The sequence below is a fragment of the Lissotriton helveticus genome, chromosome 4_1 (genome assembly GCF_964261635.1).
Source record: "Lissotriton helveticus chromosome 4_1, aLisHel1.1, whole genome shotgun sequence".
NCBI lineage: Eukaryota > Metazoa > Chordata > Amphibia > Caudata > Salamandridae > Lissotriton > Lissotriton helveticus.
The window spans coordinates 885,554,780-886,708,212 of record NC_136063.1 but is presented as its reverse complement, the minus strand read 5'-3'; the positions used below and the strand labels follow the sequence as shown (position 1 = coordinate 886,708,212).

Sequence of the window (1,153,433 nt, the reverse complement as noted above, 5' to 3'; positions counted from 1 at the left end):
TTCCTAGCGTCACAACTAAGAAATGATACACAGTAACTTGATTGTTCGCTTTCCGATTGAGACCACAACCAGTTTGCTTTCCCTCACTTTTTCCATCTTCTTCACCGCCCACATACAGTTTGTGTGCATTTATTACTATGCACCTTTGGTAAATTGGCACCTTCTAATAAGAATAGTGTGTCATAGACTGTGACACAATTGGCCAGTCCAGTATGCCTATTTTACATATATGAACAATATGATGTTGTGTTTTGTGTTTCCAATATACAGGAAAATGAATCTGTGATTGCCTAAGCACATGAATACTGCACAAGTTGTGTAAGTAAACTCCCCCTTTGTATTTGTCCTGACGAAAGCTCCACAGACCCGGCTGGGCCATAAGGAGCTGAAACATGTCGACTTTTATCAACAAACCGTATATGATAATCTAGTTACACGATTACCGAATATACCCAACTTGACTTAGCCAACAGTTCTCACCTCTTCGAATAAATTTACCTTTGGTGTGCAAACTGTTTTTTATTATTTCCCTCATAGTTTGACCTTGTGTTCCTCTCCATTTGGAGGTACCACTTCTGATCTCTGGACACTTCTACACTTTCCAGAGGTGCCTCGGGTGAGGCAGGCATACTTTACCTTTGACCACCCAATGACTATGCCATGACGCTAGATGAGGGTCGGAAAAACAAATATACCGCATCGTTAATATCTTCAGCGTCTATGAGGGTTGTCAAATCGAACCAATGGTTCGTGTAGATACAAGTGTCCTTTTCTCATTGATTAATCAAAATACTATCCCTGGGGAACTGAACGGGACAAGAATTCCTCATCCCTCTTCTTTGATGAATATATTTTTAGCACTGGTCAAGCTCATGCATACTCGAACATTTAGATTAATGAGCGGTCACCTCTTAGGAATGTTCTTCAAACTGACCAGTAGTACTAAAACTCCTCCCACATGTTGGCTGTGTTCCAAAAATGCCCTTATATGTACTCAAACTGTGCAAAGGTATACCGCCTACCCTTTTATTGCTGTAAAGACTGTATAAAAGAGGTCACACACCGATGTTCGGTGTGATACTTCTTGCATTACCGAAGGGTGCTGTAGGAATGTACCACCACCCCATGGGGTCTTAATAAACTTGTCTTTTGCATTTCCAGTTTCCGTGCCAACTTCTATTCTATGGTGTTCGAGAGATTTTTGCAGAGTATGTAGATCTGACGAAACCCAATACCACAATACTTGTTTCACCAAATTACCCTCCTGTTCCATTTCTGTAGATGATGTAAATTTAAATTTTTTGTAGATTTGTGTGCATGTTACTCCATTATATCTTCTGATATGTTTCATAAAAATTGGCCAAATAGAATTCTTCTCGCACCTGATGTGTGACCTAGTGGCTACAGAAGACATAAGATTGATTTAATGGTTTATTTTGGGGCTCATTTAGTTTTTGCGGGACATCACGCATTTTAATAAACTTGTCTTTTGCATTTCCAGTTTCCGTGCCAACTTCTATTCTATGGTGTTCGAGAGTTTTTTGTAGAGTATGTAGATCTGACGAAACCCAATACCACAAATTGGCGACCACGAAGGGACTCATCAGCGACTCGGATGCCCGAAGGAGTGGTCGCGACGAAGGATGGGAAACTCGCCATGGACGCGTACGTGGCCATTGAGTGACCCGAGTCTTGGCATCCACGGTGTTTCTTCCTTTCCTTCTGACCTGACCTTCCAGGTGGCGCCGGTCCTCGACTGAGATCCTGATCGGTTGGGTTGTCACGCAGTGCCTGTTTGGCTGATTCGATTAAAGAACTTGGCAGTTGGAACCTGGACGTTTGAGAATATTTGGTAAGCTTGTGATTGGTAAGATAGTCTACTGACACTTACTGTGGCTTTTTGGATTTGTTTGAGTTAGCTAACATTTGGATCTATGATTTGAGTTATATGTGGAGTGCACCTCACATAGACAGGTATGTAGAGATATTTCTCTGACTTTGTGTTTGTTTGAACGGCAAACTGTGTGAAAAACATATTAAGTGCCATTTTATGTAATATCGCGTTTTCGTGATATTTTGACATGCCTGTTTTAAGCACACTTCGAGGAATGTGCTGTTTTGGAAATGGTACCAGTTATCGATTAAATGAATCTCAGCCGGCTCCCCCAGAGGGGACACCTAATCGTAAAATGTACATAAAATGTGGCCTTCCCCCTATTATGTATAGTACATTATGGCACAAATACACGAAAACTGATCGTGAATTATAATGGCCACTACATGGGTCGTTTGATTTGCGAAAGGTTCAATATGTGGAGCAGTGTTTGTTTCAGCGCAGGTCTAGACAGGATATGTTTGATTGTGTGCGTATGTGGGAGAAAGCGGTGCGTGAACGAATGAAGCGTGAATAAGCCTTGGCGGACAAGGAACAGCGAAAGGCTGCTCGTGATAAAGCTTTACAGTTGCAGGAAAAGGAATTGCAGGAACAGAAAGAGAGGGAGACTCGAGAACGTAATTTGCAGGTTAATGGCCAGTTTCCTATTCGACGTCCTCTTTATCCTGTCTTTACTAATGAATCTGATGATTTTTCATTGCTAGATCGTTGCCCGGCTCCGTATGTTTTGCCTACGGCCCAGGATGTGGACTCAGACGAGGATAACCAGAGGGATGCTCGTACTAGGATTAGTGTTGAACGATCCGCGGAATTACGCGGGTTGGCTCGTAAACTTAATCTTAATGTTCTTACTATTTCAGAGATTGATGGCCTTATGCGTAAGTGGTCCGAAAGAGAACAACTGTATTTTCTGGATCATTTTGGAGAAGAAGTTGTTGAACGGTTTAGAAAATACTCATCTGAGTTGGAGTCTAAGGATATATCAGTTGGTCGTGATAACTTACGTAGAGGTACTTTTGTTATTACAGATATGGATGAGTTCTTCCAGCGTTTGGTTCAGCTACGGGATGAGACGTTACGACTACGGGCGGTGAAAAAGGCATCGGGTTCGCCTGCGTCTGGATCGACGGAAGTATCCAAAGAGTGCCCTATCTTTGGAACAGATAAGAGTTCTACAGTGCGAGAAGCTGCGCCTTTGTATGTTCCTCCTAAAGGGCAAGGTACAGATGATAATAAGTTGTCTGTGGATGCAAAGGGTTATTTTATATATAATTGGGTTTATACGCCCTGGAATAGAACAGATGTTATGGCGCCTAAGAATGCTTTGCCTGACCCCCGTAAAAACCCAGCAGCTTTCTATGAAGGAGTGGAAGGTGCTATTTCATCGTGTGTTATGACACTAGTCGATATTGATCTTTTCTTTGGGTTAATATTGCCTCCTGATATGTGGAGAGCGATTCGTAAGTTTGATGATCGAGCGATCTTAGGTGCAGATTGGAAAGACTTAGCTCTAGCCGATTTGGATAGGGAACCCGCATGTAAGCCATGCCAATTAATTTTAGATCTCCCGGCGGCTATTTTGAATAAATTAAAAACGCTTGTTCCCCCTAAGAAAATTGATTGGACAATGTTGGCTTCTTGTAAGCAGAAGCCGGATGAATCGGTCTCTGACTTTTTTTCACGTTTCGAGGAAGCATTCCATGATTACAGTGGTCAATTATTAACAGAGGATACGGGCAGGCATTTGTACGTTGACAAGTATGTGGCTAATCTCCTACCGGAGATTGCAAAACGGTTAAAGGCTAGCGAAAGTTCATGGACCACGACAACCCCTGCTTCTTTATTGACTATGGCTCAGTATTATGAACGGCAGGTATTGGAGGCTAAAGAAAGTAGTGATAAGAAAGCGAAGGATCTAAAGACGAAGGTGATGTTGGCTCAGGTTTACATTACGCAGTCAAGAGATAATGATAGGGATAGACGAGGATCGAATGGTGTGACTTCTACTCGTACAGATATTTCCGAGGATCAGTGTGCATACTGTAAACAGTTTGGACATTGGGCTTCGGATTGACCGGTGCTTCGAGAACAGCGTAATCAGCGTGGTCGAAGAAGTGGAAGGTTGCGGAATAGTTATTCAGGTTTGGGGGGTGGAGCGAATGATCATGGTAGGTTTGAAGCGAGGGGTCGTGGTCAGGCTGATCATAATACTTTTGATCGACGGAATCAGTATCAAATAGCTGAGGGAGAGTCTATTGAGTCACAGGATAATATATATGCATAGGATTGCGTAGGATGGGGTGTGGAATCGGTTGAAGTACCAGTCGATCAAAGGGGTCCATATATATCAGCACATGTTTTGGGTTCTACTGATCAGTTTCTGGTCGATACAGGAGCTACTCGTAGCGCTCTGTCCAAACACTTGGTTCCAAGGGCTCCCCTGTCTGGCGAAACGATTACATGAATAGGGTTCGATGGAACACCTTCTCTTAGCCCACTGTCCCAACCCCTTACATTTCACATTGATAAGTTCACTGCCCCATGCCCGTTTTTGTTATCACCAAACACACCAGATAATATTGTGGGACTTGATATGCTTAAACATTTTCGAGCAACTATACGTTGTGCCCCTGAAGGGGTATGGGTTATTTTGAATGAGAATTATCCAGATGTTGAGAGATCGTGCCTCATGCAGGAGGCCGATGCGTTAGCCTCTCTTCCAAGCACGTTATGGGCTACTTCTGATACTGATGTGGGACAAATGATCATCCCTCCTGTACGTATTACTGTAAAGGAGGGAGTGTCTTTGCCTCGCGTACCACAGTACAAAATTGCCAGAGAAGGTGAAGTGGACTTGACGCATATCGTAAATGACTTGATTATGGCAGGGGTGGTGGAGGAAGTCCCCTATAATGTTTGTAACAGTCCAATTCTTCCGATCTTAAAGAAAGACACAGACACTAAGATCTATCATTTTATTATTGATTTGAGGGAGATTAATAAGATAGTAGTACCCCAGTATCCGGTGGTATCTGACATTACCACCTTACTTACTTTGATTCCACCGACAGCCACTACATTCACTGTCATTGACTTGAAGAATGCTTTCTTCTCGATTCCCATTCATCCCGATAGCCGATATTTGTTCGGCTTCACATTAAATAACAAATCATTTAGATTTTGTCGAGTTCCTCAAGGCTATACAGAAAGCCCTAGCATTTATAGCCAGGCTTTAAAAAGACAGATTGATTCTTTCGACTTACAGTCTGGGGTGGCTCTTATTCAATATGTTGATGACATTTTACTTGCAGCAGACACGCAGGAACAATGTGAGGAGAGTACTCTTTCCCTGCTTTCTTTCCTTGCCAGGAATAATCACAAGGTTTCGAGGAAGAAGTTACAATACTGTAGACCTAAGGTGACCTACCTCGGTCATCTTTTGTCTAAGGAGGGGCGTGCATTGACATCAGATCGAGTTCAAGCAATTTTAGATACGCCAGTCCCTTGTACTCAGAAAGATGTTCGTGCTTTCATAGGTTTGACGTCCTTTTGTAGACAGTGGATACTAGGATTTTCACACATTATAAAACCGTTGTTAGCATTGTTGTCCAAAACTACACCGATTCCCCTTGAATGGACAGATGAATGTCAGAATGCTTTTGAACAATTGAGACAAGCCCTTTGTTCTGCACCAGTGTTAGGTACACCGGATTATACAAAGATCTTTACATTATATGTACACGAGAAGGATGGGTGTGCATTGTCAGTCTTAGTGCAGAAACACGGAGATAAACAGAGACCTTGTGCGTACTTTTCAGCAGTACTTGATCCTGTGGCTCGAGGATTGCCTGGGTGTTTTCGAGCAGTCACAGCAACAGCAGTGGCTATACGGCAGAGTGAGGGAATAGTTTTGTCACACAAATTGTTGGTGTTAGTTCCCCATGCGGTAGATGCTTTATTGAACCAAACGGAAACGCAACATCTAACTAGTGCTCGTTTAACAGGATACGAGCTAACGCTATTGGCGCCACATATTACACTGAAGAGGTGCGCCACTTTGAACCCTGCTACTTTATTGCCATATCCTGTTGCTGAGACCCAGAAGGAAGACCATCATGATTGTGTTTTCCTGACTGAAGAACAAACAAAGGGTCGGATCGATTTACAGGATACGCCACTTCTAGATGTAGATGGGGAAGTGTGGGTTGATGGATCGTGTGTAAAGTTGCCAGATGGTACGACTTCCGCAGCCTATGCGATCACAACACTTAAGACAGTGGTAGAAACAGCACGAATACCGCAAAAATCGGCCCAAGCAGCTGAATTGATAGCTTTAACGAAAGCATGTGAGTTAAGTGCTGGATTATGTGTGAATATCTACACTGATAGTCGTTACGCTTTTGGAGTAGTGCACGATTTCAGCCTACTCTGGAAGGAACGAGGGTTTCTGACCTCGCATGGAGTACACATCATGCATGGAGAATTGGTACGTGATCTCCTGAATGAGCTATTATGTCCAAAGAAAGTGGCGATAGTCAAATGTAGTGCACATAAGAAGGTGACAGACAAAGTAGGACAAGGAAACGCTTTTGCAGATCGCATAGCGAGAGAGACTGCCATGTTACAAAATATCTCTCCCATGTATGTGGTGAAATCACAGGCTGAGCGATGGCATGATGCCAGAGAGGAGATATTAGATATTCAGAAATCAGCGTCTAAAGCGGAACTTGCAACCTGGGCAACAGAGGGAGTGTTGGATGATGAGGGTTGTTGGGGTAGTAAAGATATGGAGAGATGGAAATTGCCTGCCGCCTATTTACAAGCACTGGTTCGAATGACACATGGGCTGGCACATGTTGGAGCTCTTGCAATTACTAAAATGCTTACACGAGTTTGGGAGCACCCTGAGATTGCCAGCACGGCTAAGAGAGTAGTGCAGACTTGTCTGATATGCCTACAGTACAATCCTGTTAAAGGGACTTATACTCTTAAAGGAGGGTTCGTTCCACCTACTGCACCATTCGAAGTACTGCAAATGGATTACATCCAGCTTGAACGTTGTAATAATTTAAAGTATGTCCTAGTGGTGGTGTGTGCCTTCAGTAAATGGATCGAGGCCTACCCCACGAAGGATAATACAGCATTGACAACAGCTAAGGTGTTACTCAAAGAGTACTTCCGGCGCTTTGGTGTTTGTAAATTTTTGTGGAATGACAATGGTCCTCATTTTGTTGGGAAAATAGTGGAGTATGTCCTGAAAGGATTAGGGATTAAGCAAAAATGTCATGCTGTATTCCACCCGCAATCAGCAGGATTGGTAGAGAGGTATAATGCTACTCTGAAGTTAAAGATAGCGAAGATCGTGGCATCTACGTTTTAGAAATGGCCGGATGCTTTGCCTTTGGCATTATTATCTATTAGATCAGTGCCACATTCCCGATCTGGCCTCACACCTTATGAAGTGGCGTTTGGAAGGCATATGAATATATGGGGAGTCCCTAAGCCTCGCTTAGTACACAGGTTCGAGAAGCGCTCCCCGCGAATTCCATTGGAGAGGCTCACAATCTTCCTCCTGGGGATCATGTTATGATCCGATCGTTTGAGAGATCCAGCAGCTTGGAGCCGAGGTGGCGTGGCCCTGAGCAAGTGTTGTTGGCAACTCGAACGGCTGTGCGAGTCACGAATAAGAAGCGGTGGGTGCATTCTACTCAATGTCGTCGTATCTCTCCGGATCTGGTGAACCCCGCTGTGCTGTCTGATTATCGAGACATCCTGGATGCAGAGAAGAGCCCAGCCACTACGTCTAGTGAATCGGAGGGAGCCTTCCCGGACCACACTATTTCTGGTGCAGTAAAATACAACCTATGGCCAAGAAAAGCAGTTGTTTTGTGCGAGACTGGTTGAGTTACCGTTCTGAGGTTAGTGGAAACGGAAGCTGAGAATATCAAGGGGGGGGATCAGTTCTGTCCAGTGTAGCGACACCCGTCTTGAATCTCGGAGAAGAAACCAGCGGCTACCTCGGAGCTCAGCACTCATTTTTATTTTTTAGCTTTGTTTTGAAACTTTTGTTCTTTGAACTATGGCACCTACTACGACAAGAAATAGAAGAATTCTTGGTGCAACGCTCTTTGTTACGACTATAGTGGTAATAGCAGTAATAGCCTGGATCGTAGAACGATTTGTTCCGGCAAGAGAATATTTACTGGCTACCACTCCAATCCCATCTGAACATTTTCATTTCACTCTGCCTTATCATGAAGAGAGACATAGACAGACTTATTTAAATAATGGCTTTATTCAAATTCTACATCATACCCATAATATGACGAACACTTCGAACTGCTGGGTATGTGGAATGTTGCCTGGACATCAGAAGAAAGGAGGAACTCCACTTATTCCTCTGCCGTTCTCTCATAATGGTTCTTGTAATGCTTGGTACACTCTTCTTTTTACCTTGAGATGGCCAACAAAAGGTGGACTACTTTTCCGACTTAACAAGGTTTGTTATAATGACAGAGATGGCTACCCACAGGCAGAAGGAACTAAGTTTGAATGGGAAGAATATCGACCGGACAATGTATCTACACCTCGTATTTTCACTAATCAAAGAATTGTAAATATGTCCAGTTTACATGTGATTACAGTTATTGATACCAAAGCTGATTTATGTGTACGAAATAAAGGTACTATACCGGTAGGGAGAAGGGAATGTAACACAACGCTCACATTTGACACACCAAATGGTATTGCCTTTGTAGCTTCACGGAATACTTATTTTATTTGTGGAAAGAAAGGATATCACCGTCTTCCCATTGGGTGGTTAGGAACATGGTATATATCTTTTGTGTTACCCCCTGTATTCATTGCCCTGCCAATGTATCATAATGATTTTGTATTATATCATGATTTTATATTGAATAGAGTTAAGAGAGCATTAGAGATTGATGATATTGATCAGACTGACACCTCTTTGCAGCAATATGTAGATTTTAATTTAGGTCTGTTCTCCTTTGTTGGTGCTGCCTTAAATAGCAGAAAAATAAGACGACTAACACGTGTTGTGGAAGCTGTTGCTAATGAAACTGCCTCTGCCTAAGGGAATTTAACTGAGGAACTCCAAATTTCTAGAATTGTAACGCTTCAGAATCGAATGGTTCTGGACGTAGTATTAGCTGATCGTGGGGGTGAATGCCGCATTATCGGTAGTAGTTGTTGTGTGTACGTCCCAGATAATTCACCTTCTGTATATGATGCCATTTCTAAATTGCACAAAATTGCTGCTGAAATTCATCCTGAAAATGGTACATGGACATTCTCTAATTGGTTTTGGACTTTGCTTAGTACGTGGGGTTGGAAATTATTGACTATCCTGTGTATAATCATTGGAATACTCTTCTTTCTTTGCTTATGTATTCAATGTGGCCCCACCTTATGCTCTGTATGTATTACTGCCTGCATTCCGTCTAAGCGAGCTATTGCCAAACATGAGCAAATGGTTAGTGAAGAAATAATGAAAATCATGTTGATTAATACTGATGATGAGTATCCTGATTATGTTCATTATGAGGTAGCTTCAGCTAAATGCTAAAAGGGCCGTCTGTCGTAATTTGGCAACGATCAGGTTAGCATTTGCTTCAGCTACACAAACTTTTCCCTCTTAGCTTGACCATGTTCGCGGACGCCATTTTGTATTACTGGCTTCCATTTTCTATGAACATGCTGCCTCGTTGTCAGCATGCCCTTTTGTCCTTTCTCTGTACCACTGACCATCTAACTTGCCCAGCAACTGGCTATTTTTAGCACTGGTCAAGCTCACGCATGCGTACTCGAACATTTAGATTAATGAGCGGTCACCTCTTAGGAATGTTCTTCAAACTGACCAGTAGTACTAAAACTCCTCCCACATGTTGGCTGTGTTCCAAAAAGGCCCTTATATGTACTCAAACTGTGCAAAGGTATACCGCCTACCCTTTTATTGCTGTAAAGACTGTATATAAGAGGTCACACACCGATGTTCGGTGTGATACTTCTTGCATTACCGAAGGGTGCTGTAGGAATGTACCACCACCCCATGGGGTCTTAATAAACTTGTCTTTTGCATTTCCAGTTTCCGTGCCAACTTCTATTCTATGGTGTTCGAGAGTTTTTTGCAGAGTATGTAGATCTGACGAAACCCAATACCACAATACTGGTTTCACCAAATTACCCTCCTGTTCCATTTCTGTAGATGATGTAAATTTTAATTTTTTGTAGATTTGTGTGCATGTTACTCCATTATATCTTCTGATATTTTTCATAAAAATTGGCCAAATAGAATTCTTCTCGCACCTGATGTGTGACCTAGTGGCTACAGAAGACATAAGATTGATTTAATGGTTTATTTTGGGGCTCATTTAGTTTTTGCGGGACATCACGCATTTTGTAAAATTTGTGTTGCCAAATCAGGACAATCCCTATTAGAATGGCCTCGTCAAGAGAAATTAGGAATTAGTCTTAATCCCAACGCCGATCCCCCTGTTTACGCCATCCTTTCCCAAAAAGCAACTCACCAATTAAATTCAAGCTACATTAAAGAATTAATTGAACAATTCCACAATGTTTTTAGTGGGAAACTTAGGAAATATCAGGGGTTCGAGCATGTCATAAAGCTAAATGAAAATGCATACCAGTTCGTTATAAGGTTAGAAATGTACCTCTCTCATACAGAAACAAGTTGAAAGATATGCTTACGGATTTATTTGAAAAGAGCATCATCGAAAGTATCGAATTATCTCCATGGGTTTTTATTTATTTATTTAATGAAACTTATAGAGCGCACAAATGCCCAAGGGCGTCTCGGCGCTAGTAACAGTAAACTAGGACTCTAGAAGGCGAACAGCTGAGGAATTATTGGTTAAATAACCATGTTTTGATTTTTCTGCGAAAAATCATCAAGGATTGTGAGGATCACACATCCAAGTCCAATGAGTTCCATAATTTTGTAGTAGATACCAAGAAACGTCTGTCACCCCAAGAAGCCGTTCTGGTTCTAGGAACGGACATCAAAAAGGCATTTGCAGACCATAATGGTCGATTAGGGACATGAAATGATAGGGCGTTTAACAGAAAGCGAGGTCCTTGATTGCGAGTTGCTTTATAAGCAATGCACAAGGCCTTGAAGTTTATTCTGTTTTTCACAGTGAGCCAGTGAAAGCTTTTTATTACATGAGCAATAGGCATGAACTTGGGAGTGGCTGAGAGCATTCTAGCGGCTGCATTCTGCACCGATTGCAACTTACGAATCACTTTCTGTTGGGTGTTCATAAACAGCCCGTTGCAATAGTCTAAGGAGGACAATACAAAGGCAGTGATCAATGTTCTGCCTGAACAAGGAGGTAGGTAAGGTAGAATCTTTTTGATGATTTTAATTTTATAAAAGGAGGCAGATGCAATGGTGTTTGCATGAGCAGCAAACGTGAGCTTTTCGTCCAGAAAAGCTCACGTTTCCGATTGTTATTTCAATTAAATCTTCTGGCGAACTGAGACTGTGTGTGGACTTGCGCAGTTTAAACAATGCTATTTGGGTGGATGCCCACCCCCTGCCAAATTTACACAAACTGGTATCAAGTTTGACTGGCGCTCAAGTATTTTCGTGCATTGATTTAGCCAGCGCATATCACCAGGTTGCATTAGCTGAAGAATCAAAAAATGTAACAGCCTCTATCACTCCTGAAGGTCTTTTTAGGTTTTGCCGTATGCCTTTTGGCCTTGCCAGTGCAGCTTCTGTCTTTCTGAGATTAATGAAAGACACTTTGGAAGGTTTGACAGGCGCCATCGCTTTCCAAGACGACATTTAGTATACGCAAAGACAATGAAGTGCATGATCTTAACCTGCAAAAAGTTGGCCGAGAAGGGTCTCACTCTCCGCCTGGATAAATGCAAAATCAAAGCGACGGAGGTGGAATATCTTGGACATACCATCAGTGGAATGGGAATTAAACCTAAACGTAAACATGTTGAAAGCATTATTAATGCCCCTGTTCCGGTTTCAAAAGAACAATTAGTTGCCTTTCTCGGCTTAACTGAATGTTATGCAAAATTCATCCTTAATTATTCTTTAAAAATTGACCCTTTTAGATGTGAAGAATTTCATTGTTAATGCTCCATGTCTTAAACCATTTGTATCCGGGAAAAGTTGTATTGTCATGGTTGATGCCAGCAACACAGGACTGGGGGGGGTGTTTTATTACAGAGAGATAATGGTAAGGAATGCATTGTTGCATATGCGTCTAGAATGTTAAAAGACTCGGAAAAGCACTACTCTGTTATAGAAAGAGGGCTCCTAGCATGTGTACACTTTAGAACCTTCTTATGGGGGACAAACTTTACTATCAAGACCGATCACAAACCCCTAATTTTCCTTATGGCCCCAGGAGGAGGACGTTCTATGTCAGCACGTCTGGCTAGGTTAGCTTCAAGGTTGCAATCATTCCAGTAAACGATAGAGTTTGTGCAGGGGAAAGCTAACATGCATGCCGATTGCATGTCCAGATTACCTTTTGCAAGTGAAATAGATACCAATGAGGAGGAGTGTGAAGTAGCTTTCACCACATATGACGTGGATTTACTGTATAGTGAACAAACAAATCTGAGTTAAGATGTTTGGGCTTTAGAAATGAAAAAGCATGTAGAATTAAAAAAGATCAGGAGTTACATTATCCAAAGATGGCCAGATCAAAGAAAAGTATCAGGAGATATGATGTGTTATTTTAAGATTCTAGATGAATTGGCTATTGAGAATGGTCTCATTATGAGAGGTGACAAAGTCATACCCCCTTTGCTTTAAGAAACAAGATTGTGGAAATTGCACATGAAGGACATTTAGGTATATCCTTCACCAGGAGACATATCAGAGAAACGTTTTGGTGGCCTGGCATTGATTTGTCCGTTGAACTTTTCGTGCGCACATGTGACAGTTGTTCAGTGACAAATCAGCTGTTGTGATGCAAGCTGAATCCCATCCTGTGGATTTTCCTCCTGGCCCATGGTTAAAATTAGGGTTAGACATCATCGGTCCTTTTCGCGTTCTACCCAAACATGAGAGTTTCGGTATTGTTTTGATAGACTGCTACTCGAAATGGCCAGAGGTCAAGATGGTCAAGAAAGTTACTTCACAAAGTGTTATAGAATTTCTTGACCATGTTTTTTGTAGAGAAGGCATTCCACAGGAAATTGTCACAGACAATGGACCTCAGTTTGTTAGCAAGGAAATGGATTTGTTTTTTGAGGAGTATGGTATTACCCATAGGAAGATAGCTGTTTTCCACCGTGAGGCCAATGGCCAAGTGGAGCGCTTTAACCGTGTTGTCAAGGAGGCCATTCAGTTCTCAGTTAAGGGTGGTTTAAATTGGCGTAGCGCTCTACAATCTGTGCTATTTAGCCTACAGGACTTCACCCAATTCTGTCACCTTAATTAGGGCTTTTGAACTTTTAAGAGGACCTAGACTAAGCACCAAATTAGCTCCTTGGTGGTTAAAAAAAACATGGGTGAACACCAACATTTTTCTTGTGTAGATTATGAATTGGTTCGGAACAGAGTTGATATTTACAAAAAATGTGAATGAAAGAAGTCATGGAGAGAAAATTATGCAGCGTGAGTAAACAGAGTAGAAATTGGTGATTTAACACGCATAAAAAAGAGAGAGTTTGTAAGGGCTCTCCCATTTGGTCGGCTCCTAAAAGAGTTATTGAAATTTTTAGAAATGCTGCCAGAGTTGAGGGTGGGAGTGTTTGGAATCTCAACAGAATATCTCTGTTTAAGGGTGCAACAATTACACATGAAGATTCCAATAGCAATGTGTTTCTTGATGTCGGGTCCAGTGATGATCTGAGAAACCACAAATCTTCCCTCACTAACCACAAAATTATTTCCACCAGAGTTACGCGTGATCATTGCCTTCCTGCCAGATTCAATGATTTTATCATGAAGTAATGTGTTTTCTTCATTCCTTTGAGATTTACATATACATTTACATTGGTTTTTCTTTTTTTCTTTTTTTAAGGGGGGAGGTGTGTCGTGTGCATGGAGCGCGACTGTCACGAGTGTGATCTCTCATCACAGCTTGTGACTGTCTTGCTCTGTGTCTAGTGGCATCTCGTTCTTTGCCTTGTGGTGTCTTTTGAATGTATGGAAACTTTGGGAGTTATGTATTGTTGGGCTGTTGCAGCATTCTTGTACTGACCCTGGAGCTGACAACATGCAATAAACCTTTCGCCAAGCAGAGCTCTTCCTTGCATTTGTATTCCTTTGGGATGTATCTTCCCTACACTTACTGCCTCCCTAACTCTGTCAACCGCATTCATGAGGTTGTGTTGGACCAGGTCAATATCAATGCTCCCTCCCCTTTTCTACTTTCCATTGCAGAATCGGTGGCCTGTATCACCTGCAAGATTGCTACCTTGGAGGAGGAGGCCCCACTTGCCCATCATCTGGGTCCTTTGGCCTAATCAATATTCCCCTGGGTGCGAGACCCGCTACATCCTGCTTCTTGTACTTCTCAATACTTTGTCAATTCTCACCTGATGGGAGATTTAGGTTGGCTTGTTCTTAGCCATGGAGGTGTTTCAGGCTTCCTCCTAGGTGCCACTGCCCTCTTCTGGCCAGGTAAGCTGTCTGCAGTATCTTTATTTATGTTAATCTTCTTAAACCACAAAGGAGGCGGAATTGGGCATTCAGCGGGTCACTCTGTGCCAACAGTCCAGAAGGCTGGTCCACTCCAAGTGTGAGCCACAAAAAGGGCCATGACAAGCTCGATGCCTCCTTCATCTCCCACCATCCCAATGAAGTATACAAGTGCAATCCTCCACCTCTCTCTCTAGCTCAGCATAACCACCACTAACTTTTGTTGATCCCAGTGGGAGTCTCACTGCCCCACTATCTTTGGCGTCTTTACCACATCCTCAGAGGGTAGGCTCCATATCACTGATCGCCCACTCCATCTCTGCTGCAGTCAGGTAGTTTTGTTGTCTTTCTCTACCTCATTGATGAGGGAGTTGGGGGATCAGAGATAATCAGGGAATGTCTCAATTCCTTTCCCAAGCCTCACCTCCCCTTCAACTCTCCCCCCTAAGCAGCAGCAACACCTTGAGCTTCCTTACACCTGTGGACATACCTTTTGGGTACCTGCGCTGAGGTTTGTCTTCCTATCACTTTCATATTGTGTGACGTTGAGGTACAAGTCTTTATTGATGGCTCTTCCACACACCTCACCCTCAGACCCCCATAGCCCCTCTGGGGGAGAAAACCCAAAACAGTCTGTGTGGTGCAGAGTCACCATCAAGGCCAAAGATGAGTTTAAATACACTAACAAGCCAAGTACTTGATTGCAGAGATTGTACTTGGAGCATAACATCTGTGTTCAATTTCTGTGCATTCCTGGGGCAGTTTTATATCACTAAAGTGGCTGCAAGTTTTTGGCCTACCCTACTTCTAAAAAGCATTACACAGGAAAAAAATGATCATCTGCAGGATGAAAAGTGGAAATTTGATCATTTGCTTCCAGGAGAAGCAACATGCAAAATAGGGAATGCCTTTGGTGGGGTACATGTGCTAGATTATAGATCCAGTCATTCAGGCCTGAAAGCCGTGGCATGACTGGCCAAATGTGCCCAACATGTTCCTATGGATTTTCTTTGCCACAGTACTAAAGCTGTACCTCACTGATGAGCCGAAGTAGGTCTAAACTAGTATAGGTTGCTTGTATTCTTTTCTGGAGGGGACCTGGCTGAGCATTTCAGGATGGACCGTCCTTATTTGAACAAGACCACGCTGATTTGCACATGGCAGATCTCTCTCTGGTGGGCTAGAAACAGTTTTTTGGAATGTATCCCCCAAGCGATCTTTAATGGTTAAAAATAATTCAAGCATTCTTTCCATCACCTTTTTGCAAATATTGTTGATGCACGCATTCAGCCTCAAAAATTCTGCATGAACATTCAAGTGTGCCCAAAATTTTCCTAGGATTATCTATTAGGTGGGGATTTAAAGTGATGGTTCTAGGGACCTTCCAGCCACTAACCCCCCTTCCTTATTTCAAGCCCTCAAAAACATAATCACGGCCATATGGAACATGTGCCAATGGCCCAACCTGCCAACACCCAAGTGCTTAAGGGCTCAGCAATGGACAAAAAAAATAACGCACTGGGGGCCAGATGTAGGAGAGCAAATACCGGTCGGTAACGGCCGAATTCGGCCGTTACCGACCGGTATTTGGGTTTTCAGATGTAGGGGCCATTATTTTACAGAATCAGTAAATTTACCGATTCGGTAAATTTACAGATTCGGTATAATCGGTAATTTTACCGATTCGGTAAATCCAAATGTAGGTGACACTCCTGAGAGTGCCACAGGCCCTTAAGAGTCGGTATTTTACCACACAATCCTATTGTGTGGTAAAATACCGAATCCAGGTGTGCATGCACATCTGTGCATGCACACTGTGCAATGTGACACACAGACATGCCCTTAGGGCATGTATGTGTGCCACATGTCACACATGCCTTTACTTGGGGTGCTAGAAGGTGTCAAAGTGACACCCCCTGCACCCTGCAACAATCGGTATTTACCGATTCGGTAAATATCGATTCGGTATTTCCCATTGATTCCTATGAGCTTCACAGCCCAAAGGAATCAATGGGAAATACCGATTCGGTATTTACCGAATCGGTAAATACCGATTTGGTATTTCCCATTGATTCCTATGGGCTTCACAGCCCATAGGAATCAATGGGAAATACCGATTCGGTATTTACCGAATCGGTAAATACCGATTGTTACCGATTCGGTAATTCAAATTTAATAATTACCTACATCTCCCTCCTTCATATTTACCGATTCATAAATACCGAATCGGTAAAATTCGGTATTTATGAGTCGGTAAATTGAAGTTACCTACATCTGGCCCATAATCCTTACCTTAATCGATGTGACTTTGAACTTATGCAACCCTAGCCATAAACTTTACTATTCAAGTGCAATACAGTGTGCGCTGTACAGGTAAATTCCTCTTGCGACATGTAAGCAGTGCTCTGGGGTGTGTATGTTGCTGTTATCTGCCCTTCTGTCGTTACCGAGGCTGCTGTTCCAGGAACAGAACCATAAATAGTTTCAAGTTTTCTTACACACATAAGTTATGCAAGTTAATTGTATAATCTTCAGTATTTCGACCTGAGTGCCGTTGTAATGCAGTTTCATAAGCAGTGGCCTAGTTTGTTTTGGAGGACAAAGTCTCGAGATAAGAACCCGCGGAGCAAAATGTCAAAGATCAGCCCCTATAATTGGGATTCTTACGGACTGTGGAGGCAGTGGAAACCCTATAAACAGAGGAAAACAGTGATCCATCGAATTTTCTGATTAATATCTTTCCACAATTTGTTCCCTTGTAGAATAAGAGTGGTGTCAAACCTGTACAATTTACTCGAGCTTCCAGCAAGAAACCTCGTCACCGGAAGTGCTCAGAATTATAGCGGATACTAGCAAGTTAGATGAGAGGGAAACCCCAGCGCCGTCACTCAAGGCTGCTACAACAGTACATGCAAGTAGTGTTTTCTAACCAACTGCGCAGCTCCTCAGTTAAGTTTGTGAAATGGTGGTAGTAGGTCTGTTGTTCCACTGTGCAAACTGAGAATATATGGTTACCAACTGCATACGTGTAATTAATCTCTGAACTGCTGGGTGAGAATGCTAGAAAATGTCACACATCCTCTGATACCGGATGCAATTTTGTACGTGCATCATAGTAATAAAGATCGATGTAATGCATTATCTATCGCTGTTCTATTTGAGAAAGTTTTAGCTTGGTTAGATAACTGCATATTTTGGGCATAATATTTCAGTAACCCATCTCGAAACCTAAGTTGGATACCCCGAAGTATGGTTTCCAAATATCTTCCTTATCCTGGTTAGCGTAGCACTTCAAAGAAACTTGAACTATATCATTGTAGTAGGGTGTCCGGTAGATTAGATTGGAAACTACCATTACAACGCAGGCATTACTACTTTTGCGCTGTAATGGGATGTGTGGTTAAAGGCATATGCGAAGTAAAAGTATGTGTTGTGATAGAAACGTGTTGCAACAGCACTTGCTTTCGCAGAGGCTTCCTCCAAAAGGGCATCGCGAGCCGGCGCCATAACACAGCGTCGCGCCCCGGGCAGAAAGTGGGGGGCGGGTACCCCCCACCTCCTCACACGGGAAGCTCAGGATTTCGCGCCAAGAAACCCCCCCCGGCCAATGAGGACCCAGTGCGGGATTCGAACCCCCCCAATGGATGGCGGGCAGCGCGAACACGATGGCACGGGGGGCATATAAGCGCTGCTCCCCCAAGCAAGCTCCTATCTGCCAGGAGCGGGGGAGCAGCACGGCGAGAGCCTACAATCTTGTCCCACCCACCCACACCGAAGGAGCAGCAATGTCGCAGTGCTGAGAAGGACCGGGGGCGTGGCGAAGAACTACGCCGATATCGGTTGGTACGGAGGCACACCAGAGTGCGGTGCGCCGGAATAGGTCCACTCACCTTCAGATGCCGCACGGTTGGGTGAGCTGACCTAAGGACAGCGACTCTGGGATGCCTCACGGCTGGGTAGCTCAGCCTATCAAGGAGGGGGTAGCAAACAGAGACAGCCCTCGCTGCCCAGCCCCCGCCGTATGGCAGGGCACAACAAAGACGGACAATGTAGCGAGTTGGCCTAACCCCGGGACAGAAGCTACCCTCTCCCCGCGCAAAAGGGGCGCAAAAATCCAACCTACGCAAGAAACGGCCCTGAAGGGCCCAAAAAGACAATACCAAAGAACTGTGTGATGACGTAACATGCAAAATGCACAATACATACATGTTTTCTGTATTCCTAATAAACTGCGGCCAACAAATGACCACAAAATGAGACAAGTGTCTATTTGGCCTTTTTTGCTGGCGGGAATGGGGGATACCAAGAAAGTAAGTATGTGTGGCATGTCATGGGAGTGGGGCAGAGTGCGAGGGTTATGTTGCAAATGCGTTGTGATGGTATGCGTGGTGTTGACATGCGGGGTAACATCATATAGTGACATCTTTGTGTCAGCTGAAGTTTATAAGTTTGACTCCCAGTATGACGAAATAATTCTAACCATGGTCAAATTAGTAAATACCATTAAATTAGGTTATAGTGACACTTAGATGCAGCAAACCTACAGCATTAATGGCTCTTTAAGAAGAAATTATCATTGGAGGCTATTGGCCCTTACTAGAGTTTGACGGACTTGCTACCCCGCCAAAAATGCAAAACGGTTTGTCCACCTACTCTATTTAGAGTACGGTGGACTGTCATCTTTCTACGGGCAATGTACCTACTGGCTATATGCCTGCTAGAACCTAATACCAATGACCCAATAGACTTGGAGCCGTCATTATAAGTATGTTAGACCGTTCATCCTCTTTGCAGCCCTAAAGAGATAAAAAGAAAAAGCTTCCAGGGAGTTAGGGTCTTTAGTTTTTGTTTTACAGAAAGAAAATTCCTCTTTGGGGATTGGTTTTTGTAAAACAAAAAAAGTTTGCTTTTAGTATGTAAAACAAAAAGTAAACTCCATTATGTCTGTAGATCAGAAAGATGCAGTTATAGCAGTGTCTAACTAGGACAGACAAATAAAGGTCTTACACCAGAATGCCATTGTTAGAAATGGGTTTTCTGGCTGGCTAGGGTATGCACCTAAGCCAGGTAGAATCCACCACTCTAGTCAGGATAAGGGGATTACACGTCTAAATAACCACTGCTCACCCACTTGCTAGCTTGGCACGACCAGTCAGGCTTATCTCAGATGCAGTGTGTAAAGCATTTGCACATACCAAACAGTAACACAGTGAAAACACTACAAAAGGACACCCCACCAGTTTTAGAAACATATTTAATATTTATCTATGTGAAACAAGACCAAAACGATAGCAATCCAACATACAGTGATCAAAATACGAATAATGTAAAAATACACTTTGTATACAGTTCCTTGAAGTTTATAGCTTCGTCCAGGGCTATCACTGTGTTGTGAACTCCCAAGTCCAGCGGTTCCATCCGACCTTGAAGGTGTGGGCCAGCTGCCATGTCGGAAGATGCTCAAAACCGTACCTTTTTATTCCGGCCAACCGCAGCGGTGCGGGCTTGCTCTGACGGGCGTTGAGGCTGCGGTGTGAAGTGGAGTAGTGCGGCGTGCAGAGCCCTTAGGTTATGTGGCAGGCAGCGACTCAGTAGTAGTCAATTCAATTCAATTCAAAAATCTTTATTCGGATTACAAAAAATCCATAAAAGCACAGTTTAAAATACAATTCAACATTTACAATTACAATTACAATAGGTTCAATAGACACTATAAAGGGCATTGTCAGTACATTTACTAAGTCGCACGTTTCTAAAGTGCAAAGGGGGTCAATAGTCATTGGTAGTGCAAATAAATCAAGGGCATTCCATACTTCTGCGTACGTTAAAAATAACTTTTAAAAAACAGCTTGTGCGAAATATGAGTTCGTCATCCTCTAATTTTAAAAGCATCAAATAGGACTGGTTCAAGGAGAGGGGTCTATGTTTTTTAAAATATGGTGCCAGAAACCATTTGATATATTTCATATAAAACTTACACATGAAGAAAAAATTTAAATCATTTTGTTTGCTGGTTCCGTCACAAGGGCACGGAATCTTGTCATCTAAGCTGTGTCCCAGAGGAAAACAAAGTAAAAACTTTATCATTCCTGCTCTCATTCTAAATAGTAGAGATCTTTCCCAGTAACACATTGGTAATATCAAATACAGCTGGAGTTGCTGGGTTAATAAAACTCAGTAGTAGTCATCCAGTGGCTTTGGTGAGACCATAGTTGCTGTGCAAAGTGCAGCAGTGCTCGTTGCGGTGCTGACTGGTAACGGTGCAAGCCACAGTGACAGTTGTAATCTGGAGTCGTTGAGGCTGGCGTCGGTGGACCAAGACTTTGGCGTGGGATGGGTCGGTGTGTCGTGTAACCTACGAACAGTGCTTCCAAACCACATTGTAGGCAGGTGCGGCAATGTCATAGGTGCGGCAATGTCAGCTTGCAGCGGCTTTGTCAGTCAGAAAAGGGTAGCGGAGAGAAGCAAGGTGGTGCGGAGTGCGGTGCCCACTGGGCGCAGTGAAAACAGCGGCTTTGTGGCAATGGCAGACGTCATCACCGGTAAGACCAGGGTTGCAATGCGGCGGTGCCTATGCGGTGTCTTCAGGTCACGGAACCACTGGCGGTCTCTGTGATGGCGTTGGACTGCGGTTTCCCTCTGTGGCCACTGAAACACACAGTCCCATAGGCAGTACTCAGAATATATTGAAGTCTTTGATTTACCTGAGACTACCAACAGAATGTAAGCTCTACATAAAGCCCTTAGAGATATTAGGTTGCAGAAAGAACAGTCCAGTCCTTTCCCTGCTCAAGACAGAAGCAGCAACTGCAGGCCAACCTACCAAAACACGCGTCAAAGTGGTAGTCTGTTCACACAATTCTTACAGCTGTTTTTCTTGGCAGGTTCCTTAGTCTAGCAGTAATTCAAAGTTCTGGGGTCAGGGCCCCAATATTTATACCACATTTCCTTTTGAAGTTGGTGCAAAGTTCCACTGGCATATATAATCCAGTTCTGCCTGGCTCAGGCAAGGCTCACTCCAGGGGTTGGAGACAGCATTGAAGAAGACAGACACAGTCCATTCAGGTGCAAGAAACAACTCCTCCCACTTCTCTAAATGCAGCCGGGTCTATTCAGCCTGGGTATGAGTCACTCAGGAAAGGTGGGACACACCTCAATCCCGTCTTGTGTATGTCTAGTGTGAATGCACAAACCAGCCCGTCAGTCTAAAACCAAGACAGCGAATACATAACACAGGCAGAGGCACATGGATGGTTAGACAAGGAAATGCCTACTTTCTAAAAGTGGTATTTCCAAACACACAACATAAAAGTCATCTTCACTAAAAGATGTATTTTAAAATTCAGAGTTCAGTCATACTAAACTCAATTTCTCTATCTTATCCATTGTAAAGTGTTACAAGGCAGTTTCCATGTTAAGCCCATGGGACAGACAGCCTTTCAATAGTGAAAAGCGAAATACACAGTATTTCACTATCAGAACATGCCACGCGCACCAGAACATGTCCTACCTTTCACATACACTGCATACTGTCCATGGGGGTACTTTGGGCCTACCTTATGGGTGCCTTACGTGTAAGCGAAGGGTTATGTTAGGTGCACTTGCCTGGTCGACATGGCATACACTGCAGTGGCAGGTCTGAGAAACCTTTGAAAGTCTACTTGGATGGGTGGCACAACCAGTGCTGCAGGCCCACTAGCAGCATTTGATTTACAGGCCCTGGGCACAAATGTGCGCATTACAAAGGATTTAGTAGTAAATCAAATAAGTCAATCATGGAAACACTAATACAAATACACAATTCACACGGAGAGGACATGCACTATAGCACTGAATAGCAGTGGTAAAGTGCAGAGAGTCCTAAAACCAACCAACACAAGGTCAAAAACAGGAGGCCAAAAAGCACAATGTCTGGGGGTGAACCTGCTGAAAAATACAAGTCTAACAGCAATGTACCCTAATTTTTGCTTCTAGGGAACCATGACCTGGTTCTAGTATCTGGCGCATTTTAGGGACTGAACCGGAACACTGTGGGGGTGATAAATATAACTAAAAGTAAATTTTTTACCAGAAGGAAACCTTCTTGCTGAGTTTTGTGAAAGCTTTGTCTAGAAGAAAGTCCCTGTGTCTAAGAGACATCAGTTGTTTTAGAACATAATGAACATCTTGCTACACTCCTCAAAACATTAATCAGCATTTTCTTTCATTGAAAAACTCAAGGATTGCATCAGCTCAGGCACCATTGGTTCAGCTTACCAAGGCACAGGGGTTTTGAGTGCAGGGGCACCTTTCAACGCCTGAGTCTTCTTAACAGAGACCGTTGCGGCCAGTGGTAATCTCTGGATTCAGGCTGCAGGCATTGTCGTGGAATCCAGGAGGGGTCAGCCAACGCTGGACTTGAGTTCAGGATTGCTGGGGAACCTTTACTGGGTTCGTGCTCCACCTGGGCATGGGCTAGAGGAGTCGGGTGTAGAGTCGACAGAACTTGCAGATCTGCTGGGCACCAGTGTCCTTTGGGTTGGTTTCTTGGGGAAAGAACCGCTGTCCTTCAGAGTTATGGTCTTTTTCAAGGTTCAAGCAGTTTTCCTGGGGTTTCTGGAAAACGCTGGCTGCAGAGCAGTTAATAATAAATAATAATAATAATCCACATTTGTAAAGCGCACAATCACCCGTAAGGGTCTCTAGGCGCTAGGGGCCGTCAGGAAGATTAAGCGAGCTATTGCCCAGAGTCACATGGTGCTGGGCTAACCTGCCGCCGGAGCCGGGGATCGAACCCTGATCCCCAGATTCCAGCGTCAGTCGCCCTGGCCGCGGCGCCACACCTCTCCCTAGGGTGTTGGAAGCTGGAGACAGGCTGGTAGGGCTGGGGCCAAGTCAGTTGTCATCTTCAGGCTTTGCTGCACAGAGTCTTCTTCGTCCTTCTTCTTAGGTCGCAGGTAACTAGTTTCCAGGTCTGTGGAGTCACCTAAGTACAAAATGTAGTTGTTTTTTTTAGGAGTAGTAGGTAGTGCCAATGGGCACCTTCCCTGTGGTGACTACACCCGCTAATATGCCACCCTCCTGTGGGAGGGGGCATAGACCTAGCACTGATTGGAGGAGTCCCCTCATATTCAAGATGGAGGGCCTGAAAATTGTGCTTAACATCCCGTCCTTCACCTGAGGGGGGGGAGTAGGTAAAGGTGGGAAGGTGGGCACACCTCCCAGCCTTTCTAAGTTTTCCCATCAGTTTTCCTGCCCATAGTGGGGTGTAAACCAGGGGCTGCCATCTGCCTCTAGTGGCAGAGGGTGGGGGGGATCACATTAAAAAGGCGGCATGGCTTTGAAGCTTCCCCTTTGAGCACTGGGCCTATCCTGGGGGAAGGGGTATGACACGTCTGTCCAGGATCTGCATTGTTTCAGGTACCAGAGAGCAGAGGCTCTCCACCCAGGTGTACAGAAACAGGTCTGTGTGTGAAGGCTGCCTAAAGCCAGTCATTGCCCACACCAGGGTGGGACGGTTTTAAGGGGGCACCTCTGAGGTACCCTCTCAATACATGTTACAATAAATCCCACACTGGCATCAGTGTGGGCCTATTGTGTGGAGTAGTTTGATACCAAACACTCCTGTGTTCAGTGAACTCATCATGGTGCTGTGGAACTCGAGTTGTCGAGTTTCTAGCCCATGTACTTTCTGTGGCTTCCCATTAAGGAATAGGCTTCAATATTGTAGGGGCATATGTGCTAATGCAGATATGCCCACACCTGGGATGTAGTGCACTCCAACATGGGCAGTCCAGCTGTGGTTTTCTACTGGCAATCAGGAGTCCCAGCGCCAAGATGCTCCTTGGAGTGGTAGCGCGCTATAAAAATGTCACATCACATCACATCACACCCTCCCTTAGGGCTGGTAACTGAACTGGGGTGGCGAAGTGAGCTAAAGAACGATGATGGAGACAACCCAGATCGGTGACAGGGTCTGAAAAGTTTCAGCGCTCCATCCATCATCTCCTTGTGTTTGCCTAGGGCTGGTAAGGCTTGCTAGAGGGGTGATTTACCTTTATCTTAAGCAGTGCTAGCTGGCATGGCACACAGGGAGTGTGCCATGTCGACTTTGTCATTTTGTCTTCACTTGGCCATTCATGCTGCAGTGGATGTCTGCATGGCCTAAGAGAGGGGACCCTCTTCAGTCCAATGTCCTTGGTACCCAGGTACCTTTTACTAGTGACTTACAGGGGGCCTGAAGGGCCAATTGGGGAATAGGTTTTAGGGAAGAAGAATTGGCACAGGGTTTCTGATTGGCAGGGACCGTGTGCACTACAATCAAAACCACATCCAGGCAAAAGGTGGGGGTTAACCATGTCAAAGGAGGCACTTTCTCACAATGTGTTCATGACAGACATGTTGCTGGCTGATATACAGGAGGTAACGCTTTTCAGTATGTATGAAGAAAAGCAGCTCTTCTTTGTCCCTTCATTTACCTAAAGTTCTTGCAGATCTTGCATTGGAAATGCCTTCTACCATGATTGTAGAAGCAGTAGGTGACTGAGGATCAGTCAGACTACCAAGTTATGGTTATAGAAGACCTTCCAAATCCATCACCATTGAACTTTTTAGTGAAGTGTTGTGGGTCAATACTTCTACTTAGCTAAGTTCCTCACATTTGCATTTCCTTTCAAAACTAAGGTCCTTATGTATGAAAACTAAATTTACTGATTCGTATATTGCTAGTGATACAAATAACAATTTAGGAAATGCTAAAGTTGATTTACATGTGTTTTCTTTGTTGTTGTTGTTCTTTTTTGTGATTCTTTTTTTCAGACTACAGGATTTAGGGCAGGATTACGACTTTGGCGGTCTGTTGCATTGGTGTAGGATTCACCACTGCCGACTAGGCAGTCTGCCGATCATATACAATGTGGACGGTTTGCTGAACGAAAGACCACTGGAGCACCGCCGACACTGCCAGCCATTCACTGACCACCTCAATGCGATTGGGGAAAAGCAGCTGTCATAGAGCGGTACAGAGAAGTTTACAGCTGTCCGAATTACGAATTGACTTTCTGACGAGCCCACCATGGCAGGAACACTGCCTGCTTTAAGTCAGCGGATTCGAAGGATTTGGGGTGCATACTCACCCATTTCCTTTTCTTCCCTTCAGTCTCTGATGGGGATCCTTGCTCCAGGGCCCCCCTTAAGAGCAGCATTGGGACCCCGAAGAAAGTGGCTGTGTAAGCATCGAAATCCTGGTAAGTCTGTTTTGTACTATTGACACATTGACTGGACTGGGCACATATGGTCCAGACTACAGCACTGGGAAAGTACTGGTAGTAGGTATGTTTTCACATGTGCCATACTTTTGTGTACATTCACACTTGTGCAGTCAAAATATACAAACCTGCATCAACCAGGGGTGGCTCCCGCATTTGAGCAGAGGAACATTGGCCCACAAGCCCCAGAGCTGAAAAATTAAATGGCGATAAAGTTTATTTATTACCGTTTTCTTTTTCAGCAACATATCCTGAACGAAGTGTCAGGACGGAGCAGGTCCAGCACTTTCTAGCGTATGCTTTAAAATGTGTGTGTCAGTTTGGCCGGCTGTCTTGGGAAGGCCAGCCAGACATGAGCATTTTAAAGTTCTCTAACTTAGCTGTCTTAGACATCTGGGTTAGACAAAGCGCAGACCTCCAGTGCTCTTAGGAGCGCTGGGAGAGCCTGCTTTATCCAATCCCGGCGCTGCTTTCATGCTGTATAGACAGACACAGGATTGGGTAATGCCGTTTACTGCATCAGGAGCTTCCTGGAAGACACCGGAGGGAGGAGGATGTCGTGCTTTGGAGGTAAGTGAAAGTCTATTATTTTGTGCCCTCAATTCCACCAACCTTGGTGCACTTGCCACTGGCATAGAAACCTATGAAAAAATATTCACCGCAGTCAGAAACTCCACCCCTGGGCCAGCTGGAACATCATAATATGGCAGGGGGGAGACCGCTGCCTCAGCAGTCTTCTTGCATCCTCTGCTGCAGCGGTACAGCGGTAAGACTGCCAAACTCGTAATTAGTCCCTTAGTGCCTACCAGAACACAATGTGGATGGAACTCCTTCAAAAACATAATTTAATAAAGGGAAATGGGTTAGTGTCAAGAGTCTCCTTCAACAAATAGTAAACCTTCTCTCCTTTCAGTTTAACATTTTTTTGTAGTAGTATTTAATAGTTTTAAAGTTTTGTTCAGGCTTCATTGGATTAAGGATCTGGATGGAGTATTGGCTCTTGGATTTTAAAGCAAGAGGATTTAGGGCCCTCTCTTGTCAAATACAAGCTAGACACCTTATTTTTGTTTTTTCCTTGAGTGATTTTTCACTTTTGTAAACATTTTTCTGGTTTTAGATGGTTCTGAACATGGATTGAGGAGCTGGATGTAGTTGAGGCGCTAGGAGTTTTAAAGAAGGAGAGTACTGGGTTCATCCCTTACAATTGTACCTTGCAATCCTTATTTTTTCGTTTTCCTGCAGTAGTCTATCACTTTTCTGTTATGTGTTTTCAGTTTTTGGATGGTTTAAAATATGGATTATGAGGGACTCTGATTTATTATCAAGACTGAAGACTTCTATATTTGAGTTTAAAAACAAAATGTTAGTATGCCAATTGGGAACTTTAAATGTAAAGACTTGATGTGGCCGAGGGTGGATGGGTTGGGGTCTTGTTCGTGGTTCATTAAGCAAAATGTGTTTTTGGAATGAAAATGTTTGTTATTTCTGAAAAGTGTGTGGGGTATTACTATAGTTAGCTATTGCTTTATGTTTGTTTAGGGTGATTTCTTTAGCAGTAAAAGATGTTGGGAAATATTTCTCTGTAGTTTACATTCAATAACATTCTGAATCATTGTACTTACTAAAATAATTGTGTGTTCACGACTTATGGTTTTTTAGAAATTTTCAGTTGAAAACTTCCAGAGAATGACTAAGCTTTCCTAATTTCTTGGAAACTTTGCTCTTTTCCAAAGCTTCCAAGAAATGGTAGAACATAGGATGTTGTTTTCCAGTTTTAGAGGCAATGGAGTTATGTAAAGTCTCTATGGTATTAGTAGTTTTCACAACCCGCTCTGAGCAGGTCTTGCAGCAGTTCCACCATTCAATATTACAATGTGGTAGTCTTCTGGGACCCGACATGCTTAACTTCCAATCCAAATGGTTTCAAAATAACTTAGTGAGAGTTGCAATTTCTCTTCTTTGTTATTATTTACTTAACTTCTTGCTGTGAAATATTAGTCTTTGTGTTCAGGAGATACAAAGGCTATTACATGCAGTTTTAATCATTCAAATTGAATCTCACTATAAGACATATTTTTTTGATAGGGTTTAATTTGTTTTACATTTTTGTACAAGATTGCTTGTAAGAAATTAAAACAAACCACAATTGTGTGAACCTGGGTAAATGTTTTTGATGACAGTTATCGTTGATAGTTCACCATCAAATTAATTTGTTTCTGATGAAATTTTGTTGAATGTTTCACAAATCAGATTTTAAAAGTTGATATATGTTGAAGAATGCTTACCTGATAGAAACCATACACTATGGGTATGTTATTTGTGTTCATTTTTACCATGTATGATGTACATTTCGGTGAAGGTATTGGAACATGCTTTAAAAGTTTAAATGTAGAATCCATTATGTTTCAGGTTCCATTTTGTAACATTTATTAGGATCCTGTACATAAAGGCTTTCTGGCTAGCACTGCACACACTATGACCGTAAGGCTTTGAAGAATTAGGAAATCATGTGTACGTGTTTAACTACTGCTTCATCTCACTTGTTGATTTCATAATCCATTATCCATATATAGGAAAATGTTTCATATTGATTAATGATTGGATAAATATTATGAAATGTTTTAACACCTGGGTAAGACCTATTGGCTGTGCCACTTCTATCAGAATGTAGCAATTGTGTATAAAAACCCATGTAAAATACTTTTTGGGGAGTCAATCCAGAAATTCGTCTGACCACGCTTCTGTGTTTCATAAAATCTTACATTGAAACTTAAAGTGTATTTGTTTTATTGGTTCAGGCTTCCAGGCTTCAAGAGACACAGTGTCAAATGCAGCTCTGAATCTTGAGCACTGTCAGTCCAAGTCATTTTTGCATTGAGAGGAGTCAACAGGCCCAATAGACATCTCACAGCGCTACTTGAAGGAACACGTTTCCTCACTCCCAGATCTCTGTAAATGTTCACTGTTAAATGTTCTATTCAAGGTACCATTTTCTTACAATGAGGATTCTAATGGTATTTTTGGGTTGTGTACTCATAGATATGATAGTAGTGAAGTGGCCACAGATATAGGGACAATAAAAGCTTAAGCGTGGTGCAGTGTCAGTGGTTGGGTACATATTTGTTAATAAGGAATATTCATAAAAATAGATATGGGTTGCAATATACCTAGGTACATGTGTTTCAGTTGTTCAATGTGTAATAGTAATTTACTGTGCTTGTGGGCAAAGTAAATTGTAAATTAGCTGGAGGCAGTGTGTGGATAAAAAAGCACAGGAATAGGAAAAGTATTAGTATGTTTAACACTTGTATATGCAAAAGACTGAGTGATTTTGGTCCTGCAAGACACCCTGTTGCAGGCACAAGCTTCATCGGGCACAGACTCCCTGCAATTAGCAAAGACTAAATTGAAACTAAAAAGAACGGCTGCCTGGAAAAAGAAGTTGATAAGTAATAATACACCCACTTGGTATGGATGAAAATACTAAGAATAAATGCACTGCCCGGCTAATAGAAACATTGTCCGAAAAGACTACTACTGGCCTCAGAGATATTATGGGTGAGATGGTGTCCATTAGAAGGAAGGTTATTCAGAATATAATCTTGCTTGAAATCCTATTGGCCGAGGAAGGCTAGATTTGCAAGATTAGATAGTAATACAGTACTTAGATCCGTGATAACAATGAGAACATGTCTTTGACGGGAAACATCCTTTACGACGCAACTTTTACCACGCAGTGCCTTTACAACGCAGGTTTTTCAACGCAAGTCATTACAACGAATTGCGCTGGGGGGGCGCTCTAGGATAGGTAATAGTTTAATTTACTATCCAACACCTTCCCTACTATCCATTGGGACTGGAGTTGGAATAGTAAATTAAACTATTCACTATCCAGCACCCCCCAACGCAAGTCGTTGTAATGACTTGCGTTGAAAAACCTGCGTTGTAAAGGCATGCGTAGTAAAAGCATGCGTTGTAACAACGTACATCCCACATAACATCAGGGAAGGATGTTTATGAGACTCACTGGCTCCCTGGCTTGGTAGACAGAAACTTTGATATTGCAGGCTGTTTTGATTGGGCTGGGCATATTAGTAACTGTTGTATCCCAATGTATTATTCTTCAGCAGGCTGGATGAGTAGGCCCTTACATCATGCTGGTCAATATGTAGAAATGTATAGTATCTATCAAACTCCTCAAAAGGCTGTTCCTGAACCAATGATAGAACAAAAAGTAAAGACAATGATGGGCATCAACACTGATTAGATCACCCTATTAAATGTCAAAGGAGGGAATGAAAGATCCAGTTTGTTTCAACTTCCATTGGCGACATTTAATAAGAGTCTGCAGAATATCTAAAAGGCCTTCCATATCTGTTCTGTTCTTGCTATGACCGCAAAGCCTTGAGAAATGAGGAAATCAGAGTATACATGTTAAACAGCTGCTGCAACTCAATGGTGCAACTCCCTGGTGCAGCTGGCATTGGCATTTGTCTATCGGCCGGCTTTGTTTTTCAATCACTGGCAGTTAGTGACAGCATAGGGGCACTCGCGCCATTCCTCTTCCTGTGTGATTTCCCAGTTCTGCTGCTGATACTTTGACTTCTCTTCCCCTCTGTGGCCCACATGGCCTCATCCAGGCCTACTGGCAGATTTGGTGGGAGGGAAGGCTGCTGGTGGGTCCTTAAGGGGGCAGCCTCTTTGACTGCAGGGGAGGTTGGGGTGCAGCAAGAGAGGTGGGTGGATGAGGAATAAAATGTTAGGCAGCCTTGTTGCTCCTCATTCATCCTATTACTCCTCAGGTCATGGACTGAATTTTCATACACGCTTTATAAATATTTTGTTGATCTGGCAATGCTTTAAGTGTCAAAGAATAATTTGCTGCATATCCACTAACCAGGAAAGTGGAAGTTAAGGAAGTAATTAAAGGAAGCAATACAAGCATATAAGCAAAACGGAATTGTATTGAGCGAATAGGATTGGGCTGAACTGAGCTGACTTTTTTCAACTAAGATCATGCTGGAGGAGTAATTTACATATCGCTGCGGCAACATTAGAATTTAGCAGGAAAATTTAACAACAGAAGCAATTGATAGAAGGATGAACTGTATGTTTTGTTTTAGAACTCGTGACTATCATCAGTTTTTTATCATTTAAGTTTTTAAGATGCTGAGAATTGCCGCAAAGGAGGATAACATTACATAGTCCAGTTTGGTTATCATATTATTGTCTGTGCCCACACCACGCTCCCACAATCAACCAGCTAATATATTTCACAGATTTATTCACTGTGTGCTATTGTATGAGGGTATGACGTTGTATTCATCCTATTTTTCATATAATTATTCTTCATACAGAATATTACAGAAATTCTTGGCAGCCCCAATATAGCAAAAGTACATCATAAGATCCAGAAGAGCAAGTAAATACGTAGTGACAACACCATTAAACAGGAGAGAAACTGAGCCAAAAATGGGCGAATCAAAATGTCCAGGGGCAACAAGAATCAAAGGTTAAGAGCACTAAACAGCCCACTTTAACAAACTTGTCAATTCCAATTGCGAACTTTTTAAAAAATCCGGAGATTTTAACCATTGATGCCAAAGTAATTAGCTAGCTAAAGCAAGCATCCCCTTCAAGATTGTAAAGTATCAGCAGCCTTGCCCAGTGGAGCACGAGAAACAAAAGTCCCAGAGGGCAATTAAGCATCAAACTGGCTTATTCCTGCAAAGTCCTCTAAAACAGTTGAAGGAGATGGCTTTCTGGCCTTAAAGAAACACATAAACCATAAATCCCTGGCCAATATAAGGTCCATTAGCCCATCCTCAAGAAATTCAACTAGGAGATCAATCCCCTAGGTTGGGAATGTCAAAAGATCAATTTTATGCAGTCACAAGTGAAGGAAACCTCTCCAAGTCATCAATGAACTTGTGCAATGTTTTTGGTCTGAATTATGATACGAGTCAGAGTAACAGTCTTCCTTTAGGCCCTGCGAATCAATCAAACATAGACACTCCCGATGAGCCGATAGAGCCTGATGCTCTCTCAGATCAATTTAGCAGCATTGATCAATATCAATTTAGGAGCATTGACCAGATGGAATAATCACCCCCTAAAATGACGAAGGTTTCCTCAAACTTATGTTGGCCCACTATATGGAACACATAAAGTGCAATAGTAAAATACTTACATTTTAATTCAGATTAAAAGGACATACAAGTGAATCTACTCAATGCTCTTAACAGTATTCATTTTAAGGATAATCAAAAATTCATATACTGACAACTGTTCAATGTTGATTCATGACTGGATAAGTGCTGAAATGTTTAGCGCCTGGGTAAGCCCTGTTGGCTTTGTCAAATCTAACAGGATGTATCAAGAGTGTATAAAAACACATGTACAATGGTATTTGGGAGACAGTCCAGAAATTCAACTGACTCCACGCCTCTGTATTTCAAAAAAGGTTTCTTTGCATCTTACTGCATATTTGTTTCGCTGTTTTAGGCTTCTACAACATCCATTATCCATTTGTTTTGTTCCAGGACTATCTTTGTTATAATGTTGTGTAGAAGGAATGTTACTTGAAGATGTTCAGGAAGGTATATGTCAGAAAAAAGTTGTGGGTTGTTTTGGGCGATCCCTACTTACTTGTCCATTCATGACAGAAGCAGAGTGATTGTGTTGTGAGATTTTTCTACAAACTGCCCCAGAGTCACCACTTACCTCAACCATGTATTGGCCAGAGAAATAGCTGACAGTGTTCTAGTGAGCCTGGTGTTCTGTGTGCCTTTTCCTGCAAATGCCATATTCCTTTTGCCTTTCTTGATATAACATAGCTTTTGAGATGCTTTTGTGTTGTATTCCAACTGTTAAAAGTATAAAAATGCAAAGGAAACATAATTTTACTTTTGAATTTAAAAGTTGTGTTTACACGTGTGCCAATATCAATGTTTTCATTTGATCTCAAGTGATGATAATGATGTTTGTGTATGTATGTATGTATGTATGTATGTATAGCATATTTATATAGCGCGTACTGTCACCCAAAGGGTATCCTGGCGCTTTGACTCCATAATCGCAATACAAGCAGAGGAGGATCAGACAGCCCTAGGAAAAAGGTGAGACTTCAGACCCTTTTTAAAGTGGTTCAGCTCATTCAACTTACTTAAAGAGAGTGGAAGAGTATTCCACAATTTAGCGACAGTAAAGCTGAAGGAGCGGCCACCCATTCGCATCCTCTGAATGTGAGGGACCCCAACCAAAAAGGCAGAAGAGGAGCGTAAAAGCCTAGCTGCAGAATACCATTTAAATTTATTCTGAAGAGCAGTGGGTCCTAGTCCATGAAGTGCTCTAAAGACAATACAAGAAGCCTTGAAGCAGATCCGCTGATGTATAGGCAGCCAATGAAGGTCTTTGAGAGCCAAAGATGAAGATGCAGAACGCACACGTGAAAGGGCCAGCTTGGCTGCCATATTCTGGATCCGCTGCAGTTGCTTTATCAAAGAGCTAGGGGCTCCTAGAAGTAGTGTGTTACAGTAGTCTAACCTACTGAGTATAATACTGCGCACTACCTCAGGTCTCGCCAACAAAGGTAGCATAGGGAGAATTTTGCGCAGCAGTCTTAGCAACATCAGGCAAGTGCTAATCTGTTAATCTGCGTTGAATTCTTTTCTGGCTGCATTCAGATTTCTTGGTCTTTTTCTGTTGTTAAAGGGTTTTCTACTGACGTAGTAAATATTTCTTTAGGCACTTATTAAAAAAATGTTTTTTTGCACGCAAAAAATGTTAGTATTTTATTTCATTTTCAAGTTCTTTTTTGACATTTTGTCTCCTAACCACGTTTTTTTGCTTGGGGGAGACAGGTGTTATTCATTTGAATTTTGTAAAGGATTATTTTGTTCCTAAGGAAAATGTACATTTGTTTTTCTTTCCCTTTATGTTTCCAGCTATTTTTCTTCAGACAAAAAATCTTTTTCTGTGGAAGGTATTGGTTGTGCTTCAGTAACGGACTGGTAGTTTGTGCTGGTGTTGATGCTGATATCATTTTTATTATTATTAAAGGTGATTTTTTGAGAAAGGAAAAAAAGCTAGTTCTAGTTTTCATTTTTTAAATATATTTATGCAATTGTTATGCAGTGTATATGAATTTGGTTAATTTCACTTACATAAATGTTTAGTTAGGTGACAGAACAGAACTGTGTTGCCGAACTATTTGGAACATGCCCTGCCCAGGCTTGCAGAATGGTGGTTGTTGCTTTATATATGTTTTAATTGTTTGTTGTTTTTACATGCAAAAACATGTGTTCAACTTATTTTAAAAAATAGGCATCCTAATAACAGAGCCTTATATTTAATTTTTCGGATGTAATATTTGCAAAATATATACCTAACTTGAGGTGAAATGAACACCATCTTAGCCTGCTTGTGGATTGACTGTCTGGTTTGAGGATGACTGGGGCTGGGGAGCCCCCAGGAGGTTGTCTGAGTCAGCCCTTGGTTGAATGACTGCATCTGCAACTAGGGAAGTGGGAGGAGATAGCACCTGGGAGTGAATAAGGCTGTGCCTGCCTGCCACAATGCTGGGTCCACCTCCCGCTGGGCGACTGTCACCTCTGCCCCTCACACTTTAAGGAATTCCCTATAACCAGTTCTAGCTGGTTCTCACACTACCTGCACCCTTTAGACAAAGGATTTTATAGTATAAAAAGAGGCTGTGTCCCCTTACAAAATGTTCTTGTTTCTAACTTGAATCCTGCCAGGGGCATGCTGCTGCTTGGGCCCAGGGGAATCCCTGGGCCCTGCCCAGCCCCTGGATACCTGATGGACTGCTGATGTCCTGGACTCTGGAGACCTTTTACTTGGTCCCCTTTGCTTCACTTTGCTGAGGGACCTTGATGGACTTGGACACCTGAAGGGCTTTCCTTTTTCCTTGGGCGCTTCTTGCTCCATATTTTTGCTGCCCAGGACTTTTGGGGACCCCTTTGCCTGGCTCTCCTGCTCCCTTCACTCATGGGGGCTGCTTTATTGCTTATAGCGCTGGGAGAACGCTTTATTTGGTCCCATAGCGCTTGAGAGCGCTTTTTGCTGTAGTGCGAGCGTGTCGCCGTCACGCATTTTGCGTGAGGATTGGCAAGTGCCTACCCTGCGACTTTGCCCGTTTATTTAAGCCGGTGAGTGGGGCCCGGTGCTGGTTAGTGGGGAGGAGGGTGTCGGGGCATATTGCGGTGCCGCCCCTCCCCTCAAGCGTGAGGACCTTTTTGCTTCGAGCCTGTCGAGGCTCCAACGAAGGGGGCATTCAGGGCGGCCCCGGATGGCAGTGGGCCGCCCCAATGTTTTGTAGATAGCCCCTGAGCCCCGTGGCTCCCACGTTTGCGAGCATGTTTGTTTAGGGAGCCGAGGTGGCTCCCCCGCCCCCCCCCCCGTAGTTTCCAGAGCCAGATGGCTCCCAGGGGACATTAGTTATATATCGAGCCCCGTGTGGCTCCAAAGGTGGGCCCGGTGTTTAAGGAGCTAGAGTGCTCCAGGGGCCTTGTGTATTTTCCAGAGCCCCGTGGCTCTTTTGGGGGCATGTTTTGAGTCAGAGCCTGGGTGGCTCCAACAGTGGGCTCAGTTTGGCTTCCAAGGCTAGTGAGAGCCCAGGCAACAGTTATGACTGTCCCAGCTGCCCAGAAATTAGTGGGCAGCTGCACCGTTTAGGCCCCTGACTTTTGGACTACAGGGCATCCTAGCCTCAACAAGGCCAGTTGGCCTAGGGACTGCCACAAGTGGTGGCTTATGTGAGTTTTGCACAATGTGATGTGGTGCTAGGAAATGTAATGCATTTAATATGATTACGCACCTTGATCTTACACCTCTGAATGTTTTTAGGCATCATGTGTTTTTGCGCTATGGAGTGATGTTCTGGCACCGCTGAATGTTTTTATGCATCATGTGTCTTCCTTGATTTTACACCTCTGAATGTGTTGGTTGATGCATCATGTGTTTTTTCTTCCCTACACCTCTGAATGTTTGATGCATCGTGTATGTGTATGTATGTATGTATTTGAGCTTGTAAAGCGCATGGCTACCCGGAGGCCTCCTGGCACTGTATAACGCTGGGGAACCCATCCTGGCTTTCCCTGTGGGATGGTCCCGGCTGGGAGTCCCCAAGGTGGAGCCAGGCATCCCCGGCATTGATGGGGCCGTTGTGGAGATTAGGCAAGCTAATGCCCATAGTTGCCGAGTGGGACCCCTGATTAGAGTAGGCACCGAAGCGAGAATTATCGAGTCCGTTGACCCAGGTCCACGACCCTGCCGCGTCGGGAATTGTACCCTGGTCCCGGGCCAACTTCTGCTCCCGGGTCTGCCGCCTCTAACCAGTGAGCCACACTACTCCACTGTGTAATGTGTTCTTGCTGATACCCCTAAATGTAGTTTATTCTTAGGTGGTTGTTCTTTCCAGTACAGGTGGTCCTAGTGAGATCCTGGTTCCCTGCGTGACATTCACCTAAGGTGGTTAGGGTTGCGTAGGTGGTACTTACCTGTTACCAGTAGTTACTGGTTGTGTGCTATATTTGCTAATTTGTGCTACAGTGATTTTATATCCTATATTCTATGTTCTAGAAGTGCTATTTCTACTAAGTGCTGATTCTGACAGTGGCCCATGTGGCCCTGTCTTGTAAATAATCCCTTGTGAATATTGCCTGTGCCAGTTGGCACAATGTTCATGTGTGATTTCTATCTGATGTGTTTTGACAATACAGAAGTTATTTTTATATAACCTTGTGTGGAGTTCCTTTTGTGGTGTGCCTAGGATGTTGTTGCTGTTGTGTGCATGTGCAAATGCTTTACACATTGTCTCCGGAATAAGCCTGTCTGCTCGTGCCAAGCTACCAAGGGGGTGAGCGGGGGTTATCTTGGCGTGTGACTCCCTTGCCCTGACTAGAATGGTGGTTTCTGCCTGGCTTTGGCGTCAGCCTTAGCCTACCAGAAATCCCAGTTCTAACATTGTTGGTCAGCGGTGCGGATTAGGACTTGTGTTTGCGCAGTGCCACAGCGACAGCTGGCTACATTACAAAACTGCATTTTTTTAGATAGTCACATGTTTGGGATTATTGTTTGTGATTTTGGTTTTCCTCAAGAGTGTCATTTTCAGATGATGTTCCTGCGCTTTTATGTTTAGTGGCAGATGAGAGAAAATAACAGGGCCGGATGCCAGTAGAGGGGGAGGTTCCCATAGATTAGGAATCCCTTGCTGGGTCCAGTGCCCAATCCCTGTTCCTGTCCCTGTGTGGGTAGATGGAAGAGAGGGAGTGTGGAGGAGAAATGGCTAGCTCGGGAGGGTGGTTATCCCCTGAGTGTAGTGTGTGTGTCTGGATTCCCCAGTATGGTAGGATCCAGTGGTGGCAGCTAAAATGTGTCCAGTGCGTGAAGTCCCATTCCCAGTTCCCAGAGTATGGTGCCTGGTGCTCAGTAAGAGGGGTACAGGTTGAGAGTCAGGGGCAGTGAGGAACTGTCTCACCAGTCTGGAGGGGGAGTGTGTGGATTAGTGGTGTGTTGAACTAGAGGAGTTGGTGTGAGTTTTTTTAAAGGAGCTTGCACAGGAGGTGTACCTCTAGTGGTGTGCAGGAGGTCCTGCAGAGGCACTGGACAAGAAGTTGACGTCTGGCAGTGTGCTAGATGTCTTGCAGAGGCATTAGGGAGTGATTCTAAAAGTAGTGGCTTGTGTATCTGATGATCCTGTGTAGGTGAAGAGGTTCATGTGTAGCCCAGCTAGGTCCCAGTAGGATGGTAGGGGTGTAGGGGCTCACGACCTGTCTCAGTGGAGGCGGATTGAGTGTGGGACGGTGTGTCCCACGTTGGCCCGAAACCCTGTCTCAGGGCCTGGAGGGTTCCCTAAGGGAGCGGCAGGTCAGGGACCTAGGCTGTACTTACAGGTCATTTGAGGAGGATCTTCCTGTGTCTAGAGGACGGGGGTGTCTGTAACCAGAACTCCGGCGGTCCTGGTGTTGGGTAGTACCACTCCTAAGTGGAGGGTGCAGAAGTCCTGGTTCGCTGGGCATTTGACCGTCTAGAGTGCTTGACCATTTGGAGGTCGTTCCCCGAGGAGGGGGGAGGCCAGGTTCAGGTTCAGCCTGACCTGGAGGAAAGGCCATCTGTAATCAGTGTCCTGACCGGTTTTGGCCTCCAGGGGTACCTCTCCAAGGTGGGAGGGTGCAGAACTCTGGAAGGGGGTGCAGAGGGACGTTGTCCTTGTCTCTGACCCCAGTGCAACCTGAGGGTTTAGATCCTAGGTTGGGAGACTAGGAAACTTCCAGGTCAAGAAGGAATCTCTGCCAAAGTAGATCAGTTGAAGAGACTGAGGGGGCTGCCCTTGCTGTGTGATCTGGGGCTCACCTGCAGTTATTAGTTTCCACTAAGGTAGAGGAAAGGGGATTTTGCTGTGTGCTGTGTCCCCCCACCTGCTTGAATAGGAACTGTGCTGTGTGCTTTGCACCTCAGGAGTGAAATAGTTTCCAGGTGGTAGACCAGTGATGGAGTGAGGTCCTGATCTGGTAGGAGAATTGTGTTCTGGTGAGTGCTTCCCTGTGAGGGTGCGGAAACCCAGAAGTAGAGGTAGGGTGGGGCATTCTTGCCTGTGACCTCTGGTCAGCCTGAGGGTATGGTCCCTGGGTTGAAGGATCAGTGGTAGTTGTAGCTACACTGAGAGAGAGAGTGGAGAATGGCTATTGTGTGCCAGGGGTTACTTACTGCCCCCCACTCTGTGAAGTGGTTAGGACCCGTGACATTTGAATGGCCTAGGGCCTGGTCCTGGCCGTGGATGACTAGAGAGTACCAGTGGGGTATCCTAGTTGTGCCAGAGAGCTTTTGTTGAGAGAGATCCATGGGGGTTCAAGAGTGGCGAAAAAACCGGAGGGTGTCCCTGCCGTGCGGGCCAGTGTCCGTGTTTTGTCGCCCAAAGCAGGGAAGCCCATCAGTGGAGTGATTGGTCTACCCTGCGTTTTGGCTGGAAGGGGGTTGTGTTGGACCTGGCCCTTTTGGCAGGTTCACCCCGAAACATTTTGCTTTTTCCTAGCCTGTTTCTGGAACCTGGTGTTGGTGATTTTAGGCCTTGGCGCACTTTTTCACTGTGGTACAGTGTAAAGTGCTTGAGCTCTCTGTGTATGTGTGGTGAGTGACCTGCCCTCCCATAGGAATGCATGGGGAATATGTGTGACCATGGTAGTTCCTGATGTGTGGGGAGTGCAGGGTCGTGTTTGGTATGTGCGAACTCGTGAGATTAAATGCTGCGTAATGATGTATGTGGCATGAGTGTGTCTAGTGTGGAAGTGCCACTTCTAGACATGAGTGTGCATGTGTAGTGAGTCTGCTGGCACGTGATTGGCTGGCGCCGGGCTCCAGGAGTGCCTGGGCCTGCTTGTGGATTGACTGTCTGGTTTGAGGATGACAGGGGCTGGGGAACCCACAGGAGGTTGTCTGAGTCAGCCCTTGGTTGAATGACTGCATCTGCAACTAGGGAAGTGGGAGGAGATAGCACCTGGGAGTGAATAAGGCTGTGCCTGCCTGCCACAATGCTGGCTCCACCTCCCGCTGGGTGACTGTCACCTCTGCCCCTCACACTGAAAGGAGTTCCCTATAACCAGTTCTAGCTGGTTCTCACACTACCTGCACCCTTTAGACAAAGGATTTTATAGTATAAAAAGGGGCTGTGTCCCCTTACAAAATGTTCTTGTTTCTAACTTGAATCCTGCCAGGGGCGTGCTGCTGCTTGGGCCCAGGGGAATCCCTGGGCCCTGCCCAGCCCCTGGATACCTGATGTCCTGGACTCTGGAGACCTTTTATTGGGTCCCCTTTGCTTCACTTTGCTGAGGGACCTTGATGGACTTGGACACCTGAAGGGCTTTCCTTTTTCCTTGGGCGCTTCTTGCTCCATATTTTTGCTGCCCAGGACTTTTGGGGACCCCTTTGCCTGGCTCTCCTGCCCCATAGCGCTTGAGAGCGCTTTTTGCTGTAGTGCGAGCGTGTCGCCGTCACGCATTCTGCGTGAGGATTGGCAGGTGCCTACCCTGCGACTTTGCCCGTTTATTTAATTATTTTGTGAGTGCCCACCTCGCTGCTCTATTTTATTTTGATTTCGAGGGTGCCCACCCCTCGGTACTGTCCTGAGAAATCTCCGCCGACCGGCCCGGGACACCTGCGTGACGTAATTTCCGGGCCGCGCTGTGATTGGCTGCTGGCCCGGGACCTGACGCGGAAGGAAGGGAGACCGGAAATGCTGGTGCCGAGAGGAAGTGCGGCAGGAAGAGATGAGGCGGACAAGGAAGGCACCGGAGAGAGATGGCTGCTGGTGCCTGCCGGTGCGGGGCTCCCATTGCTGAGGGAGAGCCCCGCAGACACCAGCCAGTAGTAGCGGAAGGCGGAGGGGGCGCGGGGCACATTGCCGGTGCCCGCCCCCGCCGCAAGTGAAGGATCGGGGCCGACAGAGGCTGCGCTGCCGTGTCTGCTACAGCCCGCCCAGAGACAGAGAGAAGAGTGGAGTCCCGCCTCCGAAGAAGCCAGTGAGTGGGACCCGGTGCTGGTTAGTGGGGAGGAGGGTGTCGGGGCATATTGCGGTGCCGCCCCTCCCCTCAAGCGTGAGGACCTTTTTGCTTCGAGCCTGTCGAGGCTCCAACGAAGGGGGCATTCAGGGCGGCCCCGGATGGCAGTGGGCCGCCCCAATGTTTTGTAGATAGCCCCTGAGCCCCGTGGCTCCCATGTTTGGGGGCATGTTTGTTTAGGGAGCCGAGGTGGCTCCCCCGCCCCCGTAGTTTCCAGAGCCAGATGGCTCCCAGGGGACATTAGTTATATATCGAGCCCCGTGTGGCTCCAACGGTGGGCCCGGTGTTTAAGGAGCTAGAGTGCTCCAGGGGCCATGTGTATTTTCCAGAGCCCCGTGGCTCTTTTGGGGGCATGTTTTGAGTCAGAGCCTGGGTGGCTCCAACAGTGGGCACAGTTTGGCTTCCAGGGCTAGTGAAAGCCCATGCAACAGTTATGACTGTCCCAGCTGCCCAGCAATTAGTGGGCAGCTGCACCGTTTAGGCCCCTGACTTTTGGACTACAGGGCGTCCTAGCCCCAACAAGGCCAGTTGGCCTAGGGACTGGCACAAGTGGTGGCTTATGTGAGTTTTGCGCAATGTGATGTGGTGCTAGGAAATGTAATGCATTTAATATGATTATGCACCTTGATCTTACACCTCTGAATTTTTTTAGGCATCATGTGTTTTTGCGCTATGGAGTGATGTTCTGGCACCGCTGAATGTTTTTATGCATCATGTGTCTTCCTTGATTTTACACCTCTGAATGTGTGTGTGTGTGTGTGTGTGTGTTGGATTTGTAAAGCGCACGGCTGCCCGTAAGCGTCCCGGCGCTGGAGACAGCTGGGGAACCCGTCCTGGCTTTCCCTGTGAGATGGTCCCTTCTGGGTATCTCCAAGGTGAAACCAGGCATCCCCGGCGTCTGTGGGGGGCCGTTGTAGAGATGAGGCAAGCTTAATGCCCAGAGTTGCCGAGTGTGATCCCGGGTTAGAGTAGGCGCCGAGGCGAGAATTGTCGAGTCTGCTGACCCTGGTCCACAACCCTGCCGCGTCGGGAATTGAACCCTGGTCCCGGGCCGTTCTCTGCTTCCAGGTCTGCTGCCTCTAACCAGTGAGCCACACCACTCCACTGTGTTGGTTGATGCATCATGTGTTTTTCCTTCCCTACACCTCTGAATGTTTGATGCATCATGTGTAATGTGTTCTTGCTGATACCCCTAAATGTAGTTTATTCTTAGGTGGTTGTTCTTTCCAGTACAGGTGGTCCTAGTGAGGTCCTGGTTCCCTGCGTGACATTCTCCTAAGGTGGTTAGGGTTGCGTAGGTGGTAAATATAGTAGTTACTGGTTGTGTGCTATATTTGCTAATTTGTGCTACAGTGATTTTATATCCTATATTCTATGTTCTAGAAGTGCTATTTCTACTAAGTGCTGATTCTGACAGTGGGCCATGTGGCCCTGTCTTGTAAATAATCCCTTGTGAATATTGCCCGTGCCAGTTGGCACAATGTACATGTGTGATTTCTATCTGATGTGTTTTGACAATACAGAAGTTATTTTTATATAACCTTGTGTGGAGTTCCTTTTGTGGTGTGCCTAGGATGTTGTTGCTGTTGTGTGCGTGCGCAAATGCTTTACACATTGCCTCCGGGATAAGCCTGTCTGTGCGTGCCAAGCTACCAAGGGGGTGAGCGGGGGTTATCTTGGCGTGTGACTCCCTTGCCCTGACTAGAATGGTGGTTTCTGCCTGGCTTTGGCGTCAGCCTTAGCCTACCAGAAATCCCAGTTCTAACAATTTTGTTATTTAACGTGAGGTAAAAACAAGTGATGATGTAATGACCCTTGGCTAGAACCAGCAGTTTCTGTTTGGAACCTACCGCTCCAGTCAAGGGCGGGTGATTCCACTCGCTGTATAACCTGTGCTCACTCTTGCGTAGCTTAGCACTGAGCAGTCAGGCGTATCTCACAGGCAATGTGTAAAACAAAGACACAGAGTTCACTCTCGATAAATACACTGAGCATCACAAAAAAGACTATACACCGTATGTATGTTAATAACTTTTATATTCAACTCACATATTCAATCATTATAACATGAACATCATGTACTTTTGGGCATAAAACACACTTGGATATATTACTAGCAGTACTAGGCCCACTCGTATTGTTATGATATCAATAGTATGCACACCGTGGACAATTTCTAATCTAACCCCCCCCCCCCCCCCACAGAGAGGAATCACCCTTAAACCGTTCGACATGCTGTCCACCCCAGGCTCACCCTAGCAACTATGATAATACAATCCCATACAGTTATAGGGTACACCCCATGTCACCACAATATCAAAAATACGTACATACATGAAATTAGAACATTTTTTAGCAGTACCACAAGCTGGAGCCGCGCGGGTAAACCCAATGTCAAATGTATTATACTTTTGGCATGAAATCAACGTATAAAGTGGCACTGCTGGCAAGTGCTGTGAATCACAGGCGTTCTGCAGACTATCACTCACACACACGCTCATTTGGCACCACTACACAGTGCGTTAGGTATCAGCCCAGTCCATACAGAACTCTCTTGTACACATACGCACTCAGCACCTTAATGCGGTGCTACTGGTACCCAGCAGGTCAATGGATAACACCCTGCAGACTCAGTGGTCCCAGCATCCATCCACCCTCTAGTTTACCCCGACTGTCTTTTACCCCCAGATGGAAGATAACCAGTCCCTCCACCAGCTTACTAGGTTGCATGCGGCCAAAGTCACACTTAGCATGGGTCCTTGGGAAGCAGTTGGGGATATGTAGCAAGTTTTAGTGAGCATGGATTTGGCATGTCGCACGAGAGAGATGCGACAAGATTGACGAAAAGGGCCTGCGGGATCCCGCAACCGGTGAAAATGCTCACCACCCACTAAATACTTATGAGTGTTAGGGTCCATCCAGTACATGAACCACATACCTTAGGTGTGGGCAGGATTTCGGGGGCTCCGCACTAGACAATCCGGTCTCCATGCAGAAGTTTTAGTTCCAAGCTCACACCACGCTACCAGTTGGGATTCAGTAGCCAATGGGGGCACTTGAGAGGGCAGTGCTCACCAGATGTCAGGTAGATGGTGTAGGTCCTTCTCTTGAGATCTTTGATGTCCCTGAGATCTCCAGTAGAACAGGAGGCCGGCAGAAGGGCCCTTGTAGAACAAATTTCAGGGCGCCACAATTCAGCAGGTCTTTGGCCCAGGCTAGCCACTATTCAGAAAGGGCATGCGGTTACCTTTAATGGCAGGAATCCTCAATGTGCACAACAGAGTCCTCTTGCTGTATGTACTACACAGTCCGGCTTCTCCGGCCCCACAAGTGTATCTCACCCTTTGTTAAAGGATGGCACCAGTAGTTATACTATTGTGTGTCTTTGAAGTTAGAGGTGGTTTAAGGGATTTCCCTTATAATCACAGATGTCTCCCCTACATTGTAGGCCTGTCTGCCATGGAGCATTGGAATGTAGTTCTTAATTTTTAGTGGGGCCGTGATCCAGCCCCTAGAGGCTAAGTATCAAAACCTCTCTCCAATCTATCCCATTTGATCCTCAAATGGCAGAGGTCTGTCGTTTTAGTGGTATGCCAATGGTTTATGGCCGTCACTGGGGAATGCGCAGATGTGCAGCCATGACCCCTGGTGTCCACTAAAGCCAGGCACAATGGCACACAAGGCTCTTGGAGCATAGAAAACTATATATTCTATAAGTAGCATTCTATGCGAGTTATGCCAAAACCCCCTTTACCACTGGAAAGGGTTTTACCTGGCAAATCCATTGATAGGAAACATCATGAGGCTGCTCCTCTACAATCCACTATTGAAGCCAAAAGTGATATTAACCACTACCCTATGTTAACTTATGAGAAGAGCAAGCCTCATAGGCAGTGAAAACACACACAGGTATTCCTCATTACCTGGGTGCACGTACGCACACAGACTTGTGATGGGAGGGTGGACACATAGACCACAGCACCAGAAGTGCAAGTTCCCTCCTGAGTCTGCAACGGCAAACTGGACATGGGTGTAACTAATACGGGTGTCAATGCGCAGGCACAGGCTTGCGATGGCAGGTTGAACTTGCATAAACATGCACCATAGTTGTGGGTGCGCCCATATAGCGTCTTGCGATGGGAGGCTGCTCATGAGTTTAATCACAATAGATTCCAGTTTGCACACACTAGCATGCAATGGCAAACTGGCCCATGTTTCAGAACATTGAGCCAGCGCCTCTTCCAAACACTGGTAGGGAGGGCACGCACATTTTCACACTGTATTGACATTGGGAAAGTGCCCAGAGTCGGAGACCACACAAGTGAATCAGCAAAACCCAGGCAGAAAAGACATAAAGTTTAGGGAAACGTTACCTGACGGGTATCAGGTCCAACATGCTTCCCCCCCACAGCCGAAAGTGGGGAGGTTCTACCCAGCTTCCAGGTAGTCCTCCTTACTAAGGCATGAAATTCTAGATAGGCAAACAGCGTTGGAGTGGTCAACCTCGGGTCGGTGCTCCACTCTAAAGTCCATCCCCTATAAGGAAATGGACCACCTCAGCAGTTTTAGATTCTTGTCTCTCATCTGCGTCCCCGTTTGGACCAAGAATTGCATGCCAAACAAATACGGCCGCAATTTCTTCAGGGCCTTGAACACAGCGAAAGCCTCTCTTTTTATCCCGCTCCACCTTTGCTCCCGAGGGAGTAACCTCCAGGAGGTGAAGGCTACCGGCTGGTCTATATAGTTCAAACAAAATTGGTTCTGTCGGGTACGGACAACAATTTCTTTGTCATAGTACTCTGAGTTTACCTTAATTTTAAGACTAAAGAGAACACAACAACAGCTCAACCCCCTCTGAAAGCAAAAACGCTTTCGACCCTGTAAGCGCCAATTTGTTGGTCGCGGCGGGTCTTTCTCAAGACGAATATGAACACGACAGTCCTCCGTTTGAACCCGAGTGAACGCGCCATTGAGCCCGGAGCCTGTGTGTATGAGCGGACGCCGTATCACGCAGAGCGAAGTGATTTAGACACTTAGGACAAGAGGACGTTAAAATCATCGTGCCTTCAGTTGATATATATGCTACTTGACGCTAGGACTGTCGTGTTCATATTCGTTTTGAGAAAGACCCGCCGCGACCAACAAATTGGCGCTTTACAGGGTCGAAACGTCGACATTTCCCTACAGGCCCCATAACTCTAGAACTCCATTGAATTAAAAGAAATTAAAAGAGTTCAGGAAGTTTTACATTAAAGGGAGTCCATTGTAAAATAAGAATATTGTAAATGTGTATATTTGTGTTTGAACGTATTAACTTTGTATATATTCACATGTGATCACTATTCACTGTTTTCACTGTTTTGCACTATATTGTAGATATTGACAGTCGTCACATAGAAAGTTTTTTTGTACAAATGTGACTTATACAAAAATATATAAAGAGGATATATAGTCACGTAAAAGGCTTTTCTTCTTTCATTGAGTGTGAGAAATTGCTAATTGCTTTTTGCTTTCAGAGGGGGTTGAGCTGTTGTTGTGTTCTCTTTAGTCTTAAAATTAAGGTAAACTCAGAGTTCTATGACAAAGAAATTGTTGTCCGTACCCGACAGAACCAATTTTGTTTGAAATATTAAGTACCCAGGTTCTGAGGGACACAGGGTTAACCCCGTTGTTTTCACAATACCGGCTGGTCTAGGCCCTTTTCATTCAGCTAAGACAATACAGCCCAAATCCATGTTCGTAAGCATCCGTCTGAACGATGAACGCCCTAGAGAAGTCAGTGGCCCGGAGCACAGGAGCTGTGCACATGTCCTGTTTGAGGGAGTCAAATGCTGTTTGGCAGTTCTTGGTCCAGATTACATTTTGGGATGCTTCTTTGAAGTAATTTCCATCAAGGGGGTCACAATGGTGCCATATCCCTTGATGAACCTCCGGTAGTACCCAGCAAGGCCCAAGAAAGCCCATTTGGATTTTGGGGGCTCCCAGGCCAGGGTGGCTTCCACTTTGGCCTCAAGGTTATGCACCATGCTTCAGCCGACCCAGTGTCCTAAGTACAGCATCGATCCTTGCCCCATCTGGCACTGACTGGCCTTGATAGTCAAGCCTGCTTGTTGCAGGGCCTTAAGTACTTCCTGGAGGTGAAAAAGATGACCCTCCCAACTGCTACTAAAGATGGTAATGTCATCTAGATATGCAACTGAGAAGGCCTCATCCCAGCAATGACCTCTGGAAGGTGGTGTGGGCATTCTTGAGCCCGAAGGGCATGACCTGAAATTGGTAATGCCCTTTCAGAGTGTAGAAGGCAGTTTTCTCCTTGGCAGCACCATGCCCAATCTATCGATTAACTCATCGGCCTGTGGGATTGGATGGGCATCCATCCAGGTTACAGAGTTCAGCCCCCAATAGTCCACACAGAATCTTAGTTCCAGTGTGGTGCCCATCGGAGTAGCTTTTGGACCAGAACCACTGGACTGTCCCAAGGGCTGCTCGAGGGCTCTTGTCAGAACCCCACAGTTACTGAGTGAAATAAGAAAGAAATCAGTATACTTGCCAAACTTAGGCATAAGAGCAACTGTAGGAGTTTTAGAAAAAAGGTCAGAAACTCAAAGATGGCCACTGGAAGACCACAGTCATCTCTACATTCTAGTGTTGCCACTCTGAAGACTTAATTGGAATGTCTTGCACTCACTGCCTCAGAGCAGCGCATTTCACAAAAGAATCCTGCTGAGTCAGGTGAAATTCTCGTTGCTCCTCTAAAGTCTAGTCAGGGTAGGGGCGTCGCAGTGAGTAACACCGTTTAGTTTGTTGCATAAGCCGAGTGAGGTTGCTAACCTTGATGATTTTTATGCATTTCTAACGGAGTATGAATACATTCTCCGAAGTTCAGTCAGACATTTAATACCCTCGCAGTTTTCTAATTATTTTCGCTGGTAGAGTTGAAATTACATTCTGCGGGAAGTCTCAGAAGCCTTTCCGAAACAGCCCGAAGGCTAGGCTTTCAGGTTTCCAAATTCCAAAGCTGAACTAAATATTTAGAACTCAAAGAAGGAAAGAAAAGAAAGCAAGACTCTTTCCTTAGGATTAGGAGAAATTGCAAATCACTTCTTCGATCTACGAGTCTATAAAACACGCAAGTACCCCAGAGAAAAAATACAAAAGCTTACAATTATATAGACATTAAAAACTAACAGTCTAAGACTAAAAGGTCTACATGTGTTTAGAAGAAAGTACAATCACATGAACATAGTTTAAGACAAGAAAAGAATTGAATAAGAAAGAAAGTTAAGTCAAAAGAAGTGGGGCAACAGTCACAGAAATATTGGGTAATTAACAAGTTAGGATTAAGAATTAGCTAGCAGATAGAATAGTTGTAGGAGATAACATTGTATTGTGTCTGTTTGTATCTCTTAAAAGCAGATTCCTCTCCAGAGAAGAACAGCAGAATAGTACAGGAGAACACAGAAGGAAGTAGGCGGAGGTGTTTTACTGGAAAGGAATTCAACCAGCCGTGACTGTCTCTTCTCTCTCTCTCATTACCCTGCCCCCCCCTTTGGGCTGGTCTATCAGGTGAGAGTTTATTTGACTGGCAGTGAAATTCTGAGAGGGGCATTGGACTAACGTCATTCTGCTGCTGTGCGGATTTAGGTGGGAGCTTTCTGACATCTCTATGACCCCCAAGTCTAGCATCTTAGACACCTCTGCCTTGATGCTAGCACTCACTTTATCCAACAATCTGTAAGATTTGCTCTTGACAGGGAGATTGCTGCCTGTGTCTACTTCATGGACGTACAGGTGGGTCAACCCTGGGATAAGGCAGAACAGAGGGGGAAACTGTCACAACTCTCTTTTACAGTCCATCTGCTAGTCAGGAGGTAGTGTGGGGAATAGGTTTCCATCTTCCACTGACCTGTTCATCTCCTTGGAGTCCAGGAGGTTGACGAGATGCTCACTCTCCTCTTCCTCCTCCCTATCCATCACCATTAGAATGGTAACCAGTGTGGCTTGGGACGATTGATGTGCAGTACCCGGTTGGGCTGCCTTGGGGTCCTGAGACCCACCAAATAGGTGGTCTCCCCCTTCCTCTCAATCCCCTCATAGGGCCTGGCCCATCTGTTCTGAAGGGCTCTCGGCTCTGCAGCCTCCATCACCCACACATTCTGTCCTACTTTCAATTCCCCTGAATAAACTCAAAGCTCCCCTGACTGGTTGTCCAAACAAGAGTTTCATGGGGCAAAACCCGAGTCCCTTCTGAGACTTTTCCTGGTAGGCAAACAACAGGCATGGCAAGAGGATGTCCTACTTTCTTTCTCAGAGTGTCTCTCTGGTAGGCCTTGGATCATGCCTTTTAGGGTCTTGTTGAATCTTTCTACAAATCCATTAGTTTAGGGGTGGCATGGGATAGAGAACTTATATGCCACTCCACACTCCCTAAACATAGCCTGCGTGTACGCAGACATGAAGTTAATGCCCCTGTCAGACACCACTTCCTTGGGGAAACAGACTCAGGTAAAAATCCCCATCAGATCCTTCTCCTCCACCGGTGTGTCCGTGGCCCTCAGAGCGATCGCTTCTGGGTACCGTGTGGCATGATCCATCAACATCAGGATGCAACTATGCCCTGCCGACATTGGTTGGTTCATAGGCCCTTCTATGCCAATGTCCACCCGCTCAAATGGTGTGTCATAGATGGGTAAGGGGTTCAGTGGAGCTTTAATTTCTGCCCTGTCCTGCCACCGGCCTGGCAGGTCCTGTAAAATGCATCCTGGGCCAATAAAAGTGAGGAGCAAATCAGGCAAACATCTGGTCCTGCCCAAATGTTATGCCAGGGGAGTGTCATGGGTCAATTCCAATAGGAAGGGTCGATAACACTGAGGGACTGCCAGGGGGCTTCAAGTCCCCTGGCCAGGAGCCCTAGGCTCACTGTGCAGAAGGTTTTTTCCCAGTATAGGTGATGTGTCTCGGATTCATCACCAGCTGCTTAGGCCCCAGCTTGTCGACTCAGACCCTTGAGGGTAGGGCATTCTCCCTGTGCCCTACAGAACTCTTCCCTGGTAGAGTCTCCTTCCACTTGCGAACTGGCAAGCTCAGGTAGGATACCAAGGAAAGTAATGCCCTCTTTGGTGGACTCTAGGGAGCCCAGAGCCAATTCCACACCCATCTCACCAGAGGTACATTCCGAGCCGAGCATCCTGTCCTCGTCCTCTCCCTTTCTTAGCAGCGGGGCCTGGGCCATAGTTCCAGACTCCAGTCCCTTCTGGTCCCTTCTGGCTTCCTTCTTGGATAGCCGTGGACAGTGTGGAAGCACAGATCCATTCGGGTAACCCCAACATCTCCACGTAAGCCTAGAGCTCTACTTCCTTCCAGCTAGTGTGCTCCTGGTCATTACCCAACAGACAAGCCACTGGCATGGCAGCGCATACAATGACCTTCAACAGGCCCTACACCCCCCTTCCTCTCAATCCCCTCATAGGGCCTGGCCCATCAGTGCTGAAGGGTCCACGGCTCTTCAGCTTCCATCACCCACACATTCTGTCCCAGTTTCAATTCCACGGAGTGGCATTCTTATGATACCACTCCTTCATGGCATCCTGGCTGGCTTCTATATTGTGAGAAGCTTGCTTCCACAACCTGCCCATTTGGCTCCGGATGGCTAGCATGTAGCTTGATACATCACAGGAAATTCTCTTGGGAGACTGATCCCAGCCCTCTTTGACCAAACTCAGAGTTCTCCTGACCGGGTGCCCAAGCAAGAGTTCCAGGGGACTAAACCCCACTCCCTTGTGAGGCACTTCCCGGTTGGCAAACAACAGGCATGGCGGGAGGACATTTTTCATTTTCCTCAGAGTCTCTAGTAGGCCTTGGATCATGCCTTTTAGTATCTTGTTGAATCCTTCCACAAGTCCATTATGTTGGGGGTGACGCAGGGTGGAGAACGTATATGCCACTCCACACTCCCTCCACATAGCCTGCATGTACGCAGACATGATGTGAATGCCCCTGTCAGGCGCCACTTCCTTGGGAAAACTCACTTGGGTAAATATCCCCATCAGGGCCTTCGCCACCGCCGGTGCGGTCGTGATCCTCAGCTCGATCGCTTCTGGGTACCATGTTGCATGATCCACCAACACCAGGATGTACCTGTGCCGTTGGTGGGTCTATGGACCCTACTATGATGATACCCACCCGCTCAAATGGGGTCTCATAGACAGGCAAGAGGTTCAAGGAAACTTTAAGCTTCTGTCCCGCCTTGCCACTGGCCTGGCAAGTCACACAGGTCCTGTAGAATGCATCCAAGGACACCCGAAGTCTGGGCCAATAAAAGTGAGGAGCAAGTCGGACAAAATTCTTGTCCTGTCCCAAATGTTATGGTAGGGGGGTGTCATGGGCCATATCCAATAGGAAGGGCGGATAACACTGAGGGACCACCAGGGTCCTGCAAGTCCCCTAGCCAGGATCCTTAGACTCACTGAACAGAAGGTTGTCCTCCCAGTATAGGTGATGGGTCTCGGATTCGTCACCGGCTGATTGGGCCTCAGCTTTTCCTCTCAGAGCCTCTACCTCTGCCTATTGATGGTGACCAGTACCTCACACCCACATCTCACTGTGGCCATTTTGGAAGAAAAAGTGCTTGGTGTCCGCTTTCCATGACAAAGCATGTCAACAGGGTTTCAGCTGGAACAATGCTCCTCAGCCAAGTTTCTAGGAAGTGTCCGGCTTAGCTCCTTCCACTCCTGTCAGGAAAACCCACAAACCATCGGTTATCTTGGCTTGCCCAACCTTCTGCGTCTCCTGCATGGTAACCCAGGATTGTTATGTCCAAGGTAAACACTTACTTCTGTTTTTGTTAGACTGTCTTCTAGTTTGGAACTATGGCTTACTGCCTCTGTAACTCTGTCTACCATATTCCTGAGGTCTTTTGGAACAGGGCAATATTGAATGCGACCTCCTCTTTTTACTTAGTTGTGCTTCATAGGAGGTCTGTTTTGCCTCCAAGATTGTTGTCATAGAGGAGGATGGCTCCATTTGCCAATTATCATTTGGCCTAGCTGATGTTCCACTGGGCATGAACCCTACCAAATCCTGCTTCATATACCTATCAATACTTTGTCAATTCCCACCAAATGGGGATTTAGCTCAGCTTGTCCTTAGCTATGGTGGCTTTTTAGACTTCCAACCGGGTGTCACTGCACTTTCTGGCCAGGAATTGTGTCCTAAAATGTATCAAATACCTCTGGTTATCTAAATCTTCTTATACTCCAAAGGAGATGGCTACATTCACTCAGGTGGCACTCTGTGCCAACAATCTAAAAGGCTAATCCCCTTAGAGAGCAACCCACAAGAAGGGTAAAGGCGAGTTTCAGGCATCCTCCACCTCCCACCATACCTATGTAGTATCCCCTCCATTTCTTTCTCTATCTCAGCATAACCTCCGCTAACTGCTGCGGGTCCCATCGGGGATCTCACTGATTCACTATCTCCAACATCTTTGTACTGGTTTGGTTAGCAGCATTCAGTCACAAAAAATGAGCTTTATCACACCGATCACTCACTTCATTTCCACTGCTCTCAGGTTGGTATTAGTGTCTTTCTCTGCCACACTGATCAGGGAGCTGGTGAACCAGAGTCAGGAAAATTCAATATTTCTGCCGGAGTCTCTCCTCCTCCAACTGGTGTACCCTGGAGCTGCCTCAAACCGATGGGCTACCTCTTCGATACCAGTCATTAGGTTGTCTTTCCATGCCTTTTGTTCTGCAGCACCTGCCCTTCTCCTCTAAACAGTAAAGAGATGGGGCAGTCTGGAGGGATGAAGCCACCACTATGGCTACAGGTGAGTTTAAATAAACATGCCTAGTACATGATGACAGAAACTGCTGCTGTTGAAGCATAGCATCTCTTTACTCTATTTTTTAATTCCAGGCAGGGCCAGACTAGGTACCCAAAGCCGCCCTCCCAATTTTCTCGGACCAGCCCTTTGGGAATCACTGCCTGGGCCTGGGAGGCTGGAAATGCCTGTTTTGTTTTATTATTTTTTGTGGCCGATATTGCAGCAATGCTGTAAAAATGGCCCCCAGTAAGAAACCAGGCCCCCACTGCTGCAAAACCTGCCCCTACACTTTCAGCCTCCAGCGAAATGCCAGACGACAAGTACGGCCATTCAGCCTTAATACCAGGCACATTTTTATAGTATAAAAGGAGGAAAAGGTTTTTGTCAAGGCCCCAACTCCAATAAACATTTCCTGGGTATAAACATTAGGTCTTGCACAGTGAAAAGTTTGCATTTGATTACATGCTTTCAGGCGTAGCCACATGGAAATGAGAGGATGTCCTTGTGTAACTGTGCTATATTATCTATCAAGGTATACAGACCCAGAAGCCCTAGAAGGATTGGCCAGATGTGCCCCTCATGTTCTCATGGGTGTCTGTTGCCTCAGGACTCAAGATATACCTCACTGAGGAGAATTACGTAGGTTAAAACTGGTGTGAGTTTCTTGTGTTAGCGTCTGGAGGGGACCTGGCCTTTCAGGTTGGAACATTTCTATTGGAGCAGAACCAGGCTGATTCACACATGGCATGTCTCTCTGTGGGAACAATAGTCTGGCATGTGACCTGAGCAATCACCAGTGACTGAGGTAAATTCTAGCATTTCTTCTATCATCTCCTGTGTGTTATATTATTAATCCAGGAATGCAGACTCAAAATCCCTGGATGAAACAGGCCGACGATGGCCACCATGTCCCCATGATTGTCCTTTGGGGTGTAGATTCTGAAGGTTATTTCCAGAGACTGTCCAGCAATGAACTAACTTTCTTCCTGGCCAGGATCCTTAGACTCACTGAACAGAAGGTTGTCCTCCCAGTATAGGTGATGGGTCTCGGATTCGTCCCCAGCTGCTTGGGCCTCAGCTTTTCACCTCAGACCCTCGAGGGTGGGGCACTCTATATATGTCCTACAGAGCTCGTCCCTGGTGGAGTCTCCTTCCACTTCACAACCGGCAAGCTCAGGTAGGACAACAGGGAAAGTAATGCCCTCTTCAGTGGAATCTGAGGTGGCCTCAGCCAGTTCCGCATCTATCTCACCAGAGGTTCATTCTGAGGCAGGCTGCCCTGTCCATGTCCTCTCCCCTTCTTAGCAGCAAGGGCTGGGCCATCGTTCTAGACACCAGCCCCTTCTGGCTTCTGTTTTGGAAAGCCATTGACTATGTGGTAGCTCAGATCCAGTCGCGTAACCCCAACATCTCCACATGAGACTGGAGCTCCACTTCCTTTCAGATAGTGTTCTCCAGATCATTACCCAACAAACAAGCCACTGACATGGCGGAGCATATGGTGACCTTCAACAGGCCGACACTCCCTCATTCAAATGGCACCTGGGCCATCGGGAAATGATCCTCTCTGTTGTCAGCCACCACTACTTGGTAGGTGGCTTGGGAGATTATTTGACTGTGGGTAGGCCAGTTGACTCGTTACCGTAGTCATACTGGCCCCAGCATCCCTCAGAGCCTCTACCTCTGCCTATTGATGGTGACCAATGCCTATACTTTGCTGTATTCTGTTATGTTATGTTATGTTAATATTTATTTGTTAAGCGCTCGTACGCCCAGGGGCTTCATGGCGCTATCGAAGGGAACACAACACAAGAATAAAATACAGATCAACAGTAGGCCTGGATGAACAGCCAGGTTTTGAGAGAGTACCTGAAAATGAGAAGATCTCCACTCGTTTTCAAATGCAATGGAAGCGAATTCCAGAAGGTGGCTGCCAGATGGTCAAAGCAGCAGCCACCAAGACGTTTCTTTTTAAAGGATGGAACAACCAGTAAAGCTTTTTGAGCAGAGCGAAGATTTAATGATGGATTATATCTGGAAACCAGGTATTTTATAAACTTCGGGCTGTATCTTGTAAGGTTTTAAAAATAATACACCCAGTTTTAAATGCGATTCGCTGTGCTACAGGCAACCAGTGCAGTTGTTTCAAACCAGGTCTAATGGATTGCCACTTTGTTAGTCCAAGAATAAGTCTTGCGGCTTGATTCTGAACCAACTGGAGTCTTTTTTGGACGCCCGCTGGAAGTCCCAAGTAAAGACTATTTGAGAAATCCAGTCGGGAAAGGACAAGGGCAATGGTAACCTGAGTAAGAGCGGCCTGCGTTAGAAAGTGGGCTATTTTCCTTATTTTCTTAAGTTGAAAAAAGCTGGCAGACACTACAGTACCAACTTGTCTTTTCAAAGAAAGATCCTCACTAAGTGTAACTCCCAAGCTTTTAACCGAGGACGATCTCATAGGTGGAGCCCCCATGCTAGATGGCCAGAAGCATGGACTCCAACTTAATTCACTTTTCCCAGGCAAGATCAATTCTTTCTTGCCTGGGTTAAGTTTCAGATGATTAAGACTCATCCATCTCTGAATGTGTGTCATGGTGTTATGAAATTCTACCACAGAGTCCTTGGTGTTAAGAGGAAAGATGAGTTGTAGATCGTCCGCGTAGTTATAGATGGTAACTTTAGCATTCTTTAGGGAGTGTAGTAGTGGGCGAAGGTACAAATTAAATAATAAAGGTGACACTTTTGGGGAACCATTTCACTGTCAACCAAGGACACTAGGGTAACACCGCTAACCTTCCCTCTGTTAGCCAGAGTTACATCCTCTCCCATGGCTATGCTAGCCACCCCTGAAGCCTTTCCCCCAAAGGGTGGGGCCATCCTTTTGAACACTTGGGGTCACCTTTGTAGCGTCCATGCCCATTAACACTCATAGCACCTAGGGGTCTTTAGCAGCGAACTGTGGTCCGGGGAAGTTTTCTTTGGGGGACCGGACTGGGAACTCGGGCCTGACCCTTTTTCAGGGAAGTGTTTCTGAGGGCGAGAAGACTCCTCCTTTTTGCCACCCCCCTCCTTCTTTTGGTGGGGACCCCGGCCCCACTTTTGGGCATCCCCTCCAGCTATCCTCTTAGATATGCTGGTCCTGGCCCAAAGGTCCACTTCCTCAGCAAGCTTCTGACAGTCAACCAGCTTGCTGACAATCAGGTGCAAGTCAGTGAAACAGGTCTCAAGAAAGTGTTCCTTCAGTACTAAGTTGTACAATCCCTCATAGTTCAAGACTTTGCTTTCCAACGCCCAATCCTTTTAGTGCCTTACTCTCGTAGTCTAAGAAATCTACCCACTTTGTGTGTTCAGTTTGCGGCTGGCCCTAAACCGCAGGCGGTATTTTCCCGGGGTCAGTCCAAACTTGTTGACTAACACTGTCTTCCTAGCAGAGAAGCTAGTATGGTCACCCATGTTCACTGTTAGGAGGGTGTCTCTCCCCACTGGGGCATGCACCTCCATACACTAGTTCCCCAACTTTCTTCAGGGACCAGGTGCACCTTCCTAGCCACCTCATAGACTGCCATCCATTTACTAATGTCATCCCCCACCTGGTAATCTTGTACCATATCTTTTGGGACTCAACCACTATTCTCATTGTTAGACACTGCAGGGGCAGTGCCACCATTGCTGCATTTGGAACTTAATTGTAGGGCTAGAAGTTCCAACTCTCCGAAGCTAAGCTCATGGGCCATCTTTATCTCTTCCAAAGCTATCCTCTTTTCAGCCAGAACCTGCTCTTTCCCTAGTTTGGCAAGGGCTAGGGCCTGCTCGTTGTCCTGCCTGGCAAGTTTAAACTTCAATTTCATTTCTTCCCTCCTATCCTCAAGTTCCTCGGAGTACAAAATCCTTGAGGACATACTGCTGCCGGTTCAAGAGTGGTACCCCGGATTTGAGTGAAGAGGGTCCTCCTCCTCTATAAGTTGCATGTCAGTGATCAGCTCTAACTCTTCCTCATGCTCTGATTCTCCTCCACTGGTCACTTCCCCCTTGGACTAGGCACCTGCCTAGTCCCTCAAGGCTTCCTGCAACTCCGCCTTCTTGGCTTTACCCTGGCAAGTTACCCTCTTCACCCGGCAGACCTACTTGAGCTTTGCCATTGTATTGGTTTCCAACTCTGCCAGCTCAAACTCTACCTCAGGTAGGTCCTCAGACTCAGACATGTTGACGAACTAGTAGAAGCAGAAAGAGAGATGAATGAAGACACAAGTACTCATGCTTCAACCTCACCACCGCCTCCCCCCAGGCTACCCCTTTTTAGGGACACCTTACTAAACCAAAGACCACGTTTGCCTTCGTGAAGTCGTGGCGCAATTATTCACCATGCCCTGCTGTGCAAATGCAAGTCCTATCCCACCACCTGACCACGAAAGTTGGAACTGGTACTCTCTGGTTGGCTGAAGAGATGCCCGCAGCCAGGCAGAACTAGTTAGGCCGTGAGGGCCTGTTGCATTCCCTTATGGAAGTTGTTAAAAGCTTTTAAAATAACTATTAATAGTTGCATCCATTTTTTCCTTATCAAGATCATCAAGACATGTCTAAACATCGCTTAATTTTACAATAGATAGGCCTGAGGATATATTTTATTTCTGCATCTTCAGTATTTATTCTGTTGTTTTCTTAAGTCCTAAATATCTAATGTAGAGTTCTTAGCTTTTCTGTAGTTGGTCAGGCTTCTGCCCACTCTGTTAGCACTGCAAAGAGCCTCACTTTTTCACCCTTAACAAAGTAGCCAGCAGTATTAGGTAGAGTCCTATAATATACATATATAGAAGTCCTTTGCTTCTGATAAACAATGGGGTCACAAGCTCATATATGTTGTAGCCAAATGCCACTGTTTTCTATTTGCAGTTTAATAATTGTCTTATTATGTTACTTATTTATGTAGGCTGCTGAGCCAACACAAGTGCCCCTCGCATTACCTTTCAGTGTATCCCACAGAATCTCTTGATAACGGACACTTTCCAAATTCTGGGCAGACTAAAAATTAATTACACCCTGAATTTTGCAAACATGACTTTGTAGCTGATTTTGAATTTGATGGGTGGAGGTTACTCTGTTGGGATGACGGAGAACATTGCTCCTGCAATCTTGACAAAACTCTGCCCATGAAATCTAGAGCTTTCTACCAGCCAAACAGCTCTGAACATTGACAGGAACCGGTGTGATGGCAGTTCATGTCAATGTTTTAAAAGTTTGATAGACATCTCTGTCAAACATGATAGCTGCCAGTTAATAGTTTACAAAAAATGTTTCACAGCAATCACAAAGAGTAGTGGTGAGAGTGGTAACCTTGGCAGGTTCTGCGGCTAATAGTAAACAGTATGAACAACATTTCATTAATGTTTAGTTTGACACTATATAGATTTCACCAATAAGATAAACCTGTGGCCCAGATTCATTTGATTTAATACTGCAAACGGGCATTCCCATCTGATGTCATCAATGGTTTTCTCAAAATTTACTACTAAAGGGGCAGGGTTTTGTAAAGTTGTGAGACATGGCCAGGGCATTAACATTCCTTCGAACATTTAGGCAGATCCCTCTGTGTTGCTGGGTAAAAATGTACTTGTCGCTGTGGCTCAATTCCCACGGGGAGGCTAATCTCACCACTACCACAATAACCTGGAGGAGGAATGTTAAGGAAAGCATGAGGCCAAGAAGTAAGCATAAAACAACAAGACATAAACATAGAAATAGGACAGGTAGAAGGATGTGGTGGAGTAAGGAAGGGTACAGGAGGCATGCAGGCGCAGTCTTTTTAAAAACAGGTCCCAACAATCAGATGTTGTGTTTGAGGAGCAAAGCAGAGTGCTTAAGAAATGAGATGATAAGAGGGAGAGGACACCACCAAAGATGTCAGTTTGAGAGGAGGGCCTAATCTGAAGCGGTAATTAGAAACCAGACACAATGCACTCATCTAAGATGAGGAGGCAGGATAGACAGCCCCACCTCTTTATGTACTGGACCCACCACAACCCTGGGGTGGTCCATAGCTTCCCAGGAGGGCGTCAGGGTGGTGACACCTTAGTTTTCTGTTTTCCTACTTCCCTCTTTCACGTTAAGGGCTTCTCTGGGGAGGTGAGGTGGATACAGAGTGGACAAGGTAGGGGGACGTGGCCCAAAAACTGAAAGGATTGGCAGAAGGAAACCCTTACAGGCCACCGATGAGTGTATTTTCTAAATGGGTGAATTTAAACGCACACACTCTAATTTGTATAGTTATATTTTCCCTTCCATGTCATTTACTTCAGTGTACCAGGTACTACATTATAGTAAGAGAATGGTAACAAAGGAAACACTATAGCAGAGAAAAATGAATACAAGGAAAAAGAAAATAACAACATGGGGCAGATAAGATGATGATACTTAAATAGAATATCCAGACCCCTATAATAAAAAGAAGTAAATATAGGGAAAGAAAGGAAACGCAAACAAGAAACAAAAGAACCTTAAGAGAAAGACTACAGTAAGGAATCAAAAGTGAAGAAAAACAAGGATGTTTTTCTTTCTTTTTGATTTTTTCTCCTTTCTGCTCATCTCCTCATCATCACTTATGCCTACTGTTTGTTCTCTCATAGGTCTGAGAAGAGGTGGTCCATTGGAAGTCCAGATACTGAACAACTGGGAAAGAACAGATCAAGAGCCAGAATTATGGGAAAGAGGAGACCTATTAACAAGCAAAATCCTATGTGTTAAAGACTTACAACAATTATTGCCCTGACAACTAAAAATCTTGACTCATCAGAGAAGAAGCATGATTAAAAAAAAATAAACATTTATGGAAACCCTATGTCTGGCTATCAGTTCTAAGACAGCGGTTCACACCCACGTCTCACTGTGGCCATTTTTGGAAGAAAAAGTGCTTGGTGTCTGCTTTCCATGACAAAGCATGTCGTCAGTGTTTCAGCTTCAACAATGCTCCTCAGCCTAGTGTCCAAGAAGTGTTCTGGCTTCCCTCCTTCCACTCCTGTCAGGAAAACCCACAAACCATGGGTTATCTTGGCTTGCCCAACCTTCTGCGTCTCCTGCATGGTAACCCAGGATTGTTATGTCCAAGCTAGACACTTACTTCTGTATTTGTTGGACTGTCTTCTAGGTTGGAAATATGGCTTACTGCCTCTGTAACTCTGTCTACCATATTCCTGAGGTCTTTTTGGAACAGGGCAATATTGAATGCGAGCTCCTCTTTTTACTTAGTAGTGCTTCATAGGAGGTCTGTTTTGCCAGCAAAATTGTTGTCATAGAGGAGATTGGCTCCATTTGCCAATTATAATTTGGCCTAGTTGATGTTCCACTGGGCATGAACCCTGCCAAGTCCTGCTTCATATACTAATCTATACTTTGTCAATTCCCACCAAATGGGGATTTGGCTCAGCTTGTCCTTAGCTATGGTGGCTTTTTAGATTTCCAAGCTGGTGTCACTGCATTTTTTTGGCCAAGTGTTATGTCCTAAAATGTATCAAATACCTGGGGGCGCTAGGTGGCGCCAAACCAAGAAGGCCGCACTGGTGTGAGGCTCTCGCCAGACCGAGCACTTTCACACGATCCTACATCATCCTGCCAAGTGAAAACGGCCTGCATTTTATCCCAACTTGTTCCTGACACCTAGACGAACACAGCGGTGCCTGGATTGTCTTCTACAGGCGGCGGGAACTGGTGCTCCGGAGCAACTATCCTTGCGCGGACTCGGGCGCTGGAGGGGAAGCTTGCAGTTGGCGGATCGGCCAACCAGGAAAGGCCGGTGCTGTCAGGCCTGCACACAATGGCCGAAACGTCTCTCCCGCTCCGAGATCCAGAACGCGCCCCGACACTTGGGTGCTGTTGCCGGAGGTGCATCCCTGCTCGCGGGAGAGGTACGTGTGGCCCGGCTGCCCCCCCCCCCACTGCCAAGAGCGGGACTGTTTGACGGGGGTCCCAGCGCGCGCTGCTCCCCCGGAGCCTCACCATCCTGCTGACCCCCCCGGTGCGCGGCGGGTCCCGGAGATGGCCGTAGCCGCGCCCGCTGCAGCGCGCCGGGGCATCCAACTTGCAGACATACTGTGGCATCATCGCCGGCACCTTCCCGAGGCACAGGCACAGTCTGCACTCCAGACCGCGGCTGGCGGCCTACCACTTCGAGACCGAGAGGAGCCGCCTGCACTCCGGCGCATCCACGGGGCTCTGCTCATTACTACCCGCACCTCCAGGAAACCTCGCTGTGCGCACCCCACGAGCCCGCCCCCGCTGCCCTCTACTAAACCCGCCTAGAACTGGGGCCCATCAGGCCCATTCCTTCATAGAAGAGCCCTCCTCGTCTGACCAGCTTGGAGCACCTACACCTCCTTACTGGATCCCCTTGGTCCAGCCCCTCATTCGCAGGTCAGCCTCCCAACTGCACCCAGCTGACCCAGTCCGGGCAATACCGTGTGGAGCCGGCACCAAGTGAGGTCTGGGGATCGCGTGCGTCCATCTCGCACTCTTTGTAGGCCCTGAGGAACGCGTGGCATTCGCAACACCCACCGGCCTAGCTCCCCCAAAACCTAAAGTGCGCCCAGATAACAGGCTCTTTTGCACCTGCCACCCACCAGTTTCAGCTAGCCCTACTGCTGTCCTCGTCCTGCGCCCTGGCTTCCTCCTCAGCCGCGACATTGCGGACTCCTCGGCGCGACATGGGCCGCAGCGACGCATGGCAGTCCAAAATCCCCTTTGAGTCCAAAAAAGCGTCCAAAACGCCATCGGAAAGGGCGGACAGCCCTACCGCCTCAGCACCCCAGGAAGAGGACTGGAAAACACTCCTATTGGGCATGAGACAGAGCCTTTCCTCAATTGATGCCAAAATAGACACCATCAATACACGCATGGACAGCGTCGTGGCGAAGCTTGAACACCATGACACTCGCATCAAAGAGACGGAGGACAGGATCTCTGTGCTGGAGGATGGCGCTACTTCCAATGCCAGACAAGTCACACAGATGGACAGACTACTAAAAATAATAGCGGACAAGAACGAGGATTTAGAAGCGAGGTCCCGACGCAACAACGTCCGCGTCCTTGGTCTTGCAGAATCCACCAACACCGGAAAGATGGAGATTTTCATTGAAAACCTTATGGTGGAGTTGTTTGGGAAAGAATCCTTCTCTCCGCACCTCATAGTGGAGAGAGCTCATAGATCTCTCGCTGCCCGACCCCCTCCAGGTGCCCCGCCACGGCCCATTTTCGCCCGCTTCCTCAACTACAGGGACAGAGACGCGGTGCTTCGCCGGGCAAGGGAGATTGGCACAGTTACTTATGGCAACGTGACGCTCTCCTTCTTCCCTGACTTCACCCCTTCAGTCCAAGAAGCCAGGCGCAAATTTGCAGGGGTGAAGAAGAAACTCCAATCCCAGGAAATTCCATATGCCATGCTATATCCAGCCAAACTGAAGATAACACACCAGGGCACACAACATTTTTTTCAAAACCCGCAGCAGGTGGAGGACTTCCTTAAGCACCACAAAAAAGACCGTGCCAGAGATGAAACTGAGCCTCAGCTCAGCCTCAGCTCAGCCTCAGCTCAGCCTCAGCTTCCACCTTGCCAAGTTATTGTCTGTTACCATCTTTCCAAGCGCTTAGAGACCTGTAGGTGATTAGGCGCGATATAAAACCACAATAACAATAACAATAACAATACTGAGACAGCGAACGAGCTAACCACACAGTTTATGCATAACGCGTCTCATGCTGCAACAGTACTGCATCACCGGCCTGTTGGGGTTGCCTGGGATGTTGGGTACATTACTTGTTTTAGTTCCGACAGCGTAGCCGCTGCGATATTACTGGGAAAGAGGGGAATTCTGAGACTGGGTTGCTACGCGAAAGTATTGGTTTTGTTACTATTGTCTGTTTACTGCTGAATGCTACATACATATGCCACATTTTCCTTTTGCGATTGGGATGGGAGATGTAACTGACTCGCCGCCAGCCCTGCAATTCCAACTTGTAGCGTGGAATGTACGCGGGTTGAATGACCCGCGGAAAAAGCGACAGATCCTGGGGTATTTGGATAGACAGGGAGTATCTGATGCAATGTTACAAGAAACTCACCTGGTGCCGACTACGACCCCCTTATTTGCTTCCCGATGGGCCACGTGCAGGGTGTTCTCATCGTATTCAAATTACTCTAGAGGGGTCACGATTCTGGTCAAAAGAGGCATGGGATTTACCCTGTTCGGTACTGAAATGGACTCCAATGGCAGATACTGCATGGTTTGGGGAAGCTACACTCACACACGGTCCTATTCGCCTGCTACTATGGCCCCAACACAGACGATCCGTCTGCGCTCCTCACCATGTGGGGCAAGATACAAACCCTGGGCATATCCCACATAATCTTGGGTGGAGACTTTAACACTGCACTGAATCCTGCAATGGACAGATCACACCCACATTCTACCCATTATACACACACACAACGCGACCTTACTGGGTATAGTGGAAGATCATCACCTGACTGACGCATGGAGGCATTCGCACCCATCTCTTAGACAGGGCACACACTTCTCCGCAGTCCACTCCACTTGGGCGCGCATTGATTATGTCTTCCTCTCCGCTGGTCTCACCCCATGGCTTGTCAAGACACAACACCTTGCCCGCACCTTCTCAGATCACTCGGCAGTCCTTCTAGCCCTGCGCATTCCCCTAGACGTTTCCCCATACCTGAATTGGCGCCTCAATCCCGCACACTTAACTGATTCAGCCTTTAAAGCTGACCTAGAGCAGGACATAACAGCATCTTTTGACCGCAATGTCAATTCAGTCTCCAGTCTCACTACTGTCTGGGAGGCATTTAAGGTAACCGTGCGAGGCTGGTGCATTTCCAAAGGGGGAGGAGTCCTCAAATCCCTGCGCGGTGACTTGCGGAAACTAGAGGCGTAAATAGGCAACCTTGAGCGTGAAATTTCCCTAGGGTCGAGGGGACACATAGTTAAAGCTCAGCTGCGGGAAAAAATTAATGAATATACTGAGGCTGCGGATAAAGAATGCCCATTTTTGGGGAAGCCCTTTACAGCACGTATATACGGAGACGGCGACAGACCGGGCAGAGCGCTCGGTTCTGCAGTTAGACCACCTAGACACAACAATTATGTCACCACACTACACAATAGTCACGATATGCCCCAGAGGGACCTCCCGGGACAACTCCGGGTCCTAACGGATCACTACACTGCACTCTACACCTCCCACAGACAAGCACCGCTTGACCTACCCACCTATCTTGACGACACCGCAATAGCTTGGCTTGGTCCGACCCAACAGAAGTTTTTACACCTGGAAATAGAGGTGGATGAAATTAAAGACGCTATTATGTCCATGAAATCGGGCAAGGCCCCATGCTCGGATGGCCTGCCGATAGATTTTTATAAAACCTTTCTACACCTACTGGCCCCAATTCTAAAAAATGTATACTATTCGGCCCTGGAAGAAGGCATTTTACCAACTAGTATGCGGGAAGGCCCTGATTGCCTCCCTGTTAAAGCCGGGTAAACCACCGGAGCACTGTGATTCGTACAGGCCTCTTTCATTGTTAAATACTGACGTCAAAATACTAGCAAAGGTCTTGGCGACCCGCCTGAACCTATTGATGGAGCGCCTGGTCCTACCGGACCAAGCAGGCTTCGTCCCGAACCGCGCCACCTCCCACAACCTCCGTACCCTTCAGGCAGTGCTACAGGATATTGACCCCAAGTGTGAAGCAGCCGCGGTTTTCCTCGACGCCACGAAGGCATTCGATTCCCTGGAGTGGGATTACCTTCTGGCACTTCTGGAACGCATGGGCACCCCCTTTAGTTGTATAGAGTGGATCCGCCTACTATACCATAAGTCGCATGCTGCAGTCCTATTGAATGGAGCCCGCTCAAAACCTTTTGTGATTCGTAGAGGCACTCGGCAGGGGTGCCCTCTCTCCCCTGTGCTCTTTGCAATAGCAATTGAGCCTCTAGCGGCCAAACTCAGGCAGCACCACAATCACCGCTCCCTCATCTACCCGGAAAGGCAACTACTCATATCAATGTACGCTGACGATATGACACTCTATATTCACAAGCCACAAGAAAACTTGAACCCTATCTTACGCGAGGTCACCAAATTTGGCGCCATCGCGGGAATACAGATAAACTGGGCAAAGTCGGCCCTGTTCCCTCTTACGGACAAGACCCTGCAGTTCCCTCTTGACTACCCGCTACTATGGGAAAACGAAGAACTAAAATATTTGGGGATCAATATCACTAGGAATCGGGAGACCCTTATTTGTGCTAATTACGGTACTGTCCTTGATAAACTGATTGATAGCGTCACTAGATGGATCCGCCTCCCTTTGTCTATGGCAGGACGTATTTCCCTAATCAAGATGGTGGTACTCCCTAAGATGTTATACCCCTTTACCAATATACCATACAGCCCAGGAGCACACTTCTTCCGGGCCCTTGATTCCCAGTTGTCTAGACTCACATGGGGAGGGAAACAGGCCAGAGTCGGGCTAAAAACTCTTATGCTCCCATACCACCAGGGCGGATTCGATGTGCCAAATTTCCGCCTTTACTATGACTGTGCGCAGGGCCATTTTGCCGCGTACTGGCTTCAGCCCCCTCCCTTTATGGCCCACCTGGCTGTGGAAGATGGATACATGAGACCCGAAAGACCATCAGGCTACCTCTATTCGGAAACCCGGGAAACTGACCGTGACCCCACAACAGTGGACTGCACGGTGCAAGCGTGGCGCAGGATAACGACGCGTATGGGCATTGCCATTCTATACTCCCCTCGCATGGTATTGGCACACGACCCTAGACTAAGCGTTGCCCGCGAAGAAATAGGTCGCAAAATGCTCACTAAATTGGCACTGCACACGTGGGGGGATCTGTACATACAGGGCCGATTCCGGACAGCGGCGCAATTCTATGGGGCGCATGCACCCTCTGTCATGGACACATTCCTTTATACAAGATTGCGACAGAATATTCGGGCGGTCACCCCTGACTTCCCGAATGAACCAGAAACCGTGGCTCCATTACATGCTCTTCTACACACTGATACTCCGACACATGTAGTCTCCATGCTGTACAAACACGCGTATGCGGCCTCCAACCCCCCACCTCTCAGAGCTAGGCGAGATTGGGATGAAGACCTCGATGCCCCTCTCTCGGACGAACAATGGGAGGAAAGCTGCTCACACACGAATGCAGTAACTGGCAATGCTCGCCTCCGTTTGGTACATTTTAAATTCTTGCTCCGACTTTACCATACACCCGCCAAATTGTGCCGTTTCGGTTTACGAGCGGATGACCGTTGCCTTCGATGCAGGAGAGTTGGTGCTGACTTCATTCACCTAGCATGGACGTGCCCGGCTGTGGCATCGTACTGGGTGGAGGTTTTTAAAGCTAAGTCTGATATGGTAGGAGTGGCAATCGTTCCCTGCCCCACAATAGCCCTACTGGGACTTTCTTCTTTAGCGCTTAAGAATCACCGTAAATTCTTCGCGCTAGGATTCTTACTGGCAAAACGCCACTTGGCCTGCAGGTGGGGACGAGGTCGCGCCCCCAAATTTAAGACTTGGCTATCTACTATGTCTACTTGGCAGGACCAACTTCACAATTACGCTGACCTATTGCCCCACAAAATGCGTCCCAAGGACATATGGGGCCCACTCACTGCTTACCTTCTCCAAACTCAAGATGACGACTCAGAAGGGTCGGTCCCGCAAGTGACAGTGGTTCGAGCTGAGCTCACGAACACACCCAGACGTGAGCCTGACCCTCGATGAGTTGGCCCTATTAAGCCTCCTTCTCCTCCCCCCCTCCCCCAGACCCTAGCCTACCCACCACCACACTGCTAACATAACTGGTTACCCGGGGTCTGTCGGGGGGTTCAGGGCACAGCCACAGTAGCAACTTCAAGGACTACTCCAGGTCAGTACGCCCACACAGAATGTCTAGGGGCTTGCTGGTCGTTCTCCCATCACTCTCGGGACACGTACCCACGAGTTCACGCACAGCGTGATACATGGCATATACACAAGTAGCGCACTTTTCAGCAAGCAGCTGCGGATCCAGACTATACTCAATCCATCCCCACTACAGTTCAAATTCGACATTCGGCTGTAGAGCACTCTTAATCCGCTTCCAGTCTATTCCAATGTGGGGAACACTCCACCCACTTGCTCTGCCCCGTAAATTCCTCTATATCACATACTATGTATCGTGGCCACAGTGGGGGAAGGGACCAGACACATTGGTTTTCCTCAGTTTCACTCTCAGTTTTTGAAGGGGGGGGGAAAGAACACAAATAGAGACCTCAACTGTTCAGTGTTTATTTTGAGATTCATTATGGGATTTACTTGCAAGATGACAAGTCATGTTACAGCTTTTATCATTTTACAACGCGGCCGGCCCGGATGGGTTGTAGGCGACATGCTGTGTTAACTGATTACGCCTCTCCACATTGTTCATGGCAATTTTGACATTACAAGCAGTTGCTGCCGGCCTGCCATTCAAGGTTGTAGGCATTAAGCTGTGTATTAACCTTTTGCACCTAATAAAGGTCTTGGAAAAAAAAATGTATCCAATACCTCTGTTTATCTAAATCTTCTTATACTCCAAATGAGATGGCTACATGCACTCAGGTGGCACTCTGTGCCAACAATCTAAAAGGCTAGTCCCCTTAGAGAGCAACCCACAAGCAGGGTAAAAGCGAGTTTCAGGCATCCTCCACCTCCCTCCATACCTATGTAGTATCCCCGTGCAATCCTCCATTTCTTTCTCTATCTCAGCATAACCTCCACTAACTGCTGTGGGTCCCAATAGGGATCTCACTGATTCACTATCTCCAACATCTTTGTACTGGTTTGGTTGGCAGCATTCAGTCCCAAAGAATGAACGTTATCCCACCGATCACTCACTTCATTTCCACTGCTCTCAGGTTGGTTTTAGTGTCTTTCTCTGCCACACTGATCAGGGAGCTGGTGAACCAGAGTCAGGAAAATTCAATATTTCTGCCGGAGTCTCTCCTTTCCCAAACGGTGTACCCTGGAGCTGCCTCAAACCGATGGGCTACCTCTTCGATACCAGTCATGAGGTTGTCTTTCCATGCCTTTTGTTCTGCAGCACCTGCCCTTCTCCTCTCAACAGTAAAGAGATGGGGGCAGTCTGGAGGGATGAAGCCACCACTATGGCTACAGGTGAGTTTAAATAAACATGCCTAGTACATGATGACAGAAACTGTTGCTGTTGAAGCATAGCATCTCTTTACTCTATTTTTTCATTTTAGGCAGGGCCAGACTAGGTACCCAAAGCCGCCCTCCCAATTTTCTTGGACCAGCCCTTTGGGAAGCATCGCCTGGGCCTGGGAGGCTGGAAACGCCTGTTTGTTCTTTTTATTATTGGGGCCGATATTGCAGCAACGCTGCACAATCGGCCCCCGGTAATAAACCAGGCCCCCACTGCTGCAAAACCTGTCCCCACACTTCCAGCCTCCCAGCGAAATGCCAGACGACAAGAACGGACAGTCAGCCTTAATACCAGGCACAGTTTTATAGTATAAAAGGGGGAAAAGGTTTTTGCCAAGGCCTCAACTCCAATAAACATTACCTGGGTATAAACATTAGCACTCGCACAGTGAAAAGTTTGCATTTGATTACATGCTTTCAGGCGTAGCCACATGGAAATGAGAGGATGTCCTTGTGTAACGGTGCTATATTATCTATCAAGGTATACAGGCCCAAGAAGCCCGAGAAGGATTGGCCAGTTGTGCCCATCATATTCTCATGGGTGTCTGTTGCCTCAGGACTCAAGATATACCTCACTGAGGAGAATTACGTAGGTCAAAACTGGTGTGGGCTTCTTGTGTTAGCATCTGGAGGGGACCTGGCCTTTCAGGCAGGACCATTCCTATTGGAGCAGAACCAGGCTGATTTGCACATGGCATGTCTCTCTGTGGGAACAATAGTCTGGCATATGACCTGAGCAATCACCAGTGACTGAGGTAAATTCTAGCATTGCTTCTATCACATCCTGTGTGTTATATTATTAATCCAGGAATGCAGACTCAAATGTCCTGGATGAAACAGACCGACGATGGCCACCATGACCCCATTATTGTCCTTTGGGGTGGAGATTCTGAAGGTTATTTCCAGAGACCCTCCAGCAATGAACTAACTTTCTTCCTTATTTTAGGCCTTCAAAAACATATTAGTTGCTGCGTGCAACTAGTGCCCAAGTGCTATGGGCTCAGCAAAAGATGTATGCATATAGTCCTTACCAGATTCTATGTGGCTTTGAACCCATGAAACCCTAACCATAGAGTTAACTGGTCAAGTGCAATATGTTTTGTGTTGCACAGGTGAAACTCATTTTATGTTACTTATGTAAACAGTACTCCGCAGTGTTTACAGTGGTGCCTCTAGGAGAGATTTTTAGGATGGGCACACATTGGGCTACAGGTGACTGCATATACATGTGTGTAGCTATAAGCATGCTGCTATAGATACACACATTCACATATATGTAAGCTCATGCAGTGCCACATGTAGCACTTCAAAGAATTACTGCTTTACAGTGAAAGGTACATCAAGTATAATGAGGTGACCCAGTGACCCTCAGAACCTTGGTGTGTGGAATATGCAATAATGTTGGTTCTGACGGGTGCAACACTTGCTTTAACAGTTCATAAATAATTGTACTCAAAGAAAGGAGAACACACCTGTTTTGAATTAATCAAATGCCAATATATTTACAGCTTAATCACTTTTTTCTTTTTCCATTTTTCAGTTAACATGGTCATAACATAGTATGGCTGTCACAAGCAATCAAAAAATTTTTGAAAAATTATGCAAGGATAACTTATAGGTGATTGGGTGCTCTAGAAGTGACAGAGTGCTGTAAGTGAGGGAACTATATACAGTGCTATACAAGAGGTATCTCATATGTTTAATTCAGTGGATATCCGTCCCTAAGCACATGAATCTCCAGTCCGTCTAGGGCTTAATCTGCCTTTCAAGTGGAGTGGAGAGAGTATGGTATGAATTGTACAGGAACGGATGTCCACTGAATTGAACATTTTTAGATACCTCTTGTACAGCACTGTATATAGTTCACTCACTTACAGCACCTTGTCACTTCTAGAGCACCTATTCACCTATAAGGTATCTTTGCGTCGCTTTTCAATAATTTTTTGATTGCTTGTGACAGCCATACTATGTTTTAACATGCTAACCGAAAAATGGAAAAAGAAAATTGTGATTAAGCTGTTAATATATTGGCATTTGATTAAATCAAAACATGTGTGTTCTACTTCCTTTGAGTACAATTATTTATGAACTGTTAATTCAATTGTTGCAACCGACAGAACCAACATTATTATTACCGTGAAAGGTAGTTGGACGTATTAATATCTGTTGCAAATGCAAGGCTTGGTGTTTGTGTTCCTCCTGTGTTTATCTCTTCATGTAGTACCAGACAACAGATGTGGAGATGTGGCACAAAGAAGGCTAGAACAAATGGAACTATGGCACAGCCTAATTTAACCTCCATCAATAGATTCAAGTGACTTGTATAATGAGATATTGCAAACCATCAAGGGGATGGCCATTGACCTGACCTTGAAAGTGCAACATTTTCTCTAAGCTTTCCTTGTTTGTGTGGATTAGCAGCTGTCGTCTTTGTATCCAGCCAGACCGCCAAAGCAGCCTGCCAAAAAAATGACACTAATGATATCATAGGAAGTGTCATCTATGACCCTTGCCCCAGTTTTTTCCAGGAAGGTATGTGACATGACCCTAACATCACAACAATTGACATCACTGAAGTTCCATAATTACTGCATGATTAGTCTAACCGCATAACACAGACAAATGTCTAATTTAGCCCCTTCGCCGCAGGGCTAATTCCCCCGGGGGGGGGGAGTGGGGTCGCGCGCGGTGCTCGTGACGAGCTGAACTCGTCATGACTCCGCCCACTCAATGGAACCCCCCCGCACAGGAGGCGAATTAGCCCCACGTGGGCGTTCCACGGCGTTATGGCGAGGTCAGCTCGTCATGAGCACAGCTCCACTGTGCCTCATGACGAGTTGAGCTCGTCATGAGCGTTGAAGAGGTTAGATACCACGTATATTATGATGCTGACTTGATCTTTGAAAGTGCTGGGGCCTACTCCTTGCCCTGAATTGTAGTGAGCTAGCAAGGGACTAACCAGACCTCTTCTAGGGGCATTCTGCCTCCTAGAACAATATGAAAAGAATGGGGCCTATTGTAAAGCACAATTGTCACATATGTTTGCTGAAAGGACATTCGTGCTATATTTAAATATTTTTATGGTGTGCCAATCAATGAGACCTGGCGTTCCCCAGAAGTTGATCTCATTTTTTTCAAATGTGGTAGGGGTGGCCTCATATGTCAAACATACCTCCATTGTGCCATGGGCAGCATTTTGTGATGGGTGCCTCTACATTCCATATCAAGCATGACATAAGATATGACAGTGCCAGAATTTTGCAATATGCAGTAGGTGACCCTTATGTCACAAATTACCTCTGTATGTTAGGGCTAGCATTTGGACATGGTTGCCACCCTTCCATATGCCAGGTTGTCCACCTTAATGCCAAGAATGAACTCCAATGTGCGGTACCTGTATTCTGCGACTGGTGTCCACATGCCAAGATATTCTTCAAGTTTGCCAGTATTTTTCCACAGGTGCCCTATATGCCATGAATTACCACAAGTATGCCAGTGCCACTATTTTACCATTATTTCCCGTTATACCAATAATTACCCCTCAGTGTGCCACTGCAGTATTTTCTCACATGTCTATTATGCAAGTATGCCAGTGCCAGTTTTTTTGCCCTGGGTATCACTAGAAAAAAATAGTTACCTTCACTATGTCAGGGCCAAAAACAAACTTGGAAGCTTTACATCAAATACTTGTGCACACTCTCATTCACTCGCTCACACACATTCTCTCACTCATTCGTTCTCTCTCCCACTCTCTTACACCTACTTACATTCATTCATTCTCACTTGCATTCACTCTTAATTTCGCTCATTCTCATGAACTCATACATATTGACACTCAGACCTAGGTGTACTAATGGTTTGCACCGAATTGGCATCACTTTTGTGACACAAACCCAGCGCAAAGTTTTCGATTGGGATCCTTTTAATTTTTCCAGTTTTTTTCCAACTTTGCATGTGTGCTGCATTGTCCAGCACACACACAAAGTGGAAAAAAGCCTTAAAGCATAGCTGTTGTACTGGAAAGGACCACTTCCCAGTGGTGCTGGAACAATGTTCAGAGTGGGGTTGCTGCCATCAATGTTACATCACTAATGCTATTGGGACTGTTAACAATCCAAGTGCCATACAAAGAACAAGTGTAGAAAATGAACTATGCCCTTTCAGCAGCAGAATGGTTATGGCATAGTATGTAGTCAGTGCAGCATTTTTTAGCACACTGTCACAAATATCTTACTAAAGCCTGGTGTGGTAGCACACTGTCATATATGGACAGCAAATTTTCCGTTGAAATGGCCACTACATCTGCACAGACATGCAGTTGTACTGATAAAACCTTATAGGGGACACATGTTAACATGTTGAAATCGGTGTCCAGCGAATGTTTATCATCTGAGGCATCATAAAGTAAAGTACATTTATTTGTTTTGATCCTAACAAAATCTAATGTTCCATCACACTCCAGAATTACTGAAATGTACTTCACTTGTCATTTCTAATTTATGATATATTTTAAAATATTTGTGGTTTATTAATAGACGTTTAAATGTTATTTTGTATTATAAAAATGACACTCTACAGCATATCCTTTCACACTTCCAAGCAAGATTGCCACAAGGTTCAGTTTAGAAAAGCCTCACAATTTACAGCCAAAGAAAAGTAAACACCAATCTCCATATCGAAGGAAAAGGCAGTGTTTGTTTTGTCAGAAAACACTGCCTGATATTTGACCTCTTTCTTGAATGCCCAGGAAATGAGACCAGATAAAAACGTGTGTTTATTGCTCAGTCAACTTTTGAACCTCAGCATAGTTATTTTGGTGGTGCTGTAGCCCCCCCCCCCCTCCCCCCAGCCTCCTCCCAGCACTGCTACTTCCAGCACCTACGCCCTTTCCAATATTAAATCTACGCTTCAGAGAACGCGCGCTCCATTGGGTGTGTGCATTGTCTCATGGGTGCCAAAAGTGCACAGGGTGAGAAAAAAGTTAACATATCTCAGTAGATATGGTGCATTTTTTCTCTCTCCCTCTGTTGCAGGGCAGGGCAGCAATTTTGGTGAAGTATTGCCTTGTGTCAAAGAATAGCAATTCTGGTCCTCAATTTTACTCATTCTTGTCACTGACTCTCCCTCACTTTCACTCACACACACACACACACATGCTTACTCACACAGACACATACCCACACCCTCTCTCACATAAACACACTCTCATCTTCAAGAATACACACAACATACAATGCAAAACATTTTTACTTACCACAGCTCCTTCCAAGGGTGCTGTTCCAGCTAAGTGTGCTCTATTTTTATAACACTAATAATGAATGATTGAATGTTATTCACTTAGTATAATTTAACACGGTCAAAAAAGGGAATGCACCTGGCCCCTTTGTTCTTTGTATTGATGTTGCCACATCTGAGGCCAGCGGCCTCAAAAGCAGAGCCAGTGGTCGTAAGAGGCAAGCCAAGGGTCGCAGCTGCGACCACTAAATTATGGCCATGTTGTAAAACACCAGTTTTCTGTCAAACCTGAATTATGCAAGTTGCTTGTATAATCTTCAGTGTTTCGCTGTAATGCAGTTTCATAAGCAGTCGCCTCGTTCCTTTTGGAGGACAAAGTCTCGAGATAACAACCCAGGGAGCAGTCCGACTGCTTATAAGCGAGCTGCACTAACGCCCTGGGTTAATGCCCTTTTCAGAAGCCCCTGGAGTGGAGCCTCAAAGAGTGCGCTGTTTTTTTCTGCTCGAGGTCACACATTATGGCTGCCGGCAACGTCTTCCTCGTGGCGCTCATTGTTCTCTCGTTCCTGTCCTTCCTTTGCATGGTGTTCTTCAACGCCCTGTCAGCAACCTCTTTCGAAGGTGAGTACAAGGTTTGTTAAATGTGATACAGAGGATGGGTCTGTCGTGCTGTGTTGAGATGACTAGACTCACGTGCACGATGAGATATTGCAAAGCATGCCTCGAGATTTGACAGGACACAAAGTGATGCAAACGTCATTATTGATCATTTTTAACGAAACACTTAATTTGATCTGAAAGTTGATGCGCTGGCAGCACAGATCATGCTTTTAATTGTGAAGCGCCTAATCCCAGATAGTATATGCACAGGGGTGTAAAAGGCTGGCAAAATCATACACGTCAATACAAAGCCCGACCTACTAAGCAAGCTGAACTGGTTTTTATATGAACCCTTAAGGCCAAAAGATGAGAGGTCCGAAAAATAGGCAAAAGGAATATTACATGATAATCCTACATGTAACTTGTATTTTTCGTGAAATTACACACTATGCGACTGCGGTTATGAATTTGTACTGGAGAGTATTTTTTTAGTAAAATCTCTTACTAGAAACCACCAGTTCGCTTTTGCGCCACGGCACTTGTATTAGAATAGCCCCTCGTGCATTTTTTAAGACCTTATCAGCGACCCTTTGTAAATAAGGCGCTGCATACCTCTAATCCATTTATGTAACATAGCGCTGCAAGCTTTCCTGCAATCCCTCATTGCACTGCCACATTTTTATTAAACGTGGGCAATAGATTCACACGGATGAGTGCATGGCCTGTAGCGAAATGCCAAAGATCACCTCTTCCAATTGAGAATCTGACGCAGTGTGGAGCATGCTGAGCTAAGGACAATCAGTAGGAACAGCATGTTCATAAATAGAGATGGATCGAAGTTTCAGAATAATGACTTACCGTCATTTTTCCACTTTTTGTGTGTTTTTAAATCACTGGTTGTTGCCAGACTCGGGAAATTGTAGGTAGATTAGGGATATTGAGCCGGAGATGAAAAATTGTTCTGCTGTTTCGAAAAAGGCCTAAAACGTGGTTATTTGTATTTGCTCAGGGGCATGTTTATAGGGGGCTGTAATGGGTCGTGGTGGAGTTTTATTGATACCGTGACCATGGGTCGGGTTTGACTTCCTCTGGCCTTTCTTTCTGAGTGCTGGGACACGCCAACAGGTGTAACCACACACTTTACAAATTCGATTATTATTAGTACATTAATTGTTTGGTTTAAACTTGATCCAATCATTATGAGGACCAAATTGTCTGGCACTGGAACAGCCTCTTGATTTGGTGAGATGGTGTGTGCGGTATTGTGGATGTGTGATTTGCTAAAGTGCAGGAATACGTCTAATGGATGAATGAGTGCAACTATGAATGACCAAGTGCTTGGATGATGAGCGATGCAGTGCAATGGATGGAAATATCTATTTATGCACTCATTGACTCATTGCTGTATCCCACTTGTTCACCTTTAATATAGCACACAAACACACAAACTCACCAGTGAATGAAGAGAATCTTTCATTTTCAAGCCAGACCTATTGGTGTTGTCAATGAAAAAGAAATTGTGAGACGACAGTGAGAGATACTTTTACAAAAGGTACCTCTAACATACAACTTGTAGGTTATGAATGGTGTTAGAAATGGGGTTTCTGGTTGGCTAGGATATACACCTAAGCCAAGCAGAACTCACCACTCTAATCAGGGTAAGGGACTTACACACCCATGATAAAACCTGCTCACGCCCTTAGTAGCTTGGTACAAGCAGCCCGGCTTATCCCAAAGGCAAAGTTTATAGCATTTGCGCAACACACACACAAACACACCACAAAAGAGATCACACAGTTGTATATAAAAATGCATAGCTGTATTGCATGTCAACGTAGAGAAAGACAGCATAAACCAATAATTACTTTGCCAATTAGGCAATTGTCATATCATTACAATGAGTGCAATGAGAAAAAGGTTCCTAAGTTGCACATGTCAGCAAAACATCATGACTGTGCATTTGATACAGTCACATTCCATGTTACTCGTTATCCTGGCAGTGCAAGGCATAAACCACATCTCACCATGAATATCATATGAAGCATGTCATGAAAAAGAAAACCACATGAATCACCACAGTAAGGCAAGTACTGAGTCTTGGTTTGGAAACACCATACATGAAGCATCAGATCACAAGAAATGCATCGTTCACCGAAATACCATCATCCAAACACACAAATGCTTCAGGAATAATTACCAGGGGTGGATGACCTAAATTTAGCGCCCCAACTTTGTTATGAAGTAATAAGAGCCCCAACGAAGGTTACAAAACACCTGCACATCCATGGCGTGATTTACTGCATTTTCAGTGTTTTTCAATGAAGTGGGGGCCTCCATTGATGGTTCTTCCTGAATGATCTTTATTGAAGAGATAGTGGTCCCAAGGTATGACAATACATGGGAAGTGGCTCCTTCGTTAGATTCCAGCACGGTAGACCTCTCTGCCCCCCCCCGCTTGTAAACTGAACAAAGGACAACTACATGCATACGACCAGAACCCCAAAAATGGTCCCAAGGCAGGGAGCGCCAGGAACCCATGCTGGGACATCTTGGGTCCGAATCGAGAGATCATCACCTCTGCCACGGCCACACATGACCACGGATCCTGGCCTGCTCCTTCCTCGAGGGTAAATGGAGTAACCCTTGTCAGCTTCCAGGGACACATTGATCGGGGCCAGCCTCTCATGCAGTAGAGGGCTCCTCAGCTGCCTAAGTGATCTCTACCCTGAGGCATTGCTCGTGCACACAGCTGGCCCCGCCCTCCAGAGTGTGTCTTGGGGAATTGGAACCAACCACACTGTAGTCGGCACGGCAGCACCAGTTTTAGCAGCTGGAGTGCGGTACCTCTTTCGGTGCTATTGCGCCAGCCCCCATAAATCAAGATTCTGCAGCAGCAAAGGCTGGAGCGCCCAGCAGACTCATTTTCAGGGACCAGAAGCAGAAGAATAAAGTGCTCACCACAAACTTGTTTTTTCTAAACACAAGGCAGACCACCAAGCCCTGGGAGATCACTGGGGGGCACACAAGCAGGACTGTAGTCAGCAGCAGGAAAGCACACAGGGTCCTTGTAGGCAAAGAGGCAGTTCTTCCAGCAGGTCAGCACAACAAAGCACAGTCCAAGTGGTGGTTTTCCTGGCAGCACAGCAGGTACTCTGGTGCAGTATGTAGAGCCAGTAGCATCTGGTTACAGGTACCACGCAGTGTCTAAAATCACACGGTCAGAACTCCTGTACTCAAAATGTCTTTGATGTGGAGGTAACTTCAAACAAACTTTAGAATTGCACAACATCCCCCATTCAATCTTAGCTCTGGCTCCAGACACACTACAGGGGGGTGGAGACAGCATTGTCGGAGGACATAATCTCCTACGCTGACGACACCCAGCTGATCCTCTCCCTGACCAACGACCCCACCACCGCCAGAGCCAACCTGCACGAAGGGATGAGAGACGTAGCCGAATGGATGACGACCAGCCGCCTGAAACTGAACTCAGACAAGACGGAGGTCCTCATCCTGGGCTCCTCACCCTCCGCCTGGGACGACTCCTGGTGGCCTCCCGCCCTAGGCACCGCACCCAAACCAACGGACCACGCACGCAACCTGGGCTTCATCCTGGACTCCTCCCTCTCCATGACCAGGCAAGTCAACGCCGTCTCCTCATCATGCTTCAACATCCTGCGCATGCTACGTAAGATCTTCCGGTGGATCCCCACCGAGACGAGGAAGACGGTCACCCAAGCCCTCGTCACCAGCCGACTGGACTACGGCAACGCCCTCTACGCCGGAACCACTGCCAAACTCCAGAAGAGACTCCAGCGGATCCAGAACGCCTCGGCGAGACTCATCCTCGACATCCCCCGACGCAGCCACATCTCCGGACACCTGAGAGATCTGCACTGGCTCCCGGTCAACAAGAGAATCACCTTCCGCCTCCTCACCCACGCACACAAAGCCCTACACGACCAAGGCCCGAGCTACCTCAACAACCGGATCAACTTCTACACTCCCAAGCGCCTCCTCAGATCAACCAACCACGCCCTCGCCGCCGTCCCCCGCATCCGAAGAGCGACAACAGGAGGAAGATCCTTCTCCTACCTGGCCGCCAAGACCTGGAACTCACTTCCCACCAATCTGCGCCTGACCCAAGACCACCTCTCCTTCAGGAAGAAGCTCAAGACCTGGCTGTTCGAGCAGTAGCGGCACCCCCCCCCCCTCCCAGCGCCTTGAGACCCTACGGGTGAGTAGTGCGCTCTACAAATGACCTGATTGATTGATTGATTGATTGACAGGCAGAGCCCATTCAGGTGTCAGTGACAACTCTTCCCACCACTCTAGCTCAGGAAGACCCATCAGCCTAGTGATGGGCCATCAGGATATGCAGGACACACCTCAGCTACCTTTGTATGACTGTATAGAGTGAATGCACAAACAGCCCCTGTCAGTCTAAGTCAGATGTTGATTAGAGTCAGGCTGCAAACGACAAAGAGTCTTAAGCACATAGAAATGCCCACTTTCTAAAAGTGATTAACAACCACAGGGGCTGTCCACAAACCCCGAACCCGGGACAAATACTAATTATATCAAACAAAAGGCTCAGGGAGAAAGAAAAATTGTTAAAACATCGGAAAAGTATCCATTATAGAAGTCAGAGAAGCCCAATAGTATCAAAAATTATATATTTATTTAATTTCCCATTTGATAAGAAATTTGTTTTGTTATATAAATAGTCTCATACAAGAAAAACGCTGGTATACAAAAAAAGCAATACATATAAACATAGACAAGTGGCAACAACAATACATATCACAGAACAAAAAAAGGAACACCATAAACATAAATACTGTGTCCTTATAATAATTTTAGCCACAGGAAAGCGTCAACGGCGTTTCGACCGATACGTTATTTAACGGTCATCTTCAGGACTCAACAAGTATTCTTGGACAAGAGATCTGTACAATAAGAAATATATAACTTTAGCAATAATACTACAATTAGTTGATACACAAAAGTCAGAGTAGGCTTCTCATGAAGAAAAGGGCGGCTGAGTGCAGGTAAGGAATTCCCAGTGAAAAGAGTTTAGAAAAGGATTTCTGACCTTAATCCCCACCACAAAGTGAAAAAAGCGAAAAAGGTCCTAGCACCAGTGTATATAAAATCAGGAAGGCGTATTTACCTTCTATATTAAAATATATATAAGGCATAGACCGATAGACATTCAGGTCCTCCAGCATCGGTATTCAATATCTGGAAATGCCACAAGAAACAGGTCACATAAGCTGCACCGAAAAACCTTTCTAAAAGTGGCATTTCTAAAATAGTAATCAAAAATCCACCTTCACCAATAAGCAGGATTTATCACCAGGGGCGGCCGCCACATACAAATGGCAGTGGGGAGGGGGTGCGCGTGGAAATTCTCCACCTTCTTCTCCCTGAAGACTGACGCCATCAAGAACGACCTCCTAAAGGATCAAACCTTATACGCAAGACCGAATACTCTAACTTCTCTTGCCCCCAGTCCTACGCCTGGCCAACTTTCATCAAAGTCCAACCCAAAAAATAACGCAGACTGGTCATCATTCTCCTATTACTCCGAAGATGCTCTAGGCAAAATTCTCAGTGCATTGAGCCCAGCTAACCACTCTTCCGACCCGCTTCCGGCAAACGCAGTCAAAGCCCTTACTCCACTACTTCTACCTCTCTGGTCCAAGATCATAAACAGTTCACTTCAGCAAGGATGCATCCCAGATACCCTCAAAGTGAGCCAGGTCTCACCCTTTCTTAAGAAGCCCACGGCAGACCCCACATATCTAAACAACTATCGCCCTATCTCCAATATCCCTACCGTAGCTAAGTTGCTGGAAAAATGTGTGCACCTACAGCTAACCAAACATATCGACCACTTTGACCTTCTCAACAAACACCAGTCAGGTTTCCGTGCTGGCCATAGCACAGAATCAGCCATGACACACATCATCGATGATGCGCTGCAAATACTCGACCACAATAGAGCTTGCCTACTCATCCTACTTGATCTCTCCTCGGCCTTTGACACGGCCAAGCATGCAAACTTGCTAGACCTCCTGAAACACAGAATGGGTCTATCTAGTGTAGTGTTGAGCTGGTTCACTTCTTTTCTCCAAAACCGGACACAACAATTCAAAGTCAATAACACCCTGTCCAAGCCCGTCCCAGTAACCCTTGGTGTACCGCAAGGATCCGCACTATCCCCAACACTGTTTAATCTCTTCATGGAACCTCTCACCGAAATTCTACAATCCTCTAACGTGCAATATCACATGTACGCAGATGATACACAGCTATACCTCAAGATACACACCCTACAGGACATCAAATTACTTAACACAGCTCTTAAGAATACCCAAACATGGCTGGCAAAAAATCATCTTAAATTGAACGCCCTTAAGACCGAATTTCTACTAATAGCTCCGCCAGCTCAAATCCCGAAAATGCAAAATTTGATCAAACATATCACGGCGTTTAACGTACAACCTACCATTGTGGACTCGGCGAAGTCACTTGGAATGACTTTAGATAGTAACCTTAACATGCAAAAACATATCAGCAATGCTACAAAGGAAGCTAACTTCCAGATAAACACTTTAAGGAAACTGAAACCCTTCCTGCCACATAATGACTTTCAGCAGGCAGTTCAAGCTCTGGTTATACCAAGAGTGGAATACGGTTGTGTCTCCCTATGTGGCTTACCCAAAGCATCAACTGCACCTCTCAGAGCCTCTATCAACGCCGCAGCAAGACTCATAACTGGATCTAAACGCAGCTTCCACATCTCCCCGGACCTTCAATCCTTGAACTGGCTACCCCTTGAGGCGAGAATTCATTTGAAAATTGCGTGCATGACACACTGAGCCCTACATCAAAAGACACCGAGTTACTTGGCACAGAAACGTACGATCTCTGGTGGGGCCAGATCCTCAAGAAATGCGGAAAAATTACTTCTGAAACCACAAAAATTCCAGAAGAATTTTTTTTATAACAGATCCTTCTCTGGGATGGCACCCAGAATTTGGAACGCCTTACCCCCAGAAACCAGACTTAACCCGTCCTCTACTTGTTTCAAAAAGGAAGTTAAATCCATCCTCATGGCCCAATATACATGACTAGGGTCTGCTGAATCCCTGTAATGAGATGCTTCCGCGCTCTCAACTACAAGACACTTATTGATGCTAAATCTAACTATGCTGCTTTTTACTACACTTTATGTACATTTAATTTGATATATTTCTGTTTCCTGTATAAGTAACATTTATTGTATGTACAGCGCTCTGATATCTGCTAGGATCTTGTTCGTGCTTTATAAAACTCTCCAAATAAATAAAATAAATAAATAAATAACTTTTTTAAAAAGCTTACCTTAGTTTGACGGCTGGGTCCCTCGTCATGCCAGGTGCTTCTTCTTCTATGTCCCAGCAGGCACCAGGGCTGCATCAGTCTACCTGTCCAATCCCTGCACTTGTATTGGCCTGAGCAGGCTAGAAAGACCCCCTGCTCAGACCAGGGAGTCTGTGGGGTTTCTCCAGTTCAGCTGCTCAAAGCAGCTGGGCTGGAGAAACCTAAGTGTGCATGTGTGTTTTGGTCAGCCTGAGATGGCCGGCCAAACACTCATGTGCACATAGCACTCCTCTTACCTTCTCCCATTCCCTGCCTTTGCCCCTCCCTGCACATGCTGGCTGAGCCAGCTGCTTTAAAATAAAATGAAAATCAAATAACGTTTTAGTTTTTAGCTGCTGGCTCTGTTTATCACCACCAGTATAAACATACCAAATATGGCAATGCTACTCCTTTCAGATCAGAAATTACTACTGAAACATATATCAGGGAATTCCCAATGCAAACCCGTGAGAGGATCAGGCCTCACCATAGTGAGACACCAAATCGGATGTTTTTCACTACCTGGTAATGCCACACAATGAACGCACATGTCCTACCATTTGTCTACACAGCACCCTGCTCAAAGGGCTACGTAGGGTCTACCATTGGGGTAACCTAAATGCAGTAAAAGGGGAGTTCCAGACATGGCAAGTAACTTTAAACCCAAACCACCTGTGGCAGTAAGCTGCACACTCAGGCCCTGCAGTGGCAAAGGCCTGAGACAGGTTTGAAAGGCTACTTCTGTTGGTGGCACATGCAGCGCAGCAGGCCCACAAGTAGCATTTAATTTGCAGGCCCTGGGTATATGAGATACCACTGTACAAGGGACTTACAGGTAAAATAAATATGCCGAACAGGTGTAAGCCAGTCATACCAAGTTTAAATGAGAACACATGCACTGAATAGCAGTGATAAAGTGCCCAGAGTCCTAAAGCCAACAAGAATAGGCCAGAAAAAATACAGGAGGAAGGCAAACAAAATTTGGGGATAACCCCCGCAAAAAGGTCCTGGTCCAACAAGTGGGGTCAGTGGTGTACGTTCACTCGAGCTTCCAGCAAGATACCTGTCCACCTGAAGTGCTCGGAATTGTTGCAGAAATTGGCAAGTTAGATGAGAAGAAAACTCCAGTGCTATTACTCAAGCCTGCTACAATAAAGTGTTATTAGAGATTGGAGGAAAGGCCACCTGTGCCCCTCTAATCACTGGGATCACCTGCCTTGGCCATGCCATGGCATGTGAAGGAGTGTTTTCTAACTACTTGCAACTCATCAACTAGAGTCTGTGAACTGGTGGTAGGTCTGTTGTTATGTAAATGTAAAATGTAAATTGATACTTGTATAGCGCACTACTCACCCGCAAGGGTCTCAAGGCGCTTGTACGAATACCGCTGTGGAACCCATCCTGGCTTTCCCTGTGAGGTGTCCACTCCTGGGCACCCCCAAGGTGGAGGCCAGGCATCCATAGCGTTGTGGGGGCCGTTGTGGAGATTAAGCAAGCTATTGCCCAGAGTTGCAGGGTGGGACTCCATGATTGGAATAGGCACCGAGGCGAGAATTATCAGGTCCGTGGAATTTTTGAGCCCAAGACCCGCCGAGGCGGGGAATTGAACCCTGGTCCAGGGCTAGACCTCTGCATCAGGGTCTGCCGTTCTAACCATTGAGCTACACTTCTCCACTGTGCAAACTACGAATAGGTAAACACTGACTATATATATGCATCCTTAATACTTTGGACCTCTGGATGAGAGTGCTGGAATCCTTCACACAATCTATGCTACACGATGAAATATATGCGGGAATCATATCATTCAAGATTAATGTAATAGATTAGCAATCAAGGCTCCATCTGAGGGTCTTGTGTCCAAAACATTGCCTTAGTGGAATTATCCTTACAAGTTTACTGTTCTTAGTATATTGATCCTAGCTAGCATGGTACCTCAAAGGAACGTGTACTATATCAAAGCAGAAGACTGTCGGGTAGATTAGACAAGATGGCCCAATGAATTCAGCGATCACCAGTGACATCTTTATGTCCCCTGCAGTTTACAAGTTTGATTCCAAGAATGACTAATTCATTCTTCCTGTTTTCTGTGGTCAATCAAATGAGTACCGTTAAGTTAGGCAATAGTGACACTTAGATACACCAGACCTTTAGCATTAAGGGTTATTTATGAATAAGTTGTTGTTAGAGACTATAGGCCCGATTTAGAGTTTGGGGGACATGCTACTCTTCCACAAATGCCAAATGGATGTCCCGCCCACTTTATTTAGAGTTGGGTGTTCCGTCGGCTGGCCAACCACTGACTACGCCAGAAGAAACATTACACCAATAGCCTAACAGACTTGTAGCCATCAGTGTAAGTATGTTAAACTGTCCGCCCCTTGGCGGTCTCAAAGAGAACAAAAGAAAATTAGCCCCACCCCCTGGAATAAATCACCCAGTGAGTAAAGAACAATAGTTTTTTGTTTTACAGAAATAAACTTCTACTGTGAGAGTTTGTTTTTGTAAAACAAAAAAGTTTTTTTTATTTATTTGGGAAGCGAATGGAACTCCACTATGTCTGTAGATCAGAAAGATTTACCTTAGAGCAGTGTATTGGGGTCAGCACAAACGAGGTGCTTGCACTAAAATGGAATGCAGCCTATTTTTTACTTCTAAGGAACCATAACCTGATTCTTGTATCTGGCGCATCTTAGTAACAGTGACTGATGAGCGTCTCGGTAAGAAACATAACTAAGAGTCCAATAATTTTTTACCACTTGAAATCAATTTTCCAGACTGTTGAGAAGTCTTTGTCTACAGGAAAGACTCTGTGTCTAAGATACATCAGTTATCACAGAACCTAATGAAGATCTGGCCGCACTCCTCAAGCAAGTTTATGATAATTCTTTTCATTGAAAAGCTCAAGGATTCAGCAGTCTGTAAACTGTGTGCTAGTTTCAAGAAAAGTATAATTTCTGTACTTCAGTCCAAGAAATAACTTTCCTCACCAGTATTTAATTGGGAATAGCCTAGTATGTGAATTGGGAAATGTAGACTAACATTACAAACTGTGTGCAAAATGGTGCACTAGGATAGAATGAATCCAGCTGGCAGGCTAAGTGTGAGAGAAGCCAAAGACTTAGGGGTCGATTATGATGGCGGTGAATCCGCATCCTCCGGGCCGGTGGTAACCATCGCCGGCCCGGAGGATACAGATTCACTGCCGCGGCATAGAAAACACCCACCGCCAGATTATGATGGCCGTGGGATCAGCGGCGAACAGCAGGTCCGTCCGCCGCTGATTCACGGGGTGGGGACCGCAATATGATGGCAGTGTCTGCAAGACACCGCCAGCCACATTAGGATGGGTGCGGAAACATGCTTTTCCACGGCGGCTTTTCCGCCGTGGAAAAGCATGTGGACCTTTGCTTCTGGGGGCCCCTTGCGGGCCCCCAGGGTGTTGGGGGGTGGGAGGTGCACATGGGGGGTACCTATGGTACCCCCCCCTGCTTTGGCATGCACAAGGTGGCAGGCACCACGCGGTGCCAGCCACGTTGTGCATGTCAAAGGAAAACATGCATTTTTCACTTTGTGGCGGGTGCTGCTGAAAGCAGCACCTGCCATAATGTTACATATAGAGGATGTGACCGCCAGGGTGGCAGTCACATCCTAATTCTAATGGAGGAACCGCCGCTTCCCCTGACCCTCGGGGGTAGCGGACGGACGCAAGTCCGTCCGCCATCATAATCGACCCCTTAATTTGTACTTTGGCTAAACCTTCACACATGTGGATGAGGGAACATTATAGAAGCAAAGCCCTTCTTCCCTAAAAGTATCTTGAGAATCTAAGTCAGTGTTTCATAAACATTCAGAATAAGCCAAACAATAAGAGCCAAAATTCATGAAAACTATTCAAGCATTCAGAAAAATACTCACAGGGGTCAACTGTTTGCTAGAAAGTAATTCTTTAGCGTGAGAATCTTATAAAAAATAATGAAGGATCTGATTTAAATGTTGGCAGGGAGGGAACTCTGTCACAATGGCATAGGTTTGACAGCAGTGGAAACTAATCTATATTCGCCATGGTCCCACCCCTCTGACAGAGTAAGGGCTTTTGGTGGTTTGGCAATATGTCCGCCCACCTAATATAGATGGGTGGACATACAGCTGATTTTTAATGTTTTTCGCCAACAAGAAAAACCTGGCTGTAAGGGGCATTGAAAAGTTCTCAATGCCCTATTGGTGCATTATTTTTTATTTTGGAAAAGAAAATCCCACTTTGGGAATTTCTTTTTTAAAATAAAAAAGTTGTATGTTTGACATACAGCTCCGTCATGTTGACAGAGCCGACCATCTAACATACAACATATCTCTAGGAACTACTGTGATGATAGTTGCTGAAAATGCAAGATATGTGTGCAGGAGGAGTGGACATCTCTAAATATGGCAGAGAGAGTACCATTGCAATGGCGGGAGTAAAGTACTCCTTCAAGGCGACAGTAATTACTCTGTTCGCCAATATATAAATCAGGTACTAAGGTCCCTAGTCATAAATTGTGGAGCCACAAGTAAATGAGGTCAATAACAGATTTTACCTTTGAATTTAGTCTTCAGTAAAGAGAGAAAATTGATATCATGAGATTAGGCTGCATCTGACAAAACTTCCATGACTCTTGATGCACAGAGCAGGAGCCTTAATGATGAGAGAACATTGAAATCGAAGGTTTACGTAAGCAAAAGATATTTTTTGAGGGCCAGCGCAGGGTGCGAGATTGTTGGATCATGCTGATACCTTTCCTAGGATCGTCTCTCTCATTTTTAATTATTCCTCCTGAAATGGTGAATCTGAGCATAATTCCACAAGGTGGCATTTTGCTAACAGAAGCTCATACTGGGCTTTCAGACTTCAATTGCAATTTCCACTTCAATCTACATAATAGCAGGGAAAGTGCTGGACTTTGAAGGGGTTAGGTTTACTAATCCTACTCCAACACAGAAGGGAAAGTAATCAAAATCAAGCGAATTGTTAGACAAAGGAAGGGTTTCAGATACCCTTCCAGTCCTTATTCATTTGTAAAAGCAGGCATTTAAATACCCAACAACCCAAAATATTAAACCATATTTAAAATATAAAATATATGGATTATAAATATTTAAAATTAAATGTAATTAAAAAAAATATTTGATACAAAAATAATTTGAAAAAGAATAAATGTAAAACAAATGTACTTGCTTCCATATTACCCAAAATCCTTAATACTAAAATATAAGTAAAACAATATTCCATTAAAATGGTAATGAAATAAAACAAATAAATTTAAAACAAATATTGATATAACAATAATTCTAAAAATGTCATTATTAAGTACACTTATATAAATGAGCTAATTAAAATACAACAAATTGAGGTAAGAAATAATCAATTTATTAATTTACATAAATACTTACCAATTAATTATTTAATTAACATAAAAAACAATTTCTTTAAAAAAACATTATAATTTATAGTTTCCCACCCTATTTCCCAACAAACCCAACAACTCAATGCTAAATTAAAAATGAGTAATTAAACTAGAGAACATTAAGATTGCACACTAAGGGCCCTATTACGAAGTCCAACAGACACCGTTTTGGTGTGGGAACCAACTAACCATAGGTCAGCGGTTCCGCACACTGTATTATGATCCGACCGCACATGGTGCGGTTGCGAACTCCCATTTACTTCCCATTTCTCTGTTTCCTCTAGCAGCACAACCTCACATAGAGAAATGGAAGTTTGTTTAAATCCCTGCCACACGGTGAAGGGATTTTCAGGGGGCCACTGCAGGTGCCCACCCTGCCCACAGCTGGAGGCGACAGAGGAAAGGAGGCCCTACAAGGGGCCCGAAAGTCGATTTCCGATAGGCTTTCCATATCGGAAAGCTTAACATGAAAAGTCTGTCGGAAACCGACATCATAATCCCGATGGTAGAAACACCAGCCGCACGGGATTGTGTTTGGTTTCCGACGGGTTCCATGAGTCCATTGGGAGCCAGCCGGAATGACCTGCCGGTTTGAATTCCGATGGCCATAATCCTAATACAGCTGTCGAAATTCAAACCAAGGATGTTGGTCGGAAGCCTCCGACCGCCCCGACCGGCATCCTAATGAGGGCCAAAGTTGTAAAATACTCTTAAAAATATATAATAATTTATCAATTAAATCATTTACATAAACCAAATTAAATATATAATTAACTTTAAAAAATGTATGACATACTATACTAAGAAAATATAAACCAATTGTTATAATAATACCTGAATTAATATAATACGTAGCATATATTAAATTAATAAAAAAGTGTGCTACTGTATTAAAATACACCATATTAAATAGAACAATATTAAAAAAGATAATACATAAATAAAAAAACAGTAGTCTTACCTTCTATATTCTGTTTCTCAATATTTTTGACATGACTATATTTTTATGTGATATTGTTGTAACTCAATATCTTTGAAACAATATTTATGTCATTTACCTCCCAAGCAGTGAATGAATAAAATATAAAATCGTTGCCTCCCACAATACATATTTCCAATTGATTGTAATGAATTCTCTTCTTACATTTAAATGTTTTATTCCAAAGCCAGCCTTGTATACAAAATTAAAGCTTCCATCTGCTGCCTTTCAAAAGTTAAAATGTAAAGACACTATTATCGAGTATTTCAGGAGAATGTTATCTGTGTTTTTTCAAGTTGAAAAGAATTGTGATTGGCTAAAAAAGAAAGTTAAGGCTGTATCTAGCTACAAAGAAAATGATACATGGATTTATCACCTCAAAACCAAAGTACATTGACCTGACTTAGCTTTAAAAAAGACTGCGGAGTCTGTTCAGCACAGATCAGTCCTCAGAACAGGGAAATAAAATGGGTTTCATAACAAAGACAGATGGAATGTTGTTAAATGGCATAATGACATTTGCCTTCTTTGTGTGACTTTTGTAAAACATATCACGGATAAAATAGCCACCCCCCTTATTTATTCAGTAAGACATTGTTTTCTCACTATTTTCTTTAATTTTCCAATTAAGGGCCCGATTGCGAGTTTGGTGGTCCTGGAGCGGGCCAACACGCCACTGCCCGCTTCAGGATGGCAAAACCCTTGTGCGCACTGGCCGCCAGATTATTACATTTTCATTCACTGGCAGGCAGTTGTTTGGCGTTCCCACTGCGGTTTCTTATGAAATAGGCACCGCAATGGGAACGTCAAAAGCAGTACCTGCATGGCATGGACTGGTGCACTCCATACCTTGCAGGTATTGGGGTACATGCACACAGAGGGCCACAACATGTGCCTCCTGCATGCACCCCTTTCTTTCCTTTCCGCCATGGTTTTCATGGAGGAGGAACTGCCAGGAAAATCGTGGTGAAGGGGAAACTCGTAATATGCTTTGCAGGACCGCAGAGGTGCATATTGCGGCCTCAAGACTGCAGCGCCACTGCCAGGGATCTCTGATCCCTGGCATTTTCAGCGGTGCAATGGCAGTCTGATTGCCCAACTCATAATGGGGCAGTCGGACCACCAGTTCGGGATTGGTTAGACCACCACTGCGCCACCATGAGTCTGGTGGTCCATGGACCGCCAGATTCATAATTAGGCCCTAAGTTGTTTGTTCAAGTTTAGATTTAGATGTTTGTTCCAGGGCAGGCAATTTAATCACTGATGACATCATCCTGTGACTTTAACTATTTCGTAAACATTTCTGAGACTTAAAGACATACTAAGTTACAGCATAAGTTAAATTGCTCTTATTTCTGTACCAGTAATTAGTCATACTATTTCTAACACGTGTAAGTGGCTGTTTTGGTGAGTGAAAGTCTGTGTGTGTGGCTGTAAGTGTCAGTGAGTGGGTGCGTGAGTGGTTGTATGGATGTGTGAATGGGTATGTAAGTGGTTCTGTGGGTTTGTGAGTGGATGTATGGGTGACTCAGTGGCTGTGTCATTGGCTGTGTAGGTGAGTGGGTGTGTTAGTAGCTGTATTGGCCATTGAGTGGCAGTGTGAGTGGCTTTATGGGTGAGTGTGTGGGAGTGAGTATCTGCATGGGGAGTGAGTGGTTGGGTAAGTGGCGGTGCGAGTGAGTGAGTGGGTGTGTGAGTGACTGAATACATAAGTCAGTAGGTGCATGAGTATTTGTATAGGTTTTGTGAATGGGTATGTTGGTGGCTATGTCAGTGTGTGAGTGAGAGTATGAGAGGTTGTATGGGGGTGAGTGGCTCTGTGGGTGATGTCATCACTGATGTCATTTGAGATGTCATCAGTGATGTCACTGACCATGTCATAAGTGTTGTAATATGTGAGGTCATAAGCAGTGCATTGCAGGGGTGTAAGTTATAGTTCTCTCAGGTAACTAAAACTGCTAAAATTCACTAGTTTTGTATGAATGATGTCTGAGCCTAACCAAGGGGCCGATTAGTATGGTGGACGGATTGCCACCGCCATGCAGGCGGTGGCAATCCGTCCGCCATCCGTGCCCGTCCGCCACCTATTTCCCCCCTGCCATATTACAATGGCGGGGGGACCGCGGCGGACGGGAAGACAGTCCGCCACTTTTCCGCAAGGCGACCGCGGCGGAAAAGGTCTAATATGGTGGCGGTGTCTATCAGACACCGCCAGCCATATTAGGATGTGCTGTTGGCAATGAAAGGCATGAAAAGGCATAGAGTCTTTGCTTTGGGGGCCCTAAAAATGAGGGATGCACCCGCCACTGTGGCGGGTGCATCCTAATTCGAGGCACGGGACCTCCGCCCCTGTGGCGTCCGACAGGATGGCGGACGGACTTTGTCCGTCCGCCATCCTAATTGACCCCTTAATGTCCTAGTAACCTATGTTTTTTCAGTGAATTTCTATGTTTTTTAAAATTCTATTTCCTGTATATAATATCCCTGTAACCTTTGTTTTTTCAGTGAATTTCTAAGGTTTTTTAAATTTTAATTCCTAACTGTAACCTGTAGCCTTTGAGAGTGAGTTTGTGAGTGCATGTGTATCTAAGTCAGTGTGTGAGTGTCTGAGTAGGCCTGGGAGTGGCAGCATACGTGTCTCACTGGGTGTGTGAGTGGGTGAATAAATATCTGATTAGGTCTATGAATGGGGGCGTGAGTCTCCAAGTGGGTGTCTGAGTGGGTCTTTGAGTGGGTGTGAGAGTGCCTGAGTGAGTTAGCCAGTGCCTCCATGTGTATGTGAGTCAGTCTGTGAGTGGGAGCATGAGGGGTTGGAGGGGTCAGTAGTAGGTGTGTGAGTCTGATTTGGTGTCTGAGTGGTTGAATGAGTGTCTGAGTGAGTGTCTCAGTGGGTCCCTGAGTAGGTGTGAGAGTGTCTTTGTGGGTTCGTACTTGACTCCATGAGTTAGTATTGCATGTCAGGAATTGTTTGATCACCCTCTGCTCTTTTCTACCTGGAATATCAATTGCTTTGACCATAGTACTTGATTTGCAGGCCTTGCAGTGGCCGCAGGGGTAAAAGCCTTTAAGGCCTTGTATATCTTCTTTCTTTTTTGTGACATCCCCTTTTACTAAGATGTCACGAAGATTTCTGCCTCTTCTATAGCTAATTTGCGGTCTGTTACCAAGAAGGGGGCCCACGTTTACTTTTTGTGCATATCAAGCCATACTGACCTGGGTGGTTCACGTGTGATCAAGACACAAGTTGTGTCGAAACGCGTAGCGTGGTAACTGAAAAGAAATCATCTTTGCTGAAATTAATTCCCGAGTGCGCAATTTCTTTGCTTTGAAGCAAATTTTGGACTTATACTCTAATTCGGCTTGTGTGGTCCGCCGAATCCTGTGCGCCACCTGTCTCGGGAGTACGGATCCCAGAAGGACCCTGTTTTGCCTTTATATATATATATATATTCACTGAAAAAACCATAGGTTATACACCATATATAGTTAGGAATTAGCATTTAAAAAACCTTATTTTACTCACACAAAACCAATGAAATTCCATATATAGTTAGTTGTACTAACTATATATCACGCACCCGCAATCCACTGCTGATGATGTCACATATTACATCATTCATGACATGGTCAGTGACATCACTGATGACATCACTGATGACATCTCAAATGACATCACTGATGACATCACTGATGACATCTCAAATGACATCACTGATGACATCACTGATGAAATCATTCATGTGATAATACGATGAACCTCTTCAGACTGTAATATAACCTTAGATACACTCAGTGTAAACACAGACTCACAGATTGTCACTCATCCATGAAGTTACACACACACCTAGACAGTCATGCAAACAATCAATCACACCTCCGTTTCCTTAACTATACAGTTAAACACACCTTACTTATTCAAACATATACTAAAACATATTTACTCACTTATACAATCCTGGATACAAGTTCACAATGATCCATACAGCCACTCACACATTCACTGGCTCTTATGCACAGTTATTTATATATGTCAACTCTCACATGTACTGTATTTTACATATGTACTTAATTTGACATGTAGCACTGAGATATCTATTCACTCACCAATACAGTCATGCACACAGTCAACCGCCCATACAGCTATTTCCAACATGCACTTTTGAATCCATACATCTATGCACAGAGTCATACACTTCCCAGCCACCCACACACACACTCAGTCTCCCATACAAATGCTTGTGCAACCAATCAATAACCTATATAGTTACTCATATAGCTACTGATCAACACATGCAGCAGTTTACAGAACAACAGACATAATGATGCACAAATTAAGACAGTTTAGTCACTAACCCATGCACTCAGTGAGACACATTTAATCACTCACTCATACATTCAGTCATGCACCTACTAAATCCTTCGTCCAGACACTTATACATCGACTCATTCATAAATATGTAAGACATATTTTAACTTTACAGAAAAATACAGTCACTGGATGTTGTCATCAGTGATGTCATCAGTGATGTCATTTGAGATGTCATCAGTGATGTCATCAGTGATGTCATTTGAGATGTCATCAGTGATGTCATCAGTGATGTCACTGACCATGTCATGAATGATGTAATATGTGACATCATCAGCAGTGGATTGCGGGTGCGTGATATATAGTTAGTACAACTAACTATATATGGAATTTCATTGGTTTTGTGTGAGTAAAATAAGGTTTTTTAAATGCTAATTCCTAACTATATATGGTGTATAACCTATGGTTTTTTCAGTGAATTTCATTGGTTTTTTAATAGCTAATATCAAAACCTTTACAATGTATTATTCTTTAAAAAGAAAAATATTTTTTACATGTTTTTTATACAATTTTTTTTTTATTTTTTTTTGTTTCGCTCCCAGTACGCGTACCGGTTAGCTTCCCGTTAGCTCAATCCGGAGGCGCGACCCGGTACGCGAACTGGTAAACGTTCCTTTTGCGCACCTCTCGCGTTACAAAACAACATCGCGACGCTTCGCGTCAGCATGACGTTTTGCGTTCTCGCGTAATACGTCATATTACGTGCTACGTTCGCGTACCCGGAAGCGTAGCGGTACGCGAACCGGAAGCGATCCGCGGCGCGGCGCCGACCGCGTAACGTAAACATAGCAGGTCATGTGACTCGGTAATAACACTTTTCATTGGTTCATTTCACTTTTGGTTTCCTAATGATGTAATACAAGGTCATGTGATCTAAAATGGACACTTTTCATTGGTTTAGAACTTTTGTTTTTCCCAAATGATGAAAACCCCTCCTTCTTTCATCACTCTGACTTTCATCTTGGTGAGAGAAAGACCCTTTATTGATACTTTGTGATGGCTTCATTAGTAGCTTCAGCTGGTGCTAGCCCACCACCTCCACCAAATCCAAGAAAGAGAGGACCACCTGCAGAAGTAATTTTGCAAGAAGAGGAAGAACAGGAAGAGGAGGAAGAGGAGGAACAGCATGAGTTTCTGCCAGAGGAGCCCAGGAGGTACAACAGAAAGGAGAATTATATCTGGCAATTCTACAGAATTCCTGAGGGGCAAAAGAAAGTCAATGCACGTTACGTGTTTTGCCGCATATGCGGTGATAGATTGTCTAGGGGCACTGATAAAAAATACAGTTATGGCAATCATACTATGCATCGGCATATGAGTAGGTGGCACCCAAATAATTATAGTGCTGCCCAGCTACGTGACGAACAACAAAATCCCCTCCCAATGGCAAGAAGATCGGTGGTTCCAGAGGTGTCGGGACCAGAGGCGAGGGAGACGATTGCAAACATCCAAATGTTGTTTGGGCACGTAAAGCAAGTGTGCGTGGAATGTGGCACTTTCATCTGCTACAGAGAAAGTAGCATCACTTTGATTTTGCGAGCAATTCAAAATCATATTAATGTTTGTACGAGACGCACCAAAAAATAAATTCTTTTTTTTTTTTTTTGCTCCTGTTGAGCCCTTTATAATGGATCGTTTTTGTTTCCCCCCCCCCCCAAAAAAACCAATTTTTTTTTAAAAACGTTCAGAAAATACAAAAAAAGTAAAAAAATGTTCAAAAAATACAAAAAAAAATATAAAACAACAAAAACATAACAAAAAAAGTTCTTTTCAGAACTAACTCCCCATTATAAAAAAATTGGTAGAATATTTGGAACTCTGCCAACCTCTATTTCTCTTAGTTCGCTCCCGGAGCGCTACCCGGTACGCGTACCGGAAGCTAACCAAAAAAAATATTTTTTAAAAAAAAGAACAGTAAGTATAAGGTAAGCAAACAGACAGTTATGTTAAAAGAAAGACAGCTCTAGGGAGTAAACTAAGGATACTGTTACCTACAATCCACTGCTGATGATGTCACATATTACATCATTCATGACATGGTCAGTAACATCAACAGCAGTGGATTGTGGGTAACAGTATCCTTAGTTTACTCCCTATAGCTGTCTTTCTTTTAACATAACTGTCTATTTCCTTCCCTTATAGTTACTGTTCTTTTTTAAAAAACATTTTTTTGATCAGTCATAAACAGTGACATTAATAGAAACAGAGAGAGTGAACAAGAGTGAAGAACTATGGTCCTCCTCAGCCACCCTCAGAAAACCAAGGGGGTCAAGATACATCTACCGTGCCCCCTTCTACCCATTCTGAACATTATTTGCCCTCCATCTTGTATCTTGATTCGACCGAAACACAAAATGGTGGACTGCCATAACGCTGCTGGTTTGCGAACCGGGCAACTTCCCGGGAAGCGGTCCAAAAAAAAAAAAGTTGGGAAAGTAATTCACAGACACTAAGAGTAATAGAGATGGAGTGAGTGAACAAGACTGAGGAACTATGAGAACAGAGGGACTGAGAAAAAGAGTGGAAGGAGTTGAGTAAATAGGTAATAGAGAAAGGAATGAGGAAAGTAGCAAAGGCAGGAAACTGAGGATTAAAGAAGTGAAGCAGTGGATCTAATAGTAGGTGAATGTGATAGAAATGTAACGAAAAGAGTACAACTATTTACCTTGTAATTGCCGTTAAATTAATCACATTTTATTTCTATACTTTCAATCTGTGAAAGAGAGAACCAACATTTGAAAAAAATTAAAATATGTATTTAAAAATTACAAAAGACAAGGGAAAATATTGAAGGACAAATAGTTTTTCAACAACTTTGACACTGACAGAAGCTTCTGCTTCTCCAGGTCCTCTACACAATCCTAAAGATATACATTTTAAACTAACAGTATCTTGATGCAGATGAAGTGAGGCCTATCTTAAAACATGGTGCATCTTTTGCATTGCTCTTGTTTCAGAAAAGTGTCGCTTCAGTATGCCAATAACATGTCTCCTATCCAGAGATTTGTTTGAGGTGAGGCCTACTCAGAGTTCAAGATGAGATTTACACTTGTTGAAGTGTACAGAGGAGATAATATCTGTGAAAGTCTACTAATGAAGTGAGTCATGTCCACTGCACTCTTCAACAAAGTAGAAACCTCCTATGTTTCCCTGGACAGACCTAAACTTGATCTGCACAATGTGATTCGTAATGATAGGAAACACAGGTGATGTAATTGAAATATGTGCAATTTATTTTGCTCATTTCACAATCACATCACTTGTGTTTCCTTTGCTTAGGTATCTCATTGTGCAGATGTAGTCCAGCATATGAAAGAATACGTAGAAGTGCAGCACTGCATACAATAAATTTAACACTTACAGAAAACTCACCTTCTCCATGCCTCCTACACAGTTCTACATATACATCATAAATGCAAACAGTACAGAATTAATTATACATGTTAAATGGTTTATTTTTGCTGTTCTCAGAATGTATCAAAATTCACTAAAAACAGTGACTTGAAGGTATTCATCATGTAACAGCGGGGAAAAAAAAACACAATCAAAATGATTGTGTTTAAAAAACCCATACAACATCAGAAATTAAAATTCAGAACTCCTTAAAGTTAACTTACTTTCCATGACGTCCAAGGATGTCCTATGAACAGCTTACACTCTTTTGTGCTGTTATTACTTTCAGCCCGCCACTTTCTGAAAGAAAACCTCCATCGTTTTTAAAAACACGTTACATGCAATAAATGACTTCTTGCTCTCTACCACTATTTTCCACAAGGCCAAATCTAGTCAGAGATATTTATAACTCTTGGATTTCTTGTAAGCCAATCCCATCATTTGGCATTTCCGCAACTTTCAGAATTAAAATGTTGAAGATCATTTTCACAATCCTGGAATAGTAATATCTTCCCCTTCTTGCTCAGTCATGTTCTACATTTCCTATGACACTGATACTGCTTAATATGAAGCAGACTTACACTACCTCTATGAGTACTACAATTATTTAATTCTCTACATCACTTTTAATCACAAAGCAATGTAAAACAGTAGACAGCATTGCAGACTTACATTCCCTCTACTCCATGTTTTGATTGGCTGCTTCAATTAGCTTATGAAAAGAAACAGTTTTTCTGAACTCATTTAAAGTGCACATACATCTCCATGATGTCCAATCCTATGATTAGAAGTTATGTCTCTGAACTACACTTATCCTCAAGGCCAAATTGTGTAGGAGCCATTAGAACTTCTTGAAATTCCACAGATCATATCCCGAGATTATTTTCCTAAAATTTTGGTTTTAAAAACACCAGGTAAGAGTTTTTAAGGTCATACGGCAATTTTTTTTTGAAAATTAAAACAGAATCATTGCAGAATGACCAGCCATTTCTAGACTTTAAATAAGCTGTGTAATGTCCTGATGATATTGAAGGGCCGTCATGATATATAATTGCTGTAGTTACAAAAGTCCTTCCTGATATTGACAACTGCGAAGCTACAAATTTTTTTATTAAAGTTGTCAATTTTGTTCCATCAGGCCTACATCGTTGGAACATTAAAATGACGTACTGGCCATATGTTCGTATAAATAATGTGGACATCATTTCAGATTTACATTGGCTACACTCCATGTTGTGATTAGCAGCTTTTACTAGCTTATTAAAGGAGACTGATTTACTGTCTGGCAAAGTTAAATATATAAATCTTTCTGAGTCTACACTAGTAGTACTTGATACCATACAGTTCTCGCAGTCATGCTGCCATTGATAAGAAAGCTCAAACAGCTGATCTACATCTACACCTTCAGCATGTAATACATCAAGCATATACATTAAAAACTCCTGACAATCTTGCTGAATATTTTGAGAGAATTGTGTTTGGCCTGAACATCTATCTAACAGATTTCTAATTTCAGACACACTTTCTATGTTTCTTCTATCAGTGGTACATTTCTCTAACACAGAATTTAACAAACTGCAAAATCTTTGATCAGAATTGACCACAATCTCTTCTTTTACATTTTTTAGAGAAAACAAAACATTAATTACTACATTAGCATAGCAGTTGACACCAGAACTGTTTTCAAACTGAAAACCAACAACATCTTCAACAGAATCCTCTTTGTTTCTGCTTGTAATTTTAGGTTCATTCACTTTTTGTCTTTTTGCTACAACCTCCCCAGTATTGTTCTCATTTCTTCGTTTCCGGCCTACCAGACGTTTCTCAAACAAAGGAAACTGAGGCAAATGTGGCGCATACTCTCTTCTTAACCTATTGTATTCCTTAACACAATCTAGATCTGCACAAATGTTTCTGACATCACACTCAATCAAGTACAATCCCGATAAAGTTCTAACTCGTGACAATGCCACATATGCCATACCCTCCTTGAACACAGAACTGCCAATATTCACCAATGCAGTGTCTACACTTAAACCTTGCGATTTATGAATTGTCACCGCATATGCCAAGCAAACAGGGAACTGCTTACGGCGAACATATAAGTCTTTTACAAGCAAAAATCTAGCAGAACAACGAGCAATTAGCTGTACTTCCTCAATGCCATCAAATTTAATTTTTAAAAATTCAATTCCATCTCTATTTCTGTATTTCACAAAATCAACAACATTACCCATTGATCCATTTACCAGACCTCTTTCAACATGTAAATTCCTTCTTAAAATTATACGGCAGTTCAAGCACACATTCAGAGTCTTTTCAAAACCTGCAGTTTTAGATATACTCTTCTCTAATGAATCCAATTTTGTTTTCAGATTCTCAGACAAAATAATTGTTGATCCCATATGCTCTACTCTATCAATAGCTTCCACTTTCACAATCTCTTGCTTTTCTAAATGCAACATTTTGTTGTTAAATTTGGCACATTCTGCAAGAGTTGGCATCAAACATATTCCAGATTTCTTATCAGTAATTTTCTGAAAAATATTCTCAGGCACAACATCTTGTTCTGGATATAAATTTGACAGTAATCGTGCATGTAAAGCTTCTTTCCCATGCTCGGTCACTTTTCCAATTCTAACATCTTGTAGAATAGTCTTGTAAACTTCATCCTTTGCCTGACGCATATTTTCATGCAGTTCAGCATAATTGAAGTTTAACCATATATTGACGTTGCCAATGCTGCCTAGGCACTTCCTGGTATCTTCATGCGTGAGCATTTTGAACACAGGTTGCCCTTTCACTGGTGTCAGCTGCAGAAGATCTCCGAAAACAATGATGTGTTTGCCACCAAATAACACATCATACTCTGTTTTGAGAACTTCTTGCATCCTCAAATGCACAAAGGCAAGCATGACATTGGAAACCATGCTTACTTCGTCAATGATAAGAAGTTTCATTTTCCTCAAGATTCTTGAAACTTCAAAACAAGCATCTCCAGATAGCTTGTGATATTCTAATTTGTTGTCATGCTCCACTGGCAGCATCAGTAAACGATGTAAAGTAATCCCTTTAATATTATGTGCTGCCAGTCCAGTTGGAGCAGTGACAACACAAGACAGCGATGACTCTGTCCTTTCCTGCAAATAGCATGAAATTGCTTTAATGAGGAAACTTTTTCCAGTTCCCGCTTCTCCACTCACGTACAGTCGGACAGGCTTCAACGACGTACATGAGCACTCTTTCTTATCATGACTTAATCCATGATCAATTTGCATGGTAACTTCGTCATATATTTTCCTCTGCTCAACGTTGAGTTGCCTTTCCAACTCTTCTAAGTTAACCGCATCCTCTTGAGCATGTGCCATGGCTCTTTCCACCTCATTCATAGCAGTGGCAGCTTCATTTTCAATAAGAGGTCCTCCTAGTGGATCCTGACTCAATGAAGCAGAACTCTGACTGTCCTGAGAACTGTCTCTGGCAATCTCGGCTGCAATCGTTGCTTCCTGCTCAATTTCCGCATTCAACATTTCTACATATTTGGGAAAAGCAGGACATTCTATGGTCTCCTTGGCGGCATTGAAAGAGTCTTCATAACAGAGGAAATCTCCAAGCAGTTCCTCTTCTGCACGCCAAGGCTTGAAAAGTTGCAAAAGTGCTAAATAGAAAAACTCCTTTTTTTCAGGAGATTCGCCACTCAATTTTCGATGGTTTATCAAGTGGCATTTTCTTTGCTTGACCAGACATCCCTCACTTCCTATTACAGCATACACTCCTTTCTCAGTATCTTCTTTGATGTTCCTCTTGAACATGTAATTTTGCAGAACCTCATACAGACAAACATTCTCTAGGTGACTGCTTCGATTTGGATAATATGTATCCAACATGTTTGTCTTCAAAATGTCGGTACTGTTTGGCTCCTTTTCCGCCAAATACTCAATTTCCCGCACAGGTTTGAGAACTCGATTACGCGTTGCAGCAAGACCAAGACTCGCCCAAACGATACTCCTGGACTTGGCATAGAGACTTGCTGAAGACAACCGGTCAGAACATTCGTACGCTCCGATTTCTCGATGCGACAACATCTTCAGACTGAAACTGTACAACTTCTTGCTGAGGCTCTTTTCATGGGAAATGTCCTCCCACATATCCTTCAATTCTGTCTTCTCTTTTTTGGTGATGTAAGACGTCACATACCGAGCCACAGCCATACAGTTATCAGCCACAAACTGTATATCCATGTTAGCATTCCACATGGACAAAATCACCGGGTTGTAGTCGTTGATGTACTTGGACTCTTCGTTCCTCTTCAAATTGTAAGTGTTTTTAGGTGATTTCTTCATCACATTATGTCGCAGCGAAGACATCAAACTGTTTACTCTTCCTTTAGAAATCACCGGTCGTGGAAAGCCGAAACGACATTTGGTGTAGAACTTGTCTTTCTTTCGGAATTTACGACGGCAGTACTTTCCACATCGATGGCTTTGGAAACGCAGAACTTTTTCTCTTAGGCTTTTCTTCTCCTTTGCGTTTGGAACAGCACACGTAGAATACTGTTGGATGAAACTCATCACTGAGTCTTCTGGATCCGTTCCAAATTTAGGTGCATCCTTGATCCACAGCAACATATGTATATGAGGAGCACCTCTTGCTTGGTACTCCTTTCTCCAGAAGAAATCCAACACCTCTCCAAGAGGTGGATTCTTCTTATTCATGATGAAAGACATCATAGCTTCAAATCTATGATTGAAGTACCTACATACATTGACTGGATCCAAAGAGCACAGTTCTCCGGGTGTCTTGAATTCGATGTTTTCTACGTTAGCATTTGCCTCTCGTAGAAATTCAAGTAAGTCTTCCCAGCCATACTCGGCACAGCTCAGAGTGAGGAACCATGTGGGAGTACCTAAGTTCCTCAGCATACATTTTAAATCACCATGACGACGGTACCAGTACTCATTAGTACCACGCTGACACGCCATGAGATTAATCAGGTGAGAATCCAAAATACTATCTTGGACATTCACTTTATCCATAAAATCACTTGCCGAGATGTTTTGCATGTGTATACCACTTTTCAAGATGTGGTTCACTGCATATGACAGTCCAGACAGATCGCTTTCAAACAGGAGATGAAACAAATAAGGAATGCATTGTCGAAACCTAGCATCTCCTGCATACAATCGCAAAGTCCGGTATTCAGAAGCAGGAATTTGATGAGGTCGCTCATCATATCTTCCTCCCTGACCTGTTGGAAAAAGCTGTGGGAAACACCGAGCTTCCAAACTTTCCTCCCAAACACTAATGGGACTCCCTTTGGCTTGTTTCATTTGAAACAACTCAATAGCATTCCCCATGACTTCCTTTGAATGCAAAGGATGAACACTATAATGTTCATATATTTCCTCACTAGTAGAGGGTTCTACTTTCTCAATTTGACCAGCACACAAATCGCTATCCTCTTCCTCACTTACTTCCTCTTCTGCAACATATACATTCTTATAGTATTTATTATTTTTTTTCAAATACAATGTTGCCTTTTTAACTTTCCTAACATCTACTAAATCTTGCCATATTTTCTTATTCTTTGTCGGAACCCCATTAACTAAGATAACCAGAGGTTCCTCTTCCACTTTTTCTACTCCAATTGTGTTAATGTTTTTCTTGAAATCTAGAGGCAAATAAACAACTCTTCCCTTTAATCCTCTCTGTAAATCTGATGGAGGCAATTTCCCTGTCTTTGGCTCCATTCTTACAATAGCCTGAAAGGGATGGATACTTTGAATCAAAATAGATTCATAAGTATTTAAGTCCTTCAATTCAGAAGGAATCTCAACCAATTCCAGATTATTATGAACTGCTCTAGCAGGCATCTGGTTTTGTTTTAATTTGTTACAACAATAAGTACACACACGTTGATCCAATCCCAAATCAAAACAATTTTCTACCATCAAGTATGTTGCAAAATCCTTCCATTCACTATTATTTTCCCTTTCACTTTTTGCATATAAATCCACCAACTTAGTCTGATTCTTATAATAAGTGCGTCTACAACACACACAAGTGAAATTAGGCCTCTCACTTGATTTCATGTCAAACGTCGCAATTTCCCTCTGGAAATTATCTGTACTGGAAACCTGTACACTATCTTCCAAATGACCCTCTACTTCTTGCTCAATTTCAACATTCTCCTCTTTACTTCCAAAGTAACAAAACTCAATTTCTTCACATATATTCTTCACATCTATTTCAGAACCATGCAAAAGAGCAGCGCATAATTGTTTCAGCATAATTGCTGGACTCTTAGCATAATACAACAGTCTAACTAACTTCCTCACTTTGTTATGATGCACTGCTAGCATCCTGAAATGATGAAAAACACTCTGGCATACTCTCCTGGAAAGACAAGCCAGTGAATGACCATGCAAACCTGTCACTTCTCTCACTCTGCAAGGATCTAATTCTTGCAACAACCTTATTTTCTGCTTCAAACTTTTCTTGTTAAATGTCCGTACAAAATCACAAAGCAAATTGATGGAATCCTGTCGCACACTGCAAATACTACTACACTTCCAGGTGTACACAGGACCCTTAGCACGTCTTCCTAAAACCTCATTACCTAACAACTCTTCTGCCTCTGTTGTCACAAGTTTTTCTTTTTCAACTGGACAACCATCTTTCACTTCATAAGCACGACCACTGATGTCAACTGCATGCACCAAATCATTATCCTGGAAATAACTCTCTTCATTAAAAAATGCCTCACAGCTTGAACTATGTATCCATTCTCCAGAAAAAACTTCACAAAAATTACTACGATTAACTATTCTCTTCCATCTACTATTTCTTTTGAAATCAAAAATTGCCTTGTTTAGCTTCCTAATTCTATTGATTATCAAAATAAATAACTTACGTTTAATTTCAAAAGCCTGATCAATAACTTTCTCAACTTTTTTTTTTCTCCTATAAAAAACTAATTTCTGTTGACCTTTCTTAATATTTTTTAACAAATTGCCAATTATCCTGTTACGGAACATTCGTTTACGAATCTCCGTAAACTGTTGTTTCCTTCTACTATCATGCACAGATTTATCTCTTGCTCTAGCAGTAACATTTTCATTTGTCCTTTTCTTTCCATTTGATTTACTTGTCATGTTATGGATTGAAACATTTTCTGTACTAATATTTTTTTTATTAGAAATATTTCTTATGAAATATTTAGAGCTCTTACCCGGTGCTTTCTTCATGGCTTGAGAAATCTTTTTGTTAGAGGACTGCTGCATTTTTTTTTTCTCCTGCTGTCTTTGACGTTTTGCAGCCTTCATCTCTCTTATTTTTGTAGGCATAGTTGAATCTGAGGAAAAATATAATAAAAATGTTATTAAACATTATTATCAAACAGTAAATCAGTAATAGTGATCAAAAACATAACACACTACTTGACATTTTAAATAGAAGATTTTTTAGTCCTTGCAAATTTACAATACAGAAATAGCAGAAAAGAAATGAGATTTATATTTATGTTACCTATGCTATTTTATATGTGAATCTGATCTAATTTTATGAGCATATTTTAATATTTTATTGAAGACACTACACATAACCTGTTTTTGAAGGTGTCTTTATTTTTAAATTAAACGGTTTACCTTTTTACTTTTTATTGATTATAAATTTTAAAAATAAATGTTTATAATTCCAAAGGCTCAAGCAGGTCAGCTTCCCATCCTATATCATATAATTCGGACAAATCTGCATCCTCATCACGCTCTTCTTCATCCTCAGGATTTAAATCATCCAATGGATCAACATCCACTGATGTTTCAATTACAAGTTCAATGATGAGGTCAAAATCAACTGATTGCAGATTGTCGCTCATGTTGAGGTTGTCTTTATCTTTAAAGAAAGACAACAACAATGAGATGTTGCAGAGTAAGAGACAAATCTCACAGATTATAATAGTAAAATTATTTAACAAGAGTAACATTTTGCAGCTATTATTTAGCCATGTCCAGCGATGCTGAGCAGGTGAAGCCTATGTCTAATTTTTCACTGAACAGGACTCATCTGTTCTTAACCTTGGATAAGCCTCAACGACTCTGTGTCCCCTGCACATACTCAAATGTTAAAGTGCAGATTTATATTAAATGGCACATCCCCAGGCATGCACCAGTTAATGTGCACCACTGCTTTACCACCCATGGTGTGCCGCATTTACAATCAGATAGGAGAAAGCTGCTTCAAAACCCTGCGCCTGCTTGAAGCTGGCATAGGTCTTGACGCAGCATTGTATAGATGGGGCACCCCTGATCCTTGCTGGAGCTGCACCGCACTTACGATACAACTCCAGCAATGCGCCACCTTTACGGCACAGATGCGTCACGCATCTGTGCCTTTTTTGCCCCATGCTGCGCCGCATTGTAAATGCAGCACACCATGGGTGGCGGAACAGTGGCGCAGGATGACTGTCACATCCCTGGGGATGCGCCACTCATCATAAATCTATCCCTAAGCTTCTTATCTTGTTACAGATGAACTGCCATATGTATCATCAAAATATTTTACATATTATAAATAGCAAATTTTAAGGAATAAATAGCGATTCTTTACTATTCCTAATTTGCAATGAGCAAATTGCTAATTGCAAATTACCCATTCATTTCCATAGGCTAGGAGGCTCATAGGAATTAATGTTGCAAGTTGTGATTAGCAATTAGCTCATCACAAAATAGGATTTTTTTCAAGCGTGCAGGGGTATCTCAAGAACACCCTGCTGCACCCCTGAAAAAGAAATTTGGGAGCACATGGCACACCTACATGCCCTAATGGCATGTATGGGCGTCATATGGGACCTTTTTTTTTTTTTTTAAAAAAATGCTTTTTGAAAAGAATTCGCAAATTACCACAAACTAGAAGTTGGTGGTAGTTTCCAAATCCTTAATATCATTTTTTACATATTTTTTTTTGATACATTGCATTTAAGGAATCACAAATTTTGAATTATTGACATTTTAAGTAATTTCCACATGTGCACTGTTTTCTAAATATAATTTGAAAATCGTTTTTGGGGAAAAGTAATGGTTTGCAAATTTATGACAAGGACATAATGGTGTATGCTTCTCTATAAGGCATTTCAGTATCTCTAATGTCATTTTTCCCATATTACATTATAAGACCTTTCCCCATGAAGCACATTCCTTGTAAATATGCTCCCACCAGTGCATTGCAAATTTAGATTTTGACTGTTTCAGACACATAGCCATGTTGAAAGTGACCCAAAAAAATTGCAAACGTTTTAAAAAAAAACATTCATGTGTCTTAATGACATTTTAAGTCATTTCCCCATGGACAATGTTTTCTAAGTGGCACAAAAGAGGTATACACCTATCATAAATCTGTCCCTAGCATTATAAATGATTAAATCAGGATGACAATAAGATGTGGCCTATCCAGAGGTTTGTTTAAGGTGAGGCCTACTCAGGATTGCAGATTAAAGTTATGCTTGATGAAGAATACAGAGGAGATAATTTATTGTAAAGGCCTACCAATGAAGTAAGTGATTTCTACTTCATTGCACCAGTCATCATAAATGTATCCATAAGCTTCTTATCTTGTTAGACATCAACCGCCATATGTATCATATAACTATTTTGCATTTCCAAAAAAGCGAATTTTAAGGAATAAATAGCGATTCTTTACCATTCCAAATTTGTTTGAGAAAATTGCTAATTGCAAATTACCCATTCATTTCCATGGGCTAGGAGGCTCATATAAATGAAGGTGCAATTTGCGATTAACAATTTGCTCATCACAAATTAGGAATTTATTCCAAAAGTGCAGGGGTGTCTCAAGAACACCCTGCTGCAACCCTGAAAAAGAAATTTGGGGGCATATGGCGAACATAAATTTTAACAACATTCCTTTACCTCAAAAACGATTTTCAAATCATAACTTCAAAACACTACACATGGGAAAATTACTTAAATTGTCCTTAAGACACATAAAAGCGTTTTTTGATTGGCTTTCCTGCATGGTAGGGTCACTTTTAACATGGCTATGTAACATAAACATTCAAAATCAAAATTTTCAATGTACAGGTGGGAGCATATTTACAAGCAATTTGCGCCACAAAGAAAGGTCTGACATTAAAATGGGAAAAATAACATCAGGGACAGTCAATTGCCTTATAAAGAACCATACACCATTATGTCCTTCTCATGAATTTAAAAACAATTCCTTTTTCCCAAAAACGATTTTCAAATCATAATTTCAAAAAACTGCACATGAGAAAATGACTTAAAATGTCATTGAAACACATGAAAGCGTTTTTTTATTGGCTTTCCTGCATGGTTGGTTCACTTTTATCATGGCTATGTAACACAAACATTGATAATTAAAATTTTCATGCACATGTAAGAGCATATTTACAAGCAATTTGCGCCACAGAGAAAGGTCTTACACTAAAATGAGAAAAATAACATCAAGGACAGTCAATTGCCTTATAAAGAACCATACACCATTATATCCTTGTCATGAATTTAAAAACAATTCCTTTTCCACAAAAACGATTTTCAAATCATAATTTCTAAACACTGCACATCAGAAAATGACTTAAAATGTCATTAAAACACATGAAATCATTTTTTGATTGGCTTTCCAGCATGGTTGCGTCACTTTTAACATGGCTATATAACAAAAACATTCAAAATCAAAATTTTCCATGCACATGTGAGAGCATATTTACAAGCAAATTGCGCCACATAAATCATAATTTTCTCCTTAAAGCACACTATTCTCTATCTAAAGTAAAGAAATATTTTCTCACCTTAGCAAATACTTTGAGTTTGAAAACAGTCTAAGAAACACACCAATTTGTCTTCAGCAGAGCAAAAGGTATGCACTCCAGAGTCTGCAGCTATCAAAAGCACAGAAATGGTGTAATTCTTCACACATATTTCTCATGTCACCCAATCAAAACTCTTCCCTCACTTTTTTTCAAATGAAAACCCTTCCCCCTCTGCCCTTTCTGCCTATTTTCCATAGCAACCACCTCTTGGAGAAACTCTGGTGTTTGCAAATTCACACAACAATGTTGCAATTGAACTCTGAACTCTCAGTGCACCTGCATATCCAGTGCTTTCTTTCATTTAATGATTTTTTATTGACCACTCAAAATACATCTTTCAAACAACACATCTGTACACCCTAACTTTCTGTTTTCATCAATTAAAATCCACCAATCACTGTTACTACTTCATGAACACAGAAACTCCACAGTTTTTTTCATTTCAAACTCACATTTTTTCAACTGCCATTTCATTGCCACACTTCATCTGACTGCAGGAGAACCTTCTCTCACCATGTTTTCTGTCTGGATTGTTGGTCATAGTTATATTCACTGGGCTCAAAGGTACGTTGAAAGCAGGAATTTACCTAACCTCAATTTACAAGATGTGGAAATTAAGTGGTTTGGCCACAGAGGATTAAAATGTCACCAATTGATACCATTGGTGAAAACCTTTATGCATTTGCCAAAACCTGACCTGTTAATTGTGCACTGTGGAGGTAATGACTTGGGCACTTTGACTGGTGTAGGTCTGGAAATGCTTTTAAAGGACACCTTTGAGCAATTAATGGCACTTTTTCCTCAGACTGCCTTGGTATATTCAAATATATGCCAAAGACAGAAATGGAGGTGGTCAAACCAATTTTGTCCACAAATTGAGAAGTCGAGGAAGCATGTAAACAAATCTGTTTCAGCTTACATGAGAGACCATGGAATGGGCTCCCTGTACAACAATAACTTGCGTTATTACATGCAAGATATCTACAGAGGAGATGGAGTTCACTTCTCAGATGAGGGCAACAGAGTTTTCACTCTGAATTTAAAAATGTGCATTGGTACCTACTTATAAGTACCAAAATGTACTATAAACCCAAAAGCTCTTCTCAGAGCTACCCTACATCTAATTACTCACAATTATTATTTTACTCTAACTTTTTTCACTAATTTTCAACAAAGTACACTCCCTGGTGCGCTACCCGGTACGCGTACCGGGAGCTAACCTCGCGAAATTTTTAAAAATTTTTTTTTTTTTCGCACATATGGGCCTCCTCAGCCACCCTCACAAAACCTAGGGGGTCAAGATAAGTCTACCGTGCCCCCTTCTACCTATTCTGAACATTATTTGCCCTCCATCTTGTATCATAATTCGACCGAAACACAAAATGGTGGACTCCCGTTACGCTTAAGGTTCGCGTACCAGGGCGCTCACCGGTTCGCGTACCGGGTCGCTTCCTGGGAAGCGCACCATCAAAAAAGGTGGGAAAGTAGTTCACACAAAAGCCACTTGAGACAATTTCACCAAATATAGATTAGCTCATACTACATACCAATCCCTACCATTTTCACAAATTTGATTGGAATTCCATTTAGCCATTTAGCCTGTAGACCTCTCTAAATACCGTGAGGTAAATTACTTCACAAAACACATCTGAAGTGTTGGAATTGACAACCAATTAAAATGTTACTTTCATTTTCTACTTTTTTTACCTGACATTTGATTGGTTATGTACCCGAATATATATAAAGGAAGAGAAGGAAACACAGCCATTTTGACTACTACTTCCTGGTGTACATTTCATTTGGATTTTCATTAATAACTTCAACTTCTTTTTAAAGGTAAGTTGTTATTTTTAAAACTGAAGTATATTGTGCACTTTAAGTTAATATGGCAAACTTTTTCTGTTAGTTATATACTATCCCTCTGTAGTACTTATAAATTTAGATACACTTTTTTATATTCCTACTTCCACTCTGATACTATACACTGCCCAAAGATAAATTCTCTGATAAAAACTGCCTATCTAAAATTAATCCCAACAGTGCCCTACCTCTACTAATATATATTTTTTTTATGCAAATTTCAGGAAAAATGGAAAGTGAACAAAACATTTCATTTGAAATTGTCCTTCCAGAGTCCAACACAGAAATCATTGATCCAAATGAGATTGAATTTATGGATGAAACATGGGACCAAGAACTACTGCAATGTGTACAAGCAGTAGATAACCTCCTTGCAAATGAGGACATTTTACAACCTCAGAGACTACAATCTATATTCCATGATTATGAAATTTCTGACAATGAAATGTTAGAAAGTTTAATAAATTATGAAACACAATAAAAAAAGTTTAAAAATAAAAATAAAATAATCAACAAAACCAACAATCAATTAACATACAGCATTTGAAAAGTCTATCATTCATTTTTTATTGTGATACGCTCCCCAGTACGCTTCCCGGTTCGCGTACCGGGCGCTAACCACGAAAAAAAACAAAAAAAAAATTTTTTTTTTTTGCTTAGCGGGGCCCCTTTAAAGCCTCCACATCAAACCTAGGGGGTCAGGGAGTATCTACTATGCCCCCTTAAGGTCATTTGCCCCTTCGCTTTTGCCTCCTCTTGTCTCTCGATCCTACCGAGAGACAAGATGGCGGCCGCTCCGGACTGTTTAGAATGTTGACAGACACCGGAGAGCCAATCAACTTCGCTACGAAGTTCCGTTACGCGTCAAGTACGCGTACCGGGGCGCTGCCTGGTCCGCGCTTACAGATATATATCTTTTTTTGAACGTTATTTTCTCAAAATCCACTGCAGCACATATATTGAGACCTACAAAAGGCACATCGGGCTACCAGTCCCTACAATTTTGCCAAGTTTCGTGCAAATCCATTCAGCCGTTCGGGCTAAAAGTGAGGCTAACCGCCCTATGGAAAACTCAATGTTAAAAACACGTTTTGGGACCCCCCTTTTTTCTCGGCCCCCCCTGGACCAACTCCCCCCAAATTTCCAGTGGCTGCTCAGAAACAAAATGTTCCATTTTCCAGAAAATTTCAGCCAATTCCGTCCACAAACGCCAAAGTTATTAGACATAGAATTTTCAAAAATCCCATAGGGAAAAAATCCTAACTATATATACCTACTGGCGACCGCCAGTAGGTAATTTATATATATATATATATATTACCTACTGGCGATAGCCAGTAGGTATATATAGTTAGGATTTTTTTCCTATGGGATTTTTGAAAATTCTATGTCGAATAACTTTGGCGTTTGAGGACAGAATTGGCTGAAATTTTCAGGAAAATGGAACATTTTGTTTCTGAGCAGCCCCTGAAAATTTGGGGGGGTTTCGTCAAGGGGGGGGCCGAGAAAAAAGGGGGGTCCCAAAACGTGTTTTTCCCATGCAATTTTCCATAGGGCGGTTGGCCTCACTTTTAGCCCGAACGGCTGAATGGATTTACACCAAACTTGGCAAAATTGTAGGGACTGGTAGCCCGATGTGCCTTTGCTATGTCTCAAGATATAGGCTCCAGTGGTTTTTACGAAAATTAACTTTGAAAAATATATATTGGGCTACATTGGGCTATATATATGTTGGAGCCCAAATGTAGCCCAATGTAGCCCAATGTAGCCCAATGTAGCCCAAAGATGGCCACCAGAGACAAAAAAAAACAAATGTAGCCCAAATATCAGCCAGATGTAGCCCAACTATAGCCCAATGACAGAATGTCCCAGAGTGTTCTAAAGAACAACTAGAGTGCTAACAGTCCTACTTATTACAAGGGTATGGCACACCTGAAGCCATCTTGATTGGAATAAAGTGGTAACTCTTAAAACATTTAATTTAAAAAGGAACAAAATGAGGGGGTTCATTTTGCCATAGAAAGTATGATTAGCGAATATATGACGAAATCCCGCATACCATCAGTCCGCAAAAAAAATCCTGCATGTACTATTAGGCCGCAAATTAAAATAACGAAAACTTTTAGAACGAATATGCCTTTAGCATACACTAAACAACTAAACTACCCTAAACCCTAAAACACTACCCCCAGCATGACCCTACACTACACAAACAGTACAACACTACCCTAAACCCTAAAACACTACCCCCAGCATGACCCTACACTACATAAACACTACAACACTACCCTAAACCCTAAAACACTACCCCCAGCATGACCCTACACTACGCAAACACTACAACACTACCCAAAACCCTAAAACACTACACCCCAGCATGACCCTACACTACGCAAACACTACAACACTACCCTAAACCCTAAAACACTACCCCCAGCATGACCCTACACTACACAAACACTACAACACAACCCTAAACCCTAAAACACTATCCCCAGCATGACCCTACACTACACAAACACTACAACACTACCCTAAACCCTAAAACACTACCCCCAGCATGACCCTACACTACACAAACACTACAACACAACCCTAAACCCTAAAACACTACACCCCAGCATGACCCTACACTACGCAAACACTACAACACTACCCTAAACCCTAAAACACTACCCCCAGCATGACCCTACACTACGCAAACACTACAACACTATGCAAAACCCTAAAACACTACACCCCAGCATGACCCTACACTACGCAAACACTACAACACTACCCTAAACCCTAAAACACTACCCCCAACATGACCCTACACTACACAAACACTACAACACTATCCTAAACCCTAAAACACTACCCCCAGCATGACCCTACACTACGCAAACACTACAACACTACCCTAAACCCTAAAACACTACCCCCAGCATGACCCTACACTACGCAAACACTACAACACTACCCAAAACCCTAAAACACTACACCCCAGCATGACCCTACACTACGCAAACACTAGAACACTACCCTAAACCCTAAAACACTACCCCCAGCATGACCCTACACTACGCAAACATTACAACACTACCCTAAACCCTAAAACACTACCCCCAGCATGACCCTACACTACGCAAACACTACAACACTACCAAAAACCCTAAAACACTACACCCCAGCATGACCCTTCACTACGCAAACACTACAACACTACCCTAAACCCTAAAACACTACCCCCAGCATGACCCTACACTACGCAAACACTACAACACTACCCTAAACCCTAAAACACTACCCCCAGCATGACCCTACACTACGCAAACACTACAACACTACCCTAAACCCTAAAACACAACCCCCAGCATGACCCTACACTACGCAAACACTACAACACTACCCTAAACCCTAAAACACTACCCCCAGCATGACCCTACACTACGCAAACACTACAACACTACCATAAACCCTAAAACCTTACCCCCAGCATGACCCTACACTACGCAAACACTACAACACTACCCTAAACCCTAAAACACTACACCCCAGCATGACCCTACACTACGCAAACACTACAACACTACCCTAAACCCTAAAAGACTACCCCCAGCATGACCCTACACTACGCAAACACTACAACACTACCCTAAACCCTAAAACACTACACCCAGCATGACCCTACACTACGCAAACACTACAACACTACCCTAAACCCTAAAACACTACCCCCCAGCATGACCCTACACTACGCAAACACTACAACACTACCCTAAACCCTAAAACACTACCCCCAGCATGACCCTACACTACGCAAACACTACAACACTACCCAAAACCCTAAAACACTACCCCCAGCATGACCCTACACTACGCAAACACTACAACACTACCCTACACCCTAAAACACTACCCCCAGCATGACCCTACACTACGCAAACACTACAACACTACCCTAAACCCTAAAACACTAGCCCCAGCATGACCCTACACTACGCAAACACAACACAACCCTAAACCCTAAAACACTACCCCGAGCATGACCCTACACTAAACAACCACCACAACTCTACACTACACTAACACAACACTACACTACACAACACTACACTACACAATCACTAACCCAAGAAAAAATTAACACAAACCCACTTACCTCTCTCGTCATCGTGGTTTTCACAACGCAAATGCATTTACCATACATGCCTTTAAAACGTAATTCTTTGTAAAGGCATGCGCGATAAATGCACATGCGTTTTGAAAAAATGCGGGATAATGGTATGCGAGGTCAATGACCTTGCGGGATAATGGTATGCGGACTGAAAGTCTGCGGGATAAAAAATGCGGGAAAATGGCTGCAAACCATAATTAGCAGCAGACTTCCCTGGTGAGCACTAGCTTTACTACAGTGGTCTAATGAGCAACTAGAGTGCTAACATTCGGAATTTATGGCAAATGTGTGACACATCTGAATGCCTTCTTGATAGAACCAAAGTAAACAAGCATTGAAAATGCAATAGATCTCGCCCTCGTTTAAGTTAAAGCCATTCTGTTTGTAATGAGGTGGCTTTTTAGCTTTGCTTTTATTAGTGTTTTTAAAACTTTCATGTAAATAACATGCATATGTATGCATATATGTATATGTATGCATGCATTTATATTTATATAGATATGCAGATTATATATGTTTATATATGTATATTACCTACTGGCGATAGCCAGTGGGTATATATAGTTAGGATTTTTTCTCTATGGAATTTCTGAAAATTCTATGTCTAATAACTTTGGCGTTTGTGGACGGAATTGGCAGAAATTTTCAGGAAAATGGCACATTTTGTTTCTGAGCAGCCCCTGACAATTTGGGGGGGTTTCGTCAAGGGGGGGCCGAGAAAAAAGGGGGGTCCCAAAACGCGTTTTTCACATTCATTTTTCCATAGGGCGGTTGGACTCACTTTTAGCTCGAACGGCTGAATATATTTACATAAAACTTGGCAAAATTGTAGATATGGTTTGCCCGACGTGCCTTTGCTATGTCTCAATATATGTGCTCCAGTGGATTTTGAGAAATTAACGTTTAAAAAAATATATATATCTGTGACAGCGCTCCGGTTAGCGCCCCGGTTCGCGTACCTGACGCGTAACGGAACTTCGCGAAGCGAAGCTGATTGGCTCTCCGGTGTCTGTCAACATTCTAAACAGTCCGGAGCGGCCGCCATCTTGTCTCTCGGTAGGTTCGAGAGACAAGATGTGGTGAAAAAAGAAGGGGGAAATGAAGGAAAGGGGGCAAGGTAAACCCCTCCTGACCCCCTAGGATTGATATGGGGGATATTAAAGTCCCCCGCGATTTTTCGCGGTAGTGGCGCTTCCCGGTACGCGAACCGGGCAGCTAACCGGCAGCGTAACGGGAGTCCGCCATCTTGTGTTTTTGAGCGTCCAGTTCGCGTACCGGGCAGCGTCCCGGTAAGCGTAACAAGGGGAAAACCAAGAGAAACAGTAAAAAAAAAATGAAGGGAATAGATTTCCAGCAAACTTGGCAAAATTGTAGGGACTGTTTGTTTGATGTGCCTTTGCAAGGCCTCAAGATATGTGCACGTGTGGATTTTGACTAATTAAGGTTAAAAAAAATATATATATCTGTAAGCGTGCTCCGGCACGCTTACGTTACGGGTTTTGTTTGCGCTGCAGAGCCGATACGTCACGGTTATGCGACGCGTCATGAGGCGTCTCACGTGGCTACGTGATACGTCACGTAATAAAGAATATATTTTACAGCTATAGATATTAGCTTTTAAAAAACCAATGAAATTCACTGAAAAAACCATAGGTTATAGACCATATATAGTTAGGAATTTGCATTTACAAAACCTTGAAAATTCACTGAAAAAACCATAGGTTAGAGACCATATATAGTTAGCTGGACATTTTATTGACATAAAACCAATGAAATTCCATATATAGTTAGTTGCACTAACTATATATCGCGCACCCGCAATCCACTGCTGATGATGTCACATATTACATCATTCATGACATGGTCAGTGACATCACTGATGACATCACTGATGACATCTCAAATTACATCACTGATGACATCACTGATGACATCTCAAATGACATCACTGATGACATCATAACACACCAATACCAGTTACTACATACGCACTCACTGATTCCTACGTCTACACACACATTCACTCATTCACCCATTCAATCACTTATACATACAGTCACTCATTATTACAACACTATCATATGCACTCATACACCTATGCAGACACTCACACACTGCCACTCATCCATGGAGTTACTCACACACCTAGTCAGTCCTGTAAAGAATCAATCACACTTCCATTTCCTCATCTATACAGTTAAACACAGAACACCATACTTCAGTGACATCACTGATGACATCATTGATGACATCTCAAATGACATCACTGATGACATCTCAAATGACATCACTGATGACATCATGACACACCAATACAAGTTACTACATACGCACTCACTGATTCCTACGTCTACACACACATTCACTCATTCACCCATACAATCACTCATACATACAGTCACTCATTATTACAACACTATCATATGCAGTCATACACCTAGTCAGTCCTGTGAAGAATCAATCACACTTCGATTTCCTCATCTATACAGTTAAACACAGAACACCATACTTTTTCACACATATACTAACACATACTTACTCTCTTATACAATCACTGATACAAGTACACATTGATATGCACAGAGTCACACACCTCCCAGCCAGCCACACACACACTCAGTCTTCCATACATCCACTCATTCTTCAATATGTAAAACATATTTAAACTTTACAAAAACACACAGACACTAGATGATGTCATCAGTGATGTCATTTGAGATGTCATCAGTGATGTCATCAGTGATGTCATTTGAGATGTCATCAGTGATGTCATCAGTGATGTCACTGACCATGTCATGAATGATGTAATATGTGACATCATCAGCAGTGGATTGCGGGTGCGCGATATATAGTTAGTGCAACTAACTATATATGGAATTTCATTGGTTTTATGTCAATAAAATGTCCAGCTAACTATATATGGTCTCTAACCTATGGTTTTTTCAGTGAATATATATATATATATATATATATATATATATATATATATATATATATATATATATATATATATATATATATATAGATATATATAGATATAAATATATATATAAATATAAATATATTATATATATATAAATATATATATATATATATATATATATATATTCACTGAAAAAACCATAGGTTATACACCATATATAGTTAGGAATTAGCATTTAAAAAACCTTATTTTACTCACACAAAACCAATGAAATTCCATATATAGTTAGTTGTACTAACTATATATCACGCACCCGCAATCCACTGCTGATGATGTCACATATTACATCATTCATGACATGGTCAGTGACATCACTGATGACATCACTGATGACATCTCAAATGACATCACTGATGACATCACTGATGACATCTCAAATGACATCACTGATGACATCACTGATGAAATCATTCATGTGATAATACGATGAACCTCTTCAGACTGTAATATAACCTTAGATACACTCAGTGTAAACACAGACTCACAGATTGTCACTCATCCATGAAGTTACACACACACCTAGACAGTCATGCAAACAATCAATCACACCTCCGTTTCCTTAACTATACAGTTAAACACACCTTACTTATTCAAACATATACTAAAACATATTTACTCACTTATACAATCCTGGATACAAGTTCACAATGATCCATACAGCCACTCACACATTCACTGGCTCTTATGCACAGTTATTTATATATGTCAACTCTCACATGTACTGTATTTTACATATGTACTTAATTTGACATGTAGCACTGAGATATCTATTCACTCACCAATACAGTCATGCACACAGTCAACCGCCCATACAGCTATTTCCAACATGCACTTTTGAATCCATACATCTATGCACAGAGTCATACACTTCCCAGCCACCCACACACACACTCAGTCTCCCATACAAATGCTTGTGCAACCAATCAATAACCTATATAGTTACTCATATAGCTACTGATCAACACATGCAGCAGTTTACAGAACAACAGACATAATGATGCACAAATTAAGACAGTTTAGTCACTAACCCATGCACTCAGTGAGACACATTTAATCACTCACTCATACATTCAGTCATGCACCTACTAAATCCTTCGTCCAGACACTTATACATCGACTCATTCATAAATATGTAAGACATATTTTAACTTTACAGAAAAATACAGTCACTGGATGTTGTCATCAGTGATGTCATCAGTGATGTCATTTGAGATGTCATCAGTGATGTCATCAGTGATGTCATTTGAGATGTCATCAGTGATGTCATCAGTGATGTCACTGACCATGTCATGAATGATGTAATATGTGACATCATCAGCAGTGGATTGCGGGTGCGTGATATATAGTTAGTACAACTAACTATATATGGAATTTCATTGGTTTTGTGTGAGTAAAATAAGGTTTTTTAAATGCTAATTCCTAACTATATATGGTGTATAACCTATGGTTTTTTCAGTGAATTTCATTGGTTTTTTAATAGCTAATATCAAAACCTTTACAATGTATTATTCTTTAAAAAGAAAAATATTTTTTACATGTTTTTTATACAATTTTTTTTTTATTTATTTTTGTTTCGCTCCCAGTACGCGTACCGGTTAGCTTCCCGTTAGCTCAATCCGGAGGCGTGACCCGGTACGCGAACTGGTAAACGTTCCTTTTGCGCACCTCTCGCGTTACAAAACAACATCGCGACGCTTCGCGTCAGCATGACGTTTCGCGTTCTCGCGTAATACGTCATATTACGTGCTACGTTCGCGTACCCGGAAGCGTAGCGGTACGCGAACCGGAAGCGATCCGCGGCGCGGCGCCGACCGCGTAACGTAAACATAGCAGGTCATGTGACTCGGTAATAACACTTTTCATTGGTTCATTTCACTTTTGGTTTCCTAATGATGTAATACAAGGTCATGTGATCTAAAATGGACACTTTTCATTGGTTTAGAACTTTTGTTTTTCCCAAATGATGAAAACCCCTCCTTCTTTCATCACTCTGACTTTCATCTTGGTGAGAGAAAGACCCTTTATTGATACTTTGTGATGGCTTCATTAGTAGCTTCAGCTGGTGCTAGCCCACCACCTCCACCAAATCCAAGAAAGAGAGGACCACCTGCAGAAGTAATTTTGCAAGAAGAGGAAGAACAGGAAGAGGAGGAAGAGGAGGAACAGCATGAGTTTCTGCCAGAGGAGCCCAGGAGGTACAACAGAAAGGAGAATTATATCTGGCAATTCTACAGAATTCCTGAGGGGCAAAAGAAAGTCAATGCACGTTACGTGTTTTGCCGCATATGCGGTGATAGATTGTCTAGGGGCACTGATAAAAAATACAGTTATGGCAATCATACTATGCATCGGCATATGAGTAGGTGGCACCCAAATAATTATAGTGCTGCCCAGCTACGTGACGAACAACAAAATCCCCTCCCAATGGCAAGAAGATCGGTGGTTCCAGAGGTGTCGGGACCAGAGGCGAGGGAGACGATTGCAAACATCCAAATGTTGTTTGGGCACGTAAAGCAAGTGTGCGTGGAATGTGGCACTTTCATCTGCTACAGAGAAAGTAGCATCACTTTGATTTTGCGAGCAATTCAAAATCATATTAATGTTTGTACGAGACGCACCAAAAAATAAATTCTTTTTTTTTTTTTTTTGCTCCTGTTGAGCCCTTTATAATGGATCGTTTTTGTTTCCCCCCCCCCCCCAAAAAAACCAAAATTTTTTTAAAAACGTTCAGAAAATACAAAAAAAGTAAAAAAATGTTCAAAAAATACAAAAAAAAATATAAAACAACAAAAACATAAAAAAAAAAGTTCTTTTCAGAACTAACTCCCCATTATAAAAAAATTGGTAGAATATTTGGAACTCTGCCAACCTCTATTTCTCTTAGTTCGCTCCCGGAGCGCTACCCGGTACGCGTACCGGAAGCTAACCAAAAAAAATATTTTTTAAAAAAAAGAACAGTAAGTATAAGGTAAGCAAACAGACAGTTATGTTAAAAGAAAGACAGCTCTAGGGAGTAAACTAAGGATACTGTTACCTACAATCCACTGCTGATGATGTCACATATTACATCATTCATGACATGGTCAGTAACATCAACAGCAGTGGATTGTGGGTAACAGTATCCTTAGTTTACTCCCTATAGCTGTCTTTCTTTTAACATAACTGTCTATTTCCTTCCCTTATAGTTACTGTTCTTTTTAAAAAAACATTTTTTTGATCAGTCATAAACAGTGACATTAATAGAAACAGAGAGAGTGAACAAGAGTGAAGAACTATGGTCCTCCTCAGCCACCCTCAGAAAACCAAGGGGGTCAAGATACATCTACCGTGCCCCCTTCTACCCATTCTGAACATTATTTGCCCTCCATCTTGTATCTTGATTCGACCGAAACACAAAATGGTGGACTGCCATAACGCTGCTGGTTTGCGAACCGGGCAACTTCCCGGGAAGCGGTCCAAAAAAAAAAAAGTTGGGAAAGTAATTCACAGACACTAAGAGTAATAGAGATGGAGTGAGTGAACAAGACTGAGGAACTATGAGAACAGAGGGACTGAGAAAAAGAGTGGAAGGAGTTGAGTAAATAGGTAATAGAGAAAGGAATGAGGAAAGTAGCAAAGGCAGGAAACTGAGGATTAAAGAAGTGAAGCAGTGGATCTAATAGTAGGTGAATGTGATAGAAATGTAACGAAAAGAGTACAACTATTTACCTTGTAATTGCCGTTAAATTAATCACATTTTATTTCTATACTTTCAATCTGTGAAAGAGAGAACCAACATTTGAAAAAAATTAAAATATGTATTTAAAAATTACAAAAGACAAGGGAAAATATTGAAGGACAAATAGTTTTTCAACAACTTTGACACTGACAGAAGCTTCTGCTTCTCCAGGTCCTCTACACAATCCTAAAGATATACATTTTAAACTAACAGTATCTTGATGCAGATGAAGTGAGGCCTATCTTAAAACATGGTGCATCTTTTGCATTGCTCTTGTTTCAGAAAAGTGTCGCTTCAGTATGCCAATAACATGTCTCCTATCCAGAGATTTGTTTGAGGTGAGGCCTACTCAGAGTTCAAGATGAGATTTACACTTGTTGAAGTGTACAGAGGAGATAATATCTGTGAAAGTCTACTAATGAAGTGAGTCATGTCCACTGCACTCTTCAACAAAGTAGAAACCTCCTATGTTTCCCTGGACAGACCTAAACTTGATCTGCACAATGTGATTCGTAATGATAGGAAACACAGGTGATGTAATTGAAATATGTGCAATTTATTTTGCTCATTTCACAATCACATCACTTGTGTTTCCTTTGCTTAGGTATCTCATTGTGCAGATGTAGTCCAGCATATGAAAGAATACGTAGAAGTGCAGCACTGCATACAATAAATTTAACACTTACAGAAAACTCACCTTCTCCATGCCTCCTACACAGTTCTACATATACATCATAAATGCAAACAGTACAGAATTAATTATACATGTTAAATGGTTTATTTTTGCTGTTCTCAGAATGTATCAAAATTCACTAAAAACAGTGACTTGAAGGTATTCATCATGTAACAGCGGGGAAAAAAAAACACAATCAAAATGATTGTGTTTAAAAAACCCATACAACATCAGAAATTAAAATTCAGAACTCCTTAAAGTTAACTTACTTTCCATGACGTCCAAGGATGTCCTATGAACAGCTTACACTCTTTTGTGCTGTTATTACTTTCAGCCCGCCACTTTCTGAAAGAAAACCTCCATCGTTTTTAAAAACACGTTACATGCAATACATGACTTCTTGCTCTCTACCACTATTTTCCACAAGGCCAAATCTAGTCAGAGATATTTATAACTCTTGGATTTCTTGTAAGCCAATCCCATCATTTGGCATTTCCGCAACTTTCAGAATTAAAATGTTGAAGATCATTTTCACAATCCTGGAATAGTAATATCTTCCCCTTCTTGCTCAGTCATGTTCTACATTTCCTATGACACTGATACTGCTTAATATGAAGCAGACTTACACTACCTCTATGAGTACTACAATTATTTAATTCTCTACATCACTTTTAATCACAAAGCAATGTAAAACAGTAGACAGCATTGCAGACTTACATTCCCTCTACTCCATGTTTTGATTGGCTGCTTCAATTAGCTTATGAAAAGAAACAGTTTTTCTGAACTCATTTAAAGTGCACATACATCTCCATGATGTCCAATCCTATGATTAGAAGTTATGTCTCTGAACTACACTTATCCTCAAGGCCAAATTGTGTAGGAGCCATTAGAACTTCTTGAAATTCCACAGATCATATCCCGAGATTATTTTCCTAAAATTTTGGTTTTAAAAACACCAGGTAAGAGTTTTTAAGGTCATACGGCAATTTTTTTTTGAAAATTAAAACAGAATCATTGCAGAATGACCAGCCATTTCTAGACTTTAAATAAGCTGTGTAATGTCCTGATGATATTGAAGGGCCGTCATGATATATAATTGCTGTAGTTACAAAAGTCCTTCCTGATATTGACAACTGCGAAGCTACAAAATTTTTTATTAAAGTTGTCAATTTTGTTCCATCAGGCCTACATCGTTGGAACATTAAAATGACGTACTGGCCATATGTTCGTATAAATAATGTGGACATCATTTCAGATTTACATTGGCTACACTCCATGTTGTTATTAGCAGCTTTTACTAGCTTATTAAAGGAGACTGATTTACTGTCTGGCAAAGTTAAATATATAAATCTTTCTGAGTCTACACTAGTAGTACTTGATACCATACAGTTCTCGCAGTCATGCTGCCATTGATAAGAAAGCCCAAACAGCTGATCTACATCTACACCTTCAGCATGTAATACATCAAGCATATACATTAAAAACTCCTGACAATCTTGCTGAATATTTTGAGAGAATTGTGTTTGGCCTGAACATCTATCTAACAGATTTCTAATTTCAGACACACTTTCTATGTTTCTTCTATCAGTGGTACATTTCTCTAACACAGAATTTAACAAACTGCAAAATCTTTGATCAGAATTGACCACAATCTCTTCTTTTACATTTTTTAGAGAAAACAAAACATTAATTACTACATTAGCATAGCAGTTGACACCAGAACTGTTTTCAAACTGAAAACCAACAACATCTTCAACAGAATCCTCTTTGTTTCTGCTTGTAATTTTAGGTTCATTCACTTTTTGTCTTTTTGCTACAACCTCCCCAGTATTGTTCTCATTTCTTCGTTTCCGGCCTACCAGACGTTTCTCAAACAAAGGAAACTGAGGCAAATGTGGCGCATACTCTCTTCTTAACCTATTGTATTCCTTAACACAATCTAGATCTGCACAAATGTTTCTGACATCACACTCAATCAAGTACAATCCCGATAAAGTTCTAACTCGTGACAATGCCACATATGCCATACCCTCCTTGAACACAGAACTGCCAATATTCACCAATGCAGTGTCTACACTTAAACCTTGCGATTTATGAATTGTCACCGCATATGCCAAGCAAACAGGGAACTGCTTACGGCGAACATATAAGTCTTTTACAAGCAAAAATCTAGCAGAACAACGAGCAATTAGCTGTACTTCCTCAATGCCATCAAATTTAATTTTTAAAAATTCAATTCCATCTCTATTTCTGTATTTCACAAAATCAACAACATTACCCATTGATCCATTTACCAGACCTCTTTCAACATGTAAATTCCTTCTTAAAATTATACGGCAGTTCAAGCACACATTCAGAGTCTTTTCAAAACCTGCAGTTTTAGATATACTCTTCTCTAATGAATCCAATTTTGTTTTCAGATTCTCAGACAAAATAATTGTTGATCCCATATGCTCTACTCTATCAATAGCTTCCACTTTCACAATCTCTTGCTTTTCTAAATGCAACATTTTGTTGTTAAATTTGGCACATTCTGCAAGAGTTGGCATCAAACATATTCCAGATTTCTTATCAGTAATTTTCTGAAAAATATTCTCAGGCACAACATCTTGTTCTGGATATAAATTTGACAGTAATCGTGCATGTAAAGCTTCTTTCCCATGCTCGGTCACTTTTCCAATTCTAACATCTTGTAGAATAGTCTTGTAAACTTCATCCTTTGCCTGACGCATATTTTCATGCAGTTCAGCATAATTGAAGTTTAACCATATATTGACGTTGCCAATGCTGCCTAGGCACTTCCTGGTATCTTCATGCGTGAGCATTTTGAACACAGGTTGCCCTTTCACTGGTGTCAGCTGCAGAAGATCTCCGAAAACAATGATGTGTTTGCCACCAAATAACACATCATACTCTGTTTTGAGAACTTCTTGCATCCTCAAATGCACAAAGGCAAGCATGACATTGGAAACCATGCTTACTTCGTCAATGATAAGAAGTTTCATTTTCCTCAAGATTCTTGAAACTTCAAAACAAGCATCTCCAGATAGCTTGTGATATTCTAATTTGTTGTCATGCTCCACTGGCAGCATCAGTAAACGATGTAAAGTAATCCCTTTAATATTATGTGCTGCCAGTCCAGTTGGAGCAGTGACAACACAAGACAGCGATGACTCTGTCCTTTCCTGCAAATAGCATGAAATTGCTTTAATGAGGAAACTTTTTCCAGTTCCCGCTTCTCCACTCACGTACAGTCGGACAGGCTTCAACGACGTACATGAGCACTCTTTCTTATCATGACTTAATCCATGATCAATTTGCATGGTAACTTCGTCATATATTTTCCTCTGCTCAACGTTGAGTTGCCTTTCCAACTCTTCTAAGTTAACCGCATCCTCTTGAGCATGTGCCATGGCTCTTTCCACCTCATTCATAGCAGTGGCAGCTTCATTTTCAATAAGAGGTCCTCCTAGTGGATCCTGACTCAATGAAGCAGAACTCTGACTGTCCTGAGAACTGTCTCTGGCAATCTCGGCTGCAATCGTTGCTTCCTGCTCAATTTCCGCATTCAACATTTCTACATATTTGGGAAAAGCAGGACATTCTATGGTCTCCTTGGCGGCATTGAAAGAGTCTTCATAACAGAGGAAATCTCCAAGCAGTTCCTCTTCTGCACGCCAAGGCTTGAAAAGTTGCAAAAGTGCTAAATAGAAAAACTCCTTTTTTTCAGGAGATTCGCCACTCAATTTTCGATGGTTTATCAAGTGGCATTTTCTTTGCTTGACCAGACATCCCTCACTTCCTATTACAGCATACACTCCTTTCTCAGTATCTTCTTTGATGTTCCTCTTGAACATGTAATTTTGCAGAACCTCATACAGACAAACATTCTCTAGGTGACTGCTTCGATTTGGATAATATGTATCCAACATGTTTGTCTTCAAAATGTCGGTACTGTTTGGCTCCTTTTCCGCCAAATACTCAATTTCCCGCACAGGTTTGAGAACTCGATTACGCGTTGCAGCAAGACCAAGACTCGCCCAAACGATACTCCTGGACTTGGCATAGAGACTTGCTGAAGACAACCGGTCAGAACATTCGTACGCTCCGATTTCTCGATGCGACAACATCTTCAGACTGAAACTGTACAACTTCTTGCTGAGGCTCTTTTCATGGGAAATGTCCTCCCACATATCCTTCAATTCTGTCTTCTCTTTTTTGGTGATGTAAGACGTCACATACCGAGCCACAGCCATACAGTTATCAGCCACAAACTGTATATCCATGTTAGCATTCCACATGGACAAAATCACCGGGTTGTAGTCGTTGATGTACTTGGACTCTTCGTTCCTCTTCAAATTGTAAGTGTTTTAGGTGATTTCTTCATCACATTATGTCGCAGCGAAGACATCAAACTGTTTACTCTTCCTTTAGAAATCACCGGTCGTGGAAAGCCGAAACGACATTTGGTGTAGAACTTGTCTTTCTTTCGGAATTTACGACGGCAGTACTTTCCACATCGATGGCTTTGGAAACGCAGAACTTTTTCTCTTAGGCTTTTCTTCTCCTTTGCGTTTGGAACAGCACACGTAGAATACTGTTGGATGAAACTCATCACTGAGTCTTCTGGATCCGTTCCAAATTTAGGTGCATCCTTGATCCACAGCAACATATGTATATGAGGAGCACCTCTTGCTTGGTACTCCTTTCTCCAGAAGAAATCCAACACCTCTCCAAGAGGTGGATTCTTCTTATTCATGATGAAAGACATCATAGCTTCAAATCTATGATTGAAGTACCTACATACATTGACTGGATCCAAAGAGCACAGTTCTCCGGGTGTCTTGAATTCGATGTTTTCTACGTTAGCATTTGCCTCTCGTAGAAATTCAAGTAAGTCTTCCCAGCCATACTCGGCACAGCTCAGAGTGAGGAACCATGTGGGAGTACCTAAGTTCCTCAGCATACATTTTAAATCACCATGACGACGGTACCAGTACTCATTAGTACCACGCTGACACGCCATGAGATTAATCAGGTGAGAATCCAAAATACTATCTTGGACATTCACTTTATCCATAAAATCACTTGCCGAGATGTTTTGCATGTGTATACCACTTTTCAAGATGTGGTTCACTGCATATGACAGTCCAGACAGATCGCTTTCAAACAGGAGATGAAACAAATAAGGAATGCATTGTCGAAACCTAGCATCTCCTGCATACAATCGCAAAGTCCGGTATTCAGAAGCAGGAATTTGATGAGGTCGCTCATCATATCTTCCTCCCTGACCTGTTGGAAAAAGCTGTGGGAAACACCGAGCTTCCAAACTTTCCTCCCAAACACTAATGGGACTCCCTTTGGCTTGTTTCATTTGAAACAACTCAATAGCATTCCCCATGACTTCCTTTGAATGCAAAGGATGAACACTATAATGTTCATATATTTCCTCACTAGAAGAGGGTTCTACTTTCTCAATTTGACCAGCACACAAATCGCTATCCTCTTCCTCACTTACTTCCTCTTCTGCAACATATACATTCTTATAGTATTTATTATTTTTTTTCAAATACAATGTTGCCTTTTTAACTTTCCTAACATCTACTAAATCTTGCCATATTTTCTTATTCTTTGTCGGAACCCCATTAACTAAGATAACCAGAGGTTCCTCTTCCACTTTTTCTACTCCAATTGTGTTAATGTTTTTCTTGAAATCTAGAGGCAAATAAACAACTCTTCCCTTTAATCCTCTCTGTAAATCTGATGGAGGCAATTTCCCTGTCTTTGGCTCCATTCTTACAATAGCCTGAAAGGGATGGATACTTTGAATCAAAATAGATTCATAAGTATTTAAGTCCTTCAATTCAGAAGGAATCTCAACCAATTCCAGATTATTATGAACTGCTCTAGCAGGCATCTGGTTTTGTTTTAATTTGTTACAACAATAAGTACACACACGTTGATCCAATCCCAAATCAAAACAATTTTCTACCATCAAGTATGTTGCAAAATCCTTCCATTCACTATTATTTTCCCTTTCACTTTTTGCATATAAATCCACCAACTTAGTCTGATTCTTATAATAAGTGCGTCTACAACACACACAAGTGAAATTAGGCCTCTCACTTGATTTCATGTCAAACGTCGCAATTTCCCTCTGGAAATTATCTGTACTGGAAACCTGTACACTATCTTCCAAATGACCCTCTACTTCTTGCTCAATTTCAACATTCTCCTCTTTACTTCCAAAGTAACAAAACTCAATTTCTTCACATATATTCTTCACATCTATTTCAGAACCATGCAAAAGAGCAGCGCATAATTGTTTCAGCATAATTGCTGGACTCTTAGCATAATACAACAGTCTAACTAACTTCCTCACTTTGTTATGATGCACTGCTAGCATCCTGAAATGATGAAAAACACTCTGGCATACTCTCCTGGAAAGACAAGCCAGTGAATGACCATGCAAACCTGTCACTTCTCTCACTCTGCAAGGATCTAATTCTTGCAACAACCTTATTTTCTGCTTCAAACTTTTCTTGTTAAATGTCCGTACAAAATCACAAAGCAAATTGATGGAATCCTGTCGCACACTGCAAATACTACTACACTTCCAGGTGTACACAGGACCCTTAGCACGTCTTCCTAAAACCTCATTACCTAACAACTCTTCTGCCTCTGTTGTCACAAGTTTTTCTTTTTCAACTGGACAACCATCTTTCACTTCATAAGCACGACCACTGATGTCAACTGCATGCACCAAATCATTATCCTGGAAATAACTCTCTTCATTAAAAAATGCCTCACAGCTTGAACTATGTATCCATTCTCCAGAAAAAACTTCACAAAAATTACTACGATTAACTATTCTCTTCCATCTACTATTTCTTTTGAAATCAAAAATTGCCTTGTTTAGCTTCCTAATTCTATTGATTATCAAAATAAATAACTTACGTTTAATTTCAAAAGCCTGATCAATAACTTTCTCAACTTTTTTTTTTCTCCTATAAAAAACTAATTTCTGTTGACCTTTCTTAATATTTTTTAACAAATTGCCAATTATCCTGTTACGGAACATTCGTTTACGAATCTCCGTAAACTGTTGTTTCCTTCTACTATCATGCACAGATTTATCTCTTGCTCTAGCAGTAACATTTTCATTTGTCCTTTTCTTTCCATTTGATTTACTTGTCATGTTATGGATTGAAACATTTTCTGTACTAATATTTTTTTTATTAGAAATATTTCTTATGAAATATTTAGAGCTCTTACCCGGTGCTTTCTTCATGGCTTGAGAAATCTTTTTGTTAGAGGACTGCTGCATTTTTTTTTTCTTCTGCTGTCTTTGACGTTTTGCAGCCTTCATCTCTCTTATTTTTGTAGGCATAGTTGAATCTGAGGAAAAATATAATAAAAATGTTATTAAACATTATTATCAAACAGTAAATCAGTAATAGTGATCAAAAACATAACACACTACTTGACATTTTAAATAGAAGATTTTTTAGTCCTTGCAAATTTACAATACAGAAATAGCAGAAAAGAAATGAGATTTATATTTATGTTACCTATGCTATTTTATATGTGAATCTGATCTAATTTTATGAGCATATTTTAATATTTTATTGAAGACACTACACATAACCTGTTTTTGAAGGTGTCTTTATTTTTAAATTAAACGGTTTACCTTTTTACTTTTTATTGATTATAAATTTTAAAAATAAATGTTTATAATTCCAAAGGCTCAAGCAGGTCAGCTTCCCATCCTATATCATATAATTCGGACAAATCTGCATCCTCATCACGCTCTTCTTCATCCTCAGGATTTAAATCATCCAATGGATCAACATCCACTGATGTTTCAATTACAAGTTCAATGATGAGGTCAAAATCAACTGATTGCAGATTGTCGCTCATGTTGAGGTTGTCTTTATCTTTAAAGAAAGACAACAACAATGAGATGTTGCAGAGTAAGAGACAAATCTCACAGATTATAATAGTAAAATTATTTAACAAGAGTAACATTTTGCAGCTATTATTTAGCCATGTCCAGCGATGCTGAGCAGGTGAAGCCTATGTCTAATTTTTCACTGAACAGGACTCATCTGTTCTTAACCTTGGATAAGCCTCAACGACTCTGTGTCCCCTGCACATACTCAAATGTTAAAGTGCAGATTTATATTAAATGGCACATCCCCAGGCATGCACCAGTTAATGTGCACCACTGCTTTACCACCCATGGTGTGCCGCATTTACAATCAGATAGGAGAAAGCTGCTTCAAAACCCTGCGCCTGCTTGAAGCTGGCATAGGTCTTGACGCAGCATTGTATAGATGGGGCACCCCTGATCCTTGCTGGAGCTGCACCGCACTTACGATACAACTCCAGCAATGCGCCACCTTTACGGCACAGATGCGTCACGCATCTGTGCCTTTTTTGCCCCATGCTGCGCCGCATTGTAAATGCAGCACACCATGGGTGGCGGAACAGTGGCGCAGGATGACTGTCACATCCCTGGGGATGCGCCACTCATCATAAATCTATCCCTAAGCTTCTTATCTTGTTACAGATGAACTGCCATATGTATCATCAAAATATTTTACATATTATAAATAGCAAATTTTAAGGAATAAATAGCGATTCTTTACTATTCCTAATTTGCAATGAGCAAATTGCTAATTGCAAATTACCCATTCATTTCCATAGGCTAGGAGGCTCATAGGAATTAATGTTGCAAGTTGTGATTAGCAATTAGCTCATCACAAAATAGGATTTTTTTCAAGCGTGCAGGGGTATCTCAAGAACACCCTGCTGCACCCCTGAAAAAGAAATTTGGGAGCACATGGCACACCTACATGCCCTAATGGCATGTATGGGCGTCATATGGGACCTTTTTTTTTTTTTTTTTTAAAATGCTTTTTGAAAAGAATTCGCAAATTACCACAAACTAGAAGTTGGTGGTAGTTTCCAAATCCTTAATATCATTTTTTACATATTTTTTTTTGATACATTGCATTTAAGGAATCACAAATTTTGAATTATTGACATTTTAAGTAATTTCCACATGTGCACTGTTTTCTAAATATAATTTGAAAATCGTTTTTGGGGAAAAGTAATGGTTTGCAAATTTATGACAAGGACATAATGGTGTATGCTTCTCTATAAGGCATTTCAGTATCTCTAATGTCATTTTTCCCATATTACATTATAAGACCTTTCCCCATGAAGCACATTCCTTGTAAATATGCTCCCACCAGTGCATTGCAAATTTAGATGTTGACTGTTTCAGACACATAGCCATGTTGAAAGTGACCCAAAAAAATTGCAAACGTTTTAAAAAAAACATTCATGTGTCTTAATGACATTTTAAGTCATTTCCCCATGGACAATGTTTTCTAAGTGGCACAAAAGAGGTATACACCTATCATAAATCTGTCCCTAGCATTATAAATGATTAAATCAGGATGACAATAAGATGTGGCCTATCCAGAGGTTTGTTTAAGGTGAGGCCTACTCAGGATTGCAGATTAAAGTTATGCTTGATGAAGAATACAGAGGAGATAATTTATTGTAAAGGCCTACCAATGAAGTAAGTGATTTCTACTTCATTGCACCAGTCATCATAAATGTATCCATAAGCTTCTTATCTTGTTAGACATCAACCGCCATATGTATCATATAACTATTTTGCATTTCCAAAAAAGCGAATTTTAAGGAATAAATAGCGATTCTTTACCATTCCAAATTTGTTTGAGAAAATTGCTAATTGCAAATTACCCATTCATTTCCATGGGCTAGGAGGCTCATATAAATGAAGGTGCAATTTGCGATTAACAATTTGCTCATCACAAATTAGGAATTTATTCCAAAAGTGCAGGGGTGTCTCAAGAACACCCTGCTGCAACCCTGAAAAAGAAATTTGGGGGCATATGGCGAACATAAATTTTAACAACATTCCTTTACCTCAAAAACGATTTTCAAATCATAACTTCAAAACACTACACATGGGAAAATTACTTAAATTGTCCTTAAGACACATAAAAGCGTTTTTTGATTGGCTTTCCTGCATGGTAGGGTCACTTTTAACATGGCTATGTAACATAAACATTCAAAATCAAAATTTTCAATGTACAGGTGGGAGCATATTTACAAGCAATTTGCGCCACAAAGAAAGGTCTGACATTAAAATGGGAAAAATAACATCAGGGACAGTCAATTGCCTTATAAAGAACCATACACCATTATGTCCTTCTCATGAATTTAAAAACAATTCCTTTTTCCCAAAAACGATTTTCAAATCATAATTTCAAAAAACTGCACATGAGAAAATGACTTAAAATGTCATTGAAACACATGAAAGCGTTTTTTTATTGGCTTTCCTGCATGGTTGGTTCACTTTTATCATGGCTATGTAACACAAACATTGATAATTAAAATTTTCATGCACATGTAAGAGCATATTTACAAGCAATTTGCGCCACAGAGAAAGGTCTTACACTAAAATGAGAAAAATAACATCAAGGACAGTCAATTGCCTTATAAAGAACCATACACCATTATATCCTTGTCATGAATTTAAAAACAATTCCTTTTCCACAAAAACGATTTTCAAATCATAATTTCTAAACACTGCACATCAGAAAATGACTTAAAATGTCATTAAAACACATGAAATCATTTTTTGATTGGCTTTCCAGCATGGTTGCGTCACTTTTAACATGGCTATATAACAAAAACATTCAAAATCAAAATTTTCCATGCACATGTGAGAGCATATTTACAAGCAAATTGCGCCACATAAATCATAATTTTCTCCTTAAAGCACACTATTCTCTATCTAAAGTAAAGAAATATTTTCTCACCTTAGCAAATACTTTGAGTTTGAAAACAGTCTAAGAAACACACCAATTTGTCTTCAGCAGAGCAAAAGGTATGCACTCCAGAGTCTGCAGCTATCAAAAGCACAGAAATGGTGTAATTCTTCACACATATTTCTCATGTCACCCAATCAAAACTCTTCCCTCACTTTTTTTCAAATGAAAACCCTTCCCCCTCTGCCCTTTCTGCCTATTTTCCATAGCAACCACCTCTTGGAGAAACTCTGGTGTTTGCAAATTCACACAACAATGTTGCAATTGAACTCTGAACTCTCAGTGCACCTGCATATCCAGTGCTTTCTTTCATTTAATGATTTTTTATTGACCACTCAAAATACATCTTTCAAACAACACATCTGTACACCCTAACTTTCTGTTTTCATCAATTAAAATCCACCAATCACTGTTACTACTTCATGAACACAGAAACTCCACAGTTTTTTTCATTTCAAACTCACATTTTTTCAACTGCCATTTCATTGCCACACTTCATCTGACTGCAGGAGAACCTTCTCTCACCATGTTTTCTGTCTGGATTGTTGGTCATAGTTATATTCACTGGGCTCAAAGGTACGTTGAAAGCAGGAATTTACCTAACCTCAATTTACAAGATGTGGAAATTAAGTGGTTTGGCCACAGAGGATTAAAATGTCACCAATTGATACCATTGGTGAAAACCTTTATGCATTTGCCAAAACCTGACCTGTTAATTGTGCACTGTGGAGGTAATGACTTGGGCACTTTGACTGGTGTAGGTCTGGAAATGCTTTTAAAGGACACCTTTGAGCAATTAATGGCACTTTTTCCTCAGACTGCCTTGGTATATTCAAATATATGCCAAAGACAGAAATGGAGGTGGTCAAACCAATTTTGTCCACAAATTGAGAAGTCGAGGAAGCATGTAAACAAATCTGTTTCAGCTTACATGAGAGACCATGGAATGGGCTCCCTGTACAACAATAACTTGCGTTATTACATGCAAGATATCTACAGAGGAGATGGAGTTCACTTCTCAGATGAGGGCAACAGAGTTTTCACTCTGAATTTAAAAATGTGCATTGGTACCTACTTATAAGTACCAAAATGTACTATAAACCCAAAAGCTCTTCTCAGAGCTACCCTACATCTAATTACTCACAATTATTATTTTACTCTAACTTTTTTCACTAATTTTCAACAAAGTACACTCCCTGGTGCGCTACCCGGTACGCGTACCGGGAGCTAACCTCGCGAAATTTTTTAAAAAAATGTTTTTTTTTCGCACATATGGGCCTCCTCAGCCACCCTCACAAAACCTAGGGGGTCAAGATAAGTCTACCGTGCCCCCTTCTACCTATTCTGAACATTATTTGCCCTCCATCTTGTATCATAATTCGACCGAAACACAAAATGGTGGACTCCCGTTACGCTTAAGGTTCGCGTACCAGGGCGCTCACCGGTTCGCGTACCGGGTCGCTTCCTGGGAAGCGCACCATCAAAAAAGGTGGGAAAGTAGTTCACACAAAAGCCACTTGAGACAATTTCACCAAATATAGATTAGCTCATACTACATCCCTACCATTTTCACAAATTTGATTGGAATTCCATTTAGCCATTTAGCCTGTAGACCTCTCTAAATACCGTGAGGTAAATTACTTCACAAAACACATCTGAAGTGTTGGAATTGACAACCAATTAAAATGTTACTTTCATTTTCTACTTTTTTTACCTGACATTTGATTGGTTATGTACCCGAATATATATAAAGGAAGAGAAGGAAACACAGCCATTTTGACTACTACTTCCTGGTGTACATTTCATTTGGATTTTCATTAATAACTTCAACTTCTTTTTAAAGGTAAGTTGTTATTTTTAAAACTGAAGTATATTGTGCACTTTAAGTTAATATGGCAAACTTTTTCTGTTAGTTATATACTATCCCTCTGTAGTACTTATAAATTTAGATACACTTTTTTATATTCCTACTTCCACTCTGATACTATACACTGCCCAAAGATAAATTCTCTGATAAAAACTGCCTATCTAAAATTAATCCCAACAGTGCCCTACCTCTACTAATATATATTTTTTTTATGCAAATTTCAGGAAAAATGGAAAGTGAACAAAACATTTCATTTGAAATTGTCCTTCCAGAGTCCAACACAGAAATCATTGATCCAAATGAGATTGAATTTATGGATGAAACATGGGACCTAGAACTACTGCAATGTGTACAAGCAGTAGATAACCTCCTTGCAAATGAGGACATTTTACAACCTCAGAGACTACAATCTATATTCCATGATTATGAAATTTCTGACAATGAAATGTTAGAAAGTTTAATAAATTATGAAACACAATAAAAAAAGTAAAAAAAAAAAAAAAAAATAATCAACAAAACCAACAATCAATTAACATACAGCATTTGAAAAGTCTATCATTCATTTTTTATTGTGATACGCTCCCCAGTACGCTTCCCGGTTCGCGTACCGGGCGCTAACCACGAAAAAAAACAAAAAAAAATTTTTTTTTTTTTGCTTAGCGGGGCCCCTTTAAAGCCTCCACATCAAACCTAGGGGGTCAGGGAGTATCTACTATGCCCCCTTAAGGTCATTTGCCCCTTCGCTTTTGCCTCCTCTTGTCTCTCGATCCTACCGAGAGACAAGATGGCGGCCGCTCCGGACTGTTTAGAATGTTGACAGACACCGGAGAGCCAATCAACTTCGCTACGAAGTTCCGTTACGCGTCAAGTACGCGTACCGGGGCGCTGCCTGGTCCGCGCTTACAGATATATATCTTTTTTTGAACGTTATTTTCTCAAAATCCACTGCAGCACATATATTGAGACCTACAAAAGGCACATCGGGCTACCAGTCCCTACAATTTTGCCAAGTTTCGTGCAAATCCATTCAGCCGTTCGGGCTAAAAGTGAGGCTAACCGCCCTATGGAAAACTCAATGTTAAAAACACGTTTTGGGACCCCCCTTTTTTCTCGGCCCCCCCTGGACCAACTCCCCCCAAATTTCCAGTGGCTGCTCAGAAACAAAATGTTCCATTTTCCAGAAAATTTCAGCCAATTCCGTCCACAAACGCCAAAGTTATTAGACATAGAATTTTCAAAAATCCCATAGGGAAAAAATCCTAACTATATATACCTACTGGCGACCGCCAGTAGGTAATATATATATATATATATATATATATATATATATATATATTTTTTTTTTAATCACCAAAAGCTCTTGCGCTTCAGAAGGTCACTCACGGCACCCCATGCCATCCAGCTTATGTACCTCTTGCAGCTTTCACGCCCTTCCTCCAGTAATAAACATGATTCCCGACGCGTTTCGAGGTCACTCCGCCTCTTCATCAAGGGGACATTTCACAGGAGCAAACAGGAAAATATATAACTCACCTCATGGACTACATATACCACCATGCTCGGTGGTGAATGCGATGAGCCGCACCCACTTAGGGCGTCATTTCCTGAATTTACAAATAAAGAAAGATGAAAACGGAGGTGTTGTTAATTGTTTGCTCCTGTGAAATGTACCCTTGATGAAGAGGCGGAGTGACCTCGAAACGCGTCGGGAATCATGTTTATTACTGGAGGAAGGGCGTGAAAGCTGCAAGAGGTAAATAAGCTGGATGGCATGGGGTGCCGTGAGTGACCTTCTGAAGCGCAAGAGCTTTTTGTGATTAAAAAAATAAATAAATATATATATATATATATATATATATTCACTGAAAAAAACCATAGGTTTTACACCAGTTATAGTTAGCTGGAAATTTTACTCGCATAAAACCATTGAAATTCCCACGTTATAGTTAGTTGGACTCACTATAACTTGCGCGTGCAATGCACTGCTGATGACGTCACATATTACATCACTCATGACATGGTCAGTGACATCACTCATGACATCACTGATGACACCATCCAGTGAATGTGTGTCTTTCTGAAAAATAAATAATAGTGAGTAATGTTTAAATATTTAAATATATGTATTAATGCAACACTTTGTGTATAAGTGGCTGCATTGGTTGGTGAGTAGCTACATGTGTAGGTATATGGGTTATTAGATTTTTTTTAATATCAATATGAGTGTCTATATGTTTGGTGGGGGTGTTACTTAGCACATAGATGCATGAATGACTGACTCTCTCTTTGTATGTGTTTTGAAGACAGCATATGTGCAGGACTGTATGGGTGGATGAGTGTGTATATGTGTGTGTTAGTGAGTGAATGACTGTCTCACTAGTGTCTTTATCAGTAACTACATATGTTTTAATCTAGTATATGTGAATATTGATGTATATAAGTGAGTATATGTGAGAGTGAGGGATTCTAAGAGTTCCTGTTTAAATTAGTATGTGTTTCTATAAGTGATTGTTTAAGAGAGTAAGTATGTGTAAGTTTCCTTAGAAGTAAAGTGGTAGTGTGTGTATAGCTGTATATGCTAATGAATGGATGTTCAATAGTTTATTTGCATGTGTAACTATGTGTGTGAGTAACTTTTGGATGCCTGTCAGTGTGTAACAGGATGTATAGGTGTATCACTACATATGATGAGTGAGTATATGTATGAGTGGCTATATAGAACTGTTGGTGAATGAGTGGATGTATATATAGATGGTGGAATTATTGAATTGGTTGTTGTAAGTGGTATGGGTATCTCCATTTTTTTTGAAAATGTTAGTTTCTATTTTTGAATATGTGTTTCAAGGGTTACATTACAGTGAAAGGAGGTCTGTCACTCTGTCACAAGGATGGTGTCATCAGTGATGTCACGAGTGATGTCACTGACCATGTCATGAGTGATGTAATATGTGGTGTCATCAGCAGTGCATTGCACGTGCAAGTTATAGTGAGTCCAACTAACTATAACGTGGGAATTTCAGTGGTTTTATGCGAGTAAAATTTCCAGCTAACTATAACTGGTGTAAAACCTATGGTTTTTTCAGTGAATTTAATAGGTTTTTTAAATGCTAATTCCTAACTATAACTGGGGTGAAACCTATGTTTTTTTCAGTGAATTTCATAGGTTTTTTAATAGCAAATATCTATAGGTAAGAAAGTAATAATTTTTATAATACATTTTAAATAGTGTAAATATATATATATTTTTTTTATTGTTTGCCCTGGTACACGCCCCGGAGCGCTCCCGGGGCGCGTACCGGTGAACGCACGGGTAAGCGCAATGTTACGGCGCGCCCCGGGGCGCGTACCGGGGAGCGTCCCGAGAGCGATATTCCCGCGAACGAAAACAACATCATGACGTTTCGCGTAGTCGCGTGATGCGTCATATGACGCACTGCGTAAGCGCACCCGGAATCACGCGATCGCATACGATCGCGCAACGTCATGACGCGCTTACGCGACGCGCCCCGGGGCGCGTAGCGTAAGCGCGTCGGGTCATGTGATCTGAAAATAACACTTTTCATTGGTCCAGAACACTTTTTTTTTCAAATGATGAAAGCCCCCACCTTTTTCCTCACTCTGACTTTCTACTTTGAGAGAGGAAGACCTGTATCTGATTCTGACAATGGCATCATTAGTAGCTGCAGCTGGTGGACCCCCTCCACCACCACAACCACCTAGAAAGGAAGGACCACCATCCCAGTTCCTTGTCCCTGAACAAGAAGAGGATGAGGAGGAAGAACAGGAGGAGGAGGAACAACCCAGACAATTTTTGCCTGAAGAGCCAAGACAGAGTCACATAAAAGTGCATTTTATTTGGAACTTCTTCTCCCACCCTCCTGGGCAGAAGAAAGTGAATGCCCCTAAGGTTAAGTGCCTTATTTGCGGAGATATTCTTTCCAGGGGCAATTCCAAGAAGAAATATTCATTCGGCAATTATACTATGTTGCGCCACATGCAAAGGTTGCATCCTAATAATCTTGCTCAAGCAGAGGTTCGTGCCATGGCGCAAAATCAGAAGAATCCACAGCCCAGCACCTCCTCTGCCAAAGTATCACATGCAGCACCTGAAGGACGGGAAATGGTGCCCAATGTTCAAACATTTTTTGGCAGTCTCAAATTTGTATGTGACTTCTCTGGCAAGACACTGTGCTATGGGGAACTAAGCGTGATCTTAATAAGCAATGCGGTGGAAAACCATCAATGTAACCAAAAGAAGAAGCAATAAATCTTTTTTTTTGCTCCTGTTGAGCCATTTGTAATTCCTTTTTTTGTTGTTCCCCCAAAAAACACCCAAAAAATTATAAAAGTGTTTAAAAAATCAACAAAAAAAAAATGTTCAGAAAAATAATAAAAAAAATATAAAACAACAAAAACATTAAAAAAAAGTTCTTTTCAGAACTACCTCCCATTTTAAAAAAATTACTAAAATTTTTAGCACTCTTGACTTCATTTTTCTCATGGGTTCGCTTCCCGGTGCGCGCACCGGTGAGCGCCCCGTTAGCGCAATAAAAAAAAAAAGAAAAAAAAACAAGAGAAGGAGAGCATAAGAGAAAGAGAAAGAGAGAGTAATATTAAGAGACAGACTGCAAGAGGGAGCAACACAGAGGTACTGTGTAATACATAGTAAAACAGTGTAAAAGATATAAGAAAGTGTAAGAGAGAAAATGAAAAAAATATAAGGCTGTGAAACAAAGAAAGAGAGAAGAAGAATACTAAAGCAGAGGCACATGAAGAATGTGAGTGGCTGTAAAGAGTAAAAGGAAAGAGAAAAAATGATGTACAAATAAAAGGTAATAACGGAACCAGATTTAAATAACACTGGTGAGGGAGAGAGAGAAAAAAGTAGTGTGCATAACTAAAGAGGGATGAAATAAGATGGATAAAATCGACTAAAGTTAAAACATGTGGATTGACAGAGAGAAAAAACTGAAAGAAGAAAAGAAGAAGTAACAGAAAGGGAATAATTGAAGCAGCAAAGAAATGTAAATAACGTAGTGTGCTTGAACTTCAGGGAGAAAGCATAATGAACAAGTAGTGAAAGAGTGAAGAGACAGAGACAATTACAGTAAGAGAGACGGACTGAGTGAACGGGAGTGAGCAACTGTGAGAACAGAGGGACTGAGAAAAGGAGTGGAAGGAGTGCAGTAAGTAAATCACCCACACAACACAACAGCTACCCTACCTCAAAGCACTCTAAAATATTATTTTACTGTTTCTCTTGGTTTTCCCCTTGTTACGCTCCCCGGTGCGCTACCCATAGTATAAGTAAAGAGGGGTGAAAGAGGGAGAAATATTGAATTAGGATAACACATGGGGAGTGACAAAGAGAGAGGACAAAGAGAGTAAAGGAAACAGTACCTGAATGGGCTTGAGTAAAACAGCAAAAAAAGATAAGTAATGCAGTGTGTGTGACTTACAGGGAGTCAGTGGGTGTAGGTCGGAGTGTGGGTGTGTAAAGTGTGTCTGTGGGTGTGGTTGTGTGGAGTGTTTTGGTGTGGGTAGAGATGAGGGTGTGTGAAATATGTGTGAGAAGTGTATGAGTATGGGGTGTATATGTGTTCGATGTATGTGTGTGTATGGAATGTGTGTGTGTGTTTGAGGAGTGTGTGTGGGAGGATTTGTTGTGTGTTTGAGGTGTGTGTGTGGTGTGTGTGTGGGGTGTATGTTACAGGTGTGTGTATGTGTTGGGAGGGGGATGAGGTATATGTGTAGGAGTAAGGTAAATAATTAAGAAAAAGAGAATGAGTGAAGAAGCAAAGGAAGGGAACAGAGGATAAGTGAAGTAAAGAATAGGGATCAAAAGAAGTTGAATATGAGAGGGTAAATAGGGAAAAGGGAGTAAACATGGAGAATAAGAATAAGTGAGACAAGCAGAGTAAAAACACAGGAGTGACCTTAAAGCAAAGGGTGATAACAAACTACATTTTTTTAGTCATACTTACCATATAATAAATGTAACTTTAATTTTTTTTACTACAGTTGGTATCTGTGAAAGAGAGAAGAAAAAATAAGTTATAATTAGTAAAATATGTATTTTAAATTAAAAGATACAAATGAAGAGGTTAAAAATCATAACACTCTATTTAGAAATAAAGTTAGAGTGAAGAACACAGAAAGGGAAATAAACTAAGGTAGAAGGACAAAAAGAGGGAAAAAGAAATAGAAGGAGAGCAAATTACAAAGAGTAAGGCATATAGATTCAGTGAGAAAAAGAGAGAGAAGAACAGAGAAATGAACTGAAGGTAAGAAAGATACTAAAACAATGTGAGTTAGCAAAACTAAATCAGGAAACAGAAGTAAGTAAAAAGATAATGACTGAGACAGAAAACAGTCTAATTAAGGATGCATTTAGAAGAATGAGGAATAGAAGATAACTGAGAGTAAGTGAAGAACAGTCATAGAGTGAAAGGATGAAGGGAGACAGGATAATATACAACGATTGAAGGAAATGGACTGAGGAAGTTATAAGGTAGACACACTAAGAGAAACACTGAGTGAGGTGGAGTATAATGAGAGAGAAAAGGAAATGAGTAAGTGAGGAAAAAGAAGGAAAGAGAGGATAAGACGACTAAAACAGTGGTACTGAGAAAAAATAATTTGGTGATGAAAGTAAAGAGAAGGACATTGAAAGAAAGGAAATGAAGGATAGTAATGGAACCAGAGTAAAAGAAATGGGATGACGAACGATGAGAAAGGAGCAGTGAAGTTGTTGTAATAGAAGTGATAGAAGGTATATAAACACAAGTGAACATAACACAAGTAGAGTGAGGCACTGAGGACATAGAAGTAGTGAACGAAAAACAGAGAGAAGAGGTCAAAAGTAAGGAGCAAAAAAAGATAAGCTAAGGAGAGTGGGTGATTTATAGTGATAGAGTGCACTAATACTACTGAGTGAGTAAACAGGAATTACTAAAAGAGCAAAGGAGGAAAATACGGAAAAGAAAAGAAAAGCAGAAAGACTGAAAGCTGAAAAGTTATGCAAGGGAGAGACGGGATACACACAGTTGAAATGAAAATGAGGGATTGTCAAAGAAGTGGAGTAAGGGAACGGGGGTTATAGAGAGTGAGAGAAAGACATTATAAGTGAGTAAAAAGAGGTGAAAGAGGATGGAAAAAGGAAAGTAAATGTCAGAGAATGGAATACAATTTAATTTACACAATCCAAAGTATAAAATAACTTGTACAACATGTTACAAAGTTTATTTTTGCTGTTCTCAGAATATATTGAATTTCACTTAAAAGAGTGAGTTCAAATTACTCATCATATGACAGCGGGAAAAAAAAACACAATCTAAAAGATTGTGTTTTAAAAAAAACCTTAGATACTGACAAATCACAAATCTACGCTAATCTTAGATTAACTTACTTTTCCTTGAGGCCCAATACTGTATCATGGTGGTCCTTTTCGCGTTGGAAAGTACTTTGCTGTTCACTTAAAAATCCATTTCATCGACTTTCTAGAAGAAAAGCTTCAAGAACATCTGAAATATTTTCAATATTTTCATATACTCCTTTTTTCAGTCATGACTCTTTACTCATTCCTGCACCTTTTCATTTGGCCAAATAGTGTCAGATGTATGAGTATTTGTTCAAATTAATTCTAAGGCACTCTGAAATGATCTTTTGCCCGACGTTCTGAAAGAAAGGCTCTACAACATTTTCACAACATTTAAATATTTGTAAAACCATCTCTGACTCACTCATGTTCATCATTTTGTATAATACTAACCTCACTTATTATGAGATCCAATTACAGTACCTATATGACAAGTCAATTTTTTATATTGCCTGGAACACTTTTACTCAGAATATATTTTTAAACAGCAAAATAACCTTTATAAACTACTCCCGTCTTCATATGCCAATTACTTTTACCTAAATTCTGGCTGTAAAAACACTAGGTATGAATTTATAAAGCCAAAAGGCAAACATTGTTTGAAAGTCAAATGAGTGTCGTTACATTGGGTCCAACCTTTAGAAGTTTTTAAATAGCATGTGTAATGCCCTGATGTTGTAGAAGGACCATCATGAAAAATAATAGCTACAGTTGCAAAGGTTCTTCCTGATATCGATAACTGAGAAGCCACGACATTTTTAATAGAAGTTGTCAATTTAGTTCCATCAGGTCTACATCGTTGGAACGTTAAAATGACATAGTGACCATAATTTTGTAGAGATAATGTGGACAGCATTGTAGACTTACATTGGGTACACACCATATTGTGATCAGCTGCTTTAACTAGATTATTAAAAGGCACTGATTTGCAGTCTGGTAAAGTCAAATATATAAATCTTTCTTTGTCTATTGTAGTAGTACTTGATGACGCACAGTTATCACAGTCATGTTGCCATTGATAAGAAAGATTGAAAAGATTTTTTATATCTACTCCTTCATCTTCCAATACATCAAACATATACATTAAAAATTCCTGAAAATCCTGCTGAATTATCTGTGAAAATTGATTTTGACCTGAACGTATGTCTACAAGATTCCTAATTTCTGAAATACTTTCTATTTTTCCTCTATCACTACTACATTTCTCTAACACAGAATTCAATAAACAGCACAATGTTTGTTCCCGATTTTTGACAATCTGTTTTTGTAAATTTTGAAGAAAAAAACAACATTAACTACTACATTAGCATAGCAGTTGACACCAGAACTGTTTTCAAACTGAAATCCAACAACATCTTCAACAGAATCATTTTTCTTTCTGCTTACAATTACAGTTTCATCTTTTTTTGTCTTTTTGCTACTACCTTACTGCAATTACTCTAATTTCTTCTTTTTCGGCCTACCACACGTTTTTCAATCAGAGGATATTGAGGCAAATGTGGAGCATACTCTCTTCTTAACCTATTGTATTCTTTAACACAATCTAGATCAGCACAAATCTTTGTTTCATCACACTCAATCAAGTACAATCCTGATAAAGTTCTCACTCGTGATAATGCCACATATGCCATACCCTCTTTAAACACAGAACTTCCAATGTTCACCAAAGCACTATCTACACTTAAACCTTGAGATTTATGAATTGTCACTGCATATGCCAAACAAACAGGAAACTGTTTTCGGCGAACATATAAGTCTTTCACAAGCAAAAATCTAGCTGAACAACGACAAATTTGTTCTATTTCGTCAATGCCATCAAATTTAATTTTTAAAATTTAAATTCCATCTCTATTTTTGTAATTCACAAAACCAACAACATGACCCATTGCTCCATTTACCAGACTTCTTTCAACATTTAAATTCCTTCTCAAAATAATACGACAATTTAAACACCCATTCAGAATCTTTTCAAAACCAGCAGTTTTAGATATAGTCTTCTCCAATGAATCCAATTTTGATTTCAAATTTTCTGACAAAATAATTGTTGCTCCCATATGCTCTATTTTATCTATAGCTTCCAGTTTCACTATCTCTTCATTTTCTAACTTCAGCATTTTGTTGTTGAACATGGAACATTCTTTCAGAGTAGGCATCAAACATATGGCAGATTTCTTCTCGTTAATTTTCTTAAAAATATTCTCTGGAAGAATGTTTTCATTTGGGTACAAATTAGAAATTAACCGTCCATGTAAAGCTTCTTTCCCATGTTGACTTATTTTTCCTACTCTTACATCTTGTAAAATATTTTTATAATCTTCATCCTTTGCCTGCCGCATATTTTGAAGCAGTTCTGCATATTTGAAGTTTAACCATATATTAACGTTTCCAATGCTTCCTAGGCACTTCCTGGTATCTTCATGTGTGAGCATTTTGAACACAGGTTGTCCTTTCACTGGAGTCAACTGCAGAAGATCTCCAAAAACAATAATATGTTTTCCTCCAAATAAAACATCATAGTCTGTTCTAAGAATTTCTTGCATTCTCAAATGCACAAAAGCAAGCATTATATTTGACACCATGCTTACTTCATCAATGATAAGAAGTTTCATTTTCTTCAGGACTCTCGAAACTTGATATTGCAATTTGTTATCATGCTCCACTGGCAGCATCAGTAAACGATGTAAAGTAATCCCTTTAATATCATGTGCTGCCAGCCCAGTTGGAGCGGTAACAACACAAGACAGCGGTGATTCAGTCCTATTCTGCAGATAAGATGCAATTGCTTTAATCAGAAAACTTTTTCCAGTTCCCGCTTCTCCACTCACGTACAGTTGGACAGGCTTAAATGATGTACATGAGCACTCTTTCTTCTCATGACTCAATCCATGTTCAACCTGTTCTGTGACTTCATCATATATCAGTTTCTGCTCAAGGTTTAATTGTTTCACCAAATCTTCTAAATGAATTACATCCTCTTGAGCTTGCTCCATAGCTCTTTCCACTTCATCCATGGCAGTGGCAGCTTCATTTTGGATAATTGGTCCTCCTAGTGGATCCTGACTCAATGAAGCAGAACTCTGACTGCCTTGAGAACTATCTCTCGCAATCTCTGCAGCAATTGTTGATTCTTGCTCTATTTCTTCATTCAACATTTGCAGATAATTTGGAAAAGCAGAACATTCTATTGTATCCTTCGTAGCATTAAAAGAGTCTTCATAACAGAGAAAATCTCCAAGTAGTTCCTCTTCTTCTCGCCATGGTTTCAAAGAGTTGCAAAAGAGCCAAAGACATAAAATTCTCTTTTGTCTGGATTTTCACAACTCAATTTTCGATGATTAATCAAATGACCTTTTTTCTGTTTCACTAGACATCCTTCACATCCAATGATTCCATATATTCCATTATTGATATCTTCTCTGATGTTTCTTTTATAAATATATCTTTGCAGAACTTCATAGAGACAAACGTTCTCAAGGTGAGGACTTCTATTTGGATAGTATGTATCCAACATGTTTGTCTTCAAAATATCTGTACTTTCTGATTCTTTCTTCGCCAAATACTCTATCTCTTGTACAGATTTCAAAACTCGATTTCGTGTTGCAGCAAGACCTAGACTCACCCAAATGATGGTTCTAGATTTGGCATAGAGACTTGCTGACGACAATCGATCAGAACATTCATATGCTCCAATTTCTCGATGCGACAACATCTTTAGACTGTAACTGTACAATTTCTTGCTTAGGCTCTTTTCATGTGAAATGTCCTCCCACATTTCCTTCAGTTCTGTCTTTTCTTTTTTTGTGATGTAAGACGTCACATATCGAGCTACAGCAATAGAGTTGTCAGCAACGAATTGAATATCCATGTTAGCATTCCACATGGACAAAATCACTGGGTTGTAGTCATTGATGTACTTGGACTCTTCGTTTCTTTTTAAATTGTATGTATTTTTTGGTGATTTTCTCGTCACAGTGTGTTGCAGAGAAGACATTAAATTATTTACTCTTCCTTTAGAAATCACTGGTCGTGGAAAAGCGAAACGACATTTTGTGTAGAACTTGTCCTTGTTTCTGAATTTTCGATGACAGTACTTTCCACAACAATGGGATTGAAAGCATAAAACTTGTTGCCTTAAAATATTTTCTTCGGTAGGTTTCGGAACAGCACATGTTGAATACTTTTCAATGAAGCTCATCACTGTCTCATCTGAATCTGTTCCAAATTTGGGTGCATCTTTAATCCATAATAACATATGTATGTGAGGAGCACCTCTCGCTTGATACTCCTTTCTCCAAAAGAAATCCAAAACCTCTCCAAGGGGAGGATTTTTTTTGTTGGTAATAAAAGACATCATAGCTTCAAATCTATGATTGAAATATCTGCATACATTCACTGGATCCAAAGAACACAGTTCTCCAGGTGTTTTGAATTCTATATTTTGTATATTAGCATTGGCCTCTCGTAGAAATTGAAGTAAGTCCTCCCATGCATACTCGGCACAGCTAAGAGTGAGGAACCATGTAGGAGTTCCTAAGTTTCTTAGCATACATTTCAATTCCCCATGGCGACGGTACCAATACTCATTTGTACCACGCTGACATGCCATGAAATTGATTAGATGAGATTCTAAAATATTATCTTGCAGATTCTCTTTCTCCATAAAGTCCCTCGCCGAAACATTTTGCAGATGTGCTCCACTTTTCAGAATATGGTTTACTGCATAAGAAAGCCCAGACAAGTCACTTTCATACAGTAGATGAAACAAATAGGGAATGCATTGACGAAACCTTGCATCTTCAGCATATAATCTTACAGTTCGATATTCAGATGCAGGAATTTGAAGTGGTCGATCGTCATATCGTCCACCTCAACCTGTTGGAAATAGCTGTGGAAAACAACGAGCTTCCAAACTTTCTTCCCATACACTAATGGGAATTCCTTTTGCTGTTTTCATTTGAAACAATTCAATTGCATTCCCCATTACTTCTTTGGAATGCAAAGGATGAACAGTATAATGTTCATATATTTCTTCACTTCTAGACACATCAACTTTTTCAATTTGGCCGCCTGAACAATCACTGTCTTCATCTGCAGCTTTTTCCTCTGCTGCAACACATACATCTTTGTAGTACTCATTGTTTTTGACTAAATACAACGTTGCCTTTTTGACTTTCCTAACATCCACTAAATCTTGCCAAATTTTTTTACTCTTTGTTGGAACCCCATTAACTAGAATAACTAAAGGTTCCTCTTCTACTTTTTCTATACCAATTGTATCAATATTTTTTTCAAATCTAGGGGCAAATAAACAACTCTTCCCTTTAATCCTCTCTGCAAATCTGTAGGAGGCAATTTCCCTATCTTAGGCTCCATGCGAACAATTGCCTGAAAAGGATAGACACATTGAATCAAAATAGACTCATATGTATTTAAGTCCATCAATTCACGGGGAATGTCTACCAACTCCAGATTATTATGAACAGCTCTAGCAGGCATTCTGTTTTGATTTAATTTATCATAACAATATTTACAAATACGCTGATCAGAACTCAAATCAAAACAATTCTCCACCCACAAATAAGTTGCTAAATCTTTCCACTCATAATTATCCATCTTTTCACTTTTTGCATATAAATCAACTAAACTAGTCTGAATCTTATAATGAGTCCGTCGACAACACACACAAGTAAAATTCGGCCTTTCACTTGATTTCACCTTAAAACTGGTCATTTCCTTCTCAAACTTTTCTGTATTTAAAATCTGTACATTGTCTTCCACATTACCTTGAATTGCTGTCTCAATTTCTACACTGTCCTCTTTTTCACGAAAATAACAAATCTCAATTTCCTCACAAGTCTTCTTCACATCTAATTCAGTTCCATGCAAAAGAGCACTGTTTAATTGTTTAAGCTTAAGTGCGGGACTTTTTGCATAATACAACATTCTCACTAATTTCCTCATTTTGGTATGATGCACTGCTAACATCCTAAAATGATGAAAAACACTCTGACAGACTTTTCTAGAAAGACAAGCCAGTGAATGGCCTTGCAAACCTGTGATTCCTCTCACTCTGCAAGGATCTAAGTCTTGCAACAACTTCATTTTCTGCTTTATACTTTTCTTACTATATGTACGTAAGAAATTACAAAACAAATCAATTGATTCCTGTCGCACACTACAAATACTACTACACTTCCAAGTGTACACTGGACCCTTAGTACGTCTCCCTAAAACTCCATCAGATAACACCTCTTCTGGTTTTCTAGGCACAAGTTTCTCTTTCTCAATCGGACAACTGTCTTTCACTTCATACGCTCAACCACTGGTGTCAACTGCATGCACTAAATCATTCTCCTGGAAGTAACTCTCCTCATTAAAAAATGGCTCACAACTTGAACTGTGCATCCATTCTCCAGAAAAAACTTTACAAAAATTAGTCCGATTAATTACTCTTTTCCATCTACTGTTTGATTTGAAAACATCAATTGTCTTGTTAAGTGTCCTAATTCTATTGATTATTAAAATAAATAATTTTTTCGTAACTTCAAAAGCCTGATCAACAATCTTCTCTACACTTTTCTTTTTCTTATAAAAAGCAGCTCTCTGTTTACCTTTCCTAATGTTTTTTAACAAATTTAAAACCACTCTATTGCGAAACATTCGTCTACGAATGTCTCTAAACTGATTCTGCCTTCTATTCCTATACATATTATTTTCTCCTGCTCCAGTTTTAGGATTCTTTGAAGTTCTCTCCTTCCTTTTCAATTTTACTCTCTCATTTTCTTTTTCTACATGCTGTCCATCATTTTCTTGGGATGTACATATGTTACATAAAAAAGACTTAGTTGTCTTACCAGGAGCTTGGTTCCTGTTTTTTGAAGTATTTGTTGTGGAAGAGTACTGTAATTCCGTTGCTGTTTTTGATTTTTCCCGGTTACGTTGTTTTCTTGTCCTTTCCCTTGTGGGCTTCTTTGCTTACTCTTCAAATAACGATTTCAATCTGTGTTAAAGAAAAAAGTAGCACATTATAGACCACTATTACCAAACAACAAAGCAATGACAAAAAGCAAACGATCTATACAGGGTTACAGATCAGGTGTGGATTCTCCAGGGGTGCACAAAAGGTGAGGCCTGTATTGAAGAGTATAGTGGAAGACAGCTCTGTCCACAAGTACAAAGAAGATGAGACCTATGTCTAAGTCCACTGCACTCTTATACACAGGCTTCACCACCTATGCTTCCCGAGAAAGTATTGAGTTATATAGTTATATAGAATTGTATTTTATAAAATTGTGAAGCTCCATGTGAAAGCGTTTGCCTCAGTCTTATTCCTGTTGTGAGGCAGGTGCAAGATTTTGTCTCAGTCTTATCCCTGCTGTGAGGCAGATGATTGTAAATAGGATCTGTGCTGTGTTTCCTAAATGTGATGTCAAAAACGATTTTGGAGAAAATGAATGGTTTTTACATTTTTGATTATAATGTGGCGCAGAGGTTTAAAAAGTGACGCATCTACCTACATGCGTCACTTTTTAAATATGGGGCAAAAATATACATGTTTGGGCTTTCCTGGGGAGCCTAGGTGGTGAGGCTTGTATCTAAGAGTGCAGTGGACTAGGCTTCATGAAGCATATCCCTGTCTGCATTCATAGACACAGGTGTCAATTTGACTCTTTACAATGATGTTAGCTGTGTTTTAAATCAGTGTTGGAAGCATATTGAGTTTGTTTGCATAGAGGAATTGTATTTTGTAAAATTGTGAAGCTCCATGTGAAAGCGTTTGCCTCAGTCTTATTCCTGTTGTGAGGCAGGTGCAAGATTGTGCCTCAGTCTTATCTCTGCTGTGAGGCAGATGATTGTAAATATGATCTGTATTGTGTTTCCTAAATGTGATGTCAAAAACGATTTTGGGGAAAATAAATGGTTTTTACATTTTTGAGTATAATGTGGCGCAAAGGTTTAAAAAATGACGCATCTACCTACATGCGTCACTTTTTAAATATGGGGGAAAAAGGTACATGTTTGGGCTTTCCTGGGGAGCCTAGGTGGTGAGGCTTGTATCTAAGAGTGCAGTGGACTAGGCTTCCTGAAGCATATCCCTGTCTGCATTCTTAGAGACAGGTGTCAATTTGACTCTTTACAATGATGTTACCTGTGTTTTAAATCAGTGTAGGAAGCATATTGAGTTTGTTTGCATAGAGGAATTGTATTTTGTAAAATTGTGAAGCTCCATGAGAAAGCGTTTGCCTCAGTCTTATTCCTGTTGTGAGGCAGGTGCAAGATTTTGCCTCAGTCTTATCCCTGCTGTGAGGCAGATGATTGTAAATAGGATCTGTGCTGTGTTTCCTAAATGTGATGTCAAAAACGATTTTGGGGAAAATAAATGGTTTTTACATTTTTGAGTATAATGTGGCGCAGAGGTTTAAAAAGTGACGCATCTACCTACATGCGTCAATTTTTAAATATGGGGCAAAAAGGTACTTGTTTGGGCTTTCCTGGGGAGCGTAGGTGGTGAGGCTTGTGTCTAAGAGTGCAGTGGACTAGGCTTTACAAAATACAATTACTCTATGCAGTAAAAGCTTTTTACCAAGCATTATCAAAAAGCATGACACAAAGCAACATTAAAAAACCACAATTTGCTTCCAAATCTTCTCCATAGAGTATACAAGTCTCTATGTATATTAAAGGAATCATAACTCACCTTTACAACTATTTTAGGAGATTCAGAACAGTGTCAGATACACACACCAATATTTCTTTAGCAGACCAAAAGGTATGTTCTCCAGACACTGCAAACCATAAAGGCACAGAAAACCTCTAATTCTACACACACATTGCTCATGGTAACCAATCAAATCTCTTCCCTCTGTATTTTCAAACCAACACCCTTCCCCCCCTCAGCCCTTTCTACCTGTTACCATAGCAACTCCCTCCTCACTGAGCTCCCAGGGTTAAAAGTTTATTCTACAATGTTGCAAATCACCTCATCAAGGATGTTTGACCTGCGAATACACCAGCTTTTCTGGTGCAAGGTTTCTTTAAATGACTTTTTTTTAACCATTCAAATTACTTCTTACACAGAACACAACCATGCACCCTAACTTTCAGTTTTCAACTATCTCATTCTACCAATCATTGCTTGTGATTCAAGAGCACTGAAACTCCACAGTTTTTTTTGTTGCAAACTCCTATTGTTCCAACTGCCATTTCTTTTCCACACTTCATCTGACTGCATCAGAATCTCCTCTCACCATGTATTCTGTCTGGATTATTGGACATAGCTATATCCACTGGGCTCAAAGGTATGCAGCTACCAGAAATTTTCACAACCTTGACTTACCAAATGTGAAGATTAAATGGATTGGCCACAGAGGATTGAAATGTCACCAATTGATACCATTGGTGAAAACCTTTTTGCATTTGCCACACCCTGACCTTTTAATTGTGCACTGTGGAGGAAATGATTTGGGCACTTTGACTGGGGTAGGTCTGGAAATGCTTATAAAGGACACCTTTGATCAATTGATGGCACTTTTTCCTCAAACTGCCTTGGTATATTCCAATATATGCCAAAGGCAGAAATGGAAGTGGTCCAATCAATTTTGTCCACAATTTGAGAAAGCACGGAAACATGTGAATAAATATGTTTCTGCTTACATGAGAGACTATGGAATGGGTTCAATATACAATAATAACTTGCGTTACAACATGCAAGATATCTACAGGGAAGATGGTGTGCACTTTTCAGATGAGGGGAATAGAATATTCCTCCTGAATTTAAGACTGTGCATTGGTACCTACTTGTAGGTACCTAAATCAGCCACAGAACCCAAAATCCCTTTTCAGGGCTACCCTATCTCTGATCACTCCAAATGATTATCTTTTTCTAACTTTTTTCACTATTTTTCACCATAGTACGCTCCCCGGTACGCTTCCCGGTGCGCGTACCGGGCGCTCCCCCCGCGAAAAATAAAAACTTTTTTTTGTTTGCCTATTTGTGCCTCCTAAGACCTCCTCAGAAAACCTAGAGGGTCAAGTAGTGCCTACGATGCCCCCTTATACCCATTCCCAACGTTGATTGTTCTCCATTTTCTGTCTTAAATCTACCGAAACACAAAATGGAGGACTCCCGTAGCGCTGCCGGTACGCGTACCGGGGGGCGCACGGGAAGCGCTCTAAAAAAATGTTAAAAGTTAATTTACATAAAAACCAATGGAGACACTTTCACCAAATATAGAATAGCTCATACTACATACCAATCCCTACCATTTTCCCAAATTCGATGGAATTCCATTGAGCCATTTAGCCTGTAGACCTCTCTAAATACCCTGAGGTAAATTACTTCACAAAAACACATCTGAAGTGTTAGAATTGACAACCAATTAAAATATTACTTTTATTTTCTATTTTTTTTCCTGACATTTGATTGGTTATGTACATGAATATAAATGAAAAATGAGAGGGAAACACGGCCATTTTGACTACAACTACCTGAGGTACATCTTGAAAGGATTTTCGCATTTTGTCTTCTTCACCTCTCTGTAAAGTAAGTTGATAATTTGTAAGGGGCACTTTAAGTTATTTTTTAAAAACGTTTTCTGATAGTTATTTACTGTCCCCCTGCTATAGTTATAGATAGAGATATGCTCCTCTGTTATATTTATGGATTGACTTAGGCTTCTCTGCTATAATTATGAATTTACTTACGCTTCTTCACAGGCACTTTTTTTATATTTCTACTTCCTGCCTGTTACCATACATTGCCCAAAGTTAACTTCACTGTTAAAAAATCAAAACTACCTGTCTGAACTTAAACCCAACAGTGCCATATTTCTACTGATTTTTTTTAAATGCAAATTTCAGCACAAAAATGGAAGGAGAACAGAACGTTTCCTTTGAAATTGTCCTAGAGATGAACAATGAGGAAATCATTGAACCCAATGACTTGGAATTCATGGATGAATCACGGGACCATGAACTTCTACAATGTGTAGAATCTGTGGATTTGTTAATTCAATATGAGGACGTTTCTGACAGTCAAATGTTGGAAGTTATGTTCACGCAAAAAAAGGACATTTCGGACAGTCAAATGTTAGACGTTCTATCAAATTTTGAAAATGAATCTCAAAAATAAATTTATATTTAATAATTCTAAAATTGTTTGAGACATTATTCATTTTTATATGTAAATCTTAAACTACTACCAAATTGATTATAATGTAAAGTCAAACTTATAGTATACTGTGCAACTTTTTTGTTTTACATAGTAATTTTGCTCAAAGATACTTCCTTTCTCCCACTATATTATCTCCAAAGTGTATTTGACATCTCTTTTTCATCTCCTGCCTCCATGTTCTTTATGTTTTCCTGACAGACTATGGTATGGATTCCATATACCACAATAACTTCTATAACAACATGCAAATTATCTACAGAGTAAACGGTGTACATTGAATTTAAGACTCTGCATTGGTACCTACATGTTGGTACTTAAATCACCCACACAACACAACAACTCTATTCAGAGATACCCTACCTCTAAGCACTTTAAATTATTATTTTAGTGTTTCACTGAGTTTTCCCCATGTGTGGGGGTGGGGGAGGTGTGTGTGGGGGATGTGCGGGGTGTGTCTGTGAGGAGTGTATGTGTGTGTGTGTGTGTCTGGGGTGGATGAGGTGTATATCTGTGTGGGGTATGTGGGTGTGGGTGGGGATGTGGGTGTGTAAAGTGTTTGTGTGGGTGTGGGTGTGGGTGTGTGGGGTGTTTCGGTGTAGGTGGAAGTGTGGGTGTGTGAGGTGTGTGTGGGGTGTGTGTGGGTGTGGGGAGTATGTGTATAGGATGTGTGTGTATGTGTGGATGTGTCTGTGAGGTGTGCGTGTGTGTGTGGGGGGGAGGTGTGTGGGATGTGTGAGGTGTGTCTGTGAGGTATCTGTGTGTGCGTGTGTGTGTGTTGGGGGGGTGAGGTGTGTGTGTGTGTCTGGGCGTGTGGGATGTGTGGTTGTGGGTGTGGATGTGTAAGGTGTCGGTGTGGGGTGTTTGGGTGTGGGTGGAGGTGTGCGTGTGTGAGGTGTGTGTGGAGAGTGTGTGGGTGTGGGGGTGTGGGGTTGTGTGTGTGTGGGTGTGTGTGGGACGTACTTGTAGGTACCTAAAACAGCCACAGAACCCAAAAGCTCTTTTCAGAGCTACCCTACCTGTAATCACTCAAAATGATTACTTTACACTATTATTTTCACTATTTTTCACCAAAGTACGCTCCCCGGTACGCGTACCGGGCGCTCCCCCCGCGATAATCGGAAAAAAATTAAATTTTGTTTTACCCGAGGGACCCTTTTATGGCCCCCACATCAAACCTAGGGGGTCAGGGGGGGTGTACACTGCCCCCTTTTGGTCATTTCCCCCTTTGTTTTTTGCCACCTCTTGTGTCTCGATCCTACCGAGACACAAGATGGCGGCCGCTGCGAACTGTTTCGAATGTTTACAGACACCCGAGAGCCAATCAGCTTCCCGTGCGCAGGTCGCGTGGCGCGCCCGGAGCGCTCCCCGGTACGAGCACCCAGGCGCGCTTACAGATATATACATTTTTTTTAACCTAAATTACTCAAAATCCTCTGGAGCACATATCTTGAGACATAGCAAAGGCACATCGGGCTACCAGTCCCTACAATTTTGCCAAGTTTGGTGAAAATCCATTCAGCCGTTCGAGCTAAAAGTGCGACAGACCGTCCTATGGAAATTAACATGGGAAAAACACGTTTTGGGACCCCCCTTTATCTCAGCCCCCGCTTGACGAATCCCCCCCATACTTTCAGGGAAGGAGCGGAGAGCCGCGAGGCAAAGTTGCTGAAAAATTCAGGCTGATTCCTCAACCGGCGCCAAAGTTATTCCAAATAGAATGTTGCGATTTCCCTATGGAAATCGATCCTAACTATAACTACCTACTGGCGACCGCCAGTAGGTAATATATATATATATATATATATATATATCTCAATACGCCATGTGATCAAGGCCTGTTGAGGCCGAAACGCGTCAAGGCGGTGTAAGGGTGAAATAAATCATTTTGTTGCACCAGTAGTGGAGTTCACATTCGGTTTTCCCGAGGAGAAGGGGAGTTTGGAAACGGAGGTCGAAGGAATATAAATATATATATATATATATATACATTTTTTTCTACTGTTAGTCTTCAGTAGGTAGTTATAGTTACGATCAACTTTTCCCGTAGACAAAGCGTTTTTTTGTTTCGCGAATAACTTTCGTGCCATTTGACAAATCTTTAAAAACTTTTTCAAGAATAGTGCCCTATTTGGCTATCCTTGAATGGATAGCGTTGTGGTGATCAGTGAAGCGGGGACGAAAAAAAGGAGGTGTCCAAAACACTTTTTCCCCATGCAATGTCTATGTTTGTTTTGCAGTTTTTAGACATGGCTACAGACCTGAACCGCTTGATAGAATAACACCAAATTTGGCAGAAAGCTAGATTTGGTGCAAATCTGTTCAATACTTTGGGACTTATTAAAGATAGGAATTTAAGATATGGTCGGATGGAAAGAAAGTGTTGGTTACTGACTGTTTGATTTGAATAGCATGATTTTTTTTAACTTACATTGCTGTTATCTTTTAAAATTGAAATTGCTGCTAGTTTTAACTTGACATTCAAACCCGAACACTGGAAGTGGGAAAGTTTTGTTTTTTGGAGCCGCGCTCTGATTGGTCCAGCTTAGCCAATCAGTGGCATACCTGGAAGGAGCCTGTTGTGCCCCCAGCTACTTCCTGCTCACAGCAGCACAGTCGCACTGTCGGGGGAAAGAAAGTGTTGGTTACTGACTGCTTGATTTGAATAGCCTGATTTTCAAAAAACTTACATTGTTGCTATCTTTTAAAATCGCTTTAATTTTTAACTAGACTTTCAAATTCGAACACGGGAAGTGGGAACGTTTTGTTCTGTGGAGCGCGCTCTGTTGGTCCGATATATAGAAAAACAGTGGTCCTCAAACCAATCAGTTACAAAAAGTGAAGATATTTCTAGCATTTCCTTAGTTGGGAACTAGAAACTTGTAACGGTGCTCTGTTGGTCAGGCAAAGCCAGTCAGAGGCATACTTGGGAAGAACCTGTTGTGCCCTGAGCTACTTATTGCTCGCAGCAGCGCAGTCGCGCTGTCGGGGTGAAGAAAGTGTTGGTTACTGACTGTTTGATTTGAATAGCCTGATTTTTCTTTAAACTTACATTGCTGCTATATTTTAAAATTGAAATTGCTGCTAGTTTTAACTTGACTTTCAAACCTGAACGCGGGAAGTGGGAAAGTTTCGTTTTGTGGAGCAGCACTCTAATGGTTCCAGCTTAGCCAATCAGAGGCGTACCTGGGAGGAGCCTTTTCTGCCCCCAGCTACTTCTTGCTCGCAGCAGCACAGTTGTGCTGTCGGAAGGAAGAAAGTGTTGATTACTGGCTGTTTGATTTGAATAACCTGATGTTTTAAAAACTTGCATTACTGCTATCTTTTATAATTGAAATTGCAGCTACTTTTAACTTGACTTTCAAACTCGAACGCGGGAAGTGGGAAAGTTTCGTCTTGTGGAGCCGCGCACTGATTGGTCCAGCTTCGCCAATCAGAGACTTACCTGGGAGGAGCTTTTTGTGCCCCCAGCTACTTCTTGCTCACAGCTGCGCGGGTGCGCTGTCGGGGGGGGGGAGTGTTGGTTACTGATTGTTTGATTTGAATAGCCTGAATTTTTTTCAACTTACATTGCTGCTATCTTTTAAAATTGAAATTACTGCTATTTTTAACTTAACTTTCAAACTCAAACGCGGGAAGTGGGAAAGTTTCATTCTGTGGAGTTCTCTAGCTCGCTGCGGGACCTTCAGTGGCTCAGGGTAGAGAACCGAATTAAGTTCCAAGCCCTGAGCTAAAATCAAAGCTGGAATGGCTCCCCAATGCCTGCAGGCCCTGGTTCACCCTTACTTGCCTCCATGCCCCCTCCGTTCGGCCACTCTGGTGAAATTTTCTGTTCCAAGAATTAGATTGTCGCGCATGGGCGGTCGATCTTTTGCTTGTTTTGGGCCCCTCCTTATGGAATTCCCTACCCGTGCCACTCCGCAATGAAACGATCTACATTAACTGTCGTAGACGATCTACATTAACTGTCGTAGATCCTTAAAAACTTGTTTTTTTAACCAAAAATTTCCTTGTCCTTTTTGTTCTTTCTGACCAGTTCCGGCAAACCTTTTTTGGGTAGCTCTTGTGCCCTACAAAATAAAATAACATAACATAACATATCAGAGGATGTGGATCCATCTTGGATCTACACGTGAGGGATTCACAGATCCAGGGGAAAATCAGGCCCTGATGGGTTGGGTGCAACCTGTAAGGTAAGTTGCTGTCACCATTTGGTTTGTTTGGTCTGGGGAGGGAAAAAATAAAGTGTCAAAACATATAAGGGATCAAGATACTGGTATCCTGACCTCATAGGACACATGGAGTGGTCCCTAAGAGACCCCTCATGGTCGAGCATTCCCCCCACATTTTTTTGGGGGCCTGAATTGAGGATCCACGGGTACCCAAGGGGATCTGCGGGTTCCTCTGAGGGTTCTGCATATCCGAAGCCCAATGGACAAACAAAACTCACATACCATACCCCGCATTGGCAAACTCCGTGCACATCATGCTTTTGGGTGCTCTGCAGCCAACCCCTGTGCGTGGCAGTGGTTGTATTAATACACAGTGATTACATATTACTTTATGTTTAAAAAAACATAGAAATTAACTTTAAAAAAAATCAAAGGATACCGGGACTTTGGAAATAGGGTCACGTTTTACCCACTCAAAACCATATACATTCTGCATTTATAGATATACTTACAGCTACTTATCTGAAGACACTTTAACTTGTGCCCTTAAGTAACTTTAGGGCGCGAGTTATAGTTTCTTAACATAAGTATAACTTTAACTGCCAAATGTATATGGTTTTGTGTGGATACAATTATAATGTCTCTGTAACCATATTTCATATATATATATATATATTACCTACTGGCGGTCGCCAGTAGGTATATATAGTTAGGATTTTTTCTCTATGGGATTTTTAAAAATTCTATGTCTAATAACTTTGGCGTTTGTGGACGGAATTGGCTGAAATTTTCAGGAAAATGGCACATTTTGTTTCTGAGCAGCCCCTGAAAATTGGGGGGGGTTCGTCCAGGGGGGGTCGAGAAAAAAGGGGGGTCCCAAAACGTGTTTTTAACATTGAGTTTTCCATAGGGCGGTTGGCCTCACTTTTAGCCCGAACGGCTGAATGGATTTGCACGAAACTTGGCAAAATTGTAGGGACTGGTAGCCCGATGTGCCTTTTGTAGGTCTCAATATATGTGCTCCAGTGGATTTTGAGAAATTAACGTTTAAAAAAAGATATATATCTGTAACAGCGGACCGGGCAGCGCTCCAGTTCGCGTACTTTTCGCGCAACGGAGCTTTGTGAAGCGAAGCTGATTGGTTCTCCGGCGTCTGTAAACATTCCAAACAGTCCGTAGCGGCCGCCATCTTGTCTCTCGGTAGGATCGAGAGACAAGAGGAGGCCAAAGCGAAGGGGCAAATGACCATAAGGGGGCATAGTAGATCCTCCCTGACCTCTTAGGTTTGATGTACCATTTTGCCAAGTTTGGTGTAATTCCGTTCAGCCATTCAGGCTGTAGACGTATCTAAATGTCAATAATCGAACGGCTGAATGGATTTGCACGAAACTTGGCAAAATATTAGGGACTGGTAGCCCGATGTGCCTTTGCTAGGTCTCAATATATGTGCTCCAGTGGATTTTATAGGTATATATAGTTAGGATTTTTTCTCTATGGGATTTTTGAAAATTCTATGTCTAATAACTTTGGCGTTTGTGGACGGAATTGGCTGAAATTTTCAGGAAAATGGCACATTTTGTTTCTGAGCAGCCTCTGAAAATTGGGGGGGGTTCGTCCAGGGGGGGTCGAGAAAAAAGGGGGGTCCCAAAACGTGTTTTTAACATTGAGTTTTCCATAGGGCGGTTGGCCTCACTTTTAGCCCGAACGGCTGAATGGATTTGCACGAAACTTGGCAAAATTGTAGGGACTGGTAGCCCGATGTGCCTTTTGTAGGTCTCAATATATGTGCTCCAGTGGATTTTGAGAAATTAACGTTTAAAAAAAGATATATATCTGTAACAGCGGACCGGGCAGCGCTCCAGTTCGCGTACTTTTCGCGCAACGGAGCTTTGTGAAGCGAAGCTGATTGGTTCTCCGGCGTCTGTAAACATTCCAAACAGTCCGTAGCGGCCGCCATCTTGTCTCTCGGTAGGATCGAGAGACAAGAGGAGGCCAAAGCGAAGGGGCAAATGACCATAAGGGGGCATAGTAGATCCTCCCTGACCTCTTAGGTTTGATGTACCATTTTGCCAAGTTTGGTGTAATTCCGTTCAGCCATTCAGGCTGTAGACGTATCTAAATGTCAATAATCGAACGGCTGAATGGATTTGCACGAAACTTGGCAAAATATTAGGGACTGGTAGCCCGATGTGCCTTTGCTAGGTCTCAATATATGTGCTCCAGTGGATTTTGAGAAATTAACGTTCAAAAAAAGATATATATCTGTAACAGCGCTCCGCTTCGCGTACTTTTCGAGTTACGGAGCTTTGCGAAGCTGATTGGTTCTCCGGCGTCTGTCAACATTACAAACAGTCCGTAGCGGCCGCCATCTTGTCTCTCGGTAGGATCGAGAGACAAGAGGGGGCCAAAGCGAAGGGGCAAATGACCATAAGGGGGCATAGTAGATCCTTCCTGACCTCTTAGGTTTGATGTACCATTTTGCCAAGTTTGGTGTAATTCCGTTCAGCCATTCAGGCTGTAGACGTATGTAAATGTCCTATGGAAAATTGCATGGGGAAAACACATTTGAAAGTGTTGAAATTTAGAACCAATTAAAATGTTACTTTGGTTTTGTATTTGTGTGTGATGAAAGTTAATTGGTTATGTATATATCTCAAATGAGAGGAAACCACAGCCATTTTGTGATACTACTGTCTGAGGTACATTTGTGAGGAATTTTTGGTGGTGAATTTCTGGTGTTTGATTTACACAGTACTAACACTTCTCCTACTTTTAAAAAGGTGAGTTGTTAATTTGTAAGGGGAACTATGTTGTACACTTGAAGATAATTTGAAAAATGTTTTCTGTTATTTATTTGCAGTCCTTCTGTTATACTAAATACTTGATAAAGTTAGTTTTATATTATGTATTACTAAAAACGATAAATGAAAGTGATTATTTTTTTCTGCAATTTACAGCAAGCAATTTCAAAATAAAATGGCTCACAATGAAGAGACCGTGGCAATTTCTTTTGCATTGTCCACTACATTGATTGAAATTGAGAGCACCAATAATGAAATATTGTCACAAGGAGGAGATGACTTGTATGATTTCATTAGATTGATTGAAATTGACAGCACCAATAATGAAATATTGTCACAAGGAGGAGATGACTTGAATGATTCCACTACATTGATTGAAATTGAGAGCACCAATAATGAAATATTGTCACGAGGAGATGACTTGAATGATTCCACTACATTGATTGAAATTGACAGCACCAATAATGAAATATTGTCACAAGGAGGAGATGACTTGAATGATTCCACTACATTGATTGAAATTGACAGCACCAATAATGAAATATTGTCACAAGGAGGAGATGACTTGAATGATTTTTTTGATCAATCTGTTGATGGCGAATTTATCGAATGTTTGGAGACCATAGAGTTACAAGAATCATCATTGCAGACTTTTAATGAGGAGATTCCAGATGAGATGATTGAAGAGGAAATTGCTGATGAGGACATGTTACTAGTTCTTTCAAATTTAGAAAATTCTGAAGAATAAATTTATATTTAGAAATCAAAAATTGTTTGAGACATTATTCATTTTTATTTTTAATTTATGAGGTTGTAGCGAAGTGATTGTAGTATAAAATGAGACTTATAGTATAAAGTGCAACATTTTTATGTTACATGGTAAGTTTACTCATATTTACTTCCCTTCTCCCACTATATTATCTCCAATGTGTATTTGACATCTCTTCTTCATCTCCGGCCTCCTTTCTCTCACTGTGTGTCTCTGATGCATCTTATCGCTGCTATTTTGTGTAATTACAGAAGAGAGTAAAATAAAATAGTTCGGAACGTGAAAAGGGGGCAAAGTAGAGTACCCCTCACCCCCTAGGCCTTCTCAGGCGGTCCCAAAAGGATCAGTTTCTGCTTTCCTGAGAGATTATGGTATGAGTTCCATATACCACAATAATTTGCATTACAACATGCAAGATATATATCTCCTATTACCAACTTTTGGAGATATTCGCGCTAAGCGCGAATATCTCCAAAAAGTAACACCTGCCCTGAGCAGTTCTTAGCCATGTTATCCAATGGGAGGTGGATAACATGGCTAAGAGCATTAGCTCGGTAATGCATGAATATCGCTGACTTTTTAGCGATATTCATGCATTGCGGCCGTTTTTTATCGCATTTGCGATAAACCTTGATAATAGCAAGGTTTATCTTCGATAATTTCTGACGATGCTTAGCGGTAAAAAATTCGTTGGTAAGCATCGTTAGCGATAAATATCGCTTAACTTTGGTAATATGCACCAACGTCTGTTAACGTTCGATTCGAAGGAAATGAGGAAGTGTTGAAAAACATTGTTTGCGCCATCTTGCCTTTTTTGAAATGCCACACTTTTGTCGTGCACGGCAGCCATTTTAGATGCCTTGACCAGACCCACTCTCTGCACGCTGTCGATTCGTAGCATGGCTTCGCACCCTCGCAAGCATCTTCCCCAGGCACTGGTCACCCCCGCTCTCTGTCTTATGCATGGGCAATAAACCTCCCCCCATCTGCGCTGCTCTTCCCTGAGAATCACACTCTGTGCCCGCCCGACACCTCCCTTTCGCCCTATTCACTACCGCACCCTCTGACACTCCTCTTCCTCTGTGTCCGATTGTCCAGGCTATCAGCTAGCCCTGCAGATGTAGTTTATGGCTCCAGCTGTAAAGAATCACCCCTCTTCAAAGGAGTTATAGTAGATCAAGGCCCACACCCGATGAGATCCGTCACACCACACGTGTTCCTACTATCTGAAAACCATCCTGTATTGTGATTGGGGAGGGGACCGAGCCTGAAGCGGAAGATTCTAGGAATGACTCTTTGTACATCAAAGTTTTTACAATTATGTGTAACATTAAAAATATATAGCACTCCAACAAAGTAGTAGGAATATAAAACTTTAATAACATATAAATATATACAACAAAACAAAAACAGTAAAAACATTTAAACAACGAAGAGACCGTGGCAATTTCTTTTGAATTCCTGATGAGGACATGTTACTAGTTCTTTCAAATTATGAAAATTCAGAAGATGTTGCCTGGGGGTGGGTCGTCAGTAGCAGTCTGTTGTGCGAATAGTTCCAAGGCAGCAGAACGCGCTGAAATCTAGATGGCACGAAAGTGATGTCTAGTAAGTTGCCGCCCAGCAAATAACGGCGTGCGGCGCCGCGGGGGTGAGTGAGTCCAGTAGGCACCACAGCTATTCTTACCGGCATTGCAGAATTACTGCTGGGGACAATGCCTGTGCTGTAGCAGGGTCACAGCAGAAACAAAAAGGATTCTGTTGAAGATGTTGTTGGTTTTCAATTTGAAAACAGTTCTGGTGTCAACTGCTATGGTAATGTAGTGGTTAATGTTTTGTTTTCTCTAGAAAATGTAAAAGAGGGGGAGGCAGTCCAAAGTTCCGTTAAAAGGGCAAAGGAAAGGATCGGTGGTTTGAACTATCACTCAAAAAGGGGAGGGGGTGCAACAATTTTTCCTACCGGGTCACACTGTGCTTTCACCGGAACTGAGGTCTGCAGGATTCTAGTAATTCAAAGTGAGGCTGGCGCCAGCATGGGAGCGCCGACGTCCCGCGGATACAGTTTCGTCACTCCACGGGCGATCATGGCAGTCATTCCCCATCGGGGGTCGGAGACTCCCGCGGCTCCTCTAGAATCTTCAAGGTCGTGGAGGACTACGGTGGTGGAGTCAACCAGTGACCGGGCCATTTCTTCATGCTGGGCCCGCTCTTGCCAGGTCGATCGCCATTTTGAGAGTTCGGCAGCTACCGGCGATCGCGGGGTCACATGAGCGGACGGGCTCCACCCTGCCGGGCGAGACGTTGCAGCATCGCCACAGTGGACGAACCCTTTTCGGGGCGCCTGGAGCGCTGAGGGTGCAGCTGGGAAGTCTTCACCTGAGGAGGCGGGAGAGGCCTGTTCGCACCGTCTCTCCCTCCCAGTGCACCCCACGGCGCCCCGCTTGACATTTGTTATGGCCGGTGGCGATGAGGACGGGGGGGGGGGTCGGAGGCATGTGCAAGACATCCCCCCCAGTGTTGTCAAAGCCATTTTTGAAGAAAGAAGTGGTGCCTGGCGTGTTGCCGCTGCTATTACGAAGGAGAAAAGAAAAAATGTCCCGTCCGTCTTTGGGCCGGGCTTCCGGTGGATGTCGGCCGGATGTCCCTGGCTCTGGCCCCATGAACGGGTTCCTTGGTTTATCGGCTGCAGCCGGATCCCGTCGGCCTCGGCCCCCCGACCGTTGGTGGCCGGACCGGAAGAGCATGTGGCGGGACTACCTGAAACTCTCAAGGGCCACCGCGGCCGGACTGGGAGAGAGAGGGGAGGGTCGAGGAGACATTCCCCCCCCTGCAACTCTTCAGCATTGTAAAGGCAATCCCCTGGCCGGGTCCCGCTGGCCTCGGCCTCTCCTCCGGCTACACCCTACGTTAGGATCTCCTGGCCGAGGCGTGGCAGCAGGACCCGCCTTATATGGGCTGCTCCCGGCTGGGCGTAGCCGCAACCCTGCCCCACCTTGGAAGTTTCCAGAGTGGGGGCGGATGTTCTAGTGACTTGCATTTTCCCTAGTCTATCGATTTTTTTGGCGTGGCAGGCGGTGGGACAGCGAGGGGTGATTTGGTTTCTCTTACTGTTTTTCTGGTCTCTCACCACTGGCATATTTCTAACGTTTTCTTGTTTCTAGGACATTAATAGGTTTTATCATTACGTTATGTTATCGTTTCTTTGTTCGTTGTTTAATAAAAGTTCATGTTCATCAGTGGCCTACTGATTTTCATTTTCCTATTCTTTTCTTTCCAGGTTGTTTCATGCTAAAGTTTCTGTTAACAGGATACAGTGATCACTTCGTTATTATTGCATATGTCCTTTTCACTAGGGGTGCTCTCTGGTCGGGCCAGATGACGTATCTCTAGTAAATGGTCCGGGTGAAACAGGTGCATCAATCAGTGGGGAGTAGATAGGCATGACAGATTACAACGGGGGAGAAAGGTCCGCATTACGTACCCTTTCACTATTTGCAAAGATTTTCCTACGTATATTTGCAAACAGGGAATACCTCCAAAAAGAACCAATTCCCAAACAGTCAATGTTTGGGGAAACAATCAATCAATGAGGAACGAAATAGGCATGACGTGTTAAAGGTTTGCGTTACCTACCCTTCACTATCTGCAAAGGGAGAGAGAATATTCCTATTCTTCCTCGTTTGCAGGCAGAGAGGATTCTTAAGAGAACCAACTTCGAACAATTCAATGCTCGATTCAAACAATCAACAAGGGGTACTGTGAACACAAATGAACGCCGCTTATGTACATGCACATTGGTATTATCAACAGGTTGTTCCTAATGTTTCTATTTTAGGGAGGTCAAAAAGAGATCCCATTAGTGGCCTACTGATTTTGCTCGATTCCTTTTGTTTTTTTACACGATTTTTCGCTATCTGCAAAGACTAAACAGAGTATTGCGACTCTGTGCTTGTTTGTAAATAGAGAATGAACCAAAGAGAACAATCAATCAAATGGAGAGAGAAGCAGGCACGACGGATTACAACGGGGGCAAAGGCCTGCGTTAACTACCCTTCACTATCTGCAAAGAGAGAGTACTCCTAATAGAAATGAGGGGTGGGGGGCAGCATTCAAAGCAGATCAGTGTGCATAAACACGAAAATGTTTTTACTTACCACGTACTTGACATTCGACAGCTTATGATATCTGCTATTAAAAAACCATTGAAATTCACTGAAAAAACCATAGGTTATAGACCATATATAGTTAGGAATTAGCATTTACAAAACCTTGAAAATTCACTGAAAAAACCATAGGTTATAGACCATATATAGTTAGGAATTAGCATTTAAAAAACCTTATTTTACTCACACAAAACCATTGAAATTCCATATATAGTTAGTTGCACTAACTATATATCCCGCACCCGCAATCCACTGCTGATCATGTCACATATTACATCATTCATGACATGGTCAGTGACATCACTGATGACATCACTGATGACAACTCAAATGACATCACTGATGACATCACTGATGACGTCTCATTTGACATCATTCTTGTGCTAATACGATAAACCTCTTCAGACTCTAATATAACCTTAGATACACTCAGTGTATACAGACACTCACACACTGCCACTCATCCATGGAGTTACTCACACACCCAGTCAGTCATGCAAAGAAACAATCTCACCTCCATTTCTTCAACTATACAGTTATACACACCTTACTTATTGAAACATATACTAACACATATTTACTCTCTTATACAATCCCTGATACAAGTTCACAATGATCGATACAACCACTCACTCATTCAGTGGCTCTCATGCACAGTTATTTATATATGCCAACTCTCACATGTACTGTGTTTTACATATGTACTTACTATGACATGTAGCATTGAGATATCCATTCACTCATCAATACACTCATGCACACAGTCAACTGCCCATGTAGCTGTTTCCACATGCACTCTTGAACTCATACACCTAGTGAATAAACTGCTCACACATCTATGCACAGAGTCACACACCTTCCAGCCACCCCCACACAAACTCAATCTCCCATAGAAATACTTGGGCAACCAATTAATAACACATATAGCCTCTCGTATAGCTAATGATCAACACATGCAGCAGTTTACATCACAACAGACATAATGATGCACAAATTAAGACAGTTTAGTCACTAACCCATGCATTCAGTGAGACACATTTAATCACTCACTCATACAGTCAGTCACGCACCTACTAAATCCTTCATCCAGACACTTATACATCCACTCATTCTTCAATATGTAAGACATATTTTAACTTTACAGAAACATACAGTCACTGGATGTTGTCATCAGTGATGTCATCAGTGATGTCATTTGAGATGTCATCAGTGATGTCATCAGTGATGTCACTGACCATGTCATGAATGATGTAATATGTGACATGATCAGCAGTGGATTGCGGGTGCGCGATATATAGTTAGTGCAACTAACTATATATGGAATTTCAATGGTTTTGTGTGAGTAAAATAAGGTTTTTTAAATGCTAATTCCTAACTATATATGGTCTATAACTTATGGTTTTTTCAGTGAATTTTCAAGGTTTTGTAAATGCTAATTCCTAACTATATATGGTCTATAACCTATGGTTTTTTCAGTGAATATATATATATATATCATTGAACATGTCATGAGTGATGAAATATAATAAGGTCATAAGCTTTGCATAGTGAGTGGAAGTTATATTTAGCCTGCTGAACTATAACTGGTTGAATTTCATTGTTATTTTGGTTTAAAATGTTACATTATCACTAATATTGTCACCTAAATTAAAAAGAATTAGTACCATACATAACTATAACCTGACTTCAAACTTAGTTTTTTTCCAGTGAATTTCTATGGGTTTTTTGTGTAGTCAGCATTAAGATATTGCCACCATATCTAACTGTACGTACTAAGATGGTGGCTATGTACAAAGCTTGAGTATGTGGAGGGAGTAGGCTCTCCATGAAAAACTGCACAGAAAGTGCTGACTGTGTGCATTAGGGGCCTTCCACCTAACGGGGCTTATGTGTCTGGAGGGAGTGAGTTGTACACATAGTGCAGACTGTGTGGTAGGGTTTAGTTAGGGAGTGACCTCTGTATATGATGAAGGCTGTGCTAGTAGGATTTGGTAAGGGACTGGCCCATCCACAAATACCGCTGTACAGGGCAAAGGCTGTGGGTAGCAGAGTTTGAGGTGAGAATGATTTGTCTGGCATACCCTCACGACAGGGTGAAGGAAGCACTTACTTTTTTCAACCTGCCATGGGCAGGAGCGCTATGGTCCCCCTAACCTTGACAAGCACAGGCAGGGAATATTTAAAAAAATATTTATTGTGCTGTCCCGGCGAGGAGATGTGCTTCATAGAGATATGAAATTTGCATTGGGCCCTGTAGATGGGATCTTCGCAGACAACATTTGATTCAGGGAGGTAAGCCACGAAGCCCCCCCTCACCCAATTAAAAAAATTTAAATTGAAAAAAGTGCACCCGATCCCCGGGATAAATAAGTACTCCCGATTTAAAAAAATAAATATTGGGCAGTCCTTTGGGACTCCCAATGAACACCAAAATGGATGTTATTCCAGATTTTACCCCCTAGGGTTCACTGTATCCCTACCCTGCCCATGTATGTCCTTTTAAAAAATGTTTTCAGGCCAGAGGTCAAAGTCCCTACATTTCTCTTCAGCCAAGCGGACACTCTTTCTGAAAAAGCTCACTCAGTCAATCAGAGAGCTTATATTTTTACATTTATGCCCAACAGTCCATATCTCTACTCATGTTTAACCTTAAATCCTCAAAAACGACTGAAAGGAATTACACTAAATCACACAAATCGTGCTTTCTGTGTAAAGATCTAGCTTTCTGCCAAATTTTGTGTAATTCATTTAAGCTGCTTTCTTTGTAGCACCATGTAGCACGGTTCCAAAATCCCTATCAATCAGGGATTTGTGAAGTGCCCTACTCACCCGTGAGGGTCTCAAGGCGCTATGATCAATTGCAATGCACAGGGAAATTTTATTCTGGGACCGCCCATTTTTCTTGCCACTCCCCACACACACTTACCAAGCCCCCCCCCCCCACCTCCCGCGAACCCTTGCAGGAAGGAGATGAGTGATTTTTTTTAGGGGAATGTTTCTCAAACATTCAGCAAGCTAGGCCAAGTTATTAGCGAAACAAAAAACGCTCTTCCTATGAAAATTCTGACCTAACTATAATGTGGTATTTCGAAGAGGCGACCACACTGAAACGTTGAGGTACTGCAGAATTTATTTCATTAATATTTGTAATGCAGAGCTGCCCATAACAATGCACAGCCTCCGCGTACAACAACAACCTCCAACTGCCAAACCTCCCCTGTCATAGAACACTTAGCAACACTCTAGACTCCTTACTGTCATTCTGGTTCCGCAAAGGAGCTAGCATAGTCAGAACGACAGTAAGGAATATTACATATAACTACACTGTGGCGACCGCTATTTTCATCCAACAGGATTGCCCTTCCTTTGTAACATTGCACAAATCATGGGGTCATTATTAAGAACATTATTTACTTCAATGGTACATTATTTTTGACATGATTGAAACCAATATATAATGTCTTCACCTTTGACAGACAAATGTCTGATTTCATGCACACAGCTAAAGCATTTTATCATTATACCTCATAAGATTTATGATTTTTTCAGCATGGAAAGTGATGTGGAGGCTGTCATAGCAAACAGCAGGGAAATGTCAGTTTCAATATCTCTTTGCTACATTAAAGTTCACTCTGAAATGGTGACCCCCTTTGAATTGTTATTTGCAGGTTTGTATCTATCAAGTGCAGCTAATGTGTCGAGCAGATATTATCTAGAGATCACTCCCGCAGGCTGGACTTTTTCAATTTGGTCGGTCATCTACATTTGGAATGGACTCTGGCTCGTTTATGCTCTCACTACACTCTGCAGAAGGTAAGAAAGATTGAGAAGGACAGGTGTTAAACACTGCAGCTGCACATAACTTCATGATTCATGTGGTAATCTGATTAATGTTTGTCCAAACAATAATTCTTAGTAAATTATGGTGCCTCCTGAAGTGATTTAAAAAAATGTTTTAGGTGGGCATATAATGGGCAATTGTGAAGCATATGTGTGCGCACATGCTTATATCACTTTTAAACGCACATACATTGAAAGCCATTCTTTAATGTTCTAAGCAAACATGTATGCTTACATATTGACTCCAAGAATTGTAGCTGTGCAGTGAAATGTACTTGGATGTGTTATTGTGTGTGGTTAGGTGTAGCGCTTGTCTTTTTTTTTTTAAAGCTGTCATTCAGATTCAGATTCAGATTCAAAATCTTTATTCGGATACAAGAATATATCCATAAAAGGACAGTCAAATGACGACATATTACAATAAGAATGACCCAATAACAGAGGGAACACAAATAAATAAAAAACTTTTTTTAAAAAGTTTCCAATTAAAAAAGGTCCTCCAATGCTATAATGCACATTAAAAGGTACAGATGCAAGACAATAATTCATCAAAGTTAAAATACTATAAAAAGCGAAAGTAAACATAACAGACTTCAAGGAGTGCACATTGAGTTAAGAGTGCGCACTGCAACTTTCAAAAAGGATCCGACCCGAAAGGTTAGCTCTTCATCTTCCAATGCAATAACCTTCCCACAAGCTGCCTTATAATCAATCACAGATGTAGCCTTAAAGAATGGTATCAAAAACCTTTTGGTGTATTTTAAATAGTAACTAAAGAAGAATAAATAATGCAGCATTGATTGTCTATATTGGCTATTACAGGGACATGGCAAATAATCAAGGTTAGAATTGTACCCCACAAGAAAGCAAAGCAAAAATGTCATTGTGTCAATCCTCAACCGAAAAAGCAAACCCCTTTCCCAACGACCGATGGGTTTTAGAAGATAGCTAGATGGGGCCTGGGAAATGTTCTCGATATGCATATATCTGGCAACAGAGGATTTCTGAATCTCTTTGTCATATCTAGCTTTTCTGTATTATGCATATAAACCCTTCTGAAGGTTTTTCTTAGTTATAATACCAAAATCGGGAGGATTTAAAAATAAATGTTCATAATTCACACTAATTAGGCTTTTGCGAACAGCGGCTAGCCAAGGTATTTCCATGCCCCTTTCACATTTTAAGCAATCTGATATAATCTCCCTAGTGAGTTTTGCTGCAGGATTCTGCCATACTGAGAGCCAGAACAGTTCGGGACATGCCTTGATATAATCTTCAATGTATGACAAATTAAGTTCACTGTGGCAAGCACACTCTAAAGAGAGCTAGGGGCACCCCGGATTTTATGGAAAAATCTATTCTCTTCCCCCTGGATGCTGCCACAATTGGTAAAGCCTCAAACTTCTGCACCATAGGTGGCAGTTGGAATACATTGAAGTTTAAAGATCTTAACGATGGCAGATACGACCTCCGAGTTTCTATGTTGGGCCAAACCAAGTACTGTATTAATAGAATTAGAAAACTGTCAACTGTTGTACGCCCCATGATCAGCCCACAGTCCTTTAGAAGCAAATACCAACCCTAAATATGAGAAAGTGTGAGTGCTTTTTAAACAGACTGAATCTAAAACAATTGACGTTTTAAAATACCTCTTCGAGCCACATGCCATTAAATAAGATTTTTTTTAATTGGTGCATAGGTCCAGACTAGCCATGAAATCAACAAAGCCCTGCACCAAGATGCAAAGGGATTTTGGGGTGTGGCCCATTAACACCGCATCGTCAGCATACAGTAGGGCGGGAAGTTTGTTGCCATTAATGCTAGGGACATCATGGGTGAGTGTTACCAATGCCTTATTCAAATCATTAATATAAAGGATAAAAAGAAGAGGGGCCAGGACACAGCCCTGCCTGACCCCTCTACGAACCTCAATATCTTTCGATACCTCACCACCCCTACCGATACGCACCCGGGCATGCAGGTCTTTATGTAAATAGGCTAAAACTGTACAAGGGACTCATCCAGGCCATAGTTTAAAAGAATAGTCCAAAGCTGTGACCTGTCGACAAGGTCCAAGGTCGAGGTGAGATCCATAAAAGCTAGGTATATGGGTGATTTTTTGGCTTTGGTGTATTTACCAATAATCAAGTTGAGGTTGAGGCACTGCTCAACTTCTGAACCCCAGCGGACAAGGATGTGAAATCTGGCATTCCTCTGCCCACACCCTAATCTTATTGTACAGGACCCTCCCCAAGATTTTCAGCGTGTTATCGATCAGGGAGATCGGCCTATAACAGCTTGGGTTGGAATGGTCACCCTTTTTAAAAATTGTCACAATAATACTGCTGTCATTCAACATAGGGCTTTATTCAACAGCTATGGTGCTGGGGCCTAAGTGGTGGACAGGACAAATGGAGCTGATGTACAGGCCCAACTGGCCCCTGACACTCCAGTGCAGTTGATTGTTAAATGCAATTCATGTCTGTTAATGTGTGTGTGGATTTGGCGTTTCAGAGAAAATAATGTTGGCGTGTGTTTATGTATTTGTTTTTTTAAAATATCTTTTTATTGGCATTTATATACATTACATGAATATATTCGACATAGTGATAGTATCATCACAAGAGGAGTAACCCTTTCTATGCATGTAGTTGTTATTCAGCAAATTAAAACAATCATCCACATTGAGAACAAGGGACTTTAATAGTCATCCGATCTGTTGCCCACATTTAGGGGTCCATTATGATGACGGGCGGATTTCCTCCGCCAGGGTGGCGGTGGCTACCGCCAGCCTGGCGGAGGAAATCCGCCCGACATCCTCAGCACAATTCCCCTCCGCCATATTAGGATGGCGGAGGGGACCGTGGCGGTGCGAAACACCGCCCGCCTGTTGTCCGCCCCGGTCGCCTAGCGGCCGGGGCGTAAAACCTGTAACATGGTGGCGGTGTCTGTTAGACACCGCCCGCCATATTACAATTGGCTTTCACCAATGCATTTCCGTGGCGGCAATGCCGCCACGGAAAGGCATGCGGAGACTCCCTGCAGGGGCCCGTTGCGGGCCCCCTGGGAGTCCGTGGCTTGGGGGGTTGCACATGGGGGGTACCTATGGTACCCCCCCGCATTTCAAAGTGCAACATGGCAGGCACCGCGCGGTGCCTGTCATGTTGCACTTTGAAACGCAGAACGTGCACTTTACACATGGCAGCGGGCGGAGATTTCTGCTCCGCCCGCCGCAATTGCACCCATACAGGATGCGCCCGCCTGTGTGGCGGGCGCATCCTAATGCCCTGATCGGGACCCCCGCCCTTAAGGCGGGCGTTCCCGAGTCCCGATGTGATGGCGGGCGGACTAAGTCCGCCCGTCATCATAATGGACCCCTTAGTGTTGCCCCGGACAGCTTTCCGTTCCAAATATAATGCTGTACTGATATAACCTCTCGCTGTAGTCTTATCGAAAATAAGGGAGTGATCAGGCCCATATACATCATTGCCTGGCATAGTTGTGTGTATGTCCATTGGATTCAGTCTCGCTCTATTATGCAACATTCACTCAATGCAATAAGAATGAAATAGGCCATTTAAAAGAAAAGGAAAGCAAAAAACATAAATAAAAGAAAAAAGAACGGAACTAAAAAAAAAGTATATCTATAATAACATACAATAAACATACTACAACAACTAAATACAAACTGCCAGGGGTCTGCCTTTTGCGTAAGCAATGATAAGTTGCAAAGTGATGCTATTTTAAGGTGGGGGTATCAGAGGGGGAGGGGAGGGGAGCAAAGACGCATGTACAATTGTTTCTCTCTATTCCTCAGAATCTGTCAATTCAGTATGGGGTGTTTGGTCTGGTGTATGTTGTGTTTCCGATGCCTGTGCAATATCTGCGTATGGTTCTGATATCGATTTGCGACGCTTAATGATCCTGTCTTCTTTAAGCAACGCCTGTTCCTCCGCCCTAATCCAGCAAGAGACGTCCGCCTCCCAGGTACCCACCAGTGAAGAGTGTTTCGACTTCCAACTAAGGGCTATCCTCTTGGCCAAAAGAAAAGCTAGATCTGTAAACCTATGCTCCAGTCTTCGAGATTTCAGGCAAATCAAATCAATTAGCTCTTCTCCAAAAGTTATCCCTAGAATGACCAACTGCAGAGTATCTTGGGCCATAGATATGTTCAAAAGGGATGCCTATGTTGGGTTTATGGAAGAAACCCAAAGGTACAGCCATGATTTTGTCTCCCGTGGTCGCTCTACTATGCTGTCTGTAGTAGAGGTCAGAGAGAAGGAGCTTAACCAGGGGTGGACGATGAAAGTTTACTACCATAAAATCTCCATGTCCTTGTTGTCATGTGCGACTCACCCATGCTACCCGTCTCACCATAATTATGCCCTGGCATTAGGGGGACAAATCCCATGTGACAGCAAATTTACCACTTTATTGTGTAAGTCCTTCCATAACTCTGCTGCACCTGAGTCTAATTTTGGGCTATCTTTCAAGATGATCATATATGGAGTGGTAGATGTAGGGAATCCCTGTCAGCATCCGGTGGCCATATATACGTACAAACCTCTTGGAGGGCAGATCCTGCCTTCTCAAATTAAAGTTGCCATTTGTGACAAAACTGATGGGCCCTCCTTAGGTATTGTTATAGTATTGGGGTATAGGTTAACCCGCAATACCCTTTCCCTGGCTTGATAATTCTTTATCCATGAAAACTGGGCTGATTAAACACTCTTCTGGGTGGCAATTGGTGTTATATCTGCAAGGTCAGTCGTACATAGTTTGTGACAGTCTATTCGAGTGTGGTCACACAAACTTTTATTTTCCTGGTCTCTGCTAGTAGTTTCTTTTCTGTATTATCGAGTTTACTGTGGATCCTTTTTAAAAGTAATTCCAGGCCTTTAGGTGGCAGTGATTCTTGGTTCTTAGTCAGAGGGCAGGGGGCCTTTATCCGCTTGCTGAGTTTTTTTGGGTTTTGTAACTGTATCTTACGTGAGATGTCTGCTTTTATTGGACAGGGGGGATATGAACTCCTTGCTAAGTGATAACTCTGTTATCTCAAGGGACTCTGTTAACACACATAGTATTTGGTGTGTTTCCGAGTCTTGCAGTGATTTCTAATATGGAATTCGAACCACTGATTAGGTTTAGGGACTCATCAATGGCTTCTGTGATCGCATTTCGTAAATCGCTTTTGGTGGCCACCAGTCTTTCTTCAACGTTAACTATTTCATCGTTAAGATATTTCTCATATTCTTTGTTCTTTTACCTGCAGGGTCTTGAGGATGTTTACGCTTGGCCATGCTGATAATGAAGAATCATCTATTTAGTCACGAAGGTTGAGCGTGAAAAAGATGGTCTCACCAAGTGCCTCAGAAAAATATTAGCCAAAGAGGGTGGCCCCGGCCTCGGTAATCAGCAGATGGGCCTGTCCTTGGCCCGTGCTTTGCCTGGGTGCGGCCAGCTTGTGACCTGTGCAGCAGGCTTGCAGAAGCGCTTTCCAATGTGCATCAGAATGGCCATGCTCCCTCAAGGGCAACACTCTGCGGCTGCGCTTCCTCGCACTATGGAATGAGGGGGATGGAGTCCCCTAGTGTGGTGCGTGTACAAGGGGGTCAACTCCCCAAAACCACCCCTCAAACTGTTACACAATTCTCTTTGTAGATTAATCCACTTTCAATCCTTACGGCAACTTTTAGATTTCAAAAGCTTTATTGGTTTTTCATACACAAAATAAATAAAAGAAACAGAATAGAAGAGTAGAAGTACAGGATTCCATCAATGCACCTTGGATAAAGATATATGAGTAGTTTTACAAGTATTACAGAGCTGTCGGTTAAATAAATTGGCTAACGGATCTGACGGAGATACAAATATTGCAAAGTGGAAGTCAAAAGATTCCTAATGAACAAATTCTTACCCTAGTAGGGTTAGTCTCACTGGCCCATTGACATTGCACCTGCTGACTTTGTGCTTTTTTTGCTCTCACTTTTGATGCAGTTCCCCCTTATTGTACATTGTGTTTCACTTGCTGCCCTCCTACACCTGTTTTATTGTATTACCCGCCTGGTTGTATTTTTGCACTGTATATTCTTTCTCTCCCTTCCTCTTTTGGATATTGTTATAGACATTGTTTTTTTCCTTCCTCCCATCATATTGTAAAGTGTTCAGTTATCCCTTGGGATCTTGTTCGAGCTATATAAATAAATAAATAAATAAATAAATAAATGGTGAGCTAAGCATATAGTTAATGTCACCTTGGGACCACCAGTTACAGAGTACATAGCCCGGAACTCGTAATGGCTTAACAGTTGCATACTAGTGTACAGTAGGTCACATATATTTACATAGTGAGCGATGATTCGTAGACCAATTGTATCCAACTAGACTGTGTTAAAGAAGAAAGAAAGACATGTGTGAACATTAACTTAGATAGTTCTGTTAAATATCCCTATCCTCTTATCAGCCTGGGGAAAGTCAAGAGAGAGAAGATACTACAACACTAATACTAATACTATAACTACTACCTGAAAAGAAAGGATAGTAAAGGAGAAAGAAGGAGAGAGTAAGAATAGGAGAAGAGTAAGACTACGCTCAGGGTCAAAAGGCCTGCTTATGAGTTAGCATACTTATTGGCTGGTGATGGGAGGTTTATGAAATTTACCTTATTCTGGTAAGGGGCCATCACACAATCCTGGTCGTTTGAGTGTATGTGATGAGGGGATTATGGCAATTTTTAAAGATTTTCTTATGCATGCTAAACAGGTTTTCCTGCGTTTGCACTAAAAAATACTAATTCATCTTTATTATATGGTGAAATTATATCACTATATATTACGGTTTGCACCATTTCATCTAAATTCTCTTGAAGTTTAAAAATATTAATCTCTACTGTTTTCATCTCAATTTGTGAAAATGGACCGTCATCTGGTTCCTGTCTCTTAACACTAAGTTTTCTTGCTCTCAAATTCCTCACTCATTATACCGAGGTGGTCTTGTTTCAATAAATAAACTCATCCTCTCCCTCACAATCACTCCTATTGTCACTCTGCGTCTCATCTTTAGACTTTTTTTGTCTTGTTTTTGTATTAATCTGCTGCAATTGCCAGAAATACACCCACAGTTACTAACACATTCTCACTCCACTCCCTCCCAAGTAAACACAATCTTGCATCCAAACACTTGTTCCAAGCCTTACCAATCTGGACTTTCAGGATATTTGTGATGTGAAGTTTCATTGGCCATGCATGTAGTCCCATTCATTGAGTGGCTCGAAAGGTGCAGGGGGAAGCTGTGGTCTTTGCTCAAACATGACATGCCTCAAAATGTCAAGTTTCTTCACATCAAGCCAACCATTCTCAGGAAACTGAAGCTTTATATAATTTTCTGTATTTTTTAAGCTACAAATATGTATGTATACCATAATTTAGGAGCATCTCAAATGCAGCACTTTCAATTGGAGTTGGAACTTCTCCTCCATAGAAGGCTTCTTGGATTTTGACATAAGTGCACCCATTGTAGAATGCACATAGTACACCTGTAATAAATCACAATAGTATTTCAAAACAAAACCTTAAAATAATATGTGAAATCGATAAACCAAAACACATAAACCATTTGTCTACTAGTGGGCAAGAAACGGAAATCAAATTCACCATGAAAAGGGTTAATAGCACCTTAAAAGCACTACCAATCGTACACTGAGTTAGGTTTATGACTAGTGAAAACCTACCCTTGGGATCAGTATGTCTATCCTTTCACGTAAAGTAAACACTACTTAGTTCTCATTCCCACCTGCACAGTTAAGGATCTCATAAACTTAACCTTATAATTAGCTGGCGCATCACCTTTTTTCAGCCAATATTATATCTGATTTGAGTTCTCTTCAAAAACTTATAAAATCATCGATATCTTTTAAAAAATGTAATCCACAGCACATTCCAATGACACACAACACACTGAAATTTTAAATAACTTTTAAATTCAACTTTTTCCAACACATGCACAAAGTGCAAAATCATTGACAAAACACAATCACAAATAAAACCAACAAATCATTATAACCTCTCAAACATCACATGATTTTTCACTTAGCATAATACCCTATTGATACTGACTGAATCCACTGATTAGATGACATGGCCATGTACACCAGCAACAATACAAAATTTCAATGATACACCAAATTTTTGCCACCTCATATTTATATTTATGAACCCTATTAATTAGTGTTAGTTATGTAAACTATATTAATTAGCTCTTTGCTCACATTCACATCTAAAAATCAGTTGACACTATAATTAAATTAGTGAAGAGGGTCGATAAGTAGGGTTAGGACTATCTGAGTCTTCATAAGACTGTGTCCAAGAGATTCAAATAAGCTTATGTGAGACAGATTTGCAATTAACACCTCATAGGTTTATTCAAAATCGAGATTGTTACAGTAGGCAAAAAGTGGTTAGTTAATCAATTGCAGTCAATGTCTCAATAGTATATAACAATACAATAATGTGAGAAGAACAACATAAGGTCTACCTCCAAAGAAAGCAAGGAGTCATAAGTAAGTAGAATTCAGCAAATTAGAAAGGCAAAGAAAGTCATGAAAGTCAAAAAAGTCTGGGACATATCCCAAATCAACATCTTTTATATGGTCATTCAGTAGTGAGATGACATAATAGGATAGAACCACCAATGTATAATTCTGGTAAATCGATGAATATTCCAATACATACGATACATTCAATTAGGTACATCTAGAAACTGATACTTCTACTGCATATTAATGAATGAGGACTGCATAGCAAATGAAGGAAATAACACAGAACACAATATATAATTCAGCTAATGAATGGTCCCTAGGAAAGACTCATGCAAATGGCCTAGAAAGTTACAAATTCAGGAACATTCTGGGCATGATTTCTTTGTAAGGCACATACAATTGGTGCAATTTATTAATATAGATACCTTCTATTTTGCTGATTTTCTGAAATGGAAAAGCACACAGAGAAAGGTTGTTCACATAAAATATAAGTACACATTTCTCTCGGTAAATATAGATAGATGTCAATGCATCTGGCCATGGCCTACTCATGCTCACTTAACCTCATGAATGCAAGCATTATTTATATGCATTATGTTTCTAATTAATTAAAACATGCTAACAGCAGCCATGCATCTTCCCTCATGGATCCAACCAAAAGTATGTTGTCCACACAGCACCATTCTTTTTTTCGTTTCTACATGCAACAAGTCTACAATTTATTGCTGCTGAGAGTTTCACTGACAGGGCCATTAGACTGATAAGCTCTCTACTTCAGTGGTTCTTAATATTTTGACTTCTGTGGACCCCCACTTAATCAGTACTGGCATGTGGCGATCCCCACAGAATAATTATGGGAATCCCGGGACCACCACTGAGACATTACTGGAAGCCGGGGACAAGGTTTTGCGATGACTTGAACCTTAAAACAAAACATAAAAATACAGAAACATGCATTTATCAAACAAATGCACACACAATTAACAGTTTTATTTAATTCACAAGCAAAAATGACAATTTAAATTTTCATTTTAATGAGGAGAATGGAGCTTTTTTAAATTCAACTGAAGCCACCCGGCGTCTCGTTCATACTGTATTCTGTTGATGCATTTGCTCTTCTCCCACAAATCAATCAGAGAGCACCAACTTAATTTTTAGTCTCTATGAGACAGACAAGGTCCCGTCCCGCTCCCTAAACCCAACCTGTTATCCCTAGGAAGCCCTAACCCTACACCCCAAATCAATCCCTACCTACCTCTTTCACTCCAGCATGACGAACAATGGCAGTAACCCCTTCCCTGTGGAAAAAAAGAGGAAGAAAAGGTTAACATCTTCAGCGAGATGCTGCTGATGAAAGAAGAGGGCGGAGCTTCGGGAACCAAGGACCAATGACAGAGTAGGGTGGGGAGCCCGTAGAGGACAAACAGATTGGCAGAGGAGAAAAGGGGAGGCACCCAGAAGACGCCGAGAAGAGCAGCATGGAGCTGAACAGCGTTGAGAGAGAGAGAAATCAGACCATATTGGCGGAGGACGACAAAGGTGCAGAGCAAAGAAACGATGAAAGAAGACCATCCCTCGAAGACGACAACATGCCAGAAGTCTGGAGTGAAGAGTGGTTGTCGCCCTGGGAAGAGTGACTCCCCGCCGCAACTCAGGAGAGTTGCAGCTTTCCTGGTACGTGCAGGTACAGGGAGGGAGAAACCTAGGGAGCGGTTTGGGGAAAGGAGAAAGGGGACAGGTTGAGACGATTGGGAAATGAGATGCCAGATTACGGCACTGTTCTACTTGCAAGAACGGGGGTATCTGGGAAAAGCAAGCCCACCCAGTAATTTTTGGGGGGACTACACTTTTGCTTTCCTTGGGTTTTTGTTCTCTCTCTTTTCTTACTAGTTCTGGTTGAATTTCTTTTCATTAGTTCATGTTTGAAAAGGGACATCAGAATAAAAAAGATGGCCTATTGATAAGGAAACCCAAGATTCAGATAGAAGACAAGACTATCCTATGAAAGCATAATACAAGTGTTTAAAAGACCCTGAGAAAGAGTGTTGTAGTTGATTTAAATTACATAAAGAGTTGACTGTAGGGTAAAGCACAAATTCACATGCTCTTCATGTGCACTTCCCCATCGTCACAATCCAGTAGATAAAGCGAGAGAACCAGACTAGGCCTCGCAAATGGGGAGGGAGTGTGAGGATTTACAATTCACACTAGAAGGCAGTTTATTTCCCAATGCCCATCTGTGTGGTGATGGTCTCTATCCCTCACAAATGTAATCCTCCAGACCTTTACTTACCTTGCTCTGACTATCTTTTTCTTGGACCAACAGGGAATGACGTAACACAAAAGCCTGCATCTAGAGGAAAAAGAAAAAAATAGAGAAGAAGGTTACCATTGGAAGAGGAAGAATTCAGAGACCATAACAGGATCCACAAGGCTATCTTGCGTTCCTTCTAAGACTTACTTCTCGCATTTTTTTGTTCTGCTAAAATGAAATAAACGCTAAAATAGAGAAGTGCATCAGGCCTCCTAGATTTGTGTTTTCCCATCCCTCCCACACCCTCCAATTCTAATTCCTCATGCAAGGAACAGAGAAAACAATGGGTAACACCCATATTAAACAATTTGGGCCTACGACAATGTCTCCCAGCTTACCTCACAATGCAATTTCTGGAAGCAGAGTGCTTTGTAAAAAACATAGCACATTTCTTGAAGCTCTGTATTATTTTATTTATTTATTTTATTTTAGAGGTTTTATAGAGCGCGAACAAGATCCTTGCGGATATCAGAGCGCTTTACAATGAACATAGATGATTATAACATATGAATAGCAAGACACAATATAGACAACAAGCATGGGATAAATAAAATAAAATAAAATACACAGCAAGAATCGTAAAAATACCAAAGCATGGGATCATAGTTGTTCCAAGAACATATAAAGCGAGTCTCGGATGAAAGGTTCAGGGCCGGGAAGAGTGGTCAAGTAAATTTTGACATGAGAATCACTTATACTTCCTTTTCGAAAGATACGAAAGAAGAATTCAATCGGTTTTCAGGGGGAAGAGTATTCCAAATCCTAGGCGCCATCCCAGAGAAGGTTTGTTTATATGTTTTACTTTTATTGAATCTTTGAGGCTTCAGAAGCAGGTTATCTGCACTCCTAGAGAACCTTGAGCCACCAGAGATTGTCAATTTCTGTGCGAGATAGATGGGTGCCTTGTGGTGTATGGCCGTATGTGTCATGCAAGCAATTTTTAGCTGAATTCTTGCTTCGAACGGGAGCCAATTCAGGGTTTTTAGGTTCGGGGATATGTGGGAACTTCTTTTCCAACCGGTGATGAGACTTGCTGCAGAGTCTATTAAAGCTCTAAGGGCGGCTGTAGTTGTTTTTGGGAGGCCGCATAGAGAGACAATACCATAATCCACACGAGGGATAACTAGCTCTTGTACAGCCTGTTTGAAGTCGTTGACTGGTAAGAATGGCTTCAGTAAGTAAGTAAGTAAGTAAAATGTTATTGTTTGTAGTTAATTAAAACCTTTACAATATTGATGACATAAAAAGAAAATCACTTGATTTAAAACTATAATGAGCAAGCGGACGGATCATTAAAAAAGAAAACTTTCTGTAATGTCTATGTAGATGGTGTATTTGTGGATGGAACTGATTGATTGCACATTCACTTAGTCGAAATTCGGACCTTTGAAATCCTTGTTCTCAGTGTTCATTATTAACTGAAGTGCCTTTTGACAAAATCTTGCGGCCCTGCAGGCTATCTGCAGTTGGTAACTGTTCAGCGCTAGCATAACGGCCGGGCGGCATGATCTAATTTGAGAAAATCGGAATACGTGGAGTAAATAATAACGTCTCAGGTTTGTCAAAGCCGGACAAATGCACAGTATGTGTATCATAGTTTCATCCATTTGCCCACATAGTCTACAAACAGGTGTCGGCCATGTTTGTTTCCATGCCGGTGTCTGATCTTTTAATATGGAGGTTCCCAGTCATAATTTTAGAAGTATTTTTTGGGCTGCTGGGGATATATGATTAACTAAATATGGTTGCGGCTCCAATTTCCCGTATGTGGCCAGCACAGTCCAACTGTGCTTTTTCTTCGCTATAGCAGCTTTGTCTGTTGCCCATGATCTTTGCTTTGCTGCCGCATTAGTCTCTTTTTTAAAGGCCGTAAATGATTGATTTGTATTCCATGCCTTTTCCAACTTAAGATTTGAGACGGCGCTCTCCCATGCTGTTTTCCATGGGTTTTTTGACTTTTTCTGGTTGTTCACCGCAGACCAACAGAGGCCCATGAGCGTGTTCTCTTCAGCAGATCTTAGTTTCCAACATGTTTTTAATATGGCTGCTTGTCTGCTTTGATGCTGATTTAGTAAACCAAATTCCAAGCGGATCTGTGGTTGGGAAACAAACCTTGGAATCCGAAAAATTTATTTGAACAGCTCTGATTGTTGCGTGTTCAAAATGTTAGCGTCATTTCCCTTGTACAGTTCCGACCCATATGTAAGAGATGGAAGACATTTTGCAGCTATTACCTTCAACAAATGCGAGTTAGATGGACAATTCAGTTTCGTTTTTAATAGGTTTAGTGCATAGCGTAGTTTGCTTGCCTGAGCCTTTCTGTATGACTTTGATCTTTCAGCGACCACCTGGCATCGACTACTACTCCCAAGTATTTGTAAGTGGAGGTCTGCTCTATTGTGTTGCCTGCAATGTGCCAATTAAAGGATTTTCTCCCTGGCTGCGAGGCAAAACAGATTATCTTTGTTTTTTTGTAATTGATTTGCAGACCTTGTGCACTGATGTAATCGTTGAGCTTCGTGATGGCACGTTGTAGACCCAGCGGGGTCTGACTGCATAGTACGATGTCGTCTGCATACTGTATGCTCCTGATTTTGTAATTGGCTAACTTTGGAGGATCACTTTCTATTTCCGCAATTCTTTTGTCCAGATCCGCTGTAAAAATGTTGAAAAGAGTTGGTGCTAAAACGCAGCCCTGCTTGAGGCCAACATAGGTGGGGATTATTTCTGTCGTTCTATCGCCATTGGCTAGTTTTATTCTAACCCAGGTGTACGAGTATAGGTTTATAATGGCCCGCAACAGGTTTGATGGTATTCGCCAATTGGCCATCTTTCGCCATAATGCCTCCCTCTGGACTGTGTCGAACGCTGCTTTGATTTCTACAAAGCACGTGTACAGCTTGGCTGATTTTTCCCTTCCTTTTTCCACCATAAGATTGAGCGCCAGCAGGTTGCATGATGTATTGGTAACAGGCCTGAAACCTGTCTGCGTGATCTACAGAGTCTTGTTCACACAGACCCAATTTTCCAGGTCCCTCAGAAGATTTGAGGCATAGATTTTAGCCTCGACATCTATAAGTGCGATGAGGCGGTAATTGCCTGGATCTGACCTTGTACCGGCCTTGAAGATAGGATGTAAGATGCTGCCTCTCCATGACTCAGGTATACTTCCGTTTTGAAATACATTGTTATAGAGTGGGGTGAGATATTCTGCCCAAAACTGTTGGTCTTATTTGAACAGACCATTCGGTAGGCCGTTTGGGCCTGGGGCGCCTTTGGACCTCAAGTTTTTGAGTACTATTACTACCTGAGATGCCGTTATCCAATTTCCATCAGGTTGTGTCTCTGCTTCTTGGTTAATTATTAGTTGCGTTGTCTGCTGGTCCGGGTGTTGTGCTGGAGTGTTGTTACATTGAGCTTGCTCTATATGCCGTATCCAGTCTCCCTCCAGAATGTTGGCATTGAAGACCTGTTCCGCTCCATTTGCCACTTTATTTATTTCAGCCCAAAATTTCCCGTTGTTGTTTGTTTGCTGGCTACTAGTAGTGCTTGCCAGATATCTGTTTGGTATTTTGATTTTTCTAACCATACTTCTTTTTTTGTAGTTTTGTCTTAAACTGTAAATTTGTTTACCAATATCTTCGCCCTTTGTCTTGGCTGTTGCATGTAGCTTTCTGGTTTCTTGGTTTAGGGACCTTTTCTTACGCACTATTGGTCCTAGGGACACCTGGGGTGGTTTTCCGGTCTTCCCTTTGGTGATATGGATTTGGTTAGCGAATCTCTCCATTATTTTTATGATCAAACTTTCCCAGTTGTCCCGGGGGGCAGATGCATCTTCACCGATCATTTCTGAGTGTGCAGTTTTGACATACGTCATTATCTCTTTGATGTTATTGCCATTCCATACTAGTCTCTTGAGATTATAGAGACTAGGAGGTTCAATCAGGGCTTTGCATGGAGTGGCCCTTTTGTGTTGGACTCTAAATTCAATGGCTTGCAGGCTGTGGTCACTCTCCAGTTTGGGGATGGTTTTATAACTCACAATAGTTTGCAAGGTCTCTAAGTCCACAATAGTATAGTCCAATACTGATTGAGCCTGTTTGGCTATTCTAGTTGGGGCCGCTGGTTGATCTTGTGGAAACCGGCCGTTCAAAGCAATCATTCCAACCTCAGAGAGCATTAGGGCACACTGTTGACCGTACTTATCCTTTTTTCGGTGATTTGTGATGATGCTTGGGATGGCTCTGCCCTTCCATTTGTTTTGAGTCATGGTTTGGGCCTGGTCCTTTTCAAGCAAGAACATGTTCAGGTCACCTGACACAACCAGCCCGGCCTGCGGATAGATGGATTGCATTAATTTGATATAGGTTTTGAGGGTCCGGATCTTCTCCACTTTGTTCTTGGAGTCTGGGTGTAGATATATATTACAGATTATCATTGACAAGGGGGTTTGCACCTTCTGTGTGCCTTTGCCGAGATCTATCATTAAATCGAGTTTGATGCACTGAATCCAATCTTGTCCTGTGTCAATTGTAAGGAAAGTCCAGATAATAACAGTGTTGAGGTAGATGGATAGGCCTCCGGCAGCCCTTCCGGAAGGGCCTCTTTTGATGGCTTGTAGTTGGATTTCCCTAAAACCATCTATGGGCTGGGAAGCCGTTAGCCAGGTTTCTTGGAGTAGAATAATGTCAAAGTCTTTTAAAAATGACATTAATTCTAGGTCGTTAGCTTTGCCCCCCAGACCGTTGATATTCCACGAACAGGCTTTCAGAATCGACTTCAACTTCCTTAGAATGTTTAATTGGAAGTTTGCTCCCTTTGTAGCGTTGCGGACATGTTTCTGCATGCTGAGCTTGCTGTCCAGAGTTATTCCCAGTGTTTTAGCTGAGTCCACTAGACACAGGATGAACTTAGAATAGGATTGCTACGGCATACACTGTGTAAGAATACAGTTGTTTTCCCCTTTGCACTTTAATGATTCATTTGAGGTGCTCTAATATTGAGTCGATATCCTGCCACTTTATATTGTTGGTATGTATTGTTATTGATTGTATCTGAAAAGTTTTCTTTTTTTTAAATTTATTTATTACAACCAAAGGATGACATTTTAATCATTTTTAATGTATTTTAAACACTGTACTTTTATGGTTTTTGTATTTTCATGAAAACCAAATAAAGGAATTTGATTGATTGAATTCCTCCTGCTTACAGAACATTTTTTAAAAATCAATAAAAATTTAGCTTTTTTTATACACTTTATCTGTTACCATTATTTAATTTTCTAAGCAGTCACAGACACCCCTGAGTAGGTGTTGTGGCCCTCTAGAGGTACCAAGACCACAGGTGAAGAACCGCTGCTCGAGTTCATGAACAATTTCTCCTATTACTTAATAACTACACTGCATTGCAACTTTGTTTCCCAGGGTAACTCCTATGAACCTATTCCGGCTAAAAGCTAGATAATCATTGTCCATACAGTTTATAAAGTCACACGATGCATGTAGATAATGCCTCTCAGAGTTCACATAGGACATTTTCCCCCTACCATGTTTCCTGTGAGTTAAAATCACACACTCAGCATAAAGAAAACATAAATGCATATGATACATAGAGCTCAATAATTTAGGTCTATGCAATATTATTCTTGCAAAAAAAGCTAGGCTACTCCAAAGCACGTCTTCCAAAGCCCCAGGTCCCATTAATCTTTAATACTAATATGCATTGAAACACAATGCATTCGCTTGCCTGGCGATGTTTGTGACCTGTCTCTATTATGTAAGAAAAATGATTAACTGGGTCAAAAAAAAATATTAAATCAATAAATCCAAGCTGCCTCAATCAAGGTTCCACGTTGTAAATTCAAATATATCTTGTTTTATTTTCAGAAATCAGCTGGGTTATGTTTATTTTGCACCAAGAGTTCTTCCCCCATCGTTCTTCCTTATTTGGATCTTCAACAACCTGTGCAACATTGGTTGGCTGTTTCTCTGGGACCGAGAGTAAGTACTGTCCAATTTGAAAAACTTTATTCCGTTATGTTCTATAATTTGCCATAACAATTTCACTAAAAACGTAGACATCCAACCAAATGTTGTAAATACTGTATGAAATAACTGAGTTAATCAACTGTTTTGTTTTTAATATTGATTAAGTCAAATTCAAACATATGTAAGTACAAATCCACCCGCCAGAGTATTAAGAACGAATACGATACAACAAATGCGCTAGTGCCAATAGATAGGGTTAAGACAACTACAAGCCAACGTCAGCCTATGGTTCACTGCAAGAAGACAGGGCTATGACGGTACCTAAAACAAGTGACCAGAAGAAGAAAGACACAGGCGAGTGCAAAGATAGGAGAGAAGAAAAACAAAGCAACGAGCAACTAAGACACAGAATATCAATCATAAACTTCCAAATAGTGTCAGCAAGTGTTGCTGAAAAGTCCCTCTTGTTTTTGTATACAAATTTTAGTCCTTTACAAGAGAACCAGAAGTGACAAATTGTTAATCCAGTTGTCTATAGGGACAGAATCCGAAGATTTCCAGTTCTTGAGTAATATGTTTTTCGAGACTTTTGCAGCGGTAGCTAACCATTGTTTCTGCATAGATTTCTAAGACTTGGGGGAAGAAACCTCCCTGTATAGACATCCTAATTAAGATTCTCAAATAATAAATAGTCCGGCCCATGTGCAGGACCCTAGAGCACTTTTAAAAGCGGACAAAAAAAAGTAAAATGAAAAAGCGCTTGTGTACAGGAAATATTTGCATTACATGTTTCGTCTTCTAAAAAACAAATATGAAAACTACCAAAACTTATTACAAAACTAACACGCTTTGGCAAAGCCAATAGGACTGGCGTCAATATGCTAATGTATGCAATACAAGTAGGCTCCTATGTGCACTGCTTCACAGACTCTATGTTTTACTTTCCCATGCTCAATCCATGTATATTATGTAGGTCACGAATGCTCCATTGTCTTCAGTGAAGCTTTCAATATTCCAGTGTTCTGATATTATTTATATTATGTAAAACGCAATACCCACTGCTCACTACTCACTACTCACAATTAACATTAATTTGCAAACTTTCTCCAGCTATGAAAGCTTACAACGGGTGTAAGTAACACATTCATTTGATTTTGGACCTGATTCACAAATTGCGCGTTTGTAGTAACTTACACTTTTTAGCATGGCCTGCACTACACATGGTCAATCACTGGTACTGCAAGCCCTCTGTAGTGACTTCACTTCACACTTCTTTCCCCATAGTCTCCTGCCCAGCCATGTAGAATGTTGACATCATGATGATGTATTAGAATGCTACAGAGCTCTTAGATTTTCAGTTGAGATTCAGGACTGAGTTGGTACCATCCTGCTCCTGGTGGGGTTAATATTTCCTTTACTTTTACTTACTGTATGTACAACTATCCTGTACCACCTTACTTAAATAAATATCTTCATCATCTACATGGATTCCTGGTCATCCTTCACTACACCCTCCCACAAAAAATATTGGAGGTAAGAACTTAACAACTCCTGGGAAACAATGTTAAATTATTTAGAAGATTTCCAAATATAAATAAATATATATTTGTATTTTAAAAATATAGAAACAATTTACATATTTATTATTTAATTATAAAATATTTATTAACCCTAAGTTGAATTAAAAAATATAATGTCATAATAGATGTTCTTAAAATTAATAAGATTTATTGTTACCTTATTTTTTAAATTCTCATCTCACGTCTCAGCTCCTCCATCTTTTGTTTTTTCCTTCCCTGGAGCATGGCCTCATTACAGTCTCGTTGAGTGGCTGACTTGTATCCTTCCAGTGCTAATTTTTAGGGAAATTTGTTTTACTGTTGGTTACTTACCCCACAAGAGGGAATGTGTTTTCATGCTCTCTTCCTTGTGTGCTTCCCCATGCTACCCTCCTATGTTTACTGCTCTCTTATGTACTTTTCTCCACCTTCTGCAAATGGTGTTGCTTCTCCACCTGTGTTGGCCTCATGTTTGTTTGCCTGTCTCCATTCTGCTGTGCTCACTGTCACTTGCATGTGCTTCCCCAACTCCTGCATTATTTTCCTAATTTATTTTGCAGTTTTATATAGCTCGAACCAGACTCAAAGGTATTGGAGTGCTCACATGAGCACCAGTTACATTACACAGGTGCTGCTGTCTCCCTCATGTACTACTTCTCCCCTTCTTCCTCTGCTTTGTTTTCCCCACACGCTTCTCAATTATGGGTAAATGCATCAAAAATCGGTAAAACGAGTCCTTATTAGCGAAAAATAAAGAATCGCTAATAAGGAGTCGTATACTGCGATGCATCAACAGATTCGGTGTTTAATACCGAATCGCTATAAATCGTTAAATATCCGGTAAACACGTTTGCGAGAAACCAATTCAAAGATTAGCAAATACCTAAGTAGCAAATACCGAATCGGTATTTGCGATTTCGGTAATAGCGATTCCGCTAAAAAAGAAAAGTCGCATCGGAAGCAAGCTGATGACATCACAACCAGGAAGCAACACAGCCCATGCTTCATTCAGTGCCCTGAGGAGCTCAGAGGAGGAGGCAGAGCACAGGAGCAGAGGATTGTGACAGTGAGAACACAAAACAAACTCAGAGCAGACTACCAGGATGGAGAAGGATGCACCCCAGAACAAGGAGGCACCCAGGAAGAGAAAACGAAAGTTTTCAGATGAGGAACTCGAACTGCTCATCGAGGGGTTGAGCAGCAAACACGACAGGCTGTTTGGGAGGCAGTCCCACAAAGTACCAGAAGCAGAGAAGCGCAAATTGTGGCTGCGCATTAAAGACAGAGTCAATGCTGTAGGAGTCACCCACCACAGCATAGACGATTTAAAGAAGAGGTGGTATGACCTCAGGAAGAGGGCAAAGGAGAGGATTGCCGAAAGGGTGAGGGATGCAGTTGGCACAGGAGTGGGAACATCCAACGTGACTCCAAACACAGCCCTTGAGGACCTCGTTGAGGCTACAATTGAGCCAGAAGCTGTTGTGGGGGTCACTCAATTCGACACATCCGGCGCAGCAGCAGGAGGAGAAGGTAAGATGCATGCCAGCGCAGATATGCAGCGTGTTGTCCACCTATGCCCATCCCCCCAGGCCAATCACAGTGCATATGTAACTGTGCCTAATGCATACCCCCTCACCAGAGTAGTGCATCATGGGAGTTGTAGTCATATCATGAATGAGTGCATGTCTGACTCCTGATGTAATAGAAATGAAACCAGCTGCACATGGCCATATGTCAGTGCAAAATCGCCTTTATGTAGTTGAAATTATGCAACACAGATACATCATGGCAAAATAATAACTATGCACTGTTTCACATACAGATGCATCACCCCTCGAGTCAGATGACAGCGGACGCCTCGTCATCTCAGAGACACCAGTGGTGACAGATGTTGAACCCCGCAGGGACCTGAACCCACAACACCACCATCACCGCCACCACCACCACGGCGGACAACACCGCCACCACCACCACCGTGGCCAACTACACAGAGCCGCAGGGCAAATGTCCCCTCCCTGCAGGTGATGGAGTCAGCGCAGAGGCCAGCTGACACAATTGTCCCATGACAGACAGTCGTTGCTCCAACCACCCACGCAGCAGCACGTGTCTGAGTCAGGCAGCGGGCCAGGCCCCTAGGTAGAGCTGTTGAGAGAGCAGATGATCCAGCACACAGATACGGAGTGGTGGAGACACGGATGCTGCGTGTCCAGCGCCTGCAGGGGAGACACATGGGTGCAATTAACATCAACATTGCGAAACTGATAAACAAAATGGGCACCATGACAGACGCAATGCGCGAGATGACCACAGCTGTTTCTGAGGGCAACAGAGACATCAAACTGTGCCTGCAGGAACTCACACGTGCTGTAACTGCAGAAGACCAACAGGACGAGCGCCGTAGGCATCGGCAGAACATGGTCCATACTAATGCCACCAATAGAGCCATCACTAAGCTGTGCAACAGCACAGCTGTGCTGTCGCGCAGATCTGTGTCCCTGCAGGTCGATTTGGGCCATTATTGCGGAGATGTCGCAAAGTCCCTGGAGAGAGTGACCACTGCAGTGGAGCATCTGCAGTCTGGGACTTTCAGTGCCAGCAGTTTGGGATGGGAGGAGGGGAGTGAGGCTGCCTCAAGCGTAAGCAGCGTCTCTGTGTCGGAGGCCAGCGAGAGGAGGCGCAGTGCTCGCAGCACCATAGCCACAGAAACACATGGCGGAGATGTGGCTGAGTCACGGGACAGGAGGCTGGGGGTACGGGGCAGGCACAAATAGCCATGATCCATTGGCTCCCTGGCCATGGTGACGTAACCATGGGCCAACTATACAGTAACATGTTACACACGTGATGACAACGGACATGTTTTCATTTGTTTATTTGATTCTGCGTCATGTTGGTGTATCATACATATGCACCTGGCAGGTACTCATGTGCATTAAACAATTGCAAACATAAACATGTTGTGTTGGCTCTTTCATACCTGTCTCAGAAGTGATGACTTGTGATGTATGTCCTCCTCCTTTGTCCCTCAGCTGTATTTGGCACGTGTGCCTGTTGGTGTTGGGGGGGGGGTTGCTGTGCCCATAAGTCGTCCTCTCCGTCCACCTCTATTGGTATCCCCCTTCGTGTGGCAATGCTGTGCAGCAGGGCGCAGACTGCTATTATCCGGCAGCAGGTAACTGGGTCATACTGCAAGGCACCTCCTGTCTTGTGTAGTATCCGGAAGCGACTCTTGAGGATGCCAAAGGTTCGCTCTACCACATTCCTGGTACTGATATGTGCTGCGTTGTAGCGCTGCTCCTGAGGTGTTGCAGGGTTGAGGTAGGGAGTGAGGAGATATTCACACAAGGCGTAGGCGCTGTCACCTGCAGGGAGGGGAGCAAAGGGTTAGTTGCATGGATACATTTACGTATGTGAGGATGGTGTTCATTTGGAGGCATTTGTATGTACCGAGTAGGTGTCCCTCTCCAAATTCCCCGTTGATCAGGCGCCTGTGGATGCCACTGTGTCTGAATATGTATGCTTCGTGGGTGCTTCCTGGGAATTGTGATACGATGTCCATAATGATGTGCTTGGCATTGCACACAACCTGGACGTTGATGGAATGGTATGACTTCCGGTTGCGGTAGATGTATTGGTTGGCTGAGGGGGGACAGATGGGGACATGGGTGCAGTCCATGCACCCTATCACATGGGGGAATTGTGCCACCTGGTAGAACTCCTGTTTGGTGCGGTTCAACTGCTGTGGGGTTGTGGGGAAGGTGATGTGGTGATGTATCAATGTCAGCATGGCATCTAGGAAATTGTGGAAGAAGCGTGATAGTGCGCTTTGCGACACGCCTCCAGCTTCTGCTATGAACCCCTGGAAGCTTCCTGACGCCAGCATGTGCAGGCTGCATAGGACCTGGACATGGGCTGGGATGGCGTTGGTCCTACGGGTCTGGTGCTGCAGTAGTGGGTCAAGGTCGGCAATGAGGCACATGATCATGGCCCTGTTGAGCCTGTACTTGTCATAGATCTGTTCCTCTGTCTGGCCCAGCAATGTGATGCGCACCCTGAAGACTCTGTCCTGGATCATCCTCCTGCGCTGTGCAAGGGCGTTGATTCTCCTCCTCCTGACAAGCACGTAGGGGGCAGCCATTTTGGAAGACCTACAGGGTCTCCAGAGGCATATTTGAAGGGTTTATGATTGGCTGCACCTGTGTTGGAATTTTTTTTTCTACCTTCCAATAACTTTACCTCCAGTTTGTGATTCCCCCTATTTTGCTCATGCAAAATAGCGATTTTGAGCATTTTCGGTATTTGCGAGTTTTGATGCATTTCGTTCCGATTCTTTATTAGCGATTCGGTATTTCCGGAGGCTGGTTTATTTCACGGTATTACCGATTCACTATTATGCGATTCGGTATTTTACCGCGGGAGGTATTTAGCGAATCTTTATTTTTTAAGGGTTTTGGGTTGATGCATTGCATTTCCCGGTTTTGCGTTCGGTATCGGCCTGTTTTACCGATTCGCTATTTTACCGGGAGGTATTTTGCTTGATGCATCTGCCAGTTAGTCTCTCCCAAGTGGTCTAAATGATGTTGCTTTTGTACTAAAGGATTCCTAATATTTGAATCTACCAAACCAAGTATTGCTCACCCTTTTTGATCCATAAATATGAAACTAAAGATAATTTCGCAAATGTGCATATGCTGTGATAATTGTGCATGCATATATCATTAGACGCGGCTGCCCAGAGAAAAAATGTGACCACCAGCAGCGGTCTCGCCATCTCACTTTTTTCTTATTTTTGCTGATTCTGCACAGCATCAAGAAAAGCATTTATCTTTTTCTCCAATGCTGTACTGCATCGCAAAAAGGCACTGACAAAGCCAATCAGTGCTAAAGGTAAGACCTATTGGCTTTGCCAATAATTGTTTCTGCCTCCCTGCCCTTTTGCTACAGAAAAAAGGGGTTTTCTCCACAGATGTGGAATTTTGAAAGAAAAATGTAAACAACGCATTGCTGTGTTGAGGTCTGTGCCCGTCCAGCAATAGAGTCAGTGTTGTGAGAGGGTCGCTGAGTGATGACCCTCATGTAAGCCTTTCTCAGGCTTCTTATGATACCTCAGTATAGGTTCCGTACAAGGTTCTTCCAACCCTTCTCTGAATGACCTTAGCTTCTTGATATTATGGAGAGGCCCTCAATGCTATAGAACAGTACTCAATGCCCTGAGTGTCCTCAACACTGTAGCTGAAGTCCTCAGAATCATAGAAGATTCCTTGCAGTCATGTAAGGTCTCTTGATGTCATGGACAGGCTCTTGATATCATGAAAGCATCTCCTGGAGTCCTGGAGAGAGTCTTAATGTCAGAGATGAGCCCTTGACATCAGGAATGGCTCTGACCAACCTGGGGACTATCAAAGGCACAGAGAGCACCTCACAAGCTTAGAGAGGCCCTCAAACTAATAAAGAGACATTTAACAATGCCAAGGGCCCATCAATGTCATATGGTGACCTCAACATCCAAGAGAAGTCCAGCAACATTGGTATTACTCTATAGGTCCAGGATTCTTTTGCTTGTTAACGTTTCATAGGTTGTAGCTGCATTGGCCAGATGACAACAGTAATACAAATTTTACATGCGTCTTACTTCCCTTTTTTGCCATGTTCTCATGTCATGCATGCAATATGCGGTAGTGCAGTGTTCTTTGCTGCTCTCCTCATATTTTTGTTTGTGCATCTTGCCAGCTGTCACCTCAAGTACTGGTAAGACTTGCAAGCGCTCTTGAACTCTATGACTCATATTTTAACCTGCTGCAGAAGCATATTCATGGTTGTTGTAAGAAATGTGGGTATTACTATTATTATTATTTTTATTATTACCATTTCTAGAGCTCACAAGCCCAAACTCCATACTGAATGTTGCAAAATGGTTCTGCCCATTTAACATGCCCATGTGCAAGGGGTGTACATGTAAGACTTCTGTTGTGTGCGACCCAGTAACTGGGCACAGGGAGCCTTGATAGAGGGGATTCTGCAGGATTAAATATTGACTTGGGGTAGGCCTCATAATGTTAGTGTACTCTCATAGGAAATGTCAGTGTGATTTACTGTCTTGTTTGCAGTGACACTTTATTATACACATAGGGGGAAACTACCTTAGTGTGCAGTTTTGCTTCCCATTGGCCTACAAAGTTCAGTGTCATATAAAAATTAGGTGGAATATATGCACCAAAATCAAATGTGTGAGTTCCAAGAAGGTATCTGTACACCTTATGGGTCATCCAGCATTGTCATATTTCTCTGGCCCAGCTCAGGAAGGTATCTCTCCCCAGCAGAGGGAACAAAGGCCACCCCAAACTAAAGGAGTAATTAACAGTGCTTCCCTCGACTCATAGGGAGGAAAGGGTGTGGAAAACATCTGCATCTGTTAATTACCTGTCTCATTGTTCCATGGCTAGGTTCAGCCCAGGCTCGCTGCACCAATGCAGAAGCCCAGACAACTGAAGCCAACACAGGAGTGAGCTCTTCCTTGATGATTTGGTGGACAATGCCCTGGTAGAGATGTCAGCAAGGGGAGGAGTTCAGACCTCAAGAGCAGATGTGGTCAGTGACTCATGGATGACACCATCCTGAAATCTCACAGCATGTTGAGCAGTAGGGTTGGGAAAGGAGTGGAGAGGTGATATGGAATCCTAGGATTGGTCAGGGGTGCCAGGCTTCTAGTATCTTCCATCCCCATTTAAAAACTCTTGCACAAGTGAGAGAAAGGGTTTTTGTGCTTTTCTGCTGTTTGCTGCTGGAACCTGGGACCATGACAGACATGGACAACTGGAAGGAGAAACCCCATGATGACCAAGAGGACCTAGGACTTCACCCCAGTTAACCCCAGGACCAATGGGTGTCTCCAAGAACCAGGGAGGCTGGCCCCTGTGCATCCCCTGAAGAACAGTAGGCGAAAGCCCTCGCCAACTTTGGACTCTTTGTCCAGAGACAAACAGCAGAAGGAGAGCTCGAGCAGGGAGCCTGTGGAACCCGTTCCTGTGAATTTATACCACCTTGGAAGTGAGAAGGTTTTCGAACTGCTCCTTGTTGTGAGAGCTCACAATCAGGATTAAAATGAGCTTGACTTCATCCAAATGTGGTATGGTGTTTTCAAGGTTTCCCACCTTTGACCCCTTTTCAAGAAATGGAGCTCATGGTGCTCTTCAGTGTTTTCAACAAATATCCCTGGGGTGGGACAGAGCCTGGGGGTCAGTGGAAGCTCCTTGATTTATTTATTTGGAAACAGAGGTTGCATGTGGGGCCCTCACCCTTTGGTTGGACCCCCATCTTCTTGGGGCAACTTAAACAAGGGGCCCGGGATCCCAGCTCTGGGCCCCAGTGGACCAAAAGACAATGAGATAGCACTGTTGAGCCCCCCAATGGCGGTGGCCTCACCCCGCTCTCGGTGCCCATGTCTGGGGGGAATTGAGTGGCCACCACAGCTCAAACTCCGTGCCTGGGGATAGCGGGCAGGGGAAAACACAGCTACCAGCCCCTTTGCCAGCAACAAGGAGTGCCGGCTGGGTGGGAAGCTGGCAGGAGCAGCCAGGTGTGGGCTTCTAGAGCAGCCCCCAACATATGGAGGGGTGCCCAGATGGGGCGTCCATCTCCCCAAATAAAGAAAATACAAATGAAAAAGCTGTGTGGCTCCCACCACCACCATGGGAGAGCCGTTCATAAAATATTCACTGCTCCAGGCTAGGGCACCTCATAATGCCTTGCTAGGTTGGTTAATGTGCATATTTGTCTTACCTTAAATTATTGTCCTGCAAGTGCAGAATTTAGTAGTGTGTGTAATAAAGGTACTTTTCCTTTTTCTAAAGAAAAACACTGCTGGACAATCACTTATTGGCTGTTAATATTCATGACAGAGAATAGTGATTGCTAGCCCACACCATTCCCACCCAGGGCCCACAGACTACAGAACGAATAATCCAATTTCTTACACTACATTACAATGATACAGCAGGTCTTAAGCAACTTCATAAAATGACTGACAACCAATATCAAACAGAGAGATGTAAGGATGCTATTCCAGAGGCAGGAGACCTGTACCATAAACTCTCTGCCTCCTACTCCGATTTCTTGAATTTTGACTGCATTAGCATATTAGCTTCTGAAGCGCACAGACATAGAACAGGAAGATAACACCGAAACATATTCTGAGGATAGATAGGGCTGACATGCTGAACAGCCCTATGGACAATGCACAGAGACTTGAAAAGGATCTTTTTCTACAAAAAAAGCCAATGCAGTTTATTAAGAGTGGTGGGGGCCAAAGAGGATCAAGGGAGGGAGAGAGCCAGACTGCACGCCGCAGTCTGGATATGATACAAGCACTTGAGAATATAGCCGGGAGCACCAAGAAATAAAAAGCTCCCATAGTCTTGTAGAGGCTTAAACAATCAGCGGTCAATATGTTATGGGAAGTAAAGGTAATATCTTGCAAAGCATTTTCAGAAGTGGAAAGCAGGTGGAGGCTAACATGTTCATTTGGACAGTCAAAGATAAATCGCTATCAAAATGGAACCCTAGGTTTCTGATAGTTAAAGATGCTGAGGATTGAAATTCGGGCTGAGAGGGCCAAACTTGAACAGGAAGTGCGTGAGTAATCTTATTCCGGGTGCAAAAGATTACCTAAATGTTGGCCCTCTTAAACTTGAGAGCGTTTGAGGACAGCCAGGTGGTAATGTTAGGCATACATAGATGCCAATTCTCATATAGTGCAGGCACAGCAGAATCCACTAAAATAATAAGCTGGTTGTTGTCTGCATGATTCATGAAGGCAACGCCCTAATCATGCATCAGCTGACTTTGTGGCCTAATATAGTTGTAGCAAGAGTAGGGTTTAGTGCTGGGCTGTGTGGGACTCCCTGATTGGTGGATCTAAACTCCGAGTGGAAGGGCAGAAGATAAATCGCTCCGGCACTGTCACTGAGATAAGACCTGCACCATTTCACTGCTGTGTCCCGGACGCCTATTTTGGCCAGTCTGGATAACAGGATCTCTCGGCGATGGTGGCAAAGGCTTTCAACAGATTTAGTAAGAATAGGGCAACAAATTTGCCCTTGTCAGCTGCCATTCTGAGATCATCTAGAACAGAAACCAAAGCAGTTTCAGTTCCATGAGTAAGTTGAAAGCCTGACTGAACTAGCTGCAGCAAACTGTTCCTCTCAAGTTAAGTAGAGATAGTCAAATTCACATGCATTTCCAATATATTTACTGGGAAAAGAGGCAGTGAAATCTGATGAACATTGCTAAGAATGGTAGGATTGACTGTAGTTTTTTTTATGGTGGACCGGCCCTGAATTTCTTCCACTCAGAGGGTACAGTGTCAAGGAGACAATACAAATAGTAGACAAAACATCTAACAGATCACAGGCAAAAGGTTGCCATATTCTCAGAGGGATAGGATCAATGCAAGATCCCAGAAAAATGGAACCTGTGAGTTCCTGAAAACTTTCAGTAGATATCTAGCCAAAATCCCTCAAATTAGGTGAGGTAGGTAACTGCCCACTCAAGAAATAATCACAATCCTTGTTAGGGTGAACCACTAAAGTCACTAAGCAGACCTGAACTCAACCCCCATGGTAGCTACAGCACAGACCAGACAAGATTATCTTTCAGGCACTGTGTAAAGTATTTATGCAGGACCAAAACAGTAATAAAGTTATAACACAACACATGAAAACTCTCCAAAACCAATTTAGAAAAATAGAGTGAATTGTTATAAATAAAATGACACCAAAGTGACAAGAATCCTACAAAGAGGACTTTAAATATGAATTCTTATAATTTCCAATACAAATATTGCCAAAAAGCATTAAGCACCATCTGTATGTATGTATTTAACGTTCAAATTTAGTATCTGAAATGGAAATACGAAATCTTTAATGGGGCAAGGAAGCAGGCTGTGTTCAAGAAGGGCTCCACAAGATCAGATAGCCATCAAAAGAGGTACCAGTGAACCTGTTTACTTTGGGCTGGGAAGCTCCAAGCGGGAGAGATTCTAATTTTGCATCCAGGAGAGCTCCCTCACCATCACGATACTTTTGGGGCCTCCACCAGTTGAAGATTTCTACATTCGCACTTAGTTGTTTGTTTGGAGCACAGATTTCTCCACTGGGGCAATGGTGCAGGCTGTAATTGAAGAGGGCCTTGCAAAGTCAGGTACTTTCTCCGCAAGGTCATGCTGAATCAGATTTGCTCTTTGCAGAAAAGGTATCGGCAGGGGAAATTTGAATCTACAGTCCAGTGAAATGCATGTTCGTCGGATCTGCTTGGCCAGTTTTTCCTGGTCTTCTGGAGGTCTTTAGAACCAAAATGTTTCCAAGTCCCAGGTTCCCAGGATGTAATGATGAGTACACTTTGACATAACCCTGGGTTCTGCAACCTCAAGTAAAAGCACTTGGGGATCAAAACTCACTCCAGCAGATTCAGCCAGCAAGGTCTAGCTTTGTCTAGTTGGAGCTTGTCATCTGGGTATCTGTAGGAAAGACCACTTACAGCTTGTTTTGTCCCTGTAACTTGAACAGGGGGTCAGCCTGAGGACCTGTGCAGTCCACATCTTTGTCCTGTGCAAAGAGAGAGCGAGAGCAGGTCCAATCCGTCAGGGATATTTTCAGATCTCAGATAGCAGGGTAAGTTCTCTTTGATCTGCTACAGGTCCAGTGGTGTCTTGAGGAGAGTTATGTGGTGCCTCATTTATATCTGGCACCGGCTTGTGGCTGACTCCTGTCCATCCCTAAACAAAAACGTAAACGTTCCCAGGGGGTAACCCTAACCACTTTTGCAACATTTTCTGTCTGCCTTATTGGAAATAATCCTACAATGCCCTTCTCTTTCTAAATCTAAGATGGGGAAACCATCCTCTACTTGTGTAGAGCATGGGTGCCCACCCTGGAGATGTGTCCTGGGAAATAAGCAAGCCCTTGTCTGTGTTGAGTTCTGAAGGCAGCTCCATTTCCACTGCGATTGGAACGTGGCTGACTGGGGAAACAAAGAAGGGACTGGTGCAGATGTCATCTGACATCTGCCTATGACAAGGGAGGTCAGTTTGAAGTTAATTAACATTTAGTCTCCTCTTCTTGGTGCAGTTTTCATACCTCATTCAGGGTTAGCCACTCAGAGGGCAGCAGCTGGAGGATAGTGTAAATTAGCTTCTGTAGCCTATAGACATGCAAAAGGTATCTTTTGAAAAATATATTTTCCATAATATTTAATAAATCTCCAACTTCACCACTGAATTTGGCTTTTCATAAATATCACAAAGAGTCCAAGAATGAAAGACGTAGTTGTTACCTAGTGGGAGATAGCATCATTAAATTTAATATTACATCCCAGTGTTATCCTATAATACACACAGCCTAGGTACAGTGAAAACCGTGATTTGGTGCTTTTTCATAGTAAGTGTAGGAGAGTATGGTCTGCTATTCTATGGTCACCCCAAATTTTTGCTTTTTGCTTCACTGGTTTATGACTTATTGTGGCTGTGGGCCTGCTAATCAGACCCACAGCCTGCTGTTCTCTCTCCTCTAAATTGTTACCCATGTACTTTAGGTGCATAACGACATTGGAACTGGTTCACCTTATTGGCCCCTGTAACAGTGTACCCAGGTACCCAGGGCATAGGTGCTTCCAAGGCCTACCAGGGGCTGCAGCATGTATTGTGCCACCCCTGGCCTGGCCTCCATATTTGACACAACTGGCTGATCACTCAGCTGGGGTAAGTCGGTGTAACCACCCCTTACTTAGGTGTAGTATGCCTATACCTAACCTAAAATGGACACATATGTTCCTATCAGTCACTCCTATGGAAGGCCTCATCAATCCTGGAGGCAGAGTGCTTGGAAATATGTGAGATAGTGCTCTGGCATGAGCTGAGCCTGTCTGCAGCTTTCGGAACCATGTCCTTTAGCTGTTTCATGATACTGCCATACCATATACTCTTAAGTGCATTATGAACCTCGCGGTTAAATGCTATCTTGGGTTTGGCTTTATCAAAACATGTCGAGTAAGGTGTCATACGAATTGGAATACTACCCCCTCGCCAGTTCTGGCGACGGGGGTAGCATTCCACCCTTCTAGAGGGACACGACATGTACCTAACCTGAACCCCGGTTAAAGTTAAACAGAGCCTCAGCATCACAAGATGGATGCTGCCACCGCAGACACAAGTCTGACCTCCTGTTGCTGGGAGTCCTTCCAGCGAGGGCAGCTTGGACAAAGGGTTTCCTGCCTTGGGAGGTGCTAGCACCACCCCAGACAGGATTTGGTGTATTGGGTAGGACAGGGCTGAATAGAATCAGACATGCCTGGGGCACACAAGGTGTCCCTGTGCATAGGCCAGCTCAAACCGATGCTGGGGCCTTCCAGCCCCAGTCCTGGCGCGAAACTGGACAAAGGAAAGGGGGTGTAACCACCCCCCTTCCTGGTTCCACCCAGAGGAGGGACCTAGTAGGTGATCCGGCCCCCCAGATTCGAATAAGAGTGGGAGCTGTGTCCTGAGACTTCAGATCATCCTGAATCAACTTGAAATACAGAAGAAGACTGGACTTCAACATTCTGCTGCACAGAAGACGGAAGAGAATCTCCCTTGTGGCCAAGGAGTGACCACCCTGTGAACACAGGCACCATCCAGCAACTCGACGTCTGCTTTGCCGCCGCCTCCCGCCGGAGCCCGAGCCCAGAGCTTGACAAGACCCAGATTCCCAGACTTCTCACAGCCCGATCCACAGTCCCTGCAAAGAAGGGACCCGTGGAGGCACCGAGAGACGTGGACCGGACCTCTTGAAAGACCCCCGAGAAGCTGACTGCGCAGCACCTGAGGCACCCTCGACGCTGTGCTTTGGGGTTTGAGAAGCCCCAACCTCGAGCAGCTCTTGCACTGAAGATCAGCCCCCCAGCATCTCCACGATCTGCGTGGGGCCCTTTTGCACCGTGCCACTCGACGCGCCATCCCGGCCACTTGCCACGTGGCTAGCGGCCATCTTGGCGACGAAACCGAAGAACTACACCACTGGTCTGATTGCTCCAGACTGGCCCTTGCTCCCCTGAAAAGGAGCAGCCTCTCTGACCTTGCTGGTCCGAGTGAGAAGTTTGAATCACTTCCTGCGTGGCTTGCTTTAGCCAAGGCCTGTTTGCTCCAATCAAGTTGCCGACACCGCCATCAGCGAGAACCTACGTGGGACAGCTCGTGACCGACTCCTGGACGTCCTTGACCTCTTCGTGTCCACGTGGCTGCAGAGACAATCTTCACGACATCACCTGTTTGCACCCGACATCGCCTGGTTCCTTCCTGGTTCCACGGTAGTCACTGGCTAGTGACTTTGAACATTGTCCCCTCTGCTTTCAGGTCTTCACCTCTTCAGATCCACCCTTGGATCCACCGGAACTCTTCACATCGAGCCGCCTGCAGCATCTTCAGCTCCAAGCACCATCGACCTGCGTGACGAAACCCGACACTACTTCGACCCTGTGCACCCGCTTCCTGTGGGTGAGGTAACTCAGCAACGCCGGTGTTCCCACACTGGTACATACCTCTAGTGTCTGGGTCTAAAGTTTCATCCTCCTAGGTCACTCGGAAGGTTCCTTAATAACTAACTTTGTAACTTTTACGCACCATTGACATTGCATTGGTATTGCGTGCACTTTCTGCACTGCACCCGAGTCCCGCGGGCCTTTCCCGACTTCTTCACTGCTAGTCCCGAACAGCTCCAGCGATTCCCCAGGCCCTAGGCCTCTTCACTTTCCCCATAGTGGTTCTTATACCACTATTTTAGTATATGGTTTAGGTGGCCCCTAGGGCTCATCCATAATTGTGCAACTTTTGTGTATTTAAACTGTGTTTTGTTTTAACACATTTGCTTCTGTGCTCATAAAGAGTATCAGGGTTATTTGTAGAAATAAATCCATATATATTTTCAATATATATCTGTGTGGTGTCCTTTCATTTGGTATTCAAGGGATTGTATATGGTAAAACAGCTTGCTTCACATGCCTTTACAGAGTTTAGCCTAAGACTGCTTAGTCCATGCTACCCCTAGGATAGCTTGTCTATAAGGTTGACTTTACAACCTGCACCATAAGGGTTGCTTGGCATGGTACAAGGTGATCACTATAACTAGTGAGCATCATATACCAGGCCAACTTCTCACAGTAAGGACATGTTTAACATTAAATTTCTACTTGTCCTACTTTTAAACACCATCCACCCTGCAAGGGCCTACTTAGGGGTGACCTTTTTCATATTTAAAAGGAAAGTTTAGTCCTGCCTAAGAGTTTATTTTGACTGCTCAAAGTAGAATTTAAAAGCTGCTTTAGTCAGGCCGCCATGCTAGACCTTAAGCCAAGGGTCTTCATACTGTGGGGCACGACCCCTAGGGGGGCCATGGAGCGATGCAAAGGGGGTCGCACCTTCACTTTCACACTTCTGCCCAGGCCCAAGGGCTTCAGCCCCCCTTCTCCCTCATCGTGTGTCTCAGCCCGGCTGCTGCTGCAGTGAAACTCGAGCTGCTGGGGGCTCGGCTGGGCAGTGTCTGGAGTCATCTCCAGCAGCCCGAGTTTTTCACAGGTCTTTAAAGACCATTTGCATATTTACATGGCTTTGTAAACTGGTTAAAGAGGCTTAGTTTTTTCCTGGTTCCAGTGCCCCCCGAACCCCCACTCTGCCTGATCCTTACATTTGTAATTCACAATTACTGTTGTACTGTGTGAATTCATTTAATGAAAAGGAATATAAAGTAGGGTTGCCAAAAGAAAAATGCCTGCCTGTTTTGTTTAAAGAGTCTGGAAAAACCTCCTCTAGACACTAAATAGACTTATAATTACAAAAGTTATTCTTTATGTGACTTTTCTGCCTTTTTTCTCTTTGTCAGACATGGATCATTGAGGCAGCCCTAGAACACAATTAAAAGTGTTTTCTATTTATATTTGCTGTTCGAAGTATGCACAGATAAGTGCTGAAAATACACTTTTAGGTGACTGCTTATTTTTGTACTGACTGGGCAATCAAAATAATCTGCTGGCAACGCTAACCATAGGACTGTAAGCTTGTTGCAGGATCAGCACATTATTTATTTTCTCCACCATAAATCCCCGATTATTGCCGCAATAGTTTAACTTAGATCTTAAACCCTACGCCTCCATCAATAACTTGCTGAGTTACTTCAAGTGTCTGGGAATGCACCCTGCATTCAGACAACTCGCTCCTCATTCTCGCCCTTCACTTTCACGCTCACCCTGCACTCACACTGATCACCATGCACTCACACCATTCACCCACTCACCGTGCACTCACAGTGATCACTCTGTACTCACAATGCACTTGCGCTGTTCACCCTATACCTCACCCTGCAGGCACATGAGTACACTACTCATCCTGCACTCATGTGACACTTCACTCACCTGTCCCCCTCACTGCTCAATATGCAACTCACTCAAACAAGCACATCAGTAATCATACATTAATTTGTCCCATTCTGAATTTGCATTCGCACCCAAATTCATAAATTCATACGCCACCTCACTCACCCTGCAGTCACTCCTCTTACCCTACTCTTGCACTGTTGCATCGCTCACTGTGCACTCACATGGGCACTCTTGTCACCCACACACTGTGCCGAGGGTTAATGTGCCTGCTACAAAGAACGTGTACCATGCAGATCACAGAACTGAGTGTGAGTAAACTATGAGTAGTGCTATAAAAAAATGAAATGTTTGTCAGAAAGGTGCTATAGAGAGATGAGGTGCATTGTTGGCGAGTGGCAGTGAAGGAATTCATGAAGGAGGAGGAAACGGGGGTGGGGCACCAAAAAAGACTGCTGCACCGTGTGCAACCAGTGTTAGGACCAGCCCTGGCTGGGCGTGTTAGTCCTCTCCGAATTTCTGGTCTAGTGACTCCCCAGCTTCTGGCTATTAATATTATTTACATTTGTAGTGCGCTACTGTTACCAAAAGATGTCCTGGAGCTAATAACCATCTACTGCCTGTAGGCAAATGAGAAACACACAGGAGAAGGAGAACCAGCCAAATGGGGTAACCTACAGAGCAGAGAGCAAGGTTTTTATATCTTCCTAAAGGATAATAGATTCTTAGTGGAGTGAAGCAAAGGAGGGTGCAAGTTCCATAACTGCGTGGCCTGCACGAAAACAGCGAGACAGACAACTCATACCTTCTTGAATTAGGGAATAATAAGCAGAGTGGCACAGGCCGAGAGGACCATATGGGTCCGACCCATATGCTTGGTGAGGAGAGATTAGAGGATGAGAGAGGACAGCAAGGGAGTGAGAGAATTTGATTGAAGAAGTCCGGGTTGAGGAGAAATGTGAATTGCCGAAGAGAAGTGTGGACACACGAGAAGTGAGTGTGAGCCAAAGGTGAGGGCTTCTGTTAGAACAAAGGGGAGATGTGAAAGTTGAATGGGGGGACTGTAGAGGTGTAAGATACAAATAGACAAAAATTGAATGGAGAGACGAGGTGAATGAAAAGTGCTGAGGGGCACAGGAGGTGACGGGACCAGAGAGGCCATGAGATAAATGCGAGAGACTGTAAGAGATGAGGGCAGTGAAAAGAGAGAATGGCAAGAGGTGATTAAAGGTGAAGTGAGAGGTTGAATGGGGAGAGTTGTAAAAAGGGGTGAAAGAAAATGGCCTGCAAAGTGAGAGAGGGATCCGGGGTAAGGAGAGGAGAGGGGGATGGAAAGGAAGGGTGAGAGTAAAGCTGCATGGGTAAACTGCTTAACTCTGCACAAAACCGCCAGGTTTTTAAGGGACCCCTGCTTTTCCTGGCCAGGGCCAGGGGAGCTTCTAATTTGGCAGCACGTATTCCTGCGGAGTGGAAGGCCCTTCTCAAAGGTTGACTAGAAATCTTTCTGATGTTAATTGCTATATTTTGGTTATAAACGGGTACTGATGGGGTGAAATCTTTCCTCAGTGTTAACGTGTGTAAAAAATGTAAAAATATTGAAGCAATGCTATCCCAAAATACGCGGCATCACATAACATCACTTACATTTTCTTCCCACACATTTTAGTCAAGCTTGTTGTGTAATTTGGTCCTCACCTGCCTCATAATTCTAGTAGCCCTACCTACAGGTTTAGAAGTTTTTGTCAGGAGGGGGTCCTTACGCATCAAAATGTTGACAGGGGGGTCTCGGCATCCAAAAGTTTGAAGACCTCTGCCTTAAGCCATATTTTGAACTGTGATTCTGATGGGTGGCACAATTGGTGCTGCAGCTCAGTAGTGATATTTAACTTACAAGCCCTGGGTACACTTTGTACCATATACTAAGGACCTATAACTAAGTTAAATATGCCACTTAGGGGTACACCAATTTCATCATGTTGAAAAGAGGAGCACAGGCCCTTTATCCCTTTTTAACAAGGAGAATGTGTAAAATGTTGTACAGTCAGCAAACAGATTTAGGGCAAACATCTGGAGCTATCCTACATAAAAGTTGACCATGTGCTACAGTTGCCTTCCCAGGTGAACTAATCATACTCCAGGACTCATTTCTAATAGTTTATTTCAGATCGCGGGTAACCACATTAAGCACACCTTGACAGTATACAGGGAAGTGAATTTAAGTTACGAGAAGATAATACCGTCTACCTACAAAGCTTCCGGGAGTGCCCTCATTAAACTGGAAGGGCTGATTTCTTCCTGAGGATACCATGTAATAGTGTCTCCGAAAGTGCCACGCTTTCTGTCTGCTCAGCCTTTCCTGGAAGCTTGAGGGCTACCTATCAGGTTCTTCAAAGAGTGAATACCTTCACTTCTAAATTTCCTTTAAAGCACACTATCACTCCTCTTAATGGACATTATTAATTATCGAGGAATAATTGGGCACCAATGTCGTGAAGGATACCTCATTCATCATTCTCCTGATTGAACAGTTCAGGATTTTGGATACTCTGCTAATAAACGTTATGCAGCAAGAAAGGTATTGGAGCTGGCACTTCACACAGAAAAGTAAAGCCAAAGTTTACAAATCGCCCAGTAGGTGGCGCCATATCACACCAACGGGCAAGAAAAAGGACTTTTTAGCTATGGATGAGGAGTGTCCAGTTGAAGATGTGGTCATACCAAGCATGCTTGCAGCATAAACGAAGGGTGGGAACTCTTCCTTTGTTAACAGTTTAGCTGTGGCTCAAATCTTCCTTTTTGAAGAGATCTGCATATACCCCAGTAATATTGTCCCTTGTTATAGTTTGAGTTCTGTTAGTGATATACTGCTGTGGTCTTTCTTTGTGCATAAGGTCAAAACCAAGGGCCAGATGTATCACCATTCATTTCTGCGAGTTGCAAATTGCGTCAAAATGAATGTACAACAGTGTCTCAGACACTGTTCGCGATTCCCAATGGGGTCGCTAATTGCATGCCTCATTAATATTCATGAGGCTGTTGCAATTTGCGACCCCATTGGGAATGGCTCACATTCACAGGGATTGCTTTTTTAATAAGCAGTTTTAAAAAAAAATGCAATCCTATTAAAAAAAAATGAAACTTTTCAGTTTCATTTTTTAAGGACAGGCAGTACTCTTCAAAAAGATTTTCACACCTGTGGGGACCCCATCCCGTTTGCGAATGGTTTACCACCCGTTTTAAGAGGGTGGTAAACTGTGAGTGTTTTGCGACCGCAAAAGTGGTTGCAAAACAATGGTTCATGCCATTTGCCGTTGCTATTAGCAAGGGCGCCCTTGGCACGCCCCTTCCTAATAGCGAGTCGGTAACCATATTTTGCGAGTCGCTAATAGGTTAGCGACTCGCAAAATAGGGTCAGTACATTGGCAGACTTTTTTGTGGTCTTCTTCTTTCTGTAACCTAATTAGTAAGAAGGAAGAGGAAGGAGTGGTAAAAATAGTTTCTTAATCAAGCTTATTGCTCTTGCCATAATGGTTTGCTGACCCTTCATCTGAAATAGATAGATAATTCTTACACATTTAATGGAAGTAGCCCACCTTTGCAGTCTCATCACCATGATCTTCCAAACTAAACATATTATTAGAAATAATCCACAAATGTTCACACACTGTTGGGTGTCAAATTTTCTTTGGGTTATTGGTGGCAAGGTAGACCATTGTGATACCTATATATTATGTATGCTGTGTTGATGATGGACCATCCCAGGGGAGGTGGGTTTATTTTTTTCACAAAACGTAAGAAAACCACTTGTAACCTCAACTCATACTTCAGTCAATAGATGCTCTTGCAGCAGATAAAACGCTGTCACAAATGTCTGAACATGTATCTCCAACTTTGGCAAACATAGCATATTTAGAATTATATTCTGAAATTCATAAACGTGATTATCTCTTTATTTCTGCCCTTTACAGATTCCTTATACCAGCACTGGTTTTTATAGCTCTAATTCCAATCACTTGTTTCGCAATGATGGCCATATCCTACATTAACTGTTACAAACATGGCGCCTGGTTGAGCGTGAACTCTCCTGTAGATCTATGGTGCACCAGGATTATGGTGAGTCTAGTATGCGTTTTAAAAAGTTGATCAAACAGTGGAGCACGAGTACGTTTATTATGTTTTGACATCTGAGGAGTTGCCCTGGTGTACGAAGGAGAGTGCGTGTGGATACGGAAGTGACGGTCCAAACTTTCTTCTTTATCACTTCCTTCCCCTCTAAAAATAGTGGTGTCCTTGCATCATGTCTCAGTGCTTGTTGATGTATAAAAGGTGCAGTGATTCGAGTTATGGAAAGCGATGTACAGATCAACATTGAAGTAGTACACAGCACTATTTACCAAGTTAGCCCAGTGATGAATTTGCTTTGCCCCTTCATGCCAATCAGCCAGCCCTGTTTTTGTAGCTAATAGCACTAAGCATGTTGGTGTCTACCGGCCAAAACTTATGTAGTAAGAGTTTGGCGCTGAAGGGAAAGCAAGTAAGTGAACAGGAGTTCCTCTTCTCTGGCTTCACTGCGGCGGGTGATTGATCTGTCAAGTAGAGGGTGATGTAGGATGTGAATAGTGTCGTAGCAAGGGGGGTGCGGTCCACCCTCGGCGGCACAATTTTTTTGTGGCGGTGGCTGTTGCAGGATCCCCAAGATCCCCCGCTCTTACATGTGGCGCTGTCGTGGGAATCGCCAGCACCACCCCCAGCTCTTACATGTGGCTGCTGGGAAGCAAATGCAGGGACCACCACGGGAGGCACAATGCCTAGGTACACCACTGATTGTGAAGTGAATATGAATAGGGGTCAATATAAGTAGCTTTGTGGGAGAATGTCGTTGGCGTAACGAAAGCTGAGGGGGTCTCCCTGCACGGTACGTAGAGGGGGCCCCCTCCGGGCTCAATCATGAGCTCTCTGGCCAGAGTGCAGTGCCGAGGGGGCCCCTTGGAGCTTGGGGCCCCCCCGCACCGCGTGGGCTGCAGGGGCCTGTGTTACGCCCCTGAAGATTGTATAGGGTTTCCTGCCCTGATATTGAACATACATGACACTTTGCATCATAGAAGAACATCATGAACCAATGGAGTATAAAAATGTGGTGCTTTATTGCCAGTATACAAAGGAATAAAGTTCACAGTAGTTAAGCAGATTTAGTCTGAATGCAGTTTTGTTCAAATCTCTACGGGCTAGTGTCACACCATTTTGGCCCTTTGTACAGATGGTGGCATTCTCACTAGTCATTGATCCATTTAATGCTACGTTACGCACTGTAGCAACTCCCTTAGGCAGTAACCCCTCACACTATTTTTGGGTCCAATTTGTGTATATTAAAATAATCACAAATCTCATTTGTTGTTATCCTACATTAATTGTGAGACATCTTGAATGTTAATGTAGAAGAGCGATTGACCCAAGACTTCACAGCAGTACATTAAGTGGCTTATTTATGAGAGCCCTGCATCACTTTTGCACCATGTAAAGTAGCTCATGCGTGACACATGGCTTTCAGTCCAATATATGAAACCACACAAATCCACCCTCCGTGACTTTGAGTGGCCTCATAAATCATGAGTAAGACAACGCAGCGCAAATTGTTGCGTCGCCTTATTCTGAACCTGGGAGGCGTACCATGGGCTTTTAAGTGGGTTTACCACCCAACACCCATGGATTTTGATGCTGCCCCAGATTCATAAAATCTTGTAAACCTAGGGAAGTGCCAAATCCATATGCCTCCTGAGGTGAGGCGTAACGAGGAGAAATGTGTTTATTTCTCCTTGTTTTTCCTCTTTAATGGGTGCTGCATTCTGCAGCACACAAAGAAAGAGGAAAACACCTCCTAGGATTGTCTTTGTTCATGACGGTGCCCCTTCCTGCACAAAATCAATTCTGTATGCAACGGAGGCATCCTTGCACTATGGTGCAATGGTGCCTAGGTTGGGGCTTGTCTGCTGAAACGGTGAGAGGGAGAAAGGAATGCATGCTATTGTACAAATACGGTGCATTCCTACCCTTTCACTAGGCACAGGGCAGGTCAGCAAGGTGCCTTGCTGCACTACCCTATGCCAAATTCCCCCAAATTAAGGCCAAATTTAATATCACAAAGCGCAGAGGATTGCAATAGCTTTGAAACCTAAACTATGCAAAGAAAACAAAAACAATCTTTAGAAATTGTACAACATTTTGAAAAAAAGTATTTGCTAGATATGATTTTCCAAACTGTGGATGACCTTTCAAGGGCCATCACATAACGAAGACATTAAATATAAATGACATTAAAAAATGGATGAATCAGCATTGTACGACTTGTCAAGGGAAGTTAATAAACCGGCTGCGGATATACTAAAGAAATGCAAAATAAAAACCTGTTTAAATACAAAAGATATACCATTGACTACAAATATGGCGAAGTATAAACAAGGGCAGAAAATGAAACTTCAAATTTCCAAGAAAACCATCTAAAGAAAACCTAATCATTGAAATATATTCATCTGATGAAGGTAGGGGTAAAAATTCCGATAGACAGATAGGACCATTTAATAAGCACATTGTATGTAAGAGGCACGTTGCAGGGGCAAACAAAAACACTGCCGAGCCAGAGAAGAGGCTCTTCACAAATATTTCCAAAATGACTGGAAAAGAGAGTTTTTTACAAATGGGAATTTGGTTTGTGCGAACTTACACACCCAAACTACTTGAGACAATATTCATGAGGCAAGTAGCACTTTGCAACCCATTGGGAATGGGCAATAACAGAGGGATGGTGGCCTTCTGGGGACAGCAGAGCACCATGTCTGTGTTTTGCTTTTTAAATAAAGCAACTTTTTTTTTTTAAATGGAGCACATTTTCCTTAAAGGTAAACGGAATTCATTTCAAAAACAAAAATGAAACGTTTCAGTTTCATTTTTAGGTTTTGCCTGGCGAAAAGATGCGCTCTGCGCATCTTTTTCGCGCAGGCGAAAACCTGATGAGAACTGTAGTGTGGTTTGGCTCGGCCCTCGTCATTCATTGGCTGGCTCCATAAATGGAGCCTAGCCATTGGATGAGGGGCCTGTCCATCAATGCCGGACCAGATTCGGGGGCGTTCCCAAGATTCTTTGGCTTTTGCCGACGTCACGCGACATCAGCCGAAAGCCGGGAACGCCCCCGAATCTGGTCCGGCCGGGCCGCAAGCAAGCCGGAAGTCCCGCCGCCGCTCTTTCTATGCCAGGGGAAAAGTGCCCGGGAGAAAGGAGTGCGGCTGCCAGCGAGGCCCCGGTGCAGCCTGTCACGTTTGTTGTCATCAAAATAATGGAGGGGGAGAGGGTGGGCGGGAGTGGCAGGTTGGGGTCGCCTATCTGGCATCTTGGTTTGCTGGTTGCTTTAAGACCCAACTGTGTGAGCTAAACTCTACAATAAATGCGGAATGTGGTTCTACTTCACCTCTCCTCCCGTGAGGACAGGCGGCGTGAGCTGATGTCACGTGGTTCTCTGTACAGCACTTATGTCTTGGTCGTATTCCATTAGTTCTCGTTCATGAATTAATTGGCATTATATGTAACCATATTTTGTATAAATAAACTTACTAGACCGCCTGCGTATTCCTAAAGCGGTGCACGCAACGATGAAGTGCGGTATGTTTATTTTATTGTTTTGGGGGACTTAAAGTATTGACTGACACTGGTGAGAATTCTATGATCAGATCAGTCATTCTACTGGCATCATATGCCTCTTTGGGCAATTAAGTAAGTCCTACAGCGTCACTTCCGCTGATGTCCAGTGGGTCTCCGAATCTGTCATTGGTGTTAAAGCTAAAGCCACAAATGAATGCCATTTAAGTAGCAAAACTGCGAAAGACTTTGACCCGCTCTTTGTGCAGGACATATTGTCTCCTATGTCCACAAAACCCTTATTCTGCACTTTGATCCTTTAGAACCCGTTCTTACTTGGAGCCAGTGGTCCAAGTTATCAGTTTGGCAGGATAGCTAGTTAGCTGCCGAGATCTGAGTGTCGCAGCGTTTCTCATGTTTCCCCTTCCCCAGTCAATTACCTGATTATCAGCCTGGATTAAGTTGCTGTAAATTCACATACAGGTTCCGTGTATAGTAATTAGTGTGTCTAAAAGGCGTCTATATCAGGTGTACGCCGGAAGAATATCCGCCTGGCCCTCTTTGGGGTGCGTAACGGTGGCGGGGAGCCAGCCCTGCCTTCATACCCACTCAAGGTTGCGTGCCTCAGCCAGCCGGAAGTGTCTGAAGCCATTGGGCTTGAAAGATGCCGCCTGTGCGATAAGCTTATCACCGGAGGGGCTCGGAACGTTTACTGCCCTGAAGCGACGTGTGGCCGGCTGCACCTGGGAACGTGCAGCCCGCTTTTCGGAAGTTCGTGTGTGTGTGTGTATATTCCCATTCCCTGTTACCTGCTATGCCTTTTATCCTGTGTTTTAAGATTTTTTTTTTCATTCAACCATTCACACCCCAAACACGTTACATTGATATTAAGTCCTGCAGACTTGAGTGCCAAAGGTAGAGGAGGTTTTCATTTAAGAAAAGGGCAACCGATTGAATGTTCAGTGAGCCTTTTTTTTCTCTCGTGTGCCGCTCATTAAAAGCAAGTGATTGCTCAACAGCACATAAATAATGTTCACAATATTGTTCCCATGGCAACTGTGAATTTAAATGTGAACTCTTCCCTCGGCGCGTGGTGTGAAAAAAAGTGTGCGGCCCTCTCACTGTGGTGTCACTGGGTGGGGTAAGCACCGGTTACGTCTCAGTAGTTGATTTTTTTGCTGCTAGGAATATTGCGGAGGTACTTACTGCAGGTAGTAAGTACCATTGATGTTGGTGTTAATGAGTACAAACGGGAGGTAAGGATTGGGTCACGTGTCGAGCAGCGCGTTTGATTGGCGGCTCGCACATGGGCAGCATTCTCTTGGCGCCTGTTAATGCTCATCTGCACGCCTGCGCAGGTGGCGTTGGCGCGGTCCGTTGTGCTGATGGTTGCACCCTACGTTTGTCACAGTAGGTTTGGGTCGCTTTCCTTGCACTGTGGTAGGTGTCTCGCCCAGGTGGTAACGTGACGTACCACATTGTACACTGCCCGGTCATCGCTCCACGCCACCCTTTGGTGATAGTTCTTGCCTGCTTTCTCAGGAGCAAAGTTGTATCTTCCTAGTTTAAGCTAACTCATGGATACAGGACCGACATATATTACAACTTACCTTTGGGAGTCACTTTTTCAGAGCGCCTCTTTCAGGGGCTCGCGCAAAAATGGGAGAGCTGCATTGTGACCAGTTAACTGCACAACACGATTAAACCGGATAAAACCACCCCATTCCTCTGCTGTCTGTAAGATTTCAGTTGCAAATCCTCTCATTTCCAACAATTAGTCGTTTTCTGGTTTTCCCAGAATGAGTAGAGGGCAGTTTTTTGTGAGTTTTAAATCTTTGTGCTCTGGACCGACTTTAAGGGTAAACATTTGAGGGTTGGGATTAAAATCCTCTGCCCTTGAGAGGGCAGAATGTGGCTTCCCATAGTTCCTAGTTAGAACTTTGTTAATGAGTCTTCCACGCTCACTGCCCTGCTCTTGGGTGCCTTTGCAGTTCACACTCAAAATCCCAGAGGCTCCATAAATGGAGCCTAGCCATTGGACGAGGGGCCTGTCCGTCAATGCCGGACCAGATTCGGGGGCGTTCCCGAGATTCTTTGGCTTTTGCCGACGTCACGCGACGTCAGCCGAAAGCCGGGAACGCCCCCGAATCTGGTCCGGCCGGGCCGCAAGCAAGCCGGAAGTCCCGCCGCCGCTCTTTCTATGCCAGGGGAAAAGTGCCCGGGAGAAAGGAGTGCGGCTGCCAGCGAGGCCCCGGTGCAGGAGAGCCCCGCCCGCGGCACCCGAGAAGAGAGCCCAGGCCCCGGCAGAGGAAGGACACCGCAAGCGCCCCCGCCGCCTCCTGGGAGCAGTCCGGTGAGTTTTCAGGTCCTCCGTGTCCCTCCTCCCGCCGTCCCCCCTCCCGCTCTCCCCCCTCCCGTAGTGGTAGAGCTTTATACGGTGCAGATTAGATGTGCGTTGTAGGAGTGCTGGTTAGTGCAAGTACTCGGACTGGTGTGCATTTTGTAAACTCTACCTCTGAACTTCAAGATAAATTTACTCTGCAAATCGGAATCTAAGTGTATTGAGGGAGGCTGATATGACTCAGTACTGAAATACGCTCATGTAGCAGGTTAGGGTAGAAGTGCTTTGTCATGGCTGAGTGGATGACTCACTGCTGCTCGGATACAAGTGTGTACTGCGTGTAGGTGCATTGTGAGATCTATGCGTGTGTTAGCACAAGGAAACCGAGGCATGATGCAAGTCATAATAAAGGCGCATTGAGAGAGCGCTTGGTGGCTTAGTCAAAGACACGTAGGCATAATGACAGACACAGAGGCAAAAGACTGATGCATGTAATCCGAGTGGCATTTAATCTCTCACTGGGAGATCAGTTCCAGCATAGTGCCAAAGGGAGAAAGATGCTGAGGGATGCGTCTAGAAAAGAGACTTGTGAGCAAATTGAGTAAATGGAATGTGATTTGAATGCCTCTTTCAATTTTCACTCATTCCTGTCATGCTCTGACCCTGAATGTAAAACCACTTGCAGAATAGTTGCGAAATATATTTCCCCTCTGTTTAGGGACATTATCCATCTTTATTCCAAATGAAGGTAAGTTCTGCTGTGAAGGTTTTGTTCTTGCCAATGCTGCATCCGTGATACACCAGCTTCAGGGTAAGTAGGCTAAGTGAAAGCCTTGAAATTGATATTGTATCATTGCATCGAAAGACTGGTATCCTGTGGAGTAGTGTGTTTGAGCCAGGAGCATAGGATGAACAATTCTGGGGACAAGGGTCACTAAATAGTGCGGGCCCGTTAGTTATGTTCACTGTGGATCTGAGCGAGATTTCCACTGTTGTTTCGGCACTCAGTAAGGTTGGTGGGAATGTACTAACTGCAGAGCTTTAACCTGTCGCTGCAGTAAAATGTTATACATGGCTTTTAGTTGATGGTGCTTTCTTTGGTTTAGTGAGTGAATAATCTGTTGACATACAAGCGAAGATTGTCATCTGAGGGCCACTAGGTGCAAATCCTAGGAGCCAAAGATACAGCATACACTTGCCAGCCATCTTCTTTTGTGTAGACCTTATTGTGTGTGCTCTTGGTGTTATGTGAATCAAGTAGAAACTTTGAGCTTTCATCTGCCTCAGTTGTGATCATAAACAGTAGAGGTATCACGTGTGCACTGATTGAGCTCTGCTTAGGATCCCTGTACTAGTTCCCACTTCCAGAGTAGCAATTGTCTTAAAATGTAGACTGATTTGTGTTTATGTGGTTGCGTGCATTGTCTGTGTTTACGGCACTTTTGGAAAATATCATTTCTTTCACTGGGCCAAGTGATTATAATGATGCATTGGCACAAAGCTGTCTTGGATCCTAATTTTGAAATGAGAACTAGGATTCAGATGGGTCAGGCTGACAGAGCTCATAGTAGATCCATTGCTGGAGTCAATGAAGGAGTGTTGTGCTGGCTTGTATTGTAAAGCAGAGTCAGGTTGCATTAGTAGAAGCTGTGCTGTGATCTGCTTAGAAATCCTGGTCGGGATGCAGTGCCTGCCTTCTAAGCAGTTTCTTTTTTTTGTAGGTTCATTATTGAATCAGGAATTCAGAGTGGTTGCCCTCAAACTAATGCATAGAACACTTGTTAATGAAAAGGAATCCTACTCCCCCCAAATACTTGGTTAGGACCTTCCAGTTATGAAAGTTCACAGTTCACTGCAGCTCAAGTTTGCAGCACACCACTGCACCAGCCGCACTACTTCCCTACTGACCGTTCTCCACTTCAGCCCGGTCTAAATTACAATTCCTGCTTGTGACCCTTTTTCCTGCTTGTGCTTGTTTTCGTGACCCTGTTGCCTGCTTGTGCCTCCGTGTGCCCCTGTTGCCTGCTTGTGCCTCCGTGTGCCCCTGTTGCCTGCTTGTGCCTCCGTGTGCCCCTGTTGCCTGCTTGTGCCTCAGTTTTCGTGCCCCGTTGCCTGCTTGTGCCTCAGTTTTCGTGCCAATGTTGCCTGCTTGTGCCTCAGTTTTCGTGCCCCTGTTGCCTGCTTGTGCCTCCGTGTGCCCCTGTTGCCTGCTTGTGCCTCCGTGTGCCCCGTTGCCTGCTTGTGCCTCCGTGTGCCCCTGTTGCCTGCTTGTGCCTCCGTGTGCCCCTGTTGCCTGCTTGTGCCTCCGTGTGCCCCTGTTGCCTGCTTGTGCCTCCGTGTGCCCCTGTTGCCTGCTTGTGCCTCCGTGTGCCCCTGTTGCCTGCTTGTGCTGTGTGGGGGTGTGTGGAAGGCTCTGTGTGGGTGTGTGGAGGGCTGTGTGTGTGGGAGCTTTGTGTGGCTGTGTGTGTGGGGGGCTTTGTGTGGCTGTGTGTGTGGGGGGCTCTGTGTGGGTGTGTGTGTGGGGGGGCTCTGTGTGTGTTTGTGTGTGTCATTTGCTAGAGATAAAGCTAGTGGCATTGTAAATGACAATGCCATTTATTTATGTTAAAAAAAACATAAATAAAAATGTCAAGAGCAATGCCAATAGCTCTAACTTTAACAAAGGCAAAACCATTGCATTGTAAATGCTTGTTTAAGAGTAGTCAAGACCACTGCCTGCTCTCAAAAAATGCTTTTGCTGCCAATACCAAAGGGGGAGGGTTCCACTGGGAACTCCTTCCCATATGCAACTGGCTTACCACCTACTTGAAGTAGGCGGTAAACAGTGATTGGTTTGCGACCGCATTCTGGTTGCAAAACAATCATACATCCTTCTGCAACTTCCTATTAGAAAGAGACGCCCTTGGCACGCCCCTTCCTAATAGCGTCTCACAAACCCTGTTTTGCGAGTCGGTAGCAGTTTACTGATTCGCAAAATAGGGTTGATACATGCTACAACACTTTTTAGCAATGGGAAATGGCCTGAATCTCTGGTTGCAGCTGCTAAAAACAGTCAGACATGTGGCCCAAAAGCTTTTATTTGGAATTGAGCAAAGAACATTTCCTGGAAATCTATGCAACTTTGAATGAAATGCTCATAAAGGCGCTCAAGAATGAATGGATAACAGAGGAAACGTGAAGATACATTAGTCAGGACACCCTCAGTCTGAAAGTCTATGTGTTACCTAAAGTTCAAACGAATCTACATAAGGAGCAATTACGGATTTTCGGAATCGGATTCAATGCACCAAACAGTAAGAAATAATGTAGAACACTTTGAAAATGTTTGAATGAAGAGCACGGTCATATATCAAGAATACAACTGCCTTTTTGCCAAAATTGGAAATTGCGAATATCTGTAAAGAAACACAAGTAATCCTTTGTAAATGGAACATAAATCTCATTGATTATTTAAGATTCACTGATTTTTATGTTAAAAACAGTAGAGTTATTTATGATTAATATTAAAGAGCAAGGCTAATAGCATGAAAGACTAAGGCTTACTCACAACATTGACATCAGAGAAATACATTTTTGGGATCTGCAGATCAGCATATAAATTAACTTAACTGAAGTCACAGGGGCCACTCGTAAAAGCATGTTAGAGAATGCAAATTGTACTCCTTTAGAACTCTTTTACATACTGGCACATGCCTTCTTGAATTAGCCCCAAATAATCAACAATTGGAATATTCAAGTAATAATGATGTACAATTAGTGCAAATAGAATAGACCGTTCCCTCTTTGCAGTTTTATTAATAAGGAGGTGGAAGTTTCCAGGACAAATCACAAATGCATGTAGTAGTACCTAAAAGAGTACTACAGCAAAACATTTCGACATACTCCAAAATGCCTTTGTCCACAGACCCCAATGTGTACAGAAAAAATAGTAATGGGCGCAATATGTTGCATTACGAAGGTTCCACAAACCATCACCTAAGGCCATCTGCCTTACTCCTAGCATGCATGAATTGAGCCCATTATAAAGAAACCCACCAAATAAAAACTCGAAGAAAAAATAATGCACACTACGTTCAGAAGTTACCTGAGAAGAATAGTAAAGCAAGACAGAACTGTGCTAAAAAACACAAGAAGGCAACTGCGAGAGATGAAAAAACAGAAAGACAATAAAGGAAGCATGTTTGTTTCTAAGGGCCAGACTATGATGTCGGTCGGAATTGCCTCTGCCCAACATGTTCAGTTTCAGAAATGACCGACCTCGGGTTGGCGGTCCTAAACCGCAATTATGAAGGGATTGCACATGGTATGGTCGCATAGTCCCATTTCCCTATGGGAGCTTGTGTGGCTGTCAGAAACCGGCCACAGCCAAGCTCCCATAGAGAAATGCGAGTTACTGTAAATCTGTTTAATGGGGAACACCATAGCTGCCCCACAGGCCAACAACGTAGGCCGCACAGGGGAGGTGGCCCTGCAGGAGTGCCCCAAAGTCGCTTTCGACAGGCTTTCCATGTTGGACAGCCCGACATGTAAAGCCTGTCAGAAACCGATGTCATAATTCCGACGCTGGAAATGCAGTCCGTAAGGGATAATGTAGCAGTTCCGACTGGCTGACGGGCTCCTTGAGCCCGTCGGAAGCCAGTTGGATTAACCGGATGGTTTGAAACTCCGCCCGCCGTCATTGTAATACTAACCCATAAAAAAGGTTGCGATAAGAGGGAGCAAACCTGACAGACCTCACAGTGCCACAGAATGGTTGGCTATGAAGTCCAAAGTTGGTAACATTACCTAAAGAGCAAAGTGCCCACCTCTTTAATTGGCAAACAAAATAATATTAATACAGCTTCCAGAAGATGCATGTTTTCCATCACCTATTTGCCTGGTGCTGAGGCACAGTCAACTGGAGTCCCAAAGTCCAATAACCATAGAACCTCTGATTGGGAGAAGTGGTAGCAAGGGTACCAGTCTACCCCTGATGTCCCTTAAAATGATGGTCACGTTGAGGGGCCTATATGTCAGTATCCATAGGTCACTAACAAGATTCTATGGTGGCAGAACACACACAGGAATGGAGACACTCACAACAGGCACAGAATAAAGATACTACAGAGTTGACAATTCTCTTCATTATGAAGAGGGATAGTTATAATCATGGAGGCTCTAATCCTTTATCTTCCATTTCCTTCTCTACTACACTAGTGTACATCCTTGGATGTTGAGTGGAACAATTAAAGCCTCTACTGGGTGCTGCACTCAGTACTTATGATTCCCTGATGGCCAGACCTTGCCAGTCAGGTGACCTTCAATTTTCAGTGTGGAGGGTCTCCTTCAATTCTGGGCAGTCATGGGCTTCACATTAGCTTCCGCGCAGGCCCTTCAGTTTGGCTGTCCATCCTGAGTCTGATTTAGTTTCTGATAGTTATGCAAAATATCTCTAGAAGAATGACCACCCATTACAAAAATGTTCATCTCAAGCAGGAAATGAGGGATATAACCTTTTCACCTTTGCAGGGGAGCAGCAAATACTTCAAAGGGCAAGTAGGTTTCCATCCACCATCTGCTGAGACAGTTGTTCCGGGGACAGGTTCAAGACATTGTGTATGCACAGGCTCTATCGCTCTTCGTGGATCCTGAGCAGCCTTACATTAGCAGTCCACCATTAAAAAGCCTTTCCCAATTATTGATTACGCTGTAGCCATTGCCGGTCCATAAATAGTCTGGGATGAGGTGACGCTAGTCACCCACATTATTATTGATGTACTTAGGATGCTCAGTTGTCCAAAAATATTCAATGGCATTAGAACACCGAGTCACAAAGACCTGCAGGTGTATTTCATCCTAACAAAGCCTTCCACTTAGTTGTCACCCACAATTGCAAGGCAAATGCTGTGAGATGCTCAAAGGCGACCTTTTGTGAAAGGAAACACTATGGCAAGGCTAATATGTGAATCGTTTGTCAATAGAGAGCTTACCCTTGATAATAAATTCATGAGAGGGTTGTGTGAAGTTGCAGAGACACTTTCTTCCAAAAAGTTCATAAAGTGATTTCGAAAGCTTCGTAAGGGTCATGAAGGTCAGAAAAAGTTGTGAAGATTCGAAAAATAAAATTGTGAGGGAGAAAGTCCCAGAAAGATAGTTTTTTTTTAGTTGAAACCTCCTAATAGAAATAGATCTAATTTTAACAAGAGAATTTTCTGTCATTAATAAAGCTTGTGGGAAAATATGTCCAAAAACGTTTTTTGTGATTTTTTCTCTCAGCTGTTGTTTCTCCATTGTCAAAAACGTTACCACTCTTCGAAACTACAAAAGTAAACTACTTGACCAAACTTTATTCCGAATTATGATTTAATTAAAAGTATAATTGCGCTCTTCTCTAAATCATGGCATCTTTCAAAGATTCGCTCTGTGGCCGTAATTGCACCATGGTATGCGGTGCAACATTTATCATACCCAATAAAATTCGACACCGCAAATATCTGAATCCATTGAGTATGATAAATGATAGTTATTCAGAATTTTGCCCGGAAAATGGGGAATAGAATCCAGAGATTGGTGCTTTCCGGGTGAAATCTGCTGTATAAACAAATGATGGACGGAATGCTGAACAAATCAAACATTCACCCCTAGTCACAGATCTGGGTTAAATCCATTGTACTTTAGCTCACTTATCCACCCCAGTTCAGATCCAGCCATATGCAATCAGTCTTGACCCTCCGCTTCATGGGAACAGTCCAGCCCGAACTCCCAAGCAAGGATCTTCCTGGACTGGAAACAAGCATCCTGTGACCAGTTTCAAGGTATCACCTCTCATCCGTAAGGCTAGCTTCAATCCAGTGGCACAGCGAGCAAGGGACCCCATCTGGGCATACCAATCCACTTAAGGGGATAAATCCTGTGCAAAAAAATGGTGGACGGAGGTAAATGTGTGGACAGGGAGCCCACCAATCCTGCTTTGCTTTCCCCAGGCCTGCACGTTGAGATAACCAATTGTTGATGCTTGACTTAGTGAGTTTTCCATTCTTGAAAATCACTGCTATCTGGAAACTGAGTCTCAAGCAGAGAATAACTTTGTCTATCTTTTGTGGGTCATATAGAGTTTGCCGGAGCACCGTTCTTAATCAATGGTACTTTTGACCCGCCAAACTCACAGTTCACCAGCACAGCTCAGAGTCCAAGGAAGTACGGGGTTTCCAACAGCAGAGCATCACCTGGCTCTGCTGTCTGAAACCACTGACCTGATGGCCCATCTGCCACAGGCCTATCAGGCTACAGCGGTGGTCATGCAGTTCAAATTAAGGTGGGGTGGCTATCATTGGAGTTTCTAGGCAAGTACCGCCACCCATAACATGGTGGTACTGGGTATTGAATATCATGCAATGGCCCCCAGTTGCATGGAGAAAGCTTACGGCACAGGGCTCTCATTGTTAGTTCCATTGAAGAAAAACATTTGCTGAATGGGCCCATGAAACATGGCTCCAGCTCTGCAAAGCTCAGCTAGTCTGGCAGTGATCTCTAAATGTGTCAGGCAGCCCTCCTCCAGGGGTCGAAGGCCATGAGCCGCTCTGATTTGGCAGGCGGGCCATTCACCGGGGTCTGAATGAGCTTCTTTCGAGCCTTTGTAACCAAATGTTGGCTAATCTAGTCCTTTTTTGGATTCAAAGAGCTCCACTGTCCAAGAGCTTTCCGGGAGAGTTTATTTCTGAGATGATGAAGGACATTGATGAAGGTACTCCTCAAAAGAATTATTTATCCCCTTAAAAGTAACACTGCTTTTGTTGGTGCTCAATTCTCCCTCAGAGGCGCTTTAATGACCCTCTTTGGAAAATCCATGACAGAACTGATGCGATCATGTTGGGATCATTTAGAGCAACTGAGGTTGTGGTGTCAGTGAGACCTTCAATGGTGTCTCTAGTCGTTCAGGCATCTCGGCCCACTTGACACACTATCAAGCTGTTCTAACTTTGACCATTCACTAATTAATATTTCATATATTTAGCTTTCTTGTTATTGCATATCTATTCTCCCTGCTTATTTTCTTTGTCCTTCCCTTTGGGGCTTCCTATCATACATTTGTACACTCCAACCTGTCCCTTGTTTCCATTTCCATTGATATATTAGAATGTAGCTTTGTGTGATGAGCCTTAACTTCAGAAGGAGCCAGTGAAGAGCTGAATAAAGACTCACTTTCACCTACCAGTGTACTGTCACCACTTCCTAAGCATACTCTAAATGTAATGTGCCTATGTCTGACAGGTGGAAAAGGTGATAATATTAGAAAATCTTCATGACAACAAGAGCAGAAAGAAACATTTGAAATTTAGTGTCTTGTGAAACAGTTGATTGACTGACACTCGCAGGGATGAAATTATGATCCCACTTACTAGTCCGTGTGGGAGAGGGTAGCTGGGAGTGGGGTTATGTTTTCCAAATTCAGCCAAGTTCTTCTACTTCTACGCGACTGTCTCCATGACCAATGCACATTTAACCTGAATATTTAGTCTTGTTTGTGGCTGCTTTCTGATTCTGAGGCACTGTGGGTGATATTGTATGGATATCAATACAGAGGTTGCCAGGGGCAGCAACACCCACGCCTGGTTTGCCCTTTAGTGTCCCTGGCACTTCCCTGGGTAGATTTAGTGTCTGGGGTATGAAGGCTGAAGCAAGAATGAAAATACATGGCTGTTAAAAGCCATGTTTGCTTCCTCGAGTTTCTATCCGTTTCAGGTCCCCTAACGCCCAAACATCATATATGAGGCTGCTGAGAGGATTTGAGTGGGACCGTAGGTGAACCCCGTTGGTCAGAAGGTGAGGGATGGCACTTCCACTAAGCTGGCATATAGGTGAATTCACAACTAAAGGTATTCCTCTGTTGGCTATCGATAAAAGGCCCCTGGATAGAATAACACCTGTTCCGTTGAAGTTTTGTAAACTGGCTGAAATCTGATAATCACATGCATATTTTTCTCCTCAGGTGCATAATGGACTGGCAACTTATGCAACGTGGACCTTCATCGCCAGCCTCATTAACTTCGGCCTAGTGCTAAAATATGAAGGCAAAGTGGATGACTTTATTGCAAGCATAATAGTGCTGTGCTCCGTGCTCTTTGGGTTCCTGACATGGTATGGTGTTTTTTCTTTTGTAAAACAATGCTTTGCCACTGAACACATTTTGAAAAACTGAGAGTGCGGCAGCACTTGTACCAGAACAGTTTATTGATTTACATCGTATACAAATAATTTTCAGTAGCTTAACTTGTCCATTGTAAGAAATCATGTAAACTTCATTGCTCCGGGAATGATTTTTTCGAAAAGTGTGGCTATCCTAAAATAAGAGGACCGCATTGTATGGACACTGCACCAGGCAAAGATTGTTTATCTACACATTCAACATGGAAAACGTTTGAGATCCTCTCATCAAGCCTGAAAGCAAAGTGTGCATTAATAGTAGATGTACTTGGAAGGGGAAGTAAATAATTCTTTCAAGCAGTGTAAGTACCATCACATGTGTGTATTAGTGGTAACTTTTTTTTTAAAGTTTAGAAAGCTTTATTTAAAAGAAATATGCAACGTAAAACATCATTACAGAAGAAGTGATACAAAAGAAAAAATAGGGCATCTGATAAATATAAACAATAGAACTGCAAACCCCAAAAAGGGGAAAAGAAATATACCAATAAACAGAGCTTTTGTGGGTATTTTGTCATAGGTGGAAAGAAGGAAAAAGAAAAGAGAGGAAAGAAAAGAAAAGGAAAAAAGGGAAAAAGAGAGGAAAAAGGGCAACCTAGAGTATAAAATCAATACAAAAAGTTACCAAAATTACAATATGAAAGAGAGGAGGACTATAAAAGTAATCAGGAAACAGATCTGGAATGGTAATCAGTTAAAGGTAACCATAACAAGTCTCGTTTGATTAATAAGGGTACAGTTGTAGCATAAGCACGATCAAGTCTGTGGTGATGACAAAGCAAATTCCACCAAGCATTATACGAATTAGTGGTAACTTAATCTGTATTGTAGCCTTTCCAGGACGCCAAGGCACGACCCACACCAAACTGTTGATTTTTAGGTTGTTTATTAATAAATGCTTGACAAATGAAAGTCGGCAAGCTGCATTTGCCCAATCCTTCGTCTGAGCCTTCCTCTGTAGACAGAGATTTCTTGAGGTCTTCTCCTTGGTCCTCTCTTAATGGTTGAATGGCACCCTCTGGGAAAAAGAAGTTGAGGCTTTGGGTATCTGACAGACACAGTACAAAACCTTCACCAATGTCACCACAAAGTGTTTGTCACTGCTCTAACTTCCCCTCTTAAAGGCAGCTCTGATACGTCTCATAACCTGACTCAGTATCAATGGTGGGGAAAGGGGTTTTTCACACCTGCTCCGTTCAGCATTGACCAACATACCTAAGGCCTGTGATGCTCATAGTAGTTCCCCTCACGGACGAGGATTTTAAACAACTTTGTGCCCAAAAGGGTAAGTCTAATTACGTCAGTCAAAACATAGAAAATAAAACGGTCCCGAAAGATCTCTTGGACCTGGCTGCAGTGCATGCCAAGAGATTATTATGCTGCTACCAAGTGCGTCCGTGTTTTCAACCACCATGCAAAAGAGAGTGCCCCTCATTGGTCACGTGCCGGAAGCCGCAACTCTTTTGCAGGTTCACGGCTGCATCGTCCTTCTTGCCTTTCCCTGGGTACTTGAAGATATCGTCGGTTCATAGGAATCGCTTCTCCCAGCCTCCACCTGATGCATTTGACCCTGTGGTCCTAGCCACGCTGGCCACAGTCTCTAACTCAGCTACTTCCGGCAGGGTCGGATTGGGATCACAATTTGGCCCAGGCACTGATGAAAAAGTCGCCCACATTTGCGGGGCGTGGCCCACATTCGCGGGCGTGGCCCACCTTCACGGGCATGGCCCGCATTTGCGGCTGTGCCCTTTCATGAAACACAAGGAATGTAGGTGGGAGAATATTGTTCTTCGGAAGGACACAGTGCCTAGGTGACAATGTCCTACAAGCTGAGCACCTGGAAAATAGCCAGGCCCCTTTCTATTACCAAAATATTCCCAGCCCTCCAGCGCAGGAGCATTTGAAAACAGTGAGGCCCCTTTCTCTTACAGCAGCGCTCTAGCTGTTGGCTGCCTCTCGCCCCTCCCTCTTTACAGGTCATAAATGGTCACCATCTTCCGACCGCGCAGCGGGCGCGCCAAAGGCAAGCCCGTCTGCGCCCGTCCGCGACGGGCCGGGACCAGGGGCTCCAACCCTTGGCCAAAATCCTACCCATGTCTATAACTCCACCTCACTACGTCAACTACGAGCCCAAGTCGCCCCTCTTTTTCTTAATTCATGGAACCCCACAATAAAACACTTCTCATGTCAGCACTGTGCCTTCCGACCCCCCTCCCTCATCTCTGCACCTAAGTACCATATGCTCCTGGCAAATTGCAGGTCCCTTCCTAAGCACTCCACGGAGATCTGTCTACTTCTATCTGAGAGGGAACCAGATGCGCTGTTCCTTACGGAAACTTGGCTCCACTCAGACTCGGACCCCGATATCATACAAACACTCCCCACAGGGTACCAGATACATCGAGTGGACCGCCCGATTGGGAAAGGTGGAGGTATTGCGATTATACATAAAGATCGCTATAAATGCCGTAGTAATCCCAACTATCTGCCTAGTTGCGAAAACCTATCCTTCTCACTAGATTTGTCCCCTACATGCTCCTTTTCAGGGACTCTTATATACCGACCACCTGGCAGCTCAGGTAATTTTATTAACAGTCTCCCCTCTTCCATAGCTAATGGAGTCTGCAGCCTCCCAAATTACACTCTGCTGGGGGATTTAAACGTTCATCTGGACGATCCTTCGGACCCTGCTGCCACGGAACTACTAAACTGCCTAGAAGCATTAGGACTCTCCCAGCATGTTGAAGAACCCACTCACTCTAAGGGACATCTTCTAGACCCCATATTTAGTAATTGTACACAGCTCAAAGTTAATTCCCCCATCCCTCTCCCCTGGTCCGACCATTTTCTGATCCCATTCACATGGTCTCCACAAATTTTACACTCTGCTTCCCCCCTGATATCCTATAGAGACCGTAAATGGTCAAGGCTCAATCACACACAATGGGCCACCATTCTAGAAACCTCCACTCCAGTATGTAACGCTGACCCTACAGTCAGTAATGATAACTTTAATAAATGGATCTGTTATTCTCTGGACTGTATTCTCCCAATTACAAATCTTAAATTGAAACACAAACCAAGAAATGCACCCTGGTATACTCAAGATCTCCATGATATGAAAAAAGAATGCAGGAAACTGGAAAGGAAATGGCGCCTCGATTATTCATCATCAAACAAAGATGCTTATCGATTGGCTATAAAACTTTATAAAACCAACATAAAAACTGCTCAATCTATCTACTACGACAACAAAATAAATGCGGCGGCATCACAACCAAAAGAAATTTATCGAATAGCTAAATCTCTTCTAAAAATTCCGGATAAACTACCAGACCCTCTTACTGCCCAAACCCGTTGCAACGAACAGGCAGAATACTTTCATAGTAAAATAGCCACAATTTATGCATCCTTCCCTCTCGTCCCTTCTACTCAAACGGGTCTACTGGATACAGTTTCACCCCTTCCGGTTGCCCTGGAGGCCTTTACACCATTAGAACCCACGCTGCTTGAATCCATAATGCTCCAGGTGAAATCTGGATCCCCTGACGACCCAGCCCCCGCACAATCCTTGAGGTCTGTCACATCCTCCATTCTGCCTATAATCTCTAACTTAATCAATGCCTCCCTATCGTCAGGCATTGTTCCACCAAGGTGGAAACAAGCAACGGTAAGAGCTCTTTTAAAAAAAGCCAATTTGGACCGGTCAAACCCTGGAAACTACCGTCCAATCTCCTTACTGCCATGGATAAGTAAGCTTGCAGAGAAATATGTAAACACCATTCTTACAGAATTTCTAGAAAGTAACAACTTATTGGACATATCGCAAACCGGGTTTCGACCCATGCATGGGACCGAAACAGCGCTTCTGGCCGTGACGGAAGGAGCTAGAATGATTGCGGACGTAGGCGGCACTGCAGCTATCATTCTGCTGGACCTCAGTGCCGCCTTCGATACCGTAAATCATGACATCCTTCTTCAGAGGATCTCAGAACTCGGAATCGGTTCAGGGGTAAAGGCATGGATTCACTCCTTTTTATCAGACCGATCTTTCTGAGTCTGTGAGGGAAGTGTTACATCGTCCAACAAAGCACTCAGTTGTGGGGTTCCTCAGGGCTCTTCCCTGAGCCCCACACTGTTTAATATTTACATGCGACCCCTTGCCGAGATTGTCCGCCCTTTCGGTGTCCAAATTGTATCATACGCTGACGACACCCAGCTGGTGGTAACATTGAATCATCCATCAACCCAGCCAAGTAACCTAATGGGCTGCATGGAAGCAATTGGCACCTGGATGACCCAGTCATATCTAAAATTAAACGGAGACAAAACGTAGCTGATGATATTGGGCAACGCTCCGACAAAATCCATAGACTCCATTTGGCCATCCTCACTAGGTCCTGCTCCCGAACCCAAGGACACCATCAAAAGCTTGGGAATCTGGATGGACAAATCACTCACATTTAGTCAACAAGCAGTCAAACTTTCTGCTACTTGCCTAACCATCCTTAGGCTTATCCGCAAGATCCTCCCACTCCTTCCTTCAAAAGCAAAACAAATCATGATTCAAGGGCTAATCTTGTCCCGTTTGGACTTCGGAAACGCCCTTTACTTGGGAGCACCGAAATCAACCATCAATAAACTTCAGGTAATTCAGAATTGCGCTGCTCGTACCCTTTTAGAAATTCCTCGTCGCCAGTCGGTGGAAGCAGAACTAAAAACAAACCTCCACTGGCTACCTATCAAGGCAAGAATCGAATTTAAAAGCTTGTGCATTGCTCACCGCGCCTTCTGGAGGAAAGGAGCAGCCTTAAATCACACCCTGATCAACCCATATAATCCCACCAGACAACTCAGATCGATGCATGCCTTCCGAGTAAACATTCCCAGGTTCCAAAGAGCGAGGTGTGGAGGACGAACTTTCTCTGTAAACTCGGCCAGACTTTGGAACTCTCTCCCCCTATCCCTCCGCTCCGAGCCCAACCTTCTCTCATTTCGGAAAAAACTGAAGACTTTCTTATTCAGTAGATAAAAGCAGGGTCCTTCTTTTATACACTCATGCAATCCACCAGCGCTAGGACGCCTACGGGTAACTATCGCGCTCTATAAAAACCACTCCAATCCAATTCAAATATTCCCCAGCTCTCCAGCGCAGGAGCACCTGAAAACAGTGAGGCCCCTTTCTCTTAAACAAGCATTTACAATGCAACGGTCTCGCCTTTGCAAACGTTAGAGCTAATGGCATTGTAAATGACAAAATTTGTATTTATGTGTTGGTTTTGAAAATAGATAAATAAATGGCATTGTCATTTATAATGCCAAGAGCTTAATCTCTCGCAAATGCGAGACCTATTGCATTTGCGCACACGCACACACACACACACACACAGCTACACACACACAGCCACACACACACAGCCACACACACACACACACACACACAGAGCCGCACACACACATACACACACATACATACATACACATACACACACATACACACACACGCACACACACATGCACACCCACATACACACACATACATACACACACATACACACACAGAGCCACACACACACACACACAGAGCCACACACACACAGCCACACACACAGAGCCACACACAACACAAGAACAGTACCGGCCCCACAGGACTGTGGAGCACTCCAGGAACTGCCCAACAACTGTGGAGTGGCCCGCTGCGAGACGGGGCCGCTCTGACTCTTCCTCCCCAACACGGACTATGTTGAACCACAATCACCGGCTCTCCTCAGGCTGCTCCTCCAGTGGGGGTTCAATTGCTGTCTGGGCTCTTGGACGGCTGCACGCGGGGCTGACATGCGGCGGGGGCAGGCACCGACAATGTGCCTCATGCCCCCTCCGCGTTACCTCTCCACAGGCTGCTGCAGTTGCGGGGCTCTCCCTACTCGTGGGAGCCCCGCCTCGCCAGGGCCACGTTTCACCCGGTCCATCTCCGGACCGGGACTTAGTGTGGAGCTAGCGGGGCTCTCGGCTGCCGTCTCCTGCACTTCCGGACGGATTTCAGGCCCCGCCCACGTCATGGGCAGGAGCTGCCTGACGTCCGATTTGGACACACGCTTTGAATTGACGTGGACCCCATGCGATCTTGGCGAACAACGCTTGCTATTGTCCGGGTAATTTTTCCAAAAGGGGTGAAATCAAGTGGTTTTCTCAGCCCACACAGACTCTGTGGTTGAATTTTGGGAGTTATGACTTTAAATAGAAAGTAAGTGGACAGTAAATAGAAAGAATAACTTAATAGTCAACCCTATACCGTCCGATAGTACATTTGTTTTTAAATTAAGCTTTTAGCGCTATTTATGTTGTGTTTAGTAAGACAATATTCACGATCGCCCAGTTAAATGTCTATATGTGAACTTTACAAAGAATGTTGATTGCAGTTAGAATATACTCTAATCCAGCTAGCACCTCCACTCTACACCTTCTCCCTCTAGCCGCACATCAAACCTCACAATATGCTAGTTAAGTAAATCATCATAGTGACAATACAACACAAAGCATTTCTTTTTTGCGAAATTAAGAGCCCGTCAGATACAGAAATGCGTTAATACAAAGAGCTCTCTGCCATTTTGAAACGCTACTGACTCGCAGCAGTCCATAAAGATCTGTATTGTGCGGTAGAAAGGTGCTGCCTCGCGCTGGCTCTAGGGCGATGGTCGCTGCTCACGCTCCGCCGTCTCCAACTGGTGAGTGCACGCTCTTGTTGCCGCTTGTCCGAGGGAGGGAGGGAGGGGATGCACTTCTCGCGTTCCCCTCTTTGTGGTCCGGAGTCCTGGGCTGGCGCTACCCGTTATTCTGCGTGGCGTGACCACGGAGCTACTGTTCTTTTGACGCCGCTTTGGAGCTCTCAATACTTCCCCTTTCAGCCCCACTGCCTGCGGCTCTGCCCGAACCCAGGACAGGGTGGGTGTGCGAGAAGAGAGAGTGGCCAGCGGGGATGCAAACAAGTCGGCCTGGAGCGCATAACAGCCTCGGAAGAGACACGGGAGGGCAGGAGCGTGACGCCGTGAGCGTGCACGTTGACTTTGGTGTTCCCTGCGGCTCGAGACAGTAGCGGCACTTGCAGTCTTCGCCGTTTCTTTGAAGCGCGTTCACAGACCGGTGTCTGCTCGTGCACCGGTCTGTTCCACTGTGAAGCACGTTCACAGACCTGAATCGGCTCGTGCCCAGGTCTGTCTCCCTTGGGAGGAAACATGGCGACTATAAGTCTCGTTGGTGCAGCGCTTCGCGCTGCAACGCCAGCGAGACTAAAAATGATTCCCCAGCCCTACAGCGCAGGAGCACCTGAAAACAGCGAGGCCTCTTTCTATTAAAAAATGATTCCCGAGCCCTCCAGCGCAGGAGCACCTGAAAACCGCGAGGCCCCTTTCTATTAAAAAATTATTCCCCAGCCTTCCTGCGCAGGAGCACCTGAAAACAGGGAGGCCCCAGCTATTGGTAAATTACTCAGCCCTCCCCAGCCCTTCAGTGCCTCAGGGCAATGGTGTGGCAGTAGAGGGGCTAAAGCAAAAACACAGCTTCTGGGCCATCCATGGGGGTGGGGGGGGGGGGGGCAGGCTAAGGTGAAGATGGTCAGAGTTCCCCACATCACCTGGCCCCCACAGTGAGACCCATTCTTCCTCCCCATTATGCCCTGAATACAGGGCAGTGGGCGAGGTGTTAAAGCAAACACTGTTTCTGGGCTGCGTGGGCCACAGAGGGGCCCGAGGTGAAAATGGCTCATAGGCCTGAGCAACACTTGGCCCCCTGGGAGGTCCATTCTGGCACACAATCACCCCTACCCAGCCCACCATCAGCATGATTGCTTGGCAGGGCAGGGAGTCAAGGAGAGGCCACAGCTGATCATCGTGGTCAGGCCGCACAGCGAAGCTGCTTTCCTCTCCCTGTCAGTGCTCTCTGTGGACTGGTAAAGAGGGAAAAACCAGCCCAAGGAGTGCACTGAGACACCGGCCCTTCGGCCCATGCCCGAGTGCCCGCAGTGCCAATCCGCCCGTGAATTCCGGTTGCTCTTCTCCATGTCCCTGTCCAACTTGTTCCTCCTCTACGTCCTCACATCACAATGGTACCTCTGTCTTCCTTCCAGATCACGTACATCCTGCCCTTTTTCCGCAAGCCCCTGAGCCTGCTGCAATAGGTGAGGGGGCGAGATGTACAAAACGACAAAAACACCGGTCCAAATGTTCTCAGTGCCCCTGGGGTACCACCCAGTGTCAACCATGCCCGACCTATCACAGCAACGTAAAAAGGAAGCAATGTCTGTGGGCACCTGAGATTGGGAACCTGCTGCCTTCAAAACGAGAAGATAGCTACCAACATTGGACTGGCCACTGTAACTGGGCCGACAGTTTCTGATTGGATTGCAAACTCTCTACCATAAAGAAGCGATGAACTGCCATTGAAACACGGTGGCTGCTAATGAGCTCAGCCTAGACAGACCTTATCAGAAGGCGCTGGCATTAGTGCATCATTCTAGGGAGCTACATCATACAATACTGAGGTGGTAGTTACAAGCTCGAAGTGGGGCTATACCAATATGAGTGAGGCTGCACAGAACTCTCAGACTGTCTTGCTGCTGGCCAGATGCATACCCTGCTGCAGTGAGAAATCCATTCCAGAGCAGGCTGTTCCTTGTGACCTTTTGCAGGAAGATGAATGTTAGGAAACAAAACATTTTGCAAGCCTCCATAGCCAAGGAGGGGTAACTCATGGTAGGACATAGGCAGGATCCTTAACTTTGAATTGATGGGCTTCACTCATGCCAGATACTTCCGGCCTCTGCTACTGCCCTTCCCATTGCAACCCAGTGCTTTCCACCACCAACCACCTTCTCCAGACCCACTCAATAGATCAATAGATAAACAGAAACACCTAGCTTGCTGTCCCCTGCCCCGGTGTCCATCCTGCACTGTGGCTGCTCAAAGAGGAGGGAGTTTCTTGGTGCTGCTCAGAATGCTTCCACTCAGCTTCTCTCCTTACCTCTGTATGGCTTCTCTTACAACTAGCGAAGACCTATAACTACTATTCTAAATCTAAGCTCTAGATGTGAGCACAGGCCAGTGGATAACTGGGAAGCCAACGCCACCATCCTCTGGCGTCTCCTCACCCACCATGCTTGCTGTGTTTTTAAGATGATCTGCCTGTTTTGCAATGCACGGATGCTTCGATGTCAATGCCTAAGATGTAATACAGCATGTCAAAAGATAGAAGAACCATCCCTATTCACAAGTATGCAACCACTGCCAAACAAATGCCAATGGCGAGCCTTCAAAGGAGGCAGTACTCCATACAGGCACCCCCCCCCCCCTGTCTTGTGTGGCAGCCTGGAATGAGGCACTTCCCGGGCCAGCTCACAGCCGAACCCGCGCACTTCACAGGTCTTTAAAAGACCTTGTGCATGTTAATTGGGCTTTGTTGTTGTTTCACCCCTTCTAAGAGCCCCTGCAGCTCGACTCTGCCGATTGCCTAAAGATCCAGCCCCCCCCCGAATTTTTTTCTTAGCCCCCCCGAAATGTGACTCTAGTTGCGCCTCTGACTCCATACATCATGTATTGGCACTTTCAAGTGGCTGTAGTGTGGGCTGTTCCAAAATTTGTATCACAGTTCAATCAAGCAATGGTTGGCCCATTGCCCCTCCCTCTGCATTTTTTTGTGTGTTGATGCCATTATCTCTGCAACCGTGAAAACTCTCTCTAGCCCAACCTAAGTATATTCAGTGAGCTGTTGCGCCACTCTGTCTATATTATATTCTGTTGATGACAATTGTTGTAAAACCTGTTTCTATTTGGACCTAAAAAATGCCACTATATGGAGGGGGTGATGACATTGTAACAGTACCGTCCTGAATAGTTTCGTCTTGTGAAATTCGTGGCAATTATCTAAAACATTTTCATCACGTTTGTGTTATTTTTGCAGTAAGCATACCATCCCTAGTGTCAGTGTAGAACTTCAACCTACAATTAAAATGTATATAAAGCTATATAAATAATAATAAAAAACATTGCTATTACAGCAGATTTTTTAAATACCTTGAACTTCATATAGCTGTAATAATAGCTTACTATTAAGTACGATCAAATCTGATTTAAGGCGGTTTATTATTTAACATAAAACAGTAGGACATGATTGAAACTAATGGATGCTTTTTCCAATTCCTATTGGATTGTAAGGTATTGCTGTGGTTGCCCTCCAGAGATAAAGTAACATTTAATATTCATTGGGGTGGGTGAAATTTCCATTTTTCCCATTCGCAGCTTCGTTTGCCCTTCTGTGCTAACTAAAGTAACATTTAATGTAAATCTGGGGAGGGTGATTTTGCAGGTTTCCCCCATTATTAACACTGGTAATTTTCCTGAAAATTAGTCATATTGCTCTAAATACGCTTAAGTGGTCTTCTGGGTGAAAATTGTATGTAGGATATGCTCATGCCTGCGAAAATCACATAAAATAACTGCTCAGTGTATTTCCCATAGGTTTCTACAGTACCACGGTGAACTTGGTTACATCAGAGCAAGTAGCCTTAGCACACATCCAGTTTCACGGTTCCTCTGACGCATTTTCTGCTCTAACCAGCTTCAAATTGAATGAAAGTTAAGTGAAAAAGTGTAAGTTGGAAGACACAGAAAAATTACATGCAACTGGTCAAATTCAGTAAGCAGGATGTATGCGATCATACACTCCTTTATCATCATATAAAAGTAATCTGCGACTAGGGGAACTTTTTCCTAGCATGTTCCATCTAAATGCCACAGGGAGGCAGCATTGGATAAGTAATAAATATGTTCCACCACAAATATAAAGGATGGTTGTTTGCGAGAAAAATAGGAAAAGTTGGCTCCCCCTGTGGCATCCTTAGTTAGGGAATTGGAGTAGGTCAGACTGGAATATCGTAATGGGACTGACAGTACAGCCCGCCAACATTATTTAACAACCCAACGTCGGCTGTATGATGTCAGCAACGAGGCTGGTGGACTGCTTGCTTTGTTTAGCCGGAGAGAGGTAGACGCTAGGTGAATGGCTGAGCTGATCAAGGACGCCGGGGAAAAGATTATACAGCCCGGGGAAAAGATTCTTTAGCCGACAGATTGTACACAAGAGTTCCCAGCCTACAACCACACATCGGGCAAGATGGCGCAGAGTAACCAGTCCAAAGTAAGAGCAAATGGCCACTTTATTAGGACAGGCACGCAGATTGGAAATGTATTAACATTACAACAATTGATCAAAACCTCACTTATAGTCTTTTCTCCTGGCCCTTGCACCCTTAAACCTCCCCCTAACAAGAACAGTCACCAAGCCATCATCCAAACATTCATTCCTCACCATCCTTCCATTCGCTTCCCTTCACACGTGAGCCATCTATTGCTCCTCTGTATTCCCCCCGCCATGACGTCCCTGCAAGACCCCCAAACCTCTCGCCCTGTTGCAAGCTCTTGCAATCCACTACCATGGGAGGCCAAGAGGAGTGGCCATCGTTCTGGAGAACAGCCAATTTGAAAACGAGTCTGCCATTGAGCCAGGAGGGGGCGTTTCAGAGATACAGCGAACAATTTGAACACCAACAGTCCATAAAGTCCAGAGATATTTTTTTTTGTTGGAGCCCCACTGCACCAAGTAAGTGTGAAGGGAAGAGGGAGGGCTGCTCTTTTCGTTCAATTGAGAGTGAAAGCAATGTTGAAGCTGGAGGGATCATCAGAAATGTGAACGCGAGATATGGTAATTCTCTCAAAAGGCCCACACAACGGTAGGCGGTCGATCATGATGGATCCATTGTGCCACACAGGTGCTTTCAGGTGTAAGAAGCTATCTTCCTTCACAAGAGCGTTAGTGGATTTCCAGACCGCATGCATTTCTAACAATATGGGGTTGCACGGGTCTTATGACGTCCGTGGTCCCACATAGATACCCAATCAATCAATCAATCATCGCATTTATATAGCGCGCTACTCACCCAGAGGGTCTCAAGGCGCTGGGGGGGTCCGCTACTGCTCGAACAGCCAGGTCTTGAGTAGCTTCCTGAAGGTGAGGTGGTCCTGGGTCAGGCGGAGGTGGGTGGGGAGGGAGTTCCATGTCTTGGCGGCGAGGTAGGAGAAGGACCGTCCCCCTGTGGTGGCTCTTCGGATGCGGGGGACGGCGGCGAGGGCGTGGCTGGTCGATCGAAGCTGGCGTTTGGGAGCGTAGAAGTTGAGGCGGCTGTTGAGGTATCCTGGGCCTTGGTTGTGTAGGGCTTTGTGTGCGTGGGTGAGGAGACGGAAGGTGATTCTCTTGCTGACCGGGAGCCAGTGCAGGTCTCTCAGGTGTCCGGAGATGTGGCTGCGACGGGGGATGTCCAGGATGAGTCGCGCTGAGGCGTTCTGGATCCGCTGGAGTCTCTTTTGGAGTTTGGCGGTGGTTCCGGCGTAGAGGGAGTTGCCGTAGTCCAGACGGCTGGTGACGAGGGCCTGGGTGACCGTCTTCCTGGTCTCGGTGGGGATCCACCGGAAGATCTTACGTAGCATGCGCAGTATGTTGAAGCACGACGAGGAGACGGTGTTGACTTGTCTGGTCATGGAGAGGGAGGAGTCCAGGATGAAGCCTAGGTTGCGTGCGTGGTCTGTTGGTTTGGGTGCGCTGCCTAGGGCGGGGGGCCACCAGGAGTCGTCCCACGCGGCGGGTGAGGATCCCTGGATGAGGACTTCCGTCTTGTCTGAGTTCAGTTTCAGGCGGCTGTTCTTCATCCATTCGGCTACCTCTTTCATCCCTTCGTGAAGGTTGGCTCTGGCGGTGGCGGGGTCGTTGGTGAGGGAGAGGATCAGCTGGGTGTCGTCGGCGTAGGAGATGATGTTGAGGTTGTGCTGGCGTGCGATGTCTGCGAGGGGGCTCATGTAGACGTTGAAGAGGGTTGGACTGAGCGAGGAGCCTTGAGGAACACCGCAGATGACTTCGGTGGCTTCAGATCTGAACGGAGGGAGACAGACTCTCTGTGTCCTTCCGGCGAGGAAGGAGATGATCCACTCCAGTGCCTTCTCCTGGACTCCGACGTTGCTGAGGCGCTGCACTAGGGTGCGGTGGCAGACAGTGTCGAAGGCCGCGGAGAGGTCGAGGAGGATGAGGGCCGCTGTTTCTCCGTTGTCGAGTAGCGCTCGGATGTCATCGGTGGCTGCGATCAGGGCGGTCTCGGTGCTGTGGTTGGCTCGGAAGCCAGACTGCGAGGGGTCGAGGGATCCGTTCGTTTCGAGGAAGGCGGCCAGTTGCTTGTTGACGGTCTTCTCGATGACTTTTGCTGGAAACGGGAGCAGCGAGATGGGGCGGTAGTTCTTGAGGTCGGTCGGGTCGGCCGATGGCTTCTTGAGTAGGGCGCTGAGTTCGGCGTGCTTCCAGCTCTCTGGGAAGGTGGCGGTGTCGAAGGAGGTGTTGATGATGTCCCGCAGGTGGGGTGCGATGACAGCGTCGGCCTTGTTGAAGACGTGGTGAGGGCAGGGGTCGGTCGGAGATCCGGAGTGGATGGAGTTCATCGTGCGGACGGTGTCTTCGGTGCTGATCGGGGTCCAGGCGCAGAAGGTGGTGGTGGGGGGCGGTGGTTCAGTCGTGGCGTGCGTCGGTTGAGTGCTGAAGCTGTTGTGTATGTCCGCGATCTTGTTGTGGAAGTAGGAGGCGAGGGAGTTGCAGAGGTCTTGCGAAGGGGTGATGTCGTTGTTTCCGGCGTTGGGGTTGGAGAGCTCTTTGACGATGTTGACACCCACAGGCCGGGGTGTCATCATGAAGGCTCAGTTCAATCTTGATGCACAAGGGAAGTTTGCTGCGTGGTAGAAGGTGATACGCCATCTGAGATAGATGTTGGGCCATATAACAGGACTGAAAGTGGGGAACTCGGAGTCCTCCAGATGACGTGGTGAAATAGAGTTTGGCAGGAGCAAGTCTCAGGGGAAGACAGCCCTAAGCATATTATGGACCATAGAGTCAATCTGCAGGAGAAGTCCAGATGGTACCGGGGAAGGAAGCATACCAAACAGATAATTGTATCTTGGGCCGTCACCATTTCTAACTGGCTGGACTCTGCCTCAGAAAGAACGGTGAAGGGCTGACCACTAGGCAAAGTCCAGTTTCTTCTAGTCCAGTAGCAGGCAGAAATTATTCTGCACAACTGTACGAAAGTCCTGTGTAGGAAGCCGCCTAGGTATCGGAATCCATTGTGGAGCCAGATCTCTGGCAGTGGAGCCACAGAGTTTTCTGGGGTCTGCGGGGGTCAATGGCATCGCCTCCATCTTGGCCCAGTTGATCTTATAGCTGGAAAATTGGGCAAAGAAGTCTACAAAATCTATAAGAGCTGGAATTGACTCTCCCCGATTGGGCAATGTCAAGAGAATATAATCTGCGTACAGCAGGAGTTTTAATTCCCCTGCTCTTGTCTGGATCACCAAAATGTGTGTGAAGATCTAAAGGCCACTGCCAGGGAATCCAGTGCCAGGAGGAAGAGGAACAGTGACAGTGGGCATCTCTGCCTGGTTCTTCGGTGATGGAGACCGGGTCAGAAAGGATGATGTTACAGTTGATCATTGCCACAGGGGATTGATGCAGACAACAAACCATTTTGATAAACTTGGGCCAATTTTGAATTTAGCCATAGTGCGGAAGAGGTAGGGCCATTCGACCCGGTCAAAGGCCTTCTCTGCATCAAGGGAGAGCAGCAGATTCTCCTCCACGGCTGACTTGGTTGACCATATTACACGCGCCAGCATACCCAGGTGATGGATATGGGACAAAACCAACCTGATTGTCATATATCAGTAATATGATCACCCATCACAATCTGGTGGCCAAGACCTTGGCCAGTATTCTCACATCACAATTCAGAAGTGAAATGAGGAGGTAATTTACGCAGTGGAGGCGGTCTTTCCTGGTTTTGGAATGAGGAAGATAAGGGCTCTATTGAATTCAGGATGAAGCAAGCCCATACACGTAGCTTCCTAAAACATGGCTGTAAAGGGGGAGACGGTCAGGCCACAAGTAGCCCTATAGAATTCCAGGGGGAAACCATCCTCCTTGGTTGGTTTGGCTGTGTTTAAGTATATGGTGGATAGCCTATGCAGCTTCCTCCTCTGATATGGGCGAGCCCAGGGCCTCCCAGTCACTCCCAGGGAGTGACTGGGACATTAAGCTTGAGTTAGTCCTGGAGTAAAGTCTGTAAACGTCACTTATCCGCTGACGAAATGAGCTGCAGGATATTCAGGCACCAGGTGCGGGACACAGGCAGCATCAACTGCAGGTTCAAAGTGAGGACAACGAGGGCTTGATCTGAAACAACGCTAACATCGATATGGCACATGGGGTTAGTTATAAGGCTGCAGGTGTCATCAAGAAAAAGTCTAGCCACAATTCTGAACCATGGGCTGGAGAAAGGTAAATATAGGGCCTGATTTAGATCTTGGCGGATTGGTTACTGCATCAGAACGGTGACTGCATCAGAATGGGCCACCAACATATAAATCCCATTATATCCTATGGGATTTATATTCTGGCGGACGGAATATTCGTCATGTAGTGAGTGAGTAACCTGTCCGCCGAGATCTAAATCAGGCCCACAGTCTCTGTCTGTGGAATGGAGGAGGCGCCACACCTCATGTAAGGAGTGGTAATCCATTAGGTAATAGAGCATGGCCTGGTCATAGTCATGTTGCCGGTCAGGCCTCTCTGACTTATCCAGGAGAGAATCCAGAATCAAATTCTGGTCACCTGCAATGATGAGTTTATGGGAGTCAAAGACCACAAGAATCTTATGAAGATTAGAGAGCCATGGGTGCTTAACCTTCTACAGTGGCGTATACGGAGCTGACAATCAGGATTTGGTCCACAATTTTGATTCTTGCAAAAATGTAGCGACGCAGTCATCTGACCATGATTTCAGGACCTTGACTGGGAGCCTTTTGTGGAACTGGAGCGCAACTCCATTTTTCCTGGGGGAGGGGGACCTGTCAGTGCAAGTTGCAGGCAGGTCCTCATTGGATGCTGTGGAGAAGAGGACTGTGCCCACCCAGTCCTATTTAAGCCAAATCATCTGCCATAAGATGTATATCCAACATAAAGACAATATCCAGATGTTTAGAACCTAAGAAGAACAGAGTCTTTTTAAGATTGGTAAAATAGCTCATGACATACACATTTAGCGACCAAAGAGATAGGTGAGCAACACGATGATGAGGCATGGGGAAATAAACAGTAGAAGACAAAGAATGAGCACAACAAGAAAGGTCAACCTGACTTTTGGTGGAAGTGATAGGTCACCGCAAGTGGGAAAGAAGGGGAAAGGGGGGAGGACAGGATAGATAACCTTCAGTATCAATGCAGATACGGGTAAGTGTCATGGGCTGTATGGGGAACTGGATTTATCGCTATCATGGCAACGATACAACCAGGGATCTATGTCCAAGTCTCTGGCCCTGGCAGCCGCCTCCTTCTGTGACACCTATGATCAATGAGAAGGAAACAAAGCGGCTGTTCTTGGGTTTCCATATCCTCCATCCAAAGACCCAATTCCCGGAATTCCTTGACCTTACCACTAACTGTCACCGGCTCCAGCAGACCAAATCATAGGTTGCAGGGCTGAAGGTCCTTCTGTAAGATGTGAGTCTCGTAGGAGAAACCCGCTGAGAAAATAATCCGTTTGCCATTGCAAGAATATGAGCCATGTGTGCGGGTTTCTGAAAGGACCACCCACACCTGTTGATGGTGGAGAAAACAGGCTATAATCAGGTGTGCCCCAGGTGGGAAGAGGTGTAATAAGAAGCAGTGTGATGAGCCTGTTCAAACTCTAGCTGGAAGTCCATTAGCTGCGGGACAAAGGACTGGAAGAAGAGGGGGACACCCAGCGAATCAGCCAAATTAGGGACTCCAAAAATACAAACATTATTGCTACAACTGTGATCCTCCAGGTCCGTCCGCTTCTTCCTGGTGTTCAGAGGTCGTGGCTCCAGGTCATGGTCTACGCCACCTGTAGGTCAAGGTCATCAACCTTGTGTTCTGTAGTATCTATACGGTGTAACAATTGTGTCAAATTGCCTTCCAAGAGTTTGAGTTTCACATTTGTTTCCGTAATGGCAGATTCAAACATGGCAATGGAGGCCTGCATAGCTTTCAAGGTGCTCATGATAGACTCTAGGGTAACGTCCAAAGAGATCGGAGAAGAAGATTTGGGGGGCTGAGTAGCTTCCGTGAAGGTCAATTGACATGCTGCTTTTCCCGAAGCCATGGGTCCCCTGAGAGGGTGAGAGGCGAGAGAAGTGCTAGGATGCCAAAGCCCACAGGTATCCTCATTAAGATGCTTCACAGCTGGACTCCCGGGTGGTGGAAGTGCAGGAAAACCCCTGGAGGCAGCCTTCAGAAAACAGGAAAAAATGTTAAGAATAGGGGCTAGGTAAGTCCAGAGAAGAGGGGACCTGGAAGAGACACCCAAGGGCCGGCTTGCCATTGGTAAGCATACTGGCAGCACCAGCACCCATATTGGACTCTGAATCTGGGTTGTCGTAGGTAGCATCCTGAAGGCGACTGGCCGCAGCAGGAGAAGGGGTCCCAAGGAACAGAAGGGGGTTCAAAGATCCCAGTAGCTCAAGGAAATTGAGGCTCCAAAGATGCCAGGCAGCAGCTTACCGGGCATCACACCCCTCAGCACCTGTACTGCAGGGGTCAGATGTAGATTCTATAAGAGGCCTACATTGGAAGCTTGCCAGGCAGAAGCAGCATCACAGCAATAGAGGAGGTGAGAATGGAAGAGATGTGCCTGGGGCTGTGCAGCCTATATGAAAGTCACCAAATGGGCTGGCCAGGGTCGTGGGCACACAGATACAGGCCAAGGTCCTTATCGCCTCCAGAGGTCTCACCCCATCACCGCAGAAGGAGGCAGAAAGACGGTGGAAGACGCTTAGGAGTGGTGGTTTGTCAGATAGGAAATTCGGCAGCACCAGATTTGCTCCACCGAGGGCTAGATGGCAGTGCGATATTGCGCCTGGTTGGAGGCTTGCCAAGAGGAGTCATTTGGCAGCACCAGCACCACCGGGGCCGTCAGACGGTGAGAGGCATAGGTAGGAGGGCATGGTCTGTCACTTTGCAGGAGTGCGATGCGGCTTAGGCCCTGTATGCCGCATAGATCCCTCCACATCATGGAGGAGCCCTCAGGTGGCTGCGGAAATTAGGAGAGCGGGCGAACACACCAGAATTGGGAGGTAGGTAGGGACACCCTCCCCTGGGACAAGGTAGGTTGCCATGTGAATTGGGAGTCTCTTGAGCTTCACATAGGAGCTGCCATCTTCGCTCGCGGCACAGCTCCGCACCCCAAATGTCCCTTTTTGTTACATATTAAGCATACTTGTACCCATTCATCAACTCTTGGAGTAGATGATTTTTAACCCAACCTTGTTGCCACTGAAAAGAGGTGGAGTCTATTCTGGTGAAAACTATTTATTACACTGCACCAGAATCTGCACTGTACACTAAATACTGTGTACATTTCCCCTGTTAACGTCCGGCAGGTTTGATCGGCCGAAATTGAATGAAAGGTGAGGTATTTCCAGATACTGTAATTTCAACCCAAATTATAATTCAGACACCTGCACAAGTAAGGGTTTCTGCAGGAATCAGAAAACACCGACCCACTCACATTCAGAGACGTGCTGTTTGAGAAAGGGATACAGAACACCATGCATAAGAGTGAAAAACTTGGGCGTGCTTTTTGATAATAAGCTTACGTTTTTAAGCCATGCCAACGCGGTGGTGTCAGCCTCCTTCTTTACCCTGAGAATGGTGAAGAAACTGCTCCCTTTTCTTCCCCCAACCGCAGGTAAAACCTTAATGTCCTCCCTGGTGTTATCTAGGGTGGACTATTGCAATGGTCTACTGCTTAACGCACAAGAGCAAGTTCTGAGCAAATTACAGCTTGTCCAGAACGCTGCTGCAAGAATTCTCACGGGTATACCTAAGCACGCTTCTATCTCTCCCACAATTCGTGAGCTCCACTGGTTACCAATAAGAAGCCGGATAAAGTTTAAGGCCATGTGTATCATTCACAAGGCCTTAAACAATAATGGACCTGATTTCTTCAAAAGAGCATTCAAACTGTACAAACCCAGTCGAACACTACGCTCTTCTTCGGCCCAACAGCTCCAAATCCCATGCACAAAAAAAGTATCTTGGGGAGACAGACGTTTTGTAGTGGCAGCATCAAAACTATGGAATCAGATCCCCTCCTCTGTTAAAAATCAATCATCATTACTCTCATTTCGCAAACACCTCAAGACCTGGCTCTTTAACCAGTAAGACGTCAGTGGAACCCCTGCAATCTGCAAACTCCAGCGCCGAGACACCGAAAGGTATTTGCGCGCTTTAGAAATTTAAAAAATAAATAAATAAATAAGTATTGCACAGACCTTCCTGGCTCCACTCCTTATCTCAATTTCTATTCTACCCAACAGTATAAGTCTCCAACTCTTCTGCTCTGTTTCCTTCCTTTCTTAACCCCCCTCCCCCAGCCCCCAATCAAGCTGAAATATTTATTGTCATATATTTTGTTATTGTAAACTTTTTTTTAATTACTTTTGTAGAAACGAAAACACAGAAGGTGCAGGAAAGTTAACGCTTGATATAAAAGCCACGGAATGTTCAATCAAAACAAGCACAAATTACATCGATTGAGGAATTATCGTCTCTATAAAGAATGCACGTTTTAAATTTTACTTAGACCTAGTTATATTGGATATATTGTTTGTGGTGTTTTTATGTAGTATGTGACTCGTATCACCTCTTTACTCGATGCTACTTTTCAAATCCTTGTTTTAGTAACAAAGTAAGCCCATGAAACAACTGTCGTTTATTTTTTGCCCTCATCTTTACTTAGGTTTATTCTGGAAACATTCATCTTTGAGAAATATGTACGCTACACATTCACTATCTACCCAGTAGGAATTGTTGCTTTATTTGGAGTTTTGACGAGCAAAGACATCTCTCAGGGGCTAAGTACAACTGGAATACTAACAGGTAAGGTCTGTTGCATAGCATTATGCAAGGATGTTAAAATTGTAAGAATTCACATGCACAATATTTTTGCATTTGCTGCAATTTCTGCCGCTTTACCCGTAAAATGTGACATGCTAGAGGTGGTGTTGCTGCATTCTTTCACCTGCACCAGGTTATTTGGTTCCCCCTGTTTAATTGCTTTGTGGATGTCTGCTGAGCAACGACGCCCCTGTTTTCTACCTTGCCTGCTCATATGCATCAAATTGCTGTGCCGGTCAGAAGCCATAGCCATTTCCCCACCTACCATTGGCAGGGATGATCTTGGAAAATAATCTGTTGTTAACATAGATCATTTGTGGGTGGAGCTGTGAGGGACACTTACAAAAGTCTGTGATTGCAGATGTATGGATTCACAAAGGAAGTCCACCCAGACTTGGTGTGAACCTAACTGAAATTGTGACAGTAAAAGACAATGGCGGTCATCTAGGTCAAGACCAAATAATCGAGAGCTACCTTCTGGGAACATTCTTTCTGGAGCCCTGGACCTAGTGAGGCAAAAATCACTTGCAGAAATTAGCAGGAGAGCCAGAGAAGAGAATCCAAGCAAGTGGTGGCCCTGGCACTGTCAGATGGCGGAGGAAGACACACGATGGAAGCACAGTTGGGCAGATCTGGTGCCAGCTTGTAGTGTGAAGCTGGTGGCCATTTTCCAAGTGCCAGCTGCTTAATTTGAACAGACTGGAGCTGTGCTCCGAGAACACCCTCGGAGGGAGAAAGCTCTTTTCAGGACTGCTTTCTTATACCTGTCTTTTGTGTTATAAACAAGAGAAGAAACTTGGAGCGGCTTTTGGAAGAATTCAAGGGCATATTATCAACAACTAGTGATATTTATCGCTTAATGATATTTTTTTATCGCCGCACATCGCCGGATTTTATCGCAGAGATAATGTGCTATTAGCAACGTTTATCTCAAATGCAATAAAATATCCAGCGATAGCGGCTCAATGCGTGAATATCGATTTCCAGCGATATTCAGGCATTAACGCCAATAGGGTCTTATCCAACTCCCATTGGATACACAGGTTAAGAAGTGGTCTGAGCAGGCGTTAGTTTCTGGCGATATTCACGCTTAGCGTGAATTTTTTTATCACTGTGCCTGCGTTGATAATAGGCGATAGCGATGTTAGCGACTGCTTTCAGTTGCTAACAGGTTGGGTACGCCCACTTTGCATGTCATTAGCGATAAATATCGCTGACATGCAATGCGGGCCCCAAACTGCTCGCTATCTCCTACAGACGGTCACTAACTGCTGTTAGCGATGAAATTATCGCCGCTTTAGCGGGAAAAAGTCCCGCTAAAGCGGCGATAAGGCCCTTGATAATATGCCCCTTAGTGTGCTCTAGATCTAGCATTTGAGTTGGTGGGATTCTCATTGTGTCATAAGTTGGGTTGAAACACTCAATTCGACTCCTTCTATCTCTTGCCATGACATTTATATTCACCTAGCAAACCTAGCTGTGATCGCCAACACTCTGTATATTATGGATAAGAAGACATTACACGATTGTGCGGAATGACTGCTGAGATGGAAGCATCTTTGAATGCGTTCTGCAGTTCTTCACAGTGAATTGAAATTGCATTGACAAACTTTGGACCACCAATTTCCTGGAGCTGCGGCAGCCACTAGTGCAAAACCTGTTGCTGAGCACCCCCCCCCCTCTCCCCCCCTCCGAGTGAGCCGATCCCAAGACAGCTCCGGCTTTTATAAGCCCAACTAAAGTTGGAAGGCTACACCCTGCAACTGGCGAGCAACAGCAGCCACCTGGACTTTTGCCCCCCCTTCTCGCCCCCCCTCCCCCCGTGAGCAGCGAGATGAGCTGGAAGCCTTCTTCCATCATCTCAGCAGAGGAAGGGAGCTGTCACTCATTCTGCACACTCCACTGTCCTTGAAAAATTGAGTAACTCCACCTTCCCAGAACTCAGACAATTGATTTTTTCTCTAAAGCAGTTATTTCAAGAAGACAAAGACAGTGATCCTGAATTTATTAACTCTGAAGGTTTAACGTGTCTGATCAAGGTCAGAGCAGAAGCAGATCAGAACTATCAGAATTACATTTTGAGAGCTTTGTTTCCCTCAGTCCACTGTTAACTGCTGTTTTATTAAACACATTGTTGAAGACTGATAAGTGATGGGATCCTTCAGTTTTTAGACAAATTGAGGACCGGACTACATGCTCTAGACCTCCTTGCTGTATGGAGGTGGAGACACCCTTTCCTGTACCAAGTCGCTGCATTAAAATTGCTGCAGATTTCCATGGCATGGAATGCTTCACGGTATGGCCCCATTGGGGGCCCAGACTATCTGCCCCAGACCTCCTTGCTGTTTGGAAGTGGAGCAGTGCTTTAAATGAGCTGGTACTGTCCGGGACGGAGTTCCAGCACTTTTTTATTTTGAGAGGGAGAGTACAGGCACTTCTCAAACGAGACATAATACTTTTAATTACAGAGATTACTGGCACTTCTCAGAAACAAGCAGGTACTCTGGTGGAGAGTCCCTGCACTTCTATTTTTCCATTTCAAGCAATGAAGTGGAGACATTATTTCCTGCACTGAGTGGGTGCATTAAAATCACTGAAGATTCCCACGTGGCAGGAAATGCGCAGGCCACCTCTCTTGGTTCTGGCATCTTTGTGATAAGCTATATACAACTGGCTTTGAAATATGAGTAAAAGGAAGAAAAATGTACACTCGAATAGTCCAAGAGGTAATTTGTCAAATTCAATTACCACTTTTCTAACAAGCTGCATGGGTGTTATAGATAGGCAGATATGTAACACAGAGTAAAGACCGGTAAATGTTCATGAAACGATTAGTACGCGGGCCGGGGAGGCAAAGCTGGACCGGTGAGGGGCCCGCGACAAACCCCTACTGGGGGGAAGGACACTGAGTGGGCAGCCGGTAAGCCCGGAAAATCGCCAGGTGCTGATTGGGCAGCGTGGTTTAAATGGCCCAATAGGCAGGGGGCCCTCTGGGTGCACACCAGGATTGAAGGGCGTGGGAGACCCCACACCCTTGACATGTACCTTTGCCGTGGAATCTCTCCACTGCCTCTTCCACAGAATTTACCATTAAAACAGGTGGAGTTGGGAGGGGAAATCCTAAACCTGCTAAACCAAATCCATGTGTGTGCAATGATTCCTTTATAATTGGAGGTTTTACTTACAGCATTTTGGAGTCTACTCCACTGCCAAAAAGAAAAAGGAAAACAGCGACCAAAATCACAGATAAAGGTCCAAAAGTAATAAGAGACGGGGGCCTTATTGTCTGACAAGAACATGGCAACTTGTGCAGTTAGAAGGGATCTTATTTTCAGCTATAAATTGATTGGCACGATCCAGGTACAGGAGGTAGATCAACAGACAATTTAAAGGGACTGGAGCCATTACTTAAAAATGTACTAGATCCTATGTTAAACAGACTACAGCCAGTCAAAAGTATTGCGACCAACTGCCTTGAATTAAAGAAGGATGTAAAAAAATCAGCTTGCCGTTGGGCGGAAGAGGCTTATATTTCAAAAGACAAGTCTTTATCAAGAAACTTATTGTTAACATCTATGGACATCCTTTCGGATGTGAGGAGAAATTCTCTCACAGTTGGTGGTCCTAATACGGAACTCAATAGGCATAGTGGAGTAAGAAGAATCACTACTTATAAGTGTCTCTATTGTTCGACTCTAGGATAAGCAGCAACCCACAAGCCCTACAGGTCCTCAGCACAATTTGGAACACCATCTGCAGGCCACTTCTAATGTATTTGTATTAAAGCATGTTCCCCCTTAGTAGCAGGACAGACAGAGACATGGGAGACTCTTAACAACAAATCCATTCATTGGATAGGGCAAAACACAGGGCTAACCAGGTAGAACAAGTTGGGTGGGCAAGAGTCTCAAGGATGATCCTGGAGATTGTATTGTTATACATTTTAGGACACTTAAACTGGTAAGGACAATTCTGAATTGCACGAATGTGGTTAGTCCTTTGGCCTCCACAATTGCAGTTTGGCCACTGGGCTATTTCTTTAACCCTGAAGGATGTAAAGGATCAGTCCTGTTGGTTTTTGAGGGAGAGTGGAAAAGGTTGATTCATGAGTATAACATTCCTACCATGAATTGTTTCGCTCCACTGCAAACAATTGATGAGAATGATTGACAGGTGGCTTAGGATATTGATGGCAGACCAATAGTTTCATTGTCTATGGGGTAATGTTTTGGGTAATTCGGATCTTCTCAATATTAATTAATTCACTGCTTTAACAGGTCATTCATCAATGAATGAATGAGGGAGAGGTATTAAATGGCCAGTCTGTCAATTTAAGGCCTTCCAATTTTAGCTATCGGTAGATGTCTTTGGACATATTTATAAGTATAAACACAAATTCAATTTCCTGAGTAAATTATATAAAATCTAAAGCATAAGTCCATGCAGTATTTTTTTTTTCAAGTGTTTGTCCTTGATCTTTAATCTGTAACTTGTATCTTGGGAAGAATTTTTTTGATCTCAAAACACACTTCAGTTCTTCAATGATACAACCAACAGCCACAGTCCTTGCCAACATGTGTTTCGTCTAATGGTGATAGCCAAAGACTTCATCAGGGCGTGGACTGCTATATCAATTCAACACAACAGGTTTGGACTGCCTCTATCATGGACATCCTTAATCTGATATGATGCACAATGTAAATCCAGGTCACGTGCTTTCAGTCGCTAATATCGATATATAATCATCAATCTGTGTGCGGTCTCAGTAACAATAGCCGGTATCCTCTAAGTAAACAGCAAGATGCAATGGTGAGTAATGCCTCTACATTAGACGAAACACGTGTTGACAAGAACTGTGGCTGTTGGTTGTATCAGTGAAGAACTGAAGTGTGTTTTGAGATCAAAAAAGTCTTCCCAAGATACAAGTTACAGAATAAAGATCAAGGACGAACACTTGAATAATAACTACTGCATGGACTTATGCTTTGGATTTTATATAATTTTCTCAGGTAATTGAATTTGTGTTTAAATTATAAAAGTGTGTAGGCTTGAATACACTAATTGACAAAGTGGGGTGGTCATTGTTTCAATTTCCTTTGATGCTGTCTCAAATTAATTTATATTTCTGATAACATAGGGCTAGATGTAGGTAATGAAAATTTACCGATTCTAGAATACCAAATTTTACCGATTCGGTATTTTAGAATCGGTAAATGCAATGTAGATAAAAATTCGGTAAGTATTACCAAATCGATACGATTCGGTATTTACCGAATCGGTATTTACCGATTCGGTAATTCACATTCATTCCTATGGGCCTGGAGGCCCATAGGAATGAATGTGAATTACCGAATCGGTAAATACCGATTCTGTAAAATAGGGAAACATTCAAGGGTGGCAGGGTGTCACATTGACACCCTGTTGCACCCCTGAAAAGTGCTTGTGTGCACATGTGGCAGATATACATGCCCTAAGGGCATGTATGTCTGCCACATGGCACTGTTGAAAATGCACAGGTTTGCATTTTCAAAGGTATTCGTTATTTACCACCAACTAATAGTTGGTGGAAAATAACAAATCCTTAAATGTAAAAAGCACTCAATTGAGTGCTCTCTACATTAAGGATTCAGTAATTTACCGAATCGGTATGTTAAGATTTCGGTAATTTACCGATTCCTTAAATTACCCATTCGGTAAATTACCGAATCCTACTATTTGGCCACCTACATTTGAAAAGCCTAATTCCGGTCGGTAACGGCCGAAATTCGGAAATTTCGGCTGTTACCGACCTGAATTAGGCTTCCTACATCTGGCCCATAGTCACATAACCTGGCGCACTCTATACCCCACTGCCCTTCAGTAACATTCATGTTTATAAGTAAGATATCATTTTGGGAATGTTGCGGGGATAAATGGGAAGATTCAGAACCCACAGTGGTTTTCATTTGTGAATAAATTCCAGATTCTGTGTTTTCAGAAAACATGGGTAGCTGATTGTCCTCATAATAATGGCTGTATTACATTTCACACAACAGCTATTCCATCTGCTATGGGGGGAGCGGGCAAAGGCAGCTCAGCTATGTATGTTCCCATCACTATGTCAAGGAATGTATGTTTTCAAATAATTAATCTTTATAACAATGCTCCCAGTACAGAGAAATCTAATCTGAGTGAGTTTATAGGAAGAGAATTAGATGCCATTGGTCAGGTTGCAGGTATCGAAAATTATGTGATGGGGGAGGTGACTTTCTTATACACCTCTGCCAATTTCCAGCAAGAGAAGTTTGTGGGTTTGTTGATAGTGTAGACCAAGATGTAACCCATTTCAGCCATAATGGGTTTGGAGGAATGATGAACAATGTATTGTTTAAACATATTCTGGTTAGTGTACCATATGCCCCTTTTGAGCATTCGTTTGTGTGCAGAGAGACTAGTATGATGATTGATTTCGTATTAGTATAAACTGAGCTAGCTAATTGAACATTTTACAATCCTTGACTATTGAAATAAGTTGTCCAAATACTGAGATAAAAATCAGAAGGGTAAAGTATATGAACAATGTAAAGATTGCCAGCGCGAAGGGCTTACGTTTAAAACGGAGCACAATCAACCAAAAGTTTTTTCTTACCAACTGGATACTCAATACCCTTACCTCAGTGAATATTTGCCTTGATGAGAATGCTGGGGATTTGGAGATTAAGTTTACATTGTTGAGTATTGCCAGCAGACTTAAAAAGGGGTTGATGAGAAGTGTTTCACAATTTAGTTCAAAACACAGGGATTGGTTTGACTCCAATTGCAATAAGGCTCTTAAATCTTTGAAGAAGGCTTTAAATAGAAGCACACGAGATAGTAATGAAGTGATTGTCTGTAGGCGTGCAGATAAAGTAGCTCTCAACCCAGGCTACAGGAAATAAAAGATGAGGCAGGGTCAGCTTTGATTGCCGCCAGTTGTTAATACCCGTATTTTAGACAATCAATTGATTTCTCATTGAGGTGGCCATTCTACCAGATGATTGGGTCACGCATTTCTCTAAAATTGACTTCTCTCAGAATTCAGCTCACAGGAATGAGGAGGATTTTAAACAATGTGCTCTCAGAGAGAATGACCAAGGTAAAGCACATCTTGGGCGAGATGTATGACCTGCCAATTAGTGGGTCGCAAATTGCGTCACATTTGTGACTTGCAATTTGCAACTCGCTAATTGGGATACACAACAGGGTCTGAGACACTGTTCACAATTCCCAATGGGGTTGCAAATTGCATGCCTCATGCATATTAATGAGGCTGTCGCAATTTGCGACAACATTTGCAATGGCTGGCACTCCCAGGGATGGCGGCCTGCTGGGGTTAGCAGACCGTCATGTCTGGAACAGCTTTTAAATAAAGCAGTTTATTTTTTTTAAATGCCGCCCATTTTCCTAAAAAGAAAAACAGGATGCATTTGAAAAATAAATATGAAACTTTTCAGTTTCATTTTTTTAGGGCTGCCTGCCCTTAAAAAATATTTTCACACGCATTCACAAATTGGAATGGGTCCCCTGGGGACCCCTTCTCGTTTGTGAGTGTTTTACCACTCTTCTGAGAAGGTTGGTAAACTGCAAGTGTTTTGCGACCACAATTGCGGTCGCAAAACATTCTTACATAGCTTAAGGAGTCGCTATTAGTAAGGGATGCCCCTGGAACGCCTCTTCTTAATAGCGAGTCGGTAATCCTATTTTGCGAGTCGCAAATTGATTTGCGACTTGCAAAAAAGGATTAGTACATCGGCCACTGTTTTTGCATAAACTGGTCAAAAACCCATTTTCGCCTGATAAAACCTTTGTACATCAGGCCCCTTGTCTTTTTCTCAGAAGAGGTAATCACTGCATTACTGATAGTCTCAGTGGGAAGGACCTGGAACCTGATGGTCCGCCAACGGTTCTTTATAAAACTAATACGGATTAATGGAGTCCATTATTGACTTATGTTTTGGGAGCAGTTTGGAGGCCTGGAATGCTGAAGACTTGGTCTATATGCATAATAGTACACAAAAACAAGGAAAGGGCGTGGACAGCACACTATTGGTCACCTGCTAGGTATGTAAATATCAATGATATTAGTGGGGATATTTAAACCGCTTTAAATTAGGTATAAGGACAATAACAGCAGCTGTGGTCAAACATGGCATATAGTATTCTTTGAGTTTCTTTATTCCAAAAACACTTCAATAAATGTTCCCAGCACACGGCTTGCCGACACGTGGTTTGTCTTACAAAGACTTTTTCAAGGCAATGAGATATGTACATCTTAGTCATTCAGACGAAAAAAGAACATCAAATCCCGGTCTTCAATAGTTGTAGGAACTTCACAAGAGAATACCCTGGTAAGTACAGTCCAGAGTGCTCAGTAGCGAGTCATCAAACAAAAAAGACATTGAAGTCCAACAAGATCCTAAATGGTCCTAAAATCCTTCATACGTATCAAGGATAACGGAATTAACCAGAGTTGCACACTGGATAAAACAATGTACTAATATTGTGACATACTGTGAAACCACCACAGCTTCCAGTTGATAAAAAAATTCAGTAGGCCTTTGCCACAAAACAGAAAGCTATCATTTTAGGGTCTGTTTTTAGGATGCGTCATCCCAACCCCGCATTCTCTCTGAAGCGCTTTAAAAAAAAGTGGCATGTGGAGCAGAAGTAGCCCAGGGGTGTGAGTGGAGAAAGGTAGAGTACAATCCTGAAGTGAAGGTTCTTCTGTGAGGACTCCAAAAGAAGGAGCGATTAAACAATGGGGGTGGAGAGAGCTGGATTGAAAGCTAGAGAGAGGCCTCGTAGGAAGGAATGGACTCTATAGCGAACAGATGCTTGCTTAAAGCGCATTCTGTCTTTATGAATTTAAAAGGCATGGTAGGAAGGTCAGGTGAAGCTTACAGTGACTCGCCATGTGCCAACACGGCAATATCCATTCTGGATATTAACGTGAAAGCTGAGTGACACCCCAGTGCATTCTGGGATTAGTAGTCCTTGATTACACCATTAATGTGATCGGACTGCATTAACTGATGAAACTGATTATGACAAAAAGCCCATAACTTTCTGAATTAGTAGGCTATGTTTAAGCATCCTGAAAATTTGCTAGCTATGTGAGGCACAACTACAAAAGAGACAGCAATCCCGTACTCCCAAACAAACAGCCCCGCACACACTGATAGTAAAGAGATAGTGCAAACCCCATCTCTGTGGGCCAGAAGCAAGATTTATGGTGGAGGAGCTGCTTGGAGCTGTAAACAAGGAGGAAAGGGCCCAACTTGGCTGCTCTGCTCCACTTCCTACTTAAGGGGCATAGATAACATGCAGCTGTTTCAGAGTGGTTTGTTTTATCAAGCATAACATTTAAAACATTTGTAGTCGGAGGAGCAGGACCTGCAAGTGCGGTTTACAGTGAGGCGCCAAAACCCTTCTCTTTATAACCCAGCGGCAAGTGGGATCGAGGCGAGCTCACCTGCACTCGCCGAGGAGCAGAGCACCCCTGTTGCAGCAGCTCTGATCAAAGCACAACCGCTCTTAAGGAAATTAAAGAGGGCAGAGGTAAAAGTGAAGTGGAGCACAGGATTATTAAAGGGGCAGTCTTTGCATGAACAGCAAATGCAACGTGATAATAATTACAGCAGTTTATATAAAAGCTCAGATCAAGTGAAAACACAGCGCACTCGCTCTTAGACAAAGCATTGGCCATGAAAGTCATCGCGATCACGATCGCTGTGAAAGCGGAAGTGATTGTGATGACGCGCTAAAACATGCAAGGGATGCGCGCGCAAGCGCATGTGCTTGTGCGTGTTCTAGCAAGCTGGTCGCCGCTTTGGGAGCACTTCCCAAAGCCTACTAAATGTCTCTCCGAGCAGCGCATGCGCGCTGACTCAGTGAAGCCTAAAAAGGATATCATAAAGATCATAAAAGCCACCGCCTGATCTCACTTTTGGACTCTCTACTTAAGGTAGCAGGTAGAATACTACTTACCCTGATTGGAGAATTGGGCCGAGGAGAATGAAGTTCTTTTGGACTTCCAGTTCAACTTTAAAAAGAGCGTAGGATCAGTTTACAGTGCCTCATCTTAAGCCTTTATTATTGGTAAATACACTCTGGCTAAGAAAGGTCCTCTTACATGGTTAAAACTAGAACACTGTAACTCAATATTAAAATTGCTGTGATTAACATTTTCACAGCAAAATTGGGGAAGAGACCTATGAAAGGCAGATGCACAACATATAGAGCGCAGTGTGTTTCTCTGCTCATATACGGAGCGGGCGTCTGGGGCTATACAAATTTAGAAAAACTCCAGTTAACAGAACATTTCTGCTTGAGGACATTTTTGTAAGTACCACATATGCACTACATATGTTGGTCTTAAGGAATTGGGTCCTCCCTTTTTAGAAGAACTAATTTGAATTTGCCTTTTTTTGCTTTGGCAGGGAATATGGTCACAATTGGAGACTGGCTTAAGCAGGAAAATTATTTTCGACTGCTTAGTATGCTGACAAATACATTAAAACTTTTTGTATTTGATTAGGACAACCTGATTTACTTGATTGGGACAACCTGATCTACCTTGGATACTCTGCAAGGAGTATCCAATGTAGAAATTAAACTAATGCATATGAACTTGGTAGAAAAAGAGAGATTAGATAATGAATGTGGGAAGGCAAGTGTTTTATCTCACAAGACTTCTAACTACTGGAGGTATACAGTTTTATCAGGAGCACATGCACAATACACAATGTAGATTTGTATTATCTTGTTTCAGGTGCAATATAGTTCATTGTCTTGTGACCTTCCCCAACGAGAACGACTGGTCTCCTACACATGACAGATGCCTATGTGATGGAGTCTCTGTACAATTACATTGCACATTGCACTTTGTTCTTTTTTGTAAATTTTACGTGGAACCCCGAAAACAACTGTTAATACCTGTGCTGTGAAAATATAATTTTAGACAATGTGGACCAGCAATGATCTTCTTCCAACAGCTATGCACTTTGGAAATTTGCTGTGTCATGTCCAAGTTTTTATAGTCTGCCATACTGCTACGTAAACATTAGGCAGTCAGGAGGTCTGAATGATTTTGAAATGGCTGAACTTTATGTATTTTTGAATAGATTTAAATATTTTTATTGGTAATGCTGATTTTACGTCAGTTATTTAAAGATGAATTTACTATCATGTTTTATTTATGTAATGTTTTAAACTATGTCCTTTTATGGTTTTTTTCTTTGTAAAACCTAATAAAGCTTACTGATTGAATGTCAGCTAGTGAGAGATAGTTGGCCACTGAAAAATACCTCTAAGGTGCCCTGCTACCCAAAAAAGTACGAAAACGAAGCATGTCGAGTAAGGCAATGGAGACCTCAAGAACATTATGAGGGCGCTCAAAGCAACTGCTAATTTGTTTCTTGAAAATTACTGCTAAAACAATGACTAACAGAATTGTGAAATTTAATAATATATAGTATTTATGTGGATGCCTGGGGCTGTTTGCCTTCAATTAGTGAATACTTACCTTCAGCACAAGATGGTATAGAGCAAGATTTAAATAAAGGAATAAGCCATGTACGGCGAGCAAATAATGTTATTTTGCAAAACAAACATAAAGTAAAATTGTAAACTCCAAAGCCAGAATTGCAAAAATCATTACTCCCCACCTTGCTGTTCCATTTAGTCAAATACACATTAGTTGGGAGAGTACCAAGTCTTGATATATAAAGTTGGTTGTGCCTCAGGATATAGGCAGTCGAGGTAATTATCAAAGCCTATTAATAAAATAGCGAGATAGAAATTGCTATATGCCAATTGCATAGGATGTCCTACACAGGAATTAACTCCTCTGCCTTCTGAAAGCAGTGTTTATGTTAAAGAACACTTCTCAGTGATGCACAGAGGAAAGTGCGTTGTCAATAGAATCCTTTAACTATAGGAGATCCTTGTCATAAAAATGGCTGCAATGTCCTCAGGCACATTGTGAATAAGAAAGGTGTATGGCCGATAAAGAACGTGAATTCAAAGGTTTCCAATGCACATTTGTAGATGTAAAGAAGATGTTATGCATAAAATAATGTAGGTTTCAGTTAAAAAAACGTCTAGGCCTTTGGTCTACTTTCTTTTAATGATAAATATATATTTGATCTCTGACATGTGAATAAGAAATCAACCCACGGATACAGGGCTCTACTCATGGCTTTTTAGTTGTGATTTCAAGAGGATGTCTTGGTAGATTTTGTGTGAGTTGCTAGATTTGATTTAAATGCAATACAATGTATTTTAGTGAATTCTGCAGACACAAAGGGATACATAAGAGCGAAGTACATCTATAAATCATATAAATATGTCAGGTTATTTGGAAGGATGAACGTTAAAAATTAGAGAATTTAAATTATCCCACATTGTCCCTCAAGATGAGACTCATAACTTTAACACTAGTTTGAGAACCAGCTCTTGGCTATGTTAGTCATAGCACTGTTTCTATCTTTAATTAATAACAGGGTGGGGAGATCAATGTCAGATGCTCTTGTTAGGACTAAGTGGAGCTTTTTTAGCATGTTTTACACTGACTCAGTTGGTCTAAAAAATAATTGATCCCAAACGATACAAGATTTGTCAGGCAAAGGCCAGGCTTTTAGCAATGATTATGCCTTACAGAATGTATGTAATTGTTCTCGTACATGATGGTACTGAGTTTAAAAACAACCTACTGAATGACATGGCATGAAAACATAACACAGCCGACTTCCCAGTATCCGTATAACACGTAAGTTTTATTTAAAAAAAGCAAATCCCAATAGAGATCATCAAAACACTTATTGACTAAACACAGAAACTACCCTTACTAGTTTTTTTCTTATCTACTTTGCATTGATGAAAGAGAAATAGACCTACAAAATGAATACGGTAAGAGTTCAGTTTAACAAAAGCACTAATTTGATTCTGGGCTGTGTAGACAATATGAAATACAGCATGTCTAGAAGTCCATCATAAGTGATTTTAACATGATTTTGAGAAAAAATAAATGAGGACATCTCTTGAACATTAACTAACTGCTAGCTTTATGTTATGTCTCCTGCAGCCTTCCTTTTGAGTTTGACAATTGTCTTCTGCCTGGTTCACCTGATCCTGATATTCATCTGCCACAAAAGAAGACCTGTGTTTCCCAAGGACAGCTTGATGACTTTAAACAGTACTTTAACCCTTTCAGACCAATCTGCTCCAGGAGAAAAAAGCCAGATGACAATGATGACAAATGGAAATGACAAACACACACACCTTTGAGGCAAAGTGACTTCTGTATTGAAACTGAGCTGAGAACTCCACAGGCTCGCCACTCCCAGTGAACTGTGAGGCTATGCCTACAACTGTATCCTGAGCATTTGAGTGGCGGACGCCCCTTGCGGCTAATATCAATTTATACCCCATCACAATTGTTGAGTATTGGTGTCCCGACATTGCATTGCTCTGTACCTGCTTGCTTAATGAACAATCTGCATCCAAGTGCCCTTTAATACTACGTTGTTCTGGACACTCGTTTGTAAATTCTTTAACATCTGCCATCATGCTTTCCCCTAACTACGGTGCACATCATCTGCATGTCCTTCCTTAGGATCACTGAATTCTTGATATTCTCCAGTTACCCAAATCCAATATCGACACCCCTATGATAACAGGCTACTCACTTAGTATTCAAAACCACTCTGTGGTAGTTCTCTCAATTTCTGGGTGCTGCCCTGAGTGTGACACTATATGTATGCTATTAACCTTGCATATTATGTTCAGAAAGTACCTTTTTACCTGGATTGGGAAAAAAATAATTTTTTCCTGAGCATTTACTTCCCTTATAAATTCATCTATTACTCCCCCATTCAAAAATAAAAATATTTATTAGCAGTTTTAGGAAATACTGACTGTAGGTAAGTTTTCATTCCTTTTTTTGTTCATGTAACAAAGCACATTAAAAGGCAAAGTTGCACTGTTAGATGTCTATGCATTTTGTAAATGCACTCTATAGGCAGTTAATGTCTTAGTGTAAGAAAAAAAAGTAAAATGAGGAACAATAATGCACAATAACTGTCAAACTGAGGTGGTTCAGTTCATCTTCTATGGCTATGTGTTTGACATTGGTCATAACATATTGCAGCTAAAACAAATACTTTGGGCCCCTGAATGGTGTCTGGCATGAAGCCCCTCCTCATCTTAGAAAATATTTTAAAACTTGGTTGTGGGGTGGTGGTCATGCCGCAAATGGAGTGAGACATGAATCGCTGGGTCTCCTCACCGTAGCGGCATTCTAAAGCTAACTAGCCGACTGTCAGGCTTGCGACTGAGTCAGACAGGGGAATCGACTGGTTTCCTGGCATTGCTGCTCCCCGCGCCTGAGGGGGTATGGCTTGGAAGCCTGGCCTTCCGGGATGCTGCTGACTGGGGCAACCTTGACGGAGGCCCCCTGTGCTTGGGAGAGCCCTTGATATCACCTGTGTGTCTTCTACCTCCCCTCCCACCCCCTGCTGGGTTGCCCGGCTTCTAGATCACCTGGCGACCCGGGCGGACAGAAGGGGCCTGTGTAGAAAGAGGGGCCTGCAGCGAGTCCAGCAAGCTCTGCGCCACCTGAGGCTGGGCGAGAGGTAATTGGCATGCAGCGAGGTTTGAGTGGTGGGGGTCCCCAGCCATCTGAGTTACTGCTGTGGGCTCCCCCTGACCCTGCCTGGCACATGGACACTACCCCCCTCAAACTTCTTCAGGCACGGAAACTTTTGGACACACTCATACATAGTACAAAGTCAGCAGTCAGAATTAGCAAGGGAACTGCTGTACGTGCATAATACTGTCTATTTTTCCAAATTAACAAATTGTATGACTAATACAGATGTCTTGATAAATTCTCCTTTTTTAATGTGAATGAATTCCTATCAGGATCTATTGAATTTTTCATTGTTTCGAATTGAATATTGTTTATTTTTTTATCTCTGTTTGTGATTTTAAAATGTGATTACATTTGTACATAAGTGCCTTAAACATCCTGAGTGGAATAAAATCTGTGTGTAGTATGAATGCGGTTGCATAAATTGTGGATTCCAATATTACCTAGCGTGTCTCCAAAGGGTACATTGATTTTTGAACTTTGACGTCTAAATATACACAACATAATCAGATACCCTGAGGCACTGTCTGGTTATGCCTTCGCTACTGTGGAAGCATGGATAAATATATTTGTGAAATGGGACTCCCAGCCTCACCGTCGACTACTTCAACACCTGCCTCTATGATCAGCAGAGATGTATCTGTGGCTGGCGGCTCCTGCCGTGTTCTGAGCAGCGGGCTGCAGAAGTGGAGACTTGGATAAATACTTTCACCTGCCACTTCCCCCCACAACTACAGTGTCTAATAGAGGAGTGACTTCTTCAGAATGGCCCGTTCGGTAAACTATGGGCTATTCCTCCTAGACATTGAACTTTAGTGGCCCTGTTGGCTGTTTGCTGTTGATAATATTATCCTTATTCCTCCCTTTCTTCCCCGTCACTATTCTCTAGATGCTTCTTTAGAGTGGGGGACACAGCTTGATTTTTCTAACCTAGTATGTATCTTGAGGTACCCCTGTTATTTAAGCCACATAAAATACACTCTTACAGATTTCCCCACATCAGGCAGACCCCAAATATGCTCTAGTATTTGCATATGTGACCTTGCCAAACTTGCCTCGTAGATAGCCCAAACAGGATGACAACGATATCTCCCTTTAAGTTTCTTTTGCTTAATGTTAAATGACTTAACTCCCTTAACAAGAGACACCAGATTTGGTGCTACCTACTCCTACAGGACCCTGATTTATATTCCTCCAGGAAACTCACCTTATCTCTGCAGACACTCGCCTTATGACACACCCTAAATATCCAATGCAATGTTGGGCCTGTACCTCTTCTAAAACCGCTGAAGTGGCCATATTACTGAAGGCTGGGCTGGGTGGGAAAACCCCAGGTTGGTTCAGAACACAGAGGGTCACTATCATAAACTTCAAATACAATGGGGCACACAGTCTTTGACTCTTCTAAATCTGTATGCACCGAATCAAGCCCAGGACATGTTCCTTTGATCCCACCTAAAAGATCTACTAAACCCTTCAGAAGAAGCAACTATTCTCGGAGCGAATATAATCTGGTTTGGGACCCAGAATGCGACTGTAGCATGCAAGCATATCAGGGCACTGGTGCCATGTCGGTGTCCCTCAAGAATGTCATCTCTGACTTAGGTCTATTGGATGCATGGAGATACCTACACCCTAACATCAAGGACTACTCCTTCTTCTCCAATGTCCATCGTTCATACTCACAAATTGATGACTGCTTTTTCTTCCTCTCCCTGGTCCACCTTTTAACAGCTGCTGAGACGTCTAACATCTCAATCTCTGATCATGGGCATTTATCGATTTCTCTTCAGCCTCCCAACCTACAGCGTATTGCCCACCCTCAATGATGACACCGTCCCCATATCCTGCATGACCCAGTCCATATGGCAGATATGCGTTGGGAGATTGAGGCCTTCTTCATCACGAATGATACATCCGAAATTCCGAAATTGATCAGATTGGATGCTTTCAAGGCGACTATGAGGGAGGTATCTCCTCCATTGCTATAGCACGCTCCTGGGAGGCTTACCTTCTTGAATCGACTCTTTCTGCTGACATTAAGGGACTAGAACGTAAAGATCACCAACAACCCTCACTACAAAACAAAAATCATCTTGCTGCACTGCAGGGCCAGTTGCGCCTACACCGCACCAACAAAGCAGAACGCTACCTGCTAGCGCTTGATTTTTTTTTTACATGGGAGGGGATCACGTGGGCACGTGCCTTGCACTGCGCCTGCGGGCCCAAGCTACGCGAGCTCACATTTTTAATCTTAAGCGGGCGGATGGCTCCTGGGCCACATTGGAACTCGACAAAGGCCTAACTCTCTCAAACGTCTATAAAGATCTCTACTTAATTCCTGCCCCAGGGAATCTATTGGTTCCCATCATCCAGGCCGTTTAAATGAGCCAATATCACTGGAAGAGTTAGCGAAAGCACTAAAATAACTCTCGATAGGGAAAACTCCTAGGCCAGATGAACTTTTTGTTGTCTTCTATCGTACCTTTTTTTCCTCAGCTTCAGAACCACCTCCTACATCTTTTTTTGTAATTTTACTGATATTACAGGCCTCACCCCCACCATGTCAGAAGCAGAAGTAGTGCTCGTCCCAAAGCCAGGAAAAGACCCCTCTCTCTGCACATCTTATCTGCCCATTGCCCTCTTAAACACCTACACAAAGATTTATACAAAGAACCTTGCGAACTGTCTGGAGTCTTATTTACCCAGTATTATCGACCCGGGCCAAGTCGGATTTATTTGTCACCATCAGGGTGCAGACAATATACGCCGCATAGCCCATCTTATCGAAAAAGTACAGCATAGAGATATACCTGCCTGCCTGTCATCACTAGACGCAGAGAAGGCGTTTGATCAGGTGGCTTGGCGCTTTCTACGGGAGGTCCTACATCGAATAGGCTTAGGCACTACTATCATCTCCAGATTGATGGCCACTTACATGCGACTGACCACGAGTATCCGTGTCAATGGCCGTCTGACTCCCACAATCCTATACTCGGGGCACTTGGCAAGGGTGGTCTGCTATCCCCGCTCCTATTCGCAGTGGTGATGGAACCTCTAGCGATTGCAGTACGCCGATCACTCACCATCTCTGGTATTCCTTTTGGGGGGTACGAGCATAAGATCTCCTTATTTGCAGACGACCTTCTACTTTCTCTCACCACCCTGACCTCATCTCTTCCAGCACTAGCTTCACTTCTGCACTCTTTCAAAGAGGTCTCTGGTTTTAAAATCAACATAGCCAAATTCCACTACCTAAATCTTACCCTCCTACCCTCAGAGACTCACGAATTACAGAATCTGATCCCTTTGAGATGGTCTGAGAGTTTGATAAGATATTTAGGACTTCACCTGACTCCCTCCCTATCTTCCTGGACCCATACCAACTGCCCGAATTACAGATGCATCATACGGGAGGATATTCGTAGATTGAGATGTCTCTCCTCCTAAAAGTGCTATATTTATTTCAAACCCTACCTAGCCCAATCCCTCAGGCAGATATTCAATCTCTCCAACAAGATTTAACCACCTTCATATGGGGTAACGTCTGCGCTTTTCCAATAAAGTCCTGAGGCGGCCCCGCAGGATTAGCGTGCCATAATCTTCTTGAATACTATTGGTCTTGTCATCTCCGCCACATCTTGGAATGGGTGGTCTGTGAAAGCGAAAAACACTGGTTCCAAATGGACCGTGCAGTCTCATGTAGGCCCTCATGGGACTTAGCTTGGCTTCCCCGAGTGGCCCGCTCCCGTAGTGCATACATAGCCACCCCCACAAAAACGGTCCTGGACAAATGGGATAAACTTCTCATGGCTTGACCTCATTCCCATCCCACAATACCCCTATAGTAGATAATCCCATTTTTTCACCTGCACTGCAGCCTCACGCCTTTACGCCTTGGACAGGGGTTGTCTGTCGCGCAATCCACGACTTATTTCATGGGGACACATTCATTACTTTTGAACAGTGCAAAAAGTAATTTCAGGTCACAGACACTTCAAGGATTCAATACTATCAACTTTGGCACTGGCTGCTCTCCCCTCAGACATGCAGGGAGTGACTAGGTCGCTTACCCCCTTTGAGACCCTGGTCCGGGCTTTTGAGGGTTTGAGAGGTTTGATCTCTCACCCATATAAAGTGTTACAACACTTATAGCAGCTTCAACCCCACACATACCAAAACCAATGGAATATAGATACTGGCAGGGACGTTCCCCCGGAGAGCTGGGACGGGCTTTGGTGAGATATCTATCAAAGCATTTCCCAATGCGAGTCAGACTACAAACTCATGACGCAGTGGTACTTCACTCCCGCTCGTATCCAGAAAATGGTACCTGGCTTTATCCATATCTGGTGGTCCTGCCCAAACCTGACGCTCTTCTGGAAGGAGGTCCTTAGCCAGTTATAGATATGTTTTTATGGAGTTTTATGTAGCGCGACTTGACCTGAAGGTATTGGGTATCAGAGTGCTTTACATAGCACCAGTTGCGTTACATGAGGACACATTCATTTTTGTTAGGCATGGGGAGATTAAGTGATTTGCCCAGAGTCACAGGATGTTCAGTGTCATTGCAGAGACTCGAAACCCAGTTCACCAGATTTGAGGTTGACCGCCCAATCCGTTAGGCCAACTCCTCTCCCCAAAGTGGGATTCCTCATACCCAGCTCTCCAATAGGGACCCTGTTAGTCATTAGACCCTCACAATTAGCAGCCATGACTCACTCAGATTGGCTTTTAATTTCACAGATGCTAGAGGCAGCACCACAATCCATAGCCTCCTACTGGACTTCCACCTATCGCGACATGGTTTTTTCGCCAATGGCATATTCTGGCCCTGGAGTTACTCTCCGCCCGCCTCAATCATCATTGCAATGGGCACATGCCCGGACCCACCACTGGCACGCCAGACAGAGGTTCCGCAGCTCCGGCCCTCAGCTTTGATCAGTCCACCCCGGCTGCCATCTTGGGGGACCGCACGCCGAACGCCGCACCGGAAAAGTCTCAGTCTCGGCCAGAAAAACACCTCTGGACTCCCCACCAGGCACACCACAGCTTACTCACGCCTTCCAATCATCGGCACAGGTATGAAGAAGCAAGGAGGAACAGGATATTAGCAGGATTTGATTCGGAGCAAGAGGGTCCGCCATCTTGTTGATTCTTGTGCTTTCCTTTGGTCCCTTGGATTCCATCCTGCTGACCTTCAGACATTTCTCTTTTGCTGGACTGCCTTATCTCTTTCTACCCCTCAGGTCCCCCTCTCTCCTCTCACCAATCTCAGCCTCCAACTCTTCTCCCCCACCTACCGCTCTCTACCCCTTTTGATTTTCTTTTTTTTTTCCTTCTTTTTATTTCTCTTTTCACTCTGTAAATATGTGATAAATACTTGTCCAAGCCTAATCGCTGGTAAAATGTAATCCTGAGCAAATCTATTTGTATTTATATGTATATAGAGAAAACTCTAACCACTAGTATATGTAGTAGACCCTTGTACTCACTACCATTCCTATGTGATTCTTTGAGTTTATCCATTTGTATCTCTTCCTTGAGTGACTTTACAACTTGTACATTTGCAATTTTTTCTGTTTGTATCTCTTCCTTGTATGACTTTACAACTTGTACATTTGCAATTTTTTCCTGTTTCTATCTCTTCCCTGTGTGACTTTACAACTTGTACATTTGCAATTTCTCTTTTTGTACCTTTTATGTAACTCATGTAATCCTAAGTCCTTATGTATCGCAACTGGTTCTTATGTAAAGCGCTCTGACACCTTCCGGTAATGTTCGCGCTATAGAAAATCGCATTAAATAAATAAATAAAAATCATACAGACACCAAATTTACACCTGGCAGCCACTTATTCAACACCTAGCTCAGATAGAGAACTTTCGCTTTGCAGCCCCGTGCCCTCGAGTTCTGCAGCTCTTTGAGGACTCCCTCTTACCTTTGTCAAGAGGAATACGCCAACACTGTCCTTCATCACAACATTCTGATGGGACCTCCTACCCCTCCTAATATGCTTCAACAATTCCCCCCCATTGACACTCTGAGCGCATTTTCTTCTCCGTGACACCCCAACCTGGGTTTTTTCCCTCCCCCTCAATATCTGGTTGGGTTACGCGTTTATTAACATCAACTCCCATTAGCGACATCTCACAATTCCTAACACATATTAAACTTGCCACACTGGCATGCAAAATTGTTTTTACAAAACACATGCTACGGGTCTGCATATTCAAGATCCCCATGCATTTGGTCACCTGAAGTGAGCTTCTTCTAATAAAGATGTTTAATAGACCTTCCCCTTTTTTTGTACCCTTGTCCCTTCTTGGTTTTAGGTGCAAAGTGTAATATTAGCAAGCCCTTACCAGTGTATTAAGTTAATTGTGAAGTATGTTGCTATGTTTTTGTCATACCCCCATCCTTCCCTGGTTTTTGCTGTAAAGCATAATTTTCGCAAGTCCCCAACAGTGTAATGTGCTATTTGTGATGTATATTGCTTTATTTTCTCTCTGTTAAATTTATATTCAATAAACAGATTTTAACAAAAAAATACTTGGCTGTGAGCGGCTGTAAATGACAGATCAGAAGAAACTAAGAGCCATTTAAATTAAAACAAAAGCAAAGGTGCACCACAAAACAAGGAAAAGTATTCAATCTGTGTCCAAAATATATTCTTCAAAAATTCTTCTTTTATTTAAACAGAGTTCATTGTTTTAACTCTGTTTAAATAAAAGAAGAACTTTTGAAGAATATATTTTGGACTTGGATTGAATACTTTTCCTTGGTTTGTAGTGCACCTTTGCTTTTGTTTTAATTGTGATGTTCCAGTATTGGATCGCATTGTGGCAGTGGGTGCATTGAGAGTGTGCACACAGATCTCTGGGTATCCCCAATAGATAGACATATTACATTAGGGATAGTGGGTGAGGTGCTGCGTTCTATTGGGTTCCTCTGTCTAAGCTTTTTTTCTGTTGAAATAAGAGCCATTTTAACTCTGTTGGTCTGTGGATACCAGCATGTGGAGTTGCATGCGTATATAAATTCAGGGCGGTCTGATGTCCTCACTTGCCTGATATTTCAAAGACTGCAAAATCTCTTCACATTGGGGCTTTATGGGCAACTTTGCAAGGCCTTTTGCTTCCTCCCTGTGTAGCTCTGTACTATCTGCCTCAATCCATTGAAGAGCTGATGGCCTGCAGGTCAACAGTATCAGAAAGGCAGCAGCCTTATACTTCATAGTGAATGGTTCTTGTTGCAACAATCGGTGTTAGGTCTAGAAACTTGATTTTTTTCCCTATAAGCTCTGGGACTACTGCCAAGGCCATGTATTCAACTCAGCATGGTGTGTAGCTCAGCCCTTTCCATGATGGCAACCAAGTTATCCATAACCCCTGGCCAGTAGTCAGAAAAACAAGCAAAATCCCATAGCATATGTTTAATCTCTGGAATTACCGTATAGTCACTGGGGTTTTCAAGACTGCCGGCACTGGAAAATATTTTATTGCATTTACTAGGCATGAGATAGGCTGTGTGAAAGATGATAAATTGTATATACTTGAACCTAGCATTGTGCGGCACTCTGGGCATGTTTCATAGAGGTAAACTCACACTTTTGTGTAAGTTTACCATTTTTTATCTTTACGACTGCAGAATCTCCGGATTTGTGGTTGAGACTTTGCACATAGGCTGTACTTTCTTTTTACAGAGTCTCTGCCACTAGCATGGTTACTCCGCAGTAATAAATATTCTACTTGTACACGCAATTATACACCGCCCAAAACCCCTGAGTCGAATGCAGCTTTTTTAAGACTCTGCACCTCCCTTTACACTCTCATTGTCCACAGTGTCTTCAGCATCAGCTTACAGACACACCCCAATTCACTCTTTTTTTTTTTTTTAACGTTTTATTTTTGTTGTTGCCATCACATGGTATACAATAACAGTTAATCGCATTGTAGGGCAGCGTCAACATTCAGCTGCCCACGATCAATAGAGCAACTTTTAAGTTTTCCCCCCCCCAACATAAAGCTTGCTACTTCAGGGTTTGCATTATATGGTCGTGAACTGTAGGCTATAATAACAATGGTCCGCAGACAGGCGGTCAGCAATCCTAAAGACAGACTCTAGCAATGTCATCCTGTCTTCCCCTTGTGTTTCCCAAGTCCTGGGGCCATGCAGTGCACCTGGGCCTCCCGCTTCCCCCCTCTTATCACTCCAAATCCTCATCGTCCCCTGAGCTGTCCCCATCCTCCCCTTCGGGCAAAGGCTCACAAATGTCCCCCCTGTATGTATTCCACGGTGACCAAATCCTGTTCCATTTACGTGGATTTCGTCTCTGTTGATATACCGCCCTCTCCGTCACCATGAGTACGTCCATATTCCTGCACCATTGCGCCAGTGTCGGTGCTTCTAGTGCCCCCCAATTCTTCGCTATATCCCGCTTTGCCATCATTACACCAATGACCACCCAGCCCCTGGCATGCAATGACAAATCTGTTGGGCCCCATACATTCAGGAGACAAATTCTGGGGTCAGGCGTGAACGGGTTGTGAAGGGCCTGGCTGATCGTGCGCGTGACACGCCTCCAGTAGTCCTGTATGATAGGGCAGGCCCATATAGTGTGGAACAGTGTGCCCTCCTCCCCGCATTTCCTTAGGCAATATGGGTGTTCTGCCCTGTGTATTTTATATAGTGTGGTGCGAGTGTAGTAGACCCTATGTAGTACCTTGAGTTGGACCAGCCTGAATCGTGTGGAAATACCCGCCTCCCTGGGCGATGCCAGGGCTGCGTTCCAGTCCGCCTCATCGAGGTCTCCTACCTCATCTTCCCAGTACTCCTTCAACTTTCCAAGGGGATCCGGCAGGTTATTCATCAGTTTGCGGTAGGTGAGGGAGGTTGCACTGGACTCCATGTAGTCCGTAAGCAATCGGTCTTCTAACGGGGCCGATTCCGGCAGCGTAACACCTGGTTCTAACACCGACAAGAGTGCGTGCCTAATTTGTATGTATCTGTAAGTTTCGGTCACCTCTAGGTTATATTGCTCCCTCAGGGTCGCAAAGGAGAGCACGCCCTCTCTTGTCCATAGGTCGCCCACCACGGAGATCCCAATGGTATCCCACTGTGTAAACCCTTTTGAGCTGCGCAGGTTGCCGAGTGCTTTTGTGTCCCATAGTGGCGTGAGATTAGTGATCACTCCCTCCCACGCCAGCCGCCTCTGCGCTTTGTGCCAGATGGCTACTGTGTGTTTGGTAGGTCCCTCAAGCTTCCTCACTATTCCTTTGTTGTAGAGTGGGGCCAGAAGGGTGGACGTGCCCAGCTGGTGCCTGTCAGCCTCGTATGCCGGGTCGTCCTGTGCCGCGTGGACCCATTGGTTGATCACCTTGAGGTGAGCGGCCCAGTAGTACAGTTCGAGGTCGGGGAGGGCTATCCCTCCACTGTACCAGTCCCTGGTCAACTTCAATCGCGCAACCCTAGCCGGTTTGTCACCCCACAGAAGGCCGGACAGCTGCGCCGCTACGTGGCGGAAAAATGATACGGGGACCATCGCTGGCGTGTTTTCCAGGACATAGAGGAAGCGAGGCAGCGCCATCATTTTGAAGAGCGCTGCTCTACCTAATAGTGTTAAGGGGAGATTCTTCCAGTGGCGTACGTCCGCCTTCAGCCTTTCCAGCTGGGGCTTAAGATTAAGTTCCATGAAGGTCGAATAATCCCTCGTGATCCATATCCCTAGGTACTTAAAGGAGATGCGTTCTATGATCAATTGGCAATCCTCAGGCAAGGCTGGAAGGTCGCCCTGTACCATGAAGATTATGGACTTGGACCAGTTTAGTTTGTAGCCCGAGGCTGTACCGTGGGTCTCGCACAGTGCCAATAGGACCGGGATGCTGTTCGTGAGGTCCATGAGGTAGACGAGCATGTCGTCGGCATATAGGGATACTCTATCTTCCCAACCACCTCCCCATTGTATGCCTTTCAGCAGCCGGGTGGTTCTGATAATTGTGGCTAGGGGTTCCAGCACTAGGGCGAACAGTAGTGGCGAGAGTGGGCACCCTTGTCTCGTGCCCCGTGCCAGCGGAAACTCTCTTGAGATGTGGCCGTTCGCGGTCACCCGCGCCACGGGTTCGGCATACAGTAGTCTGACCCATGAGATGAACGTCGGGCCAATGCCCATATGTTCCAGGACCGCAAAGAGATAGCGCCACTCCACCATGTCAAACGCCATTTTAGCATCTAGTGACAGTACCGCCGCTGGTTCCCCCAACCGCGTGGCTCGCGCCAGCACCCCGTGCAACCGTCTCAGGTTCAGCGCCGTACTCCGGTGCGGCATGAAGCCCGACTGATCCGGGTGTATCAAATGTGTCAGGTGAGGCAGGAGCCTGGTGGCCAGCAGTTTCGCCAGGATTTTACTCTCAGCGTTGAGGAGGGAAATCGGGCGGTACGAACCGCAGTCCTCAGGGGGTTTGCCGGGCTTGGGTATTGCAACGATCGTGGCCGTGCGTTGGTCAGGAGGCAGTCTCCCTTGTTCCCGACACTCTTGGAACATTTCCAGCAATGGTGTGGATAGTGTTTCGGACATAATTTTGTACCACTCTATCGGGACCCCGTTGGGGCCAAGCGCTTTCCCCGGGTGTAGTGCCGTTATGGCCATCTGTATTTCTTCCGCTGTCAGGTCGGAGTCAAGCTCGTCCCGTTGGTCGGGGGTGAGAGTGCGGGTCTGCACTCCCAAGAGCGAGCTTTCCGCCATCTCTCGTGTGACCTCATACTCAGGGGTGTACACTGAGTGAAAGTGGTCTGCCAGTAGTTCCACTATTCTTGCCGGACTGGTATGCATCTCGCCATTAGGGTCTTTCAACTGAAGTATGGCCCTCTGACCTCCCCGTGCTTTCTCCAACCATGCCAGGAGTTTCCCTGCTTTGTCGCCTATGTCGTACACCCGACTCGCAGTAGCTGACATATGTTCCCTCACTCTATGGCGCAGAAAGTCGGTGTGCCGCTGCTGGGCTATTCGGAGCGCGTGTTGTGTGTCCCCATTCGGGTTCCCTTCGTGGTCCTGCGTTGCCTTGTCAAGTTGTCCCTCTAGCCCTATCAGTTCCTGACGCTGCGTGTGCTTGTGCTGTGCGATCACTGAGATTGCCTGTCCGCGGAGGACCGCCTTGTAGGCCTCCCACAGGATCGTAGGCGACGCCACCGAACCCACATTTTCGGTGAGGTAAGATCGCGTGTTTCTTTTCAAGGTCTTGGCTTTGTCAGGCACCCCAAGGTATCCCGGATAGATAGGGAAGAGCCGCCTATTGGTCCGTTCCTGACTGGAGAGAGTCAGTGTTATCGGGGAGTGGTCTGAGACCCCTCGCGGTCTAATCTGAGAGTCAGTGAAAGTGAGGTGTCCCCCCTCCAACGTCAGGAAGTAGTCAATCCTCGACAGGCTGTCGTGAACTGTCGAATAGTATGTGTAGTTCCGGTCCACCGGGTGGAGCCGCCTCCATATGTCCACTAAGCCTTGTGCTTCTATGAAGTCGTGCAATTTGGAGTGTGCCGGTGTTTGTGTACGTATTGGGTATCGATCTAGGGAGTCATGAGCCACTGCATTAAAATCTCCGCCCAGTATAAGAGTCCCCTCTGGAAGGTCTAATATGAATTTACCTAGTTCCGAGAAGGCTATAGTGTGCAGTGCCGGCGGGACGTATACCGATACTATGTTGAGTGGTTTTCCCTCCCATTGTCCATGCACCGCTGCGAAGCGGCCCTGTGTATCCACTGCCACTGATTGGATGACAAACTTGGACGAGCGGTGAATTAGTATCCCGGTGCCTCGGGACCCTTTCGTGAACTCAGAGTGGGCCACCATGCTATAGCCCCTCCTGTCTAGGGCCCTTGTGGCCGTGCCTGTGAGGTGTGTTTCTTGTAGTAGGACCAGGGCGGGATTCACCCTTTTTATACTCTGCAGGACCAGCCCTCGTTTGATTTTGTCGCCCAGACCTCTCACATTCCATGACATGAGTCTCAATGGGGACGCCCGCCCTACTTCAGTGCCCTCCCCCATCCTGTTCGGGTATGCGGACTGAGAAGTTGTGTGCATGGAGGACCAGGAGGTCCGTGTGGCGACTCTGCGTACAGTGTCGTGACGGTAGCAGTTTGTGTTCATGTGCCCCTTCGTAGCAATCTTGACCCCTTGTAGAAACTAAGAACCAGAACCCCATCCTACCCCCAACTCCCCCCCTCCCTGCCCCCCTGCTCAACGGACTCCAAACTGCCCGCCCCCCCAACTCAGCAGAGTGCTTGATCCCCACCCATAACATAGTACTTGCTCGCTGGGGTGAAGGTTTCTCCGTGGTCGGCGGCCCCCTTCCTCAGCTGCGGAGGCCCTTCCGCCCAGTGTCCAAAGCGGCCCTGTCAGTCATCGTTTTCATCGGTTCATCCAGTCAGCAGCAGTGATTCACAGCCCCCCGTCCGCACTGTCCTCATGCTGATCAGGCAAAGGAGAATGTACCTCTGCGTCTTCGTCGTTGGTTTGCGAGTCCTGCCGAGAGCCAGCATTACGGTGTTTGTTCTGTCTGTTAGAGCGACGGGGGAGGCCCGTCGGTCTCCATCCCTCTAACCAGTCTTGCGCCACCTCCGGGGAATCGAAAAACCAAGTCTTGTTGTCAGCCACGACCCGAAGCTTGGCCGGGAAGATCATTGAGTATGGGATTTCCCTGGCCCTCAGTTCTTTTTTGACTTCAAAGAAGGTTCTTCTCCTCCGAGCCACCTCGGCTGTGTAGTCAGGAAAGAATGCCAGTGTCGCGTTTTGGATCTTAATGGGAGGTGAGTTCCTCGCCGCCTGTAGGATGGCATCTCGATCCCTGAAGTTGAAGAGTCTCGCTATTATTGGTCTGGGGTTAGCGCCCGTCTTATGGCGTCCTCCTGGTACCCGGTGCGCCCTTTCCACTGTGAAGAATGCTGAGAGGCCTTTGGGCTTCAGAGTCTCTTTAATCAGGTTCTCTACGTATAGGTCCATCGCCCTCGTGTCTTCCGATTCTGGCACACCTATTATACGGATGTTGTTCCGTCTTGAGCGCCCTTCCTGGTCATCGAGCTTTTCGCGCAGTTCCTTATTCTCTTTCGAGACGCGTTCCATGCTAACTTGCAGTTCAGACACGTCTTCAACCAAGGATTTGGTCACCACTTCCATGTTGTTCACCTTCTCTGCCATTTTATGAAAGTCAGCCCTTATGAGCGTAATCTCAGCTGAGATCGACCCCACCGTGGCTTGTACCTGCGTGAGGGCTCTCATGACGTCGTCAATTGTCGCCTTCTTGCCACTGGGCACGTCGGTCGTTTTGCCTGATTGTGGTTTGGCCTCCTGCGAGGGAGAGCCGGGCTTTTCATACGCGAACCGGTCCAGGCGTGACTGCGCCGCCACTTGTTTAGGTCCTTTGCCTGCCATTCCGGCGACTCTCGGGCCGACTCGGTGATGTCACTCCAAGCGCCACTGGGGCTGTGTCTCACCGACCTCCTCAGTTAGGTAGGAAGGGGCTGTCCCGGGGTCCACTCAGTGTGTAGGGGTGAGGTGCAGCCTTTGAGGGGCGTTCCAGGTGCTGTGTCCAGTAAAGGTGCCTAGTTGGACCGGGTCTCTATTGTGTGGTGGTGAGAGGCTATCAGCAGGGTCTCGGGCTGATGTGCGGGGTATACAGCTGATCGGTGTCGCCCTGAGGGAACTGCCACCGCTCTTCTTGAGTTCCACGCGTGCCCCCTTCTCTTCGCGGTCGTCGGGTCCCCTGCTCGGGACCTCTGATGCAGATGGGGGGTCCCAGGCCGTTGCCAGCCAGTTCCTGCCGGGGAAAGGATGGGTGCCCCGTGTGAATGTCTGTGAGTTCTCAGGGCCCAAGCCGGGCGGGGGTGTCTTTGTGGGTTTTCGCGGTATGTGGGCCTTTCGCCGCTCACTGCGCCCTTGGGGAGTTGCTGCGCGGTACAGTTTTCAGCGCGGACGCCGCCGTCCAAGATGGCGGTCACCGGCCCGGATTTCGCCGCTCCGTGTGTCACCCGTCGCCCGTGGTCGCTTCGCCCTCACCTCCAATGCGCCCCGCGCCAGGCCCCTCAGGCTCCCGATGTCCGGTGATGGCGGCCTGGTGCTCCGGTCAGTCTATCTCCGCCGCTCTCCGTGGCCGGGCACTTCCGGTGGTTCTGTGCCCGAGACGGGCCACTTCCTCCAGGCTCGCCGTCTACTGTGGTCCCCGGTCTGGACGCTGCGCACAGGCCCCACCTGGGCACTGCCAGAACCGTATTTCCCGACCTCGGATTGAGGTCCCGTTTGCACGGTTCGTCGCCGCTTGGTCCTAGGCTTCTGTGCCTTCCCGCCCGGGAAGTTTCAAGAACGGATAGATGCTCGGATTAATCCAGGGAGCCGCCTCAGTCACGGAGCTCTTCCTTCAGGCTGCCGCCATCGTCGGCTGCTAGCCACGCCCTCCAATTCACTCTTTTTAAACAGCTGCTGTTTGACCATTCAATCAACTACCAGCTCCCTACAAACTCATTCAAACCACTAGACATCATCCCTTGTCTCTACCTCTGCAGTCTTGGACCCTTACAATAAAATCCTCTTCCTCAAACCACTCACAAATCCACATATCAGTTCTCACGTACACATATACACACAAGACACATGCATATAGGGACCCTTAGACATACTTAAAAAAGCTCATGTTATAGGCCCTAACAAGTGTGACCTCATTTCTTCACTTACCTCCATTCACAATCCACATACCATGCTTCTAATGTCAGACTCCATACTAATATTGTAAAGAGAGAGCCCAAAGCTTTGAGGCGGGTAATCTCAGTACCCACAGCACCAATCACAACACCCAATACAGCGTTGGAAAGGGCAGTTGCAGCAGAAGGACATAGGCTATGCAGATGGGCACCATATATATATATTTTTTTGCAGAGTTTTATATAGCGTGAACTGAATCAGGTATATCGCTTTACATAGCACCAGTTACGTTACAGGACACACATTCATTTTTGTTAGGCACGGGGAGATTAAGTGATTTGCCCAGAATCACAGGATGTTTGGCGTCGTTACCAAGACTCGATCCCAGATCCCCAGGTCCGAGGTCGAGTGCCTTAGCCGTTAGGCCAACTCCTCTATACATTTAAAAGGTAAAAGTGTCAGGTTCCTCTTACTCCTCAGGATCAGGTAGATGCTATAAGGGTTCTGCTTCCAGATCGTTCCGAACTCAGAATGATAAACACAGAGTTCTGGTCAGATCAGGCAGGGGATAAAGGACGGGAGGGGACTGCTGGGACAAAGGATCTGGAATACACAAGCAGACAACATTAACATACCACATACATCTATATTCCTACTCTCATTTAGGTCTCACTAAACCCTAAATACCTTTAAATGCAGACCTTTGTGCCTGATAAACAAACAATAGACGTTATAAATTCCTCTCCAGCTTGAGGAAAACATCACAGTCTTTTCCAATGTCATAAACCAGAGCCACCATAAAAACACCCAATTCCGGTCTTCAGAAACACTGTTACCCGGTTTCAGGGGGTGGGGAGAAAAGCAAGGAAGTCTCGTAGTTAATTTTCACTACTATGCCAGAACACCCTTTCAGCGCTCCTCCTCACGGGGGATCAACACGCTGTCCCAGATAAATAATAGTAGGATACAATGCCCTCTCAGCGCTCCTCCTCACGGGGGGATCAACACGCTGTCCAAAATAAGGATTATCGAATCGCACCATGTACTTTGTGCTAGCGCGGCTTTCCTCCGTCCGGAGTACTCCGCGAAACCCACTTCCTTGGGGAGTGTAGCTAGTGGGAGGTTCCGTTGCACCACTGACGTTCCCTAGAGGTTCTCGGTACTAATTTCCAAAACAGAAATGCGGTAGACTCGAGAGACAGAGCCGCGGCTCTGCTTTTCTCTCCCTACCTTTCCGCAGGCAGAGCTCGCATGATGTCGCTCCCGCTTTGGGTGAATCCTCGCCCCAATAACAGAAACTACTCCACGCCGACTCGGGACGTCTTTATCCCTCTTCCTGCTTCAAACAAGATTCGATGGTGAATACGGAATTACGCACGCGTGGAAGTGCGTGTTGGTTCTTTTTAACCACGCCTCCACTGCTGAGCTTTCTGGGACTTGTAGTTCCGAATCCTCGGCAGGCGCATCAGCTAGTTCCTGACAAAAAGAACCGTGCCAGCAAAGTAGTCCCTTGTGGGCGTGTCTGCGTTGTGCTGTGGGCGTGGGCTGGGGGTGTGACTAACACTGGGGGTGTGTGGTACGGCCATCACATCGTGGGCTGTGGGCGTGTGCTGGGGGCGTGACAAATGCTGGGGGTGTGACAAACGCTGGGGGCGTGTGTCCGCCCTTCATGCCATGTGAGTCGTACATACAAGCGCCAATTACGTTGCTGGGGGCGTGAAAAAACGCTGGGGGCGTGTGTCCGCCCTTCATGCCATGTGAGTCGTACATACAAGCGCCAATTATGTTGCTGCGCAGCATCAAGGGGCACGCTGGGGGCATGAGAAATGCTGGGGGCGTGTGTCCGGCCTTCATGCCATGTGAACGCAATTGCGCCGCATCAAGGGGCACGCTGGGGGCGTGAGAAATGCTGGGGGCGTGTGCTAATTCCGCCCTTCATGCCATGTGGGTCGTACATTAATCAGAAGATCGTCTGCTGTGGCCGTGTGCTGGGGGCGTGACAAACGCGTTCACCTGGAGGCCTGGTAAGTAACGTTACTGCAGCCTCTCCTGCGCGCTGTTACTGAACTCTCTCATTCAGCGAAATGACACGCGCCTGCTACCATCAACCAGGGCTCTAGCCGGGCTCAGGCGGCAGATCAGTACACTAATTACATGCGCCTGATAACATCAACCAGGGCTGCAGCTGGGCCTCAAGCGGGGGAACACGTGCCTGCTAACATCAAACAGGCCTGCATCTGGGCCTCAAGCGGGGGAACACGCAAATGAGCGTGTCTGTGGGGACAATTACTGCAGCCTCTCCTACTTGATGTCACTCAACTCTCTCATTAAACGGATTTACCCGCGGCTGATAACTCTCTCATTCAACGACATTACATGTGCCTGCTAACATCAACCAGGGCTGAAGCCGGGCTCAGGCGGTGGATCACTACAGCAATTACACACGCCTGCTAACAATAACCAGGGCTGCAACTGGGCCTTCTCCGTCCCTATTCTAATGAAACAAAAAATGTTGTCTATCGCGAGATTTTAAAATAAATTGCCCTTGCAAAATACACACATTACACACATTCTATTTCATACCCGGACAACGTCGGGACGGGCTGCTAGTATATATATATATAGCAGGAACAGAACTTAAGCATTTCCCGCCATATCTTGATACCAACTCAGAGTATCAAATTCAGACTGTGACATCGCAGGGATTTGGATGGGGCATGGGGGACATGGGCCCCCATGTCTCCATGGAGGTCATGGAGGCATGGGGCCCTGCTAGGGCCCCCCAAAGTCACTTTGCGACAGGCTTTTCATGTTGGAAACTCAACATGAAAAGCCTGTTGGAAACCAACATCATATTCCTTGAGCCTGCTGGAAATCAGTCGGTCCGACTGGCCAATTTAAATTCCGACCTCCACATTGTAATTAGGCGGTCGGTCTTTAAACCAAGGATGTCGGTTGGAATCCCTCCAACTGGTGGTCGGAGGCTTTCCGACCGACATCCTAAGTGCCCTTAAGTGTTATACTTCCTCCATCTGTGCAAAATCAGCAGCTTTATGTACTTGCAAAGGGCAATCCCTAAGCAAACCACAACCCCCTAATAAGTCTGTTCCTGTTTTCAAATTATGTGAAGCAGATACCTGAACCCTATTATGAAATACAATAAATCTGCATACGTTTCAGGAGATTATTTTAAGAGTGTCATAATTACATCAGTTTTGTCTTACAGTGTCTGAGAGAGCATTGCTGCTGTAGCGGTCCAATAAGCCAGAAGTACGTGCTCCAGCTCACTACTTGTTCTTGTTACATTTATGGGTTCAGGTTTGCACGGAGAAATGTTTTACAGACTGATTTCTGATCATGCACAGCTGACAATTGACCTGGTGACCACTGCAGTATCTGAAAAACCAACAATACATTTGCTGGATCTTGTGCTTGTGGAGAGGTACATTCTGTGAATTTGCTGTTACTGAAGTTGACATTAAGAGTATACATACAAACGTAAAAGGGGGTGCTAGCTAGCTTCTTTGTACCCCACCTTGACATATTATCTTTACACATGCTGGAGTCTATTCTGTACTCCATCCGTAATCGTTTGAGAGAAAATCATAGGATATGTGAATACAGTGGTAAGAGTTTGGGAATTTGGTGATATTTGTCCTAGTGAAGTTAAACATAACTAAATGGAGAAGTAGCCAATGACCAAGCACCTACATGTTTCTCTGTGGAAGGATATGAAACTGGGAAAACATGTGTATCATTATTATATTATTATTATTATTATTATTATATGAAATTTATAATGCGCTCAGTTACCCAGGGGCATCCCGGCGCAGTACAGAACAAGAAGAAGCGCCAATTTATCACTACACTGGAAACAGATGGGTCTTCAGAAGTTTCCTAAAGAGTAGGATCTTAGGCTCTGAACGGATCTTAAAGGGAAGGGAGTTCCACAGTGCCGCCACTTGCACTGAGAAACGCCTCCCCCCAGAGCGAGCTCTCTTTACTCTAGTTGACTGCAGGAGATGACTTTGGTCCGAATGCAGTAAGCGTGTGGGCTTATAGGGGCGTACCATAGGGGCAAGGATCGGTGGGCCCTTACCATACAAAATTTTATGGGCCGTACACAACGCTTTAAATTTCACCCGTTCCCTGACGGGGAGCCAATGAAGCATTTTCAGGGCCGGGGCAGCTGAATGTCTTCTGGGAACATCCATCAACACTCTAGCAGCTGCATTTTGTACCTGTTGGAGGGTCTTCAAAGTCGCTTCGGGGGCGCCAAGAAACACCACGTTCCCATAATCAAGCCTCGACAAGATTAAGCCACGAATCAGAAGCTTCCTAGCTGGATCAGGGAGCAGTGGTAAAACCTTGCGAGCTGACCGAAGCAAACCGAAGCACACCCCTGCTGTCTTCCTGGCGTGGGTCCTAAGGGACAGATCTTCCTCCAGCCATACTCCCACGGTCTTGATCTCCTTCTTGGGAGATGGAGGATCACCCAGAGACCGAGGCCAGCAGCTAGCAATAATAGAGGGACTGGATTTTCCCAGGAGCATCAGCTCAGTTTTCTCCCCATTCAGCTTGAGGGCAGAGTGAGACATCCAACGATGGACATTGGCAAGGCAGTCATGAAGGACTTCAGGTTGTTCCACCAACTGGGTGAGCCCTACCACCAGCTGTGTATCATCAGCATAGCTGATGATCTTGACTCCTGAAGGGGCGACCACTCTTTCAAGCGGAGTCATATAAGTATTAAATAAGGTAGGGCTCAGAGATGAGCCTTGCGGGACTCCACATTGAAGAGGGAACAAGGCCGACTGCTCTACCTCTTCCCATACTTGATAACAACGATTAGAGAGGAAGGATTCGAGCCATTTCAAAGCCAGCCCTGTCACACCAACCTCTGACAGTCGCTGGAGGAGCACCTGATGACTTACGGTGTCAAAGGCAGCACTCAAGTCCAGGAGGATCACTGCCACTGACCCTCCTGAATCAAGAATGCTCCTAGCTTCCTCCACTACAGCCAGTAAAGCTGTGTCCGTTCCCTGACCAGGGCGGAAGCCCGTCTGGGAGTCTCCCAGCAGATGCTGGGACTCAAGATGGTAGGAAAGCTGCCGATTGACCAACTTTTCAGCGACTTTAGAAAAGCCGGGCAGAAGTGAAATCGGCCTAAAGTTGGCCAAGTTAGTAGAATCTAAACCTGGTTTCTTCAGTAATGCTTTTACCACCGCACTGTGCCCTGGGAAAGTGAAAGATTAATGAGGTCCGACAGCGGAGAGGACAAAGAGTCTGCCACTAGTTTAAGATATTTCATGGGCACTGGGTCACTAGGGGACCCACTCTTCATCCCCTTCAGAACGTTTGTGACCTCTTCCTCTGAAAAGGGGCCAAAGGAGGATAACTCAACGGGGCATATTACCGGGCTAAGGTCCAGCTAAGGGAGTTGAGAGGTCGTCGGCAACGAAAGTAGGATCTTCTCTATTTTCGAATGAAAGAAGCCCGCGAGTTCTTCACATTTTTCCTGAGGGTTGTTATGAACAACTGAGGGGACTGGGGCTTTCAGGAGTTCCTTAAAAATTTTAAAGGACTCCCCTGGAGAGTTGCTTGCTCTCTCGATCCTATCACTGAAGTAGCTCCTTTTGGCATCCTTCAGCGCATTTTTATATTTCCTCATCGCTCTCTTATAATCTAACCTACAGTCTTCCGTCCGCTTTCTCCTCCATGCACGTTCTAGTCTCTTGCATAGGGTTCTAAGACTCCTGAGTTCGGGAGTGTACCAGGGAGCAGAGCCCACTCTTCTTTCCCTAATAAGCCTTCTCTTTTTAGGAATTAGTGAATCCAAGGAATTTGTCAACCAGTTACCTATATGCTGGTCAGCAATAATGGGGTCTGTGGCAGGAGGAGGACAGGTTCTAGCTAACTCTGCCACCCAGCTATCCACTGGCAGCCTCGACCAGAGTCGTTCCACTGTATGCTGTCTAGAAACAGGGTCTCTCCACTTCCCCAGCTGCCATCTAAGAGGGACTAAATAATGGTCCGTCCAGGGAAGCGCCAGCGGCTGGAGGGCTTGCAAGTTCGCAGAATTAGCAAAAGCCACATCCAGCTGATGACCCCTCTGGTGGGTACTACCGACATTCACAAGATGAAGATCGAGTGCAGCCAGCGTACTTTGTAGGTCTCTCGCCACAATATCAGAGGGATCATCAAAATGTAAGTTGAGGTCCCCGAGGACAACAAAGTTGGAGGACGCGGCAGCCAATGGTATCACTGCCTCAATAAAAGAGTCTACGAAATTACCTAACGTTGCGGGAGGCCGGTACACAAGAAGGCCAGATAAAGAGATAGTAGAGGATATGCGTAGAGAAAACTGACAGCCTTCCGAGTTATTAATGCTGCAATCTTTCGCTTTGCATACATATTCATCTCTGTACATTATGGCCACTCCTCCCCCCCTCCCGTCCGGCCTATCCAGATGATACATAAGGTATCCCGAAGGAAGGGCTTTGACAATATCTGGATCCGAACAAGAATCTAGCCAAGTTTCCGTAAGGACCAAGGCATCCAGATTGTGGTCAGAAATCAGGGAGTTAATTTCCGTGGCATGGCAGGGTAAAGACCTACAATTAAGCAATGCCATAGAGAGCAAGGTCCAATCCATAGTAGAATTGCCAGCGGTACATACGGAGCATTGAGCAAACGGGGAACCTTCTACCCACTGATAGCTACAACTGTGTACCTGTGTGTGGCGTCCATATGGGCAACGGTATTGAGCAGAGTAGCATGCCCTGAGCCCGTCCGGGCCCGGACGGGCACAGACGGGCTTAACTCTGGCGAAACTCCGGCGACATTCCGGTGACGACGCTGCGTGGTGACGCTGCGCGTCAACATGGCTGACTTTATGTACGCCGAGCGCCTGGAAGCTATCGCGCTACATTCACTCACACATTGATAAGTGAAACCAAGGAGGAAAATATATAATTACAGAAAGTAGTTGAGAAAAGGATCAAGGACTGACCCTTGGTGATGCTAACTGGTTGGAATGCGGGTGGTGATAGTGAAGGTTACTAAGTGACTGAAAATAGGCAGTTGAAGAGGTAGGGGAGAATCAATCATGGGTTTTCTACATAAGTGCATGGGAGGTGTGGGCAAGAGGCATCATATAGTCGATAAAAATGCCAATACCAGCACAATAGTTGCACATAAAGAAGTGGAACTTACAGAAATCCAATTGCTGAGGACTAAGTATTTGAAAAGAACAAATACTAAGTCAGACTTATTCCGTGTATTTTTGCTGCCAAACCTGTCTGCCTGCACCTCGGGATGCCACACAAGCCTGGGAGGAACCTCGGGAGGAGCGAGGGGCACACCGCATTGCCTGCAGTACCGGCCACACTCTGGGGAGGACTGCAACCCCCAGAGTGCATCACCTGCCCTCACAGCTGCTCTGAGTGCCGCGAGCAAGTGGGAGGCGGTGTCATTGCGCTTATATCACTGCCTCTCCCAACGCAGCACAGGACAAGCGTGGGATGAAGCCCGGACCAAGGGTGGACCCGTCTGAGCCCGTCAGAGACTGGAGGAGACTGGGCTGGGCCACAGTATTGACATTTCTATTGTGAAAATTTGATCATATGTTATTGTTGAAATAGTGAATCCCACCTAGTGGTTAATTTCTATACTTTTTAGACACCTCCCTATAGGAACTTGGTCGAATCTGAGAATACACCTATAATCCCCTGGATAATATAACAAGGGGGTGAGGATGAGCAAGCAAAAATCCCTTATGGGGAAGGGGGTGGTTGGGACCCTCGATGCCTTTTTGCAAAGGGCCGTGTCGATCCTAATGCATGAAATGAATATAACTGAACACAGGTTATCACACGAGCCACAAGTTGGCCCTTTGCTCCCATTAATTCACCATTCAGAAGCACTTGATATCTCCATAGCAGGTCCCCAAAGCCCGCCTCGCCTAAAGAAGCTATACTTCCCACACTGCCCCCGGGGGAAGAAACCTCGTTGACGCCATCAGTCCCACCCTCAACTGCCCGTAAAGTACTTAGTCAGGTTACAACCAACAAACCCAATGTTCAGACGAGAGGCCAAAAAATGAATTTGAGTCAGGGCAAAAGGTCAGCGCCTCCATAAAAAAAAAGACGAGGTCAGGGACCAAATACCCACACAACACTGCATCAAAGGCATAACAACCGAGGGACTGAACAAGAAAATCTAAGGTCAGCCACATCAACAGTGGCCCATGAGTCCATGGGGGTCACTCTTGCAACGGGGGGGGAGGGGGTACTCCCGATGCAAACCAGTTAGATTTTTGTGAAAAAAATTGAGAGCATCCTTTCAACCCTTATCAGACCTCTACTAACTAAGATATCTGCTACAGAAGAAAGGCTACAGGGTCTAGAGGGGGCCGTTAAACGTTCACTGGAAGTTAGATATCCTCCTGAAAAGACACGCCGCGAAACAGAGCTTAAACATAACAACCCTCATGTCTGTTCTGCCCTGAATGCTGCACACAATACTTATGTAGCCAACAGCGCGCCAGCAGATAGGCCCACACATAATCTCGTGCCTGAAGTAGCACCAATGACCCCTGGCACGCTGTCCACCCCACAGCTCAACCAGTCCCTTATAGAGGTTGGTGGCGGGACTTGTAGCGAAGCAACCCGCCCTGCGTGTACCATGACCCAGACGAATCATGTAAATTTAATTAGACAACATGTCAGGGAGCAATTAAGGGAGGCCGATGGGAGACAGAAAGACAGTTATCCTTCTTAGCCAACTTTCCTGCACCTTCCACCAGAGGCTACACCTTATACATTTGTTCTGACAAATGTACCCCCATAAAACAGGGAGTCTTTGAGCATTGGTCCTCCCTGAAAAAAAACGGGCCACACTCACGAGCTATTCTCTGAGTTCAAGATGGCTTGCCGAGTCCCCTTGGTAGGCTCTACACCTAAATCACTGGCAGGAGACTGTGTCGTGGTCACTTTTAGATCACCGGATCAGAAGCATCCTAGAAGTGTCCAGGCGCCACATGTCTAGAAAAGAGGGAATGGGTGTAGTTCCGCTGGGCTTTTTTTCCAACCATTTTGGTTGCCTGAGAAAGTCCCGGGACTTGATAAGAACAGGGGTATCCCACAATATAGATTCGATGTTCCAACGTTTAACTCCTTTGAGCCCCTCTATAACTTGGATGGGGTTGACTGACTGGCACCACCTTCAGGTAACACTGAAGGAAAAAGGGAGCGTCAAGAAACTATCACCTTGGATATCACTCAGCACGTGGGTCTACCATGGAATGAGAAACAAACTAGGCCCTAAACCACAAGCACCTAGAGCGATGTATCAGTGGGAAGGCATCCTCGGGGGACTTAGTGTACTCCTCTGAACAGAATGTTGATCTATCAGAGTGTCAATAATATCCAATTCGGATCTCCCAACTGTAACATGGTCGATCAGCAACACATCCTCGACAACACCAGATCCTACAACGTGCTTAGTGGTGTCTTGGAATATTTCCGGGCTATGTGACAAGGTTATTAACCCAGTCTGGGAAGTTTTTGTGGGGACCGCATACATCCTATGCCTACAGGAGACATGGGGATTGAACCTATACACATTAATGGCTATAAAACATTTAGCACATCGGTAGTGAAAGGGCTGGGTGAAAGGCCAAAAGGTGGGATTTCCACATATATGTCTAATAAGCTGCCTTCAAGTAAGATCACATCCACCTGGGGGGGTATCTATTTTCATGTGGTTGAGTTGCATTACACTGCAACACACCGCATACTGTTGATTAATCTATATAATAATAATACCCATAATGATCTTGACTCAGCAGCGAAAGACATCCTGGCTACAGTCAATCACAAAAATATCCAATGGGAAAAGAATAGATAGCATGACTCTGCTGATGGGCTATTTTAATTGTGGCCTATGTAATCTTACAGATAACAGACTGTGTGGTATCCCTAATGATGCTGATATTTGTACTCACTTCAACCACTCTGAGGCGGGGGATATATTTAATGACCTCATCTCCAAACTAGACCTCGGGTTTGCAAATGAGATCCTGACCATCCCAGTTGGTTTTCTCCCCACCTTTAACGGGAGAGGCCTCGCCACGATCATTGATCATATATTGATCTCACTCGTACATGCGCATCTGGCCCTTTCTTTTGCGGTGGGCGATATCGCTATAAGCGACCATTGCCCCCTCCTTTTAAAGTTCAAGACTCACGCGTACTCTCCAAACAAGCCTGATCTGCATACTTGTATGCTGGGAACTGTAGAATTAAATAAAGTAAACAGATTCTCTTTAAAGTGGTCTAAGGTTGACGCAGATCAGTTAACTAAAAATGTTTTAGTAAAATGTAAACATGAGATAGAAAACTGTCTAAGTGAGGATGCTCTGGATGCAACGATAGTGAACTGTTCTGCAGACATTACAAGGGTGGTAAAAAATTTACTAATTGTCCAGTTTAGCAAACACCCTAAATCTACAGGATGGTTTGACAAAAAATGCTCCAGTGCATATGCCAATTTAAAAAGGGCACTACACACAAAGCCAAGATCCTAACCCGATGTCCGTCAAGCTAGATCAGATTATAGAAGGGTATTAAAAGAAAGAAAACAAACCCTTCGTAATGAAGCTTGTGACTCTCTACACACAGCTGCCGAGCAGAAAGATAGCACAGCTTTTTGGAAGGTCCTGAGAACCCCCTTCGTATCCCCAAGTATAGGCCCTTCTGTGGAGATAGCCATTACGGAAGAAGTATGGGTTACCCACTTCTCCAAGCTATATAATGACTGAGGGAATCCAGGGAGGCATCTGGATGAATATAATATTGATAACTGTGAACGTATTGATTTAGCAATCACCTTGGAAGAAGTGACTAGGGCCCTGGCAAAATTCACGGGCGGTAAAGCACCTGGACCCGACGGGGTACCAGTCGACCTGTACAAACACAATGTCTCTGTGGGGGCCCATACTCACACAGGTTATCAATGGCTGCGTAAGATCTACCCTCCCTCAGACATGGGCACACTCAATAATAATATCAATTTTTAAAAAGGGCAACCGTGAAGACCCAGGATGCTATAGACCGATTTCCCGCCTAGATTCTACGGTCAAAGTGCTAGGGAGGGTTTTATTGGAACGCTTAGCAGACTGGGCTGAGGAAAAACAGATTTTATCCGACCTGCAGTACGGGTTTTGTGACGGCTTTGGCACCATCGAACAGTCCTTGAATCTCACTATACTGATTGGCAAGTACACACAAGCGAAAAAAGGCAGTCTATACATGGCCTTTATTGACCACACCGCAGCCTTTGATCCGGTAAAGATTAATAGACTGTGGGAGGTTCTTGAGGGGGTGGGGTTGATGCACAAATTATTAAGCTCCTACCTCAACTGTATAGTGAAGCGTCAGCTAGTGTGCGTTTTGGCCAGAAGGGAGAATGCACGGAAGCCTTCCCAATTAGTCGGGGGGTCAGACAAGGTTGTGTGCTGGCCCCCTTCCTTTTTAACTTATATATAAATGGACTTGAAGAAGCACTGCTCCTCCAGGGCAAAGACTTTCCTCAAGCTGGTGGCCCGCCTAGCCCCGCACATCTTTATGTGAACGATGCCGTATTGATGGCCCGCACGCAAAATGGCCTCCAGTGAGCCCTGGATATTTTTAGCACATTTATGAGCGACCTCGGTCTCGAAACTAATATATCTAAGATGTATATTATGAGGTTTAAGCAAGGGGCACCGAAGACCCGTGAAATGTTTATAGACGGGAGAAAATTAGCCTCTACTAAAAATTTCTCTTACCTAGGTGTACTTTTTCATCATTACGATTCTTGGGCCCCTGCCATATCTGCTAAAAAATTAGCTTTTGCAAGATATACGGCCGCAATATCAACTTTTGCTAAAAAGCTAGGTAGGAAACCACCTACTGAACTGCTCCACATATATAAAGCAAAGTGTGTCACTATGAAAACCTATGGGGCGGGGATGTGGGGTTTTGTGGACACCTATCCCCTACAACTAATTGCTCCCCCTAGTACACCCACCTTTATTTCATGAGGGGCTAGCTTTACATCATATTACAGACCTGATAAAACTAGAGCCGATCCTTCTCTGGCATAGAATCTGGTGTAAGGATCAGACAGAGTTGAATAGAGTGATCTTAAAAGACACTTTAAGACTGGAATGGGCCCTTACAATCCCTTGGATTAAATTTGTACGACATTTTAAGAACAAATTGGGACACCCTGAATACTTCTTAGCCCCATCATTAATGATGGAAATTTCAAGAAAGGCTCTAAAGAATGAGAGCATCCAGTTCCTAGAACCTAAAATATTTAACGGGGAATCCGTAGCAAAAATAACTGTAAAACAACACCAATTGCTACGTACTACCATTGGGATGGAGCCCTATCTAACATTTGTGCCAGGAAGTTTTGATAGATTTCTTCTTACTAGGTTAAGATTGGGTATAATCCACAGATTGTTGACATTCCCCAATTTTTAAATCAACTGTACTATTTATATTGTGTAAATAATATGTTGTGTGTTTAATTTTACGTGCTTTTATAACTGTATTATATAGCAGCCGAATAAAGCTTTCCTTGACTTGACTTGAGTCAGCTAATTTAGCACTAGCTTTTCAATAGTTTTGCAGAAGTAAAATACTAAAAGGGCAAGATTTTCAGTTCAGGATATTTAAAACACTCCTGGTAAATTCTAGAGAAGGAGTGAATAAAGAACATAGTAAGGTAGGGAAAAAGAGTCGGCTAACTGTTTAATGTTTTAGGGAGATAGGGTCAAATGGTAAAAGTGAGTGCAATGTTGGTTTGTAGTGTAGAGTATTGGAATCACTTCAGAGGTAGATGTCAGGGTGGGAGCTGAGTCAGGTAATCTGCTACCCTTCTTTCAGCCAGAAGCATAGAATCTCAGCACTTCTGGGCCTAATTGATGCTGCACAGTGGTGGAAGAACCACTTCCAGACGATGCAAGAGTGCAGGGTTGACCGGCATAGTTCTCCATATCCAACACTTTGGATTAATGAGTCTGTATTGTTGTAAGGCAAGCATGAAATCCTTCTAAGTGTAATAACGCATTTGTATGTACAAAAGGATACTGACTGTGTTTACCCACATCTTTCAAAATTTTCTGTAATGTTGTGTCTCATTTAAACTATTATCGCTGCCTTTAGAAGCCTATTATCCTACTTGGCACGAAACGTTAAATATGTGACGTGGAGACCATATAATGGCAGGGAAAGCTTGCCAGTGACAAATAGTGGTGTTGCCCACCTTAAGCAATGAAAGAGACTGGGTCTATGGTGCACCATCTTCAAACTGCAAGAAGTGGTTTGTTATAAACCCTGTCCCTGTGTATAACAAGCATTAACCACGGTAAAGAGCACATAAGTATAGGTAAAGAAGCCAACCACAGATGCACTTTCTTAGCTTGACAGGAGAGTGAACGTACTCTGAGCAACATAGTGCCTTGGCAGTCTGGTCACTTATAAAGGACTCATCACCCTCATTATGCTGATCATGCAGGGCCCGTGCACACCTAAACAGTGTGTAGGCGTACAATATGTAACCAGTTATCACATGGCTTAGTGAAAGCTTTGTGGTCATTAGACATGCAATGCAGGCCGCTCACTGGTTTTCACAGTTACATTTATAAACAATGGACAGGCCAGGGAGGAGATGCAAGGATGCTGCCATTCTGTTGATGACTGTCGCTGATGGTCCAGGAGTGTACAGAAGAGTTGGTCTGCTAGTTCAATATTTGTATCTGGTTTTGGCCTTGAAGGGTGAGAAACCTCTAAATTTCCACCGACATCCGGTTCTAAAACTTCCTTTTTACCCCTGCCCCGGCTCTAAGGGCTCTGGGATGACAATAGACTGGTGTCAAGCTCTTTGTGAGTGCGCTGGAGGCAGCTTTTGAAATGTATGTGGGGCAAGGAACAGCTCCGTCCCTCCCATCCTGCCAGGATGGCCCTCCCTCAGCTGCATCCATGTCCTATCACTGTCTGAGACAAATATGCATTCTTAATGTATGGATCAGGCCCAGGTAGATGGAAACTTCAAGAAGGCATCAAAAAAGTTTAGGGCAGGAAAAAGGCCAACTTTCTAAAAGTGGCATGTTCAAAATTCTAATCTAAAATCCAACTTTACCATTAAAGAGGATGTTATACTATTCACGTGAGTCCAAATGTGATATTTCCACCTGCTCCCATTCTAAATGTAATGAGGCAACTCAATGTTATCCTTTGGGAGAGGTAGCCCCTACAGTACTGAAACACGAATTTAGGAGTTTTCCACTACTAGGACATGTTAACATTAAAAGCACATCTCCTACTTCTTAAATACAATGTACTCTGTCCTGTGAGCTGTTTAGGGCCTAACATAGGGGTAACTTACATGTATTGAAAAGGAATGTTTAGGCCTGGTAAAGTGTTTATTTTGCCAGGTCAAATTGCCACTTTAAAAGTGTATTTCAGCTGCAATGGAAGGCTTGGGGAATGTTTTAAAAGGTACTTTTAGTAGGTGACACAATGAGTGCTGCGCTGCGCTGCAAATCACTCTGTGAGGACTGCTTTTTTCGGGACGACGGGAGGGAAGCGCTGATCGCTGAGCTCACTGCCTGCCTGCCTGCTGTTGCCCCACTTGCCGCGGATTGGTTACTCTGGTTCTACTCTGGTGGGACTACATTTCCCAGAGGTCCCTGTGGCGCCACTTCACAGCGACTTCACCCTGCGCCAGGAGGCGCTTAAAATCGCGTGTGGCCCCACGCAGCGCGGGACGCTGCAAATCACTCTGTGAGGATTGCTTTTTTCGTGACGCTGCGAGGGAAGCGCTGATCGCCGAGCTCACTGCCTGCCTGCCTGCTGTTGCCTCACTTGCCGCGGATTGGTTACTCTGCTTCTACTCTGGTGGGACTACATTTCCCAGAGGTCCCTGTGGCGCCACTTCATCGCGTCATCAACCTGTGCCAGGAGGCGCTTAAAATCATGGGTGGCCTCACGCAGCACGGGACGCACGCGCACGTGCCCGGGCCAAGGGCGGGCCAATCCACGCCCTTCCGTGCCCGTCCGTAGCAAGGAGGAGACTGGGCTGGGCCACGTCTCTTTCATCTCCATCATCGACCGGAGTGGACTTGCGGACGGACTTGGTTAGTGACTTTATTACCTCTTGTGGTTGCATATATGTGGGACTATTATCCTTGTCATATAAAAAAAAAGGTCAAGTGATTTTCTTGTAGCTGGTGTTAGATAAGGCATGATCATGACCACAAAACGTAATCTGGCGGCCCAGAGGGCAGGAGGGGTGTTGCAGGCACATTGGATGCTTTTCTAATCAGGGCAGAATCAGTCTTACAGCATGAGATACTCCTTACTGAAAAAAAGACTTTCTTTAGGCCTCTATGCAGAGCAAAAACGATCCTCCTTGGGGGATATAAGATTGGCTAAATCTCCAACGGGAGGTATTCATTCACCTAGTCCTTTAAACTCAGAGCCTATTAAAAATCTCAGTGTAAATCCCCAAGGTTCTATGACGCATAGTCTGACCCTGGAGCAGGGGGGTGAACCTGATGTCCGTGTTGTGGCGGATATCAGCTACCCAAGACCATCCATACATGGTGACAAGCCCGTTGAGGAACCCAGTGATCCCCCGGTGCAAGCCCCACCGTGTGCTTATGCCCATTCCACTCACTCTACTGAGCGAGTGGCTGTCCAAGAAGACAGAGTTACTAGGCCCAAGAGACCAGCAAGGGAGAGCACTGGTATGGAGGGCGGGACAGGGGAACCACTGGCCAAACGAACGAGGGGTGGCTTAGCGATAAGAGACAAAAATAAGGACAAAGGGAAAACCAAGCATCACAAAGGAAAATCGCCCGACCTTATGAGCCCGGTATGTCTCCATCTATTCACCACAATGTGATTGATCTAGGGGATATAGTAGAAAATCAGGCTTATTGGGAACGTATGGAAACATTGATCTTAACCATACTAACTCCATTCTGGACGAAGTTAGGGGCCATAGAAGAAAAAGTTGCGCACATGGCAAAAAATCTCGAGGTAAGGAGCAACATAGATACACCGAATACAGCAGTGGAGGAGAACACATTAAGAGTAGGCGTGGGAAATTGCACACTTGGAGTCATACAAAACAAAGTTTTGCCCGGGTCAGGTGCAGAAAATGTGAGCGAACCAACGCATATTTTAAAATCTCCAAACACAAGATGCAGGTTTAAATTTTGGAGGGGAGTCTTTAAGACCTAACACAAATTCTCAGGGTAGAGAACGGCAAACTATCCCACCTTGCATAGGACCACACTTTATGCAAACCCCAAGGGAATTGTTAGGAGCATCAACTGCCCCACTAGCTGGGTCGGGGAGGTCAATTTACAGCAAGTGAGGGAACAAATAATGTGTTGTTTAAACCCGCGCTAGATGTCATTGATCTCCCACCTGCGGCATGTCCCTTTGTTGTAGTTTTGTCTGGCGTTCCCCCGTTGAGATCGGGTCAATCCGAATCCTGGGCGCAGTTAAAAAATAAAAGTGTGGACTGGTTGGCCAAACACAAAGGTTTTAGGTACTCTATGGCCAACAATATTTTGATGGTCCGCAGAGTTGCATGGCTAGGAAAAACACAAAAAAGGATAGGGGGGGATTGTGTTATCATTAATTTCCAAAGTCCCGCAGTGGCTCAAATGATTCTTAAAGGCCAATATAATCATTTCTCCCTGAATACCTCTATTGAGGCTCTCCCACTGGTATATTTCTATAGGCCACCGTTGAGACATCCAGAGGAGTTTATCCCTCCATTAGTAGTCTCCAATAGATTTAATGCACTGTCCGATCTAGATGACCAGGGATGACTGGAAACTAATAATGCCCCAATGGAGGTCCTGTCAGTGAAGGAGACTTTAGACGAAAATGAGACCCCATTTCTTATGCATACCTCCAGCTTGGCGGGATTACACCAGATCGTTGAGCCTAATCAAGCATTGCTGGCTGACAGTGAACCCACCACAATGGGGCAGACCGCACAATTGCCAGAGTTGAAAGTACTTTCATGGAATATTGCCGGCATTCTGTCTAAAAGGGGGGACACAAATTGGGAGTCTTTCCTCTCAATACACCATATTATCGCCTTGCAGGAAACCTGGGATTGTGAAAACACTTATTTTCTGGATGGGTATTGTTCCTTCAGCAAACATGCCATTCCGTCAACAATGGGCAGATCGAGGGGGGACTCCTATTATTGGTCAGCCTTAAAGTATTATACAAACCAAAGCTGATAGAAACAACCTCACCAAATATTATGGCAGTTAAACTAACGGGCAAAAATGTACCAGCCCTCGTGGTAGTACATTTTTATAACTCTTTTACAAGGTTGGACGATCTTGAGCACTTAAATGCTCTGGCTACCTTTTTAGACGACTATGAGGCCAACAAGTGGTCCAAAATACGGCGGCAAGACTGTTCCTGAATGCTCCCGCAAGAACCCCCTCCAAGCCCCTACTGAGAAAACTCCACTGGCTACCGATACGGCAACGTGTCAAGTTTAAAATCTGTTGCACTGTTCATAAATGCCTTTTTGGAGGTGGCCCCAAATACCTGGCCCAAAAATTCCAGCTCTATAAACCGGATCACCTCCTTCGATCAAGCAACCAACTGTTACTAAAATCTCCGTTCATTAAGAAGACCAGACAAGGTGGCCGTGCCCTCTCTCTTGTGGGGCCGACCTTGTGGAACAATCTGCCCCTCAGCCTCAGACAAAACACCAACCACATATCCTTCAGGAAAATGCTTAAAACAACTCTGTTCCTGGAAGACTAATGGCCTTTAGCTCATCCACATAGGTACGAACGTTTCCATCCTGGCATGCAAAGCGCGGAGATACCCCATTGGGGTCGATTCAGGCGCGATATAAGAAACTAAAATCAAATAAATGATGCGTCCTACCATCTACTGATCCTTGGTGATTTTAATATTCATGTTTGTTCCTCCAATTGTATGTCACGCTTAGAGGAGGAGCATGGCCCGCAGGGGCTAATCCATTTTGAGCACACAAAATCTGGGGTTTTTCAAGAGAGTTTTTTATGTGCCTATAATTTGTCATGCCCTGCACAGTCGGATACTCTCCCTCTCATTCCCACATACACCGGGCAGAGGCATCACAGCATTATTGAATTTATTTTAGTCTCAGTCCCTCTGATGGATCTCTTGGGTTCCTTTAGGGTAACGCAGACTTGCTTGAGTGACCACAACCCTTTAACCCTGGTAATAAACGTCCAGGTTTACGTTACTATTAAACCCTTGGCACTCATATCTAATTCCAATACTGCCACTAAAGATCAGGAACGGAGACTAAGATGGGAGGCAATTACTCCTGAAGGCTTCCTTGATAGTGTGTATAATAGTAATGTAGATGACTTTAGTGTCTGTTTAAGTAAGGAATCTGATCCATCACAAATCCTGAGCGCTTTTGACCGCATCACGAAACAGGTGTCGGCCAATCAGACGCTCCATTGTCAACTTAAACCTAGGAAATATAAAAATTGGTTTGACCAAGCATGTGCCTGTGCACATGCAGCACTCATGGAGGAGTTGAAGGAGACCCCAAGGGATCCATCTAGGTTCAAGCAGGTTAGGAAGGCATATAAAATCGCCGTCAAAAGACGAAAGGTAGAGCTAAGAGAAAGGGCTTGGGATGAACTGAGTCATGTGAACACCCTGTCTAGCAGCACTAGCTTCTGGAAAGTGGTCAATAGCCCAATGTTCGATGAGACAAATAATTCTGCCAAAGATTGTCTCATCTCTGCTGAAAGATAGGTTGAGCACTTTAGTGGTATGTATACTGACGGGAGTTTGGAGCCAATTAGCCAGCAGGGGTTCGATACTCACACCCTGAATATAGAGTTCGCAGAGGAGGAAGTAACTGAGGCAGTTATGTCTACCCTAAGGGGAAAGGCACCAGGCCCAGATGGCGTACTGGCTGATCTTTACAGGGATGACCCGGGTGTATGGGCGAAGATTTTAACTTTTGTTTTTAATGCAGCGACACAGGTCGGCTTTCCCCTGTCCTGGGCTAAAGCGGTGATAATCCCAATATTTAAAAAGGGCTCAAGAGAGGATCCGGCCTGTTACAGACCGATTTCACTCTTGGACTCTGCAGCCAAGATAATGGGGAAGGTCATGCTTGTCCGTTTAATGGACTGGCTAGATAAAAACTGCATCATTTCTGACCTCCAATATGGCTTTAGGCAGGGCAAGGGCACGACAGGTCAATGTCTTAATCTTCACCTAGTAATAGGGAAATACACGGTCGCTAAGCTTGGTGACGTCAACTTGGCGTTTATGGATTTATCCACTGCTTTCGATCTCGTAAACAGGCAAAAACTCTGGGCTTCCCTACATTGAATTGGCCTGGAACCGACCCTGATCTCTTTTCTGGCGGCCATCCACGAAAACACCTCGGCCACTGTTCGCTATAATGGGAACGGCAGCCTAACCAATGCATGGGCTGTAAGGCGAGGGGTACGACAGGGGTGCATTTTGGCTCCCCTGCTGGTTACTCTTTATATTAATAAATTGGGAGATGTTCTGACTGCTTCCTGTAAGGATATCCCTAGAGCAGGCACAAAAATGATACCTGCCCTACTATATGCTGACAATGCAGTTTTGATAGCAAGGACGTCGCGTGGTTTACAAACCCTTTTAGATTGATTTATTGATTTTATGGACTCACTAGATTTAATTACAAACCTCAAAAAGTCACACTCAATGTCAATTGGCACGGGCCGGGCAAAAAAGGTTAAATTTTATTGTAAGGGCTTGGAACTTACGAAAGTCCCCGCCTTTCCTTTTTGACGAAAGACGGTCGTGGGTGATGCAGCGTGCACATAAAAAGAACACCCTGGCAAGGGCGTCTGGGGCTATATTGGGGTTTGCACAGAGAATAAGATCCAAACCACTCCCTGCCCTAATGAAAATCTATAACGCCAAGTGCCTTCCAATGGTAACCTATGGGAGTGATGTATGGGGCTACACTGAGACTAGAGACATCCAGACAGTTGAAAATAATTTTTTTAGAAAGCTGTTGTCGCTCCCATCTTCCACCCCAATTTTTAACCTCCACGAAGATTTATGGGCCGATTTTATTTCAGATCGCGGTTGCCCCAATAATATGTTGGCTAAGAATCCTGTCTCAGCCGTCACCAAATCTGAACCAGCTTATCATCCAGGACTGTGTGTCTTTGGACATAGGCCTCGACATCCCGTGTATCCGTTATGTTAAGACAGAACTGGACTCATTGGGCTGTTCTGACCTATTTCTAACTCCTAGAGTTCTTGGTAAGGCGGCCATTAGAGGTCTGAAGCTCCAGTTTCTGAATAGATCAATGCTACTAATGGAGGAAGTTGAAGTAGCTAAACCATCAGTGAGGTGTTTTGTTATGTTAAGTTTAGGTAGGGAGATGCAGCCGTACCTAACATATATAAATAAACCCTATCATCTGTTTACCCTAATTAGATTTAAATAAATATGTTGCCATGGTTATTGGCGCATCCGAAAGGCTATTTTAAAGAGGGATCATTAGGCCCCTGCCCATGTGATAACGTTTCAGACCAGAACACCCTCCACATGGTATTTTTCTGCGATTTTTATGTTACGCTACGCGGTAAATTTATCTTGCCACTGCTAAGAGGAGGAAACTTTGTGCAAGTTAGACCTGCACTAGCCTACTTGCAAATGCTGGGCTCCCCGCTTGTATGTTTTGGGGTTGCAAGCTTTATCACAGGGGCAACTAGGCGACGTAAAAGTCTGTATTCGTAGTGCTGGCGTTCCTTTTTCCCTTTCCCTTAACAATTTTTCTCAAGGAAAAAATATAGCCCATTAACCAATGGATTGAGGCGTGTGACAAACATTTTATCTTATTTATTTATTTGAATACCAAGGGTTGTTTTGGTGGAAATTGTGTATCATGGGTTGGCCGATTTCTTTGCCTTTCAGGTATGTGACCTGAAATGAATTCTTTGTATTAGGTAGTATGCAATGTGATCTGTACTTTGATGGTTTTAAAACTTTAACCAAATAAAGTAATTTTTGACTTTGACTTTGAGTGCTGCGCTCACTAGAAGCATTACATTTATGGACTCTGGGTACCCCTGGTACTAAATAGGAGGGACTTAGCAGTAAATTAAATATACAAATCAGGTGTATACCAAATGTTCCATGTTTTAGGAGGAGAGCACAAGCATTTTAGCACCGGGTAGCAGTGGTAAAGTGCACAGAGGCCTGAAAGCTTGCAGAAATGGTTACAGAAAACAGGAGGAGTGAAGGAAAAAAGGTTTTGGGGGGTGACCTTGCATAGACTGCCAAATCCAGTACACCCCTGCTGTGCTAGGGATCCTAGGAGCCTACTTGCTCTCCTCATCACTTTTGTCTAGCCATGCAAGGCATATGTTTTCCTGGTCTCCTTCTTCACTATGGCTCCGTACTCCTCATGTTTTACCTCAAGCCATCTGTTTCTTGAGGGTGAAGCTCTATGGTTCTTCTCAAGGCCCCTTTTCTTGGCAACAGTCCTTTGAGCATCACTTTAAAATCCTAGAAAAGGTGTTGTTTTGCATTCTACTCATCCTATATTTGTCTTGAAGTAATAATTGGTGATCTCTGGGGGATGTTCTGGTACTGGACAATTTTGTGAGTCCCATGCCTTAAGTCTTCTGCCTTCCTAATGACATAAAGTGTGGAACTCATCTGGTGGAGATCCGGGGTGTACCCTTGAAGCAAGGTAGGGTTCATAAACCTGTCTATGTTTTTTTTTAGAGTGAAAATGTGGTCAAGGGGTGAGAGGAAGCCATGCATCCCTGAACAGAGACTAAACTGTTGGGCATCTCCATGTATAACCCTTCATAGGTGTGCCCAACCATACAAGTTGACAAATGCTCAGAGTTGCCATGCTCCTCTGTGTCATGCCTGTAATATGGAAGTCAGATGTTGCATTAATCAAGAGGATGACGTCTCCACCCAGCATCAGAAACACCACAGTACATTGAAGGAGAGTGGTACCTAATCAGTGCTTAATTTGTTAAAAATGAAGTGCCGGGGCTGAAAATGCTGCCAAGGGGGCTACAGCCCACTTCTACCTAGGGTGTGCCCAAATTTTAACACCCGCATAGTTTCTATCCTGTAACCATGCTCTGCTGTCTGTCCCCTAAGACATGCTTTTTACTTCTTTATCTAGACCGACAGATTAGTGCAAAAACAAAATGTACACGAAATGAAAATGCTTTTTTTGAACATGTTAATCAGTGCGGTGTGACTGGATTTGTTGCAGGTCAGGACGCTGCTTGAGCACAGCAGTTCATGTCACTGCTAGTGCTGCCTGTAATTAGTTTGGTCCAGTTATGATGACGGCATAGGCATCCACTGCTCAGCTTGCTGTGGCCCTGCCTGCTACAGCACAAGCACTGTCCCCTGCCGCAATGCTGCAAGGCCTGTGAGATGTGAGTATGGCTGTTGCGCCTACTGGGCTCAAGCACACTCAGCAATTAGCTTGCTTGGATGCAGCGCACGGAAACTGCAGGTGACTCCATAGCGCACAAAAGTTGTGGTGGTCCACAGCCACATCAAGTACGTTGAGGATAGTAGCAATGCAGGGCTGCAGGCCCTCACTACAATTATCCAATGGGAGGCTCAGGCTCAGGCAGTGGAAGGGTGCAGCAGACTGGGGGAATAGAAAGCAAGCCATTCGTTAATGATGACTTCTTGGATTCATGACAGGCGTGACGATATCAGTAAAATGATGATACACAATCATGCCTGCCTGAACAGATGTATGCCTGCCTATGAAAACATACCAGCCCGTCACCATGATAGGTATGTGGTTCTTTATTTTAAATTGGGCAATTAATATTGAGACCACAACCTGCAGGACCAGAAATTGTAGCCCCGACCCTGTGAAAGAAGTGCCGGTGCTGAGCACCTGAAAGCACCTGCTCAAATTAAGCACTGTACCTAATCTCTTGAGTATTGTATCTTTCGTGATTGAGGCACACAAATCTTACAGAACAGAGGTATTTTATTCATGGGTTACATTTCCAGCAGCAAATGGAAGAACAAAAACATTTCATTACTACACAGAAGATGAACCACCTGCGGAACATTGTCTGTATGAGGACATTGAAGTATCGCTCACATACCGGAAACACTTATACTGGTTTAAGGGTGCCCTACCCTATACAAGAAGTAGAGTAAGTCTCGGTACGCTCAGAAGAGAAGAAGCAACAATGCCAATATTAGCAGTCTTCTCACCACATCCTGACATCGAAACAATGCTAGGATGAGACTTACTCATATTTCACAAAGAATGAATAAACATTTACAGAAACATGACACATTTTGTCATTGAGGACACTTAAAGTCCAACCAGCAACTGTCACAACAAATACATCTCCGGTTCAAAATGCAGAAACTAAAATAACACCACAAACGTTACACGCAGTAATGGGTAAAATGGGTAGCTCCGAAAATAACACAGCTAAAAGCAGTATTTCAGAATACTAGCCCATATGAAGAACACAGAATGCTGACAATCTGCTTGCCCATGGGGCCAACACCACAGTTAGAGGATTCTACTTCGTGGTGACAGTTTTTGCTGCCATATATACCAGAAATCATGGTATCCCGTCATTAGCAGTAATACCAGATGTATTAAGACAAATACAAAATGAGTACGGCTTAGAGCCTGCTCTGAAGTTTGGAATGAAGTTACTAAGTAATTGTGCCCAGGTAGCAGCCATAATATTAGCAAATATTAAAGGGGAGGCAGCATCAGTGGCTATCCATCAAAGCCTAAGGGAGTTTAGTCCTTTACAAGAGGAGCACGAACTACCCAGTATTATTGAAACTGCATATGCAGAATTAGGCAGGGACAGTTTGGGTGGAAAAGCATTAAAATCACAAATGATGGGTAATCCCGAAATGGAAACCATCAATCAGACACCTGCTTCATCAAAAAAGAAGTGGGACAATAAGAAAAAAACAAAAGTTAAAGAAAACGGATCTCAATGCAGAGGTAGATCTCCTCCAAAGGAGCCCTCCGAAAGGAGGTATAACCTTAGGAATAGGGGCAATATTAAGAAACCTGACAGGTATCAGGATACTGATACACGTTCCTCTCATTCCTTTCAGGGGTCAATGAAAAACTCTGAGAAAGAAGGACAGTTAGACAGACAAGAGGAGTGTACAAAGTCCAGATACAAGCAGCACGCTCAAGAATATACTTCCCAAAAAAATAAACCAAAACAAAAGTCACAGTTCAAGAAGAAGAAGGTTGCAGGTCTAAAAATCAAACATGCCCAATATTCTGAGGACTCGAGTACTGAACGAGGAATGGGCTCTGACGATGGTAGGCAGTGCGGCAGAAGTAACAATAGCTTTCTAGAACTGATGGAATTTCTTTTAACAGTCTACTTGAATGAGTATATCTGGGTAGAAACAGCTTATACTAGGGTAAGTGTCCCGCATACGTTATATGAAATAACATTCCAAATAGAGGGGGACAAATGCAGGACAGTTAGAGGCCTCTTTTGGGAGAACCTAATGTTTGGCTATGACATTTTGTTAGCTGAACAAGAGTGGCCACCAGCATTCGGCATGGATTGCTCTAGTTTAGAGACAGTAATTTTGCCTGCATTCTCAGACCATATTCCCAAATACCTAAAATATACATATGCACGGCAGTGGGCGGTAGCCCAAGCCCCTGCATTATACAAAAACCATGTTGGGTGGGATGAGGATTCAACCCAACACATACTTCCATTAAAAATATGCCGACTGCACGAAAGCAAAATCCAATAAAGCAAGAAGCTGAAAAACAGGTAAGCGAGATCTTAGATCAACTTAAATACCAAAGGATGATTGAACTTGCGCCTCTCAAATAAATAACCTTTTGTTTTCCGTATCAAAACCAGACAATTAATATCGTTTAGCTTTGGATTACAGATATGTAAACACGTGCACAAAGACATGTGCAGTTCAAAATGCACACAGTGCTGCATTAATGAATAACATTGTGCGGAAAAATTACAAAACAACAATGGATATCTCAAATGGATTTTTCTGCCAGAATAGGGTGTCTGAGAGCAGGTATTTAACCTCATTTTCTGCATTAGTGTCCCAGGGACAATACTGTATACTCCTCCAAGGGTATAAGAACAGCCCAGGGTTACTTTCAGCTACACTAACTGAATTACTGATGAAGAGGCATTGTCCTATGTAGATGATTTTTATCTAACCGATGATGACCTGGATGAACACTTGATCAGAGTAAACACCATAAAATTGGGTTTTGCCTCTGAGGGTTACAAATTCAACTTAAAAAAATCGAAGATTGCCCATCTCAATGTCCTGTTTCTGGGATATGAGCTTTCAAGTGAAGGGAAAAGTCTAGCAGCTAACTTTTTGGGAAAATGTGTGCTTCTCCAACCTCTATAAACATTAATAAACTTACAATGAATCCTGGAATTCCTGAACTTTGGCAGAACATACATTTTGGATTACACAGAAAGAGTAAAACCTTTCTATGATTTAATAAACCTGACTATTCAGTTAGACAAATGGACACAGGAACACACTGATATCCTTTGTTTCATACAAGCTGATATGATAGCTTCCAAACACTTATATTCACACGTAAATGTACGCAACTTGTTGATCCGTATAGTTGTGGGTCAATCAGGGTACACCTACCTAACACACAATGAAGGTGAAACAGTATCAATAGCATACAAATCACATTTGTACAGAAATGCTGGGATGCGCTTTGCATCAACAGAAAAAATTCTAACAGCAGTACAGACTGCTGTTGTAAGAGAAAAAGCACTGGCTCAAGGGAAGCATATAATTGCCCTTACCCCAGTTCCAGCCTTAGAGGCTGTGACAAAGGCAAGCTTTCCTAATGCAAAAGCCTTACATCCTAGATGGATACAATGGGCTAATTCTCTCACTGCCACAGATGTAGAATTTAGGTATGACCCAAATCTAAAAACACAAGCATTCCTGCAATAAGAACAAGAATATCCTCTACCAAATGAAATAATGCCTCCAGATCAGTATGAATATATAATTTACACTGACGGTTCTGCTCAACCGGCCATAGGGATACAGCAATTAAGCATGGGCGAATTTTGCGGATCCACGATTCACGGATTTGCGTATTCACGGATCGTGGATCCGCAAAATCCGCAAAATCCGCGGATTTTGCGGATCTGCGGATTTGGGGCGGGGCTTCCATGCCAGGACCATCGTGCCAGAATGAACCCTGCCCTTCATATTTATTCAAGAAGACGCCACCGTTTTGTGCCATACCTCTACTCAACTGGAGTACTTTCTACTGGATAATCAGTAAGTGCTACCTCGTTGGGTAAATGTATAGTGCTTTTACTACACTACAGCTACCTAAAGTGCCAGAGAGTTGTCTACAGCGACCAGGTGTGTGTTACTATGCAATCGCGCCGAAGGGCGCAGGGGTCTCTTGAGTGAGCTATCATAGTGGGTAAATGGCGGGAAGACGGTGCACACCACGAGTGTGTGGGCGGGGCCAAAAGGACGGGGCTTCCATGCGAGTGCACATGCCTCTTGTGTGTATAAAAGGTCAGAGACCGATCAGAGCAGCAGATGAAGATACAGAAGCTCCTGGCCACAGGAACAGCACGAGGATTGCGCTCGTGAAAGTCAAGGATGCAAAGGCCTCTGTCCAGCATCACAGCTGATTTTCGATGGTATATTTGGGAAGAAGGCACATCTGCCCAGCCTTGACAACGCTCACGATTGTTTTTTGGGCCGATGAATGAGTCACTGAATTTAAGCTTCAACTAGGGCACATGCTTAATTGATATCTGTAAGTGCTTCCAGTTGAGGTTTAATTTTTGTGCCAGGACCGTCGTGCCAGAATGAACCCTGCCCTTCATATTTATTCAAGAAGACGCCACCGTTTTGTGCCTGTTGTAACTATTTTACGATGGCGCCGGCAAGCTGCCAGCGCCATCCTAAAATAGTTACTAAATTAGCTTCAACAGGAAGCTCTAATAGATAAAATAAAGCAGGCGCTCGAGCACCTGCTTGATTTTATCTATTAGAGCTTCCTGTTGAAGCTAATTTAGTAACTGTTTTAGGATGGCGCTGGCAGCTTGCCGGCGCCATCGTAAATTAGTTACAACAGGCCAGCAAGGCTTGAACTTTTGCCCCCGGAATCCGCCGCTCACGGATTTGCGAATTTGCGGTAAATTTGCGGGAGTTCGCGGATCGCGAATTTACCGAAAATTCGCAAAATCCGCGAGCGTAACGGATTTTGCGCTCATACTTAACAGCAATACAGCACCGTGTATGCTATTGTTAAGGGATGCATGCAGGATGGAAAGTTTTGTCCGAGTTGTATGAAAAAACAATCTCTAGGAAACCGCATGGCACAGCTGGCAGAATTAAAAGCACTATTACTGGCACTGGTAAATACGGATCGAGAATTCCCAACACTAATCAAGTGCGATTCCTTTTACTGTGTGTGGTCATACAATGAATATTTTCACATAATTCGGGACTGAATGGTTTAAAGATGCAAAAGGTAGCTCAATAAAGCAACAAACTCTATGGGAACAGGTAGTGGAATTGAAAAATGAACTACCAAGGGCTCACATAATTCATATGCTGAGTCATCAACGTGATGGCATTCACGTTGATGGGAATTTATTGGCTGACGAAGCCGCAAAGGGGGCTGTACGCACGGCTTCTGTAGCTTCAATCACTTGTTCAAAAACTAGACTAGACGTGAGATAATGGTTGCAATTATTGCCACATGCAATTACTCGGCAGTACCAAAAAGATTTACACTCAAGTACTCCTACAAGTTAGATGCAAACAATGTTCCATTTGCTCAAATTCCTGGAGAGGGTGATAGAGTAATACCAAATATGGATCGCATGTTAGGATTATTCTAGCACTCACAAGGGTATAGGCTCTGCACATGAAGGAGTTGCAGTGACTGTTTCTCTACTAAAACAGCCCTACTGTTGGCCTGGATTAACAAAGCAAACTAAAGACTTTAGGCCAGATGTAGGTGGGCCAATACCGGTTGGTAACGGCCGAAATGACAGAATTTCGGTCGTTACCGACCGGTATTCGGCATTTGGGATGTAGGTGGCTACATTTCAGATTCGTAATTTACCGAATCTGTGATTTAAGGAATCGGTAAATTACCGATTCCTTAAAATACTGAATCTGTAAATTACGGAATCTGAAATGTAGGGAGCACTCAAATTAGTGCATTGCACTGTTAAGGATTCGGTATTTACCACCAAATAAAGGTTGGTGGTAAATATCGAAAACCTTAATAAAAAGCAATTTTGTGCTTTTTTTACTGTGCCATGTGGCAGGTATGTGTGCCACATGTGCACCCATGCACTATTCAGAGGTACAACAGGGTGTCAATGTGACACCCTGCCACCCTGGAACATGGTCCCCCTATTACCGATTTGGTATTTACCAAATCGGTATTTACCGATTCAGTATATACCGAATCGGTAATTCCCAATCATTCCTATGGGCCTCCAGGCCCATAGCAATGAATGGGAATTACCGATTTGGTATTTACTGAATCGGTATTTACCGATTCTGAAATACCGAATCGGTAAAATTCGGTATTTTAGAATCAGTAAAATAGGATTATCTACATCTTGCCCTAAGTCTTGAAATGTGACATCTACAAGCATATGAAAGGCTCCACTGTAACATGTCCAGTACAGACACCATTACTAATATCAGACAAACCGCTCATGTGTGTTTATTTGGACTACTGCTGCCCCTCACAATCTGACGGGGCTTATAAGTGCATCATGGCTGCAGTGGATTCCTGCTCGAGATTCCTATGGGTGTGGCTCCAAAGCTCGGTTGACTCTCGAACTGTTAGAAAAGATTTACCAGTCTTTATAGGGACATATGCAATTGCCACATTAGATTCTGACCATGGCCCTGAGTTTAGCTCTAGGGCTTACAAGGAAACCATGGGAAGTTTGGGTGTAGCATTGCGGTACTCCTCTCCATACCATCCCAAGGGAAATTCGGTCATGGAGAGGAAAAACCTGGACTTAAAGCAGTCTTTAACCGCTACAGTATTAGGCTTGGGTTGAAGTTGGGTAAAACATCTGTATGGACTTCAAAGGGCATTAAATAGCCAGCCAAGAAGCTCTTTAGTAGGTATCACTCCTTATGAGGCCCTATTTTGGACGAGAATGTGGGTACCTGATCTTGATTGTGAAGGCACAGTGGGGGATGAAAAACTTTTTGACATCCATAAAAGTTTGGCTCTTCTACAGGTCCTAAATGAAACCAGGGCACTACAAAGTAACATCCAGGTAAAATAGACTGTCACTGGAGAAGTCAAGTCTGTCAAAGCAAGACCTGTCTGGATGTCAGGCAGTTGAAGGAACAAAAACAGTACTTCTGCTACCCCTTGCCGGTAAAAAGGAGAAGAGATTTTTCTCAACTGACTTAATCAAACCACACTATGTGGCCGATACTGAATGGTAGGCCATGTGGACTCCGGAGTAACAGACACTCTCCTCTCACAACTATGCAAAAAGTTCAAACAGAAAGACTCATCACGTTTGAAGAATCACCTCCACTGAATGATTGACTATGTAACAATGCGATGGAACTCATTCCTCTTGAAACTGAAGTTCAAAATCAGAACTCAAATGAAAGACAAATTTCAATTCGACCAAACACAAATAACTCGGTCAACATGCCCCAACAAGAGCAAGCTACAGTTTCCACAAGACCTGCGGATTTGCCCAAAATTTATCAAACTGCATTTGGCTATTTCATTGACTTTGATAAGTTTTCATTGGATCCAAGTGAACCTGAAACGGTGCCAGCCCCAAAAACTCGTCCAAAGCGATTTAAAGATTTTCTGAACTTTCTTCAAAAGACTTACCAGGTATCACCTTGGGTAGAACTCTGGGTAATTACCAGGATACTTTTCTTTCTTTTCAGGATAGGCTTAGTAAATGTCTTTAGTATGCCTATAAATTGAACTTATCTTCATGAGCTCTGCAGCACAACAAGTGAATGTGATTCTGAAACCACATCTATCATAACATCATGAGAACAGAGACCTATCATCAGTGAACATAACAACAGTTCCTATACCAGATGGTATAGTGTGGGACAAGGTTGATTACAATATATTTGGCCCGACTGAACTTTTAAAAATACCACATTTATTTAAAATTTCCGATGATTGGGTTTATGAAACTGTTAATAATATGTTGTCTGATTTAGAAAAATCTGCTGCTTTTTCTAATAATGAAATGTTGTAAAACACATCAGACTTTGAAACAACGCATTGCTAACAACCTTATGGTCATCACTTTCTGCATCAATCTGCAAACCCCAAAATATTTTCACATACCACCAATGGGAACATTACCCAACACCACTGAAATATCCATATTTTTCAGGGTTTAACATGTCGGACCTAGCCTCATTTTATTTTAAAGTTGCACCTACACCAGCACAGAAAAATATGTTGGCTAACACCAAACAGATTTATTCTCCTTCCCTTATTGCCCAGTTGTCTGAACAAGGTTTCGACTTGTGGAAAGACACCATGGACTTAAATTCAATTTGGGGTACTAGAGATTGGCAGGTCCAGAAAACAGAGGCACTATTTAGAGCATGCCTTATTCCTCAGAAAATAATGTTTTTAAATGAAACAATGCACCAAATGACCTGTTTTGGACTAAAGATCTAAAGACACCTCGGATGCCCACACCATCACACACTGAGGGTAACATAACATCACAGGAGAGGATTATGCTCAAACAGATCATGCAATACAATATATCAGACCCCGATTGGAAGGGATGACTGATTTGGCCCACAGACACCAATAGCTGTCAGGAAAGATTGATGGGTAAAACCAAAGGGTTTAATATCAACAGGCCAGATCCATGCTATGTACATAGACAACACACAGGAGTAGTGACATCATATAGTGTTGGGAAGTTATGGCTCAATTGACTAACGACCTCAACACTTACACAGGTGAAATAATTCTTATCCTTATTTACAGAGGATGTGGACCTATGGGATTTTTTATTAGGTCCTAGGAAGCCACATCATAAATGTTTCTATTATGCTGTCCATAATGAGATTTAGAAAATATCACAACAAGAGGCTGCGGAAAGATCACGAGAAATAGATCGTATAAACCAGAGAAAGCTCTAGCAGTGGTCGACAATGGGTTAATGACACTAACCTCCAGGATATATTCAATGAACAACATTGTATCTTCTGCTATTGATGTACTGGAACAGGACTTGTCCATATTACAACACGGGCAACCACAATTGTGTTCTATTATGTTGTTAAGCTGGCCGCTGCAATCTTTGATCGTAGGCTATGTGCCCTGGCATTTCATAAACAACACATCTCTGTTTCTTTGTATAATCGGACTGGAAAACGGCACAGAGGGGAGCAAAGTATACAAAGCAGCGTATTGAAAAACTGGACAGATTAGCATTTACTGTGGCAGAGTCACCGTCCACAGAATGGCTAATCCATGGCCACATTACTTTTCCGGTCACAACATTTCAATTCCGATATTGTCTTGAACAAATGTAGGCAGGCAGATATGAAGAAATGGGTGGGGAATTCATCAAAGAATCTTGGGAATTACGATACAGATTTGGATGCCGGAGTGGGGAACAAGAAGTATTTCTAAGCGGTACAAACTGCAAGAATACTTTAAGGGGATCACTCATATGCCAGGATATTATGCCTCATGGGGCCTGCTACGGTTCAGTAGCAAACTTATCCTGTCACTTAAGGGGTACCTCACCTGCCGTGATCACTTCGATGTTCAGGCTACTTTCGAATAGGCGTTACTTGATGCTAAATGATCAAGGTTACTGTGGGATGCTTCCGGGCATCGCACATCTGGTAACTGTGAGCTCCAGGGTTACTTGCTGTATGCAAGTATTGTTTCCACCAACACATAAAGTCAAGGAACGTGCCATTATGGTCTGCGCTAAATGTTTCATTAATACGGTTTGATGCTTTGAGCAGAATGAAAACCATTCGCAGAATCTCCTCAACTGCCGCTTTCAAACTGGAAGCCAAAAAAGTACGAATTAATACATTTTAACCATAATTGGGCTAGGTTTCTCTTGCTCGAAGCTAGTGATCCTACGTTCACTGTACAAACATTTGATGCTGTTCTTCCTTACCGCATAATGTGCCTTCCTGCATAGCCTGTTATATACCTGTTTATTGTATTACTCATCCTGTCTTATCTGCCTTTTTTTTTTAATTCTTACTCGACGTCGTCATTGCTCTTATGTCCTTCCTGCCATACTTTTTTTTAAAGAGCTCTGATATCCTTCGGGATCTTGTTCGCGCTATATAAAACTTTATAAATAAATAAAATAAATATATAAAATGCTTATACAGAAATCCATGCTTTTACCCTCGAGAGAGACGTTTGATCTTCAAGTAGCAAGGTCTTCGGCAGAGATACAGGCAATCATATGTACAAACTGCCCCTTCTATTTTGGAGAAGTGTGGCTCAGGGGTTAGAGGCAGCAGACCCGGAAGCTGAGATCGGTCCTGGACCAGGGTTCAATTCCCCGCCTCGGCGGGGTCTTGGGCTAAAAATTCCATGGACTCGATAATTCTCGCCCCGGTGCCTCCTCAACTCACGGGTTCACACTCTGCGACTCTGGGCAATAGCTTGCTTAATCTCCACAACGGCCCCTCGCGGCGGGATGCCTGACTTTCACCTTGTGAATACCCTGCTATCTCACAGGGGAATACCAGGAAGGGTTCCCTAAGCAAGCGCCGGGAAACCCACTGCGGGTAGCTGTGTGCTATATAAGCTCAACTACATTTACATTTTGCAGAAATGGTAAATCGTATTTTTAACATGTCTGATGCGACAGGTATTGTTCACCTATTTAAGAACATAGGTTCTGGACTATTAAGCAACTTTCAGATGGTCCTCGGAGTTATACCAAACTTTATACACTCCGTATTTGGAAGCATATTTGGAGGGCTGCCGCTGATCCTGCTTCTAATAGCAGGTATCCTGATTGTTATTTTTCTGCTATTCAGTGGACGTCCCGGTCACCAAGGAGATGGAAACAGTATTCCTGGAGCAAAAATACTGTGATCTGGTACAACATCTAAGCACAACTCACCTAAGAGAACTAAGTGCATCTTGGTTCTTGTCATTTAGACCTGTCTATATGGACTGCATCTTACCTGTCCTCTGATGCCTGTTTTGCGGAGAAGAATGCATGTTTGATCTCTGTCTGACACTCCCATCATGTGCGCAAACGGACATTGATGCGTTTCTGGATTCTGACATTCCTAGAGCACCACAGGTAGTATCAGCTCCTGTTGGTATGGACATCGGCTCCTCCTCTGACACCAAGGCCTTGGATGGCACACAGGCTGCCCCAGCATCGGTTGTGGACAGTACAAAATATCATCTGTGCTCAATTGACCTAATCTGTGAGGTGTTACAGGGACCGGCATTAGCAGAGGCAGGCAACGAGAATGTTGCGTCTACCAGCCAGGACCCATAAACATTTGACTCATTTGGCCCGTCGTGTGCTGGGAGAAATTAGATTGTGAGAAACAAACTGAAAATTGGAACTCCATAACAAGATTGACATTCTTTTGAGCATGCATGGCTTTCAAATGCTTATAGTAGTTCAAAATATACCTACGGACACTTTAGAGCTATGGCTTGAGTGCTAATTTCCATTTGAAACTTTTTAAAGATTTTTTAGAACTTTTTAAACATTGTTTTTAGCACAACTTGAAACTAATGTTTCTTTCAAAACTATTTTGGCGTACAAGTATCTATTAAGCCAAGTAGTATGTTTGGACTTTAACCATGTTGTCCATTTGGAAGAGGAGTGGGTGTTATATTCCATAAAGGTATCATAATATAGGCCTGTTAACTTCATTACTCTTCACCTATATTGTTCCCTACATTACACTTGTCACGATTTACAGGGACTAACCTTTTACCTAGATACAACACTGCATTCAGAACACAGGTTTTCCCTAGTTCGAGACCTTATACATTATGGATGAGGATTCTTGGCAGCACAGCAGGACGACCATCTCCTGTATAATATCTATGTATAAAGTTCATGCCCAACGTCATCATTAGGCTGACACAGTATTACAGCGAGGTAGGACCCTTGGGGAGACCTATGGGTATATATACAGCACATCTGGCTAAGATAGACTAGAGGAGACCAAGACTTCCCGGCCGACACAATGACCAGCGACGCTGAGGTTCCTGCATGCTGACACTCCAGCTCAAAGTGATCTAACATTCCTCGCGGTGTGTCCAAATCTAGACCAGGACGGGGTCCCATAGTCTCTTACTTCAGGTAATAGGGTAGACTAAATCCTAGAGGGATTCTTCGCTTAACACATACACACATGCTAGGTACATTTAGGTACATCTAGATAGGGAAGCATCATAGGTTCATGCAACTTTTCTCATGTGTTTTGTATACTCGTATATATTCATGACTTTTGTAAGATGATAGAGCTATACCATCCGTTAACTTTCCTAATACTGCTAATCATTTATATCTTATACTGCCTAACGGTTGTTACAGCTCATCTATTCTACACCAGAATAACAACTGTTCAATAAATACTTATTGAGAACTCCCAGCCTGTTTATTCTGTGTATTTCTCTGAGAAAAACTAAGTAAGCACGAGTGACTGAACGAAAGGTAGTATATTGTTTCCACGGTCCTGAGGGATCAGGGTTGCCATGTTCGATGATTGCCAAGAACTATTCTCTCCGTGGTAAGAGGAGATTCTAGTGGCACTGTGAGCTAGTTGGTAAAAAAAGCCAACATACCCTGTGGGGGTGTCCTGAATCAGTCAGTTACCAATCCTACAGTGTATCTTGTCTAAACACGCAGATCCTGTATACTTTTTACATGAGCTACACAACAATACCCCTGTTCAGGTGCTTGCCACCAGTAGAGGTTGAAAGATTTGACCCCATCCTAAAGGCATTGGATCTCTCGGGAGACATATCCCACACTTTGTGATGATCTTGGGATCATCATTATCATCATCATCAATCACCTATAATTTCTGGGGTGTCGCATTGATTCCCTTCAGTTGGTTTTGCATGTTATGGCCTTCTTTGTTGTTATGCTCCTTTCCCCACTTGGATGTCTGTGTCTCAACTATCACCTAACGGTGCTTCTTTGTTTCTCGGTCCTTTTCTGTATTGTTCCTTTTCCTTCATTAGCATTAGCCATAGTAGGCAACTACCAGCTATACTACTAGGGTATCCATAACTTCCTCCACAAGGGACCACCCAACAAGCTGGTGGTGTGTTAAACTCCTCAAGGCTGCCTCTCAGTATTGCACTGGGGAGCAGCCATCTTGTTTTACTGCTCTGGCTGTGACCATTTGGTTAGTGTGTTGTCTTCCTCCAGGGGGGGCACGAGGGGGGCTGCTCCACTTGCTTTCCTGCCATACCACAACCACAGGTGTGCCGCTGCCGGCACCTGCACCGCAACGTGCACCTGTCCACAGCCTCCTTTTTTCTCCACTGCGGATGGGCCCAGCTCAATCAGGCTGCATCCTGTAGCCAGGCACAGTGCCCCAGGCCGAATTCAGGATGGTGAGAGTTGTGGTGGGGTGCTTCCCAAGCAGTAACTCCCCATTCTTTGGCATATCTGGAGGGTGCCTTGCAGATTTGATGAGTGCAGGCCCAAGATTACTGTAGGATAAGTAAGGATTTTTAGGGCCAGGTCAGGAACTTAGGGGCATATTATCAAGAACGGGCGTTACATTATCGCCGCTTTTATCAGCAGGAAACTGCCGATAAAGCGGCTATAATGTGCTTGATAATATGCTCTATGAATTCCAATCGAAGCCCATGTTAGATGTCTTCCCATATAACATGGGCTTCGATTGGAATTCATAGAGCATATTATCAAGCACATTATCGCCGCTTTATCGGCAGTTTCCTGCCGATAAAAGCGACGATAATGTAACGCCCGTTCGTGATAATATGCCCCTTAGTTATTTTGCGGCAATCCTGGTCTGCTCCCAGCCACAGTCGCACTCCATTTTTTGGCAATCTAAAATCTCTTGTGTGAGGGCAACCATCACTTTTCCATGTATATCAGTCGCTTAATTGTTTGCATCCAAGAAAACACATCTTTCCCTTCTGGAATACTCTGTTAAAAACATTCAAGACAGAACAACTGCTGAAAAGTTGAGCTTCTGTGAACCTCGGTAAACACCATGAAATGCACATGGCGTTAATGTTTAAACTTAAATTGTATTGATTTTTAGTTGAATAAAAATAACATGAAGTTACACTGCAGGGCAATGCCTAAATGCAATGAATACCATTTCTTCAACCACTGCTATATGAGCTTGTTTCTGTGGTTATTATTGGTGACATCCTTATATCAAACCTTGAGGTCCTGAATTTACCTCATTGTGCCTTCCGAAACTGCCTCTTACAGTTCTTAATCCATTTGCGCATTTCCCAGTTCTTTAATAAGCCTTGCACTCTTTTATTTGCTAGCCATATAATATTTTCTACCTCTACAAAATACAGAAAATGTTCTTTATTTCGAGATTTATGTGTCCCTACTATAGTTTTCGGTGTGGTTTCCTCTAATCTGCTGCTCCTGAACTTGCACCTATGTTCTCTCAATGTATACACATTTCTCTGCAAGATTTTAAGCAGAGGCTTCAGTTTTTAGCTGTTCTTTTATGTCTCTTCTAAGTACCAGAATATCTTGACAGATCTTCACTCCAGTGGCATCAATAACTCCAAAGGCAAACTCTGACTTCTGAAAGAAAGTGTACTTCAGGCTAAATGTAAACTTAAACATTGTAAGGCTCTACTAGGAAGGATTAATGTTTACCCAAAACGGCCTTTCTCAATGTAATGAGGTTATTAATTTCTGACATTAATAGCAAGTGGAATAAAACCTGTTCATAAGAGCCTTCTCCTCACTTCTTGAATTCTGTAAGAAACTAGGCTTTCCGAGTAGTCCCTCTAGACCCTAGGTTGGCTAGACTTATCCCTACTCATCACCAGGATACCCTCCCTGGTGACAGCGCGATCTACAGATCTGTACTATCTGAAATAACAATCCTATGAATTTTAGGCAAGCAAGAGTGCTCATGAATACCTCATAAAATAATCTTTTCTCTGACCTGCCTTCATCTTTTGCACTACAACTCATAACCTTATAACCATTTAGGTCATTATTGTTAATTTAAATATTCATCTGATGTGGTGGCACAATAGATTCCCCTTTCACTGACACACGAACTTCCCTGATCTATATATTCCTTCGGTGCACTAGCATCAAACATCCTCTTCTATTCAAAAGCCATTCTTTCAATACCATCATGGTGGATCCCCTGGTGGATCTGTAAGCAATCAACATTTCTCAACAATGAACACACTGTTATTGGTGATCAGTGTCACTATCTGCAACATTAGTACAACAACATTGCTCTTCAGTATTAACACAGCAGCAACATAGATCTGGTTCAGAGATGGCCCCGACTTTCATGCATGCCCTTGACCCGCCCACCCTGACTTCTAGAAATGTGCATCGTTTGTCCACTCTTCAGTTTTGTTATGTCCAGAAATTAATGCAGTAGCACAAGAGTATAAGTGTTCGTCCCCTCTGTGCCAAATGTGCATCTTCATGGTTCCCACTCGATGTTTGTTTAATGTTTACAAGCACACTCCGTTCACAGGACAGCCTAGTATCTGGAGGATGTAACTGTAACATCACACTCCAATCTGCTATATTTTCTTCCAATTATTCATCGATTCTCGCTGATTTAATCTGTCCTTCCTCCACTATTGCCCATTCAGTCATATCTCTCATCAAAGCCTGTGTCTGCAGCCGCTAAGGTCATAACCAACAAATCACTATAGATCATCTACCTGGGTCACTTCCTTTGCTACATGTTTATGATTTCATGTTTCTCCCCTTGGGTTATGGCACCATCCGGAGCAAATACTTTGAGCATAGTTATGCTACCCATAATATGCTGGAATCTAGCATTCAACCACATCCAGAACCCTTATGCCATCGACAAGAACAAACCATATGGGGACAGCCTGTCTCCACAGCCCCATATTTTAGGCATAATGAAAGTCTCCTTGTAAAAATGTTGCTAATATTTATAGGGTTAGATAGGTCATGTGCAATTAATTGATTCATTAATTAATAAAAAAAAATAAACTGCAACAATTTGAACCTAATATTGCATGAGATTTTAAGGGTCTGGCATCCAGAAAGCTTTAGCTCTTTCCCTAGTCTCATGTTTTCTAAATAATTGATAATGAAACATATAAATGTACATACACATACTGGGGCATTCAGTAAGTTCTCTTCATCCATTGGTCTGTTCAAGCACATTTACATTTTTCTTCCACCCACCACAGGGGACTGAATTAGGATTTGGACTTGATGCACTGTAAGTGGCGGCATTTGGCTTGTGTGTTTGTGCACATCTACCTAAAATGTAGCCCAGTCTGCGTCCTGACTGTTGGATAAAGATTAAGAGGAGCTTGAAAAAAGAGCACATGCCTGAATTGTTATCTATAGTTATTCGCAGTTGAAGAAAGCGAAATACCTGGCTTGCACTTACCTTCACCACTTGAACCTAAAACTGCTGCAGTGTTGTTTGGGCCGTCCACACTCACTAGCGAAACAACCAGCATGGCTGCGTACTGGTGACACAGATTGTCGCTTCTGTAGCTCAAGTACAGAAAATCTTTTGTGTCTTACCTGTATTTGTCCTGACATGCCTACAGACAAGACGCGCCTTCTCAATCCCTTATTACAAAGCAAAGGGATCCACACATGCAGGCAGGCTGTCAAATCCCGTCTAGAGCCTGGCGACCCTATACCGAACTGCTGCTTTGTGAAATTTCTAAATAAATTTGAACAAAAGATAAATAAACAAGTACATGAGTGCAGTGAGGCACAGTGACAACTAGGTATAAAAAAAGAACTCTCCTAGTCCTCTGTACCAGGCTGCTAGCTTGGAAATTGACACTTAACATCAAAGCTCTGGGCTGTCGTGGTACTCTTTGACAAAGCGGTGTGCCTTTGGGTATGCTGTGTTTAATTTTGTATACCTGCTCTTTAAAACAGCCCTGAGGGGCGTGGCCAGGATGGCGGCGGAGTAGGACGTGCATTTCAGTCCTTCCGGCGCCGTCCGACATCAAGCTTTGAAAATCACCCCTGCTAGTGCCCATCTCCACAAGTGCAGACGTGCGACGGTGTCCCCCAGCTGCCCTGACATCTCTGGGGCGGCTATTTTGTGGTGAGAAGCGGATGCCGAGCATCACAGTCCAGTGAGGCCCTGACCGGCTCGGGGCTGGGCGACCCACGTGGCAGGTGGAGGGGGCCGCAGCCTGCCCCTAGCGGATCGGCGCTGCGGTGAGCAGAGGTGCGGAGTACGGCGCTGCAGCTGGGGTTGTGGAATCGACAGGCGGCCGTAGCAAAGTCAGGAACGGTCCCGCTGAGATTGAGCAGCAACGCTTTGGCCGGGAAGAGAGCATATGGCCTGGAAGTCTGGGGCGGCTGCAGCGGTTGAGAACCCTGTGGGGTGGGCGAGCGCTCCCACGTGGCGCCGCGGCCCGGACAGAGTCAGGGGAGGCGGGTACCCATGAACTACAGACCCGGACGGCACTTGGGGCAGCATCCACCCCGGGCGAGGTGAGGAGAGCAGGGGTAGCCCCGGGGAGGCTGGGGGTACGGTCCGCAGGACGGCGGACGGAGAGTTTCTAGAGCGAGAGCACGAAGCGCTAAGGGCCCGGTGTTAGGCCTAGAGTTACCACAAGCTCTCCGTCTCAGCGCCTGGTGGGCTGGAGAGGCCGGAGTCCTGTGAGCTACAAACAGACCCGAGTTATTGTTTCCTTCCCTCTGGGCGCCTGGACACATACATCTCCGGGCAGCCTGGGTGCAGCGATCTTGTTCTTTGCCGTTCTGCCCGCAAATCGGCGGGGAGGTCTGGCAGCGCGGTAACGGAGGGAAAGGCCGCCTGGCTGCGTGGGTTGGTGTGAACCCTGGAGGCCCCAATAGCGTGGTCAGAGGGGTGGCAGTGATTCTAAGGGTCTGCAGAGGAGAGGCCCTCGTCCTCTAGACTTCAGTACAGCCAGCTTCTCACACGCAGCCCACCTCTAAGGCCCAGCACAGCAAGCTTCCCACACGCGGCCTGCCTCTAGACGCCAGCACAGCAAGCTTTCCACACGCAGCCCACCTATGGACTCCGGCGCAGCAAGCTTCCCCCACGCAGCCCACCTCTAGACTCCGATGCAGCAAGCTTCCCACACGCAGCCCACCTCTCAACAACAGCACAGTAAAGTGGCGGCTTGTTGAGCTGAGACTGGGACCTGCCTGTACACGGGCCCTGGCGGGAGTGTGCCTCTCGCCCAAGTGTCGAGTCCGAGGAGCTACATCCACAGGAGGTGGGGCGAATGTCCGCTGCCAGCTTCTGCCTCTGGGCAGGAGGTTTGGTTTGATCTGCCCTTGACTGTGCTGGCCCTCTCCTGGTTGCAGAAGTCCGTGACGAGCAACGCGGGCTGCTGGGTTGAGGTGGCGCCGCCCGTCCCTTCGAGCGCGAAGTAGGCCGGCCCTCTCCCGCACCCTATGCTTTTAAGATCTCGGCGGGGCTGGCCTTGTGTCTGAGCAGGGAAGTTGAGGCCCGGCTGGGGCCCGGCCCGGTGGCGGCGCTTCTTGCACAGTCCTACCTGCTTAGTCACAGATTCCATCCAGGGGCATGATGGCAGTGGCCAGAAATAGGAAAGACAAGCCCCCGAAAGATGTGCCTCAGAAAATAGCTGGACAGTCCGCCTCGCTGGCTGCTGATAAGTCCCCGCGGCCTGATGATAATGATGCACTAGCCACCAAAGCCTTCATGGTGGAGTTGTTTTCTGCCATCAAGGAAGATATCTCAGAGTTGCGCTCTCAGCTCGCGTCTGATCTGCGGGAGGTGAGGCGCGATGTGGACGCGGTGGGGGAGCGGGTGGCATCAACTCCAGCAAGGATGTACATCAACTCCAGCAAGATGTGGTTCGCCTGATGGAGCAGAATTTGGACCTCCAGGCACATGCCGAGGACTTAGAGAACAGATCTCGCAGAAATAATATCTGGATTCGGGCTATTCCGTGGAAAGGAGAGGGGGTGGATGTTCGCGAGTACGTGGGAGCTCTTTTTCGTCAGATTCTGGACGAGGAGGACCTGCAAGATATTCAACTGGACCGGGTCCACCGGGTAGGTCTGCCACGGGGATCCAAAGCCCCTCCCCCTGACATATTGGTGTGCGTGCATGACTTTCAGCTCAAAGAACGGATTCTAAGGAAAGCACGTGACCTCAACCCCCTCCAATTCCGCGAGCACCACCCTACGGTTTTTCAAGACCTAGCGGCCTACATGCTTGTCAAACAAAGGGAATTCAAACCCGTCACTAACTATCGGAGGGAGCAGGGCATTCCCTAATCATGGGGGCACCCGTTCAGGCTTATTTTTAAATTTAATGGAAATCCGATTCAATGTGGCTCCATGGAGTCGGCGCTCGGCATCTTGGGACTGGAACGGACCGCTCCCTTGTCTGGAGAAGTTAAGTCTCCCGGCAGACAGCGTCGGCGCTCCGCAGAGTGGCAACGGGTCGGTAAGCCTGCATCCGTCGCTAAGCCTTACCTATCAACGAGCCTGCTTGAGAGAGGAGCTGCGGTCGCTTCGGTGGCCCTGTTAACGGACACGGCTGGGGGTCCCTGAGGTGTGGGGTCTTAGCTTGGCACTAACTGGGCCGGTAGCTGGCGCCGGGAGAGACTGTTTACTTGGTACAGATTGTTGACACTCTTATATCCTTGGATGGAGATGAGTCCTGTATCAGCATTTGGGTGAGTGGGAGGTTGGCGCCATGTTCCCCTGCTATTGGGGCCTGTTTAACAGACTGTTGTTTGCTCTTTTCTACTGTGAATGTTGACTCTTGTGTTGTTGGGGCTTATTTGTGTGGGGGAGGAGGTGGGGAAAGGGAGTTGGGGTGTCCGGGGTTGTTTTGGGGGCTCCGCATCAGCTTGGGGGGAACTAGGCGAGGATCCAGGGGACGGTCGGGCAATGTGGTCCCATAGGAGCTTCAGAATATGAATGTGCATAGAGGATCTGTCCCAGGTATTGACATGCTGGGTAAGGAGCTAAAGGTAGTGAGTCTCAATGTGAGGCCTCAATATCCCAGTGAAGCGCGCGGCTATTATATCCTTACTGGAAAGTGCGGAGGGTAGTGTGTGCCTGTTGCAGGAGACCCATCTCCTCTCTACAGATACATGGCGCATGGCACATAAGCGCTTCCCGCTCCAGCTGTGGTCCTCGTGGCCTAATAAAAAGAACGGGATGGCCATTCTTTTTAGTGTGCGCGCACATTGCAAAATTATCTCCCAAGTGGTAGATTTTTGGCTGTACGAGTGCAATGGGCTGAGACATAGCTCACTGTTGGGTTCATTTGTGCTCCAATTGCTAACCAGGAGTCCTTCTTGCAAGCAGCGCTATCGCAGGTACTGGCGTCACCGGATGCTCTGATTCTGGTGGGTGGTGATTTGAACATTGTAATGGAGGCAGGGATTGACAGGTCGGAGCAGCGGTCACACCAGACAGGGGCAATGTCACAGGGGGGTAAGCAGTGGCTGTTAGAGGGAGGGTTGCATGATGTATGGCGCGTTTAGCATCCCCAGGAGCGCGACTACACCTACTATCCGGCGGCCCATAAGACTTATGCGCGCTTAGATCACTTATTGGCCACGTCCTACCTTATACCTCATTTGTCAGCAGCAGACATTGTGCCGCATTCCTTATCGGACCATGCGCTTATTTCTGTAGTCCTTACTTCTAGCGGTGCTAGGCCGCTGTCGGCGGGCTGGCGCCTTCGCGACTCCCTGCTCCACTCAGACTCGGTGGTGGCGAAGATCCGAGAGACCATCATTCATTACCTTGCCACAAACGAGGTGGGGGAAACGTCTCTCATATCGGTCTGGGAGGCCCTGAAATTGGTAGTAAGGGGCACCTTTATAGTGATTTCAGCGACATACTCCCGTTTGCGCAAGGAGAAACGAGCGGAGTTGGAGGGGGAGGTTAGTGGCCTGGAGGCGATTCATAAGAGGACTGGGACACCGAGGGTTTGGCGGGAATTGGAGGCAAAGCGGCGCATGTTGAAACACCTCGACATGGATAGAGCTATGCATGCCTTACTGCGCCTATGACACAAGTTCTATCTCTGTGGAGATAAAGCGGGGCAGTTGCTTGCACACAGGCTGCGGGCGCGCACTCAGTTGACCACTATACATTCTGAAAGGGGCCCCCAAGCGACATAGCACACCACAGATGCTGCCATTGTAGAAACCTTTCACCAAGTTTATCAGACCCTATATCAGAAAGAGGGAGTGTCCTCTAAGGGAGTGGTGGACTATCTCGAATCGTGCGGAGTTACGCCCCTCCTTCGGGAATCGGCGGAGGCTCTAGATTCGGCGATCCGCATTGAGGAGGTCATCTCGGCCATTGCAAAACTGAAGGTGGCGAAATCGCCTGGGCCAGATGGCTTTTCTGCTATCTTTTACAAAACCTTCTGTAGGGAGCTGGCTCTGCTCTTGACCCGCCTTTTTGATTCTTTCCTGACACGTGAGCGGTGGCTCCGTCGATGGCAGAGGCGGCCATCACGGTCATTCTCAAACCCGGGAAAGACCCTAAAGAGTGCGGATCGTATAGGCCGATTTCGCTGCTCAACATTGACGCCAATGCGGGGGTGCTGGCAGCTAGGCTTAGCCCCTTGATGGACGGAATCATTGAGCCCCCGATCAAGCGGGATTTATTCCTACACGGCAAGGAGGAGACAACACTAAACGGTTGCTCCAACTCATGGACTTAGTCCATCGTTCCCGGACGCAGGCTTTGCTGCTCTCCATAGATGCGGAGAAAGCCTTCGACCGTGTATATTGGGACTACTTGTTCACTGTGTTGAGGGCATTTGGGGTGCGGGATAACTTCATACGGTGGATTCGGTGCCTCTATGCAGCCCCCAATGCGGCTGTGCGTGTCAATGGCTGCAGATCTGCTCTTTTCCCCATTACGAGGGGAACGCAACTGGGGTGCCTCCAATCCCCGTTGCTTTTCGCGCTCTATATGGAGCCCTTTGCTCAGCACGTTCGGGCTAACGTGGATATCACCGGAATCAAATTTGGGGCTGATACGCATAAGATCAGTCTGTATGCGGATGATGTCATTCTCGCACTCACCCACCCTCACTCCTCCTTGCAGGGCCTCTCGAAGGAGCTGGCGGAGTTTCAGAAAGTGGCGGGTTTCAAGGTTAACTTCACCAATTCGCAAATCCTCAACCTTTCCATCACTGAGGCAGACGTCCTGGACCTGAGGCAGGACTTTGAGTTCCAGTGGGCACAATCCGACATCCCGTATTTGGGTGTCCGATTGGCCCCTTCGATTGCTAAAATGGTGTCCCTGAACTATTAAAATGCTGGTTGAACAGCTTACCAAAGCTCTCTCGGACTGGTCCCGTCTTAAGCTGGCCTTGTACGGGAGACTAGCGGCTCTGAAAATGACTGTACTCCCCCGCATACTGTACCTTTTTCAAATGCTGCCGCTGGCTCCTCCGCAGGGCACCCTACGGAAGCTACAGGGGCTCCTCAATAGGTTCTTATGGGACAATAAACATCCGCGGCAGGCATTGTCCATGGCGGTCACCCCAAATCAGCCGAAGGACTGGGCTTCCCTCTGTTGTCAGCCTACTTTCAGGCATCCAGCCTGAGGTATATAGTCGAATGGAATAGGCCCATGTCTAGTAAACATTGGAACTTTATGGACCAGACTGTGGCGGGTTGCAATATCTGGCGAGAGTTTTGGTTGCCGCGCAAGCACAGAGCCTGGGGCCTCTACTCTTCCCCGGTAACGTCCCCAACTCTCAAGGCATGGGATAAACTAGCGCAACACAAAGGGTGGACTACGTTCCCCTGCCCGATGACCCCTATCGTCGACAACCCGGACTTCCCACCGGGCCGCGCGGCCCTGGTCTTCCATCGCTGGAGAGAGGAAGGCTGTAAGAGGGTGGGTTCCCTCTTTGACTTAGATGGCTTGATTCCGTTCCCCCAGCTACGCACGGAGTTTTTCCAATTGCCGTTGGCGGATGCTTTTCACTACTCGCAAGTGACACATTGGGTCACCCAACCAGCCAACGTTGCCTCCATGTCCCGGCCGTTGACGGCGTTTGAAAAATGGTTGATCTGCAAGAAAGACGACCGGAGACTCATCTCTGAGATATATGCGATGATTTTGAGTCAACCCAGGGGACAGCATACACCTGCGCAGGTCCGATTGGAAACAGAGCTGGGACGTCCGTTGACAAAAAAGGAGTAGGAGCATGTTTTTTACCGCGCACAGCACACGGCCTCTAATACTGCGGGCACCGAATCGGACTACAAAGTAGCGGCATATTGGTACTACACCTCGGCACGCGTTAGAGCATGGGATGCCTCCAAGTTGGGCCTCTGCTGGCGGGGGTGTGGGCTGTCAGGGACACTGGCGCATTTGTTATGGCACTGCCCGAAGCTGGGGAGGTATTGGGCCAGGATTTTGGATGAGCTGGATGATGCGTTTCAGATTACATTCCCTCGGCTGCCGGAGAATACTCTGTTGGGGCTTCCCCATCCTAAGTTCTTTTCCCTGCACTTGCTGAAGGGTAGGCAGATTGCGCTGGCTCTGTTAGCTGCGAGGCAGGTGCTCCTTGCGCACTGGGGCTCCCAGACTGTACCTGACCCCCAAGATTGGTTTCAAAGACTCTGGCACATTTTAGTGATGGAAAGACGCTCGAAGGGAAAGGATGGGAAGGGTTTGGAATATACTAAACTTTGGGGCCCGTTCTTAAAGCTCTTATCCAAAGACCTTCGAGAAGTAACTTGCCCGAAGTATTTACAGATCCTACAACTCATTCCTTTAGAGCCCGAGGGGGTTAAGCCTGTGGATTGAATTTTCCCTTGTAGAACTGGTGGATCCCTGGAAGTAAGCTGCACAGATGGAAGCTGATGCGGGGCGGAGTCGGACTGGGAGGGGGGCTGTTTTGGGGAGGGGGGTGGGCGGGGGCGTTCTGACTTTTTCTTTTTTGTTCGTTATTTGAAATAAGGCGGAGGTCACAGCACAGGTGGGGCTGCTTCTCAAGTTCATAGTAATACGCGGGGTCGTCATCTGGGATGTAGGCCCAGACGCTGTGTCATTGCACTGAGTTTACGCCATGCCGGCAAGTCAATGTAGGCAGCTGGGCTGTGTACCATACTACATTCCCACATAATAAAAATGATTGACTCTAAAGCAGCCCTGAGACTTCATGATTTAAGGAGATTGTCTGTTAAATTTGTTGGCTATGTTTATGATGTAGCTAATCTGTACATCTGCACTTTAAAACACGTTTTGAATCTACCTGGGGTGACTCTAGGACCTTATGAGCCCAAAGTCATGTGCAAATGCTGAGGCTGCATAAATCTTGTACACCTGTACATTAAAACAACCTTGTGACTTTATGAGTTTGCCTAATAAAGTTGTGTACCATGTTTGCACTGCTTTTAACCTGAATATCTGCACTTTAAAACACCTTTTGATTTACCTTGGGTCTATATCCATTCAATGGTACAATTGCTTGGTGTTTCTCTTTCCTCGGTTTGCTTTAGAAACTATAATTATTATTTTCTCTTGCTTGCAAGAATTTTAAGTAATTGATGGAAATAAAGTTTACTTACTTACTTGCCTGATCAATCTAGCCAACCTAGTTGAACTCCTCTTTCTACAATATTGCCTTCGTCTGAAAATCTCAGCTGTAAGGTTTCTAAAACTGTAATATAGAGGGAGGTACTTGAACACCCAAATACCTACCTCCTCAACAGTATCTGCTATGTGCACAGTAGTCTCAACTAAACATGTTGTTGGACACATGCAAAGCAATCAGTAGTACAGTGCACATAAGATCCTGGGCCGAAAAGTTGCAGAAAGGACATTGTTTGTCAAAAACGTATTGGATTTGAGTTACATGTCACATAGCCAGCTTTTATAATCGACCTGCTTTTTACCCACTTCTCGCTGTACATGCAAACGAATTTGAAGCATTCAATAGATCCAGGTTTTCTCTCAGGTCCACTTGCAACAGTCAGATATGGACTGATTATGATAAGCAACAAGAGGTGTAAATGTGTGAGGAGGTTGCACTTACTGTTACGAATCAGTGGTACACGAATATGCCAACCTACGTACACCACTCTTGAGATCATGTTTTGTCAGACTAGGTATCTGTACCGTTGAAAATGCAATAACCTCAACTTTTCAAGGTCCTGCTTGCCAACCTATCTACCATCTGGTCAAAAACATGGGCGCAGAATTTAAGAATTTTGATAAAAGTGACAGTAAATTGCACTCTGCAAACTACTTAAAATTGAGTAATAATTGAATCTGGGGGAATCAGGATGATGTGATGTGACAAATGTAGGAAATAGAAAAAGTACTCTATGTTATGATAGGGCAAACCATCACCCTGACCCTGCTCATAACTCTCCTAGGTCATGTTGCAGGGGTAGAACAAGGACACTGAAAATATGTGGCACTGAGCCTATTATTAGCTAAACACAAGGTCACCTATCGATGGGGACGAGTCAGGGTTCCTAAATTTAAAGGCTGGATGAATGATCTAGTTTATTGTCAGGACCAAAGGACCACATATGCTGAACTGTTTCCCCCGAGATCATGCCCCAGAGACATATAAGACCCACTACAGACCTACCTACTAGCTCAAATATGAGATACTACAAATGAGGATGAGAATATAAGATCACAGCATACTACAAAGCCCAGTTAATAGACTCACCAGTATCAACGATCCTGGCCTTGCGCACATTAACGCATGACTCCCTTGTAAACTCTGCGACTGTGAGCTGAGGATGATCGATGATTATACGCATCTCGGTTCATATAAAGCTATAGAGTGATGTGGGATAGGACATCTGTACCTGCATATCCTCTTGCTTATATGAGTTTGATTATATATGATTTTATATTACAACTAACTGCTAATAGATGTAAAATGGATGCTGGCATGATATGCTGCATATGTCTACAAACCAGATAGTGCACAGTTGAGTATATATTTGCTTTGTTTTTTATTGTTACATATATGTCTTTATATATGAAAATCTCTATGAAGAAATTTAACAAAAAAAAGATTATTACCTATTTCCATCTCAAATGGACTGTCCACCTTTAAGAGGGACGCAAATCAGGGGTATACTACCTCTGCATAATGTTATCTTATGTTAATACCTGTTATAAAGCACGGCGATTGCCCAAAGGTGTCATGGCACTAACATATCTATCCTGAGGCAAGTAGGAACTGAGATTATTCAGCAAAAAGCCAGGTCTCCAAGCCCTTCCTAAAGTCTAACTGATCAGTAGCGTTTCTTAGGCGAAACGGAAGGTCATTCCAGGCTTTCGCCTTGCAAACAGCAAACCTTCGCCCCCCCCCCCTCACCACGAAGCTTTCCTCCTGGGCGGAACAGAAACCAGCTTAGCCCCTAACTAGCGAAGTGCTCTTTTCGGAATGTACCACTGGAACAGCGGGTTCAAGTAGTCTGGACCCTTGCCATGCAGAGCTTTGAAGACCATGCAAAGTGATTTGAAATGTACTCGACTCCTTACTGGGAGCCAGTGCAGCTTCCTTATTGCCTTGGAGACGGAGGAGAATTTGGATGTACCGGTCAGAAGTCTTACTGCGCAATTTTGCGGCAGCTGAAGTTTATTCAGACTTTTTTGTTGAATATTCAAATACAGGCTGTTACAGAAGTCCAGCTTCAACAGCACCAGAGCTGTGACCACTGTTTGGCGACTACCTAGGGGTAGGAATAACATTACTTTCTTTTCCTAATGTGAAATGTTTTAATTAAGCAATGCTTTCTTTTATTTTTTTGACTAAATGAACCATGTGCTTTTATAAGTATTTAATGAGTATTATATTCCGAATGTTTCTTTTTGTTTTTAATGAGACAAACATGCAGCAGTGCAGAATGAATTTTTTTATTGATTTTTATAAATCAAAGAAAATAGATACAATTCTATTAGCACAATCGCTACTGTCATTTAAAAAAAAATAATCATTTTTGCATGCCTTTTTTTGCCAACTTGTGTCTGCATGCCACCTTTAGCTGGTGTGTTAGAAATATTTATTAGTTTTAAACTTGTTATTCATTATTCCATGTTGGATTAAAACTGTTTGAAAGCTGCTCTTTCTGAAGATCAATTTAGTGCTGCACTATTGAAACAGTTACAAGTAACGTTCTATGAATAATCAATCATCACTGTAGTAAACAAACCAGTAGCATAAAAAGACTAGTGATTATAAGCTAGAAAAGAGTTGCACTGAGATCCATCTTAATTTGAATGACGCTCTGCCCTCGCAATCTGGTCAATCTTCCTTTCTCTTTTGATGATCTTATGAGTGGCATTTGAATGATGAAATAGTTCTGCAATACTACATACAACTGATTCGCTGACTATACAGTTTCCTTTGCCATGTCCGAGCAGTCCTGCTTGACTGAAACCTGCTCACCACAAACCCCTTTGTGAAGTGTTGTAGGATTCCTGCCTGGATCAATTCCTCACAGTGTAAATAAAAAACTGATCTCCCAGACTCTAGCATCTCCGCATCTGCTATGCGCACTATTGCTCCCCTGTTTCCACTCTTCTGCCTGCTCTATTGCACCAACACGAAGCTGCTGTGCCTCCGCAACTCATCCGTTACAGCATGCATCCCCTCCTTGCTGAATGAGCTGTCTCCAGCTCATTCTGTGGTAGTTGGCAGACCTCCCCCTATTGGATCCCTCAATTGTGTGGTGCTGCATTGAGATCAAATGTGCTTTGGATGCTCTAACCTTAATCACACTGAGCAGACTACCAATCTACGAAGACAATGTTTTATTTACAAGGAGAGTGTTTTCTTGCACTTGGTGGAGCTATTCTGCCAACATACTGACCTTTCTTTTTGCTGGATTTGCAATGATCTGCTCGCTGACATCCAAAGAAATGTGCCTTGGATTGTTGTGCCATTTGACAAAGAGGAGTAATCTGATCTATTCACAAGGTAGCTTACAAGTGTGAGTAATTTACTCATGTCAGTTACTCTAACACTTTTCAGTAACTTACTACGTTTGGCTATTCACAAAATCTGAGTGTAAAGTTACTCAAAAGTATAGACTTACAGATCTTGCTGACGGAAAAAGGGGTTGGAGTCCAATTTACAACTGGCACAGAAGACACAGTCATAATTCCAGCACCACACAAGACCAACCACTAATACTGCACCACCCTCCATGGAAATAATGGAGGTAGGAAAATAAAATGCCATACAAAATAATATCAATGTAAATTAAATTATTTAAGGTAGCGAAAAATGTAAACAAATGTAATGTAATGTCAAAAATATCTAAAAATAGTTCACATTTATTATTACATTCTAAAATATTTTAATAATCTTTTTTAATTTGACTAGAAGTAACATTATTTTGTATTAAAATATAATGCAACTACTTTTAATCAATGTAATAAATTACTTTAAATAAATATTAATGCATGACAAAAATATGTTTTCATTTTGGTGGGACTTTTTTTATTTAAACATCAAAAAAAGAATTTTAATATATTGAAAGTAATAGAATTAAAATAAATATTTAATTAAAATGAAAGTTAATAGTGCTGTAACGTTTTTATTGTGTTGTGTTCTGCATTTAAAATAAATATTTATTTAATATTTAACATAAAATATTTTTACTACCTTTTGTCAAGTTGGATATTTTACGTTTCCCTATATTTGACCATACAGAGATCCCTCTGGAGTCTCCATTTGGTAAAGTAAAGAGAAAAGTTTATTTAACAAAAAAAAAATGTACAGATATTTTGGGTGGGTGTGATGGGTAGCTCTGCAGCCCATTGCTCAGAGTGTTAAAGGCCTTTTAAAATAATCCAATTAAAATATTTGTTCCACAATTATTTGAAATCATTGCAACAAGATATCAGTAAAATATCTTCATAACTAAGCTATATGTCAAAAATTACTTAACCTTGTTAAAAACAGCTATTAGCTGTTCACTGAGACTCAGATAAATCAATCATACTTGAGACAATGTCCAAAAATTCAAAAACAACCAGTTAGTTGAGTAGCAGCTCCACATAGGCATGCCTTTCACTGCTTCAGTTCTATTCCTGAGGTTTAATTTGAAAAAGGGCAGACTGAATTTTTTTTGCCTCAGAACAACCAACTTATTTCAGATACAAATATTGTGGGCTATTAGAAGAGGTCCTCCTTTCGTCTTAGTTTCTCATCATTATCAGTGTGCCTGATGATGGCCAGATGCAAAATGATCACACCTCTTTGTGCATCTCTTGTTGTGTATGCTCCCCGCTATGTGACTGTGCGAAGAGCATCACTCAAGAAAGGCTGAGTCTGGAAGACAGCCTAAAAGGGAGACATAAAAAGACAGCTGACCCTAGTTGGTTCTCAATGTGCAAAGAGAAACTACACATCTCCAGCCTGCTCTACCTGTATATGAGTGGAAGATGCAGACACACTGTGAGAAGGTGGCCTGGTATATGCTGTCCACTAATTAAAGTGGGCACCCTGTACCAGTCCACACGTCCCTTATGATGTATGAGGTCAAAGATAACCTTATTGAAAGCTATCTTAGTGGTAGCTATGGAAAGCAGCCTTCAGGCTTAATCTTGAAGGAATGTAAAGAAGCTTGTTTTACCAGATAATCACCTCCTAAATGACTAAATGAAAGGAGAACCACACAGTGTATATAAAAATATTTATTTATTAATATACCATTCTCTACTAGTCTCTACGTGAGACTAGGGCACAAAGTACACAATACTGAATCAATAGAGCATTTGTAAGTAGCAAAATACACAGCGTGCTCCAGGGGGAGACTAAACCATATACTAAAAAAATGGTATAACAACAACGATTTGACTAGACTCAGTGCCTAGAGTACGTAGAATCACTGGGACCCCAAGGAACCACCCTGAGGAGTGACACAGGGATCCCACGGAAGACGGGTGCTGTGAGGAAACACGGATGCGTGCTCCGTACAACTCAATGAGAAAGTCACGGCTGCAAATTTACAAATTAAGGACACTTCTAAGAGGACTTCGAGCAAACCCTTTGGAACATGGAGGTTCTAAGGCCAACCCACCAGTGAGTACTGAGGTACCCATGTTACCTATACCAGATAAGCTGGGTGCTTAGGGGTCAACTGGTGTCGGAAACCTTTGTTGTTTTCAATGGAGAGCTGAAAAGAAGTACTGCTGTCAGGAGGGCAAAGAGTGTCCTGTGGAATCCAAGCCTGGATTCGAGGTGAGAGGAACATGAAAGCAGGGGGGACAGAGTCTGGGTCACTTCAGGTGACCAGGGGCTCGGTAGTCAAATGCCCACCGGTGTCGGGTGCTTCAGGTGTGATGAAGGCTTGCTTGACTTTGCAGCCATGGGGACCAGGAGATGTCGAGGACAACTAGGATCCGGAGGTGAGCTGTCCCACAAAGGATGTCAAGTGCTGAGGGGTCGATGCCCAGCTGGAGCACCAACAAGCCTTGGCAAATGCAACCCACTCCATCAGAGGAAACAGGTTACGGTGTGGACCAGCAAGGTCTAGTGGACTCTGCAAGCAAGGGAGAGTCAGGGCACAACTGGAGCAACCAGGTCAGCCCAGGAACAAACAAGGTGACCCTCACCAGGACCCACAGGCCAACAGACCAGGGATTGTGAGGAGACCTCAAGCAAGTTTGCAAAGTACCAGCCCACAGGACACTCAGTGAATGGAGGCCGGACATCTTCAGTGCAAATACTGCTCGGGGTCAGGATTACACAGAGTCCAATGCACACGCTTGGGAAACTTCACTAAGCATATTCAACTGCAAATGTATGCAGTGCACAGGGGTTTGGGTTGCACGGTCCCCAATAGGGATACTGGTCTCAAATTCGCTGAGAGGGCAGATCGACCTCAGGGACCTTCGGGAACACACCTCCTGTGTTGCTGAAATTTACAGAGTCCTCAGGAGCTAGGGAGAAGCAAACCAGTCAGATGCAAATATGGTGCCTGCTTTTGCAGGGGAGTAACTCCTTTACCTCAAGGAAGATTCTTCAGTCGTCCAGCGTCGTGCAGGCAGTTGAAGTACTTGGTTTCTTCTTAGCAGAACCTTGTCCAGATAAAACCTAAAGCCCTGTAGCCAGGTAACCCACTTTATGCCCATGGGAAGGGGTTGGATGGATTTTTCGGACCCTCTTAGGGGAGGGGCAGGACAAAGGGGTAGCTACACCCATGTCCTTTGTTCACTTTCACGCCAGAGCAGGAGCCAATGGCTCCCAGAACTGGTTTCAGCTGGACTATGCTGAGGGACACCAAATGTGCCCCCAGTGCAGAGTTTCTGGCATTCTCAGAGTGCACCCACCCAGCCCCAATATACTAAACCCTGTCTGGGAGGTGGTGACACCTCCCTGTGACAGGATGCCTATTGTCATGCCTTCTTCTGCTCGAGCTTGGCTCAGCAGCAGGAGAGCAGAATCATGTATGTGGCTGGCAGCATCCATTTTGTGCTGCCCAGGTCATGAAAGCTGGTACCGGGTAGACTGGTTACCTACTGTAGTGGTTCTATAAGGGTGGAATCATACCTCCCACACCAGTTACTGGTGTGGAGGTATGATTCATAGATATTTGACACCAAACACAATATGTTTCTAAGCAGCCGTTTTAAAGTTAAAGCATTTACCGCGAGGTTATAATGCACTTAAACATATATGTCTGGCTGCATCACAGACAACCCCAGAGAATGGTCTCCGAGGCAGAAGAGAGGGGCTCTGCTCATGCAGGGGCACCCTCTCACAAAAAAAACAGCACCCTGCCTTCAGGATTGATAAGGCCTGCCATAAGGGTAACTGATAGTTTTTTAAGTGTAGTGATTTAGATAGATATAGTTAACCTATATCTTAAGTAAGTGGTGCAAGCACCTGCCTACACAGTCTGCTGTAGCAGGCTTGTCATGTCAATTTAAATGGCCTCTCATGGGTGGCATAATACTTGTTTCAGCCCATGGGAGGCCTCTAGGGTACCTATGCCCTGGGTACGTGGTGTACCATATACTAGGGACTGATAAGGGTACCATAGTATCCAAACTGGAGTGTACCTACAGTACATACAAGCAATTTAAAGGAGAAAGCAGATAGACTGGGGTCCTGGATAGCAGGATCCCAGTCAGACTAGGCCAAAAACATTGATACATCAGCAAAAAGTGCGGGTAAACATAAGAAGCAGATACTACTTTCCTACACACACATGTTCCATTTCCAACTTCTCTCTGACCAAGTATGGGTGCTCCACAGAATACCAAGAAGATTACTGCGCTACCACAGCTGGTGTCTGCCTGACAGCCAGCTTCTCTGAGGTGAGAAGACATCACATAGAGTCTGATCTGGTGGAAGAACTGTGTCCCTGTCCTGGAATGCCTTGAAATACCCTCTCTGGAGGAAGAGGTAAAAGGTCTACCACCCTTGCAGTAGGAGTGACAACCAGTGTGGATGAGACCAGATAACCAAAAAGAGTCACACCTTCTAAACAAGAAAGGTAGATGTAACCTCTTTGTAGGACTGGGAAAAATTATTTTTCTTTTAAATAATCATCACCCACCAGGGTTGCTCCAAGGTGGCATGCTTCATCATATGGTTCATCCCTGCCCTTCTATGGACAGGGGCATGCTGCTACCTGCGGTGACACTGAGCACTTTATAAATGGATGTTCCTATACACCTATGTTGGTTGGAACTATGGAGTGGGTTTCTTATGTGAAAAGGAGTAGAAATATCAAACTAGTGGGAAAAATAACTTTATCCCCTCCCCTTGTCGATATGCTAAAATCTGGGGATGTTAGGAAACACTTCAGGTAAATGACCCATCGTTTCCTGGTTGACTAGTTTTAGCCCTACCCCAAGGCTTTTCTTCAGGACCAAAAGTGAGAAAATGCTCCCACTCCTAAAGTTATATTAATTCCTTGTTAACAAAAAGTTTAAAAAATAAAAGTTTTACAGCACCTAATTGATCTGTTTAAATGTTAAAAGTCCTAAAGAAGTTTGGAGAGAAAGAAATAAAATAGTTAGAAAATGTACGGCCCTCTGGCCTTCTCAATGTTAAAAATTATTATTGATTGTGACTTTATGGGAATAGTGATAAAAATAGTCAAAATATGTGCGCACGCTGTGCGTAGTATCGTGATGTATAATACATAAAACAGACAACCATGAAGTGACAGACAAACACACAATAACATATAACCAACACTATGTTGTTACATACATGTTAGAGACCATGAATGAGCCTCATGAGTCCAGCAGGGAAGAAGGGACGCATGTAGTCAAACCCTGTGGGTTTGTGAGAAGATAAACCCCAGGGAAGTTAAAAGCAGCCCCAAAAGGCAAAATACGCTTGCATGTGCTGGGAGAGTGCGAGAGTGCATTCACTTAATTCTTCAGGGCTACTCCCTCGCTGTAAACCTGACTCGTTCACCTGAGACTTCAGTAATGCGGTAGGGGCATGGCGGGTCCTCTTTATATGCCCGTGTATTCTTGTTGGCATCCTTGTGGTTGCCAGAGTGCTAGAACTCCCATACCAGCTTCCCAGATACTCAATTCCTGAGGGGCCGGGCAACTGGTGGTTGTCCCAACCCACTTGGGAATGGTACCGGAGCAGTCTATCTGCCTCTTGAAATTATCAATAAAGGCTCTAGGTAGAGAGCAATAAAAAAAGGGAGGGAGGTGTGTATACACATAAAATCTGATTCGAGGAGTCCCACGGCCCTACGTGAATTTCCGGACCCGTGCCTCATTGGGGCCTGTTAATCAAAAACTGTAGATACACATTAAAGGTTTAATGAAATTATGTCAAATTGTTAAATAAATGAAAACAGCCCTTGCAACATGATCGGCCAGTGTCTAATGATGTAAAGCCTCATATTAGAAGCCGGTAAATCCTGTCCTTGAGCTAATACTCTATAAAGTGTTTAGTAGAGAAAGAAAATGACGAAATGAGAGTGAGAGGAAAAAAGGAGGACCTCCTGGAAAGAGTGTAAGGGGATGTGGTATATTATCAACGGAATACCTCAGATGTTCCCTAAGTTACGTAGGCAGTTATGAGTTATGTACCATAGTCACCATGGGATACCATAAGTATTTGTGTTTACTTTGAGACCAAATGGTTATGTTCTTCACAAAAGGTTTATATGAAAATAGACCATGTCCAGTTTGGAGAATTTGTGTGTTGGGGAGGAAGGCACCATAATTAAAAGTGATTGCTATATAATCAGTTCCCAGTGGGCATTCTAATAACAGGCACAAGTCACTGTGGGTGTTCTCTTAGGGTTACTTCATATGAATTGGCCCCAAGGAATATTTTAATTCAACCCAACCTCATGTGCAGGAACTGAGATGCATGCACATGGGGGGCACATGTTGCATCCCCATGTGGAGGTACAGGGGGGCCATGCAGTTTTTGTTTACTCTCTGCCACAGTGTTTATGGAGTAGGAACCTCCATGACACCGCCAGTGGAGAGGAAACTGATAATATGGTCGGCGGGCCACTGTGGTCCCAGCAAGCATATTGCGGCCCCTTGACAGCTGCAAACAGGCAGGGAACGGTGGTTCCCTGGTAGCTGTGGTGGTCTGACTGCCCAAATTGTAATAAGGCAGTCAGGGGCCTAAGTCTGTTCTCAACCGGCGGAAGCTTTAAAAATGCCCCCACCAGCTGGGAATAGACTTGTGTTCTTTTTCCCTGCCTGCTGAAGGTGTAGGAAATGGGACCATGCTGCCACCCTCCCCTTTTTATTGGAACTGGCCCTAGGGAATAGGGTCCCCTTCCCTTAGTATGTATGTGTTTTGGTCCCAGGGGATGGAGTCACATGGGACGGAAAGCCAACCCTACACTGAGCATACCAAAGGCTGTGGGCAGTGTGGGGTTGGCAGCCTGTTGGGGACTTAGCCACAGGGCCTGGTGGCAGTCCAAGTCCTGGCCAACTCCCTGCTGCACATTCCAATGGCTGTGTGTAGTGTGGGGTTGGTTAGCTGCGGGGAGTTGGAAGCAGGGCCTAGCTGTAAGACAGGCTCTGCGGCTAACCCCATGCAGCCATGACCAAAGGCCATGTGCAGCATGGAGTTGGCTGCTTCTGGGTGGCTGCCTACAGGGAGTTGAATAAAGGGCCTGGCTGCAAGCTAGGCCCTGTGGCCAACCCCACACCACACATGATGAAAGCCTGTGCGCATCATAGCGTTCACTGCCTGGGGAGATTTGCTGCAGGGTCTTTTTGCAGGCCAGCCCTGCAGCAAACCCCCCACCACGCACAGTCGAAGGTGAAACTAAAATTGATTTTAAACTCTTCATCTTCCGTGAAGATAATTGGGATAATAATAACCAGAAGTCCCACAGGAGTGATATTCGAGTTGAGAAACTTGGTTCGAAATTTAGCATGAAGTTCAGTTTGTGTTTCTATTTTAATCTCTCCAGATAAGTCAAATCTGTATCTTGATGTGGAAGAGAACCCAAATAATAAAGGTCTGCTAGCAATTGTAATAATATATTCGCCATAAGACATGAACCCCGTCACCCTATATTCATTTCCTGATATCAGCAAGGATTCCCTTAAGGACCTGCTGATTAAAGTAAAACCAGGCTCTCCAAACAATTTCTGCCCCCCTAAAATGCTAAAATCAGTATTTTCCAACATCTTGGACCCAAACCTTCTCACTCCTTAACCTCTCCATCAGCCTAGGGAATGCACCTAGCATATTCAGGGAGCCATTGTTGTGCCCCCACTAGAAGAAAGTAGGAGAAGAAGTACTGACATTGGAAAACCATCGATCCGTATCCCTATTACCTTTTTTGGCTAAGGTACTAGAAGCGCATGTGACATGAAACCACTGTGCCTTCTTAGAAAAGATCAAATTCTTGGATCCATGTCAGGCACATTTCCATCCTGCCCACTCCACAGAAGCAGTCATCCTCGCTGTAATAGATGACATGCCCGAAGACTGCTATAAATGAGTCACACAGGTTCTGGTCCTCCTTGACCTGTCGGCAGCCTTCGACACAGTGGATCACAATCTCCTAGTGGACCGTGTCGAGGCTGCTGTTCTTCAGCGCTTGACTGGATCATCTCTCTTCTAAAGACCATTCCCAATCGGTCTGCCTGACTCCATACAATTCTTCTAAGGTCCCCCAAGTCTGTGGCATCCCACTGGGTTTGCCCCTTTTCAAGTTTTAACCCCTCTTGAGACTTTACATCCACCCACAAGACCACTCTCACAAAAATAGAAACTGCACAATCTGTAATTATGTGGAAAATATGCAATTACAATTGCCAACTCCCACGAATCTAAGAAGAACTTTCAAACCACAATGCTGTTCATCCGCGACTGGATGAACAAGAGGTCGCCGATGCCCTGCATTTCTAAAAGGCACTGTTTGCCGGTCTTCCCGACACCGTAGCTGTCCCGCGACGCCGCGGTCAGCTAGAACTGTTTGGATTTGTTTTCTCACAACGCCATGATAGCCCCAGATGGAGCTATCGACATCAAGGAACTGTTGTTCAAGCATATTTTGATAACTGAAAATTGTTAAGTACTGTATTGTGGATTTATATCGTTTTTGGTCTTGTCTTAAGTATATAAAAACATTGGATAATTTTCTAAACTGGTGTGGTGTCCTTTTGTAGTGCTTACACTGTATTACTGTTGGTTATGTGCAAATGCTTTACACACTGCCTCTAAGATAAGCCTGACTGCTCATGCCAAGCTACCAAGGGGGTGAGCAGGGGTTATTTTAGGAGTGTAACTCCCTCATCCTGACTACAAAGAAGGGTCCCTCTTTGGACAAATGTACCCAACTCTGCCAACTGGAGACCCCATTTCTAACAGTTATTATTATTATTATTATTATTATTATTATTAAAGGCTTTTATATCGCGCTCTATTACTAAAAAAATAGTATCCTGGCGCGTTGAAGGCAGAACAGTAGGGAGAGAACCAATGACTAATAACTGAACATAAGAAAAACAGTTTAAACTATTGTATTAAAAAGGTGGGTTTTTAGTCCTTTCTTAAAAACATTGAGGGTCGAGGCAGTTTTTAGGTGAAGGGGAAGGGTGTTCCAGGATTTTGCTGCTCTTACCGAAATAGATTGGCCGCCAAGTCTGCAGTATTTGAATTTGGGAACGGACATTTGGCACAGGTTGGCCGATCGCAGGGGGCGATTAGGGACATACAAGCGGAACCTTTTCCACAAGTAGATAGGGCCATTTTGATGAATAGCTCGGTAGGCCATCACCAAGATTTTGAACTGAATCCTGAGGGCAACAGGAAGCCAATGGAGAGCACGCAGCAAAGGGTGTGCACTAGAACGCCTAGGAACATTGAATAGGAGCCTGGCTCCTATTCAATGGAGCCAGTTTATTATCAATTAATCCTTTATATTTGTACCTTCCCAGTAGTACCTATGCCCTTTCATTACATTCAACTACGTAGTGCTAAAAGTGACATATTGTAAACATTCCCCTACAAAAGTGGACCCATCAACTTATCTATATATTAAATTACCAATTTGTTTTAATATTAATTAATCCTTCACATGTACACCTTCCCAACAATGCCTATGTCCATTCATTACATCAAATTCTTAGTTTTAAAGTGACATATAAATAAAAAAATTCCCCTGCACAGGGGAATCCGTTATGTATATTGCTCAAGGATTAATTTGCCCACACACACGCAACTATACATTAACTGTGCACTGAAGCAATTCCTCGTAATGCAATAACACATTTTTACATATATCTGCTTGACGGAGCTTACAGCACTATGTAATGGCAGCATAGGAAAGTGGATTTTGCTTATTTCCAAGATGAATGCCACCATACAAGTGATGGTGCACCCATTTTGAATGCATGGAAGCTGGAACAATGCCTTTTCACTTAGTGCTACAGGAGTGGTCTATCAGGCCATCCTGTAATAAAAATGTGTGCCCTGTGCGGTGTGATTGATGGATGTTCATTATGCAAACCAGCTCTAAATGTACAAATACTGTCACAGTTGTTGATGGGTAATGCCAATTTTAAAGTCATCACTAGAAGTTCTGAGTGTGGCTGCTTAAGAGTCCCAAGATAACAATGCAAACCACTACAGGTGAGAATCGATGAGTAGTGTGACTGCAGCATAGTGTTACATACCTTGGCCCTTGCTTATGAAGGCTTGTGTCAATATTATGCCGCCATTGTGGCACGTTTTGTGACGCAGCGTTTATAATGCTCCACGTTGCACCATATTTACAAAAGGACATATCTAAGCAGATGCTCCACTGTGTAAATGCATGAGCTACATTATACCTGCGTCATAATGTATGCAGGGTGGGCGTTCCCACGTGAAAAAGAAGGGGCGTGGTGAAATCTATCAGATTTCACTGCGCCACTTCTAGGACACTATTGCATCACAACCTTACGTCTGCCTCACAGCAGGCAAAAAGGTGAGGCAGTGCAATGGGAATAGGCCTCCCCATGCATTGCTGGAGTAGTGGTAGGCTTACAACACAACTCCAGCAATGCATGGGTTTTGCACTGACAGATACGTCAGTATTCCTCACGTATCTGTCATTCCTTGTGGTATGGTGCACTATACAATAAATACAGCACATCCATCGTGGCGCAAGGAGGGCGCACTGAAAAGTGTTGCATCGCTGCTTTCATGCAGTGCTGCAACACGGATCACTGACATAATATCGACCTCACAAATATCGAGATACAAAAATATCGAGTCAAAAATATCGATTGACAAAATATCGACTCCCTATATTCAAACAGGTAAGTACCAAAATATCGACTCCAAAATATCGACTTACAAAAATATAGACTGTCAAAATATCGATTTTTTTAAATGCCTTAAAATTAAGTTAAAACTAATATAGTAATAAATATATTTAATATAAACTTAGAAATAATTATTAAAAAAATGTAATTTTAATAAATAATTTATATAATTAAAAAAATTATATCACCAAAAATAATACATATATATATATATATATATACATATATATATATATATATGTTTCCAACAAAGTTCCATTTACCGGGGGCTATGACACCTGCAGGGCGGGCTCCAAGGCAGAAATGGAGAATCTGCCGCTGAGTTGCTCCCAAGAAAATAACAGAGCCCAAACTTCGCCTTACACCTGAAAACAGACTTTATTCGTCTCGAGCACAGCAGGTAATGACACAATTTAAATAGTCTCTGACGCGTTACGGCGGGTCTCCGCCTTAATCATAGTCTGGTGTGTCAATAATTTCCAAGTGGACTCAAACCCGCAGTTTGCTGAACTGCGAGTCCCAGCATGCACCTGATGGATATTCAAAAGTCTGTGCTTTATGCCAGTTCAAAGGTGCAGCGAAAATGCTGTTGTAAAATTACTTGTCAAATGCTGATTGCCAAGTGCTTAAGCTTACACTGCGATGCTCACCAAAATATACGTTCAGGCAGCGAAGTTTGCAGGACAGAGGCAACCCCCTTCTCCTCTCCCTTTCTTGTACTCGTGAACCAAATAGCCCTGGAAGTCCATACTGGCTGGCCACGGTGTAAGCGGGTCCTCCCCCTCCATCATATGTTTCCAACAAAGTTCCATTTACCGGGGGCTATGACACCTGCAGGGCGGGCTCCAAGGCAGAAATGGAGAATCTGCCGCTGAGTTGCTCCCAAGAAAATAACAGAGCCCAAACTTCGCCTTACACCTGAAAACAGACTTTATTCGTCTCGAGCACAGCAGGTAATGACACAATTTAAATAGTCTCTGACGCAATTCGGCGGGTCTCCGCCTTAATCATAGTCTGGTGTGTCAATAATTTCCAAGTGGACTCAAACCCGCAGTTTGCTGAACTGCGAGTCCCAGCATGCACCTGATGGATATTCAAAAGTCTGTGCTTTATGCCAGTTCAAAGGTGCAGCGAAAATGCTGTTGTAAAATTACTTGTCAAATGCTGATTGCCAAGTGCTTAAGCTTACACTGCGATGCTCACCAAAATATACGTTCAGGCAGCGAAGTTTGCAGGACAGAGGCAACCCCCTTCTCCTCTCCCTTTCTTGTACTCGTGAACCAAATAGCCCTGGAAGTCCATACTGGCTGGCCACGGTGTAAGCGGGTCCTCCCCCTCCATCATATGTTTCCAACAAAGTTCCATTTACGGGGGGCTATGACACCTGCAGGGCGGGCTCCAAGGCAGAAATGGAGAATCTGCCGCTGAGTTGCTCCCAAGAAAATAACAGAGCCCAAACTTCGCCTTACACCTGAAAACAGACTTTATTCGTCTCGAGCACAGCAGGTAATGACACAATTTAAATAGTCTCTGACGCGTTTCGGCGGGTCTCCGCCTTTATCATAGTCTGGTGTGTCAATAATTTCCAAGTGGACTCAAACCCGCAGTTTGCTGAACTGCGAGTCCCAGCATGCACCTGATGGATATTCAAAAGTCTGTGCTTTATGCCAGTTCAAAGGTGCAGCGAAAATGCTGTTGTAAAATTACTTGTCAAATGCTGATTGCCAAGTGCTTAAGCTTACACTGCGATGCTCACCAAAATATACGTTCAGGCAGCGAAGTTTGCAGGACAGAGGCAACCCCCTTCTCCTCTCCCTTTCTTGTACTCGTGAACCAAATAGCCCTGGAAGTCCATACTGGCTGGCCACGGTGTAAGCGGGTCCTCCCCCTCCATCATATGTTTCCAACAAAGTTCCATTTACCGGGGGCTATGACACCTGCAGGGCGGGCTCCAAGGCAGAAATGGAGAATCTGCCGCTGAGTTGCTCCCAAGAAAATAACAGAGCCCAAACTTCGCCTTACACCTGAAAACAGACTTTATTCGTCTCGAGTACAGCAGGTAATGACACAATTTAAATAGTCTCTGACGCGTTTCGGCGGGTCTCCGCCTTAATCATAGTCTGGTGTGTCAATAATTTCCAAGTGGACTCAAACCCGCAGTTTGCTGAACTGCGAGTCCCAGCATGCACCTGATGGATATTCAAAAGTCTGTGCTTTATGCCAGTTCAAAGGTGCAGCGAAAATGCTGTTGTAAAATTACTTGTCAAATGCTGATTGCCAAGTGCTTAAGCTTACACTGCGATGCTCACCAAAATATACGTTCAGGCAGCGAAGTTTGCAGGACAGAGGCAACCCCCTTCTCCTCTCCCTTTCTTGTACTCGTGAACCAAATAGCCCTGGAAGTCCATACTGGCTGGCCACGGTGTAAGCGGGTCCTCCCCCTCCATCATATGTTTCCAACAAAGTTCCATTTACCGGGGGCTATGACACCTGCAGGGCGGGCTCCAAGGCAGAAATGGAGAATCTGCCGCTGAGTTGCTCCCAAGAAAATAACAGAGCCCAAACTTCGCCTTACACCTGAAAACAGACTTTATTCGTCTCGAGCACAGCAGGTAATGACACAATTTAAATAGTCTCTGACGCGTTTCGGCGGGTCTCCGCCTTAATCATAGTCTGGTGTGTCAATAATTTCCAAGTGGACTCAAACCCGCAGTTTGCTGAACTGCGAGTCCCAGCATGCACCTGATGGATATTCAAAAGTCTGTGCTTTATGCCAGTTCAAAGGTGCAGCGAAAATGCTGTTGTAAAATTACTTGTCAAATGCTGATTGCCAAGTGCTTAAGCTTACACTGCGATGCTCACCAAAATATACGTTCAGGCAGCGAAGTTTGCAGGACAGAGGCAACCCCCTTCTCCTCTCCCTTTCTTGTACTCGTGAACCAAATAGCCCTGGAAGTCCATACTGGCTGGCCACGGTGTAAGCGGGTCCTCCCCCTCCATCATATGTTTCCAACAAAGTTCCATTTACCGGGGGCTATGACACCTGCAGGGCGGGCTCCAAGGCAGAAATGGAGAATCTGCCGCTGAGTTGCTCCCAAGAAAATAACAGAGCCCAAACTTCGCCTTACACCTGAAAACAGACTTTATTCGTCTCGAGCACAGCAGGTAATGACACAATTTAAATAGTCTCTGACGCGTTTCGGCGGGTCTCCGCCTTAATCATAGTCTGGTGTGTCAATAATTTCCAAGTGGACTCAAACCCGCAGTTTGCTGAACTGCGAGTCCCAGCATGCACCTGATGGATATTCAAAAGTCTGTGCTTTATGCCAGTTCAAAGGTGCAGTGAAAATGCTGTTGTAAAATTACTTGTCAAATGCTGATTGCCAAGTGCTTAAGCTTACACTGCGATGCTCACCAAAATATACGTTCAGGCAGCGAAGTTTGCAGGACATAGGCAACCCCCTTCTCCTCTCCCTTTCTTGTACTCGTGAACCAAATATATATAAATATATATAAAAAACATATTATTAAATAAACATATATAACATTTTTAGCGTAGCATAGAAAATGGTTAAAATTTATTGTTACAACTATAGTGAGTTCAACATTAGCAAAAGTGTTGGATAGCGTAGAGGTAAAATTTACTATTCCCACTCCAGTGGGTGCAACAGTAGGGAAAGCGCTGGATAGCGTAGGGGTTAAAATTACTATTCCCACTCCAGGGATGTATGACGTTACAACGCATACTTTTACAACGCCTACCATTCCAACAAAACTTTTACAACGCAAAAACTTTTACAACGCATACATTTACAACGCAAGATTTTACAACGCATATACCTTTACAACGCATACCATTACAACGTAAGTATTGGTAAGTATATAATAATTTTTTGAATATAAATTAATTAAAAATATTATAATATAATTTAATTTTATTTAATTTTATTTAATACATTTAATTTAAATGTAATTTTATTTTATTTTTACAAAGTACCCCTGTACCCCAAAAACCCAAAACTGACCCTGAACCCTAAAAATACCCCTTTACCCAAAAACTGAAAACTGACCCTGAACCCTAAAAATACCCCTTTACCCAAAAACTGAAAACTGACCCTGAACCCTAAAAATACTCCTTTACCCCAAAAAACTGAAAACTGACCCTGAACCCTAAAAATACCCCTTTACCCAAAAACTGAAAACTGACCCTGAACCCTAAAAATACCCCTTTACCCAAAAACTGAAAACTGACCCTGAACCCTAAAAATACCCCTCTACCCCAAAAACTGAAAACTGACCCTGAACCCTAAAAATACCCCTTTACCCCAAAAACTGAAAACTGACCCTGAACCCTAAAAATACCCCTTTACCCAAAAACTGAAAACTGACCCTGAACCCTAAAAATACCCCTTTACCCAAAAACTGAAAACTGACCCTGAACCCTAAAAATACCCCTTTACCCCAGAAACTGAAAACTGACCCTGAACCCTAAAAATACCCCTTCACCCAAAAACTGAAAACTGACCCTGAACCCTAAAAATACCCCTTTACCCAAAAACCCAAACATATAACATTTTAAAAATAATTATATACTTACCAATACTTACGTTGTAATGGTATGCGTTGTAAAGGTATCTGCGTTGTAAAAACATGCTTTGTAAATGTATGCGTTGTAAAAGTTTTTGCGTTGTAAAAGTTTCGTTGTAATGGTAGTGCATAGTAAAAGTTGCGTTGTAAACGTTGCATACCCACTCCAGTGGGTGCAACAGTAGGGAAAGTGTTGGATAGCGGTGGGGGATAAAATTACTATTCCAACTTCAGGGAGTGCAATAGTAGGGAAAGTAAATACTTCACAAATAGATATAAATAACATAAATAGTAATACCAATTACAAATAATTAAAATATTTTACAAGTGTATAAAATATATTAAATATTTATTTATAAATACAAAATAAAATTATTTAATTATAAAAATTGCCTACTCATACTAATTAATTACCTATTAACAATACATTAATGTACAATTTAAAAATTAATCAATTAATTTTAATTAAAAATTATATTTTAATTTATTTCCTATTAATAATTAATTAACAATTAATTCAAAATAAATACCAATAAATTAAATGACATATTTAATTAATCAGAAATAAATTACTTCCCACCCTATTCCCCTATAAACCAACAACCCGCTACAGAAAATAAATTAATGAAATTAATATATTTATCAAGTAATCAATTAAAATTATTTACCAATTATATTTTAATTAATTACCAATTATTATTTAAGTAACAATTAATTCTAAATAATTAACAATGAATTAATTAACATATTTAATTAATTATAATTAAATTACTTCCCACCCTATTCCCCTATAAACCCACCACCCGCTACAGAGAATAAATTACCAAAATTAAAATATTTATCAATTAATCAATTTTAATTAATTACCAATTATATTTTAATTAATTACCAATTAATAATTATTTAACAATTAATTCTAAATAAATATCAATACATAAATTAACATATTTAATTAATTATAATTAAATTACTTCCCACCCTATTCCCCTATAAACCCACAACCCGCTACAGAAAATAAATTACCAAAATTAAAATATTTATCAATTAATCAATTTTAATTAATTACCAATTATATTTTAATTAATTACCAATTAATAATTATTTAACAATTAATTCTAAATAAATATCAATACATAAATTAACATATTTAATTAATTATAATTAAATTACTTCCCACCCTATTCCCCTATAAACCCACAACCCGCTACAGAATAATATTACACAAAAAATTAAAAATATTATTAACTTACCTTAAATTCGATATTTTTGTTGTCTATATTATGTCTAGTCGATATTATGTCCATTCTATATTTTTGATTCGATATTATGTTCATTCTATTCGATATACATTTTTTTTAGTCGATATTTTTGTTGTCTATATTATGTCTAGTCGATATTTTGTCCATTCTATATTCTTTACTCGATATTCTGTCCAGTCGAAATAAAAAACTCGATATTATGACTGCACACCCTGCAACACTTTATAAATGAGGCCCTTTATTTCAAGGGAAAAGGAATATAATATGTTAAGCATAGCTACATGGTAAAATTCATCAGCAAAAGTATTCGTTCAAGAATTGGGTCTGCCAATTACTTTTTTATTTTAAAGATGCTGGCTGGTATTGCTTCAGTAAGTGGCTATTACATTCGTTATGGCAGACGTCCTTTGGAACTTCTGAAGCTGTTGTCGAAAGCAGTATCGCAGCAAAATATTGTTTTCCTTGTCTTTCTTCCCGTGTTGCAGTCAGACATTCCTGTAAGAAATGCATTTAGTAGAAGGTTGTGAATTTCTTTGGCAGATCAATTGTATACAGAATCAATACATTGATAATTTCAAAACTTCTGATTCATATTTACAAGTTTGTGGGAGGTAAAAACTACAATTAACTAGGAACTACTCTGATATATTTACACTATGTCAAATATCCTAGGCGCTATGTATCAGTTTAACTGGTTAACACAATCACCAATGTTCCATTATAACAGCCTGATTCACAAAGGTCTTGTAGGGAAAGTTGAACATTTGCTTTGGATTTCCATGAGTTCAGACATGTAAAATGTGAGCTTGCGGAATTTCAAACAGATAGAAATTCTGCATTTTTACATTTAACTCAAATTTGTATTTAAACATTCATTTTGTCTCCTCTCTTGGTTGGGATTATTTGTTCTAGTGCAGGAGCTACTTTCTCTTCATTCCCCCCCCCCATTGAATATGGGGTTATTTTCTTTCCTATTCGTGCTGGAAATCACATTTACTGGAGTACATTTATATGCCTTTCAGGATGGAATACATCCTACAAGTTGCGGGTATTGACCTGGAATTGCACATCAATCCACTCTAGAAAATCCATAATCCACCTATAAGCTTACATTTTCAATTGAGGAAATTCCATGACTCTATAGGAATTTCCATATTTTCAAATGCTGTTTGGTAAGGCACAGACAAATACAGGTTAAAGAATGATTGTGTGCCCATTATATGTAATTGTATTTGCTATGTGTTACAGTTATGCCTTAACCAAGCAATACGGTAAACCCACCCCACGAAATGGCCTTATTATGATGGCAGTAGGAGCGCCATCTTCAGGCCATCGGTGGCGGTCCCACCCCCATCCAGCCCATTGGCCTTACCGCTGCATTAGGATGCAGGCGGTCAGAGCTTGGCTGTTGGAGGGGAAAGACTGCTGCATCCGACAGGATCAAGGATCTCATCAGTGCGGGGGTTGGACTTTCAGTCCCTGCAATGCGGGTGGTGCCTGCTCAGGCACTGTCATAGGGATTACAATGTCCCTTTCCACCTGCCCTTTCATGGCAGTTCACCCGCCATGAACAGGCAGGCAGAAAGTGACTTTGGGGCCCCTAGCAGGGCTCCCTACCCCCCTGGCCCTCTGCTATGGGGCCTGGGGGGCACCTATGGTGCCCCTTAAACATCCCTGTACCATGTAGCAGGCACTGCATGGTGCCTGCTACATGGTACAAGGATGTTTTAAATGTGTATATTTTGTATTGTGGCGTGTGCTGCAGCCCGCAGCACACACTGCAATACAAAATATGCACATTGTGACTGCCATGAAGGCAGTTGAATCGTAATGCGAGCAGCAGGACTGCACACTTCTAGTCTGGCAGTCCTGCTTCAACCACGGTGCCGGTCAGACGAGAGCCTGACTGGCATCTTAATCAGGCCCTAAGATCTTTGGGGGCATCTGCCCGTCCAGGTACAAAGAACAAACTAAGAGGCCGATTAGGATTGCGGTGAATCCACATCCCCTCGGCCGGCGGAAGCCACCACCGGCCCGGAGGATGCGGATTCACCGCTGCGGTGCCTACAAAGACCCCTGCCAGATTAGGATGGCTGGAGGGTCATCGGCGGACGGGAAGACCGTCCGCCGCTTTTCCACCGTGGTCGCCTTCTGACCGTGGCGGAAAAGCTCTAATATGGTGGCGGTGTCTATCAGACACCGCCAGCCATATTAGGATGGGGCAGAAAACATGCTTTTCCGCTGGGGCTTTTCCACAGTGGAAAAGCATGTGGTCTTTGGTGTTTGGGGGCCCGTTGCGGGCCCCCAGGGTGTCGAGGGGTGGGGGGTGCACATGGGGGGTCCTATGGTACCCCCCAGCATTTACATGCACAAAGCGGCAGGCACCACGCGGTGCCTGCCGCTTTGTGCATGTAAATGTGAAGCATGCATTTTTAACCTTGCGGCGGTTGCTGCTTCAAGCAGCACCCGCCGCAAGGTTAAAGATACGGGATGTGACCGCCAGGGTGGCGGTCACATCCTAATTGCACCGGAGGCACCGCGGCTGCCCCTGCGGACGGTCCCTCCACCTCGGGGGTGGCGGGCGGACGCAGGTCCGTCCGCCATCCTAATAGGCCCCTAAGTGCCCAGAATCCAGCACACGTGTATGAAACATCCAAAGCATTGTACATCAGGGGGCACTTGCAGACTCACAGAAAGGCAGGAAAATGGAACAGAGGCAAAGCACAGGCCGATATGCAACACATTAGAAAGAGTACAGTTCTATCAATTCTGGTTCTATGTCCGGACTGGAGATTTACCCCCTCAAAATATTGTTTTGTGCGTTTAAGTTGAACATAGTGACGCAACAAGCTTTGAGAATATAAATGTCTTACCACCCTTTAGGGCCATCTGCCAGACAACCCTAATAAAAGAGGCAGAGGGCAATGTTAGAAATGTTAATTAAATACCTACTTAAATAAGTAGGAATGCAATTAAGTATCAGACTTTCCAAAAGGTCTGAGGCTGGTTCAGAGAATATACAATCTCACCCCTCAACAAGCTTGTATTAAGAAGATATTTTGCGTCATTTTGGGTCAAGGTTCTGTTACTGGGGTGGATCAACGCAAGCGCCCTTAGGTTTTGATTCAAAACCAAATCTACCAAGATAGTCAGACAGAACTTTACATCAAAAGTTAATGCCTACTTGAAGTAGGTGCAAAGAGAGGGAACTGTGTTAATTTCTCAATAATTAATACTCTGCATTTGTGCTGCAGTGCACAACACACGTCCAATGTGTGGGAACATTCTCAATTTGTTTCTGCAAAGGCATTTGTACTGGAAGGGTATGCCTAAAGTACAAGTCCTATGTTGGACAGGTCACGCTGAACTCTGCACCATGGTGTGAGGCGGTGGGTCACAAAACACAGCCTGTTTGCGTATCAGTGCAAGGAATGACATCAGCAGTAGACTGTACTTTGTTGTGTTTTCTCAACTGAACAACACAGTGCAGCAAATTTGGATGCTGCCCTGCATTGTATAAAAATGTAATAATTCTGGACCACAGTGTTTTCCTCCTGGAGATTTCACCTGCTCCAAGTGCGCATGGGAGAAAATTAGGAATTTCTCTAGGAGTCAGATGTGCAATCCATATTTTGAGTGATTCCTCATTTCTAGGGGATCTTCCAAGGCCCACTTGTAACACCTGGTAGCTTCACCCACCTGAGCTACCAATGACCTTGATCTTGATAACTATGGGGATTGCATTTATCAGTCATTACTCCAGGGCACTCATAATGTGTCTATATTTTCCCCAATCTTTTTTATTGACATGCTCAGCTTTCAGCAATTTGCTTAGGTTACATTGCAGCACATCACACGTTACATGTCTTCGTTTTCCAGATATATAATAAACGTCCATTTAGACAAATGACATTAGTGCCCGCCCACACCCCCAGCTGTCCCTATTACATGTGCCAGTCATCACCTGCCTCGGTATGCACGCCATGGTTCCTATATTCTTTCCCATTTCTTCGGGCACCCCCTGCTCAGATACACTGTGTGCTTTGCTTGTTGACACCAGTCAAGGTCTGCAATCCATTGTGACACCCCTGGTGGGGCCACTGCCCACAGTGCTTAGCAATATTCTGTTTCACAATTACTGCCTCAACAACAATTGTAACCTAGACCACCGGCACGTTTTTCTCATCTATTTTTTAAGGCTATTAACCTTATTGTAATCAATTCCAACATCCTCCCCTCTTTTAATGATTATGGGGTAGGGGTTATATATCACTCTAGTGCTAAACTTAAAAAGAGCCCGTCCCTTGGAAAATTACAGCTGTGTGACAAACAACCAACAGTGAAAAAATGTGTGAGAGCGAGATGGCACCTCACGGGCGCACCACCAGGGGGAAACCTGGCAGGTACTCACCAGGATAGCCCTGTTCTCATCATTGGTGCCATCAAGCTCAAAGAAAGAGTGAAAGTGTCCAAGTGAAAGCAAAGTGTTTGCAAAGAAAGAGTGCAGTGGAACAACGAACAGGACAAACAATTAATGTCACATAAAAATGCACACCAACACAAATACACAAATTTTATTCTTATTTATTGTGCTGATTGCATAGATAAAAATAGTGAATATGCCTGCTATTTATGCAGCCATACTCTACTTGCCGACATGTTTCATTGCCATAGTATTCATCAGGCAATTTCTTCAGGGCATATAATTTTTAGCCACTGCTTTGGACATCAGGAAAAACACAGCTGTATGAATACATAAAAAACACCCAATCTTTAGGTTACTCCCTGCCACGTGGGTATTTAAAGCCACCAAACTGCGCAGACCTACTATGGGACTCATTGTCAATATTGACCCTCTCCAAGCCACAGTCTCTCCTACCAGCCGAGAGGCGCTATAAAGTTGTATAGACTAACTCCTTCTGTGAGTTGTCAGACATCACCCCCGTAGTTTTCACTGAAAACAAAAGAGAGTTTAAAAAGGTTGGACCTTACTTTCCAGATTTCGTTAGCAGCTGTATTCCAAAGGCCCCTCTCTTCCGTCCAACCTAACACCTTACCGGTAGATAGATGTCTTCCGGCTTTACCTCGACCGTAGTACTTGCGGTCGATAGCGTTTCTTTTGACTCATTGCGCGGGACAGAAGGACCGTGATTGGCTACTCTGCTCTCGCGCTGCAAGCGGCCATCTTGGATTGGGTTATTCTCATACGAAATACATGGAGGTGCCTTTTTTTACGTTTCTTATCGCGGGATTACGCTTTTTGCATTCTCTCTTCGAATAACTTTATTGGAGCCTATATGCACAATCTCCAATCCCAGATTTTATTTCTAAAAAAGACGAAGTTATGTGTCTGTTCACATGCCCCAAACGATTGGTATGATCTGGCTTATTTAAAGGACAAGGAATTGTGTATATCTCCTCTCCTACCCCAAATTACGTTATTCGGAATGCCTCATTTAACCAGAGCCTTCCAACATCACAAACCTTTCAAAGGAATTATCTCTTTTTTTCTTTTTTTCTCAAGACCTTTGGCCTGATTTTATAAGAGATGATTTTATTTTCTAAAAGGGTTGTATGTATAAAACCCATTCGATGTGGTGCACTATGTAGTACTCTCAAGATACTGATGTTATATTAATCAGAGAGTCAACAAATAAAAATTATTTAAAAAAAGGGACCTCAAAATGGAAAGACACAGGTTATTTTAACCCCAGTCATGGACTCACAATTAGATTAGGTACAAGAACCTTTTCAATGAAGTACTCTCAAGATATTGATATTATATTAATCAGAGAGTCAACAAACAACAATTATTTAGAAATAGGGACCTCAAGTTGGAAAAGCACAAGTTATTTTGGCCCCTGTCATGGACTCACAATTAGTGGGTGTTAAAGCATGTACGTGATTTTCAGAAGAATGTGTTTCTTCATTTGTCTTCACATTCACACACGCAGAAGAACAAGTACTTAAAAGTAACCAACCATGCCCATAAGGCTATCTAAATCCTAGTGTAGTTTATTCCACTCCAAGAGTTCATTCAACCCTCTCTGTTCGCTTCTTTCCTGATATATCCATCTTGCCTCTTTAGTGGCCAGTAGCCTGGAATGGAATGGAATGGATGTGGATTTATAAAGCGCGAATTGCTGCCCGAAGGCGTCCAAGCGCTAGAATAACCAAGAACCTGCGAGGGAGGCTAGCTGGGATTAGCGGGGCAGATTAAAAAGAAAAGTTTTCAGCTGTTTACGGAAGGTGGGGAGATTGCAATTGGCTCTCAGGTGCAGGGGGAGATTGTTCCATGCCAAGGATGCGTTGTAGGCAAACGTCCTGCCGCCAGATCTAGATCTTTTTATTCTTGGTGTCGTGGCCAAGAAAGTCTGGCTGGAGCGGAGGTTTCTGCTGGGGAGGTAGTGAGTAATTAGGTCCTGGGCAATCCCGGGGCCCGTATCCCAGAAGGCCTGATGTGCAATGCACATGGCCTTAAACAGAATCCTCTGACGCACTGGTAGCCAATGAAGGCTAACCAGCCCGGCCCTCACCGATTGTCTGCGCGGGATCTTGAGCAGCAGGCGTGCTGCGCAATTCTGCACTATCTGGAGTCTGCGTATGGTATATTCTGGGGCACCGAGATAGAGCACGTTGTTAAAGTCCAGGCGTGATTGTATTAGGCCCTGTACAGCCACCTGTTTTGCCTCCACGGGAAGGAGAGGGAAGATCTTATTTAACATTCTCATGAGTCCAAAACAGGCGGCTGAGAGTTTTGTGGCCTGAGTACTAAATGATAAGGATCTATCCAACCAAACCCCAAGGCTCTTGATGTTGTTTTTAGGGGTTGGAGGAAGGCCTAGACAGGGGGTCCACAAGGTGTTAGGGAAGTAGGGATCCGGGGAACCTAGGAGCATCAGCTCCGTTTTGTCCCCATTCAATTTGAGAAATGAAGAGGACATCCAGCCCTTGACCTTCTCTAGGCATTCTTTGAGACCGCCTGACGCAGGCGTATTGGCCTCCTGCGCCAGTGAGACCACCAGCTGCGTGTCGTCCGCATAAGAGATGATCTTAATCCCAAAAGGGCGGACGACCTCAGCCAGTGGTCTCATATATATGCTGAACAATGCGGGACTCAAAGAGGAGCCCTGAGGAACCCCGCACTTTAAAGGTCTACGGGTGGACTTAGACTCACCCTCAAAAACTCGGAAGTATCTATCCTCTAAGAAGGATTTGAACCACAGCCAGCCTTTGTCCCTGATCCCGGCGTTGGATATACGGTGCAGCAAGATGTCATGGCTGACCGTGTCAAACGCCGCGCTGAGGTCAAGGAGGATCACTGCCACTGATCCTCCTTGGTCCAGGATCTTTCTGGACTCCTCTGTGACCATAAGAAGGGCGGTCTCAGTCCCATGTTTAGGTCTAAAGCCCGTCTGGGTGGGGTCTAATAATTGTTGTTCCTCTAGAAAGTTTACCAGTTGGAGATTTATAAATTTTTCTAGAAGCTTACTCACCCATGGGAGCAGGGAGATTGGACGGTAATTACCAAGGTCAGTCGGATCCAAATTGGATTTCTTCAATAAAGATCTGACCATGGCCTGCTTCCAAGCGGGCGGGACAATGCCGGTGGTGATAGATGCATTTAAGACATCTCTAATGGTCGGCAGAATGAATTGTGAGGCCGCCATGATGATGTCTGGAGGGGCTGGGTCGTCAGGGGATCCGGACTTGACTTTTCGGGCTATGGATTCAAGGGTTGCAAGGTCTAGAGACGGGAAATGGGTCAAGGTGGATGGCGATTGTGGTGGAAAAGAGATTAAGGTTTCATTGGGTTGGGCTGAAGGAGTGATGCTCCTAGGGGGGAAAGCTGAGTAGATTTTATTCACTTTTTGATGAAAGAACTCAGCAATGTTATTACAATGGGTGGAAGATTTAGTGATAGGTAAATCGGGTGGGGGTTTTGATAATTGTTTTATAATTTGAAAAATTTCTTTAGGCTTTGATTTAGCACTCAAAATCTTGTTCGAGTAGTAGGCAGCCTGAGCAATTTTAACTTCTGTTTTATAATTGCTAAGTGACTCTTGGTAGAGGGTTTTATTCTCCGTCGAGTAGTCCAGGCGCCAGCGTCTTTCCGATTTTCTGCACTGACGCTCCATCTCCCTGAGAGTTTCCGTATACCAGGGAGCAGTTTTGTGAGAGCGTTTTAGCGTGACTTTCTTTTTTGGTAATATGACATCCAGGGTTTGAGAAATCCAGTCTGCATACCTTTGGTAGGCTACGCTAGGGTCTTCATTATAAGGGGGGTGGCTGCTGGCAAGTTTGATGGACCAGTCATCAATTGCGAGGCGAGACCAAGCTCGCATGACCCTCGTGGTGGGTCCAGTCGGGAGGGGCTTGAGTGAGGTCCACTCGAAGGGGACCAGTGAGTGGTCTGTCCACGGTAGTGGAATTGGTGGGCCGGCTACAAGGTCAATACAATTGCTAAAAATCGGGTCTAGCAGGTGGCCCTTGACATGTGTAGGGGTCTTCACATGCTGGGTGAGTTGCAGGGCTGCCAAGTCGTCAACCAGGGTAGTGGCTATGTGGTCTGCAGAGGAATCAAAATGAAGATTAAAATCACCTAACAGGGTAAAATTAGACGAGGTGCTAGCCCGTTCTGCCAGGCTCGTAGGTAGGCACTCATGGAACTGCTTAGACGGGCCCGGCGGGCGTTAAATAAGAGTGCCTGAAAAGCACCTGTTAGGAGAGAGATCGATGTCAAAGGAGAGGCTCTCACAGTCTGGGATGGTTTCAGAGGTGACACGACATTGAAACCGTTCCTTGTAAATAATGGCTAGACCTCCTCCCCTGCCTTTCGGTCGATCTTGCCGCGTGATTTGAAAGCCTGGAGGGAGGGCGACGACTAAGGCGGGGTCGGACTCCGAGGTAAGCCAGGTTTCTGTCAGAAACAGTATGTCTGGCATATGCTCCTCTATCAAGAGTGCAATTTCCGCCGTATGTTTCGGCAAAGAACGACAGTTCAGTAGGAACATATGGAAGTCATGGGTGAAATCGACTGGAAGTTTAGGTTTGAGGGAGCACTTACATTTAGGACAGGTTTGTGGTGAAAGATCAACGCAGTAGGGATGTTGCGTACAAGCGGTGACAGGGGGTATAAGGCTATACAGGGTTTCCGCACTATAGTGCCTGAGCTCTGGTATCTGTAATGCAGGGGTTATGGCCCTAGGCACGGGCTCGGCGCGGACAAGCGCAGACGAGCTTGCCTTATGCGCGCCTTCGGCGCGCAATCGTCGCGCCCGCTGCGCTCGTCCGCTGCGCTTCCGGTAGAAGCACATGTTTATAGTGAAGAGGTGAGTACAGGGGGCGTGGCCTCGAGGTGGGCGTGTCCCAAACTCGGCGTGGGCAATGGCGGGTGACTAGGATTGCCAATTCTGCCCTTTCCAGCGCTCGTTTTCCATTCAGAAAGGTGCCTGCACACTGTAATCGTGTGTCAGGTTGGGGAGGTGAGTGGTTTAAAAAAACGAAAATTTTCAGGTTTAAAAGCAGTGAAATGCGCTAATGCAGTCTACTCCCGGCTGTGCCTCAGGAGGTTCCAGGGTTAATCTATCGCGCTAGTAATTCAGCGCGCTTTTGTAGAGCTATGCAGGGGGCGTGGCCTCGAGGTGGGCGTGTCCAAACTCGGCGTGGGCAATGGCGGGTGACTAGGATTGCCAATTCTGCCCTTTCCAGCGCTCGTTTTCCACCCAGAAAGGTGCCTGCACACTGTAATCGTGTGTCAGGTTGGGGAGGTGAGTGGTTTAAAAAAACGAAAATTTTCAGGTTTAAAAGCAGTGAAATGCGCTGATGCAGTCTACTCCCAGCTGTGCCTCAGGAGGTTCCAGGGTTAATCTATCGCGCTAGTGATTCAGCGCGCTTTTGTAGAGCTATGCAGGGGGCGTGGCCTCGAGGTGGGCGTGTCCCAAACTCGGCGTGGGCAATGGCAGGTGACTAGGATTGCCAATTCTGCCCTTTCCAGCGCTCGTTTTCCACCCAGAAAGGTGCCTGCACACTGTAATCGTGTGTCAGGTTGGGGAGGTGAGTGGTTTAAAAAAACGAACATTTTCAGGTTTAAAAGCAGTGAAATGCGCTAATGCAGTCTACTCCCGGCTGTGCCTCAGGAGGTTCCAGGGTTAATCTATCGCGCTAGTAATTCAGCGCGCTTTTGTAGAGCTATGCAGGGGGCGTGGCCTCGAGGTGGGCGTGTCCAAACTTGGCGTGGGCAATGGCGGGTGACTAGGATTGCCAATTCTGCCCTTTCCAGCGCTCGTTTTCCACCCAGAAAGGTGCCTGCACACTGTAATCGTGTGTCAGGTTGGGGAGGTGAGTGGTTTAAAAAAACGAAAATTTTCAGGTTTAAAATCAGTGAAATGCGCTAATGCAGTCTACTCCCGGCTGTGCCTCAGGAGGTTCCAGGGTTAATCCTGTCGATCGTGTGGGGGTCCTCTGTCACTTTCTCCAGTACCACCCAAGTGAAAGCATGTTTATTTCTGTGGCAGTGTTCAACCAATTTCGTAGTAATTTTGCCAGCTCTTATCGTGCTAAGATGTTCTTGGATTCTTAACTTCACCTTACGTGTAGTCAGGCCGATGTATTGAAGCCCACACTCGCATTGAAGTCTATACACCACATTAGTGGTGTTACAATTGCTGAATTGTCCTAAACACCATTCTCTTCCAGATTGTAAAGTCACAGTCGAGGTTTTGATGGTTAGCGGGCACACCGAGCAACTCCAACATGGAAAATGCCCGTTGGGGATGGTGTTATTTTCTTTTAATGGTTTTACCCTTGTGTGTACCAACATATCTTTTAAGTTGCACGATCTTCTGAATGAAAAACGAGGCGGTGGCATCTTGAATTCATTGTTTGACAACATATGCCAGTGCTTCCTAATTGCCTGTCGTATTTTTGTGGCTAAGGGGTCATATGTCATAATGACTGGGATGCATTCATCCTTCTTTTTCTCTTTGGTTTCCAAGAGCACACTCCGTGGAGTATTTAGCGCTCTTTTTTTGGCATGTTTGATAACTCGCGTGGGGTAATTTCTGTCTTTAAGCTTTTTACTGAGGACCATGGACTGTTCATTGCAGCCAGAAGAAGAAGGGCAGATTCTCCTATAATGGAGCAACTGCCCCACCGGCAGATTGTCTCTTAATGCCCTCGGGTGGTATGACTCATATGAGAGCAACGAGTTTCTGTCGGTGGGTTTTTGATGGACGCTGGTTCTAAGTCCACTCTCACTGGTCTCAATGTCCAAATCTAGATACACAGCTGTGTTCCTGCTGTAAGACCATTTGAATCAAAGGCTTTGATCTTGCTCATTTAACCAATTGAGAAAATCCAACAAAGTGGTTTCCTCTCCAGACCAGACGCAGAGCACGTCATCTATATATCTCCTCCAAAGGCGGACATGTCCCTTGAAGGGATTGGTGGTAGGGTAGATGACGTGCTCCTCGAACTGGCCGACATAAATGCATGCCAAGCTCGGTGCCATGGTTGCGCCCATTGAAGTTCCGGTGGTTTGGAGGAACAGATCGTTTTTATAGCCAAAGAAATTTCGTGTTAATGCTAGTTCTATGCATTGTAGGACAAAGCTTTGGGAGGCATCATAGAACCATTCCTGTGTCGCCAATGCTCGCGCTGCTGACACCAGCGCGGCATCTTGGGGAATACAGGAATATAAAGATTCAATATCAATGGTGACCAAAATTTCGTTTGAGGGGTCAAATGTCATTTCACTCAATATATTAAGAATATCCATTGTATCCTTTACAAAGGATTTTTGAGTGACCACGGATTCACGTAGGAAATAGTCGGCAAACTGCGATAGCGGCTCCAGAACTGACTGGATGCCCGATACAATCGGCCGACCCGGTGGGGGCCGGGTCGGCTTATGTATTTTGGGTAAGATGTAAAAGGCGGGGGTCCTGGGATTGGTGTTTACCAGGAACTCCGCCTCTTTGGAGGTTATCCACTTTTTTTCTTTAGCATTGCCAACCAATCCTTTTATAATTTCCAGTAGTTCCGGCGTGGGATCTTTTTTCAAAGGTTGGTAATTAGCTCGAACATTTAACAACCGATAAATTTCGGCCTCATAATCGCAGGTATTTAAAAGGACTATGGCCCCACCCTTGTCAGCACTTTTTATAGTGATTTCAGAGTTATTTTGTAAGGACTTAACTGCATCCCAGTCTAATTTAGGCATGTTTTTAAAAATCCTCTTTTTATTATTAGATTCAATCAGTTCGATATCCTGTAAGACTTTTGATTCGAACACAGTCACTTCTGGTCCTACTGCTCCACTAGGGGGGCAGAATGTAGAGGGCCTTCTTAGGTTGGTATTAAATCCCCCTTTCTCCTCATACGGTTGTTTGGCAAAGAATTTTTTCAATTTAATTCTGCGAACTGTTTCGTGAAACTCTACTCGACATTTAAAAGCATCATGAATTGGAGTCGGGACGAATCCCAGCCCTTTGTTAAGGACTTTGTCTTCATTCTCAGACAGGTGGTAACTTGACAAGTTGACTACAATGCTATTTACAGTTGTTTCCTCCCCCTGCTCCGGGTTTGTCGCAGGGAGAATGCCTGCCATTGTGGGGGTTGACGGTTGCACCACCCTCTTCCCCTCCCTTGACCTGTTCCCCTGTTCGCCCCTTGTCCCTGTCCTAAAAAAGACCGTAAGAGAACTCCAAGGTCAGTGTTATTAGGGTCTTGTTGTTGAAACCTGACTCTATTTGTTTGAGGTCCTTGTTCTACTTCTTCCTCGCTCGACGTGTTATCGAATGTCCAGTTAGAAGGGGTATGTCTCTGCTGATGTTGTTTGCCCCCCCGCCCTCTACGTGGACCACCTAGGTTCTGTTGTTCAGATCCCGACTGATAATGAGAGTCGCTTATATACGGAAATGCCCTCTCGTGTGTATATCTCTGCAAATTGCGTTGGAGCCCCTTGATCGTTTGGGTTACCATATAATTTTTATATTCGTCCAGATCTTCTTGGACTCTACTGAGATGTTCTTTTACGTCTGTGAAGGTTTTATCACGCTTAATACTTTCTTCTAGTTCGCAAATTTCTTTGAGTAGTTCTTCGCTTAATCGTTGGGCTGTGCTTATAATGAGAATCAACCAGTCTCTCATACACTTGTTAGCTATATAGCTCCAGTCTAATCTGAACTTTTTATCGTCCAAGAAAATTCTGGGTTCTATTCTAACAAGTAAACTGGCAGGGGAGGCTCCTGCTCTATAGTATTCTGACATCAATGCCCCATGTAGGGCAATCCTAACGTGTTTCTTTTTTAAGTTACTTAATTTGTCCCATTCCTCTCTCACTGAACTACTCCCCAACAGGGGATTGTCTGGAAAGAGTGAGGGTCCAGCTAGAATTGCAGCAATCTGTTCGTCTGTGAAAGCCAGACAATTTTTGTACATTATATATAATATAAGCATTTCAATAGTGGTATGCGCAGCAGGGAATACACTACACAGCAGGGCAGTAAAAAGTTAAAACAAGGGAAAACAAGGGCTCGAAAAAGCTCTCACGGCTGAGCCGCCGTACATTTAACCAACAACAATGAGGAGCCAAGAGGGTTTTATGGGACCTAGGTTGCCCTCCACTCATCAAGTCTCAACAACAATTGTAACCTAGACCACCGGCACGTTTTTCTCATCTATTTTTTAAGGATATTAACCTTATTGTAATCAATTCCAACATCTCCCCTCTTTTAATGATTATGGGGTAGGGGTTAAATATCACTCTAGTGCCAAACTTAAAAAGAGCCCGTCCCTTGGAAAATTACAGCTGTGTGACAAACAACCAACAGTGAAAAAATGTGTGAGAGCGAGATGGCACCTCACGGGCGCACCACCAGGGGGAAACCTGGCAGGTACTCACCAGGATAGCCCTGTTCTCATCATTGGTGCCATCAAGCTCAAAGAAAGAGTGAAAGTGTCCAAGTGAAAGCAAAGTGTTTGCAAAGAAAGAGTGCAGTGGAACAACGAACAGGACAAACACTTATTGTTCACATAAAAATGCACACAAATACACAAATTTTATTCTTATTTATTGTGCTGATTGCATAGATAAAAATAGTGAATATGCCTGCTATTTATGCAGCCATACTCTACTTGCCGACATGTTTCATTGCCATAGTATTCATCAGGCAATTTCTTCAGGGCATATAATTTTTTGCCACTGCTTTGGACATCAGGAAAAACACAGCTGTATGAATACATAAAAAACACCCAATCTTTAGGTTACTCCCTGCCACGTGGGTATTTAAAGCCACCAAACTGCGCAGACCTACTATGGGACTCATTGTCAATATTTACCCTCTCCAAGCCACAGTCTCTCCTACCAGCCGAGAGGCGCTATAAAGTTGTATAGACTAACTCTTACTGTGAGTTGTCAGACATCACCCCCGTAGTTTTCACTGAAAACAAAAGAGAGTTTAAAAAGGTTGGACCTTACTTTCCAGATTTCGTTAGCAGCTGTATTCCAAAAGCCCCTCTCTTCCGTCCAACCTAACACCTTACCGGTAGATAGATGTCTTCCGGCTTTACCTCGACCGTAGTACTTGCGGTCGATAGCGTTTCTTTTGACTCATTGCGCGGGACAGAAGGACCGTGATTGGCTACTCTGCTCTCGCGCTGCAAGCGGCCATCTTGGATTGGGTTATTTTCATACGAAATACATGGAGGTGCCTTTTTTTACGTTTCTTATCGCGGGATTACGCTTTTTGCATTCTCTCTTCGAATAACTTTATTGGAGCCTATATGCACAATCTCCAATCCCAGATTTTATTTCTAAAAAAGACGAAGTTATGTGTCTGTTCACATGCCCCAAACGATCGGTATGATCTGGCTTATTTAAAGGACAAGGAATTGTGTATATCTCCTCTCCTACCCCAAATTACGTTATTCGGAATGCCTCATTTAACCAGAGCCTTCCAACATCACAGACCTTTCAAAGGAATTATTTCTTTTTTTCTTTTTTTCTCAAGACCTTTGGCCTGATTTTATAAGAGATGATTTTATTTTCTAAAAGGGTTGTATGTATAAAACCCATTCGATGTGGTGCACTATGTAGTACTCTCAAGATACTGATGTTATATTAATCAGAGAGTCAACAAATAAAAATGATTTAAAAAAAGGGACCTCAAAATGGAAAGACACAGGTTATTTTAACCCCAGTCATGGACTCACAATTAGGTTAGGTACAAGAACCTTTTCAATGAAGTACTCTCAAGATATTGATATTATATTAATCAGAGAGTCAACAAACAACAATTATTTAGAAATAGGGACCTCAAGGTGGAAAAGCACAAGTTATTTTGGCCCCTGTCATGGACTCACAATTAGTGAGTGTTAAAGCATGTACGTGATTTTCAGAAGAATGTGTTTCTTCATTTGTCTTCACATTCACACACGCAGAAGAACAAGTACTTAAAAGTAACCAACCATGCCCATAAGGCTATCTAAATCCTAGTGTAGTTTATTCCACTCCAAGAGTTAATTCAACCCTCTCTGTTCGCTTCTTTCCTGATATATCCATCTTGCCTCTTTTGTGGCCAGTAGCCTGTCGATCGTGTGGGGGTCCTCTGTCACTTTCTCCAGTACCACCCAAGTGAAAGCATGTTTATTTCTGTGGCAGTGTTCAACCAATTTCGAGGTAATTTTGCCAGCTCTTATCGTGCTAAGATGTTCTTGGATTCTTAACTTCACCTTACGTGTAGTCAGGCCGATGTATTGAAGCCACACTCGCATTGAAGTCTATACACCACATTAGTGGTGTTACAATTACTTAATTGTCCTAAACACCATTCTCTTCCAGATTGTAAAGTCACAGTCGAGGTTTTGATGGTTAGCGGGAACACTAAGCAACTCCCACATGGAAAATGCCCGTTGGGGATGGTGTTATTTTCTTTCAATGGTTTTACCCTTGTGTGTAACAACATATCTTTTAAGTTGCATGATCTTCTGAATGAAAAACGAGGCGGTGGCATCTTGAGTTCATTGTTTGACAACATATGCCAGTGCTTCCTAATTGCCTGTCGTATTTTTGTGGCTGAGGGGTCATATGTCATAATGACTGGGATGCATTCATCCTTCTTTTTCTCTTTGGTTTCCAAGAGCACACTCCGTGGAGTATTTAGCGTTCTTTTTTTGGCATGTTTGATAACTCGCGTGGGGTAATTTCTGTCTTTAAGCTTTTTACTGAGGACCATGGACTGTTCATTGCAGCCAGAAGAAGAAGAGCAGATTCTCCTATAATGGAGGAACTGCCCCACCGCCAGATTGTCTCTTATTGCCCTCGGGTGGTATGACTCATATGAGAGCAACGAGTTTCTGTCGGTGGGTTTTTGATGGACGCTGGTTCTAAGACCACTCTCACTGGTCTCAATGTCCAAATCTAGATACACAGCTGTGTTCCTGCTGTAAGACCATGTGAATCGAAGGCTTTGATCTTGCTCATTTAACCAATTGAGAAAATCCAACAAAGTGGTTTTCTCTCCAGACCAGACGCAGAGCACCTCATCTATATATCTCCTCCAAAGGCGGACATGTCCCTTGAAGGGATTGGTGGTAGGGTAGATGACGTGCTCCTCAAGCTGACCGACATAAATGCATGCCAAGCTCGGTGCCATGGTTGCGCCCATTGAAGTTCCGGTGGTCTGGAGGAACAGATCGTTTTTATAGCCAAAGAAATTTTGTGCTAATGCTAGTTCTATGCATTGTAGGACAAAGCTTTGGGGGGCATCATAGAACCATTCCTGTGTCGCCAATGCTCGCGCTGCTGCCACCAGCGCGGCATCTTGGAGAATACAGGAATATAAAGATTCAATATCAATGGTGACCAAAATTTCGTTTGAGGGGTCAAATGTCATTTCACTCAATATATTAAGAATATCCATTGTATCCTTTACAAAGGATTTTTGAGTGACCACGGATTCACGTAGGAAATAGTCGGCAAACTGCGATAGCGGCTCCAGAACTGACTGGATGCACGATACAATCGGCCGACCCGGTGGGGGCCGGGTCGGCTTATGTATTTTGGGTAAGATGTAAAAGGCGGGGGTCCTGGGATTGGTGTTTACCAGGAACTCCGCCTCTTTGCAGGTTATCCACTTTTTTTCTTTTGCATTGCCAACCAATCCTTTTATAATTTCCAGTAGTTCCGGCGTGGGATCTTTTTTCAAAGGTTGGTAATTAGCTCGAACATTTAACAACCGATAAATTTCGGCCTCATAATCGCAGGTGTTTAAAACGACTATGGCCCCACCCTTGTCGGCACTTTTTATAGTGATTTCAGAGTTATTTTGTAAGGACTTCACTGCATCCCAGTCTAATTTAGACATGTTTTTAAAAATCCTCTTTTTATTATTAGATTCAATCAGTTCAATATCCTGTAAGACTTTTGATTCGAACACAGTCACTTCTGGTCCTACTGCTCCACTAGGGGGGCAGAAGGTAGAGGGCCTTCTTAGGTTGGTATTAAATCCCCCTTTCTCCTCATACGGTTGTTTGGCAAAGAATTTTTTCAATTTAATTCTGCGAACTGTTTCGTGAAACTCTACTCGACATTTAAAAGCATCATGAATTGGAGTCGGGACGAATCCCAGCCCTTTGTTAAGGACTTTGTCTTCATTCTCAGACAGGTGGTAACTTGACAAGTTGACTACAATGCTATTTAAAGTTGTTTCCTCCCCCTGCTCCGGGTTTGTCGCGGGGAGAATGCCTGCCATTGTGGGGGTTGACGGTTGCCCCACCCTCTTCCCCTCCCTTGACCTGTTCCCCTGTTCGCCCCTTGTCCCTGTCCTAAAAAAGACCGTAAGAGAACTCCAAGGTCAGTGTTATTAGGGTCTTGTTGTTGAAACCTGACTCTATTTGTTTGAGGTCCTTGTTCTACTTCTTCCTCGCTCGACGTGTTATCGAATGTCCAGTTAGAAGGGGTATGTCTCTGCTGATGTTTGCCCCCCCGCCCTCTACGTGGACCACCTAGGTTCTGTTGTTCAGATCCCGACTGATAATGAGAGTCGCTTATATACGGAAATGCCCACTCGTGTGTATATCTCTGCAAATTGCGGTGGAGCCCCTTGGTCGTCTGGGTTACCATATAATTTTTATATTCGTCCAGATCTTCTTGGACTCTACTGAGATGTTCTTTTACGTCTGTGAAGGTGTTATCACGCTTAATACTTTCTTCTAGTTCGCAAATTTCTTTGAGTAGTTCTTCGCTTAATCGTTGGGCTGTGCTTATAATGAGAATCAACCAGTCTCTCGTACACTTGTTAGCTATATAGCTCCAGTCTAATCTGAACTTTTTATCGTCCAAGAAAATTCTGGGTTCTATTCTAACAAGTAAACTGGCAGGGGAGGCTCCTGCTCTATAGTATTCTGACATCAATGCCCCATGTAGGGCAATCATAACGTGTTTCTTTTTTAAGTTACTTAATTTGTCCCATTCCTCTCTCACTGAACTATTCCCCAACAGGGGATTGTCTGGAAAGAGTGAGGGTCCAGCTAGAATTGCAGCAATCTGTTCGTCTGTGAAAGCCAGACAATTTTTGTCCATTATATATTATATAAGCCTTTCAATAGTGGTATGCACAGCAGGGAATACACTACACACAGCAGGGCTGTAAAAAGTTAAAACAAGGGAAAACAAGGGCTAGAAAAAGCTCTCACGGCTGAGCCGCCGTACATTTAACCAACAACAATAAGGAGCCAAGAGGGTTTTATGGGACCTAGGTTGCCCTCCACTCATCAAGTCTCAACAACAATTGTAACCTAGACCACCGGCACGTTTTTCTCATCTATTTTTTAAGGATATTAACCTTATTGTAATCAATTCCAACATCCTCTCCTCTTTTAATGATTATGGGGTAGGGGTTATATATCACTCTAGTGCCAAACTTAAAAAGAGCCCGTCCCTTGGAAAATTACAGCTGTGTGACAAACAACCAACAGTGAAAAAATGTGTGAGAGCGAGATGGCACCTCACGGGCGCACCACCAGGGGGAAACCTGGCAGGTACTCACCAGGATAGCCCTGTTCTCATCATTGGTGCCATCAAGCTCAAAGAAAGAGTGAAAGTGTCCAAGTGAAAGCAAAGTGTTTGCAAAGAAAGAGTGCAGTGGAACAACGAACAGGACAAACAATTAATGTCACATAAAAATGCACACCAACACAAATACACACATTTTATTCTTATTTATTGTGCTGATTGCATAGATAAAAATAGTGAATATGCCTGCTATTTATGCAGCCATACTCTACTTGCCGACATGTTTCATTGCCATAGTATTCATCAGGCAATTTCTTCAGGGCATATAATTTTTTGCCACTGCTTTGGACATCAGGAAAAACACAGCTGTATGAATACATAAAAAACACCCAATCTTTAGGTTACTCCCTGCCACGTGGGTATTTAAAGCCACCAAACTGCGCAGACCTACTATGGGACTCATTGTCAATATTTACCCTCTCCAAGCCACAGTCTCTCCTACCAGCCGAGAGGCGCTATAAAGTTGTATAGACTAACTCCTTCTGTGAGTTGTCAGACATCACCCCCGTAGTTTTCACTGAAAACAAAAGAGAGTTTAAAAAGGTTGGACCTTACTTTCCAGATTTCATTAGCAGCTGTATTCCAAAGGCCCCTCTCTTCCGTCCAACCTAACACCTTACCGGTAGATAGATGTCTTCCGGCTTTACCTCGACCGTAGTACTTGCGGTCGATAGCGTTTCTTTTGACTCATTGCGCGGGACAGAAGGACCGTGATTGGCTACTCTGCTCTCGCGCTGCAAGCGGCCATCTTGGATTGGGTTATTCTCATACGAAATACATGGAGGTGCCTTTTTTTACGTTTCTTATCGCGGGATTACGCTTTTTGCATTCTCTCTTCGAATAACTTTATTGGAGCCTATATGCACAATCTCCAATCCCAGATTTTATTTCTAAAAAATACGAAGTTATGTGTCTGTTCACATGCCCCAAACGATTGGTATGATCTGGCTTATTTAAAGGACAAGGAATTGTGTATATCTCCTCTCCTACCCCAAATTACGTTATTCGGAATGCCTCATTTAACCAGAGCCTTCCAACATCACAAACCTTTCAAAGGAATTATCTCTTTTTTTCTTTTTTTCTCAAGACCTTTGGCCTGATTTTATAAGAGATGATTTTATTTTCTAAAAGGGTTGTATGTATAAAACCCATTCGATGTGGTGCACTATGTAGTACTCTCAAGATACTGATGTTATATTAATCAGAGAGTCAACAAATAAAAATTATTTAAAAAAGGGACCTCAAAATGGAAAGACACAGGTTATTTTAACCCCAGTCATGGACTCACAATTAGATTAGGTACAAGAACCTTTTCAATGAAGTACTCTCAAGATATTGATATTATATTAATCAGAGAGTCAACAAACAACAATTATTTAGAAATAGGGACCTCAAGTTGGAAAAGCACAAGTTATTTTGGCCCCTGTCATGGACTCACAATTAGTGGGTGTTAAAGCATGTACGTGATTTTCAGAAGAACGTGTTTCTTCATTTGTCTTCACATTCACACACGCAGAAGAACAAGTACTTAAAAGTAACCAACCATGCCCATAAGGCTATCTAAATCCTAGTGTAGTTTATTCCACTCCAAGAGTTCATTCAACCCTCTCTGTTCGCTTCTTTCCTGATATATCCATCTTGCCTCTTTTGTGGCCAGTAGCCTGTCGATCGTGTGGGGGTCCTCTGTCACTTTCTCCAGTACCACCCAAGTGAAAGCATGTTTATTTCTGTGGCAGTGTTCAACCAATTTCGTAGTAATTTTGCCAGCTCTTATCGTGCTAAGATGTTCTTGGATTCTTAACTTCACCTTACGTGTAGTCAGGCCGATGTATTGAAGCCCATACTCGCATTGAAGTCTATACACCACATTAGTGGTGTTACAATTACTGAATTGTCCTAAACACCATTCTCTTCCAGATTGTAAAGTCACAGTCGAGGTTTTGATGGTTAGCAGGCACACCGAGCAACTCCCACATGGAAAATGCCCGTTGGGGATGGTGTTATTTTCTTTCAATGGTTTTACCCTTGTGTGTACCAACATATCTTTTAAGTTGCACGATCTTCTGAATGAAAAACGAGGCGGTGGCATCTTGAATTCATTGTTTGACAACATATGCCAGTGCTTCCTAATTGCCTGTCGTATTTTTGTGGCTAAGGGGTCATATGTCATAATGACTGGGATGCATTCATCCTTCTTTTTCTCTTTGGTTTCCAAGATCACACTCCGTGGAGTATTTAGCGCTCTTTTTTTGGCATGTTTGATAACTCGCGTGGGGTAATTTCTGTCTTTAAGCTTTTTACTGAGGACCAGTTACTGTTCATTGCAGCCAGAAGAAGAAGAGCAGATCCTCCTATAATGGAGGAACTGCCCACCGGCAGATTGTCTCTTAATGCCCTCGGGTGGTATGACTCATATGAGAGCAACGAGTTTCTGTCGGTGTGTTTTTGATGGACGCTGGTTCTAAGACCACTCTCACTGGTCTCAATGTCCAAATCTAGATACACAGCTGTGTTCCTGCTGTAAGACCATGTGAATCGAAGGCTTTGATCTTGCTCATTTAACCAATTGAGAAAATCCAACAAAGTGGTTTCCTCTCCAGACCAGACGCAGAGCACGTCATCTATATATCTCCTCCAAAGGCGGACATGTCCCTTGAAGGGATCGGTGGTAGGGTAGATGACGTGCTCCTCGAACTGGCCGACATAAATGCATGCCAAGCTCGGTGCCATGGTTGCGCCCATTGAAGTTCCGGTGGTCTGGAGGAACAGATCGTTTTTATAGCCAAAGAAATTTCGTGTTAATGCTAGTTCTATGCATTGTAGGACAAAGCTTTGGGGGGCATCATAGAACCATTCCTGTGTTGCCAATGCTCGCGCTGCTGCCACCAGCGCGGCATCTTGGGGAATACAGGAATATAAAGATTCAATATCAATGGTGACCAAAATTTCGTTTGAGGGGTCAAATGTCATTTCACTCAATATAGTAAGAATATCCATTGTATCCTTTACAAAGGATTTTTGAGTGACCACGGATTCACGTAGGAAATAGTCGGCAAACTGCGATAGCGGCTCCAGAACTGACTGGATGCCCGATACAATCGGCCGACCCGGTGGGGGCCGAGTCAGCTTATGTATTTTGGGTAAGATGTAAAAGGGGGGGGGTCCTGGGATTGGTGTTTACCAGGAACTCCGCCTCTTTGGAGGTTATCCACTTTTTTTCTTTAGCATTGCCAACCAATCCTTTTATAATTTCCAGTAGTTCCGGCGTGGGATCTTTTTTCAAAGGTTGGTAATTAGCTCGAACATTTAACAACCGATAAATTTCGGCCTCATAATCGCAGGTGTTTAAAACGACTATGGCCCCACCCTTGTCAACACTTTTTATAGTGATTTCAGAGTTATTTTGTAAGGACTTCACTGCATCCCAGTCTAATTTAGACATGTTTTTAAAAATCCTCTTTTTATTATTAGATTCAATCAGTTCGATATCCTGTAAGACTTTTGATTCGAACACAGTCACTTCTGGTCCTACTGCTCCACTAGGGGGGCAGAATGTAGAGGGCCTTCTTAGGTTGGTATTAAATCCCCCTTTCTCCTCATACGGTTGTTTGGCAAAGAATTTTTTCAATTTAATTCTGCAAACTGTTTCGTGAAACTCTACTCGACATTTAAAAGCATCATGAATTGGAGTCCGGACGAATCCCAGCCCTTTGTTAAGGACTTTGTCTTCATTCTCAGACAGGTGGTAACTTGACAAGTTGACTACAATGCTATTTACAGTTGTTTCCTCCCCCTGCTCTGGGTTTGTCGCGGGGAGAATGCCTGCCATTGTGGGGGTTGACGGTTGCCCCACCCTCTTCCCCTCCCTTGACCTGTTCCCCTGTTCGCCCCTTGTCCCTGTCCTAAAAAAGACCGTAAGAGAACTCCAAGGTCAGTGTTATTAGGGTCTTGTTGTTGAAACCTGACCCTATTTGTTTGAGGTCCTTGTTCTACTTCTTCCTCGCTCGACGTGTTATTGAATGTCCAGTTAGAAGGGGTATGTCTCTGCTGATGTTGTTTGCCCCCTCGCCCTCTACGTGGACCACCTAGGTTCTGTTGTTCAGATCCCGACTGATAATGAGAGTCGCTTATATACGGAAATGCCCACTCGTGTGTATATCTCCGCAAATTGCGTTGGAGCCCCTTGATCGTTTGGGTTACCATATAATTTTTATATTCGTCCAGATCTTCTTGGACTCTACTGAGATGTTCTTTTACGTCTGTGAAGGTGTTATCACGCTTAATACTTTCTTCTAGTACGCAAATTTCTTTGAGTAGTTCTTCGCTTAATCGTTGGGCTGTGCTTATAATGCGAATCAACCAGTCTCTCGTACACTTGTTAGCTATATAGCTCCAGTCTAATCTGAACTTTTTATCATCCAAGAAAATTCTGGGTTCTATTCTAACAAGTAAACTGGCAGGGGAGGCTCCTGCTCTATAGTATTCTGACATCAATGCCCCATGTAGGGCAATCCTAACGTGTTTCTTTTTTAAGTTACTTAATTTGTCCCATTCCTCTCTCACTGAACTACTCCCCAACAGGGGATTGTCTGGAAAGAGTGAGGGTCCAGCAAGAATTGCAGCAATCTGTTCGTCTGTGAAAGCCAGACAATTTTTGTCCATTATATATTATATAAGCCTTTCAATAGTGGTATGCGCAGCAGGGAATACACTACACACAGCAGGGCAGTAAAAAGTTAAAACAAGGGAAAACAAGGGCTAGAAAAAGCTCTCACGGCTGAGCCGCCGTACATTTAACCAACAACAATAAGGAGCCAAGAGGGTTTTATGGGACCTAGGTTGCCCTCCACTCATCAAGTCTCAACAACAATTGTAACCTAGACCACCTGCACGTTTTTCTCGTCTATTTTTTAAGGATATTAACCTTATTGTAATCAATTCCAACATCCTCCCGTCTTTTAATGATTATGGGGTAGGGGTTATATATCACTCTAGTGCCAAACTTAAAAAGAGCCCGTCCCTTGGAAAATTACAGCTGTGTGACCAACAACCAACAGTGAAAAAATGTGTGAGAGCGAGATGGCACCTCACAGGCGCACCACCAGCGGGAAACCTGGCAGGTACTCACCAGGATAGCCCTGTTCTCATCATTGGTGCCATCAAGCTCAAAGAAAGAGTGAAAGTGTCCAAGTGAAAGCAAAGTGTTTGCAAAGAAAGAGTGCAGTGGAACAACGAACAGGACAAACAATTAATGTCACATAAAAATGCACACCAACACAAAAACACACATTTTATTCTTATTTATTGTGCTGATTGCAAAGATAAAAATAGTGAATATGCCTGCTATTTATGCAGCCATACTCTGCTTGCCGACATGTTTCATTGCCATAGTATTCATCAGGCAATTTCTTCAGGGCATATAATTTTTTGCCACTGCTTTGGACATCAGGAAAAACTCAGCTGTATGAATACATAAAAAACACCCAATCTTTAGGTTACTCCCTGCCACATGGGTATTTAAAGCCACCAAACTGCGCAGACCTACTATGGGACTCATTGTCAATATTTACCCTCTCCAAGCCACAGTCTCTCCTACCAGCCGAGAGGCGCTATAAAGTTGTATAGACTAACTCCTTCTGTGAGTTGTCAGACATCACCCCCGTAGTTTTCACTGAAAACAAAAGAGAGTTTAAAAAGGTTGGACCTTACTTTCCAGATTTCGTTAGCAGCTGTATTCCAAAGGCCCCTCTCTTCCGTCCAACCAAACACCATACCGGTAGATAGATATCTTCCGGTTTTACCTCGACCGTAGTACTTGCGGTCGATAGCGTTTCTTTTGACTCATTGCGCGTGACAGAAGGACCGTGATTGGCTACTCTGCTCTCGCGCTACAAGCGGCCATCTTGGATTGGGTTATTCTCATACGAAATACATGGAGGTGCCTTTGTTGGATTTTCTCAATTGGTTGAATGAGCAAGATCAAAGCCTTCGATTCACATGGTCTTACAGCAGGAGCACAGCTGTGTATCTAGATTTGGAAATTGAGACCAGTGAGAGTGGTCTTAGAACCAGCGTCCATCAAAAACCCACCGACAGAAACTCGTTGCCCTCATATGAGTCATACCACCCGAGGGCATTAAGAGACAATCTGCCGGTGGGGCAGTTCTTCCGTTATAGGAGAAACTGCTCTTCTACTTCTGGCAACAATGAACAGTCCATGGTCCTCAGTAAAAAGCTTGAAGACAGAAATTACCCCAGGCGAGTTATCAAACATGCCAAAAAAAGAGCGCTAAATACTCCAAGGAGTGTGCTCTTGGAAACCAAAGAGAAAAAGAAGGATGAATGCATCCCAGTCATTATGACATATGACCCCTTAGCCACAAAAATACGACAGGCAATTAGGAAGCACTGGCATATGTTGTCAAACAATGAATTCAAGATGCCACCGCCTCGTTTTTCATTCAGAAGATCGTGCAACTTAAAAGATAAGTTGGTATACACAAGGGTAAAACCATTGAAAGAAAATAACACCTTCCCCAACGGGCATTTCCCATGTGGGAGTTGCTCGGTGTGCCCTCTAACCATCAAAACCTCGACTGTGACTTTACAATCTGGAAGAGAATGGTGTTTAGGACAATTCAGTAATTGTAACACCACTAATGTGGTGTATAGACTTCAATGCGTGTGTGGGCTTCAATACATCGGCCTGACTACACGTAAGGTGAAGTTAAGAATCCAAGAACATCTTAGCACGATAAGAGCTGGCAAGATTACTACGAAATTGGTTGAAATAAACATGCTTTCACTTGGGTGGTACTGGAGAAAGTGACAGGGGACCCCCACACGATCGACAGGCTACTGGCCACAAAAGAGGCAAGATGGATATATCAGGAAAGAAGCGAACAGAGAGGGTTGAATGAACTCTTGGAGTGGAATAAACTACACTAGAATTTAGATAGCCTTATGGGCATGGTTGGTTACTTTTAAGTACTTGTTCTTCTGCGTGTGTGAATGTGAAGACAAATGAAGAAACACGTTCTTCTGAAAATCACGTACATGCTTTAACACCCACTAATTGTGAGTCCATGACAGGGGCCAAAATAACTTGTGCTTTTCCAACTTGAGGTCCCTATTTCTAAATAATTGTTGTTTGTTGACTCTCTGATTAATATAATATCAATATCTTGAGAGTACTTCATTGAAAAGGTTCTTGTACCTAATCTAATTGTGAGTCCATGACTGGGGTTAAAATAACCTGTGTCTTTCCATTTTGAGGTCCCTTTTTTTAAATAATTGTTATTTGTTGATTCTCTGATTAATATAACATCAGTATCTTGAGAGTACTACATAGTGCACCACATCGAATGGGTTTTATACATACAACCCTTTTAGAAAATAAAATCATCTCTTATAAAATCAGGCCAAAGGTCTTGAGAAAAAAAGAAAAAAAGAGATAATTCCTTTGAAAGGTTTGTGATGTTGGAAGGCTCTGGTTAAATGAGGCATTCCGAATAAACGTAATTTGGGGTAGGAGAGGAGATATACACAATTCCTTGTCCTTTAAATAGGCCAGATCATACCGATCGTTTGGGGCATGTGAACAGACACATAACTTCGTCTTTTTTAGAAATAAAATCTGGGATTGGAGATTGTGCATATAGGCTCCAATAAAGTTATTCAAAGAGAGAATGCACAAAGCGTAATCCCGCGATAAGAAACGTAAAAAAAGGCACCTCCATGTATTTCGTATGAGAATAACCCAATCCAAGATGGCCGCTTGTAGCACGAGAGCAGAGTAGCCAATCACGGTCCTTCTGTCCCGCGCAATGAGTCAAAAGAAACGCTATCGACCGCAAGTACTACGGTCGAGGTAAAGCCGGAAGACATCTATCTACCAGTAAGGTGTTTGGTTGGAAGGAAGAGAGGGGCCTTTGGAATACAGCTGCTAACGAAATCTGGAAAGTAAGGTCCAACCTTTTTAAACTCTCTTTTGTTTTCATTGAAAACTACGGGGGTGATGTCTGACAACTTACAGAAGGAGTTATTCTATACAACTTTATAGCGCCTCTCGGCTGGTAGGAGAGACTGTGGCTTGGAGAGGGTAAATATTGACAATGAGTCCCATAGTAGGTCTGCGCAGTTTGGTGGCTTTAAATACCCACGGGGCATGGGGGTAACCTAAAGATTGGGTGTTTTTTATGTATTCATACAGCTGTGTTTTTCCTGATGTCCAAAGCAGTGGCAAAAAATGATATGCCCTGAAGAAATTGCCTGATGAATACTATGGCAATGAAACATGTCGGCAAGTAGAGTATGGTTGCATAAATAGCAGGCATATTCACTATTTTTATCTTTGCAATCAGCACAATAAATAAGAATAAAATTTGTGTATTTGTGTTGGTGTGCATGTTTATGTGACATTAATTGTTTGTCCTGTTCGTTGTTCCACTGCACTCTTTCTTTGAAAACACTTTGCTTTCACTTGGACACTTTCACTCTTTCTTTGAGCTTGATGGCACCAATGATGAGAACAGGGCTATCCTGGTGAGTACCTGCCAGGTTTCCCCCTGGTGGTGCGCCCGTGAGGTGCCATCTCGCTCTCACACATTTTTTCACTGTTGGTTGTTGGTCACACAGCTGTAATTTTCCAAGGGACGGGCTCTTTTTAAGTTTGGCACTAGAGTGATTTATAACCCCTACCCCATAATCATTAAAAGAGGGGAGGATGTTGGAATTGATTACAATAAGGTTAATATCCTTAAAAAATAGATGAGAAAAACGTGCCGGTGGTCTAGGTTACAATTGTTGTTGAGACTTGATGAGTGGAGGGCAACCTAGGTCCCATAAAACCCTCTTGGCTCCTTATTGTTGTTGGTTCACAATTACTGCCGCCAATCTTAACCATTTTTCTGTGCAGCTGGGCCACGACTGTTCATTCGAAATAAGCAGCAGGAACCATATTGGGTCTAATAAGACCTCCGACCCCACCACTTCTGTCATTATGTCCTCCACTCTCTTCCAATACATTTGTAGCACTGGGCAATCCCACAACATGTGAAACAAGCATTAAAAATGCAATAGGTCTTGCCTTTCAATAAGTTAAAGCCATTTGCTTTGCTATACAATACCATTAGCAAAGCAAATGGCTTGAACTTAATCAAAGGCGAGACCTATTGCATTTTCAGTGCTTGTTTAGGCTTGAGGGGGATCATGGTTGAGAGGCAAGCCTTGATGAAGGATTGGTTTTCTCTGTGCTGCATTATGGGGTAGTTTTTTTTTTTGGGCTACAGGGGCATCCTAGTGTTCAGTGGCTGGTGAGTGGTACATTTTGCATTTCCGACCCAGCCGCATTTTAGAGGGCACAGTTTATTTGTGCGGAGTTTGTAGGGCACTGTTTGGTCTTCTGTGGGTCCAGAGAGGCCGGTATGGTGCAGACGGACACAAAGCGCACGTGCATGGAAGTGCTTTTGGAAGCTATGATGCGCAGGATGGATGCTATGAATGAGAACCTTGCAGCATTAAAGGACTGCCCTCCTGCGGAGATACAGAGGGCATCAGAGGCTTCAGAGGAGAGGCCTAGGTGAGTGGGAGTGGCCCTAAGGCAGAATTCCCCCATCCCGATTTGAGCTATAGGGCAGTCTAAATAGAATAGGGTAGAGTCACTCTCAGGTGCGCCCTGTGGAAGAGATAGCTGGTCACTCTGGGCAGAGAAAGGGGGTGCCGTGGTGGCGATTCCGAGGGACTTGCCCTCGGGGCTGGGTGCCCCGGGCCAGGTGTTGGCACGAGGTAGTGTGTCAGCCATGATGGTCTAGCTTCTGAGAACTCCCCACATGATGATCTACCGCTTCTGTGACTGCCAAATCGAGCCATTGAGGACATGTTTTGGGCACTCCGGAGCCAACAGGACAAGTTTCAATATGAACCCCACAGAGTGGTGACTCTGCATTATCATGCCTACACTCTCCTGCACCAATGCGAATCTTGTTTATCCTTTAATGGCCCAACTCTCCTGTTGGTTCAATCCTACACCATCTTCCCAGCATACCGTCAAGAGCTGGTGGTTCAACTCTGTTGTGGGAGTGCAGCAACAATTGACACTGTAGTCACTTCAACTACTCTACAGTGCAGTGTTGAATTCATACAACTAGCTGGTGCCAGACATCCTCGATCCTGAACTCAATAAGAAGACCATGACCAAATGATCCAATTGTAGGCCCATCCTAGACAAGCCTACACATATTTTCCTGGAGGTTAGCGTGATTTCTCCCACCATCTAAAAGCAAGGACATGCTGAAACTGGTCTTGTGCAACCCGTGGGCCTTCATGCACTCCAATATTAAACACTTTCAGTACGTAACGTAGGCACTGCTGCTATCCATGGTGCTGAACGATCATTGGTGTGCATTACAGCCAATCAGGAGAGCGTGACGAAACAGACTGCAGAATGAACCCAAACCAGCCCGCGGACCAACGAAGGGGAGACTCCTCCCCACAAACCATTCTCTTCAATATCTATTAGACTGTTAATGTACAGACCAGGGACTGCCTTAGGCATGTGGAAGCTGTGCGCCTGCACAGGGCCACCAAACCCCAGGGGCCACAACGCCATTATATACCTTTAATATAATAATCCTCTGAAGATAGATACATATTTGCGTGGGGGCCCCTGGCAGGGATTTGGTGGCCTCTGGCTCTGTTCCACATCCAAACACCCTGACCCCCCCTCTTCACTGGCCTCCGCGCTCCATCCCCCCCAGACCCCCTCTTCCGGGGCCCCCTACCTACGCTCCCTGCTCAGGGCCGGCTTGAGCCTAGAACCGCCCCTGTACAGGCTTTACACTTTTGTAGTACTTCATTTGTGATGTACTTTCATTCGAATGCGCTTATTTTATTTTTTTTTAAATTCTTTTTATTAAAGAAATACAAAAAAACAATAGGCAGATGCCTTACATTACGGAGTAATCAGCACTTATACAGACCAACAGTGGGTAATGTATGGAAATTCCACAAGGTGAAAGCTAAATATCAAGCTGCCATGGCATGCGATTGTTAAAACACAGTGAATATCGTTCGGACCAGTTCGACACGTTTCGTAAGTCCACCACCCTTAGAAACAGGATTTTTAAGGAGAAAAAGAATCAGAAAGTTCGCGTGGCAGGCAGGCTTAATAGAATTGAACCACAACAAAACAACAATCGCTCCCCGTTTGTAGCACTTGAAGGCAATACGTTATAAAGGATCTCTTGCACTTCGCCACCCCTAGGACTCGTCCACCCACCAATCAATACAACCCCTCAGGAAGGCATCTAATAACAGAAGAGGAACAGGATAATAAAGGTAAAAAAACAAAAAGCAAGACAATACAACAAACCCCTACCCCCCACTCTGCACCCCTGCATAAGGCTCCCGCCCAACCCCAACTAGCAGTATGCCTGTTGCCCCAACTAACTGTGTACTAAACGTAGAAAAGAAAAGTGGGGGAGGAAATCGACATACAGGCTCCCGCTCCCCCCTCCCCCCCCGCCAGAAACAACGACCCCTGAAAGCATAACCAAAAAATCAGGATATTCAATCAGAGATAACAGGGGAGGTTATAAACACCGCCCAACCCTCCGCAAGAATAGTGGTAGCAAACCCATGTCCATTGAAGCCACGATATAAGCCCCTTACAGTCAATCTCAACCTTGGCCCTTACGGTATCCAATACGAACTACCACACGTGGAACCACTCCCTAAACAGGATAAACAAGATGGAAAAAGAGGGGAAAAAGTCCAGATAAAGTCAATAGTAGTAGTCCATCACAGATCCCAGTCTCACATAAGCGCCCCCTCTCCGACAGCAAGTCCCAATACTGTGTCCTCCGAGAACATGATGAAGCTGCCAGGGGGGAAGAAAATGTTGTTGCGGTTCGAGAGTGATTGAAGAGATGCTCCGGGAGGGTCGAGTGGCTCCACCTTGGTCGGAAGAACTATTAGATGTGGCAATGCATTCACGATACCAGGGTTACATTCAGGTAGTCGGTTACCAACTAAGGGCTCCAACACTGCATCTAGCACGAGGCCTTCATCCACCGGCAAGGCATTTACCGTGGGAGGCCCCGCACGTTTGGGCTCTTGCAATGGAGCAGAGTCCGGTCTCAGGCGCTCAGTCCCAGCTACACAAGCGGACATCTTGTGGATCAAAACCTCCACACGAGAGTGTAGAGCCCCGATGGCCATCAGGACGGTCATCAGCGATGGTTCGCACTCCGTCCGGCCCATCTCCGTTGGGTAAATTGCTGGCAAGATCTTTGTCCCCAGAGCTCCGGTTCTCCGGGGGAGCAGGCAAGAACGGAGCGGACGATCACGGAGGGCGGTTGATCGTGTACCGCACAGAAGTCTATTCTCCGCTACCGCGAGCGAGGACCCCGGCCCCTCGAACCCGAGGAGAGGGTGCACCCGGTCTCCGGGACAGGAGACTCCAGCCCACGGCCACAGGAGCGTCGCGGTACCTCTTCGTCGGTGTTAAGCAGACCGAGCGACCGCCATCAGAATCGGGCAAAATGACCTCCGCAGCGAGAGACCAGACCCAACCTGTGTCCCACGGCCGATGTTGTTCAATTGTGACCCGGCCGGGCCAGTACTCGAGGCCCCGGCTCACCAGCCGGGTGAGGCCAAGAATTGCAACACGGTGTAACTTCGTCGATCAAGTCCGCAAAATGATCTGGATTGCACCACCGGGGTCAGCAACTATTCATCCACCTGGAGGTCGGGTGTAAGATCAGGATACATAACAGGATAATCCGACGGGAGACGGAGGTCGGCGGAGCCGGGAGCCTAAGCGGCCATCTTATTCGCGAGCGTAGCTCCTCCCCCTCGAATGCGCTTATTAGAGTGTTATACTTGTGTAATTATTTTTAATGAGTGTGTGTTAACCATGCGTGCTACAACATAAACACAAGATAGCAGCGATTGGAGCTGAGAAAGCGTAAATGAGATGAGTGAATTGTTAAGAGGAAGAAATAAAGAGAATAAGAAGGTTGCAAAGAGAGAAGCAAGTGAGAGAATCAGAGACCGGAAGAGTAACCATGGAAAACACAGCATGAGTTACGGGAGAGATAATACGAAACAGGAGGAAAGAGAAGAATAGGTGAATACTGCCGAGATGACCAAAGAAAGAAAACGAGCGAAAGAGAGAGAGGATAAGAAGATGGAAGGAAGACAATATGAACAGAAAAAATGGAATTGATAGAACGGAAGGAAGAAAGAGCACGGGCGGTGGCAGATGGAAAGGAGTAAGAGAGAGCGGTCACAGGTAATTGAGAGAATGAAAACCAGAAGAAAAAGAGATAATATGAAATAGACAGCATTTGCAATGCAATAGGTCTCGCATTTGTTGGAGATGGAGCTACTGGCATTTTAAATGACAATGTTTTTTATCTATGTTTTTTTGTTTGCAGTGGAGTGAATATATATTTACTTTTTAAAGTGGATACTGTACCATATTCTAACCTTTTATAGCAACTTTACAGTAAAGCACTGGCTATTCTAAGGTAGAGGGGTGTGATGGATGAATACAAATACAAAAAATGGGTCTTATAATGTATGATGGAATGTATAGCAGGTGACAGGGACTACCGATCGCAACACATGTACTTGAAGTGATTCTGGGCATCATATTCAATGAAAAACATCGTTAGTATGGTGTGTCAATCAGTCAATCAATCAGAGTAAAGGGCGCTACTCACCCGTGAAGGTCTCAAGGCACTGAGGGGAGGGGGGTGCCGCTACTGCTCGAAGAGCCAGGTCTTGAGGAGTTCTCTGAAGGCGAGCATGTCTTGGGTCTGCCGTAGGTGGGTAGGGAGGGTGTTCCAGGTCTTGGCGGCGAGGTAGGAGAAGGATCTGCCACTGGAGGTCGTTTGTTGGATGCGGGGGACAGTGGCGAGGGCGAGGCTGGCGGAGTGGAGCTGGCGGGTAGGGGTGTAGAAGCTGAGTCTGTTGTTCAGGTAGGCTGGTCCGGCGTTGTGGAGTGCTTTGTGTGCATGGGTGAGGATCTTCAAGGTGATCCTCTTGTCGACGGGGAGCCAGTGTAGGTCTCTCAGGGAGGGGGTGATGTGGCTGCGGCAGGGGACGTTGACGATCAGTTGGGCGGTGGCGTTTTGGATGCATTGTAGTCATCGTAGGTGTTTGGCTGGGATTTCTACAAAGAGAGCGTTGCCGTAGTCCAGTCTGCTGCTGACGAGGGCCTGTGTCACCGTTCTTCTTGTTTCGGTCAGGATCCACTTGTAGATCCTGCGGAGCGTGCAGATGGTGTTGTAGCAGGAGGAGGAGACAGCGTTGACCTGCTTAGACATGGAGAGGGAAGAGTCGAGGATAAATCCTAGGTTGCGTGCATGGTCGGTGGGTGTCGGTGCTGTTCCCAGTGTGGTCGGTCACCAGGAGTCGTCCTAGGCTGAGGGGGTGGGTCCGAGGATGAGGACCTCCGTCTTGTCCGAGTTCAGTTTCAGACGGCTGCTCCTCATCCAGTCAGCGACGGCCTTCACTCCCTCGTTGAGGGTTGTTTTGGCAGTGTGTGGGTCCTTGGTGAGGGAGAGGATGAGCTTGGTGTCATCGGCGTAGGGGATGATGTTGAGGTCGTGGTGGCAGGCCACTTGTGCAAGGGGGGCCATGTAGACATTGAACAGCGTCGGGCTGAGGGATGAGCACTGGGGGACGCCGCAGATGATGTCGGTGGCTTTGGATCGGAAGGGTGGGAGGCGGACGCTCTGGGCTCTGCCGGAGAGGAAGGATGTGGTCCTGTCAAGGGCCTTCTCTTGTATTCCGGCTTCTTGGAGGCATGTCGTTAGAGTGCGATGGCAGACCATGTCGAAGGCGGCTGATAGGTCCAGGAGGTCTAGTTGGCGCCTGATGTTGTCTGTGTCGGCGATGAGAGCTGTCTCGGTGCTGTGATTTTGTCTGAATCCGGACTGGGACGGGTCCAAGATGTTGTTGTCTTTGTGGCGGCGGGCCAATTGCATGTTGACGATTTTCTCGATGACCTTCGCCGGGAGCAGGGAGATGGGCCGGAAGTTCTTGGGGTCCACCTTGGGCTTCTTGAGGAGGGCGTTGATTTTGGCGTGCTTCCAGCTTTCCAGGAATGTCGCTGTTTTGAAGGAGATGTTGATGACCTTCCGTAGTTGGGGTGCGATGGATGCGTCTGCTTTGTTGAATACGTGGTGTGGGCACTGGTCTGACGGAGATCCTGAGAGGATGGAGTTCATGACCTTGCATGTCTCATTGTCGTTGACGTTGGACCAGGAGATCAGGGGGTTGGCGCTGGTAGTGTTCGCAGGGGAGTTGGAGTCTGGCCTAGTCGGGCAGTCGTGGTGTTGAAGCTGTCGTGGATGTCAGTGATCTTGTGGTGGATGAAGATGGCCAGTGAGTCACACAGTTTTTGTGAGGGCGGGATGTCATTGGCATTGGCGCTGGGGTTGAGAGTTCTTTACGATGCTGAAGAGCTTTTTGCTGTCGTGTGCATTGTTATCCAGGCGGTCTTTGAAGGAGGATCTCTTGGCTAATCTGATGAGGTGGTGATGTCTGCGGGTTGCATACTTGTGTGCTGCGTGGTTGTCCAGTGTGAGTTCGTGGAGCCATTTCTTCTCCAGTTTCTGGCATGCGCGTTTGGAGGTCTGGAGCTCGTCCATGAACCAGGTGGCTCTCTTGCTGGCATTGCTGTTGGAGGGTTTCTTGAGAGGGGCAAGGGTGTTGACGCAGTCATTGATTCACTGTCTGAGGTTGCGGGCTGCGGTTTTTGAGTTGGTGGGGTCAGTGGGTGGGTTCTGGACGAGGGTGGTGATCAGCTGGTCTTCAGTGACTTTGCTTCAGCAGCGGCGAGGCAGCTGTTGGGTGCGGGTGCGGTGGTGCGTGGTTGGTTTCTTAAAGGTGAAATGGATGCAGCGGTGGTCGGTCCAGTGGAGTTCGGTTGTGTGGTCGAAGGCGACGTGGGTGCTTGTGGAGAAGATGGGGTCCAGCGTGTGGCCGGCGGCGTGGGTGGGTGCGGTGACGAGTTGTCTGAGGCCGAGGTTGGCGAGGTTGGCGGTCAGCGTGGCGGAGTTGGCGTCGTCATTGTTCTTGAGGTGGAAGTTCAGGTCCCCGAGGAGAATGTAGTCTGTGGAGGCGAGTGCGTGGGTGCTAGCGAGGTCGGCGATGGAGTCGCTGAACTGAGCCCGGGGTCCGGGGGGTCTGTAGACGAGTGTTCCTCTGAGGGTGGAGTTGGGGTCGGTGTGGATCCAGAAGTGCAGGTATTCGGCGGTGTTGAGAGTGTCGTCTGCGTGGGTGGCGACCTTGAGGGTGGCTTGTGGACGATGGCTATTCCTCCTCCGATTCCGTTGGCGCGATCCCTGTGGGTGATCTTGTAGCTGTCTGGGATGGCTATGGTTATGTCGGGCACCGAGGAGTCGTTCCACCAGGTCTCGGTTAGGAAGGCCATGTCTGGGGCGGAGGTGTCGAGCAGATCCCAGAGCTCGAAGGCGTGTTTGCGTGCAAAGCGGGTGTTGAGGAGTATGGAGCGGAGGTGGTTGGGTCCAGTCCTTGGAGGTTTGGTGGCTCTGTCGCAGGTGAAGCCTGGAAGCAGGTGTGGTTTCGGCCAGCGTTGAGTGCGTGGAGGGTGCTGGCGTCGTAGCGGAGTCTGGTGTTGCGGCGTTCGCGGGGTTCAGGGGTTCTGGCGCTGGGCGCGGTCCAGGCGCGGAAGGGTGCAGACGGGCTTGCCTTAGGCGCCCGCGCAGCGTCTGGCATATATGGGGAGGTGGGAGGGAGGAGCAGCTTGGAGATGGGAGGGAGGAGCAGCTGGGAGGCAGGAGGCAGGAGCAGCGAGCAGCGAGTGGGCAGGGGGCGGGGAAACAGTGGGACAGAAATCAGAATGGGGCGCAAAGAGGGGGAAAACAGTGGCACAGAGGTCAAAAACGGGGAACAACAGAGGGGAAAAACGAGTGGCACAGAATCAAAAACGGGGCACACAGAGAGGGAGAAACAGTGGCACAGAAAGTGAAAACGGGGCACACAGAGGGGAAAAACAGTGGCACAGAGGTCAAAAATGGGGCACAACAGAGGGGAAAAACGAGTGGCACAGAAGCAAAAACGGAGCACACAGAGGGGGAAAAACAGTGGCACAGAGGGCACAAACGGGGCACTGAAGCGGGGGTAGAGCACACTTACCAGCGGGTACTCGGCAGCCGCAGCAGGGGCACACAGGTGGAGCTGTGTGGAGGGGGAGCGACCTACCAGGAGGCAAGCCCGTCTGCGCCCATCCACCCCTGGACTGCGCCCAGCGCCAGAACCCCTGGACCCCGCGAACGCCGCAACACCAGACTCCGCTACGATGCTAGCACCCTCCACGCACTCAAAGCCGGCCGAAACCACACCTGCTTCCAGGCCGCCCGGAAACGGACCCACGGACCCTTCTCCTGCCGCACCTGCAGCTTCACCTGCGACAGAGCCACCAAACCTCCAAGGACTGGACCCAACCACCTCCGCTGCATACTCCTCAACACCCGCTCCGCACGCTAACACGCCGTGGAGCTCTGGGATCTGCTCGACACCTCCGCCCCAGATATGGCCTTCTTAATGACACTTGTGCAAATCATTTTCAGCTGGTGAAGTGGTTAGCTCCGTTTGCAGATGCAAAGTGGTGAACGGTGAAGGATTCAGTTCTGTTTGCAGGCACAAAGGGATGAATAGTGAAGTGGTCACACTCTTCAGCGGTGAACATGTTATTTACTGCTACTCATGGGCATCGAAAGAATCTGCCAAGTCTGAGACATTTCAGAAACCTTATGTGATGGCTGGGGTTTCTGCTACATAATGTGATTTTTCTCCAAAATGTTTTTTTCAGTTTTACTTTTTGGTTTCCGGGATGCTCTGCCATAAGATTCACAGTTCCACTGTGATTCATTTTGTACAGTAATAAAACATAATAACTAGAAATACTCGCAAACTACCATTTTTACAGAGACGCGTTTTTCTGTGTAACAGACAAACAGCCGACCATGGACCCAGCAGGGGCACGTGCCACCTAATCGTAAGCAGAATTGAGACACTTCTCTGACAGGAACTGTGCCAACCCACCTGCAGCCAAAGCCATGGGTCGCGAGAAAATAGAATGGAGAGAAAATGGGGGGCGGGGAGAGAGAGAAAAGGGGGACAGGGAGTGAGAGAAAAGGGGACAGGAAGAGAGAAAGGGAAGACAGGGAGAGAGAAATGGGGGCAGAGAGAGAAATGGGGACAGGGAGAGAATGGGGAAGAGACGCGGGAAGGGTAACAAGGACCACGCACAGCACGATGACATCACCGAATCAGGCAGAGCTACCCTCTGATTGGCTGAACAGGGAGAAAGATTTAAGGCAGCAGCACAGACAGCATCTTATGAGGATGGGATCAAAGATACCATGGACCATTCAGTTGTGGTGCAGTCTGCAAACTGGTTGACTTGCCTTTTTATGGTCGTTTCAGCGGCAGATAGGTATTTTACCAGACAACAGCTTACTTGGACATCCTCGCCAGAAAAGCACGCTAACACTGCTTGTCTGCATGTTTGAACGTGTTTCTTGTCGAAGAGTGGTCTTAGCAAGATCCATCGTTCCCATATCAAGGCCTTGCATATAGTTAGCAGATGTGCTATATTCTCTTCCCCCTTCCTGCAGAGTCAGCGGATTGCTGGCTTTAGGGGGTGTAGCCAGGGCGGCATGTGGTATGCAGATGGTAGTATGCCTAGGCGGAGTTTCAGGAATTTCTGTTTTGTTGCTCTGTAAAAGCTGGTGTGAAGATAGGCTTGGTGATGCCTTGCTGTAGGACTGCAAGGTGAACCAGCCATGAGCATGCTCTATCAGGGCAGCTTTGTAATATATAAGTGATTTCTTTTAAACCACGTTACTTACTATTTTTTTAAAGCTAACAAAGGTCCCTGTTAGCTCCCAAAGTTCCTGCATCCCAAATGGTTAAGTGAGTTATCGAAATAACGTCGGGCTGGGCATGCCTCCTTGGTGTTCAGTTCTTTCCACAGATGAGTGTTTAGTGAATCAGGTGGACCCCTTTTATTTTAAAACCAACTTTTTATGAATGCCCCTTTGCGGGCGAGCTCTTGCTTTTGAATCCCAAAATCCAGCCTTAATTGTGCAGGAGATGTATATCCTGGTAGCCAAAAAATCATTTGTATTGCTCTTGCTATTATACGATCCAGGTTTTTGGCATCTCTGTCTCTCATGGCTTCACTTCCTTAGCAGTTTGATGGGATGAGTTTTGCCTGGATCACTCTGGTTAAGGGGAGAATATTTGGTACAGAGATGTTATTCTTGAGGTTTCTTTGTGCCACAGCGGTCATTATTCCCCTTTTTTATGGCCTTGAGTTGAGCAGTGTAATTTCCTTTGTCATCAATGATGACTCCCAGGTACTTGTAGTTTTGTACAGCTTCCAGTTTGCATGACGCCAAGTGCCAGTGAGGTCTTGACTTTTTTTGCGCAGATTCAGGCAAAGAATTTAGTTTTTTTCCCTATTGATGCTGAGTTTATTCTCCTCTGAGTACAGAGATGTGATGTCAAGCAGGCGCTGTAAACCCACTGGCGTCTGGCTTATGAGTCATCCGCATAAAATAGGTTAGACAGCTGAAGGCCACCTATTTTGGGAGCGTGCAAATTGCTTCCATTGAGGGAAATCAAAAGCTCAGCCATAAAAAGATTAAAAAGTAACGGGGCGAGCACGCAGCCTTGTTTTAATCCAGTGGTGGTTGGGATCTTCTTTGTAAGTGGTCTCCTGTGTCCAATTTTACTTGCACCCAGCTGTTACTGTGCAAGAGGACTAGCGGTTTTAGAAGTGGCGGTAAAATATTCAGCCTTTTTAGTTTTTGCCACAGTAAGTTCCTATTTATGTTGTCGAACGCTGAGCTATTGACAATGAAACACAGGTACAGGGGCTGTTTTATGACAAGTGCAGAGTCTATCTATGTACATTGGTAATATTCACCATCATATTCCATATGGTTATATTCTCAGCATTAAACACTTTGAGATTAATCTCCGATAATTCATCCGGAAGTCATTACTTTCAGAGCCTTATTTTTTTTTAAAAATGTTTCTTTACATTTTCTGCATCATTTTATTTAAGAATTCAGAATTTAATCTCATGAGCAAAAAGACCCTTTCCATTTTTTTCTATCTCGCAAAGCCCGTTTCCATTGTGTGGTCTGCAGATGGCAGTGCTGCACCATTGTTGGACATTGTTGTTAATGAATCTATTGAAAACGAAAGGAGTACTCTGAACCACTTCTCCCTTCAACTTACACCATGAATTATTTAATTCCTATAACCTTTTTATTTTTTAATCAATTATACCCTTACCTTTTTCACAATGTGTATTTATTAATTTAATGAAAGGAGGAAGTACTCGAGTACTTCCATTTTTAAACATTTCGGGGCATATTCTCAAGAACGTGTGATAACCATAGCAAAAGTAACTTAATGCAACTTCCAACATCTCAGCCTATCGCGGCAAAATTACGCTGTGTTAACCAAGCATTCTCAACACGGCGGTACCATGCGATAGTCTCCAGATAACGCGTCAAATATCTGCGTTAAAATAAAAGCCATGCCACAAAAATGCGAAACGCGAGCGCGAAAATTCTTGCGATTAGGCCAATCGCAGTACAAAAAGCACTGAAAACCAGCAACTGGCCTGCAAATCCCACGCATCTGGTAGGAAAATGTATAATAAAAGCAGAGTAAATAAACGGTGAAATGACAATGTGCTAGCACAACCCCCACAGCTGTGACACAGAACAAATGACCATTGTCCAAATCAGATAGGCAATTCCCCACAAACAGCCACAATGTACATCGACATGCATTCAGTATGTAACTACACTATTTGTAATATTAGCACGCCATCTAGCGCAAGTCGCTGTAAAGACTTGCGTTGTAATGGCATAGTGTGGTAACATCGCAGACGTTGAAATGACCGTGATGTAACAGCATTGCGGTGTACTGCCTGCGATGTTAACAATGTTTCCCACTCACTGGTTCATTGGTGTGTGTTATGTGTGACCTAGTGATTCCTGAATGACATGTACTGTGTGTTGCGCATGAGCTGCATCACTGTGAACTACGGAGGCTCACTGCTGCACCCCCCTTCCCGAGCACATTCACTAGTGTGCGCAGCGTGATTGCATCACACGCACCTCCACGGCACAGCATTGACATGCTGGTCTGCGCATGACTACAAACCTGAGTAGGACACAGTGATGATGCTGCGCAGAATGTGGCCGTCCACATGTGTGTAGGCCCATTGCAAGGACAGGTCTAACTAGATATAGAGCACCTGCCTGGCTGCACTCGACATGCAGTTGAGGGTACATCTTTGGCTCATGCTGCGCCAATAGCAACACACACAACTGTTGGCATGTGTGATCCCTGACCCTGAATGTGCATGCCCTCCCCCATGTACCCCTTTGGCCGACCACACATACCGGGGGCATGCCACATAGCAACATTGTCCATTGCAGGATGGGTGGCGCAGACACTACAAGAGAGACACACGCATCAGCCACATCACTGGCAAGGCCAATGCTGAACCACACACCCCTACACTGTACTGTTTTACGCCTGTCCACCCCGCTTACACACACATGAAGATATGACACAGTTACATGTCCCAGGTATACACCACTGCCTGCAGTGACATGGTTGCGCACGCTGTACACAGCACAATGTAATGTATAATGACCCCGGTCCCACATGCATACATAATGACCACACAGACACACTGAGTGACTTTGTGGGACTGGCTACGGGCATGTGCGCCCAGCCCCTTTTATTGCCAGGATCGCATCTCCAGTGACGCCTGTGCTGGATGGGTGTTGGGTAGTGTAAACCACCACTCAGGGGTTGGGTGGTGCTGGCAAAAATCATAACAGTGAGCAGACAATCAGCAGTACAAGGTACGGACATCATGTGTCCCTGACTTGAGCAGCACAGAGTTTGTGGCCCCGGATGCACAGCTGCCGGCACAGGCACACCGCCATGGGACGGCGACTTGTGGTGCACTGAGGTAGGGCCACATGAGCTGAGCATGTACTGGTCAATGTCCAAGGGGAATGTCGCGGAGCGTTGCGGAGGACAGGGCATGATGAGGAGGGCAGAAGCAAGCAGGAACAGGCAAATGGTGGAGTTGAATGCTACAGACTCCACTTTTCCACCTTGTCAGTATCAGCTACATGTAGAGGAAGACTACCTCCATCCCATGGGCCCAGACACCATGGACGTACAAACAGAGATCGACCATGAATGTCAGGGCACACACTCAGGGGCACCAGAGCTGGAAGGGGATGCAGTCTACAATGAGGCCTGTATGATGACATTGACTCTGCCTTGTAGAGGGCAAGACTCAGTTTAAAATGTGTGACCTATTCCACCACAGTGTGTGCCGGAGCCAGCGGTCATTAAGGGCCCACAGCCATGTGTGGTAGGCATGCGCTGCACAGAGTCAGTGGCACCAGTGCAGATGTTGGTAGTGTTCCATCACCTCTGTAAAGGTGAGCCTTTTCTCCTCCAGACTGAAGCGCATCTTCCCCTTACTCATCTCCTTGCATACTGTGACATATACACTGCCATGTAGATATCAAGACTCAGTTCCAAAAATGCGACCTAGTTGGCCGCAGTGTCGAATGGAGGATGCGTTCAGTTGCGGTTAACTGGTCCAGCCATCTCCTCCTGGATCTCTAACACATGACGTTGAAATAGCATTTGCATTAGATTTGTGGGTGACATAGGTAGTGGCACCAGAGCTGAGCGTGTGTTTTGCCAATGACAATGCTGTGTCCTGCTGGTGACGGACTGCATTGGATTGGTTTGAGGCCTGCAGGACCGCAGTGTAGGCTACAGTCAGCAAGTGCCCACACACGTTTGGTGCGAGTCATATGCACAGCATTGGTGGTACCACATTGAAGGGAGTATAGTGACATAACCTCAGCCTTAAAAAATGTTCTCTGCTATGGTGTAATCAAGAATCAGTTCCAAATGTGTGTCCTACTTGTCCGCTGTGTATGCAGGTGGAGTATGTCAATGAGAATGGAGTTCTGCAGGCCTGTGTCGCGGAGGCCGTGATGGTCCGAGGAGGCTGCCAAGGTCGTGGGCCTCAGGCCTGGAGCTTGCACAGGCATATGGTGGGCCCTCTTAGACACATGCTGATGTTGGCAGTTGGGCATTAAGGCCTGGGTGCGCAGGGGCAGGCAAGATGGGATTGGAGATCAGCGGCCCGGGGTGCAGCAGGCGCACAGGATCACAGGCCACACCGATCATGGCAATGGGCTCGTGGCAGGGTGCGAGGCGCCGCGCTGGCAGAGACGGTGGGCATTCCGGAAGAGAATCACGCCCAGAGTGATGTGCTTTTTATTCACACTCCTACACTGGCCTGGTGTACACCGGGCCAGCCCACTCCGCTCTCGCTTATAGGGGGGACGTAACAAGCTACATTTCTGCAATCTTCCCCACTGGCTGGTGTGACATGGTTGCGTCCACTATACTCCAAACACCAGCGGTGTATGTCGACATGGATATGTGTGTGGTCTGCATACTGCAGTATGGCCAGCACATCCACGCCACGCTTGGCATTCTGTACATGCTTATTCATGGGTCACTTGCCTCCTTCGCACATGTCTGGTTTCCACCTCTCCCCACATTCTGCTATTGTGTGGCTGAGGTGCAATGCCATTGATGGCTTGTGTACATGGCTAGCCCAGGTTCCCACAGTAAGTTGTGCTGTCATGTCTGGTTGTTGGGCATGTTGTTTGGCATGTTGTATGTGAGTTTGTAACATGTGCATTCCCAGAGATGTAAGTTGCATGATTGTGAAATTGAGGTGTGTGGTGTGTTCATTTGGTACTTACCAACGAGCACTGCTGTTCTGTAGGTGCCATCTTGGAAGCGCCGGTTGATGGTGGACTGACTGAAGATGACGGAATCATGCATCCTGCCTGGGTAGTTGGCGACGACATTGGTGAAGAGTCCCCGGTGGTTCACTATTGCCTGCACATTGATTGAATGTGTGTGCTTTCTGTTGCAGTAATTGTGTGCAGCATCAGCAGGGGACACAAGTAGGACATGTGTACAGTCTATTGCCCCCAAAACATGCGGGAATCCAGCTATGGCGTAGAAGCCTTGCTTGGTCTCCAGCTGCTCCTGCGTGGTGTGGGGGAAGTATAGATACTGGGGTACCAAGCTGATGATGGCATCCAGGACAGTTTTGAGGAACTTTGATAGGGCTTGCTGTGTGACACCCCCCCCCCGACTCTGGCGCTTGTTGGTTGGAAGGTACCAGAGGCCAACAGATGTAGCACAGCCAGCAGCTTTATCTGCGGAGGGATGTTGGTTGTCCGCTTTGTTGGTACCGTCAGCCTGAGAGCAATGATGTTCAGGATGTGGAGGATGGTTGTCCTTTTGAGCCCGTAGTGGGCAATGACATACTCTGGTGTCATGTTTGTGAGGCTGGTGCATTTTCTGAAGGTCCGCAGTCTGTGTCTGTGCTGCCTCTGTGGTGGTCCGGGGGGGGGGGGGGTTGTGTGAGGGGGGTCCGCTTCGGAGTCGGGCCTGGGGGTGGTGGTGTCGGGTGTTTTGGGCCTGTTGGGGCTCCGAGCTGCATGATCAGTAGCTCCATGGCATCAGTTGTTCTTCAGGTGTGGCTGTGGGCTGGGCTCCCTTTTTGTGGTGCAGGCTGCCATCCACCTTTGCACCTTATCGCATGTTTTTTGGTCATATCGCTGATCTGGCTTTTCTTTGAGTAGGTGACGGAGTGGTGTTGTCGCTGCTTTTTGCACGGGAACGCCAACTCTGCATCTTAGTAGCGATAGTTGCCTGGGTCGTCTGTGGCGATGTTTTCTGTGGCTGCTATTGCGGGTAAACTGGTGCTATGGGCTGTTAGCACCAGCTTGTGAATAGGGTGATAACTTTATCGCATCTTTGGCTGCGATGAAGTGCCATTACCTTGGCGATAGCTCCTTGAGAATATGCCCCGTCCTTGTTTTAATTTATACCAAATTAATTACCTCCAAACTTTTAATACTGTTTAGGCCGTGCTCGCCCCGATTTTTGTTTGCTTTGTTTTATAGTCCCTGTAATTGACTCGATATTTTAAGATCTGCCATTAGCCAGTCAATGTTGCCATATGACAAGAAACCCTTCTCTCCTACGCATGCATTCACACACACAGACATATAGCTTACTTATATACGGTGACCAGCCACTGACTGTATTAGAGTGCGCATTTACTATTCTAACTCCATGCCTTCATACCAGTGAAGGTTCAACAGCGGACCAAAGCGAATATAACTGTGCTTGTAGTTTTTTAATGCGCTTGTTCAAAGTACTCAGCCACACTACGGTGACCGATGCCCCATAGTGTAAAGGTGCTACCAGAGATGAAGTTTTGCTTGTTTTCTCATGCAGGGCTTACTAAGCATGCATGTGAGGACCAGCCCAGTCCTCACAGTGTTGGCTTAAGAAAAACACCATACACGTACGGATTTGCGCATGCATGCATGCATGAACGCCCACTTCCCCTTCCCTTTGTTGGGAGCATATTTGCTTCCTTTAATGACATGTAGGCCAAGTAACACAATTTTTAATTTTAATTTTATTTTTTATTTAATGTTATTTTATATTGCACAAACATTACCCGAAGGTGTCAGAGAGCTTTGCAAAAGAACCAGTTGAGTTACATAAGGACTTTGGATTACATGAGTTACATAAGAGATACAAACAGAAAAAATTGCAAATGTACAAGTTGTAAAGTGATTCAAGGAAGAGATACAAACAGATAAACTCTAAAATCACATAGGAATGGTAGTAAGTACAAAGGTCTACTACATATACTAGTGGTTAGAGTTATATATATATATATACAAATTGTAAATTCACTCAGGATAAAAGTTTAGCAGCGATTAGGCTTGGACAATTATATATTACATATTTACAGGTCAGGAAATTCGTGCCACTGTTCAGCCAGGTGTTTAGGTAGTGTTGCACTCAAGGGTGATGGTCTTGGGTATGGAGCGATCCCCGATCTGGAGATGTCCATAGGGGTATAAGGCCTGAAGGTGATAAGGGAAGCGGCATGCTGGAGGTCAGGCGGCATACCCAGGGCACTTTCCTTGGACTCGTTCTCCACAAGCAGTGTTTGGCTGACAGTCGCAGCGCAGCCGCCATGTCAGGGTCAGGCGCAATGGTGAGGCAGTTCATCTCTAGCTTGCGGCAGCACACTTAAGTCCCAAATTCACTAAAACGTTAACAGACTGTGGCAAAGCTAGGGTTTCCTTAACTGGGCCCCACTAAGTAATGATCACGGAAACTGGATACGTTTAACACGCTCAGATCTCCGGGTCCAGGCCTCAATCCGTCCACTAACTCCTTACTGTCTGGGGTGCGCCAGCTATACGCCTGCGTTTACTCTCCTCTTCCCCCACGGCCCCTCAGAACTCGGCAGCACACTATGTTGAGGTTAGGGAGAAAGACCACATGGAGCTGGCACTGAGCCTGCCTAGATGCTAAAAAGACAGAGCTACCACTCACAGGGGCATGTTCACAAGCCCCTATCACCACCACAACGTCACTGTCGAGGCGCTAGGGGGCCTCGCCTTATTCACAAGGCAGCTTTAAACCACTTAAGGTGGCTTATAGCTGACTTGTGAATAGGCCCCCTTTCACGCTGTGTTTAGCGTGAAAGGGGCATGCAGTGGGTGTTGTGGTGGGCGTTCCACCACAACACCCATTGATATTTACGCTCCCCCCTATTTACAAGGGCAAATAGGTAAATAGGAGCTAAAGCCAAACTTAAGACCAGAAAAACCCTGGTTTTAAGTTGGAGATATGAAGAGGAATGCTTTATTTCTCCTCGGTTTTGCATTTTCCATGTGTGCTGCCTTGTGCAGCACACATGGAAAATGCAAAATGCCATGGTTTGTTTATGTGCAGGAAGGTGTCCCTTCCTGTACATAAACAAACCTTTTTTCCAAAATGCTGTTTTGTAACTTACATGTGTGCTGCATGAAGAAGCACACATGTAAGTTACAAACTGGCATTTTAGGTTTGTTTACGTGCAGGAAGGGACACCTTCCTGTACATAAACAAACCTCCATGCTTGCAGAGACCCTTGCACTCTGGTGCAAGGGTGCCTGCATTGTCGCTAAGTTGTGAAACAGCCCTATCGCAGGGGGAAAAGCAAGGCTGCACCATGTCCTTGTGAATATGGTGCAGCCTTGCTTTTCCCGAAGGACTCACTGGACTCCCAGCTAGAGACTCACAAAGAAGCTCTGACAATGTAACTCAGTCATCACCTATAGCACCACTTGCTTTCCTAGCAGTGTACCCAAAGGCGAGATCTGCTAATGTTCCTCAATCCCATCCAATAGACAGAAATCTAAATGCTCTTTCATTGATCCAATATCAATATTTACGAGAATGTAAGGACAGGACCGTTTATCAGCTATGATGTTCGGTGTTGTGGTGTTAAAAGTTGTACATTATGCTACAGTGCTGTATAAAATCCAGATTGAGGGGTAATCAGAATTTACTGGGTCCCAACTCTTTCAATTTACAGTAGTGTTCTTGGCCCTCCAAAGAGCAGATTTTTAAACGGGGAAGAATAAGAGCCAGAGGGGCAGATTTACAAGACCCTTGTGCCCCTATTGCATAATTTTTCCCATGTTACAAATGATGCAAATGTGACGCAAGGGCTTGTAAATCTGCCCCAGATTTATTTTACAAGGCAGCGTAGCCTCCAAAGGGGCGGGAGAGTGCCATATCTTCAGAAATATGTCTCTCTCCTCCCTTCCCCTAGCGCAGGCACTGATTTCAGCTGACTTACGCCACGCACACACTTTAGCGCCATTGCGCTAAGGTGCGTGTGCAAGTCTAGCATAGGTTTTGTACAGGAAGGGTACCCTTCCTGTACAACATACTATGCCTAGACTAGTTTCAAAGCTGTTCCCACTGTGTATGTGTGCTGCCCAGGTTAGCACCTCCGTTGAAGTGGTGTTAACTTTTGGCGCATAACCCTGTCTACAATTCTTTAGAGATGCAGTTTTGCATCAAAAGCCATGGGTGGCTGCATGGGAACACCCATGTACCCCATGTAATGCCCACTCGGCGCAAAGTAATGCATAGCAGTGCTTCGTGCTGCTTTGCGCTACTTTTAGGGTGCTCTCCAGCGCAAAAACACATTTTGCACTGGAAAGTAAATTAAAAAAACATTTTTTGCTGGTTAGCATTACTTTAGTGATGCTAACCGAGCGAATAATGTTTGAAAATATTCCCCTTACTCTCTTAGCACCCATCCCTCTAGTAGCGAGGCAGAGCACTCGCTGGCTGACTCTGGGGGGTGCTGTGAATTAGAACTTCACAAACCAGCAACACTCAACAATAACACTTAAAATCATTATTGAGCTAGTGTTTCTACTTCAAAGAGGAAGAGTACTTTATTGCACACTTATCTAAACTTAACTGAACATTAAGCACAAAAGCACAATATGTGGAACATTATAGGGGAAGCAACTGTTTGAAAGAAGCCTTCTAAATGAACTTCCAGGCATATTTAGGGTACAAGTCACTAACTAACTCCCACAAAGCACTCTCCTTCTATTATCTGCAAGTTTCCATCCAGCGCTATATGTTCCTGCAGGCCTATTGCTATAACACCAGCTCCTCACTATTAAAAGTTACTGAGCTACAGGCTTTGTCAGGGTATTCAAAATGTAGACAAAAGGTCCACTTCTTTCACAATACACCTCCCAAGCAACAAAACAAGCACTGGTGTGAACATCAAAACGAGGCTCTATCTGGAAGTAGTTTGATAAACATCAAGGCAGAGGGAACGCAAAGTCTCATTCTAGAGATACAACCAAAAACAAGTATTGTACTACTGAATGTCGACCTCCAGAATATTGTGGTACAAGAATATCGAGGGACAAAATCTTGATCAGTAAGTGCATATAGGAAAGTATAGAGTTACTATTCCTAGCTCCACATCTACATGCCTTGAACATATCTCTACCCGGTAGGCATATATGTGGAGTTAGGTATAGAAAATCTAGACTTACTTACCTGTCTCTATTTTGTCTTTATATTTTGTCCTCAATAGTTGTTCCCATCGATATCCTGGGGTAAATATCCAGGGTGCACACTCCTCCTTGGAGAGGTCTTCAAAACATTGGCCAGATTCCATTTTTCTTTGCAGTTCACAGGCTCCAACACATATTCTTGTTATCTGTGTGATGCTGGTTTCCAAGCAACACGGGGGATGTGATCTCAAGATTATTTTCCTATTTTTCTACTCTGAAGACAATCACACCTGCACCTGTAGTCGCCTACAATCTTTCCCTGGTGCACCTGTGCAACATAGGCTTCTGTGTTTAGCGTCACTGTCCACGAGAGTGACGTCCCTTCAATGCACTCCTGGGTTTATTTTCACTGAATGATTACAAATACAAAAATTCCAGTCAGTTTGATTCAAAGTTTATTTGATACTCTTATAGTTTTTCTCTTTGGTGAATCTTTGATCTGTACATTATTCCGTCATAATGTTATTGAAACATCAACTTATATTTCAGCCCAATGCATTTCGGGCGTTAGCCCTTCATCAGGGAACTTGGTCCTGTAAACAAATCCAATATAACACATTTTTAATCCGTGTGTTTTACTACAGGAATAATCTAATTTTACTTAAATTTTAATCCAGTGAAGGTGGGGAAAAAGTGACGCAATGAGATTCAGCAGGAAATCAGTGGATAAGTGAGACTGTCTTTAAAGAGGTGAAAACCGTGAAGGTGCATCAACAAGAAAGGGTGAACACGGGTTGTGAAGAAATGGGTAGAAAACCGCAGTGCCGAAAAAGTGAGCTGACAGACTTCACCATCAGTGAAAAAGAACAAACGTTACGAAGGAAGGTCTATGAGATGTGCAGGTAATAAATCTGGTGACCAACGTGTGGAGTTTAGTGTAAAAGAAGTGGTATTACAAAAAGTGCATCAGATGAACTGACCGTCGCGAATACCGGCATCACTCGCGAATCTACCTGCACGCCGAAATTCGGTAAGATTTAACAACACAGTCACCGGCAGCGTTTAAGTCGTGCACCGCGCGCACACCTCACCAGGTATTTATCATTTTTCCGATTTTATTTTAAGGTTGTGCATCTCGACCAACCAAGTGAAAATTCATATCTTCACGTCATAAAACGTCATAAAAGGTCAGTTCATCTGACGCACTTTTCGTGATACCGCTTCTTTTACACTAAACTCCACACATTGGTCACCAGATTTATTACCTGTACATCTCATAGACCTTCCTTCGTAACGTTTGTTCTTTTTCACTGATGGTGAAGTCTGTCAGCTCACTTTTTCGGCACTGCGGTTTTCTACCCATTTCTTCACAACCCCTGTTCACCCTTTCTTGTTGATGCACCTTCACGGTTTTAACCTCTTTAAAGACAGTCTCACTTATCCACTGATTTCCTGCTGAATCTCATTGTGTCACTTTTTCCCCTCCTTCACTGGATTAAAATTTAAGTAAAATGAGATTATTCCTGTAGAAAAACACACAGATTAAAAATGTGTTATATTGGATTTGTTTACAGGACCAAGTCCCCTGATGAAGGGCTAACGCCCGGAATGCATTGGGCTTAAATATAAGTTGATGTTTCAATAACATTATGACGGAATAATGTACAGATCAAAGATTCACCAAAAAGAAAAACTATAAGAGTATCAAATAAACTTTGAATCAAACTGACTGGAATTTTTGTATTTGAAATCATTCAGTGAAAATAAACCCAGGAGTGCATTGAAGGGACGTCACTCTCGTGGACAGTGACGCTAAACGCATTTTCCACCCCGGGCCCAGGGGGTAAACTTCAATTGCACCACCCACATTGTAAACTATTGAAGCCTTACTTCAACAACAGAGTGCGATCTCCACACTCCGTGTATCGGATTTACTTACCAACATAGGCTTCTGGCATAATTATAATTTAGGAACCTCACAGCTACTCCCTCTGAGCAGTGCAGACGAAATCAGACTTCTCCACCCACCCCGCATGATCCCTTCAGCCAGTCTCCAGAGTTTTGTGATGACACTCAGGCCTTCCTGTCATCTGCCAAACTTGTGTGAAGAGGGTTCAGGAAAGATGAACATTGCTCCCGGAAGAACCCAAGTGTAGGTACCACTACCACATGGTGAGACTCAAGGGCTCTCTCAGGCAGGGAACCACATCCGTCTGCTCTTTTGAGTCACAGTAGAGCACGTACAGAATCTCCCCCTTCACAAAGGGGAAGAATAAAGCATTGCTGAATCAAGCTGTTAGGAATTTGAAAGTGGCCAACTTCAAATGGCCAGATCTCTGTATTGCCAAAAGGTGATAAGGACGTTTTTGTTGTTGGCAGCTAGTCATCGCTTCATGCACCCCTGGAAAGGAACAAAATAGAGCACACATGTGGCATATTTAACTTATGATAACTCAGACCCCCTTTTACTGATTTTAGTGGAATTTTGAGCGTTCTGCTCAAGAGCAAGTCCCCCTGCCACCAGCAGCCAGGCGTTTTCCTGGCTGGGAAGTTCTTCAGCCATCCATGGCCTCTGCATCACTTCTTCCATCTCTTGGCAAAAACTGGTTTGTTGTAACAGCTCTGGCTGTGATTCCAGCCCAGCCCTGATGAATTCCAAACTAGTGGCATTGCAGTTTCTCAGAAGCAGCCAGGGCCGGACCGAGTACTGGGCCTTTTTGAATTCTGCCGAGCTGGGGGCTGATTTCACTGTGGTGGGGGCTGATTTCATTCATGGAGACCTGCGTGTACTTCGAAATAATTAAAGAAAAACGAATTTCGTTCAGTACATGCAGGTCCCCATCGACTAAATCAGCCCCCAGCTCAGCAGCATTCCATAATGCCCGGTAGCCAGTCCGGCCCTGGCGGCAGCCCACAGGTCTTCCACAGGAGACCACACTCACCACCTGCCCTCCCCTGTCACCCAGTCCCTCGCCCTGTTGCAAAGAAATCGTACCACCAGTGCCCACTTCTCTAGATAATAGAGCAGATTCAGTCTCAATGGGAGTCCTCAGTGCCCCCTCATTCTGGGCAATATAGCAGGTCACTTCCTTGAAGTCCTGTGTAAGAATCAGGATGCTGGTGGCACCAGCCCTGGAGAGGGGATGTAGGAGACAATACAGTGGCAGGTGTGTATTCCAAAGAACAGCATTGCCCTTTCCTCCTTCCTATCCAGGTTTTGCCTCAGGTCTTCCTGCTAGTACAGGAAATGTAAAAAGTGAGGCGAAGTGTACTGAAACTGGTGAGGGACCCACAGCACCGAATATTCTACCTTTGCACAGCATATTTGGAAAAATCCAAAATGGTAGCTCCCTTCAAAGTCAGCACATTTCTCTGGGCCTTCCTCCACCCATTTTTCCATCCATGCAGGCCTGGCTTCTTCCCTTCGAAATTTCCAAGGGGCCTATTTCCGGACAGCTGAGAATCATGTCTACAGTCTCCCTGGAATTAAGACTGTGAGAATCCCCCACCTTAATTAACAGAGAGTTGCTGCTAACAACCAGGGGCATTTACAACACTGCCCCCTTCCTCCAGCAAGAGAATATTATTCTCCCTAGAATGAGACTACTGTTCAGTGGAACCATTAATCTGCAAGTTGGTAGATGCAGTCATTTAACCCACTCTGTCAGACAGTTAAAAGGTGGATTTCTCAAGTGACTGGCTGTGAGAATTATGTCCAAACATAAATGTATTAAAAAAGTCATGATAAAAATAAACCTGAGTTCCTAGTGGAGAGTGAATGTTGCAATTGTATGATACCACGCATGCCCTAAAAATGCGGTCTGAACCACAACTGCGTCTTTACCACAAAGACCTTTTACAACAAATGTAGTAAAGGCATGATTGGTAAAGGCATATGCGTGGTACAGATCATACCCCCGCCCCCCGGAGCCCTAAAACCTGATATCCCAGCCCTGCAATCCACCCCACCCCAGCCCTAAAAATGACCCGACTCCCCACTGTAGGCCCTAAAACCTCCCCCCTGTCCAATCTACCTGACCCCAACCCCCCTGCGCTGACCCCTATAACTGACCATCAACCCTGAAAACCGCCTCTCCCCGCTCTCATCCGTAAAACCAGGCCTCCAGCCCTAAAAACTAACCCCCTTATAACCCGGCCCCAGCCCTACTTACCAAGCCGCATCCCGGCCCTTCCCCTCCCAGTCTTTTCTGCTCCTCTCTAACCCTGGGCGAAGCACTACGCTACGCTCGCGTAGTTTGCGAAGTTTGCACAACTTCGCACTACACGAGCTGCACGTAGCACAGTGCGAACACGCGTAGCGCAGCGTAGCGTAGTGCGTGGTCATTTTTTGCTTGTTCGCGGTCCTCAACGTCATTTTCGCGACTGCGAGCAAGCAAAATGACATCCCTGCGAGACTCTCAACGCGGGGAGGTCAGGTTTCTCATTGCGAGTGGTCGCGATGAGAAACTACCAGTTCGCGTTGAGAAAGCCGCCGCTCGAGTAAAAATCTACTCGAGCAGCAGAAAACTACAGCTCGCACTGTGCAAGATGCCGTTTTCAATGATTGCACAGTGCCGGATGCTTGTTCGCACCGTGCAATCATTGAAAATGCATCTTGCACAGTGCGAACATGCTACTACGCAGCTCGCGTAGTGCTACGTGAAGTTCGCGTAGTGCACTTCGCGTAGCTTCGTGTAGCGCTACTTCGCGAACTACGCCCACTCTTACTCCTCTCCCCACCCATACGCACTGCATCCAGACCGCTGACTGCCTTAACCCGGCATGTGTGTAGTTAAGGCATATGACGGTTATGGCATGTGCATGGTTCAGGCAAGCATTGGTCTGCATGCATTGAGGGAATTTCAGTGACAGAAACGCCGAACCTAAACCACCTGCAGCGCTAGCGCTAGGGGAATTGACAGCACTGTTTACTGGTTGCTTGGGGGAATTGTAACACTCGTGTTTTTAAAATTCACTGCGTCTTTATTTTAACTGTGCTTCTCCTCTTGCCTTGTTCACTCCTCTCTGCTCCAAGGCTGGTCTCCGGTCCGTCTCGTCGTGTGCAGGTTGAACGGAGGAACGGGAATCCAGAGCACTCTCTCCTCCCTTTTGGTTGGCCAGCGTCACAAAGCTGACCCGCCCTCCCCCCACTAAATAGCCCTTTCCAGAGCAGACGCGCTCAGAGAATTTCAGTGACAGAAACGCCGAAACTGAACCAACTGCAGCGCTAGTGCTAGGGGTATTGACAGCAATGTTTACTGGCTGCTTGGGGGAATTGTAACACTCATGTTTTTAAAATTCACTGCGTCTTTATTTTAACTGTGCTTCTCCACTTGCCTTGTTCACTCCTCTCTGCTCCAAGGCTGGTCCCCGGTCCGTCACGGCGTCTGCCGGTTGAACGGAGGGACTGGAAGCCAGAGCACTCTCTCCTCCCTTTTGGTTGGCCAGCATAACGAAGCTGACCCACCCTCCCCCCACTTAATAGCCCTCCCCAGCGTGAACGCGCTCATGGAATTTCAGTGACAGAAATGCCGAACCTGAACCAACTGCAGCGCTAGTGCTAGAGGGATTGACATCAATGTTTACTGGCTGCTTGGGGGAATTGTAACACTTGTGTTTTTAAAATTCACTGCGTCTTTATTTTAACTGTGCTTCTCCACTTGCCTTGTTCACTCCTCTCTGCTCCAAGGCCTGTCCCCGGTCCGTCACGGCATGTGCCGGTTGAACGGAGGGACAGGAAGTCAGAGCACTCTCTCCTTCCTTTTGGTTGGCCAGCGTCACGCAGCTGACCCGCCCCCCCCCCCACTTAATAGCCCTCCCCAGCGCGGACAGGGAAGGCCAAAGGCAAGCCCGTCTGCGCCCGTCCGCACCAGGATGCCGCCCGCTGCCCGGTCCCCTGCCGTCGCCTCCAATTATGCCAGGTGAGCGGTACAGCCACGCAATGTTAACCTATACTAGTAACGAGCTGAAGCTCCTAAACTCCGCAAAACCTTCTAGCACTGGAATAACTGCTCATATCCTCCAGCCATCAGACTATTGTCAGACAACCCCTCCGTGTGAGCTCACAAAACATCTCTCCGCTACTACCCCTAATTACTACAATCAGATAACAGCGCCCATGTGTGAATCTACTACAGCGCTGGGCATCAAACCAACAAGTAACGCTAAGACACTCACTGCGCTTTATCTTAACACACGATCAGGCCTCCCCGGACATAGCAACTGCATTCCCTGAGGAGTACCATCTCACCAGAGTGGACAGGGTCGGGAGTAGAGGCGGAGGCATTGCAATTGCAGCTAAAGCTCCCTTAGAGATTAAACTGCTAGAATCATTTTTCAACTCCTCCACCGAAATCATGATCGCTAACATCAACGTTTCTTGTGCGCAAACATGCCGAGCTGCCCTAGTCTATAGGCCCCCTGGCTCCAAATCTAACTTTGTTAACTCTCTCTTAGAATTAATTGTCTCCCATGTTCTAGCAATGGAACATTTTTTCCGACTTGGAGACTTTAACTATCATGCCGAACTTTCGTCAAACCCAGAAACAATCCATTTAATTAGCACAATGTAAACCTTAGGCCTTACCCAACGGGTTAACGACCCTACCCACCGAGCGGGACACACACTTGATTTAATTTTTACCAACTCACCTAAACTTAGAAATGGGGCCCCGCTTCCTATGCTATGGACCGATCATCACCTCCTAAAGTTTAGCATCCTTGCTCCCCTCGAGCTCGTGTCCAACAATAAGAAAAGAGTCCCTATCCGTACCTGGCGTAAATTGACGCCGGAAATCTTCCAAGCACATTTTAAATTGCAAAAGTCATACTCGGAAACCCCTGTGGCACAAATGGCAATCAATTTAGACTCCGCCATTTTAAAAGTCTTAGACGAGGTCATCCCAAGGACCAATGTCAAAATGAAATTTATTGCATTTCCATGGTTCACTGCCACTTTAAAAGCAGATAAACAATCTTGCCGAGCGGCTGAACGCCAATGGCGTAAATCTAAAACTGAGGAGGACATACAGAGCTATAAGCTACTGCATACGGTTTATTTAAAAAACATCAAAATGGCCAAAAAGACTTTCCTTACACTACGGGTAAATAACGCAGCCCGCTCTAGCAAAGAACTCTATAAAATAGTAAAAGAATTTACCTCGCCTCGGGCCGAACAATCTTACTTCGTGCCCAACCAAGAATGGGTGGACTCTATGTCTGTCTTTTTTTAAAACAAAATTAAAACAATGTATTCCTCTTTTCCGAGCTTGGATTCTGGCCAACTCCATCTTAGCAATAAAATGTGGGTCAATCCCTCCGCGGATGCACACATGGCCACTCCATGCTTAACCCAATTTGATCCAATAACAAACGCAGATGTACTGGAGGCCCTACACAAAGTAAAATCTGGCTCCCCTACGGATCCCCTCCCTCCCCATTCTTGCATCAAAATCTTACCACAACTAGCAGATCCACTCATGAATATTTTTACCTCTTCATTAGATCAAGCTAGGGTACCTACAACGTGGAAACATGCCCTAGTCAGGCCTATTCTAACAAAAACTTCCAATGACCCTATGCAATTGGTTAACTATCAGCCCATTTCCCTATTACCTTACTCAGGGAAAGTTCTGGAATACTTAGTGAACAAACGGCTCACTACATTCGTGGAGGCACACAGGATTTTAGATCCGTCCCAATCAGGCTTCCGTGCTGCTCATGGCACTGAGACTGCAGTCTTAGCGATTGTGGATAATATCAGGCTAACACTGGACAAAGGGGAGTCAGCAATTTTGGTCCTTTTGGACCTATTGGCAGCTTTTGATACCATCTCCCACAGCATTTTGAAACATCAGTTGTGGGAGATGGGTATCAGAGGTAAAGCCCTTGATTGGCTGGGTAACTATCTGATGGACCGCTTTACAACAGTTCAAGCTGACTCCCTGAACTCCAGCAGCCACCCAGTTACCGTGGGGGTACTCCAGGGATCCATCCTAAGCCCCATGCTGTTTAATCTATATTTGACTCCGCTGGCCAACGTTATTAAGTCTCACGGCTTCGAAACTGGATCATACGCTGACGATACCCAGCTGCTTATCACATGCGGCCCAGACTACTCTGACACTCGCTGCGGCTTCAAAAACTGCATGATTGATATAAGTAACTGGATGAGCAGCAACAAACTCCAACTAAACAGTAGCAAAATGGATATTATTCTGTTTGGCAAGGCTGAGGAATTCTGGTCACATGAGTGGTGGCCGTCGGAACTGGGCTCTTGTGCCCTCCCTAATCCTGCAATCCGCAACTTAGGGATAACAATAGATCACTCCCTGTCCATGAAGAATCATGTCAGCCAGGTCATTGGCACCTGCTATGGGATCAAGCGTAATCTCTGGAAGATTTTCAAATGGCTTCCCATTGAAACTAGGAAGCCTCTGGTCCAGGGCTTGGTCATCAGCCGGCTTGATTACGGCATTGGCCTGTTCTTCGGACTCAACGAAAACCTGCTTTCCAAACTACAGACCCTGCAGAATGCGGCTGCCAGACTGACTCTTGAACTTCCACCCAAAACCCCTTCCTCCCCCACGCTGAAAAAACTCCATTGGCTTCCCATCCCCCAAAGAAGCCACTTTAAGATTCTGAGTCTCACGCACGCTATCCTGTATAAATCTGGTCCCAACTACCTACAAAAGAAGCTTAATTGGTATGCACCAATAAGATCACTCAGATCCAGCAACAAATCTTTCCTGATCCAGCCTCATGTCCGTACCTCCCGCAATGGCTATCGTTCTTTTTCCTATCTTGCCCCCCAGCTGTGGAATTAACTGCCCCCTCACCTCTTATCCATCTCTGAACACAAACTCGTCCGCGACAGTCTTAAAACCTGGCTGTTCCCGAAATGAGGCCCGCCTCCACCTGAATCATCTCTTCGGCACTGTTCTATTTGTTTTTCTCTACTAGAAGCGCCTTGAGACCTTGCGGTGATAAGTTGTGCTCTACGAAAACTTTTGATCTGACCTGACCTGACCATGGCACGAGTTGGTTCAGCCCACGTTGTAAATGCAGTTTCCAGAATATTGCATTAGACCATGCTTTACTAGCAGAGGGTGAATTTTGCGTAGGAGTCTTCTTCCGGTTGTTATCTAATGACAATTGGTTGGTAGGTACTTTTATTGAGTAAAATGTTTCAAAAATCAATAAAATAGATAAATCCACATAAACAGACATTGTGCTATATTTAAATATGAGCTCTGGTCTTAAGTTGGCGAAATGAGGAGAAATGGATTATTTCTCCTGTTTTTGCTTTTTCCATGTGTGCTGCCTTATGCAGCCTTATTAGCGCCATTGCAGGGGGAAACGCAAGGCTGCACCACATTCTTGTAAATATGGTGCAGACTTGCGTTTCAGAAGTACCGGAGCGTGTCGTTAAGCCAAGGCGGCTAACGACAGGCTCAGCCACTTCCTTGTACATATCCCCCTTAGGGGCATATTTTCAAGCCCCAGCGATAATTATCACTGAGCGCGCTTAGCGTGCTCTTAATTATCGCTGGCTGTTGCTGTAATATATTGCCAGGCTAGCGCTGTATTATCAACGCTTAGAGCTATGGCGATAAATATTCCAGCGATAGCGGGGTTTTCCATGGAACATCCCTGGTTTCACAGCAATGTTTCATGGAAAACGGCGATAAGCTTGATGATAGGCCCTGTGGCCTTAGCCCCACAATCCACCTCCCATATTCGGTATGCCTTAGTCAGGAATTTAACAGACGTTAAATTCTTGAGTTAAGGCAGAGTTAGCACGATTTAAATTATCGCTATGCCTCGTTGTTAATATCGCGAAGCTGCCTTCCTGATATCTTCCCATGTTGTTTTCACAGCCACGCCTACTTTGCATCTCATTATTGATGCGAGGCGAGGCGTGTGAAAAACGGGAGCTAAGTCAAGGAAACACACGCTAGCATGTCCTTGTAAATACTGCAATATAATTATCGCCGCTTTGCGCCCGACAAACAGACGCTAAAGCGGCGATAATTGTATCGCCGGCCCTTGGCAATATGCCCTCAAGTTTCCCAATGTGTGTGTTCTCCTCTAGAAAGAATCAAACTCTGTTAGCTTCCTTCTAATGAAGGTTGGTACATCATGATTGAGGATTGTCACAGATTTTGGTTTAATTGATGAGCTGGACGGCTGCTTATGTACTTGTTGTCACTATAACTAATGGTATTTTGTACAAATCAAATAAAAGAAAGATAAGTGATGGAATAAATGTGATCATTCAACCAAATGGACAGGAACAAAAGTTCTTTAATTAAATGGTGAACTGATGAGTCAAAGATAAGACGACTATATATACAAGAGCTCTGAAGAAGTGACAGAACACCACGAAACACGCGTCCGCTCAAATCCACATCGATTTGGTTCTGATTACGATCAGAAGTGGTTTCACTGTTTGATTTACTTATTGCATCATCAATGGTTCTGGAATACTTGAACAATATTAATTTGGGCTTAAATCCACAAATATTTGGTTATGAGTATGATTAAGATCAGAAGTGGTTTCACCAATTGATTTAATTATTGGATCAACACCAATTCTTTGATATTTGACCAAGATTCATTTAAAAAGGACTAGAAATATTTATTATATAGGGATAGCCAAAATTTGACTGATAGAAATGTAATAAACTATAAAATAATTTGATGTAACTATTGAAAGGTTTTTTTTCTTGCATATATATGGACCCATGTGATTTTATATATATTTATTCATATAATACCAGATACAAACGTTTATAAAAACCCGCTTTAATAATTTCTCATTGCTTTTTTTCATGTGGGGTGGACCTATACGTATGAAATTTAGAAAACTGATTGCTTTCTTTTTCTTGACTAAGGGCCAGATGTAGGTAATTCCTATTTACCGACTCTTAAATACCGAATCATACCGATTCGTTATTTAAGAGTAGGTAAATAGGAAGGAGGCATATGTAGGTACATCTCATTTCGAATTTACCGATTCTGTAACAGTCGGTATTTACCGATTCTGTAAATACCGAATCAGTATTTCACATTGATTCCTATGGGCCTTGAAGCCCATAGGAATCAATGTGAAACACCGATTCGGTATTTACAGAATCGGTAAATACCGAATCCTGCAAGGGTGCAGGGGGTGTCAGTTTGACGCCCTCTAGCACCCCAAGTACAGGCTTGTGTGACATGTGGCACACATACATGCCCTAAGGGCATGTCTGTGTGTCACATTGCACAGGTGTGCATGCACAGATGTGCATGTACACCTGAATTCGGTATTTTACCACCCAATAAGATTGAGTGGTAAAATACCGACTCTTAAGGGCCTGTGGCACTCTTAGGAGTGTGAGCTACATATGGATTTACAGAATCGGTATGTTTACCGATTCGGTAAAATACCGAAGTGGTAAATTTACCGATTCGGTAAATATACCGATTCTGTAAATAACTACCCACCTACATCTCAAAAGCCAAATACCGGTCGGTAACGGCCGAAATCGGCCGTTACCAACCGGTATTTGGCTACCTACATCTGGCCCTAAGTAACTACTTAGTAGATCAGAAAGGTTACTGTCTTAAAGGGATTGATCGGTGCTTGGCCAATTCATCTAAATAACCTTTTGTTTGTAAATGTAATTAGCAGGGAGTTGCTGTTAACAGTCATGAAAAAGTACAACTTTGTAGCCGTCCTCCATCAAGAAAATATTAATCACTCTGGAAAGGCAGTTCAAGGGTGAATTTCACAAGTGGCTGGCTCGAGAATTATGCACTTACACACATTTATTAAATAGGGCATGATGAAAATAAACTTAGATATGGATTCCGGACCCAGGTAAACATATGCATGTGCACGACTCGGGACCTTGCCGTATGTGCCAACTCAAAACTACAATTTTAATACGATTTAAATAAAGATTGCACACAACAAAAAGAATTACATATCATGCAGTTAATTTCCGTACCCAATTGAATTATAACAATTTTGAGAAGGTCCCATTGGCCACAGAGTTATCTCTTTGCCAGTGCCAGGCTGAGTCAGATAGCAGTCTTTCTTGGTGAGCCTGCAAAATGCATGTGTGTTAACATAAGTCACATGCACTCTGTCCAGTGATCTTTACCCCAGCTGGCCACCACTAATCTTCCATTCAAAGGTGGGTGCAGGAGTTTGGGGCTCATTTGGGAGTCTCATGTCATAGCAAAGAACAGAAGCCATATGTCGAAATTGAATAAACTAGTTGTTTTTGCAAATAAAACTGACATTTCTTACAAGTACCTACTGTTTTTGACATATACAGTTTTTGGATCATTGGTAAAGCAACAACGTTGTAAAAAGACTCAGTTAAAGTGTTGGAAAAACGATTCTGAAAAGAGAGCCTGCAGGAGTGATCAAGATTAACTCTCCGGCTATTTTCGGATCTGTAAAGCACCAGCATGGGAGAGGGGGGAAATCATTGCAGGGAGTGAAGGAAAGAGTGCAATTGTGGCAGACACCAATTTAAGGGTTTCATACATTTTCATTCAGCACTGTATATTATATTTATAAAAACGATATAATATGTAACATTTAGGGGTATATGTACAAGAACTGCAGCTAACTAGTGTTAGCGTTAGATAGAAGCAGTTCCCTTAACGCGGCCTATCACCAAAAACTATTGCCCCGTTAGCAATGTTTTTACAATACGTCGCTACATGGGGATAGTTTCAGGTAGCCGTGGTGAAAACAGCGTTAAGACGATACAAATTCTGAGGTTAGTGGGCGAAAACTGAAGAAAGGCCATTTGGCGGGCAAAAAACTCATGTTATTCAGCAGAACTTCACCTTTTTTGCCTCTACAGGCAAAAATAGCAAATAAGATCATCTCAGATTAAAAAAAGAATAGAAACACAATGGAATGCACAATGTAGCAGGTAGGGACAAGCGCACCACCGATCAATAACCTCCCGAAACCTGCCAACAGCCAGGATGACCAGCCAGAGTCCCAGGGGAAGAGAACATGCAGACCCAGGGCTACATATATGAAAAGAGGTGCATCGCTGTGGAAAACCTGTGATGCATCACTTTTTATGGCGCCCTCCTTGCAACACTATGGCAGCCAAAACCTTGAAAGCGCGGACAGTCCCTGGGGCCGGGGCCTCGCTCTCCCTGCGTCTGGGAACCAGAGTGGGATGCGGAGGTGCTGTGGAGTTGTTGGGCTTTGGCAATAGACATTGTGGCGATTGTGATCGCCGTTACCTGGTAGTGAAGTTTGCCGGGTCAAATGGAGACACGTTGCTGACCCATGTGAGAAGACCGCCTGGTGCCCCTGAGTGAATCGAGAGGCGCTCCTGCGCACCAAATTAGGGAGATTTCCGTCACATAACACGCACCACCACTACATAGGGGTGCATGGAGGATATTTAACAATGGTGGGCCATGCATCTCTACATCACAGGCCGGAGGATGTTACGCTGGCCAGATGCTGTGGAGGGTGAGGCCCCTGAGCTGCGCCGAAATTGTGTTGGGGAGCGCTGCAACTTCACACATTAGGGGGCCCTGTTGCATCACCTGCATCGGGTGGTTCCCCAGCGGACTTGGTGGCAACTTGTGTACCCAGGCTTGTGTAATCCCACCTGGCTGAGGCTCCTGCTGGCTAAGTCACAGATTCAGAGAGAGTGCATCGGATTGCACCACAGTGTCAATGTCCAGGTGAGGAGAAGGTGGGATGAGGAGCAAAGGAGGCCCGGGGGTCGAGTCGGGTCCAGGCTTGGCATCTGTGGGCGACGCACCCCCAGTGGCAGCTCCTCCACTATGGTGGAATAGCGTCGCCCCACTGCTTTCAAGCAGTACAAGAAGAGGAAACATAACATGATGATAACTTTCTGATATTCTCATGCTATGTTTCCTATGAAGAGGGGGGGTGGGGCTGCTCTACTCACGGAGCAGGGCGGGGGCGGAGTGGTGTGCCCACTCAAGTGCGCAATAACTGTTTTGTCGGCCTTCTCAGGCTGCCCAAAGCAGACATGCGCACTTCCCTGTTTGCAATGCAGGCAGCATTACAGCCAGAATGCAGAACATGCCCACACCTTCAGCCCCTGGCTGAACGCCTTGTCACGGCTCTCAAGAACAATCACAATGCCACATTGCTGCGTTGTGATTGGCTTAGGGGAGGGAAATTGGCTGCCTGCATCCTCTTCCTGGAAGCAGACTCAGGAGAGCAGGAGGACAGAAGAAGCGGGACCAAGCCTCGAGGTAAGATTTTAATACATATACAATAACAACCCCGCTCCCCTCCCTCCAATGTCCTTTCCGTGTCTCCCGCCTCATAGCAGCTGTCCAGTCTCCCCACAGAACTCCTTAATGGCAGCCGCTGTGCAGCCATGCGCAGCAGGCGTACCACTGGTGCGCCAAAGGCAACCCAAAGGCAAGCCTGTCAGAGTCCATCCACCCCTGGACCGCAGCCAGCACCAAAGACCCTTCCTCTCGGACACTCCACCGCTACGACGCCAGCACCATCCACGCCATCAGCCCTGGATGCCACACCACCTGCCATCTAGCATCACTGTAGAATCCCTTTGTACTATGAGCCTGCGGAAACTGCAAACGCACCGTCTGCCACATCATCACACCAGCGCCTCCTGCTGCCTGGCCAACAACCAGCTCAGCAGACCGGCTCAATTGCATCCTCCTCAACATTCAGACACTGCAATGTTCACAGAAACCTGAACCAACCTCTGCCGCGGACCGGACATCGCCATCACCATCACCATCCACACTGGCTACAAATTCACCCGCATGGACCACCTCGAGCGCCCAGGTGGAGGCATTGCCATTGTCTATAAAAGCACACTCCGACAGACCACAAACTCCGTCGCACCCTCATCTACAGGCCCCCAAGCCCATGAACCCCAATTCACTGATGCCATTGTAGACCTCATCACACCCCAGGCTCTGCCATCCACTGACTACATCCTACTCAGACACCTCAATTTCCCCCTGGACAACCCCAGTGACCAGAACACCACCACCCTCTTGGCGAACCTCGCTGACATAGGACTCAAGCAGCTTGTCAACGTAACAGCCCACATAGCCGGACACACACTCGACCCAGCCTTCTCTGCCAGTGGGAAATTCAACTACAGCCACAACGCCAAACTCTCCTGGACCAACCATCATAGTATACATCACGCCTTCACCAGGCCCACCGTACACCACCGCCATCATCGCCCTCCAAGCTCCAGCTGGATCAAGGCCATCAAAGACATTTTCGGCAACTCCCTCAGCACCACCACTCTGCCAGCGCTTACAGGTGCCAACACCATAGCGTGCAAACTCCACCGATGGAGCTATAACTGGGCCAACTTCGTGGCAGCTCCTCCGTGTCAGTGGACCGAGCATCTGGGGTAGCTGGCTGTCGAGAAGGTGACAGAAGACATCCTGGACGTCAAAGTAGACTCTGTACAAAGTGATGCATCTAAGCATATGGGTGACCTTGTGAACCCCTATTCCACATTATACCTGTATCAGGTAGGATGTATACAGGGCATTCCCATGCAACTAAGCCTTGTAGGAGTGGCACAGTGAAATCTATTAGATTTCACTGCGACAATTTTAGGGCGCCACTGTGTCAAAACCTTACACCTAGCTCATGGCAGGCATAAGGGTGACATAGTGACATAGGGATTGGCCTGCCCCATGGATTTCTGGAGTTGCGTCATGCTTGTGACAAAATTGCAACAAAGCGTGACTTTAGCGCCATCAGGTACGTCAGGAATACTGACATATCTGTAAATCCTTCCAAATGGAGTGCTGTACAGTACGGCGCATACATGGTGTTGCAACTCTGTTTTGTTGCAGCGATGCAACCCTTTTCATGAATGAGGCCCAGGACTGCACACTATCTTATTGTGGGGCGCATTCCTGAGCTTTTGTTTTGGCGTAGCGCAGCAATATTTTTTGCTGCGCTGTCCAGCACCAAAACCTCTGAAATGAGGCCCCAAGTGTTAGCACCAATTTTAAGACCAGCTATTTTCTGGTCTTAAAAAACTGCCTTTAACTTAACTTATAGGCAGTTTTTTGGGTTTAGCCCCATACAAGGAATTCCTTGTAAATTTCGCAAAGTCTGGTTAGTGGCAGTTTGTGCACGGGAACGCCCACCTTGCATCTCATTTTCGTTAACTCTCGCTAACAGAAGTGGCGATCTTTAAAATTCACGTTTTCGCTGGAAAAGTGCCACTAACTTCAGTTAGCGGCAACTTGTAAATAAGTCGATGAAAAATAGCCGCTGTAATGTCAAAAAATGTATGCTACACAGCATTAAGTCCTTGTACATATGCCCCTTAGGTGGGTAATTGTAACATCTGTCTCATTACATATTAAATGCACAAAATGTACAAAGTACTTAAAAACATGTCTTCATTATTGTGATTACCTTGCAGCATCATTGATAGAGTGTAGCGAAAAAAGTCAATCTATACATTGCAGACCTGGGACAGAGAATGCAAAACTAAGGAAAATAATATTTAATACGATATAAGCAATGAGAAAGATAATTTTGTGACTGAAAAGGGCCAATGTAAAGATGAAAAAAATTCTTGACCATCCATGTAGTTGTTTCATCTCAATTTTCTTTTTCTTGGACGTTCTCCTCAATTTTAGCTTTTCAACTCCATTTGAGGGGACCTTAGTCAGACTCAAGTTCATAGACCCAGATCTAATGCTTCTTATGGATACCTTTTGACCTGGGGTGCCTAAGATTGAGGATTGGTCTGCCCACTCAACAGTTTAAAGGTTTAGTTGAACGCAACCCCTTTGCCCAGGCCCTGGCTTGTGGGAGCAATAAGTATGTGGACTGGTGTGGAGTGGCTTCACAGGATACAGCATAATTTTTTTTATTTGAGAGCGTGTTGTAACTTAATGATGTTGTGCTCTTACCTCCTGTTATTTATTGCCATAAACATTACAGTACTTTTGCAACTCCGGAACGTCACTTTTTGATGTTCTGGTGGCACAATGTGCCCCAACATATTTACAAGATCACATAAAGCCACTTTACGTGGCTTTTCAAGGACTTTTCAAGGACTTGCAGATATGTCTCCTTTCATGCAGCACACTGCCTGAAAGGGGCATTCCATGGGTGTTGCTGTGGGTGTTCCAACGCATCACCCATTGAATCTAAAGCATTCCCAGATTTATGAAACATCGTAAACCTGGAAATGTGTCAGAAATAATCTAACACGACTACAGGGGTGATGTTAGTGAGGTGCAACAAGGAGAAATATTTTCATTTCTCCTCATTTTTTTCATTTTTCTATGTGTGCTGCATTGTGCATCATACTAGAAAGAGGAAATCACCTGAATTGATTGATCTTGTGCAGAAAAGTGTTCCTTCCTGCACAAAATCCATCAGTCCTGCAACGTAGGCACCCTTGCACCATAGTACAAAGGTGCCTGCGGTGGCGCATGGCAGCCCATTGTGCGCCAGCGCAGGTAAAAAAAAGGCAGGAATGCGATGTATCTCATAGATACAGCGCTTTCCTGCCCTTTTCTTTTGATGCAGGGTAGCACCGCAAGATTCCTTGGGACGCTGCCCTGCACTAAAATCTCATAAATGAGGCCCTAGATTTGAAACACTTCTGATTTGCTCAGCTGACCTAAGGCAAAGCTAAAATGTAACAGCAAGTACACTGTTGCTATCACCAGCATATAGGCCCAATCATGACTTAGATACACAAAACAATTATTATGTTTTGGGTTTGTGCGTATCGAGCTGCGAGTATTTTTTATTAAAACTTTTGCAAAAGGCACTAGAAAAATGTGTAACATTGACAGCGTTGCAAAGGTTTTCACTTCACCGTATCTGTGTGAAAACAAGATTTTTGCAATAAATTAAACTGCATATATCCTTATTTAACACTGTTTATGTGTAAGGTATATGTCACAAAAAACAGTTAGGCCTCATTCTATGTATGACGAAACACTGATTTAGGCAGTTACAAGGACGTCTGCCTGAATTCTGGTATACGTAGCACAAAGGTACCTTTCAGGTTTCAGAGGATACATTTCACCAGGTAAAACCTTGCAGAAAATATCCCTGGGAAAATCCTAAAATCTGGTAATAACTTGTGGAAATAAAAGCAGAAATACAGATTCCCACAATAACGGCCCTTGGTGGGAGTGCTGCCGGGCACTGACGTGGGACGAGGGAGGGTCAAGGTTGGGGGGTAGTAAACTACGGATTACAGCCGAATAGAGGTGTGTAAACATATAAATAAATAAAACAAATTTCGTTGCGCACGCTGCATCGTATTTGGAGATGCAGCGGCCAGTCGTGTCGGAATGACTGCCCGCTTTCCTTTCTGACTCCCTCCATCGTAATGAGGTGGTTGGACAGGAAACCGAACGGCCCATTACGATGTGGCTGAAAAGGCCCCGAAATTGTTGGAGCCTTTACACGCCGCATCGTAATCAGCCCCTTTGCATTTAAAAGACCTCTGCAAGAAATAGCTTTATGAATACATTTTCCCGCTCAACTTGGTTTGACTTGAGTGGAAACTCTCTCGCTATATTGGTTAACGAATCTGGCAAAATATAGAAAATCCTTCCATGGGCTCATAGTGAAAGTCAAGACCTTTTTTAAACTTTGCAAGTAGAAATAAATCCACCTCCCATCTTGTGATTAATTCATTCTCCTAGGTTTCCTCAAAGTTTCACTTATAACACACAGGTATTGATATAAAATGCCATTACCTCAAACTTACCATCCTTGTACATTTTCCCTTCTGAACCTTTTAAGCTCATCACCAACACAAAATCAGGGAGCTTGACAGCACACAGTTTGCAGATATTTTCACCTGGGATTTGTGGCAGAAAAATCCTTGTGCAAATTGCAGGTGCAAATCACACAAGTTGGCATTTTGTGCATCCTATAGTGGGTGGAATCATGCACAAATTGCTTGTGAGTTCCAATTCCTGGGTGTGCGAACCATACCTATGCACAAATTGTGTACTTTCTAACCTTTTATTAATACAAATTAGAAGCGTACAATTTGCATCTTCAAACTACAGTCACATCATTAATGATCCCTTCGTCTTTTATTAGCTCATGTATACAATTAGAATCATGACAGCCTGTATTTTTATTAATAGTTAAAATAGAAAATCATAATATAGTTTTATCTCAAAGAATGCCCCTTTTGTGAGTATCTTGGAGCTTTAGGGATTGCACTAGAGAAAAGGTAGAAACACTAGCTGTCAGACTACCTTTCTTACATCTTAAACTGGACTTTTGCACAAACTGTCTTCATCTCTTATAAATGATGACCATTGGTGACTCATTAAAAAGAAACTAAAGGCACACCTTTTTAGATTCTAACTCTAACCTCTTATCACACTATCATCCTAAAATTCACCATTTTCTCTTATTTCAAGCAAGTGCCCCTAGAAATCCTGAGATATATCAACATACTATATAATTATATAATAGTGATATTTACAAAGTGATCGAGATATCAGAAGTGGTTGCTCGATTTACAACAAGACGCGCAGTGAAAAAGCGTCTACTCTTCCTTCTCCGCTTTGTTCGCCAGGAATGATTTCCAGTCAGGAGGGGTCAAAGGAAGCATGATTTGAAAGTGATTCCAGAACCTGCAGAAACAAAACACTCTTTACTTTGTGGATGAGAGGCAGGAAAAATGTAACAAACAATATGTTGACTATACTTTTATCAAACTATAAAGGCCCTCATTTTCACATCCTTGAACCACTATGGGGCTTATTTAAAGAAGAGGGGTAACCATGCATCGGCTATGTAATAACAGATTTACCACTGCACCCTGCTGTACCACCACTTTGAGGTCAGTATATGTTGAATATTCATTTGGTGATAATCGCTCCTCCTTTGCCATTACCTCCACCCCCATGCCTCCTTTGAGATATAAATCCACCAACCATGGTTTGCTTGACCTAAAGTAACTGATCTTCCTAGTTCTTTTGAAATGACATTTTGAATGCCTAAGACACTGCGGTAAGACCTTGACTATGGTCATAGGCCTGCACTCTCCCCAACAGCTTCTGCTTTTCGTCGCTGCCGCTGTGCCCCCTGCTCTGGGTGTTCGAGGCTGCTGCCTCTGAGTATTGTATTGTGATTGGGTTTTTGTGGTTAATTGTGTTCTTTGCTTAAATGGGTTTTGTTTTGCCACACTTCATCTGTCTTTACTTTCTGTCATCTTTAATCGATCATTTTCCTTTCAGTATTGTGCTTGCCCCTTGCGCTTTCCCGTTCCTGCCAATGCTGTCCTGGCCCCACCCCTCTACCAGCGCCCATTTTCCCACCTCCCAGCTGAACCTCCCTCCCCTCCCCTCCTCTATTTAATGCAGACCGATGTGCGGTCGCGCCGCTGTCGCACCAAAGGCGCGCCTAAGGTAAGCCCATCTGCGTCCGTCCGACCCCTGGTTCTCCGAGGCCTCACTGCTACGGCTCAACCACCCTCCACGCACTCAACTCAGGAGGACACACCGACTGCGTAAGATCCTCTCCAAACACCACCCAAGGACAGTTCTTGTGCAGAGCCTGCCGCAGCGCCTTCACCTTCGACATGACCCCCACCACCGCTGAAGGCCCGCTAGACGCACACACCACCGACGCCCTGACGTGCATCCTCATCAACGTGCGCTCCCTCCACCGACACGCCGTAGAGATCTGGGACCTGATATACACAATCTTGCCCGACCTCGCCTTCTTCATCGAAACCTGGACCAACTCCACCTCCGGCCCAGATATCGTGACTGCCATCCTCGACGGCTACAAGATCCAGAGAAAGGACTGCCCCCACCGCCCAGGAGGAGAACTCACCATTGCTGAAAAGACCCTCCTCCTCCTCTACACTTCAAGCATTGAGCGACCCCCACTCCAACACAGATCACCTCAACTCCCAGATCCAGACCAGCCCCAGGACCACGCTACGGGGCACCCTCATTTACAGACCTCGCACGCAGTCCACAACCACCATAGCCGAGCTTGCCGCACCCCAGGCAATCACCTCCATGGACTACATTCTACTCGGGAACCTGAATTTCCACCTCGACAACTGCAACTACCCCGACATTACCGCTCTCCTCGACAACCTCACCAATTTCGGACTGAAGCAGCTGGTCAACATGCCCAAGCACAGAGCTGGACACACTCTCGTTCCTATCTTCACGTGGGGAACAAACATCCGGTTCATCCACACCACCCAACCTCCCTGGACTGACCACGACTGCGTCCATTTCACCTTCAACACCACCACCGCACCTAAGCCCCGCCGCGACCGCCACGAAGAAACTGGAGCAAAGTCACAGAAAAACTCCTCCTCAGCTTCCTCCTCCAAGACCCTTCCAGCATCATTATCGACACCAACTCCACAGCCACAGAACTTCCCCGCTCGATCTCCCGCTGCGCAAACAAACTCACACGGCTCTGACACCCCGCCAAACAACGCCCGCAGAAGGCCGCCTGGTTCACCACGGAGCTACAGGAAGCCAAACGCACTTGGAGATGCCTAGAGAAATCCTGGCGAAACCAGAAAACAACGGAAGCACGGAAAAACCACAGGAGCTCCCTGGAGGAATATCACCAGCGCATAAGGAACACCCAACGGACCTTCATAAGAGACAAAGTGCAGACCAATGCTACCAACGCCAAGGAACTGTTCAACGTCACACGGCAGTTCACGAAACCCCCCCAGTGAAGCCTCGGATGTCACACCTTCCCAGCAACTCTGCGACAAACTCAGCTCTTACTTCCACCTGAAGATCAAGACCCTTTACTACAACTTCAACAAACCTACGCCTGACAACACGTCTCCCCCCAATGCTGCCAATAGGCCAACCATCATGACCTGGAATCCCGCTACCGTCGAACAAACCACTACCACCATGCAGAAAACCCACTCAGAAGCCCCCACGGACCACTGCCCACCGCACATATTACACAGATCCACTGCCGCCATCGCACCTGAACTGGGACGGACCATCAATGCCTCCCTCATGTCCGGCATCTTACCAGATGACTGGAAATGGGCAGAGTTTAAACCTCTCCTTAAAAAACTGACAGCCGACCCAATAGACCTGAAAAACTACCGGCCCATCTCTCTCCTCGCTTTGGCGGTGAAAATCACAGAGCGACTCGTGAACGCCCAGCCGACCACCTTCATAGAAGATAACTCCATCCTAGATGTCTCCCAGTCTGGATTCCGCAGCAACCATAGCACAGAGACCGCTCTCCTTGCAGCCACTGATGACATCCACTTGCTACTCGACCAGGGAAACATAACGGCCCTCATCCTCCTAGACCTCTCCACAGCCTTCGACACCGTGTCTCATCGCATCCTTGCAGCCAGACTTCATGATGCAGGGATACAAGGAACCGCCCTCTACTGGATCCAATCCTTTCTCTCCGGCTGAATGCAGAGGATCAGACTCCCTCCCTTCTTCTCCGAACCCACCGATATCAACTGCGGAGTACCCCAAGGCACTTCTCTCAGCCCCACACTCTTCAACGTCTACATTGCCCTCCTCGCCGCCATCGTCAGACAGCATAGACTCAGCATTGTATTCTACGCCGACGACACCCAGCTCATTCTCTCACTTACGAAGAATCCCAAAGACACCAGACTCTGCTTCCAGGAAGGAATGAAGAACGTGGCAGCCTGGATGAAAGACAGCTGTCTGAAACTCAACTCATAAAAGACCGAGGTCCTCATCCTCGGACCCTGCACCTCCGCTTGGAACAACACCTGGTGGCCTACTGCCCTCGGAAATCCACCCACTCCCACCGACCACGCACGCAACCTCGTCATCATCCTCGACTCTTCCCTCTCCATGAACCGCCAGATCAATGCAGTCGCCTCCACCAGCTTCAACTGCCTGCGCATCCTCCGCAAAACCTCCGCAAAACCTTCAAGTGGATCCCCCCTGACTGCAGAAAGACCATCACCCACCCACTCATAACCAGCAGACTGGACTACGGCAATGCCCTGTATGCCAGAAACAACCAAACCCTACTACACAAACTCCAGACCATCCAGAACGCCGATGCCAGACACGTCTTCAGAACGAGAGAGTATCTTTCCACGTACCCAAGTGGAACCTCTGCTCCGCCGACCTCGCACTGGCAGAGGTCCCCCGCATCTGCAGAAACAGAACGGGCAGGCAAGACCCGGAACGAGCTCCCCATGAACATCAGACGCTCGCCAACCCTGCACACCCTTCAGGAAGGACCTCAAGAACTGGCTCTTCGACTGATCCGCAGCTGCCCCCCTAGCGCCTTGAGACCCTCACGGGTGAGTAGTGTGCTTTATAAACCCCTGATTGATTGATTGATTGATTGAAGACAGCAAGGGTGAAAGACTGTTACAGAGAGATAATTGTGGTGTCCTAAACATGCTGAGACGAACCACTGAACATATTAAGGATGCTGCAACAACAGGTACTAGAAATGTAACCCCTCTTTAGAAGGACATTTACAATTCATGCATTTACTGACAGATATTCCACTATCAAAGACAGACGTTCATGGATTTTATTCAGATATTTCTTGGCCCCTGGCTTAAAAACGAAAACAATAAGAATAATAATCATCATCACTGTCAAGGGGGGTCATCCCTGCTTCCGCTGTTTAAGCACTGGCAATGGTCAATGACATGGCCTGGTGCTTGACAACAGAGAAGGTGGTGCATGAGAGACCGGGATCTCCCCATAAATCTGACAAGGTGTGGGCCCGTGCAAAAGCTACAGGGGATATTCCTAACTCCTTAAAATGTATAACTTGCCTCTTGGCCCACTAAATTGAAAATGATTTATACTGATAACAATCAAACTATTTTGAGATGTTGGTTGGTCTACTCTGTACTGTGTGCTTTAAAATTGTGGGTCAATAACAGAAATGTGTGATTTTCAATGCACCATGGTGTGTTTTATGATATGTATCCATTCTAAAAATATTAAAAAGTCATAACAAAATAATCAGAATTATTATCATGATCAGAATTATACACATATTCATAATGTTGATGAATATAAACTGCAACAACACGTATTAGTAATAATATTAATAATAACAAACATACATGCCATTAATTATGACGAAAACATATCATTGATGGCACCTTTTCTTCTTTTTCTTTTTCTTCTTCTTCCTATACTAATATTAATTATCATTATTATTGTAATATTATTATTGTTGTTGTTGTTGTTGTTATTATTATTATTATTATTATTATTATTATTATTATACACATATAGGTTTAACATTGTTTCTCCAGTGCGTAAACATAGTGATACACACACCAGGTTTTAAGTAGGCACATACCTACATATTTAATCTCTAGTCTCTTTTCTGGGAATACTAAATTATGCACACAATTATACCTGAGCACAGAACTTGGAGATACATAGACTGGTTTAACTGTGTGTCATATGTTAGAGTCTGTGGGGGTCAAATAAGTGCAGCACAGCGAACATCTTTGTTGATGCACTGTTGCAGGGTAAAGGAGCAAGGCATTATGAGAATTTGCCAGATTAGAACAAAGAAATGCACAAGAGTGAAATAAAATTGAGACACATATGATAAAGCTAGACCTGCATAGTTTGCCTATAGTAAAAAAATGTATATAGGTATAATTTGCTATGAGGGCACAAAGCGATGGTCAAAGCGATGGTCAATCAGTAAAATAACTTGTGCCTGAATTACAAATTAGTTTCATCATGCACATTTGGAAGAGACCAATTTATACCAGAGTGTAAAAGAGTTATATCTTAAATATGAAGGCCAGAGAGTCACATGGTGAATGATATATAGTATCCAGCAGTCATGGTCGTGTGAAAACTCTGTGGTAAGGAGGGACAGTTCAATAAATGTTGAATGAACAATAGAAAGTGAAATGAGTCTGGGAAGTTCAAGAGGAGTGGTATGGGAATCTCTGATAGGTGAACAACAGTAAAGTGAACAGCCTGATTGATATTTTAGATTAATCATTATTTCTAGGGAAACATTTGAAAGTTGCTAAATGGAAAAGATAGCCTGAAAATATTGGATTTTACATGTGAGTGTCATGCTGGGAACCCTATTAGAATGAAATAAAAATTATTGCAAGGTATTGAGTTTAAAAAAAGATACGTTGTTGGAAAGGTGTATGTTTCTCTCAAAGGTAACAGCATCTTATGTTGGCCTCATCCAAAAGTGTGGTGGGTGAAACTTGACCCAAATACTGATTCACAACTACAAGCCAATGAAATATAAATTAGATGTCTATTTTGAATTTGAATGATGGATGCTTGCCCTTGTTATGGTTACAAGGAAACCACATAGTGATATACATCTTTGCATGGATCTGAGATAAACTATTAAGTGTCTGATAGTGGATACATTTCCAATACTTCACATTAGTGAGAGGTTGGCATTGTTAAGGGGAGTGAGGATATATTCTATACTTGATCCTGTTTCTGCTTATCATCAAATCACAATGCATGAAGATTTCTATGATTGCACTGCATGTAGAACACAATCGAGTATATAACATTCTGCTCATGTCTTCTTCCACTGTACCAGTTCCCTCTGCTATTTAGATGGATATGACCAGAATGTCAGGAGGCCTAGGCCTCAATGGCAAGTTCTGCATAATTGGTATGTTATTTAACAGACCAATAAATAATGATCTCATGGGGTTTGTTATTTATTGGGTGTGATAAAAGGACACCAATAACTGGTTTTTGAAAATGGGGCATAGCATGCAGATATTGGTGGTTACCGGACTATAATCCACATGCTCCTATATTCTCCAGACTATTTTACTCTGACAAAATCAGAATCAGAAATAAAATCTGACTTTCTGTACAGCTACAAATTCATAATTTCAATTCCTGTGCAAGCAGTGGTTTGCACTGGTCTGGTACTGTTACAATACTTTCACAACATATTATTACCACTTGCTCAGAGTAGGCGGTCAATGTATATGAGGGTTAGTGCATGGGGCATTGAGTGGCAGGAGTCAAGTAGGGAAGAGGAAGGTTTTTTGGCAGTGATTTTTTTCATTATATTCTTCCCCCTGGCAGCAGTCACAATCTCATGAAATTTTTCTAGCCATTTTCTTCCCACTGGAATAATCGGGTCAGGGTATTCCACACCAAGTAAATTAAGGTATGGAAAACTGCAACCACTAATAATCAGAAAGAGTGAAATTATTGCATGCACTCATGTACGACTATATGTGATTACCTTATTAAAGAAGCATGCTGAATTTATTTGGATGCAGAATATGAGGAACATTTTGAAAGTATAAATAGGGGTTTAAGTAATTTGACAGGTATTTTAATGTCAGTTTAGCGCTGTTTATCATTACTGATGTTAGCAAAAAACGGTTAAGGGGAGCTTTGAAGCAGAGAGTCACTGGATCTGAAAAAACAGTTGTGTTCGTGTCTTGATCATATAGGGATGCAAAAAGAAATATGCAGGAATTGGGAAGGAAGCACTTCAGGTAGTTTGGGTAATTGACAAATTCAACATTTTAATATGGTAAATGTGCTTAAGGATTAGAATGAATCACAAACGCCTCCAATAAAATATACTGAAGAAATGGCTGGATGGGTTGTCTTGAGAATTTGTAAATGACTATTTGGATTATAAAACCATAGACTTAAAGGGCAGTATATCCCTGAGGCAATTGATTATTGAGAATGGCTGAAGACAAAAGAGAGACTACTTGAGTAGATTTCACAGTTAGATTGTGGTATATATCTTGGTGTGTGATAAGATTATTTCTATTTCTTGTTTATGAAAATTATACTAGGACACAACAGTCTAAATACTTAATACTAGCCATGCTATGTCTACCACTAATGATGTTTGATGGAATATTGCTGCCAAAACTGGATAACTGAGGCTGGATGTCTATTATATCACTATCCCATTTAACCAGATTAGATTCAGGAAGTGTATGTATGGTGTGAAGGCTCTGACTACTGTGGCAACAGGAGGTATGGTCTGAGGAGCAACAGTATTAATATCTGAATGTTGGATAACTCAATAGTCTTTGATAAAGAGGACAGGCAAAACTGATGATAAAAATCAGCGTTCAATTAAATTACCTAACAAATACAGACAAGGGTGTAGGCACATTTATTTTGGTGACGGGGAACAATCAAATCTCTCATATTCAAACGGGGACATGAAATTGGGATGCAATAGTGGTGTACGACAAAGTTATGCTTTTGCTATTGCACCCCTGTCATTTATTTAGTATATCAGGGCTCCAAATAGAGTTCTTTTAGTTGCAAACCCTTTGACTCTACCCCTTTGTGTCATATTGGCTATGCTGATTATATCTCTTCAATAGCACCCCATTAGAATGCAAATTGCATTGAATGTTGTGTATTGCAAAAACCAGTGTAATACCTTATTGGTCATACCTTTCCTGGACTTCAATACTGTGTTTTGGAACTTTAAACAAACATTGCACTACTCCTAAATATGGCTGCCTACACCCCCCCCCTCTGAGTTGCCTGAGTGATGGCAACACTGAAGTCGCCAACCCAGGTACCTGTGAGAAGTTGGCCTGATATATGATGTTTCCAATTCTGGAACCACCTTGTATCAGTCCAAACTATCCCTTATGGTGTCTGGTTGTAAGTCAACCTTGTAGACAAGCTATCTTAATGGTAGCACAGAATAAGCAGCCTTAAAGGCTAAACTAAAGAGGTCGTGTTAAGCGAGCTGTTTTACCAATCACAGTCCTGTAATATCAAATGAAAGGACACCACACAAGTATATATCATAAAAATATGTGTTTATTTCTAAAAATAATCCCCAGTACTCTTTATGAGCAAAGGGGCACAAGCGTTAAATCAAAAGCACAGTATAACATACAAAGTTGCACAATTATGGATGAGGGCGGGTGGCCACTCAGACCATATATTAAGAAAGTGGTATAAGAGATACCAATCGAACAGTGGTTAGGCCTAGGGCCTAGGGAATCGCTGGGAGCAGTCGGGACAAGCAATGCTGAAGTCGGGAAAAGCCAGCGGGATTCGGGTGCAGTGCTTAAAGCACACGCATGCAAAAATGTTAAGTCAATGGTGCGTAAAAGTTACACAAATAGAGTTTTAGGATACTTCCGATGAACCTAGATGGACAAAACTTTAGACACAGACCCTAGAGGTGTGTACCAGTGTGGGAAAACCGGCGTTGCAATGTTACCTCACCCACAGGAAGCGGGTGCATAGGGTCGAAGTGGCGTCGGGTTTCGTCACGCAGGTTCTGGGTGCTTGAAGCTGAAGATGCTGCAGGCGATGTGAAGGAGAAGTGTCCGGTGTGATCCAAGGGTGGATCAGAGTAGAAAAGTACCTGAAAGCAGAGGGGACAGAGTCTGGGTCACTCAGCAGTGACCAGGGTGGAACCAGGATGGAACCAGGCAATGTCGGGCGCAATCAGGTGGTTGTCGAGGAGCTTCTCTCCGCTGCCACGTGGGCTCTGGGGCTTCTGCGATGTCCAGGAGCGGGTCACGAGCTGTCCCACATAGGCTCTCACCGTCGGCGCTGTCCGCTTCAAGATCGGAGCAAACAACACTTGGCAAAAGCAATCCACGCGGAACTGGAAGATTGCTTCTCACTCGGACCAGGAGGGTCAGAGCGGGTGCTCCTTTTCAGAGGAGCGGGTGCAAATCTGGAGCAACCAGAATCACAAGTCGTATTTAGGTTTTCGCCGGCACAGGGGCCACAAGCCAGCTGGCAAGTGACCGGGCCAACGCATTGAGCCAAAGAAAGCAGAAGGGCCCCACGCAGCACTCGTCGAGTGTAGAGGGGTGAGCTTTGGTGCAAGAGTGGCTCAGGGTTGGGGCTTCTCAAACCCCGGTGTACAGCTTCAAGGGTCACTCGTGGGCTGCACGGTCAGCGTCTCGTGGTCTTTTCAAGATGGCATGCTCACGCTTACGGTCGCCTCCATGGGTCTCAGCTCTGCAGGGACTGTGGATCGGGCTGTAAGAAGGCAGGCAAGCTTGATCTCGTTGATCTCTGTCGCTCGAGTACCGACGGGAACTGCAACAAAGCAGACGTCGAGGGCTGGATGGTGCCTGTTTGCACAGGGTGGTCACTCCTTGACCACAAGGGAGATTCTTCAGTCTTCTACGTCGAGTAGGATGTTGAAGGGTCCAGAGTTTCGTTTCTTATGTTTCATCAGGATAATCTGAAGTGCATTGGCACTGCTCCCACTCTTATTCGAATCTGGGGGCTGGATTACCTGCTAGGTCCCCTCCTATGGGTGGGACCCAGGAAGGGGGTGGATACACCGCTTTCCTTTGATCCAGGCCGCGCTGGGACAGGGTCTGGTGTGCCCCAGAACCGGTTTGGCCGGATTATGCAAGGGGCAGCCTTGTGCTCCCCAGGCAGTGTCTGGTTTCTTTCAAACCTCCCTGCTACAATCCACTATCTCCTGTCTGGGGTGGTGTGACACCTCCCTGCAACGGGAAAGCCTTTGTCCAGGCCTCCTCTGCTGAGTTTCGGTCAGCAGCAGGAGGTCAGACTCGTGTCTGTGGCAGAAGCATCCATTTTGTGGATCTGAGGCTCTTTTAAAAATCAACCGCGTTTCAGTAAAGTAACATGTCTTCTCCCTCTAGAGGGGTGGAATGCTATCCCCATCAACAGGACTGTCGAGGGGATAGTATTCCAAATCGTATGACACCTTACACGACATGTTTTGATAAAGCCAAACCAAAGTTGCTATATAACAGCGAGGATTATAATGCATTTAATAGTATATGGTATGGCATTATCCCGGAACAGCTTAGGGAGTTGTTCCCGACAGCTGCAGACAGTCTCAGCTCATGCTAGAGCTCCATCTCACATTAAACCACGCACTCTGCCTCCAGGATTGATAAGGCCTTCCATAGGAGTGGCTCACAGGTTTATATGTGTCCAGATAAGGGTTTAGATATAGGTATACTATATCTAAGCAAGAGGTGATTACACCAACTTGCCCCAGCTGAGTGATCAGCCAGTTGTGTCAATTTAAGATCCAGCCAGGGGTGGCAAAATATATTCTGCAGCCCCTGGTAGGCCTTGGTGGCACCTATGCCCTGAGCACCTATAGTGCATGGTACAGGGGCTGACAAGGAGTCCATTTCCAATTGTGGTATGTACCTATAGCACATGTATTATGAATTTAGAGAGAGAACAGCAGGCTGGGGGTCTGATTAGCAGGCCCACAGCCTCAGTAAGTCGAAAACCAGTGAAGCAAAAAGCAAAAATTGGGGTGACCATAGGATAGCAGACCCTACTCTCCTACACAACCCCCCCCCCCCAAACGCAGGGACATTAAACTTAACCTTGACCAGATAAGTCTTCATGTTCTAAGTGGAAGTACCTGGAGAGACCATCTGCATTACCATGGTCAGTCCCTGGGCGGTGCTCCACTGTAAAGTCCATCCCCTGTAGGGAAATGGACCACCTGAGCAGGTTGGGATTTTCACCCATCATCTGATTTAGCCATAAGAGGGGCTTATGGTCTGTCTGAATTAGGAAGTGAGTTCCAAACAAGTATAGCCTCAACTTCTTCAGGGCCCAAACCACAGCAAAGGCCTCCCTCTCAATAGCTGACCAACGTTTCTCCCTGGGGGTCAGCCTTCTGCTAATAAAAGCAATGGGCTGGTCTTGACCATCTGGATTCAGTTGTGAAAGCACAGCTCCCACCCCCAACTCAGAAGCATCTGTCTGTACAATGAACTGTTTGGAGTAGTCAGGGCTCTTCAGGATAGGTGCAGAGCACATGGCCTTCTTCAGGTCATCAAATGCCTTTTGACAGCTAACTGTCCACTGAACCTTTTTTGGCATCTTCTTGGATGTCAAGTCATTTAATGGTGTCACAATGGACCCATAGTTTTTCACAAACTTTCTGTAATACCCAGTCAGGCCCAAGAAGGCTCTGACTTGTGTCTGGGTAGTTGGAGGAGCCCAGTCCTGTATGGTCTGGATCTTGCTCTCCAGTGGTTGAACCTGACCCCCACCTACTAGGTGGCCCAGGTACACAACCTTGCTCTGCCCTATCTGACACTTGGTAGCCTTGATAGTCAGGCCTGCCTTTTGCAGGGCCTCCAGAACCTTCTTCAGGTGGATCAGGTCATCCTCCCAGGTGGAGATAAAGACAGCAATATCATCTAGATATGCTGCACAAAAGTCATCCAGCCCAGCAAGGACTTGATTCACCAACCTTTTAAAGGTGGCAGGTGCATTCTTCAAACCAAAGGGCATTACCACAAACTGATAATGTCCACTAGGGGTAGAGAATGCTGTCTTGGCTTTTGACTCTTCAGCTAGTCTGATCTGCCAGTAGCCAGCTGTCAAATCAAATGTGCTCAGAAACTTGGCAGAAGCCAATTTATCAATGAGCTCATCTGCTCTTGGAATGGGATGTGCATCTGTCCTGGTGACAGCATTGAGAGCTCTGTAGTCCACACAAAACCTCATTTCTCTCTTTCCATCCTGGGTATGAGGTTTTGGCACAAGTACCACTGGGCTAGCCCATGGGCTCTCTGATGGCTCAATCACTCCAAGCTCCAACATCTTTTGCACCTCAGCCTTTATACAATCCCTGACATGGTCAGGTTGCCTTTCGATCTTATTCTTCACAGGCAGACTGTCACCAGTGTCCACCTCATGGGTGCACCAGTTAGTTTGACTGGGTGTGAGTGAAAACAAGTGTCTGTGGGCTTGCAAAACCTGTCTGCAGTCCTTCTGTTGCTGCTCAGTGAGGCTGCCTGCCAAGGCTACTCCATCAACTGAACCATCATCAGGGTTCTGGGAAAGCAGGTCTGGGAGAGGGTCACTCTCTTCCTCCTGTTCCCCATCTGTGGCCATGAGCAAGCTCATGTCCTCCATGTCCACAAATGCTTTCAAACGATTTACATGGAGCACCCTGTGGGGGCTCCTAGGGGTTCCAAAGTCAACCAGATAGGTGACTTCTCCCTTTTTCTCAATAATAGGGTAGGGTCCAGTCCACTTGTCCTGGAGTGCTGCTGGGGCCACTGGCTCCAACACCCACACCTTCTGCCCTGGCTGGAACTCAACCAGAACAGCCTTTTGGTCATGCCAAGCTTTCTGTAATTCTTGACTGGCCTCCAGGTTTTTGGATGCTCCCTCCATATACTCAGCCATCCTGGAGCGGTGACCAAGTACATAGTCCACAACATCTAGCTTAGGCTTTTTGAGAGGTAACTCCCATCCTTCCTTCACCAAACATAGTGGACCCCTCACAGGGTGGCCAAACAAAAGTTCAAAAGGGCTGTAGCCAACCCCCTTCTGTGGGACCTCTCTGTAAGCAAAGAGCAAGCAGGGTAAAAGGATGTCCCATTTCCGCCTAAGCTTCTCTGGTAATCCTTTTATCATTCCCTTGAGGGTCCTGTTGAATCTCTCTACAAGCCCATTGCACTGTGGGTGATAGGGTTTGGTAAACTTGTAGTTCACTCCACACTCCTTCCACATTGCTTTTAAGTATCCAGACATGAAGTTGGTACCTCTGTCTGAAAGAACCTCCTTTGGAAAGCCCACTCTTGAGAAAACTGTAATGAGGGCTTTTGCCACCACAGGTGCTGTGGTGGTCCTCAGGGGAATTGCTTCTGGGTACCTGGTGGCATGATCCACTACCACCAGTATGAATCTGTGCCCAGATGCTGTTTGAGGATCCATGGGACCCACAATGTCTATTCCAACTCTTTCAAAGGGTACCCCCACCAAAGGTAGTGGTATCAGGGGGGCCTTTGTTGTGCCACCTGACTTACCACTGGCTTGGCAAGTGACACAGGAGCGACAAAACTCCTTGACATTTTCTGACATGTGAGGCCAGTGAAAGTGAGGGACAAGCCTGTCCCAAGTCTTGTTCTGGCCTAAGTGTCCTGCAAGGGGAATATCATGGGCCAAGGTGAGAAGGAAACCCCTAAACTTCAAAGGTATAACCAACCTCCTGGTGGTACCAGGCTTGGGGTCTCTAGCCTCTGAGTAAAGGAGTCCATCATCCCAATATACTTTATGGGCACCTTGAGCATTCCCTGCAGCCTCAGCAGCAGCTTGCTGTCTGAGGGGTTCAAGTGAAGGGCGATCTAATTGGGCCTGCCCCAGGTCTGCCCTTGAGGGTCCCCCTGTCCCCAGAAACTCAACCTGGTCAGGCTCAAGTTCCTCGGAGACAGTCTCCTCTTGGACTGCAGAATCAGTTTCCTGTGAAATCTGATCCTCAACCTGGGGCAAGGGGGAAGGCACAGACTTAACCCTTTTGCTCCTTCTCTTGGGTTGTGGTTGGTCTATTGTTCCAAGATCCACCACTGGTTCAGGAAGGCACTTCTTAGCCTGAGTCCTTGTCACTGCAAGGACATGTGCTGAAATCAATAGCATTTCTGCATGAGTCCTGTACTCCACTTCTGACCAAACTGAGCTTTCAAGATCATTGCCTAACAGACAGTCTACTGGGAGGTCTGCACTCACAGCAACTTTCTTTAGGCCTTCTACCCCTCCCCAGGATAAGTTCACAACAGCCACACTATGTGTAGTAGTGGAGTTGCTTGCATTGGTCACTAGGTAACTCTCACCTAGTACAATCTGTCCAGGGTCCACAAAGTCAGGTGTCACCATAGTGACACTGGCACATGTGTCCCTGTAGGCCTGAGCCAGTCTCTCATTTATCAAAGGCGTCCGCCTATATTTGCCCAGGTTACTGGGACTCACTGTAGTGGACAAAGATAAGTCCACATCATATAGGAGAACTGCCTGAGTAGGGACTCTGACTAGGCCAGATTCCATCTCAGTACCCAAGGTTAACCCTACTATACTCTTTGGTTGTGTACCACCACTGCTAACTGTACTAGGGGGTGCAGGTGCTTTAGGAGCTGCAGTGGTGGGGACTGGATTTTTCTTGGTGCATTCACTGCCCCAGTGTGAAACTGATTTGCAGGTATTACACCAAGGTTTCTTTGGGCCATTGTTGTTCTTTTTCTTGTTTCCATTTTGGGAACCACCCTCCTTATTACTAGTTTGGGGGCCTGAAGACTTCTGGTCCTTCTCTTTATGTTTCTGATTCCCACCCTTCTGGTCTGTTTTCTTCTGGTCACCACCTTGGTTCTGGGGTTTCTGCTTAATCCTTGTTCTGACCCATTTGTCTGCCTTCTTTCCCAATTCTTGGGGAGAGGTCAGATCAGAGTCAATAAGGTATTGATGCAACAGCTGGTTCTGACAGTTATTAAGGATCTGCTCTCTCATTATAAGATTGTACAATCCTGTAAAGTCTGAGACTTTACTTCCCTGCAGCCAACCCTCCAGAGCCTTAGTGGCACAATCAACAAAATCAGTCCAATCCTGAGTCTGTGCTTTTTGGGTGTCTCTGAACAACAACCTGTATTGCTCAGTGGTTAGGCCAAACCCTTCAATAACAGCACTCTTCAGGACAGAGTAGTTTTTGGCATCCTCAGGTCTAACTATGAGGAGCCTATCTCTCCCTTTCTCAGAAAAGGAGTACCATTAAATTGCAGCCCACTGATCCTGAGGAACCTGCTGTACCATGCAGGCTCTCTCAAGAGCAGTCATCCATTTGTGGATGTCATCTCCTTCCTTGTAGGGGGGCACAATTTTTGTCAGGTTTCTATTGTCATAGGACCTGTCTTTCTCTCTAGGAATTATGCTGCCACCAGTGGCATCTAAGCCACACAACCTCTGTTCTCTTGCTAAAGCAAGTCTAGCTTGAGCCAGGGCCACCTCCTCCCTCTCTATCTGGAGTTTGACAGCCCTCATCCTGGCCCTATGCTCTTTCCTCTGAGAGGGAGTCATTCCTCTCTGAGATTCTCTTGAGGCACTAGAAATATGAGAGTACCCTGATGGAGATCTCACCCTTCTGTTGCCTGGGAGAATGATGTTATGGGATCTGGAGAGGTGCTGTCCCTCTCCATTCCCAAGTAGGTCTAAGTTGGCCTGGTTAAGCCTGGCAACTACAACCTGGTTACCCCTCTGATCCTGATCTTCAGGTTCCTCTACTTCTGAGTCCTCCTCCTCCTCTTCTTCCTCTTCTTCTTCCTCCTCTGGAGTGGTCTCATTCTCAGGGGGGTTCACTCCATTTCCTAAGTCTAAGGGAGCTGCACTCTCCTTATCTAAGTCATCCTTTTCCAGGATTGCTATCAGGGAAGGAATGGTGGGGCTTCTGCCCCTTTTTAGCCCCCTTGCAATGCACAAGGCATTCAAGTCTTTGTGGCTAAGTTTGTCATAGCTGGAAGTTGCCTTGGTAAGGTCAACTGTCACGGGGGCAGAGCCTGAAGCTCTTCCTGTGTCAGACATGACTGCTAGTGAGGTGTAAGTGGTGCACTTACCTACACTAAGGGGCCGATTACGATTGCGGATTTCCCGCATCCACCGGGCCGGCGGAAGCCACCGCCGGCCCGGAGGATGCGGGAAATCCGCCGGGGAGCCTTGAAAGACCCACCGCCATATTAGGATGGCTGGTGGGTCTTACTATCTGTCTGCCGCTTTTCCGTCGCGGGCGGATTCCGCCCGCGGCGGTAAAGCATTAACATGGCTGGCGGTGTCTATCAGACACCGCCAGCCATATTAGGATGTCTGCGGAAAGATGCCTTTACACGGCGGCATTTCCGCCGTGTAAAGGCATACGGATTTGTGTTTGGGGGCCCGTTGCGGGCCCCCAGGGGTGAAGGGGGGGGGGGGTGATGGGTGCACATGGGGGTTACCTATGGTACCCCCCTGCATTTGCCTGCACATAGCGGCAGGCACCGCGAGGTGCCTGCCGCTTTGTGCATGCAAATGCACAACTTACTTTTTTATCATTGCGGCGGGTGCTGCTTCAAGCAGCACCCGCCGCAATGATAAAAATACAGGATGTGACCGCCAGGGTGGCGGTCACATCCTAATTTGCACGGAGGGACCGCCGCTGCCCCTGCGGACGGTCCCTCCTTCTCTATGGTGGCGGACGGACTCAGGTCCGTCCGCCATCATAATCGGCCCCTAAGTGTTTTCCTACTGTACCTTGCTAGTGAGTTGTAGTCAGGGTGTGCTACTCCCTTTAATCTACAACTACTAAGTTCAGTAGAACTTAAATATGCTAAGCTTTTGATTTATATTTACCTAAGGTACTTGATGTGATCTTTCAATTTGATAAAAAGATTGCAATGGTAAAACAACAGCAAGCTCAAATCCGCACCGCTGCGCACCAATGTGAGAAGTTGGCCTGATATATGATGTTTCCAATTCTGGAACCACCTTGTATCAGTCCAAACTATCCCTTATGGTGTCTGGTTGTAAGTCAACCTTGTAGACGAGCTAACTTAATGGTAGCATAGACTAAGCAGCCTTAAAGGCTAAACTCAAGAGGTCGTGTTAAGCGAGCTGTTTTACCAATCACATTCCTGTAATATCAAATGAAAGGACACCACACAAGTATATATTATAAAAATATATGTGTTTATTTCTAAAAATAATCCCCAGTACTCTTTATGAGCAAAGGGGCACAAGCGTTAAATCAAAAGCACAGTATAACATACAAAGTTGCACAATTATGGATGAGGGCGGGTGGCCACTCAGACCATATATTAAGAAAGTGGTATAAGAGATACCAATCGAACAGTGGTTAGGCCTCGGGCCTAGGGAATCGCTGGGAGCAGTCGGGACAAGCAATGCTGAAGTCGGGAAAAGCCCGCGGGATTCGGGTGCAGTGCTTAAAGCACACGCATGCACCAATGTTAAGTCAATGGTGCGTAAAAGTTACACAAATAGAGTTTTAGGATACTTCCGATGAACCTAGATGGACAAAACTTTAGACACAGACCCTAGAGGTGTGTACCAGTGTGGGAACACCGGCGTTGCAATGTTACCTCACCCACAGGAAGCGGGTGCATAGGGTCGAAGTGGCGTCGGGTTTCGTCACGCAGGTTCTGGGTGCTTGAAGCTGAAGATGCTGCAGGCGATGTGAAGGAGAAGTGTCCGGTGTGATCCAAGGGTGGATCAGAGTAGAAAAGTACCTGAAAGCAGAGGGGACAGAGTCTGGGTCACTCAGCAGTGACCAGGGTGGAACCAGGATGGAACCAGGCAATGTCGGGCGCAATCAGGTGGTTGTCGAGGAGCTTCTCAATGCTGCCACGTGGGCTCTGGGGCTTCTGCGATGTCCAGGAGCGGGTCACGAGCTGTCCCATGTAGCCTCTCACCCTCGGCGCTGTCAGCTTCAAGATCGGAGCAAACAACACTTGGCAAGAGCAATCCACGCGGAACTAGTAGATTGCTTCTCACTCGGACCAGGAGGGTCAGAGCGGGTGCTCCTTTTCAGAGGAGTGGGCGCAAATCTGGAGCACCAAGAATCACAAGTCGTATTTAGGTTTTCGCCGGCACAGGGGCCACAAGCCAGCTGGCAAGTGACCAGGCCAACGCATTGAGCCAAAGAAAGCAGAAGGGCCCCACGCAGCACTCGTCAAGTGTAGAGGGGTGAGCTTCGGTGCAAGAGTGGCTCAGGATTGGGGCTTCTCAAACCCCGGTGTACAGCTTCGAGGGTCACTCGTGGGCTGCACAGTCAGCGTCTTGTGGTCTTTTCAAGATGGCGTGCCCCACGCTTCCGGTCGCCTCCACGGGTCTCAGCTCTGCAGGGACTGTGGATAGGGCTGTAAGAAGGCAGGCAAGCTTGATCTCGTTGATCTCTGTCGCTCGAGTTCCGGCGGGAACTGCAACAAAGCAGACGTCGAGGGCTGGATGGTGCCTGTTTGCACAGGGTGGTCACTCCTTGACCACAAGGGAGATTCTTCAGTCTTCTACATCGAGTAGGATGTTGAAGGGTCCAGAGTTTCATTTCTTATGTTTCATCAGGATAATCTGAAGTGCATTGGCACTGCTCCCACTCTTATTCGAATCTGGGGGACTGGATTACCTGCTAGGTCCCCTCCTATGGGTGGGACCCAGGAAGGGGGTGGATACACCCCTTTCCTTTGATCCAGGCCACGCTTGGACAGGGGCTGGTGTGCCCCAGAACCGGTTTGGCCGGATTATGCAAGGGGCAGCCTTGTGCTCCCCAGGCAGTGTCTGGTTTCTTTCAAACCTCCCTGCTACAATCCACTATCTCCTGTCTGGGGTGGTGTGACACCTCCCTGCGACAGGAAAGCCTTTGTCCAGGCCTCTTTTGCTGAGTTTCGGTCTGCAGCAGGAGGTCAGACTCGTGTCTGTGGCAGAAGCATCCATTTTGTGGATCTGAGGCTCTTTTAAAAATCAACCGCGTTTCAGTAAAGTAACACGTCTTCTCCCTCTAGAGGGGTGGAATGCTATCCCCGTCGACAGGACTGTCGAGGGGATAGTATTCCAAATCGTATGACACCTTACACGACATGTTTTGATAAAGCCAAACCAAAGTTGCTATATAACCGCGAGGATTATAATGCACTTAATAGTATATGGTATGGCATTATCCCGGAACAGCTTAGGGAGTTGTTCCCGACAGCTGCAGACAGTCTCAGCTCATGCTAGAGCTCCATCTCACATTAAACCACGCACTCTGCCTCCAGGATTGATAAGGCCTTCCATAGGAGTGGCTCACAGGTTTATATGTGTCCAGATATAGGTTTAGATATAGGTATACTATATCTAAGCAAGAGGTGATTACACCAACTTGCCCCAGCTGAGTGATCAGCCAGTTGTGTCAATTTAAGAACCAGCCAGGGGTGGCAAAAGATATGCTGCAGCCCCTGGTAGGCCTTGGTGGCACCTATGCCCTGAGCACCTATAGTGCATGGTACAGGGGCTGACAAGGAGTCCATTTCCAATTGTGGTATATACCTATAGCACATGTATTATGAATTTAGAGCGAGCACGGCAGGCTGGGGATCTGATTAGCAGGCCCACAGCCTCAGTAAGTCGAAAACCAGTGAAGCAAAAAGCAAAAATTGGGGTGACCATAGGATAGCAGACCCTACTCTCCTACAGTACCGTTGCTGAAACTCCTGATCTATGCAGGTCACCTAACTACTGACTGCCTCCAGTTCACTTGTACTGCACTGGCTGGTAGTACTGTAACAGTTGATGCATGAGTTTCAGTGCTGCAAAGTATCTTTTTTTTTTAAATAAAAAAGCTGGGACGTTTTTGCATATTTAAAAATGCAGTTGAATGGTTATGTGATGAGGGTCGGATGCTGTTGAATGATTTTGATAAAGGGTCATCCATTTCTATAAAAAATAGTGAATACATCTGGCTATAAGAGGTTCATCAAGGCAGGAAGTGGGCAGTTGTATCCCGCCTCTGATTTGTGCCTACCTAAGTTGACCTTGTCAGGGATGGATGCTACAAGCAGTGATAGACCTGTTTTTAAGCTAGCCCAATGTAACATTTTGTAAGCACGTTGAACATGTTTTGAAGCCAGTGTTACTGCCCCATCAGTACTGTTATTTTTAAATAAGGCCAACCGATTATTTAAAGCTACATTTTCCAGATACTCTTGCTGCAAAGCCCTTATGCACTGTGTCAATACTGCTATAATTAGTGGCTTCATGGGCTAATAAATCCACTTGAAGGACCTGTATATAAACCTTTTTTCATTGGTTGAATTTTGGCAGGCAAACACTGCCTTCCATCCTCCTTTGGTTGATAAAATGAGCACCCTTTAGATGGTAAATAAGAACCATCTGTTAGACAGTGTTAAGAAATCTCTCCTGGTGAACATGTGTAATTCATTTTTTAAGAATAACTTGCACCACTGTGATGCACTGCTTAAGGCCTTACATTTTACAGCACTGATGACATCTGAAATCTATGGCGGTGCAAGTTATACTTATGTCAGTTACCTACAACTAGGGAATTTCCCAGGTTTTTGTCCACATAGGCACTGGGAGTCGACCAAAGCCTGAACACTAAGATCCAGACTTCCCTCCCTCCTTCTGGTCTCCTTCCTGGTGGCCTGTAAAATTGGGCTCGCTCCCTATTCCAGCCACAAAAGTAAAAAATGTAGGAGTTATCATGGACCACAGACTTAACTTTAGAGATCAGTTTAACTATGCTACCTCCTCAACATTCTTTATTCTACGAATGTTAAGAAACATCTTGCATTTCATACCGTTAGATGCCCGAAAAACTGTAGTGTCCTCACTTATTCTGTCAGGACTAGACTACTGTAACAGTCTTACATGAAAATGCAGTAGCACCATCTTCATAGGCTTCAGGTTCTTTGAAATGTGGCTACCACACTTCTTTCTTGAACTCCAAAATTCTGGTTCCCTGCTTTCCTCAGACAAAAGCAGGCCTGGTATCTTCCAACAGAACTCTTTGATCCTCCAGCGCAAAGCTCGTGACCGGCCAAAATAAAAAAAAACTACTGGGAGGCTGAAGTTTCTTTCTGGCTGCTGTTAATTAATAATAATTTACCTCCGTCCACCCGTTCCTCCTCTAGTTTCCTGGCTTTTAGGAAGGTCTTGAAGACTTGGCTTTTTTCCCATTAGGCTGACCAAGTTCTGATACAAGGAGCTAGCTCCGGGATGCCTTCGGGTAGCTGTGTTTTTTACAAAAACCCAATAACATTAACAAATAATATTAGACTTCAATTACAGTTGGGATCTGGCCAACGGAGCTGGTCGCATCTCCCAGCCCCTCTGGTTCGGTCAAGAGCCTGGGCGTTACTATCCACTCTGACCTTTCTCTTAAAACCCATGTAGGGGCTGTTATCTCGTCCAGTATGTTTCAGATGCGGAAAATTCGAAAAATCTCTTATCTGCTCTCGCATGATGCACTAGTACAAGTCGTAATCTCCCTTGTTCTTTCCCGTCTTGACTTCTCTAACTCCCTTTACATAGGCCTTTCGCAGTCCTTGCTCCACCGCCTACAGATTGTGCAAAATCAGGCAGCAAGGCTCATCCGTAAAACTCCAAAATGGCAGTCAGCGCGACCCTTATTGTGCAAATTGCACTGGTTGCCAATTGAACAAAGGGCCGCCTTCAAGATTGGCTGCTTAATATTTAAGGCCCTCCATTGCAACTGTCCCGATTTTCTGAAGTCACTCATTGTCACGCACTGCCCGGCCCGCAACCTCCGCTCCGCCCATCTCCACCTCCTGGTCACCCCTATGGTTAAACTTAAAAAGCTGGGAGGCCGCAGATTCAGTTACTTGGCACCTAAGCTGTGGAACTCCCTCCCCCTGGCAATTAAGACCTCTGGCACCCTGATGAGTTTTAGAAAGAGTTTGAAAACCTGGCTCTTTTCTAAGCCCAATTAGTCTTTCGGTCGCCTCCTTACAATCATCATTTAGCGCCAGGAAACTTATGGTGTCAGTGCGCTTTATAAGTTTAGCTTAACATTAACATTAACATTATCATCTAAGGGCAAATGTACAAAGACCCATTTGCTAACCTGAATATGCAATTTGCTTACCGACTGCCATAAAAATAGGTAGGACATTTTCAACTCCAGCCATGTACTAACAGAAAGTATTGCAAATTGCACATTTACAGGCGGTTGCAAAATGACCTGCCTAGTTATTAATAATTAGGCAAGTTGAAGTTCGCTCCCCCTGTGAATAGTTACAAATGCTGGGGCGATGCCCTACCAGGATCAGCATACCACCATACATTCATTTGATTTTCCAAACTGAAAAGGTTTTTTTCAAGCATCTTTGGTTCATTAAAGCAAAAGGTGCTGCTTTAAAAAACTGTTTTTCCTTTGAGAATACATTTGCGGAAACAATTTTTCTGGTATGTGCATTCGAGTTACACTCGGGCACATTTTCTAGGATTTAACAGTGTTTGTGTCACAAAAGTGATGCAAATTGGTGCAAAATCTTTTTGTCCAATTTTCTTTCCAGCGCTAAACTTATTTAGTGCGGGAAATAATGTGAAGGCAATACTAAGCAGCACATAGCACTGCTTTGCATTACTTAGCGCCAAGGAGGCGTACCATGGATGGTGCATGGGCATTCCCATGCAACCACCTAAGGTTTCTGATACTAAACCCAATTTACTAAATAAAGTAGGGTTTAGCATCAGAAAATAGCGCACCCTTCAACCAGGCGCTATGAAGGAGAAAAGCTTTTTTTCTCCTTTATTTGCCGACTTCGCATGTATGCTTCACTGTACAGCACATATACAAAGTGGGAAAATGTTTAAAATCAGTTTAGGCATTATATTTTGTAGTGGAAGGGTATCCTTCCAATACAAAACCAATGCTTGACTCATGGAGACACCCTTGCACTATGGTGCAAAGGTGTCTCTGTGGCGCACGACAGCTAATTTCAGTGCTGGCACTAAGGAGAAGGGAGGAGAGTGCTATATTTCAGTATATTTGGCGCTCTCCTGCTCTCTCCTTCTCTCGCTGCACAACATTTGAGGCTGCTGCACTGCTCTGTATGAGAAATTAGTAAATCTGGCACAGAGGATGTTAAAGCTTTTCATTTATAACATTATTTGGCTTTTTTATGAATTTTCCTCAAGATTTATTTAATAAGATTGTCTACATACATAAAACTCTAGTTTGAAATTGTACTGCAAAAGTTGCATTCTAAAAAGAATGCAAAATTATTGTAAAAGAACTGATGGATACAGGAAGCCTCCTGTGATGTATATCAAGAAAATGGAAGCACGATATAAGTATATGACAATACTTACTGGTGATGGTAGATATCAGGTTCTCGCTGTAGTCGTGCCTGAAATCCCAAGTACAAGCCATCCCAAAGTAGACCCTCCTTTACCACATGCCGCATGACACTAGCTCGTGTCCTTATCTATTTGGGAACAAAACATTTTGCAAAATGTTCATATAAATTTCTTCATAGCTTCCAAATGTCACTTTACCACAACTGCTATACATGTAACTGCTATACATGTAACTGTCTGGTTCTATTTATCCTAAATGGACCTCCTGCCACTTCATTTGGATATACTTTATGGTGACCATCACCTCATTTTTAAAGAATATATTTGAGATAACGAAGTTTGCATGATGTATTCTAAATGTTGTGTGGTAAGCTCACAAAATAGTTCATTTATTTCATAGAAACACAACTATAAAATCATTAATAAACTACAATAAAAGCAGTAACAAACATCAAAATGAAAAAAATGTTTTAATTTAATGTTGCTTTTTTTTATAGCGCAGACATAGCTCAGAGGCATCACAATAAAGCCAGAACATGTCAATAACAACTAGAAATATATATGTACATTAGAGGTGGAGTAATCACCAGGTTATGCTCTTCTGGAAAGTACAGCACATCAAACATACTCATAGCAAAACATAGCAATGAAAGGTGGGTGGAATGATAGCGTTTGAGGATCATCAATCGATTGAGCAGATTGAGGTTGGTATATGATTGGATGGAGTGTGAGGGGGTAGGAGCAATTTAGGCAAGATGTCGTTCAAAGAGGAGAGCTATGTGATATTTTTTGAATGTGACATGACATGTGGTCAGACAGAGGCTCAGCAGGAGGGAGTTCTAGACTCTTGTGGTGCTTCTGGAGAATGTTTGGTTCATGTACCACTTGTGCACGAAGGTGGGGGTTTGAGGAGGAGCAATTGAGCATTTCTTGAATCTTGGTCGGAGCCTGAGATTTTCAATTTCTTGGAGAGGTAAGATGGTAAAGATGGGTGTTGCAGGCAGTTTTAAATTGAGCTCTTGTGTCTAAGGGAAGTGTAGATAGTGTAGAATGGGGGAGATGTGATCTAAATTCTCGTAACCTGTCACAAAGCGGGCTACCGCATGCAGGAATGCTCCGAGTGAACTTAGGTGGACTTTGGGAATGCTGGAAAGGAGTGCAATTCTGTAGTCAAATTTGGAGAGCATGAGCGTCTGCATAACAGATTTGAGGTCTTGTACTGATTCCATAAAGCAGCTTTAGCTGGAATAGGGAACTCTTATCCATGGAGGATATATGGCTCTGGAGGTTAGGAAATCTGTCATTTTAAATGATGAAAGGGTAGCCTTCAGTGTCTGGAAGGAGATCCATCCAGGCTTGAATTGGAGAAATAGAATGCAGTTCAGAGATGAAAATTAATTCTTTTTTGCTGGGTTTAGTTTGAGGTGATTGTTTACCTTTACACTTGAATTCTATTCAGAGAGTTATATAGGTGGGCTAGGATTTCAGGCTTGAGACCTTCAGATAGATTTGGGTGTCATTGTCAAATAGGTAGAAGAGGACTCCTGAGTTCTTGAGGATTATGCAGAGATGTTTAACGTAGAGGTTGAAAAGTGTGGCAAGTGAATCAAACCTTTGGGAACTCCTTGTGGCATGTTGATTGGATCTGAGATGGCAATCACAATTTTCACAATTTGGGAACGGTTTGTTAGGTATGAGGCGAACCACTTATGGATGACACCATCAATTCCTATTCATTGCTGACCAGTGTCGGGATGAAGAGATTAACGTCCACAATCTGTGGAGTTACAGGATCATTGCTGTGGCCCAGATTGAAGGGAGAAAAGGAGGTTGTTGCCCTGGATGTGGAAAGACCGTTGGGAAGCTAAGCAAATTTCAATGACCCTGCCTAGGAGAGGATGGTTGGATACTGGGCAGAGGTTGTTAAAGTCATTAGGGTTCAGTGATTTTTTGTTTATGGTGAGGAGAAATTTGACACCTTTTTACGTAGTCTGGGCATGCTCTCTGATCCAGACATGAGTTAACCAGGGTTAAGCAAATAGAGAGGATTAATTTAGCTAGGGATTGGTTGATGGAGCCCAGAATAGCATTGCAAAGATGGCTAGAGGGTATCACCTTGTATAGAGTTAGTAGTAGATCTGCCTCTGAGATTGGGGAGAAAAAAGCTGCAGTGCCTTGCAAGGCAGTTTCCCCTCAATTATGTTGTTGAGTTTTACTGGAAGGGAGATGTTAATGTCCCTGATTTTGTGTGTAAGAACTCTGTAAAGTTATTGCATAGAATCTCGGAATCCGTAAATGGTGTTAGAGGGTGGGTTGTTGGCTGGCTTAATTACCTCAAACAGTTGTTTGTCTGTTCTTCACCTAATCTATGACGCTCTGATTTGTGATGCCTTAGCTTTAAAGATGTCACCTTTGTAGTTTTGTCTTGCAGCGCAAAGCTTTGCTAGACTCAGTGGTGATGGTCCATGTCACCAGCCTAGTTTCGGTATTAATGTTACTGGTGTCTCTAAACCAGAATTTTTCTTTCTTCCATTGTCCAAGGGTTTTCTTTTTTGAGAGAGACACTGTGAGGGGAATCTGCAGGTGATCAGACTAATCAGCCCGGATTGGGGCCACTGGTCAATAACTGAGCTGTTCTTGCGATGATCAGGTCAACAGTTGCACAATTTAGTGGTGGGTTTCTCGCAGTATTGGCGATGGTCATTGGCTTTTAGAAAAGCAACAAAATTGTCCAGTGGTGTATTTCCTTCAGAACCCAAATGGAGGTCAGAGTCACAGAGAAAGATAATGTTTTCATAACTAATTAATTGTGCTGTGAAGAATTCAAAGTAATCTTCAATGAAGGTGTTGGTTTGACTGGAGGGTGGTAGATCATGTACAACCAGAGGTTAAAGGTAGCTTGGGAGAGGTTTCCAGTGAAATGAATCACTATTATATGCCACTCAATGTCGGTCCACTTCATTCCACGCCACTGCATTCTATGCCACTGCACTCTACTCTGCACCACTTTACTCTATGCCACTGACTCAACTCTGCTCTACTGCAGTCTATGCCACTGCACCCTACGCTACTCCAGATTGCACCACTCTAATCTGCACCACTGTACTCTACACCACTGCACTCTATGCTACTGCACTCTACTCTGCACTACTCTACTCTATGTCACTGCACTCTACGTAACTGTATTGTATGCCATTGCACTGTACTCAAGGCCACTGCACTCAACACCACTCCACTGTACTTTGCACCACTTAACTATAGGCCACCGCACCATATGTCACTACACTCTACGCCCTTTTAATGTACACCATTGCAATACCCTCTACACAGTTTCACTCTATGCCACTATAAACCACTCCACTCTACAGAATGAAACTCTTCTGTATGCCACTGAAGTCTACACCACTCTACTCTATGCCGCTATATTCTATGCCACTTCAAGCCACTGTACTCCACTCCAGTCAACGGAAATCTACTGTTCTCGACTCTGCGCCACTCTACATCACTCTATTCCACTTCAATCTACCCCACTTCACTCTATGCCACTCTGCTCTACGTCACTTTCCTCTACCCCTTTAGTCTACCACTCTTCAGTATATGCCACTCTACTCTATGCCACTCTATTCTATACCACTCTACTCTATGTCATGGTGCTCTATGCAACTCTACTGTACACCTCTCCAAGCCACAGTACTCTACTCTATTCTACACCACTCTACTCCACTGTACTTAACCCGACTCTATGCCACTGCACTCTGCTCTGCACAACTACACTCTATGCCACTCTATTGTACTCCACTCCACTCTACTCTACGCCACTCTACTCTCCCCACTTTACTTTGCCCCAATTCACTCTATGCCACTTCACTCTATGCCCTTATGCCTAACTCACTTCACTCTCCCCAACTACACTCTACCCCACTTTACTGTACGCCACTCTAGAATACACTCTCTTCTCTACGCCATTCTAATCTACAGCACTTCACTGTACCCCAATTCACAGTACCCCAGTTCATTCTATCCTACTCTACTGTATGTCACTCTATGCTACATCACTCTAGTCTACCCTACTTCAATGTACCCCACTTCAATATATCCCACTTGACTCTATGACACTCTACTCTTTCCCACTTCACTCTAAATCACTTCACTCTACCCCACTTCACTCTATACCACTCTACTATGCCACTCTACTCTATGCTACTCTACTCTACGTCACTCTGCCCCACTTCATTTGATCCCACTTCACTCTACACCACTCTACTCTACGTCACTCTACTCTAATCTGCAGCACTGTACTATAAGCTACTGCACTCTATGCTACTGTACTCTATTCTGCACCAGTCTACTCTATGCCACTGCACTCTATGTCACTCTACTATATGCCACTCTACTATATTCCACTTCAAGCAAACTCTACTCCACCCCACAATTGCATCCTGAATGCAGGATCACAGTGCAACGTCGACTTGACATTCAAACTCCCTTACCAAGCCTTAAACTCCCCTTTTATTACCTATAAGTCACCAATAATGTAGGCCCTAAGTAGCCCATATGGTAGGATGCTATGTAATTAAAGAGTTGGACAGCTACTTTTAGGTTTTACATGTTCTGGTGAAGAAAAACGCCCAAATTAATTTTTTACTACAGTGAGGCCTAACACTCCCCTAGGTTAACTCTGGGGATTTCTTAATACATTTAATAAGCTGTAATTCCTATTTGAGAGAAGGTAGGTGTGTCATGTTTGGTAACTAGAAAACTGTAATGATAAACCTTTTTTAATGGTACAGTCGAATTGTTCATTACAGTTTTGAAAATGCCACTTTTAGGAAGTTTGAAAAATTGAGGAGTTAGGCCCTAAAGGATGTGGGTTAGGCAGGGCCGTATAACATTGACAAATACAAAGTTGCCTAAACCACACTTTCTTTGTAAGCTTTTACAATTTTTGTTTCATGGCCAAACACATCTTTTTTGTTTGTACCGGTATTTTATTTATACCTTTTGTTTCAAACTTTTTATATTTTCGTTAAATTATTTCCGTATGAAAAGGAAAAGTAATCCACTCTTCTGTACAATATGTATACAAACAATTACAAAAAGCATTTACAAAAAACATTTGAAATCCACATATTCACTAAGACATACTTGACATGCTACATCACAGTACACAATTTTACACAAAACAAATACTCGTGGCTTTGATAAGTTGCAATGAGTGAATCAATGTCCTAATTTTTTTAAAAGACTAAATGCTTATATAACCATAGGAGCAACAGGACATTCTTCGTTTTGCAATTAGAAAAACAGAATGTTTCCATTTTACTCCAGGATGGTTAAATTCAATGCCTTCGATTGTATTATTACAGGTCACAAAATTGCCACACTTGGGATGGCCTTCAACTGGTTTTAAATTCCATTGCGATTACAAGTCACTTTTAGGTTTTGGTAATGAGATATCTGCACGTACGATCTGTTGACCTATGCTTTGGTTCTTTTTCATAGCAAAGATTGGTTTTGGAAATGGACATTCAAGGTCTTCAAGGAGGTGCCAATTTTTGAGTATCATTTGTCTGAATTCATTCGTTTCAGGTCCAAATGTTATAACACATACTAATCGGTCAAGTTCCTTCCTCTCTTTCACCTGGAGAAGGCATTCTCGTGGTATGAATCTGGCTCTTTTTAAAGAGAGCCAGATTCACACCACGAGAATATGTGCAGATATCTCATTACCAAAACCCAAAGGGACTTGTTATCACAATGGAATTTAAAACCAGTTGAAGGCCATCACAAGTGTGGCAATTGTGTGGACTGTAATAATACAATCGAAGGCATTGAATTTAACAATCTTGGTGTAATATGGAACATTCTGGTTTTTCTAATAAGGGAATTTGAGACAACAAGAAAAATCTTGAATTTAGCCTGTGATTACACCTATGAAGAAGGCACATCTGCACTGTTTTCAGGTACAATAATAAATTGAATGCAGAGGTAGTGGAAATGTATTAAAAAGAAGGAAGCTCCCCCAACTTAAAAATGTTTTCTGTTTTTATACATCTTGTACAGAAAATCAGAAAGCCCTGATGAGAATCTAGGTATTGATTTCCCATGCTTCGACATGCGTCGGCACAACAAAGGAGCACAGAATGACAATGATTTGAGATCTTGTTTTCAAACAATTTGAATTAACTTCTATTTTTGATATGATATGTCATTAATGTCCTGTTGCTCCTATGGTTATATAAGCATTAAGGGCCAGATGTAGGTCGGTCGGTAACGGCCGAAAATCAGTATTTTCGGCCATTACCGACCGGTATTCAAGAATTGGTATGTAGGGGCATATTTTTACAGAATCGGTAAATTTACCGAATCGGTAAATTTACCGATTCTGTAAAATACCGAATCGGTATTTTTACCGATTCGGTAAATCCCAGATGTAGGTGGGACTCTTCTGAGTCCCAAAGGCCCTACAAATTCGGTATTTTAACACACAATCCAATTGGGTGTTAAAATACCGAATTCAGGTGTGCATGCACATGTGTGCATGCACACCTATGCCATGTGACAGACAGACATGCCCTTAGGGCATGTCTATGTGCCACATGGCGCACATGCCTATTTTTAGGGTGCCAGAGGGTGTTAAAGTGACACCCCCTGCACCCTTGCAAAATTCGGTATTTACCGATTCGGTAATTACCGAATCGGTATTTCCCATTGATTCCTATGGGCTTCACAGCCCATAGGAATCAATAGGGAATACCGATTCGGTATTTACCGAATCGGTAAATACCGAATTCTAACGATTCGGTATTTCAACATCTGGAAATACATACATCTCCCCCCTTCATATTTACCGACTCTTAAATACCGAATCGGTAAAATTCGGTATTTAAGAGTCGGTAAATATGAATTACCTACATCTGGCCCAAAGTCTTTAAAAAAAAATGTAGGACATTGATTCACTCATTGCAACTTATCAAAGCCAGGAGTAATTTTTTTGTTGTAAAATTGTGTACTGTGATGTAGCATTAGAAACAACAAAGGGGTGTATCAACAATACAAGAAGAGCAAGCATGTTACCACATTCACAGAAATGTTAAACTTGTGAATGGAACCACTTTTGGTTTTTCAGAAGGCCCTCACTCACCAACCTGGTTGGTGACATGCTTCATCATCGGGCCCCACCAGGAGTGGCCGAATGCCACCCTAGTGTGCTACAATGCCAGTTTACTGTGGAGCTGGTTCAGTGAAGAGTGGAGAGTGATAGAAGTGAATTTAAAAATGCCCAATTGAGTCAAAAATGATGCTTTTTTCGTTTTTCCAATTGAACAAGAGTAAAAACAAAAGTGTAGGATGAAGGACCAAATTAAAGGTCGATTTTTATCCCAATAGTGTTGGTCAACATGTTTCTGCCATACAAGAACAGTTTTCAGGCTTTCAACAGGACCAGTGTAATGTGAACAGGACCCCAGCAGTATGGGTGCGCTAAGGCCCACCCTGACCTGGGGTTACTAGTGTAAAAAATGGTCAAAAAACACTAGGAAGATTCCCTCAAATTTGGAGAGAAACCGACTTTATTCTAAACAAGGGGGGACAAACAAACATATAAAAGACAAAGAAAGAGAAAAACCACAGTTAATGCACGATGTGCCGAATGAATGTCCTTATAAAAGTAACATGCTCAAGTGCTCAGCGGAGTGCTCTGTTAGCCATAGCAAGAGATACGAGTATAAGGACTAGTGTACTCAATCTCCTCTTTAATTACATGGATCTCATGACAATTTACAGGATCGAAACACCTCATCAAACCAAGTGGTGTGAGTTCTAGCAGGACTGAAAATAAATCGAAAATGAATCGTGGGCAAAGATGTGTTTATCAATGCCCTTTAAAATCTAATAGTTAAAAACTACTGACTAATACAAGGTCTAACGGGTGAGCCAGTTCAAAATGGTGAGGTACCGGGCAGAATATGAACAAATCAAACAAGAGTAAAAGTTTCTTACAAAAGGTGCTCATACTACGTGCACCAAGGGTCTCGGGAGGGGGGTGATGGCAACTTGGCACACCCTAGGAGGCAAATGACACAACAGAACAAAGTAACATTAATAAATATCCCCAAGAGAGTACATATCTGCTGCGTGTTAAAGGCTCCACTCATGCCCTATGTGCCAAGCACCCGTTCGGAACCTGGACGTGCCCTCTCTGACCGGACCCGAAAGTGTGTCCAGGGTGAGGTGAGCTGGGTTAATAACGTTAACAGGAAGTAGAAGGTGGTATGCTCGTGGAGCTCACGGTGGGCGTGTCGAGGCACGCAGAGCACCCGACCTTTGCAGCAATCGTCACGGGATTGGATGAAAGCTTAGCATTTGACACGACTCACGTCACATTCCTGGGCCGTGGCTCGGTGTGTCAGCAGAGGCGCGTCTGATAGATGTGATGTAGCATGTCAAGTATGTCTTAGTGAATATGTGGATTTCAAATGTTTTTTGTTAATGCTCTTTGTAATTGTTTGTATACATATTGTACAGAAGAGTGGATTACTTTTCCTTTTCATTCGGAAATCATTTAATGAAAATATAAAAAGTTTGAAACAAAAGGTATAAATGAAATACCGATACAAACAAAAAAGATGTGTTTGGCCATGAAGCAAAAATTTTAAAAGTTTAGAAAGAAAGTGACTTTTAGAAAGTTGCCATTTTCATGGCCTTAACCCTTTTTGCCTGTAGTCTGCCTTGGGTTACATGACTGAGTGTAGCTAACAGTACGGCTTTGTGCATTCCTCCCAATCACACAATTGAGGGATTAGATGTGCCTGAATCAGCCATCTGCTGGCAGGATAGGCTGGAGCAGAGCTCAGCCACAGTCCCACTTTCATCTGAATAGCCTAACAACACTGCATTGTCACTGTAGCTAGTTTAGAGCCAGGACGGTGGAGTTAGGAAATACCATGCACTTCAAAGAACCTTTCCAGAAGCTTCTCCCACCTTCCAGAGGTAGGGCACCAGGGTATAAAAATAGGAAATTCACCCCACCTCTTCAGTGCATTTCTAGACATGTGGATACTCTCATGAAAAAGGACTGCTGTGCTGCTACAAGGACTGTCATACTGCTGGATTGCTGCTCTGGAAGAAATACTGCCCTACTGTGCTGACTGGCTGCCCTCTTGCATGGGGAAGAAGAACTGGACCTGAAACTTCATCTTGAACCCAGGACACCAGTGTGGCTCAAAGGACTAGCCTGCTGGCTCCTGATCTGACCCTCAGAGGCACAAAAGGCTCCCCAACAGCTCAGCGATTTCCTGACCACCAAGAGGTTCCTTTCAGCTCCTTGACCTTTGATGTGGATCTTGAGCTCTTAAATTCAAGCTTTTAAACTCTTTGCGACCACGAACAGGCCCAGTCACACAAGAACCATGCTGCTTGAACCAAACATCAGCTCGATCCACCCCAGACCTGTCTCTTTGTCCAGCAGCACCGTCAGCATCGGGAAACGACCAATGCGAAGCTCCAGCCTGCCTGACCTGCTCTTTGCACCATGCAAACTGCCACCCATGAAGCTATCCTTGCTCCAGCGACCTTCTTCCAATCAAACAGGACTCTTGGCAAAAACTTGAGAAGGTGAACATTCAGTCGGGCTGACCTGGGACACTATCTGAGCTGTCTAAGGGCACCATGCTGTTGCTGTCAGTTGATGGGGAGGAGGAAGAGAGGGGAGTGGACCTCTCACTGACCTCCTGTCTTCAAAAGAGAAAGATGGGTCAGTGGAGGGTGTCAACCTCTCTCCTAACCTGACCCCAGAATATCAGCAGGACTGTCGCCAGTTGTTAGGGCAATTTGCCTTTCTGTTTTTCCTCACTCCTGGGCTTATGCATCTGTGTACCCATGATATTGATACAGGGGTAAGCCCCTGTCAAAGGCAAAATATACAGGCTGTCCGAAAAAAGTGAGGGCCAGTATCAAAGAGGAGGTCTATAAGATGTTAGAGCAAGGGGTGATTTAGCACTTCAGGAGCCTCATGTCTAGCCCAATGGTGCTGGTACCAAAAGCTGCTCCCCTAGGTGCCACCCCAGAACTCCGGTTCTGTGTGGACTACAGGGTGCTCAACCCAGCTACTAAACTGATGCTCATCCAACTTGAGCTTATTGATAGATTAGGGACTGCCAAGTTCCTAAGTACATTGGACTTAACTTCATGGTACGGGCACATCTCCCTAGCTGTAGGGGCTATTTATAGGTCAGCCTTTTCCACTCCAGAGGGCCAATTTCAGTTACATGATGCACTTTGGACTGAAGAATGCCCCTGCCACCTTCCAGAGGCTGGTGAATACATTTTCGGCTTCTATAGAGGCCTTCAGTGCTGCTTAGTTGGATGAAATCACTGTCTTCAGGAATTGATTCAGGCCCTGCAGTACTCAGGCCTGACTATTAAGGCCAGTAAGTGCCGGATAGGGCAGGGGCCTGCAGTGTACTTTGGAGACCTTCTGGGCAGGGGCAATGTTCATCCCCTCAAGGCCAAAACCGAGACCATTCTCACCTGGGAGGCTCTAAAACTCAAACTGAAGTGAGGGTCTTCCTGGATATTATAGGAGGTTTCTCAAGGGGTATGGAACCATTGTTGCCCCCTTGACTAAGTTGATTTAAAAAAGCAGCCAAGTAAAGTGATCTGGACAGAAGCTTGCCAGAAAGCTTTTGACTCTTTGAAATTGGCAATTTGCACAGTCCCTGTGCTCATGGCCCTTGACTTTTCCAAGGAATTCATAGTTCAAACAGCTGCCTCAGTTTTATCATTGTACCACAGTTTTATCACAACTAAATGATGAGGGCCTAGACCACCTGTAGCTTTCATCTTTAGGAGGTTACTCCTCAGGGAAAAGAGGTGGAGTACTTTTGAAAGAGAAGCATTTGCTGTGGTCTGAGAACTGAAGAAGTTGAAACCACATTTGTTTGGAACTCAATTCCGGGTTCAGACAAACCACAGGTTCCCTCAGGTGGCTAATGCAAATCAGGGTTGAGAATCTAAAATTGTTGAGGTGGTCCTTTTCCCTACAGGGAATGGAGTTTGTGGTGGAACACAGACCTGGGTCAGACCACACCTGTGTTGATGGTCTCTGCAGGTTATTCCGCCTTAGTGATGAGAACTACCATGCAGTTGGATAGTTGGCCCCACTTTCAGCTTGGGGGGGGACACATATTAGACCTGTCAGCCTTAGGGTGGTCTTCCCCCAAACCTTTTGCCTACTTACCTCAAATTTTGCTGGATTTCATTTTTTGTTTGCCTTAGGGCTCTGTGAACTGTACCACTGCTAACCAGTGCTAAAGTTGTGTGCTCTCTCCCCTAAACATGATTTGACTGGCTTTTAACTAATTGGCATAGTTAGTTTACTTATAAGCCCATTGTTGAGGGGTATACACTATACCCACCCAGGAACTATGGATTAAATGCCACCATTGAGCTTGCAGCACTTATTGTGCCACCCACTTAAGAAGCCTTTCAAAGCATGTCCCAGGCCTGCCATTAAGGCCTGAATTCAGTTTCACACTGCTATGTCAACTTGACATTAAAACCCTTCTGGCCAAGCCTTAAACTCCCCTTTTATTACATATAAGTCACCCCTAATGTAGGCCCTAGGTAGACGGCGGGTCAGGATGCTATGAAATTAAAAGGTTAAAATTCACAAAAAGGTAACTGGATGGTATATCTACATAACTTACAAAATAGGTTGTGAGTGTGAGGAAACTGCATTTGTTAAGACGAGAACCCTCACTCACCCTAAGGTGACATGCTTCATCATTGGGTTCTCTCTTGCACACTGTGACTGAAGGTGCACAGTGTGGGCTACAACTCTCCCACAGGAGAGGAGTGTGAGGTGTTTTAAGTCATCCAATGTAGGTAAGAGTGAGGGGTAGAGTGCAAAAAAGTCCTGATGAATGCCAAGAACCAGACGGTCTAACAGGCAGAAACATGTTGACCAGAGCCCAATAGGGAACATCCATATCCCTATTTTCACTTCTCTTATTTTAAATCTATCCACTGGGGACACTAATTAAAGTTTACTTTGTCTATCCAGGAGCTAGTTTTAACTCACTTTTAAAAAACAAAAATTGCAAATGGCTGGCGTTAAGGTTAAAGCGCTGGAGAATTGGCAGCCGCTGGGGCTCGCACCCCTGCCATGCACAGTTTTTTCATCAATCATTTCAACACAAATGTTGCAGTGATAATATCAATAACGTCGTACAGGATTTAATGTGTGCTGTAATATGTGGGGTAATTAGCAGTGCATGGCAGTTATAGTTACTTGAGATAACTATTAATTGTAAATTTCGGTGGTTTTTAGAGTTTAAAATGTTACATTTTCATCTAACTATAACGTTATTTTAACATTTGTTTTTTCCAGCAAATTGTTATATTTCTTTTAACTGTAAAACATAAAGCACCCAGCGGGGGATTGGTCACAGGGCCTGGTCTGCAGCGATGCACTCTGGCCAACCTCACTTCTCCCCATCCCAAGAGCGACACAACTTTTAATTTAGATTAATAAAGCTACTCAAGTTCAACACTCCATGCTATTCCACTCTATGCCACTCAACTCTTGCTATTCCACCCTACGCCACTCCACTCTACGCCACTCCAATTTATGCTATTCCACTCTATGCCACTCCACTCTTTGTCACTCTACGCCACTTCACTCTATGCTACTCCCCTCCATGTAATTCTGCTTTACGCTATTCTACTTTATGCAACTCCACTGTACACAATCCACTCTATGCCACTCCAGTCTATGCCTCTCCAATCTATGCCACTCCACTCTACACCACTTCACTGTACACCAAAACATGATGCAGTAACAGTTCCTTTTGAGGGGAAACATGGCGGCGGCTGGCTGAGCCGCGGCAGCGCTCTGACTATGGGCTCCTGCGCTGTAGTCATTCGGGACACAATCTTACCGCGTCTTCGGTGGAAAGCCCTGCATCTTCCCGTGGTGTGGTGCGGTGCCCCGTATCTCTGCCGATTCCGATTCCGCTTGGTGGGGGGGGCTGACAGTGGCTGACCGGAGTAGTGGCTTTCCTCACAGCGTCTTTCCACACATCCGCTCCCATGTGTTTGGGGGAGGAGCTTGCTAAGCCTGTACCGGCGGCGGAGGAGGTGAAGGCAGGCGAGTGTTTGCTGGAGTCTGTGTGCTCCCGGCCAGTAACCCTTCAGGTGCAGAGTCCCCTGCCGTTCCCAGCAAGTGAGTGGATTTGGTCGCTGGCTGCCCTGGAGCTCAGGAGGGGTCGCCGCATCCGAGAGGCTCTGCTTAAGCGGCGCTGTTTGGCTGCTGTTACCGAGGAGCACTGTGAGGAGAGGCAGTCTTTGGAGGAGGTGCAGCCTCGAGTCACACAGCAACACCAGCACCAGATTGAGAGGGACGAGAACAGTACTTGCGGTAACGGGGGTGATGATAACAATGTTGGAGGGGAGAGTCTGAAAGGCCCGGTGATACCTGTGAAAATAACCAGGGAGGTCCCTCGAAGTGGTAGAGGAAGGGGGAGGGGGAGAGGGAGCACGAAAGGAAAAGGCAAATGTATGGATGTAGCTGTTGGTAAAAGCATTGAAGACATTGTAAGTTTAGTAGGCTCTGCATCCCAGAACTCCTTTCTTAACCCCTCCAATTCTAACACTGATATAATCACAAGCGAGGGAAAAGACTTAGCTTCTATCGGTCCCAATAGTGAAGAGGGGGGGTTTGGCCTCAAAGTCACCTGCCAACACTAGTGTTGATAATAAAAATAAGAAATTGTCAACATATTTAACAGGTCAAGTTAAAGCCAAGCGGGCGTATACCCCTAAACTAGCAAAAAAAATCAAAGCGAAGAACTCCGCCCCTGTATCAAAAATAACTCCCTCACTGCGATCCTATTTTAAGGCAGTGCCTCAACTGGTACTACTGGGTGATAACATTCCTCTCATTCCGCAGGGTCAGACAGGTGAACCTATGCCGGAAGCACAGAGGGCCACGTACGAAGTTGAAGCAGAAAAGTCAGCCCTGGAGAATATGGAGAGCCCGGGCGATCCTACATTTAAACCCATACTAGAAGGTGTGGAGGCATCTAAGGGCAATAGCACCTATGCTGATGTCGGGAATAATAATGCTAGCAACTATGCCTGCAACAATGCCAATAATGACAGCAATGACAAGAATGACTCCAATAATGACACCATCGATAGCAACAAGAATAACTTGGACCGAGAGACCCACTCTGTGTCTGGAGAGACTGGCCAAGCTGATTTAGCGGCGTGTCATATCCCGAGTGAACTGACGTTGCCGGTACCTTTTTCCCTGGTTCTAGCTCCCCCCACTGGCTCCCCCTCTCTCTTCAGTTCCTCCTATTGTCTCTCCTATTGCTGCGCCTGGATTGAGTTTGCAGTCAGTTACACAGGATGCAGGTTCAACAACAGGTTTAGGTGGAGTGGAGGGTATTGGCGTTTCCCATGACGTATCTCATGTTTCGAGCTCGGACTTGGTTACCACACTTCAGGCTTCCTTTCAGGTAATGTTTTCAACTTTGGCTACAGACATTAAAAAGGGCTTCTAGATCTCTGCATCAAACCAAGCCGATATTCGTTGCTTTTGTCAATCTTTGGACAGTAAGCTCTGAGCCATTACTACTAGGACAGAAGTCCTTGAAGATAGGGTTACTGAAGTGACCATCAATATGGACGCTACAAAGGCAGAAATAGTGAGCCTTAGACAAGAGAATCAGAGCTTGTCCGACAGGATGGAGACCTTGGAAAATAATGCTCGGAGGAACAACTTGCGTATTTTGAACGTTCCAGAGGAGAAAGAGGGAACAGATATTAAACAATTTGTGGTTTCTCTGCTAAAGGAGGCATTGAGATTAGATTTGACTGAACAGGAGATAGCCTCAGACATCCAGCGTATCCATAGAGAGCCTTTTCGGAGGAATCCGCAGAGGGTAAAACCTAGAAAGGTTTTGGTTAATTTTCTCACCTATTCTGTCAAAGAGACCATTCTGAATATCGCGTTGAAACAGAAGGTTGTAAACGCTAAAGGTTTTAACTTCCAGATTAGATCGGATTTATCCAGAACCACGCTTGATAAGCAATGGGAGTTTGGCAAGAGGTTGGAGGCCTTTAGAAGTTACGGGGCTGTTGCCCAGTTGGTATTTCCGGCAGCACTAAGAGTCATGCACAAGAACACCATGCATAATATAAGATCGGTGCAGGCTGCGGATGAGTTGCTGCTGACCATGAGTAGAGGGTCAGGGCCTGATAAGTAGATATGGTTTTTTTCTGTATTCTATCTTGCTGGTCTTTGGTGGTTGTGGTTTTCTTCCCCCTCTCTCTCCAATTAGGTTCTGTCATATGCACTAACAAGTGCACTTACATGCAAGTCATGGTATGGTATGTTGATGAGTATAGACTTCTATTGCCACTGGATTTATTGGATAAAAAAAAAAGAGAGTCCTACTACTAAAATAAAAATGGTGGTGGGTAAAAGGGAAAAAGGGGAAAAAAAAAAAAGGTAATAGAGAGCAAAAATAAAAAGGACCAAAAAAAAAAAAAAGGAAATAGAACAAGAAAAGGCTTATTGCCTAGTTTGTGTCACTTAGCATAGAGAGCTATGCATGAGGGCTCTTGGCTCTTGACTCTATTTCCTTTTTTTTTTCACTTGTCTGGTAGACTGTTTTTTTTTTGTTTTTTGTGCCCGAGGGTTTCTCGTTGGTTTTTGCGGGAGTCCATAGCAGGGTGCTATCTCTCTGTTTTTTTTTTCCAGATAGATAGAGGGGGGGTTTCCCGAGGGGAAGTTGGGAGGGGGGTGGGGGGGGGGGAAATTAAAAACTGTCCTCTAAAACGTCCTTTAATACATCTTGGAGAGGTGAAAAACAGGTGTAAACTACTACATAACTTATGTACGGGAGTATGGCAAGATGGGTCCTTGGTTCTTGGGAATTTTTTGCTCGAGTGGGAACTTCATCATAATGAGTAAACTCCAAATTCTGTCCTGGAACACTAATGGTCTTCGAACTTGTCCAAGAAGAAATAATATAATGCAATACCTACGAGATTCGGCAGCGCAAATAATAGTGCTCCAGGAGACGCATTTGGCAGAAGCTGAAATACTAAATTTGTTGGGTAAGAATAGGTGGATAGACTTCGGGGTTGTCACATCACAATCATCACATATTAGGGGAGTGGCCATTCTTTTTAAAAAATCCATTAGGGCAAGGTTGGTCTCTAAGCAGGTGGACCCATACGGCCGTTGGGCCATAGCCTCAGTTATCATCTCAGGTTCGCCATTTACTATAGTAGGATACTATGGCCCGAATCAGGATGATCCATCAGTTCTGGTTACACTTTTTTCACAACTATACCTATTTCCGGAGCCGGTAATCTTGGCAGGTGATTATAACGTGGTGCTTGACCCTCTGTTGGATAAATCGCCTTCCAATAGGGCCAAAACTCTATCTAAAACTAGGACCTTTTTGTTAGATATTATGAAAACACTAAACTATAATGATATATGGAGGACACTTCATGGGTTTCAAAAGGGGGTCACTTTCAGGAATTATAAATTTCACCACCAGTCTCGTATTGATTTTATTCTGATTAGTCATATTTTCGTTAAACAGGTTAAATCAGTGTGTCATTTACCCTTCCATCTTTCTGATCATACAGCCATTCTTCTTGAGTTAGAGGTTACGTCCAGGGCCTCTGTAAGAAATTGGTCCTTTGATAGAACAATCCTTGCCTCATCTGATATTATAGAGGCATTAAATGAGGAAGTTAATTTTTTTTGGGAGATTAATCAGGGATCTGCCCCTCCTGGCATCACTTGGGACGCGTTTAAATCCACATTAAGGGGGTATTTAACCAACAAAACCGCATATAAAAACAAGATGTATAGGGAGTCAGTAACTTCGCTTGAATTGGAGATTGAGGGAGTTCAAACACAAATCGACAGGTTCCAAGTAACATCAGGGGCCATATTAGAGGACTTGCAGAATAAGCTAACAGTCTTAAAAGGAGATCTTTCCTCAGTTTTGAACGCGCGGGTCCTAGAGAGATGGGAGTCCAGTAAATTAGCCCACTTTGAATACGGGGAAGGCGCGGGTAAGCTCCTGGCCTGGAAGGCAAAGACAGACAGAGTCCGAAATAACATCAGTTCCATTAGTAAGGATGGAGTAACACATTCTACTGATGAGGGAATTAGTGGGGCTTTTAGGAGCTTTTTTAGCGAAATATATCGCGAGGACAAGAATGTACAACCAAATCAAGCTATGGAATGGTTGTCGGGGATTTCCCTTCCAGCTCTATCACTAGAACAAAGAAATGCTCTGGAGTGCCCTTTTTCAGTGGAGGAAGTACGTGCGGTCGTTCTTAACAGCAAAAAAGGTGGGGCTTCAGGGCCGGACGGATTACCATCTGAAATCTATAAAGTAATCTGTCCAGCAATTCTTCCCGTTTTAACGGACCTGTTTAATAATATCTTGCTGGACGGAGCGTTGCCCCCCACTTCTTGGGACAGGGCCTCTATCACTTTGATTCTAAAGCCAGGCAAACCAGCAACTAATTGCGGGTCATATAGACCGATTTCAATCCTTAACACAGATTACAAAATTTTTGCTTCGGTGTTAGCAAAAAGTTTGGGAGCGGTGGCAAATAACATTCTCCACCTGGATCAGAAGGGATTTGTAAAAGATCGACAGCTATATGAGTTAACATATGACCTTATCGGCGCAATAGACATGGCCACGTTTGCATCTCTTCCCCTGGCAGTTCTTACTCTAGATGCCACAAAGGCTTTCGATAGGGTTAACTGGGTATACCTATCGGAAGTCCTGGAAAAATTTAATATAGGTGATAACTTCAGGCGGGCTGTAAAACTCCTATACAAAGATCCCTCTGCCTCACTTTTGGTTAATGGGGAACTGACAGAGCCATTTAGTATCACGCGTGGAACCCGCCAAGGGTGTCCCCTTTCCCCTCTTTTGTTTGATTTATATATAGAACCTTTTGCCCAACTAATTCGTGACAACCCTAACATTAAACCTTTTATTTTTGAAGGGTGGGAACGGAAAGTCGCTTTATACGCGGATGATGTTCTCATTTTTTCATCCGATTTGAGTTCTGCGTTTCCAACAGTGATATTCATTGCAGAAGAGTTCGGGGCCATATCTGGCTATGAAGTCAACGCTTCTAAAACCGATATCATGGTTTGGAACCATCCGGTGCCGGTGGCAGGGGCACAGCCTAGCTCTATTCTGAGATATTTGAGCTTAAACATCTATGCAGATATTAATAAGATCGTCCCTCTAAATTTCGCACTCGTGGCTAAGGAGTGTCGTAGGATGATGAGAACATGGACAACTCTTCCTATCTCTCTGATAGGGAGGTCCAACTTGGTTAAAATGACTATTTTACCCAAGATTACGTTTTTGTTTAGTACTATACCTCTATTTTTCGATCCATCCATGATTGCAAAACTTCAAGCCGAAATAAACGCATTTATATGGAACCACCATACACCGAGATTGGCATGGAAGAAGATAAGACGTCGCCGAGAAAAAGGGGGCCTTGCGGCACCAGATTTGCAGCATTATGGATGGGCCTTCCAACTCTCTCACGTTAGGATGCTTTTAAAAACCCCTAATTCCTCTGGGTGTGGGAAACTATTTTCAGCAATTCTTAAAGGGGAAAAAGTCAGGTCTGTGAACTTTTTGTTAAAGTTCGGTGACCCTAAGTACTTCAAGAAAGTCAAGCTTAAGGTATTAAGGGATCTAGCTAGAACATGGGGCAATTTTAGACGTGCACTTAAACTTGATTACTATCACAGTAGGGCCCCACTTTGGGATTCACCGGGTTCTCCCTCTTGGCTCTTAGATAGCCTAGCTTTACCTATTAGAGAGTCAGGTCTTACATCATGGGGAGACCTGTTTGTCGAAGGCACTCTACTTTCTTGGGAGACTTTGAGCATAAAAATAGGTAGGCGTTTCTCAAGATTCAAATTTTTTCAAATTCAGAGCTGGGCTCATGCTCAGAGTCAGGGTAGGGGTAGATTTAAAATAGGTGCTGAGAATAATCTATTATCCCACCTGATAGATAAACCACCTTTTAAGAAAGAGATCACACTGTGGTATAACCTCATGATAGATGAGACTGATGGTGAATTTTTGCTCCCCCGTTCGCTCTGGGAAACATATATTACTAACATAGATGTGGAGAGTTTGTGGCTAGAATCGTTTAAAATCCTGGGGGACACTGTGAAACCCTCATGGTTTCGTCGTAACCACCTGTTCACATTGCACAGGGCGTACTATTCTCCATTACGTCTATCAAAATTTCCCAATAATGCTTCGGTTGCTTGTCCTAGATGCGGCTTGGTAGCTGCATCAGATCTTCATATGTTTTTTGAGTGCCCATCCCTAACATCATTTTGGAACGAGATCTGTGTGTCCCTCTCCTTGGCGGTAGGGTCTCAAGTCAGTCCTTGCCCTGTGTTGTTTTTTTTTTACATCCTACCAGAGCTTTGTGGTATGGGAAAATAATTGGTCTTCTATGGGTGTCTGCTGGCTAGGAGAGAAATCTGTAAACGATGGAAAGAAAAGGCGCCTCCACTTATTACAGATTGGCGTGCATCTATGCTACAGACATCAAAATTAGATATGACCAGAGCTGGGAACCCAAATAAGAGAACATTTTGGCTGCTCTTGAATTGGTAATCAGGGAACCTAATAGCTTGTTTTTTTTTTTTTCCCCCCCCCCCAAGTCCAATGATTACGCTGCTTGGAAGGGTCTCATTAATGGGTCCCCTTTTGTCTACACATACCCCACAAGGGTGATTTCGGTTACGAAGTGGGTATAATATAGCAGCATGTTAGCCTAGATGGTATCATGTAACGAATAAGAGGTTGATGCTATCCACTGTGGGGAACTCCGGCAGTAATCATTATTATCCCCCTCCCAGTATATCTGGGTCAGTGTCCCTGTCATCTCCTCTTTCTTTCTGTTACTATATGGTCACCAAGGGCGAATATGAGGACAAAAAAAAAAAGATAATATCAATAATGTCGTACAGGATTTAATGTGTGCTGTAATATGTGGGGTAATTAGCAGTGCATGGCAGTTATAGTTACTTGAGATAACTATTAATTGTAAATTTCGGTGGTTTTTAGAGTTTAAAATGTTACATTTTCATCTAACTATAATGTTATTTTAACATTTGTTTTTTCCAGCAAATTGTTATATTTCTTTTAACTGTAAAACATAAAGCACCCAGCGGGGGTATTGGTCACAGGGCCTGGTCTGCAGCGATGCACTCTGGCCAACCTCACTTCTCCCCATCCCAAGAGCGACACAACTTTTAATTTAGATTAATAAAGCTACTCAAGTTCAACACTCCATGCTATTCCACTCTATGCCACTCAACTCTTGCTATTCCACCCTACGCCACTCCACTCTACGCCACTCCAATTTATGCTATTCCACTCTATGCCACTCCACTCTTTGTCACTCTACGCCACTTCACTCTATGCTACTCCCCTCCATGTAATTCTGCTTTACGCTATTCTACTTTATGCAACTCCACTGTACACCAATCCACTCTATGCCACTCCAGTCTATGCCTCTCCAATCTATGCCACTCCACTCTACACCACTTCACTGTACACCAATATACTCTACGCTATCCAGCTCTATGTTATCCGACTCTACGTCACTCTACTTTACACCAATGTACACCACCCCACTTTGTGGTATTCTACTATACGCCACTCCACTCTATGCCACTCCACTCTGTGATGCTTCACTCTATGCCACTGCACTTTACACCACTCCACCTAATGCTCTCCACTCAGCACTACTTCACTCTGCAGTACTTTACTCTATGTTATTCCAGTCTACCTTAAGCCACTTAACTCTATGCCACTCCACTCTATGCCCTTCCACTCTATGCCATTCCACGTTATGCATCCCCACCACTCCATGCACCTCCACTCTACGGTGTTCGACTCTATAGCACTCCACTTTATGCCACTCTACTGTACATCTGCACAGTAGAGTGGTACTCAACTCCACTCTTCTCCACTTCAGTCTATGCTATTCCACTCTACACCTCTTCACTCTACTCCACTCAACTGTGCCACTGCACTGTAAGCCACTTCACTTTATGCCTTTCCACTCAAAGCCATTTCACTCTACAATATTCAACGCTATGCCACTCCACTCTACATCACTGTACTGTACTCCATTCTACTCTGCCCCACTCCACTTTACGATATTCCACTCTATGCCACTCCACTCTATGCTACTCCACTCTATGCCACTCCACTTTATGCCACTCTGCTTTATGCCACTCTACTGTATGCCACTCCACTCTACGCTATTTCATTCTATGCCACTGCACTCTATGCCACTCCAATCTAAGGTATTACACTCTATGTCACTCTCTGCCGCTCTCTGCCCTCCACTCTTAATGTCACTAACCTCTATGCAATTTCACTTTACATGATTCCATTTTACGCCAATCCACTGAACCCCACTCCACTCTTTTCCACTTCATGCCACTCCACTCTATGCTATCCCACTGTACGCACTACGCTCCATGCCAATCCACTCTATTGCCCTCCACTCTACTGTATTCCACTCTACGCACACAACTGTACTGTATGCCACTCCACTCTACGCCACACCACTCTACGCAATTCCACTCTGGGTCACTCCACTTCACACCACTTCAATATGCAACTGAACTATACCACTCCACCATATGCCCCTCTACGTTATGCCACTCAATGCTACTCCACTCTACACCATTCCCCTCTATGACATTCCACTCTACGCCACTCCACTACGCCACTCAACTGTACACCACTCCACTTTCCTTCACTCCACTGCACTCTGTGCCACTCCACTCCTTGCCATTCCAATTCTAACCACGCACCTCGAAAACAGTGCTGGCAGCTCGCTAGCCATAATACATTAACTATAACTTCCCACTCTACCAAGCACAGTGTTTTTTTATTGATGATTTCATTAGACAAGTCATGAGTCTTAAACTTAATATTGGAGAAACCTATTGACCCCTACCACTTGCTTACCCATCAAGGTAAATCCCGTACTTGCTGCTTTTAACATACTTTTCGGTCTATAACTTTGATTCAAACTACCTCAGAAATCATTTAGAAACAATATTCTTGAAGACTATGGAACTTAAAAAGTATTTTTAAAAGCATAAATTAGTAAGACAGATAGAAAAGGAAAGTTTATAAGAATAAAGCTATTAGAACCCTTATTCTTTAAACAGAGTTCATGTGGTTTGGTCTATTCTGCAAGCACAGTTACCACAGCAGTCTCTTCAGAACATAGCAAAATAAAAAGGATTCATTCACAGCTGCATACAGGCCCGAAGTTGTTGCCACAAACATAATTAATTTCCTAATGCTTACAGTGTTCAAATGAATAATAGGAAGCAATTGCATGCACATTACAGATGCAGCAGTTCTACATACTACAGTTCAATAGTCTTTCTATGTTAGAAAACTTTAGGATTCTTTGCAAAACTGATGTTGAAGGTTTGTTGTAGGCTGTGCCAAGACTCATGTTTAGGCCACATGAATGGGACCAAGGCAGAGATATTTAGGAATAACACTTTTTATTGAGTGTGCATGCCTAGGGGCTATACTGATTGTGGTTATAATTTGTAAGTCAACCTTTCCTGTTGTCAGTCTGTGCTTGCCAGTCTGACTTACACAGACTGAGGACCTGATTCACAAGGGGAAACCTACATTTTTGTGTATGTTAATGTTTGTTTTGAAATTCACAAACCCCAATTTAATAGTAAGTTTATGACTGTGGAGTCTCAACAGAAAAAAACAGTCTATACACTGATCTGTCAGACCAGCCCTTTGGGCACTGTCAGATCTCCCTTTAAGCTAGTCCAACCCAGGCTAGTGGCAACATCTATCTTCTTAATCACATCCGTAGTCATGGAATCATTATTTACCGGTAATCTTCATAACCACACTATTCCAATCTTCATGATTTGAGGTGGGCCACCCCCAGACAGGCTCCAACCACTCTATTTTACATTGTCTATGATTTTATAGACTTCGTCCCTCCTCACCTCCTGTGAGTAACAAAATAGTTTAATGGAGGTGCAAAGTGAGAAGAGATGGAAGTGAGGGTCTTTGACTGGGATGAGGGGAACCCGATTCATGGTAATGACGTTTAATAGTAAGTAATGATTTCATTACCCCTCATAGACCTCACCTCCAACCATTTATTAAGATTTTAGGATCTCACAAGTCAAAATAGGCAGAAGTTTTGCACTGACTCTCTAGTGCTAAGAAGCTTTATTACAAACAATTAGTACTTCGCTGCTGCCTTAAAAACAACTGATCCGAAACTGTGAGACACTTAATCCATTATATCCAGCGTATGGATATTGTCAAATCTATGGTAGGATTCCCACGTGGCTGCTCCACATATCTCTTGCATAGAGATTCGAGCACCATATGTCCAATATGTTGAAACAGACCTAATGGGCCAGTCTTGATTCTGATATCAAGGAGTTTCTGCAACGGATGTATAGGCTTGAGAAATCTCTTGTCTGATCCATCTACTTAAAGTAGAGGATGATAACTTCTTCTGCTTATTTATAATGCATTCAATACCCTACCCTGAATTCATTATAACACTGCAGATTTATGAGCAAGGTTATCCTAACATCTAATGAAGAAGGTTTTTGTCGTTCTTCTGTCGTCAGGACTGGTAGAATTATTTCATGCTATAATGGCAACTTTGGCTTCAGTTTTGGACCACGCTTAGAATCAGGTTTAAGGGCCACTTCATGTGGTAAGATTTTGAAACATGATATGAAACCACTAGTGCCTCCTACTCTCCCAACATTCTAGCAGATTTACTTACTAATGAAAAGACTGTCTTCATTTCTGCTGATTCTAAAGGCTCAAATGGCTCTTTTTATAACCCTCTCAAAACTGTGGGTAAATCCCAGGATGGAACTACCATTGGAGAGACTGGTTTGCTTAAACGAAAACTCATTAGTAATCTTAACACTAAGGGAGTTTACTTTGCCAGGTCACCAGCAAAACCCTAAAAGCCTTTATTACCACCCACTGTAATACCAGGGTGGAAGAAGCAAGATCCATAACAAAAACTTCCCTTAAAAATTCAAGAATCTGATAGGGTTCTAATAGTGCTAGGTTCCAGCCTTTGCGTATACACCACGTTGAAAAGGAATTCAATGCTTCCTATATTACAAAACAATGGACCTCTTTTTTGATCACTGGATACCTTCAATGACGTGCTTTGAAAAGCTCATGTTTTTTTAAGGACAGTCTCTCAAGCTCCAAGCCATTACATTGAGATGTTGTGACAGACTTAGAAGTAGCTGGGAACTAGAGAGGAGAGGGGCACAGCTGAAGCTTTAGAAATTTGCCCTTGGAAAGAGTCATGAAGAGGGTGAACCAAGGACATCGCAGCCAAAATGGTGGCATCTGATCATCGACCCTCTCCTCCTGATGCTTCTGAAGCACACTCAGGGGGAAGGAAATCAGGGGTAAAGCGTATAAAAAAAAGCATGCCATGGTACTGATAAGGGGATACAAAAGGGGATGATGGACGGAGCGTTTGAGCAAATCAAACACTCACCCCCAGTCAACTGATCTGGGTTTAATCTATCACCATTCTTTAGCCCACGCAGCCACCCCATTTCAGACATGGCTATATGCAAATCAGTCTGACCCTGTGCCTCATGGGAACAGTCCAGCCCGAACTGCCAAGCCATGTCTTCCATGGACACGAAACAAGCATCCTCGGACCGGTTTCGGATTCATAATCCTCATCAGCCAGGCTATCTTGAATCCAGTGGCCAAGTGAGCAAGGGACTCACGTCTGAGCATACACTGCCACACTTAGGGCGAACAAAGCGTTACAAAAGGGGATGATGGACGGAGCATTTGCGCAAATCAAACACTCACCCCCAGTCAACTGATCTGGGTTTAATCCATCACCGTTCTTTAGCCCACTCAGCCACCCCATTTCAGACATGGCTATATGCTAATCAGTCTGACCCTGTGCCTCATGGGAACAGTCCAGCCCGAACTGCCAAGCCATGTCTTCCATGGACCGGAAACAAGCATCCTGGGACTGGTTTCGGATTCATAATCCTCATCAGCCAGGCTATCTTGAATCCAGTGGCCAAGTGAGCAAGGGACTCACGTCTGAGCATACACTGCCACACTTAGGGCGAACAAAGCGTTACAAAAGGGGATGATGGACGGAGCATTTGCGCAAATCAAACACTCACCCCCAGTCAACTGATCTGGGTTTAATCCATCACCGTTCTTTAGCCCACTCAGCCACCCCATTTCAGACATGGCTATATGCTAATCAGTCTGACCCTGTGCCTCATGGGAACAGTCCAGCCCGAACTGCCAAGCCATGTCTTCCATGGACCGGAAACAAGCATCCTGGGACTGGTTTCGGATTCATAATCCTCATCAGCCAGGCTATCTTGAATCCAGTGGCCAAGTGAGCAAGGGACTCACATCTGAGCATACCCTGCCACACTTAGGGCGAACAAAGCGATACAAAAGGGGATAATGGACGGAGCGTTTGAGCAAATCAAACACTCAACCCCAGTCAACTGATCTGGGTTTAATCCATCACCATTCTTTAGCCCACTCAGCCACCCCATTTCAGACATGGCTTTGTGCAAATCAGTCTGACCCTGTGCCTCATGGGAACAGTCCAGCCCGAACTGCCAAGCCATGTCTTCCATGGACCGGAAACAAGCATCCTGGGACCGGTTTCGGATTCATAATCCTCATCAGCCAGGCTATCTTGAATCCAGTGGCCAAGTGAGCAAGGGACTCACGTCTGAGCATACACTGCCACACTTAGGGCGAACAAAGCGTTACAAAAGGGGATGATGGACGGAGCGTTTGAGCAAATCAAACACTCACCCCCAGTCAACTGATCTGGGTTTAATCCATCACCGTTCTTTAGCCCACTCAGCCACCCCATTTCAGACATGGCTATATGCTAATCAGTCTGACCCTGTGCCTCATGGGAACAGTCCAGCCCGAACTGCCAAGCCATGTCTTCCATGGACCGGAAACAAGCATCCTGGGACTGGTTTCGGATTCATAATCCTCATCAGCCAGGCTATCTTGAATCCAGTGGCCAAGTGAGCAAGGGACTCACGTCTGAGCACACCCTGCCACACTTAGGGCGAACAAAGCGATACAAAGGGGGATGATGGACGGAGCGTTTGAGCAAATCAAACACTCACCCCCAGTCAACTGATCTGGGTTTAATCCATCACCATTCTTTAGCCCACTCAGCCACCCCATTTCAGACATGGCTATGTGCAAATCAGTCTGACCCTGTGCCTCATGGGAACAGTCCAGCCCGAACTGCCAAGCCATGTCTTCCATGGACCGGAAACAAGCATCCTGGGACCGGTTTCGGATTCATAATCCTCATCAGCCAGGCTATCTTGAATCCAGTGGCCAAGTGAGCAAGGGACTCACGTCTGAGCATACCCTGCCACACTTAGGGCGAACAAAGCGATACAAAAGGGGATGATGGACGGAGCGTTTGAGCAAATCAAACACTCATCACCCCCAGTCAACTGATCTGGGTTTAATCCATCACCATTCTTTAGCCCACTCAGCCACCCCATTTCAGACATGGCTATTGGTACTTATAAGGCATCTTTCGCCCATGCCCGAGGGCAAATGATGTCTGGGCAGAAGATTGGAACCAGTGTGTTATGTGGCAATGTAAACATGTCAAAACACAGCGCAATCTGTACCGCTCCTGAGGTGATGCATAGCAAAGAGAAATATGTTAATTCTCCTGATTTTTTCCTCTTTCCATTTGTGCTGCATTCTGCAGCAGACATAGAAAGAGGAAAATGCCTCTTAGTAGGTGCACCTTCCGGCACAAAAACAATCCTGCCTGCAACAGATGCACCTTGGCACTATGGTGCTAGGGTGCCTTTGTTGGCGCTAGGCTGCCAAAATGGCACCAGTGCTGGCGGAAAGGACAGGAATGCACAGTATTGCTTAAATACAGTGCATTCCTGACCCTTCACCTTGACATAGGGCAGCACAGCAAGGTGCCTTGCTGCGCTGCCCTCCGCCCGAATGCCATAGATTAGGTCCTTGATTTCTGAAGGATATGCTGTGTGAGAGAATATGAAATAACATTAATAGTGTATTTTAGACATCTTCTCTACAGCATGAGAATGGACTAATAGACATGTTACTGGTTTTAGAGATTGGGGGTCTTAGAATACGACCAGAACAAAGTTGTAATACTGGGAAAATCATTCGGAGCATATTCCCGAAGCAAAATTTATACCTCAAGATTTAGTCATATGTCAACATGCTACCTCACCTACTAGAAACATTACACTTTTGTGTTACTCATCATTTCAAAGAGTAGAGTACATTTACTACTAGGTGAAGACAAGCATGTTTATATGTCTAAACCAGGGATGGAGCCTGCTTGAATAGCATTTATAAATGTAAAGTTAAACTAGCAACTTTTCATACATTGGCGATCTCCCTATAGTAAAGTATAGGGAAAAATAATAACGTTCAATAAATATTTACACGAAATATAAAAAATATTTTATTGTAAAATAAAATCAAAAAGAAATGTAAATCATTTATCTAATTTAACATTGCAAACATTCCCTCCTTGAGTGGCCTCCCCCTGCTTTTTCCTTGATTTTCTTGATAGTGTAGGGACTCTGAACATAGGGGTGCTTCTGTCCAGTGCCCAGTGTATGTGCTCTTACCACTAAACACATGTAGCATTGGCTAACCCCTGATTGGCATGTTTAAATTACCTAATAACCTAGTCAACCTCGGACTCAGACATGACAACCTAGCCAACCTCGGACTCAGACAACTCGTCACAATACCCGCCCACTCTGCTGGTCACACGCTTGACCCCATCTTCTCTGCAAGCCCCCACGTCTCTTTCAGCCACACCACCAAACTCCACTGGACCGACCATCGCTGCATCCACTTCACCTTCAAGAAACCCTCCACGGACCATCGCACCCAACAGATGCCTCTCCGCTGCTGGAGCAAAGTCACCAAAGATCAGCTAACCACCACCCTCGCCCAGAGCCCACCCGCCGACCCCACCGACCCCGACACCGCCACCCACAACCTCAGACAGTGGATCAATGACTGCACCAACACCCTCGCCCCGATCAAGAAACCCTCCAACAGTCACACCAACAAGAAAGCCAGCTGGTTCACTGAAGACCTCCGGGCCTCCAAGCAAACCTGCTGAAAGCTAGAGAAGATCTGGCTCTGTGAATGAACACCGGACAGCCACGCAGCCCACAAGAACGCCACCTGCAGACACCATCACCTCATCAGATCCCCCAAAAGGGCCTCCTTCAAAAACCGCCTAGACAACAACGTGCACAACAGCAAAGAGCTCTTCAACATCGTGAAGGAACTCTCCAACCCCAGCTCCAACACTAATGACATCCCACCATCGCAAGACCTGTGCGACTTGCTGGCCACCTTCTTCCATTGCAAGATTGCAGATATCCACGACAGCTTCAACGCCACGACCACACCGACAACCACTGAGACCTCCGCCCCCAGGACCACCGTCCGCACCAAATTCCTGCTCTCCTGGACCAACATCAATGACAATGACACCATCAAGATCACTCTGGATCTCCGTCGGACTAATGCCCACACCACATCTTCAACAAAGCCAGCACATCCATCGCACCCCATCTCGAGAAAGTCATCAACCCCTCCTTCGAGACAGCAACCTTCGCGGAGAGCTGGAAGCACGCCGAGATCAACGCCTTACTCAAGAAACCCAAGGCGGACCCCAAGGACCTAAAGAACTTCAGGCCCATCTCCCTGCTCCCGTTCCTGGCAAAGGTCATCAAGAAGACCGTCAATGAACAACTGACCAGCTACCTCGAGGAGAACAACATCCTGGACCCTTCCCAGTACGGGTTCCGCAGCAACCACAGCACAAAGACTGCCCTCATCGCCACCACCGATGACATCAAGTCCCTGCTGGACAACAGATAAACGGCAGCTCTGATCCTCCTGGACCTGTCAGCCGCCTTCAACGTGGTCTGCCACCACACACTACGAACACGCCTCCAGAACGCCGGGATCCAAGAGAAGGCCCTGGACTGGACCGCCTCCTTCCTCTCTGGCAGAACACAGAGCGTCCGCATTCCCCCTTTCCGCTCGGAAGCCACCGAGATCATCTGCAGTGTACCCCAGGGCTCAGCCCAACTCTGTTTAACATCTACATGGCACCGCTCGCCCACGTCACCAGTCAGCACGACCTCAACATCATCTCCTACGCCGATGACACCCAGCTGATCTTCTCCCTCACCAAGGACCCCCACACCGCCAAAACCAACATTCATGAAGGAATGAAGGCCGTTGCTGAATGGATGTGGAACAGCCGACTGAAGCTGAACTCGGACAAGACGGAGGTCCTCATCCTTGGATCCACCCCTTCAGCCTGGGACGACTCCTGGTGGCCGACCGCACTGGGAACCGCTCCAACACCCTCCGACCAGGCACGCATCCTAGGGGTCATCCTCGACTCCACCCTCTCCATGACTAAACAGGTCAATGCCGTCTCCTCCTCCTGCTTCAACATCCTCCGCATGCTCCGCAGGATCTACAAGTGGATCCCCACTGAAACGAGAAGAAGGGTCACCCAGGCCCTCGTCAGTAGCAGGTTGGACTACGGAAACGCCCTCTATGCAGGAGCCTCTGCCAAACTCCTGAGACGGCTCCAACGCATCCAGAACGCGCCTCTGCATGCCTGATCCTCGACATCCCTTGCAGCAGCCACATCACACCCCACTTGAGAGACCTGCACTGGCTCCCGGTCAACAAGAGGATAACCTTCAAGCTCCTCACACACGCACACAAGACACTCCACAACACTGGACCAACGTACCTCAACAAACGACTCAGCTTCTACACCCCCATTTGTCAGCTCCGCTCCGCCGACCTCACCCTTGCCACAGTCCCCTGCTTCCAAAGAGCGACTTCCGGTGGTAGATCGTTCTCCCACCTTGCTGCCAAGACCTGGAACGGGGAACATCCTTTACAACGCAACTGTTACAACGAAGTACCTTTACGACGCAACCATTACAACGCAACTTTTACAACGACTTGCGCTGGGGGGCGCTCTAGGATAGGGAATAGTTTCCAACACCTTCCCTACTATCCACGGGGACTGGAGTTGGAATAGTAAATTAAACTATTCACTATCCAGCGCCCCCCAACGCAAGTCGTTGTAACGACTTGCGTTGTAAAACTTGCGTCGTAAAGGCATGCGTTGTAATAGCATGCTTTGTAACGTCATACATCCCCTGGAACACCCTCCCCACCCACCTACGGCAGACCCAAGACCTGCTGACCTTCAGAAAACTCCTCAAGACCTGGCTTTTCGAGTAATAGCAGCATTCCCCACCTCAGCGCCTTTAGACCCTCACGGGTGAGTAGTGCGCTTTACAAATGATATGATTGATTGATTGATTGATATATGTCCCTAGTACATGATGCCTAGTGAACCCAGGGCCTGCCTACTAAAGTAGTAAACACAATAGAGACCGTTCCCAGATTAAGACCAAATCATAAAGAGTGAGGTGCCCAGTGATGGTTGGGCATCTCACAAAAAGTGATAGACTCTTTATGATTTGGTCTTAATCTGGGAACGGTCTCTACTGTGTTTACTAGATTTGATTGGAGGCTGACCGTTTTCCAGTACCCTACTGCCTCGCATTCCCTCCTCAGGCTACTGCCTGAGAAATGTTGTGATTTCTCCTGTCTACTAAAGTGACAGTACAAAGCATGTCCTCAGGCCTGCTCCTGCAGGCTGAGTGTGCAGTTTCAAAACTTCAAATCCAACCTGGTAAAGTAAACCCTATGCCAGACCTAAACCTTCTTTTTTAATATATATATAAGTCACTCCTAAGTAGACCCTCAATGCCCATATGGCAGGGTGCATGGAATTTAAAAACTAGGACTTGTGTATTTTTAAGATACCACTTTTGGAAGCCCTTTCAAAGTAGCAGCTGGTGACATTTCAAGGTGGTGAGGCATAAAGGTTTGAGGGGAGTTCTATTTGAGGTGGATAGGCCCCTTAAAATCCCTGAGCCGTGATGCTACTGCATCGGTTGCACAAGTGATTGCAATATGTAGGAGTTCTTTTTTTCTGAATTAAATTAACCCGTGGTAGAAACATCCTATCTCAAAACATGTCTGCCTTGTTGAATTTAGGTTGTTGGGGTTTTTATGACAGGGTAGTATTGAGAATTCTGTAACTGAGTGCTAGTCAGTGGGTCATAAAGGTACTCATGATACATGAACATTTAATCCCTGGCCTCTCTGCAGAGCACCCTTACAAGGTAAAATGTGCCAATTGTGAGAAATTACATAAAGAAGGTCATACAGTTGTCAAAATATTTACAGCAGCCAAGGAAGAGAAAATGCAGTGCTCATAGGTGAGAGGAGTCAGGGTGTTGTGTGCAGAGGGGAGATAGAGATGTTGAACAGCTAAAGGTATGAAAGAACTGAGAGTATGCAGAAAACAGAGGAAGTGAAAACTGTGTTGTAGAGAACAATTAGTAAATGAGAGATATGCAGATGCAGGGTTCCAGAAGATGTGGGGAAAACAATTGGCACACGTTCCCAGCAGAAAGAGATTGCAGAGGAAAGTGGTGTGAAAGGGAGAGCGGGAGTGACTGAGGCACTCTAAAGACCACCCTGGAGACCATTACCCCTAACAAAGACTTCAGAAATATTTAATCCACTATGTTTTGCTCCTTTTAAAGCATACCTTCCATCCCAATTAACGGGCGCAGTCATTTTTACCTTCACATGCTTTTTACTCTGACAATAAATGCTCCACTCTCATGAGTTGAAGAGTTAATGAGCAAACTTTAGTAACCCTGAACAGGGTACTGCTTTACGTTAAGGGTTGGAACATATGCTAGTTAACAGCATGAGAGCTGTGCAAGGATTGGTAGGGGCATCCAACCCCATCGGTCCTTAAGTGACTAGAGGGCTGTGGTTGTGATCATTCTGCTCTCCAACACCACACTGGTATGAGAGTACTCAGGTGCGCATGTCGGGCTAGACAAGAAGGACATCAGTTAAACTAGACATGTGCACTTCAATGTTGCTTCTCTGGAGTCCTACTGTCAATGAAGCCCCACCCCTGCCCTGAATCTATTACAAAAAAATGCCCGACCCATCTGTGAATCAAATAAAAGAGCACTTTGGTTGCAAAAAAATACATTTATATATATTTTATAATTTGATTTAAGAGTACAGGGGGAAATAACAACCCAAAAGAGGAACCGCCCCTGATTTTATAGGCAATTCCGAACTGCAACCTGCCAGTCTGCTGGAAGGTGAAATTAGCTCCCAGGAAAGGCAACAAAACAGACTTGGCTAGGATGGGATCCTGCTAGCATGGCCTGGGTGATGTGCCCACTAACTGCACAAGCTTCAAAGGGGCAGCCTCTGTCACAGTCAGATTAAACTCACAACTAGACCTGCCTCTACCACTGTCCAAGTAGCCAGAGTCCCTTAACTGGTTTTGTAGGGGGAGTTCATAATTTCCCTACTGTGCCTAGAGCTCTGACCAAGAGAAGAAAGATTCTACCATGTTAGATTTTGGCAGAACAGTGCACTGGGGGGTTGTTTATGTTGCTCCAAGGCTGGGCTGTATACACCTGTTGACTGTTTTGGGTCGCTTTTGTGTGCCGTTACTTTAAAAGTGTTGTTTGTGAATAGCAAATGGGCTACTATTTAGTGAGTGGGTGTTTGCATTTACATGTCCGTCCCTAATAGCCTTTTGCCCCTCCCAATCCGGTCCCCTTTTGTAGTAAATATTCCCCGTTTTCCAGCCACTCCTCAGGTTCCTTGTACATTTAATATTAAAATGTATATAGGTGTACAAAGACCTTTGCACACAACTTAGAAACATTTGCATAGAAAAGATAGGAGAGGTGAAGTCGGTGATGGTCTCCACACATAGGTGTGCAAATAGCTAAGTGTGGTACATGAGTAGTGATATTGAAGCACTTCTAAATGTACTACAAAGTGCAATTTGGGAATAGTTCACTTCATCTCCTTGTGCCAGAAACTGGAAATATGTGAGATCTAAAAAACACAATTATATAGTACTCTGTCTAGGACTGTCTCATTTATATGAACCCCTGCCTTGTCATCCCTATTACATTCCGTTACGTGCACCCCAGTTTCACCTTAATCCACTTTTAAAAATCTTCTATATGCAGCAACTCATGATTGAGAGGATTCTTCCATATCATAAATGTTCATGGTAAAGTGTTCCACTGCTTCCTGGTAATAGGTCTGTGTTGTATTAAGGACCTTAAAAATGTCATGGCTTTTAATTGTGTAACAGACTCATTTAGGTGCAGAGGCAACTGCAATGTAATATCCCAATCTAATGTTACTTTAAATGGATCTGCAGGATCCAGTGACAACCAAGACATCCTTGAGCAACTGAAGGCAACATGAAACTAATGGATCATTTGGAATGAGGGCCGCTAAATTCCTCCTCCTTTCTGAGTTAGGACCATCAGTGTTAACTCTGTACCACAGTCTACGTGGATGACTCTGCTCCTCCAGAATACCCTTAAATAGCACATTCTGTTGTTTGAATTGATACAATTTTGATAGTGACCTGGCCTTATCCATATCGAGTTTTATCAAGTATAAGAGCAGTGGTATTTTATGTTAGTTTGTCGACAAAACTGCCAGTCACTAACAATGTGTGTATGTCTATCTGTGTCTGAACAGTTTTTAAAGTTCTAGAGTATTGCATAGTAAATATACAGAGATTAATAGTTGAAAATATATGAAGCCAAGGATTTTGTATATGAATGAGTAAACATGCCACCTATCACAATACAGGAGTGTTATGCTTCTTTTTTTGTTGGTCTTGGTCTGTCACTTTGAACCCTGTTATGGAAAATACCCTCATATTTTCTGTTTAGCCCTTTAGGTTTCAATAAAAGATTCCTTTCTAAAGTACTCCCAGCCAAATGTACAAATCAATTTACTGGTTGAAAACCCTGCACTGGCTTCTTGGTATGTACTAAACACATTTTGCGTTATAGTTACTTGTTACTGAATTGCAACTTGTAAGGGGCATGCTCAGGGCATTCCTTTCAAATAGCAATTTATTGTGGTACGTTTACATGTTTTACAATTGTAATCTGGTCACAAAGCATTGAAATGTTGCCACTTCCTACATGGTGTGGCAAGTCCACTTGGACCTCCTTCCCCTTTTCAACTGTAAAAAAAATAAATGTTAACTGGTGAGTAGGAATTGTCTACACTGAAACAAACTTTTAAAAACTTTGTTTTTTAAAAGCATCCCGATTTCCTTCAAGGAAAATGGGTCACAGCTAAAAAAAAAAAAAGAATTTTAAAGCAATCACAGATATAGGAGTCTGCTGCAACCAGCAGGCCACTGACCCTGTGATGGGCACCAATTTTAGTGAGTTGCAATTTGCGAGCCACCTCATACATTTTGAATAGGGAAGTGGGCATATGATCTGCTACCATTCAGAATTTTGTGATCTGATCTATTCATATATAGGTTGGTTCACAAAATTCTACTCTGTTTGCAAAACTACTTGTCACAATTTTAGACCAATATTTTACGACCACTGTTTTGTACATCTGACCCTTATTTCTTGCAGATTGGGAGTGCATATCATTCATAATTAACATTATTATTATAAATAAATCAGTACATTTTTTGTAACATTTAACTGCAAAAATTAAAAAATAAATCTTACTTCTTCATATGGGTGATCACGACATGGCCTTTCTTCTGGAAATGATAGTTCAAGAAAGTCAACCAAATAGTTATACCCTCCAGGCAATGGATTGAATTCTTCATCTGTCTCAATCATCTGTCCAAAAAAAAAATACTCACTGATTAAGGTGTCTTCATATGTATGCATAAGTACTTTGCAACAAACGCATGGTGTATTATTATGCAGGCGCAGGTAAGAGCGGTGGGGCGGGACAGTGTTGGGGGGTAAGACAACAGATTAGTAAAAAAAAAAGAAAAATATTTACCTGCGCTCGCCTCATCACTGACTTGGCGATGCAGCGAGCTCAAGGTAAGTGGTTTTATTTATCTATTTATTGATATTATTTTCCTCATTCTGTCATCTGTTGAATTACCCCCCCTCCGCCCCTGCCCCACCAGCCCACTGCTCTTACCTGCACCGGCTGTTCATGGTATTATGTATCTTACAATGCGCTTAATGCGTTATTCCGAAATACCCTACACTTTTTTTCTGTTTTTTTGGTGGTTTGTAGTTCTTGGAATTAGTGCTTACATAACTACATGTGTTGGGTGGCTTACTGCTGCATAGTGGCAAAATATGAGGCTTTATGATTCCTGATTCTGAAGAGAGCAAACACATAGTGAGATTCCTAACTACCTTCTTACTGAAGATTGTGAATTTAGATTTCCCTCTTTTGAATTTCAGAGGGCTCATAAACTCCGCTACATAAGGTTTGCATTGTGTCCGAAAAATATTGGGTACAAAGGGTTTCAGCAGCCTTTCTGAATCACAAATCACTGCACTCCCTCTTGGATATTTCTACAAACCAGCCTTAGTACACCCTCATATCTATACCCCTGTAGATTTGGTTGCTCTGCTTAATTGAGGTAATAGGTTTGCACCTCTGAGTGGCACTGAGGATATGGAATGACTGACAGGGGGACAAGGGAGACAACAACTCACCAGTGTTTATCAAGAAATAATGCTGTAATTCCATTCCCCTCCCCCGGTGTTCTGTCTCCTTCTAATCCCCTGATGTCTCACATGATAATTTGTTGAGAATATTAAGTTGGAACATTGCAAGGCTTTGGTCGAATATTAGCTTGCCTGATTGGTTATCCTTTACAATGGGATATGACATGTTCATGTTCCTAGAGACCTGGTACGTACGTATCGCCCTCTGTGGTCGACGACTTCCAGTGTCTCAGTGTCCTGGATTCATCTTCCTGCCATGGTCGTGCGTAGGGGGGGGGGGCTTAGCCGTGTGGGTACATATAACCACAGGGGGCCATGTTTGCACAGCGACTTTCATGTTGTATTACTAAAGACCCACATAAGCTTGTATTCCCTGTGTGGAACTGTTTCCTCAGGGCAGTCAGCTCACTTATGTCTGGAAGGAGACTTCAATGTGAAATTACTGTTCAAGCACAGCACATCCTGTACTTACATGTATCCTTCGGGCAATACTGACTCTAGGAGACAGGATCTGGTATCTCACCTAGCTTCATGTGATTTAATTAATGTAATCGAAGTAGCAGGCACTAAAGACTCTGCCCAACATACCTTTATGGGCAAATGTAATTCCTCTGTGACAGATTATATTTTCATTACACACAACCTGGAATACACACTCCTATATTGGTCAGTTTCTTCACCAAACTATGGTGATCACAATCCCATAGAAGCAGCCCTCTCTATAGCCCCCCGTGGAGAAATTTAGGGTGGATAAAGGAGCGAGCATCCTTCAGCCCTCAAATGATAACCGCAGGCTAGTGTGGCGATTGAGAGAACCAACCCACTTTTTGTAACTGAATAATCAGAGAAATATTTGATTTGGTGGAATCATGTCTAGCCGGGGAGGAGGCCGCCAGCCAGGTAGTTAAAGCATTTAAAAGCTTATGTGCAAACATTTGGAAAGCACTACAGAAGCCCTTTAATCCCATAGCCAAATCCCTTAGAGGGGGATGTATGGCGTTACAACGCATGCTTTTACCACGCATGCTGTTACAACGCAAGTATTACAATGCAAACCTTTACAACGCATAGCGCTTTGGGTTGCTGGATAGTGAATAGTTTAATTTACTATTCCAACTCCAGTCCCCGTGGACACTAGGGGAGGTGTTGGATAGTAAATTAAAACTATTCCCTATCCTAGAGCGCCCCCCAGTGTAATGCGTTGTAAAGGTTTTCGTTGTAATACTTGCGTTGTAACAGCACTGTGTGGTAAAAGTTTCGCTGTAAAGGATGTTTTCCCTTAGGGTTCAATCACGATTGTTAGATGGCTAATTACATGCTGTGCCAGGCCCTTGCATCTAAGCCTAGAGACCATACAGCAGTGACCACTGTTCAGACTTCTGACTGCAATTATCTGACGCTGTCTTGCACGTGGGTTATTTTTTTTAAATCTGCTGTGAAGACAAGCGGCACTAGGCTCTCTTAACCTTGCTGTTCATTTTCACTTATTTTAGGGATTTTTTTAGAATGCTGTTATGTATACTATTGCATGATTTTATTAGTTCTAACAGTTATGCTGACATTATTGTTTTAATGTAGGGCTGTTACCCACATGCTGCTATGTATATCGTGCAACAACACAGGGTCTAGACTCTTAACCAGCAAGGCTGAGTCAAATCAACGTAAACAACAACACAAATGCCAGTGCTGGACTCCAATTAACACCTTTTATGTCAAACAGTGGTACGAGTAAAAAATACCAATACGCTTTTACTTACGTCACTAGTTTATTTTAGTCATTTATAGTCACTAGTTCAAATATGTTCATTCTTTTTCAAAAGACAGTATTTTTGTGCATATATACATTATATACAAATACATACAATGTTTCACACATTTTTACTGGCATTTGTGTTGTTGTTTATGCTATGTATATCGTTTCATTGTGATAACCTCTTTTTTAAATCATGTGCTATAACTGGTATGGATTGCTATGCAACATTTATGGATGCATGTTACATCCAAATTGCGTTTTTGAATCTGAATCTGACTAAATAACAAATATGCGTGCAAAAACATATACTGAAGAATAACAAACTTTACCACAAACTTATTACAAAGGACTACCAGACATCTCCATGAATATCAGCTTCAAGATCTTACATGATTGCCATTGGTACCTATAAATGCTCTATAGTGCAAACCTTGCCTCCAGTTCCTGCTGCTGGCTGCTTGGTCAACCAGGATGGGGCATAATCTATATTCTCTTGTCTAAGTCTACATTCATACTGGCAATCAGTATGGCACACAATGAAAAGCAAGACTGATTTCAACATTCCCCCTTCAACTGAACTGGCAGTTCTTTGTGATACCAAGAACACTGCAGGAACTAAATACCATAGCAACATATGGATAGATTCTAACTTATCTACTGCCAAATTGACGAAGGAAAGGAATTATGGCATCCACATAGGAAGACTGGATACAAGCTCTATCAAGACCAGAGATACGATTAACTCATCTATAAATTAAGTTACCAGATGCAAACATCTATAGGAATTTAGGGGTCCTTCCTGTAGATGTAAAGACAAATAAACCCATAATACCTTCATACCAAGTATACTGGGATAAATGCAGGAAAGCCCAACATTTAACAAACCACCTGACATCAATATACCTCGCTACCATGGAAGTTACTATGACTTCCTAATATTTACACATGTAAGTGGGGAGGATTGGAAAAGAGAATTTATGAGAACCCTTATCAACTAAAGGAGGACATTCAAATCATTTGTAGAGTAACAATGTGGGATCTAATCCCGTGAAAAATACAAATGAGGCATGTTAGTGGACTTGATGAGAGAAAATCTCATGTTATTTTCTTTCTCTTCAGAGCAGCCACAATAGAGGCACATCTGATGATTTAGGAATGACTATAACATAGTAATTATTGATGATGTTGTTCTGGAAGTACAATCTATGGATACCGATTGTGGGTAAGAATAGAATCTGGACTGAAATCTACTTTACTTCATAAATAGTTGAGGCACCATTGGTAAAGAATAGTATTAGATAGTATCGCATTTACAGATTTATTTGTAATGAGGATCATTGTATATTTTAATAGCAGATTATTTTTTATGTTATGGAAAGAGCAATACATAATACAATTAATAATTAAAACAAATTATATTTAATAGGGCCATCTCAGGCATGGCAGTTTACTACCTATTTAGAATGCCTACTTGGTTTTTAATTTGTTGTTTGAGAACAATTTAAATACTCCCATCCTCATTAATTATATATATATTTTGCAATAATTTGATTGCTAAAATGTGCTGTGTCACAATTTGAAGATAAACATCAGTGGAGGGAAAACTGTGTCTGTTGTCTTCCAAACTTCAGCTTATTTATGTTAAGTTAAATATGGTGCAGCCTTTTTAAAATATTACATACCACTTCATATGGCTATACTTTTAAATATCCAAGCCTATTTATAACTAATGGCTGTGAACTTCTGGTACATTTTTTGTGAAAATTACTTCAATTTCATAAAATATTGGGATTTTAATATGTTCACAACATTTAGCTGTCCAATTAAATGAAATCGTATTTTCTGATTTTAAAGAAGCACATTAGTACACTCTACGTATAATATAATTGAGCTGAAAAAGCATGATCATTCTTGGTGGGAAGCAAATAGTTGTAAGTCTACTTACTTATATTGTGTATGTTTTGGTTTATGATATATGGGATAAGAGAACCCCCTGCTGTATAATATAAGGATTTTGCAAGTCACTGAAGAGTTTACTGACGATATAGAGGAATGGGGCCGTGGCCAAGCTACTTTTTGAGGCATTGGAACTCCGAAGAGAGTTGCAATATCCTTATCATGTACAGACAGGATACTTTAATTCTTATAATTCTTGGTCACATCATTATCTTTTCCACAAACTATTTAATTCCTTGGTACATTGTTCCTTCATATCAATATTTGCAAAGATGAAGAATAAAAATAGAATCTCTAGTGCAAAACACATAAACAAAAGCTGTTCAATATGGGGTAGCTGGGTAAATCCACGCTTATAGCCAAATGAAAATACTGCAGTCCACTCTGGGGAGGTTCTCCGTAAAGACGGGTAATCCTTGAGGCCTCTTTTTGATTATCACAGTCACTCTGAGCATCGGCATAATAGATGCGGCCTGTGCCCTGTAGAGGAACGGAGATCTGCTTAAGGGTCCGTGTGGGGTGCGCCTGCTGCAGAGGAGTCCGGAGGAGTGGTGCAGAGAGATTGACGGACCTGGCTGGAAAGGAGAGCCAGCGGCAGTGGGAGACCCCCGACAAAGCGGCTTGAGATGTTTTGATGCCTAGAGGAACTTTACTAAATGATTCCCAGCACCTGCGCCGGACCACTGACTGGGAGGAGGGATTGCCCAGTTGCGAGGCGTCAACGTAACAGAGGTCTGCTCTCAACAGGTGAGCCAACTAGGAGGCTAAAGAGGACTGCTCCCTGCTATGGTGCAGACAGACACAGCAGATAGTCACAGTGACCACCTGGATAATCATAATATTCACTGACTTCCCATGAGATAAATGGAATAGTGACAGGCTGCTAAAATCTGAGGCTGGTGACAATATAGTGCAGTTTGGATTCTGCTCGTGCCCCCTGGTGACCTGGGGTGAGGCAGGGTCTGCCGACTCTCAACCTTCATGTAAGGCACCATTCAGGAGTATGGGAGACTCTGGTATCCTGGTATTTCTTGCAACTCCCGCAATATTACGACAGCCTTTCCTCTAGCCTTCACCTAAAATGGAGAAATATGATCGTACAAATGCCAATTTCACATCAGAAAAGAAGCTGCCTCTTAGATCCAATAGTGTTAATGCTGAAAATGAACAATGATCTTTCTTTTGTTCTTTTATTGGAGTTATAAAGCGCATAATCACTGTCTGGTCCCTTAATGCTGCGAGAGAGTGTCTAAACCCCGCCAACAGTCATATGTACAACACTCGGAGGGGCTTATGCTGTGCCTCCATGAACAGAAGAGTCTTGAGTCTTTTCCTGAATGGGAGGAGTGCAGGTTGCTTGCGAAGGCTCACAGGTAGCCGATTCCATATTTGAGGGATCAGTACATAAAAGACTCTGCCGCCTTAAGATGTTGTTTTGAACCATGGGCGGGCCAGTAGGCCTGCTTCAGCTGACCGGAGGGTACGTCATGGCACATAGCTCCCTAGGCGCTCCTTGATATATACAGGAGCGTGGCCATGAATGGCTTTGTGGGCAATGCAGAGGCCTTTGAACCTCACTCTCTGGTTAATGGGAAGTCAGTGCAACTGCTGTAGTAAAGGGGTAGCGTGCGCCCATCTTGGGAGCCTGAAAATAAACGTAACCACCTCGTTCATTGCCACTTATAGTTTACTGATCAGTTTCTCAGGGAGACCAATGTATAGGGCATTGCCGTAATCCAGCCATGACCCAATCATTGCTGACACAACCAGATGTAGTGTAGCAAATGAGAGGAGGGGGGCTAGTTTCTGTAGTTGTCTCAGTAAGCCCATACAGGTCTCAACCACGGTGGAAACTTGGTTTGACATGAAAGGTTTGGCATCAATTTTTATGCCTAAGCTTTCTACAACCGGACTGGTGTTGGGGTAGTACCAATCTCTTTTGGCCAAAAGAGGTCATTCCAGGGGTTGTTTTTAGTAGTAATGGTGAGGACCTCGGTTTTATCAAGATTGATTTTAAGCGAGTTGGCTGTCATTCCGTTAACCGTGTACCTAAGTATGTTTTGCACACGTTCATGGGTCTGGCAAGAGTTATCAATTTGATTAATTATTTGAGTGTCATCTGCATAGTTAAACACGTGGCAGTCCATGCGGGCCAGCGCGGCCAAAAGTGGCTGGAGGTAGATGTTGAAAATAAGAGGGGACAGCGCTGAGCCCTGGGGAACCCCACAGGAGAGTGTGCCGATAATAGACATCCGCTCACCCAGTTGGACCCTTTAAGACCAACCCGACAGGAAGAACACAATCCATCGGTGTGCCAGCCCATGGATACCCAATTCTGAGATCCGGGACAGAAGTGGTGTGTGATTGACCATGTCGAAAGCCAATGATAGGTCAAGTAGACCAGGGCACTCCAGGTACAGCCTGCCTGCTGTACCTGGAGTAGCTGTTGTTCCTCAATAAAGAGTGACAGTGTTTTGAGGACATGTTGTTCTACTACTTTCGCCAGGAAGGGGAGCCTGGAGATGGGCCTGTAGTTCTTAAGATTGGCTGCATCTGCTCCTGGTTTTTTCAAAAGGGAGATGGCCCTGGCTTCCTTGAGGTTAGTAGGAACACAGCCCATCTCCAGAGATCGGTTAAGAAGGTCAAGGAACTCCCTCATTATTCCAGGAAGGGCCATTCAGAACACCCTTGGTGGGCTGGTGTCCGCTGGTGAGCCTGACTTGACATGGTCCATCAGGAGGGACAAGGAGTCGTGGTCCAGCCTTGGGAGGGAGGTGAGCTGCTTACCGGAGGCGTGAGGGGCTAGATCCACATCCAGGGGGCACTGATTAGTCGGTGTATTGTGAATGTCAGTTAAATTATCCCTGAGTTTGTGGAGGAAGAAGGACTGAAACTGGTTACAATCTACCGGACTGGGAGTCACTTTCTGCTCTAGTTTTTGGCTAAGTTCTTTCAGGATTTTGAAAGTTTCTTTCTGTTTATTAGCAGCTTCCGGGATTTTCGCCTCCGGTTATGATGGCTTTTTTTATAGGTAGCCAGCATGGATCAGTAGCTTGCGAGCGCAACTGGATTGTATGACTTGCGCCAAAGCCTCTCATGTTGGTGAAGGGTTTGCTTCCTTCTCCTCAGGTCTAAATTGAACCAGGAGGCACCTTTGCCCTTGTTCCTAACTCTTTCCCTCCTGGCAGGTGTCACCTTATCTATGGCCTCTCACAGCTTGCAGGTGAGAACCTCACTCTCCTGATCAAGGATCCCTTTCACATATTTTTTAGGTGGGATACTATGCACAGTACCCACTAGCTTGCCTTCCTTGATTTTATTCCAGCCTCGCACCACTCTCCACTCCGGGAGGGGGGGGGAGGGGGTTGCACTGATTGGCTAGCCAGTGGGACCCAGCACCATAATCAGCGAGTGGTCGGACCAAGTGCAAGGACTAATGTCTGTCAGGCTAGCGGGAGGCTGGGCGGTCCAGATGAGGTTGAGGGTATGTCCCTTGTCGTGGGCGGGGGAGTCAACCAGTTGTTGCAGCCCCATCGTGGTCATAGCTGATCTGGCAGGGGACACTGTGACCTTCAGGGTAACAGAGAAGGAGGTCACCGCTGAATCAGCATGCTGAAAAACTTTTGTTCCACAGCTAGCATGGTCTCGGCCATCACCTAAGGGGTCAGTAGCTTACTGAACTTTGGGTTGAGGTTTAGATATCCCTAGGCATACTTTACTGTGAGGATTTGGTTATATGATTTCTGTAGCTTTTGCTAATGCTACATACATTTTCTCCAACCACAAGTAGATTTGGTTTCATTTTCCGGTCCTGAAGGATTGCCCAGATCAATAGCGACATTTGAGGTAAAGAAACATATTGATCTAGACCATGGGTACTCACAAGCAGTTTCCCAGGTGCCACAAAGTTTGGTCCATGCTGTGACTGAGGGACGCATTGGTGGCAGCAGGGGGTGGGTGGAGGGGGTTAATTTTTTACTGGAGAGGTGTTGGGGGAGGGGTTGATGGTAAGGTGAGTGTAGCAGAGGTGAAGCATGCATTTCTAGTGTCTTACTTGCAAAATGTGAAACTAAAAACTTGCCATTTATCTCAGCTTCTCCATTTAACCAAATTGTGTAATCCTAGGCCATTGTTTTCCTCCTTTTTCTTCATTATCACCTAGGAGGACTTCGAAATATATTACTTCAGAATGTTTTCTGTACAAAACCTTCTGTGTTTGATTTAATAAACTATAATGTTGTTCATGTATAATAGAAACCCAGGACACCCAAAGAGTTCACATAACAACTGACTCACCTCTTAGTTCACCATTGGCATTGTTATTAGGACATGATAGAAGAATGTTCTGCATGTTAATGAAATACAGGTTTTGAATTCTGAACACACTTTGTGATACTTTTACTCTTTTGCCTCAAGATGTCTTTTAAAATGAAGATGTTTTTTAATGTTAAGCAGTGTAGGGCACCCTAGATATTTTATTTTTTTAACTTTAATTAAGTTTTACATAAATAATTGCCTGTTTTGTAATTATTTTTCCTGTGAGTGCTCAGTCGAGTAAACAGCAGCCAAGTATTGCTGTTGACCAGGAGCAGCATGTACAGGTGAGGAGGGCCGCATGCGGTCCCCGGGCCGTACTTTGAACATCACTGACCTAGACACACACTATTTTATGAGCTGGATAGGATCATTGCTTCCACATTCAGCCACGTATTGCCTTTTAATCATAATAAGAGAACTCACCTATTAAAAGTAATTGGGTATCTCGGAGCTATTTTTAAAACCACAAATTCACATTACACCAATTTACACCTAGGGCACATCCACCCCACACCTCAAATCAACATCTCTTGCTCAAAAGACCTAAGGCAAAGAGCCCCATCGAAGGGCCAGTTGGGCATTGCAGCGCCAGCCCAATGACAAGCTACCCCAATGTTGAAGCATGACACCCACATGGGTGTGTGAGGGCTCTTGCTTCTGAGCAATCAGATCCCCTGATCTGTTGTCTCAGTTACCCTGATATAGATCCTTCCGTCCTTCCCTTTACTCAGGAACTGCATACCTTTGTTATTGCATACTCTCCTATGGACCCCAAATGCTGGACCTTTAAGTGCTCCTGGTCCCCCTCTATGTTTAGTGGCCACTGTGAAACCAGCATAGACTCGGAAATAAAAGCTTTTCTTAGTAACCTAAAATACAGTCTCCGAATGGTGGATCCTAAGATTACACACTGACAAACCGTCTGAACCAGATTTGTGACAGAATCCATAAGCATGATGATCTGCTGGATCAACTCGCACACAGAATATTAGATACTGAGAATGGAGACATACGCAACAAACAAATCTTGAGGATAAAAAAGGTCCTGGAGGTCATTAAGGAATGACGGTCTAGAGGCATGCTCCAGGAAAAATAACATTAGAATTGTGGGCATACCAGCATCTAAAGCCAAAGACAGGATTGAGACTTCCATGGAAACCTTGCTCAACCACTATTTGGAGGCCAGCTGATAAACATGTTCTCTGATGAATGCAGGCACTGTTCCCTGGGCCCTCCTCCCCCTCCCCTGGGAACTCTGCATGCCCCAACAATGACCACTTACTTTACCTCAGGGTTTGACTTACAAGGGGAAAGGGTGAACTGCAACAGCAAAGTAACCGGGTCTCAATCAACCTGGATTTCACCTTGGCTGTACACGCTGTTTGCATAGAATTTCCTCCTGCCAAGTGACTTGATTAAAGCAGGTCTGCCCTGTGCCCTCATTTACCAGGACAAGCTGAGAATCACCATCAATGTAATGTTCAGCTCTTTACTGATTCATAAATAGGCTAGTACATTTTGCCATAAACATGCTCAAAAGACCTTGGAAAATGAAGCTGTGGTTGCTGATGAATCTGGAAGTCACTTTGGTGATAATGACTAGGTGCATGCTGCTGTTTTACTTGCTCTTTCAGAGTAGTACAATCAAGCTGATACTCATTGATAGTTGTCTGACTGTGTAATGCTTTGAAAACTGAACTATATGTGTTTTTCTAATGTGGGAGTGTATTGCTTCTCTAAAATATGCTTGTTGGCTCCCTTTTGTTAAGCCTCCTGACCAGTCATTCCTTGAATAGGATGGGGTGTGCACCCAATTCACTGAACTACCTCCTGGATGGTTCCCATTTGGCCTCTATTTGGTTTCTTCTCTTATGGGCATCAAGTTGCTGTTGGGGATATAATAAATGTGGACGTTCTTCAACTGGTTGGGGGTATTTTGGTTGTTTGTGTGACTATTTTTCGATGACAAAATTACAATATCCATACTGTGCAAGCCTGCATAATAATTCTACCTCATATCGCCAGTGACACATATCACAGTGCACACTGCTATCTTGAATTGAATGTCCAGAAGATTATGAATTCATGAAAGGTACTCTCGCTTTTATTGTTGTGCCAATTCAATATATCGTGGCTACACAACGTTCTTCAATGTGAAGTGCTGGAGATTTCGAATTCACAAGCGCTTCAGATTGCTGTTGAACTTTAGACTCAACGCTACTAGACTAGCGCACTCTGAGTATCTGCCCTGAAGAAGCCCAATTTGGGCGAAACGCGTTGGCTGTGTGTCCGATCATCTTGTACAAAGAATATGTCCAAGGATGAAATAAAAGTGAATTGTGTATAATATTGAAGGACTCTTACTCATTCTGTGAAAGAGTGTACAAACACTCTACTTTTTTGTTGCCTCTCAATTTTATTATTGGGTTATTTATGAGCCCTTGTGTCACTTTTGCGCCACCGGTGCATCATTTTTTGTGACGCACCAGCAGCTTAAAAATGCACCATGTTGCCTCATATTTACAAAGTGACGCATCTAGGTAGATGCATCATTTTATAAACCCCTACACAACATTATACCTGCATCAGGTATAATATATGCAGGGTGGGCATTCTAGTTCAAGTTCAAGTTTAACATTTGTATAGCGCACTACTCACCCAGAAGGTCTCAAGGCGCTTGAGGGAGGGGGGTACTTTACTTATCGAATATCCAAGTTTTTAGTTGTTTTCTGAAGGAGAGGTGGTTCTGTGTAAGGCGGAGGTGGGTGGGGAGAGAATTCCAGGTCTTGGCCGCTAAGTAGGAGAAGGATCTTCCCCCATGGTGGATCTTTGGATGCGTGGAATTGCGGCGAGGGCTTTATTGGACGATCGTAGTTGGCGGGTGGGGGTGTAAAAGGACAGGCGCGTGTTGAGGTATTCAGGTCCTAGGTCGTAGAGGGCTTTGTGTGCGTGGGTGAGGAGACGGAACGTTATTCTCTTGTTGACGTGGAGCCAGTGGAGGTCTTTCAGGTGACCGGAAATGTGAGCTTGGCGGGGGATGTCGAGTATGAGTCTTGCTGAGGCGTTTTGGATGCGTTGGAGTTTTTTCTGTAGTTTGGCTGTGGTTCCGGCGTAAAGGGTGTTTCCGTAGTCCAGTCGGCTTGTGACCAGTGCGTGGGTGACCGTCTTTCTTGTTTCGGTGGGGATCCAACGGAAGATTTTTTTGAGCATGCGTAGGATGTTGAAGCATGATGATGAGACGGCATTGACTTGTTTGGTCATTGAGAGGGAGGAGTCCAGGATGAATCCCAGGTTACGTGCGTGGTCCGTTGGTATGGGTGCGTTTCCCAGGGCCGGTGGCCACCATGAGTCGTCCCAGGCGGAGGGGGATGATCCTAAGATGAGGACTTCCGTTTTGTCTGAGTTCAGTTTTAAACGGCTGTTCTTCATCCATTCGGCTACGTCTTTCATCCCTTCGTGTAGGTTGGTTTTGGCGGTGTTTGGGTCTTTGGTGAGGGAGAGGATCAGCTGGGTGTAGTCTGCGTAGATGATGTTGAGGTTGTGTTGGCGCGCGATGGATGCGAGGGGACTCATGTATACGTTGAAGAGGGTGGGACTGAGTGATGATCCTTGTGGTACGCCGCAGATGACTTCGGTGGCCTCTGATCTAAACGGGGGAAGGTGGACTCTCTGGGTTCTTCCGGCGAGGAATGAGATGATCCAGTCCAATGCCTTTCCTTGTATTCCGACGTTGCTGTGGCGTTGTATAAGGGTGCTATGACAGACTGTGTCGAAGGCTGCGGAGAGGTCAAGTAGGATGAGGGCAGCTGTTTCTCCGTTGTCCAGTAGAGTTCGGATGTCGTCTGTTGCTGCGATGAGGGCAGTCTCGGTGCTGTGTGTGACACAAGTAAGCCTCGTAGAAGTGACGCAGTGAAATCTATGAGATTTTACTGCGTCACTTCTCGGACGCAAATGTGTCAATAGCTTACGCCTGCCTCACAGCCAGCGTAAGACTGATGCAGGCATATTTGAAATGGGACTTGCCCATGTGAAATGACACATTGATGGAGTTGTGTCACTTTTGTGACACACTCTAGCAATGCGGCATTTTTGCGCCTACAGATCTATCAGAAATACTGATATATCTGTAACTCCTTGCAACATGATGTGTCATACTGTAACTATGATGCATCCAGCATGTCACAAGGAGGGCGCAATGAAAAGTGATACATCACAGTTTTCACGCAGCGATGAATCACTTTTCATAAATTAGGCCCATGGAGAGGGAGATAGAGTTAATAAATCCTAAGCTGTGCTGCTTAGGAAAGATTGGAGTAACTCATATACATCTAAACTTCTAGTGCAGACAGTTCCATTTCACTGAGAACATCGCACAAATTATGCCCCACTTCTAATACTGTGATCTCATTTATGGTCAAATTTGTGGTAGACCAGACCACCAAAAATGTGACACCAAAAATGTGGCCCTATATAAAATCACAGTATAGTTTAATTCTATCCAGGTACTGCGGCTGAAGGATACCCTTAGGTAACATCTGCCTGTCCAATTTGAAAAAGAGGGCATTTTCCATACAATCTGGAGCATGCCAGCAGATAAGGCCCTTGGATAGGACAGATTAACTGATGAGTTTTCTAATAAATTCACTAAGTTGCTGGCCCCAAAACTGCGTTCAATGTACGAGGAATTCAGGAGCAATGGATGCTTCATTCCATCTGTTAGAGAGGCACTGATTATAAATATTTTTAAGTCTATTGAACCACCTAACTTATGGAATTTGTACAGACAACTATCTATAATTAACATAGTTAATAAAATACAGGACAGACTTATTGGAAACAGGCAAACATTGTTCACCCTAACCAACTGGGGGTTGCCCTAGGATGGGCTATTGTCCATAATTTGAGTACCCTTTTCACTCTGCTTCACTCAGTAAATCCACAGATTCAAGTGGCAGCAGTGTTCTTGGAGGCCACAAAGGCATTTGATTCACTGGAATTACCGTAGCTCTTTTCACTGCTTTTCCTGATAGGGGCGAGCCCTTCCTGTATCGTGTGGCTCAAACTGCTTTATGTGCTACCCACCGTGGATTGTGCATGAATGGTGCGGTTTCCTCCTTTCCTGATTAGAAGAGGCTGCCGGCAGGAATGCCCGCTGTCCTTGATCTTCTATGCCCTCGTCATGGAACAACTTGCATCAACTCTGCTAAAACATCATGCTGCACACGGACTAAATTATTTTGGCCTGGAGATTAGTGTTGGTGATGCATGCAGATGATGTGACTTCGTACGTGAAAGAACATGAGTAACCTCACACCCATACTGCTGGAGGTCCTCATATTAGGTGGTCTCACTGGAATTATCATAAATTGGTATAAATCAGTTATTTTTTTCACCAACTGCGGCTATGCTATGTTTTGTAACTAAGGGCCTGATTATGAAGGCGGTCGGTCTTACATCTGACAGCCATCGCATTGGGATGATCCCGTTGGATCCGCAGTGGTCAGTCTCTCTTGACTTCCACCCCTCCGCCCGCCATCCTAATATGACAGGCGAAAAACATGCTTTCAATGGCGGTGAGACTGCCACTGACAGGCTGCCGATGGCGGTTTCACTACAATCGTAATGAGGCCCTAAGTTCATGTTCATTAAAATTAACTGCCTCTGCATTCAAACATGTGGGGATCTGGGTCAGCAGGGGCATCAAGGTGATATGGATGAAGAATTATGGCAGGACTGAATGTGTCACTTGGGAAGCATGTACCGGTCCAGTACAGGATGCCTCTGTCTATAGCCAGGGGAATTGCCAATATAAAGATGGTGGTCTTTTCTAAATTCCTTTACCTTTTTGTTAATAGCCCTGTCCAATTGACACGCGTATTCTTCAATGGCATTAGGTTCCTAAAGATTGAACTGAAGTGGACTGGAAAACAGCCGATATTATTGTGGGAAGGGCTGACCCTGTTGTTTGAGCAAGGTGAACTGTGTACACCCTACTTTAAATTATACTGTAAATGTGCACAGGTCCAATATATCCATCAATGGGTTTATCCAAGCTGTACCATCCACATGTTGCAGTGGAAGCAGACAGTGCTGATCTCTGCCCATTAGTCAAAGCAATTTTCACTCCTCTATCACGATTTAGTGGTGAGATCCGTTCTGTAAAATGCGCGGTTTGGCCATAGGACAGAATGTTATGTTATGTTACAAAAAACTTGATATAGCGCAATGAATTACCCCCAAAGGGGTATCTTGGCACTGAAGCACAGACCTGGGTCTGCGCCGCAGGGCTCCACTGGACTGCTTGTCTGTGGCTGATGCAGAATCCGATATTGCCTCTTGCAACAGACAAGGGATCCCTACAACAGCTGACGCATATGAGGTTGGAAGTGATGAGGGTCATGTACTCTGCTGGTACATTTCTTATGCAGTAGGATATCCAAAACACAACGCACTGCACGCTACTTGGCTTGCTGCTGTACTGTCAACTGCACAGCATATGTAAAAAACTGCATAACACATATCCCCAAGATCCTCCAAGTTTACCAGCAATATACTGCGTTGTAAGCTCGGCATCCACCAGACGACTAGTCACAGAGTTGTACTCCACTATGCAAAATAAAGTCCTTGAGACGAAGGCTAGAGAAAAACTTGAGTGGTAAGCTGATCTGAACTCCGCCGCAATGGACGAGGACTGGCACTACTGCTGTGATCAGACAGGCATGCTCTCACCTAATTATAGATTGTGTTTGATATATATCAAATGTTTACACAGAATATACCGCACACCGATTAAACTGCACAAAATGGGACTTTTGATCGATGTATGCTGTCCGCATTGTGACACGAAACAGGCGTACTTCAAGCATTTACTTGGCTTGGCAATGCTCTGAAGTGGCTAGGTTTTGGACTTCAGTTCATGACTGCGTTGATGAAGTAATCAGTGAAAGGGTGCTAAGAACACCCATAGAGGCTCTTTTGGGCTATGTCAAAGAGGTCTCAGTTAGTAGGCGTAAGCTCACAGTGATGATGCTTCTACTCGTAAAAAATAGGAGTAACAATACACTGTCGAAGACATGCCTATCCATGTGTGAACTTCTCGCTACAAGACATGGGGCCCGATTCACAAAGGGAAACTTTTAACTTTTTTGTAATTTTACAACTTTTTGGTATTCATAAAGGTAAACTTAAACCAAAAGTCTAACTTTTCTACTTTTAGTCTAAGTTTTCCTTTGTGAATACTAAAAAGTATAAACTTAGACACAAGTGTAAGTTTACCTTTATGAATCGGCCCCTATGTGTACTGCCAGTTACAATTTGAGGACTATTGGTCACAGATGGCAGCTAGAACAGGTAACAAAAACATTGGGGGGTGGAAACATTATTGCCAGATGATGGAAATGAATTAGGTGGTTGGGCACTCATAGGGTGATGGAGGCCTCCAGGGAACTGACTGCTGACACCGTGCAGCCTGGAAAGTATTGCAATGCCCCTATTACATGTATAACTAAGGAGCGGCTGGCACGGATCAGGGGTGCTGGGGTGGGAGATGTGGGGTGGGTGGATGTGGGAAGGCAAGGGGGTGTAAAAACAAAACGTACTCCCTCGCCACGCCCTCCTCCATCATCCTGCCATCGTCTCTCCCGGCTGGTGTTCCAGGAAGCACCCAGGCTGAGGCTCCCCTGAGCCAATCACAACACTGCAATGCAGCGCTGTGATTGGTCTGAGGTCCGTGGTTCGGTGCACAACCAGTAAATGGGAACTTGGCCATGTTCTCCACCTGGGCTTTAATGCAGCCTAGGTGGAGAACATGCAAAGTGCGCATGGCTTTTCAGCCAAACATTCATGTACACTTAGGGAGTTCAAACCACTCCTCCCCTGCTCTCCAGCAGAGCAGCCCCTCCCACAAAGCTGCAGCAGAAGGGGAAATAAATCATAAAAACCTTGAGTTATCATTTTTTTTTTTTTTTTGTGGAGTTTTATATAGCGCGAACTAGACCCGAACCGAATCAGGTATCCGAGCGCTTTACATAGCACAAGTTACGTTTTTTACATGAGGACACACTTTCTTTTTTTTTTTTGGCACGGGGAGATTAAGTGATATGCCCAGAATCACAGGAGGTTTTTGGCGTCGTTACCGAGGCCCACCCAGATCCTCAGGTCCGAGGTCGAGCGCCTTAGCCGTTAGGCCAGCTCCTCTCCCCGTCTTTATTTCACTGCTGCAAAGCAGTGGAGCAACGCTTCTCCGCCTTAGCCGAGGATCTGCCACTGGTATAACTCCGAATTTGTTGTAGAGGCACTCCTGAACTCCACCTGGTAATAGATATAACACTGGTACAGGTGTAGGGCCCTCCCAAGTGCCGAACTGCATGCAAATAGCAAGATAGTACAAACCTTTAACTTTAGGTACTGTAATAGTACAGCTTTGGCATGTAACCTCAACTAGTCATGGGGATAACGTTGAAAGAACTGGGTAAATTTACCATTAGAATGTTGTTATCAAATCCCAATAAAAGGAGAATATTTTAAAAGTTGCAGTTCTTTTCAATATTAAAAACATTAAATACAGGAAGCCAGCAAGAGAGTGGTTACACCTGTTCTGCGGTAACTACTGAGAATATATGTAGACCAAGGAGATAAAGCACATTCTTCCTGCAGACAGAGGTTACATATTTTATCTAGTTCAGTGTCTGTTAAAGAGGAGTGCTAGGCATATAGATGTACTGTGTCCCTGCTGACTGTTCACTGGCCACGCTTTTGAGGCACAGGCATATAGGCAGCGGTACAATAAAGGTATTTCAAAGGCACACATTTATCTACAGTGAAAATATATGAACCAATGCTGTAACCTGTGTGAGAATACATTCATGATTTTATATCTGCATAAACGGCTGTAAAGAGGCATTTCAGTGTAATGAAATAAGCATTTCTCCAAATAACTTCCTGCAAAAATATTTGGTGATAAATTTTTCGACCTAGATCTTAGTGCACTGAAAGAAATGAGCACAAATGATTAATTTTGAACATTTAGGCTTAAGCAGATATTGTCTTAATTTAATGCAAAGGGCTTTATATAAAACGCATGGGCACCATAGCTAAGGAACTCAACCTATGAATTCAAACTGCTCAAAACACAACTTAGGGCCTTATTAGGATGGCAGGCGGTCTCGCGACCGCTCCCCATCATAACAGAGATGGGGACTGCCTGACATAGTGTCAGGGGTCCCACAGGACAAATTACAATGCGGTCGCCACGCTGGAAGTTGCATTGTATAGGTTTTCCATTGCAGTGGTTGCTGCTGGCTGCAGCACCTGCCGCGATGGAAAAAAGGAATGTGTAAAACATCCCTGTACTATGTGACAGGCACCATGCAGTGCCTGTCACTTGTTAAAGGGATCTCTCCACACCCAAAGAGAAGAGCCAGGGGGGAAGAGGGGCCAGCTACGGGCCCCCAATGTCCACCCCTGGCAGCCTTTCCATGGCGGGTACCTTTCTCATCTCTACCCGCACCATTCTGGGGATTGCTACTGTTGGACCCGTGGAGGTCGGGCTTTCCGCCCGCCATCAAAATATGGCAGGCTGTAAAGCAGCTTAGAGTAGCATGGAGACTGCCACCAACAGCCTGTTGGTGGCGGTCTCCCCGCCATCATAATCCGCCCCTTAATTTGGAAAAAGTCATGCTTCCAGATTTTTCCTAAATCTTATAAGGGGCAGTTGAGAGTGGAGAGACAAGGAGCCTCGAAAAACTGAAATTCATTCTCGCCATCAACATGACTTCCCTTGCGACTGACTAAATGAGATACGTCTACATATATGTACATTCATCTTTAAGAAAATACAATTAACAGAAGTGTTGTGAAATAACATACTCTGACCACAAGGTTGTAATTGGTAAATCCAGCCCACGTGAAGTACTCTTCTTTCCATAAAGGGTTCTGAAATATCACATCGTCAAGCGAAGCACTGAAGGCATTTACGTAAATGTCAAAATCCCACGAGTCCTTGAAAATCTTCGTTCCCTTCGGAGGCTCTGTAATACTTTTGCTGAAATACATATTTAAGAAAGAGAGTTAAATTAAAACCTAATTTAGCAAATTGAAAGAACAAATAAGAATACAGGAATGTTCCCCGTCAAACAAACTCGGAGCTTCACCACCAGTGGCAAAGCAGCAGGGGTGCACCTCCCTATACCACACCTGATAAGAGTGCCTTGTCCATGCTGTAAGCCTAAGATTTTTTTTAACAATATGATTGACAGGACCTTAGTTTTGAATAGAAAATAAACCTATCCTACAGTATAGATTGGAAAAAAATGTTAAATACACCTTGCATAGATAATCACATACGTCAGTGACGGATATGATGCGCCGGATTGTCCATTTTGATGGCTCGGATCTCTTAATTCTGGATTGAAAAAAAATCATGTCTCATATGATAGAAATGAGGAAAAAAGAAAAAGATGCGTTTCCTCCATTTTATCACAAGAATTTCTTCCTTAAATATTGCTGAATGTGCATTATTTGGTGGCAACAACATTTTTTTTTGCCTACCTTGTAGAGGCGGCTCCTCCACTAAGTTGGAGGGTGTCGCCCCACTGCTTAATGAGCAGTGCTGAGGAAAAATAAAATTATAATAATGAAGCGCTATTATCATTTTATTTTTCCTTCCTAGGGGCGGGGCTGGCCAAAGCAGGGGCCAGGAGAGGAGTGGTGAGCACCTCAAAGTGTGCATGAATGTTTGTCCGGCCGTCTTGCAGGCCCGGACTGGCCGTTGTGGGCACCGGGCAATCCCCCGGTCGGCCGCAAGGTTGGGGGCCGGTTTGGGGCCCTGGGGGCCGTTTTTGTTGCAGAGCCGTTTTTGCAGCATAGCTGCTAAATCGGCCCTGTAACAAAATCGGCTGAAAAGCGGCCCTGGCAAAGCGCTCGCCCCCCTCCCGCCCGGGGGCGGGGTGGCCAGCTGAGCACTTTGCCAGGGCCGGTTTTGGTTCCCAGTCCGGCCCTGCCGTCTTGGGTTGCATTTCAAAGCCTGGTGTGGAACATGGACAGGCCATAAAGTTGTGCCTTCCTTACAAAAGGAAAGGCATCCCTTGTAGCACTGCTATGTAGTCCTACTGGGGTTTGCCCAGTGTTCCTCACAAATATTCACTTGCAAGTTTGAAAGTTCATGTTCATTGTTTATTTCAAAGCATTTTCTTTTTCCCTTGGTTTAAACATTCTGTGGTACATATCAATTACGTTTGGTCAATGCATTTCGGTCGTTAAGACCTTCATCCGGGACCAGTAAACTGAAAACAAGGCATGACAAAATTTTGTGTCAATATATGTCGTAAATAATACACCTAATACAAACAAGCATCATTTTCAAATGTCAATGCGGCAAGTAAATAAACATAAAAATCAGCACGCTCAAAAACGATTTTTATCCCATCGGATAAACAAAACATGTTAGATGCCAAAATACATTAAAAAACGCCACTCTGACTGCGCATTCATTGTTGTCCTCGTATCATGTGTTTCAAACCACACTACACTGCTTTAAAAAGCAAAGAGACGCTGCAGAAACTTCCCTCTATGTTAAACATGCGCTTAGGCTTGAAACTATTCAAAGCTCCACTTTCAGTTGTTAAATACCCAGTTACTCACTATGTACTTATTCCTCATGTCTTCCTCAGACTGCTCACTCTCCTGCCATAGGTAATGTCGGCATAAGCGCGATGGCTGTCCTCTCACTACTTATTTAACATACTTCTTAGTGCGCGTTTATGCGTCCCCCGCTCTCATTGGTTGTGCTCCCGATCACGTGGTCGGGTCCACAGCCAATGGGTGCTGCCGATTCCTCGCCATTGCTATGTGTTCGTGGTTAGGAATACGAATAAATAAAGTGTGTAAACTGACTTTTTTTAAAAAAAACGTAATTTACAATGAAAACTGGGACAATTCACAAAACAGTACCCATATTGTTCAACATGTGGCATGTGATGCAGTGTAAAATAAAATGACATACAAAAGATGACATTCAAAAGAAATGTAGATAAAGCAGTGACCCTGCTTTTTCATCATGTGAAAGAATTATTAATGTGGATGACTCATACATCCCACCCTGCAGGAAGTGCAAAAAGTGCGTATATCCATGTTATTACTCCCCAATTCACAAATAACATGTGAATTCCACACGATCATTCAGTCCAAAAGGCTTATGTGAATTTAACAGGTACATCCAGCTGTTCTCACGTTGCAGAAGAAATTTATTGTTATCTCTTCCTTCAGTTTTCTCTATCACTTCCAAAATTGCGAACTGCAGTTGTGACACATTATGTTTGGCTTCTTTGAAATGAGCTGCTACTGCTGATTTGATGTTACCAGTCCTGATGTTTGATTTGTGCTCGTTCAGTCTTATCTTTATCTTGCGGGTGGTTTTACCTACGTAAACCTTGCCGCAAGGACATTTCAACATGTAGATTGCGTTGGCTGTGTCGCAAGTTGCTGTTACATGAAGCTTAATTTGATGCCCTTTCATGGGGTGTGTGATTGCATTACCCCTGATGATATTGTTGCAATGCCCGCATTGCAAGCAAGGTCTAGTGCCACGATGTGTCTCTGCTTTCGGTTTTTTGTATTTAAGCATTTCACCTAGATTCTTACCTCTAGTGAATGCAAAAATCGGCTGGTGCTCAAAACTCTTATCGAAATCGCTTTCCGCACGTAGAATGTTCCAATGTGTCCGTATTATCTGTTTGTATTTGTGACTCATCGTGGAGTATTTTGACACAATCGTCATTCTCTCTTGTTTTGGTTTGATACGAGTTTTCAACAGTTCTGCTCTGGAGATGTTTTGAACCTTATCAATGGATTTATTGATCAAGGTTAACGGGTATCCTCTCTTGCGAAATCTTTCACCCATCTTTTCCAATGTGTCTTTCACTTTCTCGGTTTCCGAAGTGATTCTTTTAGCCCTCATCATCTGTGATGTTGGTAGAAGCGTTTTTAGGGAATCCTGATGAAAACTTTGGAAATGAACGGTATTGTTTCTATCTGTTGGTTTTCTGTACATTTCCGTTTCTATTTTCCCCTGCTGCAACTTCACTTTGACATCTAGAAAGGTAATGGAGACTCTTGACATTTCCCAAGTGAGTTCTATTCTCTCGTCCTTCTCATTCAATTCATTTAGTACCTGTTGGAGTAATTCCTCTGTGTTTTTCCAAATAATAAAAACGTCATCAATATAACGAACTATCATTTTCAAATTGTTGGTCCAAATAGGGTTACTCAAGATGTACTGTTCCTCATATGCCTTCATGTACAGGTTAGCATATACCGGGGCGGCACAATTGCCCATAGATGTTCCCACCAATTGTTGATACCACTTGTTGTTCACTTTAAAGTAACTATGATAGAGCGTAAAAATTAACAACTCCATCAAAAAGACTTGCATTTGTTCACTGTGTTCGGTAGTTAGGATTGCTTGTTCCATTGCCTCTATCCCTGCACCATGAGGGATCGAAGTGTATAACGCCTTGACGTCTGCTGTGCATAGTGTTAACTCTTCATCCTCGTCAATCTCCAAGAGGTCTAATCTCTTTAAAAATTCTGTCGAATCTTTAATGTAAGTTGCCATGTTTTGTACCGTGGGCTGCATATATTTGTCGATAAACTGACCCGTTGCTTCATGAATGCTGTTCCTTGTGGATACAATGGGACGTAGTGGAGGGTCCCATAGGTTCTTGTGTATCTTCGGGATCATATAGAACATGGGGCTGCTCGGGTTCTCTTTAATCAGGAATTTCTTCGTTTTATCATTGATTGTACCTTTAAAAGAGTTAACACTATGCACAGCAGACGTCAAGGCGTTATACACTTCGATCCCTCATGGTGCAGGGATAGAGGCAATGGAACAAGCAATCCTAACTACCGAACACAGTGAACAAATGCAAGTCTTTTTGATGGAGTTGTTAATTTTTACGCTCTATCATAGTTACTTTAAAGTGAACAACAAGTGGTATCAACAATTGGTGGGAACATCTATGGGCAATTGTGCCGCCCCGGTATATGCTAACCTGTACATGAAGGCATATGAGGAACAGTACATCTTGAGTAACCCTATTTGGACCAACAATTTGAAAATGATAGTTCGTTATATTGATGACGTTTTTATTATTCGGAAAAACACAGAGGAATTACTCCAACAGGTACTAAATGAATTGAATGAGAAGGACGAGAGAATAGAACTCACTTGGGAAATGTCAAGAGTCTCCATTACCTTTCTAGATGTCAAAGTGAAGTTGCAGCAGGGGAAAATAGAAACGGAAATGTACAGAAAACCAACAGATAGAAACAATACCGTTCATTTCCAAAGTTTTCATCAGGATTCCCTAAAAACGCATCTACCAACATCACAGATGATGAGGGCTAAAAGAATCACTTCGGAAACCGAGAAAGTGAAAGACACATTGGAAAAGATGGGTGAAAGATTTCGCAAGAGAGGATACCCGTTAACCTTGATCAATAAATCCATTGATAAGGTTCAAAACATCTCCAGAGCAGAACTGTTGAAAACTCGTATCAAACCAAAACAAGAGAGAATGACGATTGTGTCAAAATACTCCACGATGAGTCACAAATACAAACAGATAATACGGACACATTGGAACATTCTACGTGCGGAAAGCGATTTCGATAAGAGTTTTGAGCACCAGCCGATTTTTGCATTCACTAGAGGTAAGAATCTAGGTGAAATGCTTAAATACAAAAAACCGAAAGCAGAGACACATCGTGGCACTAGACCTTGCTTGCAATGCGGGCATTGCAACAATATCATCAGGGGTAATGCAATCACACACCCCATGAAAGGGCATCAAATTAAGCTTCATGTAACAGCAACTTGCGACACAGCCAACGCAATCTACATGTTGAAATGTCCTTGCGGCAAGGTTTACGTAGGTAAAACCACCCGCAAGATAAAGATAAGACTGAACGAGCACAAATCAAACATCAGGACTGGTAACATCAAATCAGCAGTAGCAGCTCATTTCAAAGAAGCCAAACATAATGTGTCACAACTGCAGTTCGCAATTTTGGAAGTGATAGAGAAAACTGAAGGAAGAGATAACAATAAATTTCTTCTGCAACGTGAGAACAGCTGGATGTACCTGTTAAATTCACATAAGCCTTTTGGACTGAATGATCGTGTGGAATTCACATGTTATTTGTGAATTGGGGAGTAATAACATGGATATACGCACTTTTTGCACTTCCTGCAGGGTGGGATGTATGAGTCATCCACATTAATAATTCTTTCACATGATGAAAAAGCAGGGTCACTGCTTTATCTACATTTCTTTTGAATGTCATCTTTTGTATGTCATTTTATTTTACACTGCATCACATGCCACATGTTGAACAATATGGGTACTGTTTTGTGAATTGTCCCAGTTTTCATTGTAAATTACGTTTTTTTTAAAAAAAAGTCAGTTTACACACTTTATTTATTCGTATTCCTAACCACGAACACATAGCAATGGCGAGGAATCGGCAGCACCCATTGGCTGTGGACCCGACCACGTGATCGGGAGCACAACCAATGAGAGCGGGGGACGCATAAACGCGCACTAAGAAGTATGTTAAATAAGTAGTGAGAGGACAGCCATCGCGCTTATGCCGACATTACCTATGGCAGGAGAGTGAGCAGTCTGAGGAAGACACGAGGAATAAGTACATAGTGAGTAACTGGGTATTTAACAACTGAAAGTGGAGCTTTGAATAGTTTCAAGCCTAAGCGCATGTTTAACATAGAGGGAAGTTTCTGCAGCGTCTCTTTGCTTTTTAAAGCAGTGTAGTGTGGTTTGAAACACATGATACGAGGACAACAATGAATGCGCAGTCAGAGTGGCGTTTTTTAATGTATTTTGGCATCTAACATGTTTTGTTTATCCGATGGGGTAAAAATCGTTTTTGAGCGTGCTGATTTTTATGTTTATTTACTTGCCGCGTTGACATTTGAAAATGATGCTTGTTTGTATTAGGTGTATTATTTACGACATATATTGACACAAAATTTTGTCATGCCTTGTTTTCAGTTTACTGGTCCCGGATGAAGGTCTTAACGACCGAAATGCATTGACCAAACGTAATTGATATGTACCACAGAATGTTTAAACCAAGGGAAAAAGAAAATGCTTTGAAATAAACAATGAACATGAACTTTCAAACTTGCAAGTGAATATTTGTGAGGAACACTGGGCAAACCCCAGTAGGACTACATAGCAGTGCTACAAGGGATGCCTTTCCTTTTGTAAGGAAGGCACATCTTTATGTTCACAAAGGGCACCTTGGCAGGAGGTACCGCCTTGTTTTTGCACGCTAAAACTGAAAAAATTCAATTGAACTAACGGACATTGTACGCAGTGCACGCAGAGCCTCAAACAATTATAGTTGTGAAACATTTTTTCTTGCCGCGGAGGCGAGTTGCACGCAAACACTAATAAAGGAGGGAACTATCTTACAACCAAACAATGCAGTATGAAGAGATCTCAAAGAGCACTGAAGCCAGGGCAGATACTTTTGCTTTTCAGGAGGGAGAAGCCTCCAGAATTTATTCTTTGATTCAAGAAGAGATGACTCAAACATCCTCAAACAGGACCAAGGCACAAAACCTTAAGCAATTAATTTACATATCAAAACGTCATGCCAACCAAAAACTCCATGCAAGCACACTGATTCGTTATCATAAAGTATTAAGGATACCGAGGGGACTACGTATTGCCCTAAAACCTTCGCTTTGTAAAAACTCAAAAACTTTTCAAGACAAGTGGTATGCCATTTTGAATCGTTGTTCGTTGGATTTGATCCTGCTGATCATTGAAGAACTTTCAGGAATTCTAATAGAACTAACGAAGGAAATAGATGAACTCACGGAGGAGCTGTCGAAAATGATGACAACTGATGAATTAGACACTGCTCTGAAGGATGCCAAAGAACAAATTGAACGCCACATCCAGGAAGTAAACGAACGAAAAATCAGGAAGTTCAAACGAGACACACTCGATTATAAATTAGGGGAAGTGTACACATGGGCAGATGTGTATGCCCAGAGAAGAAGAAACCGTCCCCATACCCCGTTTACAGATACTTCATCATCGGGAAGCGACGCAACTAATCGACCACCATCTAACAGAACCTTTCAACCAAGGCAGACTTCACAAGTTGAGAAAATGGGGAAATCCATGACAAGGCAGGAGGGCTCCACAGTGATTGAAAAACCGACTACCTCAACAGATACCACCAGTACAGACGAGCATTTTTTAGAGTTAGGTTTAGACCCACAAGAAGAGCCAGGTGGGGAAAAAGAAGGCCCAAACACACGAAGTGCGACGACAAAGATAAAGGAGAAAGAGAGGAAGAAAGTCACGCCCAAGAGCACCTAGTAATCAACATTTCTAAATACAAGTTAACATCACAAGAACTAAAAGTTTTAGAGAAAGGTACTTCATTCGTACCGACAACTCCTACCAAATCTCTTGAACTTGACATTAGTTTTTTTAAACTAATGCGTAAATTAAGGTTGCGTTATTTTTTTGATCATATTGTTGATAAACCAAGCACAACAGAACAAGACCAACTTAAAGGATTACGAGCAAGAAGCACATATATGGCTCCAACCAGCCATAAGACCTTAGATCTGTTTGAGACTTTGGTGAGGCAGGACCTAAACCGTTTGAAGTTTGATAAAAAAATCCAAGAGAAACCTAACGAACAAGGACTGGGATGTCCTGAAAAGATTGTCGAGTAACAGTAACATTCTTTGCACAAAAGCAGATAAAGGCGGAGGCCTAGTAATAATGGATATCGACATGTATCAGCGCAAAGTAGAAGAACATCTAACAGACCCCAACACTTATGCTGAGCTAACACGGAATCCCACCACTGAGTATGCGAAAAAGCTAACAGAATTGGTCGACCAAGCAAGAGTTAAAGGTACAATCAATGATAAAACGAAGAAATTCCTGATTAAAGAGAACCCGAGCAGCCCCATGTTCTATATGATCCCGAAGATACACAAGAACCTATGGGACCCTCCACTACGTCCCATTGTATCCACAAGGAACAGCATTCATGAAGCAACGGGTCAGTTTATCGACAAATATATGCAGCCCACGGTACAAAACATGGCAACTTACATTAAAGATTCGACAGAATTTTTAAAGAGATTAGACCTCTTGGAGATTGACGAGGATGAAGAGTTAACACTATGCACAGCAGACGTCAAGGCGTTATACACTTCGATCCCTCATGGTGCAGGGATAGAGGCAATGGAACAAGCAATCCTAACTACCGAACACAGTGAACAAATGCAAGTCTTTTTGATGGAGTTGTTAATTTTTACGCTCTATCATAGTTACTTTAAAGTGAACAACAAGTGGTATCAACAATTGGTGGGAACATCTATGGGCAATTGTGCCGCCCCGGTATATGCTAACCTGTACATGAAGGCATATGAGGAACAGTACATCTTGAGTAACCCTATTTGGACCAACAATTTGAAAATGATAGTTCGTTATATTGATGACGTTTTTATTATTTGGAAAAACACAGAGGAATTACTCCAACAGGTACTAAATGAATTGAATGAGAAGGACGAGAGAATAGAACTCACTTGGGAAATGTCAAGAGTCTCCATTACCTTTCTAGATGTCAAAGTGAAGTTGCAGCAGGGGAAAATAGAAACGGAAATGTACAGAAAACCAACAGATAGAAACAATACCGTTCATTTCCAAAGTTTTCATCAGGATTCCCTAAAAACGCTTCTACCAACATCACAGATGATGAGGGCTAAAAGAATCACTTCGGAAACCGAGAAAGTGAAAGACACATTGGAAAAGATGGGTGAAAGATTTCGCAAGAGAGGATACCCGTTAACCTTGATCAATAAATCCATTGATAAGGTTCAAAACATTTCCAGAGCAGAACTGTTGAAAACTCGTATCAAACCAAAACAAGAGAGAATGACGATTGTGTCAAAATACTCCACGATGAGTCACAAATACAAACAGATAATACGGACACATTGGAACATTCTACGTGCGGAAAGCGATTTCGATAAGAGTTTTGAGCACCAGCCGATTTTTGCATTCACTAGAGGTAAGAATCTAGGTGAAATGCTTAAATACAAAAAACCGAAAGCAGAGACACATCGTGGCACTAGACCTTGCTTGCAATGCGGGCATTGCAACAATATCATCAGGGGTAATGCAATCACACACCCCATGAAAGGGCATCAAATTAAGCTTCATGTAACAGCAACTTGCGACACAGCCAACGCAATCTACATGTTGAAATGTCCTTGCGGCAAGGTTTACGTAGGTAAAACCACCCGCAAGATAAAGATAAGACTGAACGAGCACAAATCAAACATCAGGACTGGTAACATCAAATCAGCAGTAGCAGCTCATTTCAAAGAAGCCAAACATAATGTGTCACAACTGCAGTTCGCAATTTTGGAAGTGATAGAGAAAACTGAAGGAAGAGATAACAATAAATTTCTTCTGCAACGTGAGAACAGCTGGATGTACCTGTTAAATTCACATAAGCCTTTTGGACTGAATGATCGTGTGGAATTCACATGTTATTTGTGAATTGGGGAGTAATAACATGGATATACGCACTTTTTGCACTTCCTGCAGGGTGGGATGTATGAGTCATCCACATTAATAATTCTTTCACATGATGAAAAAGCAGGGTCACAGCTTTATCTACATTTCTTTTGAATGTCATCTTTTGTATGTCATTTTATTTTACACTGCATCACATGCCACATGTTGAACAATATGGGTACTGTTTTGTGAATTGTCCCAGTTTTCATTGTAAATTACGTTTTTTTAAAAAAAAGTCAGTTTACACACTTTATTTATTCGTATTCCTAACCACGAACACATAGCAATGGCGAGGAATCGGCAGCACCCATTGGCTGTGGACCCGACCACGTGATCGGGAGCACAACCAATGAGAGCGGGGGACGCATAAACGCGCACTAAGAAGTATGTTAAATAAGTAGTGAGAGGACAGCCATCGCGCTTATGCCGACATTACCTATGGCAGGAGAGTGAGCAGTCTGAGGAAGACACGAGGAATAAGTACATAGTGAGTAACTGGGTATTTAACAACTGAAAGTGGAGCTTTGAATAGTTTCAAGCCTAAGCGCATGTTTAACATAGAGGGAAGTTTCTGCAGCGTCTCTTTGCTTTTTAAAGCAGTGTAGTGTGGTTTGAAACACATGATACGAGGACAACAATGAATGCGCAGTCAGAGTGGCGTTTTTTAATGTATTTTGGCATCTAACATGTTTTGTTTATCCGATGGGGTAAAAATCGTTTTTGAGCGTGCTGATTTTTATGTTAATTTACTTGCCGCATTGACATTTGAAAATGATGCTTGTTTGTATTAGGTGTATTATTTACGACATATATTGACACAAAATTTTGTCATGCCTTGTTTTCAGTTTACTGGTCCCGGATGAAGGTCTTAACGACCGAAATGCATTGACCAAACGTAATTGATATGTACCACAGAATGTTTAAACCAAGGGAAAAAGAAAATGCTTTGAAATAAACAATGAACATGAACTTTCAAACTTGCAAGTGAATATTTCTGAGGAACACTGGGCAAACCCCAGTAGGACTACATAGCAGTGCTACAAGGGATGCCTTTCCTTTTGTAAGGAAGGCACAACTTTATGTTCACAAAGGGCACCTTGGCAGGAGGTACCGCCTTGTTTTTGCACGCTAAAACTGAAAAAATTCAATTGAACTAACGGACATTGTACGCAGTGCACGCAGAGCCTCAAACAATTATAGTTGTGGAACATGGACAGGCCACCAGCCCCTGTCTGGGAGTTGAACCATGGCACTCAGACCAATCAATGTACATAAAAATTGTGCAATTTGCTTAGGGATGGACATTTTTGGATGCAGAAAAAAATGCTAAGTTAAATTGAATGTCCCCTTTTTGTTGCAATGAGGCTTTTTTTGCATTGTCTGCCTGCATTTTCTACCTTCCTTATAATAGATTGCTAATTCTGTTTTTCTGTGTGTACATTGTCTAGGACATATGTGGTCAGATTATTCAAGGGGTTGCGTCGCTTTTGCACCATGCTATGGGTGCAAAAGTGGTGCAACCCTCGGCATGCAATTTATCAAGCCACCCAAGGCCCGCTTGCGTGGCCCTGAGTGGCTTGATAAATTCAGTAACACAACGCAGCACAAATCACTGCATTGCATTACTCTGTCCTAGGGAGACATTGCATGGGTGTTGCATGGATGATCCCACACAAAACCCATGGATTTTGATGCAATCACAGGTTTACCATTACTGGTAGACCTGGGAATGCGCAAAGATACTACGCCTTCCCAGGGGAGGCGTAACAAAGAGAATCATCTTTATTTATCATTATTTTTCCTTCTTTGTATGTGCACAAAAACAATCCTTCCTGCAGCACAGGCACCCTTGCACCATGGTACCTACCTTGGCGCTAGACAGCACAATGTGCGCCATTGCTGTGAAAAGGCAGAAATGCACCGTATTCAGTGCTGGCTCCTCAGCCAAGGCGAAGGAGTGTCGGCCAACTGCTCACGGAGCAGTGTAACCGAAAAAATAAAACGATAATAATCGATGGTACTATCATTTTATTTTAAGTTTGGTCAGGCTAGGGTGGGGTGGGGCTTGGCTCCTTGACGGCGTTAAGGAGGAGTCGTTGTGCAATCTGTAAAGTGTGCATGAATGTTTGCCCTGACAATTCAGGTCAACCAGACATTCATGCGCACTTCGATTGTTCTGCATGGAAAACAAGCCAAGGCCCCCGTTCCCTGGCTGAGAGCCAAACCATGGCTCTCAGACCAAACACAATGCTTAATTGCAGATTTGTGATTGGCTCAGGGGAGCCTTGTTGCTTCTGGGTCCCCGGAAGAGACTAACTAGATGTGGGTGAGATGAGGCGATGGAGAGACGGCGGCGAGATCAGGTGAGTGATTTATTTATTTTTTATTCACAACTGTACCATACCGGCCGCTACTGGCGGTATTGTGTTAAATCGGTACATTCCTGCCCTTTCCCTGTCAGGGAGCTCACCGTAGCAAGGTGACTTTCTGAGCTGCATGGCTTCTACATTTATATGCCCCATTTATATGGTTCTTAAAAGATTCCTATAGAATACAGTAAAACATTGTGAACTTCAAAATTCCATGTTACCACTCACTTCAAGACTTGTCTATGATAGTTAGAGGTATGCAAAAAACTTTCATTTAAATTAATGAACGATGAAATACTGAACACTAGTGAAAGAACGTTATGTTTAGGAGGAGGAGACATAGGTCCTCATTTACTGCGATTTGGCATAGGGCAGTGCAGCAACTTACCTTGCTGCTCTGCCCTATGCAGAAACATGCTGTCTCTTTCAAATACCAAAGCCGATTACTTTTCTACATGGGGAGCAGCATGTTCCCCACCGGAGGGCCAGGCCCCAGGGGATGGGGTCTCCAGGGCCAGAAGTGGCCTGGGAGGGGGGCCTCGTGGCCCCCCTCCCTAAATAATTAAAACTTTTTTTTTTTTTTAAAGGAGGCAGGCTGGCTCGGGGGATGGGGTCCCTGGGGCCTTAAGTGGCCTGAGGAGGGGGGCTATGAAGCCCCCTTCTTAAAAAAATAAATTTAAAAACGGGATCGGGAGGAGGCTACGCCCCCTCCCTGAGAGGTGCAATGAGGCCACGCCCCTTTTTACACCTCTCTGCAACGCAGCCCTCTGGTGCATACTGGAGGTTCCTGGTGGGCTTTTTGGCCCCCAGGGACCCCCAGTATTCAAGGGGATTTACCCCCACATGCATCAACCTATTTAGGAAGTGCAAACGGTGCGAATCGGTAAATTCGGCCGTTTGCACTTCCTAAATACGTTTTTGGGATGCATGAAACAATTAGCTATTTTTTGCATTTCTTAAAAATGCAAATGCAATTAAGGAATCGCATTTGTGCGATTCCTTAAATGCAATGCATCAATTTGTAAAAAATAGTGAATTGTTAAATTGGAAGTGCAAATTAACACGACGTTGACCCTCGTGTTAATTTGCGAAAATGTTTAAAAAAGCAAAAAAATGCATTTTTTAAACTTGCAGGTTACAGACACACATGTCCTTAGGACATGTGTGTGTGAAACATGCACTTGAAAATACATTTCAGGGGTGCAATGCAGCAAAAAAAAAAATGCAAAACGGCATTGATTCCTATGGGCCTCTAGGCCCATAGGAATCAATGTAATGCCATTCCTTAATTGCGATTCGCAATTAAGGAATCGCAATTTCCGAAAATTAAGAAATCCTAAAAACTTTTAGGATTCCTTGATGCATAGGATTTTGCATTTCCTAAATAGCGATTCCTTAATTTTCGCTATTTAAGAAATGCAAAATCCTAGATTGATGCATGTGGGGGTTAGTTCCCATTCTGGAAACGCACTAGGGGGCTGCGTTGCAGAGAGGTGTAATGAGGCCATGCCCCTTTTCACACCTCTCTGCAACGCAGCCCACTGGTGCATACTGGAGGTTCCAGGTGGGCTAGTTGGCCCCTAGGGACCCCCAGTATGTAAGGGAACTTAATCCCCCAACTTAGAACGTGATACGAGGTGTCTGCAGCGTCTCTTCAGCAACGGAAAGCGAATCAACCGTGTCCTTCCCTTAGGCTCACCCACCGCTTGTTCTTCTCCAGGTTTTGATCCTTCAAATCTTCTTTTTGGTCATGTGTGAGCCCTGAGCCTTTCTTCTAAAAAAAGGTACTGTTGTTTTTTCTTTACTTTATCGAGCCGTTGCACGCTCGCGCTTGCTCACCAGTGAGCCCTTTCCTCGTGCTCCGTGTTAGTGCGTTCCCTGGCAACCACAGATCTTCAACACAGCAAAGGCTTTCTGCTACACTTTGGTTATCAACTTAATCACACACACGGTGATGTGAGGCCATCTTGGATGTACTTTCTTGTTGCCTTTTTACGCTGTTTCGCACAGCTGACATTACCGATACTCGCTGTGTTGTTTCGCTCAGCTGACAATCTGTGTTAATGTATTGACTTCTCACATTGATTGGGTCACACACTTTCTTCCTCAACTATTCTGCAGATCAGTACGGTGATCTACACACAAATTTTACACTTTATTAAACCACAACATTGGGGCAACACAGTAATTTGCACACTTGGTCTTACAAGTCTTGCAGATTGACACAGTGATTTGCACACCTGTGCTGAGCTGCATTATCCTCATCAACACAACCTTTTGTAGATCTATAGGTTCTGTCATTGGCACACCACCTTTCGTTCTTATCGATTTTATATAACGCAAATTTCTACGGTGATTTGCACACCCTGCTCACACTTACCTGCCGAATTAGTGGTTTACCACCATCACTTTATATCTCATTCTATGCACCTTTTTATGTCTGTTTTTTCTTGTTTCGCCTGTATTTGTGTTCTACAACATCATGGCAGCAAATCAAATGGTTTCACCGCTTCCCATTTTTTTTTATTAGAAGGCGAAGCACCATCCATAGAATGGAAAGAGTGGATTGGTATTTTTGAAAACTATATTTAAGCCATTGATGGTCTCAGATTTCAAGCTACAAGGAAGAAAGCCTTATTATCGATCTCATTAGGAAAAGATGGCCAACATGTGTTTAAGTTTCTACCTGAGGTTATGGGAGCTGATGGTGAACCTATTGATATGTACGTAGAAGCAAAGAACAGACTTGGAAAGTATTTTGGCAAACAAGTCAACATTGTATTGCAACGTCCCAAGTTTTATTATTTACCTCAAAAGGAAAGGGAAACAGTAGATCAAATGGTCACACGGTTATGAGAATTGGCACTTAAATGTGACTTTGGCGCCACGACTGATCAGATGATTAGAGACCAATTAATTGTGCAATGTAAAAATAAGAGATTGCAGGAGAAACTTTGGGCTGCTAGAAATCCTACATTGCTTGAGGCCATTTCTGTTGCTAAAATTGTAGAAGAATCTGATAAATGTATGCAAGAAATGCATAGTCTAGAGTCAAAAAAAGAAGACTCTTTAAACGTGGTTGCTAAGAAGGATGATCAAATAGACAGTGAGCTCAAAGTAAAATGTAAGAGTGATGGCAGATCTACTTCAACCAAATTCAAACCTAAGCCTATAGGCGATAACAGAAGTAAATGCAATGGCTGGTATAGATGTTGTAGTATGGGTCATACTGCAGATTATGCGGGATTACGCTAGAGACAAAATCTGAAGAAAGTGTGGGAAAAAGGGCAATTTAAGCAGGGTTTGTAAGATCTTTCAAGAAACTGAATCGCTTTTGTTGATGACGGTTTTGTTGCACCTGACATATTATTGTGTGTGGAAGACAAATCTGTGAACAGATTACAAAGACCTAAAGCAACCTTCTAAGTGAATGGGGTTGCTGTAGAATTGATGGTGAATCCTGGTTCTATGTTCACTATTACACCCTTTCGCCTCTTTAATGAGCTTTGGCCAAATGTGTCACTCACCATTAGTGGCATTTCCCCCAAAGGGTACAGTGGTGAAGCTATATCCATCAAAGACTTTATGGAAACTAAGTTCAAATTCGATGGAAGGATTCAATGGGAAGGGTATGTCTCTCAAATGATGGTCCTGCTATATTAGGCTGGGTACAACAGCACGATTTGCATGTAGTCATAGATCCCAGATCTACCGAACACGTTATGGTGATGGAGGATTGTGCTACATTTGATGCCATTTTATCCAAGTGCAATGACGTTTTTCGTGTAGACTTAGGAAAATTGGTGGGGTATGTGCACGAGATCAAACTTAAGGATAATGTTCAGCCAGTTAGACATGCATTAAGGAAGATTCCTATTTCCATTCGGGAAGAGGTTAAGGAGATGTTGAGTGACATGCAGAAACAAAAGTTTATAGAACCCGTAGAAGTCTCAGAGTGGCTTTCTTCGGTGGTTGTCATCAAGAAAAAGGATGGTAAACTTTGTTTTTGATTGACCTCAGATCCCTTAATTAAAACAGCATTGTCGATAGTTTTCCTTTATCTAACATATCTGAGATGGTACTTTTGATGGACAAATCCATGTTTTTCACTAAATTTGATTTACGGTGAGGGTAATATCAAGTTATGTTGCATTCTGATTTGAGAAAGTTGACTGCCTTTCTTACTATGGAGGGAGCATTCCAATTTAAGAGGCTTCCTTTTGGCCTCGCATCGGCCGCTAGTGTATTCTAGCGCATGATGCACAGTCTACTAAAGGGGTAAAGAACACTCACTATTTTCAAGATGATATCCTTACAACTGGCAAAGACGAAGCAGAACATAACAAAACGTTGGCGATGATCCTGGAGATTTCACATAGGGCGAGTCTAACTCTAAGGAAGGATAAATGCAATTTTTTATAGAAAGAGGTGGATTACTTGGGGTACACCATTTAGGAGGGTGGTGTTCAACCTAAAGAAGACTTGTTGAAAGCTATCAAGTTTGTTCTTAACTTTGCACACAAAACGGAGGCTTTAAGAGATTTGTTGAGGAAGGGGGCATCATTTATTTGGAGTATAGCACAAGAAAAGGCATTTCAAAGTATTAGGGACAAAATTCTGAGTGCTGGTATTCTTACTCCATTTGAACCGGGTGAAGATATCTTTATCACAGTTGACGCTAGTGCTCACGGTATTGGTGCTGTTCTATCGCAAAACAAATGTGGTGTAGAGAAAACAGTGGCAATTGAGTAACGCACACTCAATAAATCTGAACCTAATTATGCGGTCGTTGAAAGAGAGGCTTTAGCTGCGGCATGGGGTGTTCAATATTTTAGTACCTATTTGTGGGGGGCACACTTCACCTTAAGAATGGACCACAAGCCCCTCATCAAAATGTTGAGTTCTGGGGGGGGGGGGGGGGCAAGTAAAGGCTCGTCACGAAAAATGAGGTTTGCAGCCAGGCTGCAAGAGTTCATGTACAAACTTAAGTATATATCAGGATGGGAAAAGGTTCATGCGGACTGTCTAGACTACCGCTTAGTGTGGAGGAGAGTGGAGAGAGTGAGGAGGAAATGGTATGTATTGTAGCAAGTGTTTAGGATGTGTTTATAAATTAATTCAAATCCGTCTCTTGGAACGAGTGGCATGAAGCAGTCATGAATTATGATGATTATAGAGATCTGGTTAGTTCCATCAGATCTGTATGAAGGCGTGAAAGTGATCTCAAGCCAGCCTCAAGGGATTTTGTCAAACTGCAGGAGGAGCTCAGTATTGGTGTGATGGACAATTTTGTTTTAAGGGGTGAAATATGTGTGCCCCCTAGTGTTCTCAGAAATAAATTGTTTCTTCTGGCACATGAAGGTCATCTAGGACAAATCATTATGAAGAAACATCTCAAGGACAGTTTTTGGTGGACAGGTCTAGAGGAAGATGTCAGATTGTGGGTAGATAGGTGTAGTGAGAAAAGGCTCAAAGTTGATTCACAAGGTATGGGTCCCATTTCTGGGGATCAATGTGGTTAACTTGGGAGAAAGTGTGTATGGATTTCATCAGCCCCATGGGTTTTTTACCAGGAGACAAGCAATTTGCTATGGTCTTGGTTATATCTATTCATGGTGGGTCATTGTAGAATTCTTAAGAAACATCACTATTAGTACGGTGGTCAAGAATTTAGACACGATTTTCAAGAGAGACGTTTTCCTATCATCATGGTGACTGATAATAGCACTCAAGTCATTTCCCATGCTATGCCAAGTTTCTTTTTTTTTTTGTGTAACTTTTTATTATAATAAAACATCAGAAAACAAACAAGGCAATAAAACAATAGTGCAACCATTAGGCGTGTGTTCAAGGAGGACGGGAGATACACGATAACATAAGACAGAATTTATCGATTACAGGTAAGAGGGTCGGAGGTGAGAATTGCATATCAACGATAAGTTACACCACATCATAGCAGGAATGCCGGGTCAGGGCGGTTGGGGAGGACTAGAGATCTCAGTGAGTGGGGGCATACATATATCTCCCCGGTACGAGTTCCATTGGTTCCAAATTTTCCCCCATTTTCTGGGTCTACCTCTCGCCACATACATCGTTTTCTCTCTAAACATGCACCAGTCCATATTCTCTTTCCAGACAGTTACTGTGGGGGGCCTCTGGGACCCCCATAATTGTGCAATATCTCGTTTGGCTATCATATTGGCAAGAGTCGCCCATCGAAGCTGTGACACATCATAATCATTCGGTCCCCATACATTCAATAGACATCGTCGGGCTTCTGGCATCATCACAATACCCGTTACATCATTCATCACATCATGTACACGGTTCCAAAAACGCACCACCTCAGGGCATTCCCAAATTATATGAAGAAAGGTGCCAAGGAGACCGCAACCACGCCTACATAAGCCATCCGAAGAATAGCCCATATGGATCAGGCGGGGGCCGGTGACATAGATTCGATGGAGGATCTTGAGTTGAACCAGGCGGAGGCGGGCCGGTATCGCAACCTCCCTGGGAGAGGAGACCGCAGATTGCCAGTCCTCGTCGTCTAATTCAATACCATCACCAATCCGGGTGTCCCTAAGGCGGTCAAGCAGGCTCGACCGGTCATTGATCATCTTTTTGTAAATCAAAGAAATGGTGCTATCCGGCACATGACCATCCAATATACGATCTTCGAGGGGGGAGGATTCCGGAACGTCACTACCCACAGGAAAAACTGAATTCGAGGCATGACGTACTTGAACATAACGAAAGAATTCCCTATCACTCAGCTGATATTCCACTTGTAAGTCCGAAAAGGTCTTTACCCTGCCCTTAACCCAAAGATCGCACACTTTACTAATACCGATCGTAGCCCATTTGTCGAACCCCTTTGTCTTCCACAGACAACCCAATTGGGCGGAGGCATAAAGCGGAGTTGCACGGGTTAATCTATCTCTCCAGCCCATAGCCGCAGTCGCGCTATGCCACACTCGCACGGCTATAGCGGTAGGACCAGAGAGTTGCAGACGGGAGGATCCCAAATAAAGCGCCCTGTTATAGTCACCACCCGGTAACAGCCACCTATCCATTTCAAACGCTGGATTCAACGCCGGACCATACATCCCATGGTTTATGGCAGCAAGTTGGGAAGCCCAGTAATACCGTCTAATATCCGGAAGTGCTATGCCGCCATCATACCAGGGAAGCGTTAACTTCGGAAGAGCGATGCGCTAATGTCCGCCCCATATCAATTGCCTCTGCAAGGATTCTACCTCTCAGAAGTACTTCGACGGAATCACATCAAAACTGTTCTGGAGTGCATATAGAAACCGCGGTAAGGACATCATTTTAAAAAGGGCCGCACGCCCCAGCGGAGACAACGGTAATTTGCGCCAGCTCACTACATCCGAACGCAAACGTTGGAGTGGGGGAGCAGATTACTTTCATAGCGGACCACAGGGTCCAATGAGATAAACACACCCAAGTATTTAAAACCGGACTGCGACACCGGGATGGGACATCCCCGCTGCAGAAGGGGGACACCACCCGCGAGCACATAAATATGGGATTTTGACCAGTTGATAACAAGGCCCGAGTTCTTCCGGAAGGAGTTAAGCACGTCGAACAACACATTAAGCGATTTTTGGGGAGACGTGAGGTACAATAAAATATCATCCGCGTACAATGAAATACGATCTTCAAAGTCCGGAGTCCAATATATACCCCTCATCGAGGGTTCCCACCGCAGCCAAGCAGCAAGTGGCTCCAACGCAAGAGCAAAGAGAAGCGGGGATAAAGGACAACCCTGCCGCGTGCCCCTCCCAAGAGCAAAGGGCGCGGAGACTCGACCATTCACCACTACCTGCGCCAGTGGCGTCTCGTACAGGAGTTTCACCCAGCTAATAAAGCCAGCGCCAAAACCGAACTTGGCAAGTGTGGCCCAAAGATACGGCCATTCGATTGTGTCAAAGGCCATCGTGGCATCCAGGGAAGCCAAGATGGCCGGTTCACTCAATGACGCGGCCCTCGCGAGAACACCATGCAAACGCCGCAAATTCAATGCTGTGTTACGATGTGGGATAAAGCCCGACTGGTCCGGATGAATCAGATCACTGATCACCGTAATCAGGCGGTTAGCGAGTAACTTGGCAAGAATCTTAGGCTCAGCATTCAGGAGCGAGATAGGTCTGTAAGATGCGCAATGATCCCGTGGCTTGCCTTCCTTGTGGATCACCACAATGGTCGCAAGACGCTGATCCCGAGGAAGGGAGCCAGTTTCTCGCGCAGCCAAAAACATATCTCGTAGATATGGCGCTAGCGTATCAGGGCGTAGTTTATACAGTTCGATAGGAAGGCCATTGGGACCCAAAGCCTTTCCGGAGCGAATAGAGCGCACCGCAAGAGCCACCTCATCCACCGAGGGTGCGGCATCCAAACTGTCCCGATCAGACTCTGACAAACAAGGCAATGCGATATCCCTAAGTAACAACTGAGAATCCTCTTCGGGCCTGTCGGACACCGAGGTATAAACCTCTCGGAAATAATCAGCGAAACATTCAACAATGTCAACAGGGTCCGTCACACGCACACCATCCGATTTCTCAATCACAGGAATCACACGGCTCGCTCTCTCCTTTCTGTCTAACCAGGCAATCAATTTTCCTGCCTTATCGCCCACATCATACAGTCGACCCTGCTGTTCCCTACTCATCATCTTGGCCGTATCAGTAACTAAATTCTTATATTCTAATTGGTTGAGACTGAGGATATGCAATGCGTCTCGAGTAACGTTTCGCTCCAATGTACTCTCTAACTCAATAATTTCTGTCTCGAGACGTACAACTGTCTCGTTCCTACATTTCTTAGCACACCCAATCAAAGACAATGCCTGTCCCCTGATAACAGTCTTGAAGGCTTCCCACAATGAAACAGGCGAGGACACAGATCCCACGTTTTCAGCAAAATACAAATCTAATGATTTAATCAATTCAGTACGGGTTTTGGGGTCAAGAAGATACCAGGGGTTAATCGGGGCCACCCTCCCGTCAGCGCCTGTGTTCAGGTTAAAATGAAACCAGAGAGGGGAGTGGTCCGATACACCCCGGGCTAGGTGCCTAATCTCCCCAATCGAAGAGGACTGAGCCGCCGGCACCAGGACATAATCTAATCTAGAAAGACTACCATGTGCGCCCGAGTGGAAAGTGAACTGCGTCTACTCTGGATGCATAAGCCACCAACAATCCACAAGCCCCAACGTCTCCAGAAATTCACCCAACCAGGATTGCGCAGCTGTAAGGTCTCTGGGTGGATAGCGATCCGCTCTTCCAGAGACGACTGAGTTAAAATCACCACCTAGTATCAGGACACCCTCCGGGAGACCCAAAACCACCCGCCCCAAGTCTGCAAATGTTGTGGATTGTAAGCCAGGAGGAACGTACACCGATACTAATGAAACTGTTCTCCCCTTCCACCTACCTACAAGTGCAACATATCTACCCCTAGTGTCAAGGACCACGTCATCAACCTCGAGGGGGAGTGAGGTCTTAAGCAATATCCCCACCCCTCTAGAACTAGAAGTAAATCCAGAATGAGCAACAAGACGATAACCCCGCCTGTTAAGAGCGTGGCAAGTATTCCCAATCAAATGTGTCTCTTGTAGCAGTACAACATCGGGCGAGAGGCGCCGCAAGAGCTGCATAACCACCCCCCTCTTTATCCGATCTCCCAACCCATTCACATTCCAGCACAGTAGCTTCAACCCCCTACCCCCATCCAAGCCCACGATGAACTCCCATCTCAGAAAAAGCACCACACCAATGTCCGAAGTCGTAACAGTTCATTGCCTTGAAGAAAAAGAAAAAGAAAACAACCCCCACACACTTCCCCCCAGTAATACCCAACACAACTCCCCCCCACCCTGCACCCCTGCACAGACTCAAAAGCCACCACAATTTGCAGTGTGCCTGTCGCCCTAGCAAAAAAAAAACCTAATCTACACAAAGAAACCCCAGAGGAGGAAAGGGTCCCGCTGTCCCCGCCGCCCCCAAGGATACACTTAGAACGATCAAAGAAGGCAGTGAGCCGCAGCTGTCCATGGTGGATAGTGTTTAGGACTCAAGCACCATTGTCATTCTTGATCCATTAGGCCCCCCTCAGCGCCACCAGTTTGGTCTCGGCCAGCAAGACGAGCAGGCAGCGCGTCCAACCAATCACTCGCATCCTCAGGCCGGACAAAAAAGAATGTCCGATTGTCATATTCCACACGCAGCCGAGCCGGGAACTACATCGCATATTTCAACTCCATGTCTCTGAGTCGCCGTTTCACCCCTTGAAATCCCATTCGTTGCTTCTGAACAGACTGAGAAAAGTCCGGATAAAAGTTCACCGCGGTGTTCTCGAACTGCGTAGGACCACTTGTCCGTGCAGCCTGCAAGATGGCGTCTCGGTCCCTGAAGTTAAAGATTCTTGCGATGATCGGACGGGGAGGGGAAACCAGGCTTTGCCTGTCCCCCCGGCACCCTATGTGCGCGTTCAACCGTGAAGAATTTGCTCAGGCCCTTAGGGGCGAGATGATTGAGGATAAGGTCCTCGACACGAAGATCAGTGGAGAGTGAACTAGAGTTCTCCGGGACCCCAATAATACGCACGTTGTTGCGTCGTGCACGGCCCTCAAAAATCCTCCAAGCGACGAACAAAGAAGTCATTGGCAGTTCTCAGGTTGCGTACTTCTGTTTGCAAGTCGGACATATTCGTCGTGAGGCTGGATGTCTTTAGATCGAGAGACTTAACCTTCTCGTTTGTCTTAGCCAGATCTGTTCTGATTAGATTGACATCAATGGCCACCGTATCCAGTTTCAGGGCCAGGGCTTCATATTGTTGGCCGATCGAAGTCTTGATGCCAGCAATGGTGCCCATTACGTCCTGTAGCGTTAAGTCCGCCGACATAGCAGGGTCGTCGATCGCCTCATCACGGATCTTAGGTGCGCCACCGGGGGATCCTTTAGGAAGTGTGTAGCGGTCCATGACATTCGTCTGGGCTGTGCCTCCTCGGAAGGTGGTCTTGACTTTCCGTTTGTCACCCTCGGGCTTGCCCGTCATGGCGAGCCGAGTGCCCCGAAGGGAAGCTTGAGACCTGGTCCAAATGGCTCCTTAGAGTTCACCCACAAGAGCACCAGAGGCTGAGACGAGTCAATATGAGTCCACAGCCACGCTTTCGCTAGCCCCCAGCCCAATGAACTGGCATAGGAGCCAGTCGCGATCAGCACTCACCCCGATGAGGGGAGACAGGAGAAACGAAACCGAAAGTGGAGTGGGGCTGTGGGCTGAACCCCGCTAGCCGTTGTTGTTGAATTACTGTCCGGGTATAGCCACAACTCAAGGCCCAGGCGGCTCCACGGAGAAGGCCACAAAATATAGGATGGTGTAACTCAGGAACCCGAAGTCCGATTTCGTCTCTGAAAGCAGCGAGCGCATCGGCCGGGATGTGTCCTCAATGATCTTCCTTCAAATCAGGATATTATCCAGGATAGATGTGGGAGGCGGCGAGGGTCTCGGGAGCCCAGTGCACACGCGGCCATCACGGATGCGCGCGAAGCTCCTCCCTTATATGCCGAGTTTCTTAATGGGAAATGGCATAAACATGTGTGCACTTCATTATACAATCCAAAGGGAAATGGCATGGTGAAATGCATGAATAGAGTCATCAAAGGCACTATCCAAACGGCTTTTCAAGGGAATCAGGATGTTCAGAGAAGCGTGGACAACATGGTTCGGTCTTACAACACTACCATACGTGGTTGTCACTAGTGAAAGGCAGTTTAAAAGAATGAGGGGTAGAGTGCCAAAGACCAAATTCACTCCTCAGTGGATGCTTGAGAGTGATGCTCATGTCAAAGAACAGTACTCTGTGAAGGGAGGTAACATAGAGAGTGGTGATTTAGTCAAGGCCAAATTGGGCAGAAGAGAGCAGGGTGTCAACAGATTCTCTGCACCTGTGGAAGTGAAGGAAGTGCATAAGTGACATGTATTTTTAGTGAGCGGACAAAAGTGCAACAGGAGGAGAGTAGCCCTGTATTGCAAGAAAGGTGATGTCCGTGCGGATATGCATATCAATAAAATTTCAGGAGACACCAGCACAAAGTCAGTGCGAGGTGTTGTATCTAAAGAAAAGAGGCAAACTCGTTCACGTTCTGTTCCTGTAAAATTGAATGATTTTGCATTGGGGTAGGGTTGAAGTTTTCTGGTTTTCTTTGGGATTGTCATACTTTGGGTGTTTCATTCTCTGTTTTTTGTGCTTAAGTTTTGATTCTTGTTTTTGCTAATTGCTTTGTTTGTAAAGTAAGGGCATATGTTGTGATGTGTAATCTAGTCTTTTTATCCATCATCAACGTGTCTCGTGGGGTTGCTGTGGTATCCATGGAATGCTATCGGCATTCCAGGGAGGCCGGGCATTTTCTGTGAGGCAGTTGACAGATTAAGCAGGCTGGGATCCCCGTTCCTGCTGAAAAGTGACAACAAACTTACCTTTTTGACTTTGTGGTGTCCGTCGTTCTTCTCTAGTACTTCAACAGAAGGCATAGGGGTCGGATTTTAGAGCATACTACTTGGCAACACAGCTTTAATGAGGTAGTGGATTGGCATTTACAGGAAGCATAGTTTAAACCACTCACTTATCTAAAGGGGAGGTACAGGCATAAGTGTTGGAGCCTGTGAGGGCAACCAGGAGCCATCTATTGTTGGTAATAGGATGGATAGGGGACACCTGCAGCGAGGCATAGAATACACAAAGCACATGCAATCTTATGCTCAGCAATCCCCTTGAAAGGTCTTCCAGTAGCACAGGGGTGTATCACACAACACAATTTAAGGCCCGGGAATGCAGTAGGGCTATGCACCATTGGACACCTTTTCAATAATAGTACCCTAATATAATTCAAAACACTGGAGCGTGACTAAGACTACCCGGTGGCCAGTTCTTACTTTACAATAAAATGCTCAACAACCTTTGACAACTGTGGGACACTGATACTGTTGGGCCCTCAAAGCAGTCAATTATTCAGGTGATTTATATGTCGGAAGATGCCTGCCGAATGGTGGCCTGGCTCTATAAGGCAGAATTTTAATGCACTGGAGTATCTCTGCAACCACTGAGGGATAAATGGGAAGGCATAGTTGGCCAGTCATTCATAGATAAAGAATTCGAGGAAAGCATCCTGCAACACCCATTTCAAATATCTTCATGTCAAAGTCAAAATAGTTTTATTCGGTGACAACAAGGCAGACACCATAAAAGCATACTAACACACATATATCAAGGAGAAAAAAATAAAAATACATTCTGAATATATCTTGTATATGGAAATTGATTATAATAAAATTTGTGCAAATTTAGAGTACATGGAAATGACACAATGAAATATTAAAATCCATTTTCAAAAGACTCCTAAAAGTATGATCTACCACTAATTCGTCCAATAAAGTGCAAATGCGTTCAGTGCAAAAGGATTCATACACAGAGCATCCAAAAGAGCATATTCTTTTCTTTTCCTGATTGATGTTTGTATGTAACAGGTTACAGAGCTTATCATTTTCATTGTATCCCAGCTGCATAAAAAAGTAAACGCATCCTTATAATTAAAAAGCATATTTTTTAAAAATAGTGGTTTCAATACAGTTTTTCGAATATCCATATAAAAAGGGCAAAAAAGAATAAAGTGCAAAGTAGACTGGGCAGTTTTGCCATCACATGGACAAGGGGGCAGGGTTCTGTGCCTGCCCCCTTGTCCGTGTGATGGCAACACCAAAATATACCGGTGGGGCAGGTGGAGGAGGTGCGGGGGGAGAGAGGGGGCCAGCGGGAAGCACGTGGGGGCAACACGCTGCGGGGGGTTAATGATTAAAAAAAAATTTAAAAAACTTACCTGGTTTTGCAAGCTGCCTCATACTCCTTTGCTGCAGTTCCTTTTCACAATATGCTTTGATTTCACATCTGTGTTTAGATTTAATCTTTTATTCTTATCAAATGATTTTTAGTTCATGAGTTTGGTTTATTATTTCACCCAATTTTACATTTTACAAGACCTTATGTACACAACATTTACATTAATCAAAACATAGGATTCCAAAGACATTTTATACATTTTCAGCCATAAATCAGTCATACAACCTCTCATACAACCACAGACAACATATAATCATAAAATTAAACTGGAATGACACTATTCACAGAAAGCCGTATGTTCATTTTTTCTTTTTTCACAATTATTTGCATCAATTATATGTGACTTCTAGCTATAATAGTCTATGCGTTTCGAACTCGCGTTGTTATGGAGTTCTCATCAGGACAAAAATCTGTGAAGAAAGGAAAAACAGCCTTTCTTTAGAACGATCATTTCTTTACTGCACTTTCTGGCCACTGCCTCCATCACTACTACCTCCTTTTGTCTTACCTCTGGTTCTCAGAGCTCTTGTGGTGGTTTTCAATGAGTTATCCCCGATGAACAGTCAAATCTAATTGCAGAAAACATGTGCAAGGACTCATATTACTACTCAGATACTCCACTCTCATACTCTATCTGTTAATTACACCTAATGCACTTACTTGTGTATTTGCTCAGATTTTACGACAAAACCATGGAAAACACCCCCCGGATGACCAATAGTGTCGGGTTGCGATTCACTATTGGAACCTATCGCTAAGTTTGTTGGTTTCTTTTTGAAAAGAATTATTTCTGGCAGTGGCCAGAAAGCGCTGTAATGAAATTATCCTTCTAAAGAAAGGCTGTTTTTCCTTTCTTCACAGATCGTTGTCCTGATGAGAACTCCATAACAACGCGAGTTCGAAACGCGTAGACTATTATAGCCAGAAGTCACATATAATTGATGCAAATAATTGTGAAAAAATAAAAAATGAACATACAGCTTTCTGTGAATAGTGTCATTCCAGTTTAATTTTATGATTATATGTTGTCTGTGGTTGTATGAGAGGTTGTATGACTGATTTATGCCTGAAAATGTATATAATGTCTTTGGAATCCTATGTTTTGATTAATGTAAATGTTGTGTACATAGGTCTTGTAAAATGTAAAATTTGGTGAAATAATAAACCAAACTCATGAACTAAAAATCATTTGATAAGAATAAAAGATTAAATCTAAACACAGATGTGAAATCAAAGCATATTGTTTAATTTGGATGTTTTGAGACAATTGTTGTTTTCAATTTATAAACAGTATTGGCACTTCTTTTTGATTATTAGTAGCTTGTGGCTAAGCCGTGCTGTTGGGAGCCCAGACCCAGTGGTGGTTTTTTGCAGTTCCTTTTCAGCATCACGACTCTCATCCAATCCCCGCGCTGCTTTCAAGCGTGAGAGCAGTGCGGGGATTGGCTTGAGTGGCCTGAAAAGACACTCACTCACGCACAGGAAGTCTGTTCTGTTTCTCCAACCCAGCTGTACAATACAGCCGAGTTGGAGAAACCTAAGTGTGCATGTCACCAAACTGACATGCACACTTACAAGTGCACATACCACTTCTCCTCCCCCCTACCATGGCCCTGCCCCTCCCTGCACATGCTGGCTCAGAGCCAGCAGCTAAAAAACAAAGCAACAGAAATATATTGTTTTCTTTTTCAGCTACAGGCTCCAAGCCATGCTCCTGCTCCATTGCAGAGGAGCCGCCACTGGGCATGTATTCAGTTTAATATGTTACACACGGCTTATTTTACTCCCCATAAACTGAACCAGATTTACCCTAATGCTCTTGCAGTATGCCCCAGATGTAGGAATGCAGGTGCCCAACTCCTACACATGCTCTGGCATTGCCCACTCCTGAAAGGTATTGGCAGGCAGGCGCTGAAGAATCAGTGGGGTGAAACGATTGAGGGAACATCAAGATCAGTCTGCTGGGTATGCATAGACGGTCTGTGGTTAATAAAATGGCCACTAAATGTATGTATTTCGCGCTACTAGCAAAGAGTGCCATTTCTAAGGAATGAAAGACATCTGCGCCTCCCTCAGTAGGCGCCTGGAGAAAAGAAGTGATAGATTGGGCATGCATATAAAAAAAGGTGCTCCGGAGAGAGGAGCAGAAGGGCCCCCGGAAAAAGCAGATTTCAGGTTGCTCGGAGGAAGTGGTCCACAGGTTTAAGGCTGACCAGAGTAAGGATGACAGACCGGCTTGAACCTTCGCAGTGGCAACTCACTTGAGCAGTACTCACTCACCTGTACAAAATGGGCAGGGGAAAACAATGCTACTAGTAAAGTCGCACCTAAACATTAAATATTAATCAGAGAAAAACTGCTTACACAGATCAAGGGGATCTCAGGATGAGAATAACAGCAGGGTAGAAACCCGCGGATGCCAACTGTAGCAACCGTTCGAGGTAGCAGCTCTACGACTAGTTGGTCTGAGGTATGCCCGCAACTCTATATGACCGCTAGAAGAAAAATGGAGCTGCTCTACAAGTGGTGGGTAGGGACGGAGGGAAAAGAAAGAGGTCTCGGTTTGAGTTTTGATAGTTAATTAGTCACAACTTTTCATGAATTTCTAAATGCTGTAACCAAAGAACAAAATGTAATGATTCATCAAGATCGCTTCGACCTAAATGAAAAAAGTGAAAATCGCAATAAAAATGTTAAAAAATTAAGGGGCATATTTACAAGCCCCTATCACCATAGAAACGTCGCTTTTCACAACCTTCCTGTGGCGATAGGGGTTTAGCCTTATTTACAAAGCAGTGTTAAGCCTAATTAACGTGGCTTAAAACCACCTTGTAAATAAGACTCCCTTTCACGCTACACTTAGGTGGGCAATTGGTGTTGCGGTGGGCGTTCCGTTGCAACACCCATTGATTTTGATTTTGCCCCCTCTTTACAAGGGTGGTGTAAATAGGAGGCAGCACCCAAATTAAGACCGGGAAAAACCTGGTCTTAACATGGCGAAAGGAGGAGAAATGCTTTATTTCTCCTCGTTTTTGGTGTTTTTCGTGGTTCTATGTGTGCTGCATTGTGCAGCACACATAGAAACAGCAAAACGCCATGAATGATTGTTTATGTGCAGGTATGGACACCTTCCTGCACATAAACAATCATTAAAACAATTATGATTCTCAAATTCTATGTGTACTGCACAATGCAGCCCACACTCGAGTTACAAATCGCCAATTGTGATTGTTCATGTGCAAGAAGGGACACGTTCCTGCACATACACAATAATTCCCTCAACGCAGGCTCTCTTGCAGTATGGTGCAAGGGTGCCTGAGTTGGCACCAGGCAGTTTAATTTAGAGCCAGCGCTAAGGAAAACACAGGGATGTGCCCTATCTTTGTAAATACGGCGCATCCCTGCATCTTCAGAATGGCAGAGGGTGGTGTTTGCATTTTGTGCTTAACGCCACGCTCCGCCAGTCCCTTGTAAAAATGCCCCTCAGTAGCTTGTCTTTAAATTAAATGTATGTGTTACTGTACTATTAGTTTAGTGCGGTGCGCTTTATTGTTATTATTATTATTAGTTCTAGTAGTAGTATTAACAATATACTTATCACTGCGCCTTTACCAGGCCGGGTCACCCCCTCGCCTCCCACGCCTGCCGCTGCCTGACTACTGCCTGCTGCTAGGACGACCCAGCCGCCGCTGGGCCGCCCGGATCTCCCCCTGCCTCCCACGCTTGACCAGGGACAGACCCGCCGCCGCCGCCGGACGCCCAGAGGTTCCCGCCGCTGCCCCCCTGCGGCCCCGCCCACCACCAGCCTATTGGCCGCCCCGCTCCCGCCACCCAGCTGACCCGCCCACCCGGCTCCTACTTATGACGCCCCCAGAGCGACCGCGCAGCGGACGCGCGCAGCGGGAGCACCGATTGAGCGCCGAAGGTGCGCCAAAGGTAAGCCCGTCTACGCCCGTCCGCGCCTGGACCGCGCCCAGCGCCGGGACCCCTGGCCCCCGCAGACCCCAGTCCACCCGCCGGACGTACGACGCCGCCACCCTCAACGCACTCAACGCCGGCCGAACTCCTGGATGCTACCGAGCCACCCCGAGACGCACCCACGGACCCTTCATCTGCCAGTCCTGCAAGTTCTCCTGCATCCGGACCTGCACTGCACCAGCGCCCACCAAGCAGAACACCAGCAGCAACCACCTGAAGTGCATCCTGCTCAACACCCGCTCCGTCCACAGACACGCCGTCGAGCTCTGGAACCTGCTCGACACCACAGACCCAGACGTCGCCTTCCTCACGGAAACCTGGATGAACGCCTCCTCAGCGCCCGACATCGCCATCGCCATCCCGGACGGCTACAAGATCATCCGGAGAGACCGCGTCAACCAGACAGGAGGAGGCATCGCCATCATCCACAGGAACACCATCCGCATCACGACCAACACCGACGACACCATCGCACCCGCCGAACACCTGCACTTCCAGATCCACGTCAACCCCAAGACCACCCTCAGAGGCACCCTCATCTACAGACCCCCGGGACCACGAACACAATTCAGCGAGGACATCGCCGACTTCATCAGCCCGCTCGCCCTCCCCTCAGCCGACTACATCCTCCTCGGGGACCTCAACTTCCACCTGGAGAACAACGACGACCGCAACACCACCACCCTGCTGGAAAACCTCGCAAACCTGGGACTCAAGCAGCTGGTGACCACCCCCACCCACTACGCCGGACACACTCTCGACCCCGTCTTCTCCTCCAGCAAGGACATCGCCTTCAGCCACACCACGGGACTCCAATGGACGGACCACAGCTGCGTCCACTTCAGCTTCAGAAGGACCACGCTCCACCATCACCAGCAACAGGCTCCCCGCAGAAGCTGGAACAAGATCACGGCAGACCAGCTCACTACGTCCTTGAGCAAGAACCCTCCCACCAGCACAACGAACCCCAGTCAAGCAGCCACCAACCTCACGAAATGGATCAGCGACTGCACAGACGAACTCGCCCCGCTGAAGACCCCGCCGAGCAGACCCGGCAGCAAGAAAGCCCCATGGTTTAACGACGAACTCAAGAGCTCCAAGAAGAACTGCAGAGCCCTCGAGAAAACCTGGCGCACAGACCCAACACCAGACAACATGACTGCCCTCAAGCTCGCCACCCGAAAACACCACCAGCTGATCCGCGCCACCAAGAAAACCGCATTCAAGGAACGACTGGACAACAACGCACACAACAGCAAGGAACTCTTCAACATCGTGAAAGAGCTCTCCAACCCCAACGCTGGAAACAACGACATCACCCCTTCGCAAGACCTCTGCAACTCCCTCGCCTCCTACTTCCACAACAAGATCGCGGACATACACAACAGCTTCAGCACTCAACCAACGCACGCCACGACCGAACCACCGCCCCCCACCACCACCCTCCGCGCCTGGACCCCGATCAGCACCGAAGACACCATCCGCACGATGAACTCCATCCACTCCGGATCTCCGACAGACCCCTGCCCTCACCACGTCTTCAACAAGGCCGACGCTGTCATCGCACCCCACCTGCGGGACATCATCAACACCTCCTTCGACATCGCCACCTTCCCGGAGAGCTGGAAGCACGCCGAACTCAGCGCTCTACTCAAGAAACCATCAGCAGACCCCACCGACCTCAAGAACTACCGCCCCATCTCGCTGCTCCCGTTTCCGGCCAAAGTCATCGAGAAGACCGTCAACAAGCAACTGGCCGCCTTCCTCGAGACGAACGGATCCCTCGACCTCTCGCAGTCTGGCTTCCGGGCCAACCACAGCACCGAGACCGCCCTGATCGCAGCCACAGACGACATCCGAGCCCTGCTCGACAACGGAGAAACAGCGGCCCTCATCCTCCTGGACCTCTCCGCGGCCTTCGACACTGTCTGCCACCGCACCCTAGTGCAGCGCCTCAGCAACGTCGGAATCCAGGAGAAGGCACTGGAGTGGATCACCTCCTTCCTCACCGGAAGGACACAGAGAGTCCGCCTCCCCCCGTTCAGATCCGAGGCCACCGAAGTCATCTGCGGCGTTCCTCAAGGCTCCTCGCTCAGCCCAACTCTCTTCAACGTCTACATGAGCCCCCTCGCAGCCATCGCACGCCAGCACAACCTGAACATCATCTCCTACGCCGACGACACCCAGCTGATCCTCTCCCTCACTAACGACCCCGCCACCGCCAGAGCCAACCTGCACGAAGGGATGACAGAAGTAGCCAAATGGATGTCGAACAGCCGCCTGAAACTGAACTCAGACAAGACGGAAGTCCTCATCCTGGGATCCTCACCCTCCGCCTGGGACGACTCCTGGTGGCCCCCCGCCCTGGGCAGCGCACCCAAACCAACTGACCACGCACGCAACCTGGGCTTCATCCTGGACTCCTCCCTCTCCATGACCAGACAAGTCAACGCCGTCTCCTCGTCGTGCTTCCACATCCTGCGAATGCTACGCAAGATCTTCCGATGGATCCCCACCGAGACCAGGAAGACGGTCACCCAGGCCCTCGTTACCAGCCGTCTGGACTACGGCAACTCCCTCTACGCTGGAACCACCGCCAAACTCCAGAAGAGACTCCAGCGGATCCAGAACACCTCAGCACGACTCATCCTGGACATCCCCCGCGGAAGCCACATCTCCGGACACCTGAGAGACCTGCACTGGCTCCCGGTCAACAAGAGAATCACCTTCCGGCTCCTCACCCACGCACACAAAGCCCTACACAACCAAGGACCAGGATACCTCAACAGCCGCCTCAACTTCTACGCTCCCACGCGCCAGCTTCGATCGACCAGCCACGCCCTCGCCGCCGTCCCCCGCATCCGAAGAGCCACCACAGGAGGAAGGTCCTTCTCCTACCTGGCCGCCAAGACTTGGAACTCCCTTCCGACCCACCTCCGCCTGACCCAGGACCACCTCGCCTTCAGGAAGCAGCTCAAGACCTGGCTATTCGAGCAGTAGCGGACCCCCCCCCCCCCAGCGCCTTGAGACCCTCCGGGTGAGTAGTGCGCTATACAAATGCTCTGATTATTTGATTGATTGATTGATCATCAGTAATAGTAGGGGTTATAGTGACAGTATTATTGTTAGGCCTTACCTTCACTTGCAAACAACCTCAATGGCTTTATTGAAGCCATGTCCTTGCATATAAACATACAACTGTCTTGTAAGTGATCATTTCATCACTGTGCTCATCAAAGCTGCCAAGATCTATTTTGGTTGGAAACGAAGCACTGTTTCAAACCTTCTATATGTAAACATAAGATCTAGGTGGTTTACAGACTGCATTAAAATAAGCATTAACTACATCTAACATTCCAACCCACTACGCACACATTACCTGTCTGTGGGATCCTTCAGTATTCTTGCAAGATCCAAAGTAGCACCAGGTTTTGGAGTCCATGTGAATACGTCACTTGTTTTTTTTCTAATCAGTTTGTTGAGCTCATGAGGATCATTCTTAAGATTAGTGTCCTTAATATACCTAGAAATGTAGAGAAAGATGTAAGATGTCTATGATTACAATGCAACTAATTGTTGCTGAGACACTTTTGTCCCAAAAGAATCTGGGAAAGAACGAGCCCACAATGCACTTTTTCCAAGCAGTTTTTGCAAGAGATTAGATAAGGCCCACAACATGCTTCAGTCCCCACAGAGGCTAGCACCAATTGTGGCCACAAATTACTTCTGTACCTGTAGGTGTTCAGACAAATTAGGCCCACAACATGCTTCTGTACCCACAGAGGCTAGCACAAATTGTGTCCACAACTTACTTCTGTACCTGTAGATGTTAAAACAAACTGGGCCCATCACTCACTTCTGCCCCCGCAGAGGCTAGGACAAATTGTGTCCACAAATTACTCCTGTACCTGTAGATGTTAAAACAAACTGGGCTCATCACTCACTTCTGCCCCCGCAGAGGCTAGCACAAATTGTGCCCACAACTTACTTCTGTACCTGTAGATGTTAAAACAAACTGGGCCCATCACTCACTTCTGCCCCCGCAGAGGCTAGCACAAATTGTTGCTGCAAATTACTTCTGTACCTGTAGGCATTAAGACAAACTGGGGCCACCTGACATTTCTGTCCCCAAAGAGGCTAGCACAAATTGTGGCCACAAATTACTCCTGTACTGTAGATGTTAAGACAAACTTAGCCCACCACTCATTCCTGCCCCCGCTGAGAATAGCACAAATTGTGGCCACAAATTACTTCTGTAAATGTAGATGTTGAGACAAACTGTGCCCACCACTCACTTCTGCCCCCGCAGAGGCTAGCACAAATTGTGGCCACAGATTACTTCTGTACCTGTAGATGTTAAGACAAACTGGACCCACCACTCACTCCTGCCCCCGCAGAGGCTAGCACAATTTGTGGCAAAAGATTACTTCTGTACCTGTAGATGTTAAGACAAACTGGACCCACCACTCACTTCTGCCCCAGCAGAGGCTAGCACAAACTGTGGCCACAAATTATTTCTGTACCTGTAGATGTTAAGACAAACGCCCTTCGTCTGGGGTCACTATAAATAATAAAAACAATCATCAATTAATATATTAGCTGTGGTTTTACTACAGAAGTGCATATTAAATTAACAAACAAGTTACCATTCTGCATTATTTATGTCTCAAGCATTTTATGTGTAAGCAATTCCTCTTTTTTGCAGAGCATCTATTACCACACTGTGCATAATGCAGTATGGTAACTTGTTTGTTAATTTAATATGCACTTCTGTAGTCAAACCACAGCTAATATATTAATTGATGATTGTATTTATTATTTATAGTGACCCCAGACGAAGGGCGTTTGGCCCGAAATGCATTGGGTTTTTATTGAATAAAATGCTGTCCGAGATGAATCTTTGCTTCAGCCGTGTTCTTTCAAGAGGTCCGGACGGACACAGTGGGAACATTAGAAAATACGAAAATGGTATTTAACACTCTGTGTGTGGACCCAGAAAGTGGTAGAAGGAAAGTTTATAAAATTTATGAATGAACAGGATGAAAAACAAGGACTACAAGGATTATCATGAAGGAATATTATCGCCAAAGTAGCGTAATCCAGCTGTGCAATTGGTTAGGGTGTAATGACGCCCCAGTTTCTTTTTGTTGTCAATTATAGTGCCTATTGGGCATGGCACTACACCAGTTTGCACGCACTTAACGAACAACTGTGATTAAATACAATTATGAACTTTGATGTGCATCCCACTCCCCTATATGAAAAGTAAAGAGTAAACAAGAATGAAGGAGAGTAGAGGACGGCAGAGAGGGTGTAGAAAGGAAGGGTAGGGAAGTAGGGCGCAATAGAAAGGCTGGAAGGAAACATAAAGATTGAAAAAAGGTAGTTAATGAGGAAGAGACGAAGGGAGATTAGATTTGTAGGAAGGCAGATCATAAAGACCGAAAGGGTTGAGAGGTAGAAAGGAAGAGTAAAGAGGACAAAACAGTAGAAAAGGGAGTAGAGAAGTAGGAGGGAAGATTGCAGAAGAGAGGAAAATATGAAATGGGAGCGAGAATAGGAAGAAAAAGAAAGGTGGATGGAAGGGAGGTGAGAGTAGAGAAGAAGGGAGAGAGAGGTGAAGGAGAATATAGGACGTTCAAAATGCAAGAATGCAAGAATTAAGGGTAGATAGGAAAGGAGAGCATTAGAGACTAGAAAAGAAGAAGAAAGACCGTAAAATGGCATAGAAGTGAGAGGATGGCAAACGCATGAAAGAAGAAAGCAAAAGAGAATAGATTTGAGAGAGAGAGAGATAAGGGAAAGAAGGAGCAATGGGAGCCGGAGGTGCTGTAAACATTGCTGGGTCAGAGGGCAATGTGTACTAGGGAAATATAACCTACATGTTGTTGTAGTTGTGATTCAAACCTGAGGACTTCAGGGCAGGCAATATTCCTGGTTTAATAATTAAGATGTAGGCTGTGCATCTCCCATTCCTGAATGGCCTGTCAACCATTGCTCTCTTTGATCAGAGCAGGTGATTCTCTCAAAGAGAGGGCTTAGAAGCAGGTAATTATGATTAGCCAACGCTGGTGTCGTTTAGGAGGTGACCATTTCTTTAACTGGCACTGTAGAAGATTGGCATTGGACGGGTGAGCACTGTTTCAATAGTTTCAGGGAGTGCGAGCAGGCAGACCTCTGTTGAAATGCCTTTCTGTTCTATAGGAAGTGATCGGTCTTCCTGGCCTGAAAACATTGGTAGGTTGAAGATGTAGGGACATATTTACGAGGAAAATGGCAGAGCGCTGCATTAGCCTCCTCGGATTAACGCGGCACTCCGCCACTTCTGAAACGCAGTGCTGAACCGCATTTACAAGGATATGGGGCAGCCCTGCGCTTTCCCTTAAGCTGGCACTAATTATCTGCCTAGCACCAACGCAGGCACCCTTGCACCATAGTGCAAGAGTGCATGCATTGTAGGAATGATTGTTTATGTACAGGAAGGTGTCCCTTCATGCACATAAACAATTTTTACTGGCATTTTGTAATTTATATGTGTGCTACTTAAGGTAGCACACATAGAAGTTGCAAAACGTAATATTTTAAATGATTGTTTATGTGCCAGAAGGTGTCCCTTCATGCACATAAACAATCTAAAATGGTGCTTTGTAATTTCTATGTGTACTGATAATTGCAGCACACAAAGAAGTTGCAAAACACAATTTTTTTAATGATTGCTAATGAGTAGGAAGGGGCACCTTCCTGCACATTAACAATCATTGGCCTTTTGTTGTTTCTATGTGTGCTGCACAACACTGCACACATGGAAACAGCAAAAACAAGGAGAAATTAAACATTTCACCATTGCGCCAGGGTAAGACCAGGTTTTCCCTGGTCTTGATTTTGGAGATGCCCCATATTTAGGCCACCCTTGTTAATATATTGCAGCATCAAAACCAATGGGTGATGCAGTGTAACGCCTACCACAACACCCATTTCCCACCCCTTACACTCTAAGTATAGCATGAAAGGGTGCCTTATCTACAAGGCAGTGTTAATCCACGTTAAGGGGTTTAATGCTGCCTTGTAAATATTGACAAAAAGCCCCTATCACCACCACACCATCTTAAAAAGTGATGCTGTGGTGGCAATAGGGGTTTGTAAACTTTCCCCATAGTCTATATTACTTACAGCTGCTCTGCCTGCCGGTCCACCGGCCCTGGGTATGTTTGCGCAACGGGTTATGGTGCTTGCCTAAGAAATGTGTCTAGGACAAATGGTCACCTCTGACTAGGCCTAACTTGTGAAGAAAGGGATGCCGCTCGAGGGATCACGTTTCCACTCCTTGTGCACCACTCTGAAAAATGTAACCTCTTTACCAAGAAATGGGTGCATGATACAGAGAATGATCTAAGTTTTCGGTCTGTCCAATCATTCAATTAAGTGTTGACAGGTAGCCTGAACATGGTTATTAGCTTATCACTACTTTTTATGGAGTAGTAAAATGGGTTTTGGGACATAATCCCCACCCTTTCCCCGAGAACCTACAACGATATTGCCAAAGGCACAAGAAAGCACCCCAAATCATAGTCTCAACCGGAACCCTTTTATTTGAAGATTGCAGCATAGAAGGCCCCAGTCAGAACAGTGGAGGCAGGAGAGAGCTAACACGCTCCATCCTTTACTGACAAGCCAATGAAAAGAGTTAAGGCCTGATTTACAGCGGATGGGATACTCTGCCTCAAACTTGACCGACATCCTGTCAGCCGCATTACAAGTGCATTATATCCAATGGCACTAGTAATTCAGCCCTCGCAATAGCAGGTGTGTTTGTGACGGAGTAACAATTCGGTTGAACTTCAAATCATGCCCTGAGAACTTCAATCTCAAAAGCACCATGACAGACCCCTATGTCAGTGATACCATACATTCTGACCATCCAGTCGTTCAGTGTGAACTGTGTAATGGGAAGACAGTGAAATTGTGTCCATCCGAGCCACACAGGAGCACCTCTCCCCCAAGAAAACTAGTGAGGCGTCCTACATGGTATCACAGTTCTCCGGTGAATTATTTAAGAATTTTAAAGTAGGAGGCATTGTACTAATCACCCTGAAAGCCCTGTCTCCTCCAGGTTCCATCGAGGACAAGTCTAGGAATTAAAAGAGACCTGAAAGCAGGATGGGCTGTCATCAACACCCTCGTTCCCTCAATACTACCTGAAATATCATGCACCCCAATTCAGCTTGCCAGTGCAGCTCCAAGCAATTTGCATGGATCTTCTGGTAATTTGCACAAGGTTCTCTCCCGTTTCGAGAGCGCTAAATAAAGGCAAAAGAGGACTCAACCAGGCATAGGTTAATGGTGCAAGGAAATACAAAGCTAGTGGAAGTTCAGAAGATGTGCTGAGGGTAGAACCAACCCTCAGAACCTTCTCCCAATTATATCCCTTGAACACCCATTCGTTAACCCCCACTCCCTGGCTATTCATACTATGTGAGCCAAATCAAATACCTACCAATAGAAAAAAAGCAAAGCAAGTGGCGGAGGCATGACTGTGCTGTCACAAAGAAGGCAAAATGTGCAATAGTGCCTTGCAGAGAGGAAAGGAGATAAAAGTGGACAGGGAGCTGCTCAGACAGGTGATTGAACTCAGCGGTGGGCGGCACACGTAAGCGCGGTGGGGCGGGGCAGGGCGCAGCCGACAGACGACACAATAGGTATTATTATTTTTTTTTATTTATACCTATTCCATCATCTGTCGATTTCCCACCCTTGCCCCACCCTGGTCCACCGCCTCACAGCCCCAGCGCGCTTACCTGTGCCAGCCGCTGCTGATTGATCTCCAACAAAGTAGCCAGACACAGAAGAAAGGGAATGATAACGGCCCTCTACAAATAGTGTCTTCAGGTGTTGCAAAGATCAGGTGCCAACAACCACCCAACACAGTACCACCAATTTCACAGACCGCTGAAAAAGGAGGGTTGAGTTTTATTTTATTACACTTGTAGAGCGCCGCATTAATCCCAAGGGACATCACAGCACCAAGAAAGCATGAGCCTGTTTGAGAGGTGTTTAGTTAGTTACATGAGACATCATCAATTGGGTCTTAAACAGCCAGACACAAAGGGGGAGATTTTCATAACTTTTGCGCTGGTTTAGCGCCACAAAAGTGACGCAAACTAGCTCAATTTAATTTTTTTCCTATTTTCTTTCCAGCGCAAAACTTGTTTTGCACTGTAAAGTACCCTGCAAGTAGCACAAAGCAGCCTGAAGCACTGCTTTGCGTTACTTTGTGCAGAGGGGGTGTTACAGGGGTGGTACATGGGCCTTCCCATGCAACCACCTGTGCCTTTTGATGCAAAACCATATTTACAAAGGAGACACTAACAGGAGAAATGCATTTATTTCTCCGTGCTTTTCCCACTTTCCATGCCTGCTGCACGGTGCTGCACGTATTAAAAGTGGGAAAAGCTTTGCATCATGCCTAGGTATCATCCGCGTAGGATCAGATATCAAATCCCCATTTCATACTGATCATGGCCAAAGGAGAGACATAGGCATTGAAAAGAGTTGGGCTCAGAGAGGCTCCTTGTGAAACAGGACACTTAATTGTTTTTGGGTTGGAAGAAAAGGAGCCCATTTGTACTCTTTGATTACTGCTGAGTAAAAATGAACTAAACCAATGAAGAGTTTTGGAGTGTAGTCCTTTTTCATGTAGGATCTTCAACAGGAGGCCATGAGATATAGTATCGAAAGCCGTCAACAAGTCCTTAAGGATCAGGGTGGCAGCTTTACCCTGGCCCATCAGTAATCTGATGTTATTGAATACTGCTAGTAAAGTCGCCTCGGTACTGTTCAAAGCCTTAAAGCCTGTCCGTGAGGGATCCAGGAGATTATTAGTCTCTAGATAGTCAACTAATTCCTTATTGATCAACCTCTCCATAACTTTTGACAAATAAGGAAGTTGGGAAACTGATTAATAATTCGCCTGCTTTTTTTGCCAGTGGAATACAATAGCTTGTTTCCATGACTCTGGGAACACAGCAGTAACTAGCGAGTGATTAAGAATTTATGTTACATAGGGGCATAGGACTGGTATTAACCATGAAAAGATGAAATGGGGCACGGGCCAAGCAAGGATCCCAATTTGACCTCTGACATTGCCTTCGCTACTTGTTCTTCTGAAAAAGGGACAACGTTTCCTAAATGAGAACGTGCTTCGGGGTGTGGTTCCGAAGCTTCCCAATTGGTGTCCTCTAATGTTGGTTGGTTTTTGAATACAGAGTAGATTTGGGCTATTTTATCAAAGAAGAAGTTGCTAACTTTCCCACAGTTATCTGCCGAAGGGGTCAATGCTTGTGACTGCCAGTAGGCCTACACAGTTCCTTCACTATTTTAAATAGCTCTTTGTTTGATTTACTGTTTGCTTCAATTCTTTTTTACAAAATATGACTTCTTAGCGTGTTTAAGGGCTTTGTGATATTTGTTTAGCTCTTCTTTATATATTAGCCTATCATCATTTTCTTTGGTCATTCTAAATTTATATTCCAATGATTTACATTTTCTTTTTTGCAGTCTAAGGTTTGGCAAGTACAATTTTTCAGATGGTGATTTCCTGTTTCATTTGTTCTCTATCTTGGGGACACATTCATCAAATGTGCAAGAAAAAGGTTGTGAGCATGTGTTCCTCCTTTCCAAATTTTGAATTCACCCCCGTCAATGGGTATATTTTGCTTGATTATTTTCTTAAAGAAAGCACAGTACACATTAGCTTGAGTGAGCGTAGTTCTTTTTATTGATGTTTTTCACTGAGTTTCCTCTATTTTCACTCATTTATCAATTATTCATAAAGGATGAAGGAAGAGTGTGGGGGAGACATTCGATTCTTGAGGGACTCCGAGCCTAACCAGGGAGGTAGAAAGTGACCTCCCCAATTGGATTCATTCTGAGCGATTTTGAAGATATGTGTTAGAAATGGGATTTCTGGTTGGCTAAGGCTTGCGCCAAAGCCAGGTAGAAACCACCACACTAGTCAGGGCAAGGGAGTTACACGCTGAAGATAACCCCTGCTCACCCCCTTGGTAGCTTGGCACGAGCATTCAGGCCTATTTCAGAGGTAATGTGTAAAGCGTTTGCGCAACACACAAAGAAACAACATACTAGGCACACCACAAAAGGGACTCCACACAAGGTTATATCTAAAAATAGCCTTTGTATTATCATAAACACATTAGAATAGTAGTCACACAATATACACTGTGCCAACTGGCAGTGGGCAATATTTAAAGGGGATTATATACACCTGACAGGGCCAATTGGGCCACTGTCAGAACCATCACAAAGTGAAAATAGTAAATGTAGAACTTATAATAAACGTCGAACACAACCAGTACTTACTGGCAAACACTGTACTCAGCATTATCCTGCAACATAAAGCATATTATGCACAGTATCACATTAGGAGTGAAATATATTCTGCGCCAACCTCATCAGCCTAAACACATTAGACCATAGTCATAAATCACATTAGAGGCATAAATCACATTAGAGAATAACCTCACATGCATAAACACTGTATGCAAATACCCTCACACATAGACCACATTAGAGGCATAAATCAGGGTGCATAAATCACAGTACATGAATCACATTTCCTGCGCACCATATAAATCACACCAGGGCCTGGCACCCTATCAACCTAACTGTCCCCCTGGCCAACTGGCCTTCTCAGAGGCCTCAAATGCCCTATGTCCATAATGTCAGGGCGGCTGTCAATGCAGCAACATCAAAAGGGCGCAATAGCGCTGGGGCAGAGGAGTGTGCCTCACTCCTGTTTCACTAAAAAGTGCCCGCAAAGAAATGTCAGCCTAAACTTTGCAGCTGACCCTATTTGCTGTCCAGCTGTGATGCAAAATGTGGGCCTGGGCACTCGCTGTGCCCTCTGATAGGGTCCCCACCGGGACTCTTTAAACAACTGTGGCCATGTGGCAGCTGCCCGCGCTGGTGCAGTGCAGCTGGGAATACACAAAGCGACCCTGGCAGGCTGGGGCCCCGCTCTGAGCCTCTGCTAAACAAATCTGCCCCCATTAATGCAGCTGTCCACTCTCCGATGGGGCAGCTGGGATAATCGCTAAACAAAGGACAAGGGCACCCCTGGGCCCTCTGGACCCCACGGGGGTCCTAAAACAATGTGGCCCACGTTGGAGCGGTCCACTGTCAGGCGGGCCGCTCAGAAGATAGGCACAGGCACTTGCGCCTCGATCTAGCCTCCCCCAGCCATCTCCACTCACCGGGCTCTCTGCTGGGACTGGGACAGGCACCGGCAGTGTGCGAGGATTGGCCCTGCTCTCGGAGCTTCTTCTCCCGGTCTCCTAATACCGGAGCAGCAACACGCGGGGCTCTCACTCATGAGAGCCTCACTGGAAATCTTGCCGCACTCTGCAGCTCCCACGGAGGCGGGGTGGGCTCCCACCTGCCTTCATCCTCTTCTCTGGTCGTGTAACCGGCGGGCGGGATTTCCTTTCCCTGTTCCCGGATGTGCATCATAAGCCCTGCCCACAGTCAGGCAAGGCCGCCTGGCTTCCTGGTCGCACCGGTCCATGGCAGTGATTCCTCCCAAGAGCGGGGTGGGTACCCTCAATAAAAAAAAAAAGCATAAGCGGGGTGGGCACCCGCAAAAAAATTAAAGCATTAGCGGGGTGGGCACCTGCAAATAACATAGGCATAAAATGCGGGGTGGGATCCTGCTTCAATAAGGAGCGCCGGGGGGGAATCCCACATGCCGGGATTCCCTCACAGCCTCGCGCTGCAGTAGGGCTAGCTCCTTTCTCTCCTGAAAAATAAAGACAAAGCGCTCACTGGGCGCTAGGAGCTTCCAGGGGCATAGCTGGGCCCAGGGAGGCCAGCACGTAGGGCCCTCCAGCAGGGAGGCAAGCCCCCATGGCGGTTCCTCCTGGGCCCCAGCAGCAGCAAGCCCACAGCAAGTCAGGAACAGCACAGCATCATGGGGTCACATCCCCTATATTTATATTAGGCATCCCTTTGTCTGCAGTGTAGGGTTTGGGGGAACCAGATGCAACTGGTTCAGGGGGATTTGGAGCACTTTGTTTTCCAAGATCTTCTTCCCCTTTGTCAGGTGGGGGCTAGGGGATCAGACATACCACAGGGGGCGGAGCCAGCATTGTACAGGATGGGCACAGTCCTATTCAGAATTAAAGGATTACTCTTCCCACTACTCCCAATGCAGATGTCCTATTCAGTATAGCGCTGACTCACCCTGCCCCTCCTGGAGCCACACACACCTCCCGGCCCCTGTCCCTCAAAAGCCAGACATGCAATTCACATCAGGCAGGCAGACACATAGCACACAGAAATGTCAACTTCTAAAAGTGGCATTTCTAAAATGGTCATAATAAATCTGCGCACACCATTGCACAGAATTTATTATTACTATTCCAACCATACTAAACTTGACCACACTGATCCTCTCATCACAGGAATTACTACTGACACTTTTATCAGGGAACCCCCAATGCATTCCTATGGGAGGGCAGGCCAATCTCACCAAATGTAACACAGAGAGCGCACGCACTTTACACTGGACAGCAGCGCTAAAGTACCCAGAGTCCTAAAACCACTAACATCATGTTAGAAATAAGGCTGGGAGAAAGGCAAAAAGTTTAGGGATGACCTGGCAAAAAGGGCCAAGTCCAACAATATGATATGAAACATTTTAGTATGTTTCCTGACAGCCCCACTCTGCATTCAAAAACATCTAGAAAACTGCTGTAGTTGACCTTAGTGTTAAGTGTAGAAGCAAGATTGGATAGACTGAGAAGGCAGGAGTTGGTTTGGTCAAGACAAGAAGTTTGTGTGCATTGTCTATGATGTGTAGAATGGCTGTCTCTGTGGTGTATCCTGGTCTAAAGCTGGATAGGTACATGTCAAGCAAGGTGAAGTCTCTAATGTGCTGACAGAGTTGGTTGTGTACTCTTTTTCCAATAGTAGGAGAATGCTTGACACTGGATGAAAATTATTTAAACCTGTTGGGTCTGTGCCTGTTTTTTTCAGTTAGGTGTCACTAGTCCAATCTTCAAGCAGTCTGGGATATTGCCTTGGGTTAATGATGAGTTTACAATCTTCGTCCAGGGGGGGTGGAGGACCAAAAGATGACTGAGGTCATTTGTAATTGTCAGTGTGATTGGATCATGGAAGTGCAAGGTTGGTTTCATCTGCACTGTAACCATTAGGACGTGATATTCGTTGGCGGTTTTTAATTCACACCATGTTCCTTATTTTCGGACAGCTTGGTGTAGCTGATAGTTTCAACTCTCTCAGTGATTCCTAGTTCACATTGAGGAGAAGTAGAAGTCTAACTATATCTCCTGTGACCTCACTCTGTCAATTTTGATTTTTCTTATTTTCTGTTTGAAAACATTTGCGAATGCTTCACAGTTCTCTTTAGAATACTTTCTGATCATTGTGGAATTGTTTTTAACAGTATGCTTGAAGATTTCAAAGAGTTTCCCTGGTTGTTTTCTGGCTTTATCCAGATGAGATTGGAAGAATGAGGCTTTTGCAGTCCATACACTCTTCTTGTAGAAGTGTATTTGCTGTCTTAGCTGTCTTTGATGCAATGAGCACAATTCTTGTCTCCACAACCTCTCTGGTAATCTGAGCCTCCTCCTTTCTTCATTTAAGTTTTGGTTGTACCAGGGGTGGAGCAGTTTGTTTTTGTGTTTTTTTAAGGCAGAATGTAACTACTTCCTCCATTATACCTGTCATTGTCCAGTTGTAGTGATCTGTTAGTTTGTGTACGTCTTACACTGCACTTGAAGGTCGTCAGGTCGTCAGGCACAACAGTGTTAGATCATCTGTATTCAGGTGTCTGGTGTCTCATATCCAGTGATTGTGTTTGGCTCCAAGGTCTTTAGCTGTCAGTACAGGTGATGTGAGGAGGAATATGATAAGGTGGTGGTCTGAGAATTCAATAAGGTTAATGGATTTGATGTTCACAGCTTCTTGATTGGATATGATGAGATCCAGCATGGGCACTTTGGTGTGTGTCAGGCCTGTGCAAGCTTTACAAAGGTTTGGTCTTGGAGGAAGTTTTTTTATTGTGGACACCTGTAAGTTTTCCCTGTTTTTCCCGTGGAGGTTGAAGTTCCCTAGCAAGATGGTATTTGGTGGTAACAAGGAGCGTACTGTAATTCTTTCACTTATTTGTTCAAGGAAAATCTGCTTTTCCCCTGGTGGGTGGTATATAGAGTATAATTTTGCTAGTGATCTTGCTATGATAATTTTGACTCCCATGTACTTACAGGTGAACCAATTATATACAGGGAAGGGGTTAATAAGAGCAGGAAATTAAGGTGATCTAGATGTTTTATGTTGCAGTTCATTATACTAGAACATCCTTGAATGGGAAGAGTGATTTAACTACATTCTAGTCAGGAGTATCATATCTAGCCAGTGTGACAAAATTGCTTCTGCTATGTCTATGGCATGTTTGGCCTGTTTGATCTCCTAACTCACTTTTCCTCCCTCCACCTCGCCTTTCTCTCTCTGCTTTACACTTCTCTCTCTCTCTCCTCCTTACCTTCCTCACTCCCTTTTTCTAGCATTCCTCTTTGCCCTCCTCTGTCTCTCCAACTCACTCTCCTCTCCCTCTCCACATTGCCCTCTTCTACCATTCATCTAAACTTCCTCACATTTTCCTTCCTCTCAGGTGCAATTTCCTCACACTCTGACTACCTTTCCTCCCTCTCCACCTGCTCCCTTTCTGCCTACCACTTTTCTATCTCCACATCACTCTCCTCTCTCCAACTCATCCTCCTCTCTGCTTCACCCTGTGCTTTACTCTCCTTTTTCTCTTCCTCACTCTCCTTTATCTCAGCCTCATTCTCCTGTTGCTCCACATTGCCTTACTGTCTTCCTATGCCTCACTTTCCCCTCTCGATCCACCCCTCCCTCCTGTCTCTCCCCATCCCACCACCCTCTCTTAGTTACAACCTCACCATACTTTCTCCCTCTCTACCTTGCACTCCCCTCACCCACACTATACTGCTCTTCTCTCTCAATTTACATCTTACTATTATCCCTTCCTTGACCTCTGCTCTACCTCTCCCTTCACTGTGCCTCTGCTTCACCCTTGTCTCTCTCCCTCACACCATCTATCTCTTCTTCCCACCCTCCCCTTTTTGTGCCTCATCCTGGCCTCTCACCACCTCACCCTCCTTTTGCACAATTTGTCTCACCCTCCTCTCTCCACGTGTCAACTTTGTCTCACTTTTTCCCTCTCCTCCTCTCCTTGCTCTCTCCACTTCACTCTGCTGGCATCACCCTTCTCTAACATTGTCCTTCTCACTGTCCTCTCATTCTCTCCACCTCACCTACTAACTTTCTCCACTGCACCTGCCTCATACTTCTTTCACCCTCTCTCCTCCTCCCTATTGTCCCTCTGTCCGCATTACCATCCTCTCTGCCTCATTCTCACCCTCACCCGCCCCTCTCCCTTCACATCACACTCCTCTCTCTCCATCCCCACCTTGCCCTACTCATTCCCTTTCTTTCTTTACGAACTCACCTTTCTGCCTCTCTTCTCCCTATACTCTGTAGTGTCTTGAGAGTTAGCACTGATGGAACCTATTTGGCTACTGATGGACACCGTAGAGCTGTGACGTAAGTGTTAGAGTGGCATGCAGTGAAGGTTGGTTTAGAATGCTGAGTTTGCAGTTACACCTACACATATAAAGACATGTAATACTAAGCTCTGTGCGTGGCGTAGTCATTGGCAGGTACCCAGGCTGGAGAGAACACTACAATTGGTGACAAGATAGGGGATAAGTAACCCAAATATTAACAGTGCTCTCTCAGAGAGTTTGCCATGGTCCCTGCAAAGTGCTTCTGCATGCCACGAGTGCCATCGTCGAAGTATAGAATCGACGCTTAATACAATTTGAGGTCAAAGTGCAGCACCAGCCGCTGTGAAGCAGGTAAAGATAACTAAAGCATTGCAGAGAATCTACACACTGTTGGTCGAGAATCTGAAGGCCAGGCCATACCTAAAGGTACTGTGCTGCCTAGCAAGATAAAGTCATACGTTATACGGAGTATTAATGCTGAAGATGGAGATCAACTAGGTGTTAGAAAGTGCAAATTGGCTTACCAAATCCATTAAAGAGAGCCATAATACTGCTGCACTCGGTAAAGTGGCTCAAGGAGACATGCCCAAGGTTTTGTTTACAGAGTCCTCCATATCCAAAGTCGCAAGCCACCAAAACTGCTGAGTGGGGCTCAGAACATCTTAACATGTCTTTGAATAATAAAGAGCAGAGAGTGACTCATAACAGTGACATTTTTCAGATGGCAGCTAAAAAAGAAGCCACATTGCAAGTGAATGTCAAAGACAACCCCGAGGCTAGCATGTCACAAGGCCTCAGGCATAGTTTGTACAAACAAGCTCACAGTGACCATCAAGCTGCGTCAGAATGAACACTACTTCCCACCTCATAGAGTTCCACACTGGTCTAAAACACTTCTGCATTCCTGAAAGTACCACCACCTTTCGATACAGTCAAAATATTGGCAATAGATGGATTGTTTGGATAAAGACATTTGAAGATTTATTGGATCCCACCCAAACGGGTTTGAGACCGAAACACGGGACTGAGACCGCCCTCCTTATGGTCACAGAGGAAGTCAGGAAAATCCTGGATCAAGGAGGATCAGTGGCAGTGATCCTCCTTGATCTCAGCGCGGCTTTTGACACGGTCAGCCATGACACCTTGCTGCACCGTATGTCCCGGGCCGGGATCAAGGACAAAGCCTGGTCATGGTTTAAGTCCTTCTTAGAGGATAGATCCTTTAGAGTGTTTGATGGCGAGTCTGTATCCACTAGAAAATCTCTGAAATGCGGAGTCCCCCAGGGCTCCTCTCTGAGTCCGGCACTTTTCAACCTGTACATGAGGCCACTGGCTGATGTCGTCCGTCCATTTGGAGTTAAGATCATCTCTTATGCGGACGACACGCAGCTGGTGGTCTCACTGGCGCAGGAAGCCAACCCGCCTTCGCCAGGCGGGCTTAGAGAGTGCCTAGAGGAGGTGAAGACCTGGATGTCCCTATCGGCCCTAAAACTGAATGGGGACAAAACCGAGCTAATGCTCCTAGGCCCACCAGATCTCAGCCTGTCCGCCTCCCTGTGGCCGCCTTGTCTGGGCTCCCCTCCAACTCCGAAAAACAACATTAAAAGTCTCGGAGTTTGGTTGGACCGATCTCTATCCTTCAACGTACAAGCCACAAAACTCTCAGCCACCTGTTTTGGCATCATGAGGATGTTAAAGAAAATCCTCCCTCTCCTCCCCATGGAAGCCAAACAGGCGGCCACACCTGTTTTGGCATCATGAGGATGTTAAAGAAAATCCTCCCTCTCCTCCCCATGGAAGCCAAACAGGCGGCCATACAGGGCTTAATACAGTCACGCCTTGACTTCAATAACGTACTCTACCTCGGCGCCCCAGAATACACTCTGAGAAGGCTCCAGATAGTGCAGAACTGCGCAGCTCGCATTCTGCTCGAGCTCCCCCGCAGACAATCAGTGAGGGCCGGACTGGTAAGCCTCCACTGGCTACCAGTGCGCCACAGAGTTATGTTCAAGGCAATGTGTATAGCACACCAGGCCTTCTGGAACACTGGCCCCACGATTACTCGGGACCTAATCACCCACTATACTCCTAGCAGGAGCCTCCGCTCCAGTCAGACCTTCCTCGCAATGGCTCCCAGAATAAAAAGGTCGAGATCTGGAAGCAGGACGTTTTCCTATAATGCTGCCAGGGCCTGGAACGCCCTACCTCTGAACCTCCGAGCCAACCCCAATATGTCTATGTTTCGCAAACAGCTGAAAACCTTTCTCTTCAGTCTGCCCAACTAACTCTTCCCTTGCCTCCCGCATATGCTCTCTGGCGGGTACGTGGTTTTCTTAGCGCTTGGACGCCTCCGGGCAGCAATTCGCGCTGTACAAATCGACATCAAAACAAATCAAATCAAAGATTTCATTGATTTACTTGAAGAGACTGATAACAAAATGATCATCAAATACACCAAAAACCTTGCTGGTGATGATGTAAAAGAAGACATAAAGAAAATGCCACAAACTGAAGAACAAGTCACATGCAATCAGATTAAAGAAGCTTTGACTCTTACGTTTAATCCAATGCCCAATGTTGATTACGAAAGATACATTTTCAGTCAAGAATGACAGAAAGTTGATGAAATCATTGATGAATTTGTGGAGAGACTCGACACACCCATCAAACACTGGAAGGTCAATGAATTTAATGATGAAGAAACTATTCTTCTTGGAGTTCTTGATGGATGCTTATTGCTTATTAGATTCATTCAGACGACAAATGCTGAGAGAAACTCCTAGTCTGGCGTAAGTGTTAATGGCTGCCAGGGCTGAAGAGCATGATAGACAAGCCATGGACATGGAGGCCAGATGTGCCCAGAATGATTCAATCATAAGTGTGAAAAGTAAACCAAAGCAAAAGACTGAAGGACACAGAGTGATGTCTACACGTAAAAAGAAGTTGTGTTTTAGATGTGGATTTTTGTTTCACACAAAGTTAAATGTCCCGCTATTGGGCAGCTATGTAAAGGCTGTTGGAAGGAGGACCATTTTGTGATGGTCTGTTAAGCGAAGAAAAAAGAAGTGCATCATGGTGCGAAGACAAAATGGCCTCCTGAGCGCTCCAGAAGCAATGTTTAATGCACACCCACAAGGCCAAGCGGGGACATCAGTTAAGACAAATCAACACTGAACGAAATGAATTGTCATCTAATTCATTGTCAAACAGTTTTTCTAAATCACTATGAAGTAAAAGTGAAGAAGATGGTTGTGCCATGTCCATGTTTACCTCTGAAAAGTGTACTCATTTTGGCCTGGCCTCATGTGAAGAAAAATATCAGTCAAAGAAACTTGACATGCCAAAGGACCAAAGTCATTCAAACATTGTCCAAAGATTACGCTTAAAATAAATGGCTGTTCTATACCTTTCATTATCGACAGTGGTTCATCGATAAACATTATGTCTGAGGAGAAGTATAATGAATTGTCACCATTAACACAACATACGCCATTGAAAACCAAAGTGTATACCTAGGCTGCACTGACGCCCTAAGAAAGACAAGGTTCATTTGAAGCGACAATGAAACACATGCAAACTAAGGTGCAAGCAGTGGCGGCTCGCAGAGGGAGCGCTGCGGGGAGGTGGGGTGGGGGCGGGGCTGGGTGGGGGGTAGTGGAGTCGAACGTACAATGGCAAGAAGTAAAGTAAGTAAATAAATAAATAAAACTATTTACCTTGCGCTCGTTGCATTGCCAAGCTGTTACTACACACATTCAAGTGAGAATCCTCTTTTCACAGTGGGTATTTGTGCTCCCAGAGGAGATTATTCTAAGGACTACAGAGGTTCATCACCTTGAGGAATCTATGAAATGTGCCTGCATTGACATACATACTTGGCAGCATAGGGGAATCTTGCGGTTTCCGCGTGTCGTATCACGGCATGCAGCTACAATGCGGTGTCTGCACAATTGGGTTTCATCACACAGTTATTCGGGGCACGGAGGCAGAAAAGAACACCAATGTGGTGAATATACCATCATGCTGATGTCCACCACCCCGTCATTCACCCTCTACATTCTGCCAACTCCCTTACTTGAGTAAAAAAATCTACAGCCATGGAGGAGAATGGCGGTCGGTGTAAAAATGTGTAATACTTTGACAGAAAGACTCAGTACTTGTCTGAAGGGTGGGCCTCCACAAAGTAGCCAGCGAAGGGGCAGTAGATGCGGGGGTTCAGGTCCTTTACAAGTTGTGCCTTTGAAATCAGCGTTTTCTTCCTTTCAGCTTTGACGAATTGGGCCTTCCAGGTCTCTGAAAATCAAAAGCACACCAATCACGCATTTTGCAGTTATGTTATTGAGCTATTTTGTGTTTAAGTCTTAACCCTCTTTACAATAAGTCCAATATAGTTTTAATGTAAAAAATATATATAACAAAGTTAATGTTAGAAATAAATAAGTGCATCATTTCCACGGTAGATGTGCAAAATCTACAAATACCCATACAAATTACAACTGATAATTCATGACCCAGGGTTACAAACAGAATTGTTATTTGAATAGAGTAAGGAAGTTACTAACCATTTTAAGTGAATATTTACATAAAGCATAAGCAACAGATGCTGGGAATAGGTCTTAGTGGTGATAAAGATGTTGTAAAACTCAAGACCTGCCGCTGACAGGTCAAGCAGTATCAGTGCCACCGCCCCACCTTGGTCTGTGGAAGATCTGATACTGTCCGACACTGCCAGCAGCGTTGCCTCCGTACTATTATTGGCCCTAAAACCTGTCTGTGAAGGGTCTAGGAGAAGGTGTGTTTCTAGGTATCTGGTTAGTTGTACATTGACCAGCTTCTCTAGAATTTTAGAAAGGTTGGGGAGCTGGGAGATGGGTCGGTAGTTTTCGGTGTTTGAGATGTCCGATCCAGCCTTCTTTAGGAGGGGTTCCACTGACGCGTGTTTCCAAATGTCCGGAAAGGTTGCAGTTTTTAGGGATTTATTAAGTAGTTGTGTAATCAGAAGACAAAGTGTGGGGGCAATTTTTGAGAACACAAAATGGGGGCATGGATCTAGTGGAGGAGCCGGATTTATCTGTGGGCATAGTTTTTAGGACCTCGTCCATTGTAAGTGACTCAAAACTGTCTAAGGTTGGTGTAGGTTCTGAGTCTGGGGGGTCTGGTGCAATTTTAGATATGGTCACTGTATCAGGGAGCTTCCCAATGTTACTTTGGGGGTGTTGGGGGGTGAAGGTCGAGTAAATTTTCCCTATTTTTTCAGTGAAGAAGGTATTTATTCGTTCACACGCCTCTACCGAGGGGACAAGTGTTTGGGAGGTGCTGGCGGGTTTGCTAAGCTCCTTCACTATTTTAAAAAGCTCCTTAGCTGAGTTACAGTTATCATAAATGCGTTGTGAAAAGTGGTTCCTTTTTGCATTTTTTACAGTAAGGTTGTAGAGTTTCCGCTTGAGCATGTAACTTAGCTTAGCTGCACTATCCTTGGACTGTCTCCATAAATGTTCACGTTTTTGGCATTCTCTTTTAAGATTTTTTAATTGGGGGGTGTACCATTTTTCCAAGTGTAGTCGTGTCCTGGATTTCTTCATGGGGGCTAATTTGTTTAATGTTTGGAGTATTCCAGAATCTAGTGATACTGCGTCTGAGCATACCGATGAGTCATCATGGAGCTCGATGTTAACCTCTTGGAAGTGCATATCAAAGCTACCCTCAGTAATTAATCTCCAAGCTCGCTTTGAGATCAAGTGAGCTACCCTGGATTTTGGTGATTTGGTTGGTAGACTTAACATAAAAGTTATGAGAAAGTGATCTGACCAAAGTAATGGCGAGACCTCCAGAACAGTAGTGGTATTAATGTTGGTAAACAGTAGGTCTAAAGTGTGGCCCGCTATATGAGTAGGGCCCGTTACCCTTTGTTTGAGATTAAGAATCTCCATGTCGTACTCCAATTGGAGTTGAATCACGAAGATACTTAGGAGAATACCAAGGAAGGTCAAACAACAAGTTTATTTCCTTCTCAGACACCTCATCGGCATCAAGCAATAGTGACAGTGACGGATACAACCAAAGGAGAGGTGGGAACAAAAGAGGAGCATTTCAACAACAACCCGGACCCCCTGCTGGTCCTTTTTTAGGAAGAGGCCAACCGGAAAACCGAGCGCGCCCACGGTACAACCAGCCATGGGAAATGTCGACACGGAGACGGAACTACAAGAACTGGTAGCTTCCCCGATCTTCAACTTGTCAAATAAAATTCTAACACCATCGGAGAAAAGCATACTTGAGAAAGGACTCTCCTTTGTCCCCAGGAGACCCACTAACTTCGTCAAACTAAAAATGGAGGCCCTGGAATTTTGCCGCAAAATTAAACTAAAATCTTTCTTCTCCCAAACACCAGTAAGTCAACCATTAGAGGTTACCGGACTAAAGAAAAAATCAAAATTTTGCCCACCATCTAACAAAATTGCGAAAGAAACCGTTATTTTTGAAAAAACCATTCTATCAGCATTAAGTAAAATGGAAGAAAGAAAAAATTGGACTAAATTTAATATCACATATGATGAGAAATGTGCCTTAGAACATCTGAAAAAAGACACTTCAATCGTAATCAAACAGGCGGATAAGGGCGGCGCCATTGTAATTTGGGACATTGAACATTACAAAAAAGAAGTAAGGAGTCAACTGGACAATGTCAAATGCTACAGGAAAATAAATTACAATCCGACCACAGAATTACAACAACAGCTGAACCCAATTCTGGAAAAAGGCTTATCAGAAGGCATCATTGGTAAAAAGGAATTCGAATATTTGAAATGTAATACCTCACGAATACCTTTGTTTTACGTCTTACCCAAAATTCACAAAGATGAACAAAATCCCCCCGGTAGACCTATAGTCTCGGGATGCGAGTCATTGTTTGAACCAGTGTCTAAGTTTGTAGACTTTTTCCTGAAACCCTTCATGACAGAAGTTAAATCGTTTCTGAGAGATACAACCGATTTTATGAACAAACTTCCGACCATACCATTTAATCAAAATGAAGATTACCTTGTCACGATGGATGTATGTTCACTGTATACCCAGATCCCCCAGAGTGACGGACTGGATGCAATACAGTTTTTTCTAGATCAACGACCAAGACCCACCAGAGTTCCAACAGAATTCATTCTGCAGCTAGCCACACTAGCATTAAAAAAGAACTTCTTCAATTTCGATGGAGATTTCTTTTTTCAAATAAGTGGGGTAGCCATGGGTTGCCCCTTTGCACCGGAGTTAGCCATTCTCTTTATGGCATTGTTTGAAGAAAAGTTTGTGTACCAGTCGAACCCATTCATAGAAAAAATCACAAGTTGGAGTCGATATATCGACGATGTTTTTATGACATGGAAGGGGACGGAAGACGAACTAAAGGAATTTCACCAATGGTTAAATGCAAGAACGGAGGAAATCAAATTCACCATTAACTATTCCAAAATTAAAATGGCATTCCTCGATGTTGAAGTGTATCCGACTGATGACGGTCTGGTAACAACTTTATATAAGAAACTGACGGACAGAAACAAGGCACTGCACTTTAACAGCAGCCACCCACGGAATCTAAAAGAGAATCTCCCTTTCTCACAATATTTGCGGATTAAGCGAAATTGCTATTACAAGGACGCATATATGCTACATGCTGCAAACTTGACAGAAAAACTTTCCCAAAGAGGCTACCCTTTAAAACTCCTCAGAAGAACGATGAAAAGAGTATGGTGGATTCCCCGAGATACACTTTTAACGAGTAAGGTTAAACCACCCCAAAATAGGATGGTTTGTGTCTCCACATTCTGCCCAAATTCCAATGATTTCAAAAAAACAATCTTGCAAAATTGGCATCTAGTAGAAAACATCGATGAGACACTTAAAGATAAACCATTATTTGCCTTCAAAAAGGACCAAAGCGTAGCCAATCACCTAGTTCGAGCAGCAGTTAAATCGCACATACCAACAATCAGCACCATGCTTGGATTACCACCGATCCAAGGACACCATAGATGTGGCTCCTGCATCTGCTGCGCCAGTACTGAAGAAGGGAATCTATTCCAGCACAAACAGATATCGTGGAAACATGACAAATTTACAAATTGTAAATCTAAGTTCGTCGTGTACGGAATCAAATGCCCTTGTGACAAAATTTACATAGGCAAAACAAGCCAAGAGGTGAGATGCCGCATAACCCAGCACAAATCACGCATCAAAAAGAATGTGCTAACGGCCCCATTGGTTAATCATTGGATCAATCACAAACACACAGTTGACGATTTAACATGGACAGTAATTGCAAAAATTGAGAAAGATCCCAGAGGCGGAGACATAGAAGAGAAACTGTCTCGCACGGAAGCAATGTTAATTGTCAAATTCAACTCTGCCATAAACGGACTTAATGAACTTTCCGAACTATATCGCCTCTAATAGGCTAATGATCACGCAAAGACCGAGATTCAGACTGCTGTTTCCTTGAGAGACCGTGGCCCACGGCCCCATATACTCCTGACACCAAAAGCGGCCCGTTTCCATGACAACGGGCGAAAGAACTACAATCCCCAAAATCCCCCGGGCAACCAGGAAGTGAATTTAGACCCAAATGAACACGAGAGCGAAGTTACCGACTGGATGGTGCCGGTCACTGGACTTACTGAACAGAGATCGACGAGTGCAGACCCCCCCATGAAGACAGCGGACACGACGCTCACAGGTAAAATGTTAACATAAGCAAGTAAACCACTGCAAATTCGGCGATCTTTTCACGCAATTCAGATATCTGATACTTGCTCCATTTCACTGACAGGAAAACAGGAGCACGCTACTGACTCACTCCACGAAACCCGAGATACAATTGAAATCCCTGCGCTCAACATACAAAAGTAAGTGCCCCCCCTTTCCGTTAAATCCACACCATATAGAGACAGAGTGGCTCGCCCCCCCTCAAATTAAGCTCACAAGCCATTTCCTTATCCCCCAGCTTTTCGCACCAACCTGGTCCTTCCAGTTCAACAAACGGCCGCAGTAGGCGCAACACGATGTAAGTAGACACGAGTGAATGTTCATGTTGAGATTACTAACTGCCTCCCTGGCATCCTCTCTGTAGAGTTTTTTTTAAAATCCACCTCATTTTTTATCCAACAGTGAGACCCACAAAAGCAAAGTCTTCCACTAAGAGGTAGGATTTGCCCTTTTCTCTCAATGTAGCGTGGTGAGGTAGCTGGTTTTGTCCCCCCCTCTGATAGACTCTCGTTCTCCATTCACAGGCACACGGTCCTGATGAGATTTCCCCATACCCAGGGGTTATCGAAACGCGTAGACCTCTTCCATCCGGCATTAGGAACCTTTGATTATTTCAAAAACTAATAACGTTGTGTACTTATTCATTTCCAATGCTGTGTTTGTATTACAACTGTGATATTGTATAGATTGTAAATAAATGTATTATATCTTGACTGTTTTGTGTGGTATGAATGATGAGTGTTAGTTGTGATTTTGTGGTCAAATTATGTTTTGTACTTACTGTCAATTGCTTTAATATCTGTGCTCAGTGTGGAACTAAAAAAATGTTCCATTAATCAAAAAACGAAAATTGCATACTGAATTGATACATGCATCTAAGTTTAGAATAAAAACTGATTCATTCTGAAATATGGTTCATTGAGAATTACTGCTTCATTCAGTCATTCGAGAGATCACTCGAGATCCAGTGTTCAAATAAGGTGGCAATATTGGTATTTTTCTTGGTTTATCATTGTTCTGGTGAGGCTTGTCCTTATTGCCAGTAAGCCCAGACCCTGTGTATGGTGTTAGTACTCCAATTGGGTCACCACTGGGGTCTCCTTTTTCTCATAATGAATGTTGAAGTCTCCAACTATTAAATAATTTTTGTGTTTTAGACAGTGAGGTAGAAGTTGAATAAACAGTTGGCCATGTCTGAACTGGGGTGGCGGAGTGAGCTAAAGAACGGTGATGGATTAAACCCAGATCAGTTGACTGGGGGTGAGTGCTTGTATTGTCAACGCTCCGTCCATCACCACCTTTGTTTTTTCTTTGTTCGCCCTAAGTTGGCAGGGTATGCTCAGACGTGAGTCCCTTGCTCACTTTGCCACTGGAGTCAAGCAAGCCCGGCTGAAGACGGCTGTAATGCCAGAAACCGGTCCTGGGAAGCTTGATTCCGGTCCAGGGAAGACATGGCTTGGCAGTTCGGGCTGGACTGTTCCCATGAGGCACAGGGTCAGACTGATTTGCATATGGCCATGTCTGAACTGGGGTGGCGGAGTGAGCTAAAGAACGGTGATGGATTAAACCCAGATCAGTTGACTGGGGGTGAGTGCTTGTATTGTCAACGCTCCGTCCATCACCACCTTTGGTTTTTCTTTGTTCGCCCTAAGTTGGCAGGGTATGCTCAGACGTGAGTCCCTTGCTCACTTTGCCACTGGAGTCAAGCAAGCCCGGCTGAAGACGGCTGTAATGCCAGAAACCGGTCCTGGGAAGCTTGATTCCGGTCCAGGGAAGACATGGCTTGGCAGTTCGGGCTGGACTGTTCCCATGAGGCACAGGGTCAGACTGATTTGCATATGGCCATGTCTGAACTGGGGTGGCGGAGTGAGCTAAAGAACGGTGATGGATTAAACCCAGATCAGTTGACTGGGGGTGAGTGCTTGTATTGTCAACGCTCCGTCCATCACCACCTTTGGTTTTTCTTTGTTCGCCCTAAGTTGGCAGGGTATGCTCAGACGTGAGTCCCTTGCTCACTTTGCCACTGGAGTCAAGCAAGCCCGGCTGAAGACGGCTGTAATGCCAGAAACCGGTCCTGGGAAGCTTGATTCCGGTCCAGGGAAGACATGGCTTGGCAGTTCGGGCTGGACTGTTCCCATGAGGCACAGGGTCAGACTGATTTGCATATGGCCATGTCTGAACTGGGGTGGCGGAGTGAGCTAAAGAACGTGATGGATTAAACCCAGATCAGTTGACTGGGGGTGAGTGCTTGTATTGTCAACGCTCCGTCCATCACCACCTTTGGTTTTTCTTTGTTCGCCCTAAGTTGGCAGGGTATGCTCAGACGTGAGTCCCTTGCTCACTTTGCCACTGGAGTCAAGCAAGCCCGGCTGAAGACGGCTGTAATGCCAGAAACCGGTCCTGGGAAGCTTGATTCCGGTCCAGGGAAGACATGGCTTGGCAGTTCGGGCTGGACTGTTCCCATGAGGCACAGGGTCAGACTGATTTGCATATGGCCATGTCTGAACTGGGGTGGCGGAGTGAGCTAAAGAACGGTGATGGATTAAACCCAGATCAGTTGACTGGGGGTGAGTGCTTGTATTGTCAACGCTCCGTCCATCACCACCTTTGGTTTTTCTTTGTTCGCCCTAAGTTGGCAGGGTATGCTCAGACGTGAGTCCCTTGCTCACTTTGCCACTGGAGTCAAGCAAGCCCGGCTGAAGACGGCTGTAATGCCAGAAACCGGTCCTGGGAAGCTTGATTCCGGTCCACGGAAGACATGGCTTGGCAGTTCGGGCTGGACTGTTCCCATGAGGCACAGGGTCAGACTGATTTGCATATGGCCATGTCTGAACTGGGGTGGCGGAGTGAGCTAAAGAACGGTGATGGATTAAACCCAGATCAGTTGACTGGGGGTGAGTGCTTGTATTGTCAACGCTCCGTCCATCACCATCTTTGGTTTTTCTTTGTTCGCCCTAAGTTGGCAGGGTATGCTCAGACGTGAGTCCCTTGCTCACTTTGCCACTGGAGTCAAGCAAGCCCGGCTGAAGACGGCTGTAATGCCAGAAACCGGTCCTGGGAAGCTTGATTCCGGTCCAGGGAAGACATGGCTTGGCAGTTCGGGCTGGACTGTTCCCATGAGGCACAGGGTCAGACTGATTTGCATATGGCCATGTCTGAACTGGGGTGGCGGAGTGAGCTAAAGAACGGTGATGGATTAAACCCAGATCAGTTGACTGGGGGTGAGTGCTAGTATTGTCAACGCTCCGTCCATCACCACCTTTGGTTTTTCTTTGTTCGCCCAAAGTTGGCAGGGTATGCTCAGACGTGAGTCCCTTGCTCACTTTGCCACTGGAGTCAAGCAAGCCCGGCTGAAGACGGCTGTAATGCCAGAAACCGGTCCTGGGAAGCTTGATTCCGGTCCAGGGAAGACATGGCTTGGCAGTTCGGGCTGGACTGTTCCCATGAGGCACAGGGTCAGACTGATTTGCATATGGCCATGTCTGAACTGGGGTGGCGGAGTGAGCTAAAGAACGGTGATGGATTAAACCCAGATCAGTTGACTGGGGGTGAGTGCTTGTATTGTCAACGCTCCGTCCATCACCACCTTTGGTTTTTCTTTGTTCGCCCTAAGTTGGCAGGGTATGCTCAGACGTGAGTCCCTTGCTCACTTTGCCACTGGAGTCAAGCAAGCCCGGCTGAAGACGGCTGTAATGCCAGAAACCGGTCCTGGGAAGCTTGATTCCGGTCCAGGGAAGACATGGCTTGGCAGTTCGGGCTGGACTGTTCCCATGAGGCACAGGGTCAGACTGATTTGCATATGGCCATGTCTGAACTGGGGTGGCGGAGTGAGCTAAAGAACGGTGATGGATTAAACCCAGATCAGTTGACTGGGGGTGAGTGATTGTATTGTCAACGCTCCGTCCATCACCACCTTTGGTTTTTCTTTAAACAGTTTAGCACCTATATTAACTTGTTGTCCTGGAGGGTTATAAATTACCGCTCCGGCTAGGATGGTATGGCCTTCGAGGAGTACTTGAAAAGATAGGGTTTGATGTTCGTCATAAACTGTTACCGGCTCCGAAAAGCAGGTCAGGTGATCTCTGAAAACAACAGCAACCCCCCCTCCCCGACTTCCAGATCTGTTCTGTCTAATGATTTTATAATTCATTGGGACCACATTTGCTATGTCTGGAGCATTGTTGTCAGATAGCCAGGTCTCGGTAATAAAGACCAGGTCAGGATTTATCGAATTAAGTAGGTCCCAAATATCCAGAGAATGCCTGGGTAGGGATCTTGCGTTGAGATATAGGCAAAGGAGATTGGTGTCGTTATACATGGACTGATGACCGAATTGGAGTTGCCCCGTACTAGACCATTTACAAGAGCGGCATGAAATGGGTCAATGAGCCATGCCAGGGCCGATCTGAATGCAGGGCCCCTCGTTATAACCCCCTTTATCAGCAAAGGATAGGAGCTCACTGCGGGAATAACGAATATGGGTGGGCAGGTTTTGAACGACACCCGCAGGGGGTATGGCCCCTGGTCCCGGCCGGTCGCGGACGGGCGCAGACGGGCTTACCTTAGGCGCACCTTTGGCGCGCCAATGGCGGCCCGCTGCGCCTCGGCCAACACATTGTTTAAAGTGGAGGGGTGGCAGGAAGCGCGGGCTCCTGGCTCCACCCTCGGGCTACAGGGATCACACTGGTTGGTCCACCTGCCTCCCAATGGCTCTCCACACAATCGGCACACAGCCGTGGTGGACCGGAGCCCGGGATTCGGCGACCGAAGAGCTGGGGATAAGAGGAGCAGCCTAACTCGCTGTTGTCCTCGGGGTAAAGTGCAGTGTGCAAGAGCGCTGAACAGCTGTTAAAATCGGGTGACGTTACTATAAAAACACAAACAAAAGCTGCGGGGTGAAGGAAATGAGGAGCAGCCTAACTCGCTGTTATCCTCCGATCTGTTATGTGCAAAATTCGCAAAGCAGCCTGGTAACAAATAGTTTTAAAAGCAGAATATGAGATCAGAACAGCAGGTACAGCGGCGGCAGCAGCTTCATTCGTGGTATGCTGCGCGGCCGTCAAAACCACAGTTAATGTAGCAGGAAGCGCGGGCTCCTCGCTCCGCCCTCCGGCTTACAGGGATCACACTGGTTGGTCCGCCTGCCTCCCAATGGCTCTCCACACAATCGACATCAACCAACTGAGAATGGCAATCTGCTGGTACATTTTTGACTCCTGGTACATACTCCACCTTGAAATCGAATTTCGGTAGAGAATAGTATATCACCCGATCCTCGCAGATAAGACATTTTAACCTTCCTTCCTAAAAAACCTCAACCAGAGGCTTATGGTCATTGTAAATTCCAGATACCTTACCACATACAAATGTAGCAAAACTTCCTTGAGGCCCAAAAATGGCAAGGGTTTTCCCTTCTATTATAGAAGAATTCCTTACAGAGTCACACAAAGACCTGGAAGCACATCAATTAATCTTTCTTTGCCCTCACTTATTTGGATTAAAACTACACCCAATGCTTTAGAGCTGGCATCTGTTACAATGTAAGTCTCTTCACCTGGGATATAAGCTTGTAAGCAGGGAGCATGTTTCAACTCCTCCTTCAAAGAGTCAAACTCCAATTAGTATAATGAACTCCACGTGTAATCCCTGCTTCTCTTTAACAACGCTCAGAAGTTTATGGATTTCATGAATCTTCTATAACATTGTACCATGTCAGGAAATTAACTGATTTCTTTGGTAGACTTTCAGTTTTATAATTGTGTTTATAAGTTCTTGTTTAGGTTTAAACCCTTTTCCTGATAGTAAATATCACAGATAACTGACTTCTTGCACAGTAAATTGACCCTTTTCCCTCCTCAAAGTCAGATCTGGATCCATTAACCCCTTCAGCACCAAACATACTCCTCTATCATGTTCCTCGGCGTTGTTAACAAAAACAAAAGCATCATCTTGGTAGCACCTAACACTACTTATGTCTTTCAATACTCTTGTCATAATCTGTTAGAAAACAGAGGCAGCTAACACAAGGTTGAAAGGCATTCTGTTAAACTTAAAAGCTCCCTTTGGTGTTATAAAGGCTGTGAGTTCTTGTGATATGCTATCTAATTCAACCCAGTGATACTCTGAGGTGAGATCTAACGTAGTGAAATATTTTGCCCCTTCAAAAGTTGAAATAATTTCTTCTATGTTAGGAAGGGGAAAGGTATACACATCTGTACTACAGCTAATTGAGGAATTCCCCCGACAAAGTGAGATTGACGTGTTAGTCACCCTAGATGTGGAGTCACTCTACATGAACATACCTCAGTGTGCCACACTAGAGGTCATTGAAGATGCCTTCGGTTCCTCTAAATGGATATCACCCACACCAATACCATTTGTAATGGAATGTGCTACCCTTGTCCTTACTGAAAACTTTTTTGAGTACGATAAGAAGCTTTACCACCAAACTCAGGGCACTTCTATGGGTAGCACATTTGCTCCCAGTGTGGCCTACCTGTATGTGGCAACGTTTGAGTCGAGATCCATTTTCCACCCCTCGAACCCCTACACCAGCAACCTCATTCCATGGAAGAGATACATCAACGATGTTCTAGTCTTCTGGAAGGGGGACATGGAGAGCTGTGTGGGCTTTTGCCAGTGGATTAACACCTTAAATCCCTACCTAAAGTTCACCCACACCATCTCTGCAACCAGTGTCGCCTTTCTAGACTTGAACATAAATGTGGGGTCAGGTACACTGAATACTACAAAGCCTACTGTCTCGGATAGAAAACCTTCTGGGTCTTTGTCACCGAAACATGGGGCTCGGACTCAGCCGGCCCCGACCTGATTAATGCCCTCCCCGATGGCTATGCCATGGTGAGACAGGATAGAGAGAACCGTAGAGGGGGTGGAATAGGCATTGTATATTAGAACTCTTTTACCTGTCGTATGGAGCACCTTTTGTCTCCCCAGAAATCCTTTCAGGCCCTCTTTTTCTCTCTCAGTTCCTCTCCGAAGGAAAACTTTACCGGTATTCTTATTTACAGACCCCCAGCTTCTGGGTCCCCGTTTGTCGCTGATCTACTTGAAGTAATTGAACCATTCATTAATAGGCCGTCCCTCACTATTCTTGGAGATTTCAATTTCCATCTAGAAAACCTCAATTCGGCCGATACGATGTCACTGGTGGACTCACTTGATTCTCTTAGCCTTTCCCAAAAAGTGCTATCCCCTACCCACTCTGCTGGCCACATCTTAGACGGGGTGTTCACCAATGATCCCAGGTTAGAGATTGGTTCCCCTTTGCCCCTCTCCTGGCCGGATCACAAGGCAGTCCCCCTGGAATTTGTTTCAGGTTGTCTCCCTGCCTCTCCCATGGACTTGAACTGTTAGGTTCTAAAGAGGAATTATAGGGGCCTGTCCAACGAATCACTTGGCCTTTTTATCGCCAGTTTTAAGGCTCCCCCTCTCAGGATATTGATACCACTGCCCGTGAGCTTGCAAGCACTATCTCTAGGGCTATGGACACCCTAGCTCCGCTTAAATCTCACTATTGTGCTAGGAAACGTCCGTCAGCACCCTGGTATTCAGAAGCTCTTAGATTTCAGAGACAGGAATGTAGGAGGCAAGAGAGGCTCTGGAGAGCTCAGCCTGATGCCGAGTTACGGACCAAGCATAAAAATCTCCTAAAGAGCTACAAAGCGGCGGTGTTAACTGAAAAGCAATCTTACTTTTCCAAACTTACCTCATCCCTCACTTCCCCTGGTGATCTCTTTAAGGTGGTAGTTATCTTATTTTTTGTTCAACACCCTGATCCCATAGTTCCCTCTCAAGAACTCTGTGACCAGATCTCCACCTTCTTTCACACTAAAATTCTGGATATTTACACAGCTCTCCAGACTCATAACCTCACTCATGTTCCCCTTCTCAGCCCTGACTATACATCAGCTCCCAATGACATCTACTCCAATTTTCCCCTCCTCACAATTGAGACCTTGGACAAACTCCAAGACTCAACTAAGTCAGGATCTCCCCTTGATCCCTGCCCTCTCAAAATTCTAAAAAACTGCAGGGACACTTTACTTCCCCCCTTTCTGGAAGTTATGAATAGAGCCATCTCCAGTGGTGAGTTTCCAGTCTCCTGGAAGACTGCCATCGTTAAGCCCCTCCTAAAAAAGGCCTCCTTGGATCCTGGGACTCTTAAGAACTTTCGTCCCATTTCCCTCCTTCCCGCTCCTGCTAAGATGCTGGAGGCTCATCTAAATTTCCATCTTAGCGCCTTTCTGGATAAGACCTGCCTGCTTGATCCTTCTCAGCATGGTTTCCGAAAGTCGCATAGCACCGAGTTAGCCCTTACAGTGGTGGTCAACAACATCCGCGCTAAGGTCGATAGTGGTCAGACAACTCTTCTGATCCTACTCGACCTTACAGCAGCATTCGACACCCTGTCCCCTTCCATTCTGGCCTCCCGCTTCAGTGAGACGGGAGTGAAGGGTTTGGCTCTGAGCCTCCTCACCTCTTTTTAAAATCATCGGGAGCAGAGGGTCAAACTGGATGACTTCCTTTCCAATGCCATGCCGCTACAGTGTGGGGTCCCACAGGGCTCCGCTTTGAGCCCTACACTCTTCAACGTTTATGTGGCCCCTCTTGCTAGGCTGGTTAGAACTTTTGGACTGGAAGTGCTCTCGTACGCCGATGACACCCAGATCATGGTCTCACTGTCTCAATCCGTCGAGACCACGGCCCTAAAATTTCGAAACTGTATGGAAGCAGTGGCAGGCTGGATGGCATCGAACTTCCTTAAATTAATGGGGAAAAGACGGAGATCCTGGTCTTTGGTGGAAATAAGGAGATTTGGTCTGATGATTGGTGGCCCCAAACATTGGGAACTTGTCCCCAGCCTTCATCTGTCGCTCGTAACCTGGGAGTCATTTTTGACACCTCACTTGCTTTTGACAGGCAAGTAAATAGAACGGTCTCAACCTGCTGCGGGGTTTTAAGGGTATTAAGAAAACTTACCCATTATCTCTCTCCTGATGCCCGGAAACTTGTTGCAGTTGCCCTCCTTTCCTCGCGACTGGACTACTGCAATGCCTTATATCTTGGCATGAGTAATAAATTACTCCATCGTTTGCAGGTCGTCCAGAACGCTGCAGCGAGATTTGTTGTAAATGCCCCCAGACGCTCTTCAGGTACCAGGATTAGGAGAAATCTTCACTGGCTCCTGGTTTATGCCAGGATAAAATTCAAAATTCTGACCATTACTTACAAGGCGCTTCATGGTACGGGAGCTGAAGGCATCAGGACCTTAGTATCGACCTATGTCCCTGGCAGAGCCTTGCGCTCTGCCAACCAGAATTTGTTGACCGTCCCCCGTGTCGCTAAGGCGAGATGGGGAGGTAAGGCCTTCTCCTCTCTGGCCCCTAGACTCTGGAATGAGCTCCCATCGGAACTCAGGGGCCAGGAATCTCTTCTGCTCTTCCAAAAGGGCCTTAAAACTCTACTCTTTACTGAAGCCTACTCCTAGGCCTCTACACCCTGTGTCTTCATATTTGTACCTGGCTTTATTCCATCCTCTGCGCCTTGACGCCTTCGGGCAAAGTAGCGCTTTACAAATCTCTATTCAATCAATCAATCAATCAACAGTCTTTTGCTTTTTCAGCAGCCACCACCCCAGAGCTCTGAAAAACAATCTACCATTCGGACAATTTCTCCGCATTAGAAGAAATTGCACTTCTATTGAGGACTATAAGGTAGAAGGCGGCTAAACTAGCATCTGACCTACGCCAACGAGAATACCCTAAACAGACTGTATCAGTAGCCATGAAAAGAGCGAGAAATAACAATAGGGAGGCACTACTAGAGAAGACTGTAAAATACCCACTGAGGCAATCACATGTGTAACCTTATTTACCCCAGCGTCAAACCAGATCAAAAAGATCATTCGCAAACAGTGGGGCATTCTAAATACATGGGATCTGACACTACCTTCCCCCAGATTTTCTTTCAAGAGAACCAAGAGTTTGAAGGACCTTTTATGTCATTCATTTCATAAGTCTTTATTGTGATTTTTCATCATAAAAGACAAGTTACAAATTTCATCCATAAAATACACCATAAATTCAATAGTCTAAGACTACATCTAATATATCAGCACAATTAATAAAAAAAATACATATATATTTACATATCAAATCAATTCTAAAAAAGGATTAATTATATGGCCAGCATAAAGACTTAAGGTACATACCATGTTTAAAAAGGAAGGATCGATTAAGAATACCAATTCCAGCACTAATTCAATTGCTTAGCTGGGCTTTACATAGCTATTTCGCCCCCCGTTCTTCGCGCATAGTACCCATGCCCAACTCAAAAACTTGGCTATTCCAATTACTACGAGATCAGAAGAATCAGACTTCAGTAGTCTCTTAGCAGCTATCTCTGAACGTGTACCCAGGGACTGGCATACTGGTTTCAACCAGATGCTTCGAGGTTTATGGTAAAACGGGCAGACAAATAGATCAATATTTTATATATAATCCTGGCAAAAAAGGCACTTATCACTAATAGCAGGGTTCCATTTACTTGTTAGCCAACGAAGCGGTAATGTCCCGACCCTAAACTGATGAAACAGTTTACAATCTTGTTGATTCGTTATAAGGTCCCAGTAGGTTTCCAAAAGGGGATCCTCTTTAATCTCGAGATAATCCCTCGATAGGGACGGGCTAATATGGGAGGAAAATCTTCTGACTTTAATCAATTCCCAATACGCTGCTCTATAGGACCTTTTTGACGGGAATACAGCTGTCTCTGGGTGATCCCAGAGAGTCCTCAAACCCATGTCGAACAACAGGGATTTGATACCAATCAGCCATGGGATCCTATGTGAGCGGCTTAACCCCATTACTTCCAGCAATGCCCTTGCATAAAGTTGGAGCTTCGGGGTGACCCAGAGACGCCTCCAGAAAGCCAGCGGTCTATATCGTGCAACATCCTCAACTGCCTGACAACCAAGGTCAAGAAGCAATGTAATACTAGGGGAAGATTGGGGCAGCCCCACTATAGATCTCATAAATTTCTTCTGAGCTGCAGCCAGTGGAGATAAGTTACCGAAACCCCAAATTTCAGCACCATATAAAATGGCTGGGCAAATTTTGGTCGTATACATTTTAACAATAGGGGCTATAGGCTTGGTTAAAGACAACCTGTGCTCCTTTATCAGGGCACCGGCTAGCTGGGCATGTTTCAGCGCTAAAATCTCAACTTGAGGCTTCCAGCTCAACTTGTCGCTAAATGTGACACCCAAGTAGGTAAAAACATCTGTCTCCTCCAATAGTTCGCCACCCATACAAACTTGTGCTTTGACTGGCTTTGGCCCATGGAGCACCATAAACTTTGTTTTCCCCACATTAACCACAAGCTCATGTTCACGGCAAAACACCTCAAAACGCGACGGTGCCAACTGCAGACCCTGTCTCGTCTTGGATATTAACAAGGTGTCATCCGCGAACATGAGCAAGGGCACTTTCATACCAGGTAACGTTGGCACGTCCGTAGGGTGGTTCACAAAGTACTGGACCACCCCATGTATGAATAAAGAAAACAGGGTGGGAGCCAGGACGCAGCCCTGTCGGACGCCTTTCCTCACCTCAAACTTTCCAGTAACCTCAACTGTTTTGCCCCAACGAACCTACGCATGGGTATATTCATGGAATTTGACCAAAATAGTAACTAACTCCTTAGGCATCCCTACATTCGATAGAACTCTCCACAATTTTGCCCTTGGAACAAGATCGAAAGCGTATTTTAAATCTACAAATGCTGCAAAGAGCATACCCCCACGTAGGATAACCTCCTTCCAAAAAATGAGTACAAATCTAAAGGCTTGGTCAATAGTCCCTATGTGAGTCCAAAACCCTGCCTGCAAAGGTGTCAAGATATCGGCGTCAGTCATCCAACCCTGTATCCTGCCCAATATCAGTCTTGCAGCAATCTTTTGGACAGCATCGATTAAACTGATCTGTCTATAATTGGCCGGTACAGAGCGGTCACCCTTCTTGTAGACCGGAATAATCTCTGCACCGGACCAAGATGCTGGGAGCGGGGCTCCACTCGCTATGGCAATAAATAGCTTCTTAATATATGGGACCCATAAGTCTTGATCCTGCTTGAATAAGTCAGCAGGAATACAGTCTGGCCCCGGAGCCTTGCCACTCGGGATTAGTTTCAGCACTGACTACACCTCTCTATTTGTAAACACCAGTGGGTCGTCAATTATAATGAGCAGGGCAACCTCAGCACTACCAGGGGTAGCTTTAAACTGTGCTTCAAAAAATGACACCCACTGCTGGGGATCAACGTGGTTACTCTGGGTTTTTGATTGCTGCCCGTTCTCCCACTTAAGTAAATCCCAGAATTGAATCATATTCCTACCCTTGCAAGCGTTTAACAGGTCCTTCCAGTGCTCTTCATCCCAATCTCTCTTGGCTTGTCTTAGGACTGTTTTATATTTTGCTCTACACAGCTTGATGTTACCCTGAGACCTTGATTTTATAGCTTCCACCAAGGCTTTATGGGGTAGTCTGCTTGTGTTATTGTACCACGTGCTAGGCTTCAGCGTGCAAGTCTTTTTGGATGGCTTTGCATTTATAAAAAACCTTTTTAGCCCACTAAAGAGATCATTATGAACACCCAGTAGATTTGCATTAAGGTCCTCCTGGGATTCACATTCAGAAAATTTCTCAAAAGACCCTGTTACCATAGCTCTAATCTGCCCCACATTCCTTTCATTAGTGGCTACCCGTGCCCACCGTACCCTTCTTAAGTCATTGAAGATGGATAACAAGTTGGGACAGCTGTTGCCTTCACTCTGTACTTGACTAGAGAAGCTCTTATCTTTAATTTTAAGGACCAGGGGGTTATGGTCACTTTCGGGTCTGCACTGTACCTCCATGTCTAGGACTAGAGGCCACAGCTCCACATTCACGAGAATGTAATCAATACGACTTTTGGACCTACCATTATCAAAGGTGACAGCGCCCTGGCTATCTGACTTTGTCCTTCCATTGACCGCCCTCAAGCCCCTTTCCAAACACAACCCCTTCAGTTGAAGTGCTGCCTCGGACCATTTCCTAATGGGTTGAAGCTCCAAGTGAGAGACACCCCATGGTGCATCCACATCATCACTTAACCTTCTATCTTCAGAATCTAATGGTTCTAAACAGGTATTAAAATCGCCAGCGATGATCAAGTTGCTAGTATAGACTTTTTGGGACAAGTGGTTTTCAAGGGTTGTATTAACAATAGAACTTCTGCCGCCAGGTTGGCCCCTCGAGTATATTTTATAGATAATTGTGTCGAGGCCCTTTGAAGAGCTGACCCTTATAGCCAGAATATCTGGGCTATCAACTAAAACCTTGTCCACCCTTACTCCCTCAAATTGCTGTACCCAGCAAGTCAGCCCACCCACTGGTCTACCCCTTTGTTCCCTGGTTGCTCCTTTAGAGAAGTTTAAGTAACCTTCATGAAAAACTCATCTACGGACCATGTCTCTTGAAAGGCCCATACATCCGAGCACTCAATAAATGGCGACCAATCAGTAGACATTGTTTTTGCTTCCAACCCCGCTATATTCCATGACGAAAGGGTCAAAAATTGTCTCACGGGGCTAGGGTCACTATTCCCAATACTAATCCTAGCTTCATATATATATCAGTTTCCATTACTGGAGATAGGCCTGAGCTAGGAGTTCTAAGGGGAAGTTGAGCCTTGATTGCAATTGGAATATCTCGCCCTTCTCTTCCCTTACACATAGTGCCAGAACCAATTGTTAGAGGATCCCTAGGCAAGGCACACTCCCTGCCCAGGTTACTATCAGAACTAACTAATGGGTTCATAGCAACCTGCTTTTTATCCCAATTGCCTATAGCCCACAGTACTTTATCACTCCCACTCAGTCAGTCTATATCTGCGAGTGATGAATGTAACTCAAAGCGGTTATTAGTGTGAATGGAGTAGTCATACCAGTTCTGTGCCACGTGGGGTACCCGTGCTTCCCTAATTCTGGCTTTGGTATGACAATTGTAGAAAAAACCAAGAGGGAGTAGTCTAATGCCTTCTGCACTAGGTTGGGAATGCCCAGCCATCTCAAGAATATAACGAACAAATGGGGGTGACCTAAAGCTCAATACCACCAGGCAGGGATTTAGGTGAGTGGCCAACCCAATTAATACGTCGCACCATTGTAAATTCATCGAATAATTCGTAACCAATGCCTGTCTTCTTACTCAAAAAGTGGAGAGCCTTGTTTTTAAGAGTGGACCAATTCTCCCGGGTTCCCGAAGGTAGTGGGGGTACGTTCGCAAGAATAATAGTGTATGGTGTGGCTTCAGGGGGAGATGGAGACTTGGTAACGTGGCAGGCCCCCCTTCTGTACCATACTCAACCTGCCTCCTATTCCCTTCTACCCTATGTGGCTGTAACAGTGGAGCTGAACTACCATTACTAACACTGGTAGATGGGGGGCAGACTACGCTCAATACTGGTTGTGGCTGATAAGCACTAGTTTGGGCAATCGCCGTATTTCCCCGTTGTTCCTTGTGTTTATCCCCTGAGATATTACATAGGACCCCCCCCCCTTAGACTGATTAGTCGGCTGTGTAGGATTCCCTTGATTGGTAGAAACTAGGGATTCTTCAATCTTATTAAGCCTTGTATCGACTAAATCTAGTCTTTTCATGATGGGATCAATAAAAGCAGCTAGTTGTTCTCTTAATAATGAGCAGAGTTCACCCTGAGTAAACTGGAAGTTTGGGCGAGCAGCAAAGTTGTGGTCAGGGGGGTTAACACCAGGGTTCCCAAAAACAAAAGCCCCACTTAATTCAGATATAGCTGACAGAGGGTTTTGTTTGGTTGTACCACGACCTTTCTTTTTTTTGTGGGTGGTTCCGCTCTTACCCCCCCCAAAGCTTTCTTCCCTCTAGTTTGTACCCTAACCGGGCTCACCGGACTACATTGAATCAGCGGAGAGCCCAAGGAGGGAGACGTAGGCATCGCACATAATGTGTTAGGGGAAATTAAATCGCATGCAGATTGGAATTCGGTGTTGGTCTGCATGAGGGGTATCTGGGCGCTGGGCAGAGAGACTCCCCTTGAAAGAATGGGTTCAAGCGAGAGCCGACGCTCTGTAGCCTGAATCTCATGTATCAGGACAGATTCGTCTCTGTTTAGAAAAGCATCTAAGGTGCCCACCACCCTATCCCCGACCTTCCTTTTACTCATGTTAATCAGGTAACACAGAGTCACACAGTTACAAAGCCCTAGCCAACCTCCAAGGGACAATAACCCACAATAATCACAAGCTTACAGTTCAGCACGGAGAGAGTCAATAACAGGGCCCAGCCCAGCCTCTTTCGGCTTCTTACGGGCCCGCCCTTGGCCTGGGCTTCGCCCACACGTGTCCCGTGCTGTGGGAGCCCTGGGCGTCCTTTAAGCACCTCCTGGCGCAAAACACGGCGTCAGCGGCCGCAAATGACGCTGGCAATGGTAGTTTCCTGGCTCTCCCGGCGTCGGTGCAAAAACGATGTCCCCTAGCGCTTGCTGAGCAGTTCTCCGGCCTCAGGGGGGAAAGACAACAAGGATCAGCAAACCAGGTTTGTGGCAGATAGGGCGTCCCGTGCTGCGGGAGCCCTGGGCGTCCTTTAAGGACCTCCTGGCGCGAAACTCAGCATCAGCGGCCGCAAAGGATGCTGGGAATGGTAGTTTCCTGGCTCTCCAGGCGTCGGTGTAAAAACGATGTCCCCCAGCGCTTGCTGAGCAGTTCTCTGGCCTCAGGGGGGAAAGACAACAAGGATCAGCAAACCAGGTTTGTGGCAGATAGGGCGTCCCGTGCTGCGGGAGCCCTGGGCGTCCTTTAAGGGCCTCCTGGCGCGAAACGCGGCATCAGCGGCCGCAAAGGATGCTGGGAATGGTAGTTTCCTGGCTCTCCAGGCGTCGGTGTAAAAACGATGTCCCCCAGCGCTTGCTGAGCAGTTCTCTGGCCTCAGGGGGGAAAGACAACAAGGATCAGCAAACCAGGTTTGTGGCAGATAGGGCGTCCCGCGCTGCGGGAGGCCTGGACCTCCTTTAAGTGCCTCCAAGCGCGAAACGCGGCATCAGCGGCCGCAAAGGATGCTGGGAATGGTAGTTTCCTGGCTCTACCGGCGTCGGTGCAAAAATGATGTCGCCCAGCACTTGCTGAGCAGTTCTCCGGCCTTAGGGGGGGAAAGACAACAAGGATCAGCAAACCAGGTTTGTGGCAGATAGGACGTCCCACGCTGCGGGAGCCCTTGGCGTCCTTTAAGCGCCTCCTGGCGCAAAACGTGGTATCAGCGACCGCAAAGGATGCTGGGAATGGTAGCTTCCTTGCTTTCCCAGCGTCGGTGCAAAAACGATGTCCCCCAGCGCTTGCTGAGCAGTTCTCCGTCCTCAGGGGGGAAAGACAACAAGGATCAGCAAACCAGGTTTGTGGCAGCTAGGGCGTCCCACGCTGCGGGAGCCCTGGGCGCCTTTAAGCGCCTCCTGGCGTGAAACGCGGCATCAGCGGCCACAAAGGATGCTGGGAATGGTAGTTTCCTGGCTCTCCCGGCGTCGGTGCAAAAACGATGTCCCCCAGCGCTTGCTGAGCAGTTCTCCGGCCTTCAATGTCAGACCTACTAGCTGTGGCCTGACGGATTGTGTGCATAGATGACTTACCTGCTGGTGATACAGAGAGCTCAGTTGTTCAGTATCCTCGGGTTTCAGCCTTATGGAACTCGGAGCGCAGGCTTCTTTAACTTCTGGGGTCGCGGTATATCCTCTGGGCTCAGCTGTGTTAGCGTAGTAATGTTTAGAAGGACCTATTAATACACACCAGACCAAGATCCAAGAACATACCCAGTCAACAACGCTTATGGGGTTTACCCCCTGTCACTGGTCATTATCCGTGCGGATCCTGTTCAGTTTGTCCCCAGACCGAAGGCACCAAGGATATAACCTTTGCCAATAACTTTACATGGCCGATGCGGAAGCATACCAACTGCAACACGGCAAATTGCATCTATCTACTATCCTGCCCATGTAACCTCACTTACGTGGGCATGACCACTAGACCAGTCAGGGTTCGTTTAACTGAACACAAGAGCAACATTAGGTGCCACAAAACAACAACTCAGCTCTACACCTATTTCTTGACATGCCAACACACCTCTGACTCACTTAAATGGGCGATCCTGGAAGCACATCCATCCATCACTCCTGCAGCGCTTTCCAAATAGAACAACGCTGGGTCCACCGTCTGAACTCTGACATGAATGGACTAAATGAGGCGATCCCCTGGAATACCCTGAACAAACACCAACTTGGGAGTTGATTAACCATATCTCCTTAATCCTTCAGCATCTCACAGGGTTGCTCCCACTGTCTCTCACTACATCTTTAACACTGAACCACCCCTAGTTTAGCCCTACCTATACTGGCTGCCTTGTAAATACTGAACAAGCCAAAGCTTGTTGGGTATTGTAAACCAGTGCAATGCATATTAGGTACATATGCCTCCACACGGCCTAGTGACTCTCCACACACTCTAGTGACATGTGAGTAAAGGTCAACACACATCCAGCCTAACTTCTATGGTGTCCAACCTTGTTTAAACGATCATTATTGATATTTTTATATTCTTTCAAAACACTGGGGTCACCGTCGTTGCCACAGAACAGAGAGCACAAATTCTATGGGCCACACCACTTTAAGATGCGCGTATATTTATTAGCCACTTCTGACTCCAGCATGGCCGCTATTCCCACCTACATTAACAGACCATCTGGGACGGGATAGTTACCTTCCCAAATGCGACATACGGAGTCAGGTATACCCGCCGAGTGGGCGCAAGCTATTGTAAGTACCTCCACCCGCCTTCCCCACAGGAGCACACAAGGAAAGATCCACCAACAATTTAGGAGGCTCTGGCGGGACGATCATGCGGGCGAATAGCCAGGTTCCCTATGTTTTAGGGAATTGGAATATGTGTCTTCCTTCTGTTCATCACCACCCCCTTTTCTGTATCGTTTTTGGCCACTATAGGTGTGGCAGGGTATACTCAGACATGAGTCCCTTTCTCACTGCTCCATCAGGATTCAAGCAAGCCGGGCCGAAGAGGCTGAAATGCCAGAAACCGGTCCCCGGTAGCTTGTCTCCTTTCTGGTGAAGAATTGGCTTGGTAGTTTGGTCTGCCCTGTTCCCATGATGCACTGGGCAGGGACAGACTAAATTGCATATAGCCAGGTTCTGAGCTGGGATGGGGCAGTGAGATAAATAACGGTGATGGATCAAGCCCTGATCTTTGGACTGGGTAAGAGTGGTCTGCTTAATTCAGACACTCTGTTCATCACCACCCCCTTTTCTGTATCGTTTTTGGCCACTATAGGTGTGGCAGGGTATACTCAGACATGAGTCCCTTTCTCACTGCTCCATCAGGATTCAAGCAAGCCGGGCCGAAGAGGCTGAAATGCCAGAAACCGGTCCCCGGTAGCTTGTCTCCTTTCTGGTGAAGAATTGGCTTGGTAGTTTGGTCTGCCCTGTTCCCATGATGCACTGGGCCAGGGACAGAATAATTTGCATATAGCCAGGTTCTGAGCTGGGATGGGGCAGTGAGATAAATAACGGTGATGGATCAAGCCCTGATCTTTGGACTGGGTAAGAGTGGTCTGCTTAATTCAGACACTCTGTTCATCACCACCCCCTTTTCTGTATCGTTTTTGGCCACTATAGGTGTGGCAGGGTATACTCAGACATGAGTCCCTTTCTCACTGCTCCATCAGGATTCAAGCAAGCCGGGCCGAAGAGGCTGAAATGCCAGAAACCGGTCCCCGGTAGCTTGTCTCCTTTCTGCTGAAGAATTGGCTTGGTAGTTTGGTCTGCCCTGTTCCCATGATGCACTGGGCCAGGGACAGACTAATTTGCATATAGCCAGGTTCTGAGCTGGGATGGGGCAGTGAGATAAATAACGGTGATGGATCAAGCCCTGATCTTTGGACTGGGTAAGAGTGGTCTGCTTAATTCAGACACTCTGTTCATCACCACACCCTTTTCTGTATCGTTTTTGGCCACTATAGGTGTGGCAGGGTATACTCAGACATGAGTCCCTTTCTCACTGCTCCATCAGGATTCAAGCAAGCCGGGCCGAAGAGGCTGAAATGCCAGAAACCGGTCCCCGGTAGCTTGTCTCCTTTCTGGTGAAGAATTGGCTTGGTAGTTTGGTCTGCCCTGTTCCCATGATGCACTGGGCCAGGGACAGACTAATTTGCATATAGCCAGGTTCTGAGCTGGGATGGGGCAGTGAGATAAATAACGGTGATGGATCAAGCCCTGATCTTTGGACTGGGTAAGAGTGGTCTGCTTAATTCAGACACTCTGTTCATCACCACCCCCTTTTCTGTATCGTTTTTGGCCACTATAGGTGTGGCAGGGTATACTCAGACATGAGTCCCTTTCTCACTGCTCCATCAGGATTCAAGCAAGCCGGGCCGAAGAGGCTGAAATGCCAGAAACCGGTCCCCGGTAGCTTGTCTCCTTTCTGGTGAAGAATTGGCTTGGTAGTTTGGTCTGCCCTGTTCCCATGATGCACTGGGCCAGGGACAGACTAATTTGCATATAGCCAGGTTCTGAGCTGGGATGGGGCAGTGAGATAAATAACGGTGATGGATCAAGCCCTGATCTTTGGACTGGGTAAGAGTGGTCTGCTTAATTCAGACACTCTGTTCATCACCACACCCTTTTCTGTATCGTTTTTGGCCACTATAGGTGTGGCAGGGTATACTCAGACATGAGTCCCTTTCTCACTGCTCCATCAGGATTCAAGCAAGCCGGGCCGAAGAGGCTGAAATGCCAGAAACCGGTCCCCGGTAGCTTGTCTCCTTTCTGGTGAAGAATTGGCTTGGTAGTTTGGTCTGCCCTGTTCCCATGATGCACTGGGCCAGGGACAGACTAATTTGCATATAGCCAGGTTCTGAGCTGGGATGGGGCAGTGAGATAAATAACGGTGATGGATCAAGCCCTGATCTTTGGACTGGGTAAGAGTAGTCTGCTTAATTCAGACACTCTGTTCATCACCACCCCCTTTTCTGTATCGTGTTTGGCCACTATAGGTGTGGCAGGGTATACTCAGACATGAGTCCCTTTCTCACTGCTCCATCAGGATTCAAGCAAGCCGGGCCGAAGAGGCTGAAATGCCAGAAACCGGTCCCCGGTAGCTTGTCTCCTTTCTGGTGAAGAATTGGCTTGGTAGTTTGGTCTGCCCTGTTCCCATGATGCACTGGGCCAGGGACAGACTAATTTGCATATAGCCAGGTTCTGAGCTGGGATGGGGCAGTGAGATAAATAACGGTGATGGATCAAGCCCTGATCTTTGGACTGGGTAAGAGTGGTCTGCTTAATTCAGACACTCTGTTCATCACCACCCCCTTTTCTGTATCGTTTTTGGCCACTGTAGGTGTGGCAGGGTATACTCAGACATGAGTCCCTTTCTCACTGCTCCATCAGGATTCAAGCAAGCCGGGCCGAAGAGGCTGAAATGCCAGAAACCGGTCCCCGGTAGCTTGTCTCCTTTCTGGTGAAGAATTGGCTTGGTAGTTTGGTCTGCCCTGTTCCCATGATGCAGTGGGCCAGGGACAGACTAATTTGCATATAGCCAAGTTCTGAGCTGGGATGGGGCAGTGAGATAAATAACGGTGATGGATCAAGCCCTGATCTTTGGACTGGGTAAGAGTGGTCTGCTTAATTCAGACACTCTGTTCATCACCACCCCCTTTTCTGGTTCCTTTGGCCATGGGCTGAGGTGCCGGCTTTTTGCTTACAGCAGTGATGCCGGAGTACTGGACCGTAGGGTCGCGCCAGATCCTTCTGGATCCTGTGCACCCTGGCCCACTTCTGCATGCCACCCTGCGGGCATTCAGCTCTTGCCATCCTACACCTGGTTCAGATGACGGCACATATATCTGGATATCAAACGCTGGGTTCACCACGCCCCAGGCTTCCTACCGTGGATGCTATTTACATTGCTGGGCATTTGTACATTCAACACCCCCCCACCCTTGGCCACTTCTTGCAGGACTTTTTGTAGGACGAACGTGTCCACTTGACGCCGCAATTCCGAAGAGGCAAATCTTATACTTCATTTAGATTGTCTACTGCGCCCACGGACACTGGACACCAAGGATGCCAAGAAGACTGGTAATATTCCGGTTATTTTACCGCATCACCAGTTATTTAGTGTAGATCACAACTATTTACTAGTGAAAGGTCCTGAAGAATTGCGCTTGATCCCGGATGGGACATACAACGCAAGAAACAAGTTGACCACATGAATTTTTGAGCAACTGATTATAACATCATTATAGACAATCCCCGCTACTTCATTTTTAACCAAGGTGGGAGACAGGATTATTAAATTAGTTGCCCTGATCCTCCCTCTCCTTGTTTTAACTTCCTTTTTATACAACATTTCACTACACTTCTACACTATAGGGTCCCTTACACACACTTACCCTTACGGCAAGGATTAAAAGATCTCCGCTAAAGAGCCCCCACTGAGGGTACCCATCGGGTATTGCAGCGCCGACCCAACGAGGAGCATGCCTAATGATGAAGCATGACACCCAGCTGGCTGGGTGTGTGAGGGCCCTAAATTCGAAAGGAGGAATTCCCTATCCTTCTTACTGATAGACAGTCCACTGCACATTTCTTCCTAGTCACTTCTGGTCTCTTTAGGAACTGCATACTCCATTACTTGGAAATGTAATCACTACCACCTCACAATTAAATACACTGAGGTCTACATATAACCTTATGGTGCCATTAGGTTGCTTAGCCACCACAATGGGAGCCAACCACTCAGTAGCTTCAAAGGATTCAATGACACCTGAATCAACCAACCTTCTCATTTCTCTATCTACTTGCTCCTGCAATCCCAATGGAATTCGGCTCACTTTGGCAGTAACAAGAATTGCAACCTTCTTAAGTCTGATTGGATGTTTATAACCTTTCATACAACCTAAGGTTTTGTAAATAGATCAGGAAATTCAGGCACAAAAACATTGATCTTAGGTTTTATCACTTGAAGCTGGAACTGAGGTTTAGCATTGGGGTTCACAGCCACATCTAGCCTGCTCAGATGTGGCCAACTCAACAAATCATCACCTTTTGTAGAGACATAGATCTTAACGCTTATATGTCTCCCACCTAACTCAAGGTACGTCTCAAAATATGCCAAAGTTTTGCTGGAACTACCTCTACAGTACGTAACTTATTAGTATACACACATTTTTGTTTCATAATCCCTTCTTGAAATGATGGTAAGATGTGAAAACACTCAAACCTCATAAGTAAATCTACTCCATCCACCTTCACCAACTCACTGGGATGTTCATCATGTTCACTAAAATCACCAATTTGAATTACAAAGTTCAAAGTTCAAAAAGTACTTCATTCGGTTAAAAGGCAATAACCATAAAAGCAACAACATGAAATTTACAGTTTTACACAGGGACATTTAAAAAGTGACAGGTCTATTACATTTCATTCCATTTACATATCACTAATTGATTTGCGTAATTTAAAAACATGTTTAAAAAACCTTAAAACTACAGTGTCATGAAGCCTAAACCCCTTCAGGAAAACCCACCCCTTTCTTGTGCACCCAGCACGCTTCAATTGTCAGTGTGATTGTGTACAGTAAATCATGACTTTCCTTTGTATAGTAACATCGGGCTATTTCTAATATTCATGACTTTCCTTTTTTGTTACCACTTTATATTGCCTTGCTTTTTCTTGCATCCCAGTGTAATTGGAAAGATCCTCGTTCTGTAAATAAAGTGAGCCTTTGCCTGTGCACAGCCTGAAGTTCAAGATGCCTGCCTCCATGCAGGTAAGAGCCCTGTGTTCAAGTCCCAGCGTTTCACGCACGCACGTTGACTGTGCGCGACTGGGTGCGGCTGGGTGCGGTTCCCTATTTAAACCGCACCCAACTTTCCAGACGATGCTTTGCCTTCCGCCCAGCGTAGAAGAAGGTTCGCGCTCGGAGCCTCGCAGGAACTCTTCAAAGGAACGGATGGAAAACCGGCTAGACAGCGATCACAGAAGCATTTCATCCTCGAAGGAAAGCTAAGTGCAAACCTTTATTTCTTTCTTCAAGGCGCCCTTCGCAAGCAAGTTCAAGAGGTTTTTTTTGGACAATAAAACTTTCTCGGAGAAGAAACAGAAGGTTACTTGGAACTTTTAATGGAAACATTGTGTTTTAGACAAACCTGTATTACAAGAATATATTGTGATAATTAGGTTTCTTGGTGTTAGTGAATGCTTGGAGCTTAAGTTGAAAGAAGTGCGCTCAAGTTAATCTATGAATAGTGCAAAACTTCATCTTAGTAATTATTTTTCGAAAAGATACCAAACAGTCTGTGATGTAAAAGAAAGATACCTTTTGAATGTATTAGTCTTTTGTACCAGTTCTTTTCAGCCTAAAAAGAATCCCTAATTGGAAGGAGACCAACAAGAAAAAATACAGTAAGTGAATGTCTAGGAGTTTTGTGTTCTTAAAGAAAGAATTTGAGAAATACTTTCTAATTCAGGTTTCTTGTTTCTAAACCTCCTAAAGGTCGTTTTTCCAAGAAAAGACTGCGCTAGACTGACAACAAGAGGTATCTGACGCCTTGACCATCATAACAAAACAAGACAAAGAAATACTGGACGAAGACAAGACTACACTGATCGCAGGTAGGCGTTTAGGCAAACAAGACACTCGCTCTACAACAGTGGGAGGGGGTAGGTAGGGAAGGCTAGTGTTTAGATTTTTAGGGTAGTTAAGAAAAGATCAGAGGTGGCTCCTATAGTAAAATCTTGGTACTTGTTGATTCGCAGGTCGACAGCAAGAACAAACCAACAACCCAACGTCCACGTCCAGTACCGGCCCTCTTCCCTAATTTCTAGTTTAAGTCTTGCTGTGAATTGTAATTCAGTAAGGTTTTAGTTAGTAGTCTGGGAAGTTGGTCCCTTGCGTCTCTGCGAAATCTTCTACGTCTTCCACGAGGCTTCAGCTTCAAGACAAGGTAAGGGACGACGTAGCCAGTCTTGACAGAAGGCAAAGCCCACGAGAATCATTTCACCCAGACGCAATGGATCAAGTGACCTTACAAGATCTTGCAACCATCTTGGAAGAGTTAAGACAGGAAAATGTAGCCTTACGTAGGGACATGTCTACCCTCCAAGATGCAATTCAGACTTCAGCAACCTATCAGAGTACCTCTTCGGATTCCGGTTCCCAAACTCGGATTCAAGTAGTAACGCCAGTCCCAACTCCCTTAGCGCAGCCTGAGAGGTTTTATGGGGACTGTAATAAGTTCTCAGTATTTTTACAGCAGTGTCATTTACATTTCATAGCTAAAACTTCCGCATTTCCTGATGATTCGTCCAAGGTAGTATTTATGTTATCTTATTTAGGTGGTGACGCAGCTCTTTGGTCAGTCCCTCTGGTAGAAAATGATGACCGAATATTATATAATTTTAAGGATTTTGAGCGTGCTTTAAAAAAGATGTTTGCAAAACATGTATTTGTTCAATCCGCGGATAATGAACTTCTTAGTTTAAAACAGGGATCCTCCGATCTGCTTCATTACATCTCTTTGTTTAATCGCTTGGTTTTAGAAGCTGATTGGCCGTATGACAAAAGAGTTTCAATTTCCTACAGGGGGTTAAAAGACGAGCTGAAGGACATGATAACTCAAATTTTAGAACCTCCAGATGACATCAGTGAATTCATAGATCTAGTTGTAAAATTAAACCACCGTTTGTCTGAAAGAAGAGGAGAAAATGGAAAGTCCGAACACAAATTAGTTTTCTTGAAAGAAAAAACGACTAGAGAGGTCAGTCCCAGAGTTGATTCTGCAGAACCAATGCAAATAGGTACCATTCGAGGTCCAATTTCTAAAGAGGAAATGGAAAAGAGACCGAGATTGAACCAATGCCTTTACTGTGTCCGGCTCGGCCTAATAAGGTTAAGACTAAGACCTCTGAGATAGCCATCACCCAAGAAGCTTCGGGAAACGAGAGTGCTCGGTAAGGATAGAGGCCAGTTTATCGAGTAAAGATCCCAGTTTGGCCTCGACTCTTCCACCTTTAGGGTGCAAGCATTTCAGTATTTTAGTTGAATTAAGAAGCCCAGCTCCAGCCTATTACTCTAGACAAGTAGAAGCAATAATAGATTCGGGAGCTACAGGTAATTTTATTGATACACACTTTTTTCAGAAATTAGGATTTAATTCAATCCTTAAGGAACATCCAGAAGTAGTTGGAGCTGTTGATGGCAAAGAATTGTCATCTGGTCCAATCTGTAGACAATCTGAATTGTTAGAAATGGATTGTTCAAAAGTTCACAGGGAGAAAATTCATTTTGACATCATTGATGCTCCTCAATTCAAATTAATCCTTGGAATTCCTTGGTTGATTTAACACAACCCCCTTATCGACTGGGTATCTAAAACAGTGACCTTTAAATCTTCCCATTGTACACAACATTGTTTTCTGCTAGAAGAGAAGGAAGATGTAATCCAGGGTTTTGACTTTAGAACAGAAGCAGCACCAAAAGTTTTAGTCTTAGATGGAGTGCCTACAGAATACTCTGATCTTCTAAATGTTTTCGACAAAAAGAGGGCAAACACTCTACCACCACACAGGGACTTTGACTGCAGAATTGATCTGGTGCCTGGTGCCACCCTGCCCTGTAGTAGGATATACGCCCTAACCGAAAAGGAGAATGAACACCTTAGAGAGTATCTTGACGAATACCTTGCAAATGGCTTTATACGACATTCCAAATCGCCTGTGTCGTCTTCTCTTTTTTTCATTCCGAAAAAAAGGAGGGGAATTGCGCACGTGCATAGATTATAGAGCTCTGAACAATGTAACCATTAAGAATAGATATCCTCTGCCTCTTATTCCCACACTTTTGGACCAGATTAAGAAGGCAACCATTTATACAAAGTTGGATCTGCGTGGAGCGTACCATCTTGTGCGAGTACGAAAGGTAGACGAGTGGAAGACGGCCTTTCGCACCAAGTTTGGTCTCTTTGAGTACCAAGTAATGCCTTTCGGACTCTGCAACGCTCCAGCAGCCTTTCAATTTTTTATAAATGAAGTTTTGCACAAATTCATAGATGTATGTTGTGTAGTATACATAGATGATATTCTCATATACTCCAACTCAGAGGAAGAACATGTGCAACAAGTTCGTGCTATTCTCCAAAAACTGCTTTCAAATTCCCTTTACGTAAAGCTTGAAAAGAGTCTGTTTCACGTGACTAAGGTGGATTTTCTTGGTTATGTCATCAGTCCCATGGGAATCGAGATGGATCCTAACAAAGTTAATGCAGTCAGTTCTTGGCCTAGTCCCACTTCAGTGAAACAAATTCAAAGCTTTTTAGGATTTGCGAATTTTTACCGCCGATTCATACAAGACTTTTCACGAATAATAACTCCCATTACTAAGTTGTTAAGAAAAGGCGTAAAATTCCTTTGGTCAGCCCCTGCAGAAGAAGCTTTTCAAGAGCTAAAAAAGAGATTTACGTCAGCTCCAGTTCTGTCCCATCCTGATCCTAGTCAACCCTTCATAGTAGAAGCTGACGCTTCACAATTTGCTTTGGGTGGCATATTATCTCAAAGAGATCTAGATACAGGACAAATGCATCCAATAGCCTATTATTCCAGGAAATTGTCTGAAGCTGAACAATATTATGCAATCGCTGATAAAGTACTATTGGCAATAAAGGCAGTATTTGGAGAATGGCGTCACTATTTGCTTGGAGCTCGTCATCCTGTAACCATATACACTGATCACAGAAATCTTCAGGCTTTAAAGTCTGTAAAAGCTCTTTCTGCGAGACAGTTACGATGGTCATTATTCTTCAATGATTATAATTTTGTAATCTCTTACCGACCAGGGAAAGAGAATCTAAAAGCTGACGCCTTATCCCGAATTGGGGATAAAGGTCCTGATCAACCAGATAAAATACTTCCTGTAATCCCTACTTCTTGTTTTCAGGCTAGTTTATCCATTTGTGATATTATTACCGAAATTAAGAAGGCCTTGGAAGTAAAGAATTTCGATCTGTGGAAAAAAGAACATCCTTTTCTTCAGGAAAGAGACAAATTGCTACTGGTTCATGACCTTATTTTTGTACCTACCGAATCACTTAGAAAAGACATTATTCATCTTCATCACGAGCCTCCTTTAGCTGCTCATCCCAGTATCTTGAAAACCTATGAGCTCATCAAAAGAGATTTCTGGTGGCCCTCGATATTCCTAGACATTCAACAATTTGTAGAGACATGTAGCATCTGTATTCAAAACAAAGTCTCTCATCAAGCTCCAAGTGGTTTGTTGATGCCACTTCCTATTCCACCTCTGCCGTGGCGTACGATATCTTTAGACTTCATTGTTGAACTGCCTGAAAGCAAGAAGGGATTTACAACAATTTTAACTGTAGTTGATCAATTTTCTCATATGGCTCATTTCATTCCCCTAAAAGGACTCCCCTCTGCTATAGAACTAGCTCATCTAATTATGACTCATATCATTCGTTTACATGGCATTCCCTCAGTGGTAATTTCTGATAGAGGATCTCAATTTATATCTCAAGTTTGGCGCAATTTAAGTTCTTTGCTTCACATGGAGGTAAAACTGTCTTCTAGTTACCACCCTCAGACTGATGGTTTAACAGAACGAACCAACCAGACCATTGAACAATTCCTTCGTTGTATGCTGCCTGGAGCATCAGAAGAATGGTCTGATCTTTTAAGTCCTTTAGAATTCGCCTATAACAATCTGGAACATTCCTCAATCAAAATGTCTCCATTCTTTTGTAATTACGGATTTCATCCCAAAAGTATTCCTAAGCTTACTGACAAGATCGAGTCTGTACCAGCAGTTTCTGAATATGTTTCTAAACTTTTTGCAATCCAAGAAGAGGCTAGATATAATTTGGCTAAGGCAAAAGAAACTCAAAAAGGTGCAACTGATAAACATAGAACCAAACAACCAGAATATAAGATTGGAGACAGGGTATGGTTAAGTACCAAGAATTTAAAACTAAAGGGAAATAAGAAATGTAACCCTAAATTCATAGGTCCTTTTCCAATAAAAAAGGTTGTCAACCCTGTTTGTGTAAAATTAGATCTTCCCCGAAAATATTTGATACATCCAGTTTTCCATGTGTCTTTGGTGAAACCTTTCCATTCCCAAACCCGCCTGATTCAATCACCTCCCTCCGTTGAAATTAAGGGATATCCAGAATTCGAGGTAAAATCAATCTTAGATTCTAAGAGAGTCAGAGGAAAACTTTTCTATCTGGTAGATTGGAAAGGATATGGCCCAGAGGAAAGATCATGGGAACCTTTGGAACACCTAAGAAATGCTCCGAAGGTAATTAGGATTTTTCATCTTCGACACCCTGACAAACCAAAACCTATATCTACAGTCCTTGGGGGGGATCTTGAGGAGGGAGTACTGTAATGAAGCCTAAACCCCTTCAGGAAAACCCACCCCTTTCCCGTGCACCCAGCACGCTTCAATTGTCAGTGTGATTGTGTACAGTAAATCATGACTTTCCTTTGTATAGTAACATCGGGCTATTTCTAATATTCATGACTTTCCTTTTTTGTTACCACTTTATATTGCCTTGCTTTTTCTTGCATCCCAGTGTAATTGGAAAGATCCTCGTTCTGTAAATAAAGTGAGCCTTTGCCTGTGCACAGCCTGAAGTTCAAGATGCCTGCCTCCATGCAGGTAAGAGCCCTGTGTTCAAGTCCCAGCGTTGCATGCACGCACGTTGACTGTGCGCGACTGGGTGCGGCTGGGTGCGGTTCCCTATTTAAACCGCACCCAACCTTCCAGAAGACGCTTTGCCTTCCGCCCAGCGTAGAAGAAGGTTCGCGCTCGGAGCCTCGCAGGAACTCTTCAAAGGAACGGATGGAAAACCGGCTAGACAGCGATCACAGAAGCATTTCATCCTCGAAGGAAAGCTAAGTGCAAACCTTTATTTCTTTCTTCAAGGCGCCCTTCGCAAGCAAGGTCAAGAGTTTTTTTTTGGACAATAAAACTTTCTCGGAGAAGAAACGGAAGGTTACTTGGAACTTTTAATGGAAACATTGTGTTTTAGACAAACCTGTATTACAAGAATATATTGTGATAATTAGGTTTCTTGGTGTTAGTGAATGCTTGGAGCTTAAGTTGAAAGCTAGGTAGAATCATTGTAAGTGCGCTCAAGTTAATCTATGAATAGTGCAAAACTTCATCTTAGTAATTATTTTTCGAAAAGATACCAAACAGTCTGTGATGTAATGTATTATTCTTTTGTACCAGTTCTTTTCAGCCTAAAAAGAATCCCTAATTGGAAGGAGACCAACAAGAAAAAATACAGTAAGTGAATGTCTAGGAATTTTGTGTTCTTAAAGAAAGAATTTGAGAAATACTTTCTAATTCAGGTTTCTTGTTTCTAACCCTCCTAAAGGTCGTTTTTCCAAGAAAAGACTGCGCTAGACTGACAACAAGAGGTATCTGACGCCTTGACCATCACAACAAAACAAGACAAAGAAATACTGGACGAAGACAAGACTACACTGATCGCAGGTAGGCGTTTAGGCAAACAAGACACTCACTCTACAACAGTGGGAGGGGGTAGGTAGGGAAGGCTAGTGTTTGGATTTTTAGGGTAGTTAAGAAAAGATCAGAGGTGGCTCCTATAGTAAAATCTTGGTACTTGTTGATTCGTAGGTCGACAGCAAGAACAAACCAACAACCCTAACGTCCACGTCCAGTACCGGCCCTCTTCCCTAATTTCTAGTTTAAGTCTTGCTGTGAATTGTAATTCAGTAAGGTTTTAGTTAGTAGTCTGGGAAGTTGGTCCCTTGCGTCTCTGCGAAATCTTCTACGTCTTCCACGAGGCTTCAGCTTCAAGACAAGGTAAGGGACGACGTAGCCAGTCTTGACATACAGCAACAGTTAAAACCATGTCCATTCTCTGACATTCTAAAAATGCTGGGCGGCATCTATTTAAATTCATTTCTTTAAGGAATGGGATTATGAGTTTCCTACGTGGCATAATATAGAATTTACAAAAAAATAAAATATGGATGTCAGATTGGGGAGAGGAATCATCACACGGGCAAGTGGGTAAATTTCGCGACCCTGAATTTGTTTCTGGGAAGGACAAGAGTCTAAAAAGTATGTTTAATCTAAAACGGGTCAAGAGAAATCGATCATGATTAGACATCGGGAGGGTTAAATATGGCTGAGCTTTGTTGCCAGATAATAACAAGATGTGCGAGGTAACTGTCTTTTTTCTCATTTCCTCTCGCCTTCTCTTGTCTTTGAGGTATTCCAAACATATTTTTTTCAGCATTTTCCTGGGTATGTTCCCCATGGTAAGTGGCTCCTCATAGTATTGACGGCAACCAATTTGGGTCAAAAAACGTTTGACATAAACTAGCCAATCAAGTCTACCCACATTTTCCAGTTTTAGTACGTCCTGTAACATAGCCCGGTTCATGACACATTCGTTAGTTGTCCATACCCTGTGCCACAAGAGGATGGGTTGTATTCTAATTATATCCGAAATATAGGGTTGTCCCAGTTCAATATGACAAATGTAAGTCGAAACACTTTGTGGTACCACTAGGACATCCCTCAAAAATTTGTTTTCGGCTATTTGGATATATTCTACGTTCAAATACCCCCAAAGGCCGGCACCATACAGTGCTACCGATGTGCATGTGGCATTATATATAGTCAAGATTTCTCTTATTGGTTTTTTACCCAGTTTTTTTATAAAAGTCTTTAAGGCCATTATAGTTTTTTGGAACAAAAGAGTTCTGGCCTTAACAGCGCTTGTCCAAACCCCAGATTCATGAAATAAAATACCCAAATATGGGAAAGTAGTAGTATTTTCTGATGGTACGTTATTTATAAACATGGTTTTCATCTGCTTTCCAGATCTTGTGCCACAGTTCATGGAGAAAGTTTTGCTACAATTGATTTTTAGATCTAGACTCAACATGAACTTCTCAAATGATGATATCAATTTCTGTAGGGCCAAGGGAGCGCGTGCCATTAGGACTGCGTCGTTCGCATACAGGAGTGCAGGGATAGGTCTCTTACCAGCCCTGGGCATATCCCTACACTCCTGCAGTAGACGATGCTCAAGTCCTTTTTTTTAGAGCAGGAATAGGAAGGGGCCCAGAACACACCCCTGATGTACTCCACGCCCCACCTCAAATTTTCTAGTGCATTCACTCCCCTTACCATAACGGACTGAGGCTGTAGTACCTGAGTATAACTCTCTCAGGAAGCAGATAATAGGATCTTCCACGCCCAACCCCTTCAAGATTGCCCACAGTTTAGTGTGTGACACACAATCGAACGCTGATGAAAGGTCAACAAACGTAAAATACAGATTTTCACTTTTTACCCTAGTGTACTTTTGCTGAACAATCATTAAATGTAAGCATTGTTCAACAGTTCCAATGCCCTTCTGGAAACCATACTGTAGGTCACTCATTATGTCATTTTCCCCCGCCCAGCTCTGAAGTCTTGCCAGGATAATTCTTCCGAGGATTTTTACGGATGAGTCAAGGAGGGAGATTGGCCTATAGCAGGAACAATTTTGTCTATCTCCCTTCTTGTGTATGGGTACAATCACCGATGTGAACCATGACGAAATAAGGTCCCCAGCAAGGGCTGCATTGAAAAGCAGCGTCAGCATAGGGCCCCAGATCTCAGTATTTGCTTTATATAGATCTGCAGGAATCCCATCAGGCCCTGCTGCCTTGCCTCCCTTCGTTGTTTTCACACCCATCATGACTTCATCCAAAGTTATTACCAATTTTTCAACCCCTAGTCCCTTAATGCCAGTTGGCATAGATAAAAAATCTAAAGTATAGAAATCATCTTGGGACCTATAGAGATTGTGAGAAATAATCTTCCCAATCCTCCTCAACAATTGCTACCTACATGCGGGCCTTAGAATTGTCAAAGAGGAAAGGGGTGTTAACGGCCCTCCAGAATGCTGAAGCATCTTTGGACAGTGAAGCCTTGCAGAGAGCTGCTAAGGCCTCATTTTTATGACATTTTTTCTATTCTTTAGAGCCTCAGTATATATTTTTCTCAAGCCTCTAATTTCTAACGGGTCTCGGGGTGACCTGTGAATAGCATGTTTCAAGTTGGTCAGTGCCCTTGTACATGCATTGTCAAACCAACTTTTATTGCCCTTTATTCTATTCTTTGCCTCAACGCACAGACAATTTTTAATTTCAGAAGCTATTATATTAAAATGCTCTATTATCTGCTTGCTATGAGACTTCTCCCCAAGGCAAATAGCGAAGCTTTCTGGACAAGCTTTCAGAAGTTTCGCGAGGAACATTTCTGGCACAACCTTACCCCATTTTAGAGTATACCCATTCTGCCTCCCCAGAACCACATCAGAGACTGTCCCTCTCGGGAACTTGTCATCATACTGTTCATAGAAGGGGTTGTCAACCTCAATTATTTGGGGCAGATGGTCACTTAAGGGTAACTCTATAGTCTTTATCCTGTCGATCTTGTGACTAAAACTATTTGAGGCAATAATAAAATCAATAGTCGACGATGCTCCTCTACCGATAAATGTGGGGCCGAAGGGGGTAGGTTTTTGAGCAATTTCATTAGCATATCCTAAGTCACAGATAAACAGTAATTCATTTAATAAATCCCCGATCAAGGAGTGGTCAAAATGTGTTAAATTAATATCTTGCTCCAACATTAGTCCACAAGTCCCTCGTTTACCCTTTGAGCAGAGTGGACAATTAAACCCCTCCCCCCCATAAAATTATCAGTTCCCTATGGTTTTTGTCGATTTCATGTTGTAAATCATTTCTAAGCATTTTAAGGATGTTGGGAATTTCATTTTTCGGAATGTTGTTGTAAAAGTTTACAACAACAAAATGAATTCCCTTCTTAGTAATTAAGGTTATTACTTGATAGAAACTAGATTTAGAAATAAAATTAACTTTCTTGTACGTAAGCTGGTTTGAAAGAAAAGTAATTAGGCCTCCCCTTGCTCTTCCATGTTGACCCCCCACGGCCGGGGTAAAGAAGGTTCTATAACCATTTATAAATACTGGATCAGTAGACCAGGTTTCTTGAAAGGCCATAATATCCTGATCATTTATAACATTTACCCAGGATGGAATATTAATTTTATTCCTCAGCCCTGCCACATTCCAGAATAGGAGTGTACAGGATTTCCAAAGCTCATTTGCTACAAGATCACCCACAGAATTATTGCCCAAAGCCTTTTCAGGAAGGGAACTAGCTCTACTATTGTCCCCCTTTTTAGGTCTCGGACCAGAAATGCTGGCTTGCTAGCTTCCGGGAGAAGATCTTATGTTTCTTAGTAGGGTCGTTTAACCCTCCTCTCTCCTCCATTGGCTGGCTTCCTAAACGGAGGCCTGCCATTGGAGGAGAGAGCCGTCCCTCCAATGAAGCTCCGTCTTTTTCGGATTCGGGGGCGTGATTCTTTGCGTTCTTTAGACAGTGACGTTGTCTGTCACTCAGAACCACAAAACCACGCCCCCGAAAAATTCAGAAGCTTGCAGCCGCCATTTTGCAGCTGTCTCTCTGAGCACCTACAGGCTCTCACCCAGGGTCCTAGTGTGTCCTGGTAGCCATGTTCCACGGCTTGCTCTCTGGTCTGGGTCCTATGTCCGCGTTACACAGTCTAGCTCCTTGAAGCGCCGCCCGTAGTCTGGTCCAGGGAGCTCAGTCCACGGTCTGCCCCCTAGGGGCACGCTCCATAGACTGGCCCTGGGAGCACCACAACGTGTGTGTCTGGCCCTGGGAGCACAGCCTGTCATCCAGGAGCACGTTTTACGCTCCGCTCCCTGATACTGTGGTGCGTTGTGTTGTCCCCGGGAGCGTATTGCATAGTCTGGCCCCCGGGAGAAAGCCTCTCCCCGGGGGCCCGGGGACCACAGTTCTCAGCATGTCACCGAGTGCGTGTTCCGAGGTCTGGTGCCTGAGAGCACAGTCGGCGCCCTTAGGTCGCGTTGCATTGTCAGGTCCTTATGCTCTTGTTGCATAGCCTGGCCCCTGGAGCAGTCCACAGCCGGTAGCCCGGGGACATGTTACATAATCTGGCCCCAGGGAGCACAGCCGGCCCCCTGTGTTCGTGCTGCACTCTCCGCTCCCGGGGATGGGGAGCACGGTCCACAGCGTGTGCCCCGGAGCACAGGCATGCATACAGCGCGTTCAGGCTTCACGTCCCCTGGGGCGTGTTGCACAGCGAGTGTCCTGCGAGCCCGTACTCTACGCAGGTCCATGCAGTGAGCTGTGCGGTGAAGGTCCGTGTGACCCTGGTGCAGGCACGGGTTCCAGCGACCACTGCAGCAGGGACTGGACTGCTGGGGGCACTTTACAGCCTGGCACCGTGTATCGGTGCCTGTGTGAGCCTGATCGGTGCCCGTGTGAGCCTTCACAGCCCTCTGCACGTGTGTCCTGTAGCAGCCTCATATGTGGTTGGGTCGTATAAGACATTTGTGTATCGGTGCCAGACTTTGGGGTCTGTATAAGAGTGAATTAAGGCGCCGTGTGTCCGCAGCTCAATGCAGGGTTGCTCTGTGCTGGTGCAGGCCTGGGTATGGACGTGTCTAGGGTCACCGAAACCAGTGCCTCACTCTGGGTCCATATAATCCTGCTCTGTGGTTCGGTGCTGTTTGACACTGCTCTCTAGTGCGTCTGTATGAGTGGGATCTCTGACTGCCCCCCTACACGCCTGCTATGTGATGGGGAACCAGGTCCCCATTGGCCCTATGGGTCAAGGAACCCCCGCTGGGCTAAGGACTAAGGGCTGCTTTTCGTATGGGTGTGAGGGCATCGTCTATGCAGCCCAGTGGAACACGCACCGTGTATATGTAGAGACGTAAATGCCCCCCGAAAATCCTTCTGGAGATGGTAGGGACCATCGCTCAGGACACCTTGTCCCCCACTGCCGGGTTCCGTAGTACAGTTCATTTTAAAAATATTTGGTCTTCGGGTTCCTTACTAGCATCTTCTGTGACCTCCTTCCTTACAAGTGTGCTCTTTTAATGGGGTTTCTCCCAAACATGCTCTGTAATTGGGTTCCTTTGGGTGCCCTGTAGTCGGTCCCTTGCACACATGCGCAGTAGTCTGGCTCTCCTATACAAGTGTTCACTATGGAACTGAGCTCCATTTAACGATGGCTGCAGTCCGGTTCTCTGAGCGTGCTGTGTTCTCGAGTTCATCTGTGTAGTCACGTTCCTTCAGTGTGTCTTCCCACCATGCTCTGTAGTCAAGCTCGCTCAAGCGTGCGCTGGGGTCGGGTTCGTCTAAAAGCGCTCTAATGCCAACTTCATTCATGCAGTGCCACCGTATCCCCAAATGTGCTTTTTAGGTGGGTGCATTAGAAGCCTGCTCTCTGGCCGGGGTCCTTATAAACCTGCTGTGTATTCGGGTTCCATGCACGCATGCTCCCTGGTCTCATGCTTCCGTTTGTGCAGCAGGTGTAGTCGCACCGAAGCCCATCGAACCCTGATGATGGCTGTATTTCACAGCCCAGACCGCTGCCAGGTGGACCGTCTCCTGCGCTGCACATGGGTCAATGACACACACCCCTATAAACGTGCTGTGTATTCGTGCTCCCTGGTCTCCTGCTTCCATTTGTGCAGCAGGTGCAGTCGCACCGAAGCCCACCGAACCCTAATAATGGGATTTCAGGATTAGCGCGTCGGTAATTAGACGTACTCAACAGACATTAAGACAGTCTTGTGTAAAGAAAGGAACTCGTGCAGATGCATGGATATATTGGAATGTGGACGCACAAGTAAAGAGTGCCTTAAATTGACTCAGCGTAACTTCCGTACTTACAGCGCTTAGAAGTGACACTTGGGGCATGACGAGCTATACAAACACGTTGCTATCCTACAAACGGAAGGCATGTGCCAAGAGGGAAGCTCTTCCAGTTTGTATGGATAATATGGGCGTGTTGATACAATAGTCTATTACGAATTTCATTCATCTGGAAACCAGGAGGCAGAAAGCAACATTTTACTTGTGTTAAATTGTTAGGGATGATGAATTACACCTTCGGGTAAAGTTCGCGCTATATAAAATCGCACAAATAAATAAATAAATAAAAATGAATTCAAAAGCAGCAAATATTTGATTTTGTGGCTTTTACTGAACTGTATTCCCACTTGCACTGATACTGTGTGTTCGTCTGCGAAATGCAATAGGCTTACTGAGATGAAAATATTTATAGGCGCTGCGCACACGCGATAGGTCACGATGCATGTATACAGAGACCTAAAGACATATTGCCTTTGTTTAACGATCCCCCGAGTGCCCCCCAGTTCCCTTTTCCGAAACGGTGCAGCATTCTAGTCTTTACTCGCTGTCCGGCTCCATATTCGCTCTCTCATCGGCGCTGTCTTTCGCCTAAGTGGGCAGGATGCTCAGATACACAAATCTGTGCTTAATTTGAGCCGGTGGTTTCCGGTGCTCGGCACCAGCAATTCTTGGTCAGCATTGGTACCTATGACAGTTCTTTTAATCCAGAGATGAGCACAATAGCTGTTGTTTATTAATTCAATATTCATTAAGAATGACTAATACCTCTCGCCAAAGCCATTATTTTAACTTTAATGTCCTGAAATTGTCAGAATTGTCACACTTGTAGGGACTCATTAGTTATGCTGTTACTATATAATTGACAGCGGCAATGGGCAGTGCAAGCAGAAGTGGCCTGCCGACTAAAGCCCTGGCACTTATGGTATTACAAATTAGGCACTATATATGAAGCGGATATAAGGACACCAGGGTGGTCCAATCTGCCCTTTTACCTGCCACTGCCTGTAATAAGTTCTCCCTCATCACTAGATGGTCTTTTCTCCGACCTCATCGTTCACGCTTATCATGTCTCGCAGACGGAGTTTACAAGATTGTTTGTTGTTTTTCGGTAAGGCGCACGGGGTGCAGGAAATATTACCTTTTTATTGCTCTGTGCAAATATGTACTTTTCCTTGGTTCACGGGGTGGATGAGATTGGCAAAGCAAAGCAGGACACGTGGAACAAAAGGCAAACCTACCATGAACTGCAGGTGAATTTGAGCACACCCGGTGGCGTACCTCGGACCCCAGAGCAAGCAGCCCCTGCTTGTAAATACAGCCACAATTGTGGTTTACTGGGCCCCGGTGCCAGTGCACCTGTTGCACAGTGGATGGCTCCACCACCGAGCACGCACGCCTCAGGATTCGCAGCCTCTGCTGGAATGTGAAGGGACAGTTAGCACCCGAGTGAGACCCGGGCAGTTACTCCTGTTATGGGGGCAGCGCCTGTAGCTGGGTTTAGGACACATACATGCAGCATGCACTGTTGTCCAACATTCCTGTCTAATGTACACACTAATGACGCAGACCCTGCGCGGCCTCTCCCTGCTCACACACCGAGCGCCCCCTTGTGCTTGAGAGGCAGTAATTCAAGAGCCTTGTACATTCCTAGGTCCAAGCATAACTCGCCTAATTCGGGTATTTTTCATTGTTTTTGGGATCTGTAGTCCATTTCAACCCTTAAGAAAATGTGGTCTACAAGCTCCATAATGCAAATAAAAGTACTGGATGAGCTACTAACGCGTGGCCCTGGGAAATGAGAGATCTCTGCCCTAGCATGTACACCCCTGCCCGGCACTCCCCAGCCTCACCTCCCTGCTGCAGGAACCTAGAATCGTCTAGACCCCAGGTCCGCCTTGACTCCGTTTTACTGTGCCTTAGCAGGTGAGTGGGTGGACCCCCGGGCCTATGCACTACACCCATCTCCCTTCAATTTTTTTTAAATGTGTATATATTTATTTATTAGAGATGTTGTACAGCGATGACCACGTGGAGTCGAACTCGAAGCTTTAGACCGGAGTAAGGGAATGAAGCCAGCCATTTCTGGAACATGTATACATAAACACATCAGTTGTTAGTCTAGAAGCGTGTTAGTTTCCATGTCTGCCTCTTCTTCTGCATATATTTGTTCTGTGCTACACTTGTGCATTTAAAATAAACCATCTTCAATGGGCAGGAACATTCCGCTGCACCCACCTCAGCGGGCCGTCCCACCCACGCCTTGCCGTCTGAGTCACTCTGTACTACTCACTCTTCACTACTGAAACTAAAAATACACTTTGTATATGTAGGGGTGTGGCTGTGCATGTAAATGTGTGTGGCTCTATAACTCTTTACTACTCACTCTCTCACTATTTAATACTCACTCTTTCACTTTTTACTACTCGCTCTCTAATACTCTCTTTACTAATAACTCTCCTACTCACTATCAACTACTTGCTCTACTACTCTACTACTTACTCTGTGTGTGGGTGCTAATGCAATAGGCCTTGCATATGCAAGCGATTAAGCTATTGGCAATATAAATGACAATGCCATTTATTTATGATTAAAAAAAAAATGTCATGAGCAATGCCAGTAGCTCTACCTTTAATAATGCCGAGACCATTGCATTGTAAATGCTTGTTTAACACTGGGGTACTTAAGATCTTACAGTAATCATGTTCAGTATCGTCATAAGTCATTTTTAAGACCAAGTCTGCTTGGCTAGTAACCTTGTTACCCTCCCCTGACATCTGTTCTTTTAATTTCCCCCTGAGCTCATCTGTAATGACCCCTGAGCCTAGTAAAGTGGTCTGACAAGTGTCCTTCTTTTGTCAATCCACATATCCAAGGCCTGAGAATACGTCAAATCGATTATGGGTTGGTACATTATAAACCGGTGTGGCCGGACCTCTATTGTCTCAGAAATAATTATTTCCATGATTAGGTCCCGGAGTTAGTAAATAAGGGTGCAATTGATGGAAATTAAATGGTCTGTATATCTGGGAAAAAGAAGTCTGGCTAGATCCATATTGGTTGAAGCCAGGCCTGACTATAGGCTGCCTTACTGACTCCCTGTTTTTAAACTGTTGGACTGGGAAGTATGGATAGAAGTAGCTAAGATAATGAGTAGTGACGGAATCGCTACTTCTTGTATCGTACCAGTCCCCAATATGCCTAACCGCTCTGTGATCTTTAAAGTTTACAATAATTACGTCCCCTTTCTTATCTTTGGGACGTGAACCTACCCAGATTGCACGCCTAACATTTAAAATTTCCCCATTAATATGGGCAGGCAGGGGTCTGTTATTGCGTAACCAATGGGTCACTTTATTTCTTAGAGCTCGATGATCTTCCCTAGAACCCGTAGGGAGCTCGGGAACCCCTGCCATAACTATAGCATAGGGCGCAGCTTCTGGCGGTAGATCGACTATTCTATCTAAGGGCCGGTTTATATTGTGAGAATTCCCTATCCCATTCTCCTTAATAATCTTATTTTGTAGAGGCTTGACTCTATCTTCCACAACCAAATTTTTCCCCCTTGGTTATCTGCTTTGCTTAAAGTTTGAATATCAAGCGCAAGCTTTTTATTGTACAGAGGGCAGGTTTGTACTTTTTTCGGGGGAGGGACAGTTGTATTTTTCGCAGCTTGGTTTATTTTTCTAGAGGGTGTAGAGCATAATGAGACTTGTTTGGGTGCTGATATCGTGCTGGCAGATGTTCCTCTAGATTTTATAATATTTACACCCTTTTCCAGATCTGCTAATAAGAGTGTATTTTTTTCTACCTTTTTCACGACCAAGTCTAGGTGCGTGTTACACAAAGTAATCTTCTCTAGCAGGGGCTGTATTAGTTTTTTCACCAAACTTTCAATTTTTCCAAAAAGGCCAGCCTCACTAAGGGAGCAATGAGTTGTCATTAGAGAAACCATAGGAGGAGTTGGTAATTCAGCCACGTCCCCCTGTGTTGAAGTGGAACTCCTCTTCTGTGTCTTAGCTTGCCGAGACATTAATGGACCACCCACTCTTTTTTTAATTTTAACATTTGTGGGAGATATATAATTTTTGTTAAGAGGGGATGCAGGAGAGAATCTGGGGGAGTTTGATAGCCCTTCATCGTCATCACTATTATGCAAACTCGATAAAGATACACGGGTACTAATAGGGGTATTCAACAGGGAAACCTCAGTACTAGAGCGTTCTGACGCTTCACCTTTGTCCTCCCTGCCTCCAATATTTAGTAACCCAGTGTCTGTTACAGTAGTGTATATTTGAGTAGGCGATGGCATTATCCCTATATGCCCCAAGGAGGATCGTTTATCAATCATTTTGTCGGGAGGAGAACCCCTTTTAGAATTAGCTATATCAGTTTCATTCTGATTATGCTTCCCCCTTCGTCTTGATATTGCTTTTTTAAAAGTTCTAGCAGAACGTGGGGGAAGCGGTGCACACTCTGTTTCCATGATGGTAGGGATATCTGGCCGGTCATCCAGCATTTCAGCATGCACCTGGGCTATGGCCGTCACTGCTTTCCCAGGAACAATGGGGGGATTGTAAATCGTAGGTGTGTCAGCAACTAATAATGACACATCATCTTGTATCATTCTAGGACTCCCCTGGCCAAGGGAAGCCCTTCTATCGCTATTAATCTGGTTGATCTTCTTGAGCAAATAATTGTCCATGGGACCTAATCCAGAAGCGACTTTATCAATGTTAACAATTTTACCAATTTTATCTTTAGACATCATACCAACTTGGTTCTACTGCCAGTCAAAAAGGTTATAATAACAGGACAGGCCTATCGCGATCAACGCTTTTACCACAAACAATAATTAAAATATGAACTTCACGGGCAATACATACAGACAGGCCTTCCCTTCAGGATCAAGGTCTATGGCCCAGTCCAGTCTCCTCAGGCCTCGACCCGCGCGCGATCCCGCGACGCGGGGGCTGCAGTGTTTAAATAGCGCCTCCGTGCGCCAATCAGGCAAAGTTGTTTCCGGTGGTGGGGCGCTGGGGTGCCTGGGACTTGTAGTCTCCCTCCGCTCTGCGGCCGCGGGATGTCGTGCTGCGGCGGCGGGAGGGAGACACAGTGGAACTGCAGGAACACCGAGGGGGCAGAGGTCCGTGGCAAGCTGCTGGCGGGTGAATACAGCCCTCAAAATAAATATCGCAACCCGCTTCACCGGGGCTGCAGTGTTTAAATAGCGCCTCCGTGCGCCAATCAGGCAAAGTTGTTTCCGGTGGTGGGGCGCTGGGGTGCCTGGGACTTGTAGTCTCCCTCCGCTCTGCGGCCGCGGGATGTCGTGCTGCGGCGGCGGGAGGGAGACACAATGGAACTGCAGGAACACCGAGGGGGCAGAGGTCCGTGGCAAGCTGCTGGCGGGTGAATACAGCCCTCCAAATAAATATCGCAATTACAATTTCTTGTGCAACTTCTTTTATCTCTCTCCTCAGATTTTCTTTGTTCTATTTCTGCAACATTTTACAAAATGACCTTGTACCCACAGCCATTGCAATATACATTTAAAGCTTGAAAGTCATTTGCATTCGCCCTATGTCCACTTCTCCCTCTGTAAGTGAGAGGAATGGGAAGGCTCTTCTCAGCAAGTGCATCATTTGAAAGTAGGAGCCGGTGATGGACGGAGCCTGTTCTTTCATGGTAAGAGGTTGATCAAGGCTGACTTCCAAGTTCTTGACTACCTGTTTGGGCATAGGTGATGTGCCAAGTTCAGAAGGCCACCAATCAGAGGCCCATAACTGTTGGGGTTTGCCATACAGGATAATCTCTGATTTCCTAGCATTCAACTGGAGACAGTTCACCATCATCTGAGCAGCAATAGCTGTATCACAGTGAGGGAGTTGTAGTCCTCAGTGGGACTAGGTCTTCCCACTGGGAGGAGAAACCCAAATGATGAAGCATGCCACCTATGGTGGGTGAGGGTTTTCATCATAAAAGGGATCTTCCCCCTTTGGGGATTCATCAATCCTTCACTACTTAGACTGTCTTCGTGCTAGCATAGACCCGAGGAATTGTTGTGTTATAATTGTATTGGAAAAGGGGATATTTTCCTCACAGGCCTCTAAACTATCTCCTTGGACCCTATCCTCTTGTTTCTTGTGTTACTCTTTCCATTTGATTTCAAATACTATTTTTTTTTTTTGAGTTTTAAACCGCCTTTATTGCCTTCTTACAATGCACATACACAGCTCGTAGCCTACAATCCTGGGGGCCGGCAGCAAAGTATCTCGAGTCCAGAAATACAAAAACCTGTATAGTTGGATGACACAGCCATTCAGCCGACAACCCAGGGGTCCGGCGGCAAACCACTCTGTAGGTATACAAGACTCTGCAGCCGTTGCAATTGTAATTGAGCAACTCCGCCTACTGCTAAACGTGTGCTGCACTAGAGTGTCCCCCCAGTGCGTGTATGTCATTCTCCACCAGGTGGTTGTGTATGCAAGTAGTGTGTCCATCCAGTTGAAGGCGTAAAGCTTATATGAACTACCCCCCCCAACTGCCCTGCGCACATCCGCCCCTCCCCCATGTAACTATCATATATCGTATAATTCAGGCGCCCCCAGACCTCCCTGTGCTGGTTGGGTAAATAAATGTCATGGTTACTCATGGTTGCTACTAGTTCGGCCTCAAAGAAAAGGGAGGTTCCCCTGTAATATGTGTCAGGGAGGGGGATACTTAGTCAAAAAGAGAGAGTCCCTGTTATAGGCGGCGTTTCGGTGCTACTCAATCTTGACACCTTCATCAGGACATTAAGACATTTGACTCCGCATCTACAAATGAATAACAGTGTTTTAGTATCATTGTGTGCTGCATATTCTGCATGTCCTCCTTATTACCAAAATTGTTGTCTAGGACTATTCGCATTATGCTGAGATTGAGTAGCACCGAAACGCCGCGTCGACCTTTTTAAAGTTTTGACTGTAATTTTTACTCTGTTGTTACCCTAGATGGTATTTTAAAATGTCTGAATTATGTTTTAGAATGTGACCCAGTTGGGAGGCTTATAATACATTTTGTGTATTTTTATAAATTGTTTGTATCAGTGCTAGTTACTTTTGAGTCTTTGTGTAAACATACCTCATTTGAGTCAGGCAGTTTGTTTTGCGATATACCCACTAGATAAAGAAGATAAACTTACTACCTCCTCTTAGTTTTTCTTCAGCTATCCCAGTCTGCTACAACTATAACAGGGACTCTCTCTTTTTGTGCTACTAGTTCGGGCCAGACAGAACAGCACGAAACAACTTACATCACCTATCAGCGGTCCGGACCCGCGTGCCATAGTCCGTCCCTCCCTGCAACCACAGTATCCGCCTTCCTCTGTCTGTGAGCCGCTCCCGTATGACGTAGCAAGTGGGTCACCCCGTCGCAGTGGCATGTTGCATAGCCACAGTCTGCGACAGTACATCAGCCGCCTGCCCCACCATGCTTTGAACTGAGTCCGCAGCATCGCCTCGTTCCCCAGTCCTGAGGTGTGTCAAATAAAGGCTCCAGAAGTTCTTGGGTCGGGACGAGGGAGGGAGAAGGTCACTATAAAGCTCAGACTGCGTACAGCAATACAGCATGTCATTAAACCAATTTTTGGTCGTTGGCAATGGTCCCCTCATCCAGCACATTGCTACTACTCTTCTAGCCATTAACATACCCATGTCAGTGAGCCGTCTAACTGCCACCGGCAATGCTTTGGAGTAACCTAGCAGTGCAAGCGCCGGGTCTGGGGTTAGCTGAAGATCTAGGATCGCGTTCATGGATGAGAAGATGCCTACCCAATATTGATGTACCCCTGGACAGTACCATGCTAGATGCATAAAGTCTGCAATCGGCACGTGGCACCGCTCACATTCAGCCGTTTGTCTCAGACCATATCTGTGGAGATGCTCCGGAGTATAGTAGACCCTTTGCAGGAACTTAAAATGCACCAACCTATGTCGGCCATTCAGCGAGACCTTCTTAGTATTTGCGCAGCAGTATCTCCACATATTGTTGTTAATTTAAACCTGTAGATCAGTTTGCCATGCCGTTCTCACCTTCGTGAACAGTGGGCCCCTGTGCTCCAGAGCAAGCTTGCACAACTTAGTAATCAACTTCTTAGAAGTATCCGCTTTGATCACACATGTGAGTTCCGGGATCTCCGAAGGTTCAACCATGTCGGGACCTAGCAGGGCCGCTAATGCACTACGCACCCTATGGTATTGGAAACGGCACAGCAAGGGAGCATCACCTCCCTCCTGTGCTACCTGCTCACTTGTTTTCACTATCCCATCCATGAATAAGTCTCCCGCCGTCGTGATGTACAGTTTGTTTAACGCTTGCACCACGCCCTTTTCTCTCACCGGCGCTACCCATAAGGCCCATTCAATGGGCATACTAGGAGAATATAATAAGGTGCCCTTGTGGGCTTGCAGAAGGGAGTTCCACGCATGATTGGTAGATGCTATGGAGTCCAAAGTTCCCGTTCTACGGTCCATAGGTCTGAACACCGTGGCCGGGAGTGGGACTGGGTCCGCAAACAGCCTTTCCATGCTGAGGTGGGGAATCCCTGCATCTCCGTGGATCCAGGTATGGAGATGTGGCGCCTGAGCCACTCTGTAATATAGCTCTAGATCTGGAGCACCCAAACCACCCATGTCGCACGGCAGCGTGAGCAGTGTCCAATTCACTCTGGGTTGCTTGCCAGCCTAATCATAAGTTGTGTCAGAGTTTTGAAGAAGGATTTGGAGAGAACCATAGGAAGGGCGCTAAATAGGAAGAGGAATCTGGGGAGAACCACCATTTTCATGATGGCTATACGGCCTATCAAGGAGAGCGGGAGCTTGCACCACAGTTCAACATCGTCCTCCAGTCTTCCAAACGCCACCCCGTAGTTCTCACGTAGTAATGTTTTGGAATCGGTGTGTAGTTTGACTCCTAAGTACCGAACCGGGTCTGTGGACCACTGCAATGGGTATTCCATCTCAAATCTATGTGTCACTGGGGTGAGAGGAAACGCCACTGATTTCGCCCAGTTGACTCTGAGACCCGATAGAGCACCGAACCGTACCACCTCTCTCAACATTGAAGACAAATTATGTTCTGGATCGCGGACATATAGCAGGGTGTCATCCGCATATGTAGATACAACTATCTTATATGTTGGGAAGTTGATTCCCTCATTCCCATGGTACTCCCGAAGCGCGCAGGCAAGTGGCTCTGCCACCAGCGCGTATAATAGGGGGGACAGCGGGCAGCCCTGTCTGGTGCCCCTGCTGATAGGGAGCGAGTCTGTTACTATATCTCCCAGTCTGAGTCTGGTCGTTGGTTTGTGATATAGAGCACCTAGCATTTGGAGAAACGGTTCGCCTATGATTTCAAATACTATTTACTCCACTTTCTCAGTCACAGCTCCATGTTTCTCTGTGGCATTACTTAATTCGAACACAGTTTTGAGCATGTGTTTTACCCTTTTAGCCACCTGGAATCCGTCCTCTAAGGGTGGTTCATCCATCGATTCTGATTTTATCACTAGCACATTTTAATACATATTGGTCTAAAATTCTTTCCTCAATTTTAGCTCCACATGTACATGTTGCTAATTTTCTGAGATTCGCAATATATTATTCCACTGCCTCCTCTTAACTTGTTCCAGTAACCCAAAATGATACCTTTCCATTATAGTGCTCACCCTTAGAAGGTAATGGCAATCTAGCTTTAACAAACATATTTCATATTCGTTTAAATGTCTTTCTTCCTCTGCACCCAACTCTGGCATTTTTTTTTAAATGTCCTGCCCCTCACCTCCGAGACAATGCATCAACAATGAGAACTTTTGTTCGGTACTCAGACTTGCACCGCAAACTCTTTTCCCACTTTTCCCACTTACTCCATTTCACAGGAGATTCTCAAGGGGTACTCCAAAAGAAAGGTGGTGTTATGACATTCTGCATTTTCCCTTGAGAAATGAACCCCACCAATGGCAGATACTCTTCTTTTATGTATGTATACACCAAAGTCTATTTCTATGTAATCTCAATTTAGACCCAAACATATCTTACCCATGTAATGACTTAAATCAAGTTTACCTAAACACATAGAGAACTCGTAACTCACAAGTAAGTAAACAAATACCACAAATATAGTCCCTTGAATTGTCTCCAATTTTTCCTGTAGATGTTAGTGTGCTTATCACTGTGGATAAGCTACTGTGACCCCTAATGTCATTACACAGGAGGTCAGCTCCAATTTTGGTGAAACTGATTTTCTGAAGTTGTGCCTATCACCGTGTGAAGGTCCAGACAATTTCTTGTACTCCGTTGCAGGCTGTCGGAGGGTGCACCTTTTAAAATCGTCTATCACTGTAAACTGGATTGTAATGCCTTTGACTCACAATGGTAAACTCCCCAGTGACACAAAATGGCAGCCAAAATGTCTTCGCCGTCAAGTTTCTAACGCCAATAAACGTAGTCATACTGATACCAGGTGCCCATTCTTTCTACAGACAATGGCGTTTGTTATTTCCACGTCACTTCACACTTGTTTCCTCAGGCATCTGGACTTGTTTTTCTTTCTCTGTGGAACGCAGATGCATTCCACCACTTTGCCAAGGCCTCTCCTCCTGGCGGGCTCCCGCAACGTTTTCATAGCAGCGCCGACAAATCTCACCTGCACGGCCCCCCCAATGGCTTAAGGACACAGCGCACGCCAATTCACCACACCGCTTGGCTCTCCTGCCTTAACTACTCCTTGAACTACTTTGTGACTCCACCATCACTTCTAAGATCTCCATGTTAAGATGGTCTCTGTCTGATAACAAGTGGGCTCCTCGTGACCAGTGTGAGAAACTGACACAGAACTAACTATACCACCACTAATATTCTATACAATCACATTCCAAACATTATGTTCCATAATGAAACTTACTTGTTAGAGACATTACTGATGTGTTTCTAAAATTAAATGCATTGCACAAATGAAACTTGAACTCTGGCTGACTAGACATTTTAGGCCTCATTCTCCATCTTGTCTGTGATGTTTACTTCTAATTATCTGTCCCACGTTGATAAACGTGTGCCTTCATGTATCAGTAGAATAATGTTTGGATGTACTTTTCACTGGCAAGACAACAACCTTCACGAGAATATTAAAATGTTGGTTCAGTATTACTGCTCCTGTGCAAGTTTTCACCTAGTAGTCTTAGAAGAATATTCATTTGATGTAACAATACTTATTCTAGTATAGGTGGTATTAGTAAGAAGCTTCTTGTAGAATTGTGAGATATTTTCTAAATGTAATATCTTGCAACAGTTTCACACTGCTTAATTCTGATTGAGAACCATGTACAAACATAGTAAATCTGTGAAATCTTTTGTTCAGAACCCGATTAAAGTATGATCTTTTTGGATGTGGGCAAAAACCTTCCTTTCCACGCCGGATTGCTCTCCTATCTTAGACTTGTGTTTGACTGACCAGAACCCTAGCTAGGTTATTGACTGATTTCTTAATTTCAACTCAGCTTTGCGCTTCGATTTATTGATCAATTAATTCGGAATATTTTGATTGATTCTTGCAAGACAAAATTTTAAAATTAACCTTTAAGGTTTCAGTCTTCTTGGTCTGTCATTTTTGTAGGAACAAATGGTTTCCATGTACTGAATTAAAATTGGCATTTATAATGTTTTAATGAGTCACAGGTTCATCAAGAAGCACCAAAATCCTTAAAGGGATAAATACCTGTCCCTGTACATTGGTTGCACAAAAAAAGTGCAGAGCAACGTTATTGGCAATATGTGTGGGTTAATATGAAGTCACACCTGATTCACATGAATAGACATGTCATTGAATAAGATATTATGCTTCCGTTTAACTTTGTGAATAGAATGCAAATGTTGATATGAAATGTTCTAAAGATCCACTGATGTCGGAGGCTCGCGGCGCGGCAAAACAAGATGGCCGCCACGTAAAGAGTTCCGCTCGTCGGTCCTGACTTTAAAATGAAGGGCTTCGATTTAAGCAGCATTTTCTGGATTTAAGGGCAGTTTTGCACGTCGGAAGCAACGGAGCACATAATGGCAAGTTCTCTGACCGAAATTCGGTCTTTTGTGAGTGTATTCTGCTAATTTTTCTTCTGCCTCAGACAGCGGCCGCCATTTTGTCTTTTCGTCTACGCAGTATCTCCTTTCCTCATCCTCCTACGATGCTGCATACTACTTCTGGATGGTTTTCACCTTTTTTTTGAATGAAGCTTTCCTCTACTGCCCACGGACAGCTCAGCTGGTGCTTCTCTTATTTACTTTTCTTCATCTTTTGGCTCCACGATGCCTTTCTAGCCCTAATGTCATTGGTTTATCGCATCCCGGTGTGGAGAATTATGTGTGCATTGCTTATCTAACTCTCTCTGCGGCACAGCATCTACGTGACTATTATGGCTGCCTGCCCACCTCAATATTGCTCTCCCTTGACATTTACTTGTTTCTACGCTACATGCTTCACATGCCTTCACTCCTACGCATCCAACCTGCTGGGCTATGTTGGTGATTCAGCTCTCTTCATCTTCATAGTGGGCTCATCCAAATCTTTGCCACTGTACGTTTTGCTATAGTTTTTCTGAGCTTTCTTCGCCATTTCTCTCAGCTGGTGTTTTCAAGATGGAGACCTCACACTCTACTAAGTCTCATGGAAATTCTGCTGGTAGCCATAAAGATCCTGCTGCTTCTACAGGCAAACGTCTCAAACAGGACCCACCTTCTCCCCCCAAATTTCCTCTGCCCATCACTCTGGAGGACATAATGGAAGAATTGCGTCTTATCCGTCCCTTTATGGCGGACACCGCCACTACTCTTCAGAAGTTGGATGATAAATGGTCTAACCTTGATACCAGACTCTCAGATGTCGAACAAAAAATTAGCGATGCTCAAGATGTTGTTGCTCGAGTTGATACACTTACCAAAGAAGTTAGTCGCCTCAAAAAGATTACGGAGGATTTGGAAAATCGCAACAGATGTAACAACCTCCATATTTATGGGATTCCAGAAGGTTCTGAGGGGTCGGACATGATCCACTTTCTGAAAACTCAAGTTCTCCAAATTGTGAACCTTCCTAAATCTTCGGATGTCAATATACAACGGGCTCATCGCTTAGGACCGAAGTCGACATCTTCTACGTCTAAACCTAGAGGTATCATTGCTTATTTCCTTTTATACTCGGATCTTATGTCAATTCTTCATACCGCTAAACAGCATAAGCAGATGCTTTGGTCTGCGCATAGAGTCTTTTTCACTCAAGATGTCTCCAAGCCTACCGCTTCTCGTCGAAAGGAATTTTTTGACCTTAGACCTGCGTTGAGAGCCATGAATGCACGCTACGGCTTAATCCATCCTTGCTTCTTCAAAGTAACTTATAAAGACAGAAGTTTCAGCTTTGATGATCCTGCTGACCTACGGAAGTTCATTCACACTCACAAGGGATAACTTATGGAACTGATCAAACCCTGATTCTTTTGTTAACAACTTTTAGTTCTGTCCTGTTGTATTGCGATTCTTATATGTAGTATGTTGGCATTTTGTCCTTGATTGCTCATTTTTCTTTATGTTTTACAGGTCTCCCTTGTGTGCTGTGTTATTGGTGGTCCCCTCCTATTTTCTCCTGATGTCTGTACTGTACAGTCCATCTTGTTGCTGAATTTTTCCCTCATGTTCTGATAAGTTCTCTTCCCTTGTTTCATTTGGTCGCCTTTTTCCTATGGTCCTTTTTATTTCTTTTCATGTTATTTGGTGACTTGTTTTGTATGGTTTCTCTTTTTCGTGCGGTTGACTTGTTCTTCGCCGCCCCCCTTCCACAATAATGTTTTTTCTTCGCTTGCCCTTTATGGCTACAGCCATTTGGCTCCTCGCCATCACCCTTTTACTGTCTTCTCTGGGGGGAGTTTGCCCCCCTTCTCATCTTTTCTGCTCTTTCTTTTTCTTCACTTTTTTCTCTTCTCCTTCTTTTTTATATCCTCTTCTCATTTTTTAGTACTTTTTTTCTTTCTTTTACTTTACTCATTTTATTATATCCTTGCGGTAACTTTGCTTCCTTCTTTTGCTTCTTTTTCCTTGGCGACAGTTTTCTCACCTACATTTTGAGATGTTCTTCTCTTTTCCTTGTATTGAGCTTCCTTACCTTCCACCACATTCTTAATTTGTTCTGGTTCATACAAACAAGGTGGTTACTATTATCTTTTTCCTATACTTTTGATATCTGGTGTGTTCCTCTTCTCCTAATCACTCACTTACTCTTTTTCTCTTTTAACTGGTTTATACACTTTTTCCTATTCATTTTTCTCCTTCTATTATGAATGGTCTTCGTACCATCTCATGGAATGCTAAGGGTCTCCGAAACCCTATTAAAAAACAATGTGTTTTGTCTCATTTGGCTCGATTGAAATGTCAAGTGGCTTTCTTGCAAGAAACACATCTCACCTCACAAGATATATCCTTACTGCGTAAACAATGGGTAGGAGAAGCCTTCTGCTACTCTGCAGTTAATAACAAAAATGGTGTTGTTATTTTATTTCATAAATCGTTGTCTGTTCAGGTTCAAAATTAATTTCATGATTCTAATGGAAGATGGCTGTTTCTAGATTGTACTGTTAACAATGTTCATTTGTCCCTCTGTACAGTATATGGCCCTAATGGTAATGATTTAACTTTTTGGAATGACTTTTCCTCACTTCTTTTCTCTCATTCGACTGAGGACTTGATTGTGGGTGGTGACTGTAATCAACTCATGGATCCCTTTTTTGACCGTAATTCACGCACACGATATGTTCCCAATAAAATGCAAAAATCATTTCACAACTCCATCTCCTCCAGGGGTCTTATAAACTCATGGAGAATATCCCACCCCGATTCCCTTGAGTTTTCCTTTTTTTCTTCAGTGCATGCATCACACTCCCGTATTGACTACATCTTTCTCTCACACCATGCCTTTCAATTCATGACTAATGCCGAAATAGGGTCTAGTCTTATTTCGGATCACGCTCCCGTTATATTAGATACAGATTACCCTTCTCCTGGGTCTGCTTCTCGCCATTGGCACTTCAACAACTCACTACTCCTTGATCCCCAGTTTACTGATCATTTTGTACTTTTTATGGATGAATTTTTCGTAATAATCTTGATACTGTCCAAGACTTTTATTTTATCTGGGATTCCTTTAGGGCCGCTGCTAGGGGATGTGTTATTGATTTTGTATCCCGAAAGAAAAAACAGGCCCTTGCCCAATCATCTCAAATCCTACAACAAATTAAAAGACTTGAACACCTTTATTTTACTACTAATTCCCCTGATACATTATCCTCTCTCAACCAGGTGAAAATGCAATTCAATAAACACTCCTGGGAATCTGCCTCTAATCAACTTCTTAAATTTAACGCTAAGATGTATGGTGGGCGTAATAAAGCAGGCAAATTATCTTAAAATTAAAAAGCAAAAATCTAAGATTGTTACAATCAAAGACTCTCAAGGAGTAAAATTCTCGATTGTTTCGTACAATATTACTCATCCCTTTATACTCCGGAATCTAACCCTTCTACTGAGCAAATCGACTCTTTTTTCAATCTATTCCTAAATCCTCAGATAATTCGGTAGATCTCTCTTCTCTTGATGTCCCGATTTTAGAAAAGGAGATGGTTGCAGCCCTTACTCTTCTTCCTAAGGATAAAACACCCGGCCCAGATGGTTTTACGGTACGCTTTTACCTTCATTTCAAGGCAGTCTTAGTCCCTCACTTACTTACTTTAATCAAACACTTCCTTGATTCAGGCGAATCTAGAGGTTCTTTTACACAGGCAATGCTTTGCCTTCTTCCTAAAAAAGACAAAGATCCTTCCCTTTGTAAAAATGACCGGCCCATTTCTCTTATCAATACAGATTGTAAAATATTTGCAAACATTTTAGCCATTCGTATAAATAAAGTAATCCCTGATCTAGTTAATATATATAAATCTGGATTTTTTAAGGGTAGGTCAATTACTGATAACTCAAGAACTCTTCTTAATATCATACATCTTGCTGGAAAAATTACTTCTCCCGTCGCAGCTATTACTTTAGATGCTGAAAAAACTTTTGATCGGGTCAATTGGGATTTTATGTTTGGTGCGCTTTGATGGCATGGTTTCAGTCCCCCATTATAAAGTACATTCAATTATTATATTCTGCTCCCTTGACTTCTATTTGGGTCAACGGAGCTCAATCAAGATACTTTCATCTCCACAGAGGAACCAGACAAGGTTGTCCTCTTTCCCCCCTCCTTTTTATCCCAGATTTAGTGCCTTTTTTTGAAAAACTAAGATGTTAACCTTCCTACTCTGGATTCGTCTATCAGACAGCCGCGGTGCGTCCATTGGGGCGTAGGGGCGTAGCCCCACTAAGCCTGGTGGACGCACCTGCGGTCACTGACACAACAAGCTCCGATAAATAAAATAAAGCGCTTCAATCGGGGGTTCTGGCCGGGACACACCTGATGGAATAGGGAGTGCGCAGGGGGTGGGGCTGGCTGACTGGCTGGTCTGCTGCAGCAGGCAGCTAAGCTTGAGTTTAGTTACAGTAACAATTTAAACACTGTATGTCAGTTTCTGCGAGTCGACTGCGCATGAGGAATTTCGGGCAGAAACTAGCCCGAGCATGCGCGTCAGCGTCAAATTCACAATATAGACGCTGAGACGGACCGAAGGGGCCAGGGGGTGCGGCTTTAGCCGGGCCCCGTCGTTTGAAAGGCGCCAGGGCGAGTAGTCTGTGTTGCCCCCCTAGCCTATCCTGGCGCTTATGCAGCGCCAGGATTGGCTGGCCCACCGCGCCAAGGACAGGCAAACCATTATTGGATGCCGCGCGTGGATGTGGTGGCACACTGGCTCAGGCCGCTCAGCACTATATCAATGCTGGCCAATCACTGTGACTTCAGCATGTGAAGCCATTCAGTGATTGGCCATTCGGGGACGTGGTGCGCGCCGTGACGTTTGGTTGCTGCTACTTGCTGTACTTAAGTTCTAGTAGGGGGCGGGGCTCTCTCTGTCTCATCGCCACGTGAGATTCATTAGAGAGAGAGAGAGAGCCTCAGTCTGAGAGAGAGAATCCATCGAGTCGCCGACTGAAGAATCGTCGAATCTTCGAATATATTAAGTAGGTCACGGTGCAGGTCGCGCTTGGGGGCAGCAGGGAGGCAGGCAATCCCAGGCATATATATATATTTCGAGGTGTTATGGGGCTCGAAGCTACCCATAGTGGAAATACCCACCCATAAACCGCTGGCCTGCGACCGAAGCACGCACCTACAGCACACAAGAAGAGCGAAAACAAAAGAGCCTGAACATTTTCAAGCAGGTCCGCTCCACACAAAGCAAGGACTGCTAGTATCAACATAAAACGACCAAGCAGAAAGCCTGCGATCAATGTTGTGTGGCTGACAGGGCCGGTTAAAGGGGATGGACGCGGCTCTAGTCTTTCCGGTGCTGAGTCGAGAAGGTTGCAGGGGTGGGAGGCGGGTCCAGGCTGAAGTACAGGGATGCACCGACACCGAGGCCTGATCCCAGGGCACTTGCGTACCTTATGCGGCCCGGCCCCGAAGTCATCATTCATACTGTTTCCAAGATGATCATGCACACCCTTACCCGGAAGTGCCATTCCCAGGCTGTAACCTGGGTAGTGATTCAGGTGGGGAGGATGAGTCCAGTCCGTAAGTCCCATGTGGAGTGGAGACACACTCTCTTACTGACGCACAGACACATACTTGCATCTTGCACCCGGATGAATGTACTCGCACACATTCACAAACTCGGAATTTGCACAGACTGTTTGATTCACACATACACGCACGCACTGACATATATGCACATTCCCAGAGGCAGGTTCTTTTCCAGGCTCACATACTCTGTCTCTCCGGCACACTAGCATGCACCCACATTTGAGAATGTGAATCCCTTCCCCACATTAGCAGACACATCCACACCGCTAAATCCCATCCCACTGATGGGGTGGGAAGTGGTTGTTTCAATGTTATTTGTCTTAGTTATTTGTCAAACAAGTACTCTGTTCCATTGCCATTCTACGCTGGAAATCGCCAGAGGTTTACTCCATCCCCTTCCGGGGTGGGAAGGGGAAAGAATCCTCACCAGAGTTGGTGGGGGTCGGAGTGAAAGAGCATCTTCACTGTAATTTCTTTTCCAGTTGATAAAGTACTGTGTTGAGTTATTATGCATAGAAAACTGCACAGGTGAATATGAGCTTCTTTTTTTTGAAGTCACGTGACATTCCCAAAAGTATGCCTCAAAATCTATTCCTGGCTCAGCTTTCCAGGGGGTACTTCTGGGAATGTTTGTGAATTGATAAAAACAGTAAAATAGGCTCCACCTCAGACTACCTGTGCTTTCTCTTTTCCTTGTTTTGGTGTATAAACCACCGCTGCTTATCCCACTGTCACGCACATCATGTCGAGTCCCCTGAAATAAACTGGCCTTTCTGTTCGAGGCCTCGCGTTGCTGAGCCTGAGACAGGCCTGTGGTATTTAAGCCACATTATACTGGTGAGCCTCATGTAAACACCCAGCTTGGGTGAATTGATTCGCCGTGCTTAGCCTGCATTTCAGCAACATAATATTTGTTTCCTGCACTCTGAAAATGACAAGTGCCCATTATATCAGGAACCTGCTCGCTAGCTTGCAAACCAGGGAGCCGCTGCTTTTTCATACGCTGCCATTGTCATTCAGAATTAGTGTAGCTTTGTTCGGCGGTAGGAAAAGCTAATGATTTTGGAACAGCAGGTGACAAAACAGATTATTTTTCTCTGCCCTCCACCCCACCCCCCTCTTATCGGTCTGTTGATGAAGTCATTGCCGCCGGGGGCCCTGGGAAGGGGACTGCTTGCCTCTGAGCTCCATTGTGTAACCGTGTAGGTTCCCTTTTATTAATTTATTTTTTGTTTCTATGGCAACATATAGCATCATATATTTCCTTATTCATAGTGTGATTTGATTGTCAGTGTAATGGAAATGTTGAAGGGATGGTATTAATATATCTCAGTGAATTTTCCGAGATTAGTTGTGAGCAGCAACCAGCAATGAATCAGCAAGCCCTCACCTAGAGTCATGGGCGAGCTATGCATTCCATGTGCTTCTGTGTTACAGACTTAAGTTCTGATATTTACAAGTGAAGAAAGACTGCTGCCAGTAAAGGGCCCATGGCTTGAATTTTGGTCCCCATGCCTATCAAAGTTTAGAACCGAAGACTCAAGGTTCGAGGGGGCCACACTTGATATGGTGGCAGCAGTGAATTGCAGAGATGGGTGCATCAACGTTAGAGATTCCACTTGGTGTGGTTCACTTACAGTGGGGCTATCTGACAACCCACTGGAATTATGTGACTGTGTGGCCACAGCAATTTTAGCATATTTATAGATTGGCTCCATTTACATCATAATCCATCATATGTTACATAATCGGCAGAGTTTGACCAAAAAATATTTGTTTCTAGCTAAAACAGTTCCAAAGTTACTAAAAACGCATCTGCACGTGATTCCTCGCAGCTGGTGGTAGGACTTTTGCGCAGTCACCTTATTGTTGCTTATTGCTATATTTAGGTATTGAACAGTACTACTGAGGTGCACCCAATGGCCAGACAGTGTTAAGAAGTGTAGAAAGTACAAAATAACGAAGTAAATCTAATAAAAATTGTGCAGCAAACCCGCAAAACTATCCTTTTCTTCTGCATAATTTACTCAACCCTGCCGCATAATTTGCCCTCTCCTGCCGAATAATTCCAGTGCCCCTGCCTATGGCTCATCTCAGTCAGAGGTGGCACAGTGGGTGAAAAGCGATGGCCTGGAATGCATCTCAGTGGGTTGCCTGTAGCTGATATTAATTCATTCATGCATTCTTTATACCACTTTATTGATTGTTCTCTTTTACACCTTTTAAACTGCACAAACTCCATCTAACACCGAAACAATCTCTTACCTCGGTCTATGAGCCCGCTGGAAGCCTGCCCCAGCAGCATACATAAATTATTTGCTTCCATTTAACTCTTGTGACAGACTGCTGAGCAATGTTAAATAAATGCTTGGACTTAGGGGTTCACTTTCCTCTTTCATCTGCCTGTATCTTGCCCTCAGGATGTGCTTTTCATAACTGTGCCATTGAATGTCTGGCCTGGTTTCATCTGATGTCTGGTTTTCACGTTCCTGAAAATGTTGGGCCACATTACCCCGGCATGGATTTTAAGCTTTATTCTAATGTTTATTTAGGCAATAATGGTGATGTTACGAAACTGGTGCTCATGTAAAGCGCTCTGATGCCCGATGTCTCGGGTCTACTTCGCTATATAATACAAAAATAGAAACATCAGTTGTTGGCCTATATATGTAGGAGCGTTGGCAGTCTGCCAGACTATGTTTGTGGTCCCAGTAGTGAAATAGCAGCAGGTGGCAGCGCAGGAGGTTAATGTGCCTGCTGCAAAGAACATTTACCTGATGCAGATCACTAAATGCATATGATGTAAATAGGTCAGTGGTGAGTCATTGCTTTTGTTACTTGCAGTTTGTATGTTAAAATCCTAACATACAACAACAGCGAGCTATTAACAGTCATCTAAGAGCTGCATGCAAACTGCAAGAAAAGAATTGGAGCGATATGATGTTTTCACACAGTCTTTGTTGGATTACCCTAGTGTTACCCTAGTGTTTGCAAAAATAAATTGTTATCTTTTCATTTCCAGCGCCTGGTCAAGCCTGACAACCTGAGACATTACCGTATTTTGGGCCAATTTTTCGCCAAACAAGAGGACCCCAACCTCCTTTGCTTCTCTTTCACCCCGGCTACAACCCAGCAAACACCAGTGTTAAAGGTAAGGAAACTGATGCTATATATTTTTTTACATGGGAGTTAGGGCATGTATGTGGTCACTCTCCAGGCCCTCAAGCAGTGTCTCTTTCAGTGCCTCCATCAACCACTATGGCACAGAGAGGCAGGAGGCAGTACGGCTGTATTTTAGCAGTCATTTTGTGGAAAGGGGAGCTGTTGGAGATGTATTACGATAATGCACAAGATATATGTATTTATACTGAAATTTGAGATTATTGCACTGCACCTTATACGTTGTACTTTGATTATTGACAGGTTTCTTAAATATATATATTGGGAAGGCCAGCAACACACCATCATGAATACAGTACAAGAGCTGATTGCAAGGTCATTCCAGGCACAGCCACTTGAACAAAAACTACAGATAAAGCAATTAGGACATCATCAGCCTGAAATAAACCTACAGCAAACTACCCAGGACAGAAGAAAAATGTCAAAACGTACATTCTCAAATGTCTGGTACACAAAAGCTGATTGGCTTACAGGGTGCCCTATAGAAAATTCTCTGTTCTGCTTCCCCTGCTTGCTGTTTGGTGGTGACTTTTCTTGGAGACGACAAGGAATGGTTGACTTGAAGCATATATCTGAAAAAATAAAGAAGCATGCGCTCACAAGAAATCATATGGAAAACCTGACAAGACTGGGAATGTTGGGGGAAGACGCACCAATTGAGCAGCAGATATATGATGCATATCGCAAATCCATTCTAAAACACAATGTAGCCGTTGATAAGAACAGACAAATTCTATCCAAGATCATTGATTGCATTCGTTTCTGTGGTGCTTTCGAACTGGCATTGCGAGGCCATGACGAATCAGAAACTTCCTCAAAACCTGGGATCTTCCGAGGCCTAGTGGATTTAATGGCAACCATAGACAAGGATTTGGAAACACATTTTGCACGTGCTACAGTCTTTAAGGGCACCTCTAATACAATACAAAATGAACTCCTTGACTGTATGCTCGAAATTATAAGAAGCCATATTGTGCAAGAGTTGCGAAACCCAGACTTTGTGGCTATTCAGGCTGATGACACCACTGCTGTGGCCACTAAAACACAGTCCGTGTTAGTGTTTCGGTACCTTGACAGTGACAGAAACGTTGTGGAGAGGTTCTATGTTTTCACACATTTAAGAGACTCTAGTGCAGCAACCATCACTGAAGCTATACTGTGTCAACTGAACTTAATTTTCCCGGACCTGCCTCAAAAACAAAAACTTATTGCACAAAGCTATGATGGTGCGTCCGTAATGAGTGGAAGCCTTGGTGGAGTACAGAAACAAATTTGAGATGTGTACCCTAATGCTCATTTTGAGCACTGTTATGTACACCAACTCAATCTTATTACACAATAGGCGGTATCAAAGATCAGAGAGACACGAGTTTTCTTTCAGGATATCGGAGGGATAGCAGCATTCTTCACACGTTCCCCCAAAAGAACAGAAACCCTTCATGAGATTGTGGACAAAAGCGTACCAAGGGGATCCTCAACTCGTTGGAACTTTCACATTCGTACAGTCAACTTAATCTTTGAACATAGGGAGGGCCTTGAGAAATGTTTTGTCACCATAGGAGCCAGAGAAGACTTTGATCACACAAGTCAGAATGAAGCCCATGGCTTTATTAGAACACCACAAGACAAAGAGTTTCAGTTCTTACTGTTTTTATTTCATGAAATAATGTGTGATGTTGATGCGTTATACGATCAGATACAACGAAAAGACATAGATACTGTCTCTGTGAAAGCCGCTACATCTACATTTGTACAAAAGATAAAGAAAGTGAGAGATGGGGTTGACGATTTAGAGAGCAAACTGCCGGAGCATTCTACTTTTGCAAACCGCAGGCAAAACATCACCTCTCTGGTTCGAATTGGAAAGGAGATATGTGACATTGTAATTGTGCAGGCACAAGAACGTTTTTCATTCACAAAACATTTGGTGAGTGCCACTTTATTGCAAAGTAAAGAGTTTGCACAATATGATGAATCCTTCCCTGAGCGTGCTCTGAATCAGGCTGTGGAAGCACATCCTGTGCTCAAAAAAGAGCAGCTGAGAACTGAGTTGACTGTACTCTACGGAATGCCTTTGTACCGGAAGGCCACAAGCGCCTTGACTTTGCTGAGTGTAATATATAAACTGCATATGGAAAACTCACTTACAGAGACAGTGACTTTACTAAAAATTGTGATTACGACTCCAATGACAACAGTAGAAGCTGAACGATGTTTTTCAGCCTTAAAGCACATAAAGACATTCCTCAGGAACACCATGCTAGAGGAAAGACTCAATGCTTTGGCGATGCTCTCTGTAGAGAGCAAGCTAGTCCAAAAAATACCGGACTTCAACATGAAAGTAATTGACAAGTTTGCTACACTGAAAGACAGACATGCTGATTTGATTTACAAAAAGTGAATGCTGCTACTTATTTGTTGAATAAAAAAAATACTGATTGAGGTACTCAGAAATGCATTGTTATCTCTGTTTTTAAAAGTTTTGTAGTGTTTGTTCTTTTTGGAGACTACACAGATTTTACTGATCAAATGGCATATTAAGTACATTTTGTTTCACCTTAACACTATCATCTGTGTGGAAAGACATGCGTGATAGTCGCATGCGTTCTAATGGTAAAGGTAAGGCGTGGTTCCCAATGCTTTGTGAAGGCTGTTTCCCAACTGCTGTGCAACTTCTTCTACTCTTAGAGCTGAGATTTCCATGAAAGTCTTATAGTCTGAATTCAGCACCTGAGCATAATAGGACGGAATGTATGAAGCTCTGTGGTTATACTGAATAAGCAGCTACCTATGTTATGCCATCTATTAATGTAATAACTGCACTTTCACAATTGCTTTATTAACCTTCCTGCTTTCTCAAATTTGCTTGAAAATGCACGATTTTTCTTCTTTTTTTTCAAACTTTTCTTGGGGGGGAACACCCCCAAACCCCACTTTTGGGGTTCGGGCTCGCTCGCTTCGCTCGCTCGCTACGGTGCTGGATGCAAATCACTTTGCGCCCCACCACTTTCAAATGTCACCCACCGTCCCTGCTATCAGAATGTTGAAATAAAGTTCACATCCTATCCAGACGATATTTTATTGTATATTTCTAATCCAGCTCTTTCTTTATCTGCTATTTTTTCTTTACTTCATGATTATTCCTTGGTTTCTGGTTACAAAATAAATATTGATAAATCGGAAGTCTTCCCTCTTAACAAATTTTGTCTTTCTCATATGTTCGAAGGATCTGGTTTTGAATGGAATCCCAGGCATGTCAAAGGCTTAGGTATTCTATATGCAAACACTATTAGAGAAACGATTAACATCAACCACAAGGATATTCTACAAAATTTCTACACTCATAGATGGTTGGTCCCCCCTTTTCCTCTCCTGGTGGGGAAGACTAGCAACTGTTAAAATGATGTTAGTTCCTATTGTTAACTTTTATCTTTCTATGCTTCCTATATCCCTTCCACATCACTTTTTTTAAAATCCATTAATCGCCTTTTAACACGATTTTTATGGAATACCCGCAAAGCTAGGATTTCTCTTTCTCGTCTACAACAACCCAAAGACTTAGGTCGGGTTAATTTTCCTAATATTTATCGTTTTCACTCTGCCTTTACACTAAACCAAATTTGGCCCTTTCTGGCTGATTCATACTCTCCACCTTCAACTGCCTGGAGCTCATTAGAACTTGCACAACTGTTTCCCTTTTCATTCCTTACTGCTACTCGTTTATCTCAACCTCCAAAACGATTTCTTACCCCCGTATTTAAACATTCTAAGGCATTAGCACTTTCACTAATTTGCTCTTTCTTTTCATCCTCTCACCTTTACTTGCTGACTCCGATATGGTACAACAAATCCTTTAAAATCAATACCAGAGCGCTTTATTGGAAAGAATGGATTGATAAAGGCATTATTACTTACGCCCACTTGATCAAAGATAACTCCTTAAGAACTTTCCAGGATTTATGTGCCTCCTTTAACCTCTCACGCACACATAAAAACCAATTTTCTCTCACTTACTCACACTATATCTTCTCTTTTTTTTCAGAATACTCCTCCACCCATTACCATACCCCTTCTCACACCTCCACCAGACTTTACTATTCCTTATAGAGCCTCTGCCGTTTACAAATTGTTATCCCGCCCCACTGCAGAAAGGGCTCAAATCTAAACTTGAGCTTCTGTGGGAAGCTGATCTAAACCAGCAATTTTCCTTCCAAATTTGGGATACTATCTGGTCTAAAATACATAAGGTTTCTCGTTCGGCCAGCACCACACAGACTTTTTATTTTTTTTACAATAGGCTCTTTTTTACTCCTTCTGTTTTACATAAATTCAAAGTACTTGACTCAAAATATTGTTGGTCTTGTCCATGTGACGACAGTGACTTTCTTCATATGTTTTTTCAGTGCCCTTTGGTTAAATCATTTTGGTCTCATATTTGGCTTATGCTCAATGACATTTTATCTACTGATGTTCCTTTTGAGATTGTACATGTTTTCTTGGGTGGGTCTTCACCCATATGGAATGTCACATGCAATGTACGTAAATGTATTGATCTTTTTCTAGCAATTTCATTTCAGATAATTACAACTAATTGGAAAGATACTTCAAAGATTACTTGTAATGCTTGGTGGAATCTGTTATGTCATCACCATAGACTTGACCGTGCTTTTGCCACCACCGTTCCTTTATTAATTAAGAAGGATCTGTTATGGTTACCTTTAACTGACTTTCTCTCCAGGCATGCCCCCTGATTGGATGCTTGCCCTCCTTTCTTTTCTACTGTTATTTGGTGATTATTAGTATTGATTTTGTTCTTTAGGTTGCCCCCCCCTCTTTCTCTTTCTTTCCTTTCTTTTTTCTTTTTTCTTTCCTTCCCCTATGACAAAATACCCCTAAAAAAACAAACAAGAAAAAAGCTTTGTTTCTTAGTATGGTTTATTTCCCCCTTTTTGGGGTTGAAGTTGATACTGTTTATATTTTATTATTATTATTATTTATTATTTATGCAATTTGTATAGCGCGCGAATACCCGGAGGCGTCTCGGCGCTGAAAACAATATTACAGAGCAGACAGAGATAGCATTTACTGGTTGAAAAGCCACGTTTTTGTCAGCCTCCTAAAGATGAGAAGAGAAGGGCTGGCCCTGATGTGGGTGGGCAGGGTGTTCCACAATTTTGCAGTGGCGACTGAGAAACATATGTGCCCCCATGAGGATTTGTTTGTCCGGGTAATGGTAAGAAGGCCGGCTGAGGAGGAGCGCAGAAGTCTACTCGGGGTGTAACGTCCTAGTGACCTTCTTAGAAACTTGGGCCCTGAATTGTTGAACGCTCTATATGCAATACAGAAAACTTTAAATTTAATTCGATTCCTGACTGGCAGCCAGTGAAGCTGTCGTATTGCCGGGGAAATTGATTTGAACTTGGGTGTGCCTGATAGAATTCTAGCTGCTGAATTTTGAATTAACTGCAATTTGCTCAGTACTTTTCCCTGAGCATTTAAAAAAAGCCCATTACAATAGTCGATCTAAGATAAGATCAAGGTGCACATCAGAGTTTTTCGGATGTATGACGTTACCACGCATCCTTTTACAACACCTACCTTTACCACGCAATTTTTACAACGCAGGATCCATTACAACGAAGTACTATTACAACGCATTTTTTTACATCGCATATACCTTTATAACGCATCCCATTACAACGTAAGTATTGGTAAGTATATAATATATTTTTAAAAATGTAATTAATTAAAATTAATATAATTTATTTTATTTTTATTTTAATTTATTTTTACCCTGTACCTCTTAATTAAAATTAATAAAATGTATTTTAATTTATTTTTAATTTTAATTTATTTTTACCTTGTACCCCTGTACCCCAAAACCCAAACTTAACCCTGAACCCTAAAAATACCCCTTTACCTAAAAATCCAAACCTAGCCCTGAACCCTAAAAATACCTCTTTACCCAAAAACCCAAACCTAGCCCTGAACCCTAAAAATACCCCTTTACCCAAAAACCCAAACCTAGCCCTGAACCCTAAAAATACCCCTTTACCTAAAAACCCAAACCTAGCCCTGAACCCTAAAAATACCTCTTTACCCAAAAACCCAAACCTAGCCTTGAACCCTAAAAATACCCCTTTACCTAAAAACCCACACCTAGCCCTGAACCCTAAAAATACCCCTTTACCTAAAAACCCAAACCTAGCCCTGAACCCTAAAAATACCCCTTTACCCAAAAACCCAAACCTAGCCCTGAACCCTAAAAATACCCCTTTACCTAAAAACCCAAACCTAGCCCTGAACCCTAAAAATACCCCTTCACCCAAAAACCCAAACCTAGCCCTGAACCCTAAAAATACCCCTTTACCCACAAACCCAAACCTAGCCCTGAACCCTAAAAATACCCCTTTACTCAAAAACCCAAACCTAGCCCTGAACCCTAAAAATACCCCTTTACCCAAAAACCCAAACCTAGCCCTGAACCCTAAAAATACCCCTTTACCCAAAAACCCAAACCTAGCCCTGAACCCTAAAAATACCCCTTTACCCAAAAACCCAAACCTAGCCCTGAACCCTAAAAATACCACTTTACCCAAAAACCCAAACCTAGCCCTGAACCCTAAAAATACCCCTTTACCCAAAAACCCAAACCTAGCCCTTAACCCTTAAAATACACCTGTACCCAAAAAATGCGTTGTAAAGTACATGCGTTGTAAAAGTACTTGCGTTGTAATAGTATCCTTTGTAAAAGTATGCGTTGTAAAAGTTTTTGCGTTGTAAAAAATGCGCGGTAATGGTATTTCGTTGTAAAAAATGCGTGGTAAAGGTTACATACCGAGTATTTCCTGCATTCGGTGGGAGAAAAGGGAGGATTTTTCTGATCTTTTTGAGAGTGAAGAACGATGCAGACACAAAGGCATTGGCATGATGTATAAATGAGAGCCTATCATCGAACACCACTCCCAAATTCCTGACCTTTGATACAGGAGGAGGGGGAGGTCCTAATTCGGTTGGCCACCAGGTTGGGACCAGCTTGGGACTAAGTTGCCAAAGGTCATTACCTCATTTTTTTCCGAGTTTAATTTCATGCAGTTGCGAGACATCCATAGACTGATGTCATGCATTCCTTCCTGAAATTTGGCTGCTACTTCTACTCCGTCATTATGGATGGCAAGTACAAGTTGGGTGTCGTCGGCGTAGGATGTCAAACCCATCCCATGGGTCTTGATGATGGTAGCCAGATCCGACAGATATATATTAAATAGTGTCGGACTCAGGGAAGATCCCTGAGGCACCCCACATGGGAGGGAGAAGACCGGAGATTGGAAGTCACCTAGCTTGACGGATTGTGTCCGACTATCAAGAAAGGAAATGAGTAAGGATCTGGCTGCTTGGCTGATGCCAATGGCAGAGACACGGTCGATCAGGATGGTATGATCGACCGTGTCAAATGCAGCGGACAGATCCAGGAGGATAAGAACCGCTGCTCCACCCTTGTCCAGAATCATCCTGATGTCGTCTGAGGCCTTAATAAGAGCTGTTTCTGTACCATGCTCCTTCCTAAACCCAAATTGATTATCATCGAGCAGGTCATTAGTGTCGATGTAATGGGTAAGTTGTGTATTTATTTATTTTTCTATGATTTTTGATGGAAGAGGGAGACATTCTATTGGGCGGTAATTTTTAGGACCTAGCGGGTCCACGTTGGGTTTCTTGAGTAAGGGTTTGATAATGGCCTTTTTCCAGATTGTAGGATAGACCGCAGTGATAACCATAGAGTTAAAAATGTCACTGAGAATGGTAGCAGTGGGATCGGGAATTAATTTAAGAATTGAAGGTGGCGAAGGGTCTAGCGGGGAACCGGATTTAATTGAGAGGAGGAGTTTACGTACTTGCTCCGGGGTGACCTGAGTGAATTCTGAAAACTCAGCCGTAGCGGACGTATTTGAACCTTTTTATGGTGGTGGCTGGTCTAAACTAGACTGAGTAGCAAAATCAGAGTAGATGCAGGTCACCTTGTCCTTAAAAAATGTTGCCAGTGAATTACATAAGTCTTGTGACGGTTGAAGCGCAGTCCCTGTAGGGGGAGTGGAGAGTTTGGTTACAACTTTGAAGAGTTCCTTCGAAGAATTTTTGGAAGATTCTATTTGAGAACAATAGTACGTGCTCTTGTGAAAGGTGATCAAATGTTTGTATTTTCTCATTGTCTCTTTATATAACCTTTTAGCCTTGTGGCTGTAATCTTTACGCCAATGTCTCTCTAGGTTCCTACAGTGTTGTCTCTCGAGTCTGAGTTCCTCTGAGAACCAAGGAGCAGAGCGAACTTTACAATTGGTAGAGATTTTTTATATGGTACTGATAGGGCAAAGATATCATGTAGCCAGCCAGAATAATTATTGGAGGCTATTTCGGGGTCTTCTGAGGGAATGTAAAGAGAAGTGGACGTGGATTTTTGCAAGAGTTGGGTGTCAATTGTGTTCCATGCCCGGATTTGTCTGGGTCTTTGGTGGTTAGTCTCGCTGGACTTGGATATCTTAATTTAGATATTGAAAATTATTACAGAGTGATCTGTCCAGATCAGAGGGGTAACTGAGTTTAGGGAGATGATACTGTTGTTAGTGAATAGGCCATCAAGTGTATGTCCTGCCTTATGAGTAGGTAGGGAGACCAGCTGATGTAAGCCTAAGGATAACAGATCAGTGATCAAAGTGAAGGCTTGTGAATCTGTAGGACATTCCAAATGGAAATTGAAGTCCCCCAAGAGGGTAAAATCTGGTGTAACAGCAATTGTTTCTAATAGAGTTTGTAGTTCTACTAGAAAACCTGAACGAGAGCCTGGTGGACGATATATTAGCGTTCCTTTGAAAGATTGAGTGTTGGAGAGCGTAAGGGAAAATGTTAGTGCTTCGCAAGTTGAGAAGTTCAGGGTATCGGTTTTGATTGAAACATTTTCCCTGTGGATAATTGCCAATCCCCCGCCCTTCTTTCCCTTCCTGTCTTGTCTGAGTAGGCAGTAGCCATTGGGGGTGGCAGCACGAAAATCAAGAATTTTACCTACTGCTCTGTGTTTGTTTATAGCATTTATTTCTGTAATGGTGGTTTACAATGTTTATTATTTATTTTTTTATTCAATAAAGCTTTCTAAACTCAAAAAAAGATCCACTGATGTCACTCGTTTAACTATACGTTTCACCAATCAGCTTACACTACCAGCAATTGACAGGACTAGGATGTTGCATGCCTGACATTATTAGGGTGGGTATATCCGGTAGATTTTTTTAAGCTCTATAAGGAAACAGAGAAAAGGAAAATGGCAGGTTTCGCTCACCCCCAGAACTGTGCTGAGTTGGTAAGAAACAAGTCTCTCAAAACCCTAAAGCTACTCAAACGACAAACAATAGCCATGTTAACACACAGTAAGGCCTGTGCTGCATTTACCTATACATAACCAAGTAATAAAAGCCACGCCACATGTCAGGGTTGAGAGAGTCTCCCTAACAGATCTCTTTTTTTTATTTTCACAAATATGGGACCACAACATTAACGCAGCCAATATAGAAAGCACGACTCACCTCATGCTTGATGCAGACACGCACATATTTCCATGCATATTTGCATAAAAATGCGTTGAGGTTTTTCTTGCAGTAGCTATTTACAGTTTCATATCAAATTCCAAGGAAAGCTCATTAACTAAGAATGCAAATACTTATATGTTACAAGATCAAATTGAACATCACTCTCTGAGCTTGCAGTCTGAAATGCAGTACATGACTTAGCATAGGCTTGTTGCTTGTAGGGACAAACGTCTTCACACTGCAGACAGTTGTGTCATGGTGTCCTTCCGGCTGGCTTGTCAAATGACCTTGTGCTTTTTCAGATTAATAGGTCTAAGGGTCCTAGAGAGGTACCCCATGTGGTTAGTGTTGCATGGTATGTTATGTTAAATTATGTTATGTTATGTCATGTTATTGTATGTTATGTTAGGTAGATTTGCGGAGCTCACTGTCACCTGGGAGGGGAGAAGACTCTTATGCGTAGATGCAGGTCATTTTATGCTTTAGGAGCGATGGATGAGATGGCTCAACTGCAGCCTCTGGTTTTTCCTATATGTGGGATTTGTGCAAGTCGGAATCCGGACAGACGCAGGTCTCAGAAGGTTTGTGAAAGCTGATGCGATTGGTGAGCCTGGGCCAGTGTTATGTAGTGTCTTGAAAGTGTGGGAGAGGAGTTTGAATTGTGCTTGCTTGTGACTAGGGCACCCGTGGAATACTAACAAAATATGTGTGAGATCCATACAGTATGCTATGACAGTGGCTGTAAGAAATGGGCTCCTTGTGAAGAGTTAAACATTACAAATGTATTAGAGCTCATTAACCCTAATACACTTAAAAACCTTCCCTACCTTCCAACCCAGAACTTTCTCCCCTTTATCATTCCAGGTGACATTGCAGTGTCACCACAGCCATCATCACATTATCACAGTGGCTCTTCCCTTTCCCATAAGTATGTGTTCAATGTTTGAACTGACATTTTGTGAACCGGGAGACCAAATCTCATATGAATGGTTTGCTTTGCAGCGACATGTTACAAGCAGCACAAATTGTATTTTCAGCTCCGGGAAAGGCCATTCAAACGTCTATGTCCTTAGATCAGTACCTTGGGCTGCACCTTTGTGACTCAATAGCAGTTTATCTTATGCTATGTTTTTTGCTGCAATAGGAATTAAGCTCAGAGTCATGTATGAACAAACAAGAACGACAAACACCGACTATGCTGATTGCCAACTCTGTCTGCAAGTTTGGCTGGAGCTAAGCTGATCACAACTCAACGAGTCAAAATTGTGAAAGCCCGAGAAGAAAACCTACGAAGATGTAATCAATTTTCTTTCCTAGTTTCATGGTCTTTAAACCTGGAAATCTAAGTCAATATCCTTGGCTTTTAGCCAATATCTCCTTGATCTATTAAGTTTAACTTGTTTGGCCTTCTGATGTGTCGCCATGGAGGGACACATGACAAGAAACATACATCTGGAAAGTGATGTGTTCAGCAATGCTGAAGATAAGCCCAGATCTCCAGAGGAAGTTATGTTGCTGTGAACAGTCATGGAGGAAGAGGAGAGGCAGCTGTGCTCTCTGGTGTGAGGAGAGAACCTGACTCCTGTCTTGAGGGTAAGCAGCAAAGCCCAGATGATGGAAGCAAGAAAGGATATCATCTAAAGAATGTGAGTCATCCAAAAGCCACCAAGACCTTGCTGCCCGGAAGTAAGCTAAAGACATCAATGTTGCAAGAAGGTCGAGGACCTGAAGGAGCCATTCCAAGACAGCAAGTGTGGTGGAGTCTTCATCCCCCGGATCCACCGAGTATCATTCCATGATCAAGTGGGACCTTGTATCATCCTTGTTCCAGGACAAGAGTGACACACATGTTTTCTCTTTCATCCTAGGTCTTTTAGCAATGATCAAGCTCATTCCAGTATATTTTCAACCAGCTTTCTTAGAGCCTGATTTAGAGTTGGACAGACGAGCTACTCCACCACAAACATAATGGAGTACGCTGTCCCCAACCCTTTGGTCTTCCAGCTCAATTATGAGTAGGGCGGAACACCAGTTTGAAGACGATGGTGCTATCCGCTCGCTTCACCATTGGGAGAGATAATCTAATGGCCTGATATAGTAGGATCTGCCGGAGTAAGGGTTTGAGACCACCTACCCTATTTAGAGCAGGCGGAGTGATGCTCTTTTTTTCTGTCTGTCACTGCTAGGTTGCTACAACAGAAAAAACAATATTGGCCTCACAACCAGTGAGAAAACTGCTATAGTGTGGGGCTTTTAGTTTTTTGTTTGTCAGAGACAACCTCCCGCTTTGTGTTTCTGGAAAACAAAAAAGGTTTTGTGCTCAGCAGTCAGAAACATGGTGGCCATGCACCAAACGTTTTGTGGCTTCAGAGGACCTGCCCTGACAGCAGCACCTGTGACGGCACAGAGGTTGTCGTAGGTGACAGTGAAGCATACATCACCACAATATCCTAAATCTGACCCTTAATCGATCTGTACTTAAGATATCAGTACAAGTAGTGTCCCTATTTAGGACTTTGAATTTGTACATCAAAAGGAGCAGTAAGTATTCTCCAATTGAACGTGTTAGCCCTTCTCCACCTATACCATAAAGGAGAACTCCTTTTACAAAAAGGGACAGTGTATTACATATTTGCAAAAAAAACTTAAAACTAACCTCCCATGGTTACTAACTGTTCTGATAATCACCACTCATTGAGGGATCACAGCTTAATGTTCTAATAATAAAATTAAGTAGTATTAGATGCTGAATAAAACACAATTAGGTGTCTCCAACATGAGTGGTCATTGACAGCACGCTTACGAGTAGTATGGAATTACTTTATTTGTGTCCAGTATCCCTATTCGCACTAGCTGCTGGTGCCAACTAGCCCTGTTAACTGGACACTTGAACTATGACTTTTGACTAGTTGTCTCCATAAACAATAATGTTTACCAGAGAGTGAAACCCAAGCCAAAGCATATACTGAGACCTGTATGTTTCTGAGAACATCTGCAACAACGGACCCCCCCGCCATCCTCCCCTTTCCTATAGAATCGTAGACCTATGTTATTTAGATTATAGCACCTTACCAAATAATTGCAAAAAAATGCCTGGAAACTTTTCTTAACCCAGAAGGTGCTACCATGCTCTGGTTTATTTTCTTCTTCATTATTGTGACTTCAGTTGTGTAGATAAAAACCTATTCTTTTGTGTTTGGTTACAGTATCAGAGTTACAACCCTACTACTCATGGAGTGAACCTTAGCTGCTCAACCTAGGTATTTTTTTTTTTTTTTTTTATTACATTTTCTCATCAGCAAACAGAAAGGGCATGGTACAATAGCAAATCTCAGAAAACTTAAATAATAAACAAAAAAAAATGAAAAAAAAGAAGAAACACACAGCTAGGAGCAAAGATACAAAAATTATCGAGATGAAGTTAGCACATTATAACAGTATACCATCAATTCTTAACTTCCTAACCATTTAGTAATAGGAGACCATAACTGTAACCCCTGTGTTTTTTTCCTCATGCCTTTGGTCTTATAAGCCGCGATTTCCAAATAATAAATAGACAGCAATCTAGTTTGCCAGCTAATAAACATAGGTGGATCAGAATCAAGCCATTGCGAGGTAATACATAAGCGAAAAATGGACATGCACAAAAATATAAATCCTTCCTCCATAGCAGGTCTAAAATTAGCTGGCTCTTCTAACTGACCCAAAATCACTAACTCTGCGGATAGCGATTGTGTGATACCTACCACCTGAAAAAATTGCTCTACATCTTTAATAAACTTAATCAATTTAGGACAATAAAAAAACATATGTAATGCACCTGCTGCGTGTAAACCACACCGGCTACAGCTATCCCCCCTACCTGATTTCCATTTAGCAATTTTCTTTGGTGTGTAATATAAATCAAAAATTGACATATAGTGTTGGCTTTTCAAGGGTCCATTTAACAAAACATTCGTAGCTAAGTCAATTACTTTCTCGACATTGATGTGCTCCACTCCAAATCTATTTTGCCATTTTATTTCCCAGCTCCCAAGATCGTTCTCCTCTCTTTCCATGAAAATCTGATACAAATGTCCCATTCTCTTTCGCATTCTAATTGCATCTATGATCACTATCTTCTCCCGGCTAATTCGATTTTGTTTCATTTCCTGTTAAAAAAAACTGCGTATTTGGAGAAATTTAAAGAAATCATTTTGGGGTAAATTATATTTCCTCTGCAAAAATTCGAATGAAACATGCTGATTGCCCTGAAAAAAATCACCAATCATACAGATCCCCAAATTGTACCATCTGTCCAAAACCCGGTCTTTAAATATTTCCGGTAGTATTCGACAGTTATAAAGTGGAGTATAAAAGTTCAGGTTTGTCCCAATCCCCAGCTGCTTCTTCACTTTCTTCCATATCTCAAATGCAGAAATGACTACCTTAAATTTAGTCTTTTTGTAATAGCTGGGCTCTATTATTCGATTTAAGCATTGCTTTGCCTCACCCCCTAGTAACATCTCATAAATAGACGGGGCAGCGAAGTCTTCTGTGGGGTCTTCCTGTAATATTAACACCCCTAAATGTTGTAATATAGCAACCCAATGATATAATCGAAAATTAGGCACTCCCCAACCTCCTTTTGCACTAGGCAACATACACCATTTCAAGGCTCTTCTAGAACGACGATAACTCCATAAAAAACGTGCACACATTCTGTCAATACGGGAAAAAAATGTAGATGAGATAAGTAAGGGAACAGTACGAAATATATATAAAAATTTTGGGAGAATAAGCATTTTCAAAACATTACAGCGCCCAAATAAAGATAGATGCAAATTATTAATACGTTCCAACATCCTATTAGAAGCGGCTCAACCTAGGTACTTTTGAAGAGTCAAGTGCACAAATGAAGTAGCTTGGTTAACCGATAAGACTGTATGCATAAATTAGTCCCCACGGATGTCAGTGTTAAACAAGAGCACCCCCACGAAAATTGTTCAGTAACCACAGATGTTTCCCCAGAAACCACAGAAAAGGACTTGCAGCACTCTTATATTGTTGTGTACGGTGTTTCAGATTCTAATACAGTGAATTAGGTTGGACCTGTTGATCCTTCAGTCGTGTGTATGTATTTTATAACAATAGCAACTACGTATGCTCAGTACTTGACCCCGTAAGGTAATGTAAAAAAGTACCTGTAAACTTTCCACCGCTGAATATAATTGGAAATCCAGTTGCTCCACCAGCAAAATCACTCATCATCAAGTCAACATTCTTTGGAAGTTTCCCATCATTGGGCCTCGAACAGTCGACTGTATTAAGTATTTTATGGCCTGTGGTGAATGTGAGTTTAATATGTTAGGGAAATCAGATCAGGTACGAAACATTTAATAACTGTTTAAGGTGATGTAATTTACGGAAATTTGTTTCCATTTGGTAAGCATTCTAGACTGCAATGCAAGAAGTACTTGTATTTCCAAAGATTAGCAAAATGCATTAGGTCAATAGTTTCTTTATTAAGGGAAATACGCCACAAAACCGAAAATCACACAAGTTCACTAACATTTTAAAACACACTGGACTTTTTTTTAAAAATATACCAAGTTAAACCTCCAGCTGTATGTAATCAGACGCTTGAAACAAAGGGTCACTCCTCGCTTCCAGAAGGTGCCTTGTGGGGACCTTTGTTCCTTGGAGGTGTATTTCTTTGCTTTTAAATGCACAATGGCAGTAAAGAAATGGAAAACAAAAGTTTCATACAAGTTGCCCTCTGCAAATTTAATGCATACTTTGTATGGAAAATGGTTAAAGATGGTGCTTTTGGGAATGTAGGCATAGCGATGGTTGCTTCTAGCTATGAGCTTCATAGGAGATACATTACAGGTCAGTGCAGGGCTGAAGACTCCCCCTCCCAAATTATTTGAAGAGACATCATATGCAGGCTAATGGTGCTAGATAAATTGCTACAGAAGCTGAGTCGGTGGCTCATTGAACTAGGGCCTCCCTCCAGGAATCTGTGTTTGACATCAGTGACACAGGCTTGTATGCTGATGTACTACAGCCTTTCATCTTTCTGAGGTTGATAAAAATGAGTGCCATTGAGTTGGGTAAGTGTAAACATCTCTTATTTCAGCGCCAAGAGACAGCTGGGTTAATCTGCACTTCACAAACACACCTGTTCTGTCAAAAGAATGATGGGAGAGGAGCCACTCAGCAAATTCAGCTGATATTGTTTAGTTGCAGGACTGGCGAACGCCTGACATGGTCAGGACTTTAGGTTATTGCGAACTAATGGTTACGTAGTGAGGTGCCACAGGGTGTTAGTGATGAATGAAATCATTACATTACAAAAAACGATCACCCTACTCATAATTGGCTTAGGCACAAGAAGAAAAAGTAGCAGCACCTACTGCCTTTTACTAATCCACAAGTTTAGTCTGACCACAAGGAAATGCGGGCTGGATACAGGAGTCAGGCAGAATCCACACAGTACCTTGGATATGTCAAAAATTAACAATGATGCAAGGCGCAGGGGAGGTGAGGCATAGCAAAAGCAGGTAATGCTTTGGTTCCTTACTGCTTTGCAGGGCCTTTGGCACGTTGGTGCTCAGGGATGTTGCATTGTGCAAAGGAGGTGAGGCGTCACTGTAGCAAGTGAAAGTGAGACATTGGTTACTGGAGGTGGTGCAGGGTTGTGGAGCCGCTAACGCCCTGGGATGATGTGCAATGCTGGGAAGGTGATGCATTGGTTTCAGGTGCAATACCTCATTTCTTTACTGCTGTGCAGTGTCCATGATGACGTTGGTGATCAAGCTGTGATGGCCTCGGTGTCATGGCATTGAGGGTGAACCACTGGGCCACGGCTGCAGAGCAGTGTCTCATGAATGACGGTGGTGTGGTGCTCGAGACTCCCACAGTGGGTGTTCTTTGGAGGCCCTGCATCGTCGTCAGATCCTGCTTTGTACGTCACAGTCATTGCGTGGGGACCACGCCTCAGTGCCGGCAGCGGCACAGCAACAGAATTGCAGACATGCTCTGGTACCGAAGTTGCTCACTATTGGTTTATTCTTGTAGCACAGAAACTCACTTCCATGGGCCCTGGAAGTGGAATTGTCACCACTAGCCATTAAGACCTTTTAGGGGACGAGGCCAGGTACTACAGGTGAAGTCTTTGATGGATCTTGCACTTCCAAAAGGAGGCAAGCTCAACTCAAGCCCTTGTATAAACTTTAGAAAGCAGGATGTAGAGAGCAAAGTCCAGTCCTCTCACTTCCAGGACAGAAGCAGTGGGCCACAGGCCAACCCAGCAAATCAAACACCAAAGTGGCAACCCAACAGCTCCTCTTTCTGGCAGAATGACCTCAGTCCAGAAGTGCTCCAAGTTTATAGTGTCAGAGGTCCAGTACTTATACATATTCTAACCTTTGAAGTAGAGAGATTTCAAAGAAAGCTCTTTGAAGTACACAAGACCCTGCCATTCCTGGCCCTGGCTTCAGGCACACTAAAGGGAGTGGAGGCTTTGTTGTGTGGGTACAGGCACAGCTCCATTCGGGTACAAGTGTCAGCTCTTCCCACCACTCTAGCTCAGGAAGGCTCATCAGCCTGGCGATGTGCCATCAGGATATGCAGACACACCTGAGCTCCCTTTGTGTGTGACTGTCTACAGTGAATTCACAAAACCCAACTGTCACCCAACCCAAATGTGTATTCTAAGGACAGGTAGAGGCCCAGAATGGTTAAGTAAGAACATGGCAACTTTATAAAAGTGGTATTTTCAGACCTGAAATCTAAAAACCATCTTCACTAGAAGATGGATTTTAAATTGTACATCCAAAGATACCAAACTCCAATTTTCTATCTACTCCTACTTGGAAGATTCACTGGCACAATGTACCAGGCAGCTCCATTGCTAACCTATGGGAGAGGTAGACCTTGCTGTAGTGAAAACCAAACCTAGCTGTTTTTCACAACCAGGACATGTAAAACTCATGAGGACATGTCCAACCTCTTAAATACACTGCACCCTGAATTTGAAAAAGGTTCTTGATAGAGCGCACTGTGACCAAGCGGCTTCCTGGCGCTAGAGGTGAGAATCTGAGGGAGAAGGGAGGCCAAAACTGTTTAATAAGAATAAGCAATGGAGAAAAGGTGGGTCTTTAGAGCCTTACGGAATTGGGGATAAGCGGTGATGGATCTGATTGCAAGGGGGAGACTGTTCCAAAAGGAGGGGCCCAAAACAGAGAATCTGGTGCCTCCGGTTTTGGATCTACGAAACCGAGGTACATTAGAGAGAAACTGATTAGCAGAGCGGAGGGAACGGTTGGGGGTATAGGGAGTGACGAGGGAATTAATAAAGGCAGGGCCGGTGCGGGCTCGAGCCATGAAAACCAGACAGCCCATCTTAAAGAGAGATCTCTGAGAGACGGGGAGCCAATGAAGAGTTTTCAGGACGGGGGTGATGTGGGAGGACTTTGGAAGGTGAAAGATAAGACGGGCGGCCTGGTTCTGAACAGCCTGTAAGCGGCGAAGTTCGTACGCTGGAATGCCAACGTACAGGCTGTTCCCGTAATCGAGACGGGAAAGAATCATGGCCAAAATGATGAGCTTAAGGGCGTCAGAAGAGAAAAAACGGGACACCTTTCGGATGATTCGGAGGGAGAGGAAACAGGAGGAGACAACCGAGCTGATCTGGGCATGCATAGAGAGGTCTCGACTGACTCTAATGCCCAAGGTCTTTGCCGATGCCGCTGGTAAAGGTGGAGGGCCAGAGATGGAGGGCCAGAAGACAGTCGACCAAGGGGAGGAGGAAGAGCCAGTCAGGACCAACTCCGTCTTGTCCAGATTGAGCTTCAGTTGATTCCGATTCATCCAATCTGAAATAAAGACCAAAGTGGAGTGAAATTTGGGTGGGGAGTGCAAGGGAGAAGAAAGATAAAAAACAAGCTGGAGGTCATCCGCGTAGTTGTACACGGAAACCCCCATATCAAGAAGGGAAAGAATGAGAGGACGGATATAAAGGTTGAAAAGAAGGGGGGATAAAGAGGAGCCTTGGGGAACTCCACAGGGGACCAAGCGGGAAGGAGCAGAATAGCCGGAAAGATGAACCGCCTGAGTTCGGTCTTTAAGAAAAGAAGCGAGCCAGGGGAGGGCAGTACCCTGAATGCCCGCTGCGCTGACACGGTCGAGGAGGATGGCATGGTCGACCGTATCAAACGCAGCGGACAGATCGAGGAGCACCAAGGCTTGGGGCAAGTTAGAATCTGCCTTACTCTTTAGCTCGTCCAAGACAGACAAGACAACAGACTCAGTGGAGTGAGCCGGTCGGAAGCCCGCTTGGTGGGAGGCCAGGAGGTGATTGTCCTCGATGTAGGAAGAGAGACAAGAGGTGATGTAACTCTCCAGGATCTTTCCGAGATAGGGGAGAAGGGAAATAGGCCTAAAATTGGAGGGGAGGGAGGGGTCTAGACCAGGTTTTTTTAAAATAGGACGAACTATGGCGGATTTGAAATACTTTGGGACAGAACCAGAGGAAATGGAGAAATTAAGAAGGGAGAGGGGAGGGTCGGGCAGTGGGTGAAAAATACTTTCAGGAAGCGGGCAGGCGCACAGTCAGCTGGGGAACCGGACTTCACTTTCTGGAGTAGAGCCAAGAACACATCCAGGGAGATAGGGGGAAACTGATTCAGAGGAATAGAGGACAAAGAGGGGACAGAGAGAGGAGGGGAAAGAGAGACAGAGGGAATATTAGATTTGATCTTGGCAATCTTCTCCAGAAAGAAGTCATTAAGAGAGAGACAGAGATCTTAAGAAGGGATAGTGGTCAAGTTGGCTCTGTCGGATGCAACAAGATTGCGAACTATAGCGAAGATCTCCTTAGGTTTATTAGCTGAAAGGGATATTCTTTCCGAGAAGTAGATGGTTTTGGCTTGCAGTATGGCTTTTTTGTAACTCGCCAAGAGCATTTTGTATTTGGCTTGCAAATCAGGGCAGTATTTACGCCTCCAATGACGTTCAGAGCGTCTAAGGTCCAGTTTGAGGATTTTTAACTCATCTGAAAACCATTTTTGAGCGCCATGGGGGCGACAGGTCTTGACTCTCCTGAGGGGGGCAACCAAGTCGCAGGAGGAGGACAGCCAATGGTTTACGGCATCTACTTGACGGTCAATAGGGAGGTTGCATAGGTCGGGGCCGGAGGAAGCAAGGGAGACACACAGGGAGTCAAGGTCCACCCGATTCCAATTACGGGCCACGATGTTTTTGGGTAGGGGGGGGCCTCTCTTGCGTTCCGAGCTCAATGGAAAAAGAAATCAGTGAATGATCAGACCAAGTGCAGGGAAGGACAATGGGGGGGAGAATGGGACAGTTAACTGACCAAATTTGGTCCAAGACATGACCGTGAATGTGAGTGGGAGAGTGAATGTGGGAGGAGAAATTAAGAGACTGAAGGGTAGCAGAGAAATCTTTAGACGACAGATCTTCTCTGGGGTCGCCCGGCCAATAATTAAAATCCCCTAGAAGAAGCACAGAGGAGTTATTGACAACGAGCGTAGCCAGAAGTTCCTGGAGAGCAGGGACAAAGGAGGACATATGCTGCGGAGGGCGATAGAAAAGGGCTATAGTAAGAGGAGCCCTGAGATTGACAGAACGGGCAACTAAGAAATCTACTCCACACATGGGAGGATAAGGAAGGGACTGAAACTGGAAACTAGACCGAATGATCATTGCCACTCCCCCCCCCCCCGAGTTTACCAGCGGGGCGATCCGCCCGAAGAGCATAGTAAGAGTCGGGGAGGGCGGAGAGGAGATCAGGAAGGGAGTCGGCAGCGAACCAAGTTTCCGTGAGAAAAAGAAAATCAGGGGCGTCAGTGTCTAATAAATTAAAGATCTCCAGCTGATGTCTACCCGCAGATCTAGTATTGAGTAGGTAGGCAGTAGCCGTGCTAGAGAAGGGGAGGGGGGAAGAAACCAAAGAGGGACAGGACTGGGACAAGGGGGAAGATGACGTTGGTAAGGGTAGTGTGACTAAAGGGGATAAGATGTCCAGGGCAATAATGCGCTGAAGCAGAGAAGGGTCAATGCCCTGACCGTTATTGAGGGACAGGAGTTAAGCTGGGGTATAGGGTAGGGGAAGGGCAGGGTCCATGGCCCCTGGTCCCTGCCGGTCGCGGACGGGCGCAGACGGGCTTGCCTTTGGTCTGTATGTTTCGCGTGAAATCTGATGCCATTTGTTGTCTGGAGGTGCATGTTGCAGCATCTCTATGTGATTGTCACCATATTTGTGCCTGTGATCTTTGAGCCTTTGGCTTACCCTGCCCATGGAGCTAGAGAGCACCTACCTTAGGGGTGTCTTACATGTACTAAAAGGAAAGGTTTGGGCTTGGGAAATGAGTGCACTTGCTAGGTCAAAATTACAGTTTAAAACTGCACGCACAGGTGCTGCAGTGGCATGCCCGAGACAGGTTGGCAAGACTACTCGTAGGAGGCATTCGAGTTACAGGGCCTAGGCACATATGGTGCACTCTACTAGGGAATTACTAGTAAATTCAATACTCCAATCATGGAGAAACCAATTACCATCAGGTTATAGACACTTAACACTTGCACTTTAGCACTGGTCTGCAGGGGCAAGGTGCCCTGAATCCTAAAGCCAGCAAAAATAGAAATCAACACACTGTCAACACCATGAAGTCAGAAGCAAAAGGACAGGGGAAACCATTCCAAAAGATGCTACGTCTATAGGTACTTCACTTTTGTTCTGATGATGCAATGTCAGTTTCATTATCCAAAGGAGAAGATAAAAGTGAGGGGTAAACATTAATTCTATTTAAATCTCAAAAAGAGATATAGTGTTATATGTTACACATATTTGTGATAATCCTGTATTATAAAATGGAATGGGCGGCCTCACCTTTGTATTCTACGATGATGCATGTGTCCATTTCATGATGAATTCCGTCCATCAGAATCATGAACCTTAGATTCTTATCCACCTACAATGAAATGGAATATCAGGTGCTTTTACATTGGTGCGCAGAAATATGACATCTCAATATTGTTAAGTCAATGTAATTAATTTACACACGAAAAATAGTTGACACACACCTGCCCATCATGTTGCTCAGCTCTAAACGAAGAAGCAGACACTGGGCATCTTATGGACTGTGAGAGGTAGAACACCATGTATTATAATAGTAATGAACACCAATCCCAACCAAAACCAGGAAATCACAAGTGACCTTGCAGTCTGTGAACTTTTCCATATGCCTCTATATGCTGAGTCAGGGTTAACAGCGATTACCAATATATTCGTACAGTTGCACAGTTGATGATATTGGATCAATCATAGTATGTAGATGAACAATCAACTAAATCATTATTGTTGAGTTCAATGGTCATTGCTCTAGTATAAATCATTGAAACATGTTACTTTACACCGGGGCATATGATGGATAGTAAGTAGGACAGATAAGTACTTCTGGACAATAACATTCAAATACTGTTGCTAGAAGATTATAGGATACAACAAAAAATAGAGTATGCTTGGGTATTATTCACACCACAACACTAAAGTGCAAACTTATTCAAAAGTAATTCAGTGCAGCGCAGCAAGCCACCTTGCTGAGCTGCACTGCGTGACAGGTAAAGGGTAGCAATGCGCCATATTTAACATTATACTGTGCATTCCTGTCTTTTCTCAGTGCAGGCGCACAATTTGCTGCCTAGCACCAATGCAGGCACCCTCGCACAATGGTGCAAAGGTGCCTGTATTGTAGGCAGGACTGTTTTTACACAGGAAGGGGCACCTTCCTTCACAAAAACAATACCCTGAGGTATTTTCCTCTTTCTTAGTGTGCTGCATGTGCAGCACACAAATAAAGAGGAAACAAAAGGAGAAATAAAGATATTTCTGCTTGTCGCACTCCCCTGGGGATGCCAAGCAGCTATAAGGCATTCCCAGGTCTGCCAATTATGGCAAATCTGGAAATGCCTGAAAATCCATAGGTGTGGCGTGGAAACACCCATGCACCACCCAAGGAATGCCTCCCTGGGGCAGAGTAACGCAAGGCAGAGATTTGCGCTGCGTTGCGTTACTCCTGGTTTATTAAGCCTTGAGTAGCTTGAAGGGTTTGGCCTTCCAATTTACTGACCTGGAACTCCTTTAGTGATGGGTTGCCAGATCAGAAGTCTCTGATGGCAAAGCCAGGTAATGCGCCCGTCGAAAATCTAGTGGTTTCTCTACCTATAGATACGTCTTTCTTGCATCGCTAATTCATGGATATCTTATGCCCAAATTAAAAGTGGTTACTGTAGAAGTTGGACCGTTACATAAATGACCACGCTAAGGTAGTGTTAGAGGTTTAAATTATAACCTTTAATCGGAGCGCCGGGGAGATGCTGCTAGCTCTGAGCTCCGGCCTCGCGCACCAAAATGGCCGCGCTTCCGGTTCCGGTCGGGGCGTGCCCCTGATTAACTAGACCGTCACCACATATCTCCCCCTCTTAATAATACAATGAACCCAAAAGAGAACAGTCTTACTTGGTGCTCATAATAAAGTCTTCAAACTTCTTGGGTATCCTTACGACTCTGCCAGCTCTCGTCCTGTCTATACCCTTCACGTGCTGTCCATCTCCCACCCCTTGGAGGGTCTCCTGATGACACTCCTCAGACGTGCTCCTTCGTTCTTGTTCAGCTTGCCTCTTGTCTGCATCCTTGCTAACTCCACCTCGGGGTGTCTCTGCTCTCTTCACTTTGTCTTTATCTTCTCCTGTTTTGGAAGTGGTGCACTCTTCCACTCCTTCTGCACTTCCTCCTTCTTGTCCTTTATTACTTTCCTGTGTTTGCGATTCTTCCTTTCTTGTCTCTTCCCAGTTGAGGATTTTATTACATTTTGCCATTCTGTCTTGCGACCATACTTTCCCGTCGCTAAGCAGTGCGGATCTGGCATATGGCTCGATGACCTTGAGTGGCGGGGTGAACTTGCTTTCTCCCTTCCTTTTCGTGATCGCCAGTTTGACCCTCACCCATTCTCCTTGTCCAATGCCTTGCCTTCTGTATTGCGTTCCTTTTTACTACCGCTGGAGACCATTTACTCTGCACTACCATGTGCCTCCATGCTAGGTTGTCTTTTGTGAATGGTTCCCTTCCTCTCAGCACCTTGAAAGGACTGTACCCTGTGCTTCCTGGGGTGATGCGGTACGCCCACAGCATCTTGGACAGTTCTGTTTCCCAGTCCAGTCCGGCACTTATCGCTGCTTGGATTGTTCCCATGATAACTCTATTGAACCGTTCGGCCAGTCCATTCCCGGCCGGGTGATATATGGGTGTGTGTTTTACTTCAATCCCATTCCTGGCCATGTAAGCCTCCCATTTAGCTGACACAAATTGCGGCCCATTATCACAAGTTATTACTTTGGGGATACCTTCTTTCACAAACACTGCGTTCAGGAAGGAAAGTACTGCTTCTGTGTCTACTGTTTCCTTTACCTCCACCTCTGGCCATTTGGAGTATCTGTCTACCATTACTATGGCATACTTCTGCACTCCTTCCTTATCAAGAAAGGGTCCTATGATGTCTATGGACACCATTTCCCACGGACTGCTTGGTATGGGGAATTTTCCTATTGGAGGCCTCATCAAGGTCTGTGATTTGTCCGCCCGTGAGCACGATTTACAGTTCCTCACGTGCCTCTCAACTTGGGCATCTATGGCGGGCCACCAGTACATTTGTTTCGCCAAGGCCTTTGTCTTTGTTATCCCTTAATGGCCTTCATGTAGTATTGCCAGCAGATGCTCCACTAATGCCTGAGGAGGAATAACTTTGTCCCATCTTAAAAGGAATGTTGGATTTTCCCCCCAGCGACAGTTCTTCTCTGACTTCCCAGTATATTCTCATCTGGCTGTCCAGGTGTCTTTTGTCCGGCCACTCATGCATTACGTATCCTTTGACTGCTTCCAGGGTTTCATCTCTTTCATATGCCCACTCTTGCCCGCTGATGCTCTGCTCCATATCTTCCATGGAGGCCACCATGTACCCCTCCCATCCTGGAGGTTCTTGTTCTTCCACTCCTTCCTTTGCTGCCGCTCTGCTCAAAAAGTCTGCCACTCTGTTCTTTGGTCCAGGTATGCACTTCACCTCATACACATAGTCCAACAATCTCAGTGTCATTTTAGCTATTCGAGGTGTGGCGTGTGCATGTCCATTGGATGTAAGGACCTTAATTAGCGGTTTGTGGTCTGTGCGTACCAAGAATCTGGCTCCCCATAGGATTTGTCGAAAACGTTCCATAGCCCATACCACCGCTAACATTTCATTTTCTATCACGCTAAACGTTTCCTCATTGGGGGCCAGAGATCTCGAAGCAAAGCAGACCATGGATGACTCTCCTGTTTCAATTTGCTGCATCAGCACTGCCCCAAGGCCTTTGTCGCTGGCATCAGTGGTCAGTATTGACCTTGCAGATTGGTTGAATCCTTTGAGTGGTATCGCCTTGCTCATCTCTTCCTTTAATGCCACAAACTCCTCTTGTTCTTCTTTGCCCCACTTGAACCCATTTTTTTCTTTCAGCAGCTGCCTGATGTGGTGGGTCTTTGTGGCAAAGTGAGGAATGAATTTGCTATAAAATTCGGCCATGCCCAAGAATGACCTGACGTCTTCTGTCTTCGCGGGAGCAGGCGCCTCTCTTATTGCTGTCATGTTGGCTCTCTTTGGCTCAATTCCCTTCTCGCTGATCTCATGTCCTAGATAGGTCACTGATTGTTTTTCAAACTTGCATTTGTCCCATTCGGCAGTGAGCCCGTTGATCTTCAGTATTTCCAGGACCTTGTGCACCTTCTCATTGTGTTCCCTTTTCGACCTCCCCATTACCAGGATATCATCTTGGAAGTACTGAACACCTTCCACCTTCTGAAACATCTTGTGCATTAACTTTTGGAACACTGCAGCAGCAGATGTCAGTCCGAACGGCATTCTCACGAATTTGTAACACCCGAAGGGTGTGATGAAAGACGTGAGGTGGCTGCACGACGGGTGCAACGCTACCTGATGGTAAGCTGATGATAAGTCCACCGTTGAGAACCATTTGATGCCTTTGGTTTTAGTGAGCATTTCATTTATGCGTGGGAGGGGAAACTTGTCTATTAGAATATTTTTATTTAGCTCCCGAAGGTCCACACATAATCTCACCTTCCCATTTGGTTTCTGTGCTACGACCAAGGGGGATAACCATTCCGCGCTCTCGATCGCCTTTATTATTCCGTTCGTTTCCAACCTCTCTAGTTCTTTTTGCACCGCTTCGCGGCACCTGAACGGTATGTTCCTGGCCTTGTGGGACACCGGGGTGGCTCCTTCCTTCAGGTGAATCATGTGCGTGCACTTGGTCAATTGTCCTATCTCCCCTCTGAACACCTCTGGGTATTCTATTTTCCACGCCACTCCTTCGTAGTTTTCCTCCGTGTCTGTTGTCATTACTTTTTCTACTCCTACCGGATTGAGTTTGATGCCTAAATTGCCTTGATTCCTCCAACCGAGCACGGACGGCCCCTTTTCGGACATATATAGCTTGCATTCTGCTTGACGTCCTCGGAACTCAAATGGTAGGGAACAATATCCGACCATGGGAATCCGTTGTCCAGTGTAGGTGACTGGTCTCACATCCATGGGCTGTACCTCCTTCCGTATAGTTCCCTTGAATTCTTCATCCCATACCTTTCTCTGGACAATCGTGATGGGCAATCCTGAATCTGCTACTATGTCGATCGATACTCCCCCTACATTCATTTTCAGGACAGGTTTGCTGGATGCCTTGCAATTTACATCCAATACTTGTACATCAATGTATAAAATTTCTTCGTCTTCTTCATCGTTTCCTGGCCCTTCCTCATCTTCCACATCACCCTGGTCGATGTATTTTATTGCCGCCCCTTTGGGTATTCGCCTGCAGACTCTTTCGTAATGTCCAAATGTCCCGCAATATGCGCCTTTGGCCTTGAACGCTGGACACGATTTGTCATTTCCTATGTGCGAGAAACTGCTGCATCTATAGCAGTTCGTTTTCCTGTCCCAGTTTGCTCTCTGCCCCACTCCTATGCCTTGCTGTTTTCTCTTAGCGAACTGATTTCTTGGCAGTACCATTTGTTTCGGTCTCTCTCCTTTATCACTCATCATCACCTTGCTTGCTGCTCGTGTCTTTCCTGGCTGATTCCGCACATCTCTTGGATAGCTCCGCCTTCTTCACCAATGCCCACACTTCCTTGAGCGGCGCGTCGCCATTGACCCATAGTTTCTCTTGTACTGTTGAGTTCGAAGTGTGCATTATGATTTGGTCTCTCACCAATTCATCGTGTAGATTACCAAATCTGCACGGAAATGCAAGTTTTTGAAGTGCCGCTACGTATTCATCGATGGTCTTGCCGCTCTCTTGCTTCCTCTGGAAGAAATTGCATCTGTCTATGGCCACACACACCACAGGTCGGTAGTGGGCATCTATGTCCTCGATGGCGTGCTGAAACACATCTGTATCTGTCGCCTGTCTGGTTGCCTCTACCATGTTATCATACACACGGATCCCTTCTGGCCCTAGATTATGGAGTAGTATCTTTTTCTTTCTTTCACTAGAGTATGCCGCGTCACTTTCTTCCTCCAGTGCCGACAGATAATTTTGGAAGTACCTCTTCCAGTCTTCCCACGGCATTGTGGGTTCCCCTCTCTTTGGCAAGAATGGTACTAACGCACTCAGGGATGTGGGCGTCGTCGCCATTCTTTTTCTGTCCCTCTGGGGTTCCTGGGCTTGTCCGCTGTTGCCTGGAGGGCTGCCTGGGGCTGTTCTCTCCCCTTCTTCTCTGTTGGGGCTTGAGTAGTCTCCCTCACCTCCTGACGCGCCTCGGGCGTCCAGGGTTGCCCCTTGTTACTCTCTCTGCCGCCCGTACCTTCCTCAGTGACTGTAGGTCGTGCCGTTTTCCTTTTCGGTGGCTCCTTAATGGTGCCTCGTCTGCCTGCTCTTGGCTCTTTGTGCGGTCCCTATTTGTGGGATGTGTGTGCCTTTTCCCTCCTCTGAGCACTCACTGGCTCATTAGTTCGCCTGGGCAGCTGGGCGGTTGTGCGCGTTTTGCTGGCAGGGTTCACCTTCCCTGTTCAGTGGCCTCTCACCTTGGTTCGCAGTGTGTCCGTGTTGAGGGTATTTCACCCCTTATCGGCCTTTAACGGCCTCTCCTGATGTGCACCGACTGTTGTGCCCCCATAAAATGCTGCCGTTGAGTGAGCTCGCTGGTTGTACCTGCACCCCCTCTCTGCCGCGTTCCGATATCAGCGTGGCCATTATATGGTCTTTGCCCACGTGGGTCGATGGTCGGTTTACTTTTTCGGTGCTCGATCTTGCCTCCGTGTTATTATTTTTTTTTTTATGCAGGTGTTAGGAATCCCGCCTCGTCGCCATTGTAGAAGTTGGACCGTTACATAAATGACCATGCTAAGGCAGTTTTAGAGGTTTAAATTATATCCTTTAATCGGAGCGCCGGGGAGATGCTGCTAGCTCTGAGCTCCAGCCTCGCGCACCAAAATGGCCGCGCTTCCGGTTCCGGTCGGGGCGTGCCCCTGAACAACTAGACCGTCACCACAGTTACAAATAATAATACTTCTGTAAACCTGCTCAAACGTAAAAGTCAGCCAGAAGCACAATATGAGCAGCTTTACATGCATAAGTAAAAGAGGAAAAATATGTAACGTACAACACATCTAGAAATCACATAATAAGCCAACATATGGTGTAGAACTAGCCAAAGGATTCTGCAGGTGCCCTCCACTGCTGTCAAACACTATCTCAAAATGGGAGCACAAAATCCTCCAACAAATTAACAAAACATGCCTGCCGCGCATGGCCTGATGAAAATGAATAAAACAACCAATATGATTATGGCGTCTTCCAAACATCACATAAAAAAATGCTGCAACTGGAATACCGTCTTTCCCATTTCATAAGCCTCAGCCAGAAGGTGACATGCTAGGTAAGTGACAAGTGTCTTGACAGGGGAGTGACGTGTACTGTGCTTGAGAAAGATTGAGACAAGTATTCTCAGTAGAAAACTAACATCTCAGTAAGAATCATGTTTGTCTCTACCCTTGATTTATAAACACAGACCACAATATAGTAGAATGTGTGTGCACATGTCTCCGGTGTAATTATGTTACGGGTCTCTCTCGTTCTCTCTCACTCTCTGACCCCTCCCCCCCACCCGTGGACCTGATTGTGAATGTGCATGTTTCACTTTGTCAGCATTTACCAAAGCTTTGAGGATTCACATGGAGACATGCGTGCACACACACACACAGTAGTCAGAATAAACTACCAACTATGCTATGCTACTGCTGCCTGTTAGCTACTTCGACTTAACTGTTAGAAAGAGGTTTCACAGAATGGTCACTAGTTGCATTCTTCATTTGTATATCATAACAGGAAAATCAGTACAGATTCTTAGTTTTAGAGATTTATGTCCTTCTTCCACCAATTTCCCATGTTGAGATAATTTAAAAATGTTGCCACAAGGTTCCCAAACAGGATATGCATGAGATAGGTCGGGTATATCACACTACAAATTCCTACTTGGAGGTGAGTTTTCCGGTGATGTTCAGTGGTGTGAAGTGTTAGTAATTAGTTTTGTTTGGGTTGTTGCTGACACAGTTCAATTTTGACTGCGGTAATAAGAAGATTGAGAGGTGGTGTTTCATATGGAGTCAGGCTGGTTGATGTCTACTTCCTGCTCAGATAGGGAGTCAACAGTAAGGAGCATATTTACAAGAACTAACGCATCATCGTTAGTAGTTTAATAGTAGTAAGGTTAGACTTTTGGCCTAAGTTAGACTTTTAGTCTAAACTTAGAGTTGAGACCAAAAGTCTAACTTTACTACTCGTAAATGCCCTTTGTGAATACCGAAAGTCATAAAGTTAGATTTTCATCTCAGATTACTTCTGTGAATCGGGCCCAAAGTATTTAATAATTGATGTTGCATAACCTGTGTGTTCTATTTTAGCTATTGCTCCTTCAGAAAATGGCGGCATAGGTCCATTGGCCGGATAGGATACTATTAGGATTTCCAAATAAAAAATATGTAAGCTGGTCTGTTTAGTCTTTATTACTTATTTGGTCAAATCCTCACAGACTTTCCCGCAGACTCATGCTTTCCCTGTGTCAGAGAGATGGGTCTGTCACCAAGAGTTTTGGACATCCACTAAAAACTGCTGAATCTTCCAACACCACGGTAACAGCTGACAATCGCAGCAACTCGACTCACCTGTCTCAAGTCTTATGTGTGCACATTCCTGACTCTCATTAGCCAGAGCAAATTTATTCCAGTCCTATGCTAGACCCACCCCACAAGTTTTAAAAGTTCAACTGCTTGCAATTACTGGTCTTTCAGCAGTCTCAGTCACATGGACCACATAAGGGCACAATCTTTGAGTAAGGCAATTGTCATTTTAAGAAATTCAGGTGTCACTATTTCTAAGGTCCAGTTAATCGATTTGACTGACTTACGCACAAAAACATCAAAAGATGCCATGCAAGGCTCGGCAGCCAACCGACCACATATATATAAAAAAAAAAAAGTGGAAATGTCCTTGACATGCAGAAAGAGGTACTGCAGACACTGCAAATGTATAAGAAAACCAGTGCTTAATTTGAGCCAATGGTTTCCGGTGGATGTATGACGTTACAACGCAGGCTTTTACAAGGCCTGCCTTTACAACGCGGTTTTTACATCGCAATCCATTACAACGCATAGCGCTTTGGGGTGCTGGATAGTGAAAAGTTTAATTTACTATTCCAACACCAGTCCCCGTGGACACTAGGGAAGGTGTTGGATAGTAAATTAAACTTATTCCCTATCCTATAGCGCCCCCCAGCGCAAAGCGTTGTAATGGTTTGCGTTGTAATGACGGCGTTGTAATGGTAGTGCGTTGTAAAAGTTTCGTTGTAAAGGTTGTTCACTGTTCCCGGTGCTCGGCACAGCCACTTAATTGCCAGCACGGGGCTTATGACAGTCTGCCACATGGTAGTGGTGTCTGCCAAATTTAGGTACGAGCACAACATCTGTTTATTAACTCAATTTACATTTTCAATGATTGGTATTTGCCTCTCAAGTCACTCTTATAGGTTTGGGGCACAGGAATAGTATGAATTGTCACACTTTTAAGAGTGTGAGGATAAGAAGTGTGTTGGCGCTGTTATTGGCAGCTCTGCCAGGGACAAGGGAAGGTGCAAGCTGTAGTGTCCTCCTGAAGAGAGCCCCGGCACAATTTATTCGACTAATTAGGCACTGAAGAAAACTAACGCTGTAAGTTTGGAAGGGAAATAAGAGCAAACATAAGGGAAATAAAAGAAAACATTGCCGTAGATGCGCAGAAGAAGACTCATAAAATAGATGCTGCACTATGTTCCATGGCGCTACAATGTGAAAAGAGGGTGTGCTTTGTCAGTGAACTGTTACCTGAAAGATAAATAGGAAACCAAAGGACACTAAGGAAATCATAAGAAATTCAAAAAAGTGCAGGAAACGGAACACAGTAAAACCAGCATAAAAACGCAAATGTGCAAGGAAAAGTACCTGAGAATGCATAAGAATAAAAGACCACGAGGACCTCAAAAAACTATGGGGCAGATTTACAAGCCCCTTGCAATACATTTGCGCCACCATTGCATCACTTTTGTAACGCAGCGGCAGCGTAAATGTTGTTGCCCATTTACAACATGACACATCTAGGGAGATGCGTCACCTTGTAAAGCCCTGCACCACATTATGGCTATGTGAGGTATAATGTATGCAGGGTGGGACACGACTCCAGCAATGCGGGACTTTTGTGCCAACAGATGCGTCAGAATTTCTGATGCATCTGTCAATCCTTGAGCCATGGTGTGCCGTATTGTAAATACGGCGCATCAATGGTGGCGCAAGGGATTTGCAAGGAGGCGCAGGGAAACGGATGCATCTATACAGAAGAGTCAGTTTCTTGTAAATTTGCCCCTATAAGTAGAATATTTTAGCGTGTGAGTTTCAATAAAAATCCATTACAGAAATATGGAAGGACATATAGAACATAACGGCGAAGGTCCTAAGAGAAAGGCATGACTCATACGACCATATGAGGAAAACAGAAATCATCACAAGGAAATAAATAATGAGAAACAGAAGCCATAATTTATTGAAGTCACTGATATCAACTAAAACAGTGCACCACAAACCTCCACAATAAGAGAAACAATGGCCTAGAATTTTGTACAGAACAATCTGGTAAGCACGGCACTAGCATACATGTCAAAGGAGGGAGTAGAGAGGGAACGTGTCCATGCGGACACAAGGAGTGGATCTAATCTCCCCAACTATAATTTGATAAACTGAAAAGTTTTACCTTCCGAGTGAGGCACTGTTTTAGATAGAGTTCAGTGGGCAGGTTAATTCTTCACAAATGTGACGGCTATATATGGGATTGTAATACCGCTGACGGGATATCTCCGACTGCTAAGCTCAAAAGCAGGCCATAAGTCTCTGACATGGTAGTAAAAAATGCAAGGATGCAGGCTGTGGCTGAAGATTGTAATACGGCTGACGGGATATCTCCGACTGCTAAGCTCAAAACCAGGCCATAAGTCTCTGACATGGTAGTAAAAAATGCCAGGATGCAGGCTGTGGCTGAAGAGGGCTCCATGGTTTTGGTTAGCCACTGGGCAAGGTCTCAGTGAATCAATTGACTTTTGATGGGAAAGCTCAGAGCAGGAGAAATCTCATGCCTTGATATGGCCCCTCACTGGCTGGATACTGTTTTGTTGGTTCAGACTTAGTCACTTTTTTGGAGGTCATGTTTTCCCAGCAGGACAAGGCTGCATGCTATAGCTGAAGAGGACTCCACAAGGCCAGATACGTTCTCCACAAAACCCTGCTGAATTGTATTTTCTGCTTCAGAGAAGAACGTAGAGGGGGCATTCTGGATTTTTGGCCTAGCAGCGATACACATTTGTTGTATCAGCTAGGCAGGTTGGTCCTGTTTCCCCTTTGGTTCTCAGAACAAAAAGTTGGCAAAATGTTTCTTAGATCCCAGGTTTCAAAAACCTTTAGGAGAAATAGGCATTGACACCAGCCTAGGGTCTAGAGCCTTGGCAACAGTGTTTGGGGGCCAAGACTCACTCTAGCATAGGTCAACAGCAGGATCCAGGCCAGGTTGGAACTAGTCACCTGAAAATGCAGGAAAAGGCCTCTTGGAGCTTCTTTTGTCCCTGTAGCCCAAACAGGAGGTCAGCCTTATGACATATTGAGTTCACTTCTTTGTCCTAGGTACAAGAAGGAGAGCGGGTCCAGTCTTCAAGGCTCTTCTCAGGTCACATACAGCAACCCAGTCCTCCTCTGTTCTTACACAGATCCAGAAATAATCTGAGGAGGGCACTGTGAGTGCCCCACATATGCCCAGTGCTAGCCATTGGGTGGCGGAAAATCCTGACCACCCCCTAATCAATGAGCTTAAATGCTCCCGGGGTTGACCATGCCCAGTTTTGCAGCTCTGCTTACTGTAATCAACCCATCAGTGTCTCTCTCTGCCAAATCCAACATGGGAGAATATTTCTTCCCCTGTGCCGAGCTCCTGGGCTGGCCCTAGATGTGTGGCCACAGAAATGCGCAACCCCTCCTCTGTGATCACTCAAAACAAGTTGTGGGGTCAGCTCCTCTTCCACCGTGCCTTATGCATGACAGGCTAGCTGGACAAAGGAACAGGGCAGACCAAGGTGTTACCTAAACCTGCCTGTGGCCGGGTAGGCCCTTTTGAAGTTAATTAAATTCCTGGGCACAGCACTGAAGGTTATCCTGCCAGAAAAACAGAACTACTCCCCAGACACAAGGCATTTGTCTCATCTCTGGGAGCAAGTTCAAACCTTATCACGGAGCTGTAAAGCTTCTGGGTGTCAGTTGGAAGTTTATGCAAATGGGGTTCTAGAAGATTTAGTCAAACAACAGGTCTTTTCTAAAGTACTTGCTTGAAAATATTTATTACAAATCGAACTTTGACAATGAATTGGGATTGTAATAAATACTTTAAACATTCCAAACATGAACTCAGTAGCTACTATCCATGGGGAGATCAACAATATTAAATTTAATATTGCATCCCAAGGCTCTCCTATAGAACAGCTACCCTGCTACAGTGAAAATAGCCTTTTGGGCCTTTTCACTGTAAAGACCTATGTAACATTAAACATTTACAAGTCCTACTCTTAAATGCCATGGACCCTGCCTTATGGGACTGTAAGGCCAAATTAAGGGTGACATTAATATTAAAAAGGAAGGGTTAGGCCTGTCAACATGAGTTATTTTGACAGGTTAAATTTGCAGTTTACACTACACAGCAAGACCGCGGATGGCAGGCAATCAGCCCTGCTTACCTTGCCAGTTTGGGACCACTGAGTTGGGTAACAATAGTCATCTGTTGTTCAGAGCCAAGATACCTTTGGGTAAACGTGTGCTTTACCAATAAACATGACATGTTATGTTTAGTAGATGGCACAATGAGTGCTGCAGTCCACTTGTGACATTTAAGTTACAGGCCCTGTGCACAAGAGTACCATATACCGGGGACTTGCAGGTGAGTTAAATATGCTACATACGTGGATGTCAATTTCATCATGTTGAAAGGGGGAGCAGAGGCACTTTATCTGACTAGCCATAGTAATGTGCTCAGAGTTCTATAGCCAGCAAAATAGTCAAGGTAAATATCTAGGATACTAACACACACAGGATGATCATATTGAATAGTCATAATCTCAGAGAAGGGCCTGATTCAGAAAGATGGTGTGGCTTTTTGTGGTAGTACTCCTGGCTCACTTCTGCCTATCAGAGGTAAGCCAGAAGTACTGCAAGAGTAAGTCATACTCACTCATAGGAAAATCTTTGTGTATTGGGTGCACACAGACAACCAACCAGGCATACCTAGCTGGGCAACGTACAGCCCCACTCCGATGACACCAACGTGGGACTACAAAACTGTTATATAGTGCTATACAAATGTTTACTCTGGTACAATACCTCTTGCCAAACTCCAAAAGGTACAACCTTTATATTTGTTAGTTTTACTCCACTTCGCTCAAGAAGCCAGAAGACAGGCCTTTCAGTATCTCCAACATAAATTGGTACATCAGGTCTTATTTCAGCAAGCTTCTTCAGATTTGGATAACTGCAAAACAAAGATGAAATTATAAAATTAGCAAGTATTACAGAAGACTCTCCTAGCATTATACTCTTTAAAAATGTCATATTCTGCATAACATGTGTGGTACAATGCCCAGATTAATTCACAGTAATCTTCATTATACTGAGTCTTAACCTCCCTTGTCAGTCTTTATTTCAACAAGGTTTGCTAAAGTCCTGAAAACAAGCAACAGGGCAGGTCCCTTAAATGTAAACTTCATTGAAGATCATACTACATCATTTAGGCAAAACCAAATGAATGTACTGTGCGACGCCACAGGGCAGGAAGAGAAAGAAGAAAAAGGATGAAACCAAAATAAATCAACTTAAAACAAGGTATTATCCATATTGCTTGTAACTGAATGCAGTCCACATAGGGGCTTATTTATGTGGGCAAAAGGGACACATCTGTGGCACAAGGGGCTTGTAAATAAGCCACATAGTTTTAAAAAGGGCAAGTGAAATGAGTGCTCAGTGTATTGTGAACATGCGGTGCTGAAATGTTTGTGTAAAGGATGCAAAGAGGAAGGGGATAACAATAAAATCTGCTTTTTTTTTATTGTGTTCACCTTCTTCTCTGCGTCGTTCACACAACCTTTGAGGTGCAAAAGCCCTCTTACGTGTTGGAAAGAATTCTCCAAATCGTTAAAGGGTTTTTGTACCTAAAGAAAAGCAATTTTATGGTTACAACGCCTGTGATTTTGTGATCAAATGTTTGCTGTCATAAAAGGGCTTTTTACACGAGGCCCAAAATTCTTTACCGGGGCTAATGTCATTGCTACTGTGTTTGTTAGAAATGGATTAATGTTACTTTGTTGCTTGAGCTCAGTCAGGAGAAAAGACTTGGGGGCCTCAAGGTAAAGGTAACAAAAAAGGAAAAATCCTTTATAGTCTTGGAAGAGGCACGAATAGTCGCAGAAGCAGAAAGGCCTACGTGGCCCCAATGAGGACAATGAAAGTGATTAACATCAGGGTGTAAAGAACAGGCTCCTGATTTTAGGAGGTTTCTGGGTCACCAGGGTTCCCTAGTCTCCATAGAGCCATCTGTGTGTCACCTGGATAGTGCCTTTCTCCCACTGAACTGGACTTCAAGAGATTGCAGACGGAGGAGTGGAGATTTTCCATGAGAAAGAAAATCACAGGCAAGTAGACCTCCATTTGACAAAGAGTTAGCATAAATGATGGCTCTAACAGAAAAAAAAGGATAACATAGGCAGAGAGACTGAAACCATTCAAAATGATGGCCCTGAGGATCACCCAACTCTCCAGGCAGAAGGCACAGTGACTGCTCAGTTAGTGGCGCTTTAACAATAATACATAATATTAAGAGTGGTGACTGGGTCTCCTTTCATTGAGATATTTGGGTGATACCTCAAAGAATTATCTTTCACCAGGTATTGGGCCTTGGGATCTCCTCTTTGTGTGACAAATAGGACATACTCCTTACTCTCAGGCAGTCTGTAGAGGAATATCACTAATGTAAATCTTCCAAGTTGGACACTCCACTACTGGGAAGTCCTCCACGGTCTTCTTTTTACCCTTACTTATAGTGAAGGCTACAACAATCACAGCAGACCCTTATGGCGGGCGGTCCCGTTCTCTGATAGGGTGGCGGGCGGACAATGTCCGCCCTTCATCCTAATGGGGCCCTTGATGTCTTAGGCTTGGAGCCCCTGGGTTTGAGGAGGTGAGTATGAAAGAAGTAAGGTGGCTTTATTATGAGACTCATAACTAAAACCAAGTCATGTAAGGTGTCTGAATGTCCCATGGCTTACAGGCTTCGCAAAAGATGGTATACCAAAGGCTATGACTATAAATAGCAACAGATACTGATCATGACAAGTCCAGAGAGAAAGTAGAAAGGCAACACAGTGTACACTCATTCACAGTGAAGAAGAGCCTCTTCAAGAATGAAAATGATACAAAGAATGAATTTCAAAGTACAATGGGTCTCTGGCACTTTATGGAGATCAACATCAGATTCCCCAAAATTGTTATCCATAATGGATCATGAGACTCTCAGTGAGACCAGATGTGAGCATGCACCCATGATATTCGCCATTACACACAGGGAATACACGTAGGTGGCAGCAGAACTCATGATAATCGCTTGTGTCAGTTAAAAAGTTGGGGTGAGCGATTGTTACCTACCCTATTCACGTAACTTAGGTAGGTCGTTGTAGCATAATCACGCAGAATTACCTAAGAATTCCACAAGATTTTGATTGAATAACGCGAGAGGAGTAATTCTGCGTTTAGCACTATTTCTTAGTACAAAAATGCCCTTTCATGTCTTAAATGGACTTGGGGATGCATTTTGCACAAAGAAATAGTGGTAAATGCAGGAGAATATGAATAGCGAGTATGAGTAGCGGGTCATGCTCGCTAAATGTACTCTTGCGGTAAGATTTTTTTCCTCCAAATTACTCTTAATGACGCAACGAGGAGTAATCATCTAATTCTGTGTCAGAGTAATGCAGAATTGCCTAAATTACTCCGATTACTCCGGCTTAAGCAAAATTCTGCCAGCCAATTAAAAAGGAATATCTTCAGACCTTCTGTAATTTCATCATGTTGGGCTTCCGTCCCAATCATAAAGGGAGGCTACTTCAACTTTTTCTCCCATAGCAGTCATTAATCTTCCATCTTATTTTCTAAGGCATGCTTAATTAACATCGTCTTCTGGGAAACCCATACTTTAAAAATAAAATGGCAAGTGAGAGCACAAGCTTTGTGGACTATAGAAATTGGCTCAGATAAGAAACTTGTCTGTTCCTGACTTGCAACCTAGTAACCGGTGCCAGGAGGGACATTTAACTGCTTCCATAGTCTAGTAGCGCACACATGCCCTACTATGGACTACTGCTTCCACATTAAGAATGGCTCATTCCAAAACTTACTGACAGTGATCATTGTTTGCAGCCTCTTACTACGTGGACATTTCAGTTTGCTTCTTTGCCACTAAAACCATTTGTGCTAGGATGATCTGATGTACAAAGAGCCAACAGCTAATTTTAGCCTGCAAAACAAAACATGGAAAATTACACATTTTATGACATTTGGCCACTGTGTAGTTTTGTCCCAGCTAGACAACAGAGATTCTTGCTAGCCCTGGCACATGGGCATGCCGTTAAGGGCATCAATTTTCCTTTGTCGAAGGCAGAATGTTGACCACCCTTTGGGTGCTCTACAAGCCCTGATTTCACACAAGTTATTTTTATGAAACACACATTCCGACTGTACTCATTTATAAGATATGTTTTATACATTGTTACTGTGCTGAGATACCTGAGGTGATCAGGATGCATGTGGCTTATGTAAATCAGATCAGCACGGCACAGTCGTTCCAGCCAGTCAGCAGGAGGCTCATGAAGCAACCACCATCCTCTAGCAAAGGCAGGCCCAATGACCCAGGGATCAAACACCATATGTGTGTCACCAAATTTCAGATCCATGCATGCATGGGTGATGTACGTAACCTGTAAAAATGTTAAAAAGAAAACAAAAGTGAATTATAAGCATGTTACTGAATTTTGGCTAGCCGGGCAGTACATAGAAATGCACAATAGTGAAGTAAATACTAAAAGTGAGTCGAGACAACTGTTAGTTATCCTCAAATGAAATAAAATATTTTATCAAGCCCCTTCCTATCTTAGCTGTTCCCCATTGTGCACGTCCAGCCTCCCATGTACCCAGGCCTTCACCACACCAACCGTCCACACACATTATAGAACATAATTGACCCCATTGTTGCCATCTATTTGGTGAGTCCATGTCCTCTTCTCAGTACACCATTTTGTGGAACAATTGCACCCTGCTGCACTATTCCTTTTTCTAGTGAATGTCCCTTATGGTACATGGTGTTTCTGCATTGTACAACTGTGTGCTTTAAGGGTAAATATGCCATATCCTAATTTTTGTGGGGGTTCAATTCATGGTTTGTATTTTTGGGTAAGAGGCGGCTTACTCATAAGCCTCTACTTCTCACTTTTAATTCTGGAATTTCAAGCAATGTTGGTTGCTGCAGGGTAACAGACTAAAAAGTGCCTGTCAGTTACCTCTAATCATGCATTGCTCATGGGAAAGAACCCGTCGGGCTCTCACCCTTTCTCAAAAGTCTAGTAGTTTAGATTGCACCTCTGATGAGCAGAGAGTTAATGATTCTGTTCCCATTGCACAAAGAGTGTGAGAGCTGATAAATGCCCCCCTTTTTCATTTTCTCAAAGTCTAACCTTTGCACGATGAAGTGTCATAGGATTTATTGGATTTAGGCATGCCAATATGAAATCAACCTCTTCCTGAATATGAAGCATGTAGCATATACACAATCTGGCCTGTGAAATGTGGGATTGACTTCTGCATCTGTCATTCGTGCTTGCCTTGAATAATTGGGTTTTCCCTTTAATGCAGCTAGCTTTCATGACAGGAAATGAGACATGAACAGACAGATTGTTTACTAACTAGGGACCGAATATCAGATTGTGACAGTACACCATTTGAGTAATTAATCTGACTTTACAATCCTGATATAAAAGCCAGCATTGCTTAATGGCTGTGATGGAGCATACAATGTGTCTTATACCATCTGTAGTTATTGTACACCTTTGTAAGGTGGTCAAGTGGGATGGTGCTCTGAGAGGAGCCACTAGACAGTGCATCACCATCACCTCCTCAGAACACATCGAACTGGAGAAAAATAGGAGAGTAACAATCTGCTACTGTGACTGCCTAAAGAAGCCTGAGGTCTGGACCTGCTCAACTGACGTCCAAAATGCTCGAGCAGAAAAAAGGCGGATGCAGGACATCTTGCAAGAATAATTAGCGAGAACGGCCCTGTAGCCTTGCAGGAGTGAATAATTGAAATTGCCTCTTTCTGAACTGTGGCCTTGAACATGTAAGACTCCAATAGTTAGCTCATTTTGGAGGGAGAGAAGTGGGTTATCCAGCATTTGAAGAAGTGGGCCAATTTGCTGTAACAGGAAGCAGGTGTAGCGTGATCTATCTATCTCTCACCTTGGAACTGTCTCTGGAGTTCCCCAGAGGTGCAACAAGAAACTTGGGACCATTTGAGTGTATTAGTCAATCCCTGCTCTCTAGACGCTTTTGCCTGTTGTTTGCTGGCCATCCTTGTTGCTACCTTCCACTGACTTCTCGCCTTCGTGATTGCTCTTGTGGGGGAGAGAGACCTCGCCGGACCCGCTTCGCGGGTCCCGCAGCGCCGCATACCAAGTGTGTGCTTACCTGGGAGAGGAGCTGTGACCTCGGGGCGCGTGGAGCTGCCGGCAGGGCTGCGAGCTTGGACGCAGGGACTCAACCTACCAGGAGTCCCTGCGAGCCCTATTCGACACACCTGGGCTGCTCTCCCTGCTGGCCCCGCCCACCCGCCCATAATCTTTACCCCTTTATTTTAAAAGGAGCTAAACGGGCCGCTGCGCGGGAGCGCGCCCGGGAGAAGCCCGGGACAAGGGCGGGACCGTCTGTGGCAGTCAGGGGCCGAGGGAGGCCGGGCTGGGCCAGCCCTCTGACATTGACTCTAACGGAATATATAGTACCAAGTAAATTGCTGTGTCAGATAAGTGCCTAAGATTAAGTTTTGTAAAAGGGCTGGTGACCACAAGGTATGTCTGTATCCCCAAGTAGTATTGTTTCGATGACCCTACCGGTCGAGTCTGGGCCAGTAGTTATTGGACCTTTAGACAAATTCTTTAACCGCCCGACCCAGATTATTGATAAAGAGATAACGCTTGCAGAGAGGCGTGCTGAGCGTAGATTATCTATTGAACTTCTTAAAAACCCTATAGACCAGCGCTCTGCACAAACCTATCCTGCATTGGTAACACCCTTATCATCAGTAAACCTGCCTGTTGTAGCCGAAATATGTCATGATGTTATCACAAACGAGGAGAACCAGGGTACTGTAGCTGAACTGATTTCATCTTGTGTGAGCCATACTGACTCTATAACATGTACAGCAGAATTATGTGCTCAGGTTTCCTTGTCCCAACCTAAATCTGGATCAAAAAGAAAAAGGACTACTGTATCTAGAAAATGTTATCCAGCTAAACCCCCACACAAACTTAGAAAAGTAAACAAAAGTACGTGCCCCAGTAAGGCTGTCACTGAAGTAAGCCGTAGTAGGGAAATTATACAAGAGGGGGATGTTGTGCTATTAGACAGCCCAGATCCTAGTACTATTAATTCTTCAGTCACTGGCTTGGCAATGGCAGATAAACTGCCACTTCTTTGCAACCTGTTTCCTGACTTAGCAAGGTTGCTACGGTCAATTCTGCTCCCATTAGAGGAACGAATTAGTAAGCTTTCTGACCGGCTAGACCATTTTGAGCAGGTAACATTAGATAACTTTTTCTCAACAAAGGCATTGATAAAAACTCAAGCAAGGCTGGATGAAAGTAGTAAGCTCCAGAATACTACTCAATGTGTACCACAAGATAAGGGACGAAGGCAACAAATTAATTCTCCAATGCCACCTAAGTCAGGTAGTGCGGCTGTGAAGAGACCACTCAAGCCTCTTGACTTAGCACCACCGGGACTCGTTAAAAATTCCCCTAATATTGTAATCTCAGCTCAGATTGCGGCGCAACAACCTCCGCTTAGTTTAAACTCCTTGGTTACTGTCGGAGCAGGGGGTAATGCGTGTACTAGAACAGGTACTGCTCCACCAACTGCCCCTCTAATTAGTAACCAGCTTTTAGCAAACAAATTTGCACCCCGCCCTGTTCCTATAGTTCCCAGACCGTCCTTACCACCCTTGATAAAGCCACCTCATAAGAAACCCCCCATGAACCTCACCCCAGATTCCTTTCCCTTTGTAGTAGTCCTTATAAATGTCCCACCACTTTTAACGGGACAGAGAGAAACCTTCCAGATGCTTAAAAATAAGGTTATGCACTGGCTAAGGGTGAATCGGCCTCTACCAGGGGAAGTTGATGGATTAATATTGGGGGTAAGGAGAATAGACTGGATAGGCTGTACTACCAAAAGCCTGAGGGGGACTGTATTGTGATTAATTTTCAAGATCCAAGGGTGGCAGGATGGATAACAAGACAGGGATGGGGCACAAATAATGGAGGAATTGGCATTGTTGACCTTACTTTCTTCTACCCACGTCCTACTAGTGTTTCGACTAGCCTGCTTAATGAGCAAAACTGCCCTTCCAACCTTCAATGGCCAAGGATTACTACATCAGCTCCACTGCTACAGTGCCATAACCATATCACTGGCCCGAATTATAATCCCCCGGGTGGATGGCAAGATCTAGGGTGGGGATGTTGACAAACCCTTGATCATATGAATACTAGAAGGGGAAGAAATAGCAGGAATCAACAAGGGGATTGTGATGAACTTGATTTAAATGCTGGTCTGACGTTAAATGTTATGAATATTGGCAATGAGATCGTGAATATGGTGGAAGGTTGTGGGGAAGCAAGTGTCAACAATGGAGCGGGGGAGTTACCCACACTAACTGCAAATGTTGACAATGATATGGATGGGGGTGGTATGAGGAAAATCGTGAGACTAGTCGGGAATGATGAAAGCTCAATGAACCACCAATCATGTTCTAATACAAATGCAGCACGTGGGGATGGGCTTAGCTCTGGGAAGTTTTTATCTTGGAATATTGCCGGGCTGGGCAGCAAATTAGAATCACAAATTTGGTTAGATTTTATTAAAGGGTTCGATGTGTGTTGCTTTCAAGAAACATGGGCCTGTGACCCTGTTTTCCTCCGTGGGTATTTAAATTTTTCAATCCCAGCCTCTAGAGGGGTTAGGGGTCGGCCAATGGGAGGGCTTACAGTATGGATAAAGCAGGACCTGGATATTTCTTTTAAAGTGTTGGATTTGGGCCTTAGGGACATACAAATGTTAAGATTGTCTTCAGAAAGGTGGGATGTGATCGATCTGTATAACATCTACGCAAGAGGTACAAACTCAGGGAGTTCTTCCACCTTAGAGGCATTGTCCGCCTTCTTAGAAATTAAGTCACTAGGCAACAGAGTAGTAGTAGCTGGGGATTTAAATAGGTGCTTCGAACCACTTGACAGTACAAAAGATCCCCTAGGTCATGATGAGGACATGCTCTGGGGAGTACCATCTCTGTGTTTAAATCCTGTCAAGCGGTGGACGAAGGACATACTGCTACTAAACGCCATGTGTATGGAGCATGGGTTAAGAGCCCTAAATGGGAGGACATCAGGGGACAAAGAGGGTGCTTGTACTTTTGACAATGGTCACAGTAGGAGTAGAATAGATTATGTAATATGTAGTCTTTCACTCTGGCAGGGGGTTCTTGATATGGTCATCAAGGGTAGATTGGAAAGCGATCACAATCCCCTTTGTGCGACCCACAAATGGTGGAATGTTGGGCCCCAAAACATGCATATAAGAAATGACCAAATCCCAGTAATGGCCAACAATATGCGAAGGTTGAAATGGCCAAGGGTACTAGCAAATGAAGAAACAATGACCTTCATTAGTGTTGAGGTGGATAAGGCTCTTACTTCTATGGAAGTGGCAAAACCTACAATCCCTGGTTCCAGGGATATTACAGATATTCACAACAAGTTTTTCTCTCTCCTAAAACCACACTTTATGCAACTACAAAGCACCAAAGGTAAAAAACCTCCTAAAGCGACCAGGTGGTTTAATCGCCAGTGTAGGTCAGCACGATTGGCACGGGGCCATGCTATCAGAGAAAGAGATAGGGCTGCAATTAGTGCAGCCAGGAAATTGTATAATACAAGCATTTCCCAAGCAAAGAGAAAATGGGATGAAGAGCACTGGGCAGAGTTGAAGGAGGCTTCCGGTAGTAAGGACTCCAGGCTTTTTTGGAAGATTATAAAGTGGGGTAGAGGTGGTACCCCTGATAGGCCTGATAATAATGTAGCTGAAGAAGCCTGGGTTGAGTACTTTAGACCACAATATGCAGAAGTAAAGAAGGTTGGGATAGGGGAGTTGATATCGCCAGTCTTTGCTACTGATAACCTGTTTTCCCTTAAGGAAGTTGAAATAGCAATTTGCTCAGTCCAAGGGGGGAGGGCACCAGGGTTAGACGGGATACCCTCGGATGTCTTTAAACAAGACATGAAGAGGTGGGCGAGGTATGTTTTTTTATTGGGTAACGCCATTGCCAAGGGAGGGGTGGTCCCTGAGCTGTGGCAAGGTGCCGTTATCATACCGATCTACAAAAAAGGAGACCGGTCTCTCCCAGCTAATTACAGGCCAATAAGCTTGATTGCTACCATACAAAAAGTTCTGGGGAAAATGGTTGTAAATCAGCTTATGGACTGGGTGGACGATAACAATGCTCTTTCCCCCTACCAAGCAGGATTTAGGCGGGCCACCAGCACAATCGACCAAGTCTTTCGCTTCACCATTTTGCGGTGGAGGACGGTATTGCTTGGCAAAGGCTGCCTGTATGTTGCATTTGTCGACTTGCGGGCAGCCTTTGATTTGGTCCCAAGGTGTAAGCTATGGATGGTCTTACATAAACTAGGCATTCCAGCTGAACTCCTTACCCTAATCATGCAATTGCATGAATGTAATTTTGCTAGAGTCCAGTGGGGTGGGAATGGCGAGTCATCATCGGATTTCCCGGTAGAAAGGGGGGTCCGCCAAGGCTGTGCAATGGCACCCCTACTCTTCTCACTATTTATTAATGGGATTGTGGGGAGGATGTTAGATGTTGGTGTAGATGCACCTTCGTTAGCGGGCGTCAGGGTCCCGATCCTGATGTTCGCTGACGATACCCTAATTATGTCAAAGACTCCTGCAGGTTTACAGCGTGCCCTAAACATATTTGATGATTTTTGTAAAGAGTATGGCCTTGAAGTAAATGTGGGTAAGACGAAGTTAATGGTCTTTTCCCCGCGCCATAAAGCCCACCCTAGGGTACTCTTGAACAATACTAAGCTAGAGGTGGTTAGGGAGTTCACATATCTAGGGGTCCAAATAGCAGATGGCCTGGGTTGGTCACATCACCTGGAAAAAACGGTATTAAAACACCAGCAAATTTCAGGGGCTTTGCGGGGGGAACATAGAAAATCTAAAACCAAACCCATCAAGCCTGTCCTCATAGTGTATGATGCAAAGGTTATAGGTGCGGCCCTATATGGTGCAGAGTTGTGGGCCTGGGAAAAGTTATCGACCTTACAGACATCAGAGAATAAGTTCCTTAGAGGAATTACAGGCGTCCCCCAGATCACACCCCTAATTCCACTGCTTCTTGATCTAGGTAGACGATCAATTAGTGATAGAGCGCGATTGCGCCCCATTCTTTACTGGAGACGTCTTTGGACAACTCCAGAGATTAAGCATTATGCAGATGGATTCCTGGCGATAATTAAGGAAGATAATTTTCATAAGATCAACTGGCTGAAAAATTTAAGAGCCATGTTAATTAAACTGGGCCTTTTTAATCTTTGGACCAATCCACAGGGGGAAGTTTTTCCAAGTAAAGAAGCCCTCAAGTCTCACTATTGGGATTGGGTAGATAGCAGCCTTCTGAGGGGCACGAGATCTGATTCTATGGCTGGTCGCTTTCTGGAAGTCAAAATCTGTCCTATTTTAGAAAACTATTGGGACAGTATTACTGCCCCATTGGACAGGAAGTTAGTCTTCCAGTTAAGGTCTGGATGCCTTCCGCTAAAAATATTGACTGCAGGATGGCAGAGTTCGACCTCTATGTGTTGCCCGGCGTGTAAAGCTGCTACAGAAAGTCTAGGCAATTTTTTATTTGTCTGCGATGCTTATTTGTTACCAAGGAGGGTATGGCTAACTCCAGTCTGTAAAAATCTTGGGACACGACATAGTGTAGTGGCTATGAGAATCCTATGCACATCCACTCAAGAGTCGATTGTTCTTGGAGTGGCCAAATATCTGGGGTGGGCTTGGTCAATCAGGCGGAGGTTGATAGGTAGGCTTATTTAATGTTATGTAATTTTTAATGTAGTTCTAATGTAATTTGGTCTTATTTTTGTGTGCAATTCTTATTGTCTAGTATTGTATGAGCTTGCACAACTGTTTTTTAGAATATGTATATGTATAATGATGAATGATTAACTGTTTTTATCTGTATTGTATTTGATTATATGTTGTGCTTTTATGAGAAGTTATCTCGAATAAAGCTTGTACTACTACTACTACTACTACTACTACCTATTTGCTGGCAACTTTTTTCTATTTTCATTTTGGTGCATAAGTGGTTTCAGGTAGCATTTTTTGCCAATTCACATAGAACAGTATTGACTTCTACAACTCATTACTTATTTGAGTTTATTTTTACTTTTTTCTCCAGAAAATCATATTTCATGAGCCACGTATTCAGTTGATGTTGTTTTGATACTGCTTTAATCATTTCATGTATCTCGTTCAATACATTGGCTTGGGAATTTCTCTGAAATATTTTTTTACTTTAGTGTTGGTTTAGTGCTGCCTAAATATTTCATTGTTAATAACTGGACACAGTGAATCTCACACTTGCTTCTTTTGTGATTACCTGAAAAAGGGTGGATCCTTCTAGTTGCTAAGGTGCCACCCTACAATTAACATGCACATCAAAGGTGTCACAAGTCTCCTTAAGAGGGCCCCAGGTGAGAGGAAGAAGCAGCAATGGACAGAAAAAACTCATTAGCAATCAGGGTACTTATAACTGAAAATGAAGAGCTTTAGAAAAGTTGGGAAGCAAGACACCAAAACTAAACTGGGAGAGGAGTTGGCCTAAACGACCTCGGATCTGGGGATCTGGGTTCGAGTCTCGGTAACGACGCCAAAACCTCCTGTGATTCTGGGCAAATCACTTAATCTCCCCGTGCCTAAAATGAAAGCGTGTCCTCATGTAACGTAACTGGAAAATATGTAAAGCGCTCTGATACCTGTTTCGGTTCGGGTCTAGTTCGCGCTATATAAAACTCTGCAAAAAAAAAAAAAAAACTGAGGCACAGTAGATAAACAGTAATGTTGTGTTATGTCTTGTCATGCTATGGCATGTCATGCTTTGTCATGCCATCATATGCTACATCATATCATGTTGTGTTATGCTATGATATGTGTATTTGTACAGCTCACTATTACCTGCGAGCGTATCCTTGTGTTGGACAGGTGTGTGTGTCTAGCCCTGCCAATGGTAAGTTAGTTAATTGAAAAGCTAAGTCTTCTGCTTCTTGTGGAATTCCAGAAGAGTGGAGGAGGTTCTGATGAGGAGAGAGAAGCCATTCCATGCATTAGGAGCACGGTAAGAGAACGCCCATTCTCCAGATCTGGCTCAATGTATGCCTGGGAAAGAGACTAGCATAATCTTCCAGACTGAGGAATCCAACTAGGAAAAACAGCTACAAATAAAAAGGAGCAAAGATCAGAGACTAAATGTACCCAAAGTGGACTATGACTGCAACTGTGACTATGATCACAATGAAATCTAGGGGAATTGAAAGCAATGGGATGCATTCTTCCCAGATCCAATCTCCCTTATATGGGAGAAGAACAGAAATAACTTAAAAGGAAAGTTGACAAACACCATCTTGCACAGAGAAGCTCTTGCAGCACAAATTGGTAGACGTCCATCCAGTTTACGAATAAATATAAACCTACGTACACCCTCTGGCACATGAAGTAGAGTATTCCACCACTAACGGGGTCACAAGCACTCTAACTCAGCCACTGTTCCTTAGGTGAGTGCCACTCCATATATAGACGTACTCTCCGTTATTATTTCGAAATCTCATGCATCAATAAGCTGCCATATTTTCATTGCAAAAAAAATGCAAATCTGAAATTACCATAAAATGCTAAATTAAGCACAAAGATAAACTGATGCATTTTTATCAGATTAATGCTCCCAGGTGTCTGAATATCAGTTCCTTTCAGAAACCAATTGTAGCAAACAGAGGGGAAAATTAGATCACAGTTCACAATGACGAGCAGAAAGGCAAATGAACAAAGTCGTGACATTATTTGATATGCCAATTAATTCAGGTTCTGACTTTAATAACAAGCCTAGCAATATAACAAACTCCACGCGACTAGGAGAGCGCACATTTAATATAATATGCTTTCGCATAGTTTTGTGGAATATTTTGAAAGTTACATGTTTATGCGTAATTATGTGAAATGCAAATCTGTAATTTAGTGCGATATGTTATCACAAAATGCATTTGTGTGTTAATTTTTGATGCAAATGAATGCTGCAAACTCTATTGCACCTCTTAATTACCAGGTGCAGCAACATTGCACCACAAATAAATGCAATCCCCCCACTAACTTGTGCTTGAATAGAGATCACAATTAGCAGGTCCCCTGTAATCAATCAAGCCCTAGTGATAGATTTTCCGAGTTAACTATGTGCTGGTCATTCCTCAGTTTCAGAAAGAAGCCAAATCATAGATCCATTCTGCGGGGGGCGTGGCTTGCGCCCCAGCTACAGAGGACGGGCTTCCCGTGAGCTCCGCTGCGGACAAAACCGCGGATGCCGTGAGGTCCTTTCCTGCCGTTTTTCGAATGGCTTTTCAGAGCGGCAGTAACGTCGGAAGGTGGACTGACCTTGCAGAAGCACTCATGCGGTCTCTTCCAGCGGCGAAGCAGCAGTTATTTGACCCGGTAATCTAGCCCTCTCCTCACATCGGACGGCCGCCATTTTGTTTCCTGCTTGCCGCGAATGTCTTCCTGCACCTGTTCTCACACTGCCCTTCTTCATTCCTCATGCTGGTGACTTTCATGGCTCGTTTTGGCATGGCTTTCACTGTTTTTAGCAGTGTTTAACCCTTTTTGCATGCCTAATGCCTCTTTCTTCTGATTTTTGCTGTCACTACGATTTCTATGAGGAGATATGGCCACCATCTTAGGAGTCCTCCATGTGCAGTTCTATACTTCTTTTGAAAGTCCCTTATGTATCTACTTTTGAGACATCGTACCTGAAATTTGTTGTCCTTCTTTTTTGATTAAGCTCTCGTCCTTTGCCTCCTGTGTATTCCAGCTCTCTGCTTTAAATTGGACATGTTTTTCTTATATGTGTGGAGAAACCACGGCCGCCATTTTAGGAGCTACCAGTTTTAGTCTTCCTTGTGCCTCTACTTCTTCCTTTGGTGACAGCCTCGTTAAAGTGACTTTGCCTTTACGCAATGCCATCTTATTCCTGTACTGGCTTTCGTTGATGCTCTCTTTTTGCGCTGTGGTTCTTCTTGCACAGTATTGCTGATTTTCTCCTGATAACTTCAATCCAGTGAGGGTACCAGCACATCAGGGCAGTGTGTCTTTGGCGGCTCCTCTCTGTTGCTTCATTTTTAGCCACGCTCTGTCTGCCCCTCTTACTGCCCACGCATCTTCGAGCCAGTCCATTGGATTCTGCTGTCATCTGTTGGTGCCTACCTGCATACGACTCTTTATCAGGCGTCCATCATTATGGCAAATAATTCCACCTCTCCTAAAATGTCACAAACTGGAACCAAGCCTAAGAGGTCTAAGAATGACCCGCCTTCTCTTATTGCATCTTCTTCTAATCCTGTTTTGGACTCCATTCTTGAAGAAGTGCGTGGTCTTCAACCTTTCATGTCCGCTACTAATGCAAAACTTCAACAAATTGAGGAGCGCTGGGTTGTTATGGAGGTCAAAGTTTCGCATTTAGAACAACGTGTGAGTGATATTCAAGATGTCTCAACTAATTCAGGATTCAAGCAAGCCAGGCCGACGACGCCTGAAATGGCAGAAACCGGTCCCCGGAAGCTTGTCTCCTTTCTGGTGAAGAATTGGCTTGGTAGTTTGGTCTGCCCTGTTCCCCTGATGCACTGGGCCAGGGACAGACTAATTTGCATATAGCCAGGTTCTGAGCTGGGATGGGGCAGTGAGCTAAATAACGGTGATGGATCAAGCCCTGATCTTTGGACTGGGTAAGAGTGGTCTGCTTAATTCAGACACTCTGTTCATCACCACCCCCTTTTCTGAATCATTTTGTCCACCATAAGCGTGGAAGGGTATGCTCAGACATGAGTCCCTTGCTCACTGCTCGATCAGGATTCAAGCAAGCCGGGCCGACGACGCCTGAAATGGCAGAAACCGGTCCCCGGAAGCTTGTCTCCTTTCTGGTGAAGAATTGGCTTGGTAGTTTGGTCTGCCCTGTTCCCATGATGCACTGGGCCAGGGACAGACTAATTTGCATATAGCCAGGTTCTGAGCTGGGATGGGGCAGTGAGCTAAATAACGGTGATGGATCAAGCCCTGATCTTTGGACTGGGTAAGAGTGGTCTGCTTAATTCAGACACTCTGTTCATCACCACCCCCTTTTCTGAATCATTTTGTCCACCATAAGCGTGGAAGGGTATGCTCAGACATGAGTCCCTTGCTCACTGCTCCATCAGGATTCAAGCAAGCCGGGCCGACGACGCCTGAAATGGCAGAAACCGGTCCCCGGAAGCTTGTCTCCTTTCTGGTGAAGAATTGGCTTGGTAGTTTGGTCTGCCCTGTTCCCATGATGCACTGGGCCAGGGACAGACTAATTTGCATATAGCCAGGTTCTGAGCTGGGATGGGGCAGTGAGCTAAATAACGGTGATGGATCAAGCCCTGATCTTTGGACTGGGTAAGAGTGGTCTGCTTAATTCAGACACTCTGTTCATCACCACCCCCTTTTCTGGAACAAACTGGAACCAAGCCTAAGAGGTCTAAGAATGACCCGCCTTCTCTTAATGCATCTTCTTCTAATCCTGTTTTGGACTCCATTCTTGAAGAAGTGCGTGGTCTTCAACCTTTCATGTCCGCTACTAATGCAAAACTTCAACAAATTGAGGAGCGCTGGGTTGTTATGGAGGGCAAAGTTTCGCATTTAGAACAACGTGTGAGTGATATTCAAGATGTCTCAACTAAAATTCCATTGTTGGAACAGGAGATCCTCAAACTCAAACTCCACACCGAGGATTTGGAAAATCGTAACCGTCGAAACAACCTTCGCGTTTATGGTGTTCCTGAAAATTTGGAGGGTCCTGACATGGTGTCCTTTATTCGTAAATTTCTTCAGGAACTTTTGGATCTTCAACCAGCTACGCATCCTCTTAATATCCAGAGGGCCCATCGTCTTGGTCGTATTAATTCCAACACCTCCAAACCTCGGGGCATCATTCTGCTATTTCTCGAATTCACAGAATTAATGTCTGTCCTGAAAGCCGCCAGGATCAAACGTCGTCTCCAGTGGTCTGGTCATAACATTTTTATATCACAGAACCTTTCCTCGGCTACGAATGCACGACGCAAAGAGTTCTTGAATCTTCGACCTTTAATGCGACAACTGAACATTCAATATGGAATCCTACATCCCTGTTTATGCAAGATCACGCATAATGGCCGTACCAGATCCTATGATGATCCGCAAAAACTTCATGAATATCTTCTGAGTGTCTCTCCTTCCAATATGGACACTGCACATTAGTGTTTTTTTTTTTGTTTTTTTTTCCTCTTCTTCCCTTCGTTCACTGTTGTTCTTCTATTCTTCATGACCTCTTTTGTTGTTTCTCCTTTATTCTTGGTCTATTCCTTGAGGTCTTGTCCTCACATCCTTGTGTGTTTCCTTTTTGTATATGTTCTGCTTTTTGGTAGCTCGTGGGTTGTGTTCTCTCTCTGGTGCATCTTCGCCTCAGATGTTTTGGTTACTTTCTCCCTCTCCGTTCAGGCCCTTGTGCCTTGATCTGTTTACTTCTTCTCTTTCTGTCCTCCTCTACTTTTTCTCTTTTTTCCTTCTCTTTTCTCTTTGGTTTCTTTGCTTTTATTCCCATTTTCAATGCTATGCTATACCTGAGCGATCTCTACCTCTCCTTTTGTTTTTCATATTGTTATTTTCTGTTTACATGGTTTTCACTGATCTTGATATTGTGAGCGTTTTGGACACCCCCTTTTTTGATTCCTTATGCATTTTTTGTCTTCCCGTTTGTAGTGATCTCCTTGCCATGTGTCTCCTCCACCTGTCGCCCATCCTTCCCTCTTACCACCATGTGTAATTTTGTCTCGTGGAACGTACGAGGTCTTGGTCATCCTGTCAAGCGTCAAAAGGTACTATCTCATTTATCTAAATTTCATTCACAGGTTGTTTTTCTTCAGGAGACGCATTGTTCTGATGTTGAATCGCTTAAACTTAAAAGGCAATGGGTGGGCCAGGTTGTGTTTTCGCCTGCTATTCAAAAAAAGGGAGGGGTTGCTATACTATTTCATAAGGCTTTAAATGTTCAAATTGTTTCTTCTAGTAATGATGCTGAAGGACGTTGGGCAATGGCTAAGGTTGTTATTCAAAACAAGACGTTGGTATTGCTTAATATTTATGGTCCTACCCGCCCTGACCCAAAGTTTTGGAAAGATATAAAAGTCCTAATTTCGTCCATTGATTGCCCTGATTTTATTGTTGCTGGTGATTTTAATCAATGGTTAGATCCTTTCTCGGATAGATTATCCTCTAGTAAATTTCAACCTGATAAATCCCATAAGAGTTTTCAATCTGCCATTGCTTCTCGTCCTTTATATGATTCTTGGAAAATGTGTAACCCAGATTTGCTTGAATATACTTTTTTTTCTAATGTTCACCACACCCGCTCTAGAATTGATTATCTTATGGTTAGTAAGTCTCTTTTGCCCTCTATTCAAAAGTCTGTTATTGGCTCTATTTTTATCTCTGATCATGCCCCTGTGTATACTACCCTGGATCTCTCCCATGTTTCCTCTAAATTTAGTCGTTGGAAGTTTAATTCTTTTCTTTTATCTGATGCAATTTTTATGAAGGAGAGTGTGAAATTTTTTAATGAGTTTTTTTCCCTTAATAATCCTCTGGATACTTCTGTTTCTATCACCTGGAATGCTTTTAAGGCCTCCTTTAGAGCCTTTACTATCTCCTATGTTTCCAAAAGGAAGAAGCTCAATAGACAGAAATATGAAGACCAGCTCAAAGTGATCAAAAGTCTTGAACATTCTTATTTTTCCTCTAAGTCCTCCTCGGCTCTTCAGGAGCTAATTCTAGCCAAAACTGACCTTAACAAAATTATCACCAATGAAGCTTGTCACACCCTTTTTAAAATTAAATCTAAATTTCATGGAGGCCAGAATAAAGCAGGGAAAATCTTGGCAAATTATTTGAAAATTAAGTCCGAACGCAAAACGATTGGTCCGATTTTGAATGACTCTTCAAATACTCTAGTCTCTTCTGATGAGGACATTGCCGAGGTATTTCATAATTATTACCAGGCCTTATATTCTGATGATACACACCCCTCTGAAGCGAACTTATCTACATTTTTTGAGGGCCTCCCAGGCCCCCCTTCCCTTCCCATAGATTTTGCTCTGTTGGAACGAGAAATCACTCTACAGGAAATTACTACAGCCATTAACCGTCTTAAAAAATCGAAAGCTCCTGGCCCTGATGGCTTGCCTGTTGAGTATTATTCCTCTTTTCAATCTTTTTTTGCACCTAAACTCCTTCAATTATTTAACTCATTTATCTCGGAGGCTAAAGCCTCTGGGTCCTTTTTGGACGCTCTCATTGTCATTATTCCTAAACCTGATAAAGACCACTCGCATTGTAAAAACTATCGCCCCATTTCATTAATTAATTACGATTGCAAAATTTTTGCTAAAATCCTTGCCTCTCGTTTAGACTCTATTATTCCTTCTTTAATTAAAACAGACCAAGTGGGTTTTGTGAAGGGTAGACTAGCTGCTGATATTGCTCCCTTGTTTTCCAATGTCATTGCACAAGCTAAACATGTTAAAGTCCCCTTGGTGTCCCTTTCCCTGGACGCCGAAAAAGCTTTTGACCGTATTAATTGGCAATTCATGTTCCGTACTCTCAAATGGTTTGGTTTTGGTCCCTCTTTCATTTCCTTGGTTCAACTGCTTTATTCTTCCCCTCGTGCTAGTATTTTTGTTAACAACCAATTCTCCAGATTTTTTTCATTGAACAGAGGCACGAGACAAGGATGTCCCCTTTCCCCTTTGTTATTTATTTTATGTCTCAAGCCTTTTTTAGAACGTATTCGTTCCAACTCTAACATTACTGGCCTTATGCTTTCCTCTACAGAAATTAAACTGTCTGCTTATGCAGATGATGTCCTGATATATATGTCCAATCCGGAATCCTCCCTTCCACATTTTCTGAATGAGGTTAGTTTGTACTCCTCCATATCAGGTTATAAGCTTAATTTATCCAAAACGGAAGTTCTACCCCTTAATCCACTCTGCTTTCAGTACATGTTTAATAATACTGATTTTACATGGTGTCCCTCCAAAATTAAATACCTCGGTATATGGTTTTCTTCCTCACTAAAAGAAACCCTTAAATTAACCTTTGATTCGTTACTTAACAAAATTCACGCCCTTCTTCAGATTTGGTCCCCCTTATTCCTATCCTGGTGGGGTAGATTAGATACTATTAAAATGATGATTTCCCCTCATGTTCTATATACTGTTTCCATGCTCCCTTTTAAAATTCCTAAATCCTATTTTACACGAATCAATTCTCTTTGTATAAAATTTTTGTGGAACAACAAACATCCACGCATTGCACTGCACAAGTTAATTCGGCCTAAACAAGAGGGTGGTGTTTGTTTTCCTGACTTTAAGTCATACCATCCTGCCTTTTTGATCAAACAGTCCTTTTCCTTGGCTTATGACTTTGTTGACATCCCTGTGCCTAAGTGGGTTCTCCTGGAACGCTCCCTTCTCAAAGATTTCTCGTTTCAGCATATTGTTTTCATGTCCAATTGCACTTTTCTATCCAAATGTCCCATTTTGAAATATTCCCAATTTCTACTACAAACTGTTTTTTATTCTACTTTACCCCCTCTTCAATGTTTCCTAGCCTCTGTGGTGTGGTATAATAAATTCATTAGATACAAAGGTAAATCGTTTTACTTTAAACACTGGAAGGAAAAGGGTATCTTATTTGTACATCAGTTTTTTTGTTGCTTCATCCCTTATTCCCTTCCCAACATTGCAAAATGTATTTCATTTGCCTTCATCATTTATTGATGAATATACCATTATAACATCTTCCATCCAATCTCACCTGTCTTCCCTCTCCCCGTCTCTTTCTTTTTCTTCCTTCTCCCCCACCACTCCACTGTACCCAATATTTTCTACTCATCTACCTAAAGCTGCACTTGTATATTCAATTTTGTTGTCTAATGTTTCAGAACGTTCTAAATCAAATGTAGAGATTGTTTGGGAGACTGACCTTGATGTCTCCTTATCTATTGCATTGTGGGATCGTTTATGGTCCAAACTTTTTAAAATATCTGTTGCTGCACGTATTACGCAATCTTTATTCTTTATATATCATAGAGTAGTTCTTACCCCGGTTAGTATCCATAAGTTTTCTCAAGTTTCCTCACCTTTATGTTGGTCATGTTCTAAGGAACCTGGTACTCTTAAACACCAATTATACGAATGTTCCCCTGTTTTATCATTTTGGACTGAAGTATGGAAAATCTGCTTGCCAATGTTTTCTTTTTCCTCCCCGTTATCTTTACTGAATGTGTTTTTAGGTTCCTTATCTGACGATATTGAAATTGTATCTTCTTCTGCTAAGTTATTAGATCTGTTTATTGCTCTTGCATTTAAAGTTATTTTATCGTGTTGGAAGGATAACTCTAATCTTTCTGTCCACACTTGGTGGAACTTTATCTGTGATGAACATAGAATCTCTATTGCATCCTCCACCTCTGTCCCTTTAAAAATTAAATCTGATCTTCTCTGGCTTCCCTTCACCTCCTACCTTTCTTCCAACCCCTCACCCTTATTACGTGCTGTTAATCCCACGTAGTAATTCTTGCTCTTCGTTTTCTTTTCTCTTTTTCCTTTTTGCTCTCATCTTTCGTTTTTTCTTTTCTTTTCCCCTTTTCTTATCTTCTCTCTCTTTCTTCTCTTTCCCCTTCCCCTCTTGAACTTTTTTATGATTATTGATGTCATTTTAATTGTTATTTACCATTGTACTTTTTACTAATTATTCATGACTTGTTTTTTTTTTCTTTCTATTACTTATTAAATGCTTAATAAAAATTTCTTAAACAAAAAAAAAATAGATCCATTCTGCATCTGCTATCGCTCAGAGAATTTCTGCACAAACTTCGAAGATCATGGCTTTTTTAGGGTAATCTGATGTTTTCAACTATACACTTCTGTCTCTATTTTTTTCTATTCAGCTCTCAGATGGGTCACATTGGAATAGTTTTGACTCAGACTCTGAATTAGTAACTGGGTCAGCAATTGTGTATAATTTTAGGCATGGCATTTTATTTATTTATTTTAGGTGTTTATAGTTCGCACAGCTACTCCAAAGCAGAAGGAGGGGAGATATCGGAAAGGTAATCTAAGTAGGGAGTTAGAAGAACCAGGGGGCATATTATCAAGGCCCGTGATAAAAATATTGCTGCTTTAGCATCTGTTTCCGGGCGAAAAGCTGCAATATTTTTATCGCACTATCAGCAATGACACTCTAGCACATGTTCCTATGCCTCTGCGCCCATTCCCTCAACCCCCAGCGTTGCAACGATAATGACATGCAAAGTGGGCGTAACTGACTAAAATAACATGGGAAATGTCGCTAACAGACATTTCTCCAATTATCAAGCTGCACGCTAACCTACATAGTGACGATAAAAGTGGTGCTAACCGCGCTTATCGCAGGTTTCATTACGCCTGCTTTTAAACTGACTAAACCATTATAGCCTATGGGTGGTGGATTATAAGGATGAGACCACCCTGACCTATCTACAAGGATTTACCTATCGCTGTGCGATTATTGCTGGATTTACAGCACTAATCGCACATTTTGCAGCTATCGCTGGATTTTTTTTGGGGTTGGAGATAAGCGTTGCTGATAGCGCTCTATCTCTGCTATAAAATCCAGCGACAGCCGGCGATAATTATCCTTGCTCTAATCGCGCTTAGCAATAATTATCGGAAGCTGTTGCTAACATGCCCCCAGGTCTTTAAACCACTGTGCAAAACAAGAAAGGATATTGAGCCCCTCAAAGAAGCTGGAAGGGTGTTCCAAAGTTGAGGGTCTAAATAGGCAAAAGAACGACCTTTCATACAGGACATGGCATGATGATGTCATTTTAGTTGCAGTTACAGCTATTTAAGCAGAAAGTCAAAACAAACATTTTACTCCAACAAAATTGGCTCTGCCATAAACTCTTGTCATTAATTATTTCAAACAATTTACTTCCTTGACAACCCATAGTGAAAGTAACCCACTGTCGCGAACTGATAGATTAGCCAACCTCTTCGATAATAAAATAGACATATTTAAAGAAGGAATTGGAACCAGTTTAGTACCTAATCTCATTAGTGGACCGCCTAACTCAAGGAATAAGTCTCCCCAAGATACAAGTATTAGCATAACAATAAGGAACAACAAAATAGTCATGTTTATTAATGAGCCCATATTAGTTTAAGACTGCAGAAAACGAATTGCGGATAGTTTCATTTCAGCCTCTCCTTCTGAGTACTGTCCTACTTTTTAAGTTAAGTCAGGTGGGTGCATCATGAGGAGGTTTTAGTAATGATTCCCTTGAAACAGAGACCGATCCTATCTTTAGGTTGCTGGGATATGACTAAAGGTGAGGTGGTTGTCTTTGAGATAAGGTGTAGGCAATTTGCAGAAATAAAATAACAGGAATTATGGTGAACTTGCATGTGATTTCAAATAGGCTATGCTCTGAGAGAGGAGGCACATAGAGTATGGAAAGTAAGGGGAGTTTGATTTCAAATCTTAAAGGAGAGGCCATACAGTTTTAATGATTTATGAATGACGGTCAGTGGAAGATGTCATTTTATTAAACCTCTCGATACCTTGATAACACTGTCCATCTGATCATATTTAACATCTGGAAAATAATGCGCTGGAGAGATTAAATAATTCCATTTTGACAGAAAGCCAAAACAAACATTTTACTCCAACAAAATTGGCTCTGCCATAAACTCTTGTCATTAATTATTTCAAACAATTTACTTCCTTGACAACCCATAGTGAAAGTAACCCACTGTCGCGAACTGATAGATTAGCCAACCCCTTCGATAATAAAATAGACATATTTAAAGAAGGAATTGGAACCAGGCTCTTCTTTATTTCACAGCTTAAAACCCTCATCTGGGGTGTTTCTCAGTGCCCTGTTATTTCTCTGCTCCTCTTTAATCTATGTATAAAACACCTTGCTGATTCACTAGATCAGTGTATGGTCATGCCATATTGTTACATCAATGATACATAACTCGTTGTATATCTAGTTCATAGGTCTCCAATGAGCAGTATAGGAGCTAAAGGTAGCCCACCAACACAATTGAAGTAGCTCTTCAAAGTGAAGCTCAGCCCACTACAGAGTTCAGAGTTTTCATTCACATTAAAGAAGACATCACTGCTCATCTAATGACCCAATAGAGTGGCATAATGCTGAACTAATGTAAGGGCACAATGCTAAGACACAAATACCACTCCTTGAGACCCTAATGGGTGAGTAGTCGTGCTTTGCAAGAAACCTGGTTGATTGATTGAAATATAGTTGCAAAGTCATCCTGTGCCCTGGGCACCCCCCCCCAACTTTTTGCTGACTGAAACTGGTGGTAACTGACTCTGACTGACCCTGGGCTCTGTTTACCCAGGCCCAGGACCAGTGCCAAGCTGAAAAGAACACATTAGAATACAGTTAAGACACCCAACAATCACTAGGGTACACTATGGTATGGTGGGGTACCCTTGTAAGTGGCATGATCTACCCCATAAACCCCTAGTATATAATAGGGCAGGGGATTGAAACTACCTAGAAGTCCCCAGTATCCTGGGGCATGGCAGTTTAGAGGCCAGCAGAATTTCTGCACTTGCATGTGTGCAATGCTGAAACCTGGGGTCAGTTTATAAACAGCCCTGGGTGCCAGCACTGCTTTTAAAAAGTAAATTGTGCCCAAAATCAACTTTGGTGGTAGGGGCACTTACAAATGGAAAACCTACAATGTATTTGCATATCATGGACCCCAGGGTCTCCCCTGGGTATCCCAGGGGTGGAAGGTCAGTTATCTAGTTAGGTACACCCTTATATAATGAGTTGTTTATGCCTGGGTAAAGTGACATTTTACATTTCACTCCCCGCATTGTAAAAATGTGCTGCTCAAATTCTACTTTGATGCTAGGAGCACTGGATAAGGAGGATCTGCAATATTTCTGCAGATTCAAACCCCCTAAAGCCTCCCTTAATTGCACAGGGGGTGGGGTCCTGTTGAAATTAGGGAAATATTTATAAAATATGTTTTTATAAGCCCTGGTGCTAGAAAACGGGCCCAAGTCATTTTCCCCCATTGCAAACCCCATGGCCCATAGGTTAACATTGCAGGAAGTTGTTAAATAATAACTCCTGATAGGAAGGACCTAGAGGAAGGACCTAGAGCCCCCATTCAAAGACTTATCAGAATAGCAGTGCTAAATCCAATAGCATATTGTTGAATTTCTCCTAAAATGTACATACAAGAAGTTATAAGAATTTCTTGTTTGTAAGTCCAAATTCAGCCTTCCAGTGGTCTGCCCTGATTGGTCAGAGTTAAGTGGATTAGCTAGGCTGCTTTGAAGAGGTGATAAAGGGCCCCTGGGGTTACCAACTGTCCTGGGAGGGCAATGTGTTGTTCCATAGGAATGCCAGGCCAGGGGGTGGAGTCGTAAACCAGGCTCTTCAAAGGCAGAGGGGAGGCCTGAGTTTCAGTTTCACTCTTACACTCTTGACCCAGAGTCAGGGCTAGGCTTAAGGAAGGTATGTGCAGATGGTAGGGGGAGAGGCAATGGAAATAAGCCATCCCAGGGGGTGTGTTTAGCCAACTCTTACCTCTTTGCTGGAGAATCAGCCATTATGGATTTGGAAGAATAGTGCACTCCGGGACAAAATAATGCCACACTCTACAGGATGTGGTCATAACTATGAAGAGTTACCCTGCTCTCATTGGTCAGAAGTGACCTGGTGCTTGACCCAGAGAATTTTGAATAAGTATCTGAGAGGGAAAGAGCCCACCAAATCTGCTGCTTGAAACTGAATGAAGCAAGAAGTACCCTGCTGAAAAGATTTTGCTGTGCAATGAACTCTAAGGCCTGACCTATGAAGACTGCACCCTCTGAAACCACAGCCCTGTTCAGTAACTTGCTGGAAACGAACTAAGGAGCTGACTCCCTGAATACTACAGGTTAAAAGAAGCTCAACTGGAACATCACCAACTAAATCTACACCTTAGAGACCCATCAGTGGATTTGTCAGGGTTTTGTTCAAGGGGATTGCGGAATTGAAGTTTCACACTTTCAAGGACCCTCTTGGATATTCCAGAACCTTGGACTCTGTGTTGGATTCTTTGGGACCCCCAAGCTGAACTTCAGGAAGGAGTTCTAACTGGACCCCACCTGCTGGGGAAGGCGGCACATTTGGTGAAATTCTCCAGAACCATTTTTAAAGGCGTGTTCCTGTCAGAGAAAACGAAATGAAAGGGGCACTGTTGGTTTCTAAGCACTAGAAAGTGACTAATCTTTAAACATTCATACCTCTGGTTACCCTACAGTGGATCTTTTTCGTTTTGGTGTCATTTAAAAGATACAAATATTACCTTTTTTATAAATTGATGTTGGATTTTTATTTTGTGTTATGTCTTAATTATTCACTGAAATGTTTTTTTAAATGCTTTACATACCTGTCTTTGAAGTTAAGCCTGTCTGCTCGCAGCCACGTTACCAAGGGTTGAGCATAGAAATAATTTTCTAAGACCTATGCTTGGTCCTACCATGTGTTAGTGGCCTTATTGGCAGTGGCAGACCTACATTTGCCCCTACCAATAACCCACTTTCCAACAAATACCCACTGTGTTAGCCAAGCAAAATGACCATACGGATCCACTGTCAATCTAGTAAATTCAAAAAGACATGTGTATGCTCCACTCTTCCAGTCCCACTGTGTGTGAACTATGACCCAGGAAAGAAGTGTGCCAGCAGTAGCCAGAGATTAAACAAGAGCAGAAGTGTGAGCCAGAAGGAGTGAGAGAGAAAGTGTGTGAGTTAGGGTTATGATCAGCCCAGGACTGATATCTTCTTATGAGCCTGTTAGACCTGTCAACCTTAGGGTGGTTTTCCCCCAAATGTTTTGCCTACTAACTTCCATTTTTGTTCTGGCATTTGTTTTGTTGGCCTTAGAACTCTGTGCACTTTACCAGTGCTCGCCAGTGCTAAAATGCTTGTGCTCACACCCCTAAATATGATTTGATTGGCTTACACCTGATTTGGCATATCTAATTTACTCATACGTCCCTTATAGAGTAGTATACCATATACCCAGGGCTTGTAAGTTAAATGCTACCAGTGGCCATGCAGCACTTATTGTGCCATTGCAGCCTGAATGTAGTTTTAACCTGCCAATGTCACTTGGCTATATAACCCCGCAACCAAGCCTTAGACTCCTATTTTAGTGTATAAGTCACCCCTAAGGAAGGACCCAAGTAGCGCATAGCATAGGGTGCCTTGTAATTAAAAGGTTGGACATGTACTTTTGAGTTTTACATGTCCTGGTAGTGAAAAACTCCTAAATTAATTTTTCACTACTGTGAGGCCTCCCTGCCCCCTAAGATAATAATGGATTGCCTTATTACATGTATTAGGTGCTAACTTTTGATTGGGAGACGACATCCAGTTCATGTTTTGGTAACTATGAAACTGCAATGAAAAATCCTCTTTAATGGTAAAGTTGCCTTTTTAATTACAATTTTGAAAATACCACTTTTAGAAAGTTAGCATTTGTCTGCACTTAGTCCTCTTGTGCCTGCAGCTTGTCGTGGTTTACATGACTGGGTATACCTGACAATTAGACTTTGAGAATTCCTCTCAGGCAGTCACACAATAGTGGGTTCAGGTGTGTCTGAATGGGCCATCTGTTGGCAGGATGTAGGGGGTGAACTGAGAACAGTCCCACTTGCAACTGAATAGGGTGTGCTCTGCCTTCACAAAAAGGACCTATCACCTCCACATTGTCACTGCAGCCAGCTTGGAGGTGCAGGTGAGTCAAGAAATTCCACACACTTTAAAGAGCCTTTCTAGAAGCTTCTCCCACCTTGTTGAGGAGGGGCACCACAGTATAAAAATAGGAACTTCAGACCCACTATTCAGTTTACTCCTAGACCTGGAGAAGGACTCTCAGAGGGATGCCTGCTGCTCTGTACTCTGCAAGACTGATTTGCTGTACCTGGAATGACTGCTTTGCTGCTGAAACCTACGTTGAACCCTCAAAGGCTGGCCCTGATGTTGAGCCCTACACTTTCACATGAACCCAGGAGTACAGAGTGAATTCAAGTGGTAGTTTGATAGCCTCCTGTTCCGAGCCACAGGAGCACAAAGAATCCCAGCATCTTGAACCCGCACCTGGAACCAGCCTGAGTGAGTCCTGAACCCCCAAGTGTTGTCCCACCAGTTTGGCACCCTTGATTCTAGTGCTAAACGGGCCTAGATGACCAAATGCCAAAACTGAGGACTTAGGAAATGTTGGGCCAAAAACTGCTCTGATAGCTAGGAGGAGTCTAAGACCAACCGGTTCACTTATCCACCCGAGGTACATCGCCAGTCAGATTGACTTCACAGCTTCTCCCGCTATGTTCTTCTTCACAGTAACAAGTCGTTTTAAGTGGTCCTTCCCCAATGGGTGTCCGAGCCGCTGTTCCATAAAAACAACTAAGTCCTAACATAAAAATCTTTAATGCAGCTTCGACTCAAGGCTACCCAAAGACAACAATTCCTTCTCAGACACCTCCTGCAGCATTGCCTCGCTGACCCATATCTTCTCAGAACATTTTTTGTCAAAATTTGTTCTAAATCAGTAGGTAAGTGCTGACCGGGACCAATGGAGCGACTGCTCTACGCGGTTTGTGCTTAATCTTTTGTGGTGCTAGTTTTTTTTATTAAACCTTAACATAATTCATAACTCCAGTTCTGGATTTATGTCATTTTAGTGCTATATAATTTATTAAAATGTCCTCTATTTTTATAAAGTGGTGTGGCATTTTATTTCTGTTGCGTTTTCAGTTTATTGCTGCTTGTGTGTGGTATACATACTTTACACATTGCCTCTAAGTTAAGCCTGACTACTTTTTGTGCCATGCTTCCTAGGGTCAAGCACATGTTAATTTATTGAATTTTTATGGTTCACTCTGCAATATATTGTGGCTGTTGCTTGACCAGGGCTCACACCCCAGTCAGCCAACAACCCAATTTCTCACAGAGCCTTACTTGCATATATCATTGAGTGGGACCACTTGTGTGCAGATGTGTGTGTCTGTGTGTGTGTGTGTGTGTGTTTGTGGCATCTCCCTGATAAACAGTCTTCCTCACTGACAGCTATGCCTGATGTCAAGGACCAATAATTGATGAGAATGACAAGCTGATGTTTGGGGACCATATATGTACTATATATGAAAACTGGCATTTTGAAGGCAAAAATTGTGTTTCGTTTGGAAAAGCACATTTGGAAAATTGAGTGTGTTTCCTCAAAATTAAGTTTTTTTTTTACCAGAGAGAAATGTATGCACCGGATCCACGTCTGGGCATACCCATCTCACTCAGGGGGACACACTGATATATAATTGTTTTTTGCATTATAAATGTAAAACTACCACGCCCAATATGTAAAGGGACCCCACCCCCTTTCTGGTAGAGCTATTTGTCTCTTACATATGATCTTTTAAAACAAATACAATATTTTAGTTAGGGTACGTGGGATGCAAAGCGGACTCTGCTCTTTAACAAAGTGGAAACAGCACATTTCATCTGTCTTGGAAGAGGATATGGCTAGGAAAACACATGCATAACAGGCAAGTGGACTCATGTCATGTACGACCCTTACAGTCAGTTCTGACATTTTCGACAATAACACTTTGTAAGCCTGGATTTCTAATGTTTGTAAAATTTAAATCAACCTGCAATTTTAATAGTTCAAACTGTGGTTTGCTCAAACTCCAGTGATAGACACACAGGGGTATATTTACAAGCCCCTATCGCCACAGGAATATCACTTTTTGTGACATTCCTGTAACGATAATCTTTTCGCCTTATTTACAAGGCAGCGTTAAGCCACTTAACCTGGCTTAATGCCGCCTTGGAAATAAGGCCTCCTTTTATGCTACAATTAGCCTGAAAGGGATGGGCAATTATTGTTGTGGTGGGCATTCGGCCGCCACACCCATTGATTTTGACCCTGTCCCCTATTTACAGGGGTGGCATAAATAGGAGTCAGTGCCAAAATTAAGACCATGGAAAACCTGGCCTTAACGTGGCGAAACAGGGACAAATGGTTAATTTCTCTTCGTTTTTGCTGATTCCACGAGTGCTGCATTGCGCAGCGCACATAGAAACAGCAAATGGCCATGAATGATTGTGTATGTGCAGGAAGGTGTTTCTTCCTGCACAAAAACAAACAATCAACACATGGTGATTTGCACCTTGTATGTGTGCTGGACAATGCAGCACAAAAAAGAGTTTCAATTTGGAATTCTGGATTGTTGATGGGCAGAGAGGGACACCTTCCTGCACATAAACAATCATACCCCCCAAGGCAGGCACACTTGCACTATGGTGCAAGGTGTAGCATCCTGCTACTAATAAGGACAGACGCTTACTTGATTTTATGGAGCTTTATTCACATGCGACCATCCTCGTCCCTGTCCCTACTCTAACTGCCCACCAGCCAGTCCCGGCTCCTCCTGTTCCCTTCCTGGCTCCGCCCTCCCAAACACTAGACTGCATAGAACAATGCTACATCTCCCCCTTTCTTAACAAAATGAAATTAACTTCTACCAAGTTCGCAATTGTCCACTCAGTCCCATGAGTCGGCAGACAGTCTGTTTGGGCCACAGGAAGGTGGCTCCATGCATGAGCTCAGACTCAGTTCTGTCCTCAAGCATCAGCAGGGTCGAATCAGTGATGGGTCCGTCTTTGGTCGATCTTTCGGTCGTCTCACCACAAACATCTTTGACCACATGAGCGCGTTCTTGAAAGTGTGAGACATTGTGCGTGAACGGCTTGTTCTCCGATTCCACAGTTGTTATGGTTTCGTTCTGCCATGTGACTACTGACGTCTCGGTGTGGCAGTGACAGTCCGTTCTCCATCGTGACACATGTTTTCCTGAGCATCCGCTTGTGCGTTCACTTCCTATACCCCTTCGGTTAAGGGCATCAATGTTCTCGTGCTCACGATCCTGCATATTGGAGGATAGAGTGTTGGGTGCCTTGGTTCGGTTTTGGGACTCATATGCAGGTTTTGTTGATCCTCTCAGCTCCCACCCGCATTCGTAAGTGTTGAGCTCATTGAGCACGGAGTTATCAGGCTCTTGTGATCCTCTCTGCTCCCACTCGCGTTTGAAGATGTTGAACCCTTCGAGTATGGGAGTATGGACATGTTCCGTTCTCGCCCCCTCTTGTCTCCGCGATGTGGACCCATCTTCGCCAACACACCTTGTCTCCTTGACGGAGTGATGAGATAGTCCTTTCCCACGCCAGTGTGTAGTGTACCATATGGCCGCCTCTTTTCTGAGAACTCTTGGAGTCAGCCTCGCAAACCCCGTCAGGGGTGATGGTATCCTCCTCAAGTCCGGATATGATCGCGACAGACCGGACAAGTTGCTTGGCGGGGTAATCAAATGTTCCGAGACACCTACGTGCACTATGCTGTTTTGGATGAGTGAAGTAGTCTCTGAGTTGAAGGTCCGTTCAGGTGATCGGTGCCATGGATGTTGTTGTGAACTTGATTCTGTTGACCTCAGTGATTGTACCGACCTGTCCTCTGAATCAGAGAGATCTCTTGCTGCTTTTCCATGAGACCCTTCTTTCAAATGTGTTTGGACTGATGCACTTCTTGCACTGGTAGGCTGGGACAAACGGTTCTCAGGTTTAGAGTTGTCTGTGGGACACTTCTTGGGGTATGTGTCTCGCCATGTCTTCCATGCTGTTTCAGTGAAATGATTGTCTGAAAGCCATGCGTGTATTTCTTTTTTTCGATCCCGAGGTTTTTCGTTGCTGCCCTTCTCGTATGATGTCACTGGTCTCCTCCCAGTTCTCTCACTCTCATGGGTGTCCTGAGTGTACTGGCCTCTCACTTTCTGGTGTTGGAGTGAATCACCCAGTTTTGTGATGTCTCTTTCGTCTTCTGGCTCGCTGGGAGCCCTGGTGTCTGTGTCTGGGTAGTGGTGTTTTCTACGACTGCATGTTTCTTCGGACTTTTCTGTGAAGGTCGGTGACCCGCAGATTGCTCGGGTGTGCTTGTGTACCGGCTCCCAGAGTTGACATGACTGGTCCGATATCCTATATCTTGTCTTTTCTTCATGCTCGTTGAGTAGGCTGACATCGGTTCCATCCCCGTGAGCTATCTCACTTGACTCGTCTTCAGAATAGCTTGTGTCATTTGCTGATTGACTCCTTGAAGTTGAGTAACTCCCCGAGGTCATGTCTGTGCGGCTGTTATGATTCTGGATCATCCCAGTCTTTTGTCTTCGCGTTGTTGACTCAGAGTGTTTTGTGTCACTTTGCCTCTCCCACTGTCTTGTCTCTAGTCTACCTTTGCCCTTCCATTTTCTGGTTTCAGTTGCCTCTTGAATCTTATGCTCAGACCTGAGGGAGGTCTCCTTTCGCTTATCTTCACTTCTTGTGTTGACGTGCAACTCTCTTGACAATTCTCTTGTTTCGGCTCGCTCTCCAGCTTTGGCCCTCCTGACAATTTCCTTCAACGAGAATTGCCTTTGAAGTATCTTGCGCTGTGCGTCCGGTTCTGAGCAGCTCTCAATCACCCGCAGGCGGATAGCTTCCTCATTTGTGAATGTGTGGAATTGACAGTATCGTACCAACTTGTGCAACCGCGTCGCAAAGTTTGATAAGGATTCTCCTGGTTCCCGCCGAGCTGCATTGAAAGCAATGCGTTCATGATCGACATCTTCCTTCGTGATGAAATGAGCACATAACGCCCTTTTGAGTTTCGTATATGTTCCGGTATCCTTCGCGGAGAAGGTTCTGATCAGGCGTTGGCCTTCGTGGCCCACCAATTGGAGTAGTAGTAGTAGACGTTTACTATCTCTTTGCTCTCCGATAACGTCCAGAAATGCATCCAGTGACTCCAGCCATCGGTCCCATTTCGGACCCAGACTCTGATCGCTGGTTTGTGTCACTGGGGTGGCACTCCAATGCAGGGGCTCGATGTATGTGTTTCTTCTCTCACCGACATGATGGTGGAATGTGCTGGCATGCCGAGGTCATGGGACTGTTTCCTCTCTTTCTTCTTGTCTTCTTTTGAATTGTGGTAAGGTTCGCCGCTCCCGGGTGACTACTGTATGTAGTCAGTCCTTGGCGCGACTGTCTCAGTATGCTTCTGTGAGTTGGATGGGGATTTCCTGAGGGCAACTGGCCACCATTCAGCTGTACCATATGTGGCTCGTGGCTCTGCGAATTCCCGCTTTCCTTGATGTTGCGTGCCGACTGCAGGTGGTCGGTGGTGCCGCCGTAATGATACGTGGCAACGTTGTCAGTGTTCTTGCGTTTCGTTCCAAGCTAATGCAGATTATCCAGTCATTCAGTTGATGAGAGACGACTTCTTTTATATTTGTCTGCTCCTGCTTCTGGATCATTTGTTTTCTTGACTTCTTCCTCTTTTGCAGCTATTTGTCTTCACGTGGTGCTGAAGTTTACTTTGGTACTTGTCTTTGCTCGTGCTTGCTCGTGTTGTTAGCTCTTGTGTTTGCTCGGGCTTGTTTGTTTGTCATCCCTGTGTATTGATCAATGTTTGTTTACTTCTTCTTGCCACTGCGTGTTTATTTGTTCTTGTCAATACTTGTTAGCTTCTTCTCTCCAGTGCATGTGTTCTTAATGCACCTCATGCAGGGGTTCGTGCTTGTTCGGTGTCAGTCTCTTGCGTTCACTCGTGCTTGTTGACTTCCGATGATTGTATTTACTGGTACTTGTTATTTGGGCAATTACGTTTGCTAAGGCTCATTACTTTGGCTTTGCATTTGCTCGTGCTTGCTCGTGTTGTTTTGTGTCGACTCTTGTGTTTGCTTTATTTGTCCTTACCAGTGCTTGTTTGTTTACTCTTGACAGTGCTTGTTCATGTCTGCTCGCCAATGCTTGTTTATTCCTTCTTGCCAATGCTTGTTTTCTTTTATCTTCTTGCGTTTGCTAATGCTTGTTCCAATACAGGTGCCAATGCTTGTTTTCGTCAAACTGGAGATTGCCTGACTCTAAAATGGCCGCCCCATGACAACCAATGGGCATGTCCTCACGGCTGCCTGACTCCAAGATGGCCGCCGTTACTATCAGCACGCAATATCTTCTCTCTGGTCATTCAGCCCCCCAGGTCACTCAGGACTCACCAACAGACGACTCCCGGGGATAGCAGACCTCCGGACTCAGTCTTCTTAGACCACCACCACAGTCAGGTGAGGTTGGGGTTGGCTCCTGCCTTGCTGCTCTCACTGCCGCGATCGCGCGGCGACACAATGCCAAAAGTCATGCATTGGGCGTGAGATTTCCGATGTCGGCCACTTTGGACGCTCCGGTTCCACCGCGCTCGGCTGCACTCACCGCTGGGCTTCTTTGAGGTCACGTTCCTCACTCGAGGCAATGCTCCTGCACTTCTTGGGGCACTGGACAGAGTCGGAGTGGGCTCCCGACCTCTGTTCTCTTCTCACACGCCGGATCACACGCATCCGGAGGGGTCACGTTTTGGCGCGAACTGCTCTTTCCCTTCGAGCGTTCCAGCGCTTGCTTCTGTGCCCCTTTCAAGCGTTTCAGCGCTTGTTACTACGGCTCCCCCTTCACTCCCTGACCACTACTGAATGGACAGGGTCTAGGCTGCTGGCCTCTCTCTTAGGCGGCAGGTCCACTCGGCGGCGTTTTCTTTTCTTCAGCGCCACAACGGGACAGGGCACTCTTGTGGGGTTCGGTGAGCTGTATTTATGCCCATCCCACCCTCGTCGCCAGTTGTAGCATCCTGCTACTAATAAGGACAGACGCTTACTTGATTTTATGGAGCTTTATGCACATGCAACCATCCTCGTCCCTGTCCCTACTCTAACTGTCCACCAGCCAGTCCCGGCTCCTTCTGTTCCCCTTCCTGGCTCCGCCCTCCCAAACACTAGACTGCATAGATCAATGCTACACAAGGGTGCCTGCGTTGGCAGCTAGATTTAGCTCTAGGGGAAACGCAGGGATGCGCCGCATTCTTATGAATACGGGGCATCCCTGCATTTTCTGAATGGCGAAGCGTTGTGTTAGCAATTGTTGCTTAACCCCGCGCTTTGCCATTCTGTTGTAAATATGCCACACAATTTAGTAGGTTTCTCTCTTTCTTTTATGAAGCAATGTTGTGACCCTCATCCCAATTAAATCTAACTGACTGGACACATGACTAGGAACCTACGAGCCTATGTAAATACTTTTGTTAAGGGAACTATATGTATTTGCTACACATAGAAAGAAAAGGAAAACATTCTGGATCACAGCTTCTTAGGACAGGATGCAGATGGGCATGTGATTAGGTTTACCACCATACACAAACCTGTCTCTGTGATACCTCATCATTAAAAAATAACTTAGGAATGCACAAAGCTAACCAAGACCCCAAGGTGCAAGAGTGGCCTGGCGACTGTAGGCCTCTATCCTCTCTACGTTTGGCATGGCACCTGAGCTGGGCAGCCAGGAGAGGCGATGGCAGGGGACACATTGGCCCTCGTCAATCATGGTAGTTCAACGAAAGCTTCCAGAAACACATACTGATCAACATAAACATAGACACAACTGCACAGTGAGCCAAAGGCATACAGATATCTGTGCACAGTCAGGCATCCATGTAAACATACTAAGGTACTCGTGCTGATATATGCTCGTAATTACACAGACACCTATGTAGGTGTATACACAACATACATCTATGCTCATGTGCTGAGGCAAAGGAAAACACCAATGTGCGTGTCCACACACAGACACACACACACCCCATTATACATACAGGCGCTAACATACACAGTCCTGCATAATTTGTTTCCAAATGTAAGCACAAACGTGCAGGTTCACATTGCTACACAGCCATGCTAATAGTGAGCAGAAAGCAAAATAACCCTCACTAATGTGTGTGAACAATTCAAAGCACCACAGATCCAAGTAACAATAAGGACTGGATGCAAGTGGGTTGATGTGGTGAGGGGTTCAAGCCACACTTGCTCTCTCATGCCTGTCCAGGCTTCCTTACATGTTAGAGCAACAGATGCATGGCTATGCTTTATTACAGAAAGGCACCTACAGCCACGCGGTTTGCTTAAATAAAACCTACTGACGCCACCATCCCCTTAACCCATGTCACCCAAGTGAGAGACATTGAAGCTGACGGGAAACAGCAGGATGCAGTTCTAACGCAGTCGCTATAACGCACGTCGTTACATCGACTTGCGCTGGATGGCGCTATAGCCTAAGGAATAGTAAGATTTACTAGTCCAACACCTTCCTTACTGTACGTAGACTGGTGTTGGAATAGCAAATCTTACTACTCCTAACTCCAGCGCCCTCCAACACAAGTCGTTGTAACCACTTACGTTGTAAAACCTGCGTTGTAACATACGGCGATCAACATGATCGCGTAGTAACATCATACATTCAAGTTGACGTGCATTAAATGCCCTAAATCTGTCAATGCACTAAATGACATTTCTACACCTACGTTAATTATTAAATTAATTCATTTCAGTACTCCATTGTTCACTGCCTACATTAGTAGTGGAGTATCTGAGACCAACTCCTCTACTTGGGAATAGTTCTGCCATCTCTACACCAACGAAATATTTGGCAGGAAATTGGTCTGTAGAATGCACATATTTTGCTTCACACTTTGTGAAAATGGGGTGCGAGCAAGAAAAGTGCCTTCTACATCCCAGGAGGGATTTGTTTTGCCAGAAGGTTTCACCTGTTCAAAATAAAAGGTGCATACCAGTGGCGAAGCACAAAATGATGGGACCCCCTCCAGAATTTGATGAGGGGCACCTGAGTCTCCCTTTCCTCACAGATATTAATAGGCCCTGGGCTTAATGAGATGCAACAGTGGCTACTTTACGTCCCTGGTGCATATCTACAGGATATTCTGCCAGGGCCGGATTGTGACCCCATAGCAGTCCTGCTAATTGTGTTGGAGATGGGGGGGTGGTTGTGCAAGTGTGAAGCCCTGCGGGTGTTGTTTCTGGGGGGCGATCTTGCAAAACTAGGCCCCCAGAAACAAAACCAGCCTGCACCGCTGCAAAACCGGCCCCCACCCTTCCAGCCTCCTGGGGTAACGCCTGATGCCCGCTATGGCCAGTCCGACCCTGCAATCTGCACATGTACAGATTATGAATCTAAATAAATGCTACATTTTCTTTCTACTCACCGAATCCCCACCATCAGCGCTAGTGCGATGATGAAAATGTTTTCCACAATCTGACTCCCAACAGCCTTGATTTACAGACTCTATATAGCCGTGCCCATGACCAAATAATATTTGTGTGACTGCTGGTCGTAAGGGGGGGGGGGGGGAGAATTTGTTTTTTACAGTGAACGTCAGACTGCAATCAGAATTGAATTTGTATATGAATTTATTGCAAGGGCCAAAAGCTTTTCTCTGGGGCCCAGCACTACCGATGACATAGCTGCCAAATACCAAGGATGCCTAGTTTTTATCGCACCTCATGCTGCTTTCTTCCAACACTGTACACTTCTTTGCAAATCTTGCTTCATCCCTTTATCACTGGTTTCCTCCCTTTGTCTCCCTTCTCCTTTGTCTCCACTCTTTCTTGCTCTTGTTCAAATCCTCATGATGAAAAATAAGTCCTGGTTCCCAAAAATAAATGCTGTTGCTATTTGCAATTGAGGCAAAGACTGTAATTATATCAGCGTCTGATTATACCTCCAAGTTCCATTGAAATGCTTGAGGCGTAGAGCAGAGGAGCGTTAAATACAATATTCCTGAAACTAATTTGTGGTGCCACGGCAGTACAGGTGTTTCTTGGAACTACAGATTCTGTAATGTGTGCCCTTAGCAATGATTGAACAAACACAGCAGATTCTCAATTAACAAAAACAAACTAGCACAGTCATAGAGATGCAAGTTTATATGCTATAAAGAAAATTATCACAGGCAAAATAAATTAACTTCCTGGTGAGATCAATCGTACATGTCTGTTGTTGGGCAAGTCAACATTGATATTTCTTGCCTCATTATTTGATTGCGCAGAGATCACACCAACTCTTGTTTGTTAAATAATGAAGGCAAAATAAAGCTTATGCAAATAATTGATGGAGCTGGATGAATGAAAATGCCCCCTTTTCTGTGGTCACCCTTACTTTTTTGCTGGATTTTTCTACTGGTGTTTGGACTCTGCTTCAAGGTCCAAGTGTATGTGCTCTGACACCTACAAATATGTTGAATTTGTATACCCCTAATTGCCATATTTAGCATACCTGTAAGTCCCTAGTACATGGTACAAAGTTACTCAGGGACTGTAGGTTAAATGCCACTAGTGGATTGCAGCTCTCATTCTACAACCACAAATGTGGCAATGCAAAACATGACTACAGGCCGGCCACAAGTAATTTGGCTGTGTAAGTTTAAACTGCAAATGCGATTTGGCAATGTAACTCCTTTTGATAGGCCTAAAAGCCTCATTTTAAATCTTAATAAGTAACGCCTAAGCTGGTCTGAAATGTGCATAAGTGCCTAATGTTTAAAAGGGCATATTAAAGCTGTATTAAACATGTTGGTACAATGTCAGTGCCCTAAAAGTTATTTTCACTGTTGCAGGGTTTGCTGTTCCATAGGAAAGCATCAGGGCACTTCAATAAAGTTAATGATGTTATCTCAACAAAGGAAATAGGTAAAAGTTACTTACTGGACTTTTTAAAATATTTGTTGCAAATCCAATTCATTGGTAAACTCGGATTTGTTCAATGTTTTTTCACAAAAGTTAAAAAAGTTACCTTTAGCCTGCCTAATGCCTTTAAAAGTCCATGAGCATGAGCTCACCCAGTAACTGAATAGTTCCTTGGTTAGGTCTGCAGTGACTCCCAGAACTGAGACAAAAGGCTTGTGGGTGGCAAGGTGACCTGTTCCTCTGACAGATGACCATCTGACCTGTGGCCAGGATCTTAGTTATCTTCAAAGGGACCTTCCCTGTCACAGGCAGATGTATCACACACCTGGGCTTGTCCCTTCTATTTTCCTGCTAGCCAGAAAGCACTATCCCCAGTGGGAGAGAAGCTATCCCCAGAACTGTTTAGATTGACCACAAGGGAAGGTTTGCCCAGTATCATAGCCACACATCTGGCTTGGTTCAAGGAGCAGTGCACATAGGGGCACTATGGGATTGATTACAATAAAACACACACAAAGTGTTGCAGAAGCAAGTAGGTTCACCCCTGGGAACGTTTAACCCATTTGTTAGGCAGTGAGCAGGAGATACCCACACTCTGAGGCTTGCACTGGACATAAAGGTGGCATTGCAGTATCCTCTTCAGAACACATGTGGACATGTGGAAGACAGAGTAAGGACTGCACCTGCTGTTGTGGCATGTGAGGAGAGCCCAGAGGAATGTAATTGCTCCCACTTGTCCTCATGACTAAGAAGTGGACTCCAAAGCTCAATTGCATGATTTTGTTAAGCTAATGGGACACAAACACAACCTGAAGCTCACTTTCCTGAAGAAACTAGCTAACCAGTTCCAGCTAGACCTATGCTGGACCCTGCTGGTGGTTTCTGCAGGGTTAGCCCTGACCCAGAAGTGCAGTTCCTGAGGCCTGGAACCCTTGGCTTGTGTCAGAGTGTACACCTCCGTCTCCACTGCACAAGCTGTGACTTAGACACTTTTTGGCAACATTTCCTCAGAAGAACCGGTGGGAGACTGGGACAGTGGTCAAGCTGAAGCTGCCAACAATGAATTGCCAGGTGGATCCAACTAGCTGGTCCGGCCCGCTGGATGAGATCTGACCTCTAGAAAAGTGTCTAAGTCCAAATTTAAAGGGCTTCACTAAGAGCGGCGCCAACCTTAAGCTGACTGATGTTGAGACCTTTCTGGGAAGGGATGCCAGAATTTGCCCGCTTTGAATTTTCATGCCTTCATCATGGATCTTGCTGGGGTTTTGCTCTTCAGCAGCCCAATGTTGGTGTACCCAGATTTGGATCCAATTGCCACTTGCCTCTCTGATGACTCGTCAACGACCACCTTTTCTCCAGAAAACTTCTGATGGTAATTCTTTGGCCATAGCCTATTTGGATCATGTATCGGACAGTCGCTCCATCACGGTCAGCTTCAAATTATAATCTTGTCCTGTTTCAGTGTGACCAGTTGCCTGCGACTTGCACTTTGTGCTTTTTAGAGATAAAATTAAATTCAAACTTTAAAAATGCATATTTCTGGTTTCCCCTATTTGCTTTTTTTTAATGGTGTTTTTTGTTCATTAGATTATCCTCTATTTTTATGTATTGGAGGGGGATTGTCATTTCGTTGTGTTTTCAACATTTTATGTTTCCTTAAATAAAAATGATCTACTCATATTCTTAAGTTAAGCCTGTTTGCTCTGTGTGATAGCTACCAGGGATTGAGCTCAGGTTTAAGTTATTGAAACCTCTACTGGACCTAAACAGAATAGTGACATTATTGCTTGTGGTCGACTACCATCACCCCAACTAATAATGTCAATTTTTCACACCAGACATTCTAACATGTCTGCGAAAGTGATATTCTAAATGTAAACTATTTGCTGTGTTTAAAACTGAGGTGAAAGCGGGTTCAATAATAGTGCTTAACCACCTCAAGAGTTCTCAATCCCACCCCTTTCAATGCCACTGTTACTATCTACAGCACTGCCCTTATTCTTGCTGACCCAACATCCAAGTGTTTTACACCTAGAACCATTCCACTCTTTATCTGATCATCCTTGCCCTTGCTGCTGTATATCTGCACACGCCCACCTCACTCTGCCCTTTTTCTCTCCTACACACTGTTAGTGTTGGACCGGCCTGTAAGGTATTTATGTACTGCAGGACTGGCCAGTTTCTGGCCCCACCAATGCCTAAAGGAACAATAATAAAGCGGTCTACACACAGGACCTTTCAACTGGACCATCTAGCTGTGGTAGACTGCTAGACTGCACAGCAGGCTGATCCAACACTGCCCACTGTAAACCTTTTTTCTGTGTAAAGTGCTCCGTTGCTTTGAAGTAAGGGTTGAGCTATAGAGGTCACACAAATATATCAGAAGCCAATACAACATAAAAGCATGCCGATCGGTAACATGCGATCGTATTTATTGTAAAAAAAAAAGTGGGCATCCAGTACTGGGCTAAGAATCCTTTTCTGGTAAGAGAAATCTCAGGATTCTGGGCAATCAGTCCAAAGAGAGAGACAAATTAAAGACCACCAATTAGGTGGAATAGGAATATATTTTTTACAATGTGGCATGGCATGCAAATACCGTGTTTTCTGTGATTAAACATATAGGAGTGGTACCAAGGAACATACGTCCAGATTCATCAATGTCCCGTTTTGCGAGTCCTTAATAGCGATTATTAAGGAATCGCTATTAAAGACTCGCAAAACGGGATTCATGTAGAAATCGCAATATTATTTGCAATTTCTACAGCTTCCTTATTTGCGATTAGCAAATTGCTAATCACAAATAAGGAATGACTCCCCATTCATTCCTATGGGCCTAAAGCCAGGTATTTATAAACTACACCGTAACCCAGCACTATTCTCCACTCCCCATTTCTATAAACACCTTATTTACTATCATATGAAGACCAGTAAGTGTTTCAAATAGACCCTGGATGGAGCATGTCACCAAGGGGTAACCCTGGTGGGAAAGAGTTTTACAAGAAAAACGTTATTTTTTCTGACACAGGAGAGTTATCATTTGTACAACTAATGGGTTTTCTGTTTTGATATAATACCTTTTCACAGGGCACTCACAGGTACAACACCTAAACCAAGCAAATAAGCATCCCTTCCTGGCATGTGTAGGAAGGGTGAGCGTGCTTTACACTGCAGTTTAGTGGGAATGTGCCCGGAGTCATAAGGCCATGAAAAGATAGTCAGCAAATACCAGGAGGAACAAAAGCAACATTTTTTAGGGAACTCCCCTAAAAAGGGCTATGTCCATCATGATCCCTTCCAGGATAGTCTAATCATCTCCTTCATAAATATACCGGCTCAGGACAATACAGCCTGGACGATGGCCCACCCCTGCGGTGGTACCCCCTCCAGCTTTTGGCCCCATGACCACAGTAGGATCCCATTTGGCTCTCTCGGACCTAACCCATGTGTAGTTTGGCACTGGGCAGTTAGGCGTATCAGAGAGGCAATGTGTAAAGCATTGGCACAGCACTCACACACATTAAATTCACTGAGCATCACAAAAGAGACTTCACCCATGGAGTATGTAAATAAAGTTTGTATTCAACACACACATTGATTAATAAAACATGAACATCATGTATTTCTGGGCATAAATCAACCTTAGAAATATTACTAGCAGTACTTGGCCCAACCGTGTTAAAATGACATTGGTAGTATGCACACTTGGAAAAGATCCTACTTTACCACACAGCACCCTGATGCAGTACAAAGTGTTGTCAAGACTAGGCCCACCCTGACAATTATTATAATTCAATATCACACAGTTATAGGGTGCATCCTAGATCCCAACGATGTTAAAAATATGTAAATACAAAGAATGTGAACACTTGTAAGTGACAGCATGGGCCGAGGGTGCACAGGTAAAACCAATGTCATACGTAGCATTCTTTTGGTAAGAAATGAATGTAAAAAAGCAACACTACCTTGTGGTGTAATTAATCACAGGCAGTCCGTAGGCAGTCACTCCCACATACTCACTCAGCACTGTGCAATGCATATCAGGTAGGTCCGTATAGAAAGCACTCACACACACACACGCCCACATAACCATAATGTGGTGCAACCTACATCCAACAGGTCAACTGATAGCACGATTCACACCCAATGACTAGAGCTTCCCTCCGCCCTTCAACTAACCCAACCCAATGGGTTGCAGATAAATAACCTCCCCTTATACTGGGCAGATCGTGCTAAGTCACACTCAGTCAGGGTCCCAGGGAAGAAGGTGAGGGTAGGTAGCAGGACTAATTAGGAGGCAGTCGACAAATGGGGTTTGGCCCCAACTCGGGAAGTTCAACCACAGGAAAAAGCAGGCTGAGGGCGATATTCGGTCACGCAAAGGGTTTCACAATGTGCCTTAAGGCACCAGCCCAGTTCTGCAAAGCATAGGGAGGGGTCATGCAGTCTCTAGACCCGCTTCTGATCGCTCTCAGAAGTGTTCCTTCAGCCCAGTCAATCGCTCTCACCATCCAGGCCCTACCTAGGCAATACTACCAGCCAACACCGTGTCGTTTGGGGCTGGGTGAGGGTAGAGCAGTTGGTCCACCACACTAAGGGCCCAAAGGGAACAATCAATGAATGGGGAATGAAGCAGGGGAACCTTTTGGAAGAAAGGGGCACCCCCTCAGGCACAGGTCGATCAGAGTAGCACCCAAGCAATCCGGGCACAATGCCTAGTGCGGGGTAATATGAGTCACATCAAACTATTTCGGTCTCACACAATGAAAAGTCCCACACTCAGTACCTCCCGGGAAATTAGACTCAACATCTGGTGCACATTGTTAAAGGTTGCATCAGACAATACAGATCAGACACAATGAAGAGTTGCAAATTCTATACTTCCTTGGAAATGAGGCACAATGCCTGGTGCACATTGTTACAGGTCGCACCAGACAATACCTGTCATAAACATAGGTGCAAATTTAGCAGTGCCACACAAGGTTGAATGAGGCATTTCTACGGGTACGCCCTGAACTCCAAGGGTTATAACCTGTCAATTGGACCCCGCACGCAATGAGCATGCAGTCGGCGTGAAGCACAAGAGAGATGCGCCATGATGGACAATGTGGGTGCCTGGAGAACGGCTTGCCTTGTGCAGGCCCCAAAAGTTTTAGCCGGTTCTAAGGAGTGGTGTACCTGTATCGTGTGACCTCGACACGCATAAGTTCTTTGTCGGTGCTGAGTGGATTCACTGGTTGCGGGCTGGAGCCCGCAACCAGTGAATCCACTCAGCACCGACAAAGAACTTATGCGTGTCGAGGTCACACGATACAGGTGCCCCACTCCTTAGAACCGGCTAAAACTTTTGGGGCCTGCACAAGGCAAGCCGTTCTCCAGGCACAATTCTTAGTTCCACGCTCACCACTTGTAACCAGTTTTGATCCAGAAGATGATGTGGGCACTTAAGAGGGCACCGCTCTCCAGGTGTCACAAGAAGATGGTGTGGGTCCTTTGAGGGAGGTCTTTGATGTCTCTGATATCTCAACCAGAGAACAGGTGGCAATCGAGCAAGCCCTTGGAGAGCACACGTCAGGGTGCCACACAGCAGCAGGTAGTCAGCCCAGGCCAGCCACTATTCAGGAAGGGTGCACAGTCCCTTTCAATGGCAATAATCCTCATTGTGCGCAAGAGAATCCTGTGGCAGTGTGCACCACGCAGTTCTAACTCCAGTCTCACATGCGTACAAGTGTATCTCTACCCTGCTGAAGTATGGCATCGGTATACTGAAGTGTGCCTTTGAGGTTGAGTGTGGTTCAGAGGGTTTCCATTTGAACCACAGATGTATCCCCAACATTTCAGTCCTGTCTGCCATGAGGCTGTGGAATGCAGATTTGAGTCTTTAGTGGGACAATGATCTGGCTCCAAGAAGCCAAGTGTCAAAACCTCTCCCTCCAAAATATCCAGCCAGGCCCTCAAATGGCAGAGGTCTGTTATTCCAGTTGCATGCCCAATGTTTATAGCTGTAGCTGGGGAATGCACAGCTGTGCTCGCTCAGCTTCCAGTATGGGATGGAGTCAAACTAAAAGGCACACAGAGAATTTTAGAGGAGAGAAACAGCCACTTTCTAGATGTGGTATTTCTAAGCCAGTAAAGACAAAACCACCTTTCCCACAGGAGAGGGTTTGTCATTGTGAATCCAACGATAGGAAACATTTTGAGGCTGCTCCACTGCAAGCCACTAAAGCAGCTAGAAGTAATTTCAACCATTATCTCATGTTAACCTATATGAAGAGCAAACCTCATTGATAGTGAAAACACACATGGGTATTCTTCACTACCTGGGCAAAGAACATCCATGTGTATCTGCCCTGCCTTTTACCGACCACTTGCTTCACCCCTCAAGACTTACCCTAGAGGTGCTCTAGTAGTAGTGAAAGGTCATCTCAAGATTGGCTAGTGGTTTAGAAAGACCAACCAGAGCCTAAGTGGAATTGCGCACACACAGACTTGCAATGGCAGGCTAGCCACATGTTTAAAAATGCCATAGGTGCAAGTGCGCACACACAGGCCTGCAAAGGAAGGATTGACACATGTTTAAAAAAATCAGGTAAGCACCACTTCCTAACAGTTGTAGGAAGGGCTTGTGAACCTTTACGGTGGGAAGGTGCCCATAGCCCTTATCCCACCAACAGAGAATCAGCAACACCCTGGTGGTGTCCCATCCATAGCAAGAGCTGACCTCATAGGTAAGGGAAACCCACATGGAGTTTTTTCACTACTTGGGCAGAAAACACGCATGCGTACCTACACTGCCTTTCACCTATTACGTGCTTCACCCCTCAGGACTTACCAGTGGTAGTGAAAGGCCCGTTCAGGGTTGACTACTGAGTGAGAAAGGCAAACCTGAGCATGATATGTATGAGAGGCTGTTCTGGTGGGTGGCACAATCAGTGATGCATCCCACTACTAGCTAGTGCAGTACCCTCCTGGGTATGTGGTGTTTCTTTTGACAGGGCACTCATAGGTACAACACCTAAACCAATCAAGTAAGCACCTCTTCCTGCCATGTTTATTACAGTGGGAAAGTTCACAGAGTCCTAATGCCATGAAAAGAGAGTAAGCAAAAACCAGGAGGATCAAAAGCAAAGGAGTTTAGGGAAATTCCCTAAGAAGAGACATGTCCAACATTTCCCAAGATGCTAGCTGAGCTGGCGCCCAAAATCCACAGCTACGCATATTGCAAAAAACACATAGTTTTGCAGTGGAAAAATGTGATGTGTCTATGTTGAGTTTGGCACTCTTTCGTATTGTAGGCATGTGGCCTACCCACACAAGTGAGGAACTGTATTTCTCAGGAGGCTTTGGGGTACACTGGGTGGTAAGAAATTTGTGGCTGCCTGCAGATTCGAGGACTTGTCTTCACAGAAATGCAAGGAAAAGTGTTTTAATACAAAGTTTGGAGAGAGCTACTGAAGTCACCCACCTTGGACTATCCTAGGTGTCTATTTTAAATGCTGGTTTGGTAGGCTTCTCTGGGTGCCGACTGAGCTTGAGCCCACAATCCAAAGCTAGCCACCCTGTAAAAAAACATGCACTGTGCTGCGTGAAATATGATGTCTGCTAGGCCAAATTATGTAGTGTTTTGTGTTTGAGACGCAAGGCCCAGCACCCAAGTGGGGTGCCATTTTTATCAGGAGACATGTGGGAATACAGAATAGTAGAACATTTGTTATTACCAATTGACTATCTGTATGTTTGTGCCTTTCAAATGTAAGCATGTGTGTAACACTGAAGACATTTTACAAAATTCAGTCTGAAACACATGCCAGGATGGGTACCCATAAATACAGAGATGTACAAACAGCTACTGCTCCTAAACTCAGTATCTGGTGTATATTTCAGAAATAGAGTTTTCCTTTATACCCATTTTCCATTCTGTGTAATTTACCAAATGAATTGTTGAATAGCTCATACACAATGAAAAAACATTGTAAGGTGCAGCTTGGTTGTTGGCTCTGGGTACCTCTGGATCATGGAGAACCTACAAGCACCATATATCCCCGCAACCAGAAGGGTACAAGGGACGTAACGGTATATTGCTTTTGAAAATCTGTCATAGTAAGAAGTTACAGATGAAAACGTAGACAGAAATATCTGTTTTTAACATCAATTTCAAGATTTTTTTTATTTAACTGTTACATTCTATAGGAAAACCTTGAAGAATATACAATTGCTGATTTCAGAATTTTGTCTAGTTTCCCGAAATGTATAGCTTACCAGGAATCACAATGGGTTTCAGACCTGTTTCCACCACAAACTGAAAGGGGGTTGAAAGCACAACAAATAGGAAAAATGTGGTATCCCCCATTAAAATGTCAAAACTATGTTTAAAAAATGGTTTACTGACTCAAATCTGCGTTTCCCTGAAAGCTGAGAAGATGGTGATTTTTACACCACAAACACTTCGTTGATGTCATTTACAGGAACAAAATCAGGTGCTTTCTTTTGAAGCACTTTATTCCCCCAAAAAACTAACATTTAGCTATAATTCAGCAAATTTCTCAGTCTACTCCAGGAGAATCCACAAACCCTGGGTACCTTTAGAATCCCCAGGATGTTGGATAAAAAGAAAGCAAATTGGACATGGTTAACTTATGTGGACAAAATGTCATGGGGGCCTAAGTGCGAACGACCCCAAATAGCCAAAAAAAGGCTCTGCACTGGGGACGGAAAGTCCTAGCATCTAAGGGGTTAAGCACTAGCTGTAATTATAACAAGGTGTGAACATACCTCCGCTTCCACTTAAATGCTCAGAATGTGTTGATCTTAAGAAAATTAAGAAGGGTGTGGAGAGGAGAGGCATTCCTAGAACTGATTTATTGTGTGTTGCCAAGACTGCACAGGCATTTCTTGGAAAGACAAAATGTTTAATGAGCACCTTTAGCGATTATTTCATAAACACAATACATCCGTGATTAACAAAACTAGAGGCGCCTGGTTGTATTCTATACTCTGGTCAAAATGTATTTGACAGTCGAAGAAATTCCTAGGGGCATTATAACTTAAGGGCCATATACTCAAGGAACTGAGGAAGTGGCGGAGCGAGGGGCTAGCCTTCTTGGCTTAACGCCTCTCTCCGCCACTTCGGAAACGCGAGGCTGCCCCCTATTCTCAAGGATATGGTGCAGCCTCGCATTTCCCCCTGCGATGGTGCTAAGTCTCACGACTTAGCGCCAGAGCAGGCAGGGAGGTTTGTTTATGTACAGGAAGTTGTCCATTCCTGCACATAAACAAACCTTAAATGCCAGTTTGTAATTTACATGTTTGCTGCTTCATGCAGCACATATGTAAGTTACAAAACCGCATTTAAAAAAAGGTTTGTTTATTTACAGGAAGGGACACCTTCCTGTACATAAACAAACCATGGCATTTTGCTTTTTCCATGTGTGCTGCACAAGGCAGCTCACACGTAAAAAGCAAAAACGAGGAGAAATGAAGCATTTCTCCTCGTTTCGCCACCTTAAGACCACATTTTTCCCGGTCTTAAGTTTGGCACTACCTCCTATTTACGCTGCCCTTGTGAATAGGAGGTAGTGTCAAACTCAATGGGTGTTGCGGTGGAATGCCAACCGCAACACCCACTGCACGCCCCTTTCACGCTAAAAACAGCGTGAAAGGCTGCCTTAGTCACAAGGCAATGTTAAGCCGCTTTAAGCCACGCTGCCTTGTGAATGGGGGTAAGCCCCTATCGCCACAACAACGTCACTGGAAGTGACGTTTTGGTGGCGATGGGGGCTTGAGAATCTGCCCCTTACTCTCTTATCCGACCAATCGTATGTGTCTATTATTGGACAAGTCAACGTGGGTGTTTCTGCCCTTATTGTGTGATAGAGCAGAGATGACACCACCTGTCGGAGTCGTCAGCTCTTGATTTGTTGATTACTGAAGGAAAATGAAGGCTTATGCGCAGCAATTGGCCGAGCCAGACCTGCAAATGTGCCTGTGAAAGAGATATTCTAAGTGTACATTATTTGCTGTGTTTAAAGCTGTATGAGATGTGCACGTGCTGCTTAACCAACGGAAGGGTTTTCGGCATCCTCCCACTTTCCGTGTCACTGCCACCACCTGCGGCGCTCTTGTTCCCCTTGCTAAACAGACGTGCATGTATTTTACAGCTACAACCGCTCCACTCCTTATGTGATAATGCGTGCCCTTGCAGCTTTATTTCTGCCCACCCCCTTTCTCAACTCTACCCTTTCTCCTCTGCTCACTTTCGGTGTTTGACTGACCTGTCAGGCATTAACATACTACCAGATTGGCCGGCTCTTGGTCCCACGAATGTCCAGAGGAGCGAAAAGAAAATGACCTCCACACAGGCAGTTTCAACTGGCCCAGCTAGACTGCTAGACTTGCAAGACAGGCCAGTCCAACACTGCCCACTGTAAACCTCCTTTCTGTGCAAAGTGCTCCTTTGCCTTGAAGAGCTTTAACGGTCGCACAAACACATCCCAGCACATACAAGCACACACATCTGTAACATCATATTTAATTTGCAGGAAAAAAAATAGGCATCACATACTGGCCTAAGAATCTAGGGGCATATTACCAACCAATAGAGATAATTTTTGTCTCTAATTTGTTTAGAGACAAAACTTATCGCCGTAAATCGGCGATTTTTATCGCAGATAAACCTTGCTATTAGCAAGGTTTATCGCAAATGCGATAAAAAACGGCCGCAATGCATGAATATCGCTGAAAAGTCAGCGATATTCATGCATTATCGAGCAAATGCTCTTAGCCATGTTATCCACCTCCCATTGGATAACATGGCTAAGAACTGCTCCTGGGCAAGTGTTAGCTTTTGGAGATATTCGCGCTTAGCGCGAATATCTCCAAAAGTTGGTAATAGGAGATAGCGATGTTAGCGACTGTTTTCAGTCGCTAACATCTTGGCACGCCCACTTTGCATGTCATTAGTGATAAATATCACTGACATGCAAAGCGGGGCCCAAGATGGTCACTATCTCCTATTAGCTGTCGCTAACTGGTGTTAGCGACAGCTTGGTAATAGGGAGATAATTTTATCTCTGCTTTCTTGGCTTTTAAGGCCAAAAAAGCGGAGATAAAGCCCCTTGATAATATGCCCTACAGTTCTGAAAGGGGAAATGTCAGAATTCGGGCGATCACCGAAATTAGGTAAGGTCAAAGTGTGAGAGATCAGATTCATACCCTGACACGGACATTGAAGTAAAGAAAGACACACCTGTGACTTTGATGAGGGAGAAAGACAAGGCGAATGAGGAATAAACCGAAAGAACAACCACTGGAGAAAAAGGTATGCAAAAAGTGCAAAGTGTTCAGCAGAAACCAAAACGCCGGGGTGACGTCACCCTGGATGGGTGGATTCCATGTTCTAGATGAGAAAGTGGAGAAACTACAGAAAAACTGATAAAATGGAGCATAGATCCTAGGAATACGGAGAACAGTGACAAAAAGTTTAATCTTTATAGGTATTCCTCCTTTCAAGATGTGAACTGCTCTGAAAGGAACGAAAATATTGAAAGTCTGAAAAAATCAAGTTTTCTACAGCATTCCAGGAGCTTGGGGCATCCCTAGGAGGGCTAGATAAAAAATAATTTGGCGGGGATTCTTTAATCCTTATTTCATGTCATTTGCAGAAAAGAGAACACTCTTTTCTTCAGGTGTGGGGTGATGTTTTTCCACGATGTACAGCAACAACCCAGGCCTGTTGTTTTCCTTGATGAACTTTCATCTCTCTGCAACTTCAACCCCCAGGAGCCTTAGCGGGGGCGCTTCTAGTGACGCTGCAACAGGCGCCCGGAGGCGCATAAAACACCAACGCCCCCTCCGCGTAGCGGGACGCGAGCGGGACAGAGCGTGGGGCTAAGCCCGGGCAAAGGGCGGGCCCTCTGTGGCTCCCAGAGGCCTGAGGAGCCTGGACTGGGCTACAGACCCTGCTCAAATTACATCAACCCACTTACAGGTGGACACCTGAACTGTAAGCATAGACGCAATATCCTGAAGTTTACGTGTAATATTAATAGGGGTGTTTATATCTATTCATTGCCTGTCTTTGTTGGTTGCTTTAAAATCTAATGCCCAAGGGTGATAACATTGTGTTTGTATACGCGATAGCTATTTTAGTTCTCAGGGCTAGGTACTGACATGAATTGCCGAGAGACTAGAAGTAAGACTGCAGGGGGGGCAAAAAAGTTGACCGGCACCCTGGACGATTTCATAGTTCGCACCAATTCATTAATTGATGAAGGGATAGTATTAATGAGCGGAAGGGTATCCCAAGACCTAGCCTCGGCTAAAAGATCTTCATTAGGCTCTATTGCCCAGGCACAAACGCCTGACCCCCCGATCTGTCCTAATAACATTTCTATGTTAAATAACGATGAGGATCATCATGCACTAAGTTCCGAACAGGGCCCTGATACTCCCCCTCATTCTAACTCTCTGTCAGAGGGCCGTCTGGATAGTGATCTGGTTGCTACGAAGGCGAACAACCAACCGACGAGCTCTGATACTAACCAGAGAGGGCTGAAAGAGGGGGCAATTCCCAAACATAGGTCTAGTAAACCGACCTCCCGCAAAGCCAGAAAAGCTAAAATGAACCCTAATCAGTCTACAACCAGCTTACAGTCCGCGGCTGTGAGCGGGGATTTGGCCGCAAGTGTTGAAGATATAGGGGAAGTACAACCAGTTACTATTGGTCTATCATCGAGTCTCCTTGATGACACGATTGTAGACAGTAGTCTGGAGGAAATTCTGGAAGTAAGTAGGGAAGAGGATAATTTGGCTGATACTCGTCAGGAAGGAGGTGGGGTAAGTCTGACGAGTAGTGACATCTTAGAAACTTTAAAAACCCTTCTTGAACCCATAGAGGCAAGGCTACGCTGCTTAGAAACAGTGCTGAAAAATATTCACAAGGATATAAGTGCCCCTAGCTTTAATCAGAATAATATGGCCTCCCTTGTGACGACTATAGCACGCAAACAACCATTGGCCCCCAAAAATGTAGTTCTGGGCAAAAACACTGTGCCAAAGAATCCCACCAATACTTCAAACTCAGGAGGTGCAAAAGTTAAGACCCCTGACCTTAAAAAAACACCCACTCCTGCCAAGCCTAAAACAACCTCTCAAGTTAAATCTAAAGATCCTGTACCTTTAAACCCAAATCTGGATCCAGCCCCTAGAGAAAAGGTGGAGTTTCGAAGAAATATTCACCTTCCCCCAGACGCCGGCCCTTATGTAGTGGTCCTGACCGGGGTCACGGAACAAACACCACCTTATGTGGAACCCTATCAAGCATTGAAGAATAAGGTGTGTCACTGGTTATCCAATAATCATCCCCTGCCTATGAATATCCCCAGTAACATATTAATGGCGGAGAGAACCCCCTGGGTGGGTGGAAATAGAAAAAAATTACAAGGGGATTGTATTGTGGTAACCTTTGATAACCCACAGGTGGTGGAACATATCTGTAGAGGAACCTCTCGTTACCAAGCTAGTACTGTCACTGCCAGGCCTCTCTCTTATTTCTATTTGCCCGAGGAGCATGTGGATAAAAGATGGAGCTGGCTAAGGGATTCGAATGATCAAAAGGGTAGGCGGAGGTTTAACTCCCCATGGGATGTGCAACCCTATGGATGGGGTGAGGGAGGTGAGGATGGTTGGAACCTTGTGCAGAGAAGAAGAGGCAGACCTACCCAAGGCGGTTCTGGTGCAGGGATACAGAATGGCCTTTTTCACAGTTATCCCCAGACTGTTAATGGTCACGAAAACTATTTTAACGTTCCAATGGGCAATCGCTATGACTGTTTGTCTAACGTAGGTTGGGTTGATTGACAAACACAGGGCCAATCGCTTAGTCTGATGGAAAACATCCCCCCAACCCCACCACAAAAGGCAAACAGTCTTCAGAGTGCGCAGGAGTCTAATATAGATCTGGGACCGTCAATCCCAATTATGATCCGGGGTGTTGAAGGTGGTGATTTAGTACCTGGAAAAGAGGATAAAGTAACAGGGCAGGGCGAGTTAATTGTGGCTACATGGAACATCGCTGGCCTTAGGAGTAAAGTTGATGACCCCATATGGAGGGACTTTATAGGTGCTATGGATATAATAGGTATACAGGAAACCTGGGACACACAAAATATACTTACAGTAGATGGTTTTACCACTTTTTTCTCCCAGCTGTCACCTCTACACGGGGCGAGCGCGGGGGGGGGGGTTTGGTTACACTGGTATCTGCTAAAATTCCTGGCACATATAAAGAAATAGTCACTGGTTGTCCCTACTGTCTTGCAGTCCAAATAATCCGCAAGGGCCACCATAATGTCCTGATAGTGAATTTTTATAACTCTTTTGATAGGGCTTATCCAACTAGCAATCTGATAATGTTAAACTCTTTTCTCCTAAAATTTAAAGAGTCGTTGGAGTCTGAATGTACCATCATGTTAATGGGGGACTTCAATATTCATGGTTGTCAGGATAAATGCCCACCAAATGTTCTATTTGGTCCTCCGGATCAAGAGGACACTCACTTTGAGCACTCAGACCAGGGCATTCTATTGGAAACCATGTTGGCCGAAAATGGGTTAATGTTACCAACTGGGGGTGGTGAGGACATTCCCACATTTAAAGGACACGGCAGTGGGTCTGTAATAGATTTTATTTTTTTAAGTAGTAGCTGCGGTAGCCATATCATCAGTTATTCCACTGTGCGGTCTCATTTCAGCGATCACAATCCAGTATTGTTAAGGGTAAAGGATGTTATCGCAATCACGGAGAGTAGGTTAAATTTGGTGGATAAATGTGACATACGGTTGACTGACCAAGCCCGCAGAATCAAATGGTGCAAGCTAGTCCCAGAGGAGTTCTTTTCAAATCTCTGCAGCAGTAGCCGGGAGGAACTCAAGCTCTGCATGGATGTTCAGGCAGGGGACAAAGAAGTAGTGGAGGCATACCAAAAGGTTTGTCTCGATATTGTCTCCAATCTGACACGTCATGGCAAAGGTAAAGCACAGGGGAAGGTAGGCTGGTTTGATAAGAACTGCTCAGTGGCCAATCAAAAACTTAAAGCGGCCCTTAAACGCAAACCAGTGGACAGATCGCTTGTGGCTACTCTTAGGAAAGAATATAAGACAGTCATTGAAAGAAGGCGGCGAGATATTAGAGAGAACGCTTGGGCAGAGTTAACGTCAATTGACGTGCTGAAAAGCAGCGCCAAGTTCTGGGCTGTGGTCAATCAATCCTATTTTACAGACTCCCGTAACAATGAACTGGACTGTAGAATACAAGAAGATAAATGGCACCTGCACTTTAAGTCAGTTTATGAACAGGAGAACTCGGGGGCTGAGGCTTCGACCCCCTTTCCTAGATTGCTGTTTGCTTTAGTTGTAAATGAGGGTGAGGTGGCCGAAGCTATTGGCAAAATGACCAGCAATAAGGCTCCTGGGCCGGATGGAGTTCCCTCTGACCTTTTTAAAGCTAATATAGCATTTTGGTCCAAAGTCTTAGCAAATGTTTTTAATAGAATTGCAAAAACAGGCATTCCGGAGACATGGTCCCAGTCGGTGATTGTCCCTATCTATAAAAAAGGTGATAGAGGTGACCCTGGCAATTACCGCCCAATTTCACTTATCGACTCAGCTGTAAAGGTCCTAGGGAGAGTGGTTTTATGCAAACTTACTGATTGGCTCGAGGACACAAACACTCTCTCGGCCCTACAGTATGGTTTTAGAAAGGGGCGAAGTACCATCGATCAAACCCTAAATCTGCAACTGCTCATTGGGAAATATACAATAGCGAAGCCAGGAACCCTGTACATTGCATTTATGGACCTATCCTCGGCTTTTGACCAAGTTAATAGGTCCAAGTTATGGGGCCAGCTTCTTAGAATTGGAATAGATCCCAACATTGTGTACTTCTTAGCAGACCTCCACAGGGATCTTACAGCCACGGTGCTTTATGATAGAAAAGGTAGTTGCACGGGTAGGATTAGCATCACCAATGGGGTAAGGCAAGGATGCATTTTAGCTCCCTTGCTCTTTACATTATATATCAACGACTTGGGCGGTGTTCTTGGAGCAGCTTGCAAGGACATACCGAGGGCTGGGAAATTCTTGTTGCCTGCATTATTATATGCGGATGACGCTGCCCTTTTAGCTCGTACTGCAGTGGGTCTCCAATGTCTGTTAAATTCATTTTATGTTTTCATGTCATCTCTTGATCTAGGTGTCAATTATGGTAAATCTCATGTTATGGTGGTGGGCCAAAAAGGCAGGGCCCAGAAAAATGTAATGGTACTGCAATGTAATGGGCATAAATTGACAAGAGTCTCCAGATTTCCTTATTTGGGGGTTGTATTTGATGATCGTTCAACCTGGCACCCCCAACTGCTGGAGAAAAAAAATGCCCTGGCACGTTCTATTTCGGCAGTCCTAGGCTTCTCGCGTAAACTAGGAGTTAAACCCTTGGAGGCGGTATTGAAGATATATGTTGCAAAATGTATTGCTATCGCCATGTACGGCGCAGACTTGTGGGGTTTTAGGCCAGTTAAGATGCTCCAGGTAACGGAGGACAATTTCCTTAAAACGATTCTCTCCTTGCCAAGATCCACGGCTGGCTTTATAGCTCACCAGGAATGTGGCGTAGCCTATTTGGAGGATCGAATCGCCATGGCCCCCCTACTAAAATGGATCTCAGTCTGGCTCAACCCGGAATTGGAAGTGAACCACGAAATTTTTAAGGACTGCCTTATCCTAGATCATTGGGACCAGATTCCTTGGTTGAAATATGTCCAACAATTATCTATAAAGTTAGGCCGTCCAGAATTGTTTAACAAGCCATCTAATCTAGTGAAGGGTGACCTAAAGTGGGTCAAAAATACCTTCCTGTTGAACAGAGGAATGGATAGAGAAGGATTGGAGTTGTCAAAGCTATCCGTGAGAACTCACCAATTGATTGTATCCTCAGGGTGTGAACTGGAACTATATCTAAAGGTGGTTGACAATCCAAATCACAGATACCTTTTCACTAAGTTCCGGTTAGACAAAATTCACCTTCTGATTTCTGGCCGCCCGGTTGGACTAAGCCCCTTGATCTGGATTTGTGTAAATGTGAGGGTTGTTCGATTATGGACACTGCTCACTTTCTGTTTTTCTGTGGTTACTTCACAGATATAAGGAAGAGGTTTATTATACCCTTGTTAAAGGGGAATGGGTTTAGGCAAGTAAAGCCAGCCATATTGTACCTCCAATTACTGTCTAATATGTGGGAAATTTGTAATGTAGCTAGATTTTTAACCATAGCGGTGAGACTCAGCAAAAAGATTAATTGGACTTAGATGAATTATTGCAAACGTTAATTTCTGCTTTTCGAATCAAGTTTTAAACGTTTTTATTCCTTTTCTTATCCATGGAATGTTGCATATATCTTCCGTTTTAAAATTTGACACCATGTTTTTGCATTTTTAAACATCCTTTAATTGGGTACTCCCTCCTTTTTAAATTGTATTTTTATGTCATCATGCCGCCTGGTGTCTTTTGGACCTTCTTGTTTGTTTTTGTACTTTTGTGGTTTTGAAATGAACCAAATAAAGTATTTCTTGACTTGACTAGTTCGAGCTTTACAAATACCAGCTTACTTACTTGCTATCTGGTCATCTACTCTGGATTCAGAAATCCTATTCAATGTACTACTCGACTATCAAAGTTGGGGCATCCCTAGGAGGGCTAGATAGATAAAAAATAATTTGGCGGGGATTCTTTAATCCTTATTTCATGTCATTTGCAGAAAAGAGAACACTCTTTTCTTCAGGTGTGGGGTGATGTTTTTCCACGATGTACAGCAACAACCCAGGCCTGTTGTTTTGCTTGATGAACTTTCATCTCTCTGCAGCTGTGATGCAACTGACCGTGGGATCCTTTTGCTCTATATGTGAGGTAGGTGCACAACAGCGCGTCCACTTGCTTCATGTTAGGTTCTTTCAGACTGCTGGTGGTCAGTGAGACTGTCTCAAGGCTGGTCTGTGACCGGCTTCATATGCTCTAGAGGTCCATTCGAAGCCTGTCCCTTTTAATTTGTATGTCGAGGTGTTGAGATGTCTTTCAGCACCCTGAATATCAAGTCCACCGATGTGCAAATGACAACTAGTTATACCTAAGGGTCAGCCTTGGCCCGTGCAGTTAAGGGCGGTGGGGCCAGGTTGGGGGGATTTTGACAGGTGACAACGAGGGAAAATGAATTATTTATTTAATTTTACCTCGTGGTCGTCTGTCAAATCCCCCCCAACTCGGCCCACCGCTCTTACCTGCAAAGGCCACTCCTGCTAAGGTTTCACCAAATGAGGAAGGGTATCAGGAGCCACATGTGCTTTCTAAGGCCATCATGGACAAGAAGGGTAGTTATTTCATCAGAACTGTTGGCAGAACTCAGGAGCATATTATCAAGAACCTCGTTAGAATTATCGCCGTTTTAGCGGCAGGAAACTGCCGCTAAAACGACGATAGTGGGCTTGCTAATATGCGTTATAGAATTCCAATAGAAGCCCAGGTTAGATGTGCAGGACATCTAACCTGGGCTTCTATTGGAATTCTATAACGCATATTTGCAAGCCCATTATCGCCGTTTTAGCGGCAGTTTCCTGCTGCTACAACGGCGATCATTTTAACGAGGTTCTTGCTAATATGCCCCTGAGAGTCTCAAAGGTTTTCCTCCTCAGTATTTTCTATGTTGATTTAAATGTTTCATAGTATAAATTCTCAGAAATGGTACAACATTATTATTTAAAACTATGCATGTTAACCCCTTAACCGCGGCCGTTATTTTGCCGCAGTGCGGCGGTTCCGCAGAGTGGGCGGGGCCGCGTCGGCCTTTGGATGTTCGCAGCACCAGCGAGGTAGTACTTGCGACGGCCAACGGTCGACGGCAGCAGGGAAGGGGTTAAGAAAAAAAGTAAAAACACAGATACGAAAAAACATCACTCAGTTACCTATCATTATTTGTGCGCGTTAATCTGATATTTCACATTCATACAAGAGGAAATCGAAAAGAATACATTCCCAATTGATACGTTCGTAGTCTGTTAATACATTGGAGAAAGAATTACGATGAGCAATAACTTTAAACCAACACAAATAGATTCACGACCCAATATTAAGGGAACTAAACCCCTTCTATAATCTATGTGAAAAAGGACTGACGTAGAATAAAATGTATTTTACTGTTCGCAAGGCTTGTTGCAATCATTTACAGTCACGTTTGTTTTTAGGTATCAGCAAGAGGCAGTTTTAACTGTTTGGTGAGAACGTATATCAACATACAACTCACACCACACAACATACGCATAAGTACATACAGAGAGACGCTTTTGGGTACTGCCTTTAAGCCACTGTTTAGTGTGGTGCAACTGGCTTTAGATATTGGCTTATCGGGCTGTCCAAAAGCATTGTTATCAGCCCTCAGCATTTCGCAGATGTTACTCACCTAAAAAGCTGCTCCTCATACACATTGACATTATTTCCTTGTTTTTTTATTGTTTTTTATTTTTGCTATTAGAAGCTCCCCCACCCAAGTGCTACCTCTGTTTGAACCCCCCTATACACACCACGATTCTTCTAATCCTGTTTCCTATCAAAGCTCTCGGACTGTCTCCATCCTGCATTTTTTTTATGACCCAGCAATTACCAAGTGCTACTGCCTTGGGGACTATTTGGAAGTTTGGGCCTTCTCCTGTCAAGGGCACTAGGCCTACCCACACAAGTGAGGTACCATTGTTTTTGGGACACTTGGGGTAATGCCGAGTGGAAGGGAATTTGTGACTGCTCTCAGGTTCCAGAACATTCCATCACAGAAATTCGAGGAAAAAGTGTTTTTTTAGACAAATGTGAGATTTGCAAGGGATTTGTGAGATTTTGGGTAACAGAACCTGTGGAGAGCCACAATAATCACCCTATCCTGTACTCCCCTGGGTATCTTGTTTTTAAAAATGTACATGTTTGCCTAGTTTCCCTAGGTGCTGGCTGAGCTACGGCCCAAAACCCAAAGCTAGGCACATTGCAAAAAAAGGTCAGTTTTCAGAGGAAAAATGTAATGTGTTCACGTTGTGTTTTGGCCAATTTCTTGTCGAGGGCACTAGGCACAAACAAGTGAGGTACCATATTTATCAGGAGACCTTGGGGAGCACAAAATAGCAGAACAAGTGTTATTACCAATTGTCTTTCTCTGGATTTGTTCCTTCTAAATGCAAGACAATGTGTAAAAAATAAGTTAATTTGAGAAATGCCCTCTAACGTACATGATAGTATGGGTGTACACAAATTCAGTGATGTGCAAATAACCACTGCTTCTAAAATTCATATTTTGTTCCCATTTCGTAAATACATAGGTTTCCCTGAAACCTATTTTTCACTCTTCATAGTTTACCAAATTAATTGCTGTGTACCCAGTACATAATGAAAAACCATTGCAAGGTGCAGCTCAGTTATTGGCTCTGGATACAACCTACAAACCCTATATATACCCACAACCAGAAAGGTTCAGTGGATGTAACAGTATATTTCTTTTGAAAATGTGCCATAATTAGAAGAAGTTACAGGTGAAAACGTAGGCACAAATGGCTGTTTTTTCAACTCAATTTCAATATTCTTTATTTCTACTATTTCTTTCTAGAGGAACACCTTAAAGGAGCTACACAAGTGACCCCTTGCTAAATTTACAATGTTGCCTACTTTTCAGAAAAATGCATAGCTCTCCGGGGTCCACCACTACTTTCACACAAATTTCTACCATTAACTGAAAGGAGATTGAAAGCACACAACAAATTGGAAAAATGGGCTATGTCCCAGTAAAATGGCAAAACTGTTTTGAAAATGTGGTTTTCTGACAAACATATGCCTGTTCCTGAAGGCTGGGAAGATGGTGATTTTAGCACCACAAGCCCTTTGTTGATACAATTTGCAGGGAAAAAAAGGGATGCTTTCTTCTGCAGCACTTTTTTCCCATTTTTCCCCCAAAACCCAAAATGTAGCTGTATTTTGGCTAATTAAAACCCTGGGTACCTTCAGAATTCCCAGGATGTAGGAAAAAAGGACACAATTTTAGCATCGGATACCTTATGTGGGCAAAAAGTTATGGGGGGCCTAAGCGCGAACTACCATGAATCACCCAAAAAAGGCATATCACGGCGGAAAAGGCCTTTCAGCGACAGGGTTAATAATGCACTCAATAAAAAAATATATATTTTTTTTGTAAACAAACCAAATTTAAAATGGTATTACATTTATAAAATATATCACTTTTAACCAAGTTTATCAGATATAAAATGTAATATTTATTTTTAGTGAGGATGAACATTTTCTATTTATTGTTTTGAAATTAATATACGAAATTAAATCAATATATTTAAATTATATTATTATTTAAAACCCAGTACACAGTTAATTTTATGAGTTAATGTACTGTAAAATTGTATTTAGTTCAAATTAATTTACATTATGAATTTCTACAATACAATAGAATATTTCTATATATGTTTTTTAAAGAATAATAAACTTAATATTACCCATAGGCAGATCCCTAAATAGCAGAAATATCTACCAAAAGTTGAAAAGTTACTAATAGTACCATTAAACTTGAGGAGGATTCTTATAAGCCTACACATAGGAGGAAGACTTGTACGTCTACACATAAGTGTAAATCTCTACTCAAAAATAGTGATTATCAGAAAGGTAGAAAGTTATGCCTAGGCGTAGAAGTAAGTGAATGTCTGAGTTAATATACGCATGTATATTTACCTTCATGAATCCGGCCAAATGTGCTCCAGTGCTCACAGTCTGAGTAACAGAATCTAAAGCCACATAAGTGGGTTGGCTTCAGCCCCTTTGAACTTCTGTATGGGCACCCTGTGAGAGGACCTCTCAGTTTGGTGAAGGAGGAATGTGAGCAAGCTCCCATGAAGCCACCCCAGGATGTATTTAGCTACATGATGGCTTTCAGCAACCAGACAGCCCGCTTTCGGAAATTCTCCCAGGAGAATCTGGAAGCTAGCCAGGAAGACATGAAATGCTGGTATGACTAGAATACCACTCTGGTTGAGTTTCAGCCTGGCCAAAAAGTGTGGGTGATGGAGCCTGTGGAGCCCCAGGCCATGCAAGACTATTGGAATGGGCCTTATGAGGTGAAGTAGCGCAAGAGTAACCTCACCTCCTTAGTGGGCCTCAAAACTCCCAGCAACCCTTAAAGGGTCCTTCTTGGCAATCACCTCAAGCCCCACTTTGAGAGGCCTGAGATTACCATGCTCTTGGTTAGTGATGATGGGATGGAACAGGAGAGTGAACCGCTACATGACCTCCTTTCTTCCAAGGAGCAAGATGGGCAAGTGGAGGGTGTGAATCTCTCCCCTACCTTGACCCTAAATCAACAGAGAGACTGCTAACAGTTGCTGGGGCAGTTTGCCTCTATGTTCTCACTTACCCAAGAGTCACTACATGCACCCATGATATTGATACTGGGGACAGCATACCGGTGAAGAACAACATTTACAGGTTATGTGACAAAATGAGAACCAGGATCAAAGGGGAAGGCTCTATGGGCCATATGCATGAACACATTTTCCCATAGACACAGAATGGGCAAAACCCTTTGATGCATCTGGCCCTATGATGCTGGCATTAGGGGTATTGAACCCTCAAACAGTCCTTGGTCCAGCCCAGTGATGTTGGTTCCCAAGGCTGCCCCACCAGGTGCACATCCAAACTCCTGTTCTGTGTAGACTACAGTGGGCTCAATGTGGTCACCAAGACTGATGCACACCCCAGCCCCAGAGCTGATGATAGATCGTCGTTGAGCTGCCATGTTCCTCAGTACAATTTCACTTAATGTCTGGGTACTGGCAGATTGCCTTGACAGAAAGGACCAAAGATAGGTCAGCATTCTCAACACCAGAAAAACACTTCCAGTTTTGGGCATACGACGAGTAATGCAAGCCAAGTTAATTCCAACACTGAGCTACGGCCATCTTGCCTTCCCGGGCCTATTGACCGACAAATTGGAGCACCTGCACATCATGGCCTTCAAGGAGCACATCGATTGGACTAGAATTTAATTTAACAACAATGGACATAGAATGTAAGAAAGATATAGTGAAATTCCATCATCAGGTGACTAAGGCAAGCCCAGGCACTTTCAGGAAAGCACTTCAAATAGTCTTCACCGACAACACTAGCCGATGGGCAAGGTATCTCGTGTCAGTCAATAACACACTGTACCTGCCAGCTGATTCCCTAATGGATGCCCAACTGCCAACAACCAGCTTGAAAAACCTGCTAAAGAAGCAGGGAAAGATCATTTCAAGACACCAGGACATTGAAAAGATTATAGACATTCGTGGAGCAGAGTGCCTTGTTCACTCACACAAAGCTACTCTATGCCAACAATACCTGAAAGCAGGACTGGGCAGTTAAGCTCTTCAGAATGTTTTGAGGACCAGTCTTCTAACTTACAGGTGTACAGGGCACACTGGAAAACAACATCAACAGGAAGCAGTGGATGCCGTTTGTGCCAGTATCATACAGAATCTGCAGAGCATGTCATCTGTTGTTGCCCAGTTTTGTTAAGCTCGAGGCGCCTTTACCTAAGAACATTGTTTATTCAAAACAAAGTAAGAACATGCAAGGAGGCTCTGACGTTTATCTATACCACCACAGTGCCAATGGAGCTTGCACGTGCCGGGAAGTTTTTTGCTGTAGCTGGAATGACTTTATGCCAAATTCAAGAAAAAAATTAAAATAAAATAACAACAGCAAAATGATACACTAGTTACACTTCCTGTCGGCGTGCAATATCAGCACTGCATCATCTTGCAACATGTCTTACCTATTAGATGCACTAAAAACATTGCACTGATTTTTGAAGTTAAAGTCATCAGCTGCTTTTATAACTCTTTTAGATGCTATGTTTAACCAACCAAATGCTTTTTAATTATGAAAGTAATATATATTTTTAATGATTTTAGGTAATCATACATTAAAGAATAACTTAACTTAACATAACAGTTCGGGTTCTTGAAACAAGAGGAACCGGGAGTTTTTTGGATAGGTCAAGCACACGTCCTCCCCCCCTATAATAATAGTTTAAATGTAAGGGTGTGCAGTTCCTAAGGGAAGTAGTGGTGGTCAGGACTCTGGAATAACCTCCAAATGGAGGAAGTGCCCTCACACACCCGAGAGCTGTCATGCTTCATCATTTGTGCATGCTCCTCATCGGGCCGGCGCTGGAATGCCCAACGGGCACCCGCAAAGGGGCCATTGGAAGTGAGTTTAAAGTGCTGCATCTGTCAGAATATGTGCATTGATGCTGTTGCACCAATAGGTACCAATGCATCTCCTCTCTCGTATCAGGATCAAGGCATCACTGATGTTGCCAGAACCGGATCAGGGCATCGCACTGGGAACTGCCGCATGGCCTCCGCAACTACCGCATCGCCACCACTGCATAGAGAAGATGAACGCATAGCCTCTCCAGCATGGGTCAACCAGGCGCATTAAGCTCAGAACTGCTGAATTTTGGAACCAGTGCTTAGCTCACTGAAGGGACGCATCATTGCAGTTGCATTGAGACATCCAGCACAACCTCACAACAGCGTAGAGATCACCGACGCATCGTGAGGCTGTGCCCTGCATCTCGTGCTTGCGACAAAAATTAAGGTACTCTTACCCAGAGGGCCTTGCATCAGTCCTGTAGCCAGCCTGTGCTCCGTCGTGGGTGGCCTGAACTCTTGACTTTGTCCCAGTCCAGTGGTCTTCGAGCACTATTTGCTTCTAAGTGCTATTTTCCAATTTAAAAATCTTTATCTCAACTTCTACTGATTGGACTTTTGTCATGTTGATCTTGTTTTATTTATAAACATATTCTCTATTTGTCCAATCTGGTGCAGAGTTCTTTTCTGGTGTTTTCACTGTGCTACTGTTTGTTGTTTGGGCAAATACTTTACACATTGTCTCTTAAGTTAAGCCTGACTGCTCTGTGCCTAGCTACCAGAGGGTGAGCATAGGTTAATTTAAAGTGTGTTTCTGACTTACTCTGACTAGGATTGTGGTTCTTGCTTGGACATGGTGCAGACCTCTGCCAACCAGAAACCCAATTTCCAACATTGATGAAAGGGCTTGTGTTTGTGCAGTACATACAGTGATTGGTGTACACTACTATCCATATCTCACACCAATTCGAACCTTGTTATATTCTCCCTGATTTGCATTTAAATTTATTTTCCAAAATCATGTCTCTGTCTGGAGAAACAGCATTGCACCTGCAGAAATGTATTTCAAACTGTCCACGCTGGAGACGTACACTGTGGCCCAGCTCAAGGGCTTCTGCAAGGGGCTTGGACTTTCTACTAAAGGCTTCCCCAGGAAGGTAAGGCTACAAAAAGCACTGAGGGCCTGTATAAAAGCTTGTGGTGCAGTACCTGTGACCCCAGATGAGGGGGAGGAAGAGGAAGAGTAGGAGGAAGAGGAGGAACTGGATGATGAGGAGCAAGACCAGGATTCACTGGAGAATCTGGGATGCCTTTGTGGCAGAGGGTCAACATACTGCCAGGAGCAGTGGGTCCTATCAGGGCTGGGAGCAGTATATTATCCAGAGGCCTGTCGCTAAAGGAGTTGGAGGCCAGGAGAGAGGAGAGGAAATTTAAAATTAGAGCTGGTTAAGCTCAAAATAGAGGAGACGATTACAGTGGAGTGTTTGGCACTTGAGAGGAGTCTGAGATAGCTGGACTGGAGCTGGAGGACTGAGTCCAGCTAATGTGGTGGCAACATTTTATCATTGTCCTCTGACAAGAGAGTACACATTCCCAAGGGTCTGGTGCCTGAATATGGAGAAGGAGAGACATAGATAGATGGTTTGAGGCCTATGAGATTGCTTTGCAGATACACAAGATCCCTGAGGAGGATTGGGGTCTAGTCTGTAGAAGCATATTCCTACTGAGGGGAGGGACAACCTACTGGCCCTAGAGGGGAGTGACAGAATGAGATGTCTCTCTAGGAAGGAAGCCCTAATCAGGAAATAGGGTTTGACCCCAGAGAAGTACGGGCAGCAGTTTAGGGACAGTGTGAAACTACTCCTACAGATCTGGGTGGATTGTGTTGATTCTTTTTGCAAGGCACTGTATGGTTTGGGGAAGGGCAGTGCTGTTAAAGATTATATGGGGCTGTGCACCTGTGGGTCAGCACCAGGGTTCATAAGAAAGTATCTGGGGCATCACCACAAGGTTGGCAGGGTCCTCACCGGAAGAAGGAGAGGTAGACAAAAACAAAAGCAAGGAGTTCTTCAAAGGGCCCAAACTAGTTCCACTGGTCAGGATTCCCATCCCCCTGCTGAAGAGAAAAGGAAGTGGGTCCCTGACAATAAATTTGCAGGGAAGGCACCACCTAAGTGGTATGAGTGTCAACAAGAAGGACACTACAAGGGGAGTGCCAAGTATCCCAAATGGTACAAAAGGGGGTGGTGATGGACGGAGCATCTGAACCAATCAAACACTCACACCCAGTCAACAGATCTGGGTTTAATCCATCACCGTTCTTTAGCCCACTCTGCCACCCCAGTTCAGACATGGCCATATGCAAATCAGTCTGACCCTGTGCCTCATGGGAACAGTCCAGCCCGAACTGCCAAGCCATGCCTTCCCTGGACTGGAAACAAGCTTCCTAGGACCGGTTTCTGGCATTTCAGCCGTCTTCAGCCAGGCTTACTTGAATCCAGTGGCAAAGTGAGCAAGGGACTCACGTCTGAGCATACCCTGCCAACTTATGGCAAACAAAGCGGAACAAAAGGGGGTGGTGATGGACGGAGCATCTGAACCAATCAAACACTCACACCCAGTCAACTGTTCTGGGTTTAATCCATCACCGTTCTTTAGCCCACTCTGCCACCCCAGTTCAGACATGGCCATATGCAAATCAGTCTGACCCTGTGCCTCATGGGAACAGTCCAGCCCGAACTGCCAAGCCATGCCTTCCCTGGACCGGAAACAAGCTTACTAGGACTGGTTTCTGGCATTTCAGCCGTCTTCAGCCAGGCTTGCTTGAATCCAGTGGCAAAGTGAGCAAGGGACTCACGTCTGAGCATACCCTGCCAACTTATGGCAAACAAAGCGGTACACAAGGGGGTGGTGATGGACGGAGCATCTGAACCAATCAAACACTCACACCCAGTCAACAGATCTGGGTTTAATCCATCACTGTTCTTTAGCCCACTCTGGGCACAGTCCCCCACTGATGGGCAGTCACTGGGGCTGCTCGGTATCATGCGTAGGGAGGAGTTAGTCCAGCTATTGGTGGGGACTGAGTTGAGGTTATCCTAGTGTCCCTGGGTGATGGTCAGATGGTGCAGAGAACCCACATTCTTAGTAATACCAGGAAGTACAAGCAGTGGGTCGCCATTACTGGGCAAAGTGTGGAGGCTCTAAGTGACACTGGAGCCAGCATAACTACCATCCAGTGCCAACTGGCGTCTTCAGAGCAGGTTGTCCCTAATGTGTTCCACCAAGTTGTTGTTGCTGCCAACTGTGGGAGCCACTAACCAGCAACTCTGGTTCCTTTTTGTGCCGGTGAAGTTTTTAGTTTAAGTTCCCACACATGCCCCCACATAATTCACATGCAAATTCCAAGCGACAGCGCTACTGGACCCAGTTTTCCGAGAGGAGCTCAGTTTGGCTATTATTGAATACTTTGAAAAAATTGACTCTGGGGAAGGGGCAGACACACTTTGGGATGTATTTAAAGCCGCAATCAGGGATCTTTGTATTGGCACACAGGGAGGCATCTTGAAGGCAATAAACACGCTATTGCCGAGTATAGAATACCTGCTGCAGTCCATTGAACGTGATGATGATACCACTCCTTGCCCTAGTAACCTCACTGTCATTCAGGAGCAAATCACGAAATTTAATGAGATGGCAACATAGGAACAATGTCACTTGTCTAAGCACCATGTCATGAGAGCGTATGGAGTTGGAGGGTGCCTGGGATGCAGTTTGGCTGCCAAGCTGAAGAAATCCTGGTCATGTACACACATTGTAAATATAACTTCCCCTTGGACACAGAACACTATGATACACTTGTCATTCTGTCCGCCTACATGGACGTCTATACACTTCTATATAATACCCAAATCTTTGCTTCAGAGGCAGAGATAGCTTAATACCTGGATGATACAGCCCTAGAAGGGCTCTTCCTTGGTTAGTATCTGGTACAGGCTATTATGGTTGAAAAGGTTAAGGATACCATATGCTCGCTCCCCTATGGCAAAGCTCTGGGAATGGATGGCTTGACAGTGAATTTTACAAGGAGTTTGTGGACATTTTGGCATCATATCACCATGCGGTATACGAAGAGGCGTATGCTAAACTGACTTTGCACCCTTCCCTCAAGGAAGCCTTAATTATTGCATTACTAAAACCTGATAAAGCGTCTGTGCATCCTCTTCGAGTTACTCCACCAACCAAACCACTCTCTGAAGGAGGCAGTAGTCCTTTTGGATGCCGCTAAAGCCTTTTATTTCATCGAGTAGAAATACATTTTTGCAATTCTGAACTGCATCTGGATCCCTCAGAAATTTGTGTGGTGGATTAGTCTACTATAAACTAACCAGGTGGCTCGGGTGTGTGTTAATGGCAACACATCTGAGGTGCTGCGCATCCACAGGGGCACACTGCAGGGATGCTTTCCATCAATGAAATTATTTGCACTCACTCTGGAAGCACCAACATAAGTTATCTGTCAGTGGCATGCAGCTGCTACATTGCAATTCCGACTGAGACCCCTGTGTATCTCCCTGTATGCGGATGACATGATATAATAAGTCAGAAACCCTACCACACATTTATCACCAGTAATACGGGAATATTTTTGCATCAAGTGATATTCAGGCCTAAGCATTAACTGGTCAAAATCAGTCATATTCACTCTGACTCCGAATACAAGATCGCACCTGCTGGACTTCCCCCGTGTGTGGAGCACAGACCCTGTTAAATATTTGGGTATATGGAAACACAGAGATCTGGAACTGGTAATTCGCTTTAACTATGGCAGGACTGTCTCAAAGTTGGAGGAAAAAGGCACAGGTGGTCCAAGCTGCCATTGTCATTGGCAGGCACAATATCTGTCATGAAAATGGTAGTGCCACCCAAATTCCTTTACCTATTTATTAAAATTCCTATTGTCCTGCTGCAGCACTTTTTCAAAACACTCTGGTTACATATGAAAACATTGGCATGGGTGGGGATACAACACAGGATTAGTTGGGACACGCTCACACTCCCATATATGCCGGGGCTTTGGCACACCAGATTGGCAATTATATGATCTGTGTGCCTAAGCCCAGTTTGCACACTATTCATACCATCCCCACGAATACACACCTCACCTTGCGGTAGAACATGATGATGCAAATTCCATCCTGCTCAAAGCCATTCTATCACACAGATGTGTGGATACATCTTGGTTGGATATTAATACCATTCACTTCACCATGAGGGCCTGGCAGGCACTTAGGGCATGAGCAAAAAAAGAACCTGTATATGCTCCTGCACTTCCCCATCTGTTCCACCCAGCCATATCAGTCACTCAGTAGGATAAAGCACTAGGCATACTTGAGAAGTGAGGGTTAAAAACGAAAGGGTCGATTATGTTGGTGGTGAATCCACATCCTCCGGGCCGGTGGAAGCCACCGCCGGCACAGAGGATGCGGATTCCCCACCGCGGACATTTCAAACACCCACCGCGACATTAGGATGCCGGTGGGATCAGCGGAGGATGGCAAGTCCGTCCGCTGCTGATCCGCGGTGTATGCACGCAAATATGGTGGCGGTGTCTGCAAGACACCGCCAGCCATATTAGGTTGCAGGCAGAAACATGTTTTTCCACGGCGGCTTTTCCACCGCGGAAAAGCATGTGGTCTTTTGTGTTTTCGGGCCCGTTGCGGGCCCCCAGGGTGTTGGGGGGTGGGGGGTGCACATGGGGGGTATCTATGGTACCCCCCTGCTTTGGCATGCACAAGGTGGCAGGCACCACGCGGTGCCTGCCAAGTTGTGCATGCCAAAGTGAAACATGCATATTTTACATTGCGGCGGGTGCTGCTCAAAGCAGCACCCGCCGCAATGTAAAATATACGGGATGTGACCGCCAGGGTTGCGGTCACATCCTAATTGCTACGGAGGGACCGCCGCTGCCCCTGCGGTCGGTCCCTCCACCTCGGGGGTGGCGGACGGACGCAAGTCCGTCCGCCATCCTAATCTACCACCTAATGTGACGCTTACCCTGGAGGGAATTTCATTACTTTGGCTGAAATTTAACGCAGGGAGCATCAAACCCCACTGTTCACATTCACATAATACTGCCTTCAGGCCGCCATTAGAGAGCTATATCCCTAATTCCCTGGGAATCCCCCTACACTTTGTGCACTACAATCCGCTACCCTCCAAAACAACATGCAGGAGTCCTATTACTAAATTGTTTTGTGCTGCAAAAAGTGACAGACGAACACTTGAGAAGTTGAATGCCATACTTGATATGCCATTAAACCTGATGGACTGGGCATTTTGTTGCACACTTACAGGCATGCTCACACTCAATTTTAATTTACACATTATTCACTCTAAGTATCTACAGCAAATTTATTTTACGCCTGTCAAACTGTTTAAATATGGTCTGAGGGGGGATGCAACCTGTTTGCGATGTGGAGCACTGGAAGTGGCTTTCATACATCTAGTTTGCCTATCCGCTCCCATCCGGCAATTCTCGGCACAAGTTGTGAACGCCCTGACAGATATATAAATGGAACCAGTGAGGCACAACTCCTGGATGGTTTTCCTTGTACTAGTCAAAGATTTCCAATTAGCTAATCGTAAGCTTGCGGCAGTGGTTCTGCTGCTGGCAAAACAGAGAGTGGCAATACATTGAGGCAAACAAGGTGCACCAACTAAAAGACAGTGACTCAAGGATATGATATATTGCAGGGAACAATTTGAACTGTTTGCCGAAAAATTACCGATGCCCTCAAGAGCCAGATATATTTGGAGCCCCCTTACTGCCCACTTGTCCTTGATGTGTCCTAGAGGGTTGGTTTGAACAGGTAATGTATGTCACAACGTTGTGTCACTTGAACGTTTGTACTTGTGGTAACAGCACTGTACAGCTAATGCGATTCATCCCATTGTATGCAGCACTCTCAGAGATCAAGAAAAGAAAGTCTGCCCCATGTATTTAGATTAAAGGCTCTTATAGAGTCCAAAAATATTGTTCAATGAACACAACTTTGATCTCACTTTCAATCAGGGCCATTCACTGAGGATTCGGACACAAAATACAAAAATATATTATTTTATTTTTATAAATATTTTTCTCAGAAGCATAATAGTACAAAAATAACAATAATTCAATCACATGGAATTAAATAAGACGCCCAGGTCTCCCATTCATTCTTCATTCTTCATCAGAGACACATTCTACTAAACTCTCATCACCCATTCCAACATTCATATTCTATTCATACATTCCAAAGCACTTCAGTACGCATCGTACACTGATACACTGAAGTTGTCCTGCGACATCCACTCAGCGACTCGCTGGGGGAAAAAGACGATGGTAATAGCAGGGCAGAACGTAACCACGCCAACGCGCTTTTCAGTGCTAGGCCCGATCTACGGCCGCACCTTCATCAGGGCATGTATACGATAGGAAACAAGCAGGGGCAACAAGAAATCAGGAAAGCGGCCACTCTCATAGAGGGGGTAACATGAAACAGTCTGGCACACTTTCGAGGATGATGTAAATGAAGATCGCGTTGTTCAGGAAAGAAATGCTCCATTAGGCAGAAATGTTCATAAACGAGTCCCAGGATATGAGGCTTTGTCTGCATAAGATGTTATAGAACAGACGTAGCTTCGTGGGCGGGGTCGCTGAGTGGATGTCGCAGGACAACTTCAGTGTATCAGTGTACGATGCGTACTGAAGTGCTTTGGAATGTATGAATAGAATATGAATGTTGGAATGGGTGATGAGAGTTTAGTAGAATGTGTCTGTGATGAAGAATGAAGAATGAATGGGAGACCTGGGGCGTTCTATGTGATTGAATTATTGTTATTTTTGTACTATTATGCTTCTGAGAAAAATATTTATAAAAATAAAATAATATATTTTTGTATTTTGTGTCCGAATCCTCAGTGAATGGCCCTGATTGAAAGTGAGCTCAAAGTTGTGTTCATTGAACAATATTTTTGGACTCTATAAGAGCCTTTAATCTAAATACATGGGGCAGACTTTCTTTTCTTGATCTCCGATACTCTTTCCCCTGCTGGTCTGCCCTGCATCTCATTCAGGGAGCCCCTACTTATATTAGGTTTATACAGCACTCTCAGCCAGTATGTTAATGCATTTTTTGCGCATGATGTAAAAAAACAAATAAAACAAATGATTTAGCCATGCACATGTAAGCACAACCAGCTGGTACAATGATGCTGTAAATATCTCATTGCATCAGCCTCGCTTCTTTTGATTGCTCTGATTGCTCTTTTGTGATGCTAGTCAAGAGGTATGTTGAAAAAGAATAGAAATATGTATATCAAATGTACACTGCCATCTCAACTAATATAATTGGATTTGCAAGAGTGAAGATCTAGACCACCACCCACATGGAAGGTCAGCTATATTAAATGGACCATTCACGAGGGCTGTGGCCTAGCCAGGCATGGAGTAGGCTGCAGATCAGCTGAGCTCCTCGCCACGTGGCACCCCCAAAAGTGGAGTCCTAGCCCTAGTCCTAGGCTTGTGGACTGTCGGGACCAACCTAACACTCTGGGAGATGGTGGTGAATGTATGCCACCTCCTCCCTGCAGGTGGCAGAGACGGTGTTGAAACACCCGACACCCAAAGCAGGATTGGGAAGCTGTCCAACTCAAGAGCCATCCAACTCACCTCAGGTAACACCAGCTGTCCCAGTGGAGCGGCTGCAGAGCGGGGAAGGAAGGGATGTGATCCTCAGCTCGGGAGTTCCCTGCCGCATCTGGGTGGGGCCTGGCTGTGCCTTCCCAGCATGCCAACCTTGACTTGAAAGTTAGTTGACACATAGGATGGTCTCCCTGATTGGTTGGCCCAAAGAGTGGGTCTGTGGATGATCTGCTGCCAGTGTGTGGGCCCCCAGAGCCACACGATGACTTCCTGCAACTGGTGCCCGAGGGGTGTCAGCTGAGCCACAAGCACTTACGGCTCCACCCATTACCCAGCACACCAGACCAGCTACCCGAGAACCTTAACACCCAGAGAGGGCAGAAGAAGCAATTTGTCTTCATGTTTGCCTAGCACTCCCAGGGTGCAGCCGGCGAGCCCACCAGAACAGCAGTGTTGTGGAAAGTGGAGGGGTGGCAGGACTCTCAGCCCCAAACTTCCTTGCAGAGGCCTGTTTACAACTCCCTGGGAGCCTATACTGGACCTTGTCACCTAGTTGCAGCACAACAGTTGGCCTCCCGATGAGTACAGCCCAGGCTCATAGATGCACTTTGATTGCGGGACCCCAGCCACTGCTTGGCACGATTGATCTGCCATCTGTGACTAGAGTGAGTTTCCGGAGTGTTGTCTGGGACCCTGTGCGGCGGGTATTTCCCCCCCAGTCCACCTGAATGGCCCATGCCAAACCATTTCATCACAAAATAAGACCTCCCTAAAACAAACTTCAGCAACAGGTGGGAAGTCAACAGATGATGCTTGGGGAATCAAAATAGACTTCATGATGAGTGCCACAGACCAAATAGACACCCAGTGCACACTCTAGATGGACCCAGAGCTTCACTCTAATGCACTGCTGTGGCTCACACTCGGGACACACTGTCGAACTGTAGTAGACACTCCCTACACTTGGTTAGCCCCCCCCCCCCCGGCGAGCATCCATATGTTTACTACCCTTTCCTCTAAAAGCCCAATGATTGGAGACAAACCCACAGGTCCCAAGCAATCAAAACCACCTGGTACTAGCCTCCTCATTATGCCTCGACACTCTTGAGCAACCAAGACATTACGTGCTCGCTAGACGGGAAATACCTCAAGGCTACATATCTCTTACCGAACCTTGAGCTAGAACTCTCTGCCGCCGCTTTCTCATGAGTAAAAGAGACATAATGGTGAAGGGCATACCCTCTAAGGACTCCATGGTGTCTGATATATGGACACATCACACCGCAGGAGAAGAGGCACAATAAAGCATCATCCTCCCCAGATGAAATTGGGCAATCCCTCACTATGCTGCTCATACAAGAATACATGGGGCCCGATTCACAGAACTAACTTAAGACAAAATCCTAAACTTACTACTTTTGGTATTCACAGAAGGCATTTAGTAGTAGTAAAGTTAGGATTTTGTCTTAAGTTTGACTTAAGACAAACTTAAGACAGACTTAAGACAGACTTAAGTTAGGATTTTGTCTTAAGTTTGTCTTAAGTCTGTCTTAAGTCTGTCTTAAGTTTGTCCTAAGTCTGTCTTAAGTCTGTTTTAAGCGCGTCACTTGCTAGGGCTGCCAAGGGTCTTTCCTCTACTTCCTCGGCTGATCCTGGACCTTGGATGATTGCTTTCGAGCATCCCCATGGCAACCAGGCTCGCAATTGTCAGTTGACGATCATGTCTTCACCGCAAGCCGGTTTTGTTAGCAGCTGTTCACCGCAACTCCTATTTCTGCTTTTAAGGGCCCCACTTTTTACTACTCGTGTTGCCTTGGATTTATCACCAAAAAAAAAGAGAGATTGAAGCCTTTAATAATAATTACCAAAATAAAAATAAAAAAATATTAAAAGGAAATTATAGGGAGAAATTTCCATTGGGCAGCTAAACAGACCCTCTCTCTCTTTAATATATATATTTAAAGGCATCTCAGCTGTCCCCCTACTATGCCCTCTCTCCCCAATCCTCTACTCCAATATATTATCTTAGTGGCATATTGTCTGACTATGATTCAGATGAGGCTAGCGCCACTACCCCTAACATTGACACAGAAACATTTAGGAAAATGTTGGAAAGGGAGATGAGGACATGTATGATGGAAACCTTAAACCAGGTCATCCCCTCCAAGAGACCACTCCCTACTCAAGAGGATGAGAGTAGCGATATTATTATTGACGGCACATCTGTTCTAAGGGGTAAGAGAACCATAAAAGCAAACATTTTGATAATAATAACCCTATAATCACACTAGGAGGTCCTAGTTCCTCCTAAAACCTGGTAGGTCTTAGCACCTCAACACTTACTGGAGGTCCCCGCACCTCGAACTCCATGGGTGTCCTTAGTTGCAAAACTAATGTGGGTGCCCATAGCGGCACAAATTTTATGGGTGTCCCTAGCGGCACAAAATGTAATAGTGCTCAAAATAACATGGGAGATGATTTTTTAACGATAATGATTAATCAGACGCGCCCGACGAGTACGTCATACATTTAGATGAAGAGGATGATGATTTTTATAAAAATGAGGAGGAAGTTCCCACATCCTCTAAAGATAATATCATTGATCCCTTAGGGGTAGAAATGTTCTCACCACTTAACCTTAAACCTCCTAAAGCCTCAGAATAGTGGGCCCAAGACCACGTCGCAAAATGTATTAAAAAAATGGCTTAGTAACCTCCTTGAGAGGGAAACAAGGAATATCCTGAGAACAGAATGCTCCAGACCTTCCATCGATGAAAAAACCTGTCAAACCCCTAACTTTGAGCCCGTCCTCATAAAATTTCTCTTTAACCTCGGTCAGGTATTCTTGACGTCCTGGGTCCCCCTGCCAGAATTCTAGACTCAGCAGAGGAGAGCCACACCCCTCAGCACTGAATTGATACGAGGCTTGAGCCAGAGAGCCCTAATTCTCTTAGGCAACACCAACGCTAATCTTAATGCCGAGAGGCGTAGAATAATTCTTACTAAAATCAATAACCAAGCTGAGTGACATGGCTGACAAAGAACCCTCTCATAACCCTAAAGTCCTCCTTTTCGGTGAAGACCTTATCAAGTCGCTTGGCAAATATGTCTCAATTTTTACAGCCCTAGACAAGGCCCAGCAAAATATGAAAAAGATTTTTAACAATAACCTTTTTGGTCGGGCCGGAAGAAGGGGCCTTTCTTCCGGCCGCTTCAACCAGAGGCCCTATCAAAGATCACGTGGCTTCGGACATAGATACCAGCAATTTCACACCCCTACCTTCTACCCGCAATTTGGGAAAGGAACATGTTCGAGAGGATTTAGATCTCGTGGCTCATTCAGCTCAAACCCACCAAGTAATTGTCCCTCCCCTCTTTCCCATTAAAGGTGGGAGGCAGACTCAAACATTTTTTCTAAAATTCGAAGTTAATAACTCAGGATCCATGGGCCCTGAAGCTATCAAGGGGTTTATTTCGTACATATACCCACACAGCCCTCTTTTCCAAGACACATGCCTCTCTCTCAAGACAAACAAAAGATTGTAGAAGAGGAGATATCTTCCATGCTCCAAAAAGGCGCAATAATAGAGGTCCCCTTGGATACTTTAACATTTATAAGTACGTTATTTCTCGTGGAGAAAAAAGGGAAAGGTTGGAGACCTGTAATAAACTTAAAACAACTCAATAAATACCTAGTGTACAGACCTTTCAAGATGGAGGGTATCCATCTCTTGAGAGACCTTCTCTTGGAAGGAGATTGGTTGGTCAAACTGGATATCAAGAACGCATATTTCACCCTTCCTATGGCCCAAATTCCCAACCTTTCCTCCAATTTATGTGGAAAAATCATCTTTATCATTTCCAGGCCCTCCCCTTCAGGCTCTCTTCTGCCTCTTGGTGTTTTACCAAGGTCATGAGAACAATTGCTTCTTTCCTAAGAGAAAGAGGTGTCTGCCTTATCATATATCTCGACGACATTCTGCTAATGTCTTAGGACCTTCCACAAATACTTCAAGACCTGAAAACCGTAGTGGACCTTCTAGAGAATGAAGGATTCATTATAAACAAAGAAAAATCTATCCTGACTCCCTCCAAATCTCTGGAATTCCTCGGTTTCACCGTAGATACCTCCAAGTGCCTTCTCCTTCTCCCTTCTGCCAAAATAACAAAGATCAAGAAAGAAATAAGACACGTCTTGAGATACAAGAACAAGACCTTCCTCTGAGGGAACTGGCCAGACTTCTCGGCCTTCTCTCCTCCTCTATTCAGGCGATTTTTCCTGGACCCCTGAACTATCGGGCCCTACAAAGGATAAAAGAAAAAGCCCTAAGATCTGGTCTCTGTTACGAAGACCGGATTACCCTGGACCAGGAAGCCCAATCGGAATCAACCTGGTGGCTAGACAACCTAGAGGCCGCCCTATCCAATCTAGCCAGGAGACTTTGGATGTTCTGTCTGGAACACAAAATTGCACTCAAAGCAGAATCTTTTCCCAGAAAGTCAAACATCTCTGCCGATTGGAATTCCAGATTCCTGTTAGATCACAGTGACTGGAAACTCAATGTTTTCATTTTCAGAACCCTGAACAGGATCTGGGGCACACTAGAGATAGACCTGTTTGCGAGCAGACTAAAGTCACAACTCGAGAAATACTTCAGCTGGATGTCCGATCCCGGTGCCCTTGCAGTCAACTCTTGTCTACAACCTTGTTCAGGAATCAATGCTTATACCTTCCCTCCCTTTGCCATGATTCAAAGGGTCTTACAGAAAGTGAGACAAGACCAGTGCTCCCTTGTCCTGATAACTCTGTTCTGGCCCTCTCAGGCATGGTTCCCCACCACTCTGAAACTTGCATGCAAGCCCCCCTTCCTAATCCCTACACAAGAGAATCTCCTAACAGATGTAAACTGAGAGTTTCACCCCCTACGCAAAACAGGGAGTTTGAACCTTCTTGCTTGGAAAGTGTCAAGAGATCCAACGAAATCTCAGGGCTTTCGTCATCAGCTGCAACACTTCTCAGAGAGTCTTGGGCCCAAAGTACTCACTACAGATAAGACAACATCTGGAAATGCTGGGTTTGTTAGTGCCTGGAAAGGAACTTGGATTCCTTACAGGCATGTATTGTTGACGTAGTTAACTTTTTGGCCCAACAATTTGATAAGGGTTTAAGCTATAGATCTATCAATTTTTATAGATCGGCTATCTCCGCTGGCCACATACTCGTCAATGTGAAAACGGTAGCTAAAAATTCCATTGTTTGCAGAGTAATGAAAAGCATTTGGCTAAGAAGGCCTCCTAAAGCCAAATATGAAACCCTCTGGGATGTAAACGTAATATTGGACCTTTTTAATTCATGGTCAGATAACTTCCTTCTGAATAGGAAGTCCCTTTCCATCAAGCTTGCTACTCTTCTATGTCTTATCTCTTGCTGTAGATTCTCTGACGTCAAAGCTCTGGAGATATCTAACAGATCTTATAACATCTTTGGAGTCAAATTCGAAATTTACAGAAGAACCAAAACCATGCCTGATTCTATCTTCTATCCACGTTTCGATCAGAAAATGTCTTCTCTACGCCCAGCACATGAGAAGCAACTTCTCATTTCATTCGTTAAACCTCATAAAGCTTTAACCTCAACATCTATTGCTAGATGGGTTAAAACTGCCATGAACTTAGCAGATATTGATTGAACAAAATTTCAAGCCCATGCTGTTAGAGGTGCTATGGCCAGTAATTCTCTATGGTCTGGAGGTAAGTTGGATGACATTTTCAAAGCGGCCGACTGGTCAAACGCTAACACATTTGCACGTCACTATTGCAAACCAATTGAACATATTTCTAATGTTGTTTTATAAACCTACCAACATGCATAATGTAGCCTCCGTTCTTGTAATGGAATTGCGATTCTCCCATTACCATGACTAGAGAATCTGGATTTCATTAAAGACACGGAGGCTGACATTATCCCACCCTCCCCATTCCCTAGTGTATGGTGATTTCTTTATCAATTCCTATTTGTTTAGATTGATATCTGTGGTGCTTATGAATGAACACTTATCTTGGGTTTCATATGGTTTGCTTATTCTAGAGACATTTACTGCTCTCTCTCTATTTTCAGGTAACCCTTCTTCATAACACGACGGTCTCTTTTGGTTACTTCTTTCTTCACACCTCCATTTGGATCCTTTAGAAGCTTTCAAGTCTTCAATCCAAAATCTCGGAAGTTTATCATATCTCTGAATTTACTTATTTTCTCCTCGACATTTAAAAGAGGCAGATTGTTGTCAGCTCACGCCATTTATTTTCTTTCAATGTTCTTTTCTGGAACTTTGTGTTGTGATGTATGCGGCTGCTTGGAGACTGCATTAAAAGATCTTGCATAATGTCAGCCTCCGTGTCTTTAATGAAATCCAGATTCTCTAGTCATGGTAATAGGAGAATCACAATTTAATACCCTCACATAATATTGAAAAGGCGCCAATTACCTCAAGGTTAAAATCTTGTAGTGACAGACATGAATCAATAAGTCTCAGGTAGTCCCTTACCATCTTAAAAAATCGATTGGTGTAGTTGGCTCCAAACCAATCTTAAATTGTCTTAGAGGGGGTCAAATTCCTAGAGCCACACTCATTGTTATATGTCGGCCTCGGGGAAACTCTCAGTTGTATTATAATGGGATTGTGATCACCGTGAGTAGTCAGGACAACCTTAGCTTTCATTAAACAATCCTCAAGAATAGGAGAAATAAAAACTTAATCTATAGTAGAGGCACTACGCCTACCTCTGAATGTTGGTCCAGGCGGGTCATTGTTATTAGATACAGCAACAATTTCCATCACATTGGTTAAATTATGTTTAACCCTTGCATGCTCATGACGGCCGGGGGCCATCATGAGTCACGGTGGGCGTGTGCTCACGACGGCCGAGGGCAGTCCGAATCCCGCCCACTAATTAGAATGCCCGCACAGCGCAAAAATTTCCCGCGCATGCAAGGGGTTAAGCAAATGATCTTGTAAATAAATGGCCCTGTTACATAGATGCAACTTAGAGCTAAGTCCAATGATTTAGGTAGTTTCCCTAGGAATTTTTTCGTTAAAGTCACTCCACAAACAGATGCCAGCTGTATTACCAAATCCATTGCGATGTTGTAGAGTTCTGATAAATTTAAACAAGTTGATGAAATTTACAATCAGGTGCAGAATAAAAATAATTATTATAAAAATGAATTAAACATATGGATACCCCCTCCTATATATTAATGCTTGAAATGTATCACTATTTGCATCTAAAACCTTGATGCTACCTCCCACAGCAATGTTGAGCCAAATTGAGAGACCACCAGATGGGCAACCAGACTTGGAAATGGAGGCAAGAGTGTTAAAACATTCAAACCCTTCAATGTATAAAAGTCTTGAATAGCCCAAGTCTCCTGAAACATAAGAACATCCTGCTCTTTTACTATGTCTAGTCAGTCTGGTAGGGATATTTTTGACTCCAAGCCAGCAGCATTCCAACTTAGTACTTTTAAATTTGAGTCGTTAGTTGCTTTATTTAATGTATCATGTTTGGCTTGCTCTGAGGGATGGGCATTCAACATAAAAGTGGATTTATTAGTTACCAAAGGTGGTGTAAGTCAATTCTGGCTATCCAAATCGGACAGTGCTAGGAACATATTGTGCGTGATTGGTTGGGGGACGTCATTTATCAGGCACCAGGGAACCTGTTTATTAAAATTGCCCAGCGGTAATGCGTAAATATGCGTGGAGTTAGTAGTAGAATCCTGCGCCCTCAATAATGACCTGACTATGGACGGCCTACGGAAATTGATCACTATGCAGTCCCCCGCGATGTTCTTTGTTGACACCCTCACCCATCCTACTCTTCATACCATAATTATGTTATTCATATCTGACACCTTAAATCTCAAGTGTTTGGATAGCCAGTCCACACATTTGTTGCGTAATATATCCCAGGTCTTCCCCTGTTCCTTCATGAGAGTTGTTACCCCTGCCACCACTAAAACATAGAGACATGCTACTGGTGGCAGTCCCAAAACCTCTGTGTTAGACTCAATGGGTCCCTCTCCCTTAGGGTTAGGTATAGTACTACTCAGACTGCCTAACTTTGGGTTCACGCCTTGTAAGCTGATCACTGGTTCAGGCTGGCTGGTAAAGGGTACGTTTTGGGCAGACCTGGGTATATTTCGTACACTATTAAGGGAGGGAGGGTTTTCATGCTCACCATTGGGCTGGGTAAAAGGAGCTCCTTAACCTTGCTACATGTTACACATGGGCTATTGAGCAGAGGGCCATTAGACAGAGTTGGATTTAGGATCAATTGACCAGAGCTCCACCCTGCATTAGTAAATAAAGACAGACCCACCCCTGGGGTAGCAACAGTCTGATCAGTCTCTTGGTGTCCGCTCATTTTATTGAACATAGTGTCCAGATGATCTAAACGTTCCCAAAGTGAGGGGAAGTTCTTGTCTATCAACTCTTTTACTCGTACGAGGACAGTATCATTGACGGTGTCAAAAAGCACATCCACGATAACACTATGTGCTGAGATAAGGGATACAACCTCGGTCTGTGTACTTTTAGAATTAGTTGATACCACCTCAGGGATACAGATGATCAATGAAGACTGTATCCATGAGCTGAAGACAGTGCGTGATGAATTGGAACTAGAACGAGTGGATTGTTTCATTTTAGAACTGTTGGGCTTTCCAGGCTTCCTTTTGCACATAGCCACTAGGACTGAAGCAGGGGCTAGTGTGTCCGTGTTTAGGTGCAGCCCAGTCATGTCAGCACCCTTCGCGCTCCCACTGGAGAAAGCTATCTTATTAGGTATGTTATTAACACTGGTTCTCAGAAGCATCACAGTGCTATGGGCAACTGTAGGTGTGTGTCTGACTGGCGTGTAACTACCTGCAGGACGGGGAGATAAGTCCGCTGGGGACCCTCCTGCTGTAGAACCGTTCGGTAATGCCTCACTTCCCAGGGATAAACATCGTTCAGGAAGTGCAATTTTGCTAGAGACAATGATAACAACCCTCTCTAACATACTGTCGATGGTAGTGGTAGCAGGCCGCAGTGTTGTCCCTGTGCGTTTCCCCATGGTTAAAACTAGAGTCCGTTTCGTTATGAAAGGACATTTACCTCAGTCACTTAGTCAATTAGCTGTGAGTGAATGAAAGAGGGGTGGCCCAGCCCTGCCTCTTTCTGGTGCTGACAGGCACAAACAGGCCCGCCCTTGGCCCGTGCTTCACCCTGGTGCTGCGCGGGCATGCCCGTGAGCGTCCCACACTGTGGGAGCCTCGAGCAGTTAATGAGTGCCTCCAGGCGTGGGTCATTGGTGGTGGTTCCGGCCGCAAATAAAGCTGGGGCTGGTAGTCCCCTGGACGGTAGCAGTGCCCAGCTAGCGCGGTGTTGGGCTCCCGTGCTGCGAGAGCCTCGAGCAGTTAGTGGGTGCCTCCAGGCGCGGGTTGTTGGCTGCGGTTCCGGCTGCAAAGCAGGCAGGGACTGGTAACCCCCTGGGCGGCAGCAGTGACCAGCTAGCGTGGTGTTGGGCTCCCGTGCTGCGGGTGCCTCGAGCAGTTAATAAGCGCCTTCAGGTGCTGGTCGTTGGCGGTGGTTCAATCCACAAAGCAGGCTGGGCCTAGTAGTCGCCTGGACGGCAGGAGTGACCAACTGGTGTGGTGTTTGACCCATATCATCACCATATCTTTACAGATGAATGCAAGCGAAGATGGATGGAATGTTTCACAGGCCACAACCCAGTGTGATATGTTGTAATAGTCACTTGAGTCCAGATTTCGGAGGCATCCAAGTCTTAAGTGATATTCAGTATTCAATATGTATTTTAATGATAACTACTTTGAAAATCCCGGTACACCTTCTCTGTGGCAATACATTGGATTTGTCATAAGCAAGCACTATGCCGGTCCCTGCAATGGAAAAAAGTTAATCTCATCCCAAGTTAACCTTACCTGCACCTCTTCAAATTCTAGAGTCTCTGGGACTTTGGGGTCAGCGTCCCATGGATTTGGAGGATTCAGTTCAACCAGAGAAAGTCCTTTGTCTTCGCCTCTTTCAATAACTACAGTAAACAATATAAAACATAAATAATTGAGATAACTCTGTAATTTTCAGGCTCTACAATAGGAATCACTGTTATCTTATTGTATGTGTGGAAATCTCATTGGTGTTTGCTCTCTTTCACTGCATTTATCATTTAAAAAGAAAACACATTGATGTCTATTTATGTGCCGACTTCCTGTTACCGCAAATATATTAGGACCATATCCACAATGATTTGGCTACAAATAGGTGTGCCTTGCTCTTGTAGTACTCCTGAAATCCAGAAGTATGCCAGCAGTATCCCTAATGTAAGAGTGGCTTACTGCAGGAACCCAGGAGTAAGCCAGAAGCACTTCGAGAGTAAATTTCATCAGAATCTCTGTGGCTTGGGTTTATAGGATTACAAAACTGTAATGTTGTAAAATGCTTAGGACCAACATAATATGATGCATGTAGCCTCTGACTGCTCAACTCCTGCCTATTTAATTTGGAGGTGATGTTGGGGTCAGGTAGCACACCAAACCCCTGGCTAAATCTATCCCTGACTCTGAATTATTATTGGCAGCATAGCCAGCACTTAATTTCAACATTGGCAGTGAGGAGGTATGTGGGGAAATCCGTGTGATATACCCAAGTTGACTATGTTTCCATGTAGATGTTCAACTGAAGTTATAGCTCGGATTATATGTGTTCCTAGGACATGAGTAATTTGTCATGTGCTTTCATAGCTGAACATGCCTGGCTGTACCGGTAGCAATCCCAAGGATTCACTGAGGTGAATAGAGGCCCTCTTTTTGGTTAGTCATTAGCAAATGGTTCCAGCATTTAGCGTTCCTCGGCCAACAGGTCAGAAAAAGGAATGGCCGAATTACTTACAAGTAATTTGGATTACTCCAAGTTCAGGGCTTCCTTGTCACAGTCCTAATGAGAGTGAGTCTCACCCTGGAAATAAGCAACTTCTTTGCTTTCTCCAATTTCTTGTTCTCCGCCTCAAATGCAAAATAAGGATGCAGTGATACGGTGTCTCACCCTATACTGTTAGACTGCCTTGCTTCCATTGGAATGTAGGTCGTTGTTCTTAGTTGTCTCTCGTCTTTGTTAAAAGATACACAGACTATAGTCAACCCGCTTTTAGCTGAGACTTCAAAAACACCCTGTAAGAGTCTAAGGGCCCCATGTAGGTAAATTAGATTTATCGATTCATAAATACCGAATTTTACCGATTCGGTATTCATGAATCGGTAAATCTAATGTAGGTAATTTTTCGGTAAAAAATAGCGAATCGGTAGGATTTGGTATTTACCGATTCTGTAATTACAGAATCAATATTTGTCATTGATTCCTATGGGCCTTGAAGCCCATAGGATTCAATAGCAAATACCGATTCGGTAATTACAGAATCGGTAAAATTACTGAATTGCCAAGGGGGACAGGGTGTCACTTTGACACCCTGTTGCACCCCTGTTTGTGGCTTGTGTGCCATGTGACACACAGACATGCCCTTAGGGCATGTATGTGTGCCACATGGCACAGGTGTACATGCACAGATGTGCATGTACACAGGTATTCGTTATTTACCATGCAATAGTATTACATGGTAAATAACAAATCGGTAAGGGCCTGTGGCACTGTTTTCAGTTCCACCTACATATATATTTACCAATTCGGTAAATATACAGAATCGGTATTTTACCGAATCGGTAACTTTGCCGATTCGGTAAATATGCCGATTCTGTAAATTTTAAGGCCCCTACATCTCCATTTGCAAATACCGGTCGGTAACGGCCGAAATCGGTCGTTACCGACCGGTAATTGCCGACCTACATCTGGCATTAAAGTGCTCAGTGCTGAGCCCCATATTATATATTATTTATGCAACTCCGTTTTTCGCTTCGATTCAGACCTTTGGGATGGATTTCTGTTGACATGTAAATGACACTCAACTTATACTGCCTTTGTACAGCAACAGAAAATTCACTTCAGCCCAACCTCAAAGACTGCATGCGCCAAACCTACGTGGATGACCCTTAACAAGCTGAAACTCACAACCGACTACATCAAAATTGTAGTCTTTTGAACGAAAATCTCTCAGAATCATAGCTGGTGGCCTACTGAACTTGTCTTTCCACCTGCTCTCTTTTCTACAGTTCTAAATACAGGGATTATTGTTGATAAGCGGTGTTAGAAATTAGGTTACTGGTTGAGGAGATTGTGAAACCCTAATCAAACAGTACCACAATTCTTGTTAGGAGAGGCACAAGCAAAACCCCAAATTACCTACCCTGTGCTCAACCCTCTGGTAGCTTGGCACAGAGAATTCATGGTTTACTAAGTGGCAATGTGAATAGTATTTATGCAGCAGTTCAAACAGTAATAAAGTGAAAACACAACACAAGATAAAAATCCCAAACAATTTCGAAAACATAGAGCTAATTTTTATAAATAAATTAAGACCAAAACGACAAAAATGCAATCAGTAGAACCAGAGATAGGCAAGTTTAAACATTTCAGTGAAAATAGCACCAAAAAGCACAAGGTGCCAACTGTGGATATCTGATATGGTGGACCTGGACAAACTTGCGAGTTCAGGCTGAACGAGATGGAGCGAGGGCCAGCTGCAGGGACTCAGTAGAGCCGACTAAACACGAGTACCTTTTATCCTGGTTGTGGAGCGTAGCGAGGTCCTGCGTCAAAGCTGCGTTGCGCATTTGAGGCGATGCGTCGGTTCCAAGAGGCTATGAAGGTGTTATGCAAGGTCCTGTGTCATCATTGAAATCCTGTTGATGAAGGCTTGTAATGCAAAGTTCGGCATGAAGAATGCTTCGCACAGTTCAGATGAGTTGCGATACAAGAACCCCGCACTGTTGATGTTGCCATCGGTGAGAGATTTGGGATCCAAGGGCCTGCTGAATATGCATTGTTGAGAGGTTGATGCAGTCCTTGCATTATGGGAATGCTGGCTGCAGAGGTGCTGTCTTGGGTCTGCTAGGGATGTGCTACACAGCAGAGGGGGTACACTGGTTCTACTGGATCACCAGACAAGCTGAAGTGCACCTTCAGGCCCATTTCCAAGAATCCAGGCCTGGGATGGGACCATTTGGCGGGGTAAAACTCACTGATGACAGAGTCCAAGCGCTGGGTTCAAGATTGTTGGTGCCTTCTGTCCCTGAGGCTCCAGTAAGAAGGCCAGTCAACTGGCCATTGGATTCCCTTTAGGGTCTTGGGTTCAACAGTTGCAGGCCCGGTCTTTCTCACGCAGGTAAGAGGGCAGCAGGTAGTAGATCAACACAGCAGGGCAGCAGTCCTTCAGCGCACTAGTCCAGCAGTCCACAAGTCCAGAAGTGTACTGAAGAGTTGGTATCTGAGGTCCACTATTTATATCAGGACCTTCCTATGAAGTGAGAGAGTTTTCCTTTAAAGTTCACAGCTTTCCTGCCTTCCCTGTCCTGGCTCCAGACTAATGGCAGGGGCTATGCATTTTTTTTTGTGAGGCAGGACACAGCCTATGCAAGTGTAAGTAGGGCTATGTCCAGCTCTGCCCTATAATCCTGCAAGTGATGGCCTATCCCGACACACCTAAGCTCTCTATTACGTATGGCTGTCTAGGAGGAATACACAAAACGCAGCTGCACTCAGTCATGTGACCCAGAGACAGGCACTAAATGGCTAAGGCAGAAAAATCCCAACTTTCTAAAAGTGGTGTTTTCAAAATTATAATTTAAAATCCGACTTCACCATAAAAGATGATTTTATATTACAATTCCAAATTCACCACACATGAACCAGTATCCTGTTCCCATTTGGACGTTGCAACTTATTAAATGCAACAAGCGGACTTCAATTTTATTTTATGGGAAAGCTAGGCACTGCAGTAGGGAAAAATAAAATGTTCACTGCCAGGACATGTTAAACTAAAATGTACATGTCCAACTTTTTTAATACACTGCACCCTGCCATCTGGTTGCCCAAGGCCTACCCTAGGGTCGACTTACATGTATTAAATAGGACAGTTTGGTCCTGGCAAAAGGTTTATTTTACCAGGTTGACATTACAGTTTTAAACTGCACATGCAGGCTGCGATGGCAGACCTAAGAATACTTAAGTGGGTTGTATAATCAGTGCTGCAGGCTCACTAGTAGCATTTGGGCCCTGTGCACAGATGGTGCCACTTCACTAGGGACTTACAAGTAAATGAAACATGTGAATTGGATGTAAGTCACTTCTATCATATTTTAGGGGGAGAGCACAAGCATTTTAGCATAGTTTCTCAGTGGTAAAGTGTGCAGTGTCCTAAATCCAGCAAAAACAAAGTTAGCAAAACAGGTGGGTTGACAGCAAAAAGTTAGGAGGAAAACCATACAAAGGATTCTAGGTCTAACAAGCAGTTTCTATTTATTCTTCAATTTGATAAGATCTCTTCAATGGGGGGGCGTGGCTTGCCGGCAACTAAGATAGCCGCTCGTGAGTGAAGCTCCGCTCATCGAGTATGTGTAATCCCCCCAACATCCGTTTAAACTGATCCATATTGCCCCTCAGTTCCCAGACTGGGAACCCACAGGATCTGTGCACCACCTGCCGTGACAATGACACAAATCCATCGCCGCCACCCGGATATATCGAATCAGAGGTTAACAGCTGATCGGAGTACGGAGCCTCGGCCATGACGTCGCACGGTGCTCCGCTGCGCGAGCTCTGGCTTTGGGACCTGGGCCGTCTGGACAGGGCCAGTGTCTGCAAACGATCCGGGGCACTGTGTGGTTTCGGGGCTGTCCAGCTTTCCACCAACGCTGTGCCGGAGTGGCCCTGGGGCCCCCCTGTATCGGTGGGCGGACCAAGGGATTACAAGGACGTCGGAGGAGGTGACCGCCGGTGTTGCTCCGGCATCGATTGCGGGGCACTGGAGTGGAGGTGAGTGTCGGGGCTTTGATCGGGTCCCCACCTCCCTCCTCGCAGTTCCTGCTTTTTGCTGTGGCGGCCCCCCCTTGGAGGTGTACAGATTTCACGGGGCTCCTTCCCGCCATGGCTCGCCTTCTGCCTCTGAAGCACCGACGGTCCCAGGCAGCCTGAAAATACGCTCGTGGCTGCCTCTACTTGCCCCCCCCCACCGAGACCAACTAGGCCGGTGGTACAATTGGCCTGTGGACATTCTGGCATATGACCACCCCCCATGATCTTAGCAGCCGCCATTTTGTGATGCTCACCGCTTGCTGAGGTCTCTTGATTGAACCTGAGGGGGGCTTGCTTTCAAAGGCGAATTTGTCCTTGACGAGTGAATTACTGCTGAAAGCGGACGCACTTGTTCTGGCAGACACCGGGTTGAGGTGGGCCTATAGGTGGCGCATGCACCCCATCTGGTGGAAGTCCCGAGGGGTCCGACAGGCCACAGACCCATTGGTCCTGGGTGTGAGGGCCGTACCGGCTCATTATTTAATAAGGGGATTGGCGCCCACAAACTTCTCGGAGCCATCGAGATCTGATATAATGTCGACCCTGCGCCAAGATATTCTGTCCTGGCGACCCTCATTTCCTGGGCCTACACAATCTCCTGCAGCAGGAATCATTTCTCGATGGTCCCTCTGGACATGCGGCCGCGGCGAAGGGTTCAAACAGTCCCATGTCGCAAAATTGGCTAAATTTGCACATACTAGGTCGGAGGGGGCGGAGGAACATCAAGACCCTTTGGCGACTAAACAACAATCTGAAGAAGGGACCCTTACTTTGGTGGACGTGATGGAGACGATCCAGGGGGTCCGTACCGCATTGGAACATAGGATCGACACTGTGTCCACCAAAATTACATTGATATCGGCAGATCTAAGGGACATGGGCGACAGGGTCAAGGCAACCGAGGAGTTGGTCACTACCCTCTAGAACTCTACCAAGGAGATGGAGCCCACGGTCAAACATTTACAAACCCAAGCTTCTGACTTGGAGGCTAAACTGGAGGATTATGAGGGGCGGGCCGTAGGAACAATTTTCACATTTGGGAGTGCCAGAAAAAGCGGAGGGCCAAGCTGCGGACCTTTTTGTAGAAGACCTGATCAAAACTCATCTGCAGCCCCGCTCCCTCTCTGACTATTTTTTGGTGGTGCGGGCCCACAGTGTCCCTGGGGCTCCGCCCAAACCCGGGACCACGTCCCATCCTCGCAAGAATTTTTAATGTCCGAGACAGACACAATATTTTTCAGACAGCTAGGGCCTCTCCGCCACTTAAATGTGAGAACTCCATTGTTTCCTTCTTTCCTGACTTTACTTATAAAGTACAATTGAAACGCAGGTCCATCAATCAAAATCAAGGGAGCACTTAAGAGCCATACCCTGAAATATGCCATGCTCTTCCTGGCGAAACTCCGTTTGCAAGCAGATGGCAAATTGTGGTTTTTCCAAACTACGGAGGATGCCTGGGACTGTTTGGAGGGATGGCAGGCTGCCAACACTCAGATACGCTCTTCCCATACTGGGGATCGTGGATCAGAGAATCGCTAAGGGAAAGTATGTCTAAAGGGACGGTGCTTTGGTGGGTGGAGACGCTGTTGTGGAGGTTGGCCACGTGTTCAAATCATTAAGAGATGATGGGGGCTCATTTTTGATTGATGTCCTTGCTCCTTATTGCCCCCCCTTTGTTTGGTCTCTGGGGTTTGGCGCTTGACTCAAAGAAATACGTACTGTGGCTTTGATAGCCGAGTTGTCACAGTGGGTGGGACTGTTTGCTGTTTACTGTATTTGAACTGTTTTTGTTATATCAAGATCTGATTTTGGGTAAACTCGGGCGGGAACACTAGACATCTGGGGGGGAACAGAGGCTTTTCTTGGTATGTTTAGGCAGAGTAACTTCCCCCTCTACGGTGTTTTTCTTATTTTGGGGTATATAGACGCTCTGCACAATTGGGGGGTGGGCAGTTCTAACTCCACATCGCAGGGAAGCAGGGTGGGGGGAGGTTCCAGGGAGTTTCGAGGGGTTTGTTTGTTTTTTATTTTTCAGTTCTATATGCAGTATTCATTTGGATCGCTATTATGGTGGGTTTGTGTCTTCTCTTGGGCTTCGATGCAGTAATTTCACTAAGAAGTTCTATGACTGGGACCGCTGGTGTTTGCCACAGTTCCTAAGCAGAGGGGGTGGAAGACCTCTAACTCTCAGGTTAAATGAGTGTGGCGCACACTTCTGAGACTCCAGTGGGTCACCTAAAACTACTCTCATGGAATGTTAATGTTAGGTCTGGGGGATCGCATCAAGAGAAGTTTGGTGCTAGAATATTTAAAATGTCAATCCCCGATATAATTTTGCTCCAGGAGACCCATATTCAAGGTAATTCCTATTGTGCACTTAAGCGCTGGGGATTTAAATGGATTGCTCACTCGGGCTATACTCACAGCGCCTGGGGGGCATTCTGGTACGTACCTCCCTCCCGTTCCTGGTACATAAAGTTACAGGAGACCCACTTGGCAGACTTATTTCCGTGTCGGGGCAATGGGAGGGAAAGTCCCTAAATGTCACTTCCTTTTACGTACCCCCAAAGCTCCACTCCTATACTCTGACTGACCTTGGTCCACATATACTCAATCCATCCGAGGGCGAGATACTGCTAGGAGGACACTTTAATGCTGCCCTCCATGGAGATCTCGATCGTTTGCCGCCTAGACACAATGAATCCCCTGGTAAGCTTTTGACAGAATACTTAGAGTCTATGTGATTGATTGACATTGGCGTATATGCCACCCTACAACTAGACAATATGCCTTCCATTCCGGAGTCCATGGGAATATGTCTCGTATTCATTATCTTTTCTGTAAAGCAACACAAATTCCCAACTTCAGAGAATTGGCCTTTCTCAACAGAGGTATTTTCCGACCACTCCCCGATCATGACCTGTTATGGGGGTATGGTGATCCCTACCAACTGCAGTATGGTGCTCAACCCTTGGTACTTTCGTATTCCAGAGATACATGAGACATTGACGTGGGCCACCAAAAATTACTTCGCTGAAAATGAGGGTTAGTTGGATTCTGACGTGATATCGTGGGAAACGTATAAGGCAGTGATCCGTGGTTGTGGAGTCGCAGCAGTGGCGGGGCACAAGAAGGAGAAGTGTAAACAGTTGGAAGACATAGAAAGGGAGGTTGGTCTGCTTGAAGCCGACATGCTGGAGTCTCCATTCCCTGACACCTCTCATAGATTGGCCATTAAAGAAAAAGAATATAGGGATATAGCGGGGGAGGCCGCCAAAGCTCAATTTCACGCTACTCAACATCGCATATACGATATAGGTGACAGAGCGAGTAAGTTACTGGCATGGCTCGACAGGAAAGAGCTAGCCAATAGATGGGCGGCAGAAGTTTTGGATTTGCGGGGTACTCAACATTATGATGAATTTAGTATTGCCAAGACAATTGCGGATCATTTTAAATCCGTGTATGCCCCCTCACCAGTGTTGACCCAAATTGAGGCATCAGAATTGCTTTTCACGCTGCCTCTGCCACAACTGGACCCCCAAGAAGTGTCGGATCTCGATGTTGCTTTGTCTTCTGAAGAGGTGACTAACGCGATAGGTACGTTGCAGTCCGGGAAGGCGATGGGCCCAGGTGGTCTCCCGATCAAGCTTTATAAGTCTTCTGCCTCAGTTATAGCACCATTTCTAGTACGTATGTATGAGGAGAGTGTGACCCGGGGTATTCTGCTTGAAACTCAGAGATTAGCTAATATTGTTGCATACCTGAAAAGGGCAAACCCCGGACTGTTGCTCTTCGTACAGGCCCATTTCTCTCTTAGACCTGGCCCTTTGTCTCTCTCCCTATCTCCATAAACTGATTCATTCAGACCAGTACGGCTTTATGTCAACCAGAAATACCGCGCTTAACCTTCGGTGCTTGTTTGGAGTGTTGGGCCGAGCCTCTACTATTCAAGAGGACACGGTGATCATGTCGCTAGACGCAAAGATGACGTTCGATATGATTGAATGGCCTTTTTTGTTTGCGGTACTGGAAAGATATGAGTTTGGTGGGCGTTTTTTGTCCCTCGTACGTCTACTTTATTCAGGTCCATTGGTCCGGGTTGCCGTAAATGGTGTAGATCGGCAATCTTCAAGCTGGATAAGGGCACCAGGCAGGGCTGCCACTTATCACATCTTCTTTTTGCCCTAGCCCTTGAGCCTCTAGCCATTTGGATTAGAGGTGATCCCTTCATCTGCGGCCTCAACTGGTCTCCAGAGTGGTTGGATAGAATCTCCCTCTGTGCCTACGATGTCTTACTTTATCTAGCCCATCCCCGAGCCTCGATACATAGCGTACTTCATATTTTTTGCCATTTTACAACAATACTCCAGGTATACTATGAACTGGGACAAGTCCCTGGTCTATGTCCTGAGTGGCAGTCACCCAACGCTCCCCTTGGGCTGTGAGGCTCGGATAGTTGAAGACGGATTTCGATACCTTGGCATATACATCACCAAAGATGCCGGAGTCTTTCCTTCGCAGAATCTTGTCTCCCCTTTTCAGCGTTTCCATGCGGATGTTCAACACTGGAAGTCCTTACCCCTAACACTCCTGGGAAGGGCTGCGCTTTATAAAATGATGGCTCTTTCCTGTTTTCTTTATGCCTTACAAAATACGCCTTTTTTGGTCCCACCTCAATATTTTCTATCCATTGATCCTGAGGTACGTTCTCTACTGTGGAACAATGGGACACTTCGAATTGCCTTGGCCAAACTGACCAAAAGCTGGTATAATGGTGAAATCGCTCTTCCAGCAATTAGATCCTATTATTGGGCCTCGCAATTGGTGGTTCTCAACCACTGGATGCATCAACCCCTCACAGACCCGACATACAGAATGGATAGGTACAATATGCCCTCGGGCAACTATCTCAGGGCACTATATGGGGGGGAAAACTACATACCAAAAAATACTTTGACCTCCACTACAATTTCAATTTGGCATGCGGCTAGGGCCGCGCTGAGCTGGAGAGGCAGGATTACTCAGTCTACCCCTTTGTTTGACTCCGATCAATTAAGCATGCTAGCACACCAACCAAGGTTTGATAAATGGGATCTTATTGGCCTTTCAAAAGTGGGCGACCTATGGGCAAAGGGGGAAATTGTCCCGTTTGGAGACCTACAAGCCCAATATCAACTCCATGAGGGTGAGACTTTCCGATACCTTCAGGTGTGACACGCGCTGCATAAAGCAATACCCAAAGGCTCGGTTCTGCCAGTCTCCTCCTCACTGGAAGATAGACAATTAGATGATTATCTCCCAGGAAAAGGAGATTTTATTAACATACTAGAAAAATTGTAATAAGTTACTGGATGCCTCGGACAAACTAAGCGTGAAATGAGCTGGGGATGTTGGAGATTTTGATGATGAAGACTGGGGTTAGGCCCTGGCATCACCAAGTGGCTATCCGCTACCGTTTCAAGCTTATCCAACTAAAATTACTCCACAGAGCGTACTACACCAGCACTGCACTAGTGAAAATGGGTCTGCTGCTGTCGCTAGTCTGCACCCGGGAGTGTGGGCGGCCGGGTACTTTTTTACACCAGTGGTGGGAATGCCTCAATCTCCAGGAATTCTGGAGGGAGGTATTTTCGTAATTTGGGCTTTCATGGAAAATCATCTGAATTCTCAAAGAAGTGCTAAATCTGAAGGAGAATCCAAAGTGGAAACGCACCCACCATGAAGGTGGACATCATTCAACAGGAGGTATTTTCTTTAGCACCAACTCTAAATCAGGGACTAGAATTTCTTGGCTCATTCAGAAAAACATTTTCAGGATGAAATATGTTACTGATAGAAATGGAGCTGGTTTGTGGTAATCTGGCGTGCAAGTTCACTATTTTGCACACCTGCTGCCATGTATAGCTCCTATGTTCCTAAAATTCTTAATGTCCCTACTGCATTTGTATTTAGCAAACAGAACTAGAAAAACATACGGCAGAAAAGAGTCTACTTTACCTTGCACATGAACAAACTAATCTATGGGAGGAGTCACAGGCAATAAATAGATTATTCATTGAATATACTCTAAGTTTGGTTATGGTAATGCCAATATCAACGAAGAAAAAGAAAAGAGCATACTGCATTATCCAGCAATGCAAAAGAACAGGGTTTTGTGTATTTAGGAAGCAGTAAAGCTCAGCCTATTGACGTTGGTGTGTTATGAATCGAACAATTGAGTATGGTGCTAACTGGGAAGGGGAGACCCTAATAACCCCTTAATCTGTGAAGGGGAAACCTACCACATGTCCATATATCTACAGTCTCGTGCAAACATACAGTATTAAAACAAGCAATGCGAATGTAAATAGAAAGCAATTGGTACAAAATCCAACATAGATGTCTTGGTTTCTTTAATTGGTTGTTACGCAAAGCAGCCAGCCGACATGTGTTTCGTCAGAGAAACACTGGTCTCCGACTCTTTAGGGCTGGTAATGATACAAAAGATGACTTGAGAACAGGGTATAGGGTGACAATGCCTGGAGAACACAAGTTCTCACACAAGTGGAAATTTACATCACCCAACACTCGTGGAAACCATAATTCTGAGATCCCACAACATTTGGTGTGGTGTGTACCCCTTGCTAAACTCTAATCTAATCTAATTATTGCAGCACATGTAAACCATTTGTAAGTACTCCGACCACCCACCAACAGAAAGAATATTGTGGTCAGTGGGTGAAGTGCAACCAAAATCAGCAGTCCACTGCCCACATGTGAATATCAGAGAAAAAATTATTGTATTAGTAAAAGTAAAACGCGGGTGTGGAAGGGGATCAAGATATCACGAGGGGAGAGACTAAGCAAGTCATAAATTGCCAAGCACCTCTATGGCTGATTCCAAGCTCAGTGCAGTCTAGAAGAAAAATGTAGAGAGGAAATAGCGGGAGTCACTAAGTAATATATAGACATAGGGGGATGTATACTGGCAATAGTAGTTGGTATAAACAGCTAAATAACCTGCGCAAAATCTTTACCCCTAAACCATGTTAATTCCAACCCGGTAGGGCACAAGTCAAAATCAGAATTGAGAGTTCTGTAATGGTGCAATACAAATAGCTCCAGGGATAAAGAGAGACGAGACAATAAGGGTATGTTCGGATGACATCAGTAGAGAGTAGTAAGCTCAAAATAGTACGGCATGCGGACTACCTGAAAGGTGAGGCCACCGATGGCGTAAACTGTGACAAAATGTGAAAGAGAGAATGTGTCAGGCAGGAGCCACAAAAAAACTGGAGAACAACAACAAGATAATATTGAAGGAAAAAAAATGAAGGGGAAATGCAGGACTCTCACCGTGATGACGGTGATAATTCCAAACCACGTCACTGCTTTCGAATTGCGTTATCAGAATGTTAAAGTGATCTGAGGGAAATGAACCAATGCTACTATGAGAACCAGGGCTCCTGCAATATCAGCAGTTGTTTTTTAAATAAGGTGAAGCGGCAAATTGAGTGGACTGGAACCTCACCTTCAAAGGATATACAGCTAAGCAAAATAACGCCAGTACGGTCACACAATGGGACACAATCCTCCCATATGCCAAAAGGCTCTAATCTCTACAACGAGAAGAAATGAGGGCTACTGTTAAAATCATGCACATAAATACACCGGGAACGAACAAAGGGGCATATTACCAACCAATAGAGATAATTTTTGTCTCTAACTTGTTTAGAGACAAAAATTATCGCCGCACATCGGCGATTTTTATCGCAGATAAACCTTGCTATTAGCAAGGTTTATCGCAAATGCGATAAAAATCGCCGCAATGCATGAATATCGCTGAAAAGTCAGCGATATTCATGCATTATCGAGCAAATGCTCTTAGCCATGTTATCCACCTCCCATTGGATAACATGGCTAAGAACTGCTCCTGGGCAAGTGTTAGCTTTTGGAGATATTCGCGCTTAGCGCGAATATCTCCAAAAGTTGGTAATAGGAGATAGCGATGTTAGCGACTGTTTTCAGTCGCTAACACCTTGGCACGCCCACTTTGCATGTCATTAGTGATAAATATCACTGACATGCAAAGCGGGGCCCAAGATGGTCACTATCTCCTATTAGCTGTCGCTAACTGGTGTTAGCGACAGCTTGGTAATAGGGAGATAATTTTATATCCGCTTTCTTGGCTTTTAAAGCCAAAAAAGCGGAGATAAAGCCCCTTGATAATATGCCCCAAAATCCCGAGGGTGCTACAGCGGAAGTAAAACTCACATAATATCACGCTCTTGAATCTGCGCCAATCTAGGTCGGACACGTGTGTGTGCCTGCCTGATCCACCTAAGGAGCAAAGAGGAGAGAGGAAAGACGGGGCGAATATGATGCCCCATTCTTTTCCCTAAAGGAAAATATAATTTGGCTTGGAAGTGATATAAATAAATGCAGTTGAGGCACTGTCTGGACATGGCCTCCAGAAGCAGAGTACATTCTCCTGCAAAGCTCAACCATAGTGAGGTGGGTAAATGCAGCAACCAGCTACTACAGAAAATATGGTTACTGATATGTTTTTAAACAAAATGTTCTTGCTAGGTGTTTGTAGTTAGTAGAAAGAACAAATTAGCGACTTAGCCTCCAGAGAGGACATGGAGGAAAAATGATATGAAATACATAATATGAAATACAACAGGAAGGGCTTGCAGAAGCTACATTCGAAGTTGAACGGAATGATACAAGACTACTGCATAATAACACTGGTGCTCACTCAAATCTTAAAAGGCTTGACAAATGTAATTTGATTTGTCAACAGGATTAATAAGGCATTAGTCAGAGAAAGTGCCAGTTTTTAGCGTCTGTTGAGACAATGAAATGTAGGAGCATACCCCCAGATGCATCAAGAACCCATTTTGCTATTCCTTAATAGCGAAAAATAACGATTCGCTATTAAGGAATAGCAAAATGCAATGCATGAAGAAATCACAAAAAAAATTGCGATTTCTTAAAATTCCTTAATTGCGACTCGCAAATTGCGAGTCGCAATTAAGGAATACCTCCCCATTCATTCCTATGGACCTAGAGGCCCGTAGGAATGAATGGGAAGACATTCTCAATTTGCAAATCGCAATTAGCGAATCGCAAATTGAGAATGCGATTTCAAGGGTGCAGGGGTGTCCAAGGGACACCCTGTTGCACCCCTGAAATTGATCTGTGCACATATGTTGCGCACACACATGCCCTTAAGGCATGTGTGTGCGCAACATGAAACTTTGAAAAATGCACTTTAGTGCATTTTTCAAAGTTTTTGCAAATTCCCATGAAGTTCAACTTCATGGTAATTTGCGAGCCCTATTAGCGAAATCGCTATTTTTTAAACTTTAATGCATTGCATTTAAGGAATCTCAATTTGAGATTCCTTAAATGCAAGTAATCGCAATTTTGCGATTTCTTAATTTGCGATTTTTGCATTTGGGATGATGCATCCCAAATGCAAAAATACCGGTAGCAAAGGGGCAGATTCTGAGAATCTGCTCCTTTGCGAGCAGATTTTACCTTGATGAATCTATGCCTTATTGAAGAGTTTTTCACAGATGTTCATCACAACTAGGGATAATATTATGCATTGCTCATTCCTCAATACTGTTAACTCTCGGAGCATCTGAAGTACTAGTCAAATTTGAACATTTCACTACCGGCAGGGATAACCCTTGACTTACAAACCACATCACCCACACTTAATCAGGCCAGCAGTTATTCAAATGACCTACAGAGACTGTTCATTAAAACATCTAATATATATAACAGCCTGCTCAAAGAACTAAGAACAACAAGAGGTGAAAGAACTGGTGTTGAGCTGGACCGTAAACAAACCTCGAATGACAGCAGAATGGAACAGAACATCTATATATAACATAAGAACCAAATATTTTGTAATGTGTGTCATTGAAAAGTTTACTCAAAGCTTGCGTTAACCCCACTACCTCAGATTTCAATAACTTTGTTTACCAAAGAAACTCCGCCAAAAATGATTTTCTAAGTATGTCTTCTAGGTTAAATGTTCTTCCAATGCCAAAATAGAAAACATATATATTTCAATACAGTTGGTTTGATCCGCTTTAAATATGCCTGGGAAAATCTTCCGATACCTTGTTGCAGAATCTGTCAGATCTTTTTTTTATGCCCTCAGAATAGGTCAAGCTCCTTCTGAAAGTGTGTCCCTCTTTTCTTTTACTTTAGGAAGTGAGCGCAGGCCCTTACTGGCAATCTGCCTCCTTTGATATATGTGGTGGTATGGTGGAGCAAAATACACCCTTGAATTCTCATTCTGGTTTAACTCTTTCTCCAAAGGTCTGATCATTTTCTATCACCACCCAACTCTAAATCAGACCACTAGTCTCAGACGTGGAGGGTACAATACCTAGTTCATCGTGGCAGAAGCTATCTGGTGGATTGAGGTATTTCATCGTGCTGACATCCAGTTTCCAGTTATGCTTGGTACAGCGTAGAGTCCTGTAAAACATTGAAGCCATGTGGTTATATTGTGTCCAGAGACATATAAGTGCCAGAAAAAGGTATTAACCAATTACATTTACAGATGTCTTCTCAAGTAGTTTTATTACTACTGAAGTCAAAGGTTAATGCATGTTATATGCGTACAGATACAGAGATCTTTCTAAGTGTCTGCTCCCACGTGAGAAAACAACTGATGACTCCACTAAACTTCATTCCGAGGTCCCAACAACTTCCAGATGCATTTTAAATAAAAGGAACGATGTTTTAGGAAGGAGCACACTCACAGCAAAAATGAATGATACATTGCATTTAGGTGCAACTTTTAAAGCACACTCAGTGGCCATCTTACTAAAAAGTAGGTGAAAAAAGTAAGTAATGAGTTATGTTTGCTAAAGGGACAGTGGCATTTTATTAAACATGTGCATAGTTTATTTCTACGGTAAGAAAGACTATGACCCTCGTTATTAGAAAACTGGAACTCCGAATGGGACAGTAACCCTGTTACCATTACCAGCCCCATATGAAATTTCAAAGCGTGCTGGAACATTATTAACCTGTTTCCTCTGGAGATTACAGCTGATGAAAGCTTTTGTGGAAGCCGAAGCAGGGAATGAGGAATTACTGGGGAATCAGATCGAAATTACCAGTTCCTCTTGTAATACCTAGGTTCTAATTGGATTCTCAGGGTTTAACCATAATGTCCACTAATCCAGCACATCCGGATTTAAAGACACCTCAGTATTGTTAATTTTGGGGCTGCATTATTAAGACTGCCTTTCCACTGACACCAGTCATAATGAGACCCTCTTTACCTGTTCTGGTTTAAGGCTGAGCAAATATGAATGTGGTTATTTTGCAGGAATGAAATAATAGGTCGAGTAGCTTTACATTTTTCACATCACTAACTAGATGATCTATAGAAGGGAGGACATCAAATATTTACTGTTAGATAGAAAAGGTGGAATCCATAGGCCTGCGAGTTAATAGCATGTTTATGACTGCGGAGACACAGCAGTTAGGTTGGAGAACTCCGCACACAACAAGACACGTATGATCTTTTTATGCATGGAGTTCTCTGCAGTCTTAAACTTACCATTAACTTGTAGTTCCCAAACCAAAAAGAACATATATCTGCACAAAACTGCAAGTTTAACTTTGTGACTCAGGCCCTTATTGTTTAAACCATTCTCTGGTGGTATACAATTTAAAGATTTTTCCTCACCTGACTCTCATACCTATGGATTTTACCATCCTGCCTTTATGGCTAAGTCTATAGCCTCCTGTTTCCCCTCTTACCCGCCTACGCCGCGAAGTTTGATAGACAGTCATTACTTCTCCACTTGGACTCAATTTAGTTTTACAGTCTGAGCATTACAGACAAAATCAACATGAATGATCACTAACTAAGGCAATAATTTATTTCCCAGGCCTTTGAGGGTCATAAAGGCACAGTTTGTCAGGCACAGTGGACAAGGCTCCCTGCTTGCCAATGAACCTAAACCTGGTGCACATGCAAAAGTATTTCCCCATATCCAATATTTTTACCGAGGCCAGACAGGTATTTATTCCACCAGGTATTTTCCCTGTGGGCTGGATCCCATGGAAGTCATTTTCAAAGTACAGGGCCTTTCCTGGTGCCTCTGCCGCTTTCCCCAGCTCTCTAAGGCTACTTAGATTACTAGCAGCAGACACAGGGAGGATTCAAGAGAGCGAAAGAGAGGAAAGGAGGGGGAAGGTAGAGAGAAAGTGATCAGAGTGGGAGCACAGACAGTGGAGAAAAGGAGAGAAAAAATGAATGGATGCAGAGAGTGAGACTGCAAAAAGACACAAAGGGAGCAGAGTTGGTTTGAGCATATTTGCCAGGTCTGCCTTTGGTTTCCCAGTTGGCCCTGGTTTATTCTCAACATTTGCCGAAAGTACAGCAAGGCTCACTAAAAAACGCTTCCCCCAAATATTCGTTGAGTGGAATTAGAACAGGAAATCATCCCCCCATAATATTTAGGGACATTTCTAGGCCTCTCCTCCAAGTTTCAGGTAAATGATACAAACACCGGCATGTCTAAAAAGGCTGCACAGACCTATCTTGTTTGTCAGATCTTCAAATTTAAACAGGAAACCTACTTTGAGAGCAGTGGTGGCTCCACCTCTATGGCAGAGAGCATCGCCCCACTGCTTTTGAGCAGTGAAAAGTAAAGGAAATATAAAATGATAATAACTTACGCCCACTCCTAAGTGTGCAATGACTGTTTGGTTGGCCCTCTCGAGCAGCCCAAAACAATCATGCACATTTTTCCTGTTCCCCATGCAGGCTGCATTACATCCTGCGTGGAGAACATGTATTGGCCCCCATTCCCTGGTTGAGCATCAAACCAATATGCTCACAACTAATCACAAAGCTGCTTTGCAGCATTGTGTTTGGTCAGGGGAGCCTGGGTGCATACCAATCACAACGCTGCACTGAAGCGTTGTGATTTGTCACGGGAGCCTGGCTGTTCTTCCTGGCTTCCTGTTCCTCAAGTCCCAAGGCCCCGAGAAGAGCAGGAGCAGAGTCGTGGGACTCAGCGGCAAGGTAAGTGTGTATATATATTTTTTGCATTGCACAACCTGCGGCCTTTGCCCGCCCCGCCCGCCACCCACAAGTCATGCTGGCCGCCACTGTTTGGGAGGAAACTGGTGTTTGACTGTGAAGACCCTATGAGAATTCAGCATAAAACAAGGAGTCAGTTGTTGATGGTGCTGTTAAACCGTGATATCCCTTTTCAGCTTTTCTCTTCAGAATTAACTATTAATTGCTTAAAAGGTAATTAATGATGGTGTTCAATACTAATGCTATGCAACAGACTGCAAGACATCTGGGGCCGAATCATGATGGGGTACGCTGGCGCAGAGCCAGGCACTTGTTTCACGCGTCTATAGTGTGTAATGTGAATTAATGGAACCAAACATTTCCCAAAATGAGGGCATTATTGTAGACAGCACAACTCAAAATTAAAAAGAGGCAAACCCTGTTCACTGTTTCTGTCTAAACATCAGAGAAATACGAGGATAAATGGATCCACATATGCACTGCAGTTGCATGAATACTGGTGCTCAGCTCTACACTGAGCCAGAGCAACCATTGGGATAGGTCCCCTGGCCGGCAAAAGATTCTAGACATTTATTTAGGGCTGGAGAGGTAGATGAACATGCAGCCATATTTATTTTATTCAGTTGACATGAATACTGGAGAAATGTATTTACAACTTCAAATAAAGGTGTATCCTGCTTTATCATACCATGTTTTTATAACAAAAAAAGACTGCCATAATGCTAAATGTTTTGAATGTCCCAGGAATTCTTGTACATGCTAATTTTGATTACCCACGACAGCAGGATTTTTAGGTCGAGCCTAAGGGCAGCACGCACGAGCTGCTCACTCTGCGAGGCATGCTGTATTAGGGTATGCACTGGAAGCCCCGCTCACTCTCCGCCCATATTTGTCATTGGCTTGTGTCATTGTCCTTTGTAAATGCTGGCTTCTGATTTGTAAGTAGGCTAGTGAGTCCCTCCTTGGTACCGCCTTGTAAGCATTTGTTACAGCCCATAACAACTGGACCTTTTACTTGGTTTGTTAGACAGAACATTGTGTGTTCTTTCACCTTTTGGTTTAAATAAAAAACAATGTGCACCCGCTTTAAGAACACCGCGCTCAGTTGAACTTTTTTTTTAACTATAATGTTGAGCGTGGCCCCCCCTTTAGGGACACCGTGCTCTGTTTCTTTCTTTTTAAAAAGAAACTTTCATGGTGAGTGCGGAGTCCGCTTCACAGACACTTCGCTTTGTTTCTGTTTTTTTTTTACTTTATTGGTGAGCGCTGTGCCCGCTTCACGGACACCGTGCTCTACAATACAATAGGTCTTGTTTTTGCTAAAGTTTGACTTATTGGTATTGTACATGACATTGCCCTTTAATATTAGAAAAGGCATGGCCATTTACAATGCCAATAGGTCAAAATCTCGCTATTGTGAGACCTATTGCATTGTAAATGCTTGTTTTAAACATATGTTTGTGTGGATAATAAATGTGAATTAATAATTATAGTAGTCTTGATATGATTGCTTATTTAATCTGTGGTCTTCACATCAGTTTGTTCATGACTAGTAAAAATGTTACATTTTGTGATACTATATATTCATTATTGATTTTATACAAATATTGTAGAAATATAATATAGTGAGTGGTGTGACAGTGTCGAGTCAGAATGTAGAATGAGGACTGTGATGAAATGTAGGAAGTGTAAGGTACATTAGTGGCAATAAAAGTAGCATGTCTGCTGTCACAGAGTAGTTGTGTATCACTTGACTTTTCTCGCAAGTTGATCAGCATTCCCTACCTACTGACTTAGAGTAAGGCGTGATTCTTCCTAGCCTACTAACAAACTTTGGTGTAGTTGGCGAATACAAAGGTTATGAACAATAGGAAGAATTGTGCTATTTATTGTGCTTGCTACTGCATCTTTCAGTTAAGGTCAGTTTGGCTTCGTTTAATGATCAAACGAATGGTAAAGTCCAAAAATTATCAATGTGATTTCCAATTAATCTGTATAAAAAAATCAGTTAACACATGGAGATTATTTGCATATTTTTAGGTCACTGGTAATTTTGAAACTCAACTGCTTTTGGTATTCAGTGGCTAGATCACCCACATCCTAGAAAAGTTCTAATATCACATATTCTAAGTAGAAGTGTTTTTAAGGGTTAAATGCTGAGTTGGTCCTGCAGGCATTTTGCAAATTTAAATATTTTCCCAAACTTTTGCCAGGAACTGCCGAATTTTAGAAAAATGTTTTAAAAAGTGACTTTTTTTTAGCTGTATCAACTTTCAGGCTGGCCCTGATGGCTGCGATTTCAGTACTTGGCTCCAGTAGCTCACTCTCTCCCTACAGTGGGAGTCTCTCAGTGACTTCTAGTTCTGCCGGCATTCCCAGTGCGGGAGGAGGACATCTGGCAGCAAGAGGGAATGAGATAAGAGCTGCTTGTTGTTGACTCACTGTGATTGTAGCAGTTTTTTTCTCCACTGCCACACAGAGGGCGAAGGGTAGCCCTGAGTGAAAGTGGGGAAACTAACTTTCTGTAGTCATCTATCCTACCAAGGATTTATCACTTCTGGGTACAGCTACATTCATGCTACTTTCTTTGCAAGGTGAGCATTGCAGAACTTAAATGCTTCTAGCTGCTGTATGAGAGAGAAATGGGGTCTGGTGAGCTACTTACAATTTCTCATTTTCTGGATTGAAGAGTTGTGAGTGGATAATGTTACTCCAGCCAAGTCCCTTGTTTCCCTTCCATGACATTCAACGTTCAATAAGTTACACAGTTGAAAGATGCTAGTGATGGGACATAGACTGAAGGTTTAGACGATGATAGTTAATGGTGTCAGTTCTTCAGAGATAGTTAGTCAGATAGGTTTGGTTTTCTATTTCTTAGAGTCTTAAGGAGTGATATCTGAGGGTGAAAATAACTGAATTGGAGGGGCAAAGTTGGTTGCTGGTGTTCAATACGTTTTTAGGGTCCAGCCTGCGAGAGCAAGCGTTGGTGCATGAGTCTTGCTTGCGAGACACTCTTCCAAATCCAAAAAGGGCTTGGAGCCCACCCGTTGCCTGCCTATTTGTTGACTTGCCTGGTACTGTTCTTTACAGCCCCATAATTTGTCACCACAGGTCTAATATCATTTCCATCCCTCTCTGTGGATCAGGGACAAAGCACTTATTTATTCAACTTAATCAGTGCCCGTCAGCTGCTCCCGATGTGAGTGAGGTACTATTTTTTTTTTTTTAACCTACAGTGGCCTGTAAACAGAAGGCATGTGACTAGCGAAAACGTGCCCAGCAGGACAAATAAAATTGCAAAGTTTTATTTTCATTAGTTATCTTTCTTTTAATTTGCCAAGTCTTCTTTTCTCACTTTACACTCATGTTTTGTTTTGCTTTTGCTCATGGGAGCTGTTCTCAAAAGATGAGGATTATCTGATTGCAAAGCCACATTTTTTTATGTGTAATTACTGTAATTATGCTTTAACACATAATCGTGCAGTACACCCCAATACATCCCACTCCAATCCATGCCAATCCACCCCACTTTACCCCACACCAATAGTCCCCACTTAATCTAACCAAACCCAGACCATTCTAATTGAAATCACTCACGCCAATCCATTCCACCACACTCAAATAATCCCAACCCACCCCAATCTGCCCGACTCCAATCTGCCCACACCAATTCACCCCACTTTAATTCGCCCAATTCCAATCCAAAACAATCAGTCTCACTCCAATCTAAAACAAACCGCTCCACTCCAATCTGCCCCACTCCAATCCAAAAGAATCTGCCCCACTCTAATCTTTTCCACTTCAATCTAAAACAATCCGCCCCACTCCAACCCAAAACCGTCTTCCCTACTCCATTCTTCCCCACTCAAATCCAAAACAATCTGCCCACTCTAATCTGTACCAATCCAAACCAACACTCTCTGCCCCACTCCAATCCAAAGCAATCTGCCCCACTCCAATTCAGAACAATCTGCCCCACTCCATCAAAAACAATTTATGCCACTAAAATCCAATATAATCTGCCCCACTCCAAAACAACCTGCCCCACTTCAATCCAAAACAATCTGTCCCACTCCAATCAAAAACAATCTGCCCCACTCCAAAACAATCTGCCCACTCGAGTCCTAAGCAATCTGTCCCACTCCAATCGAAAATAATCGCCCCCACTCCCATCTAAAACAATCTGCCCCACTTCAATCCAAAACCGTCTGCCCCGCTCTAATTTGCCTCACTCCAATCTAAAACAATCTGCCCCACTCCAATCCAAAACTGTCTGCCCCACTCCATTTTGTCTCACTCAAATCCAAAACAATGTGCCCACTCCAATCTGCCCCAATCCAAACCAAAACTATCTGCCCCACTCCAATCCAAAACAATATGCTCCTCTCAATCCAAACAATCTGTCCCACATTAATCCAAAACAATCTGCCCCACTCCAATCCAAAACAATCTGCCCCTCTCCAAATCCAAAACAATTTGCCCCACTTCAATCCAAAATAATCTACCCACTCCAAAACTATTTGCCCCACTCCAATCCAAAACATTCTGTCCCAATCCAATCAAAAACAAATGTGCCTCACTTCAATCCAAACCCTCTGCCCGACTCCAATCTACCCCACTCCAATCCAAAACAATCTGCCCCTCTCCAATCTGTCCCAATCTGTCCCACTCCAATCCAAAACAGTCTTCCCTACTCCAACTCAAAAACAATCTGGCCCATTCAAATCCCAAACAATCTGCCCCACTCCAAGCCAAAACTATTTGCCCACTCCAATCTGCCCCACTCCAATACACGCCTCTCCAGTCTGCCTCACTCTAAACCGCCCAACTCACTCCAACCTGCCCCACTCTGATGCAAAACAATCGGCCCACTCCAATTCACCCAATCCAATCTGACCCACTCCAATACAAAAGATTTGGCCTCACTCACATCCATCTCACATCCATCCCACATCAATCCAAAATATTCTGCTCAACTCCAATCCACCCACTCCAAAATGCTCCACTGAACTCCGCTCCACTACGATTTGCCCCACTCCGATCCAATGCAATCCACCACACTCAATTACTCCCAACACTCCCCAGTCTGCCCCACTCCAATCTGCCCACTCCAATCCAAAACAATGTGGCCCACTCCAATCCAAAACAATCTGCCTCCCGCCAATCTAAAACAATCTGCCCCACTCTGAAACAAAACAAAACAAACTGCTTCACTCCAATCTTCCCCACTCCAATCCAAAACAATCTGCCTCATGCCAAAGTAAAACAATCTGCCTCACTCCACCTTACTCCAATCCAACCCACCCCACGGCAATCCAAGCTACTCCAATCCCATCTGCCCCACTCCAAGCCTAAACAATCTGCCCCCTCCAATCAAAAACAACCTGTACTACTCCAAAACAAAACAATCTACCCCATTCCAATCTGCTCCACACCAATTCAAAGCAATCTGCCCTACTCCACTCCAAAACAAAACAAATTGCTTCACTCCAATCCACCCCACTCCAATCCAATACAATCTGCCCCACTTCAATCTGCTTCACTCAAATCTGCCCCACACTAATCCGCCCCTATCCAATCCACCCACTCCAATCCAAAACAGTCAGCAACGTTCTAATACACTACACTCCAATCCAAAACAATCTGCCCACTCCAATCCACACACTTCAATCTGCCCCACTCCAATCCAAAACATTTAGCCCCCACTCCAATCCAAAACAATCTGTCCCACTCCAATCTGCCCCAATCCAATCTGCCTCAATCCAATCCACCCCACTCAAATTTGCCCCACTCCTGTCCAATCCACCTCACCCACTCTGCCCATTCCATCCCAGTTCACCCCACTCCAATCCAACTCACCTCATGCCAATCCAATACACCCCAATCCAATCTTCCCCACTCCAATTTAATACACCCCACCCTAATACAATCCACCACCCCCCTTCCCCTATCCACCCCACTCCAATCCAATCCACCTGTCATGTATTCCTATCGGTTCTGAATCGATCCCCCTATTCCTGACCCTATTCTAGTTAAACAAACCAACAAGTTAACTAGCAGTCAGCCCATGAGGCAGAAATTCCCCATGATGCAGATACCGTTATCTGACGCAGTCACACTACGGCACAGGAACGTGTTATCTGATTAGGTCATAACGCTTGCGATCTAATTAGACAAGCGATATTCCTCCAGCCCCTGATAAGGCATACGGAGTTCTCATAACAAATCAAACCTATGACAACCTGGGCAAAACCCTGCGGCCATTGTTTTGATTTCACCGAGAACTTTAGTAAAAGAATGTGCTAACGAGCAAATCGTATGACATCTTTATTGACGTATCTATGTCCATCCTTACGTCAATCTCGGCACCTTAAAGGTATAAATATTACCGATCTTGCCATATGCAAACACACGCGTGGTGACGAGACGGAGCAGCCACACTTGCGGAAGTGAAGAGCAGAGCAGACCCCGCTGGCAGCAGCCCCGCCTTCCTGACGCGCTGAGAGACGCGCTGCTTTCTCCTGCCGAGAATCCAGCACCGGCGTTTCCGGGTAGCCCTCTCAGGCAGCCTGGAATATCGAGACCAGAGAGAGAGATACCATTCCTCATTCATCCTAAATTCCAGGTACAGAACTGAATAACCCCTCACAGAGAATTCTTTAGTTATTCACTTGGCAAAAACAAACTTAACTTAAACTGTAACTTTCTATTCCCGCCCACGTATTAGACTTAGGTCAGGTACACGGGGTAGGCGTATTTAGAAACACCAGTTGAGTACGTTTAGTCAAATGTATATGTGTATGTAAATATATTTTATTCATTTTAAAACATCTTATGGCTTAGAAACCATATCAATGTTTTTACAGTATTACTTTATACTATTGCTTTTAATGTATGCACTTTACTTAACTATAAGTATCGCAATAGTATCGATCCATTTCTCTTGTATGAGAAAAGAGACTGATCAATAAATAACATCTTTTATTGAACACGCCCGTCTCTTCCTTTTCTCTACATTCTGATGAGACTAAGAATGCACGTACTGACTGAGTAAAATAATTTGCCTTTTGTTCACACGACTCTCGAGATTGACTCTTGATTAGGGGAGAGCAAAGTTGTCATGTTCTATGGTTGTCAGAAACTAAATCCCTTCTTGTCTAATCAGGGAAGTTAATTCCTCCTTGAACATTCGAGAAAGTTTCTAGCGAACTCTGAGCTACGCTGGCAAACCCAAAACTTAAGTCTAGTATCGACAGTAGTAGACCTAGTTAACGTCTGGCCTAGGCCTTTACTGCTGTAGGTATTATTCCAATGCGCAGAGCCTATTGGGAAGATAGGAACTACACTACATGGCGCCCAACGCGTTTGGAAAGGGCGATAAAACTAACGTAAGACATTTAGAGTAACTCAGTCGTGCTTTCTCACTCAGACCCATTTTCCCAAATACTCCAAAGACGTCTGGAGTGGGTGAAAGGTTATATCCGCCAGACCTCGCAGGAGGGAACTCCTATGTATGGTTCTTGGTTTAAGTCAACGTTGAAGGATAAACGGTTCCAAAATATTGTGCATCTAATCCTTGTTTCCATAAGAAACCTGATCTGCAAACAAACAAAATAACCTTCAGGACAGTAAAATGTCAGACAATGAAGAAGAAAGAGAGGCAGTTAGATTAGCAACTGAACTCGCAGATGCTGATGCTACCATGCAAGCAGCAGACCCGGAGATAATACTAATCCCGGTCACCAAAAGGAAATCTATAACCTTAAAACTTATAGAAAATGGACTGACACCTAGAGGTGGCACAGTCATATTCGTAATTGAGGCACACGAATATCGGCAGACAGAGGTATACTATACATGGATACATTTTCCAGCAGCAAATGCTGTAACAAAGTACTTCCACTATTACAAAATAGAGGTACCACCTGACATTTACACTCCTTTCGAGGAGGTGGAAGTACCACTCAAATTCCAAGAGCATTTGCTCTTATTTGATGGCGCCCTAAAACATAATAACCACATCACCAGGCTCGGTCCTTTAGGTAGACCAGGAGCAACGTGGCCGGTCTTAGCCGGATACACACCACACCCAGACATCGAAGGGATGTCTACAGGAGAGCTGTTAATACAGCTAAAACAATTACTAAAAATTCATAGACAATTAGTTCAGTATGTGATGCGGACTTCAACAATTCAGCCAGCGATTAAACTTCCACAGCTGACCCCTCACCAGGGGAACACAAATAAAATTACACCACAGAACATCCAATCCTGCCTAGGTAAAGTACCGGCTAAACGGGAACAAATACCATTCTGGTTGGCACAGAAAATTACCCAAATTGAGGCGGTGTTTCCTGACACCACCCCGCTAGAAAAGCACAGGATTCTGACTATCTGTCTTCCAATGGGAATCGCACCACACATTGAGGACTGTGACACTTGGGGTACAGTCTTTGCTTCCATCTACACAAAAACGCACGGTGTTCCATCCATTTCGGTAATACCAGATGTGCTAAAACAAATTCAAGACGAATACGGTCCAGAACCCGCTTTAACTCTTGGTATGAAATTACTGAAAGACTTCAAGCAGGTCTCGGCTATACTATTAGCCAACATAAAAGGTGAAGCAGCAAACGTGGCGATCCGCCAGAGGTTAAAAGAGACAGATATAGCAGACCAACCAGCTGAAATTGCCAGAATCATAGAAAAATCCTATGAGGAACTAGGTAGAGACAGTTTAGGTGGAATACCAGTAAAACCACAACTGACTGAAAGTCCAGAAAAAATATTTTTAAATAATAATTCACCAAAAAAGAACTGGGATGGAAACAAACAATCCAATCCTAAAGAAAAGAAATTCTAGGCGAAGAGAAAAATCTCCGAACCAAAGACACAGGTCACCTCAGAGTGACCCCTCTGGGAAAAGATATAACCTTAGAAATAGGGATAATATTAAAAAACCTGATAGATATCAAGACATTGATACACGTCCCTCTCAATCTTTTCAGAATTCCTCGCAGAAATCGGAAAGAAGAGGACGATCAGAACAAAGAGAAGAGCACACCAAGTCCAAAGACAAGGAACCTGCTCAACTAAAAAAGAAATTACAATTTCCAAAAAAGAAGGTAGCCAGTATCAAGGTAGTTAACAATGCCGAGAATACTGAGGACACAACTGAAAAACGGAGAGTGGGCTCAGACAATGCTAGACAGCGCAGCAGAAGTGAGCATAGCTCGCAAAGTCCTTATGAATCATCTGGAGACAGTGGACACGAATGAATATCTTCAAGTGGAAACTGCAGACACCAGGGTTAGCAAACCCCACAAGATATACGAGATAACATTGCGTATAGAGGGTGATAAGACTAGGAAAATAAGGGGACTATTTTGGGATAATCTCTCCAAGGGCTATGATATCCTTCTAGCTGAAAAAGACTGGCCACCAGAGTTTGTCAGGGAGTGCCCTCATGGCGAAGAAGTAATTATGCCTGCCTTCTCAAATCAAATACCAATTCATAAAAAATACACACTTGCTAGAAAGTGGGCAGTGGCTCTAGCACCTGCTTTATATAAAAATCACGTAGGATGGGATGAGGACTCTCCTCCTCACAAAATCCAGTTAAAATCACAACCTACTGCACAAAGGCAGTACCCAATTAAGCAAGAAGCTAAAAAACAGGTAAATGAAATACTAGATCAGCTAGAATACCAGGGGGTGATTGAAACTTGCACCTCACAAATGAACAATCCTTTGTTTCCGGTCTCCAAACCAGACAATTCATATCGTCTAGTTTTGGATTACCGACACCTTAACACATGTTGCAAAACTTTTGCAGTGCAAAACTCACACAGTGCTGCACTAATGAATAACAAAGTGCGCAAAAAATACAAAACAACCTTGGACATCTCCAATGGATTCTTTTGTCAAAACATAGCACCAGAGAGCAGATATTTAACTGCATTCTCAGTAAATGGCACTCAAAAGCAATTCTGTCGGTTAGCCCAGGGGTACAAGAACAGCCCGGGGGTATTCTCAGCGAGAGTAACAGAATTACTTCAACTATATGATGATGAAGCATTATCTTATGTCGATGACATTTACTTAACAGATGATGACTTGGAGACTCACTTGAAAAGAGTGAACACCATAATACTTGGGTTCGCTGCAGAGGGTTACAAATTCAACTTTAAAAAATCCAGAATTGCCCATCTGACAGTCCTGTTCTTAGGATATGAATTATCAAGCGAAGAGGGGCGTGGCCAAGCACGCGATGTGACAAGCCGTGCTTCGTCTGAGCTCCGGGTAAAGCTCCCCACACACGGGCCATTTATCCTGTATTCTCTGGCAGAACCGGGCCCAAACTCAAACCGAGTGTGCCCGGATACCCGACCCACCTCCGAGGCAATTTCCAGGAGGATCGGAGCACTTGACCCTCCGACCGGCAGCAACCCTCGCGGCTAGCCGCCCAGCACGCACTTCCGGCCGGCGGCCCCAACTAACTGAGGCCGGGGATCCGGCCTTGCGGAGTAGGCCGCGAAACGAGTGGCCTGCAGCGCGCAGTCCAGCGCAGAGCCGGGACCGCGTCCCATACCCTGAACCTCCGTTGGCGAAGATACTCAGCGGGGACCTCGGACTCCAGTGGGAGGTCCGCCACCTGGGCTCATGAAGATCACGGGATCGGCCCGCCTCGCCTGCCACTGATGGGACTGTCCAGCCAGACTCCATGACCGCCAGGGGGTGAGTGCACGAGGCTACCCAGAGACCCGCGTTGGCGACAACGACCCAGGGCCCCTCCGGCCCAGAGCGCCTGCTACCCGGCACAGCCCACTGGACACCCCCTGGCCCATCTGCCGCCCAGCCGTAGGCCCAGCCCAGATATAGGACCTGCGACGCACTGCCGTGCATCTCCAGCGCCCCACCCACGCGAGGGCCCCCAGACGCTACAAACCCCTGCATCGCGACGGCCCGTGGCAGGCTGAATTACCGCCCAACCGACACTGGACCGCACGTCCCAGCAGGACGGACACCGGTGGACCACCGTGCTGGGCCACCGCGAGGCCCGCTTAGACACAGTCGCTCCTGGCCCCGGACGACTGACCCCGGAGACAGCGCGGCCCTCTCTCCCAGGCCCATGCACATACCCGTCACGCGGAAGGTGTTGCGAACCACCACCGGACCCATCTAGCGCAGGGGAATCGGTACTGCGCCACGTGCAAAATGAAGCAACAGCATATCGGCCCTCGCAGACAACCAGCCCAACGCTGAGAGACTCTCCCGACCAGGCACAGGAGCGCAGAATTCCCGACTTGCATCCCCCCCCCCTCTACCGGGCGTGGGCCGGACATCGTGAACCCCCATGTGGCCCTAGGTGGAGCCTGGCATCGCCCGACGGAGTGCATCTTCCCGGGCCCAGCGGACGGGCTCGCTGAGAGAGACCTGTCGTTCCAGCCCGTCGGCCCGCCACGAGGCGCAGACAGGAAGCGACCAGACGGCGGGTCCAGCACGACGCTGACCGCAACGCCTGTGAGCTCTTATAACAATTTCTACACGGTCCTCTCACCCTCCCCAGTCGGCAGTGTCACACGATACCCTGGGGCCCTGCGGTGAGACGATCCTCCTCCTCCGGCCTACAGCCACACGCCATTCGCCGCGAGTGCGACGGAGGCCCTGACCAGGAAACTAACGCGCACCGGTCCCTCCATCGCGCACTGTGAGACCGTACCCACCCGCTTGACCGACCGCGACGACCTCCCACATGTCCGGGGGGACCAGAGCGAAGACTGGCACGGGAGGGACACTAAACAAGGGGAAAATGGTGAAACCTATGGAGACGGACCAGACTGCATCCAAACTGGACACTATGCTGGCGGCCATGGAACGCCTGGAGGAGTCCATGCAGCTGACCCGTACGTCGCTGGAGAACAGAATCGACAAAGTGGCCGTAGACCTGACACTTCTCCGGACCGACCACAAGAAACTGGCCGACCGCACCACATCCCTGGAACACGCGATGGCGGAGGCCACACCTAAACTGGCGCAGACGGACAAACACGTCCAGGACCTACTCACCCGGGTGGAGTTCCTTGAGGATAGAGCAGAAGACGCGGAAGGACGGGCCAGAAGGAACAACGTGCGCATAGTGGGCCTACCGGAACGATGGGAACGGAGAGAGACGGCGGAGCATATGGAGACCTGGCTCGGAGAGCTACTGCCAGAGGGCACGCTGTCGCCGCACTTTGTGGTGGAACGGGCGCACAGAGTTCCATCTCGCCCACCCCCGGAGGGCTCCAACCCGAGGCCAATGCTCATGCGAGTGCTGAATTACCGCGACCGAGATGCCATCCTCCGCGAAACGCGGAAATTGTCGGATATACAAGTGGACAATGCCAAGGTGATGTTCTTCCCCGATTATACTATACAAGTTCAGAGACGACGCCAATCCTTCCTCGTGGTGAAGCAACGACTTAGGCGCTTGACTCTCAAATACTCACTGTTGTTTCCGGCGCGCCTCCGAGTGGTGGCGCAGGACAAGACCCACTTTTTTGACACCCCGGAGGCGGCCATGGCGTGGTTGGATTCGGGAGTGGACACGAACCCTGGACCGGTACCGAGGGAACAACTCCGGAATCGAGGCACACGCAGATGGAGGCAACGACACACCTCGAGGGCTGAGTCACCGACCATGGACGCGGAGATCGGCCCGACCCCGGAACAAATTCATATTGAACAACTGGACGCCGTCCGCAAAACTGCTGAGATCAGCGGGTCACAATCACCTATCCTGCTTTCCAACACTAGCCCGCGCTCTCATGGGAGCGAAGACGACGACTACATATTCGGTCTACCGGATGGCTCGAACCCAGAGGGCCTACCTGACGTCACGCCCCAAACATCAGACTTGATATCATGAATGATCCTCCCCTACCCAGCCCTCGCTGGACCGTCGTGTCTTACGTATTGGAACAGTCAACACACCCTCAGGGATGGCTCGATCAAGGGCTCACATTGACACTCCTAGAGGCCCTGGCAACCATGATCGCCGTCTTCTGTGGGGCCTGTACTTTGCTATCGAACACCACCCCCCCCTCCCCCATCCACCGGACTGCCACGGAGCTGCCGTGGCGCAGAGAGGGGGGCCGGGGCTATCCTGCCAGAGTGCCACCGGAAGCATGACTTTAAAGGGGTGGACGGACCCCTAGAGGTGAGTGCCCCTCCCCCCAGGGGACTGGCGGAGACACTCCTGTCTTGGGATCAACTGTCCGGATCAAGTGACACTGGGAATTGCTCCTAGCCACGGACTCTATCACTGTCTCCTGGCGCCCTTTTGGCCCTATGCCCGTGGAAGGGAGCCACTACGGCTCTACAGACGTAACGAACTACCTCGTTTAATTCAGGTGCTGTAATTAGTCATCCCCCCATTGACCTTACGGATTGATTGAGCTCGATAGAGCGTTTGGGCGGCGACTTGTTTTTGTTGTTGCCCTTTTGGTATTATGTTTATGTTCATGTTATACCTTATGAGACTAGTGTTGGTACTGTCCTGCTACTGCGTGCATCCTTGGGTACCGGGGTGGGGCTGTGGGGTGAAAATGCTCCTTGTTCGCTGCTGCTGTGCGGGTGCGGGTGGGGCGGGTGGGGGGCTGGGGGGGGAGGATGGGTCCTTAACTGTGATCAGCGCTATGATGGCTACGTTTAAATTTTGTACCTGGAATGTCCGGGGCATGCACACACCCTCACGCAGATACCAGGTTTATTCCTACCTTAAAAGGCACCAGACTCAGATTGCACTGCTCCAAGAGACACACCTAGTTGCCACTGAGGTGGCCACACTTCGCCGTAAGTGGAGGGGTCAGATATTTGCTACAACCTTCTCGGCGTTTGCGAGAGGGACCTTAATCTGGGTTCCATTTGCACTAACACACAGCAATATTGACACTGAGGGACGCTACGTCTTCATACAGGGCAGACTTGACGGGCAGCAGGTAGTCATAGCCTCCATCTACGCACCTAATGTGGAGCAGGGGAAATTTTTCACACGACTGTCGGCGACGATGGCGTCATGGCCGGGCGTACCCTTGATAATGGGCGGGGATTACAACTGCGTGCTTGACGCTTCCCTTGATCGCTCGTCCCTCCCGGTAGCGATCGCCCCGGTGCAGGCGACTTCCAGAGCCCTCCTTGACTGGGCAACACAATGGAACTTACTGGACGCGTGGCGCGTCCGGAACCCCACCACCCGGGTGTATTCTTACTACTCGGGAGCCCATTCACTACATGTCAGGTTGGACAGATTCATGCTGTCCCGTGACCTGCTCCCCTCTGTGTCTGACACTGACTACCTAGGCTAGACACACTCGGACCATAACCCGCACACGCTGATGTATGGATGGAAGCGCCCGCGCCCGCCTATACCAACGTGGCGCCTGCAACCAGATCTCCTACTCGATACTCCATTCCGAGAGGAAATCTCCGGGAAGATCTTACAGTACTTCGAGGACAATGACGACTCGGCCTCCTCCCCGAGAACCGAGTGGGACGCCTTTAAGGCGGTGACCCGGGGCAACTGCCTCGGCGTCCAAGCTGGCTTGCGTAGGCAGGTGGAGAAAGATCTGCTACAAGCGGAAGAGGCTCTGTTGGATAGGGAACAGGAGGCGGCGGAGGGTGATGATGCACAACTCATCTCGGCTAGAGCGGGCCACGCTGCCTTGCTGGAGCGCCTAAAAAATATCAACTTCGCTGCACATTCCGCACGCACCCACAACACAGGCGACAGACCTGGCAGGCTACTGTCCTGGTTGGTACGGCAGGACACGCACTCTGCATCGATCCTATCCATCCGCACGACCCAGGGCGATGAGGTCTATACCCAGAAACAGATCCATGATGCGTTCACGTCGCATTACAAATCCCTATACAGCTCGCGGTTACGGGCCACGGTGGAGGAAATCACGGACTATCTGGCGCCTTTACAACTCCCGACTGCTACCGCTGCCCAACAGGCCGAACTAGGAGCTGCACTCACTGGTGAGGAGCTACGAGAGGTGATTTTCTCCCTCTCCAATTGCAAAGCGCCGGGCCCGGACGGGCTCCCGGCGGAGTTTTACAAGGCCTACTCCCTGGTATTAATACCGGAACTGCTGAAAATGTATGGGGCGGCACTGGAAGACGCTGAACTCCCAGCGTCCCTGAACGAAGCCAACGTGGTCTCCCTGCTGAAACCGGGTAGAGAAGCGAACGACCTCGGCTCCTACAGGCCGTTGGCGCTCCTCAATACCGATTACAAAATTTTTGCAGCGGCCCTAGCTCGGAGACTAGCGCCACTAGTCCCCACTTTGGTACACTCTGATCAGAATGGCTTCGTACCCACACGGAGCACGTCCTACAATTTATGCCGTTTTTTCAGAGTCCAACGTTATGCGACCTTAGCCTGGCCGCGCTCAGGTTGCATTGTACTTGACTTGGAAAAGGCGTTCGACTCGGTGGAGTGGCCATATCTCCTCCGGGTCCTCGAGAAATACGAACTGGGGGACGCTTACGTACAGATGGTGGGACTCCTTTACCAGGCCCCAGAGGTCCGGGTCCGGACTGGACAGTTGTTCTCGGACAGGATTCGCATCGGGAGAGGTACGAGACAGGGCTGCCCCCTCTCCCCCATATTATTCGCCTTAGCGATGGAGCCGTTGGCCGAGATGCTCCGCAAGTCCGGAGACGCCTGGGGCATACCGCTGGCAGATGGCGTCCACTCGGTGTCTCTGTATGCCGACGATTTGTTGCTATATGTCAGAGATCTCACGACAATACCAGCGGCGATCACTGATATATTTCAGATGTTTGGCGACAGGTCGGGGCTCCGTGTCAACTGGGCCAAGTCGGGGACCTATGCGTTCGGTAGCGAGATGCCACAGTGTGATGTGTGCATGATGGGAGAGACGCTCCGATGGCACCCGACGGTATTTCGGTACCTTGGGATATTCATATATCGAGACCCTGTGGACCTCCTGGAGGGGAATCTAGTATGAGCCATCTCCTCGCTTACGGCCCAGGTCACGTTCTGGAACTCCCTCCCGTTAAATGTGCCCGCCAGAGTAGCGCTGACCAAGATGATAATGCTTCCCCGGCTTCTCTATTACTACACCAATCTGCCGGTGTATGTGCCGGCGCGCATCTTTAGAGAACTGGACTCCCTCACCAGACGTCTCATCTGGAATAAGGGGAGACCCCGGGTAGCACTACAGACCTTGTTTGCACCCACAGACGCTGGAGGCCTAGCGGTTCCCAATCAGGAACTCTATTACTTGGCAGCACAGCTACAGTGGGTTGCCTACTGGCTGAGCGGTAGGAACCTAGTGGACACAGCCACGGCTGATGACATCCTCTCTCCCGTACAGGCGCTCGCACTCTTCCACCCGCTGGCGCGGGGCCGCCCCCCCACGCAGGTCCTTGTGGCAGTGGCGAAACGGTGCTTCATACGGAGCCTCCGGCTCACCAAACTAACGGTGCCCTATGCCCCAAACCTGCCTCTACTGGGGACGCCCCTGGGTACGGGCACGCTGTCTTCGGCCGAACTGCGCAGCTGGACTGCGGCAGACTTGGACGACCTGGGCGGCCTGTACAGCGACGGGGAGCTGTTACCCTTCGAGACCCTAGCCGCGGACACAGGACTACCGGTGGGTCAATTTCTAACACACGCCAGACTCTTACATGAGTTAACGAAGGCGTGGGGTGACCTCAGCCACGAGCCGTCCACACACCTACTCATCCAATACCTACACGTGATGGGGGACGGTTCACACCTTGTACATTGGCTGGCACAAGCCTTACATGGCCACACGCAATTTTCTTCTCGGAGATTGAGGGACAAATGGATGGCCGACCGTGGCACAGACTGGACAGACAAACAGTGGAATGCTATTTTAGCAGGCGCCAGGGTCGTCCCCCGCAATGCACGGTTCAAGATTATACAGTATTACATCATCCACCGTGCATATCTATCTCCGGACAAACTGAACCGTTACTTCGGACTCACTTCCTCGGCGTGTCCCAGATGCGGTCTCCGAGACTCGGACTTCCTGCATGCACTCTGGAGCTGCACACATCTTACCTCGTACTGGTCAGCGGTCGCGGACATGCTGACGGCGGCCACGGGCGACACTCTTCCCAAGACCTGGGAGGTGTGCCTATTGGGACTCTACAAGAGGACCAAACAGACCAAGCTGCAGGCGCGCTTTTGGGATTTAGGCCTTATTACGGCCAAGCGTCTTATCACACGACGCTGGAAGAGTGCTGACCCACCGCGACCTGCGGATTGGCGCCGCTCTTTTGCCGCCTGGGCCTGTGCGGAGAGTGTGTCACTTCACAGGGAGGAAACCGCTGGACTCCGGAAATACCCGATCGCCCAGGACTGGGACGTTGCTCTGATTGCGTATCACCACGCATGCACACAAGCCGAAATAGAGTGCTGTCCCGTCGCGACATAGGGGGGGCTCCCTTGACTGCTGTCCGCACCTAACACGAGCTCCGCCGGCCCTCTCCTACTCCCCCCTCTCCCCCCTGACTTCCCCCCCCTTTTCCTCCCCCCCCCCCACCTCCCCCGTGTCTTTCCCCCCGCTCCACGCGACCCCCCCTCCCCTTCCCCCCCCGGTGACCGAGACCGTGTGTGACGGAGACGTCCCCTGCCGCATTTGCCCTCCTGCCGCCTGTGACACCCGGCCCCCCCCCCACCCCCCCCCTTGCCCCGCGGCTGCAACGACGCTGCCTCCTCACATGTCCCCGCCCCTGCATGACCCATATCGGATGCACCACACACAGTTAGGATCCTGGATACACTACCACACACACGAATACTAGTCCAACAGTTTTTTGGTATGTTTTTCCCTCCCCCCTGTACTAGACTTCCCAGTTCATTCTTTGGTTGACACGGAGGCCGATAATACAGTACCCCTAATTATGCCCGACCACACTTCCTCATCTGTATCTCGCATGGAGCTGCTTAGATACGTCCGGAACTAGGAAGCGGGCGCCCAACAATTCATGAGCCACGAGAAGATATGCTGTTGCCTATATTTTCTGCTACATCGTACAGGGAACTCAATTTCATGTACTGACTGTTGACTTTTCTTTTTGAACGCTCTGGACCCTATCTGCAGTGCTGCTAACTGCGGGCACTACATCATGAGTCACTCCCTGGCACGGTCACTTATGTACCAATGCATTTCTACCAGCGACTGTTTATTTTCACTCATGTATAACTGCTGTGTAAACATGTGCAAACTGCTAGGTACTGTTGTGGCGATAATCAGTTGTTATGACACTGTATGTACGCTTACTGGCTTATCTGTGAATTTAAATAAAGTTTGGGACCATTGGTCTTAAAAAAAAAAAAAAAATGAATTATCAAGCGAAGGCAAAAGCCTGGCTGACAATTTCCTAGAGAAATGTGCCGTACTCCAAGCACCTAGAACACTAAAAAACCTACAGTCGATTCTAGGCTTCCTAAATTTCGGAAGAAAATGTTTTTACAGTATTACTTTATACTATTGCTTTTAATGTATGCACTTTACTTAACTATAAGTATCGCAATAATATCGATCCATTTCTCTTGTATGAGAAAAGAGACTGATCAATAAATAACATCTTTTATTGAACACGCCCGTCTCTTCCTTTTCTCTACATTCTGATGAGACTAAGAATGCACGTACTGACTGAGTAAAATAATTTGCCTTTTGTTCACACGACTCTCGAGATTGACTCTTGATTAGGGGAGAGCAAAGTTGTCATGTTCTATGGTTGTCAGAAACTAAATCCCTTCTTGTCTAATCAGGGAAGTTAATTCCTCCTTGAACATTCGAGAAAGTTTCTAGCGAACTCTGAGCTACGCTGGCAAACCCAAAACTTAAGTCTAGTATCGACAGTAGTAGACCTAGTTAACGTCTGGCCTAGGCCTTTACTGCTGTAGGTATTATTCCAATGCGCAGAGCCTATTGGGAAGATAGGAACTACACTACACACCCACTCAAATCCAAAACAATACGCCTCATTCCAATCCAAAAACAATAAGTCCCACTCCAATCCAAAACAATCTGACTCAGTCCAATCTGCCCCGCCCCCAACTAAATTCAAAGCAATCTGCCCCAATCCAATCCGCCCCACTCCAATCCAAAACAATTCGTCCCACTCCAATCCAAGACAATGTGCCCCACTCCACTTGGCCCTACTCTAGTCCAAAACAATCAGCCCCAATCTAACAGGCCCCACTCTAATCCAAAACAATCTTACCCACTCCAATCCAAAACAATCCGAACCACTCCAGTCCAAAACAATCTGCCCCACTCCAACCCAATCCACCTCCCCCAATCAAATCCACTAAACAATCTGTCCCACTTAAACCAAAACAATTTGACCTACTCCAATCCCAAATAATCTGCCCCACTCCAAAGAAAGCAATCTGCCCCACTCCAATCCAATCCAATCTGTCCCCTCCAATCAACCCACTTGAATCCCAATCAGTCGTCCCCACTCTAATCCACCCCACTTCATTTCAAAACAATCGGCCCCACTCCAATCCAAAACAATCTCTCCTTCTCCAATCTGCCCCACTCTAATCCGTCCCACTCCAATCCTCCCCACTGAATTTCGCCCACTCCAATCCACCCCACTCTGATTTGGCCCATTCGTATCCAATCCTCCTCACCCTAATCAACCAACTCCATCCCAATGCACCCCACTCTAGTCCACCACAATCCACCCCAAACCACTCCATCCCATACCAATCCAATCCACCAAACCCAATCTTCCTGACTTCAACCCAATCCACCTCACTCCAATCCAAACACCACTACTCCCTCCCAAATCCAACCCACTCCAATCCAAAACAATTTGCCCCACTCCAATCCAAAATAATCTGCCCACTCCAATCTTCCCCACTCCAATACAAAAAATCTGCCCCACTCCAATCCAAAACAATCTGCCCCTCTCCAAGTCAAAACAACCTGCCCCACTCCAATAGAAAATAACCTACCCCATTTCAATTCAAGACAAACTGCCCCACTCCAATCAGTCCCACTACAATTCAAAACAAACTGCCCCATTTCAATCTTCCCCAATCCAAAACAATCCAGTCCAAATCCACCCACTCCAATCCATCCCACTCAATCCAATCCACCTCACCCCAATCCAATCTACCTCACTCCAATCAACGCCAGTACTATCCGCTTACCCCACCCCACTATAATCCACCCAACCCAATCCCAATCCAATCCACCCCACCCAATCCAGTTCACCATACCCCAATCCAATCCACCTGACTCCAATCCAACCCACCCCACTACAATCCAAACTATTCCACTCCAATCCACCCCATGCCATTGCAATCCACCCGCTCCAATTTACCCCATTCTGTTCCAACACACTGCATTCCACCCCACTACATTCCAATCCACTCCATTTTAACTCACCCCACCTCACTCCACTCCAATACCCCTTACTCCAGTCCACATCAACCAACCCCAACCCGATCCAACTCACCCACCTCAATCCAGCCCATTATAATCTAATCCATCCCAGCCAGTCCACCCTCCCTAAATCTACCCCACTTCACTGCAGTCCAATCCACCCCACCCCACTCTCCTCCAATCCACCCCACTCTGCCCCAGTCCATTCCACCCAACCCCAGTTCAGTCAACCCCACTCACTACCATCCCACCACACTCCTATCCAACCTGCTCCAATCCAATTCAGCCACCCCAATCCAATCCAACTACTCCACTCCAATCCACCCCATGCCAATGCAATCCACCCTGCTCCAATTTACCCCATTCTGTTCCACCACACTGCATTCCACCCCACTACAATCCAATCCACTCCATTTTAACTCACCCCACCTCACTCCACTCTAATACACCTTACTCCAGTCCACCCCACCCAACCCCACCCCGATCCAACTCACCCACCTCAATCCACCGCATTTTGATCTAATCCATTCCGGCCAGTCCACCCTCCCTAAATCTACCCCACTTCACTGCAGTCCAATCCACCCCACCCCACCCCACTCTCCGCCAATCCTCCCACTCTACCCCAGTCCATTCCACCCAACCCCTGTTCAGCCAACCCCACTCACTACCATCCCACCACACTCCTATCCAACCTGCTCCAATCCAATCCAGCCACCCAAATCCAATCCACCTACTCCAGTCCAATCTACGAAGTGGATCAGCAACTGCGCGGACGAACTCGCCCCACTGAGGACCCCGCCCAACCGACCCGGCAGCAAGAAGGCCCCATGGTTCACCGACGAACTCATGAGTTCCAAGAAGAACTGCCGAGCCCTTGAGAAAGACTGGAGAAGGGAACCAACTCCGGACAACATGACCACCCTCAAGCTTGCCACCCGGAAGCACCACCAACTGATCCGCGCCACCAAGAAAACTGCATTCAAGGACCGGCTGGACAACAACGCACACAACTGCAAGGAACTCTTCAACATCGTGAAAGAGCTCTCCAACCCCAACGCCGGAAACAACGACATCACCCCTTTGCAAGACCTCTGCAATTCCCTCGCCTCCTACTTCCACAACAAGATCGCGGACATACACAACAGCTTCAGCACTCAACCGACGCACGCCACGACCGAACCACCGCCCCCCACCACCACCCTCCGCGCCTGGACTCCGATCAGCACCGAAGACACCGTCCGCATGATGAACTCCATCCACTCCGGATCTCCAACCGACCCCTGCCCTCACCACGTCTTCAACAAGGCCGACGCTGTCATCGCACCCCACCTGCGGGACATCATCAACACCTCCTTCGACACCGCCACCTTCCCGGAGAGCTGGAAGCACGCCGAACTCAGCGCCCTACTCAAGAAACCTACAGCGGACCCCACCGAACTCAAGAATTACCGCCCCATCTCGCTCCTCCCGTTTCCAGCCAAAGTCATCGAGAAGATCGTCAACAAACAGCTGGCCACCTTCCTCGAGACAAATGGATCCCTCGACCCCTCACAGTCTGGCTTCCGAGCCAACCACAGCACCGAGACCGCCCTCATCGCTGCCACTGATGACATCCGATCCCTGATGGACAACGGAGAAACAGCGGCCCTCATCCTCCTAGACCTCTCCGCGGCTTTCGACACTGTCTGCCACCGCACCCTAGTGCAGCGCCTCAGCAACTTCGGAATCCATGAGAAGGCACTGGAATGGATCATCTCCTTCCTCGACGGAAGAACACAGAGAGTCCGGCTACCACCGTACAAGTCAGAGGCCACCGGAGTCATCTGCGGCGTCCCTCAAGGATCCTCGCTGAGCCCCTCCCTCTTCAACGTCTACATGAGCCCCCTCGCGGCCATCGCACGCCAACACAACCTCAACATCATCTCCGACGACACCCAGCTGATTCTCTCCCTCACCAACGACCCCGCCACCGCCAGAGCCAACCTTCACGAAGGGATGAAAGACGTAGCCGAGTGGATGACAACCAGCCGCCTGAAACTGAACTCAGACAAGACGGAAGTCCTCATCCTGGGCTCCTCGCCCTCTGCCTGGGACGACTCCTGGTGGCCCCCCGCCCTGGGCACCGCACCCAAACCGACAGACCACGCACGCAACCTGGGCTTCATCCTGGACTCCTCCCTCTCCATGACCAGACAAGTCAACGCCGTCTCCTCGTCCTGTTTCAACATCCTGCGCATGCTACGTAAGATCTTCAGGTGGATCCCCACCGAGACCAGGAAGACGGTCACCCAGGCCCTCGTCACCAGCCGTCTGGACTACGGCAACGCCCTCTACGCCGGAACCACCGCCAAGCTCCAGAAGAGACTCCAGCGTATCCAGAACGCCTCGGCGAGACTCATCCTCGACGTCCCCAGACGAAGCCACATCTCCAGACACCTGAGAGACCTGCACTGGCTCCCGATCAACAAAAGAATCACCTTCCGGCTCCTCACCCACGCACACAAAGCCCTACACAACCAAGGCCCAGGATACCTCAACAGCCGCCTCAACTTCTACGTTCCCAAACGCCACCTCCGATCGACCAACCACACCCTCGCCGCCGTCCCCCGCATCCGAAGAGCGACAACAGGAGGAAGGTCCTTCTCCTACCTGGCCGCCAAGACCTGGAACTCCCTTCCGACCCACCTCCTCCTGACCCAGGACCACCTCTCCTTCAGGAAGAAGCTCAAGACCTGGCTGTTCGAGCAGTAGCAGCACCCCCCCCCCTAGCGCCTTGAGACCCTCCGGGTGAGTAGTGCGCTCTATAAATGTCTTTGATTGATTGATTGATTGATTGAATCTACCCCTCCACTTCACTCTAATTCACCCCACCTCACCCAAATCACCCTACTCTATTCCAATCCACCACCCCAATCCAATCCACACCACCCCAACCAATCTAGTCTAACTCACTCCAGTCCAACCCAATCCAATCCACCTCACCCCATTTCAACCCACCCCACTCTTCTCCAATCCACACCAATAAAGTCCAATCCACCCCATTCTAATCCACCCCACCCCAATCCAGTTCACCCAACCCCAATCCAATTTAGCTCAATCCAGTCCACCCCAATGCAATCCACCCCACTCAATCCAATCCACCTCACTCCAATTCATTCCACCTCACTCCGATACAACGCACCCCACTGCAAACTATCATCTCCTCTCTGATCTGCCCCACTCCAATCCTAAACAATCTGTCATACTCCAATCAAAAAGAATCTGCCCCACTCTAGTACTAAACAATCTTCCCCACTCTAATCTAAAACAATCTGCCCAATCCAATCTGCCCCAATCCAATCCAAAACTGTTTCCACACACCAAACTGAAACAATCTACCCACTCCAATCTGCCCCAATCCAATCCAATCCAAAACAATATTCCCAGTCAATCCAAAACAATCTGTCTCGCTCTAATCTGCCCCACTCCAAAACAATTGGCCTCATTCCAATCCAAAACAATCTGCCCCACACCAATCAAAAAACAATCTGCCCCACTCCAGTTTAAAGTAATCTGCCCCATTCCAATCTAAAACAATCTGCCCCACTTCAGTCCAAAACCATCTGCCCCACTCCAATCTGCCCCACTAGCATCCAAACAATCTGCCCCCCTCTAATCAACCAACTCCAATCCAAAATAGTCGCTCCACTCTAATCCATCCCACTACAATCCAAAACAATCTGCTCACTCCAATCCACCGACTTCAATCTGCTCCACTCCAATCCTAAACAATTGGCCCCACTTCAATTCCAAAACAATCTGTTCCAATCCAATCTGCCACACCGCAATTCACCCCACTCTAATCTGCCTCAGTCCAATCCACCACACTCCAATCTGCCCCACTCCAATCCACCCACTCCAGTCTGCACCATTAAAATCCACCCCACTCCGACCCGTCTCACTAAAATTTTTCCACTCCCATCCAATCCACCAACCCCATTCCAATTCACCTCACTCCAATCCACCACAATCCTCCCCACACCTATCCAATCCACCCCAATTCAATCTTCCCCACTCCAATCAAATCCAACCCACCCCAATACAAGCCACCCCACTTCCTCCTCAATACAATCTTCCTTACTTCAATCCAATCCACCTAACCTCAATACAATCTACCCCACTTCACCCCAATCCACCCACTCAAATTGAAAACAATCTGCCCACTCAAATCCACCCACTTCAATCTGCTGCACTTCAATCCAAAACAATTTGATCCACTCCAATCTAAAACAATCCGTCCCACTCCAATCTGCCCTCTCCAATCTGCCTCACACTAATCTGCCTCACTCCAAACTGCCACACTCCAATCCACCCCACTTCAATCTACCTACTCCAGATGCGCTACTCCAATCCACCCCAGTCTAATCCACCCCACACTGATGTGCCCCACCCCAATCCAATCCACCCCACTCTCTCCCCAATTTAATCTTCCTCTCTCCAATCCAATCCTACTAACCCCTAACTAATCTACCCCACTCCCTCCGCAATCCACCTAACTTCAATTCAATCCACCCACTCAAATTCAAAACAATCTTCCCACTCCAATCCACCCACTTCAACCTGCCCCACTTCAATCCAAAACAATTGGCTTGAATCTAAAACAATATCTCCCACTCCAATCTGCCCCTCCAATCTGCCCCACTCTAATCTGCCTCACTCCAAATGCCACACTCCAATCCACCCCACACACTCCAATCACCCCACTTCAATTCACCCACTCCAGCCTGCGCTACTCCAATCCACCCCACTCTAATCCACCCCGCTCTGATTATCCCCACTCCCATCCAATCGACCTCACTCCAATCCACCCACCCATCCCAATCCACCTCACTCCAACTCAATCCTCCCCAACCCAATCTTCCCCACTCCAATCCACTCCACTGCACCCCAATCCACTCTACTCCACTCCCTCCCCAATCCATCTCACCTCACTCCAATCTGCCCACTTCAATCTGCCCCACTCCAATCCAAAACAATTGGCTCCACTCCAATCCAAAACAATCTCTCTCACTCTAATCTGCCTCACTCCTATCCGCCTCACTCTAATCCGTCCCACTCCAATTCACCCCTCTGAATTCCACCCCACTCCAATCCACCCACTAAAATCCACCCACTCTGATTTGCCCCATTCCAATCCAATCCACCACAACCCAATCTACCCACTCCATCCCAATTCACCCCAATCCAATCTTCCCCATTCCAACTCAATCCACGCACCCCAATTCAATCAACCCCACTCCCTCACCAATCCCCCCACTTCAATCCGACCCACCCCACTCATATCTAAAACAATCTGCCTCACTCCAATCCAAAACAATCTTCCCCAAACCAATATGCCCCAATCCAATCTAAAACAATCTGCCCCACTCCAATCCAAAACAATCTGCTCCACTCCAATCCAAAACAAGCTGTCCCTTTTCAATTTTCCCCACTCTAGTCCAAAACAATCCAGCCCAAATCTACCCCACTCCAATCCACCCACTCAATCCAATCCACCTCACTTCATCCCAATCTAATCCACTTTACTCCAATCTACCCCACTCCACCCGACTATAATCCACCCTGACCCAACCCACCCCAATCCAATCCACCTCAACCAAATCTACCCCATCCAATCCAGTTCACCCTACCATATTCCAATCCAATCCACCTTAATCCAGTCCACCCCAATCCAACCACCCCACTCAATCTAATCCACCTCACTCCAATACAACCAACCCCACTGGAATTCAATCTACTCTACTCCAATCCACCCCACAACCATCCAAACCAACCACTCCAATTCACCCCATTCAATTCCACCCCAAACCTATCAAATCCACCCCACCCCACTCCAGCCCACCCCACCCCATTCCACTCCAGTCCACCCCAACTCAATCCACCCCACTCCAATCTAATCTACCCCAGCCATTCCACTCTCCCTAAATCTACCCCACTCCACTGCAGTCCAATCCACCCACTCTACTCCATTCCACCCCAATCCATTCAACCCCACCCCAGTTCAGGCGACCCCACTCACTTTAATCCATCCAGCCCACCACACTCCAATCCGCTCCAATCCAATCCACCCACACCAATCTAATCCACCCTCTCCAGTCCAGTCTAATCGAACCCCCTCCAACTCCACTCTAATTCACCCCACTCCCAACCACCCTTCTCTAATCCAATTCACCCCACCCAAATCAAATCCACACCACCGCAAACCAATCTAATCCACCCCATTCCAATTCACCCCAATCCAATCCACCTGACTCCATTTCAATCCACCCAATCCCACTCCATTCCAATAAAATCCACTCCACTCCAATCCACCAACTCCAGTCTAATCCAAACCCTGCAGCGCAGTCTAATTCATCTCCTCCTCTCTACTCTAATTCACCCCATCCAAACCACCCTACTGTATTCCAATTCACCCCACCCCAATCCAATCTACCCTATCCAAAACCAATCTAGTCCACCGCACTCCAATCCACCCCGATCCAATTCAAGCACTTCATGACAATCCAGCCCACTCCAACCCAGTCCACTCACTCCAACCCAACCCACTCCACTCAATCCAACCCACTATACCCCAATCCAATACACCCCAGTCTACTACAATCCAATCCATCCCACTACCTCAATCCACTCCTATCCGCTCCACCCTATTCAACCCCATTCCACTCTACCCACTCCACTCTATGACACTCCACTCTATGACACTGCACACTACAATACTCTCTGTCACTGAGCCACTGAGCTCTAATCCCCTCTATTCAACTCTACAACACTCTACTCCTCCTACTCCACTCGGACACTACTCCAACAAATACAGTCCACGACACTCTACTCTCCCCCACTCCACTGTACAACCCTTCACACCACTAACTTTTAGCCATGCTGAACAGCAGCCACACTGGTGTACAACATGGCAAAAACACATTGCCATGCCATGCCAATAGCTCTTGTATAGGCAAGATCTATTGGCTTTGCCAATACTTGTTTTCTCTTGAGAAAGCCTAGTGACTTTAAATGTCACTATATCCTCTGGACCAGAGAGACAGGATTCACTCGGTTGAATAGGTGTGTTGCCTGTTTTCAGAGTAGCACCTGCTCCTTTTATTGGCTAGGATGCATTGGAGAGGTCGACCGGGCAGGTAGAAAAAGATTTTTACGTGTAGATAGGTAGATACCCACCTTTTCAAACTTTTTGGGGTGAGATTGAATAATTTAAAATTGATTCTTTTTTATCAGCAGCTAGTGAAGGTTTCTCAAATATGGTGCTATCGACTGGAATGTGATTGGCTGGGCCTTTTAAAGCCATGTAAAAAAGCACACTGCTATGTTTTGGACTTATTGAAGCTTTTTACTCTGAAGTGTAGGTACTTTGGGCTTGTGTGTATATTTGCATTCAAAACTCCTTATATAGCAATCCTAACTCATCTTATCAATCACCACTTTAACAGTTACTAATTATATTTGACTTTTTACACAGAACCCATTCAGTGATTTGCTTCTTTGAGAAAGAACAGTTTGCATATGCCGTGGGTTGCCTCGTGTTTTTTTTTAATCTATGTTCTCTTTTAACACTTTTGCTTGATTTTAAATATAAACAGTGCAGTCTAATTTGCACTAGTCAATTTTAGGTACGTAAATAATTTATATATGAAATGGCATTTCAGTTCAGCTACACAGCAAACACTATGTTACAATAATTTCAGGACTATTTTAGTGAGCAGAAACATAGGACAATCCATTGCATCATGGAAAATATATATATTTTTTAATAAAAATCCATTAAGAAAATGTTTCTGCATAATAAATAGCCATCTTCATTAAACCACTTGGATTGGTTGTGCTTTGTTGTTAAATTACGAGGCATTTCTTAACCACAGAGTAAAGTGAAATGGATTGGAGATACCTTCAAGAAACATCTTCTTGAATAAAAACATACAGTTCTAGGACAATAACGTCAATCCTACATAGTGCATCGTGCCAAGACACCATTATAGATAAATGCTAAAATACAAATTCACATTATTTGTAAGTGCAGCCTGACTGAGCCTTAAAAAGTGCTACAGTTCATATTATTATTATTATTATTATTATGCGTTCTTATATAGCGCTCGATTACCCGTAGGCATCTCGGCGCTTGCCTTGGGAACCCGTCCTGGCTTTTTCCCTGTGAGATACCCATACTGGGCATCCCCAAGGTGAAAGCCAGGCATCCCGCCGCAGGGGGGCCATATTACAACCTCCGAACAGCCAGTTTATCCCTTTCCACTCCATCCATATGAATGAATGAATGAATGAATGAATATAAAACTTATAGAGAGCTAACTTAGCCCAAGGGCGTCAAGGCGCTATCAGCAGAAACAATATGCAAGCAGGAGAAGAGACACTCAGACCAACATCTAAGGAAACAGCCACGTCTTTAAAACCTTTCGAAAAAGAGTGTGTGATTGTTGCCCCGAAATATCCTCAGGGAGGGAGTTCCACAATTTGGCCGCGGCAATTGAGAAGGCTCTCCCGCCCTATCTCACCCTATTAAACCTAGGAACAGTGAGGAGATGTTTGCTTGCTGACCTGAGTTTCCTAGGATGGGCATAGTGTTGAAATAAGGCTTTAATGCCATCAGGGCCCAGGCCATAGTAAGCGTTGTGGGTGAGGCAGAGGGTTTTGAACATAATTCTTCGGTCCATAGGGAGCCAATGTAAGGAAAGAAGAGAAGCAGAGACTGCGTGGTACTTAGACAGGTCCATCACCAGCCTGGCAGAGGCATTCTGCACCAACTGTAGGCGCCGCAACAGACCCTTGGTAATGCCCAAATAAAGGGCATTACAATAGTCCAATCTGGACAATATTTGCGCAATGATCTCTTGTTTGTGTGAGGCAAATGAAAGAAACTGCGAATTCTTCCTTATAACCTGGATTAGACTAAAACACGTAGCCACAGTCCTGCTAATCTGCAGATTCAAAGAAAGAGAATTGCCCACCAGTACTCCCAAATTTTTTCCAGGGGAGACAGGACTTGGGCTAGTGCCCAGAGAGTCCAGCCACCACTCCCCGGACCAAATGTCCAACTTGTCACCAAAAATGAGAACCTCCGTCTTCTCGCCATTTGATTTCAGATAGTCTTGCACCATCCATGAAGAGACTGCTTGCATGCAATTTTTTTAATTGCGAGCGGAATCACTGATGTTATGAGTGATGGACACCATTATTTGCGTGTCATTTGCATATGACAACACATTCAAACCAAAAGATTTTACCCCTTTTGCAAGCAGGGCAACATAGATATTAAAAAGTGTGGGGCTGAGGGAAGAGCCCTGAGGCACCCCGTATGACAAGGGGGTTGGATCAGAATAGAAAGTTCCCAATTTCACTGTTTGAGTCCACTCACTAAGGAAAGAAGTGAGAAGCCCTAAGGCCGAGCCCCCAATCCCTATCACCCTGAGGCGATCCACAAGTCTCAGTGGGGATAGGGTATCAAAAGCTGTGGTGAGATCAAGTAAAATTAATAAGGTGGTGTGACCTGCATCCACCTGTATACGAATATTGTCAAAAACAGCAGTGAGAGCAGTTTCTGTGATATGACAGCTTCTGACCCCATGTTGGGAGCCATCAACGATTTGATGGTCCCTCAAATAGGCACAGAGGTGAGAATTCAAGTGAGATTCTAAAATCTTAGCTGGGACAGGCAAGAGAGAGATGGGACAATAATTTTTCAGGTCCATCGGGTCCAGTTAGGGCTTTTTTAAAAGTGGCTTAACTGCTGCAGCCTTCCATGCCAGGGGATATTGCCCCTCCGAGATGGCTACATTTAGGACAGTGGTGAGATGTGGTAAAATAGCATCTTTAGCACATTTTAGAACCTTCAAGGGACAAGGATCCAAAGGCGATCTAGACTTAACCCCTTCTAATAGATGGTCTATAATCTCTGGTGACATACTCGGAAAAGCGAGTAAACTCAGAGCCACCTTCCTGATGGAACTTTCCGTTGGATGAGTTACTGGCTGGGCATCTAAGTCCTGATTAGAATTTAAAGCTTCCAACTGGGCATAGATATCTGAGATCTTAGTGCCAAAGAAAGCTGAAAGCGTATCACAGAGCTCCTGTGAAGACTCCACAGGGTCAATAACTGGAGGAGAAATAAGGGAGTTTACAATGTAAAGAGCTCTTTGGAGAATTTAATCGACTTTGAGATTTTTATGTAGTACCATCCCTTTCCTCCATGATAATTGCTTTGCATGCTTTCAAGCATTGTTAATGCAATTATCTGCCTGAAGGTGCTAGGAAAATGTGCCATAGTCTTTCCGGCTTCCTACACTCCTGTCTCAATTTACACAGTCTATCGGAGAACCAAGGTGAGGAGGGCCTTTTTCTTGCTGAATAATGCCATTTTACAGGTGCTAAGGTGTCCATAACTCCTAATAATTTTTTAGATGACCCGTCTGCAGCTAAATTAGCGCTTAAATGTCCTGAAAACTGAAAATCTATGAGACAATTAGCGAAAGCCTCGTTACTAATCAGATTAGGATTCCGTTTGTCAGCCACTTTCCTATTTTCAGATTGAGTATTCCAAGATGCAGAGACCCTTAAATTAAAGGGAATGGCAAAGTGGTCTGACCAGGCTAGCGGAAGGGGCTCCCCCACCCTAATACGATGATTGTTAGAAAAGATCCAATCTAGGGTGTGGCCCACCGCATGTGTGGGGGATGTAACCATTTGTGAAAAGCCACAGCAATTCATGATTTCCAGGAGGGTTTGTGTGTCATGGCTTAAGCTATTATCTAAGTGAAAATTAAAATCACCAAGAAGTGTAAAGTTTGTTCTTTCTAGGTCGGGCTCCAGAGGACTACAAAAATCCTGACTGAAACATGTCCTAGGGCCAGATTGTCGGTAGCAGAGAACCCCAGAAAACCTTTCCGTGGGATGCGTATTTATAGAGAAGTATAAGCCTGGTACTGGTCGAGAGATGAAGTGAGTGATTCAGAGCGACAGGTAAACGTATCCCTGAACAAAATACCCAATCCCCCCCTTGTCGTCCTGCCCTGTCCAATCTAGTTAGGCAATATCCAAAAGGAATAGCCTCTACAAGGTGGGGACCTGAGTAATCATTAGCCCATCTTTCAGTTACCAACACCCAGTCCGGTTTACATTGTAGAACAAAATCTTTAAAAGCCACTTTGTTTTTAATCAGGGATCTAGCATTAATGAGGAAGCTCTGAACTGATTCCTCCGAAAAGGAGGAAGAACCTAAAGCCTTCATAATAACAGAACTCTCCACTCCTCTCCTTATAGTGCCAAAATCACACGACACACAAGAAGAAGGCCCTTTCCTAGCAAGTGTTTCTGGGTCTAAATTATGTTTGCAATAAGCCCTAACCTTGCGCAGTTCCAAAAGTTCCTCTCTTGAATACCTAATCCCTACCTTTAAACCTGGCAGAGAAGAACCAGCATCCCAGGCGCCAGGCGCAGACGGGCTTGCGATTGGCGCGCCGGCAGAGCGCCCGCTGCGAGCGTCCACTGCGCGGCAGGCAGGGCATTCTGTTTTTCTAGGTTTCGTGCACTAGAGCGCTGACCCCCCCATCCCTGCCACTCGCCAGCCGGCAAAGAAGCAATGGGTCCGCCTACACCCTCCACAACAAACGGTAGAGACCGCGGTGGACCGGGGTGCAAGGCGGAGGAACTAGCAGAGCTTACTTGAGATAATGTAAGTGCAAAATTACAGATGGTGATGTGCAAGGAAGCAAGCTAAAACCACAAAATATCCACAAAGTTTTAAAAGAAGTTAAAAGACAGTATGGCCCCAAACGAAGCCATTCAAAATGGACAAAGCTGCCTGCATGCGTCCGCTGTGCGGCGGGCAGGGCATGCTGTTTTTATAGGTTTCACGCACTAGAGTGCTGAACCCCCATCTCAGCCCCTCGCCAGCTGGCAAAGGAGCAATGGGACCGCCTACACCATCCACAACAATTGGTAGAGACTGCGATGGACCGGGGTGCAAGGTGGAGGAACTAGCAGAGCTTACTTGAGATAATGTAAGTGCAAAATTACAGGTCGTCATGTGCAAAGAAGCAAGCTAAAACCACAAAATATCCACACAGTTTTAAAAGAAGTTAAAAGACAGTATGCCCCCAAAAAAAGCTTTTCAAAATGGACTAAGCTGCCTGCATGTGTCCGCCGCAGTAAACCTTTCAATTGCTCCAATCCTTTTTGCATAGGCCTCTTCAAAATTTTTTGTTCAATTCATTTTTTTATACCATTCAAAGTAAGTTGGTACTCTTGTTGTGCTCCATTTCTGCAGAATCAAGGATCATGCCATAAAGAAACAATCGCAATAAATGTTTCCTCCCTTTTACTTTTGGCAAAGTTTGTCTCTGCTTTGACAAGCCAAAGAGCACCCCAGCGGCCTCCGGTTCAACTCTTATCTGTAAGCCAATAATAGGAGCAACAAATAGTTTCTCCCAAAACAGGGCCAGCATTGGGCAGGTGAAAAAAGTATGCAGCCAGTCTCCTCCTCCCATTTGCTGATAGCAAAAGCATCTATCCTCTAATTATGGACTTATTCTATGGAAAGCTTTAAGGGGTAAAGAATGCCACCCAGTGCAACAAAATTACATTTGCTTCAAGTGCGTGGCCCTTAAGGCTTAGTAGTCAAGTTGCAAGATTGCTTGCCACTCAACATCAGAGGAGGAACATTGTGTTGCCTGAGTGATCTTATCCCAGACATTCTTTACTAGGTGGCATTCTCCTTGTCTCCGCAATAGTCTGTACCAAATTTTCACCACTCTTAGCTTTACTCTGAAAAAAGTAGCCATTGTTGGTGATGAGCCTACACTAGAAAAGAGACAGTATTTTTTCAATAGATGTGTAATCTATATATATCCACAAAAAAATTTACAGCAACCCTCACCCCAAGCTTGAAGCTCCTGTCAAGTGATGCATCTCCCTCTCACCCCAAAAATGGCTCAGTTCTCTAAAGCCATTTGCAATCCAAAACTTTAAATGGCTGCTCTGAATATGTAGGCCCAAGATTTTATATTCCCTGAGCTGCAAGTATTCATGCCCTGCAACCCGAGCATTTATGAAATATACTGACTAAAGTCTGGTACAATACTCCTGCAGTGTCTTATATCTAGGTTTTTTGGGGAGTTTATCTGTCTTTATAAAGAACGGAAGCTGAGATCCATCTTCCTTCACCATCCTATCCAAAAAAGAAGCTATCCAAGAATCCCTTGAGGTCTATTTTGCAAACCAATATGTCTATAAGAGAGGTTTTATAATATGTACGTATATGGGGTAATGCCACCCCCCCCCTGTTTAGTTTCCAGTTGCATCACAGAATATTTTACCCTAGGTACCTTCTTGTTCCTTCAAACTGTCAAAAAAGTGCTTCAAGTTCTCATCGGGACATTTGTAAAAGGAAAAATCAATAAGGGTAAAATAGACATTTTTAGAAGAGTAACTCAGTCAATTAGTTTGAGATGGGAGAAGTGTCCATCTATCTAACAGGCCCATGCTTTTTTTCAGCATTGCCTCATAGTTCAATTTGTGGAGCTCTGCATAGCAATTAGTTGCATATATCCCCAGGTATCGAATCAGGTTCGAGGAGAGAGCTCGCCTAGATGAATACCGGGGAGGATACTACATGAGGTGTTGAACATCAATATTTTTGTTTTAATGTGATTCATTTCATATTCACCACTTGAATGAAATTGCTCAAATTCTGCCAACATTGTTCTAATAATTGTTTCTTCAGGCCTGAAATATAAAATTATACCATCCGTAAACAGTTTCAATTTAGACACCCTTCTATTGGTGGTTCAGTACCCAGATTTGTCCTGATCCTGACAGCCATTGGTTCAATAAAAAATGTGAACAGTACGGGTGACAAGGGACAGCGCTCCTGAGTTTCCTTATTTATATCCTGCTAAATTAGAATTTACAACCCATCGTCTTGAGACCATAGAAAAGATCATCGCAATTCATGAGGTGAAATGCTTTCTCAGCATCAACCATCATTATAAGTGCGGGTATCTGATTAGTGTTAACAAAAATCCAGTGCATGTATTAGAAATCCTGTATTTGATGACATCAGCCTTCCTACCACAACACCTGTCTGATTATTGTGAATCACCTTCTGGGCAGCTGGAGTAACCCAATTTGCCCAAATTTTCATCAATACTTTATATTCTGTATTTAATTGACTAATTGGTCTATACGAGTTTACGCCACTAGCATTCTTTTCTTTCTTCACATAACTGATGATGGTGGATTCCTTAAAAGTTAATGGAACCTCTCCTCCTGCTTTCACAAAATTAAAGAGCTCTACTAGGAAAGGTATTAGCTCTTCTAAAAACAATTTATAAAGTTCTGTTGGAAGGCTATCATTCCCACAAGCCTTCCCACAGGGCATTGAGGCTAAAGCCTACTGGATTTCTAGTGCTGTAATATCGACAACTAATCCCTCTGTCTGAGCACTTGACAGCTGCGGTAAGTTGATATCCTTCTTTCAAAGCCATATATTTAGTTGCGTACAGTTTTTGTAGTGATCTAAAAACATTTCCCACCTTTTCCTTTCAGAGACCAGGACCCGCTTCCTCAGTTCCTGCAGCTCAGTGATTAATGCAGCTTCTTGCTTCACCGTTGTTGACCAAATCAGAAATGTGCCTACCTTCTGGCTTTTTTTGCATACCCGCTGTGAGATATCTATTATACCAAACTCCATTAACTCTTGCTTGGCGCTGGCCAATTGCAGTTCCGCTACAGCTCGCTCCCCGAAAGAACTTACCTTCATCTGTAAGACAGTATCAACTGCCAATTGGAGTTCAACTATTCGTGTCCCCTGAGTTTTAGATTGTGAGGTCATAAAAGCCATTATCTGGCCACACATTGTTGCCGTGAAAGCTCCCCAGACTGCAAAACGTGTTGCAGTGCCTATATTCACCTGAAAAGAATGGGATACATTTTTTCATGTTTGTCAACCATTCCTGGTTAGAGAGAAGGAGATGATCCTTCTGCCACCTGGACATTTCCCTTCATCTAGCTTCTATTTCTATGTTGACAGTGATCACCCAATGATCCGAAAATGAATTAGCCCATAATTATGAATCAAGACAATTAACAAATAAGAAAATAATCTGTAGAGGAGGCAGACTGAAATTGACGAGAGTAGCAGGTGTATTGCCGAATTCCTGAATGGTTCCTACGCCATTAGTCAATCAATTAGATCAGTACTTTTTCAGTATTTGGCTTCAGCTGTTTTTTGTTTTATTCAAGGTATTCCTTGCCAAATCCTGAATATAATTAATGTCCCCCCTAGAAATATGGGACCCACCACTCCCCTAGCCACATCGTTGATCTTAATGATAGATTTATTATTGTGTGTAATCAGGGCAAAATAATTCACAACATTGAATACATTTCCATTCACCCCAGCTGGGATCCAAATCCATCTACCATGGGGATTGCTCTGGACTCGAGTGATCTCCCAGTACATCCTTCACCCAAAATAGTTTGTGGGGCCTTTTAAAGCCATTCCTGCAGAATCAAAATATGCCTTGGAGTAGCATTTGGGAATAAAAAGCTTTTGTGCATTTGTCTTTAGATGAGTTTCTTGAAGAAACAATACTTGCGGAGAAAAAGAAGTTAACCATCTGATTAGACTGCTATACTTTTGCTTATTAGACACACCATTGACATTGTCTGATAATGTACGTACTTTAAGGCCCTTCCCCAAAAAACTTTCTTTGGATTAAAGTCTCTTGAACAATAAAGTCCATAGCATTACATTCCCCGAATCACTGACATATTATCGAAAGACACATTATCGTGATACAAAAATATCGGCACAAATATATCGAAAGCATTAATATCGACATCCTATACTTAACTATAAACATACAAAAATATCGGGTATACAATATCGATATACATAAACACCGATATCAATAATATCAACTACATACATATCGAAGGTAATAAATATCGATAACATTAAAATAAATACACCAGAACAACAATATCGAAAACAATAATATCGTCAACAATAATATCGTCTATTTAAATATATCGAAATAATATTTTTATATATAAAAATACTTCCAAGCAAAATATAATCTTTTTTCCAATAAAATACACACCTCTCATTTAAATATATTTATAAACATTTTTGTAACCTTTAAAACATATATTAATTATAAAATATATTACCAAAATACTTCTATAAAATTATTTTCCTTTCTTTTAGACATAAATATATAGCATTTGCCTTATCTAACAACATAAAAGTTACAACAGAAATTCTAAAATATAAACTAACCAATCAACACACAGATTTACTAATATAACCAATAGCAAACTAATTGCTAATTACAATCCTCTATATAAACAATTACCGACTAAACACAAACCACATGCTAAAACAAACGAAAGGAGATACATCTGTGGATGAACTGCACTACAACAACAAAAACATCGATTTTTACTGGATACATTCATGGATTTCAAGTAAGTAACTCTAATAAACTAAATATAAGTAGCGGCTAAATTGTTAATTTAGTACGAAGTATCCACTTTTCCTTTTCCCTACAACTACAGAATACTCTAATAATAGTAAATAACAGACAACTGATTTCTGAAAACAAAGAAACTACTAAAGTTTTAAATATAATCTCAATATTACGTAAATGGTTAAATCTTTTAAATAAAATACAAGTTATAATGAGTAAATCATATGCTTTTTTAATTTCTCTCCTAACGCTACAGAATACTCCACTAAAAAATACAAGACTACACAACTCAAAAACAAAGATACAACTAACTAAGTAAGTATAGTTAAACACTAAATTAACAGCTACAATCTACACAAATGAGCACATGTTCTAAATATTTATACATACTTTTTATTTTCTACTACCACTACAGAAAACTCTACAGACAAAAAACAGAGAAGAAATTTCCGAAAACTAAAGATACAACAAACTAAGTAAGTATATTTAAATACTAAAGAAACTGGTAAAATGTAACAAATAAAAACACACGTTTACATTTCTAACACATACCTAATTTATATTTTCAGATACCACTACAGAAGACTAGACTAAAAAAGAACAGATAACAAAACTCCTAATTCAAAAATAAAACTAACAAAGTAAGTATATCCAAACACTAAAGTAACTGGTAAAAATCACAAAAAATAGCACATGTTCTAAATAATTACAAATATCTACTATTTATTTTCTCCTATCACTACAGGAAAGTCTACTAAGACAATACAGATATCTAATTTCCGAAAACCAAAGATACAAATAACTAAGTAAGTATATTCAAGCACTAAAGTAACTGTTAAAGGTTAAAAACCTAAACACATGTTTATATGTGTAACACATATGTACTTTTTATTTTCAGATACCACTACAGAATACTCTGCTAAGAAAAAACAGACAACCCTACTCAAAAATCCTATCTAGAACTAACAAAGTAAGTATATTCACAATTTTTATTAAAATCCTACACTTATTAGCAGCCAATTTTATACCAAAAGTTGGCACTGAAACACAAACTATATACAAAATCTAACAATAAAACTTACATTTATTTTTTCCTAACAGATCAAAGAAATTCAGAAAACACAGTCGACATCTAAAGAATAAAGCATATCAAAATATCGCACATATTTCGAAAAAAAGTAAGTATATACAATACAATTGTTTAATTAATTAATTTTAAATACAAACATTACCTTTTAAATAACTATTAAATATATCTCTTGTAGATTTACAAACTAGAAAATGACTGAAGGAGCAGAATTTGTAACCAGCCAGAAAGGAAAGCTATTACTCTGCTACATGGGTTACACTTATACCCAAGAGAAACAATTTGGGATGAAAGTAAATTGGAAATGTTGCAAATATTATTCCAACGAGTGTTATGGAAGGGCAACAACTAGAGAAGCAACTGTACTTTATACTAGGGAACACAACCACCCACCAAACATAACAGAAATAGAAGTTAGAACAGCATTAGAAAACATAAAAGAGGCAAGAACAGGATCCCAAAAACCAACCAGCGTCATATTAAAAGAAGAAATTCCCAAAATCCCAAAAACAGCAACAACACAGATGCCAAATATTCTTGCACTAAAAAGAACTATAGCACAAACAAAAAGAACTACTACTACTACCACACCACCTCCAAGAACATATAGTGATATAAGTTTAAATGCCAACCAAATTATAATTTTAAACAAAGTACCATTTTTTCATTTACGACAATGAAAGCAATGATAAAAGACTTATATTTTTTGGAACAAATATGAACCTAATAATACTTCAGCAAACCCAATATTGGATGATGGATGGGACTTTTAACACCTGTCCTAAACCTTTTTTCTAATTATACACTATACATAGCCTATATCAAAACTGCAACATACCTCTGCTTTATGCACTACTACCAAATAAAACTAATTCCACATATATGGAATTATTAAATATAATCAAACAAAAAACTAATGACTATTCCCCTGAAAAAATAATCCTAGATTTTGAGCAAGCAATGCTTTCAACCACCTTAAAAATGCACCCCCATACCTGCATCCAAGGCTGCTACTACCATTTAAACCAGTGTCTATGGAGACATCTACAAAAGACAACCTTAAGCATAGAATATGCAACAAACTCATCTTTTGCATATCAAATAAAAACACTCATTGCACTGGCTTATGTCCCTGAAACAGACGTAGCAGAACACTACAACATTCTAATAGATAGCACCTTTTATAAACAAAATGAAGCAAAATTGAGTCCTTTTCTAGACTACTTTGAAGACACCTTGGTAGGCAGACTCCATAGATCTGGCCACAGAAGAACACCTAAATTCCTAATACCCTGGTGGAATGTTTACAAAAGCCCCTTAAACGGTGAATCAAAAACAAACAACGCAGTTGAAGGTTGGCACAATGCCTTTACACAATCAACTGGCAGAACTAAACCAAGTTTAGAAAAATGTAGTAAATGCCTACAAAAAGAACAAAGCTACCAGGAGTTCCGAATGGAACAATCCATTACTGAACTAGTCCCTAAAACATCTAAACAAAACAAACAAATACCTAGAACAACAAGTAAGGTTATATCCTAGTACAAAAGGCATTGAATACCTAAACATAATTGCCAAAACACTACTCTAAATAAATCTGAACACCAAACCAGTCCCTAAAAATGAAACCTAAACAATCAAAATAACTTTTAAATCTTTCTTTTCAACACTCTTGAATGTATGCAATATATATAATATTTAATTACATATATATGCACACATTACTTACAATTAAAAACAATAAAACACAACAATAATAATAATAACATTTCCCACCCACAAATAATAAAATAAAAATAACTTACCAAGCATTTCGCAAATCCAGTAAAATCCTTCTCCAACAAAACAATCCAGTTAGTGAAAAGTTGACCCAAAAAAAAATGAAAAAATACAACTGTACCAAATTTCGACAATCCATCCACCGAAGATCCTTCGAAAAACCATAAAAATCCCGAAAATTGGTAAAATATACAAAAATCGCTCCAGGAAAACCGAAAACTTTAAGGAAGTGTTTGAGATCCATTAGTTAATAAAACTAACAAACACTTCCTTAAAAAAAAAAACGCTCCTTCCGATATGGCGAACACCTACAACAGAAATATATAAAATATACATTCCCACCCACATAAAACAACACATAAACAACTACTAACATTAGTATTAACATTATATTTCTACTACATATACTTTAAACATAGATATAATAACTCTCCAAGCAAGCCTGAAACAAGCTAAAACTACGAGTCGCTACCACACGTAAATAAACGATCTCAAAACTTTAATACTACTCACTTACATCTAAGAACAGTAAATAGTACTAGACTACTCTCAAAAACACATTAAAACACACATTAAACATATAAAACAAACCTTACCTTAAGTGACGTTAAGTTTCTCCCAACCGCGAGCTGCTCTCCATCGAAATGACACAAAACGACCTAACCCGGTTACAAAATAAAAGACCCAAAAGTAACAAAATAGTCCAATATAACAAAGATATTATTAAATCTTTCTAAAATCACCTAAAATATTTAGAAAATCACTACTATATTTTATAAAATGTTTTTTTCTTCCTTGTATAAAATAATTGTGAAATTTGTATTAAAACTGTACAAATAAATATTATAAAAGAAATAATATTTATTTAATTTTTTTTTAGAAATGTTATGAAATGTTACTAAATATTATAATATCTATTTTCTGTTTGTATAAAAATAAACCTATCTTGGAAAAAAATGGTATACAAATATATTGTTTAAAAAATTAATACTAATATTTTAAATATTAGTATTAATGTTAACATTGTATGTACTAACAACATATGTAACACTATAAAACTGTCAAATAACATTTAACAATGGTATATTTTCTTATTATTATTTAAAATTAAACTTGCTTTTGTATTAATTTATTTGTTTTAAAAATATACATTTTTCACAAATGTAAATAATATAATTTGAAATTTATTATCTGTGCAAAATATACAATGCCTAATAAAGTTATATTGTTGAAATAAATATTAATATTTGTCTGTGTTTTTACTATTATGATCTTAAAATTATTTTTTTTCCCATACACACAAATATTATATATTAATTTATATACATAAATAAACAACTCTTCCCACACTAATCCACATAAATATCAAGTAGTTGCTGGACAATAATTAAATATAATGTACTATTCCCACTCCAGTCTACATAAAATTAAAGTAGGTGCTGGACACTAATTAAATATAAATTACTATTCCAACTCCTGTCTACATAAAATTGAAGTAGGTGCTGGGCACTAACTAAATATAATTTACTATTCCTATTCCAGTCTACATTAAATGGAAGTAGGTGCTGGACACTAATTAAATAGAATTTACTATTCCAACTCCAATCTACATAAAATTGAAGTAGGTGCTGGACACTAATTAAATATAATTTACTATTCCCACACCAGTCTACATAAAATTGCAGTAGGTACTGGACAATAATGAAATATAATTTACTATTCCCACTCCAGCAATTGGCTTACTCTTTTGTGGGTGGGTGTTTGCATTTGCATGTCCCTCCCTAAACCCCTCCTTGCATTTTCCTAAGCCTCTCCTTGCCAAGCTCTAATTTCCTCCAATTTAGTGGTTAGGATTCCCCATTTTCTAGCCACTCTCCTAAGATTCTCTCACATTTACTACAGAAACGTATAACTACATGAGCGCATAGCGACATGACAGGCAGTTTAGATAAGAGACCAAATTTGCACCTGTTGGAATATGAAAAGCTATGCTTCCTCCAGTATGGTGCCTGTTTCTGCAAGGATGCTAGTTAGGGCCTAGTAGATGACATGAGCTCTCTCGTCCTCAGAAATAACAATGTGGGCATAGTAGGACTCAGAGCCTAGATACTGGAGGTTACTGTTTTCTTCCCTATTGAGCTAAATCTAGTTTGAAGAAGGCAGAATGTGGCCACATCACAGTGTAAGTCTTATGGAAGCAGCACAATTACTTCTAAGAAGACTCAAAACAAATAGGCCCCAAATGCAAAGAAGCAAACAAACCATAGGGAGGCATAACGCTTTTAGTCTCGTGCAGGCGCAACAAAGCTTTTTTTTTTTTTTTTTTTAAAGGTCAGACACCTGACATGTTTCTTAGGAGGCTCCCACTATTCACTCCTGATGACAATCACCTCCATCACTGGCACCAACGGTGCTTAGTGTGTAGAATAATAAGCGCTAGACTCGAATCATTCACATGAGATAGTGACGTATGCCGCCCTACCTGAAGTTCTGTGTAGTTGCATCTGAGCCTCATTGAGCAGGGATAATGTAAACGTACGGAGGCAAGTTTTGTTTTTGCTGCTCCACTAGACAGTTTGGTGACACATGGCCCTTCTGTGACCAGGGATAAGGAGCACTTCCCCTACTTTTCTACTTTTGGAGCCTGACTACACACTCCCTGTACAGAGCCACAGATTTTGAAAGTCAACCAGAACCACACAGTTTGCTGCCCGCAGCCTCATGAATACTGTATGTGTGTGTGTTGGGGGGGGGGCTTGCAATGTCCCATGATCAAAGGATGCCAGCACAGCTGCAGGTAAGAGCGGGAGCGGGCGGAGGCCTCCGCCGCTCCCAAAATTCGTGCCGCCCAGTGCAGTCCGCCCCCCATTGTTACACCACTGGAACCACAGTGGCATTAAAACTGATGGGCCAGACACCTGCAGCAGACTAGTACCCTACTGTTATAATACTGAGGGTCTTTAATTTGAACAGGAGGTCACAACCTCATGTGCGAGGTCACTGTTAGTGGATTTGTTGCATTGAAGTGCGTGATGAAGAAAATAGGGTGTAGAAAACAGTCCAGCAAGATAAACACATTTTCTAGGACTCATGCTACCCGGCCAGAGAAGGAAATTCTCATTCTCGTTAAAACGGAGGGTCCTATCCAGCGACAGGGAAGTCTGAGACAAAAATGTGCAGTGCTCTGCATTACTTTTCACCAGACAGCATGCTGCAGATCCATGCTCTGATGCTCAGATTCATGTGTTGCTCCCTTTGTAAAACCTCCTGTTCACGTGTGCAAACTCATTTAACAGACCTGCCCTTTTTGAAAAAGAAAAATGGGAATGAGGATTCTTTTTTTCAAATACTTCTTAAAAAATAAATTTAATTAAGAGGCTGAGTACCAGGCTAGTCTTACCTTCATTCATATAATTAGCAGCATATAATTGATTGGGTGTTATGGTGCATTACTTTTGTAACTATTGTGATGCCTTCTGTATAGAGCGCTTGGTTCTCTTGAGATTAAAATGCTATTTGAAGCCATGTGATGTACATTACAATATGATAGAGTTAAGCACTCACTTTCTACCGCTGTCATTTTCACTCTGAAAATACTGTTTAAGATTAAAAACCTCTAATCAAACTGCATAGCCGCTGCTAGATTGGTTTTCAACAAAAATGAAGATGACAGGCCTTATCATTCATGAGCATAAAGTTGTGAATACAGCCTCATGAACACGAATCGACCCCGGGCCTTACAGTAGTATGTTCATACCTGGAATGACCATGGATGTTTAGCACTCCTGCTGACTCACCCTCTGCAAAGCAGTGGAGCACGAGCCTGGCAGGTAGGCGAACCGACTTATTTCCTGTCAGTGCCTCTCCATAGGGGCAGTGAGGAATCCAGACTTGGGCAATTTTTAAATCCATGTCTTCTTGGCCCCATTTATTTCCAGAAGAGGCACAGCAAGGGAGCAACGAGTAGCAACAGAAGACTTAAACTGCTGCCACAACATTTTGCTTAAATCAATACAAATCCCCAGGGATGTAACAAGTTGTTGCCTTGCTTTAATCTGTGATGGGAAGGAGTTCCATGGGTGATGTGGGGGTGTTATCATGCATCCACCCAAAGTTGTTGGCATATTCACAGACTTATTAAGACTAGTAATCCAGGTAATGCGTCAAAATGGTATGCAATCCCAACAGAGGAATAACAAGGGGAACCACTTTTATTTCTCCTCTTTATTTGCTCTTTCTGCATATGCTGCATTCTGCAGCACACATAGAAAGAAGAAATCGCCTCTGAGGGTTGTTTTTAGGCTGGGCAGCCCCACTCGCAGCACAAAAACAATCCTGCATGTAGCACAGGCACCATTGCACCCTGGTGCAAGGGTGCCAGTGTTGGCACTAGGCAGCATATAGTTCACCACCGCAGAGAGAGAGCAGGAATGTATCCAAACACAAAGGTATGCGGCAAAGTGACAATACGGAACACAACATGTTGTTCTTTGTTGGCTACCTTAGGCTATGAACTCAGATCTAAGTTTTATGGTTAAAGAAGCCTCACCCACATAATGTGACATGCTTCATCATCTGATTCCTACCCCGCATTGGTTAAATGATCTTGAGTGCTGAGACATTCATTTGGGGAACATAAAATGTAAGTAAATGTATGTAAATAGTTTTTTCCTTAAACAGATTGCCAATTGTTAGACAGTTGTGCTAGGTAGGCAGCAAGATTTTAAAGTTGTAACATGGAAAAATAAAGTATTTACGTCATAACAAACATGGGTATTAGTTTAGGGGGGGTGGATGCTCCACTCAGACAAAAAGCGCAATCCTTGTAAGGGGAACCACAAAAGCCACTAAATTAGCCTATGGTTAAACCCGCTGGTAGCCTGGTACCAAGCAGTCAGGCGTAACTAAGAAGTAAAATGTAAAGTATTTATGCAGCACACAAACCATAATAAAGTGAAAGCACAACAAAAGAAAAATCTCAAACAAATTTAGACAAATAGAGTAATGCTTAATGAATAAAATATCAGAATGTCAAACAACCATTCAGTAGAACTGGAGATATACCGTTTCAAAGATGTATGTAGACATAGCACTTAAAAGCACAAAGTGTCATTCACTGTCTTCTGGTCTTGCTAGACTGGGGGGAAAGTCACAAGTTCAGCCTGACCTTGATGGAGCGTGGGCAGATACAGGGATACAGTTACCTCTCAAAGTCCGGCGTGAGGAGTTCTGTTCACAGTGGAGGAGGCTGCGAGGAACAGGGAGAGTGTCGTGGATGGTACTAGCTGTAGCACGAAGAGAAAGCTAGGCAGTGTGGGCTGTCATTGCTGTTGATGGTTAGAGCTTGCTGTTGCTGCTGTAGAGTGAAATGCAGATCTTGAGTTGTCAGTTGCAGTTGAGAGAAGAGTTGAGTTCACTACCACTTTGTAGTGGGGGTCGCGCGGGCGGCAGAGTCCCGGCTTGAACCAGCCTGTTTGTGCTTGCCAAGAGGCCAAAAATTCTGAAATTCTCCTTTTCTTTCAGAGAAGTACACTCTTTGCCAGCCAAGAGTCCAATGCCTGGGATGGCACCATTTAGGGATCACATGACTCAATGGTTGAATGAGAGAACACATGATATTCATTTACTATTCAGCATAGCTTGACTGCCATTGATTTTCTGGACTTTACTATTAAAGTCGATGTTAGAACTGGCTATTTTTGGTAGGCTAAGGCTGACGCCAAAGCCAGGCAGAAACCACCATTCTAGTCAGGGCAAGGGAGTCACACGCCAAGATAACCCCTGCTCACCCCCTTGGTAGCTTGGCACAAGCAGTAAGGCTAAACTCGGAGGCAATGTGTAAAGCATTTGCGCGAGCACACAACAGCAACAACATACTAGGCACACCACAAAAGGAACTCCACACAAGGTTATATAAAAATAACTTCTGTATTGTAAAAATCACATCAGATAGAAATCACACATGTACATTGTGCCAACTGGCACGGGCAATATTCACAAGGGATTATTTACAGGACCGGGCCACATGGGCCACTGTCAGAATCAACACTTCTAGAAATAGCACTTTTAGAACTTAGAATAAGTATAGCACAAAATAACAGTTGTAAATCACAACCAGTAACTACTGGTAACAGGTAAGTACCACCTACGCAACCCTAACCACCTTAGGAGAATGTCACGCAGGGGACCAGGACCTCACTAGGACCACCTGTACTGGAAAGAACAACCACCTAAGAATAAAGTACATTTAGGGGTATCAGCAAGAACACATTACAAATGATGCATCAAAACACATTCAGAGGTGTAGGGAAAAGGTAAACACATGATGTATAAAAACACATTCAGCGGTGTAATATTAAGGCACATGATGCATCAAAAACACATTCAGAGGTACAGGGAAGAAAAAACACATGATGCATAAACCAACACATTCAGAGGTGTAAAATCAAGGAAGACACATGATGCATAAAGACATTCAGAAGTGCCAGACCATAACTTAATAGCGCAAAAACACATGATGCCCAAAAACATTCAGAGGTGTAAGATCAAGGTGCGTAATCATATTAAATGCATTACATTTCCTAGCACCACATCATATTGCGCAAAACTCACATTAGGCAAATACCATCACATAGATAATCACATTGCGCCTAAATAAAATCACATACCAGCCCCAATCTAATAAAGGGACTAAGGAGCCCTGAGTCCAGAATGTCAGGGCGCGCTGCCAATGCAGCGCCAGTCAGGGGTGCGCCACTGGCGCAAAACCTAAATGTTGCAGGTGCCCACTACTTGCTGGGCACCTGGGAACAGTCAAAAGGCCTAAACGGTGCAGCTGCCCACTAATTGCTGGGCAGCTGTGAAGCAGAACTGCGGCAGGGCTCTCACTAGCCCTCAGGGACCAAAACTGCGCCAACTGGGAGCCTTCTAGGCTCTGTACACACTACAGGGGCCCTCTGGAGCACTCTGGCTCCTCAACAACATAATGCCCCCAAGTCCCTCGTGGGGACTCTAGAGTCACTGTGGGCCTTGGAGCACCCTGGCTCCTAAAACAAATATGGCCCCGTCTTTGGAGTCCCCCTCTCTGGGGACTCGAAACTACAATGGCGCCACGAGCCTCTCAGGCTTTTAAAACAGATATGACCCCGTCGTTCGAGCCCCCCCTCCGGGGGCTCGAGATCCAGGAAATGCCCTTGGAGGTCGTAGGAATCCCGCTCGGGGACTCCAGAGCACAAATTGCCACCGCACTTGTGAACCAGGACTGGGGAGGGGGCGGGCACCGGCAATGTGCCCGATGCCCCCTCTACCTTAAACAACCTCGGGCCCCACTCACCGGCTTGCAGGGTTCCTTCTGTCTGGGCGGCCGGGCAGCAGTGCGGCACCAGCGGGGCTCTCCCTCCACCTTGGGAGCCCCGCCGAACTTCCTCTTCCACTGGCGGCGGCTTCCCCAGGCGCGGGGCTTCCTTTCCCCACACGGGAGCCCCCTGCACCACACATTCCTCGGGCGCCCTTCCGGCCGGGTTGCAGGCCCCGCCCCTGTCACGGGCGGAAGTGCCTGACTTCCGGGTCGTTGGGCTGCAGGCAGCCAATGGCAGCGCGGCCCCTCGGTCGGGCCTCTAGGCTCCGGGGTAGCGCGATAATTTCTCAGAAGTATGGGGTGGGCTCCCTTTTGAAATTTAAAACAATAAACGCTCAGCATACCCCAAAAAGGGCACAAGTGGTGGCCAGGCAGCAGGGTGGGCACCTGCCTTGAAAACGAAAGCGCTCCCAAGCGCTAGAACAAAAATTAAGCGCTCTTCAGCGCTAAAGCACAAATTACATCGCTTCTAAGCGCTGAGGGGACAGACAGCACGAGGCTCCTCAGGAATGGCCCCCCTCCAGAAGCCAGGGACCCAGCAACCAGGCCCTCCTAGGAGCAGAGGGCAGGGGGGGTCAAAAGGGAGTCCTTCACCCCCAAGTAAAGCAGAGGGGTCCCTAAAACAAAGTCCATCCAGCATCCAGGGCCATCAGGTATCCAGGGGCTGGGCAGGGCCCAGGGATTCCCCTGGGCCCAAGCAGCAGCACGCCCCTGGTAGGATTTAAGTCAGAAACAAGAACCAATTGTAAGGGGACACAGCCCCTTTTTATACTGCAAATTCCTTTGTCTAGCAGGGTGCAGGCAGTGTGAGAACCAGCTAGAACTGGCTATAGGGAACTTCTTTCAGGGTGAGGGGCATAGGCGACAGTCGCCCAGCAGGAGGTGGAGCCAGCATTGTGGCAGGCAGGCACAGCCCTATTCACTCCTAGGTGCCATCTCCTCCCAATTCCCTGGCAGCAGATGCAGCCTTTCATCCACGGGCTCCTGGGGCTCCCCAGCCCCTGCCACCCTCAAACCAGACAGTCAATCCACAAGCAGGCCCAGGCACTCCTGGGCCAGGCTCACCAGCCAATCACACGGCAGACACAAATTACACAAATATGCCAACTTCTAAAAGTGGCACTTCCGCACTAGACACATTCATGCCGCATACATCATTACGCAGCATTCAATCTCACGAGTTCGTACATACCAAACTCGACCCTGCACTCCCCACACATCAGGAACTACCATGGGCATACATATTCCCCATTCATTCCTATGGGAGGGCAGGTCACTCACCACACATACACAGAGAGCACACACACTTTACACTGTACCACAGTGAAAAAGTGCGCAAAGGCCTAAAGTCACCAACACCAGGTTCCAGAAACAGGCTAGGAAAAAGCAAAAAGTTTCGGGGTAAACCTTCCAAAAGGGCCAGGCCCAAAAGTCGACAATGGTTGTTTTTACACCACCTTTTTCAGGAAGAGTAGCGAGCTAAATACCCTTTTACGATATTCCAGTCACCATCCTAGGAATCTGAGAGGCAATTTACCCTATGGGCAATGTCTTCATCTCCAGAGAAATTGCTCATGCGCATCACACTACTTTCAGGTATCTGATGATTTGCTTGCCCATCTGGCAGCAAGGGGCTATCCCAAGGGTTTACAGGAAAAAGCCTGTAAAATTGCATGGTTTTGCCCTAGGGAGGTCCTGCTTGAACCCAAACTGTGTGGGGATGATACACAGAACAGAATGATCTGTGTAACTACTTCCAGCACACGCAGTAATGACATACAGAACATTATAAACTGGCACTGGACCCTGGTGACAGACAAGATTGATGCAAATGAGCTACCCATGCATGCCTTTAAGAGAGGTAAAAGCATAAAAGATCCTGTGGTGAGCTCTTATCTAGGGGTGCCACCGAAACCTTCCCCACTCACACTCTGGAATTCACTTCAGGTTATAGGTCATTCTAAGTGTGCCAGTTGCAAAGCGAGTGGGATGACCTTAGAAATCAAGATTTTTAGGCATAATGACACAACTATATTGAAAGAGCACAGAAATTGTAACAATGTAGATGTCATCAACATGATCAAATGTCCCCATGTCTTTTTATATGTTGGCCAAACATGTCAGAAGTTAAAAACCTGCATCCTTCAGCACTGCAGCAGGATCAGGTGTAAGGAGCAAGGGGCAACTCTTGTCAAACATGTCATCACATTCAATAATTCAGTAGACCAGTTAAGATGGCTAGTAATTGAGAAGGTCAGCATTAACCCAAGAGGTGGTAATTTCGAGAAAATTCTAAACTTGCAAGAATGCAAGTGGATTCATCCTTTGGACATGGTGCCTCATGGTCTCAACAAATTTGAGGAGATTTCGAGGCAGGTGGCCACCCTGAGTAATGGTTAACGCAGTTGGGTGGATGCATACATTTCCAAGGGGATGATTGTACTATACACTATGGACCTGATTCACGCAGGTAAACTGAGAAGAAAGTCTAAATTTACGACTTTCGATATTCACAAAGGGCATTTATGAGTAGTAAAGTTAGACTTTTGTCTCAGTTAAACTTAAGACCAAAACTTCCATTTAACTGAGACAAACGTCTCACTTTACTTCTCGTAAATGCCCTTTGTGAATACTGAAAGTCGTAACGTTAGACTTTCATTTGTTTACCTTTATGAATCAGGCTCTATGTATACCCACATTACAAAGTTCTATGACTGCCCTAAATGATGTATGGTATAACATTTTATTTTGCATTGGCTTATACATGTCCTTTAGACAACTGTGCAGATTAGGAATCTTCCCAGTGTTAATCATTAAGTACATGTATAAACAGTACAATTATGCATTAATTTGACAGATTTGTTGTATGGTATTGAACATTTTGGAGGCACACACAATGTGCGCATGAGACAGGGGTTGTACTGTATTACTAAGGCACTATTATATTCGTCACCGATTGGTCGAAATTCCCACTGTATGTACTTCTATGTAACATCAAGGGCAGTAACAAATGGAAATTTATATATTTGTTTTAGTTGTATATAGCGCAAACTTGACTCAAAGGTATCGGGTATCATGAACATTGAAATATTAATAATAATGTATACAGAAATGTAGATGGAATGTTGACTGAAACTGCTAGTGAGCTGTCTTTCTTCTCTGCGGGAGGCTCCCCTTTCACCCCTCAACATCCTGGTGGGACTCCTGGTCCCAGGGTGCACCGCTGCTTCCAGAGTGGACACAGCTGCTGCTGGGGGAGGCGCTGACATCGCGCTACAAAGCGCCGTCTTCCCCCACGCAACGCGGGACCCGCACCGGCGGCGACCGGGCAAAGCCCGGGGCAAGGGCGGGCCCATTCGAGTACAGAAGATGACGGGCCGGGCCCCCCCTCTAACTTGCCATATACGAGAAGGTCAGTTTACACTTCCTGCTTTAGTTTGCTAATGGTATCAGCCTAGCTTTGGTTTCTAAAAAAAATACCTTTTGTCTTATTACTGCGGCAGTGTGGTCTTTATGATGGCTTTTGCTCGCGGAAAGGGGAAGAACCCGCCTATGAGCGGGTCTGTCGCTGGCACTTTAGATCAGTTCATAATCAATGCAACTTCGGTTCTGGCCCACGAAAAAGCAATGACCGAGCAGAGATTATCTCTGGAGACTGTACAGCCCAAACACTCATCTCTGGGAGGGCTGATGCACGTTTGGTCTTCTGAGAGATACGTGGATGGGGCCATTGAAATTCCTGTTCGGGGGAGAGCTATTGATCAGTTGCCACATGACCCAACCATTATATCCAAGACTCCCCCTGATGTTAGATTGTCTGGCGGTCTTCCTTTCTACGCTGCCCGAGCAAGTTTTCTTCATCATTGGCGGGGATTTTAATTGCCATTTTGAACCTTTAATTGTCTTACCCCACCCCATTACGAGCGAAGAAGACTCAACTAGGGGAATTCCAATTTGCAATCATTACCCAATCAAGGCTTGGTCTCCCCTAGTTTTGCAGTTGACTACTCTCACTCCCAACTTCTCATTAAGGGCTTGTAATGGTCACTTACCTGCAGATAACCCTGGCAAGTTTACTTTTGGGAGGATTGGTCAGAACTCAACTATAGACTATGTCCTGGCAAATGTGGATTTCTGGCATAGGATCATGAACTTTCAGGTGCAGTCTCACATGGAAAGTGATCATGATCCTTTGGTTGTAACTTTGGACTGGTCCAAACAGGTACCAGGTCAGGTTGACAATAGTTTACCTCCCACTGACTTGCTATTAACAGACGGGGGCAGAAGTATCCGTTGGGGAACATTTACACAAACACCGGAGGTATTGGCATCCCTGTATTATAACAGAAACAAACAGGCACAGTGTCAGTCAAACTGGCCACTGAATCACAGCAGTGGCTTCTTTGCTATGGCGGAGGAGCATTGTTCCCCCCCCACCCCCCTTCCCAGCTGCCTCAAAACGGCAGGAGACGAAAAATAAAACAATAATAAAAACACGCTTTATTATCGTTTTAATTTTCCTTTCCTGCTGAGTCTTTGTGGGTGGGGCCATGGGGGATGACAGGCTGCAGGAGGCGTGGTGGGCACTGTTGTCAATGCGCATGACGATTGAGCCGGCCAAACCATCATGCCCACTGAAGCTGTCTCCAGCCAGAGCTGCACTGCTCCTTTGGAGACATCAGGCACAGGCTCCCAGTCTCACTGGAAGCGTAAATTCAGAGCGCTCAGGCCAATCCTGATGCTGCTGTCATGACATGAGAGCAGCATCAGGATTGGCCGCAGTGGACTCTGTGAGCCTGTGCCAGTGGAGGAGAGGAGCAGAACATCGGGATGCTGCCGGCTGCAGGTATGTTTTTTTGTCATTCCCTGACCCCCTCCCCACCCCTGCCAGCCACTCTTCCACAACCCCAGCTGCTACTGCTGAATCAAGTAAATCAAAAGTGTACATTGGTCTAGTTTCCAGAGGACCTTACAGCAGTGGAACCCTCCAATGTTCGCACATGAATATATATTTGAGCAGCTCAACGGAAGCATTGCCCTAGGCCAGTGCTATCTCTGTTTTACCCTGAAGTAAACCAACCTACCATGATCTATGAAGTCCATGCTCTCAGCCAGTGCCTAATGTGAACAAAAATAAGTACTTGGGCCCTCGTCAGGATGCCACTGCAGTTTACACCACCACTGCCTCTCCCATAGCTACAAATACAGTACCAACATACTACTAATCACCACACTCTTGAAAGTGTAACATAACATTCTAGGACCCCAAAGCTATAAAAACGGCCTAGGTGGTACTTATTAGTCATTTTGATCGTGGATTGAATTAATAATCAGCTTTTGTGCTTATCCCTACATTTGAGTGACAGTGCCACCGTGTGGCAGGCTGTCATAAGTGTTGGTGTTAACAGTTAACTGCCGGTGCCGAGCACTGCAACCCACCAGGTCAAATTAAGCACTGCAGAAACTCTGCGCAGTATCGGTCTTAGCAAATCAGCAAACCGTTTGAGGCAGGAAAGAGATCGCTTTTGCCCTCAACCAGGTATTGTCAGTGAGCCCTGGTTGAGCTCGTTGCGGAATGCACCATCTCATCATTCTCCATGTCCTTGGATGAGAAGGCAGGATCAGAGGAGTGTAAAAACTTTACAATAGTATCAGTGCAAATAAAGGGCGACGTTAATGTCCTGCAAGCACGGCACAACTGTAACCCACAGTCAAAAAAACTTAAATAGGCCTTGGTTCCTTCTAATACCAAATGAGCGAGACCAAACGGCAGAAGTCATTGAGACCGGCATACTCAGAGCACAGTGCTGTCATTCCCTGAAATGTGCTTAAAGAACTTATGACCATCAACACCCACCAGCACAAGTTGACCACTGCCCACATGTCTTCCACCAGCGGGTTATAGGAAGAGCTAGTTGAAAGAGACAATGTGCTAGGCATTTCAACAATACAATCTCCTCCAAGTAAACACAATTTCACATTTTCAGGGTTGCTGACAGGATCAAATCATGCATATTTGAACCTCATCTTTTAACATGTACAGGAGCGGTTGGCAAGTTGAGTCAAGGTTACTGCAGATAGAAAAATGTCATCTACCACAAAAAACAGATTGATAATGCAATAAACACCGGTACAGCCTGCTTACTTTCATTTCTTGTCATTTTAGGTTTTGAGTGGCTATTTTTGTGGTGATAAAAAATGTAACAAGCATTGGCATAGCCAATAGGTCTTGCCTTCGGGACCTTATAAGTATTTAAATATGCAGCACAATATCCTTGGTGCAAAATCAACTGTTGCATGGCTAAACACTTATAATGTCCCAAAGGCGAGACCTATTGGCTATGCCAATGCTTGTTTTCATTGTTGCTTCTGGGGCACCATGAAGAGGATTTGTTGCGATTAAGTGGCTATCAAACGTCAAAAATTTAAAAGGAGAATAGCGTATGTATAACAGTTGGTTTCAGTAAGTTATTTATGTCTGTAGGATAGAAGCATGGAAGTAAGTTAGTTTAGTCATGAAACTGTTAAAAGAATGGGTTTCACTTTCTTGGCGTGAAAAAGAGGAGCTGGTCCCTCACAGTTTAAATGTGGATTTAAACCCTGCATTTAAACGTGGGGTTAAACCCTTCCCTGTTTACCTGACACTCACTGCAGTGGGAGGGAGTGATGGTGTGTTTGCTGCCGCCTGCCTACCAATCACTGAGGAGAGGAGATTCACAGAAGGTCACCACTATAGGTGCTGCACACTGAGAACACATGAAGAGAATGCTTCCAGATGACACCTGAAATGACTTAATACCAGAAGTAAATCCAGTCAACCGAAGGACAGAACTCAGTATAAACGTCCAGTGCCATATCTAGCTTACAGACAAATGCAGCTTGTTAGTAGAAGGAGTGCACGAAAACTACTCCCATTGTGCTTGCAATAAAGCTTGCGGCCTGTCCAGCATCCCGCTCTAAACAAAAGTCTATTTTGGAAAAACTAAGAAATGCCACTGCTTCCCACGACAGCTGCTTCCACAGCCTGGAGCCTGGGTATCACCACCTGTGAGTTTCCAGAGGCCAGAAGTTCAAAGTGAAGCAGGGTCAAGTCGCCTTTCATTCTTCCAGGCTCGATAAAATGACTATCAATATGAATTCAATATAAATATTTAATACAATATTCACATAATACTATCCTTCAAGTGAATATGACTTTTTAATATGAATATCAAAAGTAAAATAGTCAGATTTTACTCTCAATAAAAACCTGAATGACGGAGAGATGTGCGTGAGCTCACTGCTCATGAGTATCTGCTTCCCAGTGACAAGTGCTGGTACTTTCCCCTTGGTAGTATTGCATCCCTGCTAAGGGGTGCTGTACTCTCCTCTTGTTAGTAACACATCCCATTGGTGAGAACCGGTACTCTCCTATAGGTAGTAGTGTATCCCCGCTGAGGAGAGACAGTACTCTCCCATAGGTAGTAATGCATCCCCGCTGAGGAGCGCTGGTACTCTCCCATAGGTAGCAGTGAATTCCCACTTAGGAGTACTGTTATGCTCCCATTGCTAGTAATGCATCTCTGCTGGGGTGAGCTGGTACTTTCCCTATCAAATACAAGTATTCGAATCCTGCAGGATGGAACATTTAAAGCAACCCACATGGCCTGCCAGCAAAAAACATAATCTGGGCATCACAGCAGATAGAGAAACATGGGCTGCAATCAGCCTAAGCGTGATACATTTCTGTGCATGTGCGTGGCGCATGCGTGAAATACCCCACCCGTTAACCGTGAAGAGAAAAGTAAAATGAAGAGACGGAAGGCGAGAGGAGGGGGCGAGTGCTTTTCACTTGCGAGAGCGAGCAGCGCCAGGAGCGATAATTGCTTCCATATGGCGCTGCGCTCTCCCGCAAGTGAATCGCCACACGTGCATGCGTTGCAATTGAAGGCAATGGAACGTGTGCACGATTTTGGCTGAAACGCCAAAGCGATCGCAAAAGGTCCTTTTGCCTATGTAGCACATGCGTGCTGCGTAGGCAAGACCTAAAAATGACCCCATGGCAAGAATGGACTACCTTAAGCAGTCATTTGGTAGCCTATCGTTGTCAGATTTTATCAATCCATCTCCTTTAATCTATAGTAAGTTAGCAGCCAAGCTTCCACTTGGGAAGTACCTTCAACAATGGCAATATTATTGTTCTAAATGTGATTTTACATTCTCTTTAAATATCTATGCCCTGAACGATCCTGAAAACTCCATAATTATGATGAACAAATATTTACAAACAGAAGACAATGGCAGCATAAACATTTACAGTATTACCTGTTTGACAGATCTTCAATATCCTTAATCAACAGGCCTCCTTGGTGTTTGCACAAATTTTTGCACGCACTCATTTTGTCACCATCTTTATATATGACATATTTTTTTCCATCTTCATTATTTATTAAGAAATTGATCCCATCTTTAAGATTGGAGACTTCCTCTGCATTGATTGACAGCAAAATTGGGGGCTTTTGCACACCTCTGTGAAAACAATAAGCATTAAAGATTATTCAAGCATATGTGGCAGGTAAGCAATATAAATTATTACATTGGATAATTGTAAATGAAAAATCTTTAAAGGAACTTTCCTAAAATGAGCTAATAATGGGGATCTTGTGCTAAAGGTCGGGTTGTAAAGGGGTTTGTGTATTTGCACTCTAACTGGGTTGAGACTCAACTCTGCACTCTCTCTGAACTAATACTCTGTCACAGCTCAAAAATGTTGTCGCCAGAATAATTTCAGCTTTACAAAACTCTGTAAAAATGCCATACTAGGCTGAGTTTTTTATTTTTATTTAACTCTTGTGGATTTGGCAGATGCAAGGCACAAACACATAAATGTTTGCGACTAAGCATGCAATATGAACAAGCTTTACCAAAGGTGACAGATCTGATGCGTTTTCACTTACAAGCCAGACCTGTCGGAATTATCGAACCTTACTTTTAAAAAGTGTGACCTATTTACTTTGCCACTGATTTTTGTTTTAATGTCAGCCTTTGTCCCTTTTTTAGGGATGGTGCTACAATCCCAAAATTGTATTAATAGCTGCAATCTAAACATGGTAACTCTGTAATTGGCATTGAGGGCAGGATGCAGCTGTCCCATGGATTGTTGCCTGCTCGCTCCAATATAGTCAATCCAGGGATAGTTTCCATTTTGCAAATGCATACCAGTCCCTTTAGAGTACTGCCATCTAGTCTATGGTTTGTCATCTGAAGTTGCAAATCATAGACACATGGCACTGCAATTTGGGTGGAGGAAGAGGAAAGCCGCTATCATGTCTTCTCCTGCCGAATCACAATACGTTCCAACAAAGGTGCCATTGTGTGGCAGTTAGGGGCAAAGGGTGTATAGATGTGGTTGGTGGGGTTTTGTTGTGGTTGGTGAACCAATAAAATGTGAATAGCATTTATTTTTGTAGTAAATGAGTAGTGTGCATTTCCTGAGACTGTATTATGTTTTAAGATTTTGATGGGTTAAGGTGGTGGTTGGTAAACGATAAAACTGACAAAAAGGGCAGTATTTCTGGCCCTAGGATTCACCGGAGCAGGCAACTCCCCTTGTCCTCCAAGCGCTTAGCTTTGACGCTTGGGCTGAGACGCCCTAATGTTAAATAGCCCTAGGTTAGGTGACCTTTGGCCAATGGGAACACTAACCAATCTGATCCCCAGCCCTAAGCCCTAGGGCCAATGGGACACCTGGCCTTTTTAACCAATCACAATAGCATCTAATCAAAAACCAAACCCTAAGCCCTAAGTTCAATAGAAACCCTAGTCCTAGGGGCACAGATACAGCATCCAGTAAGAAACGCATATAAGGTGCATATGACCTGAAACACAAAAGGATGTGCACGGGGCATGGAGGTGCTCCTGAAGTCAGAATCTCCTTGGATACAGGCAGGTACTATCCACACTCTATAGTTCCTGTTCAACCCTGCAGTAAGGCCCAAATTCAAACCACTAAAAATACTGCTTTTCGTGCACTTAAGGAAATCACCTATTCTACCCAAAAATGAGTGCTACATACAATATCCAAACACAATTTAAACCACAAAGCAATTTAGACAGTCTCTTAAACATACTATGGGTAGGCTCTGGGGTGTATGTTGCCTTTTTCGCTTGCAAAAAGGGGTGGCAGATTGCCTTCTAGAGGCATTAGCACAGTATAGGGGGAAAACCAGTAGAGAAATGTAAACAGTCACGGGTCGAAGAAAGCAGCAGTTTTAAAAGTAAAAATTGCACAGAAAAAAAGAGATACATTTAAACAGTCACAAGTAGAGGAAAAAAGAAATTTATCTGATTTATAAAAAGAGAAATCCATTTACAGACTACAAAATCCATATCATATTCAAGTGTATGGCATATTAATACAATAGAAAATGTTACTTACCTGCCGTAACAATCTTTCTGGTGGATACTCGACTTGCAAATTACTCACCTGCAGAGTTTCTCACTACCAGGACATGTACAGCATTAAAGTTCATATCCTAACTTTTATTTAACCAGCACTCTCCTCCAGGGGTTACCTAGGGCCTTCCTTAGGTGTCACTTATATGTAATAAAAAGAGAGTTTAAGGCTTGGCAAGGGGTTTCAAATGCCAAGTAGACGTGGCAGTGTAACACTGCATTCAGGCTGCAATGGCAGGCCTGAGACATGTTTTAAAGTGCTACCTAACTGGGTGGTACAATAAGTGTTGCAGGCCCACTGGAAGCATTTCATTTACAGGCCCTGGGTATATGGCATACAAAGAAAAACCAAAGGTGGTGATGGACGGAGCGTTGACAATACAGACACTCACCCCCAGTCAACTGATCTGGGTTTAATCCATCACCGTTCTTTAGCTCACTCCGCCACCCCAGTTCAGACATGTCCATATGCAAATCAGTCTGACCATGTGCCTCATGGGAACAGTCCAGCCCGAACTGCCAAGCCATGTCTTCCCTGGACCGGAATCAAGCTTCCCAGGACCGGTTTCCGGCATTACAGCCTTCTTCAGCCGGGCTTGCTTGACTCCAGTGGCAAAGTAAGCAAGGGACTCACGAAGTGGATCAGCAACTGCGCTGACGACCTCGCCCCCCCTGAGGACCCCGCCCAGCAGACCCGGCAGCAAGAAAGCCCCATGGTTCACCGAAGAACTCAAGAGCTCAAAGAAGAACTGCCGAGTCCTCGAGAGAACATGGCGCAGAGACCCAACACCTGACAACATGACTGCCCTCAAGCTCGCCACCCGAAAACACCACCAACTCATCCGCGCAACCAAGAAAACCGCATTCAAGGAGCGACTCGACATCAACGCACACAACAGCAAGGAACTCTTCAACATCGTTAAAGAGCTCTCCAACCCCAACGCCGGAAACAACGACATCACCCCTTCGCAAGACCTCTGCAACTCCCTCGCCTCCTACTTCCACAACAAGATCGCGGACATACACAACAGCTTCAGCACCCAACCGACGCACGCCACGACCGAACCAGCGCCCCCCACCACCACCCTCCGCGCCTGGACCCACATCAGCACCGAAGACACCGTCCGCACTATGAACTCCATCCACTCCGGATCTCCAACCGACCCATGCCCTCACCACGTCTTCAACAAGGCCGATGCTATTATCGCACCCCACCTGCGGAACATCATCAACATCTCCTTCGACACCGCTACCTTCCCGGAGAGCTGGAAGCACGCCGAACTCAGCGCTCTACTAAAGAAGCCATCAGCCGACCCCACCGACCTCAAGAACTACCGACCCATCTCGCTCCTCCCGTTTCCTGCAAAAGTCATCGAGAAGACCATCAACAAGCAGCTGGCCGCCTTCCTCGAGACGAACGGATTCCTAGACCTCTCCCAGTCTGGCTCCCGGGCCAACCACAGTACCGAAACCGCCCTGATCGCAGCCACCGATGACATCCGAGCCCTGCTCGACAACAGAGAAACAGCAGCCCTCATCCTCCTAGACCTCTCCGCGGCCTTCGACACTGTCTGCCACCGTACACTAGTGCAGCGACTCAGCAACGTCGGAATCCAGGAGAAGGCACTAGAGTGGATCATCTCCTTCCTCGCCGGAAGGACACAGAGAGTCCACCTCCCCCCGTTCAGATCAGAAGCCACCAAAGTCATCTGCGGCGTTCCTCAAGGCTCCTCGCTCAGTCCAACCCTCTTCAACGTCTACATGAGCCCCCTCGCAGACATCGCACGCCAGCACAACCTCAACATCATCTCCTACGCCGACGACACCCAGCTGATTCTCTCCCTCACCAACGACCCCGCCACCGCCAGAGCCAACCTTCACGAAGGGATGAAAGAGGTATCCGAATGGATGAAGAACAACCGTCTGAAACTGAACTCGGACAAGACGTAAGTCCTCATCCTGGGATCCTCACCCTCCGCCTGGCCCCCCGCCCTAGGCAGCGCACCCAAACCATCAGACCACGCATGCAACCTGGGCTTCATCCTGGACTCCTCCCTCTCCATGACCAGACAAGTCAACGCCGTCTCCTCGTCGTGCTTCAATATCCTGCGCATGCTACGTAAGATCTTCCGGTGGATCCCCACCGAGACCAGGAAGACGGTCACCTAGGCCCTCGTCACCAGCCGTCTGGACTACGGCAACTCCCTCTACGCCGGAACCACCGCCAAACTCCAGAAGAGACTCCAGCGGATCCAGAACGCCTCAGCACGTCTCATCCTGGACATCCCCCGTTGCAGCCACATCTCCGGACACCTGAGAGACCTGCACTGGCTCCCGGTCAACAAGAGAATCACCTTCCGACTCCTCACCCACGCACACAAAGCCCTACACAACCAAGGCCCAGGATACCTCAACAGCCGCCTCAACTTCTACGCTCCCAAACGCCAGCTTCGATCGACCGGCCATGCCCTCGCCGCCGTCCCCCGCATCCGAAGAGCCACCACAGGGGGGCGGTCCTTCTCCTACCTCGCCGCCAAGACATGGAACTCCCTCCCAACCCACCTCCGCCTGACCCAGGACCACCTCGCCTTCAGGAAGCAACTCAAGACCTGGCTGTTCGAGCAGTAGCGGACCCCCCTCCCCCAGCGCCTTGAGACCCTCTGGGTGAGTAGTGCGCTATATAAATGCTTTGATTGATTGATTGATTGATTGACTCACGTCTGAGCATACCCTGCCCAGATCTTTTGACTGGGTGTGAGTGTTTGATTGGTTCAGATGCGCCGTCCATCACCACCCCCTTTTTCACCACCCCCTTTTGTACCGCTGGGTATATGGCATGGCACTCTATAAGGGACTTACAAGTAAATTAAATATGCCTGTTATGTGTATGCCAATCAAACCATGTTTTAGGGAGAAGCACATGTACTTTAGCACTGTTTAGCAGTGGTAAAGTGCTCAGAGTCGTAAAGCCAACAAAATCATCAAAAAGGTGCGGAGGAATACAAAAAGTATGGGTGTGACCATGCAAAAAGGGTCATTTCCACCATAACCCCTCCTCCAGCCTAAATCCATGGTAGACTAATCAATACCTGGATGGGCTTCCTTGCTTAGGCGATAGAATAATGGACAATAGCCCTCTGCTCCTGGGGAACTTCTCACTTCAACGTCTCTGTGAACTCCTGAATCCTCTAATTATACTCTCCTGAGACACTGAGCTGACCCATGGGGAACCCTTCTTCTCAACTGTGGACCCCATCTTTGCAACACCTACCCCTAACTTGCTCACGTATGCTTCCCAGTAGGAAGATAGTACCACCATGACCAACAAAGTGACGTGGCCCATTCCACCCCTTGGGTCTGACTTCAGACCCCAACCCAGGGAAAACTGTGTCCAAAAAGGACAACACCCAAAAAGAGGCCACTTACAGCTGTCAGTGTCCTGAGCCAGGGACCAGGCCATCCAGCGGTCTCTGACCTCTGAGGTTTCTCAGAGTGGGGGACAGCAGCTCCAGGCACCTTGCACCCTTTTTCATTCCCACCTCCCATCAGTTCAGGGGTGGTATCCTGAAACTGCTCCTTCAACCCAGGGCCTGTAACCTTAGGCTGAGTATGTGCCTAGCAAATCAGGGCTTCCAGTGGAGTACCCGTAACTCTCCCAATGGAGACACACTTGTGTATGTCATGCAAGAGCCTGCCTGGTGCAGTCCTCAGCCCTCTGTCCCTGTGACAATGCATGGAGCCCACCATATCCAGAAGTGCCTTCACCAGGGGCTGTCTTGGGATGCTCTGTTCTCAGAGCTGGCAACCCCTGACCCACTGGTCCACTCACTGTAGACGGTTTACACCTCCTGCCCCTCGATCTGCTACACTGCATCTACAGCTGTGGGGTTATACTCCCAGAAACCAGAAGTGGCAGGGCGCCTGTGGGTGCCACCCCACCCAGCTCTCCCGACACTTTGGAGGTCCCATCAGTGGATGGCCTCTTTGTACAGACAGGCTCCCCTGCGTGTGGCCCAAGTGGGAGCAATCCAAGCACTGGGGCTGGAAATAAAGCACCCTGGGTCTCTGCCCACCATAACCTCCCCTCCTTTTCTTAGAAGTGACATGGGACCACTTTCATCCACACTATATTGGGCCCTGTCTCGGCCACTGCATACTACCCCTCACTCTGAGTGAGGGAACCTGAGGCACTCTCCATATTATCACTCCTAAATGCCTTCCCAGACACTCTGGTGTTTACTCAGAAGTCTGCCTCCTTTGCAAGCTCCCTGGAGTCAGTGAACTCACAATTAACCAGGTGTTAGCATAGCTCTGGAAAGCACTGATTGGACATGTGTTATCTAGCAATCTAATTGTACAGCCCGTCAAAAATGTTTACTTTACCACCATTCACCCAACCATCCAGTGCCTTGCAGCAGAAACCTACACAATCCCCCAAGGACTGGTGAGACAGTTTCTGACTGCCCCTGAATCTCGACCTGCACTCTACTGGGGAGAATCCATGTCTCCCGACAAGGGCCTCCTTCAAGGTCAGATACCTCAGCCTGTTTCCCTTCTCTAGGGCCAGTAGAGCTTCCCTACCATCACTAGGTACATGCCTCCATATGCCAGCTACCCAATACTCCTCAGGAATCCTGTGCATCTCTGAGTAAGCTCATATGCCTCAAACTACATGTCTATATCATCCCCTCCCTGAAGTCAGGCACCACATCCTTGGGTGTGTGGATCCTTACTCTAATAATGGATGCTAATTTCGCTGCCAGCAGTCCTGCTAGACTCTACCAGCTTTTTGGATTTCAAGTCCAGCTCTTTCAGACTCAGTTCATGAGTGAGCAAGATATTTTTCTCTTCTAAGGCTCTTTCATCCTCAGCTGCCTCCATGGCAAGTTTTCTCTAGCTAAGGCACTCCTTCTGTGCCAGAGCTTTGTCAGAATCACTTTGGGCTTCCCTCTCTTCTCTGGAGCATTTGCTGTCATTTTCAGTCTCCTCCTCATCCTTTTCAGGGCCACTGCCTTCTTAAGCCTCTGGTGGCAAGTCCAGGTGTAACCAGGGCTCTGCATTCTCTAGTCTTAGAGCTGCAAAGGGGTCTCCTCAGATTCTTCCTAAGTTTCATCTCCCCTCTGATCCACTGTTGAAGACTTTCCCCAGTGTGCCTGCTAAAAAGCATACAGGGCTGCCTGATGATCCTGCTTTGTGGACCTCTTATTCACAGCCAGCTCCCTCTCTTTGCAGAAATCCTTCAACTCATTCTAATTGTAGAATGATAGGTAGTTGAGATCTAGGATTAGTCCCATTCTTTTAAGGCAGAGCTTTCCGAAGTGTGTGCCGTGACAAAGTACTGTGTCGTCTCCACTCTGTGGGTGTGTCGCGTGACAATGAGTCCCCCCCACCCGTCGTGTGTGGCAGCCCAGGCTCAGACAGCTCCTGGGCCTGCTCACAGCCACACCCGAGCACTTCACATGTCTTTAAAAGACTGTGTGCATGTTAAAGAGGCTTTGTTGATGTTTCACCCCTTCTAAGAGCCCCTGCAGCGCCACTCTACCTACCGCCTAATGTTTCAGCGCCCCCCCCCAGACAATTTTTCTTAGCCCCCCCTAAATGTGGCTCTAGTTGCGCCTCTGCGCTGGGGGGTATCTGCTGCTGTTAATATGCTCTGTAGCACCTCCTTCCACCCTGGGCCCAGCAGGCACCAGTCTCGCCTGCCAAGCACCAGCCTTAGCCAGGGGCACCGGCTGCTGCGAACATGATTCCTGCTCCTTGACCTTGTCGGACACCTGGCAGTGGCAGCTTCCGAGCAGTTTCGGAAGGAGTCTCTGCTTGGCGCACTGGTTCAAGGCACTGCATCTTATTACTTACAAAACTCAGGCGTTAGCAGAGAGGTGGGGAATCTGTCCAGCCTCAGGTCCATGGGCTTTTTATCTTATGACCTCCGCATTTATTTATGAAACATTACATAATTGTACTTGTCTATTTTGTTGAATTTATTTCTCAGTAGTTGCATTTAATAATTATATCACAACCAACGGCTCCTTGTAATGCACAAACAGCAGAGGCAATGCTTTTCCAGGGGCGGCTCACGCGAGAAGTTCCTGAGAGAAGGGTAATGGCGAAAGGGTGCCAGAGATATGGGGGGGGGCAGACATAGAGGGAGTGATAGAGAGGGAGAGAGGGGAGAGACAGAGAGAGAGAGAGAGATACTGAAGGATGGAGAGAGGGGGCGAGAAACATGCCCAGGGAGAGAAACACAGAGAGAGAGGGAGAGAGAGAGAGGGAGAGAGACTGAAGGATGGAGAGAGAGAGATAAAGAGAGAGGAGGGATAGAGAGGGGGTATAGAGAGGGGGAGAGAGACTGAAGGATGGAGACGGAGAGAGATAGGAAGAGAGAGATACTGAAGGATGGAGAGAGAGGGCCAGAGAGATACTGAGGGAGAGAGCCAGAGATAGAGAAAGAGAGGGGGAGAGAGAGAGACTGCAGGGAGAGGGAGAGGAGGGAGAGAGAGGGAGAGGAGGGAGAGGAGGGAGAGAGGGAGAGGAGGGAGAGGAAGAGGAGTGAGAGGGAGATGGAGAGGAGGGAGAGGGAGAGGAGAGAGAGGGAGAGGAGGGAGAGGAAGAGGAGGGAGAGAGGGAGAGGAGGGAGAGAGGGAGACGGGGGAGAGAGAGAGGAGGGAGAGGAGGGAGAGGGAGAGGAGGGAGAGGAAGAGGAGTGAGAGGGAGACGGAGTGAGAGGAGGGAGAGGAAGGGAGAGAGGGAGAGGAGGGAGAGAGGGAGAGGAGGGAGAGAGAGAGGAGGGAGAGGGAGAGGAGGGAGAGGGAGGGAGAGGAGGGAGAGGGAGGGAGAGGAGGGAGAGAGGAAGAGGAGGGAGAGAGGAGGGAGAGGGAGAGGAGGGAGAAGGAGAAGGAGAAGGAGAGGAAGGAGACGAAGGGAGAGGGAGAGGAAGGGAGAGAGGGAGAGGAGGGGAGAAGTAGAGGAGAGAGAGGGAGAGGAAGGGGGAGAGGGAGAGGAGGGAGAGAAGTAGAGGAGAGAGAGGGAGAGGAGTGAGACGGAGAGGAGGGAGAGAGAGGGAGAGGAAGAGGAGGGAGAGGAGGTAGAGAGGGAGAGGAGGGTGAGAGAGGGAGAGGAGGGTGAGAGAGGGAGAGGAGACAGAGGGAGAGGAGGGAGAGGGAGAGGAGGGAGAGGGAGAGGAGGGAGAGGAAGAGGAGGGAGAGAGAGAGGAGTGAAAGAGGGAGAGGAGGGAGAGGAAGAGGAGGGAGAGAGAGAGAGGAGTGAGAGGCGGAGAGGAGTGAGAGGGAGACGGAGAGGAGAGAGAGAGAGAAGAGGGAGAGGAGTGAGAGGGAGACAGAGAGGAGAGAGAAGGAGAGGAGGGAGAGGAGGGAGAGGAAGGGAGAGGGAGAGGACGGGAGAGAGGGAGAGGAGGGCGAGAGCTAGAGGAGGGAGAGGGAGAGGAGGGAGAGGGAGAGGAGGGAGAGGAGGGAGAGGAGACAGAGTGAGAGGGGGAGAGGAAGAGGAGGGAGAGAGGGAGAGGGAAAGAAGGGAGAGGGAGAGAGGGAGAGGAGAGAGAGAGGGAGAGGAGGGAGAGGAGAGAGATATGGGAGAGGGAGAGATGGGGGAGAGAGAGGTGGGAGAGGGAGAGATGGGAGAGAGATGGATAGCAAGGCACGGTGAAGTAAGGATGATGTGCCTTTTGGTGCGCTGAGCTGAGAAAAGTGGTCTAACCTGAGTTTAATGCGCAGAGACCGGCTGATAAGTTGCATGATTGGTCCTGAACGGATTTTTGTATAACTCATATTCAGCAAGGCATCAGGTGGACTTTGTGCATGGTTGGAAGGGTTGGCAGTGTGTGCACCCCCCCTTTTTGTGCTGTAAATCAATGGGGCATGTGTCAATGTGTGCATGGTTATATTCTTGTGTCAGGCACACACCTAACCTTGCTTACACCTAGTTTTGCAAGTCACTGTCTTTGTTAGAACCTTCCTGCTTTCTCAAATTTGCTTGAAACTGCACCATTGGCCCACTATTTTTTCAAAATGTTCTTGCAGGAGTACCCCCCAGAACCCTCTGGAGGAGGTTCGGCTCGCTCGCTGCGCTCACTCGCATTACCGTGTCACAAGATGAAGATTGTTGAAAAGGTGTGTCACCGAAGTGGAAAGTTTGGAAAGCTGTGTTTTAAGGTATCACTGGTGTAGTGACAAAAAGAGTCCCAAGCTGATGAAGCTGCAGCAGGTGCCATTTGGAAACATTAACAATATAGAGAAAAAAAGAAAATTAAAAAATGTGCAATGGTCTTATGTATGGCATGGTAGTGTACACCAATTACTGTATGGCACTGCACACACACAAGTCCTAGTCTCACCACTGATCACCAACGTTCGAAATTGGGCTTCTGGATGGTAGAGGTATGCACCCTGTCCAAGCAGGAGCCACAATCCTAGTCAGGGTAAGTCACAAACACACCCTAAATTAACCTGTGCTCACCCCTGGTAGCTTGGCATAGATCAGTATGACTTAACTTAAGAGGCAATATGTAAATAATTTGTTTAACACTTCAAACAGTAAAACTGTGAAAATACCACACAAACAGATACCACACCTGGTTAGAAAAATACATCTTAATTTAATGAACAACACAAGACCAAAACAACAAAAATATACTAATAAGGAGAACCGATATTATGAATGTTTAAAGAATAAACTGAAATGTAGTGCTTCAAAGCATAAAGTTCCAACCGGACTATCTGGTCATTCTAGACTGGGTTAGATGCAAAGGTTCAGGCCGACCACAATGGAGTGTGGGTCAGATACAGGGACCAGCTGTGGCCTGCTTTGAAGTACCTTGGTTGCAGCATCATCAAAGATGAGATATGGGGTGCAGATGAGGTGATGGGTTAGCGTCAATCCACCAAGGAAGGCGATGTGTCGGATTTGAGCTGCGCAACAGCGAGGATGCTTCAAGAACAGAGTCAATGCACCATGCAGTCGGCGATGTAATAGAGTCGATCCTCACAACGGCATGTGATGTGTGCACAGTGGAGGTGATGCGCTGGTTCTGAGTCCTTTGAGTTGACGTTCATGCATGCATTCTGCTGGAGCAGCACTTCAAACCACTTCCAAGGGTCCAGGACTGGGTTGGTACCACCTGGAAAGGTGGACTCACAGATACCAGAGTCCAGGTGCAGGAGGCAAGTCAGCAATCGCTTGGAGTCACTCTGGTTCTGGGTGCAAGTGACATGGGTCTAGTCCTTCTCATCCAGGCAAGGAAGTCAGCAGCTAGCAGGTCAGCACAACAAGAAAACAGTGCTTCCAAAGCAGCAATCCCGCAGAGTGCCGATCCTTTATGAACACAGTAGTCCTTCTCCCTGGCAGAGTACCCACAGGTCCAGCAGTATACTGGAGTGGTAGGGTCTGATGTTCAGTTCTTATACCCAGTGTTGCCTTTAATGTGGAGAGAATTCAAAGAAGGGTATTTGAAGTGCACAGATGTGCTCCCATTCTACCCTGGCTCCAGACTCACTACAGGGTGGTATGTAGCCCTTTGTGTGGGGACAGTACACAGCTAATTCAGGTGTAAGTGTTAAGCTATGTCCAGCTCCTCCCTCCCATCCTGCCAGGATGGCCCATCGTATGTGGCTATCTAGGGAGAATACAGAAAGCCTAGTTGTCACTCAATCCCGACATGCAATCAGAGGCAGGCTCTAGACTCAAGAGCAGGAAAATGGCAACTTTCTAAAAGTGTAATTTTCAAAATGGTAACAATAAATTCGACTTTGCCATTAAAGAGGATAATTATTACAATTCCATGAGTACTAAACATGACAGATCCACTTCCTCCCAATTGGGAATTGCAGCTTATTGGCTGTAACAAGGAATCCCCAATGTTAACCTATGGGAGGGGTAGGCCTCACAATAGTGAAAAACAAATGTTTGAGTTTTTCTATACCAGGACATGTAAAACTTAAAAGTACATGTCTCACATCCTACCTTTAATTACACAGTACACTGCTCTATGGGCTACCTAGGGCCTACCATAGGAGTTATTTCTACGTAATAAAAGGGGAATTTAAGGCTTAACAAGGGGTTATAAAAGCTACATCGACATGGCAGTGTAACACTGCATTCAGGCTGCCATGGCAGCAATGGGACATGAGTTAATGTGCTACCTAAGCGGGTGGCACAATAAGCATTTAATTCACTGTCCCTGGGTATATGGTAAACCACTCTACAGGGGACTTACAGATAAATTAAAAATGCCAGTTAGGTACATGCCAATGAAACCATGTTTTAGTGAGAGAGAAAATGCAATTTAGCACTGGCTAGCAGTAGAAAAGTGACCAGAGTCCTAAAGCCAACAAAAAGAAATGCCGCAAAAAGGGTTGGAGGAAGGCAAATAGTTTATGGTTGGCCCTGTAGAAAGGGCCATTTCCAATAGCCTTCCACTTAAGGAGCCCCTTTAAAATGTCTCAGGTCTGCCATTGAAGCCTGTGTGCAGTTTTAAACTGCAAATTTAGCTTGGCAAATTAAGCCTTATTTTAAGCCTAAAATTCCCATTGTAATGCATATAAGTCACCCTTAGGGTAGGCCCTTAACAACCCATAGGGAAGGGTGCATTGTATTTAAAAAGTTGAATATGTACATTTTAGTTTTACATCTAATGGTAGTTAAAAACTCTTTCGTTTGTGTTTTCACTAGAGTAAGACCTACTTCTCCCGTAGGATAACATTGGGGTACCTTCTTGCATTTAATTAGTGCTACATTTTTCTTTGGAATAGGTGGAAAGGTCTAAGAAATTGCAATTTAAAATCCTCTTTAATTGTGAAGTCAAATTTAAAGTCACAATTCTGAAAATGTCACATTCAGAAAGTTGGCAATATCTTGTCCTAACCATTTGGCCCTGCTACCTGTTTCCTGAGTCACATAACTATGTGCAGTTTTCAGTCGGCCTTTGTGATTGCTCCTGACAGCTACACATAGAGAGACAGGTTTTTGGCAGGATGGGCCATCCAAAGCAGGATGGGTGGTCGAAGCTGTTCACAGCCATACATGCACTTCAAATACACTGCCTCAGCTCACACAAAGAACTTCACACCAGTCGATTGTGCATGCAGACCGACTGGGACCAGTGCAGGGATGCAGGAAATTCTGGATACTTTTGTGGGATGAGAGAAGTCCAGATATTTCTTCCAATTCAAAGTGGGCACCAGGTATGAAAATAGGGATTTCAGATCTACTCTTCAGTTCACTTCTGGGCCTGCAGAGGATGCTCAGAGGACTGCCCTGCTGCCTGTGGCCAGCTGTGTACTTCAGTGGTCTGCTCTGCTCCCTAAAGCCTGCATTGTACCCTCAGAGGACTGCCTTGCTGCTTGAGGCCTACTTTCCTGCTTCAACCCAAGACTTCCAGAGTGACTCCACGGGCTTGGTAGCAGACCTCTTGATCAGAGCCTTAAGGACAGAAAAGGCTCCAACCACACCTGGACCCAACCTGACTGAGTCCTGTCCCTCCAGATGGTGCCCCCCCAGTACTGGACCCTTAAAAGTGGTGCACAAGATGCCCAGATAATTCAAATCCGAAACTTGGGACTTGATACATTTTCTACCAGAAAGCGCTCTGAGAACGGAGACGATATCAGGCCCTACCTGCTTCCTGATCCACCCAAAGTGCATTGCGATTCAGCCTGACTTCACAGCAGCTCCCGCTACGATCTCCTCAGCAGTTAATACTGCCTAGCAGCTCCTCGCAAAAGGATGTCCTGCCACGTAGAGCCCTCATTGTCTATATCCTGCACCTTCTTTCTGCTGGAGATTTTTGACTTACAAAAAAGAGACTAAGTCCAAATGTAGATATCTTCACAGTGACTTCACCCAGTGGCTCCCCGATGATGATGCCTCTTCCTCGGACACTGCCATCTTCTTTGACCCGCTGAACTCTACCTTATCAGATATTTTACTTAAACATTTCTTCTACATCTGAAGGTACATGATGGCCATGCCCAACCCACTTTGTGTATTCTAGCCACACTCTCTTGAGGTCTTTCATAACTTTTGACTTTTACCTTTTCTCATGTGTCTAGATGTACGCAGTTGACTCTTTGAACTTTAGGCACTATATTTCACTTTAAAATTTAAAAATTCATAACCGCAGTTCTATTAATTGGATTTTTGTCATTTTGGCGTCAAATAATTTATTCAAATGTAATATATTTTTCTAAAATGGTGTGGGATTTTTCTTGCATTGTCTTTTAAGTTTATTGCTGTTTAAGTGCTGCATAAATACTTTACACAGTGCCTTTAATTTGAGCCAGACTGAGTTTGTGGTAAGCTACGAAAGGGTTAAGCAAAGGTTAATTGAGTGACTTTTTGTGGTTCACCCTGACAAGGATTGTGGCTGTAGTCTGAGTATAGTTCCACCTGCTCAATCAACAACACAATGTCTCACAATCTTGTTTTGTACATTCATCCACCTGGAGAATATTAAGACGTCTCCTTTGATTTTAACACTAAAGTAACAATTTACCTCTTTGTATGTTTTTATTGTATATATTAAAGATGTATTAAAGTAATTTTTCATCTAACTAGGTTAAACATATAGATTATGGGGAGTGAACAGGCGGTTAAATAAGGTTGACATACTGCGTGGGTTTACATTTTAGAGATTTAACTTGTGTTTGCTTCCTACTGGCACGGTTAAGTTTGCTCCCTTCTCACCTCAGTAAAATAAGGGCATATCCATTAGGCCATTTCTATCCCCCACCAACACGTTATTATATTTCTTCAAATGAACCAATCTAGTGATCCCTGCAAAGATTGCAATCCTCACCATTTTTTGTTCATCCTAATCGATATGAAGAAATATTAAGTCTAGCTGAAAACAATTGATGTTACAACCATCAGTAGTGTAGTGTAGTGTAGTGTTAGAATCTAGTCAGTTGGAATCTCCTAGTAACATTAATTTTAGTGTTCATTCTTTAGGTAATCCAAATATAATCAGGAATTAGGTTACGTATGATCAGAGTCTGAAGATTCTTTCTTGGAACATTCCGGCGATTCAAAGCAAACTTGGAAATGAGGACTGGCTGACGTATAATTCAGAAGTTTGATATGACATGCTGTCAGGAAACATGGGCTGTGGACATTATTGCTATTAGTGGTTTTAAATTGTATTGTAAGAAGGTAAGCCCATTTGAGTCAGGAAGAGGGAAGGGAGGTTTGGCCATTTTGAGTCATGCACAATTAGAAACATAAGGGTCAAAGTAGTAGCGATGAGACCATGTTACCACATTTTAATTTTACAATTGCCAAATTCAGTGAATATAATATGAATACATTTTTATTAGAATGTATTTTCTGTGAAGCCTATAGACATAGTTAAAGACCTGGTGGAGTTAATTTTGGAAACAGTGCAAAGGCAAGGAACTAACACATCAATTATATGGGCGGGCAACTTTAATAAATGAATGTATTCACAGTGGGGATCGTTTTTTTAGGTTCACAAATAGTCAAGGAGCCTATACTACCCATTTTATACATTCAGCTCATGGGAACGCTTTAAATCAGATAATTTTTAACATACATTCTAAATTTTTCCTCAGACTTTCATGTTTAGGGAGTTGTAAACCCCCCAACGTTTATAGGGAGAAGTAGCGGTAGCACGATAGATTTTGTGCCTCTCTCCTCCAATTTGGCCCAGTCCCTGGTACATTATGAGGTGTGTCCCAAGCTCCATAGTGATCACAATCCAATTAATCTATGTTTTTCTATACAGCTTTGCCCTATATAGCCGGCACAATCGCGCCTCCTCTTAGGCATTCGGATAATAAAGGGGTACAAATGAGTTGGGATAGTATTGACCCTAAAGAGTTGTTTTAATAATTAATGAAGCCAATGATAACATTCTTTGTTGTCTTTCATTAGATGAGCCCCATCGATTCCTTTAAAAAGAAAAATCAGTAAATGTGTTTCCCGTGAGCTACATACAATTAAGCATCTCAATAATCACCTGATCAAATCATTGTTCAACCAAAACTGGACAGCAGCTCTTAAGGCATTAAAAATGACTAAAAATATGATTCCACGTAAGATTTCTGATATTAGGGAAACCAGGGTGAATTGCAAGAAGCAGTAGAGGATAGGAAGCAATATATAAGAAATAAGGTATGGGAGGATTTGGAGAGGGCTGCCCAGTGGAGAGATAATAGACAGTTGTGGGAAGTAGTAACTCAGCCCTTTTTCATAGATAGATCAGCATTAGGCATTGAGTGCCATATACCAGAGCAGGACTGGATTAATCATTTCTCCCAGCAAATGAAAGGGGAGGGGCAGGAAAAGACTGCCAGTCTAGCTTCTTTATCCCATAAATAAGGGATGGCTAGTCGATGTTTTAGTTCTGGCATCTGTCGCAAAAGTAATTTCAAGTGCAACTAATGGAAATGCCCCAGGCCCTGATGGGTCCTAGTGGATTTATTTAAAGATAAGGATGATTTTTGGGCCCCATTATTTATGAATGTCTTAAGAGCAGCGGTTATGGTTGACCTTATTGACTCCTGGAATTAATCTATCATTATACCTATTTATGAAAAAGGTAATTGGAATCATTCGACTTGGTATTGCCCAATATCATTGGTAGATTCCATTGCAAAAATTATTGGACGGGTCATCCTTGGCAAACTGGAGGATTTGGCAGAAAAACTTCTTTTTATCTCATCGTTCCAATATGGCTTCCAGCGATGGTAGAAAAAGTTCTAATTTAATTCATAATTTGGAGAAGGACATCAAGGCCAGGAGAGGTTCCTTACCTATGGCCTTTATGGACTTCTCCTGCGCTTTCGGCCTAGTTGACAGGGGAAGCTTTGGGCCTTGATGGATCAGGCTGGTGTAGATCATCTTGTGCTGGACCTTGTAAGATGTCTTCATTGGGATACTACAACTAAAGTACATTATACACAATATGGGGACTTCACCCGTGATATACAAGTGGTTAGAGGGGGGAACGTCGTTTATGACGCAACTTTTAGCACGCAGTACTATTACAATGCGGTTTTTAAATCGCATTCTATTACAACGCATGACTCTGGGGGGCGCTCAAGGATAGGGAATACTTTTAATTTACTATCCAACACCTTCCCTAGTGTCAACGGGGACTGGTGTTGGAATAGTAAATTAAAATATTCACTATCCAACACCCCTTTCTGTTATCCGTTGTAAAAGAATGCGTTATAAAAACCGCGTTGTTACAGCATGCGTGCTAAAAGCATGCGTTGTAACAACGTACAGCCTATCTGAAGGATTGACTTGACATAGTTCAGTCATTGATGACAAAGACATTCTTGATCTTTAGCCCAATAAATCTGGATTTCATGTTCATTACCTGTGACAATAATCAAGAACAAATGAGGGGTTCGCCCTCAGCAACGGAGCATGACCGCTTCACCATGTGAAATGCAAACAGTGCCAAACGATTGAAATTTCAAATAAAAACACTAGTCTTGGCTTCAGAACACCCCTTGTGGAAAAAAAACAACACACACTGCTTGTTGTGAACTAACCCTCCCCATAAAGTGAAGGGTTGACTCCATGAGACCGACTTTATGATGGTTGTAACATCTCAATGAAGGCAATGCCCTATGTGCTATCATCTCGAAGGGAAACACGATGGTTATGCGTTCCTAAGGAATGGAAAGGAAGGTCTTTTCTCGGGTGTGGCCTCACACACCCCAAAGGATGTCAGGCTACATCATTGGCAAGACACGGCCTGCTCCTTGTCGGACCGGTGCTGCAATGTCCGACGGGCACCCGCGAAGGGGCTCGTTGGTAGAGATCTTTTGGGATGAAGCAGTTGGGTGAGTGCTGGTGTGTGGGCTGGGTAGGGCAGTGAGTGTGTGTATTAAAATAGGTCTAGGGCAGTCATAAATAAAAGTGCTTTATTCTCAGGGAGCCCTTGCCTAATTAATAGTGGGCCCTATTTGGATGTAATGATCCTATAGGGCTAGTGTGGGGCTAAGGTCGACATGTTTCATGCCTGCTTAGCCGCTAACGGGTCTGGTGGCACTTCATCAGGACAGAATATGAAGTAAAAACAGTGAGTGGTGCACTACCGCTGGTCTGGTTCGCAAACTCATGACTGACAACCAGACGCAGTAGAGAGACCTCTGGTGAGATTATACCGGGTTGGAAGACCCGTAGTGATAGGGTATATTAATGACAGGGATGGCAGAGCATGTCGTTGCTCTGAAGGCAGGGTGGCTGAACAACAATCGTCTGTCCTACCCTTGCTCCGGGCCTATTTTAATACACACAGCCACTACACAACCCAGCCCACACACCAGCACTCACCCAATGGCTTCATCTGAAAAGATCTCCATCAAAGAGCCCCTTCGTGGGTGCCCATCGGACATTGTAGCGCTGGTCCACCGAGGAACAGGCCCAGTGATGAAGCATGGCATCCTTCAGTGTGTGTAAAAGCACACGTTTGAAAAGACCTTCCTTTCCCTTACTTAGGAACTGCATACCCACCGTGTTTCTCACTAGTTCCCTGGAGCATGTGTGCAGGACCTGCATAAATATAGCTTCTGGTTCCACTTGTTACAAACTAACATCTAGAAGACCATCTTAATCCCTTGAAATGGATCCTCTGTGTCATAGACAGTCTGATCAAGGGGCTAAAGAAGTTTGTCAGTATTTCTCCCACAATGAAAGAACTCCACTGATTCGCTCTACACATCCTCATTCTTCCTGGCTGGCCCCGAGCACCTGCTGTATCACCTTGAATGATGTATAATATATCCCTTCACCATGCTTGGCAAGCACAATTAAAGTATCATCAGGGCAGTGCAACACCTGCAGAAGCAACATTACAGACTCAGAATAGAGCGCGCAAGAATGCAAAAATACATCAGACTTTCCTGTGCTACACACCATGGATATGGAAGTCAATTTCCACTCTGATCTCCAGGTTCTATCACTTGCACACGGAAGTGAACAACCATCAGTTTAAGCAACTCATTTCCTATGATAACACTGACCAGGTGTTGGATGGGCTTAAGAGACCAACACACCTATGTGTGTATAGATGTGATTATTTAGCACAAACACAAACCTAGCCAGGGAATAGTGAAGCACCGTACAATACTTGACGTTCGTGGATTGGAGATTTACATCTTTGAATTACAAAATTACAATACACATGTACACAATTACATTTGGCCTAATTAGGCAAAAGAGATGAAGAGATTTGCCCATAAATCAGTTGACTGTCATTCGGGTACTGTGGCTGGGACACGAACGTACGTCCCCACCTTCCAATGGTAGAAACTTAGAAGTAGATTTACCAGACTACATCCCACCTATAAATCAGCCCCTGTTCTCTAATTTATCTTTGACACTCCTCACCTTTCTCTCCCCTACTTACCTAAAAGAACCCCCTCTGTAATTACCCTAAATATTGACATCAGCAAACAGTTGCAGTTTCTTTTTTCTTTCGCATTATAAGGCTTCTGATGCGAATGCCCAAATCAATGGGCAATTTTAGCTGTCTAACGAGAAAGTGAACTTGAAACACAAAGTACACTTCTCAGGTAAAATTTCACAATTCTGTTTGTAGGATAAGTCCATGACTTGGCATGCCTTCTTGTCAGACACATCTCTGTAGAAGAAACAGGAAGCAACACAATGCTGTTTTCATACATTATGGCTAAGGTATTTAGAATAGGAAGTGGGTGCAACATGATTTTATCAATGTAATTAAATCAAGTTCTTTGGTATACCTCACCCCTTATCTTGTGGTACAGAGATGAAAGAAGGTGATGGAAAATGATTCCAAAAGCAATCCAATAGGGAGTGTTCATACCTTAATTCGTCCAAAATAGGTTCAGTTTCATCTTTTTCTGGCATCTCTGTAAGTCTGAGTTCAGGATGCAGAGAGTAGTACCACATGGCTGGAGCTTGAGAGATCTAAAGAGTGAAACTTAAGCTATCCCAAATATAAAGATTTTAGGTGAGCTGAATTACTGATCTGCACACTTTCCCAGAGTGCACTGTGACACACCTTTAGTTGGGTGCACCAGGAATAGACCAGGAAAGTATACACTATTATACATTAAAATATGGACTGCTGCGGTGTAGTTGCAAACCCAGGCCTGCACTGGGAGAGAGTAGCTTGAAAAGTGAATGGCAGCCTCAAACTGCATGTCCAACTTACAATGCAGAGGGACCACCAGACAGTTCATTAAGTAGGAACCAAGATCTCCTGCCTGCCTCGAAATGCTTTGGGGTATCCTAAAGAACTCTTTATCTTCGCCCAGGGGAGCACTAACAGTGCACCAACTCTTATGAGGTGAACAATCAGTACCCCCAAAATGGCTTGCTTTGCCCTTTCACCCGCATCTGCAATTTGGCATTGGTGCAACAGCAAAAGCATAACCTCATTTGCATGCGGCCTCGCCCCATGAAAATGGGGGCATAGTCCCTTAGAAGCACAGATATTATACAGGTGCACACCAAATTTATGGAATGGGCCGCACACGTGTCTGCCACCCCTTCTATATCCCCGGATCACTGCACATCCCCGGAAGGCTTGTGTGGTAGCGGTGGTTGAGTGAAGTGGTCAGGACCCACGTAATTTTATGTTTTGTGTTCACAGTAAAGAGTTTAGATGTTAGTGTTGTACTTGCTCAACAGTCAGAATAACAACTTTAATGAAGGTATTAAGAACAGGACGTGATTGCCAGTGAGAATTTGAACACATTGGAACTTGGCTGCCATCTTCATCAGAAAACCAAAATGGCATTAGAGGAGTGGTTATGACAGAGAAAAACTGCAATGAAGAACATGATACCACAGTCAGGAAGGGGATTCTGTCCATTATGCCTAGGAGACAAAAGCATTATAGCAACACTCTCGACTGAGAATTCACAAGAGAGGTCAGCATCAAGAGTTACTTGTTAGTCTATTATTAATGGGGAAGTGGGAAGAACTGATGAATGATGTTCGATTGATAAGTAGTGCAGCAGTAACTATGGAATCCAAGATACAGTCTTAGACATGGTTGAAGCAATCCATTACATACCAATCTCTAGTGGGCTCCTTGTTGAATCTGGATTGGATCTGTGCTCCATTAGAACATATGTGATAGCCAAGTTACTAACTGCCCAAAAGGCGCAGATATTATTAAGGTATTTGAGGAAAATAAGTGACAGCGGCAGCTCTTCATCTTGTCGAATCCCACCTCAGATTTCTTACGTGGTGGAGAAGAAGAAGATTGAAGGGATGAGCCACTGATTCTGCATACTGGTAAACCTGATTATGGTTCATCAATGGACTATGGTTGATTACGTTTTGCGAGAGAAGACATCTAAGATTAGTAAATGATATTGATACTGACAGTGCCAAACATATTTGTGACTGTTATATTAAATCACATTGTGAGAGCGACTTTGGCTGTACATTGTTACAACGCATGCTTTTAGCACGCATGCTGTAACAACGCGGTTTTTATAACGCATTCTTTTACAACGGATAACAGAAAGGGGTGTTGGATAGTGAATATTTTAATTTACTATTCCAACACCAGTCCCCGTTGACACTAGGGAAGGTGTTGGATAGTAAATTAAAAGTATTCCCTATCCTTGAGCGCCCCCCAGAGTCATGCGTTGTAATAGAATGCGATTTAAAAATCGCATTGTAATAGCACTGCGTGCTAAAAGTTGCGTCATAAACGACGTTCCCCTTCAGATAGGTAGTGTCTTTCCTAAGAAGATTTTTAGGTAAGCTGGGAGTCATTGGATTGCTGATGAATCCTGATTTCCTTCTAAGCTAGGTGTACTCCCAGAGGTTCCATACAGAGATAGAATTTACTGGTGACAGGACAAAGTCCTGGGAAATGTTGGAGGTCATGAGGATAAACTGAAACTAAAAGTAGCTCATCTGGACTGGATGAATTTTGTTGCTCCCTTTGACTAGAAGCACTTCAAGAAAATACTGCTGAAGCCCATTCTTGTGAAGAGGGTGCTAAGTAGATTTGATGATCAATAGTATTGAAAGCTGGGGAGAAGATTTGTAGGATGAGAAGAAGTGATGATTACTTGTTAGTTATCTGAAGTATGGTGAGAAGTTGGATGGTGCACTTTGGACTGACCAAGATTGGTAGTCGTGGAGGATATTGTTGCACATGGTATTACAGTTTACTTGGGGGTGACTACATTCAGGGACAAATGGTTATGGGTGAGTAGTTTGCAAGGTCATCAGCATCCAAGTTAGGTTTCCTAATTAATAATAGAAACGGGAAATATGCCTTCATTAATAATACATTGACTACATCAATAAGTGGTTGTAGAGTCACTCGAGAGATGACCTTCACTTAAATTGGCTTCACATTTGAAGCTGCTACAATGCAGTCTTCTTAGGAAGCACTCTTCAGTGCGTTGAAGTGCTTAGTGAGATTGGTGATATGAAATGTGTTAAAGTGGGTATATTCATCCTTATTGAGAGGTGGTAGTCAGGAGTGGCCAGTGCTTATGTGTTGATAAATTGTTGTCTGATTTTGTTTATCTTCGTATTTTCTAAAAGTTGGTAAAATCAGTGCACTATTCCCCGGAGTGTTTCAGAGTGGTAATGAGTGAGATTAATACAATCCATGTAGCATTGATAGTTATTTACGTTTGTAGAAAGCATTCTTAATTATGGACTTGGATACACTTCTTTTGCTTCTGAGATGAGTTGCCTTTAGGAAGAGTAAGGAGGGGTTCTGGGAGGATTTCAGGGAGGAGTCAAGGGAGGGATATGAAGAGGTTTAGTAAGGCCCGTACACTCTTTCATAAAATAGTAAACGTATTCCTCTTCACAAACTGCACTTCTAAAGCTACTTCAGCCCAAAAACATAAAAAGACTGCAAAACAATAGTTAGTGTACTGCAGCTCAGACCGGGAGGAAGTCCAGCACGACACATGGCCGACCACTGGCACTACAACACCCTCCCATAGAAAGTAATGGAGGTAGGGACTTAACATAACACCCAATATGAAATCATTATAAGTGAAACTAAATTATTTCGACTTCTTAAAAAATATATGCATTAAAATAAATGTTTTAAAAAAAGCAAACATATTATTTATTTAAAAATATTTTTAATAACCTTTATTTAATAAAAACATTAATGTACATATATACAAAAAAAGATAAACATTTTACCCAAGGTGTTATTTTAGTAAGTAATCTTTAAAACATATTTGCAATTTAATTGTGACCGTATTAAATAGCATTTCAAAACTCCATTAATAGTACTATAGCATTTTTTTAATGATGTACATTTAAAATAAACACATAAAATTAATTTACATTAGTATTTTTCATTAAAGTATGTTAGCTATTTAATAATCTGTTTTTACTTTTATCAATACTTTACCGTAGCAAAAGCTCGGCTCTTAGTGAGGTGATATCCACCGATGTATGAAAATAGCAGTAACATTACAAATGTAAATTAGGCTCCACCGCCTGAATTCCGGGATGATGACATGTATGTTGAAACTTTTTAGTAAATGGCGAATAGCCAAAAGTAATAAAGTGAAAGAGCAAGTTTACACGTGTAGATTTACTCATGAGTAAGTTTAACTTTTTGAATAGGCCCTGGAGTGCTTACTGTATGTTGTATGAGTGATGAACCCTGGTCTGGTGCTAATTTTTTAACTTTTGAAGATTGGGATTTTGGAGGGATTTGAAAGAACCATTGGAGGCATCCATAGTCGGGAAGAACCTTAATAGGACCTCATGAAGTGTATTTATAGGAAGGTTCTTCAAGTAAAAACATTCTTCTTTGATTGGTTTTGATTGTCCTCAAAGGATAGGATTCGGTTATCCTCAAAGGGCAGGATTAGTGTGGTGCAGGTTGAAAATAGTGCCTGTGTGATCCATACAGTCCGTATTTTGTGTATTATGTTTGTGTACTTGATGAAGAGATGAAGTGCAGGGCAGTACTTTTGATGTGAGTTGGTCATGCGACAGACTGTTTGGTCCTACTTGATTCTGGAAGACTGAAAAAGGCATCCTTCATGTTGTGATTGGCTGTATCACATGGGAGGCGGAGTTAACTAAGGAAGATATTGTTTAAGCAGCAGAACGAAGGTGAGATGTTGAGCCTGGTTATCATTCAGGAAAAGCTAGAGCTGGTTAGTTGGTAGGTAAAAGGAGCTGGTAGAAGACAGTGAGAACTGTTGGCCACAGAAGGTTGCAGGAGAAAAGCGTGAAGATGCTGAAGGTTTGCTGCACCTGCAACATGCACCGATGTGTGGATCCTGAGGTAACTGAGAAACCTCTGCCTGTTCAGTTGGGTCAGTTATTGTCCTAGATACTGTAGCATGTGTGGAATAGGATGCTGAGAATGTGACTGAAGGTAGAAGCGATCCAGATCTCCATGATGAAGAAAGCATTAAGGATATGTGCAATAATGACGGCTGGTATGACTAATCTATGCAGGACTGCGGGGTGTGCGGTAGTGAGACAAAATATCGAAATTAAAATATCGATATACAATAATATCGATGTTTTAATTTCGATAGTATAGAATATCGATGTCCAAAACATCGACAGACAGAATATCGTTTTTTTAAGGTATGTATGTTACTAATATCGAATTTTACTAATATCGAAATTTTGTTTAGTGTTATGTATTTTAATGTGTTGTTTATATGTTTGTTAAACATGTTTTGTAATGTATGTTTGAAAATTTGTAAATTTGTTTACATTTTGCGTTTTAGCATCAGAGCGGGTTGTGGGTTTATAGGGGAATAGGGTGGGAAGTAATTTAATAATAATTAATTAATTAATATATGTTTGTAAATATTTTTTATTAATACTTAATTGGTAATTAATTAATATTAATTAGTTAATTATTTAATATAATTTTGTACATATTTTTAATTAATAATTAATTGGTAATTAATTAATATTAATTAGTTAATTACATTAATTAGAGTAATTTTTTATATATAATTTTTTGTTATTGTTAATTAATTAATTGGGAAACAATAATATTAATTAGTAAATTAAATTATTTACAGCTAATGTGCTAATATATTTACTTTATTGTTATTGTTAATTAATAATTAATTGATAATTAAATAATATTAATTATGTAATTAAATTATTTAGAGTTAATGTGCTAATATATTTAATGTGTTGTTATTGTTAATTAATAATTAATTGGTAATTAAATAATATTAATTATGTAATTAAATTATTTAGAGTTAATGTGCTAATATATTTAATTTTTTGTTATTGTTAAATAATAATTAATTGGTAATTAAGAATTATTAAGTGAATAAATGATATGATTTATTTCTGTGTAGTGGGTTGTGTGTCTATAGGGGGATAGGGTGTGATATAATTAAATGTAATTAATTAAAGAGATTGTAATTTTCTTTGGTATTTATTGTTAATTAATTAGTAATTAATATGTGTTATTTAGTTCATTTATAATTACATCAATTTAGTAATATTAATTGTTATTAATTGATTAATTGAAATTTATATTAATTGTCTTTTTTATATGTGTAGTGTGTTGTGTGTTAAAGTGGGAGTAGTGTGGGAATTAATTTTTACCCCCATGCTATCTAACGCTTTCCCTACTGTTGCACCCTCTGGAGTGTGAATAGTAATTTTTACCCCTACGCTATCCACCGGGGAAACAACCTTTACAACGCAACTTTTACAACGCACTACCATTACAACGAAATTTTTACATTGCAAAAACCATTACAACGCATGTGTTTACAACGCATGTTTTTACAACGCAGGTACCTTTACAACGCATACCATTACAACGTAAGTATAGGTAAGTATATAATAATATTTTAAATTTTATATGTTTTAGTTTTTTTAAGGGGTATTTTTAGGGTTCAGGGTCAGTTTTCAGTTTTTGGGTAAAAGGGTATTTTTAGTGTTCAGGGTCAGTTTTCAGTTTTTGGGTAAAGGGGTATTTTTAGGGTTCAGGGTCAGTTTTCAGTTTTTGGGTAAAGGAGTATTTTTTGGGTTCAGGGTCAGTTTTCAGTTCTTGGGTAAAAGGGTATTTTTAGTGTTCAGGGTCAGTTTTCAGTTTTTGGGTAAAGGGGTATTTTTAGGGTTCAGGGTCAGTTTTCAGTTTTTGGGTAAAGGAGTATTTTTAGGGTTCAGGGTCAGTTTTCAGTTCTTGGGTAAAGGGGTATTTTTTGGGTTCAGGGTCAGTTTTCAGTTTTTGGGTAAAGGGGTATTTTTAGGGTTCAGGGTCAGTTTTCAGTTTTTGGGTAAAGGGGTATTTTTAGGGTTCAGGGTCACTTTTCAGTTTTTGGGTAAAGGGGTATTTTTAGGGTTCAGGGTCAGTTTTCAATTTTTGGGTAAAGGGGTATTTTTTGGGTTCAGGGTCAGTTTTTAGTTCTTGGGTAAAGGGGTATTTTTTGGGTTCAGGGTCAGTTTTCAGTTTTTGGGTAAAGGGGTATTTTTAGGGTTCAGGGTCAGTTTTGGGTTTTTGGGTAAAAGGGTATTTTTAGGGTTCAGGGTCAGTTTTGGGTTTTTGGGTAAAGGGGTATTTTTAGGGTTCAGGGTCAGTTTTGGGTTTTTGGGTAAAAGGGTATTTTTAGGGTTCAGGGTCCGTTTTGGGTTTTTGGGTAAAGGGGTATTTTTAGGGTTCAGGGTCAGTTTTGGGTTTTTGGGGTACAGGCGTACAGGGTAAAAATAAAATAAATTTATATTTAAATTAAATCAATTAAATGAAATTAAAAAAAATAAAAATATATTAAATTATTCCGTTTTTAATTTATTTTAAATGTATATGTATTAGTTTTAATTTTTTAATTATGTTTTAATGTTTTTATTTAATATTTGTAAAATTATATGTATTTTAAAATTATTTTTACATTATTATTTATACATTTAAAAAACGATATTTTTAATTTCGATATTTTTGTACTACGATATTAATTTTTCGATATTTTTGTACTTACCTTTATGAAGATATGACTCCGATATTTTTGATTTCGATATTTTTGTGTCGATATTTTTGTATGTCGATATTCTGTCTGTCGATATTATGTCAGACATTCGCGGTGTGCATGGATCAGTGCAAAAAAACCAATTGATTTATTTAACTATTCCATTTACAGGCAAACCATATATATTAAAAGTTCAAAACATACTCACTCAGTACTGGAACTCGCTTGACACGTGTTTCATAGTTGTTGCCATTAATGAGAGAAATACTATATAAAATACCAAACAAGGAGTCGAAGTGTGGTGTATCCCATCATCTCAGACAACCAATTGGTTGCCGCTTGATAAGGAAAAACTTCTATAACCATTTCACTGGCCTGGTTTGCAGTCGGCCATGTTGCATCAGTCTTCCTGCAGTACATTATGTTAGATGCAGTGCTGTTTACTCGCATTTCAGTTATTTTAAGAGTCCGAAATGTGCTCAGTCTGACATCGCCTTATATGATTCATGGTATGTCCCATCAATCAGAGAAGAGTTTTCTTTCCATTCAAGGGTGCCAATGTACAGTTTATATCTTACTGCAGTGAAATACCAAAATAAGCATAGTTCCTCACAAAGAGGCCACCAGGTGGGCAGGGAGATGCACTTATACTGCACCCCCGCCCACCCCTACCCGAAAATGACGCAGCATGGTCCCCAGGGGTCCCCCAGCGACTAGACTGGCTTGTTTGCCCTCATGTGGCACTAAGGTGGCCGCCCTCAAAGAGGGTCCCCTTTGTGGACCACAGGCAGCCAACAAACATCGTGTATCAGTCTTCAGGCACTGCATTATGCTAAATGCTGTTCAATGTATTCATAGTGCAGTTATTTCCCACTCATGTTTCAACTATTTTGGCATTCCAGGACTTGCTCTGTCTATCATGGATTCACCTGAAACTCATTAGAAAGGAGGAGATTTGTTGCATACGTTATCTGGCCGGTGCTAAAACTCCCAGGGTTATTTTATAAAAGTGCCCATGGTGCAATGGGCGTTTGCGTCCGCTTTGTGCACCACCGGGGCACTTTGGTATTACAGGAGGGGACGCAGACGCTTGTCTGCAGGCACACAACACCCATTGGGCTCAAGGGGCTTCAGACCCCCCCCCTGCACCTCCCCTACCCCCGACGTGTGTGTCAGTCCGGCCGGAGACAGCTTCGCGGGCTGGCGAGCATTTAATTGCAGCCGTACCCGAGTACTTAACAGGTCTTTAAAAGACCATTTACATGTAAATGAGGCTTTTGTTGTGTGTTCGCCCCTTCTTACAGCCACTTTGTCTATGTTTGGAAGAATTAGCTCCCTCCAAAATATTTCTCAGCCCCCCCCCGAAATTTGGCTCTAGTTGCCCGCCTGCTTGTCTGCATCATGTTTTTTAGTTTTTGTATGTATGCACTGCAGTGGCGGATGCTGCTATTTCAAAGTGGCGGGTCATAAAAGTTGGGGAGCAAGAGAAGCCAGTGAGCCCGACTGACGGGCGTTTGGGGGCTTTCTCCCCCGAGAAACAGTTCCCCTTGAAATATTTAAGCGCATTAAAAACTGCCCCACATCTTACTGCATTAAAAATGTGCAACAATTACTGTAATGTGCAGTCGGTATAGTGCGCCAAATAAGGTTTTTAATTATCTTAGCCTGCACACACTCAAAGTGTCACTTTTGCCAGTAAAATGTCAGTCATATGTTCACTGAAACTATGGAAATGCCACATGTAAGCAATCTGAAAACTTGTCATCCATGAAATATTAGGTCGACAGTTAACCAAGGGGCAAAACCTGCCATGAGAGAAAGCGTGTCCTGTTGCCATTGAGAGAAGATGTACCCTGCAAGGAATGATTGAGAATTATTAAAAAAAACACACAAGGAAAATTAGCTTCAAAAATTGTGAAGGTCACCATCTAAATTTGAAGACCGGCTTTCCCTTCTTAAAGATCATGTGGCATCATTGATCATTTACTTTAGCCCTGTTATGTCGTGGGGCCCTAGGCCCACATGGCTTCAATAACTGCGACACAGACATCAGTAGTTTAGTTAGTTAATGAGCCACGAGCTCGAGCGCTCGGCCCTATTTATTAGCTGTGTCACGTGATATCGTGAGATCAGTGGTGGGTGGGTGTTTAGTGTAGTTTTACATTTTAACCCTTGCCTGTGTCTTGCTAGGACACAACAAGCCCTTCACACTCCAAAAATCACTCCTCTACCACATTTCAGCCACCACTGTATGGCTCCCCAACAATAACACCGATTTATGTTTCTGTTGCTTTCAGCTGTGAGCGTCAACACTGAGTTTCGTAAAATAACTGCCAGGCGTCTTCCCAGGTATACCTGGAAATCAAAACTCATCACTTCCCAAGACTCCCCACCCTGCGGTAGGATGACGAGCCCCATCATAAACATGTATCTGCTAGTCTGCAGAGTCAAAAAGCCTTATATTGTTTCTCCTCATCCCCGCCCTTCAGCCCATAACTGGGTGTTCCCTTCAGCCCCTGCATTCGTCTGAAAACGTTCTAATGATGAGAAAATATTCCTATTACAACAGTCACCTACGATGCCCACTTTTGTGTACGCTCTCACCCTGGAGCAAGTTAACTTTCTTATAAACATTCTCTTCATACTCTTCAGACATGCACCTACTTGGAGACGTGCCAGAACATCCTGGAAACGAAGCTTTTATACCTTGACACACAACCCTCTGCAACTGATGTAGTTCAACTCTGGGGCCCGGGGGTGGCACTGGGACAGCTGAAAGTCTGCTGTTTGATTAACATTCTGCATGGTGCGGCTTTACCGCGCACTAATTATGCGATTACGTCACATATGCCACCAACTGAAAATTATATTTTACCCTGGCAGGTTAGTGCGACTGTCAGCCCAAAGTCAAAGAGGCAAGAGTTGGGGGAGGGGGGCGGGGGCGGGGGGGGGGGGGGTGGGTGGGTTGGGGTATGTGGTACTTCTCAATAACCAAAGAGCAATGCACGTAATTTGGGAGAGAGGGCGAGGGGTGGGAGAAAAGTAGACCAAAAGTTGTTTGTGTGTGTAAAAGGCCGCTTTATTAAGACACAGGTGCACATTACAAACACAAACCTTGGCAACGCCTTACAAAACTAAGCCTCACTAAATAAATAAATACCTACAAACTCAGCCCCCCGAACCCTCCCCCACCCCTAAAACATTTGAGCCCTCCCGCTCCCAACAATACATCAATAACAATATAACAGCATTATAACATTACGTCATCAATAAAATTACATCATCAATAAAACATTTCGTCATTAAACAAACATACGTCATCGTTAAAACTTTATTCGTCCAACCACAATTGCAATAACAACGGTCAGGTCCTCCATAACCATAAACCCTGCCTGACCCTGCACTCCTGCAGATACCCCCCCTCACAAAACTGAACGGTCAAACCATGACCAACATACCCCAGCACTTGTCAAAGAAATACTCGAACTAATACTCAACCAGCAATCTGCCTAAAAACCGTAATGATACCCAAAAACACCGCACAGCACCTGTGTCTAGCGACGGATACAAATACAAGAGAAACAACCCCTGCACACCGGTAGCCACAAAACAGCCTTTTACTTAAAAAGAAAATAGGGGCAAAAACCACCAAAAATGGGAAAAAACTGGGCTGCGAGGGGAAAAAAGGAGCATTAAAGCGAAAAATTGAGGGAGGGAGGGTGGGACAAAAAGCTATGAGCCCACCTAGCCACCAGGTCACCAAACCTAAAATGGTGGCTGGTAGGCAGTGGGCGGGGGGTTTATAATTGGGCTATTCTGGTCCTACTGGACCAGCCCAATTCTAGAAACTTCTGTCCCTCTTAAAGGGACACCCCTCGCAGCTCTCCCAAACCGCCCGGGGGAGGAGACCTCCCGGCGGTCGGCTCCCTCCCCCAAGCCCCCCTTGGGAGAGAGGGCGAGGGGTGGGAGAAAAGTAGACCAAAAGTTGTTTGTGTGTGTAAAAGGCCGCTTTATTAAGACACAGGTGCACATTACAAACACAAACCTTGGCAACGCCTTACAAAACTAAGCCTCACTAAATAAATAAATACCTACAAACTCAGCCCCCCGAACCCTCCCCCACCCCTAAAACATTTGAGCCCTCCCGCTCCCAACAATACATCAATAACAATATAACAGCATTATAACATTACGTCATCAATAAAATTACATCATCAATAAAACATTTCGTCATTAAACAAACATACGTCATCGTTAAAACTTTATTCGTCCAACCACAATTGCAATAACAACGGTCAGGTCCTCCATAACCATAAACCCTGCCTGACCCTGCACTCCTGCAGATACCCCCCCTCACAAAACTGAACGGTCAAACCATGACCAACATACCCCAGCACTTGTCAAAGAAATACTCGAACTAATACTCAACCAGCAATCTGCCTAAAAACCGTAATGATACCCAAAAACACCGCCACCCAGAAAGGTAGGCGGGGAAGAAACGCCTCCCTTTCTGCCCCCCAACCGCGAAGCGAAAGAGAAACCAGAAACTCAGCGCTGCATGGCCAATGCCCGGGCTAAAACCTCACGAATCTCCAACAAGTAAAGTTCCATTCCCACACGGGACAAATGAACTCCATCATCCCTAAAGAACTCAACAGACTCAAACTTAATGTCCCTGTGTGAAATCCTACTGAAACCAAGGCCCCTACAGCAACGAGACACCTCCGAATTCACTTTCTTCCTAGCCCGATCGACAGCCCTGGGATTCACCGCTCCCCTCCATATCCTGCGAGGAATTAACTCTGTCCAAAAAACATGACACCCAGCCCATCGTTCCTTAATGAGGCCTAAATCTCGTTTCATAGCTCGCAGCAAGACTACCCCTTTCGTTGCACATAGGTCATTTTCTCCCAAATGAATGACTAAAATATCCGGGCAAACACCGCCCACCATGTTGTTGTTCAAACAAGGGATCAACTCTCTCCAGAGCATCCCACCTTTACCCTTCCAAAGAACGTTAAACATTCGATCATTGAAACCAAGTAGATCTCCAAAGTAACTCCTCGCCGCCTGGACTCTGGCCCACTTGACAAATGAATGCCCCACTATCCAGACCGTTAGCACCGAGGAGCGAGGCCCAGCAACGGATCCTGAAAAAGAAAAAAGAGTTAGAATCCTGTGAAGGAGGATGACGCATGCGCCTCCTCCGCCGAGCTCCTCACGTAACGCTGGAAACAGTTAGAAGACCAGCGCCCCAATCGCTTAATATCCCTTTCAGACCAATTTCTGTGAAAAGCTTCAGTGGCAGCACCTATTCTGAAAGAGTGAGTACCATAAATATTGCCATCGAGACCTATGCGCTGTAGCGCTTTGCGCAAAACCATACGTAATTGATAAGATGTTACAGGGGTGCCATTGATATGTTGGAAAACCAGTACTTCATCGCCACCCCCACACAAGGAACGCCAGCGCCGCGCCAGCAGTAGAGGGCAAGTAAGCTTCGGAGCACATGCTTGTAACCATACACCTTTCCCCTTACCCGTCTGATCCGTTTTAGAACTGGCCAACCATACATGAACTCCCTCATCATAACAAAAAACGTCCTTCCAAAACAATCCACACTTATACTTTGAACCCAACAACTCAGATACCCTGAAAGCACCAAAAAACATGAAAGCCATCAACATTGAGAAAAGACATGCCTCAAAATCATCTGAACAAACTAAAGGCAAAACCGTAATTAACCTGGCAAGAACTTGCCAAGATATAGGGGCTCTGGATCTACCAATGTGCCCTTGCTCCCTGGCCCAGCCCTCAAGCATCCTTCTACCAATTTCCCCCGCAGATGGAGGATAGCCCCACCACAACTTCCCCATGAAAGCAATCCCCGCCAGTTTCCCAGCAATGGTTACTTTGGTCAAACCCTTATCCATGAGGTCCAGTATAAAGTTGACCACATCATCCGACCGACTCGACAGATCCTCCCTTCTGACAGCACCAGATTCCAGAAATTCTTTCCACGCAAGGGAATACGCAGAACGCGTGGACACAGACAGAGAACCTACCACCAATTGAACGACCCGACCTCGCCGACTTGCCACAGATGACTCGGCATTGGAGTCGGGGATCTGTCCGCATCCTTCGCCAGTCCACGGAATCTCCCCCACTGTGAACGAGACAGAGCATCCGCAATGTCATTGTCCACGCCAGGAATGTGCAACGCACGAAAATGAATATCGTGTTTCAAACAACCAAGAACAAAAACTCTCATAAGTTTCAACACTTGTCCGTCCCTGGCCGATTGGCGATTCACTATCTCCACCACCGCCATGTTATCCACACGAAACAGCACTTTCTTGTGCGCCAATTCCTCCCCCCACAGTGTCAAGGCGACCAATAAGGGGAAAAGTTCTAGGAAAGTGATGCTGCGACCTCCATTCAACCATTCATCGGGCCAACGTTCTGCACACCATTTGCCATTCCAGAAGAGCCCAAAACCATCACTGCCAGCAGCATCCGAAAACATTTGTACATCCCACTGAAAGTCAACCTCTCTGACCAAGGGGACACCATTGAAGGAGTTCAGGAAAAACTTCCACATTCTCAAATCCTCCTTGACACCAGCAGACAGACGAACACGATGGTGGGGCAAATGATGACCTGCCAAAGCCCTGCCCAGTCTCCTACAAAAGGTCCTGCCCGCTCTCACCACTCTGCAGGCAAAGTTCAAATGACCCAAAAGCACTTGAATCTCTTTCACCAACACTTTTCTCTTTGACAACATCACATCCAGTAAATCAATCATGTTGACCCTTTTGTCCTCCGGCAGTCGAGCAGACATACCCACAGAGTCTATTTCAATACCCAAAAATGATAGGACAGTGGCAGGGCCCATTGTTTTCTCGGGAGCCAAAGGAACTCCCAAATCCTCCATGAGCCCTTGGAATGTGTCCAGAGCCTTCTGGCACTCCGCGGAGCCCGGGGATCCGACAAAGAAAAAATCATCGAGATAGTGTGTTACCAGGGTATGACCAGACTGATGGGAAAAATACCATTGCAGAAAAGTACTAAAACACTCAAACAAAGCACATGATATAGAGCAGCCCATCGGCAGCGCCTTGTCCACGTACCATTTACCATTGAACTGAATACCTAAAAGGCTCCAATCGTCCGGGTGGACAGGCAATAGCCGAAAAGCAGACTTGATGTCACACTTAGCCATCTCAGCGGCTGCGCCCGCTGTCACTACAAGTGACATGGCCACGTCAACCGAAGAGTAAGAGACAGACACTGCCTCTGGGTCAATGAAATCATTAACAGACGACCCTTCAGGCCATGACAAATGTTGGATCAGGCGAAACTGTCCCGGTTCTTTCTTCGGGACAACTCCAACCGGTGAAACAATCAAGTTATGGATCGGCCAATCGTGAAAAGGGCCAGCCATCCTCCCTTCATGTACCTCCTTATTAAGCTTGTCTTGTACCACTGTGGCATGTTCAGAAGCTGATTTTAAATTGGCAGACCACCTCCGGTCCCTAGCACCTAAGTAACCGAGTCGGAACCCAAACTGAAAACCTTCCAACAGTGTAACTTTTGCCGACTGATCTTCGAAACCATGGAGGGCAATGCGCAGCCTTTCTAAATTAACTGGCGTACGAGCCCTTGGACCCAGCACCCTTAGCACCTCTGTATCCCCTTCCTCCTGAAAACTGTGAAGTCGTATTTGATGGTCCTGAAACTGTTTGCTTTCCCTGTGTACCCTCTGATGACTGATTGTTCCAACACTTGGACAACGGGTGTTTCTTACCACAGCCTGAGCATTCATGTTTAAATTTACAATACTCCCTGGTACAGGAGCCCCTATTAAATTCCCAACAGAAACCAGACCCTGAGTACAAGGTTGCAGTGGCCCCCACCCCTCCCCGGGTGGGCTTCCCCTGAAAGGGCCGATAAACTAACGGCAAACCACTTGCCGTGAAAATGGTTTTCCCCCCTGACGCTGACCCCATTGTGTGTTGCCACAAGTCATTATCTATCTCCCCCCACTTAGCTTCCGGGTCCCAAGCCATCCTGGCCCGAAATTCCTCATCATATTGAGACCAAGCAAAACCACCCCCGGTGATCTGGGCCTTGCGAATGACGTCCATGTATTTAAAAAGGGACACGCTGCGCTCAGGGAACTTTTCGCAATATACACTGGCATAAATCAAAAATGCAGCTGTCCAGTTTTCAATAGTTAAAGGCACTCTGGGGCGTTTTGCCAGCTCAAACTCCTCCTCCTTAGACCCCTCTTTGGACCTGACTTCTCTGTGGAGTAGCTTCAGTAGTTCCACATACTCACCATTCCAAATTCGTTCCTTGGTACTTAACATGAGATGAGCACCTAATGGTTTCGTAACCCCCATGTAAGGCAGTTTTTTGATTTTTAATTCTTTACTGGCCACAGGCTCTTTAACCTTGCTGGAAGCACCAGCCATAACATGACCTACCACTGTGTTCTGAATGTCTACCACATCATCTGTACCAACTGCTGTGTCTTTTACATATCGACCTTTGACCAGACGGCCATCACTACTAATCACTTCAGTTTCACCACCGGTACCCACAGACACCATCTTAGGTTTGGCCTGTGTGGCTGATTGCTCACCTGGCAACAGAGAGACCACTCTCGATGGCTCCGCCCGTGTCTCCGAGGTCAATGCATCCGGTCTGCGAGGCGCCCTACTCGATGGGCCGTGCTCTCTTCTCCCTTGCACTTGACTTTGGACCACTGGAGCCTGTAACACACTAGAAGAAACATGAGAGGGCACCCCCCTTTCCGGATCCCGCACTTCACCTTCTTCAGGACTGTCTTCGTCGTAGTCCAACACCACTGAATCGACAGTAGTGTGCAACAAATCACCACGGGTCTTACCTAACCCGGTATCAACCACCGTACATTTAAATGATTGTGAAACTCCAGGAGGGGGAGCAGGCTGTACACGCCCGTACCTCCCTGTGCGTTGACTCTGTAGCTCCTTAGCCGCCGGCAAGGCCTGCCACCTATACCTGCTACTCGTTGGGGCCAGCGGGGTCACGCCAGACCCTCGTGTGCTGGCCGCGGCGGGATCCCTCGGTGGAAAAGAGAGGGCCGCGCTAGGCATTCTCCTCACTTCCCCTTGGCGTGATGGGACTGGACCGCGCCCTGCCAAGTCTGGACCTCCGCACCTATTCCTATCCTGAAAAGAAAAAGTTTGGACTGGTGTGCTAGGGTCCCTGAAAACAACACCTGAAACAGACCTGGATCTCTGCAAATTATCCTCAACAACCCTCCCTTGCAACCTGTCCAAAGAACTCCCTCTAGGACAACCCCTCATAGGGCGTCCCCGGACCGGAGAATCACCAATCACCTCATCTTCATCGCTCACGTCCAAGTTACCCTCTGCCTCCGACGGAGAGGAAGCCAGAAGAGGGGCCCTCGCGCCCCAAACTTGACCTTCACCCACCGTCTGAAAACCACGTTGCGCCAAACTTGCAGTACCAAAATGATCCCACCCAGGGGAACCAAACATAACATATGGGCCTCTCACCTCACCTGACCAATTTGGGACCTCCCCAGCCCCTAAAACAGGCCCAACACGCCCCTGCCGAAAACCCCCAGTCGGCCCCATCCTAGAACCATGCAAACCAGAACCCCTTGAACCACTCATAACAGGTTGGCAAACACCTGCCCCTGCACCCACGACCGTCCTTCCATACCCTGAAATCCCTGCACCGCGTGTACGTCCTGCCACACTAGTATCACAAGGCAGTGGGGCACGGCCCACCTGCGATATGCTCCTGCCTTCCTTTTGCAAACTGACATCCAACTCCATGAAACCATAAGCACCGAAACCACCCAACCCGGAAACCTCCTGCCCTGAAACCAAACCAGAAACAGAACTCCCTTCACCCATCTGTGCCCATTCACCCTCTCCCCTCGAGCCCCCCCCCACAGACAAAGCAGGACCCTCAGCGGAGCCAGGGGTAGAAAACAACAATGGGCTACCCACATTGCCCTCCACATCCCTCATGCCAGTATCAGAAGCCTGACCCAAAACAGCTTGATGCCTAACAGGTGCCACATCCTCGCAGTCCAACTCACCATGAGAAAAAACCACGTTTGCCTCCCTCGTCTCCCCAGCCTGCCTCTCAAAAACCACATAGCCGGGAGGTGACCCCAACAATATATGTGCCGCCTCAGGAGCAAACTGAGAGTCCTCAACAGCCCACTGCACATTCTGAACCCCGTGCACCAAACGCTCCTGGCCTGATCCCTGCACCACACATGGAACAGAGCCTCTGCGCGCGCTACGAGCCGGGGCGGGCTCCTCATGCTGCGCCCGCCGCTCCACCAGCGGGTCCGAAGCGGAGCGCTTTTTGCTCCCTCCCCTGCCCCCCCTACCCCGCCCTCCCGCCGAGGCGGCCCTTGAAATCACCGGACCAGAGAAAGGGGGAGCGGCAGCCTGAAATAACGGGGGGGGCGGCAGCGCGTCACTGGACATATGAGCCTGCCCCACCAAAGCGCCAGACGTAGTCGGAGCACCCCCCGCCCCCACCGCAACACCTACCTGAGACTCTGGAGCTACGCGCGTCCCCCTACCGCCCTCACCAGAAGAGCCGCGTAACGCCGGAGCTGCCGCCTCACTAGAAAACACACGCGCAGCCTTCTGAGGGGCCGGCTTCCTCGAACGGGACCGGCCCCTCTCGCTTACCTGGCTCGGGCGTCTCCTCTTCGGCGACGAGCACGCCAGCACCGCCGCCCCCACGCCAGCGGAGGCCTGGCGCTGGGGACGCGCCGGCACACCTCCAGAAAGTAAATCCATGCGCCCTGCCTCAGCCAGCAGCCGCATCGCTTCCACAACACGAGAGTCTTCCATGGTAAACTAGCAAGAAGAAGTTAAAGACAATAGCCTAATAACCAACTCACAATAAACGCACCACAAAAAAGCTATGAGCCCACCTAGCCACCAGGTCACCAAACCTAAAATGGTGGCTGGTAGGCAGTGGGCGGGGGGTTTATAATTGGGCTATTCTGGTCCTACTGGACCAGCCCAATTCTAGAAACTTCTGTCCCTCTTAAAGGGACACCCCTCGCAGCTCTCCCAAACCGCCCGGGGGAGGAGACCTCCCGGCGGTCGGCTCCCTCCCCCAAGCCCCCCATGGTGCCACACAGTATAGTACTCTAAGTGCAGTGGTGCTGCTGCTACAATAAATACGCTATTCTCTGTAAATCCCTCTTCTTCCATTTCAGTCTCCTTACATTAAAAACCTATGGTAACTGGATAGAACGTCGAGAGGGAGGGAAAGACACTTTTTCAACTTTCACTCTCTTTATTTCCTCAATCCCTACTGAAACTGGATTGGCACAGGGCAGAAATAATCTGAAAATGTCAGTCATGTCGGTTGACGAAATCATCAATAAAAGAGACACAGCATAACTCGTTTATTCCCCTCAAACAGACTCACTCAGAAACCTTTCTGGTTGTGGTGAGTGTAAAGTGGCGGAGGAGATACCCTGGTAATCTGGGACGGGGAAGCAATGTCAAGGAGTTAGAGGCCGCATGTAGGCCGCATGTAGGCCGAATGCATCAAGATTTTTTGCATCGGCAAGCACCCGTTTTATAGAATCTACCAATGTGTTAATGCTCAACAACACAACACACTTAGCAATACGAAATTATCATACCCAGGCACAAGTTCATCTTTCTGATAAATGCATGTGGTATGCTAGAATATGGCATGTTAAATAAGGGGAACGTCGTTTATGACGCAACTTTTAGCACGCAGTGCTATTACAATGCGGTTTTTAAATCGCATTCTATTACAACGCATGACTCTGGGGGGCGCTCAAGGATAGGGAATACTTTTAATTTACTATCCAACACCTTCCCTAGTGTCAACGGGGACTGGTGTTGGAATAGTAAATTAAAATATTCACTATCCAACACCCCTTTCTGTTATCCGTTGTAAAAGAATGCGTTATAAAAACCGCGTTGTTACAGCATGCGTGCTAAAAGCATGCGTTGTAACAACGTACAGCCGTTAGAGGCATTAGGCAAGGAATTATAGTAGCACCCTTCCTATTTTTATTTTATATCAATTCCAGGATGCTTGTTTCCGGTCCAGAGAAGACATGGCTTGGCAGTTCAGGCTGGACTGTTCCCATGAGGCACAGGGTCAAGGCTGATTTGCATATAACTGGATCTGAACTGAGGTGGCGAAGTGAGCTAAAGAATGATGATGGATTCCACCCAGATCGTGACTGGGGGTGAGTGTCTGAAAAGGTTCAGCGCTCCGTCCATCATCTCCTTGTGTTTGCATACATAAATACCATAACATACCATTATTTAACGGCTGTACGTTGTTACAACGCATGCTTTTAGCACGCATGCTGTAACAACGCGGTTTTTATAACGCATTCTTTTACAACGGATAACAGAAAGGGGTGTTGGATAGTGAATATTTTAATTTACTATTCCAACACCAGTCCCCGTTGACACTAGGGAAGGTGTTGGATAGTAAATTAAAAGTATTCCCTATCCTTGAGCGCCCCCCAGAGTCATGCGTTGTAATAGAATGCGATTTAAAAACCGCATTGTAATAGCACTGCGTGCTAAAAGTTGCGTCATAAACGACGTTCCCCCATCCACCTACCTTGCTGGAAGAACAACAAATTCAAATGGTTTCAATCCCTCTGCCTTACCAGTGGCCTTTTCTGATGGGGGGAAGCCCGAACGGGGTACAGATGGCTGAAATGGCTTTGCATTAATTGAGCTTCTTTATACCGAACCACGAAAAGAAGGACACTAGCAAGCTTAAGGAAAGCATCTAGCATGCTGGCAGAGGAACACGTGCTTCCCCCTTCAGAGAGGTACATCCCACTTCCCTAAACTCGTTACAGTGACTTTAAGATTAATAAAGCAAGAGGTAGGTAAACACAAAACACTATGGTGTGTTCGGAAATACAGGGAACATACCAGTTGCCATAAATCCTGCTCATAATACAACCTTGCAATCCATGTTTTAAAGTGTTTAATCCAAATTAGGACACAAACACAAGCTTTGCTCCCACCAATCTATGACTACATTGTGCACTCCTGAGCATAATAGATTAAATGCCAAAATTCAGAAATTCATCATAATCCGCGTTGTTACAGCATGAGTGCTAAAAGCATGCGTTGTAACAACGTGCAGCCGTCGCTGGGGAACGTCGTTTATGACGCAACTTTTAGCACGCAGTGCTATTACAATGCGGTTTTTAAATCGCATTCTATTACAACGCATGACTCTGGGGGGCGCTCAAGGATAGGGAATACTTTTAATTTACTATCCAACACCTTCCCTAGTGTCAACGGGGACTGGTGTTGGAATAGTAAATTAAAATATTCACTATCCAACACCCCTTTCTGTTATCCGTTGTAAAAGAATGCGTTATAAAAACCGCGTTGTTACAGCATGCGTGCTAAAAGCATGCGTTGTAACAACGTACAGCCGTCGCTGGGGAACGTCGTTTATGACGCAACTTTTAGCACGCAGTGCTATTACAATGCGGTTTTTAAATCGCATTCTATTACAACGCATGACTCTGGGGGGCGCTCAAGGATAGGGAATACTTTTAATTTACTATCCAACACCTTCCCTAGTGTCAACGGGGACTGGTGTTGGAATAGTAAATTAAAATATTCACTATCCAACACCCCTTTCTGTTATCCGTTGTAAAAGAATGCGTTATAAAAACCGCGTTGTTACAGCATGCGTGCTAAAAGCATGCGTTGTATCAACGTACAGCCGTCGCATGGGAACATCCATCAAACATCTCTGCCATTTGAGAAATGGCCCAGTGAGGTAAGAGGGCTTGGCCAGCTGTTATAGATTCTGACACCAATGTTTCGATGTAATCATTGCAGACATGCCCATTGAATGATGTCTAAGATAATATTTGGCTAGATGAAACCATATACCCAGGTTTCAGTTCTGGTAAGGAGGGTGGCCATGCCCGGAGAGTGATTTGAACCCACGTAGTGCTTCTCTAAACATGTCCTGAGGAGGAGCACTAACTGTGTGACACTTTGTAGGTGATGCTCAATAGTGTGCCTTCCAGCTACCTCTTTTTTCCTGCCCCAGACTAGACAGTCATACACCAGAGGCACAGGGGCAAAAGCAATACCTCATTTGCATTGTGGACATTACTGGATGCAAATGAGGAAATGCCCCCATAAGATCTCACCAGTGCAAAATATGTGTCAGCACTATTGGTAGTACAGAAGGGGTGGCAGAAGTGTCTGTGTCTCCTTCTCTAAGATGGAACTGCAACTGCGGAACACATCGCCAAAAACACCTATTGCAGCTTCAGGAAGTACTGTAATATGGTCACTAGAGCTTAAAGTGCCCTACCAGAAATACAAAGGTAAGTCCATTGTCCACAATACCAACATATTCATTCACAGCCTGACCATGGGGTGTAAGAAGGCAGCTTGGATTAGGATTTGAATCTAGGCATGAAGGAGGCTGTTCTCAATCACAACAAAGTGATTCTTTAGTGTTATGTGCATCTTCGTAGCACCTTAAAAAATACTTTATTAGAAAACCGCATGAAACCTAGTCATTGCTTTGAGGGAGCTCAAAGTCATTTTGTGGTCACAAAGCCTGAGATTTGCAAAATCACAGTTGTTATACAACAGTAGACTTCGGGCCTGATTGCGAGTGGTGGTGGTCCGTCTGCCGTATTATGACTGCATGTAGTCCTAGCGGTGGAGGACCACCAGCTGCACCAGGGAACAGCCGTTCACTGGTGGTGGCGCAGCGGAGGCTCAATACAATATGCTAAGTGGGACTGGCTCATCATGTTACGATTTCCACCACCACCAGCCATTTCATGGCGGGAACCCACCATGAAAGGGCTGGCGGTGGAGGAACAAAGGGGGCCCTACAGGGCACCCATGCTCCCCCCTTCCATGTGGATATACTCAAGGGGGCACAGCATGTGCCTCCCCTGTCTGTAGCCTCCCCCCAGTTCTAGCACAGCATGGGCGTCACTGTCCAGGCCCTTCCGGAAATTTGTTACCGTTCCCATTGCAGTGCCCTTTTGCAGGGCACCATTGTGGGAATGGCAAAAAGACCGTCCGCCTGTACAAGAAAAACTCGTAATCAGGCGGGCAGTCCTTGCATTGCTCTGGTGGAGCTGTGACGGCGGAGAGCCTGCGCAGTACCGCCAAAGTTGTAATTAGGCTCTTAGTCTCAGTCGGATTTCCTTCCAGCCAGATAATTAAGCAAGATACCAGCACATTTAGAAGAAAAAAATGCCTCAAAATACTCTACAGGGCTTTACCAATGTCTTCTTTTTAATCAGTGTTATCTTCGTTGTTTTTTAAATAATTTTTTATGATTTTCTAAAAATTCAAAAAGGGGGTTTTGGTAACAAACCCCAGATAGGGAGCAAAGTCACAGTGCAAATCAGGTTATTTATGGCATAGCTAAAGCACCATATGATGTTCATTTCAACTGTTCAGGCACTGCATACAGTCATCACGATAAGTATTTGCAACCAATGAAAATTCCCATGCCCAACTAGCACCCCCCCAGGTGTGTCAGTTAAGTGCAGGCTGGAATAAGCCAATATAACGGTTGTCTCCGCGGGGCGACTAATTTGTATAGGAGGCTGCTGCCCCTGAGTGTCCCCTGGCTTGCTTGGCGAGCACCACTACTAAACGTGATTAATCAGTGTTATCTTCATGATAGGTAGAAAAACCAAACCCTCTCATTTTTAGTTGACACCTTTCCGACAGCACCTTGAACAACGTCTCACTTTTACTGATAAAATGTGCTTTTTAACAAACAAAAAACCTCACCCTCTAAATTACATAAACGTTTTCTTTTTCTTTTAACTATGGACAGCAACATATTATCATTCAGTATTGTACTTACAGTTTCCATTATACATTTCCCTGTTTGAAAGGAATCATATTTTAATGCTAACATTACTAAAATAAACATTTACTATAAGCAAAGCTTGGCAAATCCAAGAGCGCTGGCTGCCAGGCTTTTCATCTTGGTGATTCTCATTTTTTTCTGTCATGATCTTACTAAACTTTGTTGCTTGAGAAGCTGCCCGACCATTATGAATCTAAAAAGAAACTTTAGCAAAGGCAAAAAAAAGTGTTGAGCTCCACAAGGCACACACTACCAAAGTGGCTTCATATTTCGTTAATCTTTGAAAAGATAGATACATTGAGTTGATTGCAAAGACAGATGGCCGTATAGATAGATAGTGTTGCATAGCTAGATCAATAGAGATACAGACAGATAGATAGACAGGATTGCAAAGATAAACAGATAGATAGATAGATAGATAGATAGATAGATAGATAGATAGATAGATAGATAGATAGATAGATAGATAGATAGATAGATAGATAGATAGATAGATAGATAGATAGATAGATAGATAGATAGATAGATAGATAGATAGATAGATAGATAGATACATAGATACATAGACAGATAGATGGATTTGAATATATAGCGAAGGTTGCATGATCAGGGGTATAGCTTAGTGAGTGAGATTCAGGAGTGTGATTCTCAAAATTCCCAACTAAAAAAGCAATGGGCCACAGAAGGAATATATGAGATGACCAAGATTAGGAATGGACTGTTCCCATGAGGGGCAGGGGCAGTACTGATTTGCATTAGGAGGGCCACTGGCTCTGTTTTAGCGTTTGGTGGACTGGTACTCTGTTGCACCAGCTATGGAGTACACTGTCCATCAACTTTCCTGGAGAAAGTTGTGAGCAGAAAGGTGTGTCTGTTGTAAATGTTACTACACTAAGCCCACACCCTAGAGAAAGGTCTTTGTGCACAGATGAGTTTAATATAATCTACTATAGTCATTCATCACAAAGGAGAGATGTCTAAGGAACTTACGGCCACATGCATCAACCTATTTAGGAAGTGCAAACGGTGCGAATCGGTAAATTCGGCCGTTTGCGCTTCCTAAATACGTTTTTGGGATGCATGAAACAATTTTTAAAAATCCGCATTTTTTTGCAATTCCTAAAAATGCAAATGCATTTAAGGAATCGCATTTGTGCGATTCCTTAAATGCAATGCATGAATTTGTAAAAAAATGCGAATTTTGAAATAGGAAGTGCAAATGAACACGAGGTTGACCCTCGTGGTAATTTGCGAAATTCTTTAAAAAAGCACAAAAATGCATTTTGGAAAGTGTCATGTTACACACACACATGTCCTTTGGACATGTGTGTGTGAAACTTGCACTAAAACAGCCATTTCAAGGGTGCAGGGGGGGGTCCTTTGGACCCCCCCTCAGCACCTTTGCAATGCATCAACAAAATGTCATTGGCAAAAATTTTTTTCGCAAAAAGGCATTGATTCCTATGGGCCTCCAGGCCCATAGGAATCAATGTAATGCCATTCCTTAATTGCGATTCGCAATTAAGGAATCGCAATTTCCAAAAATTAAGAAATCCTAAAAACTTTTAGGATTTCTTGATGCATAGGATTTTGCAATTCCTAAATTGCGATTCCTTAATTTTCGCAATTTAGGAATTGCAAAATCCTACAATGATGCATGAGGCTGTTAGAGGCCTATTAGGATGCCGGACGGACCTGTGTCCGTCCGCCACCCCCGAGGTGGAGGGACCGTCCGCAGGGGCAGCGGCAGTCCCTCCGTTGCAATTAGGATGTGACCGCCACCATGGCCGTCACATCCCGTATCTTTAACCTTGCTTGAAGCAGCACCCGCCGCAAGGTTGAAAATGCATGCTTTGTATTTACATGCACAAAGCGGCAGGCACCGCGCGGTGCCTGTCGCTTTGTGCATGTAAATGCGTACCCTCCATGTGCACCCCCACCCCACCCTTCACCCTGCGGTCCCCCTGGAAGCAAAGTTCCACATGCTTTTCCACGGCGGAAGAGCCGCCGTGGAAAAGCATGTTTAAACACACATCCGAATTTGGCTGACGGTGTCTTGCAGACACCGCCACCAAATAGCGCTCAACACCCCGCGGATCAGCGGCGGACGGACCTGCCGTCTGCCGCTGTTCCCACCGGCATCATAATCTGGTGGTGGGTGTTTTCTGTGACCGCGGCGGTGAATCTGCATCCTCCGGGCCGGCGGTGGCTTCCACCGGCCCGGAGGATGCGGATTTTCCGCAATCATAATCGACCCCCTGGTTAGTATGTCATAAAAAAGAACCATACTCACCTATCACTGTGAAATTAAGTCTCAATGAACAGCTTAGACTGTTGCAAAGCACTGCCATTTTCATACATCAGCAGGGGACATATATCAGTTTACAGGCTAGTTCACTGATAATTAGTACACCCACTCTAAAAACAGGATTATAGATCAGATGACATGTCTCACAAATAGTATCACGCATTAGTAGAACAGAAAGAATAGTAATTTAACTTATGCAGTAGATTAGTATATATCTTTAAGTCTCAGAAACTTTTAAGAAACCCTTACACTCAATGGATTATGTCAACAGTGATGTCACTTGAGATGTCATGAGTGTTGTCATGAGTGATGTCAACAGTGATGTCACTGACCATGTCATGAGTGATGTAATATGTGTGGTCATAAGCAGTGCATTGCAGGGTCATAAGTCATAGTTTGCTCAGGTAACTATAACTGTTGGATTTTACTGGTTTTGTACGAGTGAAATCTGAGCTGAACTATAATGTCCCTGTAACCTTTGTTTTTTTCAGTGAATTTCTAAGTTTTAAAAAAAATCAATGTCCTAGCTATAACGTCCCTTTAACCTTTGATTTTTTCATCAAATATCTATGGTTTTTAAAATTGTATTTCCGAACTATAATGTCCCTGTTTCATACTGTGCTGTTCAAGGGAGCAAAAGACACACAATTGATGGACGGAATGCAGAACAAATCAAAACATTCACCCCCAGTCAAGAGATCTGGCTTAAATCCATCATTCTTTTGCTCACCATGCCACCCCAGTTTAGATCTAGCCATATGCAAATCAGTTTTGACCCTGTGCCTCATGGGAACAGTCCAGCCTGAACTGCCAAGCCAGGTCCTCTCTGGACTGGAAAAAAAACCATCCTAGGACTGGTTTCGGGGTTTTACCACTCTTCAGCCAGGATAGCTTGATTTCAGTGGCACAGTGAGCCCTGGACCAACGTCTTGGCATACCTGGTGCACCTAGGGCGAGAAAGCAAAAGACACACAATTGATGGACGGATGCAGAACAAATCAAAACATTCACCCCCAGTCAAGAGATCTGCGTTAAATCCATCATTCTTTTGCTCACCATGCCACCCCAGTTTAGACCTGGCCATATGCAAATCAGTCTTGACCCTGTGCCTCATGGGAACAGTCCAGCCCGAACTGCCAAGCCAGGTACTCCCTGGACTGGAAACAAGCATCCAGGGACCGGTTTCGGGGTTTCACCCCTCTTCAATCAGGATAGCTTGATTCCAGTGGCACAGGGAGCCCAGGACTCACCTTCTGGGCATACCTGGCGCACTTAGGGCGAGAAAGCATAAGACACACAATTGATGGATGGAATGCAGGACAAATCAAAACACTCACCCCAGTCAAAAGATCTGGGTTAAATCCATCACTCTTTTGCTCACCATGCCACCCCAGTTTAGACCTGGCCATATGCAAATCAGTCTTGACCCTGTGCCTCATGGGAACAGTCCAGCCCGAACTGCCAAGCCAGGTTCTCCTTGGACCGGAAACAAGCATCCTAGGACCGGTTTCGGGGTTTCACCCCTCTTCAGGCAGGATAGCTTGATTCCATTGGCACAGTGAACCCAGGACCCATGTCTGGGCATACCTGGCGCACTTAGGGCTGAAAGCCCGAAACCGGTCCTAGGATGCTTATTTCCAGTCCAGTGAGGACCTGGCCTGGCAGTTCGGGCTGGACTGTTCCCATTGGGTGCAGGGTCAAGACTGATTTGCATATGGCTGGGCCCAAACTGGAATGGCATGGTGAGCAAACAAATTATGGTTTAGGCCCAGATCTCTGTACTTGGGTGAATGTATGACATTGTTCTGCATTCTGTCCAAAACTGTTCTTTTTGCATTTGTCATCCCGAGTGGGACGGGTATGCCCAGACGTGGGTCCTGTGCTCTCCATGCCACTGGAAGGCAAGCTATCCTGGCTGATGAAACCGGTCCTAGAATGCTTGTTTCCAATCCAGGGAGGACCTTGCCTGGTAGTTCGGGCTGGACCGTTCCCTTTGGGCACAGGGTCAAGACTGATTTGCATATGGCAGGTTCCAAACTGGAATGGCATGGTGAGCAAACAAAATGATGGATTTAGGCCCAGGTCTCTGTACTGGGGTGAATGTATGACATTGGTCTGCATTCTGTCCATCAATTGTTCTTTTTGCATTTGTTCAAGGGAGCAGCCTGAAAATTACCACTCTACCGAAACATAAGATTTGTTTAGGTGTACCATCATTACTTTTGCACTGTGGATTATTATGTTACTGCGCTGGATCTTGCTGATCAGTCCAGTGCTCAACCTGTTTAGTATGAGGTCCATTGCTGTTGCGGTCATTGCACCTGTGTGGTGTCTCATGTCACAATGCAGGGCGGGCATCAGTCATAGGGCCAGCACACTCGATGCTTCCTGCAGTTCACACACAGACTGTCAGGCATATTGAGCTCTTGTATGGCATTTCACACATTATTCTTAAAATAATTTGTCTTTAGTGAAATGAAGCTGCAATGTTGGGGATTTTCATGCACACACGTCCCACCTTGCAAAATGGACAAGATCTACCACCAGCCGCGGTCTGCAGTAGGAGTTCCTGCAGGGCGATGACGTGGGGAGGTGGAGGGGCAGGGTGGGGGGTAGTAATGTATGGATTACGGAGTTTAACAGGTAAGTACACATATAAATAAATAAAACAAATTTCGTTGCGTGCACTGCATCACCAAATGCGATGCAGTGTGTGCAACGAAATTCGTTTAATTTATTTATGTTTACTTACCTGTTAAACTCTGTAATCCATACATTACTACCCCCCACCCTGCCCCTCCCCCTCCCCACGTCACCGCCCTGCAGAAGCTCCTTTTACCGACTGCGGCTGTCTACCATATAAGAGGCAGCAATGCGCTTTACATATACAACATAAAGTGCAATGCAACCCAGCTTAGAAACCTAATGCACTCTGGGAGTTGTAGTTTTCTTTTATTTCAATTGATCATTTTTTGGATGAATGTGGCCGATTGTAAAGTGAAAGGCCATGGCTAGACAGTTGTGATCGCAGTGGCACCCACTTAAATTGCAGAATTATCTCTAGTTTGGATTCAGGGTCACCGGTGTGATTATTTCATGGCTTGCAACAGTGTTGATAACGTCCTCGTTTGAGGGGTTACCTGGCTGCTGACTGCCCACCCTCTGCATCACATCTCTCATTTAGAGTAGATATATCTTCTTTCACCCCTCCCCTAGAAGAAGCAGTAATAATTAACGTAAACATGAAAGTGCACCTTTAAACCGACTTGCAAGGCAATTCGCCAAAAAACGGAGGGAGCATTTTGAGTAAAATAACCAAATAGCCACATTTGTTTAATACAAATAGCAGGTTTGTCCTATGCGTTTAGTTTCTGGAAGGTTAAGGACCGAGGCAGCTGGGCTGTTGTGAGATCTCCAGAGTTTCTGCCACACGATTTCATCTGAGAAGTTGGTGGGGCTGGGCAGGGTCAGCCACATGTTTGGATTAAATGTATCTGAGTGCATTCTGGATTTTGGAATTCTGCTGATACATCTGTTATTCACTGGCACCAAGGCATGAAGTCACCAGTGCACACAAACACACAGATAAAAATCAAACCAAGCTTTTTTTCAGTTTAAGAAAGTTTTTATTTTGTTTAAGAAAGATTACAGCATAATATAACAGTATACAGAAAAAAAATCAGAACCAATGTGAAAAGACAGGCAGAAGGCGATGAAAAGAAGAGTTGGTTCGGAGAACGAAAAATCAAACCAAGCTTTAACACAGTATTTTTTGTGCAGTTCTTACATTGTGCGAACAGACAGTATTGGAGAGCTTTAAATGAGTACCAGTTACATTACTTTACAGAATATAATTAATAAAATAATTTTACCTGTTGGCGATCCTCTTTCGTGCTTTCTGTGGGACGAACTCCTCAAAATCCACCTGCACCATGCTGCCTGGCTGTACTGAAGCGCTCGGATTGCTGAGCAGGTGGAATTTAAGCATCACACATCTCGGCCAATAAAAAAGCACTGCTCTCATGCTGTTATCATAGCATGCTATCAGTGTGACTATTGGCTGGGACAGGTGAATGCCGCTCCATTGGAGATAGTTGAGGCTATATCTCTGCTTCCCAGCTCCCATTACAACTGGGTAATCCTGAACTAAGCATGTTGGGCTGGCGGATAGCAAAATACCATCCAACCTGAGACGCGCAGTTTGGTTACACAGCCCCAGCTGGTGGTTCCGTGGTAGCCCCGCCTCTTTAACGCCTTCGCTGTGGCGCCAATTCCGCCACAGCGCGAGGGGGCCGCACGGCGCTCCCATGCTCATGACGGAACCGCTCCGTCACGAGCCTCGGGCGCGCTGTGCTTGTGACGGAGCGGTTCCATCACGGCCCGCCCGCTCAATGGAACGTCCAGCGCAGGCGCGGAATCAGCCCCGCGCAGGTGCGCCGAGCGGGCCATGACGGAACTGCTCCGTCACCAGCACAGCGCGACCGAGGCTGGTGACAGAGCGGTTCCGTCACCAGCATGAGGGGTTGAGGAAAACAGGAATCTGCTTGAGATGAAGTTATATGTGAGATGTAATTGCTTGCACGCAGGGGGTCAACACCCCTCTGCCCTTATAGAGAAACCACCCCATATCCCTCCTTCATCCATCTATCTCTCCATCCTTCAAACCTTTTGTCCATTTATCCATCTCTTCATACTTCCATTCATTCATCCTTCCTTTACTATGCTATCTATCCACCCTTTCATCATTAGTCATCATTCACCCTTTCAGACACATGCTTCCAACCATTCAGCAATCCTTTTACCCATCCATGCATTCTTTTTTATGTATCCATCCATTATTTCACCCTCCTTTTACTAAACCACCCATCTATCCTCTAATCCTCTAATTCTTCATTCCATGTTTCCATACATTAACCCACTCATCTCACATTTCATCAGTCCTTCCATTCTTTCTTTCGCCCACCTATGCATATGTAATTTACCATTCCATCTGTCAATCCTTTCACCCTTGCACAAATTCTTTCATCTTCTAGGCCCTTCCTTCAAGTAAGTTTTTTTCTTCTTTTCGTATGCCCTTCCTTTCTCTTTTTCTTCTGCTCCCCCCTCTCTTATTCACTTTGCATTTCCCAATGGGTCTCATTTACTATGCTTGAATTTGCCTCGCTGATGCCTGTTAAGGTTTCACTGATTTTGTCTTTTTAAGGGAAGAAGAGAGCTGCAGACAGAACAGCCTCATAAATTAGCAGTTTTTTTTAGTGACAACCCCACCCTTGCTTAAGTTCCTAAAACAGGGGTTCACAACGCTATTGGTGAGATATACTGTGTTTTGATCAACCACAAATATGTAGCAGCCCTAGATTGGCTCAGAAGACATTTGGAGGCTTACACATTTATAATGCATTGTAGTAATTTAAATATGCTAACCACTAAACTGCTCGAAGGTTATGTTTTGAACGTCATCCACAACCATGTTGTTTACCGACTAGTGGATTGCATTGTACTGCCACCAGTTGTACCGTGGGCTGCCTCTGTGGAAATCTGGAGAGGTTCTTGTGGTTGGTGTTGGCCTGCTGCGAGGTTGCATTGTGCGTGGGTGCCATTGAAAGATACAGTCTGAGTGTGTCCTCATTGGTCAAGCTCTCTTTATTCATCAACGTTCTACCTGGCATGGTCCTTCTACTGCCCCATATGCATTCGCCCCATAAGCAAATGCAGGTGCGTATGCGTGACATTAGTGTTGCGGCTATAAATCTGGCTCATACTACAGTAAAAAACCAAGCGGACCGCGCCGTCACCCCCTCAGGATTTCATCTACAGTTTATGAGTGTGCTTTGTACAATATTACTTATTCTTTGCAGGTGAATCCTAATCGTTTCACCAGTAAAAGATTAAACTGCTTTTAGAGTTGACATTATTTTTCTGGTCCTTCAAGTCAGTAAGACTCATATTTAATTTTTATTTTAACTTTTAACACTTCTAGCAGTAGCGCAAATCCACTCTGAGGGATCTCACCTAATTTTGAGTAGCGTAAGGAGCCTGCGCTTTGATTTAAAAAAAATTGGCAGCAGGATTCGTGGATCCAGAGCGACACCCTATGGGGCTCCCCCAAGAGGACTAGGAGGTCAGGGTATTTTTACCATGCCCCTTTTCTTATTTTGTTTATGTTTTTTTCTGCGACTTGGCGCAAGCCAATTCCCAGGATGACTGCCAAAGCTTCCTGGTTTAAAGTGTTGGCAGCTAATCAGATCACTATTATTCAAGAACAAGGGTCCTTAGCTTTTTAGATAAAACAAAAAATTAATGAAATATAGGCCATAATTGGAAACTATATTTTGTCACTGTCCAGCCGGACAGGACGTTTATTTTTCAAACAATGTAAGTCTTGTGGTTCAAATAATAACAAGGCACAATCCTGTACCACGAAAGAAAAGAACACAAAGAGCAAAGAAGAATTTCCAGAGTGTTGGAAAACAGGCAAAAGAAAGAGCAAATGTTGGCCACTTTTCAAATCAGTGTTATATTCAAGGTATGCCAAGCAACTGCCAAAATACAACAGGTTTTAACACAATGGTTTAGGTTGTGAAGGCAATCTACAAAGTCGACGTTTCGATCCCTAGTGCTCAATTAATTGGGACCATCATCAGGACTGACAAATTTACAGTATTTGCCTGTCAGGATAAAATATTTACAATTTTTGACCGCCTGTAGAAATAAAAGGAGGAAAAAGCGAGAAGAAAACTGTTTTAGAAAATAAACAATTTTGACATTAAGAGAGTGTTCATTAGACCTGAAGATTGTTGGATCATCTGAGGTAACAAACTCATGTACTCGGATTCGACTTATTAGTGCTTACACATGTGATACACTCGTGGGGGTTTTTTTGTATGAAGTAAACCGACGTGGTAGTGACTTGTGAATAGCTTCATGTATTATTATAAAACAATGCCTTATTGAGAATGTTCTGGTCGTAAAAAATAAACATTGACGCGAGCAGTTATTATGAAAAACTATCCGTGTCTAACACATGCAGTCGGCACCCGTTGTGGGGTGATCGGAGGGGCGGGCAGTGTGGATGGACTGAGCTTACCCTGAGTCGGCGGGGAATAGCGACCCTGTAAGTGGAGATGGGGGGAGGATGCGGGTCGTCCACCTGGAATAAAGCGGGGATTTTTAGCATGAATTGCTGCTAAGGGCGGGGCTGTGTGGAGCTCAGGCTCAGGGGCGCGAATTACCTTGAAGGACTCGTGCAGTCCGTGCTCCGCGTTTGGTAGCCTTGGACTCCTTGGGTTAAGAACGTTCCCTGTAGGGAAACGAATTGTGATCAGGAGTTTGTTCTGCCAACAGTTCCGCACAATGAAGGTTATGTACACCGGGAACTCTCGGAATGCTTTCTTACCTTGAGGCGTGGTTTTCTCACTATGTCTCGATCGGCATAGTGGAGGCGAGTGGAAGACTATGTCCGGTACACCGCTGGATGCTCAATGGAAGCCATTGCACTAAAGTAGGCGTGCAAGGCGTCAGTGGGGAGACGGCATCAATGGGCGCCATCTTGGAGTGGGAGTGAATGGCAGGAGTTAGGCGCCATGTTGGGTGGGTCAATTGGGCATCCCTGTGCTACGAGGGTGGACAGGGGGAAGGAGCGCCATCTTGGAGAAGGGATCCCGTGGGCCAAGTATGAGCGCCATATCGGGGGGTCAGGGGAATGAGTGACATTTGTTTCAAATAACGATATTTACAATAGTGAAAAGGTGCTTACTTATTGTGCACGTGCCAATATATTTGGTGACATTCTTTAAAACTTCTCATTTTGTTAGACCAATACATACTTTGTTAGAGCGATAAAGCATTTATTGTCTATATAGTTCAGACGGCAAATTCAGAAAAGGGCAGCAATTAGTAAAGTCATTCAGAGGAGACTTGTCCAATCCTCTAGCCAATTTAGGCCATTACGAATGGTATCAAATTGGATCATTGTTCTTAATTCTTCCTTATTCAGTAGCTGACACAGATTACCACCTCTTGGGGGAAGTTTCACGACTTTAAGGATGGACCATTTGATGTCATTTTCAGTGTGTCCCACCGCATTGTAGTGGTCCACCAGGGGGGCGTTTGCAGTCCTGCATCTAATGCGGCTCCTGTGTTGGCAGATTCTGGTCTTTACTTTCTGCGTCGTTTGTCCCACGTAGAGTTTGGGACAGGGGCATTCAATAACATAAATCACATTTGATGTGTTACAATTTGAAAAAGATCGTCTCTCAAATGTGATGTGCTGGTGAGTGAATTTTGTGCCCTCCACCGTGAAGTCGCAAACATTACACCTTCCACATTTGGCATGTCCTATAATGGGTGGCAAGCCCCAAGCTGTTTCAAGTGTATTTCCTTGCGTAGTGCCTGGGAGGGCTGCCCTCACCAGATGATCTTTCAGATTTTTATTTTTCCGAAATGCGAAGAGGGGTGTATCAATTTTGATACTTCCCACATTTATAGTAGGCCAATGCTTCAGAATCGATTTTCGGATTTTGTTCGATATTGGAGAGAAGGTGGTAACACACGCTACTCTCTCTTTCTGGGTCTTTTCTTTTGGTGATAACAACACTTCCCGCGGGCAGTACCATGCACGTTTGGAAGCTTGTTTCACTATTCGTTTTGGGTAGCCTCTTTCCTTGAGTTTACTGGACAGTACCTCTGCTTCTCTGAAGTAGTCTCTTTTATCAGAGCAGTTGCGTCTAATCCTCAGAAATTGCGAGTATGGCAGTGAATCTCTGAGGGCCCTGGGATGATTGCTTTTATAGTTCAGAAGAGTATTACGCTCTGTCGGTTTACGAAATAGCTTTGTGAGAAGCTCACCTTCCGCATGGTAAATGGTGAGGTCTAAGAATGCTATTGATGACTTGTCATGGGTAAGGGAAAAGGTAAGACCAAGGCAGTTATTATTGAGCCAGTGGAGAAACTGTAGTAGTGTTTCAGAAGTCTGAGTCCAGATCATAAAAATGTCGTCTATATAGCGACGCCAAAGTTTGATGCCAGGATGGAACGGGTTGCCTGGCATCAGGATTGAGCCCGTTTCTAACTGGTCCATGAATAATATGGCCAGATTGGGGGCAAAAATAGCCCCCATAGATGTCCCCTTGATCTGCTGATAGTAGGTGTTGTCAAAGCAGAATTTTTTTTGTCAAACAGAGCTCAAGGAGTTGGAGAATGAATAATGAGGGTACCCTATGTGGACGTGGCCGTGTGTCTAAGATTTTTTGAATGACTAGCAAGGCAGCAGTTTGAGGGATGTTAGTATATAACGATTCTACATCTAATGTGCAGAGTGTTTCATACTGGGGGTCAAAGTCCAAATGCTCAACAAGATTGATCATAGACATGCTGTCTCTGATGTAGCAAGTTGTTGAGGGCGCAAAACTTTTAATAAAAAAGTCAACATAGGCTCCTAGTGGTTCTAACACGGAACCACATGCGGATACAATTGGGCGTCCGGGTGGTTTAGTGAGGTTTTTATGTATCTTGGGCAAAGTATATATTACCGGGACACGTGGGGATTTAATGTTAAGAAAATTATATTCTTTCTTACTTAAATATCCCTCTGCACAGGCTTGGGACGTTAGTTCCTTAATGGTCTCCTGTATTCGACTGGTAGGATTGCCAGGGAGCCTTTGGTAGTGCTCAGTATTGTTTAGTTGACGCAAGATTTCTTCTTTATAGGCCTCAATTTCCTGAATTACAATACCTCCACCCTTATCTGCACTTTTGATAATTATGTTATTGTTGCCTTTTAGGGTATTGATAGCATTCTTTTCTGGGAGCGATATGTTATAAGGGATGAATAGTTTCTGATTTTGAATCTGTGACAGGTCATTTAGAACTAGTTTTTCAAAAGTCACAATTTCCGCCGGTACCATAGAGGATGTGGGCGAAAAAGTAGAAGGAGGTCTAAAAGGTGTGTACGAATCTTGTGTGGGGCTGGGGTGTAGTTGAAAGAAGGCTTTCAGACGTATTGTTCTGAAGAATCTCAACAATTCCGTCTGCAGCTCCATGAAATCGGGGCGGGTGGTGGGCACAAAGGAGAGACCTTTTTTAAGGAGTTCCATTTCAGTGTTGCAGAGAACATGTTTAGAGAGATTAAATATGGGAATAATCTCATTGGGTGGGCCGGTTACCATTGGTAGAAATTGTTCCTGGTTTTCCGTTCTCCAGGAGGGTTGTGCCATCTTTTCTTTGCTCTCCCTCGCTGCGGGGTGTTTGGCTGGCCTCTGGATAAAAAATTAGGCTGTCCCCCACCACGTCTGTTTCCAGTGCTAGGCCCCTCACCTGCGTCTGAGCTTTCTGACGATTCAGCAGATGTATCCGAAAAACCTACAAGGTTTTGCCTACGGTTGTAGCGTCCCCAAGGTTTATCTCCACGGGGGTTGGAGTAGGCTCTATTAGTATAGAAATCTTTTTGGAGATAGGGGTAGGTGTTTTCTGTATTGTAGGATTTGATGTCTTTCTTCACTTTGTTTGCCTTTTTGGTTTGTTCTATCCTATGAAAATCAGCTATAGTTTTCTCTAGCTGTTCCAGAAGTTTAGATACTTCAGTGGTAGAGTTTGCCTCCCCCAGTTGTTTCTCTAGATCGGCGATCTCTGCCTCAAGGGAGATTAATGTCTCTGTTGCTATATCAATCCCTAAACATAACCAATGCCGGGAGCATGTTGTCCCAATATAACTGAAGTTGTTTATGTATTTGGGATTGTCTGTGAAGATACCAGGGATATTGCGAATTTGGAGGCCTAGGGGAATTACGTTTGCTTTTAAATAATCAGTTAACATCAAAATCATCAACTGAAGTCGGACTTGCTTTTTGCGAAGTTTCTCCAATTGGTCTGGTATTGAGCTAGTGACTGTGGTAGGAGCGTCTGGGTTATCAGAGAGAAGAGAGGGTCTCTGACAGATACGCTTAATGTAGTCATCCGTGTACAATGGTGCGTGATCGGACATATCAGGTTTAGAATAAAAAGGATTTGTACTAGGGTGGCCTACCCTCGGCTGAGGGTTGGTGGTTTTTCCAGAAAAACCTTGCAATGTAGTGATTGCGCTAAGGTACTTTTTTTGTAACAAGGTAACCCAACAAGTTAGCTGCGGACCGTGGGTAAATACTATTATTCAAGAACAAGGGTCCTTAGCTTTTTAGATAAAACAAAAAATTAATGAAATATAGGCCATAATTGGAAACTATATTTTGTCACTGTCCAGCCGGACAGGACGTTTATTTTTCAACAATGTAAGTCTTGTGGTTCAAATAATAACAAGGCACAATCCTGTACCACGAAAGAAAAGAACACAAAGAGCAAAGAAGAATTTCCAGAGTGTTGGAAAACAGGCAAAAGAAAGAGCAAATGTTGGCCACTTTTCAAATCAGTGTTATATTCAAGGTATGCCAAGCAACTGCCAAAACACAACAGGTTTTAACACAATGGTTTAGGTTGTGAAGGCAATCTACAAAGTCGACGTTTCGATCCCTAGTGCTCAATTAATTGGGACCATCATCAGGACTGACAAATTTACAGTATTTGCCTGTCAGGATAAAATATTTACAATTTTTGACCGCCTGTAGAAATAAAAGGAGGAAAAAGCGAGAAGAAAACTGTTTTAGAAAATAAACAATTTTGACATTAAGAGAGTGTTCATTAGACCTGAAGATTGTTGGATCATCTGAGGTAACAAACTCATGTACTCGGATTCGACTTATTAGTGCTTACACATGTGATACACTCGTGGGGGGTTTTTTGTATGAAGTAAACCGACGTGGTAGTGACTTGTGAATAGCTTCATGTATTATTATAAAACAATGCCTTATTGAGAATGTTCTGGTCGTAAAAAATAAACATTGACGCAAGCAGTTATTATGAAAAACTATCCGTGTCTAACACATGCAGTCGGCACCCGTTGTGGGGTGATCGGAGGGGCAGGCAGTGTGGATGGACTGAGCTTACCCTGAGTCGGCGGGGAATAGCGACCCTGTAAGTGGAGATGGGGGGAGGATGCGGGTCGTCCACCTGGAATAAAGCGGGGATTTTTAGCATGAATTGCTGCTAAGGGCGGGGCTGTGTGGAGCTCAGGCTCAGGGGCGCGAATTACCTTGAAGGACTCGTGCAGTCCGTGCTCCGCGTTTGGTAGCCTTGGACTCCTTGGGTTAAGAACGTTCCCTGTAGGGAAACGAATTGTGATCAGGAGTTTGTTCTGCCAACAGTTCCGCACAATGAAGGTTATGTACACCGGGAACTCTCGGAATGCTTTCTTACCTTGAGGCGTGGTTTTCTCACTATGTCTCGATCGGCATAGTGGAGGCGAGTGGAAGACTATGTCCGGTACACCGCTGGATGCTCAATGGAAGCCATTGCACTAAAGTAGGCGTGCAAGGCGTCAGTGGGGAGACGGCATCAATGGGCGCCATCTTGGAGTGGGAGTGAATGGCAGGAGTTAGGCGCCATGTTGGGTGGGTCAATTGGGCATCCCTGTGCTACGAGGGTGGACAGGGGGAAGGAGCGCCATCTTGGAGAAGGGATCCCGTGGGCCAAGTATGAGCGCCATATCGGGGGGTCAGGGGAATGAGTGACATTTGTTTCAAATAACGATATTTACAATAGTGAAAAGGTGCTTACTTATTGTGCACGTGCCAATATATTTGGTGACATTCTTTAAAACTTCTCATTTTGTTTGACCAATACATACTTTGTTAGAGCGATAAAGCATTCATTGTCTATATAGTTCAGACGGCAAATTCAGAAAAGGGCAGCAATTAGTAAAGTCATTCAGAGGAGACTTGTCCAATCCTCTAGCCGATTTAGGCCATTACGAATGGTATCAAATTGGATCATTGTTCTTAATTCTTCCTTATTCAGTAGCTGACACAGATTACCACCTCTTGGGGGAAGTTTCACGACTTTAAGGATGGACCATTTGATGTCATTTTCAGTGTGTCCCACCGCATTGTAGTGGTCCACCAGGGGGGCGTTTGCAGTCCTGCATCTAATGCGGCTCCTGTGTTGGCAGATTCTGGTCTTTACTTTCTGCGTCGTTTGTCCCACGTAGAGTTTGGGACAGGGGCATTCAATAACATAAATCACATTTGATGTGTTACAATTTGAAAAAGATCGTCTCTCAAATGTGATGTGCTGGTGAGTGAATTTTGTGCCCTCCACCGTGAAGTCGCAAACATTACACCTTCCACATTTGGCATGTCCTATAATGGGTGGCAAGCCCCAAGCTGTTTCAAGTGTATTTCCTTGCGTAGTGCCTGGGAGGGCTGCCCTCACCAGATGATCTTTCAGATTTTTATTTTTCCGAAATGCGAAGAGGGGTGTATCAATTTTGATACTTCCCACATTTATAGTAGGCCAATGCTTCAGAATCGATTTTCGGATTTTGTTCGATATTGGAGAGAAGGTGGTAACACACGCTACTCTCTCTTTCTGGGTCTTTTCTTTTGGTGATAACAACACTTCCCGCGGGCAGTACCATGCACGTTTGGAAGCTTGTTTCACTATTCGTTTTGGGTAGCCTCTTTCCTTGAGTTTACTGGACAGTACCTCTGCTTCTCTGAAGTAGTCTCTTTTATCAGAGCAGTTGCGTCTAATCCTCAGAAATTGCGAGTATGGCAGTGAATCTCTGAGGGCCCTGGGATGATTGCTTTTATAGTTCAGAAGAGTATTACGCTCTGTCGGTTTACGAAATAGCTTTGTGAGAAGCTCACCTTCCGCATGGTAAATGGTGAGGTCTAAGAATGCTATTGATGACTTGTCATGGGTAAGGGAAAAGGTAAGACCAAGGCAGTTATTATTGAGCCAGTGGAGAAACTGTAGTAGTGTTTCAGAAGTCTGAGTCCAGATCATAAAAATGTCGTCTATATAGCGACGCCAAAGTTTGATGCCAGGATGGAACGGGTTGCCTGGCATCAGGATTGAGCCCGTTTCTAACTGGTCCATGAATAATATGGCCAGATTGGGGGCAAAAATAGCCCCCATAGATGTCCCCTTGATCTGCTGATAGTAGGTGTTGTCAAAGCAGAATTTTTTTTGTCAAACAGAGCTCAAGGAGTTGGAGAATGAATAATGAGGGTACCCTATGTGGACGTGGCCGTGTGTCTAAGATTTTTTGAATGACTAGCAAGGCAGCAGTTTGAGGGATGTTAGTATATAACGATTCTACATCTAATGTGCAGAGTGTTTCATACTGGGGGTCAAAGTCCAAATGCTCAACAAGATTGATCATAGACATGCTGTCTCTGATGTAGCAAGTTGTTGAGGGCACAAAACTTTTAATAAAAAAGTCAACATAGGCTCCTAGTGGTTCTAACACGGAACCACATGCGGATACAATTGGGCGTCCGGGTGGTTTAGTGAGGTTTTTATGTATCTTGGGCAAAGTATATATTACCGGGACACGTGGGGATTTAATGTTAAGAAAATTATATTCTTTCTTACTTAAATATCCCTCTGCACAGGCTTGGGACGTTAGTTCCTTAATGGTCTCCTGTATTCGACTGGTAGGATTGCCAGGGAGCCTTTGGTAGTGCTCAGTATTGTTTAGTTGACGCAAGATTTCTTCTTTATAGGCCTCAATTTCCTGAATTACAATACCTCCACCCTTATCTGCACTTTTGATAATTATGTTATTGTTGCCTTTTAGGGTATTGATAGCATTCTTTTCTGGGAGCGATATGTTATAAGGGATGAATAGTTTCTGATTTTGAATCTGTGACAGGTCATTTAGAACTAGTTTTTCAAAAGTCACAATTTCCGCCGGTACCATAGAGGATGTGGGCGAAAAAGTAGAAGGAGGTCTAAAAGGTGTGTACGAATCTTGTGTGGGGCTGGGGTGTAGTTGAAAGAAGGCTTTCAGACGTATTATTCTGAAGAATCTCAACAATTCCGTCTGCAGCTCCATGAAATCGGGGCGGGTGGTGGGCACAAAGGAGAGACCTTTTTTAAGGAGTTCCATTTCAGTGTTGCAGAGAACATGTTTAGAGAGATTAAATATGGGAATAATCTCATTGGGTGGGCCGGTTACCATTGGTAGAAATTGTTCCTGGTTTTCCGTTCTCCAGGAGGGTTGTGCCATCTTTTCTTTGCTCTCCCTCGCTGCGGGGTGTTTGGCTGGCCTCTGGATAAAAAATTAGGCTGTCCCCCACCACGTCTGTTTCCAGTGCTAGGCCCCTCACCTGCGTCTGAGCTTTCTGACGATTCAGCAGATGTATCCGAAAAACCTACAAGGTTTTGCCTACGGTTGTAGCGCCCCCAAGGTTTATCTCCACGGGGGTTGGAGTAGGCTCTATTAGTATAGAATTTTTTTGGGAGATAGGGGTAGGTGTTTTCTGTATTGTAGGATTTGATGTCTTTCTTCACTTTGTTTGCCTTTTTGGTTTGTTCTATCCTATGAAAATCAGCTATAGTTTTCTCTAGCTGTTCCAGAAGTTTAGATACTTCAGTGGTAGAGTTTGCCTCCCCCAGTTGTTTCTCTAGATCGGCGATCTCTGCCTCAAGGGAGATTAATGTCTCTAAACCACCCGGACGCCCAATTGTATCCGCATGTGGTTCCGTGTTAGAACCACTAGGAGCCTATGTTGACTTTTTTATTAAAAGTTTTGTGCCCTCAACAACTTGCTACATCAGAGACAGCATGTCTATGATCAATCTTGTTGAGCATTTGGACTTTGACCCCCAGTATGAAACACTCTGCACATTAGATGTAGAATCGTTATATACTAACATCCCTCAAACTGCTGCCTTGCTAGTCATTCAAAAAATCTTAGACACACGGCCACGTCCACATAGGGTACCCTCATTATTCATTCTCCAACTCCTTGAGCTCTGTTTGACAAAAAAAAAATTCTGCTTTGACAACACCTACTATCAGCAGATCAAGGGGACATCTATGGGGGCTATTTTTGCCCCCAATCTGGCCATATTATTCATGGACCAGTTAGAAACGGGCTCAATCCTGATGCCAGGCAACCCGTTCCATCCTGGCATCAAACTTTGGCGTCGCTATATAGACGACATTTTTATGATCTGGACTCAGACTTCTGAAACACTACTACAGTTTCTCCACTGGCTCAATAATAACTGCCTTGGTCTTACCTTTTCCCTTACCCATGACAAGTCATCAATAGCATTCTTAGACCTCACCATTTACCATGCGGAACGTGAGCTTCTCACAAAGCTATTTCGTAAACCGACAGAGCGTAATACTCTTCTGAACTATAAAAGCAATCATCCCAGGGCCCTCAGAGATTCACTGCCATACTCGCAATTTCTGAGGATTAGAAGCAACTGCTCTGATAAAAGAGACTACTTCAGAGAAGCAGAGGTACTGTCCAGTAAACTCAAGGAAAGAGGCTACCCAAAACGAATAGTGAAACAAGCTTCCAAACGTGCATGGTACTGCCCGCGGGAAGTGTTGTTATCACCAAAAGAAAAGACCCAGAAAGAGAGAGTAGCGTGTGTTACCACCTTCTCTCCAATATCGAACAAAATCCGAAAATCGATTCTGAAGCATTGGCCTACTATAAATGTGGGAAGTATCAAAATTGATACACCCCTCTTCGCATTTCGGAAAAATAAAAATCTGAAAGATCATCTGGTGAGGGCAGCCCTCCCAGGCACTACGCAAGGAAATACACTTGAAACAGCTTGGGGCTTGCCACCCATTATAGGACATGCCAAATGTGGAAGGTGTAATGTTTGCGACTTCACGGTGGAGGGCACAAAATTCACTCACCAGCACATCACATTTGAGAGACGATCTTTTTCAAATTGTAACACATCAAATGTGATTTATGTTATTGAATGCCCCTGTCCCAAACTCTACGTGGGACAAACGACGCAGAAAGTAAAGACCAGAATCTGCCAACACAGGAGCCGCATTAGATGCAGGACTGCAAACGCCCCCCTGGTGGACCACTACAATGCGGTGGGACACACTGAAAATGACATCAAATGGTCCATCCTTAAAGTCGTGAAACTTCCCCCAAGAGGTGGTAATCTGTGTCAGCTACTGAATAAGGAAGAATTAAGAACAATGATCCAATTTGATACCATTCGTAATGGCCTAAATCGGCTAGAGGATTGGACAAGTCTCCTCTGAATGACTTTACTAATTGCTGCCCTTTTCTGAATTTGCCGTCTGAACTATATAGACAATGAATGCTTTATCGCTCTAACAAAGTATGTATTGGTCAAACAAAATGAGAAGTTTTAAAGAATGTCACCAAATATATTGGCACGTGCACAATAAGTAAGCACCTTTTCACTATTGTAAATATCGTTATTTGAAACAAATGTCACTCATTCCCCTGACCCCCCGATATGGCGCTCATACTTGGCCCACGGGATCCCTTCTCCAAGATGGCTCTCCTTCCCCCTGTCCACCCTCGTAGCACAGGGATGCCCAATTGACCCACCCAACATGGCGCCTAACTCCTGCCATTCACTCCCACTCCAAGATGGCGCCCATTGATGCCGTCTCCCCACTGACGCCTTGCACGCCTACTTTAGTGCAATGGCTTCCATTGAGCATCCAGCGGTGTACCGGACATAGTCTTCCACTCGCCTCCACTATGCCAATCGAGACATAGTGAGAAAACCACGCCTCAAGGTAAGAAAGCATTCCGAGAGTTCCCGGTGTACATAACCTTCATTGTGCGGAACTGTTGGCAGAACAAACTCCTGATCACAATTCGTTTCCCTACAGGGAACGTTCTTAACCCAAGGAGTCCAAGGCTACCAAACGCGGAGCACGGACTGCACGAGTCCTTCAAGGTAATTCGCGCCCCTGAGCCTGAGCTCCACACAGCCCCGCCCTTAGCAGCAATTCATGCTAAAAATCCCCGCTTTATTCCAGGTGGACGACCCGCATCCTCCCCCCATCTCCACTTACAGGGTCGCTATTCCCCGCCGACTCAGGGTAAGCTCAGTCCATCCACACTGCCCGCCCCTCCGATCACCCCACAACGGGTGCCGACTGCATGTGTTAGACACGGATAGTTTTTCATAATAACTGCTCGCGTCAATGTTTATTTTTTACGACCAGAACATTCTCAATAAGGCATTGTTTTATAATAATACATGAAGCTATTCACAAGTCACTACCACGTCGGTTTACTTCATACAAAAAAACCCCCACGAGTGTATCACATGTGTAAGCACTAATAAGTCGAATCCGAGTACATGAGTTTGTTACCTCAGATGATCCAACAATCTTCAGGTCTAATGAACACTCTCTTAATGTCAAAATTGTTTATTTTCTAAAACAGTTTTCTTCTCGCTTTTTCCTCCTTTTATTTCTACAGGCAGTCAAAAATTGTAAATATTTTATCCTGACAGGCAAATACTGTAAATTTGTCAGTCCTGATGATGGTCCCAATTAATTGAGCACTAGGGATCGAAACGTCGACTTTGTAGATTGCCTTCACAACCTAAACCATTGTGTTAAAACCTGTTGTGTTTTGGCAGTTGCTTGGCATACCTTGAATATAACACTGATTTGAAAAGTGGCCAACATTTGCTCTTTCTTTTGCCTGTTTTCCAACACTCTGGAAATTCTTCTTTGCTCTTTGTGTTCTTTTCTTTCGTGGTACAGGATTGTGCCTTGTTATTATTTGAACCACAAGACTTACATTGTTGAAAAATAAACGTCCTGTCCGGCTGGACAGTGACAAAATATAGTTTCCAATTATGGCCTATATTTCATTAATTTTTTGTTTTATCTAAAAAGCTAAGGACCCTTGTTCTTGAATAATAGTATTTACCCACGGTCCGCAGCTAACTTGTTGGGTTACCTTGCTAATCAGATCACAGCACAAGATCGTGAGGAGTCGCAGATCCTCCACTGTCCCTGTATATAAAAAATTGGAAATTTCTTTAAATTACTCTGTCACTACTGAACAGATTTTCACCTATTTACAAAAGGGTGGCTTTCTGGACCAATAGCTACCTTTCTGCCAAATTTAATGTAGTTCCGTTCAGCATTTCGGGCTGTAGCTGTGTCTAAAGCTCGTACGGAAATTAACAGGGGGAAAATGAGTTTTGGGAGCCCCCTTTTCTCAGCCCCCGCTTGACAGATATATGGCAAACTAATCTTGAAAATTTTGCGAGGATTCATCAAACGACACTAAAGTTATCGACAAATGAAAATACGCTCTTCATATGGAATCTACATCCTAATTATAACTACCTACTGGTGACTACCAGTAGGAATTATATATATTTATATATTACCTATTTTGGCCATCAGTGGGTAGTTAGGACCATGTTTCCATAGGAAAGGCATTTTTTGACTTGCCTATATCTTTTATGCCGTTTGAAGAATCTTAATTACATTTTTCAACAAAAGTTTGCCGGTGATTCCTGTTGTGCATGGAAATTTTAGGGGTGATCCGTCAATCAGGGGCACGAAAAAGAAGGGTCAAAAACCATATTTTTCCAATGTTAATTTCCGTAGAGAATTTTGAACACAGCTACAGCCTGAACTGCTGGATGGAATTACACCAAATTTGGCAAGAAGCTAGCTCTTTATGAAGAAAGACTAATTTTTGTTATTTAGTGTAATTCCATTCAGTAGTTTTAGAAATATTAAGGGAAAATCAAAGTTGCATGTATAGGGACAAGAACCCCTGAGGATCTGAAAGTCCCTGTGCTCAAATGTGATTGGGTGCCAACACTTCAACCAAGAAGTGTTGGTAGCCATCTTGGGACTCTGAGCCCCCCACAAAAAAAAGAGAAGAGAAGAGGGCAGGATAGGAATACTACAGCCCCCTTGGCCTCTTGTGAGGTTCCGAAGGCACTGCACCTGGGGAAAAAAAGCATAATTTTTTTTATTTTTCAGCGAAAGTCACACAGGATCTACAGCTTCCACCAAATATGTTTCAAGAAAGAAGCATGGGCTCCCGTGCTTCTGTGATGTATGGCCCCTGGTTGGTCCAGTTCCAGGGGGCATGAGGAAGTATGAAAAGGAGGGGGGCACACTGGGGTACTTCCTAGGACTTTTATAAGCCCCAGGGCACTGCTTTTAATGTATGTTGAGGTGCATATGCAGCATCCCCTCCCCCATGGGGACTTCCACCTTCACTGGGCAAATCTCTATAAATACATGTGGAGGGTGCCTGCCCCCCACTGACCCGGGGACCATCACCTCCCAGAGCCAAATTACATAATAGATATGTCGGGCCCATGTGGCCACCTCATCCCTGGGGACCACCACCTCCTCGGACTAAACAAAAAATTAATGCAGGGGTCCTTCACAGCCCCGCACAGCCTTAGGGACTTAGGGACCACCACCTCCCTGGGGCTAACTACTGGAGGGGGGGCCACACAGCCTCCCTCATGGAGCAATGGTTAGCCCTGGGGACTGTCACATCCGAGGGCTGGCTTCTGCTACCTCCTGAGTGAGTCACCCCTGGGAGGTCAGTGTTTGCTTTTGCGTGGTGGAGCTGACAGCTTCCAACAAGCAAAAGTGAACATAACTAAGCTTTCTGCAAGTGGGAGCTGTCAAAGAGCTCCTACTTGCAGAAAGCAGCATTTTCGTCTGTTTCCCTGCACACAAATTGGAAGACATTGCTCCTGCACACAGGAAGCTGCATTTCCAGCAGCTCCCTATGTGCAAGAGCAATGCCAGCTCCCCCACAAGGCGGTGAGCCAGCAAGGACCATGGGGGGCCTTGAGACTCCCCCCACGATCCTGGGGCGAAAGAGGAGTAAGAGGTAAAATAAAGGTCAAATACGAGCACAAAGAGGCAGAATAGTGGTTAATGGGCAGATACAAGCAGAAAGAGTCAGAATAAAGGTCAGCAATGAGTAGAAAGAGCCAGAATGAAAGTCAGAAATGAGCAGAAAGAGGCAAATAGGGGTTAGAAGGAGGCAAATTAAAGGTCAAAAACTAGCAGAAAATGGCAAAATAGAGGTCAGAAATGAGCATGAGGCAAAATAAAGGTAAGCAACAAGCAGAAAGATGCAAAATAGAGTTCAGAAATGAGCAGAAGATGTGTTTGCAGAGTGGCTGAGAAAGGGTGCATGGCCTTCAATGAGGTATCAGCAATCCTGCTATTGGGGGCTTAGTGGTGGAAACAATTGGAGTTCTTTGCCCCAAGGACCCTCAGCAGCCAAGGGGACTTCCTCCCCCAACCAGTTGTGCACTAGGAGGCGTGTTTGCAGAGTGGTTGCGAAAGGGGATGGGCCTCAGATGAGGTCTCAGCAATCCCACCGTGGGGGACTTACTTGAAGCAACAATAGGGGTTCTTGTCCCGCAATGACCCTCAGCAGCCAAGGAGAGTTCAACCCCAACCAGCAGTGTACCATGAGGTGTATTTGCAGAGTAGTTGAGAAAGAGGGAAGTGTGTCCGATGAGGTCTCAGTAATCCCACTGTGGGGGACTTGATTGTGCAATAACAGGAGTCTTGGCCCGCATTGACCCTCACTAGCCAAGTGGACTTCATTCTCCATCCAATAAAGCACCAGGAGGCGCATGTGCAGAGTAATTGAGAAAGGGGGCAGGACCTCCAACGAGGTCTCAGAAATCCAGCTATGGGGGGCTTACTTGTGGCAACAATAGGGGTTCTTGAACTCCAATGACCCTCAGCAGCCAAGGGACTTCATCCCCCAACCAGTAGTGCGCCGGGGGGTCACATGTACAGAGAGGTTGAGAAAGGGGGCGGGACCTCCGATAAGGTCTCAGCAATCTGGCTGTGGGGGACTTACTTGTGGCAACAATAGGGGCTCTTGGCCCACAACAACCCTCACCAGCCAAGGAGAGTTTGTCCCCCAACTAGTAGTGCACCAAGAGGCGCATTTGCAGTTGAGAAATGAAATTTAATTATTTTTTTAATTCACTGAAAAAAACAGAAGGTTACAAGGGCATTATAGTTAGGAAATCCTATTTACAAAACCTTAGAAATTAACTGAAAAAAAAGTTACAGGTACAGTAGAGATAGAAAATATAGTTTAAAAAACCTTAGAAAATTACTGAAAAAACCAAAGGGGTGTTATAGTTAGGGTCAGATTTCACTTGTACAAAACCATAGAAAATCAGAAGTTATAGTTATCTCAGCTAATTACAACTTACACCCCTGCAATGAACTGCTTATGACCTCATATATTACATCACTGATGACATGGTCAGTGACATCTCTGATGAGGCCACTGATGATATCTTAAATGCCAACACTGATGACATCATCCAGTGATTGTCAGGGCTTTCTAAAACATGTCTTAGTATTAAATATATACACTAAGGGACCTCAAAATGTAAATTAGTTTAGTTTGTGTACTTCTAATGAGTTATTCTATTTTAAAACATAGATTATGTTAGTGTCTGTGTAACTGTGTACTTCCATGTTTTAGATGCCATATGTATGGCTATATCGATGAATAAGTGGGTGTATGAGTAGCTGTATGAGTGAGTGAGTGGCTGTGTGAGTGCCTGTATGGGTGAGTGAGTGGGTGTGTAAGAGATGTCTAAATTTGTGCCCACTTTTAATTATCATCAGAATATAGATACCTTTTATGACAGTTATCAAGGATCTACATAAGATGGAAATGTCAAATAAATCCGTTCCATTCATCAACCACAACCTTACCGCCAAGGAACGGGAAGCCCTCAACAGACTTAAATCCGACGACAGTATCGTGATTAGAGAGGAAGATAAGGGCGGTAATGTTGTGGTCATGAATTTTTGTGACTATATGTCTGAGATGGAACGTCAACTTAATGATCAACGGTGTTACTGGAAAATAGCCACAAATGCCACACAGAATCTTACTCAACTGAATAATTTTAAGTTGAGTGAATAGAAAGAGACTAGACTTTTGACAGAATATGAATTTGAACATCTTAGGGTACACTGCCCTGCATATCCCTGCATCTACGTCCTTCCCAAAGTCCACAAGGGGGGGCCCTTCACCCCCGGGCGCCCAATCATTTCAGGGGTAGGATCACCCACTGAAAAAATCTCAGAATTTGTGGACTTAAGGCTTCAAAAACACGTGGAAAACTTACCTTCTTTTTTTCACAGCGATAGTAACGACATACTTATTAAACTGAAGGACTTTCAGTGGTCTGACGATCTCATTTGTGTTACCTTTGATGTGGTTGGCTTGTACACCTGCATACTCAGGGAGTTTGGGGTCCTGGCAGTGAGAACTTTTTTGGACAAAGAGAACGCTAACCTGTGGAGATGATCAATCTTATTTTAGATAATAATTTCTTCCTGCATGACAAATGCTGGTTTCAGTAAATACTCAGGACTGCTATGGGCTCCAGGTTTGCTCCCTCTTACGCCTGCCTCTTTATGGGCTGGTTTGAGAGGAAGTATGCCTGGAGCCGACGTGTCTCCCCCTGGACTGAATTCATCATATATTGGGGAGGTACATAGACGATATTATCTGTCTATGGTCAGGATCTAGTGAACAGCTGCAGAAATACCTTCACTATCTTAATGCAAATGATTTTAATGTCAGGTTCATTGTGAACAGTGACAAAACGAGAATTCATTTTCTTGACATGCAGTTCTATATTAAGGATCAGGGGATCGAGAGCACACTGTTCAGAAAGGACACGGCCTGTAATGGGGTCCTCCATGCTGGGAGGGCGCACTCACAGTCTGTCATCAATAACATCCCCTTTCGGGGAGATGGCGAGAGTCCGCAGGAACTGCAGTGAGGAAGAGATTTACTGGAAAAACATCCATGAATGTGAAAAACGTTTTCTCAAACGAGGATATAGAAAGGCCATCTCTAAAGTGAGAGACGTGACAAGGGAGGACACTCCGCGTGACAACCCCAAAAACAGAGTGATATCACGTGTGAAAGAAAAATGTGTCTGGTAACACAATATAACACCAACAGTAATACAGTTCAGAATATCCTCAAAAAGAACTGGGGACTGCTATTGGATGTACCTGGATTGAAGAAATGTGTCTCAAATGTACCGACACTGACTTATCGTAGGGGAAAAATACTACGTGATGCACTATGCCCCAGTTACGTGTTCAACAAACAAAGCCAGAATACCTGGCTACCCACAAAACCACTTGGTTTCTATACATGTGCTTCTTATAATGTATGTCCTTTTGGCCGGAACAAGTCTATCAATTTCACTTACAACACCTCCACGTCCTATACTATTGCACAGTTTATCAACTGCAATACTACTCATGTAGTATTTATTCTGGGGTGTGACTGTGGCATCATTTACGTGGGTAGTACGGTACGTTCAATAAAAACTTACATACAAGAGCATTGAAGGGCCATAATCAACAAGGACAGTCGCTACCCCCTAAGTGATCACTATAGGGAGGTACATCCCAATTACAATACTTTCTGGTTCCATGGAATTGACCACATACCAGTGGGAAACAGAGGTGGGAATCGAGAACTTACTGTCAGACAAAGGGAGGCAAAATGGATTTATCGCCTCCAAGCCACCTTGAAAGGACACAATACTGATAGGGAGCTTCATTATTTTCTGTGTTATCTCATGATCGTGTAACCAGATTACCAGTTCCCCCCATGTGACTGTATGTTACATTTATATCTCACTTATTGAGGGTATACCACGGCGACACCCTTATTTTATCAAAAGGATCAATTATAGACAACCATATATATTTTGGAAATATACTTTTTGAGATACTTCTTGTATATTTAACATGTATTAGATGGTCCGGGAGTGTCCCCCTTCATTTTCTTTTCTCTGTCACTATGAAGATGGCTTTATTCAATCTGTGTTTTTTTGGCATCATTCTGTGACTGTTACTCTTTTACCCTGATCCTTCTCTTCTCGGGCATTAAATGATGATGACTGTCAGACTGGGCAAGTTGCTTCTTTGCCGACTGAATTGGTCAAGTAATTAATCATAGCACTCATGCCTTCCCATTTTTTGCTATGCGGCTACCTTTTTGATAGAATTCATGTTATTAAAAGATTGCCACCATCTGACCTGCATTCTATCGGTGGACCAGTCCGTTTTGCCACTATAAGATGGCCGCCGCCCGGTCCTGACTTAAGTTTTATTTTTAGTCCGACGGTGTTATCCTCGGGCTCTGATTATGCCAATTGCCAGTCAGTGAAAGTTTTTGCATGCCGCCCGAGTTCGGAAGCTGTACCCACGGCACACATGCATTTTCTCTTTCACTACCATTAATAGACCGTTTTCAATATAAGTTCTTGCCATTATAAGATGGCCGCCTCTAAACCCACACTCTAACAGGGTTTTTGTTTACAGATCACGTGACTTTCATTTGTCACGTCACGCAGCAGTCCTCTCTGGCTTTAAAAATGGCCCCAACCAGCCCGGGGTAGCCTTGCCGATTATCAAGCCGTCATAGGAGGAGACACTCTTCTTACCAGGTGAGAGGAGAGGCCCTTATCTTTAGTATTTATCCACCACAGACTTTTCATCCGTCTTGTGGGTATTCGTCATGGTCCCCTTTCTGAGACAGCCTCTGGGTATCGGGACTGGCTTTTGATGTAGCATGGGATTGGTTGGGGACATACGTCATGGTCTCGTATTCGAGACTGCCCCTGGGGATCGGGATTCTCTCTTGATGCAGTAAGGGTTTGATCAATCGGTCTTCCACGTTTTATGTTAATGCATGCATTCTTCGTGTTTCTTTGCTCAGTTACTATGAGAACAGGAGACTTTCTCCTCTGGCAGGTCCGCGGTATAATGAGAATTTCCTTTCCCATCTTATACTAAACGTTAAATTTAATGTATATATCCTGATTTCCCCATTTGGAAAGGTTGTTAGATGGAGCTGTATCTTGCTATTGATGGATACTGGCATGAGGCGTGTTATTTCGAGATGCATATTCGCATATGTGCATGAGGTAAAACTCGTCCTTTCTTTTTTTCTTTTTCTTTTAACAGTACATGCAGTATCTCGTTACTTGAGAATAGTCGCTTTTATCTAACTGCGCCTATTGGGTCTTTCTCCATCCTTTGATCCTTTAAATACTAGGTGAGTCTACTTCTATTAGAATTTGGGTTCATATAAAACTACCTATTTTCTTCAATTTGTGCCTCCCTTCCCTATTAGTGGTTTAATACATACCATTCCTTTTGTGCCATGGGTGCACATTCCATTGCACTTTGATGAATTCCATATATGTTTTGGTAATGCGTCGGAAATTATTACCGGCCTAACTGTGTTAAAATCGCCTATATTTCTTCTCTCTTTCACCATAGACTTCCTAATACATATTGTTACGGATGGTATTTCTTCCATTTGAGGTTCAACTTGATTCTAAACACCTGTTACTGCCACCGTTCAGCCTTATACAAAAGAGCTGAGACTTGTCCATTCTCTCGTAGTTCTCCATTTCAGTTTTTTTTTACTTATTTGTAGTCCTTCCTCTTAGTTTTTTACTTACCTGGAGTCCCGTGCTCTAGTTAACAAATTGATTACTGTTAGAACTGGCTATTTCTGGTAGGCTAAGGCTGACGCCAAAGCCAGGCAGAAACCACCATTCTAGTCAGGGCAATGGAGTCACACGCCAAGATAACCCCTGATCACCCCCTTGGTAGCTTGGCACGAGCAGTAAGGCTAAACTCTGAGGCAATGTGTAAAGCATTTGCGCCAGCACACAACAGCAACAACATACTAGGCACACCACAAAAGGAACTCCACACAAGGTTATATAAAAATAACTTCTGTATTGTCAAAATCACATCAGATAGAAATCACACATGTACATTGTGCCAACTGGCACGGGCAATATTCGCAATGGATTATTTACAAGACAGGGCCACATGGGCCACTGTCAGAATCAACACTTTTAGAAATAGAAATACTGTCAGAAATTAGAATAAAAGGATATAAAATCACTGTAGCACAAATTAGCAAGAATAGCACACCACCAGTAACTACTGGTAACAGGTAAGTACCACCTATGCAACCCTAACCACCTTAGGAGAATGTCACGCAGGGAACTAGGTCCACCTGTACTGGAAAGAACAACCACCTAAGAATAAAATACATTTAGGGGTGTAAGCAAGAACACATTATACATGATGCCTAAAAACATTCAGAGGTGCAACACAGGAAAAACACATGATGCATAAAAACACATTCAGAGGTGTCAAATCAAGGAAGACACATGATGCATAAGAACATTCAGAGGTGCCAGAACATAACTCAATAGCGCAAAAACACATGATGCCCAAAAACATTCAGAGGTGTAAGATCAAGGTGCGTAATCATATTAAATGCATTACATTTCCTAGCACCACATCACATTGCGCACAACTCACATAAGCCACCACTTGTGGCAGCCCCTAGGCCAACTGGCCTTGTTGGGGCTAGGACGCCCTGTGTCTCAATGTCAGGGGCCTAAACGGTGCAGCTGCCCACTAATTGCTGCGCAGCTGGGACATCAGTAAAATTATGGCATGGGCTCTCATTAGCCCTTGAGCAGAACTGCGCCACAAGGTAGGAGCCACACAGGCTCTTGAACAAATATGCCCCCATGAGCCTCTCGGGGCTTGTCAACAAATGGGCCACCTGAGCCTCTCTCAGGGCTCTAAAACAAATATGGGCGATGAGCCTCTCTGGCCTCTAGTACAAGTATGCCCCGAACGTTGGAGTCCCCCACTGGGGACTCTGAAACAACTGTGGCACCCAAGAGCCTCTCGGGGCTCTAATTACACAACTGGCCCCAGGAGCCTCGGGGCTCCAATCATCAAGGATGCGGGCGTCGTTGGAGTCCCTCACCGACTCAAGGCAGTCACAAAGTGCCCCCTCGTTGGAGCCTCGACGGGCTCTGAAGATTACAGTGCCCCCTGAAGCCCTCGTGGCTTCACAACAACAATGCGCCCGAAAATCAGGAGGGGCACTGGGTAGGAGGGGGCGGGCACCGGCAATGTGCCCCGATGCCCCCTCTGACAATACTGGCCCCTTCGATGGAGTCCCCCCCTCTGGGGACTCACTAAGCCACAACTGCTCCCCTTTCCCGAAGCGGCCCCGCACTCACCGGTCTGCTTCCCAGCGGCAGCTCTCTTCTCCGACTGCGGGGCTCTCCCTTCGCTCTGGGAGCCTCACAGTCAGACTTCTCTGGTTGCTCCATCGCAGAGCGGGCCACGCGCTGGGTCAGATGGAGGCGGGGTGGGCTCTCGTCCTCCCCCTTGATGGCGATCCACCCTCGGCCGCCGGCGGGGCTCTCCCAGGGCACGGGAGCCCCGAGAGAGGGTCCAAGTACTTCCGGGCCGCCCTGTTGTCCCGCCGCAGCTTGCCTGACTTCCGGGTCGCGCTGCGGCCAATCGCAGCGCGGCCCTGGGGTAGGGAGGCAGGACAGCGCCTCCCAATCGCTCTCCGGGCCGGCAGCTTCCTCGAGCACCAGCAGCACTTCGGGCCATTGCCGGGTGGGCACCGGCTCGTTTAGAATAAACAATAAATCGAGGTGGGCACTCGATAGGCTCTGCAATCCTGGGCAAATGCCGGGTGGGCACCGGCCAAAGCGCTCCCCAGCGCTAGAACCAAATAAAGCACTATGGGCATAGATAAAGAGCTCCTAAGCGCTAGGGACAGCATACAAGTGCTTCCAGGTGCTAGAAGCTACAAGTCAAGCGCTCCCAAGCGCTAGCAGGCAAAAAGAAGGTCCATCAAGTATCCTGGGGCTGGGAAGGGCCCTGGGTTTCCCCTGGGCCCAAGCAGCACCACGCCCCTGGCAGGATTCAAGTTAGAAACAAGAACATTTTTAGAGTGTCACAGCACCCTTTTTATACCCAAAATCCTTTGTCTAAAGGATGCAGGCAGTGTGAGAACCAGCTAGAACTGGTTATAGGGAATTCCTTTCACTGACCAGGCTAGGGACATCAGACGCACCCCAGGGGGCGGAGCCAGCATTGTGTGGGGAAAACCCAGCCTCACTCAGGACCCTCAGACAGACAGTCAATCCACAAGCAGGCCCAGGCTCACTCCTCCCCTCACATCAGCATGCTAAACACTCCATTCACCACCGGGGCAGACCCTCCCAGACTCTTGGAGCCAGGCTCACCAGCCAGCCTCAGCCAATCACACGCCAGACACAAATTACACAAATATGCCAACTTCTAAAAGTGGCACTTCTACACTAGACACAATCATGCCGCATACATCATTACGTAGCATTTAATCTCACGAGTTCGTACATAACAAACTCGACCCCGCACTCCCCACACATCAGGAACTACCAAGGTCACACATATTCCCCATGCATTCCTATGGGGGGGCAGGTCACTCACCACACATACACAGAGAGCTCACGCACTTTACACTGTACCACAGTGAAAAAGTGTGCCAAGGCCTAAAATCACCAACACCAGGTTCCAGAAACAGGCTAGGAAAAAGCAAAAAGTTTAGGGGTGAACTTGCCAAAAAGGGCCAGGTCCAACAATTACCAATTCAGGTGTATCATTTTTTCCTAGGTTCTTACCTATTCCTTGGTTTATAACTAGGCTATGGCTTTAAAGATAGAGGTTTATTTACATGACCACATATAGAGTGAACTAGATTTTCTTGCAATGGATATTGCATTTTATCTTATAAAGTTGTTCATTTTCACAACTGCTAGAATAGGGTGCTGTTCCACAGTATAGATATTTTAGGATAATTAAACCACCTTTTTCTGTGAGGCTCTATATAGATGTATGTACTAGACATATTTATTTATTTATTTATGTTCTTGTATAGCGCAGGACTCGACCCCCGAGGGGGTATCTCCGCGCTTGCGCTTTTAGATAAGAATTGCCCAGTTGGTCCATGGTCTATAGGATGATTGATAATTTATAGTTTTTAGGAAGTCGAGAATAAATACGTTTTTAATGATTTCTTGAAGGATGAATAATTAGTGGTTTGTTTCAGAATTGGGGGTAGTGAATTCCAGAGGATAGGGCCCTTGTAGGAGAGGGCTCGTCCTCCCTGCCTAGATCTCCTAATCCTGGGTATCTGAAGTAGTTGTAACTTACTGGAACGCAAAGAACGTCCCGGAGTATAGGAGTTAAATTTTCCAATAAAATATTTAGGGCCGGTGCCAAACAAACATCTGTGTATAGTGCAGCAGATTTTAAATTTAATGCGTTGCCGCACCGGCAACCAATGGAGTTTATCCAGAAGGAGGCGTGAGGAGGTCCTGGCTGGACATTGAGGACAAGTCTCGCCGCAGTGTTTTGGACTACTTGTAATCTATTGAGTTGCTCCTCATTGGTCGAGAGTAGCAGACCATTACAGTAGTCCAATCTACTGATCACCAAAGTCTGGACAAGTGTTTTCCTGTGACTATCAGGCAGGAAAGGAAAAACCAGTCGTAGTAGTCCGATGACATGGAAACAAGATCCGGCAACTTGACCTACATGTTCTTTAAGTAGTAGTGCCTGATCTAATCGCACTCCCAGGTTTTTCACAGTCTGTTTAGGGCTCGGTGCTGGTCCTAAGTCCAAAGGCCACCATTCAGGGGACCACAAAAGCGTGGCCTCCCCGGACAGCATAACCTCTGTTTTGCCTACATTGCACTGGAGGCAATTTAAAGCCATCCAGTCTGACACTGTCCTCATTCCGTCCGCAAAAGATTTTTTTAATGCGGGCGTAAGAGTCTTAAAAGGGAACAGAAGTTGAGTGTCATCGGCATACGACACCGGGGTGAACCCATAAGTTCTTACAATGTCCGCCAAGGGGGCCACATACACGTTAAACAGTGTGGGGCTTAGACATGAGCCCTGTGGCACTCCCTTGGTGAGCTCCCTAGCGATGGACTGATGGGAGCCCAGTCTGACTTCCTGTGAGCGGCCTTTTTATGCACTTTTTATGAGAGTTTAGGATATTTACACTGTCTTATCTTGTGAGCTGTAAATAGATTTATGTATTGGACATATGCACTTTACATGTGGGGTTTCTTCTTTTTATTCAACTGGGGTTTGATTGTTTATTTCAGTTTTTTGCATATATGAGTTGTTGTAAAGTATGAACTGGTGGGCCGTTTGTCATTACTAATCTCGAGACGTTTCTTTAAATGTCCTTTAAATGTCTTTTTAAATGTTTTTAAATGTTTGTTATATGTTGGTTAATGTAGGTCTTAAGTCATGTCTTGTCTATGAAATAACAGCCCTGACGAAGTTCCCTCTGGCAAAAATCAGGAACAAAACATGTTGGCTGTGTGCCAGTTTAAAGGATTGATTCAAATAAAAAGAAGTCATTTTGGAACAGACTTTGATTTTTGCGTCTTGACTTCACAACAAGTGCACCTTCCGTATTTTCTGGAAAAATCGATGAGTCAGTGGGTATTGGAGAGACTATATAGATGAGTGAGTGGGTGTGTGAGTTTTTGTATTGGTGAGGAAGTGGCTGTGTCAAGGGCTGTATGAGTAAGTGAGTGACTGTGTGAATGGCTGGGTGAGTGGGTGTATAAGTGGCTGTTACTGGTGAATGACATGGTGCATGAGTAGCTGTATGGGTGAGTGAGTGGGTGTGTGTGACTGTATGAGTGCACGAATGGATGTGTAAGTGGGTGCATGGGTGAGTGAATGGGTGTGTGAATGGCTGTATGGGTGAGTAAGTGAGTGTGTGAGAGAATCTATGGGAGACTGTGGTTGTCTCAGTGACTATTAAGGTAACTGAGCACATGTGTTAGCATCTGTATGAGTAAATGTGTGTGTGAATTACTATCTGTATAGGAGATTGAGTTGTTATATGAGTAGCTGTATGAGTTCCTAAGTGGGTGCATGAGTGGCTCTACTCATGTCAGTGGATGCATGAGTATTTGTATGGGTTTGTGAATGGGTATGTGAATGGCTGTGTGGTTGTGTGAGTGGGTATATGGATGATCTCATCACTGATATTATCTGGGATGTCATCAGTGATTTTATCAGTGATGTTGACCATGTCAATTGTGAAGTAATATGTGAGGTCATAAGCAGTGCATTGCAGGGACATAAGTTACAGTGAGCTTAGGTAACTATAACTGTTGAACAACTATGGCTGTGTTTGAGTACAATCCTAGCCTAACAATAACATCTCTGTAACCTTTGACTTTTTTTCAGTGAATTTCTTAAAGAAAATGTAATTCAATTTCCTAACTTTAATGTTCTGTAACCTTTGTTTTTTTCAGTGATGTTTCTAGGTTTTTTTAAATTGTGTTTTCTAACTGTAACCTATAACCTTTGAGAGTGAGTGAATGCATGAGTCTACAAGTGTCTCAGTGGGTCTGTGAGTGGGTGTGAGAGTGTCTTAATGTGGCTATCACTGGATGTGTGAGTGGGCCTGGGAGTGGCTGTATAAGTGTCTTGCTGGGTGTGCGAGTGGATCTGTTATTGGATGCTTGAGTGTCTAAGTCGGTGTTTGAGTGGGTACATTAGTATCTGAGTGCATCTGCCAGTTGGTGTCAGAGTGGGTTTGTGAGGGTGTCTCCATGAGAATTTGAGTCAGTCTATGAATGAGTGCCTAAGTGGGTATGTGAGTGGGTGAATGAGCCTCTCAGTGAGTCTGTGAATGGGTGTATGAGTGTCTGAATGAGCCTGCAAGTGGCTGTGAGAGTGTCTGAGTAAGGTTCTGTGAGTGGGTGCATGAGTGCCAGAGTGGGTTTGTGATCGGGTATGATAGTGTCTGAGTGCTTCTGTGAGTGGGCAGAAGAGTGTCTGAGTGAGTCTCTGAGTGCATGTGACAGTATTTCAGTAGGTCTGTGAGTGGGCATGTAAGTGGGTCTGTGAGTGGATCTGTGAGTGTCTGAGTGTGCAAATGGGTGTCTGAGTGTCTATGTGTACAGTAGCTGTGTAAGTGACTGAACCACAAAAGAACTGAATCCACAACTTAAACTAACAAGACTCCACAGTTTTGCACAAAATATCTACCCAAGTGAAGTACTTTTTTACTGGTTTATCACTAAGTGCTACCTCCTTGGGTTAATGTCCAGTACGTATTTTACACTACAGCTGTATAATGGAGCAGAAGGAACTATCATCATTGACCTTGTTCGCATTTTGGCAATGTGATTATTCCTGGTGCATCTTTGTTTTGAAATATGTGATAACATAACTCCTCCTATAGAGCAGAAAACAAGACTACAAAGAGGCAAATCTCCACCAAACAAGGGTGTTTCTTCATAACTATATGAAGCAAGTGCGTCTTTATTTGGTGGAAATGTCATCATATTCCTCGGCATCAACAATGCCTCACCAAAATAAGCAGGAAATGCACTGGGGCCACTTGATAAACTGTCCATAATCCTGACAAAAGGCAGGTAGACCACTGCCTACTACCAAGGTGGGCAGGGCCAAATGGTGAAGTTTCCAAGTGATTTGTGCATTTGAATAATTGTAGCAATTTAAGAGGAGAACCATGGACTCTACTCTCAACAGGTAGGGACAAGGAAGAACACACTTGTCACAGTCACTACAGCTTTCCCCTGAATGATACATTTACTTCCACAAAGCATTTCAGATCATCTTTCAATATGAAATTGCAAATAAAACTCACTTGCTTTGGCTTCGCCAAATGCAGAGTTATAATTAACCCTGGGCAAAGCACTACGCTACGCTTGTGTAGTTTGCGAAGTTTGCGCTACTTCGCACTACGCGAACTGCACGTAGCACAGTGCAAACACACGTAGCATAGTGCAGCGGTAATTTTTTGCTTGCTCGCGGTCCTCAACGTCAAGTTGGGGACCGTGAGCAAGCAAAATGACATCCCGGCGAGATTTTTTCCTCGTTCGCGATCAGCAACATCAAGTTGCCGATCGCGAGCGTGGAAAATAAACCTTCCGGCGAGATTCTCAATGCGGGGAGGTCAGGTTTCTCATTGAGAGTGGTCACGTATGCTTGCGCTCGCGATGAGAAACTACCAGTCCGCGTTGAGAAAGCTGCCGCTTGAGTAAAAATCTACTTGAGCGGCAGAAAACTACAGCTCGCACTGTGCAAGATGCCGTTTTCAATGATTGCACAGTGCTGGATGCTTGTCCGCACTGTGCAATCATTGAAAATGGCATCTTGCAAAGTGCGAACAGGGTACTACGCAGTTCGCGTAGTGCTACACATAGCTCGCGTAGTACGAAGTGCACTTTGCGTAGCTACTCGTAGCACTACTTCGCGAACTACGCCTAGCCCTAGTTAAATTCATTTGTCCTTTACAGAAGTGGAGCTTCAGTTGGGGCACCTGCCATGCTTATATTTGCAAGTGCTTCCTGTTGAGGTTTAATTTCTTTGAAATGAGCATAAGGGCCAGAATGGCCCTGGGGACCCTATCCTGACCATGAGTTATTGGGGGAAGGGGGCTGTGTGGCCCCCATCCTGGGGCCAATTGTAGCCCTGGGGACACTATCCCCCAGGGCCAGGCCATATTTCAATGGGGAGGAGGCAGGTGGCGCACCACCCTGGGCTGATTTCAGTCCTGAGGACCAATTCTCAGGGGCCCAGCCATGAGGCTTGGCCATGACTCTCTGGGTGCCCTTGAGCCCCCCAGGACACCCAATGTAGTTTGATGGGCCCGCGTGGGGAGCCTCAAAGCCTCCCCCCAGTACCAATCAGCTTTCCACCGACTGCAGAAGCCAGCATTGCTGTCGCGCTCAGGGAGCTGCTGGAAATGTAGTTCCCTGCATGTCAGAGCAATTTATTCTTTCAGTTTAAGAAATTGTTATTGAGTTTTAGCAAAAACACAAACAAAGCCATACAATAATGTAAGTAATTATAATAAGTTAAAACAGGAGGCACTAGAGTTAATAAACAATTTCAGAAACACCAATGAGGAGAAGAAATAAAAGTAAAGAAAAGAAGAAGAGAGAAGAGAGGAAAAATGGAAAAGACAGAGAAGGAAGGAGGAGGTGGAAAGAAAGAAGCTAGGTGAAAGTTGGGAATATGCGAGAAGAAGAACAGGATATGAACTCACATGAAATGGGTAGAAGAGAGGTAAGAAACAAAGGGGAGGCATAGAAGATCGGATTTGATTTTAAGAGGGACAGAAGAAGAAGAAGCAACAGAAATCCTATGTTCATCACATATGAAATTCCACCAAGTTATAACAGAAATTTTGGAATTATCTTTCCAGCAAGATAGAATCACTTTATATGCAATAGCAATAAACAAATCAAGTAATCGAGCATGTCTGTGGGCAGGGATAGAAATGAAAACTCCACTTCCAGGGAGCTAAAGCAGTTTGGCAGCTTGCTGGAAGTAAAGTGTTTGCTTTTGGTTGGCGGAAACTGTCAGTGCTCCTGCTAAGCAAAAACAAACAGGTATGCCCCAGGAGGTGGTCACTCCGGAACGTGGCAGAAACCGGCCCTGGGGAGTGGCGGTCCCCAGGGACAATATTGGCTCCAGGAGGGGCCACATGCACCCCTCCATTGATTTTCAAGGGCCTACCCCAGCTTCCTGTTGGTCCCTGGGTCCGAGAACAGCCCAACAGAGGGGCTTTTTGGCCCCTCCTTCTAAAAAAAGAATCCCTGGAGAGGTAGTGGGCGTTCCACTGGACCTCCTCTTTAATGTGTAATTTAGTCCCAGAGAGGTGGTGGTAACCGGGGCTGGTGTGTCCGCACAGCCCACCGCATTATTATTGTTGTTAGCCCCAGGGAGGTGGTGGTCCCTGGGGTATAAATATGCACTTCAAGGGGGGCTTTGTGTGCCCCCCTCCATCCTCCATTTTTAACAGTGCTCTGGATGCGCCTACAAATATAACAAGTGCAAGAGACAGCGTTTTTTCATTTTTTAATTCAAGGCGATATTTGCAAATATTTGTGAATTTTGCCTTGAATTTAAAAAAAAAAATGCTTCTCTGCCCTGAAAGCCGAGTCCCAAGATGGCTGACAACACTTCCTGGTTGAAGTGTAAGTAGCCAATCAGAGCTCTGCAGATCTCTGCACGAGCTTGTCATTATTCACGAAGGCTTCTTGATCGTAGATCTACAATTTTGGATGTCCTTTAATTTCTTTCAAACTACTGAATGGATTTACACCTAATAACTGAAAGCGCAATCTGCGGACCAAAAGCTACCTTACTGTCAAATTTGGTGTAATTCCATACAGCGGTTCAAGATGCAGGCTTGTCTAAAGACTCTATGGGAATTAACATGCAACATGCAAAATGGACTTTTTTACCCACCCTTTTCTCGGCCCCCGCTTGATGGATCACCCCGACACTTTCCATACATAATTAGACACAGCAACACACTTATTTTTACATTTTCGTGAAGATTCTCCAAATGGTGCCAAAGTTATAGACAAGTCAAAAAACCCTGGGGCATATTACCAAGCAATAGCGATAATTATCGCTATTGCTTGGTTAGAGACAAAATTTTACCGCTGAGCTGCGGCGATTTTTATCGCAGATAAACCTTGGTATTACCAAGGTTTATCGCAAATGCGATAAAAAACGGCCGCAATGCATGAATATCGCTGAAAAGTCAGCGATATTCAGGCATTACCGAGCTAATGCTCTTAGCCATGTTATCCACCTCCCATTGGATAACATGGCTAAGAACTGCTCAGGGCAGGTGTTAGCTTTTGGAGATATTCGCGCTTAGCGCGAATATCTCCAAAAGTTGGTAATAGGAGCTAGCGATGTTAGCGACTGTTTCTAGTCGCTAACATCTTGGCACGCCCACTTTGCATGTCATTAGTGATAAATATCACTGACATGCAAAGTGGGGCCCAAGATGGTCGCTATCTCCTACTAGCTGTCGCTAACACCAATAGGTAATAGGGAGATCATTTTATCTCCGCTTTCTTGGCTTTTAAAGCCAAAAAAGCGGAGATAAACCCCCTTGAGAAATATGCCCCCCTTTTCCTATGGAAACATGGTACTAACTATAGGATATATATATATATTCACTGAAAAAACCATAGGTTATAGACCATATATAGTTAGGAATTAGCATTTAGAAAACCTTATTTTACTCACACAAAACCATTGAAATTCCATATATAGTTAGTTGCACTAACTATATATCGCGCACCCGCAATCCACTGCTGATGATGTCACATATTACATCATTCATGACATGGTCAGTGACATCACTGATAACAACATCCAGTGATTTTTTGTTTCTATAAAGTTTAAATATGTCTTACATATTGAAGAATGAGTGGATGTGTAAGTGTCTGGACGAAGGATTTAGTAGGTGCATGACTGACTGTATGAGTGAGTGATTAAATGTGTCTCACTGACTGCATGGGTTAGTGACTAAACTGTCTTAATTTGTGCATCATTATGTCTGTTGTTCTGTAAACTGCTGCATGTGTTGATCAGTAGCTATATGAGTAACTATATGGGTTATTGATTGATTGCCCAAGTATTTGTATGGGAGACTGAGTGTGTGTGTGGCTAGCTGGGAGGTGTGTGACTCTGTGCAGATCAATCTGTACTTGTATCAATGATTGTATAAGAAGGTAAGTATGTGTTAGTATATGTTTGAAAATGTAAGGTGCTCTATGTTTAACTGTATAGACAAGAAAATGGAAGTGTCATTGATTCTTTACAGGACTGACTAGGTGTGTGAGTAACTCCATGGATGAGTGGCAGACTGTGAGTGTCTGTATAGGTGTATGAGTGCATATGATAGTGTTGTAAAGATGAGTGATTGTATGTATGAATGATTGTATGGGTGAATGAGTGAAGGTGTGTGTAGACGTAGCAATCAGTGAGTGCGTATGTAGTAACTAGTATTGGTGTGTCAATGGTTTCAAAAATTATACTCTCTTTTTAACACTGGGTGAAACAGAGGTTATATTAAAATGTGAGGAGATGCATTGTATTGTCACATGAATGATATCATCAGTGATGTGGTCATTGATGTCAAATGAGATGTCATCAGTGATGTCATCAGTGATGTCATTTGAGATGTCATCAGTGATGTCATCAGTGATGTCACTGACCATGTCATGAATGATGTAATATGTGACATCATCAGCAGTGGATTGCGGGTGCGCGATATATAGTTAGTGCAACTAACTATATATGGAATTTCAATGGTTTTGTGTGAGTAAAATAAGGTTTTCTAAATGCTAATTCCTAACTATATATGGTCTATAACCTATGGTTTTTTCAGTGAATTTTCAAGGTTTTGTAAATGCTAATTCCTAACTATATATGGTCTATAACCTATGGTTTTTTCTGTGAATTTCATTGGTTTTTTAACAGCTAATATCTGTAGCTGTAAAATGTATTCTTCTTTAAATCCAAAAATATATTTTATATGTTTATGAATAATTTTTTTTAAAATATTTTTTTTTCTTCGTTCCCGCTTCGCGAATCGGGAAGCTTCCCGTTAGCTGACCTTGATGCCGCGAAATAGACCGCGAGCCGGTAAACGTTTCTTTACCGCAAGTGCCGCGTTAGAAAACAACATCGTGACGCCTCCTGTCCGCATGACGTTTCACGTTGTCGCGTGATACGTCATATGACGTGCTACGTTAGCGAACTGGTACGCGAAGCGAGTCGCAAAGCGCAGGTTTCTGGAAGCAAACCGGGAGGCCCTGCAAAGCGCTTAACGTAAACACAGCAAGTCATGTGACTTGGTAATAACACTTTTCATTGGTTCATTTCACTTTTGGTTTCCTAATGATGTAAGACTAGGTCATATAATCTAAAATGAACACTTTTGATTGGTTGAGAACTCTTGTTTTTCCCAAATGATGAAAATCCCTCCTTCTTTCCTCACTCTGACTTTCATCATTGTGAGAGAAAGACCCTTTGTGATCACTGAGCAATGGCTTCTTTAGTAGCTTCAGCTGGTGCTTCCCCACCACCTCCACCACATCCAAGGAAGAGTGGACCACCTGCTCAAGTTATAATTCAACAAGAAGAAGAAGAAGAGGAACAGGACGACGAGCACGAAGAGAGGCAGTTTTTGCCTGAGCAGCCCAGGACGTCTCACCGGAAAGAAAACTTCATTTGGCAATTTTTTAAAATTCCCAAAGGTCAGAAAAAAGTAAATGCAAGATACGTAACTTGCCTTATATGTCAAGATAGACTGTCCAGAGGAACCGAGAAAAAATACAGTTTCGGAAACTACACAATGCATCGCCATATGACTAGGTGGCATCCTAACAACTACAGTGCTGCACAGTTTCGGAACGACCTAGATAATCTCCCTATTATGGCCAGAAGATCTGTTGTACCGGAAGTAACGGGACCAGAGGGCAGGGAGATGGTGCCAAATATACAAATGAAATTTGGTGAAGTAAAACACACCTGCGTATTTTGCGATGGATTCATTTCCTACGGAGAAAAAAGCATCACTCTGATCAACAGAGCTATTGACTATCATATGCAAGTTTGTACGAAACGCCCAAAATAATAAATACTTCTTTTTTTGTTTTGTTGCTCCTGTTGAGCCCTTTACAATGAATCGTTTTCATTGCCCCCTCCAAGAAAAACCCAAAAAAATATAAAACTTCAGAAAAATTCAAAAAAAGTAAAAAAATGTTCCGAAAAATAATAAAAAAAATATAAAACAACAAAAACAATAAAAAAAAAAGTTCTTTTCAGAACTACCTCCCCGTTATTAAAAAATTGGTACAATATTTGGAACTGTGCCAACCTCTATTTCTCTTAGTTCGCTTCCCAGTTCGCTCGCCGGTACGCGAACTAGAAGCGAACCAAAAACAGTAAGTATAAGGGAAGGAAACAGACACTTATGTTAAAAGAAAGACAGCTATAGGGGAGTAAACTAGAGATACTATTACCCGTAATCCACTGCTGATGATGTCACATATTACATCATTCATGACATGCTCAGTGACATCATCAGCAGTGGATTGCGGGTTTTTTGGCAACGTGCCTTATCCACGGTTTAATAACGCTGCCTTTTGCTTTATATAAGTTTTCAAATTGTATGAAATATATACCAATAGGTCGTTATGAACCTTTAGGTAGTGCTTTTCTTCATGAGGTCTGGTCGCTTCCATACACATACAGATGTTTCAAAGATGATCAAGAAGTTTATCTGAATGGAGAGGAATGCACTGAGACGCCAGATCATTCACTAATGTGTAGGCACATACAGTTACACGGTTCATGCAACAAACACCGACCAAATATGGCTTGCGTGTTGCAAGGCACGCCAGTTCCTGCTATCATCCCCACGTTCAAGTTGTTGGAAAATGGTAGTTATTTGATGCTCAATAATGAAGATTGTTCTGAGTTAATTGAAAAGGGTCTGCACCTCTGTACGGGTGTTCGCTATGTGAAGCACGAAAGTTTCACGGGCCGAACTCAAGGCCACCTCTCTCTGAGACAAAAGAGCTCTTATTCTTGCCATGCCGTTGAAATCTGTCCCAAGGTTGGTATTTGTGGCCAGATTGAAAACTCCCTATGTTCATGTGTGGGAGGAAATAGAACATTTCTGCAGCAAATAACCCGTTCACTTACTGTTACGATAAAAGGAATACTTTTAATTCAGATTTGCCTTTCAATTTCAGCAAGATGGTTCCGACTATCTTTAACGCATCCTCCACAAAGACCCTGGCGCACTTTTTTAAAGTTGTTACCAGTGGTCTCGTGACTTCATTTGAGAAAATCTTTGGAGTCATCCCTGCTTCCTTTCATTCTATTTTCTCCACTCTGGTTCGTGGATTGGCATTTTTACTTGCATTACCAGCGGACGCTCTTGTGCTTTTTTACATTTTTAAATATGGATGTCCCTCCTATGCAACCTCCCACCCTGCAGCTGCTGACACTGTTCCGCAATCGCATGCTAGAATATTATGGCACAATGCCGTTGGCGATATTAAGCACGGCATATGGATTATCTTTTCGATTCTCCTACTTCACCTGTGTCCAGCCTGTATTTCACTGCCTGACCTGTGATTTCGATTGGGCCATTGATTTGTGTCTCTGCGGACCGGTTTCTCCTGATGTCGACTTTAATCAGCTGATGACTCCTATCATTACTCACGAGTTGGTTTGTCCAGGCGAAATGATTATGGCTGTGGCATTGATGCATGGACTACTTGGTCCCTGGAATTTACTGGCGGCAGCACAGTCTTTCTTGGAACAGAGCTTTCTTGAAAACCCACCGAGCTGTCCTCTGATGGTGATAGAGGATCCGGTGCTGGGAGAGCACGTATGTTCTTTTCCGCTTTTAAATTGGATGGCTGAACTGTTTTCGGATGAAGACGGTGACTTCCTATTGGAGGCTGTTGCAGCTTATTTTGCATACACAGTTATGTCATAGACCTTTTTCATGTTTGATATGCTGAGTACTAGCATTTCATTGACAATTCATTGACTTATTTGTCAAGTTTTTATTATTTACCTTGCCTATTGGCTTAAGACTCGATAAAGTACTTGGCTGTTTTATTTTTCTTTAGCATTAAATTTTCCTAGTTTTTAATGCTTTACCTTGCGGACCGTCCACATATAAACTTGCAATCTGCTCTCATGAGATGGCACTTCTATTATCTTATTCAGTTCGTTTCCGGATCATGGGGAGGTGTCATCTAGGTCCTGGATATCTTTACACCGTGTTAAGTTAGCATGGGCTCATTACCGGTTTAAACGCCATTTTTCCTTTTTTGCAACTTCTGCACACGACACTTAGTTGTTGCTTTAGCTTTCCACCTAGTAGTTCATCGTGGTTTACATGAGAATAATATGTTATTGCTCTACTATCTGCTTTGCTTGTTAAACTATATCTGTACAGCGAGTGCTAAAGTTTCAAGAACAACACGATACAGAATTGTTATGAGGTCTGATCTCCACGACTTCATACTCATAACATAAGTGCAACTTCTGCCAATTCTGGGCATGAGGCGGGTTTTATATTGCTTTGCCGAACACACATACACAACAGTTGATGCGGTTCACATGAAGAGAGAGCTGGTGTATGCTGATGTGATTCCTTCAAATCTAAGACACTAAAGTATGGGCACGCCCTAAACCAACACAAAGAGACCTTCTTAGCAAATAATATAATATGTGTATTAGGGAGGGTGAGATATAAGCAGCCGCGGGCCTTGGAGGGAGTTACGGTGAGGCAGGGAGGCGGGGAGGGGGAGAAGCAGGGTGGAGCCCTCTCTACCTTGCCCCTCCCCCTCCCCGCCTCCCTGCCCCACCGTAACTCCCTCCACGGCCCGCGGCTGCTTATAAGTGTTGCTAACTCTTATTCATTTACAGCATGTTAACATACTGTCACCATTCGCTTTTTATGTACTAGTAACTATGCTGGTAATTTTGCTACTGATAATATGTGTACTTGTATTCTCCACCCTGCTTCTCCCCCTCCCCGCCTCCCTGCCTCACCGTAACTCCCTCCACGGCCCGCGGCTGCTTATAAGTGTTGCTAACTCTTATTCATTTACAGCATGTTAACATACTATCACCATTCGCTTTTTATGTACTAGTAACTATGCTGGTAATTTTGCTACTGATAATATGTGTACTTCTATTATCTAAGATACTACGCCTGAGAAGACGGCATTAGTAAATAAACATTTCAAATACACATGTGTTCTTCTTAACTCCATGTTCTGGTTTCTAAGAAATATATAACGACCGACTGTTCATGAGTTCCACGTATCCTGAGGTACTATAAGTTCATATTCTGGATTGTCTAAACATTGAGAGTTTGTTATATCCAATGTGACACTGTACCTAGCTTGCTAAGGAGTTTTTGATTACTAACGTGAGTTTTGGGACACCCTAATTCGCCGAGGTTCCAATCCTCTGTCCACAGTTCTGTGTGAGAACAGAAACCCTGCGACAGGGGCACCCCCGACCCTTGCTGGAGCTTCATCACACTTGCGATACAACTCCAGCAATGCGCCACCTTTACGGCACAGATACATCACGCATCTGTGCTGTTTTTGCCCCATGATGCGCCGCATTGTAAATGCAGCACACCATAGGTGACGGAACAGCGGCACAGAATGACTAACACATCCCTGGTGATGCGCCAGTCATCATAAATGTATCCCTATGCTTCTTATCTTGTTAGAGATGAACCGCCATATGTATCATCAAAGTTTTTTGCATTTCCTAAATAGCGAACTTTAAGGAATAAATAGCGATTCTTTACCATTCCTAGTTTGCGATGAGCTATTTGCTAATTACAAATTACCCATTCATTTCCTTCATTTCCATAGGGCGGTTGGACTCACTTTTAGCTCGAACGGCTGAATGGATTTCCACGAAACTTGGCAAAATTGTAGGGACTGGTAGCCCGATGTGCCTTTGCTATGTCTCAAGATATATGCTCCAGTGGTTTTTACGAAAATTAACTTTGAAAAATATATATTGGGCTACATTGGCCTGTATATATGTTGGAGCCCAAATGTAGCCCAATGTAGCCCAATGAAGCCCAATGTAGCCCAATGTAGCCCAAAGATGGCCGCCAGACACACAAAAAAACAAATGTAGCCCAAATATCAGCCAGATGTAGCCCAACTATAGCCCAGTGACAGAATGACCAATCAGCTTCGCAAACCTCCGTTACGCGAAGCGGAGCGCTGTTACAGATATATATCTTTTTTTGAACGTTAATTTCTCAAAATCCACTGGAGCACATATATTGAGACCTAGCAAAGGCACATCGGGCTACCAGTCCCTAATATTTTGCCAAGTTTCGTGCAAACCCATTCAGCCGTTCGATTATTATTATTCTTTTTTTTTTTTGCCCCGCGGGGCCCTTTTAAAACCTCCACATCAAACCTAGGGGGTCAGCGAGGATCTACTATGCCCCCTTATAGTTATTTCCCCCTTTGTTTTGACCTCCTCTTGTCTCTCGATCCTACCGAGAGACAAGATGGCGGCCGCTACGGACTTTTTGGAATGTTGACAGACGCCGGAGAACCAATCAGCTTCGCTTCACAAAGCTCCGTTGCGCGTAAAGTACGCGTCCTGGGACGCTGCCAGGTCCGCTGTTACAGATATATATCTTTTTTTAAACGTTAATTTCTCAAAATCCACTGGAGCACATATATTGAGACCTACAAAAGGCACATCGGGCTACCAGTCCCTACAATTTTGCCAAGTTTCGTGCAAATCCATTCAGCCGTTCGGGCTAAAAGTGAGGCCAACCGCCCTATGGAAAACTCAATGTTAAAAACACGTTTTGGGACCCCCCTTTTTTCTCGGCCCCCCCTTGACGAACCCCCCCCCAAATTTTCAAGGGCTGCTCAGAAACAAAATGTGCCATTTTCCTGAAAATTTCAGCCAATTCCGTCCACAAACGCCAAAGTTATTAGACAGAGAATTTTCAAAAATCCCATAGAGAAAAAATCCTAACTATATATACCTACTGGCGACCGCCAGTAGGTAATATATATATATCGAGGTCTGTGGTGAGATCTGTCGGGAGCAGTTTCCCAAGGCGGTGAGTTGACCGGCGATACGCGCAGGTGGGGAGGAAAATAAGGCACGGCTGGAGCAGCTTTAGCGAGCAGCACACAGTGTACAGAGTATTCAAAATATTATCCTCAAGATGTCAGCGGAAGTTCGCGAGCGAGAGGCCTTGCGAGATGTCTCGAGTTAATTTATGCGTGGCCAAAAAACTGCATCATTATACAGTGCCAGGTGTTCCTGCCATCTTCACAGCTGTCTTGTTGTATTCAAAAGAAGAACAAACGTTCTTGCTTGCCAGGTAAATACATGTCGAATAATTATTTTTAGGTGCGGTTAGCTTAACGAGCAGATGCAGATACGGTGAAAATGCTAATTTCCAGATCTTCTTGACTATTGAGCAAATGCTACCATATTGTCAACAATGATGAGTGAAATACAGACTGCCCTGCTCGCGTACCTGCGTGTTATAATTCACAGGGTGTTTTAAACTAAATGAAAGCAATAAAAATAAGGTACTGGTATACAGTGAGTTGTTAGTGAGTCATCCGTTTTAACACACCCACCACACACAAAGCAGGCCACGTATTCCCCGAAACTTTTTTTTATGGGGAAAGGTAATTAAATTGCAAGAGGCTTGCCTTCCCGTGCCATCGGTTTTTTGAGCATGCACACCTGTCCGCGTTCCAACGTGTAAACTAATCTTTTGTGTGAGACAGTAGCTGTGCCCTGATCATCGCAAATACTATAGAGCGCACGTTTTTCTCTACTGCAACCCTTTGGCTACATAATCTTTGGAAACGTGAACGACCGATTTAGCGCTCCTGCTGTTGGTAAAACACTGTCCCAGATGATAACAGCAAGCGCTTAGCTCGCTGAGTTATCTTACGAGCACAGAGACAATGGTCGACCACTGTGAGTAACTAACAGTACACAGATTCAATTCTCAGCAGTGAGGAGGCAGCCGTTTGCTTACATTGTCCAGTCCATTAAACGCTCATTGCTGACACCTGCTTTGTTCTGCTACTGTGGAGTTCGAATTCTGTAGTTCTTTAACTTTCAGCAGGGACTGGCCTATGAGGCAGTCATGCAGTGCTGGACAGACTATTCTGACAGGTCATTGTGCGAGTCCGTTTTTTTTTGGGAAGCTTGTGGGCTCGTTTTATGGTCTGCTGTGTCAGTTTCTGTTGAGTTCCTTGATATTAACATAAGCACTACCTGGAGCAAGCTCAAATACATGCAGTCTAGCATACATTGGAAAATGCTTATAGTATGTGTCTTTAGAAGTACAGAACTGCCACGATTTGCAAACATGGACCATTTATTAATGTATTTAATTAACTAATGGAGGACATTTTCATTTTGCTGCGTAGGACTATTTTCTGTCCCAGTCTGACCCAGGATCTTTGGGCCCGATTCACAAAAGTAATCGGAGACAAAATCCTAACTTTACGACTTTCGGTATTCACTAAGGGCATTTAGGAGTAGTAAGTTAGAGATGCCCTTTGTGAATCAGCCCCTTTGTCATTCCAAGGTTGCTAAATGAGTCTCCTCAGATAGAGTATGAGTGATACCTATTGTTTACAGTGCTAGCAAATAGAAAAGGTACGGGGATAGGGGTCATTTTCTGCATCAACTTCAATGTTATTTAGCAAACGGCTAAACATACCATAAAATCAATTACAATGATCAACCAAAGTGTAAATTATACCCATGGAAAACTGCGAGTACTAATAATACATAATCTAACATATTTACAACCCCCCCCTATTTTCCACGTTCAATTATTGACATAGACTAAAAATTGAACTTTTTTGTAGCAGCTTTCATTTGATTATCACAGTACATAAAAACCTAAAAGTGTCCTGAGACAGGTAAGTATTACTTTCAAACATCAGCGCCGCTTTCCTTCACGCAGGACAGTTAGACAGAAAGTACATATCACTCTTAGAAACCAAACCACAGAACCGGCGGTAATATGTCAAATAGAAGAAACTTTTTCCAAATGCAGGTAGACAGACACACAACTAAAGGCTTAATATAGTAGTTGTGAAAAAAGTATACATCTCAATACACTGTGCCCAGCATAACTGATCAACACCAATACAGTTCTTTTATTATTTCGAAAACAAGGCAACGGCAGGACAGTACATACCTTCCATCCATTATGCTAAGAGGACACAGCTAATTAACAAGCAGCAGTTTAGCCAGCGAGTTGTTTGTGCGATGAAAAGGAGTGATCTGAGGCTGTGCAGGCGAAACACGTTTATCTTGCTATGTTCATACGTCATTGTGTCAGAACACTCTTTAACATCTCATTAAGCACAGGAGTTTTCCCAGAAGGATTAAAAAAGTCACACACACATACATTATGAAAGAACACTAACCTCGACGCTCAGTACCATGACAAGTACAGACCTATATCAAACTGATCATTCCTGGCAAATTTACAGAAAGGGTAGCCGTTGCAGCACTGCTTATACCCTTTCATATTACATCACTTATACCTTCTGAAACCATAGCAATTATAACAACATTTATGGCATCAGAAATCACATCATTTCTGAGAACAAAGGGGCATATTACCAAGCAATAGCGATAATTATCGCTATTGCTTGGTTAGAGACAAAATTTTACCGCTGAGCCGCTGTCCTGGTAAGCTTGATTCCGGTCCAGGGAAGACATGGCTTGGCAGTTCGGGCTGGACTGTTACCATGAGGCACAGGGTCAGACTGATTTGCATATGGCCATGTCTGAACTGGGGTGGCGGAGTGAGCTAAAGAACGGTGATGGATTAAACCCAGATCAGTTGACTGGGGGTGAGTGTTTGTATTGTCAACGCTCCGTCCATCACCACCTTTGGTTTTTCAATAAACACATAAAGTCACCAAAACGCTATCCTTTTGTGCCATAAAAGTAGACATTGTTAACATTAGGTGGTACTTAGAAAATAGCCTAGCCGCTGGAAGTCACGGTCTGTAGTCTACCACATTTATGCCAGATTTCCTGTAAAAATTTGCTCATAGCAATGACAATTGCAGGAGTAGTGTCACTCTTTAAAATTCTTAAAGCCTCTAAGTGTTTGGTCGTCTACAGATTACGACATGTCGGCATAATCCATTTCTGGCGCGGACTAAGAGAACTGAGACAGAAGAATAATAGATGTATCTCGTCCTCATTTTCCAAGCCACATGCTGAACAAATACTGGAAACTGGTTCTTTGTGCCATTTATTGGTAAAGGAACTCAGAGGTACTGTGCTAATTCGAAAACAAATGTAAAGGCTTTTAGCTAAGGGAGAAAAACCAAACTCTAAAAATTCCTCAAAACGGGGGAGCAGTTTAATTTCTAAATAGCTGTTCGTCAGTGTGCCAGTTAATTGGTTATTTGGGTATCCATCTTGGATATGGATCAGCTTACAGTTATTGTAGTTATTGTTGTGTAGTGTGTATGCAGGAACGGTAGTTATAATGTGAAGGTGGTGTATAAATCATAAGTGTAAGGTATAACTGTAACTTTTAAATGTGTACAACATTTGAGCACGAAAAGTTTCGGGGTGACTCGACAAGCAGCGACTGAGAAAAAGGGGGGTAAAAAAAGTGTGTTTCCCATGGCAATTACCATAGACTCTTTAGACATGCCTACCGCCTGAACTGCTGGATGGAATTACACCACATTTGGCACCAAGCTACCTTTTGGTGTGCAGATTGTGGTTTTTGTATTTGGTGCTATTCCGTTCAATAGTTGTTGAGAAAGTAGTGGAAATCAAAATTTGTTTATCTGCGATCGCTGATAATTTGTGATGAATCGTGAATGCGTGCACCAACAGGAATGCTGCGATTGGCTGGCTGTAACCTGAGCAGAGTTTGGGCCGCCATTCTAGTTTCTGCCATTCTAGTTTCTGCACTGCCCCCCTCTTTTTAAGTCAAAAGCCCTGGGGAGATGCTGGTCCTATGGGCCTTTAAAGGCCTGAGAAGGGGGGCTTGTGCCCCCTTCCTAATATAAATATTAGCCCCAGAGAGGTGGTGGTCACCACGGAAAGCTTTCCAGGCAGAGGGAGGGCACACGCGCCCCCTCCAATTCTAGATTTAAAAGCCATGCGTCCTGTACCTACCCCACCAGGTGCCCCCACTTGTTTTTTTTCACAAGAGTCATGGATCCACTAGTGATTCCCGTTTGAAAATTAAAATACTTGTGTGCCCTGGCAGGGTCCCAGGGGCCCCCTGGGCTAAGAGGTCAGTGTTTTTCTACCCTGCCCCTTTTCTCTTTTTTTTAAGGGTTGTTTTGGAACTCAGCTGAAGCCGAGTCTCAAGAATGCTGCCAACACTTCCTGGTTGAAGTTTGGCAGCCAATCAGATATCAGCAGAGGGATTTTTGATTCCCCGGAGGAGCCATGTCCCTAGAATTGCACATTTTGATTTCAGGTAAAATCTGAAAAACTATTAACAGATTCACCAAATCCCAAGAAGGGCTCTTTCTGGACCAAGAGGGCTCTTTCTCGATTAAGAGCTAGCTTTCTTCCAAATTTGATGTAATTTCGCCCATCATTTTGGGCTGTAGTATTGTCTAAAATCCAAATTGGAATTAGCCTGGGAATGTACTTTTTTGACACCTCACCATTTTTCTCAGCCACTGCTTGACTGATCATTCCAAAACGTTCAATGCACAACTAGAATTAGGGTTATGTAAAAATGGAGTAACCTGAACTACCACTGGACCTGGGTAAAATGGTCACAGTCGAGGTGAATTTTGCATGATAAGAAATTCAGTCATTCAAGCATCTTCATGACCAATCAATTAAATGCAATTTATTATCTAATCATCGCATGTTTATAGAGGACAGCATGATTGTCTGTACATTTGGTTAAAACGGTGCTCGAAAAAGGGGGAAAGAGTGCTCAGGAGGGATTGTGTGCTTGTGAGAGTTGTAGACTAGAACTGGATAAATACCTCCTGAGGCGGAAGCCGGGACATTTAGCTGCTCGAGAATTTTAAAACTGTTAAAATTGCTTTGCATTTTGTTTTTAACTTACACTGAATTCACCTCTCCTTAGCCGCGCTCTTGAACTATCGCGCACTTTCCCACAGCTGATTAGGTGCTGGGACGGGAAAAGACGCCGCCATATTGGGGGTAGACCGGGTTGCCGGCACAGTTGTTGGGACCTCCCTACCCCGGATACTGGTATTTAAATGCGCCTACACTCACGCGCATTACTAGAACTGGGTAAAATACCTCCTGAGGCGGAAGCCGGGAGATTTAGCTGCTCGAGAATTGTAAAACTGTTAAAATTGCTTTGCATTTTGTTTTTAACTTACACTGAATTCACCTCTCCTTAGCCGCGCTCTTGAACTATCGTGCACTTTCCCCAAGCCGATTAGGTGCTGGGACGGGAAAAGACGCCGCCATATTCGGGGTAGACCGGGTTGCCGGCACAGTTGTTCGGACCCTCCTTCTTTCTTTTGGATATGATGAACACCTTCCGCTGTCCGCGCAGCAGTCGTGCCGAAGGTGCGCCTAAGGCAAGCCCGTCTGCGCCCGTCCGCAGCCGGCCGGGGCCAGGGGCCACGACCCCTGTATCTTTTTCTGGCCAGATAAAGCACTATAGTTCAAGCTCCCTTTGTAGACTGAGAACCCCAGTGGACACAACCTGTCGACACTCTTATCATCCTTTGGACCTACCAGTCGTCTGCCCCCATTGTAATGTCAAGTTGGAAACTACACTACGTAAAGATGAAAAGCGGGAAATCAAAATGTTCCTTTTGAACTGTAGGTCCCTGCCCAAACACTGTCATGAAATCTCATTGTTGCTGGAGGAAGTCATGCCAGACACAGTCTTTTTGACTGAAACCTGGCTAACATCTGTTTCTGAGCCAGATCTAGTACAAGCACTACCGCAGAGTTTTCAGATTATACGCAAAGACCGCACCCATGGGAAGGGAGGTGGCGTGGCAATTATTTATAAAGAGCAGTATACGTGCCGATGCACCTTCGATTCCTTCGATTCCATCCCAGATTGTGAAAGCATGTCCTTTTTTATCGATTTTTCCCCGAATGATAGCTTCTCAGGTACCCTTATATACCGCCCCCCTGGTCCTCTAAAATTGTTTCACATGATTCTACCATCCATTATTGCTGACCTGGTCATTTCCCCCTCTAATTTTACATTGCTGGGTGATTTTAATATTCATTTTGACAACTTTTCTGATAACATTGCCGTGGAGTTGGTGGCCAGTTTAGCTGCACTTCAATTGGAACAACTCATTTCATCCCCCACCCATATTAAAGGGCATCTTCTGGACCCTATATTTACCAATTGCACTCAACTTAAGGTAGGCTCCATTAGTTGCCTCCCCTGGACCGATCATTTTTTGATTCCCTTTACTTGGTCTATACATCAACCCTCTTCCCTAATGCCTTCCCCACAGAAATCTAGAAATTGGTCTAGACTCCCTTTAGAACAGTGGTCTAGCATCCTTGTGAGCTCTAGATGGTCGCTGAATCAGGGACCTGTATCAGATAATAGTGAGTAGAATAATTGGATTTCGAAGTCTCTTGACTCCGTTCTCCCCTTCGTAAAACTATTCCCAAAAGACTACAGAAAACCGCTCCCTGGTACTCGGCGGAGCTTAGAGGGAAAAAGCGATATTGTAAAAAGTTAGAAAGGAGATGGCGTTTAGGGTATGCTCCATCAGACAAAATCATCTACAAAGAGGCGATTAGAGCCTATAAACAAGAGATAAAAGTGACACAATCCGCCTATTACACAGGAAAAATCACTATGGCTAAATCAAAACCAAAAGAAATTGATCAAATAGTGAAAAGTCTCACTAAACTTCCCCACCCCCTAGCTTCAAACCGTAATACACTGTCCCGCTGTAACGACTTGGTGGAATTTTTCTACCAAAAAATAGTCCTGACCTCTCTGTCAAAGGATCCTCTCTGCCCACAGAAGCTAGCCACCCCCTCTAAACACTTTAAATACTTTAGATCAGTTCCCGATGCTGGACTCAGAAACACTTGAATCCATAATGCGCCAAGTAAAGTCGGGCTCTCCTTGTGATCCAGCTCCTCCGTGCATTTTGGTGGCGGCTACTCAATCATTCTTCCCACTGTAATGAATTTGCTCAATGCCTCCCTGTCCTCAGGTATCGTCCCGCCCACATGGAAGCAGACAATGGTGCGGGCGCTTTTGAAAAAAACAAATTTAAATCCCGGTGACCTCAACAACTACCGCCCCATTTCTTTACTCCCCTGGGTGAGCAAGATCCTCGAGAAACACATCAATACCCATCTAACAACGTTTCTCGAGAGTAACCATCTGCTTGATGCCACTCAAACGGGATTCCGCCCCAAACACGGAACGGAAACTGCTTTGCTGGCGGTAACGGAGGAAACCAGACGGATTTTGGATCGGGGAGGATCGGTGGCAGTCATCCTCCTCGATTTGAGCGCCGCATTCGACACGGTGAGCCATAGAACTCTACTGTGTCGACTCCTCAGCCTAGGAGTGTCAGGAAAAGCACTGGCCTGGCTCAAATCTTTTTTGATGAACAGGACCTTCCAAGTCTTTGAAGGAGACACTGTATCCTCTAGTAAACCCCTGGGCTGCGGGGTACCACAGGGCTCATCGTTGAGCCCAACGCTGTTTAATGTATAAATGAGACCGCTGGCCGAGAACGTCCGTCCATATGGTATTAAGATCGTTACATATGCGGACGATGCTCAGCTGCTGGTCTCTATGATGCAAACGAACAGGCAGCTAGCACAGGTCGGTTTAACGAATTGCCTGGAGGAAGTTAAAAGCTGGATGACCACATCATGTCTCAAGTTGAACGGAGACAAAACGGAGCTTATGCTCCTTGGCCCTCCGGCATTGCCTTCTATCGACTCCATATGGCCCCTTACACTGGGCACGGCACCCATACCTAATGACAACATAAAAAGTTTGGGGGCCTGGCTGGATAAGTCTTTGACCTTTGACACCCAGGCAACTAAGGTCTCAGCCATCTGCTTTGGCCTCCTTAGACTCATGAAAAAGATTCTACCTCTTTTACCATTTGTAGCCAAGCAAATCGCCATCCAAGAATTGATTCAGTCTCGCCTTGACTTCAGTAATGCTCTGTATCTAGGGGCACCTGAATACACCCTGCAAAAGCTGCAGCGGATCCAGAACAGCGTTGCACGCACGCTGCTTCAGCTCCCCCGTAGGATTTCAGCAAAACCCGGGCTGAGGAGCCTGCATTGGCTCCCTGTCAGGGAGAGAATTAACTTCAAATCTATGTGTATCTCCCATCAAGCCTACTGGCAGACTGGACCGGTGATCAACCACTCTTTAATCACCCCAAACCTTCCCAAAAGACAGCTTCGCTCCACTCATGCCTTTTTGGCTACAGTCCCTCGAATCAAGAGATCCAGAGCAGGAGGCAGACTGTTCTCGTACAATGCGGCCAAGCTGTGGAACTCACTTCCTCTGCACCTTAGATCCAACCATAATATGTCTTCTTTCCATAAACAGCTTAAAACCTTTCTTTTTAATAAATGCGAATAACCCTCTTAGGCTGACTGTTCCAGTAGGTAGTACCCCCGTTCTTCAGCGCTTGGACGCCCCAGGGCAGCAATCGCGCTCGATAAGACTTCTTTTCATTTCATTTCATTTCATACAAAAGGAAAGGCAATGTGCAATATATACATCAAAGATTACTGAAACCTATCCTACCTAGTGAAGGCAAATTAGTACAAAACAAGCTTAGCATTATGCAAACACAAATAGTTCATCTCTGCCATCTATGCTTGGAAAATTGTGAAGGACCGTCGATGTTTCGACCCCTGTATGTGATAAAGGTAATTGGTTCCTTAGCCTGGGGTCTTCATCAGGACAAAAGATTGGAGGGAGGAGAGCTCCGATTGACAGCAGCATGAAAAATCAGGCTGGTGATTTAAAGACGTTGGGCCCTTAGGCTCTCCATGGTGTAAGGTTAGATCTTGGATAATCTTCAGAATTGGGTGGGCATCGGAGTCTCGAACTCCATGAAGGTTGGTGGATCTTAATTTCCACAAGCCAGACCAAGGTAGGTCACTAACCTCCTTACGAGCAACTGATGCAATTAGAAACCGCTTCCCAAGTAATGTAAATAAATCTGCTCCTGCCGTCTCAACGGTATTTAGACCTGCCGGAATTTTGGTATCTAGATCTAAAGTGTAGCTTGTTTCCAACCTCTTGAGATTTTTTTCCCGGTTACCTCCTCTCTCGTGTGTGGTATAGCGTCTATTTAAAAAGTATTCAAAAGTTTTAGATCATTGTTATGGGTTTCCCTGAAATGCTGTGCCACAGGGTAGGCAGGATCTTGATTAATTATGGCCCTGGTGTGCTGAATTATTCTTTTGTGTGCTTGCAATTTTTTGCTCCAACATATTGGAGGCCGCATGTGCATCCCAATACATAGATGACATGGTTTGTTTTGCATGTGAGATGTTTATCAATTGCCTCCACTCTATCGCTAAAGGTGTTTGATATTGATTTTATTAATACCATATCTACAGGCTTTGCAAGTCGCACATTTAAAAAAAGTTTTTCTTGCCAAGAGCCAAGTTCCTACTTTCATATCTTCTGAACTACTCTTGACCAGGGCATTACTCATAGATGCCATCTTTCTATACGTAATAGAGGATGTTTTTGGCAGGAGGTGGCCTATGATGGGATCATCCAGAACGATTGGCCAATTGTGTTTTACAATGCCCCTTAACTGTTTCTCTTGTTTGGTATAAGTTAGTACTATTCTGGAAGGTTCCATTCCTTCATAGGCATTGATATCATTATCTGGGTTCGCAACTTTCCTTTTCCTAGCTAACAGATCAGACCTAGCCCGCAATTTAGATTTATGGTTTTCATTTGATAACCCCATTTTGTTTTACCACTAGATCTGCCTCATCACTACAAATTCTCCTTATCCTTAACATTTCTCCATACGGAACACTCTGAATTACATTTATAGGATGAGAGCTGGTGGCATGTAACACAGAATTCCCTGCCATTTCCTTTCGATGTAAGGTCGTTGCAATTTTATTGTTCACAATGCTAACTTTAACATCTAAAGCTGTAAAGATCAAATTAATATTGTTTTCATTTGTGAAACAAATTCCAATGCGCTCTGTTCTGTCCCTTGCCAAATTATAAATAGATTGTCAATGAATCTGAGCCAGGTAACCACATGGTCGTGAAATTGGTGGAGAAATTGCTTTTTGAGGACCAGCTCCTCCCACCAGCCCATGTTTAGACAAGCATAGCTGGAAGAGAAGCTGGCCCCCATTGCCACCCCTTGAACCTGTTGATAATTCTGGTTCCGAAACATAAATAAATTATTCTCTAGACAGAACAAAAGCATATTGATTATCATCTTGCAGTGCCGTGCTAACTATATTGGTCTGTTATTGAGGAAATACTCCACTGCCCGGATACCATCTCTGTGCCTAGTGCTCGTATACAACAATGTGACTTCCAGATCATTAGCGTGTATCCATTGTGCCATTCTATATCCTGTATTTTGCGTAGAAAATCCCCTGTGTCCTGAACATAGTATTAAAGCTTTTTAACATAATCTTGCAGGAAATAGTCTATTTAGCGAGACATATTTTCAAAGGGACCTTCACACGCTAATATAAAGGGCCTGCATGGTGGATTCTGAAAGTTCTTATGAACTCTGGGAATAAAATACATAACTGGCATGATTGAATACTTTAAAAAAAAAAGTATATTCCTCTAAGCTCAGCTGACCAGCAGCTTTCCAGGCTAGGAGTTTGGCACAAAATTCATTGTGGGTATTTATTACAGCTTGCATTGAGCTCTTTCTATAGCACTCAAGGTCATTGAGTTAGAATATAGCCTCTTCCATGTAATCTTTGGGAGGCCAGAGGACAATGCTGCCACCTTTATCTGAGTTTTTGACCACCACTTGCTTATCATTTCGGAGCTTCATAAGTAGTTGATGATATTTTCTCTCCTAGTTTGCATACCTATGTTTGGTTTTTTGTAGGTTTGAATTCATCTTCTTCATTTGAGCTACCACCTGTTCATTAAAAATATCCAAAGAGTCACGGGCCATGATTGGGTTATATTTAGATTTTGTTTTGAATGGGGTATATGATCTTGCATATGTCACTTGCAGTGGTGCAAGTGGTGCAAGTGTTCCAGAAGTGGTGCAGTGTGTTGTCCAGTTGTTGCGTATTTTCTGCTTGTCCGCTGGTTTGACTGGCATTTTAATTTGCAAGTTTGGAAGGTCTTAGACCATATATAGAGAGAGAGGTCCATCAAATTGATTCCTTATCACAGCGCGCTCACAGTTGGTGGCAGCATGTCATGGGTATCACACCGCTGTCATTTTTCCCATCAAAGAAAGATATGCCGCACTCTAGGAGTATTATTCACGTGATTTTTATTTCACCGCTAACATCAATGAGTTTCAACTTGACAGTCTTGATCACAGTTGGGTGAGTTCTCTTTCAATTGTACTTTTATACCAAGGCCCATATTGCCTATTATGGGGCATTATGGGGCATGCAGTTTCTTAACATTATTTAAAAATTCTTTAATACAAACTTTATATAAAGACAGATTGTCATGCAAACATTGATTTCAAGAGGTGTTTTTAAGCCAGCAACAATTATAATGATCATGCTTTTCTTAGTCTTATCTTATTTCCTGTAGGGACTATATATGTATGTGTCGATTTTATATGTCATTTTGACAACATCACCAATAGTTGGCATTGTAATGGTTCAGTGCCATCATTTATTGCTGTCCTGGTGGTCATACACACTTACGTCATACATTTCTCTGGTATTGCATGTAATAGTTTTCTCCATCCTTACAGGAAATAAGCTAAGGGTGTAGCTATACCATACTGTAGGGAGCTATATGCTTAAAACCTAAGACATCTTCTTTGAAGTATATACACTCCTAGAGACCTATGTGGCCAAATACACATTACGCCACACCCAGACTTTAAATCTGACATACCTAAGTAGAAAAGCAGACAGACACTGAAACACCCAGTTAGGTAGTTAGAGAAGCACCTAAACATTCACTCACTCAGACAGGCACAACTGATATGTATCTTGTGCTAATGGAGGCTGTTTCACACATACTTAAAAAAACCAATACTCACTAATGCACCTAAGAGGCAATGTATGCAGGCCCTTACACACATATTTAGAGAACCATATATCAGACAAAGAGAGGAAGTGATTTAGTAACAAATTTACATACGCATTGAATCACAGCTCTAGACAGGAACTGAAGCACTAATTCAGTTCTACTAATCAACTCACTTTTTCAAGTTTACCATGAAGAGGAGTAGCTCTTGGATAATATCCAGGGCCTGCTATACTTGAGCATGTGCATTCAGTTTTAAAGCTAGGCCAACATTTATATTTAAAAGTCCTAGTAAAGGCATACACTGCTCTTTTACCATGTAACTCACCACTGAGATAGGCTGCATCTACATATTATTGCAGAGTGTTATATGCTTAAAATGTTACACATATACTCAGAAGTTTTAGTAAGCTATATGCAGTCCTAGAGACCCATGTGCCCAATCATATATCCACCCTTCCATCAACACTTCTATCTGATATACCTAAGTAGAAAAGTAGACAGAGACTAAAACAGCCATACCGCTGTGACAGAATCAGGTAAATATTCACTTACACAGGCAGGTACAACTGTTATGTATGTATGCTGATGGAGGTTGTTGCATACACACTTAAATAACCCAGAAGCAGCCCTTCCATCTCCAGATTGATACACTTGAGCCTGTGCATGCAGTTTTATGTCTAGCCCAACCATTACATGTAAAAGTCCTGGGGAACCATCAAGTGGTATTTTACCATGTATAAGTCACCACTGAGGTAGGCTGCAGCAAGGTCATTGGGTAGGGTGGTATATGCTTGAAATGTAGCACATGTACTGTGATGTTTAGTGAGGAATATGCACTTCTACAGACTTCTGTGTCCAAATATATCTGTACCATGCTACCGATACTTCAATCTGAGATACCTAAGTAGAAAAGCAGAGACACAAAAACAGCAAGTGAGGTAGTTAGAGAACCACCTAACTACTCAAACAGACAGGCTGAACTGATATGTATTTAGTGGTAATGGAAGCAGCTCTACACATATTTAATAAACTGAACACTCACTAACACACCCAGCAGACAATCCATGCAGCCCCATACAGACACATGTACCCAATCATTCATGTCACAAAGAGAGGCAGTAATTTAGCAACAGGCTTATATACAGATGCAATGAGAGCTCCACAAAAGGAACTGATACACAGACTCAAATATATAGCAAAGGACTGACACTTTCAACACTACAATGCAGAGAAGTGGGTCTTATATCATGTCTTGGGCCATGTACATTTGACCATGTACATGCACTTTTCCTGCTGGTCAATTTTTAAATTGAAAATACCTACAAAATATATAAACTACTCTTTTACCACATATAATTCTCCAGTGAGATAGGCTGCATGTAGGTTTTAAGGCAGGTTCTTATGTACTTAGAATGTATGAAATGTACTGAAATGTTTAAGTAAGCTATATCCACTCCTAGAGGTCCATGTGCCCGATTATACGTACACCTTGTGTCCTAAACTTTAATTTGACATATGTAAGTAGCAAAGCAGACAGACACCTAACCAAGCAGTGAGATAGTAATAGAAACATGTGAACATTCACTCACACAGACAGGCAGAAGTGATATGAATGTAGTAGTAATGTAGGCAGTTGTGCACACATAGGTAAATAACCCAATAGTCACTAACACATCCAGGAGGCAATCCATGCAGCCCCTTAGAGATACATTTAGAGAAGCATACATACATGCAATCACAGTTGAGGAGTTGAGACACTCATTCAGATACCTTCTAAAGAACTGTCTGTATGAAGTCTACCACGCAGAGAAGTAACCCTTGTATCATGTCTCTGACCTGGTAGACTTGAGCCTGAGCATGTAGTTTTATTGCTAGGGTTGTTGTGTCACTTAAAACTCCTACACAAGAAATGCACTGCTTTTGTAGCACAGATAACTGAGCAGTAAGATAGGCTGTAGAGTATAGTGCACTGAGCGATGTGCTTAAAAGGTAAGACATGTTCTTGATGTTTCTGTCAGCTATATGGACTCCTAGAGATCTATGTGATAAATTATACATACAATTTGTCATTCAGACTTCTATTTGGGATAGCAATGTACTAGATGAGACAGATACTAAAACACCCAGTGAGATAGTAATAAAAGCACCTGAACATTTGGTCAAAGAGAGAGGCAGATCTCATATTTATCCAGCACTATAGGGGGCAGTTGCACACACAGTTAAATAACCCAATACTCACTAATACAGTAACATGCACACCTACACACTTAACCAAGCTTGCATACTAAACACACATCCATATTCATTAAATATTATAGTAAATGTCTATAACTCATACTTCTGGTTACGTAACCAGAAGTATGAGTTATAGACATTTCCTATAATATTTAAGTAACTGTCCTTCTGTCATATGACATGGGTACATTATGTTGTATTTGTTATTTCAGATACCCTGTGTCCGCACAAACTTTTCTTTGTTGAGGTCCTGAGGAAGGTGGTACAAGCCCACCGAAACGCGCGTCGACCTGGCGTGGAATTACACATAAATATCTGTGTTACCTTAACCACAGAAGAAAAGAGACTGTTCTGGATGAATATAGATGTGTGTTTAGTATGCGAGCTTGGTTAAGTGTGTAGGTGTGCGTGTTACTGGGTATCGTTTGTGTTTTTTATGTAAAATTTGTGTAATATACAAGTGATGAAGTGTTTTTTACCACTAATAATGTACTGACTAATGAATTCTTAATGGAATATATTTATCTCAAAAAAAGTGAAAAAGTTTTTGTTACAAAAAAATGAATAAATTACTGTAAACATATTTGAAGTAAGTTTCTGTCATACTTTGAAGGACTTTTTTGAAAAATGAGAACTATGTCGTAAAATGTAAAGTATTTAGACCACAAGGGAATTCTGTTTCGCTGTATTGTTGTCTTCCTCTCTTTTCCCTGGCCAGAAGTACTGAAGAGGGGGTCCCCCCTTTATGCTATGTTGTTGATGCACTCACTACAAAAATCAAACTCGTAATGTTGATTTGTACATGATAACTGAAAAAGAGAATAATAAGTTGCAAGAATGTGCTGTTAATTTATTTGTAGAGCGATGATTTGACTTGTCCAACCGACAATTTATATGTAAGTATTGCTATAATAAGTTAAAGGAAAACAAAATGCAAGCTAAAGCAGTACATAACATCTTAGAAGTAGTAACTGTTCCAGAAGTAATTAAAGGTTTGAATGTTTATGAATACATAATAATACAGTCTATAAAAGTTTTTAAGCTATAGACCGCAGGGAGCCAAACACATGGAAATTACCTACAATTTAGCTCCAGAAAGGTCTCAAAAGTATAGTTGTATACTTGCCATTACAGTTTAAGGAAAATATTGAAACTATAAGGGTATGAAGAAATTTTGAACAGGGACTTGTAATTCCAGTAAATGGAGTCCCGGCCAAGAGTAAAAATATTTGGCCAGAGTTAGTAGAAGTTAGAAAAGTTAAAAATGCAACTTCATACCTGATACAAAATAACATATATTATAAAAATGCTGAAATTCTTCAAGATATCACACATCTGGAGGACAATACGTTATCATTAACAGGTCAGATAAAACAAGTGGATCGATGCAGAGTGGAAGAAATTTATGAAAATTACAGCATCCATCCCCTACATTCAAAAGACATTGTTGGTGATGCTATTGATCTATATCAACAGAAAGAAGCAACATGAAGTCCCTTAAGTGTATGGGGAAAACGTTTAGGAGCTCACTGTTTCCCTCATCTCTTTCTTACTGGAGTAGGTGGTAGGTATGATGATAGATCCGTAGAAATACCTGTGGGCGAGTACAGATGTGCTGGACTTTATTCAGAGGATCCTAGATTTCATCAATGTATCCATTATATGTTTCATCTAGTATTTGAAAGTGATTTGTCTTCATTGTCGTATGCTGTAAACCACATTTTGAAAACAGGAATAAATCTGCAAAATCTATCTGCAAGAGAATTTGTTGGGAAAATCCACAGAAAAATACAACTTGATTAATTTCATGGCATGTCAATGAGGGACCAATGAATATTGGTATTGTAGTCACTGTGAACTAAAATGCATGTTGAGAACTTTGGTAGCACTACATGGTTTCTATCACTGAGTTGTGCTGAGTATGCATGGGACGACCTGCTCAAATTCTTGTAAGAGGCAAATTCAAATATAAAAGACAGTTTACCTAAAAACACCAGGAGAACTCTGCTCATTGAACCCTGCAAACATTTGTAGATATTTTAACCACAGTTTTCAATCCAAGATGGCTTTTATCTGCAACAAGAGTAATCCACTTATCGGTGAAGTAAGTGATTTCTTTTGGCACAAAGAATTCCAAGCTGGAGGTGCTCCACATATTCACATTCTACTATAGGTAAAAGATACCCCAAAGTTTGGAACAGACACTGATGATTCTGTGTTGTCTTTCATAGAGCAACATGTGAGTTGCATCATCCCAAATGAGAGTGTTCATAAAATATTAAGAAAACACGTTCTACAATTTGAACATCATAGTTGTGGAAAATACTCTCATGGAAAATATAAATCAATAGGACATTTTTATACAAGATGTTTGGATTTCCACGACCTGTGGTCTCAGTAGGATGAAGTATCAGCTTTTTGGTTGCAGTCAGACACACTGTTTCACGGAAGTCACAAAAGAACACATATTACCTCCGAAGACCAGAAGCCTCAAAATACATCAGTGACTACAATCCTGTCCTTTTGAAGATGTGGAATGCGAACAGGATCTTCAGTTTGATGCAGACAACTCAATTGTTGTTGCTCGCTACGTCACCTCTTGTATAACAAAGTCAGAGAAAACTGAGATAAAGGAGATGCGGAAGGAGATTTCAGCAGAAAAATCCCTTACAAAGAAATTGTATAGTTCTAGTATGAAAATGCTTCTCACATTCTTATGAAGATGCAGACCGTTTAAGCTCAGCTACTTTGTTTTCTAAATCTAAAGGAGCTCTGTGGGTGAGTTTAGGGCTTGCTAATACTCAATAATCATAACAGAGTACTGTAGTCTTTTCTTGAAATAAAAAATCTTGTGGAATTTGAGCCACGCAGTACAGATATTCTGAAGACTAACATGCTAGATACGTACTATCCAAGAAGGAGTCCTCATCCAGAAAGGATGTGCCTGCATGAAATATTTCAATATTATTCATACAGAAGAAATGTCAGTGGAAACATAGAGGAAGGAAAATTTGCTATTGATGTTTGGTCAGACATAACAAAGGAAATTTATTACACGATTGAAAGCTAAGTTGCCCAACTCCTGACAAAAGAGAGTTTTTCTATTTAACCCTGTTGCAAACCTTGTTGAACTGAAAGTGAGCTACTTGGAGAATTTTACTCTTATAAAGACTCTTTCAATTCTGTGAAAGACACAATTGAGTGCTCTGTATTTCCAGTGTATCTTCAACTGTTGAGAGAGAGATTGAACAAGAAGAAACAAATGCTACTTAGATAGCAAGAGAGAGTCCTTAGAGTAGTCAAAGTTCAGAACGTGGAAGTCAAGATCCTCTTGAACAGCCATTCATTCAAAAGGAAGCTGCAATTGCCATGCGTGAGGTAGAGAATGCAATGAGGTAAGTAAGACAGGAAATGATGGCTCTACAACAACTAATACAGCAATTGAATACAGATCAGAAAGACAATTTTGATAAAGTGAAAGGTCAAATAGAACATGGATTTTTGCATGAGAAAAAAAGTGTGCATGTTCTACATACAAACCAGTTTTATTGTACACAAGTGGTCAAGCTGGAACTGGAACAAGCTTCTTCATTAAAGTGCTGACAAGTTATCTACAGAAGATAACAGATTCTAATTTGTCCTGTGAAGTTACTGCAAGTACAGGCTTAGCTGCACCCTTCATCGATTATCAATGCTGCCTGTTGAACATGACAACATATTATCTGGTGGAATTTGTCATCGGTGGAAAGAGTAATAAAGAAATTAAAGCGACTCATTATTGACTAAGTCAGCATGGTGTCTAACCTAATGTTCGCTTTTATACATTTTAGAATGCACCTAATATTAAAACTGACTATGACATGCTTTTTGGAGGAAAGCACTTAATAGTCTTTGGAGACCTGCTACAACTAACTCCAGTCAAAGTACAGCCTGTATTCAAGGCACTACTACATAATGAAACTAGGAATTCACTGGGAAGTATTTGACATGTAAACATTTGGGAAAACTGTGAATACAAAGAGTTAATCAGAAATATGCACCAAGCATCAGATATGCAATTTGGAGATATACTAAAAGGCATACGAGTATGAGTCCTCACAAAAGAAAGAAAGAAAGCATTACAAACTTGTTTGATCAAAATGTGTTTCCTATGCATGTTTCAGCTGCAGAAGTAAGGTATCATTTTGTTAAGGAAGATAAGTCTATTGTTTGTTTGATGCCAACCCTTGAGGAGTGTAGTAAATTCAATAAACAATTACAGCAACTGAAAAAAAGAGATCCTCAAAATTAGACCAAATGATAGACTAGATCAAGGAGTTACAGTGCTATTAACAGAAAAACTGCAATCAAAATTGGATAGTTTAGAAATGACTGTGATGAAAAGTGCAGGATTAGACAAACATGTACGTATCTGTAAAAATTGTTGTGTAATCTTACTTCGCAATTTGAATGTTGAACAGGGGCCAGTCAATGGTGGAAGGGGTAAAGGTATGAAATGTATTAATTATCCAAACAGAAATTATGTGGAATACTTAGCCATAAGATTTTATGACATTGGTGAAGGTAGGCAGATTGGTAGAGTCATTGTACGTTTTCTGCTCGTGAAAGATTTGTATGTCCAGCGAAAGCAGATCCCAGCCTCTTTAGTGTATGCAGTAACTATCCACAAATCACAAGGTTTAAGTGTAGATACAGCTCTTGTTAATATTGGTAGTAGTGTATTCAAAGAAGGAATGTCATATGTAACTTTGTCATGAATTAGAACATTGTCTGGTTTATTTATGATTGATTTTGATGGTAAGAAGGTAAGTGCTGAAGTGAGCTGTGTAAGGGAGTATAATCGATTAAGAGGTCAATATGCTCCTCATTTAGGCCAGTATCCTGTGTTTGAAAAACTGATAATGTGTCCAAAGCGTAAAATATAAAAGCAGTCTAGCAGAGATGAAGAGAAAGAAGAAGACAAAGAAAAACGACACGGTCCTAAGAAAAGAAATCTACAACACAATGAGGAAACGGAAGGCTATCACTTTGATAATAAATTTGGAGTGACCTGTTATGCATATGACTGATTTGCACCTGACTGGGTACAAACTGGAGTGGTGTGGTGAGCAAAAGAATGATGGATTAAACCCAGATCCTTGTAACTGGGGGTGAATGTTTGCATTGTCCATCATTCCATCCATCAATTCTTTCTTTTTCATATGTCATCCTAAGTGGGAAGGGTATGCCCAGACGTGGGTCCCGTGCTCACTACACCACTGGATTCAAGCTAGCCTGGTTGATGAAGGGTGGTGCCCTGAAAGTGGTCCCAGGATGCTTGCTTCAGGTCCAGGGAGGACCTGGCTTGGCAGTTTGGGCTGGACTGTTTCCATAAGGAACAGGGTCAAGACTGATTTGCATATCGTTGGGTCCAAACTCGGGTGGTGTGGTGAGCAAAAGAATGATGGATTAAACCCAGATCCTTGTTACTGGGGGTGAATGTTTGCATTGTCCAGAATTGTTATGTTATGTTATGTTATGTTAGTCTCTTTTTTATAGCGCACAAATCACCTGGGGGCATCTCGGCGCTTAACTCTAGAACAACCCGAAAAGCAGGAAGCACGAAAGGTAGGAGAGCGTTAGAACAGTAGGGCCTTGAGATGTTTCCTAAACATCAGGTAGGAGGGAGATTCCCGCAGGGACAGCGGCAAACTGTTCCAGTATTTAGGTGCAAAGCATGAAAAAGCCATGCCCCCAGATCTGCGAAGTCTGGAATGAGGGACCACCAATAACTGTTTAAGACTTGATCTCAAAGAGCGCGAAGGGATGTATCTTCCCAGTTTCTTCTGAAGATACTCAGGACCTTGCCCCTGCAGCGCACAGTAGTTAAGGCAGCAGATCTTAAAAAAAGACCTCTGTTTTATAGGAAGCCAGTGAAGCCTTCTCAATAAAGGTTGCGAAGGGGTGCCAGATGGCAGATTCATGACCAATCTAGCTGCCGTATTTTGAATAACCTGTAATTTTTTCAGGGAGGTGATTCCCACCTCAGCCAGCAACGCGTTCCCATAGTCGATGGGACTCAAGACCAGGGCTTGCGTGACTGTTCTACGGTGTTCCCAGGGGATAAAAGGGAGGATTTTTCTAAGTAATCTGAGCCTATAATAGCAGGCATCAGATACCGCAGTCACATGGTCCTGCATAGTTAAGGATTGATTTAATTTAATGCCCAAATTATTTACACAAGATTTAGGCGTAGGGGGCAAGCCCAAGTCTGCCGGCCACCAGTCACTATTCCACATTTCTGAGGCTTTTCCTAGGAGCATCAGCTCCGTCTTGCTCGGGTTCAACTGGAGACAGTTATTATTCATCCAGTTAGAGATTGCCCATAACCCGGTGGCAAAGCGGAGCCTATCGGCCTCAACATGTGGTCCGATGTTAAATAGTAACTGGGTATCATCGGCGTACGATATTATTTCGAACCCCAGGGCCTCTGCCACCCTGGCCAAAGGGGCCATATAGATATTAAAAAGGGTGGGGCTAAGGCAGGAGCCCTGGGGCACCCCCTCATCCAATGATGTTCTTTCAGATTGGTAAGGACCCATTTGGACTGATTTTGAACGGTCTGCCAAAAAATTCCGTAGCCAATTAAGGGCAAGACCCTTGATACCACAGGAGCTTAACCTCTCCGCAAGCCTATGGTGAGAGATGGTATCAAAGGCCGCGGAGAGGTCCAACAATATCAAAATAGCAGAGCCTCCTGCGTCCACTATTGTTCGGAGGGAGTCAGTCACCGCCAAAAGGGCCGTTTCCATGCTGAACCCCCGCCGGAAGCCGGACTGCGAGGGGTCCAGGTGTTATTCGCCTCTAAATAGCTATTTAATTGCCTATTAATCAGGCTTTCTAATATTTTACCCAGAAGAGGGAGCAGAGATATCGGACGATAATTGCTCAACTCTTTCGGGTCAGCCGTAGATTTTTTTAGAATAGGGCGAACATGAGCCTCCTTCCAGGATACCGGGATAATTCCTTCCCTCATGGAGAGATTAAACATCTCCTGGACTGTGGGGGCCAAACTATGAGATAGAAGCGACATAATTTTAGGTGGACAGAGATCTGTTGGAGAGCCTGATTTAGCAGAGGCCAACGCCATCTGTGTCTCTGCAAGAGAGACTGGCTCAAAATCCTCTAAGGAACAGTAAGATCTAATAACATCTTCGTCAGGAAGCCTGTCACCAGTTGTAGTCACCAGCTTATCGGTGGAGAAATTTGCATAGATTTTATCAATTTTCTCAGAGAAAAACTCTGCTAAAGTATTACAAAGTTCCATTGACCCCATAGTAGGTTGTTTGCACACCGTCGGTTCCACAAAGTCCTTTACAACATCGAAAAGGGCTTTGGCTGAGTTCTTGAAAAAGCTCAGTTTGGCTGGCAAGAAACACACGGCGTGCAACCTTCAGGTTCCGGTGATAGGTCGCCAGAGCTGATTTATAGAGATGTTTGGATTTAACCGTTTTGTAATGTCGCCACGCTCGTTCCAATTTTTTACAGACGGTCTTTTCCTGGCTCAGTTCTGGGGTATACCATTTAGCAGAAGGTCTGCTAGGAGTGGGCCTTAGATTGTAATTCCTAGGTATGGTGGCATCAAATGCTTTTTTCAACCCAGCGTCGAATTCAGCCAACATGTTAGCTGCCCCCAGGGCTTCTAGCTGTGCCGGAGGCCTATATGCTTCCTCGAAAGCCTGTGGGGTGAGTTTATTCCATGGCCTATATGCGGTGGGACGCCGACCAGCCGTTTGCTCCCTTTGAGACTAAATAGGCAGCAGGTATGTGAACTTGATCATGGAGTGATCAGTCCATACAAGAGGCAGTGGTATATCACATTTAAGCTCCTCTACATTGGAGAAGACAAGGTCAAGAGTGTGACCACCACTATGCATGGGCCCTTGTATTCTTTGATGGAGACCCAGCTGCTCCATATCAGTAAGGAGTTTCTTAACTTCAGGTAAGGGACCAAGTTCTCCGTGGTAGTTAAAGTCACCTAATACCAAAATTTGTTAGCCGCAAGGGCGTGCGTGGCTATCAAGTCTACAAGTGAGTCCGTGAAATCGGTTTTTGGGCCGGGAGGCCGGTAAACTAGTGCTCCCGACCAACACTCCGATGCTGAAAAGTTTATTTTAAAAAGCCCGATTTCCAAACTCTCCTCCAATTTTTAGCTAATCCAAGAAATGTTAATATGCTGTCTATATGCTATTGCAATACCCCCCCCCCCCGATTTTGCTGTCCTATCAAGATGAATACATTTATAGTCTTCAGGGATAGCCGTATTAATAGTTGGATGATTTGTGGCATTCAGCCAGGTTTCCGTCATAAAGCATATTTCCGGGGAATAGGTGTTAAGCAAATCCCAAATTTCAAATTGATGTCTGGGAAGGGACCTGACATTGCACAGCATAAAAGTAGGGACTTCCTCCCTATTGGACTCCTGGGTGTGTTTAACCTCCCTATGGTGAATACGTTTATCGCCCTGGAAAGTACATCTGCTACAGGCTACCGGGCCTTGTAGCTGGGCCGGGAATTTTGATGGACAGGTTATCATACCTTCCATGGAACCGGATGCAAACCTTCGAAGATTATGGAGATCTGCCGAGGAGTAGCTTATGTTTATATGCTTAGTTGTACGGTCCAAAGATGAAAGGGGGGTCCCAAGCCCTAGCCCCGGCCTGCCGCGGACGGGCGCAGACGGGCTTACCTTTGGCGCACCTTCGGCGCGCAAAAGGCGCGCCCGCTGCCGGCGTCCGCTGCGCGGATGTAACGGCATGTTCTTTTGTAATTACGCAGCTCGCGTCAGCTGCCTCAGCCGTGCCCCGCCTGCAAGGAGGGCGTGGGATGTCACCGCAGCGTTTACAGGGAGGTGTGTACTCCGCACCTATATCGGCGGAGCCCGTGTGATCAGCGCTTCACTAGGGGAATGAATTAAAAAGTAAAGAGCACGCTTTACTAGTGCATTGAAACCATAAACAAATTACACGTTAAAAACACAAAACTGCCTAACCTCCGGCTTTCCGCCTCAGGGGTGAAAGAGTAGGGCGAGCCTCGAGCTAGGCGGTCCTTTTATAATTACGCCGCTCGTGCCAGCTGCCTCAGCCGCGCCCCCACCGCCCCGCCTGCAAGGAGGGCGTGGGATGTCACCGCAGCATTTACAGGTAGGTGTGTACTCCGCGCCTAAATTGGTGGAGCCCGTGTGATCAGCGCTTCACTAGGGGAATAAATTAAAAAGTAAAGAGCACGCTTTACTAGTGCATTGAAACCATAAACAAATTACACGTTAAAAACACAACACTGCCTAACCCCCGGCTTTCTGCCTCAGGGGTGAAAGAGTAGCATCCATAAATTGTTTCTTTTTCATTATGCAAATGCAGGTTTGCATGAACTGTACCATTTGCCTTATTTTACAAATTCTATTAAAGAAAAAGTAGATAAAAAAAGACTTCACAACTATTTAGTTTACTTGAAGAATTAAGAAGTGATAGAACTATAGTACATTCTGCTTCTGGAATAAGAAAACTTACAGATGAGTGTACTGGATCAGTAGTGTTTTCTCAAAATCTCCAGGAGGATGCTCAAGAATTTTTATTTGGTAATGTTAGGACTTTTGGAGGAAGAAGATGAGAAAAACAATTGATTATTTGGTTTAACTTATAAATTGAACCATAACTGTGAAGATTGTAAATTCACCTTTAATACTGAAATCAATTCAGAACAATTCCTCTTCTTGACATTGCCAGATTGTATAGTTGTGCCCTTTGAAAATGTAACCAAAAATGCCTTTCAAGATAAAATCAGTCCAAACTGCAGATCAGAATTTAGGTCTATATTGTTACTACAAAGGTATCGAAAATATGTCATAGTCGTGCTACAGTGTTGCAGAGTGGATGGTACTAAATTGGAAATTGAAATTACAAACTTTGTAGCTGGACAGATTTCATTTCAAACAGAACCTTCACAACTTTAGCAATCATATTTCATGAAGGATTTAATATAAGCTCTGATACTACACAATACATTTAAGATGTGAAAGAGGATGGGCAGAGTGCAATGACATACAAATGACATTCGAAATTAAGACTACCTAAAAATACCCACACTCATATCTACTATTTCTTGAACTGAAGTTCTAAGGACAATTTAGGATAAGAAAATGTAGTATTGTGTTAACATGTATATGGATTATGTGTTTTTGATATATTATTTAGCCTATTCGGGGTATTGTTTACAGCAAGCTGTTAGAAACGAAAGATTATTTTTAACTGCTGGAAATGAATTTCTAAAACATTACAGGACTATGTTTTGTTACTATAGATAAAAACTAAATGGAGGTACTATAATAGAGGTAACCTTAAGTTGTTTGTAAAAAGGCTCTTTGCCACTAAAAAAAATAAGCCTTTTGTTTCTGCTACAACAACTTCTACGTACTAAAGTGTGTTATGTTTTTCATACATGAATCAAGACCATCATTTGGCCTAACAGGGATGATGTTTACTAAAGGATATCAACAAATGATGACCGCTTCAAAATTGTTGGATATTTTGTACCAGATATACAAATATCAGAAACAGTTTCAGCATATAGTTGTTTTCATTAAGGTAGTAACCAATCAGCAAGCCATAATTAACAAACTTGTATTGAGTCAAATCCACAGTATCATATTTTTGTAATGGTGTACTATGCACATTTGCTTTTTTTTTACAATCCATTCATTGTTTTTCCCCCACAGCCTGATAATGATGCTTCATACAGACCATTGTTGAAAGTGAAGAAGTATGAAAGCTGAGAACAGTAAAAAAACAGTAAAACATGTTACTATGTTGTATTCAATTTTGGAGAAAAAATATGGTATCTTGTTTTGGTTGCTTAGGGGTCCATTAGTATGCCGGGCGGATTGCCTCCGTCAGGGTGGCGGTGGCCACCGCCACCCTGGCGGAGGCAATCCGCCCGACAAGCACTCTCGTTTTCCCCTCCGCCAGATTAGGATGGCACAGCAGCGGACGGAAAGACCATCCGCCACTGATAGAATAATATGGTGGCGGTGTCCAAGCCATATTACGATGCCTGAAATTAGGGGCCTTTCTGCGGCAGCAATGCCGCCACGGAAAGGCAGGCGGTGATTGCTGCGGGGCCCCCTGCGGGCCCCCAGAGTGACGGCCAAAGGGGGGTGGCACACGGGGGCGTACCTGTGGTACCCCCCTGCATTTGCATGATCGCAGCGGCAGGCACCGCGCGGTGCCTGCCGCTTCGATTATGCAAATGCGTGCATTTGTATTTCACATTGTGGCGGGCGGTGCAGTGAGCACCGCCCGCCACAATGTTAACTTGAGGAATGCGACCGCCACTGTGGCGGGCGCATCCTAATGCCAATGGTGGGACCCCCGCCCTTCAGGCAGGCGGTCTCGATCTCCGTTAGGATGGCGGGCGGACAAAGTCCGCCAGCCATCCTAATGGACCCCTTAGTGTTGAAAATAAAATCCTAACACATTTTTCTTTGTTTATGTTTTCATAGTGGTTGCAGATCGGGATATATTACATTTGTGAAATCACTAATCTAGTAATGGACTCATTGAGTCACAACTCATATACTCATCCCATTACCCAGAAACTACACTTGTACTCATCCAGTGACTCAGACGGTACCCATATACTAAACCAATCACCCACACACTACTTATGCACTCATCCACTTACCCAAGCACTATCTACACACTCATCCAATCACCCAGGCAATACCCATGTACTCATTCAATCACCCAAGCATTCCCCATGCACACATCCAATCACCCAGATACTACCCATTCACTCATCCAATCACTGAGGGATTCCCCTTAAATTCATACATTCACTCAGACAGTACCCATTCACTTATCCAATCAATCAGGCATTATCCATGCAGTCATACAATTACTCAGGCACTACCCATACACAAATCCAATCACCCAGGTTCTACTCAGGCACACATCCAATCACCCTACACTATTCATAGACTCATCTAATCACCTAGGCACTAACCATACATTCATGCAATCATCCATGCACTATCCACACACTTATCTAATCAACCATGCACTAACCATGCAGTTATACAATTACCCAGACAGTACTCGTGCACACATCCTATCACCAAGATACTACTCAGGCACTCATCAAATCACCCTGGCACAGCCCCCACATCCATTCAGTCACCCTGGCACTACATATGTACTCATCCAATCACCCAGGCACTACACATGCAGTCATGCTATCACCTAGGCGCCAGCCATCCTAGGCAGGTCCTCTGCACTAATCCAGTCATCCAAGTACAACTCATGAGTCATACAATTACCCAGGCAGTACTGATGCACTCATAGCACCACACAAACACTACATATGCACTCATACAATCACCCAGGCACTACTCATGCATGTGCGTAATTACACAGACATTACCTATGCAGACATCCAATAACCCAGGAACTAATCAGTCACTCATTGAATTAGTCTCACACTTCCTATACAATCACCCAGTCAGTACCCATTCGCTCATGCAATCACTCAGGCACTACCCACGCACTCATCCAAAAACCCAGACACTACTCAGTGTTCTATTGTATTTTTACGTTTTTTAGTTTATTTCTACTATCTATAATGAGTCTTTAATGTGTATTTTTATAACTCTGTATTTTCTTTAGTGGAGTAATATGTGTTTTTTCCTTTAATTTTTTATATCCACGACAACGTCAAGAACACCACGGTGACATTGCGAAAGAATCGTATTTTTTAAAAAGTCTTAAAGATATATATAGACAGATTTTACTTATTTTGAGACACTAGTTGTTTATTACTGTAGAGTTTAAATTTGAGTTTGTGTGATGCTTTAATGGAAAACCCACTTAAAAGTACTGTTTTATATATTTGCGGTGAATCTGTAGACCGGGCGCTATCGGCAGTAGCGTAGTGCACATGATTATTTAAAACTTGGAAACACATACACATATTTTAATTAATATTTGACACAAGTTGTGTATTAATATACTTTTTAAATTTAACTTTAATAAGAATTTTTTACTTAAAAGCCTTTTTGCATGATCACGGTGACACCGGAAGTCGTGATGCCGCCGGCAACAGCAAAGAACGCGTGTTTGTGGAGAAGTCCATAAAACATATTTATACATATTACATTGTAGGATCTACATTTGGGGTTTAATATCAGTCGATTAACATTTAAGTTTGACTACTTATTTTCAAACAAAATATTATTCTGTTCATTTCCCGGTCACATGAACATCATGTGACCGGGAAACAAAGAAATATGATTGGATGACACACCTTTCAACAATAACATTGGGAAGAACACACCTGTACACCTTTCTGGTTCATTCTCTGAGAACACCTCAGTGAGAGAAGGTGTCTGCAATTTTCTGGTGTAATTTTGACAACATTATTAAACAAATGACAACTCAGACAACCGAACAACAACAGGTGGAAGACCAGCAGCAACAGGAAGATCAGGAAGTACATTCTGAAGGGTCTGAAGATGAGGGGCCCCCCACAGAAAATAAGCAGCATTGCATGGGAGTTCTTCACAATTCGATCTGGAGAATTGAAAACTGTGGCAAAAATTATGCCATGCACAATTTGTGATAAGAAGTTGTCGGGAGGTACAAATAAAAAAAATACTCTTGCTCAATGCTCTACCATCTGAAAACTTTCCACAACAACTGATTTAAAGCTGCGAATAGACAATGAGAAGCTGAATGTCTATCTACATCTTTAGCAAGCGCATGAACACCTGAACAAAGAATGCCTCTGAAGTCTCAAGATATCGCTCCTGAATGTAGCCGGATGGCAACTTCTTGTATAAACTGTGGAGTAGTGGTTAGTGCTGGTGAACAGATCATAACAACTTTCCACAACAGATGCAAGACTCAAATATGTTAATATTGTCTTTGGGTCCTTGCAGTACTCTCATATTTTTGATAGCTTCTTCAAATATTTCCACTGCCTGTTGCACTTCATTTTTGCTTCAAAAAATAAAAAAAATGTTTAAAAATCACAAAAAAACAAACCTCCCCCCAAATAATTTGTAGTTATAAAATGAAACCTGAATGAATGAATACGTGTATGTTTATGTTTATAATGTTTGCAAAAGTGAATGACTGAATGAGTGACATATTGAAAAATGAATGAATGCAGGAGTAGTACATGGCTAATGGAATGAGGAGTGCATGGGTAGTGCCTGAGTGAATAGAAGAATGCATGGGTAAGGCCTGTGTGAATGGGTGACTGCATGAGTAGTACCTGAGCAAATGGATAAATGCATGGGTAGCACCTGCATGAATGGATTAGTGCATGGTAAGGGCCTGGGTCATCGGATGAGTACATGGGTAGTGAATCAGTGAGTAGATGAGTGCAAGGGTAGTGCCTGGGGGATTGGATAAGTGCATGAGTAGTGCTTGAGTAAATGGATGAGTGCAAGGTAGCACCTGAGTAAATGGATGAGTGCAAGAGTAGTGACTGAGTAAATGGATGAGTGCAAGTTAGTGCCTGGGTGATGGAATGAGTGCATGAGTAATACCTGAGTGGATGGGTAAGTGGATGGGAAGTGTCTGGGTGATCAGATGAGTGCATGGGTAGTGCCTGGGTGATTGGATGAGTGTATGAGTAGTACTTGAGTAAATATATCCCTGCATGAGTACTACCTGAGTGAATGGATGTGCGCAAGGATAGTGCCTCCGTGACCAGATATGTGCCTGGATAAGTACATGGACACTACATGAGTGAATGGATGAGATTGTGGGTAGTACCTGAGTGAATGTATGAGTGCATGAGTAGTGTCTGATTGAGTGGATGAGTACAACAGTAGTGCCTGGACTATTGTATAAGTATATGGGTAGTGCCTGAGTGAATGGATTAGTGCATGAGTAGTGCCTGGGTGATTAAATGAATGCATGGGTAGTGTATCAGTAAAGGATGAGTGCCAGGGTAGTTGGATGAGTGCATGGGTAGAGCTTGAGTGAATGGATGAGTGCATGAAAATGTGCCTGAGTGAATGAATGAGTGCAAGTATAGTGACTGGGTAATTGCATGTGTGTATGAGTATTGCCTGAGTGAATGGATGAGTGCATGGATAGTGTCTGGGTGATTGGACGCATGTATGGGTAGTGCCTGTGTGATTGGATGAGGGTATGAGTAGTGCCTGAGTGAATGGATCACTCCATGAGAAGTGGCTGAATGAATGGATGAGTGTTTGGGTTGTGGTTTAGTGATTGAATTGAGTGCATGAGTAGTACCTAAGTGAATTGATGAGTGCATAGTGAATGCCTGAGTGAACGGATTAGTGCATGAGAAGTGCCCGAGTGAATGGATAGTGCCTGAGTTTATGAATAATTGTATGGATACTGCCTGAGTGAATGTATGAGTGCATGAGGAGGGCCTAAGTGAGTGGATGAGTACAACAGTACTGCCTGGGTTATTGGATAAGTGCATGGGTAGTTTCTGAGTGAATGGATAACTGTATGAGTAGTGCCTAAATGAATGGATGAGTGCATGGGTAGTGTCTGAGTAAATGCATGATTGCATGAGTAGTGTTTGAATGAGTGCATGAGTGCAACAATGCTGCCTGGGTTATTGGATAAGTGCATAGGTAGCACCTGAGTGAATGGATCATTGCATGAGTAGTGAGTGAGTGAATGGATGAGTGTATGGGTAATGGCTGGGTGATTGGATAAGTGCATAAGTAATACCTGAATGAATGGATGAGTGCATGGTTAGTACCTGAGTGAGTAGATCAGTGCATGAGTAGTGCCTGGGTAATTGAATGAGTGCATGAGTAGTGCCTGAGTGAATGGATGGGTACATGAGTAGTGCCTGAGTAAATGTATGACTGCAAGGATACTGCCTGCGTGATTGGATAAGTACATGAGTGAATGAATTATATTACGGGTAGTGTCTGAGTGAATGTATTAGTGCAGGAGTATAGCCAAGGTGAGTGGATTAGTGCAACAGTACTGCTTGGTTTATTGGATAAGTGTATGGGTAGTGCATGAGTGATTGGATCAGTACATGAGTAGTGCCAGAGTGAATGGATGAGTGTATGGGTAGTGGCTCAGTGATTGGATGAGTGCATGAGTAGTACTTGAGCGCATTGATGAGTGCATAGGTAGTGCCTGAGTGAATGTATTAGTGCATGAGAAGTGCCTGAGTGAATGGATAATTGGATGGATACTGCCTAAGTGAATGTGTGAGTGAATGAGTAGTGCCTGAGTGAGTGGATGAGTGCAACAGTACTGCCTGGGTTATTGGATGAGTGCATGGGTAGTATTTGAGTGAATGGATCACTGTATGAGTAGTGCCTAAGTGAATGGATGAGTACATGGGTAGTACCTTACTGAATGGATTAGTACATGGGTAATACCTGGGTAGTGGCTCAGTAAAATGAATGAGTACATGAGTACTGCCTGGGTGAATTTATGAGTGTATGGATACTGCATAATTGAATGTATGAGATTATGGGTATCAGAGTGGAGGGAACTCATTGTTTTAGGTGTAAGGTACATGGTGCAGATATAGTACACATTTTTTCCACGTGTTCTCACATAGAACGGATTGGCCACGAAATATCTGTTTTTTAACAACATATATTAAAAGAGGATGTCCCTTTGTCACCCAGTTTATGTTATTGGCTGTAAATGAACAAGGGGGAAAAACGGAGAAGAGCTCACCTTCATAGTTCACAGTTCTTAGACTTTGTGTCTCCTCAGCCTGGTTAGATCCGCAACCTGGGTGATTGGATAAGTATATGGATACTGCATGAGTGAATGGATTAGATTATAAATACATGGACACTGCATGAGTGAATGGATTAGATTATGGGTAGTGTCTGAGTGAATGTATGAGTGCCCGAGTAGTGCCTGGGTGAGTGGAGGAGTGCAACAGTACTGCCTGGTTTATTGGATAAGTGCATGGGTAGTGTGTGAGTGAAAGAATCAGTGCATGAGTAGTGCCCAAGTGAATGGATGAGTGTATGGGTAGTGGCTGGGTGATTGGATGAGTGCATAAGTAGTGGCTGGGTAGTTGGATGAGTGCATGTGTAGTGCCTGAGTGAATAGATGAGTGCAAGGGTACTGCCTGGATTACTGGAAAAGTACTTGGGTAGTGCCTGAGTGAATGGATAATTGCATGGATACCACCTGAGTAAATGTATGAGTGCATGAGTAGTGCCCGAGTGAGCGGATGAGTGGAATGGTACTGCCTGGGTTGTTGGATAAGTACATGGGTAGTGTCTGAGTGAATGGATAACTGTATGAGTAGTGCCTAAATGAATGGATAAGTGCATGGGTAGTACCTGAGAGAATGGATTAGTGCATGAGTACTGCCTGGGTAATTGGATGAGTGCATGGGTAGTGGCTCAATAAATGAATGAGTACATGAGTACTGCCTGAGTGAATGTATGAGTGTATGGATACTGCATGATTGCATGTATGAGATTATGGGTATGTAAGGGGAAGGAACTCATTGTTTTAGGTGTAAGGTACATGGTGCAGATATAGCACACATTGTTTCCACTTGTCCTCACATATAACCAATAGGCCACGAAATATCAGTTTTTTACAGCATGTATTAAAAGAGGATGTCCCGTTGTCACCCCAGTTTATGTTATTGGGTGTAAATGAACAAGAGGGGAAAAACATAGAAGAGCTCACCTTCATAGCGATAACAGTTCTTAGACTTTGTGTCGCCTCAGCCTGGCTAGATCTGTAACCTCTGAACTTTCAGCAGTGAAAAGGCCAATTTTTGCACATATATAACTTGAGAAAAGCACTTTATGAAAGGAGAGGCAGAAAGGTAGAATTTAAGGGAATTGGATTTGGGGTCCGTTTACTACCTGGATTACACCATTCACTCGATCAGAATGATTTTTTATGGCAACTATTTAAACATGATTTGGTGTATAAACTGAAATGATTTAATCTGAAATTTTTTTAGGCCTACTGCATGTTTTTAGTTTTTATTCTATTCTATTCTCTAGCCAATGGTATATTGAGTTATATTATCAATGTATTAATTGACTTATTATTATTTCAAATGAAATGTGGTTTCAGGATTGTATGTATTGATATTCTGATTGTTGCTGCATTTGCAAAGTTGTTTTGGGGGAAGAGATTATGGGTATTGCCTGAATGGATGAGTGCATGGGTAGTACCTGCAGTGAGCGGATTAGTGCATGAGTAGTGCCTGGGTGATTGGATAAGTGCATGGGTAGTGCCTGTGTGAATGGATGAGTATATGAGTAGTGCCTGAGTAAATATATGAGTGCAAGGATACTGCCTGGGTGATTAGATAAGTATATAGATTCTCCATGAGTGAATGGATTAGATTTATGGGTAGTGTCTGAGTGAATGTATGAGTGCATGAGTAGTGCCTGGGTGAGTGGATGAGTTCAACAGTACTGCCTGGTTTATTGGATAAGTGCATGGCTAGTGTGTGAGTGAATGGATCAGGACATTAGTAGTGCCTGAGTGAATGGATGAGGTCATTGGATGACTGCAAGTATACTGCCTTTGTGAAAGAATGAGTGCAAGTGGAGTGCCTGCATGAATGGAACACATAACGTGTAGTACCTAGGTGATTCCATAACTGTATTAGTAGTAACTAAGTGAACACATGACTCTATACTTACCGCCTGAGTAATTGGATGAATGCCACTAGTAGTGGGTGGGAGATTGTATGAATCCAAGTACAGTGCCTGAGTGATTGGATGACTGCCTCAATAGTTACTGGATGATTAGATGAGTAGAACTTCAGTACCTGGGAAATGTGATGAGTAGTGACTTGATCCATCACAAGATTAGTGATTTGACTTACAATATATCCCGACCTCCAACCTCTATGAAAAATATAAACAGGTAAAGTGAAGGGATGTCTGAAGCCTGTGTGCATCCCCAAAGCCTTGCTGGGCAGCTGGCTGGGGTGGGACTCGGTCCCCCAACATTCTGTGTGTGGCACGGGAGGCAGGGCCAGTCCTCCCAATGCCAGAAATGCCGCTCTGCACTCCCACAGTGTGGGATTCCAGTGAAGGGCCACGCAAGGCCCCTGTGTAACACCAAACCTTGTTGGGCAGCTGACTGGAGTGGGACTTGGTCCCCCAGCATTCCGTGGGTGGCGAGGGGGGTGACAGCAGTCCTCCCGGTGCAATAAAGGAAGCTCTGTAATTCCACAGTGCCAGTGCTCGCAGACATGCTTGGGCATACCCCGGGCCAAGGGTGGGCCATCTGTGCTCATCATCGGCTGACCGAGGCTGAGTTAGGCCACCCCTATTGTAACCTGGGGCCCATGACCTTGTGGGTAGGAAGGATAGACAGAGCTGTTAACATTTGTGTCGCTGCAATGGGGAAGAGGAAATGCAATGCACCTTTGGCGTGTGGTGTAGCATTTAGGAAAAGACACACTGCCCATATATTTGCATGCCTTTTGACAGATGCTATGGAAGCTATTAATAATGAAATTGGGATTGTAGAAGAGAGGTTGGATGCCACAAAAAACGCCCTATCCATTCAATACATGTAGCTCTCCTGAGGCACAATAGTACTGGTTATATCGACAGGCATATCCCATCATGCAGGTCAATATGCTAGAAAGGAGCGGGTCTAATCCCCCTGGGGCAGTAGTAGGGCAAACAACTTGTGTGTCTTTAACGACACATTGGAAGTCACACAAGACCTCAAGAGGGTGGCACATCCTAAGTCAACATGCAACTCCTGTGCAACAGTAAAAAAAGACTCCTTAAAAAGCAATCTAATCTGGGTTTAAAGAAAATCCCTGCAGTCATAACCGAAGACAATACCGCAGGTGGTGAAGAAGTTCATGTTGGTAATTTCCACTGGGCAGACAACCATAATGTAGTTACATCATTATTGACCTTGGCTGCTGATTCAGAGGGCCAGATGGACATAATTTAGTATATTTGTGCTACATTTTTAAACCCACTACTTATGGCCGTAAAGGGGATCGAGCTAACACTGAAGGATATAAAAGAGCAATTAAATGACCTGAAAACCAACAGTAACCTAAAATGGGGGGGGCGTGCTCCATCTCTACAGCAATGAAAATTCTATAGGTGAACAAGTGCTCTCTGGCAGATCTCAAGGGACTCAATCCAGAACTCAAACAGGCAATGTCAAGGGGATAACAAATCAGTTTGTCACCAGACTTCATTTGTCTGGTACATCCAATAGCCAAAAGCTGCTTTTGCTGCTGAAAACAAATCCAAAACCAGATCCATGTGCAGATTACCAACTCAGTAGCATGACCATTTCTTACACTCCAGCTCTCCCTATCAAACAATTATAGCGGAGGCCTCGCCACTGGTTATTGTTCTGTAAAACATACCTAACTTGTTAAATGGCCAACTACAGATGGAAGCCCAACTTAACAGCAAGGTCATCCACTGGATGTATTCATCCTTGGGAGACATGAAAAGTAATTCTGCTTCAAACAATATCATCACTCTCCAAAGAGTCCAATGGATAGGCTCCATGCCAAAAGGGGAGCATGGCGACTGTCTAATTGTCAACTTTACCATTGCTCAGATAGTTGGCCTTATTTTGCATGGACTCCCTTGTAATATTTACAATCAATGTGTGAAAGCGATTCCACTTAGTTTCTTTTATAGACCCAACACCTTGAAATACGCACATCCTGATGCTGAGAGTCCTTTGTCCTCTAGCTAACAATTTACTACTCACCTATTTCCAATCTACAGTTGCTTCTCATCACTGTCTGACGTTGACTGACTGGAAACTGCTGCCCATGATAAGTACCATGATAGCAGAATTAACACTGATGTCAGGCTTAATTGTATAGTCCAATAGCCCTTGTCTATAGTAATTGTCCCACACACACCTAGTGCCGGAGAGTTCCTGCTTATAGTTAATCAACAACAGAAACTGCAAACAAAGGGTGGGACTCAAAGGTCCTATTTTGGAACATAGCAGTGATTTACATTAACTTCAAGACCCAGAATGGCTTGACAAAACTGGTGACCATCAGATCATTTGTTTGCAAGAGACTTGGGCTTGCACGAATATATTCCTGAATGATTTTTATGCGATCTCATCTTCTGCGGTTCCAGCCCCACACTGCCACAACTGTGGAGGTTTATTAATTCTAATAAGCCTAACCCGTCCATGCAAAATAATGGACTCGGTCATCGACTCGCCGTTCTTTCAGATCGTATGTATTAAGTTGGGGACTATGCCTCTGGTAATGCTGATTAACTTTTACCATAACAACTTTGATGCAAATGGTTGTATAGGGAATACTCCCATTCCAGGAAGCCGAGGGGAAGGACCACACTCCCCGGCAACACTCGCGCTAGGAGGCACTTTCAAAGTTGGTCACAGCTCCCGCTGTATGGAAGACTCACATTGCAGGAAGATGAGGGACAGGACCACATGCCTCGGTAACACTCATGCCAGGAAGCGTTTTCAAAGTTGGTGTGGGCTCCCGCTGCACGGGATGCACCCGGGTCAAGACCAGGCCAGGAGCAGGCCCATCTGTGCCCGTCCGCGGCCGGCAAAGACTGGGCTGGGCCAGGCCCCTTGGCATTCATTTGGACTTCTGGACTGCTGGGTGCCCTACAAATGCTAAGGTAATGTTAACATCTTTCCCCATAACTGACTCTTTGACTTTGCACATTATTCGGCTCCCTCAGGTTTTGTTGACAGCTCATTAGAACTTATCACAGCCAAGTGAGCATCTATTTTGTTCTTTTTGCCCCACCAGGGTGTTTGCACTTTATCTCTGCGGGATCTGTGACCCATCAACTATGGTAAACAGGAAAACGGCTGCTGGCCATACAAGGGGAATCATTAGGGGCACTACAGTAGTGACTATTTAGTCCTTCCTAACTAGGGCGGTCAATGTCATATCGAAGGAGATAGCCCTAACTGAAAGAAAGCTCTCTTTGGAGACTGGGAAACTGGTCCAGGATCTAACCACAGTGGCGAATTGTGGGATCGTAGGGGCTACTTCCAGCCTGGACCTTTTTCCACATGTGCCTGTGGGCTGTATTTCCATCTACGGTGGTTTCCAATGTTGAGCCGGTTATGTTTATGGTAGGAGATGATTCAGGCCTGGATAGCCCCCCCACTAAGAGGAAGAGAACCGGTTGTAAAAGAGCCCCTCGGAAGACATCATTGGTTAAGCCAATATTACCTGCAAACCCTAGCACTAGTCTTGAACCATTTAACAATTGCTGGATACCTTTTTTCAGGCTAGAACAATTGACTAATAAACGTATAGCACAAATTCATCAAAAGTTGGAGGGTATAGAGGCGAGGATTAATATCCTTTTTCCAATTACCCCCTATCCTCCCAATGGGACAGAGACAGAGGGGGGAGGGATGTCTTGTTATGGTAGGCACATCTCTGCATGGCTACCTGACACAGGGATACTTTCTGCTGCACCTGGTAGCCTGAATCAAGTGACACATCAGACAAAAACTTCATCCCATTGGGAGTGGGGGTGTCCCATGGGCCTAGGAACATTTGCACCCTTAGTAACCTGATTCTTGCAGTAGAGGTGGCGCAACCACAAGGGTTGCAAGTACCCAGGGGGGCCAAATTGATACTACTTTGTATCAACCTGTCACTTCAAAAATTGAAAGCCAGAGCATATTAGATCTGCCCCCAGAATCAGCAGCCTCTTCTATAGTCCTAATGGTAGTCCCCCCACTCTCATGAAGCTAGAGGGAATCTGCTGTGGACCTTATACAAAAAGTTACTCATTGGTGTAATAATGACGTGGTTTATGGTCAAAACATATCTCACAATATTATTATGGCCAGAAGAGTGGGCTGAGTAGGCCGTAGGGTCAGGAAAAATTTGGAGGGGGACTGTGTCATAGTTAACATTAAACATCCTGTACAATCCAAAGCACTTGCTGGGTATTTTGCTTTAGGTGTAGCTCTAAGACATCAATCAGGATTCTCACACTTCAGCACTTCTATCTTTCTGACCAGCCTTCCTTGAATCATCCCTGGCACCTCCCTCCCAGACCAGCTAAACCTGCTGAGGGTAGAAATATAGATCACATTTTCCCTTGGCCAACAGATTTGAACCTTTGTTGAGTGCACAGCTACTTGATGAAAATGATTGACTAACATCAGCCCAGAAAAGGGGGTGGTGATGAACAGAGTGTCTGAATTAAGCAGACCACTCTTACCCAGTCTAAAGATCAGGGCTTGATCCATCACCATTATTTAGCTCACTGCCCCATCCCAGCTCAGAACCTGGCTATATGCAAATTAGTCTGTCCCTGGCCCAGTGCATCATGGGAACAGGGCAGACCAAACTACCAAGCCAATTCTTCACCAGAAAGGATACAAGCTTCCGGGGACCGGTTTCTGGCATTTCAGCCTCGTCGGCCCGGCTTGCTTGAATCCTGATGGAGCAGTGAGCAAGGGACTCATGTCTGAGTATACCCTGCCACACCTATAGTGGCCAAAAACGATTCAGAAAAGGGGGTGGTGATGAACAGAGTGTCTGAATTAAGCAGACCACTCTTACCCAGTACAAAGATCAGGGCTTGATCCATCACCGTTATTTAGCTCACTGCCCCATCCCAGCTCAGAACCTGGCTATATGCAAATTAGTCTGTCCCTGGCCCAGTGCATCATGGGAACAGGGCAGACCAAACTACCAAGCCAATTCTTCACCAGAAAGGAGACAAGCTTCCGGGGACCGGTTTCTGGCATTTCAGCCTCGTCGGCCCGGCTTGCTTGAATCCTGATGGAGCAGTGAGCAAGGGACTCATGTCTGAGTATACCCTGCCACACCTATAGTGGCCAAAAACGATTCAGAAAAGAGGGTGGTGATGAAAAGAGTGTCTGAATTAAGCAGACCACTCTTACCCAGTCCAAAGATCAGGGCTTGATCCATCACCGTTATTTAGCTCACTGCCCCATCCCAGCTCAGAACCTGGCTATATGCAAATTAGTCTGTCCCTGGCCCAGTGCATCATGGGAACAGGGCAGACCAAACTACCAAGCCAATTCTTCACCAGAAAGGATACAAGCTTCCGGGGAACGGTTTCTGGCATTTCAGCCTCGTCGGCCCGGCTTGCTTGAATCCTGATGGAGCAGTGAGCAAGGGACTCATGTCTGAGTATACCCTGCCACACCTATAGTGGCCAAAAACGATTCAGAAAAGGGGGTGGTGATGAACAGAGTGTCTGAATTAAACAGACCACTCTTACCCAGTTCAAAGATCAAGGCTTGATCCATCACCGTTATTTAGCTCACTGCCCCCATCCCAGCTCAGAACCTGGCTATATGCAAATTAGTCTGTCCCTGGCCTAGTGCATCATGGGAACAGGGCAGACCAAACTACCAAGCCAATTCTTCACCAGAAAGGATACAACCTTCCGGGGACCGTTTTCTGGCATTTCAGCCTCGTCGACCCGGCTTGCTTGAATCCTGATGGAGCAGTGAGCAAGGGACTCATGTCTGAGTATACCCTGCCACACCTATAGTGGCAAAAAACGATTCAGAAAAGGGGGTGGTGATGAACAGAGTGTCTGAATTAAGCAGACCACTCTTACCCAGTCCAAAGATCAGGGCTTGATCCATCACCGTTATTTAGCTCACTGCCCCATCCCAGCTCAGAACCTGGCTAGATGCAAATTAGTCTGTCCCTGGCCCAGTGCATCATGGGAACAGGGCAGACCAAACTACCAAGCCAATTCTTCACCAGAAAGGATACAAGCTTCCGGGGACCGGTTTCTGGCATTTCAGCCTCGTCGGCCCGGCTTGCTTGAATCCTGATGGAGCAGTGAGCAAGGGACTCATGTCTGAGTATACCCTGCCACACTTATAGTGGCCAAAAACGATTCAGAAAAGGGGGTGGTGATGAACAGAGTGTCTGAATTAAGCAGACCACTCTTACCCAGTCCAAAGATCAGGGCTTGATCCATCACCGTTATTTAGCTCACTGCCCCATCCCAGCTCAGAACCTGGCTATATGCAAATTAGCCTGTCCCTGGCCCAGTGCATCATGGGAACAGGGCAGACCAAACTACCAAGCCAATTCTTCACCAGAAAGGATACAAGCTTCCGGGGACCGGTTTCTGGCATTTCAGCCTCATCGGTCCGGCTTGTTTCAATCCTGATGGAGCAGTGAGCAAGGGACTCATGTCTGAGTATACCCTGCCACACCTATAGTGGCCATAAACGATTCAGAAAAGGGGGTGGTGATGAACAGAGTGTCTGAATTAAGCAGACCACTCTTACCCAGTCCAAAGATCAGGGCTTGATCCATCACCGTTATTTAGCTCACTGCCCCATCCCAGCTCAGAACCTGGCTATATGCAAATGAGTCTGTCCCTGGCCCAGTGCATCATGGGAACAGGGCAGACCAAACTACCAAGCCAATTCTTCACCAGAAAGGATACAAGCTTCCGGGGACCGGTTTCTGGCATTTCAGCCTCGTCGGCCCGGCTTGCTTGAATCCTGATGGAGCAGTGAGCAAGGGACTCATGTCTGAGTATACCCTGCCACACCTATAGTGGCCAAAAACGATTCAGAAAAGGGGGTGGTGATGAACAGAGTGTCTGAATTAAGCAGACCACTCTTACCCAGTCCAAAGATCAGGGCTTGATCCATCACCGTTATTTAGCTCACTGCCCCGTCCCAGCTCAGAACCTGGCTATATGCAAATTAGTCTGTCCCTGGCCCAGTGCATCATGGGAACAGGGCAGACCAAACTACCAAGCCAATTCTTCACCAGAAAGGATACAAGCTTCCGGGGACCGGTTTCTGGCATTTCAGCCTAGTCGGCCCGGCTTGCTTGAATCCTGATGGAGCAGTGAGCAAGGGACTCATGTCTGAGTATACCCTGCCACACCTATAGTGGCCAAAAACGATTCAGAAAAGGGGGTGGTGATGAACAGAGTGTCTGAATTAAGCAGACCACTCTTACCCAGTCCAAAGATCAGGGCTTGATCCATCACCGTTATTTAGCTCACTGCCCCATTCCAGCTCAGAACCTGGCTATATGCAAATTAGTCTGTCCCTGGCCCAGTGCATCATGGGAACAAGGCAGACCAAACTACCAAGCCAATTCTTCACCAGAAAGGATACAAGCTTCCGGGGACCGGTTTCTGGCATTTCAGCCTCGTCGGCCCGGCTTGCTTGAATCCTGATGGAGCAGTGAGCAAGGGACTCATGTCTGAGTATACCCTGCCACACCTATAGTGGCCAAAAACGATTCAGAAAAGGGGGTGGTGATGAAGAGAGTGTCTGAATTAAGCAGACCACTCTTACCCAGTCCAAAGATCAGGGCTTGATCCATCACCGTTATTTAGCTCACTGCCCCATCCCAGCTCAGAACCTGGCTATATGCAAATTAGTCTGTCCCTGGCCCAGTGCATCATGGGAACAGGGCAGACCAAACTACCAAGCCAATTCTTCACCAGAAAGGATACAAGCTTCCGGGGACCGGTTTCTGGCATTTCAGCCTCGTCGGCCCGGCTTGCTTGAATCCTGATGGAGCAGTGAGCAAGGGACTCATGTCTGAGTATACCCTGCCACACCTATAGTGGCCAAAAACGATTCAGAAAAGGGGGTGGTGATGAACAGAGTGTCTGAATTAAGCAGACCACTCTTACCCAGTCCAAAGATCAGGGCTTGATCCATCACCGTTATTTAGCTCACTGCCCCATCCCAGCTCAGAACCTGGCTATATGCAAATTAGTCTGTCCCTGGCCCAGTGCATCATGGGAACAGGGCAGACCAAACTACCAAGCCAATTCTTCACCAGAAAGGATACAAGCTTCCGGGGACCGGTTTCTGGCATTTCAGCCTCGTCGGCCCGGCTTGCTTGAATCCTGATGGAGCAGTGAGCAAGGGACTCATGTCTGAGTATACCCTGCCACACCTATAGTGGCCAAAAACGATTCAGAAAAGGGGGTGGTGATGAACAGAGTGTCTGAATTAAGCAGACCACTCTTACCCAGTCCAAAGATCAGGGCTTGATCCATCACCATTATTTAGCTCACTGCCCCATCCCAGCTCAGAACCTGGCTATATGCAAATGAGTCTGTCCCTGGCCCAGTGCATCATGGGAACAGGGCAGACCAAACTACCAAGCCAATTCTTCACCAGAAATGATACAAGCTTCCGGGGACCGGTTTCTGGCATTTCAGCCTCGTCGGCCCGGCTTGCTTGAATCCTGATGGAGCAGTGAGCAAGGGACTCATGTCTGAGTATACCCTGCCACACCTATAGTGGCCAAAAACGATTCAGAAAAGGGGGTGGTGATGAACAGAGTGTCTGAATTAAGCAGACCACTCTTACCCAGTCCAAAGATCAGGGCTTGATCCATCACCGTTATTTAGCTCACTGCCCCGTCCCAGCTCAGAACCTGGCTATATGCAAATTAGTCTGTCCCTGGCCCAGTGCATCATGGGAACAGGGCAGACCAAACTACCAAGCCAATTCTTCACCAGAAAGGATACAAGCTTCCGGGGACCGGTTTCTGGCATTTCAGCCTAGTCGGCCCGGCTTGCTTGAATCCTGATGGAGCAGTGAGCAAGGGACTCATGTCTGAGTATACCCTGCCACACCTATAGTGGCCAAAAACGATTCAGAAAAGGGGGTGGTGATGAACAGAGTGTCTGAATTAAGCAGACCACTCTTACCCAGTCCAAAGATCAGGGCTTGATCCATCACCGTTATTTAGCTCACTGCCCCATTCCAGCTCAGAACCTGGCTATATGCAAATTAGTCTGTCCCTGGCCCAGTGCATCATGGGAACAAGGCAGACCAAACTACCAAGCCAATTCTTCACCAGAAAGGATACAAGCTTCCGGGGACCGGTTTCTGGCATTTCAGCCTCGTCGGCCCGGCTTGCTTGAATCCTGATGGAGCAGTGAGCAAGGGACTCATGTCTGAGTATACCCTGCCACACCTATAGTGGCCAAAAACGATTCAGAAAAGGGGGTGGTGATGAAGAGAGTGTCTGAATTAAGCAGACCACTCTTACCCAGTCCAAAGATCAGGGCTTGATCCATCACCGTTATTTAGCTCACTGCCCCATCCCAGCTCAGAACCTGGCTATATGCAAATTAGTCTGTCCCTGGCCCAGTGCATCATGGGAACAGGGCAGACCAAACTACCAAGCCAATTCTTCACCAGAAAGGATACAAGCTTCCGGGGACCGGTTTCTGGCATTTCAGCCTCGTCGGCCCGGCTTGCTTGAATCCTGATGGAGCAGTGAGCAAGGGACTCATGTCTGAGTATACCCTGCCACACCTATAGTGGCCAAAAACGATTCAGAAAAGGGGGTGGTGATGAACAGAGTGTCTGAATTAAGCAGACCACTCTTACCCAGTCCAAAGATCAGGGCTTGATCCATCACCGTTATTTAGCTCACTGCCCCATCCCAGCTCAGAACCTGGCTATATGCAAATTAGTCTGTCCCTGGCCCAGTGCATCATGGGAACAGGGCAGACCAAACTACCAAGCCAATTCTTCACCAGAAAGGATACAAGCTTCCGGGGACCGGTTTCTGGCATTTCAGCCTCGTCGGCCCGGCTTGCTTGAATCCTGATGGAGCAGTGAGCAAGGGACTCATGTCTGAGTATACCCTGCCACACCTATAGTGGCCAAAAACGATTCAGAAAAGGGGGTGGTGATGAACAGAGTGTCTGAATTAAGCAGACCACTCTTACCCAGTCCAAAGATCAGGGCTTGATCCATCACCGTTATTTAGCTCACTGCCCCATCCCAGCTCAGAACCTGGCTATATGCAAATTAGTCTGTCCCTGGCCCAGTGCATCATGGGAACAGGGCAGACCAAACTACCAAGCCAATTCTTCACCAGAAAGGATCCAAGCTTCCGGGGACCGGTTTCTGGCATTTCAGCCTCTTCGGCCCGGCTTGCTTGAATCCTGATGGAGCAGTGAGCAAGGGACTCATGTCTGAGTATACCCCGCCACACCTATAGTGGCCAAAAACGATTCAGAAAAGGGGGTGGTGATGAACAGAGTGTCTGAATTAAGCAGACCACTCTTACCCAGTCCAAAGATCAGGGCTTGATCCATCACCGTTATTTAGCTCACTGCCCCATCCCAGCTCAGAACCTGGCTATATGCCAATTAGTCTGTCCCTGGCCCAGTGCATCATGGGAACAGGGCAGACCAAACTACCAAGCCAATTCTTCACCAGAAAGGATACAAGCTTCCGGGGACCGGTTTCTGGCATTTCAGCCTCGTCGGCCCGGCTTGCTTGAATCCTGATGGAGCAGTGAGCAAGGGACTCATGTCTGAGTATACCCTGCCACACCTATAGTGGCCAAAAACGATTCAGAAAAGGGGGTGGTGATGAACAGAGTGTCTGAATTAAGCAGACCACTCTTACCCAGTCCAAAGATCAGGGCTTGATCCATCACCGTTATTTAGCTCACTGCCCCATCCCAGCTCAGAACCTGGCTATATGCAAATTAGTCTGTCCCTGGCCCAGTGCATCATGGGAACAGGGCAGACCAAACTACCAAGCCAATTCTTCACCAGAAAGGAGACAAGCTTCCGGGGACCGGTTTCTGGCATTTCAGCCTCGTCGGCCCAGCTTGCTTGAATCCTGATGGAGCAGTGAGCAAGGGACTCATGTCTGAGTATACCCTGCCACACCTATAGTGGCCAAAAACGATTCAGAAAAGAGGGTGGTGATGAACAGAGTGTCTGAATTAAGCAGACCACTCTTACCCAGTCCAAAGATCAGGGCTTGATCCATCACCGTTATTTAGCTCACTGCCCCATCCCAGCTCAGAACCTGGCTATATGCAAATTAGTCTGTCCCTGGCCCAGTGCATCATGGGAACAGGGCAGACCAAACTACCAAGCCAATTCTTCACCAGAAAGGATACAACCTTCCGGGGAACGGTTTCTGGCATTTCAGCCTCATCGGCCCGGCTTGCTTGAATCCTGATGGAGCAGTGAGCAAGGGACTCATGTCTGAGTATACCCTGCCACACCTATAGTGGCCAAAAACGATTCAGAAAAGGGGGTGGTGATTAACAGAGTGTCTGAATTAAACAGACCACTCTTACCCAGTTCAAAGATCAGGGCTTGATCCATCACCGTTATTTAGCTCACTGCCCCCATCCCAGCTCAGAACCTGGCTATATGCAAATTAGTCTGTCCCTGGCCTAGTGCATCATGGGAACAGGGCAGACCAAACTACCAAGCCAATTCTTCACCAGAAAGGATACAACCTTCCGGGGACCGTTTTCTGGCATTTCAGCCTCGTCGACCCGGCTTGCTTGAATCCTGATGGAGCAGTGAGCAAGGGACTCATGTCTGAGTATACCCTGCCACACCTATAGTGGCCAAAAACGATTCAGAAAAGGGGGTGGTGATGAACAGAGTGTCTGAATTAAACAGACCACTCTTACCCAGTTCAAAGATCAGGGCTTGATCCATCACCGTTATTTAGCTCACTGCCCCCATCCCAGCTCAGAACCTGGCTATATGCAAATTAGTCTGTCCCTGGCCCAGTGCATCATGGGAACAGGGCAGACCAAACTACCAAGCCAATTCTTCACCAGAAAGGATACAAGCTTCCGGGGACCGGTTTCTGGCATTTCAGCCTCGTCGGCCCGGCTTGCTTGAATCCTGATGGAGCAGTGAGCAAGGGACTCATGTCTGAGTATACCCTGCCACACTTATAGTGGCCAAAATCGATTCAGAAAAGGGGGTGGTGATGAACAGAGTGTCTGAATTAAGCAGACCACTCTTACCCAGTCCAAAGATCAGGGCTTGATCCATCACCGTTATTTAGCTCACTGCCCCATCCCAGCTCAGAACCTGGCTATATGCAAATTAGCCTGTCCCTGGCCCAGTGCATCATGGGAACAGGGCAGACCAAACTACCAAGCCAATTCTTCACCAGAAAGGATACAAGCTTCCGGGGACCGGTTTCTGGCATTTCAGCCTCGTCGGTCCGGCTTGCTTGAATCCTGATGGAGCAGTGAGCAAGGGACTCATGTCTGAGTATACCCTGCCACACCTATAGTGGCCATAAACGATTCAGAAAAGGGGGTGGTGATGAACAGAGTGTCTGAATTAAGCAGACCACTCTTACCCAGTCCAAAGATCAGGGCTTGATCCATCACCGTTATTTAGCTCACTGCCCCATCCCAGCTCAGAACCTGGCTATATGCAAATGAGTCTGTCCCTGGCCCAGTGCATCATGGGAACAGGGCAGACCAAACTACCAAGCCAATTCTTCACCAGAAAGGATACAAGCTTCCGGGGACCGGTTTCTGGCATTTCAGCCTCGTCGGCCCGGCTTGCTTGAATCCTGATGGAGCAGTGAGCAAGGGACTCATGTCTGAGTATACCCTGCCACACCTATAGTGGCCAAAAACGATTCAGAAAAGGGGGTGGTGATGAACAGAGTGTCTGAATTAAGCAGACCACTCTTACCCAGTCCAAAGATCAGGGCTTGATCCATCACCGTTATTTAGCTCACTGCCCCATCCCAGCTCAGAACCTGGCTATATGCAAATTAGTCTGTCCCTGGCCCAGTGCATCATGGGAACAGGGCAGACCAAACTACCAAGCCAATTCTTCACCAGAAAGGATACAAGCTTCCGGGGACCGGTTTCTGGCATTTCAGCCTCGTCGGCCCGGCTTGCTTGAATCCTGATGGAGCAGTGAGCAAGGGACTCATGTCTGAGTATACCCTGCCACACCTATAGTGGCCAAAAACGATTCAGAAAAGGGGGTGGTGATGAACAGAGTGTCTGAATTAAGCAGACCACTCTTACCCAGTCCAAAGATCAGGGCTTGATCCATCACCGTTATTTAGCTCACTGCCCCATCCCAGCTCAGAACCTGGCTATATGCAAATTAGTCTGTCCCTGGCCCAGTGCATCATGGGAACAGGGCAGACCAAACTACCAAGCCAATTCTTCACCAGAAAGGATCCAAGCTTCCGGGGACCGGTTTCTGGCATTTCAGCCTCTTCGGCCCGGCTTGCTTGAATCCTGATGGAGCAGTGAGCAAGGGACTCATGTCTGAGTATACCCCGCCACACCTATAGTGGCCAAAAACGATTCAGAAAAGGGGGTGGTGATGAACAGAGTGTCTGAATTAAGCAGACCACTCTTACCCAGTCCAAAGATCAGGGCTTGATCCATCACCGTTATTTAGCTCACTGCCCCATCCCAGCTCAGAACCTGGCTATATGCCAATTAGTCTGTCCCTGGCCCAGTGCATCATGGGAACAGGGCAGACCAAACTACCAAGCCAATTCTTCACCAGAAAGGATACAAGCTTCCGGGGACCGGTTTCTGGCATTTCAGCCTCGTCGGCCCGGCTTGCTTGAATCCTGATGGAGCAGTGAGCAAGGGACTCATGTCTGAGTATACCCTGCCACACCTATAGTGGCCAAAAACGATTCAGAAAAGGGGGTGGTGATGAACAGAGTGTCTGAATTAAGCAGACCACTCTTACCCAGTCCAAAGATCAGGGCTTGATCCATCACCGTTATTTAGCTCACTGCCCCATCCCAGCTCAGAACCTGGCTATATGCAAATTAGTCTGTCCCTGGCCCAGTGCATCATGGGAACAGGGCAGACCAAACTACCAAGCCAATTCTTCACCAGAAAGGAGACAAGCTTCCGGGGACCGGTTTCTGGCATTTCAGCCTCGTCGGCCCAGCTTGCTTGAATCCTGATGGAGCAGTGAGCAAGGGACTCATGTCTGAGTATACCCTGCCACACCTATAGTGGCCAAAAACGATTCAGAAAAGAGGGTGGTGATGAACAGAGTGTCTGAATTAAGCAGACCACTCTTACCCAGTCCAAAGATCAGGGCTTGATCCATCACCGTTATTTAGCTCACTGCCCCATCCCAGCTCAGAACCTGGCTATATGCAAATTAGTCTGTCCCTGGCCCAGTGCATCATGGGAACAGGGCAGACCAAACTACCAAGCCAATTCTTCACCAGAAAGGATACAACCTTCCGGGGAACGGTTTCTGGCATTTCAGCCTCATCGGCCCGGCTTGCTTGAATCCTGATGGAGCAGTGAGCAAGGGACTCATGTCTGAGTATACCCTGCCACACCTATAGTGGCCAAAAACGATTCAGAAAAGGGGGTGGTGATTAACAGAGTGTCTGAATTAAACAGACCACTCTTACCCAGTTCAAAGATCAGGGCTTGATCCATCACCGTTATTTAGCTCACTGCCCCCATCCCAGCTCAGAACCTGGCTATATGCAAATTAGTCTGTCCCTGGCCTAGTGCATCATGGGAACAGGGCAGACCAAACTACCAAGCCAATTCTTCACCAGAAAGGATACAACCTTCCGGGGACCGTTTTCTGGCATTTCAGCCTCGTCGACCCGGCTTGCTTGAATCCTGATGGAGCAGTGAGCAAGGGACTCATGTCTGAGTATACCCTGCCACACCTATAGTGGCCAAAAACGATTCAGAAAAGGGGGTGGTGATGAACAGAGTGTCTGAATTAAGCAGACCACTCTTACCCAGTCCAAAGATCAGGGCTTGATCCATCACCGTTATTTAGCTCACTGCCCCATCCCAGCTCAGAACCTGGCTAGATGCAAATTAGTCTGTCCCTGGCCCAGTGCATCATGGGAACAGGGCAGACCAAACTACCAAGCCAATTCTTCACCAGAAAGGATACAAGCTTCCGGGGACCGGTTTCTGGCATTTCAGCCTCGTCGGCCCGGCTTGCTTGAATCCTGATGGAGCAGTGAGCAAGGGACTCATGTCTGAGTATACCCTGCCACACTTATAGTGGCCAAAATCGATTCAGAAAAGGGGGTGGTGATGAACAGAGTGTCTGAATTAAGCAGACCACTCTTACCCAGTCCAAAGATCAGGGCTTGATCCATCACCGTTATTTAGCTCACTGCCCCATCCCAGCTCAGAACCTGGCTATATGCAAATTAGCCTGTCCCTGGCCCAGTGCATCATGGGAACAGGGCAGACCAAACTACCAAGCCAATTCTTCACCAGAAAGGATACAAGCTTCCGGGGACCGGTTTCTGGCATTTCAGCCTCGTCGGTCCGGCTTGCTTGAATCCTGATGGAGCAGTGAGCAAGGGACTCATGTCTGAGTATACCCTGCCACACCTATAGTGGCCATAAACGATTCAGAAAAGGGGGTGGTGATGAACAGAGTGTCTGAATTAAGCAGACCACTCTTACCCAGTCCAAAGATCAGGGCTTGATCCATCACCGTTATTTAGCTCACTGCCCCATCCCAGCTCAGAACCTGGCTATATGCAAATGAGTCTGTCCCTGGCCCAGTGCATCATGGGAACAGGGCAGACCAAACTACCAAGCCAATTCTTCACCAGAAAGGATACAAGCTTCCGGGGACCGGTTTCTGGCATTTCAGCCTCATCGGCCCGGCTTGCTTGAATCCTGATGGAGCAGTGAGCAAGGGACTCATGTCTGAGTATACCCTGCCACACCTATAGTGGCCAAAAACGATTCAGAAAAGGGGGTGGTGATGAACAGAGTGTCTGAATTAAGCAGACCACTCTTACCCAGTCCAAAGATCAGGGCTTGATCCATCACCGTTATTTAGCTCACTGCCCCATCCCAGCTCAGAACCTGGCTATATGCAAATTAGTCTGTCCCTGGCCCAGTGCATCATGGGAACAGGGCAGACCAAACTACCAAGCCAATTCTTCACCAGAAAGGAGACAAGCTTCCGGGGACCGGTTTCTGGCATTTCAGCCTCGTCGGCCCGGCTTGCTTGAATCCTGATGGAGCAGTGAGCAAGGGACTCATGTCTGAGTATACCCTGCCACACCTATAGTGGCCAAAAACGATTCAGAAAAGAGGGTGGTGATGAAAAGAGTGTCTGAATTAAGCAGACCACTCTTACCCAGTCCAAAGATCAGGGCTTGATCCATCACCGTTATTTAGCTCACTGCCCCATCCCAGCTCAGAACCTGGCTATATGCAAATTAGTCTGTCCCTGGCCCAGTGCATCATGGGAACAGGGCAGACCAAACTACCAAGCCAATTCTTCACCAGAAAGGATACAAGCTTCCGGGGAACGGTTTCTGGCATTTCAGCCTCGTCGGCCCGGCTTGCTTGAATCCTGATGGAGCAGTGAGCAAGGGACTCATGTCTGAGTATACCCTGCCACACCTATAGTGGCCAAAAACGATTCAGAAAAGGGGGTGGTGATGAACAGAGTGTCTGAATTAAACAGACCACTCTTACCCAGTTCAAAGATCAAGGCTTGATCCATCACCGTTATTTAGCTCACTGCCCCCATCCCAGCTCAGAACCTGGCTATATGCAAATTAGTCTGTCCCTGGCCTAGTGCATCATGGGAACAGGGCAGACCAAACTACCAAGCCAATTCTTCACCAGAAAGGATACAACCTTCCGGGGACCGTTTTCTGGCATTTCAGCCTCGTCGACCCGGCTTGCTTGAATCCTGATGGAGCAGTGAGCAAGGGACTCATGTCTGAGTATACCCTGCCACACCTATAGTGGCAAAAAACGATTCAGAAAAGGGGGTGGTGATGAACAGAGTGTCTGAATTAAGCAGACCACTCTTACCCAGTCCAAAGATCAGGGCTTGATCCATCACCGTTATTTAGCTCACTGCCCCATCCCAGCTCAGAACCTGGCTAGATGCAAATTAGTCTGTCCCTGGCCCAGTGCATCATGGGAACAGGGCAGACCAAACTACCAAGCCAATTCTTCACCAGAAAGGATACAAGCTTCCGGGGACCGGTTTCTGGCATTTCAGCCTCGTCGGCCCGGCTTGCTTGAATCCTGATGGAGCAGTGAGCAAGGGACTCATGTCTGAGTATACCCTGCCACACTTATAGTGGCCAAAAACGATTCAGAAAAGGGGGTGGTGATGAACAGAGTGTCTGAATTAAGCAGACCACTCTTACCCAGTCCAAAGATCAGGGCTTGATCCATCACCGTTATTTAGCTCACTGCCCCATCCCAGCTCAGAACCTGGCTATATGCAAATTAGCCTGTCCCTGGCCCAGTGCATCATGGGAACAGGGCAGACCAAACTACCAAGCCAATTCTTCACCAGAAAGGATACAAGCTTCCGGGGACCGGTTTCTGGCATTTCAGCCTCATCGGTCCGGCTTGTTTCAATCCTGATGGAGCAGTGAGCAAGGGACTCATGTCTGAGTATACCCTGCCACACCTATAGTGGCCATAAACGATTCAGAAAAGGGGGTGGTGATGAACAGAGTGTCTGAATTAAGCAGACCACTCTTACCCAGTCCAAAGATCAGGGCTTGATCCATCACCGTTATTTAGCTCACTGCCCCATCCCAGCTCAGAACCTGGCTATATGCAAATGAGTCTGTCCCTGGCCCAGTGCATCATGGGAACAGGGCAGACCAAACTACCAAGCCAATTCTTCACCAGAAAGGATACAAGCTTCCGGGGACCGGTTTCTGGCATTTCAGCCTCGTCGGCCCGGCTTGCTTGAATCCTGATGGAGCAGTGAGCAAGGGACTCATGTCTGAGTATACCCTGCCACACCTATAGTGGCCAAAAACGATTCAGAAAAGGGGGTGGTGATGAACAGAGTGTCTGAATTAAGCAGACCACTCTTACCCAGTCCAAAGATCAGGGCTTGATCCATCACCGTTATTTAGCTCACTGCCCCGTCCCAGCTCAGAACCTGGCTATATGCAAATTAGTCTGTCCCTGGCCCAGTGCATCATGGGAACAGGGCAGACCAAACTACCAAGCCAATTCTTCACCAGAAAGGATACAAGCTTCCGGGGACCGGTTTCTGGCATTTCAGCCTAGTCGGCCCGGCTTGCTTGAATCCTGATGGAGCAGTGAGCAAGGGACTCATGTCTGAGTATACCCTGCCACACCTATAGTGGCCAAAAACGATTCAGAAAAGGGGGTGGTGATGAACAGAGTGTCTGAATTAAGCAGACCACTCTTACCCAGTCCAAAGATCAGGGCTTGATCCATCACCGTTATTTAGCTCACTGCCCCATTCCAGCTCAGAACCTGGCTATATGCAAATTAGTCTGTCCCTGGCCCAGTGCATCATGGGAACAAGGCAGACCAAACTACCAAGCCAATTCTTCACCAGAAAGGATACAAGCTTCCGGGGACCGGTTTCTGGCATTTCAGCCTCGTCGGCCCGGCTTGCTTGAATCCTGATGGAGCAGTGAGCAAGGGACTCATGTCTGAGTATACCCTGCCACACCTATAGTGGCCAAAAACGGTTCAGAAAAGGGGGTGGTGATGAAAAGAGTGTCTGAATTAAGCAGACCACTCTTACCCAGTCCAAAGATCAGGGCTTGATCCATCACCGTTATTTAGCTCACTGCCCCATCCCAGCTCAGAACCTGGCTATATGCAAATTAGTCTGTCCCTGGCCCAGTGCATCATGGGAACAGGGCAGACCAAACTACCAAGCCAATTCTTCACCAGAAAGGATACAAGCTTCCGGGGACCGGTTTCTGGCATTTCAGCCTCGTCGGCCCGGCTTGCTTGAATCCTGATGGAGCAGTGAGCAAGGGACTCATGTCTGAGTATACCCTGCCACACCTATAGTGGCCAAAAACGATTCAGAAAAGGGGGTGGTGATGAACAGAGTGTCTGAATTAAGCAGACCACTCTTACCCAGTCCAAAGATCAGGGCTTGATCCATCACCGTTATTTAGCTCACTGCCCCATCCCAGCTCAGAACCTGGCTATATGCAAATTAGTCTGTCCCTGGCCCAGTGCATCATGGGAACAGGGCAGACCAAACTACCAAGCCAATTCTTCACCAGAAAGGATACAAGCTTCCGGGGACCGGTTTCTGGCATTTCAGCCTCGTCGGCCCGGCTTGCTTGAATCCTGATGGAGCAGTGAGCAAGGGACTCATGTCTGAGTATACCCTGCCACACCTATAGTGGCCAAAAACGATTCAGAAAAGGGGGTGGTGATGAACAGAGTGTCTGAATTAAGCAGACCACTCTTACCCAGTCCAAAGATCAGGGCTTGATCCATCACCGTTATTTAGCTCACTGCCCCATCCCAGCTCAGAACCTGGCTATATGCAAATGAGTCTGTCCCTGGCCCAGTGCATCATGGGAACAGGGCAGACCAAACTACCAAGCCAATTCTTCACCAGAAAGGATACAAGCTTCCGGGGACCGGTTTCTGGCATTTCAGCCTCGTCGGCCCGGCTTGCTTGAATCCTGATGGAGCAGTGAGCAAGGGACTCATGTCTGAGTATACCCTGCCACACCTATAGTGGCCAAAAACGATTCAGAAAAGGGGGTGGTGATGAACAGAGTGTCTGAATTAAGCAGACCACTCTTACCCAGTCCAAAGATCAGGGCTTGATCCATCACCGTTATTTAGCTCACTGCCCCGTCCCAGCTCAGAACCTGGCTATATGCAAATTAGTCTGTCCCTGGCCCAGTGCATCATGGGAACAGGGCAGACCAAACTACCAAGCCAATTCTTCACCAGAAAGGATACAAGCTTCCGGGGACCGGTTTCTGGCATTTCAGCCTAGTCGGCCCGGCTTGCTTGAATCCTGATGGAGCAGTGAGCAAGGGACTCATGTCTGAGTATACCCTGCCACACCTATAGTGGCCAAAAACGATTCAGAAAAGGGGGTGGTGATGAACAGAGTGTCTGAATTAAGCAGACCACTCTTACCCAGTCCAAAGATCAGGGCTTGATCCATCACCGTTATTTAGCTCACTGCCCCATTCCAGCTCAGAACCTGGCTATATGCAAATTAGTCTGTCCCTGGCCCAGTGCATCATGGGAACAAGGCAGACCAAACTACCAAGCCAATTCTTCACCAGAAAGGATACAAGCTTCCGGGGACCGGTTTCTGGCATTTCAGCCTCGTCGGCCCGGCTTGCTTGAATCCTGATGGAGCAGTGAGCAAGGGACTCATGTCTGAGTATACCCTGCCACACCTATAGTGGCCAAAAACGATTCAGAAAAGGGGGTGGTGATGAAGAGAGTGTCTGAATTAAGCAGACCACTCTTACCCAGTCCAAAGATCAGGGCTTGATCCATCACCGTTATTTAGCTCACTGCCCCATCCCAGCTCAGAACCTGGCTATATGCAAATTAGTCTGTCCCTGGCCCAGTGCATCATGGGAACAGGGCAGACCAAACTACCAAGCCAATTCTTCACCAGAAAGGATACAAGCTTCCGGGGACCGGTTTCTGGCATTTCAGCCTCGTCGGCCCGGCTTGCTTGAATCCTGATGGAGCAGTGAGCAAGGGACTCATGTCTGAGTATACCCTGCCACACCTATAGTGGCCAAAAACGATTCAGAAAAGGGGGTGGTGATGAACAGAGTGTCTGAATTAAGCAGACCACTCTTACCCAGTCCAAAGATCAGGGCTTGATCCATCACCGTTATTTAGCTCACTGCCCCATCCCAGCTCAGAACCTGGCTATATGCAAATTAGTCTGTCCCTGGCCCAGTGCATCATGGGAACAGGGCAGACCAAACTACCAAGCCAATTCTTCACCAGAAAGGATACAAGCTTCCGGGGACCGGTTTCTGGCATTTCAGCCTCGTCGGCCCGGCTTGCTTGAATCCTGATGGAGCAGTGAGCAAGGGACTCATGTCTGAGTATACCCTGCCACACCTATAGTGGCCAAAAACGATTCAGAAAAGGGGGTGGTGATGAACAGAGTGTCTGAATTAAGCAGACCACTCTTACCCAGTCCAAAGATCAGGGCTTGATCCATCACCGTTATTTAGCTCACTGCCCCATCCCAGCTCAGAACCTGGCTATATGCAAATTAGTCTGTCCCTGGCCCAGTGCATCATGGGAACAGGGCAGACCAAACTACCAAGCCAATTCTTCACCAGAAAGGATCCAAGCTTCCGGGGACCGGTTTCTGGCATTTCAGCCTCTTCGGCCCGGCTTGCTTGAATCCTGATGGAGCAGTGAGCAAGGGACTCATGTCTGAGTATACCCCGCCACACCTATAGTGGCCAAAAACGATTCAGAAAAGGGGGTGGTGATGAACAGAGTGTCTGAATTAAGCAGACCACTCTTACCCAGTCCAAAGATCAGGGCTTGATCCATCACCGTTATTTAGCTCACTGCCCCATCCCAGCTCAGAACCTGGCTATATGCCAATTAGTCTGTCCCTGGCCCAGTGCATCATGGGAACAGGGCAGACCAAACTACCAAGCCAATTCTTCACCAGAAAGGATACAAGCTTCCGGGGACCGGTTTCTGGCATTTCAGCCTCGTCGGCCCGGCTTGCTTGAATCCTGATGGAGCAGTGAGCAAGGGACTCATGTCTGAGTATACCCTGCCACACCTATAGTGGCCATAAACGATTCAGAAAAGGGGGTGGTGATGAACAGAGTGTCTGAATTAAGCAGACCACTCTTACCCAGTCCAAAGATCAGGGCTTGATCCATCACCGTTATTTAGCTCACTGCCCCATCCCAGCTCAGAACCTGGCTATATGCAAATGAGTCTGTCCCTGGCCCAGTGCATCATGGGAACAGGGCAGACCAAACTACCAAGCCAATTCTTCACCAGAAAGGATACAAGCTTCCGGGGACCGGTTTCTGGCATTTCAGCCTCGTCGGCCCGGCTTGCATGAATCCTGATGGAGCAGTGAGCAAGGGACTCATGTCTGAGTATACCCTGCCACACCTATAGTGGCCAAAAACGATTCAGAAAAGGGGGTGGTGATGAACAGAGTGTCTGAATTAAGCAGACCACTCTTACCCAGTCCAAAGATCAGGGCTTGATCCATCACCGTTATTTAGCTCACTGCCCCGTCCCAGCTCAGAACCTGGCTATATGCAAATTAGTCTGTCCCTGGCCCAGTGCATCATGGGAACAGGGCAGACCAAACTACCAAGCCAATTCTTCACCAGAAAGGATACAAGCTTCCGGGGACCGGTTTCTGGCATTTCAGCCTAGTCGGCCCGGCTTGCTTGAATCCTGATGGAGCAGTGAGCAAGGGACTCATGTCTGAGTATACCCTGCCACACCTATAGTGGCCAAAAACGATTCAGAAAAGGGGGTGGTGATGAACAGAGTGTCTGAATTAAGCAGACCACTCTTACCCAGTCCAAAGATCAGGGCTTGATCCATCACCGTTATTTAGCTCACTGCCCCATTCCAGCTCAGAACCTGGCTATATGCAAATTAGTCTGTCCCTGGCCCAGTGCATCATGGGAACAAGGCAGACCAAACTACCAAGCCAATTCTTCACCAGAAAGGATACAAGCTTCCGGGGACCGGTTTCTGGCATTTCAGCCTCGTCGGCCCGGCTTGCTTGAATCCTGATGGAGCAGTGAGCAAGGGACTCATGTCTGAGTATATCCTGCCACACCTATAGTGGCCAAAAACGATTCAGAAAAGGGGGTGGTGATGAAGAGAGTGTCTGAATTAAGCAGACCACTCTTACCCAGTCCAAAGATCAGGGCTTGATCCATCACCGTTATTTAGCTCACTGCCCCATCCCAGCTCAGAACCTGGCTATATGCAAATTAGTCTGTCCCTGGCCCAGTGCATCATGGGAACAGGGCAGACCAAACTACCAAGCCAATTCTTCACCAGAAAGGATACAAGCTTCCGGGGACCGGTTTCTGGCATTTCAGCCTCGTCGGCCCGGCTTGCTTGAATCCTGATGGAGCAGTGAGCAAGGGACTCATGTCTGAGTATACCCTGCCACACCTATAGTGGCCAAAAACGATTCAGAAAAGGGGGTGGTGATGAACAGAGTGTCTGAATTAAGCAGACCACTCTTACCCAGTCCAAAGATCAGGGCTTGATCCATCACCGTTATTTAGCTCACTGCCCCATCCCAGCTCAGAACCTGGCTATATGCAAATTAGTCTGTCCCTGGCCCAGTGCATCATGGGAACAGGGCAGACCAAACTACCAAGCCAATTCTTCACCAGAAAGGATACAAGCTTCCGGGGACCGGTTTCTGGCATTTCAGCCTCGTCGGCCCGGCTTGCTTGAATCCTGATGGAGCAGTGAGCAAGGGACTCATGTCTGAGTATACCCTGCCACACCTATAGTGGCCAAAAACGATTCAGAAAAGGGGGTGGTGATGAACAGAGTGTCTGAATTAAGCAGACCACTCTTACCCAGTCCAAAGATCAGGGCTTGATCCATCACCGTTATTTAGCTCACTGCCCCATCCCAGCTCAGAACCTGGCTATATGCAAATTAGTCTGTCCCTGGCCCAGTGCATCATGGGAACAGGGCAGACCAAACTACCAAGCCAATTCTTCACCAGAAAGGATACAAGCTTCCGGGGACCGGTTTCTGGCATTTCAGCCTCGTCGGCCCGGCTTGCTTGAATCCTGATGGAGCAGTGAGCAAGGGACTCATGTCTGAGTATACCCTGCCACACTTATAGTGGCCAAAATCGATTCAGAAAAGGGGGTGGTGATGAACAGAGTGTCTGAATTAAGCAGACCAATCTTACCCAGTCCAAAGATCAGGGCTTGATCCATCACCGTTATTTAGCTCACTGCCCCATCCCAGCTCAGAACCTGGCTATATGCAAATTAGCCTGTCCCTGGCCCAGTGCATCATGGGAACAGGGCAGACCAAACTACCAAGCCAATTCTTCACCAGAAAGGATACAAGCTTCCGGGGACCGGTTTCTGGCATTTCAGCCTCGTCGGTCCGGCTTGCTTGAATCCTGATGGAGCAGTGAGCAAGGGACTCATGTCTGAGTATACCCTGCCACACCTATAGTGGCCATAAACGATTCAGAAAAGGGGGTGGTGATGAACAGAGTGTCTGAATTAAGCAGACCACTCTTACCCAGTCCAAAGATCAGGGCTTGATCCATCACCGTTATTTAGCTCACTGCCCCATCCCAGCTCAGAACCTGGCTATATGCAAATTAGCCTGTCCCTGGCCCAGTGCATCATGGGAACAGGGCAGACCAAACTACCAAGCCAATTCTTCACCAGAAAGGATACAAGCTTCCGGGAACCGGTTTCTGGCATTTCAGCCTCGTCGGTCCGGCTTGCTTGAATCCTGATGGAGCAGTGAGCAAGGGACTCATGTCTGAGTATACCCTGCCACACCTATAGTGGCCATAAACGATTCAGAAAAGGGGGTGGTGATGAACAGAGTGTCTGAATTAAGCAGACCACTCTTACCCAGTCCAAAGATCAGGGCTTGATCCATCACCGTTATTTAGCTCACTGCCCCATCCCAGCTCAGAACCTGGCTATATGCAAATGAGTCTGTCCCTGGCCCAGTGCATCATGGGAACAGGGCAGACCAAACTACCAAGCCAATTCTTCACCAGAAAGGATACAAGCTTCCGGGGACCGGTTTCTGGCATTTCAGCCTCATCGGCCCGGCTTGCTTGAATCCTGATGGAGCAGTGAGCAAGGGACTCATGTCTGAGTATACCCTGCCACACCTATAGTGGCCAAAAACGATTCAGAAAAGGGGGTGGTGATGAACAGAGTGTCTGAATTAAGCAGACCACTCTTACCCAGTCCAAAGATCAGGGCTTGATCCATCACCGTTATTTAGCTCACTGCCCCGTCCCAGCTCAGAACCTGGCTATATGCAAATTAGTCTGTCCCTGGCCCAGTGCATCATGGGAACAGGGCAGACCAAACTACCAAGCCAATTCTTCACCAGAAAGGATACAAGCTTCCGGGGACCGGTTTCTGGCATTTCAGCCTAGTCGGCCCGGCTTGCTTGAATCCTGATGGAGCAGTGAGCAAGGGACTCATGTCTGAGTATACCCTGCCACACCTATAGTGGCCAAAAATGATTCAGAAAAGGGGGTGGTGATGAACAGAGTGTCTGAATTAAGCAGACCACTCTTACCCAGTCCAAAGATCAGGGCTTGATCCATCACCGTTATTTAGCTCACTGCCCCATTCCAGCTCAGAACCTGGATATATGCAAATTAGTCTGTCCCTGGCCCAGTGCATCATGGGAACAAGGCAGACCAAACTACCAAGCCAATTCTTCACCAGAAAGGATACAAGCTTCCGGGGACCGGTTTCTGGCATTTCAGCCTCGTCGGTCCGGCTTGCTTGAATCCTGATGGAGCAGTGAGCAAGGGACTCATGTCTGAGTATACCCTGCCACACCTATAGTGGCCATAAACGATTCAGAAAAGGGGGTGGTGATGAACAGAGTGTCTGAATTAAGCAGACCACTCTTACCCAGTCCAAAGATCAGGGCTTGATCCATCACCGTTATTTAGCTCACTGCCCCATCCCAGCTCAGAACCTGGCTATATGCAAATTAGCCTGTCCCTGGCCCAGTGCATCATGGGAACAGGACAGACCAAACTACCAAGCCAATTCTTCACCAGAAAGGATACAAGCTTCCGGGAACCGGTTTCTGGCATTTCAGCCTCGTCGGTCCGGCTTGCTTGAATCCTGATGGAGCAGTGAGCAAGGGACTCATGTCTGAGTATACCCTGCCACACCTATAGTGGCCATAAACGATTCAGAAAAGGGGGTGGTGATGAACAGAGTGTCTGAATTAAGCAGACCACTCTTACCCAGTCCAAAGATCAGGGCTTGATCCATCACCGTTATTTAGCTCACTGCCCCATCCCAGCTCAGAACCTGGCTATATGCAAATGAGTCTGTCCCTGGCCCAGTGCATCATGGGAACAGGGCAGACCAAACTACCAAGCCAATTCTTCACCAGAAAGGATACAAGCTTCCGGGGACCGGTTTCTGGCATTTCAGCCTCATCGGCCCGGCTTGCTTGAATCCTGATGGAGCAGTGAGCAAGGGACTCATGTCTGAGTATACCCTGCCACACCTATAGTGGCCAAAAACGATTCAGAAAAGGGGGTGGTGATGAACAGAGTGTCTGAATTAAGCAGACCACTCTTACCCAGTCCAAAGATCAGGGCTTGATCCATCACCGTTATTTAGCTCACTGCCCCGTCCCAGCTCAGAACCTGGCTATATGCAAATTAGTCTGTCCCTGGCCCAGTGCATCATGGGAACAGGGCAGACCAAACTACCAAGCCAATTCTTCACCAGAAAGGATACAAGCTTCCGGGGACCGGTTTCTGGCATTTCAGCCTAGTCGGCCCGGCTTGCTTGAATCCTGATGGAGCAGTGAGCAAGGGACTCATGTCTGAGTATACCCTGCCACACCTATAGTGGCCAAAAATGATTCAGAAAAGGGGGTGGTGATGAACAGAGTGTCTGAATTAAGCAGACCACTCTTACCCAGTCCAAAGATCAGGGCTTGATCCATCACCGTTATTTAGCTCACTGCCCCATTCCAGCTCAGAACCTGGATATATGCAAATTAGTCTGTCCCTGGCCCAGTGCATCATGGGAACAAGGCAGACCAAACTACCAAGCCAATTCTTCACCAGAAAGGATACAAGCTTCCGGGGACCGGTTTCTGGCATTTCAGCCTCGTCGGCCCGGCTTGCTTGAATCCTGATGGAGCAGTGAGCAAGGGACTCATGTCTGAGTATACCCTGCCACACCTATAGTGGCCAAAAACGATTCAGAAAAGGGGGTGGTGATGAAGAGAGTGTCTGAATTAAGCAGACCACTCTTACCCAGTCCAAAGATCAGGGCTTGATCCATCACCGTTATTTAGCTCACTGCCCCATCCCAGCTCAGAACCTGGCTATATGCAAATTAGTCTGTCCCTGGCCCAGTGCATCATGGGAACAGGGCAGACCAAACTACCAAGCCAATTCTTCACCAGAAAGGATACAAGCTTCCGGGGACCGGTTTCTGGCATTTCAGCCTCGTCGGCCCGGCTTGCTTGAATCCTGATGGAGCAGTGAGCAAGGGACTCATGTCTGAGTATACCCTGCCACACCTATAGTGGCCAAAAACGATTCAGAAAAGGGGGTGGTGATGAACAGAGTGTCTGAATTAAGCAGACCACTCTTACCCAGTCCAAAGATCAGGGCTTGATCCATCACCGTTATTTAGCTCACTGCCCCATCCCAGCTCAGAACCTGGCTATATGCAAATTAGTCTGTCCCTGGCCCAGTGCATCATGGGAACAGGGCAGACCAAACTACCAAGCCAATTCTTCACCAGAAAGGATACAAGCTTCCGGGGACCGGTTTCTGGCATTTCAGCCTCGTCGGCCCGGCTTGCTTGAATCCTGATGGAGCAGTGAGCAAGGGACTCATGTCTGAGTATACCCTGCCACACCTATAGTGGCCAAAAACGATTCAGAAAAGGGGGTGGTGATGAACAGAGTGTCTGAATTAAGCAGACCACTCTTACCCAGTCCAAAGATCAGGGCTTGATCCATCACCGTTATTTAGCTCACTGCCCCATCCCAGCTCAGAACCTGGCTATATGCAAATTAGTCTGTCCCTGGCCCAGTGCATCATGGGAACAGGGCAGACCAAACTACCAAGCCAATTCTTCACCAGAAAGGATACAAGCTTCGGGGGACCGGTTTCTGGCATTTCAGCCTCTTCGGCCCAGCTTGCTTGAATCCTGATGGAGCAGTGAGCAAGGGACTCATGTCTGAGTATACCCTGCCACACCTATAGTGGCCAAAACACGATTCAGAAAAGGGGGTGGTGATGAACAGAGTGTCTGAATTAGGCAGACCACTCTTACCCAGTCCAAAGATCAGGGCTTGATCCATCACCGTTATTTAGCTCACTGCCCCATCCCAGCTCAGAACCTGGCTATATGCAAATTAGTCTGTCCCTGGTCCAGTGCATCATGGGAACAGGGCAGACCAAACTACCAAGCCAATTCTTCACCAGAAAGGATACAAGCTTCCGGGGACCGGTTTCTGGCATTTCAGCCTCGTCGGCCCGGCTTGCTTGAATCCTGATGGAGCAGTGAGCAAGGGACTCATGTCTGAGTATACCCTGCCACACCTATAGTGGCCAAAACACGATTCAGAAAAGGGGGTGGTGATGAACAGAGTGTCTGAATTAGGCAGACCACTCTTACCCAGTCCAAAGATCAGGGCTTGATCCATCACCGTTATTTAGCTCACTGCCCCATCCCAGCTCAGAACCTGGCTATATGCAAATTAGTCTGTCCCTGGTCCAGTGCATCATGGGAACAGGGCAGACCAAACTACCAAGCCAATTCTTCACCAGAAAGGATACAAGCTTCCGGGGACCGGTTTCTGGCATTTCAGCCTCGTCGGCCCGGCTTGCTTGAATCCTGATGGAGCAGTGAGCAAGGGACTCATGTCTGAGTATACCCTGCCACACCTATAGTGGCCAAAACACGATTCAGAAAAGGGGTGGTGATGAACAGAGTGTCTGAATTAGGCAGACCACTCTTACCCAGTCCAAAGATCAGGGCTTGATCCATCACCGTTATTTAGCTCACTGCCCCATCCCAGCTCAGAACCTGGCTATATGCAAATTAGTCTGTCCCTGGTCCAGTGCATCATGGGAACAGGGCAGACCAAACTACCAAGCCAATTCTTCACCAGAAAGGATACAAGCTTCCGGGGACCGGTTTCTGGCATTTCAGCCTCGTCGGCCCGGCTTGCTTGAATCCTGATGGAGCAGTGAGCAAGGGACTCATGTCTGAGTATACCCTGCCACAACTATAGTGGCCAAAAACGATTCAGAAAAGGGGGTGGTGATGAACAGAGTGTCTGAATTAAGCAGACCACTCTTACCCAGTCCAAAGATCAGGGCTTGATCCATCACCGTTATTTAGCTCACTTCCCCATCCCAGCTCAGAACCTGGCTATATGCAAATTAGTCTGTCCCTGGCCCAGTGCATCATGGGAACAGGGCAGACCAAACTACCAAGCCAATTCTTCACCAGAAAGGATACAAGCTTCCGGGGACCGGTTTCTGGCATTTCAGCCTCGTCGGCCCGGCTTGCTTGAATCCTGATGGAGCAGTGAGCAAGGGACTCATGTCTGAGTATACCCTGCCACACCTATAGTGGCCAAAAACGATTCAGAAAAGGGGGTGGTGATAAACAGAGTGTCTGAATTAAGCAGACCACTCTTACCCAGTCCAAAGATCAGGGCTTGATCCATCACCGTTATTTAGCTCACTGCCCCATCCCAGCTCAGAACCTGGCTATATGCAAATTAGTCTGTCCCTGGCCCAGTGCATCATGGGAACAGGGCAGACCAAACTACCAAGCCAATTCTTCACCAGAAAGGATACAAGCTTCCGGGGACCGGTTTCTGGCATTTCAGCCTCGTCGGCCCGGCTTGCTTGAATCCTGATGGAGCAGTGAGCAAGGGACTCATGTCTGAGTATACCCTGCCACACCTATAGTGGCCAAAAACGATTCAGAAAAGGGGGTGGTGATGAACAGAGTGTCTGAATTAAGCAGACCACTCTTACCCAGTCCAAAGATCAGGGCTTGATCCATCACCGTTATTTAGCTCACTGCCCCATCCCAGCTCAGAACCTGGCTATATGCAAATTAGTCTGTCCCTGGCCCAGTGCATCTTGGGAACAGGGCAGACCAAACTACCAAGCCAATTCTTCACCAGAAAGGATACAAGCTTCCGGGGACCGGTTTCTGGCATTTCAGCCTCGTCAGCCCGGCTTGCTTGAATCCTGATGGCGCAGTGAGCAAGGGACTCATGTCTGAGTATACCCTGCCACACCTATAGTGGCCATAAACGATTCAGAAAAGGGGGTAGTGATGAACAGAGTGTCTGAATTAAGCAGACCACTCTTACGCAGTCCAAAGATCAGGGCTTGATCCATCACCGTTATTTAGCTCACTGCCCCATCCCAGCTCAGAACCTGGCTATATGCAAATTAGTCTGTCCCTGGCCCAGTGCATCATGGGAACAGGGCAGACCAAACTACCAAGCCAATTCTTCACCAGAAAGGATACAAGCTTCCGGGGACCGGTTTCTGGCATTTCAGCCTCGTCGGCCCGGCTTGCTTGAATCCTGATGGAGCAGTGAGCAAGGGACTCATGTCTGAGTATACCCTGCCACACCTATAGTGGCCAAAAACGATTCAGAAAAGGGGGTGGTGATGAACAGAGTGTCTGAATTAAGCAGACCACTCTTACCCAGTCCAAAGATCAGGGCTTGATCCATCACCGTTATTTAGCTCACTGCCCCATCCCAGCTCAGAACCTGGCCATATGCAAATTAGTCTGTCCCTGGCCCAGTGCATCATGGGAACAGGGCAGACCAAACTACCAAGCCAATCCTTCACCAGAAAGGATACAAGCTTCCGGGGACTGGTTTCTGGCATTTCAGCCTCGTCGGCCCGGCTTGCTTGAATCCTGATGGAGCAGTGAGCAAGGGACTCATGTCTGAGTATACCCTGCCACACCTATAGTGGCCAAAAATGATTCAGAAAAGGGGGTGGTGATGAACAGAGTGTCTAAATTAAGCAGACCACTCTTACCCAGTCCAAAGATCAGGGCTTGATCCATCACCGTTATTTAGCTCACTGCCCCATCCCAGCTCAGAACCTGGCTATATGCAAATTAGTCTGTCCCTGGCCCAGTGCATCATGGGAACAGGGCAGACCAAACTACCAAGCCAATTCTTCACCAGAAAGGATACAAGCTTCCGGGGACCGGTTTCTGGCATTTCAGCCTCGTCGGCCCGGCTTGCTTGAATCCTGATGGAGCAGTGAGCAAGGGACTCATGTCTGAGTATACCCTGCCACACCTATAGTGGCCAAAAACGATTCAGAAAGGGGGTGGTGATGAACAGAGTGTCTGAATTAAGCAGACCACTCTTACCCAGTCCAAAGATCAGGGCTTGATCCATCACCGTTATTTAGCTCACTGCCCCATCCCAGCTCAGAACCTGGCTATATGCAAATTAGCCCTGATCTCTTGACTGGGTGAGAGTATTCTGCTTAATTCAGAAACTCTGTCCATCACCACCCCTTGTTGTTAAATATTTTGTCCACCCTAAGCGTGGAAGGGTATACTCAGATGTGAGTCCCTTGCTCATTGCACCATCAGGATTCAAGCAAGCCAGGCCGACGAAGGCTGAAATGCCAGAAAACGGTCCCCGGAAGCTTGTTTCCTTCCCAGTGTAAGAATTGGCTTGGTAGTTTGGTTTGCCCTGTTCCCATCATGCACTGGGACAGGAACAGACTAATTTGCATATAGCCAGGTTCTGAACTGGGATGGTGCAGTGAGCTAAAAAACGGTGTTGGATCTAGCCCTGATCTCTTGACTGGGTGAGAGTATTCTGCTTAATTCAGAAACTCTGTCCATCACCACCCCTTGTTGTTAAATATTTTGTCCACCCTAAGCGTGGAAGGGTATACTCAGATGTGAGTCCCTTGCTCATTGCACCATCAGGATTCAAGCAAGCCGGGCCGACGAAGGCTGAAATGCCAGAAACCGGTCCCCGGAAGCTTGTTTCCTTCCCAGTGTAAGAATTGGCTTGGTAGTTTGGTTTGCCCTGTTCCCATCATGCACTGGGACAGGAACAGACTAATTTGCATATAGCCAGGTTCTGAACTGGGATGGTGCAGTGAGCTAAAAAACGGTGTTGGATCTAGCCCTGATCTCTTGACTGGGTGAGAGTATTCTGCTTAATTCAGAAACTCTGTCCATCACTACCCCTTGTTGTTAAATATAACATCAGCCCAGGCAAAGCTGCAGGGCACTAGGCCCTTGGCTCTGGTCTTTAACATCTCAGTTTTATTTGTTTCACCTCCTATGCCATTGCCAGCCCGCTCACTTAAGCTAGCTCTCACATCTAATACCACCGGTCCCCCCCTGTATGAAGATACTCTCATTGAACATTGTAGGCTTAAGGTTAAAAAGAGATGATGCAATATGGCAAAGTTTCCTCTTATCGTGTCATATACAGGAAACCTACAGGAGACCTGGAACACCACCAATAGTTTTTTTCTGGTTGGTTTTATCTCGTTCTTTAAGTGTGCAATTTCTTCAACAGTGGGAAGAGCAATGGAGTCTTCTTTTATTGGTCTCACTTGAATTAACCTGTAAAAGTATATTGGTAGAGTGTCAATCACCCCATCTGTTAGCACTAGAGTTGACATTTACAAATCATCCCACCCTGTTAGTTGTTAATTTTTATAATTACTTTACTAGAAGCCTCGAAACAGAAAATTGTGTAGCCTTGGAGGGGCTGCTTAAACATTATGGGGAGGGTAAACATTCCTATTATGAGAAAATAATCCTGGGTGACTTTATCACTCATCAATGCCACCTTAATTGTACCGCCACAATGGATCAGGGAGACTTCTCTTCTTCTACCTTTGGTCAATCATTTTGTGCATTCGCCATCAGGCACTCACATAGAGGGGCTCTTCTCAGCCAACAATCTGCACTGTTTAGAGCAAACAGAGGTGAACATGCTGGTTCCCCCTTATACAGGCAGGGGTTGCACCAGTACTATTGATTACAAAATGCACTCTCCACCTCTAGCCCAGGCAGTGGAGAAACTGAGTATTTTCTGGAGTAGCCACAGTGACCATAATCCCCTTATGCTTGAGCTTGGTTGACTGTCTGCTCTACAAGGAGCAAAGGGCAGGAGTATCCCAAATAAGGACATTGGTACCAAAGATCAAGCAAGTAGGCTGAAGTGGGAGAAGGTGATCCCGGAAAGATTCCGGAATAATTTGTATGCTGCATTGCTGCATGTGCCTCAGAGATTTCAGTTTGTATGGACTCCAACACGCAGGACAGAGCTGTCCTAGATGCCTTTGACAGACTAACTAAACAGATAGCCTCCATCTAACTACCAAGAGCAGGACTAAAGGCCCCAAGAATAAGAGGTGGTTTGGTGGTACTTGCACCACAACCCATAGGAAGTTATTGATGGTGCTCAAATGAGCCCCGAGGGATGAGGCCATGGTTAGGAGCTCTAGGAAGGCTTACAAGTCTGTAGTCCATCAAAGGAAAAAGTTTATCAGGGAACATGCATGGAAGGCTCTTGGACAAGTTAGTGTTCTGTCTGATAGCTCAAGGTTTTGAGCCGTAGTCAATAGTCCCTTCTTTTCTGATGCAGCCAACTACAGAACAGACTGCATCATATCTTCTGAGCGCTGGGTTCAGCACTTCAAAGGCAAGTACAGTGCTGACAATTTAGAAGAACCTGAGGCACACAGGGACCTTGGCTTAGCTAACATTTCACTTAATTTCAGCACAGATGAGGTTCACAAAACTATTAGCTCAACAACTGGCGGGAAAGCACTTCGTCCTGATGGAGTCCCTCAGATCTGTATTAGGCTGACCCTGTGGTTTGGGCGAAGATTTTGGCACGGGTTTTCAATGCAGCCTGTATGTGTGGTTTCCTTCCCTCCTGGGCCAAGGCTAATATTATCCCTATTTTTAAAAAGGGCTCAAGTGATGAGCCTGCTTGCTATTGACCCATCTTGCTTCTGGACTCAGCTGCTAAAATCATAGGAAATGTGATGCTGATCATTTAATACTGTGGCTATTTTAATGTTATCTCTGACCTACAGTACGGCTTTAGGCAAGGCAAAAGGATGCTTGATCAATGCCTCAACCTGCACTTGGTGGTTAGGAAATATACAATTGCCAAGAAGGGAATTTTAGATATGACTATTATGGACCCAACGTCAGCATTTGACTGTGTAAATAGAACCAAGCTGTGGCTGACTAGATGGGATATGGGCCTGGTCACGGAACTGGTGGCCTTCTTACATGCCGCCCATAAAAACACCAGGGCGGCAGTGATATTTAATCAGGATGGCCACATGACGGACTCCTGGGCAGTCAAGCGAGGGGCCACCCTGCTGTTCACGCTGTATATCAATAAGTTAAGGGGCATCCTATCATCCGCCTGTAAAGACAGCCAGAGAGTTGGATCTGAGATGATCCCCACCCTCTTGTACGCAGACGACGCAGTCCTGTTTGCCAGAACTGCCGTGGGCCTTCAAAAACTCTTAAATGGTTTCATATATTTTATGGATTCACTTGATCTGGGCAATTATATACTAAAATCCCATACCATGTCGAAAGGCTCTCAGAAGGCTGCCAGGATTAAGTTTTTCTGTAAGGGGGCAGAACTAACAAAAGTTTCAACCTTTCCATATCTGGGGGTGCTGTTCAATGATCGAGGGACTTGGTCTGCACAAAGAATACACAAAAAGAGCGTCCTGGCTAGAGAAACAGGGGCTACCTTGGAGTTTGCAAAAAGGTTGGGGTCTAAACCCATACCTGCCTTGCTTAAGGTGTACAGAGAAAAATGCACTTGTTTGGCCACGTATGGATCGGATGTTTGGAGTTACAAAGACATGAGGGACATCAAGGGGGCTGAAAATAAATTCATGCACAAACTTCTTGCCGTGCCCCCCACTATTCTGGTGTACATTCCACATGAGAAACTGGGCGTGGGGTATATCTCAGTCCTGATAGCTGTTGCACCGCTGTTGCGCTGGCTGAGAATCTGAGAATGAAAAATTAGTCTGTGACTGCTTTAGAGAAAAATAAATTGCATTATATCCTGTGTGTGTCGCAATGTCCGTCAAACACTAGTAATCAATACCATTTAGAAATGCAACTACATACCCTAATAGCAAACTCGGAATTATTCAAAACATACAGTCAATGTTAAACAAAAAGAAGCATCAAAAATTATTTAAGTGTTTGTATATTTATTCCATATACTTGAATTTGATCAAAATTATTTGACAATTAGAAAGATGCATAAGGTTGCTCAAGAGGGGGTGTGAGGGATGGGTGTACTTGTGATGAATAGGGATAAGTGGAAGTCACTAATTTTAGAATACACACATTTTTCTATAATTATGACAACAGACTGGTAAAGAGACCAGTACAGAATGGACTGTCCTAAAGAAAATATTTACACCATGTTATACAGTCTATTTGTAAATGCATCAATGCAACATCAGAAGATAGGGAGGAATGTGGTATAGGCTTTGTGTCGGTGAGGAGTGCCGGTTTCGACTCGGCTAGTGCATAATGGGTGACTTAAACCTCCGCTGCGAGTCTTCAGGATGAGAGGAGTCAACCTAATCCTGGTGCGGCGCAGGCACAGCAGGCATGTCAATAAAGAATGAATGGTAATTGCCAGGTCGGTGTTTTTCCGTGGATTGAGGTGAATTCAACTTGAGAAAACCACCCTTGTGAAGTCCTCAACGGTATTAAAAAACGTAATTACATAATTCCATGGTAGTTGAATGTCAGAATTAATCAGGTGAGTAAGACCTTGGAATGAATAGAATGGGCGCCACTCGCCTCAAGAAAGTCGTCCTGGTGAGTTCAAGTGCAAGGACGACTTCCTCGAGGCGTGCTTCGCCTGTTCTTTTCATTCCAAGGCATTACAATGTTTCCAGACATGTAACTGTTTTTCTAATCCTGCAGTTTTTGTCACAGACTTTTTTAAATAATCCAATTTTGATTGCAGTTTTTCTTTTAGCAGCACCATAGCTCATTGATGTTCCATTTTATCATTTTCTCTAATTTTAATGATCTCTTCTTTTTCCAGCTGCAGAAATTCTTGATTGAATTTACTACACTCCTCAAGAGTTGTCATCAAACAAACAAATAGACTTCTCTTCCTTAACAAAATTATACATTACTTCAGCAGCTAAAACATTACCTGTAAACACATTTTTGATGAGACAGGGTTGTGATACTGTCTTTCTCTCTTTTATGAGGACTCCCACTCTTACGTCCTTTAGAATATCTCCATAATGCATATCTCATGCTTGGCGCATATTTTGGATTAACTCTTTGTATTGAAAGTTTTCCCAAATGTTTAATTTGGAATACTTCCTAGTGAATTCCTTGTTTCATTATGTAGTCGTTTCTTCAATACAGGTTGTCCTTTAACAGGAGTTAGTTGTAGGAGGTCTCCAAAGACTATTAAGTGTTTTCCTTCAAAAAGTACATTGTAGTCAGTTTTTAATATTTGCTGCATTCTTCAATTCATAAAAGCTAGCATTAAGTTCAACGCCATGCTAATTTAATCAATATACATAGCTTTAATTACTTCAATACTCTTGCCGCTTTATGACAAGCATACACAGATAATTTGTTGTATTGTAATTTGTTGTCAAGTTCAACAGGCAGCATTAATAATCGATGAAGGGTAATTCCTTTAACATTGTGTGCAGCTACGCCTGTTGGTGCAGAATTGTAACATGTTGTCATCTGTTGTTAACTTGTCAGAACTTTAATCAAGAAGCTTTTTTAAGTTCCAGCTTGACCACTTATATACAACAGAACTGGTTTATGTGTGCAACATGCACACTTTTGTTTCTCATGCAGAAATCCATATTTTACTTTACCTGGTAAATGTCTTTCTGATCTGCATTCAAATGCTGTATTAGTAATTCTATATCCACAGTTTCCTGTTTTACTTACTACATTGGGTTATCCACCTCATGGATAGCTATTGCAGCTTCATTTTCAATGATGGCTGTTCAAGAGGATCTTGAGTTCCAGGTGCTGAAATTCGACTGCTCTGAGAACTCTCTCTTGATATCTCAGCAGAAATTGTTTCTTGTTCAATCTCACCTTTCAAATTTTGAAGATACACTGGAAACACAGAGCACCCAATGCTGTCTTTCATAGCATTGAATGAGTCTTCATATTAGTCAAATTCTCCTAGTAGCGCGCTTTCAGTTCGCCATGGCTTAAACAAATGTAACAAGGCTAAATAGAAAAAGTCTTTTTTTCTGCATTTTGGCAACTTAGCTTTTGATGGTTTATTACATCTCCTTTGTTATGTCTCATCAAACATCTTCCCATCCAGCCACAGCAAACCTAACTTCATCTGTTTTCACTGATATTATTTCTGAAAGTACAATGTTGAAGTATTTCATAGAGACACATCGTTTTCAGATGAGTACTTATTCTTGGGTAGTATATATCCAGCATGTTACTCTTCAGAATATCTGTACTGTGTGGCTCAAATTCTGCAAGATATTGAATTTCAGGAAAATACTTCAGTACTCTGTAAAAAGTATTAGAAAGCCCTAAACTCACCCATAGAACTCCCCTAGATTTAAAAAACAAACTAGCTGATCTCAACCCATCTACACATTCATAGGAGCCTATCTCTCTCTGAGAAATCATTTTCAAACTAAAACAATACAATTTCCTAATATCTCTTTTCTGCTGAAATCTCCTCCCACATCCTCTTTATCTCAGTTTTCTCTAACTTTGTTACATAAGATGTAACGTACCAAGCAACAGCAATTGAGCTGTCTGCAACAAACTGTACATAAATGTTTGCCTTCCACATCTTCAGAATCACAGGGTTGTAGGCTTTAATGTACTTGGAGGCCTCTGTTCTTCTTAGGTTGTATGTATTTTTCTGTGTTTTCCTTGAAAGTATATGTCTGACTGCAGACAAAAAGCTGTTGACTCGTCCTTGAGAGATGATAGGTCGTGGAAATCCAAAACAACATCTTGTATACAATTTTCCTTTAGGTCTGTATTTTCACTGTCAGTTTCTACTGCATCTATGTTTTTGGAATTGTAGAATTTGTTGTTTTAATATGTTGTCACTACTCTCCTTTGGGATGGAACAAGTTACATACTGCTCAATAAAAGGCAACACAGGCTAATTACTGTTACTTCCAAACTTTGGGGAATCTTTTTCCCACACCAGTATGTGAATATGTGGAGCACCTCTGGCTTGGTACTCTTTACGCCAGAAGAAATCAATCACTTCACTAAGAGGAGTTTTTGTTTTGTTCAAGATGAAATACATAATTGCTTGAAATCTGTGATTACAATATCTGCAAACAGTTGCAGGGTCTAGTGAGCACAGTTCTCCTGGGATCTTCAGATGAATTTCTTTTATATTTGAATTTGCCTCCTGCAAGAATGCTAGTAGGTCATCCAAGGCACACTCAAAACAACTCAATATCAGGAACCAAGTAGGCACTCTAAGGTTTCTCAACATGCACTTGAGTTCACCATAGCACAGCTACCAATATTCATTAGTCCCACGCTGGCATGCCGTTAGGTTTATTAAATTGTATTCCAAGTGTTCATCTTTTCCTTGAATGCTCTCCAAAAGTTCTCTTGCTGATATATTCTGCAAATTAACTCCTGTTTTTAGAATATATATTCACAGCATATGAGTGGCCAGACAAGTCACTCTCAAATATTAGATGAAATTTATATGGACTTCACTGACAAAATGGTCAGGGTCTTGAGCTTAAAAGGTCCACGGACTCGATAATTCTCGCCTCGGTGCCTACTCGAATCATGAGTTCACACTCTGCAACTCTGGGCAATAGCTTGCTTAATCTCCACTACGGCCCCACTGCGATGGGATGCCTGGTCTTCACCTTGGGGATGTCAGTAGGGGTTATCTCGCAGGGAAAGCCAGGACGGGTTCCCAAAGCAAGCGCTAAGAGACCTGTCGATGATTTGGCGCTATATAAATCGAAATTAACATAACATAACACTTAAAAGACTGGGCTTTTTCTAGAAAGGTATTCCCATGTATCAGGCTGGGTGTCACCCAAAGCATTCTACCTTGGACAACATTGCTGTGTGGCAAAAAGGGTGCAGAAAGAAGCAAGAAAGTTGCAGAAAGAAACAAACAAAGTACAGAAAGGAACAGAGGTGCAGCAAGAGGCAAGAGGGGTGCAGAAAAAGGGAAGAGGGTGTGAATCGAGGCACAAGTGGTGCAGAAAGAAGCAAGAGAGGTACAGAATGAAGCAACAGATGTTCATAAAGAGGGAAGAGGGGTGTGGAAAGAGGCAATAGAAGTGCAAAGAGAAGCAACAGAGATGCTGAAAGGGGGAAGAGGAGTAGAGAAAGAGGCAAGAGGGAAGCAGAAAGATGCAAGAGAGGTACAGAAAAAACAAAAGTATAGAAAAAGGAACAGAGGTGCAGAAAGAGGCAAGAGGGATGCAGAATGTGGAAGTGGGGTGGAGAAACAGGCAAGAGGGATAAATCAAGAAGCAAGAGAGGTGCAGAAAGAAACAAAAGAAGTGCAGAAAAGGGAACAGCGTTGCAAAGAGTGGCAAGAGGGGTATAGAAAGAGGGAAGAGGGATGCAGGAAGAGGCACAAAGGGTGCAGAAAAAAGCAACAGAGGTGCAGAAAGAAACAAAAAAGTACTGAAAGAAGGGCAAATGCTGTAGAAATAGGCAAGTGGATTGCAAAAAGAGGGAAGAGGGGTGCACAAAGAGGCACAAGGAATACAGAAAGAAGCAAGAGAGGTGCAAAAAGAAACAAATGAAGTACAGAAAGCCGGAACAGAGGTGAAGCAAGAGGCAAGAGGGGTGCAGAAAGAGGGGAGAGGGGTGTGATAGAGGCACAAGGGGTGCAGAAGAGGGAGGAGGCATGGAGAAGGAGACAAGAGAAGTGCAAAAAGAAACAACAGAGATGCAGAAAGGGATAAAAGGGTTGGAGAAAGAGGCAAGAGGGGTGCAGAAAGAAGCCAGAGTAGTGCAGAAAGAAACAAATAAAGTGCTGAAAGAAGGAAAAGAGTTGCAGAGAGAGGCAATAGGGGAATAGAAAAAAGGAAGAGAGGTACAGAAAGAGGCACAAGGGGTATAGAAATAAGCAAGAGCGGTGTGGAAAGAAGCAACAGTGGTGCAGAAAGAGGGAAGATGGGAGCAAAAGTAGGCAATAGAAGTGCAGACAATAGCAACAGAGATGTAGAAAGGGGAAGAGGGGTAAAGAAAGAGGCACAAGGGGTGCAGAAAGAAGCAAGAGATGTGCAGAAAAAACAAGAGGTGCAGAAAGAAGGTACAAAGGTGCAGCAAGAGGAGTGCAGAAATTGGGAATAGTGGAGTAGAAAGAAGCAAGAGATATGCAGATAGAAGCAATAAAAGTGTAGAAAGAAGCATCAGAGATGCAGATAGGGGAAAGAGAGGTAAAGAAAGAGGCACAAGGGGTGCAGAAAGAAGTAAGAGATGTGCAGAAAAAACAAAAGAGGTGCAGAAAGAAGTAACAGTGGTGCAGAAAGAGACAAGTGGGGTGCAGAAAGAGGGAATAGAAGTGCAAAAAGTATCAATTGAGAGGCAGAAAGGGGAAGGGGGGTAGAGAAAGATGGAAGAGGGAAGCAGAAAGATGCAAGAGAGGTACAGAAACATACAAAAGAAGTGCAGTAAAAAGGAACAGAGGTATAGAAAGAGGGAAGAGGAGTGCAGTAAGAGGGAAGAGGGGTACGGAAAGAGGCACAATGGGTACAGAAATCAGCAAGAGAAATGCAGAGAGAAGCAAGAGAAGTACAGAATGAAGCAACAGATGTTCAGAAAATGGGAAGATGAGTGGAGACAGAGGCAAGAGGGAGGCAGAAAAAGAAGCAATATATGTGCAGAAAGAAGCAACAGAGATGCAGATAGGGGAAAGAGCGGTGCAGAAAGAGGCACAAGGAGTGCGGAAAGAAGCTAGAGATGTGCAGAAAAAACAAAAGAGGTGCAGAAAGAAGGAACAGTGGTGCAGAAAGAGGCAAGAGGGGTGCAGAAAGAGGGAAGAGGGGTGGAGAAAGAGGGAAAAGGGGTACAGAAAGAAGCAAGAAAGGTGCAGAAAGAAACAAATAAAGTACAGAAAGGAACAGAGGTGCAGCAAGAGGCAGGAGTGGTATGGAAAGAGGCAATAGAAGTGCAGAAAGAAGCAACAGAGATGCAGAAAGGGGGAAGAGGAGTAGTGAAAGAGGCAAGAGGGAAGCAGAAAGATACAGAGAAAACAGATGTACAGAAAAAACGATCAGATGTGCAGAAAGAGGCAAGAGGAGTGCAGTAAGAGGGAATAGGGGTACAGAAAGAGGCACACTGGGTACAGAAAGAAGGAAGAGAGGTTCAGAAAGAAGCAAGAGAAGTGCAGAAAAAGAAAGAGAAGTACAGAAAGAAGCAACCGAGATGCAGAATGGGGGAAGTGGGGTGGAGAGACAGGCAGGAGGGATAGAGAAAAAAGCAAGAGAAGTGCAGAAAGAAACAAAAGAAGTGCAGAAAAAGGAACAGAAGTGCAGAGAGAGGCAAGAGGGGTGTAGAAAGAGGGAAGAGGGATACAGGAAGAGGCACATTGGTTTCAGAAAGAAGCAAGAGATGTGCAGAAAGAAGCAAGAGAATTGCTGAGAGAAGCAAGAAAAGTTCAGAAAGAAGCAACAGATGTGCAGAAAGTGGGAAGAGGGGTGGAGTCAGAGGCAGGAGGGGTGCACAAAGAAGCAAGAAAGGCGCCCAAAAGAAACAAATGAAGTGCAGAAAGAAGGAACAGAGATGCAGAGAGAGGCAATAGGGGTACAGAAAGAGAGGTGAAGAAAAAGGCTTGATGGGTGTAGAAAGAAGAAGGGGCGGTGCAGAAAGAAGCAACAGCGGCTCTGAAAGATGGAAGAGGGGTACAGAAGGAGGCAATAGAAGTGCAAAAAGTAGCAACAGAGATACAGAATGGGGAAGAGGGATAGAGAAAGAGGGAAGCAGAAAGCTGCAAGAGAGGTACAGAAAGAAACAAAAGCAATGTAGAGGAAAAGGAACAGAGGTACAGAAAGAGGCAGGAGGCGTGCAGTAAGAGGGAAGAGGGGTGCAGAAAGAGGAAAAAGGGGTGCAGCAAGAAGAATGAGAGTTGCAGAAAGAAAGAAGTAACAGAGATGCAGAAATGGCAGAGGGATGTAAAGAAAGAGGCTAGAGGGAAGCTGAGAGAAGAAAGAGAGGTGAAAAAAGAAACAGAAGAAGTGCAGATAGAAGGAATAGAGGTGCAGAAAGAGGCACAACAGATGCATAAAGAAGCAAGAGATGTGCAGAAAAAAGCAAGAGAAGTGCAGAGAGAAGCAACAGAGATGTAGGGACAAAGGTGCAACAAAAGGAGTGCAGAAAATGGGAATAGGGGTATAAAAAGAGGCACAAGGGATGCAGATAGACGCAAGAGATGTGCAGAAAGAAGCAATAGAAGTGCAGAAAGAAGCACCAGAGATGCAGAAAGGAGAAAGAGATGTGCAGAAAGAGGCACAAGGGTGCAGAAAGAAGCAAGAGATGTGCAGAAAAAAGAAAAGAGGTACAGAAAGAAGGTACAGTGGTGCAGAAAGAGGCAACAGGGGTGAGGAAAAAGAGGGAAGAGGGATGGATGAAGAGGCAAGGGGTACAGAAAGAAGCAAGAGAGGTACAGAAAAAACAATAGAAGTACATAAAAAAGGAACAGAGGTGCAGAAAGACGCAAGAGGATTGCAGTAAGACAGAAGGGGGTGCACAAAGAGAGAAGGTGCATAAAGAGAGAAGGGGGTACAGAAAGATGCAAGAGAGGTGGAGAGAGAAGCAAGAGAAGTGCAGAAAGAAGCATGAGAAATACAGAAAGAAACAACAGAGATGCAGAAAGGGAGAATAGTGGTGGAAAAACAGGCAAGAGGGATACAGAAATAAGCGAGAGAGTTGCAGAAAGAAACAAAAGAAGTGTAGAAAGAAAAAAACAGAGCTGCAGAAAGAGGTAAGATTCGTGCAGAAAGAGGCAAGAGAAGTGCAGAAAGAAGCGACATGTCCAGCCGGACACAGGTCTTCAATTTTTTACTCAATTTAAATATTTCATATACAGGAATACCTTCAGCAAATCACCAGTGTGGTGCACAATCCTGTACCCTGACCTCAGACTTGGAAAAAACACATCTGTTTATACCATACAACATCTCCTTGGAAGAAAAAACTGCTATCTCCACTTTGAAAAATAACCCCACCCTGATTATCAAACCGGCTGACAAAGGTGGTGGGATACGGTTACAAAATATTGATGACTACAAGGACGAACTACTATGCCAAGTCTCAAACACTGATCACTATTGTAGACTCCCTTGTAACCCCACGAAAGGCATCCAGACACTAATCAAGCAACTCTCCATGGATGCCCTCGAGAATGGCTATTTGAGTAAGCATGAGTTTAACTTTCTTAACATTACCAACCCAAGAACTCCGGTTATCTATACTCTCCCAAAGATTCATAAAAGACTGTCCAATCCCCCCGGTAAACCTATCATGTCTGGTTGCGGTTCTGTTCTAGAACCTCTAGGACACTACGTTAATTTATTTCTAAAAGATTTTGTGCCCGAAACCAAGTGTTTCATTCGAGATAGCATGCACATGATCAACCTGATTGAAAACCATCCCTTCGATCATGAAAAGGAGACTTTATGTACCCTGGACGTAGAGTCTCTCTATACAAATATACCTCAGAGAGACTCGCTCCTAGTCATGGAAACAATACTTAACACTAGACCACGCCCACATATAGTACCCACTTTATTTATAATACAACTCCTTGAGATTTGTCTTACCCAAAACTTCTTTATGTTTGACACCCAGTATTACCAGCAGGTCCGTGGCACATCCATGGGCGCAATTTTTGCTCCTACCCTAGCGATCCTGTACATGGACTGGCTAGAATGTAACACAATTCTTACAGACAGCAACCCGTTCCATCTAGGCATTCTAACATGGAAACGGTACATTGACGATATTTTCCTCATTTGGGGTGGCTCGCCAGATGCTTTTCCGGCCCTCCTGCATTGGCTCAATAACAACTGTAATGGTCTTACATTCACCATTACCCATAGCAAAATCCATATCCCATTTCTTGATTTAACTATCCAACACAAGGATGGGTTACTCTACACATCCTTGTTTCGTAAACCCACAGAGAGAAATACGCTACTTAGTTATGGTAGCTGTCATCCCAGGGCCCTGAGAGACAGTTTACTATACTCCCAATTCCTAAGACTTAGGAGAAACTGCTACCACAAAGAAGACTATTTTGCTGAGGCCAACATCCTCTCTACTAAACTAAGAACTAGGGGCTACCCAAGACGCTTAGTTAAAAACTCAATGAAAAGGGCTTGGTACTGCCCTCGTGAGACCCTATTGGAACCTAAACCCAAACAAACAACTGACAAAGTGGTCTGTGTCACTACCTTTTCCACTGTCTCCAACCGAGTTCAACAAAGTATTAAAAAAAACTGGCACATACTAAACTCTGGACTACTGCAGTGGGAATTCCCCCTATTTGCTTTCAAAAAAAGCAAAAACCTCAAGGACCAATTAGTTAGGGCAACCCTTCCATCCTCAACCACAGTGAACACCACGCTTAATGATCACTGGTCACTGTCATCTCTCCGAGGTCATTCTAAGTGTGGTTCTTGTGTCGTGTGTGATTTTTCCATTGACTGTAAGGAGTTTGTATTCAGAGATGTGAAGAATGAACTTAAGACCTTTACTAACTGCAATAGTTGTAACATTATCTATGCAATCTTTTGTCCTTGTGATTTAATTTACGTGGGACAAACCAAGCAAAAAATCAAACTGCGAATCTTCCAACATCGGAGCCGGATTAGATGTGGTACAGCAAATGCTCCCCTGGTCGAACAGTTCTCCAACAAAGTTTATACAGAAAATGACATACGTTGGACTGTAATCAGCCAAGTGATCATACCACCAAGAGGTGGTGACCTGACGCGGATGCTCAATAAGGAAGAGCTTAAATGGATAATAAAAACGGACAGTCTAAACACTGGACTCAACCTTCAAGAGGATTGGACTGCCCTCCTCTAAGCTCTAACCCACTGAACAATTGAGGACCCTTCCTAAGTTCTCTGCTTTGGACTTCTCTGTTGCCTTGTGTATTTGCTTGATCAGACGTTTTCTTTAATGTTTTCTGTAATGTTTTTAAGAATTATTGTGAATTAACCTTAAAATTCTTGCTCACTGTCGCCGGGTAATAATCACTTGCACCAATGCACCACCTTTTATTTCACTTCCTTTTCCCTCCCCTAACTCTACCACTCCAATATGGCCGCCACACTGAAACCCTTGTCTATTTCTATGCCCCAGGATTCTGCAACACCATTGTTTCTACCAGCCAATCAGAACCCTACCACTCCAATATGGCAGTCGCACTGAAACCCTTGTCTATTTCTATGCCCCGGGATTCTGTAACACCCATGTTTCTACCAGCCAATCAGAATCCTTCCAGTCCTTCAAATTCCCTCCCCCAGCACTCCCCTCGAGGAAACCAGGAAACAGATTTCACTACCGACTGAACCGGTAAGTCTAGCGATGTGTGGCTCTCTCCCTCCCGACCCTCCACCACGCTGTAATCCCTAAATGACCTGTTTTCCCTGCAGGTCTTCTCCTGGTACCGCGGATTTTAATCAATGAAGCGCGGCCCACCTCCATAGCGCCCGATTCTGGTAAGAGCCCCACTGCGCCCGCTTCTAACCCTTGTGAACCCTTTTTTGTTCCCCGTTTGCTCTAATTTTGTCCTCCTTGACTTACAGGGCTGCTTCCCCAGGCTATCAATTTCTTAGCCCTTGCCCGTGCCGATCGGGATAACCTTTTTCCTTTTCCCCCCGGTAAGCAATCCCTCACTCTTCCCCCGCTGCGCCGTGTCTACTAGCACGTATATTTCGGAATCCCGCCGAATGTTTAGTATAAATGTTCCTTGTCACACCGTATGCGTACTCCTCCACTGCGCCTTGAATCTCCATGCCGCATGCAGTCTAGTGTAATTATCACCTCATACTCGGACTTGCCCAACGTGAACCCGCTGTACACACCACTCCGCTAAATCCGAATGATTCACCTTCTGCACGGTTTGCTTTTTAAACTATGCCATGAATGCGCCGCCAAAACTGCCGGTTTTTAAACTAAAGAGGTATCTCAAACACAGATATACACTGCCTGGCCCAGCTCCCCCACTTATTTTAAATCACTCTCCCACCCTATCACTAGCATACGCGGTCTACACCCCGATCTGCAACTTCACAGAAAACAGGTTCACCATTCACTCAAGTCACTTGGAAATATGCCAATAATATGCTTTAAATGTTCATAAATTCAATGTATATATACTTTCTCTTTCCCTCCCTTCTCTAGGCATTAGAGGCTTATAATGTTAAAGGCAAATATAAATGCCCTGATGATGGTCCCCATGACTAAGTAGTGGGACCGAAACGCTGTCGACTCATTGTACACCATATACAAATGCTTGATTTATATGTTATATGTAATGGTGTTTAACTGATATTTCTGTACACTCAATACTTTACAGAAATCGCTGCTTTTGCCTTGAAAAGCCCTGTTCTTTTCCTCTGTTTACCTTTCGTACTGATCTGACTGCGTTTGGGTACAGGCTTGTGCCCCACACTGGTGGTTTGTTGAAGGTATTCCTGTATATGAAATATTTCAATTGAGTAAAAAATTGAAGACCTCTGTCCGGCTGGACATGTCGCCCCAAATATAGAACTGATTCAGTCTATATTCATTCGTTTGCATATAATTCTTTTGCATGGACCGTTGTTGTTTCACAAAATATGCTCCCCGAGGTCCGATGCTAATTCACTTGGGGCCCCTTGTTGTCCTTAACAGAAATAAGCAACACAGATGCAGAAAGGGGGAAGAGGGGTGGGGAAAGAGGCTAGAGGGAAGCAGAAAGAAGCAAGAGAGATACAGAATAAAACAAAAGAAGTGCATATAGAAGGAACAGAGGTTTAGAAAAAGGCACAACAAATGCATAAAGAACCAAGAGATGTGCAGAAAAAAGCAAGAGAAGTGCATAGATAAGCAACAGAGATGCAGAAAGGGGAATAGGTGGTGGAGAAAGAGGCAAGAGGGGTGTGGATCAGGCACTAGTGCAGCAGAAAGAAGCAACAGAGGTGCAGAAAGAAGGAAGAGGGTTGGAGAAAGAGGCACGAAGTGTGCAGAAAGAACAAGAGAGGTGCAGAAAGAAGCAAGTGAGTTGCAGAAAGAAACAAAAGAAGTTCAGAAAGAAGGAACAGAGGTGAAGAAAGAGGGAACTGGGAACAGGGGTGTAGAAAGTGGCAAGAAAGGTGCAGAAAGAATCAAGAGAGCTTCAGAAAGAAGCTAGAGGAGATGAGAAAGAAAAAACCGAGGTGCAGAAAGCGGCAAGAGGGCTTGCAAAAAGAGGGAAGAGGATGCATAAAAAGGCATGAGGAATGCAGAATGAAGCAATAGATGTACAGAAAGAAACAAAAGAAGTGCAGATAGAAGGACAGAGGTGCAGAGAGAGGCAACAGGGGTGCAGAAAGAGTGAAGAGGAGTGTGAAAGGGGCACTAAGGGTGCAGAACAAAACAACAGAGGTGCAAAAAGAGGGAACAAGGGTGGAGAAAGAGGCACAAAGGGAGCAGAAAGAAGCAAGAGAGGTGCAGAAAGAAGTGAGAGAAGTACAGAAAGAACAGAATAGAAGATAAAGAAAGGACACATGCGCAAGACATCCATCTGCAGATTTCTATAAAAGATGGTGTTCGTCAATTCTGGGACAGATCGAACTCATGGCAAAAGCCGCATTTGGATGAAAATCCTTGGGCTTGGATAGCGGGTTCTCTAAACAAGAATAAGTTGGGCAAAGATTTGAAATTGCCTTTTTAGCATCAAGCTTGCCATAGTGTCCTGGAACACCGCGGGAAAGACAACTGATAAAATATTCTTTATTCTGGAACATCCACCTTCAATCGTGTTACTACAAGAAACATGGCCCATGACAACCTTTGTGCAAAAAGATTACTTTGTGTTCACTAAAGCAGCAGAGGCCTCCAGAAGAGGTCACACAAAAGGAGGCCTGGCAATTCTATTGAGAGAAGAGATAGACTGGGACCCGGCGGAATCTGAGCTATCACTGCCTAATGTTCAATGCATCAGCATTAAGTGCCAGAAAGAAAGAATGGAGACTTTATCTGAACTCTTACTTTTCAATATATATTTTCCACCAGGAACCTCAAAAGATCAAATCCTGAGTAAAGCATTCAAGGAAATTGAATCAATTCTAGAGGTAAGGGGATACCTTATAATGATAATGGCCGGGGACTTCAATGGAAAGATCTCAAATTAACTAATTTATAATAGGGGGAAATCTCCACAGGAAGAAGCCAGCCAGATTCCAATCCCCGTCTTCCCTGATAAATTAAAAGCAGACAAAAGGGGAAAAATGCTTTTGTCTTCTATCGAAGCAATTAATGGTGTAATATTAAATGGGAGGAAAGATGGTGATATTACGGCAGCATTTACCAGACTGGGTCCAACTAAGTCTTCAATGATAGACTATTTTATCTGCAGTTTGTATTTATTTCCGAAAGTCCAATCGCTTTCCAGTAGATATTCTCATGAAAGCGATCATGCATTACTTACTACGGAAGTTGTAGTCTATTCCCAGCACGCCTCCCCATGGTCACTCCACTCATACGAAGGCCAGGCAGCTGTAGATCATAAACAGGAAGGATCTATTGGAATTCTAAAGCAATTAGCAAGTTAAATCATATGATTTCTCATGATACGCTAACATTAGTGAAAAATACCGGCAATCCAATAAATAGATTTGTGGCAACCTTACAGTCGGTAGTCGCCTCTCTTCAAGGAAGTACCTCGAGACGAGAATGTGTTAAAACATGCCATATGGGAAAATCTTTGGAGAATAATTCTCGACAATTAAATATATTGACTAGAATGCAATTTGGCTCTTTCTGTGTGCTAAGACAAGGAGAAATAAGGAAACTGAAAAAACTCCACCAACGGACAAAGGAGAAAGAAAGACAAGCACTAAGAGATCGTGTCTTGGTTGATATTCAACTAGCAGGAAAATACAATTTCTTAGCCCATCTCTTCCAATATTGATTGAAAAGTGGAGAAATTCCAGATTCTTGGCGTCGGAGTGTGGTGGTTCCCCTTTTAAAAAAAGGCATAAGAACGAATCCCGCAAACTATAGACAAATAGCTCTCCTCGACGCCTCAGGCAAGATCTTTGCTGCTTGTGTTTTGGAACACTTAAAAGACTGCTGCTGCTCCTGGTAGGCCTAAGGTGCATATATGCCCTGGGTTCATATGGTACACTATACAGGGGCTCACAAGGGTGACCTATTAACCAATCTGGTATATAACTAAAGTACATGGTATCAATTTAGCGAGAGAACAGCTGGGCTGTGGGTATGATTGGCAGGCTCACAGGCACACTAAAGTTGAAAAACCAGAGAATCACAGCAAAAAGTGGAGGTAACCATAGGAAGCAGACCCAACTCTCCTACAAAGTGCAAAAAGAAAAAACAGTGATGCAGAAAGAGGCAAGACAGTTGCAGAAAGAGGGAAGAGCGGTGCATAAAGTGGCACAAGGGGTGCATAAAGAAGTAAAAGAGATGCAGAAAAGTGTAGGAGGGGTGGAGAAAGAGACAAGTTGGTGCAGAAAGAAGCAAGAGAGGTGTAGAAAGAAACAAAAGAAGTGCAGAAAGAAGGGACAGAGAAAGAGGCAAGAGGAGCATGGAAAAGGGGAATAGGGGTGCAGAAAGAAGCATAAGGGGTGCAGAAGGAAGGAAGAAAGATATGTGCAGAAAGCAGCAAGAGACGTGCAGAAAGAGGGAAGAGGGGTATAGAAAGAGGCAATAGAACTGCAGCAAGACGCAGCAGAGATACAGAAAGGGGAAGAGGAGTAGAGAAAGAGGCAAGAGGGAAGCAGAAAGATGGAAGAGATATACAGAAAGAAACAAAAGAAGTACAGAAAAAAGGAACAGAGGTGCAGAAAGAGACAAACGGAATGCAGTATGAGGGTTGCAGAAAGAGGCACAAGCGGTGAAGAAAGAAGCAAGAGAGGTGCTGAAAGAAGCAAGAGAAGTGCAGAAAGAAGCAAGAGAAGTGCAGAAAGAAGCAATATAGATGTCGAAAGGGGGAAGTGGGGTGGAGAAACAGGCAAGAGGGATACAGAAAAAAGCAAGAGAGTTGCAGAAAGAAACAAAAGAAGTGTACAAAGAAAAAACAGAGATGCAGAAATAGGCAAGATGGGTGCAGGAAGAGGGACAAGAAGTACAGAATGAAGCAACAAAGATGCTGAAAGGGGTAAGAGGGGTGGAGAAAGAGAGAAGAGGGGTGCCGAAAGAGACAAGAGTGGTGCGGAAAGAAGGAAGAGAGTTGCAGAAAGAAACAAAAGAAGTACAGAAAAAGGAACAGAGGTGCAGAAAGAGGGAACAGGGGTATAGAAAGAGAGAAGAGGGATGTAGAACGTGGCAAGAGGGGTGAAGAAAGAAGCAAGAGAGCTGCAGAGAGAAAAAAGGATTGCAGAAAGAAGGAACAGAGGAACTGAAAGAGGCAAGAGGAATGCAGAAAGAAAGAAGAGGGGTGTAGAAAGTGGAAAGAGGGGTGCAGAAAGTTTCAAGAGAGCTGCAGTAAGAAACAAAGGAATAGCAGAAAGAAGGGACTGAGGTGCAATAAAAGGCAAGAGGGGTACAGAAAGAGGAAAGAGGGGGCAGAAAGAAGCATGAGTGGTGCAGAAAGAAACAAAAGAGGTACAGAAGAAATAAGAGGTGTGGAAGCAAGGGATGTACAGAAAGAAACAAAAGAAGTGCAGAAAGAAGTAAAGGAAGTGCAGAGAGAGGCAAGAGGGTTGCAGAAAGAGAGAAGAGGGGCGTAAAACAGGCACTATGGGTGCAGAAAAAAGACAACAGATGTGCAGAAAGAGAGAAGAGGAGTGGAGAAAGAGTAAAAAAAGGGTGCAATAAGAAGCAAGAGAGTTGCAGAAAGAAGTGAGAGAAATACACAAAGAAGCAACAGATGTGCAGAAAGAGGGAAGAGGGGTGCAGAAAGAGGAAAGAGGCAAAAGAGTCGCAAAAAGAAAGAACAGTGGTGCAAAAAGAGGCAAGAGGCAGTGCAGTAAGAGGGAAGATGGGTACAGAAAGAGGTACAAGAGGTGCAGAATGAAGCAGGAGAAAGGCAGACAGAAGCAAGAGAAGTGCAGAAAGAAGCAAGAGAAGTGCAGAAAGAAGCAATAGAGTTGCATAAAAGGGGATGTGGGGTGAAGAATCAGGCAAGAGGGCTACAGAAAGAATCAAAAGAGTTGCAAAAAGAAAAAAGAAGTGCAGAAAGAAGAAAATGGAGATGCAGAAAGAGGCAAGATAGGTGCAGAAAGAGGCAGGAGAAGTGCAGAAAGAAGCAACAGAGATGCAGAAAGGGAAGAGAGGTGCGGAGAAAGGAGCAAGAGGGAAGCAGAAAGAAGCAAAAGAGGTGCAGAAAGAAACAAAAGAAGTGCAGAAAGAAGGGACAGAGGTAAAGAAAGAGGGAATTGGGATGTAGAAAGAAGGATGAGATATGCAGAAAGAAGAAAGAGAATTGCAGAAAAAAGCAACAGAGATGAAGACAGGGAGATCAGGGGTGCAGCAAGACACAGAATGAGTGCAGAAAGAAAGAAGAGTGGTGCAAAAAGAGCCAAGAAAAGTGCAGTAAGAGGGAAGAGGGGTATAGAAAGAGGTACAAGAGGTGCAGAAAGAAGCAAGAGAGTGGCAGAAAGAAGCAAGAAAAGTGCAGAAAGAAGCAAGAGTAGTGCAGAAAGAAGCAATAGAGTTGCAGAAAAGGGAACGTGGGATGGAGAAACAGGCAAGAGGGATACAGAAAGAAGCGCAGAAAGAAAAAACTGTGAAGCTGAAAGAGGCAATATGGGGTAGAAAGAGGCAGGAGAAGTGCAGAAAGAAGCAACAAAGATGCAGGGGTAAGAGGGGTGGAAAAAGAGACAAGAGGGGTGCAGAAAGAGGCAAGAGAAGTGCAGAAAGAAGCAACAGAGCTGCAGAAAGGGGAAGAGGGGATGGGGAAAGAGGCCAGAGGGAGGCAGAAAGAAGCAAGAGAGGTACAGAAAGAAACAAAAGAATTACAGAAAGAAGAAACAGAGGTACAGAAAGAGACAAGAGGAGTACAGAAAGAGGGAAGAGGGTGCAGAAAGAGAAACAACGGATGCAGAAAGAAGCAAGAAATTTGTAGAAAGAAGCAAGAGAAGTGCAGAGAGAAGCAACAGAGATGCAGAAAGGTGGAAGAGGGGTGGAGAAAGAGACAAGAGGGAAGCAGAAAGAAGCAAGAGAGTAGCAGAAAGAAACAAAAGAAGTCCAGAAAGAAGGAACAGAGGTACAGAAAGAGGGAAGAGGGGTGTGTAAAGTGGAAAGAGCATTGTTGAAAAATGCAAGAGAGCTGCATTAAGAAACAAGTTGCAGTAAAAGGCAAGGGGGTACGGAAAGAGGGAAGAGAGTGCAGAAAAGAAGCACGAGTGGTGCAGAAAGAAACAAAAGAGGTACAGAAAGAAGCAAGAGGTGTGCAGAAAAGAAGAAACAGAGGTGCAGAAAGAGGCAAGAGGACTTGCAAAAAGAGGGAAGAGGGATGCATAGAGAGGCATGAGGGGAGTAGAAAAAATAAGAGATGTACAGGAAGAAATAAAAGAAGTGCAGAAAGAGGTGCAGAGAGGCAAGATGGTTGCAGAAAGAAGGAGAGGGGCGTAAAACAGGCACTATGGGTGCAGAAAAAAGACAACAGATGTGCAGAAAGAGAGAAGAGGAGTGGAGAAAGAGTAAAAAAGGGTGCAATAAGAAGCAAGAGAGTTGCAGAAAGAAGTGAGAGAAATACACAAAGAAGCAACAGATGTGCAGAAAGAGGGAAGAGGGGTGCAGAAAGAGGAAAGAGGCAAAAGAGTCGCAAAAAGAAAGAACAGTGGTGCAAAAAGAGGCAAGAGGCAGTGCAGTAAGAGGGAAGATGGGTACAGAAAGAGGTACAAGAGGTGCAGAATGAAGCAGGAGAAAGGCAGACAGAAGCAAGAGAAGTGCAGAAAGAAGCAAGAGAAGTGCAGAAAGAAGCAATAGAGTTGCAGAAAAGGGGATGTGGGGTGAAGAATCAGGCAAGAGGGCTACAGAAAGAATCAAAAGAGTTGCAAAAAGAAAAAAGAAGTGCAGAAAGAAGAAAATGGAGATGCAGAAAGAGGCAAGATAGGTGCAGAAAGAGGCAGGAGAAGTGCAGAAAGAAGCAACAGAGATGCAGAAAGGGAAGAGAGGTGCGGAGAAAGGAGCAAGAAGGAAGCAGAAAGAAGCAAAAGAGGTGCAGAAAGAAACAAAAGAAGTGCAGAAAGAAGGGACAGAGGTACAGAAAGAGGGAATTGGGATGTAGAAAGAAGGATGAGATATGCAGAAAGAAGAAAGAGAATTGCAGAAAAAAGCAACAGAGATGAAGACAGGGAGATCAGGGGTGCAGCAAGACACAGAATGAGTGCAGAAAGAAAGAAGAGTGGTGCAAAAAGAGCCAAGAAAAGTGCAGTAAGAGGGAAGAGGGGTATAGAAAGAGGTACAAGAGGTGCAGAAAGAAGCAAGAGAGTGGCAGAAAGAAGCAAGAAAAGTGCAGAAAGAAGCAAGAGTAGTGCAGAAAGAAGCAATAGAGTTGCAGAAAAGGGAACGTGGGATGGAGAAACAGGCAAGAGGGATACAGAAAGAAGCGCAGAAAGAAAAAACTGTGAAGCTGAAAGAGGCAATATGGGGTAGAAAGAGGCAGGAGAAGTGCAGAAAGAAGCAACAAAGATGCAGGGGTAAGAGGGGTGGAAAAAGAGACAAGAGGGGTGCAGAAAGAGGCAAGAGAAGTGCAGAAAGAAGCAACAGAGCTGCAGAAAGGGGAAGAGGGGATGGGGAAAGAGGCCAGAGGGAGGCAGAAAGAAGCAAGAGAGGTACAGAAAGAAACAAAAGAATTACAGAAAGAAGAAACAGAGGTACAGAAAGAGACAAGAGGAGTACAGAAAGAGGGAAGAGGGTGCAGAAAGAGAAACAACGGATGCATAAAGAAGCAAGAAATGTGTAGAAAGAAGCAAGAGAAGTGCAGAGAGAAGCAACAGAGATGCAGAAAGGTGGAAGAGGGGTGGAGAAAGAGACAAGAGGGAAGCAGAAAGAAGCAAGAGAGTAGCAGAAAGAAACAAAAGAAGTCCAGAAAGAAGGAACAGAGGTACAGAAAGAGGGAAGAGGGGTGTGTAAAGTGGAAAGAGCATTGTTGAAAAATGCAAGAGAGCTGCATTAAGAAACAAGTTGCAGTAAAAGGCAAGGGGGTACGGAAAGAGGGAAGAGAGTGCAGAAAAGAAGCACGAGTGGTGCAGAAAGAAACAAAAGAGGTACAGAAAGAAGCAAGAGGTGTGCAGAAAAGAAGAAACAGAGGTGCAGAAAGAGGCAAGAGGACTTGCAAAAAGAGGGAAGAGGGATGCATAGAGAGGCATGAGGGGAGTCGAAAAAATAAGAGATGTACAGAAAGAAATAAAAGAAGTGCAGAAAGAGGTGCAGAGAGGCAAGATGGTTGCAGAAAGAAGGAGAGGTGTGTGAATAGAGGCACTTGGGGTGCAGAAAGAAACAACAGAGGATCAGAAAGAGGGAAGAGCGGTGGAGAAGGAGTCACAAAGAGTGCAATAAGAAGCAAAAGAGGTGCAGAAAGAACTGAGAGAAGTGCAGAAAGAAGCAACAGATGTGCAGAAAGAGGGGTGCAGGAAGAGCAAGTGAAGTGCAGAAAGAAGAAATAGAGATGCAAAAAGATTGAATGTGGTGCTTAAAGAGGGAATAGAGGTATGAAAGAGGCACAAGGGTGCAGAAAAAAACAAAAGAAGTAAAGGAAAAAGGAACGGAGGTGTAGAAAGAGGGAAGCGGGGTGTAGAAAGAGGCAATAGAAGTGCAGAAAGAAGCAAAAGAGATGCCAAAATGGAGAAGAGGACTAGAGAAAGAGTAAGATTGAAGCAGAAAGATGCAAGAGAGGTACGGAAAGAAACAAAAGAAGTAAAGAAAAAAAGAACAGAGGTGCAGAAAGAGGAAGAGGAGTGCAGAAAGAAGCAAGAGAAGTGCAGAAAGAAGCAACAGAGATTCAGAAAAGGGGAAGTGGGGTGGAAAAACAGGTAAGAGGGATACATAAAGAAGCAAGAGAGGTGCAGAAAGAAACAAAAGTGCAGGAAGAAAAAACAGACATGCAGAAAGAGGCAAGATAGGTGCGGAAAGATGCAAGAGAAGTGCAAAAAGAAGCAACAGAGATGCAAGAATGGGGAAGAGGGGTGCAGAAAGAGGCACAAGGGGTGCAGAAAGAAGCAGGAGATTTGCAGACAAAACAAAAGAGGTGCAGAAAGAAGGAACAGTGATGCAGAAAGAGGCAACAGGGATACAGAAAGAGGGAAGAGGTGTGGAGAAAGAATCAAAAAAGGTGCAGAAAGAAACAAAAGAAATACCGAAAGAAGGACCAGGGGTGTAGAAAGAGGCAAGAAGGGTACAGAAAGAGGTAAGAGGGGTGCAGAAAGAGGGAAAAGGGATGCAGAAAGAAACAATTGTGGTACAGAAAGGAACAGAAGTGCAGCAAGAGGTAAGAGGTGTACAGAAAGAGAGCAGAGGGATGTGAAAGAGGCACGAAGAGTGCAGAAAGAAGTGAGAGAGGTACAGAAAGAAGGAAGAGGGTGTGGAAAGTGAAGAACCGGGGTTTAACCCAGTGGCGTCAGGGACACGCCTAACATCTTCGAGTTCACCTGTCTTGGTATTCAAAGACACGGAATACTTCTGGATGGCGCCAGAGACCAAGTTTATAAGCTGCAGCTAATAACAGTGATCCTAGAAATACATCATGGTGTAAATTCTCAGGAGACTGCTCAATTTACTAAGGCGAGAAGTCCCCTTTCATACCCAATATTCACTTTATAAATGTACACCCACTGCACAAAATTCTAGCCAATAAGATACATTTTCAAACAAAGTATCACCTAGCAAAAAACTCACATTATGGGTTCTGCATCTGGTTGTGATTCAAACAAATCCTCGCTGCAGATGCAGAACCCATAATGTGTAATGCCATATTGTGAGGCATAACGGCTACTTAAAGATCGTACAACCACAAGATCCATCATGCCCCAGATAATGATAGGGGCAGGAAATGATACAAATATAGAAATAGTAGAGGGACAAACCACCAATACTACCGTGAACAGGAACTACGGTTCAAAACGCGTAGGAGTTGTTACCTCGCGAAAAATAAAGTTACTGCGTGAAATACCAAGAAGTGTGCCGCAATTCTTTTCTGGTATGAAATATATATATATATATATATATATATATATATTCACTGAAAAAACCATAGGTTTTACACACGTTATAGTTAGGAAGTAGCATTTAAAAAACCTATGAAATTCACCGAAAAAAACATAGGTTTTACACCAGTTATAGTTACCAGGAAATTTTACTCGCATAAAACCATTGAAATTCCCACGTTATAGTTAGTTGGACTCACTATAACTTGCGCGTGCAAATGCACTGCTGATGACGTCACATATTACATCACTCATGACGTGGTCAGTGACATCACTCATGACATCACTGATGACACCATCCAGTGAATGTGTGTCTTTCTGAAAAATAAATATTAGTGAGTAATGTTTACATTTTTAAACATATGTATTAATGTTTCACTTTGTGTATAAGTGGCTGCATGGGTTGGTGAGTAGCTACATGTGTAGGTATATGGGTTATTAGATGTTTTTTTAATATCAATATGAGTGTCTATATGTTTGGTGAGGGTGTTACTTAGCACATAGATGCATGAATGACTGACTCTCTGTTTGTATGTGTTTTGAATACAGCATATGTGCAGGACTGTATGGGTGGATGAGTGTGTATATATGTATGTTAGTGAGTGAATCACTGTCTCACTAGTGTCTTTATCTGTAACTACATATGTTTTAATCTAGTATATGTGAATATTGATGTATATAAGTGAGTATATGTGAGAGTGAGGGATTGTAAGAGTTCCTGTTTAAATAAGTATGTGTTTCTATAAGTGATTGTTTAAGAGAGTAAGTATGTGTAAGTTTCCTTAGAAGTAAAGTGGTAGTGTGTGTATAGCTGTATATGCAAATAAATGGATGTTTAATAGTTTATTTGCATGTGTGAGTATGTGTGAGAGTATCTTTTGGATGACTGTCGTTGTGTAACAGGATATATAGGTGTATCACTATATATGATGAGTGAGTATATGTATGAGTGACTACATAGAACTGTTGGTGAAACAGTGGATGTGTATATAGATGGTGGATTTACTGAATTGGTTGTTGTAACTGGTATGGGTATCTCCATTTTAATGAAAATGTTAGTTTCTATTTTTGAATATGTGTTTCAAGGGTTACATTACAGTGAAAAGAGGTATGTCACTCTGTCGCAAGGATGGTGTCATCAGTGATGTCATGAGTGATGTCACTGACCACGTCATGAGTGATGTAATATGTGACGTCATCAGCAGTGCATTGCACGCGCAAGTTATAGTGAGTCCAACTAACTATAACGTGGGAATTTCAATGGTTTTATGCGAGTAAAATTTCCTGGTAACTATAACTGGTGTAAAACCTATGGTTTTTTCAGTGAATTTCATAGGTTTTTTAAATGCTACTTCCTAACTATAACGTGTGTAAAACCTATGTTTTTTTCAGTGAATTTTTAAGGTTTTGTAAATGCTAATTCCTAACTATATATGGTCTATAACCTATGGTTTTTTCAGTGAATTTCAAAGGTTTTTTAATAGCAAATATCAAAAGCTTTAAAATGTCAAGTACGTGGTAGGTAAAAACATTTTCGTGTTTATGCACGCTGATGTGCTTTCAACGCTGCCCCCCCCCCTCTTTTCTTTTAGGAGTATTCTCTCTTTGCAGATAGTGAAGGGTAGGTAACGCAGGCCTTTGCCCCCGTTGTAATCCGTCGTGCCTGCTTCCCTCTCCATTTGATTGATTGTTATCCAAGCATTTACTGTTTTGGAATTGGTTCTCTTTGGTTCATTCTCTATTTACAAACAAGCACAGAGTTGCAATACTCTGTTTAGTCTTTGCAGATAGTGAAGGATAGGTAACGCAGGCTTTAGCCCCCGTTGTAATCCGTTGTGCCTATTTTTATCCCTCATTTGATTGATTGTTTGGCCGAACATTGATCGTTCAGAATTGGTTCTCTTTGGGTGATTCTCTATTCACAAATAAGCACAGAGTCGCAATACTCTGTTTAGTCTTTGCGGATAGTGAAGGATAGGTAGTGCAGACTTTTGTCCCCTTTGTAATCCGTCATGCCTATCTCTGCCCCGTTTGTTGGTAGTTGGTTCAGCCCGGACTGTTTATTAGAGGTAGATCATCCGACTCCACCGGAGGACACCCCTAATAAAAAGGACATATATATAAAATGGGGACTAGCCGCTGTATCGTGCAAGCAAACTATAACATAAAAATCGTAGGAAAAAACAAAAGGAATCAAGCAAAATCAGTAGGCCACTGATGGGATCTCTTTTTGACCTCGCTAAAATAGAAACATTAGGAACAACCCCTCATGAGAAATATGAAACTAGTGAGAGGAACCGAGCTCGACGCCATGATGTCTGCAAGACAGCTCGGCTCCGCCGCCCACCCCGCCCAAAATAACGACAAACCCTATGCAAATATTATAAATATATACAACACACCAGCAAAGTAACAGGGTAAAAGTTTTATTAAATAACTATTTACATGGCAGCCTGCTGCAACATCGATCCAAATGCATGACGCTGTTCCTGTCCCTCCTTGTGCAGCAGGTCCGCGGCTACGCCCATCCGGAACACGAGGCCCCCGGCACGTATAGGGCGGGGTCTTGCTGGCAGCCATCGGCCGAAGAGGTCGTTGGGTGGATGGCCCGGAAGCACCACGGCCACGATGTTGTTGTACTGGCCTTCCCATTCGTCCACCCTGAGGTGGCATCCAGCGAGCCACGGGTGGGGGGGTGAATGCCTTGCTGATGACCCCCCCTCTTATTGCCTGGTCCGACCATCACATATACCTGCGCCAGGAGACGGCGTGGGGTGCACTGGGAGGGAGAGGCGGAGCGAACGAGCCTCCCCCACCTCCCCAGGTGGAGGTTCCTCAGCTGCACCCCAGCGCTTCACTTGGCCAGCTGAGTTGCGCCCGCTCTTGCGGCACAGTGCCTCGCTTGGCCAGCTGAGTTGCGCCCGCTCTTGCGGCACAGTGCCTCACTCGGCCAGCTGAGTCTCACCCGCTCTTGCGGCACAGTGCCTCACTCGGCCGGTTGAGTTTCGCCTGCTCTTGGGGCTACAGCGTCTCACCCGCCTCCGGCCGCAACCACAGCGCCAACGATCGCTGCTGACAGAGGGGAGCCTTGCCGGTGAGAGCCACTGATCTGAAGAACCGCTGCCTGCGGTGCCTCCCTGAGCCGCTTGACGGAGGCCCCCGAGGGGCGGTGTGGTGGCGCGGACTCGGAGGGGGCGCTTGGCTCCTGCCCCCTCCCCAAGTCTTGTTGCCCTGGTGTGGCCTGAGATCGCCCCCGACATAGGCGGCCGGCTCCCGGGGTCCGGCGGGACTTTTAGCCTTTTGGTGACTCTTCCATTCTGGACCCTGTCCCACAATCCGTTTGACCTGGGGACACGTCCTGCGGTGCCCTCGCAATGCGGCCTGGTCCCTGAATGTGTGCGGGGGGGCGGTGTTGATTGGATCAAGATGGCGGCTGATGCCCTTCTTCATGGCTCACGTCCGGACCGGGCGACTGTTCCATGCCCCCGAGGGGCGGTGTGGTGGTGCGGACTCGGAGGGGGTGCTTGGCTCCTGCCCCCTCCCCAAGTCTTGTTGCCCTGGTGTGGCCTGAGATCGCCCCCGACATAGGCGGCCGGCTCCCGGGGTCCGGCGGGACTTTTAGCCTTTTGGTGACTCTTCCATTCTGGACCTTGTCCCACAATCCGTTTGACCTGAAGACACACCCTGCGGTGCCCTCGCAATGCGGCCTGGTCCCTGAATGTGTGCGGGGGGACGGTATTGATTGGATCAAGATGGCGGCTTCACACAAAGCTGACTCAAGTGTTGCTGCTGATGCTATGCAGACAAAAACTGGTTTTCAGTTTGTACATTCTTCAGGATTTTTCCATCCAAGGCTGGTTGAGAGTTTGTAGAACGATGGCTTCAGATTTTCAACATACTACTCTTCAACATTCTTCATAAATGTAAGAATGTGAGACTCACTAGGAGAACGGCCGTTTATCTTTCCTTTCAAAATGCTGCCAACAATATTTTCTGTATGGAAGACACCATCTTGTAGCATAAAGGGCTGCGTCAAGGGTGGTATTGCCCAGAATGTCTTGTTTTCAAGTGCTCGTAATGACGAAGCCAGGACTGTGGCAGAGCGTCCAAAATCTACAAAAAACACCACTGCCAACTCTTCAATAACTTCCATCACCCAGCACCGCATTTCCAAAGAAACAGCATAGCAAGCTTTCGTGGCCTTTAGAGTTTTCGGAAGCAGTTTCCCAAGACCATCACTGCAGCCATTGCAATCCAACAGAGGAACTTTTTCCAAGATCGGCATATTAACAGGGCTGCTGGTGTAATCGGGGCTCTTGCAGCCATTCAACTTAATTGAAGCTTTCACAATGACAGACCGCCCACTGAACTTCGTGCCATGACATTTACTTATAACATTCTGCTGGGTCTTCGCCGAACTGAAGTCTACAAATGCAAAGCATTTCATTCCGCTTTGACATTTCTTGACATGTAGTGGGTTGAAGTCTTTAAAGAGGTCCACAATTTGCTCCTCAGTCACATCACTTGAAAGATTCCCCAAGCCAGGCAGGTCCCACACCACTTGAAAGGACCTGCCTGGCCTCGACCAAAATGGCGCCAGTATGGGAGCGACTTGCAACTCCTTATGATGTTCTAGTTACTTAGCCTTGACGTTATGGGGGATGTATGCGGTCTTTGTGCACATGAGGGCGGGGAAGGGTACTGACTGGGCATACGGACAACCCTATTGATGTCAGTTTTTCATTATTGATTATTGTATTATTAAAGCTTCGAAGTAATGTTACCCATGATACTCGCCCTTGGTGTGCGTATGGACGATTTTATTGTAACTGATCCTGTTATACTTTCGAATAAAAAATCAACCTTCACTGATCCTGCAACCGTTTGTCACGTTTATTTTTTTCAATTAAATGGCTCGCTTGTTACATACTCCTATACCCCTGGCTTTTGACCCTTTCCTACGCGCGGTCTGTACTACCGCCCTCGGGCGATCTATGTAATGAACAGACTACCATTGCTCGACGCCATGATGTCTGCAAGACAGCTCGGCTCCGCCGCCCACCCCGCCCACAATAACGACAAACCCTATGCAAATATTATAAATATATACAACACACCAGCAAAGTAACAGGGTAAAACGTTTTATTAAATAACTATTTACATGGCAGTCTGCTGCAACATCGATCCAAATGCATGACGCTGTTCCTGTCCCTCCTTGTGCAGCAGGTCCGCGGCTACGCCCATCCGGAACACGAGGCCCCCGGCACGTATAGGGCGGGGTCTTGCTGGCAGCCATCGGCCAAAGAGGTCGTTGGGTGGATGGCCTGGAAGCACAACGGCCACGATGTTGTTGTACTGGCCTTCCCATTCGTCCACCCTGAGGTGGCATCCAGCGAGCCACGGGTGGGGGGGGTGAATGCCTTGCTGATGACCCCCCCCCTCTTATTGCCTGGTCCGACCATCACATATACCTGCGCCAGGAGATGGCGTGGGGTGCACTGGGAGGGAGAGGCGGCGCGAACGAGCCTCCCCCACCTCCCGAGGTGGAGGTTCCTCAGCTGCACCCCAGCGCTTCACTCGGCCAGCTGAGTTGCGCCCGCTCTTGCGGCACAGTGCCTCGCTTGGCCAGCTGAGTTGCGCCCGCTCTTGCGGCACAGTGCCTTGCTCGGCCAGCTGAGTCTCACCGGCTCTTGCGGCACAGTGCCTCACTCGGCCGGTTGAGTTTCGCCTGCTCTTGCAGCTACAGCGTCTCACCCGCCTCTGGCCGCAACCACAGCGCCAACGATCGCTGCTGACGGAGGGGAGCCTTGCCGGTGAGAGCCACTGATCTGAAGAACCGCTGCCTGCGGTGCCTCCCTGAGCCGCTTGACGGAGGACCCCGAGGGGCGGTGTGGTGGCGCGGACTCGGAGGGGGCGCTTGGCTCCTGCCCCCTCCCCAAGTCTTGTTGCCCTGGTGTGGCCTGAGATCGCCCCCGACATAGGCGGCCGGCTCCCGGGGTCCGGCGGGACTTTTAGCCTTTTGGTGACTCTTCCATTCTGGACCCTGTCCCACAATCCGTTTGACCTGGGGACACGTCCTGCGGTGCCCTCGCAATGCGGCCTGGTCCCTGAATGTGTGCGGGGGGACGGTGTTGATTGGATCAAGATGGCGGCTCGTGCCCTTCTTCATGGCTCACGTCCGGACCGGGCGACTGTTCCATGCCCCCGAGGGGCGGTGTGGTGGCGCGGACTCAGAGGGGGCGCTTGGCTCCTGCCCCCTCCCCAAGTCTTGTTGCCCTGGTGTGGCCTGAGATCGCCCCCGACATAGGCGGCCAGCTCCCGGGGTCCGGCGGGACTTTTAGCCTTTTGGTGACTCTTCCATTCTGGACCTTGTCCCACAATCCGTTTGACCTGAAGACACGTCCTGCGGTGCCCTCGCAATGCGGCCTGGTCCCTGAATGTGTGCGGGGGGACGGTATTGATTGGATCAAGATGGAGGCTTCACACAAAGCTGACTCAAGTGTTGCTGCTGATGCTATGCAGACAAAAACTGGTTTTCAGTTTGTACATTCTTCAGGATTTTTCCATCCAAGGCTGGTTGAGAGTTTGTAGAACGATGGCTTCAGATTTTCAACATACTACTCTTCAACATACTTCATAAATGTAAGAATGTGAGACTCACTAGGAGAACGGCCGTTTATCTTTCCTTTCAAATTGCTGCCAACAATATTTTCTGTATGGAAGACACCATCTTGTAGCATAAAGGGCTGCGTCAAGGGTGGTATTGCCCAGAATGTCTTGTTTTCAAGTGCTCGTAATGACGAAGCCAGGACTGTGGCAGAGCGTCCAAAATCTACAAAAAACACCACTGCCAACTCTTCAATAACTTCCATCACCCAGCACCGCATTTCCAAAGAAACAGCATAGCAAGCTTTCGTGGCCTTTAGAGTTTTCGGAAGCAGTTTCCCAAGACCATCACTGCAGCCATTGCAATCCAACAGAGGAACTTTTTCCAAGATCGGCATATTAACAGGGCTGCTGGTGTAATCGGGGCTCTTGCAGCCATTCAACTTAATTGAAGCTTTCACAATGACAGACCGCCCACTGAACTTCGTGCCATGACATTTACTTATAACATTCTGCTGGGTCTTCGCCGAACTGAAGTCTACAAATGCAAAGCATTTCATTCCGCTTTGACATTTCTTGACATGTAGTGGGTTGAAGTCTTTAAAGAGGTCCACAATTTGCTCCTCAGTCACATCACTTGAAAGATTCCCCAAGCCAGGCAGGTCCCACACCACTTGAAAGGACCTGCCTGGCCTCGACCAAAATGGCGCCAGTATGGGAGCGACTTGCAACTCCTTATGACGTTCTAGTTACTTAGCCTTGACGTTATGGGGGATGTATGCGGTCTTTGTGCACATGGCGGGCGGGGAAGGGTACTGACTGGGCATACGGACAAACCTATTGATGTCAGTTTTTCATTATTCATTATTGTATTATTAAAGCTTCGAAGTAATGTTACCCATGATACTCGCCCTTGGTGTGCGTATGGACGATTTTATTGTAACTGATCCTGTTATACTTTCGAATAAAAAATCAACCTTCACTGATCCTGCAACCGTTTGTCACGTTTATTTTTTTCAATTAAATGGCTCTCTTGTTACATACTCCTATACCCCTGGCTTTTGACCCTTTCCTACGCGCGGTCTGTACTACCGCCCTCGGGCGATCTATGTAATGAACAGACTACCATTGCCGAGACACAAGGGAATGCATCTCAGAGAGATAAGTCAAGTACGTGGTAGATAAAAACATTTTCGTGTATATGCACGCTGATGTGCTTTGAACGCTGCCCCCCCTCTTTTCTTTTTCTGCAGGTTACATTGGAATTTCAGCTAAAGTATGGAGAAGACCTAAACCGCACCGTGTTCCACGCGAGGAAAAATAGGCTAGCTCTGTGAGACGGTACATTATATGTACGAGCTATCTCTGGGAGCGTGAAAGATTGTATGGTATGAATGTGCGCATGGGCCCTGATTTGTACGGTATGAATGCGTATGTGTGGCGCACGACTGGGTCAATAAAAGAATGCTTTTTGTATGACTGAGGCATTGATCGAACGGTTAATGGAATGAGAAAAATAAGCCCGAACATGGTATCCGCATGTGAAGGACGAAAAATAATATAGCACTTTCGTTACTTAGGAACGACTCTCTCTGGAGCTAGTGAATGGGAGAGTAGCCTACACCAGAAACTTGAAGGGTTATTTCAGTACGACGAACCCGACCCCAACCGATATTCCAAATGTACACCCAAAATAATGCACACCAGTAAGTCAATTTATGTGCTGACTAAATAAGAGAAGTTAGCTCGGCTCCGCCGCCCACCCCGCCCAAAATAACGACAAACCCTCTGCAAATATTATAAATATATACAACACACCAGCAAAGTAACAGGGTAAAACGTTTTATTAAATAACTGTTTACATGGCAGCCTACTGCAACATCCATCCAAATGCATGACGCTGTTCCTGTCGAGGTAGCATAGGTGGCGGCCTAGGGGTGGAGGACCGTTATGCAAATAGCCCGGGGCGACACCACGCGCCAAGGCCCATCCCCGCGGTCAGCTGCAGCAGGGCGACCCTTGGCGTTTCACTCCCCGGTCAGCTGCACCATGACTGCCATTGGCGTTCCACTCGGTTGGATGACCGGGGACCCGCTCCGGTGGCCGAGGTGAAGAGCGGCTGTTGCTGCGGAACGCTCAAAATGGCAGCCGACTCCCCGGATTTGGGCCTGGTCCACTAGAACGACTCTGGACTACCCTGGAACTCGAATAATGGCATAGATTTTCTGTCAATACACACTCATATATGTCTCCTCAACCAATCATATTTGTTCCCGCACAATTTCATATTCAAATTAACATTTCAGTTGGTTATCCTTTCAATATTTTCAAAGTCACATAACGGTCACCCTTCACCCTCTGCCTTCTCTGGCTGTTACCATGGTAACAGCTCAATCTGCACCTAGCTGAAGGCACAGGTCAAAAGTTCATATCTCAACGTTCTAAATCCAAGCAAAAAGGATAATTTCCCTCCAAACACACCTGCCTATCCACTCTTGTTTTACATTTCTTTATTTTCCACGACCAATAGAAGATTTGTTTATAATAAAACTATAACATACAGCGTAGTCTTCAATCTTGAAGTATATCAATTAACCAATCATGTTCAGTTTTCCTTTAACACCAAACCTCACACACTTTTTTTATCGTGACTTTCACCATCTACTTGCCATTCCACTTCACGAACCCATCGGAGTACTACTGCATCTACCTTGAAAATGAAGGTTTGGCTTGTAGGACACAGTTATATTCACTGGAGTGAAAAATATGCTGCAAACAGACGAATTTGTAACCTTGACTTACCAAATGTGCAGATTACGTGGATTGGCCAAAGAGGATTAAGATGTCACCAATTGATACCATTGGTGAAAGCTTTTATGCATCTCCCTGAACCTAACCTGATAATTGTGCACTGTGGTGGCAATGATCTAGGCACATTAACAGGGGTAGGTCTGGAAATGCTTCTAAAAGACACCTTTTGTCAATTGATGTCACTTTTTCCTCGAACTGTCTTGGTGTATTCAAATATATGCCAAAGATGAAAATGGAATTGGTCCAATGAACGTTGTCCACAGATTGAGAAAGCAAGGAAACATGTAAATAAATCTGTTTCTGCTTTCCTCAGAGAATATACCATGGGTTCTATATACAACAACAACCTACGTTTCAACATGGAAGGCATCTATCGGAGAGATGGTGTTCATTTCACGGATGAGGGAAATAGAATTTTCCTCTGTAACATGAGACTCTGCATCGGAACTTACTTATAAGTTCAGCAAAAACTCAATTAACACAAGGGCTCTTTTAAGAGCCACCTTAGATCTAAACACTCAAACTTGTAATTTATCTCCATCTTTCCTTATGTTTTTTGATCGCCGTGCGCGACCGAGTGCGCGCACCTCGTAACTTATTTGCGAAAAAAAGCTACTTTTACACTTTCGTCATCCTTAATAAACCCCTCAAGAAACCTACGAAATCAAACACTCTCCACCCTGCTCCCTTTCCATTCTCACCACTATAGTTTTTCACAGTCTTGTAAATAGGGGTGCGCGACCGAATGCATGCACCCCGCAAATGTTTTCTCCCAAAAAAAATAGTATTTTCGCGTTCAGGGTCCATACTGTACCCCCTTAGAAAACCTACCCAGCCAGACAATCTCTACCTTCTCCCCTTTCCATGTACTAACCCTTTGTTCTGTATTATATATTCACTCGCACTAACAAAATGGCGGACAACACTTCCTGATTTCCTTCGAATCGAATGTTGACAGACGTTAAACAGCAAATCACAATGCCGCTCGCGCACACCCGCATAGGTGCGCGCACCTGTGCTCGCTTACAGATATATAACTGATTTCAACTTTCATTTTCTCAGCAACTACTGAACGGATTTACACCATTTAAACAAAAGCGTGATATGCGACCCACACTTTACCTTTCTACCAAATTTCTTATAAATCCATTCAGCCGTTCGAGCTGTAGCCGTGTCTAAACGTCCTATGGAAAATAACATGGGAAAAACACGTTTTGGGACCCCCCTTTTATCTCAGCCCCCACTTCACCAATCCCCCCAAAACTTTCACAGAATGAGCGCAGCAGACCTAGCCATCTTCTTTGAGAAATTCGCAAACATTCGTCCACCAGGGCCAAAGTTATTCCCAATAGAATGTTGCGGATTTCCTATGGAAACTAGGTCCTAACTATAACTACTTACTGGCGACCGCCAGTAGGTAATATATATATATATATATATATATATATATATATATATATATATATATATATATATATATATATATATATATATATATATTACCTACTGGCGGTCGCCAGTAGGTATATATAGTTAGGATTTTTTCTCTATGGGTTTTTTGAAAATTCTATGTCTAATAACTTTGGCGTTTGTGGACGGAATCGGCTGAAATTTTCAGGAAAATGGCACATTTTGTTTCTGAGCGGCCCTTGAAAATTTGGGGGGGGTTCGTCCAGTGGGGGCCGAGAAAAAAGGGGGGTCCCAAAACGTGTTTTTAACATTGAGTTTTCCATAGGGCGGTTGGCCTCACTTTTAGCCCGAACGGCTGAATGGATTTGCACGAAACTTGGCAAAATTGTAGGGACTGGTAGCCCGATGTGCCTTTTGTAGGTCTCAATATATGTGCTCCAGTGGATTTTGAGAAATTAACGTTTAAAAAAAGATATATATCTGTAACAGCGGACCGGTTAGCGCTCTGGTTCGCGGACTTTTCGCGCAACGGAGCTTTGTGAAGCGAAGCTGATTGGTTCTCCGGCGTCTGTCAACATTCCAAACAGTCCGTAGCGGCCGCCATCTTGTCTCTCGGTAGGATCGAGAGACAAGAGGAGGTCAAAACAAAGGGGGAAATAACTATAAGGGGGCATAGTAGATCCTCGCTGACCCCCTAGGTTTGATGTGGAGGTTTTAAAAGGGCCCCGCGGGGCAAAAAAAAAAAAAAATAATAATAATCGAACGGCTGAATGGATTTGCACGAAACTTGGCAAAATATTAGGGACTGGTAGCCCGATGTGCCTTTGCTAGGTCTCAATATATGTGCTCCAGTGGATTTTGAGAAATTAACGTTGAAAAAAAGATATATATCTGTAACAGCGCTCCGCTTCGCGTACTTTTCGCGTTACGGAGCTTTGCGAAGCTGATTGGTTCTCCGGCGTCTGTCAACATTCCAAACAGTCCGTAGCGGCCGCCATCTTGTCCCTCGGTAGGATTGAGAGACAAGAGGAGGCCAAAGCGAAGGGGGAAATGACAATAAGGGGGCATAGTAGATCATTCCTGACCTCTTAGGTTTGATGTACCATTTTGCCAAGTTTGGTGTAATTCCGTTCAGCCATTCAGGCTGTAGACGTATGTAAATGTCCTATGGAAAATTGCATGGGGAAAACACATTTGAAAGTGTTGAAATTTAGAACCAATTAAAATGTTACTTTGGTTTTGTATTTGTGTGTGATGAAAGTTAATTGGTTATGTATATATGTCAAATGAGAGGAAACCACAGCCATTTTGTGATACTACTGTCTGAGGTACATTTGTGAGGAATTTTTGGTGGTGAATTTCTGGTGTTTGATTTACACAGTACTAACACTTCTGCTACTTTTAAAAAGGTGAGTTGTTAATTTGTAAGGGGAACTATGTTGTACACTTGAAGATAATTTGAAAAATGTTTTCTGTTATTTATTTGCAGTCCTTCTGTTATACTAAATACTTGATGAAGTTAGTTTTATATTATGTATTACTAAAAACGATAAATGAAAGTGATTATTTTTTTCTGCAATTTACAGCAAGCAATTTCAAAATAAAATGGCTCACAATGAAGAGACCGTGGCAATTTCTTTTGAATTGTCCACTACATTGATTGAAATTGAGAGCACCAATAATGAAATATTGTCACAAGGAGGACATGACTTGTATGATTCCATTAGATTGATTGAAATGGACAGCACCAAGAATGAAATATTGTCACAAGGAGATGACTTGAATGATTCCACTACATTGATTGAAATTGAGAGCACCAATAATGAAATATTGTCACAAGGAGGAGATGGCTTGTATGATTCCATTAGATTGATTGAAATGGACAGCACCAATAATGAAATATTGTCACAAGGAGGAGATGACTTGAATGATTCCACTACATTGATTGAAATTGAGAGCACCAATAATGAAATATTGTCACGAGGAGATGACTTGAATGATTCCACTACATTGATTGAAATGGACAGCACCAATAATGAAATATTGTCAGAAGGAGGAGATGACTTGAATGATTTTTTTGATCAATCTCTTGATGGCGAATTTATCGAGTGTTTGGAGACCATAGAGTTACAAGAATCATCATTGCAGACTTTTAATGAGGAGATTCCAGATGAGATGATTGAAGAGGAAATTACTGATGAGGACATGTTACTAGTTGTTTCAAATTTAGAAAATTCTGAAGAATAAATTTATATTTAGAAATCAAAAATTGTTTGAGACATTATTTATTTTTATTTTTAATTTATGAGGTTGTAGCGAAGTGATTGTAGTATAAAATGAGACTTATAGTATAGAGTGCAACATTTTTATGTTACATGGTAAGTTTACTCATATTTACTTCCCTTCTGCCACTATATTATCTCCAATGTGTATTTGACATGTCTTCTTCATCTCCGGCCTCCTTTCTCTCACTGTGTGTCTCCGATGCATCTTATCGCTGGTATTTTGTGTAATTACAGAAGAGAGTAAAATAAAATAGTTCGGAACGTGAAAAGGGGGCAAAGTAGAGTACTCCTCACCCCCTAGGCCTTTTTAGGCGGTCCCAAAAGGATCAGTTTCTGCTTTCCTGAGAGATTATGGTATGAGTTCCATATACCACAATAACTTGCATTACAACATGCAAGATATCTATCTCCTATTACCAACTTTTGGAGATATTCGCGCTAAGCGCGAATATCTCCAAAAAGTAACACCTGCCCTGAGCAGTTCTTAGCCATGTTATCCAATGGGAGGTGGATAACATGGCTAAGAGTATTAGCTCGGTAATGCATGAATATCGCTGACTTTTTAGCGATATTCATGCATTGCGGCCGTTTATTATCGCATTTGCGATAAACCTTGATAATAGTAAGGTTTATCTTCGATAATTTCTGACGATGCTTAGTGGTAAAAAATTGGTTGGTAAGCATCGTTAGCGATAAATATCGCTTAACTTTGGTAATATGCCCCAACGTCTGTTAACGTTCGATTCGAAGGAAATGAGGAAGTGTTGAAAAACATTGTCTGCGCCATCTTGCCTTTTTTGAAATGCCACACTTTTGTCGTGCACGGCAGCCATTTTAGATGTCTTGACCAGACCCACTCTCTGCACGCTGTCGATTCGTAGCATGGCTCCTCACCCTCGTAAGCATCTCCCCCAGGCACTGGTCACCACCGCTCTCTGTCTTATGCATGGGCAATAAACCTTCCCCCATCTGCGCTGCTCTTCCCTGAGAATCACACTCTGTGCCCGCCCGACACCTCCCTTTCGCCCTATTCACTACCGCACCCTCTGACACTCCTCTTCCTCTGTGTCCGAATGTCCAGGCCGGTCCTAGGCTATCAGCTAGCCCTGCAGATGTAGTTTATGGCCCCAGCTGTAAAGAATCACCCCTCTTCAAAGGAGTTATAGTAGATCAAGGCCCACACCCGATGTGATCCGTCACAGCACACGCGTTCCTACTATCTGAAAACCATCCTGTATTGTGATTGGGGAGGGGACCGAGCCTGAAGCGGAAGATTCCAGGAATGACTCTTTGTACATCAAAGTTTTTACAATTATGTGTCACATTAAAAATATATAGCACTCCAACAAAGTAGTAGGAATATAAAACTTTAATAACATATAAATATATACAACAAAACAAAAACAGTAAAAACATTTAAACAACGAAGAGACCGTGGCAATTTCTTTTTAATTATCCAATAGATTTATTGAAATTGACAGCACCAATAATGAAATATTCTTGTCAGTAGCGGTCTGTTGTGCGAATAGTTCCAAGGCAGCAGAACGCGCTGAAATCTAGATGGCACGAAAGTGATGTCTAGTAAGTTGCCGCCCAGCAAAAAACGGCGTGGGGCGCCGCGGGGGTGAGTGAGTCCAGTAGGCACCACAGCTATTCTTACCGGCATTGCAGAATTACTGCTGGGGACAATGCCTGTGCTGTAGCAGGGTCACAGCAGAAACAAAAAGGATTCTGTTGAAGATGTTGTTGGTTTTCAATTTGAAAACAGTTCTGGTGTCAACTGCTATGCTAATGTAGTGGTTAATGTTTTGTTTTCTCTAGAAAATGTAAAAGAGGGGGAGGCAGTCCAAAGTTCCGTTAAAAGGGCAAAGGAAAGGATCGGTGGTTTGAACTATCAGTCAAAAAGGGGAGGGGGTGCAATAATTTTTCCTACCGGGTCACACTGTGCTTTCACCGGAAGTAAGGTCTGCAGGATTGTAGTAATTCAAAGTGAGGCTGGCGCCAGCATGGGAGCGCCGACGTCCCGCGGATACAGTTTCGTCACTCCACGGGCGATCATGGCAGTCATTCCCCATCGGGGGTCGGAGACTCCCGCGGCTCCTCTAGAATCTTCAAGGTCGTGGAGGACTACGGTGGTGGAGTCAACCAGTGACCGGGCCATTTCTTTATGTTGGGCCCGCTCTTGCCAGGTCGACCGCCATTTTGAGAGTTCGGCAGCTACCGGCGATCGCGGGGTCACATGAGCGGACGGGCTCCACCCTGCCGGGCGAGACGTTGCAGCATGGCCACAGTGGAAGAACCGTTATCTAGGTCGTTCCGAAACTGTGCAGCACTGTAGTTGTTAGGATGCCACCGCCTGGAGCGCTGAGGGTGCAGCTGGGAAGCCTCCACCTGGGGAGGCGGGAGAGGCCTGTTCGCACCGTCTCTCCCTCCCAGTGCACCCCACGGCGTCTCGCTTGAGATTTGTTATGGCCGGACCAGGCGATGAGGACGAGGGGGGGGTCGGAGGCATGTGCAAGACATCCCCCTCCAGTGTTGTCGCAGCCATTATAAAAGAAAGAAGTGTCCCGTCCGTCTTCGGGCCGGGCTTCCGGTGGATGTCGGCCGGACGCCCCTGGCTCTGGCCCCATGAACGGGTTTCTTGGTTTATCGGCTGCAGCCGGATCCCGTCGGCCTCGGCCCCCCGACCGTTGGTGGTCGGACCGGAAGAGCATGTGGCGGGACTACCTGCAACTCTCAAGGGCCACCGCGGCCGGACTGGGAGAGAGAGGGGAGGGTCGAGGAGACATTCCCCCCCCCCTGCAACTGTTCAGCGTTGTAAAGGCAATCCCCTGGCCGGGTCCCGCTGGTCTCGGCCTCTCCTCCGGCTACACCCTACGTTAGGATCTCCTGGCCGAGGCGTGGCAGCAGGACCTGCCTTATATGGGCTGCTCCCGGCTGGGCGTAGCCGGAACCCTGCCCCACCTTGGAAGTTTCCAGAGTGGGGGTGGATGTTCTACTGACTTGCATTTTCCCTAGTCTATCGATTTTTTTGGCGTGGCAGGCGGTGGGACAGCGAGGGGTGATTTGGTTTCTCTTACTGTTTTTCTGGTCTCTCACCACTGGCATATTTTAACGTTTTCTTGTTTCTAGGACATTAATAGGTTTTATCATTACGTTATGTTATCGTTTCTTTGTTCGTTGTTTAATAAAAGTTCATGTTCATCAGTGGCCTACTGATTTTCGTTTTCCTATTTTTTTCTTTCCAGGTTGTTTCATGGTAAAGTTTCTGTTAACAGGATACAGTGATCACTTCGTTATTATTGCATATGTCCTTTTCACTAGGGGTGCTCTCTGGTCGGGCCAGATGACGTATCTCTAGTAAATGGTCCGGGTGAAAAAGGTGCATCAATCAGTGGGGAGTAGATAGGCATGACAGATTACAACGGGGGAGAACGGTCCGCATTACGTACCCTTTCACTACTTGCAAAGATTTTCCTACGTTTATTTGCAAACAGGGAATACCTCCAAAAAGAACTAATTCCCAAACAGTCAATGTTCGGACAATCAATCAATCAATGAGGAATGAAATAGGTACGACGTGTTAAAGGCTTGCGTTACCTACCCTTCACTATCTGCAAAGGGAGATAGAATATTCCTATTCTTCCTCGTTTGCAGGTAGAGAAGATCGTTAAGAGAATTAACTTCGAACAATTCAATGCTCGATTGAAACAATCAACAAGGGGTACTGTGAACACAAATGAACGCCGCTTATATACATACGCATTGCTATTTTCAACAGGTTGTTCCTAATGTTTCTATTTTAGCGAGGTCAAAAGAGATCCCATTAGTGGCCTACTGATTTTGCTCGATTCCTTTTGTTTTTTTACACGATTTTTCGCTATCTGCAAAGACTAAACAGAGTATTGCGACTCTGTGCTTGTTTGTAAATAGAGAATGAACCAAAGAGAACAATCAATCAAATGGAGAGAGAAGCAGGCACGACGGATTACAAAGGGGGAAAGGGCTGCGTTAACTACCCTTCACTATCTGCAAAGAGAGAGTACTCCTAATAGAAATGAGGGGTGGGGGGCAGCAATCAAAGCAGATCAGTGTGCATAAACACGAAAAAAAAAATTCTTACCACGTACTTGACATTCGACAGCTTATGATATTTGCTATTAAAAAACCATTGAAATTCACTGAAAAAACCATAGGTTATAGACCATATATAGTTAGGAATTAGCATTTACAAAACCTTGAAAATTCACTGAAAAAACCATAGGTTATAGACCATATATAGTTAGGAATTAGCATTTAAAAAACCTTATTTTACTCACACAAAACCATTGAAATTCCATATATAGTTAGTTGCACTAACTATATATTGCGCACCCGCAATCAACTGCTGATGATGTCACATATTACATCATTCATGACATGGTCAGTGACATCACTGATGACATCACTGATGACATCTCAAATGACATCACTGATGACATCACTGATGACAACATCCAGTGACTATGTTTCTGTAAAGTTAAAATATGTCTTACATATTGAAGAATGAGTGGATGTATAAGTGTCTGGACGAAGGATTTAGTAGGTGCATGACTGAATGTATGAGTGAGTGATTAAATGTGTCTCACTGAGTGCATGGGTTAGTGACTAAACTGTCTTAATTTGTGCATCATTATGTCTGTTGTTCTGTAAACTGCTGCATGTGTTGATCAGTAGCTATATGAGTAACTATATGGGTTATTGATTGATTGCCCAAGTATTTGCATGGGAGACTGAGTGTGTGTGTGGCTGGATGGGAGGTGTGTGACTCTGTACAGATCAATGTGTACTTGTATCAATGATTGTATAAGAGAGTAAGTATGTGTTAGTATATGGTTGAAAACGTAAGGTGCTCTATGTTTAACTGTATAGAGTAGAAAATGGAAGTGTGATTGATTCTTTACAGGACTGACTAGGTGTGTGAGTAACTCCATGGATGAGTGGCAGAGTGTGAGTGTCTGTATAGGTGTATGAGTGCATATGATTGTGTTGTAAACATGAGTGATTGTATGTATGAATGATTGTATGGGTGAATGAGTGAATGTGTGTGTAGACGTAGGAATCAGTGAGTACGTATGTAGTAACTAGTATTGGTGTGTCAATGGTTTCAAAAATTATACTCTGTTTTTAACACTGGGTGAAACAGAGGTTATATTAAAATGTGAGGAGATGCATTGTATTGTCACATGAATGATATCATCAGTGATGTGATCATTGATGTCAAGTGAGATGTCATCAGTGATGTCATTTGAGATGTCATCAGTGATGTCATCAGTGATGTCACTGACCATGTCATGAATGATGTAATATGTGACATCATCAGCAGTGGATTGCGGGTGCGCAATATATAGTTAGTGCAACTAACTATATATGGAATTTCAATGGTTTTGTGTGAGTAAAATAAGGTTTTTTAAATGCTAATTCCTAACTATATATGGTCTATAACCTATGGTTTTTTCAGTGAATTTTCAAGGTTTTGTAAATGCTAATTCCTAACTATATATGGTCTATAACCTATGGTTTTTTCAGTGAATATATATATATATATATATATAAATACATACATAAACCTATAATATAAATATACAAATAAATTATATATAATAAGTTAAAAAATAAAAATGAATTAAAACACTACATTAAATATAACAATACTGAAACAATTGCATAGCGTAAAAGATAACATTTGCATTTCCACTCCAACAAGTTATACATTAGGGAAAATGTTGGATAGTGGGTAAATAAAATTACTATTCCCACTCCAGCGAGTGGAACAGTAGGGAAAGTGTTGGATAGCGGGAGGGTAAAATTTACTATTCCCACTCCAGTGAGTGCAACAGTAGGGAAAGCTTTGGATAGCGGAAGGGTAAAAATTACTATTCCCACTCCAGTGAGTGCAACAGTAAGGAAAGTGTTGGATAGCGTAGGGGAATAATTTAATATACCTACTCCTGAAATATAATTAATATTAATTAACAACGAATTATTTGGTAAAAATTAATTTACCTCCCACCATTTTTCCCAATAAACATCTCCTACAATATTGTAACATATGAATAAATTAACATAATTATTTGACAATTAAACAATTAATGAATTACACTTAAAAATATAATTAATTAACATATTTACAAATTAATTGTTAATCATTAATATCTAAGTAATAAAACATATTACATAATTAACATAATTACCAAATAATTATTATTAATCAATTTATAATCGAATAATAATACATTGATTAACTTAATTAACAATATAAATTATTAAATATTAAATTAGTAAGTAATAAAATAATAAGTCAATTTATTTCAATTCAATTACTTCCCACCCTATTACCCTATAAACCCACAACCTGCTACTGAATTAAATTACGCAAAACAAATGTAACATATAATTAATTAATTCTAAATAATTCAAAAAGTATATATTATAATAAATTACTTCCCACCCTATTCCCCTATAAACCCACACCCCGCTGAGAAATTAAATTACACACAATTGAATTAACATAAAATTCATTACTTTTACAAAATTCAAACATACATTACAAAAATAATACATACTTTTAACACATATACTAACACTTAAAATACTAAAACAAAATCGATATTACTAACTTCGATATTCTGGAACTCGATATTTCTTACCTGCATTTTGATATTCTGCACCACTATGTTTTTGCAATTCAATATTCTGTCCATTCAAAATCAAAAACCCGATATTCTGTCCAGTCGATATTTTGTTTTCGATATTGTGACTAGTAACCGGCAAATCCACGTCCCTGTCAATACCTCTCTTTTTTTGTGGTCTCTTTAGCCCAATAGATGTAGCTGTGACCACAATCCATAATATAAGCATTTTGAAGTGAAGAGGCAATAGCAGTCAGGAGAAAGCTGGAGCTGAATTAGGTAGTTTCGCAAATGTAAAACAGTTAAAATTGAGGTCATATTATTTTGTTTTAAAGACATTTTTTATTGGATGCTGTCAGCACGAAAGTGAGAAAAATTAGGTAATGTGTTGGATACCTTAGCAAGTCGTCCTATTCTTAGCTGTTTAAAAAAAGAAATGTAATACATACATGGCTATGCTTTGGAATCCCGTTGAGTATACCACACCTGCTGTATCTCATTTGGAAGTAACATGTTCCTTCTAGAATGTGCTGTGAACTTGTGACCTACTCGTTCCATTGGGTACTAGATACACTGAGCTAAGACTGTACTGGGGCAAGGGTGTTAAAGAGACGGAACATTTAAAAAAAAGTAGATGAGTGATGACACAATTTAAGTAATAGAAAAAACAACAAGGGTATGGCTTAAGCGCAGCAAAGTCACGCTATAATCTGAAAAAACAAAACAAGTTGCCAGTACTGCACCAATATTTAACCATTCGTAGAAGCGACAATGAAGGAAACAATTGCCCTTTCAACCAGCCTTATGGTTAGAATTTAATCAAAAATGAATTTTATTTATATTTATCAGAAATATTTTATATATTTTTTTCGATTTTCTCTAATTTCTCAAAAGCTAGAATAAACTAAATGTTATCTTTATTTACTTATCTTGGAGCCCCATTATAGAATAGAAATTCACAATCATACTATAAAAATCCTGTTTTATATAAACCATATATACAAAGTGACTCAATCATACACTATTTCCCTCATCCGTCCACACACTCACACTCCATCTATACACAGAATGCCCGCCCTGGGAATGTTTTACTGAACCCTATTTTTAGTGCGGCATTGCAAATTGACTAAAAGGAAATTTATAAACACAAGGCCATCTTAACAATATAACAAAATTTAATTATTAGGAATGTCCCAAATTCAATCTCCACAAGCCGGACAAACCTATAATTGAAAGCATAACCCATATAATGAAGAAACATAAATAAGAAACAGTAACAGATGCTAAACAAGATAAAGCACGTGCAAGGAAACTAAAAAGTTAACGATGTCCTGAACATTGATTGGCAATCTCAGATAAAGATCGATCAGGGAAATTGGCTTTGCGAGGTCAGTTTCAGGTGAAGAGGTCAGTTTCTTACAGTTAATGTCAGAGTCAAAAAGAAACCTAGTTAATGTATACATGAACTAAGAAGGCCAGGCCACTTCGTTCGCCAGGTTACCTTTACAGGCCTACGTGAGGGCAACACAAAATGGTGGCACAGAACAAAATGGAGTCAGACTCGAGAATTACAGAACCTCAAAAGAGGCACTATAAGTGCAAAAATAGGCAACAGAGATGCAGAAATGGGGAAGAGGGAAGCAGAGAGATGCTAGAGATGTACAGAAAGAAACAAAAGGAGCACAGAAAAAAGGAACAGAGTTGCAGAAAGAGGCAAATGGAGTGCAGTAAGAGGGAAGAGGGGTACAGAAAGAGGCACAAGGGGTGCAGAAAGAAGGAAGAGAGGTGCAGAAAGAAGCAAGAGAAGTGCAGTAAAAAGCATGATAAGTGCAGAAAGAAGCAGCAGAGATGCAGAAAGGGGGAAGTAGGTAGAGAAATAGTCAAGAGGGATAAAGAAAGAAGCAAGACAGGTGCAGAAAGATATAAGAGAAGTGCAGAAAAAAGCAACAGAGATGCAGCCAGGGGTAAGAAGGGTGGAGAAAATGACAAGAGGGGTGCACACAGAAGCAAGAGAGGTGCAGAAAGAAACAAAAGAAGTGCAGAAAAGGGAACAGAGGTGCAGAGAGAAGCAGTAGGGGTGCAGAAAGAGGGAAGATGGGTGCAGAAAGAGGCACAAGGAGTGCAGAAAGAAGCAAGAGAAGTGCAGATTGAAGGTTTCCTGTTGCTTGAGGCCGAGTCTCCAAGCAGCCTGTGAGCACAAGATGGCTACCAACACTTCCTGGTTTGAAGTGCTGGCAGCCAATTAGAGCCAAGATCGTGCTCGGGAGGTTAGGCTCCGCCCAGATATCACTATCTTCATTTTTCTCTAAAACTACTAAACAGATTTAGAACATTTTTTATAAGCTCTCTTTCTGTAAAAAGGGCTACCTTTATTCCAAATTTGGTGTAATTCCGTTCATCAGTTTTTGCTATAACTATGTCTAAAGTTTCCTATGGGAAATGGATTTGTTGACCTCTCTTTTTTGAATTTCTCAGGAACTACTTGACGGTTTTTCACCATTTAACCAAAAGGCACCAGTCTGAACCAAGGGCTACCCTTTTCCCAAATTTGGTGTAATTTCGTTTGGCAGTTCAGGCTGTAGCTGCGATAAAAGATTCCCATAGGAAATTGCACGGGGAAAACATGTTTTAGGACCCCCCTTTTTTCTCGGCCCCCGCTTGACGAATCACCCCGAGACTTTCAGGATAGGAGCAGGTCGGAGCGCCCACCAGTTTTGAAAATTTTGCAAAGATTCTTCAACCGGCGCCAAGGTTATTCCAAACACTGCCGTGACAAGGAACCATCTGGTTCGAAACGCGTAGGCTGCAACAGTGTTTTGAATAAAGTTCAACTGCATCCAACGAGCGGAGTGCTGGTTTTCCTTTTTCGTGTTAAGATTAGACACGGGACCCGGCCCTGGTCCCGAATCCAGCACCGACTCGCCAAGCTGTTCCCTCTGCGACCGGACCGCTTGTGAGCAATATATTCACTGAAAAAACCATAGGTTATAGACCATATATAGTTAGGAATTAGCATTTACAAAACCTTATTTTACTCACACAAAACCATTGAAATTCGCATATATAGTTAGTTGCACTAACTATATATCGCGCACCCGCAATCCACTGCTGATCATGTCACATATTACATCATTCATGACATGGTCAGTGACATCACTGATGACATCACCGATGACATCTCAAATGACATCACTGATGACATCACTGATGACAACATCCAGTGACTGTATGTTTCTGTAAAGTTAAAATATGTCTTACATATTGAAGAATGAGTGGATGTATAAGTGTCTGGATGAAGGATTTAGTAGGTGCATGACTGACTGTATGAGTGAGTGATTAAATGTGTCGCGATCCGGGGCGCGTCGCGTAAGCGCGACATATCGCGTTGCCGCGTAATGCGTCTTATGACGCGCCGCGTTAGCGCACCCGGAAGTGCTCCGGAGCGCGAACCGAGGCGCGAAGCGCAGCTCCCCGGAAGCGATCCTGGGCGCGGCGCGGAGCGTGTAACGTAAGCGTAACAGGTCATGTGACTTGTTAATAAAACTTTCTATTGGTTCATTTCACTTTTGGTTTCCTAATGATGTAAGGCTAGGTCATGTGACCTAAAAATAACACTTTTCATTGGTTTAGAATTTTTTTTTTTCCCAAATGATGAAAGCCCCCACCTTCTTTCCTCACTCTGACTTTCATCTTTGTGAGAGGAAGACCTGTTTTTGCTTATTAAAATAATGGCATCTGTAGTAGCTGCAGCTGGTGGACCCCCACCACCACCACAACCACCTAGGAAGGAAGGACCACCTCCACAGTTCCTTCCCAACCCAGAGGAGGAAGAGGAAGAAGAAGAGGAAGAGGAAGTAGAGGGGAGGCAGTTCTTATGTGAAGAGCCCCGGAAATCCCACCACAAAGACAGTTTTATTTGGCAGTTTTATTCTTTTCCTCGAGGCCAAAAAAAAGTGAATGCCCGACATGTGACATGCCTCATTTGTAAAGATGTTTTATCTAGAGGTACAGACAAAAAGTATAGTTATGGTAACTATACTATGCACCGTCATATGCAGAGGTGGCATCCACTGAATTAAAACGTTGCAGAGATGCGTCACCTCCAAGACAACCCACCAACTCCTGTGGCCAGTACATCGGCACAGGTAACTCTGTCGGGACCAGAGGCGAGGGAAACGGTCCCAAACATCCAACAGAATTTTGTGCACATGAAGATAGTGTGCCTTTATTGTGGTGAACTACTCTCATGTGCAAATATGAGTATCAATTTGATAAACAGAGCATTTGAAAACCACAAGTGCTCAAAACACCCCAAAAAATAAAAAACATTTTTTGCTCCTGTTGAGCCCTTTCTAATGCCTGTTTTTCGTTGTTCCCCCTCACAAAAACAAAAAAAATATAAAACTGTTCAAAAAATACAAAAAAAGTAAAAAAATGTTCAGAAAAATAATAAAAAAATATAAAACAACAAAAATAATTGAAAAAAAGTTCTTTTCAGAACTACCTCCCCTTTATAAAAAAATTGCTAGAATGTTTAGCACTCTGGCAACCTCTATTTCTTTTGGTTCGCTTCCCGGTTCGCTCGCCGGTATGCGAACCGGGAGCGAACCCAAAACATTTTTAAAAAAAAGAAGAGTAAGTATAAGGGAAGGAAACAGAGAGTAATGTTAAAAGAAAGACAGCTATAGGGACTAAACCAGAGATACTGTTTAATAAATCTATTTACCGAAGAAAAGATGGAAGAGGGTATAATTGTGAAAAACAAAATAGATAAGGAAGTGAAAGAAAAAAAGGAGAGTAGAAGAATAACAAACAAGAGTTTCTTAGAGAATGTGAGTGAATGTTCAAATTAAGATTAAAACATGTGGAATAACAGAGAGAAAAAACAGAATGCAGAAAAGAAGAAGTAACAGAAAAGGAATGATTGAAACAGCAAAGAAATGTAAATAATATAGGGCATATTATCAACATAGGCGATAAAATCTGCCGCTAAAGCCACTTTTGCGGCAGTTTTCTGCCGATAAAAGCAGCGATAATTTTATTGCCTGTGTTGATAATATGCCCCTTAGTGTGCTTGAACTACAGGGAGAAAGCATAATGAACAAGTAGTGAAAGAATGATCAGTCAGAGACAGTGAGAGTAATAGAGACGGAGTGAGTGAACAAGAGTGAGGAACTATGAGAAGAGAAGGACTGAGAAAAAGAGTGGAAGGAGTAGAGTAAGTAAGTAATAGAGAAAGGAATGAGGGAAGTAGCAAAGGCAGGAAAGTGAGGGTTAAAGAAATGAAGCAGTGGAACTAATAGAAGTTAAATGTGATAGAAATGTAACGAAAAGAGTACAAAACATTTACCTTATAATTGTCGTTAACTTAGTCACTTGTTATTTTTATACTTTCAATCTGTGAAAGAAAGAACAAAAATTTGAAAAATATTAAAACATGTATTTAAAAATTAGAAAAGACAAGGGAAAAGATTGAAGGACAAACAGTTTTTCAACAACTTTGACACTTACAGAAGCCTCTGCTTCTCCATGCCCCCTACACAGTCCTAAAAATATAAATTTTAAACTAACAGTATCTTGATACAGATGAAGTGAGGCCTATCTTGCAACATGGTGCATCTTTTGCACTGCTGCTGTCTCACAAAAGTGACACAACGGCAGCGCAAAAGAGGTGCACGGCCATCATAAAACTGTCCCTAACATTTTAAATGATTGTTTCAGGATGCCAATAAGGTGTGGCCTATCCAGAGGTTTGTTTGAGGTGAGGCCTACTCAGGGATAAAGATGAAATTTAGGCTTGTTGAAGAGTACAGAGGACATAGTACATGTGCGGGCCTACCAACAAAATGAGTCATGTCCACTGCACTCTTGAACAAAAGCCAGACCTCCTCTGTCTCCCTGGACAGGCCTAAACCTCATCTGCACAATGTGATTCGTAATGTTAGGAAACACAGGTGATGTCATTGAAAAACGTGTATTTTTTTCCTCATTTCACAATCCCATTACCTGTGTTTCCTTTGCTTAGATATGTCATTGTACAGATGTAGTCCAGCATATGAAAGAGTACGCAGAAGGTCAGCACTGCATGCAACAACTCTGACACTTACTGAAGCCTCAGCTTCTCCATATCCCCTACACAGTCCTAATTATATACATTTTAAACTGATGGTATCTTGTTGGAGATGAAGTGAGGCCTATCTTGCAACATGGTGCATCTTTTGCACTGCTGCTGCGTCACAAAAGTGACGGAACAGCGGCGCAAAAGAGGCGCACAGCCATCATAAATCTGCCCCTAACATTTTAAATGATTGATTGTTTCTAGATGCTGATAAGGTGTGGCCTATCCACAGATTCGTTTCAGGTGAGTCCTACTCAGGGTTACAGATGAAATTTAAGTTGTTGAAGAGTACAGAGGAGATAATACATGTGCAGACCTACCAACGAAGTGAGTCATGTCCACTGCACTCTTTTTTGCTCATTCCACAATCACATCACTTGTGTTTCCTTTGCTTAGGTATCTCATTGTGCAGATGTAGTCTATCATATGAAAGACTACGCAGAAGGTGAGCACTCTATGCAACAACTTTGACACTTACAGAAGCCTCAGCTTCTCCATGCCTCCTACACAATTCTAAATGTATATCATAAATACAAAAAGTACAGAATTAATTATACATGTTAAATGGTTTATTTTTGCTGTTGTCAGAATATATCAAATTTCACTAAAAACAGTGACTTGAAGGTATTCATCATATAACAGCGGGGGAAAAAAAACACAATCAAAATGATTGTGTTTAAAAAACCCATATAACATAACCAATCAAAAATCAGAACTCCTTAAAATTAACTTACTTTCCATGACGTCGAAGGATGTCCTATGAACAACTTACACTCTGTTGTGCTGTTATTATTTTCAGCCCACCACTTTCTGAAAGAAAAGCTCCATCGTTTTGACAAATATGTTACATACAATAAATGACTTCTCGCTCTCTACCGCACTTTTCCACAAGGCCAAATCGTGTAAGAGCCATTTATAACTCTTGGAATTCTTCTAAGCAAATCCCGTCATTTTCTTTTGCCGCAACTTTCAGAAAGAAAACGTTCAAGATCACTTTCACAATCCTGTACTAGTAATATCTCACCCTTCTTGCTCACTCATGTTCCACATTTCCTATGACACTGATACTGCTTACTACGAAGCAGACTTACACTACCTCTATGACTACTACAATTATTTCATTCTCTACATCACTTTTAATCACAAAGCAATTTAAAACAGTACATAAAATTATATCAACTCCTAGAATCTTTATAAAACAGTTACCTACCCTAAATTCTTTCTTCTGAAAACAGAAAGTAAGAATATTTTTAAATAAAAAGGCAACATTGTTTCATAGTGAAAATTATTTCCGGAACATCAGCTTTTTTTACATTTTGAATAAGATATGTAATAAGTGGATGTTGTGAACGGACCATCATGTCATATAATAGCTGCAGTTAGAAATGTTTTTCCTAAAATCAACGACTGTGTAGCCACAACATTTGAAATTAAAGTTGAAAACTTATTTTCATCAGGTTTATATAGTTGGAATTTTCAAATGACATTATAACCAAAAGTTTGTTCAAAATATGTCGACAGCATTGCAGACTTACATTACCTCTACTCCATGTTTTGATTGGCTGCTTGAATTAGCTTATTAAAAGAAACAGTTTTTCTGAACTCATTCAAAGTGCAGTTATTTTTCCATGACGCCAAGTGTTATGGTAAGAACACCGTTTGCTTTGGGAAATACTCTGTTGTCCTTTAACTAATCCGTGCCCACCACTTTCTGTAAGAAAACCTTCTTTTTTTTCAGGAACTACTTAAAACTGAAAAATACATTTTGACTCTGTACTACACTTATCCTCAAGGCCAAATAGTGTAGGAGCCATTAGAACCTCTTGAAATTCCTCAGAGCAAATCCCGAGATTCTTTCCCTAAAATTTTGGTTGTAAAAACACCAGGTAAGAATTTTTAAGGTCAAAAGGCAATTTTTTTTTGAAAGTTAAAACAGAATCATTGCAGAATGACCAGCCGTTTCTAGACTTCAAATAAGCTGTGTAATGTCCTGATGTTGTTGAAGGACCGTCATGATATATAATTGCTGCAGTTACAAAAGTCCTTCCTGATATTGACAACTGTGAAGCCACAAAATTTTTAATTAAAGTTGTCAATTTTGTTCCATCAGGCCTACATCGTTGGAACATTAAAATGAAATACTGGCCATATGTTCGAATAAATAATGTGGACAACATTTCAGACTTAAATTGGCTACACTCCATGTTGTGATCGGCTGCTTTTACTAGCTTATTAAAGGACACTGATTTACTGTCTGGCAAAGTTAAATATATAAATTTTTCTGAGTCTACACTAGTAGTACTTGATACCCTACAGTTCTCGCAGTCATGCTGCCATTGATAAGAAAGGCCAAACAGGTGATCTACATCTACACCTTCATCTTGCAATACATCAAGCATATACATTAAAAACTCCTGACAATCTTGCTGAATATTTTGAGAGAATTGCGTTTGACCTGAACATTTGTCGAACAGATTTCGAATTTCTGACACACTTTCTATTTTTGTTCTATCAGTGCTACATTTCTCTAACACAGAATTCAACAAACTGCAAAATCTTTGATCCGAATTGACCACAATCTCTTCTTTTAAATTTTCTAGAGAAAACAAAACATTAACCACTACATTAGCATAGCAGTTGACACCAGAACTGTTTTCAAATTGAAAACCAACAACATCTTCAACAAAATCCTTTTTCTTTCTGCTTATAATTTCTGGTTCATCGACTTTTCGTCTTTTTGCTACAACCTCTCCACTATTGGTCACATTTCTTCGTTTCCGGCCTACCACACGTTTCTCAAACAAAGTATATTGAGGCAAATGTGGTGCATACTCTCTTCTTAACCTATTGTATTCCTTAACACAATCTAGATCCGCACAAATGTTTGTGACATCACACTCAATCAAGTACAATCCCGATAAAGTTCTGACTCGTGACAATGCCACATATGCCATATCCTCCTTGAACACAGAACTGCCAATATTCACCAATGCACTGTCTACACTTAAACCTTGCGATTTATGGATTGTCACCGCATATGCCAAGCAAACAGGAAACTGCTTACGGCGAACATATAAGTCTTTTACAAGCAAAAACCTAGCAGAGCAACGACCAATTAGCTGTACTTCCTCAATGCCATCAAATTAAATTTTTAAAAATTCAATTCCATCTCTATTTCTGTATTTCTCAAAATCAACAACATTACCCATTGATCCATTTACCAGACCTCTTTCAACATGTAAATTCCTTCTTAAAATGATACGGCAATTTAAGCACACATTCAGAGTCTTTTCAAAACCTGCAGTTTTAGATATAGTCTTCTCTAATGAATCCAATTTTGATTTCAAATTCTCAGACAAAATAATTGTTGCTCCCATATGCTCTACTCTGTCAATAGCTTCCAGTTTCACACTCTCTTGGTTTTCTAAATGCAACATTTTGTTGTTGAAGATGGCACATTCTGCAAGAGTTGGCATCAAACATATTCCAGATTTCTTCTCAGTAATTTTCTGAAAAATATTCTCAGGCACAACGTCTTCTTCTGGATACAAATTTGATAGTAATCGTGCATGTAAAGCTTCTTTCCCATGCTCGGTCACTTTTCCAATTCTAACATCTTGTAGAATATTCTTATAATCTTCATCCTTCGCTTGACGCATATTTTCACGCAGTTCAGCATAATTGAAGTTTAACCATATATTGACGTTGCCAATGCTCCCTAGGCACTTCCTGGTATCTTCATGCGTGAGCATTTTGAACACAGGTTGTCCTTTCACTGGTGTCAGCGGCAGAAGATCACCGAAAACAATGATGTGTTTGCCACCAAATAACACATCATACTCTGTTTTGAGAACTTCTTGCATTCTCAAATGCACAAAGGCAAGCATGACATTGGAAACCATGCTTACTTCGTCAATGATAAGAAGTTTCATTTTCCTCAAGACTCTTGAAACTTCACAACAAGCATCTCCAGATAACTTGTGGTATTGTAATTTGTTATCATGCTCCACTGGCAGCATCAGTAGACAATGCAAAGTAATACCTTTAATGTTATGTGCTGCCAGTCCAGTTGGAGCGGTGACAACACAAGACAGCGATGACTCAGTCCTTTTGTGCAAATAACATGAAATTGCTTTAATGAGGAAACTTTTTCCAGTTCCCGCTTCTCCACTCACGTACAGTCGGACAGGCTTCAATGACGTACATGAGCACTCTTTCTTCTCATGACTTAATCCATGATCTATTTGGTTGGTAACTTCGTCATATATTTTCCTCTGCTCAACGTTGAGTTGTCTTTCCAAGTCTTCTAAGTTAACCGCATCCTCCTGAGCATGTGCCATGGCTCTTTCCACTTCAATGATGGCAGTGGCAGCTTCATTTTCGATAACTGGTCCTCCTAGTGGATCCTGACTCAATGAAACAGAACTCTGACTGTCCTGAGAACTGTCTCTAGCAATCTCGGCTGCAATCGTTGCTTCCTGCTCGATTTCCGCATTCAACATTTCTAGATATTTGGGAAAAACAGGACATTCTATGGTCTCCTTGGCAGCATTGAAAGAGTCTTCGTAACAGAAGAAATCTCCAAGCAGTTCCTCTTCTGCACGCCAAGGCTTGAAAAGTTGCAAAAGTGCTAAATAGAAAAACTCTTTTCTTTCAGGAGATTCGCCACTCAATTTTCGATGGTTTACCAAGTGGCATTTTCTTTGCTTGACCAGACATCCCTCACTTCCAATTACAGCATACACTCCTTTATCAATATCTTCTTTGATGTTCCTCTTGAATATGTAATTTTGTAGAACCTCATACAGACAAACATTCTCGAGGTGACTGCTTCTATTTGGATAATATGTATCCAACATGTTGGTCTTCAAAATATCTGTACTGTTTGGCTCCTTCTCCGCCAAATACTCAATTTCCCGTACAGGTTTCAGAACTCGATTACGCGTTGCAGCAAGACCAAGACTCACCCAAATGATACTCCTGGATTTGGCATAGAGACTTGCTGAAGACAACCGGTCAGAACATTCGTAAGCTCCGATTTCTCGATGCGACAACATCTTCAGACTGAAACTGTACAACTTCTTACTGAGGCTCTTTTCATGGGAAATGTCCTCCCACATATCCTTCAATTCTGTATTTTCTTTTTTGGTGATGTAAGATGTCACAACCGAGCCACAGCCATACAGTTATCAGCCACAAACTGTATATCCATGTTAGCATTCCACATGGACAAAATCACTGGGTTGTAGTCGTTGATGTACTTGGACTCTTCGTTCCTTTTCAAATTGTACGTATTTTTGGGTGATTTCTTCATCACATTATGTCGCAGTGAAGACATCAAACTGTTCACTCTTCCTTTAGAAATCACCGGTCGTGGAAAGGCGAAACGACATTTTGTGTAGAACTTGTCCTTGTTTCTGAATTTACGACGACAGTACTTTCCACAACGATGGCTTTGGAAGCCTAAAACTTGTTCTCTTAGGCTTTTGTCTTCCTTTGCCTTTGGAACAGCACATGTAGAATACTGTTCTATGAAACTCATCACTAAGTCATCCGGATCTGTTCCAAAATTGGGTGCATCTTTGATCCACAGCAGCATATGTATATGAGGAGCACCTCTTGCTTGGTACTCCTTTCTCCAGAAGAAATCCAACACCTCTCCAAGAGGTGGATTTTTCTTGTTCATGATGAAAGACATCATAGCGTCAAATCTATGATTGAAGTACCTGCATACATTCACTGGATCCAAGGAGCACAGTTCTCCGGGTGTCTTGAATTCGATATTTTCAATGTTTCCATTTGCCTCTCGTAGAAATTCAAGTAAATCAGCCATACTCGGCACAGCTGAGAGTGAGGAACCATGTGGGAGTTCCTAAGTTCCTCAGCATACATTTTAAATCACCATGACGACGGTACCAGTACTCATTAGTACCACGCTGACACGCCATGAGATTAATCAGGTGAGAATCCAAAATACTGTCTTGCACATTGACTTTATCCATAAAGTCACTTGCTGAGATATTTTGCATCTGTACACCACTTTTCAAGATGTGGTTCACTGCATATGACAGTCCAGACAGATCGCTTTCAAACAGTAGATGAAACAAATAGGGAATGCATTGACGAAACCTAGGATCTTCTGCATACAATCGTAAAGTCCGGTATTCAGAAGCAGGAATTTGATCAGGTCGCTCATCATATCTTCCTCCTTGACCTGTTGGAAATAGCTGTGGGAAACACCGAGCTTCCAAACTTTCCTCCCAAACACTAATGGGACTTCCTTTGGCTTGTTTCATTTGAAACAACTCAATAGCATTCCCCATGACTTCCTTGGAATGCAAAGGATGAACACTATAATGTTCATATATTTCTTCATTTTTAGAGGCTTCAACTTTCTCAATTTGACCAGCACACAAATCGCTATCCTCTTCTTTACTTACTTCCTCTTCTGCAACATATACATTCTTGTAGTACTTATTGTTTTTCTTCAAATACAATGTTGCCTTTTTGACTTTCCTAACATCCACTAAATCTTGCCAGATTTTCCTACTCTTTGACGGAACCCCATTAACTAAGATAACCAGAGGTTCCTCTTCCACTTTCTCTACTCCAATTGTATTAATATTTTTCTTCAAATCTAGAGGCAAATAAACAACTCTTCCCTTTAATCCTCTCTGTAAATCTGATGGAGGCAATTTCCCTGTCTTTGGCTCCATTCGTACAATAGCCTGAAAGGGATGGATACTTTGAATCAAAATAGATTCATAAGTATTTAAATCCTTCAATTCAGAAGGAATCTCAACCAATTCCAGATTATTATGAACCGCTCTAGCAGGCATCCGTTTTTGATTTAATTTGTTACAACAATAAGTACACACACGTTGATCCAATCCCAAATCAAAACAATTTTCTACCATCAAGTATGTTGCAAAATCCTTCCATTCACTATTATTTTCACTTTCACTTTTCGCATATAAATCCACTAACTTAGTCTGATTCTTATAATAAGTGCGTCGACAACACACACAAGTAAAATTAGGCCTCTCACTTGATTTCACCTGAAACGTGGCAATTTCTTTCTGAAAATTATCTGTACTGGAAACCTGTACACTATCTTCCACATTACCTTCTTCTTCTGGGTCAATTTCAACATTCTCCTCTTTACTTGCAAAGTAACAAAACTCAATTTCTTCACAAATATTCTTCACATCTACTTCAGAACCATGCAAAAGAGCAGTGCATAATTGTTTAAGCATAATTGCTGGACTCTTAGCATAATACAACATTCTAACTAATTTCCTCACTTTAATATGATGCACTGCTAGCATCCTGAAATGATGAAAAACACTCTGGCATACTCTCCTGGAAAGACAAGCCAGTGAATGACCATGCAAACCAGTCACTTCTCTCACTCTGCAAGGATCTAATTCTTGCAACAACGTCATTTTCTGTTTTAAAGTTTTCTTATTAAATGTCCGTACAAAATCACAAAGCAAATTGATGGAATCCTGTCGCACACTGCAAATACTACTACACTTCCAGGTATACACTGGTCCCTTAGGACGTCTTCCTAAAACCTCATTACCTAACACCTCTTCTGCCTCTGTTGTCACAAGTTTTTCTTTTTCAACTGGACAACCATCTTCCACCTCATAAGCTCGACCACTGGTGTCAACTGTATGCACCAAATCATTATCCTGGAAATAACTCTCCTCATTAAAAAATGCCTCACAACTTGAACTATGCATCCATTCTCCTGAAAAAACTTCACAAAAATTACTACGATTAACTGTTCTCTTCCATCTACTATTTCTTTTGAAATCATAAATTGCCTTGTTTAGCTTCCTAATTCTATTGATTATCAAAATAAATAACTTTCGCTTAATTTCAAATGCCTGATCAATAATTTTCTCAACTTTTTTTTCTCTTATAAAAAACCACTTTCTGTTGACCTTTCTTAATATTTTTTAACAAATTGCCAATTATCCTGTTGCGGAACATTCGTCTACCAATGTCCCTAAACTGATTTTTCCTTCTACTACCATGCACAGAGTTATCTCCTGCTCTAGCAGTAACATTTTTGATTGGCCTTTCCTTTCCGTTTAAATTGGTTCTCTTTTTCTGGACTAAAACATTTTCTGTAGTACTACTTTTTTTTCTACAAATGTTTCTTAGGAATGATTTCGTTGTCTTACCCGGAGCTTTCTTGGTGACTTGACGAGTTATTATTGTAGAGGACTGCTGCAAGCATTTAGTAATCTGCTGTCTTTGACGTTTTGTAGCCTTTCGGTTTCGTTCTTTAGATGGCATTATGTACTTTTGAAATGATCTGCAGTTGAATCTGTGGTAAAATATAATAAAAAATTGTATTAACCACTATTACCAAACAGTAAATCAATAACAGTTGTCAAACATTTAACACACTACTTGTCAATTTTACATACAATAATTTTTAGTGCATTAGCAAATTTAGTAGTCACAAATAGTAGCAAAGAAATGGAATGCTTCTACATTTGACCTGTGCTCTTTTATATGTGAATCTGAACTAATTTTATGAGCATATTTGATTATTTTATTAAAGACACTACACACAAGCTGTTTTTGAAGTTGTGTTTAATTTTAAATGAAACGGTTTACATGTTTACTTTTCATTTCCAGTAACTTTTAAAAATAAATGTTTTTAGTTCCATAGGCTCAAGCAGGTCATCTTCCCACCCTATGTCATACAATTCTAACAAATCGGCATCCTCATCATGTTCTTCATCATCCTCAGGATTTAAATCATCCAAGGGATCTACTTTCACTGATGTTTCAATCACAATTTCAATGATAATATCGAGATCAACAGATTGCTCATTATCACTCATGCTTGATGTTGTCGTTATCTTTAAAGAAAGAGAACAACAATGAGATGTTGCAGAGTAAGAGACAAATCTCAGAGACTATAATTGTAAAATTGTTTAACAAGAGTAACATTTTGCAGATATTATTTAACCATGTCCAGCGATGCTGAGGAGGTGAGGCCTATGTCCAAGTTTTCAGTGAACAGGACTCATCTCTTCTTAACCTTGGATAAGCCTCACCAACTCTGTGTCCCTTGCTCATACTTAAATGTAAAGGGGCAGATTTATGTTAACTGGCGCATCCCCAGGGATGCACCAGTTAACGTGCGCCGCTGCTCTGCCACCCATGATGTGCCGCATTTACAATGCGGAGCACCATTGAGCAAAAACAGCACAGATGCGTCACGCATCTGTGCCGCAAAAGCGGCACATTGCAGTAATCACGTCATAAGCGCGACATATCTACTGCAATGCACAGGGGCAAGCCACACATTGCATGGTGCATCACTCCTTATGCCTGTTTCAAACAGGAGTAAGGATTTGATTCAGCAATGCCATAAAGCTGACTCAGTGAAATCTTCTTAATTTTACTGTGTTAGTTTTACAGGGCTTTCATGCAAATGACTGCCCACCCTCCAACAAAACACCCACATGAAACCTGACGCAGGTTTCATGTGGCACAGGACTTTACAGCATGACACATCTGCCTAGATGCATCAAGTTGTAAATATGTCGCAACATAGCAAATCTTTTGCACTGCCGCTGCGTCACAAAAGTGACGCACAGCGGCGCAAAATAGGCACACGGCTATCATAAATCTGTCCCTAACATTTTAAATGATTGATTCAGGATGACGATAAGGTGTGGCCTATCCAGAGGTTTGTTTGAGGTGAGGCCTACTCAGGGTTGCAGATGAAATTTAGGCTTGTTGAAGAGTACAGAGGAGATAATACATGTGCAGGCCTACCAATGAAGTGAGTCATGTCCACTTCACTCTTGAACAAAGGCCAGACCTCTTCTGTGTCCGTGGACAGGCCTAAACCTCATCTGCACAATGTGATTCGTAAAGTTAGGAAACACAGGTGATGTAATTGAAAAATGTGGAATTTCTTTTCCTCATTTCAGAATCACATAACCTGTGTTTCCTCAGCTTAGTTATCTCATTGAGCAGATTTAGTCTAGCATATCCAAGAGTACGCAGCGGATGAGGACTGTATCCAACAGAGCAATGTACATTACTGACCTCCTTTGACACTTACAGAAGCCTCAGTTTAATATTTCTCAGTTCAATATTTATTTAAAGAAGCACACAAAATATGACCTTCTCATAAATGTGAAAAGCGTTTAAAAAAAAAAAAAAACGATTTTCTGGTCATAATTTGAAAACACAACACAGGTCCTATGTAGAAGCACATCCTATCAGTACTTAAATTAGCCAAGCACACATGGGGGCGTATTTCCAAGGACCTTACACCACAGGGAAATAACTTAAATTAAAATGGGGAAAATAACATCAAAGGGACTCAAAGGCCTTTTAAATATGCCCCAAGCAGCCTATGAAACTCTAGCAGTACATATCAAGAAACTTAAATGACTTCAATAAACGTTTTTAAACACATCAAGTAAAGCAGTTATTCAACTACATTCATGGGGAAGTGACTTAAAATGCCCTAACACACATGAAAGCGTATTTTGAAGGCCCTTAAACCATTTTTGCATCACTTTTAACATGGCTATGTAACTCAAAGAAACAAAATCTAAATTTGCCAAGCACACATCGGGGCGTATTTACAAGGACCTTGCACCACGGGGAAATGTCTTAAATTAAAATGGGAAAAATAAAATCAAAGGGACTCAAAGACCATTTAAATATGCCCCAAGCAGCCTATGAAACTCTAGCGGTACATATCAAGAAACTTAAATGACTTCAATAAACGTTTTTAAACACATCAAGTAAAGCAGTTATTCAACTACATTCATGGGGAAGTGACTTAAAATGCCCTAACACACATGAAAGCGTATTTTGAAGGCCCTTAAACCATTTTTGCATCACTTGTAACATGGCTATGTAACTCAAAGAAACAAAATCTAAATTTGCCAAGCACACATGGGGGTGTATTTACAAGGACCTTGCACCACGGGGAAATGTCTTAAATTAAAATGGGAAAAATAAAATCAAAGGGACTCAAAGACCTTGTAAATATGCCCCAAGCAACCTATGAAACTCTAGCAGTACATATCAAGAAACTTAAATGACTTCAATAAACGTTTTTAAACACATCAAGTAAAGCAGTTATTCAACTACATTCATGGGGAAGTGACTTAAAATGCCCTAACACACATGAAACCGTATTTTGAAGGCCCTTAAACCATTTTTCCATCACTTTTAACATGGCTATGTAACTCAAAGAAACTAAATCTAAATTTGCCAAGCACACATGGGGGCGTATTTACAAGGACCTTGCACCACGGGGAAATGTCTTAAATTAAAATGGGAAAAATAAAATCAAAGGGACTCAAAGACCTTGTAAATATGCCCCAAGCAACCTATGAAACTCTAGCAGTACATATCAAGAAACTTAAATGACTTCAATAAACGTTTTTAAACACATCAAGTAAAGCAGTTATTCAACTACATTCATGGGGAAGTGACTTAAAATGCCCTAACACACATGAAACCGTATTTTGAAGGCCCTTAAACCATTTTTCCATCACTTTTAACATGGCTATGTAACTCAAAGAAACGAAATCTAAATTTGCCAAGCACACATGGGGGCGTATTTACAAGGACCTTGCACCACGGGGAAATGACTTAAATTAAAATGGGGAACATAACATCAAAGGGACTCAAAGGCCTTGTAAATATGCCCCAAGCAGCCTATGAAACTTTAGCAGTACATATCAAGAAACTTAAATGATTTCAATAAACGTTTTTAAACACATCAACTAAAGCAGTTATTCAACTACATTCAAGGGGAAGTGACTTAAAATGCCCTAACACACATGAAAGCGTATTTTGAAGGCCCTTGCACCATTTTTCCATCACTTTTAACATGGCTATGTAACTCAAAGAAACAAAATCTAAATTTGCCAAGCACACATGGGGGCGTATTTACAAGGACCTTGCACCACGGGGAAATGACTTAAATTAAAATGGGGAAAATAACATCAAAGGGACTCAAACACCTTGTAAATATGCCCCAAGCAACCTATGAAACTCTAGCAACATTTTAAATACACAACTTTCTTCATAATTTTCTCCTTAAAGCATACTATTCTCTATCTAAATTAAATGAAATTTTTCTCACCTTAGCAAATACTTTTTGAGTTTCAAAACAGTCTCAGACACACACCAATTTGTCTTCAGCAGAGCAAAAGGTATGCACTCCAGAGGCTGCAACCAACAAAGGCACAGAAATGCTGTAATTCATCACACATATCTCTCATGTCACCCAATCAAAACTCTTCCCTCACTTTTTTCAAATCAACACCCTTCCCCCCTCTGCCCTTTCTGCCTTTTTTCCATAGCAACCACCTCCTGAAAGACCTCTCATGTTTGCAAGTTCACACAACAATATTTCAATTGAACTCTGAACTCTCAGTACACCTGCGTATCCAGTGCAATCTTTCATAAAATGATTTTTTCTTGACCATTCAAATTACATCTTTCAAATAACTCATCCATGCACCCTAACTTTCTGTTTTCAGCAATCAAAATCCACCAATCACTGCTACTGATTAATTACCACCGAAACTCCACAGTTTTTTTCATTACATACTCCTACTGTTTCAACTGCCATTTCATTACCACACTTCATCTGACTGCAGCAGAACCTCCTCTCACCATGTTTTCTGTCTGGATTGTTGGACATAGTTATATCCACTGGGCTCAAAGGTATGCTGATAACAGAAATTTACACAACCTCAATTTACAAAATGTGGAAATCAACTGGATTGGCCACAGAGGATTAAGATGTCACCAATTGAAACCATTGGTGAAAACCTTTTTGCATTTGCCAAAACCTGACCTGTTAATTGTGCACTGTGGAGGAAATGACTTGGGCACTTTGACTGGGGTAGGGCTGGAAATGCTTTTAAAGGACACCTTTGAGCAATTGATGGCACTATTTCCTCAAACTGCCTTGGTATATTCAAATATATGCCAAAGACAGAAATGGAGGTGGTCAAACCAATTTTGTCCACAAATTGAGAAATCGAGGAAGCATGTAAATAAATCTGTTTCAGCTTACATGAGAGACCATCGAATGGGCTCCATCTACAACAATAACTTGCGTTACTACATGCAAGATATCTACAGAGCAGATGGAGTTCACTTCTCAGATGAGGGGAACAGAATTTTCATCCTCAATTTAAGACTGTGCATTGGTACCTACTTGTAGGTACCTACATCAGCCACAGGACCCAAAAGCTCTTTTCAGAGCTACCCTACATCTGATCACTCACAATTATTATTTTACTCTAACTTTTTTCACTAATTTTCACCAAAGTACGCTCCCCGGAGCGCTACCTGGTACGCGCACCGGACGCTAACCACGCGAAAATTTGAATTTTTTTTTGCACATATGGGCCTCCTTAGCCACCCTCAGAAAACCTAGGGGGTCAGGATACGTCTACCGTGCCCCCTTCTACCCATTCTCAACATTATTTGCCCTCCATCTTGTATCTCAAATCTACCGAAACACAAAATGGAGGACTCCCGTAACGCTGCCGGTTCGCGTACCGGGGCGCGCACCGGGAAGCGCTCGCTCAAAAAAGGTGGGAAAGTAATATACAGAAAAACCACTGGAGACACTTTCACCATATATAGATTAGCTCATACTACATACCAATCCCTACCATTTTCACACATTTGGTTGGAATTCCATTTAGCCATTTAGCCTGTAGACCTCTCTAAATACCCTGAGGTAAATTACTTCACAAAACACATCTGAAGTGTTGGAATTGACAACCAATTAAAATGTTACTTTCATTTTCTACTTTTTTTTACCTGACATTTGATTGGTTATGTACCTGAATATATATAAAGAAAGAGAGAGAAACACAGCCATTTTGACCACTACTTCCTGAACTACATTGCAAGATCATTTTCACTGACAACTTAAACTTGTTTTTAAAAGGTAAGATGTTATTTTATAAATTTAAAAACATTTTCAGATAGTTATATACTATCCCTCTGTAAGAGTTAGACATTGAGAAAGGCTTGTTTATTATAATTATGGATTGATTTAGGTTTCTGTGGTATAATTATGAATTTACTTAGGCTTTTTCACAGGCACTTTTTAATAGTACTACTTCACGCCTGAAAAGTACCTGTCTGAACTTAAACCCAACAGTGCCCTATCTCTACTGATATATTTATTTTTTATGCAAATTTCAGCACAAAAATGGAAGGAGAACAGAACGTTTCCTTTGAAATTGTCCTAGAGATGAACAATGAGGAAATCATTGAACCCATTGACTTGGAATTCATGGATGAATCACGAGACCATGAACTTCTACAATGTGTAGAATCTGTGGATTTCTTACTTCAATATGAGGACGGTCAAATGTGGGAAGTTATGTTCAGTCAAAAAGAAGACATATCAGACAGTCAAATGTTAGACGTTCTATTAAATTTTGAAAAAGAATCAGAAAAATAAATGTATATTTAATAATCAAAAATTGTTCGAGTCTTTAATCATTTTTATATCTAATTCATAAACTAGTACCAAATTGATTATAATGTAAAGTCAGACTTATAGTATACTGTGCAACTTTATATTATCTCCAATGTGTATTTAACATCTCTTTATCATCTCCTGCCTCCATATTGTTTCTGCTTTCCTGACACACTATGGTATGAATTCCATATTCCACAATTACTTCTGAAACAACATGCAAGTTATCTACAAAGGAGATGGTGTATATTAATTTTTTGACTCTGCATTGGTACCTACATATTGCTACTTAAATTAAAAAAACAAAAAAAAACAACAAAACGAACAATCAATAATCATACAATATTTAAAAAGTCTATCATTCTTTTTTCCTTATATTACGCTCCCCGGACCGCTTCCCAGTGCGCGTACCGGGCGCTCCCCACGCAAAAAAAAGATAACATTTTTCTTTCTTTTCCCCCGCGGGGCCCTTTTAAAGCCTCCACATCAAACCTAGGGGGTCAGGGAGGATCTGCTATGCCCCCTTATGGTCATTTACCCCTTTGTTTTGGCCTCCTCTTGTCTCTGGATCCTACCGAGAGACAAGATGGCGGCCACTCCGGACTGTTTAGAATGTTGACAGACACCGGAGAGCCAATCAGCTTCGCTTCGCGAAGTTCCGTTACGCGTCAAGTACGCGAACCGGGGCGCTAACCAGGGCGCGCTTACAGATATATATATTTTTTTGAACGTTAATTTCTCAAAATCCACTGGAACACATATATTGAGACCTAGCAAAGGCACATCGGGCTACCAGTCCCTACAATTTTGCCAAGTTTCGTGGAAATCCATTCAGCCGTTCGAGCTAAAAGTGAGGCCAACCGCCCTATGGAAAATTGCATGGGAAAAACGCGTTTTGGGACCCCCCTTTTTTCTCGGCCCCCCCTTGACAAAACCCCCCCAAATTTTCAGGGGCTGCTCAGAAACAAAATGTTCCATTTTCCTGAAAATTTCAGCCAATTCCGTCTTCAAACGCCAAAGTTATTCGACATAGAATTTTCAAAAATCCCATGGAGAAAAAATCCTAACTATATATACCTACTGGCGACCGCCAGTAGGTAATATATATATATTACCTACTGGCGGTCGCCAGTAGGTAGTTATAGTTAGGACCTAGTTTCCATAGGAAATCCGCAACATTCTATTTGGAATAACTTTTGCGCCGGTCAACGACTCTTCGCGAAATTCTCCAAGAAGATGAGGCGCTCCGCTCCGCTCCTATCCTGAAAGTTTCGGGATGATTCTTCATGCAGGGGCTTAGAAAAAAGGAGGGGTCCCAAAACGTGTTTTCCCCATGCAATTTTCCATAGGGACTTTCAGACACGGCTACAGCCCGAACTGCTGAACGGAATTACACCAAATTTGGCAAAAAGGTAGAGTTTGGTTCGCAGATCACGCTTTTTGTTAAGTGGTGTAAATCCGTTCAGTAGTTCCTGAGAAAATCAAAAGTAAAATCATAGATATATCTATAGACGAAGTACGGTATGCGTACAGTACGCGTACCTCCCGAGCACAAGCTTTATGCTAGTTGTCTGTCAACACTCCAAACCAGGAAGTGTTGGCAGCCATCTTGTGTCTCGGAAGAACCGAGACACAAGAAAACAGAAAAAGAAAAGCGATAAACACGAAAAGGGGGCAGGGTAGAATCATCCTGAACCCCTGGGCCTGCTCAGGGGGTCCCACAAGGACCCCCAAGGCAAATTTATATATATATATATATTTTTTACAATCGCGGAATACGCGTAGGTACGCGTATCCCGTGAAAAAACAAACAAACCTAAAGCCGCTTTTTTGGTAATTAGCCCCTGGGGGGCCAAATCCCGGGGGCATTTTAGTTTATCCCCCATTCCCGGGGACTGCCACCCCCCCTGGGGCTTTCATGTTACATATGAGGGGGGCTCATGGTCCCCCTGCAGCCCCGGGGACTGCCACCCCCGGGGCTTCTTTTTTTATAATAATGGGGGGCCCAGAGGGGCCCTCCAGCCCCGGGGACCGCCACCCCCGGGGCTTTAATCTTATGTATGCGGGGGCTCATGCCCCCCCCGCAGCCCCGGGGACCACCACCCCCCGGGGCTTCTGTTTTTTTTAAATAAAAATTTAAAAAACCTGTGTCGGGGGCTCAAGCCCCCCCAAACACCCCGGGGACTGCCACCTCCCCGGCATCCTATATTCAAAATAGGGGGGTTCGTGATACCCCCCCAGCCCTGGGGACCACCACCTCCTGGAGCCTTGTGGTGGCCACCCCGGGACACTGCCTCGCGGCTCCCGCCCTACCATAGCAAACTGCTTTGGTTTTTGAAAGACTCTTTCAAAAACCAAAGTCGATTGCTTTTCTGCATGGGGAGCAGCATGTTAGCTGCTCCCCATGCAGAAAAGTAATACCGGCTCCCACAGGATGCGGGGAGCCGGCAGGGACCGTGGGGGGCTTGGGGTTCCCGGGGCCAGAAGTGGCCCGGGAGGGGGGCCAATCGGCCTCCCTCCCCATATCATTACAAAAAAAAAAAGGAGGCAGGCCCTGGCACATACTGGAGGTACCTGGTGGGCTAGTTGGCCCACAGGGGACCTCAGGATTGAAGAGCAATTAATTCCCCAGCTTAAAACGCGCCACAGGGCGTGTTTGCACACATGTCACCTCAGGCCCGCCCCCTTCTTTCACTATTGAGCAAAATATTCCTCTAAAATCAGCCGAACTACAAATTCTGATTTACTCACCTGTTATCACGAGACACATCAGTGCTGCTTTTTTGAGCCCAGTACGGACCCTAAAAAGTAAATCTAAGCGTACTTACCAGTAACTTGTATTTCCTTCCATAGGAATCTATTGTGTGGTTTTCACCAGAAAAGGTTCTGTGTCTATTTTTGAAACGTACAAATATTCCTCTAAAATCAGCCGAACTACGAATTCCGATTTACTCACCTGTAATCAGGAGAGACCTCAGTGCTGCATCTTTCAGCCCACTACTGATCCTGAAAAGTAATTCTAACCGTACTTACATTAACTTGAATTTCCTTCCATAGGCTAACATCGACTGGTTTCACTTGGAAATTCTTCTAAGTGTGGAGTTTTGGAACTTTAAAAAACTCCTCTAAAATCAGCCGAACTACGAATTCCAATTTACCCACCTGTTGTCAGGAGAGACTTCTGTACTGAGTCTTTCAGCCCAGTACTGATCCTGAAAAGTAATTGTAACCGTACTTACCAGTAACTTGAATTTCCTTCCATAGGATATCATTGCCTACTATATAAAATATATATAAATTAAAAAATAATTAAATAAAAAAATATTACAATTTCAATATTTTCAAAAACATTTTTCTTCAATTTATATTAAAAATATGTAATGTAATTTAAAAAATAAAATATCTAAAAATAAAAACTTTAAAACAATGTAGTAAATCAGTATAAAAAAATATAACAATTAATACATTTAAAAATTATCATTTACAAAACCTTTGAAATTCACTGAAAAAAACATAGGTTCCAGCCATGTTTTAGTTAGCAATTAGCATTTTACAAACCTTAGAAATTCACTGAAAAAACCATAGGTTTCAGCCACGTCATAGTTAGGAATTAGCATTTAAAAAACCTTGGAAATGCTCTGAAAAAAACCTTAGGTTTCACACATGTTATAGTTAGCTGGACATTTCACTCATACAAAACCAATGAAATTCCCTCGGTATAGTTAGTTCAGTTAACTATAACACGCGCGCCCGCAATGCACCGCTGATGACATCACATATTACATCACTCATGACATGGTCAGTGACATCACTCATGACATCACTGATGACATCTCAAATGACATGAAAACCTATGGCTGAAACCTATGGTTTTTTCAGTGAATATATATATATATATATATATATTGCGCTCAATCAAGTTCCAAACAGTCCGAGGAATGAGAAGACAGCACTCGGGAGGCACCTTAACCACGAAGTAGTTTATTCACTACAAGCAAGCCCACAGACGCGTTTCGGCAATTAGCCTTATATATATATTCCACAAAAAGATGCCCTGAAGAAAGGAAACACGCAACTGCTGGGTGCTCACAGAAGCCTTTATTTCCAAACACCGGCTTTCATCTCCATTAATCATCACAATCCTGACACGTTTCAGAGCTCTCTGGCCCCTTCTTCATGAGGATGACGACTGATGCAAACTGAAGTGCTTACTGGCAGCCTATTTACGCATGCTCAATCACGACCCACGTGGGTCTCTCAGGTGAGTAGTTCGTAACAGCATGCTGGTACCTGTAGTTTTGTAAAACTTGCACATTATCCCAAATGTGGTCAGTTCACTGCAGTGTCAAATGTACAAAATGCAATGCCCCAGTGGGCTTCGGAAAAGCAATCCGGTGTTTGTTTTCATTTTACAAGCTGTGCCTGAAGGTAGGAAAGTTCGTAACTCGTCGGGCCCCATCTTGCAATGGTGGCGCTTCCTTCACGGCCAGGCTGCCGTGCAAAATTCCACAAAAAGATGCCCTGAAGCAAGGAAACACGCAACTGCTGGGTGCTCACAGAAGCCTTTATTTCCAAACACCGGCTTTCATCTCCATTAATCATCACAATCCTGACGCGTTTCAGAGCTCTCTGGCCCCTTCTTCATGAGGATGACGACTGATGCAAACTGAAGTGCTTACTGGCAGCCTATTTACGCATGCTCAATCACGACCCACGTGGGTCTCTCAGGTGAGTAGTTCGTAACAGCATGCTGGTACCTGTAGTTTTGTAAAACTTGCACATTAACCCAAATGTGGTCAGTTCACTGCAGTGTCAAATGTACAAAATGCAATGCCCCAGTGGGCTTCGGAAAAGCAATCCGGTGTTTGTTTTCATTTTACCAGCTGTGCCTGAAGGTAGGGAAGTTCGTACCTCGTCGGGCCCCATCTTGCAATGGTGGCGCTTCCTTCACGGCCAGGCTGCCGTGCAAAATTCCACAAAAAGATGCCCTGAAGCAAGGAAACACGCAACTGCTGGGTGCTCACAGAAGCCTTTATTTCCAAACACCGGCTTTCATCTCCATTAATCATCACAATCCTGACGCGTTTCAGAGCTCTCTGGCCCCTTCTTCATGAGGATGACGACTGATGCAAACTGAAGTGCTTACTGGCAGCCTATTTACGCATGCTCAATCACGACCCACGTGGGTCTCTCAGGTGAGTAGTTCGTAACAGCATGCTGGTACCTGTAGTTTTGTAAAACTTGCACATTATCCCAAATGTGGTCAGTTCACTGCAGTGTCAAATGTACAAAATGCAATGCCCCAGTGGGCTTCGGAAAAGCAATCCGGTGTTTGTTTTCATTTTACCAGCTGTGCCTGAAGGTAGGAAAGTTCGTACCTCGTCGGGCCCCATCTTGCAATGGTGGCGTGTCCTTCACGGCCAGGCTGCCGTGCAAAATTCCAAAAAAAGATGCCCTGAAGCAAGGAAACACGCAAATGCTGGGTGCTCACAGAAGCCTTTATTTCCAAACACCGGCTTTCATCTCCATTAATCATCACAATCCTGACGCGTTTCAGAGCTCTCTGGCCCCTTCTTCATGAGGATGACGACTGATGCAAACTGAAGTGCTTACTGGCAGCCTATTTACGCATGCTCAATCACGACCCACGTGGGTCTCTCAGGTGAGTAGTTCGTAACAGCATGCTGGTACCTGTAGTTTTGTAAAACTTGCACATTATCCCAAATGTGGTCAGTTCACTGCAGTGTCAAATGTACAAAATGCAATGCCCCAGTGGGCTTCGGAAAAGCAATCCGGTGTTTGTTTTCATTTTACCAGCTGTGCCTGAAGGTAGGAAAGTTCGTACCTCGTCGGGCCCCATCTTGCAATGGTGGCGCTTCCTTCACGGCCAGGCTGCCGTGCAAAATTCCACAAAAAGATGCCCTGAAGCAAGGAAACACGCAACTGCTGGGTGCTCACAGAAGCCTTTATTTCCAAACACCGGCTTTCATCTCCATTAATCATCAAAATCCTGACGCGTTTCAGAGCTCTCTGGCCCCTTCTTCATGAGGATGACGACTGATGCAAACTGAAGTGCTTACTGGCAGCCTATTTACGCATGCTCAATCATGACCCACGTGGGTCTCTCAGGTGAGTAGTTCGTAACAGCATGCTGGTACCTGTAGTTTTGTAAAACTTGCACATTATCCCAAATATGGTCAGTTCACTGCAGTGTCAAATGTACAAAATGCAATGCCCCAGTGGGCTTCGGAAAAGCAATCCGGTGTTTGTTTTCATTTTACCAGCTGTGCCTGAAGGTAGGAAAGTTCGTACCTCGTCGGGCCCCATCTTGCAATGGTGGCGCTTCCTTCACGGCCAGGCTGCCGTGCAAAATTCCACAAAAAGATGCCCTGAAGCAAGGAAACACGCAACTGCTGGGTGCTCACAGAAGCCTTTATTTCCAAACACCGGCTTTCATCTCCATTAATCATCACAATCCTGACGCGTTTCAGAGCTCTCTGGCCCCTTCTTCATGAGGATGACGACTGATGCAAACTGAAGTGCTTACTGGCAGCCTATTTACGCATGCTCAATCACGACTCACGTGGGTCTCTCAGGTGAGTAGTTCGTAACAGCATGCTGGTACCTGTAGTTTTGCAAAACTTGCACATTATCCCAAATGTGGTCAGTTCACTGCAGTGTCAAATGTACAAAATGCAATGCCCCAGTGGGCTTCGGAAAAGCAATCCGGTGTTTGCTTTCATTTTACTAGCTGTGCCTGAAGGTAGGAAAGTTCGTACCTCGTCGGGCCCCATCTTGCAATGGTGGCGTGTCCGTCACGGCCAGGCTGCCGTGCAAAATTCCACAAAAAGATGCCCTGAAGCAAGGAAACACGCAACTTCTGGGTGCTCACAGAAGCCTTTATTTCGAAACACCGGCTTTCATCTCCATTAATCATCACAATCCTGACGCGTTTCAGAGCTCTCTGGCCCCTTCTTCATGAGGATGACGACTGATGCAAACTGAAGTGCTTACTGGCAGCCTATTTACGCATGCTCAATCACGACCCACGTGGGTCTCTCAGGTGAGTAGTTCGTAACAGCATGCTGGTACCTGTAGTTTTGTAAAACTTGCACATTATCCCAAATGTGGTCAGTTCACTGCAGTGTCAAATGTACAAAATGCAATGCCCCAGTGGGCTTCGGAAAAGCAATCCGGTGTTTGTTTTCATTTTACCAGCTGTGCCTGAAGGTAGGAAAGTTCGTACCTCGTCGGGCCCCATCTTGCAATGGTGGCGCTTCCTTCACGGCCAGGCTGCCGTGCAAAATCCACAAAAAGATGCCCTGAAGCAAGGAAACACGCAACTGCTGGGTGCTCACAGAAGCCTTTATTTCCAAACACCGGCTTTCATCTCCATTAATCATCACAATCCTGACGCGTTTCAGAGCTCTCTGGCCCCTTCTTCATGAGGATGACGGCTGATGCAAACTGAAGTGCTTACTGGCAGCCTATTTACGCATGCTCAATCACGACCCACGTGGGTCTCTCAGGTGAGTAGTTCGTAACAGCATGCTGGTACCTGTAGTTTTGTAAAACTTGCACATTATCCCAAATGTGGTCAGTTCACTGCAGTGTCAAATGTACAAAATGCAACGCCCCAGTGGGCTTCGGAAAAGCAATCCGGTGTTTGTTTTCATTTTACCAGCTGTGCCTGAAGGTAGGAAAGTTCGTACCTCGTCGGGCCCCATCTTGCAATGGTGGCGCTTCCTTCACGGCCAGGCTGCCGTGCAAAATTCCACAAAAAAATGCCCTGAAGCAAGGAAACACGCAACTGCTGGGTGCTCACAGAAGCCTTTATTTCCAAACACCGGCTTTCACCTCCATTAATCATCACAATCCTGACGCGTTTCGGAGCTCTCTGGCCCCTTCTTCATGAGGATGACGACTGATGCAAACTGAAGTGCTTACTGGCAGCCTATTTACGCATGCTCAATCACGACCCACGTGGGTCTCTCAGGTGAGTAGTTCGTAACAGCATGCTGGTACCTGTAGTTTTGTAAAACTTGCACATTAACCCAAATGTGGTCAGTTCACTGCAGTGTCAAATGTACAAAATGCAATGCCCCAGTGGGCTTCGGAAAAGCAATCCGGTGTTTGTTTTCATTTTACCAGCTGTGCCTGAAGGTAGGGAAGGTAGGGAAGTTCGTACCTCGTCGGGCCCCATCTTGCAATGGTGGCGCTTCCTTCACGGCCATTTGGGATAATGTGCATGTTTTACAAAACTACAGGTACCAGCATGCTGTTACGAACTACTCACCTGAGAGACCCACGTGGGTCGTGATTGAGCATGCGTAAATAGGCTGCCAGTAAGCACTTCATTTTGCATCAGTCGTCATCCTCGTGAAGAAGGGGCCAGAGAGCTCTGAAACGCGTCAGGATTGTGATGATTAATGGAGATGAAAGCCGGTGTTTGGAAATAAAGGCTTCTGTGAGCACCCAGCAGTTGCGTGTTTCCTTGCTTCAGGGCATCTTTTTGTGGAATTTTGCACGGCAGCCTGGCCGTGAAGGAAGCGCCACCATTGCAAGATGGGGCCCGACGAGGTACGAACTTTCCTACCTTCAGGCACAGCTGGCAAAATGAAAACAAACACCGGATTGCTTTTCCGAAGCCCACTGGGGCATTGCATTTTGTACATTTGACACTGCAGTGAACTGACCACATTTGGGATAATGTGCAAGTTTTACAAAACTACAGGTACCAGCATGCTGTTACGAACTACTCACCTGAGAGACCCACGTGGGTCGTGATTGAGCATGCGTAAATAGGCTGCCAGTAAGCACTTCAGTTTGCATCAGTCGTCATCCTCATGAAGAAGGGGCCAGAGAGCTCTGAAACGCGTCAGGATTGTGATGATTAATGGAGATGAAAGCCAGTGTTTGGAAATAAAGGCTTCTGTGAGCACCCAGCAGTTGCGTGTTTCCTTGCTTCAGGGCATCTTTTTGTGGAATTTTGCACGGCAGCCTGGCCGTGAAGGAAGCGCCACCATTGCAAGATGGGGCCCGACGAGGTACGAACTTTCCTACCTTCAGGCACAGCTGGTAAAATGAAAACAAACACCGGATTGCTTTTCCGAAGCCCACTGGGGCATTGCATTTTGTACATTTGACACTGCAGTGAACTGACCACATTTGGGATAATGTGCAAGTTTTACAAAACTACAGGTACCAGCATGCTGTTACGAACTACTCACCTGAGAGACCCACGTGGGTCGTGATTGAGCATGCGTAAATAGGCTGCCAGTAAGCACTTCAGTTTGCATCAGTCGTCATCCTCATGAAGAAGGGGCCAGAGAGCTCTGAAACGCGTCAGGATTGTGATGATTAATGGAGATGAAAGCCGGTGTTTGGAAATAAAGGCTTCTGTGAGCACCCAGCAGTTGCGTGTTTCCTTGCTTCAGGGCATCTTTTTGTGGAATTTTGCACGGCAGCCTGGCCGTGAAGGAAGCGCCACCATTGCAAGATGGGGCCCGACGAGGTACGAACTTTCCTACCTTCAGGCACAGCTGGTAAAATGAAAACAAACACCGGATTGCTTTTCCGAAGCCCACTGGGGCATTGCATTTTGTACATTTGACACTGCAGTGAACTGACCACATTTGGGATAATGTGCAAGTTTTACAAAACTACAGGTACCAGCATGCTGTTACGAACTACTCACCTGAGAGACCCACGTGGGTCGTGATTGAGCATGCGTAAATAGGCTGCCAGTAAGCACTTCAGTTTGCATCAGTCGTCATCCTCATGAAGAAGGGGCCAGAGAGCTCTGAAACGCGTCAGGATTGTGATGATTAATGGAGATGAAAGCCGGTGTTTGGAAATAAAGGCTTCTGTGAGCACCCAGCAGTTGCGTGTTTCCTTGCTTCAGGGCATCTTTTTGTGGAATTTTGCACGGCAGCCTGGCCGTGAAGGAAGCGCCACCATTGCAAGATGGGGCCCGACGAGGTACGAACTTTCCTACCTTCAGGCACAGCTGGTAAAATGAAAACAAACACCGGATTGCTTTTCCGAAGCCCACTGGGGCATTGCATTTTGTACATTTGACACTGCAGTGAACTGACCACATTTGGGATAATGTGCAAGTTTTACAAAACTACAGGTACCAGCATGCTGTTACGAACTACTCACCTGAGAGACCCACGTGGGTCGTGATTGAGCATGCGTAAATAGGCTGCCAGTAAGCACTTCAGTTTGCATCAGTCGTCATCCTCATGAAGAAGGGGCCAGAGAGCTCTGAAACGCGTCGGGATTGTGATGATTAATGGAGATGAAAGCCGGTGTTTGGAAATAAAGGCTTCTGTGAGCACCCAGCAGTTGCGTTTCCTTGCTTCAGGGCATCTTTTTGTGGAATTTTGCACGGCAGCCTGGCTGTGAAGGAAGCGCCACCATTGCAAGATGGGGCCCGACGAGGTACGAACTTTCCTACCTTCAGGCACAGCTGGTAAAATGAAAACAAACACCGGATTGCTTTTCCGAAGCCCACTGGGGCATTGCATTTTGTACATTTGACACTGCAGTGAACTGACCACATTTGGGATAATGTGCAAGTTTTACAAAACTACAGGTACCAGCATGCTGTTACGAACTACTCACCTGAGAGACCCACGTGGGTCGTGATTGAGCATGCGTAAATAGGCTGCCAGTAAGCACTTCAGTTTGCATCAGTCGTCATCCTCATGAAGAAGGGGCCAGAGAGCTCGGAAACGCGTCAGGATTGTGATGATTAATGGAGATGAAAGCCGGTGTTTGGAAATAAAGGCTTCTGTGAGCACCCAGCAGTTGCGTGTTTCCTTGCTTCAGGGCATCTTTTTGTGGAATTTTGCACGGCAGCCTGGCCGTGAAGGAAGCGCCACCATTGCAAGATGGGGCCCGACGAGGTACGAACTTTCCTACCTTCAGGCACAGCTGGTAAAATGAAAACAAACACCGGATTGCTTTTCCGAAGCCCACTGGGGCATTGCATTTTGTACATTTGACACTGCAGTGAACTGACCACATTTGGGATAATGTGCAAGTTTTACAAAACTACAGGTACCAGCATGCTGTTAAGAACTACTCACCTGAGAGACCCACGTGGGTCGTGATTGAGCATGCGTAAATAGGCTGCCAGTAAGCACTTCAGTTTGCATCAGTCGTCATCCTCATGAAGAAGGGGCCAGAGAGCTCTGAAACGCGTCAGGATTGTGATGATTAATGGAGATGAAAGCCGGTGTTTGGAAATAAAGGCTTCTGTGAGCACCCAGCAGTTGCGTGTTTCCTTGCTTCAGGGCATCTTTTTGTGGAATTTTGTACGGCAGCCTGGCCGTGAAGGAAGCGCCACCATTGCAAGATGGGGCCCGACGAGGTACGAACTTTCCTACCTTCAGGCACAGCTGGTAAAATGAAAACAAACACCGGATTGCTTTTCCGAAGCCCACTGGGGCATTGCATTTTGTACATTTGACACTGCAGTGAACTGACCACATTTGGGATAATGTGCAAGTTTTACAAAACTACAGGTACCAGCATGCTGTTACGAACTACTCACCTGAGAGACCCACGTGGGTCGTGATTGAGCATGCGTAAATAGGCTGCCAGTAAGCACTTCAGTTTGCATCAGTCGTCATCCTCATGAAGAAGGGGCCAGAGAGCTCTGAAACGCGTCAGGATTGTGATGATTAATGGAGATGAAAGCCGGTGTTTGGAAATAAAGGCTTCTGTGAGCACCCAGCAGTTGCGTGTTTCCTTGCTTCAGGGCATCTTTTTGTGGAATTTTGCACGCCAGCCTGGCCGTGAAGGAAGCGCCACCATTGCAAGATGGGGCCCGACGAGGTACGAACTTTCCTACCTTCAGGCACAGCTGGTAAAATGAAAACAAACACCGGATTGCTTTTCCGAAGCCCACTGGGGCATTGCATTTTGTACATTTGACACTGCAGTGAACTGACCACATTTGGGATAATGTGCAAGTTTTACAAAACTACAGGTACCAGCATGCTGTTACGAACTACTCACCTGAGAGACCCACGTGGGTCGTGATTGAGCATGCGTAAATAGGCTGCCAGTAAGCACTTCAGTTTGCATCAGTCGTCATCCTCATGAAGAAGGGGGCAGAGAGCTCTGAAACGCGTCAGGATTGTGATGATTAATGGAGATGAAAGCCGGTGTTTGGAAATAAAGGCTTCTGTGAGCACCCAGCAGTTGCCTGTTTCCTTGCTTCAGGGCATCTTTTTGTGGAATTTTGCACGGCAGCCTGGCCGTGAAGGAAGCGCCACCATTGCAAGATGGGGCCCGACGAGGTACGAACTTTCCTACCTTCAGGCACAGCTGGTAAAATGAAAACAAACACCGGATTGCTTTTCCGAAGCCCACTGGGGCATTGCATTTTGTACATTTGACACTGCAGTGAACTGACCACATTTGGGATAATGTGCAAGTTTTACAAAACTACAGGTACCAGCATGCTGTTACGAACTACTCACCTGAGAGACCCACGTGGGTCGTGATTGAGCATGCGTAAATAGGCTGCCAGTAAGCACTTCAGTTTGCATCAGTCGTCATCCTCATGAAGAAGGGGCCAGAGAGCTCTGAAACGCGTCAGGATTGTGATGATTAATGGAGATGAAAGCCGGTGTTTGGAAATAAAGGCTTCTGTGAGCACCCAGCAGTTGCGTGTTTCCTTGCTTCAGGGCATCTTTTTGTGGAATTTTGCACGGCAGCCTGGCCGTGAAGGAAGCGCCACCATTGCAAGATGGGGCCCGACGAGGTACGAACTTTCCTACCTTCAGGCACAGCTGGTAAAATGAAAACAAACACCGGATTGCTTTTCCGAAGCCCACTGGGGCATTGCATTTTGTACATTTGACACTGCAGTGAACTGACCACATTTGGGATAATGTGCAAGTTTTACAAAACTACAGGTACCAGCATGCTGTTACGAACTACTCACCTGAGAGACCCACGTGGGTCGTGATTGAGCATGCGTAAATAGGCTGCCAGTAAGCACTTCAGTTTGCATCAGTCGTCATCCTCATGAAGAAGGGGCCAGAGAGCTCTGAAACGCGTCAGGATTGTGATGATTAATGGAGATGAAAGCCGGTGTTTGGAAATAAAGGCTTCTGTGAGCACCCAGCAGTTGCGTGTTTCCTTGCTTCAGGGCATCTTTTTGTGGAATTTTGCACGGCAGCCTGGCCGTGAAGGAAGCGCCACCATTGCCAGATGGGGCCCGACGAGGTACGAACTTTCCTACCTTCAGGCACAGCTGGTAAAATGAAAACAAACACCGGATTGCTTTTCCGAAGCCCACTGGGGCATTGCATTTTGTACATTTGACACTGCAGTGAACTGACCACATTTGGGATAATGTGCAAGTTTTACAAAACTACAGGTACCAGCATGCTGTTACGAACTACTCACCTGAGAGACCCACGTGGGTCGTGATTGAGCATGCGTAAATAGGCTGCCAGTAAGCACTTCAGTTTGCATCAGTCGTCATCCTCATGAAGAAGGGGCCAGAGAGCTCTGAAACGCGTCAGGATTGTGATGATTAATGGAGATGAAAGCCGGTGTTTGGAAATAAAGGCTTCTGTGAGCACCCAGCAGTTGCGTGTTTCCTTGCTTCAGGGCATCTTTTTGTGGAATTTTGCACGGCAGCCTGGCCGTGAAGGAAGCGCCACCATTGCAAGATGGGGCCCGACGAGGTACGAACTTTCCTACCTTCAGGCACAGCTGGTAAAATGAAAACAAACACCGGATTGCTTTTCCGAAGCCCACTGGGGCATTGCATTTTGTACATTTGACACTGCAGTGAACTGACCACATTTGGGATAATGTGCAAGTTTTACAAAACTACAGGTACCAGCATGCTGTTACGAACTACTCACCTGAGAGACCCACGTGGGTCGTGATTGAGCATGCGTAAATAGGCTGCCAGTAAGCACTTCAGTTTGCATCAGTCGTCATCCTCATGAAGAAGGGGCCAGAGAGCTCTGAAACGCGTCGGGATTGTGATGATTAATGGAGATGAAAGCCGGTGTTTGGAAATAAAGGCTTCTGTGAGCACCCAGCAGTTGCGTGTTTCCTTGCTTCAGGGCATCTTTTTGTGGAATTTTGCACGGCAGCCTGGCCGTGAAGGAAGCGCCACCATTGCAAGATGGGGCCCGACGAGGTACGAACTTTCCTACCTTCAGGCACAGCTGGTAAAATGAAAACAAACACCGGATTGCTTTTCCGAAGCCCACTGGGGCATTGCATTTTGTACATTTGACACTGCAGTGAACTGACCACATTTGGGATAATGTGCAAGTTTTACAAAACTACAGGTACCAGCATGCTGTTACGAACTACTCACCTGAGAGACCCACGTGGGTCGTGATTGAGCATGCGTAAATAGGCTGCCAGTAAGCACTTCAGTTTGCATCAGTCGTCATCCTCATGAAGAAGGGGCCAGAGAGCTCGGAAACGCGTCAGGATTGTGATGATTAATGGAGATGAAAGCCGGTGTTTGGAAATAAAGGCTTCTGTGAGCACCCAGCAGTTGCGTGTTTCCTTGCTTCAGGGCATCTTTTTGTGGAATTTTGCACGGCAGCCTGGCCGTGAAGGAAGCGCCACCATTGCAAGATGGGGCCCGACGAGGTACGAACTTTCCTACCTTCAGGCACAGCTGGTAAAATGAAAACAAACACCGGATTGCTTTTCCGAAGCCCACTGGGGCATTGCATTTTGTACATTTGACACTGCAGTGAACTGACCACATTTGGGATAATGTGCAAGTTTTACAAAACTACAGGTACCAGCATGCTGTTAAGAACTACTCACCTGAGAGACCCACGTGGGTCGTGATTGAGCATGCGTAAATAGGCTGCCAGTAAGCACTTCAGTTTGCATCAGTCGTCATCCTCATGAAGAAGGGGCCAGAGAGCTCTGAAACGCGTCAGGATTGTGATGATTAATGGAGATGAAAGCCGGTGTTTGGAAATAAAGGCTTCTGTGAGCACCCAGCAGTTGCGTGTTTCCTTGCTTCAGGGCATCTTTTTGTGGAATTTTGCACGGCAGCCTGGCCGTGAAGGAAGCGCCACCATTGCAAGATGGGGCCCGACGAGGTACGAACTTTCCTACCTTCAGGCACAGCTGGTAAAATGAAAACAAACACCGGATTGCTTTTCCGAAGCCCACTGGGGCATTGCATTTTGTACATTTGACACTGCAGTGAACTGACCACATTTGGGATAATGTGCAAGTTTTACAAAACTACAGGTACCAGCATGCTGTTACGAACTACTCACCTGAGAGACCCACGTGGGTCGTGATTGAGCATGCGTAAATAGGCTGCCAGTAAGCACTTCAGTTTGCATCAGTCGTCATCCTCATGAAGAAGGGGCCAGAGAGCTCTGAAACGCGTCAGGATTGTGATGATTAATGGAGATGAAAGCCGGTGTTTGGAAATAAAGGCTTCTGTGAGCACCCAGCAGTTGCCTGTTTCCTTGCTTCAGGGCATCTTTTTGTGGAATTTTGCACGGCAGCCTGGCCGTGAAGGAAGCGCCACCATTGCAAGATGGGGCCCGACGAGGTACGAACTTTCCTACCTTCAGGCACAGCTGGTAAAATGAAAACAAACACCGGATTGCTTTTCCGAAGCCCACTGGGGCATTGCATTGTGTACATTTGACACTGCAGTGAACTGACCACATTTGGGATAATGTGCAAGTTTTACAAAACTACAGGTACCAGCATGCTGTTACGAACTACTCACCTGAGAGACCCACGTGGGTCGTGATTGAGCATGCGTAAATAGGCTGCCAGTAAGCACTTCAGTTTGCATCAGTCGTCATCCTCATGAAGAAGGGGCCAGAGAGCTCTGAAACGCGTCAGGATTGTGATGATTAATGGAGATGAAAGCCGGTGTTTGGAAATAAAGGCTTCTGTGAGCACCCAGCAGTTGCGTGTTTCCTTGCTTCAGGGCATCTTTTTGTGGAATTTTGCACGGCAGCCTGGCCGTGAAGGAAGCGCCACCATTGCAAGATGGGGCCCGACGAGGTACGAACTTTCCTACCTTCAGGCACAGCTGGTAAAATGAAAACAAACACCGGATTGCTTTTCCGAAGCCCACTGGGGCATTGCATTTTGTACATTTGACACTGCAGTGAACTGACCACATTTGGGATAATGTGCAAGTTTTACAAAACTACAGGTACCAGCATGCTGTTACGAACTACTCACCTGAGAGACCCACGTGGGTCGTGATTGAGCATGCGTAAATAGGCTGCCAGTAAGCACTTCAGTTTGCATCAGTCGTCATCCTCATGAAGAAGGGGCCAGAGAGCTCTGAAACGCGTCAGGATTGTGATGATTAATGGAGATGAAAGCCGGTGTTTGGAAATAAAGGCTTCTGTGAGCACCCAGCAGTTGCGTGTTTCCTTGCTTCAGGGCATCTTTTTGTGGAATTTTGCACGGCAGCCTGGCCGTGAAGGAAGCGCCACCATTGCAAGATGGGGCCCGACGAGGTACGAACTTTCCTACCTTCAGGCACAGCTGGTAAAATGAAAACAAACACCGGATTGCTTTTCCGAAGCCCACTGGGGCATTGCATTTTGTACATTTGACACTGCAGTGAACTGACCACATTTGGGATAATGTGCAAGTTTTACAAAACTACAGGTACCAGCATGCTGTTACGAACTACTCACCTGAGAGACCCACGTGGGTCGTGATTGAGCATGCGTAAATAGGCTGCCAGTAAGCACTTCAGTTTGCATCAGTCGTCATCCTCATGAAGAAGGGGCCAGAGAGCTCTGAAACGCGTCAGGATTGTGATGATTAATGGAGATGAAAGCCGGTGTTTGGAAATAAAGGCTTCTGTGAGCACCCAGCAGTTGCGTGTTTCCTTGCTTCAGGGCATCTTTTTGTGGAATTTTGCACGCCAGCCTGGCCGTGAAGGAAGCGCCACCATTGCAAGATGGGGCCCGATGAGGTACGAACTTTCCTACCTTCAGGCACAGCTGGTAAAATGAAAACAAACACCGGATTGCTTTTCCGAAGCCCACTGGGGCATTGCATTTTGTACATTTGACACTGCAGTGAACTGACCACATTTGGGATAATGTGCAAGTTTTACAAAACTACAGGTACCAGCATGCTGTTATGAACTACTCACCTGAGAGACCCACGTGGGTCGTGATTGAGCATGCGTAAATAGGCTGCCAGTAAGCACTTCAGTTTGCATCAGTCGTCATCCTCATGAAGAAGGGGCCAGAGAGCTTTGAAACGCGTCAGGATTGTGATGATTAATGGAGATGAAAGCCGGTGTTTGGAAATAAAGGCTTCTGTGAGCACCCAGCAGTTGCGTGTTTCCTTGCTTCAGGGCATCTTTTTGTGGAATTTTGCACGGCAGCCTGGCCGTGAAGGAAGCGCCACCATTGCAAGATGGGGCCCGACGAGGTACGAACTTTCCTACCTTCAGGCACAGCTGGTAAAATGAAAACAAACACCGGATTGCTTTTCCGAAGCCCACTGGGGCATTGCATTTTGTACATTTGACACTGCAGTGAACTGACCACATTTGGGATAATGTGCAAGTTTTACAAAACTACAGGTACCAGCATGCTGTTACGAACTACTCACCTGAGAGACCCACGTGGGTCGTGATTGAGCATGCGTAAATAGGCTGCCAGTAAGCACTTCAGTTTGCATCAGTCGTCATCCTCATGAAGAAGGGGCCAGAGAGCTCTGAAACACGTCAGGATTGTGATGATTAATGGAGATGAAAGCCGGTGTTAGGAAATAAAGGCTTCTGTGAGCACCCAGCAGTTGCGTGTTTCCTTGCTTCAGGGCATCTTTTTGTGGAATATATATATATATATATATATAGATATATATAGATATAGATATATTACATACTGGCTGTCGCCAGTAGGCAGTTATAGTTTGAACCTAGTTTCCATAGGAAATGAATTTTTTGATTTGCTAATAACTTTGGCGTCATTTGATGAATCTTCGCAAAATTCTCCCCAAAAAGGTCTATCCAGGTCAGCTCCTATCCTAAAAAGTTTGGGAGTGATTCGTCAAGTGGGGGCTGAGAAAAAAGGGGGTCCCAAAAGAGGTGCAGAAAGAGGCATGAGGGATGCAGAAAGAGGCAAGAGAAGTACAGAAAGAAGAAGGAGTTAAGAGAACTGCAGAAAGTGGCAAGAGAGATGCAAAAAGAGGCAAGAGAGGTACAGAAAAAGGTAACAGGGTTGCAACAAGAAGCAAGAGGTGCAGAAAGAAGCAAAAGAGCTACAGCAAGAAGCAAAGGAGGTGCAGAAAGAATAAATATGGTGCAGAAAGAGGCAAGAGACGTACCAACAGAAGCAACAGGTGTGCAGAAAGAGGCAAGAGAATTGCAGAAAGAAGCAAGCGAGGTACAGAAACAGGCAAGCAAGGTACAGAATATGGAACAGGGTTGTAGAAACAGGCAAGGGAGGTACAGAAAGAGGGAAGAAGGGAGCAGAAAGAGGCAAGAGGGATGCAGAAAGAAGCAAGTGAGGTGCAGAAAGAGGCAAGAGAAGTGCAGAAAGAAGCAACATTGGTGCAGAAAGGTGGAATAGGGGTGGAGAAAGAGGCAAGAGGGGTGCATAAAGAAGCAAGAGAGGTGCAGAAAGAAGCAACAGATGTGCAGAAAGAGGCAAGATTGGTGCAGATAGAGGCAAGAAAGATGCAGAAAAAAGAGAAAAAGGGGTGCCGAAAGACGCAAGAGGGGTGCAGAATTTGTAAGTGAGGTGCACAAAGAAGCAAGAGCAGTGCGGAAAGAACCAAAAGAGGTACAGAAAGGGGCATGAGGGGTGCAGAAAGAGGCAAAAGAAGTCCAGAAAGATGCGACAGAGGTACAGAAGGAGGTAAGAGAACTGCAGAAAGAGGAAAGAGAGTTGTAGAAACTGGAAAGAGAGGTACAGAAGAAGGTAACGGGGTGAAGAAAGAGGAAAGAGAGATGCAAAAAGAAGCAACAGAGCTGTAGAAAGAAGCAACAAAGGTGCAGAAAGAGGCAAGGGAGTACGGAAAAATGCAAGAGAAGTACAGAAAGTAGCAACAGAGTTGCAGAAACAGGCAGGAGAGGTACAGAAAAAGAAACCAGGGGTGCAGAAAAAGCAAAAGAGGTGCAGAAAGTGGGAAGAAGGGTGCAGAAAGTGGAAAGAGAGTGCAGAAAGAAGCAAGGGAGGTACAGAAAGGAGCAACAGAAGTGCAGAAAGAAGCAGCTGAGATACAGAAAGAAGGAAAAGGGGTGCAGAAAGAGGCAAGAGAAGTGCAGATAGAGGAAAGAAAGGTGAAGAAAAAAGAAAAAGGTGTGCAGAAAGATACAAGAGGGGTGCAGAATTTATAAGAGAGGTGCACAAAGAAGCAAGAGCAGTGCAGAGAGAACCAAAAGAGGTATAGAAACGGGCATGAAGGGTACAGAAAGAGGCACGAGAAGTGCAGAAAGAAGCAACAGAGGTGCAGAAGGAGGTAAGAGAATTGCAGAAAGAGGCAAGAGAGTTGCAGAAACAGGAACGAAAGGTACAAAAAAAGTAACAGAGGTACAGAAAGATGGAAGAGCGATGCAGAAAGAAGCAACTGAAGTGCAGAAAGAAGCAACAGAGCTGTAGAAAGAAGCAACAGAGGTGCAGAAAGAGGCAAGAGGAGTACAGAAAAATGTCAGAGAAATGCATAAAGTAGCAACAGAGTTGCAGAAACAGGCAAGAGAGGTGCAGAAAAAGGAATCAGGGTGCTGAAAAAGCAAGAGAGGTACAGAACACGCATAAAAGGATGCAGAAAGAAGGAAGAGAGTGCAGAAAGAAGCACAGGAGGTGGAGAAAGAAGTAACATAACTGCAAAAATAAGCAACAAAGGTACAGAAAGAAGGAAGAGGGGTGCAGAAAGAGATAAGAGAAGTGCAGAAAGAAGAGAGAGGCAGAAAGGGGAACGAGGGATAGAGAAAGAGGCAAAAGAGGTACAGAAGGAGGCAAGAGAAATGCAGAAAGAGGCAAGAGAGGTACATAAAAATTTAACAGGGGTGCAGCAAGAAGCAAGAGAGGTGCAGAAAGAAGCAAGAGAGCTGCAGAAGGAAGCAACAGAGGTGAAGAAAGAAGCAAGAGGGGTGGGGGTGCAGTAAGAGGCAAGAGAAGTACAGAAAGAAGCAACAGGGGTGCAGAAAGAGGCATGAGAAGAGCACAAAGAAGCAAGAGAGGTGCAGAAACAGGCAAGCAAGGTACAGAAAGAGGGAACAGGGGTGTAGAAAGGGGCAATGGAGCGACAGAAAGAGGAAAGAAGAGAGAAGAAAGAGGCAAGAGGGATGCAGAAATAAGTATGTGAGATACAGAAAGAGGCAAGAGAAGTACATAAAGAAGCAACAGAGGTACAGAAAGAGGCAAGAGGGGTGTAGAAAGAGGAAAGAGAAGTGCAGAAAGAAGCATCATTGATGCAGAAAGGTGGAATAGGGGTAGAGAAAGAGGCAAGAGGGGTGCATGAAGAAGCAAGAAAGGTGCAGAAAGAAGCAAGAAAAGTATAGAAAGAAAAAACAGAGGTGCAGTAAGAGGCAACGTGGGTACAGAAAGAGGCAAGAGAAGTACAGAAAGAAGAAGCAGAGATGAAGAAAGGGGAAGAGGGGTGCAGAAAGAGGCACACGGTGTACAGAAAGCAGCAAGAGAGGTGTAGAAAGAAGCAAAAAAGTACAGAAAAAGAAACAGAGGTGCAGAAAGAAGGTTGAGGGGTGGAGAAAGAGGCAAGAGAAGTGTAGAAAGAAGAAACAGTGATGCAAAAAGGGGGAACAGGGGTGGAGAAAGCTGCAAGAAGGGTGCAGAGAGAAGCAAGAGAGGTATAGAAAAACAAAAGAAGAACAGAAAGAAGGAACAGAGGATCAAAAAGAGGCAAGAGGGGCGCAAAAAGAGGCAAGAGGGGTATAAAAAGAGGGAAAAGGGGTACAGAAAGAGGAACCAGGGGTGCAGAAAGAGGGAAGAAGGGTGGAAAAAGAAGCAAGGGATGCAGAATAAAGCAACAGGGGGACGGAAAGAAACAAAAGAGTACTGAAAGAAGGGCCAGTGGTGTAGGAATAGGCAAGAAGGTTGCAGAAAGAGGGAAGAGGGGTGCAGAAAGAGACAAAAGGGATACAGAAAGAAGCAAGCGAGATGCAGAAAGAAACACATGAAGTACATAAAGAAGGAACAAAGGTGCAGCAAGAGGCATGAGGGGTGGAGAAAGAGGAGAGAGGGGTGTGAAAGAGGCACAAGGGGGCCAGAAAGTAGAAAGATAGGTGCAGAAAGAAGCAACAGAGGTACAGAAAGAGGGAAGAGGGGTGGAGAAAGAGACAAGAGAAGTACAGAAAGAAACAACAGAGATGCAGAAAGGGATAAGTAGGGTGGAGAAGGAGGCAAAAGGGGTGCCAAAAGAAGCAAGAGAAGTGAAGAAAGAAATAAAAGAAGTGTAGAAAGAAGGAACAGAGGTGCAGAGAGAGGCAATAGGGGTACAGAAAGAGGGAAGAGAGGTGCAGAAAGAGGCACAAGGGGTGTAGAAAGAAGCCAAGCGGGGCATAACGAAGCAAGAGCGGTGCAGAAAAATGGAAGAGGGGTGCAGAAGGAGGCAATAGAAGTGCAGAAAGTAGCAGCAGATATGCAGAGAGGGGAAGAGGGGTAGAGAAAGAGGGAAGAGGGTAGTAGAAAGATGCAAGAGAGGTATAGAAAGAAACAATAGAAATGCAGAAAAAAGGAACAGAGGTGCAGAAAGAGTTAAGAGGAGTGCAGTAAGAGGGAAGAAGGGTGCAGAAAGAGGCACAAGGGGTGCAGAAGGAAGCAAGAGAGGTACAGAAAGAAGCAACAGAGATGCAGAACAGGGGAGAGGGGTGTGGAGAAAGAGGCAAGAGGGAAGCAGAAAGAAGAAAGAGAGGTACAGAAAGAAAGGAAAGAAGTGCAGAAAGAAGGGACAAAAGTGCAGCAAGAGGAGTGCAGAAATTAGGATTAGGGGTGTAGAAAGAGGCACAAGGGATGCAGAAAGAAGCAAGAGATTTGCAGAGAGAAGCAATAGGAGTGGAGAAGGAAGCACCAGAGATGCAGAAAGGGGGAATAGAGGTGCAGAAAAAGACACAAGGGGTGCGGACAGAAGGAAAAAATGTGCAGAAAAATCAAGCAAAGTGCAGAAAGACGGAACAGTGGTGCAGAAAGAGGCAACAGGGGTACAGAAAGAAGGAAGAGGGGTGCAGAAAGAGGCAAGGGGTACAGAAAGAAGCAAGAGAGGCACAGAAAGAAACAAAAGAAATACCAAAAGAAGGCGCAGGGGTGAAGGAAGAGGCAAGATGAGTGCAGAAAGGTACAAGGGGTGCAGAAAGAAGCAAGAAAGGTGCAGAAAGAAACAAACAAAGTATAGAAAGGAACAGAGGTGCAGCAAGAGGCAAGAGGGAAGCAGAAAGATGCAAAAGAGGTACAGAAAGAGGCAAGAGGAGTGCAGTAAGATGGAAGAGGGGTGCAGAAAGAGGAATAAGGGGTGCAGAAAGAAGAAGGGAGAGGTGCAAAACAGAGGTGCAGAAAGTGGGAAGAAGGGTGGAGACAGAGGCATGAAGGGTGCATAAAGAAGCAAGAGAGGTACAGAAAGAAACATAAGAAGTGCAGAAAGAAGGAACAGAGGTGTGGAGAGAGGCAATAGGAGTGCAGAAAGAGGGAAGAGAGAAGCAGAAAGAGCCACAAGGGGTATAGAAAGAAGCAAGAGCTGTGCAGAAAGAAGCAACAGCGGTGCAGAAAGAGGGAAAGGGGTTTAGAAAGAGGCAATGGAAGTGCAGAAAGAAGCAACAGAAATGCAGAAAGGGGAAAGAGGAGTAGAGAAAGAGGAAAGAGGGAAGGAGAAATATGCAAGAGCGGTACAGAAAAAACTAAAGTACAGAAAACAGGAAAAGAGGTGCTGAAACAAGCAAGAGGAGTGCAGTGAGAGGGAAGAGGGTTACAGAAAGAGGCTTAAGGGGTACAGAAAGAAGGAAGAGGGGTGCAGGAAAAAGCAATAGAAGTGCAGAAAAAAGCAATGGAAGTGCAGAAAAAAGCAACAGAGATGCAGAAAGGGGGAAGTGGGGTGAAGAAACAGGCAAGAGAGATAAAGAAAGAAGCAATAGAGGTGCAGAAAGAAAAACAGAGCTGCAGAAAGAGGCAAGATGGGTGCAGAAAGAGGCAAGAGAAGTGCAGAAAGAAGCAACAAGGGTAAGAAGGGTAAAGAAAGAGACAAGAGGGATGCAGAGAGAAGCAAGAAAGGTGCAGAAAGAGGGAAGAGGGGTGCAGAAAGAGAAACACAAGGTGCAGAAAAAAGCAAGAGATGTGCAGAAAGAAGCAAAAGAATTGCATAAAGAAGCAAGAGAAGTGCAGAAAGTAGCAACAGAGGTCAGAAAGTGGGAAGAGGGGTGGAGACAGAGGCAGGATGGGTGCAGAAAGAGCAAGAGAGGTACATAAAGAAACAAATGAAGTGCAGAAGAAAGGAACAGAGGTGTATAGAGAGGCAATAGGGGTACAGAAAGAGGGACGAGAGGTGCAGAAAGAGGCCCCAGGGATGTAGAAATAAGCAGGAGCGGTGCATAAAGAAGTAACAGCGGTGCAGAAAGAGGGAAGAGGGGTGCAGAAGGTGGCAATAGAAGTGCAGAAAGTAGCAATAGAGATGCAGAAAGGGGAAGAGGGATAGAGAAAGACGGAAGAGGAAGCAGAAAGGTGGAAAAGAGGTACAGAAAAAACAAAAGAAGTGCAGAAAAAAGCAACAGAGGTGCAGAAAGAGGCAAGAGGAGTACAGTAGGAGGAAAGAGAGGTGCAGAAAAAGGCACAAGGCGTGCAGAAAGAAGCAAGACAGGTGAAGAAAGAAGCAACAGAAAAGCAGAAAGGGGAGAGGGGTGTGGAGAAAGAGGCAAGAGGGAAGCAGGAAGAAGAAAGAGAGGTGCAGAAAGAAAGAAAAGAAGTGCAGAAAGAAGGGACGAAGGTGCAGCAAGAGGAGTGCAGAAATTAGGAAGAGGGGTGTAGAAAGAGACACAAGGTGTAGTGTAGTTCCTGTATTCCCAATAGGCTCTGCGCATTGGAATAATATATACTATAGATTAGACGTGGTACCTATGTCTACTAGATCTCAATTGAATATATTAAGCTTAATTGTGAGTGCCAGCTAGCTCAGAGGTCACTAGAAACTTTTTTGAATTCACAAGAATGAATTAGCTTCTGACAACCGCATAAACATGACAACTTTGTTTCCCCAAGAATAAACGTATCTTAAGAGTCGTGGAAACAAGAGATAAATATTTTACTCAGTCAATCGTGCATGCTTCGTTTCATCAGAGGTGCAGAGAAATAGAGAGACGGGCGTTTAAAAAAAAGGATTTATTGAACAGTCTTCTTTCTCATGCAATAAAAGTGAACTGCTACAATCGTAATACAGGCTGCAAAGTATAATGCGTACAGCGAGAATAGATTTTTTTAAAAATTCTTTAAAAGCATTGTATGCTTTCTAAACCATATATAAATACATACATAAATAATAAAAGGCTAAAACTACTCAACTGGTGCTTCTAAACTACGCCTACCCCGATGTACCTAACCTAAGTCTAGAACGAGGGAAGAAGTAAGTGTGGTGTAGCATAGCTTTAGTTTCTTTGCCAAGAATCTATCCAAGATTTCTCTTTAGGGTCTAATCACCTTAGTTTAGAATGAAGGAGGTCTGGTATCTTTGTCTCAGGACTCGATTTTCCAGCGCCCTGCAAGGGGAGCTTGGAAACACTGGAGCTGGATTTTCAACGAGAGAAAGGGCAGCTTCTCGATCAGTGCCTCAGCTGGAGGGTCTGCTTTCTTCGGCACTTGCTGTAGCGAGCTGCATCGGGCAAGTAGATAGTCGAACTGCTTCGAACCACCGTGAGTTTGCTAGAGCAAGGGAAGGCATATTTATACATTGAAGGTGCCTAGTTTGATGTAAAGTCGGGCATAATAACGTCAGTAAAGAACCCAAAGGGAATGGTAGTTCTTTGAAAATGCAATGAGTTCTTGGGCAAATCAATATTCAAGCAAGGGGATGTCCCTGACTGCTTAAGCCGATTTTCCAAGAAATCGTTGTGGCTACAGGTGGAAGTATTATTGTAAACAAGTAGGGAGAGTAAAGGGATTTTATCCACCTCGGCGGACGGAAGAGTACTCCTAATTCCCTGGGAAAGGTAAATATATAACAAAAAGGAGGAGTACCACCATACACAAAGCTCAAAAGAGCGATTGCTTGTGGGATGGAGTTCTAATGAGAAAATAAGTTACGCTCGTTCACTATTCACACTTATATTGATAGGTGTGCTAAGAAATAATTTCTTCCACCAAGTAGTAATGCACATCACTTACCGCAAATTGCACCGGATTAGATCGCATTTACTGATTGTGGGATGATTCACGGAAAGAGCAGATTCAACCACTTCACTACGTTACAGGCACGTAACTAGTTTTTTGGTGACTTATACTTTCTCTTTCTTCACAGGTTTTTTGCTATTAACGTAACCACTGTTTGGTTACCTTTTTTGCCCTGTAACGATTTTTGTTACTAGGGACAAAGGATTGCAGGTATGGCAGGGCGTTAGTGTACCCTGACCACCCAAGTCCTTTTTTGGTCCTGAAGAAAAACCGGTAATTTCCACTGGGTTTGAAACATGTAGACCTTGCACACATACTATAGATACATTTGGTCATAATTAAAACCTTTACTGTATCGACACATACACTGTTTTTATTATTGTCCAGTAGTCTTAAGAATAAAGTTTTCACATATAAGTCATACCAGGACAATTTTTAACTCACCTACTTCTTCTTTTTTTGCATTCATCACTCACATACCCGCTCCACTGTATTTCAGGTGTCGCAACACACCTTGACGGCACTCGGCTGTCAAGGTGGCCCCGATGATGAAGCATGTCACCGACCAGGTCGGTGAGTGAGGGGTTTATTAAAAACAAAGAAGGACTTCTTCTTTTTTCTCATTAGAACTCCATCCCACAAGCAATCGCTCTTTTGAGCTTTGTGTATGGTGGTACTCCTCCTTTTTGTTATATATTTACAGGTGGAAGTAGCCATGCCTGTATTTGGACTGTAAAGCCTTTGCATTCGGAATGTTTGCTTTTGTCACTGCCTCTAAAGCAGGTACAGGAGTAACAACCATTATGCGTTTACCTTGTGCTAGGGCTCTCTCTTTTGCTACTGCAGTTTGAACCGCTGTCAGAATTTTTTCTGTTGAAGTGAATTTCATTTCAGCTTTTATGTACAAGTGTGATTTATAAGCAATTGGTACTTTTTACCGCTAATTGAAGGTTAAGTACGTGAATCCGCATCTTCCTGGGATGATTCGGATTACAAGATTGCGTACGTTTACGTGTGTCTGTAAATGTGTTGTTGCTAACATGTCTGTTTGCACTGAACACAAAATTTCTGTGTGTTTTTGAGTCCAATTTGTTTTAAAATCCGGTTTGATTAATTCGTAGAGAGGTTTAACTCTTTCTGCATAGTTTAGAATGTATGTTCTTCCGAAATTTAGGAAACCTAGAATTGACTGTATGTTTTTCAGCGTTTTTGGAGGTTGGAGCAGCACACACTTTTCTATAAAGTTTGCTGCCAGGCTTTTGCCTTCACTTGATAACTCGTATCCTAGAAAAAGGATGTTGAGGGGGCGATTCTTGATTTCTTAAAGTTGAATTTATACCCTTCAGCGGCGAATTCAAGTATAATGGTATTCACTCTGTTCAAATGCCTGTCCAAGTCATCGTCTGTTAGATAGATGTCATCGACATAAGATAATGCCTCATCATCATTCGTTTGTAGTAACTCTGTTACTCTAGCTGAATATAACCCCAGAATATTCTTGAATCCCTGGGGGAGATGACAGAAGTGACGATGTGTCCCCATAATTGAGAAAGTGGTCAAATACCTGCTTTCAGGTGCAATGTTTTGACAGAAGAAACCGTTAGAAATATTTTATGTGGTTTTATATTTTTTACGCACAATGTTATTCATTAGTGCTGCGCTGTGTACATTTTGTACTACAAAGGTTTTGTAACAAGAGTTTAAATGTCTGTAATCCAAAACTAGATGAAATGTATTGTCTGGTTTGGAGACAGGAAACAAAGGATTGTTCATTGATGAGGTGCATTTTTCAATCACCCCTTGATATTCAAGTGGATCTAATAGCTTCCTGACTTGTTTTTTAGCTTCTTGCTTAACTGGATACTGCCTTTGTGCAGTTGGTTGAGTTTTTAACTGGATTTTATGGTGAGGCGAATCCTCATCCCATCCTACATGATTTTTATATAATGCTGGAGCCTGGGCTACAGCCCATTTTCTGGCATAGGTGTATTTTAAGTGAATTGGAATGTGATTTGAGAAGGCTGGCATAATTATGTCTTCGTCATGTGGGCACTCCCTGACACATTTTGGTGGCCAGTCTTTTTCAGCTAGAAGAATGTCATAACCCTTAGAGAGCTTCTCCCAGAAGAGTGCTCTTATTTTCCTAGTTATGTCCCACTCCATACGGAGCGTTACTTCATATAACTTATGGGGTACACTAACCCTGGTATCAGCTGTTTCAACTTGGATGTATGCATAAACAAAAGGAATCCTACTAGCAGAGAAGTGTTACCCAAACGGAGGTATGGGAGCACTCAGTGTTTGTTAAAATACCCCTCACACACCAAAAGGCCCCTTGGTGTCATGCTTCATCATTGGGGTCTTTGCACCCCTCTATCGGGATGCGGCGTGCTGCGACCTACGACTACGCGGGAGCACTGAAATCAATGACTATGTGTGGTGTGTGTGGTGTAAGTGGTAGGGATATTAATGTGAGTGGTGGGTTTTAGTGAAGGATTAAAAAGTACCTGGCTCGTGGGTGTATTGGAAAAAACTTTATTCACAACCCCGAGCTGGCACTGCTAAAAGAAGTGAAGTGCGAGGTAGTATCTGTCGTGGTTATGGACAGTACCTCATGTGTGAGTCGACATGTTTCGGAGCATGTGCTCCTTCTTCAGGGCGGGGGCACAACTTCCCCACCTTACTCACGTTTCACTAATTTATAATTCACAAGTTTGTGTTAATAAAAAGTGAAAAAATATTTTTAAGTGTATAAAAATAAGCTATAATGTGCCTACAGCGGATTATCGCTCAGGATACATGCATTTGCATGACTTATTAGATACAAGTAGCTTGCTTCATGAGCACTCTAGAACGTCTGGGGGGTGATTGCTACTTTGTGAAATAAACTCGGGACGAGTTGTCCACCGTCTTGCCCCACACGCTGCTCCACACGAATGCTCGAGCAAACTAGATCTCAAAGACGGGGCAACCGCCGAGGAGGGGGTTCCCATTCACCGGGGGCGCAGCCCCGACAATCCCAGACTCAGCCCACGAATCAGAAAGCCGCTTCTTCCATCTTGGCCTCCTCCTTGATTGATATGGGAAATATCCCAGGGCCAGACGTGACTCTGTGAAAGGCTTAATCAGAATTAGACCTGTCTGGGAGTCCCGTGGTCCGTAGGTCTGATAGAGAGAAGGGAGTGTAACAAACCCTGCAGAATGGATAATTAGCATTCAAAGTGTCACGACTCTCTGCAGCGAGTTTGCTCTTGACCCTGTGAGTGGGGTCCTACCTGACTCCACTAGATGGCCCGATCGAAGGTTCATCCTTCCAATGCAGTGCCGAGACTGCTTCATTATGTTCACCTAGATGCTTATCGCATTTTGCATTTTGTCTTTTCAGCTGTTGGCATTCATCTGTATACATGGAGGGGGGTCCACTTTAGCCACGCTCCTATTTGTTTGATTTTTTTTGCTAACTGTTTTAGGTTAGTGATTCGCCTCTTAGAGGGGTAGTTAGGGGTTGAGGGCTTTATAGGGCGACAGATGCTTCCACTTCAGAAGTGTAGGGTGGGGGGAGTAGGGGGATGTGGTTTGGGGGATGCCGTTGTCTCCCAACAGTTTGTTATTTTTAGCCGTCTACGGGCCACTGCTTGCGCCACCTACGGGCCACTGGTTGCAGTTCTCCATAGAAGCCTTCTCTCACGAGCAGGTCCACAGCTGACACACAGCTCATTGCCTTCACCACTTTGTTATTTTTGGCCGCCTACGGGCCGCCATCGGAAACGGCTGCTGGCAGTCGTTCCCCCTCCTCTCTTTGGGCCTTCACCAGTGCCGCACAGATCATCATTTCCGTTGCCCCCTCTCTGAGCCTACATTTGGGTGGATACCCTCCTCCGGCTGGATGGGGTCACCTGTGGTTATCCGTCCCTCCCCATCCCATCTCTTCCGATGACATACACTCTCACTAGGCCCATCCACATCCTTTCCTGGAATGTCAATGGCCTCTTGGATCGCATCAAACATACAGCTGTCCTCCGCGCTGCCCACTGCCACACACCGGACATGCTCTTCCTTCAAGAGACAAACCTCCTGGGTACACAATGTAACGTCCTAGCCCGTTATGGCTTTGACAGGGTCTGGTACTCCGGCTTCACAAGGGACTCCCAGGGGGTGACTATGTTACTTCGGAAAGGCCTTCCCTTTACCCTGGCTGCCGCCGAGACAGACGTGCAGGGCCGATATGTGGTGGTCTCGGGTACTATAGAAGGACGCCCCTAAATCTCTTGTTTCTTTACATTCCCCCTGCCCTCCTGCCTCCAACGCTTCGCCACCTCACACAAGTGATTTCCTCCCTTCCGCAGGGTCTTACAGTGGTTGGGGGTGATGTTAATGCCGTTCTGTAGCCCCTGCGTGATACGACGAGGACCCCGTCCGAGGCCCGCCTCACCTCCACTAAATCCCTGTCAAGCTGGACCCCGGCCTTGGGTCTCTGCGACGTGTGGCGCGTTTGGCACCCCCGCAAAGATCAGTACACCCATACGTCGGCGTCCCACCATACCCACTCCCGCATTGACCTTCTCCTGATGCCGGCCACCAACTGCCAGCTGGTCTCAGGTGCCGCGATCCTGCCCAGAGGGATTTCAGATCATTCTCCTGTCTCCCTCCGGCTGGGGATTCCTCCGACGGGTCCACGAGCAGTCTGGCGGCTGAACGCCTGGTTCTTGCGGGACTCGGCATTAGTGGAGTCACTCGGTCAAGAACTTAATCACTATTTTTCCACCAATGCGGGATCGGTTCCCTCACCAGGAACGATGTGGGAGGCAGGCAAGGCCATTGTCTGAGGAGTGGCCAGAGGATTGGTCCACGCGACGCGAGTGGGACAGACAGGCCAGCTCGCATAGCTGGAATCCCGAGCGATACAGCTGGAAGCTGCCCAACTCTCTGGCAAGCAGGAGGATTCTTCCCGGCAACTGGCAGTGGTTCGCGAAGAGATCCGCCGAATCTCGCTATGATCGGCCAAAATGCTCTGGTGCTCGTCGGTGGCTCGCATTTATGGATGGGGGATAAGAATGGAAAGCTCCTCCACAACCTAGTGTCTTATCCCAAAGTCAACCGTATTATTTCTGAGGTCCGTTCAAACGATGGAATCCCCAAGTGACCTCCGCGGCCATAGCGCAAACTTTTGCTACCTTCTATGTGCACCTCTACGCTGAGCGACCTTCGGGTGCTCCTTTGGCTGCTCTGATTGACGAAACTGGTACCCGACTGCCTTCTCTCTCTCAGGAGATGCGGACACTCTGGACCGCCCCTTCACCCTGGAGGAGGTCCAGGACGCCATCTCCCTTTTACACCCCGGTAAAACGCCTGGGCCTGACGGGTACCCTCAGGAATACTATGCGGCCTTCCGAGATATTTCGGCCCCCCATCTGCTGGATCTTTTCCGCCATGTGGTGGAGACGGGCACGTTCCAACCTGAGTCGGATTTGGCCATGATAGTGGTTATTCCGAAGACACACCCGTCGTCCCTGAGTTGTGCGGACTGCCGCCCGATCTCGCTGATCAATTCGGAGATTAAGCTCTTTGCCACCGTCTTTGCTCAGAGACTCCAACCCCTCCTGCAGGACCTGGTCCACCCCGACCAAGGCGGGTTCATGCCGGCTAGAGGCACCCGCCACTTCATTCGTCGCCTCCACCTGGCCCTGGCCCACCGGGAGCGGCTAACCCCATATATAGCCCTCCTTTTCATAGACTTCGAAAAGGCCTTTGACACAGTGAATTGGGACTACCTGCAAGATGTGCTGGACAGGATGGGTTTCGGTCACTCGTTCCGCCATCTCATCAAGGGTCTCTACACCAACCCCCAAGCCTGAGTACTCATCAACAGAGAGATGTTCGAGGCCTTCCCGATCCAAAGGGGCACGCGTCAGGGGTGCCCCCTCTTGCCACTCCTGTTTGCGATGGTGATGAAGCCCCTGGTGGCGCTCATCCGACAGGATCCACTTATTCGAGGCTGGGCCTGGGACTCGAGCCAAGTGGACAAGATAGCCCTATACGTGGATGACGTGCTGCTCTATCTGGCGGATCCCGAAAGTTCTGGCCCCAGGTGCTTGAAGGTCCTCTCAGATTTCGAGAGGGTCTCTGGACTTTGAATTAATGCGGCGAAGTCCATTCTGGTCCCACGTTATCCCTCCAGAGAGTGTTAAGACTGGCAATCGGTTATCCCCCTTAGGAGGCATTCGGTCAAATACCTCGGCGTCTGGGTAACTCTTCTACCAGAGCTTGAGTGGGCCCTGAATGTCACGCCCTTGGTTGTCAGGAGGAAGGCGGACCTCAAGAAGTGGCAGACCCTTCCCCTGAACCCCCTAGGCAGAAGTGCGCTTTTCAAAATGATGGTCCTTCCCCGCTTCCTTTACATACTGTAAAACATCACAGTCCACCTTCCGGGTAGTTGGTTTTGTGAGCTTGGCGGAGTTCTCACCTGGTTTCTCTGGGGAGGTGGGAGACCACGAATATCCCTGGCACACTGTCGCATTCCCCCCTTTGACGGGGGAATGGGGGTGACCAATCTTCACCTCTACTACCTGGCCACGAAACTTATCGTCATACACGATTGGTATGCGGGCGGCTGGTCCGACCCTGCCTATCGTGTGGAACTCACCGCGCTGGGCTTTACACAGGTCTAGGAGCTTCTATATGGTAGTCCAGTACCACAGACGATGGCCCCGGTCACCGGGACAGTGTTTCTGGCCTGGCGCATGGCTCTACGGCACGTGGGATGGGAACGAAAACGTACCCGACAGACGCCAGTCTGGCACAGGTCCTGGTTACGGGAGGTCTTGTCCCTGCAGGGGTTCCGTAGGTGGAACCTCATTGGAGTTTCAGTGCTCGGGGATGTCTGGGTGGGAGACCACATCCGTTCTTTCGGAGACCTGCAGCAGCGCCACGCTCCTCCCCACTTCCAACTTTATCGATACTTGCAACTAAGACACGCCCTCTACACGCATGTCTCACCTCCTGTTTCCCTTCCAGAGTTCTGCCCGTTGGAAACTCGGGTGATGATGGGGGACCTGGGCAGAGGGGGAGTGTCCCGCACATATTGGTCCCTGGTGAATAATGGTCCCGCTTCCCTAGATTGGCTTAGGACCCGCTGGGAGGGTTGGCTGGGTACCCTAGAGGAGGCAGACTGGAGGGATGCCCTCATGGCGCCCAAAACCATGACCACGTCCTCCAAGCTGCGCCTGATCCAATTATACTACCTCCATGCGGCATACCTGACCGCGGCACGTCTATTCCAGGCCCGGTTGAGGCCCTCTTCAGCATGCCCGAGATGTGCCTCAGCCCCTCCCGATTTCTATCACATGGTGTGGTGTTGTCCGGTGCTGGTGCCGTTTTGGAGGGGGGTGGAGCTTGAGCTTACGCAGGCCTTGGGATGGGAGGTTCCACACGATACAATGCTTATGCTTTTGGGGGTCATTGACGGCCTGGATGGCTTCAGGATGGACAAACGTCTCTTGGGGACAGCTGTGGCCAAAAGGGACATAGCAGCGCAGTGGTCACATGCTAAGGCACCTACTGTACGATGATGGAGGAGGGGAGTGGACTGGTGCGGGGTTCAGGTGGAGGCCCTTTTTGAGGCTCGTGGATGTCCAGATTTATTCAACAAAGTGTGGGGTAAATGGTTTAATATGCTGCCACCATGATGATCTGTCTTCCTTTTAATCTATGTCACATTGTAACCACCGTACAGACTGCTGTGTTATACTCTGATGGACCGACTTTATTTTTGTCACCAATCAACCCTGTCATGTTCCCTTTAATGCTTATTGAACTGCAACCAATGAGTCTCTCTGTTCTAATAAAACTAATAAAGTTGATTATCAAAAAACAAAACAAAAGTACAGACAAAGGGAACAGAGGTACAGAAAGAGGCAAGAAGAATGCAGTAAGAGGGAATAGGGGTACATAAAGAGGCACAAGGGGTGCAGAAAGAAGGAAAAGAGGTGCAGAAAGAAGCAAGAGAAGTGCAGAATAAAGCAAGAGTAGTACAGAAAGAAGCAACAGAGAAGCAGAATGGAGAAGTGGGGTGGAGAAACAGGCAAGAGGGATAAAGAAAGAAGCAAGAGAGGTGCAGAAAAGAACAAAAGTAGTGCAGAAAAAGTAACAGGGGTGCAGAGAGAGGCAAGAGGGGAATAGAAAGAGGGAAGAGGGATGCAGGAAGAGACACAAGGGGTGCAGAAAAAAGCAACAGAGGCACAGAAAGAAACAAAAAGGTACTGAAGGAAGGGAAGTGGTGTAGAAATAGGCAAGAAGGTTACAGAAAGAGGGAAGAGGGGTGCAGAAAGAGGCTCAAGGGATACAGAAAGAAGCAAGAGAGGTGCAAAAAGAAACACATGAAGTACAGAAAGAAGGAACAGAGGTGAAGCAAGAGGCACGAGGGTGCAGAAGGAGGGGTGTGATAGAGGCACAAGGGGTGCAGAAAGAAGCAACAGAGTTGCAGAAAAAGGGAAGGGGTGGAGAAAGAGATACGAGAAGTGCAGAAAGAAACAGCAGAGATGCAGAAAGGGATAAGAGGGGTGGAGAAAGAGGCACAAGGGGTGCAGAAAGGAGCGAGAGAAGTGCAGAAAGAAGCAAATGAAGTACAAAAAGAAGGAACAGAGTTGGTGAGAGAGGCAATAGGGGTACAGAAAAAGGGAAGAGAGGTACAGAAAGAGGCACAAGGGGTGTAGAAATAAGCAAGAGTGGTGTAGAAAGAGGCAACAGTGGTGCAGAAAGAGGGAAGAGGGGTGCAGAAGGAGGCAATAGAAGTGCAGAAAGTAGCAACAGAGATGCAGAAAGGGGAAGAGGGGTAGAGAAAGATGGAAGAGGGAAGCATAAAGATGCAAGAGAGGTACAGAAAGAAACAAAAGAAGTGCAGTAAAAGGAACAGAGGTGTAGAAAGAGGCAAGATGAGTGCAGAAAGAGGGAAGAGGGGTACAGAAAGAGGCACAGGGAGTGCAGAAAGAAGCAAGAAAAATGCAGAGAGAAGCAAGAGAAGTAAAGGAAGAAGCAACATACGTGCAGAAAGTGGGAAGAGGAGTGGAGACAGGCAAGAGGGAGGCAGAAAAAGAAGCAAGAGAGGTGCAGAAAGGGGTGAGGGATGTGGAGTAAGAGGCATGAGGGCAGCAGAAAGAAGACATAGAGGTGCAGGAAGAAACAAAAGAAGTGCAGAAAGAAGGTACAAAGGTGCAGCCAGAGGAGTGCAGAAATTAGGAATAGTGGTGTAGAAAGAGGCACAAGTGGTACAGAAAGAAGCAAGAGATGTGCAGAAAGAAGCAATAGAAGTGCAGAAACAAGCACCTGAAATGCAGAAAGGGGAACGAGAGGTGCAGAAAGAGGCACCAGGGGTAGAGAAAGAAGCAAGAGATGTGCAGAAAAAACAAAAGAGGTACAGAAAAAAGTAACAGTGTTGCAGAAAGAGGCAAGAAGGGTGCAGAACGAGGGAAGAGGGGTGGAGAAAGAGACAAGGGGTGCAGAAAGAAGTAAAAGAGGTGCGGAAAGAAACAAAAGAAATACCGAAAGAAGGACCAGGGGTGAGGAGAGAGGCAAGACGGGTGCAGAAAGAATGGTGCAGAAAGAGGTAAAAGGATGCAGAAAGAAGCAAGAAAGGTGCAGAAGGAAACAAACAAAGTACAGAAAGGAACAGAGGTGCAGCAAGAGGCAAGAGGGGTGCACAAGGCACAAGCGGTGCAGAGAGAAGCAAGAGAGGTACAGAATGAAGCAACAGATGTGCGGGAAGAGGGGTGTGGAAAGAGGCAATAGAAGTGCAGAGAGAAGCAACAGAGATGCTGAAAGGGGGAAGAGGAGTAGAGAAAGAGGCAAGAGGAAGCAGAAAGATGCAAGAGAAGGTACAGAAAAAACAAAAGTATAGAAAAAGAAACAGAGGTGCCGAAAGAGGCAAGAGAGATGCAGAATGGGGAAGTGGGGTGGAGAAATAGGCAATAAGGATAAAGAAAGAAGCCAAAGAGGTGCAGAAAGAAACAAAAGAAGTGCAAAGAGAGGCAAGAGGGGTGTAGAAAGAAGGAAGAGGGATGCAGGAAGAGGCACAAGGGGTGCAGAAAAAAGCAACAGAGGTGCAGAAAGAAATACAAAAGAACTGAAAGAAGGGCAAGTGCTGTAGAAATAGGCAAGAAGGTTGAAGAAAGAGGGAAGAGGGGTGTAGAAAGAGGCATAAGGGATACATAAAGAAGCAAGAGAGGTGCAAAAAGAAACAAATGAAGTACAGAAAGAAGGAACGGAGGTGAAGCAAGAGGCAAGATGGGTGCAGAAAGAGGGGAGAGGGGTGTGATAGAGGCACAAGGGGCGCAGAAATAAGCAACAGAGTTGCAGAAAGAGGGAAGAGGCATGTAGAAGGAGACAAGAAAAGTACAGAAAGAAACAACAGAGATACAGAAAGGGATTAAAGGGGTGGAGAAAGAGGCAAGAGGGGTACAGAAAGAAGCAAGAGAAGTGCAGAAAGAAACAAATGAAGTGCAGAAAGAAGGAAAGAGTTGCAGAGAGAGGCAATAGGGGTATAGAAAAAGGGAAGAGAGGTACAGAAAGAGGCACAAGGGGTGTAGAAATAAGCAAGAGCGGTGTGGAAAAAAGCAACAGTTGTGCAGAAAGAGGGAAGAGGAGTGCAGAAGTAGGCAATATAAATATAGAAAGTAGCAACAGAGATACAGAAAGGGAAAGAGGGGTAGAGGAAGATGGAAGAGGGATGCAGTCGGTGATCGCGGTGAAAGCGGTAATGAGTGGCCGTGATAGAACGAGACAGTCTGTGTTTTCGACCAGACCTTGACACAGCTAAGCAGAGCAGAGCAGGAGTGGGAACGGGAGCAGGAGCAGGAGTGGAGGACGCGAAGAAATGACTAGCAAACGCTGGCTGGCTGGCAGATGACTTAATCACCTCCGCATATCCCGCATTCTGTACCCCCCCTGTACCCCTGCACCCCTGCAGACAGAGAAACTACAATATCATGGCAGATTGTCAGCGGGCGCGGCCACAACTGCGGCTACTCTCTCATCTGGAGTTCTTTGTTGATTTTCTCTTACTTACGTCCGGGTATCGGGCGCCGCGAACCGCCGAAAGATGCCGGTAGATCTGCAGTGAGCTGGTCACCAATTTCAGTTCCTGGCAATAATTGGACAGCCCAGGTGAATACAGCAAAGGTGAGCCATTTTAACGTGTCTGGAAAGTGGGCGTTGTGTTTACCTATGTCCGGAGAACTGCTTAGAGTCCCTAGAGTGCTCCAAATAGCCTGGTGATAGAGGGGTGAGGTGGTGATTTAGTGTTCTGAAAATGATTCTGATAATTGGCTAAGGTGACAGATAGCCAGACTGTCAGCAGGTGGGCACGAAGACACGAAGGCTTGAAAGCAGGAGAAAGCTGTCGGAAGCTGGGTGTTCTAGTGCTGTAGAGGGCAGCTAAGCGGAAAAAATTCTGAGCAGATCCAATTTTGGTCCTCCCCCCACGGCAAGGCAGTATGGTCTACAAAGGACTATGGTCCTGCACTATACATATGAAAAAAGTTGGTACTGCACGAGCATCAGTTAACTACAAGAGTACCTGTACAATGTCTCAAGCTGGAGCTTTGTTTCCGACAGAGAAATCCTTACTAACAAATTTCTTCCAGCCTATAACGACAACGATATTGACAACTATAATAACCACAGATAACATAAATAAGTCTTCTCAAGAGGACCAGACAGAGCGATTCGCTATTACAGTTAAAGGAAAAGCCGATGTCATAACTGAGGACTTAGTTTGTAAAGCCCTACCATTCAAGGATGTAGCTCTCCAAAACGTTAAATTGTTGGACTCCTCGAAAACCCATGACCTGAGAACGTCACATGAGCTAAAAGAACCTGAGAATCTCTTGTTTATGAAAGATCCCCCAGGGATATTCTCTAAAACGGAAACAAAGGAGGGCCCTGGACAAGTCGCATCAACTGATTTCACTCTACCGCATCTTAATTTTATCTCACCTACTCATTTTGTCTCTAAAAATGCTCAAAAACAATCAGTCCACATATTATCTAGCACTCCGAGCAATCTGCTAGAGCTAGATCAAAATTTCTCTCAATCCTCCGAGTTCCCGTCATTTATTATGCTGCAAATAACACCCAGTCAAGATCCTGTGTCTAACACCATTCTCTCTCTACAGAAAATTATGGACTCAATATTAACACTTTTGGAAAAGCATTTGGAAAACACGGATCAGATTTTGAAAACTCAAACCGGAATCCTTCAATATCTCGTAGACAAAAAAAGTAAAAAACAATTGGTTCAATCAAATCCACCAGTTCAAACGACACACATACAATCTCTTAGCCCACAGTATGATGTAGACAGAAAAGAGAAGTGTCTTGTAAATGCCTCTGTTCCCTGTATCTCGCCATTGCAAGAAAATGGGGAAAAGCAAAAGGGAAATCAGATGGAAAAATACCAAATACCAAATACCAAAAAATCAAAAAACGAATCCCCTAAATGGTGATAAAATGTATTCTCTTCTAAAATTATTCAAAGAACCCGGTTCAGGAAGATACAAGGGGAATGCTATCCAAAACTCCATATCCTTCTTTCCAATCTTCTTAGCAAAAAAACAAAAAACTAGTCTCTCCCCTTCTCGACCAACTGAAAGGAGAGGCTCAGGGGAAGTATCATCTCGGAACCAATCAATTCCACTGGAACTTGTCAGAATGACCCATAATAAGGAGAAACATAAGTCCGCGAAAACGAATAAGCCAAAGCAGAGAAAGAAAAGAGCAAAACGGAGAATATCAAAAAGAGCTTCGCGAAAAATAAAATTTCTCCAAGTAAGCCAAGCAGAACAAGATGGGGAAGAAAACATCCACACCAAGAGTAACGGAGCATTCAATATTTGTCAGCAGTCCCTTCCGAAAATCCCTCAAATGGAAATAAAAGGCAGCAAAGTCTTAAATATGCTAGCCTCTAATTTCTCTTCAAATTGTTCAAAATTAAAAGAACATATAACAAAGGGTAAATGTACCACTCAAGATACTAAGGATGACTCCGAAAGCTCACTTCCAAACTTTCTAGATTTTACGGATATATTTCCTAGTGGTAAATGTCCATTAAATCGAGGAAGAATAGTTGAATTGTTACGTAAGATCGGACCGCTTCAATCATTAACCACAGGTGAAATAAAATTAGTCTCTTTTCCAGATAAAACGACCTGCTCTGTGGCTCGTGTAGAGTGTTGGTCTAATGTAGTCCCAGCTATTATAATCAAAGAACAAGGCATTCTTCATAAAAATGGTTTTGATATCGCCATGGTTAAAAAGGCCAGCTTTGTTTGTAAACAGATAAGGGAAACCAAAGGAATAAAAGGAACCTCTATTAATAATTTTAAACAGCAGAGAACAGAAGATAAAGAAAGGACACATGCGCAAGACATCCATCTGCAGATTTCTATGAAAGATGGTGTTCGTCAATTCTGGGACAGATCGGACTCATGGCAAAAGCCGCATTTGGATGAAAATCCTTGGGCTTGGATAGCGGGTTCTCTAAACAAGAATAAGTTGGGCAATGATTTGAAATTGCATTTTTAGCGATAAGCATGTCATAGTGTCCTGGAACACCGCGGGAAAGACAACTGATAAAATGTTCTTTATTCTGGAACATCCACCTTCAATCGTGTTACTACAAGAAACATGGCCCATGACAACCTTTGTGCAAAAAGATTACTTCGTGTTCACTAAAGCAGCAGAGGCCTCCAGAAGAGGTCACACAAAAGGAGGCCTGGCAATTCTACTGAGAGAAGAGATAGACTGGGACCCGGAGGAAACTGAGCTATCACTGCCTAATGTTCAATGCATTAGCATTAAGTGCCAGAAAGAAAGAATGGAGACTTTATCTGAACTCTTACTTTTTGATATATATTTTCCACCAGGAACCTCAAAAGATCAAAACCTGAGTAAAGCATTCAAGGAAATTGAATCAATTCTAGAGGTAAAGGGATACCTTATAATGATAATGGCCGGGGACTTCAATGGAAAGATCTCAAATTAACTAATTTATAATAGGGGGAAATCTCCACAGGAAGAAGCCTGCCAGACTCCAATCCCCGTCTTCCCTGATAAATTAAAAGCAGACAAAAGGGGGAAAATGCTTTTGTCTTCTATCGAAGCAATTAATGGTGTAATATTAAATGGGAGGAAAGATGGTGATATTACGGCAGCATTTACCAGACTAGGTCCAACTAAGTCTTCAATGATAGACTATTTTATCTGCAGTTTGTATTTATTTCCGAAGGTCCAATCGCTTTCCACTAGATATTCTCATGAAAGCGATCATGCATTACTTACTACGGAAGTTGTAGTCTATTCCCTCATACGAAGGCCAGGCAGCTATAGATCATAAACAGGAAGGATCTATTGGAATTCTAAAGCAATTAGCAAGTTAAATCATATGATTTCTCATGATACGCTAACATTAGTGAAAAATACTGGCAATCCAATAAAAAGATTTGTGGCAACCTTACAGTCGGTAGTCGCCTCTCTTCAAGGAAGTACCTCGAGACGAGAATGTGTTAAAACATGCCATATGGGAAAATCTTTGGAGAATAATTCTCGACAATTAAATATATTGACTAGAATGCAATTTGGCTCTTTCTGTGTGCTAAGACAAGGAGAAATAAGGAAACTGAAAAAACTCCACCAACGGACAAAGGAGAAAGAAAGACAAGCACTAAGAGATCGTGTCTTGGTTGATATTCAACCAGCAGGAAAATACAATTTCTTAGCCCATCTCTTCCAATATTGCTTGAAAAGTGGAGAAATTCCAGATTCTTGGCGTCGGAGTGTGGTGGTTCCCCTTTTAAAAAAAGGCGTAAGAACGAATCCTGTAAACAATAGACAAATAGCTCTTCTCGAAGCCTCAGGCAAGATCTTTGCTGCTTGGGTTTTGGAGAAGTGTGGCTCACTGGTTAGAGGAGGCAGACCCTGATGCAGAGGTCAGACCCGGGACCAGGGTTCAATTCCCAACGCGGCAGGGTCTTGAGCTCAAAATGTCCACGGACTCGATAATTCTCGCCTCGGTGCCTACTCGAATCATGAGTTCACACTCTGCAACTCTGGGCAATAGCTTGCTTAATCTCCACTACGGCCCCACTGCGATGGGATGCCTGGTCTTCACCTTGGGGATGCCCAGTAGGGGTTATCTCGCAGGGAAAGCCAGGACGGGTTCCCAAAGCAAGCGCTAAGAGACCTGTCGATGATTTGGCGCTATATAAATCGAAATTAACATAACATAACATAACACTTAAAAGACTGGGCTTTTTCTAGAAAGGTATTCCCATGTATCAGGCTGGGTGTCACCCAAAGCATTCTACCTTGGACAACATTGCTGTGTGGCAAAAAGGGTGCAGAAAGAAGCAAGAAAGTTGCAGAAAGAAACAAACAAAGTACAGAAAGGAACAGAGGTGCAGCAAGAGGCAAGAGGGGTGCAGAAAAAGGGAAGAGGGGTGTGAATCGAGGCACAAGTGGTGCAGAAAGAAGCAAGAGAGGTACAGAATGAAGCAACAGATGTTCATAAAGAGGGAAGAGGGGTATGGAAAGAGGCAATAGAAGTGCAAAGAGAAGCAACAGAGATGCTGAAAGTGGGAAGAGGAGTAGAGAAAGAGGCAAGAGGGAAGCAGAAAGATGCAAGAGAGGTACAGAAAAAACAAAAGTATAGAAAAAGGAACAGAGGTGCAGAAAGAGGCAAGAGGGATGCAGAATGTGGAAGTGGGGTGGAGAAACAGGCAAGAGGGATACATCAAGAAGCAAGAGAGGTGCAGAAAGAAACAAAAGAAGTGCAGAAAAGGGAACAGCGTTGCAAAGAGAGGCAAGAGGGGTATAGAAAGAGGGAAGAGGGATGCAGGAAGAGGCACAAAGGGTGCAGAAAAAAGCAACAGAGGTGCAGAAAGAAACAAAAAAGTACTGAAAGAAGGGCAAGTGCTGTAGAAATAGGCAAGAAGATTGCAAAAAGAGGGAAGAGGGGTGCACAAAGAGGCACAAGGAATACAGAAAGAAGCAAGAGAGGTGCAAAAAGAAACAAATGAAGTACAGAAAGCCGGAACAGAGGTGAAGCAAGAGGCAAGAGGGGTGCAGAAAGAGGGGAGAGGGGTGTGATAGAGGCACAAGGCGTGCAGAAGAGGGAGGAGGCATGGAGAAGGAGACAAGAGAAGTGCAAAAAGAAACAACAGAGATGCAGAAAGGGATAAAAGGGTTGTAGAAAGAGGCAGGAGGGGTGCAGAAAGAAGCCAGAGTAGTGCAGAAAGAAACAAATAAAGTGCTGAAAGAAGGAAAAGAGTTGCAGAGAGAGGCAATAGGGGAATAGAAATAAGGAAGAGAGGTACAGAAAGAGGCACAAGGGGTATAGAAATAAGCAAGAGCGGTGTGGAAAGAAGCAACAGTGGCGCAGAAAGAGGGAAGAGGGGAGCAAAAGTAGGCAATAGAAGTGCAGACAATAGCAACAGAGATGTAGAAAGGGGAAGAGGGGTAAAGAAAGAGGCACAAGGGGTGCAGAAAGAAGCAAGAGATGTGCAGAAAAAACAAGAGGTGCAGAAAGAAGGTACAAAGGTGCAGCAAGAGGAGTGCAGAAATTGGGAATAGTGGTGTAGAAAGAAGCAAGAGATATGCAGATAGAAGCAATAAAAGTGTAGAAAGAAGCATCAGAGATGCAGATAGGGGAAAGAGAGGTAAAGAAAGAGGCACAAGGGGTGCAGAAAGAAGTAAGAGATGTGCAGAAAAAAACAAAAGAGGTGCAGAAAGAAGTAACAGTGGTGCAGAAAGAGGCAGGTTTGGTGCAGAAAGAGGGAATAGAAGTGCAAAAAGTATCAATTGAGAGGCAGAAAGGGGAAGGGGGTAGAGAAAGATGGAAGAGGGAAGCAGAAAGATGCAAGAGAGGTACAGAAACATACAAAATAAGTGCAGTAAAAAGGAACAGAGGTATAGAAAGAGGGAAGAGGAGTGCAGTAAGAGGGAAGAGGGGTACAGAAAGAGGCACAATGGGTACAGAAATCAGCAAGAGAAATGTAGAGAGAAGCAAGAGAAGTACAGAATGAAGCAACGGATGTTCAGAAAGTGGGAAGATGAGTGGAGACAGAGGCAAGAGGGAGGCAGAAAAAGAAGCAATATAGGTGCAGAAAGAAGCAACAGAGATGCAGATAGGGGAAAGAGCGGTGCAGAAAGAGGCACAAGGAGTGCGGAAAGAAGCTAGAGATGTGCAGAAAAAACAAAAGAGGTGCAGAAAGAAGGAACAGTGGTGCAGAAAGAGGCAAGAGGGGTGCAGAAAGAGGGAAAAGGGGTACAGAAAGAAGCAAGAAAGGTGCAGAAAGAAACAAATAAAGTACAGAAAGGAACAGAGGTGCAGCAAGAGGCAAGAGTGGTATGGAAAGAGGCAATAGAAGTGCAGAAAGAAGCAACAGAGATGCAGAAAGGGGGAAGAGGAGTAGTGAAAGAGGCAAGAGGGAAGCAGAAAGATACAAGAGAGGTACAGAGAAAACAGATGTACAGAAAAAAAGGATCAGATGTGCAGAAAGAGGCAAGAGGAGTGCAGTAAGAGGGAATAGGGGTACAGAAAGAGGCACACGGGGTACAGAAAGAAGGAAGAGAGGTTCAGAAAGAAGCAAGAGAAGTGCAGAAAAAGAAAGAGAAGTACAGAAAGAAGCAACCGAGATGCAGAATGGGGGAAGTGGGGTGGAGAGACAGGCAGGAGGGATAGAGAAAAATGCAAGAGAAGTGCAGAAAGAAACAAAAGAAGTGCAGAAAAAGGAACAGAAGTGCAGAGAGAGGCAAGAGGGGTGTAGAAAGAGGGAAGAGGGATACAGGAAGAGGCACATTGGTTTCAGAAAGAAGCAAGAGATGTGCAGAAAGAAGCAAGAGAATTGCTGAGAGAAGCAAGAAAAGTTCAGAAAGAAGCAACAGATGTGCAGAAAGTGGGAAGAGGGGTGGAGTCAGAGGCAGGAGGGGTGCACAAAGAAGCAAGAAAGGCGCCCAAAAGAAACAAATGAAGTGCAGAAAGAAGGAACAGAGATGCAGAGAGAGGCAATAGGGGTACAGAAAGAGAGGTGAAGAAAAAGGCTTGCTGGGTGTAGAAAGAAGAAGGGGCGGTGCAGAAAGAAGCGACAGCTGCTCTGAAAGATGGAAGAGGGGTGCAGAAGGAGGCAATAGAAGTGCAAAAAGTAGCAACAGAGATAAAGAATGGGGAAGAGGGATAGAGAAAGAGGGAAGCAGAAAGCTGCAAGAGAGGTACAGAAAGAAACAAAAGCAATGTAGAGAAAAGGAACAGAGGTGCAGAAAGAGGCAGGAGGCGTGCAGTAAGAGGGGTGCAGTAAGAGGAACAAGGGGTGCAGCAAGAAGCAAGAGAGGCAAGAGGGGTGTAGAAAGAGGGAAGAGAGATACAGGAAGAGGCACATTGATTGCAGAAAAAAGCAAGAGATGTGCAGAAAGAAGCAAGAGAATTGCTGAGAGAATCAAGAGAAGTGCAGAAAGAAGCAACAGATGTGCAGAAAGTGGGAAGAGGGGTGGAGTCAGAGGCAGGAGGGGTGCACAAAGAAGCAAGAAAGGTGCCCAAAAGAAACAAATGAAGTGCAGAAAGAAGGAACAGAGGTGCAGAGAGAGGCAATAGGGGTACAGAAAGAGAGGTGAAGAAAAAGGCTTGATGGTTGTAGAAAGAAACAGGGGCGGTGCAGAAAGGAGCGACAGCGGCTCTGAAAGATGGAAGTGGGGTGCAGAAGGAGGCAATAGAAGTGCAAAAAGTAGCAACAGAGATACAGAATGGGGAAGAGGGATAGAGAAAGAGGGAAGCAGAAAGCTGCAAGAGAGGTACAGAAAGAAACAAAAGCAATGTAGAGAAAAGGAACAGAGGTACAGAAAGAGGCTGGAGGCGTGCAGTAAGAGGGAAGAGGGGTTCAGAAAGAGGAACAAGGGGTGCAGCAAGAAGCATGGGAGTTGCAGAAAGAAAGAAGTAACAGAGATGCAGAAATGGGAGAGGGATGTAAAGAAAGAGGCTAGAGGGAAGCTGAGAGAAGAAAGAGAGGTGAAAAAAGAAACAGAAGAAGTGCAGATAGAAGGAATAGAGGTGCAGAAAGAGGCACAACAGATGCATAAAGAAGCAAGAGATGTGCAGAAAAAAGCAAGAGAAGTGCAGAGAGAAGCAACAGAGATGTAGGGACAAAGGTGCAACAAAAGGAGTGCAGAAAATGGGAATAGGGGTATAGAAAGAGGCACAAGGGATGCAGATAGACGCAAGAGATGTGCAGAAAGAAGCAATAGAAGTGCAGAAAGAAGCACCAGAGATGCAGAAAGGAGAAAGAGATGTGCAGAAAATGCACAAGGGTGCAGAAAGAAGCAAGAGATGTTCAGAAAAAAAGAAAAGAGGTACAGAAAGAAGGTACAGTGGTGCAGAAAGAGGCAACAGGGGTGAGGAAAAAGAGGGAAGAGGGATGGACGAAGAGGCAAGGGGTACAGAAAGAAGCAAGAGAGGTACAGAAAAAACAATAGAAGTACATAAAAAAGGAAAAGAGGTGCAGAAAGACGCAAGAGGAGTGCAGTAAGAGGGAAGGGGGTGCATAAAGAGAGAAGGTGCATAAATAGAGAAGGGGGTACAGAAAGATGCAAGAGAGGTGGAGAGAGAAGCAAGAGAAGTGCAGAAAGAAGCACGAGAAATACAGAAAGAAGCAACAGAGATGCAGAAAGGGAGAATAGTGGTGGAAAAACAGGCAAGAGGGATACAGAAATAAGCAAGAGAGTTGCAGAAAGAAACAAAAGAAGTGTAGAAAGAAAAAAACAGAGCTGCAGAAAGAGGTAAGATTCGTGCAGAAAGAGGCAAGAGAAGTGCAGAAAGAAGCGACATGTCCAGCCGGACAGAGGTCTTCAATTGTTTACTCAATTTAAATATTTCATATACAGGAATACCTTCAGCAAATCACCAGTGTGGGGCACAAGCCTGTACCCTGACCTCAGACTTGGAAACAACACATCTGTTTATACCATACAACATCTCCTTGGAAGAAAAAACTGCCATCTCCACTTTGAAAAATAACCCCACCCTGATTATCAAACCGGCTGACAAAGGTGGCGGGATAGTGTTACAAAATATTGATGACTGCAAGGACGAACTACTACGCCAAGTCTCAAACACTGATCACTATTGTAGACTCCCTTGTAACCCCACGAAAGGCATACAGACACTAATCAAGCAACTCTCCATGGATGCCCTCGAGAATGGCTATTTGAGTAAGCATGAGTTTAACTTTCTTAACATTACCAACCCAAGAACTCTGGTTATCTATACTCTCCCAAAGATTCATAAAAGACTGTCCAATCCCCCCGGTAAACCTATCGTGTCTGGTTGCGGTTCTGTTCTAGAACCTCTAGGACACTACGTTAATTTCTTTCTAAAAGATTTTGTGCCCGAAACCAAGTGTTTCATTCGAGATAGCATGCACATGATCAACCTGATTGAAAACCATCCCTTCGATCATGAAAAGGAGACTTTATGTACCCTGGACGTAGAGTCTCTCTATACAAATATACCTCAGAGAGACTCGCTCCTAGTCATGGAAACAATACTTAACACTAGACCCCGCCCACATATAGTACCCACTTTATTTATAATACAACTCCTTGAGATTTGTCTTACCCAAAACTTCTTTATGTTTGACACCCAGTATTACCAGCAGGTCCGTGGCACATCTATGGGCGCAATTTTTGCTCCTACCCTAGCGATCCTGTACATGGACTGGCTAGAATGTAACACAATTCTTACAGACAGCAACCCGTTCCATCTGGGCATTCTAACATGGAAACGGTACATTGACGATATTTTCCTCATTTGGGGTGGCTCGCCAGATGCTTTTCCGGCCCTCCTGCATTGGCTCAATAACAACTGTAATGGTCTTACATTCACCATTACCCATAGCAAAATCCATATCCCATTTCTTGATTTAACTATTCAACACAAGGATGGGTTACTCTACACATCCTTGTTTCGTAAACCCACCGAGAGAAATACGCTACTTAGTTATGGTAGCTGTCATCCCAGGGCCCTGAGAGACAGTTTACCATACTCCCAATTCCTAAGACTTAGGAGAAACTGCTACCACAAAGAAGACTATTTTGCTGAGGCCAACATCCTCTCTACTAAACTAAGAACTAGGGGCTACCCAAGACGCTTAGTTAAAAACTCAATGAAAAGGGCTTGGTACTGCCCTCGTGAGACCCTATTGGAACCTAAACCCAAACAAACAACTGACAAAGTGGTCTGTGTCACTACCTTTTCCACTGTCTCCAACCGAATTCAACTAAGTATTAAAAACCACTGGCACATACTAAACTCTGGACTACTGCAGTGGGAATTCCCCCTATTTGCTTTCAAAAAAAGCAAAAACCTCAAGGACCAATTAGTTAGGGCAACCCTTCCATCCTCAACCACAGTGAACACCACGCTTAATGATCACTGGTCACTGTCATCTCTCCGAGGTCATTCTAAGTGTGGTTCTTGTGTCGTGTGTGATTTTTCCATTGACTGTAAGGAGTTTGTATTCAGAGATGTGAAGAATGAACTTAAGACCTTTACTAACTGCAATAGTTGTAACATTATCTATGCAATCTTTTGTCCTTGTGATTTAAATTACGTGGGACAAACCAAGCAAAAAACCAAACTGCAAATCTCCCAACATCGGAGCCGGATTAGATGTGGTACAGCAAATGCTCCCCTGGTCGAACAATTCTCTAACAAAGTTTATACGGAAAATGACATACGTTGGACTGTAATCAGCCAAGTGATCATACCACCAAGAGGTGGTGACCTGACGCGGATGCTCAATAAGGAAGAGCTTAAATGGATAATAAAAACGGACAGTCTAAACACTGGACTCAACCTTCAAGAAGATTGGACTGCCCTCCTCTAAGCTCTAACCCACTGAACAATTGAGGACCCTTCCTAAGTTCTCTGCTTTGGACTTCTCTGTTGCCTTGTGGATCTGCTTGATCAGACGTTTTCTTTAATGTTTTCTGTAATGTTTTTAAGAATTATTGTGAATTAACCTTAAAATTCTTGCTCACTGTCGCCGGGTAATAATCACTTGCACCAATGCACCACCTTTTATTTCACTTCCTTTTCCCTCCCCTAACCCTACCACTCCAATATGGCCGCCACACTGAAACCCTTGTCTATTTCTATGCCCCAGGATTCTGTAACACCCATGTTTCTACCAGCCAATCAGACCCCTACCACTCCAATATGGCCGTCGCACTGAAACCCTTGTCTATTTCTATGCCCCGGGATTCTGTAACACCCATGTTTCTACCAGCCAATCAGAATCCTTCCAGTCCTCCAAATTCCCTCCCCCAGCACTCCCCTCGAGGAAACCAGGAAACAGAAATCACTACCGACTGAACCGGTAAGTCTAGCGATGTGTGGCTCTCTCCCTCCCGACCCTCCACCACGCTGTAATCCCTAAATGACCTGTTTTCCCTGCAGGTCTTCTCCTGGTACCGCGGATTTTAATCAATGAAGCGCGGCCCACCTCCATAGCGCCCGATTCTGGTAAGAGCCCCACTGCGCCCGCTTCTAACCCTTGTGAACCCTTTTCTGTTCCCCGTTTGCTCTAATTTTGTCCTCCTTGACTTACAGGGCTGCTTCCCCAGGCTATCAATTTCTTATCCCTTGTCCGTGCCGATCGGGGTAAACTTTTTCCTTTTCCCCCCGGTAAGCAATCCCTCACTCTTCCCCCACTGCGCCGTGTCTACTAGCGCGTATATTTCGGAATCCCGCCGAATGTTTAGTATAAATGTTCCTTGTCACACCGTATGCGTACTCCTCCACTGCGCCTTGAATCTCCATGCCGCATGCAGTCTAGTGTAATTATCACCTCATACTCGGACTTGCCCAACGTGAACCCGCTGTACACACCACTCCGCTAAATCCGAATGATTCACCTTCTGCACGGTTTGCTTTTTAAACTATGTCATGAATGCGCCGCCAAAACTGCCGGTTTTTAAACTAAAGAGGTATCTCAAACACAGATATACACTGCCTGGCCCAGCTCCCCCACTTATTTTAAATCACTCTCCCACCCTATCACTAGCATACGCGGTCTACACCCCGATCTGCAACTTCACAGAAAACAGGTTCACCATTCACTCAAGTCACTTGGAAATATGCCAATAATATGCTTTAAATGTTCATAAATTCAATGTATATATACTTTCTCTTTCCCTCCCTTCTCTAGGCATTAGAGGCTTATAATGTTAAAGGCAAATATAAATGCCCTGATGATGGTCCCCATGACTAAGTAGTGGGACCGAAACGCTGTCGACTCATTGTACACCATATACAAATGCTTGATTTATATGTTATATGTAATGGTGTTTAACTGATATTTCTGTACACTCAATACTTTACAGAAATCGCTGCTTTTGCCTTGAAAAGCCCTGTTCTTTTCCTCTGTTTACCTTTTGTACTGATCTGACTGTGTTTGGGTACAGGCTTGTGCCCCACACTGGTGATTTGTTGAAGGTATTCCTGTATATGAAATATTTCAATTGAGTAAAAAATTGAAGACCTCTGTCCGGCTGGACATGTCGCCCCAAATATAGAACTGATTCAGTCTATATTCATTGGTTTGCGTATAATTATTTTGCATGGACCGTTGTTGTTTCACAAAATATGCTCCCCGAGGTCCGATGCTAATTCACTTGGGGCCCCTTGTTGTCCTTAACAGAAAGAAGCAACAAAGATGCAGAAAGGGGGAAGAGGGGTGGGGAAAGAGGCTAGAGGGAAGCAGAAAGAAGCAAGAGAGATACAGAATAAAACAAAAGAAGTGCATATAGAAGGAACAGAGGTTCAGAAAAAGGCACAGCAAATGCATAAAGAAGCAAGAGATGTACAGAAAAAAGCAAGAGAAGTGCATAGATAAGCAACAGAGATGCAGAAAGGGGAATAGGTGGTGGAGAAAGAGGCAAGAGGGGTATGGATCAGGCACTAGTGTAGCAGAAAGAAGCAACAGAGGTGCAGAAAGAAGGAAGAGGGTTGGAGAAAGAGGCACAAAGTGTGCAGAAAGAACAAGAGAGGTGCAGAAAGAAGCAAGTGAGTTGCAGAAAGAAACAAAAGAAGTTCAGAAAGAAGGAACAGAGGTGCAGAAAGAGGGAACTGGGAACAGGGGTGTAGAAAGTGGCAAGAAAGGTGCAGAAAGAATCAAGAGAGCTTCAGAAAGAAGCTAGAGGAGATCAGAAAGAAAAAACCGAGGTGCAGAAAGCGGCAAGAGAGTTTGCAAAAAGAGGGAAGAGGATGCATAAAAAGGCATGAGGAATGCAGAATGAAGCAATAGATGTACAGAAAGAAACAAAAGAAGTGCAGATAGAAGGGCAGTGGTGCAGAGAGAGGCAACAGGGGTGCAGAAAGAGTGAAGAGGAGTGTGAAAGGGGCACTAAGGGTGCAGAACAAAACAACAGAGGTGCAAAAAGAGGGAACAAGGGTGGAGAAAGAGGCACAAAGGGAGCAGAAAGAAGCAAGAGAGGTGCAGAAAGAAGTGAGAGAAGTGCAGAAAGAACAGAACAGAAGATAAAGAAAGGACACATGCGCAAGACATCCATCTGCAGATTTCTATAAAAGATGGTGTTCGTCAATTCTGGGACAGATCGAACTCATGGCAAAAGCCGCATTTGGATGAAAATCCTTGGGCTTGGATAGCGGGTTCTCTAAACAAGAATAAGTTGGGCAAAGATTTGAAATTGCCTTTTTAGCATCAAGCTTGCCATAGTGTCCTGGAACACCGCGGGAAAGACAACTGATAAAATGTTCTTTATTCTGGAACATCCACCTTCAATCGTGTTACTACAAGAAACATGGCCCATGACAACCTTTGTGCAAAAAGATTACTTTGTGTTCACTAAAGCAGCAGAGGCCTCCAGAAGAGGTCACACAAAAGGAGGCCTGGCAATTCTATTGAGAGAAGAGATAGACTGGGACCCAGAGGAAACTGAGCTATCACTGCCTAATGTTCAATGCATCAGCATTAAGTGCCAGAAAGAAAGAATGGAGACTTTATCTGAACTCTTACTTTTTAATATATATTTTCCACCAGGAACCTCAAAAGATCAAATCCTGAGTAAAGCATTCAAGGAAATTGAATCAATTCTAGAGGTAAGGGGATACCTTATAATGATAATGGCCGGGGACTTCAATGGAAAGATCTCAAATTAACTAATTTATAATAGGGGGAAATCTCCACAGGAAGAAGCCTGCCAGATTCCAATCCCTGTCTTCCCTGATAAATTAAAAGCAGACAAAAGAGGGAAAATGCTTTTGTCTTCTATCGAAGCAATTAATGGTGTAATGTTAAATGGGAGGAAAGATGGTGATATTACGGCAGCATTTACCAGACTGGGTCCAACTAAGTCTTCAATGATAGACTATTTTATCTGCAGTTTGTATTTATTTCCGAAGGTCCAATCGCTTTCCACTAGATATTCTCATGAAAGCGATCATGCATTACTAACTACGGAAGTTGTAGTCTATTCCCAGCACGCCTCCCCATGGTCACTCCACTCATACGAAGGCCAGGCAGCTGTAGATCATAAACAGGAAGGATATATTGGAATTCTAAAGCAATTAGCAAGTTAAATCATATGATTTCTCATGATACGCTAACATTAGTGAAAAATACCGGCAATCCAATAAATAGATTTGTGGCAACCTTACAGTCGGTAGTCGCCTCTCTTCAAGGAAGTACCTCGAGACGAGAATGTGTTAAAACATGCCATATGGGAAAATCTTTGGAGAATAATTCTCGACAATTAAATATATTGACTAGAATGCAATATGGCTCTTTCTGTGTGCTAAGACAAGGAGAAATAAGGAAACTGAAAAACTCCACCAACGGACAAAGGAGAAAGAAAGACAAGCACTAAGAGATCGTGTCTTGGTTGATATTCAACTAGCAGGAAAATACAATTTCTTAGCCCATCTCTTCCAATATTGCTTGAAAAGTGGAGAAATTCCAGATTCTTGGCGTCGGAGTGTGGTGGTTCTCCTTTTAAAAAAAGGCATAAGAACGAATCCCGCAAACTATAGACAAATAGCTCTCCTCGACGCCTCAGGCAAGATCTTTGCTGCTTGTGTTTTGGAACACTTAAAAGACTGCTGCTGCTCCTGGTAGGCCTAATGTGCATATATGCCCTGGGTTCATATGGTACACTATACAGGGGCTCACAAGGGTGACCTATTAACCAATCTGGTATATAACTAAAGTACATGGTATCAATTTAGCGAGAGCACAGCTGGGCTGTGGGTATGATTGGCAGGCTCACAGACACACTAAAGTTGAAAAACCAGAGAATCACAGCAAAAAGTGGAGGTAACCATAGGAAGCAGACCCAACTCTCCTACAAAGTGCAAAAAGAAAAAACAGTGATGCAGAAAGAGGCAAGATAGTTGCAGAAAGAGGAAAGAGCGGTGCATAAAGTGGCACAAGGGGTGCAGAAAGAAGCAAAAGAGATGCAGAAAAGTGTAGGAGGGGTGGAGAAAGAGACAAGTTGGTGCAGAAAGAAGCAAGAGAGGTGTAGAAAGAAACAAAAGAAGTGCAGGAAGAAGGGACAGAGAAAGAGGCAAGAGGAGCACGGAAAAGGGGAATAGGGGTGCAGAAAGAAGCATAAGGGGTGCAGAAGGAAGGAAGAAAGATATGTGCAGAAAGCAGCAAGAGACGTGCAGAAAGAGGGAAGAGGGGTATAGAAAGAGGCAATAGAAGTGCAGCAAGACGCAGCAGAGATACAGAAAGGGGAAGAGGAGTAGAGAAAGAGGCAGGAGGGAAGCAGAAAGATGGAAGAGATATACAGAAAGAAACAAAAGAAGTACAGAAAAAAGGAACAGATGTGCAGAAAGAGACAAACGGAATGCAGTATGAGGGTTGCAGAAAGAGGCACAAGCGGTGAAGAAAGAAGCAAGAGAGGTGCTGAAAGAAGCAAGAGAAGTGCAGAAAGAAACAAGAGAAGTGCAGAAAGAAGCAATATAGATGTCGAAAGGGGGAAGTGGGGTGGAGAAACAGGCAAGAGGGATACAGAAAAAAGCAAGAGAGTTGCAGAAAGAAACAAAAGAAGTGTACAAAGAAAAAACAGAGATGCAGAAATAGGCAAGATCGGTGCAGGAAGAGGGACAAGAGGTACAGAATGAAGCAACAAAGATGCTGAAAGGGGTAAGAGGGGTGGAGAAAGAGAGAAGAGGGGTGCCGAACCAGACAAGAGTGGTGCAGAAAGCAGGAAGAGAGTTACAGAAAGAAATAAAAGAAGTACAGAAAAAAGGAACAGAGGTGCAGAAAGAGGGAACAGGGGTATAGAAAGAGAGAAGAGGGATGTAGAACGTGGCAAGAGGGGTGAAGAAAGAAGCAAGAGAGCTGCAGAGAGAAAAAAGGATTGCAGAAAGAAGGAACAGAGGTACTGAAAGAGGCAAGAGGAATGCAGAAAGAAAGAAGAGGGGTGTAGAAAGTGGAAAGAGGGGTGCAGAAAGTTTCAAGAGAGCTGCAGTAAGAAACAATGGAATAGCAGAAAGAAGGGACTGAGGTGCAGCAAAAGGCAAGAGGGGTACAGAAAGAGGAAAGAGGGGGCAGAAAGAAGCATGAGTGGTGCAGAAAGAAACAAAAGAGGTACAGAAGAAATAAGAGGTGTGCAAGCAAGGGATGTACAGAAAGAAACAAAAGAAGTGCAGAAAGAAGTAAAGGAAGTGCAGAGAGAGGCAAGAGGGTTGCAGAAAGAAAGAAGAGGGGCGTAAAACAGGCACTATGGGTGCAGAAAAAAGACAACAGATGTGCAGAAAGAGAGAAGAGGAGTGGAGAAAGAGTCAAAAAGGGTGCAATAAGAAGCAAGAGAGTTGCAGAAAGAAGTGAGAGAAATACACAAAGAAGCAACAGATGTGCAGAAAGAGGGAAGAGGGGTGCAGAAAGAGGAAAGAGGCAAAAGAGTCGCAAAAAGAAAGAACAGTGGTGCAAAAAGAGGCAAGAGGCAGTGCAGTAAGAGGGAAGATGGGTACAGAAAGAGGTACAAGAGGTGCAGAAAGAAGCAGGAGAAAAGCAGACAGAAGCAAGAGAAGTGCAGAAAGAAGCAAGAGAAGTGCAGAAAGAAGCAATAGATTTGCAGAAAAGGGGATGTGGGGTGAAGAATCAGGCAAGAGGGCTACAGAAAGAATCAAAAGAGTTGCAAAAAGAAAAAAGAAGTGCAGAAAGAAGAAAATGGAGATGCAGAAAGAGGCAAGATGGGTGCAGAAAGAGGCAGGAGAAGTGCAGAAAGAAGCAACAGAGATGCAGAAATGGAAGAGAGGTGCGGAGAAAGGAGCAAGAAGGAAGCAGAAAGAAGCAAAAGAGGTGCAGAAAGAATCAAAAGAAGTGCAGAAAGAAGGGACAGAGGTGCAGAAAGAGGGAATTGGGATGTAGAAAGAAGGATGAGATATGCAGAAAGAAGAAAGAGAATTGCAGAAAAAAGCAACAGAGATGAAGACAGGGAGATCAGGGGTGCAGCAAGACATAGAATGAGTGCAGAAAGAAAGAAGAGTGGTGCAAAAAGAGGCAAGAAAAGTGCAGTAAGAGGGAAGAGGGGTATAAAAAGAGGTACAAGAGGTGCAGAAAGAAGCAAGAGAGTGGCAGAAAGAAGCAAGAAAAGTGCAGAAAGAAGCAAGAGTAGTGCAGAAAGAAGCAATAGAGTTGCAGAAAAGGGAACGTGGGATGGAGAAACAGGCAAGAGGGATACAGAAAGAAGCGCAGAAAGAAAAAACTGTGAAGCTGAAAGAGGCAATATGGGGTAGAAAGAGGCATGAGAAGTGCAGAAAGAAGCAACAAAGATGCAGGGGTAAGAGGGGTGGAAAAAGAGACAAGAGGGGTGCAGAAAGAGGCAAGAGAAGTGCAGAAAGAAGCAACAGAGCTGCAGAAAGGGGAAGAGGGGGTGGGGAAAGAGGCCAGAGGGAGGCAGAAAGAAGCAAGAGAGGTGCAGAAAGAAACAAAAGAATCACAGAAAGAAGAAACAGAGGTACAGAAAGAGACAAGAGGAGTACAGAAAGAGGGAAGAGGGTGCAGAAAGAGAAACAACGGATGCAGAAAGAAGCAAGAAATGTGCAGAGAGAAGCAAGAGAAGTGCAGAGAGAAGCAACAGAGATGCAGAAAGGTGGAAGGGGGTGGAGAAAGAGACAAGAGGGAAGCAGAAAGAAGCAAGAGAGTAGCAGAAAGAAACAAAAGAAGTCCAGAAAGAAGGAACAGAGGTACAGAAAGAGGGAAGAGGGGTGTGTAAAGTGGAAAGAGCATTGTTGAAAAATGCAAGAGAGCTGCATTAAGAAACAAGTTGCAGTAAAAGGCAAGGGGGTACGGAAAGAGGGAAGAGAGTACAGAAAAGAAGCACGAGTGGTGCAGAAAGAAACAAAAGAGGTACAGAAAGAAGCAAGAGGTGTGCAGAAAAGAAGAAACAGAGGTGCAGAAAGAGGCAAGAGGACTTGCAAAAAGAGGGAAGAGGGATGCATAGAGAGTCATGAGGGGAGTAGAAAAAATAAGAGATGTACAGAAAGAAATAAAAGAAGTGCAGAAAGAGGTGCAGAGAGGCAAGATGGTTGCAGAAAGAAGGAGAGGTGTGTGAATAGAGGCACTTGGGGTGCAGAAAGAAACAACAGAGGATCAGAAAGAGGGAAGAGCGGTGGAGAAGGAGTCACAAAGAGTGCAATAAGAAGCAAAAGAGGTGCAGAAAGAACTGAGAGAAGTGCAGAAAGAAGCAACAGATGTGCAGAAAGAGGGGTGCAGGAAGAGCAAGTGAAGTGCAGAAAGAAGAAATAGAGATGCAAAAAGATTGAATGTGGTGCTTAAAGAGGGAATAGAGGTATGAAAGAGGCACAAGGGTGCAGAAAAAAACAAAAGAAGTAAAGGAAAAAGGAACAGAGGTGTAGAAAGAGGGAAGCGGGGTGTAGAAAGAGGCAATAGAAGTGCAGAAAGAAGCAAAAGAGATGCCAAAATGGAGAAGAGGACTAGAGAAAGAGTAAGATTGAAGCAGAAAGATGCAAGAGAGGTACTTAACCCAGCGGCGTCAGGGACACGCCTAACATCTTCGAGTTCACCTGTCTTGGTATTCAAAGACACGGAATACTTCTGGATGGCGCCAGAGACCAAGTTTATTAGCTGCAGCTAATAACAGTGATCCTGGAAATACATCATGGTGTAAATTCTCAGGAGACTGCTCAATTTACTAAGGCGAGACGTCCCCTTTTATACCCAATATTCACTTTATAAATGTACACTCACTGCACAAAATTCTAGCCAATAAGATACATTTTCAAACAAAGTATCACATAGCAAAAACTCAATTTACAGTATCCCAACCCAAAAGTTAATTATTAGGAATGTCCCAAATTCAATCTCCACAAGCCGGACACACCTATAATTGAAAGCATAACCCATATAATGAAGAAACATAAATAAGAAACAGTAACAGATGCTGAACAAGATAAAGCACGTGCAAGGAAACTAAAAAGTTAACGATGTCCTGAACATTGATTGGCAATCTCAGATAAAGATCGATCAGGGAAATTGGCTTTGCGAGGTCAGTTTCAGGTGAAGAGGTCAGTTTCTTACAGTTAATGTCAGAGTCAAAAAGAAACCTAGTTAATGTATACATGAACTAAGAAGGCCAGGCCACTTCGTTCGCCAGGTTACCTTTACAGGCCTACGTGAGGGCAACACAAAATGGTGGCACAGAACAGAATGGAGTCAGACTCGAGAATTACAGAACCTCAAAAGAGGCACTATAAGTGCAAAAATAGGCAACAGAGATGCAGAAATGGGGAAGAGGGAAGCAGAGAGATGCTAGAGATGTACAGAAAGAAACAAAAGGAGCACAGAAAAAAGGAACAGAGTTGCAGAAAGAGGCAAGTGGAGTGCAGTAAGAGGGAAGAGGGGTACAGAAAGAGGCACAAGGGGTGCAGAAAGAAGGAAGAGAGGTGCAGAAAGAAGCAAGAGAAGTGCAGTAAAAAGCACGATAAGTGCAGAAAGAAGCAGCAGAGATGCAGAAAGGGGGAAGTAGGTAGAGAAATAGTCAAGAGGGATAAAGAAAGAAGCAAGACAGGTGCAAAAAGATACAAGAGAAGTGCAGAAAAAAGCAACAGAGATGCAACCAGGGGTAAGAAGGGTGGAGAAAATGACAAGAAGGGTGCACAAAGAAGCAAGAGAGGTGCAGAAAGAAACAAAAGAAGTGCAGAAAAGGGAACAGAGGTGCAGAGAGAAGCAGTAGGGGTGCAGAAAAAGGGAAGATGGGTGCAGAAAGAGGCACAAGGAGTGCAGATTGAAGCAAGAGAAGTACAGAAAGAAACAAAAGAAGTGCAGAAAGAAGGAACGGAGGTGCAGAAAGAGGCAAGAGGAGTCCAGAAAGAGAGGTGACAGGTACAGAAAGAGACTCAAAGAGTGCAGAAGGAAGCTAGAAAGGTACAGAAAGAAGCAGTAGAAGTGCAGAAAGAAGCAACAGAGGTGCATTAATATGGAAGAGGGGTGCAAAAAGAAGCAAGAAAAGTGGTGAAAGAAGGAAAAGAGATGCAGAAAGGGGGATGAGGGGTGGAAGAAGAGGCAAGAGGGAGGCCGAAAGAAGGAAGAGAGGGGCAGAAAGAATCAAAAGAAGAACAGAAAAAAGGAACAAAGGTGAGGAAAGAGGCAAGAGGAGTCAAGAAAGAGGGAAGAGGGATACAGAAAGAGGCACGAAGGGTGCAGAAAGAAGCAAGAGATGTACAGAAAGAAACAAGAGAAGTGCAGAAAGAAGCAACAGAGTTGCAGACAGGAGGACGTGGGGTGGAGAAACAGGCAAGAGAGGTACAGAAAAAAACAAAAATGCAAAAAGAATAACAGTGATGCAGAAAGAGGCAAGATAGGTGCAGAAAGAGGGAATAGCGGTGCAGAAAATGGCACAATCGGTGCAGAAAGAAGCAAAAGAGATGCTCAAAGGGGTAGGAGGGGGGAGAAAGACACAAGTTGGTACAGAAAGAAGCAAGAGAGGTGTAGAAAGAAACAAAAGAAGTGCAGAAAGAAGGGGCAGAGAAAGAGGCAACAGGGGCGTGGAAAAGGGCAGCAGAAATAATCACAACGGGTGCAGAAAGAAGGAAGAAAAAGATGTGCAGAAAGAAGCAAGAGAAGTACAGAAAGAAGCAACAGAGATACAGAAAGGGGGAAGAGGTGTGGAGAAGGAGACAAGAGGTGTGCAAAAATAAGCAAGAGAGTTGCAGAAAAAAAGAAAAAAGGTCCAGAAAGAAGGAACAGAGGTGCAGAAAGAGGCAAGAGGGGTGCAAAAAGAGGGAAGATGACTGTAGCATGAGGCATGAGGGGTGCAGAAAGAAGCAACAGAAATCCAAAAAGAGGGAACAGGGGTGGAGAAAGGAGCAAGAGGAGTGCAGAAAGAAACAAAAGAAGTGCAGAAAGAAGGAATAAAGATGCAGAAAGAAGTAAAAGGAGTGCAGAAAGAGGGAAGAGGGGTGCAGAATGATGCAAGAGAGTTACAGAAAAAATCAAGATAAGTGCAGAAAGATGCAACAGAGGTGCACAAAGAGGGAAGAGGGATGGAGAAAGAGGCAAGAGAAGTGTAGAAAGAAGCAACAGAGATGCAGAAAGGGGAAAGAGGGGTGGAGAAAGAGGCAAGAGGGAAGCAGAAAGAAGCAGGAGAGGTGCAGAAAGAAACAAAAGAAGTGTATTAAGAGGAAACCGATGTGCAGAAATAGGCAAGAGGAGTACAGAAAGAGGGAATAGGGGTACAGAAAGAGGCAAAAGGGGTACAGAAAGAAGCAAGAGATGTGCAGAAAGAAGCAAGAGATGTGCAGAAAGAAGCAAGAGAAGTGCAGAAAGAAGAAATACAGATGCAGAAAGAGGGAAGAAGAATGCAGAGAGAGGCAAGAGAAATGCAGAACAAAACCATCAGAGATATAGAAAGGGAGAAGAGGGGTGGAGAAAGAGACTAGACGAGTGCAGAAAGAAGCAGGAGAGGTGCAGAATGAAACAAAATAAGTGCTGAAAGATTGAATAGAGGCGCTGAAGAGGCAAGAGGTATGCAGAAAAGGGGAGAGGGATGGATAAAGAGGCAAGAGGGGTACAGAAAGAAGCAAGAGAGTTGCAGAATTGAAATGAAAGAAGTCCATAAAGAAGAAACAGAGGTGCAGGAAGATGCAAGAGGGGTTGCAGAATGAGGGAAGAGGAGTGTAGAAATAGACATGATGGGTGCAGAGAAAAGCAAGAGAGGTACAGAAGGAAGTAAGAGAAGTGGAGAAAGAAGCAACAGAGGTGCAGAAAGATAGATGAGGGGTGGATAAAGAGGTAAGAGAAGTCCAGGAAAGAAGCAACAGAGATACAATAAGAGAGAACAAGGTTGGGGAAAGTGGCAAGAGGAGTGCAGAAAGAAGCAAGGGAGGTGTAAAAAGAAAGAAAATAAGTGCAGATAGAAGGAACAGAAGTGCAGAAAGAGGCAAGAGGAGTGCAGGAAGAAAGAAGAGGAGTACAGAAAGAAACAAGAGAGGTGCAGAAAGAAGCAAGAGAAGTGCAGAAAGATGCAACAGAGTTGTCCAAAGAGGGAAGAGGGTTGGAGAAAGAGGCAAGAAAAGTGCAGAAAGAAGAAACAGAGAGCAGAAAGGGGAGAGAGGAGTGGAGAAAGAGTCAAGAGGGAAGCAGAAAGACGCAAAGGAGGTGCATAAAGAAACAAAAGAAGTGCAGAAAGAAGGAACAGAGGTACAGAAAGAGGCAAGGGATATGTAGAAAGAGGGAATGGGGTACAGAAAGAAGTGCAAGGGGTGCAAAATGAAGCAAGAGAAGTGCAGAAGGAAGCAACAGAGATGCAGAAAGAGAAGAGGGGTGCAGAAAGAGGCAAGAGAAGTGCAGAAAGATGCAACAGAGATACAGAAAGGGGAAGAGGGGTGGAGAAAGAGGCAGGATGGGTACAGAAAGAAGCAAGATATGTGCAGAAAGAAACAAAATAAGTACAGAGAGATAGAAGCAGCAGATGTGCAGAAATAGGCAAGAGGAGTGCACGAAAAAGGAAGAGGGGTGCAGAAAAAAGCAAGAAAAGTGCAGAAAGAAGCAAGAAAAGTGTAGAAAGATGCAACAGAGGTGTCCAAAGAGGGAAGAGGGATGGAGAAAAGGCAAGTGAAGTGCAAAAAGAAGCAACATAGATCAGAAAGGGTAGAGAGGGGTGGAGAAAGAGGCAAGAGGGAAGCAGAAAGAAACAAGAGAGGTTCCGAAAGAAACAACAGAAGTACAGAAAGAAGGAACGGAGGTACAAGAAGAGGCAAGAGGAGTGCAGAAAAGGGGAAAAGGAGTGCAGAAAGAGGCACAAGGGGTGCAGAATGAAGCAAGAGAAGTGCAGAAAGAAGCAACAGAGATGCAGAAAGAGGGAAGAGGGGTGCGGAAAGAGGCCAAAGAAGTGCAGAAAGAAGCAACAGAGATACCGAAACGGGGAAGAGGGGTGTGAAAGAGGCACAAAGGTTGCAGCAAGAAATAAGAGAGGTACCGGAAGAAGCAACAGAGGTGCAGAAAGAGAAAAGAGGGGTGTAGAAAGAAGCAATAAAAGTGTGGAAAGAAGAAACAGAGATGCAGAAAGGGGGAAGAGGGGTAGAGAAAGTGGCAAGAGGGAAGAAGAAAGATACAAGAGAGGTACAGAAAAATCAAAAGAAGTACAGACAAATGGAACAGAGGTGCAGAAAGAGGCAAGAGGAGTGCGTTAAGAGGGAAGAATGGTGCAGAAAGAGGCACAAGGGGAGCAGAAAGAAGCAAGAGAGATACAGAAAGAAGAAAGAGAACTGCAGAAAGGAGCAGGAGAAGTGCAGAAAGAAGCAGCAGAGATGCAGACAGGGGGAAGTGGAGAGGAGCGACAGGTAAGGGGGATACAGAAAGAAGCAAGAGAGGTGCAAAAAGAAACAAAAGAAGTGCAGATAGAAAAATTGTGATGCAAAAAGAGGCAAGATGGGTACATAAAGAGGGAAGAGTGGTGCAGAAAGAGGCACAAGGGATGCAGAAAGAAGCAAAAGAGATGCAGAAAGGGGTAAGAGGGGTAGAGAAAGAGACAAGTGGGTGCAAAAAGAAGCAAGAGAGTGTGCAGAAGAAAAAAAAGAAGTGCAGAAAGAATGGACAGAGAAAGAGGCAAAATGCATGTGGAAAAAGGGAATAGGGGTGCAGAAAGAGGCACAATGGGTACAGAAAGAAGTAAAAAAGAGACAAGAGGGGTGCAGAAAGAAGCAAGAGCATTGCAGAAAGAAAGATAAAAGTCCAGAAAGAAGGAACAGAGGTGCAGAAAGAGGCAAGAGGGGTGCCGAAAGGGGGAAGAGAAGGTTAGAAAGAGGCATGAGGGGTATAGATAGAAGCAACAGATATGCAAAAAGAGGGCACAAGGGTGGAGAAAGGGGCAAGAGGAGTGCAGAAAGAAGCACGAGCGGCACAGAAGAAACAAAAGAAGTACAGAAAGATGGTACAGAAAAAGAGGCAAGATAAGTGTGGAGTGCAGAAAGAGGCACTAGGGGTGCTGAAAAAAGAAACAGAGATGCAGAAAGAGGGAAGAAGGGTGCAGAGAGAGGCAACAGAAGTCTAGAAAGAAACATCAGAGATATAGAAATGTAGAAGAGGGGTGGAGAAAGAGGCAAGAGGGATGCAGAAAGAAGCAAGAGAGAGGTACAGAAAGAAACAATAGAAGTGCAGAAAGACAGAACAGGGGTGTGGAAGAGGCAAGAAAAATGCAGAAAGAGGGAATTGGGGTGGAGAAAGAGGCACAAGTGGTGCTGAAAGAAGCAAGGGATGTGCAAAAAGAAGCAAGAGAAGTGCAGAAAAGAAACAGCAGAGATGCAGAAAGGGAGCGGAGGGGTGGAGAGAGAGGCAAGAGGGGTGCAGAAAGATGTAAGAGAGCTGCAGAAAGAAACAAAAGCAGTCCAGAAAGAAGGAACAGATGGTCAGAAAGATGCAAGAGGGGTGTAGAAAAAGGGAAGAGCAGTGTAGAAAGAGGCATGAGGGGTGCAGAGAAAAGCAAGAGGGGAATGGAAGGAAGCAAGAGAAGTAGAGAAAGAAGCAACAGAGGTACAGAAAGATGGATGAGGGGTGGAGTAAAAGGCAAGAGAAGTCCAGAAAAAAGCAACAGATATGCAATAAGAGGGAAGAGATGTGGAGAAAGTGGCAAGAGGAGTGTGAGGTGTAGAAAGAAACAAAATAAGTGCACATTGAAGGAACAGATATGCAGAAAGAGGCAACATGGGTACATAAAGAGGGACGAGCGGTGAAGAAAGAGGCACAAGGGGTGCACAAAGAAGCAAAAGAGATGCAGAAAGGGGTAGGAGGGGTGAAGAAAGAGACAAGTGGGTGCAGAAAGAAGCAAGAGAGGTACAGAAAAACAAAAGAAGTACAGAAAGAAGGGACAGAGAAAGAGGCAAAAGGAGTGTGGAAAAGGGAATAGTGGTGCAGAAAGAGGCACAAGGGGTACAGAAAGAAGGAAGAAAGAGATGTACAGAAAGAAGCAAGAGAAGTGCAGAAAGAAGCAACGGAGATGCAGGCAGGGGGAAGAGGTGTGGATAAAGAGACAAGAGGGGTGCATAAAGAAGCAAGTGAGTTGCAGAAAGAAACAAAAAGGTACAGAAAGAAGGAACAGATGTGCAGAAAGAGGCAAGAGGGGTACAGAAAGGGGAAGAGGAATGTAGAAGGATACATGAGGGGTATAGAAAGAAGCAACATATATACACAAAAAGAGGGAACAGGGGTGGAGAAAGGGTCAAGAGGAGAGCAGACAGAAGCAAGAGAGGTGCAGAAAGAAACAAAAGAAGTGCAGAAATAAGGAATAACGGTGCAGAAAGAGGAAAGAGGGGTTCATAAAGAAGCAAGAGAGTTACAGAAATAAGCGAGAGAAGTGCAGAAAGATGCAACAGAGGTGCACAAAGAGAGAAGAGGGTGGAGAAAGAGTCAAGAGAAGTGAAGAAAGAAGCAACAGAGATGCAGAAAAGGGAGAGAGGGTGGAGAAAGAGGCAGAGGGAAGCAGAAAGAAGTATAGAAAGAAGAAAGAGAGGTGCAGAAAGAGGCAATAGGAGTGCAGAAAGAGGGAATAGCGGTACAGAAAGAGGCACAAGGGGTGCTGGAAGAAGCAAGAAATGTGCCAAAAGAAGCAAGAGAAGTATAGAAAGAAGCAACAGAGATGCAGAAAGAGGGAAGAAGGGTGCAGAGAGAGGCTAGAGAAGTGCAGAAAGTAGCATCAGACATGTAGAACTGGAGAAGAGGGGTGGAGAAAGAGGCAAGAGGGATGCAGAAAGAGTAAGAGAGGTACAGAAAGAAACAAAAGAAGTGCAGAAAGAAGGAACAGAGGTACAGAAAGATGCAAGAGGGGTGCAGAAAGAGGGAAGAGCAGTGTAGCAAGAGGCATGAGGATGCAGAGAAAAGCAAGAGAGGTACAGAAGAAAGCAAGAGAAATGGAGAAAGAAGCAACAGGGGTGCAGAAAGATGGATGAGGGGTGGAGAAAGAGGCAGAAAAAAGCAACAGATATGCAAGAAGAATGAATGAATGAATGATTACGTATTTGTATCGCGCATGGCTACCCGAAGGCATCTCAGCGCTTTAGACCAACGTTCATTCACCAAGGCTAAACGAACAGGAGGGTTTTTAGCATTTTCCTGAAGCTAAGATGGTTACTTTCCATTCTGATGGAGAGTGGAAGATTGTTCCAGAGTTTTGAAGCCTGTACGGAGAAGTGTCAACCACCCATACACACTCTCCTTGTTTTAGGGACTGTCAGGAGATTTTTGTTATGGGATCTTAATTCCCGACCAGGGGAATACGGGCAGAATAATGATTCATCAGTGCAGGTCCTGTTTTATGAACTACTTTATGGACCGTGACCAGAGCTTTAAATTCGATCCTCTGTTGCACTGGAAGCCAATGCAGCTGGCGGAGTGCAGGTTTGGCAGATGTTCTCAGTGGGACGTTCATCAACATACGTGCAGCGCAGTTCTGAACAGTCTGCAGTATCTTAATAGTCCCTTGAGGGGCCCCTAAATATAGTGCATTTGAATAATCTAGGCGTGATAGTATCAACGCCTGAACAAGAATCCTTCTAGCTTCAAAGGGGAGAAGGATGATAATTTTCCTCAGAAGCCTCATGAGTGCATAGCATGTGGCAGCTACCTTCCGGGCCTGTACTGAAAAGTTAAGAGCTGGGTCCATCCACCCCCCAAGGCTCTTGATTTGAGTCTTGGGCTTGGGTGGTTGGCCCAAGCTATCAGGCCACCATTCCTCCACTGTGGTGGGTGCCTTGTGTCCCAGCATCATCACCTCTGTTTTTGCCCCATTAAGTTTTAGGAAGGATTCATCCATCCATTCCCGAACTCTATTAAGGCAGATATAGAGGTTTTCAAAAGGGGCATCATGAGTGGTTAATGAAATAATCAGTTGTGTGTCATCTGCGTATGTTACGAGTTGTACTCCCCAGGGAAGCACCACCTCAGCCAAAGGCCTCATGTAAATGTTAAATAGGGTAGGGCTGAGGGACGATCGCTGGGGAACACCGCAATTAAGACACATTTGGGGAGAGGAAGCCTCGTTTTCAATGACCACAAAGGTCCTATCAGACAGGAAAGAGTGCAGCCACTGTAGAGCGTGGCCCGCGACATCAACTTCCTCCAGCCTGTGTAACAGGATGGAGTGGTTCACGGTGTCGAAGGCCGCGCTAAGATCTAATAGTAATATGGCCGCATGGTTTCCGTTGTCTACAATCTTCCTTGCTTCCTCAACCACTGATATAAGAGCTGTTTCAGTGCCCTGGTTTCTCCTAAACCCTGTCTGTGTGGTATGGAAGTAGTTGTTATCCTCCAGAAAAGTGGCCAATAGAGAATTAACATATTTCTCCGTGAGGTTGCGGATAGTGGGCAGAAGGGAGATGGGGCGGTAGTTTGCCCAGTCTTCAGGGTTAAGGTTAGGTTTCTTCAACAGAGCCTTCACTTTGGCCTGTTTCCAGGTAGGCGGAACCAGGCCTGAGGCCAGAGAAGCATTAATCACCTCCTGAATAACTGGGGCAACAGTGTCTGATACCAAGTTTAATATGGTAGGGGGTGCAGTATCATTCGGTGAGCCTGATTTTAAGTTGCTTGGAAGACGCTGAGTAGTAGGAAGGTCTACCGGGTCAAATTCCTTCAGTTGGGTCAGAGCCATGTGGGATGAGGAAGGAAATGCAATAGGTGTATTTTGAAAGGATGAGTATATAATGGCCACTTTAGTGAAAAAGAATTTTGCCAGTTCCTCACATCGCACCTGTGCGCGTCCTGGATCATCAATAGGGGGAGGGGGAGTGACCAAGGATTTGAAAATTTTGAAAATTTCTCTAGGAGAGTTAGCGGCTGTACTAATTTTTGTCTGGAAGTAATTGGATTGAGTGATTTTGATCTCCTTTTTATACTTTTTTAAGGCGAGTTTATAACTGGCCTTATCAGTTTCAGAATAATGTTTTCTCCACTGTCTTTCCTGTTGTTTACAAACTCGCTTCAATAGTTTCAGATCGGGCGTGTACCAGGCTTTCTTATTGTCCCCACTTCTGTGAGATAGTTCAGTCTTCGGAAGAGTGAGGTCCAGAGAGGCCTCTACCCACTGAGTAAAAGACATATCGGCTTGCAGAGGGTCATTAGTAATTTTAGGTGAGGTATTTTTGAGATTATTATCCCAGGTTTCTATTGGAAGTTTGGACCAAACGCGACAACATTTTTTTGCGAATGTAGCATGTTCAGCTTGCTTCTGTGAGGGCATAGAAAACAGTAGTAGTGAGTGATCAGACCAGTGGACCCTAATAGCGTTGTCATAGCTAAGGGTGTTTACATTGGTGTAGCAATGATCCAGGATATGTATTGCAGTGTGTGTAGAGTCTGTAACTAGCTGCTTCAAATGAAGGATTTCCAGACCGGTAGTCAAATTAGTGCAGGCCGGCGAATCAGATTCATCTGCATGGATGTTAAAATCTCCTAAAATGGTACAGTTGGAGATAGTGCTAGAGTAATTTATTGCTGTACAAGAGAGGTCTTCGCAAAATTGGGCGTACGGACCCGGGGGTCTATAGAGCAAAACTCCAGAGAAGATGGGAGAAAAGGAGATAGCAAATTTAAGGCTTTCAGCTCCAGAGATAGAGAAGTTTTCTGTTCGACATCCTAGGATATTTCTAAATATGATGGCAATCCCTCCTCCCCGACCGTCAGGTCGGACTTGTCTAAGTATGGCATAATTATGGGTAAACCGCGTACAATATCCGACTGAGAGCCCTCATTTGTCCAAGTTTCCGTAAGGAAAAGTACATCTAAATCTCGTTCCTCCAGGAGCAACGCGAGCTCAGTCGCATGTTTTGGTAAAGAGCGATAATTAAGTAACGCCAGTCGGTATTTATGGACACCATCCCCCATGCGACATGGTTTATCGAGAAAGAGATGGTATCTGCATCCAGTACAGGATTTAGGGGCGCAAGTAAGAGCACCCAATGTGATACAATTAGGAGTTACACCCTTGTTTAGATTAAGCAGGTCATTACGGCTGTACGTGAGAACGGGTCCCACTTGTGAGGCGGAGGTTAGCTCCGTGGCCCCTGGTCCCGGTCTGGCCCGGACAGGCACAGACGGCTTTCCTTAGAATAGGAAACAGAGGTGGAGAAAGTGGCAAGAGGAATGCAGAAAGAAGCAAGAGAGGTGCAGAAAGAAACAAAATAAGTGCAGATAGAAGGAACAGATGTGCAGAAAGAGGCAAGAGGAGTGCAGGAATAAGGAAGAGGGGTGCAGAAGGAAGCAAGACAGGTGAGTGGAGAATCAAGACTAGTGCAGAAAGCTGCAACAGAGGTGTCTAAAGAGGGAAGAGGGGTGGAGAAAGAGGCAAGGGAAGTGCAGAAAGAAGCAACAAAGATGCAGAACGATGGAAGAAGGGTGCAGCGAGAGGCAAGAGAGGTACAGAAAGAAACAAGCAATGCAGAAAGACAGAACAGAGGTGCTGAGGAGGCAAGAGGAATGCATAAAGTGGGAATAGGGGTGCAGAAAGAGGCTCAAGTGGTGCAGAAAGAAGCAAGAGATGTTCAAAAAAGCAAGAGAAGAACATAAAGAAGCAGCAGAGATGAAGAAAGGGAGAAGAAGGTGGCGAGAGAGGCAAGAGGGGGGCAGAAAGAAGAGAGTTGCAGAAAGAAACAAAAGAAGTCCAGAATGAAGGAACAGATGTGCACAGAGATGCAAGAGGGGTGTAGAAAGAGGGAAGAGCAGTATAGAAAGAGGCATGAAGGGTGCAGAGAAAAGCAAGAGAGGTACAGAAGGAAGCAAGAGAAGTGGAGAAAGGAGCAACAGAGGTGAAGAAAGATTGATGAGGGGTGGAGAAAGAGGCAAGAGAAGTCCAGAAAAAAGCAACAGAGATGCAATAAGAGGGAACATAGGTCAAGAAAGTGGCAAGACGAGTGCAGAAAGAAGCAAGAGAGGTGCAGAAAGAAACAAAATAAGTGCAGATAGATGGAACAGATGTGCAGAAAGAGGCAAGAGGAGTGCAGGAAGAAGGAAGAGGGGTTGCAGAAAGAAGCAAGAGAGGTGCAGAAAGAATCAAGACTGGTGCAGAAAGATGCAACAGAGATGTTAAAATAGGGAAGAGGGGTGGAGAAAGAGGCAAGGAAAGTGCAGAAAGAAGCAACAAAGAACAGAAAGGGGAGAGAGGGGAGGAGAAAGAGGTAGGAGGGTAGCATAAAGAAGCAAGAGAGGTGTAGAAAGAATCAAAAGAAGTGCAGAGAGAAGGAACAGAGGTGCAGAAAGAAGCAAGAGTGTTGCACAAAGAGGGAATAGAGGTGCAGACAAAGGCACAAGGGGTACAGAATCAAGCAAGAGAAGTGCAGAAAGAAGCAACAGAGCTACAGAAAGTGGGAAGAGGGGTGAAGAAAGAGGCAGGATGGGTACAGAAAGAAGCAAAAGAGGTGCAGAAAGAAACAATAGAATTGCAGAAAGAAGGAACAGAGGTTGCAGAAAGCGGCAAGAGGAGTGCAGAAATAGAGAAGAGAGTTGCAGAAAGAGGCATGAGGGGCACAGAAGGAAGCAAGGGAAGTGCAGAAAGAATCAAGAGAAGTGCAGAAAGAAGCAACGGAGATGCAGAAAGAGGGAAGATGGGCGCAGAAAGAGGCAAGAGAAGTGCAGAAAGAAGTAATAGAGATACAGCAAGGGGGAAGAGGACTGGAGAAGGAGGCAAAAGTGAAGCAGAAAGAAGCAAGAGAGGTGCAGAAAGAAACAAAAGAAGTGCAGAAAGAAGGAACAGAGGTGCAGAAAGAGGCAAGAGGAGTGCAGAAAGAGGGAAGAGGGGTTCAGAAAGAAGCAAGAGAGGTGCAGAAAGAAGCAAGAGAAGTGCAGAAAGTTGCAACAGAGATTCACCATCAGGGAAGAGGGGTGGAGAAAGAGGCAAGAGAAGCGCAGAAAGAAGCAACAGACATGCAGAAAAGGGGAACAGGGGTGGAGAAATAGGCATGAGGGGTGCAGAATGAGGCAAGAGAGGTGGAGAAAGAAGGAAGAGGTGTATAGAAAGAGGCATGAGGGGTACAGAAAGAAGCAAGAGAAGTGCAGAAAGAAGCAATGCCCCATTTGCCAACCACTATGTTCCTGGATAGGGATTAAAGTCAACTTCGCTGCTGAGGGTCCATAGGGACCAACTAGCCTACCTGATATCTCCAGTAAGCCCCAGATAGCGGGATTGCTGAGAGGTGGATACAGGCCACGCCCCCTTTCTCCACCACTCTGCAAACACGCCTCCTGGCGTGTTCTTGGTTAGGGATCAAGTCCCCATGCCTCCTGAGGGTCCCAGGGGTCTAACTAGCTCTCCTGTCATCTCTAGTAAGCCCCACACAGCTGGATTGCTGAGATTGGTCCGAGGCCACGTCCCCGTTTTTACTTCCACTCTGCAATCTCGCCTCTTGGCTCACTGCTGCTCGGGGGATGAAGTCCACGTTAGTCTTCAGGACACATTAGGACCTCATCGTCCCACCAGCAGAAATAAAATCTGTGAAATCACAAGAAAAGGGTAGCAGGGTTTAAACAGTTTCTTAAAAAACATTCTAGAAAAATATGTATACAAATATGTTTTTTAAGCAGTGATGTGGTTAGTAATGTGTGTATTGTAATAGTTAGAATGCATTTTTCAAGTTAAAATTTTTTAATGTGGTCATTGAATGTCTGTTTTCGTTTTGCAATTTTGCGTTGTGCAAGCGATCATCGCAGTGTTGTTGGGATTTGAAAACATAAAAAAATTAAAATTTATTTGACAAGAAAATTAAAAACATTTTGTCCTCTTGGGTGGCTCTGACAAGAGGCTTTATGTTAAGAGTGTGAATAAGAGAGCTACAGATATGACTCAATGCAGAGTTTCAGGTTGCTTAGAAACACCCTGATCTGTTAGTCTGTAAAGTAAACTCCATTACTTCTAAATATTGCATGCATGTCAATGCGCAAATTCTTGTTATAGATAGATAGAGCCCATATTATGGTCTCTGAGGAAAGCAGAAACAATTTTATTAACATGTTTCCATGCTTTGTTAATCTGTGGACAGAATTGATTTGACCACTTCCATTTCTGTCTTTGGCATATATTAGAGTACACTAAGACAGAGTGAGGGAAAAGCGAGATCAGTACTACAAAGGTATCGTTCATTACGATTTCCAGCCCTACCCTAGTCAATGTGCCTAGGTCAGTGGTTCCCAAACTTTTTTGACCCGTGGCTCTCTTGACCTAATTGGCATTTGGCCGTGGCTCCCCACCATTTGTTTACCGTGGGCGGGAGGGGGGATGTAAGCACAACCTCGGGAGTACTTACTGTCGGCTTCCTAAAGTAATTGGGATGCAATGAAGGTATTATAATCATATTTCTAACAAAATAAAAATATAACAGTTGCTTAATAATAGCCATATGTTTCCATGCACCTTTTTTTAACCACACAACAATTGTTAAATTAAACTTCTGTTTAATAAAATATCTCTTTCAATGAACAGGAAAAACAACAGAGTCCAAATGTACCTTAAAAATCCTAGTGAGATGGATGGGCTTGTTTTTCCTTACATTGCTCCTGAAATCTTGGGAATATGTTTGAGATCGCAACACGCATTTCTTTTTCAAGGTTAATTTGTGCAATATATTTTGATTGTATCACTGCAACTGCTGAAAAAACAGCTTCACAAAGGTATGAAGTAGCAAACAGGCTCAAAACATGCAGGGCTCTCTTGCTTATCATTGGATATTCATCTCCAGTTTGGCACCAGAACTCAAGCAATCACTTACTTTTAATGCTGAGTCACTTAAAACATCAATAAGCTGTTCTGCTTCTTCATTGTTGAGATGCTGAGGTATCTCAGCATTGAAGGAGTCTCTCACCCATTTTATTGGCTCCACTTCATACTCTGGAAAATATTTGTCTAGGTAACAACGCAGTTGAGACAAATACAGAACAAAAACTGCTCTCAGTTCCTCTTTTAACACCATCTCATTGTCCTGCAGAAACTGGTACAATGAAGGAAAACATTTATAGTCACCTTTGCTAACACTGCTTTTTTAAAGGATCACTTTCTTATTAAAGCCTGAAACTTTGTCTGACAGTTGCAAGATGTTAGTATTATTGCCTTGCAAGGACTTGTTCAGTGCATTCAGTTTTTCAAATACATCAGAAGGAAAAGCCATTTGTAGTAGAAAGTCTGCATCAATAAACTTGTCAGCAAAACAATGTTCACCACTGTTTAGATATGAGTATATATCATTCCTCAGCTCATACACTCTAAGCAGGGAGTTACCTAGAGACAGCCACGAGAACTGCTGTAGAACAAGAGGCATGAGTGTTCAGCACCCATATCCTCAACAGTTTAGCAAAAAATCTTGCTTTCAATGGTCTTGTTTTAATATAATTTATCACTTTGATTACTATTTTCAGAATACCATGCAGTTCTTCACTGAGATTTCCTGCTGCCAGTGCTTCTCTGTGGATTATACAGTGTGTCCAAACAGCATTAGGCACTTTAGATCGTATGCAAGCTTGAAGTCCTTGGTAGCATCCTGACATTGAACGACCCCCATCTGTACAAACTCCAACACATCTCTCCCAGTTAATTTGATTCTGTTGCATAAAATCATCCACAACTGCATACAAGTCTTGACCTGTAGTTCCACCTTTGATTTCTTTATAGAACAACAAATCCTCAACAATCTGTTTTTCGCATAGAAACCTGACATAGCAAATAAGATGGGTGTCTTTGTGGTTGTCTATTGCCTCATCCAAAGTCTTTGCCTCTTAGATTACAGATGAGCTGATTGTTAATATCTTCAGCCATATTATTTATACTCCGGCTTATAGTATTATTAGAAAGAGGCACTTTCAGCAGCTGTTTACCCGCATCTTCTGCCAAGCATGATTGTTACCATTTCAACAACAGCAGGCTAAGTCAGCTCTTCTGCAATTTTGTGCTTTTTTTTCCCTGTGCAACTAGATAGGCCACTTTATGCCACTTTATATGAAGACAGGAGGGTGTTACTATTAATTTTGGTTTGTTTTGAGAAAGTGGACTTTTGTAGCTTGGCTTCTGCAACTTTTCTTACAAACAAATCCCTTGGCTTTCCGACCACATTTGGGTGAAGACTTTCAAGATGCCGCTTAAGTTTACTTGGAAGCATGGATTCCACAGCCAAAACGTTTAAACAGATTGCACATTGAGGACGCTCCTCATTATTAACCTGAACACAAGTGAAACCATAATCCAGATACCTGTCATCGTACTTTCTGTACTTGGCTTTTCGTTTCCCGTCTTCTTTTTTGACAGAAGGACCTGCAACTTCACTTCGCTCTGACGAACTTAAACTTGGCATTAGAAATCTCTTCATTGTCAATCAGAAAAGTTCCACTCATCTGAATTAATCAGATGGAGAAGAGAAGAATTTACAAAAATATTTACGGTCTTTCTATCTGTAAAGGTCCTGTTCTTCTTTTCTTTTCCTTTGCTCAAGTATGTCCATGTTTCTTCCGGGTCTCATCCACAGTCTCCACGGAATAATAAGCCTGAAGAACAAAACATCCAGGTAAGACAAGTATAAGAAGAACCAAAGTTATTCTCTTTCTAATGATGGATCTATTATTTCTGTTATTTCCTAATAGTAGCCCATGATCATGTGACATTTGAACTTATTATTCTTATTGGTACCCTGCACAGACCGAAAGAGAATTTAATTTTTTAATGAAATCTAAGGGCGCACATTTTTGCAAACATTAAAGAAAGCCAAATTGCAGCTATATGTACATCAGACTGTGATTTGTAACAGCAAATAGCACACTTCAACAATTCCTGGGTCCATCCAAGGACATATCACGGTAGTACAGAGTATGCTACAGCACAGACATATGGTTTTTCATCAAAATCATGGCAGTGTTACAAGTCCCTGGCCCACAAGAGTAAGAATAGAAACACATACAGAACAATAAAATGGCAAATGGAATGTTTGCTGCAATTGAGTGCAGGGGTTGCAACCAACAATAGAAAATATGAGTAACTCTGACTTAGTTCATATAAGCTGGGCAGAAACCACTTCACATACCTGCTCGTACTTCAACACTGGCTGTTCTGCCTGGAGGAACTGGTTCAGTGGGTTCAGCTGGTGAGATTGGCTTTTCCTTCGCAGCGTGCTTCTTCCCTACAACCAGGATTTAAAAGCAATGAGACAATTAGCATTATTAGTCTAGTTTTCTTTTACCAACCTGTTAATGCAGGATGCCATCTAAATAAATAATGATCTGTTCATGCTTCAAATGGCAAAAATAACAAAAAATTACTTTGACATTTATTGAGAGCCTCATTAATTATTATCCATTACTAAAGTGAAGTACAAAGAACAACGTGATGTTTGGAATGCTTGAATTATTAATCTCATCCACTGGCAATCACTAACTAACCCATTTTGTTTTTACCCCATTACCGGAGGTGGGACCTGGAGAACATGATGCAACATGAAAATTAAATAACGCACCAGAAATTGTAAAAAATAAATAATTGAAGACATGGCCTAAATTGTGCAAAATTGCAGATTTTAAGGTGGTTCATCTTTTGTTTTAAATGTAGCGCTTCGTTTCACATTTTTACTATTTCTTTTTGCTGTAAATAATGTGCTGTCCTGTGTATAATTTATTACAAGGCTACACTAAAGTTTATGGACAAAAACTACCATTATCAGTTGTGATATCAATTTCCAGGTTCTGTGGGTGACCTCCCACATGCCTGGTCTTAAACACAATTCTTTTTTATCTTCGGGTCTGCTCCAACCTGCTACTATAAAACAGATACCGCAGGTCAGCAGCAGTGTAAGCCTTCCCTCAAAAAAAATACAGGAGAAGTAGCAAAATTCCAGCTTCTCTGCTAGCCTACCCCGGCCCAGCCACTGATTCCCACGTTAAAGTTTAATGAACATTGAAACCAAGGCAATCTAATAATGTTGACTTCAATCCACATGCTGCAGTGCTTATTTCAAAGTGACGAGTGGCCAGAAGATGGCACTGTAAACTCAAAAACACTCATTTTCAGCCTGATCGGTCATTTCATGGGAAGAAACGGGTGAATGGAAGTTTCGCGTCAGTGTGTGCATGGAAATAATGCCACTGGGCAGCACAAATGCACTCACATCAAAAGCACAAGCATTACAAGACCGCACTTCACTTGTTTGAAATGTTTCCAGCGCTCTGAAATGTGGCTAAGCTTTGGAAAGTAGACTTGTGTAATCTTTTAAAGCAGTGTTGCATAATTAACTGGCTGGCGTGATTTGTATCAGGCAGGAGAATCCTACTTATTGTGAGCAATTGAGATGGGTGTTTTCCCGAGAAAACTTTAAAAGAGAAAAATGTGCCAAATGGTGCACTTAACAGTACAATGTTCACATTATTAATTGACAACGAAGCCATTGACTCTGAAGAGGGACACATTAAATATCTATTCTTGCAATACTTTCACAGTGTGCCAAGCAAGATGGATCTTAGGATCTAATGTTGAGGATTCACTCTCGCCACAAACACAAATCATGGTGGCAAAATGACACAATTCACAGGACAGTTTGCTGAAAGAAATCAGTAAAATGTCCGTAGGAACTTCAGTCCGTTCAGAAAATCTTGACCATGCACTTTAAAATGGCCTATCTATTACAAAAATCAATATAACATCACTTCTACATTCCTCTTTATTTGACTGTTCGATCCTAATGTGTGCACGAGTTTCCCCAGTCACAAAACTGAGGGTCGTTTGGAACAAACAAAGCTGAAACATTAAAATACTATATATATATATATTTGGCAAGCTGTTGCCAACATTTATAAAATGCAGTCCAATGATGTAACGAGTTCTGTGGAGCCCGCCTTTTTACAGTAAAATTATTAATCAAACGCCATGCCAATCTTCGGCCCAACCTCCGTTTTACACCTGTATCACCAGCATTATTTTTCCTGTAAAATTTACAGTAAAAATAATGCTGGTGATACGAGTGTAAAACGGAGGATGGGTCGAAGATCGGCATGGCGTTTGATTAATAATTTTACTGTAAAAAGGCGGGCTCCACGGAGCGAGTTAAAGCAGTCAAAGTCAAAAACAAAACGGACCACACAGGAATCCCTCCCATGGCAATTTCAACACCAACGGCCCTAGTAGTACTATTGTAACTAACCTTTAATGTGAAGGAGAGCCTCCCACGAGGCACGGCGGACCGCAACAACGCACCTGAAATGCTCAGAGCTCCGTATAAAATGGAGACTATGACTACGCCAGTGGAAGCACGTAAATCCAACGCCTATACATACGCACGTATCGCGCCGGTACTCTCGCGCCAAACCATGTTCCCAGATTATGCGGTGTGTGCAGGGGGCACGTAATTTGCACTACAGTTGACACAAAGTGCACTTTCCCACATCGTGAGCGCGGCACCCCTGGCACCTCATAGAGGCGCACCGGGGTGCCGCGGCGCACAGTTTGGGAACCACGGGCCTAGGTAAGGAGCTTGGAAATCCACATTGGTTTTAACCAAAGGCAGTAGCTGATTAAAATTGTAACCCTCTCTGATCAAACCAACTAATTTCCATGTTGGAAGTGGGTGTCCTTATCCCTCACTGCTGGAGGCGGGAGTCCCTTTCCCACACTGCTGTTGCCAGGTGCGAGATCAGGACCCCTCGTTTCAATGTTAGGCTAAGTAAGGACACCGTCTGAGATAGCCCTGCTCACCCCCTTAGTAGATTGGCACGAGCAGCCAGGCTTATCTCCAAGGCACGAGTGTACAGTATGTGCAACCACACTCACAGCAACCCAATGATGTGACCAAAAATCAACTCCACATTAGTTTTTATAAAAACGAGTGTAATCTTTATGTATGAAGATATGTGATATGACCACACAATACAAAACCAACATATAATAATGGGTACAATTCCTTCAGGTGGATTGGTAGGTACTAATCCCAACCACCGCTTCTAACCAACATTTAGGCTTATTTCTAACTGTTTCCAAAAGTTTAGGCAGGTCGTATTGCTAGAATCACACACGTTGCAAAAGAAACAATATACTGCAATGTGTATTGATATACTCCTGTACCTTGCAATAGAGAAACAATGCTATACGTAGCACCACAGTCATGTAATTTGCAATAGAAGGAATAATGCAATGAGTATCACTACCAGCATGCCCTGTGCAAGGAAGAACAAAGCAATGCATTACGCTACAATCATGTACTGTGTAATGAAAAAATAAGGCAATGCGCCACGTTACAATCATGTACTTTGCAAGTGAAAAATAACGCAGTGCATAGCGCACCAAGCATGTAGTTCGTAAGGCACAAATAAGGTAAGGCATCATATGACAGTTCCATAGTTCGTTAACAGCAATAATGCAAAGTGTAATACAACAGTCTAGGTGGTAGTTAACAGTTGCCGCCAACATGGATCAATGATGACACAAAAGTACCGCTTCTCACTTCGGCCCCAGTACTGCCCCTCCTTGGGCCAGCACGGGCCTCGATCCAAGCCAAAGCAACAGGCTCACGCAGCTGACAGAATCGAGAGGCCGAGAGAGTGTCCCTCCGAGCCTGTACCCCACCCCAGGTGGTGATCCACGTTACCTGGAGGGGCGCGACCCCACTCTCCTCTCCTCTTTCAGTGACTTGGGCCTTGATCCAGAACTCCGTCAATGGGCACGGCGAGCTTGGACTGGCGGCTCCGCTCCTCCGGGGCTGACGGTCCAGGCTGCTACTGTTTCACTCAAACAGCTGAATGACCTGGCCCTCCTTCCGGCGGTCTCAGTGGATGCCAAGACCCGCACTCAGCACTCTGGAGACTTACTTCAATTTCAGTGCACACACTACCCAGGCACTCCTCACCAGCACCTCTGCATGCACCGCTACACGCACTCTGCACCTCCGAGACTCACCTCTTCTCTGATGCACCCGATGACCAGGCGCTCTTCACCAACACCTCGGCTTGCACCACGACAGGCACCCTGTGCGTCTGAGTCTCACCTCATCTCCTGTGCAGACGATGACCAGGCGCTCTTCACCAACGCCTTGGCTTGCACCACGACACGTGCCCTGCACGTCCAAGTCTCACCTCTTCTCCCGGTGCACACAATGACCAGGCCCTCTTCACCAACGCCTGAGCTTGTACCACAACACGCACCCTGCACGTCTGAGTCTCACCTCTTCTCCCAGTGCACACAACAACCAGGCACTCTTCACCAATGCCTTGGCTTGCACCACAACACGCACCCTGTACGTCCGAGACTCAGTTTACTCCTGTGTGCACAACTTCTGAGGGTTTCAAGCTGCAAAAGCACGCACACACCGCATTGCTTGGGACTTCTCCGGAAACTTTTATGTTCCTGTGTTTCCAAACAGGGAGACAGCTCACCTCAGGCCCTTGGGGTTTAGGACACAGCACAAAGCACAGTCCTGTTCAAGAAGGGAGGACACCACCCACTGCAAAGTGCCTTCAGTCTCTTCCTTAGTAAAAGCTACAAATTGCAAACCAGCCCCAGATCATGAAGCAAGGGTCAGTCCTATCCAGCAGTCTCTTCAGTAACTTCTTCCTTGGTAGAGGTTCTTCTTGACCATGAAAGAGGTAAAAGCCTTTGCAGACTTGACCTGTCCATTTTGCCATTCAAAACTACACCAAATTCTAGGGGTTTCAGTTCTCTTAGTTATACCCCTTCATGTCTTTGAAGTTCGTTGTGCTTAGGGGTCCCTGACCCCTGCCTAAAGCAGTACTGGGTGTCTCCCTCCCAGTGTCACCTTTTTCCCTTTGATACTGGGGGTCTGGTTCCTTAATCACTCAGCAGGAGATGGGTCAATTGGTTTACAACACCAGCCCAGACCTTTTCACCTTCCGGGCTTCTCCTCCCCCTACTCTCCAGATGTCGGGCAGCCTGGTGCCATCTCAACTCCTCCCTGGGTCAAGACCTCTCCCAGCTTCTCTCACATCTCAGATCCAGACTGTTAATCCACATTCAGCAGAGACACACAGAAATGCTTAAAGCACAAAACTCAGCCACTTTCTAAAAGAGTGGTTTCTGAACACAGAGTGACAAAACCAATTTCATAGAAAGATGTGTTATGACACTATGAGTTCATACATACTCAACTTCACCTCTCCGTTATAAACTTATAGGAAACTAGGCGAAAAAACACAACACCCAGCCTCCCCCATTCTGTCCTATGGGCAGAATAGCCTTTCACCAGTGAAAAATGAAATGGAGTGTTTTTCACTGTCAGGACATAATACACCCCTCAGTATATGTCCTGCCTTTTACCTACACTGCACCCTGCCCAGGGGTTACCCGGGACCTACCACAGGGGTGCCCCCTGTGTATGCAAAAGGGAAAGTAAGGACTTACAAGTGGTTGTACTTGTCAGGACAACATGCTAACTTAGCACTCTACGTGCCAGCCCTACAGTGAAGGCCCGAGTTTCATTCTCTGAGCGCCTTTGCGTTACTAGCCCTTGCACACACAGTGCACATCACTAGGGACTTTTACTAGTAAGGCAAACATACCAATCATGGCCAACCAATTACCATTGTACTTTACATAGGAAACCTTGTACTTTGACACTGACCAGCAGTGGCAAAGTAACCGCAACATCTGAATTTGCAACTCTATGTCAGGAAAACGGTCTAGGGGGAATCAAAACGTTTAGGAAACTTTAGCCAAAAAGTCCAAGTCCTACATTCCACATTTGGCAAACCCAAGTCCCTGTCAATACCTTTGTCTTTTTAAGCCTCTTTGGCCCAATAGACATAGCTGTGGTCTACAATCCACACTCTCAGCATTTTGTAGGAAGGAGGATTAGTACAGAGGACAGGTCTGCAGCTCAATATCACATTTGGCACTATGAAAGACAGAGAAAATTCCTGTGTGCTGGTTGTTTGAAAAAGACTTGAAATTTGATAGGAGGAAGGGAATATTCAGGTGAATAAAAGTAGGTTGTATTTGAAAATGATTAGTAAATAGATGTTTCATTATCTCTAGTAAGTAGAAAAATGTAATGTAGAGTTGGATATGCTTTACAGAATGTGCAGTAAACCACACCTGCTGTAGTTCATTTAGTAACCAGTATGCTCCTTCTGGAATGTGTTGTGAGCTTGTGACCTACGGGTTTTAGTGGCTTTCTATGGAGAATCTGCAGAGGTGTACTGGTTGAAGGGTGTGAAAGAAACAGGTATTCATTTTTAAAAATTGGAAAGATTAGGTTCATTGTTTAAAAGGTAGGTAGGATTCCCTAGTGAGGATGTTCCAAGAAAGTGTAGTTTAGTGATTGAAATATAAAAGTATTAAGGGAAGTATGTTTTCTGATGCACATTTATGTTGCGAATTCATCGTGATCATCGCGATTACATCGCAAGTATGCATTTTGGGCTACCTCCAAACAGGAGTGAAAGGGTTAATAGACAATAACCATTCAGAAATGCAGTTATAAGCCTGAAATATGAAAGCAATGTTTTTATTTGTTGACCTTTGCCATATCAGGCAATGTAAAGTTCAGAAGGTTGCCATTTATGGTTGCTTTGTATGAGAGTGGTGTGCCATTCTTGTACTAAGTTTTTACAAACCCTGAGAATATTGCATCTACCTCACAAGAGAATAAAAAGCAATTTTACCAACTAAATCAATTTTCTGGTATTTTGATTAAATGATTAATAAAGTATATAATTATAAAATATTGCAATAAAATATTTTGAAATGTATATATTTATTTGAAAAAGAAAGGATGATATATAAATCAAACTGTAAGTTTTTTTAATCTATTAACAGGTGAGCAAGTCATTGTTTATGTCTGGTGCAGATCAGATGTCTGTCAAGCTAGTTTAGAATGTGTTTCCATTGAGGTCAATCTTGCACTTGTATTGCTTTACTGCATTCTGGAAGTGGTCGGGGAAAAAACTGCACACCAATGGTCAAACGTATATATTTATATGTGTATATATAAAGTGTTGCTTATTACTAATGCTTTTATTTGAATTCTGAGAGTTGTTGTCTTATTTGTTCCATTATGGAGGATTAATACAGCAGTCATTTTTGAAAATGGAATTAATGCATTATAGATGTGTATGAATTATGAATCTGAATTGATCTGCGCATGGAGGCTTATTAGTAGGGCTGTCGTATCACCTAAAACTGCAACACAAGGTAACATTTTCTTAAACCATATATAACTGAACATTGAAGTAGGCTATAGCTAGGCAATAGCGCAGGGAGCTATTCACCTAAAAAGTAAAAGATGCACTTTGATGTTTCAGTGAGCTATATGCACTCTATGCACTCATATACACCTATGGGCCTAATATGCATCCAGCCTACACCCAGACTTAAATCGACGGTAACTTAGTGGAAATACTGCAAATGTCTTGTAAACTGACACTTTCAAGTTTAGTATGCATAAAATTAACCCTTTCTTTATGTCCAACTCCTAGTATAATTGAGCTTGGGAATGTAGGTTAACTGGTAGAGGTGTGTTTTCACTTAAAAGTGCTGTACCATGCGTAAACTGTTGTTGTTCCAGATATAAGTGAACTTTAAAGTAGGCTGCAGCTAGCCCAAAGAACAAGGAGCAATTTGCTTAAAGATAAAAGACATACTTGGATGTTTCAGTGAACCATATGTACTCATAGAAACCTATATGCTCAGTTATGTATCCAGCCTACACCCAGACCTAAATCCAAGATACCTAAGTAAAAAAGCAGAGAAACACTGAAACACCTAGTGTGGTAGTTCGAGAAGCACATAAATATTCACTCACACAGCCAGGCAGAACTGAGATGTATTTTGTGGTAATGAAAGCAGTTCCGTACACACTTAAATAACTCAATATTTACTAGTACACCTATGAGGCAATTCATGCAGGCCCTTACAGACACATTCAGACAATCACATATCATATAAAGAGAGGCAGTGATTTAGTAAAGGATTTACATACACATGGAATCACAGCCCCAGATAGGAACTAAAAAACTCATTCAGATATTTGCCAAACAACTGACACCTTCAAGTTTACCATGCAGACAAGTAGCACTTGCATTATGTCTCATGCCTGGTATACTTGAGCTTGGGTAGGTAGTTTTGCTGGTAGAGCTGTTTTATGACTTACAAGTGGTACACAAGGTGAAGACTGTTCTTGTAACACATTGAAGTGAACACTGAGGTAGGCAGTAGCTAGGCCATAGGGCAGGGAGCTAGTTGCTTGAAAATGAAATGATGCACTCTGACGTCTCAGTGAACTATATGCACTCATAGAAACATATGTGCCTGTTAGAAATGTAGGTCTCTAGTTGGCAATGGTTTGCACCTTTGTCCAAATAGGGACCCTTGCTTCTAGTCAGGATAAGGGGGGCTACACCCCCAATAACCCCTGCTCACCCCCTTGGTAGCTTGGCACAAGCAGACAGGCTTATATCAGAGGTAATATGTAAAGCATTTGTGAACACATACAGTAATACAGTGAAAACACTACAAATGGGCACCACACCAGTTTAGAAATATAAGTAATCTTTACTGGACTTAACACAGGACCAAACAACAAAATTCCACAATACAGTAATAAAAAATAGGACTTTAAAATGGTAGAAATAGCTTAGTTCAATGTAGATGGTAAATGTCACACTTTACTCTCAAAGTACCTTGATTATGTCACACAAAACAAACAAAAAGGTTGCAGGGAAGATGATGTGTTGGTTCCTTGCTTTGGGGGAGGTGTTGCCTCGGTTCCTCACTTCAGCGTAGGAGAGGTGATGAGTCAGTTCCTTACCGGAGAGAAGGTGATGCATCAGTTTCTTACTGTTGTTAAAGATTGGAGGGATTTGTTAGCATGGGCTGAAAGCCATTTTGTATTTTGGCAGCCATTTTAGTTAGCCATGTGCTCGCCATGTGCTGTTTCCCTCTTCAGAGCCTTGCACATGCTCAGAAGGGCCTAGCTAGTAGAATGCACCTGCTTCTCTCATACAACGGTCAGGCTATTTCTGCTGCTGTATGGAGAAGTAACTCTCCTCCCACTTTGTTGAGCAAGCAGATCTTGTATACCCATATTAAGCATTTTGCATGCTTACATGTGCCAGGACCTCCCCTTGGTTTTATGCTGACTATGTAACCCTAAGCATATATAAGGCCCCTGTTTTCTGTACTCCTTAGACTGCCTCATTCATTTGCTAAGGCTTCTGTGTGACGTAGTCTCCCTCATTTGAGGTTATTAAAGACGTTACTTTTATATTACAGCTTCTGTGCCAATTTCTTCTTTGTTGGTTTAAAAGGACCAAGTATCAGTGAGACCCCTGAGAAGGTTTCTATTTTCGTCAAATGGCACTCCAACGTGGACCTCATCAGAGAAGTGGCTATCTAAGGGAGTGATCTTGTCAGGAGACAGAAATCTACTGAGGAGGACAGGACAGGATTCTACTAAGGAGGTACTCTGTGCACGGAGATTCTGGGGATTCTCTGACTCTGCAACCAAGTATATTTCTGGTCTTCCTGATTTTGATCCTCCACATGATGTTTACCGCTCCTGACTGAGAACCTTTTTGGCGTGAGTATTTTAAAAAAATGACCGTTAGGTCATTCAGAACTTGGTAGTTAGAATTTGGACACCACGTGATTGGTAAGGGTTGTTTTGATGCAACACTTGCTTTTGGTTTTTGATGCCTGGGATTGGTAAGGTAGGTTAGTAACGCTTACTGTGGCTTTGGATTTGTATGATTGGCCAATATTTGTATTTGGAATTTGTAATATAAAATTGCAATTTATGTAGGCAGGTAATGAGGAGACTTTTTTCAGTTTTATATTAATTTGAACGGCACACAGTACAGGAGTACCTTAAGTGCCACTTTGTTTATAATATTTGCATATGTTGCAATACATCGAAGAATGTGTTGCTTTTTGGAGGTACCATAGTGAGATGTGAATTAAATTAGCCGGCTCCCCTAGAGGGAATACCTACATAGGTTTAGGTATAAAAAACATATTTCTTCCTTGGTGATTCTGTATCCCCATAGAATTCAAATATGGACATAAAACAAACAAGGATCCTTTTCTGCGCACTTTTAAAAATGGAGATATGCAGAGCGATTTTTTGGTGTTCTGCCAGCCAAAGCTAGTGAATCGAGTGTATTTCACATAAAGAGAGACTGTGTTTAGTAACAGATTTACATTCATATGGAATCACAGCCCCAGATAGGAACTGTAAAACTCATTAAGATATTTGCTAAACAACTGACACTTTCAAGTTTACCATGCAGACAAATAGCACTTGCATTATGTCTCATGCCTGGTATACTTGAGCTTGGGTAGGTAGTTTTTGCTGGTAGAGCTGTTTTATGACTTACAAGTGGTACACAAGGTGAAGACTGATTTTGTACCACATTTAAGTGAACACTAAGTTATGCTGTAGCTAGGCCAAAGCGCAGGGAGCTAGTCGCTTAAAACTGAAAAGATGAACTTGGATTTTTCAGTGACCTATATGCACTCATACAAACCTATGTACCCAATTATACATGAATCCTACAACTAGACTTAAATCTGACATACCTAAGAAGAAAAGGAAACAGAGACTGAAACACCCAGTGAGGTTTAAAGAAGCATGTAAAGATTCAGTCACACGCACAGGCACAACTAATATGTATGTTGTGCAAATATAGGCAGTTCACACAGTTAAATAATCCACTATTTTACAGACACATTTAGAGGACTGTAGATATCACAAAGACAGACACCATTATGAACAAAGTTACATACTCCTAGAATATCAGCTCCTGATAGGGACTCACACAGTTATTGACATATAAGTAAAAACACTGACACATTCAAGTCTAAAATGTATGCCCTTGTCAAGGTTTAAGCTACTCTTCTACAACATATGAGTGTGCCCTGAGGTAGGTTTTAGTTAGTCAAGTGTGTATGTTCCTTTAAGTTAATGTCTGTGTAAGTAGGTATGTGGGTGTGTGAGTAACTCTATGAGTGTGAGTAAGTATCTGTTAGTAGCTGTAAGAGCAACCTCTCACTCATGCATACATGTAACTGAGCAGTAAAGTAGGCTTTCAGTAGTTAATAGGATATGTGCTACGTACTTAAAAGTGAACAAATGTAGTCTGAAGTTGCCTAAGCTATATATCCTCATGTAAACTAAATGTTAAATAGTTAAATAATGTACTTTTCTATTTTTGTTTTCAGACATCAATATCTAGTTATCTACATAGACTTACCATGCCAACAAAAAGTCAGAGAAGAAAGAAGCAGCTTCAAATAGAACAAAAGGGGTAGAATGCAGAAAAGATGGTGATAGAGAAAAAGCTTTCTGGTAAGAGGACCAAGACATTTCTTAGAATTGTTTCTGAACAACTGGAAAAAGTACAAAAAAAGTAAAGATAAAGAAAACTATAACACAGAGTACTAAAGCACAAAAGGTCTCTGATGTAAAAAGTAAGATGTCATTGAAAAAAAAAGAAGACTTTAACTAGAAGGCAGAAGAAGTCAAGGAAATCAGAAGTAGGATGTTCCACACTAGATTCACAGCTTGTTAGCATCTGTGAATAAGTATAAAACAAGAACACAAGCAATCAGACAAAAGGAATATGTTGAAGGTACAGTTAAAAAGGCATTTGCCCTAAAGAGGAAAATATTTATCTTGGTTTTAAGCCGAATGAAGACACTGGACAAAATAGTGTTGTCTAAAAAAAGACAGACTCTTTCAAAAAAAGAGAGGAACCCTTGGACACCCAAAGGACTAGGGTTAAGACAAAAGGTTAAAAATGACGTCCTCTGGGATTATTTTAGTATATTGTTTAATTTGCACCTTCTTTCATATGCCAAACCCCGACTCCATACACACACTCACCATTCATAAAGGTCACCACTCAACTGGTGGCTACAATGTATTGGCACAAACACCTATTGTTCATAAGGTAATGATTTTAATTTATTAAAACCGTTTATAATTTCATACAAGATTAAAAAAGAAAAAAGGAATTTGTTTCAATGTAAAATCATTTTTGTCCATAGAATCATCATGAACAATATGTAACAATACTAACAACAATTAATCACATTCACAATGCTTCAAAAAATCATAACACAAGAGTTAAAACAGACAGTAATCTTTGTCATAAATCGCCATAATCCACGGTTAAACTTATGTTCAAACACCCTGATGCCTTGTATATCATCAATATCTAGGCTAAAATAATGAATGGTTTTAATAAATTCCAATCATTACCTTATGAACAATAGGTGTTTGTGCCAATACATTGTATCACCAATTGAGCGATGACCTTTATGAATGGTGAGTGTGTGTATGGAATCGGGGTTTGGCATATGAAAGAAGTTGCGAACGAAACAATATACTAAAATAATCCCTGAGGACCTATTTTTTAACCTAAAAGAAGACAGAGCAAAAATAAAAGACCTGCTAATAGAAGTAACTTTTGCAAACATTTAGTGGGGATTGGATACATACTTCAAGTACTGAGCCTGTCTTTAATGAAGAAGGATATTTCAAAGACAAGACATTAGTGCATGCAGTTGATGAATCTGGACGATGTTACAAGACAAACAATTGTATTCCTGTTCCAAAGGAAGTAATGGGACCTATAAATGTTGAGGAAGAGATTGCTGAAGAGATGCAAGGAAGGCGCAGACAGGCCCCTGTGTACAAATGGAATTGTAGGACTGTTTGTAGTATTCATCAACAATCAATTGCTATATTGAGAAATGCCCTCCTTATATTTGCTCCCAGAAGCTTAAAAAAGAAAATCTGTTCTTTGAAAAGATTAGATGCATGCAAAGTAAGAAAGCATACTAATTTACATGGACACTCACTAGCTTGTCTGCCAAAAAAAGTATGTCAAAGAAAGCAGCTTTTATCACTTTAGAATGTTTGGTGTACACCATTCAATAATGAGAACTTTTGTTAAAAGGCTTTATTATGAACAAACTCCTGCTGTATGTTTAGGAGAAATGAATAGAACTCTATTGCATGGTAGTGTAGTAGAAGTACAAAAAGTTTGTGATGATGTTGAATCTAATTTTTTTTGGACCGTAACAGCAGTGTGGGGAAAATGAAGATTTGGTATCAAAAGGAGTTGTGGAGCAGAATAGATATATTAGTGTTGGTATTTTTTTTTAAAAGAGATTGGAAAATGTAACACAGTTTCTTCAGAGCAACCAAACTGTGTTTGTATATGTTGTTAGCACACTCACTATAAAAATCAATTTTGTAATATAGATTCATACATTAAAACTGAAAGGAAGAAATATTAAGTGGCAAGAACTTGCTGTTTATTTATTTGTGGAGGGACGATTTGACTTGTCCACCCGACAAGTTGTATGTAAGTATTACTATAATAAGCTAAAGGAAATCAAAAGGCCTGCTAGAGCAGTACACACCAACTTAGAAGTAGTACCTGTTCCAGAAGTACATGAAGATTTGAATGTTTATGAATCCATATTAAAACAGTCTATACATCCATTTCAAGCTATAGTTTGCATGGTCCATTACAAGCTGTATTTTGCATGGACCCAAAGGCATGGAAGTTACCTCCAACTGAGCTCCAGAATAGTCTAAAAGGGAGAGTTGTATACTTGCCATTAGATTTGAAGGAAAATATTAAATCTATACGGGTACAGAAACATTTGGAAGAGGGACTTGTAGTTGTAGTAAATAGTGTCCCGACCAAGAGTAAAAAGTATGGTAAGAGTTAGTAGATGTTAGCATAGTTAAAAATGCAACTTCATATCTGCTACAAATAACATATTATAAAAATGCAGAACTTCTTCAACATATCATCCATCCGGAGGACAACACATCAACAACAACAGGTCAAATAGAAAAAGTGGATCAATGCAGAGTAGAAGAAATGTTTTAACACTACAGCATCCATTCACTACATTCAAAAGAGATTGTCGGTGATGCTATTGATCTATATCAACTAAAAGAAGCAAAAGGAACTCCCTTAAGTGTATGGGAAAAACGTTTAGAAGCTCACTGTTTTCCTCATCTCTCTCCTACTAGAGTAGGGGATTGGTATGATGATTGGTCTGTACAAATACCTGTGGCCAAGTACAGATTCATTAGACTTTATTCAGAGGATCCTAGATTTCATCGATGTATCCCTTCTAATATTTGAAAGTGATTTGTCATCATTGTCTTATGATGTAAACCTCATTCTGAAAACAGGGGTCAATCTGCAAAATCTATCTGCAAAAGAATTTGTTGAGAAAATCCACAGAAAAGATGGTCCTCGGAAAACAACTTAGTTCATCTCATGGCAAGGCAACGTGAGACCAATGAATATTGGCATTGTCTAGACGGTGAACTAAAATGCATGCTGGGAAAATTAGGAGCATCTACATGGTTTCTAACTCTCAGTTGGGCTTAGTATGCATGAGATGACCTACTTCAATTCTTGCTAGAGGCAAATTCAGATATAGAAGACATTGATCTAAAGAGTCCGGAGGGATCTCTCTTCATTGGACCCTGCAAACATTTGCAGATATTTTACCCACAGATTTCAAGCCATGATGGCTTTTATCTGCAACAAGAGCAATCCACCTCTTGGTGAAGTGACTGATTTCTTTTGGCGCAAAGAATACCAAGCCAGAGGTGCTCCACATATTCACATGCTCCTATGGGTAAAAAGTTCTCCAAAGCATGGAACAGACATTGAGGAGTCTGTGTTTTCTTTCATCGAGCAGTATGCCACTTGCATCATCCCAAATAAGAGTGTTTGTAAAATATAAAGACAACAAGTTCAAGTCAAGGCAATACGAAGTTTATAGTGTAGATTACTTAAAACCATGAAAATAAAAAACATCTAAAAAGATTAAACATAATTATACAAAGGCAGAAGAGAATACTGGTTCCAGACAAGACGATATAGTGTAGATGGCTTGTTGTGCAGGATTTCTCTCTACCTTCTTCCCTTTCCCTTGTCTATTATGAAAATAATGAATAAAGGCAAGTTCTAAGATTCCAAAACAATAGGTGTGAAAAATACTGTCATAGAAAATTTAGATCTAAAGGAAAATGTTATACAAGATATAATTTTGAGTTTCCACAACCTTTGATCTCAGAAGGAAGAGCTAGGTGACCTAGCTTTAGGACACCCCCGCGCCGCACGGCCACCAGCTGCTGCGTGTGCCCCCCGCCTGCCTCACTGTCCCTGCCTGCCGCCGGCCGACCACGCCCCCTGCTGCCGAGCGGCGTGGTCTCCTGCGGTCGGGGCATCTGCTACTGTTAATGTGATCGCTGTTCTGTTGCCTTCAGGCTTTTGTGCCCCGTGATTCTTCTGCTGTGTGCCCCATTGTTTTACTGTTTTACTGTATTTGCTCGTGTACTTTCTCCCCTCTGCTGCCCCGGTAACTTCCCGCCCCGCTCCCCGCTTCCCGCCTCCGTTGGTTTGCCACGCCCCCTTTTCTTTCTGTGCCCTCCCCGCTCCCGCCTCCCAGCTGCTCCTCCCTCCCTCGCACTTCACCATAAATGGCGACCGCGCGAACGCGCAGCGGGAGCGCCGATTGTGCGCCGAAGGCGCGTCAAAGGTAAGCCCGTCTGCGCCCGTCCGCGCCTGGACCGCGCCCAGTGCCAGAACCCCTGGCCCTCACAGACCCCAGCCCACCCGCCGGACGTACGACACCGCCACCCTCAACGCACTCAACACCGGCCGACTCCCGGAATGCTACCACGCCACCCCGAGACGCACCCACGGACCCTTCAGCTGCCGCTCCTGCGAGTTCACCTGCATCTGGTCCTGCACTACACCCGCACCCGCCAAGACCAAGACGAGCAACAACAACAGCCACCTGAAGTGCATCCTGCTCAACACCCGCTCCGTCCACAGACACGCCATCGAACTCTGGAACCTGCTCGATACCACTTCACCAGACGTCGCCTTCCTCACGGAAACCTGGATGAACGCCTCTTCAGCGCCCGACATCGCCATCCCAGACGGCTACAAGATCATCCGAAGGGACCGCATAAACCAGACCGGAGGAGGCATCGCCATCATCCACAGGAACACCATCCGCATCACGACCAACGCCGACGACACCCTGACAACCGCCGAACACCTTCACTTCCAGGTCCACATCAACCCCAAGACCACCCTCAGAGGCACCCTCATCTACAGACCCCCGGGACAACGCACACAATTCAGCGAAGACATCGCCAACTTCATCAGCCCGCACGCTCTCCTCTCCGCTGACTACATACTCCTCGGGGACCTCAACTTCCACCTGGAGAACGACAACGACCGCAACACCACCACCCTGCTGGACAACCTCGCCAACCTCGGACTCAAGCAGCTGGTGACCACCCCCACCCACTACGCCGGACACACACTCGACCCCGTGTTCTCATCCAGCAAGGACATCGCCTTCAGCCACGCCACCGGACTCCACTGGACGGACCACAGCTGCGTCCACTTCAGCTTCAGAAGGACCACGACCCACCACCACCAACAACAGGTTGCACGCAGAAGCTGGAACAAGATCACAGCCGACCAGTTCGCGACTTCCCTGAGCAAGAACCCACCCACCAGCGCAACGAACCCCAGCCAAGCGGCCACCAACCTCACGAAGTGGATCAGCGACTACGCTGACGACCTCGCCCCCCTGAGGACCCCGCCTAGCAGACCCGGCTGCAAGAAAGCCCCATGGTTCACCGAAGAACTCAAGAGCTCCAAGAAGAACTGCCGAGCCCTCGAGAGAACCTGGCGCAGAGACCCTACACCGGACAACATGACGGCCCTCAAGCTCGCCACCCGAAAACACCACCAACTCATCCACGCAACCAAGAAAACTGCATTCAAGGAACGACTGGACAACAACGCACACAACAGCAAGGAACTCTTCAACATCGTTAAAGAGCTCTCCAACCCTAACGCCGGAAACAACGACATCACCCCTTCGCAAGACCTCTGCAACTCCCTCGCCTCCTACTTCCACAACAAGATCGCGGACATACACAACAGCTTCAGCACTCAACCGACGCACGCCACGACCGAACCAGCGCCCCCCACCACCACCCTCCGCGCCTGGACCCAGATCAGCACCTGAAGATACCGTCCGCACAATGAACTCCATCCACTCCGGATCCCCGACCGACCCATGCCCTCACCACGTCTTCAACAAGGCCGATGCTGTCATCGCACCCTACCTGAGGGACATCATCAACACCTCCTTCGACACCGCTACCTTCCCGGAGAGCTGGAAGCACGCCAAACTCAGCGCTCTCCTGAAGAAACCATCAGCCGACCCCACCGACCTCAAGAACTACCGCCCCATCTCGCTGCTCCTGTTCCCAGCAAAAGTCATCGAGAAGACCGTCAACAAGCAGTTGGCCGCCTTCCTTGAGACGAACGGATCCCTAGACCTCTCGCAGTCTGGCTTCCGGGCCAACCACAGCACCGAGACCGCCCTGATTGCAGCCACCGATGACATCCGAGCCTTGCTTGACAACGGAGAAACAGCAGCCCTCATCCTCCTAGACCTCTCCGCGGCCTTCGACACGGTCTGCCACCGCACACTTGTGCAGCGACTTCACAACGTCGGTATCCAGGAGAAGGCTCTGGAGTGGATCATCTCCTTCCTCGCCGGAAGGACACAGAGAGTTCGCCTCCCCCCATTCAGATCGGAAGCCACCGAAGTCATCTGCGGCGTTCCTCAAGGCTCCTCGCTCAGTCCAACCCTCTTCAACGTCTACATGAGCCCCCTCGCAGACATCGCACGCCAGCACAACCTCAACGTCATCTCCTATGCCGACGACACCCAGCTGATCCTCTCCCTCACCAACGACCCCGCCACTGCCAGAGCCAACCTCCACGAAGGGATGAAAGAGGTAGCCGAATGGATGAAGAACAGTCACCTGAAACTGAACTCGGACAAGACGGAAGTCCTCATCCTGGGATCCTCACCCTCCGCCTGGGATGACTCCTGGTGGCCCCCCGCCCTAGGCAGCGCACCCAAACCAACAGACCACGCACGCAACCTAGGCTTCATCCTGGACTCCTCCCTCTCCATGACCAGACAAGTCAACGCCGTCTCCGCGTCATGCTTCAACATCCTGCGCATGCTACGCAAGATATTCCGGTGGATCCCCACCGAGACCAGGAAGACGGTCACCCAGGCCCTTGTCACCAGCCGTCTGGACTACGGCAACTCCCTCTACGCAGGAACCACCGCCAAACTCCAGAAGAGACTTCAGCGGATCCAGAACGCCTCAGCACGACTCATCCTGGACATCCCCCGTCGCAGCCACATCTCCGAACACCTGAGAGACCTGCACTGGCTCCCGGTCAACAAGAGAATCACCTTCCGCCTCCTCACCCACGCTCACAAAGCCCTACACAACCAAGGACCAGGATACCTCAACAGCCGCCTCAACTTCTACGCTCCCAAACGCCAGCTTCGATCGACCGCCCACGCCCTCGCCGCCGTCCCCCGAATCCGAAGAGCCACCACAGGGAGTCGGTCCTTCTCCTACCTCGCCGCCAAGACATGGAACTCCCTCCCGACCCACCTCCGCCTGACCCTGGACCACCTCGCCTTCAGGAAGCAGCTCAAGACCTGGCTGTTCGAGCAGTAGCGGACCCCCCTCCCCTAGCGCCTTGAGACCCTCTGGGTGAGTAGTGCGCTATATAAATGCCTTGATTGATTGATTGAATAGATTTTTGTCTACAGTCAGATACACTCTCACATTGAAATCAGCAAAGAACACATACAACCTCAGAAGAACAGAAGCTTTAGAATTCATCAATGACTACAATCATGTGATTTTGAAGATGTGGAAAGTGAACATGGATCTACAGCAGGTTGCAGATATCTCAATGGCTGTTGCACAGCACATTACCTCTTATATAACAAAGTCAAAGAAAACCAAGTTGAAAGAGACGGGGGAGCAGATTTCAGCAGAAAAGAGTCTTACAAAGAGATTGTACAGTTGTAGTTTGAAAATGCTTTCTCACAGAGAGGTTAGCTCTTGTGAATGTTCAGACTGCTTTAGCTCAGGTAGCTTGTTTTCTAAATCTAGAGGAGTTCAATGTATGAGTTTAGGGCTTGCTGAGTCTCAAAACAGAGTACTGAAGTATTTACCTGAAACACAATATCTTGCGGAATCTGAGCCAAGCAGTACAGATAGTCTGAAGAAGAACAAGCTGGATAAGTACTATTCAATGTGAGAAGGTTACCTGGTATATTCTGTCCACTAATTAAAGTGGGCACCTTGTACTAGTCCACACAACCCTTATGATGTATGAGGTCAAAGATAACCTTTATTGAAAGCTATCCTAGTGGTAGCTACGGAGAGCAACGTTCAGGCTTAACCTTGAAGGAATGTAAAGCAGCTTGTTTTACCAGAATATCACCTCCTAAATGACTAAATGAAAGGAGAACCACACAATGTTTTTATAAAAATATGTATTTATTAATACAGCACTCTCTACTAGTCTCTTTAGGGCACAAAGTACAAAATACTGAATCAATAGAACATTCGTAAATAGCACAATACACAGCGGACTCCAGGGGGAGACCGAACTGTATACTAAAAAATTGTATAACAATAACGACTTGACTAGACACAGTGCCTAGAGCACGTAGAATCGCTGGGACCCCAAGAAACCGCCCAGAGGAGTGACACAGGGAGCCCACGGAGGACGGGTGCAGTGAGGAAACACAGAAGCGTGCTCTGTACAACTCTATGGGAAAGTCACGGTTGGAAATATACAAGTTAAGGACACTTCTAAGAGGACTTTGAGCAAACCCTTTGGATCTTAGGAGGTTCTAAGGCCAACCCACCAGTGAGTACTGAAGTACCTCTGTAACCTCTCCCAGAGGAGCCGGGTGCATAGGTGTTAAGATTGTAAGTATTGGAAACCTTCGTCGTTTTCAATGGAGAGCTGCAAAGAGGTACTGCTGCCAGGAAGGCGAAGAGTGTCTGGTAGAATTCAAGCCTGGATTCAAGGTGAGAGGAACCTGAAAGCAGAGGGGACAGAGTCTGGGTCACTTCTGGGGACCAGGGGCTCCTTAGTCGAATGCCCACCGATGTCAGGTGCTTTAGGTGCAAAGAAGGGTTGCTTGACTCTGCAGCCACGGGGACCAGGAGATGTCTAGCAAAGCCAGAATCTGGAAGTGAGCTGTGCCACAAACCATGTCAAGAGTTGAGGGGTCGATGTCCGGCTGGAGCACCAACAAGCCATGGCAGCTGCAACTCATGCGGTCAGAGGAAACAGGTTACGATGTGGACCAGCAAGGTCTAGGGGACTCTCCAAGCAATAGAGAGTCAAGGCATGTCTATTTAAACCAGGTAAGTCCAAGAATTCATAAGGTGACCCTCACTAGTACCCACAGGCCAACAGACCAGGGATCGCGAGGAGACCTCAAGCAAATCTGCTAAGTACCAGTCCACAGGACACTAGGGGAGTAAAGGCTGGAACTCTTCAGTGCAAATATTTCTTTGGGTCAGGACTACAAAAAGACAAAAGCACAGGGTCAGAAATCATCACTAAGCATATGCAACTGCAAAAATATGCAGTGCACAGGGGTTCGGGTTGCACGGTCCCCACAAGAGATACTTGACCTCAGGGACCTTTGGGAACCCACCTTCTGTGTTGCTGAAATCTTTAGCGTCCTCAGAAGCTTGGGAGAAGCAAACTGGGTCGATGCATTTAGATGCCTGCTTATGCAGAGTAGTAACTCCTTTTCTCCAAGGGAGATTCTTCAATTGTCCAGAATCATGCTGGCTGTTGAAGTACTTGGTTGCTTCTTAGCAAAATCTTGTCCGGGTAAAATCTAAAGTCCTGAGTTCATGTAATCCACTTTATACCCATGGGAAGGGGTTGAATAGATTCTGTTGACCCTCCTTTGGGAGGGGCAAAACAGAGGGGCTGCTGCACCAATGTCCGTTGTCCAGTTTTGCACCAGAGCAGGAGCCCATGGCTCCCAGAACTGGTTTGAGGTAGACTATGCACAGGGACACAAAATGTTCCCCAGTGCAGACTTTCTGGCACTCAGAGAGTTCACCCACCCAGCCCAAATACACTAAATCCTGTCTGGGAGGTGGTCACACCTCTCTGTGACAGGATGCCTATTGTCATGCCTTCCTCTGTGCGAGCTTGGCTCAGCAGCAGGAGGGCAGACCCATGTCTGTGGCTGGCAGCATCCTTTTTGTCCTGCCCAGGTTGAAACACCTGGTACTGGGTATACCGTTGACCCACATATGTCCCTCTAGAAGGGTGGAATCCTACCTTCCACCCCAGTTACTGATGTGGAGGTATTATTCCAAGGTGTTTGACACCAAACACGACACGTTTCTAAGCAGCCATTTTAAAGTTAGCATTTACCACAAGGTTATAATGCACTTAAACATATATGTCTGGCTGCATCACAGACAACCCCAGAGAATGGCCTCCCAAGGCTGCAGAGGGGCTCTACTTATGCAGGGGCACCCCCTCTCATGTAAAACCCAAGCACCCTGCCTTCAGGATTGATAAGGCCTGCCATAGGGGTGACTTATAGGTATTTAAGTGTAGTGATTTAGATAGAAAGTGTGAATCTATTTCTCAGTAAGTGGTGCAAGCACCATCTTACACAGTCTGCAGTAGCAGGCCTGTCATGTCCTTTCCGGTACAGGGAGGACCTGGCTTGGCAGTGCGGTCTGGACTGTTCCCATGAGGCACAGAGTCAAGACTGATTTGCATATGGCTGGGTCTAAACTGGGGATCATGGTGAGCAAAATAATGATGTATTTAACCCAGATCTCTTGACTGGGGGTGAATGTATGATTTATTCAGCATTCAGTCCATCATTTGTTTGCCTAGTACTTTTCACCCTAAGTGGGTTGGATATGCCCAGACATGGGTCGCTTGCTCACTGTGCCACTGGATTCAAGCTAGCCTGGCTGATGAAGGGTAATGCCGAGAAATTGGTCCCCGGATGCTTGTTTCCGATCCAGGGAGGACCTGGCTTGGCAGTTCGGTCTGGACTGTTGCCATGAGGTACAGTGTCAAGACTGATTTGCATATGGCTTGGTCTAAACTGGGGTGGCATGGTAGGCAAAAGAACATGGATTTAACCCAGATCTCTTGACTGGGGATGAATGTATGATTTATTCAGCATTCTTTCCATCATTTGTTTGCGTAGCACTTTTCACCCTAAGTGGATTGGGTATGCCCAGACGTGGGTCCCTTGCTCACTGTGCCACTGGATTCAAGCTAGCCTGGCTAATGAAGGGTAATACCAAGAAATTGGTCCCAGGATGCTTGTTTCCGGTCCAGCGAGGACCTGGCTTGGCACTTCAGTCTGGAATGTTCCCATGAGGCACAGGGTCAAGACTGATTTGCATAAACCTGGGTCTAAACTGGGGTGGCATGGTGAGCATAAGAACAATGGATTTAACCCCGATCTCTTGACTGGGGGTGAATGTATGATTTATCCAGCATTCTGTCCATCATTTGTTTGCCTAGCACTTTTTACCCTAAGTGGGTTGGGTATGCCCAGACGTGGGTCCCTTGCTCACTGTGCCACTGCATTCAAGCTAGCCTGGCTGATGAAGGGTAATACCCAAAAAACAGTCCCAGGATGCTTGTTTCCAGTCCAGGGAGGACCTGGCTTGGCAGTTCGGTCTGGACTGCTCCCATGAGGCACAGGGTCAAGACTGATTTGCATAAGGCTGGGTCTAAACTGGCGTGGTATGGTGAGCATAAGAACAATGGATTTAACCCCGATCTCTTGACTGGGGATGAATGTATGATTTATTCAGCATTCTTTCCATCATTTGTTTGCGTAGCACTTTTCACCCTAAGTGGGTTGGGTATGCCCAGATATGAATCCCTTCCTCACTGTGCCACTGGATTCAAGCTAACCTGGCTGATGAAGGCTAATAGAGAGAAACCGGTCCCAGGATGCTTTTTTCCGGTCCAGGGAGGACCTGCTTGGCAGGTCGGTCTGGACTGTTCCCGTGAGGCACAGGGTCAAGACTGATTTGCATATGGCTGGGTCTAAACTGGGGTTACATAGTGAGCAAAAGAACAATGAATTTAACCCAGATCACTTGACTGGGGTGAATGTATGATTTATTGAGCCATCTGTCCATAGTTTGTTTGCGTAGCACTTTCACCCTAAGTGGGTTGGGTATGCCCAGACGTGGGTCCCTTGCTCACTGTGCCACTGGATTAAAGCTAGCCTGGCTGATGAAGGGTAAAACAGAGAAATCGGTCCCAGGATGCTTGTTTCCGGTCCAGCAAGGACCTGGCTTGGCACTTCAGTCTGGAATGTTCCCATGAGGCACAGGGTCAAGACTGATTTGCATAAGGCTGGGTCTAAACTGGGGTGGCATGGTGAGCATAAGAACAATGGATTTAACCCCGATCTCTTGACTGGGGGTGAATGTATGATTTATCCAGCATTCTGTCCATCATTTGTTTGCCTAGTACTTTTCACCCTAAGTGGGTTGGGTATGCCCAGACGTGGGTCCCTTGCTCACTGTGCCACTGCATTCAAGCTAGCCTGGCTGATGAAGGGTAATACCCAAAAACCAGTCCCAGGATGCTTGTTTCCGGTCCAGGGAGGACCTGGCTTGGCAGTTCGGTCTGGACTGCTCCCATGAGGCACAGGGTCAAGACTGATTTGCATAAGGCTGGGTCTAGACTGGGGTGGCATGGTGACCATAAGAACAATGGATTTAACCCTGATCTCTTGACTGGGGATGAATGTATGATTTATTCAGCATTCTTTCCATCATTTGTTTGCGTAGCACTTTTCACCCTAAGTGGGTTGGGTATGCCCAGATATGAATCCCTTCCTCACTGTGCCACTAGATTCAAGCTAACCTGGCTGATGAAGGCTAATACAGAGAAACCAGTCTCAGGATGCTTGTTTCTGGTCCAGGGAGGACCTGGCTTGGCAGGTCGGTCTGGACTGTTCCCATGAGGCACAGGGTCAAGACTGATTTGCATATGGCTGGGTCTAAACTGGGGTTACATAGTGAGCAAAAGAACAATGAATTTAACCCAGATCTCTTGACTGGGGTGAATGTATGATTTATTCAGCATTCTGTCCATCTTTTGTTTGCGTAGTACCTTTCACCCTAAGTGGGTTGGGTATGCCCAGACGTGGGACCCTTGCTCACTGTGCCACTGGATTAAAGCTAGCCTGGCTGATAAAGGCTAATACCCAGAAACCGGTCCCAGGATGCTTGTTTCCAGTCCAGGGAGGACCTGGCTTGGCAATTCAGTCTGGACTGTTCTTTTGAGGCACAGGGTCAAGACTGATTTGCACATGGCTGGGTCTAAACTGGGGTACATAGTGAGCAAAAGAACAATGAATTTAACCCAGATCTCTTGACTGGGGTGAATGTATGATTTATTGAGCATTCTGTCCATCGTTTGTTTGCGTAGCACTTTTCACCCTAAGTGGATTGGGTATGACCAGACGTGGGTCCCTTGCTCACCATGCCACTGGATTCAAGCTAGCCTGGCTGATGAAGGGTAATACCCAGAAACCGGTCCCAGGATGCTTGTTTCCAGTCCAGGGAGGACCTGGCTTGGCAGTTCGGTCTGGACTGTTCCCATGAGGCACAGGGCCAAGAATGATTTGAATATGGCTGGATCTAAACTGGGGTTACATAGTGATCAAAAGAACAATGAATTTAACCCAGATCTCTTGACTGGGGTGAATGTATGATTTATTCAGCATTCCGTCCATCATTTCTTTGCGTAGCACTCTGGGGTATCTATGGCACCCCTGAATCTAATCTTGTGTACCTAAAGTACATGTAAGAAAAATAAGGGAGTGGCCTAACTATCCAAGGGACAGGGTATTGGTCGGGCTTGGACGTGTTACGCTGCTTCTTTTGTGAGGTTTACCGTATCTGGAAACCGCTAAATATACTTCAATTCGCCCAAGGGAAGACGGGGTATACTGATGTCGATATATATCCGTCAAACCTTCTTTTTTATTTTTTTTAATATTTTTATTGAAAGTAATTTTTTCCCTCATTTCCCCCCCCCCTCCCCCCCAAATTACATGGACAGAGCACATTGAGATATATAATGAAATCATAAAAATTGGAGAAAAATATTACAGTAAACTTAATACATACGGGTTCAGACTATGCATATACAAACAAAATCATAAATATCTACATTTCAGGACTGCTTATTCTTCACATTACATTATTCAGTTTCAGACTTCCACTGAATCAGAGGTCCCCAGATTTGTATCCCCAGTTTTTTACCCTTTCTGCCCTTCCTGGCATATATAGCTGTTTCTAATTTTTGTATTAATAATGTTTTGCCTAGCCATTGATGATACGTTGGAGGATTTGGATCAAGCCAAGCTGAAGCCACTAACAATCTAAATATCGCCATTGCTACAAACATAAAATATTTACAATTTATTTGCCCATTGGGGTATACCCCTAACAGAATGGTCACCGGGTTTAACTCAATTGTTGTTTCTAAAACATTTCTGAGAAATTTCCCAATATCATTTTTTAACTTGTCTAGGTGTGGACAGGTAGCAAAAATATGTATCAGATTAGCCTCCATACTGCCGCACCTAAAACAAGTAGTACCGGATAAACCCCCCCACTGAGCAATTTTCCATGGCGTATAATACAAATGATACAAAGTCTTGTAATGCTGGGCCTGAAGGGACGATGAGCACAATAATTTACTTCCCATCTCAAGTGATTCAAAAAAAATATCCCTTTCTCTATCTATGTCTAAATCTGAAGACCATTTGACTGCCCATTTCTCAAGATCATCCTTCTTTAACTTTGTCATTTCTGAATAGAATCTCTTTATAGTGCATTCATGACCATTTTGTATAAGATCCATCATTATGTTCCTCCCAAAACCTAGTGGACCCCCTTTTTTATTTAGTAAACAACTCCTTATTTGAAGATATTTAAAAAAATGATTTGTATTTAACATATACTTATTTTTCAAGTCTATAAACTGCATCATACCATTATCATCCAACATGTCACCAATTTTACCTATCCCTCGTCTTTCCCATTCTTGATATACCATTCCTGAAAACACTGCATTAGGTAAAGTAGGGTTATTTTTAAATCTTGTATATGCATTGCATTTCCCTATTCCAACCTTTTTAGTAAATCCTTTCCATATGTTATAAGCAGCAATAATTGTCTTAAATCGTGTTCTTTTAAAATAACTTCCATCTGTAAATCTCAAAAAAATATTTTCAGCATTTGCACCCAAAACTATACCATAAATAGCAAGCGAGCCTATCTTATCCCAACCATCCTTCTCTGCCCCTCCAATTAGTCCCACCATTCCTTGTAGTGCTGCAGCCCAATAGTAGACCTTTAGGTCCGGTAATGACCACCCTCCTTTCTCCTTGGGAAGCGACATGTATCTTAATGCCCTCCGGGTTTTACCTCTTGCCCAAATAAACCGATTTATCATGTGTTCACAAATTTTAAACCACTTATTGTCAATTAAAAGTGGTATTGCCCTGAAGAGGTATAAAAATTTAGGTAAAACCAACATTTTAATAATGTTGACTCGTCCTACTAGTGACAGATGCAAATTCTCGTAACGATCCAAGTCTTTTCTTACTTTATCGATTACTGGGGCAATATTATTTTCCACCAAATTATCTAAATTAGACGTGATATTAATTCCCAGATACTTCCCTGTTGGATCCACTCGCCTGTCATCACAGGATGCCCACGAATTTTTGATAATTTGAGTTTTGGATGCATTCAATGAATACCCTGAGACATGTCCGAATCTTATTGCCTCTTCCTCTACCAATGTAGTTGCTTCCGTAGGGCATGGTGTTATTACCGCTACATCATCAGCGTAAGCTAATATCTTGCATGGCCCTAAAGTTGTGCAAAGTGGGATAATCTCTGGTAATAATTCTATCTTACGTATTAGTGGATCCATATACATGGCGAAAAGCAGGGGAGAGCATGGGCAACCCTGCCGAGTTACTCTCTTAATCTTAAATTGTCCTATAGTACCCCCGTTTATTCTCAATGCAGCAACTGGTTCCTTATACAGAGTCTGAAGTGCTTTCAAATAACCACCCTTGATCCCGGCTCTGGCTAAAATCTGCCACAAATAAAGCCAGGAGACCCGATCGAATGCCTTTTCCGCATCCAAAAGCATTACTGCCATCGGGTCCCCTGTTACCTCGGCAGAGTCAAATAGAGTTATAACTTTCCTGGTATGGTGAGTTGTCCCCCTTCCAGGAATAAAACCATGTTGATTATCGCTAACCAGAGTGCTTATTATTCTAGCGAATCTTACAGCCAATGCTTTGGAGTATATTTTGGTGTCATTATTCATCAAGGTTATTGGGCGATACGACCCTGGTTCAGTCGGAGATTTCTCTTTTTTTAAAATTAACACTATGTCCGCACCACCCCAGGATTTGGGAACAAACTCGCCCCTCTGTGCAGCTTGAAACGTCTGAATTAAATCATGTCCTAGACATCCCCAGAAAGTTTTATAAAATTCAATGGGAATCTGATCGGGACCAGCAGCCTTTCCCGAAGGTAAGGCAAACATAGCCTCTTTGATCTCAATAACATCCAGCAAAATCTCTAATTCATCTGCGTCTTCAGAAGAGATAGTTTTGAACTCAATATTCTGGAGATATTCTTTTATCCTTTCAGTACTACTGGGATTTTGCTCATCATATAGTGACTGATAAAACGTCCTAAAAACTTCCAGAATCTCTTCTGGATCTGAGTGTATTAGCCCCTTTTCATCCCTGATCTCCTTAATCGTCCCTGCCGCCGCTATCTGCCTAGTATGTATAGCAAGAACCCGACCTACTTTCTCACTGTACTCATGGCATCTCTCCCTTCTGACTGTATATTGCTTTGCTGCTCTATTTGCAAGTTCCTCCTCTGCTTCACTTTTCACTTTCATTAAATCTACTATAAGTTGTTCGGTCGGTTCTCCTCTTATTACACATTTATTAAGCTGTTCTTCTGCATCCAAAACTTTTTCCTCTCTCTCGCTGTATCGCAATTGTTCTGTTTTCCTTTTATAGGGACTATAACTACAGGTTTCACCGCGGACTCCTGCCTTAAAGGCATCCCATACTATGCCCACCGCTGCGCTTCCTCTGTTATGTTCAAAGAATTCATTAATCCATTTAGACATATGATTTATATAGCCATCATCTGAGAGAAGTCCCCTTTCGAATGTCCACTCCCTCCCTATTTTGGTTCCCCCTCCTTGCGTTATTGTTAAGATTAGGGGATTATGGTCGCTGAGTCAAACCTTCGAACCAAAATGAAAGTTTAATCCGCTGACGTCAGACATGGGATTACAGATCTAAACAAACCAGGACTTCTGTAGAACACAAAAAAAGTCCACATCACGGTTGTTATAGTCCGTAGGTCAGGATATTAAGACCCATACTGGTGGAATGAGAACCCCATATATGCAGGTTGAGACAATTTTCAAATATTGTAGTAATTGAAGAAAAACTGCTGGTGTAATTTTATGAAATCATTTGAGATAGGACACCGACCAATAGACAAATCTAACTGATGATTGGAAAAAATCTTTTTAATGTGTTAATAAGAAAAGAGACATTCAACTATTGGGGTCTTGATAAAGGTGGTGCGTAACAAGCAAATCACCGAAACGCGTCAACGCTTCTGTCATATTAAATTCAATGGACTATATGTTTGGGACAGCAATAATACAAACCCAACAGTGATTATAGATCCTAATGAATTAATTTTTGTGGATGTTTATATTGAATCACCTATTGTTGTCTCTTTTTATGTGTTCTTTTAAACAATTGCTTTGATGTACTTCTTGGGGGATTGTCTATGTGATTTATGTTTATTATCATAGTTTTAAATTTTTGAATGGTTAAAAATTGTTTTTTATAAATAAATCAATATATTGTTTTATATTTGGGTTTTTAGTGTTTGTGCTTATATTCACAGCTGACAGAGGGACTCAAAAAAATTGTTGTTGCTATGGTGTTATATGTTCGGTGAGAGTGGCAGTATGAGTGAGTAATAATTCCAAGGGAAATTGTTGACATTACACTTGTACCTAAAGTACATGCATTGCAATTTACAGGAGAAGGTAGATAGACTGGGGTCCTGGATAGCAGGATCCCAGTCAGACTAAGTAAAAACAGTGTAACATCAGCAAAAATTGGGGGAAACCATAAGAAGCAGATACTACTTTCCTACAATGCACTCATACAATCAGCTACACACTACCAATACACACATCCCTTCACTCAGGCACTAACTGTGCATGCATCCATTCACTCAGGAACTATCCATGCAGTCATCCCAGTACCCAGGCACTACCCATGCACTCATCCAACCACCTGGGAAATACCCATGCACTCATCCAATAACCAAGGCACTACCCATGCGCTCACCCAATCACCCATGCACTACCAATGCACTCCTTAGTCCTTCATTTACCCATCTACTATCCCTGCACTCATATAATCACCCAGGCACTAACCATGCACTCATGCAATCAACCAGGCAATGCCCACAAACGTATCCACTACCCATGCACTTGTTCATTCACTCAGGCACTTCCCATGCCCTCCTCCAATCAACCAGGCAATACGCATGCACTCATCCAGTCACCTAAGCACTACCCATGCACTTATGGAATCACCCAATGACTACCCATGTACCTATGTAATCAACCAGGCACTATCCATGCACTCATCCAAATTACCAAGGCACTACCCATGCACTCATGCCATAACCAAGCACTACCCATCCACTCATCATATCACTCAGGCACTACCCATGGACTCACCCAATCACCCAGGCACTATCCATATACTCATCCAATCAACCATGCACTACTCATGCACTTATCCAGTCACACAGGCACTACCCATGCACTCATTTATTCACCCAGTCAAAAATCCATACAATCATGGAAATGGCCAGGCACTAACCATGAACTCATACAATCACCCAGCCACTATCCATGCACTCATCCAATGGCCCAGGCACTACTCATGCAGTCATGTGATCAATTAGACACTACCCAAACACACATCAAATCAACCAGGCACTATCTATTGACTCATTTAGTTAACCCAGTCACTATCCATCCAATCATGGAATCACACAGACACTATCCATACACATATCCAATCACCCAGGCACTACCCTTACACGTATTGATTCACTCAGGCACTACTCATGCACTCATGCAGTCACCAAGGCACTACCCATGCATTCATCCAATCACCTAAGAACTGCTTATGCACTCATTCAATCACCATGGCTCCACTTCTGCACTCATACAACCACCTATGCAGAACTCATATACTTATACTGTTGCATAGGCACTACCTATGCACTCATTCAATGGCCCAGGCACTACCCATGCAGTCATATGATCACCGAGGTACCACCCATGCACTTATAAAATCAACTAGGCACTACCCATGCTCTCATGCAATCAACCATGCACTACCCATAAACACATTCCAATACCCAGGCACTAGTCGTGCATGCCTCCATTCAATCACGCACTACCCATGCACTCATTCAATCAACCAGGCAATCCCCATACACCCAGTCAGTCACACAGGCACTACCCTTGCACTCATCCATTAACTCAGGCACTACCCAGGCACTCATCCATTCACTCAGGCACTATCCATGCACTCATGCAATCAACCAGACACTACCCATACACACATTTAATCATGCAGGCACTACCGTTACACTCATCCATTCACTCAGGCACTATACATGCACTCATCCATTCACTCAGGCACTACTCATGCACTCATGCAATCAACCAGGCACTACCCATACACCCATTTAATGACACAGGTACTACCCTTGCACTCATCCATTCACTCAGGCGCTACCCATGCACTCATCCATTCACTCAGGCACTACCCATGCACACATCCTATCACCCAGGCACTACCCATGCACTCATCCAATCAACCAGGCACTACCCAAGCACTCTTCCAATCAGCCAAGAACTACCCATGCACTCATTCAATCACCTGGGCCCTACCCATGTGCTCCTCCAATCACCTAAGCATTACCTATAATAACATTCAATCACCCAGGCACTACCCTTGCACTATTCCATTCACTCAGGCACAATGCATACAATCATCTATTCACCCAGGCAGTACCTATGGACTCATTTAATCACCCAGGTACTACCCATGTACTCTTCCAATCACCCACACACTACCCATGCACATATCCAATCACCCAGGCACTAGGCTTGCATTCATCCATTCAATCAGGCACTACCCATACACTCATTCAATCAACCAGACATTACCCATACACCCATCCAATCACACAGGCACTACCCTTGCACTTATCCATTCACTCAGGCACTACCCATGCACTCATTCATTCACTCAGGCACTACCCAAGCACACATCCTATCATCCAGGCACTACCCATGCACTCATCCAATCAACGAGGTACTACCCATGCAGTCTTCCACGCACCCAAGAACTACCCATGCACTCATTCAATCACCTGGGCCCTACCCATGCACTCATCCAATCACTACCCATAATACCATTCAATCACCACCCTTGCACTATTACATTCACTTAGACACAATCCTGGCACTCATCCATTTACCCAGGCAGTACCCATGCCCTCATCCAATCAACCAGGCACTACCCAAGCACTCTTCCAATCAGCCAAGAACTACCCATGTACTCATCCATTCACCAAGGCACAACCCATGCACTCATCCATTCACTCAGGTAGTACCCATGCACTCATGCAAACACCCAGGCACTATCAATGCACTCATCTATTCACCCACACAATACTCATGCACACATCCAATCACCCAGGCACTACCCATGAAGTCATCCAGGCACCCAGGCACTGCCCATGCACACATTCATTCTCCCAGCCACCATCTATGCACTCATGGAATCATCCAGGCACTATACATACACTCATGCAATTACCCGGACACTACCAATGCACTCATCCGATCACCCAGGTACTACCCATGCACTCATTCAATCAACGAGGCACTACTCATGCAATCAACCATTCACTAACCATACACATATACAATCACCCAGGCACTAGCCTTGCACTCATCTATTCAATCAGGTACTACCCATGCACCCATCCGATCACCCAGGCACTACCCATACACCCATTTAATCACACAGGCACTACCCTTATATTCATCCATAAACTCAGGTATTACCAATGCACTCATCCATTCACTCAGGCACTACCCATGTGCACATCCTATCACCCAGGCACTACCCATGCACTCACCCAATCACCCAAGCACTACCCATGCACTCATCTAATCACCTGGGCCCTACCCATGCACTCATCCAATCACTCAAGCACTACTCGTCATAAGATTCAATCATCCAGGCACTACCCTTGCAGTACTCCATTCACTCAGGCACAACCCTTGCCCTCATCCATTAACTCAGGCAGTACCCATGCACTCATACAATCACCCAGGCACTACCAATGCACTCATCTAATTACCCACATACTACCCATGCACTCATCCATTCACCCAGGCACTACCCATGCAGTCATCCAGTCACCCAGGCACTGCCCATGCACACATTAATTCTCCCAGCCATTTTCCATGCACTCATGGATTCACTCAGGCACTACACATACACTCATGCAATTACCCAGGCACTACCCATGCACTCATCCTGTGACCCAGGCACTACTCATCCACTCAAGCAATCAATCAGGCACTATCCATGCACTTATCTAATTAACCATCAGTCATTCACCCAGCCAATAATCCATAGACTCAAGGAATTGCCAAGCACTACCCAGGCACTCATCCAATCACCCTTTCACTACCCATGCTCAAATCCAATGGCCCAGGCACTACCCATTCACTCATCCAATGGCCCAGGCACTACCCATGCACTCATGTGATCAATCAGGCACTACCTATGCACTAATCTATTCACCCAGGCACTACTCATGCATAAATGCAATCAACCAGGCACTACCCATACACACATCCAATCACACAGGCACTGCCCATACACTCATCCAATCACCAAGGCACTACACAAGCAGTCATCCAATCACACTGGCACTACTCATGCACTCATCCATTCACCCAGGCACTATCCTTGCACTCATGCATTCATTCAATCAATCAATCAATCAGGGGTTTATAACGCACGCTACTCACCCATGAGGGTCTCAAGGCACTGGAGGTGGGGGGGCTGGTGCAGCTCTGGATCAGTCACAGAGCCAGGTCTTGAGGCTTTTCCTGAACGTGTTCAGAATGGGGGCATGTCTGATGCTGACTGGGAGATTGTTCTAGGTCTTTGCTGCAAGGTAGGAGAAGTCTCTTCCGCCTGCTCTAATTCTGCGGATGCATGGGGTCCCTACGAGGGCGAGTTCGGCGGAGTGGAGGTTACATTTGGGTATGTGGAAGGGGACTCTTTTGTTGAGGTTTTTGGGTCCAAAGTTGTGGAGGGATTTGTAGGCATGGGTGAGTATCTTGAAAGTTACTCTCTTCTCGATGGGAAGCCAGTAGAGGTCTTATAGATGCTACGTCATGGGCTCATGTCGTGGGGTTCCGAGGACGACTCTGGCCGCAGTGTTCTGGATGGTCTGAAGTTTGTGTAGCAGAGTTTTGTTGATTCTGGCATAGAGCACAATATCTGTAATCCAATCTGCTGGTTATTAGTGCATGGGTGATGGTCTTTCTGCAGTTGGGGGATCAACTTGAAGGTCTTGCAGAGGATTAAGAGGGAGTTGAAGCATCCATTCACTGAGGAACTACCCTTGCACTCATCCATTTACTCAGGCACTACCTTTGCACTCATCCAATCACCAAGCTACCATCCATGTACTCATGGAATCAACCAGGCACTACCTATGCACACATCAAATGATCCAGGTACTAACTATTGACTCATTTATTCACCCAATCGCTATCCATCCAATCATGGAATCACCCAGACATTACCCATACACACATCCAATCTGCCAGGAACTACCCTTTCACTCATCCATTCACTCAGGTACTACTCATACACTCGTCCAATCACCCAGGCACTACCCATGCACTCATCCAATCATCCAGGTACTGTCCATCACTCATTCAATCACCATGGTGCCACTTGTGCACTCATACAATCACCTATGCAGAACTCATACACTCATACTGTCACCTATGGACTCTTCCAATCACCCAGGCACTACCTATGCACTCACCCAATCACCCAGACACTATCAATGCACTCATTCAATGACCCAGGCACTACCCATGCACTCATCCAATCACCCAGGCACTACCCATGCACTCGTATAAATCAGCCAGGCATTACTCATGCACTCAAGCAATCAATCAGGTACTACCCATGCACTCATCCAATCAATCTGGCACTACTCATGCACTCATGCATTTACTCAGGCACTACCCATGCATTCATGCAATTACCCAGGCACTACCCATGTACACATCCAATCACCTAGGCAGTACCCTTGCAACGCTCCATTCATTCAAGCATTTCCCTTGCACTCATTCATTTACTCAGGCACTACCCACCCACTCACCCAATCACCCAGGCACTACCCATGCATGTATTCATTAACCCAGCCACTATACATGAACACATGCAATCAGCCAGGCACTGTCCATGCACTCTTGCCATCAACCAGGCACTACCAATTCACACATTCAATCACCTGGGCAATATCCATGCACTCATTCATTAACCCAGCCATTACCCATGTACTCATAGAATCACCTATGCACTACCTATGTACTCATGAAATCAACCAGGCACTACCATGTACACATCAAATCACCCAGACACTGCCCTAGTAATCCTCCAATCACCCTGTCACTACCCCATGCACTCACTTAATCACCCAGGCACTAGCCATGCACTCATCCAGTGACAAAGGCCCCACTCATGCAGTCATGCAATCAATGTTGTTTTAATGTTTATAGTTGCCTCATTCTTTAAAAACTACTTTCAACTGCTCAATTTGCAATTACTTGACCTTGCCTCCCACTTCCCGGTCCACCGCGGCTCGCGTTTGTATTGAGGTAGCGGGAGGAGGTCCAGGAGCCAGAGCTTGGGGGTGGGAGCCTCATCTGATACATGTCACCGCGGACGCACCACGGGTGTGCTGAATGCACATCTAAGGCAAGCCCGTCTGTGTCCGTTATCCCCCAAACGGGACCAGAACCCCTGCCCCGCATCACCCAGACATAATAAGTTACTCCAATAGCCTACTATTGAAGCTAAGGAAGCCCTGTCCCAAAACATGCCTCCACTTGATGGCCCCTCTCAGTGAGGACTCCTAATGGCCCCACTGTACGTTCAGGCTTCTTCCTCACATGCAGAGTATCCCAGAGACCAAGCACCCTTTAACTCTAAAAATGTTCCTTCTAAATTGCCGGTCTCTAGCTAAACACTCCACCAAGCTGAAACATCTCATTGAAGATGAAAGCCTAGACATAATGTTCTTAACGGAAACCTGGCTCCACAAGGATTCTGAACCTGATTTGGTGCAGACTCAAGCAGCTGGATACAAAATTCAGCAGAAAGACCAGGAGGGAAAGAAAGGAGGAGGCATGGTAATAATATGTAAAGAATTCTCTAAATGTCGGGTGGAACCCAACATTGTCGCAGACTGTGAAAACCTGGTTTTTAACATCGCACTATCTGCAGTTCAGCTCTTCCCAGGAGTACTTATTTACTGCCCCCCGGTGGTCCTGGGCTTTTTTCCCAATCTCTTCTGAAGGTGAAAGCCTCACTTGTAGGTACTACCCCAAATATAACTCTTTTGGGGGACTTTAATCTACATTTTGATAATCCTGACATGGCGGATGCAGCAGAATTGACCTAAGACCTATTAGCAGTCCAACTTCTGCAAAGGGTCTCATGCCCTATCCATACACTAGGCCACAGGTTGGATCCAATCTTTACCAATAATAACGATCTAGCGATGGGTGACCTCATACCTCTGCCTTGGACCGGCCACCACCTGCTGCCCTTTCATATCAATCTCTCACACCCTCCCACTATTGTTTTGCCCACCACCAAGAGAGTTAGACCTTGACCCAAACTCGTAGAAGATACTTGGACCACAGCCCTAGTAAGTTTAGAGCCGGAACTTAACACCAACCTCACGGTAGCGGCAGATATTTCTCTACCTGGGTAAAGTCATCACTAGAATGGTCATCCCACTTAAAGCATGCAATAATGCACGGGAGAAATCCGCGCCCTGGTACTCCCCCGTACTTCAAACATATAAACAGGAGTGTAAAAGACTGGAGAGAATGTGAAGGAAAGACTACGCTGCTACCAGCAAACATAAATATAGAGAAGCCATAAAACGCTACCAAAGTGAAAAAAAACCAGCTCAGGCAGCACACTATGAGGAACGCATTAATCTAGCTGCCAAATACCCCCAGAGAAATGTTTCGCACCGCAAAATACCTGCTAGAACTTCCTAGAGCAGAAACCCATCTTGTGGCCTCATATGAACGATGTGAGGAATTAGCCCAATTTTTTTCAGAAAAATAAATTACTTGGCCTTTCCTATATCACCTTGCCCCAGTAATATTCTTACTAGCGACACACCCCGGAACGACACCAATAATATGCTCAGCATACTCCTCCCTCTCACTTTAATCAGGTTCTCAGAAATTATCCATCAGATAAAATCTGGATCCCCCTCGATACAGCACCACCCCACATACTACTCAAAGCTGGAAGAGTGATTCTTCCCCACATGCTTGAAAGAATGAATCAATCCATGTCTTGCAGAATTGTTCCAGCACCTTGGAAGCATGCCATGGTGAAGGCTCTATTAAAAAAAAACTAATTTGGATCCCGATGATCTGGGGAACTACCGCCCAATGTTTCTGCTTCCAGCAATCATTAAAGCCTTTGAAAAGGATATTAATTTAAGCACCTCTGAATTTCTGGAAACTAACAGTGTCCTGCGTGCCACACAAACAGGTTTCCAGCCGCTGCATGGTACGGAAAATGCACTGCTGGCTGTAGTGGAGGAATCCAAATGTATTCTCAATCAAGGGGGTGCGCTGGCTATCATCCTCCTAGACTTAAGTTCCGCATCTGATACGGTGAACCTCGTCATACTAGGGTAGAATCTTAGGAGGAGAGGTGTCTCAGGGGAGGCTCTCAAGTGGATTCAGTCATACCTGGAGCATAGGACCTTCAAGGTTTTCTTAGGTGAAGCTACTTCTAAAGCCTTGGGACTCAGCTGTGGAGGCCCCGGGGATCCTCCCCGAGCCCCACATTATTCAATGTGTATATGCAGCCACTGGCCGACATCATATGGCCTTACAGAATAAAATTTGTCACCTACGCAAATGATACCCAACTCGTAATCTCCCTTAATGGCCCACAAACCACTCCTTTGACTTGGAAACCTGTCTGGAAGAAGTGGCTTCATGGATGGAACACTACTGCCTTAAGCTAAATGGGGGAAAGACCAAACTAATGCTGCTGGGCAACACCTCCGGCCTGGACCTTAAACAGATCTGGCCAAACTGCCTTGGACTAACCCCCTCCCCAAAGTCTAAGAAAAAAAGCATGGGTGTCTGGCTGGACAGCCCCCTTAAAGTCGAAGATCAAGCAGTAAGAGTAACAGGAGCTTGCTTCGGTGCCTTGAGACTGCTGCACAAGATTCTCCCACTCCTGCCAATAAGTGCCAGGAGGACCCTGATTCAGGCCCTGGTCCTATCTCGTTTGCACTATGGGAACTCATTATACCTCGGAGCTCCAGTCGCAACACTAAGGAAACTCTAAGTGGCCCAGAACAGTGCAGCCAGATTATTGCTGGAGGTACCAAAAAATAAATCAACCATTCTAGCCCTGAGAAAGCTACACTGGCTTCCTTTTGCCAATAGAGTCAAATTTAAAGCTTTGTGCATAGCCCGTAGGGCTTTTTGGGGTAGTGGTCCAGCTATTAATAGTACTCTGATCACCCCTTATCTCCCTCGAAAATGCCTCAGCTCTACCCATCTCCACCTAGCTGCAACCCACAAATAAATAGGGCAAGAAGTTGAGGTAGGTCATTTGTCTACAATGTGGCCAGACTGTGGAACACAATGCCCCCCTCCCTCTGAGCTGAATCCCAACTGATTCCTTTCTGAAGACTTCTTAAGACATGGCTCTCCCGGCAACCTGGTGCAAAGCTTGCTGGAAACCCCTGTCTAAATGCAAGCACTGGGACACCTTTGGGTAGATACTCACTAGATAAAAGTTAATAATAATAATAATAATAATAATCAGGCACTACACATGCACTCATCCAATCAACCAGGCACTACTCATGCACTCATCCATTTACTCAGGCATCACCCATGTACTCATGCAATCACCCAGGCACTGCCCATGCATACAACCAATCACCCAGACACTACCCTTTCACTCCTCAATTCACCTAGGTACTAACCTTGCACTCATCCAATTTCTCAGGTACTACCCATGCACTCATCTAAACACCAAGGCACTATGCATGCGCTCCTCCAATAACCCAGGTACTACCCATGTATTCATTCAATCACCCAGGCACTGCTCATGCACACATCCAATCCCCAGGCACTACCCTTGCACTGCTCAATTCACGCAGGCACTACCCTTGCACTTATCAATTTACTCAGGCACTACTCATGTACTCATCCAATCACCCAGGCAATACCCATGTGCTCAATCATTAACCCAGCCACTACCCATGTACTCATGGATCACCCATCCACTACCCATGTACTCATGAAAACAACCAGGCACTACCATATACATATCCAATCACCCAGGCACTGTCCTAGCACTCGTCCAATCACCCTAGCACTGCCCAGGCACTCTCTCAATCATCCCTACACTACCCATGCACTCATCCAGTGACACAGGCACTACTCATGCACTCATGCAATCCATCAGGCACTAACCATGCACTCATCCAATCAACTAGGCACTACTCATGCACTTATCCATTTACCCAGGCATTACTTGTGCACTCATCCATTCAACCAGACACCATTCTTGCACTAATACATTCACTCAGGCACTAACCTTGCACTCCCCAAATATACATCCAGTCACACAGGCACTGCCCATACACTCATCTGATTACCCAGACACTACCTATGCACTCATCCAATCACGCTGGCACTACCTGTGCACTCATCCATTTACCCAGACACTATCCTTTCACTGATCCCTTCACTCAGACACTACCCTTACACTCTTCCATTCACCAAGCCACAATCTATGCACTCATGCAATCAACCAGGCACTACTAATCACCCAGGCACTACCTTCGGAATCATTTATTTACCAAGACACTATCCATGTGCTCATGAAATTACCCAGCCACTACCCATGCATACATACAATCACCCAGGCAATACCCTTGCTCTCATTCATTCACTCAGGTACTACGCATTCACTCATTCAGTCACCCAGGCACTACCAAGGCACTCATATAATCTCACAGGCACTACCCATTCACTCATCCAATCACCCAGGTAGTACCCATGCTCTCACCCAATCACCCAGACACTACACATGCACTCCTTCAATCAACCAGGTACTACCTATGCACTAATCCAATTACCCAGTTACTACCCATGCACTTGTCCAGTCACCCAGGCACTACCCATGCACTCATGCAATAAACCAGGCACTACCCATGCACTCAGGCAATCAACCAGGCACAACCCTTACAACCATCAAATCACTCAGACACAACCCATGCACTCATCCAATCACCCAGGTATTACCCATGCGCACATACCATTACTCAGGTACTACCAATGCACTCATGCAATCAACCAGGCATTACCCATACACACATCCAATCACCCAGTCACTACCCTTGCACTCATCCATTTACTCAGACATCACTCATGTACTCATGCAATGACCCAAATACTACCCATACATACATCCAATCACCCAGACACTACCCTTGCACTCATCCATTCACTCAGGCACTACCCATACCCTCATCCTGTCACCCAGGTATTACCATGCACTCATCCAAACACCTGGGCCCTCCCCATGCACTCATTCAATAACCCAGCTACTACCCATGCACTCATCCAATCACCCAGGCACTAGCCATGCACTCTTTCATTTACCCAGCTACTATCAATGCACTCATGGAATCACCCAGTCACTACCCATGCACTCATCCAAACAAACAGGTACTACTCATGTACTCAAAAAATCACCCTGGCACTACTTGTGCACTGATCCATTTACCCAGGCACTACCTTTGCACTCATCCAATCACCCAGGCATATCCATGTACTTATCAAATTACCCAGCCACTACCCATGCACTCATCCCTTTACCCTGCCTCTACCTATGCACTCATAGAATCACTCAGGGACTACCCAAAATCAACCAGGCACTATCCATGCACTCATCCAATCACCCAGGTACTACTCATACACTCATCAATTCACTCAATCACTATACTTGCTCTTATTGAATCACCCAGGTACCACCCATGCACTCATGCAATCATTCAGGCCCTACCCAAACATACATCCAATCACTCAGGCTCTACCCGTGCATTCATCCATTCACTCAGGCACTACCCTTTCACTCATCCTTTCACTAAGCCAGTATCCATGCACTCATGGAATCAACCAGGCACTACCCATATGCATATCCATTTACCCAGGCACTACCCATGCACTTGTTTATTCACCTCGCCACTATCCATGCATTTATGGAATCACCCAGGCACTACCCATTCACACATCCAATCACTCAGGCACTACCCATGCACTCATCCGATCACGCAGGCACTACCCATGCACTCATCCAAATACCCAGGCCCTACCCATGCACTCTTCCAATCAACCAGGTACTACCCATACACTCATACATTAACCCAACCGCTATCCATGTACTCATGGAATCCTTCAGGTACTACCCATGAACTCCTACAATCAAAAAGGCACTACAAATTCATACATCCAATCACCCAGGCACTACCCTTAGTCTCATTCATTTACTCGGGCACTACCCATGCACTCATCCAATCAGACAGATAGTACCCATGTATTCATCCAATCACCCTTCACTACCAGTACACTCATACAATCACCCAGGTACCACCCAACCACTCATCCATTCACCCAGCCACTATCCATGCAGTCATGTGATCACCCAGGTACTACACATGCACTCATGCAATCAAGCAGGTACTACCCATACACATACCCAGTGACCCAGGCACTACCCGTGCACTGGTCCTTGCATACAGGTACAACACATTCAATCATGCAATTACCTAGGCACTATCTATGCACTCACAGATTCGGTCAGGCACAACTGCTGCACTCATTGTAACATCCAAGCACCAGCCATGCACTTATTCAGTCATCGATACACCAGTCATACACTCATTCCAACATATATAGAGGAACCTTTTTTTCCTGAATCTTTTAGTTTTTTTATTGCTTTTGTAAAGTTGGAAAAAAAGTTGTTCTTCTTTATTATAACATAAATGGCAACTGGGACAAGAGGAATTAAAAATAGTGCACTAGAAAATCTGCAAAAAATATAAAAGGGGAGAAAAATTAGCATGTATGATGTTTTGCAGCATAGCAAATAGCCGAAATACACTGTTCACCAGCCCTTACAACAACACTACAGTCCATGCAGTAGGTGGCCATTCTTGAAAACTCTGAAGCCATATCTGTTGTGTTAGTCTGCACCACTGAAGGGACTTTCTTGCCACGAAATGTTGCTGCTGCCAATGAAGTAAATGGTCCTCCAGCTTCCCTCTGCTTGATCACCGCTTACAGACGCTTTCACTCAAAGGTTTTAAGATGATATAGCATGGACTTTGTCCCACATCAATATTTTTTGTTCGTCCCTCTTGAGATAGTCTTGTCACAGATTGTTCATTGCTCTAGTTTTGTGGCAGTTTTCGATTTACCAGATTGGATTTTGAAGAAACTCATTGCTACACTGGGCTCTTTTGTGAAGGCACCTCTTCTTACAAATCTTCAGTCTCCACTCCCTCCACATCCTGGTCCTGCTGCGTTCCTGCTAATCCCATCTACTTCCTGTGTTGCTATTTCTGGAAACAAAAAAAACAAAAAACACTGCACAGCAAGATAAATCGACCTGCTCAGAATAAAGTTCAAAGAAAGACATTTAAGAAGGAGGATTGGGTGTGTACTTCCTATTCATTTTGCTGAAAAGTATATTGTCATGTGATATACACAGTGAATGAAATATCTGTGGCTACCGCACGGAAGTGCAAATCAAAATAGTAGTTTAAAGTAGTTTTCTGTAAAAATGGAAGCAAAAGCAGAACTTTCAATACTATAATAGGGAACAGCTGTACTAAAACTTGTTCACAATATCTTTATATATATATATATATGTATTCACTGAAAAAACCATAGGTTATAGACCATATATAGTTAGGAATTAGCATTTAAAAAACCTTATTTTACTCACACAAAACCATTGAAATTCCATATATAGTTAGTTGCACTAACTATATATCGCGCACCCGCAATCCACTGCTGATCATGTCACATATTACATCATTCATGACATGGTCAGTGACATCACTGATGACATCACTGATGATATCTCAAATGACATCACTGATGACATCACTGATGACAACATCCAGTGACTGTATGTTTCTGTAAAGTTAAAATATGTCTTACATATTGAAGAATGAGTGGATGTATAAGTGTCTGCATGAAGGATTTAGTAGGTGCGTGACTGACTGTATGAGTGAGTGATTAAATGTGTCTCACTGAATGCATGGGTTAGTGACTAAACTGTCTTAATTTGTGCATCATTATGTCTGTTGTTCTGTAAACTGCTGCATGTGTTGATCATTAGCTATACGAGAGGCTATATGTGTTATTAATTGGTTGCCCAAGTATTTCTATGGGAGATTGAGTTTGTGTGGGGGTGGCTGGAAGGTGTGTGACTCTATGCATAGATGTGTGAGCAGTTTATTCACTAGGTGTATGAGTTCAAGAGTGCATGTGGAAACAGCTACATGGGCAGTTGACTGTGTGCATGAGTGTATTGATGAGTGAATGGATATCTCAATGCTACATGTCATAGTAAGTACATATGTAAAACACAGTACATGTGAGAGTTGGCATATATAAATAACTGTGCATGAGAGCCACTGAATGAGTGAGTGGTTGTATCGATCATTGTGAACTTGTATCAGGGATTGTATAAGAGAGTAAATATGTGTTAGTATATGTTTCAATAAGTAAGGTGTGTTTAACTGTATAGTTGAAGAAATGGAGGTGAGATTGTTTCTTTGCATGACTGACTGGGTGTGTGAGTAACTCCATGGATGAGTGGCAGTGTGTGAGTGTCTGTATACACTGAGTGTATCTAAGGTTATATTAGAGTCTGAAGAGGTTTATCGTATTAGCACAAGAATGATGTCAAATGAGATGTCATCAGTGATGTCATCAGTGATGTCATTTGAGATGTCATCAGTGATGTCATCAGTGATGTCACTGACCATGTCATGAATGATGTAATATGTGACATGATCAGCAGTGGATTGCGGGTGCGCGATATATAGTTAGTGCAACTAACTATATATGGAATTTCAATGGTTTTGTGTGAGTAAAATAAGGTTTTTTAAATGCTAATTCCTAACTATATATGGTCTATAACCTATGGTTTTTTCAGTGAATTTTCAAGGTTTTGTAAATGCTAATTCCTAACTATATATGGTCTATAACCTATGGTTTTTTCAGTGAATTTCAATGGTTTTTTAATAGCAAATATCATAAGCTGTCGAATGTCAAGTACGTGGTAAGTGAAAACATTTTCGTGTTTATGCACACTGATCTGCTTTGAATGGTGCCCCCCCCCTCATTTCTATTAGGAGTACTCTCTCTTTGCAGATAGTGAAAGGTAGTTAACGCAGGCCTTTGCCCCCGTTGTAATCCGTCGTGCCTGCTTCTCTCTCCATTTGATTGATTGTTATCCAAGTATTTACTGTTTTAGAATTAGTTCACTTTGGTTCATTCTCTATTTACAAACAAACACAGAGTCGCAATACTCTGTTTAGTCTTTGCAGATAACGAAAAATCGTGTAAAAAAAAAGAAAAGGAATCGAGCAAAATCAGTAGGCCACTAATGGGATCTCTTTTTGACCTCGCTAAAATAGAAACATTAGGAACAACCCCTCATGACAAATACAAAACTAGTGAGATGAACTGAACTCCACACAATGATGGCTGCAAAAGAGCTCGGCTCCGCCACCCACCCCGCCCAAAATAACGATAAAGAACGGCTGCCATGATTGGTTGCGAAATGACCACGACGGAGCTACGAAATGGTGCTGCTCTCATGCTAACCCCAGCTTCAGTCTGAAACATCCAGAAACACTGTAGACTACCAATTCGATCAGTTCCGGTAGCGCCCCAATGTAACCCGGTAGAGAAGAACTAGCCCTCCCCTCTTTGACTGATGGTTCTTGTTGCCTGTCCCTTCTGTTGTCATTTAACAGAACTATTTAGCCTGCTGAAAGGGGTTGTGTTCCGACCGCTGGTTGGTGGAGACATTTTGACTATATTCTGTACCTGCGTTGTCGCGTAATGCGTCATATGACGCGCCGCGTTAGCGCATCCGGAAGTCATCCGGGGCGCGCAGCGCGTAACGTAAGCATAACAAGTCATGTGACTTGTTAATAAAACTTTTCATTGGTTCATTTTACTTTTCTTATTGTAATGATGAAAGGCTTGGTCATATGACCTAAAAATTACGCTTTTCATTACTTCCGAACATTATTTTTTCTTAAATATATGTTATAATGTTCCAGGCTAATGTACTTTCCCGGAAATTTTACAACTGTCCTGCAAGTAAAATATATTCTTTTTTCGAGAAAAAGAGCGTTTCTTCGTCCCATGACGGAGCCGTTGAGCAAAAGAGGGTGGACCTGCTGTCTTAGTCGCCGATACGCCTGAATATGAGATTCTTATCGATCACTTTATGTTGCAGGAATAGAAAACACAACAGCCCTTGACCATTTATCTTTACTGCGTTCCTTCGTATTATACCTTTTACCCTTCATGTAATTGGTCTGCTTTATTTCACTTGCCTTTTAATGATTCTAAAACAGTCACTATTATTAAAAACTTTACCAATGTATATACTACTACCATGTTTTCTTTTAAAAACCTTTATTGTGAAAATTTCATTATACAAATACGAGCCTATAACCACGTGGGCCTGCCACAGAGCAAACTGTAATCGTATATGATGAATAGACATTTACACTGTAGAGGAACGTAACGGGCGGGCCATTAGGTTGCAAGAACTAAGGTGTCTAACAGTTACGGAATCGGTGGACGTACATTTTATAATTAAAATACGACAGGGCCAGTTACAATAAAATTATCTAGATATACATTTGCGGGCAAGTACCATGGGTGACGTTAATTCGAACTTTCAACAGTACAGTAATCAATAACACATCAGAACTTAATATCAATAGGGATGTCGAAATAGTCAATCAATTCTCGTCCCCGCCCGCCATGTGCTTCAAAACTGCATACGTATCTCGTGATTTCAAGGTTCTGCAACCAGTACACAACAAGGAGTTACGAGTCCCATTTATTCCGGCGCCATTTTGGGCGAGGACGGGCAGTTTCAGGATATAGTCAAAATGTCTCTACCAACCATCGACTATGATGATGTTCATATGCTGTATTTATTAGAGTAACACTCATCTGTCCGCATGAAATTAATTTGCCACAATCTAAAATTAATTTGCCACAATCTAAACATGTCATTTTAATCTTTCCAAAGTTCTTCTAAATATTTGGGACCGTTTCCCTTGCCTCTGAAGCTCTCAGTGCCACTTCTTTGATGAATGTACTAGCAGGTCAGGGATTCTCCTCCAAATCTCTCTTTTATGCAGCACTATAATTAATTGGTGCCACCTCTCCATATGACGATGCATGGTATAGTTACCACAACTATATTTTTTTTCGGTTCCTCTGGAGACTTCATCGTGGCAGATGAAGCGTGTAACGTACCGGGCATTTACCTTTTTTTGCATGTACAGGAAAGGAAAAAAAAATCGAGCGTCCGAGTTCTAAGGTGTCCCAGGGCCATTTTAGTGGACCAGGCCCAAATCCAAAGAACAGGCCGCCATTTTGAGAGTCCTCTTGCAGCCGCCTGTCGCTGTAGCATCAAGAGCAGCCGAAACTCAGCTGAATGGCAACTGAAACGGTAAAGGGGCGCCCCACTACAGCAGACGAGCCTCCACCTAGGAAGGCCCATTCACGCCGGCCCCCCCCCCCTTCAGGCACCCCACGCCGTTATTCGGAGCAGTATTGTAGGATGGCCACACCAGTGCGGCAACTTGCTAGACATCACCTCGGTGGTAACCGAATCTCAACGCCTTGTGGTGTCTTCTATTCAGAAAACATTGTTATGCTGCCTTCGACCTATTCGCCGCAAGTGCGCACACAACTCAACTGCATAGCTTGCTAGACACCACCTCGGTGCCATCCGGATCTTGGAATGTCAGCACCTTTTGGTGTCTTCTCTTCAGAAAATATTGTTGCGCTGCCTTTGGCCCCATTCGCACATCAGTCCGCTACTGACGCCATCTCACAGGCTAATGGGGCGCCCCACGCCGACTTTCAGCATTGTAGAATGACCACACCAGTACAGCAACTTGCTAGACATCACCTCGGTGCCATCCGGATCTCGGCGCCCCACTGCAGATGAAGTGCCTCTCAACTATGAAACCACCACGGTGACATCCGGATCTTGGCGCGTTGTGCTGCCTTCGGCCTATTCGCACATCGGTCCGCTACTGACGCCATCTCACAGGCTAATGGGGCGACCCACGCCGAGTTTCAGCATTGTAGGATGGCCACACCAGTACAGCAACTTGCTAGACATCACCTCGGTGCCATCCGAATCTTGGCATCTCAACGCCTAGTGGTATCTTCCATACAAAAAATATTGTTACGCTGCCTTTGGCCCCATTCGCACATCAGTCCGCAACTTAGACATCACCTCGGTGCCATCCGGATCTTGGCATCTCAGCGCCTTGTGGTGTCAGTCAGAAAATATTGTTGCGCTGCCTTTGGCCCCATTCGCACATCGGTCCGCTACTGACGCCATCTCACAGGCCAACGGGGCGCCCCACGCCGACTTTCAACATTGTAGGATGGCCACAGAAGTGCGACAACTTACTAGACACCACCTCGGTGCCATCCGGATCTTGGCGCGTTGTGCTGCCTTCGGCCTATTCGCACATCGGTCCGCTACTGACGCCGCCTCACGTACCAACGTATTTTCTCCGCATTTTATACCCTGTGCCGCATAACAGGTCATGTGACTTGTTTATAAAACTTTTCATTGGTTCATTTTACTTTTGGTTTCCTAATGATGGAAGGCTTGATCATATGACCTAAAAACAACACTTTTCATTGGATGAAAACTTTTTTTTTTCCCAAACGATGAAAGCCCCACCTTGTTTCTGGATGTTTTAGACTAAACTGGCGTCAGCATGAGAGCACCACCATCTCGTAGCTCCGTCGTGGTCATTCCGCGAGCAATCATGGCAGCCGCTCCCCACCAGAAGCCTGCAGGAGTCGGGGCCCCCAAAACTTTTGATGAATTCTCAAGGCGGAGGGGACGCTTTCGAGAATGGGGTCCAAGACCTAGCAGACAAGCGTCCGATTTCCAAGGTGTCCCAGGGCCATTTCAGTGGACCAGGCCCAAAAAGGAAAGAGCCTGCCGCCATTTTGAGAGTCCTGTGACAGCCGCCTATCGCTGCACCGCAAGAGTGGGCGCAACTCAGCTGAATTGCGGCTTTTGACACAGTGGACCAAAAACGGACGGAATGGCAACTGAAACGGTAAAGGGGCGCCCCACTACAACAGATGACACTCCACCTGGAGAGGCCCGTTCACGCCGCCTCCCCCGGGGCGCCCCACGCCGTTATTCGGAGCAGCATTGTAGGATACCAAAACCAGTGCGGCAACTTACTGGACATCACCTTGGTGCCATCGTTCTGCTGCCTTGGAACTATTCGCACAACAGTTTGCTACTGATGACCCACCCCCCGCGACGCCCCACGCCGTTATTTGCTGGGTGGCAACTTACTAGACATCACTTTCGTGTCATCTAGATTTCGGCGCGTTCTGCTGCCTTGGAACTATTCGCACAACAGTTTGCTACTGATGACCCACCCCCCGCGACGCCCCACGCCGGAAATCTGGACGTTGTGCTGCGTTGGGACTATTCGCACAGCCGACCGCTACTTCGTTGTTTTTCCCTAAAAATGTTTATATGTTATTACTATTTTTGTTTTCTTGTATATATTTATAAATTATTAAAGTTTTATAATCTTACTACTTTGTCGGAGTGCTATATATTTTTAATGTGACACATAATTGTAAAAACTTTGATGTACAAAGAGTCATCCCTGGAATCTTCCGCTTCACGCTCGGTCCCCTCCCCAATCACAATACAGGATGGTTTTCAGATAATAGCAACGCTTCTGCTGTGACGGATCTCATCGAGTGTGGGCCTTGATCTACTATAACTCCTTTGAAGAGGGGTGATTCTTTACAGCTGTGGCCATAAACTACATCTGCAGGGCTAGCTGATAGCCTAGGACCGGCCTGGACAATCGGACACAGAGGAAAAGGAGTGTCAGAGGGTGCGGTAGTGAATAGGGCGAAAGGGAGGTGTTGGGCGGGCACAGGGTGTGATTCTCAGGGAAGAGCAGCGCAGATGGGGGGAGGTTTATTACCCATGCATAAGACAGAGAGCGGGGGTGACCACTGCCTGGGTGAGATGCTTGCGAGGGTGGGGAGCCATGCTAAGGATCGACAGCGTGCACAGAGTGGGTCTGGTCAAGGCATCTAAAATGGCTGCCGTGCACGACAAAAGTGTGGCATTTGAAAAAAGACAAGATGGCGCAGACAATGTTTTTCAACACTTCCTGATTTCCTTCGAATCGAACGTTAACAGACGTTGGGGCATATTACCAAAGTTAAGCGATATTTATCCCTAACGATGCATTGCAAAGATTTTTTTACCGTCAGAAATTATCGCAGATAAACCTTGCTATTATCAAGGTTTATCGCAAATACGATAACAAAAACCACCGCAATGCATTAATATCGCTGAAAACTCAGCGATATTCATGCATTACCGAGCTAATGCTCTTAGCCATGTTATCCACCTCCCATTGGATAACATGGGATAACATGGCTAAGAACTGCTCAGGGCAGCTGTTACTTTTTGGAGATATTCGCGCTTATCTCGAATATTTCCAAAAGTTGATAATAGGAGATAGCGATGTTAGCGACTGTTTCCAGTCGCTAACATCTTGGCATGCCCACTTTGCATGTCATTAGTGATAAATATCACTCACATGCAAAGTGGGGCCCAAGATGGTCGCTATCTCCTACTAGCCGTCGCTAACTGGTGTTAGCAACAGCTAGGTAATACAGATATAATTTTATCTCCGCGAAGCGGAGCGCTGTTACAGATATATATCTTGTTTTTGAACGTTAATTTCTCAAAATGCACTGAAGCACATATATTGAGACCTAGCAAAGGCACATCGGGCTACCAGTCCCTAATATTTTACCAAGTTTCGTGCAAATCCATTCAGCCGTTCGATTATTATTATTATTTTTTTTTTTTTGCCCCGCGGGGCCCTTTTAAAACCTCCACATCAAACCTAGGGGGTCAGCGAGGATCTACTATGCCCCCTTATGGTCATTTGCCCCTTCGCTTTGACTTCCTCTTGTCTCTCGATCCTACCGAGAGACAAGATGGCGGCCGCTACGTACTGTTTGGAATGTTTACAGACACCGGAGAGCCAATCAGCTTCGCTTCGCAAAGCTCCGTAACGCGAAAAGTACGCGAAGCGGTGCGCTGTTACAGATATATATCTTTTTTTGAACGTTTATTTCTTAAAATCCACTGAAGCACATATATTGAGACCTAGCAAAGGCACATCGGGCTACCAGTCCCTACAATTTTGCCAAGTTTCGTGCAAATCCATTCAGCCGTTCGATTATTATTATTATTTTTTTTTTTTGCCCCGCGGGGCCCTTTTAAAACCTCCACATCAAACCTAGGGGGTCAGCGAGGATCTACTATTCCCCCTTATGGTCATTTGCCCCTTCGCTTTGGCCTCCTCTTGTCTCTCGATCCTACCGAGAGACAAGATGGCGGCCGCTACGGACTGTTTGGAATGTTGACAGACGCCGGAGAACCAATCAGCTTCGCTTCACAAAGCTCCGTTGCGCGAAAAGTACGCGTCCTGGAGCGCTGCCCGGTCCGCTGTTACAGATATATATCTTTTTTTAAACGTTAATTTCTCAAAATCCACTGTAGCACATATATTGAGACCTACAAAAGGCACATCGGGCTACCAGTCCCTACAATTTTGCCAAGTTTCGTGCAAATCCATTCAGCCGTTCGGGCTAAAAGTGAGGCCAACCGCCCTATGGAAAACTCAATGTTAAAAACACGTTTTGGGACCCCCCTTTTTTCTCGACCCCCCCTGGATGAACCCCCCCCCCAATTTTCAGGGGCTGCTCAGAAACAAAATGTGCCATTTTCCTGAAAATTTCAGCCAATTCCGTCCACAAACGCCAAAGTTATTAGACATAGAATTTTCAAAAAACCCATAGAGAAAAAATCCTAACTATATATACCTACTGGCGACCGCCAGTAGGTAATATATATATGTTTCAGAGTTGCTGAAAAACACATGATATCTGCGATTGCCAATGTCATTGCGACTTCCACTGTCGCTGTGAAAATAAAAACCACTAAATAAAAATTATTTTGTTAAAAAATTACTATAGGCAGACACTTTTAAACAAGAGAGCTGTAAACAAGTAGTGTCAAATATCAATTATAATAGGTGCATATATGTGTTTTAAAGTTTCTATAAGACATGCAGTATCCACAAGGAACAACATCGGCGCAACATCCGCTGTCTCCACAAGCATGGGAAACGCTAAATAAAAGTCATTTTGTTAAAAAATTATTATAGACAGACAACTTTAAACAGGAGATTAGTAAGCATCTAGTGTCAAACATCAATTAAAATATCTGAATATATGTGTTTTAGAGTTTCTGAAAACAACACCCAATGTCTGCGACTACCGACATCATCGCGATGCCTGGCATCACCGAAAAAGCGGAAAATCGTCATCGTAGATGATTTTTCACTACAAAAATATGAGTTTGAAAAGTACACTGATAAAGCTCTACCGTTAAATATACTGTAGAATATGTCTAAATATATGTTTTACCCTTTGTACAAACCAAACACTCTTCATGACTGCCGACAGCATTGCAATGACGTCAGTAGTTGTGAATGTCCATTTTATTTGTAAAGGCGGTTTTCTCATGAATTGATCACAGAAAGAAAAGTTAAAACAATATCTTACTAAATATTTAGACCTGAACTTTATCAAATAAAGTCTTTAAGTGTATTTTTCAGTATGTCACATACAATTACTGTTCACAGATTGTCCACAGTAAATGCGGCAATGTTATGCTGACGCCAATTATAGAAATAAAATACGAAAATATTAAAGGCTCTCTTAAATAAAAAATGGATGCTACAATTAAGAAATAGAATTTCAAAAAATCTTACAAATTCACTGAAAAAACACAAAGGTTACATGGACATTATAGTTAGGAATTAGCATTTGAAAAACCTTGGAAATATACTGAAAAAACAAAGGTTACAGGGGCACCATAGTTAGGAAATGGAATTTAAAAACAAACTTAGAAATTCACTGAAAAACCCAATTACAGGACTCCATTCTCTTACTCTAGATAAAAACCAAACAAAGGTACTATAATATCAGCAGTCTTAAGTTGCACCTAAGAAGTCTCTTTACCACTTTACCACTGTATCTTGTTTTGGTTGCCTAATGTTAAAAATTAAATCCTAACACATTTTTTCTTTATTTGCATATTTTCATAGGCCCTGAACTGTTGCAATAAAAGAAAAGTAAAAATTAACAACTATGGGTTTTCAGATTCTGAAAAATTAGATCCACCTACTGCTTCCCAGATGCCATTATGGCGTTGTAGTTCATGTAGAAGGTTGCAAAACGCTTTAGTTCAAGCAACATTTCACTGCATCTTCCCCACAATTTGGCTGGCTCTTTGTCCCCAGGAGTAGGGGTTAGAGGTAGCAAAGGGCAACAAAGTTAAAAACCAGCAAATGAGCTTGAGTGAAAATGTGTAGTTTGATGGATGAATACAATTGCTCTGTTTGGTACTTATGTTGTATTTGTGAGTTCTGATGTTGAAAGTTATTTTTTTTAACTCTTTTTATATATGTATTGTTACAATACAGTTAAACCAATGTGTTAGTAAACAGCTAGACTCAACACTTTGTCGTTTGTATTTATGACTAGTGATGTCATTGCGACCTCCGGTGTTGTTGTGAAGAAGGAAAATGGGTTTTTGATGTAAAATTAGTATCTTACTAAACAGGTACACTGAAACTTTATCTAAAATATGTCTAAATACGTATTTTACACTTTCTCAAAAACAAGTGGTATTCAAAGTGTATCCTTGGCAATTGCATCATCATCATAAAAATCAAAAGTATCTTGAAATTAGATGATTAATTCACTTTTAAAATAAATAGATGACAAATACAACAATAAGTGGTGCACTATGCAGATGTAATGTTCAATCTCTTATTATAGAAAAAAATACAGGGACGTTATAGTTATGAAATAGAATTAAAAAAAAAACCTTAAAGAAATGCACTGAAAAAACAAAGTTTGCCAGGACGTTATAGTTTGGAATAAGCATTTAAAAAACCTTGGAAATTCACTGAAAAAACAAAGGTTACAGGGATGTTATAGTTAGGAAATAGAATTTAAAAAACTTAAAAAATTCACTAGAAAAACCAAAGGTTACAGGGACCTTCGAAATTCACTGAAAAAAAACAAAGGTTAAAGGTACATTATAGTTAGGCTGACATTTCACTTGTACAAACCAGAGAAATTCAACTCTCACTCCCCGCAAAACACTGCTTATGACCTCACATATTAAATAACTCATGACATGTTCAGTGACATAGCTCATGACATCACTGATGACATCTCAAATTATTACATCACTGATGACATCTTCGGCAGATTCACTGACACACCCACTCTCACTCCCACAAAACCTTGTATATGCCCACCCCCACTTCCACACTGCCATTGTCAAACCCATGTATTCTAATATGTGTAATGCTATTGGCAATAGGTATAGATAGAGGCATGCATGCTTTTAGGAATATGGTTAGAGTTATGGTAGAGACATGTGATAGGTTGCTGCTTTATGTTTGACTAGGCCCAATATTTGTTGAATGGTGAAGCTGCAGCACAAAAGTGAGTTTTAAAACATGTTAGCAGAAGGGATTACTGATTAGGCTAATTTCTATGAGTCTTGGGAAAGGTACACTTGAAATACACTGCAGAACTTTAGGTGTGTCTTTGAAGGTAAAGTTCAGTCTACTTGTTTATTTCTGTTATAAATGATGATGATTTCAAAAGGTAGATATATATATCTGCATGTATAGTTTCAGGAATCTGGTGAGAGTTATGACTTATGTGTAGCTTTTATGCTTTATTTTGAGTGTGCCCAACACCCTGAGTAGTTACAGAATTTTGAAGCTGCAGTACAAAAGTGTACACCAAGTAATAGACCAGACTTTTGTGCTGCAGTTTCAGTATTCTGCTACTACTCAGGATGTTGCACTCCTCCAATCACTCAGGTACTACTGTAGTACTACTCCAATCACTCAGGCAGTACACATGCACTTATCAAATCACCCAAACATGTTCTATGTACTCCTCTAATCCCTCAGACATGACTCCTGCAATCATGCAATCATCAATGTGTAAGCTATACACTGGTTTAATCACACAGGCACTACCCTTACACTCCTCCAATCACCCTGTCAGGATATATGCACACCTCCAATAACTTAACCAGTGTCTATGCACTTATAAATCACCCAGGCACTACCTTTACACTTTTTCAATCACTGAGGCACTACCACAGTATTACTCTAATCACCCAGGCAGCACTGATGCACTTATAAAATCATTCAGGCACTTTCTATGTACTACTGTAGTCCCCCAGATATTACCTCTAAACTCATACAATCACCAATGCATTAGCTACACACTGGTTCAATCACCCAGGCTATACCCCTGCATGCCTCCAATTACCTTTTCAGGATCTATGCACTCCTTCAATCACTTATCCAGTATACATGCACTTATAAAATTATCCACTCACTTGCTCTTTACTCCAGTAATCCCCCAGATATTACCCCTGCAGTCATGCAATCACCCAGGCACTAGTTATGTACTACTCCTGCAGTCATGCAATCATGCAGGCTGTACCTATGCATTCATGTAATAACCCAGGCACTAACCTTGCAGTTGTAGAATCATCTGGTTCCTACTGTTGCACTCATATATTCACCTAGGCACTACTCAATGAGTCATCTGTGCCTTTAGGTGCTATTCATACACTCATCCATGCACTCCATGGTTATGTGGGCACTCATGCAATTAGCTATTCACTATCTATCTTCTCTTACACTTACCCAGTGACTACCCTTGCACGCATACAATCACCCAAGCACTACCCATGAAGTTATGCAATCAATCAGGCAGATCTATTACATGTTTCAATTGTAAGTTTCACTATAGTTCAGAAATATTGTATACATATTTCTTTTAGATATGATGATGATTTGAAAATGTAGAGATATATGTATGCACGCTTTTAACAATATGAAGAGACTTATAGTTGAGTCATGTAATAGTCTACTGTTTTATATTTTGGCTAAGTACTACCCATGCAGTCTTCCAATGATCCAGTCACTACATATACAGTGCTGTAATCACCCAGGCATTACTCCTGCACTCATGTAAACATCTAGGCACTAGCTATGTACTTATGCATTCACCATGGTATTACCCATTCACTCTTTGAATCATCTAGCCACTACTCATGCACTTATATAATCACTAAGACACTGACGTTGTACTCTTTCAATCACAGAGGCTGTGGCCTTGTACTTATGTAATCACTCAGCCAGTAGTCTTGGTATTATGAAATTACCCAGGCACTACCTTTGCACTCATTTATTCACTCAGGCGTTAACTCAGTACTCCAGAAATCAACCAAGAAGTACCCATGTAGTTATAAAATCACTGAGCCAATTTGTATGTAATCATGTAAATCACCAGATATTAATCCTGTAGTCATGCAGTCACCCATGCATTACCTATGTACTCCTTTAATTCCCCAGAGGTTACTTCTGTACTCATGCAATCACCAATGCATTACCTATACAGTGCTTCAATCACCCAGGCACTTTCCTTGCACTCTTTCAAACATAGAGGCACTGCTCTTGTGCTTATATAATCACTCAGGCAATACTCATGCATTTATAAAATCACCCAGGCACTATGTCTGCACACCTGTACCCGTGCAATCATGCCATCACCCAGGCACTAGTTATGCACTACCCCTACAGCTATAGAATCATGCAGTCTCTACCTATGCACTCATGTAATAACCCAGGCATTACCCTTGCAGTTATAGAATAACCCAGGCCCTACTGTTGCACTCATCTACTCACCTAGACACTTCTTAGTGAGTCATCTATGCCTTCAGGTGCGATTTATACACTTATCCATGATCTGAACCTTTATGTGTGCACTCATGTAATTAGCCAGTCATTATCCATCTTCTCCTGCAATTACCCAGCGACTACCTTTGGAGTCATACAATCACCAAAGTACTACCCATGGAGTTTTGCAAACACTCGGGCAGATCTATTACATGTCTCAGTTTCTAGTTTTCACTATAGTTCAGAAATATTGTTTATATATTTCTTTTAGATATGATGATGATATGAAAAGGTAGAGACATATGTATGCATGTTTTTAATGATCTGGAGAGACATATGGTTGAGTCATGTAGTAGTCTTCTGTTTAATATTTGGCTAGGTCCAACACTTATGCAGTTATAAAACACTCTAGTACCAATCATGCAGTCTTCCAATGATCCAGGCATTACCCCTGCACTTATGCAATTACCCAGACACTATCAATGCACTCATGCAATCACCAAAGTATTACTCTTGCACTCTTTGAATCATGTAGCCACTACTCATGCACTTATATAATGACTCAGGCACCAAAGTTATACTCTTTTAATCACAGAGGCACTAGCCTTGTACTTATGTAATCACTCAGCTACTAGTCATGATGTTATGAGATCTCCCAGGCACTACCTTTGCACCCATGCAGGTATAAAATCACCCAGTCACTTTTTTATGTAGTCATGTACATCACCAGATATTACTCCTGTAGTCATGCAGTCACCCAGGGACTACCTTTGCACTCCTGTAATCACACAGGCAGTACCTTAGCACTTCTGTAATATATCAATTTTCTGATAAAAAGCCACAGCCTGTCATTATTTCTCTAGATGGTCAGTAATGGTGATTTTTAAATGTTTAATCTTTTGACAGTAAATGACTGTTGGATGTGATATTATCACTTTTGGAATCAAAATCAGTGAGTTTAGAGTCATTTTTCTGTCCAAAAACGATCAAAATTGGGAAAAAATTCTGATGAATAATGATTATTCCGGACCTGTCGAACTTTCTCCAGATGGTCGGAAATGGTCCTTTTTTAATGTTTAATCTTTTGAATGTAAATGACTTTTGCATGTGAATTATCACTTTTGGAACTAAAATAAGTGTGTTTGGAGTCATTTTCCTGCCCAAAATTGGTCGAAATAGAGGCTTATGAGTAGGAGGAAAAGTCTGTAAAAATGGCAATTTTGGTCACTGTAAGGCTTTAAAAAGTGGTTATTCAACATGAGGCACAATCCAATTGACATTTTGAATAATTTTTTCTACAATAAAAAAAACAATTTTCTGATGAAAAACGATGACCCCGATCTGTCAAACTTTCTCCAGATGGTCAGAAATAGTTACTTTTTATTGTTTTTTTTTTTAATGATTTTATTGACAACACGAGAAAGGAGTGAATAATACAATTTAACAGAACAAGACATACCAAGGTGGGAGGAATAAACAGTATGGCAGAATGGAAATACAAACAATTAATTTATAGTTCAAAATAGAATAGATAATGACAAAAGAAAAAAATAGAAACAAAACGTTGCAGGATATTTGCCCCGTAAATTCTCAAAATAAGGACCAAAAGTTTTAAATGAAAGTGCCCCATATTCTTTCACATTTCATTAATGAACGGACACCTCTAAGTTTGGCGAGAGCGAGCTCCATAGAATACATTTCATTGGCCAATGACCAACATTCCATGATGTGAGGGGGCTTTGGGGAGATCCAGGCTTGGGCAACAGCTAGTTTCGCACAAGACAAAAATATAGTGACTAAAGCTTGCTGAGGAAGAGTAACAGAATGTATGTCTAATAATACTGTTAATGCCGTGAGAGAGGGCGACCTAACCAGTTTTAGTTTCAAAATCTTGTCCAGAGCTGTCCAGAATTCAATCAAAGCCGGGCAAGAAAACAGCATATGCTCTAAGTCAGCTGCTACTAAATCACATTTAGGTCATTTAGTATGATCACTAAAAGAAATGTTTGTAGACCACTTGGAGATCCTTTCAGGTGTATGATATAGCATGCATGTGGTTTTAAATTGCTGTAGTCTTAGGCTCGAAGATTGAACAAGATTATTGATGCTGGAGAAAGAGGAAGCAATCTTATTAGGAGTTATATTGAGCCCCAACTTAGTACCCCATTTCTCCGCTAGTTTGGAGCAGTCACTAGTTTTATAGGGATTGAGGCACCTGTAACCTTTGCTGATTAAAGATTTATTCCTGAGTGGTAAATGCAGTTCCAAATATCGGAATCTAGGAATTCACATATTTTCATCTTACATATAAAAAAATCATGAATTTGAATATATTTAAATCTCATTGATTTGGTCAGTTTATATAATATTTTAAGTGCCTCAAAGTCTAAAAAACCGTGAATACCATATAGGTCCCCTAATGTTTTAATGCCGTGAGCAGACCATATATTTGCCATACCATCATTAAAAATCCCAGGAAGACCCGGATTTCCCCATAACCGCAATTTGGGATGAAAAAAAGAGGTTTTACAGAATGCCAAGATATTAAACCAGATCTTGGCGGTATCTCTAGAGGTCTTGAATTTCACCCTTTTAAAATAGTTGGGGTCATTGAGTCTTAGCAGAAACATTTTGGAGTCCGAATTTAACATAATGATATGAAAATAAAGTTGAGTGTCCGAATTAGGCAGACAGCGTAGACGACCAAGAAAAGTATCCAAAAAATATAATTTGAAATCAGGGAATTTGAGCCCCCAATTATCTAGAGAGCCTTTGAGTAACACCATGGACCTACGGGCTTTCCTGTATCCCCAGATAAAGCTACTAAATATCCCATCAAGTTTCTTGAAAAAAGAATTGCTGAGTGCTAGTGGGATAGACGGGCATAAATAAAGAAATTTGGGGAGCACTTTCATTTTGATCAAATTAATTCTGCCGATGATATTTAGAGGAAGCTTATGCCATTTTTTTAAAGACTGAACAGTTGCTTTTAATAAAGCATCGTAATTAATTGTGATGACCTCGCTGATTTTGGATGAAATTTTGACACCCAAATAGGTGGCGACCTTACAAATCCCGGAAACAGCTACAGACAGTTTGTGGTTAACATCTATTTGTGTTTTGTTTATATTTATTTTATATCCAGAAACAGCTCCAAATCTACTAGCCTCAGCCGTTATCCCCTGTAATGCCTCTGCGACATTGGTAGAATAGATAGCGATGTCATCGGCGTATGCAGTAATTTTCAGGGAGTGAGAGCCAGATCTGAAAGGGATTATTCGAGGCTGTAACTGTAAAGCATAGAGAAAATGTTCCATTGAAAGAGCAAACAGCAGGGGTGACAAAGGTCACCCCTGCTGAGTGCCCAAAGAAATGGCAAAGGTAGAAGAGGTCAACCCAGCGTAGCTGATACTCGCTATAGGATTGTCATATAAAGCTCGGATCCATCTGACAAATTGGCCATCAAAACCAATAGTGGTCATTACAGACCAGAGATAATCCCACCCCACTCGGTCAAAAGCCTTCTCAGCATCCAATAAAATCATACCGAGTGGGGTGGACTCCGTCTCAGCTATATCGAATGCGGTTATGGCCATATTGATATGGGCTGTAGTATCCCTTCCCATTACAAACCCATGTTGCTGTGGATTGACTATTTTGGGTATAAACAGAGCAAATCAGGTGCTAAAACTTTTACAAATACTTTGGCATCAGTATTTATATGTGAGATGGGTCTATATGACCCACACACATCAGCAGGTTTACCTTTTTTCAGAAAGAAAACCATTTTGGTGATATTCCAGGAGCTAGGGGCTTTCCCATTTTCACCAATAGATAGAATGACCTGAAGAAATAGAGGTAGTAATTCATCGATACAGATTTTGTATACCTCTACTTGGGAGGGTATCTTCCCCTGCTGCTTTTCCCGAAGGTAGGGAAAGGATAGCTTGCCTGATCTCTAACAGGGTGATCTGATCAGACAGTTGATCTAGCCCGGGTATGCCACGGTTTTCTTTGATATTACTATCTAGGTAATCCTGTATTCTAGCTGAACTGGGATAATTCTCCGGAGTATATAGAATACTATAAAACTCCACAAATTGTTCTAGTATCTGTGCCGGCTGATCGTATATAATGTTATTGGAACCTCTGAGACTTTTAATCAGGGTGTTAGCTCTATCGTCCGCAACTTTATAAGCCAAGATTTTCCCGATTTTATCTCCGCTCTCGTACTGGGAAATTTTGAATTTATGTAATTTCGCACTGCTTTTTTTCCGTAAGTATTGTTTTTAGAGTTGATTTTAAGTGCCCTAGTTTTAACCCTAATTCGACCAGATTGGGAGAGTCTATAGGTAGAGCATCAGCCAAAAGTAGTTTTTGTGATATAATTTCAGAGGTCAGCATTTTATTCGTATTACGACGCTCAGAGTTCTGTCTGAAGACAAATTGTTGGGTAAACCCCCTGATGCTGGCCTTACAGCCGTCCCAAACTATAGTGCATGAGGTAGAGTTGAGATTAATTCTGATAAATTCTATAAGATGTGATTTAAGCTGCGAGATGAACCCTGTATCTGATAATAAGTGCCTGGGGAAGGAGAACATCCTCGGGCCCGAATGGATTTGTGGGGTATTAAACGTAAGCAAGATGGAATTGTGGTCTGAAGTGACCCGTGGGCAGATCTCGATGGAGCTAGTGTTCAACACATTATCTGTAGCCCAGGCCATGTCGATGCGGGAGCATAGTTTGTGGGGCACAGAATAGTAAGTGTAACCTGCAATGTTGTGATGGATACTACGCCAAATGTCCCTGATATTGTGAATGCGGCCAATTTCTAAGATCGAGGCACATGATTTGCGCAAACGTTGAAAAGCACCCTGTCTGGTAGTATCTCGCTGGTAATCCATTATACAATTGAAATCTCCCATGATAATAAGTTCCCCTTCCTAATCCAAAAGCTCCATATTAAGTCGATCAAAAATGGTAGAATCATCGGCACACAGAGTACGAATTTACACTTTTCTATAGACAGTTGCACAATTGCCCATCGTCCATCTTTACCAAAGGCAGTTTTAAGAGTTTCTGCTCTGAGTCGTCTGTCTTTAAGAATAGCAACCCCTCTAATTGATTCATAAAGGGGGTGGTGATGGACAGAGTATCTGAATTAGGCAGAACACTCCTACCCAGTCAAAAGATCAGGGCTTGATCCATCACCGCTTTTTAGCTCACTGCACCATCCCAGCTCAGAACCTGGCTACACGCAAATTAGTCTGACCCTGGCCCAGTGCATCATGGGAACAGGGCAGACCAAACTACCAAGCCAATTCTTTACTGGAAAGGAAACAAGCTTCCGGGGACCGGTTTCTGGCATTACAGCCGTCTTCGGCCCGGCTTGCTTGAATCCTGATGGTGCAGTGAGCAAGGGACTCACATCTGAGCATACCCTTCCACACTTGTGGTGGCCAAAACGATTCATAAAGGGGGTGGTGATGGACAGAGTATCTGAATTAAGCAGAACACTCCTACCCAGTCAAAAGATCAGGGCTTGATCCATCACCGTTTTTTAGCTCACTGCACCATCCCAGCTCAGAACCCTGTATCTGATAATAAGTGCCTGGGGAAGGAGAACATCCTCGGGCTCGAATGGATTTGTGGGGTATTAAACGTAAGCAAGATGGAATTGTGGTCTGAAGTGACCCGTGGGCAGATCTCGATGGAGCTAGTGTTCAACACATTATCTGTAGCCCAGGCCATGTCGATGCGGGAGCATAGTTTGTGGGGCACAGAATAGTAAGTGTAACCTGCAATGTTGTGATGGATACTACGCCAAATGTCCCTGATATTGTGAATGCGGCCAATTTCTAAGATCGAGGCACATGATTTGCGCAAACGTTGACAAGCACCCTGTCTGGTAGTATCTCGCTGGTAATCCATTATTCAATTGAAATCTCCCATGATAATAAGTTCCCCTTCCTAATCCAAAAGCTCCATATTAAGTCGATCAAAAATGGTAGAATCATCGGCACACAGAGTACGAATTTACACTTTTCCATAGACAGTTGCACAATTGCCCATCGTCTATCTTTACCAAAGGCAGTTTTAAAAGTTTCTGCTCTGAGTCGTCTGTCTTTAAGAATAGCAACCCCTCTAATTGAGGCACGTAATGCAGAACATATTATGACATCATAGCCAAGTTGGCCCAATAGCTTCCTATCTTTATGGGCAATATGAGTCTCTGATAAAAAAAACAAAGTGTGGGTCATACAGTCTTAACTCTTCCGAAACAAGTCATCTTTTATTCTTACTATTAAGACCCGCAACATTCCAGGCTAAACATCTTAACCTAAACATTCAAGAAAACAAATTATACAGTTTTTATCCTTCTGCTAAAAAAAAAACATAAATGTCTCCCTCCTATCATTTTCAACAAATCTCCTCGCGTTGATTTTTTCAGAAAATGTTCCCCCCACACAAAACCACCCCCCGGAGAACCTGAAAGACCCGCCCCCCTCCCCCCACTCCCTCTCCCCCCTCGGGAGGGGACACCCCTCTGTGCTCTGCTGCTGCTGGATGGGCAGCTACAGAGAGAAGCAGCCTGAGGCTAACCCTACTACACTACTGGCAAAGAAAAGACCAATAATAGTTGTATAAAGTGAAGAAAAGAATAATGAAAAGAAATTGGAAAGTAAGGACTGAACAATACAAGAAAAAAGAGATAAATCTAAAAAAAAAGACAGAACAAGATAAAGGGATGGGAAGGAAAGGGAAGAAAGAGGAAAAAGAGAAAGGAAATACCAGATCTAACCACTTGGACTATAAATCTGAACCTCTCTTCCCTTTTGATTAAGCAAATTTTGAGAGCGCGGTCTCAGCTTCCCTCTCGTCAGTGAAAAAATATGTGTGACCACCCTTAATAACCTTAAGGCGGGCAGGAACACTTGCCCCCTCAAAGATTTAAATGGGTCGATGAATTTACGTAACTTCCACCGTCTATCCATAGTAGCTTTGCTGAGATCAGAACGAACAAAAAAAGACAGATTCTTAATTGTAACAGGAGAGTTATGGTGTGCTTTCAATGAAACTGCCTGCCTTAGTAAAAAATTACCAAAATGAATAAGAAAGGGATGGGTAAATTTGCTCTCCTTATTCCTCTGAACTAGGGGTAGGCGATGGACTCTCTGGAGTTGGGAATCCCAATCCCAATCAGATAGATCTGGGAATGCCTACTGAAATAACTTTACCAGATAGGCCCTTGGGTCTGACCCTTCTGCTCCTTCCGGTATGCCGAAGAGTCTCAAATTTGATCATCTTTGGCTGTTTTCTAAATCTTCAACCTTCAACTGTAAGGATATAATCTCAGTATCATGTTGGTTCAAGGAAAATTCGGTGCGGGCTGACCCGTCTTCTATATTTACAACCCTGTGTTGTAGATCCTCAATTTCCTGTGATATCCCCCCTAGTTTAAGAGTCAATCAATCAATACATTTGAAGAGCATGCTACTCATCCGTGAGGGTATCAAGGCGCTGATGGGAGGGGGGGTGCCACTACTGCTCGAATAGCCAGGTCTTGAGGTGTCTCCTGAAGGTGAGATGGTCCTGGGTCAGTTGTAGGTGTGCGGGGAGGGAGTTCCACGTCTTGGAAGCCAGGTAAGAGAATGAGCTTCCTCCGGTGGTGGTTCTGCGAATCCGTGGGATGGCGGCGAGGGCTGGTGGAGCGAAGCTGGCGGGTGGGAGTGTAGAACGAGAGGCGGTTGTTGAGGTATTCGGGCCCTTGTTGTGGAGTGCTTTGTGTGCGTGGGTGAGCAGCCTGAACGTGATCCTCCTGCTGACGGGGAGCCAGTGCAGGTTTCTCAGGTGGGTGGATATGTGCTTGTGGTGGGGGATGTCGAGAATGAGTCGTGCGGAGGCGTTCTGTATGCGCTGAAGCCGTTTCTGAAGTTTGGCTGTCGTTCCTGCGTATAGGGTGTTCCCGTAGTCCAGTCGGCTGGTGACGAGGGCCTGGGTGACTGTCTTCCTGGTTTCGGTGGGGATCCATCGGAAGATCTTTCGGAGCATGCGCAGGGTGTTGAAGCATGAGGATGAGACTGCGTTGACCTGCTTGGTCATCGTGAGGGAGGAGTCCAGGATGAATCCCAGGTTGCGAGCGTGGTCTGTGGGTGTCGGTGCGGTGCCCAGCGATGTGGGCCACCAGGAGCCGTCCCAGGCGGATGGGGATTGTCCGAGGATGAGGACCTCTGTCTTGTCCGAGTTGAGTTTTAGTCGGCTGTGCTTCATCCATTCTGCGACCTCTTTCATTCCGTCCTGGAAGTTGGCTTTGGCGGTGAGAGGGTCTTTGGTGAGGGAGAGTATCAGTTGGGTGTCATCAGCGTAGGAGATGATGTTGATGTTGTGTTTGCATGCGATGGTGGCGAGGGGGCTCATGTAGATGTTGAAGAGGGTTGGGCTGAGTGATGAGCCCTGGGGGATGCCGCAGATGATCCTGGTGGCCTCGGAGCGGAAGGGAGGGAGGCGGACTCTCTGGGTTCTGTCGGAGAGGGAGGATGTGATCCAGTCTAGAGCCTTTCCTTGGCACCCAGAGTTGAAGAGGCGGGTTGTTAGGGTGCGGTGGCAGACGGTGTCAAAGGCTGCCGAGAGGTCTAGGAGGATGAGAGCGGCTGTCTCTCCGTTGTCCATCAGGGTCCTGATGTCATTGGTGGCTGCGATGAGGGCGGTCTCGGTACTGTGGTTGGCTCGGAATCCAGACTGGGATGGGTCGAGCGAGTTGTTTGCTTCAAGGAATGCAGTCAGCTGTTTATTGGCGGTCTTCTCGATGACTTTGGCCGGGAAGGGGAGAAGAGAGATGGGGCGGAAGTTCTTGAGGTCTTTGGGGTCCGCTGTTGGTTTCTTCAGAAGGGCGTTGATTTCTGCGTGTTTCCAGCTTCCAGGGAAGGTGCCTGATGTGAAGGAGCTGTTGATGATGTTCCGGAGGTGGGGTGCGAGGATGGTGTCAGCTTTGTTGAAGATATGATGAGGGCATGGGTCGGCGGGGGATCCGGAGTGGATGGTGTTCATGACACGGGTGGTGTCTTCAGTGCTGACGGGCGTCCATGTGCTGAGACTGGTGGTGGGGGACGTTGGTTTGGTGGCTGGGGGCGGCGTCAGAGGTCCGAAGCTGTCGTGTATGTCTGTGGTATTGTGGCGGAAAAAAGCGGCGAGGGAGTTGCAGAGGTCTTGCGACGGTGTGATGTCATTGTTGCTGGCGCTGGGGTTGGAGAGCTCTTGGACTATGCTGAAGAGTTCCTTGCTGTTGTGGGAGTTGTTGTCCAGCCGCTCTTTGAATGATGTCCTTTGGGTGGTGCACATCATCTGATGGTATTCGCGGGTGGCGCTTTTGAGGGCTGTCATGTTTTCTGATGTTCGTTTGTGGCGCCAGGCTTTTTTGAGGGTATGGCATGATTTCTTTGCGGTTTTGAGGGCGTCTGTGAACCATGAGGTTTTTCTGTTGCTGGTCTTGCCTGGGGGGTTTCTCCAGTGGAGCGAGGTCGTTGGCACAGTCTGTGATCCACTGTGTGAGGTTGTCTGCTGCGACGTTGGTGTCAGGGGTGTCGGCAGGTGGGTTCTGGCCTAGCGATGTGGTCAGCTGGTCAGTGGTGACTCTGCTCCAGCACCTGCGGGGGATCTGTGGCGAGTGGTGGTGGGATGTGTTCTTCTTGAAGGTGAAGTGGATGCAGCTGTGGTCGGTCCAGTGTAGTCCGGTTGAGTGGCTGAAGACAATGTGCTGGTCGGTCCAGTGTAGTCCGGTGGAGTGGCTGAAGGCAATGTGGCTGCTCGCAGAGAAGATGGGGTCGAGCGTGTGGCCGGTGTAGTGGGTGGGCGTGTCCGGCGTAGTGGGTGGGCGTGTCCATCTCTTGCAGAGAATTCTGTAGCTTGCTGTTTTCTTCCCGCAGCTGCAAAAAATATTCTTGCACCTCCAGGCGATGACTGGTTAAAGTTTGCAGAATAATATCAAAGGAAGAGATAATAGCCTCTTGCTCTCCCATAGTAGCTGGCACTGGAGCTGGAGCTGCGTTTGATGTGTCAGACATCACAGGTACAAATGAGGCTGGGGGAGTGGAGGGTATTGAAATAGAAGTAAAGTTGGTATTGTTAGATATTGACTCTCTTGAAGATATCAACGCCGTGGGGGGTCAGATGAGAACCAGCAGGTGCTAGGAGTAGCTCGGGCAATAGTATTGGTGAAGTAATATTTATAGTAGGCGTTGGGAGAGTGTTATCATTATCATTGAGAGAAGGACCCTCCAGTGGAGCAGGACAGTCTCTGGAATCAAGGTCCGTAGGGCTAGTACCTAACAGTCGCAAAGTCATATTTTTCACAAGTACCTTTGCCTATATCTATTTCCTGAGAGGGCTCTTTTCGATAAGAAGAATCTTCCTGGGGGCAGAGGCGGTGATTATAGCCAGCATGTTTGCAATGGTGAGTGCTTTCCCTCTCTTAATTTTATCCGAGCCCCCCTCACGAATATCAGTCTCTTTATACGGTGATTAAGAGCCTTTAAAGTTACTATCCAGACCCTGTACCGGGTCAACAGTATCAACAGTATCAACCACCAAGGACCCTGTTGGCTTGGCAAAAGCGGCAACATTGTTACTTCCATGAGCTGTAATTGTATCAGCTACGTTGCTTCCAATGCTCCCAATGTCGCCTTTGGAAGACCCTAATAGCCCATTCTTTGTAGCGCCCTTGGTAACAGAAGCATCCGAAATTATAAGTACAGGCGGCCAGAGCACTTGCTTACCCGCTGGCAGTGGGTCAGCTCTTCCAGGCGATGTAATCAGCATACTTGAGACGGTAGTAAAGTCAGTGGAAGTCTTGGTCGAAATAGCCGCTGTGAGCGTAGTCGCTGACTCCACAACTGCATTCTTGTTGGCGCGGGTCGTTCTAGGCACATTCTTCGGTGCCACCCCCCCTCGAAACCCTCCCACCAAAATTTCTGCAAGGGGAGTTGCGGCGGCTGATACAAGCAGCAGTGGCGGCGGCGGCCCCAACACCAGCCCCCGCCGCAGTTGCAGCCCAGACCAACTGAGCACGAACCCAATGACCAGCCGCGGGATCGCGTGCTGAGCGATCCGCACGGGATTCCGGAACAGCCACAGCATCCGCCACACCAACTTGGTGGAAACAGAGGTATCCGGTGGCCGATAGCTGATATAGGTTCCATTTGGATTACGGGTGAATAACTTTTCTCTTGTTTGAGCACTCAAGTCCTTTTTAATGTCTTTCAGCCATGTATCCTATATTTTGTATCCTGTATCTGATAGCGTTATTCACTCGGAGAACGGTAAAGAGAGCATATCCTTGATTGCAGAATAGGCGTCAGTAGGGTGAGTAGGGAGCCTCCAGCTTGGCTGCCACTCCACAGCGCCCTCACTCCACCATCTTGGACGCCGCCTACTTTTTATTGCTTAAACTTTTGATTGTAAATGAACTTGCCTGTGAATTATGACTCTTGGAACTAAAATAAGTGTGTTTAGAGTCATTTTCCTCCACAAAATTTGTTGAAATAGAAGCTTCTAAGAGTTAGGAAAAGTCTGTAAAAATTGCAATTTTGGTCACTGTGAGGCTTTAAAAAAACAGTGGGTATTCAACATGATGCACATTCCAATATACATTTAGGATAATTTTTTCTACGGGCAAAAAAAACAATTTTCTGATGAAAAAAGATGACCCTGGACCTGTCAAACTTTCTCGAGATGGTCAGTAATGGTAATTTTTTAATGTTTAATCTATTGACTGTAAATGACTATTGCATGTGAATTATCACTTTTGAACTAACATACATTTGTGTAGAGTCATTTTCCTGCCCGAAATTGGTCAAAATAGAAGCTTCTGATTAGGAGGAAAAGTCTGTAAAATGGCCATTTTGGTCACTGTGAGGCTTTAAAAAGTGGTTATTCAAAATGAGGCACAATCCAATTGACATTTTGAATCTTTTTTTCTAAAGTAAAAAAAAAAAATTCTGATGAATAATGATGATCCCGGAACTGTCGAACTTTCTCCAGATGGTCGGAAATGGTCCTTTTTTAATGATTAATCTTTTGAATGTAAATGACGTTTGCATGTGAATTATCACTTTAGGGACTAAAATAAGTGTGTTTAGAGTCATTTTTCTGCCTAAAAATGGTCGAAATAGAGGCTTATGAATGGGAGGAAAAGTCTGTAAAAGTGGCAATTTTGGTCACTGTGAGGCTTTAAAAAGTGGTTATTCAACATGAGGCACAATCCAATTGACATTTTGAATAATTTTTTCTACAGTAAAAAAAATCGATTTACTCATGAAAAACAATGACTCCAGATCTGTCGAACTTTCTCTAGATGTTCAGAAATTGTCATTTTTTAATGGTTAATCTTTTGACTGTAAATGACTATTGCATGCGAATTATCACTTTTGGAACTAAAACAAGTGTGTTTAGATTAATTTTCCTGCCCGAAATTGGGAGAAATAGAAGCTTATAGGAATAAGGAAAAGTCTGTAAAAATTGCAATGTTGGTCACTGTGAGGCTTTTAAAAGGGGTTATTCAACATGAGGCACAATCCATTTTACATTTTGAATCATTTTTTCTACAGTCCAAAAATTAAATTTTGTGCTGAAAAATGATGACCCCGGACCTGTCGATCTTACTCCAGATGGTCAGAAATGGTCAGTTTTTTAATGTTTAATCTTTTGTCTGTAAATACTTATTCCATGTGAATTGCCACATTTGGAAATAAAATACGTGTGTTTAGAGTTATTTTCCTGCCTCTAATTGGTGGAAATAGAAGCTTCTGAGTAGTAGGAAAAGTCTGTAAAAATGGCAATTTTGGTCACTGTGAGGCTTTTAAAAGTGGTTATTCAACATGAGGCACAATCCAATTGACATTTTGAATAATTTTTTCTACAGTAAAAAAAAATGAATTTTCTGATGAAAAACGATGACCCCGGACTTGTCGAACTTTCTCCAGATGGTCGGAAATTGTCATTTTTTAATGTTCAATCATTTGACTGTAAATGACTATTGCATGTGAATTATCACTTTTGGAACTAAAATAAGTATGTTTAGATTCATTTTCCTGCCCCAAATTGGTGGAAGTAGAATATTCTAGGAATAAGGAAACGTCTGTAAAAATGGCAATTTTGGTCACTGTGAGGCTTTTAAAAGTGTTTATTCAACATGAGGCAGAATCCAATTGACATTTGTAATCATTTTTTCTACAGTCCAAAAAATAAATTTTCTGCCGAAAAATGATGACCCCGGACCTGTCGAACTTTCTCCAGATGGTCAGAAATGGTCAGTTGTTTAATGTGTAAATGCCTATTGCATGTGAATTATCACCTTTGGAACTAAAATATGTGGACCTGAATCTTAAGCACTTGATTAAAAAAAATCTCAATTTCATTCAAAAATATATTCAGATCCGAACATGAAAAAAACATGTGAACTGCATCCGCGGAGAATAATTTACATCTAGAGCAAGAATCCCCCCTAGATCCTCTACCACCACCCCAGCTTGCAATCTTAGCAGGAGTATAATAGAGGTTAAACAAGGCCATATAACTTAGGGTTCTTGAAGTACCAGAGACTAAAACAGATCTAGCTAGTTGAAGTGAAAGCGTCAGATCAATTATAGGAACACCAAATTTAGCAGCTAGCTTTGTATTTTAGACTTCTAGATCATCCGGAAGTTTGGATAACATATGTTGATAAAGGACACCTATTCTAGATTTTTTCTTTATCAATTCAACAAGGGGGATCTTGACATACATATTAGTGTTTCGAGAGAGATAGTTGTCCAAAAAGTTTCTGACTTGCAGATATTTAAAAAAGTGATTGGAAAGGAGCTGAACCTTCTCCTTAAGAAAGGAGAAGGAAGTCATTTGGCCATCCTGGGCTAAATCACCTTTTACCTTCAGGCCTAAGGACCTCCATTTGAGCATTATCCCATCCTGAAAGATTGATGGTAACAAACTGGAGGCGGTAAATGGGGTATAATAATTGAGCTTTGGAATGGCAAAGCGGGAGCGGATTTTATGCGAGATAGAAAACATGGTCCAACAAGTCTTAAATTTGATTTTCTTAAAATAGCTTGGTTCCAAAACACGAGTCACGACCCCCTTTGCAGCATCACCAAGTACTATATCGTAAACGGATGGATAACAACTCAGAGGAATATCAACTTGATCGCCCACCAAAGGCGAGCCAAAATGTTGGATCATAGCTGCCCAATAATAATATAACAAACTAGGAACGGACCACCCCCCTCGATCCCGAGGTAGGGGAGTCCATTTGGCAGCTCTTCTTGCTCTACGATATCCCCACAAAAACCGTTGGCATATTCTTTCGGCTTTGGCTAAAGTAATCTGGGGAATCAGAAGAGGAATAGACCTGAAAAGATATAAAAATGTAGGTAAAACAATCATTTTCAAGATGTTACAGCGCCCATAGAGAGAGAGATGTAAGTGATCTAATCTCTCAAGCTTAGTATGCAATGAATCGATTATAGGAAGATAGTTTAAATTGGGGATCTGGTCCACTTCGGAAGAAATCTGCACCCCTAAATACGTAACTACTCTGACAACTGGAACAGGTGAAGGGGACATACCGGCAGATTGAATGACTTGAGTCTTTGTAATGTTAAGTTTGTAGCCGGAGATAGCACCGAATTGCCCAGCAAGAGACTCTAAAGCCGGAAAGGAGGAGGCAACATCATTTGTTAGGATAACAATATCGTCAGCATACGCCAATGCCTTGCAATCCATCCCTGAGGCCATTAGCTGGAGATAGAGCCTGACAAGTTTCAATCATACTTAAGAAAGACTCGATGAATAAAGCAAATAGTAGAGGGGAGCAAGGGCACCCTTGCCTAGTCCCTCTGCTAATAGAGAAGTACCCAGATTCTTTTCCAGAAATTCGAATGGCTGCCATTCTGGAAAGGTATATCGCTTGTAGAGCATGGATAAATCCATCAGCAAACCCTTTCCAACGCAGCACTGACCACAGGAACCCCCAGGAGACCCTGTCGAACGCCTTCTCGGCGTCCAACAGGATCACCCCGAGGGAAGCGCCCGTGATCTCTGCCCAATTAAGAAGCGTGACCACGCGGCGAATATGATCGGTCGTGTCCCGACCGGGGATGAACCCATGCTGGCAGTTAGATACCAAAAGGGCTATAATTTGCACCAACCTAGATGCTAAAATCCTCGAGTATATTTTGCTATCGGTATTGATAAGCGTTATTGGCCTATATGATGCAGGATCTAACTCATCCTTTCTTTTCTTCTTAAATAAAACAATAGTAGCATGACGCCAAGAATCTGGAATATCCCCCGCTTGCGCCGCCCTGTAAAGAGTGAATAAATCTTGTCGCAATGTTGGGAAAAAGGTCTTGTAAAATTCTAGATGAATAAGTTCAGGGCCGGCAGCCTTGCCATTAGCCAGGGATTTGATAGCACTTTCAATTTCCTCATAGCTAATGGGCGCTGATAACACCTGATTTTGTTCTGTTGTTACCTTAGTAGTGTCTATAGGCAATAAGAATTAATCTAGCCGAGCCTGATTTTGGATAGTAATAGGCTCCTCTGTATACAGATTGGAGTAAAAACTCACGAAAGCATCCAGAACGCCACTTGGGGTCTCACAAAGAGAACCGTCGCGGTCCCTCACCCGAACAATCCGGTTTGGGATAGCTCTTTGTTGTAACCTTTTCGCTAGGACCCGGCCAGAGTTTTCCCCGAATTCGTACATTGATGTACGGAACTGGACATATTTAGCTGCTAAGCCCTGATATAGTGGATCAAGCAGATTAGATTTACATATAGCGACCGACTCCTGACTTTGTATTAATGGATGCCCCGATCGAATATTGGTGGTTAATTCAAGCTCCGCTGTCCTTAATTTATCCAGCCTGGGTTTAATCTGCTGCTGAGCTAATTTCCATCGGTACGATGCAAAACATTTTGTTTCTCCACGCAACGCGGCTTTGAACGCGTCCCAAACCACACAGTATCGGGCGGTCCCCCGATTAATATCCATAAATTCAGACATCCAAGAACCCATATGCTGCTGATACTGTTGGTCTAATAGCAGCTTCCTATCAAATGTCCAGGATCTAACAAATTTACTAGGGCGATCCCAAAGCATATTGATTTTGACCGTCCCAACACAATGATCGGACAATAAAATATTATCGAGACGGACCATTTTACTATGTGGAATAGAGTAATATGTATAACCCGCCTGGTCATGGTGATGTTGATGCCAAACATCGATTAAGCCGCGTTCTATAGCTAGCGCCTGCAGGGCTTTAAACACTCAAGGCTTCCAACCAATATACCCATGGTGGGTTAACAAATCTATTTGACTAGATAAATTGATGTTGAGATCCCCGTAGAGTACTAATGGCTGTGGCCAGACTGCTAACTCTAAGTTCAGATCCCGAAGCACCTCAGGGTCGTCCAAATTAGGACCGTATACTGAGCAGATTGAAAGTGGGCGAGAGTTAACCAATAATTCAGCAATCACCCACCTGCCTGCACTGTCCTCTTTGACTCTTTTACACAAGCCGAGCCCATTCTTATGCAGGATAGCGACACCCCTTATCATAGAAGTTTGTCGAGAGCAGGCCACTAACTCAAATCTAGGAAATCTCAGAAGACTACGGTTGTTCCATGAAATATGGGTCTCCTGTAAACACATTATATTGACCTGCATAATTTGGAGGAATTTAGAAAAAATCCTACGCCTCTTCCCGTCATTTAACCCACAGATATTGCAAGTCGAAATTCAAAGTCTATCCCCCACCATTTAAAGATGATACAAACCAGGACTCACACGTATTGATGATGTAAACATTATTCAGCGTAATAACACTAAGATCAGAAAATATTCGCATTGAAACAAAGAGTAAGTTTCCGCCACTCAAACATAATACTTGAAACAAATGATGCCTCCTACAGCTCCTGAACACCCCCACCACCAAAACACCCCCACCCCCCCAGCCTCCCCACCCATGATCCCACCCACCGGCACCCCTCCCCCCCTCACCCCCCTTGTGGCGCAGCAGGACTGTGGTCCTTATGATGGTTTAGGTTGGAGATCCCCCCACCCTCCCGGAACCAGAGACTCCCCCAGGTACAAACTTCAAAGCAACCCTGTTGACGCAAAAATAACAGTCAAGACACTTCTAGGAAAAAGGCAGTGTTCGGGTTGACTTCTGCTTCAGTACATCATTATAGCGGACCCAGTCCCAGATTGATAAATAGAAATCTAACAGTTCTAACTAGATAGAGCCCAAAAATTCATTGGCAAGAACCTCGGAGAGAAAGTACTTCGTTTGACCTTTAAACATCACTTTTAGCTTGGATGGGAAAAGCAAATATGCCTGAGCACCCTTAGACTGAAACATCGTGATCAGCTGGCGAAGATGCCACCTGCGTTCTACAGTCGCTGGACAGAAATCGGGTTGTGCGAAGAACTGACAGCCTTTCCCCATCCATTTCTTATCAGGTCTTGCCAAGTCATAGTTTTTCTCCCTAGCCAGGAAATTATTAAAGGATATCAAGATTGCACGTGGAATGTTGTTTTTTGAACTTGACGGAGTTGGGGACTGGTGCTTCTTAAACGGGAATCGGTGTCCGCGCTGTATTTCCAAGCTCCAATCCCACTGTGTTACTTCTGGGAAGGCCTCAGAAAATAGTTCAACTATAAACTGTCGGACATCATCACATTCTTTATCCTCGTCAATACCAAGAATTCTTAAGTTGTTTCTTCTTGCGCGATTTTCTAAATCCGTAAGCTTCCACAAGATATCCTCCCGTTGCTCCTTGATCTCAATTGTAAGCCCCTTCTGGACAGCAGCTGCGTCTTCAAGGGCAGAGATACGCTCCTCAGCTTCCCCAACCCTATAAGAAATATCTGTAGAAGTTTTTACCACCCTTCGTAGGGAATTCTGCATTCTGCGACAAGCCCCTTGAGTACGTATATTTTCCTGCCGTGTTTGCACCCTATGCATCAACATAGTTTGATAGATTGTCGAAAGGGACATTTCAGCCGGGTTTTCGATTGCCGTAGACAGAGAGTTACGTGGTATATGTTCAGTACTAACAGTAGGTTGATCTGAAAATGTAGGCTGTAGGTCTACCACCGTTAAAGCTGCAGACAAAGCGGTAGCCATAGGGCCTTTACGAACAGTACTAGAGGCACCAGCTGTCCTCTCGTCTTTAGAGGCATCATTAAGGCGCCAATCCCCAGATTCGCTGTCATAGTCAGACCATTCCAGCTCTACTTCATCATCCTCAGCCGATGAATGGTCTGACATAGAATAGAATTTGTCTGTGGCTTCAGTACTCTCCAACTCCCTTGTAGCTAAAACAGAGTCTATAGAGTCTATAGAGGAGACCATGGGATCTATAGAAGGGACCCCAGGATCAGGAGTATGGTGAGAGATAGCAGCAGTTGACTGTGAAGTTACAGGGACTACATCGCCCAGCTTGCATTGGGAGGGAGAAGCAGCCACTATGCTGGAGCCATCAGCTGATGGTTGTAAAGGCTGTGTTACTGATAGCGATTGTGATAGTAAAAGAATAAGGGCCAATGGCGCCTCCTTACCGGCAGCTGCTTTTACATTTTTCGGGGAGTCCCGCGGCTTCTCAGGATTTCCAGGAATTCCAAGATTTCCACTGGCACCAGAAGTCTGTTCCTTTAGATTTCGCCGATTAAATAAATCCGGAACAGTCTGCGGTAAAATCTGCCCTTTCCTTGATGTTAAAGAACCGGTGGAGACTGACTTCGCCGTAGTAACCTTTTCATTCAGCTTTTCACCTCCTCCACCGGAGGGGGTCATTTGTTCTCTCGCCTCGGGTTCAGGAGCATTTCTTGAGGAGCCGCGGATTGTTGAAACGACCGCAGCTCCCTTCAGTGGCTGCTTTGGAGGCATTATCGGGGACGTAGTGAAACAGCTGTGACAGCTGTGACCCGGCCAGGAATTGCTCCGGCGAGAGCAACAGAGCGGAGCTGGATCTGGAGCCGGGGCAGAGTGGTGGCGATAGTGGGAGCTGACAGGAGCACGCCAAACGGAGAGCAGCTTTGTGGTAAGACCTGACCGAGCAATGTTGATTCGGGAGAAAAACGCCATGCAGGATAGCTCTATTATGTTAAGAAACGCCGAGATAGAGGCCCGCAAGGAGGAGATGGAGCACGGGAGGTCGCAGCACCAGCCTACTCGACCGTGAGCACGGCCGACATCTTGCGCCTCCAAGAAAATGAATTTTCTGATGAAAAACGATGACCTCGGACTTGTCGAACTTTCTACAGATAGTCAGAAATTGTCATTTTTAAATGTTTAATCTTTTGACTGTAAATGACTATTGCATGTAAATTATCACTTTTGGAACTAAAATAAGTGTGTTTAGAGTCATTTTCCTGCCTGAAATTGCTCGAAATAGAAGCTTATGAGTAGGAGGAAAAGTCTGTAAAAATGGCAATTTTAGTCACAGTGATGCTTTAACCCCTTCGCTGCTAGGCCTTTTCCCCTCCTGTGCTAAGCCTTTTTTTGGCGATTTGGGGTAGTGCGCGCTTAGGCCCCTGTAACATTTTGACCACATAATGTATCCACGCCAAACGAATTATTGGTCCTTTTTCAAAAAGATTTTTTTTTACACAATGTCTTTCATTGGGAAGGGAGAAATGCATGAAAAATCAATAGGTACTAACAGTTGATTTACAAATCTGAATTACCCAAAGTCTCCCGATAAAAACGGTACCTCACTTGTGTGGGTCGGCCTTGTGCCTGCGACTGGAAACGGCGCAAAATGCAACGTGGTCACACCTCAATTTTGCAGTTAAAAATTTACCCTCTTATGGCAAAAGGCCTAACTGTAGTTTTTGCACCCTAGCTCTGCCGGTACGTAGGGAAACCTAGCAAACCTATACATTTTTGAAAACTAGACACCCAGGGGAATTCAGGATGGGGTGACTCGACTGCCTACCACCAGGTTCTGTTACCCAGAATCCCTTGCAAAACTAAGAAATTGACAAAAAACGCATTTTCCTCACATTTCTGTGGTGGAAAGTTCTGGAATCTGCGTGGATCAACAAATTTCCACCCACCCAGCGTTCCCCCGGGTCTCCCCAAAAAAATGGTACCTCACTTGCCTGGTCTGCCTAGTGCCTGCGACAGGAAACAGCGCAAAACGCAACGTGGTCGCACCTCAATTTCGCAGTAAAATCGTGCCCTTTTTTGGCAAAGAGCCTACCTTTTGTTTTTGAACCCTAGCTCTGCCGGCACCTAGGGAAACCTAGCAAACCTATACATTTTTGAAAACTAGACTCCCAGGGGAATTCAGGATGGGGTAAATCGACTGCCTACCACCAGGTTATGTTACCCAGAATCCCTTGCAAATCTAAGAAATTGACAAAAAAACGCATTTTCCTCACATTTCTGTGGTGGAAAGTTCTGGAATCTGCGTGGATCAACAAATTTCCACCAACCCAGCGTTTCCCCAGGTCTTTCAAAAAAAATGTTACCTCACATGCCTGGGTCTGCCTAGTGCCTGTGACAGGAAACAGCGCAAAACGCAACGTGGTCGTACCTCAATTTCGAAGTGAAAACGTGCCCTTTTTTGGCAACAAGCCTACCTTTCGTTTTTGAACCCTAGCTCTGCCGGCACCTAGGGAAACCTAGCAAACCTATACATTTTTAAAAACTAGACACCCAGGGAAATTCAGGATGGGGTGACTCGACTGCCTACCACCAGGTTCTGTTACCCAGAATCCCTTGCAAAACTAAGAAATTGACAAAAAAAACGCATTTTCCTCACATTTCTGTGGTGGAAAGTTCTGTAATCTGCGTGGATCAACACATTTCCACCCACCCAGCGTTCCCCCGGGTCTCCCAAAAAAATTGGTACCTCACTTGCCTGGGTCTGCCCAGTGCCTGCGACAGGAAACAGCGCAAAACGCAACGTGGTCGCACCTCAATTTCGCAGTGAAATCGGGCCCTTTTTTGGCAAAGAGCCTACCTTTTGTTTTGAACCCTAGCTCTGCCGGCACCTAGGGAAACCTAGCAAACCTATACATTTTTAAAAACTCGACACCCAGGGAAATTCAGGATGGGGTGACTCGACTGCCTACCACCAGGTTCTGTTACCCAGAATCCCTTGCAAAGCTAAGAAATTGACAAAAAAAAGCATTTTCCTCACATTTCTGTGGTGGAAAGTTCTGGAATCTGTGTGGAGCAACAAAGTTCCACCCACCCAGCGTTTCCCCGGGTCTCCCCAAAAAAATGGTACCTCACTTGCCTGGGTCTGCCTAGTGCCTGCGACAGGAAACAGTGCAAAACGCAACATGGTCGCACCGCAATTTCGCAGTGAAAATGTGCCCTTTTTTGGCAAAGAACCTACCTTTCGTTTTTGAACCCTAGCTCTGCCGGCACCTAGGGAAACCTAGCAAACCGTTACATTTTTAAAAACTAGACACCCAGGGGAATTCAGGAAGGGGTGACTCGACTGCCTACCACCAGGTTCTGTTACCCAGAAAACCCTTGCAAAGCTAAGAAATTGACAAAAAAACACATATTCCTCACATTTCTGTGGTGGAAAGTTCTAGAATCTGCGTGGATCAACAAATTTCCACCCACCCAGCGTTTGCCCGGGTCTCCTGAAAAAAATGGTACCTCACTTGCCTGGGTCTGCCTAGTGCCTGCGACAGGAAACAGCGCAAAACGCAACGTGGTCGCACCTCAATTTCGCAGTGAAATCGTGCCCTTTTTTGGCAAAGAACCTACCTTTTGTTTTTGAATCCTAGCTCTGCCGGCACCTAGGGAAACCTAGCAAACCTATACATTTTTGAAAACTAGACACCCAGGGGAATTCAGGATGGGGTGACTTGACTGCAGTGCCTACCACCTGGTTCTGTTACCCAGAATCCCTTGCAAAGCTAAGGAATTGCCAAATAAAACGTATTTTACTCACATTTCTGTGGTGGAAAGTTCTGGACTCTGTGTGGATCAACAAATTTCCACCCACACAGCGTTTCGTAGGGTCTCCCAAAAAAAATGGTACCTCACTTGCCTGGGTCTGCCTAGTGCCAGCAACAGGAAACAGCGCAAAATGCAACGTGGTCGCAACTCAATTTCGCAGTGAAATCGTGCCCTTTTTTGGCAAAGAGCCTACCTATTGTTTTTGAACTCTAGCTCTGCCGGCACCTAGGGAAACCTAGCAAACCTATAAATTTTTGAAAACTAGACACCCAGGGGAATTCAGGATGGGGTGACTCGACTGCCTCCACCAGGTTCTGTTACCCAGAATCCCTTGAAAAGCTAAATAATTGTGAAAAAAAATGCATTTTCCTCACAATACTGTGGTGGAAAGTTCTGGATTCTGCGTGGATCAACAAATTTCCACCCACCCAGCATTCCCCCAGGTCTCCCGAAAGAAATGGTACCTCACTTGCATGGGTGGCTCAAGGACCCGCAACAGGCAAGGGCCCCAAACCTAATGAGGCAACATCAAAATAACCTATCACTAACCAACCTGGTTTTGCAAGGGGGTTCCCATGAGTTTTTGGTCCGGGGCTCAGCGGCCATCTAGGGAAACCTACCAAACCCACACATTTCTACAATGTAGACACCCGGGGGCTTCCAAGGAGCTATGGCTTGGGTGGATACCCCAACGTTCTCTTACCAAGAATCCCTTGCGAACCTCATTTGTTGCTGAAAAAAAATCATTTTTTCCACACATTTTAGTGTGGGAATGCGTGGCACCACTGGGCTCACACAAATTTCCTCCCATGCAGTGTCCCCCCAGGTCTCCCGATAAAAATGGTACCCGCGACAGGCAAGTGCCCCAAACCTAAGGAGGCGACATCAAAATAACCTATCACTAAACAACCGGGTTTTGCAAGGGGGTTCCCATGAGTTTTTGGCCCGGGGCTCGGCGGCCAACTAGGGAAACCTACCTAACCCACACATTTCTGGAAACTAGACACCCAGGGGAGTCCAGCGAGGTATGGCATGCGTGGGTCCCCCAAGGTTTACCTACCCAGAATTCCCTGCAAACCTTAAAATTAGGTTAAAAAAACACTTTTTTATACATTTTTGCGTGGGATCTCCGTGCCGGCACAAATGTCTTACAGCCCAGTGTTTCCCTTGTTCTCCCGAGTAAAATGATACCTCACTTGTGTTGGTGCCCCAAAGCAGAACAGGCTAAAAATGTGTTTGGTATTGACAAATTAAGCACCTCACCTTAGTCACAGGCCTTTGGCCCACCCACACAAATGAGGTATCAATTTACTCGGGAGAACAAGGGGAACACTGGGCGGTAGGACATTTGTGCCGGCATAGAGATCCCACGCACAAATGTATGAAAAAGTGTTTTTTTAACCAAATTGTAGGGTTTGCAGGGAATTCTGGGTAGGAAAACCTTGAGGAACCCACGCATGCCTTACCTCGCTGGAGTCCCTCGGGTGTGTAGTTTCAAGAAATGTGTGGGTTAGGTAGGTTTCCCTAGATGACCGCCGAGCCCCGGGCCAAAAAACACATGGGAACCCACTTTCAAAAACAGATTGGTTAGTGTTTGGTTATTTTGATGTCGCCTCCTTAGGTTTGGGGCCCTTGCCTGTCGCAGGTCCTTGAGCCACCCACGCAAGTGAGGTACCATTTTTATCGAGAGACCTGGGGGTACACTGGGTGGGAGGAAATTTGTGTGAGCCCAGTGGTGCCACGCATTTCCACACAAAAAGGTGTTGTTGGACAGGCCACATGAAGGGCTCGCTCCCTCCCCGCAGGACAGGGCCCGGGCCACCGTCAGCACCATTGCCCGGCCCAGCCGCCATCTTGGACATGGCACCACGCGGCCGCGCGGCCTCAGCCCGACCCCAACCCTGGGCCTGGCCAGGCCCCGACATCCCGGCACCACCCTCCACCCAGGAGGTGAACGGACCACTTGGCAGGTCAATGGGAGTAAGAAGTGTCGATGGCTCTCCCCCGCCAGGTGCCGAGCACCCCCAGCCTCCTCGGGCGCTGGCTCCACCCCCCTGCTGGGTGTCTGGACTCCCTCATCCCAGACCTCCCGACCTCCAAGAGCGAGGGTCCGGACATCAAAGGGCGCCAGACCTATAACTGGGGCCGCCCCAGGACAGGAAGGCAGTTGTATCCTGGAGTCGAGAGACACCGCGACGAACTCATCCTTGACGGACTGCTGGCGCTGCCACAGCCCTGCCTTGTGAACTATTGTCCTGCCTGCTGGCGCTGCCGCGGCCCTCTGCAACCTTCATCCTCGTGGGACCTGCTGGCGCTGCCGCGGCCCGTTGCAACCTGCATTCTCGTGGGACCTGCTGGCGCTGCCGCGGCCCGTTGTAACCTTCATCCTCGTTGGGACCTGCTGGCGCTGCCGCGGCCCGTTGCCACCTACGACCTCTTCGGGACCTGCCGGCGCTGCCGCGGTCTGACCCATCCGAACACCGAGCTCGAGGATTGTGAGCTATCACCGTTACACCTCCGTACCCGTGGGTACCAAGACTGTCCCGCTACCCCCTTCCTTTACTAGAGACTAGAATTGAGAGGATCATCGTGTCCTGATCACCTTGTATCGTACCACTCTACTACCAGAAGTGCCTATAAAAGGTGTTACCCTGATCTTGGTGTGGTGTCCATCTGTGGGGGGGAAGTTACCTGTCTGTGCGATCACTGTGCTCGGCCGACCCTCCAGGTCTCCGTCTAACATTGGTGGCTAGCGGCGCGATCCGAACCAACGCGTACCGTACAGACAGTAACTCACCCTACGACTAAAACCACAATGACGACCAAAGAGAGCGGATCGGCGGAGAAGTTCCAGATGGAAAAGCTGGAAGAATACAACCACCGAGAGCTCAAACAATTTTGCATGGACTTAGGCATTGCTACCACCGGGCTAAGCACAAAAGAAGACTTCAAAAACGCCCTAGAGGCCTGGACAGAGACAAATACCGCAACCCCCCGGGACCCCGCAGCCCCGGAAGTCAACACCACCCGGACGGAGGAACGGAGAACAGGCCCTTCCCGTGAAGAGATCCAAGAGCGGGAAAAAAATAGATTGCACGAGTTAGACTTGGCACGACTCAGATTAGACGGAGAATTGAAACTGGCGGAACAAAAAATAAACTTAGAACACTTACGGCTCAGAGAAGAGCGAGAGGAAAAACAGA

The 1,153,433-nt window shown here is 44.4% G+C and overlaps 3 protein-coding genes across 5 annotated transcripts; 1 reads left to right on the top strand and 2 right to left on the bottom strand.

Annotated features, from left to right (window-relative positions):
- The first annotated feature begins 73,106 nt into the window (after window positions 1-73,106).
- On the top strand, window positions 73,107-254,279 carry LOC144828906 (uncharacterized). Of its 2 annotated transcripts, XR_013610556.1 has the most exons (8): window positions 73,107-73,334; window positions 166,004-166,148; window positions 182,911-183,024; window positions 203,933-204,077; window positions 218,900-219,048; window positions 239,012-239,151; window positions 252,272-253,937; window positions 253,988-254,279. XR_013610556.1 is itself a non-coding variant. In XM_078687514.1 (7 exons), exons 1-7 carry the CDS (start codon window positions 73,232-73,234, stop codon window positions 252,472-252,474), a joined length of 999 nt encoding a protein of 332 aa, XP_078543640.1. In that variant the 5' UTR covers window positions 73,153-73,231; the 3' UTR covers window positions 252,475-254,279. The 2 variants fall into 2 exon arrangements, 1 of the variants encoding a protein (XP_078543640.1); XM_078687514.1 differs by having other exon boundaries at window positions 73,153-73,334; window positions 252,272-254,279.
- An 81,526-nt stretch (window positions 254,280-335,805) lies between these two features.
- Window positions 335,806-873,370, bottom strand: LOC144827366 (cytidine monophosphate-N-acetylneuraminic acid hydroxylase-like). Of its 2 annotated transcripts, XM_078685708.1 has the most exons (15): window positions 873,294-873,370; window positions 781,543-781,746; window positions 723,349-723,440; window positions 707,918-708,027; window positions 630,351-630,541; window positions 626,901-627,048; window positions 613,751-613,832; window positions 607,038-607,175; window positions 530,820-530,955; window positions 513,420-513,563; window positions 479,991-480,165; window positions 461,123-461,239; window positions 426,247-426,362; window positions 403,151-403,263; window positions 335,806-335,976 (listed from the first exon to the last, which is right to left on the bottom strand). In XM_078685708.1, exons 1-14 carry the CDS (start codon window positions 873,302-873,304, stop codon window positions 403,176-403,178), a joined length of 1,752 nt encoding a protein of 583 aa, XP_078541834.1. In that variant the 5' UTR covers window positions 873,305-873,370; the 3' UTR covers window positions 335,806-335,976; window positions 403,151-403,175. The 2 variants fall into 2 exon arrangements, with proteins under 2 accessions (XP_078541834.1, XP_078541833.1); XM_078685707.1 differs by lacking the exon at window positions 335,806-335,976 and having other exon boundaries at window positions 402,678-403,263.
- Window positions 812,759-817,870, bottom strand: LOC144827365 (uncharacterized). Its single transcript, XM_078685705.1, has 2 exons — window positions 817,261-817,870; window positions 812,759-813,763 (listed from the first exon to the last, which is right to left on the bottom strand). Exons 1-2 carry the CDS (start codon window positions 817,754-817,756, stop codon window positions 813,162-813,164), a joined length of 1,098 nt encoding a protein of 365 aa, XP_078541831.1. The 5' UTR covers window positions 817,757-817,870; the 3' UTR covers window positions 812,759-813,161.
- Window positions 873,371-1,153,433: the final 280,063 nt, after the last annotated feature.

Bases quoted from the DNA above. Each gene is read 5' to 3' on its own strand.
- LOC144828906 (XM_078687514.1), top strand. From the start codon at position 73,232: ATGGCTGCCGGCAACGTCTTCCTCGTGGCGCTCATTGTTCTCTCGTTC. The intron at 183,025-203,932 runs GTAAGTACTGTC...TGCCCTTTACAG, and splicing joins CTGTTTCTCTGGGACCGAGA to ATTCCTTATACCAGCACTGG. The intron at 239,152-252,271 runs GTAAGGTCTGTT...TGTCTCCTGCAG, and splicing joins TACAACTGGAATACTAACAG to CCTTCCTTTTGAGTTTGACA.
- LOC144827366 (XM_078685708.1), bottom strand. The intron at 530,956-607,037 runs GTACTTTTTTAC...TTTGATTTTCAG, and splicing joins CAGCGGTGGAAAGTTTACAG to AGACCTGGAAGGCCCAATTC. The intron at 403,264-426,246 runs GTAAGTATTGTC...TTGTTTCTGCAG, and splicing joins CCTGATATCTACCATCACCA to GTTCTGGAATCACTTTCAAA.
- LOC144827365 (XM_078685705.1), bottom strand. From the start codon at position 817,756: ATGCCTAGCGCGGCCCTCTCTTTTCCACCGAGGGATCCCGCCGCGGCC. The intron at 813,764-817,260 runs GTGAGCAATCAG...TTTCTTTTTCAG, and splicing joins AGTGGTCTCTCTGTTGCCAG to GATCCGTTGCTGGGCCTCGC.